Source organism: Heloderma suspectum, chromosome 3, assembly GCF_057233095.1.
Source record: "Heloderma suspectum isolate Gila_16-S chromosome 3, 16-S_ref, whole genome shotgun sequence".
NCBI lineage: Eukaryota > Metazoa > Chordata > Lepidosauria > Squamata > Helodermatidae > Heloderma > Heloderma suspectum.
Window position 1 is genome coordinate 51222945 of NC_139460.1, and position 1153433 is coordinate 52376377.

The window sequence follows — 1153433 nt, forward strand, 5'->3', positions numbered from 1 at the left end:
AGAAGCCCAGGTGAGAATTATGGCTGCAGTGTGAAGGAACGTGGGTTGTGTGACTGCACAGATTACCACTCAAAAGAAACATAGTTACAAGTAAGCAACCTGTTTTTCTTCTTCATGGTCTCTGTGACAGCAGGGCAGATTGAGATTTTCGCTTTGAGTTCCCCTAAATGTCCTCCACAGTCATGGGAATACTTCTATACTGCTTAATATAATAAACTCTCTAAGCAGTATACAAAAGTATTAATACTACAGCTCCAACTAGCCATAGGAGGCATGGAAGAGAGCTCTTCTCATGGTTTGCTAGAGACCTGTAGCACAGCAGGTAGCACAGTGATGGGTGCAGTAGTATCCAAGTGGAGCAGCTGGAACTCCAGGTCCTTAACAAATGACAGGCCCAGGGGCTGTTTGATTACTACAGAACAGTTGCTTGGAGTAAGCCCTGATTGTCCCCAATGGGGGAAAGAAGAGTCTGGTCCCTAACACTGATGATAGGTGAAGAGCTATAGGTGACATCCAAGAAGAAAGATTCCAAGTCCAATAGCTAATAATTGGCTAATGAAGGAGCAACATATATAGGGATGTACGAAAGTCACTTACCTTTTTGCAGCTTGGATTCACGGTGGCGGGGAGGCGCTCCGTCCCTCGCCCCGGAATCCTCTCTGGGCCAGCTCCGCTCCGCTGCGGCTCCGCAGAGCTGCTGGCCAGGGCCATCCACAGCCGGAGTTCTGGCCATGGACGGGCTGCTGTGGACGCAAATGGCGGCTGCCGTAGCAGCCGCCATTTGCATCCAGCAAAGCTGCCGTGATAGGCTACGTAAGTATTTACGTAGCCTATCACGGCAGGTCAAAAAAACCACAAAACAGCATACTCAAATGGTGGTGGCTACGGTGGCCGCCATTTGCATTCCCTATTTTTAGCCGTTTTAGCCTACGTAAATATTCCTTTTCCCCCCCGCCATAATAGCATACGTAAATATTTACATAGGCTAAAATGGCAGGAAAAAAAGGAACGCAAATGGCGCCCACTACGCTATTTGCATTACCCTTTTTTTTGCCGTAATAGCCTACGTAAATATTTACGTAGGCTAAAACAGGTAAAAATAGGGAACACAAATGGCGGCCGCCGTAGTCGCCACCATTTGCCTACGCTTTTTTTTTTTTTGGCTTGATGAAGAAGTGATGATGATGATGAAGATCTATGATGAAGAAGTGAATGGCGGCCGCAGGGCAGCCGCCATTCGCAAGTCAGCGTGGATGGCAGCAGGTAAGTGCTCCATTTCATGCGCCTTTTGTGGGTTGGGGGGGCAGGGGCTTCGTTCCGCCACGGATTTCGAGGGGCTGAATGTACTGGCATTTGGCCTCACCGAGATCCGTGGCAGAATTTTCTGACATCCCTAAACATATGTACTGGATGACTTAACCAAGACCAAAGAGGATACTGGCAATAAAGCAGGCTGAATAGGATGCCTCAGTACCAAGGATGCAGACTGTACCAACATCAGTACCAAGGTCAGTACACCAGGACAGAGGTCATAGAAGGCAGTGACAAAATGGCTGAAGTGCATGCAGCGAGTAATTATGAGATGGCAGAAGAAGGATGTGGAAAGGAGGTTGATTTAAGGCCGTAGCAATGAGGCTGTAACCATGATAGGAGCTGGTTTTCCAGACATGATAAATGGTATCAAGCAAGGGAATTGCAAGACTCTTGGTATCCAAGTAATGCTGCTGAGATGTTCTGTGGCCCAAAAAAGAACTAACTACTCCTGTGATGGCAGCAAGTGTACCTGTCCCCAACAGAAATGAGACCCTAAGGCCTTTGCATGTACCTCAGGGTATACCTACAGAAATCCCATGGGGATCTGCAGTCCCGATGGTATGACAGGGGCTGAGAGAACTGATATTGATGGGGTTCCCTGTGGATGGGGCCCCAGAGATACCCCAAGTCAGAGACATAGTCATATCTGTAATGGTAATGGTCCCTGGATAACCCAGACTCAAGAGAAGAATTCCTTTATCCCAGAGACATTTGAGCTAATCATGGTGAGCAACTAAGTATAAGAGTCAGAATGATGAGGCAAACGGTTACTCCATCTGGGAGAGGTGTCATCCCTAATCTCCCCTTTGGACATTGACCTTATTACCTGGATCTCACCTGAGTTCTTTAATGTCACCCATTAGAGACCAGGTGCTGAGCAAGGGAAGAGTGGGCTCAGTTCCTACAGGATCAGCTGGAGGGAAACAAAGCCTGAGCATTTGGCATTGGCTGGCCTGGAGGGGACTCAGTTGGAGGTTCTTTAGATGTAGGCTTATCCCTCCCACACCTTTTCTTCTTCTTTGACAGAAAAGGAAGACCACCTAGCCTTTGATTTCTGTGGCTAAAGGACCAGATCAAGACCCCTGCCTGATGTCAAGGGAACTGCCTGCATGGTGAGTTCCAAAGCTGATGTCGTTTTCAAAGCTATTGGTTTCCAAGGTAGTAGCAGCCATCTCAAGACCAGAGGATATCTCCTGCACACCAGTGATCCCACAGTCTGATGACATTCCCTGGTGTCAACAGTGACACAGATGGAACTGAGGAGGAGCAAAGTTTTGAAGATTGGGGAGTTTTGGAAACCTTGGGCTTGGCATCCACCACCAAGAGGGCCTGTTTCTATAGCATTGGTGATGGTCAAGTCAAGAGGTTTTGGCATATTTGCTTGATGTAACACTGGCAATAGGGACACATATTCAATGACCTGGTTCGCACAAACAACACACCATGGTGGGTTGTCATCCTTGTTTGTTTCACTGTGGCTTGTCAGGCTTGTCATGACGTCCAAACCCAGGGGGGTTTCCTCAGCATGGTTTGTTAGCCACACACAAGCCACCCTGAGAACCTATGGCTTGTTGTTGGGTTGTTCAGGGTGGGTTGTTTTCAGGGTGGCAGGCAGTGTGGGTTCTACATGGCCTATTTGAAAGGGCTACAGAGATGCCTCGCAAGAGTGGCAAAAGACCTGACCACTCCTCGCAGTGCCCTCCACCCCTCCTCCTCCAGCTGGGTGCTTCATTTGACAATGACCGTAACTTGATAACTCCAGAGGAACACTTCCGAAAAAGTGCCTTTGACAGCAACAAAGGCACCTTTTGATGAAGAATGGGCGTAAACAAACTACACAAAGAAGAACACTATAGAAACAGAAACAGAGATGAAAAAGTGAAGACAAAAGACCTGGCTCACACATTTTCAAGATCCACCCAAAGGCACTGCCTGGGTACTTGAATTTGGTCTTTCAAGAGTTGGCAGGCCTAATAACAACAAATAGTACACCAATGCCATCAAATGTACTACATTTTACTTAGTTTGCATGAAAAATGTAGCTTCAGTCTTCTGGATAGCACAGAGGTTTTCCTTGTCCAATTTATTTCCATTTGTCATGTTTGCCGACCATGATGTGCACCAGGTGGCTGCCACTGTTCCTCCAAAATGGACTTGACTGTATTTCCTGTTCTGTCTACATTACAAATCCCCTATGTTGGGGTCTTTGTGACTAAATAAACATTAAATAGTATGGGACCTCTATAGCATGTGACTTATTTATTGGACTTCTTATGTTTGCCATAAATCTGTCGCAGGATGTGTTGAAAAGTTTCAGGAATATATAGATGCCAAAGAGCATTGCCTCAGATCTGCTACCAAAAAAACCCTTAAAATGTTCACCATAGAATCCATACATTATTTTTTATCTCCTTATTCCAAGCAACTACATAGCTACATCTAGTACTTGTGGAAGTAGAATGATTGTAGAACTCATGGATTTAGGTCTCCCATATAATATGTGCACAGTTACTAGGGACTGTCCATTAAAAAGAAAGTAGATTCCTTCATAAAACCATTGTCTGGGATTATACAATGCAAATACATTATTCCTGAGCAAAGAAGAATAGCATCACACAGAATCAGTCTTGCCAGATGTGTCAGAATTCTTGTACATACACATTTTCCTCAACGTGGAAAATAGTAACTTAGGTGAGGAGAACAGTTTATTTTAATTTATTGATTTATTAATAATACTTATATACTGCTTAATATAATAACATCTTTAAGTGGTTTATGGAACAATATTAAAATGCACATTTAAAATACACTAATAAAAACAATGTCAACGGCAGTAAAAATAAATGCAATACAAGGAACACTAAGATAGAGCAGCAAATGATTAATTACAATTAATTAATTATAAGCCAGAGAAAGCCTGGGTGAACAAGTGTGTTTTCAGGAGGCATTTAAAATTTTCTGTCTCCCAAACTGCATGAAGGAGGGTTTTCTAGCAGGTGGGTGCCACCACTGAGAAGCCCGTCTTCGAGATATTTCATGGCGACATTCTGTTGGTCATGGAACAACCAGCAAGGCCTCCTCTGAAAATCTTAAAGGTTTGTTAGGTGTACATTAGGGAAGGAGGTCTGCAGGTATCCTGGTTCCAAGTTGTTTAGGGCTTTGTATGTCAACAACATTACCTTGAACCCGGCTTTGTAGCTAATAGGCAACCAGTTCAATTCTTTTGACACAGGTGTAATGTGAACATGGATGGCTGGGTGTCCCACAGAGCACCCTAGCTGCTGCATTCTGTACTAGCTGCAACTTCTGAACAGGCACAAGGGCATCCCCACATAGAATGCATTACACTAATCTAGTTGTGACGTGAGGTTACCAGTGCATGTACGACAGTTACTAGGTCCTCTCTATCCAGGAATGGGTGTGATTGTCATACCAACTAAAGTTGGTAATGTGCATTCCGAGCCACCTGGAGCTCTAATGAAAAAGATGGATCTAGGAGCACACCCAAACGATAGACCTGTTCCTTCTAGGGATGTACAGATCCCCTTACCTGGGGTCCGTGGGGGGGTCCACAGGCGGGAGGAGGTGATCTGGTCCTCCCCCCAGAATCCTCTCTGGTTGGCATCCAGCGTAGGGGACGCCATTTGCGTCCGTGCCGTTGGCCGTGATTGGCTACGTAAATATTTACATAGCCAATCATGGCCAATGGCAGGGACGCAAATGGCGTCCGCTACGCCATTTGCATCCTTGCTCTTTGCTGTGATTGGCTATGTAAATATTTATGTAGCCAATCACGGCCAACGGCACGGACGCAAATTGCGTCCCCTACACTGGATGCCATTTTGTTCTGCAGCCCAGCAATGGATGGCTGCGGAACGAAGACAGCAACCCGGACCAGCCACCGTCAGGAAGGTTCCATCCCAGGGGGGATTTCAGGGGGTGGCGAGGGGGCAGTCCGTTCTGCCACGGACTCCGGGGGGCCGGATTCCAAAGAATCCAGCCTCATTGGAGTACGTGGTGGATTTCTCCACCATCCCTAGTTCCTTCAGAAGGAGTGTAACCCATTCAGAACAGATAAACAGCCTAGTTTTCCAGGACCTGGGAACCACCCACCCATAGGGTCTCTGTCTTATCAATTTACAGCAAGAACACATGGCAGGGAAGCACATATCTCCCCTCTGCCCAGCACTATGTTTCCAATACAGCAAGGGTGCTCTGCCCACCCCCTGTGGCTGCTTTTAAAAGAGATGTAAAGCGGTGAGCCCCGTCATGGATCACTGCCTTGTTGTGGTGAAGGGGCTTGCATAACTCAGCGAAGCCATAAGCTATGCCGTGCAGGGCCACCCAAGATGGACAGGTCATGACAGAGAGTTCTGACAAAATGTGGTCCACTGGAGCAACCCACTCCAGTATTCTTGCCAAGAAAACCCCATGGAACGTATCCCAAGGGTAAAAGATATGACGCTGGAAGATGAGCCCCTCAGGTCGGAAGGTGTCCAATATACTACTGGGGAAGAGCAGAGGGAATTTCCATGTAGTGCCAGAAAGAGTGAAGTGGCTGGGCCAAAGCCAAAAGGACACTCAGCTGTGGATGTGTCTGGTGGTGAAAAGAAAGTCCGATGCTGTAAAGAACAATATTGTTTAGGAACCTGGAATGTAAGATCAATGAATCAAGGTAAGCTGGAGGTGGTCAAACATGAGATGGCAAGACTGAACATCGACATCTTGGGAATCAGCGAACTAAAATGGACAGGCGTGGGCGAATTTAATTCAGGTGACCATCATATCTACTACTGTGGGCAAGAATCCCTTAGAAGAAATGGAGTAGCACTCATAGTCAACAAAAGGGTGGAAAAAACAGTACTGGGTACAATCTCAAAAAGGACAGAATGATCTCAGTATGAATCCAAGGCAAACCATTCAACATCACAGTAATTCAAGTCTATGCCCCAACCACTAAGGCTGAAGAAGCTGAGGTTGATCGGTTCTATGAAGACCTACTACAACATCTTCTAGAACTAACACCAAAAAAATATGTCATCTTCATCATATGGGATTGGAATGCTAAAGTAGGAAGTCAAGAAATCACCGGGATAACAGGCAAGCATGGTCTTGGTGTACAAAATGAAGCAGGACAAAGGCTAATAGAATTTTGCCAAGAGAACACGCTGATCATAGCAAACGCTCTTTTCCAACAGCACAAGAGGCGACTCTACACATGGACATCACCAGATGGTTAATATCGAAATCAGATTGATTATGTCCTTTGCAGCCAAAGATGGAGAAGCTCCATACAGTCAGTCAAAACAAGACCTGGAGCTGACTGTGGCTCAAATCATGAGCTGCTTCTTGCAAAATTTCGGCTGAAATTGAAGAACGTAGGGAAAACCACTAAACCGTTCAGGTATGACCTAAATCATATCCCTGATGAATATACAGTGGAGGCGAGGAATAGATTTAAGGGATTAGACCTGATAGACAGAGTGCCTGAGGAACTATGGACGGAGGTCCGTAACATTGTTCAGGAGGCAGCAATGAAATCCATTCCAAAGAAAAAGAAATGCAAGAAAGCCAAGTGGCTGTCTGATGAGGGTTTACAAGTAGCTGAGGAAAGAAGGGAAGTGAAAAGCAAGGGAGAAAGGGGAAGATATATCCAACTGAATGCAGAGTTCCAGAGAATAGCAAGGAGAGACAAGAAGGCCTTCTTAAATGAACAATGCAAAGAAATCGAGGAAAACAATAGAATGGGGAAAAACTAGAGATCTTTTCAAGAAAATCGGAGATCTCAAGGGAACGTTTTGTGCAAACAAAGAAGGCAGGGACCTAACAGAAGCAGATGAGATTAAGAAGAGGTGGAAAGAATACACAGAAGAACTATACAGGAAATATCTGAATGTCCCTGGTAGCCATGATAGTGCAGTCACTGAACTTGAGCTGGATATCCTCGAGAGTGAAATCAAGTGGGCCTTAGGAAGCATTACTAACAACAAAGCCAGCGGAGATTACAGTATTCCAGCTGAGCTATTTAAAATCCTAAAAGATGATGCTGTTAAAGGGCTGCACTCAATATGCCAACAAATTTGGAACACTCAACAGTGGCCACAAGACTGGAAAATGTCAGTTTACATTCCAATTCCAAAGAAGAGTGTTCAAACTACCGCACAATTGCGCTCATTTCACATGCCAGCACAGTTATGCTCAAAATCCTACAAGCTAGGCTTCAGCAGTATGTGAACCGAGAACTACCGGAAGTACAAGCTGGGTTTCGAAGAGGCAGAGGAACTAGAGATCAAATCGCCAACATTTGCTGGATCATGGAGAAAGCAAGAGAATTCCAGAAAAATGTCTATTTCTGCTTCATTGACTACACTAAAGCCTTTGATTGTGTGGATCACAACAAACGGTGGCAAATTCTTAAAGAGATGGGAGTACCAGACCACCTCACCTGTCTCCTGAGAAACCTGTACGAGGGACAAGAAGCAACAGTAAGAACCGGACATGGAACAATCGATTGGTTCAAAATTGGGAAAGGAATACAACAAGGCTGCATATTGTCTTCCTGCTTATTTAACTTATATGCAGAGTACATCATGAGAAATGCCGGGTTGGATGAATCACAGGTCGGAATTAAGATTGCCAGGAGAATTATCAACAACCTCAGATACGCAGACGATACCACCCTAATGGCAGAAAGCAAAGAGGATCTAAAGAGCCTCTTGTTAAGGGTGAAAGTGGAGAGTGCAAAAGCTGGTTTGAAACTCAACATTAAAAAAACTTCGATCACGGCATCTGTCCCCATCACTTCCTGGCATATAGAAGGGGAAGAAATGGAAGCAGTGACAGATTTTATTTTCTTGGGCTCCAAGATCACCGCAGACGGTGACTGTAGCCATGAAATTAAAAGATGCCTGCTCCTTGGGAGGAAAGCTATGGCAAACCTAGACAGCATAGTAAGAAGCAGAGACATCACCTTGCTGACAAAGGTTCGTGTAATCAAAGCTATGGTTTTCCCAGTAGCAACATATGGCTGTGAGAGCTGGACTATAAGGAAGGCTGAGCACTGAAGAATTGATGCTTTCAAACTGTGGTGCTGGAGAAGACTCTTACGAGTCCCCTGGACTGCAAGAAGGTCCAATCAGTCAATCCTAAAGGAAATCAACCCAGACTGCTCATTGGAAGGACAGATACTGAAGCTGAAGCTCAAATATTTTGGCCACCTAATGCGAAGACAAAACTCTCTGGAAAAGACCCTGAAGCTGGGAAAGACTGAAGGCAAAAGGAGAAGGGGACGGCAGATGATGAGATGGCTAGATAGCATCACCGATGCAATGAATATGAATTTGAGCACACTCTGGGAGAGAGTGCAGGACAGGAAGGCCTGGCGTGCTGTGGTCCATGGGGTCACGAAGAGTCGGACATGACTGAACGACTGAACAACAACAACAAAGGGGTGGGAGATCTGATCACGAATCTCCAATGTCTCAACTAGTTTGTCCCCTCAGTTCAGCAATAATTTTGGTGCTAGCTATTTTGGGGAGAGCATTGCAACAGCAGTCCCTAGCACAGCTGGTGAGTTTCAGTCAACAGTGTGAGTTGGAGAGTGTGCTGGATGGCTGAAGATGGAGCAAACTATTTCTGTCCTAATGCTCATTGTCTCAAACAGAAATGGCTTGCTATGAAAAGAGTTCTGGCCACATGTCCGCTAACCCTGCAGCAGGAGCAAAAGGACCTATAGGAACTGCAGTGGAGTGTGGCCAGTGAGCCTCTCTTTTAGTTTGTCTGGTTGAATTTCAGGATGCAAAAGAGGAGTAAAGGGAACCCTGTACCCCTTTAAATGGGTCAGGTGTGTGTAGGAATGGAGGAATCTCTCTATTTTTCTCTCCATATCACTTTTGCTTATTTTTACCCATAATTGCATTCCATTTCTGCATTAATCTGAGTTATTAAAAAAGGTTCTGCTCAAAATTACATCTTTAAATATGTATGATAACATGTGTTGAAAGGTGTAGTTTTTCCCTCTCAGAATACACATTCAAATGTGTATTCTGATACATTTAAATTGCCAAGAACCATGTCGCAACATTCAAAGAAATGAGAAATGTGCTGGATAGCGAAGTTTTGATCCACACATTGGTCCAAGAGGTACAGATCAGGTCATTTAATAAAGGAATTAGAAAAGATCATATTTCTCAAGCATTCCTAGGTGTGCGACCACTGCTGATCAGGGCTGGCCTTACAATTAGGCAGTGAGGCCACTAACTCAGGCGTCCAGTGCTTGGTGGAAGCAGCAGCCACATTCCCTTGGCCTTTCCTCCTGAGCCCCTCCTCCAGACATTCACCTCTCTCGGAGAACAGAGGTGTGTGAACCATATGGCCTGGCCTGCCCCCCCAAACTAGCCTGCATGCTGCCCCCCTAAACTAGCCTGTGTGCTGGAGGATGCTCTCCCATTGCCAGTACTGAAGTGAGATTTAACAGCAATTACTGCTGGCTTCTGTGCTATCTTTCTTTTGCCTCCGGCAGCAAAATGTCTTGGGCATTTGCTTACCTGCTGATGAGGTAAGATTAGGAGGGGGAAATTCTTGAGGGATGTGGCAGCCATGATGCTTTTGTGAGATGAAGGTGCTTCTACTGCTGCTCTAAAAGAAAGATAACGGAATGCAGGAGAAGGTTAGGATTCTCCCTGCGTTCTCCTTTGTATGAGAGTTCTGGATTTGAAAAATCAAGAATTTTGCGGATTTGAGGCCAAGATTTCAAGTTGATAACATGGTAATACTGCTCAGCACAGTCTATTCTTTTCAGCTGCTCAGCGTATTCAGACTTCCCCAGGCTGTGAACTGGAATCATAACTACCACTTGTGGCCATGGGTTGTGGATATGTTTTGGAACACTGAAAGAGGCTGTAGCAGAGAGGAAAGTGCCTAGCATCTATTGCAGATTATGGCATGATCTAAAGATACAGGATGCCACAACCTTGCAGAAGATAAGCAGGGCTGGGCTGGGCAGTGCCTGGATACCCTACGTACACTGCCTTCAGGATAGAAATATAATAAATAATATGCTAAAGATGGTTTATTGCCATTTTCTTGGTAAGAATCCCATGCAAGTGCCACATACATGATAGATTAAAAGGAAATAAGTCCAGCAATGTAGAACAAGGAGACAATGACTGGAGATACTACATTCTTGTGTTCTTTTGAGGTAAAGTCAAGGCTTCTCTTCTGTAATCACCCTGCCTCATTCACACAATTTTACAGGGGGTCCTGATGTCATATTTTATTTGTGATTCTGCCATGTTTTCCCATTGCTTCTTCTGCCTTTTTTTACTTACCAGAATAAAATGGTTAAGGAGGAGAATATGGAAGAGAAGCACAACAGATTTTAATTGGAAGTGGTAGGAGCCCTCTCTCTGGAAGCACCCTAAAAGCCAGTCACGTTATGTCGAAGGTAGTGTGAAAGATGGGATTGTCAGATGTACTGTCAGTAAACTTGATACAGAGCTTTAAAGAAAGGCTGCAAATTTTATGATGAGCAATTTTACAGACCCTGAGTCTTGACTTGAATCCAGCTTTTTACACTACTTGAAGCTGTTTTGCATTGTGAACTTTTGTATGCCTTGTCATCAGATCCTGATATTTCATCACACACTTGGCTTGATGATCCTAATGGATTACCATCCCTCGCCTTTTGGCATCTTAATCTCTGCTAATGGCTTATTTATCTAGCATTATTCCCACTATATTCTCATGAGAAATTACCATTTTCTTTTTATGATGCTGTTTTTCACATTAATTTTTTTCCTCATTAGTCTTTAAATTTCAGAACGTAAGTAGGACTTTCCCTACTTTCCTCAAGAAGTCCATACAGACCTTTAAGTTATCACACAAGCTGTCTGTTTCTAACATCATAGAGTTCCAAAAACCTTAAGGTCTTCCAGTCCTATCTTCTGTACTGAAGCAGGGGATAGAGAACAGTAATTTTCTCCCTTTGAATACTTGCTCATCTAGTTCCTTCTCTGTGATGCTAATCTTTTCCTTGCCCTGCTTTCTGAAACGTACGCATCCTTCATGATTCTAAGCAGCCTGAAAAGTGGCTAAAGGCAATTATTGAGAGCATAAAATAGCCAGGAAAAATTTATGTTCGTTCTTTGTCTATGTGGCAATGTTCTTATGCTTCAAAACATGTTTGTTGAGACTTGGCACTGATATCACAATTAAAAGCATTCAGCCCCATCTAGGAGAGCATTCCACGACCTCCTGCTGTACTGAATTCCATTGGCTTATAAAGTACTGTGTAAAACATTTCCTTTAATTTATCCTAAATGAAATACGATCTTTGTTTCTGCAGGATGCTCATGTAATTCTTTGGCACCGCAGGATGACACTATATTGAAAAACCTCAGGTGTATGTTTGGAATTTTATTTCTGAGATTCTAAACTCTTTATTTTAGGCACGGGGCTTCAAGTCCGAATATTCTACAGCTGAACATAGCAAAATGCTTTCCAAATAATTATTGGGGTTGATTGTGATTAGATGTGATATGACCTTAATTTTGTATGGAACGAAATACTGAAAGAACAGAGCCTAGGATTGACTGGTATCCTTCCTTATACGAATAAATTAATGTACTTTATACATGGCCTTAATGTACTCATAACTGAATGTGCCTTCAACTGAAAAAACAAAGACTTTTTTTCTCCTCAAACAATAGTTGACATACAGCCCTAAAAACTTGCAGTGTGTATGCAGTTCAAAATGGTCAATCCTGTGGTACATCACACCAAATCCGGGGGAAGTATGTATACAGAGCTCCTGCAGAGCACATCACTGGCATCTCAACATGGCTTTCATCCACCACCTCCAAAAGTGAGAAATGCAGACATGATTAATGGCAGCATGCCATGAGCAGCCCTTTCTCCTAACTTCCTTGGTGTGAGTTCCCTGCTGGTGAGCAAACAGTGCCAGAACGATTGCCAAAGCAATCCCCACTGTGCAGAGCTGCCCACAGTACACATTTCCAAGAATGCTACTGTGCTGATCTACAAGAAGCAAACGTGGATGTCAGCAAACTTGCTAGACCCAATCTCCATTTCTCATTGGTTGCATCTGGAACAGAGATCAGACCACTTTTACTGGAGATCACATCATTTAGTTTCACAGGAATCTGCATGACCTTCCAATTTCCTCCACAGATACAGATACTAAATAGGAAGCATTGTTGAAGGTGGGGGCAGGAACCTTAGGATATAAAAGGAAGTAATAGTATTACTGCCTGCCTAGTTTTTAAACTGGTCTATACAGGTTTTTTTAGTATTTTTTTCTGGTTTTTGTCCCTCAGTTCACTCTTTATGTTCAAAATTTCATGTGTCACATTTCCTTAAGCAGTAGGAAGTTTCAGGGAACAGTTTTAAAGGATAAATTTCCTTGTAAGATGAAAGTGCCGGAGGAGACATGATGTTTCAATATGTTTATTTACTATATATAATATGTGAGCAAGGTGAGCAGGACCGAGTAAGTAGATAGCGGGACAGGTACTGCTTGTCTTAAAATCAGATTTAGTTTTTTCAAAAGCAACTGCATACCCCTGCAGTTCCCCAAGATCACTTCTTGCCAACCAGCTACAAAAATTTTGTCTGATTCTTGCTCAGATTCAGACTGCTTCTTTTTTTCCCTTTCCTGCAACACAAAACATGTGTGAACATGCAGAACACAGGGCACTGCTAAATTTATTTAAAGCGGGAGCAAGGGAGTCTTTAAAGTGCAGCATGGGCAAGTAGCTGGGAAAACCTGAACCCACTTCTGCCTTTACTCCCTCCCCCATTGCTTCATCCATGTTGTTCTTCTTCCCACAAAGCTTTGAGGCCAAAAGTAAATCCTACTGGGAAAAGAAATGGGTTGTATGGAGAAGCTTGAGCAGGGGAAGGTTCAGCTTCCCCATTCCCTTAGTGCAATATAAATCACCCAACCCCTGCATTATATAAATTTGCCTAACCCAACATGGGTATGACCTTACGTCTAGCTTGGTCTTCATTTCACCTGGCATTTTGCAAGTCGATTTGACCTGCATTCCTAGCACTAGTAATGTCAATTACCCATTAATTTCACATAACTTGCTATTAAGATATATTAAAGTCTAGAGCTGAATTTGGCAAACTGATGCCCTCCAGATGTGTTGGCCTTCAACTCCCATCAACCCCAGCAGACATGGTCAATAATCAGGAATGCTGGAAATTGTAGTCTTAAACATCTGGAAGGCACCAAGTTGGGGATAGCTGGACTAGAGATGGTAATCTCATTTTGCAAAACCGAAAACATTTGAGAATGGGGGGGAAATTACATGAAATACCATATGTAAATGAAATGGGCAGGATCTTCTCATAAGGAGAGATGGTACAGGTGCTTCATGGGCTTTGGAAAGGGGCTGGGTGAGTTGATTGTGCGATTTGCCATTTGGTGTTTTTTTTTTCATTGTGAGAGTTAATGTCCTTGGAAACATGCTGCTTTGGAAAAGGGATTTAAAAGAAAAATTAAGTGTCTCTAGAGATACACAATAAAATAATCAGTGTTGTGCCTCAGAGCAAGGCTGAAGGGAAGCCCTGCCCAGTGCTACAGCTGGAAAGTTGGGTGTGGCTCCCCCAACCATAGTGAGTCACTTTAGCACACTGTTCCCTCCCCATCATTACCATTGCCCCCTTTCCTGCTCTAGGAAGCAAGCAGTTAGAATGGCTTTCCTGAACAGAGATGAAGCAAATTACATAATCAAGACTTTATCGTATGTTGCATTCAGTGAGTTGCTTGTGCAATGTCTACTTAAGTACAGGCAAAGCTCTAAACTGGGTAAAAATCATGGCATCCACAACCAGACATCAGCTGCCAGGGAGAGCAATCTGAAGTGGGTGAATTTCCCCTCCTCCAAACCCAAAATGGTCTCCCAAATTTCACAACCTGCAAGTGGGATAGTAAAACGGGGCAAAGAGATATTGCCCAGACTTAAAGTTCAACAGACAGTGATCATCCCGCTAATAACTAATGAGTAAATTATGATTAGATGCCTGGCAGGCAAATTGTATGAAGCACTGGCAATATTTCTGTGAATGTCACCTATTGGAGGATTACATATATAGGAAGTCTTAAGCTCAATCAGCACACTGTGCCACTGCCTGTGCCTTGCCAACCCACAGCCATGACTGACAGACATTCATGGTGTTGGAGATAATTCAACAATTAATTCGACAATTAATTCAACCAAATCAAGGCATATGCAGAAAGGAATGTGCCAGCCAGCTAGACTGTGACAAAATTTCAGAGAATGTCTGTTATAACTGAATTATGCACTCACTTCTAAACACTGTTTTCCAGTACTTTGCCATTTCATGACCACAGCCCTGTTACTCGTTATGTGTATGCCAAATTCCCTTTGTAGCAATACCATCAATTATCATTAGATTATGTTATCATTACTTCCAACTTCCAATCACAACAACATAACATTTTCCGGTTCAAGGTCTAGAAAGAAGCAAGCTTTTCCAAACATTAGAGGGCAACATCAAAGTAATTTTAAGGCATTAGGAACAATTTTCTTAAAGAGAATCTTCCAAAATGTTGGTCATTGCATTTTAAATACTTTTCATAAACACGGCAAAATAAAGGAAAATATGAATATTACTGATTTTAGCTAAATTAAATGCTTTGCAGATGTAATGCTGAATGTTGCAACTCAGATAGAAAATCCAACAACGTAATGCAGAAGTCGCAAATTATACCGACTTTTTATGTTTCTAGTTTAGTATTCTTTCATAATGCACCTAGTACCTTCCTTCTATATCAAAGCAAATGACAGATGCTAAATTGTTATGGCTGTATCTTTTATTGGTTCAGTTGTTGTTGGCAGGAAACCATATATAGGCTTAAAATACCAGCATTCTGATCCTATGAATGAGTTTTGTGTATGGTACAGGGATGTATGAAAGTCACTTACCTTTAACGAAATTTGATTTGCGGTGGGGGGGAGGTGCTCCGTCCCTCCCCCCCGAAATTCTGTCCGGGGGGAGGCGCTCCGTCCCTCCACCCCCAAATTCTGGCCGGACGGGCCTGCAAATGGCGGCGGCTGTAGCCACCGCCGTTTGCGTCCCTGCAGTCAGCCGTGATAGGCTACGTAAATGTTTAGGTAGCCTATCACGGCTGAGTAAAAAGAAAAAAAAAAGCGTATGCAAATGGCGGTGCCCATGGGCGCCGCCATTTGCATTCCTTATTTTGGCACATCTTAGTCTATGTAAACATTTACGTAGACTACGGCGAAAATAAGGGGAACGCAAATAGCGTAGCGTCTACGCTATTTGCGTTCCCCTTATTTTCGCCGTAGTCTACGTAAATGTTTACATAGACTAAGACATGCCAAAATAAGGAACGCAAATGGCGGCGCCCATGGGTGCCGCCATTTGCATACGCACTTTTTTTTTTTTTACTCAGCCATGATAGGCTACGTAAACATTTACGTAGCCTATCACGGTGTTTTTTAAATTTTAGCCGTGATAGGCTATGTAAATCTTTACGTAGCCTATCACTTTTTTTTTTTTTTTAACTTGGAAATGGCAGCGGTGGCAGCCGGTCGGAAGACCGGCCGCCATTGCCGAACCACCGCCGAGCCGCCGCCGGAGCTGCCGCCGCCGCCACCGCCAGGAAGATTCACCGAAGGTAAGTCCCATCCTGGGGGGGGGGGGCAGACCATTTTGCCACTGATTTCGGGGGGCCGAATGCACTGGCATTCGGCCTCCCCGAGATTCGTGGCGAAATTCTCTGACATCCCTTTACACCCAGCTCTGCCTCACAATTTCCTTGTTAGCAGGAAAAAGGGAGACAGGTTGTGTCACTGTTCTCAGCTCTTAGACTGATAAATAGTTGATAGGAGGGGGTAGGGTGTGTCCTGTTTGCCTCCTCCTTGGCTTGCTTAGTCCTCCACTGCTGATGTATGATGACTCACAAGCAAGCTAATCCATATATTCCAACTGTTCCTATTTAACACAGACAGTCTCCAATTTTTACTATCTGCTCCTAGAAAAACACTGTTCCTATTTTGTCTTTTGGGAAGATGTTGGAAATGTCTTTTAAAAAAATTGCTAGTGTGCCCATGCATACACTAGAGCTCGTCCAGTTTCAGTTCCCTTTCCCAGATCTCTAGAAGGTAAATATGAAGTGCTCATTGGAAGGACAGATACTGAAGCTGAAGCTCCAATATTTTGGCCACCTAATGCGAAGAGAAAACTCCCTGGAAAAGACCCTGATGCTGGGAAAGACTGAAGGCAAAAGGAGAAGGGGATGGCAGAGGATGAGATGGCTAGATAGCATCACGGATGCAATGAATATGAACTTGAGCACACTCCGGGAGAGAGCGGAGGACAGGAAGGCCTGGCGTGTTATGGTCCATGGGGTCACGAAGAGTCAGACACGACTTAACGACTGAACAACAACAGGCTCTGTTCAGACCTTTGACTGAATGTGTGAAAGTTGAGAGTGGGGCCAGAGGGTGTGATCCCATTCCTTATATCCACCCATTCACTGAACGCAAATATGTCATGTGAATAGGGCTTATATGTATGTAAAACAAACGACACAAAATGCCAGTGCAGTGCTACCCTTCCTCCCACCTCCCACATAACTGCCGATCTATATAGTAAATGCTGCTGAACATGTTTGAGTTGCAGCTAGTCTGTATAAATATAACCAGTTCCATTGTGAAATTATAGATGTTCTCTTAAACATTCTGGCCAGTCCCTCTCCCTGGCATGAAAATGGCTTGCCCCACTGTGCAGGGAAAAGGACTGGCTATTCTTGGAGTGAGTCCCATCTCTACTCTGACATTGTACAGTATGGCTCATAGGATCAGGGCTATAACAATCTCAGAAAAAGTACTGCTCAAATGTGATATTCTTCAATGAGTTACACATAAATTATTCCATATGGAATATATCAACATCCCAGATGAAGGGATTGCAGAAGCTGAAGACAACAGGTAGAGGAAACAGAAGGGCACAATCTTATACATAGCTAGACAAAAAAAAAAAAAAGTCCTACAAGCCCTAGCATTCCCCAGCCAGCTATGCTGTCTGAAGAATGCTGGGAGTTGTAGGATTTTTTTTTCTGTCTAAGCATGCATAGAATTGCACCCCAAATAATAAAAATGCAACTTTGGTTAATGGCTATTGAGACAACTAAGCTCCCAATTGGAAAAGGAATAAGAAAAAAAACTCAGAGAGTTGGACAGGATGGGAGTGGGGTTTTCCATTCTATAAACGGCTCTTATTGTCTGTGATGATTTGACTGTTGGACCAAACTTCTTTCCACAGAGAAATTATTTCCTTGGCGATGCTATGTAGACATGATGGATGTGTACAGGGATAAGAGATAAATTATTTAAAAGTGCTTTCCTCCCCATTGTGACTTACATGGCTTAGGGAATGTCTTATGCAGGCATTTCAGCTTAAAGCACTTCATTGCAGTAGAACCAATATAAGATTTATATGGAGAGCACCCCCCCGCCCCCCCGCAATGTACATATATTTGCGCAAGGCCAACCATATGCAGATTTAAAAAAAATATATAAGCTACTTCTTTTCAAGCAGAAATTCTAGACTTTCATCCAAATGGGGAAAAGTTACTTTATCCCCCAAATATGCAGCAGATAGCATCAACATTTCTTTCGCAGTTATTCCTAACCATCTTTCAGTTTTCATTCCCATTCCTTTTTCTCAAGAGACTTCCACAAATGTTTTACACTGCACATGTTTAACAGTTCATGCATTATTTGCCTGAATCAAAAGAAAACAGATCATATAAAACAATACAAATCCAAAGGAATCTTGTATAGTAAAATATTTTCTACATCCATTTTAACTTTTAACATGTTAGCTAGAATTGTTATGTAGATATGTTTGAAAGGTGAATTACCACATCTCTGGAGATCGTGTTAAAATATTAACACAGTAAAATACTACTTATATACGTTGACATTTATATTATGGTCCTTTCCATCCAAGAATCACAATCCATTTGAAGATATTTTAAGGCTGATAGAGAGGCTGTTGACACAACACACTAACCCACACTCAGTGGTTGAGTGTGGGTTGTTTGTTGAAGCATGGGTTAGTGTGTTGTCTGAATAAGGCATGTTTTCCACAGGGTGGGTTATCGCATTGTCTGAACACATCAACGGTGGCTTGTTAACCATGCAGTGTGGCTTGTTAACCACCCTGAACAACCCAACAACAAACCATGGGTTCTCAAGGTGGCTTGTTCAAGAAAAATAAGCCACAATGCATGGTTAACAAGCCACCCTCGCTGCATTCAGACAACATGCTAACCCATGGTTCAACAAACAACCCACAGTTCAAAACAACCCACACTCAACCACTAAGTGTGGGCTAGTGTGTTGTGTGAACAGCCCTAGTACTTAAAGAATGATTCACCATCCATTTATGTTACTATTGGCCAAGGGTAGGCAACAAAGCCAACAAAGGAAAAGCAGGTATATCTACCTTGCCAAGGCTCTTCCCCCAGCCCATGCATACCTGGGTTGTGTCATGTCATGGTAGCACATGCGTGGTTTCCCAATGGTTCTGTGGAAATACACCACCTAAGATCCATAAAACAGTTTTTAAAATACAATACCCGATGATACAAATATATCCAAAAATTCAGCGAGATTCTCTGTTCTGAATGCCTTCCAAGCAAAATCTTCTGATCTTTACATCACCAAAGCCGGAATCCTAAACACACTTACAGGGAGTAAGCTGTACTGGATGCAGTGGAACTTAGTTCTAAGTTAAAATGCCTAGGATTGTGCTGTAAGGCTGAGATCCTATGCACACTTACCTGGGACTAAGCCCAACAGAAATCAGCGGGGCAAGCTTTTGAGCATACATACATGGGATTAGGCTGTCCAGCTACAACCTAAACACACAATGGGGCTTAATTTTGAGAAAACATGCTTAAAACTGCACTGCATGAAAAATAAAGGTTGGTAATAAATATATTGTTTGAGTCAAAAGATTTTTAAAACCCTTCTGAATAACTCCCTGATTTCTTAATTACTGATGTAAAAAATAAATGGGAAATGCCTTCACATCTCCTTCACCACAAAGTAGAAAGAAGCTTTGGAGCATCTCCCATCAAAACTACTGAGCAAAATTATTGAAACAGTAATTGTGTAAAAGCTCTGTGCCAAGCAGGTCGTGCTGGTCTTTCAAATATGATCTTTCACAGCTAGCAAGCAAGGAATTGATGATCCAATATCTCAGCTTCATTTTCAGTATGCCATCGCTATGAAATTCTTTAAACAAGCTAAAGTAACTACTTCAATAAATATGTATAAATATATTTATTGATAAATATTAAATAAATAAATAAAATTATAAATAAGTTATTTATAATTAACTTAAATTATCTAAATTAAAAATATTTGATAGCACAGAATTTATAGGCTGCCAGCACCTCCCAGCTATTCTATTTGTCTTTCTAAACAGTGATTGCAACACCTGAATCAGATGGGATGAAGCAAACAAAAAGGCAACAAGCTTTGATAGCAGCCTTCTTCGGGGGAAGAAAAAAGGAAAATAAATGCTTCAAAACCAAAAACAGTGATTGATACATAATACTTGGGTTGAATGATGGTGCCTTGCAGAAGTATTCACCCCCCTTTGACTTTTCCATGTTTTGTTGTGCTGCAACCTAGAATTAAAATGGATTTAATTTGGATTTCTTGTCACTGATCTACACAAAATAGCTCATAATGTCCAAGTGGGGAAAAATATACATATTTTACAAAATGATTTACAAATCTGTAAAAAACTGAAAAGTCTAGATTGCATAAGTATTATGCAAAGCACCCCCTTTGCTGTGACACCCCTAAATAAGCTCTGGTGCAACCAACTGCCTTCAGAAATCACATCATTAGTTGAATGGATTCCACCTGTGTGCAATGTAAGTGGCACATGACCTCAGATTAAATACACCTGTTGGAAGGCCCCAGAGTTTGTGGGAAAACATACAAACAGCATCATGAAGACTAAGGAGCTATCAAAACGAGTCCGGGATAAAGTCCTGGAGAAGCACCAATCAGGACTGAGTTATAAAAAAACTATCCCAAACTATAAACATCCCCCAGAGCACTGTTAAATCCATTATTACAAAATGGAAAGAATATGGCACAGCTGTGACTTTGTCTAGAGAAGGCCGTCTACCAAAACTCAGTGACTGGGTAAAGAGGACATTAGAGAAGCAACCAAGAGGCCAGTGGTAACTCTAAAGGAGCTGGAGAGATCCACAGCTGAGATGGGAGAAACCATCCATGGGACAATTATCACCTGTCCCGAACACACCACAAAGCTGGGCCTTATGGAAGAGTGGAGAGAAGAAATCCATTGCGGGGTGGGGGCGGATAAAATCAAATCCAGTTTGGATTTTGCCAAAAGGCATGTAGGAGACACAACAAACATGTGGAAAAAAAGTTGTCTGGTCTGATGAGACCAAAATTGAACTTTTTGGCTTTACTGCAAAACCCTATGTGTGGCACAAAGCCAACAGTGCTTATTGCCTGGAGCACATCATCCTCACGGTGAAGCATGGTGATGGCAGCATCATGTTGCAGATATGCTTTTCATCGGCAGGGACTGGGAAACTGGTCAGGATTGATGACAATATGGATGGAGGGCAATTCTAGAGGAAAGGAAACCCTGTTTCAGCCTGCAAGGGACCTGGAACTGGGACAGAGGTTCACCTTCAAGCAGGAGGATGACCCTAAACACACAGCCAAAGTTATACTGGAGCGATTTAAAAACAAGAACCTGAATGTCTTATAATAGCCCAGTCAAAGCCCAGACCTCAATCCGGTTGAGAATCTGTGGCAAGACTTGAAAATTGCTGTTCACCAACTGTTCCCATCCAACCTCACAGAGCTTGAGCAATATTGCCAAGAAGAATGGGCAAAAAATGCAAGATCCAGATGCGCAAAGCCAGTAGAGACTTACCCCCAAAGACACACAGCTGTAATTGCTGCCAAAGGTCCTTCTACCAAGTATTGACTGGGTGTGTGTGAATACTTATGCAAGCAACAAATGCCAGTTTTTTTTTGTTTAATTAACTTTTGTGCCACAATAAAAATATTTTCCACCTTCAAAGTGTTATGTTGTGTAGATCAAATAGTAAAAATGCCTATTAAATCCATTTTAATACCAGTTGTAACACAACAAAATGTGGAAAAGTCAAAGGGGGTGAATACTTATGCAAGGTACTGTATATCCATGATAGTCAGAAGACAGCTGACTGGCCCTACCTGCAGACTCCTAACCAAGCAGCAAGTGTCTAGGCCTTTAATAGCTGCTATTTAGATGCTGCCCTATGGCATCACCTTGGACAATAACCAAAGGAAGCAACCTCAGATCTTCAGGTTCCTTTTGGTAACCAAGGGAACCTGCATCTTACAACAGATGCTCTAGGAAAACAAACTCACAGACAGTTCTTAGCAAACACACCCACCTACTTATCCTTGTGAGCTGCTATATTGCATAGGCATCAAAACCATACAAAAGAAAATGTAAAGGGACAAAAACATTGTATGTATGTTCAGAATCTCAAGAAAGTTTGCCAGGTCATCCAGATAAAGTGAGGGACAGAATGGGGAGAGCATATGTCAATAATACTGATGGAGAGCCAAAACCAGAAATAAATACATATAGTATGGGCAAGAAGGGGGAAATGCTAGCTGCAGATGTTGTAGTACCAAAACTTGAAAAAGGAAATAACATTTCTAGTATTTTCTCCCAAAATGAGAATAGCAAGAGAAACTTCATCATAGAAAATTAAGATATACGGACAGTTTTCAGATATTAAGTTTTCGTCACGGATTGTAGCAGCTAGTGAAATAGAACTATTGTATTCAAAAGAAACTGAATGTACTTTCTGAAAATCATGTGAAGTGAAAGAAAAATTATACAAAGTACAGAGGGACTTTCCAAAGAGTCTGTAGTGGACGCATCCAAAAAATTGATGCAATCTTATATTTGATCCAAAGAAGTATTTAGTCTCTGAGTCAGAAAGAAAGAAAGAAAGAAAGAGAAAATGCTTTCTCTACATCTCAAAACAGCAGTGGAAACTGCCTATTCTTACACTATTTTCATAGTGATAGAAATGTATGCTTTGTCTGGGGTTAATTAGCAGCAAACAGTTAATATTTACAAACATAGTGTTCATCTGAAATTTCAAGGAAGAAGCAGAGAACTTGAGGTTACAATAATGATTGTTCCAGAGAATCTCTCTACAAATTCTTACTCCTACTTACTCTACCGCAGTCCATAGAGAAGGCCTGTGGACATCTTTCCAGCCCACCATTGAGACTCAGTGAACCAAATTTATCACCAGCACAGTATATTTATTTCTCCTGTCATGGGTGCAGATACTACATATGCTACAAACCCTTTGTGAATGCCCAAATAGATAACTGCTGCTTTCCGGAACTATGAGCCTTTCTGACTTGCCTCCTGCTGCTGCTGCTGGCCCAGACTACCTCTTCCACCAGTACCATTCTATGGAAGAGATGGGGATTCTTCTGCTTCCGGGTTGCACACAATCTCTATTACCATACTCCAGCAATTCTGTGAAAATACAGCTTGGTACTGTCCTGTCTGCATTTGATAGTGCAGACCAGCTTTCCCCAACCTGGTGTCCTCCAGATGTGTATGGGACTACAACTCCCATCATTCCCAACCAGATGACCAGTGCCCGTGCTGGCTGGGATGATAAGAGTCATAATCCCACACAGCAGTATGCAGAAGACTGGTGTAGACAGACTTGCTTCTGTGAGCATCGTTTTAATAATCTGGCTAGTTATGCATCCCTGTATCAGCAGCTAGGGATAGATGAATGCACTCCAGTCTGGTATCGGCAAGTGCCCGCTGAAGCACTGACACTGCTTGAGGGTCCCTGGACCCACGCTCAAGCCCCCATGAGCTCGACAAGCCACCTCACTCACCCTGGATCCCATCCACGAGCGCCTGCCATTTTGCCGAGCTTATTTTTATAGAAAAATGAGGTCATTAAAAATGTGCATATTTTAAAAAGCGCAAATTCGGGCTGGGAAAGCTTGATATACGCAATATTAGAGGCATAAATGGGCCATTTATGCCTCTAATATTACATATATCAAGCTTTCCCAGCCTGAATTTGCGCATATTTAAATACGTGCATTTTTAATGACCTTTTTCTGTAAAATAAGCTCCGCAAAATGGTGAGCACTCATGGATGGGTCTGGGTGAATGTGGGGAACGTCGGGAGGATGCAAGCAGGACCAAGCGAGGCCAGAGGCTCTGCAGGCACAGTCCAGGGGTGCAGGTGGGCAGGAGCCCAATGGACCTCCGTACCTGGCTGGGCGTCCACGCCCTATCAGCAACAGATGGTGAAAGAACATACAGCCTCTAAATATGTTTTTGAATAATTTAATCCTTGCCACTGTTAGCCACTTTTAAAACTATGTGGCCAAATGTGTGTTCTTATGCTAGTTTTAGAGCAAGGGACACAATCTCCATAGAATTGTTTTTAAAGCCAACAGTTCAGAAGGTTCACAAAACAGAAAGGGTACTGGATGAGGTGGGGTGGGGTGTGTGGAGATTGTCACTTACTGTATCACAAACGGTATTAAATAGTTGCCCATGATGATTACGCAGCTACGTTCCACACAGTGAACGCAACAGCAATTAATATACTACCCGAGGGAAGTACGGTATATCTCCAGGAACACTGCAATTTGAATGCTTGAAAAATAAAATATTGCTGCATCAAAAGCAGGCCTGGCACCAGCACCCGGCATGGTGGGTTGCCAACTTCCTTGTTTATTTCCAAACATTTTTCCCTTACTGTGGCAGCAGGGCTGGTGATGCTCAGACGGATTCTAGGGAAATTAAGATGGCTGGCAGGCAGCTGGAGCTTCCCTCTGTGCTATGCTTCTGAGTGCCGACAGCCCTGTCACCCCCTCAAGCCTGGAGCCAACCCTGATCAAAAGTGCAACATTGAGGAAATGAAAGACATGCAGTTTGTACGCTACAAATAGAAAGCAAATGTGTGTCTACTGTAAAAAAGGGATACTGCAGAATGACTGTATTTTCCTATTACTTCTTCTGGGGACACAATACAAATCTATGTGGGGCTGCTTGATTACCAAAGTGGATGTCCTGCTTAGGTTGGGAATACTGCAACCTTGTCTGCAAGTTACTGGAAGGGGGCAGTGTTGCAGTTACTTCATAGGACAGTTCCCTGGGACTGCAGACTCTGGCCTCATCCACTGGCTGGAGAACAAGGCCCACTGGGAGGCTGCACCTCCTGTCTCCCAGGAAGAACATCCCCTGTGGGTTGCCACATGGGTGAGAGCATCTCTCTGTTGGTCTGGGAGTAGGAAGGCTGCTAGGCTTCTGTGTGAGAGACAGGCCTGTGACCCTCACCTACGGTGACAGCCTGGGTGGGGAAGTTGGTGGTGTGTGGAGGCCGCCCCTGAGTGAAAGTCAGGGGTGGAGAAAGATAAGCTCCATCCAATTAGGTGTGGGACACAGCCACCTGTGTAGGTGTATTACTTGGGTGAACCACTCAGGGGAACCACAAGGGAGCAGAGGGCCTGGGTTGTAGCTTTTAAAAATTGTTGGTGGGTGGTGGGCTTATGGGGTTGTGTTTGTGATTTTAGGGATGGGGTGCCCACCTGATAGGCAGAAGCGAGGGAGGCATGTGTCCACCTGGTGGAGGAAGTAGAGGGAGTTCTGGGGGCCAGAACATACCAAGACTGGGCAGCAGATGCTGGCAGAGTGCTAGGGGCAGGCCATGCCAGGTAAGGGGAACAGGGGAGAGATGCGTAATATCTGTCCCCTGTTCCACGCCTGCCCAGAGCTAAAGGATGGCTGGGGGATGCGTGACTCCATCCTCTGGCCTTCATCTGCTGCTGTGTAATGCCAGGTCCATTGCCCATAAAACGTCTCTCATCCATGACATGATCCTGGATGAGGGTGCGGACCTGACATGTATTATGGAGACCTGGCTAGACGAGGCCGCTGCTCCCACTGTTGCAGCCATTTGCCCAGCTGGATTTTGTATGCGCAGCAGCTGAGGGCTGGGAGTTGGGGAGGGGGAGTGGCTGTTATCTACTGGGAGTCCTTGGTCCTCACCAGACTCCCTCTCCGGGAGACCAGGGTTGCTGATTGCATGCACTGGAGGTTGGGCCCGAAGGGCAGTCTGGGGATTCTGCTTATGTACCATCCACCCTGCTGCATGACAGACTCCCTGGCTGAGGTGCTCGAGGTGGCCTCTGATGTGCGTGTGCAGTCCCCTAACTTGTTGGTGTTGGGGGGCTTCAATGTACATTTGGAGGCCATCCTCGTGGGGGCGCCTCGGGACTTCATGGAGACCATGACTTCCTGGGAGTTGCACCCTATTCCAACTGGGCCCACCCATGTAGCTGGTCATGTGTTAGACCTTGCGTTTGTTCCTGGAGAGGTGGAGAGTGATCTGGAAATCAGGGGTATATCCACCACCCCCATGTCATGGTCAGATCACTACCTGGTGGGGTTGGACTTCTTGGTTCCACAACCCCTCTGCAGGGGTGGAGGACCCATTAAGATGGTATGCCCCAGGCGTCTTACGGATCCAAATAGATTCCTGACTGCATGTGGAGATTCTTTGGTGCACACAAACGGCTGATTGGTCGAGACCCTGGTGGATGGCTGGAGTGCTGCAATCACCAGGGCATTAGACCGGGTGGCTCCAAAACGCCCTCTCCCCCTGAACAGAGCTCAGACTGCACCATGGTTGCGAGTTCTGAAGCAGGAGGTGAGATGACAAAAATCTCACTCCGAAGATGATTGGACATGGGTTAGAGCTGTAGCTTCAGCCTACCACATGGTGATAAGAGCAGCAAAAAAGAATTCTTATGCTGCCTCTATCGCATCCACAGAGTGCTGTCCCAGGGGGCTGTTCCAAGCGGTCTGGAACCTGGTCAGTCCAGTTGTTCTGGAACCAATGGAACATTCTAAGACCTCCTGGGATGAGTTTGCAAAGCACTTTGCGGATAAAATCGACTGGAAAAGTGGTACTATTCCGTGCGCTGTGGATACAGTTAGTGAACGAGGGGCGGCCAGTGGCAGACCAGCTGTGTGAGATTGGCTCCAACTTCTTCTGATGAAGTGGACAAGGTGCTTTCATCTTTAAGGCTGACCATCTGCTTACTCGATCCTTGCCCATCTTGGATCATTATGAGCTGCAGGGAGAGACTTAGAGAGGGGATCAAGGCGGTGGTGAATGCCTCCCTCAAGGAGGGAGCGATGCCATCAGCCCTCAAGGAGGCAGTGATAAGACCACTGTTAAAGAAGCCCTCCTTGGATCCCCAAGACTTGAACAACTTTCGCCCAGTCTTGAATCTGCTGTTTGGGGGCAAGGTGATTGAGCGGATGGTGGCATTACAGTTACAGGCACACTTGGAAGAAGCTGATTATCTGGATCCATTTCAGTCGGGCTTCAGGCCTGGACATGGGACAAAAACAGCCTTGGTCTCCTTGCTGGATGATATGGGGAGGGCTCTGGATAGGGGCAAATGCTCCTTCCTTGTTCTCCTCGATCTCTCAGCAGCTTTTGATACTGTCAACCATGGTATCCTCCTGGACTGACTGGAGGGGTTGGGCATAGGGGACACTGTAGTACAGTGGTTCTGTTCCTTCCTCTCTGGCAAGTACCAGAGGGTAGCTCTGGGGGAAGAGACTTCAGACTCATAGCTGCTCACTTGCAGGGTGCCACGGGGTTCTATTCTCTCCCTGATGTTATTTAACATCTATGTGAAGCTGTTGGGGGCTATTATCAGGAGGTTTGGGGTGCAGTGTCACCAATATGCAGATCATACACAACTCTACCTCTCATTTAAATCCTCGCCAAGGTTGGCTGTAGAAACCCTGTTCTAGGGATGGGTGGATTACTTACCCTGTTCCGGGTGGGGGCGTCCACTGGGGGAGGGAGGTGATCCATCCCTCCCCTCGGAATCCTCCCTGGCCAGCTCCCCTCCGTGGCAAGTCCGTGGAGCCACTGGCTGGGCCCGCCCGCAGCTGGACTTCTGTCCACTGCCGGGCTGCGGCCGCAAATTTTGACCACAGGTAGCCCTAGGATCTCTAAAGCCTACAATGTGGTTTCCTGTGATTTCTTCCCTTTTGCTCCTCCCCTTCTCCCCCTGTACTCTCTCCCTCTCTCTCTGACCTCCTCCATTGTTGGGAGCACACCTGGGCTTTTTGCTCCTGCTGGTGTAATTAGGAATGCGTGGATTCACCTCCATCCGAGGCACGGGCCAGCTTGACAAGCCACCCCTGCTCGTGCAGCCCAGACCTGCTTGGTGAGCCTACTCCTAGCCCCGCCGCTGCATGCCGAGCTGCACGAACTGCCCCTCCTCTGTGCACCAAGGACTCCGGCAGTCAAGCCCTTGTGCGCACAGGGGCTTTAGGCACACAAAGGCTTGACTGCCAGAGTCCTCAGTGCTGCACGCGCCCCAAGCATCCTAACCATCTCCTCCTCACAAGGTGGTTGGGGCACTCGTGGTGCTGAGGCCCTGTCCTGTCCCTGCTAGCTGTTAAGGTCTTGCTTGACAGCTGGCAGGGGCAGGATGAGTCCTCGGTGCCACGCGATCCCCAAGCACTCTTGCCATCTCCTCCGTGCAAGGGGGAGATCGTGAGAGTGGTTTGGGCATGTGCAGCGGTGACAACTCTGTGCTGCTCCCGGCTGCTCGCCAAGTTCCAAGGCACCTGCCCGGTGACCAAGTCCGTCAGTGCCCCATGGCTCAGCAAGCAGGGTCTGGGAGGCCGGGCGCGAGGGAGTTTGCTGGCCTCCCGGACCAAGCCAGGCGCTCGCAACATCCCTGGGTGAAACTGGACACAAAATGGACTGAACAAACGTTTTGCAACTCTGCGCTGTTACCTGTATTATATATGCAAGAATTCTTGTGAGTAAAACTGTTTTTCTTCTTCGCTAAAGAGTGGTATGGTCTCCTTTTATTATTAAGACAGCCTGTGCACATGTGGGACCTGCAAACGCTCATTCTGTGTTGCCGTTTGTTTTTTCTCTGCTAATTGCCTTTCTAACAGGGGGCATCATTACTAAATAATCCCATCAGCTTAAGTGGACTTACTTCTGAGTGTATATGAACAGCCTCAGGCTGCATAATTCCCTTGGACTATAGAATCTTTATCCTGGAAAACAGCTCCAACCTAGCTAAAGGCAAGGTTGTTATATCCTGAGGAGAAGGCAAGAGAAGAGAACCCCTGGTCAGGGAACTCATCCTATCAATTCCTGAAAACACTACAAATGGCCTCAGACAATTCTAATGTTTTATTATTTGATTATTTTATCTTCTATATCTTTTATTTTTGGTTTAAGTATTTTAAACTGTAAACCACTGTATCACCTTAAGTGCAATGCAGAATGGAGTATATAAAATATAGCAAATCTATAACAATAAAAGAGGATGTGTGTCTGTTGGCCAGCACCATAGCTAAAGACAAGGAAACCTAGGTATCTAAAACTTGGCATGTATACTAAAAAGAGTGTGCACTTTGGGGTTATTTTGTTTTTAAAACATGTTAATGAATGTAATGAATTTTAATGCATCGGTGTACTTGACGCTTGCAGTACTATCTTCAGTCACCAGGTGGCAGACTTCTCTAACCAGCCCATTGCAGTTGGTTTGGAGTAAGGGGTGGTGGTGGAGTAGTCCAAGACAGGTGTGGGCAGAAAGTACATTGCCAGATGTTTTGGACTTCAACTCCCAGCATTCCTGAACACTGGCCATGTTTGCAGGGGCTTGTGGGAGTTGAAGTCCAAAATATCTAGAAATCTACCTTCACACCTGGTCAAAGGGACAGAATTATAGCAGCCTTCCCACTGCTGTGGGGCAGGGCCCTCTTCAGGGGAATGGAGTGGACAGGCCCGTCCCTCAGGGGGCTATAGGGATGCACCATGGCAAATGCCATGTGGTGCCAGCAGTCATGGGTTCAGTCAGATGGGTTGGGCATTTTCTTTATTCCATAAAATAATACTGTATTATATTTCATGCCATGTAGATGACTTAAGTCTATGAGCTTAAAAATACCCTCCCTCTTATTTAATAATTTATTGGTGGCATGCTTGCATTAGTAGTAGTAGTAGTAGTAGTAGTAGTAGTATTCCTATATTGCCCCATAGCCAAAGCTCTCTGGGCGGTTTACAAAAGTTAAACATTAAAATACAGTATACAAAGTTTAAACGCCATTTACATAAAAGCACACTGGCAATATACACAAACATATAACTAAAAACAACTTTGAACTAAAACAATTCTTTTAAAAATCCAACAGTAAAACAACACAGCTTAAAAGCAGTACGCAAGACTCAGCAAAGGAAGAAGAGACCTTCAACGAGGTCAGCAGGTCATTCCACACCTGAGGGTCAGCAAAGGAAAAGGCCCTCTTGTGTGTGGCTGGCTGCCAGTCTCACTTTAGGCAGCCTCAGAGGACCTTAGGTCTGGGACATAGGGGAGAAGGCGCTCCCTAAGGTACCTTGGACCTAGGCCATGTAAGGCTTTTAGCATTCTTATTTTTAGCATTCTAAAAGATTTTTCATCCTTGAAACTCTATCTATGCATGCTATGCTTGCAATTTGACTTGTACTACATTAGCTTCTATTAGACCGTACAAAGTAGAAATGAATTTTGCCCTCCCACAATTCAATCACTTTCACTAAATTGAAATGAATAAAACAAAAGAAAAATTTGGTGTGTGTGGGGGGGACACATGGCCTAGTGCATACGTGCAGAGAAATATTATCCCAATGGCGAACACTAACATGATTTTATTCGAAGAAATGCATATGGTGAAACAGCCATTAATAATAAAGAAAAGCAAGTGGGTGTACAAGAATATTAACCAAGAAATAAAAAAAATATGCCCACCATCACATTAGTCCGTATTAGTCAGGCAGACTTTCCAAGTTTTGAAACTATTTCAGTGGAATTTGTTTGCTTGATTTATTTTATCTTTTTCCACTGTTGCTCAATAAATATGGCTGCTACTTTATACCATGTTCTTTAACTCGGTTTACTTTATTTACGGTCAGAGGCTAACAGGAAAGGGGTCCCGCAGACCAGCATTCCTCCAGTATAAATCCCTTAGGGTGCAATCCTATGCCAGTTTAGACAGAAAAAAGTCCTACAACTCCCAGCATGCCCCATTAATAAATTTCAAGTTGCAATTCTGTCCAATTTAATTTTCTCTAACAAAACACCCATACAGTTAACATGACAGACCTAGCCTCGCCTGTCAATATAACATTTCATAGCAGTACTGATGATGAGCAGAGCTAAAAATGTGAAGGGGTTTAGTGATGGGTAACCAGCCTTTAAACTTATTTATGTCTTGCATGGCATACATACTCCTATGAGCAACGTTCACACTCAAGCCAGCAATGACCAAATGATTCAGAACAGAAGACCAATTTAAAAGACACTGTTTCTCTAACCCTGATACCATATTTTTCCAAGAATACCCAATACATCATTCCAGCTGAAAGCTAATGACTTGCAAGCATACCCACACATAGAAATTTAAAATAATTATTGAGAAGATAAATTTTCGCATTCCTGCTGCTTTCTTTCCTGATCTCTCCTTCCTCAGCGTATGACTTTGGAATGGTTGTACATCTAAATAAACAGAACTAATTTTCACTGAGGGTTTAAAATGTTCTATATAGACAGTCTAATACAGTAATATAAACATCTTCCTATAACTTCTAAGAATTTGGCTGACTGCCAAAAGTGAAAATCTTAAACTCAGGGAATATCAAATCTTATCTACATCTATGACATCAATTTTTTTTTGTTCTTTGCCAGTTAGTACAATATAGCACAACATTCATGACCCTGCTGTGACAAGATTACCCACTACACCAGATTATTATTATTTATTATAATTATTAAAAAATAATTATACGCAAACAAAATGGACCCAATCCCGAGATAGTCAAATGTAAATCCTGTTAGAATTCAAGAGGACTTGCATTAGTTGTGTTGTGACCACTTATCCCATTTATTTCAATGGAATTTAAGGCCAGGTATCTTTCTTTGGATTGGGGCCAGTGCAAGGCATTTTGTCAAGATAAACTCTGTCACCTTCTTTGATGTACTTCTTTTTTTTTAAACCCTAAGTTTAAAAACCTAAGCTCACTGAAGAGCATATGTTGATTATACAAATGAATCATTGTTTGTAACAGCCAAGATTTGCACATAACACTATTGAGGGTGGGGCGAGTTTAACTGAGTTTATTTCAGTTTTACAAACTCTTCTGGGAATATGTTTGCTCTGATTTAGCTGTTATTTTTCCTGGTAAATATTCAAAAGGAATAAAAAAGGGCTAGTGTCTTATTAGTTTTCCCTGAAATGTAATCTGTCTAACCATACTCACGTCCTTGCCTCCACCTACCTCAAAAGATCCTCAGGAAGCAAGGGCATGGGGGTTAATCCCTTATCCCTGTTCCTCTGCTGTATTACCTTTCATGGTGGGCAGGGGCAGTACTAGATACCTAAAAGATCCAGGACTCAGGCCAACAGGACAAAAAAAATATGCACCAATTTGCATATGCTAATTTACATATATGCATAATTTGAAATACTTACTATTATTTAAAATTTATAGAAGGCAAGCTAATTAACCTCTTGCTTGCTTTCAGAACAGAACTGTGCAATATCCCAAATCGTGCTTGCTTAAAACTTACCCTCCATGCACCCACACTTTTCCTTGGTCTTTCAGGCCCAAATCCACATGGGGAAGATGGAGTGCCTGGGACCAGCAAAGAGCTGTATGGCACTTTAAACGTTTTTCATGGACCAGCATGGCTATTTTTTTTTGGTTGTTGTTTTTTTAAATTACCAAAGTTATCAATCCCCTGACTTCTCTCTATATCCAGATATTGGAACTATCTTCAGGGTGGATAAGGCAGGTTGCAGCTCTGAGCACATTTACTAAGGAGTAAGACTCCAATCCTACATACATTTACCTGGGAGTAAAACCCCTTGAACTCAGTATGATTTACTTCTGAGTGTTTAGGATTTGATATAATCAAATTTGATGTAAATTTGATGTAATCCTGTGAAAATGTTTTCCCATCCACAGATCTCTCTTTACCCCCAGTTGTTTCCCTACCCCACATAATTTCCTGTACCATCCATCTCTGCTATCTTTTCCCATCCCGCAGATCTCTATAGCCATGTCCAGGGCTGGCCCCCAAGACATTTTGCTACCTGAGGCAGAGCAACAAATGGCACCTTCCCCCCATCTCTCACCCCAGTCAAGGTGTATAACAGTACTCAAAGCCGGTCAAGTTGTTTTGGCCCTGTAGCAGAAAATCCTACATGCACCTCTCCCATTCCCTGGTAGTGAAAATATAGTAATAATTAATAAATTAAATAATGAATAATTTGCTGCTTTTTCATGACATCCCACAGTAAATTTGTGAGTCTTTAAGGTGCCACAAGGCATTGTGGTTTTTGAACACCAAAAAGCAAGAAGCGTCTATCCTCCTCCAACATCTATTCATTTTTCTCTAGCCTAGTTCAAACTCCTGATGCCAAAGAGGACAACGCACCCACCAGAATGGATCATGCAAAAAGCCTCTGGCACTCCATTTGATATCTGAGCAGCCAATGTACCTGCTCTTCTTTTTGTCAGGGCCTCACTGCGTACAATGGACCAGGGCACAAGTGCAATTGCCCAGTAGTGATTGTTTGGGCAAGTCTCTGCAGAGTTGGGCACACTCCAAGAAAGCTGGGTGACAGTGGTGCTGTTAGGCAATTTTGGACTCTGGACTGAATTAAAATAATGAGCAGACAGTGGAAGGAAAGGTGGCAATCCCTTCTCTAGTTTAAAAGACTTCATGCCTTTTCAGGTGCCTTCATCCTACACTCCCTATTAGTCTGCTAAGGGAGTGAGTCCTAAGTTCTCCTAGTAACTGCAAGACTACTGAGATCAGAGGGAAGAAGCAGGCTTGTATTAAGGCAGAGGATGGCAATTAAAAAAGCACTAAAGATTCAGGGCACATCTCAGAAGGTCCAGGGCCCACAACCAGGTGGGGCCTCTCTAACACCACCCATGATGGTGTGGGAGGTGGAGGGGGGTTTTAAAGTTGTGTTTTTAATATTGTATTTTAAATGTGATTTTAATATTGCTATATGAACTGCTGAGGGATTTTGTTATATTTAGCGATATATAAATTTCACAAATAATAAATAAATAAATATTTTTAAAAAACATAGGAGACTTTGTATTCAGTGGACTGTCCACAGAAAATGAAGGTTTTTGAACCGATTTGTTTCAAAGTCCTCTCAGAACATGTTGGACTCCTGAGGTAATTAAGGGCGCAATCCTATGAAGATAGTTCAAGTTCGGAGGAGGCTATCCAATGCAGGGCAGGAGAAGCACAGAGAGGATTGTTCCCTCCGCACTTCTCCTGCTCTGCATTTTCAGCTAGACAGCTGATTGTGGCTGTCTAGCTGCGGGAGGACAGAGCGGGGCAGGAGGCTGCCTTATGACACACTGGATGTGTTGTACAGGCATTTCCGCCCTCCCTGCCCTGGAACGCCCCATTTTGGCCACTCCATACACTCCTCTTGTGAGCGTGGCACATGGGGCTTTTCCGGGCTGCCTGTAAGGCAGCGCGGAAGGGGGAGGGAGGTTCGTTCCCGGAAAACCAGATATCCTATGGCTGTCTAGCTGCTGACTAGCAGCCATAGGATTGCTCCCTAAGTCAGTTAACTGCCATTTGCCTCTGCATTCTGTCTGGTGAAGCTTTCTGGTATGCAGCCAAGATTTGGCTTTTTAGAAAAACTTTAATATGGATTGTGGACATTTTCAACTGTGGCCATTTTTTGTTTGTCTTATTTTACTTTGTTATCTACTTGTTATCTACTGATTGGTGTTTCACATTTTGGCACTGTAAAACCATTTTTCCATGGAAAAGCTGGTTTAAAATATTTTAATAAAGACACAAAATCAAACTGTTTATAAATTAGGGCTTTTTCTCATCCTATAGTCTGTATATTGCAATCATTTTGTTAAGATAAACACATGACAGGTTTTTCCACTGCAGCTTGACATTGTTAACTGAACTAGCAAATATTTAACCAGTTAAGATCTATGTATATGTCCGATTGGCAAATGATAATCAACACTGCAAATACAAAGGCTCAATGTTATTTAACTAGTATTTATATTGTACTAATATATACAATAAAAACATACATATCAATACATAGAATTTCAAATTATGATAGAATAGATGTAGAAGTTGATAGTATCTATTGCATTTTAAAATCCCCCCCTATTTGCATTCATGAAACATTGCAGAATAGCCCAGTGAACTTTACGCCTCAATGTGCAAGGGCTAAAAGTGTGTCCCCATGTGCGCAAACACCTCTTTGGAACTCGCTCCTGGAGTTCAGATCAGAGTGGCATTCTTCAATGAAAAGCAGAAATTTAAAGTTTCTAAATTCAGAATCTCAACATTTGTTCCAAAACTGATTGGAATGCACCTGGAAATTGCATGAACGCCCATGAGATGGGGATTGACAGTGTTTCCCTGGAGTCTGGACTGACTGACTGAAAAATGCTATGGCAGTTTTAGGAGAAATAGTTCCAAGAGCTGCATTCAGAGGTGGTTAGGGTTTGAAGGCTCTGATGTTGCTATGAGCCAGGTCTGATGCAAAACCTCTCTCCCTTCTCTTGTTGGCCATAAGCATGGTTGAGCAATACTTCTGGTCTGATGCTAACCATGGTTGAAGCCAGGTTCCCTCTTGATAAGGGTTTGCAAACCCACTTCAGACCCTAGTTGATATGGGAACCCTAGTCAGCATTAACCATGATTACAGTCACTCCAGATATTTCACTAAACCAAGGGAAAGGATATGCTAGGAGAGAATTTGTGCTAGGAGAGCAGAACAGTGTACATTCCTATCTTCCCATTTGCAAACCACGGTTTACAGGCCCTAACCACTGCATGTGCTTTTTTTGACCCACTTAATACCGACTTAATACCTACTCAGTCTGTACATCTAGAAATAAGTAGATTAGAGAGACACCCAAACTGCTACTCTTTCAGCCAAAGGAAAATGACTTTGCAAAGATTACTCTGAAACTCAATCTCACATCTTGAGAAAAGGTAAGCAAGGACTACTTAGCTATTTGTTTGACAGACATTTGTATTTGCAAGGACATAAAACCTCACAACACTGTTCACAGGTGAATGCTCAATAAAAGCCAATGAAAAGGGAGCAGAAGCACAGGCAAAAGAGGCAGAGGCATACTGTACTGTTTTTGTCAGGGCCAGACCAGGACAATGGCTGCTTGTACTTGGAACCAGACCAGTAGTGTCTTTTCTCCAATCCAGAATTACTGTAGTGACTTGCCAGAGCTGGCAAATTCAGTTGGATTCTGCAACATACTGTCCCTTTCAATTTTATCCTCATTTGTGGTTTCCTTCTCATTTGTTATTTAATTCTAAGTTCAATAAAGTAGCTTCACATGGCTTCCTGTTCGCTATGAGTTCCTCTGTCACTGTTTTCCCAGCTCATGAGCTACACACATTTGGCAATAAAGGTCCATTCACCCACAGCTGCTTGGAGTACATATCTCTAAATATACTCTAAGAGTTAAGGCAGGAGAGACTCAGAATAAATTACATGAAGGACAATTATCAAGCATCTACAACTGGAGGTGGTGTGGGATAGAATGACTGGAAACTAAGAACTGGGGTGGTTTCTAGCTGCAAAAGTGAAATAAATCCTGTGGGAAAATATTACCTACTTTGTCTTGTACAAATCTTGGACAACTGTCTGTACTTTCCAATAACCATTGTGGTTAGGTAAATTCCAGGGGGACAAATGAAAAATACACACAAAGAACCCTCCTCACAAACAATGGCTGCATCCAGATTTAGTCATGCTTAGAGCAGACTCATTGAAATCTATGGGACTCAAATTAGTCATAACTAAATTCAGTCCCATTGATTTCAGTGAGTCTTCTCCAAGTATGACTACATCTGGATCCAAGCCAGTAGCTGCAATTCTCCTGGGTGCTATAAGGGAATGTAATGACGATCATGAAACATGGACATTTATGCTTGAATATTTTGAGCAATGTAGAGCTTGCAGCTCCATTTCAGATGAATGACTCCCAACCTTGCTGATATGACGGTGCCTTAAGACATCTGTGGTGCTGCACAATTTACTTTTTCCAGCATTGTCTAGAACAGATTCAGACATCACAAGAGCCCTATTCAGGCGTTATAAAGCTTAGTAGGCTAAACAGCTGAGGAGAGGGAGTGCGCTAGCCCCATACCGTCTTCGTGTGTTCTGTCTATGAAGATACAGGAGGGCGATGTTCTGAAGAAGAAAGTCTCCTGTATCTGTGGAGCCTCTCCATGCTATCCAGAATGCTGGGAAATCATTGTTCTTAATTGCATGGAGAGCCTTCATAGATACAGGAAACCCTCCTCTTCAGAATGTTGCACTCCACAAGTAGGTGGTGACGGAAATGTGCAAGGAGGGGGTGAGGCTAGTGTGCTTCCCCTCTGCATGTGTTTAACCTACTCAGATTTATGATGCCTGAAGATGGCTAAGAACTCTATGAGATTTCACTCCAATCATTGTTGAAGAACAGTAGTCATTTAAATGTAATTAATTTATAATCTGTCACAGTAATTCAGAAGTTAAGATACACATTTTGAGTAGAGCTGAGATTGAACTACTCAGTGTTTTGCTAACATTTCTAGCACTGCAAAAGCAAAACAAAAACAAAAACCAACCCCCCAAAACTCAGCCTTCAGGATTTTTTTTTTTTACACTCCTTGTGGAATTGTTTATTTATGAATTTACACTGCACGCCCTTACTTTCATTTGCCCTCAAAGATGGCCTACCACTGAGCCAAATCTGACTGACTGTACAGCATTATGATGTCATCCTCTTCACTGTGTGATCCCTGATTTGGGGGGAATCACAGATTTGAATAGTCTAGGAAGGAGGAGGAAGAAACAAAAGGAACAAATTGTGCTTTTCCCCATTTAGCAGCTGCCAATACATCTCCAGAAAAGCTCACCTCACGCTCTGAGAATGTTTCCTCAAATATACTGTACAAAAAACAGTTCAATTATTCATATTTTACCTACCTACACCCCATTTTTACAGAAATATCCCCCATTTTAAACATAAAACATGGATTACCTACTATTGTCAAGATATTCAATATTTTCAAGACATTACAATACAAGGGGCAGTATCCCATTGTGCCCGTGTGCCAGTGGGACCAACCACTAATGCAACAGGGAGTTAGTGGTTCTAAAAGCAACATGAAATGAGCAGAAACACTTATTGTCCTGCTCTGGAAATGAGTGTTTCCACTTGTTTCTAAGGTTATTTTTAGAACCTGTTGTGCAAGTAGTCAGTCTCACTGACGTAACACAATTACATGCAGCAGCCCCATAGAATCATAGTGCAGCAGCCCCATAGAATCATAGAATAGTAGGGTTGGAAGGGGCCTACAAGGCCATCGAGTCCAACCCCCTGCTCAATGCAGGCATCCAAGTCAGAGCATCCCTGACAGATGGCTGTCCAGCCTCGTCTTGAATGCCTCCAGTGTGGGAGAGCCCACCGCCTCCCTAGGTCATTGGTTCCATTGTCGTACCGCTCTAACAGTCAGGAACTTTCTTCTGACGTTCAGCCGGAATCTAGCTTCCTGCTTCAGAAACATGGAAAGGGCATATGATCAAATACTTTTCACCAAGATTACGAAGAAAGAACCAAGTGCCCATCAAAATATTCTGTGTCATTGGGATACAACCAACAGCCTTAGCCTTTCTTTTCCTTGGAAAAACCAATCATCATAATTGCACTGACACAATAATTGCACTGCTGTACTACACTGCAGTGAAATAAGGGGAAATCTGGCAAAAACTGGGGGGGGGGGTCCAATGTGGAAGTTTCATTATGTGGTTTGGGGGGTTATTTTTACCCCTGGAATAAATTCTAAGCTGAATCATCCCATATGTTGTGCTTGGATGTATTCCCAGTGATTTGGTCACCAGGGACAAATGGGGGACAGTTCCAAGCTCACCCAGATCTAGTTTTGATACCATAGTGATAGTTTATTTTCTAAATAAAACAATGACATCTCCTTCTCCCCTTCAAGTTCTGTTTTATGTATAGTTATTCATATTCTAAATTCTTTCCCTCTCCTCATAATGTTTCTGTCTAGTCCTATAGAACTATAACTGTGGGGCACCACCCACACATAGACATACACTCACACAAGAATGGCTTCTGCTATGCGACTTCTGGATAGATAATAAGTTAACATCAGTATCATCAAGGTGAATTGTGCATCAGTGGCACCAAACAGATGACTAGGGAGAATAAAGAGCCTATGTTAGTAATGTGATACATTAGAAGCACAGCAAGGATAGTAATCAATACTCTTGGCAGCCTTATGAGTTATGGCATTGAACCTTCACTGGATAGAGATGAAGAAGGAGTCAGTTTCTTGGAAGAAGCAATGGCAGGGGTTGAGGCAGTTTAGTTCAGCAGCTATGCTGCACTATCTTGAATTCGATTTAACATCTGTGTTTCAGTTTCTCCAGTGCATAAAAACTCTCCAGCAGAGTTTTGTTTAATGGAGCATAGCTACACATTAAAAGGCAGAAGCAAAATATTACTGGGATCTATAATGACCTAAAGTACTTATTTATTTCAATTTGTTTGTTTTCCCTTAACATTTTGAACAGTTTAATGTTCCCATTCTGAAGCACATGGAAATATTTTATTGGGGAAAATGCTATGGTCTTGTCAGAAAATCTATATCCTTTAATTGTTAACTAACATTTTTCTTGAGTAGGAGATGGGCCTGGCAAATGCAAATTACTAGCAAAATGCACATTATTATAATGAGCAGGTTTTGTGCCCTTTATATCTTCAACACACAGAGGCACCCTGCTCTCCTTATACTATCTCTCAAAGAAGTTGGGGCCATCCAGTGTTAGGAGTCTCCCTGAGGGCAGCATGTGAATTTTCTCCATAGCAGCAAATGGTAACTGTTCACTCCTAAGTGAAAAAGGATAGGGGTGCATTCAGGGCAACACTTGGGTGGATGCTAAATCATGTCCTGTCCCCTTTAATCCTAACCATTAAGAACAAAGCCTGTTCTTATCTTCCCCTGATAGTGTTTCCTGGCCACCACAGGGTGTGGACAAGTGCTGGGAACTAGCATAGATAGACAGATAAACTATAGTATGACATTTCATGGAGGAGGGATCGAGTGAAGGAAGGGCTCCAGGCAATTGACTGACATTGTTTTTAGCTATTTAAATTCTTTTAAAAATTTTGTATATTTAACAATTTTAGACTATGTTTTATTATACTGTTGTAATGTTGTAGTTTGTATATTTTTTTCTGTGTGTGAATTGTTGTGAACCTTCCACAGAGCTTCAGCTATTGGGCGGGATGATGATGATGATGATGTCTCATCCATATTCACTCCAGCCTTCCCCTATCCCCAGGTGGGTGTTTTTCATCCCTATCATTTTCATCATTTTGAAAAAAAAAAAAAATTGAAAAAAAAAATTGAAAAAAAAAAATTTCATCCCTATCATTTTCATCATTTTCATCCCTATCATTTTCATCCCTGTTTTTCATCCCTATCCCCAGGTGGGTGTTTTTCATCCCTTGTATTGTCCTGGATCTTTCTTTTCTCTCCCCTGCCCCACTCTATGGGGTCTACATTCTTATACCATTCCATCTCTCTGGGTCTCCTCTCCTCTTTTCCTCCTACTAATTCCCTTGGTTTCTCTTTCTTTTCTCCACTTCTCCTTCATTCCCCATTGTCTAGCTCTAAATCCTGGCTGCTGGAGGCTCCCACATTCCTCCCTTTACTCCTCTGATCCCTCACGTCATCGTCACACTTGCTGAAGTTTCTGTCTGCCTTTCAAACAAGCTATAGCTTTCCCCCACCACCATAGTAGTCACTGCCACGTGCTCCCTCCATTGGGGCGGGTGTGGAATTGGAAATAGAGCTGTGTGATTTGAGCAGACACCTCAAAAGCACCCAGTCTAGTCAAACAGCCCCTTTTTTCATGGTTTCTTTTTCTGCAGAGAGATTGAAAGAGAGAAGATTAAATAACTGCTGTGACAGCAGCAGGGCAATCGGTGGTGCAGTGAGGCACCAGAGAAATGGAGGAGAAAAAAGGAGGCAGAAACTCTGGGGTATCCAGAGTTCATCCCTCCATGAATTTGTCTAATCATTTTAACATTGTTACACTGATGTTTTTCACTTGTTGATCTTCATCTGGAAAACATATTTAAAGAAGAATTCAGAGGCTTCACATTACACTTGGCTTGTGTTTAGAACTGGCCTGCCTCCAAATAGTCAAGAACTATATACATCTACAAATGCTCAGTGCAAATTCTAATGTTCTTCTCATTTGAGAAGTTAATCCCTGAAAGAAAGGAAAGAGCGCTCTGAATGACAAAACAACACATTCTGATCACATACGTTGATGTATGAACAATCCCAGGGGGTTCTGTTGTTCCAGTTCCAAAAAGGAATCTGAGAAGAGGAAAAACAGGGAAACAAACAAACAAAAATTCTGATCTCTTATTTACAATTAATTCCTCTTGCAGTTGTTTATTGTCAACTCTTGACAGCAAATAATAGCTAGTTTGGTTACTTCAGACAGTCATCACCCTCACATAGCAAATGAGAAACTAGGCCAGTGCCAGGCCCGTGTGACTGTTAGATTTCAAATTCTTTATAAAGAGTAGTATCCGTGAAAGGGGCAAGAACAGACAGGCATAGACTACCAGTACACCATGAAGTTCTGGAAAAGGATTCTGCCCACATTCCATCACTGAATTTAGCACTCCAGTGCAACACTATGGGAGTTCCTCCCTCCTCCTTTCTCCGCTCCAAACTATGTAATTGACTTTTAGCAATAATAAGCAGGTCTTTTTTTGGTTACTTAATTTCAGTACTGAGTAACAAAGAATAAACTTATGCTCTAAGACTAATATTCTCAATCTATTTTTGTATTGAGATGTCTAACCTGGAAATAAGACACACTACAGCCTTCTTGAGTGTATAGTTAAAATTAGTTACAGAGAAAGGATGGCTTAATGGTGGCTTAATGGTGTAAAGAAGCTTGTATGTTTTATTGGCAAAAGGGTCACCACTGCCACTATCTTCCTATCCCAATATTTTCCTGAATCCCTTCATATTTTCCCATTTCTTCAGTTTCCCCTGCTTTTCCCCAGCAGCCTTCTCCCCTTCATATGTAAAATTGTCCTCTTGAGTACAGAGACATGTTCCTTTCATTGTATTGCTTTTAACTATAAAATCATGGTTACTTTCACCACAAAATAGAATTAACAAGTTGAGGAGGACCTTAGAATGCCAAAATAAGAAAGTAAAAATAAGCTCAATAAAAAATAATCCCCCAAATCCACATAAATATCACATGGGATTGATTTGGGAGGTCATGTTTTACATGCCAACTCTAAAATAACTTTATTTGTTATTTCAATATATTTGCTACTGGCAATTGAATCAAACAACTGGGCAATTCGTCATGTCTTCCTGTGCTTTGTTGAGAGCTGCAGAGAAGATGGAAACTGGTGGCTTGCTTCTGGAGCTTGCAAACAGCCACAGAAGACGTTAAAATAAGTTTTGGGGGAGAGTTTCAGGGGGGCATACTCTCCTTATGTTCATATGCCCTCCATGAGGGAAAGTAGGGTCTACCTTCACAGCCCACAAAAAAGGGCTGATATTTTGGCTTAGCCCTAGTATTGATAGCCATTCACTATTCAGTACCTTTTTTTGGTATTTTTAAAATTTTGTACACTGCCTTGAGAGGGTTTTACCTTTAAAGGTGGCCCAAAAATTTTACATAAATAAATCACAATAGCATTCCAATGTTTTGCCTTCAGCAAGCACTCTCCACACTGATGTCTGCCAAGGAGTCTGCACAGAAGCCCTGTACACTGCAGAGAATTCTGGGGTGCAATGCTGGATCTCACCATTGTGAACCGAGTACGTCTACTAAAATATATGCAATGTTCCCCTTTGGTTGGAAATATTATAGAGGAAGTGGTGAGCAAGCTTCCTATCAGCTGTTCTTCTAATTAAGGAATTCCTGATAAGGTTCCATGGAACCCAGAGTTCTCCAGGAGTTTGAAAATAATGGGTATATCATATATTTATTTGTTAAATTTTTGCCAAATATTTGTCAAATATCTGCAAATATTTGGTTCCACTTGGATTTGAGCCTTACAGAAGATACATATGTGAGATACATTTCATGCTTAAGCTGAAAAGGGGCCAAGTCAAGAGGTCATCAGAGCATGATCCACCATAGAGTCATCTCGATACCAACTGCCCTGTGGAAAGGAAAGGAGAACAAGGAGGGCAAGTAAAGAAGTCACCAGAGTCTGAACCAGTTGGACTGCCTTCCCCCACATCTACCACAAGCTGCGCTGTGAGAAGGATCCCAGGACAGCAAGGGAAGCAGGTGAAAAAGATATCAGGCACTGGTTCCAATTACGCGGCCCACCTCCAGTTACACTGCCATCTACCCTCAAATGGCCTGTGGGAAAGAGTCCAGGAGAGTGAGGAAGGCAGGCAAGGAAGACTTCAGGAACTTCCTCCAGTTCCAGCTGGACTGTACGTTCACCCACACAGTGCCATCTGCCACCCACTGCCATGTGGGAATTGCTCTATGTTGATATTATTTATTGTGGGCTTTTTTGAAATGTACTCTGCTGTTACTCATAAGCCATAAGAACGTAAGAAGAGCCACGCTGGATCAGAGAAAGGGACCATCTTGTTCAGTATTCTGCTCACGCAGTGGCCAACCAGCTGCCTGTGGGAAACCCACAAGTAGGAAATGAGTGCAACAGCACCCTCCCACCCATGTTCCCCAGCAACTAATGTACATAGGCATTCTGCCTCTGATACTGGAGGTAGCATATGGCCATCAGTAGACTTCTCCTCCAAGAATTTGTCTAATCCCCTTTTAAAGCCATCCAAGTTGGTGGCCATCACTACATCTTGGGGTAGCAAATTCCATCATTTAATTATGGGCTGTGTGAAGAAATGTTTTCTTTTACCCATCCTGAATCTCCCACCAATCAGCTTCATGAGATGACCCCGGGTTCTAGCATTATATGAGAGAGAGAGAGAGAGACAGAGACAGAGAGAGAGAGGGAGGGAGAAATTTCTTCTTATCCATTTTATCCACACGATGTATAATTTTGCATAAAGCCACTTTGGAAGGATTGTATCCTGGAGGCAGGATATTAATAACAGTAGTAGTAGTAGTAGTAGTAGTAATAATAATTTGATGTTTATGCCTTACAGATTCAACCACCCTAGCCCATAATATATGTTCTTACCCAGAAAAGCTGTTGCCAAATTCCATCAAATTCATTTTAAGTGTACTCTATACTTCTCATTGTAGACAGCCAAACCATGTTAGTGCAAAAAGTATCTGAAATAAAAAGGTCCTATTACAATCTTCTGCTTTGGCAGAATTCATATGGCAGAATTCCTATTCTGCCCAATTAAATGTGAAATTGACAGCCTGATCCAAGGCCATCCTATGTACTAATAGTGAACTGTCTACTCTCTGAGTATGGATCCTTATGTAGCCAAATAGCACCAACCATACAAGAGAGAAGTATCAGCAGAATTGAAGAAACCCCAAGGTTTGCAGATGTCTGAAACCTTCATACGGGGGGGGGGGGGTGGCCCAATGAGGATTGAGCATGGAATGCTGACTGTTGGGGAAGTAATGGAAGAGAGTACCCTGGAGGAGGACTTGGATAACTGGCTAGCTGGAAGAACCTGGCAATCTACGCTCCAACATTATTTTGTCAGTTCCATGCTTCTCTTCAAATAGCCACGGAAATATACACATGTCATTACCATGATAATTCTAATCTAACTCAGAGGAACGCATACAGAAGATGTCAGAACAATCTGAAGATGATATTATACGAGTCTAGAACTAATTCACACTCTAGGTTCTTCTAGATTCTAGAGTGGGTGGAGTGATTGGAACTTGAATCACAATTTTCGTGATCAGTTCTCATTACAGTGATGAAGGGCACAATTCTATCAGAATGCCTGTCAGCCTCTGAACTTGGAGGCTGATAGGCATCCTATGCAGAACAGGAGGAGCGTGGAGGCGATATTCACCTCTGCACTCCTCCCACTCTGCATTTTTGCAAGACAGGCGTTGTTGCCCGTCTAGCTGGGGCTCTGTGGAGTGGAAGGGAAGGAAGCTGGGCAGACTGGAGACTTCTTCATAATCCAGCCTCCCCAGTCCCCTCCCTGTTCCCAGAATCACCCCCTTTTCCCTCCTCTCTGAGGTAGTTTTTGTAACCTCAGAAAGGCAGCTGGCACAGTTCTCTCTGCACCAGCTGCGAGGGGGAGGGGAATGGGGTGGGGAGCACAGACTCCTGGGTCTGAGGTTGGAGCGCTGTCTTCGACCTCAAATCCAGGAATCTGAACTATCCTATGGACACCCCCCCCCCCAGATGCTATCTTGGGGTTATCGGATTGCTGTCCCCATTACTGAACAAATTAGACAAGCTTAGCCTGTCCCCAGAAACATTCTTAGAAAATAAAGGTAGTGGGTGGATGCAGTCCAGACCTTTGTTTTGAAGCATGTCCAGCTGCCTAGAAAAAAGTACTGGGAGGTGGTAGGGAGACTCCCAGGACAGGGGAGGAGCGAGGGGGGAAGGGTTTTGCCTGAGTGCTCTCTCTGTGTGTGTTTTGCCTGTTTTGTTGTTGTTGTTGTGGTGGTGGTGGTGTGTGTGTGTGTGTGTTACTTGGTTTTGTTTATTTATTTTGGTGTGTGTGAACTGGGAGAGAAGTCTTGGAATCAAATGAGCTTTTTCTAATGTGCACTGAAAAAGCTCATAATTGCTGAACCAGTTCCAAATCAAGCTGAGGAAAGTTTGCCATCACTAAGTTAGATTGCAAAACTGTTCTCCATTTCTGAAAAACGTACTTAAGTTTTACCTTTTCCTTTATGTACCGAAAGTGCATGATGACATTTTAATAACAGTTTCAATATAAGCAGTTAATTCTTTAGTTAAAGTTAAAAGTGCATGCAAGGATAAACAAATGTTTCAACTTCTTAAATGTTTATACTCCTTGAAATGTAGCGTTTCTAAATATAAACCTTGTACTGTTACATTCCGTTCAACATTCTGTACAGCAAGTTCTACTTTTACAACACATGCATAGCAATTAACACCAGGAACTGCATATACAGGTTACTCCGTAAAGAAGAAGCATTAATAATTTATATGAACAATACAAACCTTAACCTGTTTTGCTTTAGCCATCATTAAATATATCTCCTAGCACCTTTGTGTAACCTCCTTTAGTGCTGCTTGTTACTCTAGTAGAATGTTAGTACAGTGATTATTTCTAACAAGCTTGATGGAAGAATTCTTAATGACTGGGTTTGCACAACACTCTAATCCACACTCAGTGGTTGAGTGTGGGTTGTTGTTGAACCATGGGTTGTTTGTTGAACTGTGGGGTTAGTGTGTTGACTGAACCCAGGACATTTTCCGCAGGGTGGCTTGTTAAGCATGCAAGTATGGCATATTTTCCTTGAACAAGCCACCTTGGGAGTGACTCCATGACAACAGAAGGAGAAGCCAACGGTGACTTCCCCAGATTTTTCAAGGAGCAGGGCTCCACGAACAAGTGCACCGCAACATTCCAAGTTCCTTCGCAGGAACATAGTTCTGGGTGGGGTGAGGGGATTGGAGTGAATGTCATCAGACTGGCAGGGGTTGATCAACCAATGTGAGAGGCTTTCCCCATCCTTCCTTACAGCTGACAAAGCTACGAACGATCGAAGCTTCAAAGCTTCGCATTAATTACTGCTTACAGCTTAGAAAGCAGCTTCCACATAGGACTTCACAGTCTTGAGGAGAGTTAACCCTCTGAATATTTGAAGCACTGTGGCTCCAACCAGCCCCCCTACTAATCCCCTTTCTCCTTTCTGCTGATACTCCTGAAAGTCCTGATGCTGCAAAGGATCAAAGCTGTGAATCAATTACTTCCAAATAGGAATGGGCAGAATGCTTACCTGCTGTTCTGGGGGGGGGTTCCGCAGGGGGGGAGGTGATCCATTCCTCCCCCCCGGAATCCTCTTCGGCCGGCTCTGCTCTGCGGCAATTCTGCGGAGCTGCCAGCCAGCTCCGAAGTGCCAGCAATACGGCTGCCATGCTGTATTGCTGGCTGAAGGGGACTACTGCCTGAGGATGGATGCCATTTGCAGCTGTAAAGGCCTTAAAAAAGGTAAAAAGGTAAAGGTGTCCCCAACCAGTCGTGTCCGACTCTAGGGTGCGGTGCTCATCCCCGTTTCTAAGCCGAAGAGCCAGCGCTGTCCGAAGATGCTTCCGTGGTCATGTGGCCGGCATGACTGAACACCGAGGTGCACGGAACGCTGTTACCTTTCCCGCCGAGGCGGTACCTGTTTATCTACTTGCAATTTCTTGCTTTCGAACTGCTAGGTTGGCAGAAGCTGGGACTGAAGACGGGAGCTCACTCCGTCACGCAGCACTCGGGTCTCGAACTGCTGACCTGCCAACCTTCCAGTCTGCAGTTCAGCGTCTTAACCACTAAGCCACCGCGGCCCCTGTAAAGGCCTTAGTTTAAGGTAAATGCAGCCGTAAATGGCTGCATTTACCTTAAACTAAGGCCTTTACGGCCACAAATGGCATCCTGGATGCCATGTGTGTCCTCAGTCAATCCATCAGCCAGCAATACAGCAATGGTGGCTGTATCGCTGGCGCTCCGGAGCCAGCTGGCAGGGAGAATCCAGCCGGCGAGGATTCCTCCTGGAGGTGCAGGTAGCAGATCCGATCCTCCACGGACTTCAGGGGGCCAGATTCAATAGAATCCGGCCTCATAGGGGTCCGTGGAGGATTTCTCCAACATCCCTACTTCCAAAAAGCAAGGAAGCAAACATCAGAGACACGCAGCTTCGACATTAAGGACCCTAAATGTGTTATTTCGATGCATGGGAATCTCGGTAACTCCTGAAGTGCACATTTTGGAAACATGCATCATTGGCCACAGTGGGAGTTACTTCTGAGTAGACACACGTATGTTTGTGCTGGGAAAGTCAGGGATGGGAAAGACAGGGATGCGAAACCAGCCCTCTTTCTAACCTGATGCAGCGCAGGGTTGAAGGTGCAAATTAGTTATTTCCAAACAGCAATAAACCAAACAATGGAGAATCACAGCTCTGAGATAGTGCTTTACAGCCTTTAGGGAATTAGTGTTTTTAAATGTGCTATTTCGATTGAGGGGGATCTCTGTAAATTCTGAAGTGCGCATTCAGGGGACAAGCCCCATTGACCACAATGGGAGTTACTTATGAGTAGATGTTAATTGGTTTGTGCTGGAAAACACAGGACGGGAAACACAGGGGCAAGAAACACCCCTTGACTGGGGTTGAGGTGAAAGGCACACCCCTGGGCAGGGCTAGCATACCCGAGGTAAATATGGGGGTTGGGGCACATAACAACTATACTGCAGGAACTCCACCTTAAGGAAAAGAATTGGACTTAAAGTAGTCTCAGGAAATCTGTTTTTTCTGTGAAAAGCTCCAGGGTGGCTGCAGGTTGGCCATGACATCATGTGCCCCGAACAACCTCGAAACGGAGCCAGCTCACAGCAAATCGACCATGGAGACACCCCCTTGAGAATCCATGGTTTGTTGTTGGGTTGTTCAGGGTGGTTAACAAGCCACACTGCATGGTTAACAAGCATGCAGTGGGGGGAGTTCCGGTTGGAACCAATGTCACTCTGGCAGCTTCCCACGGGCTCTCCGTGGGAGCTTTCTCAAACAGCTTTTTAAAAGGTTGAAAAACCTTTTCATCTCCCCCCTTGAATTAAAAGGGGGGGGGCAAGGCAGCATTCTGAATAACATTTTGGAGAAAAGTACCCCCCATGAGATAGTGGGGGGGGGGGCTGGATTCCAGGATTATCTCCCCAGAGCTTTACCAACGCAAAAAGATGTTCTGGAACCCCTATTTCATAGGAGAAAACAGGGCTGACATGTTCCATAATTATATATGCTTTAAGAAATATCAACAACTCCTGAGGGATGATTTATGAAATATTAACAATATTTGAGAACATCTGAGGACCTGCAAGATCTGTTTGAGAGAAACATGACTACACCAAGGAGAAGAAAGGGCCTGGCATCACCGCCAGCTCCCCCCGTACCTAGGGATGTTGGAGAAATCCACCACGGACTCCAGTGAGGCCGGATTCTTTGGAATCTGGCCCCCCGGAGTCCGTGGTAGAATGGCCTCCCCCCCCCCCGAAATCCCACCCCAGATGGACCTACCTGGCAGCGGATGTGGCGGCGGCTCTGACTCGTCTTCCAGCTGCTGCTGGGCTGCTGCGGTCACAAATGGTGGCCATCATAGTGGCCGCCATTTGCGTGCCTGCATTAGGCCATGATAAGCTACGTAAGTATTTACATAGCCTATCACGGCAAAAGGCAGGGACACAAATAGCGTAGCAGCCGCTATTTGCGTCCCTGCCTTTTGCCGTGATAGGCTACGTAAATACTTACGTAGCTTATCACGGCCTAATGTAAGGACGCAAATGGTGGCCACTACGATGGCTGCCATTTGCAGCCACAGCAGGCTGGCAGTGGCTGGAAGTCCAGCTGCGGCCGGCCCCAGCCGGCGGCTCTGCAGCCTTGCTGTGGAGCGGAGCCAGCTGGGGAGGTTTCCAGGGGGAGGGACAGATTGCCTCCCCCCACACCGCAGATCCCCAGAATGGAACAAGGTAAGGGATTCGTACATCCCTACCCGTACCTCCTGTGTCAAAAGTTTCGAAAACCGAAGATATAGGGGAATTATTTACTCCGATAAAGACTTTATCTTTGCACTTTACAGAGCAAGCCAAAAGGTTCGATTTAATCCAAAATTCCATCACCATCTTGCAAGGAGCTGGGGATCTAATTAATGCGTCATGGCAAAAAATGGAGACGAAAATTAACGAGCTAGAAGACCGAGTGGCAGGGAATGAAACTACGACACAAATTTGTTTTAAAAATACCTCTGACAGAATTTCTCAACTGGAGGCCTTCACAAGAAGATCCAATGTACGTATTATTGGGATTAAAAATCTGTCTAATGATGTAAAATTGCCTATTTTTGTGGATAAACTTTTGCATGAGATACTCCGTATCCCATCTGATTATTTAATTGATATTGAGCATGCATTTCGTGTGCCAAATGCTAAAGGGACTGATTACATGATCATACACCAGTTTGCAAAAGTTTCCAGAAAGAATTATATCCTGTGTTTGGCAACAGAGGGTGGAAGCCTTTCCTGGAAACAAGATAAAGTTATGTTATTTCCAGACTACATCAAAGAGGTGGCGAATAAAAGAAGGCAATTTACTAAAGCGAAAAATATGGCAAAACAAATGAACTTACAATATTACTTAAAATATCCTGCTACATTGTGCATTGTGTCTGAAGGTCACATGAAGACGTTTCTAAATCATGAAATGGTGGAGGCATGGCTGAACGTAAAAATGCGTGAGATTTCTGTTACAACCCCATGAACTGGAATCTTTAAACAACCTTTGTTAACTGTTTGTGTTTAGTCTACATGATCCAGGTTAGGTCAGAAGATAAATGATTATACATATATTTGTTTATTCTTTTTCATTTTTCTTCTTTTCCTGCTTTTCTTTTTGTTCTTGCTTTTCTTTTCATTTTTATTTCAAAATAGATATGATATGCTGTATTTAAATGTATTGCTTGAGGGTGTATTGTGCATATGTACTTATATATCTAGTATAAAATATAGTACTGATTGTTGAAGGTTTATTTTAAGTTTTATTATTATATAACACTATATTTCATTATTATTATTATTATTATTAATATAGGCTACTGGGAATGAACTGTAAACCTGTTTCTTTGATAGAAGATTGATGATATGATATTGAAATGTAAGCTTGTTTATTGATTGTTAAGGTTATATAGTTTTTAAAATAGAATGGCATCGAAGGCCGGGGGGTATTGGAGTTTAAACTTAATCCTTTAAAAGGGAGGGAGAGGGGTAGAGAAGGGGAAAGAATTTTCTTTTCTTTTTCTCTACTTCCTTTCCTCCTTTCTTTTCCTTTTTCCCCCCCTGTTCCTTTTCTTTTTGTTATTGTGGTGTCTTCATTAGAATATTGTATTGCTGGGAAATTGTAGTATTGATCAGGTTGTTGGTATTTTTAGTATTGTTTATTTAATTTATAAAGATAAAATAAATAAAAATATATTAAAAACAACAACAAGCATGCAGTGGGAAATTGTCCTGGGTTCAGACAACACGCTAACCCACAGTTCAACAAACAACCCATGGTTCAACAACAACCCACACTCAACTACTGAGTATGGGTTAGCGTGTTGTGTGAACAGGGCCACTGACTACTCGTGATCGACTGGTGGATGGGCTAGGCAACAAGTTTAAATAAAATGACCTTACTTGAGCTCTAGTGAAGTGGAACCAGTCATACACAGCAAACGGTGTCTCTCTTTGAGGATATGTTAATATGTATTGTGTGTGTTTTTGGTAACTTGTATTTCATCTGTCAAAATAAAATGTTCTAAACTCAAATAGCAATCTTTCTACTGTTAACCACCAAGTTGAAGAGAGAAATTCAGGTAATTTTTGTTGTAATTTTGCAGACATTTAAATGTCATACTGACGCAAAATGTAAATTCAAGTTTAGTTAAAATGGGTAAATTATATGGATATCTCTGCCTTCTGCCTCAGCATAATTATGAATGTATTATGCCAATGCTTTGATATCTGTACTGGCTTCCAATTCATTTCTGGCCCAAATTCAAAGTGCTGGAATTAATCTTGAAAAGTGGCATGAGGCCAGCTTTCCCGAAGGGTAAGTTACTGCTCCTGTATATAACTATACAGACCCTAAGGTTGTCTTCTGAGGTCTGCCTCCAGGTGCCCCCACCAAATGAGGTGAGGCAGCTGGCTATGAAAGAGAGGGCCTTTTCAGTGATGCTGCCCCTGTTGGGGAATGCCCTCTCCAGAGAGGCTCACCTACATTTCAGCAACAGGTGAACACAGTTATATTCTTCCAGCATTTTTAGCGTTTAAGAGATTGGAGCCCTCTGTCTATCCTATGCCCTGCTAGCAAGAACTGGGAAGGGCAAGAGGAACAACAAAAGTGATTTTGCCTCCTGTTCCTCCTATAAGAAAAGCAACAAATTCAGCTAGATAGGTCTCTGAGCCCATCTAGCTGATTCTCCAGCAGTGGATGGGGGCAGTGACAGAGAGGCTGTAGTATTGTGTGGATACCTCTTCCCTCCCACCATCCTGCCCCCTCTTTGACATCTCTGAGGTGTTCTGAGGTTGTTGTAGTGACCTTGGATGCGCAGCTACTGTGCTGCTTTCTGCAGCGACTGCAAGGGGGCGGGGGAAGGAATATGGCCCATGATGGATTTTCCCTCCCAAGGTTGTAGGAGTGTCCCCTCCCTGGAACCCTAGGATTGCTCCATACATTTTAAAAATGTGTTAGTGCTTTTTAGGTCCTTGCACTAGTGTTGTCCTCTGTTGCTGGTTTTATTATGTGGCTGTTTATTTTACTTTTATTTATTAGTACATTTATATCCCACCTTTTTCCTCCTGCAAGGAACGCAAGGCAGATTACATGGTCCTCCTCCTCTCCATTTTATCCTCACAACAACCCTGTGAGGTAGGTTAGGCTGAGAGTCAGTGACTGGCCCAAAGTCACATAGTGAGCTTCATGGCTGACTGGGGACTAGAACCCAGATCTCCCAAGTTCCAGTCCAGCACTCTAGCCACTACACCACACTGGCTCTGTATTAATCTGTATTCGATCTTTTATTCTTTATTTTTGTATTTCAAACCTTTGTTTTGTAAACCACCCTGAGAACTTTGGTTATTGGGGGTTATAGAAGCGAAATAAATAATTTTTTTGGCAAGTACCATGTTCAGGTTAAGTACTGTAGCTTTTTTGGCCACAATTCAGAGAGCTGTTTTAGGTATGCCCAACAACCTATTTATGCACCCGGTTCTTTTGAAAATTTGTAATCAGTTTTCAGCATCATACAGACGATTGACTGCTCTTTGAAAACAACAGTCAGAAATCCCTGTAGGCAGCCAGGCATGAAGTTCTCGGCTATGGTCAATATATTTTGGGTGTCTAGATCTTTCCACCCCTCTACACCAAGTCACCAACAGCTGTTAGTATGGATTGCACATGAAAGAATATTTAGCTAGTGTTGAAAGATTTAAGTCTTAGTTTTGTTTTCACAGCCGGAGCAGCAAAACCTCTTCAAGGAAGGCCAACTTCTTAGCACCTTTCTTACTGAAAGAATTCTCAAAGATAAGCCAAACTTTATTATGAATATTGTAAGAAATACTGTTTTGTTTTTTGGTTGATATTTGCTCATGTTTGTCTCTTTTTGGCTGTTCATTTTCCTTGTCAGTGCACTGGATACTACATAAACAATAGATACTTTCAAGTTTAGTATCAGTAGAAAAAGCACCTTTCCATATGGCAATAATTACTTACGTTGGTTCTCACTGGCCAAATCTTTATCTCTGGTAACTTGCCTAAGCCCATTTTGTCAAATACAACTAATCCCATCAAGAAAGTTTTGATAAATTACTACAAAAGCTAGTCAGGCACCATTTTACTCTCCCTTTCATCCAAATTCTCCCTCTATCATCAAAGAAACAGACTAAATGTTTTGGATGGGACAGTGCTGGTTAGTGTGTAAAGTAATATCCAGGCAGTTCCCACAGATCCTTTTTTATTTGTATGTGATTTTTGGTTCACCTAATAGATTCATAACAATGTGGCAGGTGGGGAGATTTTTTTTACTTCTCTCATAGTTACATTGCACCACAATAGGTCTGAAGGTAGCATCCAATATGTAATTTAGAAATGTGTGAAGATCTTGGAAATCACCATTTTAAATGTTTCAAAAACCTGAATAGGTAGTGCCAGTTTTTGCTAAAGACATAGAAGGCAGAGAAAATCTTTGGTGGGTTTTTCAGTGGTCAAAGGCATGGGCCCCCCTTACTTAGCAAAACAGTTGGCCATATTCCATGGCTCTTCTTCCATGGTACTTCATACTTTCCACAGTGAGTCAAAATCCTTTATAAACTCAAAATTCCAGATTATTTGTTTATAAAATCTATATCCTCCTTTTCTGTTTGAAATAAATATCTAATTAAAAAGGCATATAAAAATATGCACACACAAAAAACCAACAACCCCCAAACAATGCAAGCAATAATAAAATAATAACTAAAGCAGCAGAGAAGAATAAAAACAAAAACAGCAAACAAAATAGGGGCATAGCAGCCAAACGAACCCTCTATCTTATCTCAAAAGCCCTTTGAAATAAAATCATTTTACACATCAGAAGGCCAGGAGAAAAGGGCCCAGGTGAACATCCGAGGGGGAAGAATTCCAAAGTCTGGTTGCAATAGCTGAAAAGGCCCTATCCCGCATACCCACCCACCTAACATCTTAAGGCAATGGGAAGTAGAGCAGGGAATCAGCTGAAGACCTAACAGCATGGGAAAGTTTGTATGGGAGGAGAAGATATTCTGGTCCCAGGCCATTTAGGGCTGGAAAAGATTGATACCAGCACTTTGAATTCAACACAGAAACAAGTAAGAGAGCCAATTACATTGGTACAGCAATGGTGTTATACAGTGATGTAGTGGTAAATTTTTAAGTGCCGGCGCTCATCATGACAGTCTCCATAGCCACATGTCCAAAGAGAGGCCAAAAATTCAGGCAGCTGTGCTGATCCATTCCAATAAACCAATTTTAGCAGTTTCCATCTCCCCCAAGAGCAGCTCTTTTGTAAAGCAATTAATTGCACATTCAAGATCAAGCCACCCCCAAATGCTTTGCATTACAACAGGGAACAATATATTGTTGCTGGGATCATTCATTCCCCCCTCCCCCACTGTGAGGATTGCAGCTAAGTTCAGAGGGAACAGGGAATTCTGGGGGTGGGGATGGCAGATGACATCAGCATCTCTGCTAATCAAAAAGTGCTAGTGCTGCATCACCGTGAGCCCCGCCTCCACTACACCACTTGTGTCATATGCCCTCTGTGGCACGTTCTAATTAGAACACCCATCACTGCATGACCATTTGACATTCCAAAAGCTTTTCAGAGGCAGCCCTACATAGACAGCATAAGCTAAAATGGAGAATCAAAAAGGGACACAAATAGCGCCCGCTACGCTACTTGCGTTCCCCTTTATTTTCGCCGTCATAGTCTACGTAAATATTTACGTAGATTAAGAGGGCAAAAATAAGGAACACAAATGGCGGCAGCCATAGCCGCTGCCATTTGTGTACGCAGTTTTTGTTTTTTGTTTTACCCAGAGCCCTCCGCGGCTGGAAATCCGGCTGCGGACGGCTCTGGCCTGGCTGGGCCTGGCCGACTGCTCCGTGGAGCTCCCACGGAGCACAGCCGGCCACGGAGGATTCCGGGGGGGGAGGAATGGAGCGCCTCCCCCCGTCCAGGATTCCGGGGGGAGGGACGGAATGCCTCCCCCCCACCATCAACATAATCCGCGAAAGGTAAGTGACTTTCGTACATCCCTGTCTACAACTGTGGCCAGGTTAGGTCTCACCAGGTCAGGTACGGCTAGAGCATCAGCCTAACCTGGTTAAATGCACTCTTGGCCAGAACTGGAACCAAGTGCCTCACCAAGCTGTGTACCTGTTTCTTTAGGAAGAATGCAACCCCTCCAGGACAGATTGAAACATAAAGCTGGATTAGCATGATCACCAGTGAATAGTATTTCCATCCTGTCTGAATTACATTTCAGTTTGTTAGCCCATGTCCAGGCCTTCATTGATCTCAGACACCAATTCAGGACTTTTACTGCTTCCCCAAGGTCTTAAAGAAATGAGAGAACAAGTGTTCCCAAGTACCATCCCAGCCAGGCTTCAGAGGATATCATGGTTGCTGGTCTCTAGGGATGTTGGAGAATTCCGCCACGGACTCCAGTGAGGCCGGATTCTTTAGAATCTGGCCCCCCGGAGTCCGTGGCGGAATGGCCTCCCCCCCCTGGAATCCCCCCCATCACGGCTTAACGCAAGGACACAAATGGCGGCCGCTACAACGGCTTCCATTTGCGGCCGCAACAAGCCGGCAGAGGCCGGAAGTCCGGCTGCAGCTGGCCCTGGCCGGCAGCTCTGCGGCCTTGCTGTGGAGCGGAGCCAGCTGGGGAGGATTCTGGAGGGAGGGACGGATTGCCTCCCCCCCACCGCAGTTGCCCTGGACCGGAACAAGGTAAGGGATTTGTACATCCCTACTGGTAGACACCAGGTGGTCTAAGGCATCCAACAGTGACACACTCCTCCTGTCTGTTGCCTGATATAGGTCATCATCCATGGCAACTAAGGCAGTTTCTCTACTAAAACTAGCCTGGGAACAGTTTATTGCAAAATGTGGAAATAGTGTGATATTTTTATATTTTGGTATATCCTTTACATCCTTTAGCATATAGTATTGTCAGAAGGTTGGGGGGTTCAACTAATTGAACTCCTGGGGTCCCTTCCAATTTGGTGGGTCTTGATTATAAGGTAGAGGGTTAATGAGCCTGAAACCTGCCATGCAGGTTTGGCCTAAGCACATCCTTTGGTAAATCAGAGGATATAGGCTGCCATAGGAACTAAATATTAGGCTCCTGGCTCTTAATACTCAGCAAATATCTCAATGGGATGGCTCTTGCACCTCCTGCTAAGGAATGTTGTAATCCAAGTGCCTGTGTGAAAAAGGGGAGCTTGTAGTTTTTGAAGATGGGGTCCAACTGAGACAGAATGAGAAGAGAGTCAGAGAGAAAAGGGGCAGAGATGGAACTAGGCTTGTCTACTGCAGTGTTAAGCTATACCCCCCACATATGCTCAACCTGTATATTTGTGAATAAATGAAAATATTACAAAATGGCATAAGCCACCTCTGACCTCATTCCAAAGGAGACCAAACCCAGAAAAGTATCACTGCTTAGAGAATTGGGGTGCATGTAACAATATAGTCATTGTTTGCAATATTGTATTGGTTTAAGTACCCTCTATCCAAGCATTCGTTCTTCTGAAATATCAAGTCTATGGGCTAAACATTTTAAAAACTTACAGTACCTGGAATCAGGGGCGTCGCTACGTTCTTAAAAGATCTGGGGCACAGGCTCATAACACAAATTTGCAAGTGCGTATATATCTATATATATCTCCGAATCTAAGCAGACCCCGTGTGTGTGTGTGTGTGTGTGGTGTGCATGTAGTGTGCTTATGTGTGCATAGATTACATACATACATACATACATACATACGAAGTGTGCACTGACCCCCCACCATCACCGCCCCACTTCAACTCAGACCCCAGTTCAGCATTTTGAAAAACATCCCACTTCTGCTCGGGCCAAATTGTAGTCAGTCCACTTCAGCTCAGCACCAAACCTGAGTCAAGGTTTAGAAAAATGAGTCTTTATGCTTCCTGTTGACTACCATGGGAAATTAGAAAAAAACTGTAACTTTTTTCTCTTTGTCAGAACTGGATAGTAATTTCAGGCATAGTAGTCCCCTAGAAGGGGATTACACCTGCTCACTGTCAGAAAAATAGGTGCAGGGTTTGTATTTTTATTTTCTTTTAAAGGGAACTGCCAATAACATTTTTATTCCTTAGAAGAATTGGATATTTTTTTTAGGATTCATTGCCCCATCAGAGGAGATGATTCCTGCCAAATTTCAGAATGATGGCCCCAAGGGCTTTTGTGCAAGGGTGGCCTTGACATTTTGAGGTCTCCAAAAGAGGACATACTTTGCTATGTTCCTTGTGGACCATTGTGCTGAAAATTACAGATAGCCTAGAGGTGTCCTTAAGTAAGAAATCAGCAAAGTTTCAGAAGGATAGGTGGAGCACTTCATGTGGAAGGGGAGTTTTCCAATTTGGGGGAGGGCGTGATTTGCTTTCCCTTCCCTTCACGCCCTCCCCAATAGTTTTTGGATAGATTGGTATGAAAATGCACAGGTGTCCTCCAGGCAAGAAAACTACAGAGTTTCTGAAGGATATACATGCATGCAAATTTAGAATTACTAGATTTTTTTTACATTTCACCAATGTTAGCAGCAAGGGAACATGGGTGGGAAGGTGCTATTGCACCCATGTCCTGCTTGTGGGTTTCCCGTGGGCATCTGGTTGGCCACTGTGTGAACAGAATGCTGGACTAGATGGACCTTGGTGTGATGCAGCACGGATCTTCTTATGTTGTTAAATACAGAGTGCCTCTGAGCATATGCAGAATGCTTTTCTTTCATTCTTCCCATACCAATTCTATTCCCCTCCATGCAACCATCCCACCTCATCCTACCATCCTCCAGCAACTCTTCATAAAAACAGATGTCTTGTTTTGTGCAACTCTCCTTTACCTCCTCCTTGTTATGCACAAGCTCTTATTGCATCTTCTTCCCTGTAACTTCATTTGTGCCGAGACTTCACCATGATTCAGCCAATGAGTCTGCTTTCAAAACTAGGGCTAAGTTATGAAGAAACTCTGAACATGTACTAAGTGCCTTTCCCTCACCACTGAAGCTAGAGTTCATGCAACCCCCCCCCCCCCAATGACAAAACATGCAGAGGACTGAGATGAAAGGATAGTCAATTCATTAGCTGGAATTGCATAGGCACTATATTAAGCCTGCAGCAGTACCATGCTCACAAGTCAGGGCTTATTTCTGAGTAAACATGCAGAACATCAAGGTGCAAACCTCCCTGCAAAAGTAACTTTTGCTGGAATCCTATACATACTTTCCTGAGGGTAAGCCTCATTGAACATAATGGGGTTTCTCTGAGTAGGCATAAATAGGATTGTATAAATGAGCAGTATTTATCTCCCCTCCACTTAAAAAACAAACCAAAAACTCCTATTTTTATTAAAGCATTCTGTTCATAGGAAAATAGGAAGCTGCCTTATACTGAGTCAGCTCTGAGTGGAATAAAGAAGAGAAAGAAAGAACAGAATAGCGTAGGGAAGAAGAAAAGAAGAATGGTGATTGGAAATGTGGGGGTGGGGGGTGGAGAGAATTCCTTAAGCCAAGTGGCTCCTTTCAGAGAGGTAGTACTTCAGAGGAATTTAGGAGGCTGTGGAGGGTTTATAAGGATTGCAGTACTTAAATTAACTTTATGAGGTGAGGTGGCTGAAGGCTTATTCTAGCTTTTTTTTTTTAACCCTCTACAACCTATTTTAAAGCCTCAGCAATTCCTCGATCATGATGCCACATAGTCCTAACCTTCCTTTTGGAATAATTCAAGTCCTACAGCTATTTAGGAGAAATTAAACTGGAGGGGGAAAAAGAAGTTTGTGGAGGCTGACTGGATCCTTTGCTGTACTGAAGCTACTAAACTTCTGCAGAAGCCAAAGGTTCCAGTTAGGGATGTCAGAGAATCCCGCCATGGATCTCAGTGAGGCCGAATGCCAGTGCATTCAGCCCCCTGAAATCCATGGCAGAACGAAGCCCCCCCACCCCCCTGCCCCCTGAAAGGTGCATGAAACAGGACACCTACCTGCTGCCGTTTGCGCTGCTTTGCGAATGGTAGCCGCAGCCGCGGCCACCATCTGCTTCTTCACTATAGCCATGATAGGCTAAGTAAATACTTACGTAGCCTATCACGGCTAACACAGGGACGCCATTTGTGTCTTGGTTTGATCTTGGTTTTTAGAAAGGTGAGACACTTTGGGAACCCAAACAATGGGGTGAGAAGCAAGATATAATAATAATGCTCAAGCAGCTGCATTCAGTATTTAAATCAAAATTTTAAGCTTAAATGAATCTAGTACACAAAATTCCCTAGTACTACTATGCATGTTGAAAGGATACCTATATAAAACTGTTTGATTTCCCTTTCCATGGCTAATTTATACAGTGTTGCCTTCTATTCAATTATGATCTCAGCTACAAGCACTAAAACACAATTTATAAGGTTGTTCCCATTAGATTTCTAATTTGGCCAGAACTGCAAACACTGGAAATCTCACAATATGTCCTGTTCTTCTGATAATACTGATTATGTAGGCAAATAAAGTTCTGGAAGACTCTCCAATTTTTTGAATTGTTCAGACCAAACCTCTGAGCCAATAATGGCTCTGAACCCTCTAACATAGAAAGGCTATTATTTCCATTCATAAACTGCTGAGCTATTACCAGTAGTTAGCAAAGATGATATCTGAGCAAAAAAGTATGAAATGAAATATCCTCTTTCCCAATTTCCCTGTTGTGGAACATCCAACAAGATGTTTGCAACATCCATGACCATACACAGTTTTCAAGTTTGTTTTACAAACCACTTTGCTGTTTTTTATACTCTAGAAGAGGGTTGGGAAAACACGAATGCAGTGTTATGCTACTTATGTGTCTGATACACATGGTACTGTTTCTGTGCCTCAGCTGAAAAAGGACACAGACGTTCTTCAAGACAAATATTTATATCATGCAAAGTTGTTTTGTGCAAATAAAAACTCACATTGCTTTCATTAATCATAGTGGAATTGAAATCCTCAGTTTTACTGTTTGCTTGTGGAAAGCAAACAGTTAAAAAAAAAAGGAATTATATTTACATGTGAGGGTCAATTAAAAGGGCATACCTGGTATTAAAATTGTTTTAATTACAGTTGCTACAATATCCTCTATAAATGGATGGTTTGGGATAGCTGAAATTGATACGTTCATTGATTGTAGCCCTATTCAGGCATTAGCCTGAAACACATAAAATCTATGAATGGGTTCGCATGTCAAAATTAGTTATGGCGGTTCATTTTTCTGAGTAAGCCATAGTGGTTTATCATGTTGTCTGCATGTGTGTGTGTGTGGGGGGGGGGAGATGCAGGTATGCATGCAAGCCCCACTCCCAATGTCCCTGCATGCACGGTTTCTCTTAGAGATCTGCCTGCATTTTGTACCAATGGGTTTGTAAGAATGTTTGGCTGAATACACTTACAACTCTGTGTTCGGGAATGCAGACTTATCAGGCAGGCCTGCTGTGAAATGGCGCCAACTCCTCTGAGGGTTATTCCAGGCCCCTCCATGAATGTTCAACTTTAATTTAAAAAGTTAAGGCTGCAGTCCTATTTGGGATGGGGAGAAACTCGCTCTGTTTGCATTTTAATGCAAATTTACCTAATTTCACACCTTTGAGCCAATATGTGAACCAAAACTCAGTTGTCCTTTGAAATCCAGACCTCCAAATTTAGCAGTGGAGTTCTTCAATCAAAAATACGTACAAAAATGCATATATTAGGGGGGAAGTGCACACAAAAATGCATATATTGGTGAAAATAACATTAAAATATGTCAAATAATGAAAATTGCTTGCAAAAATGTGTATATAAGGCAAAATGCATATAAAATGCATGTATTTGGAGAAATGAGAACAAAAATATGTATAAATTTTCATGCCAACTTTTTAAAAAGTCTCAGATTTTGGGAAAAACGAAATTAAGACTAGAAAAATTATCAAATTTTGAAACAAATAGAACTTAAGAGTGGAAAAGTGAGAAATGGAGAACAACCAACATTGACAGATTCATCCATCCCTAAATCCTATATCCAGTTTCCTGGGAGTAAACACCATTTTACACAGTGGGATTTACTAATTATGGTGTTACTCTCTCTAGCCTTTTTTACGTGTGGAGATAAGAAGGGAATGCAGCTATGCAAGCTGTATTCTCCTCAGCTGCACACTAAGAAGTAAAGTTGCTCCTGTCTTCCAGTATTTCTGACCAATGACTGCAACTGACTTAGGATAACTGACAAGCATTAGGCCCTTATTGTTAACTGTTATAGAAGTTCATTTTGTTAAATATTTAATACAGTTAAATTACTTTAGACATATTAGGCTACCTACAGTGATGCCCTACCCCACCCCACCCCACCCTCTTTTAGGCACTTTCACAACATTTCTGGATCAGCCTGTAGTAGCAAGATTCTCTAGACATAAACCATCCACAATACATGCTCATTTAGTCCCCTCTTAAAATCCTCCAGCAAGGGAAAGAGCATGATTTTTCATGAACTAGTTCTGTCATCTTCCTGTTTCTACAGTTATGAAATGTTTCTTGCCAACCTTCCTAAATCAGTGTCCTGCATTTTTTTCTTCCCCTCAGTGCTTCTGGTAAGTGGCTGTTCTCCCTCCTGTTTATAACAGTCTTTCCAGTATGTGTTTTCATTTCCAAGGCTTAATCTCCTTTCATACAAAATAGTGGGATGAGTAGACATTACTAGTGCTTATCCTGGTCTCTGGCAGGTTGCAATACTGATCAGGACAAGAGGTGACAGCACATCCCCATAGAATGGCAGATCTAATTGTGGGAGAGGCCCCACCCAACCCAGTGACAACAAATAAACCTCAAGAAGTTTGCTCACCAGTAATCATTCATTTCTTCAGGAGTCTATACCTTTGCTAGCTCTCTGCCACTCAATGGCAACATAATGTGCCAGTTCACATGATCGAAACAACCCACAGTGGCTTAAACAAGCTGTGTCATGTGCCAGCGCAATTTGCATAATCACCGCCCACCTGAGGCTTATTGTGTTGTCCAGACCTGGGCAGCATGGCTTGTTGGAGGGTTAAACAACCCTCAAATAACCCTATAAGAGCCCATGGGTTATTTGACAATCTTCCAGGAAACCATTCTGCTCCAGTTTGGATGACACAACAAGCTGCGGCTGGATTGCAAATTGCAATCCAAATTGCAAAATGCAAATTGGGCCCAGCACGCATCACGGCTCACAACAAGCCCTGGTGATTTGTTTTGATCATGAGAACCAGGCCAATGAGAGATGGCTGTATGAGGATGCTCTAACTCTCTTATTTTGGTCTAAAAATATGCTCAGTTCTTAAAGGACATGATGGTCAATTCACACAACCATTGTGCTCAGATGACTAGACCATAATGGTTTCCAATCCAAATGGTTTCATATGAACACATAAAGCTGTGTTATACTGAGTCAGACTGTTGGTCTACCTAGCCCAGTACTGTTTCCTTGGCAGCAGCTCTCCAAGGTCAGATGCAGAGGGTATTTTCAAGCCATGCTACTTGACATCTTAAACTGGAGATACCGGGGATTGAACCTGGGCCCTTCTGTGTGCAAAACAGGTTTGCGACCATTGAGCTATGGTCCTCCTACTAAAATGTACTCGTGGAGATCTCTAGTCTTTCCCATTCTGTTGTTTTCCTCCATTTCTTTGCATTGTTCATTTAAGAAGGCCTTCTTGTCTCTCCTTGCTATTCTCTGGAACTCTGCATTCAGTTGGATATATCTTCCCCTTTCTCCCTTGCTTTTCGCTTCCCTTCTTTCCTCAGCTACTTGTAAAGCCTCATCAGACAGCCACTTGGCTTTCTTGCATTTCTTTTTCTTTGGGATGGATTTCGTTGCTGCCTCCTGAACAATGTTACGGACCTCCGTCCATAGTTCCTCAGGCACTCTGTCTATCAGGTCTAATCCCTTAAAACTATTCATCACCTCCACTGTATATTCATAAGGGATATGATTTAGGTCATACCTGAATGGTTTAGTGGTTCTCCCTACGTTCTTCAATTTCAGCCGAAATTTTGCAAGAAGCAGCTCATGATCTGAGCCACAGTCAGCTCGAGGTCTTGTTTTTACTGACTGTATAGAGCTTCTCCATCTTTGGCTGCAAAGGACATAATCAATCTGATTTTGATATTGACCATCTGGTGATGTCCATGTGTAGAGTCTCCTCTTGTGCTGTTGGAAAAGTGTGTTTGCTATGATCAGCGTGTTCTCTTGGTAAAACTCTATTAGGGAAACCACCCCCAAGGTGTAAATGGCCCCATCCTTGCCAAGGGATGGATGGCCCCAGCAAAACACCCTCACCTTGACCCTGAAAGGCTGCTGCAGAAGAATCTGGAATCCGAACCAGGGCAGGTACCACTGGGCCAGCAGATGTGGAGGCTGACTCACTGGGGACCGGAACAGCAGCTGGAAAAGTTGCCTGCTCTTGGACAGGATCCCTGGACAGCGAAACATCTGTTGGCACCAATGCCTGCACTGCAGCAGAACTAGGAGACGCCTGAAGGGCATCTAGCCCCGCTGCAATGGAAGGCAAGAGATTCTTCTGAGCCTGCTTCCTAGTCAATGTTGACCCTGAATTCTGAACACCTTCTTGAATAGGAATGACTGGTGCAGCAATCCCCCTATCCTTTTCAACTTCCTCTAGCCTAGACAGAATCAAAGCCATGTTGGGGCTATCATCCTCAGACGAGGATGAATCAGCCCTGTGAAAATGCCACTTAGCAGGAGGGCGAGGGGCTTTCCCCTTACCTTTCTTCCCCCCAATCCCCTTCTTAGGTGCCATCCTTGCTGAGAAAGAATCAGAACCAACAAGCCCCCCCTCAGATTGTACACTATGAAAGGAGATCCAAACCTGCCACCCACCCACCTGGCACCCTAAGACCAGGCACGGGAATGCTGATACACCCAGCGGCAGCCCCAAGAATGTCCCACAGGAGGCCCAGAAAATTCCCGCCCAAGAGATGATCCAACCCTCCAGCTGCTGTCCCTAAAGCTAGGCTCTCCTCCCCACTGTGCTAAACAGGCTGGGAGGGGAGGCCCTGCCTATCAGCAGCAAAGCTGAAAGACAAACAAAATTGGAGGTGGGGGTGGCCCTAGTGGCTCACTGGACAAAACTCAGGCCTACAGGCCCAGTAGAAGCGGGAAAGCCACCCGCTCCGTGCCGATACAGGCTGTGTATGTGCGCAAGAAAGGCCATGCCATCTGGCAAGCGGGAAACACCGCCGCTAAACACGCCCACCAAAACCACTGCTTGTGTTGGGCTCCACACAGCCTCAGAAGTTGTGACGATGCCCTCAGAAGCCACGAGGAGGGAGCCATCCGACTCCCAAGAAGGCAGGGGGAGGGGGGGCAAAGCCGTCCAGCTCATGTCCAAATGGCCTCCTCTTTGCTGGCTGCAGGAGTGCGTGTTCCCCGCTCTGCAGCCACGCTTCAAACAGGCAGAACGGCTGGTAAGCCCCTCCCCTCCCTGGTGGTGCCACTAGAGATTCCAGAATGTCAGAGAGGAATGGAATAGGAGTCAGAATGCTCTATACAGCCCAATCAATGGAAAGTTGCCTTAGCTGCCATATATACCATTTCTTTTTATTTAAAATTGAGACCAATTCAACAAAAATTGCTTATCTGTCTATATTAGACAATACAGAGCCATGTTAAGAAGAAGCTGGCAATGTGGACAATGCTTCATTAAGTCATGTGAGTGGGCATGTCCTGTAGTGGCTTCTTTTTGGTTTGAAGTCATTGCTTGTATAAATTTTGTTCTTGAAAAATCTGTGATAATTGTGCATGTTCATGTGCTTTTAAATTATATTCTTGTGCAAAAGTGGACACTGAGAGCCTTTACAGTTGCAAAGAGACTTATACTTCAAGCTTGGAAGGATAAACACCCACCACATATCATTCAGTGTCTGAAGATCTTTCTGCTCTTACTACATTTGAACATATCTTCTACTGCCATCAATTTTGTGTGGATGCTTATTTAGATATATGGACTACTTATATTAATGTATATATTTGAAATAGAAGTGTCAAATCCTTTTTTCTCCTTTATTTCTTTCTCTCTTTTTTTGGTTATTGTTATATTTGCAACAACAAAAAGCAGTACCATACAAAGCCAAAATGTGCTTATGATGTGCACAGATTGATCCACACGATCAGCTTATCAAGTTCATTTTAAGCACAGACTGAAAATAAGCAGCATAAGTGGGCTTCTTGTGAGCATAAGTGCCATGATCTGAGCCACAGTCAGCTCCAGGTCTTGTTTTTACTGACTGTATAGAGCTTCTCCATCTTTGGCTGCAAAGGACATAATCAATCTGATTTCGATATTGACCATCTGGTGATGTCCATGTGTAGAGTCGCCTCTTGTGCTGTTGGAAAAGAGGGTTTGCTATGATCAGCATGTTCTCTTGGCAAAACTCTATTCGCTTTTGTCCTGCTTCATTTTGTACACCAAGGCCATGCCTGCCTGTTATCCTGGTGATTTCTTGACTTCCTACTTTAGCATTCCAATCCCATATGATGAAAAGGACAACTTTTTTTGGTGTTAGTTCTAGAAGGTGTTGTAGGTCTTCATAGAACTGATCAACCTCAGCTTCTTCGGCATCAGTGGTTGGGACATAGACTTGAATTACTGTGACGTTGAATGGTTTGCCTTGGATTCATACTGAGATCATTCTATCATTTTTGAGATTGTACCCCAGTACTGCTTTTCCCACCCTTTTGTTGACTATGAGTGCTACTCCATTTCTTCTAAGGGATTCTTGCCCACAGTAGTTGATATGATGGTCACCTGAATTAAATTCGCCCATGCTTGTCCATTTTAGTTCGCTGATTCCCAAGATGCCGATGTTCAATCTTGCCATCTCAGGTTTGACCACCTCCAGCTTACCTTGATTCATTGACCTTACATTCCAGGTTCCTAAACAATATTGTTCTTTACAGCATTGGATTTTCTTTTCACCACCAGACACATCCACAGTTGAGTGTCCTTTCGGCTTTGGCCCAGCCGCTTCACTCTTTCTGGCGCTACTTGGAAATACCCTCTGCTCTTCCCCAATAGTATATTGGACACCTTCCGACCTGAGGGGCTCGTCTTCTGGCGTCATATCTTTTAGCCTTTTGATATGTTCCATGGGGTTTTCTTGGCAAGAATACTGGAGTGGGTTGCCATTTCCTTCTCCGGTGGACCACATTTTGTCAGAACTCTCTGTCATGACCTGTCCGTCTTGGGTGGCCCTGCACGGCATAGCTTATGGCTTCACTGAGTTACGCAAGCCCCTTCGCCACAACAAGGCAGTGATCCATGAAGGGGCATCTAGTGCTAGTTGGCAGTATATTCAGCTACATTTGTTGGAGTTTATATATGGGCCATCAACGATGAGTGCTTCACCACTTCCTACACTGTTGCAGGAATTCATTGGTTCTTTACACAAAGCTAAGCTTACAATAGCTGTTTATAAATGTATTTTGGAATGTAGTGGATGTCCAGAATGGCATAAGTGTCATATGACTTGACCTGAGTGAGCTAGTAGTGGTCTTCACACGGGGTGTGTGTGTGTTGGTGTGTGACTCTTTTTCACTTAAGCCACTACAGAAAGTCAGAAGGTCCATGTTTCAATCCCTTTGTATGTCAGCCAAGTGAGCAGCTGCCATACAAATTCTTACTCAAATTAGCTTGCATGGTTGGCCTTTAACATTACCTCTTCATTCTGCAAAGCTGTATTCTAAATGTTTGCTCTCAGTGGCAGTTCGGGAAAATATTACTTCAAAGTCACGGGGAAAAGTTTTAAGTAGCAGGTGAGGCAAAAATGTGCCATTATCCATTAATGCTACAGCTTTTCATACCCACTGCTGATGATAAACATCAACAGAGACAGGCGCCAATAATTTAAACTACTAACCAACAAATGCATATTGCACTGCCAGTTTTTCAGACTCCAGAGAGCTTCCAAAAGATTGTGCCAACAGACTAGTTTACGCATACAGTCAAGACAGACGCTAACCAGATCCAGTGTGGATTGATGTTGATGATAGATGATTTACACCCTCCTGTTTAAAATCATACCCAACAAGGTATCCATTTATAACTTGCTTGGGTCACTGATGTTCTTATTATATTAAGAGTGAAAGTAGAGAGTCAAGCCAAGTTTGAAGAGCATTCCTGTTACTAGCAATAGAAGACCCAAATGCAATACAAGTACCTTCCCCCCACGTCCAGCTTTGCTGGGGGGGGGGGGAGGCAGAGATGAGCAGAACGCCATTGGCATTCTCTAGTGGGTCCTCTGGGTGTTACTATGCATTCCGCGCAAGTTCCCATATGAGTTAATCCCCCTTCTACCTTTGTAAATTCCCCTTCATGGATCACTGCCTTGTTGTGGCGAAGGGGCTTGCGTAACTCAGTGAAGCCATAAGCTATGCCGTGCAGGGCCACCCAAGACGGACAGGTCATGGCAGAGAGTTCTGACAAAATGTGGTCCACCGGAGAAGGAAATGGCAACCCACTCCAGTATTCTTGCCAAGAAAACCCCATGGAACGTATCACAAGGCTAAAAGATATGACGCCGGAAGATGAGCCCCTCAGGTCGGAAGGTGTCCAATATGCTACTGGGGAAGAGCAGAGGGTATTTCCAAGTAGCGCCAGAAAGAGTGAAGCGGCTGGGCCAAAGTCGAAAGGACACTCAGCTGTGGATGTGTCTGGTGGTGAAAAGAAAATCCAATGCTGTAAAGAACAATATTGTTTAGGAACCTGGAATGTCAGATCAATGAATCAAGGTAAGCTGGAGGTGGTCAAACATGAGATGGCAAGATTGAACATCGACATCTTGGGAATCAGCGAACTAAAATGGACAGGCATGGGCGAATTTAATTCAGGTGACCATCATATCTACTATTGTGGGCAAGAATCCCTGAGAAGAAATGGAGTAGCACTCATAGTCAACAAAAGGGTGGGAAAAGCAGTACTGGGGTACAATCTTAAAAATGATAGAATGATCTCAGTACGAATCCAAGGCAAACCATTCAACATCACAGTAATTCAAGTCTATGCCCCAACCACTGAGGCCAAAGAAGCTGAGGTTGATCGGTTCTATGAAGACCTACAACACCTTCTAGAACGAACACCAAAAAAAGATGTCCTCTTCATCATAGGGGATTGGAATGCTAAAGTAGGAAGTCAAGAAATCACCGGGATAACAGGCAGGCATGGCCTTGGTGTACAAAATGAAGCAGGACAAAAGCTAATAGAGTTTTGCCAAGAGAACATGCTGATCATAGCAAACACTCTTTTCCAACAGCACAAGAGGCGACTCTACATATGGACGTCACCAGATGGTCAATATCGAAATCAGATTGATTATGTCCTTTGCAGCCAAAGATGGAGAAGCTCCATACAGTCAGTCAAAACAAGACCTGGAGCTGACTGTGGCTCAGATCATGAGCTGCTTCTTGCAAAATTTCGGCTTAAATTGAAGAACGTCGGGAAAACCACTAAACCGTTCAGGTATGACCTAAATCATATCCCTGATGAATATACAGTGGAGGTGAGGAATAGATTTCAGGGATTAGACCTGATAGACAGAGTGCCTGAGGAACTATGGACGGAGGTCCGTAACATTGTTCAGGAGGCAGCAACGAAATCCATCCCAAAGAAAAAGAAATGCAAGAAAGCCAAGTGGCTGTCTGATGAGGCTTTACAAGTAGCTCACGAAAGAAGGGAAGCGAAAAGCAAGGGAGAAAGGGGAAGATATACCCAACTGAATGCAGAGTTCCAGAGAATAGCAAGGAGAGACAAGAAGGCCTTCTTAAATGAACAATGCAAAGAAATCGAGGAAAACAACAGAATGGGAAAGACTAGAGATCTCTTCAAGAAAATTGGAGATCTCAAGGGAACGTTTTGTGCAAAGACGGGCATGATAAAGGACAAAGAAGGCAGGGACCTAACAGAAGCAGATGAGATTCAGAAGAGGTGGAAAGAATACACAGAAGAACTATACAGGAAAGATCTGAATGTCCCTGATAGCCATGATAGTGCGGTCACTGAACTTGAGCCGGACATCCTCGAGAGTGAAGTCAAGTGGGCCTTAGGAAGCATTAGTAACAACAAAGCTAGCGGAGATGACAGTATTCCAGCCGAGCTATTTAAAATCCTAAAAGATGATGCTGTTAAAGTGCTGCATTCAATATGCCAACAAATCTGGAACACTCAACAGTGGCCACAAGACTGGAAAAGGTCAGTTTACATTCCAATTCCAAAGAAGGGCAACGCCAAAGAGTGTTCAAACTACCGCACAATTGCGCTCATTTGACATGCCAGCAAGGTGATGCTCAAAATCCTACAAGCTAGGCTTCAGCAGTATGCGAACCGAGAACTACCAGAAGTACAAGCTGGGTTTCGAAGAGGCCGAGGAACTAGAGATCAAATCGCCAACATTCGCTGCATCATGGAGAAAGCAAGAGAATTCCAGAAAAATGTCTATTTCTGCTTCATTGACTACGCTAAAGCCTTTGATTGTGTGGATCACAACAAACTGTGGCAAATTCTTAAAGTGATGGGAGTACCAGACCACCTTACCTGTCTCCTGAGAAACCTGTACGAGGGTCAAGAAGCAACAGTAAGAACCAGACATGGAACAACCGATTGGTTCAAAATTGGGAAAGGAGTACGACAAGGCTGCATATTGTCACCCTGCTTATTTAACTTATATGCAGAGTACATCATGAGAAATGCCGGGTTGGATGAATCAGAGGTCGGAATTAAGATTGCTGGGAGAATTATCAACAACCTCCGATATGCAGACGATACCACCCTAATGGCAGAAAGCGAAGAGGATCTCAAGAGCCTCTTGTTGAGGGTGAAAGAGGAGAGTGCAAAAGCTGGTTTGAAACTCAACATTAAAAAAACTAAGATCATGGCATCTGGCCCCATCACTTCCTGGCATATAGAAGGGGAAGAAATGGAAGCGGTGACAGATTTTACTTTCTTGGGCTCCAAGATCACCGCAGACGGTGACTGTAGCCATGAAATTAAAAGACGCTTGCTCCTTGGGAGGAAAGCTATGGCCAACCTAGACAGCATAGTAAGAAGCAGAGACATCACCTTGCCGACAAAGGTCCGTCTAATCAAAGCTATGGTTTTCCCAGTAGTAATGTATGGCTGTGAGAGCTGGACTATAAGGAAGGCTGAGCGCCGAAGAATTGATGCTTTCGAACTGTGGTGCTGGAGAAGACTCTTACGAGTCCCCTGGACTGCAAGGAGGTCAAATCAGTCCATCCTAAAGGAAATCAACCCTGAGTGCTCATTGGAAGGACAGATACTGAAGCTGAAGCTGAAATATTTTGGCCACCTAATGCGAAGAGAAAACTCTCTGGAAAAGACCCTGATGCTGGGAAAGACTGAAGGCAAAAGGAGAAGGGGACGGCAGAGGATGAGATGGCTAGATAGCATCACGGATGCAATGAATATGAACTTGAGCACGCTCCGGGAGAGAGCGCAGGACAGGAAGGCCTGGCGTACTATGGTCCATGGGGTCACGAAGAGTCGGACACGACTGAACGACTGAACAACAACACCTTTGTAAATTAGAGATGTATGGACTGTGTAAAATCCGCTCCGTCTGTGCTTTGCGGATTGTTAGGTGCCTTTTGTTCCATCATCTGCCCACAGACAGATGCGAATATTTTTTTCCATCATGCGGAAAAATACGGAAATAATTACGTAAATATTTACATAAGTATTTACATAATTTACCCCAGTATGTAACATTTAGTGTATTGTCCCCTATTCCATTCTACATTTCATAAGCAGAAACGTACATATTTTTCTATGGATTTATATGCGCAAATTTCAGGAAAGTAAAAAAATCATCTGAAAGTCCACGGACGCTGCAGGGCCTGAGGGGGTCACTCCACAGCAGATTCTGCAGGTCGGATTCTTAGAAATCTGAGCTCTTTTTAATCCGTCTCAAATTTCTCCAGCATCCCTACTGTTACTAGGGAGCCTGATACCACACCTGGGGGTGGGGCCATTCAATTCCTGCCACTCTCTGTGGTTTCTTCTCCCTCCAGAGCTGTTTCTGAGCCTGCTTCGCATCCGCAGCAGTAGTTTGCACTGCTGTTTGGCGTAGTCCTGTAGGGGGCGACTTTGTGGCTCTGGTGGAGTCAGCCATGGCTGATAATGATCCTTATACCAAGGCTAGTAAAGATGCAATTCCAACCAGGAATCTACCCCACTTGGGTATCACCCCCATTGGGTATTACTTACCCCCCTTGGGTATCACTTATTACCTGCAACCAGGGAAAGCATATTGAAAGGGGAATTTGTGGATGTATTCTCCTTGTTATCCCAGGAATTGGAATCAAAAGAGAAAGAGAAGTCTAGTGATAAGGACCAAGAGAGAGTTAGGCATAAGGTCTCTCGCACCTGGGCTAATGGGTTGCCCAGTTTTCTTATCTTTATGGGTGTTATACAGCAAAAATACCCAGGGAGGGGATGGGTTCTGACTAAATATTTCAATATCATCTACAGGGCCTATACAGAATATGTGGGCAGGGCTTGGCTGGCCTACAATGAATTATTTTGTATGCGGGCAGCCTTGGGTCCCGCCTTGCATTGGGATACCAAGGATCATGAGCTGTGGCTCCAGTTTATGACCCCACCTAGGCCGGGGTTTGGGACAGGTCAGATAGTGGCCACATAATATCTAAACAGCAGCCCACTTCAGTCCTCAAGGCTGGTGCAGAGCAAGTGGTTCAACACTGCTTGCTCTGTTGGAAATTTAGTACCCGGGGTGCCTGTTCTAAATTCCCTTGCAAATTCCACCACGATAATTCCATTTGTAGGGGACAACACAGTTGTATTAGTTTCTCCAAGACTAGAGGTTGGTAGAGTGCTAATCGGGAGGGCCAGGGTAACAGGAAACCTGGCGGGGGGCAGTGGCCCCCTCCAAAAGTGTCCCAGCCCAGTTAGACTGGAGCCTCTTAGGCACCTTATGAGGCAGTACCTGTTGCGGAAGGATGCCTTTTATTTAGAGAAGGAGTGTTCTGAGGGATTCTGGAACCCTTTTCAGGGCCAGCATCATGCTCAGTTTTCCCAGAACCAGAAATCTATTGTGTATTTGGAACACTTAGTCAGGGGAAAAAGTGGATAAAGAGGTGGCTGCTGGCAGGGTCATTGGTCCATTTTCTGCCCCTCATATTCCCAATCTGAGAGTGTCTCCCTTGGGTATGGTACCTAAAAAAGCACCTGGAGAATACAGGTTGATTCACAACCTGTCTTTTCCAAAGGGGGGATCAGTGAATGATGCCATCCCAGAACACCTTTGCTCAGTACATTACGCATCTTTTGATTCTGCGGTTTCAATGGTGAGGGCTTCTGGTCATGGGGTTCTCATGGGCAAATGTGCGTTTCGCCTCTTACCTATCTGTCCCAATGATTTTGATCTCTTAGGGTTTTGCTTTCAGGGCCAATTTTATGTGGACAGAGCTCTCCCTGTGGGGTTCTCTATTTCCTGTGCCATGTGTGAGAAGTTCAGCTCTTTTCTGGAGTGGGCTCTGAGAGACAGGTCAGGGTTGCAGAGTACTGTGCATCATCTTGATTATTTTTTATTCACTGGTCCTGAAGACAGAAGGCCCTTTATCAGTTATTATGTTTCTTGGAACTGAGTTGGACTCTGTCACTCTATCTTGCAGGCTCCCTAGCGAAAGCTTTTGGCCTTGGGGGAACAAACCTCAGGTGCACTGAGATCTAAAAAAGTAACATTTCACACCCTACAGGAAGTGGTTGGGCATCTTAATTTCACTAGCAGGGCGACAGCGCCTGGCAGGGCATTCCTTAGGCATCTGTGTGATGCTATGCAGGACTTGCGTCTCCCACACCATCATGTCAGAGCGTCTTCTTCCGCTATGAAGGACTTGCAGGTTTGGCTGCATTTTCTTGATGAGTTTAATGGCATTTCCTTCTGGAGACGGAAGCTGTTATTGGAAGCTGAGCTGCAGATACACTCTGATACATCTGGGGCTTTTGGTTTCAGAGTCATTTTCTGGGATTGTTGGTGCTCTGGGCAGTGGCCTGAGGATTGGTTAGCAGCAGGTGTTGGTAGGGATCTCACTTTTTTTGCCATTTTTCCCATATACATGGCAGCACATCTGTGGGCCGAACAGTTGTTCAACTCTGTAGTGCACTTCTGGTGCGACAATCAGGCCACAGTCCAGGTCATCAATTCCCTGTCATCCCGCAGCCATAGCGTAATGGTTTTAGTTAGGGCATTCACTTTGCACTGCCTCTGATTAATGTTTTGTTCTGGGCACGGCATATCCTTGGCTTGGACAACATCATTGCAGATTCTTTGTTGTGTAACCTGGTACAGAGGATTCACAACCTTGCTCCCTGGGCTCATGAACCACCAGAGTCCATGCCAGTCAAGCTTTGGGAGAATGGCGGGATGAGGCTGAGTGGGCCATGTTGCAGTCCATAGCACCTAGCACAAGGGCTTCTTACTTCAAGACAGGTAGGGAGTTCTTTGTTTTCAGAGCTTCCTTGCAGCTGCAACAGATATGGCCCATTGTGGTAGAACACCTATTGCAATTCCGTGCTCATGCTCGGAAGAGAGGCCTTTTGGCTCAGACCATTGGAGGTAAGCTCTCGGCACTTCCATTCTGGTCTAAACTGAAGGGCGTGACTGACAATACTGCTGACTTTAGGGTTCAGCGAGCTCTTCAGGGTTGGGCAAGGGTGTCTCCAGCAATACCTGACTCTAGGCATCCTCTGATGCCAGACATATTGGTGGGGTTGAGGGACCAGTGGCCCTCTTTGTGTAACTCTCAGTAAGAGGCTGCCCTTTTCCATGTCGCTGCCTTGATGGCATTTTTTGGAGCATTCAGGATCTCTGTGTTGGTTGTGGTGGCCAAGGGCGATCAGTTGGGGCAAGCATTACAGTTGAGGGATATTCAATTCTTGGACTTGGTTATCCACATCTGACTGTGGAGGTCCAAGACTGATCAATGTGGTAGAGGGGAGCTGGTGTCTCTTTTCCCTAACCTGGTGGAGGAGTTGTGCCCAGGAAAGGCTTTGGGGGCATTTCTCAATAATGGAGGGGATTTGCCTGGCCCTTTATTCTGTCACAGTGATTCTTTCCCCCTGACCAAATATCAATTCTGGACTGTCACGAAGCTGGCCTTGAAGGGCCTCGGTGTAGGTGCATTCCGTTTTTGTTCACGTTCATTTCACATCAGGGCTGCTTCTACTGCTGCACCTATTGGTTTCCCAGTGGATAAGGTGCAGACAGTCAGTAGGTGGCACTCCAAGGCATATAGGGCCCATGTGAGTCTGTTACAGGGCACTAGCTTCTTGTTCTGTGTTGTTTTCTCAAATGTTGGTTTTTGTTTAGATCACTAGACTGGCCAGGAGCCAGTGTGTGTGCTTATTTGTGGGCACAGTATGTCGTCTGGGCTGGATGGAGGGCTTACAGGTCAAACTGTGGATCCCAGCTCAGGCTCAGCCAGTATGCCAACACTCAGTGGTTGGGCAGTCGTGGCATGCGCTGGAAATGCCTCCTGCCCACATTATTCAAGCAAGATTTGGTTATGGTTCCCCTGCAGTTTGTGGTGTTATACCTGGGGCAGCAGGGGGGGATTATTTGGTTTTGTTAAAGGGCAAGGCCCTTATTATGCAGTCCCTGGCTGACATTCAAGCTATCTAGCATTGTTGGCTGGGAAGTGCCATAGTCTGGTCTTGTTCATTGCCTTGGTTGGTCTGGAGGGATGGGATCGATCCACGGGCCCCTCACAGGGCCCACAAGAAGGTGAATAGGGACACAGGCAATCCCTCATCCAGACAGGGTGATGGGATTATAAGACATTTCCCATGCATGGAGGGAGCTATATAGGCAGGATGGGGTCCATCTATTTGACATGGGCAATGATTTGTTTTTGGCCGATCTGCGAAGGGGTGTGCTGGAATTAATTCAGTGCAGGTTGGGGGAGAATGATTAATCAGAGATTTGTTGTCCTCCTGTGGTGGTTATGTGCAGCAGGCCCCTTTGGTTGGCTATAGGTTGGAAAGCATTTGGAGGCAACATTTCTGGTGGCTGGTGAGGCCTGAGGCTTCCAGCTCAGGCTTTTGTGGTCCCAGTTGGAAGATAGGATTTAGCTTTGAAGCTAACTCTCCTCACCCACTTGGAGTTTTGCGGCCTGGAGGGGTGTGTGTGACAGGGGAAGGCCTTCTGTCCCCAAATTGGGCAGTCCTGAGGGGTGGCGATCAAAGATGCCACTCTATGGGCATCGAATGTCTTGCTCGATACAATGCCAGGCCACTCTGGCTCAAAGAAGTTGCCCGCTTACGTTGCCCGCTTAGGTTGCCTTTCGCAGATCTGGTCAATTTCAATAAATACGGCCCCACATTTTTACCAACTACTTGTGTCTCATCTCTTTATTTCCCCCCCTCCTTTCACCCCAAGGATCTGCCCAACCTGAACATTCATGAAATGCCAAATATATACATTCTCATGCACTTCCAAAGCTATGGGGCATGGCACACATTTTGAAAGAAGGAGGGGAGGATGGGGACGTGAATAGCACCAAGCACCAAGAAGAATGTGAATAGCAATAAGGTATATAATCGAGCCCCATTCTCATTTTCTTATTGAATACTAGGCTACTATACCAAATGAATTGTCTAATGTATCCTTTTACACAACAGGAAAAATGATGTCACTCTACACTTCTAGAACTTGCTCATGTCATTTCAGTTACAGCTATTAAATAAAATTAAATCATGCCTCTCTCAAATTTTCTACATTTCCAACTTAGAACTCTGAAATCTTCTTGGCAGACACTGAAACAAGCACTATGCTCGCATAATATGGTTTTCCTGGAACTTTCCTCCCAGTTTGAAAATCTCTCTTAAGCTTACATGTTAAATGCTATATAATGGGTATATTTCGCAACAATAATCTTGCCAAACCGATCTAGGTATTCAGACCAAACACTTCTACCCACAATGTATGATTTCTGATTTCCACCTCATTCCCACCTCAAAATAACTTCTGAGAGTTACTGTGGAAGGAAATACTAAGCTGGCCTTTAACGAGGCAAACAATTACAATTTTTTGACAATTTCCCCTGTATCAAGAAATATCACTCCACATTTGCTTCTAGCAGCCCAAGCCTATGCATGTTTACTTAGAAGTAGCTCCTACTAGATTCAGTGGGACTTACTCTTAATTAAGTGGGCATATGATTGCAGCCTAAAATAATTTGTATCACCGGCAACCAATTTACTATTTCCTTTACTTGATTTATTTCATTTGTTTTCAGCAACTGTGAAGCAATTTTAAAATGCTATAGAAATTATTATCAGCCTCAGCCATGGGCTCTTGTCATTTCACCATCCTCTTTGGGTGCAGGTACTATTCCTTGTCAGCGAAGTGATAATTCATAACATCTTATAATAAAGTCTGATAATAGGCAGTTTGGACTGAAGAGGATGTAAGTTCCTGACTTACCAAAGTCCAACAAAATAGTACAATACTTTTAACCTTGGAATGTAGGTGAATATACCTACAGCTTGAAAAATAGCGATTTGGAGATGTCTGAGATCATTTCAGATGATTGCGTCAATATGAGTTTTGTGGGTAATGCCATGGCAAGGTGAAGCAATGTAATTATTGGGAGTACAAGAAGAAAGGAATATAAAGTAGATAAAATATCCTCATGGAGGATATGGCTATCAATAGCTATTAGTCCTGATGGCTATATGCTACATCCAGTATCAGAGGTGGAATGCTTGTGTTCACCAGTTGCTGGGGAACACGTATTGTACTCATGTCCTACTTGTGGGTTTCCTACAGGCATCTGGTTGGCCACTGTGTGAACAGAATGCTGGACTAGATGGACCCTGGTCTAATCCAGCATGGCTCTTCTTATGTTCTTAAAGTAGAAGTCAGGAAATGGATTGATCTTTTTATATAGCATCAGTAAAGCTGCTGTTTGAACACTGCTCAGTTCTAGTATCCAAACCGGGTTTTTTTGTTTCGAAATTAAGGAAAATGTGTAGAGTAAATGAAGTTTTAATAAGTGATCCACAGTGAAATCCCAGCATGTTTTTTGGGAAATAGGTCCCATTGAGTTCATTGGAATGTACCCCCAAGTCGGAGTGCATAAAACTGCAGCCTTAAAGTTTAGAAACAAGTCTCCCGATGACAGCCCTAAATAATTCAATCTACTGAATTTATCAAAAATGAGGCTGAAAGGGAACTTGGCCCATTATGGATAGATTTTAACATAGATTAATTATATGATAGCAACAGCTCCTTCACTTTTGCAGACACAAGCATAACAGAGTTCAGCAGCTGGAAGTTAATCTGGGACTAATTCAGCCTCAAAATAAAACATTAACTTGTAGCAGTAATGGTAATTAAAGATGGGTATTAGTCTCAGGGGACTGGGTAGATTCACTGTAACTTAAGAGATTTTAAAACAAGATTCTGGCCTGAAGCACAGATAGTGCAGGAACCTTCTGTGTGTGAGGATTCCCACCTGTTGGGTTGAGGGGGAAGGGCCTTTCTGGAATCTTTCACACCCCTACCTCCAAACAGCTGGTTGATGCTCTCAGAGGTAACAACACTATATGTTGAACTGGAGCAATGCATGTGCACCTCGGATGCTGTGTGCGTATGTCACATTTACAGCATTTCGTATTGTTGACATGATCTGCACCAGCCTTCCCCAACCTGGTGTACTCCAGATGTTTTGGAGTATAACTCCCAGCATTCCTGATCATTAGCCATGCTGGCTAGGGCTGATGGGAGTTGAAGTCCAAAGCATCTGGAGGGCTCCGGGCTGCGGAAGACTCATCTACACTGATAATGGCCATATAGAGCCCTGATTTTTTACAACCCCTCCTCTTTAATTGTAATTAACGGCAGTGTCCAAAATATGAGGTCTAATTATGACAGACCAAGAAGCCTCAAAACACTGGAATAGTGAGATAGCAGAAAGTGGGGGTGAAAGGAAAGGAAATAAATGGGAAGGAGATTAATGGATCCAGATCTAAATGTTCTAGAAAGACCTGCTGTGCTAGTTATTCCTTTTCAGGCAGAATGACAACATCTTTAGTGTTGAAACCCATCAGACGTCAGTCGTGAGACAGAAGGGCACAGCTAATGCACATTTCTTGTTTTATGTGTAGCAACTGGACTAGATTTAAGCTGTCTTCACATGAAAATATTATCAATAAATGTATGAAGGGGGGGGGAGCAGGGTCATTGCAGTAGGTTCTAGCCCCAATCTCCATTTATTTATTACATTTTTATACAGCCCAATAGCCGAAGCTCTCTGGGTGGTTCACAACAATTAAAACCATAAATAGAAGACAATAAAATACAAACAATAAAATACAGTATAGAAGTTTACAAGTTCAAAACTACAATATAAATATAAAAATAATAACCAAGCAGAAGTTAGCAGCAGTGCAAAAATTGTAAATACAATACCAGATATAAAACAAACTAAAAAACTAAAATGCTTGGGAAAATAAAAAAGTATTAACCTGGGGCCAAAACGGGCACAATGTAGGTGTCAGACAAACCGCTTGAGGAAGCTCATTCCACAGCTGGAGTGCCACAGCAGAAAAGGCCCTCTTCTTAGTAGCTAGTTACACTCCTCAGTTCCTTTGGTGGGGGCTCCCAAAGACGGTCCGCTGAGGCTGATCTTAGTATCTGGGCAGGTGTATATTGGAGGAGATGATCCTTTACCTGAAGACGTGAAGAGATCAATATGTGCCTGCAACTGTACATGCACTAGGCTGTACGCACACCTTCAGATGAAGATGTGGAGGTCAGGGGCAAGGACAGCAAGCACAGCAAGGACTTGACTCCCCCATCCAATGAATGTGTCAAGAGCCCTTTGGAATGGAAAAATAAGAGCCTTATAGCAAGGACAGACTTCCTTCAGCGTAGATCTCAATATAGTGACTTACAAAAACTTGAAATGATTGGTTATATATAACAAGCAGATGAAAGTCTCCTTGAAACTCAGCAAAAACGAACACATACATTTTCTGTACCTGCAAGTCTCCGATAACTTTGACTTTCCATAGTTCAAACTCGTTCTACAGATTTTGCCCTTGAATTTCCTGATGGCATTAAATCAGAGCCTGCACAAGTTATATTGCAGTCTGAACAAAATTAATTCTGCTGCTCTCACCCTCCATTTTCTTTTTGTTTGTTTGTTTTCAGGGGGTTGTGTTTTCCTCACATTAGATTTCCTGTTACGTCTCTTTTCCTTTGCTCCATAAATGAATGGAAATTGGGAGGAGACTGCAGTTGGGAAAATCAGGAAGGGTGAGATATAACAACTCCTTGCCCCAAATCCCACTGTTCCAAGACCAGAGCACAGGGTCCAGAAACAAGAGAGCTGCATACCCAATCCACAGATAACATAAACAGAAAATATGTATAGGTGAGACAGAAAGTGAGGTGAAAAGTCCTGATCTCTCTGGAAAGAGTTGCAAAAGGAACATATCCTTTAAAAAGAGCTGCTGAGTTAAAACAAATCAAAAGCAGGCTTTTACAGCACTTCTGGAGGTTTTCCTATTATTTTAGCCAGGTTGTTGTTCAGTCGTTCAGTCGTGTCCGACTCTTCGTGACCCCATGGACCATAGCACACCAGGCCTTCCTGTCCTGCGCTCTGTCCCGGAGTGTGCTCAAGTCCATATTCATTGCATCGGTGATGCTATCTAGCCAACTCATCCTCTGCCGTCCCCTTCTCCTTTTGCCTTCAGTCTTTCCCAGCATCAGGGTCTTTTCCAGGGAGTTTTCTCTTCGCATTGGTGGCCAAAATATTTGAGCTTCAGCTTCAGTATCTGTCCTTCCAATGAGCAGTCAGGGTTGATTTCCTTTAGGATGGACTGATTTGACCTCCTTGCAGTCCAGGGGACTCGTAAGAGTCTTCTCTAGAACCACAGTTCGAAAGCATCAATTCTTCGGTGCTCAGCCTTCCTTATAGGCCAGCTCTCACAGCCATACATTACTACTGGGAAAACCATAGCTTTGATGATACAAACTTTTGTCTTTAGCCAGGTTAGGGAGTAACTATGATCCATGCCTGAGAGTTTTCCAGAGTAGCCTGTCACTTCTTGGATTCCGAGTCCCCAGGGCAGCTGTCTGTCTACTCCGCCTGGTGGGTTAGGCTAGTCCTGCATTGGAGGAACACAGTAACCTCTGGATCCACTTTGAATTACAGTAAGTTATACTCTATCACACAATTAAAACATGCAACAAGATGAAACACAAAATACCACAAGAGAAAAATTCATGACTAGAACAGTTGCATCACATGGGGAGATAGCATGTTTGACTGCCCCCCTCTATAAAACAATTTCTCTGCACATGCAAATATGTTGGGGGAAAGTGTTCTAGCCTCACTTCACGTTCTATTTAGCACAACCTGGGCTGTACCAAAGTAGAGCTGACCATGCCAAACATGCATGTTCTATCTCTGATACTGGGTATAGCTGGGTATAGCTAAAACAGGGACAGGACGTGTGTCAGCACACATGCCCTACCCGCAAACATCCCCACGCCCCCGGCTATGTCCAAGATCTTTGCATGTTGAACACAAACATCTGAATAGACGCTCATGACTGTGTTCAGCTGAACGTGCTTACGGAACGTCCTCGATCAGGAACAGGGTTTTCAATCGAGGCAGAGTTCCAAATCACGGCAGCTCTGTAAGCACGTTCAGGCAAACGCACTTACAAGCTTTACATTCATGCTCAATGCACGAAGATCTTTGATGCAGCCAGAGGTGTTTGAGGGTGGGGCATGTGTACTTGCACACATCCCTCCCCCACTTTAGTTTTACCTGAGTTGCAGGCAAACACCTACATAGGGTTACTGTTCCAGTCAAATGTAAAAAATGCAAATCAGTCCTTAAAATCTTGGTAGATGGTTTGTAGAAATCAAGGGTGCTGAATACAAGGCAGTGGCTCTTTGTATTAGCTTCATTGTTTCTGGCCCATGGTATTTATTAGCCATCTCGATCGCGGCAAACATATTGTGAGCCCATCCATAAAATATGTCATGAATCAAGAGGGTTAGGGGTTACCACAGTTCTGACAAAGGAGGGGATTAGTTGTACTGGTTAAACTGTGGCAAGGTTTGAAATTGATGGTGGGGAGGAAAAAGGACTTTAAAACCGTGACATGCTTTGTGGATGGTCCATCTTTAGAACAAATGTGCGCTGAAATTCTCAGGATTCTAATGAATCACATGCTGAAGTACCTTGGGAACTGCATGCGGCCTCTATGTCTCCCCCATAAGTCCTACTAATGTCGGAGTTAGCCTAAGGGATATTAATGGCCCCCTTGCCTGTAAATAATAGGCCTGACCTACAAACAGAGCTACATAGCTGGCCCCATTCCTGAACAAATGAAATGCAAATAACTTAAAAATAGAATTTAGGAAAATGCTAAAACATGGAAAGATAATTGAGGAAGCTGGAAGACAGACATCTGCCTCCTCACACTACCTAAGCTGCACAGTATTTGTAAACTACCAATGGGAATGTTTCAGAGGTTTTCTATAATGCTAAAGAGGCAACTGCTGGCTGTCTTGCGGTACTATATCATTAGACCCAGAAGGGCTGGGCGCAGTAATGGTGCCACGTTATGAAATGGCACAATTCCACTGGGAAGCAAAGCAGAAGCCATACAGCTAATGCAGGAGCAGCTGTTCAAGTAAAGCCATGCAGATCAACCAGCTGCCTACTGTCTGTCAGTTAGGATCAGCTTGCGGGACAGTGTACAGATTCTTCTATAGAAGCAAAATCAAGGTAGTTTCTCAAGATACTCAGCTTGTATAATAGTATATAATGGGTTGATACAAAGCTGCCATATGTCTACAGTGCTCTCTCATCTACAAAGGAACATGAACAAAGCATTTGTGTTAATTTTTGCAAATGTATGCATGTTTTGTATGTATTTTTTTGTGAACTGCATTGCAAATGTCAAAAATGTATGGATTTCAGCACCAAAATGTGTTCTGGTTCATGTAGGTTCAGTAATGCGAATCTGGTAAGTTCTCACTGAAATGTGAACTGAACAACATTCTCACCCATCCCTACTTAGTGCAGGCTTGGGGAACCTGTGGCCCTCCAGATGTTGTTGGACTCCAACCCCCATTTGCCCCAGCCAGCATGGCCAATGGATGGTTAGGGGTGATGGGAGTTGAAGACCAACAATATCTGGAGACCCACAGGTTGTTCACCGCATCTTATAGTAAACAAAGCAAGGCCTAGCATGGTAAACAGATGACATACCTAGGCTGCTCTAGGCATTGCCTCATCTGTTCTGAGCCTTCTAGTGTGCTGAGACTTTACTGCCTGCCAGTGTGCCCAAGGCCTCATAGTAGATAAGGTGAGAGATCACCTCATCTATGATGAGATCCACTATAACTGAAACAGGTAACTTCTTCCCGCTCCATCCAACTAGCTTGTTTCCCAAACTGAATGGGTATATATGAGATTCACCTGATCAAGAGAGAATACAACAGCTTTGTGAACAGACAGAACCCACTCAGCAACAGATGTACGAATCCCAGCTGAGTGTTTTGGGCATCAAAAATTGATTTATATGGGTTGTGGTCCTGAAACTTCTCTCAAGCCAAGTAACACAAAGTGTTACCACAAAATGTATATTTATTGCTCAAACAGTCTTAGAGAATAACAAATCTTTGAAATGATGAAACAAGCAAAACACATTACTACATACTATGCAATTAAGAAGATTAGATGCATAATAGAAATCATGGCTACCATATTTCTTGGTAAAATTAAGTTCTATTCCTCTCAACCAACAAAACAGTCATCATGCTTGGTATGCTTCTCGTTCTCCCAGGATCTCAGCAATCAGATCAAACCTTTGCTTTTATAATCCCCATGATGTTGATGACCTCATCTTTGGATCTAGTCATGCCACTATTTCTATTTCTCTCAATGTAGCCTGGTTTGCCATTGACACTATTAACACCTAGATGAAGGTATCTCTGCTAAGCTAAGCAGCTTTCTGGTTCCAGTACTTAACTAACGCACTTGTGGCAACCTTGCTCCATTTCCAGGAATGTTTTACCTTATTTCCAAGAATACAATCTATTACTCACAGTTATCTCACAACACACAGAGAGAACTAATCACATCTATTACTAACCACTTACAGTTAGCATACACAGATAATTTGGAACAGCACTTCTATGAAATACAGTGAATTCTTATCAGTACACATTACAGTCGGACTCTGTGACATAACAAGAAAGCAGCACTGAAGTCTCTCTGCACATGTTTGGAATGCATTGTGGAATCTATTCCAGATGCTGCAATCTTCTCGGCAGTTTTGGTGGAGCATTTCTAGAGCAGGGCTCAAGACTTGGATTCACTCCCTGCTTTTCACAATACAGTAAAAGCAAATAAGTTGATTCCTATTCACACATGCATTTCTTGATCACTTGAAGGAGCACATTAGGGAATGATCTAACGGGAGAAACAAAGGTGCACAAATTCTTGTGTGAATCAGTCCTTGGAGATCCATACAAGAGAATGTGATTTGAATTCAAAGGCTGGATACCTCTGCAAGGCAGAAAGCATGTTTTTAAAATGTAATTGTGAAGCATACAATATTAAAATCAATTCAATTTTATTTTCTTCAGAAGGGTATGGAGGCCCGGCATTTTACTCAGAATTCTTTGTATCATCTCAAAAATGTGCTTTAAGGGATGCATGTTTTCTTGGATGTTTCACTATATTCAATGGACTTGAAACGGGTAAGTTTGCATAGGACCTAATAGTGGAAATGGCTACAGTGCATAGGAAAATAGGACACTGCCTTGTACTGAATTAGACCACTGGTGCATCTAGTTCAGTATGGTCTATGCTGACTGGCAGCAGCTCTCCAGGCTTTCAGACAAGACTCTTTACCAGCTCTAACTGGAAATGCTAGGGACTGAACCTGGGACCTTTTGCATGCAAAGCATGCCCTCTACCACTGAGCTATGGCCCAAGTTTCTCAAAGGGCCTCTTCCAGATTACATTTCCTGGTGTGAATTCTGAAGAAATGTCAGGAAAGGAAATGTCATGAGAACATAAGAACATATGAAGATCCATGCTGGATCTGACCAAGGGTCCATCTAGTCCAGCATTCTGTTCACACAGTGGCTAACCAGCTGTCGACCAGGAACGCACAAGCAGGGCATGAATGCAACAGCACCCTCCCACCCATGTTCCCCAGCAACTGGTATACATAGGCTCAATGCCACTGGTACTGGAGGTAGCACATAGCCATCAAGACTAGTAGCCATTGATAGCCTTTTCCTCCAGGAATTTGTCTAACCCCTTTTTAAAGCCATCCAAACTGGTGGACATCACTACTTTTTGTGGAAGTGAATTCCATAGTTTAACTATGCGCTGTGTGAAGAAGTCCTTCCCTTTATCTGTCCTGAATCTACCACCAATCAACTTCATAGGATGATCCTGGGTTCTAGTATTTTGAGAGAGGGGGAAAAATGTCTCCCTATCCACATTCTCCACAATTTTGTACATCTCTACCATGTTTCCCCTTACCCTCCTTTTTTCCAAGCTAAACAATCCTAGCTGTTGTAACCTTCTCTCATAGGGGAGATGCTCCAGCCCCTTGATCATTTTAGTTGCCCTTTTCTGTACCTTTTCCAGCTCTACAATATCTTTTTTTAGGTGTGGTAACCAGAACTGTACACAGTATTCCAAATGTGGTCACATCATAGGTTTGAATAGGGGCAGTATGATGTGGCAGTTTTATTCTCAATCTCTTTTCTAATTATGCTTAACACAGAGTTTGCCTTTTTTACAGCGGCTGCACACTGGGTTGACAACTTCATTGAGCTGTCCACTACAACCCCAAGATCTCTTTCCTCAGATCCCATCAGGCTATACTTGAAGTTGGGATTTTTTGTCCCAACGTGCATCACTTTGCACTTGCTTACATTGAACTGCATCTGCCATTTAGATGCCCATTCTCCTAGTTTGGAGTGATCCTTTTGGAGCTCTTCACAATCCCTTTTTGTTTTAACCACCCTAAATAATTTGGTGTCATCCACAAAGTTGGCCACTTCATTGCTCACTCCTAATTCCAGATCAATTATGAACAGGTTGGAAAGCATTGGTCCTAATACAGATCCCTGTGGGACCCCACTATTTACTTTCCTCCATTGGGAAAATTTACTATTTATTCCTACTCTCTGCTTTCTGTTCTTTAACCAGTTACTGATCCATAAGAGGGCCTGTCCTCTTATTTCATGACTGCTACATTTGCTCAGGAGTCTTTGGTGAGGGACTTTGTCAAAAGCTTTTTGGAAGTCCAAGTAAACAATGTCTACTGGATCACCCCTGTCTACATGTTTACTGACACTCTCAAAGAACTCTAAAAGGTTAGTGAGACAGGACTTACCTTTGCGGAAGCTGTGTTGATTCTTTTTCAGCAGGGCTTTTTGTCTTGAAGAAGATGCATGCTACAGTCATACAGCTATCCACTGCACTCTTCAAAATACACTGAGTACAAACTACTAGGAAGTTCTCTTGCATAAGTGCAATTGAAATAAAAGGAAAGTGCACAGGAGCCCAATACTATCTGAAGTCTTGGCTATGAATTAAACAAACTTATTAGGAGAGCCCTACTTCCCCTAGCAGTGAGATTCCATGGGTAGTGCTACAAGGTTTAGTTTCCTTTGTATGTGAGACAGCACTGCAGATGTATGGTACCTTTGTATTATTATATTATACACAATTATACAAACAGAGCACCTTGAGAGAAAAGGTCCTAAAATTAGGAAGAACAACCATGCGTCCTCTATTACAGCATAAACCTATACATGTTTTGTACAGCACTTTGAGGACAAAATCATTCACATTCGCCTTCATGCCAGTTTTTAAATGACTAAGAAGTGTCCACTGTACCATCTAGTAGTCTGATTTTGTGGGATGAGTTTCAATTCTTGTGATCCAAGGATATGGAGAAGGTACTTGGATGGGTCCGGCCTATGACTTGTGAGGTCAACCACTACCTTCATGGCCTGTTACGTCTATCAGGAAGGGACTTGATCAGCAGGGTCTGGGAAGTTAGAAATGCCTCTTGGGCAGAGGGGATGGTCCCAGCCACTTTGAAGGAAGTGGTTGTAAGACCAATCCGGAAGAACGCCTCCTTGGACCCTGAGGATTATAATCTCTACTGGCTTGTTGCAAAATACGCTTTCTTGGGCAAGATGTTGGAGTGAGTGGTTGCTAACCAACTCCAAGCACTATTGGATGAAAATGATTATCATATCCATCTGGATCCATTTCAGTCTAGATTCCAGCTGGGATCTGGATCTGAAAACTGCCATAATGGACCAGAAGAGAGAGGTATACTGGGAGACACACAGAGGGAATACAATGCCAGTTGATTCTACTGGTGCTTTCAGCAGCTTCTGGATAGCTTAAGGGCTGGAAGCGCCATTTTGGCGGTATTTTGCTCCTACCTGGAGGACCAATTCTGGAAGATGATACTGGGGGATCTTACTTTAGTCCCATGACATTCTGGGTCCCACAGGGATCCATTCTGTCTCCCATGTTATTCAACATTTACATGAAGTGACTGAGTGATGTCAGAGGATATGGAGTTGGGTATAATCAATATGGTGATGACACCCAGCTTTATCTGTCTTTTCCAGCTGAGTCAGCTAAGGCAGAGGAAGTGCTGATTCAGTGTTTGAGGAGAAGAAGTGGACTGGATGTCAAACTGAATCCTGAATCCTGACAGGATGGAGGTGCTGTTGGTGGGCAGTTCATTTGCCCAGGGAAGTGGTGTTCAATAAATTCTGGAGGAGACTGCACTCTCCCTAAAGAATCACATGTACTGTCTGGAGTGTCAGTAGATTCATCTTTATCACCTGAGGCTGAAGTAGCCTCAGTGACACAAAATACCTTCTTATCATTTGAGGATGATATGCTGACTGTGACATATAGTATGGTCACTTATCCATAACCTGGTAAATTCTAGGTTGGATTACTGCAGTGTGCTTTACATGGGGCTGCCATAGTTCAGAAACTAGTTAGTCCAGAACACTGTGGCTAGGCTGTTGACAAGATATTGAAATACGTTCACTAGCTCCCAGTAGGTTTCTAAGCTCAGTTCAAAGTGCTGGGCTTAACTATAAAGCCCTACATGGCTTAGGACTGAAATACCTTGTGGACCATCTTCTCCCGTATCAATCTGCCCATCCACTGAGATTGTCATCTGAAGCCTTTCTCATGGTATTCCTGCTATCTGAAGCGCGGTGGGTGGCAACCGGAGAGAGAGCACTTTCAGTGGCACTTCCTCACCTTTGGAATACCTTCCCTAAGGAGGCTAGCCTGGTGTTCTCCTTACTATCATTTAGGTACCAATTTAGATTTCCTAGGCTTTTAACAACTGCCAATCTTAACATTTCAAACTTAGAGCAGTTTTGATCTTACTATCTATTTGAATGTATTGTTGGTGTTTTAGGGGGGGTTGCATCAGTCTGTATGGTTTATTTTATGGTTTACTTTATTTTTCCTCTTCCTTACTACTTTGTTAGCTACCCTAGGAACATAAATTTATGTCGAATGTGTAGGATACAAATTATGCGCACAAAAGAACTGGGTTCAAAAAACAAGAATTTTTGCCAGTTCAGCAGGAGGCCTCCACGCCTTCAGCAATCTGTGTTAGGTCTTCTTTTTCTAGAGCGTTCCCCACACAGTCAGTTTGCATAGCAGCAATCCCAGAGCTACCTTTGTTTCTAGACTGCTAACAAGGATCTTCTATTCCACTTCTCAATAGTCCCCACTGGCGCTTCACCAGCCCTCACTGACCTCCTCCTAGGCTGTAATCCTTTCTCAGTCTCTGTCTCTCTTTCCAGCCTCTCTCCCCTCCTCCCTCTCTCTCTCTCTCTCTCTCTCTCTCTCAAGGGCAACTCTCCTTTCCAGGTGAGAGACATTGGACACAGCAGGGGAAATGTAGTCCCTCGACTCTGCAATCCTACTGAAATACTAATCGCATTTAGAAATGTGTAACACCAGCCCTCTCCCCAAAGAAGACATTTTTACCAAAGTATAGTTAGGGTATGTCTCATTGTTCTAAGGAAGAAAAATTGACAAGTTAACCAAAATTGAGAACATGCATGAATAGGAATGTATATATACTGGCAAAGGATTTTGCCTTTTCCCAGAAAGGGCAGTCAGCATTCTTGTCACCAATAAATGCTTTTCTTCAGACAAAACAATCCCCTTTCAGACTAATCTTGTTCAGCCTATTACAGACAATATTCACCACTAACTAAACAAAAATAGTTTCCAGTGTTTACCCTTTACACAATGCCATTGTCCCAGTTTTGGGTACATGCTGGTTGTTCGATGACAAGGTTTCTCTTCAAGCATCACAGTATTCCTTCTTGCAGTCTTGCTGCTTTCAAACGTAAGTTAAAATGTCCTTCTCCTGGACAGCCCATAATCCCAATACTTAGTCAATTTTCTAAAATGAATGGAACGTGGGTAGGACAAGGACAAAGAGAAATCCACTTGTGCTAGAAAACTACGCTGCAGAAAGAAAAACTCGAGGCATTCACCAAGATATTATTGATTTAAAATATTTTTATCATGACTTTTCACTAAAAAGTGCTCAAAGTGGCTTGCAAGATTTGGGGGGAGGGGACCCACAGATTGAAACATTAATAAACTATGAGAATACAAATCAATCACAGCTAAAGAAAAGAGAGACTACAAACAGGGAGGTTAAAATTAGCAATTTGGCAAGCCAACAGCTTGCAAAGGGCAGGGGGGGCCTTGCACAGCAGTGGAAGACCATCAGAAAGGGGGCATGCATGCCTGGCCTCTCTTGGCAGAGCTGCAGAGTCTAGGCACGGCTACAGACATCTTCATTAACATCTGCATTCTGTAACATTTGCATTCCTTTCCCCCCCTCTTCCACCATTAAATTATTGTCAATTGTCTATAAATTGTCTAGCCTCTATAAACTGGTACTTTCTGCCACAGCCTCAAGAACATAAAAAACATAGCAACTTAGAGAGCAATCCTATGGTCCCTGGGAGAGCATCCCAGGGACCATAGGATTGCTTGTAAAATCCTTCCAAGGGTGGAGACAGCGCTTCGATCTCGGAAGGGGGAGTCGGAGATCCAATCCCCTCCCCTGCCCCCTTGCAGCTGATATGGAGAGAACCGTGCTGACTGCCTCTCTGAGGTCAAAAACCTGACCTCAATGACGGGAAGAAGGGGGCGTTCTGGTGGGTGGGGAGGAGACTGGAGAGGTCAGGATATGGGTTATCCTGAGCCTCTTCCAGCCTTGACTTCCTCTATGAAGCACCCTTGCAAGATGGGCTAAAATGGCTGTCTAGCAAAATCTGCAGGACAGGAGGACAGGGAGGTGAAGTTGCCTCCACCGCTTCTCCCACCCTGCATTAGATGATTGGACACCTCTGAGTTCGGGACCTTCCAATCACTGAGGGCACAATCAATATGACTGTGTCCTTAAATGTCTACAGTATTTATTCTTGAACACCCCAAATAACCCTCAATTCTCCACTGCAGTGAACTTATCAAAACACTCCTGCCTTCCCTTGCAGGTATCTCAGTACACCAGGCCCATAAACTTCCCTCTTTCTTTCTTTTACTGCCTTGAACTAGTTCCCGGCCAATGCCAAGTTTCCAAAATTAAGATTGTGAGGTATTTGCACTAAGTTGTGTTCAGACTGTACACTTTCCCCTTAAGCACAACCCAGCAAACTCCTTCCCCTTCCTCTAGGAAAACCTCTGTGCAGGCCCTGGTTAAAAAACCTTCCCAAAGAACTGCATTGGACCCTGCTAATAAATCAGTTATATAATATTAGCAACACCTGTGTGGAGCGGAGCCTGAATCCAGCAGTTAAGGTTCCACAGACAATGCAGCCAAGTCTTGATAACGTTGCCTTAGTTTTGCAGGAGGATCATCTGGACTTTGCCACTCAGTCTGCCTGCCAGTTCTGAAAAGTGTCCCTCATGAACTTGTTCCTGGCCCTCTCTAACTCAGGCCCTGGCCCAAATTGTACATCCAAGGGCCTGACAAGTCTTTATCTGGAGGTATATCCTGCTGGACTAGCACAGCTGATTCATGCTGCTGCCAGGAATTCTCCATTCTTTACGTCATCCCAATAATTTATTATCTCAAACTAAGGCGGATAGAGTGCTCAGTCTGTTTTCGCTCCCTAACTTGGGGGCTTTGGATCACTGTCATTATCAGGGCCACTCAGAGAAATCTGGGGGCCCGGGACAATGGAATTTCTGGGAGGGGGGGGGCTGTCACACACACAAAAATTACCATCATTTTTGTTATATAAGTAGAGGGAATGACTGGAAGAATCACCAGGCCTCAAACACAACTGTCCTTTTATTTATCACACACAGAAGTGAAAAACTCAGCAGAAGCTCCACCCATTGTTGCTACTCCCAACTCTACAGGAGCTGCCAAAGTTCAAAACAATAACTAAGCCACAGTACACCCCCACCTCCAAATGCATACCTTTCCTCCCCGCTTAGCTCTCATAGTCTTCCAACCGACGAGGAGGTAACTTTTCACCGCACAGTCTCTGCACTCGACTAGTAGGTGTAGATTGCTCAGATGACCTTCCTTCAGTAACTGCCATAGGTAAGGAAGGAGTATTGCTCCCATCACTTAGTGGCTCTGGTGCTTCAACTGGCAGTGAGAGAATCACATCAGATTCAGATACATCTTCAGCAGCTACCTCTGCTGATGACAACCCACTCTGGCCAGAACGCCTTCTCAGCTGGTCAACATGGCGATGCTACACTGACCCATCTGCACACTGGACCTTGTATGACACAGGTCCAGTGACCTCCATCATAGAGGAAGGAACCCATCTCGGTCCAGCACCATAGTTCCTAGCAAACACCTGATCTTGTTGGGAAAATGAACAGAGATCTGAGAAGGCGGCATCCAGAGCATGCTCCTGTTTGCTTTGTAAGTCTTCAGCTAAATCTGGGTGGAGATGGTCAAGTAGGGGTGTACGAAACCCCGCTTACATGGCTCCGCCAGGTTCCGCTGGAGGGGGGGAGGCGCTCCGTACCTCCCCCCATATTCTTCGCCGGGGGGGAGGCGCTCCAGTCCTCCCCCCCGGAATCCTCGAAAGCCGGCTGTGCTCCGCGGCGGCTCCACAGAGCAGCCGGCCAGGCCAGGCCAGGGCCGTCTGCAGCCGGATTTCCGGCCGCGGAGGGCTCTGGGTAAGGAAAAAAAAGGTATGCAAATGGCGGCGGCTACGGCTGCTGCCATTTGCGTTCCTTATTTTTCCTCGTCTTAGTCTACGTAAATATTTACGTAGACTAAGACGAAGAAAAATAAGGAACGCAAATTCCTTTTTTTTTTTACCCAGACGTAAAAAACAACAACAACAAAAAACCCAGATGTAAAAAAAAACACCCGCGTACGCAAATGGCGGTGGCTACGGCCACCGCCATTTGCATGCCCTTTTTTTTTTTTTTTACAGAGATGTGATAGGCTACGTAAAAACTTACGTAGCCTATCACGTCTCTGTAAAAAAAGAAAAGAAAAAAAAGACAAGACTGCAAATGGTGGCGGCGGCAGCCAGTCGGAAGACCAGCTGCCACAGCCGCCGCTGAAGCCACCGCCGCCCAGAACATCTGCCCCAGGTAAGTCTCGTCCCGGGAGGGATCTGAGGGGGGGGGCGGGGTGGTGGCAGGCCGTTCCGCCACGGAGTTCGGGGGGCCGAATGCACAGGCATTCGGCCTCACCAAGATCCGTGGCGGAATTCTCTGACATCCCTACAGTGAAGGCTAGTTTTTAGATGCTGCCCCATAAGTAACTCTGTAGGACTGACTTCTGTTGTTGCACAAGGAACAACATTTTGAGCAATGAGAAACCTGACAAGGCATGTCGGCCAGTCTTCTCCTGCAATGTGCTTCAGGGCATATTTTGTTGCCTGGAGCATCCATTCAGCTTGGCTGTTTTCTCTGGGATGATGAGGTGCAATGGTGACAGACTGAATACGATTCTTGTCTGCAAATGATTTAAATTCATCAGATGTAAAAGCAGTCCCATTTTCTGAGACTATCGTATGCATTGGTTGCAAATAAGTGGCACAATGCGGTGATTGTTGCAGGGGCTGTTTGTGATGGTACTAAGACTACTTCAAGCCACTTCAAGTAAGAATCTACCACAACCAAGAAGTTTTTTTGAAATGGTCTTGCAAAATCAATATGGATTCTTGATCAAGGCTTCTTGGTCACTTCCCTTGGAAAGATAGGTGCCCTTGGTGGATTGTGCCTAGTGGCCTGACAAGTTCTGCACTCATTTACAGTTTTTTGAATATCTGAGTCAATATTGGGCCACCAGACATAGCTCCTGGCCAATGCTTTCATGCAAACAATCCCTGGATGAGCAGCATGCAGTGTGGTCAAGATGGTTTGATGACCCTTATCTGGAATTACAACACGGTTTCCCCATAACAGACATCACTTATGGGCAGACATCTCATGCTGACAGCATTTTAATGGCTTAAATTCCTCTGGAAGTTCTTCATCTGGCCATCCCCTCCATACCCAGTTTAAAACATGAGCCAGTACAGGATCTCAAGCAGTCAGCCTATTGATCAGCCTGAAGAGGTGGGTCTGGAAGGGCTTCTAGCATCAATACTTCTAGTGGAGGAAGTACAACAAAATCTGAAATTTGAAGTGGTACCCGACTCAATCCATCAGCATTAGCTATTGCCTTTCCTGGTTTGTAGACAAGTGTAGAATCATAAGCATTGAGCAGAATGCTCCAACCCTGCATGCAGCATGATAGTATGCAGGGAGTAGGCTTACCAGGAGAAAAGATTCCTAGAAGAGGCTTGTGGTCCGTGCATATTTCAAAAGTATGGCCACAGAGATAGTTGTGGAACTTTTTGACTGCTGCAATAACAGCCAAGGTTTCTCTGCCAATTTGTGCAAAGTTCCTTTCAGTGGATGACATAGTCCTTGAATAATAAGCAGTAGGTGCCTTTGTACCACCTGGAAATGTGTGGCTTAGCACACCACCAACCCTGTAAGATGAAGCAACAGTAGTAAGGATTTGGGGGCGGGGGGTGTCCATCATAATGTACAAGCACAGAATTTGAACTTAACAAGTGTTTGACATTCTGGAAAGCATTCTCATGCTGGCTGGTCCATTTCCATGGAACTCCTTTTCCTAGCAAGCAATGCAGTGGCTCAGCAATGGTAGCCTTTTGTGGAAGAAACACATGGTAGAAATTGAGAAGTCCCAAGAAGGCTTGAAGTTCCTGCTTTGTTCTTGGAGCAGGTGCATCATGAATTGCACGTATCTTTTTGTCAGTGGGGTGAATGCCAGAAGCGTCAATACAATAGCCCAAAAATGTTACACTGGAGGTTCCAATTTCACAATTCTCTTTTTTTACATGGATGCTGGATGTGTCAAAATGATGCAGGGCTTCTTGAAGTTGTTCAGCAAGTCCTTCCTCTGTTGATCCCATGAGCAGGACATCATCAAAATATAGTACAACACCTGGAATTTCAGAAAGTAGGGTTTCCATGAATTGCTGGAACAGTACAGAGGCCACAGAAATTCCAAATTGCAGATGCTTTACTCGGAATGCCCATCAATGAGTGATAATTGTTTGGGCATCTGCTGTAAAATCATCAACAGCCAACTGTTGTTATGCTTGGGCCAGATCAAGTTTGACAAAGACCTTCCCTCCACCAAGAACAGTGAGGAGTTCATTGACAGCAGGCACTGGGATACGGATGCTGCTTAAGTGCACTTGTAATCCCCACACAGTCTCACCTTCCCCTAAGGCTTTAATACTGGCACAATGGGCATAGCCTACTGTGTCTGTGTAACTGGTTCTAGCACACCTTGCTTGATGAGATGCTCAAGCTCTTCTTCAATTTTTCCCCTGCAATGCAAAAGGCACATTCTTGGCTTTCATGAAAACTGGGCAATAGATCAGTCCAGATGGAGTGACACCAGCTTCCCTTTGTATACTTCCAATTCTTCAGAAAATACCCTTGGAAATTTATTAACAATTGCTGTAAGTCGACCTGTAGTAAGGCCATTAATTCCTTGAATGCTAATCCTTATGGAGGGTACATTTCTTGTGTTCTGTTGACCTTACTGCCTAGAATTCTCCACTTACTTGCCCCGGATGGCATTTACATCATCTGCATCTCTCTTGAATTCTGTGACATATACTGATGCAGTATCATTGGCTAGTGCCTTTTCTCGAGCCACTGCAAATGTCAAGTTTGGCTCAGACAGGAGGCATCATTGTAGTGCTTCATCATAAACCCCACAGATGAGGCAGTCCCTCAACATATCCTCTAGAAAATCCCCAGAGTTGCAGTGTTGAGAAAGATGACGCAGTTCTGCAATATAAGTGGCAATGCCCTCTCCAGGTTGCTGCATTCGTTTGTGAAATTTAAATCCCTGAACAATAACTGAAGGATTTGGTGAGAAATGTATCTTCAATAATCTTAAAGATTCATCAAATGTCTTAGTTTGGGGTGAGGCAGGAGCAGTAAGGGATCTTATGGCAAATGTCTGTGGCCCACAAACAGTTAAGAGCACAGCTTGCTTTTGTTCAGCATTAGCTATCTTATTTGCTTCAAGACAGAATGAAATCCGTTCTGCATAAGAATCCCAGGAAGCTGGTTGAGTCACTTCAAACTCTTGGATATGTCCAAAAACAGCCATTTTGATTGTCATTCTCTTTTAAAAACAAACAAACACAGGAGTTGCTCAAGTTCTTAAGTGGGTCTAGCTGACTGCTTACCAGTCAGCTATGTAAATGGGTTCATAGTCCTTGCTGCTGGTATAGCTCTCAGTACCCCATCCTCGTCGCCACAAAATGTTGTATAGGTAGAGGGAATGACTGTAAGAATCAGCAGGCCTCAAACGCAACTGTTCTTTATTCAGCACACACAGTGAAGGAATTAGCAGAAGCTCCACCCACTGTTGCTACTCCCAAGTCTACAGAAGCTGCCAAGCTTCAAAACAATAACTAAGCCACAGTATGCCCCCCCAATACATAACAATTTTGAAAATAGATATATAAATGAACAACCATAAATCCAATAAAATATGTAGAAGAAACTAACTTGCTCAGTCATCTGGTGAGGAAAACTAAAACCAAACCCCAAAAGTCTCACCTTCTCGAACAACTATACTATACATATAAATACCTACATAATTAAAAAGTAAATATCAAAATATTTTACCCAATAACTAATTATTATTATGTTTAATAACTAATTATTATTACTTTCTTCAATAGGTAATTCAAAATATTTCAGACCTAATGTTAAAGTGGGGTTGGACAGCAGCGTCCCCTCCATTATTGGGCCAAGTATTTTCATGTTTAAAGATAAGTTGTATATCTTTTACTGTCAGGAATGAATCTGAGTGTGTGGAGATAGTTAGCAGCTCAGACTCAGAATGGGAACAGCCAGGACCGGGGGAGGCTCCCTCCCTAGTGAGCTCAGATATGGCAAGGCCTTCTTCTCAAGACCTTGGCACAAAGATGGCTCGACCTGAAGGGGGGCTCCTCTCCTCCTCCATGAGAAACCAGGTCTCGGGAGAGAAGGAGAGAGAGAGGGGCATGACTTGAGGGATGCTAGGGTCCACTGCAGAGCGAAGCAGGAAAAGTTAGAGGCGGAGCTCAGACGCCCCTCCAGGTTGGCTATGCATGATAGCCTACATAGGAGGAAGCAACTGGACGGGAGGGGCATCCCCCCTAAGCTAGTCTGGCCAGGAAGTTCTTGTTCAAACTGCCAACAACTTCTCTAACTTCCACTTTGGCTCCTCTATTGGTATTCATAATTGTGTGGAGTACTTGTTTTCTTTGTAGCCTGAGAGTTTCCTAGAATTTGCATTTGTAAGGAATCTGGTCATTAACTAACAGACTAGTGAACATGAAGCCTGGTATCTTGGAGTGTGTTGATTGTGAAAGGAGAGGACAAAGGAACGTGACACAAATCGACAATTTTTTAAAAGAAATTTTGGTGAAAATAATTGTTAAAAATTTCATATTTTTCATTTGGTAAAATTTAAAATGCTTGAGTCACTTGGTGACAGAGTTTTAGGAAGTACTCTGACCCTACTTTAGAATGCTGTGTCATTACAGGAGCAAACCAGCACAACATCGGCATGTCAGGGAGCTGGGCTGAGATCACTGCCCAGGTGATCATAATAAACCAGGTTTTTGTATCCCTTGATGTCTTTTTTTTACTTTAACATTTTATTCTTTAAAGTTAAAAAGCAGAAATAAAAGGTGGGGCCCTTAAGTACTGGGTTAAATAAAAATTATTTTAAAAATTGCTGGGAATGGCCAATGCATCTCAAGGTAAAGAAGAGGCCCCTACTGGTCTGGAGCTGGTCCCAAGAGTCTCAGTCTCCCCAAGATATTTTTTTTCAGAATCAGTACTTGATCAGATTCAGACACGCTGGTAACATTAAAAATGAAAAGAAATGACATTAAATAAGGCCTTTTAAATAATATTTTATGCCTTTTAAATAATATTTAACGTCAAAATGTCCTAAAATAAAATCATAGGATATTCCCCCCATACTACTATACTAATCCGCCACTAATAATGAGTAGGTAAACGGAAATTTTCTTTATGTTTTTATTTTTTTTATTGGTACAACATGGTACTTGTTTATTGTTTTATCCTCAATAGGCTCAATCCACAAACACTTTTTAAAAACAGATTAATATTAACTGAAACTGAACACGCAACAGATTGCTGTATACTGTGAAAATTAAAGCCTGAAATGTATACATAGATGGGTGGAATTAGGGGGATTTTAGGAAAAAATAAAAACCCAGACTTCTTTGAGTTCTAGGAAAATCAGTGAAATAGTAGTTGCAGAGTGTCTGTCTTCAAGGAACATAGTCACACACTAAAGCAGAAATTCTTTTTTAAAAAATTATTTATTTATTTATTAATTAATTACAATCTTCAGATTTTTTGAAATTTTTTAAAAATGCTGTCCTTGCCTCGGCTCATGTGAATGGCTGGCATTTTATTTTATTTTATTTTATTTAAAGCTTGTTGCCCGCCCCTCCCAGTGCGCTGGGACCCAGGGCAAACTGCCCCATCCCCCACCCCACTGGGCAGGCCTGCCCATTATAGGTCCTCCTGTGGATAAAGTCAGTTGTAGGGCCTGGTCCCATCAGACAAGGCCTTTATAGTGTTCATGCGGGGTAAAAATTATCTATAAAAAGTTTCTCCTCACCTGTGGTTCTGTCCAGAAGCTCATCCCCCTCCAAACCACTTGCTTCAAGTGTGGGCTGGCATATTCACATTTCCTCCTGCACTTTTCTTCTGTGGGTGCATTTGGAATTAAAACATCTATAATGAGATTTTCTTCACCCATATTTTTACAATTCTTGTTTTTCCACTTCCCGGGACTTTTCCTCCACCTTCTCATTTTCATCGCTGCTGTCAGACTCCAGCACAGACAAACCTGACTCCAACACAGCCTTCCTACTGAGAGGCACAGAGGCTGCTGTGTGCCGACTGGACTTGTTAACTCGTAAAGTCTATTGTCTTCCTGGTATGTGAATCCAGAATGTGATAGACAGGTTGCCAAGACTGATCAAGCCTACTGAGCATTATGCCTTCTTGCGCATCCATGAGGGAACGATTGACCCTACCAGGGACAAATTACAGGGAGGAAAGTGAAAGACCTTGGGGCTTGGGTGGTGGTCTCATCAGTGCTTCCTGAAAAAGGTAGAAGAGTACAAAGAGAGAGAAGAATAATTCAGGTGAATGACTAGCTACTCAGATGGGGTTGATGAGATGGGTTTGGCTTCTGGGATCACAGTCTAAGCTTCCGTAATGAAGAACTAGGCAGGAGATGGATTGCAAACAAAGGACTGGGGGAAACATATTTGTCAGAAACATGGCAAAGCTGATCAAGAAGGCTTTAACCTAAATCCTGTGGGGGAATGGAAACAAAAAGTACAAAGGTAAGCACTAAAGATAGGGACTTGGGTGAAGTGCTGGCCCTAACATTAGGCAAAGTGAGGCAGTTGCCTCAGGCAGCAAATACTGGGAGGCAACAGCAAGGTGTTGGAGGAGAGAGCAGTGCGCCATGCGGCCTGCACACCACCTCCTAAGTCAGCCTGCTACCTTCAGGCATTTCTATATCAGCCTAAAATCCTGCATTTAAAATGGGGCTTTCTGCTTCTGTTTGAAATGCAGGATCACAACTGACTCCCTTTACACGTGTTTCCTTTTTTCCTTCCCCTTCCCCCTGTATCTGAATCTTCTATTATCTTTCGTTGATCTTGCTCCTCTTCTTGCCGCTTCTACTGTTTTCATGGAGGAAAATTAATCCACAAATAATTCCAATGAGAAAGAAAAACAGGCAATGTCTAAAAAAGTACTAATGTAGATGCCCCAAAAGCCTAGCAACAAGCTGGGGAAGGTGGGAGGACATGCATAAGAAAGGGAAGGAAAGTCATTGAGAATGAGTACAGATGAGAAGCTCAGACTTGTAGGAACAGGAAACCTAAAGCTGAGAATGAGCTGCACTTGGCAAAGTATACTAAGCGCAGCAAAAGGGGCTTTCCCAGGTATATTGAATAAAAGAGGAAGGAACCGGTAGGCCTGCTGCTCAGTAAAGATGATGAAATGTTAACGGGTGACAAAGAGAAAGTGGAACTGCTCAACTCCTATTTTGCCTATTTCTTGCATCAAGTGGGGGTTTGGATTAAAAGGCCTACAAGACCCCTTCCAACTCTATGATTCTAGGCTCAGATCCTGTTGATTCTCAGCTCCTGAGTGCAATACCCATAATCCACGACAATCAACTGCCCATCTACCACATGGGCTTTTTTCTGTCTAAACATGCATAGGATTGCACCCATAGTCCTGGTTCGGACAACTAGCGGGGGAAACAACGCAGTATGGGTTGTTTCTCCCATCCCCAGGCGTGTCACTCGCATGACCGGCATTTGCCTAATTACTCTATTTGTCCATGTAGCCTAGTATATTCTACTTTAACCTGCAGCAGCTCTCCTGGTTCTAAGGTGGAGACAGTTTTAGGTGACTACCAGGAAGTGAACCTGGGACCTTCTACACGCAACACACTTGCTCAACTTACTGAGCTTCAGGTCTGCACCCTAGCATTGCATTACACCCATTTACTATCCTACCAGAGGCTTACAGTTTTAGTCACCATATTGAGTTGAAGAAATAGCATGCTACAAACAGCAGATGATTAACATTTAAGTCTGGCATGCCTTTGTCAAGAGTTGAAACAGCCTGGCAAAACCGTTGTTTGTAAGCAATGGAATATTTTAAGAAGAGCCATTTTTTAAATTGTGGAGCAGGTTTCTTCATGTCCTCCCACACACTTCAAATGTATTGTTGATTGTTCCATGCTTGGATAGGAAAGTGCTGTATATGGCAAAAACGCAACTATGTAAAAAGCAGGATGCACAAAATGAAGGAGAGATTTATTTCATGTTCATAAATCCAGACGTTTATATGATGCCTTTATTGAAGCACACAACACAATGTAATCCTAAAAGCCTTGAGTTCTATATGCTTGAAATCAGCAGGGCTCCACAAATTTTGGCTGGTTGGCCTTGGTAGCCAGCCATTGTTTGTGGTCACTACAGATTTCTCCCCTCCTCTGAGTCCTCTGCTATATGGAAAAGGGACTGGGTTAGGCTTTGGAAAAGGGACTGGGTTAGGCTTTGGAAAAGGGACTGGGTTAGGCTTTCACTTTCCACAAGCCTTTGGGGATGCTCAGGAGCAGCTAGAGAGATTCTTGCTGTGTGTGAGGGCCAGATGTGGGATATCTGTGATTGGTTATCCCAGAGTTTTCCCCCCTCATAAAACCAGCAGCAGGAGCCCCTGATCTGGATCGGAGCCTCAGTTCAAGGTGGAAGGGAAAACATATGAGCACTCATATATAGGGATGTCAGATAAATCCATATATAGGGGGTGGAGGTTGACAAGTTTTCCTAGGCTCAGCCTCCTGGACTTCATTTCGGTTGTAGAGGTTGACATGTTTTCCTAGGCTTGGCCCCTGGCCTGGACTTCATTTTGGTTGTGGAGGTTGATGAGTTTTCCTAGGCTTGGTGTTAGGATTGATTCTGAGCACAAGGCGATAGCAGCTCAGATTCAAAAGAGGAACAGCTAGAATCAGGGGATGCATTTTCCCAAGCCAGTTCAGACATGGGTAGGCATGCTTCTCAGGTTACTAACTCCCAGATGGCCGGGCCTGAAGCCGCCCCCTTGCCCCCCTCTGTGAGAAGCCGGGAGGAGAACAAGGAGGAGGAGGAGAGTGGGGGTTGTGACCTAACTGATGCTAGACTGTGGGTGCAGAGCTAAGAGGGAAACGTCAGGGGCGCAGCTCAGATGGTCGACTCGGTTAGCGATGTGTGACAGGCAACATAGGGAAGCATCACTGGAAGGGCGGGATCAGCAAACCTCACTTGAAACTGCAGGCAACTTCGGTGTTCCCATTTGAATCCCCTGGAGGCATTCCTTTGTAGCCTGAGAGTCTACAAAGATTTGCAACTGTAATGAACCTGTTGATAATGAATTAAAGCCGTGAGACTGAAGCCTCTCTATTTGTGTGTGTGAGTGCATAAGAAAGGGGGGGCAAGGGAAATGTGACACTCGGCCCCCTGGACTTCGTTTCAGTTGCCACTACGGCACCCAACTCAATCTGCAGCAAGAGGACCAGTTCACAGATCTTTCAGGAATGTTGTGCATTTTTAAGGTTCTGCAATTTGCACAAATTTTGGAGCAATTTGCACAAATTACAGCTGAATTTGCGTGATTTGCACAAATTCAGCTGTACTTTGTGCAAATTCAGCCATAATTTGCTCAAATTGCTCAGAAATTTGTGCAAATTGCAGAACTTTCAAATAATGTGCAAAAAAATTCCCAGAGTTCCAGGAACAGCCTGCAGCATGGCTCACAGATGCAAAATGAGTCGTACACGCTGCACAACTCCATCAAGCCAAAAAAGTATTGAATTTCCCAGCAACAGACATCCCTACTCATATACAGTAAAAAAGAACAGTGCTGTTTTTAAAAAGGAACAGAAAAACAATAACACAAGGAAACCAGTAATTAAACCCTCACTTCATAGAGGAACTGATACTGACATTGGGGCAGTTAAGGGAACCTATTTAAGAATCAATTAATAGGCTATTCATCACTAATCCCCTCAGTACTTGTGGTTTTACCCTGGTTCTTGGACCAGTGAACTATATTAGTATGAAGGGCAGTATACAAATACTTTAAAATAAAATTGCTTGGACCTAGACTCCCTTAGGGTTTGAGAACACTTAGCGATGCACTTGGAGACACACGCAGGAGTGCACAGCAGAATTCTCCCTCCACCTTGGAAGATGCAGGTGCAACAGTAAAAATGGCAGCAGGAACATCTACTCCTGAGGGGAGGTAATACCACCTAACCTCCCCCATTGTGTCAATCTGTAATACGGGAGAGTGCCATCAGTTAACCATAACTGGGAATGTGGTTTTGGTGGGCCTGAAATGTGTTTACCAGTGGAGGACTTTGGGGCCACTATAGATGTAGTGCTGGGCAGAGGGTGTTATGGTGGTGGGAGGCGATGACGTTGGAAGAGGGGAAGGTGATTGAAACACCTGCGTGCTCTATGCCCTTCCAGTCCACCTTCCAACTTCAGTGATTCTGGTGTCTTGCCTACAGTCCCCTCTAGCCTAGAGGTGCTGCTGCTGAATGCCAGGTCAGCTACTCAAAAAGGTAACATCATTTCTGAGCTTATAGCTGAAGAACATGGCGACCTGGTTTGTGTTACCAAAACCTGGTTGGATGAACAGGGAGGAGTCAGTCTCTCCCAAATGTGTCCTCCAGGATTTCTTGTGCAGCACCAAGCTCGACTAGAGGGGCGGGGAGGGGGGGTAGCCTTGGTCTATAGGGATTCTACCGCCTTGGTCAGATGCCCTATCCAACAGTCAGCTAGTTTTGAGCATCTGTCCCTGGTGGTGGGTACCCGAGACAGGAGAGGGATTCTGTTGGTATACCGCCCACCCTGCTGCCCAACAGTCTCCCTGCCTGAGCTGACTGAGGTGGTCTCAAGAGTGATGTTGAGGACCCCAAAGCTTATGGTCTTGGGGGACTTTAATATTCATGCTGAGGCTACTTTGTGAGGAGCGGCTCAGGATTTCATGGCCGCCATGTCAACCATAGGCCTGTCTCAAATAACAGCTTGCCCAACACATGTGGCAGGACACACTTTGGACCTGGTTTTCTGTGCTGGATTGGGAGAAAATGACCTGCATGTGGGGGAGCCAGTGGTGACTCCTTTGGCATGGACAGATCATTATCTGATCAGTTTTGACCTTCAGGCCACCTGTAACCTCCGCAGGGGTGGGGGCCCAATTTGATGGTCTGCCCCCGAGATGAATCCGGATGGATTTTTGAGGTCTCTTGGGGATTTTCCTGCAGTCACTGCTTGGAATGAGGAGATGACTCAGGCTATTGATATGATCGTTTCCAAATGTCCTTGACCTAGTTATAGAACTGTGTCAGATCCTTAGTATTCTGAGGAGCTGAGGGTGATGAAATGATGGTGTCGACGATTAGAGTGCAAATGGCAGAAGATTCAGAATGAATATGATTGAACACAGGTAAGAATCCATTTGTGATCTTATTCTGTGGCGGTGGTGGCTGCGAAGAAATCCTACTTCTCCGCCACCATTGCATCTGCTCAGTGTCGTCCAGCGGAGCTCTTTCATGTGTTTAAAGGCCTCTTGGGTGTAGGCCTTGGAACACAAGAACTCGAATCCTCAAAGGCCCGCTGTGAACAATTTGCCAGACACTTTGCTGATAAAATTGCTCATATTCGTGCTGACTTGGATGACATTGTTTTGACAGAGTCTGATATGGATGGGACTGGTGCACCATCTAGTCATGTTATGGATACCTTTTGGCTTATGCAACCTGAGGATTTGGACAAACTGCTTGGAGGACTGAGGCCTACTACTTGCCCTTTAGATCCTTGCCCATCCTGGCTTGTGAAATCTGCCAGAGCTGGGCTGGATATCTGGACCTCAGAGGGACAGCAAGGTCCCCACAGCTTTGAAAGAAGCTGTGGTGAGCCCCTTGCTGAAGAAACCAAATGTAGATCCCATGGTTCCAGATAATTACCACGCAGGAGAGTGTGGTGGCCTCACAAGTCCAAGCAGTTTTGGATGAAACTGACTATTTAGATCCATTCCAGTCAGGTTTCAGGCCTGGTTATGGGATGGAAACAGCCTTGGTCCCCTTGGTTGATGTCTTACGCTGGGGAATGGATGGGGAGAGTACTATCCTGTTGGTTCTTCTGGACCTGTCAGTGGCTTTCGAAACCATTGACCATGGTGGCCTTCTGGATCAATTATCTGGATTGAGCTTGGGAGGCAGTTTTAAAATGGTTCCAGTCCTTTCTGGAGGAGCAGTCTCAGAAGGTCGTGCTGGGGGAACATGGCCATTAGCCTGTGGGGTGCCACAAGGTTCTATCTTGTCCCCCATGCTTTTTAACATCTACATGAAACCGCTGGGGGAAGTCGTCAGGAGATTTGGGCTGAAATGTCATCAGTATGCGGATGATACTCAGCTCTACCTCTCGTTTCTATCTGCACATCCCAGGGAGGCTGTGGAACTCTTGAACCAGTGTCTGGAGGCTGTTTTGGGATGGATGAGGGTGAACAAGCTGAAACTTAATCCAGACAAGATGGAGGTACTGTGGGTTGGGAAACCAACTACTTCGGATGGAGGTTTACAACTGGCCTTAGATGGGGTTGCACTCCCCCTGAAAGACCAAGTGCGCAGTCTGGGAGTCCTCCTGGACTCTGAGCTAACTGGGGAAGCTCAGGTGGCTGCGGTGTCCAGGAATGCTTTTTACCAGCTTGGGCTGGTATGCCAACTGCGCCCCTTCTGGAGAGGACAGGCCTTGCCTCAGTTATCCGCGCACTAGTCACGTCCAGGCTGGACTACTGCAATGCACTATACATGGGGCTGCCTTTGAAGACAGTTCAGAAACTCCAGCTTGTGCAGAATGCGGCTGCCAGAGTATTGGTGGGGGCGAGGTGATTCGATCATATAACGCCTATACTGTGCCAGCTGCACTGGTTACCGCTGCGTTTCCAAGCCCAATTAAAAGTGCTGGTTCTGACCTTTAAAGCCTTAAACGGTTTGGGACCAAGTGACTTGAAGGACCGCCTACACCCATATCAGCCTGCCTGCACTTTAAGATCAGAGAGAGAGGCCCTTCTCATTTGCCCACCGGTGAGAGCAGTCAGGTGGGTGAACACACGTTAGAGGGCCTTCTCTGCAGTGGCCCCACACCTTTGGAACAAGCTGCCATTGGAGGTCCACCATGCCCTATCATTGCAGACTTTTAAGAAGGCCTTGAAAACATATTATTTTACCTTGGCCTTTTATTTATATGAGCTACTGTTGCTGCTGTTAACATCATTGTTAGTTTCATTGTTAGTTTCATTGTTGGTTTTAATTGTTTTTATTGTTGGCTTTTATTGTTTTTATGTTTTTAACATTTTTAATATTTTAACTTTTTATGTATTTTATTGTTGTAAGCCACCTTGGGAGGGCTTCTGCCCTGAAAGGTGGCCAAGAAATATTTTAAATAAATAAATAAACAAACAAACAGCCAGTGGATGAAGTCCCTCTCTCCTCCGTAGAATTTTTAAAGTAAACTTTTAAGATTATCATGATTGGTATGATACCAGAGTTCATTTAGAGTTGCTAATTCTTATTCTCACCTCAAACATCTCCTAGATTTAACCCTACTTGAAACGTCAGTGAACTGAATCCTCCTGGGCTCCCGTCTCTTTCTCTTTAAAGCAGGGGTGCAGAACCAAAATTCTAACATCATTTGCTCTGTAGCCGAAGTGCCAGGTGGATCTTCCACCACCAGGCACTTCAGCCAGGGACCAGGCTTCTCTGCACACAGGTTTTCCCAGTAGGGAAGCCCCACATGCAGCAAAGCTGAGGTGGCTTAGTGCTGGCTTCACCTGGTCCACCTCCTTACCCATTAGGGGAAAGAGGCAAAGTGGGCAAAGCAGAGTCTGAGCTTGACTGGCTCAGCCTCAGTCCTGCCAAGTGTCCTGCTCTAGACTTGACGGAGCGCCTCTCCTGACACGAACCTACCCGTATACTACGCTCAACATCTAAGGCCCTCCTCCGGCTATCTACACCAAGGGAAGCTTGGAAAATGGCAACAAGGGAGAGGGCCTTTTAGGTGGTGGCCCCCAAATTATGGAATGATCTCCCCAATGAGGCCCGCCTGGCACTAACATTGTTATCTTTTTGGCACCAAGTTAAGACCTTTCTCTTCTCCCAGGCATTCAACAGTATATGGTAAGTGTTTAATCGATTCTGAAATGTCTTATAGTTATGGTTGTTTGTTTTTGAGATTGTTTGTTTGAAGTTGTTTTAGATATGTTTCTTTTGTGTATATTGTCTGTTCATGTGTTTTTTATGTAAATGGATTTTAATCTCTGTATATTGTATTTTTAATGTTTTTAATCTTTGTAAACCGCCCAGAGAGCTCTGGCTATTGGGCAGTATAGAAATGTAAATAATAATAATAATAATAATAATAATAGAAATAATAGACTGAGGCCTAGCTCTTTGCAAAGCAAATACAGAGAGGTATACAATAGAATCATAGAATCATAGAATAGTAGGATTGGAAGGGGCCTACAAGGCCATCGAGTCCAACCCCCTGCTCAATGCAGGAATCCAAGTCAGAGCATCCCTGACAGATGGCTGTCCAGCCTCGTCTTGAACGCCTCCAGTGTGGGAGAGCCCACCACCTCCCTAGGTGATTGGTTCCATTGTCGTATTGCTCTAACAGTCAGGACGTTTCTCCTCATGTTCAGCCGGAATCTGGCTTCCTGTAACTTGAGCCCATTATTCCGTGTCCTGCAATCTGGGATGATCAAGAAGAGATCCTGGCCTTCTTCTCTGTGACAACCTTTCAAGTACTTGAAGACTGCTATCATATCTCCCCTCAGTCTTCTCTTCTCAAGGCTAAACATGCCCAGTTCTTTCAGTCTCTCTTCATAGGGCTTTGTTTCCAGTCCTCTGATCATCTTTGTTTCCCTCATCTGAACCCTCTCCAGTTTGTCTGCATCCTTCTTAAAGTGTGGTGCCCAGAACTGGACACAGTACTCCAGATGAGGCCTAACCAGTGCTGAGTAGAGGGGAACTAGTACTTCCCTGGATTTTGAAGCTATGCTTCTATTAATGTAGCCCAAAAGAGCATTTGCCTTTTTTGCAGCCACATCACATTGTTGGCTCATACAATGAACAGTCAATTTAGCAAGCAAATGATCAAGCACACAGGTTTCAGTCCAATGGGCATCAGGCTAAGGCAGGAGTAGTCAAGACATCAGGCAGAGATCAAATCACAGGCAGTCAGATATATTACACAGTCCAGAAGCAGGGTCAAAATACAGTCCATAGGTCAGTAGCATGGAGCATTAATTACAGGGCAAGGTAACAGACACCAAAACTGGCAGAGGCATTTTTTCCAATGGCTTTCAAGTTACCAGTGAGAACTGATACAGCTAGAGCCCCACCCAGTGCTCAGCTGCATGATGTTAGAGGCTTGTCAGATGAGCCCAGCTCATGAGCAGTCCTCTTTAGTAAGCGAGCACTCCCTCTCCTGGCCACCATCCTATCATGGACCTTAGAACACCAACGTTCTTGGGGACTAGGTGGTGGCCCAGCGTCTTCCTCTGCCTCAGAAGCTGAGCTCTCTGCCTCTCTAGGAGGCAGATTCAAAGGCATCACTCAAAGGCAGATTCAAAGGCATTCAGAGGTAGTACAAGCCTCCATGGGCCGGACTGGGTCACATGCCAATGGTTCCGCACCTCTGTTTTCAAGGGACAGAGAGGTTCCAGTTCTCCTGCTGTTTCTTTTTGTCCTGTCAGACAGGAGCGCACATAATGGAAGCACACCCCAGAGCACCATATTCTGCATTCTTGCTGAGCATTATCGTCTCTTGCAGAGTACATAATATGGTAAATAATATTGTCCATCTGTCTTTGGGTCAAGGCAGATAGAAGTTCAGCCCCCTCAAAATCTGCTTTGCAGGAGGGGAATAGTGTGTGACAGTTTTGCAAATCTGGTATTAAAGCAACCACAATTGGAGAGAATAATGCAAGTAAAATTATGTTAATGCTGTTGCATAATGATTTGCATAAAAGACTATGTGGAAGTACTGGGAGACTTGTGGCTTATGTATTTTGGAGCAAGTATTAAAAACCTAGTATTTAAAAAAACCTGATAAACTAATCAAAGTAAAATTATACTAATGATGTTGCATAAGCAGCAGTGTTAGGGAACTGAGAGACTTGTGGCTTACTGAGTTTTAGAGCAACTTTAAACACCATTTTAATGTCCTGTATTGAAACATTTAACCATTTTCAAATCATGTGGAAGAATTGTCTTTACTGTTTTTTTGTTCTATGCCAGTAGATGTGCTCTGCTTGAATCAGTCTGTAGCTGCAATAAATTCAGATTAGGAACCCTACTATATGTATATGTATATGTATATACACACACACACACACACACACACTATATATATATATATATATATATATACACACACACACACACACACACACTATATATATATATACACACACTAAATATATACTATACTATACTATACTATACTATACTGCATGTTTTAAGGAGCAATCCTATGTCCTCTAGACAGCATCTAGGGGACATAGGATTTTTTGGTTTCCTGGCTTCAAGCACAAAGACAGAACTCTGAGCTCAGAGCCAAGAAATCCGCCTCCCTCCCCTTCCCCCTTGTAGCTGGCATGGAGAGAACTGCCCCAGCTGCCTCTCCATGCTCGGTAAACAGAGTGCAGAGATGGGGGAAAGGGGTAGGGATGTACGAATCCCTTACCTGGCTCCGCAGTGGGGGATCTGCGGTGGGGGGGAGGCGCTCCGTCCCTCCCCCCGGAATCCCCCCTGGCCGGCTCTGCTCCGCGGTGGCCGCAGCCGGAGTTCCAGCTGCGGCCGGGCTGCTGCGGCTGCAAATGGCGGCCGTCGTAGCGGTCGCCATTTGTGTCCTGCCAGGCTGCCGTGATAGGCTACGTAAGTATTTACATAGCCTATCGTGGCAAAGAGCAGCGGCGCAAACGGCGGCCACTACGCCATTTCCGACACTGCTCTTTCCGTGATAGGCTACGTAAGTATTTACGTAGCCTATCACGGTAAAGGCAGCCACACAAATGGCGTAGTGGCCGCCATTTGCGTGGCTGCCTTTACTGTGATAGGCTACGTAAATACTTATGTAGCCTATCATGGCAGCCTGGCAGAATGCAAATGGCGGCCGCTATGACGGCTGCCATTTGCAGCCGCAGCAGCCAGCTGAGAGACCAGCCGCCGCCAGAGCCGCTGCTGGAGCCGCCAGCGGAGCATCCGCCCCAGGTAAGCTTCGTCCCAGGGGGATTCCACGGGGTGGCGAGGGGTGGGAGGCCGTTCCGCCACGGGTTTCGGGGGGCCGAATGCCAGTGCATTCGGCCTCACTGAAATCCATGGCGGAATTTTCCACCATCCCTAGAAAGGGGGCATTCTTGGGGGTGGGGAGGGGAGGAGGATGGGGCGACTGCCTTACACCTTTTCCTGTCACCGCCCCAGCCTCCTTCCCTCTCTGAAGCCTCTGCTAGGTGGGTGAAATCAAATGCAAAGCGAGCAGGGGGAGCAAGGCGCCTTTCTCTCCGCATAGGATACTCGTAAGCCTCCGAGTCTGTGCCCCTGACTAATTATCACTAACTTGGAGAAAAAGACGAGATTATTGAATTAGTTACTGTTACACTTTTCTTCAGGGTCTCTAAAGGACTCACAGCAAAGGCCTTGTACAGAGACAATTAACATATATAATTTTAATTTCTTAATTAAAGCAATAATAATGCACATGTAATAATTTTGCATGCATAACCATACAATTATCACCAAAAACAATAAAACAGAGCACGGCCCTCCCAAAGTTCTCTGTTTGAGCTTGAGTCTACAGCAAAAATATATAAATAAAACTTCTCTCTGAAGCTTAATTTTTCTGCTGGCCGAAGAAGGAAAATAGTCTCTACTCAGTTCACTCCAGCTCTGCAGCAATCTTTTCAGTACCAGAACTGGAGCTTGCACACACATCCTTTCACACACAAATTTACTATTTTCCCCCCAAGCGTTCTTGATTTCAGCTGCCTAATTTAGGAGGGAGGAAAAGGCTTTTTGTTGAACTATTGGGAGTCAGAAACCTTGGGTGATCTACTGCAAATCACCTGAAGATCTACTAGCAGATCCCAGCCTGCCTTCTGTCCACCTCTGCTCCACAGCAAAGTGTGGCAGGCTCCATCACTATTAATTTTTCATCTATAGGTGAAAAACTAACTCTTTCAGAAAGCCTTCCTCCAGACAGACTTTGCCCTGTTTTAAATTGCTGCATTAACTACAGGGTTGGGGGGGGGGGGGTTGCTGTTATTGTAAGGTGATCAAGCTGCCTCTAGGGAACTTCTGCTTTGCATGATCTAGTTTGTCCCATCTGGTTTCCTGTAGAGGCCAACTGGTTCAGTCTAGAACATGGCAGTTAAGCTTGTTGGGGCTGTGCTGAATAAATATTATTAGAACACTTGCAGTATACTTTAATCACAGCTGCTCGTTTTATGTAGAGTTATGATTTTGTTTTCTGTGTTTCTTCTCCTGTTGTATGCTTCTTCCGGAGTATCTTTTAAAATAAGTAACATTTCAATAAGTAAAAGGCTGGTGAGGTTCTTGTTTGCCTCTTGTTCCCCGTCGCTGGATAATTTAAAGGATGGCTACTTCATGACCTTCAGCTGGGTGTACAAACAAATCTTAACTTTATGATTCATCTACGCATCAAGTTGTTCGTTTCAAGAACAACGGAGATTCTTACAAGACATTTAGCCCCAGTGATCCAAATCTCATTGAAAACAGCACATTTTCTCTGTTGACAAAGTAATGTAAAGGTCTCTGATCTGTTTGTTCCCTGCATAAAGGACATTCAGTGTTGCAGTAACAAGGACACAGATGAGAGAAGTTTTGAAAATGCCCTGGCTTTTGTGACAAACCTATTACTCTTAATAAAAACACTGGTGTTTTCTTCTTCCACAAAGGAGTGAACATGAAAGCTACCATATTGAAGAGATTAACATTGCAAGGAGGAAAACAATAGAATTCTTCTAATCCTCTATTTCTGAAAATTAACATAAAAAGTGCTGACAGACGTCTCATTAAATTACCATGGTTAAAGTTTTTAAAAATTGTAATTTTCTCTATTAGATGAATTTTGTCCAGCATCCATGTACATTTTTATGCACCTCTCATCTCCTTATGCAGATGCCAGTTTCTGTAACGCTAGAGCTTGTGTTTAAATGCTATTCCCATGGCAGTGTTGTGTCCCTACGGACTTTATTTTCTAGTAAAGTGAATATGCTAATGGCTGGCATGAAAAAAGAGTGAAACAAGCCAGGATCTGAAATGCATGCGCATGCCAACGTATAAACAAGCAGATGAACTATCTCACTCTTCCTCACATCACCTCTCTCTGACGGGAAAAGTTTGGCATAATAATGTTGGGAAAGCATAAGCAGGGTTGAGCCATAAATGCCACAGAAAAGTTTATTTCTCTTCTGGATATTGGAATAATTAGTGTTTATTTGCCTTCATGTATACCCAAACCACCAAGCATTTTTTGTAATGCCTTAGGAAGGATTTGTGACTTTCATGCTGCTTTAAACTGTCCTTGTCTAATCCAAGTTGATCTTGGAATGAAAGATGGGAAGAGAGCAACAAAAACATCTACAGCAAATATCTACATTTGATTTATATTCTTTTGGGTTCTTTCCTGTAATGTAATAGGTGGTTCAAGCATGAAACAAGCAAAGATGGGAATGCTTTGCATATTGCATTCGAAAGACCCCAAAAGATGAGAGGCAGGAGTTCCCATGAACAGGGCTTGAAGGCAATTCAGTGGGCAACAGAACAAACCTTCACATACACAAGAGTCAGGTCTAACAGGCACATTCAATGACAGCCGATTGTTGCCCAGGCAAAGGCCAAACACGCTTACTTCTACCAAGTCAGGGGAAATCCTGAGTTGCCTGGGAGGGTGGATTTGCTCTACAGCAGCCTTCCCCAAGCTGGTAGCCTCTAGATGTTTTGTACTACAAATTCCAGCATTCCTGACCATTGGCATTGCTAGCTGGAACTGATGGGAGTTGAAGTCCAAACATCTGGAGGGCACCAGCTTGGAGAAGGCTGCTCTAGTGTCGCTGGGAGAAGCCCATATGACAGGGAACCTTCAAGCTGCAGCTCTTTGTGTAGGGGTGGCCCTCCAGATGTTTTGGCTTACAATTGCCATCATCCCTTACCATTGTCTATGCTGGATAGGGCTGATGAGAGTTTTAGGCCAACAAATTGCCCATCCCTGCCTTAGCAGATCACTACAAGAGGCATGGGGCTGCCTCACAGTTCAGTATACTTTGAGTAAATATGAAGCAACATGGAAAAATTCTTTATTATTTTTTATTTGTAATATTTATATACCACTAAATATAATAAAATCCCTAAGCGGGTCACATATAAATATTAAAATCACATTTAAAATACAATATTAAAAGCAATATTAAAACCAATTCCAATTTCAATAAAACCAACAGAAGGAGCAGTTAAATGGGGCAGTTTTCAGAAGGCGTTTCAAAGATGCCACATTTTTTGCCTACCGAACTGCAAGAGAGAGGGTTTTCCAAAGGGTGGGTGCTGCTACTGAGAAGGCCTGCCACTGGAGTATTGCATGGCAACATTCTGTTAGTTTCAGAATGACCAGCAAGGCCTCCTGTGATGATCTTAAAGGTCACCTGGGTATGCATAAGGGAAGGTGGTCCACTAGGTATCCTGGTCCCAAGTTGTTTAAGGCTTTGTATGACAATAACATAACCTTATACGTGGCTCAGTAGCTAATATGGCAGCCAGTGCTGTTCTGTATTTATTTTAACATAAAAATAAATGTTCAGCGGTTAAAAGAGTTGCGAAAGGATGGAGGGAGTAAAGGGGCGTCACAGAGCAACACAAGCACTATGCACGCCTACAACATGCCCACTGCAAAATGCAAAGTCGGTTTGGGGAAGGGACAGGGAAACCCGCAGCAAACAAAAAACATCACAGCAAAATGCCTCCTTGGAAATCCGGATTTTCCAGGAGAAAACCACAGATGGCTGTGAAGTGGCAACTATGTCGTCTGTCCTGAGGGACCTCAGCTCACAGCTGCCCCAGAGTAAAAGGCTCATGTAGATGGGGCTAGGGATGGGGGAGAATTCCGCCATGGACTCCAATGAGGCCGGATTCTAAAGAATCTGACCCCCTGGAGTCCGTGGTGGAACGGAAGACTTACCCCTGCCTCCATGCGGAATCCTCTTCGGACGGATCCTCTGGCTCCGGATGGCCAGTGATACGGCCGCCATGCCATATTGCTGGCTGAAGGGGACTGACTGCAGACGCAAATGGCGTCCGGGACGCCATTTGCGTCTACAGTCACTTCCCTCCCTTCAACCAGTGATACGGCATGGCAGCCGTATCACTGGTGCTTCAGAGCCGGCCGGTGGCTCCATGGAATCGTCGTGGAGTGGAGCCGGCCGAAGAGGATTCGGGGGGGGGAACAGATCGCCTCCCCCCCTGCGCTCCCCCCCCCCTGTGGAACGACAGGTGAGCATTCCGCCCATCCCTAGATGGGGCCCCAGTCCTAATTACCACATTTTGAGAACTCTTATCAATTTCTCCCACTGGTCCAGAGAAGCAAGGAGTCTAAAGTCTTCCCAAAGCCCAGCACTAGACTCAAATGAGGTTCTGCTTTCTGAATGCTGCTCCAGCAGGTGCTCATTGACTTCACCTATGTTAGGCTACATTCCATCAGAGGACTAATATTTGGGAAGGGGAAAGGGCATGGAACATCAGAGCACGGCTTCCAGTGGGCGGCCCCATTGCAGCCCTCATGTAGCCTTCCCTGAACAGATTGATTCCAGTCTTCAGTTGGACAAGACTAGTGGAATGTTGTAAATACATTCACATTCCTGCTGAATATGTTTTGGAAGTTATGTCTCTTCCTACAGAGATTCTAATGCTTTCAGTAAAAGCATACTACACTTACACACATTCAGCAAAGAACTCCGCCACTTTTAGGCTTTCAAAATAAAGATCACAAGATTACATATCAGTCCATTAATGATTCCCTACAAGAACCCAACCAGTCTCTTTTTAAAGGTTTAAACCATTCTCAAGGGATGGAGTTCCGGTCCGGAGAGTGTAAGCTTCCAGACACTTCTTCAAGCTTCTTATCAACATTCTACACAGAAATTGGTTGAAATCAATTGCAGCAAGGGCTTGCACAGGACAACTCTGTCTTAAATTCTGTCCCAAGTACAACACTGAAGTCAGCCTAAATTGAATCATTTTACCCACAAGGTGTCTCACTAATTTGTCACATAGATGGTTCTCCTTCCAGGAGCACAGCAGAAAAAGGGGAAAAACTAATTTATCATTCAGAAGAACTCTGAATAACACTGAGCAGTTTTGGTAATGACAGAGAAAGGGATCATTTGCTGCCATAGTATATTATATATGTGGTTGGTGCCAGATATCAGTCACCTGCATTCTAGTTGACTTCCCTCCCATTTCAGAGATTTCATCTATCCTGTATACTCAAGGTTGGAACCAGTGGAGGTTGGTGTTTCTGATGTCATTGGGGCAGTGAATCCACCCCAGGTTTCAGTCAGAACCAGTCAGAACTCGGTTCCCCTTATGACCTGGACCCCCTGAGCAACTCCTTAAGGATCTCTTAACTCCTTAAGAGTCCCAGCTTCTTTCTTTTACCTTCCCCTTTCCAGTAACATGGGGTTTAGGCTGTAGGTGTGGCCTGAAGAGGGAGCAGGATGAAGCAGCCTGGAAAAGTCTAAGTACAGCTAGGGTAAAGGAACTTGTGTTTTGCAACTTCCTTCACACTGTAGACACAAGGTTTAACCACAACAGTTTACTGGTAAATTAAAGCAAGCAAATCACAACTAAAGGTATCTATACAATAGAGCTGAGTGCAAAAGGCATTAAAAGAAAATAAAAGTTGCAAAACGCAAGTTTCTTTACCCTAGCTGTACTTAGACTTTTCCAGGCTGCTTCTTCCTGCTCCCTCTTCAGGCTGTGGTCACCCCGACTCTGATCTTACTGCTTTAGTCTTGCTGACTCTCTCTTTTTATACCCTCCTCCCTCAAAACTGAAAGTACTGTTTCAAAGAAAGTTTGAAGAAATGAAACTTAACTGGGGAAATGAAACTGAGATTTAACTGGGGAAGTGAAACTCCTCCTTCTCTACCTCTCCCAACAAAAAAACCCCATGCCTCTAAGCCTGAACTTTTTCCCTTTGCCACTGTAGGCCCCAAACCTTCACAGCTTCTTTAGAGTTCTGACCAGTTCTGGCTGAAATCCACACCTGGAGAATGTGTTTACTTTTAGTGTATAGGATTGATCCAGAGTTGTCAAGGGCCCTCTTAAAGTGAATTGTTTACTTCTTTCCCATTGGTACAAGGAAATACTTGGAAATTCCTTTTTTCCAATCATTAGAAAGAGCAAACCAGCCCTTGTACCACCTCATAGGACAGCGGTCTTAAAAAAAAAAAAAAAATAGTAAGCAAAGCAAATAGATTCTGGAATAGCTTGCTGGAATTATGGTGGTTAGAGAAACTTATTTTGGCAACAGATATTTTTTAGGGTCATCTCATAGGTAAACCATTTATAACAGTGCTGTCTTTCAAACCTTTCCCAGTCAATGTTGTTTCAGCTGCTTCATTTGGACTCTCTGTTCTCCCTCCGTACCTTTAATAATTATTGCTCATTACATGCAAGATCATTTTTTCCTGTCAAGCTAAACCAAATGGATTTTTTTTCAATTGCAAGATGTCTTACTTCAGAGCCTAAATAACCCCAAATGTAGGACATATATTTATATTATATACCAGTATTTTTTTATTTTCTCCATTTAATGTTTAGGATTTTTGAAAGAGGGTTCTTCAGTCATCATCATCGTCATCTATCTCCCTGTGACATCTGAATCAGGAGAAGCTGTGCAAGTCCTGAATCAGTGCCTAGACTCAGTAATGGGCTGGATGAGGGTCAATAAACTGAAACTGAATCCTGTCAAGATGGAAGCCCTGCGGGTTCCCAACTCCAGGAGATAGGCTCATTGCCTGTTCTGGATGGGGTTGCACGCCCTCTGAAAGATCAGGTTCATAGTCTAGATCCATCACTATCGCTGGAGGCCCAAGTGGCCGCAGCAGCTTGGAATGCCTTTTACCAGCTGGTTCACCAGCTATGGCCTCTCCTGGACAGGGATAGCTTTGTCATGGTGGTACAGGCGTTAGTAACCTCAAGACTGGATTACTGCAATGAGCTCTATGTGGGGCTGCCCTTAAGGCTGCTCCGGAAGCTGGAGCTAGTGCAGAACGCAGCAGCTTGGCTGTTGTTGGGAGCTTCCTATTTCCAGCATGTAACTCCTTTGCTGAGGGAACTGCACTGGCTGCCTATTTGCTCCAGGCCAGGTTTAAGGTTCTAGTACTAGCGTACAAAGCCGTGAACAACTTGGGACCAGAATAATTGAGAGAGAGCCTTCTCCCTTACCAACCTGCCCAGTCACTGAGGTAATCAGAGGGCATGTTCCTAGTGGTTCCACATAGACTCATGACCTGACTGGAGTCCACCAGGAAAAGTGCCTTCAATGTGGTTGCCCCCTTCTGATGGAATTCTCTGCCTTTGAAGGTCAGACAGGTGCTTTTAATATTGTGTTGCTTCTAGGGCCTCCTGAAGTCATTGTTATTTCGGGAGGCCTTCCTTGAGTGACCAGCCACAGTTTATCAAACTCAGTTTGTCAGAGCTCTGTTTCATTTAAAGAATATTATTTTGGCATGGTGTTTTTATTCTTTTATCATGCCTGCTGTTCACTGCTTCGAGGTCTTTGGATGTGGAGTGGTATACAAATATTGTAAGTAAGTAAGTAAATAATTCCAACACGTTCTTAAAGATTACTATATAATATTGAACACACACACACCAATTTAAATTTTGGGTTTAAATAGATTTAAATGTATCAGTTTTCCAGATTAGGTTGTGGAGATAGAGCTTACATTTTTGGAAAATCCACAATTTCTCATTCTTTGCTTTGAGAATGTTTCCCCCCCAAAGTTGAAATTTCCATGGTGAAAATGCCGCCAAATTTTGGAGAGAGGTAAGTTATATACCAGCGAAGGCCCTGCTCAGGGTCCACTTCATAAATTACAGGAAAACAAACACCTGTAATCTTGCATATATGGGTGATTCATGACCTCATCTTGCATAAACTCAAATGTGCACATTTTTTTTTTTTTTTTTTAAATGGCAAAGGCAGAGCTCGACGAGGCCACCTGGGTGAGTGTGAGCAGCTTGGCAAGCAACGGGGAACTTGAGTGTGGGTCTGGGTGTGCATGAGCAGGGGCAGGGGCTGGGTGGGTGCCCGGAGAACCCAGACAGGGGGGTGCCCACCCATCTGTATTTCAAAATGACACCACTTTTAATGATCAGATCATTACTTTCTGACTTGTACAGTGAAGTAGGATAAAACATGTGAGTGTGGGAGAAGAGGAGGACCTTCTCAGTGGTAGCTTAACTTTTGTGCTCAGCTGGAGATTAAATTTACTAGTTTTCAGAACATGCCTAGATTTTCTTTATTTAGAAATGTATACTCTGCTTTTCTATTGATACAAATGCTCAAAGGGGAAAAAGTTGTAAGCAGCTCTGTTCCAAACCTTGAGCATCTCTGTGAAGTTTTCATATGTTATATACTTGGTTGCACCTTACTTTCATTTTTCGCCTTTGTTTTCTGCAAGTTGAATCTCATTTATCTTGTGTACTAGTTGCAAACTCATTGAGTGCTGCTGATCCTTATATAGCCAGGATGGCACCATCCACACAAAGGAGGAAGATATCAGCATGCTTGGGAGAATCCCAAAGTTTGCAGAAGTAACAAAAAAAAGGGGGGGGGAGAAATGCCTAAGAGTGACCCCCAAAAAGCCCAATAAGCATTCACAGTGGGCACAGAATGCTGAGTATCGGTTGGGTGGTGGAAGCAGATAATCTGGGGGGATGGAATGAAATATCTTGGAAGAGGGCATGGCTAGCTGGAACCCTAAGCAGGAGCACTCAATACTGCAGGATTTTGTTGCCTGTCCTACTTGTGATTTATATATATCAAAATCATCTTCAACAGTGATGATGATGAAAACAACAAAAAAACACTGTTTAGGAGAACGCTGATCCTGAAAAAAAAATCCTGAAAAAATCCCACCAACTGAAGATGTGTCTAGTGTTAACTTTTCAGCTTCTGAATTCACATTAGACTCCAATGCATACTTTTTAAAAGAGTAAAATGGTAGCATATGGAGAAAAGTAAAGACTGAAATATCATTTCCAAACCTCAAATTTTACACAATGCTGGCATTCTTTTGGCTCCACCTGTTTTGGGAAGTATTAAAATGACTGTCCCTAGATGTCTTGATTAGAAATTCAGTAACAGTTAAATGGTTTGGTGAATTTATAATGGAAAGTATAGTGAACCAAATCCTGCTGTCCCCCTGGCTGTACTTACTTTAATTCTAGAAGTATGGTTCAGATTTGACCAAGGCTGGCTGAATCCAAATCTGAACCCTTCCGACACTTCGTTAGCGATTCGAAGGGACCCAGAGACCCAGGCAGTGTCTGCTCCTCAAGCTTTCCATATAGGGAATATGCCAGGCTGAGGAGATGGAGAAAGGAGAGGAGGGGGTGTAATTTTGTGGGTGACAGCTCTAGCTTCTGATCACAGTGGATGGTTTTTATCAGGGCTCTCCAGTCCCACTGCTTTTGCACAGGGATGTTGATGTAATATATCACAATGTTCAATGCTCTTTGCAAGTTCTTTCACCCAGGAGCAGGAATATTAAAAGAGTTTTTGTGGAGTCTGTGGGATCTGGAAGGGTGTAGCACTGGGTGCTTACTTGATAAAATGCTGGGAGTCTAAATTCTTCTGCTATTTTCTGTACCACATCCATCACCCACCTCTGTGCTATTGCACTTTCTATGACCTTGATGCCAACTTAGCAGTAAATAAAAAAACCTTAAACTGTTTTTCATTCCTCATAACGCTCTACCTCCTGCACCTATCCTTTTGAAATTTTGCAGATTTCTTGCCTACAGACACCTTTATGATGTTTGACATTGCCATACAAATTGCCAAAAAATGGGGGAGAGGGAAACAAATCACCCCCCCTTCAACTGAAGATTTCCCTTCCAGAAAAAGTGCTGCCCTCCAGAAAAAAAAAATTGGAAATTGTGCAGGTTTCTTAGCTAGGACCACCTCTATTCTGTATGTCATTTTCATATCACTTGCCACAAAGAAAGGGGGATAAGTGCATTCTTTTTATGGAGACCCCCAAACTATAAAGGTTGCTCTGCTCTTGCACAAATGCCCCTGAACCTATTTATCTGAACTTGGCAGGCTTGATCCCTTCATAAGAATTGACTATTCCTGCAGTTTCCATCCAATTCTGCCAAGCAATAAAAATGATGTTGGCAATTCAATTTTTTAAACAAAAGGAGCATTTAAAAGGTATCTAACACACAACCCCCTCCACCTATTTGTCTGAAATCTGCCAGGTTTCATCTCCTCACAAGGGGCTGCTGTGCCTCTGAATGCCGTCCAATTCTGTAGAACAGAAAAAAAGTTATAGTTGTTCATTGATTTCAAGTAATAGTCATTGGGAAGCATGAAGCTTTGAATTTCCAAACTGAGATTCAAATTTGCCCCCAAGTCAAATTGAGTGGCTTCTGAATCAGTGTGAGGAAAATCGGGCTATTTTCTGAATCACTAAATTGGGTTCCGAATTGAACCTTGCGGCCAGTGTACACCCCTATTTGATTCCTACAGCCATGAGCTTAGCTGGCCATGCACATACTGAATTTAACACAGATAGGATTTTGGCATCTGAATGCAACTGCAACTTTTCAAGCCACTGTACTTGAAATCTGGGGCCCCATCTACACAAGCCTTTTACTCTAGGGTGGCTGCGAGTTGAGGTCCCTCGGGACACATGACACAGTCACCACTTCACAGCCATCTGTGGTTTTCTCCTGGAAAATTTGGATTTCCAAGGAGGCATTTTGCTGCGATGTTTTTGGTTTTCTGCGGGTTTCCCAGCGGTTGAGAGCCGTCTGTCCCTTCTCCGAACCGACTTCGCATTTTGCGGTGGGCATGCTGTAGGCATGCGTAGTGCTTGTTTACTCCCCCCATCCCTTCGCAGCTCCACAGTTACAGAGGCACAGAGAGGTGTTTTCATTTATTTAATTGCACTTTCACACATTTTTGCAGCATCCTATCTTCACAACAGTTGCTTTTGGACTCATTGCCCAAGTGCCGGGGGGCGGGGGAGACTTGAGGGAGGACCACCTTCACTCTGGCCACCATTTCGGAGTGATGGGTAGGCATGTACCGCTCGCGCTTGTGAGTGCGAACTATCACGAGAGTCTCAGGCTGTGGAACTGACAAACAGATGGTGTGGAAATGAAGGAGCACAGAACACCCACTTTTTACTTAACGAGGGACGAACAGACACAACAGAACCCATTAAATACAAAACACGCACTTCAGTGTCTCACCCCCATGCTCACGGGACTGCATAGATGCGCATTAAAGTATAATGGCAAAAAAAGGGCATGGCGGAGTCTGTTAGGGAAGTGCACAGTAAATTGCGAGTATATCGCAGCAGAAGCTAATTCAAAGCTGAAATGCTATGCAGTTGGAATGGGATGGGGGGTGAAAGTGGTGCCATGTTGATGGGGCCTAGGTGTAAGCTGGATATAAGAGTAAGACCGTGAAGCAGTGTAACTACTTGACAGTCCGTCACTGTTATTCTTTTTGCTTGGTTCTCCTGTAAAATTCCCTCACATTTCAATAGATTGTGACTATTCTCTTACCACATAGATAAGAGGAGAGTTGCCATTTTCCCAGTTTGGGAAAATGTTAAACACAGCTACTCTATCCCTCAGAATTGCACCAAGAGCCAGGCAAACTTACTAGATGCCCAAACATCAGATAACTGGGAAACCCCTTTGGTCCCTGATACAACTGGCTTTTTTTCATTATACTTAAGTTTTAAGACAAAGAAAAATATTAAAACTTAATAAGTTGGATATGTTATATTACACTGTATGAGAAACCAAATCATTTGTATATGGTTTCATGGCAATATTTGAGAAGGAGTTCACTTATTCCTCTTATTAAACAAACTGTTTTTCTCTTTCATATAGGTGTCATCTCTTCTTTAGCCAGAGTTCTCTGACAACACAAAGCTACTTTTGTATCATGAAAGGGAATCAGAATCACAACAGAATTTTTAGCTCATCCTCACAGGAGTCACTGAGTTATCACAACGCCATAAATATTCTGAGACGTTCCCCTCCCAACACTGTGGCTTGCTTAAATTTTTGAAATCCATTCATAGAGTCCATTTCTCCATACTTCATTTTGCAAATTAGTAGAGGTGGTTGTCAGGCAACCATTACAAAAGGGCTATTGGATGTCACTTGACTAAATCCCTGAACTTATTTTGAGAAGCGACTAGCACACATCTCATAGTATTCTTTTACAGCTAATGTCAGCTAAACCCAAGTTAGAAAGACTCTGCAAATAGATCTCATAAACATCTGCCATAATAAGGGTCTGCAAAGAATGAAAACATCTCTTTGACAAATACTTTTAGGCTGCATTCCTGCACATACTCACTTGGAAATATTGAGCTGAAGGGAATGGAGTTCTTTGTGTATGTACTGGATTGCAACTGGGATGGTTGAGCGCCCACAGCAAGTGTGATGAACTGTGCAGTGCATTGCATTTAAAAGTTCCCTATGCCAGGCCAGAGAGGGGTGTGTGTGTATGTATGTGTATGTGTGTGTGTGTGTGTGTATATATATATATATATATATATATATATATATATACGTTCATTTAATTACATTGCATTTTGAGCTGACATCTAACATACCAATATTGAGAAGATGGTTTAACGATCATCTGCATATATAAAAGCTGGGTCATAAAGGACTGAGCTGGTTGCAAAAGTAAGAGGGAAAAGTTGGCTATTCACAGTGGTATTTGGAAAGCTGTCTTACAGTAAATGTCACCAGCTATCAGCCAAGTCTATAAATGAGCATCACAGCTGGGATGGTATTACAGAAAGGCAGCACACTTTGTCTTTTTCTACTTACTTGTACTTCTTATGGTGCTTAATGTTGGACAGTGTCATTGCAAAACGTTACAGTATTGGCAATACTGGTGAGAAAGGGCAAGAGGAGATTTACTGAATCGTCCCATTACTTTATAAATTCTTTTATGTGTTCAGTCATGATGCTTTCTCCCTACCCATTCTCCTCTATCATTATGTCTACTGAGATTCTACTGAAATTAGTGGGAATTACTTCCAGGTAAACATGCTTATAATTGGGCTGTAAGTATTCTAGGGTTTCAACATTTGAAAAACTTTCAATAGAAACTCATTGCTTCCTTATACCCCCTATTTTCAACTTTATATTAAAATTCCAGATAAATAGTACATATACAGGTCAAAAAGTACAACATTTACTTTTGTAGAGGCCTACAATGATCAAAACCTCCCAGGACAGATACCAAAACTCTTAAAAAATTGGGAAGAATACCATACACATTCCTTACAAGAAAGAATGGGTGAATCTGTCTAATTCTGCTCTGTGTCATTTCACATTTTTCACATGTTTTTACCCATAATTCCATTCCATTCCCTCATTAATCTGTGAATGTTTGAAATTCCTCAAAAAATATGCATATATATATATATATATATCTCGAGAGAGAGAGTATATTAATGTGTATTTTGATACATTTGTACCAAGAATTACAAGGAAGTGTAAAATCTGGGAGTTGGTTGTCATGGAAGGCATAGAGGGCACACCAGTAAGAACTTTAGTGCCTCTTTTAAACAAGAAAACAGCAATAGGAAACTCGCTCCGTCCCTCCCCTCCGAATCCTGGCCAGCCGGCTCTGCTCTGCAGGGATTCTGCGGAGCCGCTGGCCGGCTCCACCAGCGGCCGGACCTCCGGCCACTGCCTAGCAGGGACGCAAATGGCGGTGGCCATAGCCGCCACTGTTTGCGTCCCTGCAGTCAGCCGTGATAGGCTACGTAAATGTTTATGTAGCCTATCATGGCTGATTTAAAAGGAAAAAAAAAAGCGTATGCAAATGGCGGCGCCCATGGGCGCCGCCATTTGCATTCCTTATTTTGGCACGTCTTAGTCTACGTAAACATTTACGTAGACTAAGACGGCAAAAATAAGGGGAACACAAATAGTGTAGCATCTACGCTATTTGAGTTCCCCTTATTTTCGCCGTCTTAGTCTACATAAATGTTTACGTAGACTAAGACGTGCCAAAATAAGGAATGCAAATGGCGGCGCCCGTGGGCGCCGCCATTTGCGTATGAGCGTTGTTGTTTTTTTCTTTTAAATCAGCCGTGATAGGCTACGTAAACATTTATGTAGCCTATCACGGTGTTTTTTAAAAATCTAGCCGTAATAGGCTACGTAAATCTTTACGTAGCCTATCACGTTTTTTTGTTTTTTTAACTGGAAATGGCGGCGGCGGCAGCCAGTCGGAAGACCAGCCGCCGCAGCCGCCGCTGCCAAACCGCTGCCGAACAGCCGGAGCCGCCGCCGCCGCCAGGAAGATCCGCCCAAGGTAAGTCCCGTCCCGGGGGGGGGCGGGGGGGCAGACCATCCCACCACCGATTTCAGGGGGCCCCAAGATTCGTGGCGGAATTCTCTGACATCCCTATATGCAGTAGCTGCCTCGAATTGGAACCGGAATTTCCCACTTCCATGCTCCCGCTTTCAATACCCTAATATCCCGGTATTTCCCCTTAACGTGCTCTGATTTTCCGCCTTCGCTGCCATATCCAGTTGTAGTCTTGTCCCCCGCCTGGCCATATGCGGCGGTGTTTGTATTTCCCTCCTGTCCAATCACAGCTCTCGATGGCCCCATGTCTTCTTCTGGCTACCCATCGCATAGCTTCCTCAGCAGCCCCCGTTTCCTCAGCAACAAGCAAAAGGCTGGATGTGCGTGCGCTTGTCTGATCTTGGAAGCTAAGCGGGGTCAGTCCTGGTAAGTGCTTGGATGGGAGACCACCTGGGAATCAGGCTTCCTGAACTGAGCAGGGGGTTGTTGTATCCCTTCAAATGAGATTAAGTTTTACCCCCTCCTATCCCCTGCTCTGGATGTTTGTTTTTTTAAATTAAGGCGTTATCCTCGCAGAATCAGGGCTTCTCCGCAATGTTTTTTTTTCTAATTGAGGCATGATCTTCAAAGCTTCGAAGTTGTGAAGCTTCACAACTTCAAAGCTTCAAAGATCATGCTTCAATTTGGAAAAAAAAACATCGCGGAGAAGCCCCGATTCTGTGAGGATCCACTCTCCCGTCTAAGATTATACAACCTTGTAAGATATACAGCCTTCAGCTGGGATCCAAAAACAGTGCAGCTGAGAGTAAGGCAGTGGTAGGGATGTCAGAGAATTCCGCCACGGATTCCAGTGAGGCTGGATTCTAAAGAACGTAAATATTTACGTAGCCTATCACAGCAAAGAGCAGGGACGCAAATGGCATGAGCTTCCAAGTCCAGGCAGTGCATCTTCCATAGGTAGCATTGTCACCTCTAGTCCCTCTGAATTGTTTATGAAACTGAGTCATTGCCTGGTTGTTCAAGCTTATATTCAATGGTACTCAAGCCATGCATGCTCTGGCACTCTGGCTCTCTGCACCTCTCTGTTTCATGAAACATCTAGGGGCTTCTCTACATTATGGAAAAATCCTGGAGCCTTGCCGGGCTTTCTGCTTTAGTTTCCATGATGTAATTAGGATGGGCTCCTTTAGACAATGAACACATGACATGGAATTGAAAATGCCATTTCTTGGCAGCCTTACCAGGGGCCAGGGGGCTAGGGGTGGACGAAAGTCCCTTACCTGTCGTCGAAGGACGTTCGTGGGGGGGGGAGGCGCTTCGCTGGTCCCCCCACGAAGTTCAGGCCGGGGGGGAGGCTTCCCGCCTCACCCCGGCCAAAATTCAGGCCGGGGAGGAGGCTTCCCGCCTCGCCCAGCCGCAAACGCGAAAGTTTAAAAAAAAAAAAACAGGCCCCCTGATAGGCTACGTGACGATTCACGTAGCCTATCACGGCTAGATCTGCAAAGTCAGCCGTGATAGGCTATGTCAATCGTCACGTAGCCTATCACGGGTGACTTAAAAAAAAAAAAGTGTGTACGCTAATGGCGGCCCCCATAGGGAGCCGCCATTCGCGTTCCTTTTTTAGTCGCTGTAGTCTACGTAAATGTTTACGTAGACTACGGCGAAAATAAGGGCAACGCAAATAGCAAGGTGGCCAATTTTACGTAGCCTATCATGGCAAGGGTGGCCAATTTGGTGCCCTCCAGGTGTTTTGGACTACAACTCCCATAAGCCTCAGCCAGCATGGGTAATGATCAATTATTCTGGGAGTTATAGTACAAAACATCTGGAGGACACAAGGTTGCTTACCCCTGTCATAAGGTAATGTCAGCATGAGGATATGTCTGTCTAGTGCAATACTAATAATTAGTGATGCTGCTGCACAATTTCATAATTAGTTGGCTCGTTGGTTGAAACTCATAGGTTCCGAATACTCACCTTTGTGGTGAGCTTGCTTTAGGAATGAGTTATTTATTTTGGAACAGACTGTGAGATTCGGAGCCTGAGCAATCATCTAAACTGTAGCATTTCTGCACATGTGTTGAATTGGTTGGTTTAACACTTTTCTTTCAGAGGAAACGTGATGATGTCACTTTAACCCTTTAGGGCAAGGTTGACATTTGAACTGTTTCCACAAACCAGTCATGCTTGAAAAAATGGTTGTGTATACCTCCATATACCGATCCATCATTCTCTCCCCCATGTACCAATCAGTGATGGCAAGTAAACATTACGTAGAAAGGCAACGTGGAAACAACCAACAGGAAGCGGTACATAAGGTGGTGACGCATGACGTTATGACACATTATGTGATTCCAGACTACAGTTCCCATTATGCAATTTGATAAAGCACATGCACAAAAACTCATATCCTCAGAATGAGATCTTGAATTAAAGGGGAACTCGTGTCCGAGATGAATTCATATCAACCCACCACTGCTCATAATCAGCGTGTGAGTCAATAGTTCTACATCATGAGCAAATAGCTCATATGACAAAAACATAATGTTGCCAATATAACCAATATTTTAGCACCCCTGCCCTGACTGTTAGTTGGTAACACAGAGAAAAATGGCAAAGTTTTGGCAAGGTGGACCACCAAGTAAAGTGCCTTACTGCAGACACAGTCCAGGACTTCCCAAAAAACAAGAACAATTTTCTTATCTTTGGCATTGTAAATTTCAGGTTTCAGTTTCACTCTAGCTAGAAAGAACAGGTACATATGCAACATGTTCTCTAGAAGATTGCCAGAAGTGGGATCTTGGCCAAAGCATTGTCCTCTCCAGTGAAGTGCTGTTTCTCACAAACCTAGCAACTGATTTTATAACTATACATGTTCCTAATATGGTGAAACATTGAAATTACGCAGTTCCAACTGTTTGGTTTAAAGGCACTCTAGATCCTGGAACCAAGGACTAATTGCTTGTACCTGTTCTTGACCATTTTGCTTTGCTCACTGAGAGAACAGAAACCAGATCCTGTGCTCCCAGGCATAGTCCTGTTGCAGCTGCCAGTTTGTTCAAGCTCTGGTCTCACTATTGTTGTCAGTCTGGGAGGGAAAAAAGGGAATTTCCCCAGGAAGGGATAGCTTCCTTTGGAGAAGTTTTGCAAGCATGCCTTTGGTTGCATGGTAACCTCAACCTGCTTAACACCATCTGTTGTCTTAGAGGTGATAATGGCAGGGCTGAAACCGAGATAATATCTGCTCTAGAAGCTGTTAGCTGAAACAGGGTGCCATACTCCTCTGTTTGCTTCCCCAGCACAATAATTTAGTACATTGCTATTTGGAGAGCAATCTTATGCGTGTTTGGACAGAAAAAAGTCCTACTAGCTTGGGAATGCTGGGAGTTCGTCTGCGTAAGTGTACGAATAGATATAGCCCCCCCCCCCATTTTCTGTTGACTCTGCCTTTTTTCACATACTTACCACGGGATTTAATTGTGGCTTGCTCTATTCTGCCATCCTCGTTTTCTCTACTTTCAGTGCCTCTTCACTTCTCTTTGTTCTCATGTTGCAGAACCCAGAGTCAGAGAGACCACGGAGTGAAGGAAAAAGAGATTCTTTATTTAACGCGCGGGCTTAAGGCTGGAATCGTTTCCAAAGAGCCAGAAGCCCTGATTTACATTAGCACATTGGTTTTATAGACATTGTGACACATATGAAATGGCTCCTCCTCTCCCTCCCGCATGGGGTTGCAATCCTCAACATTTTTTCTCTTAGCACTATTGTTTATAATACAAGAACTGGGTTATAGGGTAGCCATGATAAGGAGAGAACAGAAGAGAACAGCAGAGAACAAGATATACAATTGTATGACCTTTGACAAGATAAGGAATTCCTGTGTCTCGTCAGCTTACAACAATATATTCAAGGGAGAAAGAGCTCAGCAAGAACATGAAGCATGAGACTGCATGAGGCTACTTAGTCTGACCCCTGATATGGCTGCTACATTCCCCCCTTAAATGCATAATTTCATTACAATTATAGCATTTCTGATAACTATACAAAGCTTTTTGTGACATACATATTACTTAGCCTCTTGTTGGGCTATTAGAGCATAGAGGGCAGCAGTTTTACTAGCTGAGACATAAAACAGATTGGTTAAACAGCGCATAAGACAAGGAACGCAGAGACATAACAGAACTTTTATGAACAATACTGGTAGAATTAGGATGAACAATGCTTTTAAGCCAGCTAAGATCTGGAAGCCAAGGGGTTAACTAATTGAGCTAATTGTTTTGTCTTATTGTTTCGTTAGCTACTATATTGTGCAGCTTGTTGATCTGTTCATCTACAGCATTGCCATTATCAGTTAAGTTAAAACAACAGAGCTTTTGGTGTGTCTCACAACTTAAATGATGAAGAAGGAAGAGGTAATCTATACCAGCTCTATTTTCTAGAACTGCACCTCTTAGATCACGCAACTCTTTATTTAACAATGACAATGCTTGTGAGGTGGCATTTATGCTTTTGGCTAAGCTGCAAGCTAACCAGTTGTTCTTTAGACCATTAGCCAAGGCTAAACCTGGAACCTTAACCAGTGACATTGCTAAGGCCAATTTTTCTGAGTCAGAATATAACTGCACATGACTATTACAATTTTTAGTTAGTTGGAGTGCTCGAGGCTGCCGTTGACGGATTTTTTCAGGCTACAGGGGAAGAATTGGCACCAGTTCAATTGGCGGCTGAGGCAACATGGGTGGTTATCAGACAAGTTGGCAGGAATCAATGACCAAGTGCGGGAATTACATGTCTAAAACCATCCATGAGGCAAAAGTATGTGGGCATCATTAAAAGATATGTTTTGAATTTTATTTCAGTGGAAGGGGGCCAGGGATAGCTTTATATTTTCTGGAAAATTTTTGACAATTAAGCATTCGTGCACACGTAGCATTTGTTTCAGCAATGATGGGGGTGCGTAGAGTGAACTCTGTAGGGGGTAGGATCTTTGCAACCACGCCCCAATTAGCATTTTGGGAATAAGTTAAACTTACACCATAAACTCTTAACATGGTATCTTTTTGAATTTTCCCAGGATGTCTACAGACAGTTATTAGGCAAGAGCTAATAAGCCTGTTTGCAGGTATACCTCTTGGCAAACAAAAATGTTTTATTTTTATGATGTTAGCCAGGTGAAGCCAGTAATTATCAGCAAATCACTGGGACAAACTTCTTTTTCTAGGGGCAGACCCCCCTTTTTGCACCTTATTAAGGAAACACAATGCAACACTACTAACACTACAACACGCATGTTTGATCTTCTTTGGGATCTGACCGTACGCTGGGCAGCTATTCACCTGGCAAGCTGCAGTAGGGTCTAGTCCCCTTCTTTAATTCTCCAGTTGCAGGTCTGACCGTACGCAGGGGGACAGTTTCCTGGTGTGTCCACAGTAAGGTCTAGCCTGAGTCTTCTTACTGCTTTTTCAGAATGATTTTTAAAGGATTTTCAGGATTTCTGTTTACAGTCTACTCTCCCCCTCTCGCTCTCTTGACTCGTGTCCAATGTATCCAGGGTTTAACTCTAGCTGCTTTCATAGCTGCGGGGGTGGAAAGTATGACAGTTCTGAGTTCTTTCCATCTGGGAGTCAAAGGGTTATTTTTTCCTCTTTAACTCATACTTTAACTCTTGGTTGGAAAGGATGAGCTTCTGTGATGGGAATGGCTTATTTTTTTAAGACAAAGCGGCGCTGGGCTTGAAGAACTTTGCTCAGTGTTTGGACTTCTTGTTTAAGGCTAACGTTTGCTTGCTTTTGATGCTGCTCCAGTGTCAATTATGAAGTCAATGTCACGGCCCCTCACAGTCAATGTCACGGCCCTTCTCAAGCTGTCTCCCTCTTCGCCCATTCTGGCCTCTTTGGTTTTTTTTCCTTTGTGTATTTGATTTATTTTATTTGGGCATTCATGCCACTAATGTCCATCTTGTCCACACTGGGCACACTGGTTCTTTTTTTAAGAATCTTCTGCCTCTGCCGGGTCTTCTTCTTTTTTTTTTTTTCGTTTACGTCTTCTTGGGCCTCTGGGTCAAGGGGGGTGTACTGGCGATAGGCATTTGAAAGACGCTCCAAGTACGCTCTGGGGCCTTGGTGGCACCTTGCAGCACTTTAGACACTTTGGTCATATTAACTGACTTCTTCATACCTGCTTTCATGGCTTTTAACAGCAGGGTTTGATACTGGGTGAGGCACTCTAGCCCCACTTGTGTTTTGGGATTCCAGCAGGGGGGGGTTACTTACAAGGAGACTTTATTGGGTAACTTACAGCACACAGGCGTACTTAATTTTTGGATCAGACAGCTTCTCTGAACCACGAGCTATTGCACTAAATGGGTTTTTATACTATACATGTTACCCATAACACTAGCAAGCATTTTCAGCATAGGCTAGAAGTGTTTGGTTCTCAGGCACAGCTTCCTGTAAACAACTTCGCTTCCCAAAGTGCTTGATAACACTTTTTATTTATTAGTATGGGAAGACAAATTTTTTCTCTTTTTTTTTGCTTTCTTTTTCTTTGCTGATCTGCCTGTATTGCAGATCATGTTTCAAACTTTTTATATAAAACTTTCTGCTCCATGCACCAGCCTTGTCTCTTTATTTGTCTTTTTCAAGTTAAACTTACTTAAACTTTTCTGCCTTACACTAGTCCCACTGACACACATTTGGGATAGGCTCTTCTTCTCCTTCTAGTTAGATTTTCTTTATCTTAAAGAACTATTACATTATTGTGGCTACTTTACCCCAGGTAATAAGCTCCAGGCACAATCAGCTGCTTTTAATTTATCCTGGGGGCAACTATGGCCACGCTTCTTTTTTTACAAATGTTTTTTCTTTGCCTTTTGCCTTTTCTTTTTCTCTCTTCTCTATCTGTCTTCTACTTTCTCTATTCTTTCTTTTCTACTTGCTTTTGTCTTTTCTCTTCGTTATCCATTGGGAACCACACTTAGTATCATTTGGAGTTGCAACTAACACTAATCTGCAAATATCACATATATTTTATGATATTTAAGAAATCATAAAATATACACAACAAACTTTTTCTGCAATTTAACACAATGAATGGAAAACACTTCTTTCATGGTAAGGCATGATGGAGCAGATCCAGCAATCATACTGGTCTTCTGGCTGAAAGCTCAGGGCTCATTAAAATCAAGGGACGGGCATACCCACACACGCAGAGTTCTAGGTCACCATTTTTGCATCGGCAACTCTATGCTGCATGAGTTCTGGCAGAAGGAAATCTAAAAGTCACAGATCAAACTCAGCCTGCTGTACACTGAGCTGACTACAAACATAGACACACGGTCCACAGCGATGAGAGTTCAAGTTTATCAAAAGCTTCATAGCACTGTCCATGGCAAGTTTGTGACAATTTAAAATTTTAGTTCATGTGCAGAGTGTCTCTAAAAAGCCTAGATGATGATGGAGGCAAACAGTGAAGGCTCTGGGCAATGAAGATGCGATGTTTCCAGCAAAGGCTCTCTACTTTTGCATGAGTTTAAAAAGGGAAAGTGTGGCCCTACACCCCTTCTGACAGACAAGGGCCTTTAACTTTTTAGCAAGGCCTCTGTCTAAACAGAGCGGCACAGCTCAGCTCTCTAGCCATGATGCTTTAACTTGGGCAACTCCTCTGTAAATTTTATTTTACTTCTGTCAGGTTCTCACAGACATTTTAAAAACTTACTCTTTTTTTTTCTCTTCTAACCTGGTACACGAAAGCACTGAAACACTGAGTGCCGAAACTCAGGACGCTGGGGGGTGATGGGCATCGCTTTATACTTGCATTTTTCAGGCAGCCATTAATCTTCGGGGAGACGGTGGGGTGATTTGCAGGACTTCAAAGGCAAGCTTCTCAGTTTGTTTGTATTTGTAAATCCCAAGCTCAAAACAGGACACGATGAGGTACAGGGCCACCAAATTCTTGCTTTGGCACGGGCAACAAATAACTCGGGTTAGCTTTCTTCGCTGGGGTCTCAAACAGGAAAACAGTCTTAATTTAAAGTTGTAACATCACTGACAGCGTCAGCCAGCCAGCTACACAGATCTCATTGTTTTTTAAGACAGTTGCTCCAATATCTTCTTTTCTTCTCAATCAGGTTGGGTCTCCCAGCTTACACAGTTTATTGCAGCTTCCAGGAGCATGGCAGTAGCGTGATTTTGGCTTGGCCAGGAACATGCTGTCTGGTTTATCGGTCTCTTTAGCACACACACTTAGGCAGTGTAACACTGGACACTCAAATCAGTGAGATTTCTTCATTGCAGGGAATCCCACGGCAAAAGCTTAATGGTTACGCTCTTCAGAAATCATATAGCTGATGGTCAGTAGCTACAGGCTCTATGCAATTTTAACACAGTTCAAAGCTAAACACGGTTACCTTGACAGAGATCTTCAACATGGTCTTTCTGCTTCATTCTGCTTTGGGACAGTCTTATGGCACACTTTTCATTCGAAGAGGGGTCTAGCCTGTGCTCTGGGGGCTGATTCTTCACCTTTATTTTCTATTTTGCCTTCATCTTCTGGGTCTTCATTTTGTTTCCATTTCTTAGGGATTTCATCTCAATTAGGCGAGGTGATGATGTTGCACAACTCAGAACGTTGTGGGCAATTTTCCTGCCCCCCCTCTCTCGGCGCGCTAGGCTAACAGCTACGTCTTCGGCCTTACACTCTCACGCTCCCACGCTTTGTTAAAAGCCAGACTGTCCTGCAACATTTTTTTAATTAACAGCCTCAGATCTTGTTTTTTTTCCTCTCAGCTCGACCTTGAGCTTTTTGCTGTTTTCTCTTTCTATTCTGAATCTTTTTTAAAAAAACCTTTTTCCTTCTTTGTTTGACATACATCTCAAGGGGGTGCAAGGTTTGCTTCCCCCACCACCCATAGCCTCCCTCCTAAATTGAAGACAGACACAATTAGGGAATGGGAATTGGTCAGTGAGTAAGGGGTCTCACTGGCCGACACAAGAGGATTTTTCACATCACGCACTTTGCTACTGGCCTGGGCACCCGGACGGTCAACGGTATGCGTCAGAAACCGCAGTAGCCACTCACACAATCATCAATCTCTCCACTACATCCATATGTCCCTGCCACCCACTTTTCCCACTTTTTATTAGAGCGGAAAACGGCTTCCCCAGCTTCCTCAGCTTCCTACTGAGTACTGGCGTGCTAGGTACTGGCGCCCACTCGGGGGTGTGATCAGGCCCCCCTTCTACCCGCAAGGAGTAGGTTCTTTTGTATACGTATACCACCAACACTGACCTTCTTCATAAGGCGGGGCCCTCTTTTTTTCTGCCCAGTGGCCTTTCTCCCTAAAGGCGGGGCCCTCTTTTTCCCATATACTTGCCTTTCTCCTGAAGGCTTCCAATGTGGGTTTCAACTCAATTGCAGCTGCGATACAGGCAGGGCTCAAGTTCCTTCCTCCGCTTCCCAAGGTTCTCTTGCTGCTCGCTGCCGTTTGGGCGATCCCGGTGCAGGCTTTCTCCCATTCACTCGACAAAAAGGTCGGTGGCGCCAAGAAAGGGAGGCATGCACCGAGCTCGTCCTCCTGGTGCGGCGATCAAGAGCAGGCAACTGCCACCTGTCTGGCTCAGAGCCTGCCACATCCGAGTCACGGCACCATTTATGTTGCAGAACCCAGAGTCAGAGAGACCACGGAGTGAAGGAAAAAGAGATTCTTTATTTAACGCGCGGGCTTAAGGCTGGAATCGTTTCCAAAGAGCCAGAAGCCCTGATTTACATTAGCACATTGGTTTTATAGACATTGTGACACATATGAAATGGCTCCTCCTCTCCCTCCCGCATGGGGTTGCAATCCTCAACATTTTTTCTCTTAGCACTATTGTTTATAATACAAGAACTGGGTTATAGGGTAGCCATGATAAGGAGAGAACAGAAGAGAACAGCAGAGAACAAGATATACAATTGTATGACCTTTGACAAGATAAGGAATTCCTGTGTCTCGTCAGCTTACAACAATATATTCAAGGGAGAAAGAGCTCAGCAAGAACATGAAGCATGAGACTGCATGAGGCTACTTAGTCTGACCCCTGATATGGCTGCTACACTCAAGCATTCCCCACCCACTTTCCCCACCACTCTTCACCATTCATATATAACAGGAATGAGGGACTCTAATCCAGATTGGGACCCTAATAGGGAAGGGGGGCTTTAACCCTTTGTTCCTGCAGCAGTTCTGACCCAGATCAAGGCCCTCTGCTCCTGCTATTTGCATTGGATGGAAAGCTACATTGGCACCATTTCTTAAATAATATCAGGATCTCCAATCTCTACCCCTGTGCAGATGACGATCAAAAGTTAATCACCCTGTGGAGGGAAGAGAAGGATCATGGCAGCAGACCCCATGCCCTGATCTCCATGGGATAATGGACTTTTCCGCACAGAGTCTATGCAGGTACAATACAACCTCTGCACAGGGATGGAGTCAGCAATCCTGCATCCACCTTCATGAATTAATTCCTCCATGCTTTGATTGTCAGCTGCCCAGGGCTGCACACACTCATCCATGGAATGCTGCATGCTACTATGTACTATGGCTTGTGGTTTTCTATTCTCTAGATGCAAGCAGGAAGAACAGATTTGAGGGAGGAGACATAATGGGAGAAAGGGAAGAGTGGGAAGTTATGAACAGTGTTTCAAGGGGGCATGCAGAATAAAGTTTTGCGCAGAGAGATGCCCTCTATTCAAAGCATCCCTTACTTACAGCTATTAGTTAAGTACAAAACAAATTAATCTGTAGATACAACTATTTCCAGCGTATGGCAAGTGGGAGTTTGGAGGAAGCACCCCTCCCCTTTTGAATGGATGAGTAATATCTTGCATCTGAAGCTTGATGAGACTGTTAATACGGTAAGTAACTAGATAATTTTAAATGGTTGAATTATTTCTACCATGCAGGATGTTGCCCCTTTTATTCAATCTGGAGCTCATCAATATGGTTTCAATAAAATGTTTTCCAGTAATCAAGCTTACAGCCATTTTAAGAAAAAAGCAAATTCTTTTGTAATTTCCTTTAAGGCAGTATCTTACTCACAAAGAAGATAATCATGAGATTAATTCAAGTCAGATTTTTCTGTGAAGAGAATTTGGTGAACATTAAACTATTTATGAATACGAAATACTGAACAAGAATGTAATGTGAGGGTCATCTGAAACCTACCAAAGAAAACTGAAATGTTTTCATCACTTCCTATGACTGTGTAAACTAGAATTCAATACTACAGATAAATAGGATAGTTTTTTCATGCTAGAAAGGTTTTCCCGAGAACATCCACATAAGCAACTTGTTAACCTTATTACAGAGCCACAAAGTCTGTTCACAATATTCACTTCATGCCTCGGACATAACAATCTATCATCTCGGGCTGAATCTGCACATAGCAGTTTTACTGCTATCGTACTGCAATGATAACTATTGGTACACATGGCACCAATGATAACCCATAGTTATCACTGCAGTATGGTAATGGTAAAACTGTTACATGTAGATTCAGCCCAGGCAAGCTCTATGATACAAACATTAGGAACGATGAAACCCATCTTGTGATTACCTATAGATCCATGTTAAAATCCCTCTCACACAGGGGTGTAGAACTGCAGGCCCAGGGTCCAAAGCTGCCCTGCCTGTGGTCCCAGTCCAGCCCTCTGGGGTTGCCCGGATGACCTCATCCCTTTCCCCTCATCCACCAGACAGTTGGTGGTGTCCTGGCTTTTGTACAGTTTTTTCTCCATTTTAAAAGATTGAAATGCTTCTCCTAAGGATTTGTTGCTAGTAGGAGGAGCTTTAAGCTACAATTAGGGATGTACGAAAGTCACTTACCTGTTCGCAGATTATGTTGATGGGGGGGGCGTTCTGTCCCTCCCCCCGGAATCCTCGCTGGGGGGGGAGGCGCTCCATTCCTCCCCCCCGGAATTCTCCGAGGCCAGCTGTGCTCCGCGGCAGCTCCGCGGAGCAGCCGGCCAGGCCCGGCCAGGTCAGAGCCGTCCGCAGCTGGATTTCCAGCTGCGGAGGGCTCTGGGTAAAAAAAAAAAACCATGTACGCAAATGGCGGCGGCTATGGCCGCCGCCATTTGCGTTCCTTATTTTTGCCCTTGTAATCTACGTAAATATTTACGTAGACTATGATGGCGAAAATCAAGGGGAACGCAAATAGCGTAGTGGGCTATTTGCCGCCATTTGCCGCCATTTGCCGTAGCCGCCGCCATTTGCATACGCGGTGTGTGTTTTTTTTAACCCAGCCAGCCATGATAGGCTACGTAAAGATTTACATAGCCTATCAGGACGTGTTTTTTTTAAAAAAACCTAGTCATGATAGTCTACGTAAATCTTTACGTAGCCTATCACGTCTTTCTTTTTCTTTTTCTTTTTTTTTACCAGAGTGGAAATGGCAGCGGCGGTGGCCGGTCAGAAGACCAGCCGCCGCTGAAGCCGCCGCCAGAGCCGCCGCCGCCCGGACGATCCGCCCTAGGTGAGTCTCGTCCCGGGGGGGATCCGCGCGAAGGCGGGGGGGTGGCAGACCATTCTGCCACGGAGTTCGGGGGGCCGAATGCACTGGCATTCGGCCTCACTGTGATCCGTGGTGGAATTCTCTGCCATCCCTAGCTACAATATGCTGATATTTTGGCCCTTGGCTCTTTTGCCTTCACCCCGCCCATCACTTGAATGTGGTCCCTAAGGGCTCCTCTGTTCTAACACAAATTACCTCCATCCGGTCCATTGACCATCATCTCCATCTGTTGCAGCAGCAGATGATGATACCTGTTGTTTATGAAACCTCATGCCACAGTAAACCAGGTAGTCTCTAAGGTGCTGCAGCACTTTGATTTTGTGGGGAAATATGTGTCTCTAAGGGCAACAAACTGATAAAAGCTTTAATGAAACTTCTCCATGTGTCATTCCTGCTGGTCCACATGTATTGTTTTCTCCTGACTGGATACAACTATCGGAAAGAGGGCCATAGCACAGTACATCTATGGAGCAATATGTAAATAACACCTGCTGTAGTTTGTTTAAGGTGGTGGAAAGCACCCTTAAATGTTTTCATTGATGGTCATATTTGAACATTGACCAAACAGGATGATACATGTAGGTATAAAACACCTGACGTGTATTTGACACAGTGTGTAGCTTAGCGCAGAGTCAGTCTTCTGTTTAACAGCTGGCTCATCTAAGAATGGAAGAAGAGTCATGCTGAATCAGACCAGAGGTGTATGTACTCCAACATCCTGTTCCCACAGTGGCCAATCAGATGCCTACGGGAAGCCCACAAGCAAGACAGGTGTGTAATAGCACCTTGCTGCTCATGCTCCCTAGCAACTGATATACAGAGCCATGCTGCCTCTGATTCTAGAGGTAGTAGATAGCCATTGTTACCAGTTGCTATTGATAGTCTTCTCCACAAACTTCTCTAGAACCCTTTTAAAGAAGACAGGCCGCTCAACAAGATCAGCCTCAGATGGCCTTCGCTCTGTTCCACCAGCCAGGACAGCTAGGCTGGTGATGACTGGGGAGAGGGCCTTCTCTGTGGTGGCCCCCACTCTGTGGAACTCCCTCCCTAGGGAACTCCGCCAAGCCCCCTTTTTAATGAGCTTCCACCACACATTAAAAATGTGGTTGTTCAGGCAGGCTTTTGGGGTGGATTAGGGATTTTTAGAAATATGATGTTTTAATGTAAGATTTTATTGTTTTAAAACTGTTTGTATTGATGTACATCGCCCAGAGTGTCCGGGTGACTGGCCAGATGGGCGATTAAGAAATTAAATAAATAAATAAATAAATCTGTCCTGAAAACATAACTAGGCTGGAGACAGATGACAGGTGTTATTTGTTTGTTTGTTTTTAATGATAGTCATGCCAACTTTAACATTTTGGGGAACCCCCCCCCCAGATCATCTGTCTCCAGCCCTAAGGATTTTCTGACAGGATTCAGTGCAATGTGGATTCCAGGTTGGGGGGGCGGGTGAGTGTGCTCAGGCATGATGCCTTCAGAATAGCCCCAACTCTACATCACTTTTGTTCATGCTCATTCACAAGCCCTGTTCCTCTGGGCTGCAGTTTGCACCACTACCCAGAGGGAAAGGGCAAGGCAAGTGGAGTCCCCTCTTTTCTCAGCTCCAGTCAGTCCTCATTTGCTTGGAGGGTGCAGGTGAGCAGGCAGCAACAGCAAGGAGAAGGAGGAGTAGGTCAGGAGACGCTGGTGTTTAGCAGTGGGCTTCTGGCTGGGGCAAATGCACAACAATGCCAACCCCTCAGGCCAGCCCTGATGCGGTGCAACTCAGAATTCCTCTGTTTGACCTGGGTGAATGAAATAAAACTTCTTGCTTCCGGTGGGCGTTTGGCTTGCTTCTGGATATAGTCCATTCCCTCTACCCAAGCATGGCTAGCTTGTGACTCAGAGGAATCAGCGGGTGAAGACAACAAAGGTTGCCCTTTGTTATGGTCCCTACCCTAACACATTTGCTATTAAAACAGAAATGGAAAATATTATGCTCATTATTAGAATGCGAGATGAAAAATGCAAAATAATGGCTTATCCAAAGCCAGGAGTGGTCTGCATCAGAACGGTGAGTTCTTGACTGGACCAAAATGCAATTTTTTAAACATCTAACTAGTGCTATCTGCAATTGTCTAACTGATGCCACCTTTTCTAAGTACAAACAGCAACAAACCCCTCACATTAGTAATCTTAACTTTCATAATAAAAATAGATGCTAATGGCCTTTCATACGAGGGTCTTTACTTTTATGCATCTTGACAGGATTGGACTCATCTCTTCTTGGAACAGCCATCCTGGCAGATGTTTTCCCTTGTGCACTATCCGCACCACAATCAGAATGGCAGCTTTTGTCAAGTAATTGAAAAGGCAAGTGTGCGAAACCTTTAGCCAAGTGACAAAAGTCTTAAACTTTGGATGGTCTGTTGGAAATAAGTACTGAATGGTATTTGTCAGTGATGGAAGATATAACTTTTAACTACATTGAGGATCTTAAGGCAAATGATCTAGGCGTGCAAGCAGACATGTCCTCCAGTCAGTAGTTTCTGCTTTGTTTTCTCAGAAAACATCCAGTAATGTTTGGCTTTTTACAACGTTCCTAGCAGCTGCTTTATATATAAACAGTTATGGACCAGGCTGGAGTTTAGCTTCAGGCTGCTAGTTTTCAAAATGTGTTGCCAGTATGTACGAAAGTCACTTACCTTTTCGCAGGGGTGATTTGCGGTGGGGGGAGGCACTTCGCTTCTCCCCCCGAAATTCAGGCCGGGGGGGGGAGGCGCCCCGCCTCGCCCGGCCAAAATTCAGGCCGGGGAGAAGTGCCCCATCTCCCCGGCCGCGAAAGAAAAAGTAAAAAAAACAAAAACAAAAAAAACCCCGTGATAGGCTACGTAACGATTAACGTAGCCTATCACGGCTAGATTTCCAAAGTCAGCCATGATAGGCTATGTTAATCGTCACGTAGCCTATCACGGGTGACTTTGGGGGGAAAAAAAAGTGTACGCAAATGGCGGCGGCCCATGGGCGTCACCATTTGCGTTCCTTATTTTGGCACGTCTAGTCTACGTAAAGATTTACGTAGACTACGGCGAAAATAAGGGCAACGCAAATAGCGTGCCCTTATTTTTGCTGTAGTCTACGTAAATCTTTACGTAGACTAGACGTGCCAAAATAAGGAACGCAAATGGCGGCGCCCATGGGCCACCGCCATTTGCGTACGCACTTTTTTTTTCCCCCAAAGTCACCCGTGATAGGCTACGTGACGATTAACGTAGCCTATCATGGCTGACTTTGGAAATCTAGCCGTGATAGGCTACGTTAATCGTTACGTAGCCTATCACGGGGTTTTTTTTGTTTTGTTTTACTTTTTCTTTCGCAGCCTGCCCTTATTTTCGCTGTAGTCTACGTAAATCTTTACGTAGACTAGACGTGCCAAAATAAGGAACGCAAATGGCGGCGCCCATGGGCCGCCGCCATTTGCGTATGCACTTTTTTTTCCCCCCCAAAGTCAGCCGTGATAGGCTACGTGACGATTTACATAGCCCATCACGGCTGACTTTGGAAATCTAGCCGTGATAGGCTACGTAAATCGTCACGTAGCCTATCACGGGTTTTTTTTTTTTTTACTTACTTACTTTTTTATTTTGTAATGGTGGCGGCGGCAGCCAGTCAGGAGACCGGCCGCCGCCCCCACCCCCCACGAAACGCCGCCGAAACGCCGCCAGGACCTGCCGCCAAGAGGGACATTCGCTGAAGGTAAGTCCCATCCCGGGGGGGGGGGCGGGGGGCCGGCGGAGAATTTCACCAACACTTTCGGGGGGCCGAATGCCTCGGCGCTCGGCCTCCTGAAGATTCGGGGAGAAATTCTCCGCCATCCCTAGTTGCCACAAAAGGCAAAGGACCCTCTATTACCTTTTCTCATGCATGTCTTTACTGGACCAAGATGAAATACGTTTTCCCCCACTGTAAGTGAAATAGGGACTGTGTTTGCTTCTCAGACAGTGCAATCCTATGCACGTTTAGACAGAAAAAAGTCTTACAACAGCCCTGAGTTGTACAACGTTTTTCTAGGGCTGTGCACAGACACACACACACACACACCCAATCCCAATTCAGAGGCCGATTCAGGGCTTCATATTAGGCCATGATGTGCCTTGGACTGATTCAGACCCATCCGACCCGATTCAGAAATCCGTGTTATTCAGATTTTTCATTTTCCCATTGACTGGCTTTGGAAAACAGAAATGGCCATTTAGTTATTATGATAAATACATGAAATTTGGAGACCTGGCAGGCCCTATGGGGGAGAGTGAACCATGTTTCAGACAGATAGGTCCAGTAGTTTTTGTGGGAGCCACAGGTAGAATTTGCTTTTTTCAAGAAAAGCTGTCAAACCAAAGAGCTATAATTTTTTTGTGCTTCTACGTAAGTATGTGGGATTTGGGGACATGACAGCCCCTATGGAAGTGACTGAACCAGCCAAATTTCAGACAGTTGGGTCCAGTGGCTTTTGTGTTAGCCATGCATAGTTTTTCCTTTTCTGAAAAATGAAAACAGAAGGTTAAAAAAAAACACCTGTCAAGCCACACAGGGGATTAGAGATCCCAATCAGAAGGTGTTTAAGGTGACAATTAGGAGGTTACGATCCATAATCTCTGGTGTAGGGTTTTTTGAAGTGCAAAATAACCTCTCTCCCCTAGTACTTTCCTTTTGCCTATCCTGAATCTGCCACTATTCAGCTTCTCTTCTCATTAAGGGAAGAAAAAAAGTTAATACTCTCTTTTGCTGCAACACACATTACTTGGGAGTAAGTCACACTGAACTCAGGGGAGCTTATTTATTGCACTGCTCCACTTTCTCTACTCCATATAATTTTATACCCCCATTTGCCTTTTTTCTAAATTAAATAGCCCAAACATCCAAACATTGAAGCTTTTCCTTATAGAGGAGTTGTTTCAGCCCCCTGATCAATTTGGCAGCCCTTTTCCTTATTTGTAATAGGAAGGGTAAGATGAAGCAAACATTTTTTTAAAAAATACATATAGCCTAGCCTGATCATATTCTTCTTATGGTAATTTGATGTACACAAGGGAAAACAAGTGGCAGGCAAAGTGTCTTGGAAAATCAGCAAGAGTGAGTAGGTCTTTGTTTGTTTTTTTAATATAAGGACATGAACTTTGGTGACATGGTGGTAGCCCCTTCGGAGGGAGTTGACGACCCTGCAAAGTTTCACAGGTAGGTCCAGTGGCTTTTGCCACAGGTAAAAGTTTCCCAGTGTTTCTTAAAAAAAAAAAAAAAGACCATCTTACAGGGAGCTAAGTCATAGCCACCAGCAGTACCAGCCAGCCACTACTCAGTGGGGCATGTTCAAGGCAGGCAGTGGGCGAACCATGCAGCACAGCATGGCGGCAGAAGCTGGTGGAGGAGGAGGAGAGCAGCAACAGCACAATGCTGCTTTGTCGCTTCTGTGGAGACTGAGACTGCCTGCCTTCAGCTTTGGAGGTCATCACAGAAGGAAGAGGGGGAGCAATGGAGGAGATGTCAGGTGGTGGAGAGTGAGCCTCTGCCTGCTGCTCTCACACACTCCTGTGACGATCGCCTCCTCCTGGCCCTCCGCCATACTGGGGACATCTGGCACCTCTGACATGATGTCCATCAGAAGGCTCCCCTCTCCCACTACAGGAGGAGGAGGAGATGCTCCTCCTGCCGGGTGACTGCTGCTGCTGCTGCCAGGACCTGCCTCCTCCAACAGTGACCTCCAGGCACTGCTCTGACTGGGCTCCAGCTGCTGCTGCCCCTGCCCAAAAACAGGACGCACTACCTGGACTGGGGATGAGCCAGCCTGGCTACTCGTGCTGCTGGTCTCGCCAGCACCTTGCCCATGCCCACAGATGGTGATGTCCCTAAGATGCCTCATAGTATGTACTGTGTAGTGCTTTGCCCCACCGTATATATTGGACTGTGTATTAGTGTACAGCTTTGGACACACACTTTGCTTGTGCACAGTAATGTGCATGCTGCACTCACCCAGCACGTGCGTGCACACACACACACACACACACAGGACCAAAAGAAAAGCGGATATAGAAAGAAAGAACTACCTACACAAGCTAAGGGCGGGGGGGGGGGTAGGGGAGTAACACTAACACTACCTATCTTAAGCCTAACAGAAAAGGGCTTTTTTGTATTTTGTTTGTTTGTTTCTTATAAGAATATAGATGAAGGGTTGAAAAACAGAAGGTGAAGGATTAGTAACTGAGAAGGGGAAGAGCCAAAGAACAAGCAGTAGTAAGCAAAGCAAGGAAACAAACTGAAGCCTAACAACAAGGAGAGAAAGCAGAGAGCTTCAGCTATTGGGCGGTATAGAAATGGAATAAATAAATAAAGTTTTTAAATCTTTTTTAAAAGAATCTAGAAGAAAGACTTAAGGGAAAGGGAAGACTAAGAAATGAAGGGCTGGGTACTGAGAAGAACAAATATAAGTAAAGCTGCACTAGCACAATCCAACGAACACTCAGCAATAAAGAACTCTCCTCCTACACGTCTACCAACTCTCTCACACATACTGGAAAACGAAAGCAGAATCTCCTGTTAAGACAACCCCTCCTCCACCACTGTGATTGGAGACCACTGGGTTAAAAGTTCAGCCCTATTGGCAGCTAGAGATGTCACCTGTCAAGGCTCAGTTCCCCCCTCCCAACTCCTTCCCCTCCCTAATCTTAAACAAATAGTTACATTTCCCAGACAGGCTGTCTGGGCTTCAGAATCAGTCCGGATCAGTCCAATTCAGATCCATCTGACCAGATCCAGACCAATTTGGTCCAAATCACCCCGCTTCGGTTCGAAAGTTGAAGCGGTGCACAACCCTATTTTTTCTGTCTAAACATGCATAGGGTTGCACCCTTCTTGAAGGACCTTAAATTAAGCTCTAGATCTCCATTCATCAAACTGCCCTCCTCTTGCCCACCACATCTTCCCTTCCTCCTGCCTTTCCATTGGTATTCTCTCTATATCTTTCACTACTGCTCCCAGTGGCTACTGGTACTCCAATCTCAGCCCCCGCCCCCCATGTTTCCTTCCATAGCACATGCACATGATCTAAGATAATTTAGAAAATGCAGGCTGTTTGAGGAATGTGCATTCTCTATGTGTTCTCCACTAATATTTAGCAAATTGAAACATTCCATACTGCCTTCTTATGAGCTTGAGAATGGCAAAGCATGAAATCATACACTTCCTTGCCGGATTATGTTGGAACAGCCAGAGGATTTGCCATGATCAAAGTATGTGTGATTCTTTTCATTCACCAGCCATATCTGCATGGAAGCCTGGAAAGAACCATTACATAAGAGTAAGGAATTCAGAGCAGTTTCTCTCCTTATTTGTTTTTTGCGCCTGACAACTTAACTTTGTTAACATTACAATAATAGCTTGAGTCAAAGAAAAACTGAACCCTTATATAGCACAAGTTGAGACCAAGTAGAAAATGTCCCGATATGCCCTTTGTTAATATGTACATGTTACTACATTGCGCAAAAATAAAACGAGCCTTAATTAAAGGGGTTTGACAACACAAGACCCTTTCATCCTTCTCATTCCCCCAAGTTGCCCACATTCGAGCATTATATTCTGACAGGTTCCTTGTGGTGAGCTTGTGTTGTCTGTTGAAAGCCAACTATGGAATACTAACTCCACAAAGAGATTAGTAACTTAACAGGTCCCTGGCAAGGCTCTTTATTCAGACGTGCAACATGATTTCTCCTTGGCCAAAGGAAGAGAGGAATGGGGGAGTCTTAAGCTAGCTTGTACTTAGGGGGACAGTGCGTAGTTTATTCACTGTGCTTGAGTAAAATACAGAAAAGGGGCTGTGTGTTGCTGGTGATGTCTCTGTTCACACTTGCATCAAGATCTCTAATTGTCCTTCCATTTAGGGGGGTTGTGGAGCTTGAAACATCTCCATATCTGGTGCATACCGTGCTCCTATTTCCATACGTACCTGTGTTGCCTACTGGAAGTATTAGCTTGTGGTGGTTGAGTATGTCTTCGTTCCTCACTTAGTTTAGCTAGGGGTTCAGAGCCAGGAGGGATTCTAGGGGACTATGCTCACCATTGGCTGATTCTAGATCACCAGTGTCCATTCTGACCCATGGTAGGGATGGACCCCCATGTACAGGACCTGCATGCACAATTTGCGATTGCTTCTGAACCTATTGTGAATGTCTCTGATTGATCTGGGCTTATGAGCATTCATATCTGGTGTATGTATGTACGCATATATATTTATTTATTTCATTTCTATATCACCCAATAGCCAAGGCTCTCTGGGTGGTTCACAAAAAATGCAAACTACAACATTATAAAACCATTACATAATACAACATTATAATAAAACACAATCTAAAAAAATGAAACATACCAAACTTAAAACAATTTAAATAGCTAAAAACATAGCTATATAAATGAAGAGCTATGGCAGGGAAGTTCTAAGGCTGCAATCCTAGGCACAATTACCTGGGAGTAAACCCCACTGAGAACAATAGTACTTACTTTTGAGTAGACATGTGTAGGATTGGACTATTAGTCTCATCTCCTCTTAGCCACTGAGATTTATGGAATAAATTCTGAAGTATTGCACTTGAGAAGAAGTGGCTCTTTAATTATTTTTCTAATCTTTTTTATAAACAACCAAGTACTCTTCTCATAGTTATCATATGCAACAGTTCTTATCACTACAAATACAGTTGCTGAGGGAGAATGTTCTCTTTAATATTTATTTATCATAGGATCATAGTGTTGGAAGGGACCTTGGAGGTCACCTCGTCCAACCCCCTGCTCAATGCAGGATCTGCAATGCAGGATGCAACTGCAGCATCCATGACAGATGGCTGACCATCTGCCCAGCAAAGGAGAAGCCATCACCTCCTGAGACAGTCTGTTCCACTGTTGAATAGCTCTTAACATTAGGAAGTTTTTCCTAATGTTTTGCTGAAATCTGCTTCCCTGCCATTTCCACTCATTGATTCTGTTCTGCCCTCTGGAGCAACAGAGAAGAAGTCTGCTCCCTGTTCTGCATGAGAGACTTTCAGATGTTTAAAGCCCAATCTTATACATGTTCAGGCACAGGCAGAAAAAAGTCCGACAACTCCTGGCATTCACCAGCCAGGACTTTTTCTGTCTAAAGATGCATTAGGAATGCACCCTTAATGATAGCTTTCATGTCTCCCCTTAATCCTCTGTTCTCCAGGCTAAACCTACACAGCTCTTTGAACTGTTCTTCGTAGGATTTACTTTCCAGTTCCCTCATGATCCTGGTTGCATTTCTATGGATGCTCTCCAGTTTGTCACTGTCTTTCTTAAAATGTGATGCCCAGAACTGGACACAGTACTCCAAATACAGCCTGATCAATGCAGAATAGAGCACACAACTATTAGCTCCCATGATGACGCTATGCTTATCTTAATGCAGCCTAAGATCACAGTCTTCTGTGACTTTAGCTGTCCCTCTCAGCTTTGTGTCATCTGCAAATCTGATAAACATCCCCTCTTCCAACTCATATATAAAAATGTTGAACAGCACACAGGGCCTAGGACAGAGCCCTGTGGCACACCACTCAAGACCTTCCTCCAGGTTGACTGAGAGCCATTAATGAGCACTCACTGAATATGGTTGGTCAACCAACTGTAGAGCCACCCATCAGTAGAATCGTTCAACCTGTATCTTACCATCTTGTCAACAAGAATATCATGAAAAACCTTGTAAAATGTTTTGCTGAAATCAAGATATACTATGTCTGTGGTGTACCTATGATCTACCAGACTAGTAACAGTATCAGAGGGGGAGAGAGAGAGAGAGAGAGAGAAGGTTGATTTGGCAAGACTTATTCTTAATAAACCCATGTGACTCCTAGTAATTAAAGCCTTATTCGCTAAATGCTTACTAGCGAATAATGCTTGATAATCTGTTTTAGAATGTTGTCCAGTATCAACATCAGATTGACTGGACTGCAGTTTCCCAAATCTGCCTTTTTCCCCTTTTCCCATCTCCAGTCTTTCAACACTTCACTCGTTCTCCAAGAATTTTTAAGAATTACAACCAAAGGCTTTGAATAATTTCCACAAATTCTGACTCATTTAAAGTAGCTAGGTAGTTAAACTAGTTATCCAAGGCAGTGTCACTCCTTATACCATTTCTTCTACTTGTTCCAGATTGAATACAATTCCCCTTGTGGGAGAAGACTGAGGCGAAATAGGGTTTGAGTAGATTTGCCTTCTCTCTGTAACCTGTTAACACTTCATCATCTTCCCTAAGCAGCAGATCTACCCCTATTTAATTGGGTTTCAAAGTGGAATATATTTAATAATAATTTTAGCAGATCTCTTAATTTGAGTGTTACTTAATATAATATTGTGAACTTCTTCTGCCCCCTAGTGAGAGACTGTTATATTTCATAAAAGAAAGGATGAAGAGAGCAAAATTTTAAATGTTATTATTGTGTTGAAATAATTCAAACACCACCACCCCACCCCTGATTTTCAGATAGGTTTTCATTTTACATAGACATTTAACATGTGAACATTACAAAATTTCATCTCTCTGAATATTTCTAAAGCCACAGAAGAAACAGCATTCAAAAATATACTTAGCAGCCACAAACACATTGGGTTGGATCCAGACTAAGTTAGTTGCATTTAGTTCCCATTGAAATCAATGGAACTTAAGTTATGACTAATTTGTCCAATGGCTTTCAATGGGTTTTAAGATTAACTTCATTTGGATCCAACTGAATGTGTTTGTGGCCACTAAGTATAGTTTTGAATGCTTTTACTTCTGTGGCTGGATCCAACCCAGAATTAGGTGTGCTTAGCCTATTACATCAATGAGTGTAAGCATACCTAACTCTGTGTTAGATTGGTAGTTACAGCTACTAACAATCCTAATATGATTTTCCACTAGCAATTAAAGAAAGCACAAACAATATCACAGAAGACAATTGCAGAGTAATACTAATCCACTTATAGCCTAAAAACTTGTGAATCATTGCATCAGCATCAAATATTTAGGATTGGCTCCCAGTGTCCCAATGTAGAGTTTCTCTACATGAGGCTATTAATCAGCTGTTAATCCGCTATATCTACTTTCAGTTTCATCACAGAACTGAGATCCGAACATTACACACAGTGTTTCCTTTCCTGCTTTTCTGCAACTTAACCTCTAGGTGGCACTGTGGTATAATGGAATAGTGCAAATACACAAGAGAAAAAGTTGTTTCTTTCACTTTCACAATTAAATGCCACATTTTCCCTGCTCAAAAAAAACCTCGCTGAAAGTGCTCATTAGACACAGAAATGAAATTGGAGGATCATGATGTTACCTAAAGAACCTATAAACAACCATGAGTAGGGAATGATGAGTGCACAAAAATGCTTTGTGTAGAAAAGCCCATAGTGTGTCACCTTTTGGATGCATTTTTGCAATTATTCACAACTTACTATATTCCTCCTTCACAACAGCTAGTTCCATCAAAGATACTGGGTTGGATCCAGACTGTTACTTGCACATTAGTACCATTGAAACTCATGGGTCCAGATAATCATGACTTAACTACCATTGATTTCAATGGGAACAGAGTGCAACTAACTTAGTCTGGATCCAACCAACTGAGTTTGAGGTTGAACAAGAAGCAAATTCTATCTACTCCTTGGCTGTTCTACTCCTTGGTTCTTATTTCTACCTATGTTAAAATATACCGGGGCATAGGAAAATAAGTCAGCTCCTTCTCCTTTTTGGGCAACATATAATATAAAGTCTTAATTTCTTTCTCAGATTTCAGATTAATATAAAGAGTACCAAGGCTGCAGTTGAGAAGGGTTAGTGGGAGAAGAAGGTGGAGATTTACTGGTCCATACTGAATACCAAGCATGCAGCTCTTTCTTGGCCCTGATGTATCAGCTAAAGTTTTCTGGGTACTTTCTCACAACAGAAAGAGAGTTGATAAGACATCACAGGTTCTAGGCAAACTGAATCAGAAGCAAATGTTTGCTGCCTGTGGTGGAAGGCTCTCACATGACATCATAGCCATCAGCCACACTATCAGAGCCTCTCAGGATATCTGTGTAGTAACCAGTTTAAGCCCCTTCATGGATCACTGCCTTGTTGTGGCGAAGAGGCTTGCATAACTCAGTGAAGCCATAAGCTATGCCGTGCAGTGCCATCCAAGACAGACAGGTCATGGTGGAGAGTTCTGACAAAATGTGGTCCACTGGAGAAGGAAATGGCAACCCATTCCAATATTCTTGCCAAGAAAACCCCATGGAACGTATCACAAGGCTAAAAGATATGATGCCAGAAGATGAGCCCCTCAGGTCGGAAGGTGTCCAATATACTACTCAGGAAGAGCAGAGGGAATTTCCAAGTAGCCAGAAAGAGTGAAGCAGCTGGGCCAAAGCCTAAAGGACACTCAGCTGTGGATGTGTCTGGTGGTGAAAAGAAAATCTGATGCTGTAAAGAACAATATTGTTTAGGAACCTGGAATGTCAGATCAGTGAATCAAGGTAAGCTGGAGGTGGTCAAACATGAGATGGCAAGATTGAACATCGACATCTTGGGAATCAGCGAACTAAAATGGACAGGCATGGGCGAATTTAATTCAGGTGACCATCATATCTACTACTGTGGGCAAGAATCCCTTAGAAGAAATGGAGTAGCACTCATAGTCAACAAAAGGGTGGGAAAAGCAGTACTGGGGTACAATCTCAAAAATGATAGAATGATTTCAGTACGAATACAAGGCAAACCATTCAACATCACAGTAATTCAAGTCTTTGCCCCAACCACTGATGCCGAAGAACCTGAGGGTGATCGGTTCTATGAAGACCTACAACACCTTCTAGAACTAACACCAAAAAAAATGTCATCTTCGTCATAGGGGATTGGAATGCTAAAGTAGGAAGTCAAGAAATCACCGGGATAACAGGCAAGCATGGCCTTGGTGTACAAAATGAAGCAGGACAAAGGCTAATAGAGTTTTGCCAAGAGAACACGCTGATCATAGCAAACGCTCTTTTCCAACAGCACAAGAGGCAACTCTACACATGGACATCACCAGATGGTCAAAATCAAAATCAGATTGATTATGTCCTTTGCAGCCAAAGATGGAGAAGCTCTATACAGTCAGTAAAAACAAGACCTGGAGCTGACTGTGGCTCAGATCAAGAGCTGCTTCTTGCAAAATTTCGGCTTAAATTGAAGAACGTAGGGAAAACCAGTAAACCATTCAGGTATGACTTAAATCATATCCCTAATGAATATACAGTGGAGGTGAGGAATAGATTTCAGGGATTAGACCTGATAGAGTGCCTGAGGAACTATGGACGGAGATCCGTAACATTGTTCAGGAGGCGGCAACTCAATCCATCCCAAAGAAAAAGAAATGCAAGAAAGCCAAGTGGCTGTCTGATGAGGCTTTACAAGTAGCTCACGAAAGAAGGGAAGCGAAAAGCAAGGGAGAAAGGGGAAGATATATCCAACTGAATGCAGATTTCCAGAGAATAGCAAGTAGAGACAAGAAGGCCTTCTTAAATGAACAATGCAAAGAAATCGAGCAAAACAACAGAATGGGAAAGACTAGAGATCTTTTCAAGAAAATCGGAGATCTCAAGGGAATGTTCTGTGCAAAGACGGGCATGATAAAGGACAAAGAAGGCAGGGACCTAACAGAAGCAGATGAGATTAAGAAGAGGTGGAAAGAATACACAGAAGAACTATACAGGAAAGATCTTCATGTCCCTGATAGCCATGATAGCGTGGTCACTGAACTTGAGCCGGACATCCTCAAAAGTGAAGTCAAGTGGGCCTTAGGAAGCATTACTAACAACAAAGCTAGCAGAGATGACAGTCTTCCAGCTGAGCTATTTAAAATCCTAAAAGATGATGCTGTTAAAGTGCTGCGCTCAATATGCCAACACATTTGGAACACTCAACAGTGGCCACAAGACTGGAAAAGGTCAGTTTACATTCCAATTCCAAAGAAGGGCAATGCCAAAGAGTGTTCAAACTACCGTACAATTGCGCTCATTTCACATGCCAGCAAGGTGATGCTCAAAATCCTACAAGCTAGGCTTCAGTGAACCGAGAACTACCGGAAGTACAAGCTGGGTTTCGAAGAGGCAGAGGAACTAGAGATCAAATCGCCAACATTCGCTGCATCATGGAGAAAGCAAGAGAATTCCAGAAAAATGTCTATTTCTGCTTCATTGACTATGCTAAAGCCTTTGATTGTGTGGATCATAACAAACTGTGGCAAATTCTTAAAGAGATGGGAGTACCAGACCACCTTACCTGTCTCCTGAGAAACCTGTACGAGGGCCAAGAAGCAACAGTAAGAACCGGACATGGAACAACCGACTGGTTCAAAACTGGGAAAGGAGTATGACAAGGCTGTATATTGTCACCCTGCTTATTTAATTTATATGCAGAGTACACCATGAGAAACGCCGGGTTGGATGAATTACAGGTCGGAATTAAGATTGCCGGGAGAATTATCAACAACCTCCAATATGCAGACGATACCACCCTAATGGCAGAAAGCGAAGAGGATCTCAAGAGCCTCTTGTTGAGGGTGAAAGTGGAGAGTGCAAAAACTGGTTTGAAACTCAGCATTAAAAAAACGAAGATCATGGCATCTGGCCCCATCACTTCCTGGCATATAGAAGGGGAAGAAATGGAAGCAGTGACAGATTTTATTTTCTTGGGCTCCAAGATCACCACAGACGGTGACTGTAGCCATGAAATTAAAAGACGCTTGCTGCTTGGGAGGAAAGCAAACCTAGACAGCATAGTAAGAAGCAGAGACATCACCTTGCCCACAAAGATTCATATAATCAAAGCTATGGTTTTCCCAGTAGCAACGTATGGCTGTGAGAGCTGGACTATAAGGAAGGCTGAGCATCGAAGAATTGATGCCTTCGAACTGTGGTGCTGAAGAAGACTCTCATGAGTCCCCTGGACTGCAAGGAGGTCAAATCAGTCAATCCTAAAGGAAATCAACCCTGAGTGCTCATTGGAAGGACAGATACTGAAGCTGAAGCTCAAATATTTTGGCCACCTAATGCGAAGACAAAACTCACTGGAAAAGACCCTGATGCTGGGAAAGATTGAAGGAAGGAAAAAGGTTGAAGGAAAAAGGAGAAGGGGACAGCAGAGGATGAGATGGCTAGATAGCATCACCAGTGCAATGAATATGAACTTGAGCACGCTCCGTGAGAGAGTGGAGGACAGGAAGGCCTGGCATGCTATGGTCCACGGGGTCACGAAGAGTTGGACACGACTTAATGACTGAACAACAACAACAACAACAAACCAGTTTAAGGCGCATGTTTAGACAGAAGAAGTCTGACAACTGGCTGGGGCATTCTGGGAGTTTTTCTTTCTAAACATGCATAGGATTGCACCCTTAATTTTCCTTTTCATGAATAGCTCTCAGTTTTGTACAACTGTCTTAACTAAGACTAGGCAATACAATTCTTTTAGTCCCATCAACATGCAAGTTGTAATCTAGTTTAATTGCAAAAGCTCTGTAAATAGGATCATTGGACCTTTGCTGACTTCCAAGCAGAAGCAGCATATGGAAAAGCAGCAGGTTTTTAGTTAGCAGAAGGCATATGCCCAAGGTACTGTAAATGACTAATAACAACAGACTAGGAAATTCAGTATGCTTACTGCACACCATTTCCTTCCATCGCTTGTTTCATCTTCTTAATTTTATGGATGGATTTGTTAGTCAACAACATAAGGAATTAACAGTCTATATGTTTGCTGCAGCAAGAATATTGTATGCAAAAAAGTGGAGAGGACAAATAACACCTTCTAGGGATGAGTGGTTGGAGAAAATGTGGAACTTTGCTATGATGGCAAAAGTAACATATTATATTAGAATTGCTGAAAAAATACAAAGATGGGATACATTTATTTTAAAAAATTGATATGCTTTATTAATTTCTGTAGACAGAAAGCAATATATCCAAATATTCAATTCTGTTTTTCAATAACTTGATTTAGGGAGCAATCCTATGGCCGCTGGTCAGCAGCTAGATGGCCATAGGATATCTGGTTTTCCAGGAACCGACCTCGGAGCCCGCACACCGAGGTCAGTTCCTGGAGAACTGACCTTCCCCCTCGCAGGCAGCACAGAACAGCCCCATTCTCTGCGCTTGTGAGAGGAGCACGGAACGGCCAAAATGGGGCATTCCTGGGGGGCATTCCAGGGCGGGGAGGGCGGAAATGCCTGTACGACACATCCAATGTGCCGTACAGCAGCCTCCTCCCTTGCTCTGCCCACCCGCAGCTAGACAGCCGCAATCGGCTGTCTAGCCAAAAATGCAGGGCAGGAGAAGCTCAGAGGGAACGATGCCGTCCATGCTTCTCCTGCCCTTCATTGGATAGGTGGTTGCCTCCGAGTTCGGAGGCAGTCACCTATCTGCATAGGATTGTGCCCTGTATTATTTATAAAATGTATAGATATATAAAAAAGAGAAAATTGTTTATTGGAAAATTTGGATTTTGCATAAGAAACATATAATGTATATATAAGTGAGTGGTGTATGTGTCTTATTTAAGTGATTCAGAAAAGGAAAATTGAGTGTTGTATATAATATGTATTGTATTACTCTTATTGTATGGTAGAAAAAAAGTTTTAGGAATATTGTACTAGCAAAACAACAACTTAATAAAAAAAAGAAAAATAAATAAATAAAAGTATGCTTAAAGAATAACATGGAAGGAAATATATGACAATATTTTAAGAGGTTATTATAGATCACAAATATTAATCAGTGTGATCTGTGTGTGGGGGGGTGTGTGTGCGTGCGTGCGCGTGCGTGTGAACTATACAGTGGGTTGGATCCAGATTTATACTGGATCAACTGTGCTGATGGAACTGGAATTCCCTGCCTCCTCATTCTCATGGCAGCCCCTCCAGCCCCCTGAAAATGCTACGCAGAGAATCAGGAGACCCTGCTGAATAGGGTAAGCTGTGGTGTGTGGGGAAGGGGAATCCCTGGGTGACTTCAGCTTCCATGCTGAGGCTGTCTCCGGAGTTCCAGCTCAGGACTTCATGGCCTCTGTGACAACCATGGGGCTGTCTCAGTATGTCATCGGCCCAACACATGAAGCAGGGCACACCCTTGATTTGATTTTTGCTCCAACTTGTGAGATGGATAGTCTGAGGATTGGGGGGCTCCAAGTAACCCCATTGTCATGGTCCGACCATTTCCTGGTGAGATTTGAACTGAAGGCATTACTCTCCTCCCGCGGGGGTGGGTGACCTATTCGGATGGTCCGCCCCAGGAGACTGATGGAATCCAATGGATTTCTGAATGCTCTTGGGGATTTTCTAGTGGAGAGAGCTGGTGATCCAGCCAAGGCCCTAGCCTCACTGTGGAACAGTGAGATGCAGAGGGCCATCGACTTGATCGCACCAGAGTGCCCTCTCTGGCACTGTGGAGCCCATTCTGCTCCCTGGTATACTGGGGAGCTGCGGTCAATGAAACAGGCTGGATGTCAGCTAGAGCGCAAATGGCACAAGACTCGAAGTGAAGACAACCGAGCATGCTCCGGAGTGCATAATCATGCCTGCTGCATGGCAGTGCAGGCAGCAAAGAAGGTTTATTTTGCTGCCTCCATTGCATTTTCAAGTAGCCGTCTAGCAGAGCTCTTCCAGGTGGTCCGGCGGTTGTTAACATCTTCCCCTGTAAATGGCCCTGTTGAGGACCCGCTATGACCTTTTTGCATCGCGCTTTGAGGACAAAATTGCTTGTCTCCGCAGTGAACTTGATGCTGATGTTAGTGCAGTACCAGTCAACGTTTCTGATACCACCATCTGCCTGATTTTGTGGGATCAGTTCCAGTTGTTACGGCCTGATGATGTGGACAAGATGCTTGCAATAATGCGACCGACCACGTGCCCTCTTGATCCCTGTCCCTCCTGGCTAATAAAAGCTAGCCAAGGGGGTATGACTGGGTGGGTCCAGGGAGTGATAATGCTTCCCTGCGGGAAGGGGTGGTCCCTGCTGTCCTTAAGGAGGCAGTAGTGCAGCCACTCCTGAAGAAGCCCACTCTGGACCCAATGGTATTAGACAACTACTGCCCAGTCGCAAATACCCCTTTTCTAGGGAAGGTACTTGAGCGGGTCATGGAGGATATTGATTATCTAGATGCATTTCAATCTGGGTTTCATCCTGGTTATGGGGCTGAATCAGCCTTGGTTGCCCTGATGGATGACCTTTATCAAGAGAGGGACAGGGGGAGTGCAACCCTGTTAATTCTGCTCGATCTCTCATTGGCTTTTGATACCATCGACCATGGTATCCTCCTGGGTCGACTCTGTGGGATGGGTATTGGAGGCACTGTGTTATAGTGGTTCCGGTCCTACCTATGGGGCTGATTTCAGAGAGTAACATTGGGTGACTATTCGTTGGCCCCTTGGCAATTGAGCTATGGGGTGCCGCAGGGTACCATCTTGTCCCCAATGTTGTTTAACATCTATATGAAGCCACTAGGAGTGGTCATTAGGGGATTTGGAGCTAGATGCCATCAGTATGCTGATGACACACAGCTCTATCTCCCTGTGACATCTGAGTCAGGACTCAGGAGAGGCTGTGCAAGTACTGAATCAGTGCCTAGACTCAGTAATGGGCTGGATGAGGGCCAATAAACTGAAGCTGAATCCTGGCAAGACAGAAGCCCTGTGGGTGAGTGGTTCCTGGGTCCGAGAGATAAGGCTCATTGCCTGTTCTGGATGGGGTTGCACTCCCTCTGAAAGATCAGGTCCGTAGTCTGGGGGTACTCCTAGATCCATCATTGTCGCTGGAGGCCCAAGTGGCTGCTGCGGCCCGGAGTGCCTTTTACCAGCTGTGTTCCTTTAAAAAAAGAGGGGGGAATTGTCCCTTGATACTACAAATATCTGCCATTGTTTGTCCTGACATTCCCCTTCCAATCTGCAAAATCATCTTGGATACTGAAGAATGTGGTTTATGGCAAACTACAGCCAAACAGAAGTGTCCCATATCTTAAAAAACAAAAACAAAACCTAGTGTAAAGAAAATAATTCACACCTTTTGGTAAAAAAGTGGAATGCTTGGATATTAGTAAAAGTAGGATGAGAAATTCAGGGTTTAAACATATTTGTTGTTGAGGATGATGCATATTCCTGTTAGTACGGCTGTGAAGGCACCATCCAATTAATGTTCAGATCAATCAATTTCTGGCGAATGCTTATTGAGTCTCATGCTTGATTAGTCAGATAGGTGCTGGCATTGTAGCAGACAATATATAACCCAGCGTTGGCAATCAAATGGGAAAGAAGATCTCATCTGACTGATAGGGAACCTTGAAATATACTTTTTCCCAGCCTCAGGGCAGGAGAGGAGGAGGGCAGAGAAAATGCTGTCAGATTAATAGATACATTTGATTTATTCCAAGGCTACTATGGCAACTTGGTACCTTTTCTTAATATCATCCTATGGAACTTTAAATTCCTTTAAACTAAAGGGAGTAGTGTCCCTTCCCCCTTTATTCTATTTTGCACACTCTTTTATGGCACTGATTAATATGTGGTGGGTCAGTTTTAAGTCAAAGATTGTTCATGACCTCACTGTCCAGGACACCTGGCTTTGACATCACTCTTAAGCAGGTATAGTTGAGGTAAAATGCCTAGGAGGAAAGGTGAACAGCGAAGGTGAAAAGCAAGTGTTCTGCTGTGGCTGAGGAAATAGCGCTGCAGGTGGATGACTTTAAACTGAAAGGCCTTTTGTGTGTATGTGAACACTTTCTAAGCCCTAGGATTGATCGTTATTTATGTGCATTTTTATGACACTTGCAGAAGTATATAAGACGATTATGCTGTCCCACAATATGCAAAAGGTAAAATATTAATGGAGCAAAATGAAGTTATTGTGTTGTTTTCAGATCTCTCCCTTCCACACACACAATAGTTTTTACTTCGTTCATGTGCAAATGGTGGTCTTTTGGACCAGGAAACTTGCAGTGGTGGCCAGAAGCACTGAAGCTACTGCCACATAAAACAGGTCCTAATCTTAACATGGTGGCCTGGTTCGCACAATCACCATGGCTTCAATGCTGCCTCTGGTTCACATAATCACCTCGGCGCCATGGCTCATTGGAGGGAGAAACAACCCTCAAATAACCCATGGAAGAGAGGGAGGAAGTAGGTTTCACTGCAGCCTCCTTGCATGCTTGTGTGTGTGTGTGTGGGGGGCTTTTATTGTATATTACATTTTGGGGGTTTTCATGCCAGGGCAGTCAAGACAGTAGCTACAAATAAATGCCAGGCAAATCTAATGACCATGGTTTTGCACCACTTGCTAGGAGTACAACCACAATATGACAGCCAGAGTGGTGAAATGATTGGACTAGGATGGGGGAGATGGGGGTTGGTCCCCACATGGCCATGAAGCTCACTGGGTGACTTTGGGCCAGTCACTGACTCTCAGCCTAACCTACCTCACAGGGCTGATGTGAGGATAAAATGAAGAGGAGGAGGGTCATGTTGGGCTCGTTGGCAGAAAAGGCAGGATATACACATAACAAATAAAATAAATACAGATGCAGGAGGATAAGCCTTTTTTGTTGTCCTGTACCATCTAAAGCTGATCAGTCAGAGTAGGCTGCCCAGCAGCAGTATACTTAACCATTCTGGGATATTTCTAATTGACATGAATTGGCTTAACAGTTAAGATCATCAGGTGTTCTGGATGGTGCTTTCTCAGCTGTGCTAAGTAATAACAGGAGTGTGGAAACCTCAGCTATTAGTAAAAGTGGGATGAGAGATTTGGGGCTTTAACATCTTTGTTGCTGTGGATTATGAAGTATATTTCCATTATCAAACCTCATTCTCAAGAAAAGAGTTTAAACAAATTCTGGGGGCTACACTGCACAGTGGTTATACTAACTGAGAAAACAATGATTCAACAGTGAAACACTCTAGAATTTTGCAGGTGACAAAAACAGAGCACTATATCTTCTGTTACTTCAGATTGTTTTTACAGGAAACATCTCATTATCTCAATTCCTATTATCCAAATGTCTTAACTATGGCTACACCAAATGTTTGCCCTCAAAAATTTGGGTAACAAAACAGAAAGTTTTCAGAGAAGGGTGCTTTATGAATGTCCCCTTACCTGTTCCAGACACTCTTCACAGGCTGTTTACAGCTGCTACTAACTTTGATCTGCAGCTCTCATGCCATTTTTTTAAAAAAACACACACGATGTCCTCCTGAGGTGATCCCAGCCAATCAGGGAGCATGTACGCAACATGATCATAGAATCATAGAATAGTAGGGCTGGAAGGGGCCTACAAGGCCATCGAGTCCAACCCCCTGCTCAGTGCAGGAATCCAAGTCAGGGCATCCCTGACAAAAGGCTGTCTAGCCTCGTCTTGAATGCCTCCAGTGTGGGAGAGCCCACCACCTCCCTAGGTAATTGCTTCCATTGTCATATTGCTCTAACAGTCAGGAAGTTTTTCCTGATGTTCAGCCAGAATCTGGCTTCCTGTAACTTGAGCCCGTTATTTCATGTCCTGCACTCTGGCATGATCGAGAAGAGATCCTGGCCTTCCTCTCTGCGACAACCTTTCAAGTACTTGAAGTGCGCTATCATATCTCCCCTCAGTCTTCTCTTCTCAAGGCTAAACATGCCCAGTTCTTTCAGTTTCTCTTCATAGGGCTTTGTTTCCAGTCCCCTGATCATCTTTGTTGCCCTCCTCTGAACCCTCTCCAGTTTGTCTGCATCCTTCTTCAAGTGTGGTGCCCAGAACTGGACACAGGACTCCAGATGAGGCCTAACCGGTGCTGAGTAGAGGGGTACTAGTACTTCCTGGAATTTGGAAGCTATGCTTCTATTAATGCAGCCCCAAAAACGCGCGTACGCAAATGGCGGCCATGATAGGCTACGGCCGCCGCCATTTGCATTCCTTATTTTGACCTGTCTTAGTCTACGTAAATATTTATGTAGACTAAGACAGCGAAAATAAGGGGAACGCAAATAGCGTAGCGGACACTATTTGCGTTCCCCTTATTTTCGCCGTCTTAGTCTACGTAAATCTTGACGTAGACTAAGACGTGCCAAAATAAGGAACGCAAATGGCGGCGGCCGTGGCTGCCGCCATTTGCGTACGCGCATTGTTTGTTTGTTTGTTTTTAAGTCAACCGTGATAAGCTACGTAAAGATTTACGTAGCCTATCACGGTTTTTTAAAAAAACTTCGCCGTAATAGGCTACGTAAATCTTTATGTAGCCTATCACGTTGTTGTTGTTGTTTTTTAATTGGAAATGGCAGCGGCAGCAGCCGGTCAGAAGACCGGCTGCCGCCGCACCGCCGCCAGAGCCGCCACCGGAGCTGCCGCCGCCAGGAAGATCCGCCCCAGGTAAGTCTCGTCCCGGGGGGGGCGGGGGGCAGACCGTTCCACCACCGATTTTGGGGGGCCCAATGCGCTGGCATTTGGCCTCCCCGAGATCCATGGCAGAATTCTCTGACATCCCTACTGGTCTGTAGTTCCCAGGTTCCTCCTTTTTACCCTTTTTGAAGATAGGGACAACATTAGCCCTCCTCCAGTCATCTGGCCCTTCCCCCGTCCTCCATGATTTCTCAAAGAGAATAGACAGCGGTTCTGAGAGTTCTTCTGCCAGTTCCTTTATTACTCTAGGGTGCAGTTCATCTGGCCCTGGAGATTTGAACTCATTCAAAGTAATTAGGTGTTCCTTGACCATATGCCTATCGATCTCAAGCTGCAATCCTGCCCCTTCAGCCTGTACTTCGCCTTTGCCAGGGGGGTCATAGACCCTCTTTTGGGAGAAGACTGAGCCAAAGTAAGAATTGAGCACCTCTGACTTTTCTTTGTCATCTGTTATCATTTTGCCATCCTTATTTAATAGCTGAACAACCATTTCTTTCCTCTGCCTTTACTACGCACGTAGCTGAAGAAAGCCTTTTTGTTGTTTTTAGCATCCCTCGCTAATCTCAGCTTGTTCTCAGCTTTAGCCTTCCTGACGCCATCCCTGCAATTCTGTGCTATCTGCCTGTACTCTTCCTTTGTTGCTTGGCCTTCTTTCCACTTCCTATGTGTGTCCTTTTTTGTCTTCAGGTCATCTCTAAGCTTTTTGTGAAGCCACATTGGCTTCTTCTGTTGTCTTCCACCTTTTCTTCTTGTTGGAATTGTTTGTGATTGTGCCTTGAGAATTTCCTTTTTTAAATGCTCCCACCCATCTTGGACTCCTTTTCTTATTAGAGTCGCTTGCCATGGGACCTTACTGATCATTGTTCTGAGTTTATTAAAATCAGATTTCCTAAAATCCAGGGTATGCGTTTGACTACACTTGGCTTTTGCTTCCCTTAGAACCAAGAACTCAAGTGCAACATGGTTGCTTTCCCCCAGGGTTCCTGTAACTGCTACTTTATCCACTAAGTCATCTCTATTGGTTAGGATCAAGTCAAGGATAGCCGATCCTCTAGTTCCTTCCTCTACTTTCTGTAGGAGGAAGTTATCCGCCACACAAGTCAGGAATTTCCTGGAGGGGCCATGTTTTGCAGAATTTGTCTCCCAACAAATATCGGGAAATTGAAGTCCCCCATTACTACTACATCACGCTTTCTTAAAACATTGGCTATTTGCTTTTCAACAGTTTCATCCTCATCTTCTCCTTGATTGGGTGGCCGGTAGTAGACTCCGACCACCAGGTTCCTTTTATTCTTTGCTCCATTTATTTTGATCCAGGTGCTCTCAATGGGGCCACCAAGCTCCTCCTCCTGTATTTCTGTGAAGAGATAAGTATTTTTCACATACAGTGCAACCCCACCTCCCTTTCTGTTCCTCCTGTTCTTTTTGAACAAGTTATAGCCTTCAATTGCTGTATTCCAGTCCTGAGAGTCATCCCACCAAGTCTCAGTTATACCTACCAAGTCATAATTTCCCTCTTGTATTAAGAGTTCAAGTTTGTTCTGTTTGTTTCCCATACTCTGGGCATTAGTATATAGACATCAAAGACCATGTGCTTCATAGTCTGGCTTTCTTCCTACATGTGACTGAAGACTATTATTGGGTGCTATTAGAGCTGTTCTCTCCATTGCGGTGCATGAGCCTTTGTCCATTGTTACCCCCAACTTTACATCTCCCTTCCCCGTAGGATTCACTTTAAAGCCCTCCTGATAAAGTTCTTCATGCTGTGGCCAAACACATTCTTCCCATTCTTTGTGAGGTGCAACCCATCCCTTGCCAACAGCCCAACTTCCAGGAAGTATAGCCCGTGGTCCCAGAATCCAAATCTCTCACGCTGGCACCACCTTCGTAGCCAGTCATTCACCCGGAGTATTTTTCGTTCCCTTTCTATCCCTCTTCTAACTACTGGAAGGATGGATGAGAAAACTATCTGGGCCCCAAAGTTCTTGAGTTTCCTTCCCAAAGCTTCAAAGTCTGACGTGATTTCTTCGTAGCTCCGCTTGGCAGTATCATTTGTTCCCACATGGATGAGAAGAAAGGAATACCTGTCAGTGGGCTTTATGAGTGCAGGCAACCTTTCAGTCACGTTTCTAATCCGTCCTCCCAGGAGACAACATACCTGGTGAGTCCACGGGTCTTCACGACATACTTGGGTCTCGATCCCACGCAGCAAGGAGTCTCCCACTACTGCCACTCTTCTCTTCTTGTTGTTGTAGGCCTGGGTTTCATCACCTCTGCTTGACTGACCTTCAGCCTCTTGCTCACTCTCATGCAGGTTCCCCTGTGATTCTTCCTCTGCAGGCTGTCCTCCAGTCTCATCCTCAAGTACCTGGAATTGGTTCCACAGCTCCACTGCTTCCACTGGTGCAGAGTGGCATCTAGTTCTTCTTCTCCTAACTGTCACCCTTTTCGAAGGAGTATCCTCTACTCCATTTTTCCTCACCTTAGCATTTCCCACTTCTGCCTCAGCTTGCTGTTTCTCTTCAAGCTTCTAGTCTTCACTTTGCTGCTGTAGTTCCCCCATTCTGTCCAAGAACTCTTCGTGTTCTCTTATTCCCCAGAGGGTCGACAGTCGCCTCTCCAGTCCACTTACTTTTTCTTCCAGCAGTGTGATCAACTTGCACTTGTTGCAGGTGTAGGCCATGTTGTTCTCAGGCAAGAAAACAAACATTGCACACACCTTGCAGGTCACCACCACTGGAGAGTCTTGTCCTTTCATAGCCTCTTTTCCCTTTTTGTGTCTAGCTTTGTGATTGTTCTAGGCTAGCCTGTGCCTGCTCCTCTACTCAGTAGAGGTTAAAAGCAGAGTCCCACTGGTGTGGAAGTGTGTGTTAACAAGACAAATAAATGGGGGAAAAAAAGTTTGTTAAAAAAGAAAAAAAATGTTAGGGGCTTCCCCCTTGACCTCCCCTGCCAAACTCCCCTGGCCAACTCCTGTTTGCTCCCCCTGTTCACTCGCTCTGGTCGCTCGCTCTCTGGGAGCTTGCTTGCTTCTGTAGTCCCTGGACCAGCTGGAGCAGCTTGCTCTGCTCTGCTCAGCTGGAAGGCAGGAAACAGACTGTCCAGCATTCTGTTCACACAGTGGCCAACCAGCTGTCGACCAGGAACGCACAAGCAGGGCATGAACACAACAGCACCCTCCCACCCATGTTCCCCAGCAACTGGTGTACATAGGCTCATTGCCACTGGTACTGGACATAGCACATAGCCATTAAGACTAGTAGCCACTGATAGCCTTTTCCTCCAGGAATTTGTCTAACCCCTTTTTAAAGCCATCCAAACTGGTGGACATCACTACTTTTTGTGGAAGCGAATTCCATAGTTTAACTATGCGCTGTGTGAAGAAGTCCTTCCCTTTATCTGTCCTGAATCTACCACCAATCAACTTCATAGGATGATCCTGGGTTCTAGTATTTTGAGAGAGGGTGAAAAATGTCTCCCTATCCACATTCTCCACACCATGCATAATTTTGTACATCTCTACCATGTTTGGAGCTACCATGTTTGGAGCTGGCAGCTTGCTTGCTTCTGTAGTCCCTGGACCAGCTGGAGCAGCTTGCTCTGCTCTGCTCTGCTCAGCTGGGAGGCGGGAAACAGACTGAAGCTTCCCGCCCACTCAGCTGCTGGGAGTACTCAGGCCACACACCCCCAATTCAGTTGGAGCTCTCAGAAGCACCTGGTGAGCTCACAGCCACTCAGAAGGATAAAGGGCAGCCCCCTGGGCTTCCTGCAGCCCACTTACCTCTTAGGGTAATGTGATGACATTACATTATCACACAGCCAGTCAAATTTGGGTACACTATAACATCACACAGTCAGATGGTGTGAGGGCAGGAAGCATCATGATGATATTATAATTACAAAGCCAAATCAGAGTGAATAATGCTTTCTACCCTCCTCCTGAATGCAGCCACTTCACAAGCCACCTTTAACAATTGCTGAAAGGCAATTTTCACAAAATGATCCCCCCCCCCGCTTTCAAATCAATCTGAGTCTTAAATAACTGGATTTACTGCATGCTTCTCATACAGAGCCACATCAATGTAACCTTCTATGTTTAGTATTCTTCTTTTTACAAACTTCTGATAATCCGAGCGTTTTGATCATTCTCCAAACCATTTTGAAAAAAAGAAAGAAAAAGATCACTAAGGAAGCCCAAGTACTAAATTCAGAGATGATGAACAGAGCTCTATAGGTCTGTGAGGCAATATTTTCCTTTAATGGAAAATGTCTATTTAGCTGAAAAAAACATTTTGGAAAATTCTTCCCAGGACAAAGAAAAAGGTGATTAATGGGAAGTATGCCTGGCTGAGGTGGTCAGCTTTGGCTGCCCAAAAAAGTTGAGTCAGTTCTTCACTTTCGTGATTGCAGAGCTAAGCTGTCATTATGACCACCTGTCCATTCTAAACTGGATTGAGGACCCCCCTCCCCCTTATTTAACGTCTCTGGAATAATAAATTAACAGATGGGTAAATGCTGATCTAGCTGCATTTGAGCCAGTAATTGGGAGGAGAAAGGTACCATATGCTGATGTTAATCAGCAAAAGCATCAGGACCCTTAGCACACCTAATTTTCATCATGAGTTCATCCTTCTTCTATCATCTCTCACCAGCATATCTGCCTATGGGCTTTGCCACTTGACTTCAGTTCAGGAATTTAAAAGGTCAGTCTTACAGGTAATTTGTTAAAACTAGCTGAAATTACATGCATACATACCAAAAAAGTACCCCTAACAGCTTGCTACCCATTCATAATTTTTAATGGACTGTTCATGTTTTGGGGATTCTGTCTATAATAAGCAGAATGGTCTTTGTATTTTTTGTGATGGAAGCAGAATTGTGAGTGAACAAACCTCAGTCAGTCCTACATTCATTTCAAAAGTGTACATATAAGAAAGAAATGGTGGGTGGGTGGGGAATAAAATGGGCTCTTCCGGGCAGAAAAGAGCAACAACAAGTCTTCTTTAAAATAATTTTAAAGAGTTGTTTTGTGGAAATATAACACGTATTATTATTATTATTGTTATTGTTATTGTTGTTATTATTATTATTATTATTATTATTGTCATAGTCTGAAAAATGAAATTACTAAGTCAGATAATAAGGGGCCATAATGACCATTAGCGATTAATCACTCCCCCTAACCATTTCTATATTTAATAAATAAAACTGCATTACTCAGTAGCCATTATTATAAAGGTCCCGATAAGGATCTTGATTTTCTACTAGTTTTGCCTCACTGATATGATTGGCTGCATTTCCCACAGTTTGCCAAGTTAAAGGCAGTATTCTACCTAGTACTCAATAGGTGATGTTACAAAGACTATCAGTATAATGTGCACTATGCTTTGGAGCAAATGATATGGTCTTAAAGAATGACAGCATGCAAGTTCTTCCTGAACATAGCAAAAGCAGATTTGGGAATTGGCAAGAAGAAAATATTACAACGGAGCTGTTTGTGTGTATATCATTCTGAGGCTCAGAGGGTGGCAACGAGACGGCTCTTTGGTGGTAGACCTGCCGCTCTGGAACGCTCTCCCAAAGAAAGCTTGCCTTGTGGCCACACTGCTATCTTTCTGGTGCCAGGCTAAAACTCTCCTGTACTCCCAGGCTTTAAACAAAATTCAGTCTTTTAGGGAGCAGTCCTATGGCCACTAGTCAGCAGCTAGACAGCCATAGGATATGTGGGTTTCTGGGAACGAACCTCGGATCCCATGCTCTGAGGTCAGTTCCTGGAGAACCAACCTTCCCCCCTTCCACGCTGCCTTGGAGGCAGCACAGAATGGCCTCACACTCCACTCTTGGAAGAGGAGCGCAGAGCAGCCGAAACAGGGCGTTCCAGGTTTTCCGGGGCGGGGAAGGCAGAAATGCTGGTATGACACATCCTGTGTCGTCCGGCAGCCTTCTCCCCTGCTCCGCCTTCCGGCAGCTAGACAGCCGCAATCGGCTGTCTAGCCACAAATGCAGGGCAGGAGAAGTGCAGAGGGAATGATCCCCTCCGTGCGTCTCCTGTCCTGCATTGGATAGGCAGTCACCTCCAAGTTCGGAGGCGGCCACCTATCCCCATAGGATTGCACCCTTACACTCTTTTAAACTCTTTTAGCATTTTTGTGTTTTATTATCTTAGTCCCTGCAGTGTTGTTTTTTATCCTAGTTTTTATCCTAGTCCCTGCAGTGTGATATTGTATGTTATGCTGTGTTGGCACATCTATTAGTTCTATGTTATGGTGATTTTATTTGCATTTTTATCATTATTGTAAAACACCTAGAGAAATCTATCATATGAGGTGTTTAATACAATGAATGAATGAATGAATGAATGCGGAATTAAAATGGAAGCTGACATTAGATTCACATGCCTTTATTTGCTGTATTCTATGCTATAGAAACATACTTTGTCATACGCTGACTACATCAACCTTGAAAATCTGTATTTTTGCTAATAGTGTGGCAGCATTTTAAAATTAAATAAGCACCTTAAATGTTCCAAGCAACCAGTCAACAGAAGAATTCAAGTAATAAGAAGAAAAATTTGAGCTATGGAAAAATATTTTCAAGCCTGCTGAGCTGAACAGGAGGCACAGTGAATTAATAAGCATATGGTTTAGAGCTTAACATTATGAAGAAAAGATCCTTACCATCTGTTCATGTACTATAATGTGCTCAGCAACCAAAACCTTTCTGGCAAAAATAATAATAATAATCCAACCACTCCAAAACAAATAATAAATGCTGCAGACTTCTATAATGAGAAAGATATTTACTAGGGCATTCATTACTTTGTATCATTGAGCTTGTATTTATAGTCCTGTCAACATTGTGGCTAATTCCTACAATTTTAACTGTTCAGATTAGAGGAGGAACTGAACACCATTGATCATGTCCAACTCCCTCCCTCCCTCTCTACCCCGAACTATTCCTCTAACTCCAATCTTGCATTGCCAGCTGGCTCTCTGATGTCTCTGCTTGGATCCTTTGTTGCCTTTTCGAACTCAGTATTTTATTTATTTATTTATTTATTACATTTCTATACCCCCCAATAGCCAAAGCTCGAATATATGGCCAAGACACAGCTTCTTATCAGGCATCTTAGCCTTTCAGAATGTGCTCTCAGAATGTGCTTTCAGAATGGGGGAAAAAACTGCACAAAAGCTGGGAAACTGCCAAACAATTGATGGTGAGGGGAAAGGGGCTGCGGGCATTTGAGGAATCTCGAATGACCACATTGGGACTGCATGATAGCCAGATCTGGCCCCAGGCTGAGGTTCTACAGCCCTGCTTTACAACATTGTAAAAGTACAGCCCTTCCACTCTTTCCTCTCAAAAAAAAAAATTCTGGTCCACTTAGGGAGCAATCCTATGGCCGCTAGTTAGCAGCTACATGGCCATAGGATACGGCGGCTTCTGGGAACTGACGTCGGAGCCCACACACTGAGGTCGGTTCTCGGAGAACCGACCTCCCCCCCCCCCCGCACTGCCTCATATGCAGCTCGGAATGGCCCCATGCACCACACTTGGAAGAGGAGTGCGGAGCGGCAAAAATGGGCATTTGGGGGGGGGGCGGAAATGCCAATAAGACACATCCTATGTGTCGTCCAGCAGCCGCTAGACAGACATTGGCTGTCTGGCCGCTAATGCAGGGCGGCTGAAGCACGGAGGGAACGATCCCCTCTGTGCTTCTCCTGCCCTGCATTGGCAAGGCAGCCGCCTCCGAGTTCAGAGGCAGCCGCCTATCCCCATAGGATCACGCCCTTAATTTATTTTTTATCTGTGCAGTAAATCTGTAACCAACAAAGAGGCTTGTGGCACTTTAAAGACTAATAACTTTATTATGGCCTAAAGTTTCATAGACTGCAGTCTACTTCATCAGCTGCATGACAAATATTAAAACAGATGTGCAAATATTTCTGTCAGTACTTAGACATGAATTATTACATAACTTAAATCAATTTTATAAGAATTAATGTTACAAGTTAAACAAATGTTACAATGCATACAGATTTACTGCATGGTAAAAGAAAAAAAAGGACTTGAAAGGGAGAAGTAGTAATATTTGTGGCACATGTATTTTTCTCTGTTAACTCTGTGTAAAATACATATCCTTTTCATCACAAATCATTTTACATAATACAGTATGCTTCCATGAGTTGTATAAGCAGTTGCAAAAATGTTAAGGTTGGCAGGTAAATTATTCATTTTCTAACATTTGTTTATGTTCAACAAGTTGGTTATAAAGTGCACATGGCAAGAATACTGACCAATTTACAGATCACTGGAAAAGCAATTAACTCATTTTGCTAGTGGCCTCAAACCACAAAATGATGCAGAACTAATTTTTCTAGGCAGCACCATTGCAGTGAATCAGGATCATATAACTGCTTCTTAGAAACATAGTTTTGTTGATGAGTCAGAAGCAAATTGTCAGAAATGTCTCTCATTCACATAGGGTGCACACTGACAAAACAGACAGCACAATCTACTGGGAAATTTCCTGCAGAAGTCCCACTAAAATGAATGGGAGCTGTGTCACTACAGTGTTCTGGCCCAGATCCCTTGGCCACAGAATGAGGCTTCTGTGGAAGAACGTCCAGTCTATTGTGTCCAGAGTTAGCTATACTAAATAGCAGTGGGAGAGGTGCATGTCATTTGATAGCCTGCATATTTCTGTTTTCCTCTCTTACAAGTAAAAAGCTTGAAGCTTGCTAATTCCACATTTTATCTTGGGCTGTGTACATCTAAAATTTGAGAAGTAGAATATAGTGCTGGTGGAAGTAAGTATGCTACTGGTCAGGGTATAGCCCCATTTATTTGTTTGTTTGTTTGTTTGATTGATTTTTACCCAGCTCTTCAGCTGAAAAGTATCCCAGAGCAGCTTACAAAAATTGATAATAAGACAGTGACTTGATTTGCCCAACACGATAGCCCACCATGGCTTAATTTACTCACTAAGTTGTTATGTTGTGCCATGTGCCCGCAGGTGCCATTTTTGCATGGTGCCCACAGGTTCCTGGCTTACTGTGGCTTGTCATGCCGTACCAACCCAGGTGGTAGAGGTTGTTTGAGGGCTAGACAACCATCAAATAACCCTAAAACAAACCATGGGTTAACCCCGACACTCAGGCTTACAGTGGCCTGGTTCAGCATAGCTTGGGAAACAACCCTCAAATAATCCATGGTCTGTTTTGAGGGTTGCCTCCCCCTTTGCTGCCCTGGTTTGGACAACGCAGCAAAGCATGGCACCTCCTCCCCTCCGCCATGGATTGAATATTCAAAATGGCCGATGGCATACACTGCAAGCCACAGTGGGCTGCGGTGATCATGTGAATTGAGTCAAAAGACACAACCAAAAGTAACTGAGGAAAAAAGCAAACGCAGGCACTAGTTATTAATTACAAAGTTCTTAGAAGTGTTCTTTCCGACAGGGAAGGGCAAAACAAGCTCCCTGCAGCTGCTCCATTTCTGGCCAGTGTATGGGGCCAAGCTGGTCTCCTCCTTTCCACAGTGTTCTTCCTAGGAGCAGGCGGGAGCAGCCTCCCAGTGGCTCTTGGTCCTCTGCTACTGGGGGAGCCCAGAATGTGCTGCTCCTCAGCTCTGCAACCCCAGGGCAATCTTTGCTGCACTCTATTTTTCCAGCTTATAAAACCCCGTGGAATATTTTTAAACCCAGGTGTAATAAGGTCGATGTCTTGACTTTGAAGTTATATATAAACACTCCTGTTTAGTCATATAAACCCATTAGCTTTATCTCTCTTTCTGGAAGGAATAGCATGGAACAGTGGAGGTGCTCACTTCCTCAACAAATGATTATAGATGCATGCGATGTGTCCCGGAAAACCACTGTCCGCAGGTCAAACAAGGAAACAATTTCCTTTAGTTCTCTGCAATGCGTGATCTGCCTCAGTAAATGCTTTGTGGTGCCCTCCTTCTCGGAAAGAGGCAACTAATCTTTTACAATATTCTTTGGTCTAATCCTCTTTCATCAAAGCTGAGAGAGTTCTTTTGTAACTGCTTCTGCAAGACAGTTCAGGAGTCTTTAACATGAACTGAGCTTTCATCATTGCTTAGCACGCTCTGCTATCCCCACAATTTTACGTTCACTAGAGCTAGCTGCTGCCGCTATGAACTGTAGAGCTGATTTACAACAGTCCTCTTTCAAACTATACATCACGCTACACACATCTTTGAATCCCAAGCTGGGATTCTTCTTCATGTTTTAACTGCAGCCACAGGGGAAGGGATTCACAGTGGTGCAGCTAGGTAATTTTAGCCCCTGGACTTAGGGCTTCTCTACATGAGCGATTTATTGCATGCTAACGATTGGCCACTCACAGGAGTTTGCAGATCTTTTACTCGATGTTGTCAACCTCCGGGACATGTCCTGGGCTTTCCCCCAGTTATCCTGCTTTCAAAGAGATCAGAGATAAGCTATAATTAACCTTAATCGCGCCATATCGGAAGTGTGAAATGCCACTAGATGGCGCTGTTTCATTGAACATATAGAGCGTTGAGAGAAAGGAAGTTTTCAATTTCGCATCACATGCTCGCTGTCTAAACCTGCAAAGAAAATGGAAGCAGAAAGCCCTGGTAAAATTGTGGGATTTTAGCCTGGTGTAGAAATGCTCTTAATTGTCTCATGCGGGGGGGGAGGGGGGATGAGATACATACAATTAATATTTCTCTTCTCCACCCCCGCCACTCCCTATTTTACAAACTGTTTCTACATTCCTGATTTGTTAGAGCAAAAGCCAGCATTTGCCAGCCCTGGTTTTTAAAAAGGAAATACTCTGAGCATGTGAAGTTTTACATTTTAAACTCATTTAAACCATAGCACTATTATGACTACAGGAATAACATAGGGTTTGGTGGTGCTGCCACATTTACATGAAAATAAGCATCATTTGATCCCTGCACTGAGCAGGGGGTTGGACTTGATGGCCTTGTAGGCCCCTTCCAACCGTACTATTCTATGATTTGGTTGTAACCAAGTCTATGCCCAGCTGGCTACCCCCTGCCTATAAAACATACTTAAAAAATAAGAAGAAAGGATGCTTCAACTAGCAGCATCAGTCTCAGTGCGACTTGCCACATCCATGCTGGCATAGGTGTTGACATCGGGCCTGTTTGCTGCTGCCCCATCACCTGCTGCTCTCTGGGAGGGTTGTGGGGCTCTGGACTTCGGCCTCAAGTTCCAGCCCTAGCTGCATCATCAGGGATCGAGTAAGATAACAGGGAGCTGGATAACACTTTCTTCCTGCACTGATTTCCTACTGAAAATTTCTTCCTGCCCCCAGTTAGCAAATAGCAGCTTCAGAAGCAATTCTCAGGGGTAAAATACCACAGGGAAAGGGCTAGCTCCCTGTTCCCACCACACTTTGGTCCCAGTACAGACTGTGCCCCTGCTCTACTCTTGCTACCCCGCACAGAATCATGCTAGAAAGGAAGGGCACTGGAAAAGACCCTTTTCCACCCTTTATTTTTATTTATTTTATTTATTAAATTTATTAATTGCACATCTGGCTGGTCACCCAGCCACTCTGGGCGATGTACAACAAAACAGTTAAAACAATAAAATTCTACATTAAAAACATCATAAAAAATACCCTAACCCACCCCAAATGCCTGCCTGAACAACCACATTTTTAATGCGCGGCGGAAGCTCATTAAAGAGGGGGCATGGCGGAGCTCCCTAGGGAGGGAGTTCCACAGAGTGGGGGCCACCACAGAGAAGGCCCTCTCCCTCGTCCTCACCAGCCTAGCTGTCCTGGCTGATGGGGCAGAGAGAAGGCCATCCAAGGCTGATCTTGTTAAGCGGCCTGTCTGGTGTTGCTGGAGGCGCTTCTTAAGATAGGCTGGGCAGGAACCATATAGGGTTTTAAAGGTCAAAACCAACACTTTGAATTTGGCCCGGAAAACAACTGGTAACTAGTGCAACTCCTTCAGCACTGGAGTGATGTGATCTCACCGGCGGCTGCCTGTAATCAGGTGAGCCGCCGCGTTCTGTACCAGCTGCAGCTTCCGAACCGTCTTCAAGGGTAACCCCACGTAGAGCGCATTACAGTAGTCTAGACGAGAGGAGACCAGGGCATGTACTACCGATGGGAGCAGATGGTCAGGAAGGTAGGGGTGCAGCCGCCATATCAGATGGAGTTGGTACAGTGCTGTCCAGCTCACAGCTGACACCTGAGCCTCCATGGCTAAAATGACCCCCAGGCTGTGGATCTGGTCTTTCAAGGGTAGCCGTACTCCATTCAACACCAGGTCAACATCCCCCAGCCTCCTCTTGTCTCCCACCAAAAGTACCTTGGTCTTGTCAGGGTTCAGCTTCAGCGTATTCCTCCCCATCCAGCCACTCACCATCTCCAGACATTTGGACAGGGATTCTATGGCCAACTTTGGTGAAGATTTGAATGAGAGGTAGAGCTGTGTGTCATCTGCATATTGATGACACCGCACCCCAAACCTCCTGATGATAGCTCCCAGTGGCTTCACATAGATGTTAAATAGCGTCGGGGAGAGGATGGAACCTTGTGGCACCCCACAAGTGAGTGGCCACGGGTCCAAAACCTCCTCTCCCAGTGCTACCCTCTGGTACCTGTCGGAGAGGAAGGACTGGAACCACCACAATACGTGTCTCAAATGCCCAACCCCTCCAGGCGGTCCAGGAGGATACTGTGGTCAATGGTATCAAAAGCTGCTGAGAGGTCGAGGAGAACAAGGAAGGAGCATTCGCCCCTATCCAGAGCCCTCCTCATATCATCCACCAAGGCGACCAAGGCCATTTCTGTCCCATGTCCAGGCCTGAAGCCCGACTGAAATGGATCTAGATAATCGGCTTCTTCCAAGTGTGCTCTCAACTGCATCGCCACCACCCACTCAATCATCTTGCCCCAAAATGGCAGATTCGAGACTGGGCAAAAGTTGTTTAGAACTTGGGGATCCAAGGAGGGCTTCTTTAAGAATGGTCTTATCACTGCCTCCTTGAGGGTTGATGGCATCACTCCCTCCTCAAGGGAGGCGTTCACCACCGTCCTGATCCCCTCACCCAATCTCTCTCTGCAGCCCATAATGAGCCAAGATGGGCAAGGATCAAGTAAGCAGGTGGTTGGCCTTATAGATGAAAGCACCTTGTCCACTTCATCAGAAGGAAGAAGCTGGAACCGATCCCACAAAACCGGTTTGCCACAGACCGCCTCTTGTTCACTAACTGTATCCACAGCGCATGGAATAACACTCCTAATCCAATCAATTTTATCCGCAAAGTGCCTTGCCAAGTCCTCACAGGAGGCCTTAGAATGCTCCAGCGGTTCCAGAGCCACTGGACCGACCAGGCTCCGGACCACTTGGAACAGCCTCCTGGGACAGCACTCTGTGGACACAATAGAGGCAGCATAATATTCCTTTTTTGCCGCCTTCACCACCACGTGATAGGCTGAAGATACAGCTCTAGCCCATGTCTGATTGCCTTTGGAGAGAGACTTCCACCACCGGCGCTCTAGCCGTTTCACCTCCTGTTTCAGAGCTCGTAACTGCGGATTGAACCATGGTGCAGTCCGAGCCCTGTTCAGAGGGAGAGGGTGTTTCAGGGCCACCCAATCTAATGCCCCAGTGATTGCGGCATTCCACCCACCCACCAGGGTCTTGACCGAGTGGCCGTTGGCGTGCACCAGAGAATCCCCAAGCGCATTCAGGAATCCATTCGGATCCATAAGACGCCTGGCGCGGACTATTTTAATGGGTCCTCCACCCTTGTGGAGGGGTTGTGGAACCAAGAAGTCCAACGTCACCTGATAGTGATCTCACCATGACAAGGGGGTGGCTTGAAGCTGCAACCTTGCATTCCTAAATGCTCTTGTGTAAAGAATGAGAATTCGAGCATTTCTACATGAGGCTTTTATTGCATGTTCGTGATTGGTCACTCACAGAAGTTTGCAGGTCCTTTACATGACACCGTCAACCTCCAGGGCATCTGCTGTGCTTTCTGACCTTTAGCCAGCTTTTTAAAAGGTTGGAGATAACCTGATAAGGAATGTCAATTTGATATATTGGCTGTGTCTAATTGCACAGTTCTGCTATAACCACAGCACCATCTAGTGGCTCTAAAATGAAACATAGAACTTGCCGAGAAAGGAATTCCCCAATTCAAAGCATGTGTCTACCCGTGTAAAGGAGCCAATCTTAATCCTGCAAAGAATCTGGAAGCAGAAGCCCCAGTAGGGATGTGGAATTTTTAGCCTTGTGTGGTGAAGCTTGTAAGAAACATGGATATAAGACAATTGTAGGAAATTGTAGCTGCTAGAGCTTGGACCGCACAGACTGCACTTTCACCATTGCCATTCCCTCCATTGGGATTAATCCAGAAGGGTTGTAGGTAGTTTTCCTCTGCAAAGTCTGATCCATATCATGCAAGCTGCAGCAGTTGTAGAGATCCAGACTGTTCTCACACGTGAATGCTGCATCCATGCTCCTTACAGGAGCAGTAAGCAATTCCAGTCTGTGCCATCAGGGCCCTATGATGCAGCAAAGTGAAGCAGGCTGCTTCAGGCAGCAGAATGTAGGAGGACAGATGAAGGCAGGAATTGATGTCCAAATGGTACAGCCCTTGCATAGAGGTAGGCACATTTTGGTGCTCTGCTTCTGGCAGCAAATTGTCTTGGTCCAGCCCTGTGTGCATTGAAGCTTCTAGGCCTTGCTGCATATTGATAACACCAATGCTTTCTAATACACAAATGCCTCTAAACCAAGGATGGGCAAAAAGTAGGTCTCCAGATGTCTTTAATTACAATTCTCAGCATTCTTTACCATTGCCCATGCTGGCATGGGCTTCTGGGAGTTGGTCCAAAATATTTGTAGATCTACCTTCTGCCCGCCCCTTCTCTAGACAGGCCCTAGCAACCCTGAGGGCTTCTGAAACCTGGCAGGACTCTAGTGTACCTCACTAACTCACCCTCTGACCCAGAATTCCATTGCAAGTTATACCTGGTTAGAATAGCAAAATCTGTCCAAATTAGATGGAAGCCACAAGCAACCCAACCTGCCGATAGAGCTTTTCAACAATTATAATGTTTATGGGCATCATTGCTATATAAATGATGAATAACAATCTCATGGATTCTTGAAACAAAAAACATTTTATTGCAGTGAAAAATAAACAGATATGGTATATACAATAAGAAAAATGTTTCCTGTATACACAATGAAATATTCATTTTACAATATGACCAGAACCTCTTCAAGCCTAGCATTCAGGACATCAGAAACTACTGCTGAACTGATAGGTCACAAAACACAGATTTGGCCTACTCTGTAGAGAATTGTCTCCCAGACTATTTAATACATTAATTTCAATCAAAGTCTGCAACCAGATTTTAAGTCTTCTATCAAAGGTCAACACTTACCAATCTCTACTTATAACTAAGACTTTATTTGTATAACTGAAGCTGTATCTGCACTGCAAATTATCTTAGTGTACATATTATGCAGTATTAGTCTGCATTCTTTACACACATTTTTCTTAGCATGTTATATTTTCCTGTGCACCCATGAATGATAATTTTATTTGCCCCTCTGCCTTCATTAATTAGATTAGGCTGGGGTAACTGAGCTGTGCTCAGTTACCCCAGATATGTGAGGTATGAGGGCTAGAATGCTTGTGTGTCACAGCTTGATATATTAAAAAGCAACAAAAATCAATCCTTGTGTGTCACAGCTTCATATACTAAAAAGCAACAAAAATCAATCAATCAATCACAAGAATTGTGCTAAAACACACTCCTACCGTATAGGAATAACATGACTGCATAATGGACAAGCAATTTGAAAAGCTCTAATTATACAAAAGTATGCACTCAGCTCAACCCATCTATGACAACCTTTATGGCAATGTTTTGTTGAGCGATATATTGAAGTGATATAATCTGGGTCCTCTTGAAACTGGGATGATTTGTAGGTAAGATTATTCAGTGCCTAAATTCCAGCTGTGCTTCTTGCAGATGCCACAGGGAAAAGGCACTTTAAATTCACCCCAACTGAAGATTCATGTGCAGCAAAGCTGCAGTGCAGACAAGCCCTAAATAGCAAATTATTGATAGAATATTAAGGCAGACAAGAAGGGTGAAGAGCTAAGTAGTTATTCCTCAAGCACCATTTTACACAGTAATTCATTTCAGAGCCAGATCCCAGGTTTCCCCTCCAGATGTAATACAACTCCCACCATCCCCAGCTAGTATGGCCACAGGTCATGATGGATGGGGATGATCTGGGTTGTAGTCCAGCACATTGAGAAGGCGTCAGGTTGGGGAACACTACTCTAGTATATATCTCCGGCTGAAGGAAATGTATGCTAGAGAATTCATCTTTCCCCTTTTTGAGCCTCTCCTGCTCAACTGGATTGCAATGGGTTTGGGAAACCCAAAGTTGCAAATAGCATTGAGGAATTTTAAGGCTGTGGGATGGTATTGTACATGTAGAGATGCTGATCATAGTTAAAACAGAAGCTATTGGGGTGGGGGAACCACCCACATTGGTTTGCATAATAGCTTTGAATGTGCCTTGATTCTCTACAAGGAATATGACTATTAGAAAACCAAGTACAATTAAAAACAGGAGAATAACTAGATGTGCTAGATTTGGACCAGAATTATTTTTAGCATAATCCCTCCACTCAGGGTCATCACCCACTTCCAGGCCAAATGGTGTCATATTGTGGTACCAGCTACTTTACATAAGTATCAATGATTAAGGAAACTAAAAGCCTGAGAGCCAAGTCAACCATGCATGTTAATTCACAGGATAAATATTTATCACCTACTGGTATCTGCTGAGTTCTCAATTGGAGGTACATAATAGAGTTCTGCAGTTCTCTGATGGAAGTACATAATAAAAGTTTTGCAATACTTGCTATCCAGAAATATTAATATTTGCATTGTAGGGACCAGTCATAAATTATTCTGTTCTGTTCAGAATAACCTCAACCAAAATGAGGCAAATACACCCAAGAAGGACGGGTGGAGGTGGGGTTGGGGAGAATCACCATAGCAATTCCAAAGAATTAAAAACTTCAGTAACATCTGTTTAGTCTAGTGGGTGAATAAGTTGGAATATTGGAACCCCTGTCCTATCCTTGATTATGGCGTATACAAAATCATTATGAAAAAGACTGTTAATGAGAAAAAAAGCAAGATATGCAATAAATACACTAACTTAATACTTAATTGTTTTTTTAATCTCCATATTTTAATAAAACTTCTGACACAGTGAAACTCTTGTTAGTAAAAGAAAAAAGGTTTTTTAAATAACGGTAGGATAATATGTCCTTCTTGCCTCCAGTCACCCATCTCATTGATATATGTACAAAACTAGTACGCAGTCACTCTCATATTTCTTTTGGAGAGGGATAACTTCCTAGATGGATGGTCCAACTACTCAAGGTTATATATAGGATGAATGCCAATAGCAGAAGCAACTAAAAGGTGAAATGGCAATAAGAAATTCCTAATTTACACTGCAGTCCTATGCATATGCACTCAGTTGTAATTTATTCAATAGGGCTTAGTCCCAGATAAATGGGTATAGGGCAGCAACCTCAGTATGTTCTTAGTAATAGCTTTTTCTTATAAGTTTATGTTGGGCAAGAAAAGCTACATCTGCCTTTTATGCAAAACATCTAGATAACTAACTACTATTTAAACTTTTATTAACTTTTATTAATAGACCAAATATTTTCTTTGTTAAAATTGCTTGTGCAGAAACAGTAACACATCTATAAACTTGCCACATGCAACCCAGCATTTACCTCCCTACTAACACTTTTTAAACCGCAAAATGTAGTCCCTCCAAAGCAGGGAACACCAGATACAGTTGTTATTATACACACACACACACACACACACACACACCAAAAATAAAGGGGAAAACATTCACAAGACAAGAAAAAAAAAAAGTTACAGAGCAGTCAATGTTGCATTTTACTAAAATCAGCTCCTTGTTACAAGTGAGTGAAAGTGACTTTCATAATCTTTGCAGCTCCTGGTCATCCTCCATGATGTTTGGATGCATTCTGAAAACCCAATGAAAAACAGCCTTCCCTACATTTATCCATTCATTTAGAGGATAAGGGAATCCATGCAAGAGCAGTTAAGAAGATCCATCCACTTCACTGAGACCTCACAGCCACATCAGTGTGTCAGACCTGTAACACCACCATCCATCTTAATCTCCCGTGATCTTTCTACTGGATCCAGTTTTTAAAGCAAGTTCCTGAAAGGAAATAAAGACAACAGTGATTATTTAAGTTTGTCAAAGGCTGCATACAATGACACAAAGACCAGGAATGCAGATTGTAGAGCTGTTGTTACCTATTTGAAACCCAAATGTGAAACCCAAATTCATGTTTTCTGCCTGTGACACTTGCCATGGTCATTAGTCAAACTGACTTTGCAGGTTTTTATAGCACTTCCAGAAGTATCCTGGAATAGTTGGAACAAGCCTCCAAAAGTAACAGCATCATTGCTCCAATAGTCATGCGAACATTTTGATGTGACTGGTTTTTGAGTCCCTATTGGATAGTGAGTGTCTCTGCCAAGTAGCCCATTCCACCCCCACATGTGCCTGGATAAATTCTGGAATTGTTTTAAAACATTGTTTTATTTTTAGCATGTAAAAAGATGGGTATGTATTCATATATCCACTCATGTAAGCTCATAAAAAGTTTTTTTTTAAGTGCAGGTTCCCTTAGGAGTGAAAGTGACTAGTCCAAAAGCTGAGCTAGCCTTTCCCATAATTTCCTATGAATTAAATGAAACCATGGAGAATGGCTACAATGAGAAATCGGGAATACAAAGAAACCTCATAACTTCATCAGAGAGACTCTCCCCTTTTCCATTACATTCACATCAACTTATGAATGGTGGTTTAGGGCTAGCACCGTGGTAGACATAATGGGAGTGCAGCTCCTGCAGCTGCAAAGAAATAATTATCTTTGCGCAACCTACATTCCCTTCAAAAGGTATAGAAATAACTCATTTTATTTCCCACAACTGGAAAATATAATTTAATTTTTAAAGATATATCAGTCACAGTTTCTAAGAAAACACTGGTGCTCTGGTTATTGGGTAATTTAGAAATGAAATATGTAAATAAATTGTGCCTTAGCCTGCTTGGAAGCTACACCTTCTGACCTGGAAGGTCTTCTGTCTAATTATCTAACACATCAGCACTAGGCATAGTTATTCAGCTGTTGAAGAATGGGCACTCTGCACATGCTCAGGAGCAATCTCATATTTAGCATTATTTCTAGTGTTACAAAAACAAACAAGGAGTGTAACAATTTATCACAGCATAATCTTTCATGGACTAGCTTCACCATATGCATGCAATATTATAGCTTAGTCTTTAAAGTGCTAGCTGTTTTTGCTCAAAAGAGATTGGCTACTCCTCTGGAAGTCAGTCTAATGCTATGTACCCCTGGCCTTAAAAACAAGTTCTGGGACAAATCATTAGTACAAAGGAAGCTCTGTGAACCACTGCAGAGGAAGTTTGGAAATACATCCATCCATTCCAAATTAAGGACATAAATGGTTGAAAACTGAAGTTTTTAAATAACAAAATGTTGCTTGTGTATATGACGTTCATGTCTTAGCCTTTACTCAAAGAAATTTGTATAAGTGAAGCTGTGTGAGTTTTACACAGTGATGTATTTAAAATGAAGCAATCACTATGAACTTCATGTAACTGGCTTTTGCTAAAGATTAGCGCAGCAAATATTATAATTACATACATAGATATCATGAAGATTTCCCATATGCTCATTTTTATATCTCCTCATTTTGGTTTCTACTGGATGACAACAACAACAGGCAATTACTAATATTTTTGAAGTACATCGCGTTTTAACATCCTTACTAAAATATGAGAACTAGTTTTGAGCGACCCAGAAAATAGACTGGAGCTTGCAGACAAATTTTATAGACTAATATAATAGAATCATCAGGAAGCTGTTCTAGTGAATTTCCAGCAAAGACGCCAAATAGTTGGCTTTCAGGCACCTGGCTCAAACTTACACTGAGACTGCAACACTTTAATATGACAAGTTTCCAACCTTCTAGCACCCATAAGAGCAAACATAACGTGTTACTAATGACTACAGGTTCTTTGTTCATTATCGTGTTGATTTTCTAGAATTCAAGAAGGACTAACTTGTAGGATTTGTGATTCTGCCAGCTTTCAAACTCCTGTTTTAAAGGAAAAACTCCTGAATATTAGCTAGTCTTAAACAAAGAAGCTGAGAAGTCTCAACATTTTTCTGAGATCCATTTGATTCCGCTTATTTATTTTTATAATTTATTTATTTATATCCCATCTTTTGGCCAAAACGGCTTGGCTATGAGCTTCCTAGACCTTTTAGGACTCACTTCTGCTACCTCATGAGCATTTAACTGCCTTCTTAATATGTTAAGATAAATTAAGAATAGTTTGAACTTGTAACTGCACTAAAATTCCAGTCCATAATCAATTGCAATAGCCTCTCTCTAAGCATGCGTAGAAAAGTACTGGCGCCATGGGCTTCTAACAAATTGCTGAATTTGCAGGACGTTTTATATTCACATCAAATTATTAATGATATTGGAGGGGCCATAGCTCAGTAGCAGTGCACCTGCTTTGTATGCAGAAGGTCCCAGATTCAATCTCCGGCATCTCCAGGTAGGGCTAGGAAGAAATCTTAGCTGAAACCCTGGACAGCCACTGCCAGTCAATGCTGACAATATTGAGCTAGATGGATCAATGGGTCTGACTCAGTACAAGGCAGCTACCTATGTTCCTAATACAAGTTTTCACATGTTACTCAGTATTTGCTTTGTATGCAGAAGGTCTTAGCTTCAGTTCCTAGCATCTCCAGGTAGGGCTGGGAAAGATCCCCGTCTGAAACCCTATAGACCGGCAGCCAATCAGTGTAGACAATACTGGGCTAAAGGGGCCAATTGGCTGACTCAATATAAGACAACTTCCTGTGTTCTATGATGTTCACACATTCTCTATAGGTGGTGTGCAGTCAGAAGTGTAAGTTATTCTTCTTGATACAAAATGACTTGGTGCTGTAATTTATTGGGTAGCATAAAATCTTACTGTTTTTGATTAACTTCACTTAGAAATCATGTTAATATACAGTTTGTAATGCAGTTTGGTCAGAAGAAATAGAGGAAGCTGCTGAATAGCAGGTCAGATGATTTATCCATCAATTCCAGTATTTACTGTGACTGGCAGTGGGTCTCTAGGATCTCAGGCAGGCATCTTTCCTGTCACTTGTTGCCTGATCCTTTCCTGTCACTTGTTGCCTGATAAAAATATAATAAATAAAATAATTTGTATTCGTTTTATTTAACTCAGTTTTTGTCTGTCCTTTTCTAAGAACTCAGGGCAAGTTACAATTTGCCCCGCTGATTCCCTTCTACAAGGAGTGAATCCCGCCAACTGCAATGTGCTTGTGGGACCCACCACTTATGCAAGGGAGATTTAGCACTTCCTAGAGGAAGCCCCAAAATGAGTGAAAATGCTCATTTCTGGAAGGAGGCAGGTCGGCAGAGCTCCCTTATGCAAGCTCTGCCAACCTGCCTCCTTCCAGAAACGAACGTTTCCGCTTGTTTTGGGTTGCCATGGAATTACTAAATCATCATTGTGCAAGTGGTTGGGGCGTTGCGCAAATCAGCAGGGGCATAAGTGCCCCGTTGGATTCTGCCCAAGAGTTTATTTATTTGTTTGTTTATTAGTTGCCTATCTACCTAGTCCTCTAGTCAATGCATAAGTTAAGACAAACAAAAACTAAAAACATAACACAAACATCATAAAATACCATAATGAAATACAACACCAGCACAGAAAATCAAAACACATATGGAGAGCTACAGCAATCCCATGGGGTCAAATATAAAATAATCAAAGAGTTTAATATAGTAATACAATGAAAGCAAAATACCCAATTCAAAACCTATATTATATAGAAATCAAAATTGTGCCATGTTGAATGCCATCCCAAAACATGATTTTCCAAAGGTATTCAGGTTGGTTATAATTATTTTTAAACAAAATACTATTGCAAAAGAGCTGGGCAACATGTACGTCTGGTCTTCTGGGGGAGGGGCAGAAGCCGACAGCAACTGCTAGAGTAGTAGAGGCCAAATTGATGTAGTTCAGTAGGAGGTAATATTGATGTGTTACTTTCAGTTGTGGTAGGTAAAGCATGTAGTAAATACAATTCTCTTTATGTATTTCCTACATGCTTTACCTACCACAACTGAAAGTAATACATCAATATTACCTCCTACTGAACTACGTCAATTTAGCCTCTACTACTCTAGCAGTTGCTGTCGGCTTCCACCCCTCCCCCAGAAGACCAGATGTACATGTTGCATGTAGTAAATACATTTCTCTTTATAGGGGACGCGGTGGCGCAGCAGCTTAATGACAGTGGAGTTTGCCAGCCAGAAATGGTCGATACTCCAACAGTTCGAGCCCAGCTCTGCGTGACGGAAGTGAGCTCCCATCATTTCATCCCTAGCTCCTGCCCACCTAGCAGTTCGAAAGCATACCATCTGCGAGTAGATAAATAGGTACCCCCATTTCGGTGGAGGGAAACGCTGGCACCACTCTATGTGGGGAGCAGGAACTGGTGCTGGATCTGCCCGGACACGATCAGCGGAGGAGGGGTGGAGAAAAAGCCCAGATGAGCCAACTTCCCTAAGAACGCTGCTGGCCAGCTGATGCAAAGCTAGCTCGCCCTCTTCTGGTGCATCGGTGCAACAAAGACTAGCAATTACTGGCGCCAGAACATCTACTGTGTAAAAACATTGTAGACTCCCTGGCAATAAGTGCCATATGCTAAATAAATAAATAAATAAATAAATTCTCTTTATTAATTGTAATCTCTCTCTCTCTCTCTCTCTCCCCCCCATTATTATCAAATCACAGCGTGGTATACAAAATTAATTATAACAATAATTAAAATAAAATACAAAAAGAACAAACAAAAAACCCTACTAAGCTAGGTATTAAAAACCACTATGAAATAAAAATAACTGTGTAATATTAAAGGAATTCCATTTTAATAATTAGGGAAATCAATTATGTGGATGCTAATAATTACCAGCTTTGTACAGTGTATATTTCCAATGTGCTATAGAACCATGAAGGTCTTGTATTTACTCTCTTCTTTACACTCTGTAACATAGTAATTCAGCTGATCATTGGGGATCCACACAAAAGTCAATAGAGTGTTATTCAATCCACTGTTTAAAGAAATAAATAATCCCCTGATACACTATTTTCTTTTGAATAAATCACCATTGCGTGGAACACAATGAATAGATTCAAATGAGGAAAATTTACGGTAGCATTTAAGAAAACATCTAACTCACATTTGATGCTGCCTTACAAACTCGGCAAACTGCCGATCTTTGGCATAAAGTTCTATAATCCGTATTCTGTCTTGAATCTCCTACAACACAGGGAAAAACACAATAGTTACACAATAATCCTAAATAAAATACATCAGTTCAAACTAAAGATGTTCTGTATTTATTACAACATGGAACAGCACATTGTATAACATATTTTCTGCACTATCAACTATGCTTTTATCAAAATTATATTCCACATTTAGCACTGAAATTCTGTACTGAAGTACTTTTATTTAGGGAGGTTCCAGACAAGGTTTTTATTGTACAATCTCCCTGCCACATTCATGCAATTTTTCAGGGGGTCCAGACAACTATGTGTTCCATTTGTAATCATCTTGTGTTTTTGTACTTGTTCTTCTGTCTCTTTTCTTGCCACAGAAAATCCAACAAGGAGGGAAAGATGGAACAGCTGTACAATACCTTTTGACTGGTAGTGCCAGAAGCTGTCTGTCTGGAAGCACTGAAATCCTTGGAATAGGACAAAGTGAAGACCATATTAAATAAAGTTACTCACCTCTTTAGTTAGCTCACTTTGTTCATAAATGTGCCTGATCTCTTCACTGCTGTACTCAGTGGATGTCTCATTGCTTGTTGAGCTGTATGAAGTCAGCTGTGGATATCTCCGACAGTAGTGGCTGTGTCCAGTAGCATCACTCTCATACATTGGGTTGTATTTCACTGCATTTTCAATGGATGAAAGGCTGTCTCCTTGCCTGTAAAGACATTAAAATGAAAGATGTCAAACACTGTATTCCTCACTTTGAAGGTGAATGGACAATATTACCTGACATTTCAGGCCATAGCTGGGAAATAACCAATGCTCCATGCTGCCAAGGGCTCCATTTTGGATTCTATATCGGTAAGACAAACCTTACAAACTAGGACTCCATGATAAATCATAGAGAGTGCTGCAAAATGGAGCAGTAGGCAAGCTCATTAAATGCTGGAACCTACACAGGCTCTTCCAATAATTGTAGAGGGGATATCCTACTGTGAATCCATAAAGCTGCCCAACACAGATAGGGCCTCTCCTCCATCTCTGAGGCATTGGGTTGGATTTTGACTTTGGCTAGCAAGTCCCACCAGTCACGTGATGCGTGTGCCCATTTTTTCTCAGGCTGTTATGCTTCTTTCTCCCAGTAAGGTTGATATTGCCCTCTTCTACTTCCAGTTCCCACTTATCATCCCACTTGTTACCCTCAGGCTTTCCTTATCATTTAGCCTTAGCTAGAAGCAAGCTGAGAGGCAGTTCAAAAAAGCCATTTTGGCCTAGCGAAAAGCCACTTCAGTTTAGTGAGTGTATGTAAAATATGGTTGTGCTCCACTCACAAGGCGCCCCTGCAGTCCTGTGCACTTACTTGCCTATCCCCTGGCTCCTTTCATTACCCATCAAGCACATAAGATTAAATGACCTCCTACTGATACTTACCCAAAGGAGTCCTCAATTTCACTCTTAGTGTACTGATCTCGAAGGGTCTTGGCTAGGAAGAAAATCACGGCGGATGCTACGAGAAGGAAGCCAGCTACTGAAGCAATTGCGATACCCACAACAAGCGGCTCTGACACATACTCTTCACAGTGCTCTCCTCTGTACCACCAGTTCTCTCCTACACGGCATCTGTCATTCATCCATGCCAACAGAGAAGTGATAAGACAAGACAAAGAAAAGTTATTCTACTGTCAACCTGAAATGAGAGCTCACATTAAATGCTAATCTTCACCAGTGCAGAACAGCAACTGAGCAAAGTGCTAAGGTATTCTGCAAATGGCTATAACTGACTTATTTGAGGAATGAAAGTTGCTACCAGACAGTTTTAAGGCACAATAAGCTTTTCTACATGAGGCATTTATTGTGCACTCATCATTCCCTACTCATGCTTGTTTACAGGTTCTTTAGATGACATTCTTATCCTCCAGTTTCGCTTCTGTTTTTAAACAGCAGTTTTGGCAAGCTTTTTTAGAGCAGGGAAATGTGGTATTAAAGAAAGTGAAAAATGCTATTTCCACTTGTGCATTTGCACTATTCTGCTATATTGCAGTGCCACCTAGAGGTTATGTCATGGAAAAGCAGGAAAGGAAAAGCTCTTTGTATAGAAAAGCTCAGTGTGTGAATGGCTTTCTGAATCTAGGGAGAAAACCTGTATGGCTGCACAACTCCTTATAGTTGGAATCACACTTCAGGGATTTATCGTTGTTGTTGTTTTTAATTTTGCTTCACTTTAAACAAGGATAAATATTAAAACTGGGGCATAGCACAGATAGACCAATGCCTATAATTTTCCGCATTTAAAAGCCAGTTGGACAAATTTTCACTAACCTACATATTGCCCCTTGCCCCAGGATTATGTCACATTTGCCATCATTTTGACAAAAGTCAGGCTGCAGATCACAAATGCTATTACAAGGCAATCCTTCAATGCTTAGATAACCGGGATAACAAACACACTCAGCTTCTCCACTCCACTGGTTCACCAGGCATTCAGAGAACTCATTGCATGCCTGGAACTTGCAAGGATCAGCTTGATCTCCTGGGAACACCGACAAAAAGAGAATGCAAACTGAGTAGTGCCTTGTGCAGCTTAACTCTATATTAGATGCTGAAAATATTTTTTTATTTATAAAGATTTTTTAAATTAACATAAAAGTAAAAATAGATGTTAAGAAAAATAAAATATTATTTTTAATATTTATATTAGAACCGATACATAAGGAGCTTTTCTACACAAGGCATTTATTGTGCACTCATCATTCCTTACTCACAGTTGTTTACTGGTTCTTTAGATGATGTTGTGACCCTCCAGTTTCACTTCTGTTTTTTTAAGAGCACTGTCCAGGGTTTTTTTAGAGCAGGGAAAATGGAGTATTATTTGTGAAAGTGAAAGAAAACATATTTTTCTACTTCTGCAATTGTGGTATTCCACTACAGCACAGTGCCACCTAGAGGTTATGAAGCAGAAAAGCAGGAAAAGATAAGCTCTTTGTGTAAAGCTCAGATCTCAATTCTGCAACAAAACCAAAAGTAGATACAACAGATTAACAGCCATGTGTAGAAAAGCTCAAGGTTTGTTTCTTATTGTAAAATTAACTAAAACGGTTCATGCCATGTGCTAGTCAGGACAATGCATACTAACTCTGAGTTGTGCTGAATTAGAGCTTTCTATCAAGCCTTCGTTTTTATAAGCAGACCTGTTTAAAATTATGAAAACGCTACCAATTTACCACGATGTTGTTCCTATCTAAGAGGCTGTGAAATCTGAGAGATGGTGGACTGTTGTTTTTGCAAGTGTGAACTGTGAATCAGGAAACCCACAGTCCAAATCTCACCTCATCCATGAATTCACTAAAGCAGCTTTCCCCAGCCTGATGTCCTCCAGACATGTTGGCTTGCAACTCCCTCATTTCCAGCCAGCATGGCCATTTGCTGCACTAAAGAGTTGTTGTGTAAGGACTACCAAGATTAAATAACTGTGGCACTTTGAACATCCAAGAAGCACTATATAAATGGTGATATCATCATCACCATCATAGATACTACCTGAACTTAATTCTCACTGAGGTAGCAAAGGCTATGTCACGTCAGGCTGCAGATGGGGCCTTACAGCATTTAATGCCTCCCCCCGTACAAAAAGGGTGCCTGTGCATAGAAAACTAGCATGTCAGGAGAAGGCTAAACTAGAAGCCATCTCCCTAATATCTAGTTTTCTATACAGGGGGAATGTTTGGTTTGGAAGAGCATTCAATAAACTGAACACCCATTTGCAGTCTGAAATGGTACAGCACAGGCAAGGGGTTATTGCTGCTGTGAGAAAGGCCTGAGTCTTTCTGCTCATTGACCCAGCAACAATACACTTTCTTTGTAATACCTGATTCCACGTCAAGGGAGTACTTGTCGATAGCCAGGTTCATGGTCTGGTACGCCGTGTTGCAAAAGTCTTCCAGAATCATATAAATAGAGTTAGTGACATTGCGAGGCACAGATCTTGCAAACTTCATTCGGCTATTCACCACAATACTACCATTTCTGAAGTTCAGAATTTCCAGATTCTGAAAGCCTGTTAGATTGGACTGTAGATAAGGAACCAGCTAAAATAGAGGAAAAAATAATATAAAAATGCAGTGATTAGGCTTTTTTTCTTGTCTAAGGCTGTGATCCTGTGCACATTTACCTGGAAGTAAGCTTGATTTAATATGGAAGGGCTTACTTCTGAATAAACATGCATAGGATTACACTGCATATCTGTTTTGCTCCTTTAAACATAAAGGCTAAATTCAGCTGCCCAATTTTCCTATGTATGCATTAGCTTTTATAATTACCATGCAAAGTCAATCAATCATAAACTACTTCTACTTGCTTGGCAATACATGTTGACTGCAAACATCACTGCACATTCAGTGAGAACCCCCATCAATCTGAATCCATACAAAAAATGGATATTATCTGTCCAGTTTCCCCAGTGTATCATTAAGGACAGCAGTATGTGTTCATAACAATTCCATTTAATGTTTTGTTTTGTTGCACACGTGTAGTGCAAAAACAGAGTACTTCATCTGGTTATAAAAAGTCTGCATTCCACTATTGCTTGAAATGTTTCCTTTTCCTTGATAAATAACTGAATCAAGATATCTGAATGTGAACAATCATAGCAGATGTAGGTACAAATTAGCCACTGCAGAATGCAAACCTCAAGTGTCACAGACTTATCATCTGTCCTACAAATCAAGATCCTTTTATGTTTAGAATCATACTGAACTTCTGTGTTGCTTGCTCCCAGATCAAAAGTATTCTTGCTTATAATAGCAGTGGGAAAAATCTGGATTATAAAATATGTCTTACCAGTTCTAAGAATCGCTGTTCCAGGGCTTTATATTCAGGGGAATTTTTATTAAACAAGTCCTCTGAAAACATCATGTTAGTAACTCGAAGGCTAAAGAACACCACTAAAGCCCGTGCAGAGACAGTAACATTACTGAGATTTTCATGAGTAGCCCCAGCTACACTGGCCATCTCTGTAGAATGGGCATTTGTAGACAGCTTCATATGACTCTCAGTCATACTTCTTCCATCCTGGTTCATTTCAGGGGGATAATATGTTGTGCCTGCATGGTCCTGTTCTGTAACTTCCAGTTCTTTTGGAATCAAATCTTCCTCCAATTCAGCAGAGATAACCGTAGATTGAAATACTGTTGGCTGTGTGATAGGCATGTCAGCAGGGATGGGGATAGAGTACTCTGTAATAGTTACCATTGCAGGAGAGCTTACTGCACTGTCAAAGCTACTAGGAAGTGTATTAGTGATGTGGGTTGTACTGAACTCTCCAATGAAGTCATTGGAAGAAGTTGTCACTTCTATTAAATAAGGAACTCTGGTCAAAACTTCAAAACTAGTTGATGCTGCTGAGCTTGTGACTTCATCTGCAGGTCGATGGGTGGCACTTTCAGCAGGAGGAGTAGCAACAGGTTTCAGAGCAATTGATCCAGAGGCCTCTTGAGCTGTTGAATCAGGGATCTGCTGGTCCACCATAAAAATATCAGTCACTGGCCTTTCCACAGAAGGATTTGTTGTTAAAAATATTCCTGGTTTCTCTAGTCCAGTTGTTGGAGAACTATCTGGTTGTCTTATTGTAATGGTGATACTTGGATAGTTTGTGGGTGACTGCTCTGTTATTATTTGGTCTTCTATTTCAGTTATTTTGGGAATGATTTGATAATCCCCACTGGAATCCTCCAATTCTATTATGTAGTGAGATGTACTATACATCTCAGTAGATGCAGCAAGAATACTTTCTGTTATAGGTTCTTCTATTCCGACAGGTGACTGGGAGATGACTTCATCTAGTAGCTCCTTAGATGTATAGTCCTTTGATGAAGCCAATATGAAATTTGTTTCTTTATAGTCAAAGATACCCGATCCCTCTATCTCTGATGTAGGTCTATACCAAGGCCATATATTTGTTTGTGGCTCCTGTCCTGAACCAGAACTAGAGTCATCTATATTGTCTTCTTCTGTATATATATAAGGTTGCAGAGTTTCCTCTTCTACAAAACCTGTAGATAACACTTCCTTCGTATTAGGCTGTATGGCTGATACAGAGACCATTGGTGGTATAAGAGAGAGAGGAACCACAGAATTACTTGTAGGTGGGATGTATTTTGGCACAATGTGAAAAGGAGGACTTGAAGGCAAAAGCAAACCTTCTGACTCCTTAGAATCCTCAATCACTAAAAATAAACAAACACGAAGTTAAGTAGTTCTTAGTATAGCATGTTGGATTTTATTTCCTCAACCTTGCCTTCTGCCCCACCAGGATAATTATTATATGCTTTCTCCAGTAAATACCCTAAGCTCTTTAGGGCACATACACAACTACAATCACAGGGAGTGGTCCCTAGAAAGGCAGGTAATGCCTCCTTCCATGAACCAATGCCAAAAACAGGAACTCAGCAGTGCAAAAAGCTCTGTCAATGCAAGAGCATCCTGAGAGAAAAGACTCCTCCATACTTCCAGTTACATGCAACAGCATTATTCAGAAATCCCTTTAATTCCCTGATTTTATCTATAGTTTTAACCCTAATTTATACCCTGCTCTTTCTTCATCACCACAAAGCAGCAAAAAAACCCCAACAACCTGACAATAAAAGCAAGATTAAAATGCAACACAATAAATAATAACTATTTATTGTATTGCATTTTGATTTCATTGTCCTTTTTTTTTGCTGCTTTGTGCTGATGAAGAAAGAGCAGGGCATAAATTATGGTTAAAATCACAGGTTATTATTATTACTGTATTGCATTATTATTTATAGCTTGTATCCCACCTTTAAAAAATAAATTCAAAGTGGCTTATAAAATAATACTTCACACAGTATATAAAAACATATATAGCAATTCCTAAAACAACAGTCATAATAAAGAGATGTTAACATAACAGGCCAAGAGGAGCAGTACAAAAACAATTCCTAAAAGCAGTAGTCATAAAGGGATTAGCATTCACAATATAAACCAAGCGAACACTCAACCAAGAGCCTTTTAAAATAGTCATATTTTAAGCAACCTCCTTAAACAATAAAGTGTTGGTATCTGACGACTCTCATTTGGTAGGGCATTCCAAAATGTGGGTGCCACTTCAGAAAAAGTTCTTCTCCTAGTTGCTGTCCACCATGCTTCGTAGGATCGAGGGATCTGGTGTAACACCTCAAATGTTGAACAAAGCATGCTAGGAGAAACACATCGAAGAAGGTGTTCCTTTAGGTACCCTGGTCCCAAGCTGTTTAAGGCTTTAAAATTTAAAACCAGCACCTTGAACTTAGCCTAGAAACATACTGGCAACTAGCGAAGGTCAAACAAAATAGGCATAGTATGTTCTGAACACCTGACTCTGGTCATCACCCTGGCCACAGCATTCTGCTTCAGCTGCAGTTCCCAACTGTTTTTCAAGGGCAGCTCCAAATACATTGCATTACAATAGGCCAGTCTAGAGGTAATTAGTAGGGCTGTGCACTGCTTCAGTCTGAAGCCTGAATAACGAGTCGAAGCGGGCTGTTTTGGAGATGCCTCCATGTGGTACGAGGTGGAGCAGAATAGCAATGAAGCACCCTGGAGCGAAGCAGCTTGTATACGAAGCACCTTGTCCGACTCGGTGATTCGTTCTGAGCAACCCAGACAGCCTGGTGCCAAAAGTGTCAACTTCAGAAAGTTCAGCAAAGGGTTGAGGAGGAGGAGGAGGAGCAGCAGCAGCAGCAGCAGCAGCAGGGAGGGAGGGAGCTTTGGTGAATGGAAACTCTAGTTGTTCAAATCAGGGTTGAACATAACCCAGCAATCTCCAATTAGAGACAGTGGTGGAGGAGGGGGGGGAAGATTGAATAACTGGAGGAAAATGACTGCATTTCAGAGACAATGATCATTCTGGTGGTGTTACTTAGGGATATGAGAAGTGAGAAAGCCCCCGCCCCCAGCCCCTGCTCTGCTCACTGGTTCCTCTGTCTCTGCCGCGATCGCCATGTTCTTATGGCGATTGGGAGTTTATGTGCACATCGACTTATTTGCAAAAAGTGCTGTGAATCACCCAGGCAGGAGGAGGAGGAGGTGAGGTGCACATCCACGCCGCTTCCTAGCTGTCTCCTCCTCATGTCTCCTCCTTTCCACCAGTAATTTACCCCCTCAATTGACAAGGCACAGCACCCCTTCATTATAGAGATCCTGAAGGTTAAAATGGGGGCTGGTTTCTATCTTTGTGTTGGAAGAAAGTAAAACAAGGATCCATGAAATCAAAAACAGATCCTCATGATTTCATATGGCTTTTAAAGGGGAGACTCCCCAAACCACCATCCAATCACAGAACACATCTGCCTCCATGGACTGAAGCAGAAAAATTATGGAATTGCCACTCATGGGCTCAGCCATGGTACAATTGCAAAAACAGGGATCCGAGGCAGGGATCCTCTTGATTTCATACGATTTTTGACACCATTTGAGGTAAAGCAGAAGTTCTAGGATCTGCTGGGAAGCAGCAGATCTGGGATTTTTAGTGTGCATACTTGGATAAAGATGAGTTCTGTGCTTTGATTGCGGGGGTTCAGCAGGGGGGACCCAATGTAAAAATTCAGAGGATCCATATTGAATTGAGTGTCTTATCCATGGCTTTATAGCATGATCTGTGGGCATAGATGTGCTCAGTGACATGATGGTGTTTGGGGGTACCTTTCTTGTAAAAATCATGAGGATCCCTAAGAATCCCTGCCTCGAATCCAACTTTTTCCATTGTGGCTGCACCCATGAGTGGCGGATTTTTTTCATGATTTTTCTGCTTCAATCCATGGAAGCAGATGTGCTTTGTGATTGGGTGGTGGTTTTGTGGGTCTCCTCTTTAAAAATCACATGGAATCAGGAGGATCTCTTTTTTATTTTTAGGATCCTCATTTTACCTAGTCCCCTTTGTATTTACTGCTCTCTTTCCCAGCAGAAGCATATGTCTGTCTACTCAGAAGTAACTCCCATTGTGGTCAATGAGGCTTGCTCCTGAAATGCAGGTGCATCTGGACTTTCAGGGGAAAGGAAAAGGGGGGGAAGCCTCTCTTACTGGGTGAGCAGCCCCTGCCAGTCAGATGATGTTCACTCCAACCTCCACCCCCACCAGGAAGTATGTTCTGTGAAGCGATTTTTACTGGTGCGGAGAACCTGCTCGTGGAGCCCTGCATGGACCACACTGCAGCAGAGCTGATTCCTTTTAAATTAAAATCCAGTACTCCTCCATTAGCTTTTCGTTCCATTGTTATGGAAACATGGCCATAGACAGCTGAGCAGGCAGGGGTGGCGGCGGTGTTGCACTAAGAAGTATAGCTTTTTCCGTTGAGAGTTTTTGTGGAAAAATTCAAAGTTCAGCTGCACCTAGCACAAAGAGTACCGGGCCAAATTGCCTTTATCATGAAAACTGAAAAAGTTATGGGCATTTGTGTTTTCCCATGCAAGCCAATGGGAAAATGCCCAAAGCATGTGGTCTGGATATCCGAATCTCACTTCGGATATGGAACCAGGTTGAAGCGAAGGGGATCTGAATCAGTCCGAGTTGAAGCGGGGCTGATTAGGAAGGTCCAAAACGGCATCTGAAGCGGATCGGGTGGTCTGTGCACAGCCTTAGTAATTAGGGCATGAATGCTCACGGCAAGTTCTGACTTCATCAGGAACATTCATAGTTGGCGAAACAGCCAAGGCTGGAAAAAGATGCTCCTCACCACAGATGCCACCTGTGCATCTAACAGGAGTGCTGCATCAAGGAGCACCCACAAGCTAAAGACCCAATAATGGGGGGGGGAGTGCAACCCCATCTAGGCTGCACGCTCAAACCCAAGTAAGATGCTCCATCCACCAACAGTAATTCCATTTTGTCTGGATTGAATTTCAGCTTGTTCTCTGTCCCACCCATTCCTTCACAGCTGACAAACAGTGATTCAGGATTTCTACTGTCTGCCTATTATCGGATGTGAATGAGTTGGGTATCATCTGCATCTTGATGACACTGCAACCCAAATCTCTGGATGACTTCAGCCAGTGGTTTCACGTAGATGTGAAACAGCGTGGAAGATCAGATGGAACCCTGTGGACCTCATGGGGGGAAACAGCCAAGGGGAAAACCAGTAGAATCTCAGCACTACCTTCTTGGTCTGATCTCCCAGGAATTAACAGATCCAACACAACACAGTGCCCCCAATCCCTATTCTCCTGAGGCAACCCAGAAGGATACCATGGTATCGAATGCCATTAAGAAGTCCCCAAGAATCAACAGAGTCACAGTCCCTGTTTGATCAAAGGGCAATCAAAGCAGTTTTGTCCCAAAAAGCAATATAAAAAACCCGATTTCCATTATAAAATATCTCTAGTATCAGCACTTGTTGCAACATCACGATCAAGAACACTAAGAACCTTAAGCCACTTTTAAAATGTAACTTCATACACTGTCGCTAAAACATCAGTTACCTTGGGTGTAGTCAGATAGTACTCGGTGGGGGACTCCTCAATGTTTGGACCACTACTCAAAAAAAGCCCTGCTACATGATATGCCTTCCAAGCAATGTAACATTTTTTTATCCACTCTAGAAGCATGCCTAGAAAAATCTTTCTCAGAGACATAACTTGGCTGTTCAGAAGCAAGACAAAATAACTTACCATCTTCTAATGAAAAATTAAAACTGCTTTCCAAGTCCACAGGAGAGTCAGTCTCTAATGCTGATGGTGTGACAAAGTGCAACTTCTGTTTTTCATCCACGAAAAGCAGATCATCTGGGGGAATGGTGATACCAGTTTTTGAATGGAAAGTGGCTTCTGGTGTTGAACTGAAGTTGCTTTCAGGGTTCAGAAAACCATCTGGTCTTAACCAGATTTCATTGCCATTGTATTGCTCCATATCAAAGATGAAACCTGGACTGGTGAAATCAAGTGGCATGATGTTGCTTACGGTTGATTCATCTGCCGAGGGCCATTCAGATACCACAACACGATCCTAAAATACAGGTCCATAATGGTTACAAGCCATGATTATGACATTGCCCGCTATTATTTTAGAAATCATGGCATTCAAGGCTCACTCCCATATCCCACCACTTGTACAGTCTAAGGGTAGCTTCCAATGTTAGTCCTACATACAGTAGAATTACTAAAATGAATAAAATTAAGTTAGCCATGACTAAATTAAGACCCATTCATTTCAATGGGTCTACTCTATGAAGGACTAACATTGTAGGATGTAGTGAGGGCCACCAATTTGGATGGCTTTAAAAGGAGGTTAGACAAATTCCTGGAGGAAAAGGCTATCAATGGTTACTAGTCCAGATGGCTATGTGCTACCTCCAGTACCAGAGGTGGTGAGCCTATGTACATAAGTTGCTGGGGAACATGTCCTGCTTGTGGGTTCTTGGTCGACAGCTGGTTGGCCACTGTGTGAATGGAATGCTGGACTAGATGGACCCTTGGTCTGATCCAGCATGGCTCTTCTTCTTGGATACTACCCTAAGTATCCAAAGAAACAGATGGGGAAGTGAGTGCTCATCTCACCACTGACATGGCTACTGAAGTCTCCACTTTGCTCCAATTTCTAAATTGCTGATGAGAACTGAGGCAGAAGGCTTGCCTGCCAATGTTCTGATAAGGGCAGTGAGTTCCCATAGGGTAGTGGATCAAGACATTTGGGTGGAAGAAAGGGGTAGCTTGCTCTGTCCCTCCATAGCTTCCCCACAGGCTACATTGCCAGCTCTACCTGTCTTCTGCTTCCCTTCTCCATTTCCTGATTGCACAGTCTTATTCTTTTTGTCTTATTCTTTTTGTGAAGGAATATGAGGAGGCAACATTATGGATGGTTCCAGAGGGAGGGCTCCTAGCGCTACCAATCAGAAGGCATTGTGCAGTAATTCCGTCCTTTTTCCTTTAACAGATTAAGGATGGAAGAAGTAGTGGGGAAATACAGGAGGATTATGAGTGGAAGACTATGACATCTGGAAACCACCACCCCAATAAAATCCCATGAATGAGGCAGGGTGATGGTGCATCCTATGAATAAAGCATCCTATGAATAAAGAAGCAGCGAGAAGTTGCTTAACCAATGCTTCTCCAGTTCAAGTCATCCCTCAAAGAGTTTTTTCCCCTGTGTACAGCAAACACACATAGATGCATGTTTACCCTCGCCATCATACATCTGGAAGCCCGCAGGAAGGAAAAACAGTAGATGGGAAATTTAGAGAGGGAAATGGTGAGTGAGAAAAGGTTAGGCACATGCCCCCCCCTTCTATACTTAAACGTCTCCCTCCCATACCTGCTTTTCATTTAACACATTTGTGTGTAACATACTTCGGCTCTTACTATCATGCCTTAATGCCTTATTTTCACCCTTCTCCCATCTTCACTGGCAGTAACATCAATAATTAACATTTAAAGGAATCTCAAAAATGTGAGAAAAACTACAAAAATATAATACTGTGCAACACAGAGAAAATGTGCAGAATTAAGTATAAACACAAAGACTTGGAACAATTAATTTTCCAAATGCTCCATGCTTGGAGCATTTATATATGGCTGCCAAGAATTACACTTCATCATTTATTTAAATGCATAGACATGCTCCTGGGGCTCTAATATTATTCAAAGATTCTCAAAATGGGACAGTACATTAAGAAATGCAATATTACTTTGGCAATTTTTACTTTTTTGCACATGCCATTTGAAAAAAAAACACACGTAACCTATTAATAGGACTAAGATCATTCTGCAAAAACAAAATATTTTCCACAACCTTCTTCCAGCAAGACGGCATATTTAATAATTTAATATTGACTCTTGTCTCACAGAAATATACAAACTATTTAATATAAAAGCTACCATAGGTGACTAAGACCTGTATCAAGTACTTATTGTTAAACAAGGATCTGAGAACATTCTGATTTTTTAAAAGAGCATTTCAAAGATCTTTGAATTTTATCTTATTATATTTCAACAATTTAGGTAATTTGATAAGTGAACTTACATCATCAGTAGGTTTAGCAGTAATTCGAGGCAGGTCTTCAGTTACAGAAGAGACTACTTTCTTTACTGTGACAGCAAGTAATAAGTAAGACAGTCATGAAGTTTATATAGAGTTTTAAATTGTTGTTATCCCAAATGGATTAATTTCATTTCTTAGCTCATTAAATTACAATAATGCCAGTAAGAATTTGGAGAGTGGCAGATCTAGAGCAAGGGTACACAACTCAAATTTCTCCACAAGGACCATGAGGGGTTCACTATGTACACTTTATGCTTCCTATATCAGGGATGGGGAACCTATCGCCGGTGCAGGCCCCCTCCTCCAAGCCCTGCCCCCTAGAGGCTAATGGGAAGAAGAATCTGCGCTGTTATCTCCGATCACCGATCAGAAATAACAACAGGGAATCCTCTCCCCACTAGCCTCCAGGGAGCAGAGATTGGGATGATAAACAGCAGGCGAACTGACTCAGTCGCTCTTCCAGCCACTGGCTGAGTCACTGGTTTTGTGCACTGCTATCTCCAGTCACTGATCAGAGATAACAGCAAGGATTTGGCTTCATGCATCACTTGTCATCTGAACTGAGACGGTGAAGGGTATGCGAAGCCAGGGACTCAGCTGGTGCTTGGACATGGGCCAAACCACGGGTTTGGTGTGATCATGGGCCCTATATCCATGATCACACCAAACAGCCACAGAATTTCGTTGCCCAATTTTATTTTTTGTATAAAATCTGGGCTCTGCTGACACAGAATTTACCAGACAAAGGCTGTGAATACTCTGTAGGACATGTATGCATAATACCTTCTCCATAGGGCATATTAAATTACATTACACACACACACACATATACACGCACACTCTCCCACCCAATCACCTGCTCAATCCCAAGAAGACAATCCCAAGATGACAAGACAAGGATCTTGTCCTGAACAAACAAAATAGGTGCATCCACCTATTTTGTAGGTGGTATGGAAGCAGTATGGAAGCAGCTGCAGTATGCAACTGGTTTGTTTCCTAGAATCTTCTGTGATATTTCAAAGGATGCTAGAATATATTAGCTCATTCAGAGCTTATGTTAGTAAGTGGTGCCCAAGGCCAAATAAGACATAAAGTTACATGCGTCTTTGCATTTAACATGCAGGTTCTTTTTCAATGTATATAATATCAACCGGGAGGGCTGATAGTTATGGGGATATTTACTTTAAAAACACACACACACCTGTATGTTAATGGAAAAACACATTTATCATCATGTGTAGTTTGGCCCTAAGGGAAGTGGCTACAGAGCAGATGCTAAGCAGGGCACCCCAGGTCCTCTGTGCTGTTGTAAAAGATTCTTGGATCAACCTCTTTGGTTGCATCCTGCATCCATTTTCTCTGGTCACTTTGTACTGGAGGTTGGAAGGCCATTTCCAGGGACCCTTATAATTCATGGACTGCATATAATGGGGCTGAGGCCAAAGGCGATTTGGACATAAATTCAAAAACATGAGGCTTTTAGAGGTCTGATCTAAAAAGACAAAATGGGGCTTTTGACTTATGACAGCCTTTCCCAACCTGGTGCCCTCCAGTTGTTTTGGACTACAATCCCCAACATTTCTGACCATTGGCCATGCTGACTGGAGCTGATGGGATTTGAAGTCCAAAACATCTGGAGGGTACCAGGTTTGGGAAACCTGACTTAAGACATCTGTAATACATCACAATCTATTAAATTCCTGAGGATAGGAGCTAGTCTCATAGCACATTATTAGAGTGAATACTAGTTAACTTGAAATGAAATAGGATTTCTTATTTAATACACACCATTAATGAGCTGGAGAGAGTCAGGATCCAGGTTCAATGACACATTCTGAAGTAAAGTGTTCTTATGAAGGATTTCAGCAATATAGTGTCTAAAGTCACTGAACGTGTAAACAACAGTTGGGTTATCTTCAGTCTCTAGAAGGGCATTTTCCACTTTGTTGGACTGAAGGTTAATCAGGTCCCAAGTAGCATTGCTGATGGCTTCCCCATCAAAGACAACAGTGTACAGAACCTCCACACCACTAAACAATTAAGAAAGGAGCAATTAGAGAGAAGCATGTATGGTACAACTGCTGTTCTTTTGAAGACTCCATTCCCAGTCACAGGCCATTTTTACCAGTCATATTTCTTTAGGATACTTCTCTCTACTTTTGATAATGGCTAAATTCTTGGGAACTAAATTTTCAGTTTGAGGATCAATGTAGATGTTACTCTTATTGTGTAGTTAGCAACTTCATCAGGGAAGTTAAAAACAAACACAAAAACTGGACTGCAGCATATGGAAAGGGAAGCTTTGACCCTCCCCACAGCTGTGTTACCAGTGAAAATCACCCCTTCCTGCGCTGCAGTTAGCCTTAAGAAAAAAGCTCCCATTGGTGCCAATAACTATCAATCAGCTATTTCAGTTCACTGCAAAAGGCTTTCTAACGTCATAGTGGGATGTCACAGCCTGTGATGTCAAAGAATGCTTTGAAAGCCCTTGGCCACACAGCTGGTGCTTTGGAGCACTAGGAAAATATCTGAGCCTACCTTCCAAGGTCTATGCGTAACTTTTGACTAAACTAAAGAATAATGGAGAGCATTTATGCCAGCAGCTTTCAAACAATACCATGTTGGTGCAAGTTGGCTCCCTGGTCTTGGAGCCTTTCACTGCAAAGAGATACAACTGCTTACAAGGCAGCACATTAATTATCAGTAGGACAAAAATAAGTATTCCTTTACCTGTCATTCTGAGGAGACCTAAACATTGGAATGGGGAGAATGAGAATGAGAAAAGGTGTTTGCCATATAAGCATTACAACTTAGCCCCCCCACTCACCCAAAGCAGCAAGAAGACAAATCAAGGTATTTGTAAACAATTGTTCAAATTATTATTATTCTACCTCTATACTGAACCAAACTTGAATTTTCATACAATTCAGTGCAGTTTTTTAAAGTCAACATCTAAGAAGCCACAATGATGACCTTACTGGTGAGAGACCTGGCTTCAAATCCCAGTTCAGCCATGAAGCTTCATGGTGTGAGCTTGGGCTAACAAGGTCGTTGTGAGGGAAATCCTAGTTTAGACACCCTGAGCTCCTTCAAGAAATAGCAGGATACGAATGTGATAAATAATAATTAGTGGTGAGAATGAGTCATCCTGCTGTAGATAAATTATGTTGTCCACTAAGATTAATGTAGTGCAAAAAGGGGAAGGGAGAAATAAAGCAATGCGTTCATATGATTTCTACGAAAGCACTATTTTGAGACATGGGTTTAAGTCACCTATGTTTTATAATATGACCACAATACAATTATTTCAGTGGGCTTAAGCACATTTAACTCTGTGCTTAATTGTTTGTGGCCTATGTAATTATCTGAAAGTATGGGTTATAAACCAGTTACTGTACTGAAAATTATACCAGTCTGAAAAAAGGCAAAATCCTCCTCATCCCAAAATGTTGTGTTTTGAAATACTGTGAACCACTTTTCAGTGTTGGAAAACATATTATGTGAAGTGGCCTTCAGAACAATGAAGGAAACCAACCCAAAACATGCCCAGGCGTCGTTAAGGCAGCTTTTTCAGACCATTTTCTAGTAATTATTAATAACATCTTCATAAGATCTATGTAGGCAGAGGTCACTTTCCATCAAATACAAGAGACAGATATGAAAAATACTTCATTTTGTGGGATGTTGCAGCTTTATAACATCTGTAACAAACTGTGTGGTCCTCAAAACATTTCTTCAAACCAGATTGGTGAGTCTTGGTTCAGCGGGGTGGTGTTTGTACCAGCAATTAACAATATTAATACAAGAGAAGATCTAGTTTCATATGCTTATAAAACTTCATACCTGAATTCAGTTACATGGATATTCTGGTATCCAGGCAATCCTTCATATGAATTTTGAATCTATGTGAAAGACAGAGACAAAGATGATAGACCTTTTCCATTTCGAGATGCTTCTTTTTTGTTTCATCTAATAAATATTCAGTTGTTACTCATCTGTTGTGCAGGTTCTGGATTCATTCCCTCTAGGTCAGGGATGGGGAACTTCTTTCAGCCCAAGGGCCAAATTCCATTTTGAAGATGCTCTTATGGGCTGCATCCCTCAATCAAACTGCCAGGGAAATAGGATTTGTCTACCCTGTAGCGCAGCCTCCCTGAATTTGGTACCCTCCATACAACCCCCATCATCCCCAGCCAGCATAGGCAGTGGCCAGAATAGCTGGGGATGATGGAAGTTGTAGTCCAACCCATCTGAAGGGCGCCTGCTTGGGGAAAGCACCTCTAGTGCATCTATTCATATTACAAGTGCGATATGAAGCGTGGTTATGCAAACAGCACAAGAGACCGATTTGACAGTGTGATACAGTGGGTAGAGCATTGGGTTCAGAACAGGAAAACTGAGGTTAAAAGTCCTTGTTCAGCCTTGAAATTCTCTGTGTCGCCAAGCCTCTATCACTCAGCCTAATCTATTTTACAGGGTTATTGTGAAGCTAAAGTGAACTCCTTAAAGGAAGAGCAAGATATAACTATAATAATAAAAAATAGAGGCAGTGACATCATTAATTATTAGCAACACAACACTTTCCCCATATAAACACTATTTTGTGAGCTTAAAAAAAAAAATTAACCAGTTTGGAGGTTGAGCCATCCCTACCTATCCAATACCCCAGCACAGGGATTCTTCATTTTCAAAAGTGACAAATAACACCAGCAAGGCTAACTTTTCCACCTACTGCAATGCCCCATCTTTCATTAACCTTTTGCAATCTTTTCCTCATTGGGGCTAGAGCACACATCTGTCCCATTTCTTTCTTTCTTTTAAAGCTGCCAGTAGCTATAACCTCTGCAACAATGCTCTCCCTTTATCCATTACATGGCCTAGAGTGCCATTTTCTTGGTGGAAAGGCAGGGTATAAATCAATCAATCAATCAGTCAATCAATCAATCAGTCAATCAAATAAATAAATAAGTGTGTGTGTGTGTGTGTGTGTGAGGGAGGGAGGGAGGGAGGGAGGGAGGGAGGGAGGGAGGGAGTGAGTGAGTGAGTGAGTGAGTGAGTATAAAGGGATATCAGGTTACTAGTGTTTGGTTAGGCCTACTGTGGGTCTAGCACAAAGGATAAAAAGCTTGTTTTATAGTGTGCAAAGACCTTAAATATGTTAAAAGTACTGTGATTTTAACATATTAGACAGCTTCAGCTATTGGGTGGTGTAGAATGCAATGAAATAAATAAATAAATATTTTTTAAATCTACAAATAATATTGCTTAGAAAGGAGGGAAAATTTATTTTCATTACACTTTAAAATGGAATAGGAGTCATTTACAATGCAAGTTAAGCAAGTTCATGAATTCTATAAGCAAACTTGCCTAGGTGGCATTATAGTTACTAAATATTTATAGTAACTAAACATGAAGGAATTGTAGGAATGTATCCCACATCTCAGGATAAGTCTGTTTCATATGCAGGAAAGCAATTTGACTCTTCACCTCCATATTCATTCCTTCTCAGTAAAAAATCTCTGCCCAGAATCAAAACTATCCAAATGCTGCTAAGTAGGAAGGGTGTATTTGTCCAAGCACAGAGAGAACTAGGCACAGGATGAAAGGATCATCTGGATGCCAAGTGGCCTTTGTCCGATCAGACATTTATTTCATTTATGGTATGGCACTGTTACTTGGCCGCATATCTAGGAAAACTAAGACGTCTGGCCTAATTTGGCCATGTATAACAGTCGCAGTGGTTCTCTTTGTCTGTATGATAGGAGAGGGTATCTATTCCCCAGATGAGACACTGTCAGAAGACTAGACCAGTATACTAAATTCAACAGGACTTGCCAAGGCAAGATCCAGGTGAGCTGGAAAAAAATATTTTAACCCTTATTTCATAGACCTCACAACAGCAGCTGTCCTATAAGTTGAGCAAGGCTGGCTAGAGAGCACCCTTAGGCCATGGTGGCTAGAAAGCACATATTTTCATTGCCAAGTTGCTGGCCAAAGCTAATGCTGCATTTGTAATGCGGCAATGTATGTGATACTGAGCACATTACAACTGATTTTATTACCCAGGCCCAGGCTGGTCCATACTAAAGCAGCTTATAATATAAACAGATGTAAGGTTATGAGAAAAGGCAAAAATTGTGAGGAGATGAGGAAGGTGTATAGTTACAGCAATAATATGAGGTCAGTATGAACACACTTGCATCTGTGAGCTTATATCCTGTGAGACGGCAAGGGAAGCTAGGAAGATTTCCAGACCCCAGAAGGCTGATTTTCTTTCAGTACCATCCTCTCTCAACAAGGATGCCAGATGAAGAGAGAAATAAAGGCCTCAGCTCACATAACATCCTTCACAGGAAAGCTGTGAGAAGGGATAAAAGAAGTGTGTGTGTGTGTGTGTGTGTGTGTGTGTGTGTGTGTGTGAAGGGGTAAGGTGGGCTCTTTCAGTAATAGGGCATAGAACTGGTGTATAGATGTGTGACCACTATCACCTCAAGCCTAAAACATGTTTAAAAAAATATGGGTAAACCATGCAGATACTGTTTTACTTTTTAATTCTAAAACAGCAATAAGATTGTAGATGTGCTTTTGTTATCCTGCATTTCTCTGCTGGTGTTTGGCAAAATAGCATACTCTTCTTGGAATTTTGATTAGAGTGAATTGCCTTCAGACATGTCGAGATGGCAGTTTCTCCTATCATCAAAATTCATATGCTGCATTAACTAATGAAAAAATTAACACCACCTCTGTGTTTGTATCACCAACAGTCCCAGGCGATTAACATTTGCTGACAGACTGCATAACTGAATTTGTGTTGCAGCAATACACCAACAATAGCGGGGAAAGGTACTACAGTAACAAAGAGGAACCAATGGAGGCTGGACTTTTGCAGAACACTCAATTTTTGGAATGTGCCAATTTTGCTTGTTGTTGTTGTTACATTTCTATACTCCCCCACAGCCAAAGCTCTCTGGGCAGTTTACAAAAGTTAAAACATAAAAACACAATATACAAAGTTTAAAAACCATTTACATAAAAGCATACGGACAATATATACAAACAACATATAACTAAAAACAATTTTGAACTAAAAACAATTTTTTAAAAATCCAACAATAAAACAACACAGCTTAAACCAGCACAGCTTATAAACAGTACACAAAAGTCAGCAAAAGGAAAAAGAGTTCTAAAAAGGGAAGGCCTGCAGGAATAATAGTCTTTAATGACCTTCAAAGACCTTCAAAGGTCTTAAAGACCTTCAAAGAGGTCAGCAGGTGCATTTTAGCTGGCAGGTCATTCCACACCTGAGGGGTGGCAAAGGAAAAGGTCCCCTTGTGTGTGGCTGCCAGTCTCACATTACGCAGCCTCAGCAGATAGCCCTCAGAGGACCTTAGGTGGCAGACTGGGATGCAGGGGAGAAGGCGCTCCCTAAGGTACCTTGGACCTAGACCATGTAAAGCTGTAAAGGTAAGAACCAGCACGTTATATTTTGCTCAGAAACAAATTGGCAGCCAGTGTAAAGATTTTAAAACCGGTGCAATATGGTCTCCACGGGATGTCCCAGAGGCCAACCTGGCTGCCATATTCTGTACCTGATGAAGTTTCCAAACTAAATATACAGGCAGCCCCAAGTACAGAGCATTAAAGAAATCAAGCCTAGAGGTTACCAGCATGTGCACCACCATTACCAGGTCCACATGTTCCAGGAATGGGCACAGCTGGCATATCAGCTGAAGTTGATAACAGGCACTTCTCACTGTTGCCTCCACCTGGGGTGCCAGGAGCAAGGTTGGGTCAAGAAGCACCCCCAAGCTACGAACTTGCTCCTTCAGGGAGAGTGCAACCCCATCCAGAACTGATTGACATACCTCAATACCTGAATTAGGACCTTTCACAATGAGCACCTCTATCTTATCTGGATTCAATTTCAGCTTGTTCTCCCTCATCCAGCCCATTATTGACTTCAGGCAATAATTCAGAGGAGTCATACCTTCCTTGGATACAGATGTAGATTTGGGTGTCACCAGCATACTGATAACACTCAGTCTCAAATCTCCTGATGATCTCTCCCAGTGGTTTCATGTAGATATTGAACAGCATCGGGGATAGAATGGAGCCCTGAGGGACTCCACATAATAGTTCCTTTTTTGAGAAACAACTATCCCTGAGCAACACCATCTGGAGCTGTCCTGAGAGAAAGGAGCAGAACCACTGCAGAGCAGTGCCCCCAACCCCCAACTCCCTCAGGTGATCCAGAAGGATACGATGGTTGATTGGCTCCAAAAGAATCAACAGGGATGCACTCTCCCTATCGATTCCCAGGCGAAGATCATCCACCAAGGCGACCATGGCAGTCTCAACTCTGTATCCCACTCTGAAGCCAGTTTGAAATGGGTCCAGGTAATCAGTTTCATCCAAGACTGCTTGGAGTTGAATGGACACTGCCTTCTTGGTTACCTTGCCCCAAATGGTAAATTACTTACTGGCATATAATCATTGAAGTCTAGGGGGCCAAGGGAAGACTTCTTCAGAAGCAGTTCTTCTTCAGAATTGCTTTACCATCTCTCCTCCCTGTACTACAAGCCAGGATGGGCAGGGAAGGGATCGAGAGGGCAAGTTGTCTTTTTCACCAAACCAAGCTGCTTGTCCATATCATCAGGAGTCACAAGCTGAAAATGATCCAGTTAAATTGTGCAAGCAGAGTTGATGGACACCCCACTGCTGATTTCTGTCCCCATGACAGTGTCCAAGTTGGCTTGTATCCAAGAAATTTTATCCACAAAGAACTCATTAAAGGCATCACAGCAAGCTACCGAAGTTTATAAGATTGGATTCAGTTGCGGGGGGGGGGGGCTGACTCAGCTCCCTAACCACCCTGAACACCTCAGCTGGGTGCAAGTTTGCAGGCGCAATACGTGTAGAGTAGAAAGCTCTCTTTACTGCACATATCACCACCTCATAGTTCTTCAAATGATCCCTATGATGTGTCTTGTTGGATTCAAGTTGAGTTTTCCACCATCGGTGCTCTAGTCATCGTCCTTGCCGCTTCAGCTCCCTCAGTTATACTGTAAACCATGGAGCTTGTTAGGAAACAGGTGATGTCGGGGGTGTTTCTGAGCACAGGGAGTGGGATAGCCATTCAGATTCAGAAGGAGAACCATCAGACATGGGGGAGGTGTTTTCCCAGGCTAGTCCAGATATGAGTAGGCCTGCTTCTCAGGTTACAAACACACAGATGGCTGAGCCTGAAAATACCTCCTCACCCCCCGCCCCCCGTGAGAGGCAGCAAACAGGAGGTTGACCTAATAGATGCCAGGTGCAGGTGCAGAGCAAAGAGAGAGAAGGCAGGGGTGGAACTTAGATGGTCTACCCAATTGGCCTTGCATGAAAAGCTGCACTTAGAGACTTCACGACAAGAGAAGGACCTCCCTCCCTTAAGTTAGGCTAGTGAGATCACCTCTGTCTTGAAACGGCGGGCAACTCTCATAAATTCCATTTGGATCCCCTGAAGTCATTCCTTTTGTAGACAGAGAGTTCTCTGAGAATTTGCGTCTGTATGACCCTGTGAAGTAATGGATTAAAAGCTGTAGACTGAAGCCTCTCATCTGTGTATGTTTGCGCATTGAAGTGAAGTGGGGGCTAAGGGGAATCCTGACCAGTAGGAGAGGATGTCTAGGAGCAACCGTGTCAATAACCCTGGTCAGATATTCGTTCCACATGGAGACCAGGGACTTGACAGGGTTGGTGGTGGCACCAGCCAGGAAACCTCCCAAGGCATTTTGGAATCGCACAGGATCGATCAGCCTTCAGGGGCAGACCATTGTAATTGGTCCTCCACCCCTGCAGAGGTGGGTAGTAGCTGTGATACCAGCCCTGACCAGACAGTGATCCATCCATGACAGTGTGGAGACAGATAAAACCTCCACCCACGGATCATTCTCCTGATTGGAACAAAAGATCAAATCGAACATGTGTTGGCCCTTTGACCACCTGGGACAAACCCATGGTTGTCATGGGTTGCCATGAACTCCTGAGCTGCACCTGGCAAGCTGTACCTGAAGGGGATGTTGAAGTCGCCCAGGAAAAAAAGCCTCAGCGACTCCACGATCAGCTCCAAGACCAGCTCTGTGAGCTCAGTTAGGGACTCTGTTAAGAGCAGAGTGGCCAGTACACTAACAGAATCCCCACTATCCCTAGTCCTGAGGCTGAAGTATACACACTCGATGTGAGCCAGTTCCGTCACAGTGAGTCTGGTCAGGGGGATGTTATCTTTGTGGACCAATGCTATGCCACCTCTCCGTCTGCTTCTCCTTACCTGCTCTACCAGAGTATCCAACTGGGAGAAGCTGCACCCATACAGGCCTGCTTATTTCCCCCAGCCAAGTCTCTGTAATGCATAGCAGGTCAGCCTTTTCATCCAAGATTAAATCATGGATGGTTGCAATCTTATTCCGGACTGACCTGGCATTGCAAAGGAGCAGGCAAAGATTTCGCAGGTGGCTTGGCCCACTCCCCAAGGTACTGGGGCTGACAGGGCAACCAGAAGGCTGGATAAGAACATAAGAAGAGCCATGCTGGATCAGAGCAAGGGTCCATCTAGTCCAGCATTCCATTCACACAGTGGCCAACCAGCTGTCGACCAAGAACCCACAAGCAGGGCATGAGTGCAACAGCACCCTCCCACCCATGTTCCCCAGCAACTGGTGTACATAGGCTCACTGCCTCTGGTACTGGAGGTAGCACATAACCATCAAGACTAGTAGCCATTGATAGCCTTTTCCTCCAGGAATTTGTCTAACCCCCTTTTAAAGCCATCCAAACTGGTGGACATCACTACTTCCGGTGGTAGTGAATGCGCTGTGTGAAGAAGTCCTTCCCTTTATCTGTCCTGAATCTACCACCAATCAGCTTCATGGGATGACCCTGGGTTCTAGTATTTTGAGAGAGGGAGTAAAATGTCTCCCTGTCCACATTCTCCACACCATGCATAATTTTGTAGACCTCTATCATGTCTCCTTTTACCCTCCTTATTTCCAAGCTAAACAATCCCAGCTGTTGTAACCTTCTCTCATAGAGGAGATGCTCCAGCCCCTTGCTCATTTTCTGCACCTTTTCCAGCTCTACAATATCTTTTTTTAGGTATGGTGACCAGAACTGTACACAGTATCCCAAGTGTGGTCGCACCATAGATTTGTATAGGAGCACTATGATGTTGGCAGTTTTATTCTCAACCCCTTTTCTAATTATGCCTAACATGGAGTTTGCCTTTTTTACAGCGGCTGCACACTGGGTTGACATCTTCATTGAGCTGACCACCACAACCCCAAGATCTCTTCCTAGGTCTGTCACCTCTAGCTCAGATCCCGTCAGGCTATACTTGAAGTTGGGATTTTTTCCCCCAACATGCATCACTTTACGCTTGCTTACATTGAACTGCTTTTGCCATTTAGATGCCCATTCTCCCAGTTTGGAGAGATCCTTTTGGAGTTCTTCACAATCCCTTTTTGTTTTAACCACCCTAAATAATTTGGTGTCATCCGCAGAGTTGGCCACTTCACTGCTCACTCCTAATTCCAGATCATTTTTGAATAGGTAGAAAAGCATTGGTCCTAATACAGATCCCTGTGGGACCCCACTATTTACTTCCCTCCATTGGGAGGGAAGAATGTGGGAGAATTTACCATTTATTCCCACTCTCTGCTTTCTGTTCTTTAACCAGTTACTGATCCGTAAGAGGGCCTGTCCTCTTATTCCATGACTGCTACGTTTGCTCAGGAGTCTTTGGTGAGGAACTTTGTCAAAAGCCTTTTGGAAGTCCAAGTAAATAATGTCTACCTGATCACCTCTGTCTAAATGTTTATTGACACTCTCAAAGAACTCTAAAAGGTTATTATACTTTGCGGAAGCTGCATTGATTCTTTTTCAGTACGGCCTGTCCTTCTATATGCTTACTAATTTTATCCTTAATAATACCTTCAACCAATTTACCCGGAACAGACGTTACGCTAACCGGCCTATAATTTCCCAGATCCCCCCTGGATCCCTTTCTGAAAATTGGTGTTACATTGGCCATCTTCCAGTCCTCTGGTATAGAGGCCAATCTTAGGGACATGTTACATACTTTGGTTAGAAGATCAGTGTCAGGGTGGAAACTGAGCCGATAGAACCCCAGAGGAGTTCTGATTCTGAGGAGGATCAGCAATCCGTGGGAGAGGAGTCAGCTCATCCCTCACAGGCACAGCAGCTGGCAGAGATTCCTCCTGCTGGCATTCCTGAGATAGACAGTGATCCTAGCAGTGAGAAAGTGTGGGAGAGGGGCTTGCTAGACGCTCGACGCAGACGCAGGGAGCGACGAGCGATGAAGGGCGCGGAAAGGAGGCGTAGCGCCCGTTTGGCGTGCAAGCAACGGCCGCCTCCCGTGGACCCAAGGGAAAGAGGGAGGATCTCTCCCTAGCCCATAAGTTCAGGGTCTTCAAGTGATTCTCCTTCAAACAGGGATCAACTGCCTACTCGGAGCATAGGCTACTCTGCTCTTCATTGCTTAGTCGCTGGTGATTAGCATCTAAAAGAGTCATTAAGTTGTAAAAAGATTAAAGCCTTGAAAAGAATCCTTTCATCTGTGTCTTGAGTTGGCTATTGGAGTGTACTGAAAGAGGCCGCTAGGGCGCTCCTGATAATCAGCAATTTCATATTTGAGTTCTTTAAGAACTCTAGGATGGATACCATCTGGGCCCGGTGATAAGCTTTCAATTTATCAATAAGGTAGAGAACTTCTTTTGTCACCACTATTTGCGTTAGTTCCTCAGACTCCCTTCCTGAAGCATCAGTTCAGGCACAGGTATCTGTCCTATATCTTCTGCAGTGAAGATGGATGAAAAGAATTTATTCAGCTTCTCTGCAGTCTCCTTGTCCTCCTTCAGTACTCCTTTAACTCCATTGTCATCCAGTGGTCCAACTGCCTCCCTAGCTGGTTTTCTGCTTCTGATGTATTTAAAGAATTCTTTATTGTTGGCATTGAAGTTGTTAGCAATATGCTCTTCAAAATGCTTTTTTGCATCTCTTATTGTCTGCTTGCATTGTCTTGGATAGGTGTAAGATACCTGCCCTCCCTTCTCCTATGGGTTTTTGCTCTGCCAACACCATATCTCCCCATGCCCCCCACCACTATTATTGCCTCACCTATACACATAATGCTGACTTTGTCTCAGAAAAGACATCAAACTCAGCAGCATTCAGCAGAATAAAACACAGTCAAGCACAACATCCCATCTCTCACCTGGAATGCACACCTAACGCTCCACTCTGATCTCTCACCTGGGGGGGGGCACAATTCAATACCAGCAGGCTCTCACCCTGGGGTATAAAATCACTTCTCTCTCACCTTCAATACTTAACCTATAAAAATAATAAAGAGCCTAACTGGAAAGACAAACAAAACACATCCAAAGGCCACACACCCCCAACCTCCAGACAACCCCCCCAAATCCCCTCGTCACTCCCCACAAGGGGAAGAGAAAGAAGGGAAAAAAGAGAAGAGAGAAAAACCGAGGGATATGGTCCTCGCCCTCGCTGCACCCTGAAGTGGCTCCCCCAAAGGGGGAGCATCGTATTGGCCACGTCACCAAGGGCACCACCACCCACATTGGCTTCCCTTAAATCCAGGCCTCCTGGAGAGAAAGCCAATGGCTGGATGTCAAACAATCCCCAGGGAACTGGGTCCTCAACTGTTTCAGGGAGCCAGAAATGATGAGCCCTTCCCAAGACCAGATAGGCTGCTGTAGCAGTGGTGAAGGAGCAGGAAGTTGATGCTGGCCAGAAGAAATGACTCACACCTGCTCCTCAGATGATTCCCCTGCTGCCACAGTTCTTGCGCTGCTGGGATGTTGCTGATTACTAGTTGATAGACTGACATTTACACAAGCAGACAACAGCATGGGGATCAACACAGTGCCTTTTCTGGATCATAGGAATCAGGTATACTAAATAGATGCTCCTGACACTTGAAAACTCCATCTGGAAGCACTCTTAGGCACAAACTACAATTGATGAGGAAAATGTAGCTGCCACCAAACCACATCTTCTCCCTGTATCTTCCAAGGAGACATGTGATGTGATGTCATCATGCTTAGAGTTTTTCCACGTCATTGGTTGCTGCTTGTGCGTTGGAATTCTGAACCTGATGATGCCATATCATCTGTTTTCATTATGTAAATGTTCCCAAGGAAACATAAAGGGGCTGGTCTCAGTGGGAGCCATATATTCCTCTCCCTGTATAGGACAGAAGCTGAAACATTTGAAGAATCTAGCTATTTGCCCCATAAACATTGCCTAAAAACACCCACACTCTTTCATCAACACTGAAGAGACAACAAAAATGAACAGGTAAGGTGATTACTTCAGAAACAAACTGTAGAGAAAGTTGCTGGTACTCTTCTGTAAAGGGGTCACTCAGCTTGTTGGTGTAATTCTCCTCTGGAAGAAGAATGCTGAACTCAACCATCTGTTCATGAGCTGGTTTTACCAGTTTCTCGTCGTCTCTCTTTATCTCATTGTTGGTCTGAGGAAAAAGAAACAATTTTATTTAGTGAATTGAGGTCAGACTCTTTTGCCTCACAGGTAGTTTCTGCAGCAGATTAATTAGAATGAATACCCTGTCCCCTTCATGCATTATATACATGAAAGGGTCCTCACACAATTATCGGACATTGGTTCTGCACTGCTGGCCTCTCCCCCAGGTTGCTCAGTTTTTCTCATCCCCAACCCCAACATCTGCGCATTAGGTGTGAATGTCTGCTGTGGGAAAGCCTATGTGTGTAGATCTGTATGCATGTAGGCCTCCCCAGGAGTTCAAACTCTGCATGGTCAGGGTTCCATTTCTCAGTGGAGACTATATGTGTAAACTTTCCTCCTGCAGATATCCATGCCTAATTTGTAGATTTTGGGGGCAGAGGAAGCCATGTGACCTCAGGGGTGGGGCTGATGGTGTGGTACTCATGTTAGGACTGCTTCATGCATTCACTGTAACTAACATCTAACTTATTTCTGATGTAAGTTGCTTTCCAAATGTATATCCCTCAGGTATTGGAATATGGTTGGAGATCAGACCTTAGTTCCATTGATCCATGTTCCATTGCTAGAAGCAAACAATATATATTTATTAAGGGGTACTTCCAGATGGTGAGCTCCTAGCACTTGCAAGGAGAAGCCATTGTGCAGCAATTCCATCTTTTTTTTTACCTTAACAGATTTTCTGCAGTAAGGCAAAAGACATAAGAAGTGGTGGGAAAATACGGGAGGATTAAAAGCAGAAATCGTTGGTGTCTGGACCCCCTTGAAACTTCTGTAGAAGAGGCAGGGCAACGGCATCATAAAAGCCTAATTTGGAAGCAGCCAAAGACTTGAAGAAGGCATGGAAGAGGCATTGTTTTGCCCCACCATTATCTGTGGTCATACAGTTTTTGCACGTTTGCGAAAAAATACAAACGCCTGCAAAACCTGTTTACTAGAAGTAGAAGTGGGGTGAGGAAGATATTGGGGAACGGTGATGCTGAAGGTATGGAGGGACTTATTGGGAAGTAGGAGTGCTGAGTGGCTGAAGAGAGAGGAGCTGAATCAAGGGGAAGTGGGTGTGGGTTAGGGGAAGAAAAGGACCACATTTTCCTTTCTTTCATACTGTTGTGGTCATATTGTATTACGACTCTTTGATAAGGAATGTGCCAGGGTAGAGGGCTGGATTGGATCACTTTCATCTCCCTTCCAGACTTTTCAAATCTATGAAATACTGCTGAACCACAAATGAAAATAGATCCTTCTAAAGAAAGAACAGGATTTTCGTGAGTGCCAGTCCTGAAGAGCTTGTTACACATACTTCAGGGTCTTCACTTTTGTCAGTGGTTCTGTTTGAAGGACTCTCAATTGAAACCACATCAGGAGGTAGAACATTGGCAGCTGCATCTAAGGAGGAAAACAAGTGTCACCATACTTTAGCTAATTAAATACTTGCTAGATTGTAGGATATTGTTATCTCCTCTCTTTCACAGCACCTAATAAATAGTGCGGGAGGGGGGGGACCTGAATATAATGGCCTGAAAGAGATATCAAGTCAAACCCAAATGGTTTGGAAATATCCATAATTTTTTAAATAGTGGCCATTGCAATTCAGTGAAACTACATCAGGCATTTTGCCTTACTTCTATTATTTGCTTTCTGGCAATGTGTCAGGAACACCAATGATTCAAACTGTAATCCAGTGGACATATGTAAGCTGCAGAAACACAAATATGGACTTACCCCACTGCAAAGCCCTCTGCACAGAAAAAATCACCCTTATTTTTGATATGGCTAGAGCTCCTTTGTACCAACTTCCATGAACAATGTACCCCCCCACCAAAGCCCAGAGGATGCCATGCAAAGGGGTAGACAGGAACTGGGCAATCCCATGAATCATCCAGCTCATTGTTAATTGAAAACATCAGTCTTCCCATCAATTTACTAAGAAGTAAACATATGAAGTAGAACAAACCTCTCAATGTGGTAGCATCACTAGCTGGAGAAAATGTTGGCATCCCAAAACTGAAAACCAAAGGCAACAAAAAAAGATTTGTAAAAATGGGATTAAAGTTTTTCTTTTCAGAATAATCTTGCCCTTATGCAATGTAAGCCCTGGGGACCTTTTAGCAAACTGAAAAGAATAGCTGAATAAAGTTGTCATCATCATAATAGCCCTAATTTACCATCATTGGCCATTATCCTGGCCATCTTGCTGAAGCAACCCTACTTGTGTTATAGCTCCACAAAGCTATAGCTCCACACTTGTACCTGCTGGTTAGTGTTTGTGTGTCAGGATGTGTCTGGGTGGGAACAAAATGGAAATAGAGGAAGGTGCCATCCCTATAATGGTGATCATGCATAGCAGATGGTCCACTGTGATGGGGAGAGGATCTTTCCTGGAGGAGAAGGCTATCAATGGCTACTAGTCCTGATGGCTATGTGCTACTTCCAGTACCAGAGGCAGTGAGCCTATGTACATCAGTTGCTGGGGAACATGGGTGGGAAGATGCTGTTGCGCTCATGTCCTGCTTGTGGGTTCCTGGTCGGCAGCGGGTTGGCTGCTGTGTGAACGGAATGCTGGTCTACGTTGACCCTTGGTCTGATCCAGCATGGCCCTTCTTATGTTCTTATCAGAGTGATGGAAGAGCTAGATGGCTACATGCCATCCCCCTCATAGATCCCTCCCCAACTCTCGAGTTCCTGGTGGCCTGGCTGTTGGTAAACACCAGGTTGGTAGAGGATAAGACCTCAGTCATCCGTGATTTGATCATGGATGAGGGAGCTGACCTGGCATGCATTACTGAAACTTGGGCAGATGAGCTGGGTAGTATAGAGCTGACCTAGCTTTGTCCACCTGGATACCCAGCGCAGCACCAGGCCAGGCTGGAGGGCAGGGCGCAGTTGCCTTCCTCTTGTATGGCATTTAGGGTGAGTGTATAGGAGGTAGTGGCTCCTCCACCTCACTACTGCTGTATTGCACCTATCACTCTCCCATGGTGAGGCAGTGGGCAGGAGAGCAACTGGTGGGGATTTAGCCCACAGGGAGAGGGACAGTGAATGAATAAGTGGTGTTGGTGAAAAGGACACAGAGCAGTAATAGACTCAGTTTAGCAGTGGGCCTCTTGTTGGGGCATGAGCCATAGCAAGTACTGATCCATGCAGAATGCTGGTGCTGGACTTGCTTTGATGACACTTTCATATTAAAGATTTTTCAGCACTGTTTTTGTAAGCAGAAATTTAATGAAACAAATAGAAAACCACTGGAAAACAGCGAGGGCATGTGTATGTTTGTGTGGGAATATATGAGAGACCTCAATCTCTTTTAGGAGATTTTGTTAACTTAATTTGGTAAGGATATTTCACAGCCCCAAAGATGCGGGATAGGCAATATAGAATTTGACCACACACACTTAGCAAACAGTGTTTAGACGTATGTCTCATTGTTATCAGTGGAAACTGATGCCAAATATTTTTTCAGTGCAATATACGGTTTTATATCTACAGGATAGCTTTTAGAATGCATCCTCTGGGCTCATATATATACAAAATCGTTTGTTGGATTATAGTATCCATGGAAGTTGCCCAATGATCGTTCACATTATTGTTTTTGAAACATTTTAAGGGAAGATTTCCATATACACAAAATCACTGTAGTCATTCCAAAAACCACCATGTAGAATCCACAGTATAGATTTGAAACATTATTCAAAACAGACCCTAAGCATTATTAAGGATCACAGCCTCAGATGATGTCAGCCATTAAGATAGAAGAGGGAGTCCATGAGCACAATGAGATAGTACCAATATAGCTACTGTTCAATTATATAATGTGTAATTCTAAGTTTTGTGGTATTTGTTGTGAGTATATAACTGGAGCAAAATGGGATTCTTCAAGGCCAGATAGAACATTCTTGTGAGTACGATATAATGTTATGATGTCAACAAGCACTGCATTTCTGAGGATGGACCTAATGGAGATAGTATGTGGGGGAAAGTATCAGTTCTGTTTTTCAAAAAATGCAATTTAAATTTATTAATTTTCCATTTCTTGACAAATAGAACTGCAATTGCATGATGTGTGATATGATGAAGACGTGGATACCACTATCACAGTTCTGAGAGTGGACCTTGAAGCAAAAAAGTGAATATAACATTAACTAGTGATGCTTAACATTTTGGGAGGCCAGTGGGAAACGTCAGAAAATTCTGCCATTACTGACAAAGCTCAAAAAATACCATGTATGTACATTTTATGTACAGTTTAATATTTTACAAATATACAATATATATAAAATTATAGTTCCTGGCATTGCTCCTGAGAGAGAATTTACTAGAAATAGGAATGCAATTAAGATCTTCATGTCAAGGAGCTGGTTCACAACTAGGAATTTGTGAATCCACGAATTGTCCATGCAAGGTGGGGTGCAGGCCAACATCATCACCGCATATAACCTGGTACATTCTGTCATGATATTGTGATATAGACAATTCCCACAATCTTTCTATCATGTTTCTGAAGTGGGAGAGTAACCGGAACTGACTTATGCCCCCGCTGATTCTTTTCCACCCCACCAATTACCTTCCGCAAGCCGTGGATCTGTCTGCTTCTGTTGTGCAAGTGGGACCCACCACTTACACAAGGGAGATTTAGCGCTTCCTAGGAGAAGCCCCCAAACAAGCAAAAACACTTGTTTCTGGAAGGAGGCAAGCCACCGGAGCTCCCTTATGCGAGCTCTGTCAACCTGCCTCCTTGCAGAAACAAGTGTTTCTGCTTGTTTTGGATTGCCCCAGAACCACTAAACTGCAGTTACTCAAGGGGTGGGGGCCACTTGCACAACAGAATTGGTCCCATTAGATTCTGCCCATTATTTTTTAATGACGTATGCCTACTGTTACTTCATATACATGGTTGTGGGCATATGCACAGGTCCACATCCCACCAAGCATAAGGGATTGTTCGATTTAACAGCATGTGAACCAACTCAAGGGAAGAGATTTCTATGTATTTTACCATTCCTTCACATATAGTCTGGATGGAACTTTGGACTTGAAAGGGCTGTCTGCATTAGGAATCCAACGCAGCATCTTCTTACAGCAAAGAGGTTTCACAGCTCTGGGATCATAGGAAACTGCCTTATACCAGGTCAGATTATTTGTGCATCCAAACCCAGTATTGTCTGTTCTGACTGGCAGCAGCACTTCAAGGTCTTAGTCAGAGGACTTTCCCATTTCTTGCTACCTCATACCCCTTTAACTGGAAATATCAAGAATTGAACATGGGACCGTGTACATGCCAAAAACAGGCTCTATCACTGAGTTATAGTACCTCCCTCTCTAGGCATCATTTCTGTTTTTCAGTTGCTAATACAAAAAGGACACGTTTTTATATTATCTAAATCTAAGAAGCCATAATCTAAGCCCATTTACTCCATGTGTTTCTTATGGTACAAGGAAAAAATAATCCTTGAGTGCCATTTTTCTTGGTAGAAAGGTGGGGTACTGTGACATTACACGTGTATATATTATGAACCTGTGATTATATATGTGTATTAATGTTATAACTCTATGTGTTTATTGTGAGTATACCTATGGTGAGAGTGAGATGAGTGACAGAAGGTATGGTGTATTTCATATATGAGATAATTGGCTGAGTGAGTGAGGGGGGTGGCAGGGGTGAATATAAGAAGGTAGCTGTACTTGTGTAGAACAGATAGGGGTTTGATCAGATATGGATTAGATGAGATAGGATTTGGATAGGGTATGTGAAGAGATTGATTGTGAAGAGATAAATTGTGAGGAGAGCGTGAAGAGAAAGAAAGAGTGTCTAGGATTTGTATGTATGGGTGGATATACATACATAGAAGCTTCAAAAGTTACTTAGGGCAGGATCCTGTTGGGATAGTCAGCCACCTCTGCACTCAGAGGCAGCCAACTATCCAATGCAGGGTGGGTGGAGCATGGAGGTGATCCTCTCCTCTGCGCTCCAGCTGCCCTGCATTTGCAGCTAGAAAGCCAATTTTGGCTGGCTAGCTGGGGATGTTGGAGTGGGGGGTGGGGGGAGGCTGAACAGCACTAGGAAGCATCATAATGATGCTTCTACGGTCCCCTTCCCACCCCCGGGAACGCCTCATTTTGCCCGCTCTGTGCTGTGTTTATGAGCGTGGAGACGGGGAAGAACCGGGCTGCCTACAGTGGCAGCTGAAGGGGTGGGGAGTATGGTTTCTGGGAACCAAGCTCGGAGCCCTGGCTCCAAGCTCAGTTCCCAGAAACTGAAAAATCCTATGGCCATCTAGACACTGCCTAACAGCCATAGAATTGTTCTCTTATTTACTGTTTACCATCTTAATGCTGTAAATAATAATCATTTCTTTGTTTTATTAGATCCTATGCCTTCTGCTCTTGGCTATAAAAGGGTAAAGTAATAAAGGGAATAATACAGGTTAGAATAAAGCCAGTGTGACTTCACACCTTACAAAGTAAAAAAGGATTGGACCTGAGCCTAAAGGTCCTGGTGGCAATGTTACTGTGTGTGGGGAAGGTGCTGTCTCCTGTGGGAAAGAAAGGCCTTACTGAAGAGGTATTCTCAATGGTAGTAGGCAGGAACGCTACAGGCACAAATCAAATCAAATAAATAAACAATTTCCTAATGGCAGCCCCTTAATGTTTTTTCTTTGTCTACTCAAAACTCAGTGAATATTCTACCAATGCCATAGGAGAAGAATTTTTATAATAAAAAATGAAACCAGTCATAATAAATTCTTAATAATAATAATTTTATTATAATAATTTTATAATAATTTTTATAATAAAAAATGAAACCAGTTGATGGCTTTGTAGGCCCCTTCCAACTCTACTATTCTATGATATGCATACTTAATCCATCATGAACTCTGAAGAACAGCTTTGTGGTGAGATTCACAAATTTAGGATATGTTGGAATGGGAGACTGTGGGAACACGGTTAGAGAAGGACACATAATGTGCGTGCGTGCTCCTTATAAGCCCTATATGGATGTTCAGACTACACATATGAGGGCTAAATGGCGGCGGGGGAAGCACACATGAAAGCCTCACCCTCAATGTCCCAGGGTGTACAGGTGCTTCTAAAGAGCTTTGTGTGTGTGCTTTAGTGCTAAGGTCTGCAGGGTGGGGGTGGGGTTGTAACCATATTTGGCTGAACACCCTTAAGTCTCCCTGCGATCAGGAACCCTGTGTGAGGAGCTGGACATGTGGAGATGTTGGGATGGTTTGCACAATCAAATAATTTTAAGACACGGTGGGTTGCAGTGCGTGCAGGCAACCATTTTGAATATTCAAGCCACGGCCACAGCTTGTCGTGTCATCCGAACCTGCGGACCATGGGTTATGTGAGGATTAAACAACCCTGACATAATCTTAAAACAGGCCATGGGCTCTGCAAGGGTTGTTTAACCCTTGCATAACCCACAGTCCCCGGGTTCAGATGGTATAACAAGCCGTGGCTTGAATATCCAGGATGGTGCCCATGGGTGGCTGAAATAAGCCATGATGAGCCGTGACAATCAGGTGAACCTTGTCGTTATAGGCTGGGCTTGTGTGCATGCCCTCACACATCATATTTTCAACCCTTACATGTGCTGGCTAAACACCTGTCTAGGCCTATGTAGGGACCCCTTTCACATTTTACTGTGGAGGGAAATGAGTGAGTTCCACTTCAGACATTACAAAGGAATGTCAGATGCAGGAAATGAAGGCTTTAGGGTTTTAAACATTCAGACAAAAACACAACCAGACATGTTTAAAAACTTTTAGTATTAAGCAATGTAATGTTATATTTGAAGTCAACATCCTGAAAACAAATCACACAGGAAGCGACAAGACCAAATTTATCCCTAAATATAGTCAATGATGTAACCTCAGGACAAAATATGGGCTATTTATGCTGTAATCCTATACTCATTTACCATTGAACTCAGTGGGACTTACTCCTGAGTAGACATGTATAGGATTGCACTGTTAATAGCCGTAGTTTATCCCTTGAGAGTTCAAATATATCACATAAATGCCTCATTGGTTCTTAGGGGACATAACAGGCCACAAACACTTGACTCTCTTGCAAAATGGGGATTCCCGTGAAATCCCAAACCATAACATAGAGACCTCCAGACATTTTTGATTATGATATTCAAAATGAAATTACTACCCTTTAAATTAAAATACTGACAAGCACAAGCTTCTTTTTTATGTCACTTAACCCTTGGTTCAGAAAGCATTTATCTACGATAGAGCACAAAGCAGGGGAATGGAGAAAGATTTTATCCTCAGTCACACCTGTGCAACCCAATGACCTCAGTGAGAAATATTTGGTCCAGGAGATCCCTGTTGTAACTTGTAGATAAAAGGATATATAACAATACTATAATATCTATTGCCTACCTGCATAAATGAAGCTCTGGACCAGCATGGCTGGGTATTAAGCAGAATATTAATATATGCATGTATCTGTATATAAGCAGATTTTTTTAATGGAGAACAAGCAATAGAGAACTAAATAACAGTAAAAACAGAGGACTTTGGTCACCTAGGCCTATGTAACAGTTAAGTTTTGGGGCTCTGACAGCCACGGTAATGGACAAAATCCAAGACTGCAGGCTTAGTTCAATAGAGAAGCCACACTTATACTGAAAACCTGAGGTGAATTTGCATATAAATTTTTACAGAGATTTCCAGTCTATAAGGTAAAAAAAAAAAAAATCACTTAATTCCTTCTGTGGTTCGTGTTTGTAAAAATGTTTCGGATATGGTGGAAGAGAGGTATAATCAGAGGTATTACCATCGCTCTATTCAGTTTGCTTTGCTGTGTCAATCTTTCTGTAAGTGCTATTTTCCACATTCTTATCAACAATCTATGGTGTATTCTGTTTTATTGATATTAGTTGCCTTGAGCACTAAAGCTGCCTTTGGTAGAAAGGAGAGATACAAATATAACAACAACAAAATTAAATAATTATTAAAAGGTGAGAAAACACTCTGAATCTGCCATATTAGGTGTATTGAAGACCATGGCAGTCCCATCCAGAGGTTATCAAGTAGTCATTATCTACTCTCTTCAAAAGATTGGAGTGCCAATAAAGAGAGTCAGACTAAACTGTGTTTTTGTTTGGGCTGGCTAAACTAAACAAGCTCTGAAAATGCAAACACTGTTTGCTGATGCAGGTGGAGAAAAGCAACCCTAGCTTCTACCTGTAGTGCAGTGAGTGGCTCAGAATGGGTGGCCAATCAGCAATGCCAGTTGGTTCCCAGGGGCAGGGCCTCTGCAGGTGAACCTGGGAGATAGATTTCCCTCCCTGGTCTGACTCTGGAGTATATAAGGAGGTCCCTCACTAGGCTTTGCCGTCACTGACTTCCTCTCGAATCACTACGGTACTATAGATATAGGCTGGCTGCTCATTGATGGGGCCAGGAAGAAATTTTACTGACTACCACCACTGGGTTTGGGCCTTTTTTACAGTGTCATGCTTGAGAGTAATTTCATTGGGCCCCAAAATATATGTTGCAACATAATGCAACCTATATGCATTACATATACACGTATATCAAAAAGAGTGGACTGAAATCCCTGGTATGCCAAGATTATTGAGAAAATAAATTAAAAAAAAAAGGTAAAGGTGTCCCCAACCAGTCGTGTCCGACTCTAGGGTGTGGTGCTCATCCCCGTTTCTAAGCCGAAGAGCCAGCGCTGTCCGAAGACACTTCCGTGGTCATGTGGCCGGCATGACTGAACACCGAGGTGCACGGAACGCTGTTACCTTTCCCGCCGAGGCGGTACCTATTTATCTACTTGCAATTTCTTGCTTTCAAACTGCTAGGTTGGCAGAAGCTGGGACTGAAGAATTGAGAAAACAGGAGTCTACAAAAAGTAAGCCAATTAAATATTCATCATTTGCGATTTAGCAAATAGTACAGTAAGAACCAGATATGGAACAACCGATTGGTTCAAAATTGGGAAAGGAGTACGACAAGGCTGCATATTGTCTTCCTGCTTATTTAACTTATATGCAGAGTACATCATGAGAAACGCCAGGTTGGATGAATCACAGGTCAGAATTAAGATTGCTGGGAGAATTATCAACAACCTCAGATACGCAGATGATACCACCCTAATGGCAGAAAGCGAAGAGGATCTAAAGAGCCTCTTGTTGAGGGTGAAAGAGGAGAGTGCAAAAGCTGGTTTGAAACTCAACATTAAAAAAACTAAGTTCATGGCATCTGTCCCCATCACTTCCTGGCATATAGAAGGGGAAGAAATGGAAGCAGTGACAGATTTTATTTTCTTGGGCTCCAAGATCACCGCAGATGGTGACTGTAGCCATGAAATTAAAAGACACTTGCTCCTTGGGATGAAAGCTATGGCAAACCTAGACAGCATAGTAAGAAGCAGAGACATCACCTTGCCAACAAAGGTCCGTCTAATCAAAGCTATGGTTTTCCTAGTAGTAATGTATGGCTGTGAGAGCTGGACTATAAGGAAGGCTGAATGCTGAAGAATTGATGCTTTCGAACTGTGGTGCTGGAGAAGACTCTTACGAGTCCCATGGACTGCAAGGAGGTCAAATCAGTCAATCCTAAAGGAAATCAACCCTGACTGCTCATTGGAAGGACAGATACTGAAACTGAAGCTGAAATATTTTGGCCACCTAATGCGAAGAGAAAACTCCCTGGAAAAGACCCTGATGCTGGGAAAAATTGAAGGCAAAAGGAGAAGGGGACGGCAAAGGATGAGATGGCTAGATAGCATCACCGATGCAATGAATATGACCTTGAGCACACTCCGGGAGAGAGCAGAGGACAGGAAGGCCTGGCGTGCTATGGTCCATGGGGTCACGAAGAGTCGGACACGACTCAACGACTGAACAACAACAACAACTCTCGGGTAATTCAAAATTTATGTGATCATCTTGTGGTTTTGCCCTATAAAACTGGCCACCTTACAAGCAATGAATAGCGATACTCTGCATCCAACACTATGGATGTAGTTTTCTTCTCTTCCAACTTGGCAAATTAGGAAAGAATTAGTGTTAGCTAGACATAATCTATTATTATAGCACAATTCTATGCATATTCACTCAGAAGCAAGTCTCACTGAGTTCAATAGGGTTTACTCACAAGTAACTGTGTGTAGGATTGCAGAAGTCTTTATTATAATTTCATAATTATAAAAATTTATAATTGTAATGTTATGGCTGCAATCCTAAACACACTTACTAGGCTTTCCCCCCCACAACACACTTACTAGGTGTCAGGAATTAATCTTGAGCATATGGAGATAGCTAGCAGCTCAGATTCAGAATGGGAACAGCCAGAACCGGGGGAGGCTCCCTCCCTAGTGAGCTCAGATATGGCAAGGCCTTCTTCCCAAGACCTTGGCACACAGATGGCTCAACCTGAAGGGGGGCTCCTCTCCTCCTCCATGAGAAACCAGGTCTCGGGAGAGAAGGAGAGTGAAGGGCATAACTTTAGGGATGCTAGGGTCCATTGCAGAGCGAAGCAGGAAAAGTTAGAGGCGGAGCTCAGACGCTCCTCCAGGTTGGCTATGCGTGATAGCCTATGTAGGAGGGAGCAACTGTAAGGGAGGGGCTTCCCCCTAAGCTAGTCTGGCTGGGAAGTTCTTGTTCAAACTGCTGGCAACTTCTCTAACTTCCACTTCGGCTCCTCTATTGGTATTTGTAATTGTGTGGACAGTGGAGTAGCTGTTTCCTTTGTAGCCTGAGAGTTTCCTAGAATTTGCATTTCTAAAGAACCTGATTGTTAACTAATAAAGTAGCGAGCCTGAAGCCTGGTATCTTGGAGCATGTTGATTGCGAAGGGGGAGGACGAAGGAATGTGACAGTTAGGGATGTACGAAAGTCACTTACCTTTTCGCGGATTCTGTTCATGGGGGGGAGGAGGCGCTCCGTCCCTCCCCCTGGAATCCTCGACGGGGGGGGGAGGCGATCCGGTCCTCCCCCCCGGAATCCTCAATGGCCGGATCTGCTCCACGGTGGCTCCAAGGAGCAGCCGGCCAGGGCCGTCCGCAGCTGGATTTCCGGCTGCGGACTGGCTGGTGCAGATGCAAAAGGCGGCCGCCATAGTGGCCGCCATAGCGGCTGCCATTTGCGTCCAGCCAGGCAGCCGTGATAGGCTATGTAAGTCTTTAAGTAGCCTATCACGGCTGGGCAAAAAAACAAAAACAAAAACCCAGCGTACGCAAATGGCGGCGGCTACAGAGGCCAGCATTTGCATTCCCTATTTTTCGCCAATTTATCTTACGTAAATATTTACGTAAGATAAAACGGCGAAAAAAAGGTGAATGCAAATAGCGTAGTGGGCGCTATTTGCGTTCCTTTATTTTTCGCCATTCTAGCCTATGTAAATATTTATGTAGGCTAAAACGGTGAAAAATAAAGGAACGCAAATAGCATCCACTATGCTATTTGCGTTCCCCTTTTTTTCGCCGTTTTATCTTACATAAATATTTACGTAAGATAAATCGGCGAAAAATAGGGAACACAAATGGCAGGCGCTGTAGCCGCCGCCATTTGTGTACGCCGTTTTTGTTTTTTCTCCTTGGCTTGCCGTGATAGGCTACGTAAAGACTTACGTAGCCTATCACGGCAAAGGCCAGAATGCAAATGGCGGCTGTGGCAGTCGGTCGAAAGACCAGCCGCTGCTGCTGCCGCCAAAGCCACCGCTGGAGTCGCCGCCATCCAGAACATCTGCCCCAGGTAAGTCTTGTCCCGGGGGGATCTGCGGGGGGGGGGCAGGCCGTTCCGCCACGGATTTTGGGGGGCCGAATGCCAGTGCATTCGGCTTCACTGAAATCCGTGGCGGAATTCTCTGCCATCCCTAGTGACAGTAAGTGTTAAGTTTCATTGAACACAGCGGGACTTACTTCTGAGTAAACATGCATAAAATTGCATGATAAATCATTGAAAAATGAGTGGACATGGTACAGAAAAGCACCTTATAAATATTTAAATAAGAAAATGGAATAAGGTATTAAAGTCTAATAGTTCTTTCTGTATTTTTACTTCAATTTTGAAAAAAAAACTTTAGGGCCTGATCCACACAGTTTTTAGAACTTCAGCATCTTTATTTTTATTGTATTATTTGCATTATATTCCCTAATAAAATTATATAGTAGAAATGGTTGTTCCTGGAGTATCTCTTTATTTAAAAAATAAATGAGTCTCTCTGAACCAGCTCAGGGAAGCTGTACAGTTTTTCCATGGGGAAGAATTCCCTACTTCATGATCAAACATATACTATGGGGAAATTTTGAATAACTAAAATGGACGGTACTATGTTAAAAACTTTGGCAGGGCAGGAGAAGGCTATTGTCAGGTTGAGATTTGCACCGCCACCAAGGCACCATCTGATGGTGGTGTTTACTCTCCATGCCCCAAACTGAAACTACAAGTCCTGAAGTTTCTGGGAGGAACAGTTCTTCAAGAATGATGTTTTGGAGCAGGGCAATTTCGGGCAATATGGGGATATTTTAAAAAATATTTAAGACATTAATGCCAATCTGGCTGCCCATCAACTGAGCAGGCCTTCTCTCTCTCTCTTCCTTCTGAGGACTCTCCAGGTAACAGGGAGGAAAGCTACAAGGAGACAATGGGTGAGGGGTATGGGAACAAGTGGGGAAAGAAAATGGGGGTGAAGGGTCTGTGGGGAAGGTGTACAGAAATACTAATATTATTGCTTGCTTCACGAGTAGGCTCTAGTAGTGGCTGCAATTAAAATATAAAATACAATACAGTATCATAAAATCTTAAAGCATACAAGCATTAAAACAACAAGCAAAGACTACCAGAGAAAAATGCACCTGCAGACACCTAGTGTGCAAACACATTCTAGAATGAAGACATCTTGATCAGTGCCCAGAAGGTCTCCAATAAGTTGGCCGAATTATAATAAGTGTGCATGGCCCTTTACATATAACAAGAGGACAGATCCCTGCCCTGAGGAGCTTACTATAGAAAATCAGTACTGGGGAAACAACAGAGGAAGGGGAGGGAAGAGGAGGCTGGACCTTCCTAGGTAGGGAATTCCATATGGAGTGTGAAAGCCCTACAGAGAAATCCCTGCTCCTCATCACAGACTTTAGCACAGCTCCTCTGAAAACCTTAAATCAAAAGGGTGATGGTAAATATAAGTTGCTTCTTCCAGTATCCTAAGTCCAGACCTTTATGGCAGCCGTGTGCCCTACTTTACTGAGGACAGTTCTCTTTTTGAAGGCATCCTGTATTCAAAGGGCAGTCCAATACCAGTCCAGTTTAAACAGAAGCAAACATAAGAAAGGAGTTGCCTATCAACAGTTATCACTTGGACAGCAGACTGAGCAGGCACACAAGTCACCTGTTCAGTCTAAACCACTGTAGTGAAGTGTATTATATTTCTATTTAAATGATAGGGCTTATTTTTTAAATTGCATATATACATGTCAGTTAGCATATGCAGATTTTGTGCAAATCTCTGTCCTCTTTTTTGGTGATGCACAAGAGGTCTCCCTAGGTCCATTTAGAGGCAAGACACCAGTTTATGAAGGTCAACACTCTTGGAGCTTCTCTACACGAGCAATTTATTGCACACTGATGATTGGTCACTCATGGAAATTTAATGGGTCCTTTGCACGATGTCGTCAACCTCCAGAATGTCTCCTGCACTTTTCCCATTTATTCCACTTTCAAAAAGATCAGTGATAATGCAAAAAGGGACATTATTCCTATCTCTTGGCTGTGTGAAATGCTAGTGTAGCGCTATAATGACAGCACCATTTAGTGGCTGTAAATTGAAACACACGGAAACGTATAGAACTTGCCAAGCTAGGGCTTTCCTCGATTCAAACCACAGGTCGGACCTGTAAAGTAGCCCATTGTAATCCCACAAAGAGGTCAACACTCTTGGAGCTTCTCTACATGAGCGATTTATTGCACACTGATGATTGTTCACTCATGGAAATTAGTGGGTCCTTTGCATGATGCTGTCAACCTCCAGAATGTCTCCCGCACTTTTCCCATTTATTCCGCTTTCAAAAAGATCAGAGATAACGCAAAAAGGGACATTATTCCGATCTCTTGGCTGTGCGAAATGCCAGCGTAGTGCTATAATGACAACACCATTTAGTGGCTGTAAATCAAAACACACAGAAACGTATAGAACTTGTCGAGCAAGGACTTTCCTCGATTCAAACCACGGGTCAGGCCTGTAAAGTAGCCCATTGTAATCCCGCAAAGAAACTGAAAGCAGAAAGCCCCAGTAAGGATGCGGGTTATTTGCTTAATGTAGAGAAGCTCTTGATCTCTTAATTAAAAGGAAACTTCAAATCAAGATTAGATAATCTGTGCTTCCCATTCCCCACAAGAGTTTATAGGGGCTTATTTGAATCCCAGGTTGTTATTTTTACAGGTACATTTCTAGTTTTCATTGTAGCAGAAATTATATTTCAATGCATGAGAGCAAAGTTTATGATGTGGTATGCCATACTGAATATATTACAAATTCCTCCTTTAAGTTTTGTTTTAATATATAATAGCCCTGGGCACCATTTTATATTTGAATTTTACATGCTGAGACACAGCAGGATAAATGCCTAACAATAAAATTAATATTTTTAAAGCCTTAATTTCATACAGCTCCTTAATAGCCAAGTCTCTCTATATTAATGATATAGGAATTGTACTGCAACAAACTTTCTTCCTTGTATTATATAACTGTCAGTAAAACCCACGGAGCTATTCCTGGAAGTAAGTTATGCAATAAGAACAAAACACCTGCTTTTGCTGCCTGCTCTGAAACAATCCAGTACATAATAATTAGCTGAAATCTCCTATGCACACACTGTTTTCTTGAGTCTAGGTGAGATTATATGAGGTGTGGGGGAGATTTAGTCACAGCTCAATTTTACAACATTGTGTCACACTTTAACTTGTTTTAATGCTCGGAAAAACAAGGGCTGTCAACAAAGTGTTTTTTCCATTGATTAAGCAAATTAATTTACATGCCCTTCAGGAATGAACCCCTCCCCTTGAGCTCTAGAAGTTACATCTCTGAATGGTAAGTGAATACATTTTGACTCTCATGCACATGCATGAAAATTAAGACTCTAAAATCCCCCTCCCAAATTCACCACCCTGTTTTGCGGGTAGCAATGTTGGGAAGATCATTTGGTGGTGAAAGGTGGGCAAAACCTCGTGGAAATGCTCCTTCTGATGGACACTCAAAAGTCCCCTTGACATGACATGACATTATTATGTAGCATTGTGGCAAGGGAACCTATGGACTTAAAAATGGTGGCCACCAACAGAACCATCATGAAAACAAGCAGCAGCAAAACAACAGCAGCAGTGAGCCAGGAGGAGATGCAATTTAGGGGATTTTTAACCTCCAAATTTTAACCAAAAGTTATCACTGGAGAACTTTTAGCCCAGTTCTAAATGAATGCACATGGATACAAAATGCTAGTCAACCATTTCTTTTCCATTCTGTTGCCTCCCACATTACCTGTACAGATAGTTAATTCTTACAGAATGTGTTCAGTTTGCATCTATTCTATTACAAGTGCATCTTCTGTGAGACTACATGTACTTAAGATTTTTTTTTTAAAGGAAACTGTTATGGTCTGTTTATTAACACACCCTGCTTCAGAAGTTACTGCTAGACAGGATACTACAGGGTAAATTCATACAGCAGAGTAAAAGAATGCATGCAATGATGCTTGGTGGGAGAACAGAGGTGTTACAAGTACACACGCATGTCCAAATTTTTTCAGTGAAATGTTGGGACAGTATGGTAGTCATCCACTGGTGTTAAATGTGAAAGTGTGCATGTGCAAACACTTGTGGCTGCTGCATATTTGGAGAGGTATGTCTCTGTGACAAAATCACAATGCTTGCCATGTGGATTCCATATTAGTGTTTATATGTGTTGGCTGTGTTAAATAGAACCCAGGTAAGTTAGGGTTAATTGTTTGGTAGTGAGTGAGTGAAAGGTGGGAGGGGTGTGTGTGTGTGTGTGTGTGCTGAGATTATAAAAGGCAGGAGCAGACAGTTGGTTAGACAGGGGTTGGAGATAGGGGAGACAGGGCCTTAGGGTTTGATGAAGCTACATCTAGATAGTGGGGTTGCGGGAATTGGAGTTAGAAGGGGCACAGCAGGCAGGGTTAGACTGAGCATTGAGTGACTAATTATAAAATATAACATATCTTGTATTAAATAAACTTTAATTTATTTGTTTTTAAATTATAAAATCCCACATCTAGTTCATCATTCTATGCTACCAATAGTGTTCATATTTCCTGGGCACTTCTCCTGGTTGGATAAAGGGAACCAATTAGACAGACTGGATGTCTCTTTGACCTGGTGAATTTAGGGGCTGAAGCTTGTGGGACAGTGAGGACAACTGTCACAAAGTGGCAGAAGGTGGACCTGAGGGAGGGTTACATTACATCACAGTCTCCTTTTCACACGGTGTGCATGTCGGTGGCACAACATAACTGCCAGGCAGTGTAAATGAGCTGCAGTCCCAGGTTAATTGAATGGGAAGACAGCAGTGGAAGTGGGAATAAGCAGCTACATTAAAGATGAGTCTACTTTAGACATATTTTTATTATTCTCTAGCTGCTCTTTGAAAAAGAACAGCTTTTCCTGTCATGTTTAATAAAAAGCAGCATAGTTTCTTGATATCTAAATACAGTCCCAACTCCACAGTTACAGTGCCAGTTCACTGCTCCTTGGAATGTCTGGGCTTGGAAAGAACTCCTGGCCTTCTTCTCATTCTCTGACAATAAACACATATTGAAACTGCAGCCTTACAAACAGAGTCCAGGCTCTCTGTGCTTGGGCTCACATGTTCCAGTGCTTCAGAAAGTACTACACTATAGAAACACTTTTTAAAAATACTTAAAATTGTGGCACATGAAAAGTTATCAGTTTTAAACAAGTAATTGTATGAGTTGCTGTTGCTTTTAGTCAGCTCTTTGAGGTCAAGACTTAAAAACACACTAAGAAAAATTGTCAGGTTATGTAATACAATGCAGAGCTGAAACAAATGTTGTGGAAATTTATACTGAAAACGATAAATGCCAAACTGGTGTGATTTTGCAAAAATCTAAAATAAACTGATGTCGAATTTTGCATCTCAAAATGTGGGCTTTGTCAATATATTCAAAACTTCAATTTGAATACAGATGTTACATGCAACTGTAGTTGCATCTAGTTTGGCCATAAGGGTATTTCTTCACTAGCACAAATCTGTGAGCTGTCTGTACATCAGGTGGCTGTGGATCTGGAACGCAGAAAGGATTGCTCTATGAATCAGTGTCAGTACATACTGTGTAGCAGGAGTTATTTGGACACTGCACTGACACATCCTGAACACGTACAATCTGCAAGAGGACGGGTCATTCTGCAACAGTGCAGACGCATCTTATTTATTTAACCTAAATTCCTACCTTGCACCTTCCCAAGGGTGTGTGGTGGGCAACAACTGTTAAAAACAAAACAAACATTCACAGTGTTTGTGCATACACAATGTTTGTAATACCCAATTCAATTAAAGTTAGCCCACACCTGCTGAATCTTGGCCACTGAATGACATCCCAGAGAGGTACCTTTTACAGGTCTTCCAGAAAAAAGAACATTTGCAGATTTTGATGGACTTCTAGGGGAAAGGTGTACCATAGTTGTGGGGCAGCCACTGAGAATACCTATCTACATGGCCCTTTTATATGAACTTTGCACACAGATGGTATATTCAAGAAGATGACCTAAGCTGAACTCAACAGTTGGGATGGTTTGAAAAACATAAAATGCTTTCTGCAGTATTTAAAGATCAAACTATTAAGGGCTTCATAGGTGAAAAACTACAGCCTGATTTGGGCCCAGAAGACAAGAGGGAGCCAATGCATGTGCTAGAGCATTGGTGTGACACACCATTTTGAATATGCAACCCTCACTTGGGAGTTGTCATGTTGTGTGAACTTGGCAAGCGTGAGTTATGCAAGAGTTAAATCCATGGTCTGTTTTAGGTTTATGCGAGGGTTATTTAAGCCTCGCATAACCCATGCTTGCTGGGTTTGCAGAACATGATAACCCCTGTGCGGGGTTGCACATTCAACCTGGCACCCATGGTTGTCATGACTTGTTGTGGGTTAAATAACCCATGACGAACTGTGGCATGTCATCCAGGTCCGAGCCTGGTCTCTCTGTCCCATGCCCCAGCTAGGAGGTGGGCCAATGCATTCTGGACAAACAAGATTCCAGACAGGCATCATGTGATGCCCATTGTAGAGCACATCCACCATAAGACAAAAATGGATCCAACTCTTTCAGACATAGTAAATAGCCATTGTCTTGCCACTCTCAGTCATTTCTACCCCCAGAGTTTGGAAAAGCTGTTAGTAAGACTGTGGGTGTCTGGCACTGTGGCACAACTTTGTTTTGACTAAGGGTTAGAAAAACATCTATCTATGATACTGAGGCTAGGAAAGCTAAACGAATGTTTATGGCCACACATTGCAGCTTTATGCGGTGTTTCTCCTGGGTTCAAAAAGATGGAAAAATATAGGAGTTATGGAGGGAGGTAAAACAAGCCAAACGTATAACTAGGAATGACCAGTCAGTCAAACTCTACTTCAGGCTTTTTTCCAGGCTCAAGGAAAAACAAAAGGAACAAAGCTAATGGAAGCTCATACTGTTCATGGATAGGGTTTTACTTCTGGTTCTTCCTAGTCTCTGAAGAAGCGCAACTTACTTATGCTGCAGTTTTTTCTCTACTACTACAGCACCATTTATAAAGTGGTGAGTTGTATAGGGGAAGTGAATATGGGGCCACAGGAGGTGACCAGGGACAGAACAGGAGAGGCCAAGGGATCAGAATGCTTATCGTCATGTGGCCCAAGGTAGGATTAAAAAAAAAGGGGGGGGGGAAGCATGGAAGTCCAAAAGAACAGAGATAATAGAGAGAACTGTGTGTGTATGTGTGTATAGAGTGAGGCCACCATATTACTGGAGTATAAAAGAGATAGCTACAGTGTATTTTGAAAGAGGAAAAAGTAAGGGAATTTCAAGGCAGAAAGGACTGGAATGATGCAGAAGGATGAAAACTTGTGAAAACAATATTGGTTGCATACAGTCAGAATGCTAAAACAGGATCCAGGGGAATATTGGCTTACCGTGAATGAGCTGTGTGCTGGTGCACGTAGGCTGTTCACTCCACTTGGCTCCTCCCATTAGTGTGAGCTGCTCAACAAACCAAAAAGGGTTTGTTGAGCATGTCACCTGAATCTGGGATCCTGTTTTGTTTCATCCCTCCAGAAGCCAGGATTGTAAATCAGCCTGATTCTTCATTTACAAATCCTGGCTTGTTTGGGAGTAGAAAGCCAGTATCTTGGGTTTGGAAGACATGCTAAAGAAACCAATCCACCTGCAGCACACGTCTTATTCACAGTAAGCCAGGATTCCCCAGAAACCTGGATTACCATCCTGTACATTCTGTATTCCTCAATATGGGGAGTATGGGAGAAAGAAATGTCACCATCTTAGGGGACAGCTACAGAAGTGGATCACTGCCTTGTTGTGGCGAAGGGGCTTGCGTAACTCAGTGAAGCCATAAGCTATGCCGTGCAGGGCCACCCAAGACAGACAGGTCATGGCAGAGTTCTGACAAAATGTGGTCCACTGGAGAAGGAAATGGCAACCCACTCCAGTATTCTTGCCAAGAAAACCCCATGGAACGTATCACAAGGCTAAAAGATATGACACCGGAAGATGAGCCCCTCAGGTCGGAAGGTGTCCAATATGCTACTGGGGAAGAGCAGAGGGTATTTCCAAGTAGCGCCAGAAAGAGTGAAGCGGCTGGGCCAAACCCGAAAGGACACTCAGCTGTGGATGTGTCTGGTGGTGAAAAGAGAATCTGATGCTGTAAAGAACAATATTGTTTAGGAACCTGGAATGTCAGATCAATGAATCAAGGTAAGCTGGAGGTGGTCAAACATGAGATGGCAAGATTGAACATCGACATCTTGGGAATCAGCGAACTAAAATGGACAAGCATGGGTGAATTTAATTCAGGTGACCATCATATCTACTATTGTGGGCAAGAATCCCTTAGAAGAAATGGAGTAGCACTCATAGTCAACAAAAGGGTGGGAAAAGCAGTACTGGGGTACAATCTTAAAAAGGATAGAATGATCTCAGTACGAATCCAAGGCAAACCATTCAACATCACAGTAATTCAAGTCTTTGCCCCAACCACTGATGCCGAAGAAGCTGAGGTTGATCGGTTCTATGAAGACCTACAACACCTTCTAGAACTAACACCAAAAAAAAGATGTCCTCTTCATCATAGGGGATTGGAATGCTAAAGTAGGAAGTCAAGAAATCACCGGGATAACAGGCAAGCATGGCCTTGGTGTACAAAATGAAGCAGGACAAAAGCTAATAGAGTTTTGCCAAGAGAACATGCTGATCATAGCAAACACTCTTTTCCAACAGCACAAGAGGCGACTCTACACATGGACGTCACCAGATGGTCAATATCGAAATCAGATTGATTATGTCCTTTGCAGCCAAAGATGGAGAAGCTCCATACAGTCAGTAAAAACAAGACCTGGAGCTGACTGTGGCTCAGATCATGAGCTGCTTCTTGCAAAATTTCGGCTTAAATTGAAGAACGTCGGGAAAACCACTAAACCGTTCAGGTATGACCTAAATCATATCCCTGATGAATATACAGTGGAGGTGAGGAATAGATTTCAGGGATTAGACCTGATAGACAGAGTGCCTGAGGAACTATGGACGAAGGTCCGTAACATTGTTCAGGAGGCAGCAACGAAATCCATCCCAAAGAAAAAGAAATGCAAGAAAGCAAAGTGGCTGTCTGATGAGGCTTTACAAGTAGCTCACGAAAGAAGGGAAGCGAAAAGCAAGGGAGAAAGGGGAAGATATACCCAACTGAATGCAGAGTTCCAGAGAATAGCAAGGAGAGACAAGAAGGCCTTCTTAAATGAACAATGCAAAGAAATCGAGGAAAACAACAGAATGGGAAAGACTAGAGATCTCTTCAAGAAAATCGGAGATCTCAAGGGAACGTTTTGTGCAAAGACGGGCATGATAAAGGACAAAGAAGGCAGGGACCTAACAGAAGCAGATGAGATTAAGAAGAGGTGGAAAGAATACACAGAAGAACTATACAGGAAAGATCTGAATGTCCCTGATAGCCATGATAGTGCGGTCACTGAACTTGAGCCGGACATCCTAGAGAGTGAAGTCAAGTGGGCCTTAGGAAGCATTAGTAACAACAAAGCTAGCGGAGATGACAGTATTCCAGCTGAGCTATTTAAAATCCTAAAGGATGATGCTGTTAAAGTGCTGCATTCAATATGCCAACAAATCTGGAACACTCAACTGTGGCCACAAGACTGGAAAAGGTCAGTTTACATTCCAATTCCAAAGAAGGGCAACGCCAAAGTGTGTTCAAACTACCGCACAATTGCGCTCATTTCACATGCCAGCAAGGTGATGCTCAAAATCCTACAAGCTAGGCTTCAGCAGTATGCGAACCGAGAACTACCAGAAGTACAAGCTGGGTTTAGAAGAGGCAGAGGAACTAGACATCAAATCGCCAACATTCGCTGCATCATGGAGAAAGCAAGAGAATTCCAGAAAAACGTCTATTTCTGCTTCATTGACTATGCTAAAGCCTTTGATTGTGTGGATCACAACAAACTGTGGCAAATTCTTAAAGTGATGGGAGTACCAGACCACCTTACCTGTCTCCTGAGAAACCTGTACGAGGGTCAAGAAGCAACAGTAAGAACCAGACATGGAACAACCGATTGGTTCAAAATTGGGAAAGGAGTACGACAAGGCTGCATATTGTCACCCTGCTTATTTAACTTATATGCAGAGTACATCATGAGAAAAGCCGAGTTGGATGAATCAGAGGTCGGAATTAAGATTGCTGGGAGAATTATCAACAACCTCCGATATGCAGACGATACCACCCTAATGGCAGAAAGCGAAGAGGATCTCAAGAGCCTCTTGTTGAAGGTGAAAGAGGAGAGTGCAAAAGCTGGTTTGAAACTCAACATTAAAAGAACTAAGATCATGGCATCTGGCCCTATCACTTCCTGGCATATAGAAGGGGAAGAAATGGAAGCAGTGACAGATTTTACTTTCTTGGGCTCCAAGATCACCGCAGACAGTGACTGTAGCCATGAAATTAAAAGACGCTTGCTCCTTGGGAGGAAAGCTATGGCAAACCTAGACAGCATAGTAAGAAGCAGAGACATCACCTTGCCGACAAAGGTCCGTCTAATCAAAGCTATGGTTTTCCCAGTAGTAATGTATGGCTGTGAGAGCTGGACTATAAGGAAGGCTGAGCGCTGAAGAATTGATGCTTTCGAACTGTGGTGCTGGAGAAGACTCTTACGAGTCCCCTGGACTGCAAGGAGGTCAAATCAGTCCATCCTAAAGGAAATCAACCCTGACTGCTCACTGGAAGGACAGATACTGAAGCTGAAGCTGAAATATTTTGGCCACCTAATGCGAAGAGAAAACTCCCTGGAAAAGACCCTGATGCTGGGAAAGACTGAAGGCAAAAGGAGAAGGGGACGGCAGAGGATGAGATGGCTAGATAGCATCACTGATGCAATGAATATGAACTTGAGCATGCTCCGGGAGAGAGCGCAGGACAGGAAGGCCTGGCGTGCTATGGTCCATGGGGTCACGAAGAGTAGGACACGACTGAACGACTGAACAACAACAACAGAAGCAGTAATAGAAGGACTGAACTGGGTTTCAGGCAGTGCAAAAAGATGCACTGGGCAGAAGAGAAGGGTCATGTACCAATTGGCATTCTAGAGACAACAGAAGGGGGAGAACAGGGGAAGGATTCAGTAAGAAGGATGAAGAGAATGGAGTTTGAGGGTGGTGGGGTCTGGGAATATGGACAGGGCCAAAGTAAACACGTACATTGCTGGAAGTCACCCAGATGGAGATCAGTGCAGTAAAGAAGAATGAGAAATGGTGGGGAGCGCAGAAGAGTATAATTATTAAGGAAAGCAGGTAAGCACTATTGCAGTAGTCACCACTGAACAAAAACCTGAGATAGAGCAGGTACTCATCTCCCTGATGCTGTGCTACAAGAGACAGAGAGAAAAATGTTCGTGTATGTCTTGTCTTACTCTGAATCAAAGTGAAACAGTTGCTTCCGACAACAGATTATAGAGGGCAACATAATTTTCCTGGTTCCAGTCTTTATCTGCATCATTTAAAAGGGGTAGGGGTGGGGGGACAAAAGAAAAGAACTCCAGTCCAGAGGAAAAATGCAGACACTATTTTGATTTTTTGCTTTAAGTGTGAAAATACGTAATGGCAGCACTCTGCTTTAGCTCTCACTGTCGGTGAGCACTGAATCATATCCAGTTTGAAATATCATTAGTACCCTCTGTCAAAACATAATACAACCAAGGAAGCAGTCATTACAAGACAGAAAAAGACACAGATACAGTGCACAGGGATTTCAAAGTCCCATGCTCTTTTAAACTCTGGTGCAGCCCAGTCCGATGAAATTAAGATTGCCTAAGCACTGCACTTACATGCACCTAACTCAGCATAGGACGCATGCAGCCTTATCATTACACATGATGTGTTACCTGAATGTCTAAGACGGAGAGCTGGCCACAAACTAATGGCAAACATGACCCACGCTGCCACAGAGGAGGAGTTCTATCAAAATATAGAGAAAAGAATATACACAGTGGGGTGGGGGAGTTAAGGAATCAGGGGTGGGGGATTCTCCTTCTCTGACCACATGAGATTATTCCTCCAAAGCACTTATATCTCTGGTGATGTATGATGTATAACACAGTAATTAGCACAAATGTTCTTAAAATGCACTACAATTGTGTGATTTAGGGCACAATCCTGGGTGGGCTGGGAATGCTGGGAGTTGCAGGACTTTTTTCTCTCTCTGAACATGCACAGGATTATTCCCTTAATCTTGAACAGAAAGCCTTTCAACCTTGCTGCAAATCTTGCTCCCGCCCTATTGAAATCTCATTGCCCCTCCCCAATTAAATTTGAAATAGCGTTCCAGACATCCTCACATACCTTTTCAAACAGCAATAATTTACTCCCACATTTACTTTAGCTGTAGGCCACCACACATGTAATGTTTCCACTGCCACTGGAGTGGGGTTATGCGACTTATTTTCTCCTATGCTTTACCATCAGGAAGAAAGAGGAGTGGCCATCCCACATTACAATGCATTGTGATTAAGGTGTGCTGCCTCCAGTATTTCTGCCCATTAGTAGTTATGCTTCACAAACTATCTTCTGTTTTGAAAGAGCAGTAAACTATAGCTGGATCTTCTTGTAGCAGCAATTTAACAATTTAACATTCAACTACAGACAGTCAAAGGCAAAGGGTCATGTTCAGCCATAAAGCAGCAGTAATCTGACATGGCAAACACATTCTGATTTTTTTTGAAATTGTTATGAAATTAGGTTTTTCCACTGATGGAACTGCTTCCATAAGTGGAACTGGGAGGGGGGCAATTACCCACCCCCTTCAACCCTCTGTGCGCTTTCAAAATCTGCTCCAGAGTGTTGGGGGTATAGGGGGGAGGACAAAAGGAGAAAGTCCCATTGTGCGAGTTGACTTCTGCTCACATAGCACTGGATTCCAACCTGATTCTGCAATCCCATGTGGATTCACTTGGGGAAAATCTCCTTGAAAGGCTTTCTTCTGAGAAACATGCTTAAGTTTGCACTGCAAGGCATATTAGCACAATAGATGCTGTAGATGCTGATAATCAGTTCAGTTCTCATTTTATTTCTCTATAACTTAACAGAAAGTTGGCCAAGCAGATTTCACCAAGATACATTTAATTTAAATTATGGATGCTTCGAAATGAGGCTTTTATTGTGAAATTGCCCTGCCTCAAAAATAGAATTTTACAGGAGATCCAGACAGTGTCATGTTCCATTTGTAACTCTCCGATGTTTTCCCACTACTTCTGATTTTTTTTCTTACCAGAAAAAGCCTCTTAAGGAGGAAAAGATGGAATTGGTGGACACAGTATTTTGACTGTTAGTGCTAGGAGCCCTCTGTCTGGAACCACTTTGACTTTTATCTTGTGGGATGCATTTTTTGTTATCCTTCAAATTATCCTTCAAAGTCACATTACTGAGTCTGAAACTGCTTATGCTCACATGCAAATGGCACACCCGCTGTCAAATATTAGTGTTATATCATTAAGAATGTATGATAGGAAAGAGAATCAAGACCAATAATATAGGAAGATGCCTAAAATGAACCCAGTGCCCTGCCCGGTGACCACAACATTTTGCTTTACAAATAACTTCTTTAGTGTTATATGGGAAGAAGTGTGTGGGAGGGGAAACTTGAGTAGACGTACTTTCCTTTCTCTGAAACCAGAAAATTTGTAAAGAAGAGAGGGGGCAAAACATTTCATCCAAGTGTGGAAAAGAATGAGTCCTTTTGTTTTGGAACATTGCTTTTAGTTTAACTTCATGTTTTTAACTGCTATTGTGGTTATGCAATCATTTTATAAGATCAGTTGTATTTTGTTTTTAAAGACTTATCTTTCCAGTGAATCCATTACTTACATATACATACCCTAACCTACTGGCAGAATTTATTTGTAGTGATGACCAATGGCAGCCATGCAGCTGGATCCCTTATACCAATGGTGGGCAACACATGGCTCTCCAGATGTTTGACTGTTAACTCCCATTAACCCTAGCCAGCATAGCCAATAGTGGGGAATGATGGGAGTTGCAGTCCAACAGCATTTGGAGGGCCACAAGTTGCCCACCCCTGCCTTATACACAATAGATAGGCAGGGATCCAAAGAGTTACATTAGGCCAGTCCATGGACTTGCCCTGGCTCAGTAAGATTTTTATATGTTTTTCTTTGAATAGTAGACCTCCATGCCATATCACAAAATCCCCTCAGTTTTGAAAGTCATTTGACATGTGGGAAGGGTGGGTGCTATTCAAGAAGCACTTTGCCAAAACTCCCTTGAGTGCACAGAACGAGTTGCACAGTTCTTTGATTGCAACATCAAAGGGTTCCTTGTCATAGCTTCTGGAACACTGCTTATCAGAATAACGCTTTAGGGTTCTAATTTCTTAAGAAATGATTAGGCTATGAGCCAAAGGCCTAAACAAACAAGCCTCTTTCCATCCACACTGTATATACTCCATAACATGTTTCTTTCTTGCTATTCTAATTAACACACATATTTTCATGTGGAAACATACTACATTCAAGAAGGCAAAAATACATTGAGCATACAATGTCACTTTTTGATTTTTATGAAACATATTCTTAAGATGCTTACATTATACTGAACACCGGCTATAGGTGGAAAGGGAATGGGCTGTGAAGCTTAAAAAGAAAAATGACTTACCCACAGAACGAATCGCTGCAGGAACTGACAAGAAATCAGAATAAAAGAAGAGATGATTGAAACACCGCTTCCTACCTCTTAAAATGTATTGTAAAATATAGAGCAATGTAGATACTCACCCGCCCACTGCTTCTTTAGCATAGGACAGTTTCTAGAAAGATAGAAAACCAAATTCTAGGTAAGGACCTGCATTTCATAAATTTAAAAGTTATATTTTTGCACCCCTGATTATACCAGTCCCATTATTTTCTAGTGCAGGAGAGCCTACAGAAAGAAAGTCTGTTGCACAGATATACATCCATATTTTGTTCAGGGTAACAGGAAAACATCAGTCAATATAATATCAATATTACAAAAATTACATGGCCACATTTCTGGGGACTATTATTTGGATTTGATATTAAATGGTGGTTTACCACATTACCTGCTGGTTAGAGACAGATTTGTGTTCTTTAGATCACTTGTGAAAGTACATGTGGCCTAATTAATGACATCAATCTCTGTCCAAGCTTTTCAAAAATCACCAGCAAAACTCTTAAAGAATCTGGCTTGTTGACTACAGAACACCTCAAGCACCAGACTGGGGATTCTTAAACTAAATAGCAGAATTGGTCATCAACATTTGAAACGCTGGCCTGTATCATCTTTTGCAGGTTAAAATAAATTTGATACGGAGTCTAAAAAAGAAACATTTGGTTCATTCATAATATGAATATCTTGATTATCTTTTCTTTACACATTGAGGAAGTTAAATAATTTATTCGGCAATGGAGGATGAATTCTACAATCTGTTTGTTTCCTTAAAACCATTGAAATAAACTTAATCTCTTGCTACAATTCCCCTTTTTCAAACAGTTCTAAGGAAAGGGCTTCACCATTATGTAACATCTAGGACAGTCTTCTGTGGAAGAATTAATATGTTTCGAGTGCAGGATATGGAATGTGAAATATGCCTAGAATAAGAAAATATCTGATTTTGGAAAACAGGCATTTTCTAAACGGCGACTTTAAAAATGGCAATACCTACTTGTAATAATTGGCAAGCATTTAAAAACAATTATTGGATCTAATTATTACATTACGAATGCAAAACGATTAAAACTTTTCTGTAAACAAAATAATTAAATTATTTAAACAAGCTTTCCCTGACTAGCCACCCACAGTTTTAATGGTACAATCTGATTTTAAAGGTTTTGATCCTATATTATCATTAGTAGCCTTTTATTGTTCACTGCTTGTTTTATTGATGCAGAGCAGTATATAAACTGTGTATGCATAAATAAATACAAAAATAAAATTTAATGCCTTTTACCTATAAGGCGGGCAACTGTGGGAGGTCTGAGGGCCATTTCTGACTCCCCCTGCTCTGACAGCATACATGGGCCACATCTCCTCTGTGGGGCACAAATTATTTTCTGTAAATGGTATCCGTAGCAGTTGTGGAATACCCAAAGGGTCAAGGTTAGCTTGTGTCCAAGCTAAATTTAACACTTTGGGTGTTCTGCAGTAGCTACAGAGTGCTGAAAGGATCAAATTTAGATTGGAAACAAGCTAATTTTGTCCCTTTGGATGCTCTGTAGCCACTATGGACGTCTTTTGTCAAAACTCCCCCAATTTGGGGGGCCAGCAGAGGGTGGCAGGGGGTAGCAGTGGGAGGGGGGGGTACATGTGGCCCATGGTGGAGACAGGCAGCAACAACAGTGGTTGGACAGCAAGCAGTGCTGGATAATGGGTACACTTATGCACCACCATCCAAAGCTGAACTTCCCTGTGGAACAACCATAGTTTACATTCACAACTCAGATAAACATCATTTGTGCCATAAATTAGAGAATTTTAGAGAAATGTTCAGATTCCAAATCTGGAGGGCACATCTAGGTAACTATTTTTTACTGAGTTTAATGTTTCTTCACAAATGCATTAGTATATAATCCTGAGCGTTTAAAAGATGTTTTTCTATTTCATGTTAATTTTTATGTTTGACTAGAAGGAAATTCTAGACAATTCTATTGAAATGAATAGGATTTTAGATTCAGGTGCCAGGCAGTCGATTCTGCTCTGTTTTTTAAAGGTAATAACTCCACTTTTAAGAAAATGGACACCAGCTATTTGAGAGTATCAGGGCAGCCATCACAGGTGCTGTATCTTCTGACATATGTATCATTATATACTCCGGGGCTCAGGCTTAAGTGAGCAAAGGGTGGAGCAATCTAACATTTTAATTTAATGACATTTTAATCCATTTTGCTGGGTGAGGGTTCTTTTTTGTTTGTTTTCATTACCTGCCCCAAGTGTTCAGAAGGGAGCAGGCAAGCAATCTAAATTAAAATATACACATTGCCAATAAGAAACCAAACAGCAATGACATCAGTGACCATGTTCCAGTGAATTTTGATGACACAGCAGACACACAGCCAGTTTAATAGGAATACTAGTCAACATGTGCATATAGGCATGGTTCATTGGATCCAAGCCATTTATTTATAACATGGGAGAAATAATAAAGGATGTCACTAATGCTGCAACATTTAAGGAGAAGAGATGCAGCGTTTTTTGCCAAATAAAAGGTGGGCTCCACTCCAATAAAAATACCTTAATCCTGTGCTAAGTAATAGGAAGGAAACTAGCAATAATATTTTGTAGGTGTCCGCTTTTTATTTAAGAAGGCAGTTTTATCAGTTCATATTCAGTTTGTATTCAATGCTACCTTAAGGAGCCTGTGACTGACCGATGCCAGCTAACAGATGAGTCCATGAGACTCAGATAAGTGCCGACACTGCCAGTTTATACAGTCTCCAGCAGTCTGTAAAAATGTTGCTTGACTATAAAATGGAATTTTGAAATTTTTGACAGTGGAGGAGCAGAGATGGTAGTTAATATCAGAGAATCATGACAGATGACAGAGGGCGTGCATTATCCAGCTACAACAACAGAAGGGTGAAGCAAATGAAGGAATACCAGATTTTTCATGGAATTGGCATGGCTCTGCACAAGCCTCCACGAAGGACTGCACTGCACCATTATCAGATGCTGACAGAAACATACTTCCAGGTGGGATGGGAGGATTGGAAGTGAATGTCATCAGACTGGCAGGGGCTGCTTAACCAATAAGAGAGGCTCTACTCCCCTTTCTCCTGCCCCCCTGGTTAGGTGATGATGCAAAGGATTGAAGCTGGCATGTCCTGAAAAGCCTTGAACCAAACAGGAGAGACCCGCAGCTTTGGAAGTAGCGCTTCACAGCCATTAGGGGAGTTACTATGCCTTTCACCAGATGAATACATGATGTAACCTGGGTGTACTTAGTGTTTTTGGCTTAATGGCAATCTCAGTAAATTCAGGAACAAGTCTCATTGGCCACAATGGGCGTTTCTTCTGAACAGACTTCCCGGACCTATGCCCAATTCTGCCCTTTTTTCCCCTTTTCCTCTAAATACTGGGCTTCCGCATTAGCAGGCACCCCTGAATAAATGTGCTATCATGCGATAATGAAAACGCATGATAGTGCACTTTCGGGAATAAGACTCATTGACTACAACAGGAGTTACCAGGACTAATCCGCTATCGCACGATAGCACAAATGAATGTTAGTGCTATTTTGCAATTGAGTGATAGTGAGACACTGACATAGGGGTATGCGTATTGATGGAAGAAATAAGTAACAGTGTTATAATGAGATAGCGAGAGTGTCAGGATTCCATTTGCCCCCACTGAACTACAAACGCCGAATCAAACACGGGCAAGAGGCTTCAATTGACAGCTTTTAATCCATTACTTCAAAGGGTCATACAGATGCAAATTCTCAGTGACTCTCAGTCTGCAAGGAAATGCCTTCACGGGTTCAAAAGATAGCTACGAAAGTTGCCCACCATTTGAAAGAAAGGCAGTCTCACTAGCCTAACTTAAGGGGTGGGGGGGGGAGGTCTCTGTCTCTCTTGTGAGGCTTCTAAGCACAGCTGTTCACGCAGGGCCAATCGGGTAGACCGTCTAAGTTCCGCCCCGGCCTTCTCTCTCTTGGCTCTGCGCCTGGCGTCTATTAATTCAGACTCCCCAAACCCCACCTCTCCCTGTTCGCTCTCTCTCATGGGGGGGTGGGGGTGAAGAGGGACCCTCCTCCTCCAGCTGGACCTTTGAAACCTGAGCAGCCTGCCTAGCCATGTCTGGACTAGCCTGGGAAAATACTTCCCCCATGTCTGGCAGTTCTTCTTCAGAATCTGAACTACTATCCCACTCCCTGCACTCAGAAACACTCCTGACATTAGGGGGGTTAGAGGTGCTGCTAGAGAACTGGGGCTTTTTTCACTGTCGAGTAGGGATGTCAGAGAATTCCGCCACGGATCTCGGTGAGGCTGAATGCCAGTGCATTCAGGCCCCCGAAATCCATGGTGGAACGAAGCCCCCCCCCGCCCCCTCACCCTGCGAAATCGGCCCAGAACGGAGCACCTACCTGCTGCCGTCCGCTCTGACTTGCGAATGGCGGCCGCGTCTGCAGCTGCCATTCGCTTCTTCCATATAGCCGTGATAGGCTACATAAATACTTACGTAGCCTATCACGGCTAACACAGGGACGCCATTTGCGTCCCTGAGGAAGCCATGATAGGCTACGTAAGTATTTACGTAGCCTATCATGGCTTAACTAAGGAAACGCAAATGACGGCGGCTATGGCGGCCGCCATTTGCGTTCCTTTTTTTTTTGCCGTAATAGCCTACATAAATATTTATGTAGGCTAAAATGGCAAAAAAAAAAAAAAAGGAACGCAAATGGCGGCCGCCGTCATTTGCGTTCGCTGTTGTGTGTTTTTTTGCCGTGATAGGCTATGGAAATATTTACGTAGCCTATCATGGCAAAATACAGGGACACAAATGGCGGCTATGGCAGCTGCCATTTGCATCCCTGCAGGCTGCCCAGTGGCTGGATGTCCGGCTGCAGGTGGCCCCCGTCGGCGGCTCCGCACAATCTCCGCAGAGCAGAGTCGGCCAGAGAGAATGTCAGGGGGAGGGATGGAGCGCCTTCCCCCCACTGCGAATGTCACCCTTCGAAAAGGTAAGTGACTTTCGTACATCCCTACTGTCGAGTGACAGTGATGCCTCCTAAATGCACAGCTGAGGATTCTGCAGTAACTACCTCTAGAACTGCAATCTGGCCGGGAACTTGACCCTACAGCTCTTTTAGTAGTGTAAGCCTAGCCCCTGATAGAGTAATTGCTTTAAATGTCCAACATTGATACAGTTGGTGGCTGGTGAATGGGAAGTGCTTACTTCTGGTTCACGACATAGTGCTAAAGTGCTGTTTTGGTTTAATCCTTTACTTTAAAAAAAAAAGAACTCTGGTGGCCAGCGGGGAAATGGCAGAAACATTAGGGAAAGGCAGGTGGGGAAAACACTGGGGAAACACCCCTTGACTGGGGTCACAGTGAAAGGCACAACTCTAGGCAGGGCTAACACACCGGAGTAAATGCAGCAGGTTGGTGTACACCACAACAGAAGTGCACACAAGCCGAATTAAGGAAAAGAATTGGACTATAAGCAGTCTCAGGAAATCTGATTTTTCCACGATAAGCTCCAGGGTGGCTGCTGGATGGCCACAACATCATGTATCCCTCATGAGCTCCACACACAGCCAGTTCAGAGTAAATCACTCGTGGAAACAGGCCCCAGGTGTCATGTGTTTAAGGCTTGAAAAATGCAGTTTCCCTTCAATTGAAATGTTACCTTGCTGACAGATATCCCATGGAACAATTGAGTACTAAACAAAAATCAACCAGAAAGGATCTGGATGGAGAAAAATAGTGTTGCAAAAAGCTATCCACTATTAGTTTAGCATTCACCAGGGCCCCATCTACATGGCACCGCTTTGACCCCCCACCCCGTCGCAATTGTGCAGCAATGCGTGTTCAAATCAGCATGCCCTGTGATACACTCGCGATGTGCTGTGCACTTCCCTAATAGACTCGCTGTGCCCCCTTTTTTTTTTGCCATTATACTGAAATGTGCAGCTGTGCAGTCCCATGAGTGTGGGGGTGTGACACTTCATTGGCTGTTTTATATTTGAGGGGCTCTGCTGTGTCTTTCCAACTCTTTTAAGGTAAAAATTGGTGTTTTGTGTTCCTTCATTTCCGCACCATCAGTCTGTCAGTTCCCCAGCCTGAGACTCTCACAATGGTTCACACTCACAAGCATGAGTGCTATCTACCTAGCCATCACTCCGAAATGGTGGCTGGAGTGATGTTGTTCCTCCCCAAGGCCCCCCTCCCCAGCCCTTGGGTACTGAATCCAAAAGCAATAGTTGCAAAGATATGTAGCTGCAAATATGTGCGGAAGTGTGATTAAATATGAAAACGCCCCTCCATGCCTCTGTAACTGCGCAGCTGCAGAGGGATGGGGGCAGTAAAGGGGTGTCACAGAGTGACGCAGGCTCACCTACAACACTCGCACTGCAAAATGCGAAGTCAGTTTGGGGCAGGGACAGATGGCTCACAAGCACAGGGAAACCCGTAGCAAATAAAAAACACTGCAACAAAACGATTCCTTGGAACTCTGCATTTTCCTGGCAAAAACCATGGATGGCTGCAAAGTTGTGACTGCGTCATCTATTATGAGAGACCTCGACTTGCGTCTGCCGCGGAATTAAAGCCGGGTGTAGATGGGCCCCAGTTCTTTAACAGCCATAGATAGCATTGCATTACAGGAGTTTCAGAAGAATAGGAATTACAGGTGTCTGATCTATGATTGCACCTTTAGTTTAAATAAACTGCTAATAAAAAGGGTAAAAATCAGAAATACCCTTGAACATGAGAGGCATTTGGGAAGTGCATATCTGACTTTACAACATCTTATTCCTACAGTAAGTTTGGATGGCCAGACAATATGAAAAATACTGTAATGAATGTATGTGTTTCATATAATTTTCTGAAGTGAAGACCGAATCCACTTTGATAAAATATCAGAGTACCAGTATTTCATACACTCTTTGAATGAGTACTTTGTAGCAGCCTATTAATTATCCATTTACCTACCCTATAGCCTTACAATTCCTCAGAACTGGATGGATATAGCAAACCCAAATAGTGAAACAACTATTTCCCCGAAACACTTTTCTTTCTAAATTGCTTAGGCAGCTGACCCGGTCAAGACCAGCAGGCTTAAAATAACACTTACCAGAAGTGTTTGGGCTTGACGGCCGATGTAAGTGTGCTGCCACCTGGATATTGTAGGATTAGGCACTCACTCCTGCTGTCTGGGCTTAGGACTCTGAGCAGGTGGCTTTCAGAAACATCCTGTGTAGAGTCAGAAATACTGATACTCCTCCCTGGGTTTGCTTTATGAACAAATACATTAGCAAATTTCATGGCACAAGATGCCTTGAATCAGGAGAAGATGGGTGAATCCTATTATCTCTGTCTTTCAAGGTTTTTTCTGCAAGTAGAACAGTTTTCATATGTTGCCGACACAGACTGAATGCCATGAACATGTGTTATAGTACCTTTCCTCCCTTTAAAACTGGTGGTTGAATCAAACCCATTTTTAAAAACTAGACACATGTTTAGTGAATGTCTTGTGATGTTAATGTCTAGTTCATGTCTTAAGTGGCCAAACAAAATTTTGTTCAGACACTAATATTCAAGGGAGGCATCTCAAATAAATGGAAAACACTGAACAGGTGACTTAAACTGGGGCCTTCTTTGCTTGGCTAAAATTTACAGTAGCAATGTGAGATTCACAAGAAGCCTTGCCTTGGTATCGGTACTTCGTACTTTCTGCTGACACACCTGCCTCATCCAGCCTCTCCCTTTTGAAATCACCTTTTGTAGTCCACATGGTGAAATAATAAGCGACTCTTCTCTGTGAAGCAACAAAATTATTTTGACTCATTCCTAGCAGAGTCAATTGCTTTCAGCAGTTTGACAGGTTTCAGGCCAAAATTGACACCAGAGTTTAATATCCAAGGGCATTTTCCCAGGGTATTAACATAGCCTAGGCATTCCCTCCCTTACACCAACATGTGCACAGAGCTTCCTTCCCTGCAACAGATTCCCCTATTCTCTTCAATGGCCACATGCACAGGAGTGTGTGGGGGGGGGGGCTGCCCACTCCACTGAAAGGATCTGTATGTATACTTCACAGCAGCTCTGATTTGGGAACAGGAATATAGTCTTGATGTTCCCTTTATTTATTTATTTACAATATTTATATGCCACTCCATATGTAGAACAGATTTTGAAGCAGTGCACACAAAAAACAAAACAATAAAAGAATAAAAGGATTAAAACACCACATTAAAATTATACTTGTTCTTAAAAACTCACAATGCCAATAAAAACCTTAACTGGCCAATTAACGAATGCCTCCTGGAACAGTGGTGTTTTCAGGAGGTGCCGAAAACAATGCAGCATTGGTGTCTGCCTGACCTCCAGGGGCAGGGAATTCCAAAGAAAGGGGGCCACCACATTGAAGGCTATTTTCCTGGTGTACTCCAATTGGGCCATAGGTCCATGTGGAACCACCAGGAGCAAGCCCTCCAACAGCCTCAGTGACTGGGCAGGTTGGTAAGGGAGAAAGTGCTGTCTCAGATATCCTGGTCCCAAGTTGTTTAGGGCTTTGTACACAAGTACTAAAACCTTAAACCTGGCCCGGGAGTGAATAGGTACCCAGTGCAGTTCCCTCAGTAAAGGAGTTACATGCTGGTGTCAGGGTTGTATCTGAGCCCATAGAGTAGGCTGACCATATTTCCATGAGACAAAAATGGGATATGGGGAGGACAAAAACAGGACGGATCAAACTGAATGTAGGGCAGAAAGAATCTAGATGGGCAGAATGATGGTAGACATAACAGTAAGACTCACTCTCCTGGCTCCCACATGCTGAATGGGGCTTAGTGACCGCCTCTCAAATTCCCCGCCACTGCAGACAAGCAAGGGGGCGGCATCTGATGGTCGCTAGCTCAAGAAGCCTGGCCCTGACTGGATAACGTAAATGGAACTTCCTCTTTCGTCACACTAGTAGTTTTACTGCACGCATTGATTAGCATAGAGCCTTATGAGAAACGCATTCAGTTTTTTACAAAAAATTAAAAATGGGACAAAATTGACATTTATATTAAAACAACAGGACGGTCGGGAAATATGAAAAGAAACGGTCCTGTCCCGTTTAAAACGTTACGTATGGTCAGCCTACCATAGAGTCCCAAAGCAGCTCTGATTCTGAGGAAGAGAGGCAACTTGTGGGGGAGGAACTTCCTCAGGCTTCACAGGCACAGCTGGAGGGGGAGCCCCCCCTTTTCACATTCCTGGGAGTGAGAGCGAACAAGGTGCAGAAAGGGAAGGACGACCTGAACTTTTAGACATGAGGCACAGGCACAAGCGAGAGATCGCAGGGGCCGAGTTTTGGCGCTCAGCCCGATTGGCTCGACATAAACATCTGCGCCCAGAAGCATCGCAGGAGAGGGGGAGATCTTCCCCTCCCACCCCTTTAAGTTCAGAGAGTTGTCGCCCTTTTCCCAAATGGAGCTCAACTGATGTACTTTCCCTTTGAACCCTAGATGGCTGTTCCTTTGTAGTTCTTTGAGTCTCTAGCAATTACCATCTGTATGCCTCATTAGGGTAAATGGAATTAAAGCCTTGGAAAGCAGCCCTTTTGTCTGAGTGTTGATTTGGCTATTGGAGTATTCAGTAGGCAACAGGAGAACCTTGACAGCTGGAAAGGGGAAGCTCCCGACAACAGCCGAGCTGCTGTGTTGTGCACTAGCTCCAGCTTCCAGAGTAGCCTTAAGGGCAGCCCCACAGAGAGCGCATCGCAGTAATCCAGACTTGAGGTTACTACTACCTGTACCACTGTGGCCAAACTATCCCTGTCCAGGAGAGGCCATAGTTGGCGAACCAGCCAAAGCTGGTAAAAGGTGCTCTGAGCTGCCACGGCCACTTGGGCTTCTGGCGACAATGGTGGATCTAGGAGTACCCCCAATCTACGGACCTGACCTTTCAGAGGGAGTGCAACCCCATCCAGAACATGCAGAGAGCCCATCTCCCAGACTCAGGAGTCACTCACACAGAGGGCTTCTGTATTGCCAGGATTCAGTTTCCATTTATTGGCCCTCATCCAGCCCATTACTGAGTTCAGGCACTGGTCCAGGACTTGCACAGCCTCTCCTGATTCAGATGTCACAGGGAGATAGAGCTGTGTGTCATCAGCATGCTGATGGCACTTCGCTCCAAATCCCCTAATGACCACTCCCAGCAGCTTCATATAGATGTTAAGTAACACTGGGGACAAGATGGTCCCTGCGGAACCCCATAGCTCAACTGCGAAGGGGCTGAGGAATGGTCACTAAGTGTTACTCTCTGAAATCGGCCCCACAGGTAGGACCAGAAACACTGTAGCACAATGCCTCCAATACCCATCCCACGGAGTTGATCCAGGAGGATACCATGGTCAATGGTATCAAAAGCCCATGAGAGATCAAGCAGAATTAACAGGGTTGCACTCCCCTTGTCCCTCTCTGGATAAAGATCATCCATAAGGGTGATCAAGGCTGATTAAGTCCCATAATCAGGATGAAACTCAGATTGAAATGGTCTAGATAATCAGTATCCTCCAAGAGTACTTGCAATTGTTCTGCCACTACCCTCTCCAGAACCTTTCATAAAAAGGGGGTATTTGCAAGTGGGCGGTAGTTGTCTTATACCATTGGGTCTAGAGTGGGCTTCTTCAGGAGAGGTCACACTACTCCCTCCTTATAAATGTCAAGCCCCTAAAATTAAAGGTATATAGCAAAGTCTTCCTGTCCTTTTTAAAGTTAAAAATCAAGTAACATTATGTGCTTGTAGTAAACAAGTTGTGTGTAATACTATACAGTTATTATGTGTGCAGTAAGAACAAACGTTTATATGTTTAGACTGCAGGTTGTAACAGGATTTACTAGTAAAACATAAAGACATTTCATCTCAACAAATTATGTATGTGTAATAGTAAATGACTTTCTTAAAACTGGAAATGCAGGTTGAGTTAGATTAATTCACCATATGTGATGTGTCCCAAGACAATATAGCTATGAACACCAAGCTGTGAACAAACTGTGAACAAACTTGAAAGCAATTTAGCCTGCTATGAATGCCACCATGAGTGCCATTTTCTTGACAGAAAGGTGGGTCGAAATCAAATAAATAAACACCATCACACGGCAAAAGATCTGCATATGTTGTTAATTATAATAAGGGGAAACTGGTAAAGTGATGCTTGTTCATATCTGACTCTTGGTATATACCCTTCTGTCCTACATTCTTTACAAAGGTCTTCCAAAGGAATCCACTTGCCACTCTAATGTAAAAATGCTAACCTGCAAGTTATAGGGAAACATCTGGAATGTTTGAGGGCTTTGCTCTACGTTTATCCAATTTGTTTGTGCAGTGGCGTTTTTTTTTCTTTTTTAAAAGCACACTCAGTTTTTAAAGAGCTTTAAGACTATTCCGAGGGTGGGGGAAGATGGAATTGTGACATCATAAGCCATCAGCCAATAGGCACAATGCAGAGCCAGCTTCTGTCCCAAACACACACAATTTTCCTGAGCTTATTCCTGGGGAGATTCCGAGTATGAATAAATGTGGGGAGTGTGATTCACTGAGATACCTGAATGAAAGAAGACAAGTCATAGAACCAAAGTTCTAGGAATGAACGTTCTCAAAGGAGGCACATTGAAGCTTAAGAGACCACATGGCCAGATGGAATGGAGAAGGGAGCCATTAATGATAATTCCCAGTTCGCATGTAACAGGAAGCTATGGTTAACTGTGGTTTCCTGCTTGTTTTGCTGCTTGTACAAAGAGAGGAGCAAAGTGGCGATGAAGGGACTGCATGTGGGTGCACAGAGCTCATGCATTTCCTGGCTTATTAAGCCAGGATTTGATTGTCTGAACATGGCTAATGTGTTATTTCACCCTACTACATTTATCTAAACAGCAACAGTTATGACAATAATAATCTATTAAATTCAAGACACTAAATGGGTTATATTCATTGGAGATGAGCCTTACTACAGTGCCACACAAAAGGAGAAGGCAGAAAGGGAAATATGTTCCTTGACAATAAATCCTCTAAGGATTAGGAAATCCCATTTCTGATACTGTATTAGTTTAATCCTTTGCATATCAGTGTTAGCTTGTATCAGAAGACACCTGATATAATATTTCTAGGTGTTACAAATATAAAAGGAAATATGATATATACCAGTCACATCATTAAAATATTAAAGGTGCAATCCAGCCATGCCCCAGGAGTTATAGGCCATTTTTCTGTCTAAACATGCATAGGATTGCACCCTAAGCTTTTAAAAAATGTAAAAATGACTGCAGCAGGTATAGCAGTGCATTATTATAATCATAGATATTTCTATCTAATTCATTGCCCCTGTGCTCATACGTTACTTTGCTAATGAGATATTTCATTATGTAGCTCTTCATTCCATCCCTTCCAAGTTTCATTCCTGTGTTCTGTGCTAGCACAAATAACATTGTAATCTCACCAAAATGCTCTGATTAAAAAAACACCAGTCTCTCCTGCCCTTCTCATCCCTTTTTATACTTAGGCTTATGCATGCCGCATTCCACATTCATGCTATGCAAACTAAGCCAGTGGTCAGGTGCATAACCGCAGCTTTGTGCTTGCTGAAGATAATGCAGCCAGGAGAAGAACAGCTTTGGACAGACCTTTCGGAGAATTTCATAACGTTGCCTAATATTACTGTTTCCCTGAATAGGCTTTTAGACACATGCAGAATCTGGTAAACTGCCCGCCTCCCCATGCACACACTTCACCCTATCACTTAACAAATCTGTGTTTTGAGACTAGACAATAGACTAGATGTCATAAGAGTATTTTCCTGAGCAGACTAGCTAACGGTCAAAGCAGACATTATTTTAAAATTGTGTCTAGCAGTGACGCCTTTTCTCCATTTTACTCTAGAGTTCAGGATCCTATCACTCTAGGATCAGGAACCTAATGTGGGGTAGTAGGGAGGCTTTTAAGATCTGGATTACCCCCCCTGCACCTACTCTAGAGTAAAAAGAGAAAGATGTAGCTACTAGACACAGATTTGAAGTAATGTCTGTTTTGGCCCTTATTTGCTGACTGGGAGGCTAGTTCTACTTTCTCTCTGCTTCCTTGCCACACAAGGCACTTAGAAAAATATTGCATTTTAGCATTAATGTAGAATGGAGAAAAACTCAAGGGAAATAACAAAAGCATGGAATCTGATTTGGAAGTGACCAAACAGACCATTAAATCCAATCCTCTGTCCAAATGCCAGAACCAACAATCTCCAAATCAATTTGTCTGTTCCTCGTAGCTTACTCCAAGCATATTGTGCCAGAATCCAAGAGCAGGTTTACTGTCTAAAGGTTTGGTATTTGTCAGGAAAATTAGCTCCAGATGATTCAAAGAAGCTTGAATTATTTATTTACCACCACCTTCTCAACATTCATGAATTGCATTCTTGTGACCAGAGCAGAATCGTATTTACAATCAATGTACACTCTTCATTTACTGTTACTTTTATATCACATTTTAGCTGACACCCACAAGGGGCGTACAACAACAATTTTAATCACATGAAATGAACATCACAAACAACAAAATCAAAATTAAGATGAAAACATTTCTAACCCATCAGAACAGCAAAAATATCAGACAAGTAACAATAATTCCCCAAAGCCAAACAATACAGGAGTGACTTTAATCATTTTTGCAACAAAAGAACAGAGGGTGCCAAACAAATGGCTCATTAAACTAAAGAAGGAAAGAGAAAAGTTAGAGGGAAAGAACAGAATCATGGAATCAGCTTTGGAAGTGACCAAAAAGCCATAAAGTTAAATCCTATGTGTTTGGATTGATCTCTGAGGCATACAAACAGAACAATTTGGGGATTCTTGATTTGAGCATTTATGAGGCAATATGCTGAAAACATATCCCCATAACACCTCAGAAAAGTAAGGAAGTGTCATTGGAAATTAAGGCTGTAATCCTATACCCATCTGAGTTCCACTAAATTCAATGTGATTTACTTCTGCATAGTCATGTATAGGATTGCACTGCATGTATGTGTTCTGTATCCTTTCAAGGCATAAAAATCCCAGTGCCCAGCATGCAAAACAAGGTTCTTATCTTTGTTACCATTCAAACAGTTAACGTTGAGAGATTTTTAAATCCTGTTTGCCTTACCTTCATTATGAGATTTTGGTGCTCCTCAGACTGACTGAAGTTAGCGCCCATCTCAAATATACTCATAGTTCCTTCTTCACATAGATTTAGCCAGTTTTGGTATTCTTCATGTCCTGGAAGCCTATCCCAGAAAGTTTTGAAGACTTCCCATACTGCCTCCTGGCACACTTAAAAAGAAGATAGATGAGGAGGAGGAGGATGAATAATCTTACTTACTACTATAACTATCACCACTACCATCACTTCAACAACATAAGAGCAAACCAATCATCCTCCTTGTGCCCTCCAGATGTTTTGGACTACAACTCACATATTGTCTGACCTTTGGCCATGCTGGCTGGGCTTAGTCTACCATTTGTTTTCAACGGGGCTAGAAAAAGCCTAGGTCTGGAGAGTCACAGAAGGAGATCATGAAGGTAACAGCCCTACTCTGTTGTTTGACTCCAGCATCTGATATTACACCATGTTGTTGTTGTTGTTGTTGTCATTATGAGGATGATGTAGCTGTAGTATACTGCCTCTGAACATGGAGATTATGGTTTGGATCCAGTGATGGTATTGCATGAGTGGGAGGCATTTCCACTTGGGCAAGAGTGAGTCCCCAGTTTTTGGTGATTTCTCCAGATTTTGGTGATTATGTTGGTGAGGGGTGGGGAACAACAGAGGGCTGCTCAACCCTCAGGAGCAGACTTTTGGGCTGCAGCGGGAAGGGGGAGACAAGAAAGGCCAGTTTTGTTCAAGGAATGTGTATTGGATTTGGTTTCAGAAGAATGGTGAGGAGTCGGGTATGAACTTACACAGAGTCATATGCAGAGTCCAATAGCATATGTATACTTATTTGCTAGAGCAGTGGGCAATGATTATGAAGTTAGAGTTGATTCGCATAGCTGTACAGTGAAGGTCAGCACTTTTTGTTACTAACAAAGGTTAGATAATGCACACTAGCTGTCTTGCACAGTTAGTACCTTACTTCTGATAAGAATGTTCCTTTCTTTGCTGTGAGAAACTTTCTTTCATGCCAAGAAATTAAGGCCCTCCTTTTATCCTCCTTTGTGAAGGGATGGAGGTGTCTCTGTGTTGTGACAGTCTTTAACTCAGTGAGACAAGTTCTATAAAATTCTGGGCAGAGTGGCCTGATACCAGTTCTCACCTGAAAGGTGAAAGGCATGCCACCTGTTCAGGAAAACAGCCTTGGGGGCAACACCTGTTGCTTCAAGGGAACCAGACCAACTCCACCTATGAGCTGAGGGGCACGTGTAAGCTTTTCTTTGTTTTTATTATCTGCATCCATTTTCCATCAATAAACTATATAACTCTTTCACACAAGTGGACATGAGTTGAATCTGTTTAGCGTGGCTGGATTAGGCCCCAGGTTTAACACAAAATAGAAGTTACTATCCAAGCCAAGCCAAGCCTATACCCAGTGTGTGGGACTTGGATCAAGGAGACTTAAGCTCACCCCCTGCCTTATTCAGATATGTTGTTGTTGTTCAGTCGTTCAGTCGTGTCCGACTCTTCGTGACCCCATGGACCATAGCACGCCAGGCCTTCCTGTCCTCTGCTCTATCCTGGAGTGTGCTCAAGTTCATGCAGATCACTTAACGACCTCTTGGATCAGTCACTGCATTTCTGCTTAACTTACATTATAGGGTTGCTGTGAGGATCAAATGGGGCAGAACCATGCATACTGCCCTACGTTCTTTGGAGGAAGGATAGGATAAAAAAAAAATATGCTACAGTAGGCTTTCCTAACCTGGTGCCCTCCAGATGTATTGGACTACAATTCCCACAATCCTCAGCCAGCATGGTGATTGGCTGTGCTGGCTAAGGATTGTAGGAATTGTAGTCTAACACATCTAGAGGGCACCAGGTTGGTAAAGGCTGTGGTGGAGATCCTCTAGGCACAGCCTTTGAAAACATTCCTCTTGCACTTCCCAAATGGATAGAGAATTGTACAAAGGATGAACAGATACTCTGCAGAAGTGTAAATGAGAAGGGACTAAAACTCCTCCACTTTTCACTGAAAAGCTCTTACTTTCAGCAGGAGTCAAGCCTCCTTTCTTAGCTCTCTGCAGTTTGCTACCGCAAAGTGTCTCTTTTGGTCTCTGTCGCCAATCAGAGCATTCAGTCCCATCATGTTCATACAGGAACCCCTCTGTGACCCAGGAGAAATAAAGGAAGAGGATTTTTTTCCCCCTCATTGCTTTGCAAAAAGGGGAGAATCGGGGCAAAGGGGCAGGGATAAAGTGGCCTTAACTCAGCCTGCACAAATCAAGTACCAACATCCAAGCATGCTGGTCACAATCATATTCTGAGGTTACATGCAGAAGGGATGAAAGAGGGGCATGGTTTCCTTCAGTGAAAGTCTAAAATACAGAGGCAGCTCCTGGAAAGGACTGACCTTGAACTAGTCATAAGGAAATTATTTTCTTCCATCAGCTTAGAAGGAGTGGGGACGGGGACAACTCTTCATTGCCTTTAGTTGGATGCTCTCTGTGCTTACTTTCAAAGATAGCCCAAGCCTTTGTGATAATCAACTTCACAAAAGCAACTCTGAAAAAAATAATACCGCCTATAATTTTCTGTCCAGTTGCACAAATTGTGGGATTTTCCTCCCCCCTTTTTCCTAAAGGTAATAAGCATTTAAAATTAACTTATACAATTATGTTTAAAACATAGAACACTATATTATACCTTACAGTCTGCTCCAAGTCAGTCTTGTCTTTTTTTTGTTTCTGTTTTTTATGGATTGCTTCATCATGTGCCAAATGCAGCTAAAAGCCATGCTTTTCTTTTTAAACCCCACTAACCTGTTATAAAATGTAACTTCCATTTATACTGGCTATCAGATGGATGACTTCGGCCTAATGTAGGTTTGACAGTTTTAAGATGGGACAGATTTCTAGGGTTCTCCCAAGATATTTTCTTGGGAAAATACCCACCTCACGCCCCTGAAGTCAAGGTGCATAATACTCAAGGGTGATCAAGCTATTTTGGCAACTGAGGAAAAAAAAATCCCACAAGCACTTCTCCCTCTCCTTGGCAGTAATAATACAACAATAACAAATTTATAGGATCTAACACATTGTTGCCCTTTTATGACACCCACAATTAGCCACCAGAGGCAGCCACCTCTGCATAATGGTAGGGCTGCCCTTATACTTCTAACAGAAGTAAGAATACATGAACATAAGAAGAACCCTGCTGGATCAGACCAAGGGTCCATCTAGTCCAGCAGTCTGATCACACAGTGGCCAACCAGCTGTTGTGGGAGACCCAAAAGGAACACATAAGTGCAACAGCACTCTTCCAAGCATAGAAATACAGCACTTGAAATGGGTGTAGCAGTGGTGTGTCTGCCTTCTTATAATGATGTTTGAATAGGTTCTGTGGATTTGACAGCTGTGTCTTTGTCAAAAGGTAGAGATTCCAACAAACAGGTGAGGTAGTGAAACTACCAGGAGTGCGACATCACAAACAAACATGAGGTGCGCCTTGCATTTCAAAAGAATTACAGAAGCTGATGAGTAGATCTGAAACATTTCATGCAACTTAGCAAATTTCAAAATTTGACTGTGTTAATTTTAATCATTTTTAAAACTTGCTTTTCAAATATAAGCTTGTGGGATACTTTTCAAAAATAACTCTTGTGGATGAATTTCATGGCAACATCAAATCTCAGCTTCCAGACTTCAATCCTTTTACAATTCCAGCTTCCAAACTTACAGTGCTTTCTTTCTAGTATCCCTAAATCCAACAGCATCCATAAATAGGAGTAAATGAGGAGAGTGAAAATTCAAATGTTTGCAGGCAAATGTCAATGAGGAGAGGACTATTGGATTGAAACCTTTTCTCTAAATTTGTTTCAGGTCTATTGGTGAATAGTGGCGCCATTTGGGCCAGACTTTGGGATGGAAGTCCGGGGGCCCTGCTCTCAGCAAAGAGAGCAGCATGATGAGGTCCCCTGTCTTGGCCCTGCCTCCCAGCTTTCCTATGGCAACGTACAAACCTCACCACACACACAGTTATGTTGCCACTGAGCTGGTGAGGTGGCAGAGGCAGCTGAGCAACAAATTTAGCATCCCCTTCTCCCACCTCATGGCCTGGCCTTATTTTTAAATCAAACCGGTTGTACCAAATAAATAACCACCCCATGGAGGCTTCATTATTTTGGCCACCACCTCAGCTTGTCACCTGAATCCACCCATCTTGTATTACTAGTATGCTGGTGGGTAGACTAGAGTCCCTATTGGTACTGTGATGAGCTGCTCCTGCCACTACTTTCAGTTGTCAGTTTGGGAGGACAGTAGCACCCACAGCGCTCCTGTGGGAGCTATTGCAACCTACACTTGCCTTTATGAAGAGCAACACCTTTGATTAAGCAGGAGGAAGCTGTTGCCTTCCCCGAGGGTTTGTTCTGAAAGTGGAGACAGAGCCCCCAGAACTCTCTTGGCTGTTACCAAGCTTGTGCCAAAACAGAGGAGGAGCCAAGCCAACCCTGCACGAAGTAGTCAGAAGCTTGGCCTTTTCTCACCCTTGCAATGTTAGTGACTGACTAGAGGGCTGTGAGGAAAAAGAATAGCCGCCAAGATCACCAGATGCACAGGGGAACAAGCAGGGCTGCCCCAGTCATGCAGTAGGGTGAAGCAACCTGCTTCAGGCAGTGCCATGAGAGGGGACAGACGAAGGCAGGAATTGGTGTCTGAATGGTGCAGCAAGACTTTTTAAAGCGCTTTGTCCTAGCAGTACGGTGGCAGGGCTCCACTTCAGGGAGCAAAATGTCTTGAGGCGGGCACTGGGAATAAGACTTTTGTGTATAGTGAGGGCTCTAGTTTTTTGAGGGTCTTTGGGCAAAACACCCTCAATGGGCTCTCTCCCTCAGTGCGTCTACTGTCTCACCATCATTGTCACCAGCTGCTATCACTCCTTATCCTCTTTCTCATCACTTGCTTGCTTGACAGGCAGAGAGCAGTGAGCAAGTAGGCAGTGGCATGTACTGCTCCTCCTCCTCACCAACACTATTGTCTGGGCCAGAGCGAGAGGCAGGTGAACAGCAGGTTGCAGTAGTGAAGAGCAAGAGCAAGTCAATGGACACCTGCTGGGATGTGGGGCCTTGGCAGGTGCCCAACCATGCTTACCCTTGATGCCAGCCCTGCTGCTGTACTTTAATAGGTGGAGAAATGGAGGGGATTTTGGCAAGTATAGCTTGTCAGATCATAATGCTGTGGTGGTGGGGAAGGAGAAATGCTGCACCTCCAAAGATACCCTCTTTTGGACAGCTCTTAAAAGCACAGGACCTACTTTGAATCTGGTCACCTTATTTATTTATTACATTTATTAATCGCCCATCTGACTGGTCACCCAGCCACTCTGGGCGATGTACAACCCACCATAAACAATTTAAAACAATAAAATTTTACCATAAAATTTTTTTTAAAAAAATACCCTAACCCACCCCAAATGCCTGCCTGAACAACCACGTTTTTAATGCACGACGGAAGCTCATTAAAGAGGGGGCATGACGGAGTTCCCTAGGGAGGGAGTTCCACAGAGTGGGGGCCACCACAGAGAAGGCCCTCTCCCTCGTCCCCACCAGTCTAGCTGTCCTGGCTGATGGGACAGAGAGAAGGCCATCCGAGGCTGATCTTGTTAAGCGGCCTGTCTGGTGTTGCTGGAGGCGCTCCTTAAGATAGCAGCTGAAGTAGTGCCATCTTCAAGTAATACTGTCCACACACACCCCCGAACTGTAGTGACTCATTGTTTTAGATGTTATATCCGTCTTTATATATAATATTTATTTCTCTGCTGTTTGTTGTTTTGTTTTGTATTTAATGTGTGTGTGTGTATATATAATTTCATAAAGATACTAATTAATGTGAACTTAATTTGTTTCGGATGATCCTAGGGGATGCTTCAGTACATCTCCTGTGTGGCAATATGTACACTCAAGGCAATGAGTGCAAGAGGAGGGGAATGATATGGAAAGTAGTCGTAAATCATTCCCTTATTTTGTAATCTTGTAAATCTATTAAAGACTTAACCTGTTACTTTGAACTCTACAAAAGCACCATGAACGCTGAATACTACAAGTACATTAGTAAGTGTTGCCCTGCTGCTGGATACAAGAAACTTCACGGAAATGACTTCTCTGTTGTCATAGGAAAGACTGGATTCCCTTCAGTAGTACACTGTTTATGTTGCTCTAATTCTAAACACATGGATTGCATTTGGAGACAGGGAGATGCAAACAGATACAACTGTACAGCAGCGTCTAGTTGTAATACACTTCTGCAGAAGTGGTGTCTGATGAAGAGTTCTGGGGAACTCGAAACCTGGCACAATTTTGTGGAATTTTGGTTGGTACTAAGAAAGGTATTGCTCAACTGTGGATTTTGGAATTATTTTTTTTTACTTCTACCAAAGAAGAAGTAATAGACAAATGCAAAACACAAATGCAAAATACAAAAACAGACAATGGCTTGGAGAACTTTGGAGTAATTGAAAATGTTAATTAAAGGCAATTTTCTTTAATACAAAGCAATTTTCTTGCAAAGGACCCATATTGTTTCTGTAATGGCTTCAGGTTCCTAGTCCTCTTGATTATGACACCTCTCTGCTCATCTTCTTTTCATGAATGTTTTATTTTTTTTAATGAATTAGACAAGGCTATTGTATCTGAATGCAAGCTGTTCCTTCTTCTGCCTCAATCAGCTCCTGCTAGCTTAAGGATTTAGTATCTGTCCTTCCAGTTAGTGTGACAGCCACCCCACCGATTCCAGTCTCAAAAGCACAGAACCATCTGTAAGTTCTTAGAGCATTAACCAAACATGTACTTAGAAAGGTAAGGCCTGTCTTGCGGACATAACAGATAAAGCTTTGGGAAGTCAGTGTACTTTCTGCTATGTCAGGCAAATCCACTGAAACTAAGGGTACATTTTTCAGCACATGGAAATAGTGCCGGGTGCAGTTTTTTGAGGGCCTTTGGACAAGAACCCCTCAATGGGCTCCCTCCCTCAGTGAGCCTACCTTCTCGCCACCATTGTCACCTATTGCTGCTCATCTCCTTTCTCATCTTTGCTACCACCTGCTTGCTAGACAGGTAAAGAGAGCCAGTGAGCGAGGAGACAGGGGCATCTACTGCTCTACTGCTCTTCCTTCTCACCACCACGGTTGTCTGGGCCAGCGTGAGGGGCAGATGAACATGCAAGTTGCAATGGTGAAGAGGAGGAGCAACTCCAGGGGGCTCTTGTCAGTGGGCCCCTGCTGGGGTGAGGGCTTTTGGCAGGTGACCAATCATGCCTATCCTTGATGCCATCCCTGCATGGAAAAATGAAATATGTTATCAATGGAAATGCTTATTGTGCATTCTTGGTAATATTAGTATGATGAAAAAAGAAAGAGATCCTTCTTTATCTCACAATGTGGAAAAACTGGCTCAGTCCTGGGCCCAGTGCTCTTCAACATTTTTATTAATGACTTGAAGGAGGAGGTGCAGGGAATGCTGAACAAATTTGCAGATGACACCAAATTGGGCAGGATAGCTAATACTTTGGAAGACAGAAACAAAATTCAAAGTGATCTGGATAGACTGGAGCACTGGGCAGGAAACAACAGAATGACATTTAATAGGGATAAATGCCAAGTTCTGCACCTAGGAAAAAGAAACCAAATGCACAGTTACAAGATGGGGGATACGTGGCTCAACATCACTACAAGCGAGAAAGATCTTGGAATTGTTGTCGATCACAAGCTGAATATGAGCCAACAGTGTGATGTGGCTGCAAAAAAGGCAAATGCTATTTTGGGCTGCATTAATAGAAGCATAGTTTCCAAATCCTGGGAAGTACTAGTTCCCCTCTACTCAGCACTGGTTAGGCCTCATCTGGAGTACTGTGTCCAGTTCTGGGCACCACACTTTAAGAAGGATGCAGATAAGCTGGAGAGGGTTCAGAGGAGGGCAACGAAGACGATCAGGGGACTGGAAACAAAGCCCTATGAAGAGAGACTGAAAGAACTGGGCATGTTAGCCTTGAGAAGAGAAGACTGAGGGGAGATATGATAGCGCTCTTCAAGTACTTGAAAGGTTGTCACAGAGAAGAAGGCCAGGATCTCTTCTTGATCATCCCAGAGTGCAGGACACAGAATAATGGGCTCAAGTTAGAGGAAGCCAGATTCCGGCTGAACATGAGGAGAAACTTCCTGACTGTTAGAGCAATACGACAATGGAACCAATTACCTAGGGAGGTGGTGGGCTCTCCCACACTGGAGGCATTCAAGATGAGGCTGGACAGCCATCTGTCAGGGATGCTCTGACTTGGATTCCTGCATTGAGTAGGGGGTTGGACTCGATGGCCTTGTAGGCCCCTTCCAGCCCTACTATTCTATGATTCTATGACTGCAGCATTTGGTTGAAAGAGGGCATCTTATAAATCAGAAGTGCAATTAGTCACCTGCCTGCTCATTTGCAGCTCACTCACAGCAGTCTTATACTTGTATATACTTATATATTTCTTGGCAGAAAGCCTCACTGATTTCAATGGGACTTCTGACTAGATACATATAAGATTACACAGTCTATGAATTTGCATGCCACTGAATCCCAACCTAAAGAGGGTTGTATTGTACAATGAAAAGCAGGCCTTCTCTGTGATGGCACCTACCTTATGGAATGCCCTTGATATTTGGGAGGCACCAACTCTGGCATGCTTTAGGTACCAATTAAAGTCCCATCTCTTTACTGAGGACCTCTGTGATTGATTGTGCTGCCCGGTTTGTTTGTTAACTATGGTCTTGTACTTAGTTTTAAAGTTTTTATAAATTTTTTATTTGGATGTATTTCAACTATTTTCATGTGTTTTCTTTGTTAATCACTTAGAAATATGTTTGTAAATATAGTAAGTGGTCTATAAATCTATTAAACAAACAAATAAACTAAAACATACCAGTTCAGCAACAGGCACATGTTGAGCCTAGACTTGAAGGCACTGTAGACTGTGGACACTGAGGTAGATTCAAACAGAACAGGTTTTCCTTAAATTATATTAATTTTTGAAGTCAGCAAGTGATAGGAATACAATAGCATGGGCAACTCTTGAAAGAAAGCATTCTTGTGCCTGGGCAGGGCCTCTGGGCCAGAGGGTGGAATCCACTGCATTTGGGTTGATCTCTGGATGGAATATAGTGGATTTTATTTTAGTGAGTCCAGGGGTGGAGTCTAGCTAGCACACACTCTTCTACTCAGCTGAACTGTTATGAAGCTGTCTGGTTATTAAGATCTGCAGGAGGGGCCCTTTTGAAGACACTCTTGCTTGCAGAGGCCCGCTTTTCGGGCATGCAAGGAAGGGCTTTCTCCTGTGTTGTTCCCAAACTGTGCAATGCATCCCCTCAAGAATTATACTTGGCCTTGGCTTCCTGGCTTTCAGAAACGATTTGAAGTCACATCTCTTTAATTTAGCCTTTTGAAATATGTAATTGTTTTTATGTTTTTAATGGCTTTGTGTTTTATGGTTTTAAATTGTTCTGCACTACCTTAATGGCTTTTTTGCCCCCCGCCCTGCAGTATACATAAATGTTAATAATTGGGTGGGGGGTTTGCATCCTGCTGGTTTTGCATCCTGTAAGTGGACCCAAAGCACCACCTCCTCAACAAAACATAATACCCTAGGGTGGCCATGTGCCCTACTTTACAGATGATAGTCCTCTATTTGAAGGTCCGTCAAGCAGACAGTCTTCTGTTTAAAAGCATCCTCCATTGAAGGGCTGCCCAGTCCAAATCCAGTTTAAACATAAATAACTATAAAAGGGGAGAGCAGCAGGGGCCTGGAAGTTGCCCATCAACAGACAGTGTCTGGACAAGAGATAGCACCTGGACACTGAGCAGCCACACAGGTCACCTGGTCATGGTGACATGTATTATGTTTCTATTTTAATTATACTAATAATGTCTAAAGTTTCATATATGCACATAAATTAATCCATGCAGATTTTATGAAAATCACTGTCCTCTTTTTTCCTCTTCATTTTGGCAATGCATAAGTGGCCACACTACAATACTTGAGCTAGGCCATTTTTTTCTTCCCTAGTCAGTTAATAATCCTAAAGTTATCTAATGTTAATAAACCGAAATATATTTTGTAGCCACCATTTGTTGGGAAACTTACACCTACACATTGGTCTAATAACCAATGACTGCAGAGTCTACTGCAGTTGGACCACAACATGCTGGGGAAAGTTACCTAAAACAAAGTGAACTTGCTGCAAGCCAAGTGAGTGTAAATTGGCTCTGTTGAGCAGCAGTAAAAAGCCTAAATTCTACTGGGCATCCACTGCTGCAAGCACACTGTGTTCCCTAAGGAACTTTTCATACAATCAGTTTATTGAACAATAAATACACAGTTGTTGCACATTTGTACTGTAGGATCAACGAGCTTCTGTTTCAGGCATTGCATCTTCCCAATACTCACAATATCTTGCCGCTAGGAAAATGTGACTCTTTCCTCAGAGTGAGGCATTTACATCTTGGAATACTAAATTTGGAGTACTATTTGGGATGTGATTCTGCAAGTGTCACAAGCATCTTTCACAGAGGTGGGCAACTGCAGGAGGTGAAGAGGCCATTTTTGCTCCCCAGACACCTACCCCTGTGGGTTGCACTCCTTCCGGAGGCGGCCGGGAAGGTGGTTTGTACAAAGGCGCCTGGAGCACTACAAGCTAAATTTGCAAGCTAACTTCGATCATTTTAGGGCTCCGGAGCACTGCAACCAAGCAAATTTGACCAGCGTAACTCTCGATAGTGCTATGGATGCCATTTTTTTCAGCAACACAGCAGGGGGTGGCATGTTGCCCACCCCCAATCTATTGCATAGTGCCATGACAAGCACTGGTAATGAATAATATGGCTCCCTCTCTATGCCTGCACCATTTTGTGACCTATCCCTTTAAGCTTCACGTCTATGGAGACATGGTGGGAGAACAGAGTTTTCTAACAGAAATGCAATTTCTATTTAATGTTTTTATTACACTCTGTGTAAAATTATCTGATTGAAACTCTCATAAGATTGTATGCGTATTGGTGCTCCTTACAAGAGGCATTATTCTTTTCAGGAAGTGGCCATTTAGCATGAATTTTATTGCTCAAGAGCTATTTATCTTTCCAAACAGTAAGCGTGATTTAGCCTGTTACATCTCATTCTATAGAAAGGGATTTGCTAGGCTCACTGGAGGGACAGCACATGACAAGTGCTGGGTGCTTGCTAGGGGGTGGGTTAGCTTGCTTGGTCATTTGTGTAAATGAGCAGTACTCAGATTTAATCCAGGTGTAATCCTATTTGCACTTCTTAAGGGGTGAACCATGTATAGCAGCTAGTAGTATATTGACTCAGGCAAACTATCCTCTTTTAAAACTCCACAGCCAAATGGGCAATAGTTGGTGACACAAGATAGCATTGAGAAAATTAATGAAGGATGCCTGTCTCACAAAGATTTTATAGCTCTTGCTCTACAGTTGCCAATGTAAAGGGATTACACTTAAAGGAGCATTTTTAAATAAATAAAATTGAGTGTCCTAGCAATACTTATTTCCTTATGCATCTTTCTGCTCCTGACTGGTAGGCGGAATGTTACATCAAGATTAGCATTGTGGAGTTCTAGCAGTATATTTGAATCCTACAGGTCTCCTGCAGGTTGACAGTGGAACCAGTTCCCCATGTGTGTTTGATTACAGGGCAGTACCTTGCTAGAGGTCTTCACAGGCTGGACAGCCAGCTGTTGTGGATGCTGTAGCTCTGGATTTCCTGCATCAAGCAGGAAGTTGGACCAGAATGGTCTACAGGACCCCCTCCAATTATTTTATGAATGTTACACCAAGATGTTTTTTGTATGCTTCAATCTTCATGTCCAAACTGAGGGTAGGGCCTAACATTTTGACTGTTTCACATATTATGCTTTTTATTTGTATATGTAAAATGTCTTTTAAGTGAATATAAAAATGTCACGCAGTTGTATACGGTAGGGAGACAGACTTTATTCTTAATCTTTTATACAGCACCATCCTTGCATATAGAGCAAAATGTACAGGTTCTTTTACATCAGAAAAAAGTCAGTTCTTTGCCCCAAGGAGGTTATAATCTAAATTCTGGTACTAGGGAAGACTAACAGAAGGAAGAGATAGGATGGTGGTGGAGGAATTGTTTTGGCTACAGCTGTTCGCCACATATTTGCCACCTCATAATATGTTAAGCGGCCTGTTGCATAGCTCTGTAATATCCAATTCTATGAGAAACAGTATTCTGCCTTTTGCAAGTACTCTACTTTAAAATACCTCCCATCTCTACATTATTCAGTTATTTCTCAACACAGTCAATAGTTCCCTCCTGATGACATCAAGCATGAACAGCGAGAGTCCATAGAAAGGTGTGAATTGGTGTCTTCCTCCATCTTGGAACTTGCTTCCTCTGAGGATTTGTCAAGGCAAATAAAAATAAACCCAGCCTAACTATCTTCTAGAAGCATTTTTAAAGACATCTTTGACTTCAGAAAGTGGCCAGTACCCCCAGATAAGACCTCTACATCAGGGGTAGGCAGAAGGTAGATCTCCAGATGTTTGGGACTTCAATTCCCAGAAACCCTTGCCAGCATGGCCAATGCTTAGTAATGCTGGGAATTGATGTCCAAAACATCTGGAGACCTACTTTCTGCCCACCACTGCTCTATATTCTGGGGGAGTGTGGGAGGACACAATGGTGGGGAAGCAGCTGAATGACTGGGGAAATGGACAAAATTTCTGGAGAAAGGGGTAGGGGAAAGCACGCAAAGTAAGAGTGATGGGGGAAGAGGCATTAATGGGAAAGCTACATGATCTCTGGAAAGAGATTTTCAGGAAGAGGAAATGATGAGAAGAAAACCCTCTACTTCCTCTCCATTCTGAGGCCAACTGAGTGAAAGGAGAACAAATTAGTCGCCTTCCAGCCCTCCCCACCCATATTGATGCATCCCACTACACAACAAAAGCCGTGTCAACATCCTTAGGCTTAGATAATACCAGTGATAGGGAAAGAGAAGTTATAGTAGCTGAAAGGTGCATACTGCTGATGCTGCAGAGTACAATTCTCATTCTATAAAAACAAATGTTGAGTGGGGAACATTGTTCAACACACTTTCCTAGAGTAATACATTCCCCCATCTGATTCTGTTTATTTTACCATTATAAATAAGAATTTAGTAACATGTAGCTAAGACTGTGATTTCAGGTTTCAGGAAGGGGAAGGCAAAAGACAAATAGATCCCTATGGGGGAGGACAAGATAATAATAACCCTCCACATAGTATGCTCCCCTCAATAAGGTCTCCTGAAGAATTATTGCATATGATCTGAAGTTCAAAGGGAAATAGACTGCTCCTTCCTGTCCACCCTAAACAATAACCTGGTGTGTGCTATCCAGTCCTTTGCTTCTGTGGGGAGACTGACAGGAGATCTGCCAATTGGTGCCAGTTATAAGAATATCAGGGAAGAGAGTGATTGATTGATTGATTGATTGATTGATTGCAGGGGAACGTACAAGAATTTCATTTCTGTCCACAAATCCTGCAAACATGTCCTATTTCCAATACCAAATGTGAATGCAGGCAAAAGCACTTTAAAAAAGAGAAATTTTGCAAATCCCCAAATTTGTGATTGCATTATATGATTTTTTGAAATGCACGCTTTAAAATCCACATTAAAAAAAAACAAAACACGAATTTTCACACTTTAGTTAATGGGAGAAAAGTGTGCACTTTTGAAAATATGCATAGAAATATGCACTTTTCCTGTTCAAAATGTGCACTTTTCTCTTTCAAATGAGCTGAAAAGCAGCTTGAAAACTAAAACAAAAAAGGGAATGAGCCAAAACAAGCTTCAAATTGATTTTTAGGGAATTTAGGCAAGCTCAAAAGTCTCCCATCCCTAATTTAAAGCATTTAAAGGCTCTGACAGTGGCTCACAGATTCATAAAAACAATAGTCTCTACCCTCACGCTTACAATCTAACAATACATGATGGAGAAGGGGAAAGGGGATGGGGAAGAAAACAAGAAAACTCAGGCACCAGTTCTTAATGTTATACAGTTATTATAATGATCAGTTGTGATGGAAACAGGCTGCTCATAGTTCAAAAACAGGCTTTGGTGGGCCTCCAAGGAACAACCTAGTGACCTGACCTTCCTTGAAATGGCCGTAACCTAGCCAGAAGTTGTTGGCCTAACGGGTGGGGCCTTGGCCTTCTGGGGCCTAGCTGGAAACTGCTGGGTTCTTGTCACTCCTGTCACTGCAAGTAAGGCTCAGGGGGCCCAGATGATATGATTAACCTCAGAGCAGATGGGGAGTAATGCCAGACTGCTCTTCCTTCACAGGGCAGTTGGTTCTGATGGCCTCTAGGGCGGGGTGGGGGGAACAGAGGGGCTGTGTAAAAGCAGTGGTGAGTGGATCTTCAGTGGGCTGGGGGTGATTTTAGGAAGTGATGCCTTGGCAGCCCTCCTGCATGTGTGAAGCAAATCACGTAACTGTTGGAACTGCAGCCACTGATCACTTATTCTTGCAAAAGCCTATGGATCCTGCCTGATCCACTTGAGCACGAATATGATCACAAACCACTACCAAACCGGTTAAATCTTTAGCAGTAGCAAAGGTGTTGATTTTAAACCTCTACCCACATGCTCATATAGGCTCTGTCCCTACCCTGAGCATTCCGAATGCTCTTACATTTTATGCCTGTATCTGTGATCTTGCTATCTTCTTGCCCTCTCACTTCAACACGTATCATCTCAGAGCCTGCAGGTTCAGCTGAACTTATTTTTCCTGACATTTTAAGACACCCACTGGTGTTTCATAACTAAAACATTTATGGACCTCTTTTATTAAGCTCACAAATCTATGAGATAACAAGCCCAGCACATCTATCTAATAGAGCAGAAGTCTCAAGAAGGTGACAGCAAGGCATGAAAATCTAACAAGACAACTACTGTTGTGAAGAACATTTTATGAGGAAGGGACGGGGAGGGACTCCCACATAAATCCTGCAATTTAGATAATCTGTTGGAAGCTGAGAGTGGAAGGAGACCATTCCTTTAGTAAAGTTTGATAAGACATAGTACATAACAGAGATGAACAAATACTGAGGAAGGAAAATGTGGCATTTCCCCCTTTTATTCCTAGGAACACAGTCATATCTTAAAAGGGTAAGGCCTAAGGTCTAGATATCAGTAGAACGTAGGTCTACTGCACCCTCAGCTCCCTTCATAAAGTCCACTTGGTCAAATAAGTTATGAGGCTATCTCTTCTTTGGCTGAGCTGTCATATTTCCCCAGGCCTCACATTCCTTAGAGGCCTGTCTGTGCTGTTAGGCCACACTCATCCTCCCATGTCCAGAGGTTTCACCTCCCTCTGAAATTACCCACACAGTTGCTGCCTCACTTTTAAGTGAGAGACAGACACGCTGCCTCACTTTTAAGTGAGAGACAGACACCCTTATCCCACTTCTAATGATCTAGGAGAAGACCTTGTCATGTTGATTTTTGGTCGGGGAGATTAATTTTTCCTCACTTGGTCTGTCAGCTATAATCATAGCTGCCACCTGTGCAGCTGCTTAGAGGAGCTGCCATTTTCTCTGTCCAGACTGCATCCCTCATTACGACCCTTAGGAATGCCCAGGGCTATATCGTAGAAAACATCTTCAGACAAAGAAATGGCAATGCAACTAAATGTGAGTCAAACAGGTTCTTTTTAAGGAAGGTTTCAGTTATTCACCAGACATCTAGTGTTTGCATTGCTGCAGTGCACTGCTTTTCAAGAATGTTAGTCTTGTAAATGCTCACTTACCTCTGAGTTTGAAGTATTTCAGATGGTTGGTGATAACCTGTTTAGTAGATTCGTCTGGACATATTTTAACTCCAGTAGGAAAGAAAACTGATCTCTTCCTTCGAAACAAGATGCGCCTGCTGAATTTCTCTGATTCCCTGAAATCAAGAAGGTGCTTAGAATCCAGAAATTGGGGGAGGTTTCTAGTTGATTGCCAGCCATCGTGTAGTATAGCTGGTGTAGCATCCTTTGCTTCTGCATCCTCTGCAGGTAAATAGGGTTCTTCTGCAAAATTATATCACAAAGATTTCTCTCAATAGCTGCTCATACAGTGCCACAATACCACTGAGTTTCACTAAAGAATACAGTCTTTATTCCAAACTAAAATTATTTTGCTTATTTCTTTATACATTTAAATATCATAGATGCCAATAAAGAAGGTTCTGGCTTCTGCACTTCATTTTTGCTGGTACACCCTAGTTATTATCATTCCTCATCCACTATGCACCATGATTTTGTTGTTCTTACCATACCACCATACTCTTACTGCCAATAAAAAATAAATCTTCAGTGTAAGCAAAGTTAAATAAATCGAACTGGTTCATGATTGTTTTCTCTTAACATCTGTCCACACTAGAGAATAATCAACATTTCAATGGAAACTAGAACGTTTGCTTAGTAAATTCCCCCCCCCCCCCTAAGTCTGAATGTTAAAATGGCTGAACTGACCGAATGCCAAGGAAAACAAAGATCTCGGCCTCCACACAGGCCAAGAAAACACAAATGCAACCTTTTACCTTGTTGTTTAGGTGATATGATTGCTGCCTCTCTGTTCTGCCCAATGCTTTCTCACACAGGGGCATGAGCTAATGTCACATGTCACATTTCCTGAGACACTACAGGTATTGCAAAATATTCCCACCATGTTACAGTACCTGCAGTAGCTTACTTTATCTTAAATATTTTCAGTCTGTTTGGAACACCTTGACGAAAAGCACAAACACTCAAAATCTGCCATGGATTTCATAAAAGAACACATCAGTTAGCTGGACAGCTGATGTGTTTATGGGCCACTTCTTGTGTTATATTTTGAACTTTGGAACTAAATAGGTTTACTCCAATTTGTTTTTCATTCATATCACACACTTCAAATTACTTGTTTCTATGACGGCAGGAGTAATGGTTTTAACTCAGAAAATTAGATAGGGGAAAAACAGCAAAACAGTTGAACAGGGAGTAAGGGAATGATAGCAAATATAGGCAATATGTAGTATCAGATAAAAATGTTCTTTCAAATGTTAACTGAAGAGCTGCAGCCACTTCAGTGTAAAAATCTGTAGCCAGATCTAAGAGAGGAGAAAACATTGTAATTAGAGCCCCATTCTAACAAAAGCTGCTACTGTGTGTTTAAAACAAATGCAGAACAGACAGATCCTGTCTTTATGACCTCAGGTACATAAATGTAAATGAAAACAATCCTTCTATGATAGTTTATTCCTCTGCTAGAGATGGACACATAATGGCCCATTACTAATTTCTCCTGGCAACTACAAGTATGGGGCGTCTTGCTGAATTCCAGTACACAGAGAGCCAGTGTAGTGTTGTAGTTAGTGTGTTGGATTAGGACTGAGGAGACCCGGGTTCTAGACCCCACTCTGCCATGAAGCTCACTGGATGACTTTGGGCCAGTCACTGACTCTCAGTCTAACCTACCTCACAAGATTGTTGTGAGGACTCTTGGAGGAAAGGCAGGGTATAAATGAAACAAACAAACAAACAAACAAACAATACAGAAGCAGAATCTGACTCTGTATACCTGTAAGCATATTTCCTATCAATGTAATTACATCAATTTTCGTTGAACATAATGGGTTGGGGTCCAGACTTAGTCCTTACTTAGAACAGACCCACTGAAATGAATGGGACTAGAGTTGGTCTACTCACTGGAAAAGACCCTTATGCTGGGAAAGATTGAAGGCAAAAGGAGAAGGGGACGGCGGAGGATGAGATGGCTAGATAGCATCACCAATGCAATGAATATGAACCTGAGCACACTTCGGGAGAGAGCGCAGGACAGGAGGGCCTGGCGTGCTGTGGTCCATGAGGTCACGAAGAGTCGGACATGACTTAACGACTGAACAACAAAGAGTTGGTCTAATTTAACTCCCATTGATTTCAGTATTATTATGACTGAATCCAATCCAATATTCAAAAGAACTGCAAAAAAATAAAGAAGCACATTCTTACCTGCAAATGCTTGAAAATCTCCTTCAATCAACACAAATATCCAGATTCCTAAATAGATTTTCCAGGAAAAGTCACACATATTTCTTCCGGTTTTTGTTTTTTTTTAAGGCAAAACGAAAATAATCAAGTCCCTTTTTAGCAGTGTCAGCTGCCCGGAACGTGTTAAACATCCAATAAGGTTCCCTTTTTGGAGAAGCTTTGGTGTCATACGTAATTGCCTTTGATAAAAAGGATTAGTATAACTTCTGCAACAAAAGCCAGCCAAAATGTTGCTAGATTATTTTCTGTTAAAATAAATTATTCCATTCTAATTTTGGAAATCGTAAGAGGTACTGGGGAAGTGGCTCCTTGATGTTAGCCAATGGACCGCGGAGGCAATTTTGTAGTTTTAATCTGGTGAGCTAAGCCAGCTTTACTGGAGCTTCTCATGTTGTTAATTGGCAGTCCACACAAGGACAGTACCTTTCACACTTAATTAAGCACAATTTTCATTGACTTCCTTAAAAAAAAAAAAAGAAGCTTGCTGTCAAAGCAATACTTTCTTTTAGCATCATGGTCATCACTAGGAGATCCCCTTCCCAGAGTGCTCTTGTTATTGCCACATGAAATAGTAAAAGAACACTCTTGATTTGATTCAGCATTATGACTATCTCAGGTATGCTGAAGCAGGAGGATCCCATTTACTGCTGTGCTGCATCAGGTTGTAGAAACAGTGATGTTCATCCTTTGCGTTTTGTATAATGGCACTGACAGCTCCCTTTCCAACTCCCCCCCCCCCGCTTTTATACATTCACAATAAACATTATGTGCATACTGGAAATGAGAAAAAATGAGTAAATACATGAACAGTTGATTGGCTTACTTATGTATTTTTAAAATGTATAAATCGCGCCTTCATGCAAAAGATGATTTCATGTTTTCATACACAAAAACCTGATATTTTCACTACAATGGAAGCGGTATAAAAAAAACCCTAATCATAGATATGGTAACATTGAGGGGCATGAAGACTATTTCAACCAGCTAAAAAAATACAAATGTAAAATGCCTGGTCCAATAAAAGGGTTTTAACTTGGCACTGAAAAGGGTACAATGTGGGCATCAGGCATACATCCCATGGGAGAATATTCCAAAGTCTAGGCACCACCACAGAGAAGGTCTTGTCTTTTGTAGATGATATACTTCCCTTATAGATGGCACAAGGAGAAGAGCCTCCTCTGATGATCTTAATGCACGGGCAGGTTGATATGGGAGGAGGCCCTCCTTCAGGTATGTGAACTATAATAATGAATACAGAGCATAGCAAACTACACTGTGCCAGAGTTAGATAGTGAGCTGGTTTGCATGACACGGCTTGGTCAGCATGGGTTATTTAACCCATGATGAGCTGTGGTGTGTGCCTAGTGTATGCGGCCACCATTGTGATTGTGCACTCCCCGATTGGGGGTTGTGCTGTGTCATCCAAACTTGATCACTGTGGGTTACTTGAGGGTTAAAAATCCTCTCTTAATTCCTACGGCAAATCATGGATGTTGTCTGGGTTTGGACAACACAGCGCAACCCACAACTGGCCTGATCAAAGATTGTGCCCGGCACACACCACAGCTCATCCTGGGTTACCCACGATGAGCTGTCTGTGTTGTGCAAACCAGGTCATTGTGATGCTTGTGGGCCTTATCGAGTCCCGCTCGAATTTTCAATCAGAAAACTTCCCCCCTCCCTCACAAACATTGCTGCACAGGTGAGATATAACACAAGTTGGAGAAAAAGCTCAGAGTATTAGTGGGCCAGCTATCCGCTGTGGTCTTGCTTATACTGCTTGTACCCTGCATGATGTTATGAGAAAAGTATTGGCGTAACTTTCTAGCATGGTTTAGCCATGAAGACAGAGGCTGCAGTTTGTTATCATGAAACCAACATCACTGCATAACTGAGTAGCAAAGAACAGGCTATATCCTACTCAGAATACACCCATTTCATGTACTGTCCACAAGGGCTCTTAAGCCAGAGGCTGTGCACTAATCATCTGCTCACAACCTTTAGAAAGCTGGGTAATTGGGGGAAGGGCCATAGTTCAGTAATACACCACGTGTTTTGCATGCAGAAGGGCCCAGATTCAGTACAATCCCCTAGGCTCTCCAGGCATGACTGAGAAAGGCTCCCACCTGGAGCTCCGAAGAGCCACTGCCTGTCAGTGTAGACTAGGGGTAGGCACTGTGGTGCTTATGGACAGTAATGTACCCCTGGACACCTTAACTGACACTCATGAAGACACCCTACTCCTCCTAATTTGTATTTTAAAAGCATCCTTATATTTTCTTACTGGCAGCTGGGGTTGCTTCAAAGCAAAGTGGGAGCCTCCACCTGCTGCCATCTTAATTTCTCATGAATGCCTTTGGCCAGGTTACTTTTCCTTTGTGACTAGTCATGCGCATCCATGGCAGCCATTTTATGGCTATGCCCAGGACAGTCTCTCAGATTTCCAAATGTGCCCATGGGCTGAAAAGATTGCCTACTCCTGGTGTAGTCAATACTGAGCTACCTAGAGGTATGGTCTGAATCTGAATAGGTATAAGGCAGTTTCCTATGAATGCATAATGCTAGTTCGGTGCTTTCATATATTGCTTTTTCACTTAAGTAAATTTGAGTTGTGAAGTCACAGAATTATCTTCATTCTATTCATGTCCCAGAGCACAAGTACCTTATGCAGAGTTTCGGTAGAGGGCCTGAAACCCCTCCCATACCTGCTAACAGCCCTTAGTGCTGTCAGGGGGTGGGTGAGTGGAGGAATATGGAGCTCTTTTGAGTCTATGGGAATCCTCCATGCACACACAATACCCACAATGGATATTGCCCAGGCTATTTTGATATTAAATACATTGCATCTACAACCCACATTTTCATTGGGCTGGATCCAAATAAACGTGTGTGCAACTGGGCTGGTGGTGTTTGACTTTTCTGTGTCCCTCCTAGACAGACTCCCATAGAGGCTCCTCCAAGGGTTGGAAGACCCTGCTGAATATTGTGGGCTGTGGCCTGGGGGACTGAGGGGAAGGGGAGGGTAGCTCAGTGGTAGAGAACATGGTTTGTATGCAGAAAGCCCCTGGTTCAATCCCAGGCATCTTCAGGTAGGGCTAGGAAAGAATCCTGCCTGAAACCCTGGAGGGCCACTGCCAGTCACTGTCTATAGTACTGGGCTAGATGGATAAATGGTCTGACTTGATATAAGGCCACTTATGTTCCTCTGCCTAATTTCAGGGATTCTCCTCTTCCCCCTCAGAGGGGGCGGGCCTGTGGGAGGGAGGAGGGGGCAGGGAAGTCAGCTTGTTACATGCACGTTTATCTGGATTCCACCCATTGTTACTGCACAGGGAAAAATCACTTACATGTCATCATATAAAACATATGGCAAGAGCCAGTGTGGTACAGTTTCTACAGTGTTGGAAAGACTGGGGAGATTCAGGTTCAAGAACCTGCTCTGTTATGTGACATTGGCCAAATCGCTACTTTGTGTTGTTGTTGTCGTGAGGATAAAAAGGAGAGGGGGAACCATATATACCACCCTGAGCTGCTTGTAACAGTGGCTGGGAGGGATAAAATTGCAACAAACAAACAAAGAATTATGATCCTGACGAAGTTGCTGCTTCTTTTACTTCAAAAAAAAAAATTCAACAGCAAAAACAGGTTGGTGAGTGTTACTAAATAAAAATTAGTAACTAATTACTAATTACTTAATTAGTAACACCATAATTTATAACAATTTAGAAATCAATCTCTCCCGTGGCCCCCCCCCCCGCAAATATGCCATTGAAAATAAATGATGTGACCATACTTCATTATTTTCTATAATAAATATGAATGTGTTTCTAATCGAGATGCTGTATGCTTAAGATCTCCATGCAGGGAGTTGGCCACCATGTTCATCACCTCATACTTGATACTAGGGCTGTTGTGGTTCTCCGCCTCCTTTCCTCTAGCACTGACATTGCTGTGAGGTGAGACAATAAGTAAGAGGGATAAACCCGCTAAGCAATTCTATGCTACACATGGGGTTCTTAAAAGACAGAGCGTGCATCTGGGAGAATACCAAGCACACATAGTTTGAGAGGTAACACATAAGCTCCTTGAAGGTTACCCTTATACTCTTTCATATATTAATGACAAAGGAGGTGGAGTATTTTAAACAGAAATGTGAATAGGAAATTTAAGGAAAACAGCCACAGGTCAATAATTGTATATTAAGTGCCCCTGCTAGGCACCACTGGCTGCAGCTTGTAGTGGAAGTATTTAGCAAACTAAGTTCTAAACGTTTTCTTCTTCCTCCTGTGACACTTGCACACTTTCTGTTTTGGATTAGTGCCACTTCAGACAGGCCATTTGTACACAGAGATAATTTACATGTAGAGGGAAAATGTATATTTGAGAACATCAAATGTCTATTTTGCAGTGATGACAATTGTTTTGAAACTGCAGAGTCCAAATACGTGTATTCAGAGCAAGATACATACTCTTATCATGTTCAAAACTGGCAGCGTGAACATAGTTGTTTTCCCCCCTACGTAGTTATTTTTTCATGTAAGAAAAAGGTCGTGCAAATTGAGCCTTCACAATCATTTGTGCTTGACAGTAGTTAAGATTTCAACAGGAAATTTTCTGCTGTGTACCGAGGAAACATCACTGATCTATTGTAACTAATAAATTGGCTGCAGAAACCAATGGAAGAAATAAGTGTTTCTGTGCTTAAATAAATGTTCACCTTGTTTCCTTGGCTTTTGTTTTCTGAGTCATTAATGTTGTATTATTTTATAATATATGAATTTTGATATTTTAAAGAGAAAAAACCCTTTTTGAACACAGTAATGAAATAATAATTTACCTACTGGGTACTAAACAAAATGAAAATTCCTTCTCCAACAGCTCCCTTATCCCTTCTGTTAGCAATCACAATAGAAACATGCACATGAACGTAGTCAAATCTTTCTGAAAAAATATCTGTATTTTTCAGTCAGTGCTTCTAGCTTATCAAATACAGGATCAATCCACATTTAAATATGTGACTAATACTTCACACCACAGAGATTTACCTCGGTTGAACCTCTTCCATGAATAGTTTTAGCCACAAGTATAAATACTTGGGAGAATTACAAGTATTCAGCATTTCAATGCACATTATGTCTGAACATGTTAAGTCTTGAGTAAAGTAGTCGTTCGTTTTAAAATGACCATTTTTCTTTCCATAAAATTTGGTTACTTATTAACTGCAATGGGACTTCAATGTGTTCAATGGGGCTTACCCCCAGGTTGAGCATAGAATTGCAGTCAAAGTGCCTAATAATCACATTTCTCCCCCTCCCCAAAATAAATACCATGATTAAAACAATCAAGCAGTTCTCACCAGGGTGATACCTTACCAGATGTAAGCTACAACAGTATCCCGTACAGTAAAGACCATCTGGCCTTATATCAATATATATTAAAATACATAGTATTCATACCATAAACAAGTGCTGCACAGCAGAAAGAGATTAGGGCCCTGAATCTGGAATATGTGATCCAATTAGACATGGAAAAAATGACACCCTCACCCCCACTTACATTTCTAAATTTCAGGCAAGGTTCGACATACTGTTCTTGAATTTTAGAAATATGCATAAAAATGTTTTATGTTACATTAAATTCTGAGAAAGACCAATATATGCCAAGAATCCAGCAGCAGATCAGTAGCATTTGTGTCTTATCCAAAAGTAGCTAGAATTATACATCTTTTTCACAATATGGGAATGGTATCTGCAGAAGCATTCAGTTTAACTTTGAAACATCACATAGGAAGCATCCCTAAGAGGGCACCTTAGGGCACAATCCTATGCATGTTTAGACAGAAAAAAAGTCCTACAACTTCCAGCATGCCCCAGCCAGCCATGCTGGTTGGGGCATGCTGGGAGTTGTAGGAATTTTTTCTGTCTAAACATGCATAGGATTGTACCCTTAATGTCTCCCTCTCACGCAGGATCAGCTCCCCCATTTCCAGGCATGCTCGGAAAGATGGGAATGAATCCCTTCAAGTTGAAATATTTTCCCATCTTTGCAGCACATTCCTGTTATGATGCTTCTGTTTTCTGAAATAAAAATCAAATTAGACAATATCACAAATATTTACTTTAAATTACAAAGTTGAAATTTATATACTTCCATTTTCCCACAATGTCCTGCAATACAAATCAAATATAAAATCCTAGGATAAACATAAAAACACAACATTAAATTGAGCTTTTCCCTCTTTGCAAGACTGAAACGACAAACGCTGCTGATCGGATTTCCAATACTTCTGGACAAAAGTCTTCTTTTGGAAGATCAGAAGAAAAGTCTGGCTAGCTTTCGCTGCCACTCTGCTGCTGCAAGTGGAGTTGCAAGATCAAGTCTCTAATTTCTTCTCTCTTGCTTCTCACCACTTGGCGAGGGAACCACCGCTCCAAGTGCATTGGAAGTTCAAAGTTAACAATAGGATTCTGATGATTAAAAAAAAGGATGCTGTTACATTAATTAAAAAAGAAGACAAATATTGCTCTCTTGGCAGTAATCCCACTTTTACTAACATTAAACAAATAATAACTAAAAGAAATATATACTACCAATGAGTTGGATCTGAGAATGCGTGAGTGGAATGAGTTCATGCATTAGTGCTATTTTCTAAGAACTGTTGGTCAATGATGGATAGAACAGCATTTGCTGTAGCCACCTGGATCAGCAAGTGGTGACTCAAGTGATAGATTGTGGGGTAGAACAGGCTCACCCCACCCACCCAACTACCCTATTAATTACAGATGTTTCCATGTTCAAAGCTTTTCCAAAGAATTATGGAACTGCAGGCCTGAAAGGGGATTCAAAATAACCTAGATGAGTCCCCTGCACACAGACAAGAAATCAAAGCCCTAAACATATATTGTTTGCAAATCTAATCAAGTATTAAATTTGCCTGCAAGCACCACAATGGCTCTGGACTGCAAGGAGGTCAGATCAGTCAATCCTAAAGGAAATCAACCCTGAGTGCTCATTGGAAGGACAAATACTGAAGCTGAAGCTCAAATATTTTGGCCACCTAATGCGAAGAGAAAACTCCCTGGAAAAGACCCTGATGCTGGGAAAGATTGAAGGCAAAAGGAGAAGGGGACGGCAGAGGATGAGATGGCTAGATAGCATCACCGATGCAATGAATATGAACTTGAGCACGCTCCGGGAGAGAGCGGAGGACAGGAAGGCCTGGCGTGCTATGGTCCATGGGGTCACGAAGAGTCGGACACGACTTAACGACTGAACAACAACAACAACAACCATAATGGCTACCACTGAGTAGGTCATCCTACATCATTTACTGAACACAAAATAAAGCAAGAGACAGAAATAAAAATCAAATGCCTAATAAAAGCTCTCATCTCTACTTCTTAATCAGCAGTCAATGGAACCTATCAAATCTGGCCTTTCCAGTCATTAAGTTGCCTATGGTAGGTAGAATGTTTTCTTCAGAAAACTGTACAAATAACTTAAAAGAGCATTGAAATCCTTTGCACCTGGAAGAAAGTTTCCACATATTGCAGTAAATACACTCCACAATCACTATTGTTATCCTGTTTGGGGACTCTTGGGCAGAAATCCACCATTGTTGATTTGCTGAACTCACGACATGTTTTACGTTTTGCTTCCCATTCTGCTTCTAGATATCTGAAATTAAAACAGAAAAAGATACTGAGGTGGATCCAGACTAAGTTAGTTACATGTATGTCCCATTGAAATCAACATGACAAGTTATTCATGGCTTACTTAAGTCCCACTGATTTTAATGGAACCTACGCACAAGTAACTCAGAATGAATCCAACCTACTCTCTGTGGATATTTGAAAAATAATCACCTTTAAGCAATATCCACACTTGGTTAATAATACAGTATTGTATGATATTTAAAGCATTTACATATCACCCTTCATGCTGTCAGGATTTCAGTGTGGTATACCATTTATTTTAGCACAAAACAAGAAAACAGCAGATAAAATCATTAACAATTAAGAACACAACAAATTAAAAAGTCTGGCTGAAGAAGAACATTTTGCCCAGCACTGGAAAGCTTGCAATGTCGGCACCTGGCAAGCCTCTTTAGGGAGGGCACTTCATAGCTGAGGTACCGCTGCTGACAAACCCACTTCCTTTGTTGTTACATAAGGTACTTCTGATAAAGGACGTACCTGGAGAAAGGCCTTGGCAGATGATCTTACAGATTTACTGGTCAACTTTATTCATTGTCATCCAGATACACAGTATAAATTAGTCCTTTTGTCTTCTACTATAAACTGTTCCTTTTGTATTCTACAAGACATGTTCTTCCATAAGGCAGAAGGCAAAAAGATATGAAGAGCCATTCTGGATCTAGCCAAGGGCAGTACCCAATGATAGTCCTACATATACTAGGCCCATTCACTTCAGTGGGTCTGCTTTGTGTAGGAGTACCATTGGATACTGCCCCAAGGGCCCATCTTGTCCAGCATTCTGTTCACACAGCCTGTGGGAAGCCTACAAGTAGGACATGAGTGCAATAGCACCCTCCCTTGTGATCTCCAGTAAGTGGTATACAGAGGCATACTGCCTCCAGTACTGGACCTTCTGTGGCCAGGATCCAAGTTGCTGCTTAAGCACGAGAACATAATCGTGTGTGTGCTGCTGCGCTTCTCTCCTTTTCTCCCCAACAACAGGTCCTTATGCTGCCTTAAGTCTTGGGTGGTACAGGAGAACTATCGAAAGCAGGGACTTTGCAGGCCCTTCTACATGAGTGAAAACTCCCCACACGTCCTTTCGTATTCAGACTTAAACTGATGGCTTCCAAGTAGCTCATCTTCCTGCTAGAAGATTAGGGAGTATTACAACCCTCTGCCAGGATCTATTGCCTCTCTCTTCAGCAATTAGTTTTTAAAGAGGGATCATATTTTGACTTGAGAAAAGGCAGAAGGCTGAACAATGTTGGCTTTGTTCACTAACTTGCTACAACGTGAAGGTAGACATAGGCAAATTACGATTAATGTTTTCCTCTCAAGTGCTTCACCTATTCACTGCCATTTGCTTCTGAGTTGATGTGCACATGGGAGACATCAGTGGAGGTGCATACAGGAAGACCTCTGTCAGAGAAAACCAGACTTCATAAAGGAGGAGCGAATGTTCTGGGCCCAATGGGATGTCGGGCTTACACAGCAAAAATGTGTATCAAATGGTTCACTAACAACCAAGATTATGGCATGATGACGTCCAGTACATTTTATTTTAATTTTAACTTGGATAAATATACTGTGTGCTCATTTCTGTTTCTCATAGCCTTATTTCACAGGTGTGTACAACAAAACTGAAATAAGTTTACATTAACATTTACATTTAAAGTTTACATTTAAATTTGAACATTTAAGTTGTACATGTTGATGCATGGAGCATCCTTTGAATCTATTAAAATAAAGAATCAAATGAAATGCAGTGTTACTTACTCTCTCAAGACCTGAACTGTATTCTGTACAGAACTTGCCTTCAGGGAATCTAAGATGAGGATACATGGCCTATGTAAGAAGAAAAAAAAATTTTCATTTTCCATTACTCAGAAAATCAATGTTCGTTTTACATGTTTCAGGGGAAAAAATAAAACAGTTACATGTGACTAGGGAAACAAGCTTATAGCTATTTGTTGTATGTGTAGAAATACAGTATATGGCATTGCTGTTAAAAAGTAAATATAGCCAAATACTGCAGTGTTATTACAAATACAAATGCCTACCTTTTACAAACTCTCTTGATTTTAGAAGTGCTTGAGCAGGTCTGAAAAACATATTCACGAAAAGTGAAACAAAAAGATAAGCAAGTCCCCTCATAATACAATACTTGCATAATATTATTAGCAGTTAAATAAATCCAAGCATTTCCTGGTAAGTTTAATTTACCTCCTGCCTCTACAAAGCTCAATGAACCTCATAACATCACATAAGAGAGCTTTGGCTATTGGGCGGTATAGAAATGAAATGAATGAATGAATAAATATAATGATTCAACAGCTAAAGTAGTTCTCTAACTAAAACATATTTAAAATACAAATGATCATCCCAAGAAACAGAATAGCATCGTTACACCAGAAATAAAAATAGCAGCAGCTAATACTTGATGGTTGTTACAGAATTCTATTCCATCTTAGATGGTGCAAATGTGGTGAAGGACATCAGAGACCTGCTTAACACTTGTTGTATGCTCTTTTGTTGAAGGCTATACAGTTTAAACACTTAAAAATCCTGTGGCATGGAAAGCACTATTGGTCCAAGCAATTAAAACTGATTTCTATTAGCCAACAGTGGCAGTAATATTGTTGAAAAGCCTATCTCTCTCTCCTTCTTGGCAGCTGTGTACATTGTCAATTCTAAGTGTTTTACCTTTCCATTTGTCCACTGTTATACATTAGGACACAAAGGCCTATTTCAGATGTTCATATATCTGCTTAATTAGCTGGGTTATGAATGAGCATATTGCCTCCCTTTTCAGAGGGAGTGAACAAACCAGGAATTTTTCCAGTTTCAGCCAAATTGGGAAACTATGGTTACCACTTCGGAACAAGCTAAGATAGCTTGAAGTTGGTTTGAAGTTGGTTTAATATTCTGGCTCCTTCTGAAGCTGCTAACCATAGTATCCAGGTTTGGACAAAACAGAGAACTGTGATTAATTAGAATTTTTTTGGTTTCATTGCTTGTGCTGAGAAGGGAGGGGTGAACAGGCTGTGTGTGCAGGCGAAAGTCTAGTTCATATCCCGGCTTATTAAGCTGAGGTATAATAGGCCAAAGGCACTTACTTTATAAGTTTTAGAATCCAATCCTGGAGATAGAGTTGCTGGCTGAACATTATCTAACATGACAAAGAAGACAGAATATCGTTAAAGAAAACAACTATACTTTGGGGTGAAGGGATTATAAAAATGTTTGGCAAGAATGTGAGTTATATGCAGTGTGAGTTTGAATCATGGAATCTCTTTCTCTTTTACCTCTGGTGTGACTGATGCCCACCAGCCATGCAAAAGGTGAGTGGGGCTATATTCCTCCCATGCTCCATGATGGTGCTTGAACTCACTTCTCCAAAGGCCCAACTTTGAGCCCAGTCTGGTGAGCCAACAGACACGCTACTGTAAATTGTGGCTTCTTTTGTTCTCTATACAGATCCTTCCCTGTCCCTGCTTGGCAAAAGACTCTGTTCCTCCCTTGAGGAGGGCTGCATGTCATCTCAACTGGCCATCTGCCAAGGGAGCTATTTGGGTGCTATATATGTGGCCTCTCCTTCCCTCCCTTTGTGTGTTGCAATCAAAAATGGTACTTGTGAGCAGTGGTATAAGAGGAATTGAACTGCCGCCTGCAGGGATGTCTGGAAACATGCAGCCTGTGCCACAACAACTCAGTCTTCACACATAGTATGTGTATGGTTTGCTTATTAAGTTGGATTCAATTCTGTTTAAAAGACTTCTAACAAAGTACGTCATCTGAAGAGGTCCAATGAGTGATGGGTTCTACTGGCAGCTTTAGAAATTGGTGTGTTTTCTTTTTGAGAAGCAGTACCCAGGGGGCTGAGCTGCTGACTGCTTAGCCCCAAGACTGACACTATAACCAACCAAAGGAAGAAAGCGATTCAGGTGCTTTATTCCCCTCCTTTAGCTGCACATAAAATGGCTTAGTGGGGCTCTGTCAGCTCTTGGGCATAATGTGACTGGGTTACTTCCATCACGGATCCTGGGCATGAGCTCAGCCAGCTGCCTTGGCTCATGTGGTGCCATGAGCTGGAGGATGTAGAGGAATGTTGACGCAGGAGATGGAACCAACGCAGTGGCAGAATAAGCTGTGATCCCTCACCGCCACCTCCTTTCATCGTCACCCCTTAGTGGTGTTGGCATGTTCCCAATGCCAACACCACTAACATTTCCACCAGCAGTGGATGTGGGCAGCTCTATTCAACAGGTGCTGCCGTTGGTTGCAGCTCATCTGGAGCACAAAGCTGCGGTAGTGCCGAGTCGTATAGGAGCAGTGGCTCAATGGCAGTGGCTGAGGGCGATGGTGAAGAGGGCGATGAACAGGAGGTGGTGAAGGAGGGAAAGACTGGAAAAAACCTTGGAAAAATTTGGAAAAAAATAGTTTCCCCCAGGTTGCCCCTCCCCCCAGGACCCCCCCCTCCGAAATATGCAATGATTTTGTATTATGAAATACTTTCCTTTACAATAAAATGTGTAAGACAAGGTGTTCGTATATTGCTACTACCTGGCCTTTAATCCCCCAATGACATAATAGGAAGACTTTGTAGGACTAGAGATGTAAAATTTCTGGAAATTTTGAAGCCATGGGGATTTTTTTTAAATCCTCTCTGGAAGATACATTATTCAGTGTATGCTCTTAAATCATTACCTTTGGACTGTAGCGTGCTATTTATATCTAGCTCCTCTTTATCACTCCAGGTATCATTAAAGACCAAAACAGTTTCTGTTGTAGCAGTCTCACTTTTAATTTCTGGCTGATGTGGATATTGCTGGAAACATGACTGCGCAGAATACTGATCCCGGCCATCCTCATATACAACTTCTTCTAGCCAGGGGAAGCAGATGACTGCAATGTACCAATGAGACCTGGCAAGGCAAGGAAGAGAAAGTCAGTATCTGCTAGCTACTCTAAGGCTGCTGGCCTATTTTCACTGATCTCTAAGTAAGTCTATTGAACTCAATGGGGCTTACTTCTGAGTAGGCATGTATAAGATTGTACAGTAAGAGGAGTAAAAAAAAGTTTTGATTATGAATGCCTTTCTGCACTGTGATTTCCATTAAGATATGATAATAAAGATGCCCATTTAAAAGAGAAAATCATGGGGCCATTTCCCTGTTAACTTCTGCCTCTTCGACATGATATTTAAATTACAAGTAGCTTATAAAAGACATATACAGGTATCTAATTTTATTCCCTGAGTTTAGACGTTTTCCAGTTTTATGTCCATTTTTACAAACACCCAAGCTCTAGGTGTCAAGTGCAAAGGCAACAAACATGAGATAAAATTTCTGAGATAGAAATTACAGGGCAGGAAAAGCTTTAAGTGCCAATTAATGCAGCAAACTTACTCTTCATTCACAGGCACAAAGATATAGTCTTTACTAAAAATGTTTATATGTCGAGTCCACCTTTTTACTCTTCTGTGTCTTCTTTGTGCTATTCTGTGTGAATACAAAAGAATGATTAAGAAACTAGTCAGAAACGTTCTACAAACCCAGCAAAAGGGGTGCTTCATACCATTCCTTACTTGGCAAGATAGACAAATCTACCTCTAAGGATTAGCTGGTTTACCCCAGGTGGTCACTGCCTGGGACAGCAGTGCCCACCATTGGGATCACTCAAGCTCCTGTCTCCATAAGGGTGTAACTGCGAGGCAGATGAGAAAGGAGGCAGCAACACAGAATGGCCAGCTGCAGCCACAGTCCCTTTATCCATTCTGTTGCCAAGGAAGCCTGGCCTGAGATGGTGATAGGAGAAACTGTCACCTGCAAGCCCCCATTAGGTGCATGGAGAGGTTCTGCTTGTTCAAATGGCTGTAAAAATTGGAAACCACTGAATGTAACCTGCCCACCTGTAAGAAACTATCTCTTCACCAACCTGTTGCCCTCCAGATGTTTTAGCCTACTCCTCACATCATCTCTGACCACAGGCCATGCTGGCTGAGGCTGATATGTATTGTAGCCCAAAACATCTTGAGGGCACATAGTTGGGGAAAAGAAATAGCAAGCAAATAAACAAAAATCATTGACATGCAAGGAATGTAAGGCTTTTATTATAAATGTGAGCGGCTTTGCACAGGGATATATTTAAAAATATTTTCTGTTCAAAACACACCCAAGATTTGTTTGAATTAACTACAGCTGTAATCCTATGCATCTTTATCTAGGCATTAACACAGTGTAACTTACAACTGAGTATATAGGACTGCACTGTAAAATACTTTTCCAGGTCCTACTCATGATGCACACAACTAGCTGTAGCTTCAGGTGAATGCCACAGAACTGAAGTGGGAGCTTGGCCTAGTTTTTGCTGAGGAAGGGTGACACTGTTTTCCTTCATTCTTTCAATCATAGTCCAGAGCATCAGATCAGGAATAATTATCTTGTGGTGGTTTCACCTTTCAATCACTTTAAATATATAATAATAGTAACGAATTTAAATACAGCTTACGAAAGGTTTGGATTTTCTTCAGAGTTCTTCTCTGTCCTGGTCAGGCACTTATAGAAGAAACTGCTAAATATGTGCGACTGGTCAGCAAGGTCTTTGGGGGCTTTTTCCAATAACAGATACCTACCAAAGAGGGAAAGGATGAGCAAATGTTTTATTTCTTATATGGAATTTTCTTTTTTACTTTTATTTTCCTCCTTTCATCACAGAAGTAGTGATAACAGGGGCTTCTGTTCTTTGAACTGAGCTGCCGCGCAGTATTTTGTGTGGGGGAACGGGCCAAATGCTGTTTCCCATTTTTCCTTGTGAAGAGAGAAGACAGTCCCCCAGAGCTTTGGCTATTGGGCGGTATAGAAATGAAATGAATAATGTTAAGACTGTATTCAGCCACAGCCTATATTGTCCTCTCATTCAGTGCAAGAGACTGCCTTGACTTGAGATGGGTCCACCAAGGAGGAAAAGAAATGAGCCCTACTGGTTCGGACAGGCAGTTAGTGACAGCCACTACATCCACCACAACAGCCCTTTACAGTGTAAACCTAAGAATTCTTATTTGAAAATAAATCCTACTAAATTCAATAGGATTTACCCCCCAACAGTAACTTTAAGATTGCAGCCTTAGTTCTATGCAGGAAACCACCTATATGTGTGGGAAGGTTTCTGCCACTTCGCTGAAACTGCAAGAAATCTCTAGCTAAAAAACCGAACAGGCTACTCTCATCTCCTCATCATGAAAGGAGACATTTTACCAAGGGAAAGTAATTTTGCAGAAGACTTGATTTTGCAATTGTTTTGCTACTTCTATCCTTGGTTACAAATCCTAGCTAATAGCAAATCCAGTTAGTGTTAACCATGGGTAAGGTCAAGGTTAAATCCAGGAGGGCAAGGGCAGCAGAATTCACGTTGGGGAGGGGAAGGATTGGTGGGAAGGAGCTTTCCCTTAACTATTCATGGGGAACCTTAACTATCCAGGGGGAATGGAGCACACAATGGTGAGGCCCATTACAGTTGTGGAGGTAACACCGGAAATAAGTGAGTTGCTATAAAACAATTAGTAACCCGAGGAGCTAATTTGGGTTAAATGTCCTCTCTGAGCAGAGGTCCTCTCCTTGTTTCTATGAGAGTTACAATATCTAAAAGCCATATAAATCTTCTCTGTACAGGTCCTTTGAAATATGACTTTTCATAACTGAACAATTGAAATATAAAATGAATAATTATAAAAAATTTCATAAGTAGCCTGTCCTTGCAAATAAATCCCCAAACCTATTAGACAAAATAAAATAAAAGAGCCTACTTTAATAAAGCTTGACTTTCTGGTTGTCTGGAAGCAATTCTTTCTTGCTAGAGGCAATCAGGTCACTGGCTATTTCCAGGCCTCTAATCGGATGTCTTTAACAACACTGAATAGTTGAAAAGCAATGTCATAAATGTCTTTCACATTTTATTCTGCCTGGCTTGTTGATATCAAACAATTACAAACGGAAGAAAAATTATTGTTCACACTTTCTTTCAGGCATTCCAAATTAGTCTCCTTACAGACAATTGGCTGTGATCAACCACAGTGGAACTTATCATATATTTCACTTACTTAAGGTAAAAGTCAATGATCACATCATTGAGGAATTCTCCATACTCTAAACATTCCAAATCTTCTCTTGTGACGCCTAGTCCCCCTTTGGCAGGTGGTGGAGGATAAACAATCAAGCTAAAAAGCAAAATATTATAAATTGCATTTATGGTACTATAACTGCATTTCTCATTTCCCCATGAGAATGTCACTCAGTGAGTCTTCATACTTAGGAATGCTGCACTGCTGCTTGCAGAGTCCCTGTCTGGAATCTCTGCTTGTCTCTGTAAATTTATTTCCTGAACCCTAAGAGGTTTGGGCTGGAAGCTTCTAACCCTAGACCTGGGATGGGCAACTTGTGGCCCTCTAGATGTTTTGGTTTACACCTTCCATAAGCTCTCACCATTGGCTATGCTAGTTAGGGCTAATGGGAGTTGTAGGTCAAAACATCAGGAAGGCCATAAGTTGCCCATCCCTGCTCTAGACAAAGGCTGGCCAGCCACCAACACACCAATCGATTCTGGCACCCTGCAGGAGACTGTGGCAGTCTCTAGGCACAGAACTCTGTTGCTGAAGCTGATGGTACAAATAACCTATTACTAAGAATCCGCTATAAGGAAAAGGGGCTCAGTTTTTTGTTCGTCAGTACCATCACTTCAGAAAAACCCTCCCTTTGCCATACTTAGCATTCTTTCCATCTTCCTATCATGCACTGCTAATTTCAACCACTCTTCCATTCCTGACCACTCTGGCAATGTTCATCAAATATAAACTGTAAAGTCCCAGGGTCTGTATATCACTAACTAGGCTTCAATCCAAAAAGCCCCTTGCCCAAGTGGAAGGCATTTCCATTCATGTAAGGCAGAAGGGGTGTCTCAGATTACCATTCATGCCACAGCCCAATGCCATGTTGCACAAGATTCTGGACTGTCACCTATCCTCAGGGGCAGCTTTTGGGGGATGCAAGGAGCTGCAGTGGAAAGGTGGAGTAGGTAGTGCGAGCAGCGCTCTGCTCATGGTTCTTTGGATCCAATGTTCTGCCTAGTACAGTGTTCAGAATAAAAAATTAAATAGAAGTAGTCAAAGAAGAAGGTGTTGTATCCAATAGTGCCATTCTGCTAATGTAAAGCATCTATTGCTTGCAAAAACACCATTTTTATCCTTGCCCAAGAGCCAAATTCAGTACTTTGATTCTGCTTGCGCAAGGTATTGCACAACTCATTACAACTTCAGACTTGGTCAGGGTGGGCATCTTTAGGAGGTCCGGGGTCCATTTTTACTCCATGGACCCCCCGTTCTGTGGGCCACATGGCACTGGGGAAAGGAAGGTATCTGGAGTGGCCATGGAGCACCAAAAGGGATAAAATTAGCTTGTTTACATAGGGACAAAAGGGGGTTCAAATGGACACTCTGGACGCCATTTAAACAAAATTAAGCAGAACAATGCCAACACTAATTTTTCCACTACCGTAATGTTGGATATAACCCACGGTCTAAACTACTGTGCATGTGGACATAGTAATCAAAGGTATAAGTAGCATACAAAAGCAAGTATCTTTGGCAGGGAAGCAAAACTTAAGCCATTTTTATGGACCAACATTTGCTAGACCTAACAATGAAGTAACATTTTCATCAGCAACTTTGTATTTATGTATAATTCTTCATTCAAGGGTATCAAGATAATTTACAGCAAGTAATTAAGCTAGTAGGTGTCTTCCTGTATAATTTGTTTCTGGACATTTCAAGATCACATAAACTACTAAACTTACTTCCGAATAGATCTTCTGGTTTCTCTTAACTCTTTCCATTCCTTCTTTTGTGTTGATGATATAGAAAAGGAGTATCGACCACTATTTTGTCTCTGCAGTAAAGTATAACTGGGCTTGGTGAGGTGTGATTTTGATTCCTGTCAGAAAGAAAGATAAGTTCATCTTTCCAATTCTGTCTTAAAGGCACCATTAAGTGAATGGAAGAAAGACGCAAGTAGGCTGCAAGAAATAACATCTGACTATTCTTCAGAGGTTCTTGTCCCTCACTAAATCTATCTTCTGGACTGCAAGGTATATGACAGAATCAGCTCTGCCAATCGCCTGCCTTTAGTCCAGAGGCAACTTGTAGCCTTCCAAATGTTTTAGCCTATATATCCCATCACCATTGGCTATGCTGACTAGGGTTGATGGAAGTTGTAGTCCAAAACATCTGGAGGGGCACAAGTTGGCCATCCCTACTTTCAACCATGGACAGATCATTTAAGTTTTCCTGTACCAATTTTCCTCCCAATTTCACTGTCTGCTAGCCTTGTCAATTCAGAACATAAAGCTCCATAGGACGACTGCTTCTTACTGTATACCTGGACAGTTTCTAAAAGGACATTCCCATTTGGCATCTCCGTTTTCCTACACTTATTAGAGTATTTTCCACAAAGAATAATTACAACAGCATGAATTTGTTGGATATAGTTTTAGAAACATTAGACAGAATCTGTTCAGTTAAATACATGTTCATGGGAAAGGTTTAAAACGAATGGCTGCTTTATAAATGACTATTTGTTATATAAGAACTTATTCAGTCAAACAAAATTATTACATAAACAACCATAAGGATATACTTTCTTGACTTTGCATGGCACTTCCTCTTGAAATGTTATATAAAATGTTGATGCCTTGACCAGCCATACAATGTAGATGGGTTATCAACACCAATTTTACAGAAATTTGAAGAGGTGAACAGGGTTGAATTGCCAGCAGTGTTTGAAGTTTGGGCCCCAAACAACTTGTATTCATTCATTCCATTTCTATACCATCTAATAGCCAGAGTTCTCTGGGCTGTTTACAAAGAACAGAACCTTAAAAATACAATACAGTAGGATAATATAAAAACCATTTGCGCACACATATACACACACAATTTTAACAGTCAACAAGACATCCCAGGACCCATTAAAAACCCTTTCATATGCTGTCAAATGCCTGGGAGTAGAGGAAAGTGTTAACTTAGTGTCAACAACGTTGGTGCCAGGTTGACCTTACTGGGGAGAGCATTCCATAAGTGAGGGACCACCACTGAGAAGGCCCTCTCCCTTGTTGCCATCCTCCGAACCTGCCTCAGAGGAGGCACTTGGAGAAGGGGCTCAGATGATGATCGTAGTGTATGGGTGGGTATATTCAAAGCAGGAGAGGCACTCCATCAGGTAGTGTGGTTCTGAGACATGTAAGGCTTTCTAGGTCAAAACTATCACTTTGAATTGGGCTTGGAACAGGGAGCCAAGTGCAGGAGGGCCAGAACTGGTGTTATATGCTCAGGCCTTCTGGTCCCTGCTAGCAATCTGGCTGCTACACTTTGCACAAGCTGCAGCTTCTGAACCATCTTCAAAGGCAGCCTCACTAAGGGTACTTGGTACTGCCAAGGTTACTTGGTACTGCTGAAAACCTGGCCTTTAGAGACATGCCTGGGGACAAAGAGTCCATGTTAGAGGTGAAAGCATGATTGGGTGCTCCTAGTACCAAGTATCACATTCAAACTGAAACAGTGTCTGGATATCTAATTGACTGGAATACATCATTAAGGGAGCAATCCTATGGCCCCCTAGACAGAGTCTGGGGAGCCATAGGATATTTCAGATTCCTGGATCCAAGGTTGGTGACCGCAACCCCTGTGACTCTGGACCCAAGAATCCCAACTTCCCACCCCTCCCCCTTGCAGCTGGCACAGAGAACCACACCGGCTGCCTCTCTGAGCTCGCAAAAGTGACCTTAGAGAGGAGGCAAAGGTGGCATGCTTGTGGGAGGAGAAGGGACTGGAGAAGCCAGATTGCCTCTGCTGCTCCTCTCATTCTGCATTGGATGGCTGTAAGCCTCCAAGTTTGGAGGCTTATGGCCATCCTGATAGGATTGCACCCTAAAGAACTAAACACATTCCATAACTGTAAAAATATTTTTATCACCATATGCTCTCTCAGTAATATCTTTTGAGTCCCTTCATAAAATACCTGAGGAAGATCAGAACTGCTCGCAACACACCTCCTGCTTTTCTTTGGCTTCGTTGCTCTAACATGGGTCACTATTTGAGTGAATGTTCTAAGTGTGAATGTAAGGTATTATCGTGACCTTATATTGCCCAGCCAAAAAAAAGGATTAAAGCACACAGAGACACACTCTCTCTTCAAATCACCTCCAGACCCACAAAGTAGCCCTATAATACCCCAAGGCCAGTGAAAACTCACATCATGGGCAACATGCTAGTCGATGTTAAAAACAACAGAGGAAAGTGTATGTTATGTCATAATAAGCTTGTTAGTCTTCAAGCTTTCCTAAGAATCTGTTGTTTTTGTTGCAACAGGCTAACATTCTGGAAATTGTTACAATTGACATTAAAGATTCTGAGCTACAAATGCAGATACTTTTCCCTCTGGGGAACTGCTGTTGTCCTTCCAAACACAGGTAAGTGTTCTTACTCTATATGATTTTTACCTGGGGTGGTGGCTCAGTCAGAACTGATGCACTGTCCTTCTGTAACTGCTGCTGAAATGACTCATAGCAATTGTCCATGAAGGCGCTTTCTTCACATGAGATTTCTTTAATGGCTTGCTCCCAAGGTAAGGAGTCAGTGAGGTCTGGAGAGGTATTCTTCTTGCTCACTTCCAGAATTATCTTGTTCAGCATGTTCTGCTCCCCTTCTGTGAGTGGCTGACACAGCTTAATAAAAATGAATGTAATACTCTTAGCTGTAGAAAGAACAAAAAGCAATGTAAGAAGTAAAAAACAAAGTATTAGCAGAGATTTTCGGGAAGTAGTATATAACTGCAATTACTCTATCTGTTAATCCACCCCTTTAAGGCCCAAGAAACTACTGAATACAGTGAACACCAGAGCAGCCCCATGGTGCACTAAAATGGATGACAGCAATGGAGAAGCCCAGCTCTGTGCAAGCTGCTTGTAACTTGTAACAGACAAGCTGATTGCTGGTGTGAGACCTTGGCACTCAGAAGGATGAGGCAAACGTTGTGTGTGATAAGAGGCCTAGAAGAACATTGCCAGGTGGCAGAGTAGCTGGAGAAGCCACAACATACTTGGTTTTGTTTTGAGAAACGTGCTGATAGGAAACAGGAATCTCAATGTGAGCACCACAAGATTCTCCCTGGGAGTGTGTTCCACAAATGGGGCACTATTATTTATTAGTAATATTTATATACCACCTTATCTGCTAAAAAGCCATCAAGGCAATGTACAAAAATAAACACTAAAGCTGCAAAGATGCTCTCAGTGGTTGCCACCTGCCTATCTTCAGAGGGCACATGGAAAAGGGTCTCCAATCATGACTTCAGGACATGGGCAGGTTCATGTGCGAAAAGTGGCACTTTTGAAATCTAGCCAGTAGTTCTCAATCCAGTTAGGATAACTGTGTAACACATATGAAGTTTGGTTTTGTGACTCTTCTATACCTTCTTGAAATTCTGGTTCACAGTTCCTTTAGCAATAGGATTAGTTTGTTTATGTCTCCCACACTGGCTTAAAAGTCAGCCACAATTTCAAGACTGAGTACTTCCAGACAGACAGCTCCTAACATTACCAATCAAAAGACACTATCCATCTATTCCATCTTTTCCTCTTTAACAAATTTTTTTGTGGAAAGAAAAAAAGACAGAAGCAATGGTGAGAAAACATGGGAAGATGACAAGTGAAAGACAACTTGTACAAACGCCATAAAATTCTGTGAATGAGGCAGGGCAATTGCATAACAAAAGCCTTGCCTAGAAGCATCCTAAATATCTAAGAAGGTATTTATTTGATTTATATTTTATTGTTCCCAAACTAAAATCTAAAGTTGGTCATATTCGAAGTAGGTAATAAATCTAACACAAGCAACATATTTATTGTAATTATGCAATTCTTAGCATGCCTAAATAAGTTCCAGTTAACTACAAAAACACATACCTTGCTTATTTAATATAGGTGGTCCTATTTGATTTTCAATTTGTTCCGCATAATCTGATGACAGCCAAAGAAAAACGATACCGTAACTCCCCAAAGTTGAGGAGTCATTTGTCCACAGTCCATACCTTCTTAAGTGCATGGAATCCACTGATAGTTCCATTTTCTTATTAAGAGCCACTGGAGGGAACAAAATTGTAAATACATGGATGACATGCAAGATTGAATTGATCCTGCAATCACTTCATATTAATACTTTTCAATGAAATAATCACTAAGTGTGCAAGCTCTGCCAGTGGGGGACAATGTCCACTCCAGCGGCTTCTGGTATGACTGTGGAAAGGTCTGTGGCTGTAGATCCACTGCAGACAGAGCCCCAAAATAGGATGTTCCAGGGGCAGGTCAGAGGAAGCCTTACCTCTGCAAGATCCATTCCACTGAGAGGCCTGAGGCTTGGGCCCATTACCTACATCAGTCTGAAGCTGGCATAAGAAAGCCTGCCGCCCACCACTGAAACCAATGGAGGGGAACTTTTAAAAAATAAAGAACTGCCAGTGAAATCACCAGGGGGAAACTGCTCCTATCACTTGGCCAGTGTGAGCCAGCAGGACTTTGGAAATGGCAGATCATTTGCCACTTTACTCCCCCTACCCTACTTAGGACTGCTCTGTAAGTAAATTTCAAAAACACATGAAACCACTTCTGAAGATTGTAAATGGCCATTTATTCAAAACTGTAATACTTATAATCACATAATTTCAAGTATTCAACACTTCTTTCAAAACCAATTAACCTATGATGCAAAATTGAAGTGAGCCTGCAACCACTACTTTATAAAGCAATCTGTCTTATCAGGTCATACTACTTGTCCATTTAGCATTAGCAGTTGCTTGTCAGCGTCTTAGACAGAGGCCTTTTACTCACTTACTCCCTGATCCTTTTTAAACTGTAGATAACAGGGACTTCATCTGGGATTTTCTGCATTAAAGGCATTTTGCACTACCACTCTCTTTGCAATAATAGTATTCAGAATTGTTTCTCCCCACCCATCCATAAATATAAGTACTACAGACATTTCTGGACATGTTATGCAGTATTAGGATTTACAGCCACCATTACCTTCTCATAGCACTTCTTCATTTTATATAAATAGCTTACAGAAAAACAAAAAAGGGAAAGAGCAGATATGAATTTTGCTGCAAAAATGCATTTGCAAGAACCTTTTGTACGGGTCTGCCAAAAACCTTGCTCAGGAAATATGATGAAGCAACATGGTATCTTACCTTCAAATGGGATCTTAATGTCTCTGGTTGTAAACTTAAAATAAAAAAGGAGAAACAGAAAATTAGTCTTTCTAACAGAACTGCTTAGAAATATATTCCATTAATATATCAGAAACTGAACTGCCAGAAAATAAATAGCAGTATTTTGAGAAAACATTTAAAACTTGATGTTCCAAGTTTAGAACCCCAAATTCATATTTGACTGGCAATCATAAGCACACCCACTTCAAAATCTATCTATCTATCTATCTATCTATCTATCTATCTATCTATCTATCTATCTATCTATCTATCTAATCTATACCACTCCATATCTAGAACAGATTTCAGAGCAGTGAACATAAGGAATAAAACAGTTAAAGAATAAAAAGATCAAAATACCACATTAAAATTATACTTGTTTAAAAAACACAATGCCAATAAAATCCTTAACTGGTCAATTAACGAATGCCTCCTGGAACAGTGGTGTTTTCAGGTGCCGGAAACAATGCAGTGTTGGTGCCTGCCTGACCTCCAGGGACAGGGAATTCCAAAGAAAGGGGGCTGCCATGCTGAAGGCTATTCTCCTGGTCCACTCCAATCGGGCCACATGTCCATGTGGAACCACCAGGAGCAAGCCCTCTGATGACCTCAGTGACCGGGCAGGCTGGTAAGAAAGAAGGCGCTCCCTCAGGTATCCTGGTCAAGTTGTTTAGGGCTTTGTACACTAGAACTAATATAGTAAACCTGGCCCGGTAGCAGATAGGCAGTCACTGCAGTTCCCTCAGCAAAGGAGTTACATGCTGGGAAGGGGCAGCTCCCGACAACAGCCGAGTTGCTGCATTCTGCACTACCTCCAGCTTCCGGAGCAGCCTTAGGGGCAGCCCCACATAGAGCGCATTGCAGCAATCCAGTCTTGAGGTTACTAGCACCTGTACCTCTGTGGCCAAGCTATCCCTGTCCAGGAGAGGCAATAGTTTGCGAACCAGCCAAATCTGGTAAAAGGTGCTCTGAGCCACCATGGCCACTTGGGCTTCTGGTGACAATGGTGGATCTAGGAGTACCCCCAAACTATGGACCTGATCTTTCAGAAGGAGTGCAACCCCATCCAGAACAGGCAAAGAGCCTATCCTCCAGACTCGGGAGCCACTCACACAGAGGGCTTCCGTCTTGCCAAGATTCAGTTTCAGTTTACTGGCTCTCATCCAGCCCATTGATTCAGATGTCACATGGAGATAGATGGCACATTGCTCCAAATCCCCTAATGACCGCTCTCAGTGGCTTCATGTAGATGTTAAAGAACATTGGGGACAAGATGGTAATCTTCAAAATATGTTTGACTCGAACTGTGAATATCCAATAAACTTAACTGCAAGTAAAAGTCTGGGATCCAGCAGTAACAGACCCCACCCCACATGGCACAACCCCTTTTGAAACTGAAGGAACTTTCAAAATAAGATTGTATAACATACAACGAAGCAAGTTTTATATAATCCTAGGCAACCATCTTGCACCTATTATGCTGCCTACGTCTCAGGAATTTCAGCAGGACATATGTATGAGCAATTGTGGACAAGATCCTAGCCCTAGAAACAAAGGCCAGGATCCAAAGAGCTGCTTAGGCTCACATAAGAGGCTTCAACTGCCAGCCCAGTGGAATCTTTGACTTTTCTTATTTGAACAGACCCAGAATGCCCTGTTCACAGACTTCTTTTGAACACCCCCCTTCCCCCTCACTTTAAAAGACAGTTTCCCATGTAGAATGAGGGGAGGCTGCTATTCAACAGAGACAAGTTCAATACTCCCTTTGGGAACACATTTTAGTTTCTTGGATCTTGGTCTCAATCAGTAACAATAAACTTACTCTGACACAACCTGTTGCTGTTCCTTTATATTTCCCAATATATAACATTTCAGATTTTATATCCAAGGCAAGATCCATCTGTTCACTGAAGGTACTACAGTCTGCAGAGGAATGAATTGTAAGCGATTCAGCTGAAAGCTATGGGGAAAAAACACAAGGGTTAACACTGCCCAAATACAAGGGTTAACTCCACCAAATTCAAGCAGCTCTGAGGATAATTTTTATAGTTCTATACACAGGTTTTCCATATTCCAAGTTTATATGCATTATGATAATCAGAGCTTTTACAAGTATCTGCAAGCGAATCAATAGATAATGTACCATACTGAGGCACTGAATACATGGTGGTGCCATTTGTATAATCACTAACCAAGGAAGCATTGCATATGTTTCTAAGTGTGTTGTTAGAAAGGTGTTTTTTAAAAAAAAAAAAAATCCATACAAATTCACTGTAAGGCTGTAATTCTTTCTAAGCAGAGCTTTTGGAAATAGGTTTCACTGAAAATATGATTAGAACTGGTGTGTCTATACTACCAATATGTCAGAGGAATACACTGATCAGAGGAATACACTATAGTGATGTACAGCTTCTAGCAATAAATATATTGAGTCATCAATCCTGCGTGGTACAGAGAGGGGTAAGCTCTTACAGATAGCGTACAGAGCAAAGATTCATTACTTGTTCTGTTTTGCTTTCAGTTACACCATGCAATAGCTCTTTTGATAAAGGTAGCGCAGATTCTTGTTCTCTTTCTTTCTTCTTAGGTTTGTGGCCTTTCCCAGTCTGGAAATATCTCTCTGGATCTTCTGTTTCAGTACTTCCTTCTTCTTCATCACTAGAAAGGACAACTGAAGCAAGTAAAAGTAAAGTGAAATGATGTAAAGCTTGAGCTCTATAATCTAGCTGGTAAAAATGAACTTTTATAAGGTATTTATGTAAATTTTTAAAACAAGGGAGTTACAATTACGTACTTGGCTCAGTTGGATCAGCTGTCTCTTTATTCCTTTCAGATCTATTCAATGGTTCTTTCAGGTGCAGAATTATATGCATTTTCTGCTTCCTAGCGGAGCTGACTAGTGGTGAAATCTGCTCGGCCTTATTGGTGATAGAATGCTGCTTTCTCTTGGGAGAAGAATTTGAGCAGTTTTCATCTGAACAGCTTACAGCAGTGTCCTGATTAGTGGTCACAAATGCTTCGCTACAATCTGATTCCAAAGGTTGGTGAATATTTTCCTGCTGAGGGTTGTGCAGATGACTCTGGTGATTCTCATTTGAGCCTTTCCAGCCAGGTGACTGAATTGGTTCTGTCCTCTGTTCTTTCTACAGAAACATAAAATGAAACCTTGTTTCTAAGAATCATGCTGACTCTGTTGTCCAGTTAGTTTCCTCACACACTGAGAGCAGTCTCCAACAGTGTCATTCTGCAAACTCAAAACGCCGTCAAATCTTTCAGTTGCGCAAGTGCTTGCGCACTGTACTAGCAGGACGTGCGCTAGTGGAGCACCTGACCTACGCTCCTGAAAGGGGTTGCACATGCATTTACACAAGCGGAACTTCGTTGGATTCTCCCCTTACGCTTAGTTCAGAACCTAGTTTCCATTAGCGCAACTTCATTTGTGATAGCAGCATGACACTCTTGGGTACTGCCCTGATAATAACTAATTACTAAATGAGACCCACTTCCTCCAGCAAGACACATGAACTAGAAGTGATAGTGCAAAGGACCCAATCAATGTGGAGGGAAACAAGATACATGGAGGCTTCTGAGCCCTGGTATACCTCCAAATGGGACACTGAGGCACATCAGTGCCTAGAGGCCTGCAAGATTGCTGTGACCCTCATGATATAAATCAGTGTCTCCTCCCTACTACCCCTGCCATTCCTGTGGAGTTAAGCTTCTGGTGGGACTATGAGAGGAACCCAAGCTACACCAGATCTGATAGGCTTAGAGGCCTAAAAACCTAAGAACATTATAAGAGTCGTCTTGTATCAGACAAAAGGCCCATCGAGTCCCACTTTTGCAGAGGAGAATGAGCAAAAGAAAGTGGAGGCAGGCAAGCCATCAGTCAAAAATGGGAACTCAGAAGTCTGACCATGACACATGGCAGCTGGAGCATCATCAGGTGAGGGTTTGGCCTGGGGAGATGCTGGGGGTCTAGGGCAGGGGTGGACAGAAGGTAAATCTCCAGATTTTTTGGACTTCAACTCCCCTACCAGCATGGCAGCATGGTCAGGAATGCTGGGACTTGAAGTCCAATACATCTGAAGTTTTCCTTCTTCCCACCCGTGGCCTAGGAAGACCTCTGCAGTCCAGATTCTGAAGAAGCCTGCATCCCTCCTCGGTCTCTCTTGGGATAACAAGAGCGAAAGAGATACTAATCAGGAGACAAGCATGTGCATGTGCAACGAAAGGGCCGAACTTCCAATCAGACAGGGTAAAACCCTGGCCTCAGGCGGTAGAGTGGTGAATTGTGCCACTCTCTCCACCCCTCCCTCCAGTGGGTGCTCCAGAAAGCCCCGCCAACCACTTTCCCATCATGGCATTTGCTGCAGAGGGAGAACGGAGCTGGTGGGCTCTCTGGAGCAGCCACCCACTCAGGAATGCTAGCTCTGGAGAGCCCCACCAGTCCCACTCTCCCGCTCTGGAAAATGGGAAAATGTGGCCAGTGAGATTCTCTGGGGCAGCTACCCGCCCTCTGCTTTGCTCTGAGGGGATTGTCAGAGTGAAACAGAGGACAGGCAGCTTCTCTCAACCATCTGCCTTATGGCTTGCGCACAGAACTGTCTCAGTAAGAGCCAGATAGCAGGCAGGTAAGTTGACTCTCCAGAGAGCTGATGCGGCAATGGTAAAGGAAAGGGGTGTGTGAAAAGGGGGTGCACAATGAGGGAAGGGGGCGTGGGAGTGTGTGAAGAGGGAAAGCACACTACACAATAAAGGGAAGAGGGCATAAAGCAGGGAAGAAGGGGTGCGATGCAGTGGTGGCACATGTCTTTCCTGCCTCAGGCGGCAAGAGAGCTTGTGCTGGGGCTGTACAACAACAAACATTAGACTAGCCCGTGTCCAGTCTTTTTCTCCCTTTTTCTCCTCTGACTTCCAGGGGGCAGGCAGATTCACCCAGGCCGGCAGGCTGATGTATGTGTATGGATAAGTGTGTGTGCGCGTGCGCGCAGCTCTTGTCACTTCGATTGGCCCTGTCCTGTCCACATTTGACTCTGAAATGCAGACCCTGACAAGTTCTGACCAAGGTAAATGTGGGTCTCAATAGGAAAAAGATTCCCTGACCTGTCTTAGTCGATACTGATGTACGTATGCATTATATCTAACTGCTACCCAGACATGCAAAAATTACATACACTTGCCAGTGGTGATTTTTGTGGAGAATACGCATTCAACTGATTTGGAAAAACATCCCTCCTTCTTTTTCTGCTCTCGCTGTTTTGAAAGCTTGTTTCCCTCAAACCAGGAGAGGTATTCTTGGAATCTTTTCTTTCTTTCTCTGGCCGATGTCCTTCTTTATTATTTATGCTGCAGTCTTTATTTAAAATAAAGAAATTAATATTGTAATAGGTAAGTATAGGCATACTTTTATTCAAGCATACTTGCTTTACTGCTTTAGATGCAGGACCTCAGCATAAAAATCTACATTTAAAAAGGAGTGAAATCTATGTATGTTACTCAGACATAAGTCCTACTGTGTTCAATTATGCTTATTACCAGGTGAGCAGGCATAAGATTGCAGCCTAAAACTAATATCGTCATTCATTCCAAGTTGAATTCTGACTCTGGAAACTATCACTATACCTCCCTCTCTATCCAGATGTTCTATCTTCTTCTTAATCATGGCATCTTAAGAAATATTTAAAACCAACCTAGTTCTACTAAGGCTTTAAAGGATGTAAAAGATGCAACTTTTCTACCTTATTAGATAATCTGAATCAGTATCTTCAGTTCTGTACTCATAGTCATGACAACCGATTATAATTACCACTCCAAAGATAAACATATATTAAAAGAGTTGTGGGAAAATAATGATCCTGTTTCACTCTATGACCTGGTTTGCATGTAACGACAACCCAGAGTATGGGTTGAGTATGGGTTATTGTTGAATTGTGTGTTATTTTTTAATTGTGTTCTCACTACGTGAGAACCCTTTGCTATGGTTTAATTATGGATTGTTAACCATGAACAACCCAGAGTTCACAACCCAACAACAAACCATGGGTTCTCTTCCTGGGTTGTTCATGGTTAACAACCCATAGTTAAACCATGGTGCAGGCTTCGCACATAAAAATAACCCCACGATTCAATGACAACTCATACTGAACCTGTACTTTGGGTTGTCGTTACTTGCTACTCAGGTCTCTAACTGGATTTATAACATGGCAGTTAACTGTGCTAAGGATTAGGGAGATCTTGAGTTTCTGATACTTGTTACACGTTAATAAGCTCTACTGAGTTTAATGGATTTAACTTTCAAGTAAGCATGCTTAAGAAACTTGCATTAGGACTGAACATACACTACATGTCCTGTAATCTGAGGTACTGACTTCAAAGATTAAATGATTAATGAGAAGAGCTTGGATTTTGATTTTGTGGGAATAAAAGAATTTGCATAAACTGTATTGTAATGCTACTGAGATGAAAGACTGTATCTAAGTTTCGACAAAGGAGAGCCCTATCTCAGCCAATTCAGTTAGTTCAAATGTTATTCAAATATTAAAATGCATTCAATTTCTTAAATGCAAACCTTCTAGCACCACGTCACATCTTCTTAGAGCCAGCAACGCATTATTACTTTCTGCATGTCTAGATGGTTTCTGGTCATTTGGCCTTCTTTGATATATTTGATACCTGGAAAAAACATAGCAAATCATTAATCTCCCCTATATTTCTGTCAAATAGATTGACAATCTATTTCTTGTCAATACTCTAAACTTTTGTCAAGTAGGACTTATGACAACAATTTGGATCATACGGTTACCATTTAGATTCTCTCCCTCTCTCTCTCTGCTCCTCTGTTCTAAAAGGGAGGGAGGGAGGAAAGAGAAGTTTGGGGAAAGGATACGTTTTCTATTTTCCCTTAAAGATAATTACAAAGTATTTTCACATACACAGGCTGAAATCCTAAACACACTTACTAGGAGGTAATCCCCACTGGCCACAATGGAACTTACTTTTGAATAAACATGCATAGGACTGTGCTGCAATTAAGCCAAGTAACTCATGTAAATATTTAAAAAATCAAAGACCTCAAATATATTAAATTCCTATTAGTTTAGCACATTTGTCAGAAATTAAAAAGGCAGATATTCTCATTTACACAGTATGGTCTTTTCACTGCTGTAGCAATTTAGAAGAACTCAAAACTGGATGTAAAATATATTTTTGCACCCTTTATTTTTTATTATATTTCCACTGATATTAAGGCCTAGTTTCCATTGAGATGGTAGACCTGTGTCTGGGTTGTATCTCTTCAGACCTAGAGGGCTCACATGATTGAATGCTACTCCATTAAAAAAAATATTCTCTCTAAAGAAAACTAGGTATCAGGTGAAGGATTATAGCCTATATTTCTTCCTGGTTTGCCATGTGCAGGGAAGATTTTGTTGTGAATGGATGAGCATTCTATCCTATATATGAATCTGCAGTCTGAAGTGGTACAGGCCAGACACAGGTTTATTAATTCAGTGATACGCAGACCTAAGAATTAGGGCCAAAGTAGACGCGACGACAAATGTGCCTTTGCATTTAATGTGCAATTTTTAAACATGAAAATAGCATCTACAGTGTGTGTGCTGATCATTATCATGATCACAGGAGGCAGGGAGGGGAAATTTAACCCCTTCCTCCCCTGCTGCGGTCCTGAGGAAAACTCCTCCTATGAAGCTGCTATTTTCATTGGGAGGAAATCCCCCATTGACATCACATGATAACACTGCAGGAGAACTAGCAGGTTGGCAAGCAATGTGAAGAGGTATCAATTATATGGACCAGCACTTTCAACTGGGCCTGTACATGTTGCTGGCACAATGTGCTTTTGTGGCCCTTTTTTGAGGTGTCAAAGCTGTGCAAATTATGGTGCCATATGTACACCACCCCCGCCGCCCCAGAAGTGCTGGTTCATGCTGTCACTCACTGCATCCAAGCAATCCCTACCTGATTGCAGTTTGACAGGTGATACGGAGACCACTGAGAATCAGAATCACAGTCATAGCTATGAATTAGCTAAGCTTCAGTAACATGTCCAAAGCCATATTTTTATGAAAGCATTTTACTCAGAATGACCTGTCAATATTCTCATCAACAACAGTGCAACTAAATTTAACTTCTGTAAACTACTTTTTACATAAATATGAATTACAATTCAGCTCTGACGTGTAGATACACAGGTACTGAAGGAGGAAGTAAAGGCAGGTGCTCTGTTCCAGCAGCTTTTTATTTTTATTTATTTATTTTATTTTAAATATTTCTTGGCCGCCTTTCAGGGCAAAAGCCCTCCCAAGGCGGCTTACAGCAATTTACACATGCAGGAGGTCACATGCAATAGGTCTGTGCAATTTTCAGTGTCTTCATTGCTTTAAAAATTGAAGCAAAAGATGATACTCCATGCGTGCTTCTGAGCTCTGGTGGAGCTTTGTTCTGGATCTCAAGTAGAGATGTGAAGGCCTGGGAAAAAATAGGAAAAATTCAGGGAAAAAACAGGGTCCCCCCCCCCCATTTTTTCCAAGGGTCGATTTTGTTTTTGTTTTGAAAAAGTTGGAAAAATTGAACAGCTTTGGATTATGAAATATTTTCTTTTAAAATTGAAGACAAGCTGTTTGTATACTGTTATCAAGCCTTTACTCCTGCTCCCAAATGATTTCTAAAAACTATGGAATTATAAAGATTTTTATAGAAAGACCAGATGTAAAATGTCTGGAAATAATGAAGCCATGGAGAAAAATGTTTTTTAAACCTCTCTGTAAGATCCTCAGCATAGTTATTTCTTCCATTTCTTATTAAAATTATTGATCCAATGTATCTTTTACTGGTAAACGTTTTGGGATGCTCCAAGCCATGATCAGTTTCCTAACATGTGAAAAGAGTCACCATATCATAATATGGAAGGAAATGTACATTCTTGACAGTTTGGATTTAGTTCTACAGAGTCCTGTGTTTCTGGACTTCCTCTGCCTCCAGTTCTTCCTGCTTCTTCTGGCTTCTAGGCTGATTCAGATGTTTCCCTCTGGTTAGATATAAACTAGAAACCTAAAATGTATAACTTGGTTTGCTCTTAAAATTAATTGTGTTTGGTACATTAAATTTTTAAAGTTTAGTTTATTCAGACAATAATTACAAATTTACTAACTGAGTTCACTTTTTAAAGTTTTCAAATATAACAATAATTTTATGAGCAAACCAAGTTATACATAATATAAGTTTAGGAACATAAAGGCTGCTTTACATTCCTAAAGCCACCTTCCTCAACCTGATGCCCTACAGATGTTTTGGACAACAATACCCAGCATTCCTCACTAGTGGCTATCCTCCCTGAGGCTGATATGTGCTGAAGTCCAAAATATCTGGAGAACACCAGGTTGGGAAAGGCAGTCCTAAAGCAACAATATGACTGTAAAGAGTGCAAAAAAAAAAGATATTGTTTATTTTTCCATTTCCCCCCAAATTTCCATTATTTTCAGGGAGCGGGGGAGCCAAGAAAAAAAACATTTTTTTTCCATGGCTTCAAAATTTCCAGAAATTTTACATCTCTAGTCTGAAGAAATGAATTTATTGAGAAACACTGATACTTTGAAATAAAGAGTAAAAATTCATTTCTTGGGGGTGATTTGCTTGTTTCTTTTATTCCATTGAAAAGATCCAACAAAGATATGAAAAACTATGTTGATACAGCTCAAGCAACAAGCTTGTGAAACGCAAGTTTGTTACTAATTTTAAAACATCATTGAATTTTTTCCCTCTTTCCTTATTTCTTTTTCTTCCTCTTCTGTCCTGCTTAACTCATTTTGCAAGCATGTTAAACAGATATTTCTAAAATAATTACAAAATTAAAATTAGAAGTTTCTCATACATACTCTCTATAAATCTTAGTCTGTGAAAAGTGTTGGCTTTCAATACTCCAGATGGTTGATTTATTTAACTTTAAATATTAATGAAAGAATATAGGTGCCTCATTTCTAGGAATTATTAACTGAAAAATTCATTCCAAACTATTATCAATCCTGAATATGCATTTTCAAAAATATATATGACCACAGCTTCTTAAATCAGAATGGGGATCAATGGCTTATCCAACTGCAGTGATATCAATGTTATGTCATAGCACTGGCAACACTGTTGGCAGGCACTCAGGCACAGCTGTTTAAGTCTTAGAGTAATGTTTAAGAATTTCATTACTGAACTTTCCTTCTTCCCTCATGGTTTCCTTTTTTTTTTGTTGTCTATTATTGTTCTCGACCCCAGAAAACCTGTCATGCCAGCAAATGCTATTGGCACTGCATTAGGGGTTAGCTTATATTAGTGCAATGTAATTTACATTAGTGCTACTGCCGAGCGGGATACTGCCTATAGACTCCTTTCTCCATTTTTAATTAACAACTGGCCCTAACTGATTTTTGCATAGGACAGGCTGGACAAAGATAATATTAAAAGAACTTAGGGCACAATCCTATCAAGACAGGTGGCCACCTCCGAACGTGGAGGTCACCACCTATCCAAAGCAAGTCAGGACAGGCACGGGGGTGATTGTTCGCACCTCTCCTGCCTTGCTATTTTTCACTAGAAAAAATAGTTTTCGGCTGTCTAGTGGCAGGGGGGCTGAGCAGGAGAGGAAGCTGCCGTATGACACATTGGATGTGCCGTATGTGCAGCTCCACTCTCCCCACCCTGGAACGCCCCCTGGAACACCCCTTTTCAGTCGCTCCGCGCTCCTCTTCTGAGCGCGGAGGATAGGACTTCTCCGGGGAAGTTCAGTTTTCTGGGAACCGACCTCAGAGCACAGGCTCCGAGGTTGGTTCCCAGAAATGAGCATATCTTATGGCCCTCTAGACAGTGTCTAGTGGCCATAGAATTGCTCCCTTATTCTATCTGGTAATTATTCCCCGCCTTTCTATAATCAAGACAGCTTACAAAAATCAATGCTCAATAATATAACAGATAAATCTGCACTAAAATAATCAAAACAAGCCAGAATCAGAAGCAGTAGCATACAAATTAATTTAAGACCAATGCCTAACAAGCCCCTGCTGAAATAAGAGAGTCTTTACTACCAGCCCAAAGGAAAGCAGTGACAAAGCCAGGTGAACCTTCCTAGAAAGGCTGTTCTAAATTCGAAGTGCCATGACTAAGAAGACTATCTGTTCTGCCTACCTGCTTTACAACTGACAATGGGAAGATTTGGAGAAGGCATCCAAAGTGAACCAGAGTGCTCAGACAGGATTGTATTTGGGGGTCAGGCAAAAGAGAATTCTTAAGATACTCTGATCCCAGACTGTTTACTGCTTTAAAGAACAAAATCAGCATCTTGAATTGAGCCTGGAAACAAATAGGTAACCAGTCTAGATAGAAGAAGATTTCAGTAATCTGCTCCAACCTACCAGGGCCAGATAGCACCTTGGCAGTTGCAAATTGTACCCACTGAACTGTCTTCAAAAGGTCCAACTTAAACTGCATTACAATAACCAACCTGGAAGTGGTGAATAAAGCTGCAATCCTATGCATGAATGACTGAAGCCAGGTCTGGAATCTCCAGAAAAAAGCAAAACTGGTGCTCAAGCCTAAGTTGACAAAAGGTGCTTATTCTGAAATAAAAGGTGCTTATTCTGAAAGGTCAGGTGGTGGTGGTAAGAACAGATGTGGATCCAGGAGGACACCCAAGCTACAAACCTCCTGCTTCAGGGGAAATAATGTATGACTTCTATTGGGTGTAAGACCTATAAACAAGTCCTTCCAACATCACTTCCTCATGGAACACACTTGTGGATGAATTCCTTTGAATGAAAATAATTTAATATTGAACCTGATCCAATGTGCCCTTCTGAAATGATGGTGTATCTTGTTACTAATACATTTTAATTAAATTGTTAGCTCACCTTTCCCTGAAGGTCTAGGCCAAGGGTGGGTTGAAAATAGATCTCCAGATATTTTGGAGTTTGGCCCTGCTGAGTTGAAGTCCAGAACATCTGGAGATCTATCTTCTGCCCACCCCTGGTCTATGCTAGTTTACAAATGTACAAAACACTCAAAATTACACAGGACTAAGGCTATAAACCAATTACAGAATTTTATTTTATTAACTATCTAAAATAAATAAATTACATTTATGTAAGTAGTTTGCTTATCACCAATGCCCCAATATAGATGGTTTTTAAGATACTGAGAGAAAGTATGATGGCTATAACCATGTAATGAACAAGAGCTACCTCTAATTGTTATAAGTAAAGATCACCTTTAACAGGGAATTAAAAAGACAGGAATTAAAAAAGGGAATGAAAAACTACAATAACTCACCAGGAAAAAAAATCAGAAAATAAAGTGCCCTTAAATCCCCTAATTAAAATTGACTCCTACTGATTAACCAACTGAACTTTAGTTGGTTAATCTACCAGTTAAATTTTGCCAGCCCTTTTTAGGACATCAGAATAGCATTAAAATATCCCATAAAGACACTGTAAAATAAGTATGGACCCTTCCCATTTTCCATTTAAATTAAGCCATGTTTATATAATATATAATATTATATATTATAATATTCAGGCAGGCATTTGGGGTGGGTTAGGGTATTTTAGAAAATGTTTTTATTGTAGAATTTTATTGTTTTAAACTATTTTATTGTATGTTGTACATCGCCCAGAGTGGCTGGGTGACCAGCCAGATGGGCGATTAATAAATTTAATAATAAAAATAAATAAATATAGGCTGTCTTTTAAGGCATAGTCCTTCTAAGGCTGCTTACATAATCATAAAATATAAAATATATTAAAAACAAGAAAAATCCAGACATTATAAGATTGCAATGTAAGTTCCAATAAATAAATACTACTATTGAAACAAAGCTCAGTCATTTTAAACCAGTGGCATTAGGAGACCTCACTGAAGGTTTACAAGATGAAGGGTGAGTCACCTCTTGCCATAAGCTACCACCGAAGTTACGCAGCCCGAAGTGACAACTGGAATTCTAGGTTTTTAGGAGTAACTGCCCTATCATACAACTACTTATTTATATTAAACATGTGATTTGAGTAGCTGAATTCCTAATACACTACAGCTGTTATTCATACTTTAAATAGAATCTTTAAGCTTCAGGCTCTATATTTCAACTTATGTGTAGGGATATTATGAAGGCTTACAATTTAATGTTAGTATGTACCTCTGTTTTAGGAAAATTCTTACAAAATGTTTTTCTACATGGAACTCCTTTCGGAGAAATACAGGTAGAAGACATTATGTTGAAACCTTCAAATCTAAGTGGATTCTCAGGGCTAAATCCAATGTTACCCAAGAAGAAGTCTACTCACACAACAGTTTTCCTTCCCCTTCTCCCCGCTGTTCTGCCCCACAAATCTGTTCCAGAAGGTTCCCAACCCTTCAAAGCAGATTTTGGGGGCACAGGGGCATGGCAAATTTGGTCTGTTAATACTGAAATTTGAATTGCCACATGGTGGAATGACACGGTTGGATCTTAACTTCCTCAAAACATTCTCTATGTGTATTTCTCCATAGCACTCATACCAATGCATGGCTATGAATGAAAACAATATGCTGAAAAAGTTGCTAACAGAGTATGCATACATGCTCATAATCACACATAAACAAAGCCAAAGTTACCTTAAATGCACCCAAAGTTACTTTAAATTCCACTGATTTCAATTAGTGAGTTAAGCATGTGTTCATCTCTCTCCAGTTGAAATCACTGGGACCTAACAGTGCTTAACTTTGGTTGGATTGCCTTATTATTACTTCACATGTAAATTTCTTTATATATTGGTTCCAACCAGATCATAGTTTTAGTGATAAATTAAGGACCATAAATCATCAAAACACTGTGTTGAATGACATACCTTTTAGATAAAATACGGCATTGTTGAGAGTTTATTTTTTGACATGATTCTAGGCTGGCAATAGATGAGGAGGGCTGTTCATCTGATTGCAACTTGTTAGCATCAGATAGATTAGCATCAGTTAAAAGATGTCTTTGCATGTATTTTCTTCCTGTTTTCGTCCTCAGAACATTCGTCAAGGTAACTTTGGGTTGCCTGCCATACATATAATAATTAATATTCTGAAACCCATCAAAGGAATGCTTGGTTGAATTACTGTATTGTAACCATTTCAGTAATCTTGAATTTTATTAAATGTAACTATCAAGAAGATTACAATAATGAATGAAAATAGATGGTGGCAAATAAGTGAAGTGTTCCAAAGGAGAGATTCAGGTTAAGATCAAGTAGAAGTGATACTGATGGTCTTATTTTGCCTTTGGAATCTTTGTTGTTGACTTTTAAATTAATTAAATGTCATGCAAAATTGCAGCGTGCATAAAAATTGTAGTAAACTAAGAAAATGCACTTTGAATAGAGGAAAAAGTGTTCAACAAAAGCCGATCTCAATATTTAAGTATCTATCAGCTGGCCGACTGTGTAATCAAAAATAAGTAACAAAAGCCTTCGTAACGGTAGTCTTTTGCCACCCCTTTAAGAAGTCACTCGTTGGTATTTCTGGATGTGCAAATCATATCTACTGGAGAAAAGACGCTGCAAACATACCCCTACACCAAGATGCTTGGTTATCTGTTCAAAAGTACAAGACTGTCACAAAACCTTTTCTCATCCAACTTTGTAAGTATGACTAAACTATGAAAACTATGTAAACTATGAAGGTGCTGAGTGAATATGTCAGCCACTGCCTTGATACAGTGATCTTTTAGACTAGTTATACTTAAACTTTGTTGTATCATAGTTCATGGTTTACAACTGGTCTTTTCTTTCAGGGCTGTGCATTCCAATGCAGCTGCAGTGGGCAGGGTAAAGGGAAAACGGAAGCTTTGCCAATTATTGGGTAGGCACTACTAGTTTTATTATTTAAAATATTTTTATCACACCAGGTTTCTACATGCTCCATTGTCACTGAGACAAATGTCAATAATGAAACTGTTATTCAGGGATGAATGCTTTTTCATTAACTTCACTGGTAGGTTCAGTATAGGAGCACTGGATGAAGTAGAGTTCTAATCATTATTCCTTCTGGAAAAGCCTCTTAACTAAAATAATTGTGGAAATGTTATGATCTCATTCACTTTCACACAGAACTGCCTTACAGGCGCCTGGTGGTACATGGCACACAGTTTAAATATCACTGTTTCAGATAATGATCTATGTTCACCATCTTCTGTGATCTGAGTTTTCCAGCTATTCTCTGCATGTTTTGGGGAACCCTTGGGTGAGATACCCTCAGAGGCCTCCCTCCCTGATTAGCCTCCCTCTTCTTCACTGCTGTTGCTCCCAGCCATTTGCTTGTCCTGATCCCCTGGGTCCAAGCTGCTGGTTCCTCTTCTTGTTCCTGTCACTGCTCACTCACTTGGAGAGGTAGGGTGAACACGCAGCGGTAAGGAGGCGGCGCAGCAGGGTCAGGAGGCTTTGGTGGTAGGCATGGAACATAGGCTCAAGTAGACGCCCAACAATGTCAGCCTGCTGACCGCCCTGCTCTGCATTCTTCTCCTTATGTCTCATCTGTCAATTATTTTTTATGCTCCACTGTAGGTTTGAGATATCAAAGGATATTTTCAATGCAAAACAGTGTTCTGTTGAGATGCATACAGAATGTCCTACGTGAAAGCCAAGGCTTTCACAAAGGAACAGGCAAGTTGCTATTGGTAACATAATTATGTCTTCTCCAGAAAGAGGAGAAAAGAGGAAGATTCAAGGGCTGCGGGTGCGGGGGGGGGGGGAGAAATTAAGAGGAAAAACTGTAACTGGGAAGAAGAGGGAAGACTGGAAATCGATTTCTCTTGCAGATGTTAATACATGCTTTTGTTTAATATAATTATGAGAAGAACTCAGTATGTAAGAATCCAAATAGCTTAACTAGAATTAGTCCTACAGTTAGAAAACAATTAATCTTAAGTCTCACAAGAGATGTGAGAGGAGAAATTCCTTCCCAAACGAAACAATCCAAAATGGAAGTTACAAGGATGCCTCATAATGTTATACTGAAAGTGAAAATGGCTAATGACAACAGTGTAACATGAAATACTTACTCATGGAAAACTATCACATGCAGTGACTTTTAACAATAATCTAGGCAAAGTTGTATTATGTCTGAGACAGTCAGACTTAACAGAACATACCTTTTAGATATAAAAAGGCTTTGGTGAAGAGGACTTAATATTTGCCATATCTCTACAGTGTCACTAGACGATGAGGTTTGTTGATCTGACTGCAACTTGACACCATGAGATAAATTAGCATCAGTTATAAGCTGTGTCTTTATGTACTTTCTTCCTATTTCCGTCTTCAGGACATTCGTCAAGATAACTTTGGGTTGCCTGCCATACATATAATAATAACGATGATAAATAATGATGTCTAAATAAGATACATGAATTCAATGAAGTTTCCTGTAATAATTCCAATATTTTCATTTTAGATGACCTCAGCCAAGAACATGTACTGTACCTTAGTGTACAGATGGAAGTTCAGGTTCTTTCTATACCTAATATTTCTACATATTCTTGCTTGAAACAGCTTTTTTTTTTACTATATACACTGAGAGCTTGGCCACTTCAGTCCATAATGGTGCTAGTGAATCATGCCTGAAAAGTTTACCAAGGCTTGCTTTAGAGATGCCTGCAGCATGGTATGTAACCATTGTGTTACAGTCTTCACAACTGACCAAAGTCCATTGGATGTCTTCACTGAAAGATTATGAATAGCAATGTAGGAACGTGCAAGAGCTGATACAGAAAGTCGTAGAATGATCCTGAGGAAGCCAGAGAAATCAGGACTTAGACCTAGAAGGGAACTAGCTTTTCTCAAATGGAACCAGCAAATCCAAAATCTTAGCCAGAAGTGCCTCTATAACCACAGCCATAGTTTCTTCTTCTAGGTTCAGCTCAGCCCATTCTGGGATGCCAAAAGACTGTGGCAGTCTTACTTTCAGGTCCTTTCTGAGACCCTCAAATAGTCAGTGGGAGTCTACAGCAATGTTGAACTGGTGTTTCTTTAGCAACTTTAAAGCAGTAACTCAGAGATAATCATCCTAGCCAGCTACAAGCCTTCAAACCCATGAAGAGATATGAAGACTACATAGAAACACAATGAGGTTTTCCTAGTGGTAATCATGCCTTTATCACAATCACATTATCTAAACAAAGTCCCAGAAAATTTAGATATAAGAGATGGCTCCACCAGCTTCAAATCTGCAGACAGAACACTGTCACAGGCTACACGTGATAAAACTAGGTGTCTATTTAGATAGGCTTCCTATCTAAATAGGAATGCAAAGCAAGCATACAAAGTAAGCTTTGCGTCCTAGAAATTCACTTGCTTCTCAAGATTTTTTAAAATCAGTGCTACACACATGAAAACCCCCCAGTTCCGTCTCTTACAGAATGTCACTGTTGTCATTCTCATCTTCTAAAAATTACTTCACAAAGAAAGTGAATTTAAATGGATACAGTGAAGCAGATACAGGTTCACTTCACTGATGTGTTTCTCTACAACTGTTGGCAACAGAAGCAAACTGGAATGATGTAATTAGGTTATACTGCTTTAAACCTAACATGAAAGTAAAATGAAAATAATGCAAATAGGACAGATAGAACCTAATGAAATTCCTATACTTATAAAGACACATTTGTTGGTGCATATAGTTATACCTATAATCTACATAAAGAATTACCAGTTCCAAACATCCTCTCTCTTTTATCATACCCATTGAAGTCTAAGATTCCATCACACTAGCTTTAACCAAGAAACAAAATCCAAGGAGACACACAACACATCCCCATGGGTGCCTGTTAAATACACTTCCTCTTTCTATCATCACTTGTCTGTTTTCATGATGGCATTTCACTAGCCAGTTCTAATCTTTTATATATCAACCTAAAGAAATTATTTAAGTAAGAATAGCATTAATGCTAATCTTCTCTGCCCTGTAGAGTTGCTGCATGGATAAAATAAACAAATATATTGGCTGCACTCACATGCAATGCTGAACCACAATTTAAGCACTACCTGCATGAGCTAGAATTTACTGCTGTAAGCCGCCTTGGGAGGGTTTCTGCCCTGAAAGGCGCTCAAGAAATATTTTAAGTAAATAAGTAGAATGAGTGAGACTTCAGGTCATGCACTCTCCCCCTCACCTCTCCTCCCATGTTTAGTTTCCATTTCTCCTCAACTCAGTTTATCATTGTGCATGAAGCAGAGTGTGTGGTTTATTAAAAAATCTGGTGAGTTTCTAAACCAGCCAACTTCCATGGAGGATAAGGCTATCAATGGCTACTGGTCCTGATGGCTATATGCTACCTCCAGTATCAGAGGCAGTATGCCTTTGTACACCAGTTGCTGGGGAACATGGGCAGGAGGATGGTGTTACACCCATATCCTGCTTGTGGGTTTCCCTTAGGCAGCTGGCTCACCACTGTGTGAAAGAATGCTAGACTAGCTGGACCCTTGGTCTGATCCAGCATAGCTCTTAGGTTTTTCATAGGTTCTGAAGCTCGCTTGTTATAATAGAGCTTGTTATAAACTGCAATCTCTGGTTTATATGCAGTGATTAACCAAGTTTAGGGGAAACCGAAACTAAATGTTGCCAAAATCTTTTTCGTCCATGCAGGAGGAGAGTGAACAAGCCTGAATCTTGCTTGGGCTCATTCCAGTTTGTGCATATAGTGCTAAACCATGTTTATCATGTTGTGCAAACTGAGCCATACCATAATGTACACCAAATCCCCAAGATATACCAAGAACAAAATCTAAATGAACCACAACTGATCATAAGGCCCATGGTACCATCCCATAAATGCATAACGTGGGGCATACCATTGCTAGACCAGTGCAACACCACAGAATATGGTGTTATGCTGGCATTACACTTGAAGTGAACCACCCCAGCTGTCTCTTTTTAGAGTGCAATCCTATGCATGTTTGGATAGAAAAATGTCCTACAACTCCCAGCATTCTCCAGCCAGCCATGTCTAAACATGCATAAGATTCCATCATTAGAGAGTTAACGTGAATGTTAAGAACATAAGAAGAGCCATGCTGGGTCAGACCAAGGGTCCATCTAGTCCAGCATTCTGTTCACACATGGGAAACCCACAAGCAGGACATGAGTACGACAACACCCTCCCACCTGTGTTCCCCAGCAACTGGTGTACACAGGATTTTAGGATATTCCACAGGGAGGGAGAGGGAGGGAGACAGACAGATGGACAACAGAGGCATTATGGTCCACCAAAGAAATAGCTTCCAGTAACACAGTAGTGACATGTGGGCGGTGCGCTTGGTAAAAGTGCCAGCAGCCACTGTGTAGTGATAGATGGGGGAGGGGAAGTCCCACCCTTACCTTTTGGAGCCAGGAGGCAGTGGTGGAGATAGGGGTGCTGCAGCCAGCACAGTACAAGTGCAGAGTTGCTGAGTGGATAGTTGCCCCTCTGGATGTCAACAGATTGCACCTATGCTGGCACGACTATCTAACTCAATAACCACATACTTGCATGGCGCTGACTGTAGCACTCCCTACCTCTGCTGCTATACAGCACTGAAATATAAGAGCATAATTCCCCTCCTCCTTCTATTGCTATGCATTCGCCAGTGGTAGTTTCCCCTAGCAAACTGCCTCACCACCCAGCACTACAAACTAACTAGAACCGATGGAATGCAAGGAGGTTACCTAGAATTAACTAACAACAATTGTTCCTCTGAGGTGGACTAACACCAAACTGATTTTACAGCACAGAAAATAAATATTTTCATAACAATACATTGCTAATAAGGAAAACATCAGGAATAAATCTTCACCATATGACAGGATCAGCCATCTGCTTCTACCCAATATAGTTTACTGTCAAGTATCAAACTCTGCTTGGGTTGTATAATGAATAAGCGTTTTACTGACATATGAATGATTAAGGGCCTGTTTAATCAATACCAAACAACCTGGCATTATGTATATGTGGAAGCTCACCTGTAAATATGCTTAAGATGGAGGTTTTGAATGTGCAATGAGTATTTCAAAATTTGTAACATACAAAACTGCATGAATTATTAGAAACACAATGGTAGAAGTCATTTGACTATGAATTTATAGCAACATTAGATTACTATAGTACAGTTCAACAGTATCCCATGAGGCTAATCTAAAGTACATACATTATGTTAGAGATCATCTCTTGCCTCAAGAGCAAACAGAGGAGCATTCTCAGTGGATTATTCAATGACCCACCATTGTGGAACTCTCTTCTTGTGGAGGTACATCAAAGTCTGACCCAATAATTTTCTAGAAGCATTGCAAGACTTACTTCTTTGGACTGACATCCAAGTCCAAACGGGCTAGGAGATTAAACTCTTATAGACAAAATTTAATTTTAATACACTGTATTGTATTTGGCTGGTTTTGTTGCTTGTTTTTAATATTGTTGTAACCTACCATGGGATTGGTAAGGTCAGAAATCTAAAAACTCTAAAAATTGGTCTTTGCATAACACCGTGGCTTCATAGGGGGCAGTCACTTGATTAATAATATGAATTTTAGGCTCCACTCTTATACAGACTTACCAGCAAGTAAGTCCTTTTGAACTCAGTGGGGCTTACTACTAAGTAGACATGTACAGGATTGCACTGCACGTTGATTAATTGATTCAGGCTGCACTCCTACATACACTTACCTGGCAGTAAGTCCCATCGAACTCCCAATGGAAATACAGGATTGCACAGTAAATGTACATAAACTGCATATGAGTAAAAGCAATTAATTCTGAGGAAAAATGCATACTTTCTTTTCAGATGATGCACACATGTCACAGCAGGCACCTTAGAAAGGACATTCTCTCCTGTGTAAGAGAAAACGGGAATCCATCTAAGATGGCATTTGCCATCTGCAGAAGTTATTAGAACTTGTAATAAAAATACAAGTTTATAGTTGTTTTTATTGTTTTATTGTTATTGTAAGCAGCCCAGAGAACTTTGTTATTGCAGCGAATATAAACAGCGAATGAATGAATGAATATTTAAGTTACAATCTACTGCCTAATTAATGATGAGCACCTTTCTGAACAATACTGGCCTGCGAGCTCATATTACGCCAGTACTTTTCCAGCTGCACTGGCTGCCAGTCCATTTCCGGGCCCGATTCAAAGTGCTGGTGTTAACATTCAAAGCCCTTAACGGCTTGGGGCCAGGTTACCTGAAGGATCGCCTCCTCCCATATGTGCCTGCCCGGACCTTAAGGTCATCATCAGAGGCCCTTCTCCGTGAGCCCCTGCCAAAGGAAGTGAGGCGGGTGGCTACTAGGAGGAGGGCTTTTTCTGTTGTGGCACCCCGGCTCTGGAATGAGCTCCCTAGTGAGGTTCGCCTGGCGCCTACATTGTACTCCTTTCGGCGCCAGGTGAAGACCTTTTTATTTTCCCAGGCATTTTAGCTTTCTAAATTTTTATCTTTGCTGTTTTAAATCTGTATTTTAAACTCCTGTACTGCTGCTAGGTTTTATTGTGGTTGTATTGTTATATTGTGGTTTTAATGTTCTATATATTTTAAATTGTTTTATTGTGTGTTGTTTGGTTTTAGTTTTTGTGAACCGCCCAGAGAGCTTCGGCTATTGGGCGGTATAGAAATGAAATAAATAAAATAAAATAAATAAAATACAAAAGTGTTTTGATTGATTAATAGGCCTGCAGTTCCTAAAATACATTTAAAATCCTAAGCAGCTTGGGACCTCGATATTTGAGGGAGCGCCTCTCCCTATATATGCCTGCCTGAGAACTGAGATCTGTTGGAGGGGCCTTCCTCTGCATCCCACCAGTACGAGACATACATTATGGTGGGATGTGGGAGAGGGCCTTCTCTGCTGTGGCACCCCGGTTGTGGAATGCCCTCTCCTTGGAGGCCAGATTGGTGCAGACACTGATCGGCACCAAGTAAAAATATGGCTTTTTACCAAAGTCTTTGAGGGCTAAATGCATTCCCTAGCACATTGTTTTAACTGTTTTATTGTTTTAGATTTTAACTGGTATTAGCTTATTTAATTGTTTAATATGTTTTTAGGTGTTTAAATTATTTATTGTTTTATACGGTTTAAATTGATTTTTTCTGTACACCGCCCTGAGATCTTAATGATATAGGGCAGGATAGAAATGTTTTAAATAAAATAAACAATAAATAAATAAATAAAATATTGCATTATAGCCTTGATTTCTGAAGCATCCTCCGCTTACCCAAATTCTGACCCTTCATCATCGATGCAACATTTCTCCAAGCGTCTTTTTCTCTTCCAATTTTGGTAAAACGTTTTATTTCTTGGTACTGACGTCCACTGAAATGGGTGGGTGGGAAGTTTGAATAAAAAAAATTAACAATACAAAATGCAAAAGTGAAGAATGCATTCCTCAAAATTGTAAAAAAAGGGCAAGCTATATACAGACAGAAGAAAAAACCCCATATCATTTAGTTTACTGAAATGATAACACATTCCAGTATAACCAAATATAATCCCCCACCTCATGATGAAAGAAAATGTTTCTTTCTTAACTGAAGAATAGCGATGGACAAATCTGTAAGTTTCTCTGTCCCTCACTTTCTCAGTCTTAAGTTTGGCTCTTCCTGTTTCTGCATCAGTTTGCAAATTAGTTTTTTTTAAAGTCCACACAAAAAGTTGTACGCATTTTCATGCGCATTTATCCTAATAGAGGGGTCTTTCTATGAGATTTGGCCTAATAGATGCATTCTTTGCAAGCTATTTTCCGTAGTATGAATTTTTGTTGGTTATTTTCAGTAATACACATTTTTGTGTGCATTTCCTCCTTATATGCATTTTTGTACACATATGTTGATTGAAGAACTGCTTTACAAAATTTGAAAAAGTGCAAATATCAAATGTGAACCAAACAAATTCCTCTGCCATCTCTACTAAAGAAAAAGCAAATTTTCTTGTTTCTGCAGTACAAATGGACTTGGAACTTTTTGCTTAAGAACATTAATGACGTACATATGTTCAGTTTCTTAGGAGGTTGCTGCTACCTATCTTATCCCCCTCTGATATCAAGTAATTCAGTCTGATCCAACTGTATCTACTAAAACTCCATTTAAGGAAATGGAAAGTTATATATAAAAATATAAAGCTGGCAGATTGCTGGACGATACTGTGCTGATGCGATGGGGGCAGGAAGATTTATTTGCTGCCCTCACTTCCATGGAGTAGGCTCCCAAATGGCCTCTGACCTGTGTTTAGTTGAATTTGGCTCGTGCTTTTCTCCACCACTGGTCTTATCATCAGCCAAGACACTCTGTTGCTCTGAGCTCCTTGGAAAACCAAGGAGTCCATGCTCTGGGTCCCAGCAGAAGCAACGACGTCAACTGCACGGATCATCTCCCCATTCCACAGATCAACCAGGGTTTCGACAGGATTGCCGGCTCTAGTGCCTGGGAGCATTCATGAATCTTTCATGATCCATCAGTCTTGAAGGGTAGACCAATTTAATCGGTCCCTCACCCCTGCAGAGGCTACGTGTCCCAGCAAGTCTAAACCCTATTAGGTAGCAATCTGTCCACCAATTGAATTCTTTTGAGTCCCTCTACCCAAAGATCACTTTCATTCTGATTAGCAAACATCCAGTCAAGTTCCAAACTCAGTTTCACTTCCACAGGGAACTGCAACCAAAATGAACAGATGAAAACTGCAGATTAAGTGCTCAGTTTCTTCCTTCTTCATCTTTTTAAAGTGTCCTGAATTACTTGCATTCATAAAGCTGAATAACTGTACCTTTTAAACAACTATAGAATATTTACTTTTCAAAATTTGAATACCCAAACATAGTTCTTCGCAAATGTCAAGAAGAAATAGCTTCTATTTACCCCTTGGAATGGACGTTCCCACTGGTGGGCATCTGCAAGTCTTGACAATGGGGACTGAACATGGACATCTTCTGACTGTGTGTTTGATACCTTCTTTGGTATTCGATACTGAAACAAGACATCAAATTCACATGTGTTTCACAAAAGAAAAAGGGAAACAATACTTAATTCCAAACATTAAAGTATAAAAGGAGAAAAAGTTAGGGTGTAGAACCTATGAAAATTATGACATTTACATTTAAAGACTTTAAATAATACCAGTACAACAATTATAAATCAAATCAATCTTCATTAGATATAAAATTTTAATCTGCCAAACATGTCAAACATAATGGCCTTCCTCATACTATAATTCAGTCTTTGCAATTAGTCATACATTTGTTTCTAAAACTGTTGTGTAATTTATATTTACATGTGTATGTTGTTCCATCCAAAGTGACTATGTTTTAGGAGAGCTGCAGAATATTATGAGCCAAATTGCCAAAATAATGGATGTAGATTAAGGACAAACTTACATTCAGTTGACCTGAAGGTATTTTTTCCCCACATCCTTCCATGTTTGCTGCTGTATAAGACAGATAGAAAATAACAGTATTTTGCATCATGCTATAAGCATTTCCAAAAGTAGCTAATTAGGGTTCACAGTACTGATAGGAGACAGTTCATATTTCCCAGATGTTAAAGGTACACACACCCCTTGTGAATAAAAAGGCTTCTCTGATGATTGCTTTCCCCCCAAACTGGTATATACTTCCAAGGTAACTGCTGATAATAAGGTTGCCAAAGCACAAGGAAGAGACACTTACTAGGTCCCTCTGCTACTGTAAGGAGATTAACTGATCAGAAGCAGTTATTCTGTTGTTTGGCAAGATGCTGTTTGACATCTGTTTAACATCTACAGATGCTGTTTAACATCTATAAATAGGAGCTGGGAGAGATCACCCAGAGATTGAGACTTGGGTGTCATCAATATGCTAATGATATACAGCTTTAACCAAGCATCCAGGACCAATCATCACTACGGCGGATAAAAATCAAGATTAACAACAACAACAATAATAATAATGCATATTTTAAATAGAACAAAAAAAAGATGACATGCTTGACAAAAGGGAAAGTTTCTGGATCTATAGACTAAGAAGCCCCAATGGCCTTAATCTGGAGGATAATTCATAAGCATTACACCAATCATTCCTCTGTTTTTTTCCTAAGGAACTTTCATCTCCAGGCATTCCAAACTGCCACTCCTGATATCCATTTAACAGCACAGCTACTGATGAGGGCAGAAGCCAAAACGTTTAGCTTAAATATATTTTGAATACTCTGTTGTTAGGCTTCCTAGCTTTCTTATATATTTAACATTAAGACTGACTATATCCACAGTGGATCCAGAGCCTCCTTGTTTTGCTGTTGTGCGGCTTTACACCAACCTCTCTCATTCTCTCCCTATTAAAATCATCAGTAACATTCTACATTTCTCTCATTTAAAAAAAAAATAGTTACAATTACATCTAATCACAACCCTACACCAAGGTCTGCGCCAGTTGGATTCCCCCCAAACCCCAAAGGGCTAACTGACATCAACTGCCATGTAGGAAAGAAGGAGCAAGGAAGGCAGGAGCAGGCAGAGGAACTATCAGGGCCAGGCCAAGCATGGGCAGGCAGCCTCCAAGGGCCCAGAGGCTCAAAAGGGCCCAGGCCTGACCCTGTACCGCAGCAGCACCTGCTGCAGTGGTGGTGGCTCCTCTTCCTTGTCTTTCTCCTCCTCCTAGCCCTGACTGCCCTGCTGGCAAAAGAAAGTGCCCCAGCCGCCAGGTAGACAAGCCTGCAGGGCCTTCCCCCCACCAGAGATGAGAGGGGAAGCATGGCCATTCTACCAGTCTTGCTGACAGTTTACTCATCATCATTTATTTATTAGGCAACCAAGTACAGATTATAGCCAAAGAGGCCAACAACAGACAGCTATCAATACAATACAGGGTATTAACAATAAAAATTATATCACCACATTAAAATTCAATACTCAGTGCCTTACAAGAATGTGATTGCAGAGGCCACTTTTCTTAAGAAAAATGTTTATCCTTTTGGGCTATTCTAAGTTGGGCTGCTTTTACCGCAAATCTAGCTGTGTTAAGCATGACAAACATGGATGTATTTGACAAAAAATATTTAGTTTTATCCATATCATTAAGGTTAGCTACAGGTGCTGAACATCTCATTAAATATTTATCTCTTGGAATTTTATATAACTTGCAATGTAGACCGTAGTGTACTGTATCCTCAACCACATGACTACCACAAATACAGAAACATTGTTCCCTGGGGATGTTCTTGTATCTTCCTTCCCTAAAATTAGTTTTCATTGTCTGGAAGCGCAAGGCTACAAAGGTCTTGTGAAGAAAGGGAAACGTGATCTCAGACAGGTATTCCTCTTCCCCATGGTAAGTTTTTAGGGAGGGGTAACAAGTGGAAAATCTGGATACCCTAATTACTTCAACATCCAACCTAATATGCCTGCATCTGTTTTTTAATAGATTCGCAGCTGTTCTGTATATCACTAGGTGCTACCACTTTAGAGTCCAGCCCAAATTTCTTCAGACTTGCTTCACATCTTATTAACCAATTATTTTTAAGAGTGGAGCTTCTCTGCTCTGCTACGCAATGAGTTATTAGTTCGCTAGCTGTGCATTCCATTTTGAGGAAGTAGAAGTACACAGTACCTCAAATTGAGTATATCATTGGCATTACTCCGACTTCTGCCCGTATATAACTAACTGGCAGGTGTGCCTGGTGGGAGACTTAGCAATGCTCTTAAGAATTCATTCTGTAAAGACTCTAATGAACATCTCTCAGAGAACCCCATATCTTAGCCCCATATATAATCTGCTGACAGTCTACTTAATATTTTCCTCTTCCATCTCAATCACCTTTTCCTTGTGTGTCATGTCTTTTTAGTTTGTAAGCCTGTGGACAGCGGCTATCTTTTTTTAATGATTGATTGTAAGATGCTCTTGGATACTTTTTTTTGCTGAGAACCATGATAAACTACTTTAAATAAATAATACACTTGTAAACATGCTAAACCTACACTTACAGTCTCATAAAGATAAAGTTACTTACCAATCAGGCATGAGCATTCCTTTTTAGTTTTTCATCTCATGAAAATGGCTCTGTCTAGCCTAAATATCAGCTTGAACATTCTGGGCTTTCAGTTTCTCTTTCTTTAACTAAAGTCACATGAGAGAGAAGATAGGGAAGGAGTATTCCACCAGCCCTGCGGAAGATCACCTTCACAAAGGCTTCTCCTCCCTCAACTGTCACTGCCAGTAGACATTCCGGCAGGCTGTATTGTGGGAGATGAAAGGAGGGAAAGCAAAGCCATTCCACCAGACTTAATTTTCCCCCTCTTCCCTCCCTATTCCTTTTTCCTTGTGTGTCAAGTCTTTTTAGATTGTAAGCCTGCAGGCAGTAATTGTCTTCTTTTACAGATTATTTGTAAACTGCTCTGGGACCAAAATTCCACAAAATTGTGTCAAGTTCTCTAGAACAAAAAGCAGGATGAAGAGTTCTGGAGAACTTGAAAGCTTGCACAATTCTGTGGAATTGGATTAGTCCTAATAGAAGTACTGCAAACTGTGAATTTGGGATTTTTCCCCTTATGGATCAACACAGCTGCCTTTGGGATTTTTTATGTGCTTAAGAAATAAGGAATTACAAGAGCCTGAGACTGGTCACTGTGATGATCTTGTATGCACTTGAACTTTGCAGAGAAACATCGAGGCTGTGCTACTTGCATTTCATGGTCCTTGGGCCATTTCTCTGCCCTCATGTTAATGTACAAACTGGGAATAACACATGCATCTACTGAAATGGGTCCTTGCCCACAAAAGCTGATGGCATAATAAAAATTAGTTTTTAAGGTGCCAAAAGCCTTTTTTGTCATCTTTGCTGCAACATGGGCTCCCTTCGTTTGGAAGATACGAATGCCAGTCAGTGAGATTATTTAACCCCAATTAAAAGAACAAAACCATTGAGTGAGTAAGATTTTGAGTCAGAGGCATCAAGGCATTCATGGGGCCATATAAATCAAACGAAGCCGGGAATGTCTTCTTCCAGCTACAGCCCTGTTGCCTCCCTATTTATTGGAAGCAAGCCCCTCTATAACGCTGCAGGATTTCCTTCAGAGTAAAACATGTAGCAGCTTGAATCCAAAGCAGGTTAAGTAAAGAGAGTAAGCCCCATTGGACAAAATGTGATTTACTACTGAGGATCTGGACCCAGTGGAGGCTGGTGGCTACGGTTTCGGTGGGGCTGTGGATCCATTCTAGCTTTCAGTCAGAGCCAGCCAGAACTCTAAGGGAGCTACCCAAGGTGCTGAATCCTATCCCCAAACTAGGTTCAGGACCCTTTAAAGTTCTGGCTGCTTCTGACTGAAACCCAGAAAGGATATCTAGCCCCACCGAAATCGGAGCCACCAGCCTCCACTGACTGGATCCCACTGTCAATCTCCCTCGTCGCTACCTGACAAACGACGGCACAAATTAGCCCACCAATCGTATCCAGTCGCCACTTAAGGGGGCAAGCACCGTAGTTGCGTTTAAACCCCCGCAGCCTCATAACACTCCCAGCCCCAGCCAGGAACACCATCCCTCCGAGAAGGGAGCGGCTCCGCGGGAAAGAGAAAACAAGGCGCCAAGGCAGGTCTGACTGCGACCGGGCCCCCTTCCCGCGACACCTCCCTTTCCCCTCTCACCTGGCCAGAGAAGGCCACGGCACTCCTCCGGCTGCGCTGCGCCCGCCTTTGTTTATCCGGAGCGGAGCCGGTAGCTCGTCGCCCTGCGCGGCAGCGCTCCGCGGCTTCCGGCGTAGGCGCCGCCCCTCGCCTCGTCTTATCTCCGAGGGAAACCGGTCGCGAGGCGTCGGGCGCTGTTGCGTTGCTTCTCCGGGCCTGGCAAAGCAGCGCCGTTGGAGGCCCCAGGAGGCCCCCTCGCGGGCCCAGACTTCCGTTTCCATAGCAGCGACACGGGCCTCTTGGGTGTCCCTCCCCTCGCCGGTCCTTAAGAGCCCTCCGCACGCCCCCTCCTTTCTGGGGCATACCAGTAGGCCTTAAGAGTTGCCCCGGCCTGTCTTGAAGGCTAACGGGCAAGAACTTAACATTGCAGGTAGTTAGCTGCGTTCGTCCACGAAAGAGAGAAATGCCAAGCCAACTAAAAAAGGCACAGAATGCTGGGCGAGGTTTCGGGTTCAGCGGAACGGCTTCTTCAAGCTGGATATTCAGCAAGAAAAAAGAAAGAAAAAACCCGTGGAGAATGAGACAGAAAGATGTTACTGGGTGTGGCAGTGTGCCGTTTGTAAAATAGGGTAGATGAGATGCTTGGTAGGCATATAATATAATCTTATGCATGTTGACTTGGAAATAGATCCCGTCTTTCTTTCTTTCTTTCTTTCTTTCTTTCTTTCTTTCTTTATTATTGCATTTATATCCTGCCTTTTTTCCTCTTGCAAGGCACCCAAGGCAGCTTACATGATCCTCCTCCTCTCCATTTTAGCCTCACAACAACAACCCTGTGAGGTAGGTTGGGCTGAGAGTGTGTGACTGGCCCAAAGTCACCCAGTGAGCTTCCATGGCTGAGTGGGGACTAGAACCCGGATCTCCCAGCTCCCAGTCCAACACTCTTGCCACTACACCACACTGGCTCTTCAGTAACTCCCAAGTGAGTGAGTACAGGGCTGCAACCTTAAAGGGCCCTCCTAGGTTGAGAAAGGTGTAAAGGCTAGAGGAGCAAAGAAAATGGTTGCTCGCCCTTGTTATGGCTTCCCACTTATCTAGCAGTAAGTAGTTCTAGAGAGGTTGTGTCTTACCCTGGTTTGGTTTCCTTTGGAAGCACACAGCACTGGAGACGTACTGCGTTTTTGTAATATTGGGGCTTATTTAGAAATAGATAAGTACAGCATAGTTGGGGGCAATTGGCATAACACTCCAACGAAGAGCAAATCAAGTGCCCCGCATCATTTCCTCAGAGAGGAACCCCAGCACTCCTAGATGCCTACAGTGCCCAGCTCATTCTGTCTCACTGGATGTTTTCAGGCTCCTAGCTTACCAGCAAAATCATGCAGCTATTTCAGCTTTTCCTCTTAACAGACTTTTTTGTGGAAAGAATAATTACAGAAGTAGGAAAACACAGGAGGGTTACAAGAGGAAGACACAGTCTGCTCACTCCTCCTCCTTCCCAGTAAAATTCTGTGAATGACACAGGGTAATTGCATGATAAAAGTCTTGTCTGGAAACACCAACTATCTCCTGGCTTTGTTTTTTTGAGTCGCACATCTCAAGTCCCATTCCTTGCTGTGGGAGGGGGGTGGGAGAGAAGGAATGAATTGGCTCCAAATTGGTTCTCAAATTCTAGACATTCTCTGCCCATCAACTCTTAGTTCCTATTGGGGGTGGGGAGAGTCTTCAGCCCTGAGTACCTACACTGCCTCCCCCTACCACCACATATATCTGGGATTGGGTGGTGAGGACTTCCAGATTATACAAATTCCAGACTTGAAATTAAGACCTACTGCTCCCCTCCACAAGAACTTAAATTTTACATGCACTTACTGCAGTAGAACTTACTTCCAACTAACAGCTTGATCCTATAAATGTTTATTAAATCCATAGGCTCGCTTTTCAGTTGATGTGGTAAGAAGACAGGCTAAGGTAGTTATCCTTAAATCTAGACACTTTTTCCGGCAGTGATTCTGCTACCCTTGCAAGTCCTTTGTGACATGCCACTAGCTTTTGCTTCACTGCCTCTGTTCACCCTCCTATGTTTTGTTTTTTATTCAATTTATATCCTGCCTATATACAAATACTCTAATTAATGTATAACTTTAACAAATATAAATAAGGTGCATTCTTAGCCAGTGTGGTGTAGTGGCTAGAGTACTGGACTGGGAGTCGGGAGATCCGGGTTCTAGTCCCCACTCAGCCATGGAAGCCCATTGGGTGACTTTGGGCCAGTCACAGACTCTCAGCCCAACCTACCTCACAGGGTTATTGTTGTGAGGATAAAATGGAAGGAGGAGGAGGATTATGTATGCTGCCTTGAGTTCCTTGGAGGAAAAAAGGCAGGATATAAATGAAATAAATAAATAAAAATAAATAAATAATTCTTACACATGCCTTCTTGAAAGTAACTTCTGTTGAAAATAGAAATTGCTTCTAGGTGTGTTTAGATGCACATAGTGGGTATATAGCACCTATCAAGGGTTGTTTGATACATCATGTTCTTAAGGAGTATCCATAAAATGTGCTACATTCGTAACACATTAAAAACATATATGAATAGGAGCACATGCTTCCAGCTGTGTAGATTATAAAGGTGCATTTGTATATGTGTTTCAGCCAGGTAGGACAAATACATCAGTTAACTTGGGAGTTATTTAAGAGTTTTCCAGTATGGTGGTTATAGGGTTAAAAAAAATGTCATGAAATGCAAAGCCTTACTATAACAACATACTAAAGTGGTCCTCAAATTTTATCTATCTCCCCCCTACCCACCCCCTCGCTATGAACATGTAGTAAAGATCTGAATATTTGTAGCTAGGAGTCTTGGGGTGGTTCCATGTGGATGGCTCTTAGCACTATCAGTCAAAAGACACTGTGCAGCCTTTCCATTTTTCTCCTTTTCAGATTTTCTATGGGAAGAAAAAAAAAGTGGTGGGAGAACATGGGAGGGTTACTAATGAAATATAATAAATGCTGACTGGACTCCTGTAAAATTCCATGAGTAAGGCAGGGTGATTGCATGATAAAAGCCTTGTCTGTAAGCACTCTTAGATTATAGGCTATGTGTAAATGGCTTCTGATCTTTAGAGTTGGCACCATATATATACCTTTATTAGGAAAGGATAGAGATGTTGATCTACAAGTCACCATAATGGTTCAATCTGTTCAGACAGATTTCCAAAGCAGAATATACTGAAATATCTAAGAAGCCATTACTCTCAAGCAACATGAATGTAAGTATGTTCTGCATTAAAGCTTATGCTAATTACACTCTCCTTTCTTGGAGTAGGATGACACTTCTCAGGTTAAGAGAGCAATCCTGTGGCCCCTAGACAGCATCTGGGGGGCTATAGGATAGTTGGGATTTCTGGATCTGAGAAATCAGAGTCAGTGCTCCAATCTTATACCGAGGAATCTGAGCTCCCCTCCCGCACACACCCAGTGCAGCGAGAACCTCGTCAGTGACCTCAGAAGAAGGTAAAGAGGGTATTCCCATGGGCAGAGATGGGACTGGGGAGGCTGGCTTACAAGGAATCCTCCAGCCTCCTTCCCTCCCCTGCCCTGACTCCTCAGCTAGATGGGCCAAAAAGCCTGTCTAGCTGAAATGTAGTCCAGCAGGAGCGCGGAAGTGAAGACTGCCTTTGCCACACCTCCTGGTCTGCATTGCATGGCCATAAGCTTCCAAGTTCAGAGGCTCACGACCATCCCCATAGGACTGCACCCTAAATAGCAATGGCTTTTTTGTGGGTTATAAAGTAATTATAAGTATATTATGAAGAAATCATTCCAATTACCCGTCCCCTTTCCTGCAATCCGTATCACTTTATTTGGCCAACTCAGAGGTCAGAAAATACTGTGCAAGCATCAATTTCTCCAAAACTCTTCATCAGGCAAGATGATAAACAAAGCAAAAAAAAAAAGAAAAGAAGGGATGGTGGTGGGGGAAAGCAGCTAATGTTCAGGCCCTGGAGTCTGCATTTGGTTACAGTCTTACGATGGACAGTGGGAGGAGGCTGCAGACATTCAAAGGCTCTAGTAGGTACAGAGATGGTTTCAGGTTGCACCTGGGACCCTCCCAAAGGTTGCTGGGAAGAAGAAACAAATGAAACAATGGTTGATCCCCTGTTTTGGGAAATAACCCAGCTGTTACTCAAAAATTGTTTTCATCCTTAAGCAAACATATGTTCCTTAGGTGGAAAAATAAGTAGGGAGAAACTCGACAACTTATATTTTATCTACACTAGTTCTCCACGGTGTGTTGGTGTTAAATTTAGCATGTTTCAGGCCTGTGTTACCTGAACTAAAATATCCAGGAATGTATGTAGATGGGTTAAATGCACTGAAAATGTTAATAAAGTGATGCATATGAACAGAAATCCTACAACTGGGACAATGACGTTGCTGCCTGTAGACAGTTCATTGTTACCTTCCTGGCCTGCTCCTTCTGATGAACGCATTGATATAAAAAAGGGGAGAGAGGCTTATGTGGATGACACCAAATAAACTACAGCAAGCATCCTGAGAAAGAGCAACAATCTGCTGTCTCACTACAGGAGATAACAACAAACAACTGGATACAGTTTATTGATGAGCAATGCAAATTATCATGGCACCAGTCAGGTATATTCAGACATGGCCTTATTTTTAGTCATGCCAGTAACTATCCTATTATAGCACCTAGCCTTTATTTCACACTGACCAAACTAACATAACTTCCTGTGGTCATCTTGTGTACAAGAATACAAACTGTATCTCTACTGCTAAGACATAACTGCTAAAAAAATTGTCTTAACATATCTTTTGCTGGATACATAGTCAAGCACAGCTACCCTACAGATATAACCCCTATTTAACTGATCTAATTGTTCTGCTTACTACTACTAAGGAACACTGGTGGCTATAATTACACAATCCAGGGAATAGTCTGAAAGTGTCTGGTGTAGTGTAGTATCTGAAGCTTAGTAGGTTTGAGCCTGGCCATTTGAAAAGCACCTATAATCTACATGCCACTATGAGCTACTTTGAGGAAGCGTGGGGCAGAAATGTAACAAATATAGGACATGAGCCAGGAAAGCTAGGCACTTTTAAGTAGGATTGATTTCAATGGAAGAGTTAAGTGCTTGCTTAATTCCTTCCCATTGAAATCAATGGGAAATAAATCACTAACTTTGGTTGGACCATGCCTACGCTTCTCAGGGCGGGACGTAGAAGAAATAGTGTTGTAATAAGAACTCAAATATATGCTTAAGAAGATTTGACATGATCTGCCTATCTATTGTATTTTCAGTGGTTACGAATGAATGAAGATCTGAGCTTCAGAAAACTAATAAATGGTTCAGAGTGTCCAGAAAAACTCAAATATGACTTTAACAAAAATGGTGAGCTTAGGCACATAGATACCAATGAACCTTTTACTTTTAATTACCAAAAGTCATATGATGGTAATCACAAACGTTATGAAGTTCTTGGACACTTAATTACTCGGTATGTTTATGAGCTCCTGGAAAAGGCTTGCAAACTGGAAAAGATTTACATCCCAGCAGGTGCTCCAGACAATGAACTTCATAGTTTCTTTTTCATGAGCGAGAATGCATTAACAAATTGCTCAACTATAGTTGTCCTTCTTCAAGACCAGGGGACCTTTCGTGCAGGTCAGTGGGGGCAGAAGACCATAATTCATGAAGGCCTCCAACATGGATCTCAAGTACCATTCATTATAATGGCTCTGCAGTACTCTTGGGGGGTGATTGTTTTAAATCCAAATGACAATTCCATTGATCTGAAGCTAGAACCAGAATATTTAAGCATATCTGAGAAAGAAGACTCCAATTGTCCTCTACCCTGGGCAGTCCCAAAGGAAAATAGCAGTAGTCCTGAAGAGCATACAACCTATGTTTGGGACCACTTCATTTCAAAGACCATAGCTAGAAATGTGGCTTTCATTGCCCATGGCCATGGAGGATTGGTTTTTGTCAACTTGCTCATGCAGAGAACTTTGGAAGTGATGAATAAAGTGTATGCTGTTGCACTTATTGACTCCACACACCACACAATGCACCAGACACAAGGCAATTCACAGGTGCAGGCATGGATATGGAAGCACTGCCGAGAGTGGGTATCAAATCGTAAACCTTTAGATAAGTCAATAGGCTGTCTTGTGAAAGTTGATTGCCCTACTGTCTCTACAGGAACAGAAAAATACAGCCTGGCCCCTTCCTCTAGTCTACAATCCGTTTTCAGGTATCTTAAGAATGCACTGAAAACTGGTATGAAAGAATGTTTCATTCGTTCACCTATTGTGACAAGGAGCAAAAAAATGAAAAGTTAAAAGTATATGTGTAATTGATATCTCTCTTCTATCAGTAAAAGTTGTATACTGCTTTAGATGCCTACGCTCACCCTTGAGACATATTTTATCCAGATATGGAGCATTTATTTTTACTTTTGATGTTTTGAAAAGTAGTTTTGAATTACAACTGTTTATGTCTTATTTCAATTTCTGAAAACAAACTTTGGGCGAATGTTGAAATTTAGAAACTCTATTCCTTACAATGTTTTACAAAAATAAAATTTTTTGTTTATGGCAATATCCTTTTCTTTGAAAAAAATGTTAAATCTGAACCATCAGTAAAAAAACAATCTTGAATATGTAAATGAATTATGAATGGCCAGCTTGGTATATAGCAAAAATAGGTTAAAATGTGGTTTGAAATGCATTCAGTATCCTCATTCCAGCATTGTAGTTTGACCCAATACAGTTGAATTTGACACCAAGTATCAAACAATTCTCAAACTATTTTTGTGGTCAATCTATTAAAAAGAGTTCTGTAGCATAAATAATAAGTTGCTACTGCTATCATTGAGAAGACAACTTCCCAATTTAACTTGTAAAACCAAGAATGTCTTGTATTCCTGAAGATTAGTGTTCAAAATTGTGTTCATTTAGCTGCTGGGAAGTAATGCCAGATATGAACGTCATAGTTTTGTTTTTATGAGTGAGAATGCATTAAGAAATTGCTCAACAATAGTTGTCCTTTTTCAAGACCAGGGGAACTTTTGTGCAAGTCAGTGGGGGCAGAAGACCATAATTCATGAAGGCCTCCATGGATCTCAGGTATCATTCATTATAATGGCTTTGCAGTGCTCTTGGGGGGATGATTGGGATTTAAAACAATGACAATTCCATTGATCTGAAGATAGAACCAGTTTAATTTTAGCTTTTCTAAAGATATAATAATGTGACCTCTTCCTCAGATTGCTTCAATAGGATATGATTTCTATAGCTGTATTGATATACAGCCCAAAGGCATTTATTTAGAACCAGGGCTTGCTCACTCTACAGCAGTTTCCTTGACTAACAACTTGGGTGTAAATAAGCTGTAACCTAAGCAAGTAAGAAAAATGACTCACCAACTTTTTTATGTACATAGCTTGATTTAAAGAAGGAAATAATGAAAGAATGTCTGTCTCTTCTGACGGCGACCGATATGATCCTGAGGATGAAGTCAAACTCAATTTCTTCTAGTTTTAAATGTGATAAACATTTGGAAAAAAGAGTTGGAATAAATCAGTCTTGGGATGTTCACATTCCAGTTTTTACTCTACTCCAGATAAGGCATTTAAATGTCTTGGTAGAGAAGGTCATACTTGGGAATATTTTGGGGGTCAATTGGACTACGTACAATGAGTTTTCCACGCATTGCTCCACGATAAATCACTTCAATCAAATCTATAAAGTCTTGCTTTGTTTTGAAACTTCCCACAAACTTGGTATGATCTGGAGATCTAATTAGGAAAGAAAAATGGTACAAAGTAAACAAAAGTTGGAATAAAAATGTAGACATTAAAATTTTGAAATAGTGATAATTCAAAGTCTGAACCCTAAAAAAACTGATATCACAAATCTGTTAGCCTTTTAAAGTGCCAGAACACACACAACCTTGTTGGATCAAGTCAAGGGTCTATTTAATCCAGCATTCTGTTTCCCAGACTGATGCTTCCAGGATGCCCACAAGCAAGACAATGAAGCCAATAGCTTCAACACCATACTGCCTCTGAACTTGGAGGGTCTATTTAGCTATCATGGCCAGTAGCCATGTTGATAGACTTATTCTCCAAGAATTTGGTCTAATCCCCCTTTGAAGTCATCTAAGCCAGTGGCCATCATTGCAGCTTGTGGCAGAGAGTTCCATAATTATGTGTAGTGTGAAGTTCTTTCTTTGGCCTGTCCTGAATCTACTGCCAATCACTTTCATTGAGTGCCCCCAAATTCTAGCGTTATGAGAGGGAGAAGACTGTTTCTTCATTTACTTTCTCCACACCATGCATAATTGTATAAGGGAGTAATCCTATGGCTGCTGGTCAGCGGCTAGGTGACCATAGGATATGTGGGTTTCTGGGAACCGACCTTGGAGCCCGCGCTCCGAGGTTGGTTCCTGGAGAACCGACCTTCCCCTTCCGTGCTGCCTTGCAGGCAGCACGGAACAGCCCCATGCTCCGCTCTTGGAAGAAGAGTGCAGAGCGGCCAAAACAGGGTGTTCCGGGGTGGGGAAGGCAGAAGTGCTGGTATGACACACCCTACTCTGCCTTCCCTCAGCTAGACAGCCAAAATCAGCTGTCTAACCGCAAATGCAGGGCAGGAGAAGTACAGAGGGAACAATCTCCTCTGTGCTTCTCCTGCCCTGCATTGGATAGGCAGCCACCTCTGAGTTTGGAGGCGGCCGCCTATCTCCATAGGATTGCAACCTATGTCTCTATCATGTCCTCCCTGAGTCATTTTTCTAAATGAAAAGACCTCAGACACATATCTCATTATACTAAAATTTTCCAATCATGCCAACTTCTAGAATGATCATCTATCTATATACTCGATGACACTATCATTTTTGTGGGAACAGACTAATATTGCTGTTCTTCTGAAATTCTTTTTATTCAGTCAGTTTAGAGCTTGAATTATTTCTGGAATGACGGTGATATTGATATTCTAGTATGAAGAAAAGTGATATTAGTATTATTTTAATCATGCCTCTAGAGTAAAGAAATACTGTTGCATGGCCAAGGTAAGTTTCACAAGTGTGAAGTAAACTGCAACACTTGCTACATATTTGAAGTATTTTAATGGTAAACCAAGACCATCTTAAGAACAGCTAATGCACTACTCCCAAACCTATTTGGCAATAAGTTCCATGGTTTGCAACGGGACTTATTCTGAGAGAGCATTCTTAGGACTGTAAGCTTAGTTTCTTTGCATTCCGAGATCTGAAGAAATCTTACATGAATTATGTATACTATTGAATTCTGTAACTATGTCACTCCCATGCTGAAAATCATGATGATGGAGTGATTTATGCTTAAGTCAGAGCATGGTACAAATCCTTCCTACTGTAATGCTTTGCAAATGCAGAGGGATGGGAAAACTCAGTATATACATGCACTTGAACATATTTCTTTGACTTGCTGTGCAGTGAGGCAACTTGTCAGCATCATAAATATAAGACAGCACCACAGATTAACAAAGCTCCTGCCAAGCAGGGTAACCCATACATGGGTTATGTGCAAACTGACTTACCCATAATCCACTTTCATGTGCTGACCATTGAAAAAGAAGACTGTTGACGGAATATAACTGATGTCAAAATACCGGGTGTACACTGGCACCTTGTTTACATCCACCAAGTAAACTGCAGCCATTTTACTTAAATCATGAGATGTTTTCGCAAGCTGTGGAGAAGCAGAGGTTGTTAGGTGGTATCTGATGTAAGAGGGTGAGAAACACATTGTTGAACAATTGGGGCAAGTTAAAATACTGTTGAGAATAGGGTAATAACTGAAGCCACTATTCATTCAATGTTTGGGGGGTGGGGATGACATGAAGGAATGGTTAATCCCTTTGTTGTTGTTCAGTCGTTCAGTCGTGTCCGACTCTTCGTGACCCCATGGACCATAGTACGCCAGGCCTTCCTGTCCTGCGCTCTCTCCCGGAGCGTGCTCAAGTTCATATTCATTGCATCCGTGATGCTATCTAGCCATCTCATCCTCTGCCGTCCCCTTCTCCTTTTGCCTTCAGTCTTTCCCAGCATCAGGGTCTTTTCCAGGGAGTTTTCTCTTCGCATTAGGTGGCCAAAATATTGGAGCTTCAGCTTCATTATCTGTCCTTCCAATGAGCACTCAGGGTTGATTTCCTTTAGGATGGACTGATTTGACCTCCTTGCAGTCCAGGGGACTCGTAAGAGTCTTCTCCAGCACCACAGTTCGAAAGCATCAATTCTTCGGCGCTCAGCCTTCCTTATAGTCCAGCTGTCACAGCCATACATTACTACTGGGAAAACCATAGCTTTGATTAGACGGACCTTTGTCGGCAAGGTGATGTCTCCGCTAGTTACTATGCTGTCTAGGTTGGCCATAGCTTTCCTCCCAAGGAGCAAGCGTCTTTTAATTTCATGGCTACAGTCACTGTCTGCGGTGATCTTGGAGCCCAAGAAAGTAAAATCTGTCACTGCTTCCATTTCTTCCCCTTCTATATGCCAGGAAGTGATGGGGCCAGATGCCATGATCTTAAGTTTTTTTAATGTTGAGTTTCAAACCAGCTTTTGCACTCTCCTCTTTCACCCTCAACAAGAGGCTCTTTAGATCCTCTTCGCTTTCTGCCATTAGGGTGGTATCGTCTGCATATCGGAGGTTGTTGATAATTCTCCCAGCAATCTTAATTCCGACCTCTGATTCATCCAACCCGGCATTTCTCATGATGTACTCTGCATATAAGTTAAATAAGCAGGGTGACAATATGCAGCCTTGTCGTACTCCTTTCCCAATTTTGAACCAATCGGTTGTTCCATGTCTGGTTCTTACTGTTGCTTCTTGACCCTCGTACAGGTTTCTCAGGAGACAGGTAAGGTGGTCTGGTACTCCCATCACTTTAAGAATTTGCCACAGTTTGTTGTGATCCACACAATCAAAGGCTTTAGCGTAGTCAATGAAGCAGAAATAGACGTTTTTCTGGAATTCTCTTGCTTTCTCCATGATGCAGCGAATGTTGGCGATTTGATCTCTAGTTCCTCTGCCTCTTCTAAACCCAGCTTGTACTTCCGGTAGTTCTCGGTTCGCATACTGCTGAAGCCTAGCTTGTAGGATTTTGAGCATCACCTTGCTGGCATGTGAAATGAGCGCAATTGTGCGGTAGTTTGAACGCTGTTTGGCGTTGCCCTTCTTTGGAATTGGAATGTAAACTGACCTTTTCCAGTCTTGTGGCCACTGTTGAGTGTTCCAGATTTGTTGGCATATTGAATGCAGCACTTTAACAGCATCATCTTTTAGGATTTTAAATAGCTCGGCTGGAATACTGTCATCTCCGCTAGCTTTGTTGTTACTAATGCTTCCTAAGGCCCACTTGACTTCACTCTCGAGGATGTCCGGCTCAAGTTCAGTGACCGCACTATCATGGCTATCAGGGACATTCAGATCTTTCCTGTATAGTTCTTCTGTGTATTCTTGCCACCTCTTCTTAATCTCATCTGCTTCTGTTAGGTCCCTGCCTTCTTTGTCCTTTATCATGCCCGTCTTTGCACAAAACGTTCCCTTGAGATCTCCAATTTTCTTGAAGAGATCTCTAGTCTTTCCCATTCTGTTGTTTTCCTCAATTTCTTTGCATTGTTCATTTAAGAAGGCCTTCTTGTCTCTCCTTGCTATTCTCTGGAACTCTGCATTCAGTTGGGTATATCTTCCCCTTTCTCCCTTGCTTTTCGCTTCCCTTCTTTCGTGAGCTACTTGTAAAGCCTCATCAGACAGCCACTTTGCTTTCTTGCATTTCTTTTTCTTTGGGATGGATTTCGTTGCTGCCTCCTGAACAATGTTACGGACCTCCGTCCATAGTTCTTCAGGCACTCTGTCTATCAGGTCTAATCCCTGAAATCTATTCCTCACCTCCACTGTATATTCATCAGGGATATGATTTAGGTCATACCTGAACTGTTTAGTGGTTTTCCCGACGTTCTTCAATTTAAGCCGAAATTTTGCAAGAAGCAGCTCATGATCTGAGCCACAGTCAGCTCCAGGTCTTGTTTTTACTGACTGTATGGAGCTTCTCCATCTTTGACTGCAAAGGACATAATCAATCTGATTTCGATATTGACCATCTGGTGATGTCCATGTGTAGAGTCACCTCTTGTGCTGTTGGAAAAGAGTGTTTCCTATGATCAGCATGTTCTCTTGGCAAAACTCTATTAGCTTTTGTCCTGCTTCATTTTGTACACCAAGGCCATGCCTGCCTGTTATCCCGGTGATTTCTTGACTTCCTACTTTAGCATTCCAATCCCCTATGATGAAGAGGACATCTTTTTTTGGTGTTAGTTCTAGAAGGTGTTGTAGGTCTTCATAGAACCGATCAACCTCAGCTTCTTCGGCCTCAGTGGTTGGGGCATAGACTTGAATTACTGTGATGTTGAATGGTTTGCCTTGGTTTCGTACTGAGATCATTCTATCATTTTTAAGATTGTACCCCAGTACTGCTTTTCCCACCCTTTTGTTGACTATGAGTGCTACTCCATTTCTTCTAAGGGATTCTTGCTCACAATAGTAGATATGATGGTCACCTGAATTAAATTCGCCCATGCCTGTCCATTTTAGTTCGCTGATTCCCAAGATGTCGATGTTCAATCTTGTCATCTCATGTTTGACCACCTCCATCTTACCTTGATTCATTGATCTGACATTCCAGGTTCCTAAACAATATTGTTCTTTACAGCATCGGATTTTCTTTTCACCACCAGACACATCCACAGCTGAGTGTCCTTTCGGCTTTGGCCCAGCCGCTTCACTCTTTCTGGCGCTACTTGGAAATACCCTCTGCTCTTCCCCAGTAGCATATTGGACACCTTCCGACCTGAGGGGCTCATCTTCCGGCGTCATATCTTTTAGCCTTGTGATACGTTCCATGGGGTTTTCTTGGCAAGAATACTGGAGTGGGTTGCCATTTCCTTCTCCAGTGGACCACATTTTGTCAGAACTCTCTGCCATGACCTGTCCGTCTTGGGTGGCCCTGCACGGCATAGCTTATGGCTTCACAGGTTAATCCCTACAGGGGGCTAATGCCAGCACAACTTTGTGTTGCCAAAAACAGTTGCAAGGTTGGGAGTGATTGTGGCCTTGGTTAGGACCAAGATAACTAAAGGACCACCTCCTACCATACAATCGGGTCATCAGGGCAGGCTGCACATGCCATAACCTGCTACCATCAGATGCATGGCTGATGGGAATGTGGGGGACAGCCTTATCCACTGTAGCACTATGGAATTCCTTGCCCTGGGAGATCCATCTGTTCCCCTCTCTTTAATGAGAGAGCTTTCTAATGCCAAGTGAAAACCTTCCTGTTTCAGCCTTCTGTCTAGCTGGCCTATGAGTTTTTATCCTCCAGGGTGGGGGCGGGGTGTAGGTTATCTGTTGCTTTTGTTAATACTTTAATGTTTGTATTACATTTTAAAAATTGTACTGCTATCTGCCTTGAGTGTTTCTGAGACAGAAAGGCAGGATAGAAATGTTTCAAATAAATACAAAATATTAAAGACATATGCAACACTTTTATGTGGCCCAACCTGACTTGCGTCTCCTAGGATGCTATTTTGATGTAGTGGCATGTGCCTTTTTCGCCCCCACACAGCATACTTCTATCCCAAGCTTATGCATGTTTATTTAGAAATTATTCCCATTTATTTTAACTGACTTGCAGCATAATCCTGTGCATTATACTTGGGAATAAGTCCTGCTGAGTTAAGTGGGATTTACTCCTAAATAAGCGTGTACAGGTGTGTAGCCTTCTGACCGACACTGCTCCTCTTCTGGAATTCAAGATTAACAATGCTAATGCATTTAAGCCATTACTTTCTGTTTAGGCACATACACTAATATATCAGAAGTAAGCCCCATTGAGTTCAATGAGACAACCCCCAGGTAAGGACACATAGGAGCCTTAATTATGGAGTAGGGCTATTTCTTTAAGAGAGGCATAAGCATGCATATTATGTGTGGCCTAGGATCTTCTGAGACAAAGAATTTTTCATTTCCTTGTTTTACTTTTTAAAAAATATTTCCAAGAACTGTCTCAATAGCTATTCCACCTGGCCATGAAATGTTATTTAACTATGAAGATTTAGTGCCATAATTTGCTTGGTTTGTGCTTTTTCCTTTTGTATCACATCTATTAAATGTAAAAGTGTGGACGGAGACTAAAGTATGTAACCGAAGTAATTGCATATTTCCCCGTTCCACTTACCCATCCCTCCCTCTGTTATTTCCCTAATACTGAAGCTGAAGTTCAAATATTTTGGCCACCTAAGGCGAAGAGAAAACTCCCTGGAAAAGACCCTGATGCTGGGAAAGATTGAAGGCAAAAGAAGGGGAGGGCAGAGGATGAGATGGCTAGACAGCATCACCGATGCAATGAATATGGACTTGAGCATGCTCCAGGAGAGAGCGCAGGACAGGAAGGCCTGGCGTGCTATGGTCCATGGGGTCACGAAGAGTCGGACACGACTGAACAACAAATGTTTAGGTTGTAAGTCTCTTGGGTTAGGCACCTATCAAACCTGTACTTCGTGAAGCACCACGTACATAGATAACGTTTTATAAACATACTTTTTCTTTGAGCTAAGGCAGCTGTTGTGATAGAATAGCGGGTAAGTGCCCAATCTTGTTGGCACCGGTAACCAAATCCTAATAAAGTGAAAAGATGCGATTGCAAGAATCAAAACCTTTGCTCACAATATCATCCAGCTGCATGCAGACAAGATCCTCATCTCTGCCAAAGCAAAGGACCAGGACTTTCTCTGCCACGCTCTTGATCGCCTCATCCACCTCCTTTTTGCTGGACAGTTTGGGCAGCAGGAAGCTCATCGCGACTGACAACAAAGACAGCGGCCGTTCTCCCTCCTGGAGCCCCCGCGAGCTCACGGCAGAACGCATGCGCGCGCACTACTTTCGCGAGACGAATCTGTCGGCTAGCTTCGTTGGGCCGTAGCGCTTCGTGATTGGCTAGCGACTTCGCCAATCAGTGGCAACTATCGCTAAGCTCGTTCCACTCATTTACGGTTTGTTGTAAAACTGCCACAGGTCGCGGAACCAATGAGCAGAGTCGTATCTGTGAGAGAGAGTTTACCCATTTCCGGCGGAAAGAGGATTAGGGACGGACCGGGCAAGTGTGGAGGCCGAGGAGCGCGCGGAACGAGAGCAATTGTAAGAAGGGGATTCGTGTTTTTAAAAGTTAAATTACGAACCTAGGTCTCCCGGAAAGGGGTTATCTGTTTTATGAGGCAGCAAAATTCTTCACTAAAAAGCGCAATGAGTTTTGTGGCATCCTCAAGAATAACAAATGTATTATGGTGTAAGCTTTTTTAGAACTACCAGTTGTATTGTTGTAAGTTAGGGGGTTAGTCTGAATTATCTGCTAAGGATCCCCCCCAATCCTGTGAGTCTGTGGTTGTGAAAAGACACTACGAGAAAAGGTCAAACTGGTTGGTCAAACTGTCATCTCTAGACCAGTGAACGGAAGGTGTCTTATCACCCCCATCCCACATACACACTAAGGCAGCCATCCCCAACCTGATGGCCTCCAAGTGTGGTAGACTACATTACCCCAGCTGGTATAGCAATTGGTCTTGCTGGCTGGAGGTGATAGGAGTTGTAGTCCAACTCACCTGGAAGGCATCAGGTTGGGGAAGGCTGCACTAACGAAAGTGCTAAATGAGTCTGGGATGAGAACAAGGGAAGTAAGCTAAGTCTGTAGTTTGGTCAAACTGTGCTGGAACTGGAGATGACAGGAGGCAAAGAATTGACTTTGCTCTGTGCAGGAAATGCTGTGGCACTAAGGGTTCTGCTAGACATCTGATGGGGAACAGGAATCTGTTGGACTGCTAATTCTGTGAGCCCCTATTGGCCCATCTAGCTTAGTATTGTGTATACTGACTGGTAGCAGCTGTCCATGGTTTCAGACAGAGGTTTTCCCAACCCTGTCTGGAGATGCTGAAGATTGAACCTGGGACCCTCTGTTTGCAAAATATGTTCTGTACCACTGAGCTGTGGCCCTTCCTCTTCCCCAATAGAGTGGATGAGAAAAGGAAAGCATCCTCATAAAGGAAAATATTGGCAGGGTGTGTGTGTGAGAAGGCTGACCTGAAAGCTTTTCCTTAAAAGAATTAACTTAAGCCTCCCATTCTTTGTAAGAGTTAAATATGATGGGCACTTTCTGCATATCGCTAACAATATCAAACCCAACAATAAAGAATTCTTTAAATATATCAGAAGCAGGAAACCAACTAGCAGTTGGCAGTTGGACCATTGGATGACAGTGGAACAAAAGGAGGTCAAGAAGATTGCAGAGAAGCTGAGTGAATTCTTCTCATCGGTTTTCACTGCAGAAGATATAAGACAGATCCTGATTTTTTCAGGAAGAGAGTCTGAGGAACTGAGGCAAATAGTGGTGACAAAAGAATAATTTCTTAACCTTATTGATGAATACAGACAAAACACTGGGCCCATGTGGTATCCATTCTAGAGTTCTGAAAGAACTCAAATATGAAAATGCTGATCTTCAACCAAAATATGCAACATGTCCCTAAGATCAGGGTCTGTACCAGAGGACTGGAAGATGGCCAATATAACACCAATTTTTAAACATGTATCCAGGATGGATCCAGGAAATTATAGGGTGGTTAGCTTAATGTCTATTCTGGATAAATTGGTTGAAAGCATTATTAAAGATAAAATTAGTAAGCATATAGAAGAAGCCCTGCTGAAAAAGAATCAGCACGGCTTTCACAAAGGTAAGTCCTGTCTCAGTAACCTTTTGGAGTTCTTTGAGAGTGTCAATAGACATGTTGACAGGAGTGATCCAGTAGACATTGTCTACTTGGACTACCAAAAGGCTTTTCACAAAGTCCCTCACCAAAGACTCCTAAGCAAACTTAGCAGTCATGGAATAAGAGGACAGGTCCTCTTATGGATCAGTAACTGGTTAAAGAACAGAAAGCAGAGAGTGGGAATAAATGGTAAATTCTCCCAGTGGAGGGAAGTAAATAGTGGGGTCCCACAGGGATCTGTATTGGGACCAAAGTTTTCAACTTGTTCATAAATGATCTGGAATTAAGAATGAGTAGTAAAGTGTCCAAGTTTGCTGATGTCACCAAATTATTTAAAACAAAAAGGGGTTGTGAAGAGCTCCAAAAGGATCTTTCCAAGCTGGGAGAATGGGCATCCAAATGGCAAATGTAATTCAGTGTAAGCAAGTGTGAAATGATGCACATTGGGGTAAAAAATCCCAACTTCAAGTGTAACCTGATGTGATCTGAGCTAGCGGCGACCAACCAAGAAAGAGATCTTGGGGTTGTGTTGGACAGCTTGATGGAAATGACAGCTCAGTGTGTGGCAGCTGTAAAAAAAAAAAAAAAAAAAAAGAGTGGAGGAAGGCAAATTCCATGTTAGGCATAACTTGAAAAGGAATTGGGAATAAAACTGGCAGTATCACACTGCACTTTTACAAATCTATGGTGTGACCACACTTAGAATACTGTGTACAGTTCTGGTAACCACACCTAAAAAAAGATGTTGTACAGCTGGAAAGAGTGCAGAAAAGGGCAACTAAAATGATCAAGGGGCTGGAGCATCTCCCCTATGAGGGAAGGTTACAACAGCTGTTTAGACTGAAAGAAAGGAGGGTAAGGGGAGAAACTGTAGAGATGTACAAAATTATTCATGGTGGGGAGAATGTGGATAGGGAGACATTTTTCTCCCTCTCACAATACTAGAACCTGGGATCGTCCCATGAAGCTGATTGGTAGAAGATTCAGAACAGATCAAAGGAAGTATTTCTTTACACAGCGCATAATTAAACTATGGAATTTGGCACCATAGGATGTAGAGATGACCACCAATTTGGATGGCTTTAAAACGGGGTTAGACACATTCCTGGAGAAAAAGGCTATCAGTGGCTACGAGTCTTGATGGTTATGTGCTACCTCCAGTACCAGAGGCAGCGAGCCTATGTACACCAGTTGCTGGGGAACATGGGTGGGAAGGTGCTGTTGCACTCATGCCCTGCTTATGGTTTCCAGGTCAACAGCTGGTTGGCCACTGTGTGAACAGAATGCTGGACTAGATGGACCCTTGTTCTGATCCAGCAAGGTTCTTCTTATGTTCTTATGCACAGTTTAGAATAGGGGTGCAGAACCTCAAGCCTGAGGGCCAAATCTGGCTCATCTGGGGTGCCAGGCTGGCCTCTGGTGTTCCCCAGACGGCCATACACCCATTCCCTTGACTGGCAATCATTTGGTGGTTTCCCAGCTTGTGCATGTTTTCACCCATTCTAAAAGTTTGAAATGCCTCTCCTAAGGCTTAGTTACTGGCAGTAAGAGCTTTAAGCTAAAATATGCTGGCATTTTGGCCTTGACCCCAGCCCCACTACCACTGGAATGTGGCCCCCGGAAGCTTCTCTGAAATCAAATTTGGCCTTTAGACTGAAATAGGCTCACCAGTCCTGGTTTAGAGACCATCTCTTGTAAATATCCTTAGGTTGGGCAAAATCACCAAACTTTATGTTTCTAAGAGCACTTTAACTGAAACTACATAGAAACAATTTTTCTAGAAATGTCTGGTGTTTTCTCCCCCCAGAACCTGTGATCTTCAAATGGTTGTAATTATACCCAAATGTTAGCAAGTGAAGGAATACTTAATCAAAAAAGGTAATAATTCTATACAATGTATACATATTTCATAGACATTTCTGATTTGGGGGCTGATTGATCTTACTTATTCTTACATTATTTAAAATACAAAACCTGTCTTCCCCAGTTAGCTTCACATTTGCACATTGCTTTGGAATTGGACAATGACTCAGTTGCAAATGTAAGCTAAGGGGCCTAGGATAGAGAGTGGAGGAGGGACTCCTAATAGGTCCCTCCTATTATTGATATTACATTGGTTCCTCTGTGTTAAAATATCAACAGAAGGAGCTAAGGGGTGCTGAGCTAAGGCACTCTTATGCTTCTTCCTTACAGTGGACTTCCCATTATCTTCTGCATCTTCCACATACTCAGCCTTCTCTTTAAAGCATCTCTCAGCTTTACCCCACCCAAACTTTTTTTCTGTTACTTTCAGCCTTTATTTCTTGATGTATCACTGCCTATGACATTCAATTCTCCAACTCTAAGATATCTTTAATACTGTGTAATACTATCCTCAATATTAACCTTTGTAAGCCACTCTGGGAGCCTTTTGGGGGTGAAGAATGGGGTAAAAATGTCTAAATAAATAAATCCTGAGCGACTGAAGGTCTCGTTCTGTCTTAGACAGTTTCTCCCATTCTACCTTTCTATATTACAAGGTTATAGCTTAAGCAGTATACACGCTTGTTTTTGTTTGTGTGGTGTAGTGGCAAGAGTGTTGGACTAGGAGCTGGGAGATCCGGGTTCTAGTCCCCACTCAGCCATGGAAGCTCACTGGGTGACTTTGGGCCAGTCACAGACTCTCAGCCCAACCCACCTCACAGGGTTGTTGTTGTGAGGATAAAATGGAGAGGAGGAGGATAATGTCAGCCGCCTTGGGTTCCTTGCAAGAGGAAAAAAGGTAGGGTATAAATGCAATAAATAAATAAATAAATTTTATTCCTGGCCTTTATGGTAGTTAAGATTAGGAGCAGTTTCTGTTTTGGTTATATTTGCTAATACTGAATTATCTTTTGTTTTGTTTTTTGTTTTGTTTTGATTGCAGATAACTGTTGGACACCATATTTCCAAATATGAACATTTTTAATATGCGCCTACTGAATGTTATCAGACGATCTGTCTTCCAATTAGCTGCGCAAGTTGGGACAAAAAGGGACTTATTTTTAACAATGTCCAGCAAGGCCATTACTTGTAGGACATTGTTTTTGTCTACTTGGTGGAATAAAAATACCTCGCCAAATGCCACTGAAAAACTAGATTTGGATGGTTGGAAGCAAGTCATGCGATCTGCATTGCAAGAAGAAAGAACATTGGAGAGTGAAGAAGTCAGTGAAAGAACACTGGAAAATGCAGAAGACCCTCATGTAGCAGCTACTAGGGAACTTGTTGAGATGTGGAGGCTTTCAGGTAAAACCGTTCCAGAAAATATTAGTGAAGAAGAGTTAAAGATCTTGATGGAATATCCCACTAAGACTTCTAAAAGGAAGTACTTAAAATTCTTGGCTATAAAAGAAGCTATGAAGAAAGCTAAGAAAGAAAAGCAGGAAAAACAAAAAGAAGCAAAGAAAGAACAGAGGCAAAAAGCTATGGACAATTATGATGGTGAGCTAAAAAATACATTTCTCATGAAGTTTTGGTCCAGGTCAGAGGATGCTGTGCACAACTGGAGAGCTGCTCAGTCTATGATCTTTGGTCAGCCTCTGGTCTTTGACATGGACTATGAAAATTATATGTCAGGTAGAGAAATAAAGAATGCAGTGAAACAGCTCATGGAATCTGAAGGGGCCAATCGTAGAGCTATAGACCCATTTCACTTGCATTATTGTAATTTCAAAGCAGATGGCCCATATCACAAAGAATTAATCAAATGTTATGGAGACGCATGGGACAAGTTGTTTGTGACAGTGACAGGAAATAGTCATGCTGAAATCTTTCCAAGAAATCAGCTTGTCTACTTAACTGCTGATTCTCCCAATGTGATGAAAGCATTTGAGCATGATAAAATCTATATTATTGGATCGTTAGTTGATAAGTCTATACAGACAGGACTCTCCCTTGCTCATGCAAAACGGCTTAACTTGGTAACAGCACGACTTCCTTTGGATTCATACTTGCAGTGGGAGGAAGGTGCCAAAAACCTGACTCTGAATCAAATGATGCATATCTTATTAACTCTGAAAGATACTGGGAACTGGAAGGAAGCCCTTCAATTTGTTCCACAAAGGAAACATGCAGGCTTTGTGGAAACCACAAAGCATCAGATTGACACATGGAAGAAAACAAAGAAGTATGAGAGAACAGTTAGCCAAGAAAAGTCATGCAAGCCATTTGTAGGGAATGCCTCCCGGTTGAAAATGCAGAAAAAATGGTGGGAAGATGCATCTTAATAGCATCTTAGTCACCCAGTTATGACTGATGCAAATTTTCATATACATCAAAATTTAGCTTTAACAAGTTTTTCATTGCTTAAGCATTCCCTAGGTCTCTAAAGTCACACTGATAAGTAATTTAAACACATGCCTAACTTTCCTACGGAAATAAGTGGGACAAATTCAGCTGGATTGGGCCTGGTGTCTATGTTTAGTGATGGAAGAACATCTAGGCATTGAAGAACCCAATGATATCAAAATGTGACAGTCCAAGTTGTGACTTGTGCTAATGCAGCACCCTATTTCTAGTAAGGGATTCAAAGCTTTCTGGCTTTGGCTGCCAAATAAATACACTTTCCCCATGATACTATAAGATAAGGCCAGAAAGAGTTGGAGCTCTTAGGCTTGAAAAGAATAGATTTTAATGCCCCAACCCAGCAATATAAAATGTAGTTTTCTACAGCCTCCATTGTACTGGCTTATAGGTGGGAAGCATCTGATAGTTCAGCAGCATGCTGATGCTGCAGTGCTAGGGCCATTTTCCCAGTGCTACACAAGAAATGGTGGTTGCTTTAAACATTTGTCAGACAACATGGACCCCAAACTTTTGCTAACTTGCACATATGTCAGTTTTATTCAGGAATTACATAAATATTATGGGAGGTATTATGAAAAATAAATTCTGATTTGTTTGACTGCAGCTGTGTTGCCTTTTTCTTTACAATGAAAAAGCTGAATGATATAATTGTATGAATTTTGAGTCATTATTTAGAACTTTGTATTTATAGGGCCATTTACCAAGGGGTAACATAGAATCCAAAGAGTCGGACACGACTGAACGATTGAACAACAAACATAGAATGGTGTGCCTGTAACCACCTGGTGATTTTGTTGCCTGAACTTCTTTTAGTCCAAAGATTTATAGCCTACCTATCAAATGATCTCCAAGGAGGTTTACAACAGACATAAATAGTTCAAATACAAGCAAGCAACAAATAACTCCACTCTCAAAATGACACGTCCAAAGGGACAGGTTCCTTTAATATTGCTGTGCTGGCAGGGACCTCAGACAAAATCAACCCCCTCCCCCTTTTAGGAAGTGTGCTGCTTGGCATCACACTGTTGTCTCTTAGGGGGTGGAGCTTTTGATGCAGAGATGAGACTGAAAGATGTGGGGTGGTGATGTTAAAGCTTCTCTAGCTCTGGTATTTTTTCTCCTGTCCTTGCATGGTCTGCCAGACATGGGGTGCAAGTGTGTGATAAAATAGTTATCTCAGCAGGCTGTATGTATTGCTTTTCCAATTTAAAAAAAATCATGACAATGGCAAGAACATAAGAGCCATGCTGGATCAGACCAAAGACTCCAGCATTCTGTTTGCACAGTGGCTAACCAGATGCCCATGGGAAGCTGAGAGCAGTACGTGGATGTAACCACCTCCTTCCAGCTCATGTTCCCCATCAACTGGTATTGAACGGCATACAACTTCTGATATTGGAGGTAATACATAGCTATAATACTAGTAGCCATTGATAGCCTTATTTCCTACCTACTTGCCAGGTGATTGGATGGATACTTACCATGTTAAATAGTCATCTGTATTCACCCTCACTAGAGTCTTAGAAAGTGGGAGGTAGAGAATGACCACGTTGGTTTTTCTGAAGGGAAATTCCCAGTTTTAAACACCCCTACTTGTCCAGAATGAGATCCATAAAATTATTTTATTAAGGCGCAGCCCTATGGCCACTAGACGACAACGATACACCCATAGGATTGTTTGGTTTCTGTGAACCGCCTCCCTGCCCCTCCACCGCTGCCTCGTAGGTGGTGCAGATTGTACCTGAGCTCCGCACTCGGAAGAGAAGTGGAGCAGGGCAAAAGGGAGCGTTCCCATGGGCGGGGAGTGCAGAAGTGCTGGTACAGCACTTCCTATGCGTCGTCCGGCCTACCTCTCTGTCCCCGCTCCAAAGTCCTGGGGCTAGGCACCTGAAATCTGTTGTCTAGCTGCCAATGCAGGGCAACCCGAGCACAGAGGAGTAGATCCTCTCTGCACTCCGCTTGCCCTGCATTGGATAGGCAGTTGCCTCCGAGTTTGGAGGCAGCCATCTATCCTGATAGGATTGCTCCCTTATAGTGACTTTTTAAGTAGGTCGGGGTGTGTGATAGCAGCAAAATCTCTCGGGATTTTGCTGCTTTAAATTAACGTAGGAAGAGCCGTGCTTGATTAGACTCAAGGTCTACATATTCCAGCATCCTGCTTACCAAACCCAGATACCATCAGAAAGTCAAGCAGAAGAAACTCTACAGCCCTCTACAGAAAGTGGTATTCCTCCGAATATGATATTAGTCAAATCCACCTTTAAAATCATTTCTAAACTGGCAGCTATTAGTGGGTTGAGGGCTGCTGATTTTGACGTCATGTCTACTCAGTGGATAGTCGCGCAAAACAGACGTCTCCGCCCACCGTTGTAAAGACTCAGCGGAAGCGTCTTCCAAACCGGAAGTAGCCCGAGAAGCGAAACGCCTCGAGGCCCGCAAAGCGTCGCGTGCACTTCTGAGAGGAGCCTCTCTAGCCGCTCCTCTCCCGGACGGAGTTAGGGTGGGAGGACTTAAGCGGCGCCACGGCGCATACTCGGGATACAGTAGCGGGGAGGAGGAGGAGGGGCAAAATGGCGGACGGCAAAGCAGGCGATGTGAAACTGAAGCGACCGCGTCTTGACGGAGGTAAACACGCTGCGCCGTTATGCCCCCCCCCGACCCCCTTTTCTTGCATACGAGGTTCCGGTTGGGAATGTGGGGCCGGTTTGGCTCGGAAGGGTCAGGGTTGGGGGGATGTCGGAGGCGGGCAGGACTTCGAAGGCTTCAGGCATCCTTTTCCACTCTCAAGAGCCCTTTGGACGGCTGGCTCCTTTCTCAGCTTGTTCATGTGCCTCTAGCTGGCTGGGCGCTCTCTCACAAACGAACCCGCGGCCTGGCCGCCCGGACGGGTTCTGACGGTTCGGTCCGTGGGCGGAAGACCCGCGGCTTTCTGCAGGCTCGTCACAGCCCTTTGGTTAGCTGGCTGATGCTGTCTTTCCAGAATGCATCTTGCGGGGGCGTCGTCGTAGTGCATTTCTCCCGCCCTCTCTCTAACATGGTACGGTTGCAGACAGCGCTCAACCTTTCTCCCTCTCCTGATGGGACGAAAGGTTCTAAAGTTATCCTGCCTAAGGCCGCAACAAGGCCTAAGGCCCTATACCTACACACTTACCTGGGAGTAAGTCTCATTGAATTCAGTGGGGCATACTTCTGAGTAAGCATAGATAGGATTGCACACTAAACACGTTGACCTGTACTAGTGTGATGTAATAGTGGCTTTCTTTTTTCGGGAGCATCAATTTGGCCCAGCGTTAGTACAGTTTCATTTCCAACGATGTTAATCTCAATTAATTTAATATTAGTCTTGAATTACTGTAGAAGCTCTGGAGAAGTACAGAGGTGGACAAGCTCATTAGGTTTGTGCTTTTTAAAGAAGAATGCGACTGGCTCAAATTCTTGATGTGTTTTGTTAGTTAATAGAAATATATTTAAAAGATGGGCAATATTAGGGTGGGGGGACCAGCACAGAACTTGTAATACTATGGTGAGAACTACTTTTTGACTTTGTAGTGAGACTTTACTTCTCTGTGCAATATAGTATTGTATATTTCAACTTGTTTTAGTAGATGGTCGCTCTGGCTTACCCAGGGCACGCATCTGTAGGAATTTTAGTATTGTTTAAAGTCAAATCCTGATGTATTTATTTCAGGATGCATAGCTGCACACTGTAGCATAAACTTTTATGCACTTTAGAACTGTGCGGTTTGAAAGGACCCAGATGATTCCAGGTTTCCTAAAGGAGATGAGCTTGGCCCCCTATAAAGGAAGGGGAAAGAAAAAGGCTGAAAAAGTTCAGTTGCATGGCTTCTATACAGTGTCGCGTATCTGTTTTAAAGTGTAATCGATGAGGGAGGCAACTGCTTTGTCACCACAACAAAGATGGACACTGATAACTCAGACCTTAGAAAACACGTGTCTGTGTGTGTGTGTGTGTGTGTGTGTGTGTGTTTTAAAAACAGCTGTTCAGGGATTACAGGAAAAAACAAAAGGAAAAAAATTAGGGGATTTGAATAATTTGTATCTCGATATAACTTCAAAGGAACTTAATTGTCACACTAGCAGAGGAGCCTTTCCTTACTGGTTTCCCTTCACGTGTTGTTACTGAGCAAAGGTAAAATAAAAGTTCTGATTTGGATCCAGATTTAGTGATACCTGCTGAACTCATTGAAATCAGTGGAATTTAAGATTTTAAAGTCAGTGGGTCTACTTTGAGTATGACTAAATCAGGATCCAATCCTCTATTTGCCAAACGAACACCTTTTCGCAGCAAAACTCTGGTGTTGCAAGTAAACAATAACAGTCTTCTCTCTTCCTTCTACATCCTTTACTTTGAGCCAGGATTTGCTAGAAATTTGGTCAGAATTTATTTTTATTGCTCAGGCTCAGCATAAGAGGACATGATAGTCTCTGAGCAGTAGCAAAGTCATAGAATCACAGAATAGTAGGCTTGGAAGGGGCGTACAAGGCCATCGAGTCCAACGTCCTGCTTAATGCAGGAATCCAAGCCAGAGCATCCTTGACAGATGGCTGTCCAGCCTCATCTTGAATGCCTCCAGTGTGGGAGAGCCCACTACCTCCCTAGGGAATTGGTTCCATTGTCGTATTGCTCTAACAGTCAGGAAGTTTCTCCTCATGTTCAGCCGGAATCTGGCTTCCTGTAACTTGAGCCCATTATCCCATGTCCTGCATTCTGGGATGATCAAGAAAAGATCCTGGCCTTCCTCTCTGTGACAACCTTTCAAGTACTTGAAGAGCGCTATCATATCTCCCCTCAGTCTTCTCTTCTCAAGGCTAAACATGCCTAGTTCTTTCAGTCTCTCCTCATAGGGCTTTGTTTCCAGTCCCCTGATCATCTTTGTTGCCCTCCTCTGGACCCTCTCCAGCTTGTCTGCATCCTTCTTAAAGTGTGGTGCCCAGAACTGGACACAGTGCTCCAGATGAGGCCTAACCAGTGCTGAGTAGAGGGGAACTAGTACTTCCCTGGATTTGGAAGCTATGCTTCTATTACTGCAGCCCAAAAGAGCATTTGCCTTTTTTGCAGCCACATCACAATGTTGGCTCATATTCAGCTTGTGATCGACAACAATTCCAAGATCCTTCTTGCTTGTAGTGTGGTTGAGCCACATATCACCCATCTTGTAACTGTGCATTTGGTTTCTTTTTCCTAGGTGCAGAACTTGGCATTTATCCCTATTAAACCTCATTCTGTTGTTTTCTGCCCAGCACTCCAGTCTATCAAGATCACTTTGAATGTTGTTTCTGTCTTCCAAGGTATTAGCTATCCCATCCAATTTTGTGTCATCTGCAGATTTGATCAGTATTCTCTGCACCTCCTCCTCCAAGTCATTAATAAAAATGTTGAAGAGCACTGGGCCCAGGACTGAGCCCTGTGGTACCCCGCTCATTACCTCTCCCCAGTTTGAGAAGATCCCATTGATAAGCACTCTTTGAGTCCGATTCTGTAGCCAACTGTGGATCCACCGGATTGTTGTTTCATCTAGCCCACTTTGAGCTAGTTTGGTCATCAGGATATCATGGGGCACTTGGTTGAAAGCTTTGCTGAAGTAGAGATATATTATGTCCACAGCATTCCCACAGTCTACAAAGGCGGCTGGCTACCTGATCAAAAAATGAGACCAGATTTGTCTGGCAGGATTTGTTCTTGACAAATCCATGTTGGCTTCATAGAATCATAGAATCATAGAATAGTAGGGTTGGAAGGGGCCTACAAGGCCATCGAGTCCAACCCCCTGCTCAATGCAGGAATCCAAGTCAGAGCATCCCTGACAAATGGCTGTCCAGCCTCGTCTTGAAGGCCTCCAGTGTGGGAGAGCCCACCACCTCCCCAGGTAATTGGTTCCATTGCCGTATTGCTCTGACACTCAGGAAGTTTTTCCTGATGTTCAGTCGGAATCTGGCTTCCTGTAACTTGAGCCCATTATTCCGTGTCCTGCACTCTGGGATGATCAAGAAGAGATCCTGGCCTTCTTCTCTGTGACAACCCTTCAAGTACTTGAAGAGCGCTATCATATCTCCCCTCAGTCTTCTCTTCTCAAGGCTAAACATGCCCAGTTCTTTCAGTCTCTCTTCATAGGGCTTTGTTTCCAGTCCCCTGATCATCTTTGTTGCCCTCCTTTGAACCCTCTCCAGCTTGTCTGCATCCTTCTTAAAGTGTGGTGCCCAGAACTGGACACAGTACTCCAGATGAGGCCTAACCAGTGCTGAGTAGAGGGGAACTAGTACTTCCCGGGATTTGGAAGCGATGCTTCTATGAATGCAGCCCAAAATAGCATTTGCCTTTTTTGCAGCCACATCACATTGTTGGCTCATATTCAGCTTGTGATCGACGACAATTCCAAGATCCTTCTCGCTCGTAGTGTGGTTGAGCCACGTATCCCCCATCTTGTAACTGTGCATTTGGTTTCTTTTTCCTAGGTGCAGAACTTGGCATTTGTCCCTATTAAATGCCATTCTGTTGTTTTCTGCCCAGCACTCCAGTCTATCCAGATCACTTTGAATTTTGTTTCTGTCTTCCAAAGTATTAGCTATCCCTCCCAATTTTGTGTCATCTGCAAATTTGATCAGCATTCCCTGCACCTCCTCCTCCAAGTCATTAATAAAAATATTGAAGAGCACTGGGCCCAGGACTGAGCCCTGCGGTACCCCACTCGTTACCTCTCCCCAGCTTGAGAAGGTCCCATTGATAAGCACTCTTTGAGTCCGATTCTGTAGCCAACTGTGGATCCACTGGATCGTTGTTTCATCTAGCCCACTTCGAGCTAGTTTGCTCATCAGGATATCATGGGGCACTTTGTCGAAAGCTTTGCTGAAGTCGAGGTATATGATGTCTACAGCATTCCCACGGTCTACAAGGGAGGTGACTTGATCAAAAAATGAGATCAGATTTGTCTGGCAGGACTTGTTTTTGACAAATCCATGTTGGCTTCGAGTAATCACTGCATTGTTGTCAAGGTGCTTCCAGATGGATTGCTTTATGATCTGCTCCAGAATTTTCCCAGGGATTGATGTCAGACTGACTGGTCTGTAGTTCCCAGGTTCCTCCTTTTTACCCTTTTTGAAGATAGGGACAACGTTAGCCCTCCTCCAGTCATCTGGCACTTCCCCGGTCCTCCATGATTTCTCAAAGAGAATAGACAGCGGTTCTGAGAGCTCTTCTGCCAGTTCCTTTATGACTCTAGGATGCAGTTCATCTGGCCCTGGAGATTTGAACTCATTCAAAGTAATGAGGTGTTCCTTGACCATATGCCTGTCGATCTCAAGCTGCAATCCTGCCCCTTCAGCCTGTACTTCGCCTTTGCCAGGGGGGTCATAGACCCTCTTTTGGGAGAAGACTGAGCCAAAGTAGGAATTGAGCACCTCTGCCTTTTCTTTGTCCTCTGTTATCATTTTGCCATCCTTATTTAATAGCTGAACAACCATTTCTTTCCTCTGCCTTTTACTATGCACGTAGCTGAAGAAAGCCTTTTTGTTGTTTTTAGCATCCCTCGCTAACCTCACCTCGTTCTCCGCTTTAGCCTTCCTGACGCCATCCCTGCAATTCTGTGCTACCTGCCTGTACTCTTCCTTTGTTACTTGGCCTTCTTTCCACTTCCTATATGTGTCCTTTTTTGTTTTCAGGTCATCCCTAAGCTTTTTGTGAAGCCACATTGGCTTCTTCTGTTGTCTTCCACCTTTTCTTCTTGTTGGAATTGTTTGTGATTGTGCCTTGAGAATTTCCTTTTTTAAAAGTTCCCACCCATCTTGGACTCCTTTTCTCGCTAGCATTGCTTGCCATGGGACCTTACTGATCATTGTTCTGAGTTTATTAAAATCAGCTTTCCTAAAATCCAGGGTACGCGTTTGAGTACACTCGGCTTTTGCTTCCCTTAGAACCAAGAACTCAAGTACAACATGGTCGCTTTCCCCCAGAGTTCCTGTAACTGCTACTTTATCCACTAAGTCATCTCTGTTGGTTAGGATCAAGTCAAGGATAGCCGATCCTCTAGTTCCTTCCTCTACTTTCTGTAGGAGGAAGTTATCCGCCACACAAGTCAGGAATTTCCTGGAGGGGCTTCAAGTAATCACTGCATTGTTTTCAAGGTGCTTACAGATGGATTGCTTTATAATCTATAATAATAAAAAGCGCCTTTTTAACTTGCCCAGTAACTATAAGCAATGCTGCATAATCTTCAAATGCCACACAAAAGTCATTTCCAGGCTAGCTTGTCCTAAAGCTGCTGCAGGTATTGTCACAAATGCAAATGACTAATCAGAGTTCACATTACACCTTTCTCTGTAGCTTAACCACAAAGCAAGGGAAAAAGAAAACTGAAAGATAAGAACTCCTTCCAAAGATAGTACTACTCTCCCAGAGCACAGACAATCTGCTGACTCTTGAGTTATCTTTTATTTCCTGGGTCTTGGTTCTTGCAGAACAAAGCAGGAGGCTTCTGGAAAGAGAGGGCTGGCTTGACAATTAGGGAAAGTTCAATTAGTACTGAACTAAGCATGTCAATGGATTTTTGTTTCTAAAGGGCCAGATGTGTGCTTGGGAATATGCTGCAAGTCAGACCCCATGTGGTCTCCTGAGAGCAAGACCCTAAATGGCTTAGGGCCAACATAATTAGAGACCATCTCTTTCCTTATATCCTGTTACAATCTGATATCCACTGCTTGTGCTCTCTTACTGTGCATTAGGTTCAGTCACAACACATAAAGAGATGCATTCCCCCCCCCTCCATTTTGAAATTCCCATTGGCCATGAGTTTGGCAAGTTACAAGTAACCTTCTGGAGGTGTTAGGTCTACCTGTTTAGGCTATTCTTTGGAATGTAGGGCTAAATCAGGAAGAATATTGCAATTCTTAACTGCCTTGAGGTTTCCTTTTTCTGGGTGGAACAGTGTATCCTGAAAATAAAAACATTATTACAATGTGTGGTGCTGAGTTTTCATCCATTGATGCAGACAATGTTTTAAGAAAGCATCATTAAGTGTGAACTTCTGTATGAAATTCAGATTTCAAGCTTTTCTTAAAAGGTTGATTATTAAGGCTTTCCAATAAATTGAATTATTTTCTTGAAAGAGGTTAACTGCTGTCCATTTCAGGTACTCTGACAGTGCAATCCTATGCAAGTCTAATCAGAAGTAATTGAATTCAGTGGAACTTACTCCCGGATAAGTGAGTATAGGATTACAGCATTAAATCCAAATTGTGATCCCAGCCATTTTTACTCAAAAGTAAATCCTACTGAATTCAATGGGACTTGCTGGTACGTGTGCTTAATGTAACCTTGAGTGAAGAATGTGTGGTTTCTAAAGAAAGGCCCTTGTGGACAGGTAGTTAGGCAAGTATTATGATTCAGCAACAATGGCAAACACTTATCCAGAGGATTGCTAGTGAGAGTGCAGTGCATGAGTGTATTGGGCAAGTATGAGGTTGGTAAAGTACCTTAAATAGTTGGAGAGACAGACAAATAAATTAAAGTCAGCTTTGTTGTTCAGTTGTTAAGTCGTGTCTGACTCTTTGTGACCACATGGACCATAGCACGCCAGGCCTTCCTGTCCTCCGCTCTCCCGGAGTGTGCTCAGGTTCATATTCATTGCATCGGTGATGCTATCTAGCCATAAAAGTCAGCTTACTAACTAAATAAAATGAATGAGCTTTTTAAGTCATAGGTGTTTGAGAAGCTTCTTTTCCTGCTGGTTGAGACTTAATAACCATTAATTCAGTTCTTTACAAATTTAATTTATGGCCTGAGACCTTAATGAATACCTTAATTTTTCTCAAGTGATTTCTTGAAGTGGCTGATAGAGAAAGAACTCTTGCCATAAACACACATTATGACTTCACTTTTGCTTGCACTAATTCTCTTTATTCTAAACAGTTCTCTACTGATGGCTCAGTATTCAGTTCCACAATGATTACGAAACTGTCAAGGACCATGATGTTTTTCCATTCCCTACCCCACCCCCACATCAAACCTAAACCATGTATTGTTATTTCTTTTGTAATGGTGGCCAGATATTTAATCCATGTTCCCATCTCTGAACGCATGAAAAGTGCTATATAAATGCAAGTACTATATCTTTGAAAGGTCAAGCTGTTTTTAAGCTGAACGTCTTAAATAACCATTCCAGAAGTCACACACAAAGCAAAGTGTGTTGTTCAAAAGCAAAACTTCTAAAGAAAATTTCAAAAACCCATAACACCGTAATACCTTTATTAGGCAAACTGTAAGGTCACAAAATACCATGCCAGGTTTCGAGTTCTCAAAAACTCTTTAATCAGACAAAGATGGTAAATAAAGCCACAAAAAAGCCTGAGGAGGGGAAAATGGCTGATGTCCAAGCCATGGAATCTGCAGTTGGTTACAGTCTTAATATGGAAAGTGGATGGAGACTGCAGACATTCAAATTCATCCCTAGCAGTTACAGAGATGGTTTTAGGTTGTATTTACAACCAAGAAACAAACACAATGGTTGACCCTGCCCCCTGCACCCCAGTTTAGAAATCTAAAATCCAGCTGTTACTCAGTCTCTATCCTTAGGTGTAACACATAAATAGAGAGAAACTAGACTATGTTTATATTAACAACCTGGAGATAATTTTAGATGGTTTCTGGATTTAAAAAAGTCAGTGGAAGACAAATTAGGTAGCTTTATCTGTAGCTATTTGCTTTTTGTTGAAACAGACCAAGGGTTCTGTGACACATTAAATGAAGAACTTTATAGTGGCATAAACATTTGTGGTTTAGAAAACAATGTTAAAATTAACAGTTTAAGGGTGCAATCCTATCAAGATAGGCGGCCGCCTCTGAACTCGGAGGTGCCCGCCTATCCAAAGCAGAGCAGGAGAAGCACGGAGGGGATCGTTTCTTCCACAATCCACCTGCCCTGCATTTTTGGCTAGACAGCCCACTGCAGCTATGTAGCCGCAGAAGCACGGAGCGGGGAAGGAGGCTGCTGTTACAACACATAGGATGTGTCATACCAGCATTTTCGCCCTCCCCGCCCTGGGATGCCCCCAGCCATGCCCCTTTTTGGCTGCTCTGCACTCCTCTTGCAAGTGTGGAGGATGGGGGTGGGAGGTCGGTTCCCGGAAAACAACATATCCTATGGCCGTGTAGCGGCCATAGGATTGCTCCCTAAGCTGCTGGTCTTTAAGTGTCAGAGGAATCTATAGTTTAAGATAAGGCACAGTGATGAATGTAGATGGGAACTGTTTAAAACTGTACCTTTAAATTATTCCAAAAGAGCATGTGTATAAAATATGTACTCTCTTTTGATCTGAACAGCCCTTGCAGTTGCTATAATGGTGTCATGCACCTCCAAGACTTTCATTTCAATATTTTTGTGTTTAACTGAAGATTTTGTCTGCATTAGTCAAATGATTGGAGCTCCCTTTACTATATGTCTATGTCCTTACAGTGTACTCTGTATAAACAGTTGTGGAGGCGCTGACACTGTAAGTGCAAAAGTCTCCTCTGCATAACAGTGCTTTATGAGGTTGCTGCTCCCATCAGTCCACTCAGTAAAAATAGCTCATCTTGGTAAGTTGTTTCGACTTCACCAGGACCTGAAGAAGAGGCAGAAAAACCTGTGAAAACTAAGACTGTTTCTTCCAGTAATGGAGGGGAAAGCTCGAGTCTCAGCATGGAGAAGCAGGCAGCTGATGAAGAAGCTGAAGACTTCTCAACAAAGCCTGCTCCTGCCAAAATGTCCAAGTTTGGGTTTGGCATTGGCACACAGATTTCAAAGAAACCACCTACAATATCCATCAAACTTGGAGCAAATGTAAGCTGTTGGAAAGTTTTATTGTAAATTATAAAATTGTAGTGTTCGCATCTTATTTTAAAAGGGGGGATGCTAGTTAATATAAATAAAACTTAAAAATCCTTTCAAATTAATTAGTCCATAAATATTTGGAATAATTTACTATCACAAAGTTCTGATAATTGCTGGAAGATATTTGTGGATATGGTATTTGCTTGGAACACTGATAAATTGATGACTTCTATTCTGACAAGTATTATGGAAGTGTGATAGGTACTGAATAGCCAACATGTAGCAAAATAATACCATAGTTCCATGTTATGATGGTAACAGATGCATACAGTAACAATTACTGTATTCTTAATACTTGTGCCTTGATTAAAGGTACAGGAATTCATAGTTTGGGATCCAAAGAACAGCTTAGTCTTAAGGGGCTTAAGTAATAAAAATAATAATTATAAAGTGTATATTTCACCTTTTAATAGCCAATCATCTTTCCCAGAGAGGCTTGAAAAACAATACCCCCCATTAAAAAACCCGTAACATTTTAGAGTTCTTTGTGAACTCTAAACATGGGTAGGGGTGATCTGGTAAACATTGTTTACTTGGACTTCCAAAAGGTTTTTGACAAAGTCTCTCACGAAAGTCTCCTAAGCAAACTTAGTACTGTTAAGAATTGGTAACTGGTTAAACAAAGAAAGCAAAGTGTAGGAAGAACTGATCAGGTATTGCAATGGAGGGATGTAAACAGTGGGGTCCCCCAAGGATCTGTATTGGAACCGGTGCTTCTTAATTGGTTCATAAATAATCTGGATGTGAGTGAGTAGTAAGGTGGCCAAGTTTGCTGGTAGCACCAGATTATTTACGGTGGTTTAAACAAAAAGGGACAGCGAAGAGCTCCAAAAGGATATCTTCAAACTGGGAGAATGGGCATTAAAATGGCACATGGAGTTCAGTGTAAGCAAATATAAAGTGATGCACTTTGGGGTAAAAAAATCCTAACTTCACATATATGCTGTTGGGATTTAACCTGGTGGTGGTGGTGGCTGACTAAAAAAGAGATCTTGGGGTTGTGCTAGATAGCTCAGTGAAAATGTTGACCCAGTGTATGGCTGCTGTGAAAAAGGCAAATTCCATGTTGGGCACAATTAGAAAATGAATTGAAAATAAAACTGCCAGTATTATAATACTCTTATACAAATCTGTGGTGCAACCACACTTGGAATACTATGTACAGTTCTGGTCAAAAAAAGGATGTTATAGATTTGGAAAAAGTGCAGAAAGGGGCAACTAAAATGACCAGGGGACTGGAGCAAACTCTGTGAGGAAAGGTTATAATGCATAGGGCAGTTTTAACTTAGAAAATAGGCAAGTAAGGGGAGACATGATAGAGGTGTATAACATTATGCATGGTGTGGAGGAAATAGAGGTTTTTCTCTCTCATAATCCCAGAACCTGGGATCATCCCATGAAGCTGTTTCCGGAGAGATTCAGTATAGATAAAAGGAAGTATTTCTTCACACAGTGCATAGTTAAACTATGGAATTCACTACCACAAGATGTAGTAAAAGGGGGATTAAACAAATTCATGAAGGTTAAGGCTATTAATGGCAGCTGGTCATGATGGCTATACGTTATTTCCAGTAATCAAAGGCAGTATGCCTTTGTGGGCCAGTCGCTGGGGCACACTAGCAGAAGAGTGCTGTTGCACTTGTCCTGCTTGTGGGCTTCCCATAGGCATCTGGTTATGAACTGGTGTGAAATGCTGGATTAGATAAGTCCCTGGGCAGATTGAGCATGGCTCTTTTTCTATTCTTAAAATAATAATCACACACACACACACACACGCACACACTATAATACAGGAAAAAGCTCCAGTCAATAAAAACTCACAGCAGTTTAAAATAATTAAAATCTTCCAGGCTCCCAGTTCTTAAAAGCCTGGTATTTGCCAGGCACCAAAATGATAGCAAAGTTGGCACAGCGCAGGCCTTGCTGAGGAGGACATTCTAGAGGAGATGCATTACCACTGAAAAGGCTGTCTTCCTAGTTGCCGCTTGCCTGCCTTGGTGGCGGGAGAAAAGCCTGACGTGTAGATCTTAGTACTCAGGCAGCTTGTTCCAGGGGATGTTCCAGCAGTTATCTGGTTCCTAAGCTGTGTGGGGCTAGTCCAGCTGTATTATCTGATGTCTTTTTTTTTTTTCCAATGGGTGGCCTTTGGACCATATTGAACCCCCCTGTTTCAAAAGCAGTTTCCATGCAGCCAAAGTAGATATGTGGAGACTATATTGTTCAAGAATGTCTAAAGCCACTCTAGGCTCATGGAGCTAGCTTTAAGGTTCTTTGATATTTGGCCTTTAATTACAGAGGCAGTATTGTAAGGCTTCTAAGGTAAATTCTGTCATATGGGAGCAATGTACTTTAAATCACAACCTTGCATTTAAATTCCTTCCCTCAATAAAATGCAGTCTCTGTTCTATTTCAGAAACCTAAAGAGCCTGCTCCAACCCTAGCTCCAAAAACGCTTTCTGTAGCCGCAATCTTCAACGAAGATGAAGATGTAAGTAATATCTCATAGAACGGAGAAGTATTGTGTTCTTTGGCTTAACTAGGTACAGGAAAGAGGGAGTTTTAAATGTGCTGCTAGTACGCCACAGCCAAACTGGCGTAGGATTTTCCTAAAGTACAAAACGTGTAAATGCCCTTTTCAGGGCTCTAAGCATTTGGTTGTCCATCTGTCTTAAGAAATTTGGCATTTACCCTATAATGTGCATGGGGCTGGCACATTGTAGGAATTTCAAGTATCTTTCTAACCTCATTGATAGGGATGTATGAATCCCCTACCTGCCAATCCTGGGGGGGTCCGCGAGAGAGGGGAGGCGATCTGTTCCTCTCCCTGGAATCCTCGCCGGCCGGCTCGGTGGTGATTCCACGGAGCCACCAGCCGGCTCCAAAGCTCCAGCCATACGGCCGCCATGCCGTATCGCTGGCTGAAGGGGACTTGACTGACTGCGGATGCAAATGCTGTCCAGGACGCCATTTGTGGCCGTAAAGGCCTTAGTTTACAGTAAATGCAGCCATTTGCGTTCGCAGTCAGTCCCCTTCAGCCAGCAATACGGCATGGTGGCCGTATCGCTGGCAGTCTGGAGCCGAAGGATCAGGCAGCTTGAAGAGGGTTCCGTGCGGAGGCGGAGGTAAGTCTTCTGTTCCGCCACGGACTCTTGGGGGGGGGGGTGGATTCTTTAGAATCCGGCCTCAGTGGAGTCCGTGGCGGAATTTTCCGCCATCCCTACTCATTGATCTTTTTCAAACTTTCTAATGGAGATTGTTTTTTCAATCTTCTACTGAAAACTGATCATCCCTGCCTCCCTTTGTGTGTGAAGCAGTACCCATCTGTTCTGAATATCTGAGCCTGAATATCTGCATCTAAATAGGATTGTGGGGATGGAAGAAATGTAAAGCCTAGGTGTGTTTGGGGTGTGTATGGGGGGACTGGTTCTGTTTAGGGTTTTTTTTAATGAGGGAGACTGTGATACTGGCAATAACATTGACAGAGCTTTGTGTTCAAGGAGCCTGAGAATAAAAAAGGCATGTGGGGCAGGGGAATGTCAGGAAAAACTACCCATACACACATCACATCTCCCCCCCCCCCCAGTAACTGATGCCTCTAGCTATAGAGCTGAATTTGCCTGCTTCCTTCAAAATGCAAGTATGAAGATTTACTTGTGAACTTTAGTTTGAATAAGGCTTGTAATATATTACATTCTTGAGGCATCATGCTTCGATTTCATAGGCCATTGACAGTTTGACTATAACAGATTAGAATTTGTGACTATTTTCTTGACTTCTTTTTTTAAATAGAGTGAACCTGAAGAGATGCCTCCAGAAGCTAAAATGCGCATGAAGAACATTGGAAGGTAGAGTAGCTCATCATGTAAAAAAGAAAAATGAAGGTGGCAGAAAATGTTCAACATGGTGGTAGTTTGGAAGTATATGGAAAGTAGAAAACATAATAGCTTTTGTAGTTTTGCTTTCTACAACAATGAGAAAAATAGTTGCAGAAAGTTTTCTTAGCTACAGCCAAAGAGTTAAATCCAATGTTAGAGTAGGCCTGTTGAAATGAATGGGTTGTAAGTGAGTCATGACTAACTTAAGTCCCATTCACTTCAAGGGGTCTACACTAGGTAGGACTAACATTGGATTTAACCCAAATCTTTTCTCTCCTCCCTTCCCCCCGTGTCGTTCTCATCTCATATCGACTTCACTGTTGTTTTTTAGTAACTGATGTGATTCCGCTGGTTCATAATGATCCAGTACCTGAGGCTTTTTGAAACCTCGTCTAGAAAAAGAGTTTAGCATGCTGAATAGTCTGTTACCAATTTATCATAGGGAGCTGCCTTCTTTTGAGTCACATCATCGGTCCATCTAGCTCAGTATTGTCTTGTCTACACCAGTGTTCCCTGATTTGGTGCCCTCCAGATGTGTAGGACTACAGCTCCCATCATCCCTAGCCAGCATACCCACTGGTCATATAGAGGGCACCAGTTTGGGGAAGGCTGGTCTTCACCGATTGGCAGCGGTCTCCCAAGGTTTCTAACAGAAGCCTTTTCCCTTCAACAGTATGATAAATACAGCGAGATTCTTAATATTCCTTTCTTTCCTGATGCATTTTTTTAGTGAGACCCTTAACTGTTTTCTATATGCCCTATCACCACATAGTATTCAATTTCAATGTTTTATTACGTTAGAATAATTAAGGCCACAGTCCTGTCTGGATAGTTGCCAAGCTCCTAAATCAGAGGCTACTGACCATCCTGTGCAGGACAGTTGGAGCACAGAGGGGATCCTCTCTGCCATGCTCCGACTGTCCTGCATTTTTGCCTAGACGGGCAATTTTGCCATCCAGGCGTGGCTGAAGGGTGGGGTGGGGTGGGGAGCTGGAGCTGGATACCTGCTAGGAAGCTGCGTAAAGCAGCTTCTGCAGTCTTGTCCCCTCCCCACCCCCAGGACCGCCCACTTTACCCCCTCTCCTCTCATGGAGAGAGCCGTGGCTACTGGCTACAGCGGGGAGGGAGAGGGCAGCATGGTTTCTGTGAAACGAGACTGGAGCCTTGGCTCCTACCTCGGTTCCGAGAAACCAAACAATCCTATGGCCCTCTAGACAGTGTCTAATGGCCATAGTATTGCTCCATAACTTAATGAATTTTGCCACCAATTGCTGCTTTGTAGTATCATAGGAGACCTACTTTAATACATGTTTCCCATTATGAGAGTAATTCTAGAGAGGCATATTTGAATCTGTCTGGTAACATTGGCCGTGACCAATGTGGTGGTGTGTTTTTGTTTTTCTATACTACTGAAGATACCTGATGTTATAGACTGTATGTTGTGTGTGTTAAAGACTCTAAACTTGAATATGAAACTGGCAAAGTTAACCATTTGCTTTTGTTCATTTATCACAGGGATACTCCAACTTCAGCAGGACCAAATTCTTTCAACAAAGGAAAGCATGGGTTTTCTGACAACCAGAAGCTGTGGGAACGGAACATAAAATCTCACCTTGGAAATGTCCGTGAACAAGAAGACTAGTTGTGTATTGAGATCTGGGAGCTGGGAAATGGAAGGGTATGATATTAAAGGAACGGTTTCTCTTTTAAAGAGTGGTATAAGGCTATTTTGGGTGCCACTTTTAAACATTTCTAGTGGTGCACAAAAATGAGTTTAAAAGTAGAGGTAATTTATGTTTTGTATACAGATTTCAAAGCATTTGCTAATTTTGTAGCTTCGTGCAATTAATTTCACAAGGTTATGGAAAATAAAGACATTGGAAGTGGTACCTTTTTAAAGAATTTTCTTTTTACAACTATTCTTATATGAAGACAGAGAAAAGGTTACTGTCTCTTTAATCGGCTTAAGTTAAATGCTACTGCACTCAAACTTCCAGCTCCTCCTCTGTAATAAGTGAATTGCTTGTCTCCTTAAGGCTACTTTTATAGAAACCGAACAGTGCTATACATAAAGTCTTGCTAGACTATTTGGCGTTCTAGTCAGCAGAAAACCTGTAAATGAGACTAATGCAAAAGTCATTTAGTATGTTTAAACCTTCACAAACTAGGCTTCTGGCTGTGGTAGCTTAGCTCTATAATCCTGTTTTCAAACTTTGTGTAATCTCTGTTAGAAATGAGTCTTGCGTGTGTATAAATATTAGAAAAAGTCTAACAAAGATTCATAACAAAGGTAAATTCGTATTTTTGGCGTTTTTGTAATCATGAGTCCTGACCAGTGCTTGTTAATGGATCTTTGTCAACTTGATTCATGCAGTTACTATCAACACAAAAAGGCATTACCAAAAGGATGACCATACTTTTATCATGTTTTAGTTGGGTTTCAATATTTTCCATAATCCCTTAAGAGGAATAGAAGCCACACACAAATAAACTAGTAGATGCTTACTGAGGTGCAGAAATTAGAAACGTGCTTCCATATTTTGATGGCTTAACACTTTACTTTATATGCTAGAAGAGCTTTCTCCTAATTTTTAATTAAGGGACACTATCAGATTTAAACTTAACTATTTAACCCACATTAATACAGCTATTAAATAGTGATTGGTAGAATGTACACATAACTTTTCACTTTTATCTCTGGATGTTTTACACTTCCTATTGCTGGAACAATGTTGATAGATAATTTCTTCTTTTAGTAGTAGTGTTTTATAGCAGAAGCAGAATTCTGTTAGCCCTAATGTACCTAGAAGCGTATAAACACACTTGAGGTCTTTTCAGCAGGATTTATGCAATTTGGGTACTTTGGGGATTAGGTAGTATCAGCAGCCACTACTGACAGGTCTAGTGGAAACAGATAAACACTTCTGAAACTGTCTGTGGGTCTAAATTAGCTGATAGTGTCTGGTAAAACTGCAGCTTTCAGCTGCATGGTAGAGTTGAGTTGCAAATCATGAACATATTCCAGATTAGAGCTTTGACCATGTAGACTTTTGTGTTTAAGTTCCAAACATATTTGTATTTTGGTATCTGTATGTGAATTTTTTGTCTGCAGTTAAAAACCTGTAACTTATATTTTCTTTAAAGGCTCTGTTATAAACATAAGAAATGTAAAAGTTATTTCTTTCTCTAAAGCTGCAGTTGAGCTACTTGTGAAAGTTCAAGACTTTAAAAAACTGTTGACTCACCTTGTTGGCTCCTTATCATTGAAGCCAATGGCACAAAACTCTTAACTGACCTTTATGTAAACAAAAGTATGTCACAGGGAACCATTTACAGGCTTAAAAACAAACCCCCTTCAACCTATTAGCTAGTGCCTTCTTAGATGATCTGGATAATTAGTTGCCTGGGATTTTTCAACTCTGGGTGCTTATTGTCTTACACATGTGTTTGTTTTCAATATCCTTATTCTCAAAACCATGAAAAGGTACATGCATCCTGTGACTCAGGCCTAAAACTGCTAGTCTTTTGAAGTTTCACAGTTGTATTCGTAAGAATTTTTCAAAGGAGAAAGGAAGAGTCTTGAGTGTTTTCAAGGATTCATTTTAAGCTGGAGATGCACACATGGGAAGGAAAAAGTGTAACTTTTTATTGAGCTTTGCCTGTGCTGATGTATAATCTTTAGATACAGACTCTAGTTGCTGAGGCTATTGTTTAAGGATAAAAACTTGTCAAGTGAAACTAGATTCCATGTGAAGTTCACGTATTGTAAGCAAAGGAAGTTGTTTGTATACTTGTTTATCAAGTCAACTATGAGAACACAAACTGTTTTTAAAAAAAGTTTTGCCTATGCCAGTGTTTCCTTGTGCACACAAACATCTCGTTTTCCCTGTAAGGCTAAAGCTTATCAGTTAAAATTATCAAGGAAGTCAATAATGGGTTGTATGCAGACATAGTCATACTTTGGGTAGACCTGCTGAAATCAGTGGGACCCATGTTAATCATGACTAACTTAACTGCCATTGATTTTGAAGAGTCTGCTCTAAGTAAGTCTGGATCCAACCCATAGTCTTACTATTTGGTGATGAAAGCAGGATAGGAGTTTCTTAATGTTGCTGTGGATTACTGCAAGGTTTGCATAGTATGAACTCTGCATTCAGTTGTGTCTTGAAAATATTTTGAGGTAGATAAGATATAAGAAGCGCTCTAAGAACTTGCCTTGATTACAGAAAGCATCAGTGACAACATATGTTTCGCTTAAGCCTGCTTGTTCTTTCAGTACACTGGGAAACTCATCACCATATAATGACAGTATTACTTCTACAAAGGCAGAAATTACCATCACTGTCTGGGTCCTTGCTATCAGAACTTCCTCTTAGTGTAGAACTGTTTTTTAAATAAGAGTTCTGGAGAGCCCTAGGTTTCCTAAACGAAATTAGTAGTGACAGAAAACAATCTTGAACATTTGCTTGTCTTCCATTACTGATCCTGCCTCTGCTGCGTGCAGCCACTGGAAAGCTTTGGATGCATTTCAACTAGCAATTCCATTTCTGGTGGTGAGACCCAACAGGTCTGCCACTGTCCTCCATGAACTGATCTTTAGAAGCTCCTCAGTATGTAGGAGTCCATAATGAGTCTGTGGATAGGGCTTCCCAAAAACCAGGAATGGGGAATGTGTGGCCCTCCAGATGTTGTTGGATTGCAACTCCCATGATCTCTCACAATTGTCTATGCTGCCTAGAGCTAATGGGAATTACAGTCCAGCAACATCTGGAGGCCCACACATTCATCACCACCACTACTGCTGAAAATGATCTGAAAGTCACTGCTGTAAGAGGAATTGATCTGCTTGGAGGAGAGCTGTTACTACGTAAGTCAAAAATATTTTCAGTGTTACTCTATCCAGTACAGCTAAGGTATGGATGGGAGTTGCAGTCTAGCACATCCGGAAGGCACCAGGTTGGGTTAAAGCTGTTCTAAGAGAGAACCCTGCCTTTCAATATGAAAATTGTTTTCTATATATAACTTGTCAACAGTTAAACAAACCATTGAAATTAGCAAAGTAGCAAAAACAGCTGAGGGCTGGTAAGTATTATTCCATGTAATCAAATAGCACAAGGATAGGCTCTCAACCATCCTCTTTCAGGAATCTTATGGTGTGAGCCCACTTATTCCTGTTCCGTTGTGCCTGGTTGTTTTGTCTCCAAATCTAAAATGGGGTTCATGCTGCCAGTTCAGCAACCTTGGCTTTGATTTGTTACACATAGGCAGGTTGAAGCAGAGCTTGCTTTGGCAAAATTAGAAGTTTCAGTAATCAAGCTGCATTACTGTTTTCTGCATCTGTCTTAATACTGAAATGCCATCTTGTTTCTAGAAAGTGTACTTGGGAGGGGAAATGTGAGAAATAATGTAATACTGGTAAAATATTTGAAAAAGGCAGCTGCTGTAGAAAGTTGTTTTGAACTTGCTGTACAATTCCAGAAGTTGGCACTGACACTGCAACTTCAGTATTGCCAAAAAGTTCAGCTCTGGCTGTTGAGTACATATGTGAACTACAACTATCTTTAACATGTTTATATAGAAGTATAGCTGTAGAAGTTAGATATAAACAGAGCCTGGAAATTGATGTGAATATATAAAGTTCTTCCTCTGTATACAACATGAATTTCACAGTAAGCATATTGCTGGGCTATCTATAAATCTTAACATGATTATACTATAGTCAGTATGCCCTCAAAGTGCAAACACCCTAGTGAGATGTCAAGGTTTGAGGCACAAGTGCAAATGTGACTAGCCTGTTTCCCTGAGCTATTAAATAGTAAAAACAAAAACACTCACTGCTTATGATGACCGCTATTTAAATAGTTGGTTTTTTGCCATGTTTACAGGAATATTAACATTTTATTTTCCAATGGGCAACAAAAGACTTGCGCCTCACAGAGAGTTGTGGACTTCATTAACAGGGCTCCTGTATTTCTAAGAATTGTGCTGAAAAGACCTCACATAAACCTAGCACTCCATATGTGTACTGTAGTAGTGACTAGAAATGCTGTACATACAGAAAGTTTGACTTGTGTAAATGCCCATAAAGAGCTGGACATAGCTCCCCTACTTAAAAAAAGCAGGTGCCCTGTTTCCTACCACCACCACCCCATTTCATAAGGAGATCCATTACAGTATCATAATTTAAGTTTACTTTGATTAAAATTGAAGTACAAAGCACACTTCTCCCAGTCATTATTACTTGCACATGAGAAAACCAAATACATTCTGCAGGCTTCCATCTCCCACTCCAATATTTAAAATTCAGAAGCGCCAGTATCTGTTTTTTATCTATGTCAGTAGTGATTTGATGCAGCTTTCAGAATTCAAACATGCTGATTTTCAGTTAAGCCAGAATTTAATGTAGTTGTCTTGGAGCAACTTGCTAGATCTTAGCAATGTGTTTATTACAATAATGGCAGCTATTTAATCAAAATAGGGAGCAAGTTTGAGTTTCCTAGAATGCTTCTTCAGACTCTATAGTTAGCAAAATACAATGCTGGAGTGGGGGTGGAATGATGAACTACCTTACAAACCAATATCTCCCCCCACCCTTTTTCCCCCCTGGCTGGATGTTAATAAAAATTAAGTTCTGGGGAACACAGAAGCTTGCTCACTACTTTGTGACATTGCAGTTTCTCCTAATAAAAGGTTTAAATAAAATAAATCAAAGGGCTGAAATCCAAATCAATTGCACAAATATAACAGGCTCTGAACTAGTAAGACATATCAAGGCATTTTTACAGTTATGAAATTCCTTCCCCAGGAGATCTAACAGACCCACATTATTGCAATCTGGAAGATTAAAAATGCATTTGGGAATCTGTTAATGTTTTGCCTTCGATTATTTGTATTTTTTTGCTAATGTAAACTGGCTTGAGGGCCTCTTAGAAGGGAATAAACATTTTAATTACCAAAACAAGATTAAAAACACACAGCCATAAGCCATTTTGAAAAGATGATCCAAAGCAAGCAAGAGGAAGTTGGGGGAGGGAAGTTAGCTATAGCTATTCTTAGTTAGAGCGAATGTTTTGTAGTTACATATTACAGAGTAAGGAGTTGTGCCAACAGGATGGATATCTAGGTATTGTGATTTTTTCCAGAGATGCTAAACCTGTGACTAAAGCCCTTGTTTTCTCTATTATTGGCAACGTGTCTGGCTTGGAGTGAGGTTTTTACCTCCAGGAAGAATGATTGGAATATAATAGCTCTACTAGAAGCTCCCTCCTCACCTTACTCCAGCAACTGGCAGAGGTCCACAAAGCAGCTGGATTTGCCCCTGGGGGAGGACTGTTTTGAGGCATGATATCCCCCATCCTGTCTCTCCTAATCTTATCACCATCTATCACCTCCCCTTTGGTTCCCTTACCAATCTGCTTCCATTATCACTCTACATTCTTCCCCACATTCTTGGCAGACAACACACGCCCTCTTTTTCTTTCTGTATACCAGTTGCTGGAGAACATGAATGAGAGGGTGCTATTGCACTCATGTCCTACTTGTGGGCCTCTCACAGGCAGCTTATTGGGGAAAAATACTGTGTGAAAAGAATGCTAGATTCTTTGGACCATTGTTCTGATTCAGCATGGCTATTTCTCTCTTGCTCTAGGCAGCTGATGTACCCTACATGCATACATACATGCACACAGATGTGACCCCCTTCTCACTGCAAGCACACAAAAGCCACGCTTGCTTTCTGTCATCTCTGGATCTACCTCTTACACACACATGCCCCACATCCATTTGGATATACAAATACAGAATCCTCCCTAGGTTGCTTCCAGCTGGCTACCCAGGACCTCTGCTAATTTCCTGACCATCCTGCTGGCTCATTGCTGCCTTTCCTAGACCCCCCCCCCAGCTTACCAGACAGTAATGACATTTTTTTATCTCTCCCCCCCTCCCCGCTTGGTGGCTGGCTGTGCTGCAAGGGAAAGTGTCAGCCTTCAGCCACCCACTAGCTTCATTTCCCAATTATGTCTTCGAGCCCCACACATGGCCCAGTGGCATTCATGAGAAATGAAGATAGCAGCAGTGGGAGGCTCTAACTTTTCTTTGAAGCCATCCCAGCTGCTGCTAATAAAATGTACTTTCTACTGACAACACACCTTGGGTTTTTTCAGCTGTCCCCACTCCATTATTCAGTCTGTTACCAAATCATGTCACTTCCTTTACAATACAAAAATCTATCAGTTTGGCAAAAACGCCAGATGTCTTTGTAACAGTCTGTGTCCGTTATCTCTCACCTTAATTTCTGCCATCTTTATAGTCTTACATTGTTTCACCTTGGTCTCATCTTGATCTAGCATTCTGCTGCCACAGTTATTCATTTCTTGTCCTTGGGACCACTAACACCCCTTCTTAAATCCCTACACTAGATTCCTGTCCACTCCTGGATACTGTGTAAGCTTCTCATACTTTGCACCATCCTTGTTCTCTGTTCTTACATCCCAGCACACGCATGTCCTTTCTTTGCTCCTCCACCCTGAAGACCCCATGTTCTCCTGAAACTGCCCTTTCTCCCTTGCTGCCCCTTATGTCTGGAACTGCCTTACAAAACCTCAGTGAGGCCACCTTCCTTGAAGCCTTTGGCGCAACCTCCAAGTCTTCAACAGCTGACTTGTAACTAAACCTAAATATATGCTACTGCAATAATGGCATATTTTGCTCCTTTTACCCTTTCCTTCATTTCCTTGCCTTCCTGTGCATTGCATCCAATTGTAATCACTTTGTGATTGGAAGGACTCCTGTGAGCACAGCTGTCTTGCTGTGAACAGAAGCTCATTCTGTTCAGAGAGCAATTATATTGAATGCAAGCCTGTCTGTTGCCCTTATGTCTATTTCTACATTGTAGACCACATAGGATAAAGGCTTTTCTAAAGCATCGTCTACACGGATAGTCCTATAACAAACACATTTTCGAGTTTTACATTAAACAAGGGTTCCTTTCACCTGTTGCTTGGATGAAGGAGGCTTTACATGAGTAACGTGGACCAGGGATGTCAGCGTCCTGACATGCAGAAGCCTAGATGTGAGCACCTGCTTGCTCATAGGCTTTTCTGTTGCACATGATTATGCTAATATGTGGCCATTATAGGAGGGGCCAGGCAGCATGACCAATGCCAACAGCACATTACCTTTCCCATTACTTGCATTATGCTCCTTTATGGTCTTTGTTTGTAACATATATACATCCAGAGCTTAAAGCGCCATTACAAAAGGGATTTGTTCCTTCAACAGAGAAAGCAATGTTTCAAAAAGAAAACACCAAAGATTATTTTACTAGAACATGTTTGAACAGTAGACAAATTACACATTTCTGCTCACCATAAATAGCAATATGACAACAGTGTTTAGCTGGTTATCCTTTGTTTAATAAAAACAAAGTCAAGTGAGACAGAAAAGTTTGCACCCATGAAAGTTAACACCTGTTGCCAAGTATCAGTATTTCAACTGGAATTTCATTACTCATCATAAAGGTGAAAGCATAAACTCGGTACAGCAAATATTCTAAAATATTTAGAAGCAACCATTTTAATTGTTTAGAGTAAAATGCACCATCTCCTGGTCTTAAGTACCATCCCTTCAGCCACTTGAGATGCTCAGATATTGCCACCTTCACAGCCTTTGGGTATGTCAGATCCACATGGTTATACTTGGACCAACTCCCTGGGCTACTGCACATTTTCCAATGCTCAGCATTAGGTGCTGAGGAGCTTACACCAGTAGGACAGACCAAAAGTCTGGAACAAATCACAGTAGCTAAGTCACTGGTTCCACTACATCCACTCACACAATGGGATTTTCTCCCCCTCCTCTCCCCGCTACTGCCCCCTTTGAAAATCTGCATCACAGGATCCCTCCGGGCATGCAGGCAGAGCAGATTTTGAGCCGGGGAGGGGGAATTGCCCCCTCCTGGTTCTACTGACAGAAGCAATTCTGTCAGCAGAAAAACTGCACTGGATTTCACCCAATATAATACGGAGTTCTATGACAGATTTAGTTTTTTTGAATGTTCTGTGACTTAAGGTATTATACAAAGGTTACAGACACTACGCAATTGTACGTTATCTGTTTTGACAAACTCTACCATGTGGCTTGGCAATGAACATACCACCTACCCACGATTTACAGAAAATAATCAGTTTCCCAATTAGGGTTTCAAAGCATTGGTTCTGTCAGGCTGTTTCACAGACTCTGAAGTAATACAGAATTTGGTCTTTTAAAAGAAAAATTTAACAGAAGCTTAACATGACTAAAATACACAGGACTAGAGCTTTATGGGGAATGTTTCAATGTATGACACTATATCCATAAATAATTTTCTAGTGGCTGAAAACTAATGTTGCATGAGTGGACTCCCACTGGCATTGCAGGACTTTCTCTTCCTCTCCCTTCCAGCCCCCCAAACCTCCAAAGGGTCCCCTATTACTCCAGAACACTTCAGTGGTGCATGGGAGCTACACTGGGAGGGGCAGCTGCCCCTGCCGCCCCATTCTGCTGATAGAAGTTGTTTCATTGGCAGGATGGGCTCCTTAGATGCAACTTAACAAACAAGCCAATTAGAATACTAGAGTGCACTTGTGTATTTTACTCTAATGGGCCAGATTGATATTTCTCTCAGATATGAACCTTAGTTAAAAAACAAACACCTAGGGTTTATTTCATTAAATCTCAAGACAGCATATTTTACAAAAAAATAGGACACTAAAACCATATGGAAGCCAAAACCTTATAAGTTTCAAAAATAACTACTCTTTGTTTTCCTATATACAACACTTATGTCTTGCTTCATTCTTGGTTTATAGTTTTCTTAAATAAAACATAGTTTCACCAGTTTATAAAGTATACAAATATGTTTACTAGTCTCAAGACATGCAGACTGGAAGTATTAAAGGTTATGCAAAATTTACGTAAGGCAGGAATTTACACTCAATATGAACCAGTTTATCTGCAAGACTGCCTATAACTTAATGCAGTTTGAACTACCAAAGAATTGTACTTGATTACAATGTAAATATTATGGAAATAGTTCTTATGGAAGCCTTAATACACGAGAAAATTGTAGCTCTACACATCTACTTTTAAAGTTGTGCAGAGATTAACGTGTCAGAGCCTGACCACCTTACAGTAATTCCCATGAACACAATATTCGTCATGATAACAATATTCACCTGTATCAATAACAGGTTCATAGTTTTAACTTACAGATCACACCTTTTATCCTGCTTTGCTATAAACTTCAAAAATATAAATGAATTTTACAATGACTGACACAACTCTTTGGTATACCAAACTACCCTATAGAAGAAAATGACTTTATAAAAGTAAACAGTTGGAAAAGGAAAACAAAAACTACATCATACCTACCTACTATCACACAAATGACTTTATTTTTAGATTTTATTTTTTTTACTAGGTGATTACAACTGATGCAGTAGTCTTAGTACAAGTCCATGGCTTATCCTGTGGGTCTCTTCAACATTACTTTTTAATTACAGAAGTTGGTATTACACGTTCAAGAAACTCAGAACAGGGTGCTGGAATTACTGTTTTACTGTAAAAGTCTAGTGAGTTAGTACTTTGATAGTTGCATTCTGCTTTACCCAAGGCATAATCTTGTGAATTAATAAACATTTGTATTCAGTCCTGATCAGAAACATGCTCTACCTCTACTTCTACAGTCTGAATAGCTTCTGTGACCTCAGCTATTTTCTGTCCCTGTTGTTGTGCCAATACATAATTGACAACCTGCATGATACTTTGGTCAGAAAGCGTGGAAACAGTTGTACACTCTTCAGTAGCTGCAACAGCTTCAAGTGTTTCTTCAGTCACTACTACTGTTTCAATCTCTTCACTACAAACCTCTGTTTCTTGTTCTGGCACATCAGACGTTAAAATACTGATGGCATGTTCGACTTGTGTCCCCTGATTATGAAACTGAAGTGTGTCTTTTTCCAGCATAATTTTACAAGGTACATAATCCCGGTGGAACTTCGTCATATGCTTCCTTAAGGTACGGGCATCTATGTAAGCTTCATTGCATACCGGACAAACATAAGGCCGCTCTCCAGTATGTGACCTCACATGGCGCTTTAGAGAACGTGCATCAGCCCAGGCCACTCCACAAGTCAGACACTCAAAGGGCTTAACACCTATTTAATAAAATACCAAGAAAGAAGTTACCAGACTTGGAAATGGTGAGCAAAATCATCATTAAAGAAAGCATAACTAGGCAGCATTCCCACACTGATAAGTTCAGACCTTCAGATTACAATGTAGGACTTTTCAAAGGTCCTTATTTTGCTGATTCACATTTTGATGTATCGCTGTGAAGAACTGTGAGTTTTTTTGGATTTGGTATTTTGACACAACATGTATTAACGACATAATATTAGCATCACGATACATATAAAAACACACCTTCTGTAAAGATTTGCAGATATAAATTATACTTGAAAGACACTGCTGCCCAATACAAAGATGCAACACATCTGTACATCGATAAGACAGTAAATCATGGGTGTATAGATTCTGTACGATAATCTCATCTGTCCAATTTTAATTCTTTGGTTGTTGGTGTTTGTACAGATGTACAATCTATATCTAACTCATTTTTGCTGCACGGTAAAGTAGCGCTGACTGGAATGATTTTCCCATCAAATTTAATCTCTTGTAATTTCTATACTAAATCTTTGTTTTTGCTCACTTCTTTAAACATAGCGCTATTTTTAAAATCAAACTTGTTACATTTACCCTCGTGGTTGTTCATGTGTCTTCTGTACTCCCGAAGCTGAGTGAATTTTCTCCCACAGTGTTTACAAATACGTTCCAAATTTTGCTTTGCTCTCCCTTTCTTCCCATGAGTGGCTTTTTTGACATGCCTTCTGTACAAAGCCTTCTCATAGAATTCTTTGCCACATACATTGCACCTAAAAAAGTGAAAAAAACTGAGCTGTACAGAAAAGATCTAACTATGTTTAACTCTTATGAGTAGCTTTCACAGTTCAAGTCTTAATCTGGTATTTTAATAGCCTACAGCAGCCTTCTCCAACATGGCGCCCCCCAGGTGTGTAGGCTGCAACTTCCCATAATTACTGGCTAGCATGGCCAATGGGCATGGAGGGCACCAGGTTGGAGAAGGCTGGCCTACAGTGATAAAAAAGTAAGGTTGTCACCATCTTTGAAAATGAAGACAAGTGAGGCTGGGGTGATCTGGTGCTAAAGATCTAACAACGGTTTCAGGAAGGCTCATAGGTATTTTGTTTTCATATTTGAGAGATGAAGCGCTTCATATATTTGGGCTGGGAAATAGTTTTCATCCAGTTCAGATTACCTGGTGAGTGCAAAATCCCCCTGTGGCATAACTTCCAAGTATGCTATACTAACCTTATTCCTCATCCTACTCACATAATGCATCTTTTGCTTGATCCCTGAAGGCGATCACCCTGTAAACTGGATAATCACAGGCTGTATTCTTCTATTATATGGACTAATTTGTTGGAGAAGTTTGGATCTAAAAAGAATCATGTCTTTGTGAAGAGAGTTGTTGGACTAGCTCCAGGGCACTACAAATATAGGAAGGTGTCTTTTAAAGTATTAAAAGATAAATTTTAAATAGCTGTTGGAACCAAGTGGATAAGCAGAGTAGTTCTAGTTCCATGTTCAAATTTTACCTTAACCACCAATTCCCTAGGTGGCCTTCTGCAAGCCACTATTTTCTCAGCCTCATTCTCCCATCTGTAATATGAGAATAAAATAATACAAGTCTACCTTACGGGGATGTTGTATGGATTGCTAAGACTGTATGTGAAGACTCTGAACACCAGAAATGTAATCGATAAATGCCAAGTATCATGATTATTAGGTTATAAAGGATGGGAAGTTTATAGCTAATAAATATTTTAGGTGATTCCAAAGTGTCCATTTCTGATGAACACAGGGCTAAGTTCGCAAATAAGTTTGTCTTGCTCTTGTTTTTTCAAATGCCCATATATAAAAGCATTATCAGTACTTTACATCAGGGGTCCCCAGGTCACGGACCGGTACCAGTCCGTGGCCTGTTATGAACCGGGCCATAGGGGTGTGTGAAACCCCCTTACCTTGGGTCCATGGGGGTCTGCGGGGGGGGGGGGAGGCGATCCGTGTCCCCCCCACCCGGAATCCTCGCTGGCCCTGGCCGGCTCCGGCCGCTGGGACACAAGTAATAGGCTACGTAAATCTTACTCATTTGCATCCCAGCGGCTGGAAGTCCGCCAGCAAAACCATCCCCCCCACCCCCCAGTCCATGGAAAAACTGTCTTCCACGAAACTGGTCCCTGGTGCCAAAAAGGTTGGGGACCGCTGCTTTACATGGTGAGAAGCATTTGAAAGTCATATTACCATAATACAATGTAAAAATGTAAGAGCCCTGCTGGATCAGCTGAAGAGTGTGCAGTTCAGTATCCTGCTTCCAATTGTGACCAAACAGTCGCTGAAGCTCACAGCAGGACAGGGCATGAAGGCAAACCCACCCTCACCACTGGCAACTGGTACTCAGAAGAATGCAGCCTCTGAATCTGGTGGTTCCATTTAGCCATCATGGCCAATACCCACTGATAAACAATTTAACGAATTTGTCCAATCCCGTTTTCAAGCCATCATAGCCCATAGCCATCACCACATCTAGTAGCAGCAAATTTTGCATTTATGAAGTGGTTTTTGTCTATCCTGAATTTAACTGCCAATCAGTTTCACTGGATTAGCCTGAGTTCTAGTACTGTAAGAGAGAAAACAGTTATCTCCCCCAACTCTGTATAATTTTATAAACCTTTCATATTTTTTCTAAGCTAAAAAGCACCCAAACCCTTAGCCTTTCCTCATAAGATGCTCCTTAATCATTTTGGTTATCCCTTTCTGCACCTTTTCCAGTTCTACAATATCATTTTTAGACAGGGTACCCTATGTATCACTCAGTATTCTAGATGCAGCCACACCATAGATCTTTATAAAAGCATTATAGCACCTGTTCCATTTTCAACCTTGCAGGAGTGGATTTTTTCTTCTCCGCTGCTATGGCACACCGAATTGACATTTTCATTGAGCTACCCACCATGTTCCCAAGATCTCTTTCTTGGTTAGTTACTGTCCCTGCCAATCCCATCAGTGTATATGTAAAATGAGGATATTTTGTGCCCCAACATGCATCACTTCAAGCTTACTTTCACTGAATCTAGTATGCCATTTTGTATCCCATTCACTGAGTTTGAAGAGGTCCTTTTGGAGCTCTTCAAATTCACTCGGGTTTTCACCACTCTGAATAATATGATGGCATCTGCAACTTGGCCCACCTCACTACTTGCTCCAACTTCTGATCATTTACGAATAAATTAAACAGCACTGGATCCTTTGTGGACCACAGTACTTACTTCCCTCCGTTCTGAGAAATATCTATTTATTTCTACCCTCTGCTTCCTGGTTCTCTTACTGTTTTCTCCTGGTCTTCACTGTGGCTGTGTAATTTTGGTCCTTTATTTGATGTTTAACACCGCGTTTTATGGTCACAATACATTTTAAGATATAAGCTGCTTTGGAAAGTTAGTTTGAAAATTGGGGTATTAATAAAATACCAAGTGCTTTGGCTATTAGGCGGTATAGAAATGTAATAAATAAATAAAAAAATTAACCAGTTACTGACCCATAGGAGGACTTGTCCTTGTATTCCATGGCTGCCAAGAGTACTAAAGAGCTTTTGTCAGAAACGTTTTGGAAGTCCAAGTAATATAGGGCAGTATCCAGCAGTGTCATTCTTCTAGCACAAGTGACATTGCACTAGTGAAAACTAGGTTCCGACCTATGTGCAAAAGGACTATCCAACAAAAGTTACATTTGTGCAACCAGCTGTGCAACATACTTGCACAAAAGTAATAGACAACCACTTGCACAACTGAAAGATTTGGTGGAGCTCCGCTAGTGCTAGTTGACTTTGCAGAATGACACCACTGGATACTGCCCATAATGTCTACTTGAATTAAGTATTCAGCTAAGGCAAAGGTGGGGAACCTGTGGCCCTCCAGATGTTGTTGGCAGTTCAACCCCCATCAACTCCATTCAGCATGGCCAATGGCCAGGGATGATGGGAGTTGTTACTCATTCCCGAGCTAAGGAAAGTTGAGCTGGCTCAAAGTAGAGCCCTTTAAGTTGCTATCAAAGGTTAAATACCAAGACTGAAAAAGTCTTGTGATGACGTTATGAAAACACAAAGCTGTCAACCATCAGGATGGTTACTGTGACTATAAGACAAACTGAACAAATCTGAACACAAAAGAAAGGTTGTTGAATTCTAAAGAGTTTTGCTCCTCCCATTCATGCAGAGGAATTGAGAATGAAGGCATTGCTTAAACACAGGACCAGCTGATTATACGCAATCACTTTTACATAATGAAGTTGAGGCAACAATCGGAATAATTTTTTTAAAAAAATAAGTCACTCCCCTTGGCTGTGACTCAGCAGACCATTTTAGCATACACCCAAAAGGTATCCTGTTATGCATGAGCAGAATTACCAAAAACACAGACTTGGTTACAGGCTTTTATCATCTGAGTATTCGCAGCTTAGACTAGTTAACTTTATTTACCTGTAAGGATCAGTAACAGAATGGGACTTCACATGAGAATACCAATCTTTCTTCCAACTGTAGCACTTCCCACAAAATTGGCACTGGAATGGTTTCACACCAAGATGCTTGTTCATATGCTGCCGGAGATCCCGAGGTTCATAGAAACTTTTCTCACATCTGAAATGAAATGGCATGTGATTATACAGTGTGTTGTATATACATTTGTGAAAGTAACCTACTGTGGAAATGTATTAAGGTGTAACCATACGTCTACATGCACGATGAGTGTTTCATGTCTGAAAAATAATCTCTGTTGAATCGATTAGATTACTATTTCACAATAATATGACACAACTTGATATTCTACAAAAGTTTGGTGTCTGGATAATCCTCTACCCTGACAGACCATGAGAGGAAAGAGGCTGATCTTAAAGCGTAAATCTTTCTATTGGATAACTCAGAACTGTTCCCATGCCTCTTACAGGCAATAATTCAACTGTTTTCCTCACTCATACAAACAGCCATTCACCACCCTAATATAAACTGCTATGCTATTGCAAGTTCCATTCTACAAGTGATAAGAAATGTGATGACACTCATCCTCTTCCTGTATGAGCCTGCCCGCCCACTTGGGTCATCAGGAGTGGGTCTTTTCAGTGTCAGAGGTTGATAGGCTTTCTCCCACAACAACAGACCAGTAAAGACTGTGCAGGCTCAGTAGCCAGAGAATGCAGAGTGTCAGTTGGGAAAGAAAAATGGGAAATGGGGGTGAGTGGTGGTAGAATGTTCTACTTGAGCTCCTTACAGCTTATAGTATCCTGGAGGGCACAGCTGGCTAGCACCCTGAACAGAAGCACTCTTGCTAGGAGGCAAGAATAGACGGCAACATTTTGCTACGTGTCCCACTTGTAAATCATTCCCTCTACTAGCAAACTCTGCTAGTGAGTGCTAACAGGATTGTAGCCAAAACTGAGCCACTGAGAAACAAGAGGAGTTACCAGCCAGCATACTTCCTGAAATATGCGGAGGTACAACAAAAATCTTCAGAAAAAAACTTAAGGGGCAAAACAAACAAACCCCTACCTCAAAGAAACCAGGGAAGACTGAACATGCTCAGTGGCCAAAGACAGGGCTGGCTCTTCTGAAGCAGAGTTAAGCCTCTGCTCAGATGGCAGGCTGGGAAGAGCACTGGATTAGGCCAGGGCCTCCAATCCGCCACCCTCCTATTGGGCCGCCACCTTTCCTTCTACTACAGCAGCAATGTGGGTTTTTCAGGCTTGCACTGCAGCCTAGTCTGGTCTGGCCACTGCTGTTCCTCTTTGCAGCTGCGCTGCTATGTGTGTGTATGCTTCCTGGCCTGCTTCTCTGTCCTGTATACCCCCATACCTGGCCCCAGGACCCACCAAGCCACCTCCTGCAAAAGCTGCTACATGGGTGCCTTGCCACTCAGGTTGCCTTTGTTTTTCTGTGCAAACTCCAGCGTGCTGCCAGAGAAGAGAGAGAGAGACTAAACTAAACTTCAGTCTCTCCTCTCTCTTGCAGAGCACTGGAGTCAAGATGAGGAAGAAGGGAAAGGAAGAAAAACAGCTCAATGTAGGCACAGATGATCCCAGCAAGAAAGACAGGACAGAGCCGGCCCCCTCTTCAACACGAGGCCTGCTGGCCAAACGGAGTACAATGTTCTGAGGCTCTACACAGTACACAAGCAGGCAAAACAAGTCTCCTGGCAAGCAAGGAGAAGGGAAGGTGCAGCATAAACTTGCGTAGAGGCTTGGGCAGCAGCGCCATGAGGACTAACATGCCTTGGGTTGGGTACGGACTAGCAGCACCATGAGGGAAGAGGCAAAAGAGTTACTGCACTACACAGGCCCTGAGGTATATACATTCTTAATTACATACATACATATATAAACAACCTTATCAAATGAATGCCAAAATTACATGGGTGTTTAAGATTTAATCTTAAAATATAAACTCTAGCGTACCTCACTTTAAATATGTGTTTTTAAAGAAAAGTGTTAAGATGCATACACATTTTTAAAATATTACTGATATCAATGGTATGCATATTTGAAAAGTTACCTAGCTGTTTGAATGTATAAATTTCTGCAGCACTTCATATTCTGTGTAGTCTGTCTCCATTCCTGTTGGAGTTTTCCCATGATTATTTCCCCCACGCCACTTTCATTGTATGCATCTGATCCACAAAATGACCCAGTTTATATGATCAAACAAGCCACCGTGGCTTAAATAAATGTGACTGTGAACAGGATGCTTCAATAATCCATGGTGGCTTGTTTTAATCCCCAGCGTGTGCCAGTGCGTGCCAAGCACCATTTCCCTAATTACCCACCTGGGCATGGCTTGTCATGTTGTCCGAACCTAGGTGGCATGGCTTGTTTGTGGGGGAAACAACCCTCAAATAACCCTATGTGTGAAGTGGCTGAACAGGATGCATAAACATTAACCGTGCAATCCTATGCATGTCTACTTAGAAATAAGCCCTAAAGGTAAATGGGTATAGGACTGCAGTCTAAAAGAAATAAAGTATTATCTCCATCAAATGGCCTGCATGTTAAAAAGTTACATAGCCATTTGAAATGTAGAAAATATAAACTGCTTCACTTCATAATCTGTATAGTCTGTACCCGTTTCAGCTGGGGGCGTTTCTGATTCTCTCCCCACACACACACAGAATCATAGAATAGTAGGGTTGGAAGGGGCCTACAAGGCCATCGAGTCCAACCCCCTGCTCAATGCAGGAATCCAAGTCAGAGCACACACCCCTTTCCAATGTTTATTTCCAATATTTAATCAAAGAAGCATTACTAACAGGAATCAAAGGAAGCCTAGTAATGGTGAGGAGCTAAAACCTGTATGGAGGAAGGGTAGAAAGAAAATTGCAAAAGTTAACTCAAGTGATGGTAGCAAAAAACTGCTGTGTTTAGGGTTCTTTTATATCTTGTTGATATTGGAACTGTAAGCAATACTCAATGCCTAGATCACTGCCTAAGTATATCCAGAGTGTGCATTTTTTATGCACTCCTTTTTCTTCACCCCTTTTGATGTGCCTTTAGGAAGTGAGGGTGTGGAAATGGTCAGCCCCTTGTCCTCCTTCTGGAAATATCCCACCCACCCACGCCATTGCTTTGAAAAATTCATAAAAACTTGTTAAGTTTTTAATACTCTTAACTGAAGTTTGCAGCTCCCTCTGTCATTACAGAATCACCTTTAAAACCTCTGGTGTTTAAACTTGTTCTTGGCAGTACTCCAGACTATACTCCAGTAGCCAAAGCCAGCTAGGACACTATCCCACCACTGGACAGGAGATACTGCAATACACCAGCTCCCTCAGGAAGCATGTTTAGGGTTGTTGCTTTTTTGTCCCTTACAGCAGCCTGAATGAAGGGGGATTTAATAGCGATGTTTCTTTCACTTCTTGATCATCATGCAAAATATGGAGGGAAATGAAGAGCAAAACAATGTCTTGCTCAAATATGGAATTGTTAGTATCCATTGTAAGAGTTGGTTTGTGTTGGTTGTTAGGATATGCAACACAATCTTAGGCATGTTTACTAAGCAGTCAGTCCAATTATGTTCAATTGGGCTTACCTAGAAGATAAGTGTGCATAGGATTGCAGCCTTAGGGTGCAATCCTTCGCATGTTTAGACAGGAAAAAGTCCCATAACTCCCAGCTGGCTGGGGAATGCTGGGAGTTGTAGGACCTTTTTCTGTCTAAACATGCATAGGATTGCACTCTTAGGTGCCTTCCCAGGGTCAGATTACATGGGGAGGGCACTGTTTTGTGGTTCGCCTCAGGCAGCGAAATGTCTTGGGCTGGCCCTGGCCAAAGAATAACAAGTGCCTGTTTGAGGGGTACGGGAACTGAGGAGGAGGGGAATGGAATGAAGCACCCTCGAAGGGAGCATGACTGGCTGGAAACCCTGAACAGGAGCACTCCACATTGTATTATTTTGTTGCAGGTTCCACTTGTAACAATGCTAAATAAAAATTAGGCACTAAGTAACAAATATGAAGAGTGCTGTTCACTGCTTTCCTTAGAGCTATTGGAAAGTTTGCACTCTTTCAACAACAGAACCAGCTTCCATAAAAGTTATTTCCTTATCCACTTTGGGCCTTCTTCACTGAAAATAACATGGGAATTCATTTTGATACATGACGAGATTAGCAAAAACATCTTTAACACTTCTAAAGCCATAAAATACTTACTGGGTACATTGATAGCCACGAATTTCAGGTTTTGGTTGGTGTTTCTTTATGTGCTTACTAAGTCCTGAAGCTCTATGGAAAGACTTTCCACAGTGTGAACAAAAGTATTTTGATTCTCCTGATAAGGAAAGAGTGGCAATGTCTTCAATAAACATTACTTCTTAAGCCATAGGAATAATTACATTCAACATCATGCTAGAGTAAAGTTACTCATACATAAAACAATAAAACAATGGATTTTATATGCTCCGGAAAGTGGAACCTATAATGGGTGATCAATACTGAACATCTGAAAAAACACAGAGGGATCAGAGGCAGGGAGATAGCTGAGAAATATGGGGCGGACAGAGCTAATGGGCTGAAGGAGAGATCAGAGGAAGATAGCTATATTGAAGCATATGGCACAGCGGCAGCTAGGTCATATTGTGACTCTAGTCTCATTACAAATAAAGGAGAATTATTTTGTCATTGATCTGTTCCCAAAAATTTAAAGTTTTAAAAAGAGGACAGCTAGAGCAGAGGAAAAACAATAACTGAACAGGCCAAGGGGGATTAAGAGGAATGGAGACATAAGAAGAAATGGGTCTGTGGGGATAGGAGGGAGAAGACACGAGATGAGGAATTACTGAGCAGCGGATTCAGAAAGGATAATCTGAAAAAAAAATGGAGGAGATGGCTGGGTGGAATCTGAGTAGAGAACTGAGAGAGAAAAAATGGCAGAGGGAAGTTAAACAGCATTGCAGTGAGCCTATAAAAAGGCACATTGAAGCTCTAGGTTTTCACTCAGTGCTAGGTGTATGTGATATTTTTATATAAGTGTGAAGCACCTGAATTTACAAACCAATTACAATAGAACTTAGACCTTTTACCTCCACCATAGAAAATATGTGCAGCTTCTGCCCAACTATAAATCAATCAATCAATCAATCTCTCTCTCTCACGCACGCACACACACACCCCTTCATTCAAGACACTGAGTAAGCTGCTGTAACGTCAGATAACATTTCTAAACATTCTCACTGCTGTGATCAGCGGAGCCAGGGAGTGTCAAAGATCAGTGAAGTCATATGGAAAACAAGAAATGACCTTGGCAGAAGAAGGTCTCTTATCAAAAAATACTAGAAACAGAAGAGACTGTGGGAACAGGGATTAGAAAGGAGATGAAGAAAAGCCTCATGCCTGTCCTAAGGGCACATGGGTGATGAGTGCTGTTGGTGGAAATAGATTAAGAGGAAATAATTTATTATTTCTATCCTGCTCTTCTGCTGATTCAGAACTGCTAGCAGCATAGTTCTGAAACAATAATCATATGTAGTACCAAAAAGCAGTAAATATGAAACAGATACTACTGAATTTCATATGCTGGCCAGAGTAGCCAGCCAAATACTTGCCACAGGACAGCACTAGTTGCCAAGGTCCTTGCCCAAAGGTAGGTGGAGTGCTGAATTTCAAATACTGATTTGAAATTGCTAGCCAAATATTTGGCTGCAGTTTATAGTTTAGTATACTCACTTTATACATTCCTGAAAACTGACTGTATAATTCTTGCATTAAATTAAATTAAAATTGGTCTCTTTCATTTACCTGTGTGAATGCTTACATGCTCCTGAAGGCTTCTTTTGGTGACAAAGGACTTATCACACAATTCACATTTAAACTGCTTCTGTGCCTCATGGAGTGCAAGATGCATCTTTAAACCATGTTTGTAGGTAAATGACTTTCCACAAATCTATATAAGACAAAATGGTCAGAGAATGTCAGTGTCCTTCCAAACAGACAGCATCATACTAGGACAAAGGAAAGTTTGCTGAATATACCTGCATTGCATGGTCAGGAAGGACATAACATTTTCTTTTTCTGATACTAGTAGTTTTATAGCAAGCAAATTAGATTGTTTTGAAAGGGGCAAGCTTTGTACCAGCAGAGCTACTTTAACATTCCAATGAAGAAAAAAAACTTATCTCAGTAAGAGAACACAAGCTCAAAAGCATTTGAGAGGTCTTTAGGTGAGTGCAAACAATGGTTAAGCATAGTGTGAACTGAGATCAAACTGATAATGATCAACTCTTAGGAAACCTCCTATAACTGCCAATTCTAATTTCAAATCTGAAATTGCAAAATGGCAAAAACACAGCATATGTCAGTCAACTAAACTCCAACCCCTTTGTTATACCTACAAACGTAATGAGAAATGTTTATAATGTGTATAGAAGCCAGCAAAATCCAAACTCATTTATGTGCTGAATACATTACCCACTTTATGTACTGAAAGAACAGTTTAGTTATCATTGGAGCCAATGCTAGAAATCCCAAAGGTCCTGGATTTCAATTTAAGTCAGTGAAAAAAGGTGGCCACCAATATGAATAGCATCCATCTTTTTAAAGTAATGCGGAGCACAGATTCTAGCTACAATATGGGTTCCATAGTTTAATGTTAAAGCTTTTCAAGGTCTGGGCTACATTAAAAATATTTCCATCCATTTCCCCCCCTTTACTTTAGGAGCTGATGGGCTAAATCCAACCTAAGTTCACTCACGTGATGGGAGTTCCCATTTCCCTCCTCCCCCTACAGGTTCCTACGTATCCCCAAATCTGTTCCCGAGGTTCCCCCAACCCCTCAAAGGAGGGGCTATAGGTGGAAGGGGAAATTCGCTCTACAAGCACTGTCCATTCCACTGGCAGAAGGAGACCATTGGATACAATCCAATATATGAATTGTTAAAATTTCTATTACTTTCAGATAGTAATTTTTCTAGTATTGATTTAGGCTAAGCTTTAATCTACATGGCTTAAATATTGCAAGAGTTACATTAAAAAGGTGAGGACATCAAGTTTTACTCTTTTTTACCTTACATGCATGTGGCTTTACACCTGTATGTTTCAACATATGGATTCTCAGAGAATAGAGTTTAGGTAAACTTCTTCCACATATATCACAGATAAACTCCCGTTTAGTTCTGCCCTTCACAGTTGCACCACTTTCTTCTATACTAGCAGTTGCAACAGTTACTTCATTTTTTCGGGTATGACGAACAAGGTGAGCTCTCAGCGAGGCACCGTACTGGAACTCTTTTTTGCAAAGCTAAGGAAACAAAAATGTGTTTTGATTTCTCATAGATAATCTGTTACAATCTTAGTACAAAGAATTAGAGGCCAGCATTTGTTACAATTTTGTAGATGCAGTTATTTCCATGTCTGCGTATCTTCCATGTACATGTAATGTATGAATACCAATGTGTAGGTCTGGCTTTCAGAGATATCTGTGAAATCTGGAATTCTAAAAGACTGTCCTAATTCAGGCATATTTACAGTTCACACACCTGAATGGCTACCGCATTTGTTATGCAATTATCCAAGATCTGGGGACTATGAATCTATAAGGTTATCTGACTGAAGGATTGAAACATATGGAAGAGTAGATTAAGTTGGCACTGTTACCTTCTTTTAGAAACCACTCTGGGAAATGATCAAAACATTAGATACCAATTGCAGCACTGAAAGTAGAAGAATCAAAAGGAAGGCAATGCACCTATCCAGATAATGCTTCATGGCTGGACTAACGCAACTAGATAAACCCAAGTTTTAAAGAATAAATGCATAGAGTAGCAGTATTACAGAAGTGCCTGCTCAGAGTACATTTTAAGAGTAGCTTACTGGGCATTTATAATTTTTCATCCTTTCATGCTTCAGTGTGTGCATTATAAGAGCATAACGTCTCTGAAAAATCATTCCACATTCATTGCATTTGTGCTGAGCTTCTGTCTCACTGTGTTCTGTAGTCTCTCTCTTGGGCTGCTTCATCTTCTTGCCTCTTTGCACCAGCTTCATGGCAACCTAATAAGAACACTGTTAATTAAAATTAACTTTACGTAGGAAAAAAACAGTAAAATCAATTACTTGAGGAGAAACACAAAGAAGGTGCATTATACACAACCAAATTATTTTTAAAACCTATCTCAGAAGTTCGATTCAAGGGAAATGCAGTAGATATATTTGATCTTTCTCAAAAAACCCACCTACTCAAATTAATACAGACATAATTTAATACAACATTTGACACGAGCACAAATGTATAGTTATGCATTAATATTCACCTAAAAGTGAAGCTGCCATTAATGTTTTCTGCTCACCCAGTACATGCTACTACACCATTCCACAAGTGATTTTATATATTGGCTGTGCTTATTCTAATGTGTATTTTACACTTTCATTCATAGGTTGTCAAACGTTGTTGCAATAAGCCTCCTCAACCGAAGAAACAAATGAGTTAAGCTTCAAATGTAGCTAAGACAAAACAAATATAAGCTTGTTCTTGTCTCAGGTATTGTGTAAGCTGTACAGATCAACTGAAAAGGGGAGGATGGTGGTCCCAAAGGCTCATGGCATACAGTCAACATTGTTACTGTATCTGGATGAAAGAATCAGGTCCATATCCTGCCATATAAATGTCAGGCCATATTCACAGTAGGAAGAGAAAGCGGAGTGCTTGCACCTTCCTGAGGAACTGTTTTAAGCCCTGTAGGAAGGTCTGCTCTCCTACACATCCAATTTTGATAAATGCTTACAACTACAAGACTTTTTAAGCTGTTCTGTGAACACGAATCAATTTTATTTTAACCTTTGGACTAAGATTTTGAGCAGACTTTTCATACCTGCTGGATAGCTGATTTGGGAGCTGGCTTTCTATTCTGTAGTTTCTTCTCAATACCCTTGTGCAATCGGATATAGCCACCCTCACTAACAGAACGCTGGCGAAGCTTGCTTTTATAAGTGTCATCTTGACTGGAAACACTGGTATCCAATTGTGACTGAGGTATGCTCTGTGCTTTACATGGCCTGCCACGTTTTCGTTTAAGTCCTTCCTGGGAGTCTTCAGCAGCAGCATCTGCATTTGCTTCACTGCTCATATTTTGTTCACCGCTTACATTTTCATCTACATCACTTTCTGCCTGAGTGCTGGTAACGACTTGCTCCGCTGCTGGAGGCTCAGTCTGCACCTCAGATATAGTCTGATTTGTTGTACATTCCACCGTTTGAGCTTTTTCTTCATTTTCAGTGGTTTCAACACTAGTAGAATGCACTGGTGGCTCTGGAGGATTGTCCACAAGAGGCTCTGAAGCAGTCTGCAAAGCAGCCTCTGATGTAGTCATCTCTTCTACTTCAGTGCTTGTTCCATTCACAGTTGCTACTGTATCTTCTGTAGGTAAAGTCCTGTTCACAGGGTTTACTTCATTTTCATTCTGCTCTAGAAGATTCTGAGCTACCTCTACTACCTGAACATCTCCTTTCTGGTAGACAGTGATTTGTTTATCTTCCATTTGTTTGTGCACATTTTCACAGATTTCCAGGACTTCTGTCATGAGGAGATGTTGAGCCAATTCAGCAACAGCTGCCATGTTACAGAAATCAAAAGTTAACTCTGAGGTATAGGCAAATTCCAGCAAAGGGAGGAAACTGGCCTTGCGAAACCCTGCATCAAATAAGGAGGAAGATTTTAAGAGATGACCCACAATTTATTTAAAGGCAAATGACTAACAAAAAAGGTTATCAGCTAACTGTAACAGTAGCTTCAAACTATATGCACAAGTCCTCGGGGAGGGGTGTGTGTGGATTCTAAGAACATACTTTCAGAGCTTTCAAGAAAAAATACTGCCAGAATTAAGCATTTTGGGTAGAGGAGAGAAGGGTGTAGAGGTGCAGCTAAAGCATTCTAACAATCAGACACTGTGTGGCAGAAATGGGAAACTGAATGGTAAGAGAGCACTAGAAGCCCTTACAAGTAGAATTTGCCTGCTTTGGTCTCTAGTGGAAAGGAAACGCCCTCTCCTCTTTTCTGGAGAGCTTATACTAGTAGAGAGTGGCTCCATGTGCCACGGATGAAGGGTCTATGGTTTGTTTACCTGATCCTACTGGTAGGAGGAGCTAAGCAGGAGCAACTGGGCAGTGTGCATCAGCACGCTACTTGATCCTGATAAGCCAGAGTTCTCCAGAACCCTGAGTTATCAGGACATCGAAATGGGCTTGGGGTGTTATTGATCTGTCATATGTGTGGTTTGCTGCTGCAATTTTTATCTGGTTATTTTGATTGATTTTAACTGTATGTAAAGTACTATTTTTAAATTGTTGTAAGCTGCCTTGGGAAGGATTCTTGCTCTGGAAGGTGGGATATAAATATATTAAAATAAAACAAAGCAAACCAGTTAGAGAAAACTAAATTAGCTGCCTGTCAATACATGCAGGCTGCACAACAAATAATGAAACCAAGCACCCAGTCCTCTCAAATTGTTTTTTTTTTTTTTTTTTGGGGGGGGGGAGGGGGGGTAAACCATTTTATAGGCTTTCAAAAAGACAGCAGTAAATTGTCTTATCTTTTATCTTGGATAGTCTACAAGTTTAATAAATATATATTATTTATACATATTTATGGTTTGGGTACCTGAAAGATCTACTACAGCTTCATGACTGGAAACAGCTCCCTTTTCGATAAAGAGTTCTCTAAAGTAGTCACTGTTGGCCGCCAAAACAGATTTGTGTGCTTTGTACACTTCTCCTTCAATAAGCAAAGTAACGTCACAAAATTGATTGGAAAGCCGCTGCTGATTCAGTTGGTTCAAAACTGATTGACAATGCTTTGGGGAAGACTGTTTCACAAGGCCTTTACTATCAACCTGGAATAAAAAAGCAACAAGCAGAGTGCTACAACTAATAAGGACTGAAGTCCGACTTTCATTCTCTCATTTATAGCAACAGGTAATAAAAATGTAAAACAAACCTTCAGTGCCAGATTATATGAAAAGTTACTTACAAATACAAGCTCGTGTTTGGCTATTGGCTTCTTTTTCACAGGTTTTGGTGAAGTTGCCGGGAGTGATGCTGAGTTACTTATTTCATCATCTGTTTCATTACTATCTTCATGAGATATTGTGTCTAATCCTAGTTCTTCCAGCATTTCAGAAGGATCTGACAATGATCTGGAACGATCTAATTTTTCCTGGCATTTACTACATTCTTTAATATAATCTTTAACTTGCTTTAGAATACCTAAAGACAAAAAAAACAAAACACATTGAGCATGTTGTTTTATTAAAGAAGGATGACTTTGCCTTTACTCTTTCAGGTACTTTACTCTTTCAGGTACTATTCCGCAGTTATTCAGGAAATTGACAGAATTCGTCTTTTGTATAAATAATAATAGCTGCTTTCCACTGGAATTGTATGGAAACAGAATAAACCAACACAGCAAACACCCCTGCCCGCTCCCAGACCTTGCGTTGTGCTTTGTGCACGTCTGGGCTCCATGTGTTGATTCAAGACATCTAATCCCACAAACTAAATAGTCCACGTGCCAAATCATGGCAGTAACACACTTTGTTATTGGCTCATATAGGAAAATGCTACACAACCCCCTCCCATTTTTTAAAAAAAATGCTGCTTCCCAATCTCACACTTTTAGCTTACTACTGAACCCAACAGCACAGGGAGTTCCCAAGAAGACATATATTTGTTTAGACCCATTTCCAAGTCTCACTCCATGCCGCCTCTGAGAAATGCTCCTGGTTGGCAAGCAAGCCTTGTCTATGACACCGCTACAGCTTTTCTGTCCCACGTCCTAAAATCATGCAAACCATGGCCTGATCCTTTGTATTTGATGTTTGTGTATAGAATCCCTAACAAATAATCAGCTGGCCACAGCAGTGAGTTGCACCATGTAGAAGAAGAGAGGTCTCCAGGATTTATTAATGCTGTATTCAATTCATTGGCTTGAAGTTGTTTTTTTTCTCTCTCTCCCCCACCCCAATTATAGACTTTTAAACACAAGCTCAAAAAAAGATACTATGCTGGATATAAAGAAACATTTTACATTTTTTGTGTTACAATAATATTCTTGTGCACAATCCTATGCATGTTTAGACAGAAAAAAAAGTCCTACAACTCCCAACATTCTCCAGCCAGCCATGGGGAATGCTGGGAGTTGTAGGACCTTTTTCTGTCTAACCATGCATAGGACTGCACCCTTAGTGACTTTTTTGCAAATCACTGTTGGGAGTCTGGAAGCTCTCCAAAATTCTCCTCTCCTTGTCAATTGTTATATAATCAAATCCAGACTGCATGCTCCTGTATCTGTTTTCAAGAGACAGATTCAGCGGAACTACTTCGCATATTATCATCTATTTTTATTTGGTTTGAATAGTTATGCCAAAGAAGAATTTTTAAAAGCACTTAACTGACAAAACTTCTGTTTACTCAGAAATAAGTGTTGATTTGAATGGAATTTCCAAATAATTAGGATCACCTCCCTCATCTGGAAACAGTAACTTACTTAGAGATCTATTGAAATCAACAGAACCTCTGAATACGCACAGCTAGGACTGGTCTAGGAATAATATTGACCTACCTAGCTTACACTGGCAGGAAGTCCCTTGAATACCACAAATGCCATATATAATACTAAATATTATATTTAAAAGCATGATTCTCTCTTCAGCTACAATCCTATACACCAACCTTTTGTGGCCAGTGGGCACACTGGGAATTTCGAGAGAGTGCTGTGGGTGCTCTCACAAAATGACTGCCATGAGGGGCTTGCCCATTCACAAAATGACTACCATGGTAGTCATAGCCAGTCACAAAACACGCATTTCCCAAAGGAAAACTGTTGACGCTAAAAGAAAAGTAACATAGCTTATAACCTAAGTACAAAGCAGAGGTGTGGTCTGAGCTCCAAAACACAAAATCACTCTTCTGAATCCAGTTTTCTGCTCCAACAACCATTTCATAGAAGGCAAACTGGTGACACTCAGAAACAAGTAAATTGGCCAAGAAATTGAGCACAAGGGAGAGACGGGAGATTGAGCCCCAAATGCATGATCGCTTATTTGCCCTCACAAAGAGACCACAAACAAAACACCCCCTCACTCCCTGCCATGCCCCCCCCCCAATTCTGACACACACATAGTCCTCCAGGAGGCTCCCCATCAACCTTCTGCCTACCTTTCCCTTTTTTCTGGGCAGCTGGCCGCACTTCAAAACAAAGTACTAGGCCCCAGTCACCCATCGTTTTTATTTTTTCAAGAATGCCTCTTGGGCCTAGAAATAAAGATGTCACACGAGACCCAGTTGCTTTGCAGCATGCCAGCCCCCTGGTTTGTTTGTTTTTTTATGAAAAAACACCTTAAAAGATAAAAAAAAAAACCCCAACAATCACAAGGAGCAGGGTGCCTGGAAGGTGTCATGGGAGGCCTCCACAGCCACAATGTTGGGGGACCTCAGCTATGCATACTTACTTGAAAGAAAGCCCCAATAAACTCCATGAGGCTTCCTTCCAGTATATATGCTCAGTAGTTATATTTTAAATTATTCTAGAGTTCTAAGCTGTTCCCAAAGCCAGCTGAAAACATAGGAAATGATTTTTTTTTTTTTTAAATTAGAAGGTATGGCAGCTTAGCCTAGACACAATACCCCTCCTGTTCAGAGTTTGGGGCACGCTTAGGAGTACCATTTAGTCTGGGCTCCTGCGCAAGAGTTACGCAGACATAATACCCACTGATTTCGAGGGCACGGCCAACTGTGCACGCGGGCGAGCTAGCCTGGCTTCGACCCCATGTATGCCGCTAAGGAGCGAGTCCCACTGCATTCGGTGGGATTCGGGGAGCTGGAAAGGAGCTCTTTTTCGCGGCAGTGCATCTCAGACCGCAGGCAACGCCCACGCCTCCCGAGGGCTGCCAGGAGCCCCGAGGCTAGCGCCGTCCGCCTCGACCAGGGGCGGCGCTCCTCAAAGGCCGGAGCCGGCGGGGGTGTGGCGGGCGAGTCGCGTGTCACTGCGCCGCTGCGAGGCACCTTCGCCCTCGGACGGAGGGAGGGGGGACGCTCGCCCGCCTGCCACGGCCGAGCCCGGTCATGCCGCCTTCCCGACCCGGCCGCACGCACGCGCCACGCTCTCCCTCTTCTCCTCACCTCGCCACCAGTAGCGCCTGGAGAGGCGTTGCCATGTCTGCAGGCGGGTCCGGTGGGAGCCGTCGGGCTCCAGGTGGGCGGCCCGAATGAGGCGGGCGCGGCGCTCGGCCTGCAGCACCACCTCGAGCTCGGCGAAACGCTGCTGGTCCCGCTGCCGGCGCTGGTAGTAGAGGGTGCCGCCGCGCACCACGTAGCAGGCGGCCGCCTTGCGGATCTTGCGCTTGGCGTTGCCTTCGGTGCCCGGCGCGTAGGGCTCGCGCTCGTTGGTCAGGTAGCGCAGGATGGCCAAGTAGCTCTCCTCGCTCGACATGGCCGGGCGGAGGCAGGAGGGCCGGGCGGCCGAGGGACCCCCTCCCGTTCTTCTCCCCCCGCTCCCTCAGCGGAGGAGGGGAAAGGGGGCAGCTCAGCCGTTGGGGGGGGGGGCGAGCGCGCGTCCTGCGAGGGTCGGAGGGGGGTGCGCCCTTGGGCACCCTCGGGGGCGAAGGAGGCGCGTGAGAGCGCTCTTAAGGAGAAGGGGGGCTGGGGAGGAAGGCGTCGCGGGGCGGGCGGTCTCCTGTCACAGGTGTCAGGAAGAAGACGAACCTGAGCGAGGGAATGGGAAGAGCAAAGGGGGACCGAAAGGGGCTGGGGAAGGTCAAGCAGAAAAGAAAACCCAAGTGGTCGGGTCTAGAAGGAGCCGGGCCCCAGGGGGTGGAACTGGAGTTTCGCAGTCCGCGGCGACGGGTGGGAGGAAGAAGCTCGGGCAGCAGTTTCAACGGAAAGACAAAATGGCTGCTGCACAAGCGGAAGTGAGGTCTGGGAAGATGTAGCCTAGCCCTCAGCGCAGATGAGAGGGGAAGTGGTTTTGGAGAGCGCTGCCATGTTGCAATCGGGCAAGGGCTGCGGGGTTGAGCTCCTTTTAGTGGGCGGGTTTTCGTAGGCAATGAGAGCGCCGGGGGTTATCGCCACCATCTTTGATCAGGGCAAAAGATCCCATTCTTATGCTGGCTTAAAAAAAGTTTCCCAAAATAAATACAATTAATGTAAAGCAGCCTTCTTGAAATATGAGTATCTACCTAGCCAGTTTTTAGATTGCAGTGTCTAGGGGTTTTTTTAGGTTACACGCTGAGACAATCCTGAGGTCACTTAAGGCCAGGGTAGTATATGGAAAGTTAGATCAACTTTATTCAGTCTGGCATCGTAGCCTAATCCAGGAGTTCCCTTCTCAGATTAATCTACAAGATGAAGAATACTATTAAAGTTGTACTCCTATGCAGTTAAAATATACCTATGGTGCAATCCTAACAGTTTTTACCAAAGACTATAATTTCAATGGGACTTGGTTCAAATGACCAGCTGAAATAGAAGTACTACGCAACTTGGCATCTTTCCCTCTTCCCTCCTTATCCTTGTTTCTTTGTGTCATGTCTTTTATGCTGTAAACCTGCACACAAGAACTGTCTTGTTTTATCAATACTATATAAGACACTCTGGGAACCTGATTAGCTGAAGGACAGAGCAGAATTTTTTAAATACATGTATAGGATTGAGTTTTTAATTCAATTCATCATGGGATCAGGCTACATGGAAAATGTGTATACCATCTTTTATCAAAATAGATTCCAGGAAGGTTTACAGCAATTAACATCTCCACCAGAGTGGCAGATAACCACTGCATGGGTAAATAAAAACTTGCCTGGTATCTGAAGGATAGAACTGTTGGCACCAGGCAGGCATCTCTGGGGAGCATTCCATAAATGGGGCACCACAGATGAAAATGCCATCTCCCTTATTTTAGTCCTATTAACCTGCTTGGAGGTTCCTTTAAATTCAGTAGAACATCTCAGTGAATACACAGAAGATCCAGTTGTTAAAAAAGTGTGGCAACTACAGATTAAAAAACCCTGGTCAATCTTCCTTAAAGCCATCCAGTGAATTTATAGCTTGGCTGAGGTTTGAACACCTTAATATTGAAGCAGGCAATTTGCTTCATTTTATAGTCTACAAGTCAGCTGTAGCAGTATAAATCTACCAATATCTAGTATGCAGACTTCCACAGGAGCTGAAGGCTTGTAAGAAGCAGTTAAGGCATGTATGAAGGAATGTGTTTTAGAAATTGTGAAACATTTCTTTTAAAATAATGCTAAAATATCCAACACAAGTACAATAAAGTTACATACTTGAACTTTTGGACTGCATATCCAACCTCTGTTCCATAATAATTTTTATAACTTTCAAATATATTTCAGGTTTGTATAATTAGTTGCTGGGTTGACACTAAAGAATAACAAAGAATAACTAAAGAACATCCAATAAGTTCTCAACTATCATATCTCTGGTCATAAAAGGACTCAAGACATCATAAAATCCATTTGATGTATTGAAGTTTTATCAATATAAGTGGTGAAGGTTCAGAAGTCCACTTCTGAATTCATCAAGAGCATATTTAGAGTGGCAGCAGTGTATTGTAAGGTGTTTTTATCCACAACTGAGTATAGGAAGAGCCTTAAAAGTGAGTCTACACCTAGGGATGTACAGAAATTCCGCCACAGATCTCGGGGAGGCCGAATGCCAGCGCATTCGGCCCCCCGAAATCGGTGGCGGAACGGCCTGCCGCCACCCCCACCCCCCACCACGAGACTTACCTTGGGCAGATCTTCCTGGCTGCAGCGGCCGGTCTTCCAACTGGCTGTCACTGCTGCCATTTCCAGTTAAAAAAAAAAAAATGATAGGCTACATAAAGATTTATGTAGCCTATCATGGCTAGGTTTTTTAAAAAAACTGTGATAGGCTAAAGATTTACATAGCCTATCACGACTGACTTAAAAAAAAACCAGGCATGTACGCAAATGGCAGCGGCCATAGCCGCCGCCATTTGCGTTCCTTATTTTGGGACGTCTTAGTCTACGTAAACATTTACATAGACTAAGAGGGCGAAAATAAGGGGAACGCAAATAGCGTAATGTCTACGCTATTTGCGTTCCCCTTATTTTCACTGTCTTAGTAAATGTTTATGTAGACTAAGACGTGCCAAAATAAGGAACACAAATAGTGGCAGCTGTGGCCACCGCCATTTGCGTACACACGTGGTTTTTTTTTTTTAAGTCAGCCGTGATAGGCTACAGAAACATTTACATAGCCTATCACGGCTGACTGCAGGGACGCAAACGGCGGTGGCTACAGCCGCCGCCATTTGCGTCCCTGCTAGCCAGCAGCCGGATGTCCAGCTGCTGGCAGAGCCAGCCTGCGGCTCTGCAGAATCCCTGCGGAGCACAGCCAGCCGGCCAGAATTCCGGGGGGGGGGGGGGGGAGGAACGGAGCGCCTCCTCCCCCCCGCAAGGATTCTGGGGGGAGGGACGGAACACCTCCCCCCTCAACCATAAACATAATCCGTGAAAGATAAGTGCCTTTCCTACATCCCTATCTACACCCACCCTGTAAACAAATGCTTATTTTAGATAATATTTTCTATCTAGTTACAGGGCTTGAGGGAAAGCTTCAGGATCACATGCACTGCCCTGTGGAAAAATATCTCGTACAATACAGTGTTGATCTTTACTGGATTTGCCCAGAACCTGCTATCTCCACCCAGGAAGAAGGGGGGGAATGTGTGATCCCAAGTCCTATAAACAGAGAAGATACCATCTGAACCACTCCAAAACATTTCATTTGAAACAGGGTAATAGCTGTGGTTGGTTGACAGCAAAAGTAGCAGGAGTACTGATACAACTTCCATCTTTTTTTCAGGTCTCACCAATTTCATAAGTGGATGTTTGGTCTTCAGTGTAATAAACGAGACAGTAGCCTAGTAGACTGGATTCAGATGAAGCATTCAAGCAGGTTAGACAGATACGGTGGATTAAAATTGATTTAGTTTCAGGATGAATCCATTAAAATACATCATCCTTACCATCTTTTTGCAGCTTCATAATGGAGTTAACAACTGAATTTTTTAAGGGTCTTGCAACAAAACTTGTGCGGAACGTTTTGCCAAAGCTGCTTTGCAAAAGCCGTTTTTAGTTATAAAAATTATATCATTCTAGGCACCGCTTAACTGTAAATTCCTTTGAATCTTTCGAGTAAGAAAACATCACTAAATCTCTAGAGGGAGACATTAAGGAATAGACAAGTTTTAAACTAAATGTTTATTTGATGTAATCAAAACACCACAAGTTAGCGTTTCCCACCAACACGAGGAGCAGAAACTTTCACAGGCTTCACAATTTTTTGCTTTGGTGCAGCCTTTGTAGGTGCCTGTAAATAGAAAACAAGATACCAATGAAAATATGCTACTTATTATCAAGCTGTCATTGTAAACTTGGATAATGGTTCTGAAAGCATGAGATGAACTTCCCTAGGGAGAATATAAAGTTGAATGGGAAAAGGCAAGCTCCTTCCTGCTTTCTCAGTGTCTCAACAGGGCTATGAGGAAGAGCACCCCACACTTTCATCTCCTTCCCAGCCACTTGAGCACACAGAAGAATGTTTGCTACACCCCTTGAACTCGCAAGCCTTTGAGAATAAAGTAAAGTTCTTTCACTTTAACAACTTTTGCACTTGTCTTGGTGTGTCTAACATATTTGAAGTGCCAAATTAAGGAAGTCACATATAGCCTACTCCTATCAATGTTTACTTAGAACAGAGTCCCACTGAGTGCAATGAAAACCAGCATGTAATGGCTAGAATTCTGGGCTTAGAATCCCTATTCCTGTCATGAAGCTCTGTGGATGACCTTGGGCCAGTCACTCTTGAAGCCTAACATACCTTGCACAATTGGCCAAAGAATAAAGTTTGATAGCCCCTGGGGAAAGGGTGGGATACAAAATAATAATAAATATGTGAGACTGTGCATGCGATTTTCCAAGCTAATCTGAATGGGTATTTATGCAGGGGACTATTACAAAGCATACAGAAAATGCTGAATGTAAGGGCTACAACTGATTAAAAAAAATATGGGAAAAATAAAAAGCACACCCAATTTCTCATATTTTAGTCAATTTTTGGTGGACATTACCTTTGTTGTTGAGGGTACAGTTTTCTTAGTTGCCTGCTTAGCCTTCTTTGCTTCCTTGGCAGCCCTGTAAGTGACAAGAATGGATCTATGTTTCTTCCTTTAACATTCCAGAATGGATGAAAAACTAGGCTTATTCTACACTTAGAGAAGAACTAGGTGTAGAATGGACTGGACTATTTCAGACTGAAGGTAGGTAATCACATTTTGAATGTTCCCCTGCAAATGGAAAACACACGGCTGGCAAAGTGCTGGGATAGGAACTCTGTCTCAGTTGTGCTTAGTTATCTCTTTACAGGGAGGTGGTTGTTGCTTTTTTAAATGTGGAGGAGCATTGAAATCTGGAACTCTTTATCTAGCACTCTGAAGATGTGCAGTCCATTCTATACGTGTTCTCTTGCATGTGAAGACCAGGTCAAAGTTAGCAGTTGGCATTTATTTGTAGCTTTTTATCCAAGCCACAATTAAGAATTAAAATAAGCATTACAATATCATATTACTGTTACATTTGACACCTTGTGTGTGGTTTTGAAGCACAATTTTTCAGTTACAAATGTATTTTTTAACAAGAAGTTCACAAATGTGCTTGCCATGGTGAACATCATGACTCCCAGTCAATTCTCCTGATCATGGGCCTAGAGACCATCCCGCAGTGATGTTGAACTTTTGCAGCTGTGCTTCAAGTATTTCAGTACACATTATCTCCAACTCTTTGGGCTAGTTTGTATGGCAAATGTACATTGGAAGCACTCCCAGGCTTCTTGAAACTAGTGTGATATGGATGAGCTCTGGCCCTCTCTCTTGAACTTGGGGGAGGGAATCAGGATAATTCAGGGTGAAACTGGAGAGAAGACACCACAGTTGGGGGATGGGCAGGATCCTGGCTATCACAAGTTTTACCAAGGCCAGCCAAAATCTGTAGATCTCATATTAAACTCAGTATTAAAAATGTACACTCAGTCAACTGTCCCTTGTTTACATTCAGCCAATGATCACAATACGACTAGGAAATCATGCAATTCCTGTAAAGACAAAACAAAAAAAAGGAAAATGCGGTAATTACTCACCTAATGGCCTGTTCCCTTTGGGCCTTACGCACTTCAGGCTTCTGATTTCTTTTGGCCATTATTTCAGCCAAAGAGGCACCTGTGATCGCCCTATGGCCCTTTACAGCACGGCGCGTACGTTTCTTTTGCACTTCTTCCTGAATGAAAAAAAGAATGCTGAAAAAATGTATCCACATTGCAGCAACAGGAAATGATGTGTTGAGTGGATCTTTGTCTTAAACTTCTGAAGTCCATACACTACTCTTTCGTGTAATTACTGATTAAGAATTCTTTCCATTATTTCGCTGACATCTTCTCTTTGACCTATTGAAAAAAGGCTAACCTATGTGGAACACTCATCTGTTTCCTATCCCTATTAAGCCTATTTTGAAAGCCATCTCTAAAACTTTATTTTTAAAGTTGCTAATATATTATTTCTGATCACTTTAGGTTGAACTAGATCAATTACCTATCTTAAATCTCCACTATTTCAGAGTTCACTGTGAAACTTGCACAAACACCATCCTCACCTCCTATATCTATCGCCCACATTATGTGTATGAGAAATGAATCTCATATGAATAAATATACGCCATCTCAAAAGCCATTTTCTAGATTTAGAGCTTTCTCTGCCAGAGTTAAATAGCCACTGCTGTATCATCTGAATATTACTTCATACAAAATAAGGAGTTTGTCAAAGGCTGGCGATGCATGTGCTGATCCCAGTTGTAAATCGGGTGAATGCATAAAAGACCACAAGTAACAAGGTCAACTTAATTTTAGATGTTGAAGATTCTTTTTCTCCAGCTTTTAGGTTACAATCCTATATCCACTCACCACTCAGTGGGACTTGCTTCTGTGTAGACAAGTATGGAATTGTGCTGTAAAGCACTTTTTCCATTGCCTTTTCCTTTAGCTAACCACAAACAATTGGCTACATGTGGTAAATTGTGTTTCTTAAAGAACTCTCTACTGCGGACACAAACTATGCTCTTTCCCAACCTGGTGTTCTCCAAATGTGTTGGACTGCAACTCCCATCATTCCTAGCCAGAATTGAATTGGCCATGCCAGCTAGAAATGATTGAAGTTTCAATCCAACACATTTAGCAGGTAGCAGGAGCCACTTCAATCACTATGCCAGCCTCATTCTCTCACTTTTTAAAAGAGTGCAGTGAACACCCTTAATGCCTTCCTATTTCCATTAAAGTCAATGCTGAAACAATAATTGCATCAATACTCACGGAACAGCTTTTTAAAAAAAAACTAAGAAAGGGATTGTGAAAGGCCAGGGACACAGCCACAAACACTGTAGCCTGGCTTAACAGATCATGCTACTTCAAACTACCACACTCAGAACACTGATTCTCTAGAGCACAGGAAAAATTTAAGCAGTAAACCAAAACAGTAAGTTTTCACCTAATTCTTGCATGATCATATGTAGCAGTATAATCTTAAGTGTGTTTTCGCAGAAGCACATCCTACTCAGTTCAATGGCACTTCCTTCTTGGTAAATTTGTTTAGGATTGCAGCACAAGTATATATCAGTAGTGCACAGCCCATGGGCCTCATGCAGCCCTCAGCTACTCCCTCTATGCCCCACCCACTTTCCATCACAACCCAGCAGCTCAGCCAGCAGCTGGGAGACCAGGCAACAGATTGTTTCCCTGCTGTTATTTGCAAACCTGATGAGAACCGGGGGGGGGGGGGGGGGGAATAGATTTCACATCACCCCTCCCATGATCCTCATCACTATTGTGGTTTCCCAGCTGCTTGAGGGCCCAATGATCTTGAGCAGGATTGCTGTGGGGAGGTTAAAGCTTCTTCACCTCCCTCCCTAGTGGTCATCAAGATCGCTGTTTCCTCGCTGGTATTATTAATATTGTTGAGCATTGCTGAGGGAGGGGCAAGGTTAAAGCACCTCTCTGTGCTGCACCAGCCAGAGTGTGTGTACTTGCTGCCCACTGCCATATGCAGCCCTTGGGAGCGAAAAAGTTGCCCAGGCCTGGTATATATGATCACTTTTCAATTTCAGAAACTCAACACACAAGCTGAAATGCACTTACCGACTGTCCTTTCTTGTGCTTCCGCCTGTATAGAACAGTCCAGTTGATTTGACGGGGGTTTCTCTTGGAGAGGAATGCAGACTCACATTTTGCATTCAAAAACTGAAAAACCTGGAACATTAAACCCATTTAAAAAGTATTTAATTTACAACCCACACAATACTATTTACCTATGGCTTCATGACAAACAAGGTTTATCAAAGCCTTCTAGAGACCTGAAGATAAGGGCCATACTGGATTAGACCAGGAGTCCATCTAGTCCAGCATTCTCTTCAACCAGCTGCCCACAGAAAACCCACAAGCAGGACTTGAATGAAACTGCACCCTCCCACTAAAGTTCCCCAGCAACTAGCGTACATAGGCATACTGCCTCTGATACTGGAGGTAGTATGTAGCCATCAGGACTAGTAGCCATCGATACCCTTATCCTCCAGGAATTTGTCCAATCCCCTTTTAAAGCCATCCAAAGTGATGTCCATCACTACATCTCATGGAAGTGTTCCTCCTTTTATGTCCTGAATCTCCCACTAATCAGCTTAATGGGATGACCCCAGGTTCCAGTAACATAGTGAGATAGCTGTTAATGGGGCAGTCTGTAGGTCAAATTTCATTTTAGCAATGACTTAACTAAATAAGTTTTATGAGAAGCTATTGTCTCAGCCCTGCTGAGAAATAAACAAATGCAGTATATGATGCCACTATATATTATTTCTGCTATTCAAGTGTTTCCTCCTAAACCTATTGCTTAAGACACTCCCTCATCAACACTTCAACTATACAAATAATACCATATGCAGTAGTAAAGTCACACCTTTATCTGGACTAGTGGCCCCAACAGAATCATAGAATCAAAAGGTCTTCTAGTCCAACCTCCTGCAGATTCAGGAAATCTGCTGCTACAGCGTCCCACATAGATGGCCATCCAATCTCTACTTAAAATCCCCTCAAGAAAGATACCATCTTCTGAGACCATCTGTTTCACTGTTAAACAGCTCATACCATCAGTAAATTCTTTCTAGCGTTTAGGAGAAATGCAGTTTCTTGCAATTCGAACTCACTGGTTTGGGTAATAATCCTAGCACTCTGCCGTTCCCAGATAGTCCACACAACAGAATGAAAAGGAGCATTTCAGTTGAATCCGATTTCACTCTATACGTAAAGTTACCAGACCCACGCCTTTAAAACCCATCCACTGCCGTCTTCCCGTACGAGCTTGTCAGTTAAACAAGTTTTCGGGTCAACGCGAAACAGTCATAAGACGCAAGGCACTATAAAGAACTCGGGGCGCCGGTGACTCGCTAAGCCCAGCTCTATTCTCCACATTTGTGCCTCGGCCCGCCCTTCGTTGCGCTTTACCTTGCCGTCTGTACGCGCATAGCGCCGTCCGTGGCCCGGGTAGATCTTGTACCCGCTGAAGCTGCACAACTCGACCCTGCATTGCGAGAAAGGGAGCGCGGGAAACAAGAAAGGTTTAGCCAGACGAGGACAGCCCAGCCCAGCCCAGCAACCCGGAGGATGGCATCGGATTAGAGCCCGACCCCGGTTCTTACTTCATAATGGCGGCCGCAGGAGCTCCCACACAGGCAACTCCAGCGGCGAAAAGAAAGAGAGGTTCATGGGAAACCGGATTCTATACGCGCGCGGGGCACGATGGGAACACCCGCTGTGCCGATGCATGATGGGAAGCGCCGCTTTTCCTCGGGCACCTCGTTTGTTCCTAAAATGCGTAAAAATCACTGCTCGTGACGCCAGGGCGCCCTAACATCCTCGGGCTTTCATGTACAATCTCTCTAAAACGTTTTTTTCTTCAAGTGGCACCGACCATCCAATCAGCGTTCAGCGCCCGCACCGTTGCCTAGCGTTGCGAGCAAGCGGGAAGTATGGCGGCCACCGCAGCGGCGGCTTCGGGGGCGTCCGCGAGGAAGACTGAGACGGCCAAGCCACCCATGGGCGGTACGGAAGACCCGGGGAGGGGGTCTCAGTAGGTGTCGTCCCACGAAGGGATGGCGGGGAGTTGTAGACAAATTGGGGTGGTTGGATAACGGATATTAGGATATTTATCTTTGACTGTTATGGGGGTGCCGCGCGGGGTTTTATGGGCGTTGTAGTCTGTATTGCAATGCATCCGGCTGATGTCCTCAATTAATGTCAGGGTTGGACTATAAATCCCAGAGGGCCCTGCGGATGCCCCTTTCCTTTCCTTTCCTTTCCTTTCCTTTCCTTTCGGGGAGTGGGCATAATGCATTTCAACTGTCCTGGGCAGTTTGGAAAGGAGCCGAAGGTTCTGTTGTCCTTTCAGTGGTGCTAACATCTAGTGAAAAGAAAGCGAGTCCACTTTGTCTCCAAACCTTTCTTCCTCTGCGACCTCCCTCTATACATGCACATAAAATGGATGTCTAATGGCAGGTGCCGTCGGCCATTTAAGTACATACGACCGTGGTTTGGGGGCACTGCTATCATTCGTTCCAAGTGTCGAGCTAGTATTTTGAAATGATTTCTCGTACTAGTTATCAATGTTTGGTTAAGAGTGGGAGAGAGGTTCTGTGGCAAGGACTTTGCTAACCCTCAGAATCTTGAATTACATTGTTGTTCAGTCGTGTCCGACTCTTCGTGACCCCATGGACCATAGCACGCCAGGCCTTCCTGTCCTCCGCTCTCTCCTGGAGCGTACTCAAGTTCATATTCATTGCATCGGTGATGCTATCTAGCCATCTCATCCTCTGCCATCCCCTTCTCCTTTTGCCTTCAGTCTTTCCCAGCATCAGGGTCTTTTCCAGGGAGTTTTTTCTTCACATTAGGTGGCCAAAATATTTGAGCTTCAGTTTCAGTATATCTGTCCTTCCGATGAGCAGTCAGGGTTGATTTCCTTTAGATTTGACCTCCTTGCAGTCCAGGGGACTCGTAAGAGTCTTCTCCAGCACCACAGTTCGAAAGCATCGATTCTTTGGCGCTCAGCCTTCCTTATAGTCCAGCTGTCACAGCCATACATTACTACTGGGAAAACCATAGCTTTGATTAGACGGACCTTTGTCGGCAAGGTGATGTCTCTGCTTCTTACGATGCTGACTAGGTTTGCCATAGCTTTCCTCCCAAGGAGCAAGCGTCTTTTAATTTCATGGCTACAGTCACCGTCTGCGGTGATCTTGGAGCCCAAGAAAGTAAAATCTGTCACTGCTTCCATTTTTCCCCTTCTATATGCCAGGAAGTGATAGGGCCAGATGCCATGATCTTAGTTTTTTTAATGTTGAGTTTCAAACCAGCTTTTGCTCTCTCCACTTTCACCCTCAACAAGAGGCTCTTTAGATCCTCTTCGCTTTCTGCCATTAGGGTAGTATCACCTGCGTATCTGAGGTTGTTGATAATTCTCCCGGCAATCTTAATTCCGACCTATGATTCATCCAACCCGGCATTTCTCATGATGTACTCTGCATATAAGTTAAATAAGCAGGGCGACAATATGCAGCCTTGTCGTACTCCTTTCCCAATTTTGAAGCAATCAGTTGTTCCATGTCCGGTTCTTACTGTTGCTTCTTTACCCTCGTACAGGTTTCTCAGGAGACAGGTAAAGTGGTCCGGTACTCCCATCTCTTTAAGAATTTGCCACAGTTAGGTCCCTGCCTTGTTTGTCCTTTATCATGCCCATCTTTGCACAAAACATTCCCTTGAGATCTCCGATATTCTTGAAAAGATCTCTAGTCTTTCCCATTTTATTGTTTTCCTCCATTTCTTTTCATTGTTCATTGATGAAGGCCTTCTTGTCTCTCCTTGCTATTCTCTGGAACTCTGCATTCAGTTGGATATATCTTCCCCTTTCTCCCTTGCTTTTCGCTTCCCTTCTTTCGTGAGCTACTTGTAAAGCCTCATCAGACAGCCACTTTGCTTTCTTGCATTTCTTTTTCTTTGGGATGGATTGAGTTGCTGCCTCCTGAACAATGTTACGGACTTCTGTCCATAGTTCCTCAGCCACTCTGTCTATCAGGTCTAATCCCTTAAATCTATTCATCACCTCCACTGTATATTCATAAGAGATATGATTTAGGTCATGCCTGAATGGTTTAGTGGTTTTCCCTACGCGATTTTAACTCCAGCCCTGGATTCATCAAGCCCAGGACGTCGCATGGTGTGTTCTGCATACAGGTTCAATAGGTAGGGTGAGAGTATACAACCCTGCCATACTCCTTTCCCAATCTTAAACCAGTCCGTTGTTCAGTGGTCTGTTCTTACTGTTGCTACTTGGTCGTTATACAGATTCTTCAGGAAGCAGACAAGATGACTTGGTATCCCCATACCAACAAGAACTTGCCACAGTTTGTTACGATCCACACAGTCAAAGGCTTTAGAGTAGTCAATAAAACAGAAATAGATGTTTTTCTGAAACTCCCTGGCTTTCTCCATGATCCAGCAGATATTGGCAATTTGGTCTCTAGTTCCTCTGCCTTTTCTAAACCCAGCTTGTACATCTGGCAATTCTTGTTCCATGAATTGCTGGAGTCTACCTTGCAAGATCTTGAGCATTACCTTACTGGCATGTGACATAAGTGCCACTGTTCGATAGTTTGAACATTCTTTAGTGTTTCCCTTTTTTGGTATGGGGATATAAGTTGATTTTTTCCAATCTGGTGGCCATTCTTGTGTTTTCCAAATTTGCTGGCATATGGCATGCATCACCTTGACAGCATCATCTTGCAAGGTTTTAAATATTTCAGCTGGGATACCGTCGTCTCCTGCTGCCTTGTTATTAGCAATGCTTCTTAAGGCCCATTCAACCTCACTCTTCAGGATGTCTGGCTCTAACTCACTGACCACACCGTCAAATCTATCCCCGATATTATTATCCTTCCTATACAGATATTCCATATATTCATGCCACCTATTCTTGATCTCTTCTGCTTCTGTTAGGTCCTTGCCTTCTTTGTTGTTGATCATACCTATTTTTGCCTGGAATTTACCTCCAATGTTTCTAATTTTCTGGAAAAGGTCTCTTGTCCTTCATGTTCTATTATGTTCTTCTGCTTCCGTGCATTGCTTGTTTAAAAATAATTCCTTATCTCTTCTGACTAACCTCTGGAATTTTGCATTTAATTGGGCATATCTCCCCCTATCACTGTTGCCTTTTGTTTTCCTTCTTTCTTGGGCTGCTTCCAGTGTCTCAGCAGACAGCCATCTTGCCTTCTTGATTTTCTTTTTGTTTGGGACGTTTTTTGTTGCCGCCTCCTGAACAATGTTGCGAACTTCTGTCCATAGTTCTTCCAGGACCCTATCTACTAAATCTAGTCCCTTAAATCTATTCTTCACCTCCACTGCATATTCATTAGGAATATTAGTGATATCTATTAGTGATAGCTCATATCTAACTGATCTGTGGGTCTTCTTCCCTATTTTCTCTTTAGTCTGATTCTAAATTGTGCAATAAGAAGTTCGTGATCTGAACTGCAGTCAGCTCTAGGTCTTGTTTTTACCAACTGCATAGATGTCCACCACCTTTGGCTACAAAGGATGTAGTCAATCTGATTTCGGTGTTGACCATCTGGTGAAGTCCATGTACAAAGTCATCTCTTAGGTTGTTGAAAGGGAGTGTTTGTTATGCACAGTGAGTTGTCTTGGCAAAATTCTATCAGCCTATGCCCCGCTTCTCCCAGACCATGCTTGCCTGTAATTCCAGGTGTCATTTGACTACCCACCTTAGCATTCCAGTGTCCTGTAATGAAAATAACATCTTTTTTTGGCGTACTATCCAGTAGGTGCTGCAGATCCTCATAGAACTGATCTATTTCTGCTTTTTCAGCATCTGTGGTTGGGGCGTACATTTGGATCACTGTGCTGTTAAATGGCTTACCCTGAATTTGAATTGAGATCATTCTATCATTTTTTGGATTGTATCCAAGCACTGCTTTAGCCACTTTATTATTAATTATGAAGGCTACTCCATTTCTAGGGCTGCATTGTACAACAAAAAGATACCAACAGCAGAAACTATAATAGTTATAGGATCTATTTTATTATCATGCGGATTCCTGATGGATATTGAACATGTCACTCCTCTTCCGGGGCGGGGAGTTAGAAGCAAAGTGAAACAATTTAAAGCAAACCTTTAGTTTGATTTATCCCCTTCCAGATTCTGCCAAAGCAGATGTACCTTTCAGAAAAGCAGCCAGATGAATATGAAGCAGGTCATCCGCAACCAAACCCTTTAAGGGCGCAATCCTATGCATGTTTAGACAGGAAAAATGTCCTACAACTCCCAGTATTCCCCAGCCAGCCATGCTAGCTGGAGAATGCTGGGAGTTGTAGGACTTTTTCTGTCTAAACATGCATAGGATTGCACCCCAAGTGGTGGAGTTTGGGAGAGAGTATGTGGCTGCAGGGAGGGGAGAGATGTTTATTGGTTCTGTTTTTCAGTGGCTAGTGTGAGAACACTTATTGTAGCAGTTTTCTTTAGCTTTAATCTTAGCCTTTTGGATAATCAGATAATGGAAAAAAAATTATCTTCATCAAACTTTCCTTTAAACACAAAGGAATAAATTGGGTGGGAATTCACAACAACTTTCTAGACTGGAATATTTTGACATTAGTGCTAAATATGCTGTTTGTTATGGATGTTCACTTAAATCTTATCCCAAACACAAAGTATTTAAATTTACCAAGTCTGTGCAACTTTCCTCCTGAATTTGGTATGTTTATTCCTTTTTAATTTTTGTTCTCATAGGTTCTTTAATTAATTGGTCAGGCCAGGGTTTACAAAAATTGGGGCCAACACTATCCTGTGATGCTGATACACATACTTTGATTTTGGATAAAAACCAATTAATTAAATTGGAACACCTGGAGACCTGCAAGAACCTGATGCAGGTTAGTTGAATATGTCTATGATTCAAACATGCTATGCTTATTAGATTATCCTTGTTTTACAGTTGCAGGAAAAGATATTATTATTATTATTAATATTATTATTAATGTATTATATTTCTATACCACCTCATAGCCGAAGCTGTCTGGGCAGTTTACAGAAGTTAAAACATTAAATGCAATATAAAAAGTTTAAAAGCCATTTACATAAAATCACACAGACATTATATACAAACAACTTATAACTAAAAACAACTTTGTGCAGTCAGTCATAACTAAAGACACATCCAGGACCAATTAAAACTCACCATGTGCTGCTAAGTGCCTGGAAAAAAGATAGGTCTTAACCTGGTGCTGAAAAGATAACAATGTTGGCACCAGGTGGACCTCATCTGGAGCTCGTTCTTGAAAAACATTAATTCTGTCTACATGCTTTCTCCGTTGATCAAAGGGAGTTGCTCCCTGTAACTACGGCAGCATGAAAATGCATGCCTGGTTGCCATGTTACCTCCCATCTGATGATCCCACAAGGGTACCTTTGAATTGACCAATCCAGAACCTCAGCAGTAAATTTGGTCCAATCCTCAAGCATTCCCACCTCCTAGACAAGTCAACAAGTTCCGATACTATGTGGATGATCTTAACAATATATTTTATTTTGAATACTAGTAGCTAATTATCTTCTTACTGCTATGGCCCTGTATAGCCAGCTAGATGTCAATCAGTCAAGGGGCAAGGAACCTTCCTGAGCTTTCTTTTCATTACCCAGAGTCAAACTATTGTTCTCTTTGTTTTGACCAATCCTGGGTCCAGCCTCTGACCCATCAAGTCCTTTGTACCCTTTTTTAAAAACCTTATAACTGCCCTTGAGTTCAGGCAGCAATTTCTCATTCTTTTGCTTGGGCATCCCCTGTGCTGGTGGGTCTCAGAGCTAAAAATAACTTGGGGTCCATTTGGCTTCTACTATTGTTCCTCATGAGTCTTTCCTAGCATGATTCTCTGCTCCACTCTGTCCACAGGGCCAGTGTTCCCTGCTTTCCTACTGAACTACCATGTTGCCATATTTGCCTAAAAATATCCATTTGCCTTTTGTAACAGAGAGAAAGCTTTACCCTTTGGTAATGCACCCATTGAGTCTAGAGCCAGGTTCCTGCACCTTGTGTTTGAATCACTGTCCTTAATTGTGTCCTGAGTTTCTGGAAAATATAGAAACAGCCTTCATTTGACTGTCAAGTGAAATCAAGACCTTATGTAATCATTGCTGGGTTGTGCGCTGTTGATAAATAAGGCCATTTGTTATTGTTTTGTTACATTGTAGTTGTCGGTAGCCAACAATCGGTTGGTGCGGATGATGGGTGTAGCAAAGCTGACTCAGCTTCGAGTATTAAACTTGCCTCACAACAGTATTGGTTATGTAGAGGGATTGAAGGATCTGGTGCACTTGGAATGGCTGAACCTGGCAGCAAATAACTTAAAGGTAAACTTTCCTAACAATTTGTTTATCCTAGAATGTGATAGTAACAAGGTAATTAGTAAATTCTTGTGCTAGATCTAACCTGCTCCTACTTAAGATAATGAATAGGGTTCATGCAATTTAGGAAGCTCCCTTATGGCCCCTAAACTGAGTCTGGAGGGCCATAGGATAGTTTGGGTTCCTGGATCCAAGGTCGGAGACAGTGCAGAGTAGGAATACCATGGAGGCAAGATTGCCTCCACCACTCTTCCTGCTCTGTATTGGATGGTCGTAAGCCCCATAGGATTGCGTTCTTAATGTCTAGGGAATAGAAGTAAATGTTTGGAAATGCAGTGTTGGATGAATAGTTATAGAATTTCTAGTCTCAAGTAGTGGTAAAAATTGTGAACTATTTATAGTTCTTTGTACAATTTATGATTGGAGAATTAGTAATGTGTATAGCCCTGCCTACATCATGCTTCACAGAATCCGTTTTTGTAGTGCAGTGTACAGTCACTCTTCTGAATCTCTGCTTTAACAATTGTTATCTATAGAATAATTCCTGAAAATTATTTTAAATAATAATTATTTAAAATTATTACCCCAGGTGCATACTTTATGAAAACGTTATACCAGAATGGGTTGTCTATGCAATTTGTGAATTGAATCTGTGTAGGACTTCAATCTTGGGACTGTGCATCATCTGTAAGCAAGTTTTTACTCCTGCAGATGAATTGTATTCAAGTATATACCACAGCAAAAATACCTACAGGCATCATTCTATAATTCTGAACTGATCTATGGAGTCAGTAATAGGTTGGATGAGGACTAATAAATTGAAGCTTAATCCAGACAAGAGAGAAGACAGATTTTGGCTATGGTGACACATGCCTTGCTTAGATCACAACTGGCTTACTGCAATACACTATAAGTGGGGCTGCCCTTGAAAAGCATCCAGAAACTTCAGCTTGTTCAAAATGTGGCACTAGAATGCTGACTGGAGCCAAGAATCAGGAGTATGTTACTCCACTGCTGAAACAATTGCATTGGCTCTCTGTTTGTTTCAGGCCCAATATGAAATGTTGTTTTTGACCTTTAAAGCACTATGCAGTTCAGGACCAGAATATCTGGATGATTGCTTCCGCCCTTGTAAGTCTGCCCACACATCCTCTCAGTTCTGTACTCACACTGAATGGGAATCAGGGGAAGGGCCTCTTCTGTTGCCATGCCTAGATTCTAAAACTCCCTTCCCATGGAGATCCCCTTCACTCCCTCTTTGTTGGTCTTCTGCTGTAGCATGGAACCCTTGAAAGGCCTGACTTTATCGCCTGGTCTGTGGTGTGCTTACAATATTTTATCACTACTGTCTTAACTGTTTTTAATCTCTTGGTCTGCTGTTCTGTTTATTGTGGTTTTTAATTTTATTGTATTGTATTTTTTTGTTAAGTCACCTTGATGTTTTATAATGAAAAGTAAGGTTTAAATATTTTAAATACAGATGTTGATACCAAATGTTAGGCTTGAATTAGCCCATAATTTTTTCTCCAACTAGACAAAAGTCTCAGTCTTTATTGTTGCAAATGGAAATCCTATCAATTGTTTCAAAATGAGAGGTTGTCTTGATTTCTGGAGGTACTCTATAACATTCTGATACTATCTATGTATCGCTTTTTGTTTCCTTCCCTATATATCTGGTGACTCCATATTTGTCCCATTTCTTCTTCCATCTCTATTACACTATTCCTGCTTTAAAAATTCTACATTATTTAAGGACACAATCCTATGTAGGTTTAGACAGAAAAAAGCCCTACAACTTCCAGGATTCCCCAGCCAGCTGTGCTGGGGATGGCTGGGGAATGCTGGGAGTTGTAGGACTTTTTTCTGTCTAAACCTACATAGGATTGCATCCTACCTCAAAGAAGAGGTGGGCAGAATTCGGCTTCCAGGATCTATTTTTGTTTTTTATTAGAACCTCAAGGCCCACCAGTTGGAGTCAGCTGCAAAGTAGTGGCTCAGGGGAAACATACAGTAGAATTAAGGAACAGGTTGCCGTTGAGCACATGGCTCAGACTAAAAATTTATTTCCAGTATCAGAACTGAGCTTGCAGTCCTTCCACACAAAAAACCACTCCTTGTTTCTCCCCACCACCTTCTTGATTTTGGCAGCCTAATTTAGAAAGGAGAGATTCTTTGTTGCTGCTTTTAAACAGCTGGGAATCAGAAAAATTTGTGCATCTACTGCAGAACACCCAAAGATCTTCTAGTAGATCCGATCTACCTTCTGTCCATCCCCTGTCTTAAAGTAACACAACCAGAATAAAGTCTACAGTCTATCATATAATTTGTTCCAGTAACTAAATTCCATTTTTCGGGTGGCAGATTTTTGTTTTGCAGTGTGGAATTTATACCATCTAGTGGGTTATCTTATGCTAGCAGAAAAATTACAAGACTTGACATTGTTCTGTTTGTGGTCGCCAAGCTGCTAGAAGAACAAGCGGCACAAGCAAGGCCTAGCCTAATGAAGTTGGAATGCCTTGCACAAGAAGGATCAAGGGTAGTCGATTTGACACTTGCGCAAGGATGAAAATGGGGTTTTCACTAGCGGTAGAAACGTGATACTTGTGGAATGCCATGATTGGATACAACCCATTACTGTACTTCTGTGCTAGTTTAAGATGGTGTTAAATTTGGCAAGCAAGATATATAGGTGATACAATCTTGCTCTATAGATGGTTCCTTCCGAAACGCACACATAATACTTGCATTAAGTTTCGTACTGAAAAATGTCTTCTCTTCCTGTAGACTATAGACCAGATCAATGGCTGTACATCTCTTCAACATCTTGATTTGTCAGACAACAATATATCCCAAATAGGAGATATTGCCAAGCTTTTATCTCTAAAGGTGAATGTTTGATTGTTGTGGATTGGATTATTTTCTTTGATGAGATAGCTATTCTTCATTAAAACTACAATCCTATACACATTTACCTTGGAGTAAGTCCAATTGAACTCAGTGGGACTTTCTTCTGAGGAGACATTACTATGATTGTACTCTTAAGGGAGCAATTCTATGGCTGCTAGAGAGTGGCTGGACGGCCATAGGATATGTTGTTTCCCAAGAACCGACCTCCCCACACTTCTGCGCTGCCTCAGAGGCAGTGCGGAACAGCCCCATCCTCCGTGCTCACAAGAGGAGCATGGAGTGGCCAAAAAGGGGCGTGGCTGGGGGCATTCCGGGGTGGGGAGGGCGGAACTGCCTGTGCGATACATCCTATGTGTCGTACAGCAGCCACCTTCCCCGTTCCGTGCTCCTGCGGCTAGACAACCGCAATTGGCTGTCTAGCCAAAAATGCAGGGCAGGAGGAGCACGGAGGGAATGATCCCCTCCATGCTTCTCTTGCCCTGCTTTGGATAGGCGGGTTGCCTCCAAGTTCGGAGATGGCTGCCTATCTCGATAGGATTGCACCCTTAAGCTCTTTCAGTTGTAATGCTGGATTTCCTAGCTACGAATACTTTTGAAACATTAGTTGGATCATAAGTATATAAGAAGAGCTGGATCGGACCAAGTGTCCATCTGGTCCAACATTCTGTTTGCGCAGTGACAAACCAGCTGCCTATGGAAACCCAAAAGTAGAGCATGAATGCAATAGCACCATCCCACTCGTGTTCCCCAGCAACTGCTATATATAGGCGTACTGCCTCTGATATTGGAGGTTGCATAGAGCCGTCATGACAAGTAGCCATTGATAATAATGCATAATAACGATAGAATAGGATTTGTTAATCATGAAGTCAACTTGGCTCATTGACTTCAATGGCGCTAAAGTGTGACAGAAATCCTTTCGATCTAACCCATTGCATTTCACTTAAAACATATAGAAATGTTTCAGTGTAGGAAGTATCAATGTCAGACATTTTACATTTTCTGTGTTCTATAGCTGTTATTTTTTAAAGGCTTATTTAATGTTTAATGATTATGATAATTATATTTTCAATTTTTCAAAGCAATTAGCTTATTTCATTAAAATAAGTGTCTACATATTGCATTTCCCCCCCCCTTCTGCTGTCCCTCAAGACTCTGTTGCTGCATGGAAACATCATAACTTCATTGCGTACAACACCTGCTTGTTTACCTCAAGGTCTGGCCATTCTTTCATTGGCTGAAAATGAAATCAGAGACTTGAATGAGGTAAGAATAACGTTTCTCAACAAAATTGAATAATTCTTTAATAATGCAGTTCTGTGCGCATCTACTGGGAGGTAGGTCCCATGGAGTTCAATGGGACTTGTTCCTAAGTAAGTGTGTATAGGATTGCAACCTAAGTTGGACCTCCTAAGAGGCTCTCCTGATGGTGTCACATACTTTGAAGGTCTGCTCCACAGTCGTTTGGAACAGGGCGTTTCCTGTAGTGGCTCCCACTGTATGGAATAAACTTCCCCTTGAGAGTAGACGTGCTCCAACAATTTTTATTTTTAGGTAGGTGTTGAAGACACATCTGCTTATGCAAGCCTTCCCTGTGTAGTGTAGCCTACCATCTTACGTAGAGTGATATATGCTATGTATTGGTCTTTATTTTCAGTATTTTATTTGTGTATACCACTTTAAACTCTTTAGGTTTAAGTGGTTTATAATTACTTGCAAATAAATACCTTTTTGAGAAAGGTGACACTTGCTTTACTTGCAATTCTATTTTATCTTCAGCTAAAATTCATTCATTGCATTTTTATTCATTGTATTCATTCATTCAGCTAAAATTCATTCATTGTATTCATTGGATACTTATATCCATAAACAATATGGATAAATATACAAAGTAGCTGGTGGCCCAGAGCAGATGTATGTCCTAAAATTATCATCATCATCTATTAAACAGTTACTCCAGAAGGGCAAAGGGCAGTCTGTGGGGCAGATTATTGTAGTAATGTTCCTTTGTGGTACAGTTTTATCACCTGAATCTCTATTATTAATTATTATCATTTGTAAAGCATCTAAAATTTACTACTTGCTGTACAAAAATTAAAAAAAAAACAGGACAGTCCCTGTTCAAAGGCTTGCAATCTAATAGATACCACTTGAACAGAAGAAGGGATAGAGAGGGGAAAAAATATGCCAACTCAGGCACCAGTTCCTAAAGTTACATTATTGTTATAATGACCAGCTTGAATGGAAACAATTCAGGTAGGAGTGGAGCCAAATGGTAGCTGTCTCTCAACTGAACTGACAGAAAGAGCTTCGCTGCTCCATCTCTCCCTCTGCAGGGCCAGGTGGAAAGGCAACCAAGAGATCATAGGTGAGGGAATAGAAGAGCAGCTGGTCTCTTGGCCGAGTTAATGGAGTGGGCTGTGCTGTCTCACCTTTCCCTCCACCAAATGGCAGTTGATCTCTACTAGCCAAGCTAGTGTAATAGGCCAGGCGTTCTCCTCTTTTCCTCTGCAGGAGCTAAGTGGAATGTTAAATATCTGAATCTCCTTATTATTTCAATCCAATGGATGTTCTTATGAAACTGTATTTAAAGAACACTCCCTTTTAGATCCTCTAACTATCCAAATATTTGAATGCCCTTCACCCATGACAAATGATGCTGTCAGTTTGAACTGTAAATCAGGGTTGCTAGTGTGTCACACTGGTATTCTAAACTCTTTGAAATGTTGGGTTCGTCTTGTGGGTCAGATATGGCTATGAGATTCTTGTGAATATTTTTGATTAAGAACTGTTTGCAATCATTTATGCTTTGTAGCATCAAGATGATTATGACCATGCATAGTTCCAATTCTATAGATTAAAAAGCCTTGATAGGCATCTGTCAATAATATTTTAGGTACATACTATTCTTTGGATAGCAAATCGGACTAGATCAGGGATGTAGGTCCCACAACTACCACCAGAAGGGCTTCCGAGGAACAATGTTACTCTGAGGGGATGGGAGAAGAAGCAGATTAGGTTTGAACTCATGAACAGAAAGCAAAGGTTGAGGAAAAACAGAAGAGAAGGAAGAAAAGGGGGACAGGACAGTAAAGAACTGGCCAGCACAGAAACAGAATAATTACAGTGTAAACAGAGTGCAATCAGATCCAGAATAGGTATATTCCTATCCATCTTGGCAACTGAATCAACTACCACCATCACACCCTTTTCCTTCTCCCTCACAATCCCTTTCTTGTGGGGAGGGCAGGAACGGTCTAATTAATGTTTTTTGTACTTTGCTTGGGATCCTCTTTTGGCTGACGAATGGGATAAAAATGGTTTAAATAAATAAATGATGGTGAATAGAAGTAGCACTTGCTCTGAACAGCTGAGATATAACTTACAACCCTAGAGGACACAGAGCAGCTGCTTGTGGTTCTCTTTCTCCGGTCTTTAAAGAGTTAAAGACCAGGAAAATGAGAGCCATCAGTGTAAGTACTGTAGGAATTACCCATCTCACCTCTGGCCCAGGTAGAATAATAGTAACCAATACAAATAGTAGGAATTTATTTTCTGTTATGGTGAAGCTAATATCTCCCTTATATGTCTGGTAAGTTTTGAGATGCAGATATAATTTTAAAAGGTGGCCTGTGAATGGAAAAAGAAGTCAAAACGATTCTTTTTTCTTTCCCCCATCAACTTACTGTGTATAAATAAAATGGGACTTCAGTGTGTCATGCTGTTGTTCAGCCCACAAAATTAAATTGCTGAATGTTGAAACATTCTAGTTGATCAAAAAGGCTATTGTTTGTTTTTCAGATTTCTTTCTTGGCTTCCCTTTCTGAGCTGGAGCAGTTGTCAATTATGAACAATCCCTGTGTGATGGCCACACCTTCCATCCCAGGGTTTGATTATCGGCCATATATTGTCAGTTGGTGTCTAAGTCTTAAAGTCCTTGATGGCTATGTGATTTCTCAGAAAGAGAGGTAAAAAAATTAATAACATGGTTAATGAATTTGGCTAAACTGACATAGCATGCTATTTTGCCTGTTCATATTTTTGTTAAAATTAATCAGTTCCTTTTGCTTTGCTGCTGTGATGACGATGATGATTACTAGTACTACTGTGGCAGATCAAGCAAGTCATCCACATTTGCATGATCTTACCCCTGTTACTCGATTAGGAAATTCTATAATTAAATGCCTCCAAGAGAATTCTGGGATTAGAAATGGAATCCCAATGCCTAATATCACCCAGCATGGGTTTCTGATCCAAGAGTAATACAAATGTCTTAGCTCTGAGGATTGCCAGATGTACCAGGCAATTCGACATAGATCCTTTTATGGCTTAGAAAGGAATCCAGAAAAGGAGGTGTCAATGTTAGATTTAGGTTTACGACTTTCAATTAGTAGAGTCTTGTAAAGTCATTAAGTCAGATGGCCCACCAGATAAGTGACTGAGAAGCCTCACTGGAAACAGTAAATATGTAAGGAAAACAAGCCCACAAGACAGGATGATATCAAGTGAATGAAATCGTGTCAAAAAACATACCTGTAGCATGTCAGGGAAAGTTAAGATGTTTAGATAAGTATGTTGGTATGCACATTAATCTAGATAAGAAACTTCAAAATTCGACACTCTTATTTAGACATATGAAGATTTAGAGTAGAAAGGTTATCTTTGGAATTCTTGGATAGGAAACATAAGCCGTAGTAAAAAATAGTTTAGACATATTTTATAGCATCCAAAAGGTATGTAAAGGAGACTCAGAACACGCAACAGTGGAAGCGATCCTTTAGGATCAGCTTTCCCCAACGTGTTGCCCATAGAATCAATCTAGCAAGCATGATATTGATTATTGTTGAGAATTCGCAAATGTACTTGACTCTGCTTAGAAGCCTTGTTTAAGAATGATATCAGATGTTTTCATGTGTTTGAATTTATGCATGCATAAGCTCTTGTATTTAGTACTGTTACGCTAATATTTTAGAGTAAAAGACAAAATCTTGTCTGAGAGAGTGTTCTTAAGAACTAGAATGCTGTATTACCTATATCTGAGTGAAGTACTGAACTGGCTCTAGATGGTATCTGGTTGTAAGATGAATCTGATTGTATAAACAGTAGACAGCTGATCAATGTTCACGATGTACTGACAATACAATTTGAGAGAGCCTCTGAACCAGGACATATGCCACACTACTGCAACAGCAATATGTCTTTCGCAAATAACAGCTGTCAAACTGTAGCAGCCATATCGGGGGTCAGACTAAGTAGCCTCATGCAGTCTCATGCTTCATGTTCTTGCTGAGCTCTTTCTCCCTTGAATATATTGTTGTAAGCTGACGAGACACAGGAATTCCTTATCTTGTCAAAGGTCATACAATTGTATATCTTGTTCTCTGCTGTTCTCTTCTGTTCTCTCCTTATCATGGCTACCCTATAACCCAGTTCTTGTATTATAAACAATAGTGCTAAGAGAAGAAATGTTGAGGATTGCAACCCCATGCGGGAGGGAGAGGAGGAGCCATTTCATATATGTCACAATGTCTATAAAACCAATGTGCTAATGTAAATCGGGGCTTCTGGCTCTTTGGAAACGATTCCAGCCTTAAGCCCGCGCGTTAAATAAAGAATCTCTTTTTCCTTCACTCCGTGGTCTCTCTGACTCTGGGTTCTGCAACATAAATGGTGCCGTGACTCGGATGTGGCAGGCTCTGAGCCAGACAGGTGGCAGTTGCCTGCTCTTGATCGCCGCACCGGGAAGACGAGCTCGGCGCATGCCTCCCTTTCTTGGCGCCACCGACCTTTTTGTCGAGTGAATGGGAGAAAGCCTGCACCGGGATCGCCCAAACGGCAGCGAGCAGCAAGAGAACCTTGGGAAGCGGAGGAAGGAACTTGAGCCCTGCCTATATCGCAGCTGCAATTGAGTTAAAACCCACATTGGAAGCCTTCAGGAGAAAGGCAAGTATATGGGAAAAAGAGGGCCCCGCCTTTAGGGAGAAAGGCCACTGGGCAGAAAAAAAGAGGGCCCCGCCTTATGAAAAAGGTCAGTGTTGGTGGTATACGTATACAAAAGAACCTACTCCTTGCGGGTAGAAGGGGGGCCTGATCACACCCCCGAGTGGGCGCCAGTACCTAGCACGCCAGTACTCAGTAGGAAGCTGAGGAAGCTGGGGAAGCCGTTTTCCGCTCTGGTAAAAAGTGGGAAAAGTGGGTGGCAGGGACATATGGATGTAGTGGAGAGATTGATGATTGTGTGAGTGGCTACTGCGGTTTCTGACGCATACCGTTGACCGTCCGGGTGCCCAGGCCAGTAGCAAAGTGCGTGGTGTGAAAAATCCTCTTGTGTCGGCCAGCGAGACCCCTTACTCACTGACCAATTCCCATTCCCTAATTGTGTCTGTCTTCAATTTAAGAGGGAGGCTATGGGTGGTGGGGGAAGCAAACCTTGCACCCCCTTGAGATGTATGTCAAACAAAGAAGGAAAAAGGTTTTTTTTTAAAAAAGATTCAGAATAGAGAGAGAAAACAGCAAAAAGCTCAAGGTCGAGCTGAGAGGAAAAAAAACAAGATCTGAGGCTGTTTGTTAAAAAAATGTTGCAGGACAGTCTGGCTTTTAACAAAGCGTGGGAGCGTGAGAGTGTAAGGCCGAAGACGTAGCTGTTAGCCTAGCGCGCCGAGAGAGGGGGGGCAGGAAAATTGCCCACAACGTTCTGAGTTGTGCAACATCATCACCTCGCCTAATTGAGATGAAATCCCTAAGAAATAGAAACTGAAAATGAAGACCCAGAAGATGAAGGCAAAATAGAAAATAAAGGTGAAGAATCAGCCCCCAGAGCACAGGCTAGACCCCTCTTCGAGTGAAAAGTGTGCCATAAGACTGTCCCAAAGCAGAATGAAGCGGAAAGACCACGTTGAAGATCTCTGTCAAGGTAACCGTGTTTAGCTTTAAACTGTGTTAAAATTGCATAGAGCCTGTAGCTACTGACCATCAGCTATATGATTTCTGAAGAGCGTAACCATTAAGCTTTTGCCGTGGGATTCCCTGCAATGAAGAAATCTCACTGATTTGAGTGTCCAGTGTTACACTGCCTAAGTGTGTGTGCTAAAGAGACCGAGAAACCAGACAGCATGTTCCTGGCCAAGCCAAAATCACGCTACTGCCATGCTCCTGAAAGCTGCAATAAACTGTGTAAGCTGGGAGACCCAACCTGATTGAGAAGAAAAGAAGATATTGGAGCAACTGTCTTAAAAAACAATGAGATCTGTGTAGCTGGCTGGCTGACGCTGTCAGTGATGTTACAACTTTAAATTAAGACTGTTTTCCTATTTGAGACCCCAGCGAAGAAAGCTAACCCGAGTTATTTGTTGCCCGTGCCAAAGCAAGAATTTGGTGGCCCTGTACCTCATCGTGTCCTGTTTTGAGCTTGGGATTTACAAATACAAACAAACTGAGAAGCTTGCCTTTGAAGTCCTGCAAATCACCCCACCGCCTCCCCGAAGATTAATGGCTGCCTGAAAAATGCAAGTATAAGGCGATGCCCATCACCCCCCAGCGTCCTGAGTTTCGGCACTCAGTGTTTCAGTGCTTTCGTGTACCAGGTTAGAAAAGAAAAAAAAAAAAGAGTAAGTTTTTAAAATGTCTGTGAGAGAACCTGACAGAAGTAAAATAAAATTTACAGAGGAGTTGCCCAAGTTAAAGCATCATGGCTAGAGAGCTGAGCTGTGCTGCTCTGTTTAGACAGAGGCCTTGCTAAAAAGTTAAAGGCCCTTGTCTGTCAGAAGGGGTGTAGGGCCACACTTTCCCTTTTTAAACTGATGCAAAAGTAGAGAGCCTTTGCTGGAAACATCGCATCTTCATTGCCCAGAGCCGTCTCTGTTTGCTTCCATCAATGTCTGGGCTTTTTAGAGACGCTCTGCACATGAACTAAAATTTTAAATTGTCAAAGACTTGCCATAGACAGTGCTATGAAGCTTTTAATAAACTTGAACTCTCATCGCTGTGGACCGTGTGTCTGTGTTTGTAGTCAGCTCAGTGTACAGCAGGCTAAGTTTGATCTGTGACTTTTAGATTTCCTTCTGCCAAAACTCATGCAGCATAGAGTTGCCGATGCAAAAATGGTGACCTAGAACTCTGCGTGTGTGGGTATGCCCGTCCCTTGATTTTGATGAGCCCTGAGCTTTCAGCCAGAAGACCAGTATAATTGCTGGATCTGCTCCATCATGCCTTACCATGCAAGAAGTGTTTTCCATTCATTGTGTTAAATTGCAGAAAAAGTTTGTTGTGTATATTTTATGATTTCTTAAATATCATAAAGTATATGTGATATTTGCAGATTAGTGTTAGTTGCAACTCCAAATGATACTAAGTGTGGTTCCCAATAGATGACGAAGAGAAAAGACAAAAGCAAGTAGAAAAAAAAGAATAGAGAAAGTAGAAGACAGATAGAAAAAAGAAGAAAGAAAAGGCAAAAGGCAAAGAAAAAACATTTGTAAAAAAGAAGCGTGGCCATAGTTGCCCCCAGGGTAAATTAAAAGCAGCTGATTGTGCCTGGAGCTTATTACCTGGGGTAAAGTAGCCACAATAATGTAATAGTTCTTTAAGATAAAGAAAATCTAACTAGAAAGAGAAGAAGAGCCTATCCCAAATGTGTGTCAGTGGGACTAGTGTAAGGCAGAAAAGTTTAAGTAAGTGAGTTTAACTTGAAAAAGACAAATAAAGAAACAAGGCTGGTGCATAGATCAGAAAGTTTTATATAAAAAGTTTGAAACATGATCTGCAATACAGGCAGATCAGCAAAAAAAAAAGAAAGCAAAAGAAAGAGAAAAAATTTGTCTTCCCATACTAATAAATAAAAAGTGTTATCAAGCACTTTGGGAAGCGAAGTTGTTTACAGGAAGCTGTGCCTGAGAACCAAACACTTCTAGCCTATGCTGAAAATGCTTGCTAGTCTTATGGGTAACATGTATGGTATAAAACCCATTTAGCGCAATAGCTCGTGGTTCAGAGAAGCTGTCTGATCCAACCATTAAGTACGCCTGTGTGCTGTAAGTTACCCAATAAAGTCTCCTTGTAAGTAACCCCCCCCTGCTGGAATCCCAAAACACAAGTTGGGCTAGAGCGCCTCACCCAGTATCAAACCCTGCTGTTAAAAGCCATGAAAGGCAGGTATAAAGAAGTCAATTAATATGACCAAAGTGTCTAAAGTGCTGCAAGGTGCCACCGAGGCCCCAGAGCGTACTTGGAGCATCTTTCAAATGCCTATCGCCAGTACACCCCCCTTGACCCAGAGGCCCAAGAAGACGTAAACGAAAAAAAAAAAAGAAGAAGACCCGGCAGAGGCAGAAGATTCTTAAAAAAAGAACCAGTGTGCCCAGTGTGGACAAGATGGACATTAGTGGCATGAATGCCCAAATAAAATAAATCAAATACACAAAGGAAAAAAACCAAAGAGGCCAGAATGGGCGAAGAGGGAGACAGCTTGAGAAGGGCCGTGACATTGACTGTGAGGGGCCGTGACATTGACTTCATAATTGACACTGGAGCAGCATCAAAAGCAATCAAACGTTAGCCTTAAACAAGAAGTTCAAACACTGAGCAAAGTTCTTCAAGCCCAGCGTTGCTTTGTCTTAGAAAATAAGCCATTCCCATCACAGAAGTTCATCCTTTCCAACCAAGAGTTAAAGTATGAGTTAAAGAGAGAAAAATAACCCTTTGACTCCCAGATAGAGAAGACTGAAAACTGTCATACTTTCCACCCCCACAGCTATGAAAGTAGCTGGAGTTAAACCCTAGATACACTGGACACGAGTCAAGAGAGCGAGAGGGGGAGAGTAGACTATAAACAGAAATCCTGAAAATCCTTTAAAAATCATTCTGAAAAAGCAGTAAGAAGACTCAGGCTAGACCTTACTGTGGACACACCGGGAAACTGTCCCCCTGCGTACGGTCAGACCTGCAACTGAAGAATTGAAGAAGGGGACTAGACCCTACTGCAGCTTGCCAGGTGAATAGCTGCCCAGCGTACGGTCAGATCCCAAAGAAGATCAAACATGCGTGTTGTAGTGTTAGTAGTGTTGCATTGTGTCTCCTTAATAAGGTGCAAAAAGGGGGGTCTGCCCCTGGAAGGAAAAGTTTGTCCCAGTGATTTGCTGATAATTACTGGCTTCACCTGGCTAACATCATGAAAATAAAACATTTTTGTTTGCCAAAAGGTATACCTGCAAACAGGCTTATTAGCTCTTGCCTAATACCTGTCTGTAAACATCCTGGGAACATTCAAAAAGATACCATGTTAAAAGTTTATAGTGTAAGTTTAACTTATTCCCAAAATGCTAATTGGGGCGTGGTTGCAAAGATCCTACCCCCTACAGAGTTCACTCTACGCACCCCCATCATTGCTGAAACAAATGCTACGTGTGCACAAATGCTTAATTGTCAAAAATTTTTCCAGAAAATACAAAGCTATCCCTGGCCCCCTTCCACTGTAATAAAATTCAAAACATATCTTTTAATGATGCCCACATACTTTTGCCTCATGGATGGTTTTAGACATGTAGTTCCCGCACTTGGTCATTCATTCCTGCCAACTTGTCTGATAACCACCCATGTTGCCTCAGCCGCCAATTAAACTGGTGCCAATTCTTCCCCTGTAGCCTGAAAAAATCCGTCAATGGCAGCCTCGAGCACTCCAACTAACTAAAAATTGTAATAGTCATGTGCAGTTATATTCTGACTCAGAAAAATTGGCCTTAGCAATGTCACTAGTTGGGGTTCCAAGTTTAGCCGTGGCTGATGGTCTGGAAATCAACCGGTTAGCTTGCAGCTTAGCCAAATGCATAAATGCCACCTCATGAGCATTGTCATTGTTAAATAAAAAGCTGCGTGATCTAAAAAGTGCAGTTCTAGAAAACAGAGCTGGTATAAATTACCTCTTCCTTCTTCATCATTTAAGTTGTGAGACACACCAAAAGCTCTGTTGTTTTAACTTAACTGATAATGGCAATGCTGTAGATGAACAGATCAACAAGCTGCACAATATAGTAGCTAACAAAACAATAAGACAAAACAATTAGCTAAATTAGTTAACCCCTTGGCTTCCAGATCTTAGCTGGCTTGAAAGCATTGTTCATCCTAATTCTACCAGTGTTGTTCATAGAGATACTGTTATGTCTCTGCGTTCCTTGTCTTATGCGCTGTTTAACCAATCTGTTTTATGTCTCAGCTAATAAAACTGCTGCCCTCTACGCTCTAATAGCCCAACAAGAGGCTAAGTAATATGTATGTCACAAAAAGCTTTGTATAGTTATCAGTAATGCTATAATTGTAATGAAATTATGCATTTAAGGGGGGAATGTAGCAGCCATATCGGGGGTCAGACTAAGTAGCCTCATGCAGTCTCATGCTTCATGTTCTTGCTGAGCTCTTTCTCCCTTGAATATATTGTTGTAAGCTGACGAGACACAGGAATTCCTTATCTTGTCAAAGGTCATACAATTGTATATCTTGTTCTCTGCTGTTCTCTTCTGTTCTCTCCTTATCATGGCTACCCTATAACCCAGTTCTTGTATTATAAACAATAGTGCTAAGAGAAGAAATGTTGAGGATTGCAACCCCATGCGGGAGGGAGAGGAGGAGCCATTTCATATATGTCACAATGTCTATAAAACCAATGTGCTAATGTAAATCGGGGCTTCTGGCTCTTTGGAAACGATTCCAGCCTTAAGCCCGCGCGTTAAATAAAGAATCTCTTTTTCCTTCACTCCGTGGTCTCTCTGACTCTGGGTTCTGCAACAAAACATTCATGGGAACTGTCAAGATATGCGAAGGAGGTGGGTTAGTGATGCAGGGGATGGTTAGCAATTCCAGCGATTGGGAATGGGAGGTACTGTGTGGGTTTGGATCATCTTGTCTGTAGAGATAGAGGCATAGACAGTTGAGTAAGAATATAAGAAGAGCCATGCTGGATCAGACCAAGATTCCATCTGGTCCAGTACTATACCTCTGTCTGCTCTCGCCCTCCATCAGTGGCCAAGATGATGACTTCTTACTTCTTCCCTGTAGCTTGAAAGCAGAATGGCTTTACAGTCAAGGAAAGGGGAGATCATTTCGACCAGGCCAGCACATTCAGTTAGTACAGTATCTGGCCAGTGTTTGCCCTCTTACTACTATGCTTGGCCTCCAAACGGCAGAGGATGCCAAACTGGAAAAAATACTACACAAACAAAGGTGAGAACATGATCTGTTGCCACCAGTAATTTTAATAAAAGAGGGAATGGTTTTCTGTGGTAAAAGCTGTGAAAGAATAATCTGTTTAATTTTGGCAGCTTCAGGTGCCACCAACCCTAATTGCTTTGAATTGCCTTTTTCTGTTCAAGGAAGCTGGCTTGTATAAAGTCTCTTCTGTACACTTGCTGATTTTGCAACTACTAAAAAATCTCATGGTTCTTAGAGCCATCTTGCTCCAGTGTTTTATGTAAACAAAACAAAACTAGGCTGTAATTTTTGTCTTTAGGTTGCATCAGAGGCAACTGATGTACCAAAGCCAAGCTGATGAACAGCCTGTATCCTCAACTCTGCATAAAGGGCTGCCTGCTGCTAGTGAGCCAAACAGCCCTGTCCATGGGCCACAAATAATGACTGGAAGTGGTAAGAGTCATGCCTACCATGCTTTCATATTGGTCCTGGCAATGGGACCCATTGTTCACTAAAATGGTAGTCAGTATTTCCATTGACTTCGGGTCAAAATGAGAAAGAACAGGAGTTCAGGGGGGAGAGATAGGCTGTGGTTGTACATTGTGGTGAGGTAGAAAGAAACTAGCAAAGGGAAAGAGGGAGTCGAAACTGTGGGTTATGAAGACTGGAACTCTGGGCTACTGGTAATCAGTCTGGTTTCAGGCCAGGGTATGGCACTGAAACGGCCTTGGTTGCTCGGACTGACGACCTACTCTGGGTGAAAGACAGTGGGAGTGCTACCCTGTTGATCTTCCTGGATCTCTCAGCTGCTTTTGATACCATTGATCACGGTATCTTACTGGATTGGCTCTGCAGGATGGGAGTTGGGAGCACTGTGTTACAGTGGTTCTGCTCCTACCTGTGGGGCCGATTCCAGAGAGTGGTATTGGGGGATTCCTGTTCTACCCCATGGCTGTTAAGCTGTGGGGTGCCACAGAGTTCTGTTCTATCCCCCATGCTATTCAACATCTATATGAAGCTGTTGGGTGAGGTCATTAGGAGTTTGGGGGTGGGGGCGTCACCAGTATGCTGATGATACTCAGCTATTTCTCCTTCTCGTTGGAGTCAGCTGAGGTGGTGTAGCTGCTGGATCAGTGCCTGGAGGCTATAATGGGCCAATAAACTGAAGCAAAATCCTTACAAGACGGAAGCTCTGTAGATTGGTGGTTCTGAGTCCAGGAATTGGGTAAGCAACCTGTCCTGAATGGGGCTGCACTCCCCCTGAAGAAGCAGGTGCTTAGCTTGGGAATACTTCTAGATCCATTCCTGTCACTGGAGCCCCAGGTGGACTCTGTGGCTCAGAGGACTTGGGGCCAGCTTTGGCTGATCCGGCAGCTATGGCCTTTCCTGGACAGGGGTAACCTAGCCACAGTAGTACATGCGCTGGTTCCCGATTAGACTACTGCAGTGCACTTTACGTGGGGCTGCCCTTGAAGATGATTCGGAAGTTGCAGCTAGTGCAAAATGCAGCAGCTAGACTGCTGACAGGAACACCTCATAAAGATCATGTAACACCAGTTTTAAAGGAATTGCACTGGCTGCCAATATGCTTCCAGTCAGAATTCAAGGTTCTGGTGATGACATTTAAAGCCCTAAGCAGCTTGGAACCTCAATATTTGAGGGAGTGCCTCTTCCTATATATACATTCCCTAAAGTAGCACAACATTTTAACAGTTCTATTGTTTTAGATTTTAATTGGTATTAGCTTGTTTAATGGTTTAATTTTTTTTAGCTGTTTAAATAATTTATTGTTTTACACTGTTTAAATTGATTTTATCTGTACGCTGCCCTGAGTTCCTGATGATATGGGGTGGAATACAGATGTTTTAAATAATATAATGTGAAATAGGAAAACATGACTAGGCTCTCACTATACCATAGGCAAACACTGTTTCATTTGGGAAAGTGGAACAGTTGTAGGCCTTCTCCTTTAGGGAATCACAGCATTTCCCTAGGGATGGATTTCTCTTCTCTTCTTCCCAACCTGTGCAGAAACTGCAAAATGTATTGAGCAGCTGTGCTGCTCCCTGGTTTGCTTGAATTGCCTTTTTATAGTTCTGGTATCTTGTGTTGGGTAATCACTGGTTTGCACTGTGAATGGAGGACCGGCATTTGATTTCTCGCTGTTTCATTGTGATTCTTCTCACAATTAGATCTATTGAAAATGATGTGCAAGAACTTTAGGTTCTATTACTTGTTTACTACTGTTAAATACAGTTGTTTGGTTCCAAGATGCCCATGGCAGGTGCTCTTTTGGTAGTATTTCTTGGTACAGAACTTTTAATTGCTCTAGCTGTGTGATTGTTATACTAGAGCTGGTATAGCATCGAGGCGGAGAGTGTGAGCTGGAAGTCTATGGTTTAAATCTCAGTTCAACCATGAGCACACTAGGCCACAAGCCACTATCTTTTATTTTCAGCTCCCAGCTATAATGTGAGATAACAACACTGTCCTTTCTTCTAGGGTTCTTATGTGGATTACTGAGATAGTTAATATACATGAAGTACTTTGCGTGTTAATGATAGCCCTATCAGTGAGGGCCAGACCAGCTAGTTTTGATTGTGGAGGAGACCCACATCATAATTGTAGGGGTTTACTTTTCTCTGCAAGCGTGTATGGCTGCTGTTCATTTATATGGGGTAAAGTATAAAGGGGAGCACTTGAAGATACTACTGAGGTGGTGGCTAAATCTAGATCCATTTCAATCGGGCTTCAGGCCTGGGCATGGGACAGAAACGGCCTTGGCCGCCTTGGTAGATGATATGAGGAGGGCTTTGGATAGGGGTGAATGCTCCTTCCTTGTTCTCCTTGACCTCTCAGCAGCTTTTGATACCGTTGACCACGGTATCCTGGACCACCTGGAGAGGTTGGGCATTGGAGACATCGTCTTATGGTGGTTCCGGTCCTTCCTCTCTGGCAGAGGGTAGCACTGGGAGAGGAGGTTTCGGACCCGTGGCCGCTCACTTGTGGGGTGCCACAGGGTTCCATCCTCTCCCCAATGCTATTTAACAGCTATGTGAAGCCACTGGGGGCTATCATCAGGAGGTTTGGAGTGTGGTGTCATCAATATGCAGATGACACGCAGCTCTACCTCTCATTTAAATGCTCACCAGGGTTGGCCATAGAATCCCTGTCCAAATGTCTGGATATGGTGAGTGGCTGGATGGGGAGGAATAAGCTGAAGCTGAACCCTGACAAGACCGAGGTACTTTCGGTGGGAGACAAGAGGAGGTTGGGGGATGTTGACCTGGTGTTGAATGTGGTATGGCTACCCTTGAAAGACCAAGTCTGCAGCCTGAGGGTCATTTTAGAGTCCCAGCTGTCCATGGAGGCTCAGGTGTCAGCTGTGGGCCGGACAGCGCTGTACCAACTCCATCTGATACGGCGGCTGCGCCCCTTCCTTCCCGACCATCTGCTCCCATCGGTAGTACATGCCCTGATATCCTCTCGTGTAGACTACTGTAATGCGCTCTATGTGGGGTCACCCTTGAAGATGGTTCGGAAGCTGCAGCTGGTGCAGAACGCGGCAGCTCGCCTGATTAAAGGCAGCCGCCGGCATGCTCACATCACTCCAGTGCTGAAGGAGTTGCGCTAGCTACCAGTTGTTTTCCAGGCCAAATTCAAGGTGTTGGTTTTGACTTTTAAAACCCTATACGGTTCTGGCCCAGCCTATCTCAAGGAGCGCCTCCAGCAACTTCAGACAGGCTGCTCAACAAGATAAGCCTTGGATGGCCTTCTCTCTGTCCCATCAGCCAGGACAGCTAGGCTGGTGAGGACAAGGGAGAGGGCCTTCTCTGTGGTGGCCCCCACTCTGTGGAACTCCCTCCTAGGGAACTCCGCCATGCCCCCTCTTTAATGAGCTTCCACCACACATTGAAAACTTGGTTGTTCAGGCAGGCATTTGGGGTGGGTTAGGGTATTTTCAATGTTTTTGATGTTTCAATGTGTAATTTTACTGTTGTAAATTGTACTGTTGTACATCGCCCAGAGTGGCCAGGTGACCAGCCAGATGGGAGATTAAGAAATTTAATAAATAAATAAACAAACCTATTCCCTGGTGACCCCAGCCATTTCATAGAATTATAGAATAGTAGGGTTGGAAGGGGCCTACAAGACCATCGAGCCCAACCCCCTGCTCAATACAGGAATCCAAGTCAGAGCATCCCTGACGGATGGCTGTCCAGCCTCATCTTGAATGCCTCCAGTGTGGGAGAGCCCACCACCTCCCTACGTAATTGCTTCCATTGTCGTATTGCTCTAACAGGACATTTCTCCTCATGTTCAGCTGGAATCTAGCTTCCTGTAACTTGAGCCCATTGTTCCGTGTCCTGCATTCTGGGATGATGAAGAAGAGATCCTGGCCTTCCTCTCTGTGACAACCTTTAAAGTACTTGAGGAGCGCTATCATATCTCCTCTCAGTCTTCTCTTGTCAAGGCTAAACATGCCCAGTTCTTTCAGTCTCTCTTCATAGGGCTTTGTTTCTAGTCCCCTGATCATCTTTGTTGCCCTCCTCTGAACCCTCTCCATCTTGTCTGCATCCTTCTTAAAATGTGGTGCCCAGAACAGGACACAGTACTCAAGATGAGGCCTAACCAGTACTGAGTAGAGGGGAACTAGTACTTCCTGGTATTTGGAAGCTATGCTTCTATTAATGCAGCCCAAAATAGCATTTGCCTTTTTTGCAACCACATGACATTGTTGGCTCATATTCAGAAACCAAATGCACAGTTACAAGATGGGGGATATGTGGCTCAACAACACTACAAGCAAGAAGGATCTTGGAATTGTTGTACCTCACAAGCTGAATATAAGTTAGGCCTCATCTGAAGTACTGTGTCCAGTTCTGGGCACACTTTAAGAAGGATGCAGACAAGCTGGAGAGGGTTCAGAGGAGGGCAACAAAGATGATCAGGGGACTGGAAGCAAAGCCCTATGAAGAGAGACTGAAAGAACTGGGCATGTTTAGCCTTGACAAGAGAAGACTGAGGGGAGATACGATAAGTCACTAGGGAGGGAATTCCACAAAGTGGGGACCACCACAGAAAACATCCTCACCAGCCTAGCTATCTTGGCTGATGGGACAGACAGAAGGCCTTCCGAGGCCGATCTCGTTGAGCAGTATCCCTGGTGTTGCTCAAACATCCCTGTTGTTTGATTTATCTGTCTATAATTCAGTACTTTGGGAGCATTTAACTGCCTGTTTACCACCTATAGTAGATTAAATACTTCTAAACAAAGTGTACACCTAGGATTATTTCATAGGTTACAATATCTAACAAAAATTAGTACAATAAATTTTTTTGATCCATTTATCATTTTTGTTAGAAATATGCTTATAACATCACATTAGAATATAACTTGTATATACTGACATAAAACATTTATGTTATTAAAAAGAGCTTTGCTAAAGATCCTTATATCTTAATAGCTTAAAAAGAAATAGAACTTCTTAACTATTTCTTGTTCTTAGACTTGTAGTCTTAATACTTTAAAAAGGAGAGCTCTCATTCTAAGTACCAAGTTCCCTATTCAGTACTGAATAGGCTATTCAGCTGACCAGGTACACAGGCTTGGTGAGCTTCTAAGAAGAAGTTCTTGCATTCTAAAATGAGCACATATTTATACCTTTTTTGTGTAGAAATTACCTCATAACTAATATTATCTACTGTCCCATAAATTAGGGCTCACAGACTTAATAATCTCATTGTTATTAAACATTACTAAAAATTTTGAACATACATAAAAGGCTTACATGTACACCTTTCAGGCTAGATAAGATCAATTTTGAATTACACCTTTGAGAAAATAACTGCTTACTCAAAATTTGTCAATTAAACAAGTCTATACATTTTTCTAGACAGCTGTATATCAAGTTGTTTATGTATATATCTTACACAATATTTTTTGCTCATTGATTGATAATGTTTTTGCTTGAGTACACTTTTGACCTGGAATAATACAATCTCACACCTATTCATTACTCAAATAAACTTTTTGGACCAAGTGATAGGGCTTTAAATCAGCATTTTCTCTTTGGATACCATCCAGGTAATCTTGACCATTATTTTTATGCCAGTTACCCCCAATTCATTATGGACATGCTTGTAAACCTGTATCTTCCTTTTAATACAAGTTAATACAATACTTCATACTTACTTAGATTTTCAAATTCTTAATTATTCATTAATATTTAACATTTGCATTTCATAATAAGACATCTTATATTGTTTTAAAAGAGGCGAGTTAGTATTTTTTCAATAGTCTTCCCAGCAAGTCCAATTAAGCAAGATCAGCTATTTCCTCAAATCCAGCACCCATATGCAGAGGATGCCTCTCCCCTAATTAGGTGGTATTGAGCCCTTTCCCCTCTTCCATGTCTCTGCCAGCCTTCAGCCCGATGCACGTGATACTAGCTGTACTACAATTCATCCAATCAGTGGACTGGCCATCACTGATGGTAATGGCTAGGCACTTTGGCGTGTATTAAGCTGATGGTTCACAGGAAAGGGGAAGCTCAATAATGCTCTATGGGGTCCCTCATATGTACATGGGAGGTACATGTATCATGTTGGTTCTTACCACTTAGTAAGTGTTCAGCACAATGCAAATAACCTAAAGAAGGGGTGGGCAATACATGTGGCCTCCCAACTTTTAGTGTGGTCCCTGCTGCCCGCTGCTGTCGCCCTGCCACCAAATTTCAGTGGCGCAACACAACAGATGATGAAAACAGTCAAATTTAGCTTAAGAGCAAGCTACGTTTGGCCCTTTTCAGCTTCAGCCATGCTGCTGCACTGCCGAATTTCAGTGATGCAGCGGCAGGGATGCAGCCTCCAGGCATGTCCGAGGGGTGGAAATTGGCCCTTCAACCTGCCAAAGTTGCCCACCCCAACATAAAGTATTAATTGTCTAGTTGTATCTCATTCTCCTTTTCCAGAACCTGTTATCAAGAAGAATACCTGGGTTATGACAAAACCCAATGATGACCATTCCTATGCAGTTAGAAATGTTTGTCCAGCCTCAGTGCAAGCTGAAATAAGTATTTCTAAGGATCTTTATCTGGATGACATACAAACTGATGAAGACAAGTTGAACAGTAGTCTTCTATCCTCAGAGTCTACTTTTATGCCTGTTGCTTCGGGGCTCTCTCCAGTGTCTCCTACTGCTGCAGAACTGCGGCATCATGGAATTTGTATTAATTTAGAAGACATGGAAGGTGCTGATCTTGAGGTTAATGAGCAAGATGAAGAAATGCAGTTAAACACATCTATGGTTCTTGGAGGGTATACCATCAAATCAGCAGAGGGTGTAGAAACTCAAAAAGAAAATCAAGAGGAAGGAATATTGTCCACTTCTAGTTTATCAGGACCCACTGTCACTCAATCTGCTGGCATTAGCAATTGTCAGACATCCTCTGAAGACCTCAAGCAACCACAAACACCTGAAGAGAAATTAATCAGAACAGTTTCCCACGTCAAATCTCTAGAAGAACTGTCTACTGATGTAACTGTTACTTCAGTCCAAAAGGAAGATGTGCTTGAAGAAACAAACAGAGCAGCCACCAAGCTTCAAGCCTGTTGGAGAGGTTTTTACACAAGGAACTACCATCCCAGAGCAAAGGAAGTACGCTATGAAATTCGACTCAGCAGAATGCAGAATCATATTATGCATTTAACTGAAGAAGTAACAAAGTAAGTTGGCAGCCATTTTCAAGGTGAACATAATGCCATAGAAATGACATTGCTACAGTTTGTGGTTCGATATAAACCCTAGCTTATCTAACAGCTAACAGTGGGTTGGATCCAGATTTAGGGGGTGTAACTGCACTAGCAGAAACAGACATACCATCCCCTCCTCCCCACAGCAGCCCCTCCAGCCACCTGAAAATGCTACACAGAGGGTCTGGGGACCCTGCTGAATGGGATGAGCTGTGGTACAGGGAGAGTGGGATCGGGTGAAGCTGAGCCCTTCCAAACTGAGCCCTTCCAAGCTGAGCCCTGAATCCATTCAGATCCTGAATCCAACTCAGTGTTGCTAAGACAATGGCAGAATATAGCTGTTGCATCCTCGTCCGTTGATACAGATTTATCTCTTCCTGTTTTCTCTCTAATTCTGTGTTTGAAGTAAGGTGGAAGAAAACTGGAAAAGCAAAACAGCTTCAGGAGTTGTCAGAAAACAGAAAATATAATTATTCTTCAGAGTAAATTACTTTGCTGTTTAATGTACAAAACAAAAAGCCCTCATTTTCACTTTCTCTAGAAACAATATGGGTTTTGCTTATTATTATTATTATTAGAAAAATTGGTATAAACATTGATAAATTTCATTAATTCCTGGTGAAAGTGATATAATTTCAAGGATAATATTCACTTTAATCCACTCTTGCAAATCCAGGGCAGAGTCCATCAATTGCGGCCGAAATAAATCGAAGTATTGCGGCAAGTATGTTTTGGTGGATGGATCTGAACAGTTTTAAAGCTTACTTGTATATGGTTACCATTTGTAGATTACGAAAGGAAAAAGATGAAGAGAAGCTTCAAAGACTTGTACAAGAGGAGGCTGTGAAATTCCTTTGGGACCAGGTAAAAACCTTATCCTCAAATCATTTTCTGACTTTGTATCAATAAGTCAAGACACACTGTGGAATATGGAGTTACATGTGCTGTGTTGTATAGTAGGCCTGATCAAGGGGCACTTCACAACAGCAAACATTTCCCATACGGATACTGATCTCATGTATGAAACTGCATGTTTGACAATATGTTATGTCTTTTTCAGTGAAATTATAACATTTCCATTTTGTGGTCTCTACAGGTTAGAGCTATCCAGGACTGGCAGCTTTCAGTAAACCCACCTCTAACTACTATCTGTCAACATGTAATTCCTACATCAAGTGTTTTGGGTCCCACCAACTTACATATGGAGTCATCTGGACCAAATCAAATACATTCTCCTGTTGATAGTTCAACCTGGTTAATTTCAGCTGCTGAGGCTTGTCATCGGAAATATTTACCAGAATTTCCTGACTCGGGCTTCCATTCCTGTGTGACTGATCAAAATTGCCTTAATGAATCACAAGGCTCTGAAGGAAATTTGGCAGAAGCAAATGAGAGCTCTCTAGAAAATTCTTTGGAAACGGTCAGACAATGTGAAGAGTCTCCTTCAGGGTGCCCCTTAGAAGCTGAGGAGGTCCAACTGGACCATGAGGAATATAGTAAAGAAAGCTTCAACAGTGATCAGGACGGTAGTCTTCTCCAGCAGTATTTAAAATCAGTTGAGCAGCTAGATAAGGCTGATGACAAGACAAATTGCAACAGGGACACAGAAAGTAGTAGGCCCCATATGGCTGTATCATCAGAAGACCAGGATATCTTATGCAGTGCCGTGTCAAGCTCTCAAGTGGTGCTTCCATCAGCACAAGATGAAATTGGAGAAATGTGCAATTTGAATGGAGAAACAGCAGAAGGAAAACAGACAGACTGTGATTCTTCATTCCAGACACTTCCTGTTAGTGTGCCTGTGTAGCAGGCACACACTTGTTGAAAAAGTTAGAAAAGCCACATTTACACTTTTTGTTATTTACACATGTTTTCTATACATTTTTGGAGGCTTGTGCTCTTTTGCTGTTAGAACAGATTAGGTTGTAAACAGTTTTGATAATCTGCTAATCTTCTAACCTTTGACTGACACTGTGTTAAACGGTAACAAGTAAGGTTCACTATGATGAACATGATGCACTTAATTTTTATGTGATTTGAACAGTAACAGGTTTCTATAAAATATCGTTTTGAAGATTCTAACTACTTTTCCTATTACCTTAGTTGAATAAAGCAGTTCTTTTTCCTGAGAAGACAAAGCATACATTCTTACTGTAATCCTCATTTTAATAAACTATAGGGAGACATTAAAATAGTCAATAATATTTGTAATTTGAGGGATATAGGCAGCGAGGACATACACAGAACAATATTGGTTTATATCCAGATTTAGGTACGTGCAACTGGGCTTGTGGAAGTGCATTTCCTTGTCCGCTCCGCCCCATGGTGGCATTTGAACATGCTGCACAGAGGACCAGGCTACCGTGCCAAATGGGGTGGGCTGTGACAAACTTCCACCAGCCCAGTTGCACATGCCTAAATCTGGATCTAGCCCAATGTGTTTTGACCAATAGTTCAAAAATGTATGCTTAAACTCAGGTACTAAGCCATAGCTTGGATATTTTATTTGCCAGTCTTGCTAGATGTTCAAATCACCTTGTTTTAAGAAAAGACAAAACAGTCCGCTTACCAATACACACAACATGTTTTTACAAACATGGCTGCTGAGTTCCATACAGCCCAGTCCTTTCTCATAAAGGACTGTCGTTGTGATGCAGTTTTGACTATTATCTCGATTTTCCAGAAGTAAACGAAAGCTTCTACAAACATAATGCAGTAGAACCTGCTAAGAGAATTCAAGGGCTAGGAAGTAGTTGTTGTCAGCCTCTAGCACTGTATTCCAAGGGCCACAAAACAAACTTATTCCCCTTTCACAAGTACAAGTTTGCTCTGGCAAATTCCTTAAATAACGGTCGGTGAGATTTCTTCTAAAGCCAAGTGACTGAGAGTTATATTGCCATTAATTTTGCATAGGATGCTACTCCAGCTATTCTGGCACCAGCCTATTGCGGTGCTGTAACAGCTGAAGTTTAAGACAGATGGGCTTGAATATACAGCAAGAAATTGTCTTAGCTGCTGTCATTGTGTGCTCAGACTGTCTCCTCTGAAAGAGCAGGGACATAAGAAAGGCCAGCGTTTGCATTTGCTCACTGCTAAAGGGGAATTGGCCTCTAGACAAATAACCTGGCTACATTACAGTGAGTCGTGAGTTCCTTGCAATCATGGAGGGTTGTAGGTCCTCCTGCTTCCAGTTGTCAAGAGACTAACCACCATGTTCCTCTCACACAGCCTACTGGTTTTCACATATGTTTTCAATATTAATTATGTGTAGTTGCTGTCACTAATAAATGTGTATTTTATATTCATAAAGTTCTGGAACATTTAGATGTGATAATTGGTGACGACTTGATTTTTAAGTATAAAATCAAAGTTATAGACTGTAGATCAATGAGTCAGTTGTAGAAATTGCCATGGAGAAATTATTTTGCTATATATATCTGTATATAGGCATTTTGCAAAAAGGCTTATCACTTGAATCCCAACCTTTGGGTTTACCACTCTTGTATTTTGGGATGCAAGAGTTTATGCTGTGATCTTACATTATGAAAAACAAACATGAATAAAAGTGGGTTTAATTGAGGATTTGCTTAAGGGGTCTTGAATACTTATCTCAGCTGCGTTTCTCCAAAATTACCTACTACATTTTAATATTTCAGCAAATACTTATTCACCTTTCTTCTCCCATTTTAAAATGTCTTGGAATTATTAGTATTGCTTTCTTGGTATGTCTTCATTATAGTCCATTTTCAGTCCCAAATATGAAATTCAGCCCTGTACAGAAAAGACACACAAGAACAATGCATTATTTCAGTTTGTTATGCAGGGCTTTAATTGGTTAAATGCCTACTCTGTGTTGGAGAGAGAGACCTAAAATATTAGGTAAAATTCAGACAAAGTTATGTATTTTAGGTGCCACTAATTTGAATGGGAGAGTTAAAGTATGTGCTTAAACTTTGAAATCAGTGGAACTTAAGCTTAATGTTGATTGTTTGTGGAACTCTGTACAACTGTCTTTGTACAGGATAATATATGTATATGTTGATGATGAACAAGGGCTCATCTGCCTTTTAGGGCATAATCCTATGCATGTTTAGTTAGAAAATAGGCCTTTTTTCTATCTAAACTTGCATAGGATTGCACTTTAAGTGGACTTGATAATACCTGTCTTCCATCCCACACAAATCAGTAGGATTTGAAAGATTTAGCCTTTTGGAGACTTGGGGAGTTGTAGGGAGCTATTTTAGGGCCATGCAGTATAAACACTCATAGAGTATTAAAATAAATACAGTATGATAAAAAAAAAACCTCTTTGCTGTGTCTACAAAATTGTTAAGCTAAAAGGAATAATGAGTTTGAGATGGTATGGGAATTACTGTTTCTCTGCTTTGATGTAGCATGGATGAATGATTGGCTAGATTTGGCTGCAACATACTGTTTGAATGCATCCTCAGGAAGACAACATGTCTTATAAGTGCTATAAGAGAGTTGATTCCACAGGAAAACCACATTTTCAGAAAAACTTCAGAATTATCATAGTGTTTATTTATTCCAGAGGTGGGCAACTGAAATTGGGTGCGGGGGATGGATGACACCCCACCCAGCCTTCCGCAGGCTGGATGATCTAAAAGGGGTGGGGCCATGCCATTGGGGAGAGGACGTGGGGCAGGCGAAGCTGCTGAGCTGGGCTGCCTGGCTTCACTTGTCCTTCACTTTCTCTACTCGGGGGAGACGAAGGACGAGTGAAGGAGCTCCTTCAAGTGCCGGGTGAGTGAGGAACTGCTGCTCTCCCAGTCTTGAACAGAGATACCAAGGGGATTCTTTTCCCTGTCTCCTCCTAAAGCCCCCCCCCCACAGCCCCCCCCCCACTGGCTTGGGGAGGGGAGGGGAGGGGAGTGGGCAGAGCCCACAGAGGGAGTCCAAGCCTCTGCAGGCCAAATGGGTAGCCTCTGCGGACTGGAGGTTGCCTACCCATGATCTATGGCAGTGGAGCTTGATCATCATATGCACAAAGGATCTTCTGGTTGAATCCATGTTTTTAATACAAGGTTTTGTTTTGCTTGTGTGCTATGTCTGCATGTAACAACTAAAATGTGACTATGTGCAAATATATACCAGTGTGTAATTTTTCTCAACTTTGTCATACTCAGCAGTATTCTGTTTGATATACTTCATGTGAATATAACATAATAGCTAGGTATGAGGCTTTGGTTAGCTTCTGCAAAGTTATATGTAATTTGTTTGTATATGCGCAGAAAAGTTGTGGCATTATATAGACTAAACCAGAAAGAAAAATATTACTGCTTTTGCCGCGAGGAAGGAAGAGTAAACTGTTAGAATGTTCAAATTAACAAAACAAAGCAATTGTTAATTGGTTCCTTTTGAGCTGTCACTGGACTCTTAAAGCATGGTGTTATAGGAGTGCATGCGCACGTGTGTGTGTGAGAAAAAGAGAGTGATGTGTTCGATGCATATATGACCTTTCCAGTTTTTCAAAGCCTACATTAAACCGATAAAGGAATAGTAAGGTGGAAAGAGTATATTTTTCCCAGCTCTGCACTTGCTGCTGTTTAGCTGCCACCTATGTGTCCAAAGGCCCCAACCCAGAGTAAATTTGGAAAACAGCATTGTGATATACTGCTGGCTTTCTTCCTGCCTCCATGCAACTGGCAAAGGGACCAATGACCCCCATGACAGTGGTGCAACTCATGGTAGTGTGCTGATGCAGGTGGTTTTCCCCCCAAACATCCCCCCACACACACACACACTCTTTTCATCATGAAGGCACCGGCCCCACTCTTCAAAACATTGGTTTCTATTTTAATACTGCATTAAAAAATGTGATTCTGTGGTTTTCATTGTCCTGCAAGCAGCCTTATAACTATGTGTATGTTCCAATGTTCTAATCAGGAGTTTTCCTGGCATTTGCTTCTTGCCATAATAAATGTGTGAGTCTGTAAAGTGCCACAAGAGTTTTGTTATATTTAGGACAGTACATTTGGTGTATCTTCATGTTTGCCCTTAACTTCAGAAAATCTGAAAGTGAGAATATGGTATATTGGTAATGATAGATCAGTCAGTATTGATAAATGGAGTGAGTCCTGTGTATGACCTTCAGAGCCATGTGGTCTAATGCTGCTCTTACTGTAATAAATAATAAAACAACTGTGTCTTCAAAAAAAAAAAAAAAGGACTGAGGGAAAGTGCTCTTAAGAGGAATTTGATTTTTTAAATACATTTCTGTCTATGAAATGCTGTCAACATAATACACAAAGGCAATAAGCTGGATAATTATAATTTGCTCAATCAGGAGAAAATGAAAATGTCATTTGCAGTAGACTTAATCTAAGTGTAATATAACTTTTATAATGTTGCGTTTTTAAAAAAGAAAATGAAAAAAATACCCTGCATGCTACAATTTTTGAAAATTTGCAGTTGGGAATAACTTGTCTTGATGTAACTGAATAAAGATTTTTTTTAATTATGTGAGATGCTTGTCAGTTTGCAGAATATTCCTGATTTGTTTTTTAGATAAACAGCATGTTTACATTTTCTATAACTGCCTGAGGTTTCTGTAGCCCATTCAAGAACTAAAAAGGCTCATGTGAGTGTCTTAGGGATGGATGGAGTGATTGTGGAATCCCTGTGTTTCATCTTTCACACCCATCCAAAGCACACAAAGGGGGCACAGGACTAGCTTTTCCTGTCTTAAGATGCCCTGTCTCTCCTCCCTGCCTGCCCCTGGACACATGGTACACTGAGCTGCACTTTATGAAACCTTAAGTGTTATTGCTGACAAACTATTCTGTCTTCCTTGAGGGATTTCCACCTGGCTGATTTTCACTGCCTGGCCATCTTGCTAAGACAGCCAATGAGAAATCTGGGGGAAATGTGTTGGTCCAGACACCACCTCTTACCTCTCCCTGACTGCTCAGAATTTAGAGAGCAATAGCAGCTCTCATTAAGTAATGATGAACAAGAGAGTGACCAGGTGCTCCCTCCTTAAAGAACACTGGTGTGATTGAGTTGATGCTAAGGCCTCTATCATAGCATGTATTTGTTGTGGGGAGGGATCCAGTATGAGGTATTGGTTAGCATGTTGAACTTTGACCGAGGACAGCCAGATTTACAACCCTGCTTGTTGACCTTGGGCCAGTCCCTTACTGTAACATAATTCATAGGGGTGTGACATTAAAAGGGTGTGTAGGCGGTGGGGAGAAATCATGCATGCCACCCTGAGCTTCTTGGAGGAAAGGTAGGATAAAAATAAGAGCTGCTGCTGCTTTTTTTAAGGAAAAAGCAGGAGCCCTCATTTAACTTTTTTGTTCAGGTATACTATAGATAGTGTCCCACGTCCAAATTCATACACATTTGTGATAACTGACTTTTGCAAATCAGATGCTTTGTATGATTAATGAATGTGCACAATCCTTCTCCCACCACCACAGAATTCTGAGACTTCCTATATTAAAAGAACTCGCTATTGTGGCACTGGCTGATGGGGAAAAACTTTCTGCTATACTTTCAGGGACGGTTTTTTGCAGGGAGGGGGAAGACTTTAAACTCCCAGCTTTGTTCCTTGGTGACTTGTGTCTGAAGAAGGTGATAATGAATTTGTGTTATTCCAGAACCCATGCCTTCCAAAGTGGAAGCTTTCTCTTTAGTACCTAATGTTGAAAGAAATGAAATTTGCACATGTTCAGATCTTCTTTTACTTCATACCTTCTGGGTGTGTACCTTGCTTGTCATGCTTTCTCAGATTTTTATGATGCCCATTTTGAAGAAAGACAAAGGAATATTTTGGTGGGTCTTAGTATAACAGGAGTTTTCTTAAATAAGCCCTCCTCACATACATACACATAACTTATTTTGTTTTGTTTTTTTATCTGACTGGAAAATACTGGTTTTAGTTTTAATGTGCAAAATCAACAGTCAGGCAATACCTTTATTAGAACCAACCAAAGGTGCACAAAATTGTGAGCAAGCTTTGAGATCAATCCATCAGATGTTACACAAAGCATGGGTTAGTGGTGGTGCTGAAGCTCTTAATGTGCACCGATAGTTATCACTGCAGTATGATAATGGTAAAGCTGCTATGTGTAGATTCAGCCTGATGTTGAAGTCATGAAGTCTATGGTCAGCCTTAAGAGGAAGTGACAGAAGAGGCATGGCCTTAAATGGGTTAGCTCTAGTGGAGGCTGGTGGCTCTGATTTTGGTGGGGGTGTGAATACACCCTGGCTTTTGGCCAGAACCAGCCAGAAGCCTAAAGGAGCTATCCAAGGTACTGAACCTATTTGGGTGATAGGGCTCAGCACCTTGGATAGCTGCTTTAGAGTTCTGGCTGGTTCTGACTAAAAGCCAGGGTGTATTCACAGCCCCACCCAAATCGGAGCCACCAACCTCCACTGGTTGGCTCTACTACGTGCTAAGCATCTTTCAGGCTACATTTAGGGACAAAGAAATGTGCCCTGACCGTGAATTTTGGTCTAATAAGAAAAACAAGGTACTTTTTTGTAATGAACCAACACCACTTACTTTGTATTAGTGCATTTTTAAAACAAACCAGGCGATGGTTTCTCGTTTCCTAAAGAGCCCAATAGCTGCCGCATGGTTATAAGCAGGAGCGTTTTCTGTCATTTCCTTTGCTTCCTCGCAGACCATCGGGACAGACGAACTAACTAGGCTCCTCGGACTCGATGGTCTCGTAGGCCCCTTCCAACCCTGCTATTCTATGATACTTCCCAGATTCCCCCACAGATCAAACGAGGAACGCAGGACTGGCACAAGAACCACCACAAAGGAAGAACACAGGGCATAGCGAGGCCAGGCCAAACTGCGGCGCAAACTACGGCAAGGCGTGTACGCGCCACCACAAGCGTGGGCGGAGTGCAGCAGAGCTAGAGGCAGCAGCGACCATCAGATGCAAATCTATGCACACGCCATGCCGAGGGACCGATAAGCTGCAGGCAGATGTTACATAGGCAGCCACTGGCATTAGCAATCGGGGGTGGGCTGATGAGTGTGCCGGGGGGGGGGCGCGCCTTGCAATCTGCGCCTAGGCGACGGGGGAGAGATGCGAGCGGCACAGCCGCACCTGCAGCGAAGTTCCCTTTCTCAGGGCGGTCTCGTCCTCCGAGCCCCTCAAACCCGCCTCCAAGCCGAAGGCAGCCAATGATTATCGGCAAGGAAAGAGCAAGAGCAGGTGGGCGACGCGAGCGTGTGCAGTCCGCCTGGGTCGGAGGAGGAGGCGCCGCCGCCGCCGCCCCTGGCAGCTGCGAGGGGCCTGGTGAGTGCGAGAGGGGGGTTCTGCTGGGCGGAGGCGACTTTCCCTGTTTTCCCATCTTGGGACTCAGCCGATAAAAGGAGACGTGGCCGGTCTGCGGTCGTGCCCTGCTCTGACCTAAAAGCGTCCGGACAGAATATTCGGGACGGGGATGCTTCAGTCGCAAAGGGAAGGACTGAGTCGTCCTCTTGGTCTGTAGGGCTGTAATGCTGTTCATCGAAATTGCGCTTGCTTATCATGTCAGCTTTGCTTCTATTGTTTATCCTGCTCTTCTTTTTTCTTCTTTTATACCGCGCTTCATCCTTGCAAAATAGTGTCCCCCCTCCCGCACTCTCCGTCTTACTGAAATATTCAAATTCCTGTAAAATGTTAGGCACTCGGAGGGAGGGGGGGCGGCGGGACCGATGCAGTGACGTCTCCAAGATAGTCCAGTGGGTTTCATGCTGAGCTGGGATTGAACCAATACCCAAGGCAGAGGGTTAAGATGTATCTTTTGGTATAATGCTAGGGCTGTGTAGGTTGTCTGTTGTGGATCCTCCTGACACGCAAGGCATGTTTTGTACAACTGCTGAAATTTTATCTCTTCCTTTACGTATCCCCAAATGGTTTATGGACAAACTACACTTCCTGTGAGTAATCTGTTATTCGATCTGCTCACACATTTGTTTTTACTTTAATTTAGCCCTGGAGGGCTCTGAATTTGACTGGGGTAGTGGTTTAAACCACTCCTGCAGAGAGAAAAATACAGATGGGATGTAGATTCTGGGTGCAGGCCATGCTTTTCAAATGTCCCCCAGGAGAATACAAATGGATGCTAATAGAAGATTTTGAAGGGGTGGGAACAGTTTGTTGTTGTTGTTTATTCGGTCAGTCGCTTCCGACTCTTCGTGACTTCATGGACCAGCCCACGCCAGAGCTTTCTGTCAGCCGCCGCCACCCCCAGCTCCCCCAAGGTCGAGTCCGTCACCTCCAGAATATCATCCATCCATCTTGCCCTTGGCCGGCCTCTCTTCCTTTTGCCTTCCACTTTCCCTAGCATCAGCATCTTCTCCAGGGTATCCTGTCTTCTCATTATATGGTCAAAGTATTTCAGTTTTTGCTGCAGCTAATCCCTGTTTGAGGAAGACCCAAAGTCATAAGACCGTAAGATGTGGTCTGCTGGATCAGATCAAAGCCCTGTCTAATGCACCATCTTGTTTCTCCCAGTGGCCAATCAGATGCCGATGGGAAGCCCACAAGCAGGACATGAGGGCAATAACCTCTCCCACTGAATACTCAGCTGGTATTCAGGGGCATACTGCCTCTGATCCAAGAGCAAGTATATAGTCATTATGACTAGTATCCATTAATAGTCATTGTTCATGAACTGGTCTAATCCCGCTTTAAAGCCAGCTGCGTTGGTGGCCATCACTACACCATTCTGGTAGCAAATTCCATAGTTTAACTATGCAGCGTGGAAAGTACTTCCTTTTGTCTGCCCTGAATCTTCCACCATTCAGCTTCATTGCATGACCCCCAGGTTCTAGTATTATGAGAGACAGAGAGAGAGAAAAACTTACCTTTCTTGACAACATGCATAATTCGCTAAACCTCTATCATGTCCTCACTTATTCACATTTTTCTAACCTAAAAAGTCCCAAACATTGTGACCTTTCCTTGTTGGGGACTTGCCCCAGCACCACTGATCATTTTGTTGCTTTTTTCTGCACCGTTTCTATCTTTTTTGAGATGCAACAACCAGAACTGTACACAATATTGCAAGTGTAGTCGCACCATAGATAAAGACATTACAATATTGGCATTCTTATTTTCTATCCCTTTCCTAATGATCCCTATCTTCAAATTCACCTGTTTCGCAGTTGCCACACACTGGATCAGCATTTCATTGGCAACCCGAAGATGCCTTTCCTGGTCAGTCTCTCACTGCCAGATCAGACCCATCAGTGTATATGTAAAGTTTGGCTTTTTGCCCCAATGTGCAACACTGTATGCTTACTGACATACTAGAGACATATTCGTATCCACCTGACCAAAATGGTCAGGGTGATGTTGAGCTAGAAAATGAAATCACGGAGACATCCAAAGGAGAAAGTGTAGTAATGGGTGATTTCAGTTAGCCTCACATAGATTGGGTAAAAGTGTGTTCTCATCATGACAAAGAGGTAAAATTTTTGCATATCCTAAATGGCTGTGCCCTAGAACAGTTGCCTCAGAGAGGAGGTGTCCCTCAACTTAATCCTAAGTGGAACCCAGGATGTGGTTCAAGATGTAGGTTTTGTTGAACTGATCAGAAACAGTGACCACAGTGTGATCAAATTCAACATATATGTAAGTAGGCAATTGCCAAGAAAGTCCAATACAGCCACATTTGACTCTCCCTTTCAATTGCCTTTTTACCAGTTCTCTCATTTTTGAGAAGTTTACTCTCTTGATATTAGGAGGGTAAAATCTCTCATCTCTCCAGAAAGTTTAGGAGGTATTCAAAATCACAGTAGTGGAAGCTCCACTATAAGGTATGCTACAGATCAGGAAAGGTACCACCAAGTCCAAGAGTATGCCAGCATGGTTAACAAGCAGAGTCAAGAAAGCTATTAGAGGCAGGAAGGCTTTTTCTTCAGTACAACCTTTAGATTTGACACAGGAATTAACAGCTCTTGATTAATATTTAATAATATGCAACCTTAAATACAAGTTTAGAGGTCTTGGAAATTACTCTTCTTTTCTTTGCAGATAAGCAAATTTATTAAAAGCCTGCTTCAGGAAAGCTGCATTATACTTTTGTGTTAGTCAGAGAGGCACTATATCTTAGCTTTAAATTGTTGTCTAATACTGTATTGGTAGTGTCAGAATCCTATCTTATGAGCAACAAATGTCTGATGGGCCTGGCTCCAGGCTATAACACTTCTTAAGTGTGCTACCTCTATAAGGTATAACTTGAAAAGTGGTGCCGTGTATTGCCATACAAGGAAAAATGCAACAAACCACATTTAAAACTCTAATTTAGACAAAGCTAAAAGGGGGGAAATGAGAAGAGAGGGAACAAAACATACCATTAGAAGACAACTTTTAAGTTAGTGGTAGGCAACCATTTTGGGCCTGTGAGTACATCTGGCAATCTGATTAAATGTCCTGGAAAAGGAAAGGTTCCTCCTGTGCAAGCACTGGGTCATTACTGACCCCTAGAGGGACGCCTGCTTACACTGGCATTTTCATGGCAGACTATAGCAGGGTGATTTGCCATTGCCTTCCCCAGTCATGACTACCTTTTCCCCAGCAAGCTGGGTACTCATTTTACTGACCTCGGAAGGATGGAGGGCTGAGTCGACCTGAGCTGGCTACCGGAGACCTGGCTTCCTCTGGGATTGAACTCAGGTCATGGGGAGAGTTTCGGTGGCAATACTGCCGCCTACCACTCTGCACCACACGAGGCTCTACAAAATGGCTGCCATGGGAGGCATGGCTAGTCGCAAAGGATAGATAACCTGTCAGAATGACTGAATACAAGACAGAAGAGGGGTATGAACAACACACTAGATAGCTCCTTTGAAGCCACAGTTTTCAGCATCAACAGAAACCTATTTCACAGAAGGTAAACTCCTTTTCTCTCTCAGTCTGGATCACCACTCATGTGTGAGGGCTCTCTGTCTCTGTCTCTGTCTCTCTCTCTCACACACACACACACACACACACACACCCCACTCTCCAGCCATCATTCTCCAGCCATTCATATATAATACACATGCATATGCAAGCATCTCTTTTATCTTATCATACATGCATGCTGTCTCTGTCTCTCCCTCTCTCCCTCCCTCTCTCTCTCTCTCTCTCTCTCTCTCTCACACACACACACACACACCCCACTCTCCAGCCATCATTCTCCAGCCATTCATATATAATACACATGCATATGCAAGCATCTCTTTTATCTTATCATACATGCATGCACACGCATCCTTCCCTTCTCCTCACTGCAAGCACAGAAAAACCACACCCACTCTTTTTCAGGATCCCTCCAAAATCCTCTCTAAGCTCTTTCTCTCCTCTTCTCTCTTACGCACATTCCGCCCCCATTCATTCAGATATACAAGCACACAACCTTCACCAACCCTTCCGGTTGCTCCACCAGCCACCATTGGCTTCCTGCTGCTCTCTGTCCCCTGACTTGCTGGCTTCCCTGACACCCTCTCCCATCTGGCCCTTCCTAACCCCACCCACCATTCTGTTTACCTCCCCCCCCCCACAGACACACTTACCAGAAAAAAAGGAGTTGATTTTTGTTTTTTTCCTGGGGGTGGGGCATTGGTGGCTGTGCCTCTGCAGAGGAAAGCACTGGACTGCAGCTGCTCACCGTCTTCATTTCCTAAGAATGTCTGAACCCCACTTGTAGCCCAGGGGATTAATGGGAAATAAAGATGGCTGTGGCTGGATGCCAGCTTCACTTGGAAGAGATCTGTGCTGCCAGTAAGAACATGTGTTAATTTTTTTTGACAAGTGGGAGGGATAGGGTGCCAAGGAAGGTGTCTGAGGGAACACTGGTGCCCATGGGCAATACATTGCCCCCCACCCGCACTAGGTCATCAGTGGCCACCCTATAGTATAAGAGCTTTTCTACATGTGGCTGTTAATCCACTGTATCTAGTTTTGGTTTTCTCATAGAATTGAGAGCCAAGCTCTATGCAAAGAGTTTTTCCTTTTCTGGTTTTCCATTACATAACGTTTAGGTGGCACTGTGCTATAGTGGAATAACACAATTACACAAGTAGGAAAATACATTTTGTTTTGCTTTCAGAAAGAACACTCCATTTTCCCTACTCTTAAATAAACCAGGAACGTGCTCTTCAAAAACAGAAGCGAAACTGGAGGGTCACAGCATTGTCTGAAGAACCTGTAAATAACTGTAAGGAATGATGAGCATACAATAAATGTTTCATGTAGAAAAGCTCCAAGTGCTACAAGTGAGACAAACTTTGGTAGGTTTTTCCATACCTGGGTAGGAACACTAAAGCATGTGGGCCTGGCTATGACATAGAGTCAGATCTTAATTTCTGCTTGCTTTCACAAACCTGTTCACCTGAGGTGGTTTTATGACCCCTTTTTACATGGGGTCTTGCAAGTCCTGACCAGAATCTGTGGCTCTGGGAGTTTTCTTGCTGCTACCAGGACCTGCTACCAGGTCCTAATGAATTATCTTTACTTCAAAGTAGGTATCCCCTTTAGAGAGAGTGCTTAGGATAGGATATGTTCTAAGTGCAGGTTTGTGACCCCCCCTTTTTTTCCCTGTGGGATCTTTCTAACCTCAGCCTCTTTCTTTGAATCAGTAATATAACTTGGGTTTCAAGTATGTGGGGTTATTTTTTGAGCATGCAGAACTATCCCAGTTTAGAGCATTAAACAAACAGAAATAAAGGCATCCTAAAGTGTAGTTCATTTAGGGAAAAAACCAACAGAAACAATTATTTTTCTCTTTTCTAGCTCTGCATTGAAGGTAGTTTGGCTTTGGACAGTTACTAGGCTAGTAACTGTATATGAATCTCAGTATTCATATACAACTGGATCAGAACCATGATGTACAGCATTTTCTCTGGATGGAAGGTTTCTGAATCCCCCCCATTTATTTATTTATTTATTTATTTATTTATTTATTTAAAATGCTTTTTGGCCACCTTTCAGGGCAGAAGCCCTCCCAGTGCGACTTACAGAATAAAATACATAAAAACAGTTAACATATTAAAAGCATAGAAACATAAACACAATGAAATAACAGTAAAAACAACAATAAAACCAGCAACAATAGCAATAGCAGCAACAACAGCAATCATATCAAGAGAAGGCCAAGATAAAACAATATGTTTTCAAGGCTTTGTTAAAAGCCTACAGTGACGGAGCATGGCAGACCTCTGATAGCAACTTGTTCCAAAGGTGTGGGGCAACTGTAGAGAAGCCCTCTCACATGTGGTCACCAACCTGATTGCGTCATAAGTGGGCAAATGAGAAGGGCCTAACCGTTTAAGGCTTTAAAGGTAAAAACCAATACTTTAAATCAGGCTCGGAAACACACCGGTAACCAGTGCAGCTGGTGCAGTATAAGCATTATATGGAGGGGTCTGCTACAGCGAAAACCCGATCAGCCTTATGTTGATGGGTCCTCAGAAAATAGGTCATGGCATTTGAGTGCAGAGAGCCACCAGGGTGAGATTCCAGTAACTAGGCTTGAATTGGGTCTTGACATAAATCTTAAGCAGGGTACTGTATGTTTTGAAGGAGAGAGGAGGATAAAAGCCAGGCCCAGTTGAAACAAAGCAACCATGGTAATGAGTTTGTTTTGGACGCTGTTGTTTTCTTTCCCACAAAGCAATTTGTATACATCTTTGTAACAGAGAGTCTGGAATATCGCCCCATCCCCTGGGTCTCTGCTCCATGTTTATTCACCCTAATAAAGACATAGAATGTTATATGTCAAGATGTGTTTTCCCTTTTTAATCTACTTTCTTGTATGTGTTTCCATAATATGGAATCATTTTTCAGAACGTTATACAATCTCTTTAATCCTTTTATATAATCTGTATAATAATTCACAGGCAGTGTTTTTGCACTGCAAGATATTGCCTTGATTTAAGAGGACTGCCATTCAGGCTGTGTGCAGAATCAGTAAAACCATGAGGTAAAGGTTTTTATAGTGAGTTAGTAAATACAAGTGTTTTCTGTGAGATAAGGTCATGCAGAACACAAATAGTTAAGGTTCTGAGATAAAGAAGTTGACATGTTGTTTCTAGCCCATGTTAAAGGATACATTTGTATATGTGGTCTAGATGGCAGTCTGTCAAGGAACTGCAGAGGTGGGAACTTTCTGTATAGAGAAGAAAGTACCTCTGGCCTTAGGAGGTTTACAGTTATGTCATTTTTGACTGTTGAAGTCCACTGATTTTATACTGGACAGGGGAATCAAAAAGGGGCAAAGGTCAAGCATTGATAGATCCAGGAGGGAATAGTCTGTCTCCACTCATTGGCTCCTACATATAGGCCAGTTTGCCAGAGGATGGCAGCAAGCAATGATTGTTCAGAGGAAGAAGAGCTAAACAGCTGAAACCATAGAAGACAGAAACTGAGAGGGTCTGGAAACAAAGAGTTAAAATATATATCTGCTAGCTGCAGTTGAGCTCAGGAAAATTAATCTTCAGGAAGCAGCAACTGAAAGACCTCTTGGCTGTATCTCTAAACTGGGAGTCTCTGATCAGAAGGAAGACTTGGCAAAGACCTCTGAAATGAACTGTGAATGCTAACTGGAGAGGAGTTAGGATAAGGGCAATTGGATAGTGAACTAGTTCAGAGAGAGAGAGAGAGAGAGAGACTCTGACTTCCTTAAAGATACAGTAATATTTTTAAGCAAGCACTAAAAACACCTAATTTTAATATCTAACCTACTAAGTAATGTATTTTATGTTGTAAATAAAATAAATATTATTACATTTGATTCAACTTTAATCTCCCAGTTTGTCTGTCTCATGCCTATGGCCTAACCCAGCTACTGACCTGATTTGCACATAATGCTAGGAAAAGGAAAGGTTCCTCCTGTGCAAGCACTGGGTCATCACTGACCCCTAGAGGGACGCTGCTTACGCTGGCGTTTTCATGGCAGACTATAGCGGGGTGGTTTGCCATTGCCTTCCCCAGTTGTGACTACCTTTCCCCCAGCAAGCTGGGTACTCATTTTACCGACCTCGGAAGGATGGAAGGCTGAGTCGACCTAAGCCGGCTACCCGAGACCTGGCTTCCGCTGGGATCGAACTCAGGTCGTGGGAGAGTTTTGGTTGCACCTACCACTCTGTGCCAAACGAGGCTCTACATAATGCTAACCCATGGTTTATTTAAGTCATGGTTTGTTGCCCTGTTCAGGGTTTGTTTGGCACACAATCAAACAAACCAAGTTTTCTCAGTCCAGTCCCTCCCTGTAACCCAAATGTCTTTGCAGCACTGTAGTACTGGCATGTAGAGCGGGTAGGAGTTTGTTTGTTTTTATCACTCTTGCCTGCCATCTCTGTAGCCTGGCAGAGGAACCCATGAACAATCCACAGTTCTGGGTTCACACATAATGACAACCCATGGTTTAAACAACCCAGAGTTCATAATACAACAGCAAACCAGTGCTTCTTTTTCTGGGTTGTTTGTGGTTAATGAACTGTGGTTTGTTAGCATGGCTCTGTTTACATGTCATGACAAGCTAGAATCCAATAAGACATTTGTATTAATTAAACCATGAGTTAGCCTTATGTGTGAACCAGTACTTACTGTAATATTAGAAGTTTACAAGCCAGTGAGAATCATTTTCTGGTATAGCGATATTATGTGAATAAAATTTTCCAGTAAAGACATGTTCCTTTTAATAAAATACAGCTTGTTTCCTAATGTTTTCTTTGTCACATCTCAAGTTTTGCTGGAATAAATTATTGGAAAATAAACAGGAATGAGGGTTGTGAAATTCTGTTTTCCATTGAGCTGATTCTATGAAAAACTATGCACTGCTGACCCTAGTGTTCAGAAAAAAGGGGAAGAGGAAAAGGAGAATCTATTGTAGCTTTAGAAGTTTCCTAAGGTTGCAGTCCCATAGGGATAGTCGGCCACCTCCGAACTCGGAGGTGGCCAACTATCCAATGCAGGGCAAGCACAGCACGGAGGAGATTCTCTCCTCCATGCTCCAGCTGCCCTACATTTGCAGGTAGACAGCTGGTTTTGGCTATCTGGCTGGGGACCTCGGAATGGGGGCACTTCCGTGGTCTCCTCCCCACCCCTCAGAATGCCCCCTTTTTACCCTCTCCTCACTGCGCTTAGAAGCACAGAGACAGGGACAAACTGCGCTGCCTATGAGGCAGTGTGTGAAGGGGCAGGGAGTGAGGTTTCTGAGAACCAAGCTTGGAGCCCTGGCTGAGCTCGGTTCCCAGAAATCGAAAAATCCTATGGCCGTCTAGACGCTGTCTAGCAGCCATAGGATTGCTCCCTAAACTGAACATAGGACATTGTGAGTTTGAATCACTAATTTCTCTTAAGGCAAGAAAGTGTTTTAACAGAAATGTCCACCTGGTACCTACGTCGTACTCTTTCCAGTGCCAGCAAAAGACCTTTTTATTTTCCCAGGAATTTTAGCATTCTAGTCTTTTAGGTCTGCTGTTTTAAATTTGTTACTGTATTTTAAATCTCTGCATTGCTGCTAGGTTTTATGCTGGTTGCACTTTTATACTGTAGTTTTAAGGCTTTTATATTTTATATTGTTTTTATGATGTATTTGTGGTTTTAATTTTTGTGAACTGCTTCTGCTATTGGGAGGTATAGAAATGTAATAAATGAACAAACAAACTGCAAGAAGCTGTTAAAATAGGCTAAGAGTTGCTCATGTCTGCAAGCCCTGCCATTCATTAGCAAAGTTACCATGATGTTATAGAATGCTCACAAACATTCTATCTGCTCTGGAAAAACTGTCAGCAGTTAGAATATTGACAAACAGTTCATCTTCTGAAAGGAAGTAAAAGGCCTGTCTGGGTGATAACATATCTTCACACAGGGCCTAAGAACAAGAGAAGATGTTGGCAGGAAGAGGGAAGCAGAGACAGGTATGCTGGGCAGTTGGAGAGTGCAGGGAAAAAAGATGAAAAGGATGCTTAGAGCAGTGAAGTCATAGGGAACTCTGTTTGAAAAAAGGGAACAGAATAGGCAATGGCCTGATAATAGGAACATGAGAAGGTAGAAGAGGTGAACACCCATTTTTCTTTCTTCCTTGCAATTCTGTCCATGTACTGGAAACCACTGTCAGAAAGACCTGCTTCCTAGAGAAGAAATAATCTTTTATATCATGGACAAAGGCACTATATAGTGGGATGGGAAGGGCCCTGATCTGGTAGTGTTTTCATGAACACTTTTCTCTTGACAAATTCCACTCAGGTCAGTAAATGTATTTCACTTAGAATTGGATCCAGATAACAATCACCATTGTAAGGCTTATTATCAGATTACTTTAGCTAAGCCAGTTGTAAAATAAAATTGCAAGGTTGTCTGCATTACATGTCAAAAAGCAATTCTATCACAGCTGAGAAATAATGTTTGTCATTTTATAATCTGTTTTTCTTCTCAGCTCCATTTTTGGTGGTACGTGCTTCTAACATTCCTCAATCTCAAATGCTAAAGCCATTTTTATTTTTACCTATATTTTAAGATCTAATCAGAAGTGTAAAAAAATGTATTCACAGGAAAAGGCAATGCAGCAGAAGCCTCCTGATGAGATTACTTGTGTGATACTGAGTAACAATGACATCGGTGCCTGTGGAATATGGGCAACGTGGCAGCATCTTACATGGGTGAGAAAGAGATGAAAGGATCATGTGGCCCAATTTCTCCAAAATACATATTTTGTGCTTGGTTCTGGCAGTGCTGGCTATTCTGGCCTTAGTTCACAATTTCTATCAATTAGAGGTGAGTCATTCAACTTCCCCAAGGACAGGGCAATCAGGTTGAACATCATCCTTTCTATTCACCAGTGTTTTTCCATGTTAGATTTTTTTAAGTGGTTTGGGGTGACTATGCATGCATTGTTCTGTGCTTCTTATATATGTCATGAAAATGCATGCCAATAAAATAACATGTCTTGGGAAAATATTCAGAATATTTAAGTGGAACTTAAAACTGTTTTTCGTTTGTCACAAATTATATACATATATATGTACACACATACACATATAAGCCTGTAGGATCTTTGTATGTTATGATTAATTTCTCATGCTTATCTTATAATGCAAGCCATTTTGATTTTCCATGTGGCTGTCCAATGGAAAGCTGTTCCTATATCTTGCATGATCGCAGAGTGGTTAATAAGCCACAATGGCATGTTAACCACCCTGTACGTGCCAGTTGCATGCTGACCAAATTTTCATAATTACCCTCATTGGCACAGCTTGTTGTGATGTCCAAACTCAGCAAGGATGGGTGTTTGGGGTGGTTAACAAAGCACCAGAACGCATGGCCTGAATAATAAATAATACCCTTCCAACTATATATATTGCTGCATGGATTGGGGCTATTACGTCATGAGTTTCTCTGCCACTGCAGTTAATACCATTTGATGTGGATCACAGATGGGGAATCTCATGACTTGATGGACCCTACTTGTGTGGGAACCTTGCCATAGGGAAGCCAAGTGCAACATCTAAACTGACACTAATTCCAGATGTGCAAGGACAGCTGTGGCTACCTGGTGGTTAGCCAATGCACCCTTCCTAGGCTTGCAAGTTCTCTTTATTCCATGTTCTAGAGTGGAGTTTTGGCATTAAAAATCAGGGGTGAGGCTCTGACAAGACTAGGTTGAAATTAATCTCTGCCATGGTTTCTAGCGCAGAGAGCCACAGAGCACATCTGGAATTCCATGTCCTGCCAGCATTTGCTTCAGTCTGAATGTCAACCAATCCCATTTACTTGAGATCAGCTGTATTATAGTCCACTGCATTTTTCTAGAGAGGTGGATTACTTACTTCATTATAAGTTTATATATGGCTTCTTTTTGTCCCCTTTCCACATGCAAACATTGGCATTATATAGAGACATTCCTTACATTGTGAACCTCTTGCTAATTGTTCTGTTTTTACATAAATGCCAATGCACACATTCTTGTCTTTCATATAAAATATTTGCTAGGAATCCTTAATGGCCCAACTACATTCATAAGTATATACATCTTGCCCACTAATTAGACTTTCTGATACAATGTGATAAACATATGTATTAATAAGGAAAATAATCATTTAAAAGTTAGTAGTTATTATATACTCTGTGTGCGTGTGTGTGTGCGCGCGCATTTATGTGTACACACACACACACACACTTACTCCTAGCTTTTGCAGTTTTATGGGGACTCTCACATTTATTGATGTGTAATCTAATGGTGAAATTTCATCTTGCAATCTGTATATATCAGCAGTCCCCAATCTTTTTGGTGCCAGGGACTGGTCTAATTTTTCCATGGAAAAAATTCCATGGGAAAAGTATGTGTTTTCCACTGGCGGACTTTCGGCCCCTGGGACACACATGGCGGCTGGAGCTGGCCAGCAGCTCCGTGGACTCACCACGGAGCGGAGCCGGCCAGGGCTGGTGAGGATTCCGGGGAGGGGGAGGGATGGATTGCCTCCCTGCCCCCGTGGACCCCCGCGGACCCCAGGTGAGGGGGTTTCGCACACCCCTGCAGCCCGGTTGCTGACAGGCCACAGACCGGTACCAGTCCACGGCCCGGGGGTTGGGGACCCCTGGTATATATGATTCTACTATTTTTGTTTTTAGGGTATTTTTTTTTAAATATATATTTTATTGGTGGTAAACCACCTTGGGAACTCCTTGTGCAGCCAGAAATTGATATACACATTTGTTAGATATAAAACACTGCTAACATATATATGGTTCTACCGTTAATAGGCATGTTTCAAAGAGCTTCCTTCTTTTGTAGAACCTGAATGCCACAGGTTTGAAGTGGTTGATAGAAGATGATGACCAGCAGCCTTCATCACAGGTGACTAAAATACCCAGAAAGCTGTACTGTGGTTATGAGCACCAAGTTTTGTCCAAGAGGGAACAAGAGGAAGAAGTGTCCTTATTTGCTGCTACACAGTGGCCTAAACCCCCTGAGGACAAAATACCATTTGTGAAGAGCACAGACCCTTCCCATAGCAACTTTGTGATACTGAATACTCACACACATTTCAAGGTTGGTGATCAGCTGGAGGTGCTGGTCCACATGAAGGATTATGAAGGGAAACCAAAACAGTATGGTGGAGACTACCTTCAAACAAGAATCCACTCTGCTCATCTGAAAGCTGGAGCCACTGGAAGAGTTGTGGATTACCAGAATGGATCTTACAGAGTTTTTTTCACTTTACTCTGGCCAGGGGAGGTCATGGTATCTGTGTCTTTGGTCCACCCTAGCGAAGGGATCCAAGTCCTTCAACGTTTGCAGGAAGAAAGACCAGACAGGGCTTACTTTAAAAGCCTATTCAAATCAGGGAGGATTTCAGAAACCACTGTGTGCAATGTGTGTTTGCCTGGAGACATGCCAGTCTGTAACTTTACAGATCTCTACACTGGCGAGCCATGGTTTTGCTACAAACCAAGAAAACTCTCCTGTGCCACCAGAATCAGCCATTACAAAGGAGGATATCAAAAGGGGCTTTTGAGCTCGGAGGAGAGTCGCCTTTTCCAAAGGTACATGTTCTCTTATGTGGTGCGTTTACTGTTTCTTCTGTTTTAGTCTGTTTATTTTCATATTGTTTCATTCCCTGTAAGTCGCTTGTACTGGCAAAAGGTACTGCATGAATGTTTTTTTGTGGGCTGAAATTGACCATGGAAACAGGTACAAAGCAACCCCCAAAAGTGAATGTATTCATATGTACAGCTCTGTTATGATGGTTCTAATTTGCCTGAAACGTCTAAGAGAGGGCAGTTAAGTGCCAAACTCTGGTTCACATTTTTCAGGGACCCTTTACCTTGTGGCTTCTGTGGTAGTTATTACAGGAGGCACACCACCAGTAATAAGTACATTTAGCAGAGAAGAAATAACTTTATGTGCTCAACCTGTTCTGGATGGAGTTGCACTCCCGCTGAAGGAGCAGGTTCGTAGCTTGGGGGTTCTCCTTGAGCCATCTTTGTGTCAGGTTTCCTGATCCCCCCAGTGCACACGCTCAGACACTGGACACCCAGATTTCTTTATTGCAGGGAATCCCATGGCAAAAGCTTAATGGTTACACTCTTCAGAAATCATATAGCTGATGGCCAGTAGCTATAGGCTCTATGTAATTGCAGAACAGTCCAAAGCTAAACACTACTACCGTGACCAAGATCTTCAACGTGGTTTCTCCGTTGCTGTCTCCATGGTTCTGAACACAAGGGAAGGGACTCTGGATTCCTGAGTACCTAACCCAGACAATCCTTTTACGGGGTTCCAACCCCGGACATGGAAAGGGAATGATTCCTGGAATGGCAATCGGAATAACTTCTTGAAAGGCCACACCCATAGAGAGTCCAACTTTGAATCTTTTGTTGATAACTCTAAGCTACATGGCCAAGGCCCATCAAGATCAAGGGAAGAGCTTACCTACACACGCAAGGATTTCCAGGCCACCACTTTCGCATTGGCAACTCCACACTGCATGAGTTCTGGCAGAGGGAAGTCCAAACGTTGTAGATCAAACCCAGCCTGACGTACACTGAGCTGACTACAAACACAGACACACAATCCACAGCAACGAGAGTTCAAGTCTATGAAAAGCCTCACAGTACTTTTCATGGCAAGTCCTTAACAATCCAGAGTTCCAGTCCATGTGCAGAGTGCCTCCAAAAGCCCAGACGATGACGGATCCAAACAGAGTAGGCTTCGGGCAATGAAGACGAGATGTTCCTAGCAAAGGCTCTTCGCCTTTGCATCAGCTTAAAAGGGAAGGTGTGACTGTAGGACACCCCCTCCAGGTCCCTTGACAGACAAGGGCCTTCAGCCTTTCAACAAGGCCCCTGTCTAAACAGGGTGGCACTGCTCAGCCCTCCAGCAGTGACACTTCAACCTGGGCGACCCCTCTGCAAACCTCACCCCACCTCTGCCAGGTTCTCACAGACAGCTTCCAGCCTCCCTGCCTGCCAAGGCCAGACCAGCAGGTGGACAGGGAGTTGGGTGACTCCCCCTGGTTCTGCTCCAAGAACACTGACAGAGATAAGCTCACACAGACTCTGACATTCCAGAAACTGAATAGGCCTAAGCCTTTCTAGGCTACTTCTAATAAAATCTTGGGTATAACCTACAAGGACCACTGCAGTACTGAAGCTGGGCCCTGACACTTTGTCACTTGAGGATCAGGTAGCCTCACTGGCACAGAGTGCCCTCTACCAACTTCAGTTGGTGGCCCAGCTACTCCCCTATCTGGACAGGGATTACCTGGCTTTAGTTGTCTGTGCTTTGGTAATCTCCGAGTTAGATTACTGCAATGCACTCTATGTGGGGCTGCCTTTGAAGACGGTTCAGAAGCTGCAGCTTGTGCAAAATGTGGCGGCCAGATTGATAACAGGGACAAGAAGGTCCAAACGTATAAGACAGACTCTGGCCCACTTGCACTGACAGCCTGTATGTTTCCGAGCCCAATTCCAGGTGCTGGTTTTAACCTATAAAATCTTACACAGCTTGGAACCACGATACCTGACAGAGCGCCTGTCCTGACACAAACCTACCCATACACTGCGCTCAACATCTAAGGCCCTCCTCTAGCTACCTACTCAGAGGGATGATCACCCCGACGAGGCCCGCCTGGCACTAACATTGTTATCTTTTTGGCACCAGGTTAAGACCTTTCTCTTCTCCCAGGCATTTGGGAGATGCCAAATGCCAGGCATTTGGCAGCATAGGATATGTTTAAATTGATCCTGGAATGGCTTATGGATATGGTTGTCTGCTTTGAGATTGCTTATTTGAAGTTGTTTTAGATATATGTTCTTGTGTATATTGCCTGTTTGTGTTTTTTTTTTATGGAATTGGCTTTAAAATCTGTATATTGTATTTTTAAATGTTTTCAATCTTTGTAAACCACCCAGAGAGCTTTGGCTATTGGGCGGTATAGAAATGTCATACATACATACATACATACATAAATGTAAACCTATGTAGTGTAGCCCTCTGGGGGAATGCCAGCATCTCAGCCCCTTTTTTTCACCCTGATGAGCCACTGTAGGGATATTCTGAGGAGATGGGGAGGAGAGAGAAGGAGCCAGAGATTTAAAGGAAACTGGGGAGAGGCAGAGACAGAAAAGAGAGGTCCTGAGGAGACTGAGGAAAGACCAGGAAAGAGAAAGCAGCAGCATTCTGCCTTTCAGCCAGGTCAGAAAGCAGCCCCAGTACCAACTACCAGTAACTGAGGCCTAGTACAGCTACCTTGGAGTCCTGGACTACACAGCTTGAGACAGGTTTTAAGACATCACCTACCTTTGTGGACTGCATAACCATTGGACTCCCTACCGTCCATTTTATTGTCTTAGGGGCTTACTTTAAATTATTTATTCATTTGAATATTTGTTTTGCTTCCTCTTCCCCACCCCTTCCCCTTTCTTGTTACATAAATGATAGTCCTTGTTTTATAAGTTGCTCACTGGTCCCCCCCCCCTTTGCAGGGAAGAGGGGTCTGGCGAGCTGGAGGAACCACAAGTTAGTTTGGGGTCGGCATTTTTCTCCCTCACCCATCCCAGTACTGTGTGAACCTAGGCCCCGTGGTTTCCACCGCCCCACAGGGTTGCTGGTAGGACAAGTGGGGTTACATATTCAATTGGAATATCATTCACCCAGTTTGGGCTCTTTGGGCTCTAAGTTTGCATTTCAACGTGAATCAGAGTACGAGCATTCTACAGTTATGTTTAGCGCAGGCATTTAACATGGCTGTTTTTTGTTTGTTTGCAAATCTGATCACAACCACAGCAGGCAAGAAGGGGGAGTTTAACCCTTTCCACCTCTTGCTTCAATCTAGATGAAAATCACTCTCCCTTCCCACACATCCTGGGGGCTCCCTTTTGCATCAGGAGGGAAGCTCCCCGGGAACCAATCAGTTTCCTTTCCAATGCAAATAGCAGTGAGCTGGGTGGGCAGGCAATTCTTGTTGGGATCACAGCATGGAGAAGGGTTAAAGTCCCCCTCCCTGCCTGCCATGGGCCTGATGACTCCGCATAGTTTTGTTTTTAAAAATAGTTAAATTCAATAGTGCAGTTAACATAACATGTCGTTTGGCCCTCCAGTATTCTCCAAAGCTTCATGATCAGAAATGTGAAAAATACATATTGGGAGGGGGAGGCTGGAAAGCCGGAAGCATATTTTCACTCTTCTTTGCAATCTACACCCCTACTTGGAAGTGGGAGATATCCTGGAAGACCAGGGACGCTGCATGGCAAAGCTAACCATAGTTAGAGAATCTCTATTCCGATTCATGTTGAGATACATGCCTACAATCAAAAGAGGATTTAACTATGTCAACAATATACCAATGGTATAGCTAATGTATAGTTTGGCCCTGGGTATTTCACCTTAGATAGATGTGACTTTTTCATAACATTTTGTTTTAATTTTGATTTGTTTTTTAATTTAGTGATGTGAATATTAAAGTGCCAATATCCTCCAGTGGCCCTGATACTGTGATCGTAAGGCCCTTCGGGCATGCAGGTAAAGTAAATGCTTGGAAGACTTGTCACTAACCACTATGGCCTTGTTCACATGTTACATTTTGACTGTGAAAATGGCGAATTCACATGATGAGTGCACCCATCAAGGAACAGCTTGATTAGTGTGATGGGGTATTGCTGATCAGCTGTAAGGATGGAGTTTTATTACTTAATAATAATTAATAATAACTTATTCATTTAAAGCATAACTTGGCAGTTATATAGCACTTCAGGATGAAAAGTGCTTCATGTTTCCTATCTCAGTCATCCTTTGAACATCCCTGTATTATAGGTCAGTATTATGATCTTCATGTTGCAGATGAGGGACTGAGGAGTTTGCTGCGGTGCAATGTGAATTAAGGACATCCAAGAGTGCATTCTCAGCAACTATGTTATACCAGTTCTCAATGTTTGTCAGAAGCAATATGATCAAATTAGATTACATTAGATAAATAACAACACAGCTGATCATATGAATTGGCTTGTAGATCATGGGCCTTGTGTTGTAACTCAAAGGCACATTCATTAGCTTTTGTCTCTCATAATTTGCAAACTTAGCTCCCAGATTTTAGGGATGTACAGACTGTGTAAAATCCGCTCTGTCTGTGTTTCGCGGATTGTCAGGCACCTTTCGTTCTGTCATCTGCCCACAGACGGATTCGAATATTTTTTTTGTCATCATGTGGAAAAATGGGGAACTAATTACGTAAATATTTACGTAACTATTTACATAAGTATTTACATAATTTATCTCAGTATGTAACATTTAGTATATCGTCCCTAGGGATGTTAGAGAAATCCGCCGTGGATTCAAATGAGGCCAGATTCTCTGGAATCCCCAGCGGATCAGCCCCACTTACCTCCGCTCCAGGAGGATTCCACACAGAATGGCACTCGGCTGCTTGCTGAACCGGAGCCGTTCCCCTCCACACCGATCGCCTTAAAAAAAAAAAAAAAAAGGCAATCTGCAGGATGTGCCCATAGACTTATGCGCAAAATAGAGTCGTGAATCTTGCATATAAGTCTATGGACACATAGACTTATAAGCAAGATTCACGGCTCCGTTTTGCATCTAAGTCTATGGGCACATCCTGCCGATCACCATTTAAAAAAAAAGGCGATCAGCGCAGAGGCTAACGGGACGGGTCCAGGAGGTAAGCAGCCCTCAAGCCGGGTGGCTCTGCAAAATCCTTGCGGAGTGGAACCGCTGCAGAGGATTCTGAGGGGGGGAGGAACAGATTGCCTCCCCCCCGCTGGGCAGATTCCCCACCGGAACGGATGGTGGGGAATCTGTACACCCCTAATCGTCCCCCATTCCATTCAACGTTTTCTCAGCAGAAATTTACGTATTTTTCTACAGTTTTATATGCATAAATTTCAGGGAAGTAAAAAAAAATCCAAAAGTCCACGGACTCTGCATGGCCTGAGGGGCTCGCTCCACAGTGGATTCCGCAGGTCGGATTCTTAGAAATCTGAGCTCATTTAATCCATCTCGAATTTCTCCAGCATCCCTACCAGATTTAAGAAGCCAATTAATTGACACCTGGCACTGTTGCCTTGAAAGGTTTAATGAGTTTCCCATGCACGTTAAAACTTTGTAAAGGTCACAAAATGGCATTTCCATTGGGCAGGAGAAGCTATGTTGCTCATCACCAGTGATCTCAATGGTACTTGCCGTGACACTCTCACAACCATGATTGCTGTAGGCATGCAAAGGGAGAGGGATATCAGATTATCCTAGCAACCAGACACTGATTGCAATTCAACTGTGTATGCGTAAGTCTCTGTCAGATTGTGGCCATTGTGTATTGAGAGCTGGGAAAATGTGATTAATTTTTAAATTAAATGTGATTAATTTTTAAATTTTATTTATTGTATTTTTAATCTGCAGAGTAACCAATGTACTCTGGGCAGATTAACCCACAGGAGAAATGCTTCCTTGGCTAAAGATGTCTAGGATCTCTGTGATATTGCACATTTATCACTCACACACACAGAAAATGTCATCTGAAAAAACTTTTGGTTTCTAAAATTTTGTTGGATGATTCATCTGCAGTTTTTTCCTACACATTTAAGGAGACTTCATTAATTGCTTTCCAAAACATGGAACTGGACTACAGTATGCTCATTACATCTAAATTTGTAAATGTTATATTACAGTTGGGTTTGGGGAGGGTTAATGTTATATGCACTTATTTAATTTATTTATCTATGATTTATTTATTTACTTACTTATCTACTCCCAGGCATTTCATGGCAGGTGATGGGGCTTCTTAAATTGACTTGTTCTGTTGAGTCTTGGCACTTTAGCTATTTTAAATTGTTTAAAAAAATTATATGTGTTAATCTGTTGTTAGATAACTTGAGTCATTTTGGGAAAGGCATCGAATAATTTTAATTATTATTATTATTATTAATAATAATAATATAGGTTTACTGCTATAATTGTAATACATAGCTTTTCATTTCTAATGGATAAGTGAAATTGCTTCTTTCAGAGATGGACAATATGGAAAGATCTCAGAGCCCTGATGTATTTCCTTCTGGTTACTATTATCAAGATGAATGGCAACCAAGAACACAGTGGATTCGGCATTTTAACAAGTCATCAGATATTACTGAATGTTTACAGGGGAAACTTATCCACTTGTTTGGAGATTCTACCATCAGGCAGTGGTTTGAATATCTGACAGCATTTGTTCCAGGTTACTATTTTGCTTTCCCTTTGGTTTTTGGTTTTTTTTAATGCAAGTACATATCTCTGGATATAGAGGTTGTGTGGGTTTGGTCATCACTTTGTAACTGATGTTCTTTTGGTTGATGTCCCTGTTTCTGGAATTTGGTAGAGCTAGAGAAATTGGTAAAATTGATATGCATTTCCTTCCAATTCTGTTTCACCATAAGGGTTGTGGGGGGAGCATTCCTATGGCCCCTAGATAGCATCTGGGGGGCCATGGGATATTTTGGATTCCCAGATCTGAAGTCAGAGACAGCACTTCGACCTCAGGCCTGGCAATCCAAGTCCCCCTCCCCATCACAGCCAGTGTGGTGAGAACCATGCAGACTGCCTCTCTGAGGTCACAAAAGCAACCTCGGAGAGGGGTAAATAGGGCATTTCTGTGGGCAGGGAGGGGAGAGGCTGACTTACGCAGTATCCCCAGGACTCTCCAGCCTCCCTTCCTCCCCTCTGCAGCACCCCAGCTAGACGAGCGAGAAAGCCTGTCTAGCTAAAATGCAAAGTGGTAGGTGGGGTGGAGGCGACGATTGTCTCTGCTGCACCTCCCACTCTGCACTGGATGCTCGTAAGCCTCCAAGTTCGGAGGCTTATGAATATCAAGGGCGAATCTCATAGGATTGCACCCTTAAGAAGTGCTTTTTCATGTGCTCCAGGATTACTATTTCAACCCTTTCTCCCGATAAATTGTTATTTCCAGCAAATACACTGCCATTACTTCTCACACTATAAATTTTGATAGTGGTGTGGCATATATTACAGAAGGAGGAAAGCAGGAGAAGCAATGATAATAGAATGAATGTGAGCACACACTTAGGCTTTGTTGGAGGTGAGGGCTAAAGGACTGAACCAAAGGCTTTATGGAAGAGGTGGGTTTTTGAGGAGGGATTTGAAAGAATAAAGCACTGTAATCCTGTCTGGTGTGCTAGGGGCCAATCTACAGGAGCAATTTAGTGCAGAGGGACAGCAGATTGAGGTCTTTTGCAACACATAACGTCGTCACCAATGCATAGCCAACCAGCAGCTTCCCTCTTGAAAAGCTGCATTTTCAGAAAGTCCTTTCCCCAGATTAATTTTTTCTGAGGGTGCCAGGTTGGGGATTGAATTTGCCAAAACAGTGCCTGCAGGCACCACCTTGGGGAAGTAACTGGTTGTGTCCTCTTGAATATCGCTGAGCACGGAAAGGGGGCTTTGGAGGGAAGCAAGCCTGTTGTTCTCAGTGGGCCTACATTTCTCATTCATAAAAGCACTACAGCACTGTATTGGAGTTTCAGAATTGCTTTTTTGTTTTCACCCATCGGAGTATCTAGCCTTTATCTCCCATTTATAAAAGTGTGGACAGGAGGAGGAGGCTAGTATTTCTGGCTGAAGAAGGTTAACGTACTCTGTCAAAGGGGCAAAACACCACGGGTGTGAATGAAGGAACCAGGTGCTAGTTTTTCTGAATGAAGGTTAATGCGGTCTGTTAAAGGGGCAAAATGCTGCCATTGCGGGTTCGTGAATGAAGGAACCAGGGATATGATTGTGAATAACTTAATCAGAGGCTAGTATTTATGAATAGAAAAGACCATCTAATGTGGTCTGGTGAAGGGGAGAAAAAAGTGGGAAAGGAAGCCTGTGTCCAAAAGTGCCCTGGGCATGCTTACTCCCCCCTCAGTAAGAAGTAAATCTCCAAGAGTCTCTGTGAAGCCAACCCCTTTTCTGTGCGTGTTTGCTCAGAAATAAGTTTTTGCTCCCCAGTAAGAAGTAAATCTAGCTCCCCTGCAGTCTCAAGCAGGGGATTTATAAAGTTTGGCTGGATCCTGTCTTTCCCAGTGGAAGTTTATCTGGAAATAAATGTCACAGGAGGCAGTAGGACTTACTCCTGGGTAACTATTATGGTTAGGAGTGGGACTGGGAAGGATGAACTGAGGTTTGCTTTTTCTCAAGGATACAGGATGGGGACTCACTGCAATGCTGGAGATGAGAGGAGAGAACTGTGGGGTAAACTAGGGGGACTTGATTCAGCGCTTCCAGTAAACTTCCCTGAGTAGGGGTATGTTGACAGGGGCAGGAAACAACTCTCATTTGCTGAGTGGCACCTATGGGGTTGGTAACGTTTTTCATGATGAAATTGGCTTTGGCCCTGAGCAATACACAAAGCAAGAAAAGCCGGGTTTTGGGTAGCTCCTACTCAGCTTTTCTTGCTTCATATGCCACTGCCGGACCAAAGCCAATTTCAGGAAGAAGCGGAGAAAAGCTGAAAGTGCTTCTCTATGCGTTTCTGTGAAGTCTGGCTCTTCTATGTTTGGAAAGAATTCCCGACATAAAAGGAATTCATTGGAGAAGGTGATACGGGGTTTGCAAGGCCAGGGACTGCTTTAAAGGTAAAAACAAGGAGCTTGTTCAGGATATGGGAAGACATGGAAAGCCAGTGTTGTTTTTTGAAGAAGGGGAGTTAGGTGCTCTAAGCAGCAAGAGAGGTACATTGTCTTGGCTACAGAGTTCTGGACAGAGGTGAGAGGACTCAGCTGTGGCAGATGAAAGGCAGGGAGAAGAGGGTTGTAGTAGTGATGTGAGATGGCCAGTATATGAATCAGAGCTTTAGCCAAGGGAATTGAGAGCAACACTTGACACTTCTGCCACACTGTGTAGCAAGAAAATGTCATGGTTTGGGGGTAGATTAAATATGAGGAGCAAAAGAGAGGGACCAATCCAAGTAAAGCCAAGACTTAATACTGCTCACCAAGGTGAACAATTTTAATGGGAGATAATCTGTTCATAAGAACATAAGAAGAGCCCTGCTAGATCAGACCAAGGATCCATCTAGTGCAGCATTCTGTTCACACAGTGGCCAACCAGCTGTTGACCAGGAACCCACAAGCAGGACATGAGTGCAACAGTATCCTCCTGCCCATGTTCCCCAGCAGCAGCGGTATGGTTCTATTAGCACAGACTATCTTCCCTTCTGCAAATAAGGTTCTTCTAGTTGGGTTGTATGTCTCAGACATGATTTTTTGAGTGTGTTACAAATGGTTCAAGTTGATGCACAAGTCAGAGGATTTAATACAAAGGATATGGGCGTGTGTTTTTGCTTTTGTTTTACTGACAGTTACAGATGGTGACAGATTCCAGCCAGTGACACAGTAATTCTTTTCTTTTTCAGATCTTGTGGAATTAAATCTTGGCAGTCTTAAAAAGGTTGGTCCCCTCATGGCTGTGGACCCGAAACATAACATCCTACTAAAATTCCGCTGTCATGGGCCCCCCATTCGCTTTTTCACCGTGTTTAGCAGTGAGCTACACTACATTGCCAATGAACTGAATCGCATTGTTGGTGGGCGGAACACTGTGATAGCCATAACTATCTGGTCTCACTTTAGTACTTTCCCTGTAGAAGTGTACATCAGGAGACTGAGGAACATTCGCAGGTCAGTTGTTCAGCTGTTGGATCGGAGCCCCAAAACTCGGATCGTCATCAAAACTGCCAACGTTCAGGAGCTTGGGCCAGAGGTTAGCCTTTTCAACAGTGACTGGTATTCCTATCAGCTTGACACAATCATGAGGAAGATGTTCTCAGGAATTGGGGTGTACTTTGTGGATGCTTGGGAGATGTCACTGGCACACCATTTGCCACACAAATTACACCCGGAAGATGTCATTGTCAAAAATCAGTTAGATGCTTTCTTGTCTTTTGTGTGTCCACTGGAAACGCGCTATAGCTTCTTAAGAGGGATACATAATCAAATGTGGTCTCTGTTTCTGTAATTCAGTGTCGCTCATGTTCTGCACTAGTTGTTTACCATGGGTTATGGCTGATTTGAGGTGACCGTAACCTGCATCTAATCTGTGCAGCCTGCACTATAATATGCTTATTCATATTTAAGGTGTTTGGGGACTTATAAACACACACACCTCTTCGTGGAGTGTGCAGGTGTCCAAGATTCCAGTTGCTACGGTGAGTGTTCCATCACTGCCTAGTGAGGGTCATGAGAAGAGATACAGCCTTTCTCCTCAGCTTGCAGTTTGGCTTGCCTTTGTAGTGCACTGAGCTTCACTACAGATGTGACTCGGATAGATGTGACTTGGAGAACGTGAACTATTTGCTTCCGTGTAGCCCAACTTCCAGTTCCAGCAGGTCTTGCACACATGTTCTCTTGGATAGATTGTGCCCCCCTCTGCTAGGCAAGACTATGCTAATTAGGCTTTTGAGTGGCCTCCCATGAGGAGGAGCAGTCTACTTCCGGTTTCCTTCCTGCCTAGCTCTGGGATAGGACGTTGGTGGTGTTCTGTCGATCTTTCTCAGTCTTTTCCTCCACAGCTTACCTACTTTCCTTACTTTTCCTTTCTCCTTTTCTAAAGGGATTTAGAACTTTACACGAGGCATTTATTGTGTGCTTGTCATCTGCCAGGTCTAAGGAAGCAGAGGGTTCAGTCTCTCCTCTCCCCTCAGATAGAGAAGAGGGTGAGCTGACTGAAGAGGAGGCATCAGAGTGCATGCTCCACAATAATTTTTCACACAGTGGATTTCCTGGTTCTTTATATAAGGCTTTAGTCTTTGGCCCACAGCAAGAAGTTGATAAGGAGTGAAACCAGCTCCAATCACAGAGTATCAGGATATTCCTTGGTTCAGGTTGGCTGCTGCATTAGTCCTTTTTCCAGAAGATTTTATGGATGTAATTCAGAAGGAATGGTCCAGGCCTGGCACATCTAGGCTAATTAGTTCCTTTACCAAAATCCTACAACTTGCCCAACAACATGATGACTAAATTGACATTTTTCTGAGGAGAAGCAGGATATCCTTATGTGGGGATTGCGCCTCCCACTTACTCTAATAGGCAGGACTGTTCAAATTAAGCTATGGTGCCCCCTGTAGTGGGAGAGTTTGTCAGTTTCATTCCTGCTTACCTCTGAGCAGAACATAGGGAATGATTCTAGGAGCAGCATCCAGTTTAATAAATATAATACAAAATAAAATACAATAAAATATCAAAGAATAACCTTTCGAGAGCTGCCAGAGTGGGAAAGGACTTGCTGGTTTTAATGGATTTCTAATAATTCAGTTTAGAGTTCATGTTAGGTAAGACTTTCAGTCACCTTAAATTCTTTTAAGTTGACTTTGAGGATCTTTTTGGAGTGTCTCAGGTGCTTATGCAACTGACAATGGGAGGTTGCTTTCCCACTAGAGGGGGCATTCTAGCTTAATTTGAATAGACCTGCCTATAGGGATGTACAAAAGTCACTTACCTTTTCGCAGCTTGGCTTCGCGGTGGGGGGGAGGCGCTTCGCTTTCCCCCCCAAAGTTCAGGCGAAGGGGGGGAAGCTTCCCGCATCGCCCGGCCGAAATTCAGGCCGGGGGGAGGCTTCCCGCCTCGCCCGGCCGAAATTCAAGCCGGGGAGAAGCGCCCCGTCTCCCCAGCCGCGAAACAAAAAGTAAAAAAAAAAGAAGACCCCGTGATAGGCTACGTGACGATTTACGTAGCCTATCACGGCTGACTTTGGAAATCTAGCCGTGATAGGCTACGTAAATCATTACGTAGCCTATGCACGGGTGTGTGTGTTTTTTTTTTACTTTAGTTTTTTTTTTTTGCAATGGCGGCGGCGGCAGCCGGTCAGGAGACCGGCCGCCATCCCCGCCCGCAACAAACCGCCACCGGGACCCGCCGCCGGGAGGGACATTCGCCAACGGTAAGTCCCGTCCTGGGGGGGGGGGCGAGGGGGCGGAGAATTTCACTGCCGATTTCGGGGGGCCGAATGCGTTGGCGCTTGGCCCCCCGAAGATTCGGGGAGAAATTCTCCGCCATCCCTACCTGCCTATCAGAGCAAGTGGGAAGAATAACCCACATGTATCCTCCATCCACATTAGAAAATGAACGCATTGTGGTAAGTATCCAATGTTCCTATTCCCTGGGGGAGATTTTAGGGGCTGTCATCCAAAGGATGGCAATGACACCCTAAAAATCCTGATGTCAGGAAGAGTGAACTCAGGAAGTCACAGAAGGGAGTGCTGTGTCGATAAGGGCCATCTCCATAGATTTCATCTTTATCAGAGCTTCAGGACCTTGTGCCAAGGACATTGCTATGGAAGTGCCACAGGTTAACACTCACCTTTGGCATGCCCTCAGTAAGGCGTTAAAAGCTATGGCTTTTATGGCTGACGCAAATTTAGATACACTGAAATTTTGTGCCAGGACTGAAGCAGCCGCGGTCTCTGCGAAACATCGTATGTAGCTTAAAAGCTGGAATATAGCTGCCAAATTGAAATCTAAATGTGCCATGATTCCCTTCTAGAGAGAGAGAGGTGTTTGGGTATACCCTGGACAAGATCTTGGTAGAGACAAAGAAGAAGGCTCTTCTGCCTGGAAGGAAGAGAGGAAAAGAAAGGCTGCAAATAGTCCAGCCAGTCCTTTCAGTCCTTCAGAACCACCTTTAGAGTCAGGGACGATAGGGAGGGCACTAAAAAGCCTAATTAGCATAGTCTGTCTGTCAGAGCAAGTGGTAGGAGAGCAACCCATCCGAAGATACCCATCCACTGTTGAAAAGGGACATACCACAGTAAGTCCTAATGTTCTGCTCCCTGCTGCCAGCAGAAGGCAATGCACATGCACAGTCCTTGGTCCTCACCATTTGGAGGCTATGAGTCCTCCCCTCCCCTCCCCTCCCCAGGGCTTTCCTTCAGGATTCCTCCTATTTCCAGGGATCCTCTCCAGGCCTGCTCCTTCCCCGGTTTTGGTGTCCAATGTGTTTGCATGCAGGATATTGCGTTTACTAATACTGGGAATATTTTTTTTACGTACACACTTTTAAATTGCCTTATAGGCTACCTTCTCAATTACTTGATACTTTCCTAGGGAGAAATATACTGTCACTAATACTGGTATATCATTATTTAAGATTAATTAAGTTTCTCTCTCTACTGCATGAACACAGACACTGTTTTCAAGGCAGTTCTCAGTAACTAATATCTGAATGATGGGATGGATCACTTGAGAGCTTTTATTTCGTTATTTGAAGCATTTTTACCCTACTCTTTAGCCAAAAAGGTTCCCGGATCAGTTGTAAGATGATCCCTGCCCTCAGGTTTAACATCTAAAAAGCATGACACACAAGGACAAAAGGGAAGGAAGAAGGAGAAAAGCAAGTTCAGGTACCAGTTCTTAAAGTTCCAGTTCTTAGCGTGACTACTGGTGATTGAAACAGTTCTGGTAGCCAAATAGAATAGCTGCCACTAGGTGACGGTTGAGAGAGGGTCAAAGGCAGCTGATTTCTTGGCAGTGGTGATGGTATATGCTTTTCTTCCTCTGCTCTGCAGCTTAATGTGTCTTTTGTTCTAAAGCTGCAGGTAGCTGAAAAAGGAATCCTTAGATCACATCAAATAATTAAAGAAGCAGAGTGACATGTCTTTTTATCTCTGGCTTAAAAAAAAAGATCCTGTAAGACAATTTTGAGGACAGTAAGACAATGAGGAAGTTGCTGCTTTTAACCTATTTAACATTTCAGTCAGCTTCAGTAATGTACCTCATAGTGGTACAGAATGGCAAGGTCCTTGTCTAAAGGGCTTACAATCTGCAATCAGTGGAGAAGACATGGATGTAGCAGTAGTGGCAATAGGCCAAGGGAAATCTGGATGGCAGAAGTGAAGTAGACTAGAGTAAGGAATTGGATGGTTCAGAGTAGCCTGCTAAAGAAGTGTTTCTTGGAGAAGGAGAGAAAGGTGGTCTGATTGGGAGATGGGACTGTTTCAAGCATAACAACAGATACAGAGTATGCTGAAAGACTCTCAGTACAGGAGTACGTGTATTGATAGTCTAAGCGCCACTTACAAAGTCCACTGAGTGTGCACAGAATGGACTCTAACCCATTGAGCTATCCAGTACTTAATGTTTTTAAAGTTTGCTGTATATAAATTAGGCTCAGACCACCTTATTCCTGATCCATAAAGGAAGTGAATTTTGGGTTTTATTTACTGCTGAACTTGTTATTGTTTCCATTGATTTAAATAAGTTTGCAGCAACACCTGTGATTAAACTATTTCTCGATCCACAATCTTTTCTCACGTGTGTATGTTTGGTGGCATTACTGTAGGACAAATTCTTAAAATCACCAAATCCTCTGCCACTTCTTTCTTTGGAAGGAGGTGAGCTTAGGGTCAGCGTTTGATAACGTTGGATAAAGTAATGGGGGGGGGGGAATTAGCTGTATTGGGTTTAGTCACTGTTGGTGTTTCTGCTATTCTCAGAAAATTCACTATCATATCTGCATTTCTAATACTTGCAATTGGCATCAATTGTCCAACACTGAATCTTCACATTGTGGCTATCAGTCACAATATGTATATGCATTATATATGCATTCCTGTAGGTTTTGAGGTTGGAATTTGGACCAAGACATTACTTCTACCTGCAAAGCATCATTTTATGGTCAGGCATCTAGGAATTTCCTAAGACATTATCAGTGGATTACAATGACATCTTAAAGGATTTTATAGATGCAAGAAATTATTGGCTGCTGGCAAATGTATTTTGGACTGAAATGCCAGTTTTGGTTCTTGCCTATTGGTAAAACCAAGAAACTCCATGCTTAATGTAGGTAGGCTGCATAAAAGACTGAGAGACACTCTACCCCAGTATTGTGGGTGACATGGTGCTGTTACTTTAAAAAGTTAAGCCTGGCACCCTGTACAGAGACAAGCCTGTGGAGTGTGTATCTCTAATCTGGAATGGGTGAAGAGGCCCAAGCAAGCAACCATGCCATGAGGTCAGGAATTTCTGGTCATATGCCCAAGATAAGATTTAGCAATATGACTTAATCAACCACAATAAGATTGAAGGCTTCACAATTAGATTAGGCACAGTAATCAGGAGGTAGGCATGAATATGCCCCAGGCAAAGAGTCACCTACCCCCTCAATGTTGCATAATTAGTGATAACTGTGGTTGGGCAGAAGTTCCCCACACTTAAGTACAACAGTCTGGAAGAAGGCATGATTTGATTAGATTTGGTTGTGGTGATACTGTGATTTTGATTAGATGAGACAAAGGTTCTGTGAAGTGTCAAAAGTAATATTCTTTCAGCATTCATTTCACCAAGGGACATGTTTTCTTTTGTTAATACACTATAAGAACTATGGACTTCAAGTCTTCAGTGTTCCAGTGATCACTACTGGTCCCATTGGCTCTCAGATCTTCACATCTTTGCTGAAATCAGGTTCCTGGCCCTCCCAGGGTCATGGCACCGTACACTCTTGGTTCATGGCAAGCTCAGCTGGTTCCTGGCCTCCCAGAGATTCAGTACCATATGTTTCTGGTGCATGACAAGCCCAGTGTCTGGCTTCATCCACTGGCTCTCACTTCCTTTGCTGAAATCACCTTAAAGTGTTCTGCCACAGAAACTCATCAATTTGCCAGCTACAATATGGATGTAAAGGAACTACCTGTAATGCACCCTTCAAGTTCACCTTATCATAAATATGCAGTGTTGTTGGTAGCCAGTGTTGCTAGCTCCTCAGTATTTGTAAGGAACGCATCTTCTTGTAAACATCACGTGTCCGTTGATCACCAGGATATGGAACACCACAGCCTCAAGCAATTAATGTATTTTGAAACTTTGCTCAGTTGCTGAAAGTGTTTCCAGTAACACTTTCAGAAAAGGTGTGTGACAAACACATTGCAAAGAGCATAGCAATCAAATCATGGCTCTCCCATTTTGTAAACAAGGGATTGGCTCTGCAACTTTGTGAACACTCTAATCTGATCGAATGTAATACACAAGCACTTGAACAATCACAATTTTTTAAAGTGGTGCTTGCCCTAGAATTTGCCATTTTATGTTTTGTTTGCCTATGCCTTATTGTACCAAGATTTTGTAATCTTGGTACAAAAGATTATGTTGCTGTGAAGGGCATTACTACATGAGGCTTTTATCCCACACCTTTACCGAGGCTTCTGCTTCCAGATTCTTTGTGGGAATAAGCTCAGCTCCATTACATGTGCTTTCTGCTGAGGGGCTTCTTTCTCTGGCATTCTGTATGTTTCATTATACAGCCACTAGATGGCACTGTGGTATAATGGAATTGTGCAATTTACAGGAGACTTTCATTCTGCCATTTCTAAATAATACCAGACTTTACTTGTTAGGGAAAAAAACTGTGATAATGGTTGCAAAGTACGGGAGAGGCCCTGGAGGATGACAATGTCGTGTAAAAGACTCGCTAACTATCATGAGTGAGCAATCACGAGTGCACAATGAAAGGCTCCCAGATATGCCCCTCTTCTACCTAGTTTGTGATATTATTATTTACTCTTTCTGTTGTTGTAGCTCTAAGCACCATGCAGACTGAGACATAACAATGGGCTTAGAGTGCAAAAGAAAATGTACATGAAAGCAAAAATATATTGAAAGTTTATGGTAGGAAAGGCTTTCAGAAAATTTGATAGTACAGACATACTCTACACTGGGGTCTCCATAGTGGTGCCTGTGTGCCCACAGGCACCTTTCTTGGAGCTCACATGGCTCCCTGCCCCTCCTGTCTTTTTATTTTAACCGGCAGACTGGCATGCCTCAAAGTGAGGTGCTACCTTCCAAAGAGATCTTTCTTCAGATTCAAAAGAGTGGTATTTTAAAAATAAATAAAGTGAGAGACCAGCATGCTGTAAAGTTCAGAAGAGTGGTTTGTGTTTTGGAGCTCAAACCCCCACCTCTGCCTGTACTTAGGTTGAACATGTTACTTTTCTTTCAGTCTCACTAGTTCGCGTTCTGGGAAATGAGTGTTTTATGACCAGCTATGCTCACCATAACAGCCATTTTATAAATGGATAATCCCCCCCCCCCCCGAACTATTTTGTGAAAGCACTCACAACATTCTCTCAAAATTTCAATGACCCACAAAGGTTGGGGACCCTGTTTGACTCGCTGTCCACCCCTAGGCTCTGCTGTCTGGGTAACACACTTCAGAACCAGGAATTCTCACAACAGCAGTCTTTATTATTGCATATGTGAGAGAAGACCAACTTCTGAAGAGCCACGCACCAGATTGCCTCACCTCTAAGGCCTGCACTAAGAGGAAAAAGAGAGGCGCTGCCCATACCTCCAGAAAAGAAACAAAAACTGCAGCTTTCTTAAAAATATATACTCTGGTCCAAAACAGACATTACTTTACATGTGTGTCTAGCACCTATGCCACTCCTCCCCTCATTTTACTCTAGAGTAGGCGCATGCACACATACACACCAATCTTGATCTTAAAAGCCCCCTTATTCACCACACTAGAATCCTGATCTAGATTGGGGCCCTGTGCCTACTCTAGAATAAAAATGGGGGTGGAGGGAAGACATAGCTGGTAAATACACGTTTAAAGTAATGTATGTTTTGATCCACAAAATATGGGTGATTACTTGTAGTGTCTTACATTAGCCACTAGATGGTATAAACGTTTTCTACAATAGTCTTTCATCTTCCTTGATAATGTTTTCTTTCTGTGATTTGACACCATGTTTTGTAATACTAAAAAAACCCGCTGAGGTGACGTAATCTGTATTAATTTAACAGCCAGCAAATTGTGGGTTGGTGATGAAAGCAACCACCCAAGGTCTGAAACATACAATGGATTTTTGCTGCTATTGTCAATTCAAAATAAATTTTGCTCCTGGAGTTCAGATTTACAACCTCCTTTCATCCACCTCTCTCTCTCTCTCTCTCTCTCTCTCTTTCTCTCTCTCTCTCACACACACACACACACACTCATACACCTTCCAACTGAATTTAACATTGCCAACTGAGAATAACATATTTCATGAAGTGGACTCTAGTCTAGGAAAGCTTATCCCACAATGCATATGCTAGTCTTTAAGGTGCTACAAGACTCTTGGATGCTTTTTCTGCCAAAGACTAACATTACTACCCCTGTGGAAGTAGATTATATGAGAATTCTTCCAGGAGGGCCTATACATTGGGTTGGATCCAGTGCAACGTATGGACAGCCTTACTGTGGACGCAATAAGTCCCATTTCTACACAGAAGTCAGCCCCACTGAATTCAATGGGATGTACTTGCAGGCAAGTGTGTATAGGATTGCAGCCTTAATTAGATGAACTTAGTTCCCTCTGAAGTCATGATTATATCTTCCCTTGAATTTTTCAGTGTGACCTAAGTTCAACCAACTTACACCAAGATTCAACCCATTATGTGTAGCTCTGTGATACTTTTTACAGACAAATTTTATTTTACAAAATGAAGCTACTGAGGTGGAAATTTTATATGCTGCTTTGAGCATGTCCTTTTTGAGGAGTCATAAAGAGGAATATACATTTCTTAAATAATACATTTGAAGGGAGGTGTGTGTGTGTGTTTGTTGTGGGGTGGGTAGGACATGCTTCTTAACCCTTTCCCCCATGCCAATTTCCTGCAGACCCCCTCTACAGCTGTTTTTACCCAAACAAAGAAAAATGTATGGGCACCTGTAATTTTAGCCTTTCTAGGTATAGAGGAGAATCTGAAATTAAAGTATTATATTCTCAGTATCTATATTTATGTTGCTGTATCACCTTTTCATGATAGGCAGAAGTTCAGCAACTGAATTTTTTCCCATCCATACTGGATGCCTTCGCACAACAACACACACAGCTATGGTTTCCAGGTTGCCACCGAGAGGTTTCCTGTTCTTTTTAATCTGCTGTTAACCTCTCCTGCCTGTTTCTTTCCTGGTTCTTTTAGCTGCCACTGTCCCACCTCCTGGCTCCCTCCAGATGTGCTGGACTACAACTCCCAGTGGTTCCCAGCCATGTTGTAATCTAACACATCTGGAAGGCACCGTTGGGGATGATTGCAGTGCAACAGCTCATTCCAACAAATGAGAGGGAACAGATTAAAAGGAGGGGAATAGGCCAGAAAAACTGTCACATCTCCTAATTCATCAGCGGATTTAAAGGAAAAGAGGACTCTCCATGTTGCAAGTTGGCAACCTTAACTGGAAACATGAATGCCAAAAAAAGGGAGGTAACAGATGAGGGAAGTGTTTGAAGCAGCTGCCCACTCAACCTAGCCTTATAAATCTGAATGGTGAGTTACTGGCTTTGTCTATTGATCAAAAACTATATGAGCTATACTGAATCTGATAGGGAAGATAAAGATCTAACTCACTCCATTAATCTAGCATCTGAATTAGCATCTTTTTAGTGAGAAAACAGGATCTGAACTAGATGTGATATAGAAATATTTATAAATAAATAAAGCCCTTATGTCACAACCCCAGGCTCCTTCACAGCAATCGGATAGTAATCCTATAAAACTTTTACTGCCATTAGCATGGAGCCACTATCACACCTTTATATCTCCTTAATATGCAATAATGGGTCCAAAATCATGTCCTCAAAAAAATGAAGACGGATATTGGCTTCAATTTATCACCTTCTAACAGGCCAATGTGAATTGGGTCAGAGCAGTTATGCCAAAGAGAAAGTTTTGCATGTCTGAACTAGGCAGAACTTCTCCTGCTCACCCACTCATCCACTCCCATCTATCTCCATTTTAACTTTCTTCATCTGCATGAATCATCCTTTCCTTTCTCTCATATCCTTTCTTTCTGCCAGAATTGGCTTTAGCCAAACAAGCTTGCCACTAATTTTCTTTTTCCCAAATTCTGCAACCTTTTCCTGGCGGCCATTTTCTACACCTACAACCATGTGCTATTTTCATTATGTTTCTTTTGGCATCAGAAGACTACAAGGAGTCAAATGCTAGATGTTTTGAAGCAACACTGGACAGATACGGAGTATGAAGTTTCTTACAAGCATCAGGAGGCAAAACTTGGTAATGCTTTAAAATACACACAGAGAGAGAAAGAGAGGAGGGAGGCGGGGAAGAAAGAAGGGAGATTAGCTTTGCTCCCACAATTCTTGCCAAGTTTTGTAGCTGTATATAAAGATGCTTTTGTCCTATGGATTATAGGCTCTGTCCTATTTAACTTTCTCTTCCCCACTTGAGAATCTGAAGATTGTTGTACTGCTGTAAGTACTCAGGTGATGATATCCTAAGCTGGATGCTGGACATATGGTATTAATTCCTAACTTTGCCACTGTTCTCCTTTTATGATCTTGGGTGCTTCCAGATGAGGCTTTTAGTATGCTATTGCCCAGCCTCATTCATGGAATTTTACAGGGGGTCTAGACAATGTAGCCTTCCACTTATAACCTCTTGTGTTCCCCCACCATTTCCTCTGTCTTTCTTTTTTTTTACTGCAGAAAATTTGTCGAGGAGAAAAGAACAGAATGGCTGCACAATGTCCCTCCACCTAGAAGTGTGTTCTTGAGTATGTTCTTTTCATATGTGTTCTTTCTCAGTCATTCCAAGATCTTGCCTTGAGGTTTGGGGGTGTCTTTTAGAAGCATTGTTCCAAGCTCACCCTTACTATCTTGTGCTGTATGTTTATCCTACGCTTAACACAGCGCAGTAGTAACTTTTTAAAAGGCTGCAGTCCTGTGTACATTGCCTCGAGGAGAAGTTGCATTGGAATTTGTGAACCTTACCGCTGAGTAAACATAACACATGAAGCTTTGATCTACTGAGGGCACAATCCTATGCACGTTTAGACGGAGAAAAGGCCTACAACTCCCAGCATTCCCCAGCCAGACTTGCCTTTTCTCTGTCTAAACATGCATAGGATTGCACCCTCAGTCACATCATTAGTCCATTTATCCCAAATAAATTAGTCCATTTATCCCATATTAGTCCATTTATCCCAGTTGGTGGTAGCTCTTCAAGGTTTCAGACAGAGGACTTCTTCACACTGAGTTTTTATCCTGCAATTGAGATTGCTCCTTCATGGAAGTTTGGAGGCTCTTTACATGACGCTGTGATCATTCAAGGCACTAAATGCCCTTTGTTCCGTTTTTAAATAGATTGCAGATAATGAGCGATCAAATTACCCCGTTGTGTTCTGCTTCAGTTCCCTCTGTGAAATGAGTAACAGCAGCAAGAAGAGGAGCAAAATTGATGAAAGATAATGGAAAACTCATATAGGGGCAGGAGGGGGAAGGGGGTGGGGGAGAAAGAAGTGGGTGAAAAAGGGAGTCATTGTGATCCTGCATTTAAAATGGAAGCAGAAAGCCCCATTTTAAATGCAGGATTTTAGGCTGGTGTAGAGATGCCCAAAGGATTTCCCTAGTCTGGCTATTTGTGATCCTTTGAACTGGAAGTCTGAACCTGGGACCTTTTGTATATTAAGCATGTGTTCCAGCATTAAGCTATGGCCCTCTCCCTAACATTTTAACTGCACAGAACAGGAGGCAGGGAGTTGAACCTGAAGACCAACAGCTACAATGCAAACAAGAGTCCCTAGCCTAAACTATAGAACACATGTCCAGAGCCATGTAAAAACTTGCCATCATTAGACATTCTGGATCATTGTGTCCCCAGTACAAATACCCGGTAGAGAGAACCAAGTTGGACGGTGTAAGCCAAATGGTCACCGCTCCCACGGTTATCTTTTCTAATGAATGTATGAACTCTCCCTAACATGATTGGAGGAGACAAAGAGAAAATGCATCTCAACTTTCTTGTGTTCACTTTTGAAATCCGATGCATTGAAAATGTAGCAGTGGTAGGTATCAAGTGATAACCAGGTTTTGCTCTCACTCCCCACTCCCCCCATTTCTAGTTCTGTTAGTACAATCATCCTGAACTTTTTTCCCTCCATACACTTGGATCCTTATTTGGGAAGTATACTCTGGGAGGGACTTACAGTCTGATCTTATGCAGATTTCCTTGGATGTAAGTCCTGCTGCATTTGAAGCTTACTCCCAAGGAAGTGAGCACAGAATTGTAGCCAAGATCTCCCCCAACCCCTTCATCAGCACCAAACACTTCAATTGTATGCAGACTAAGCACCCCTAAGCCCACTGATTTCAGTGCACATAGGCATGCTCAACCCTGCAGAGGATCTGGCTGTAAAATAATGCAATTTTTCTGCTTGGAACAAGCAGCTTAAAGCAATTAAGGCCAATCGTGTTCTGCTCATCAAGGTGATATAATTATATAACATCTCTTGAGAGAACAGGAAGGCTTCACCCACTCAGCATTTCCTGGCTTCAGGGAACGTTTCGAAATGAGAATCTTTGAGAAGGGGTAGCAATCTTGTGCATCTTTCCACTTACTCAGACAAGAGAGGGCAGAGGTTCACACACATTTGCTTCATGCCTGCAGTATCTGCTGTAGGTGGCACTGAGGCACGAGGTGGAGGGAAGTCCCCGGGAAGAGGTTCCACAATGAATTCATGCACCTGCCTCTAGCAGATTGTGTTGACACTCATTCCGCAAAAGCAGGCTCAGAAGAGGTGTGTGAGGCTGTAAATGTGAGTGGGCTTTAATACCTTGTCTGCTTTTTTCAAGTTGGTATGGTAAGTCCCAATGTATGCATCTGTGGATGCAGATGTGCACAGATGCCATGGATATTGTCTGCTTTTAAAATGATGTTGTTGGAAATCTTCATGCCTTGACTCCAGCAGGGCTACTTCAATGTAAATTGGTTGCAGAAATCAGTCACTGCCCTTGATTTAGTGATGCTGAGATGCCAGGCTTTTCCCATCCTTCACCACCACTTAAGCCCATCTTGAAGTAATGTATGGATAGGGCAAGTCATAAATATAATTAATAGCATTTATTTCTTCAACTGCCTAGGAAGCTTATCAGACCTTTATATTTAGTCAAATCTACCAGCCCAGATCCTGCACTCATGAATATTTCTGCACCTACCAGAGGCACAAAGCTGCTGGTGGAAATGTAGACAGACAGGGCCACCCTGGAGCACACCATCCTGCTTGGCAACTGCTTTGGAATCTGGCAAATTAAGTGTGAGATGAATCTGAGATATCACTTACTCAAAATGAGTCAGATCCCCAAAGCCATGCAGGTGTCTTAAAAAGGTGAACCTTTTAAGAAAGGGCTCGTGTTCTTGCTTTTTATCTTTTACTGGTGCCATGCATGCCTTTACAATAGCCTGGATGCAACTACTGAGTACAGCAGCATGGAGTTAGGGATGTCTATCACCCCTCCACCCAAACACACACATCTCAAGCAATGGAGAAGGGCTGCACCTCGGTCTTGTGGTTCAAAACCTGGGCCCATCCATACTTGTCCGTCCTCCTGCAGTGACAGCAATGTGATGATATGCCGGCCTTTCCCATTCATCATCTCTCAGGAAACTATTGGGAGGAGAGGCAGTATCAAATCCTCCTCCACCACCAGTACCAAACCACAAGCTCTGTAGGCTTCTTGGTAAGCTTGCCAGTGTTATCTGTCCCAAAAGGAGAGAGCCTGGTGGGACCAAGGGATGAATTGTATACATGTGACCAAGAAAATGGCCATCATTGTAAAGGTGTGGATGGGGACAGAGAGGTGACCCATATTGCAGGAATTCTTCATATCTGCACAGTCACACCCCACAGAACTGGCCTCTCTCTCTCTCTCTCTTTTTGTCTCTGTGTGTGATATTTATATACACCACTCTTGCTGGTTTTTGTTTTTATTTTGATGCTGTTTTTAATTTTATGTCCATTCTACATTAAAGAAAACATTTGTGGTTTTAATTTTTTTCGGGATGATAATTTGGTAATAATGGGCAGAATAAAAATGGTGTCAATAATTTTTAAAAATCTAGATAAAATGCAAAGCAATTTCCCTGGATAAAATTATCCCAACTCTATTTTGTGTTGGGCTGAGGGTGCAATCCTATGTATGCTTAGACAGAAAAAAAAAAGTCTCAACTCTCACCATGCTGACTGGGGTCTGCTGGGAGTTGCAGGACTTCTTTTCTGACTAAACATGCATAGGATTTCGACCTAAAGGTGGATTTTTCTCCTCCTGTCACTGCCAAGGATAGATTTTCATACTCCTTATTCTGCAGATATGTTCTTACCCTGAATGCCTGAAGGCAGGCACAGCCCGCTTGCTGTTCTAGCCATGAGCAGCCTAGTTACACTTTTGCAGGGTAGAATGCTGACAGACTCGCTTAGAGCCAAACGAGTGCAACCGCCCAACTTTTGCAAAGCTGACTCTGTGAACGAGACGACCCGCCCGATCCTGTTCACCCACACTTGTCCAGAATAGTTTAGCTTCCCAGGAAAGCAGTCGCATCCAAACATGGAAAGTGAACAGTTTTCGCTTTTCATAAAGAATGAGCTCCTTTAGGTAAAATCCAACGTGAGTCCTACTTAGAGCAGACCCACTGGAATGAATGGGATTTAAGTTAGTCATGACTAGCTGAAGTCCCATTCATTTCAGTGAGTCTGCTTTAAGTAGGACGTATGTTGGATTTTACCCTTTGCGCAGATCCCTTAGCAAAAACATTTTAGGAGCTTGTGATGAAAACGTCTATTGCAGCAGTGGAGGCTGGCGGCTCCGATTTCGGTGGGGCTGTAAATCCATTCTAGGTTTCAATCAGAACCAGCCAGAACGTTAAAGGAGCTATCCGAGGTGCTGAACCCTACCGCCGAAATGGGTTCAGCACCTTGGACAGCTCCTTAGGGTTCTGGATGGTTCTGGCTGAGCCAGAATGCATGCACAGCCCCACCGAAATCGGAGCCACCAGCCTTCACTGATTTGCAGCAAGAAGAAAGAAGAAGAAACGAGCGCTGAAGGCTAGATTAGGAGGCTCAGAATCCTCTCCGTCGGCGTGCGCCCAGTCCGGGTTTTCCAGCCGCTCGACGGGGTGGGGAACGCCCCGGCGAGAGGCTGACCCGGCACGGGAATTTCCACAGTGCCGAAAAAGTCCAAGTTGCAACTCTCGCCCCTCCGCCCCGACTTCCTCCCTCTCGCATGTCACAACATTCCCCCTCCACCCCTGCCGCTTTTAACCATTGCAAAACTGAAAGGACAGCTCACCTCTGAATCACTGCAACAACAACAACAACAACGTTAAAAAGCACCCCCGAAGACGTCGTAGAGCTGACGTGTGAAACTTTCGCTTTGGGCTAGAAGGGCAGTTGTGCCGGCTCTCGGGGGGGGGGGGTAAGGGGAAGATTTCCCGCCGCTTCGGCTTATATAATTTAAAACCTCGGAGGATTTTTTTTTTTTTTTTTTAAGTTTCGCTTTGTCATATATACGGACCCACATAGTTGCTGAGGACCATTAACCAGCTGAGGAAACTATTGGCTCATTTCCTCAAATCTAGCTTGAGCTTCACTCCCGAGATATGAAGGTATAGATATAGATATATATATTTCCCTTCTCATTCTTTTAGAGTACCTAACAGTGGCTGGGATTTATTCTTCATACACAATCCGTTAAAAAACAACAACATGGTTGCTGGGGCGCGGGGTGGTGGTGGTGCGTGCGGGCGTTTACAGGTGCACGACGGACAGAATTGTCTGTCTGACAGCTTTTCCTGCCAGGAGACAAGTTTCACCAGTTGAATTTCTGCTTGTTGTGCTGCACTAAAGACCCAGGTGTTTTGCCAATCCCCCAAAGCGGCAAACCCCATTTTAGTTTTGGAAATGGTTTCGTGTTGTAATAATTCTCCAGTTATTTGTGGTGTGGGAAATCTCAGCGGAGATTTATGAAAGGTTTATGAAAGGGCTGTTGCTCATCTGGTGATTTAAAAGCCAACTCTTATGGAAATGGCTGAGACCAAGTACATGTTCTGTGTGGCTGTGTGTACAGGTGCATATGCTGGCCCTGATACAACTGAAATTAGTTGTGCTTAACTCCCAGTGGAAACAATTAGACAAGTTAGTCACGGCTGACCAGCCTTATTGATCTGAAAAGAATTTAAGTCCGACAAAAAGAAATCGAATCGAGGCTGCTAAGTAGTAATGGGGGAAAGAATAAGGGATGGCTGGAAGAAAGAAGTATATCGTGTACAAAGCAAGGGATTAAATTCTGGTTATTGCTGAACTATTCTGGTTTAGAGCAAAAAGAAGAAAGAAAGAGTACAGTGGCATCTTAAAGACTGTCAAATTTATTATGGCACAAGCTTTCATGGACTTTATCAGATACAATAAAGTGTTATTTTAAATTGGCAGCTTCACATGGTTGGTGTGGTGTGGTGGAGGAAATGTAAGCAATGAGGTTAAGAGGGAAATGAAATGCAAAAAATACAGGCTAAGGTGATTACATTAAAGTTTAAATGTATGTAAAATAGCTACAGTGACCATTTTGAAAAGCATTGTCAATGATACACAAACATCCATATAGTAGCTTACAAGCTTTCTATATTTGTTGTTGTTGTTGTTGTTCAGTTGTTCAGTCATGTCCGACTCTTCGTGACCCCATGGACCATAGCACGCCAGGCCTTCCTGTCCTGCGCTCTCTCCCGGAGCGTGCTCAAGTTCATATTCATTGCATCCGTGATGCTATCTAGCCATCTCACCCTCTGCCGTCCCCTTCTCCTTTTGCCTTCAGTCTTGCCCAGCATCAGGGTCTTTTCCAGGGAGTTTTCTCTTCGCATTAGGTGGCCAAAATATTTGAGCTTCAGCTTCAGTATCTGTCCTTCCAATGAGCACTCAGGGTTGATTTCCTTTAGGATGGACTGATTTGACCTCCTTGCAGTCCAGGGGACTCGTAAGAGTCTTCTCCAGCACCACAGTTCGAAAGCATCAATTCTTCGCCGCTCAGCCTTCCTTATAGTCCAGCTCTCACAGCCATACATTACTACTGGGAAAACCATAGCTTTGATTAGATGGACCTTTGTTGGCAAGGTGATGTCTCTGCTTCTTACTATGCTGTCTAGGTTTGCCATAGCTTTCCTATTTCTATATTTAGGGGATCCTTTCTGTATGAACTTGTCTGCCATCATGGAATGCCTGTCTGTTGCAAAGAATTCTAGGGGTTCTGTTCCGCTGAAACTGGTTACACCATCACTCCGCATGCACCTCAGAATGGGGTATGGGGTTGGGTCATCACTCCCTACTGTGCAGGCTCAGGTCCACAGTGCTGGTAGAGTTGCTGAATGGAGTGGCTGGCAAATTTGCCCATTTCCACCTCTATTGAGTAGGTTGCTTGAGGTCATGGGAGTAATCTGTATTTTTCTCCTGGGTTCCAGGGAGGCAACATCAGAATACCCTGGTGGTGCTTTACCTCTGCGCCACCTCCGTCATCAACCTCACTGCCTTCTCGAAAAGGCAAGATGTGGAGCTCAAGATTTTGTTTTGTCTCCCTATAGGTGGAATCAGCATGATGCTCTTGGTGGCAATGGCAAAAGTGGGGTTCTCCATTTCAGTGCAGCTGCTGCAACACGGCACGCTTAGGCCTCAGCACCCTAGGACTGGGTTGTGGGGTGGGCAGAAATTTGGCAGTAGTGAGTGGCAGGTGGGGTGGCCAGGTGTCCTACTTTACAGAGGGCAGTATTCTATTTTGGAAGGCTGACAGAGGACAGTCCTCTATTTGAAAGTGCCCTCTATTTGATGGGCTGTCCAGTCCAAGTCTAGTTTAAAGATAAAGAACTATAAGGAGAGAGAGCAGGATCCCATCAACACTTACCAAACAAAGCAGGCACACAGGTCACCTGGTCAGTCTTCTCCACTATGGTGAGATGCCTTGTATTTCTATTTAAATTATAGTTATTATTTCTAAATGTGTACCTATACATATACATTTGTATATGCAAATGTTATGCGAATTGATCTCTTTCATACTCTTTTTTGGTGGTGCAATTCCTTTTGTGTGTGTGTGTGTGGAGGCTAATTCGTAAGTGGACATCCTACTGGCAGGTCTCAGCTGCCACCAGTGTATTATGTTCTCACGCCATTCTCTCTGTCTTTTGAGACTATGTTCTGCATTTAGTTTTTTTTTTCTATATCTGTATCTTATGCACATGAGTAAGAGGATGGTCCTGTTCCTTTATTAGCACTGTAAAATCCCCATCCCTCACTTAGTACTTTTTACCAATCCAGCTATACTCAGAATGTGAAAAATCCTTTCTTCTCTATGAAAGAGAGAGATCCCCCTACAATAAAATCTACATGAAGTTTGAGAACTATTAACAGGTGTTCAGGTTTTCCAGTTTAGGCAGTTGTTTTGTGCTTGACTGTAGTTATCCAGAAGAAAATAATTAACTGGGCTTTTTTTATTTCACTGACATTTATTTCACTTTAGCAGAAAGTACCTGAGCCACTGTTGTATTTCCTATTGAGCTTAGTATCATTAATCTGATCCTAAAATGTAAACGGAACATTCTCATTAGATTTGGGGGAGTTAAAAACAAACAAACAAGTTAACCGCAGCGTAACAGTATTCTGTATACCACATTTTCTGAAACTGGTGCCCTCTAGATATTTTGAACACAACTCCCAAGATTCCTGATCTTTGGCCGGGTTGGCTGTGGATGATGAGAGCTGAAGTCTACTTTCATCATCCTCAGCATACTTTCAGGTTGGGGAAAGCTGATTATATGTGCATGTTTAGACAGAAAAAAGTCCTACAATTCCCAGCATGCCCAAGCCAGCAATGCATAGGATTGCACCCTTGAGTTATTTTCTGTTGGATGATGCTAAGAGTTCAGTTTTAAGAAATTAATTCCCTATAACTCATGCATCTTTGGCACATGTTTTAGAGTCAACAAGTTAAATTGGAAAAATACTGAAGAAAGGTAGCATAATGCCCCCCCCCCCGCACAAAACGTCTTCTCAAATGCATTCTCTGCCTTGTACTCCTGATTTCTCTGAATCCCTGCCTTGTACTATGATTATGACAAATCACTTTTCTCCATTTGGTCAGCACTCTGTTTGTAATAGTGGCCAGCTAAATGCCCTGGAAAGCTAAGAAGCTCAGCATGAGAAAACAGTGTTCCTCTGTAATATCACCCGGTCATCTAGTTATTCAGAGGGGGGAGGTGTTATCTGTGGTTGTATGAGACAGAGAGAAAAGGGTGTGTGAGAGTTATGTGTGGTTGTATGAGCCTCTGAGTGTATTATGTCTACCATGACCCCTTGAAAACTGAGTTATCTGCTCTACATGTAGGTTATACTTCCTGCTTTCTGATTGTGTCAGAGTTTGTACTCTGTATTGTATTGTGATATGTGGGAGTAGGGGTGGCAGAGGGAGGCTGAAGAGCATAGGATGCTGGGCACAGAGGACATCTGCGATGGATTATCCACTCAGCAGGTGAAACAAATACTGGGTTGTATCCAGTGTTAGTCCTACATACAGTAGACCCATTGAAATGGATGGGACTTAAGTTAGACTTACTGGATACAACTCAATACAAACAGTTCATCTTCACTTGGAAATCTGATGACACTGACATGCGTGGCCAGCATGTGAAGATTTACAACATCATTACCTGTTCAGCAAATGGCATGCATGTGAGTGACTTGTGATCAGACCTTTGCCTGAAATGTATTGTCTTACATGAAAGCAATAAAGCATGTGCACAGATGGTGCATCAGAGTTATGAACTGGGTTACAAATGAAGTAAAAAAAAGGTTGAATAAAGACAGGAGGCTTCTGAAAATGTCCCTATTCTGGGGTGCCATTTTGTGTAGAGCCAGTCCTGTCTGTGGATGGGATTGCTTGGTGGCAGCAGAATTGTAAAAACATAAATAAGACTATGCCATCGGTGTGTACAGTCAGCTTTTGCACTTTATAAGAGTTAGCAGAATGAGGTGGTAGCATTCACTAGGCCTGCCTCATCAGTGCCTGAGCTGACTTGGCAATCCTAGGGCAGGGTTGAGAAACTTGTATCCCTCCAGATGTTGCTGGGCCACAACTCTAATTAGTCCTAGCCAGCATAGGTAAGGGAGGGTGATGATGGGGAGTTGTAGTCCAGCAACATCTGGAGGGACACATTCCCATCCCTGCCTTATGGCATACATGTCTTTCAGAGGAGCTTGTTCTCCAGTGCTAATATTCGCATCCAAGGAGCCCCAGAGTCTGAAAGCCACTGGTTTAAACTTTAAAGTGAGCTCTGCATGAGCTAATATTCTTACACACTCCCAATTCTTCCAGATAATTTCCAGAGTTGCAGCAGCTACCCCATGTTTGATTTCCCTTGTAATGAGGTTACCAGAGGCTTCTTGGTGGTTTGTAATACCAGTGGAGGGGGAACAGCATTGTAGAGGGGAGAGAAAGAGAGAGGAAAGGGACGGGGGGGGGGGAATAGTGAGGCTAGAGGCTGGGAGTGGGGCTGGATGAGAGAGAGAGCAAAAGGGAAAGGTGTGTGGGGGTGAGAGAAGATTGGGCAGGGCCAAGAAGCAACTCTTTCCTTCTCTTCCTGCTGATCAGTGGCAGGTTCAGGAACAGGAAGGAGAACCTGGTGCCCTAATGTTTTTCAAGTTTTTAAAAATTAAAAATAATTTTTTTAAGGGGCAGGGAATGGAGAGCTGTGTGTGTGCCTTTGGAGGTCCCCGTGGGCGCCGCATTAGGGAGTCCTGTTATAGACCATACTACACCAGTCCTACTCAGTTGCACTGGCTTCCAGTTTGTTTCTGGAGCCAATTTGAGATGCTGGTTTTTAACTATAAAGCCTTAAAATGGCTTGGGGCCAGGATATCTGAAAGACTACCTCCTCCCATATGAACCTCCCCATAGCTTACGATCTTCATCTGATGCCTACTTACATGTCTCACTACTGAAAGAGGTGAGGTTTGTGAGGACATCGGACAGGTCCTTTTCTGTAGCAGCATCCTGATTATGGAACTCCCTACCTAGGGAAGTTAGTTTATCCCCGTCGTTGTTTAGCTTCTGGCAGGCATAAGGACATTCCTGTTCCTCTCAGTGTTTCTTGTTTTTTAAAGGTTGGCAGCTGTTTTATTCTTCTGGAAGTTACTAGTCCTCTGTTTTTAATCTTTATTGTGTTCTAAGTTATTGTAATATCTATGCTGTACACTGCTTTGATGACCATGTGGTTGAAAGGTGGTCTATTCATATTTTGATTAAAAAAAGACCCCACCCAATCCCATAACATTATCCCACTTTCTGAATAGTCTGCCCACAGACCACCTGAAAGAAAGAGAGAGAACAAAATAACGCCTTCTCCTGTAACACAGAAATGAACAGGAAAATCAAGACATGAGTCCCTTCACTCATACAATTTTAAAAACTTTCTTTTCCCTGTTCTTTTCCTAAGACAAAGTCCAATTTTTAAACAAACTCAGACATTAGTTTTTGGGGCATTCTCCTGTTCCTTTGAGGTTTCTTGTATCATTGCATAGCAAAGCCAGGGTGCTTCCAGAAGAGGCTTATGGTGCCATCACCCCGAGCCTTTCTACATGAGGCTTTTATTGGGTGCTCATGACCTTTACACAATGTCTTCATCCTCTCCTGTGCTTTGCAACTATTACCACTGGTTTTTTTTAGAATGAGGAAAGTGGTTATCCTGAATGGCGCTATGAAACTCTCTGTGTATTTGCACAATTCCACTATACCACAGCACCATCTATTGGCTGTATAATGAAACATATAGAACAGCAGAGAAAGACACTCCCCACCCCCACCCCCAGAAAAAAGTACGTGTAAAGGAGCCGATCTTAATCGTGCAAAGAATCCAGAAGCAGAAGCCCTGGTAAAGGTGTGAGATAAAAGCCTCATGTAGAAATGCCCCCTGCCCCAGTCACAGAATTTTATGAGGAGTCCAGATGTCATCACCTTCCATCCTTAAACCTCCTGTGTTTTCCCACCACTTCTTCCATGTTTTATTTTACCACAGAAAAAAGACTGAATTGCTGCACAATGCCTTCTGATTGATAGTGCTATGAGCACTCCATCTGGAAGCACGTTCCACTGTCATCTACTCCAGATGTATTGCCTTTGGTTTCAGTGGTTGCAGTTGTGGAGCCAACTTACTAAGTGGCTTTGAGCTTTTCTACATGAGGCTGTTAATCCTCTGTACCTGCTTTCAGTTTCATCACAGAACTGAGATTCAAAGGCTACATGAGGAGCATTTCTTTTCCTGCTTTTCTGCTACTTAACCTCTACGTGGCACTGTGGTATAGTGGAATAGCGTAAACACACAAGTGAAAAAGATGGGGTTGTTGTTGTTGTTTTGCTTTAACAGTTAAATACTGCACTTCCCCTGCTCAAAACAAACAAACAACCCCTCACCAAAAGTGCTCTTTGGACACTGAATCAGACCTGGAGGGTCATGTTGTCATGTAAAGAAGCCATGAGTAGGGAATGAGGAGTGCACAATAAATGCCTTGTGATGAAAATCTCTTTGTTTCCAGTCTTCCAGAATCAAGCTTCAGAGCTTGCTCCATTAGAGATCATCTAGATCAACCCCAAACCCATAACAGTATTACTCATCAGGAGGAAAAGTGAAAGTGAGAAGAGTTTTTTTTTTGCCACAGAGAGAAGATTCCTTGCAATTTTATCACTGAATGTAAAAGCCAGATTTCACTTTAATTGCAGGAGTGGTATGAATAGTGTTGTAAATATGTCACAGTGTATGGTACAGAGTAAAAAAAATCCCTGACAATCTTAAAGGAAAACCTGGCATGGATTCTGAGGAGAGTTTGCTGTTTGCCAGGGCATGTTTTTGTAATCTGTTCTATCAGGGTGAGACATTAAAAATCAAAGTCTTCTCTTGGGTCTAGTGAATATGTGTCAGTTTATCTACCAACCTTGCAAACTGCCATTGTTGATTTGGGGATTCAGAGTTTGCCAAGCAACAAAGAAAGGGAAAAGGCACTAGGTGTTCCACCAGAAATTGGCTGGTAGTCTGGTGGGTGAGTGCTGTTTATTTTATTACTGTTTTTATGGACGTGTTTTTTAAAATTTCATTTGCTTTTATTTCATTATAATTTTGTATTTTATTGTTAGCTACATTGAGAACTAGCTGTAGTGCAAAGGTGGGATAAAATTTTTATAAATAAATAAAACAGTACATTAAGATCTAGACCTTATATAGAATATGACCCAGAATCCTTTGCAACACACTGGGGTTCTGCGGCGGACAACTTGATGTGGCAAGTGTTATGGGAAGGCAGGAAGTTAAAAAACCACTGTGGGTAGAAGAACATGTGTCTTTTTAACCTAAACCCCATAAAGTAACATTGAGATACTAGGTCAAAGTTGGTGAACCTTTTCTTGGTCTGCATCAGACCATGCATATTATGGTTGCTACCTTTCCCCCCTGTCCTTGCTCCTGTGCATTTAACAGTAGCCTTACACGTAGAAATTGAACGAGTGAAGCTTTTTCTGGCATGGAGATAAGAGGTGAGAGAAGCCTTGCCACTTAAATGAGTCTGTTCGCATGTCATGGCAGTTAATCACTGTATCGTTTAGCCCCTAAACATGCCATTGGTCCAGGTTTGCATGCCATGCTCACAACCTCCAATTAGGTCCATCAGAGGTTGTTTACAGAAACCGAAAGAGGCTCGCAGGCAGCGTGTGTCCCTGCGAATCATGGGTTAAACAACACATGATTTGCAGCCATGATATGAGAACCATGTCAATGTTTTACAATGCAGTCCTAAGCCTGTTTACGGAGCAATAAATCCCACTGAGTTCAATGGGACATGAACCTTAGTATGTATTGTTATGCTCACCCCATTTATCTGAGTGGTGAGAGGTTCCAGGGTTTCCTTTGGAGGAGGTCGTTGTTGTTCAGTCGTTCATTCATGTCCGACTCTTCGTGACCCCATGAACCATAACACGCCAGGCCTTCCTGTCCTGTGCTCTCTCCCGGAGCATGCTCAAGTTCATATTCATTGCATTGGTGATGCTATCTAGCCATCACATCCTCTGCCGTCCCCTTCTCCTTTTGCCTTCAGTCTTTCCCAGCATCAGGGTCTTTTCCAGAGAGTTTTCTCTTCGCATTAGGTGGCCAAAATATTTGAGCTTCAGCTTCAGTATCTGTCCTTCCAATGAGCACTCGGGGTTGATTTCCTTTAGGATTGACTGATTTGACCTCCTTGCAGTCCAGGGGACTCGTAAGAGTCTTCTCCAGCACCACAGTTTGAAAGCATCAATTCTTCGGCGCTCAGCCTTCCTTATAGTCCAGCTCTCACAGCCATACATTACTACTGGGAAAACCATAGCTTTGATTAGACGGACCTTTGTCGGCAAGGTGATGTCTCTGCTTCTTACTATGCTGTCTAGGTTTGCCATAGCCTTCCTCCCAAGGAGCAAGAGTATTTTAATTTCATGGCTACAGTCACCGTCTGCGATGATCTTGGAGCCCAAGAAAGCAAAATCTGTCACTGCTAGGGATGGGGGAGAATTTCTCCCCGAAACTTCGGGGGGCCGAGTGCCAACGTATTCGGCCCCCCGAAGTAGTTTCGGGGAAAAATTCTCCGCCCCCCGCAGCCCCCCGGGATGGGACTTACCTTTCCCGAATGTCCCTCCCAGCGGCGGGTCCCGGCGGCGGTTCGGCAGGTCTTCGACAGGGGCAGAGGCGGCAGCTGGTCTTTCGACCGGCTGCCGCCGCTGCCATTCCAATAAAAGTAAAAAAAACCAAAAACGCCCCCGTGATAGGCTACGTGACGATTAACGTAGCCTATCACGGCTAGATTTGCAAAGTCAGCCGTGATAGGCTACGTTAATCGTCACGTAGCCTATCACGGGTGACTTTAAAAAAAAAAAAAAAGCGCATACGGCTAATGGCGGCCCCCATAGGGAGCCGCCATTCGCGTTCCTTATTTGGTCGCTGTAGTCTACGTAAAGATTACATAGACTACGGCGAAAATAAGGGCAATGCTATTTGCGTTGCCCTTATTTTCGCCATAGTCTACGTAAACATTTACATAGACTACAGCGACCAAATAAGGAACGCGAATGGCGGCTCCCTATGGGGGCCGCCATTTTCGTATGCGCTTTTTTTTTTTCCAAAGTCACCCGTGATAGGCTACGTGATGATTAACGTAGCCTATTACAGCTGACTTTGCAGATCTAGCCGTGATAGGCTACGTTAATCGTCACGTAGCCTATCACGGGGGTGTTTTTGTTTTTAACGTTTTATTTCACGGCCGGGCGAGGCGAGGCGCCTCCTCCCCAGCCTGAATTTCAGCCGGGCGAGGCGGGAAGCCTCCCCCCCCGGCCTGAACTTCGGGGAGAGCAGCGAAGCGCCTCCCCCCCACCGCGAAGCAACCTGCGAGACCAGGTAAGTGGCTTTCGTGCACCCCTAGTCACTGCTTCCATTTCTTCCCCTTCTATATGCCAGGAAGTGATGGGGCCAGATTAGGGATGTACGAAAGTCACTTACCTTTTTGCAGCTTGGCTTCACGGTGGGGGGGAGGTGCTTCACTTTTCCCCCCGAAGTTCAGGCGAAGGGGGGGAGGCTTCCCGCCTCACCCGGCCGAAATTCAGGCCGGGGAGAAGCGCCCCGTCTCCCCGGCCGCGAAACAAAAAGTAAAAAAAAAAAAAGACCCCGTGATAGGCTACGTGACGATTTACGTAGCCTATCACGGCTAGATTTCCAAAGTCAGCTGTGATAGGCTACGAAAATTGTCACGTAGCCTATCACGGGTGACTTTGAAAAAAAAAAAAAAGCGCGTACGCAAATGGCGGCGGCCCATGGGCGCCACAATTTACGTTCCTCATTTTGGCACATCTAGTCTACGTAAAGATTTACGTAAACTACGGCGAAAATAAGGGCAACGCAAATAGCCCCCATCTCTTTCAGAATTTGCCACAGTTTGTTGTGATCCACGCAATCAAAGGCTTTAGTGTAGTCAATGAAGCAGAAATAGACGTTTTTCTGGAATTCTCTTGCTTTCTCCATGATGCAGCGAATGTTGGCGATTTGATCTCTAGTTCCTCTGCCTCTTCGAAACCCAGCTTGTACTTCCGGTAGTTCTCAGTTCACATACTGCTGAAGCCTAGCTTGTAGGATTTTGAGCATCACCTTGCTGGCATGTGAAATGAGCGCAATTGTGCGGTAGTTTGAACACTCTTTGGTGTTGCCCTTCTTTGGAATTGGAATGTAAACTGACCTTTTCCAGTCTTGCGGCCACTGTTGAGTGTTCCAAATTTGTTGGCATATTGAGTGCAGCACTTTAACAGCATCATCTTTTAGGATTTTAAATAGCTCAGCTGGAATACTGTCATCACTGCTAGCTTTGTTGTTACTAATGCTTCCTAAGGCCCACTTGACTTCACTCTCGAGGATGTCCGGCTCAACTTCAGTGACCGCACTATCATGGCTATCAGGGACATTCAGATCTTTCCTGTATAGTTCTTCTGTGTAATCTTTCCACCTCTTCTTAATCTCATCTGCTCCTGTTAGGTCCCTGCCTTCTTTGTCCTTTATCATGCCCGTCTTTGCACAAAACGTTCCCTTGAGATCTCCAATTTTCTTGAAGAGATCTCTAGTCTTTCCCATTCTGTTGTTTTCCTCGATTTCTTTGCATTGTTCATTTAAGAAGGCCTTCTTGTCTCTCCTTGCTATTCTCTGGAACTCTGCATTCAGTTGGATATATCTTCCCCTTTCTCCCTTGCTTTGCGCTTCCCTTCTTTCGTGAGCTACTTCTAAAGCCTCATCAGACAGCCACTTGGCTTTCTTGCATTTCTTTTTCTTTGGGATGGATTTTGTTGCTGCCTCCTGAACAATGTTACGGACCTCCGTCCATAGTTCCTCAGGCACTCTATCAGGTCTAATCCCTGAAATCTATTCCTCACCTCCACTGTATATTCATAAGGGATATGATTGAGGTCATACCTGAATGGTTTAGTGGTTTTCCCGACGTTCTTCAATTTCAGCCGAAATTTTGCAACAAGCAGCTCATGATCTGAGCCACAGTCAGCTCCAGGTCTTGTTTTTACTGACTGTATAGAGCTTCTCCATCTTTGGCTGCAAAGGACGTAATCAATCTGATTTTGATATTGACCATCTGGTGATGTCCATGTGTAGAGTCGCCTCTTGTGCTGTTGGAAAAGAGTGTTTGCTATGATCAGTGTGTTCTCTTGGCAAAAGTCTATTAGCCTTTGTCCTGCTTCATTTTGTACACCAAGGCCATCTTTGCTTGTTATCCCGGTGATTTCTTGACTTCCTACTTTAGCATTCCAATCCCCTATGATGAAGAAGACATCTTTTTTTGGTGTTAGTTCTAGAAGGTGTTGTAGGTCTTCATAGAACCGATCAACCTCAGCTTCTTCGGCCTCAGTGGTTGGGGCATAGACTTGAATTACTGTGATGTTGAATGGTTTGCCTTGGATTCGTACTGAGATCATTCTATCGTTTTTAAGATTGTACCCCAGTACTGCTTTTCCCACCCTTTTGTTGACTATGAGTGCATAATCCCATTTCTTCTAAGGGATTCTTGCCCACAGTAGTAGATATGATGGTCACCTGAATTAAATTCGCCCATGCCTGTCCATCTTAGTTCGCTGATTCCCAAGATGGCAATGTTCAGTCTTGCCATCTCATGTTTGACCACCTCCAGCTTACCTTGATTCATTGATCTGACATTCCAGGTTCCTAAACAATATTGTTCTTTACAGCATCGGATTTTCTTTTCACCACCAGACACATCCACAGCTGAGTGTCCTTTCGGCTTTGGCCCAGCCGCTTCACTCTTTCTGGCACTACTTGGAAATACCCTCTGCTCTTCCCCAGTAGTATATTGGACACCTTCCGGCCTGAGGGGCTCATCTTCCAGCGTCATATCTTTTAGCCTTGTGATACGTTCTATGGGGTTTTCTTGGCAAGGATACTGGAGTGGGTTGCCATTTCCTTCTCCAGTGGACCACATTTTGTCAGAACTCTCTGCCATGACCTGTCCGTCTTGGGTGGCCCTGCACAGCATAGCTTATGGCTTCACTGAGTTACGCAAGCCCCTTCGCCACAACAAGGCAGTGATCCATGAAGGGGTGGAGGAGGTCACTGGATGCTTAATGACAGTTTGTAATATTTGCATTTGTGTGTGTATACCTGCACGCGCGCGCACGCGCACACACCCACCTGTATGTAGAGGCTGGTGTAAAGTGGCACAACAGCAAAATAACAAGGAGGCTCTGGATCTACTGTGGATACACTCAGTCTTAATGTAAAATATATTAAAAAGATAGAAAGACTAGCAACAGAGTATTCAAAAAATATATTTAAGCTAAATGTTTCGGCTTCTGCTCTCATCAGTAGCTGTGCTGTTTTAGCTTAAATATATGTTCTGAGTACTCTATTGTTAGTCTTTCTGTCTTTCTTATATATATATGTATGTATGTACACACACGTGCACACACATGTTTACACACACACACAGGTTGAGCATGCCTGACAATTTTGCCAGGATGGTTCAGGGAGTCTCCAGCAGTACTTCTGGCTTCATTAATTCTCTCCTGTATGAACTCCAAGTCTTACAACACAATGACCTGGTTTGCACACAGTGGCAACCCATTGGTTTAAAAACTGATGGGTTGTTGTGCATGAATGGGGGAGTGTCCTTGCATTCCTGACAACCCATTGGTTTAAAAACTGCTGGGTTGTCAGGAACATGCAGACACACTACCTGTAGCATACCTGCCTCCTCAGCTCTTTTGTAGGTTGTGTAGTATGACATGAGAACCTGTACCACTGGGTTGTTTAGGGGCTATACAACCCAGTGGTTAACCCAACAACAAACCACAGGTTAACTGCTGGACTGTTTAGCCCCTAAACAACCCAGCAGTTCAGGTGCGCACATCACACTGCACATCCCATGAAAGAACCAATTGCAGGTTGTGGTGTTAAGTGGAAGAGGTGGGTGCACCATATTCAGCCTCGATTTTTTAATCAGTGGGTTATTATGTGTGAACTAGCTGTGCTGCTATTAAAGGCATAGGAACAGAACATAGGAACAGTAAAAACGGTGGCAACTCCAATGCTCCCTTACATATTTTTCCTCATACACACATGGTACCTCATTATTTATGTATTAATTACATTTCTACATTACCCCATGGCCAAAGCTCTCTGAGAGGTTCACAAAATCAAGCTTAAAACCACACAATATAAAACAGTAAAACATCATGTAAAAGCTTGAGTATGCAATTCTATCGATTGCGCTGTCAGTGACTGGAAGCCCCTGAGGTCAGAGGCTTTTGATTATCCAATGCAGGGTGGGAGGAGCAGCATATTTGCCTCCCCATCCTCCCACCCTGTAGATTTTGCTAGATGGGCTTTTTAGCTTGTTTAGCGATGGCGCTTTGGGGGGGGGAGGGAAGGAGGCTAGAAGAAGCTCAGGATAACTCGTATCCTGGCCTCTCTAGTCTCCTCCTCTTCCTCCCCACTGGAATGCCCCCTTTCCCCCCTCTCTGAGGTTGCTTTTCTGAACTCAGAAGCAGCTGGCGCAGCTCTTTTTGCACTAGCTGTGAGGGGGCGGATCTCCAACTCCCCTTGCTGAGGTTGGAACACTGCCTCCGACCTTGGAGGGGGGAATACCCAGTATCTTATGTCCCCTCAGCCCATGTTGAGGGACCATAGGATGGCACCCTTAAAACGTTTAAAATGACAAAATAATAAAATGAAGTAAAAACTAAAAACTAACAGCATTCCAAATTCTAAAAAAGCACTAACACATTTTTAAAGAACTATCACATCCATATGGCCTTTTTTGGACCTGTTCTATCAGTACTATAACATGAGGGCATACTCCTTTTCTCCCATGATGTAAAGAAATGAAAAAGAGGCTTCTCTCCTGTTGCACATCGGCTCCCTTCACACCTGATTGTATCAGTTCTTTCGGGGATTTACACTGGCCCTGTATACAGGCATCTCTCATAGCACATCCCTCTGCTCTGTACCTTTTCATGGCTGGGCAGAGCTGCACAGAACAATCAGGACAGAAGGGGGATGCTGGCTCCATGCCCCCTCCCCTCCCCTGATCATTGGTTCCTGTAACATGATTGATGGCTCCGCCCATCCCTCTACACCTCCACAGCAGGAGGGAAGTCGGAAGTCCTTCTAGTGACCTGGATATTGGGCTATGGGAGCTCGTCCCCTCCTTTATCCGACTTTGTGGTGAGAGGGAGAGAGTCTTCTCGGTGGCTTACCCCAAAGTTGCTGGTGCTGCTAGTCCTTCTCTGCTAAATATGTCAGTGTGTGATGGAATTAAATGCAGTATATTGCTTGCACCACTGAGTTTGAAGGGTATACCAATTTCTGTGTTCCCAACTACAGAAGTAAGAAATCCACAAATTGACTTGTATACAGTCAATGCACCAAGCCATCCATGGCACCCCCTCCTCCCAGGTGACCACTTCACGGGGGACACCTTCATTAGACCTGGCTTGCTTCCCCCCCTGCTGCTGTTCTACTTCCACCTTATTCTGGCTTCCCAACAACCCTGCAAGATGGGCTAGGAGAAGAGATCGTGGCTGGCTAGGTGAGAGCGAGTACTATGGAAAACCACCTCAGCATTACTGCCTTATCTAAAACAATTCCACACCCAAAAAAGAAACCATTAAAAAAGACAATTCCAAGCTCTGCATGATGAATTTATTCAGGGGAGGAAAAAAGGCACTTTTAGTACCCATTGAAATCCTAACTGTCAAGCCTTTCTTCTGTGTGGCTGAGAAGGGAGACTCCCTTATCCACCCTGGGAGAAAAAAAAGCCTACCAATCTGGTGAGCAAAAGGGAGAAGAAGCAGTCAATGAAGTCAATGGGAGGGGGAGGTTCAAAGTAAATGCACTGAAGGGAATGGGAGACCTTAAGACTGCTACGCTAAGTAGGCTTACAATGCACTCCTATGCATGCCTACTCAGAAGCAAGCCACACAGATTTCAATGGCACTTACTCCCTGGAAAGGAAAGCCTTACAGCCAATGGGTTTATTCAGAAACAAGCATTAGCTGTGTTCAGGGGGATCTTGGAGAAGCATTTGGGATGGTTAACCACTTTACAGTTCAAGCTCCTGTAGTGGAATGGGAGAGAGGCAGAAATGGTCACTGGAAGCCTGGTCAGTGACCTGCCCCCCGCCGATTTGTTGTTATGACAATGTTATTCAACACTGCCCAGCAACATTCCCTAGCACACACCCACGCAAAGCAGGACAAAGTGCTAAAGGGGAAATACATAGGGCGAAATAGTGATTTCAATCGCAAGCACAGAAAATGCCAGGTTTTCCCCATTCTCAGATAACACAGGAAGAGGGAGGGGAAGTTGTGAGAGAGCAGCAGGAGAACAGCGGCATAATTTAAAGCTCCTGCGAAAACCAGTGATTAAAGAACAAGCCTGCTAAAAACCCAAGGTGTGAGGAGAGCCATAGTCACTGCTCTTATCTCTTGAGGTCAGAAGGTTTTTCTTGGCAGGAATCCTGTGCCTTTAATAGTTACATGGCAGATAGAAATTCCATACCTAAAGTTTTCACAGCATGCTGATGCAGTGATGTTGGACAGCTGTTAACAACACAGTAACAATGTAAAGCAGAACTGTACTTGTGGTTGACTGAGAAAGGGTGTAGATGACAGATAATCCATCTAGAACCACACAATGGGGCAGTACTTTGCCCACTTTGAACAGTCTCTTGATGCTCCAGGGATGTCCTCTTCCATGCAGTGTAGATGCTGAGGGGCAAACTTGATCCTATGTCCTCAGGCCTAGACATGAAGAGGCTCTTTGTGGTTACATAATGGTTAGGACAATGCATCGTGAATGTACCCAGAGGCCTTCTCATTTGGTAATACTTCACATCTTCCAGCTCAGAAGCTGGCATTGAAAAAGTCCCAACACCAAGCCATGGTTCAAATTAAGCACTACTTCCATATGCAAACAGCCCCTTACATGTTCATTAGGCCCTTTATGACTCCTTGCAAAATTACAGCCAGCTTTATGGTGGCATGGTGTTTATTCATGGAATGAGATCACAAAGCTGAAAGCCTTTCCATTCGCTTCCCAGGCATGATAAGAATCACGTGGATGCTGATTGGGTTACTTATCAGTCGCCGATTTGATTCTGCCAATTTCCTCCTTTTCACAAAGAAACCTGATCTTGGCATGAATCTGTTTGGATTGTTACAAGAGTTTTGGGTGCCTGGACAGGTGCACTGAGGAAGACATAGGTCTGCACATGTGTTATGTGGTTTGTTGGGCCAACCGGTGGCTTCTGTCAAACTAGATTTACTTGTTTTAAAAGTTGATGTACGTTTCCCCCCACAATTAGTACACAGAGAAGTAGATTTGGGTTAGGCCTCATCAGTTACTGGATCCTATGGTGGAGGCTGCTTGAAGGAGATGTTCTGAGGGGCCTCTAGAGCACCTTGACTGCACCTGTTACTATGTCCTTTCCCTGGAGATCATCCTTAAGCCAGAGCGTGCATTGTCCCTTAGAAATGTCACCCACACAGTTGCAGTGTGATGTATCATGCCTTGAAAAATCAAGGCAAACAGAAAAGGAACCTCCATTTACACCATCGTATTTTGAGATTCCATAGAGGTAGCATAGCAGTGTTAGTTTGTTACACCAAAAAACAAAGACACATTGGGACACCTTAAAGACTAACAGATGTATGTGGCATAAGGTTTCGTTGCTCAAGTCCACGAAAGCTTGTGACACAACAAAAGTTAGTCTTTTAAAGGCACAATAAGGATGCCACCAGACTGTTCTTGAAAACAAGAGAGAAATGAAATCTCCCAAGGTGCCAGGTTTTATTTTCGGTGATTTAATTCCTTGTTTTTGTGTTACATACAGTGCCTTCCCTTTGATTCACTCTAACTGACCCTTTTGGCATTTGGTACTGGCAGTCTTACTGTCCAATGGATGCTGACTAATTCCTAGAAAGAAAATAATAGCTGTCCCCTTTAACAGCCAAATGTTGTTGTCTTTAAAAGAAACAACCTTCCCGGACCCCAAATCTATCAATGTCACCTTTATTATGATTCCGCATTGAGGCCATTCTCCAGTGTTAAGGGTATGACAGCTGCTTTTGTGTAAATTAATCTGGACTTGAGAGTGTTATACTAGCTTGAAAAAAAGAACACTGACATCAATGGTAAATTGCTTTGGTACAGCAAATATTTGTTTAGATAATGCAATGTTTGCAAATTGTAAAGTGTCTACTTTGAGAATGTTCTTGTGACCCACTTCCTGTATAGTGTCAATAAAAGATGCATATCAGGTAATTTATTTAGCTCATATTCTGTTCGTTCATTATAGTCTGTGCTGAGGAGAGGAAAAGTAGTACATGCTGTTCAAAGGAGCAGGCTGAGCAAAGTTCTTCTTTTTTTGGTGCCTCTTTGAAACTAAGGGCGCAATCCTATGCATGTTTAGACAGAGAAAAGGCTTACAACTCCCAGCATTCCCTAGCCAACCATCCTATGCACAGTTACTTGTAAAGTTAGGGCCAATGTGGATATGATGTTTGTTATATGAGTTCCTTTCCTCCTCCAAGCACTGGTTCAGGAGTTCTACAGCCTTCTGTAGGCTGTATACTTGCAAATGGGAGTTTCCTTTGACATGGAAATAGTAACTTCCCAGACAGGATTTTTCTTGGGATCCTGCCTGAGAAGAAGAGTTGAACTCTTTTTCAAGTTCAACTCTTCTTTTTTCTTTTTAGCTTTCATACGAATTTAAAGCAAAACTTTCTGAAAACACATTGCAGTGAACTTGGCAGGCATAGTTGGAACTATATTCATTTGAGTTTCACTTTTTTGTGTATCTCTTTCTTTACCATTTTTGAGATATTGTATCCAGTGGTGGCTTTGTGATAGTGGAAAGCACTTCCATTTGCGCAAGGCTGGGCACCGGGTTGTCACCAATCCCCCACTATCCATTGCAGTTCCTAAGGTTGGGAAAACCCTCTGGAACAGTATGGGATATTGCACAGAGAGCTGCAGTAGGTAGAAGTATTAGTGGAAATTGGATGGCCCATCTTACACAAACATAAACACTATCCTCTTGTGCAAAGCCATGATTAGATAAAACCATTAGACCCAAATTACATGTTATGCTAATCATGTAGCATATAGCTGAAGGTTAGCTTTTTCTTTATTGTAGAGTAAGCGTACGAGCCCTGATTTGGATTGGGACTACTGCACACAGAGAAGGGAGGATTAAACGTCCCCCAACAGTGTTTTTCCTTGAAATCCCCTACCTCCAGCCCCATGTGAGTGGAAGCTAAAAAAATAAAGCTTCCATTGATGGCAATAGAGACTTTTTCCTTTTTTTAACCCTCTTGCCCCACTGGGGGGATTTAAGGAAAAAAGGTGGTGGGGATTTAATCCTCCCTCCTAGTGCACAGTGGTCCTAATGTGAATTGGGCCCATGCATGCTTACATGAAAGTAAAGAAAAACCTAATTCCCTCAGCTACACCACCTAACGTATGTAGTTTGTCTTAGACCATCACTTGATACAAATGCTTTTTACTCCTGGCATGGAACCGCATAGCTACTATACTTTCATGAGACTTTCATGCACATAACTGTGCAACATGACAGCCCTTGTTTGTTAGGTCTGATGTGGTCATATTTATTACATTTTGAGTTAAAAGTAGGTCTTACAAACAAGATTGATCAGAAGCTTTTATACGTTTTTAGGCTCCTTCACACTGAGCTTTTATCCTGTGATTGAGATTGCTCCTTCACATAAGTTTGCGGGCTCTTTACATGATACTGTGATCATTCAAGGCATCTCCTGCACTAAGAAGAAGGAGCTGGGAGTTGTAAGATCAAAGAAGTCCTACAACTAAAGTTTAGGACTTTTTTCTGTCTAAACATGGATAGGATTGCGCCCTAAATGCCCTTTTTTCCATTTTTAAATAGATTGCAGATAATGAGCTATCAAATCACCCTGCCGTGTTCCAGTTCAGTTTTCTCTGTGAAAAGAGTAAAAGCAGCAAGAAGAGGAGTGAGATCAATGGAAGTTATGGAAGACTCAGATATGGGGAGAAGGAGGGGGAATGGGGTGGGAAAAAAGGAAGCTGGTGAAAAAGGGAGTCATTGTGATCCTGCATTTAAAATGGAAGCAGAAAGCCCTGTTTTAAATGCAGGATTTTAGGCTGGTGTCGAGATGCCCTCAGTCAGCCACAGTTAATATGTGGTCCTGTGTGCTAAAATCTGCATACGGCTATGTGATTTAAAAATTGTTTATTTAGTTATTAATGTCATGTTCTGTCCTTCAAGAAGTTCAGTCTGACATAATCATGTCCCCTTTGTCCTCACAACAATGCTTCTAGGTAGGTTGGGCTGTGAGATAATGACTTGCCCATGGTCATCAAGGGAACTTCATAGCTGAGCAGGGATTTGAGCCCAGGTATCTCTGATTAAAGCCTTATTACTCTATCTGCTACACCACATTGGCTCAATGTGTGGTTTTAATGAATTCCTCTTTGGAAAAGTAGTGCATAGAGCCGGTCCAATGATAACCTAATCAAAAACCCTGATCAAAGAGACTTCCACCCCACAAGCAACCCATGCAATAGTATTCAGATAATTGCAGGGCACCCTATGCAGGGATTTTGTGCAGTCCCTTGAAGTAATACTATCTAATATTTATATAGCACTTTTGTTAGATTGTTCCAAGTATTTCATATACATTATCTCAGTAATCTTTACAACAACCCTGCAACACTGTCCAGTATCATTATCTCATAGTACAGATGGGGGGAAGGAAATGAAGTATTGAGGCAGAGAAACTAAGCCTTGCCTAAAGGCCAGTGAATGAGTACATGGTGAGATTTAATTGGGGACTTCCAGCTCATGCTCATAAGCACTACGTTCCCATTCCTCTGCATGACTCAGCAGGCCTATCTACAAGCTATAGTACAAATGGGAAAATCACACCAAGCAGCAATATCCTAGTGGTGTTGGAGACAAGCAGCGGCTTCCAGGACAATACCCTATTACTGTATGCACAAGCTGGCTCCAGGAATTTCCAAACGAAATCCCTCTTTGAGCTGATATCTAAAAGGAGACATAAGTAATAAAACACACACATGTACACTTAACACCAAAGTAACTATAATTAAATAAAACCACTATATAAAAATCCAATGTATAACCAACTGGTTTGGTGCTAGTTGTGGCATTTTGGGAAAGACACAAAAATTCTGAAGATTTTTTGAAAATTAGATGGTAGTTGGGTTCTCTGTATCTTATCAGAGATCTAGGGCTTCATCACATGGAGCTTTTATCCTGTGATTGAGATTGCTCCTTCATGGAAGTTTGCGGGCTCTTTACATGACGCCATGACCTTCCTGCACTAAATGCCCTTTGTTCCATTTTTAAATAGATCCGCAGATAATGAGCTAACACCTTACCCCATTGTGTTCCACTCCAGTTTCCTCTGTGAAAAGACTTAAAGACTTAAAGCGGCAAGAAGAGGAGTGAGATCAGTGAAAGATAATGGAAGACTCAGATATGGGGAGAAGGGGGGGAGGAGGAAGCACATGTAAAGGGTGTCAGTGATGATCCTGCATTTAAAACGGAAGCAGAAATCCCCATTTTAAATGCAGGATTTTATGTTGGTGTAGATACTCCTTGGCCATTATTTTTATAAGATCACTCGAAATCACTTGGAGATGTGCCTCCACTTTTCAATCTAGGGTTGAGTCAGCTACTCTGAATTGCCCAGTTCTGTAATCCCTCCCACTCATCTCAGATGTTAAGAACCTGAATAGAAAGGTAAAACAGATTTGAAAGCTTTGATAATGACAAGGACCAATGACTGAAGAGGATGTTTTATCCATAGAGGGGGAAATATAACATAGTTTCTTATCTCTTTCAGCTGGAAACAGAGATTTTGTTCAGCCACTCTCAAAGTATCTTAGGGTTAAAATTTCGAAAGAGAGGACACTGGTAGTCATACACATGAACAAAAGTGTAACATGGGAGTTATAATACTGGTAGAGTCACTGGCTTGTGTCCACAGCTATGCGCGTTGGTTGTTTATCTCTGGCCTCCAGTTGTTCCGATCTGCACTTCTTCTGTTGTGATTCTATTTCTAAGCTCAAGTACACCAACAGTAATAAATATATCAGGCTCTAAGTTAAAAACTTTTAAATCCTCTTAACTCTCCCATGGAAATCAGTGAAGTTAAAAGTGCCTGCCTATGGCTCGATTATTCCCTGTATGTTTGCATGACCAAATCATCAATGTTATTCAATTAAGATGGTGTTCTTTGCCAAGGGACCACTGTGGTGATTCCTTCTGCAAAGCTGTCATTTCAAAATTTGAAATAAATTCCATGGATATCCATAGATTTGGAATAACACTGTGCACTAAAAGCCCTGTTTAATCCTGTCATATTGTCAATCTCAAGGTCTTTGAAAGTAGTGCTCCAAATGAAAGATTTTAGTTTAGGGTGTAACTATTTACAGTTTTTGCACACTTAAAACCCCTTTAAAAATGAAGTTTACAGTCCCATGGGATTAATAAAAGGTGGCTTAGGAGCCGAGGTGGCTTAGTGGTTAAGACGCTGAACTGCAGACCGGAAGGTCGGCAGGACAGCAGTTCGAGACCCGAGTGCTGCGTGACGGAGTGAGCTCCCGTCTTCAGTCCCAGCTTCTGCCAACCTAGCAGTTCGAAAGCAAGAAATTGCAAGTAGATAAATAGGTACCGCTTCAGCGGGAAAGATAACAGCGTTCCGTGCACCTCGGTGTTCAGTCATGCCGGCCACATGACCATGAAAGCGTCTTCAGACAGCACTGGCTCTTCGGCTTAGAAATGGAGATGAGCACCACACCCTAGAGTCGGACACAACTGGTTGGGGACACCTTTACCTTTTTTAACAGGGAAAATATTTATTTTATATATTATACTATGTGAACAGATACTATGGGTTGTATCCACTGTTGGTCTAACTTAAGTCCCATTCCTTTTGATAGGTCTACTCTAAATAGGACTAACACTGGATATAGCTCTGTGTGTAATTCTTACTGCTACTACTGTCTGCTCAGAGCAGCCCCTATTACAAAAATGTGTATACTTGTACTTTAGGGGAGTTGGTCTCTTAATTGCTGGAGTGTCTGTTGTTGTTGCTGTTGTTCAGTCGTTGTGTCCGACTCTTCGTGACCCCATGGACCATAGCGCGCCAGGCCTTCCTGTTGAAAGCTTTGTATCCCCCCATCGCCCGCTCAATAAAAGGCTGTCAGCTAGGATGGGTTTTGACTGTGGAGAATATTAACAAAAGGAACAATTTTGGTTCAGTGCCCTTGAATTGTAAAGATGAGATTGAGCAACCTATTGGTCTTTAGCAGAGAACATTCAGGACTGCAGGGTGAAGGAGCACACTTCTAATCTTTGTAATCTTCTAATCTTTAGTGGCTTTTGAGAGTACTACTTCTGTTTTGTACTCTGGCCCCAAATGTCCAAACCACACAAAATTACTGTGGATACTCATAGCAACACTAGGCCAAGGTATTTTCCCCAACAGTTCAGGCTTCATATTGACACCTGATATTAGCTGTGCAGATCTTTTCTGTCCACATGAACAGCTGTAAATTTCAGATGGTTATTAAATGTGACTGTGGGATATTTAATTAAGTGATCATCTTGTGCCTTACTGGACAAGGGACCATCTTTACCTCAGAGGTGGGGAACCTCAAGCCAAATTTGCCCCTCCTGGGGTCCCAATTCATCTGTCCAGCATCACCCAGATGTTCATGCCCACTTCCCTTCCCCCACAACCACTGATCATTTGGTTGCTTCTTGGCTTTCGTGCAGTTTTTTCCCCATTCTAAAAGGCTGAAATGCCTCTCCTAAGTTACTGGCAGCAAGAGCTTTAAGCTAAAATTTGTTGTTCAGTCGTTCAGTCATGTCCGACTCTTCGTGACCCCATGGACCATAGCACGCCAGGCCTTCCTGTCCTGCGCTCTCTCCCGGAGTGTGCTCAAGTTCATATTCATTGCATCGGTGATGCTATCTAGCCATCTCATCCTCTGCCGTCCCCTTCTCCTTTTGCCTTCAATCTTTCCCAGCATCAGGGTCTTTTCCAGGGAGTTTTCTCTTCGCATTAGGTGGCCAAAATATTTCAGCTTCAGCTTCAGTATCTGTCCTTCCAATGAGCACTCAGGGTTGATTTCCTTTAGGCTGGACTGATTTGACCTCCTTGCAGTCCAGGGGACTCGTAAGAGTCTTCTCCAGCACCACAGTTCAAAAGCATCAATTCTTCGGCGCTCAGCCTTCCTTATAGTCCAGCTCTCACAGCCATACATTACTACTGGGAAAACCATAGCTTTGATTATAGCGCAATTGTGTGGTAGTTTGAACACTCTTTGGCATTGCCCTTCTTTGGAATTGGAATGTAAACTGACCTTTTCCAGTCTTGTGGCCACTGTTGAGTGTTCCAAATTTGTTGGCATATTGAGTGCAGCACTTTAGTAGCATCATCTTTTAGGTTTTTAAATAGCTCAACTGGAATACTGTCATCTCCGCTAGCTTTGTTGTTAGTAATGCTTCCTAAGGCCCACTTGACTTCACTCTCTAGCATGTCCAGCTCAAGTTCAGTGACCGCACTATCATGGCTATCAGGGACATTCAGATCTTTCCTGTATAGTTCTTCTGTGTATTCTTTCCACCTCTTCTTAATCTCATCTGCTCCTGTTAGCTCCCTGCCTTCTTTGTCCTTTATCATGCCCATCTTTCCACAAAACATTCCCTTGAGATCTCCGATTTTCTTGAAGAGATCTCTAGTCTTTCCCATTCTGTTGTTTTCTTCGATTTCTTTGCATTGTTCATTTAAAAAGGCCTTCTTGTCTCTCCTTGCTATTCTCTGGAACTCTGCATTCAGTTGGAAATATCTTCCCCTTTCTCCCTTGCTTTTCGCTTCCCTTCTTTTCTCAGCTACTTGTAAAACCTCATCAGACAGCCACTTGGCTTTCTTGCATTTCTTTTTCTTTGGGATGGATTTAGTTGCTGCCTCCTGAACAATGTTACGGACCTCCATCCATAGTTCCTCAGGCACTCTGTCTATCAGGTCTATAAGCTAAAATAGGCCGGTATTATTGTATTTTTACAACCACCCTGGTTTGCTTTTGTCCTGCCCCTTTGCCTTTGTCCCCACCCACCACTGGATTGTGGCTCCTGAGAGTCTCCAAAATGGAACTTGCCCCTCAGGCTGAAAGAGGTTCCCCACACCTGCTTTTACCCTCTTTGAATCACTTCTTGGTTGGAGGAGACTATGATAGAGGGGTACACAAGTAGTTATCTTTCTTGGATGCTTCTCTGACCAAGTTAAAATTGCTAGTACAGGCCTCTCCATGTCTGTAATACATCAGAATGTACACAAGGGAATTGCTTCTTGGAAAATGCTCCCTGTGTAAAAAAATTCAAATAGTCCCTGCGGTGGGAAAGGAATTATGTCAGGAGAAAGGATTCTAGTCTTGCTGTTTCCGATTTCCAGAGTGGTAGCTATGTTAGTCTGTTGCAGCAAAAACAGCAAAGAGTGTTTTGGCATCTTGAGAACTAACACATTTATTATGGAATAACAGACTTTTTTTTTTTAGTTTTTAAGGTGTCACAAGACTTTTTATTGTCTTCCCCTGATGTTAATTTAGATGTTCACATCCAGAGGGATTTTTTTTTTAAGTGAGGGCTTTTTTCTAACAAGTAATACCCAGTGTGCATTCTGATGTGGATTGGTGACTTGGAGGACCATGGCACATATCTTTCCTGGAAGATTGAATCAGTTCTCAGACTCTTCATCCTAAGCAGTTTTAAAAAACCCGGAGTGTAGAAAAAGGAAGAGAAATTTTGCAACTGGCAGGCATCCAGTTGGACTGCCACTTACCAATACAATTCTTACCACCACCACATAGGCCCTGTGTCTTTTCACAGCTCCTTGACTGAAAATCAGTAAAGAGATGCTGCTTTCTCCATCACTACACATGCAAGTTTCACCTGTTGACATTGCTTAATTTCTAAAATGAGAGAAGTTAGGGTTCAAGGCTTCTTGTATATCATACCATATGACCTGGAAATCCTTCCTTCTAGTCACTCACATGAGTGTAGATGGCATATCTCTTCTCTGGAAATACTACTTGAATGTAACTTTATGCTGCGTACTCTGAACATGTGCTCTTAAAAATAAATTGCAAATTCTTTGGTTGAGCCCTTGCGCTGAAAACAGGAGCCTAGGCCGGGCTGTTTTGTTATGTAGCTTTTAAAAACACAGTCCCTGAGGCCCACAGAGACAGCCAAAGAACCCTGAAGCCACTTCACCAGAGAGGGGTGGTGGTGTAGGCATTTGAGCTCATTGTAGCGACCATTTTATTATCCCTCTCCAGAGCCAGCTCTACCATTGGGCAGAGTGAGGCAGCCACCTCAGGCAGCTGGTTTGGGGTGTCATGAAAGGGCAGCAAATTGTTCGTTAGGGTGCAATCCTATGCCTGTTTAGACAGGAAAAGGCCTACAATTCCCAGCATTCCCCAGCCAGTATTGTTGTAGTAGTAGTATTTTTATTAACAGGGAGAGGTGCTTATGGGGTTTTCTGCCTCAGGTGCCAGAATGATTTGGCCAGCCTTGTATTCTATACATCTTGAGGGCAGCGGGGTGGGCAGGTGCCACTTGCTGTTCAGGCAAAAAGTGTCTTGGGCCACCCATGCCCCTCTGTTACGTGGTAAAGTCATGGCAATCAAGCTACCGTAGGACTGAGAGGAAAAGCTCCAGTGGAATTTCATTGCCTGTATAAATGTAATAAATGTAATTGATTCATATAGACAACAACGTGAGGACGGGGGGGGGGGCGTGTGCGTGCTCCGCGCTGTAGACAAGTGGGAGGGATTATGCCTCTATGCAGAAGGTGCCAGACCCAACCTCCGCTTCCGAAGTTCTGGCGGTGGAGCCCCTGAGGAGCTGCTGCCAGTCAGAGCAGTAGAAGCAATACTGGGTTAGATGGATAAACAGTCTAGTCCAAGTTTCCAATTCTTATTACATTCTTATTGCTTTTTAAAAAGTGGCAACGCTAGCTACCGGTACCCTGTGTCATTTTTTCGGCTATTGGGCAGTATAGAAATGTAATACATAAAATTTCTTCTCCTTCACAAGCGAGGGCGACACAGGAAGCGCGGCGCAAAGCTCTTTTAGGCTTTCTTCGCACTGTGATTGAGATTGCTCCTTCACAGAAGTGGAAGTTTGCTGTCTCTTTACATGACTCTGTGACCCTGCAGGGCATTTCCTGCACTAAATGCCCTTTGTTCCCTTTTTAACTAGATGGCAGATAATGAGCCATTTATTTATTACATTATGGTCCACTTCAGTTTCCTCCAGAAAAGGCGGCAAGAAAAGGCGCGAGATCAATGGAAGATTCAGATAAGGGGGGGGGAAGGGGGAAAAGGGAGTCGTTGTGATCCTGTATTAAAACGGAAGCAGAAAGCCCCGTTTTAAATGCAGGATTTTAGGCTGGGGTAGAGATGCCCTTAGTGGCGCTGTTGCTACCGCCGCCAGACACCCGGAGGCTGCTCGGTCGCCTGCGGACGCCACGGAGAGGGCGGTTTCCTTGAGCGGCCGCTTCTCCCTGCGCCCGGACACGAGAGGGCTGTCGACAAACCTCTCGCGACGCATTTACTGGAAGCGCCGCTTGCGGACGCGCCGCGCCGCGCCCCGCCTCTCGTCCCGCTGGCGGTCAAGGCTCTGCCCTGCCTTCCTCCTCCTCCACCCGCGTTGGCAAGGCGTGGATTGCCAAGGCGCTATAATAGCCGCGGTGCGCGCCTCCGCCCCCAGCCCCTTCCGTTCCCGTCTGCTGAGCTGAAGCTGCTCGCTTGGCTCAGCCGCCGCCGCCGCCCTTCCTGCGCCTCGCAGCCCCTGCGCGACTCCAGCCATGATTGTGGACAGTAGCCGAGACGCGCAGCTGGATAGCGACTGCGGCTCCATGAGCAGCCCGTTTAACTTGGCTTTTTTCTATGGAGCGTCCCCCCACTCCAGCGAGGGGAGCTGCTCGCCCACAAACTCCGCTCCGGGATCCCCGGGATCCGATTCGGAGCCCTCGAGCAACGGCAGGGGCAACAGCAGCAGCGGCGACGACTTCACCAAGAGGCGCTGTTCCCGGGGCAGCGCGCGCTCAGCCGGGGAAGGTACGCAGCCCTAATCGCGCGGCCAATTCGGCGCAGCCCCAGAACAAGCCTTGGGCGGAGGGATTTTTCTGGTGGTCCAAGATGCAGTTGCTACTGCTGCTTTTCCAGGAGAGCCGGGGTGGGGGTGGGGGTCTAGAGGATGAACCGCAGACCATTTGGTCTGACGCTCCGGCGCCACTTTTTAGCTCCTGTGCGTGTATATATGTATGCCTGCGTGCTTGTATGTGTCTGTCTCTCTCTTCGTTAACAAATATAGCCCCCTTTACCATTTTGGCAAGGGGCGATACAAGAGAAGTAAGTCACTGCTGGCGCACTCCTGGATAGTTTTGATCGCCCGGATGGGCTCCAAGAAAGCAGAGAAATTAGGGTTTATCGCTAAACCTCCCTGGGCTGTCACAGCGCAGCCTTCCTCTCCGCCTTGTTGACAAGGGTAGCTTTGAATAGGCACTTAATAACGAACCAGAAGCGCACACTTTGCGTGGCGCAGCCTGCCAGGGTCAGCCCGAGACATTTTGCTGCCTGAGGCAAAGGGCGAAATGGTGTCTCCCTTCCCGTCAAGTCTCGCAAGAAGCCGACCCGACTCTGGACTCTGTTGGCTCTTCAACAGAGGTGGCGGGGCAGCAGCATCCATCGCACCTGAGACCAGCAGGGCACGCTGAGCATGGCGCATGCAGCTCTGTCCCCCAGCACCAACATCCCCCCCCCAGTACCTGCTGCCTGAGATTGCTGCCCCTGTCTGCCTTAGGATAGGGCTGGTCCTGCTGCCAGGTATGCAGTCCCAAAGTGCTTGTTCCGGGTTGCCATGTTCGTATAGGGCTGTTTTTCGGTGCTGTGAGAGGGCCACTTTGTTGGATGCTTTGCCTACATAGAAAGTGCTTTGGTGTCTGAAAAAGACAGTGAAGCCTGTATATACGCTGCCGTATGTGACGCGCTTGCACATGTATTTCGGTGTGTCTAAACATGCGGGGAAACTGATGGAATAACATGAGAAAGGGCCATTACTGGAAATGTGTCTAGCCAAAAATTACTTTGAAAGCATACTTGGCTGCATGGTGCAGAGCACTATGCATAATAAACACTGTGGACTTTCTGTGTGATAGATGCAATTCCAAAGGTGTCTTGAGTGTCCGATCTCAAGTTGCAACGCATATTTCCTCTGTGTTATCTGTGAAAGGATTTTGAATATCGTGGAAGTGAGTGTGTTTCCTTCTCCAGGTGCACAGCAGGGAAACTGAAAAATTGCAATTATGGCAGTTAAATAAGTTAATTTAAAATTCAAATATACTTGAGCATTAGCTGGAGTTTGACAGCATATGAGCAGAAAGATACCACAGCAGGAACAATTAATATAAGTCTAAGGTAACTTCAGGGACACCCCAACCATCCCCTGCATGGAATTAGTCTTGTGTAAATTATATTGATTTGTGCATTTACAGGAAGTGGAACTTGCACGATTCTTGTTTGCTCTGGCATTTGTATGTTTGTGTGGTGGAAATATCTGAAGATTAAATTTCCTGTTTAAGGAGAACGGTGCAAGCAAATAATGTCCTATGCAAATCAATTTGAAAAATAATACTGCCCTTTTAATATGGAAAGATGAACTATAAATTGTTAGTACAACTGGAAAAGAACAATCAGTGGGATACCTTTTATGTAATGAGTCATTTGAATGTTATCTCTTTTGTAATTAGCATGTTGATGCAATTTTCACATTTAAGTCTGTAGCAACATTTCTCTTTAACTGCTCCATGCCTCTTCTTCTTCTTCAGTTGAGAAAGCTCAGTTGCTTTTAGAAAGTTCATGGATGTTTTGTACTGAGGAGAATGAAATAAGTTTCTACAATGCTTTCATGCTGAGTTTTCTTCCATATGTTTTTACTAGCCAGAATGTTGTTTGGATTTGAAGAAAGGGAGATATTTGTTGATTCCACTGAGTCATGATTTTGTGTTTCAATCAGAAATTATATTAAAAGGTAGCATAACAATATCTGTAGTGTATCTTCATGAGATTAAGCATGTGTGTTAATTTTATTTCCCTGCCCAATTGGGTATATAATCCTAAACCAGCTGTTATTGTCCTATATTTTTGATTTCTCATTGGCTTGTATTTTCTATAAAACATTTGCCTGTAATATTGATTTAGGTTGGGTTGGGTTTTTTTTTTTTGGTTTAATCACTTACCTACATTTTTTTAAGGAAGATCTTTAAAAAATGTGTCTCTTTGCAGCAGTATTTGCTATCTTAAATAGTATCCTTCAAGACCATTTAATTCAAGACAATGGTTTCTTTAAGTAGGCATTGTTTTTGGGATCCCACTAAAACCTGTAAAGAGGAAATCATTCACCTAAAACTGGGGGGAAAAAATTAGGCAGAAATTCCAACTTCAAGGGAACTGGTGTGTGTGTGTGTGTGTGTGTGTGTGTGTGTTTGTGTGTGTATGTGTGTGTGTGTTTGAACTGCAGTGATTCTCTGTATACAACTTGAGGGTTTTTGTACTTTTTAAAATGAAGTCACTTCTCTGTTGGACTGTCATGAATTGTTTCCTCTTTTCACTTCTGGTTTTTAACCTTCAAAATGGGTTGTGTTTAAACAGATGATGACATAATTGAATAAATGTAATTTTTGTAGTTCATCATTTTGGTTGAACATTTTCTGATTTTGGACAAGCAGTTCCATTATGGAAGTGACAGGCACAAGTAATTCTGAAAATCCATTCACATGAAGACATGTTAATGCTAATATTTCTTATATAGGATTGGCATTTCCCTATTCATCTTACTGGAAAATGAGAGAGAGAGGTGGATGGAGGTTTGTGAGAGTGAGGTTGATAAATATATTTGTTCTTCTGGAATACTTGGTAGTGAGGTTTTATGTAATTAGTTTATCAGCCAAATAATTACCTATAGCTCATTAGCTATTTATGAATTTTAATGTTCTAATTATAACTTTATTATTTTATCTTTATTATATTGTTAGTCACACTGAGTGCTATTTTTAGTGGAAGGCAGTATATGAATTTAATAAATAAGCTCTTAGCTAAAATAATTGTCTTTCTTCAGAACTTAATCTCCTGTTTAATGGATTGTGTCAATATTTGATTTTGTTTTTTGCTTGTCTCAACAGTTGAGCAACATATGGGGGGAGGAAAGCAACAAAGAGGACCTTTCCAAGGTGTTCGTGTGAAAAATTCTGTGAAAGAACTGTTGCTGCACCTTAGAAACAGCAAACAGATGTCCTCAGATCATAGTGCAGATGAATTAAAGGTGCAGGTGATTAATTGTTTTTTCTTTAAACATGTTTTATTCTGATTTAAAAATGGCTGAATGTCTCTTCTTTGGAAATACCAGTCGCATGCAACTTTATACAGTGCGTAGTTAATGTACAGAATTCATTATAGCAAGATTTGGCAATGGCAACTAGCTTGCATGGCTTTGAAAAATGGAATAGACAAGTTTGTTGACTCCAGATTTGTCAGTGGATATGAGTTGTGAGTGATAGCTAAAAATGGAATGGGATATAACACCAACAAGCCCTGCATTTGATCTGTGTAGTTAGTGTTGGTGGCTGAATGTTCTACTAGATAGAGCTTTAGTCTGATCTAAAACTTATGTTTGAAAATATCATCCATTCTGTATTTTACCAAAAAGTGAAGGGACAATGTCTCTTTACAGTTTTATAAAACTTGTTCAGAGTTCTGGACAAACAGCCATGCTCTTTTTCAGGATTCTCCATTTCACTCCCCCCACTCCTCAGTTTTCCATCCCCCTGCCAACAGACATGCAGTGTTCTGTTGCCACTTAGCATGCTCAGTCCTCACTGGACTTATTTGGGGTACTCTGACCTTAGGGTTCTTCCTTTGCAAGACTTGGGGTTCACCCACAAGCCACCTGATATATCCCTCTTGTGTGTGTATGGTGCTGTTTTGCTACATATGTATTGTCACTTAGAACAAGTGCACGATCTTATAATTCAAAGTTGGGAGTTAGTTGGTCATCCCTTTTGACTGCCTTCCCATTGACCAATTCTCATGAAACACATTTCATTGGAAAACTGTTGACACACAGATTCCATGAATAACAATGGTTTTCACTATAATTCAGAGTTGGGAGTTTATTTGTGTCCATAAACCTTTTTTTTTTTTTAAAAGAATGAGGCTATCTTCTATAACAATGTACTATAAAGTTTTATTTTTAATATAAAAATGCCAAGTATGATTAAAAACATAATTAATTGCAAAATGGAGCAAAATGAAATATGAAGACAAAATAGTTTCTAAAATAAATGCAGGTGCAGGCCAAAGTACAATGATATACCAGTAAACTCCAGCCTGTAAACAAATCATGAAGGAATTAGAAACATCTACACTTTGAATGTTTCAATAAACACAGTTAATTAAGTTAAACTTTTGGTAGATTTTATTTTTCTCTGTGAACTGTGTTCATGGGGAACCAACTGATTCGTATATAAGATAATGCTTGGGAGAAAGTAGCAGTGTTTTCCTAAACATAGGGTGCTCCGCTGTCACTCCAATTCTGTGTACTGTCTTAAGCATGTACCTGGTGGTGCTGTAGTTTTTAGAATTAGCGGGTTTTACGAGCATCTTTATTTCATTCCTATAATTCCCTTCTATTTATTGGCGAATAAGTAGTTGCATGAATAAGATGTAAAGGCAATTCTGCTGAAAGAGGTAGAGTAGTGAAAAATGACAGGATGGAAATCCCAGTAAGTTTGCTTGGTTTTGTTTGGATGAAGCAGAATAAATGTGTTCAAAAAGCTGTAATGAAGTTGAATTGATTAGTTTCTCTAGAAAAGTTTCTAAAAGCTTGTAGAATGTACTAAGTTTTCTTTATATTTCTATTTAGTTCTAAAACACTATGCTTAATTTACATTAACATTAGAAAAAGTGACTGGTTCCTCTGTCCTCAACATTGATTTAAGGAATAGAGATAGTTCTTTCACTCTATTATAAATAACTTCAACTTTTTTATTTTAACAGGCACAGGGAGGATTACTGAATTATGACCCATACACAGGTACAGCTTTAATTCCCCACCCCTCCGAAGTACTCTATGTTTGTATTTAGAATTCATGAAAACTACTGTGCTGTGGAAATTTAGCATTTTCTTTTTCTTTCAGTAGAGTTGAAGAACATATTAACTCATAGTCGGAAAAGAAAATCTCATGAATCTCTTTCTGATGGGCCCTATTACAAAAGAACAGCTACTTTCCAACCTCACCTCTTGGTAGATATTTTAATAGTATTTTTATATTCATTGCGCACAATGAAATATATTTTCTCACCTGCCTGACAGGATGTGATCAGTTCAGTTTCAAAATGTGCATATTCTCTCTTGCAGACACCTCCTCAGACACCAACGTCAATGGATAACATGGAAGATGCCCATATGAATGAGCCCAAACAAGATGGCAGTTGTGATATGCTGCAGAATATTATCAATATTAAGAATGAATCAAGTCCAGTTTCTCTGAACACAGTGCAAGTTAGCTGGCTTCACACCGTGGCTAATTCTAACTCTCCAAGGGAACAATATCAAGAGATTGCTGGTGCACAGGCTTTCTCACCTCCTCAAAAGTACCAAGCATTTCATGGGAGCAGCCCCTCACAAATGCTGGAATTGCGTCAGAATTACCAGTTTTCTCCCACACAAACCCAAGATTTGTCACAGCATTATAGTCAGAATTCACTTGTGGAATACAGGCCACACTCTGCAAGCAGCCAGTCCTCTGACTATCAACAGAATGTTTTTGAAAGCCAAGATCTGCAGTATCAAAGCTTTGCTTCTCTCTTAAGTGATTCAGAAAGGGCAGACAACATCTCAGCTCCCCTCGCTCAGCCACTGCCGGGTGGTCATCAGCAAACTGATGTCAGTAGCCACCCGCAGAATTTAAGCCAGCTACCTAATAATATGGGCAGTAGCCTTGAGGAGCATGGCTTACCGCAGGCTACTTCAAATATCTCTGTGCGACATCAGGGTATTGCTGCAAATACATCACAGCTGGGCAAATCGTTTTTCCAGTGGCAAGTGGAGCAGGAGGAAAACAAACTGGCCAACATCTCTCAAGATCAAATCCTTGCCAAAGACTCTGATGGTGACACGTGAGTATTATCCACATGTTAATTGCTGCTAGAATGCAGATGATGTATCAGCAATTAAAATCCTTTCTCATTAGTAGTGTGTGCATCTTGAGAATGTCATTCATTTTGTTGAATGAAGAACACACTAGTGCATTAAAAGTCTATGTCATGCAGACTTCTGTGACTGCACATGTAAATATGATAAAATAGAAGAGTGCATTGGATGATGTAACTACATATGGTAGCCCTTGTAGTCTGCATGTTCCCCAGGTTGGTTTTGGGTTGGTGTTTTTTCAGCATTTTCACACTGCCTTAAATGTGTGTGCTTTTTGAATATTAAAGAGAAAAACAAACGTTGTTTATTCCCCAAAGGTTTCTCCACATTGCAGTTGCCCAGGGACGACGGGCAGTTTCCTATGTGTTGGCAAGAAAGATGGCAGCTCTGCACATGCTGGATATTAAAGAACACAATGGCCAGGTGATGCTCTCAGCATAAGAATCTCCCTCTGTATGCCCTTGAATACTGCACATTTCCAGGACTTACACAAAGCGTCCTGGAATGCCTGTTAATATTAACTTTGAAAGTTAGCATGCAGGCTAATATGTAACTGTGAGCTACTGCAGAAGTCTAAGGCTAAGGTGAAGCCCTTAAAGAGATGAACTCTGAAACGGTTGTACCCGATTGGAAATCCTTAGTATAGTTAGATAGCTTTTTATTGTTATTTCCTCGTAAGAGTTAGATAACCAATACATCTGCTTTTCATTATTACAGAGCGCCCTGCAGGTGGCTGTGGCTGCAAATCAGCATCTTATTGTACAGGACCTGGTTAGCCTTGGGGCACAAGTAAATACTACAGATTGCTGGGGTAGGACGCCATTGCACGTGTGCGCTGAAAAAGGCCATGCGCAGGTCCTCCAGGTGGGTTCTGGGCAAATTCCTAAGCCATTTCTTCTACCTTTCTCCTGACACACGGACATGTAGTGGTGTATGCTGAAACTGGTTCTTGTAAATTAAAGATTCCAAATATTATACTTCGCTGTAATGTTTCCCAAAGTACTTGAGACTGTAGTACTAATAGTAATGTAGCAGCCTGCTCAGTGCTAAGTGCTCAGGGGCTAGTAGCCCATTACGTGTTAGGAGCTGTAGCCCCTGTCTGTCTGTCTGTCTCTCCCTCTCTCTCACACACACACACACCCCCCATGTGAAAACACAGGACAGCCAATTCCTCCTCATCCCGCCCCCTGCAGGAGGGGTGTATCTGGATACCTAAAGGTTATTACTTACCATAAGTAACGGGGTGAGTGATAATGCAATGTGTATCCTCCTGTAGCACAGTTTTATCCCCAACCCAAAGGTAGGGAAATTGAGCAAGTAAGAGCAATAGGGCAGTTTAACTGGAGGTAAGTGTTTCTGTGGAATGCTAAGAAAGACTTGGGTCTTGCTAAAGAAAATTGCTCTCTTTCAAAACATTATTAAAAAGTCAGGATCCCCCCCCCCCCCCCCGTGAATCTTAGTTCTAATACACTACAGGGCTATGAACCACAAGCAGATGTTTTGAAGGCACTGGCATGATTTTAACATAGAAGTGGTATTACTGAGTGAATAATCTTGGGTCTTGATACTGTGGATTTTTCAAAAACAACAAAATGGCTTTTGTGGCACCTTAAAGAGTAACAACTTTATAATGGCATAACCCTTCATGGAGAAGAGTTCATTTGATTAGAAGCATTCAGGTTTCATTTACTGTTGTGTAGAGTTGGATGGCATTAATGTTTTCTCATTTCTCTTCTGCAGGCAATCCAGAAAGGAGTCATTATAAGCAATCAATATGTAGATTTGGAGGCAACTAATTATGATGGTGAGCAACCAGTAGCCCTTAACCCTGTGTTAGGCCAGGCAAAAAAGCCTAATTAAAACATGCTAGTTCTTAGACTTTTGCATTTGACATGCTGTTTAACAAAAATGTTGTACTATTGTTAATGACATCCACTTTTAAACAGAAAAAATGTAGCTACATTTGAAACAGGGCAAGGTGACAAGGACTTTTTCCTAAATCCATTGAGATTGTAAAATACTGGTTCACGTTATATCCTATACTAGATGCCCTGTAGTTCACGAATATATAAATCAGGACTTGGTCTACTGCACTGGAAATCCAAGGCAGCTGAACATGGTACTTGCAGAATTACTGTCCTATGTAATTTAGGTCATAAAAACTGGTGTGCCACAGTCAAGAGAGCAAATAGCAAAAAGAGAAATCATAATAAACAACTATTAAGACTACTGAGAACTTTACTCTTCTCTCCCTTTGTAGTAGCTGTATCTGGATATTGACTGGGACTATATTCTTGTTAGTGATTCTATACATTGAAAGGCTTATCAAAAAATACAAGCTTAGGTGGTGAACATGACATATGTTTAATTTTACATCACTGAATTGCCAAGCAACTTAAAAAATAGTTCTTTCTTTACTGTACACGTAGAGAACAGAAGAACAGGTTAAAACACCTTTAAGGGTTTGGATTGCAAACAAAAAGCAGCTGAAATCTAGATATTGGTATCGAGATGACTAATGTTTCCGAGTCAGTTGCTGGAGAAGACGGGCAACCAAAACAGGTTTTGTTTTGCTCACGGGTGTGTTTCATTTTAGGTTTGACAGCATTGCACTGTGCAGTAGTGGTCCATAATGCTGTGGTACATGACCTACAGAGCCAGCACTCACCTCACACTCCTGAGGTCCAGGAACTAAGGTTGAAAAGCAAGAGATTGGCAGACACAATCAAATTTCTTATCCAGATGGGGGCCTCTGTTGAAGCCAGAGTAAGTAACACAAGGATTTACATTGTACTGTTTTGCAACTATTTGTAAATGTATGAATTACTTGCACATCTACAGACCTGGAGATGTAAACATAATATGTGAAATGGTAACATACTCATCTCCTCGATAGAGATGGCTGTTTTCTAAGTTCCAGCATACATGGATCTGTCTGCAAATGATATCTGTGTTCCACTTTGTACATTTTAATGGTTCCTGGGTATGTAGATGTTCAAGAAATCTTTATATGTAAATACATGTATTAGAAAATATTGACTTGAGCTAAATATCTGGGGTTGGATCCAGGATCTACTTACTGCAAGAGAAAGATCTCCAATTTTGGAAGGTCCCTCCACCCACCCCCTTACCCCCACAAAACAGCTCACTCCATTCAGCAGTGTCTCCTGACACTTTGTACCATTTTCATGGGGCTGGAGGGGCTGCTGTGGGAAGGAGTGAGCAGGGAAGTCCACTTCTGTCAGGACAGTTGATCCTGTGTAAATCCGAATCCAACCCCTGAAATAGCTGCAGAGGAAGCTTACGTTTCCTAAGATACAGTTGCAGATTCTTTTAATTTCCTGGTAATGTCCATTTTGTTTTGTTTTTTTACTAAAGCACACTAACTCCTATGAGGACTGTCTCATTGGCTTTGGAATAGTCTTCAAGGTAGCAGTAATATCTTTGTATGTCAGGATAGTCTCACTGAAGACAATATGCATAATCTAGACTAAGTATGTTGAGGCACAACAGATTTTTTCTTGCTCCTGAATCTTCAGCATGTATCTTTTCAACTCGGTTACATCTTGGGCTAACAACTACTGCAACGTTGTTATCAAGTGAACAGACTCATTTGCCTCAACTTAAGGAGTATATTACATCTTTTAAAAGTATTTTAAATCTTTTTTTCTGATGTGGCCTTCTTAGATTTCAGTGTGTTTGGGCCCAATCTAGCAGAAGTTAGTTAAGACTAAATCCCAATGAAATCAATAGAACTAAAGTGCAATTGAGGTGGCAATTCTAAGCATTTCAATTGTGCTGTGTCCTACTGTTTCACTGAGACATAGTCATGGATGACTCTTGCTGGATTGTGCAAATATTAATAAATGCAGGAGTAGGCTGACTGTGTGGTTTTCTTGAGAGTCATAGCTTGAATTCCTTTTGCTTTAATTATTTCAGAGCCATTCTGTCCAAACAGATAACACTGTTTGACTTGGATAGGAGGAGATCTAGGTTGAACCCTTCAAATCCCACCCCAGCCTTGAATTATTGAGTAGCCCTAGAAGTTGCTATCTCTCAGACTCCTCATGCCTGTAAAATGAAAACAATTGCACTTACTAGTTGTGTGCATAAATAAAATAAATTATGTAGAGCATTTAGTGTTTTCATGTAAAATTACTGAGTTTGTGTATTCTTGCACTGTGCAGTGCTTAAATGTTCAGTGTGCAAAATTAACTGGCCTTTTTTGTGTGTGGACAGGATCGTAAAAGTGGCCGTTCAGCCCTTCACTTAGCAGCTGAAGAAGCAAATGTGGAACTCCTTCGTCTGTTTTTAGAATTGCCAACTTGCCTTTCTTTTATCAATGCCAAGGTATGTGAACGTTAAGCCAAGAGGCAGTAGCATGAAATACTCTGTCTAGCTCAGGGTGCGCCTGCTTCCAGGAAGAAATCACCCTGTCCCCTTTCTGAAAATAATCATAATGGTGTTTCTGTCTTGCCTTGACCAGGCTTACAATGGCAATACAGCACTTCATGTAGCTGCCAGCTTACAACATCGGGTGACTCAGCTGGACGCAGTGCGCTTGCTGATGCGAAAAGGAGCTGATCCAAGTGTCAGGAACTTGGAAAATGAGCAGCCAGTTCACCTGGTTCCTGATGGCCCTGTAGGAGTTGAGGTAAGAGACCTAAAAGACTCAAGATCTTGTTTTTGAAGTGGAGCAGGAAGCAATTTCATCTCCGCCCCTTTGTCCTTCTTTCTCTAGAGAGAATACAATCAGGCTTCCATTTCTTATATTATTAGGAAAGTGAGAAATAGATCTATTAATAACCTTTATGGAAAACCAACTAGCAATTCTAATATTGTTGGCTATTTTCTTCTTTCTTCTTGGACTACAGTTAATGAAACTACAATACAGCAGGGAAATGTTCAGTTCAGATACCTTTTTGTAGAAGAGTAGGTTTCATTATCTGTAAATCGATATTAGTTTGAAATCTGGGCCCTTTTATAAAGGGACACTTGCTTTAGGGGTATCAATTGTGGTCCTCTCTAATGTGGTTCTATTGGTTAGATTGAATTAAGTCCCACTGATTTCAGTGGGATTTAGGTCTTAGTAGTTGTACTTAGAAATTGCAGTGTATTTTTATAATGTCAGAATGACTGGGCATTGATACCTTGCTGCTTCGCTTTTGTTTTTCAGATAAGACGGATCTTGAAAGGGAAGACAGTTCCGCAGAGATCATCAGTCTATTAAGCTCCATGAGTACCAATGACCTACACTCGCTGTCAGTTAGGCAGCCTGAACGTAACTGTAAATAGACCATTTGTCCAGTGGAGGCAAATGCTAGTTGTTTCTATGAAACAAAAATATTTTGTTCACTATTATATAGTGGGTTAATGACAATTCTTCTGAACAGATGGGCATGTTTCATACCCAGGTATTCTGCATCAGTCTGAGCTGCTCAATTCAGCAGTTAAAACAAAAGAGCTGACTTAGACTTCAGTACTGTACAAACCTACCTGGGGGTAAGCCCCATTCAAATCTATAGGATTGCACTGCTACTGACTTAAAACAGTAGCATAACAACAAGCATGAACAATTGTAAGAGAAAACTTAAAACACTTTAGAGCTGTTTATGATATGAAACATAAGCTTTTAAAGAATGCTAACATTTTACTAGTAAACGTTTATATCATAGTTTTTTAAAATTTTGTTTTATATAGTTCTATTGGTTACTTTGTAATTTTTGAATTGAATTTGTTGATTTGTTGAAGCTTGATAAAGGACCTAGTAATTTTAAACTTTTAAATTTGTGAATTCTGTGTAGAATTCAATTAAGTTTTTACAAGTATTTAATGGTGTTTAGATGTTCGTGTTGAAGGGGCTGATTTTTGTGAGGCACACTTAGCAAACTAGTTTAGGAAGGGAACATTTTCCATCTGCAGTTTTCATAAGCCACAGTGCCATTTCATAAAACCATATAAAAATAATTTTGAACTTGTGTTTATTCCTTTTAAAGTAACTCAAATTATTGCTTTTATATTTTTTTTGGAATAGCATTGGAGGTTTACACCATAAGATAGAGTTTCCAGCTAGTTTAATAATCTCCCTTCACATGTTTCCAAGTTCCTAGTTTAGCAGACAGATGTAAAGATAGGGGGGCAGTGCAGTCTCAACCCCAGATTGCACTTCTTGCTGGATTAGGTGGCAGTTGGAGCATCCACCCTGTGCTAAAGCAGCCTTAGTGTAGTTACCTACAACTCCCAGCATTCCTGTCCATTGCCCATGCTGCCTGGGGTGATGAGAGTCTTAAGAGTCCAGTGGTGCAGAAATGTAATGAATAACTAAAATATAAATAAATAAAATCTGGAGGGCACCTGGTTGGGGAAGCCTCCACTAACGCATTTGGGGCTTTGTAGTTGAGGGGAAAAAGATGACTATGGGGTGGGGGGGAAATGATAAGAGATTTATAAAATTATGTTTGGTGTGGAGAAAGTGGATAGAGAAATGTTCTCCTTCTCCCAAAATAGATTTGGGGGTGGGGGTGAAATCAGCTGGTAGTACATTCAGAAATGTCTTCATACAATGCATAATAAACTTAAGAAATTCAGTGCCACAGTATGTGCTGATGACTACTGGCTTAGATGGCTTTAAAGGGGTATTAGAGGAATTAATGGAGGACTGGTTTGTCAGTGGCTATTAGTCATGAGTAACGTATGGAGTGTCCAATTCCAGAAGCAATATGCCTTTGAATGCTGGGGCTGGGGGGAGACTTGCAGGTTTCATAATGGCATCTGGCTGATGGCAGGATGTGGAACTATATGGACCCTTAGTCTGATCCAGCAGGGTCTCTGTTCTTATATTCTTCTGAATTGATTCTCTATTCTTGAATCAAAACAAGTACATCTCAGGGCTTTGTAAAATTTAGTTCTATTGTATTGTTTTACCTTATAGGTATAGTAGGGAGACAAATATTAATATTTTAAGAATGGTAGTAATTATTTTTGTGTGTGCCAAATTTTTAGTTGTACTTCAAAGATTGTAAATAAAATATATTAAATAATTTTATGTAGTAATCGTTTTCAGAATTACACAGCTTGTTTTTAGGTTTAGTCCACTGCACATTTACTTTTTTCTGAACGACTATCCTGCATCACATATTATTTTTCATAATTCCATCTGATCATATTGTTTGACCAAGTATGTCTTGTAGACAAGTAACTGGAGAAACTGTAGCTGCAAATATTAAAGCAGTGCTTATTCTTGAAATTTCAAATGCAATATTTGGAATAAAGTTATTTTAATCAATAACATTGGTGTATAATTGACTAATTGCTGTTTTGATGTCCTTCTGTAAGGGTTCACACCTAAGGTTCTAGACTTTATGACATAATAACTGTCTTCTCTTACTCCGTTTAATAACACAGTTTGTCTTATTCTGTGAACACATAGTTTGGAATTGGTACAGAGCTTCACATCCTGAGAATCATGGCTTTCTTTTTTTCATTTCCCCTTTAAAAGCCACATTTCTTGTCCTCGAGCATTGAAAATATATAGATGGTGCTTTGCAAAACCTTAGAGTCACAGGTTACTAAGCATGATATCCAATAGCCAGAGGGCAGAGTTCCAGTACATACGTACATTTTTGCCACTTCCAATAATTAGCAGGGCAAGTTATGCAAAATTAGTAAATATATGCAAATTTGTTCAATTTGCATGATTCAAACCATGTTTCTGTTTGTACAGAATTCATGATTATCTTAACATGGTTTTTTTACTTTTGGACTGCCAAGCGTTGACTATCTTGAGGGTAAGTTGGTATATCCAAAAATGTTTTATGGACAAAAGATTTTGATAGCTTCTTGATGAACAGCCTACTTGAGCCACCTGTCCTAGCATTGCCATATGGGAGTCCAGATGATAGTCCAGATGACTGGACAGACAAACATATATTTGCTTTATCACTTGAGAAATGCCTAGTTCCCTTGTCTCTTTGGACTGAAAGATGAAAATCAGTGTCTAGAATCAACATTCAGGTCTCCTGCCCCCTAAGAGTTTCAGATGTGAAATATTTAAGATGGTCTCTGCCTTGCTATACTTTTTTTGGGATCATTAGGCCCATTTAGAATTTTGAGTGTTGTGGGTGCTCTCACAAAATGGCTGCCATGATGGGGAGGGCTTGCCCATTCATTAAATGGCTGCCATGGTGGGCATGGCTGGTCATGAAACACTTATCTCCTAGAAGGCAAACTGGTGAGACTAAAATAAAAGTAACTTGTCTAAGAACCTAAGTACAAGGCAGTGGTGGGGACGGGGCTGAGCTCCAAAACACTCTTTTGAACCCAAATAAAGATGGTGCTGGGGAACAGCACTTTGCTTTGCAACTTGCCAGTTTCCCAGTTAAAAAAAAAAGTTTTAAAGAAAAAAGATTTTAACTTGACTCCCAAGTTAAGAAATGTTTTTAATTAGGGGAAAGGCATTTTGGCAGATGTATTCCTAAGGAAAAGGTTTCATGTCCCCAAAAGCAATCTGATCTTTCCCTCCATCTCAGCTTTCTGATGGTACCTCTCCTCCTATCCATGCATTTGAAGTTGTGCAGGAAGAGAAGGAAGACATACAAATATGATAAATGCAAAACATTAGAGACAGATCTTTCTATGAGTTTATTATAATAGTAGCTTTGTGAGCAATAGATTAGACTGAAAGAGCAGGGTATACCTTGAATTCAGATGGAAACCTGAGTCCAGTTTTAATATGTGGGCAGGACTGGCAGTAAATACTATTCTCAAAAGTACAGTGAAGGTAACCCAATGAAACCTGTCGCCAAGGGTATGAAGGCAAAATTTTAATCCCAAACTCTGTGTGGGTGTGTGTGCGCGCGCGTCTGCGTATTTATTTATTTAAAAATATTTCTTGGCTGCCGTTCAGGGCAGAAGCCTTCCCAAGGCGGCTTACAACAATAAAATACATAAAAATAGTTAAAATATTATGTGTTAAAAACATAAAAACAATAAAAGCCAGCAATTAAAACAACAATTAAAACCAACAATAAAACCAACAACGATGTGCAGGAAGCAGCAACAGTAGCAGTCATATCAATAGAAGGCCAAGGTAAAATAATATGTTTTCAAAGCCTTCTTAAAAGTCTTCAATGATGGAGCATGGTGGACCTCTGATGGCAGCTTGTTCCAAAGGTGTGGGGCCACTGCAGAGAAGGCCCTCTAACGCGTGTTCACCCACCTGACTGCTCTCGGGTGGGCAAATGAGAAGGGCCTCTCTTTCTGAACTTAAAGTGCAGGCAGGCTGATATGGATGTAGGCGGTCCTACAAGTAACTTGGTCCCAAACCGTTTAAGGCTTTAAAGGCCAGAACCAGCACTTTGAATTGGGCTCGGAAACGCAGTGGTAACCAGTGCAGCTGGCGCAGTATAGGCGTTATATGATCGAATCACCTCGCCCCCACCAATACTCAGGCGGCCGCATTCTGCACAAGCTGAAGTTTCTGAACTGTCTTCAAAGGCAGCCCCATGTATAGTGCATTGCAGTAGTCCAGCCTGGACGTGACTAGTGCGCGGATAACTGAGGCAAGGCCTGTCCTCTCCAGAAGGGGCGCAGTTGGCATACCAGCCCAAGCTGGTAAAAAGCATTCCTGGACACCGCGGCCACCTGAGCTTCCCCAGTTAGCTCAGAGTCCAGGAGGACTCCCAGACTGCGCACTTGGTCTTTCAGGGGGAGTGCAACCCCATCTAAGGCCAGTTGTAAACCTCCATCCGAAGTAGTTGGTTTCCCAACCCACAGTACCTCCATCTTGTCTGGATTAAGTTTCAGCTTGTTCACCCTCATCCATCCCAAAACAGCCTCCAGACACTGGTTCAAGAGTTCCACAGCCTCCCTGGGATGTGCAGATGGAAACGAGAGGTAGAGCTGAGTATCATCCGCATACTGATGGTATTCAGCCCAAACCTCCTGATGACTTCCCCCAGCGGTTTCATGTAGATGTTAAAAAGCATGGGGGACAAGATAGAACCTTGTGGCACCCCACAGGCTAATGGCCATGGGGTGGAACAGAAATCCCCCAGCACCACCTTCTGAGACCGCTCCTCTGGAAAGGACTGGAACCACTTTAAAACTGTGCCTCTCAAGATAAATGATGCAGAAGGATACCATGGTCGATGGTATTGAAAGCCACTGACAGGTCCAGAAGAACCAACAGGGTAGCACTCCCCTCATCCATTCCCCGGCAAAAGTCATCAACCAGGGTGACCAAGGCTGTTTCCACCCCAGAACCAGGCCTGAAACCTGATTGGAATGGATCTAAATAATCAGTTTCATCCAAAACTGCTTGGAGTTGTGAGGCCACCACACACTCCAGCACCTTGCCCCAAAATGGCAAATTTGACACAGGGCGGTAATTATCTGGGACGATGGGATCTAAATTTGTTTTCTTCAGCAAGGGTCTCACCACAGCTTCTTTCAAAGCGGTGGGGACCTTGCTGTCCCTCTGAGGTCCAGATATCCAGCCCACCTCCGGCAGATTTCACAAGCCAGGATGGGCAAGGATCTAAAGCGCAAGTAGTAGGCCTCAGTCCTCCAAGCAATTTGTCCACATTCTCAGGTTGCACAAGCCAAAAGGTATCCATAACATGACTAGATGGTGCACCAGTCCCATCCATATCAGACTCTGTCAAAACAATGTCATCCAAGTCAGCACGAATACGAGTGATTTTATCTGCAAAGTGTCTGGTAAATTGTTCACAGCAGTCCTTTGAGGGTTCAAGTTCTCGTGTTCCAAGGCCTACGCCCAAGAGGCCTTTAAACACATGAAAGAGCTCCACTGGATGACACCGAGCAGATGCAATGGTGGTGGAGAAGTATGATTTCTTCACCGCCATCAGAATAAGATTGCAAATGGATTCTTACCTGTGTTCGATCATATTTGTTCCAGGTCTTCTGCCATTTGCGCTCTAATTGTCAACACAGTCGTTTCATCACCCTCAGCTCCTCAGAATTAGTGATGTACGAAACACCTACCTGGTTCCGCGCTGGGGCATCCACAGTGGGGGGGAGGCGCTCCGTCCCTCCCCCTGAAATCCTCCCCAGCCAGCTCCGCTCTGCGGCAGGTCTGCAGAACCGCCAGCCGGGGCCAGCCGCAGCTGGAGTTCCGGCCGCGGCTGGGCTGCTGTGGCTGCAAATGGTGGCTGTCGTAGCAGCCGCCATTTGCCTCCTTCCAGGCTGCCGTGATAGGCTACATAAGTATTTATGTAGCCTATCACGGTAAAGGCAGCTACGCAAATGGCGGCCACTACGCCATTTGCGTGGCTACTTTTACTGTGATAGGCTACGTAAATACTTACGTAGTCTATCACAGCAAAGAGCAGGGGCGCAAACGGCATAGCGGCTGCTGTTTGCACCCCTGCTCTTTGCCATGATAGGCTACGTAAATACTTACATAGCCTATCACGGCAGCATGGAAGGACGCAAATGGCAGCCTCTATGATGGCTGCCATTTGCGGCCGCAGCAGCTGGCTAAGAGACCAGCTGCCACTGCCGGAGCCACTGCCGCATCCGCTGCCGCCGCAGCCACCACTGGAGCTGCTGCCGCATCCGCCCCAGGTAAGCTTCATCCCGGGGGGATTCTGCGGGGTGGCGGGGGGTGGGAGGCCATTCAGCCATGGGTTTCAGGGGGCCAAATGCCAGTGCATTCGGCCTCATTGTGATCCATGGCGCAATTCTCCGCCATCCCTACTCAGAATACTAAGGAGCTGACACAGTTCTATGACTAGGTCGAGGACGTTTGGGAGCGATGATATCAATAGCCCGGGTCATCTCATTCCAAGCAGTGACCAGGACCTTGGCAGGACCGCCGCCTAAGCCTGCAGGAAAATCCCCAAGAGACCTCAAAACTTCATCTGGATTCATCAGTCTCCAGGGGCGGACCATCAAAATTGGTCCCCCACCCCTGTGGAGGTTACAGGTGGCCTGAAGGTCAAAACTGATCAGATAATGATCTGTCCATGCCAAAGGAGTCACCACTGGCTCCCGCACCTGCAGATCATTTTCTCCCAATCTAGCACAGAAAACCAGGTCCAAAGTGTGTCCTGCCACATGTGTTGGGCACGCTGTTATTTGAGACAGGCCCATGGTTGACATGGCGGCCATGAAATCCTGAGCCGCTCCTGACAAAGTAGCCTCAGCATGAATATTAAAGTCCCCCAAGACCATAAGCTTTCAGGTCCTCAACATCACGCTCGAGATCACCTCAGTCAGCTCAGGCAGGGAGACTGTTGGGCATAGGGATGGCGGAGAATTTCTCCCCGAAACTTTGGGGGACCGAGCGCCAACGTGTTCGACCCCCCAACAAGTTTCAGGGAGAAATTCTCCACACCCCCCCGGGACGGGACTTACCTTTGGCGAATGTCCCTCCCGGTGGCAGGTCCGGCCGGCGGTTCGTCAGGTCTTCGTCCGGGGCGGGAGTGGCAGCCGGTCTTTCGACCGGCTGCCGCCGCCGCCATTCCAATAAAAGAAAAAAAAAAAACGCCCCCGTGATAGGCTACGTGACGATTAACGTAGCCTATCACGGCTAGATTTGCAAAGTCAGCCGTGATAGGCTACGTTAATCGTCACGTAGCCTATCACGGGGGCGTTTTTTAAAAAAAACTTTTAATTTCGCGGCTGGGCGAGGCGAGGCGCCTCCTCCCCGGCCTGAATTTCAGCCGGGCGAGGCGGGAAGCCCCCCCCCCCCCCCGGCCTGAACTTCGCGGAGGGAGCAGTGAAGCGCCTCCCCCCCACCGCGAAAAGCTGCGAGACCAGGTAAGTGACTTTCGTGTACCCCTAGTTGGGCAGCAGGGTGGGCGGTACACCAACAGAATCCCTATCCTGTCTCAGGTGCCCAACATCAGGGACAGACACTCAAAACCAGCTGACTGTTGGATAGGGCAACTGACCAAGGGGATAGAATCCCTATAGACCGAGGCTACCCCCCCTCCCCACCCCTCTAGTCGAGCTTTGTGCTGCACAAGAAAGCTTGGCGGACACATTTGGGAGAGACTGACTCCTCCCTGTTCATCCAACCAGGTTTCAGTAACACAAGCCAGGTTGGCATGTTCTTCAGCTATAAACTCAGAAATGATGTTACCTTTCTGAGTAGCCGACCTGGCATTCAGCAGCAGTGCCTTCAGGCTAGAGGGGACTGCAGGCAAGTAGGGGTGTACGAAACCCCCTTACCTGGAGTCTGCTGGGGGGTCTATGGGGGGGGAGGCAATCCGGTCCTCCCCCCCCAGAATCCTCCCCGGCCAGCTCCGCTCCACGGCAAGTCCGCAGACCTGCCCACTGGGGCCGGCCGCAGCCAGACCTCCGGCCGTGGCCAGTCTTCGGGCGCAAATGGTGACCGGCCTAGCGGACGCCATTTGTGTCCCTTCCCCTTACCGTGATAGGCTATGTAAATCTTACATAGCCTATCACGGTAAGGGAAAGGGACGCAAATGGCGTAGCGCACACCATTTGAGTCCCTGGTCTTTACCGTGATAGGCTACGTAAAGATTTACGTAGCCTATCACGGTATGGGGAAGGGACGCAAATGGCATCTGCTAGGCAGGATAGCATTTGCATCCGAAGACCGGCTGCGGATGGACCTGGCCGGACCTGGCGGTGCCAGGTAGGAGCCGGCCAGGTTGGACTTCACAGGGTGGCGGGGTGGGGTGGTCCGTGCTGCCACCTAAGAATCCAGCCCCTCCGGAGTCCGTGGCAGAATTCTCCGCCATCCCTACAGGCAAGACACCAAAATCACTGAGGATGGAAGGCGAACTGGAAGGGGAGAGAGCACACAGGTGTATGGGGACGATGAGTGGAGGTCTGGGGCTACACAGAAAACTCTGACAGCTCAACTCAGCATCCGTGTCTGACATTTTTAATGGACTGGATATGGATGAATACATCGAACAGACAAAACTGAAGTGCCTGCTGACTCAGCCGTAGGGGTTCAGCCTGTCCTGAACAGAACCGCACTCCCGCTGAAGGAGCAGGGCCACAGTTTTCTACCAGATCAGATCCTCAGGTGGCAACAGTGGCCAATTATCCTTTCATCCAGCTTCGGTTAGTGTGTGTTTGCATCCATTTTGCAGGGAGTCAGACTTGGCCATGTACTCCTCTGCCTTCCTTACATGGAGATTGGATTTTGTCTGCCATTTAAATTTTATTGAATTTTGTGTGTGTGGATTGTATACATAAACAAACAATCCCTATTTCCCCTCTCCCTCTGGGTACAGGTGGTAGCTATTACCCAGTGGTGGCTGTATCTAGATCCCCACTGATATATTTTTAAAAAAATTTAAAGTGTATATACAAAAATAGAATTAAATAATTAAACAAATAATAAAGAAAATGTATATGTATTGAAAACATACATCCTACAAAACACTCCCGAGTTATAGCTAAAATTCACACAATTGACATTTCCCTCTGGCGTGGTCCAAGTGGCTTCAAGTCTGTGTACAGCACCAAGAATCTACCATGAACACTGTCACCTTTTCCAAAATTGCCTCGCCTCATATATGCCAACCACTCTGAAGCTGCTTGTGTTAGCATTTATTTGACCTGCCTCTCATGGCTTGCTGTGGGTGTAGACTTCCAGTGCCTGAGGACCACACCTTTGGCAACTAAAAATCTCATTAGCCATGTCTGCTGGCTATGACCGCAGTTCCCGTCAGCTGGAGCTGAAACCAAATATGCCGCGGATCCCCTGACATTTAAGAGGTGTTGAGTATCATGTTAATTTTAGTACAAACTATAGCCCAAAAGGGGGCCACCATTGGGAGTAGGGATGTTAGAGCATTCCGCCATGGACTCCAGCCCCCGGAGTCCGTGGCCAAACGGAGCAATCCCCTCCACCACCTCGTGAAATTGTCCTGGGACGGACCCTACCTGGTGTCGGCCATCCAGTCAGTCTGCTGCCCCTGGTCTGCGTCTGCGAATGGCTGCCCTGGTCTGTGGCCACCATTTGCATCCCTGCGTAGCCTAACACAGCAAAGAGCAGGGACGCAAATGGTGGCCACTACACCATTTGCGTCCCTGCCTTTTACCAAGATAGGCTACGTAAATATATACGTAGCCTATCATGGCTAATGCAGGGACACAAATGGCGGCTGCTATGCCATTTGCATCCCTGCATTAGCCGTGATAGGCTACGTATATATTTATGTAGCCTATCACGAAAAGAGCCGCCATTTGCGTCCCTGCTCTTTGCCGTGATAGGCTATGTAAATATATACGTAGCCTATCATGGCTAATGCAGGGACGCAAATGGCAGCCACAGCCCGGCAGTGAACGGAAGTCCGGCTGTGGGCAGGTCCAGCCGGCAGCTCCGCGGACTTGCGGCGGAGCGGAGCTGGTCGGGGAGGATTCCGGGGGGAGGGACGGATTGCCTCCCCCCCTCCGTGGATGCCCCAGACCGGAATGGGGTAAGTAATTCATACACCCCTAAGGGTGAGTTAGATGTGCTCAGGTGAGTTAGATGTGGTCCTAAGGATCCACACCTCCACCAATTATCGGTGGTGGCTACACCCAGGAAATGAGCAGGGGTCCAATACACCTTAAGTAACCCTTTCTCTTTTTTTTTTTTGGCTGTATGAGGTACACCCTAACCCTCAATCCCACTGCCAGCATCTTTAATGTGGCTAGCACTGAATGTGGGTCCGCCTCTGAAAACTGTCCAGAAACTGCGGCTAGTGCTGAATGCTGCAGCTAGACTGCTTACTGGGGCTAGAGCTCTTTGGAGTGTGTGATGGTGCAACCCCTCTGTTGTGTTCACTGCCCATTTGTTTTCTGATGCAATTCAGAGTGCTGAGCATTACTTTGAATGCCCTAAGGCTGGAATACTATACCTCCTTACCTGGGAGGAAGCCCACTGAATTCAACAGGACTTATTTCAGAGTAGACATGAATAGGATTGCACTGTAAATATCTTATGACCAAGAAACCTACAGGACTGTCTCCACCCATGCAATGCTGCCCGAATTTTAGGTCCTTTTACATGTCCCAGATTAGGCTTTTGTAAAATCCATTCTATGTGTTTCATGGATTGTCAGATGCCTTTCGTTCTGGCGTCTGCTCATTGATGGAATCAGGATTTCCCCTGCAAATTCCTGCATTTGCGCAAGTTCACACTCGCACAACGTCACACTTGCATAAATGTGCAAATTTCCCTAAAATGTGCAAATTTCCCTCAAAATGTGCAAATCTCCTCAAAATGCACATCTTCATTCTTTACCCTATGGGGGAAATGCACTTTCTTGGCCATTGTTTTTGTAATTTTACATATTTTTCTATGACTAAATTTGCATAAAATTCCAGAAGGTAAAAAAAACCAGTCCCCACGTCTGCATAATCCATGCAACTCGGGAAAAGCCAGTCCGCTGCAGAATCCATGGGTTGGATTCACAGGAAGCTGAACTCATTTGATTCCATTGTGGATTTCTCTGACATCCCTATCCCACCGCCATCTGAGGTGCAGCTGCTGGAGACACGTGACAGGGCTTTCTTGGTTGTGGCACTTATTCTGTGGAACTTCCCCACCCCTGAAAATCCACTCGACTTCCTCTTTGATGATATATTGCTACTTGCTGAATATTTTTTTGTTTAGACAGGATTTTGGCCTGTAGGCTGGATTTGTTTTGATCTCCACTCTTGTTCCATTCTTGTCATTTGTTTGTTTTTCATAATTTTATCTGTTTGCTTTTGTTGTTCATAGTTTCTTGTTGGTTGTAAACTGTCCTGATTCAGGTTTTGATTTAGAAAGGTGAGATATGCACATTTTAAATAAAGAATAGAATAAGTTAACAAACTTTTCCACAGCACAGTTTGGCTATGCTAAAGCCCTGCAGACAACATTTTGGCTGATAATATAAGACCATAAGAAGAACTCTGTTGGATCAGGCAAATGAACCATCCAATCCAGCATCCTGTTTCCCAGAGAAGCCAACCAAATACCTCTTGGAACCCAAGAAGCAGAATATGAAGGCAGTAGGGCAACACACATAACCCCTCCCCTACCTAGCCCAATGAGTAGACAGTGGTAGAAAGTCTATCTCTCTGTTTTCTGTCCCTTTCCTCTCTCCCATTCTCCCCTGATAATGCTCTTGAGGGGATTCATCCATTATCTCACCTTCTCTCTTGTGTCTCTCTTGTGTGCCACCCATCTCACTGTCTCTCTCATTGCCTTTCTCTCTGGCTATCTGTTTCTCACCAGCCTACTCTGCCTCTCTGGCCATCGCTCTCTCTCTCTCTCTCTCTCTCTCTCTCTCTCATGCCACCCCCTCCTGTCTCTCAACCTGTCTGTGGTTCTCTCCTCCCCATCCTTTTCTCAGGCTGTACCAGCTCAATCACTAGAATGTTATCTAGAAAATGTTGGTAAGGGAGACCAGTGAAGGAACTAGAATCCCCCCAATATCTTTTTATCAGCCCCACCTCTTTATGTTACAGACTACTGCCTACCAGGAAGTGGTTGTGATCTCTCTCTGCCCCACCTCCAGTTAAACACAGAGGCTTCACCTGATGCTTCAGACAAGGCAAAGGTTTCTGCCATGGCCGGAAGGGCAGGTATGACCCCAAAGTGCCTCCTCCTATACCACCATGCACTATGGCACTCCTTTGGTCCTTTTTCTCTTGCGGAGTGAGCCAGAAACACCACACATGCCTTGTGACAGCCCCATTCAGCTGTGCATTTCAGGATCTTCAGAAAACTCTGGTCATTTCTGGCATCCATCAAAAATGCGGGAAAATCTTATTTCAGTACTGCTGACATAATTAAAAAATAAAGAGGTAGTGGTGGGGAATGTCTGTGCCTTCTTGTGCATGAAATCACCCCACTTTTACTTAATAAAAGGGGAAACCACCACAGGCTGTAAATAAACATTTGCTTTGTACTTACTCACCAAATACAGAAGCTGGTTTAGTTCCTTTCTTGGGGGGGTGAGGGTGGGGTCACTTAATTGACAATAGGACTACAGGTCCAAATACCAACGTATTTTGTATTCACACTGGTGTGTGAGTCCAATACCAAATATTTTAGACCCCAAATGGGAGAATCTTTTGTCCCTGCTTCTCAGGGTCAGCTCTTGTTAGTTCTTGGATGGGAGACCGCCTGGGAATCAGGCTTCCTGAATTGAGCAGGGGGTTGGACTCGATAGTCTTGTAGGCCCCTTCCAACCCTATGATTCTATGATTTCTATGATTTCCTAAGGGGCACTCAGAGCCACCCTTACCATGAATCATAAACTAGAAGTTGTCTTAAGCATCATCTGATCCAATCCCTTGCCCTGAATCAAGATTCACTATACCCAAACTATAATGGGTTGCATCCAATATTAGTCTCATTTAAGACACACTCATTTCAATGGGTTTACTTTAAGTAGGGCCATCCAATGTATATAAAATTTCTTCTGGAAACCTTCCCATGAAGGAGATTCTACAACTTCCCTGGGCTATTTATTCCATTGTCCAACTGCCTTAGGATTAAAAAGTTTCCCTAATGTCTAACATAAATCTACTTTCCTATCATAAAAAAAAATGGTCTCTTACCCTATTGTTTGTGGCAACAAAGCACAAGACTGTTCATATTCTTTAAAGAAACAATTTAAATATTTACACTGCTATCAATGGCTCCATTTAATCTTTATTTCTGTGGATGGACTCCAGCTCTGATCCTAGTTAAGCAAAAATACTTGGAATGAAGGCGATTAAATCCCATTAAACTTTAACACTGGACGTACTCCAGCAAATGAACATCCCCAACCCACAATCCTTTTTCACCACTTTCCTTTTAATTTTTATTCAGCCCACTGTATTCTCCTGTCACCCTAGTTTTTCTGACTTAAAAGAGCATACAAGAAAACAAGGTGACGTTTCCTTTTGCAGTGGGGGTTGGACTCGATGGCCTTGTAGGCCCCTTTCAACCCTACTATTCTATGAGTGTGATATTGGACATTTATTTAATGTATTTCTTAGCCACCTTTCAAGACTGCAGTCTTCCCAAGCAGGCTTTCAATATAAGACATACAATTCTATATCAATATAAAAAGTTCATAAAACCATAAATTAATTTTAAAGCCAATTTAAAAGGCACCAGCAACAAAAGCAGCCTAGATAATAAAAACCTTTCAATTAGAAGCAAAGGAAAACAAATACGTTTTTAAAGCCTCTCAAAAACAGTGATAGATGAAACCACCCATATGTCTCTCGGGAGGAGTTCCATAGAGTTTTTATAATATGCTTGAAAAGCAAGTGGTCTGCCATGACATAACAATTTCTGCAGCTAATCCCAGCCCCATTACACTTCTCTTTCTGGCGTTGATGCCAAACCCGCCTCATTTCAGTCTAACCTGTCATCCTCTTTGTCAATCAAGTTTGCAGAATGTGAGCAACCCACCAGATTCTAGCTAATCATCTCCTACCAATGGGGAGCAAAGGCTAACCCAGTTCACAAGTTGGCACTCACCACCGACTCAGCAATCTTTTACAAATGCCTTCCTTCTGACCCTGCAAGAACCAGGTCTTGAGACAGATTGTTTGTAAGAGCCAGGTGTTGTCTTACACTGTGAGCAATCCACAGCACATGCTTCTCCCACCCCAACCCAGGGGCATTTGGATGCCACGGCCCGAGGCCACTCAGCACACATCTGGGAACAGGCTATGCTTCCCCCCAGCCTTTCTCTTGGACACAAGACCTTGATGAAATTAAACCATTGGCTAGATCCAGCCCATCAGCTGTAAGTTCCCCACCCTAGTATAAATATTCAGGCAGATAAAGCTGAAAGTGATAGGGGAAAGGAATCATTGGATGGTCAATGGCTGCCTCTTTTCCTCCTCGTTTATCTTTCTTCTTAGTGGTTAATTTCCCCAGCTCCGACCCCTCCCTACTGCTAGGGAAAATTAGCCACTGAGAAGGAAGATAAGAATATATGGGGGAAATTAGCAGCTCCTCCTTCACCGTGTGTCAAATTTCTATCCCCTCTGCTCTGATGGTTCTGCAGTGGTGATGGGGAAGCTTTCAGAAATTTTCCACAAGCAAAACTCTGACACGGTGGAGCTGCTCTCGTAAGATGAGTGGACCATGTAACTGAGAGACTCATACTGTGCATACTGAAGCAAAACCACCATCAACTGCCCAAGCATGATACAGGTATAAACACATTTGACATAAAACCCTAACATATCTATGAACTACCACAAATCAAGGATTAATCAGGGCCAGCCAATGTTATTAAATGAGGGACATGTTTAATTGTTAGGATTTTTTAAAAAAACATTAACAAGTTCTAGTTCTTGGCTAGAGCCAGGAGGCAGGTCAGAACCAAGGTCAAATCATGACTGTAGTTGGACTCCAGGAGGAGCAGACCTAATGGCTTTCTGTGTGTTCCTGCAGCTGGGTGCTGGCAGCCCTGGTGGGCTGAGCCAATGCTTGTGTTCTTCTAGCACTCCCTTCCCCAACCTGGTCCCATTGGCCATGCTAGCTGAGAATGCTGGGCACTGTAGTCCAACACTTTTGGGGGGCACCAGGTTGGGGAAGGCTGTTGTAGTAGAAGTAGAGCAGGGATGAGGAATTTCTCTCAGTCTGAGGGCTGAATTGAATTTTGGAGAAGTTCTCGGGGGCTGCATTCCAGTGGTGGGTGGGGCTGCAGGCAAAGGTGTTGGGCCAAAGGCAGCTGAGGTCAAAACACACACACACAATGCCAGCATGTTGTAGCTTGAAGTTCTTCCTGCCAGTAACTAAGACCTAGGAGAGGCATTTCAACAGTTTAGAATGGGGGGAAAACTGCACAAAAGCCAGGAAACCACCATATGATTGGCGGTTGCGGGAAAGGAGGTGGGCTCAGGGGCATGAGGCATGGCCATCAACTTGGAGGGATCCCAGTCCCTACAGCTCCTGCCACTGCTGCCAAATTTCCACATTGCTCTGCCACTATCCACCTTGCTCAACAGAGCCTATGTGGGACAATGATCAAGGAAGCGCACACACGCACACTGTGATCTCTTATGCAGCAGCGTATGAAATGATGCACTGAGCTCGATAAGTTGATATTTTTGTATCTTGGTACCTTTGAGCGTGTGTAAGCATGCGTGTTGAGCAAAAAGCATAATGCTGACATCAACTCAAGGAATTTTGGCTTTACTTGAAAAAGCCTGACAACCAGCCCCATGTTCTAGCTCTTACTCAAAACATTCAGGGTACTGAGCCAGAGACAAAATAACATTGACTGGACAGGGTTTTTTTTTGGGGGGGGGTTGTTCCTTTGGCATCTTTAGTGAAACTGGATGTTGTTAGCACAACTGTTTATTATTTTCAACTATTTCAGTTCTGGTGTGATACTGTAATAGGAAGTTTAAAAGAAAGTATTAAGGATGCCCTTTCCTTCTAGCAATGAGTAGTTACTTTTGTTGAGTAAATTGTAGGTTATTTTATAAGACCTTCAATATCTTAAATAGGAACCTTTATTGGGCATTTTAATGTACAAATTGTTATATGCAACTAATCGATTCATTATTAGTTTAATTGGTTAAAAGGGAAATGGTTAATCAAAATCCTTTAAAAAAGATTGATCACTCTAATACATTCATGTTATTATTCCTGTGGTTTGAAATCAGCAATCCACATTTGTGGTATATTTTTACAACAGAGGAACAGTCCTTCAAGTAATTTCCAAATCTTAAACATCACATGGAAAGGATTCATGTTAGGACTGCAAGCTTTAATTGGTTTAACTGGTAGATTAATCAATTAAAGCTTAAACTAAAAGTTTTGACCAATTTTAATTTGTGACAGCCAAATTATTTGATAAGGTTAAGAGTTGAAGGAACCTGTATTTTTCAAGGCTACTTTATTTGTGGTATATTACTCTAATATGGAAATAAAGTAATTCCCAGGTCTAAAGAATCACATGAAAATAATTAATGAATATCACTGTCAGTATGCAAAGAATCCAGGATCCTGGTTGATGTGCAGTACAATCTTATGCATGTCTACTCTGAAGTCCTATTAATTTCAGTGGGCCTTACTTCCAGGTAAGTGTGCATAGAATTGCACTTAAATGTGCTTGTTGATGTCACATTTCTTTTTTGCCCCCAAACTCTTTGCACGTTACTGCCTTCTTCACTACCTACAAATTATGTCTCCTCTTCTAGTAATCCTTAATTACAGCCTCTTACAGCTCTTCAATTAACTGGTAGTTTCACTAGTATGTGCCACCCCACTTAGTTTCCCCCCCCCCCACTCCCTCTTTAGATTTCTCTGTTGGCATCTTCATCTCTGTGATCTGCTTGCATGTTCATTCAGGGAATTATAGTGGTGGAAATCAATTTCACTCAAGGCTTTGCAAAAAAGCTCTACCATGAGCAACAAATGTACAGCTTAGTCCTAAATATGCCTACTCCGAAGTCACACTGATTTCCCGCTGTACGGGACTTTCACTCAAATACTGAAATATTTCAAATTATATTTCAAAATGTGAACTTTCAAATACCCAGGTATGCTAAGGACTGCAGCTTTAACAGACTAATATAGGCCATGACCTCTACTCAGAACAACTGATTGCTTGAGTCAAGCTAAGCACAAGAGGAAGCAAGACCGGCTGATGCCTGCCAGTGCTTCATCGGTACCTATAAGATAAATCTTAAATGCAATAAGATTTACTCAGATGATTTTAGCATGCAAATGATACCATATTCTGCAAATAAAAAGAATGAGAAAGAAACAGCATTGATGGTTCATCTGGGAAGATGTGTTCAAAGTTCATCCTTAGCCATTTTTGTCTCATCTGGCTTGGGAGCAAATTCCTCCCTGATGCCCTGTGGTAAGTCTGCACACAGAGGCATGACACTGCTTATTCAGCATGTTAATACTAAATGAGAGGTTTATGAGAGGCTGTGTATGATGAAGTGAGGGGAGACCCTTGCATAGACATTTCACCCACTGAGACTTCACTGCTTTCTGTCATACAGATAGGGTGGGACTGGTATGGCTCAATTCAGAACTCTTGTGAATAATGTGGCTTGTAGCCAGGGGCCCTGCCATTATGCCCCATTAGTCTTCAGTCTCTTGATACTTAGGAGAAATTATCTCTTCAACAGCTCTGCATGTTCTGTTTTTATATCTTTCCTTGCTCCTGCTCTTGCAGAACCTCCCTTCGGTTTGATCCTCCTCTCTTCCACTCTCTGTTTCACATCTTATTTAAATGCTTGTTCACCTGCCTAGAAACAGTCTTTATGATTGGGACTGCCCATTGTTGTTTGTTGTATACATTATAAGCTTCCTCAGAATAGCACTTTTCTATCTTTTCCATAAAGTCTGCTATCTGAAGAAAGTGGTTTCCATTTGATAGGATGGCCCCTTTGATGAAGACCTTTTTCTATACAAATACAAGAAACACAGTCAGTATAACTTAAAATCCACCTTCCTGGATCTCTCTGATGTTGACAAGGTTGAGAGACTTGGAATGAATTATGCCCTTACATGTATAACTTGTTTTCCCTTCGTGTAACTACCATCCAAGCCTATTGACTTTTACAATCTCTTCAAGGCCTTGCTATCTTAATAAGCCTTCTCTGAAGACCGTTTGGAGACTTTGTTTGCCAAGAAGATACAGTAATAGCACTCATGTTATTGGTTTATTCAGTATGTTGTTTAAAAAGCACCCACTGTAAATGTCCTTTTAAATGGACAAAAGAAAACAGATGACTTCTGACATCACTGGGGAAACGTATTTATTTGAAGGAGTAGATAACAGCTACAAATGTTGCCCTGACTGACAAATGTCAGACAATCTGCTTGAGTTTAAGCGGTGGCCTCATTTCAGTTTTTTAAATAGATAGACTGATGCTTAACTGAAATCATCTTTGGCTAAGAGCTCAAAGACTTAACTGTGTTCAAAACAATTTCCTCTTAAAATGTTTTCTCAAGGCCAGGCAATGATTTGAACTCTGCTAGGCTTATTCTCTGAGTAAATACAAGTTAATTCCCTAGAGCAGTTTGCGTTCCTCCAAAATACATTTGACTTATATGCCTGAGCCTCCAGCTGCAATATGGGGAGATTAATAATAATTTTTAGGCTGGTGTAGGTACTGAGATAATGGCGCATGGGAAGTGCCTTGAGTACTCTAATCCACTATAGCGATGATGATTTAGTGCTATAGTGAACAGAAGACTAGTCCTTAACCAAAAGTCCCTGGAGCACTTTGTTCCACCAAGTGTCCCTTAATATGTACTGCAGAAATGTCTGATAGAAGTTATCAGTGGTGTAGTGGTGTTGGGTTGTGCCGGGACTTTGCTCCGGCACTGTTTTTGAAGCCAGCCCCCAGCCGGGACACAGACTGCTAGGGAAGGAGGAGGGAGCAGAGGGAGTGCAGGTGGCTGCCTCTTGGCTGCCTTTTGTCTACTTGCAAAGCCAGCCAGACAAAGGAAGCGGATGAGAGAGGGAGCCTGAGGGAACTCTGCAGCCTCCTCTCACCCCCCCTTCTCCTCCTCAACTCTTGGCTTTTCTGCCCGTCCCCGCTCCATGCCTGCGCGCCTGGAGCTGCCTTCGTCTCCTGCAAAACCAGCCACCTGTTCAGGGCTGCTGCTGCTGCTGGCCACGGCAGCAGAAGGGTGGGGGTGCTGCCACCATTATTTACTTATGGAACAGGGCAGGTGGCTGGTTTGTGCGAGTTTTTAGGATTTATCACACAATCCTATACATGTTTACTCAGAAGTCAGTCCCATTATGTTCAGTGGCCAATTGGGCTTTCTCCCAGGTAAGGGTGCATAGGACTGCAGCCTTAGCTGCCTTCCCAAGATCTCTGTAAATTTAATTCGAAATAAACACCCATTGGATTGCGCTGTTAATTCTTGAACATTACTTTATACAGTAAGCAGAATTGCCCAATGCAACCTGCTCATTCGGCTACACTTTTTGGTACAAGGTTGGCATGTACCTGGGCAAACAAACACTGTTGGAGGGAAGGGAAACAGAAAAACATCAGTTGGGGGGAGAGGAAAAAGAAGGTGTGTGTGTGTTTCAATCCAGCTGGGTGTGTGGACGTTTCTGTTGTGGGATGGGAGAGATATAATGAAGGAGCTCAGGAAAGGCTAACAGGTAATGTTGGGGCGCTAAGGGAGTGTGCAAAGGGGCTGTTTAAATGAGATGGGATCTGTCCATGAGGGCTGAGTGGAGAGGGTGAAGCTTCCATGGAGTATCATATTTTGAAAACCTAAAATGTTTGTGTGTGAGTAAAAAGATTAACACCCCTGCATTTTTTCTCAGACGTCCAATTGAAATACCCCTGCCTTACTCTCAACTGCACTGTTTTGGATCCCAGTTGAAGGCTGTATAGTTTGCAAGGTTGTACAATCTTAGAAGGCTGTGAGGGGGCGTGGCTGTGACTGTCACGAAGGGATCCTGAACTTCTGAATTTGCCACTACTGGAAGTTATATTTCTATCACGTTTGCTGGCCCATCAGATCAAAACCCAGAGGCTCTTCATGTATGCCAGGACTCCTATGAATCACCAATTACTCTTGTATAGCATGCGGAGGTGGGAAAAAACAGGTTGTGAAGCAGCAGAGACTGGCAAAATTAGTCACTAAGGTGGAGTGCTGGCCAGAGAACAGAGAAGGGTGAACCATGTAAATAACTTGAGTTTGGATTCAGCCCAGTGCCTTTCTCTGCCTTGGCATGCTGTGCGTGCGAGTAGCAAATGGCTGTGGGATGGGAAGAGAGGGAAAGGAAGTCTGTCTCTGCTTTGGATCTATTTCCCCACAGCTGTGGGTTGGTTTTGGGGTGGAGCGTGCTGTGCCAGCAGTGCCATGTGGAAAGCAATCTAATCACTCCGCAGCAAGGCTTGGCTTGTTTTCCCCTCCAAGGTATGATTTGTGCATTCCTATAATTTGGCTGTCCCTCACACAAGGTTATTATTACAAATAATTAAAGCAACAGTTTTAATACCCAATGCGTGTTACGATGCTTATGTCACTCATACTTCCAACATCTCTATAAGGGCAGTCCTTAGTATTCTCATTTCATATAGAAAGAACTGAAGCCGAAAGATACTTGCGGAGTTCAGAATTAGCTGAAATGGATTTGACACTATGACTCCCTACTTGTAGTCATTGACTGCCAGACTGCCCTGATTCTCAGCCAGATCTTGACCCAGTTTGCATGATCGCAGGGTGGTTAATAAGCCCTGGTGTCTTGTTAACCACCCTGTGCATTCTGGTTGTGTGCCGGCCAGATTTACATACCCTTGCCAGCATGATTTGTTGTGACATCTGAACCCAGCGAGGGTGGGTGGATAACAAACCACTCAGAACCCATGGCCTGTGTCTACATGTAAGTATGTTATACTTTTCCGCTGAGGCCCTGCTCTAGGTGTCTCCACCACTGAAAGTGATGTAGATGGTACTAGGATTAGTACTGCTCTGTGACGGCACCCAGTCTGTGGAATTCTCTTCCCTGTTGTTTGGCAGGCTTCTGTTTTATTACATTAAGGTCCCTGTTGAGGAGCCCCGGTTTTTGCCAGTTTCCAAAGGATTGTCTTTGTGAAATGTTTGTTTATTGCCTGACTGCAATTTTACGAAATCTAGACTTACATTTTCCCAAGGGCTGAGTCTGGCGAGATTGTTTGCCAGCCAGCAACAAATAAACATGTTTGCCCATGTTAAGAAGAAATCGTTTGTTTTTTCTGACGCCATTATGATAGTGAGTGGAACAGGCTTGGGTGCTTAACAGGGTGTAATAAAGAAATAACTTAAAGTGATCTGGAAAAAATATCTACCCTAATTTACCCATTACTCTTTTAAAGCAGGGGAGGGCAATAGGTATCCAGGTGTTTGGGATTTCAGCTCCCAGAAGCCCTGACAGCATGGCCAATAGAGAGGAATGCTGGGAGCTGACATCCAAAACATCTGGGGATCTACTTTATGCCCACCCCTGTTTTAAAGCACTCACTATTGTCACAATCATAGTGGCTAAAATATTTTTTCCTTGGAGTACTTAATGATGGCAAAGGATGAAAACAGATCTTTAGAGTTATAGAAACACTGCTGTGCACACTAGTTAGCTGGTTGGCCACCTAGGCTGTACTCAGGCTGTTTTTCTCCTGAATGTGTACATAGCAGCATGAAGCTTTGCAGGGTTTCTGGCAGCAGAATCTACCCAGCAACCACAGTTAGCTTTCAGTTGCTGAGCTAGTCTTTTACATAGCAGCTAATAATAAAAAAATCCTGCATTGTCTGAGGGGAAGTAAAATCTAAAGAGAAGCCGGGAACAAGATTAGAAGGAGAGAACCTGAAGAAAGAGTTAAGAAATATCCTAAGGCCCAACCTTTTGAGGCCACCAGCACATTTGGCCATTTGTGTCCCGGGCACTACCACAAAATGGCTGCCAAAGTTGGTGTGGCAAAGGACACGTAACCTGCCCGAAAGACTGAGTCCAAGGCAGAGGTGGGTCTGGGTCCCAACACACTAAACAACTCCTTTGAACCCACAGTTTTCAGCACCAATAGAAATCTATTTTACAGCAATCCTAGCTGCTGGTACCGCTTCATGGATCACTGCCTTGTTGTGGCGAAGGGGCTTGCGTAACTCAGTGAAGCCATAAGCTATGCCGTGCAGGGCCACCCAAGACGGACAGGTCATGGCAGAGAGTTCTGACAAAATGTGGTCCACTGGAGAAGGAAATGGCAACCCACTCCAGTATCCTTGCCAAGAAAACCCCATAGAACGTATCACAAGGCTAAAAGATATGACGCTGGAAGATGAGCCCCTCAGGCCGGAAGGTGTCCAATATACTACTGGGGAAGAGCAGAGGGTATTTCCAAGTAGCGCCAGAAAGAGTGAAGCGGCTGGGCCAAAGCCGAAAGGACACTCAGCTGTGGATGTGTCTGGTGGTGAAAAGAAAATCCGATGCTGTCAAGAACAATATTGTTTAGGAACCTGGAATGTAAGATTAATGAATCAAGGTAAGCTAGAGGTGGTCAAACATGAGATGGCAAGATTGAACATCGACATCTTGGGAATCAGCAAACTAAAATGGACAGGCATGGGCGAATTTAATTCAGGTGACCATCATATCTACTACTGTGGGCAAGAATCCCTTAGAAGAAATGGAGAAGCACTCATAGTCAACAAAAGGGTGGGAAAAGCAGTACTGGGGTACAATCTTAAAAACGATAGAATGATCTCAGTACGAATCCAAGGCAAACCATTCAACATCACAGTAATTCAAGTCTTTGCCCCAACCACTGATGCCTAAGAAGCTGAGGTTGATCGGTTCTATGAAGACCTACAACACCTTCTAGAACTAACATCAAAAATGTCCTCTTCATCATAGGGGATTGGAATTTGGAATGCTAACGTAGGAAGTCAAGAAATCACCGGGATAACAGGCAGGCACGGCCTTGGTGCACAAAATGAAGCAGGGCAAAAGCTAATAGAGTTTTGCCAGGAGAACACGCTGATCATAGCAAACACTCTTTTCCAACAGCACAAGAGGCGACTCTACACATGGACATCACCAGATGGGCAATATCGAAATCAGATTGACTATGTCCTTTGCAGTCAAAGATGGAGAAGCTCTATACAGTCAGTAAAAACAAGACCTGGAGCTGACTGTGGCTCAGATCATGAGCTGCTTGTTGCAAAATTTCAGCTTAAATTGAAGAACATACGGAAAACCACTAAACCATTCAGGTATGACCTAAATCATATCCCTGATGAATATACAGTGGAGGTGAGGAATAGATTTCAGGGATTAGACCTGATAGACAGAGTGCCTGAGGAACTATGGACGGAGGTCCGTAACATTGTTCAGGAGGCAGCAACAAAATCCATCCCAAAGAAAAAGAAATGCAAGAAAGCCAAGCGGCTGTCTGATGAGGCTTTACAAGTAGCTGAAGAAAGAAGGGAAGCGAAAAGCAAGGGAGAAAGGGGAAGATATACCCAACTGAATGCAGAGTTCCAGAGAATAGCAAGGAGAGACAAGAAGGCCTTCTTAAATGAACAATGCAAAGAAATCAAGGAAAACAACAGAATGGGAAAGACTAGAGATCTCTTCAAGAAAACTGGAGATCTCAAGGGAACGTTTTGTGCATAGATGGGCATGATAAAGGAGAAAGAAGGCAGGGACCTAACAGAAGCAGATGAGATTAAGAAGAGGTGGAAAGAATACACAGAAGAACTATACAGGAAAGATCTGAATGTCCCTGATAGCCATGATAGTGCGGCCACTGAACTTGAGCCGGACATCCTCGAGAGTGAAGTCAAGTGGGCCTTAGGAAGCATTAGTAACAACAAAGCTAGCGGAGATGACAGTATTCCAGCTGAGCTATTTAAAATCCTAAAAGATGATGCTGTTAAAGTGCTGCATTCAATATGCCAACAAATTTGGAAGACTCAACAATGGCCGCAAGACTGGAAAAGGTCAGTTTACATTCCAATTCCAAAGAAGGGCAACGCCAAAGAGTGTTCAAACTACCGCACAATTGCGCTCATTTCACATGCCAGCAAGGTGATGCTCAAAATCCTACAAGCTAGGCTTCAGCAGTATGCGAACCGAGAACTACCGGAAGTACAAGCTGGGTTTCAAAGAGGCAGAGAAACTAGAGATCAAATCGCCAACGTTCGCTGGATCATGGAGAAAGCAAGAGAATTCCAGAAAAAGTCTGTTTCTGCTTCATTGACTACGCTAAAGTCTTTGATGGTGTGGATCACAACAAACTGTGGCAAATTCTTAAAGAGATGGGAGTACCAGACCACCTTACCTGTCTCCTGTGAAACCTGTACGAGGGTCAAGAAGCAACAGTAAGAACCAGACATGGAACAACCGAGTGGTTCAAAATTGGGAAAGGAGTACGACAAGGCTGCATATTGTCACCCTGCTTATTTAACTTATATGCAGAGTACATCATGAGAAATGCCGGGTTGGATGAATCACAGGTCGGAATTAAGATTGCCGGGAGAATTATCAACAACCTCAGATACGCAGACAATACCACCCTAATGGCAGAAAGTGAAGAGGATCTAAAGAGCCTCTTGTTGAGGGTGAAAGAGGAGAGTGCAAAAGCTGGGTTGAAACTCAACATTAAAAAAACGAAGATCATGGCATCTGGCCCCATCACTTCCTGGCATATAGAAGGGGAAGAAATGGAAGCAGTGACAGATTTTACTTTCTTGGGCTCCAAGATCACCACAGACGGTGACTGTAGCCATGAAATTAAAAGACGCTTGCTCCTTGGGAGGAAAGCTATGGCAAACCTAGACAGCATAGTAAGAAGCAGAGACATCACCTTGCCGACAAAGATCCGTCTAATCAAAGCTATGGTTTTCCCAGTAGTAATGTATGGTTGTGAGAGCTGGACTATAAGGAAGGCTGAGCGCCGAAGAATTGATGCTTTCGAACTGTGGTGCTGGAGAAGACTCTTACGAGTTCCTTGGACTGCAAGGAGGTTAAATCAGTCTATCCTAAAGGAAATCAACCCTGAGTGCTCATTGGAAGGACAGATACTGAAGCTGAAGCTCAAATATTTTGGCCACCTAATGCGAAGAGATAACTCCCTGGAAAAGACCCTGATGCTGGGAAAGACTGAAGGCAAAAGGAAAAGGGGACGGCAGAGGATGAGATGGCTAGATAGCATCACGGATGCAATGAATATGAACTTGAGCACACTCCGGGAGAGAGCGCAGGACAGGAAGGCCTGGCGTGCTATGGTCCAGGGGGTCACGAAGAGTCGGACACAACTGAACGACTGAACAACAACAACAAGCTGCTGGTAAGAAAATGTGTTAAATTAAAAAATAAGTGGGAAAGGTATGGCACCTTGGTGGACACCAAGAAAGGTGTCGGGGGGCATATTGGCACCCATGGGCACCATATTATCTACCCCTGCCCTTAGAACTTTATTTCCTCTCTGTTCTTCCATGAGCATTTAGAGCTGTAGTATGGATAGGTTAGTTATTTGGGTGGAATTTGGAACTGAGATACCGGGACCAGCATCAAAGCCAAGCCCAAGAGCTCAGCGTCAAAATCTTTGGATGTGGAGCAGTATACAAATATTGTAAATAAATAAGTAAATAAATAAATGCTCTTGAGTTTGGTATTCCTGGGGATCTCTCTCTCTCAGTGTATCTCTCGCTCCCTCTCAAAAAAGAAAGAAAAAAAAAAGGCTGAGATAATTCCATAGGTTAAGGGCACAATCTTATGCATGAGAAAAAGATGGGAAAAAGTTCTTCAACTCCCCACTCTGGCTGGGGAATGCTGGGAGTTGTAGGACTTATTTCTGTCTAAACATGAATTGGATTGCACCCTAAACTTCTCTCATTCTTGAAGAACAGTGAGGGCTGTATTTTCTGGCAAGAATGGGCCCACAAATATGAATCGTCAGTATACTCTCCATCAGCCGATGTAGCCATCTATGCTTGTTGACATTTCCAACCATATAGAACAAAACAAGATTCCTTTAAGTTTTCAAGGACTGGAAGAAAGCATTTGATAAATCAAGAGGGTTTCACAAACATGCTACATCTGAGGTCTGTAGCTCAGCAATGTCTATATGGCAGAAGAAAGAAAGGTGACTTTCCCTGCTGTGTCTACTTTAGTGGATACTACCGTTCTTGAAGGCAACAGATTTTATTTAAAATCCATTGTTGATGTTATTCAATTCTTAGTCTTCAGTTATCTAGTTATGCAGGAAATATATTACACTGAAGAAAAAGGAAATCACAGCTTATTTAGAAATGAATTTGAATACAGTCAGAAAAGATTTAAATGGCAGAAATTAGTAAGCACATTCCAGAAAATGCAAGTTAGCAATCTCCAGAAATGCAGGGTGTTTCCAGAAGAAGTTTTTATCATGCCATCGCTCTGCTTCATTCACAGAATTTTATGGAAGGGTCAGACAATGTTGTCTTCCACTCATAACTGTCCCATGTTTTCCCACTGTTTCTTTCCCCCTTTTCCTTACCAGAAAAAAGCCCCTTAAGGAGGAAAAGATGGAACAGCTGCACCGTCTGACTGGTAGTGCTAGGAGCCCTCCATCTGGAAGCACAGACTCCTAAAAGATTGTACTAGAGACAAAACCAATTGTGAACATGTTGCATTAGGGATTTGATATATGAAAAATGGAAAGGTTTATGAATTGTTGTGTAACCACCACCACCACCACTTTTAATGTTGCATCCTTTAAAGAGCTGACATTGAAAGAGTTTGAAGAAAACAATCTGGATCCATCCAAGTTGTTAAGCCAATGCTATGAGAGGCAGAAAGGAGGACTGCAAGACCCAATTCAACAGAAGTTTCAGAGAAAAACCCCTTATGTCCCTTGCAGTCATCTCTCTCTCCATCTAGTTATTGTAAAGACTGTGGACAATATAAAAATGGTCAAGCAATATTTTTCACCAATGTGCTACACTTTCATGTATTTTTAAAGCATGGAAGCATAAAGGTCAAAGTCTGTCTCACCTTTTGGAACATGGTTGGTCAGGTCATTTGAAAGTTGTCAGAATTGTTTGTGCTAATTACAAAAGTGTCACTGATGTTTTTAAAAAGGTGAAAACTGGAAACTTTAATGGAGATGGTATTGCCCAAAATGAAGTGCTATTTGCTGTCATGAAAACACTTTAATTCTATTGTTTTTTAGTGTTCATGAGGAAAGTTCCTGAGATTCTAAAACCTGTAGATAAAGTCCTGCAAGCCTGATACAGGCCTGGAGGAATCCCTAGCCATTATCAATTTAGTTTTGCAAGCAATCCAACAACTTCAGAACAATCATACTTTCCATAAAGTTCAAGAAGCTTAAAAATTTCAGGAGCTCAACAATGAAGAAAAACTTGACCCAAGAGACTTAAGAAGAAAAGTGTAACTATTAAAGGTTATGTTTTAACTGAAAACATAGGGGAAAAGTAAGACCCAAAGTGAACAAGTGGAAAAAAACATATTTTGAAGTCACTGATATTGTACTTTTTAAAAGGAACAGGAAACTTTCTGCAAATAATGAAATAATCACTGCAGGGGAATCTGCAACCTGTACGCAGAACACATCATGCGACGTGCCGGGCTTGATGAATCCAAGGCTGGAGTTAAAATCACTGAAAGAAACATTAACAATCTCAGATATGCAGATGATACCACTTTGATGGCTGAAAGTGAGGAAGAGCTGAGGAACCTCATGACCAAGTTGAAAGAAGAAAGTGCAAAAGTTGGGTTGCAGTTAAACCTCAAAAAACCCAAGATTATGGTAATCAGCTTGACTGATAACTGGCAAATAGAGGGAGAAAACGTGGAGGCAGTGACAGACTTTGTATTACTAGGTGCAAAGATTACTACAGACTCTGACTGCAGCCAGCAAATCAGAAGACGTTTACTTCTTGGGAGGAGAGCAATGACAAATCTTGATAAAATAGTTAAGAGCAGAGACATCACACTGACAACAAAAGTCTGCATAGTTAAAGCAATGGTATTCCCTGTAGTAACCTATGGCTGCGAGAGCTGGAAAATAAGGAAGGCTGAGCAAAGGAAGATAGATGCTTTTGAACTGTGGTGCTGGAGGAAAATTCTGAGAGTGCCTTGGACTGCAAGAAGATCAAACCAGTCCATACTCCAGGAAATAAAGCCAGACTGGTCACTTGAGGGTATGATATTAAAGGCAAAACTGAAGTACTTTGGCCACATCATGAGAAGACAGGATAACCTGGAGAAGATGCTGATGCTAGGGAAAGTGGGAGGCAAAAGGAAGAGGGGCCAGCCAAGGGCAAGATGGATGGATGATATTCTGGAGGTGACGGACTCGACCTTGGGGGAGCTGGGGGTGGCGACAGCTGACAGGAAGCTCTGGCATGGGCTGGTCCATGAAGTCACGAACAGTCGGAAGCGACTGAACGAATAAACAAACAAACAAAAAAAGGGGCATTATTATTATTATTATTATTATTATTATTTATATCCTGCCTTTTTCCCAATACTGGGACTCAAGGAGGCCTTGAGTCTACACAGTCCTGTAGACGGCCGCTTCCGACCTCCCTTGAAGTTGGAGGTAACCACCTATTCAACGCAGGGAGGAAGCAGGAGGAGAGGATTCCCTCCATGCTGCAGGCACACTGCACTTTTCCTTAGACATACGTTTTTGCGGAGGGGGCAGGAAGGGGGCTGGAGACCTCATGGGAAAACAGCTTCCATGGTCTCCTCCCATCCCCGCCCTAGGAATGCCCCGCTTTCACCCCTCTGTGCTATGAGCACGGAGGCGGTGGCGGTGAGGTTCTCTCCACCCTGCCTGGGCGGGGGGGGGGGGAGAGCACAGTTTCCCAGCTACGAGCTTGTAGTGCTGTCTATGAGCTCAGAGGTGGAAAACTGAAAAATCCTATCTCCACCAGATGCTAGGGGACATAGGATTGCTGTCTTAATCCACTTAGTTCCCTAGGAATCCCAGGCCTGACAAAAGAAGGTTTTTCTGTGGCAATATTTCATAGAAAACAGAGCTACCCAAATGTGTTTCAAGAAATTTATCAGCAAACCTCTGGCTGCTGCAAAGATTTTTGCCTGCTACACAGCTATCAATGAGTCAACATTTTCTAGTCTAACTTGGATTAATCAGCCACAGACACTTTCGGTGACTCAGAAGCATTTAGCAAATTGAGTTTTTCTTGCGTGTGTGAAAAAGAAAGGGCAGCTAACCTTAATTTTGATGGACTTTTACATTAATTTAAAAATTGAAAGCAGCAACTGCGCTGAAGTATGATTGTTAGTTTCTATGCATTTTTTTCTTTCTGAAACCCCTCCCCCCACATCCAGAAAACTTTCTTGCATGTTTCTCAAGCATTTGATACACTTTACAGTACAATGCTATGCATGTCTCCCAGGTTAAGTATGTATAGGATTGCAGCCTCAGAAAGGAAGCTATTATACAGTAAATATTTTATTTATTCATTATTTATTCATTACATTTATACCCCACCTTTCTTCCATTGTGGAACTCAAGGTGGCTACATGTGATTCCCAGGTGGTCTCCCCTCCAAGCACTGACCCTCACCAGACCCAGACTTGGGGCATCTCTACAGCAGCCTAAAATCCTGCATTTAAAATGGGGCTTTCTGCTTCCGTTTTAAATGCAGGATCACGACGACTCCCTTTTTCACATGCTTCCTTTCCCCCCTCCCCTTCCCTAGCTCCTCCCAGTATCTGAGTCCTCTATTATCTTTCATTGATCTTGCTCCTTTTCTTGCCACTTTTACTCTTTTCACGGAGGAAACTGAACCGAATCCAATGGGGTAATTTGATAGGTCATTATCTGCAATCTATTTAAAAACAGAACAAAGGGCATTTAGTACAGGAGATGCCCTGGGGGGTCATGGCGTCATGTAAAGAGCCTGCAAACTTCCGTGAAGGAGCAATCTCAATCACAGGATAAAAGCTCCATGTGAAGAAAGCCTTGCTTAGCTTCAGCAAGGTGGTTGTCTCATGTGCCTTCAGACTGTGACCTGGGACCAGGACTTTTAGGGCGCAATCCTAACTAGATAGGCGGCCGCCTCCGACCTCGGAGGCAACTGCCTATTCAAAGCAAGGCAGGAGAGGCACGGGGGGATCATTCCCTCCATGCCTCTCCTGCCTTGCTATTTTTCACTAGACAGCCGTTTTTGGCTGTCTAGCGGTGGCAGGGGGAGGTGACCAGGAGAGGAAGCTCCACATATGACACATAGGATGTGTTGGAGAGGAAACTCCATGTATGATACATAGGATGTGTTGTACGCACAGCTCCGCTCTCCCCACCCCGGATCGCCCCCCAGCCCCACCCCTTTTGTCGCTCTGTGCTCCTCTTACGAGCATGGAGGACAGGTCGTCTCCACGCTACCTCCAAGGCAGCGCGGACAAGGGGGGCAGTCAGTTTTCTGGGAACCAACCTCAGAGAGCAGGCTCCGAGGTAGGTTCCTGGAAATGAGCATATCCTATGGCCCGCTAGACAGTGTCTAGCAGCCATAGGATTGCTCCCTTACAAAGTTAACAATGTTAGTCTCATTGACTTCAACAAGAAAGTTATGCATATTATTCTCAGCATCACTCTTACTAAATGCTTCCTTTGTTTGCAATGGAATGTGCTCTTATTGTTTCCTGACCTCTTTTTTTTTGTATTGGTTTTGTGTTGTGATACAAGAGTTAAGACAAGAGTGCAATCCTGTCTACTTAGCAGGATGTCCGGGTGAATTCAATGGGACTTACTCCCTGGTAAGCGGGTATAGGATTGCAGCCTAAAACTGAATTTTTGAGCAAACAAGCACTACCATTTTTTCATTCCCTAGTCACAGCATAAACGCTTGTGTTTGTTTTACACCTTTTGGTATCCCCGAGTTCATTGTATCCGTAACATCTTTATATTTTACAAAACAAAAATATGCCAGTCATTTATTTTATAATGAATTAATGATGTTCATAATAAACTTTCTCTTAATGTGACTTTTATAGAGCCCACTGTGTTCTGTAATGCTCTCTCTGCATGGAGGAGGAGGTCATTGCCTTTCCCTTCCCCCAGTCCTCACATCCTCTTCCACCAGTGAGAGGGAGAAAGAAAATCAGCCATCACTACGCTTCAGGAAAAAACGGAAAAAAAAGAGGACGCCCCACCTAGAAATGTGGCTGCTCCACCTAACAGAGGAGACTGGCTACAGCAGGGCACACCTACTCCTATGAACTGCTGCACTGAGGCAGTCATGCAGTGAACTGAATGCACCAGGCTTCCATAGTTGGTGCACAGGACAATATCCAGCTCTATGGTTTTCCCCACAAGGCAATTAACAGTTTGGGAGAGGTGATTCAGTTCAGGAAAACTGCATGGGGAGAAAGGGTTAATCCACCCCCCCCTTCCCGCTGCCTGCTGTCCCTGTTGCTGTGGTACTAATCCAAGTCTGAGGCAACAGTGGCTGTGTTTAACTTTTAAAAACATCAACAAGAACTGTTTTTATATTTTTCTGGTCAGCCTTTCTGACACCCTTTTTTAGTTGAACTTTGTACATCAGTTACAGGAATTATTTTTCACAAGTCATAAAATGTTATGGACTGTAGTTTGGACAACACAGATTTGAGTTAGGAATAATTTTAACCAGTTTAAGGCTTCAGCGTGAAGTAATCTGATACACCAATAATTATGGCCTAGGAAATGACTTTACGGAATGCAGGCCGGACTATACATTTTTGATCAGTAACATTTTCTGCTTCTTTTAGTAGGCCTAGGACGAAGCTAGATGTGTGGGGCAACCTCATGTATGTTAAACATGTGTTTGCCCCATTCCCATATAAATTGAGGGTGATCTACTCTACACAAAATGGAGTGCTCAAGACAGCCTCTTCCCCACTTTGAGCATCTCTACACCACCCTAAAATCCTGCATTTAAAACAGGGCTTTCTGCTTCCGTTTTAAATGCAGGATCACAACAACTCCCTTTTTCACCTGCTTCCTTTCCCCCCACCCCTTTCTCCCCTCCTTCTCCCCATATCTGAGTCTTCCATTATCGTTCATTGATCATACTCCTCTTCTTACGCTTTTCCTCTTTTCACAGAGGGAGCTCAAGAGGAACACAGCGGGATAATTTGATAGCTCATTATCTGCGATCTATTTAAAAACGCAGGCCCCACCTCTGAACTCCTCCACATGGTGATCTGGCTCTTCTGCATAGAGCCTACAAGCATACAAGTTGTATGTGCAGATGAACCAGATCAACATGTTGAGGTTGGTAGATCCCTGCACCCAACTGATCATGCAGGGTGGGACTATAGCTTTGTGGCAGAGCATAAGCTATGCATGCAAAAAGTCCAAGTTTGATCCCTGGGATCTCTAGTGTTTGTTTTTTTTAAAGAGATCAAATAGCAAGTGATGGGAAAGACCTTTGCCTGAGAGCCAGGAGAGTCTGAATAGACAATACTGGGCTAGATGGACAAATAGTGTGATCTGGTATAATGCAGCTTCCTATGCTCCCTTGACCCCTTCTCTACACATTCACTATTCCTTGTTTTGGTTGACTAGCAAACTGGACTAATAGCTGCAGCTTCAGTGGAGTTTGGCCTCAGTGTTGGTAGTAGCATTTTTCATTACTACAGTGAAGCAAAGAGTTAGAGTGAGAAACAAGATTGAAAAACAGTATTATTTCATATAAATGTTTAATCCTTTCCAACATACATAGTGTTTTACAATATGTAGGCAAGATTGTGAGACAGTGGTTTACCTAGGGCTATGCAAGTTTAATACCGAAACAGGAATTCAAGAGGAATCTAATTTTCCCACATGTTCAACAGCATTGGATCTGGCTGATCTGGAAATAATGCAGGATGGTCGGAGTCTGTTCAAATGAGTGGTGGCAATGAGTAGAGAACACTTAGGGTTGGATCTGGGATGTGCCTTCCATGGGCAAAAGGGCCCTACTCATGGAAGGTGCCTCCCTCCAGTCATTCAGTAGGGTCCTCTGATCCTCTGAGTAGCATCAAGGGGCTGGAGGGACTGCCGTGGGAAGAAGGGGTGGGAAAGTCCACTTCTGCCAGGTCAGTCGAGTTGTATGTGCCTAAATCTGGACCCAACTCTAAGTTTGTTTGGGCCTGCCAGGAATCCATGAATTGTATTGTGATCCATGCCATAATGGGTGCTTGTGTAATTATTTTTATTTAGGGGGCTTTTACATTACGTTTGAAAAAGCGACCTTCCAAAAATGCATGAAGTTATTGTACAGTGTAATCCTATGCATGTTTACTCAGAAGTAAGTCCCGTTATATCCAGTTGGACTCATTCCCAGGCAAGTGTGTTTTGGATTACAACCTCACTTTTTTTAGTTTTCTTTTCTGCCCAGTAAATTCAACATTTTACATAATCAAAGTACTCAAGTTCAGTGGTTACAGAGTCACATTTTCTATGAAATAAATACAAGAAGTCCTTTAGTTTTAAAATTCCAGAGAAGCTTACATGAAATTGGTTTTCAGGATTTATGTAGGCTTTATAATCTCCAAGTGGAGTATAGCATATCATTGAACTGCTTTATTTATTTATTTATTTATTTAGTGCTATGAACAGGGGTTAGATTAGATGACTTCAAGGTCCCTTTCAGTTCAATGATTCTGTGATTGTAAGACTTGGGTCTGGTGAGAGGAAGTCTGCTAAAGCTGTCAAACTGGTTGGCCAGGTCCGTCCAGCTTGGCACCTTCCTTGGTTAGGTAAATAGCATGGTCATATGTTGCCATGGGAACTACTTGTTAGACTGTCTTCCTGAATTAGTAGGAAGTTGTCAGAGACTGTTCTGGAAGGTGGCTTGTCTTTCCCATCCCATGGCCAAGGATTATGTCAAGAAATGGATAAAAAGTACAGGCTGCAATTTGAGGCAGCCTGAGGGCTCTTGCAGATGGTGCTTTTAATGTACTATTGGCTTGCTTTGCTTGTGGGATTTTTTGGGCTGTCTTCACAATGCCACCAGTGTCCTGTAGTCATCCCATGTCTGTGTTTCCCCTGCAGTTGTCATGTATTTTTGCGCTCCAGGGAAAATCTATTAATTTTTTTCTGGCATACCATGATCTGCAAAAAATCAGTGGTGGGGCTGCCTGATTTCAGGAGCTTGTGGTGTTATGTGGGTGACTGTAATGGGATGTTGCTGGGGGCAACAGTGCTTCAAACTGGTCAAACAGCTGTGTTTCTCCCTCACCCAGGAAGTACCTTCTCTGCTGCTGCTGCTTCTGCAGTGAAGAGTTCCTTGCTTTATCCCTCTCCGCCAACACACATACATACACTGGGCTCCTGTTTCAAAATAAACAAACAAAGGGGGTGCATGAGGCAACCATTAGTGCAGAGAAGTAATATTTGTGCAGAGGTGTCTTTTTGTTTGTTTCTTACCCAGAAGTGTACAATTCTGGAATTTCAAAGGTTCACTGCTGCACTTGTCATGTGTAATCACATGGCCCTGATTCAGATCAGGTCCATGGTGTTCCAGGAGGGGAGGGTTAAACTTTTCCCCTCATCCCCTTTCCCCTCTAAAATTCCACCTGCCCAGGGGGCAGGGGGAAGCCCCCATTGAGGATTTTTTTTCTTTTTCTATCCCACCCCCCTCACGAGGGGTGTGTGGAACTGCAAGGGAAAAACATGTGGGGGAAAGAATTTAACCCTCCCTTCCTAGAATGCCATAGTTCTAGAATCGGGGCCACATGCTCACACAGGAGTAAAAGTGCAGCTGTGGACCTTTGAACTTCCAGAACTGCACACTTCTGGGGAAGAAACAACAATAAAAACAGTCCTCACAAAGAATATGGCAGGAGGGAACAGCGAAAGGAGGGGAGAGCTTTGGCTACATCCTGTCATTCACCGTCCACTGGTGTGGACAGGAGGTAGTGGCAATTTCCCCTGACAGTGTGGCCAGTCCGTGGCAATTCTGCTTGCAGTTTACAGCAAAAGAGTGATGACTGGTGGTTCTATCAGCCCTCCATCTGCAAGAGCCCTCGGATACAATGAAAGAGCTGCTTTTTAGGCTATGAGGCATTTTGGGAGATTGGCTGTCTCCATGGAGTTCAGATGTGAGAGTAGTGGATTTTGGTTATTTGTCATGTGGTGCAGAGTGGTAGGCAGCAGTACTGCAACCAAAACTCTCCCCACGACCCGAGTTCGATCCCAGCGGAAGCTGGTTACCAGGTCAGGTCGACTCAGCCCTCCATCCTTCCGAGGTCAGTAAAATGAGTACCCAGCTTGCTGGGGGGAAAGGTAGTCACGACTGGGGAAGGCAATGGCAAACCACCCTGCTATAGTCTGCCACGTAAACGCCAGTGCAAGTGGCGTCCCTCTAGGGGTCAGTAATGACCCGGTGCTTGCACAGGAGGAACCTTTCCTTAGAGTGTTTAAGCGATGCCTCCACCTATGCTCAACCTGCATCTTTGTAAATCAACCAAATATTACAAAATGCCAATAAGTTTTCTAAATGATACAAAACCTGGGTAAGTGCTACTTCCCTGGAACTTTTCATGACTCTGAGAATTGGAGTGTGCATATGATATTTTACCCTGCTTTTCTCTCTCACTATGACTTTTATCTACCTGCTTTGGCATAAATGAACTCTGTAACCCAACCATCATGTAATTTGCATGAACAATTTGCCTTGCCTAGATTTTCTGCATCGATCACTTCAGATGACTCACATGAAAATTATATGTACTGCAAACCCAACCTCTCAGTTTATCAAGGCCTTGAGGTATTTTCACTTGTTGCTCTCTTAAAGGAAATGCAATGGAGAACAGAAGCAAAAGATGTATTATTAACTCTTGTGGCCTCATAACATGTTGCTATACAGGTGAATCAGAAAATAAGTTTGTGAGTGCTCATTGGAAGGACAGATACTGAAGCTGAAGCTCCAATATTTTGGCCACCTAATGCGAAGAGAAAACTCCCTGGAAAAGACCCTGATGCTGGGAAAGACTGAAGGCAAAAGGAGAAGGGGACGGCAGAGGATGAGATGGCTAGATAGCATCACGGATGCAATGAATATGAACTTGAGCACACTCCGGGAGAGAGCGCAGGACAGGAAGGCCTGGCGTGCTATGGTCCATGGGGTCACGAAGAGTCGGACACGACTGAACGACTGAACAACAACAACAACAATTGCTTGCCTTAAAAAAACAAAATTAAGGGAACCATGGACAGTTTGTAAAGGGCTCAATCCGATGCATGTTTAGACATGTGATGCTGGGAGTTGTAGGATTCTTTTTGTCTAAACGTGCATAGGATTGCACCCTAAAAATTCCTTCTTGTGTCTTTATTCCCTCTTGTGAAGGAGAATCACAGAAAGGATTGGGTATGAAGGCATTGCACTTGTGCAACACTGTAAGTAGAGATGTACGAAACACCTACCTGGCTCCGCGCAGGGCAATCCACAGTGGGGGACAGGCGCTCTGCCCCTCCCCCCAGAATCCTGCCCGGCCGGCTCCACTCTGCGGCCAAGCTGTGGAGCTGCCGGCCAGCTCCGGCTGCCAGCAGCCAGACATCTGGCCGCTGGGCAGCCCTGCAGGGACGCAAATGGCGGCTGTCATAGCCGCTGCCATTTGCGTCCCTGTATTGAGCCGTGATAGGCTACGTAAGTATTTACGTAGCCTATCAGGGCAGGGGGAAAAACCCCAGCGTACGCAAATGGTGGTAGCCGCCGCCATTTGCGTACGCTGGGTCCCCCCCCCGCTATGATAGGCAATGTAAATACTTACGTAGCCTATCACGGCCTCACAGGGACACAAATGGCGTCCCTGCATTAGCCGTGATAGGCTACGTAAGTATTTACGTAGCCTATCATGGCTATGAAGAGGAGGAAGCGAATGGCAGCTGCAGGACGGCCGCCATTCGCAAAGAAGCGCAGACGGGAGCAGGTAAGTGCTCCATTTCGCGTGCCTTTCGTGGGGTGGGGGCGGTGGGGACTTCATCCCGCGTGCCTTTCGTGGGTTAGGGGGGCGGGGGCTTCGTTCCGCGATGGATTTCGGGGGGCCGAATGCACTGGCATTCGACCTCACCGAGATCCATCGTGGAATTCTCTGACATCCCTAACTGTAAGTCATGCTATTGCGAATACTCTATAAGGAAGTTCAAAACCTCAGGACAGAGCAAAGGTAGAGCTTCACCTGCATTGGTCAATGTGTTTCATGAGTCAGATAAGGAAAGTGGTCACAGTGAGACTCGAAGGTCTCTGTTCTGTTACCTCCTCCCATGTGCCAAGGTATAAAACTTCCATCACCACTTGGAATAGTTCTGCTGGATGACACTGAGCAGATGTGATGGTGGTGGAGAACTAGTTTTTGTTGTTGCCATCACCACCATTGAGTAGACCCTAAATAGGCTTTAGCGGATGAATCTTATATTAATAAGACAACCCTAAAAGTAGGGTTTTCAACTCTGTAGAAAAACTCAACAGTGATGTCTTGGAGTTGTTTGAACATATCTCCTTGTGTTTTAACCACAAGTTTTCCTGATTCATTGAAGCTTAATAAGTTAAAGTAGGTTCTTTCCAGTTCATGAGTCATAGCAAATTAGGGAAAGTAAATATTGCCCTCAGTGACACCTGTGAAACCTTAGTGTTTCCCCTGGATTCTCATAGATGTGAGTGAGTGTAAGCAGTTCTATTTAAGTCAATGAGATAGGGTGTGTGTTTCCACACTATCGCCTTCCCTTCTTTTCCAACTTTGTTGTGCTGTTTCTCCAAGTGCATTTTCTCTCTCGCATGTTTCCATGTCCCGAAAGGACCTGGTCTAGCATTGTTGTACCCTGACGGGCTGCACTGTTTCCACGGAGCCCTAGTTGCGTTATTCTCTTGATGGCTGCGTGGAGCCTTTTTGGAGTGGGTTGGATCTGCTTACCTGGTCTGTTTTCCCTCCTCCTCCTCCTCTTTCCGATTCCCCCCTCCCTCGCCCCCTCTGAAGTTTCCTGCTCTGGCCAGTCTCCTCCTTGCCTTCCCAGCCCTTTTGTTTTGCTTTAGAGAAGGAGTGAAAAATCAAAGCACTGTGTCTGGAGCAGCATCCCCCCCTTTAAACCTTCCTTGTTGCCCCTGAAACAGGGATTTAAAGCACAATTGTGCATTAATGAAATGGAGAAAAATCAAAGCGCCATATCTGGAGCATCCCACACCCCTTTAAACGTTCTTTCTTGCCCCTAAAATGGGTGCTTATGTGTGCATCTTTTCATCTCTGCCTGACTGTTCTGTCCAGGATCATCTCTCCCTCTCCTTCACACAACTTCAGTGTTCCTGCCTCTTTGGCCATGTTTCCAGGACAACAGAAGGAGAAGCTAATGGAGGAGTATGGGATTTTTAAAAAGGCTTTCCCCTTCTCCCTACCTTTTTCCTTTCCCCTGAAAGTTCAGGTGCACCTGCATTTCAGGAGGAAGCCTCATTAAGCACAATGGGAGTTACTTCTGCGTAGACACACATATGCTTGTGCTGGGAAAGGGTGGGGAGAGAGTACAAAGAGGGAAACTAGCTCCCATTTTAACCCAGAGGACCTCATTGAACATAATGGGAGTTACTTCTGACAAGACAGTAATGGGTTTGTTGTGGGAAAGAGAGCAAAACCACCACCCCCATTTTAATGTACAGGATCTCTATTTGGAAGCTGTGAAGGAGTTACATCCTAAGGCAATGGACTGAAGCCTTGAGATCTTGCTTAAATGCATTGAAGGAATTGGGCTTAAAAGTGTGCCATTTCAATTGAGAGGGAATCTCTGTAAGTTCTGATGTAGGCATTCAAAGGCAAGCCTCATTCAGCACAATGGGAGTTACTTCTGAGGAAACACTAATGGGTTTGTTGTGGGAAAGAGAGTAGTAAAGACAAAGACAGAATCCAGCCCCCATTGTAACCTGCAGGATAGTTATAATGAAGCCAATTCATTAGAGCCTTGGTCACTTAAACACATTTAAGCAATTGGGCTTTAACCTGTGCCATTTCAATTGAGGGGAAATCTCAGCCTCATCCACAGCAATGGGAGTTACTTCTGAGGAGACACTAATGGGTTAGTTGTGGGAAAGAGAGCGAAACCAGCCCCCATTTTAATGCACAGGATCTCTATTTGGAAGCTGTGAAGGACGTCCTAAGGCAATGGACCGAAGCCTCGAGATCGCACTTAAACGCATTTCAAGAACTGCGGGCTTTGATATGAGCCATGCCACTTGAGGGGCTTCTCTGTCATTTCTGTGGTCATTGAGAGGGCAAGCCCCATTCAGCACAATGGGAGAAAACACCCCTTGACTGGGGTCATGGGCTGTGTTCTAGTGCTTATTTTCAATGAAGTTTTAAAAGTTGCTCCTGTCAAGGGCTCCTTGGAGGGCTCTCTCAGTCTAATCCAGTAGCTAAGTCCAGACACAGACAAAGGGATTCCTTTCAAAGCTTTATTCTTCTTTTACAACTTAACAACTATACCGTTTGCAACTAGATCTGAGCAGCACAGTACCTATGCCCTAAGTTGGAACAGTTGGTCCCCGTTTGAAAGGGAATTACTGGCAGACTCCTGAACTTAAGGACTAGGGAGAGTCCCTCCCCTTTTCCCTTGGAGCCTCTGGGCGCAGCCGTTGTTTGCGCGCCAACCTGGCACTTCGCCTCCTTTCCGCGCCCTCCATCTGGCGCCGCTCTCTGCGTCTGCATCGCGCATCCACCAAGTCTGCTATCTGTGCTTGGTCACTCCCTGGACTGCTAACTAAACTAGGAATGCTGGTGGGAGGAATCTCCGTCAGCTGTTGGTCCTGGGAAAGAGGAGCGCGCTCCTCTCCCAGGAGCGACTGCTCTTCCTCAGAATCAGAACTACTCTGGGATTCTATGAGCTCAGTGTCCACCCTGACATCTCCCTTGGCATCCTGCTCCAAAACAGCAATGAAACTTCTGGAAAACAGGGAGGGAAAAGGTTGAGTCACTGAGGTCAGAGCGACACACCCACAAAGGCCTGGCTACACACCCCAAGGGCAGGGCTAAGACAGCGAACCCAGTGCAATTATGGAAGCAGGTCAGTAATAGAGCTGCCATAACTGGGAAAAGTTGGACTATAAGCAGTCTCAGAAGAAGCGGTTTTTCAGTGATACAATGCGACACTGGAGCTGAATGGCCACGACGTCATGGAACCACAGAGACCCCATGGCGCAGGCAGGTTGAGTAAATCACTGGTGGAAACACAGCCATGGACTTAACATTTCCTTTTTTATGTAATTGCATTGCTGGCATTTGTAGCACGAAAAAAAGAAATAGATTCTTTTAAAGGGAAGGAGCCTTGAAAAAGAAGAGCAGAATTATATCAGTTATACACATTTATATCTCATCCTCTCTCAAGAGTAGGTAACAGAAAATGGTACCTTAAAAGAGATTGATCCCCTGTCCAGATTCGCAGTCTGGACGAAAAAAAGAAAACAGATGCTATCCCCACTGGCAGGAACTGGCAGGGCTCAAACTGAGAACCTTAGCATCTGTGTGCAGCTGCTCTATGTGGTAAGCCAATGAACTTACTGTTCATTGTGTGCTGTAGCATCTGCCTAGGCAGCTTAGTATCCTTAGACCTTGGACTGACCCCCCCACCTGACCCCATCTAGGCTGGCATTGGATCCTACTGGACACGAAGGCTATATTGTGGGCTTTTTCAAAAAAAAATATGGGCTTTTTGTCCCAGTTAACCCTTGCTTGAGCAAGGTCTCCCTGAGCTCAGATATGTTTGGTTGCTGTTATGTCCTGACTTCTGGCTTGCTCCTCAAGCATGACTTCTGGTTTGTCTTCTGCCTTGCTTCTTGATCCTGCCCTTGGTTGTTGCACACTTGCTAATTTGTGAACACTGAATAGCACCAATCCTAAGAGAGAGCCTTTGAGGACCCCGTGGTTTACTTCTCACCACTGTAAATGTGGCATTTTTCCATGTCATTTTCTTTCAGATATTTTTTAACCAGACACTGGTCTAAAGTGTCTCCTGCAAGAAGGAGTGATAATCACACATGATTATCTAGACCCATTTCAGTCGGGCTTCAGGCCTGGGCATGGGACAGAAACAGCCTTGGTCGCCTTGGCAGATGATATGAGGAAGGCTCTGGATAGGGGTGAATGCTCCTTCCTTGTTCTCCTCGACCTCTCAGCGGCTTTCGATACCGTTGACCACGGTATCCTCCTGGACCGCCTGGAGGGGTTGGGCATTGGGGACACCATATTGCGGTGGTTCTGGTCCTTCCTCTCCGGCAGGTACCAGAGGGTAGCACTGGGAGAGGAGGTTTCGGACCTGTGGCCACTTACTTTTGGGGTGCCACAGGGTTCCATCCTCTCCCCGATGCTATTTAACATCTATGTGAAGCCGCTGGGGGCTATCATCAGGAGGTTTGGGGTGCAGTGTCATCAATATGCGGATGACACACAGCTCTACCTCTCGTTTAAATCTTCACCAAGGTTGGCCGTAGAATCCCTGTCCAAATGTCTGGAGACGGTGAGTGGCTGGATGGGGAGGAATAGGCTGAAGCTGAACCCTGACAAGACCGAGGTACTTTTGGTGGGAGACAAGAGGAGGCTGGGGGATGTTGACCTGGTGTTGAATGGGGTATGGCTACCCTTGAAAGACCAGGTCTGCAGCCTGGGGGTCATTTTGGACTCCCAGCTGTCCATGGAGGCTCAGGTGTCGGCTGTGAGCCGGACAGCGCTGTATCAACTCCATCTGATACGGCGGCTGCGCCCCTTCCTTCCCGACCATCTGCTCCCATCCGTAGTACATGCCCTGGTCTCCTCTCGTTTAGACTACTGTAATGCGCTCTAGGTGGGGTTACCCTTGAAGACGGTTCGGAAACTGCAGCTGGTACAGAACGCGGCAGCTCACCTGATTAAAGGCAGCCACTGGCGAGATCACATCACTCCAGTGCTGAAGGAGTCGCACTGGTTACCAGTTGTTTTCCGGGCCAAATTCAAGGTGTTGGTTTTGACCTTTAAAACCCTATATGGTTCCGGCCCAGCCTATCTTAAGGAGCACCTCCAGCAGCACCAGACAGGCCGCTTAACAAGATCAGCCTCGGATGGCCTTCTCTCTGTCCCATCAGCTAGGACAGCTAGACTGGTGGGGACGAGGGAGAGGGCCTTTTCTGTGGTGGCCCCCACTCTGTGGAACTCCCTCCCTAGGGAACTCCGCCATGCCCCCTCTTTAATGAGCTTCAGTCATGCATTAAAAATGTTGTTGTTCAGGCAGGTATTTGGGGTGGGTTAGGGTATTTTAGAAAATGTTTTTATTGTAGAATTTTATTGTTTTAAACTGTTTTTATTGTATGTTGTACATCGCCCAGAGTGGCTGGGTGACCAGCCAGATGGGCGATTAATAGTGGGCACCACAGGTTTGCGGGATCTGCTTTTCTTTTTTTGTTACTAGAACCCAGAGGTCTACTAATGATCACCACAGGTTTGTGGGATCTACTTTTCCTTCTTTTGTTACTAGAACCCAGATGTCTACTAATGAGGGACAAATGCAAATTAGTGGCTGAGGGGAGAGGAGCCAGATGCAAAATAGTGACTCGGGTGGAGTCAATTAAGTACTGTGTGCATGCGCGTATGCTCACACCTACGCCTGCACACATGAGCCTGAACAGACAAGTACAAATCAACATCTAGTTGCTACAGACCAGGGATTCTAAAACCAAACTCTAAAACTGGACAGCAGAGCTGCTCAAAAGGCTGATCAAAGGCAAATAACTGATTTTACAAGCAAAGAACACTGAGGCTGAGGAGAAGTGATTACTACAAGCTTCAAACATGGCAGAGATTTTTTGTGTTTTAATTTGCACTTTTACTTGCAGTTTTTTTTAACTGTTGCGCAATCTACTGCAAATTGCTCAGAGATCAACCAGTAGATCAACATCTACTCTTCCAACTAGTTAGGTGGTTAATTAAAAAGATGTAATGTCCTGCCTTTCTGTTTAAAATGAAACTTCTAGATTGGCTTCCAATATATAACAGCTTGACAAATGTAAAGAATGGCAGGGTAAAAAGAACAGCAGCGTTACACAGATCTAAAACAGATTAAAAGGCATGAGCAAACCCCCAAAAGTCTTTATAAAAGACAAAGGATTTGGTGCAAGGCAGATGTGTAGTGGCACATTTTGAAATGTAGGTGCTCAATCTCCATAGCCTCCCCCCCCCGCCTCCCAAGGAGTGTCCCAAAAATGCAGGCAGGGATGTTAATCCATATCAACCAACTAGTTCTGTCACTTTTCATCTCCAGCGGGAGAAGATCTTCCATAAAGCTAATGGATCTTAACTGCCGATTCAAGACTAGGTCACCCCCCAAATACTTTGAATTACGACAAGGATAGCTGGTAACAGTATATTTTGCTGGGAAAATCCATTCCCCCCCAGCTACTGTGAGGCTTGCATCTAAGCTCAGAGGGAACAGGAAAGTCTGAGGGGAGTGGCAGATGCCTCCTAATCAAAAGCAAGCTGCAAGCTCCGACACCACTACCCCACTGATGCCACGTGAGCCTCTCTAGGGAGAGGGTTCCACAGATAAAAGGTCACCACCAGAAGGCCCTACTCCTGTGTCACCTCCAAATGTGGGGGGACCTAGAGAAGGACCTCCAAAAATGGCATCTACATTCAGGCAGATTCCTTTGGGAGTATGAGGCCCTTTACATATCTAAGTCAATGTAATACACCCAGAACATGCTTGTTTAGCAAGGCCTTTTTTGAGCCCTCCTTCCTGGGTCATGGTAGCCTACACAGCAATCTGACTTTCTTCTACCCAAACCACACTTCTCACGCATCAGTCCCTGACCTCTTTCTCACCCCTATTTTGCCCATGTGTTGTAGACTGGAAGCTGTCTGAGTAGGGAACACATCACTTTTGTGCTGTCTGAAGCACCAGGACTAGTTGCGCGTTTTTGTGGGTCCTCAGGCATTGGGTGTCTGTGGGCCCACTGCATAATAGCTCCCTCCCACTCTCCTTTCCCCATCAGGGCTCTGGTGGAGGGACTGGAGCACCACCAGAGAGTTGTTCTGCAGCATTCAGGTGACCCTTTCATCAGGAGATGGGAGCTTACCCCAGAGCCCCTGCAATAATTTCTTGGAGGGGAGCTCCCATTGTCCGATGGAAGAGTCACACGCTGCTGCATTCTGTTCCTTTTGGTGCCAACAGGCATTTCTTTCACTGGAAAATGGGACTTCAGTCCAGCATCTTGGGTCAGCCGGAGGCCCTCTGCTAGGCCCTGGGCCTTGGCATGCGCTGACTATGCCGACCTTTGACACCCAGCAATGTGCAGCACCTTTAGTTTTAAATAAATATTCAGTAGTACATCATGTCTCTTGGTGTGTCATCATAGTTCCTTTCTACATTTGAGCCAGTGGATTTGCTTTGTGTAAGCTGAATTTGAAATATTGATTTGAGCCAGTGGATTCCTCATTTGTGTAGGTGGGGATGTCCCTGCCAGAACCCCTAATATTTCCCTCCTCCCACACACATACATTTGGGCCAAATTTCTCACTTGAAAGTTTCACTTCCATAAGTATTTACTATATCAACAGCCTTGAGGCATTATACAAGGGTTTCTTATACACCTCTAGGGCACCACATTGAGGCTTCTTTGAAATGCTTCATATGGCTGCTCTCTCAACACATTAAGCTTTTCATGTGTGGTGGCTCACCATGTGGACAGGCTGATTTTTCCCCATGCCACTTCAGTTGTTTTTCTTGCTATTTAAGGCCATGTAGAGAAATTAGCTGAGTCCATGTAACGAACTGCTGCATAGCTTGCTGTATGGAGAGAGCTGTTACATGGAACAATTTAAAGCAGTCTTCATGGGGTTGCCAGAATGTGTGTACCAGCCATACAGTCAACCATAGCCCCCCTCATGTGTGGTTAAAGGGGATGGTGCCACACCACTGGCTCCACCTCTGACAATGCACCTCTCCTCCTGGCTCCGCTCGTTCCAGTCTCCACATGTTGAGTGAAGGTCTGAAGGGAGAGCTGGCTGTATTCATGGTCATGGAGGATCCTTGCACGCGATAGAGAGCCCCATGCTGTAGATAGAGAGCCCTGCGCAGTGGGGACTCCTGATTGCATGGGGGAGACTCCACAAGTTCAGACCTTTGCTCAAAATGCAGAGGTCAAGGGCCAAAGCCAGAAAGATGGATGTGGCAAATGGAGGGTGCACTCCAATCTAGAACAGATGGAAAGGCATTTCCTTTTTTTAATAATCAGCAGTTGCCAGCACCACCACCGTGTTATTTATTCTAAATCCAGACATGTGGAATCTAGTCCTGCAGTATTCTTGAAGGGAAGAAGGACAACTTTCTAGCTTCCTCTCAGTAACCGGCAAGGGGGGGGGATCTCCATGACCCTGGAAGAAGAAGTGAATGGAGGATTACCTGGATATTTTTTAGGAATCAGCTTTGGTCCCCACAGGGCTCCACGAACCAGTGCACCGTACCAGTATAAGTCACTTCACAGAACATACTTCCGGGTGGGGGGATTGGAGTGATCATCATCAGAACTGGCAGGGGCTGCTCAAACAATGAGAGGCTCCCTCCACCCCGTCCAGGCTCTAACCCCTTTCTCCTTCCCCTGAAGCTCCCATTATGCAAAGGATTGAAGCTTTCCATTGAACTTAGTAGGACTTACTTCCGAATGAAAATGCAGGCTGTAAAACTTTTAAAATGATGTTATATTAAAATGCATTTTTGCACGTTAAGATCCTGGTGCTTAACCATGTTTGCTCAGAAGTAAGCCCCTTAGCTTTCAATGGGACTTGCTTCGAGGTAAGTGTGCTGAGGGTAGTTAGCAACATCTGGATAGTGAAAGCAAGAGGAGGGACTTGAAAGACCTCTGGAATTTTGAGAGTAACAAAGAGGCAGCTTAAGTATAAATCAGCACAAACATTTGGAGTTTCTGACTGTAGCCGTGATGCTAGAGACATCGACAGTTGCCCCAGTTGGGCTGGGAGAAACTAAGGCTGGCATCTCTTAAAGGCTTTTTGATCCTGAAGCGAAAGTAGGGATGAATGCTTCATTCACACCGAGGGGGAAAAAGGAAAGGAAAGGTTCCTCCTGTGCAAGCACCGAGTCATTGCTGACTCCTAGAGGGACGCCACTTTCGCTGGCGTTTTCATGGCAGACTATAGCGGGGTGGTTTGCCATTGCCTTCCCCAGTTGTGACTACCTTTCCCTCAGAAAGCTGGGTACTCATTTTACCAACCTCGGAAGGATGGAGGGCTGAGTCGACCCGAGCCGGCTACCTGGGACCCAGCTTCCGCTGGGATTGAACTCAGGTTGTGAGGAGAGTTTTGCAATACTGCCGCCTACCACTCTGCCAGGGGGAACCCGTGCCTAAAAAAAGCAAAACTGCCTCACCCAGGTACGGGCAGTGCAGGTGAGGAGGAGGAGGATGTAGAGCTCCCCATCCTGCCCCTGCACTGACCTCAGCCAGGGAGCAGAGATGTAACTCTCTGAGCTAGACCAGACTTGGCTCCTTGAAAGCCCCCGGAGTTGGAAGGAGGCTATCCCTCCTAAAAGGCAGCAGAGAGAGAGAGAAACACGTGTGCGTGTGTGTGACCTTTTGGAGCAGGCAAATTCCACCCTGAAAACCAGAGAGAATGAAAAGGCAGAGACCGTCATGCTCAGAGGGCAGGTGTGCCTTCAGAGGCAGTCTGAGGAAGGGACGGGCAGAGATGGAGTCCCACTGCAGAAGCAGCTTCTGCTCAACCATTCTTGAAAGGGCACCTCTTCTAAGTACACCAACCAGGCAAATCCTCACTACAGATTCACCGTGTACTATGGGAGGTCTTTGTAAGTGTGTTTGCAGGTCATCACCAAAACACCTTCTCTGGAAGTAGCTCAAGTGCTGTCTTTCTACAGGGACAGGTGCCAGGCTCCAGGATCTCCAAAGTAACCTGCCCTGCCCTGCCCTGCCCTGCCCTGCCCTGCCCTGCAAGCCCCTTTTTCTAAGTCTAGAAGTGTGGGAAATGTACTCTGCTCATCCTTAGAGGGGCTCTCTCTGTTTCTCTGTCTCTCTCTGTCTCTCTCTCTCAAGCTAACATTGCACATACCCCAGAGATGCCTTGGCTTTCGAGCAGGCGTGAGGGAGCCATTGCTTTGGAGGCTGAGTCCTGGTGAATGCATTTATTACTTCCTTACTGAAACAAAGCAAACATTAATGAAACACAGCATCATTATAGCACTTCCTGGAGAAGCAAAGGCAGCCTTCTCCTTCCCCTGACGCTCCCATTATGCGAAGATCGAAGCCTCGCATTTATTGCTTCCTTACAACAACAAAGCAAACAGTAAAGAAACGCAGCTGCACATCCTTTGTTAATTGATAAAATCCAGGGAGGTTTCGTCCTGTGCTATGGTCTCGGCAAAAATCATCCCCCCCACATTAATTACTTCCTTTCAGCAACAAAGCAAACATCAAAGAAATTCAGCATTGCTGTAGCGTTTCCCAAGAAAAGACAGCCTTTTCCTTCCCCTGACGCTCCCATTATGCGAAAAATTGACACCTCACCTTAATTACTTCCTTACAGCAACAAAGCCAACAGTAAAGAAATGCAGCATCGATACTTAGGGAACAAGCCTCATTGACCACAATGGGAGTTACTTCTGAGTAGATGCACTTAGGTTTGTACTGGGAAACACAGGGATGGAGAACACCCCTTGACCGGGATCACAGTGAAAGGCACACCCTTGGGCAGGGCTAGCATACCCAATGTAAATGCGGAGGTTGGGGCGCACAACAACAGAAGCATGGAGAACCTGACTTAAGGAAAAGAACTGGACTTAAAGTAGTCTCAGGAAATCTGGTTTTTCTGTGAAAAGCTCCAGGGTGGCTGCGGGATGGCCATGACGTCATGTGCCCTGAATGACCTTGAAATGGAGCCAGCTTGCAGAAAATTGACCATGGAGACACCTCCCAGATAGCTCTAGGCACAAAAACTCATGGGTAAGAGCAAAACTCCTTACTCCACTCCAGCCTATTAAAGGTTTCCATTTAAAGGGGTAAGAACATTAAAAGAGAAAATCTATACAAAATCACATATTTTAGGGGGGGGGGATAGATTAGCTTTAAATGCAAATTTCCCCCCATCCCCCAAAATTCAGAGATTGATGCAGAAGCAGAATGGAATGGACTTTTGAATAAACATATAGAAAACTGACACAGAATGGAAATAGACTGAGCTGTCCATGCCTGTCTCAAAATCTCCTCAGAAGGGACTATAGCAGTGTTCCTCATCCAGTTGCTTTTCAAATATGTTAGACTACAACTCCCATCTTCTCCGGCCAGTGTGGTCTGCATGGGGGTCCACTGTTGTCTGAGCACTCTGCTCTGGGCATTTTTATTTTCCTGAAATGCAATTTGGTTCTGGTGAGTGGGTTTTGCTTGCAAGCAAGCAAACGAAAGGCTGTGTCGACACACAGCATATTGCATTTCAGGAAAATAAAGATGAGGCCCACCCACCCATATGCCCACATAGGAGGGGCTCCCAGGACAGCATCCTAAGGAGGGACCCCAAACCCTGGAACCATCCCTGCTCCTGTTGTCAACAAGGGAAATGTGGTTAATTTTCTTGTGCAGGGAATTGCATCAGCAGTATGTTTTTCACCCAAATGTCAACATCTTTTTCATACTCTCCTAATCTCTAAGCAGCTCCACTGTTTACTTTATCAGCTGTTATTTCTTCATCAGTTGCACTATTGGTATCTTGCAAACTGTTTCAGAATTTTTTCAAAAGCCTGAGTTCTGACATCTGATATACGACAGATCCTCTCACTTGACGTATATTTTTAGCCCTATCAGACAAACTATATGAGACAGTTAATTATTGTTAAATGATGGCACAAATATTTGAGTGCAGTTTCTTACTTGTTCTTTTGCAGGGAGTAATTCCAGTTCCTTAATAATTTTATGATGTCATTGAGGGAAGATAACACATTGAGATAATTTATATATCTCAATGGCACACTGTAGATGGAGGTTTTCTAGAATGAGTGTGTGTGTGTGTGTGTGTGTGTGTATGTATATATACACACACACACACACACCCCCCACCATACTGTGGGTCATTTATCTGTGCAAAAAGAGACAATTTTTGGACTCAGGCCTAGTGAGAATTCATTCACTAAAATTTAAATGTATATAAACATTCCTTTACCAAGTATATGTTTTTTCCACTTAGATTTGTAATCTCTTAATTCTTTATTAACATTTTACTATGTTCCCTGGTTTTCTTGATTTGTTTGTTTTGATGTGGAAAACTGTAAAGCCAACATCTATGTACTTGCAGTGGTATCTTGCTGGTTGGGGGTTACATATATTTCCTCCTGCTGCTAATATGTAACATTGATAGAGGCATCCTATGACCTTTTTCTCAAAGGAAGTGTTATTTTACTTTGAGTGGGACTATAGCTGAGTGGGTGGGACCATGCTGTCCACACAGAAACTCCCAGAGTTAATCTCTGGCATCTCTAGGTAAAAGGACCACATAGGAGTTGATATGAAAGACCTGCTGCCAGAGTAGACAATACTGGGCTAGATGGACAAACAGTCTGACCTCCTATAAGGCAGCTTTTAGGAACCTTATACTGAGTCAGATCATTGGCCCATCTAACTCAGTGACCCAATTCACATGTAAAGGTGGCAATCGTGGGTTAATTCAGATGCATTTTCATGCACACCTCTGCTAATGTACATATTTTTGTGTGCACATTTTCCAAATGTATACATTTTTGTTTGCACTTTTAGCTAATGTACACCTTTTGCAATGTGTTTTACCTATCATAATATGATTCTGTGCATTATTTTCACCATTGTGCACATGTTTGTGCACACTTTTCCCTGATGTGCATATTTTTTTGGAGTGGAAAACTGTAGTGCTAAATTCAAGAAAGTGGAAATTTCAGTGAGCGGCTGTGTTCCAGTTCACTCATTGGTTTGGTAAGTGTGAATTTGGTAAATTGGCATAAAAATTCAGACAAAACAAATTTTTCTCATCCACCCCTAGTTACGAGTATAAAAGTGTGTCCTAATTTCATTCAGTGACATAATAGTGAGTATGTATCAGTTCTATTGAAAACATTTCAGTTTAGATACAGATTCTAGCTAGATTTGGACTGTAATATTAAGTCAACAAAAATATATTGGAAAAGAGGGTATAAATCTTTTGGATCTGGGCTGGCTCACTCATGCTGTGGAAAGAAAATGTCATGTACATTGTTGAAAAATGTCACTTTGCTAAACAGTATGACTACCAGATGAAATGAAAATGCAAGCTCTGGTGTTGAGCCCATAAAACAGACAGCACAAAATGACAAAGATTGAAATTTGAGATATACAAACATGTGTGATTGGGATAGGGTGGAATGAACATACCTTTGAATGTCAGAAAACGCTTATCTTGCACACACATCAGCTATCCCATGGGAACCTATGCAATCAAGTATTTGTCCACGGGGCTAGCAAAATAAGTGGCATAGCGTGTTATCACAAAAAGTTACAGTTGTGAGACAATGCTGTTTAGGCACGCCTAGAGCACACGCTAACCTTTGCGTGCAGCAAGCTGCTCTCGACATTGAGAGCCAAGGTGACTCCAGCCAACTTGCGAAAAGAACTCTCTGCCATTGCTAACTAAACAAGACCAAACATGATCCAGAATCTGGCATTTGTGCTGGCAGTACACAATGGATAGAACTTAACCCCTGAAAAAGACAACGCTATAGAGATTTCAATTAATCTGGGCAAGTTGCCCTATCTATGTATTGACAGAACTTGCACTTTGCTTTTCTTTGCGACTGGAAGCTCAAAGCAGCTAACAAATTTAAAAATAAACACATGGCACTAAACAACAAAAACAACAACACAATAAAATCTAGCAACTCCCTCCCCCACTCCCCAAAGGCAGTATTAACAGAAACAGTATGAGGAGATGAAATTATACATACCTTCTTGAATAAAACTGTTTTTAACCATATCCCATTATGCGATATATGGTTGGGCTCTCATAGGCCTCTCCAGCAAGGTTTTAAAACAGCAATAAAAACATTTATAACATTAGAACATTTAACAGTGCAATCTAATGCAAGTCTACTAAAAAATAAGTCCCACTGAGTTCAGTTTTTCTTACTGCAAGACAAGTATGTATAGGATTGCAGCTTAAAGCAGGATGTGGACAGTATCCTTGGAGAAGTGAGACCTAGCATGTGTGTGCTGGACCCTTGCCCTTCCTGGCTTATAAAAGCAGCTGCAGGGAGTACAGGCAGAGTTGGCTTTTTACAATATGGTATGATTCCATCTAAAAGAGGATTCCAACTAAAAGAGGCAGTAGTGAGACCTTTGTTTAAAAAACTCTCTATGAACCCCACCATATTGGATAATTTCCAGCTAGTCTCCAATACTGCATTCTTAGGTAACTTGCTGAATTGTGTAGTATTACCTCAGCTTCATTGGTTTCTGGATGAGATGGGTTATCTAGATCCATTTGAGTCTGGCTTCAGACCTTGTTAAAGGAGACAGACTGCCTTGGTTGCCTCACTCCGGGCACTGGACAGGGGGAGTATGTCCCTCTTGGTGGCTTTTGATACCATCAACCATGGTATCTTTCTGAGGGACCATTCTGGGATGAGACTTGGATGCACTATTCTATGGTGGCTCCAGTTCTTCTTGGAGGGGCAATTTCAGAAGGTGATGCTGTTCAACTCCTGTTCAATGCCCTGGCCGTTGGCCTATGGTGTCCCTCAGGGTTCCTTCTCATCCTCCATGCTATTTAACATATACATGAAACTGCTTGAAGAGGTTTTCTGGAGCATTGGGGTTTGGTGTCACCATGCAGATAACATCCAACTCTACCTATCCTTTCCATTTAAATCCAAAGAAGCTGTTCTAGTTCATGATCCAGAGGGTGCTCACAATTGGCAGGATGCTATGGTACTCATATCCTACTTGTGGGTTTCCCACAGGCAGCTGGTTGGCCACTGTGTGAACAGAATGCTGGACTAGATGTGCCCTTGGTCTGATCCAGCATGGCTCTTCTTATGTTCTAAATCATGAACGGATTCTGATGTCAGTAATGGAATAGATGAGGGAAAACAAATTGATGCTTAATCCAAACCAGAGATGCTCCTGGTTAGTTGAAAGGCAGATCAGGATGGGGTTACAATCCCCTTGAAGACTCAGGTTTGAAGACTCCTGGACTCAGTCCTGAACCTGGATGCCCAGGTTTTGGTGGTGGCCAGGAATGCTTTTGCACAGCTGAGACTAGTGTGCCAATTCTGCCTGTTCCTGGAGATGTCTGATCCAGCCACAGTGACTTATACTTTTGTTACATCTCATTTGGACTACTGTAATGCTGCAGCCAAACTGTTGACTAGGGCCAGTTACAAGGAGGCAGAGTCAATGTGCTTCTATCAGTTGCTAGGGTACACAAGCAGGATGGTGCTATTGGTTTTCCCACAGGCAGCTGGTTGGCTAGCATATGAACAAATGTTGGTCTGATACAGCTTGGCTCTTATGGAATGTGTGACTCCACTGTTACAACAATGGCACTGGCTACTGGTCTGTTTTGGGGCACAATTCAAAGTGCTGGTTACGGCCTATAAAGCTGCATACAGCTTGGGACCAGACAGCCTGAAATACTGCCCTCTCCCATACAAGCCTGCCCTGGTTTTAAGACCTTCAGGGGAGGCCCTTCTCTTAGTACCACTGCCACCAGAGGTATGTTTGGTGAGGACATGAGAGAGCGCCTTCTTGGTGGCCGCTTCTAGGCTGCGGAACTCCCTGCTGAGGGAAGCTAGGTTGGTCCCCTCTCTGTTGTATCTGCCAGCTGTCAAAGATGATTTCATTCAGGCAGGCCTCTCGCATGTAAACTGGTCTGCTGCAGGAGGGTTGTTTTTTTTAAAACCTGTTTTTTATTATTATTATTATTATTATTATTATTATTATTTTATTTTATTTTATTTATTACATTTCTATATCCCCACTAGCCGAAGCTCTCTGGATGCTGTTTATTTCTTTTACTGTTGTGTTTTTAGATGTGTTTTTAATTGATTTGCTGTTATATTTTAATTAAGTTCTTGTTTTAATCTCGATTTTGTTGTTGTTAAGTTGCCTTAAGTGCCATTTTTGGTGGAAAGGAGGGGTATAAATGTAATAAATAAATAAATAAATAAAATAAATAAAGCATTTAAAGCTATAGTTAACATGTTTTTTATGATGTTGTTTTATGACGCTGTTTCACAGCTAACATGTTTTCATGTTAGGTTTGTTTTTATTTTTCTTTTGATTTATATTTTTATTGTAAGCTAGCTTGAAAGTGTGCTCTCCCAGCCATGCACAGGGGAGTGATTGGGACTGTATCATCCAGTCTGTCCCTTAAAGGTCCAAACCACAGCACCAGACTATGATTGTACCAGTGTCAGAACATGACCCGGTTGCTTACCAGTACTCCAAACCCTTTGTCTAAGGGCCAACTACATGTTACAAAGGAGGTTTGTCATTGATCTTCTGATGTTTAAGAACTGAAATGTGGCCAAAAGGGGATGCCAATTTGTGCCTGAATGGTAGAGTTGTGGGTGGGGTATGGAAACATAGGTGCTGTTGTTTGCTCCATGCAAGAAAAGTAGAGATACTTATTTTTTAGCCCATTCTCCTCTGCTGTTTTCCCTGGTCAAAATCAGCCCCCAAACTATGCCAAGCCACTGCATGTGCGTGCACGTGCGTCATATGTTTGTAATGCAGGTACCTGGTTTTTTTTCCCCTTTTCTTTTGCTAATCAAGGAAGTTGTTTCCTCTTTACTTTGAAATTCCTTGGAAGCAATTAGTGTTATTTATAGCTTCCAAGACATGCTTCAATTGCAGAGAATGACGCTGCAAGTTCTTGGTGGATTGTTTACTTACAGCTGATTTGAGACGTCTTAAACATATGTCAGATAACATTAATGGCCTGATGTGACAACTTTGATAGTGTCTGTTTTGTTAACAATATATGAACATAAGAAACGCCTTGCTGAATCAAACCAAAGTTCCATCTAATCCAAACCAAAGGTCCATCTAGTTCAGTTCCAATATAACAAGCCAGGCACACCATGGAAGCAAGGGCAAGATGGAGGTCACTCACAGATAGGATGTTCACTTAACACATCACCAAAATGGAGGAAATGAATTACTCCAAAAGAGGCCAAAACAGGAAACAAATTTGCACAAATTTTGCATATGCTAATACATACATTCCATTGTATTTCTATTTAAATTATAGAAATAATTTAAAGCTATAATTTAAATAGAAATACAACACACTTATTTATTTATTTATTTATTTATTTTCTTAATCGACCATCTGGCCCATCACCCGGCCACTCTGGGCGATGTACAACGGTACAATTTAAAACAGTAAAATTATACATTAAAACATTATTTAAAAATACCCTAACCTACCCCAAATGCCTGCCTGAATAACCAAGTTTTCAGTGTATGGCGGAAGCTCATTAAAGAGGGGGCATGGCAGAGTTACCTAAGGAGGGAGTTCCACAGAGTGGGGGCCACCACAGAGAAGGTGTGGCCGTAGCTGCTAAGACTGACCAGGTGACCTGTGTACTTGCTCCTTCTGCTGTCCAGGTGCAAACTGTTGATGGGCAACTTCAAGGCCCCTAGTGCTCTCCCTCCTTATGATTCTTTATCTTTAAAGCAGCCTTGGACTGGACTGGCTTTCAAATACAGAGAAAGAGGACTGTCCTCTGTTAAGTAGGACATATGGCTGCCTTAGTCACTGTTGTTTCCCCCTAACAACTGGTAATCAAGAGTAGATTATCTCTGAATACAGAGATTCTGAATATGACTAATAGCTATTAGCAGAGCTGTCCTCCATAAACTTGATTAATAATTTAAAAACCACATGTTTTTGCATTTGATTTCTAAGTTGTTTGTCATTCCTGTAGCCAAACCCACAGAGCAGTGTAATCTTTTAAGCACCAAAGGGGCTTGTGTGGCAATTGCATGATGCAATTCTTGGGTGTTAAATAGCAGTCAAGGATCCAGCGGGAGAGAGCCTGTGCACTTACTGGCCATCCCTGCTGGGTAGTGGCCGAGGAATCTAGTGGGTGAGTAGGCCTGATTTGGATTTGCATGGACACAGCATGTTATTTATTTATTTTTACCTAGCTTTTCTATCCCCCAAATGGCACTAAATGCAGCTTATAGAACCAGTTAAAATTGATTAAAACAATACATTAAAATGCAATAAAAACACAACAGTTAGAGAACAAATATTAAAAACAGCACCCAACCCACCAGACCCACTTACAGGCCCAAGGCCTTCTTGAAGTAAGCAGCCTTTGTCTGCTGTCAGAAGGACAACAGAGACAGTGCGAACCAGGCCTCCTTTCAGAGGGAGTTCCACAGCATGGAAGTGTCGGTTGAAAATTATCCGTATTCCTGGATCACAAAGAACCCCTTATTGTCATTACGTGGGACTCTACTGACTGGGGAAGGTGAGCAGCCAGTGAGCAGGAACTGTCTGAGCTGCTGCTGTGAGGACTGGGTCGTGAAGGCACCAGTTCTAATCAAAGGGAAGGGGGCGTGGTTTCAGAAAGGGGGCATTCCCACGAGAAACAGCCTTGTGGGCTGGGTTGGAGAGCTTTACAGGCCGGACTAAGCTAATGGATTGAAGATTCCCCATGACCGACATACCCATGATGGACAAACACAGGTAACAGAGCACTAATGCTATTCTTCTGAAGGAAACCTCCCACCCCCAGCTTTGACAGGAGGTAGTTTTGAGCAGAGCAGCAGTGAGGTGCTTAACACACAAGCATGGCCACTGATGAAAAAAGAGGAAATGCATCACTAAAAAAGAGAAACAAAAGAGAACACTGAAGTTGTCCATAACAGTTAGCACCTGGACAGCAACCTAAGCAGGCACACAGGTCATCCGGCCTGTCTTCTCGCCTACAATGAGGTGTCTTGTATTTCTATTTAAATTATAGTCATTTCTAAATTTGTGCCTATACATATAAATTTGCATATGCAAATGTTATGCAAAATTGCTGTTCTTTTTGTCCTCTTCTTTTGGTGATACCATTCCTCTTTTTTTGGAATGCATAAATGGCAACCCTAATAAACTCACAATTACACACATTAGTTTTTTTTTTTTTTAATGTTTGGTTATATGCTATTTTACATGGCCCAATTTGTATGGTTTCATTTGTACCAATCACTCTGGAAGAACAAATAAAATATGTTGGATCTAATGTAGATGCAATATGCAGTAAAACAAAGTGAGAGCTTCAAGCAGAGAAAGAAATCGGCCATTTCCCTATTTTGTTCCTGTGAGAGGTGGCTTTATTCCATCTCTGAAGACAATAAAGAGACTGATAATTTGGGGGTACTGTACAATGTTGGTGGTTGAACTAGGTCAACCTTTACATTTCCTTGAGAAGAACGTAACATTGACATTACACATAAAGATATGTCAAAATATTGACTCTAGAGTTGGCTATGACTCTAACAAAGTTATGTTGAAAACACAGCAGACAGAAGGACATTCTGCAGTGCTTGATCAAGAGATAAAGAGAGCACACTGAGATATGGTGGTTTGCCCTTTACAAAAGCAAGTAGTGGGAACCTTTCACCTTAAAAGCATCAATATAAGATCAACTTCTGTCAGCTTTTTCCTCCCTTCTCAGTTATGTTGCAATAGCCAAGCCAGTTATTTTCTCCAGGGCTAATCCAGGATTAGGAGAATAGTCTAATGACCAATTTGTATTTTCATTTTGATTCATTTTGAAAATTTGTTGTTCTACCACTGTAACTCTAGAACTGAGCCAGCATATTAGAAAAATGATTCCCTTTTCCTGTGTATTGCTTACAATACACAGGCCTTGCTTGATCTGAAAGATTTGGCAGGGAGATAAATGTAGGTGGTGGGCTTCTATGTAGGCATGGGATGGTGTGGCCTTGTTCATGATGAAATAAATGTAATCTGTATATATACACTATGTTCTCCCATATTTCCAAGATGTAAGTAGGGACAGTTGTATACTTATAACTAGTGATGAACAAACTTACCCCGAGTGAATTCTTTATTTACTCCGAAAGTAACAAATTTGTCCATGTGAGCCCAGATCCTTTAATACAGAATCTTGTTTCATATATTTGAGTTTTTGAGCATGTACAATATCCAGTCACGTCTTGGGAGGTATAGTTTGGAATGTCATGCATTCCCCCCACCCATTTGTCCCCTGAACCCCCACCCCCACCTCAGGGGTTTTAAAACAAGAAAAAAAAAAAACCCTCCATTGACTCCAAATGAGATTTTTTTTCTTTTTTCTTTCCCCTTGCTGTGGGATGGAGGGGGCAGGCAGTGGAATTTTAGGGAAAAATGGGGTGGGAAGGTGTAACTCCCCTCCTGAAGCACTACCAATCTGAATTGGGGCTGCATGTGCTTAAACAAAGAGCCAGGGCCTGCAGGAGAAGCCACCACCACCACTGGGGAAGAGGTGTGCCTGCTGCTGCTGCACCTGCCGCCATCACCAACACCAGTCCTCGTCCTCCCTGTGGACTTCTGCATGGTGGACTGCCAGTCCCTGCAGGCCCAGGCCCTCAGGTACTGAGCCAGCTGTGCTGACAGTTCCACCTGCCCCTTCCTGGAGGGGCTACATAAGCTGGCTGGCTGAGGTGGCCTGGGAGAGCCAGGGCCTGCAGGAGAAGCCACCACCATCACCACCGGGGAAGAGGAGTGCCTGCTGCTGCTGTGCCTGCTGCCGCCGCGGCCACCACCACCATCACCACTGTGGACTCCTGCCTGGCAGTATTTTTAAAGAGGATTTTAAATTGTTTTTAAATTTTGGGGGGTGTCTGTTGTGTTTTTAGGGGTGGGTAGCCTGCCTGATAGGCAGAAGCAAAGCGGCATGTGTCCACCTGATGGAGGCAGTGGGGGGAGTGTTGGGGGCCAGAACATACTGAGGCTGGGTGGCAGGTGCTGGCGGAGCGCTAGGGGCAGGCCATGCCACGTAAGGGGAACCAGGGAGAGATGTTTAGTATCTGTCCCCAGCTCCGGGCCTAGCCAGAGGATGGCTGGGGAAGGCATGACTCCATCTTCTGGCCTTCGTTTGATGCTCTGCAATGCCAGGTCTGTTACCCAGAAAACCTCCTTCATCCATGACATGATCTTGGATGAGGGTGCAGACCTGGCATGTATTACGGAGACCTGGCTGGCTGAGGCTGCTGTTCCAACTCTTACGACCATGTGTCCAGCTGGATTTTCATATGCACAGCAGCCGAGGGCTGGGGATTGGGGAGGGGGAGTGGCTGTTATCTACCGAGAGTCCTTGGTCTTCACCAGACCCCCTCTCCGGGAGACCAAGGTTGCTGAGTAGGGATGTACGAAAGTCACTTACCTTTTCGCGGAATCTTTCACAGCGGGGGGGGGGAGGCGCTCCGTCCCTCTCACCGGAATCCTCGATGTGGGGGGGGGGGAGGCGATCTGGTCTTCCCCCCTGGAATCCTCGACGGCCGGCTCCGGGCTGTCCGCAGCTGGATTTCCAGCCGCGGATGGGTTGCTGCGGACTCAAATGGCGGCCGCTGTAGCGGCTGCCATTTGTGCACAGCCAGGCAGCCATGATAGGCTACATAAGACTTTACATAGCCTATCACGGCTAACCCTCCCCCGAAACTGAGCGTACGCAAATGGCGGCGGCTATGGCAGACGCCATTTGCGTTCCCTATTTTTCACCGATTTATCTTATGTAAATATTTACGTAAGATAAATCGGCGAAAAATAGGGAACGCAAATGGTGGCCACTGTAGCCGCCGCCATTTGCGTACGCTCGGTTTTTTTGGGGGGAGGGGTTAGCCATGATAGTCTACGTAAATTCTTATGTAGCCTATCATGGCTACAAGGACGGCAGTGGTGGTGGCAGCAGCCTGGCCGCGGCCAGCCAGGAGACCACCCGCTGCCGCCGCCCCCGCTGCTGCCGCCCCCTCACCCGCTGCCCCCGCCGCACCTGCCGCCGCACCCCCTGCCGCCACACCCCCCGCCGCTGCCGCACCCGCCGCTGAATCCTCCACCGCCGCCACCACCGCTGAATCCACCGCATCCGCCCCAGGTAAGTGCCGTCCCGGGGGATTCCGCAGGGGAGGGCGAGGGGGCAGGAGGCCATTCCGCCATGGATTCCGGGGGGCTGGATCCTACAGAATCCGGCCTTGCTGGAATCTGTGGTGGAATTCTCCGCCATCCCTATTGCTGAGTGCATGTACTGGAGTTTGGGAGGGAGGGATGGGGCGCCTCCCCCCCAGCCAGAATTTCGGGGGGGAGGGATGGGGCGCCTCCCCCCAGCCAGAATTTCGGGGGGAGGGACGGGGCACCTCCCCCCCACCGCGAATCAGCTTTCGGGAACAGGTAAGTGACTTTCGTACATCCCTAATTCTAACTGGGCCCACCCATGTAGCCGGTCATGCACTAGATCTTGTGTTTGTTTCTGGAGAAGCAGGGATTGATCTGGAAGTTGGGGGTATATCCCCCCGCCCTTGTCATGGTCAGATCACTATCTGGTGATGTTGGATTTCTCGGTTCCACAACCCCTCCGCAGGGGTGGAGGACCCATTATGGATCTGAATGGATTCCTGAATGCGCTTGGAGATTCTCTGGAGCATGCCAACAGCCACTCGGTCGAGACCCTGGTGGGTGGCTGGAATGCCACAATCACTGGGGCATTAGATCAGGTGGCTCTGAAACGCCCTCTCCCTCTGAACAGGGCTCGGACTGCTCCATGGTTCAATCCGCAGTTACGAGCTCTGAAACAGGAGGTGAGACGGCTAGAGCGCCAGTGGCAGAAGTCTCGCTCCAAAGGCGATCAGACACGGGCTAGAGCTGTATCTTCAGCCTGTCACGTGGCAGTGAAGGCAGCAAAAAAGGAATATTATGCTGCCTCTATCGCGTCTGCAGAGTGCTGTCCCAGGAGGCTGTTCCAAGTGGTCTGGAGCCTGGTCGGTCCAGTGCCTCCGGAACCGCTGGAGCATTCTAAGGCCTCCTGTGGGGCCTTGGCAAGGCACTTTGCAGATAAAATTTATTGGATTAGAAGTGTTATTCTGTGCACTGTGGATACAGTTAGTGAGCAGGAGGCGGTCTGTGGCACACCGGTTTTGTGGGATCGGTTCCAGCTTCTTCCTTCTGATGAAGTGGACAAGGTGCTTTCATCTGTAAGGCCGACCACTTGCTTACTTGATCCTTGCCCATCTTGGCTCATTATGAGCTGCAGAGAGAGGCTGGGTGAGGGGATCAAGGCGGTGGTGAACGCCTCCCTTGAGGAGGGAGTGATACCATCAGCCCTCAATGAGGCAGTGATAAGACCGCTTTTAAAAAAGCCCTCCTTGGATCCCCAAGTTCTGAACAACTTTCGTCCAGTCTCGAATCTGCCTTTTTTAGGCAAGGTGATTGAGCGGGTGGTGGCGATGCAGTTGAAGGCACACTTGGAAGAAGCTGATTATCTAGATCCATTTCAGTCGGGCTTCAGGCTTTGTGGGATCGGTTCCAGCTTCTTCCTTCTGATGAAGTGGACAAGGTGCTTTCATCTGTAAGGCCGACCACTTGCTTACTTGATCCTTGCCCATCTTGGCTCATTATGAGCTGCAGAGAGAGGCTGGGTGAGGGGATCAAGGCGGTGGTGAAAGGACAGGCACATTACTGTTCACCACTGCTTTGAACCTCAGAGCAGATGTGTTGTGGTAGTGAGTGAGGGAAAGGACGTACAACCTTCAGTGAACCAATGACATAAATTAAAAATAAAAGCAAAAAGTTGGGAAAGGTAGATGCTCGCTTTTTTTAAGGGTGAGAGGAATGCTTCTGCACTGGAGTGGTGGAACAGGGGAACGCTCTACCTCTAAGGTTGTTCAATATAAAAACAGCTCACACCTCAGCAGGGGGAAGGAATTCTGTTGCTTATCTTTAGGCACCATGACACTTGCATCTTAACCACATTCCACACAACACCAATGGCTGTATGTGCTGGAGGAAAAGAAGTATTCCCCCCCCACCAATTGGAAAATATTGTGGTTTGAATGCTAGGAAAATGCAGCATCTCCACAGAAGCCCTACCTGGAGAAAGTATGCCTAGATTTTGTACAACAAATGAGTCATCATACATTTATTGTAAGGGGGAAAATAGCTGTGTGGAAAACTCCCCCCCACCCCGAACAGCACTAGAGAAAGATGAAAATTACTTCAGAGAAGTTTAGATCAGATGTTCACCTGCTTATGTGATTGGGGAAAGAGCAACCAGATTTGTAAAAATATCTGAGATCATCTTAAAATGAGTCTTGGCCATAGAAAGGTTTCTTGTGTACGGAACAAACAAACAAAAAGAGACCTTAGCACAAGAGTTTGTAGAGTATTTCCTCTTTTGGTAATGTTTTTGATTTGTTTTAGAATGGGTGGAAGTGTGGAGTTCTGCATGGCTGATGAATATGCTTCTCTCAAACACTTGTGCTAGTGTAAGTGTGATATTATTAGACATGGGGAAGACCATTGGTTTCATCCTAGTTAGGATAGTGTAGTTGGTGGGTGCTGGAAGTTCCTGGTCTTTCAGTAGTGGCTGATGTGGGGAGGAATCTTTTGAAGCTTGGTCTGAGTCATTACACAAATTTGCCTACATAGATGTGGCAGAGAGAATCATTTGGGGGGATCCAGTAATAGCTGTCTGTTCTATTAACAGCATGGGTTATGAGCTGAAAGGAAACAATGGGCAGTATCTGATGCGGCCGCTCCACTTACACCACTGATGTAGTGCTGGCATAAGCCACCCCCACTGCAAAGTCAATAGCGTATGTTGATGTGATGGGTTCCCCTGGAAAAGCTGTCATGCCAGCATGAGCTATTGGTGTTCCTCTGGAAAGATCACTTACGCTAGAGCTATGTCAATGGCATAAACAGAATGGTAGTGTTGGAGTCTGCCCAAGATATTTTCTGGGTCTCAGGTACGGTACAACCACATTTACAAAAGCCTGCGGAGTATAGATTCATTGTAATTCTGGATATGTCCAGATTTTAGCTATTACCACTGGAATTGCCTGGACCACTTATGGTACTCCATTACACATGGAGTAATATGTACTGCATGTGTAATGTGTACTCCCTCTACACACTAAAAAGCCTGTGCATATGGCAAGCTATCATTATTTTATTTATTTGGTACAGTGGTAGGCAACCTAGTGCCCTCCAGGTCTTTTGGACTACAGGTTCCATAAGTCCCAGCCAGGGATTCTGGGAGCTATAGTCCAAAATATCTGGATGGCACCAGGTTACTTACATCTGTACATTTATATCCCACCTTTTTTTCTTCATGGAATTCAACGCAGCGTACATGGGGTTCCCAAATGGTCTCCCATGCAGGCATTGACCTGTCATGTCAATAAATCCCTTCCCTCTATGTACGCTAGTCACATGCTGGGAGGTTTTATGGAGGAATCCACAAGTGGGCCCCCAACCTGCATTCTGAAGTGATACAGTTGCACAAGAACCATGCAGTATATTTTTTTCTGAACATTTGCATTAGCCGTGATCAGTGCTTCTCATTTTCATGGATGGTAACAGGAGTTGGTAAGTTTGGGCACTTTCTGAGGTTGAGAGGGGTCCAACAAGTTGAGAGCATCAGCATTCTTATCTTGTGCAGGTTGCCTGATTAGGTTGGATGAATTTCTGTCATCTTTCCTGAGTGCACAGTGAGTCTACACCATTTCCCAACTGCCAATATCTATGCCATGCATAGAACAGGCTTTCCCAACCTGGTGCCCTCCAGATGTGTCATGTTTTCTGGGGATGATGGGAGTTGTAGTTGAATATTTCTGGAGAGCACTAGGTTGGAGAAGGTTGGCATAGAGGACTTTGAGGACATTGGCCTAGTTGTGTACTGAATAAAGTGGACATTTGGTCATGTGTGATGTGAGAATGTTGGTTGGGAATGGTTTTCCGAATTGAAGACACCACTTCTCTCACCTAAATATATAGAAACAACATTCAGAAAGGGAATAGGTCCCAGCCCGTTTCTTTGCACTTTTCCAAGAAAAGTGTTAGTTTAAAACAATGTGCATGCACAGTTCATAACTTACACATGTATGTGGGTTGTGGGTGGGGAACAGAGGAACTTAACCTAGACCTGGAGGTCTGGGAGGAGGCACCCTGGGCTGCAAGCCCATTACCATGAGGAAAAAGACTGAGGTTAAATTGTAGATCATGGCTGAGGCTGTTTTTAGACGTGCTTTTATGGATTGTAATACATTATAATGAAATGTCACCTTTTAATATATTGTAAACCACCTTGGGAAGGTTAACTCTGAAATGTGGCAATGAAATACGGAAATAAATACATACATACATACATACTTTTTGAAACTATGTGGAGTTATTTCCATGTATCTATATATGGGGTACCTAGATCTGGTAAAATCTTACAAAATTTGCTGGAGTTACTTAAAAGCAGTGTTAGAACAGAACAAGCAACATTCTGAATAGTGAGCTACTGACTCAGGCCCTCCTCCAGGAGAGAGAGATTGAGAGGGAGGGAGGGAGGGAGAGAGAGTATAAGAAACTCTAGTACTTGAGTTTGAGAGATAGAAGGGGGTCCACGTGTTGAATGAATTTGTACCCAAGTACAAAATAAATGTCAAATGGGAAGCCATTCTCATATTAACAAAGAATGATGGAACCTCCATTAACTGGTTGGGATCCAGACTTAAGTCTTGCTTGAAATCAATGGGATTTCACTTAAGACATGACTAATTTAAGTCCCATTCATTTTAATAGGTCTACTCTAAGTATGACCAAGTCTGGATCCAACCCAGGATTAATTACATTAAGGGCGCAATCTTATGGGAATAGTCAGCCACCTCCGAACCCAGAGGCGACTGACTATCTGATGCAGGGTGGGTGCAGCGTGGAGGGGATCTTGTTCTCTGTGCTCCGCCCTGCCCTGCAGGGTGCCTTTAAGCAGGGTGGGAGACCAGACGGCAGATAGGAAGCATTGTAATGGTGCTTCCATCGTCCCCTCCCCTCCCCTCCCCTCCCCCAGGAATTCCCCCTTTCCCCCTGCTCTGCGCTGCTCTTCCAACGGTGGAGCTGGGGACGAATTGTGTTGCCTTTGAGGTGGCAGGGGGCAGGGTGGGGAGGCGGTGTTCTGGGAACTGAGCTTGGAGCATGGGTTCCAAGCTTGGTTCCCCCAAACCAAAAAATCCTATAGCCATCTAGCTGCTGTCTAGTGGCCATAGCATTGCACCCTAAGGGTGACTGCCTCCCCCAGGGGTTCTTTTGTGCTCTCTTTTTCTGGTAAATTTCTGCTTGATAGTTATGTTTTGGTAGAGATGTAAAATTTCTGGAAATTTTGAAGCCATGGAAAAAATCTGTTTCCCCCATATTTTTTTCTGGAAAAAATGGAAATTTGGGGAAAAGTTGAAAAATTAGCAATTCCTTTTTTTAGTGCTCTTTACAGATCTAAAGTCATTTTGTTGTTTTAGGACAGCCTTTCCCAACCTGGTGCCCTGCAGATATTTTGGCCTTCATTTCCCATCAACCTCAGGCAGAATGGCCAATGGCCAGGAATGCTGAGCACTGTAGTCCAAAACATCTGGAGGGCACCAGGTTGCAAAGGTCTGCTTTAGGAACATAAAACAGCCTTTATGTACCTAAAATTGTATTATGTATAACTTGGTTTGCTCATACAATTTAAAAAGTAAACTCAGTAAATGTGTGATGATTGCCTGAAGAAACTATACTTTTAAATTTAATATACCAAACATGATAATTATATGAGCAAACCAAGATATACATAACATATTTTAGGTTCCTATTTAATGTCTAACTAGAGGGACCATCAACAGGTCATCCCTGAAACATCTGAATCATCCTAGAAGCTAGAAGAAGCTGGAAGAAATGGAGGCAGAGGAAGCCTTGTGTGCAGCATTTGTTCCTATTTGTAAGATAATTTAGGGAAATTCCTAAACCTGTTCCTGTTTGTGGGGTGAAGCTTAGGGAAATCTGATCTGAATGAAAAGCTATCAAGATTTTATTTAGCGGGGAAAGTCTCATTTTAGGATTGGTAAGCAACTATATTTAATTTAAGAACCTTTAAGCAATCTCAACGTATTATTTGAAGAATGACGTAGTTTTTGTTCATTTTGAAAGGTAGTGGTAGTGTCAATCACATGCCTACACCAGGAATCAGCCTAACTTTCTTTTAGGTTGTTGTTCAGTCGTTCAGTCGTGTCCGACTCTTCGTGACCCCATGGACCACAGCACACCAGGCCCCCCTGTCCTCCGCTCTCTCCCGGAGTGTGCTCAGGTTCATATTCATTGCATCGGTGATGCTATCTAGCCATCTCATCCTCTGCCGTCCCCTTCTCCTTTTGCCTTCAATCTTTCCCAGCATCAGGGTCTTTTCCAGAGAGTTTTCTCTTCTCATTAAGTGGCCAAAATATTTGAGCTTCAGCTTCAGTATCTGTCCTTCCAATGAGCACTCAGGGTTGATTTTCTTTAGGATGGACTGATTTGACCTCCTTGCAGTCCAGGGGATTCGTAACAGTCTTCTTCAGCAGAGAGGGTTTATTCTCATGGCAGCAGTTAAAAGGTTTTATAGCTGAGGCAGCATTTTGTAGTGGTGAGGTCTAATTGAGAATGTTATTAAAAACTGGCAGTGAGTTCTATAGACCCAAGCCTCAAAGTTAATTTTTTTTAAAAAAAGAACCATAGGTGTGATAACCCACATGCTGTTCTGTTGCATCTGGTGACACTGGAGGGATAACCTACAGCGTGGTTTTTTTCCCCATGTGTGGCTTTTCCATTAGAACTACATTAACTGACTGCTACAGCATCTAACCAGAACAAACCCAGAAACACAGGACTCTATAGAACAAAACCCAAACTGTCAAGAATGCACATTTTCTTCCATATTATGATATGGTGACTCTATTCACATGTTGGAAAACTGAGCATGACTCGGAGAATCCCAGATTGTCTATCAGTAAAAGATAGATTTGATCAATAATTTTAATAAGGACTGGAAGAAATAACTATGCTGAGAACCTTACAGAGAGGATTAAAAAAACCATTTTCCCCATGGTTTTATTATTTCCAGACATTTTACGTCTCTAGTCTTTCTATACAAGTGTTCTTATTACTTAGTTTTTAGAAATATTTTTTTTTTGGTGGGGAAGTAAAGGCAGGGCAACAATATATAAACACCCTGTCTTAGGGCACAATCCTATGGGGATAGGCAGCCGCCTCAGAACTTGGAGGTGACTGCCTATCCAATGCAGGGCAGGAGAAGTGCAGAGGGAATTATCTCCTCTGCGCTTCAGCCGCCCTGCATTTGTGACTAGACAGCCAATTTCAGCTGTCTAGCTGCGGGGAGGCGGAACGGAGGAAGCGGCTGCCGGACGACACATAGGATGTGTCGTATTGGCATTTCTGCCTTCCCTGCCCCGGAGCGCCCCCCAGAATGCCCTGTTTTTGCTGCTCTGCACTCCTCTTCCAAGCGCAGGGCACGGGGCCATTCTGAGCTGCCTGCGAGGATGGGGGGAAAGTTGGTTCTCTGGGAACTGACCTCAGAGTGCAGGCTCTGATGTTGGTTCCTGGAAACCAACATATCCCACGGCCGTCTAGCTGCTGACTAGCAGCCATAGGATTGCTCCCTTAAATTCTTAAAGAAAAAAAATATTTCACAATCATAGAATAGTATAGTAGGGTTGGAAGGGGCCTACAAGGCCATCGAGTCCAACCAATCGAAAGCTATTCAGTTTTTTCAGTTTTCTGGGGAAAAAATGGTCCTTGGGGAAAAAGTGGGAACAAACTTTTCCCCCTGAATTTTTCAGTTTTTCCCCCCCAGGCCTTCACATTTCTGTCTTGCATGCTAAGAAGCCATGCTAAAAGTCCCAGACTGATGAAAATGGGGATCCGAGGGTACATCTCAGAAAAACAGTGGGTTTGCTCAGCCTTCCTAGAAAGGGTTAGGCAGGCCCTGGAGCAATTTGCAGAAGGTGTTTGTAGAGCCCGTGTCACTGGCTGTTTTAAATAATGGGAATATAAGATTATGCTGCGGCATATTTAGGTATGATAATGCCACATTAGGGATGGAAGAATCAACAATATTCAAGAATGCTGGGATTTTCCAAATCTCACTTCGAAGCTCAGATCTCCTCACTCTCATTTGACCTGTTCTTCTTTTCATTCGCACAGGAAAGGTTTGCCTTTTGGTATGCATTTTTTGAAAGTGCACATGCAAATGTGTACTCCCCCCATAGACTAAAGCGTGAAAATGTGTTTTTCTTTTTAAAAAATCTGCATTTTTAAAAAGGCACATTTTAAAAAGTGCACATTTTTCAAAAACGAATGCAAGTTCGGGAACATGTGAGCTTTTCCTGAAAAAATATTATTGAGTTCGTGTTTGCATTTGGGGGTGTGAATGGGGCAAACTCGAGTCAAAATGAAATTCTCGCACATCTCTATTCCACGTTGGTATAGGATGGGGATCTTGATAAGATCATATCCATGGATCTGAATGCATGGGGAGGGAGAAGTAGACTCATACCTATTGTCCCCGTCCTCAAACCTCCATTCATGCATCACCATACCTGGTATGAACGTTTCTCCTGGTATGTACTTTGTTCACAGCTTCAGATGAACATGTGGAGGCTGGGGACAGGGCCTTCCCGGCACAATTCTGTTCCCTTCTCCATCTATTCATATCCATGCTTAAAACAGGACTATAGTGTCTTCTATTACCTTCATCATAACATTCTATGGAGTTTTTATGGACTTGAGGATTTTTAAGGAGTCTGTGAGTCATGGAGTAAATGCCAGAGGCTTGCATAAGCATGTCTTACTTTAACACCAACTTTCTTCTACTGATATTTTTTTGCTTGTACGTTATGTCTTGCATGCTAAGACATCCTGTGGCAGAACCTTTGCTTTCTGCTAAGAAATCCCTTTGGTTTCTGCTGGAAGCCACTTTCTGTTTGTAGGTGGGTGGCTTCTTCTTTTTTAAAGTTGGCAATTTCTAAAAAAAATACAAAGGCTGTAGAAGAATATCTACAAATAAGGAAGTGAAAGGAGGCAAGAGGAAGCTTGTAAAGAACAGAATAAATAGGTCAGCACTTTTGTGCATCACTTATGTCTAACGTTACTGCCCAAACTGCTGACAACTTTTAGAGTTATATTAGACAAGGGACACGTTCTACCATGCTGGAGATAACCTCATCATATGAAACAGAGAGGCATGTTCAAATGTGGCTATTTTACTGTAAACTATCAACAGAGGAATTTCATAGGAGAAGTTGTAACTGAAAAATAGAGGAACATTCAATCTGTCTCCTATGGCTAAATACCTCAGCAGAATTTCAGAAATATGTTATTGTATATTGAAGGTTTATCCCATATAAATAAATGGCACATTAATTGATTTGGACTGCATTCCATTTATTGTGGATACAATAGCCCTGTTCAAACACACAGCGACCTCACCATCCCATAAGCTGCCTCTCTGTTGAGTGGGAAAGTCTGAAGGGGTCTTCAATGTGCATTCACTTGAACATGAGTAGACACCCCCCCCGCGGAAATCACGAGGGGCCACAATCCTCCCCACCACTACAGAAATTGCTGTTCCTTGGAGGTGGTGGTGGCAAAAGCAATTTTCTGTCAAGTGAGGAGGATTCTGGGAATGCAATTGTGCTTTCCGAGAAGGTGCATACCTTGTTTTAAAGGAAAACTGTGGCTCTTTTTGCTGCTGTGGTAGCAAATTTGGTGCCAGTGGTGGTGGTGGAGGGGCAGGGGATGCAAAAATGGCCAGGGACCCCCACATATGGCCTGTAGCCTGTGTCTTGTCCACCCCTGCTCTACACTATCAGGAACTCTACTGATAAAGCAGAGGCTTCAATGCAGGGATGTTGGGAATGGAGTGGGTATGGATGGGGATGTTGGGGAAGGAACAGCATGTATGGCTTCATGTGCCACACACACTTCAGTTGCTTGAGCAGGGATAATATGTTTTTCTTGTGTTAACCATGGAGTAGATGTCATATTTCTTCTCCTTAAGCTTGAAGTAATCTGCACTTATTTCTATTGGGTTCCTGCTTAAGAAGATAAAAGCATATGAATTGCTTTGCTGGATCAGAAGATTGAAGTCCGTCTTTTCCAGCATTCCATCCCAATAGTGGCCAGCAAGATGCCTCCAGAAAGCTCACATGATGGTGACATTTATTCTCAGCATTGGGTAAATGTAGGTGCTGCTTCTGAAAAGCAGAAGTTCTATTGAACTATCATTCCCTCTATTTCTGAAATTCAGGGGTGAGTAGGGATCCTTATGTAGCCAAAATGGCACCAATCACATACAAGAGAGAGGCATTAGCAGGCTTGGGGGAACCCCAGGGCTTGCAGAAGTACAAAAAAATCTTTAGAAAAAAACCCTAAGTCATGGGGTAGCCCCTCAAAACAGCTCTATCGGGACTGAGCATGCTCACTGGCCACAAAATGCTGACTCACAGCTGGGGAAAAAACAGAAAACTAGGTGGGAGGGGAAATGGAATGGAATATTCTGGAGGATGATATGGCTGGCTGATTGGAATACTGAACAGGAGCACTTCACACTGTAATATTTTGTTGCAGATCCCACTTGTCATACCTAACGTTCATTGGTTATGCTTACCTCCACTGAATTATTTCTAGCTGCTCCCTAGAGTTAGGCTTGCCACTGTCAAGAGCTAAATGCAGCTATAACTTACTTCTTTGTACAGATAGCAAAGGATAAAATGTAATTAATACACACACACACACACACACACACACACGGATATGGCTACAGCTGAATATTATGGATTACAGAGGTTTGCACACACACAGTATTCTTTAGCATTGCAAGTGTTAATTATTTAATTGTTCTAATAAATCAAAGCTTCAGTTGCAGATTTTAGCAACCAGCCAGTTGTGAGAGCAGAATGGTTAATTTCTGTGTCACCAATTAAACTCATCTATTTAAGTGACGCTACATAACTTTAATATAATTAAAATGTATTTTAATGAAAGACACTTAAAATGGGTAAGTCATTTTTTAGTTTTGTTTTAATTTGAACATGCTACCTTCATTAGGGATCCACAAAGGAGTCCCAACACTGTGGTTGTGCAACAGGCAAATAGAATACTCAGGCAGTTAGGGTGCAATCCTATGCATGTTTAGATAGAAAAAAGTCCTACAGTTCACAGCATTCCCCAGCCAGCCCTGCTGGCTAGGGAATGATGGGAGTTGTAGGACTTTTTTTTCCTGTCTAAACGTGCATAGGATTGTACGTTAAATTGCTAAAGCAACTTGGCTCCATTGGCAGCTCTTTGAATCCGCTTAAATTTCATGCTACATAAAGTTTCTATAAAAGCAGCTGGGTGAAAGGTGGGATGATTTGGTGGAAAGGAGAAGTTAAATAGCTAGTCATGATCATAGCCCCTGAAAAGCTGTTGCTCACTAAAAAAGAAAAAAAACCTTCTTGGGAGACCATTCATGTGTGTCTCCTGCCTATGTATATTCACAGAAAGCCTAATACATTGCCATCAGAGTACTAATAACCTAATTAAACCAAAGAACATGGAATTTGGCAAATGTACTCCAATTGACCTGAATGTGTCTGAAATGGTGAAAGAGCCATATGTTGCCTTTGTCTAGCCCCCTAGCATGTGGCCTCTTCATCGAATTTCCCCCCAACTTTTGGTTGCCATCTTGCCTACCATTATCCCTTCTCTCCACCTCATCATCAAGTTATCCATCTCTACCAGTTCATTCCCCATCACCTTTAAACATACCACCATTTTCACACTATATATAAAACCTCCTTTCTAGACCCATCCCAATCTGCCATCTGCCTTCTGTTCTTCACTTACAGCCTCCTGGACCCTACTGTTTAGAGAGCTTTGGCTATTGGGGGGCATAGAAATAAATAAATAAATAAATAAATACTGTTTACTCTCACTCTCCTCACCTTCTCTCTTTCAAGTCTTCTCCTGACCCACACAAATTCTTTTATGCCCTCTGAACTCCTTTAGAACTGCCCTCACCAAGGGCACAATCCTATGCATGTTTAGAACGAAAAAGTCTTATAATTCCCAGCATGCCCCAGCTGGGAATTGTAGGATCTTTTTCTGACTAAACATTCATAGGATTATGCCCTAAAGTTGCTATCCTATGCATTGAACTTAGTGGAACTTACTTCTGAGTAAATACACATAGCATTTTGCTGCAAAACTAACAACAATCTCCTGATTGCCATATCTGAAAGGTCTCTATTGCATTCTAGTTAGGGATGCTGGAGAAATTCGAGACTGACTAAAATGAGCTTGGATTTCTAAGAATCTGACCTGCTGAATCCACTGTGGAGTGACTCCCTCAGGCCGTGCGGAGTCCGTGGATTTTCAGATGTCTTTTTTACTTTCTTGAAATTTACACATATTTATTTTAGGAAAATACGCAAGTTTCTGCTGAGGAAAAGTTGACTGGAATGGGGGACAATATGCTAAATGTTACGTACCAAGGTAAATTATGTACATTGTTATGAAACCTCTTACATAATTATTCATGTATTTTTCCTCATGACAAAAAAATAATCTGTGAATGGATGATGGAACTAAAAGCTCTGGACAATCCGCAAAACACAGAGTGGATTTTACACAGTCTGTAGATCCCTAATCCTAATCCTTCTTGATTTCTCTGTTTGGTTGACTATTCTTCCCTCACTCCAGTCATTAGTACGAGAGATCTGTCCAAGTCAACCCTAAGCAATGTGGTTTTCGGGTTTTAAATGACAATCTAGTCATTGTCAGTTGTCCTGGATGATGATGGGAAGATGGGGAAGACATGTTGAAGGAAACGCCCTTCCCTGTCATAGCATTTGAAACAAAAGCAGGCTGTATCACCCAGTGTTGAAACAGGAACCAAGAAGAAAGCTCTGAGCTTAAGTGAAAACTGTACAGAAAATACCTGGAGTCTACCTTTCACTCTAGATGTCAAAACTGCTCAGGGCATTTTTATGTTTTGAATGATAAATTGATAAATCATGAGGCACAAAATTGAAACCAGGCATCAAATATGAATAGACAGAAGAGAAAAATAAACAAATATAACTAATGGTGGTATTACTAGGCATGATATGCCAGACATATGTATCAGAGGTGCCATTTTGTGTGTGTGTGTGCGTGCTCAACAAGCTGTTACTAGATATGCTCTATCTTCAATTGCAAAAAATCAGTATTGTTAAGAGCAATGGGTCTGATCCAGACTAAGTTACTTGAATGTAGGTCCCACTGAAATCAGTGGGGGAAGTTAGTCATGACTTAAGTCCCATTGATTTAAGTGGGACTTCACCTAATTTATCCTGGATCCAAACCATTGTTGTTTCTATGTTGTGTATCTCATGATACCTATGGCAATACAAAACAGGCCCCGCCTTCACTTTTTAAGCAAATGAAAATGCCATGGTCATACATGTATATGACATAGGCATATTTAATTAGTTACAACAATAGTCACTTAGGGAGTAATACTATGGGTAAAGAGGCCAAACAACAGACTGTTCCAATCTCAGAGGCTCCATTCTGTCCAAAGCCCTGCCAGGCTCTTGTGGGCAGGGCAAAAGGAACAGTAGAGACATTTTTTTGGCCTCTTTTTCCCCCCAAAAGGGAAATTCAGGTTTTCTTCACATGGAGCTTTTATCCTGCAATTGAGATTGCTCCTTCACAGAAATTTGCAGGCTCTTTACATGATGCCGTGAACCTCCAGGGTGTCTCCTGCACTAAATACCCTTTGTTCCAGTTTTAAATAAATCGCAGATAATGAGCTATCAAATGACCCCATTGTGTTCCACTTCAGTTTCCTCTGTGAAATGAGTAAAAGCAGCAAGAAGAGGAGCGAGATCAATGAAAGATAATGGACAACTCAGATATGGGGAGAAGGAGGGGGAAGGGGGTGGAGAAGGAAGCGGGTGAAAAAGGGAGTCATTGTGATCCTGCATTTAAAACGGAAGCAGAAAGCCCCATTTTAAATGCAGGATTTTAGGCTGGTGTAGAGATGCCCAGAGGATTTCCCCAGTCTGGCTATTTGAGATCCTTTGAACTGGAGGTCTGAACCTGGGACCTTTTGTATATTAAGCATGAGCTCTAGCATTAAGCTATGGCCCTCTCCCTAACATTTTAACTGCACAGAACAGGAGGCAGGGACTTGAACCTGAAGACCAACAGCTACAATGCAAACAAGGAAGCAGGTGAAAAGGGGAGTTGTGATCCTGCATTTAAAACGGAAGCAGAAAGCTCCGTTTTAAATGCGGAATTTTAGGCTGGTGTAGAGATGCCCTCAGTTAGATCCCTCTTTCAGCTGGTCCTACTTCCCGTCTGTGCTGAGGGCATGAGAAAACTGGATCCTTTGGATCCATGGCCACTCCCTCTCCACCCACAGCCAAACCCCCAACATGACCTCCCCTTTGAAATAAGAGTTCCGGATTTGGGGGTGTAAGTGGGGTTGGAGTTCTAACCTTGGGTGTAAGTGGGGTTGGAGGGAGCCACTGTGGAAGCCTCAACCAGAATGGGGACTTTGAAGTTGGGGGGAAGGCATCCAAGGTTGGAGGTCTAAGACTTTGGAGAGGTTTTCCTGAACAAGCCTAAATCCTCTGGAGCGCTCTGTAGGGACTATAGGATTGCTCACTTGGTGTGCAGAATCACACCATGTAGAACCACAGTGTGATATCTAGAGTTGTAAGTGCTCCTGTGAACAGTCATATATGGTTTGAAATGATGAAAGACATGGAGTGAACTCTTCCATACTCTATAATGCACCCTATCCTTGCTACACATTTTAAAGTCCCACTATTTTTTAATGTAAGGAAATTAAGTGCATGTGTAGCTCTCCCTCATTAAATAAAAATGAGCTGGAACCTTATGATGAAGGTGAAAGAAAGTGCAAAAGCTGGGTTGCAGTTAAACCTAAAAAAAACCAAGATTATGGCAACGAGCTTGATTGAGAACTGGCAAATAGAGGGAGAAAACGTGGAGGTAGTGACAGACTTTGTCTTTCTAGGCACAAAGATTACTTCAGACACTGACTGCTGCCAGGAAATCAGAAGACATTTACTTCTTGGGAGGAGAGCAATGACAAATCTTGATAAAATAGTTAAGAACAGAGACATCACACTGACAACAAAGGTCCACATAGTTAAAGCAATGGTATTCTGTGTAGTAACCTGTGGCTGTGAGAGCTGGACCATAGGGAAGGCTGAGCGAAGGAAGATAGATGCTGTTGAACTGCGGTGTTGGAGGAAAATTCTGAGAGTGCCTTGGACTGCAAGAAGATCAAACCAGTCCATATTCCAGGAAATAAAGCCAGACTACTCACTTGAGGGAATGATATTAAAGGCTAAACTGAAGTACTTTGGCCACATCATGAGAAGACAGGATACCCTGGAGAAGATGCTGATGCTAGGGAAAGTGGGAGGCAAAAGGAAGAGGGGCCGACCAAGGGCAAGATGGATGGATGATATTCTGGAGGTGACGGACTCGACCTTGGGGGAGCTGGGGGTGGCGACAGCTGACAGGAAGCTCTGGCGTGGGCTGGTCCATGAAGTCACGAACAGTCGGAAGTGACTGACTGAATAAACAACAAAATGTTTATTTTAGTTCAATATACTTCAAGTAAAAAATTAGCACCTTTAGGTGAGTGGGTGTTGCCTCGGAAACAGCAGTTTTGGGGAAATGCTCCATGCACACAATTGGACTGAATGCGTGGAGAGTTTCTAAACATTGAAGCTCATTGTGTAGCCTTGGCTCATCTAACACTCTTGTGCATCAGAGACTTGTAGAACTTTATACTGGGACCTTATAGTATAATATCTAAGAGAAAGTCTCAAAAATCATTTATTAAAGCCCAGTGCATTCTGAGTTGAATTATGATATGGGCTAAGGTAAAAGTTACTTTTTCAGGTATAAAAGCATGCTAAAGTCACATTTACTCTAGCACAGCAGTGGCTCCCTGGATGTTGTTGCACTCCACCCCCCTAACCCTGAGCATTAGCCATGCTGGGTGGGGCTGATGGGCATTGAAGTCCAACATCTGGAGATAAACAGGTTCTTCATCCCATCCCTGCTAGAAGACAGCATACGAAATTACTTTTGATGAAACTGCTTCAGGAGAGTGTAGTGGGACCCACCAGAAGACCCTTGTGTGGTGAGGAGGTTAGGATTTGATGCATACGATAAGCCTTCTCTATGCCTAAGTGTTTGCTGTACCTGGGAGGTGCTTTGAACTAGAAACAATGAGCTACTTAGTGTCAGGTGTGTGTTACTAGTAAGGCCAAAACACTGGTGTGATGAATAAGCAATTTATATTGCAGTCAATGATGGAAGGAATATAAACTCAAAGGATTTCCTCTACCATAAACCCCTCTGTGGGTTGGGATTGTGATGTCTGTCATGGCCTGCTGGCTTAGGAGCTACATCTGTGTTGATTCTGGGGTTCCTCAGCAACAGAATGGATATGAGTTTGTGTATGTTTTCTTTCCTATTATGTTGCCTACATCAGAACTTACAGAGATCCCCCTCAATTGAATTGGCACAGTTTAAAGCCCAATTCCCTAAGTGCGATAAAGCAAGCTGTGAATCTCCTTTGTTTAGTTTAGCAGAGATCCTGTGGGTTCAAATGGGGGCTGGATTCTGTCTTTGTGTTTAATTTACTGTTCTCTTTCCCACAACAAACCCATTAGTGTCTCTTCAGAAGTAGCTCCCCTTGTGCTGAATGAGACTTGCCCTCTGAATGCCCACATCAGAGTTTACAGAGATTCCCCTCAATTGACATGGCACAGTTTAAAGCCCAATTCCCTAAATGCAAGGCTCTGATTCTCCTTTGTTTGTTTTATTGCCTTCGGAAGTAACTACTTTGACCCTTCATTATAGAGATCCTGTGGGTTAAAATGGGGGCTAGTTTCCCATCTTTGTGTTCTCCCTGCCCCCCTTTCCCAGCACAAGCATATGAGTTACTTAGAATAACTCCCATTGTGCTCAGTGAGGCTTGCTCCTGAAATGCAGGTGCATCTGGACTTTCAGGGGAAAGGTGAAAGGGTAGGGTGGGTGGGAAGCCTCTCTATTGGTTGAGCAGCCCCAGCCAGTCAGATGATGGGGTCAGCAGCCCCCACCAGGAAATATGTTCTGTGAAGCAATTTTTACTGGTGTGGAGAACCTGCTCATGGAGCCCTGCATGGACCAAAGTGCAGCAAAGCTGATTCGTTAAAAAAAATCCGGTACTCCTCTATTTGCTTCTCCTTCCATTGTCGTGGAAACATGGCCCAAGTTAACAGGGGAACTTTCCAGTGTGTGTTGGTTGCCTGGTCTGAATCCTTACGAACCTCTGCCTCCCTAGCAGAACAGAGTCATTTGAGTTAATGTGTCTTGGGCTCCAGTAAATTGTTTTGTGTGTGCCTCTTGTGGCTTATTCTTCTCTTCATTCCTGTGCTGGTGCCTTCCCCTTTTTCTGGTGAGGTAGTGCAGTGGGTAAGAAGGGGTATGGAAGAGGCTGCTACTGTGGAGAGACTTCCCGACATTCCAAGCCAGTCAGCAGCATGCACCCAGCTCCCTCCAGATACCTCCTTCCTCTACCATTAAGATAACCATGTGGGGGGCTGCCTTCTGCCTCACTCAACAACGGTGGCCTCTTCCTACTCCTTTTTACCCATCTCGCTACCTGCCATTGGACACCCCTTTCATTTTCATAAAATACTGGAGTTGTGTTAATATAAGATGAATAAAAGAGCTGACTCTCACACCACAGTGATGTATCGAGAATAAACATTGCATCAATGAGAGGAAAAAAACCTTCCTTGCGCTTCCCCATCACTCCCAATTCTTTCGGTAATTTCACCACACTCAACATTGCATAAGGAGGCAGTAATTTCTTAACATCCGGCACTGAAAAAAAAACCCAAACCGCATAATTGTTGTTCTAATATGAATGAAATATAAATCTTTCATCCTTAATGAACAAATTTCTAGAGGTCTTTTCAGATGGCAAATGTAGAGGGACTGAATACTGGTAAGCCAAGGAGGGGGGTGCGATTGGACTAGCAAGTCCAGCCACCACCCTATATATGTTTAATTGGTCATGTGAACAGACTCTAATCACATACAATAGCCTTCCCCAGCCTTCCAGATGTCTGGCTGGTCCAGCACATCTTGAAGGCACCAGGTTGGGGAAGGCTGATAGACAACTACTTATGTAGGCTTGACTACCTGCTTTTTGAAGGATCCCAATCATGCATACAGAACCGACATGTGTACACCTTTAATGAGCCTAGGGCCTGTTCATGTGGCTGATCAATGGAAATAATAAAAGGCAAGGTGGGACTTGCTGCTATAGATGTGATCACAGAGATCATGGTGCTGATTGATCCAGGTGCTTCCTGATTCTGGTGTTAACAGAACAGTTTGAGAAGTTTGAATTCAAAGAGATAGATAAGCATGCTTTAGGGAGCTTAGGGAGTTTGCCTGCTCACTCAGTGAACTGGGAAATCTCTATTCATGGGTGGGGTCACATGCAGAAGAGATGGTGCTTCTGGGTATTTAAATTCAGCTAGGGAAGATTCTGCAGCCTTTATGACATTGGTACTGAACCATTGGTACTGGTACAGCATGAGGGCCCAGTTCAGTTTCAGAGAAATTCTTGGGGGCTGCATTGCATTGGTCAATGAGGTTGAAGGCAAAAGGGTGGTGCCAAAATCCCCGCATATTTTAGGTTAAATCTCTTGTTGCCAGTAACTAAGCTTTAGGAGAGACATTTCAACCTTTTAGAATTGGGGAAAACATGCAAAAGCCGGGAAACCACTGAAAAATTGGTAGTTGGAGAAAAAGGGGTGGGGCCAGGGGAAGGCAGCAGGGTCATCTGGGGAATACTGGAAGGCTGGATTTGAACCCCAGGTGGGCTGGAGTTGGTTAATGGGCCTGAGGTTCAACACCCCTGCTTTAAGAGTTACCTCCTTATGCACTCCAAGATGTAGTCTGGGGTTCAAAATGGAACCTGAGAGACTTGGGCCAAGGTGCCTAATAAACCATGGACTAGCAGGTTCCCTATACAGGCCAGCAACAGATGAATAAGTTGTGGCCTGTCACATAAGAAACACTGATTTACCGTCAGTGGACAGAATTGTTTGCTTATGCCACTCATTTGCAAGAATCTGGTGGTTTTCAGTGTTCTGCATTGCTGACGTGCAGGAATTCCATAGCAGACGTCACAGTGGCAAAGGTTCCCTGAAGGTGGAACATATGAAAAACAATGGAATAGTATATGAACTCATCAGACAATGGATTTATATTCTATGTCTGTTAGTAAACATTTCCATCTTCTTTTGTCAGGAAGACTCAAAGGAGGGCTCCTAATGCTACCAATCAAAAGACATTGTGAATGTATTCTATTTTTTCCTCCTTAATGGATTTTTGTGAAAAGAAATATGGAAGTAGCAGTGGAAAAATACAGGAGAATTACAAGTGGAGGATGTCATTGCCTGGACCCTCCATAAAATTCAGTGTATGAGGCAGGACGATTACACCACAAAAGACTCATCTGGAATCATCCAAAGCTACACATAGTCAAATAATTAAACATCACAGTTTATGGAGGGGTAGCTGAGTAAGTCTTGTTGATTTCTGATGAAAAACAACAGAGTCCTCTGTTGTGACACCATTAAAGACTAACATATTGTGGCATAAGCTTTCATGGGCGAAGTTCAGATGCAGCTGATGAAATTAGTTCCCAGAGTGGTGCAGTTAGATAATTTTAGGACTTAATGGGTTGGCGCTAATGGTGTCATTCCACCAGCAGATGGGAAATCACTGGTGAAATGGATTTCCCCTCCCCCCTGCAGCCCCCTGTGCACCCCAAATCTGCTCCAGAGAGTTGGGGGATCCTTTGGAGGAGATTTGTAGTCATATGAAGGGCTGAAGGGGAGAGGAGAAGATGGGGAAGTCCTGTTGAATGAGTGGAAGTCCCATTGCATGAACAGACATCTGCTCATGTGACATTGGATCCAGCGCAATGGTTTTACTATTATTATATCACTTATGCCAGAATGTGGTGAACTAGTCCTGCTGCATTTGCTTCAAAGTCCTGCCTAGAGGTAGCCCATGAAAACGTATTCCATAATAAATCTGTTTGTCTTTACGCCATAGGACTCTTCATTGTACTTTTTACATGGCATTCCTTTTAATAGCAGATATCCTGCAGTATCCCACTATGTCATTCCATTAGCGCAAATGATGTTGCACCAATGGAAACTAGGTTCTGAACTATGCACAAGAGAAGAATCCAACTGAAGTTGGATTATGTTTGTGCAACCTGTTGTGCATTCAGCTTGGGTTATGCAACTGCTTCCACCCGTTATGCAATGCATCGTGCAACCTGTTATGTGACTGGTTGTGCAGCGCTTTGTGCAAGAGTAATGGGCAACCACTTGCACAACAGAAAGATTCAGCAGAGCTCCACTACTGCTATTTGAGTTTGGGGAATGTCACCATTGGATACCCTTAGGCATAGGTAGATATAGGTATAGCTATAGATGCCTCCCCTTCTTGCTGAGTCTTTGAAAGATTCAAGGTAGATTCCATCATTCACCATACACTCCAAACAGCAAATTGCACTTATTACTTGAATTCAGTGCTCTACTTGTGCTAATGGTTCTCACCATTATAACTATTCTTGATGACAATCTCTAGAGATGGGGGGGGGGGGTTAGCTGTGTCCATTCCAGCAAAAACCCAGCAAATAGTATTGTGGCACCTTAAGGACTATAAGCTTTACTGTGGCAGAAACCACAATACATTTGTAAGTTTTGAAGGTGCCACAAGACTCTTTGCTGGGTTTTATCGGGAATGAGTGTGGCTGTCATTAACAAGGTCACACCGGAAGTGTGGCAGAGAGTTCTGTGGCGCCTGTTCATTTACCCTGACCACAAGTTCCTTGTCCCTCCTTTCCCTCAGATTGATCTCATTTCCTGTTGTATGGTCTCATTTCCTGACATGTGTCGAAAAGTTGTGAATGAGGGCTGCAAGACAAACATTGTGTTCTATCGCGGCTTTTAAAAAATGATCTATGAACTGTGACCTGGGGGTATGATGCTGGGAAAGCCTCTTTTATCACAATGTTGAATGGCCAGAAAGAGAGCCAGACTTTTTTTTTTACACATCCGTGCAGAAAATCCTGGGGAGACAATAATGTCATTACAGAATTGCTTAAAGAATTTCAGAAATCTCACAGTAGTTTAACTTGTCATTCCTTGACCTCGCTAGGAGTTATTAGTACAAACTGGGATGAGTTGAGAATGCTTGCGGAACTTTTATTTTATTTGTTTATTTGTCTATTTCAACATTTAAATGCTGCTTTTCCATAGAGCTTGAAACTGCACTGAAAGCAAGTAATGGTAGTACTGTTGTGGAAATCTGGAAATACCATATTCTTGCCATTCAGATAGACTGTGGCTGCTGTTTTAAAGTGCATCAGTTCTGAATCTGCTGTGCTAAATCAGTGAGCCCAATCAGAGTCAAATTACTTTGTTTTTCTCCTTTCTGGCAGCAACATTCAATTCAATGGCCAGTGGAATGGACACCAATGGCGGAACAGATTCCCCTTCCCTCTGCATCCCCCAAATCTGCTCTGAAGGGTTGGACAGAACAGATTTGGGGGACGTGTGGAGGGGGCAAGGGGGAGGAGAGGAAGGGGAAGTGTCCCATCCTGACAGCAGAAGTCCGCACAGGCGGTGTTGGATGTAGCTCAGTGGCAGAAAGTGCTTTACAGCAGGCACGGAGCCAATCAGAACCTGCCCTCTTTTCGGCCTACTGCCTTGGCTCAGCCTTTGAGCAAGATGATTCCTGGCTTTTCATGTACCACCTTGAAAACATGTCTAAGTACAGCTAACAGAAAAGAGAACATTACATCATTTAATTATATTTTATTATGCTGATATATTGCACAACATTTTCTCTTTTGAATCCCTGTCCAGGTTGCTCCTAAGGCAGGTGCCAGTACTGCCCACTCTAGTTACAGTTATAGTTTCACGCTCCTATTATCCTAATCTTAACCATCCAGTCAGGGTGGCCAGGTGTCCTACTTTACAAAGGACAGTCCTCTATTTTGGAGAGCTGGCAAAGGCCAGTCCTCTGTTTGAAGGTGTCCTCTATTTGATGGGCTGCTCCATCCAAGGAGGGAGGTCAGTGGCCTTAGCACCTGGATGGCAGACTGAGCAGCAGTGTCAGCTCCAGCTTTTTGAGGGCTCTTGGGCAAGAACCCTTCCATGGGCCCTCTTTCTCAGTGAGTCTACCTTCTCATCACTGTTGTCATCGGCTGCCATTGCTCCTCCTCATCCTCTTTCTCATCCTTGCTACCATTTGTTTTCTTGACAGTCAGAGAGCCAGTGAGCAAGTAGGCAGTGCGATTTGCCACTCCTCCTTCTCACCACCAGCACTGTCTGGGCCAAAGCAAGAGGCAGATGACCAAGCAGGTTGCAATGGTGAAGAGGAGGAGCAACTCCAGGGTAGGGATGTACGAAAATCACTTACCTTTCGGGGATTATGCTAATGGTTGGGGGGGAAGTGTTCCATCCCTCCCCCCGGAATCCTTGCTGGGGGGGGAGGCACTCCGTTCCTCCCCCCCTGGAAACCTGGCCGGCCGGCTCTGCTCCGCAGGGATTCTGCGGAGCTGCTGGCCGGCTCCGTTTGCGTCCCTGCAGTCAGCCGTGATAGGCTACGTAAATGTTTACGTAGCCTATCATGGATGATTTAAAAAACAAACAAACGCGCGTACGCAAATGGCGGCACCCATGGGCGCCGCCATTTGCGTTCCTTATTTTGGCATGTCTTAGTCTACGTAAACATTTGCGTAGACTAAGACGGCGAAAATAAGGGGAACGCAAAAAGCGTAGCGTCTACACTATTTGCGTTCCCCTTATTTTCGCTGTCTTAGTCTACGTAAATGTTTACTAAGACATGCCAAAATAAGGAACACAAATGACGGCGCCCATGGGCGCCGCCATTTGCGTACGTGCGTTGTTTTTTTTAAAAAAATCAGCCATGATAGGCTACGTAAACGTTTACGTAGCCTATCACGGTGTTTTTTAAAAATCTAGCCATGATAGGCTATGTAAATCTTTATGTAGCCTATCACTTTTTTTGTTTTTTGTTTTTTTACCTGGAAATGGCGGCGGCGGCGGCCGATCGGAATACCGGTTGCCGCAGCCGCTGCTGCCGCACTGCTGCTGCCGCCGACAGGGAGATCCGCCCAAGGTAAGTCCCCTCCCGGGGGGGCGGGGGGGCAGACTGTTCCGCCACCGATTGCGCTGGCATTCGGCCTCCCCAAGATCCGTGGCGGAATTCTCTGACATCCCTACTCCAGGGGGTTCTTGTCAGTGAGCCTCTTCTGCATGTGGGCTCTCAGGAAGTGCCCAACCATGCCTACCTTTCACACCGGTCCTGCTGAGAAGGCAGTCAGGTCAGTCTTCTCAAGTATGGTAAAATGTATTGTATTTCTATTGAAATTATAGTTATTATTTCTAAATTTGCACCTATAGATATTTCTTTGCACCCGCAAATATTCTACTAATATGCTGTTATTTGTCTTTGGGGTGTGTGTGTGTGGATTTTGGATTTGTCCTCTTTTTTTGGCTCTGAAGGACTGGCTATCCCCAGATCAGATTTTGGGGGCATGTGCAGAGGTGTGTGTGCGTGTGCGGGGGGGGGGGGGTCATGGAAGTGGAAGCCCCATGATGTGAGCAGAAGTCTGCTCAGGTGGTATTAGATTTAGCCCAGTGGCAGAAAGTGCAAATAGGATGCAATTCCTATTTTTTGGCAATGTGTAAGTGGCCACTCTATTGCACAAATGTAGAGCCATACCAAATGTAGACCCACAGCAATGCAACCCAATGGAAATAACATTCTTGTTTGTTTGTATTTTGAACATTTTTGGAGGACTCTAAAACATTACAATACAGTCTTATTTGAACAATACAGAATATAATCTTTCATGTCTTTGGTAAAGTCATGACTGTTTTTACATTTCAGTGAATTAAAATAAGGACGGCTAGCTGTTAGGGTCTTATGCCCAATTCACAGGATTGTTCGCACCATCCCACCACACCTACAGCATAATGTGTGATACAACCATGTGCACAATCCCCTGGGATGATTTGCACAATCCTTCCCCTTTAATTAACAGCAGGAGCAACAATGGCAACAAAAGGAAAGGGGAGATTGCCCACAGTTGCATCCCAAGTAGTAGAGCATTCATTCCCGACCCCACCCCCACTCCATGGAGAGGTCTTACATAAGAACATAAGAAGAGCCATGCTGGATCAGACCAAGGGTCCATCTAGTCCAGCGCTAGGGATGTACGAAAGTCACTTACCTTTCTGCGGATTATGTTGATGGTGGTGGGGGGAGGCGTTCCGTCCCTCCCCCCGGAATCCTCGATGGGGGGGGAGGTGATCCGTTCCTCCCCCCCGGAATCCTCCACGGCCGGCTGTGCTCTGAGGCAGCTCCGCGGAACAGTCGGCCAGGCCCAGGCCAGAGCCGTCCGCAACTGGATTTCCGGCCGCGGAGGGCTCTGGGTAAAAAAACACACACAAACAAACCCGAAACCACCGCCGCTGCCGCCTGGAACATCCACCCCAGGTTAGTCTCGTCCCAGGGGGATCTGCGGGGGGGCGGGGGGGCAGGCTGTTCCATCATGGAGTTCGGGGGGCCGAATGCACTGGCATTCAGCCTCACCGAGATCCATGGCGGAATTCTCTGACATCCCTACTCCCCTTACCCTCCCTTTTTCCAAGCTAAACAATCCCAGCTGTTGTAACCTTCTCTCATAGGGGAGATGCTCCAGCCCCTTGATCACTTTAGTTGCCCTTTTCTGCACTTTTTCCAGCTGTACAGTATCTTTTTTTAGGTGCGGTGACCAGTATTCCAAGTGTGGCCGCACCATAGATTTGTATAAAGGCCGTATGATATTGCCCCTTCATGGATCACTGCCTTGTTGTGGCAAAGGGGCTTGCGTAACTCAGTGAAGCCATAAGCTATGCTGTGCAGGGCCACCCAAGATGGACAGGTCATGGTGGAGAGTTCTGACAAAATGTGGTCCACTGGAGAAGGAAATGGCAACCCACTCCAGTATTCTTGCCAAGAAAACCCCATGGAATGTATCACAAGGCTAAAAGAGATGATGCTGGAAGATGAGCCCCTCAGGTCGGAAGGTGTCCAATATACTACTGGGGAAGAGCAGATGGTATTTCGAAGTAGCGCCAGAAAGAGTGAAGTGGCTGGGCCAAAGCCGAAAGGACACTCAGCTGTGGATGTGTCTGGTGGTGAAAAGAAAATCCGATGCTGTAAAGAACAATATTGTTTAGGAACCTGGAATGTCAGATCAATGAATCAAGGTAAGCTGGAGGTGGTCAAACATGAGATGGCAAGATTGAACATCGACATCTTGGGAAATAGCGAACTAAAATGGACAAGCATGGGCGAATTTAATTCAGGTGACCATCATATCTACTACTGTGTGGGCAAGAATCCCTTAGAAGAAATGGAGTCGCACTCATAGTCAACAAAAGGGTGGGAAAAGCAGTACTGGGGTACAATCTTAAAAACGATAGAATGATCTCAGTACGAATCCAAGGCAAACCATTCAACATCACAGTAATTCAAGTCTATGCCCCAACCACTGAGGCTGAAGAAGCTGAGGTTGATTGGTTCTATGAAGACCTACAACACCTTCTAGAACTAACACCAAAAAAAGATGTCCTCTTCATCACAGGGGATTGGAATGCTAAAGTAGGAAGTCGAGAAATCACCGGGATAACAGGCAAGCATGGCCTTGGTGTACAAAATGAAGCAGGACAAAAGCTAATAGAGTTTTGCCAAGAGAACACGCTGTTCATAGCACTCTTTTCCAACAGCACAAGAGGCGACTCTACACACGGACATCACCAGATGGTCAATATCGAAATCAGATTGATTATGTCCTTTGCAGCCAAAGATGGAGAAGCTCTATACAGTCAGTAAAAACAAGACCTGGAGCTGACTGTGGCTCAGATCATGAGCTGCTTCTTGCAAAATTTCGGCTTAAATTGAAGAATGTAGGGAGAACCACTAAACCATTCAGGTATGACCTAAATCATATCCCTGATGAATATACAGTGGAGGTGAGGAATACTTTTAAGGGATTAGACCTGATAGACAGAGTGCCTGAGGAACTATGGACAGAGGTCCGTAACATTGTTCAGGAGGCAGCAACGAAATCCGTCCCAAAGAAAAAGAAATGCAAGAAAGCCAAGTGGCTGTCTGATGAGGCTTTACAAGTAGCTCACGAAAGAAGGGAAGCGAAAAGCAAGGGGGAAAGGGGAAGATATATCCAACTGAATGCAGAGTTCCAGAGAATAGCAAGGAGAGACAAGAAGGCCTTCTTAAATGAGCAATGCAAAGAAATCAAGGAAAACAACAGAATGGGAAAGACTACAGATCTCTTCAAGAAAATGGGAGATCTCAAGGGAACGTTTTGTGCAAAGACGGGCATGATTTGCACAAAATCAAAGGCCTCCCACACTGGAGGCCTTTAAGACGAGGCTGGACAGCCATTTGTCAGGGATGCTCTGACTTGGATTCCTGCATTGAGCAGGGGGTTGGACTCGATGGCCTTGTAGGCCCCTTCCAACCCTACTATACTATTCTATGATTCTATGATAAAGGAGAAAGAAGGCAGGGACCTAACAGAAGCAGATGAGATTAAGAAGAGGTGGAAAGAATACACAGAAGAACTATACAGGAAAGATCTGAATGTCCCTGATAGCCATGATAGTGCGCTCACTGAACTTGAGCCGGGCATCCTAAAAAGTGAAGTCAAGTGGGCCTTAGGAAGCATTACTAACAACAAAGCTAGCAGAGATGACAGTATTCCAGCTGAGCTATTTAAAATCCTAAAAGATGATGCTGTTAAAGTGCTGCACTCAATATGCTAACAAATTTGGAACACTCAACAGTGGCCACAAGACTGGAAAAGGTCTGGAATTACATTCCAATTCCAAAGAAGGGCAATGCCAAAGTGTGTTCAAACTACCGTACAGTTGCGCTTATTTCACATGCCAGCAAGGTGATGCTCAAAATCCTACAAGCTAGGCTTCAGCAGTATGTGAACCGAGAACTACCGGAAGTACAAGCTGGGTTTCGAAGAGGCAGAGGAACCAGAGATCAAATCGCTAACTTTCGCTGGACCATGGAGAAAGCAAGAGAATTCCAGAAAAATGTCTACTTCTGCTTCATTGACTAAGCTAAAGCCTTTAATTGTGTGGATCACAACAAACTGTGGCAAATTCTGAAAGAGATGGGGGTACCAGACCACCTTACCTGTCTCCTGAGAAACCTGTACAAGGGTCAAGAAGCAAAAGTAAGAACCAGACATGGAACAACTGATTGGTTCAAAATTGGGAAAGGAGTACGACAAGGCTGCATATTGTCGCCCTGCTTATTTAACTTATATGCAGAGTACATCATGAGAAACGCCGGGTTGGATGAATCACAAGTCGGAATTAAGATTGCTGGGGGAATTATCAACAACCTCAGATACGCAGATGATACCACCCTAATGGCAGAAAGCGAAGAGGATCTAAAGAGTCTCTTGTTGAGGGTGAAAGAGGAGAGTGCAAAAGCTGGTTTGAAACTCAACATTAAAAAAACAAAGATCATGGCATCTGGCCCCATCACTTCCTGGCATATGGAAGGGGAAGAAATGGAAGCAGTGACAGATTTTATTTTCTTGGGCTCCAAAATCACCGCAGACGGTGACTGTAGCCATGAAATTAAAAGACGCTTGCTCCTTGGAAGGAAAGCTATGGCAAACCTAGACAGCATAGTAAGAAGCAGAGACATCACCTTGCCAACAAAAGTCCGTCTAATCAAAGCTATGGTTTTCCCAGTAGCAACGTATGGCTGTGAGAGCTGGACTATAAGGAAGGGTGAGCGCCGAAGAATTGATGCTTTCGAACTGTGGTGCTGGAGAAGACTCTTACGAGTCCCCTGGACTGCAAGGAGGTCAAACCAGTCCATCCTAAAGGAAATCAACCCTGAGTGCTCATTGGAAGGACAGATACTGAAGCTGAAGCTCCAATATTTTGGCCACCTAATGTGAAGAGAAAACTCCCTGGAAAAGATCCTGATGCTGGGAAAGATTGAAGGCAAAAGGAGAAGGGGACGGCAGAGGATGAGATGGCTAGATAGCATCACTGATGCAATGAATATGGACTTGAGCACACTCCGGGAGAGAGTGCAGGACAGGAAGGCCTGGCGTGCTATGGTCCATGGGGTCACGAAGAGTCGGACACGACTGAACGACTGAATAATAACAACAAGAAGTATGATATTGGCAGTTTTATTCTCAATTCTTTTTCTAATTATGCCCAACATAGAGTTTGCCTTTTTTTCTTTCTGTTTTTTTTTTTTTACAGCTGCCACACACTGGGTTGACATCTTCATTGAGCTGTCCACCATAACCCCAAGATCTCTTTCCTGGTTGGACAGTACTAGCTCAGATCCCATCAGGCTATACTTGAAGCTGGGATTTTTTGCCCCACGTGCATCACTTTACACTTGCTTACATTGAACTGCATTTGCCATTTAGATGCCCATTCTCCCAGTTTGGAGAGATCTCATTAGAGCTCTTCACAATCCCTTTTTGTTTTAACCACCCTAAATAATTTGGTGTCATCCACAAACTTGGCCACTTCACTGCTCATTCCTGATTCCAGATCATTTATGAATAGGCTGAAAAGCATTGGTCCTAATACAGAACTCAGTGGGACCCCACTATTTACGTCCCTCCATTGGTAGAATTTACCATTTATCCCTACTCTCTGTTTTCTGTTCTTGAACTAGTTACCGATCCATAAAAGGACCTGTCCTCTTATTCCATGACTCTAAGTTTGCTCAGGAGTGTGGGGGACTTTGTCAAAAGGCTTTTGGAAGTCCAAGTAAACAATGTCGACTGAATCACCCCTGTCTACATGTTTACTGACACTCTCAAAGAACTCTAAAAGTTTAGTGAGACAGGACTTACCTTTGCAGAAGCTCCTTTTCCGGCAGGGCTTGTCCTTTTATATGCTTACTAATTTTATCTTTAATAACACCTTCAACCAATTTATCTGGAACAGATGTTAAGCTAACTGGCCTGTAATTTCCCAGAACCTCCCTGGATCCCTTTTTGAAAATTGATGTTACATTAGCCATCTTCCACTCCTCCGGTATAGAGGCTGATCTTAGGGACATGTTGCATATTTTGGTTAGAAGATCAGCAACTTCATACTTGAGTTATTTTAGACCTCTAGGATGGATACCATCTGGGCCCATGATTTATTTGCTTTCAATTTATCAATACGGTTGAGAACTCCATCTTTTGTTGCCACTGTTTGCCTCAGTTCCTCAGACTCCCTTCCTAAAAACATCAGTTCAGGCACAGGTATCAGTCCTATATCTTCTGCAGTGAAGACAGATGAAAAGAATTAATTCAGCTTCTCTGCAATCTTGTTGTCCTCCTTCAGTAGTCCTTTAACTCCATTGTCATCCAATGGTCCAACTGCCTCCCTAGACAGTTTTTTGCTCATGATATATTTAAAGAATTCTTTATTGTTGGCCTCGATGTTCTAAGTGATATGCTCTTCAAAATGCTTTTTTGCATCTCTTATTGTCTTCTTGCATTGCCTTTGTGCAAGCTTGTGCTCCCTTTTGTTTTCCTCACCTGGGCAAGACTTCCATTTTCTGAAGGAAGGTCTCTTTTCTCTAATAGCTCCCTTGACACTTCTAGTTAACATGCCAGCGACCTCTTGGACTTGGTGCTACCTTTCCTAACCTGTGGTATACATTTTAGCTGAGCTTCTATGATGATGATGATGGTTTTGAGTAATGTCCAAACATTCTGAAGGGATTTAATCCTCTTGACTCCCTCTTTTAATTTCCTTTTCACCTGTTCCCTCATTTTAGAGAAGTTTCCTCTTTTGAAGTCAAATGTGACTGTGTTGGACTTCCTGGGCAATTTTCCATTTAAATGTATATTAAATCTGATAGCACTATGATAACTGTTTCCAAGTGGTTCAACAACATTTACATCTCATACTAGGTCCTGGGTGATACCACTTTAGGATTAAATCCAAGGTTGCCTCACCTCTACTTGGTCCCATGACCAACTGTTCTAGGGCACAATCATTTAGGGGATCGAGAAATTTAACCTCTTTGTCATGGCTGGAACATGCATTTATCCAATCAATGTAGGGATAATTGAAGTGGCCCATTATTACAACACTTCCTTGTTTGGAGGCCTCTGTGATTTCATTTTCCATCTCAAGATCACTCTGAGCATTCTGGACTGGGGGATGATAGCATGTTCCTAGCACTAAATTAGTTTTGGAGCTTGGTTTGTCACCCTCACTGCTTCTGTGGAAGAGCCTACCCCTTTTAGGTGTTCTAGTCCACTCAACACTATGCCTTCTTTGATGTACAGGGCAACACGTCACCCGGTAGGCCCTTCCCTGTCCTTCCTATAGAGTTTATATCCAGAGATGACCATATCCCACTGGTTCTCTCTGCTCCACTGGGTTTCTGTAATGCCCACTATATCCAGATTTTCCTTTAAAATCAAGCACTCCAATTCTCCCATTTTGGCTCAGAATCTTCTAGCATTTGCATAAAAACACCTGTACATAGTATCCCTCCCCAGATGTCTCTGGCGTGTGCATCTTTTGCTATGGGATGTTGGCCCCTTTGGCTTTTATGTTCTGCCATGTACACCTGGCCTATTTCCTCCCCGTCTACACTTAGGCAATCAAAAACATTTTCATCTTCATCCCTTTGGGATGATTTAACCTGAACTGGATGCTTCCCAGCTCCTGTTGGCTTTCCCTCAGGGTTTAGTTTAAAAGCTGCTCTGCCACCCTTTTTATGCTTAGCGCTAGCAGTCTGGTTCCATTTTGGTTCAAGTGGAGCCCGTCCCTCTTGTACAGGCCCAGCATGTCCCAAAACATTCCCCGGTGCCTAACAAATCTGAAACCCTCCTCCCTGCACCACCATCTCATCCATGCATTGAGACTCCTCAGGTTCAGCTGTCTAGCTGGCCCTGTGAGTGGAACAGATAGCATTTCAGAGAAAGCCACCTTGGTGGCCCTGGATTTCAGCAACCTAAATCTGGCTTCCAGGACCTCACGACTACATTTCCCCACATCATTGGTACCAACATGGTCCACGACCACTGACTCCACTCCAGCACTATCTACAAGGCTATCTAGATGGCGTGTGATATCCGCAACCTTCGCAACAGGCAGGCACTTCACCGTCTACATGCCCATCACAAACCCAGCTGTCTATGTGTCTAATAATCGAATCTCCCACTACCACAATCCCCCCTCCCCCTGGAGCCGCATCCTCAGCGCGAGAGGATATTCATTCACCTTCCGAGGAATGGGTCCTTTCTAAAGGATTGTTTCCCTTTTCCTCAGAATGACACCCTCCTTGCCCGAGACCCGCATACTTCATGACAGCAGAGATGTTGTCACCCTGGGAGTGGGACACAGCTAATAGGACCTGGAAAGTCTCATCCACCAACATCTCTGCCTCTCTTAGCTTCTCCAGGTCAGCAACCTTGGCCTCAAGGGAACGCACTTGTTCCCTGAGAGCCAGGAGCTCATTACACTGAGCACACACCCACAACTTCCGTTCAGCATGTAGATAGTTGTACATGTGGCACTCATTGCAGTACACAGGATAGCCCCCACCCCCCATGCTGGCTTTCTACCTTCGTAACTTTTTTTTTATTTGGGTGTGTTTTCCCTTGAAAGCTTAGTTGTTTACTATGAGAAGTTGGGGGAATTATTTGCAGTTACTTACCGTGAGTATGGAGTAGGGAGGGAAGAGTTCCCTGCCCTGGCTTCCTCGCCCTGGCCCTGATCTTATTGCGTTGATGGGAATGGAAAAGGAAAGGAAAGGTTCCTCCTGTGCAAGCACTGGGTCATTACTGACTCCTAGAGGAATGCAGCTTTCACTGGCGTTTTCACGGCAGACTATAGCGGGGTGGTTTGCCATTGCCTTCCCCAGTCTTGACTACCTTTCCCCCAGCAAGCTGGGTACTCATTTTACCGACCTCGGAAGGATGGAGGGCTGAGTCGACCTGAGCTGGCTACCTGGGACCCAGCTTCTGCTGGGATCGAACTCAGGTCGTGGGGAGAGCTTCAGTTGCAATACTGCCGCCTACCACTCTGCGCCATGGAACTGGAAGGAAATTGCAATGTGCTCCATGCTATTTATTTGTCAACTAAACCACAACCATTGAATCTGACTCTAAAGATCAGCTTCTCTTCTGTTGGTATGCACTGGCTTCATTTTAAAGTAAGCCAAGAAATGCTTAATGGAGGTCTTGAGATGGACTCTGGATTTGAGTTATTTGGGTTTAACAGTGGAGAACCAATGCTTGAATTTTCAGTAAACTCTTTCCCTCCCCCACCTCTTTTCGTCATTATATCATACAAGTAGATAATACTGGTATTTGAATTTCCTCAAGATCAACGTAAGTTGATAGGTAATTTAGAACTGAGATGCAGCTAGGAAGTGCAAACCTTTATCAGCACAATCCTGATGAAGTTAAAACACCCACTGTAATGATGTGTTTGACCAGAATATGAGAAATGGAACAGTTACCAATTGCATGAAACCTTATCTCCATAAAGGGAAGATTTGAAAAGTCTGAGACAAATGTTGTTAAGGGCCTGGTAATTTCCACTGAACTAGCACTGCCAAGTTTAAGTTCCTTTAATTTAGACTGAACTTTACTGCCAACATTTTCATTAACAGTGTTAGCTAATGCTGCCACAGCCAAATCCTACTGACATTTTGCTTTCCCTTGATGGTCTTAACATAAAGGCAAGTCCCCTCTGCCCCATAAGTATGGATGCCAGAGAGAAGTACTAAATAACCCCTGCTTTCTCACCTCAATTCCCAAAACACAGTACAGACACATATTGTATCAATCCTGCTGTTTCTAATGAAATTATTTTGCAATGTTTTGTCAGTGGCGTCTGTGTGGGAGCTTCTTTTGCACTCTCCATTACTATGCAACAGCATAAACAAATTTGGTCTATTGTATTTTGAATTGTTTAATTGTATCTAAGAAATTAATGTGCACAGTTAAAAAAAAATGAAATGGCTTTTGGAGGGCCAGAATTGGGATAATGAAAACCTAGCAGCAATGCAGAGATTTAAAATACAGAAACAGATTTCAAACAACAGAAACTGAAAGACAAAAATGCCTGGGAAAAATAAAAAGGTCTTTACCTGGTGCTGGAAAGAGCACAATGGGTTTCCAAAACTGGGGTGCCACCGCAGAAAAAGCCCTCTTCTTGGTAGCAACCTGCCTCACTTCCTTTGGCAGGGGTTCCTGGAGATGAACTGCTGAAGCTGATATTAGGGTCCAGGTAGGTATGGAGATGCTCCTTCAGGTAACCTAGCCCCAAGCCGTTTAAGGCTTTGAATGTTAAAGAATTGTTTGTCCTGTCAGATGATGTGAGGTTACTATGGAAGTTGTCAATGTGATGTTCTATGATGGCTGTTTTACGTGCACATACCATCAGTTGATGTGTGATGAACATGCATATATGCAATGGTGCGGTCAGCTTATTTTAGCCCCTGGACTTATGGTCTTATGCCCTCTCTTTAAGATGCCACTGTATTATATTTCACTAACTTCCGAATGTTGGTTAGCCAACCCTGCTGCATTTGGGCCCCCGCTGTTCATTCTGTTAAATGAGGCCCTGAGTTTCTGCCCTAATTTCCTGCCCTGGCAGCGTCACTGCATATTTGAATGATGAGTGTTTGAGCATTTGCTCAGCAGCCTTGGGCACTGAAGCCCACATTTCGAAATCAAACTTTCTATCTTGTCTGTCTGTCTATCTATCTATCTATCTATCTATCTATCTATCTATCATTTGACTGTATATCTCGCATGAGCCAATATGCTTCAAAGAACAGTCACTTCTTTATAACAAAGAAATCTATATCCCCTTAAATGGCATTGATACTAAGGAAAAGCATAGCAGTGGAACTGTGTGATGAGGCAAAACCCCAGTTACGCAATAATGCTGCGTGTCTTTGGACTGCGCTTCTCGTTTTACAAGAAATATAAGCTCTTGATTGATTTTCATTTCCTTTGTTTTTCACTTTTCAGTGGAATGTGGGAACACAGAGAAGATTTATTCATTTACGGTATTATCCTGCTTTTCAGACAATTATTGTCTCCCAAAGCAGCACATCAATAAAAGAGAGAGAGAGAAGCCCTGTCATTAAGCTTTCAAACTAAAAAGACAAGACACACAATGGAAGGGAAGTGGAGGGGAAAAGGAAGAGGTGGGAGCTAAGTTGTTCAAGGTGGTGAGCATTTAAATGACCTTTGGGCCAGGCTGAGCTCAGCTCACCTTGATGCTGTTCTTGCGTGAATAGCAACTGGTGGCTATTTGGTGGATGGGCAGAGCCACAGAATTCCTTCTCTTTACCTCTGCAGTCCCAGGGCAACTGTCAGTTGGAGCTGAGTGTTCTTTCTGGCAGGGAAGAGGAAACAATCTCCTTCTTAAGGGTTAAGCTACTGTCACAGAGGGCATTAGATGGTTCCATAACCTCCTTAAGGCCAGCATATAATAAGTGTCAGACAACCCTGAAAAGCTCCACTGGATATTTATTTATTTATTACATTTCTATCCCATCTTTCTCCCATCATGCAACTCAAGGTGGCTACATGTGGTTCCCAGGTAGTCTCCCCTCCAAGCACTGATCAGACCCAAACCTGCTTAGCTTCAGCAAGGTGGCTGCCTCATGTGCCTTCAGACTATGCCCTGGATGACACACAGAGGTTACAATGGAGGTAGAGATTTAATGTTTCTTCACCACCTTCACTGCCCCTGAATAAGCTTGAACACTGGCACACACCCATGTTCAATTGCATCTGTTGGGAGACTCTCAGCACTGGTGTATATCACTGAGCCACATGAGCTTTACTAATCAGGAGAAGGCACTCAGGAGTAATCATGTCACCTGCTCAGGTCACTTATGCAATCCTCAGATCAACCAGGACTTCAACAGGAGAGCTAGCTATATCTGCTGGAAATCCCCCAGAGCCCTCTGAAAACCATCTGGATCCATTAGCCTCCAGGGGTGGACCATCTTAATAGGTCCCCTACACTTGCAGAGGGGAAAAGCTGCCATAAGTCTAAACCTCAACAGGAGGTGATCTGGCATGCAGACTGATTTAAAATCTCTCACCTTCAGATCACCATCTACATGGCTGGGTGAAAAGCCTAAAGTATGCCTTATTACATGTGTTGGGCCAATGATAATGGACAGACCCATACACTACAATCAACACACACACACACACACACACACAGTATCAGGAGGCTGCATGACCTGGAGAATGTGTGTGTCGGTATATATGCTTAACAGTGTATTGCTGCTAGCCGCTTAAAGCACTATTTTTTGGTGGAAAGGTGAGGTACAAATGAAATAAATAATAAATAAATAGCCCTGGCTGTTTTTCTGCTCAAACTTAGCCCTCACCAGATACTTTTTCCCTTATAGATGTGCATCGGATAAAGCCTGAGCAGAACTGGGCACTTTCAGACTGTTTCTGGTGCTTCCTGAGGCAAAACAGGCTTCCCTCCAAAGCCACCAGAATTGAAGCCAGGCCAGAATGAGGCTTTGTTATGGATTCATGCTCAGAGATGCAGATGTTCTGGGCTTCTTCACATGGAGCTTTTATCTTGCTATTGAGATTGGTTACTAATGGAAGTTTGCGGGTCCTTTATATGAAGTTGTTAACCTCCAGGGCATCTCCCGCAATAAATGAGCTTTATTCCATTGTTGAAAAGGTCAGAGACAATGAGCTATCAAATTACAGCATTTGAGTTCCACTTGAGTTCCCTTGTGAAGAAGGAGAACCTGCAATAAGAGGAGCTAGACCACAACGCCAGCTAGTGGCTGTATAATGAAACATATGGAAGACCCAGATAAGGGGGAAAAGGAGGGGGGAAAGCTGGAGAGAAAGAAAGCATGCGTAAAGGAAGTCCATTGTGATCCTGCATTTAAAATGGAAGCAGAAAGTCCCCTTTTAAATTTGGGATTTTAGGCTGGGGTAGAGATGTTCTCTGTCTCCTTTCCAAATAGGATGTTTTGGTTTCATTTCTCTAAAATGCTGATGAGCAGGGGAAGTGGGCAGGGAGAATGACTGACAGGTCACCTTCTAATCCTAGGGCATGTTTTACCATTGGTTCCAATCACCGTGCTTTCGAGGTGGACAATGATGGGACCATGAATTTTTTCCACCACTATTAGGCCTCACTGTGATAAATGTCTTCAACTGGTTTTCAATAATCATAACTCCCTACCTCCTGCACCTATCCTTATGAAAGATTGCAAAGTTCTTGCCTGGGGACACTTCTATTATATGCGCCATTTTCATTCAAGTTACCCAAACAAACTGGGGGGAGGGAGGAAATACTCCCCCTTCAGTTTGAGGACTCACCTTCCACATGAACAGCTGTATCTATACATCTGAAACACTACAGGTTTCCTTCTTAGGAACACCTCTAAGCTGTCTGTAATTTTCAGAACAATGGTCCACAAGGAACATAGGGGGATAGTTTGGAATACCCTCAAAATATAAAGCCTGCTCTTACATGAAATCTCCTGTGCCTATTCATCTGGAACTTGGCAGACTGGAAGGAACAACTATCCCTGCAAATTTCGTTCTGTTCTGTCAATATATAACCAAGATACTTGGGTTCTATTCTCTTTTAAATTTATGGTTTTATATTATATTTTACTATGTTATTGTTTTTTATGGTTTTAAGCTTTGTCTTATAAACTACCCAGAGAGCTTCAGCTAATGGATGGTATAGAAATGAAATGAATGAATGAATGAATGAATAAGATAATAAAAAGCTACCAGCAGTTTTTTCTCTCTCTTTAAATAAAGAAATAAATATGAGGACATGTAGCGCAAAACCCTGCAACTATTTTTCTGATTTTGGGCAGGTGTTATCCCCGCTTAAGGGACTACTATGCCTGCAAATATCACCCACTTCTAACAAATAGAAAAAAAGTTATAGCCATTTTTTAAATTTCCCATGATAGTCAATAGGAGGCATTAAGTCTCATATTTCCAAATCTCAACTCAGGTTCCTTACCCAAGTTGAAGGGGATGGCCCTCAGATTGGTAGGAGCAGAACTGGACCATTTCAATAAGCACTGAATCGGAGGTCCAAGTCAAATCTGGAAGCTGATGCACATCTCTAGATAAAAGATATAGGCACCCAGGGCTGCTTTTCATTATTAAAAAACATGATGGGGAAATGTTACATGTATCTGAGTTTGGCCCTAAGACTCTCTTCTCAAATGGAGGGCTAAGGACCATGTACACATTGCATCTTTAAGCACACATCTAACATTTTGAAGTGCACACACACAATGTAAAGTGTGACTGTGAAAATGAGCATCATATAGATACATTAATCAGAGATCTAGAACTAGCTGCTTAGTGTACACTCAGTGGCAAACCAGGGTTAGGTGGTATAAAATGGCCTTTTCTTACTTTCAACATAAAACACTTTTAAAGACCCATTTCTTCAGCTTCATGCAAAAAAAAAAATAGCCCCTATCTTAGCGGAAAGATGCATGTTTGACAAAGCCCAGCATGTGGGCTTGCTATGAAACAAACCTATGTGCAACTCTTCTTAAGAGATATGTAGATGCAGATTTAGATGTGGTTGAAAAAGCATGGGGGATTATGGTCCCTTTAAACCTGTTTCCTTGTGTTGATGTATGACATTTGTGATAATGACTGCTGACTGAGTGACTTTTCAGTAGCTGTGGTGATTAATGTGGCTTGAAACCACTAACTGAAGAATTGATGTAGCGCAACATCAGGAAGCTGCAGAGAGATTGTTGGATCTGATGGTTTCTAAAAGGTAATAGCACTCAGCAGCCAAGCCAGAGTTTCCATGAGATCAGTACGTTGTGCCCTAAATCTTGTTCAGTTGTTAGACCAGAAGTAGCCAGAGTTTCAGTACTTTTGGAAATGAGATCTTTTTTCAGGTCCTTGTACTGCAAGGCATGAAGTCCTGACATGGGCAGCTGCCATGCAGTTAGAGATGTATGAGGCATTCATTTCAGCTTCTTTTTCATGAGGATTTACACAGTTCACACCTTCTAGGCTGAACATGGACTCAGACATGAACTGCAGTGAAAGTCCCTACATTTTTGAGCTTGCAATGTGATTCACGGACATCCCAAAATGTGTTCGACGTTAGGCGTATAATTGAAAAATGTACACACAAATATCCCCTTCATGGATCACTGCCTTGTTGTGGCGAAGGGGCTTGCGTAACTCAGTGAAGCCATAAGCTATGCCGTGCAGGGCCACCCAAGATGGACAGGTCATGGTGGAGAGTTCTGACAAAATGTGGTCCACTGGAGAAGGAAATGGCAACCCACTCCAGTATTCTTGCCAAGAAAACCCCATGGAACGTATCACAAGGCTAAAAGATATGACGCCGGAAGATGAGCCCCTCAGGTCAGAAGGTGTCCAATATGCTACTGGGGAAGAGCAGAGGGTATTTCCAAGTAGCGCCAGAAAGAGTGAAGCGGCTGGGCCAAAGCCGAAAGGACACTCAGCTGTGGATGTGTCTGGTGGTGAAAAGAAAATCCGATGCTGTAAAGAACAATATTGTTTAGGAACCTGGAATGTCAGATCAATGAATCAAGGTAAGTTGGAGGTGGTCAAACATGAGATGGCAAGATTGAACATCGACATCTTGGGAATCAGCGAACTAAAATGGACAGGCGTGGGCGAATTTAATTCAGGTGACCATCATATCTACTATTGTGGGCAAGAATCCCTTAGAAGAAATGGAGTAGCACTCATAGTCAACAAAAGGGTGGGAAAAGCCGTACTGGGGTACAATCTTAAAAACGATAGAATGATCTCAGTACGAATCCAAGGCAAACCATTCAACATCACAGTAATTCAAGTCTATGCCCCAACCACTGAGGCCGAAGAAGCTGAGGTTGATCGGTTCTATGAAGACCTACAACACCTTCTAGAACTAACACCAAAAAAAGATGTCCTCTTCATCATAGGGGATTGGAATGCTAAAGTAGGAAGTCGAGAAATCACCGGGATAACAGGCAGGCATGGCCTTGGTGTACAAAATGAAGCAGGACAAAAGCTAATAGAGTTTTGCCAAGAGAACATGCTGATCATAGCAAACACTCTTTTCCAACAGCACAAGAGGCGACTCTACACATGGACGTCACCAGATGGTCAATATCGAAATCAGATTGATTATCTCCTTTGCAGCCAAAGATGGAGAAGCTCCATACAGTCAGTAAAAACAAGACCTGGAGCTGACTGTGGCTCAGATCATGAGCTGCTTCTTGCAAAATTTCGGCTTAAATTGAAGAACGTCGGGAAAACCACTAAACCGTTCAGGTATGACCTAAATCATATCCCTGATGAATATACAGTGGAGGTGAGGAATAGATTTCAGGGATTAGACCTGATAGACAGAGTGCCTGAGGAACTATGGACGGAGGTCCGTAACATTGTTCAGGAGGCAGCAACGAAATCCATCCCAAAGAAAAAGAAATGCAAGAAAGCCAAGTGGCTGTCTGATGAGGCTTTACAAGTAGCTGAGGAAAGAAGGGAAGCGAAAAGCAAGGGAGAAAGGGGAAGATATAGCCAACTGAATGAAGAGTTCCAGAGAATAGCAAGGAGAGACAAGAAGGCCTTCTTAAATGAACAATGCAGAGAAATCGAGGAAAACAACAGAATGGGAAAGACTAGAGATCTCTTCAAGAAAATCGGAGATATCAAAGGAACGTTTTGTGCAAAGACGGGCATGATAAAGGACAAAGAAGGCAGGGACCTAACAGAAGCAGATGAGATTAAGAAGAGGTGGCAAGAATACACAGAAGAACTATACAGGAAAGATCTGAATGTCCCTGATAGCCATGATAGTGCGGTCACTGAACTTGAGCCGGACATCCTCGAGAGTGAAGTCAAGTGGGCCTTAGGAAGCATTAGTAACAACAAAGCTAGCGGAGATGACAGTATTCCAGCCGAGCTATTTAAAATCCTAAAAGATGATGCTGTTAAAGTGCTGCATTCAATATGCCAACAAATCTGGAACACTCAACAGTGGCTGCAAGACTGGAAAAGGTCAGTTTACATTCCAATTCCAAAGAAGGGCAATGCCAAAGAGTGTTCAAACTACCGCACAATTGCGCTCATTTCACATGCCAGCAAGGTGATGCTCAAAATCCTACAAGCTAGGCTTCTGCAGTATGTGAACCGAGAACTACCGGAAGTACAAGCTGGGTTTCGAAGAGGCAGAGGAACTAGAGATCAAATCGCCAACATTCGCTGCATCATGGAGAAAGCAAGAGAATTCCAGAAAAAGTCTGTTTCTGCTTCATTGACTACGCTAAAGCCTTTGATTGTGTGGATCACAACAAACTGTGGCAAATTCTTAAAGTGATGGGAGTACCAGACCACCTTACCTGTCTCCTGAGAAACCTGTACGAGGGTCAAGAAGCAACAGTAAGAACCAGACATGGAACAACCGATTGGTTCAAAATTGGGAAAGGAGTACGACAAGGCTGCATATTGTCACCCTGCTTATTTAACTTATATGCAGAGTACATCATGAGAAATGCCGGGTTGGATGAATCAGAGGTCGGAATTAAGATTGCTGGGAGAATTATCAACAACCTCCGATATGCAGACGATACCACCCTAATGGCAGAAAGCGAAGAGGATCTCAAGAGCCTCTTGTTGAGGGTGAAAGAGGAGAGTGCAAAAGCTGGGTTGAAACTCAACATTAAAAAAACTAAGATCATGGCATCTGGCCCCATCACTTCCCTGCATATAGAAGGGGAAGAAATGGAAGCAGTGACAGATTTTACTTTCTTGGGCTCCAAGATCACCGCAGACGGTGACTGTAGCCATGAAATTAAAAGACGCTTGCTCCTTGGGAGGAAAGCTATGGCCAACCTAGACAGCATAGTAAGAAGCAGAGTCATCACCTTGCCGACAAAGGTCCATCTAATCAAAGCTATGGTTTTCCCAGTAGTAATGTATGGCTGTGAGAGCTGGACTATAAGGAAGGCTGAGCGCCGAAGAATTGATGCTTTCGAACTGTGGTGCTGGAGAAGACTCTTACGAGTCCCCTGGACTGCAAGGAGGTCCAATCAGTCCATCCTAAAGGAAATCAACCCTGAGTGCTCATTGGAAGGACAGATACTGAAGCTGAAGCTCCAATATTTTGGCCACCTAATGCGAAGAGAAAACTCCCTGGAAAAGACCCTGATGCTGGGAAAGACTGAAGGCAAAAGGAGAAGGGGACGGCAGAGGATGAGATGGCTAGATAGCATCACGGATGCAATGAATATGAACATGAGCACGCTCCGGGAGAGAGCGCAGGACAGGAAGGCCTGGCGTGCTATGGTCCATGGGGTCACGAAGAGTCGGACACGACTGAACGACTGAACAACAACAACAACAACAACAACACAAATATGCTTTAATCAACAGGAAAAGAATTCATACATTTCAAAGATATTCACAATGCATTTGGAAAAATATGTACAAAAATACACATGGATTTTCATGTGAAAAGAAAAAATAATGCTTGCAATCTGATGTGGACATGAGTCAGAATGAGCTTCAGGATGGAATTCGGAGAACTTCGGCGAGCTCAAGTTTTGCTGATTCGCACATCCCTACATGCAGTGTCTGCACTCTGGCTTTCACCCATTCCTACTCATCTCACAAAGATTCCTGATTACTCTGAATAGATGCATATTTGGGCTGAATGGAGAAGATGTATAAATATGCTGGTTCAAAGAAATGCCTGGCAGTTACCTAATTGTGTCAATATAATGCAGTAATCCTCACCGTTTTCAGATCAGGGACCCCTTTAACTCCAATCAGCAATAATGGGACCCAATTTTAAACAACTATCTTGGAATATTCAAAAAATAATAATATGCTTGATTTTGCGAAAGAAACCCAAGGAAAAACACCGAAAGGACCCTTGCAACTTTTATTCTGTGAATGCAGAGAAAGCTTTTGATTTAATTGAATCAACATTCACGATAGAAGCTTTGAAAAAAACTTGGACTTCGTTCCCACTTTTGTAATTGGTAGGGAGCCCTTATAATGCCCCTACAGCCAAAATATTAATAAATGGATGCCCATCTTCTGCAGTTAATATGCAGGGAGGTGTGAGATAAGGACACCCCCTTTCACCATTTCTTTTTGATTTATGCATAAAGACTATGGCACAATGGATCAGGTCTGATGGAGACATTCAAGGTATTAAAGCAAGTTAATATGACATTAAAATTATATTATATGCCGATGACATTGCAATTCTGTTACAAGATCCAAAGCAATCAGTTATTAAATTACTGGGTAAGATAAATACATTCAGGCAGGCTATAAAATTAATTTAGGAATTTTGGATTTATTACCTATTAACATGAATTATTATTTTTTTAAAAATCTGTAGAAACTTTGTCAGGTTCCAAATGTAAGGAAACAGGAATACAGTATTCAGGTATAGTATTACTGAATGATCCTATGAGCCTTGTAAAGGACCTCAAATCTCCAGGGCCAGATGAACTGCACCCTAGAGTAATAAAAGAACTGGCAGAAGAACTCTCAGAGCCACTGTCTATTATCTTTGAGAAATCATGGAGGATGGGTGAAGTGCCAGATGACTGGAGGAGGGCTAATGTTGTCCCTATCTTCAAAAAGGGTAAAAAGGAGGAACCTGGGGACTACAGACCAGTCAGTCTGACATCAATCCCTGTGAAAATTCTGGAGCAGATTATAAAGCAATCCATCTGTATGCACCTTGAAAACAATCCAGTGATTACTCAAAGCCAGCATGGGTTTGTCAAGAACAAATCCTGCCAGACGAATCTGATCTCATTTTTTGATCAGGTAACCTCCTTTGTGGACTGTGGGAATGCTGTGGACATAATATACCTCGACTTCAGCAAAGCTTTCGACAAAGTGCCCCATGATATCCTGATGAGCAAACTAGCTTAAAGTGGGCTAGAGGAAACAATGATCAGGTGGATCCACAGTTGGCTACAGAATCAGACTCAAAGAGTGCTTCTCAATGGGATCTTCTCAAACTGGGGAGAGGTAATGAGTGGGGTACTGCAGGGCTCAGTCCTGGGCCCAGCGCTCTTCAACATTTTTATGAATGACTTGGAGGTAGGGGTGGACGAAACTCACTTGCCTGCCCTTGAAGTTTTTCGCGGTGGGGGGGAGGCGCTTCGCTGCTCCCCCCGCGAAGTTCAAGCCGGGGGGGGGAGGCTTCCCACCTCGCCCGGCCGAAATTCAGGCCGGGGGGGAGGCTTCCCGCCTCGCCCGGCCGAAATTCAGGCCGGGGAGGAGGCGCCTCGCCCGGCCGCGAACTCAAAAGTTTTTTTTTAAAAAAATAAACGCCCCCGTGATAGGCTACGTGACGATTAACGTAGCCTATCACGGCTAGATCTGCAAAGTCAGTCGTGATAGGCTACGTTAATCGTCACGTAGCCTATCACGGGTGACTTAAAAAAAAAAAAAGCGCGTACGCAAATGGCGGCCCCCATAGGGAGCCGCCATTCGCGTTCCTTATTTGGTCGCTGTAGTCTACGTAAAGATTTACGTAGACTACGGCGAAAATAAGGGCAACGCAAATAGCGTTGCCCCATTTTAACTCAGAGGACCTCATTGACCACAATGGGAGTTACTTCTGATGAGACAGTAATGGGTTTGTTGTGGGAAAGAGAGCAGTAAACACAAAGACAGAAACCAGCCCCCATTGTAACCTGCGGGATATCTATAATGAAGCTGTGAAGTACTTTCTTCCTAAGGCAATTATTTGGAGCCTTGAGATCCTGCTTATTCACTTAATCGCACTTAAAGAATTGGGCTTTAAAGTATGCCATTTCAATTGAAGGGGAATCCCTATAAGTTCTGATGTGGGCATTCAAAGGCAAGCCTCATCTACCACAATCGGAGTTACTTCTGAGGAGACACTAATAGGTTTGTTGTGGGAAAGGGACTGAAACCAGCCCCCATTTTAACACACAGGATCTCTATATAGAAGCTGTGAAGAAGTCGCATCCTAAGGCAATGAACCAGAGCCTCGAGATTGTGCTTAATTGCATTTAAGGAATTGGGCTTTGATATGTGCCATGTCAACTGAGGGGCTTCTCTGTTACTTCTGTGGTCATTGAGAGGGCAAGCCTCATTCAGTACAATGGGAAAAACTACCCCTTGACTGGGGTTATGGGCTGTGTTTTAGTGCTTATTTTCAGTGATGATTTAAAAGTTGGTCCCTCGGCATCCTGCTCCAAAATGGCAACAAAACTTCCAGAAAACAGAGAGGGAAAGGGTTGGGTCACTGAGGTCAGAGCAACACACCCACAAAGGCTGAGTTACATGCCTCATGGGCTATGATACCGAACCCAGTGTGGTTGTGGAAACAGGTCAGTAATGGAGCCAAAGTAAGCTGGAAAAGTCGGACTATAACGAGACTCAGAAGAAGCAGTTTTTCCATGTTAAAATGAGGGACTGGTGCTGAATGGCCATGATGTCAGGGAAACACAGAGACCTCACTGCGTAGCCAGGTTGGAGTAAATCACTGGTGGAAACACAGCTCAGGCCAAAATGCATAGCATCAGGTTACAAAAGACTTAACCTTGGCTGAATCGAGCCCTTATAATCTCCCCACACTGTTTTTCCACTCTGTTTTTCATACACACACCCACGTTGTTGTTCAAGGTAATGGAAATAAATATTGGTTGAAAATACTATATACAACAAAGTTTTGATGTATATCTTAATTTATTTTAAGCAGGGACTTTTTTTAGAGCCTTTTAGAAATGCTGTCTCAACAAGAAAAGAAGCAGATAAGCAACATTTTAAAACAACTGGAGGGCCAGCCACCACCCATTCCTTCACTGAATGCACAGAGTGGCACCATAACACATGAAAAGGCTTTGGGTGAGAAATCTGGGGAACAGAGGGAAAGGGTGAAAGATGGCCAATGAAAGAGGTGGAAGAAACAGTAGGATGGGGATATGGGGCATATAGTTGGCTGGAGACTAAGGATAAGTAGGAATGTATATGATGATGACAATAGCATATATCATTTGCCCCATGCCGTAGAGCCTTTGCCAGAAAAATGGCGGAACCCTGACATATAAAATTATTTTGTTTTTTATTTTTATTTTGTACTGTAGTTTTAGACTTTTACATTGTATTTTATCATGTTGTACTTTAAGGTTGTGAACTGACCAGAGAGCTTCAGCTATTGGGCAGTATAGAAATGTAACAACCAAACAAAAATATATATATTAATGGAACATTTTGGCACAAATAGCATCACAGCATGGTCCAGCAATAGTCCTTGGATCCATTCTAGTTTAATTAATTAATTAATTAAATATATATATTTGCCTTTCTGCCAAGAAGCTCAAATTTAACTTCACAACAACCCCGTGAGGTAAGTTAGGCTGAGAGATAGTGACTGGCCTGAGGTCACCTAATGAGCTGCATAGAATTTGAACCTGGGTCTCTCCAGTGCTTGCTGTCATACAATTATAATGAACTGTTACATGACCCCCCCTGCTCTTTTCTCCTCTCTCCCACTCCTAAGGTCCAATCTCCATGTTCCTTGCCTAGCACTTTAGCCATTTGTGTCAACAGTCCTTGGTTCATCTGTAGCCCCATGACTATGTCAGCCACTGCTATTTCCTTGCTTTCCATTCATAAGCTGGGCAATCTTCAAGCACACAGTATAGCTAAGATAGGCAGTCCCCCCACCCACTCTTGTGTTTCAGACCACATGAGCATATTCTTCAGAAGCACTTGTATTTGTGTTATTATGTGGTATAAAAAGTGACTACAACGAATGCTCTTAAAAAACACTGGTCCCATCCCCCCTGATTTCCCCCCATTTTGAATAAGTCAAAAAACAGGCCTTTGAATCTTGCAGCTGCTGAAACTTAATTCTGTATTTTAATTCTGTATTTTGATTCTTTTTTCTTTCTTTTATTGTCCACCACCTAGGAATCCTATTACATATATAGCAGTATATAAATCTTGTGAATAAATTAAAAAACATGCACACCATATCCCTGCTTATTTCCCCTGTCCCTACACCTCAGTCTCTGTGTTACTTGCCTTTATTTGTTTGGCATGAGGGCACGCTCCCCCACCTGCCCCATGTCTGCTCACATGCATATTTGAGCTCAGCATTTATCTGCAAAGTCATGGGGAGAATAGATAAGGCTCACCAAATACCTGAGTGATTGAGCAGAACCAGATAACTGTAGATGGTCTTTCTTGTTCCACAGGCATTTTAACGTATTTGTTTAGGAAGGCACATTCCTTCCTGCACTGACAGAGCAGTCCTTTGTATAACAGAAGCACTCTGGCTCCTTCTCTAAAACAAATGCAAACTATTCTTTTAGAGCTTGATTATGAAATGGACATTGAACCAAATGTAGGGCCGATCTACTTTGCGCCCGCCATTGCAATGAATTCAGTGTCCTGTAGGGTTAAGCGTTCTCACATTAAAAAGTGATTGTTCACACTCACCCATTTTCCCTGTTGCAGTGCTTCATCGAATGTGCAAGCTCGGTTCACTCTCGAGCGCTGTGCTGTTTTCCGGCTGTTTTCCTGCGCACGCTTGTCTGATCTTGGATGCTAAGCGGGGTCGGCCCCGGTCAGGAGTTGGATGGGCGACCGCCTGGGAATCAGACTTCCTGCATTGAGCAGGGGGTTGTTGTATCCCCTCAAATGAAACTAAGTTTTACCCCCTCCTATCCCCCGCTCCAGATGTTTTTTTAAAAAATTCAGGTGTTATCCTCGCAGAATTGGGGCTTCTCTGCAATGTTTTTTTTTCTAATTGAGGCATGATCTTTGAAGCTTCGAAGTTGTGAAGCATGCCTTCTTGTCTTCTTCCGGCTACCAATCGCATAGCTTCCTCAGCAGCCCCCGTTTCCTCAGCAGCAAGCAAAGGGCTGGATGTGCACGCACTTGTCTGATCTCGGATGCTAAGCGGGGTCGGCCCCGGTCAGGAGTTGGATGGGCGACCGCCTGGGAATCAGGCTTCCTGCACTGAGCAGAGGGTTGTTGTATCCCTTCAAATGAAATTAAGTTTTACGCCCTCCTATCCCCCACTCTGGATTTTTTTTTGTAAATGCAGGTGTTATCCTCGCAGAATCGGGGCTTCTCTGCGATGTTTTTTTTCCTAATTGAGGCATGATCTTCGAAGCTTCGAAGTTGTGAAGCTGGGATCAGCCATTTGAGTATTTGAAGAAAATGATGCCATCATAAGATAAAATAGTGCTGAAGTAGCCACCAAAGGGGAAACAAACAAGACCAAAAAAGGTGAAGATTTTCACGGTTAAGGGAGCTATCTGGAAATATTTCTCCTCACCCCCGTGAAAACACTAATCCCATTCCAGTAGATAGCATGGAAACCCTGGTAGGGCTGTAGGGATCCCTGCGGATATACACACACCAATGGGTTCCACCCATCATCTCAATAGTCATGCTCCAATGTGTTCACATGCAAGTGATCTGATCACTTGCATCCTGCACACCCCAGCTGGGTAAGGCCTCCAGGGGGATGCCGAAGGTCTTTCATTGCTGCACCATCAGGAGCAGCACTGTGCTTGGATGAAATGTGAGAGATTTTGCATTTAAGTAGGAGACTCCAAAGAAGTAGTTGTATTGGAAGCTTGCAGTGGGTTAACATCATCCCTTCAGAGACATTAGAAAACTAAGGGTGCAATGCTATGCATGTTTAAACAGAAAAAAGTCCTACAACTCACAGCATTCCCCAGCCAGCCATACTGGCTGGCGAATGCTGGGAGTTGCAGGACTTTTTTCTGTCTAAATGGGCAGCGGATTGCACCCTTAACCAGCAAAAGAGTATGTAGATTTTCTCTGGGACTTCCATAAGAAAAGAACATTTTGTGGAAGATTATGTATTGAATTTTGATTTTTTGTTAAAGAATGATCTTATTTTGAGATTCTCATTCTCTGTGAGCAAGTAACTCTCTGTGCCAATTGATTTAACACAAGAATTCATGCATATGTCTCATTTATGAAGGTTGATGTGCAAGATTGATCCTTTAGGGCATATTTTCTCACAAACATTATGCTTGGCTAACCAGCCATTATGCAAAGTTACACTTCACAAAGGCCATATAGAAGGATTGCAAGTTCATATTGCCTTCCCTGCTGCCACTGCAATAAAGTGTTTCAGAAATACTTTGTACTTAATACTTTTTATTTCAGAAATATAACTACATAAATATTCAGAACTTTATATTTACCTTTCTCTGATGTTTATGTGAACCTTCTGACTAGGGATGAACAAATCTGTCAGTTTCAGGTTCTCTCAGTTTCTTATTTTTCCAGTCTTAAGTTTAGTACATTCTAAACATTGAGAATGTTTTTAAAAGTGTTCATGAACATTTTTGTGCACATTTCTCTTAGGGATGTTGTGGGAGTCTGAGGGGGTTGGAGTCCAGTGGACTTTCCACCCGCTCGGCCTCCCAGACACCAGTCTGTGGACTGCCGTGCTTGCCTGACTCAGCCCATGCTGAACTGGGAAAGTGTGGCGCTCCCCACTGGTCTGCCAAGCCACCACTGGCAGCTCGTTCTTTTACATAAAGGGTATTTTACAGAAATGGCTGCTGTAAAGGAGTCATTTACGCAAGATTACAGGCTTAAATATTAAAAAACTAAGATCATGGCATCTGGCCCCATCACTTCCTGGCATATAGAAGGGGAAGAAATGGAAGCAGTGACAGATTTTATTTTCTTGGGCTCCAAGATCACCGCAGACAGTGACTGTAGCCATGAAATTAAAAGACGCTTGCTCCTTGGGAGGAAAGCTATGGCAAACCTAGACAGCATAGTAAGAAGCAGAGACATCACCTTGCCGACAAAGATTCGTATAATCAAAGCTATGGTTTTCCCAGTAGCAATGTATGGCTGTGAGAGCTGGACTATAAGGAATGCTGAGTGCCGAAGAATTGATGCTTTCGAACTGTGGTGCTGGAGAAGACTCTTACGAGTCCCCTGGACTGCAAGGAGGTCCAATCAGTCCATCCTAAAGGAAATCAACCCTGAGTGCTCATTGGAAGGACAGATACTGAAGCTGAAGCTCAAATATTTTGGCCACGTAATGTGAAGAGAAAACTCCCTGGAAAAGACCCTGACACTGGGAAAGATTGAAGGCAAAAGGAGAAGGGGACGACAGAGGATGAGATGGCTAGATAGCATCACCGATGCAATGAATATGAACTTGAGCACACTCCGGGAGAGAGTGGAGGACAGGAAGACCTGGCGTGCTATGGTCCATGGGGTCATGAAGAGTTGGACACGACTTAACAACTGAACAACAACAACAGGCTTAAATGGACCATTTATGCCTGTAATGTTGAGTAAATAGCCACTTAATGGCTGCCATTTCCATGAAAGGCCTTTTACATAAAAGAATGAGCAGCCATTTTTACACAAAATGGCAGCTCGCTGAGAGATCAGGCAGCCATGCGCTGCTTGCTGCATGTCTATGGACCACCCAGCTGTGTGTGGTGAGCAGGGGCAGGTGACCAGCAGGGGTCTGGCGAGCAATGCCGGAGGCAGTGCATGGGTGAGTCCGTCCATCCCTAATTTCTCTTAATACATGCATTTTTGTATGCACTGTTGCCTAATATGCACAGCTTTGCAAGCAATTTTCATAATATAATGCAGGGGTCTCCAATGTGGTATCCAAAGGTGCCCACAATGCTCTCTACTCCCTGTCCCTTTTGAAAAAGACTTCTTAAAATAAAAACCTTTGAAAATGATAGGGCAGCCTTCTTTCTCTCCCTTTCTGGCCTTGCTATTTCTATCCCTTCCACCTCTTTAGATCACTGTTTTTCTCCCACTTAGCCTCAAGCCTTGCTCTTTCTTTACCCCTTTGTCTTCCTGTTTGCCCCTCTGTCCCAGTCTGTAGCCTCAATATTTCTCTCCTCACCTCTTTGCCTTGCTATTTCTCTCCTTTCCCAGCCTCTAGACTGGCTCTTTCTCTCCTCTCTACCACTTTGCCTTGCTATTTCCCTCTCCCTCTCTAGCCTCACTATTCTCCCCAACATCTCTTTAGCTCACTTTTGACAAGCCAGGCCTGTACAGCAGCCATTATGTGACTAGCAACATCCTCTGTGTGAACCATTGGGTGGTGCCCGCATCAGTTTCTCAAATTCCCAAATATGCCCACAGGTCTAAAAAGGTTGGGGACCCCAGATATAATGCATAATGAACATTATTTTCACTAATATACACATTTTTGTGTGCACATGTCCTTAATATACCCAGTTTTGTAAGAATATTTTGACAGGAAAACTCCATCGCAAAACTTGGGAGAAATGTCAATTTCGAAAGATAGCTGAGTTTTGGTCCATGCATTGGTTTGAAATGCGAAATTCAGTAAGTTCACATTAATTTTGGGGAACTGCCCAAACAGCTTCAGCTGTTGGGTGGTTTAGAAATGAAATAAATAAAAATGTGAACTGAACAAATTTTCCCCCCACCCCTACTTCTGCCAGCCAAACCAATTTGCATGTAAATGGTCTGTCAGTTAATCCCCAGTTAATTGGAGGGTTCATGAACACCCCTTGGACTATATCCATGATGCAATAATTCATTCTCTCTCTCTCTCTCTCTCTCTCTCTCTCTTTTTCTCTCTCTGTCAAACAAGACATATTACCAGAGAGATTGTTGAAGGAGGTCAAGATTAATTAAGCTGGAAATAACTTTATCACTCAACCAAGGCCATGGGTGCCACTTTCATAAAATTTTACATGTATGTGTCCAGATGATGTTGTCTTCAACTCGATACACTCCTCTGTTTTGCCACCACTTCCACGTCTGTCTTTTTTCATTCCACCCCCCCCATAAAGGAGAAATAGACAGAATTACTGCACAATGTGTTTTGACTGGCACTAGCTATCTGTCTGGAAACATCCTGTCTATCGTTTTTAAAATAAATAATTTTATTGACAGATTTGTCTCACAACAGGTGCCAAGAAAGGGATGGAATACTGTCTCCCCCCCCCCCCCGGCCAAATTCATGTAACCCTTCTAGACTAGTATGATCAGCGGCGGCCGGTGGCTCCTATTTCATTGGGGTAGTGAATCTGCTCTGGATTTCAGTCAGAACTCTAAAGGAGCTATCTAGAGTGCTGAACCCTAGCGCTAAAATGAGTTCAGCACCTTGGATAGCTCCTTCAGAATTCTGACTGGTTCTGACTGAAACCCAAAGCAGAGTGACTGCCCCACTGAAATAGCAGCCACCAGCCTCCACTGACTATGATTGCAGTGTCTATAATTCCATAGAAACCTGGTGTAAGAGGGTGCTTTTGCCACTTCAGCAGTGGCCTGTGTGACATTGCAATTCCCAGTGCTGTCATCAGGCAGAAGCCAGTTCAGCTTTCATGAGTGGTATATGAGATGGGGAAGGTCTTGGCTTGTATCTATTTCTTTCTTTTATTTATTAATACCTTTATATCACATCTTTTTTTCCTCTTGTAAGGAACCCAGGGTGGTTTACATAGTTCTCCTCTCCGTTTTATCCTCACCAGAACCCTGTGAGGTAGGTTAGGCTGAGAGTCAGTGAGCTTGATGGCTGAGTGCAGACTAGAAGCTGGATCTGCCAAGGCCCAGTCTGAAACTCTAACCACTACGTACACTGTACATGGTAGGTTCAGCCATGATGGACCTGCTTAGAGGCCTATAGGAGCCTATGATGACACTAAGCAATGATTATTAATTATATTTATATCCCACCTTTCCTTAAAGAGCTAAGGGCAGCACTTATGGTTCTTTTAGCCATTTTATTCTCACAACAACCCTCACAGCAATGGTGACAGGACAGCATCTCTGGTGCGTGTGAGGGCATCAGGCTAGCTTAGTGTCAGGGTTGGATCTGAGCCCATAGAGTCCCAAAGCAGCTCTGAGGAGGAGATACAATCCATGGGAGAGGAACTCTCTCAGGCTTCAGAGGCGCAGTTGGAGGGGGAGGCCCTCCTGCTCACATTCCTGGGAGCAACAGTGTCCCTGGCATGGAAAGGGAGGGACAACTTGAGATTTTAGACACGAGGCGCAGGCGCAGGCACAAGCGAGAGGTTGCGGGAGCCGAGCTGAGGTGCTCAGCTTGATTGGCTCGACATCAACAGCTGAGCCCCGAGGCCCCACGGGAAAGGGGGAGAATTTCCCCTCCTACTCCTTAAGTTCAGAGAGTTGCTACGCTTTTCTCCAAACGGAGACCAACTGATGTCCTAACTCTTAGCTGTTCCTTTGTATTTCCTCTGAGTCTCAGGCAATTAGCATCTGTAAGCCTCATTAGGTTGAATGGAAATAAAGCCTTCGAAAGTAGCCCTTTTGTCTGACTATTGATTCTGCCTATTGGAGGGTTCAGAAGACAACAGGGGCAGTCCTGACATTTAGAGAGTACAGGCCAGGCTACATGGCACACACAGCTCTGTCCTCCAACACCTTTCTGTCTTTTCCTGCCTACCCCCTGACTTTGCCTTATGGAAGGGCTGGTCCTGGTGGCTGCTGTTTATCCTCACGAGCCTGTAAGGTAGACAACTATTGTTATACCCTTTTTATAGTTAGGGTTTGATAGATAATTGCTAGTGTAAGGTCACCCACTGAGCACACAGTTGAGATGAGATTGAAACTGGAGACTTCCTGGCTTAGAGCTAAGTTTCTTAATCACTACACGACACTGTTATCTCAAAAGGCTATTTCTGCATGGTTTTGATCCAGGACCTTTTCCATGTGAGGTAAATGTGATAATTGCTACCCTATAGAAATAGATGAATGGGTTAGTCATTTCTATTCTGTTTTAGGCAAGCATGAGGTCAAACCATGTGTAGATATTAGAATATGATGACCTTTCCCTGTTATAATGAAAGACATTTGTGGTCACACAGTCATTTGCAAGTGGTATGTTGTCAACACAGACCAGTTTTAGAGATAGCATCAATGGCCTCTGATGCATGGCCAAAGGCTGTCACTATTAGTATTATAGGAATACCATCGCTAGCATGCTTTGTTTGTTGGCCATGTATCTACTTGCTGAATAGTTATTTTCTGTTTTCATAGACAGTTATCAGTAATCTTCAGTTGCAGAAGGTAATATTCTTATTGGTGTGTGGTATTTATCATGGTGATATGTAAGCACCATTGCTTACGAAAGCACCACATCATGCCACAGCCACGGATTACCTCCTTCATGCTCACGGACTTCTGTTTTTCCAGGCTGTTTGTAAAGGCTGACCTGGAGTTCTTTTGGAAAATTAGGAACAGCACAGTCTTTGGCAAGTAGTTTTACTGAAGCACTTTTGTATTTTTGAAGCTCTGGGGTTGGCTGCCACCTACAACTGATAAAGAAAATGAGAGAATGAGTCTGTCATTTGGAAGAGTGGGAATTAAATTACATTCCAGAGTTTTTGTCATATTTCGTACAGTTTGTGTCATACCATGTTCAGTATTGTTAAATACATGATGTACAGTTTGTGAGAACCTATTAGTGGTCAGTATTATCAAATAGAGACACATTTTGTATAGTTTGTAAAAACACCCCATTGTTAGCATTGCCAAGTAGATATTCTGTGTCCTTCAAAGCATTGTTGTGCATATCACATATTATGCATGTGCTTGAGTATATGGTGGTGTGTACGCTATATACTTATTTGAAGTCAAGGTCTTCATAATTTGATTATTGCCTAGTGATTATAATTCTATGCACCTTTTGTTTCTGCATAATATAATTGTTCTTATGGTCCATTGATTTGTTCTGTTTGTACTGCAACTCCCACCATCCCCAGCCAGCATGGGAAGTTGTAGTCCAAGATGTCTGGAGAGCACCAGGTTGCTACAAACTAATAGCAAACTCATTCTCTGAGTGTGGATCCGCATGTAGCCAAACTGAAACTGGCACTACCCATACATTTTTAATCATTTTTCATTGTAACTTTCAACAAAAACAAACAGAAACCAAACCAAACCAAACAACTGGAAATACATCGACATGCTCTAAAGTCCTCAGTTTCAAATATTACAACATTCTAGAAAAAAAGGGAAAAAGAATAGATTACACATAAACTTCAGTAAAAGCAGACTGAGTATCCAAATATAAGTCCATTCGCAAGTGATGCCTATATATCGCTCCTTCAAATGTTGTTAGTGTTATTAGGTCCATTGCATTATAGGTGGTGAGCTTTTATCCTTCCAGTGTTGTAGTATCAGTCTTGTAGGAACCCGGAAAGTGTACAATCCATTTACACTGATGGTGTGCTGTATTCCAAGAAGCAGGTAAATAGTTTAAAAGAACATGTACATCAGTAAATACTAAAGAGCTTTCGAACACAAAGTTTATCCATATGATAACTTCCTCCCACACAGAAGAAGGAGCTATCAGGCAGGTTCAGTGGAACCCCAATATTTGCAGATATATAAATATTTTTAGGGAAAAAATTAAGGAGAGACACCCCCCTGCCCCAAACAGCTCAATGAGGACTGCGTATGCTCAGTGGTCATGATATGCTGGCTGACAGATGACAGGAAAGAATGGAAACCCAGGGGGCAGGGGAGGGAAGAGGAATGGAATGGAATATCCCCTATCTTAATAAAACATTGACTCCTTCACAGCCCATCTATTCTAAACAGAATGTTGGCTTCTTAGGGAATATTTTGAAAAAGGAAGGGAGGTATATGCCTCAAATAATCAGTACAATAATTTCACCACATAGGACACTATTATTAAGATCCATGTATCTACCCAACTAGCCAGATATGCATAGTTCTGGTCAATTTCAGATGTAATTCTAAGCTATGGTTTGTACCAGGAGTGCACAACCTATGGGCCACAGGCAGCCCCCAAGCCCTGCTGTGCAGCCCTCCAAACCCTCAGCCACCGCAAAAACCATCACCACGAAGGTTGCCACTGAGATCTCTGCTGCAGCGTTGAATATTCGGCCAAACAATCCCTGCTAGTTCCTGCGTGCGTGTGTGTGTGTGCGCGCGCGCGCACACACACACACACACACACACAGTTTGCCACCAGCAGTCTGCAGCTCACCTCCCACTCACTCCATTGTGAAGCATCTTCTTGCTTCCGGGAAACTTTATGCAAATGAGCCTTGGCTCAGGAGCTCTCCCTCCCTTTTCTGGCTCAGCTGCAAGGAAGAGATTGGAAGCGTCTGCTTCCATTTTTAATCATCTGTGGTTACTCGTTATGTTTGAACAAACTGTGGTGAACCTTAACTATGGTTTGGGACAGGGGTACACAGCTTGTGGTCCTCCAGATGGTTTGGCCAGATAACAATGGGAGCTTCCTCTCCCAGTGTTAGAGAAAGGCTGCATTTCACTATCACTGAGAGGGACTGCCCTTTTCTCTGTGCAGAGATCACTCCATGCCTCTTTCTACTCTACCCTACAAGGAGTTTCTCCATGCAGAATGAAGCACAGAGCGACCACTACTGCTGCTGTGGCATGAAGAAAAGGAGTTGAAGGCAGTTTCTCCATGCAGAAAGAGACATGGGGGCTGGATGATGTGAGGGTCAGACCCTCCCTCTTGAAGCCCTTTCTCTCCCTCCTGAAGCTTATGTCATAGAGGAGTTTCTCTGTCGCTGAGAGGGACTGCCCTTTTCTTTGTGCAGAGAAGGGTGCAGAGCGATAACTGTATGCCCTTCTCTGCATGGAAAAAAGGAGTTTCTCCATGTAGAGAAAGGCAGGAGTGTTTGCGCCATGACTTTCTCTGCATGGAGAAACTCCCCTATGACATAAGGGGTTAGGGGCTTTGAGAGAGAGGGGAGGAGTTTCTGGAGGGAGGGTTTACCCCCTGGCATCATCTGGCCCCTGAGTGTGAGCTGGAGCGAAATCTGCCACCCAGCAGATTGTGGTTCTCCGCCCCTACATTAGACTATTGGGACCAAGTTACTTGAAGGACCGCCTACACCCATATCAGCCTGCCCACACTTTAAGATCAGAAAGAGAGGCCCTTCTCATTTGCCCACCCGTGAGAGCAGTCAGGTAGGTGAACACACGTGAGAGGGCCTTCTCTGCAGTGGCCCCACACCTTTGGAACAAGCTGCCATCGGAGGTCCTTCATACTCCATCATTGCAGACTTTTAAGAAGGCTTTGAAAACATATTATTTTACCTTGGCCTTCTATTGATATGACTGCTACTGTTGCTGCTGTTAACATCATTGTTGGTTTTATTGTTGGTTTTAATTGTTGTTCTTATTGTTGTATTTTATTGTTTTTATGTTTTTAGCATTTTTAATATTTTAACTGCTTTTATGTATTTTATTGTTGTAAGCCACCTTGGGAGGGCTTCTGCCCTGAAAGGTGGCCAAGAAATATTATAAATAAATAAATAAATAAATAAATAAATGACTATAACATAAGTTGTAAAATCAGAGGGAAAAACCAGGTTTCCATAGAAGCAAAACCTTGTGAGTCATCTTTCTAAGATGACAATAACAAGAAAACAGGTTGTTTTTGACACAGAGCCAGCCAACAATGAGTCTCTTTTTGTGCCATGTGAGGCACTCTGTAATAGTTACTCCTATAATGCCAACAGGATTTGCTTTCCTTTTAACCCAGTTACATGCCGCCTCAAGGCAAGGGCTTGTAGTGTTGAGTGAAAATGGCCATTGGCCTCTCAAAATTATCCATCCTATTTGTGAGTAGTGAAATGGGGGGGGGGGTTATCCCTGAATATTCTCCCATGGTTGAGGAGGCAGAATTCTCCAACAGTTTGAAGGGCAGAAAAAGAAAATGGTCAACAAAAGTTCTCAGACAATACATTTCTGGGAGACTTCAGCTCCGTTACTACTTAATGAAACTATATTGTTAGTTCATTGTGGGGGGAGGAAGGAAGGAATGGGGTAAGAGAAGAGGACTGGAAGAAGCAAAGGCCAAACTTATTGCTTCCTTCAACATTATTAAAATATATTGGGTTGGATTTGCAGTTTCACCCCCAATTCCCCACTCTGTCATGGGTGGAGAAGATGGGAGGGGGGCAGGGGTGTAGTGATGGCAGGTCACACCAGGGCGTCACTCCTGCACTTTTATTGAAGCCAGCCCTGAGTCGGGTTGCAGTCTGCTAGGGGAGGAGGAGGGAGCAGAGGAAGGGATTGCAGGCGGCTGGCAGCTGCCTCTCATCTACCACGCAGAGCTGGCCAGACAGAGGCGGGGAGAGAGGGAGCCTGAGGGAGCTCTGCAGCCTCCCCTTGGCATCCCCTATTCTCTTCCTCAGCTCTCAACTTCTCTGCCCGTCTCCACTCCGTGCCAGCACTGCCCTCATCATCCTGCAGCACTGGCCACCCATTCAGGGCTGCTGCTGCTGGCCATGGCAGCAGCAGGAGCGCGCGGGGGGGGGGGCACTGCAGCCATTGTTTACTTGTGGTGCAGGGCAGGTAGCTGGAAGAGCACTAGGCATGGGGCAGAAAGACCCTCCCCTGTCCAGAGAGCCCGCCTGGGCAAGGCAGCCTCACCTGGCAAGGGTTAATTTACCCTCTCTTGCAGCCCACCTTCTCTCACTCTGAAATGGAGAAGCTGTCCGCCATGCCTGCTTCTGAGACTGCGCCATTGCCATCCAGTTTCGGGGAAGGATGGAAGCACATGGGCCAGGCTAAGTTGCTTGCTGGAGATGCTGATCCTGACCATCAATCCTGTGCTCCCAGCAAGCCCAGCCAGGTGTAGAGCCACGACAACCCAGCAGCCCCCCTTGCACCCTAGAACATGCTGGCCAACATCAGACTCAGATAGGCTAGCTCAGTCTGTCTGTTGGGTGGTGGCGGCGGTGGTGACAGCCAAAAAAGGCCGCGGGTTGTGGGGTGTGGTGAGGAGGGCAGAGAGAAGAAAGAGGAAGTCTATCTGAGTGAAAAATAAATGAAAATAATTTTTTTGAAATTAAATGAAAAGGATAAGAAATACCTGGGAATAAGCCCTATTGAAATCTATATCTTTACTTCTGAGAAGACATCTATGTGGATATTGGGAGCTCCGAAGGCAGTGACGGCTTCGCCTGCCTCTGCACAGCTCTGGGAAGGGGCTGCAGAACTTCTCCATCGCATGTCTCACCCGACCTTGTGCCCTCCAGATGTGTTGGACAGCAAATCCTATCATCCCCCCCACCTCCCAGCCAGCATAGCCAATATGCTGCTTGAAGCTGATGAGAGTTGTCGTCCAGCAAATCTGGAGGTCGCCAGGTTGGGGAAGGCAGCAGCCTGCTGCGCTTCTTCTTGCCTGTTCCTGCTGAGGATGAGGGCCTAAAGTGCACATTCAAAGCAACCCTGATGGTATTTAAACACATTTGTTAAACAAAGCAGCTTTTCTCTTGTTCTCCCTACACACACACACACACACACACACACATGCACTTCCTCCATATATTTGCTTGGCGCACACTTGAGAGTAAGTTCCCATACTTGAGAGTAAGCCCCATGGCCATGAGGCTTTATTCTATCCATATGTTAGGGTTACTATTTTATCTGACGTAGAAAAAAAATCCATAATCATTGTTGTCCATATCTGATGTATTATTTATTTAAGGGCACAATCCTATTCAGATAGGCAGCCGCATATCCAATGCAGGGCAAGAGAAGCATGGAGGGGTTCGTTCCCTCTGCGCTCCTCCTGCCCTGCATTTTTGGCTAGACAGCTGATTGTGGCTGTCTAGCTGCAGGAGGGCAGAGCGGCGGCGGCGGCTGCTATACAACATTGGATGTGTCGTACAGACATTTCCACCCTCCCTGCCCTGGAACGCCCCCAGACACACCCCTTTTCAGCCGATCCGCACTCCTCTTGCGAGCACGGAGCATGAGACTCTTCTGCGCTGCCTCTGAGGTAGTGTAGAAGTGGGGGGAGGGTGGTTCCCAGAAAACCAGATATCCTATGGCTGTCTAGCCGCTGTCTAGCGGCCATAGGATTGCTCCCTCCTTAATTGATTGGATGCATAGTCTACTTCATCCCAAAGGCTCAGGGTTGGTAACAATATGCTAATCAATCTACTTCATCTTCCCTGTTGCTGGTCACCACAGGACAGCTTGAATAAAACATGTCTTCAGCTGCTTCTGGAAGATGCACAGACTTTGGTGTCTACAGTATATGTGGTACTTTACAGAGAATCATAAGCAAAAAAGTCTGATCTCTACCCCTAGAAGCTAAATCTAAATCTAATTTGCAATCTAACATTACATAGCTATTTGAAACTTAATTTTTGATTATACAAGCTATAATCATCATCATCACCACCACCATTATTATGTTCTCCTTTTTCTTCACACCATTTAGATATAATGTGTCTTTAGGAAATAAGGGTGTGGAGATGTGAATGGCCTAGACCCTTGTCCTCCTCTTGAAAATATGCTCCCATTGTTTTGTACCTTTTATTTAAAAACACACATAAAGCTGATTTACATACCTGGAGGGAGCAATCCTGTGGCTGCTAGTCAGCGGCTTGACAGCCATGGGATATCTGGTTTTCTGGGAACCGACCTTGGAGCCCACGCTCCGAGGTTGGTTCCCAGAGAACTGACCTTCCCCCACTTCTGCGCTGTCTGCCCCATGTTCCATGCTAGCAAGAGGAGAGCAGAGTGGCTAGAGGGGGTATTCTGGGGGGTATTCCGGGGTGGGGAGGGCGGAAATGCCTGTATGACACATCCAATGTGTAGTATGGCATCTTCCTCCCCCTCTCAGCCCTCCCACGGCTAGACAGCCAATTGCAGTTGTCTAGCCAAAAATGCAGGGCAGGAGAAGCGTGGACGGAACAATCCCCTCCGTGCTTCTCCTGCCCTGCATTGGATAGGCGGTCGCTTCTGCATTTGGAGGCGGCCGCCTATCTGAATAGGATTGCCCCCTTAACTGAGGCTTGTTTATGGTGGTGGTGGTGGGAGGCTCATTACTGCATCACCCTTCAAGCTCCTGATGCTTAAACTTATTCTTGGCAGTTCTCCAAACTACCCCAGTACCAGCAGCCAGAGCCAGCTAGAGAATTGGGCTTTCTCCCAGGTAAGTGTGCATAGGACTGCAGCCTTAGCTGCCTTCCCAAGATCTCTGTAAACTTAATTTGAAATAAACACACATTGGATTTGCACTGTTAATTCTTGAATGTTAATTTCTACAGTAAGCGGAATTGCCAAATGCAACCTGCTCGGTCAGCTACAATTTTTGGTACAAGGTTGGTACAAGGTTGGCATGTACCTGGGCAAACAGACCCTGGTGGAGGGAAGGGGAACAGAAAAAAAAATCAGTTGGGGGGAGAGGAGAAAGAAGGTGTGTGTGTGTGTGTGTGTGTGTGTTTCAATTCAGCTGGATGTGTGGACGTTTCTGTTGGAGGATGGGAGAGATATAATGAAGGAGCTTAGGGAAGGCTAATGGGTAACGTTGGGGTGCTAAGGGAGTGTGCAAGGGGGCTGTTTAAATGAGAAGGGATCTGTCCATGAGGGCTGAGTGGACAGGGTGAAGCTTCCATATAGAATCATATTTTGAAAACCCCAAATGTTTGTCTTTGAGTGAGTGAGTGAGTGAAAAAGATTTTAACACCCCTGCATTTTTTCTCAGACATCCAGTTGAACTACCACTGCCTTACTCTCAGATGCACTGTTTTTGGATCCCAGTTGAAGTCTGTATATCTTACAAGGTTGTACAATCTTAGAAGGGGGCGTGGCTGTGAGGGAGTGTGGCTGTGACTGTCACGAAAGGACTCTGCATTTGAATTTGCCACCACACTACTGAGGGGGGCATATTTCACTGAATATTCTCCAGCCTCTCTCTCCCCCCCCCCGATATTCTCCAGCAGTTTTGGGGAGCCTGAAAAAGAAAATTCTGAATCAAATTTCTCAGAAAATACTTTTCTTACAGTTCTTAGCTATAATGCAGTGTTCTTGCCAGGAAGTAAGTGTTGCTGAACTGACTGGTGGTTCTACGCTTTCTCCATGCCTCCCACATTTTTTTGGAATGATATTATGTCTGATGATCACTATTAAGTAGAGAAATGCCTCAACCAAATAATGATGAGATGCAAGGTATTTTCCTACAGGAAACATGCAGCCTGATCCTATGCAGGTTTACACAGAAGTAAGTGCCACTGAGCTCAGTGAGGAAATCCCAAGTAAATGTACAAAGGATTGTAGTTCTACAGTGCAATCTTATGCATGTTTATTTGTGCAGTGTTCAGTGGAGCTTACTGTGTAGGGATGTGGTCTTAGATACATCACATTAAAGGTCTAGATGCCTTGTAGGTACTGGAGAAAACTTTTATAGGCAAGCTGGACAAGATGTTCGGCATTTTAAAGACACAATACCATGGCCTGAATTCCAAGAGGGGAGTCCAGAGCAGATTAACAGAGCAATCCTAACCTATATGCTGTTGCTGCTGTTTTTGTTGTTGGTTTTTATTGCTGTTTTTATTGCGTTCTTACTGTTTGTGCTTTTTATCATTTTTTATATTGCATCGGTTTTATTTTATTGTTGTATGCTGCTTGGGAGGGCTTCTGCCCTGGAAGGTGGCCAAGAAATATTTTAAATAAATAAATATATCATGGAGAGATCCAGCACTGGACTCTCTGAGATATCCATAGCCGAGCAGGACAGAAGTGCAATTTCCACTCTCCTTTTTCTCCTTTGGGTCTGTTTTAAAACATACCCCCAAATTAACCAATTCCCTCCCATTAAAATCAATGGGAGGGAATTAATCTATGCCAGGGGTTGTATAGGTTACTGGCTAGTCAGGAGAGCTGTGGACATTTGGATACACAGTCTCTCCCAGACCTCCCCCCGACACATCTCCAGCATGCCTCCTTTCCTACCCTCTCATACATTAGAGTTCTGACACTGGACAGGTAAGGGCTAGAGAAGTTTCCCCAAGGGCTGGTAGGGTGGATCCAAGGTTGGGTCTCCCCTTGGAAGGGTGGACCCCTCTTTTGCCTTGGAGGAGGATATCCAATCTATCCTGGGGTAGATCTCTGGGGTGCTCTCTGGGATGCCCTTCCAGGGGACCATAGAATTTCCACTTAAAAAATGACTTATTATAGTGAATATCTGAAATTTGGTGACTCGATATCCACAGGTGAGAGTTGACAATCCCTGAAAATAGTGTGAATGCCACAGAACTCAGAGATACTGTACCAAATGCTGGAATTTACCTAAATGTGATGGTCAACATTCACCTGTGTGTGTCCGTATTATATGTCTATGTTTGAGCATTCACAAAATTCATCTGGGATTATCAGCATTCAATATGAATGTTGATGCTTACCAAATTTTGGACATTTACTGTACATGAAGAATTCATAGATTCATTATACACCATCTTATCCTAGATTTGTTACTCTAGAATTAGCTCTTACTCCCAGTACTGAATCACACACAGAGATTAGAATTCACATTGCACATATAAACATGCATGTAAAAGGGAGGGAGGAGTTAGCACATCTCCTTTTTGTAATCCACTCCAGTTCAGTTAAAATGTACAAAGGGACAATTGTAGTTGCAAGAATCCTGCATTTAGAAGGGTGGGGGGTTGAGTAGATCAGGGTGTCAAACCTCTTTCAGCCTGAGGGCAGAATTCCATTTCAGAGAAGCTCTTGGGGGGCCACATTCCAGTGGGGCCAAAGACAAATGGGGTGGGGCCCAAAAACAAAAATACCAGCATACTTTTAGTTCTTACAGTAAGCAACTCAACCTTTGGAGAGGCATTTCAGCCTTTTAGAATGGGGGAAAAAAACTGCTCAAAAACCAGGAAACCACCAAACAATTGGTAGTTGGGGGAAAGGGGGTGTGGCCATTTGGGCAATCCGAGAAAGCCAGACTGAGACCCCAGGTGGGCCAGATTTGTTCTTTGGGCTGGAGGTTCTGCACCTTAAAACTGCCAAGATCATACTGCCCCTATACAAATCTATGGTGCGGCCACATTTGGAATACTGTGTACAGTTCTGGCCACCGCACCTAAAAAAAGATATTGTAGAGCTGGAAAAAAGTGCAGGAAAGGGCAACAAAAATGATCAATGGACTGGAGCATCTCCCCTATGAGAGAAGGTTACAACAGCTGGGATTGTTAGCTTGGAAAAGAGGAGGGTAAGGGGAGACATGATAGAGGTGTACAAAATTATGCATGGTGTGGAGAATGTGGATAGGGAGACATTTTTCTCCCTCCTTAAAATACTGGAACCCGAAGTCACCCTACGAAGCTGATTGGTGGGAGATTCAGGACAGATAAAAGAGAGCTTTGGCTATTGGACGGTATACAAATGAAAAAAATAATAAAAAAATAAAAGGAAGTCCTTCTTCACACAGCACACAGTTAAAACTATGGAATTCACTACCACAGGATGTACTGACAGCTACCAATCTGGATGACTTTAAAAGGGGGTTGGACAAATTCCTGGAGGAAAAGGCTATCAATGGCTACTGGTCCTGATGGCTATGTGCTACCTCCAGTACCAGAGGCAGTGAGCCTATGTACACCAGTTGCTGGGGAACATGGGTGGGAGGGTGCTGTTGTGCTCATGCCCTGCTTATGGTTTCCTGGTCAACAGCTGGTTGGCCACTGTGTGAACAGAATGCTGGACTAGATAGACCCTTTGTCTGATCCAGCATGGCTTTTCTTATGTTCTTATGTTCTTAGATGTCCTCCAAGGCACCTTCCAAATCTACAGTTCTGATCCATGTTAAGTAATCTTGGATTTGCACGCATAGGTTCAATTCATAAAGGGTAATATGATATCTGGATCCTAGTGTAATTCAAAAATATGCTCAGAAATTCCAAAGGTAAAAGAGCAATGTCGGCCATTGCTGCTATTCAGGAATCCAAATACACTTTTACTTTTAGTATAAATGAATTAAACTGATCTCTTTGATACAGGTGAAGACAGCTGAGTCACTGATGGTGTAATAACGTGGGTGTATGAGAACTGGTTCTCCTTTGGGCCCTTGAGGCAGGGAAGCGAGAACATTTTGACTTCATCAATGCATTTTTGATACTGTAACTACATGTTACAAACAATGAACTATAAACCGAGCCCTCTGTGACTCTTTTTATTAATGTGCTCCTTATAAAAACAATAAATGCTCATAAACTATCCAGGTGTTCTCAAGTCTGACATTAAATTTAATAGCTAATATTGCTCCTGTAGTTTCATATGTCAGTTCTGGACTGATGAAACCTGCCAACTTATTTATCTGAGAGGCTGAAGTTACTGACCCAATGGATGACTGCAGGTTCTTGGTTATGGACAAACAGCCCCCTACATGTCTTAGTTCTGACAGTTAGGGAGCAATCCTATGGCTGCTAGTCAGCGGCTAGACGACCATAGGATATGTCGGTTTCTGGGAACCGACCTCGGAGCCCACGCTCTGAAGTCAGTTCCCAGAGAACTGATCTTCCCCCCCTCCTGTGCTGCCTCACAGGCAGTTTGGAACAGCCCTGCGCTCCGTGCTCGGAAGAGGATCATGGAGCGGCAAAAATGGGGCATTCTGGAGGGCGCTCTGGGGTGGGGAAGGTGGAAATGCCGGTACGACACATCCTATGTGTCGTCTGGCAGCCTCTTCCCCTGCTTTGCCTTCCCATGGCGAGGCAGCCGAAATTGACTGTCTAGTTGCAAATGCAGGGTGGCTGAAGCGCGGAGGGGATGTTACCCTCCGTGCTTCTCCTGCCCTGCATTGGATAGGCAGTCACCTCCGAGTTTGGAGGTGGCTGCCTATTCCCATAGGATTGAGCCCTAAATGGAGGAAAGCTGGTCTGTTGAGGTCAGACCCAGACCCATGGGACTACTTTCCCCCTGTGGATTAAGGGAGAATCAGACTGAGGACTGGCCCAGTTACCACTTACATGTCATGTGGGGAATGGATGCACAGAGTCAGCAGTATATGTGAACCCCAGCCAAAACCCTGGGCATCCAGACAGGCCCAAAGCCTCTCTGCTGAGGTTGCCAAGAGGAGCACTAGTTCATGAACACTTGGACTGCTTTTCTGTGATTGTTTTTGATATGGCTAGTAGGAAGCAGATTAAAGCCAACAGTTCACTTTGCCTACTTGGTAGAAGTGTAATCAGATTTGCCTGGGTTTCACTGAAAAAGGCTAAGGCCTTCAAGGAGAGACAAGGACTGTTTCCAAAACTCATGATCAACTAGTGGGAGTGGTACATCACTGGAATACCATGGGATGATTCATTTATTTGTGGCTGCTCTTCAGACTCCTTTTTTTGTTTTTAGGATTTTCCATTGTATATGGATTTCTGGATGTCATTCTATCTTAGGTCCTATGAACATAACCAAATAGTGCTGATAGGACATTGGTAGTATGTTCTATGGTTGTGTAAATCCACTGACTACCACTGAGGTACTATTGGGGTACATAAACTCCCCATGGTTATGGTGATGCAGGAATGATCCACGCTTTGCCTTTCTAGGTTTCAGAACTCAGATCTGCTCAACAGTCAGGGTAGAGACATGCTGTCTCCATTTCTGCAGCCCTACAACATCCCTGATGTTTCCTTCTTTTGTAAGTGGGAAACACTGGAGAAGAGAGACGTAGAGAAGACCTGAAAAATCTTTTTTTAATGGGAGTGATGGAAGAGACCTTTCTAGTGAATAGAAAAACAAACAAACCATCCAGGCGGCCAGGTGGCAGAGAAGATTCTAGCAGTATTTGGATATTGCACAGAAGGGAGAGCCCTTAAGGTTTAAAGTTTAAGCTATGTCCACAGGTGTCACCTTTCCTCCTAGCAGTGAGACAACCTTTATAGCTGAATCACCACTATGTTCCTTGAAAATGGCAAGAGATCTTCATATAATGAAGTTAGAACTTTAAAATCACAATTTAACCACAAGCTGACTCCATCAATGCATTGTCTCACCACTGCACCATTATCCTAGTTGGCTATTCTGTAAACTCAGAAAAGGAGGGCTGGACCAAGACATTTTCCTGCTTGAGGCAGAACAGAAAATGCCCCCCGCCCCTGCTCCTGCAAGTCAAGGTGCATCATACCCAAGGCCAATCAAGTGATTTTGGCACCTGATGCAGAAAATCCGTAGGGAGGGATTTGTGCAACCGCACCCTTGAGGTAAAAACATAATTATAATACATTACATCACTAAGTATTTGCTGCCTTTTTATGTCACCCAAAATCAGCTGCCTGAGGTGACCACCTCACTCTGTTTAATAAGAGGGCTGACCCTGTTTGATAGCATGAACTATCTAATCAGCTGGTGTGCACACACAGCCACCATGACCGAAGTACATAAAATTATGCTTGGTCCGGAGAGAATAGATAGGGAGAATTTTTCTCCCTGTCTCATAATTGTAGAACCCGGCATCATCACATGAAGCTGTTTTCTGGGAGATTCAGGACAGATAAAATGAAGCACTTCCTCACACAGTGCGTAGTTAAACGATGGAATTCACTACCACAAGATGTAGTGATGACCACAACTTTGATACCTTTAAAAGAAGATTAGACAAATTCATGAAGGATAAGGCTAAAATGGCTACTAGTAATGGTGGCTATATATGATCTCCATCATCAGAGGCAGTATGCCTCGTAATATTTGTTGGTAGGGAAAATGAGAAGGTGGGTGCTAGTGCATTTATATCCTGCTATGGGCTTCTCATAGGCATCTGGTGGGCCACTGTGGGAATGGAATGCTGGACTAGATACACCTTTGGTATGATCTAGCATGGCTATTCGTATGTTCTTACTGCCCATAAATATCTATATAGGTCAGGGGTCATATATTGTTTTTCCTCCATTGGCTTACTCCTCATTGAGCTGTTTTGGGGTCTCCCCTTTATATTAGGGGTTTTCCCCCCCTAAAGATTTGTTTAATACCTCTGTACCCCTTGGAGTTCCCCCAAGCCTCTTGTGTATGGTGCCATTTTGGCTACAGAAGCAACGGCATACACAGCCTAAACACCGGAAACAGAGGGAATGATGTACATTGCAGAATTTGCAAAGCAGAAAGCATTTAAGGAATTGAAATGCAAGGGTATGACCAACAGCCACAAAAATCCCCCAATTGCACAATGCATAGCATTTTTCATTGCGTCAGTCTTTACTTCAGACAGAAGAATCTTTATCCATTGCTTCTTGTTAGGATTCACTTGGTTCCAAGGTTTACCACTGTTTACTGACTTAAGTTGGCAGGAATGCCTTCAGGATAAAATATACGGTTTCTTTTTCCAGTAGTGAATAAACTAAGAATCTGGGAAAACACCATGCCAGGGTAGCAGCAACACAACTTGCTAATGACTGTTCTCTCCATTTGGTCATCAAGCATGGAAATTAAGGTGATATAGTCAAAATGAAGCAAACTACATATTTCAGTTGCCATCTGTAGGCAGCCTGAAAGGGTAGCAGGCCTCATTACATGGACTGCTGCTACTGCTTGGGTGTCCACAGCTCTATCAGGCACTGCCAGGAATGACTGGTAGCCTTTCCATGTGATGTGATATGATGGGTGTGTGTGTGTGTTTGTGTAGGCAAACGTCGTGGGCTGTGGGCACATCTGACAATTTGGGAAACTGTCCTGGGCACCACCACAAAATGGCTATCATGAGAAGCATGGCAAAAATGATTGAGTACAAGGCAGAGGTGGGGTCTGAGCCTCAACACACTAAACAGCTCCTTTGAACCCACAGTGTTCAGCACCAATAGAAATCTATTTCACAACAATCCCAGCTGCTGGTAAAAAATGTTCACTTTAAAAGGGAGTGGAAAGGGCAAGACACCTTGGCAGGTGCCAATAAAGGTATCCAGGGGTGCATTGGTGTTGATGGACACCACATTGCCTACTCATACAAACCATGTCCTGAACATTAGTGTTGCCACATGAAGTATTCATCACATGTTTAAGGCAACCTCACTGGGATGATAGTTAATGGGCATACTGGTCCTTAACAGAGATAGGACCAGTATGCCCTAAAGTGTGAGGACTGGCCCCAGTTCTACTTTGACATGCTTACTTTAATACTATAGCAACCACATTAAGGGCGAAATCCTATGCAGATAAGTGGCTGCACCGAGCTCGGAGGCGACTGCCTATTCAATGCAGGGCAGGAGAAGCACGGATGGGATCATTCCCTCTGCGCTCCTCTTGCCCTGCATTTTCTGCTAGACAGCCAATTGCAGCTGTCTAGCTGTGGGAGGGCCAAGCAGGACAGGAGGCTGCTGTATGACATATTGGATGTGTCGTACAGGCATTTCCGCCTTCCCTGCCCCAGAACGCCCCCTGGCATGTCCCATTTGGCCGCTCCGCACTCCTCTTGTGAGCGTGGAGCACAGGGCTTTTCCACACTGCCTGCGAGGCAGCGTGGAAGTGGAAGGAGGTTGGTTCTCTGGGAACTGATCTCCGAGTGCGGTTTCCAAGGTCAGTTCCTGGAAAACCAGATATCCTATGGCCATCTAGCCACTGACTAGCGGCCATAGGATTGCTCCCTCATTTATTTATTTATTTATTTTGGATGTATACTCTGCTTTTCCAGCAAAATCAACCAGAGCAGCAAAAAATGTAAGAAACCCAGCCAACATAAATCAGATCAAACTGAATTAAGAGACCTGATAAAATTAAAAAATATATCTGTCTGGTGTTAAAATGACATTGAAATAGTTGCTAGGTGAGCCTCCCCGGAGGAGAGTTCCACAAACAGGGTGCTACTACTGAGAAGGCCCTTTACCAGTAACCACTCACCATGCCTTGTATGGCCTTTGATGAGTCCAACACATCGCAAGGGCACCAGGTTGGGGAAAGCTGGTTTAACCCATCCTGCCAGTTACTGATGTAAGCAACAAACAGGCATGGGCAAACTCACTTCTCCTTTTTGTTTTACTGTGGAAAATCAGTTAAGAAGAAGAAGAGACAGAATAGGTACAGAATAGGTACACAACGCCTTCTAGTTTTTAGCGCTAGGACTCCTCTGTCTGGAAGCTCCCTCTAGTAAATCAGAGGGATTTACATGAGCGGGCTAAAAGAAAGAGATTAAGGGTGCAATCCTATGCATGTTTAGACAGAAAAAACTCCTTCAATTCCCAGCATTCCCCAGCCTAGCTGGCTGGGGAATGTTGAGAGTTGTAGGACTTCTTTTCTGTCTAGACATGCATAGGATTGCACCCTAAATGAAACTGTTTAAAAATGATAATCTGGATGTTGGTTGCTCAAGCAGTTACCTCATCATCTCCAATATTCCATTTTTAGGGAAAGTTATTGGATGTTTATATTCAAACAACCAAGGCCCAAAGGGTGATATCTGAAAAACCTTATAGGGATGGCCTTCTCTCATTCAATATTTCATGCTGATTTTATCAGCAGCGAATGCTGGAGTGGGAACTAGATTGACCAAATAATGTTTTCACCTGGGACTTTTAGTTATTAGCACAGCTTCAGTTCTTACCACTTAATAGTAGCAAGTGATGGGAGACTTTCCTTGTTACATTCCGGCTGAACAAACAAATCAACTGCAGTCGTCCTAGAGGTAAAAAATGTTTCTATAAAACAAATATTTGGTCACTGGGAAATACAGCCAGATTTCTTCTACCCAACATTCTCTTTGCAGTGGTAGGAAGTAGAAATAGAATTAAAAGAAAACAGAATGATATTTTAAAAATTAAAAGAAAACAGAATGATACAATGTCTGGGAAAATTAACATGGGTACTCATGGCCGAAGCAGAACATAGTCGGGCCCAGGGAAGTTGGTCTTAGGTTTCAGATTTTGGGATACTATTCAATAGTAGGAAATTGTCACTTATTTAGTTTAGCACTGTATCTTTACCAGTAGTGTAGTGGCAAATTCAGAAGTGCAGGGTCCCTTCGTGACAGTCACAGCCATGCCCCCTCACAGCCACACCCTCTTCTAAGATTGTACAACTTGTAAGATATACAGCCTTCAACTGGGATCCAAAAACAGTGCAGCTGAGAGTAAGGCAGTGGCATTTCAATTGGACATCTGAGAAAAAATGCAGGGGTGTTAAAATTTTTTTCACTCATTCACACACAAACATTTTAGGTTTTCAAAATATGATACTCTATGGAAGCTTCACCCTTACTCGGCAGCAGGGAAGGGGAGGAGATGGCTGGAGAAGCCTGGCCCACAGTGATAGGCTGGGAGTGGGAGGGACCTGGCTGAGACCTGGCTTTTAAAAAAGTCCCAGGTCTTCATCCCTGTGAGACCCCCCACCACTACACCCCTGATCTTTACCACTAAACATATGTGAACACAAGAAAAGCCCTGTTGGATGAGACCAGGGGCTTCACCACACCAGGCTTTTTGTCTTGCAATTTCTGTTTCTGGATTCTTTGTGGGACAGATTGGCTCCTTTTCACGGGTGGACATGTGCTTTGAATCAAAGACTTCTTCTCTCAGTAATTCTACATGTCATTATACAGCCACTAGATACCACTGACAATATATCATATTAACATCCCTTATCACTTTATAGGGAAGGTGTGGGCACCCGATTCCATCTGGGATTCCGGCAGAACCCCCCTCTGCCTGCACCCCTGAGGCCTGCTTGCCAATCCCCTGCCCCCGCTTGCTCCCTGCCCATGCTTGGCAAGTGGCCCGCACTCACCCCAGCAGCCTTGTCAAGCTCCATGGTCACCCTTAAAAAATAAAATAAAACGGTGATTGCAAAAATGCATATATTTGTGTATGCACAAAAATGTGCATTTTTGTAAATGTGCATATACGCAGTGAATGCAGGCTGCTTGCCTAGTGCGGGAGGGTCTCAAGTGCAGTTTGGGGATTGGCGAGTGGGGGCAGGGGCTGGGCGGGCACCCAGGAGAACCTGGACAGGGGTGGGTTCGCACATCCCTATCTCTTTATCTCGGATCCTGGAGGTTGACAACATCATGTAAAGGACCCACAAACTTCCATGAGTGGCCAATCATGAGCATGCAATAAATCACTGGTGTAGAAGTGCTCCAAAAGTCTATCCAGTATTTTGATTCCCAGCACAGAGGGTGGGGGCACCATTGGGATTCTTTGTCTCAGACACCAACATATCTTGGGACATCTCTGATCTGGCCAAACCAGATGCTCCATTTATTAGCAAATAAATTATTTGGATTCCTTGCATTTCTCTAGCTTGCTGTAAGGTAGCCCTTTAAAATTAAAACTGAACTAAATATGGGCCAAACTAGAGATGATGTTAAATGCAGCTTAAAAAAGAGCCTATAGCCTCATTAGGGTGTATGTATGATAGCTATGAGGATTGCAGCTGGTATGGAGGAGGAATTTAGCCCTTTCTTTCCCCTGTTATAGTTCTGAGGAAAATCCTTCCTCTAAAGCTAATATTGTTCTTTGGGGGGAAATCACCAATTGGCAGGGGAGGAAAGGGTTATATTTCCCCTTCCAAACCTGCTGTGATCCTTATCATTATCAGGCCCTCTCCCAGCTGGTGCTCTATGCATCTTTTACAAAACCTACATGTTAAATGCAAAGATGTATTTAACGTCAGGTCTAGTCTGGCCTTCACACAGCCTTGGGAATATGTAAGTAAGCGTGGTTGTTGGGGCCGGTTTGAAACATCTCAACATATATTAGCTTAGCATATGGCTATTTGCCCAGTCAAGTTTGTAGCTTGAAGGAAATAGCTGTAGCTAAATAAAGGAGAAATGTGGGCAGGTTCTCAAATAATCTCACACAAACTATTGCTGTTATATGTCATTGCAAATCATAATGTTGGTCTAGTATTTTGGGGGTCTTCTTCATCCATTTCATAGCTCAACAGTGTTTATTTCATCCTAAGGAAAAGCCTGCCTGTCTACTCTGAATGGGGAAGCCAGTGTCATGGACACTAGCGAGAGTAAAAATTTTAATCTGTGATTTTTTTCCCCCCTTATAGTATCTTAGGGACATTTCTAAATGTCCTTCCACATCCCAGCAGAAATGGTAGCACTGAAGGAAGAAGCACAACAGGAAGGATGTACTTCCTATTTTGGGAATTCAGAGATAATGATGCTGTTTTGGCATGACGGTATCTTACTACTGCCCATTTTGCTAGTCTTTCCAGACTGGTATTAACTGGCATGGGAATTAATACCTTGAATCTGTTGATGTGTCAGGTGACCAGTGCTCTGGTGCCACAAGGCTTGCAGGGAACTGCCTTCAGTACTTTTTGTTCTTAGTTTCTGTACTCATGAGCCTCTTCTAAAACACATATTTATTCACACAGGGTCTTTGAGGTATTCAAAGCACGTATTTACAGGGTGGGTAGATTAGGCTTGAAGGACAGGTTGAACTGGTGCCATGGCACTACCATGAGCTTCCTGCTTACTCTGGTTTCTTGCTTACAGCCCAGCTGGATTTGCTCAGCTGTAGTTCAGTACTGTTCAGCTGCAGCTTGTTTGAAGTGTTGCAACCCACTGCTATAAATAACGCATATGGAATTCCTGTCAGAATGCCGCGACAGAAGATTCTGAAGTTTCAAAATATTCATCATGCAAGTCTGTCTGGATGTAGTTGGATACTTTTCTTGCCACCTTAGGAAGAACATTGGAACAATCTAACAAAAAGCAGGACAAAACATTTGTAAGCAAAAGTCAAATCTGTCTAGCCTATTGCAATTTACAATTTTCTGATTCAGTTTCCATTCTCTCTGCAATGCAGTTCTAAAGAGCCACAGAAATCTACTTGTGATGAGGGTCATTTATTTTTTATTTTTTTAAAGAAAGAGTATGGATTTTTAGGCCTGGCACATTCCAGAATATATCAAAACAAAGAAATAAACATAGTGTGTTTAGGATTTGGGATAAGAGCAAAGTTCAGACATTTTGTAACCTGCCTTAAAGCAGAGTTATTAATTAACTACAGGGAGCAGAGCTCTGTCTGATTTATACTATAGTACACACACATATATTATCCTTACTATTTCCAAACATGTCAACTGGAAATTTGTTGGAACGTGCTTAGCCCAAACGAAATGTTAACTTTAGTTAATCACGCACAACCCAGAATCAGACAGACACCAAAACAGAGATAGGTTTATTCCCTGCAGTATTCCTAATATGACACGTACAGAATCTACTGTGGTGCTGGCCATATGTTGTCTTCCAATGTTTGCTTTCTTCTGTAATCCCACTAATTGGACCTATGGTTCCATAATATGACTTGGATCCAGGATCTGCCTTCTGTGAGAGGATGGGACCTTCTGTGAGAGGAAGGGCTCCACTTATGGAAGGTCCCTCTGCCCAATCTTGGGGGGATCCCCCACCCCCACACTACAGCTTACCCCATTCATCAGGGTCTCCTGACTCTCTGTGTAGCATTTTCAGGAAGCTGGAGGGGCTGACATGGGAAGGAGGTGGCAGGTAAACCCACTTACATGAGTGCAGTTGATCCAGAAAAAACCTGGACCCAACCCCATATCTATAAAAGTCAGTTCCTCAGTTCTGCCATGCTGCTGTTGTCACACTGTGTTATCATAACCCAGGGATTCCAGGTGGGCAATGGACATGAAAGAGTCCGGCCTATGCAGCTAAGAGCTGTCTTATTCTCAGTGGTTCCCATTAAGTACTATGGGACAAATACATTGTCAAGGCTGTTTGGGGAAGAGCACAGCTGCTCCTTGCTCACATCAAAAGAAACTGGTTTAGGAGAAGCATGTTTAGTCATTAGCTCAATGATGTCTCTGAATGCATCTCTTAACCACTACATAAGTGGAAGGCAGGAAAACCTCACAGATTTAATCTCTGGCATCATCAGTTATGGGTGGGAAAGACTAGGGTCTGAAACCTTGGAGAGCCCTGCTATTCAGTGTAGATCAGGGTTCCTCAACCTTTTTGGGTCGGTGGGCACATTTGGAATTTTGAGAGTGTTGTGGGTGCTCTCACAAAATGGCTGCTGTGGCCCATTCATAAAATGGCTGCCATGGTGGGAATGGCTAGTCACAAAACAGTCATTTCCCAGAAGGCAAACTGGTGAGACTAAAGGAAAAGTAACCTGCCCAAGAACCTAAGTACAACGTGGGGTCTGGAATGCAGAAACGTTATTTTGAACCCGAATAAAGCTGTAGCTGGAGGAAGCATGCCAGCCTTTCAGTCACAATTTTTTTTAAAAAAATTAAAACATCTTAAGAAATAAAATAAAAATCAGGAGGGGCAGGGAATCTGGTGGTGCCAAAGGAGATGTCCACGGGCACCATGTTGGAGACCCAGGTGTGAACAATACTGAGCTAGATGGACCAATGGTCTGGCTTAATATAAAGCAGCTTCCTATGTCCCTAATTACTATTTATATTGCAAAGTGGTCCCTATGTCTCGAGACATCCAGAGGCAGCCTTGACGGATTTTGCTTCCTTTGGAAAGAGCCCTGAGACTTCAGCAGTCTTTGTAATAGTTGTTTTATTTATAACTACAGGAAGCTGCCTTATACCAACTCAGACCATTGGTCTATCTTGCTTAATATTGTCACTCTACTCTGACTAGTAGTGGCTGTCCAAGGTTTCAGATAGGAGTCTTTCCAAGCCCTCCCTGGAGATGCTGAGGACTGAACCCTGGATTGTTTACATGCAAAATACATGTTCTACCACTGAGCTAAGACACTTCCCTCTACAAGCAGAGCTTGCTAGAAACAAGCACATGCCTTAAAACAGTTAGCAAAACCTCTGATGTTGCATCGGATTTTCAGAAAGACATTCAACTTTTTCAGGTCTTCGTTGCAGAGGGTCTTACTGTAACCATGGAGGGAGCTGGGGATATGCGCTCTGCCCCACCTCTCCGCTCCCGACCTCCCTGTGTAGATGGGGAAAGTCTGCAAGGGCAGTGTAAGCGAGTTCGGCTGAAAGCACTGACATTGCTCCATGCAACCGAGAACCCTGCCTTAACAGGGTTCCTCATTGCGTGGGGCTCTGTAACTGGGAATGCAGTTACACTTCTCTTTACAGACCTTCCCTGTCAACACATGAACCTACCCATGCACCATGTTCAGCATCTAAGGCCCTCCTCCAAGGGAGGCTTAGAAGGTGGCAACAAGGGCCTTCTCAGTGGTGGCCCCACAATTATGTAATGATCTCCCCAATGAGGCCTGCCTGGCACCAACATTCTTATCTTTTCGGCACCAGGTTAAGACCTTCTCTTTACTCTGGCATTTGGAAGGATACGATGAATTTTTAATCAGGTCCTGGATTAGTCTTATGGTTGTTTAAAATTGTTTTTAGGTCTCTTTTGTCCCTCTGTGCTGTCTGTTTATCTGTTTGTATGTAAATGTTTTTACACTTTGTATAATGCTTTTTAATGGCTTTTTAATCTTTGTAAACCAGACAGAGAGCTTCGGCTATGGGGCAGTACAGAAATGTAATAAATGATGATGACAGCAACAACAACAACAGCACTGGGAGGTCAGAAATGGAAGGGGCAGGGCCAAAGCACATGTTCCAAGTTCCCTTCATGGTTATAGTAAAGCCCTCTTTGGCAAACACCTGGAAAGGGCTACTGTTTACACCCCCCGAGGGCTATGCCTGTTTTTGCTAACTCCAGCCAATTCTCTGCTTGCCCCTCTTGTGATTTAAACCATAACAGTATTTCTTCATGCCTCCCTGTAGCTGGAAGGTGACACCTGAGATGGGAAAACAGGTCATCAGGAGAACAGACATGAAGTAACATACATTTTCTTTTGTTAACTGTCTCTGGCTGTACAACAACAACAACAACCCATTCACAGTGATGAACCATAATCGAGAGGAACAAGCGATATAGCACTTGCTCTAATAACTCAAAGACCTTCACAAAAATGTTTTCAGTCTTCTCAGAACAAGGCTGGGCTGTATTATTATTGCCTGTTTCAGATGGTGAGTGTGTGTTGAAGCTGAGAGATTTGCAAGAGAAATACAGGTTCCGTTCAATCATTTCGTGTGGGTGAGATGGTATGTATGACTGGATGTTCCCAGAAGGACTCTGTGTCCACACAAATTGATTCACTCACCTTTTCTCAGTCATAAAAAGTATTTCTCTCTCCGGCATGGTGTCCTGGGTTATGGCCACATAGTATCTGCATTTGAGATATTTCAGCGGAATGCCCTTCAAACAAGCAGCACAGGCTGCTTGGATTGCACAAGTAGTGTGTTTTTTTATTTATTTTAATTGTAAAATTTCAACAAAAGAAAAGAAACAAAGAAACAAATATGGCTACATAGGTAGGGATGTACGAAAGTCACTTACCTTTTACGAAAGTTGATTTGCAGTGGGGGGGAGGCGCTCCGTCCCTCCCACCGAAATTCTGGCCGGGGGGGGAGGCGCCCCGTCCCTCCCCCCCCAAATTCTGGCCAGGGGGGAGGCGCCCCATCCCTCCTGCCGCGAATCTTGTCCTGCCAGGACTGCAAATGGCGGCAGCCGTAGCCGCCGCCGTTGGTGTCCCTGCAGTCAGCCCTGATAGGCTATGTAAATGTTTACGCAGCCTATCATGGCTGAGTTAAAAAAACAAACAAACCGTGTGTACGCAAATGGCGGCACCCATGGGCGCCACCATTTGCGTTCCTTAGTTTGGCACATCTAGTCTACGTAAACATTTACGTAGACTACGGCGAAAATAAGGGGAACGCAAATAGTATAGCGTCTACGTAGATGTGCCAAAATAAGGAATGCAAATGGCGGTGCCCATGGGCTCCGCCATTTGCGTATGCGCGGTTTTTTGTTTTTTGTTTTAACTCAGCCGTGATAGGCTACGTAAACATTTACGTAGCCTATCACGGTATTTTTAAAAAATCTACCCATGATAGGCTATGTAAATGTTTACGTAGCCTATCAATTTTTTTTTTTAAACTTGGAAATGGCGGCGGCGGTGGCCGGTCGGAAGACCGTCCGCCGCCACTGCACCGCCGCCGGAGCCACCGCCGCCAGGGAGATTCGCCCAAGGTAAGTCCCGTCCCGGGGGGGGTGGGGGGTGGCAGACCGTTTCACCACCGATTTCGGGGGGCCGAATGCGCTGGCATTTGGCCTCCCTGAGATTCGTGGTGAAATTTTCTGACATCCCTATAGACTGGATCTACACTTACCACCTTTTTTCGATTCCAATGAGGTTTCACCACCTGCCTTTCACACTACGTAGTACCCCCCTCAAATTGGATCTGGAATTTCCCACCTCCGTGCTCCCACTTTCAATACCCTAATATCCTGGTATTTCCCCTTAACGTGCTCTGATTTTCCACCTTTGCTACTGTATCCGGTCGTAGTCCCCTCCCCTGCCTGTCATATATGGCAGTGTTTGTATTTCCTTCCTGTCCAATCACAGCTCTCGATGGCCCCATGTCTTCTTCTGGCTACTGATCACATAGCTTCCTCAGCAGCCCCCGTTTCCTCAGCAACAAGCAAAGGGCTGGATGTGTGTGCACTTGTCTGATCTCGGAAGCTAAGCGGAGTCGGCCCCGGTTAGTAGTTGGATGGGCAACCACCTGGGAAACAGGCTTCCTGCACTGAGCAGGGGGTTATTCTATCTCTTCAAATGAGATTAAGTTTTACCCCCTCCTATCCCCCACTCTGGATGTTTTTGTTTTAAAATTAAGGCATTATCCTCGCAGAATCGGGGCTTCTCCGCAATGTTTTTTTTTCTAATTCAGGCATGATCTTCGAAGATTCGAAATTGTGAAGCTGCGAAGATCTGTGTGAATCTTCGCATGATCTGCAAAGATTCAAAGGGGGTCCACGGGGGGGGAAGCGATCCGTCCCTCCCCCCCCGGAATCCTCGTCGGCCCCGGCCGGCTCCACCCGCTGGCGGACTTACTGCTGCTGGGATGCAAATGGCGTCCGTGTAGCGGACGCCATTTGTGTCCCTGTTCTTCAAGTAATAGGCTACATAAATCTTTACGTAGCCGATTACTGCAAAGGATAGGGATGCAAATGGTGTCCCAGTGGCCGGAAGTCCGCAAGCAGAACCCCCCCACCCCCGATCTGTGGAAAAATTGTCTTCCATGAGACTGGTCCCTGGCGCCAAAAAGGTTGGGGACCGCTGTTATACAGCATACAATACATTTTTAACAGTTGTAACTGTGGGAGGAACCCTATCCATTCTAGTATGCTTAGAACCTAATACCATCCATTTAGAGAGAGGGTGCAGACAAGAAGATGACAAAACTGACAAAGGTGGAAATCTTGATCTAAACAGAAAAGATCAAAATTTAGTACAAATCAACAAATAAGTCCAATGATATAAACCAAGATCCAGAAAAACAAACTCACCTTCTTTAATTGAAAGTTGCATCCTTTTCAAAGATAATTTTTGCAGAGAGGAAGCCCCCCGACCCCAAAATTTATAAAACAAGCATTAATGTTTTGAAATTATTTGCCAGGTATAGATAGAGGTATCCCGTGTATAACATAAAAATCCAAGGTATAGTATTCATCTTGAGCGTATTTACCTTGCTCCACAAACTCATCTTTAAAGATGTGAGATATCTCATTAATCAGTTTATTCAGATTAAACTTGATATGTCTCTGGGAATAAGTATTCCCAAATAGGTAACAACATCTAGGCACCATCAACATTGCCAATCAGCTAATACACTATGAGATACAGTATCTCCAATAAGCATCTGTTCAGCAGTAGTAACAAGTATGTGCTGTGTAAAGTACACACAGTCCCTCTGCTTCTCACGTATGCATTGATCACCCTGGTAGTGTGCTGGTGTTCTAGTATTCACTATACAGAAAACACTTGTGCTAGAGTGCAGGAATAACCACATGAATTAGGTAAGGATAATTAAATTTAATGCTTGAATAGAATATCACCGGGCTGGACATGGATATAATGATCACTTTATGGCTTGTTTTTTCCCTGCACAGTATTTCTTAATTTATAGAGCTGCATTTTTAGCATTTTCCAGGGTACAGCTGTAGGGTCCTGAGGCCTTTTCCCCCCTCTTTTACTACTGCACAATCCCGCTTCTAGTCACCACTTGTGGGGTTCACTTTACCTGAGGGGGGGTCTCTCTCCCTCTCTTCTTCTAACTAGTACCTATGCTCCTGCAATGGCGAGGTTCTCCCCCAAATCCTTCTTTTCCACACACCCCTGGATGACTACAGAACTCCTTGCCATTGAGACTGCCTTTCCTAGTCACTAGGTCAGGTGCTTTGGTCAGTGTCTCCCCTCACACTGCCACCTTTATGCTCTCTTGGTGTATTGTGATGCTTCACCACTCTCTCAATTGCTGCCACCAATAACCCTTTTTGAGCTGCTTTCTTTCTTTTTGGTAGCACAGACCAAGCAGCCAGCATTGGGGGGGTGGGGTGTTATTCTACGAAATCTTTCCGAAGAACTAAAAAAGAAACGGCCTTTTAAAACTGAAAGCAAAGGTTTAGTTGGTTTCAATCATTCCAGATGTATACCACAACAGGATTGGAAATAGGAACTGGGTTGGGATGAAGAAAGGATATCAGGAATGATGATTAAAATAAGGCAGCACTATAAATGGCACAATATAACTCTTGCTTTTAGTTCTATGTTCAAAGCCCTTCACAGCCCCTCTCACAGTGCTAAATTCTGTGTTACCATTCTGTTACGACTGACATGGTTAATGCTACAAGTAGAGGTGTAAAATCTGCAGAAATTTTGTTCCATTGACACACTCTCTCTAACCCACAGACTATCTCACTAGATGCTCTCACTGTCATCTCTCAGTCTAATCCCAGACTTATCTAGCTGTTCTCAATCTATCTCACTCTCAGACTTATCTTTCTCACAGAAGCAATCACCCCACTTCTTTCTGCACAAGCTCTCATCCAATCACATGGCATTCCATTCTCACTCAGCCACCCCCCCTTTCTTCCACTTGCCAAACTGTCATTCTTGCCCACACCCTGCCAAACCCCCGCCTCACACTCACCTGTCAGTCAATCCAGATATATACCAGCCACCATACATATATACAAACCTTTACTATTTACATATTGTACATGTGGAATAGGGGCCACAGTGGCTTAGTGGTTAAGACACTGAATTGCAGACCGGAAGGTCGGCAGGACAGCAGTTTGAGACCCGGGTGCTGCGTGACGGAGTGAGCTCCCGTCTTCAGTCCCAGCTCCTGCCAACCTAGCAGTTCGAAAGCAAGAAATTGCAAGTAGATAAATAGGTACCGCTTCGGCAGGAAAGGTAACAGCGTTCCGTGCACCTCGGTGTTCAGTCATGCCGGCCACATGACCACGGAAGCGTCTCCGGACAGCGCTGGCTCTTCGGCTTAGAAATGGAGATGAACACCACACCCTAGAGTCGGACACGACTGGTTGGGGACACCTTTACCTTTTTTATATGTGGAATTGCCACAACAATGAACATAGATTGAGGGCACCAGCACTGCAGCAACAGCCTCCATGTACATTAATTTAATCCTAAATAAATGCCTGAAGAGTGCTGTTATCTTCTTGCTTTGTATAAGAAGCTAGATACAAGGAGAGACAGAGATGACTCATGGTGACAAAGGAGACTGGGTTTGATTGAAACCAAGTCAGGCACAGTTAGTTCCCACTGAAATCCATGGGATTTCATTTAGGTCATGACTAACTTGTCCCATAGAGTTCAATGAGTCCTAAGTGCAACCAGCTTTGTCCGTATCTCAACCTCCAGACTGTTTCTCCTCCTGTACTGCTTATCCTCTGACTTGACAGGTTTCATTAGTAACCTTGTTGTTTAATTTCCTGGAGACTCAATAGATTAGAAATCGATAATGTGAAAAGGGAAATTGATGTGCACAGAGCCTCTCAGAGGGTTTATGGGGCCTGGGTCAGATGTGATGCTGGGGGCTCTGCAAGGATGCATGCATGTGGGGGCTCTGGTGAGCAATGTGGCAGGTCAGGGGCCAATGGTAGGTACAGGAGCTGAGGGAGGAGACCCCTTGTTTTTCCCTCCCCCCTCTCTAGGCAGCTAGAGGCACAGAAAATAGGAATGCATGAAAAAGATTGAAGAAGGAGTATGGAAGCACTGACTGAAGCATGTTAAGTAATAACCAAGGCCTTGGTGAATGAAGAAGAATGGAAAGAAAAAGATGCAGAGGGCATATCTACATCCAACACCCATTTCCTCATTCTAACTTCATAGGAAACTATAGTTCTTCTATACTGGGACTAAGGGATTCTTCACATGGAGCTTTTATCCTGCTATTGAGATTGGTTACTCATGGAAGTTTGTGGGTCCTTTAGATGACATCATCAACCTCCAGGGCATCTCCTGCACTAAATGACCTTTATTCCATTTGTAAAAAGATCAGAGATAATGAGCTATCAAATTACAGTGTTTGAGTTCTGCTTGGGTTCCCTCATGAAGAAAGAAAAGCTGCAATAAGCGCCATCTAGAGGCTGTATAATGAAACATATGGAAGACTCAGATAAGGGGGGAAAGGACGGGCAAAGGTAGGGCAAAGGAAGGAGGTGTAAAGGGAGTCCGTCATGATCTGCATTTAAAACGGAAGCAGAAAGCCCCGTTTTAAATGCACGATTTTAGGCTGGTGTAGGATACCTGATTGAGGGGGAAACAAGTGTTTGGGGCTAAATTAACTGAATGGGATCAATTGGGGGGAATTTGGGTAGGATTTGAAGGTTTGGAGGATAAATTGAAGGGTAATTGATTTTGGGGGGGTCCAAGTGGGGAATTTATTTGAAGGTAAATTAATTGAAGGGAATTGATTTGGGGGGTTTGGGGTTCAGACCTCAACCCTGTCATGTACTTTGTGGTCCTGGGAAACTCACTTGTCTCCATCTAGTCCAGCATTTTGTTCCTAACAGTGCCTTTTCTGTAGTGAGGGCCTTTTCTGTAGTGGCCCCCACTCTGTGGAACTCCCTCCCTAGGGAACTCCGTCATGCCCCCTCTTTAATGAGCTTCTGTCGTGCATTAAAAACGTGGCTGTTCAGGCAGGCATTTGGGGTGGGTTAGGGTATTTTAGAAAATGTTTTTATTGTAGAATTTTATTGTTTTATTGTATGTTGTACATCGCCCAGAGTGGCTGGGTGACCAGCCAGATGGGTGATTAATAAATTAAATAATAAATAATAAAAATAAACAGTGGCCAGCCATATGCCTCTGGGAAGCTTACAATCAGGACATTAGCATTCTCTTGCTGCATGCCCCCAGAATCTGCTGTTTAGAAGCACACTGCCTCTGAACATGGCTATGTGGGTGTGGCTCTCATGGCTAATACAACGACCATTCAGAGGCAGAGCTTTAGCTGATTAGGTAGAGGAGTGTTGTGTGGGTGGAGCCAAGGGGAAATATAGTAGAAGTGGCTTAACAAGGAGCAGGAGGAGACATGTAGCACCCTCCCTTTTTAAAGGCACCCACCACTACTGCTTTTACCAAGTTAAGTCTATGCTCCATATGCACTGCACTGTTCACACTGATGATATACAAGCTCATTTTTTAGTGGAGTCAGTCACATGAAAAACAGCTGAGGAAAGGAGTGAAATGAATGCTACCAGCCTCAGGCCCTTGTGACACCACCTTGCCAAAACAAAATTAAATTCAAATATTCCCCTCTTGCAATAGGAAACCTATTGAGGGTAGTTTGCGGGATGACTCAGTCAAGGTGAACAGAACAGGCTATTTAGTTGAATCATAGAATCGGAGAATCTATCTAGCCCAATCCCCTGTCCATAAGGGGACTCACACTGAAGTCCATCCACCCAGTCTAGACCTCAGCATCCTGCAACCACAGAGCAGGTACATCAGGATAATAGGCATGCACAACAATGTGTCTAGATGACCATCAGCTGGTAGGTGTACTGAATGTTATGCTAAATCTAATTCCACAGATGATTTTTGATCTAGTAACCATTATCCATTAGTGGTATGATGAACTCAGCCCTCTTTTCCATCGATGCCTTCTCTCTCTGTACATATTGAATGTCAATCCCAGAGACAGCCAACACACACGGAAGTATCAGACAAACAAGCTTTCCTATAATAACTCAAACCAACAAATGAAAACACGATTTTGTGAAACCATCTGGAACGATTGTTCTGTATGCCTGATTTGCTAATGACAGCATTATTACGGTTTGCTGATGATACTTGGTACTGTTTATGCCTTTTCATACTCCACATGAATAGAGATCCATAATTAAAATGAAGCCAAAGAGTCTCCTTCATCATACCTTGCTTTTAAAGCTTAGCTAGAGACAGAGCAAATCACACAGCAAGTCCAACAAGTGCAACAAGTGGCAGGAATTTTATAATTGCTTTGGAGGCTGGTATTCCGGTAAGAGCTACCCATGATTGCTGCCAGCATATTTACAGTAAGAACTAATCAGATCACATGCTCTGAATGCCAAGATATGTGTACTGAGAAGCAGCTACTGGCCTAACCCATGTTAAACCCATGAAAGTGCTTCACTGCATGTGATTTACCAATTCAAAGTAATAATACTTGGAAGGTATGAGAATCTAACTGAACGTACTAAAGACTAACTGGCATATTGGGAAACATCAGAAACAAAATCTTGCTGTAGAAGCAGGAAACAGGAAAGTGTCACATATTTTTGTAGAGAAGGGCTCCAAATAGTCAGTGTCATGGTAAGTGACTCTGTCTGTAGTGAGGAAAGTGGAAAAGCCAAAACCACAAGGAGCCATACTGAGCTACTTTGATTTGGAAGTGGCAATGGGCGATAGACAAAAATTTGCTGGCATGGTTAGGTGTCAGCATCAGAGCACTGAAGGACCAGATCTGAAAATCAAGCTTTATTGCATGGTATAAGCATTCACTTTAAAAAATTTGCTGGCATGGTTAGGTGTCAGCATCAGAGCACTGAAGGACCAGATCTGAAAATCAAGCTTTATTGCGTGGTATAAGCATTCACCCCCTTCATGGATCAATGCCTTGTTGTGGCGAAGGGGCTTGCGTAACTCAGTGAAGCCATAAGCTATGCCGTGCAGGGCCACCCAAGACGGACAGGTCATGGCAGAGAGTTCTGACAAAATGTGGTCCACTGGAGAAGGAAATGGCAACCCACTCCAGTATTCTTGCCAAGAAAACCCCACGGAACGTATCACAAGGCTAAAAGATATGACACCGGAAGATGAGCCCCTCAGGTCGGAAGGTATCCAATATACTACTGGGGAAGAGCAGAGGGTATTTCCAAGTAGCGCCAGAAAGAGTGAAGCGGCTGGGCCAAAGCCGAAAGGACACTCAGCTGTGGATGTGTCTGGTGGTGAAAAGAAAATCCGATGTTGTAAAGAACAATATTGTTTAGGAACCTGGAATGTCAGATCAATGAATCAAGGTAAGCTGGAGGTGGTCAAACATGAGATGGCAAGATTGAACATCGACATCTTGGGAATCAGTGAACTAAAATGGACAGGCATGGGCGAATTTAATTCAGGTGACCATCATATCTACTATTGTGGGCAAGAATCCCTTAGAATAAATGGAGTAGCACTCATAGTCAACAAAAGGGTGGGAAAAGCCGTACTGGGGTACAATCTTAAAAATGATAGAATGATCTCAGTACGAATCCAAGGCAAACCATTCAACATCACAGTAATTCAAGTCTATGTCCCAACCACTGATGCCGAAGAAGCTGAGGTTGATCGGTTCTATGAAGACCTACAACACCTTCTAGAACTAACACCCAAAAAAGATGTCCTCTTCATCATAGGGGATTGGAATGCTAAAGTAGGAAGTTAAGAAATCACCGGGATAACAGGCGGGCATGGCCTTGGTGTACAAAATGAAGCAGGACAAAAGCTAATAGAGTTTTGCCAAGAGAACACGCTGATCATAGCAAACACTCTTTTCCAACAGCACAAGAGGTGACTCTACACATGGACATCACCAGATGGTCAATATCGAAATCAGATTGATTATGTCCTTTGCAGCCAAAGATGGAGAAGCTCCATACATTCAGTAAAAACAAGACCTGGAGCTGACTGTGGCTCAGATCATGAGCTTCTTGTTGCAAAATTTCAGCCTAAATTGAAGAACGTAGGGAAAGCCACTAAACCATTCAGGTATGACCTCAATCATATCCCTTATGAATATACAGTGGAGGTGAGGAATAGATTTCAGGGATTAGACCTGATAGACAGAGTGCCTGAGGACTATGGACGGAGGTCCATAACATTGTTCAGGAGGCAGCAACGAAATCCATCCCAAAGAAAAAGAAATGCAAGAAAGCCAAGTGGCTGTCTGATGAGGCTTTACAAGTAGCTGAGGAAAGAAGGGAAGCGAAAAGCAAGGGAGAAAGGGGAAGATATATCCAACTGAATGCAGAGTTCCAGGGAATAGCAAGGAGAGACAAGAAGGCCTTCTTAAATGAACAATGCAAAGAAATCGAGGAAAACAACAGAATGGGAAAGACTAGAGATCTCTTCAAGAAAATTGGAGATCTCAAGGGAACGTTTTGTGCAAAGATGGGCATGATAAAGGACAAAGAAGGCAGGGACCTAACAGAAGCAGATGAGATTCAGAAGAGGTGGCAAGAATACACAGAAGAACGACACAGGAAAGATCTGAATGTCCCTGATAGCCATGATAGTGCGGTCACTGAACTTGAGCCGAACATCCTCGAGAGTGAAGTCAAGTGGACCTTAGGAAGCATTAGTAACAACAAAGCTAGCAGAGATGACAGTATTCCAGCTGAGCTATTTAAAATCCTAAAAGATGATGCTGTTAAAGTGCTGCATTCAATATGCCAACAAATCTGGAACACTCAACAGTGGCTGCAAGACTGGAAAAGCTCAGTTTACATTCCAATTCCAAAGAAGGGCAACGCCAAAGAGTGTTCAAACTACCGCACAATTGCGCTCATTTCACATGCCAGCAAGGTGATGCTCAAAATCCTACAAGCTAGGCTTCAGCAGTATGCGAACCGAGAACTACCGGAAGTACAAGCTGGGTTTCGAGGAGGCAGAGGAACTAGAGATCAAATCGCCAACATTCGCTGCATCATGGAGAAAGCAAGAGAATTCCAGAAAAACGTCTATTTCTGCTTCATTGACTACGCTAAAGCCTTTGATTGTGTGGATCACAACAAACTGTGGCAAATTCTTAAAGTGATGGGAGTACCAGACCACCTTACCTGTCTCCTGAGAAACCTGTACGAGGGTCAAGAAGCAACAGTCAGAACCAGACATGGAGCAACCGAGTGGTTCAAAATTGGGAAAGGAGTACGACAAGGCTGCATATTGTCACCCTGATTATTTAACTTATATGCAGAGTACATCATGAGAAATGCCGGGTTGGATGAATCAGAGGTCGGAATTAAGATTGCTGGGAGAATTATCAACAACCTCCGATATGCAGACGATACCACCCTAATGGCAGAAAGCGAAGAGGATCTCAAGAGCCTCTTGTTGAGGGTGAAAGAGGAGAGTGCAAAAGCTGGTTTGAAACTCAACATTAAAAAAACGAAGATCATGGCATCTGGCCCTATCACTTCCTGGCATATAGAAGGGGAAGAAATGGAAGCAGTGACAGATTTTACTTTCTTGGGCTCCAAGATCACCGCAGACGGTGACTGTAGCCATGAAATTAAAAGACGCTTGCTCCTTGGGAGGAAAGCTATGGCCAACCTAGACAGCATAGTAAGAAGCAGAGACATCACCTTGCCGACAAAGGTCCGTCTAATCAAAGCTATGGTTTTCCCAGTAGTAATGTATGGCTGTGAGAGCTGGACTATAAGGAAGGCTGAGCGCTGAAGAATTGATGCTTTCGAACTGTGGTGCTGGAGAAGACTCTTACGAGTCCCTTGGATTGCAAGGAGGTCAAATCAGTCCATCCTAAAGGAAATCAACCCTGAGTGCTCATTGGAAGGACAGATACTGAAGCTGAAGCTCCAATATTTTGGCCACCTAATGCGAAGAGAAAACTCTCTGGAAAAGACCCTGATGCTGGGAAAGACTGAAGGCAAAAGGAGAAGGGGATGGCAGAGGATGAGATGGCTGGATAGCATCACCAATGCAATGAATATGAACTTGAGCACACTCCGGGAGAGAGCGCAGGACAGGAAGGCCTGGCGTGCTATGGTCCATGGGGTCACGAAGAGTCGGACACGACTAAACGACTGAACAACAACAACAATAAGCATTCACAGTGCTAAATTCTGTGTCACCATTCTGTTACAACTGACATGGTTAATGCTAGAAGTAGAGATGTAAAATCTGCAGAAATTTTGTAACCGTTGAGAGAAAAAAATCTTTGGACTCTCTGGTCAATGTTCACAATACTGGGAAAGACTGATCCTTGCTTGTAATCTGCTCAATGACATCTATGTGAGCAGAGCATAAATATTTTCATTACTGGAAAAGGAACATTCCTTTTCACATAGTTCAACTTATCTTAAGGTTCAGATATTGATAGCCATATATTTTCATACCTATTTTTCAGGATCCTTTTTTTTTAAAAAAGGAGTTCAATGGAACTCAGGGAGGGACCTTAGGTCAGTGGTAGAGCACTTGCTTTGTATAGAGAAGGCCCCAGGTGCAGACCCTAACTTCCCCAGCTAAGAGGACCAGACAGCAGGTGATGTGAAATCCCCTGGAGATCCTTTGCAGCTTCAGTTAGCCTGGAAGACTCCCGTGTGAAGCCCTAGGGAGCTGTTGCCAGGTAGTGTAGACTGTGGCTGGGGATGCACATTCCTGCATTGCAATTGATATAGAAAGGAAACACACACTTTTGTCCACATCTTGTGCAATGTGGGTTGGATTGGATCATTTGCATTAAACTGTGTGTTGCATCAGCATTCAGACTGAGTCTGAATATGTAGTTCCTGATCTAGGAAGTGATCTCACTTTCCATCATAAAGCAGATTCAGTAACTAAACAGTTCCACAGCCAGCAGAACTTAAATGCAGTTGCTATTCTTTCACTCCTCACTCCCCACCCCATCATCTTTCAGTCTAATACTTCCATTTTGATGAGGAAACAGTCAATGACATCCAGATATTGCATGTGACATCTAGGCTCAAGCATTTTTTAAGAGTTTCTTTTTCTCCTCTCTGCAATAAAGCCTCTTACCTTCTCAAGGGGCTGGAACAATTAATTTATTAGTCACATTTTTATCCCACCCTTCCCACAATGAGCTCAGTGTGTATGTTGTCAGGGTTCCCCTTAGGATTTGGACCCCCCTGCACAACTCCTTAAGGATCTCTTGCCCCCTTAAGAGTCCCACCTTCTTTTTTTCACCTTCCCCTTTCCAATAACATAGTACTTAGGCTGTAGACATGGGGTGATTGTCACTCTAGACACAGGGTTTACTGGTAATTTAAAGCAAGCAAACAGTTTACTGGTAATTTAAAGCAAGCAAACAGTTTACTGGTAATTTAAAGCAAGCAAATCACAACTAAAGGTATTTACACAATAGAGCTGAGTGATACAAAAGGTATTATGAGACAATAAAAGTTGCAAAATGCAAGTTCCTTTACTTAGATTTCTCCAGGCTGCTTCTTCCTTCTCCCTCTTCAGGTTCTGCTCTTCCTGTCTCTGCTCATACTGCTCTGATCTTTCTGACTCTCTGTTTTTATATCCTTCTCCCTCAAAACTGAAAGTACTGTTTCAGAAACTTAACTGGGGAAATGAAACTGAAACTTAACCAGAGAAATGAAATTACTCCTCTCAGTGATACCCCTCCCAACAAAAAGGCTCCAAGCCTCTAGGCCTGACTTTTTTCTTTTCCTTGCCTTTGTAGGCCTCAAACCTTCACAATAGTTCTGCTTCCCCATCCCATTTCATCCTCACAACTATCTTGTGAGGTAGGTTAATGTCAGAAACAGTATGACTGATTTAAGAATCCAGACATGTACTGCATAACACAGTAATATAGCCTTCTTAGTACCTTTTGAATCAAAATAAGAAAATGTATTTTTCTCTGGGTATTTCCACATCATGCATTACTGTAGCTTTTCCCAATCTGGTGCCCTCTAGATGTTTTAGACTACAACTCACAGATTTCCTGACCATTGGCCATGCTAGCTGGGTCTGATGGGAGCTGGAGTTGATTTAAAAGGTACTAAGATAAACCACAACTGTATTAGATGAATCTCTATCTCCAAATGAATAATGACTATTTATGCATATGTACAATTACACATAGTGCAAACAGCGAAGACAAAATACATTCCCATGTTCACTTTTGATGCAGTAAAGTCATGAAAACATTTTACCCCCACCACATGGCAATTTTTTCTTATAGCTGAATCCCACACGATGACTTCTAGTGTTTATTATATTAGGGAGTTCATTCATGCTCAAGCTTTCCCCACAGGCAGCAGAGAAATGTGTGGGAGAATATTCATAAGAAATGTTTTCCCCATGTGAAGTGGATGGGAATAAAATTATCTGTTGTACCCCAGTCTTGGGACACTTGACAGAATGGCTCTAGAGTGGAAGGGAGGGGTGGAATTTGTACAGCTGAGAGCAGGTACAGCTGGGTGACTCTATATCAGGGACTCTGATCTTCTTTGGGCTCTCTGATCTTCTTGGAGGCTGGGGAATGCAGTCTATTGCCCACCGAGAAGAAGAGAGCTTTTGACTTCCTGAAGCTAGGGCCTGGGACTCTTCAAGTAAAGAACAGAATTTACATCATTGCCACCTCACCTGTCACCCAGGACTCCTCCTTCTCTTGTAAGCTCCAGGCTAAGAAGATAGATGGCACACTCGAAGGCCACCCAGAATTAGTAGGGCCAAGGCTCTGCCTCTTTAAATTCTTGCTAGGTTTTGATCAAAGAGTGGGGCTTAAACACTTAGCAGGTCAGCTTCCCTGTTAGAAGGTAAATAGGATTCTGGCCATTGTTGTAAATGCAGTGTCTCCCTTTTGCGGGGGCTCTCCCAGATCCTGTGGAACCCAACCTACAACTGGTTGCCCATTGCTAGACAACTCCTGCTCCAGGTTAGCCCAATCCAAGCTTTGCTCAGCTCTGTGTGGGTCTTCAATCCACCCAGAAGAGGATAATTAATTACTGTGATTTAATAGACATACAAAACAATACACCCCACCACAGTGGGAAAGATTGTGACCATGTAACCTGTGCTGATGGGCAACTTCAAGGCCCCTGCTTCCCCTTTTTGTGGTACTGCCAAGGTTCCCCTTACAACCTGGACCCCCTGAGCAACCCCTTAAGGATCTCTTGCCTCCTTAAGAGTCTTTCCCCTTCCCTAGTAACTGGGGTTTAGGCTGTAGACCTGGAGTGACTGACACTCTAGACATAGGGTTTAACCACAAAAGTTTACTAGCAGATTTAAAACAAACAAATTACAAGTAAAGGTAAAGATCAACAGTGTTCTGCTCTCATCTACGTGTTACCTAGGGCTGGGTATACCTGGGCTGTACGTTGAATCTCTCATAAATATAAAATGCAGTTTAGCTAGATAACATTTTCTTGTTTTGCTGGTGTTTCAAAAAATTAACACCAAACAACAACATTTTCAGATTTAAAGCATTTTCTCAATCAAGACTAGAGCCGAACAGTCATATTCTTACTAGAAGTAACGTTTGCAAGAGCCTTAGGAAATAGTCTCGTGGGGGCTTTTGTGTTTCCCTCCACCTAAGGAGGCAAGGTGGAGCATGCGTGCCCCCTGGTGGCTGGCTGAGAGAAAGGAAGCCAGAGTAGTGCTTATTATTACTTGTTAATATGCATTATTTAGCATAACCCTGCTAGTTGGCAGTCAAGATGCTTGACAAATGATAAAATAGTGTTGCCCTTTCAAAAACAATGAAAAAAATCAAAATATTAAAATACATGTTCAAAAGGAAAGATGGAATGCCAGGCATTAGAAGCATGAAAGGGAAACCAACAGTAGATCCTGAAAATACCTCGAAAACAAACAAAAAAAAGCTTTTGTAGGTGCCTTTTATAAATAAGGAGAGAGGCACAAAGTTTAATATATGGACTGAGTTCTCCTCTTTGGGATGATTGCCTGCCAGCGTCAGGTGTGATGTCAAGATCTGCAGTCAGGAGTCTGGGTACAGATAAGTACAAACGTAAGGCGGTCAAAGTGCCAATCCACAGTTCTTGTTCTGACCAAGCAACAAAGATATACCTGACCCCAGGCAGAACTCAGACTCTGAAACAACCATTCAACAAAGAGACCAAGGAAATATGTGTCTTGTCATCACTGTCAAACCTGTTGTGAAATAGAATGGGTTAGATGATCATAACTCTGTGGCTGAGGGAAAAAAAAAAAGGGTCTGGTTAAAAAGAACACTTCATGTGAAAAACAGAAATATCTGTAGCGAAATACGAATCTGCTAACAGCCTGAAGACAAAATGGCACCAGTTCTTATCTGAACAGATTTATGCGTTGTAGTTGCAACTCCTTTTAAGAGAGGTATGGCAATTTCTGAAGGTTCTGACAGTGCAGATTTGTTAAATCAGCCTAGGGATGGGTAAGACATTTATTTCAGTCAATGTTTTGACCAGAATTTATCCAGTTTGCTAATCTTGGAACTGAATGTGGACTTGAAGGCAATCTGTAGTCTGAACTCCATACATTTCTGAATTTACAGTGTGATTAATGCACCAAACGTGCATTTGATAAATGTGCACATTTGAAAAGTGTGCATGAAAAAATGCATACCTTTGAAAAATACACACAAGCATGCTTTAGTCAATGGGAGAAAAAAATGTACACTTCAAAAATATGCACAACCAATGCATACATCTGGAAAAAATGTGTACAAAAATACAAACAACTATTTTTTGTGAAAAACCCACAACATTCGCAATTCAGTATGGACATGTCAGAATGCGCTTCAAGGTAGAAATTGGAGAACCTCAATAAGTTCAAAATTTGCTGAATCGCCCATCCCTAACTTGGCCTGTGCTGACTGGTCCAGTAATAGTCCATTAATGGTCAAATGCTTTCTTACTTTCTTGGAGAGACAAGATCTGGCACCTCTTAATGTCTTCTGTAGAAGGTTTCCCACTTTGTTAAAATCACAGTGAGTAGCAAATGCCAGAAGCTATAACAAGTGCTCTGTATCAACTGTGTGTATTGTTGGTGGTTACAGATGCTATTTGTGGAATTTACACTTGGCAATCTTGCTGAGTCAGGAGTTGTAGAGGACAAGAAGTGGTGAGTCTTTAACTACCATGATTCTATCAGCATGGTATTGGTGGGCTAGTAGGTTTGACTTGGTTCAGCATGACATGGATCTGGGGTAGGGAGGTACGGAGTTTGTTAAATCCATCCCGTATGTCTTTCACAGATTGTTACGCATCTTTCATTCCGTCATCTGCTCCTTGACATAATTGGATTTTTCCTACTTTGGTAATTTGCACAAGTGCTAATGCGGACTCATGCAAATGCACTAATCCACATTAGTGCTGCACCACTGCTTTTCTTCTGGTGGAACTCACCGGAACCGAGTTCCGGCACTCTAGATATAATTTTAGCCAAAGCTCTCTGGGTGGTTTACAAAAGTTAAAACATTAAAATCCAATATACAAAGTTTAAAAACCATTTACATAAAAACATGTGGACAATATATACAAACAACATATAGCTAAAAGCAACTTTGAACTAAAAACCATTTTTTTAAAAAAATCCAACAATAAAGCACAGTTTAAAACAACACTGCTTAAAACAGTATACACAAGTCAGCAAAAGGAAAAAGAGTTCTAAAAAGGGAAGGCCTGCCGGAATAATAGAGTCTTTAATGCCTGCTTAAAAACCTTCAACGAGGTCAGCAGGTGCATTTCAACTGCCAGGTCATTCCACAACTGAGGGGCGGCAAAGGAAAAGGTTGTCTTGCGCGTGGCTGCCAATCTCACATTAGGTCCCTCAGAGGACCTTAGGTGGAGGACTGGGATGTAGGGGAGAAGGTGCTCCCTGAGATACCTTGGACCTAGACCATGTAAGGCTTTAATGGTAAGAATCAGCACTTTATATTTTGCTCAGAAACAAATTGGAAGCCAGTGTAAAGATTTTAAAACCTATGTAATATGGTCTCCACAGGATGTCCCAGACACCAACCTGGCTGCCATATTTTGTATCAGTTGAAGTTTCTGAACTAAATATAAAGGCAGCCCCAAGTACAGCGCATCACAGAAATCAAGCCTACAGGTTACCAGTGTGTGCACCACCATTACCAGGTCCACATGTTCCAGGATTGGGCGTAGCTCGCGTATCACCTGAAATTGATGACAGGCACTTCTCACCGTTGCTTTCACCTGGGGTGCCAGGCATAGGGTTGGGTCAGGATACACCCCCAAGCTACAAACTTGCTCCTTCAGGGGGAGTGCAACCCCATCCAGAACCAGTTGACATACCTCAATACCTGAATTAAGACTTTTCATGATGAGCACCTCTGTCTTGCCTGGATTCAACTTCAGCTTGTTCTCCCTCATCCAGCCCATTACCGACTTCAGGCAGTCATTCAGAGGAGCCATACCTTCCTTGGAAAGATGTTAAGGAGAAATAGATTTGGGTGTCATCAGCATACTGATAACACTCGGCCCCAAACCTCCTGATGATCTCTCCCAGCGGTTTCATGTAGATATTGAACAGCATCGGGGATAGAATGGAGCCCTGAGGGACTCCACATAATAGTTCCTTTTTTGAGGATCAACTATCCCCAAGTGACAACATCTGTAGCTGTCCTGAGAGAAAGGAGCAGAACCACTGCAGAGCAGTGCCCCCAACCCCCAACTCCCTCAGGTGATCCAGAAGGATACCATGGTCGATGGTATTGAATGCCGCATGAGAGATCCAAATGAATCAAAAGGGATGCACTCCCCCTATCGATTCCCAGGTGAAGATCATCCACCAAGGTGACCATGGCAGTCTCAACTCTGTATCCTGCTATGAAGCTGGTTTGAAATGGGTCCAGATAATCAGTTTCATCCAAGACTGCTTGGAGTTGAATGGACACTGCCTTCTCGATTACCTTGTCCCCAAATGGTAAATTACTTACAGGCCTATAATTATTGAAGTCTAGAGGGTCAAGGGAAGGCTTCTTCAGAAGCAGTCTAAGAATTGTTTCTTTGTAAGGGAAATTACTTTCCCTTAGGGAGGCATTAATAATATTCAGCAAAAATGGCTTTACCATCTCCCCACCCTGGACTATAAGCCAGGATGGCCAGGGATCAAGAGGGCAAGTTGTCTTTTTGACCAAATGAAGCAGCTTGTCCACATCATCAGGAGTCACAAGCTGAAAATGATCCAATTTAATAATGAAAGCAGAGTTGCTGGACATCCTACTGTTGATTTCTGTCTCCACGATGGTGTCCAAGTTGGCTCATATCTGGGAAATTTTATCCAAAAAAACTCATTAAAGGTGTCACAGTGAGCTACAGAAGGCCCTAAGATCAGATTCAGTGGAGGGGAGGCCTGACTCAGCTCCCTAACCCTGCTGAACAGCTCAGCGATACATGCAGAGTAGAAAGCTGTCTTCGCCACACGTACCGCCACCTCATAGGTCTTCAGATGATCCCTACGATGTGTCTTGTCGGTTTCAAGTTGAGTTTTCCACCATGGGCACTCTACTCGCTGTCCTTGCCTCTTCAGCTCCCTCATTTCTTCTGTAAACCATGTGGCTTGTACAGCGTGTGTGAAGCCACTATTTTAATGTTCTTCATTACAATTTAATTGCCATCTACTCCTAAAGAAGTATGGTCCAACAGTTCCGGTACTTTTTTCTCAAGAAAAAAAGCACTGGTTAGCTCATATCCCCCCACCCCACCTGTTAAGAACCGGTCCACAAGTAGGGGTGTATGGATTCCCCACCGTCTGTTCCGGTGGGGAATCCATGGGGGGGGAGGCAATCCGTTCCTCCCCCACAGAATCCTCCAGAGCGGCTCCGCTCGGATTCTGGGGTGGGCGAACTGGCTTGGGGGCCACTTACCTTCCCTCCTGCCAGCCAGAGCCGTTCGCCTCCTCCCTGTCCCTGCCGATTGCCATGTCTTAAAAAAAAAACAAAAACAAAAAGGTGATCGGGAGGATGTGCCCATAGACTTAGACACAAATAGAGTCATGAATCTTGCATATAAGCCTATGGACACATAGACTTATATGCAAGATTCACGGCTCTATTTTGCATCTAAGTCTATGGGCACATCCTCCCGATTGCCTTTTTTTTTTTTTAAAGAAAAGACATGGCAATCGGCAGGGACAGGGAGGAGGCGAACGGCTCCGGCTGGCAAGAAGCAGCCGAGTGCCGTTCCGCCTCCAGTCCTCCTGGAGAGGAGGTAAGTGGTCCCGATCCACTGCGGATTCCTGAGGCTGGATTCCAAAGAATCCAAAGAATCCAGCCTCATTTGAATCTGCAGCGGATTTCTCTGACATCCCTATCCACAAGTCTGCGGAATCTTCATAAGTTAGAAAAAGCCAGCCTGATGCAGAAACTGCAGGTCAGATTGATTGGAATGAAAACTTGTTTGAATCCGTTGTGGATTTCTCCAACATCCCTTATCTGGGGCATGTGGGAAGTGCTGCAGCTGCGAATGATATAATTTGAAAGTGGCAGGGCTTCTTTATGGTTGAGTAATTCCCTCGTAATCTAGTAAATTTCCTCTTAGTTGGCTATATTTATTTATTTATTTATTAAATTTATTAATCGCCCATCTGGCTGGTCACCCAGCCACTCTGGGCGATGTACAACGTATAATAAAACAGTTTAAAACAATAAAATTCTACAATAAAAACATTTTCTAAAATACCCTAACCCACCCCAAATGCCTGCCTGAACAACCACGTTTTTAATGCACGGTAGAAACTCATTAAAGAGGGGGCATGATGGAGTTCCTTAGGGAGGGAGTTCCACAGAGTGGGGGCCACCACAGAAAAGGCCCTCTCCCTCATCCCCACCAGTCTAGCTGTCCTGGCTGATGGGACAGAGAGAAGGCCATCCGGTAACCGGTGCAACTCCTTCAGCACTGGAGTGATGTGATCTTGCTGGTGGCTGCCTTTAATCAGGTGAGCTGCCGCGTTCTATACCAGCTGCAGCTTCCGAATCGTCTTCAAGGGTAACCCCACGTAGATCGCATTACAGTAGTCTAAACGAGAGGAGACCAGGGCATGTACTACCGATGGGAGCAGATGGTCGGGAAGGAAGGGGCGCAGCCGCCGTATCAGATGGAGTTGATACAGTGCTGTCCAGCTCACAGCTGACACCTGAGCCTCCATGGACAGCTGGGAGTCTAAGATGACCCCCAAGCTGCAGACCTGGTCTTTCAAGGGTAGCCGTACCCCCATTCAACACCATAGGTTTCCCAATTGCTATAGATTTCCCATTTGCTACTATAGATCTAGTTAATCACTCACCATTCTAGAATGACTGTACATCCAATACTAGATAGTTAAGGCTTTCTTTGCTGATGAAAACTAATAATAAGAAAAAGAGATGTTTGGTCCTATGAAAATATCATGGCAAAATATCAAGACAAAAGCCAACTGGACTGGCAGTTGAATCTTTCTTTAGCATTGGCAATGGGGCTGTATCCTCCTCCATTCCTGAAGGTAGCAGGTTAGCTTAGGGGGCCCCACAACTCTCTCCTCCAATACCTCAGTGCTGCCTCACAGCATCTGCAACCTGAGGTAACTGCTTCACTCTGCCTAATGGTAGGGCCGGTACTGTTTTCAGTGGCTTACTTCTCATCTAGCATTAGACAAACTAATGGAGGAGTCGGCAAATTCACTAAAAGGGCAGAAGACAAATTAATGGAGGATATGGCTATAAATGGCTACTAGTCACAATGGCTATATAGCTGCAGTCAGAAGCAACCTGCCTCTGAATACAAGTTCCTGGGGAACAACAGCAGGAGAAGGCTATTGCCCTCATGTCCTGCTTGCAGGCTTCCCATGGCATCTGGTTGGCCAATGTAGGAAACAGTATTTTATTTATTTATTTATTTATTTCATTTCATTTCTATACCGCCCAATAGCCAAAGCTTTCTGGGCGGTTCACAAAAATTAAATTATCAAAAAAAAAAAAAAATAAATTATCTAGTATGCTGGACTAGATAGGCCCATGGAACTCCCTGCCTCTGGAAGTCAGGCAGGCACCAAAACTGGGTTTTTTTGGCACCTCCTGGAAACAGCTCTTTTCCAGGAAGCCTTCTTTGGTTAACCGGCTTCGGTTTTATTGGCATTCTGTTCTTTTAAAAGAATAATCTTAATATCATGTTTCAGTCTTCTTATTTTATGTTCATTTTATCTCTTGTTCACTGCTCTGGAATCTGTTGAGATGTGGAGTGGTATACAAATTTATAACGAACGAACGAACGAACGAACGAATGCTGGGCTGTTCTTCAATTCTTTTGCTCTAGCACACAGCAGACTTGAACTTTTTATGGAAGTAGCCTGTGAATAAAAAATGTTCTGAAGAATAGTGTGTTCTTTGGCTTGGATCCTAAGATACGTTCAGGAAGTTCATGAAAGGGACATCCCTTCCTGCCTCCTGCAGTCACCTGCAACCCTTGAAAAGCCTCTCTGGAGGGCTGAGGGCCCTCCTGAACAATAGGATGCGAGGGGCTGCTGGGGCAGGGAAGAGGGGACAGAATTTGCTCCTTCTGTGGACTCCCTCAAGTTAACATCTTACAATCCAAGCCTTTGCTTTTAGATTATGTATGCATGGCAGGCAACATCTTAGTGTCAAACAGTGTGCATACACAGTGTGCATGTGGTGGGACAACCCTTCAGGAGAGGAGCTCACTGCTAATACCTGCTAAATGTAGAAGAACCACCCTTCACTAGCATATCACACTGTTTCTACTACCTATGGGGAAGAACCGCTCCCACATCCCACTTTTCTTCTCATAAAGAAACCAAACAAAAATGGGTTTAGAGTTTTTATTTTAAAGAAATGTTTATATTTCGAGTCCCAAGGAACTCCCTGCCAAGATTACTCAGAATTCCACAAATTTACACTTTTCTGTTGCCACCATTTCTCTTGGAATACTTCCTAGTAGACCTCCTAGTAACTTGGTGTAAGAGGCTTAGGCGTGAGATGGGCACCAACACTAGAGACAGTATGAACTATTCAACAGGCTGCTTATTAAAGGAATATTTTGTACATAAGGGAATACTGATATTCAGGCATCAGCCATCCACCTTCTCTTCAGCATTGTCCTGGTACTCCTCTCACACCACCCATATCAACTGACTCCTCCAAATTCCAACGGTCAGCTCCCTAATTGACTTCTCCCTGAACTTTAAAAAAATATCCTGGCCAATTATGTTCCTTATGAAACTTCTAACTGCCAATCACTTTGTTGACCCACCTGACCAATAGAAACAAAGGTAACTCTTCCCTCTGGATGTTTTTAAATAGCCCAAAGCCTTCCTTCATAAGCCACTGTAAGAAAGCAAACACAACTGTTTCAGGCTCCATACATGGTACTCTGTTACACTGTAGCCTCACAGAGGTGACACGAAGCATTTAAACATCAAAAAACATAAATAAGCAGTTGTATAGATATTATTTATCCACAGTGAATCTGTCTTTCTGTTTTCCTTTGACTCAAATAGAAGTGCAGGGGGCCTGATCCAGGTTGGAACCAGAACGCACGGGGAGGGGAACTTTAATCCTGTCCACCCCCCCCATCACTCCCCCATGCAGCAGTGACCAATAGTTTAAATATTCCATTGGCACCAATTAAGGTAAAAGAACAAGCAAACTGTCAGGAACTATCGCACAAGGGGGCGTCATGGCTGGTGAGGTAAGGATTAAATCTCTCCTTCCCACACAGGCTGTGGTCCCAACCACAATCGGACCCTGGTGTTGGACCCCCCTCCTTTGTGTGAGAGCACTGGAGGGATGCCCCTACGATTATTTCTGCTCATGCCTTCTTTCAATTTAGTTTCACAATTCACTCTTTGCTCGCCACTACTGACATTTAGTTAGAGCCAGCAGAATGCCAGGCATCGATGGAGGCAGGAGTGACATACTCTTAAGAGACGCTGCAATCTTCATTATTATACCACTGACTGAGATAAAAAGGAAACTTGAGGGGCAGCTGTTTCAGACATGGCTAGTGCCAAAAATCCTAACATATCATGCTGCAGCAGTCTAAGCCGGCTACTCTACTAGAACACATGGCTAATTCTCCTTGGCAGACCCACTGTTATCCTAACAGTTGCATGAATGCAGTGTTTATGACTATATCATAAAGTGATAAGGAAGTTTTACCTCTTGAACTTCTAAGACCAGGGGTCATGCCAGCAAAAAGGGCGGGAGTCCTGAATTTTGCAGCAATGGGGTATGATTGTAGTATGAATGCTTTAATATACCAACAGCTCTTCCTATTAGCTTTAAGAATTTTCATTTTACAAAGGCTTGGAGTAGGCTCTACCTCTATCAAAGTATAACAGCAAAAACAGGTATTTTATTAGAGATATCATTTACTATTGAGGTCATCTACTACCCTCAATGTTTGCAACTGGTGCAATTGGGACATTGCCCACTAGATGGCAGCAGAACAACGTTAAACAATGCTTGAATGTTGAACCTAGGGATGAATTTCGTTTCAGTTTGCAAATCATCCAAACTTGCCCCGTTTGCAACCCCAAACACAAAGGGGAGCATATTTTTTTGAAAAATGTTTGCACATTACTGAACTTGCAGTCATGTTGAAAAATGTGCACTTTGAAATATGCAGGTTTTTTTTTTTTTAAATAAATACTAATTTTCATGCTTTAGTCAATTGGGGAAAAGTGTGAACTTTAAAAAAATTCGCACAGCAGTGCATACTTTTTTGTTTGAACAAATAGAAAAATAGATCACAAACGAAAATGGGAACAAGCCAAACCAAGCTTCAAAGTGAAATTAGGAGAATTTTGATGAGCTCAAATATCCCTGGTTTGCTCATCTCTCGTTGAACGAGGCTGAAAAACAGAGGATTGCAAATTATAAGTTTCTAATATTCTGTACTTAACATCTCTCCCAAACAGCAGCATTTGTAATTACATTAGTTGAATAATAATGGGTTTAATCATTTCACATTGTACAGAAAGTATCCTACAGTGATGCTTTCTGTTTGTTATACATTTATTTATAATTATTTTATTTACAAAATTTATAAACCACTCTACATCTAAAAAAGATTCCTGAGTGGAGAACAGTAAAGAAAAAAAAATCAAAATGCAAAAGAATAAAAATATTTAAAATCGAGTTATACCAACAGAACCATGGCTGGTCATTCAGGAAAAGCTTGCTTAAATAAAAATGTCTTTAGCAGACCTGAAAACATTGATGCCTGCCTAACGTCAACTGGTAGGGAATCCCACAAAGAGGGAGCCAGTACACTAAAAGTTCTACTTTGAGTGGACTGTAAATGGACCTCAAGTCTACGAGGAACCACTAGGAGCCCTCATCCGATGACCTAGTGTTTGGGCAGGCTGTTGAAGGAGAAGGAACTCTCTCAAATATCCTGGTCTCAAGTTGTTTAGGGCTTTATACACCAATAACAAAATCTTCAACCTGGTCCAGTAGCAAATGGGCAGCCTGTGCAGTTCCCTCCGTGTTATGTGCTGAAAATGCCCTCACCCCGGCGCCAGCTTGTCTGGCTGAAAGGGGGGGGCCATTGCGGGCGGGTGGGGTGACAAGACGTAGGGGCTCTGATTGGTGCACCCCAGTGGCACCACCATGCAAGGAGGGGCAGGCTGAGCTGCCTTAAAACTCAGCTCCCCCTCCCAATCTCAGCTCTCTGGCTCTAGCTCTCTGGAGCTAGAGAGAGTTACAGCTCCGCCTGAAAACTAATGAAGGACACCTGCCTGCTGGAGATCGGCTTCGTCGTCATTGGACTCCGTGTGCAATCGGTGCGCCTAAACCGCTCCAAGTCGATGCTTGCCTCAACTCCAGTGTTGCTGGTGGTCGCGGCGGGGCGCTCGCGCTCTGGCGCAGTTGCCTCGGGCCCGCCGCCTGCCCTGTTGGCGGGAAGTGCTGGCATTGGTGGCGGTGGGCGCTGGGGTGCACCACCTGTCACCGCAGGCAGTTGCAGTCCCCGCGGGCCCCTGCGCTTTGGTGGTGGCCCGCCCCCCTTCTTCCCGCCTTTGGCTCGGCGTGCCTACCCGGCCCTGGGTTTGCTGGCGCGCGTGGCTGGGGCGCTCGTGCCCGGGCGCCGCCCCCTCCTTGGCCTGCTCTTACGGGGTCGGTGGGTTGCCCGGCAGCTGTGCCTGTGGCATGCACCCGAAAGCGACACCCATTGTCCTTCTCCCATATGGGGGGCGCTGGGTCTTGCGGCTGTGGCTATGGCGCGCCCTCCCTCCCTCGTCTCTCCTCTTCAGGCTGTGCCCCCGGGGTTGTTGTCGCTCCCGGGTGCGGCGCCTGTGTCCCGCTCCCCTGCGGGGGCATTGGCATCAATGGCGGTGGCATGCCTGCCTCCTCCCCGGGGTCGCGGCGTGCGAATTCTGCCGTGCCCCTGGGGCGACACCGCTCGAGGCGGGGCGCGCGGGCTTGGGTGCCGCTCCCTCCCGCATGTCTTGCCTCGCCGGCGGTTGCACCTCTGTCGGCGCCGGCGGCAGGCATCAGGGGGCGGCGCCTGTGTCTTCTCCCCTGTGTGGGGGGTGCTGGTGATGTCATCGTCGGTGCACCCCCTCCTCCGTTGCACCTCCGGCGGTCGCGGCGTGCCCGCACTGCCGTGGGCCCCAAAAGTGACTCACTCAGGGCGAGCGTGCCACTACGTGGCCCCCCCCGGGCCGTGGATTGCTGCGCCGCTGGGAGCGCCGACCTTTCTAGTGGCGGCACGCATGCAGGTGTGGTGCTGGTGGCTGCCGGCGTTTACCTACACACGGGACTGCCGGCGCTTGCATCTGGAGAGCCTGCCCGCCCCCCCCGATTGCCGGCTCTTGTGCCGCCCGGGGAGTGCAGAGCGCTCACGGTAGCGACGCGTTCACCCCCCCCCAAGACAAGCAAACACACACACACACACACACACACCATACAAAGCAAAACCAAATAATAATAATAATAACAGTAATAATAATAATAATAACAACAACAACAACAAATTAAAACAATGGGGGAAGACGAGGGGGGGAAAAAGAAAGGGGGAAAAAAAAGACAGAAAGACAGCAATACAGAAAGAAAGAGAAAGAAAGGGGAGCAGGGCAGTGCCCGTGTTCAGGCCCGGCTCCCGTGGCCATGGGCCCTTCCCACGCCTTATGGGCACCAGTTTTTTGCAATGGATGACAATCGCCCCCTCTCTCTGCGCCACTCACATCTTTAGTCTTTATCGGCCGCGGAGTATGGCCCTCATATCTAGAGGCGCTCCCCACTTACATCCCAGGACTCTCTGCCTTAGGTTGATCTCGGGTCTGCAGTTCTCGAAGCCTGTGGGGTGTTGTCTGTTGCCCTCGAAGCCCAGTGTGTAGCCTCCTGCTGCATTTACTTCTAAGGGTGCTGGGTGGAGTGTTGGACTTGGTCTGGCATCCGGGCCATTGCTTCTTTCTGCCAACCAGCAGAGGGCTAGAGGTGCCTGCCATTGTCTGATCTGGGAAGTTAAGTGGGGTCAGCCTTGGTCAGAATTTTCCAACATCGTGCCAAGCTTAACCCACCTTATACATTTGCCCCCCCCCAAGAAAGGCCAAAGTAGAAAGAAAGGGTAGGGTAGGGCCCCTGCCTCCCCTCCCCAAGAAACCACTGCCAAGGCCCGATTATGAGGCTAATGAGGAGGCAGACCCGGTACTGGCATCAACTCTTGCTCGTTTAGAAACCGATGAGAGTTCCTCGAGGATCTCTCCCCCTCCCCTGGTCAGGCCATAGAAGCCCTCGGCTGTCCAGCCCAAGCGAACACGACAGCAGACCCAACGCTTGCTACAATTTTTTTTCTTTCAGCTCGTCCGGATGCTCTGGAAGTCTCCACTTCTTCTTCAGTAGCTCTTCTGGATGGCTCACCGCCCATGGTTGAGCTCCTTCCTTCTGCAGCCTCCTTTCTCCCGAGTGCCCAAGCATCAACATCTAAGTTTCCAGTCAAGGATCAGAGCACGGTCACAATGGGTGCAGCTCATCTGGATGCTGTTGAAGCCTCCATCTCCTTCCTTGTGGTTTCGCCCAGGCGACACACCACAGTTGGGGCGGTCTGCCCTCCTGGGGCATCTCCATCAGGAGCACTGCAGGCGGTATCTTCTTCCTTGCTCCCAGGGACCCGGATGCGGCTGCCTTGGATATGGGTGAGATGACTGCACCTTGCCCCACTTGTCCAGATGGGTGACCTGCAAGGCCGTGGGGTTGCCGCCTTAGCTTACCTCCCTGGAGCAGCTGGCCCTCCCAATGTCACCGGCAACTCCGTCAGCCACACCCCACGGTACCCCAGCTGCTCAGCTCAGCATATTACAGGGTTCTGCTGGATTAATTTACGATCCCTTGCCCTGCCCCTGCCCGCTTGGGCATCCACGTAGGTGGCATATCAGATCCCTATGCTAACCTGGCAAGTTGGGATGTCACCAGGGCTACTCCTCCTCCTAATGGCTTTCACCTGAGAAGGTGTGTGCCTGGCTTACATTGTGGCCTTTCACAGGAGGGCCGCCATTGACCCTTCTCTACGCAAGAACCTGTTGGACCAGGACCTTTCGCGCCTCTTTTGACTCCTTCCCGGCCTGTTCTGCGGCAGATCTGGCAATAGCCACATTCACCAGGCTATCTCCCGCAATGGCCTTTCGCCTATGGCGGATCCGCTGCTTCAGCACCGCTGTTTGTGCTGGGAATACAGCCCCAAAGGTGCATACTCCCAGAACCCGTGCCTTTTCCATCATGAGTGCTCCCAAGTAGCAGTCAGTACTTGTCCTCCCCTTGTCCAATGCCTGGGGCTGGTAGGCCCCCCCCCCCTTGGAAAGGCCGAGGCAGTAGGAAGCTCTCATGGGCCCATGCCCGGTTAGGTTGGTGCCGCTACTCTGACTTTAAGTCGCTACCCCAATGGGGGGAACACGTTTTAACTTGGAACACGGTTTTAGGCTAGGTTCTAGGACCTCACCCCCTTTTCTAGGTCAACACACGCCTTCCTTACCTCATAAGCAACATTGCTCCTCGCCAAGGCGTCGATAGGTTCCTGACAGGTTAACAAGGCAGTACTGGCAGAGGGATTATAGCCCCCCCTTTTTTCCACACCCCGTTATCTACTCTACGGATCTCCCTTCTGGAAATGGTGCCCAGGAAATCATCTAGGGAGTTTATCCTGATTCGTAACCTCTCCTCCCTGTGGGCCAGCCTGTTAATCAAAAGATTCCTGTTCATCTGTGTTCAGTGCGACACACCTAGTCGACGGGGCAGTTGTCTTGGTTTGGGATCCCGTCCACGGGTCCCTGGTGGGCATATTCTACATGGAGTCCGAAGACAGTGGTCAATGTTCTGACCTAACGCGAGCATTGCTTCCCTTTCCTGTTACCTCGGTGTCCCTTAGCTCACAAAGGCTCAGGGCCAGTTGCCCACATCAACATTCAGTAAAGACAATCTGATACCCTTAGGCGTTATACTAGCCTCCCTCAGGACAACTTTCCGGTCCTTTGAGCACAGCTTCAAGCAGTTATACATCTTTCTAGGGTTTTTTCCTTGCGGGGGGGGCATGCGAGATACTGTAGGGCATCTTCTTTTCACAGTTAGGGTAGCTGCCCCTGACAGTGCCTTCCTGCGCCGGCCCAGTCTGGGCAATGTAGGGTCTGCGGCTTCCGCACCATCGAACCAGGGTTATTTCTGCTGCGCGCAAGTATCCATAGGCATACATCTGGCTTCTACTTGGTAGGGCTTTAATGGCACCTCCTTGCGGAGGCGTGAGCCGCTCCTCAAGCCTGTCTGTGGATGCACTTGGTTCTGCCGCCGCCCAAGGTAGTTTCGGGCTCTTAGGGCAGGTCCGATCGTGCTGAGGGTAGTGGCCTGTAAAATGGTGGCCGCAGTCTCCGAGCACATCTTCAATGACCTTATAGGCAAGTCAGTAACTCCCCCCCCTTCGGTATGTCAGCATGACCACGTGATTCATCCTTCGTCCTCCTGAAATCGGAGGGTCATGTCATGTGTCAATGTGCCCGCACTCCAGTGTCAGTGTTACAACATTTGGTTCTGGGTCTACCATGTGCCGGGTTAGACAAACACAATGGTTGACGCTTTGTCATGAAATTAAGTAAGGGACTTCCGGGCTTTAGCCCCGCAGCTGCTCCATTCCCAGATCACATCCTTGCAGAGGCTGGGAGACTGAAGCCAGGCATGCCATCCTACATTCCAGGGCTCTCCGTACAGGAGCCACCTGCGACAGAGCAGGTAGGGTGTGCCGCGCATTAGGCAAAGCTTCAGTGCTAGGATTCATGACCTTACCTATGGATCATCGGCTGCAATTTTGCGCCTCCTTAGGAACAACAGACTATATGGGACTATAAGTCGCATGCTGGCCACTTAGCCTTCCGGCCCACAATGGTGGGATTCTCTGACTTCAAGTCAGATTTTGGGTTCGTCAGGCAATATAGGATTGGGCATAGATGTTGCCTGCTTTTAGTAAATTTAGTCACCCTCTCTCCCCAGATACCCCTTTTGGGTTCCGGGGATAATGGCACTCCATTTGTGCTTTCCAGGAAAACATTTCCCTGTCCACGCAGCAGCCTTAATCAACCCCCCCCATTAGGAATTCAGGGTGGGTCTGGGCTCCCAAGTACGACTTGTCCTGGAGGGCCTTGATACAGTTCAAGGTGCATGTCTGGCCCAATGTAACCCACTTATGCATTTGGTGATCAAAATTGATCGGTATGGCAAGGGCACGGCAGTGGCCCATGGCCAAACGCAAATCAAGGGGTAGTGTCCCGTCGGGACCTTAGGGTTCTATGGAATGTCGTGGGTCTGAGGAAGGGCCTCCGTTGTATCAATCCAATGGCTTACTGTTGACATAAGGGCAATTTGCGCAGTTTCTACATTAGCTCTACCCCGCTAGGCCTAGGTAATTCTGCAGTTTAGAACCCACAGTCGCTACATTGAAGCAGTCTCCATGATAGTTGCTGGAGGTTTCTCTCTCAGGCACATTATGGCAATTTCAAAAGGGGCTTCACAGCGCTCCGGCCTGTGTTAGTGAGTCGTCTGCTTCTTCCTTTCACAACTCTCGCTTTGCTTGTCCCAATGTGTTTATGCCCTAGACCAGCAGACTTGTCGTACGCTGGAGCAGGAGCCCTTACATGGGCATGTTATGACGTCTGGAGCTTCACGAAGGGCTTGTACATTGATTTCAGACTTCAGCTTCTGTCACACTGTCACATTAAGATCCAGTGGCTTCCCAGACGAGGCATGCGGTGGGAGTCCCCTCCTCACTCTGTTCCACCAAAGTTCGTCAGTCTTCCTCCGCAGGTCCAGGTGCTGCACATTGAGAGGAAGGACTTCGGCTGTAAGCCAGGTGAGGACCTGATCGAACAGGCCTTGGTTGAGATGCAGGTGGTCTGGCATACCTGGCCGGAAGTAGCCTATTGCAGCCCTCACTGCTCCCATGGATCAATGGGAAGGAATGGAATGACGTTGCCAGTGGCAGGGCACATCCGAAAGTGCACAGAGAAATGGCTTATGGCCTATGCGAATGAGGTGATGGATGCACCACCCGCCAGGGAATTCTGTGGACATGGAGGGAGCGTTGCAGGATGGACAATGTCCGCCTGTCTCATGTAGTATATAACATATTTCTGTCTGATCTGCAAAGGGGCCTGTGGGAAGTTCTTCTGCGCAGGTGGGGGGAGTTTCACAAGCTCTAGGCTTGTGACTCCTGTGGCGGCTAGGACGGGCAAAAACAGGAAAGTAGGGATGGTGTGCATGCAGAGGCACCTTATGGTGACAGGTGACGCCTGAGGCCCCCCGAACGGGTTGTGCGGCTCGGCGGGGGGATAAGGGTTGCCTGGGAGACCAACCCTACTCACTCACCCAGGTGTTGTGCAGCACCGGGTTGGGGGTGACACCGGAAGGTCTACCTGCCCCAGAAGGGGCAATCCCGAGGGATGGCGAGATCACCGCCACCCCTCAGGCTGAGTGTGTTTTCGCCCAAGAAGTGCCAGCTAGCCGCTGACACAGTTAGATGCCCGTCCTAGTTACCCCTTTGCAGCTATTTCAATAAATGTGGCCCAATTTTCAACCCAAGCTTGTTGTGTGCGTCTTCTTTAACCCATCTCCGCTCGCAAAGGGCCAGCTCCCAACAGCAGCCAAGCTGCTACATTCTGCATTAGCTGCAGCTTTTAGAACAACCTTAAGGGTAGCCCCATGCGGAGTGTGTTGCAGTAATCTAGTTTTGAGGTTACTAATGTCAGTACCACTGTGGCCAAGATATCCCAAGGAGAAGCCATAGTTGGCATACCAGCTGAAGCATGTAGAAGGCACTCTGAGCAGCTGTGGCCTCTTGGGCCTCCAGCGACAGAGATGGATCCAGGAGTAGGGGTGTCAGAGAATTTCTCGCCGAAACTTCGGGGGGCCGAGTGCCAACGTATTCGGCCCCCCAAAGTAGTTTCGGGGAGAAATTCTCCCCCCCCCGGGATGGGACTTACCTTTCCCGAATGTCGCTCCCAGTGGCGGGTCGCAGCGGTGGTTCAGCAGGGCTTCGACAGGGGCGGGGGTGGCAGCCGGTCTTTCGACCGGCTGCCGCCGCCGCCGCCATTCCAAGAAAAGTAAAAAAAAAAAAAAACGCCCCCGTGATAGGCTACGTGACGATTAACGTAGCCTATCACGGCTAGATTTGCAAAGTCAGCCGTGATAGGCTACGTAAATCGTCACGTAGCCTATCACGGGTGACTTAAAAAAAAAAAAGCGTGTACGGCTAATGGCGGCCCCCATAGGGAGCCGCCATTCGCATTCCTTATTTGGTCGCTGTAGTCTACGTAAAGATTATGTAGATTACGGCGAAAATAAGGGCAACGCTATTTGCGTTGCCCTTATTTTCGCCGTAGTCTACGTAAATCTTTACGTAGACTACAGCGACCAAATAAGGAACGTGCATGGTGGCTCCCTATGGGGGCCGCCATTTGCGTACGTGCTTAAAAAAAATTTTTTTTTAAAGAAAGTCACCCGTGATAGGCTACGTGACGATTAACGTAGCCTGTCACAGCTGACTTTGCAGATCTAGCCGTGATAGGCTACGTAAATCGTTACGTAGCCTATCACGGGGCATTTTTTTTTTACTTTTCTGTTGAAGTTCGCGGCCGGGGAGACGGGGCGCTTCTCCCTGGCCTGAATTTCGGCCGGGGACGAGGCGGGAAGCTTCCCCCCCGGCCTGAATTTCAGCTGGGCGAGGCGGGAAGACACCCCCCGCTTGCATGAACTTCGGGGGGAGAAGCGAAGCGCCTCCCCCCCACCGCGAAAAAAGCTGCGGGACAAGGTAAGTCCCTTTCATACATCCCTATCCAGGAGTACCCCTGGACTACAGATCTGTTCTTTCAAAGGGAGGGCAACCCCATCTGGAACAGGTAATAAGCCTAACTCCCAGATTCAGGAACCACTCACCCACCGGGCCTCTGTCTTGCCAGGATTCAGCTTCAGTTTATTGGCCGTCATCTAGCCCAACACTGAGTCCAGATAATCCCAATACTTATTTAAGCCTGGATTCATGAATCTCTTTTGATTTAAGATGTGATTTTTTTCCCCAATACTTCACTGTCATTTAGTATTTCTAGCATGCTTAAAATTTATATATTTTCAGCCATTTTGTGTTGAATTTGCAAATGGAACCAATCAAAGTTAAACACCATTCAGTCCCTTCAATTTCAATGGGAAATATTTAATTTTATATTAATAGTAGCGAACTGTGCTGCGCTTTGGCTGGACCATACTCCTTTAACTCATTCACTGTGTTTCTTCCAAACATAGGTGACCCCATGATTTAGTTCAATTTGACTGGTGGAGAATGAGAAGAAATTAAACTGGTCTCTGTGGTGGGCTCAAAATCTATCGTAAAGGAATGTCAAGAAATGGAGAGGAAATAAGCTAGTCACCTAGCCCTGCATTTTCTGTAAAACCCCATAAGGCAACAAGCTTCCACACATCACATTTTTCTCTCTACAGGTAGTCTCTGCTGAAACAACCTCTCTTCCTTTTACACCAGTGGAGGCATGATCCAGCCAAAGTTAAGCAAGCTTGAATCTTATTATTTCTGAAGGGAGAATTAAGAGAACTCCTAGCTCTTTCCCAAAGGGAACCGAGGGTGTAATCTTAAATAACGATACCCAGCCCACAGACAACGTACATCACATTGCCACAGCATACTCCACTGTATGGTGGCACAGACAGTAATGATTCAACCATGGCAGCCCTCTTCAAGTGTTCTCTTCTGAACGTGTAGAGGGGCTTCGAGAATGCGGAATGCTGCTATTCTGTGCACCACGACCACCAGTTCTCCTGAGCTAATGAGCTTGAGTCTGAAGGGGACTCCCTTCTTTGCATGTAGGGTTTCCAACAGGGGGATAGGAACCTGGGCCAATCAGTATTCCCACCCCCGTGCTGGAAACCCTACAGGTGATGAAGGTAGCCCTTGAGCCAATCTTGCATTGGCTCAGGAATGTTGCCATTGTGCTGGGCATCATAAAGGGGGACAGAGTTAGCATATTCCTGCAGTCCCTTTATGCATTCTGAAGTGGATGCCTTGGAAGAGGGCTTGGGAGTCCCTAGCAGGGGTTCGAATCCCGCCTCCCCCCACACTAATAAGAAGTCCTTTGACTGCATGTTTACTCCAAATCCTGTACTCTGTTTTGGTGACATAGGCAGGGAAGGAGGAGGGTGTTGGGAAGTACGTTTTTTTTAGTGGTTCCCTCCCCTCTCCGTTGGTTTCCGTGGGTAATGTTTTACTTAATGACTGCTCTGTGATTGGCAGAAAGTTGTGCTGTTCTCATGGGCAAGAATGGGGTGTGAAAGGGTACATGATGTGCTGTAAGTCTACTCCTCCCCTGTCCCGTCCATATCCCACCACATCTCAGCTTCACTTGGCACCAGTGGAGTTGTAATTCCAAAATATAGTGTTTACAACTCTCAGAAATAATCCATCCAAAACAAAGGCCCAATATATACACACGATACGTTTACTATCTCCATTGAATATATAGAATCATATGTCAATAGAAAAGTGAAATTACACATGCAAATACACAACAGAAACTCCAATAACAATACTGTTTTGACTATACTAAGTCTTTATCAAGTCACTGTATGAAGACGTTCAAAGTTCTTGGGGGGAAAAAAGCTTTTGTTCTTTTTATTTGACTTGGTAACTTCAATCAAAGTCAAATTAAAAGAACAAAAAGTCCCCCTCTCCCGACTTTGAACTTCTTCATACAGTGACCTGATAAAGACTTGGCACAGTCGAAATAGAATTGTTACTGGAGCCTGAGACATGAGTTCTTATTGTATGTTTTCACCTATCAATTGATGTATAGTGTTACAGTGTTTGCATGTGTAATTCACTTTTATATTGACGTATGTTTCTATATATTCAGTGGAGACAGTAAATGTATTGTGTATGTATACTGGGGCTTTGCTTTGGTTGGATTGTACCAGTGGAGCTGTGCCAGAGTTCTGCCATGGGTGCACAATTGGTGCTGATATATATGTCAGGGTACTGTTATCAAGTTGCTCAGCCTTGCTGCCATTTTGAGTATGCCCCTGAACACTTATTCTCTGTGAAGGAACACAGTTATTCTCCATTTCTATATTCAGTTTAGCTTTTGGATATTATGTGGTTAAACCTAGTGTGTATATGTGTGTGTGTGCTGACCAGTTTCAGCCAAAAGATTAATAGTTTAGAGGTCAAAAGTTTAGTTAGATTATAAGAGTAAGAAGGTTTGCTCAGGAAGCCAAAGGTTTGCAGGAGGTTCAGAAAAAGGGAAAAAAGAGTTTGCACGAGATTCAACAGAAGTTCAAAGGAAGGAAAGAGAAATTTAGTTTGCAGAAGTGAACTCCTGATTTGCTTAGTGTGAAAGCAAGACCAAAGACTCCTTAGCAAACTTAGCAGTCATGGAATAAGAAGTGATGTCTTCTTATGGATCAGTAACTGGTTAAAGAACAGAAACAGAGAATAGAAATAAATAGTAAATTCTGCCAATGGAGGGATGTAAACAGTGGGGTCCCATAGAGATCTGTTTTGGGATAAATGCTTTCAACTTGTTCAGAAACTATCTGGAATTAGGAGTGAGTAGTGAAGTGGCTAAGTTTGACAATACCAAATTATTTAGGGTGGTTAAAACAAAAAGGGATTGTGAGGAGCTCCAAAAAGATCTCCCCAACTGGGAGAATGGGCATCAAAATGGCAAATGCAGTTCAATGTGAGCAAGTATAAAGTGATGCACATAGGGACAAAAAAATCCCAACTTCACATATATGCTGATGGGATCCGAGCTAGTGGTGACTAAGAAAGAGATCTTGTGGTTGTGGTGGACAGCTCAATGAAAATGTTGACCCCGTGTGTGGTTGCTGTGAAAAAGTCAAATTTATGTTATGCCTGATTAGGAAAGGAATGGAAAACAAAACTGTCAATATCATACTGACCTTATACAAATCTATGGTGTCAACCACACTTGAAATACTGTGTCACGTTCTGAACACTGCACCTAAAAAAAAGATATTGTAGGATTGGAAAAAGGCAGAAAAGAGCAACTGAAATGATCAAGGGGCTGGAGCAACTACCATATGAGGATAGGTTACAACAGCTGGGACTGTTTAGCTTAGAGAAAAGCAGGGGAGACATGATAGAGGTATACAGGTTTATGCACTGTGTGGAGAAAGTGGATTGTTGTTGTTGTTCAGTCGTTCAGTCGTGTCCGACTCTTCGTGACCCCATGGACCATAGCACGCCAGGCCTTCCTGTCCTGCGCTCTCTCCCGGAGCGTGCTCAAGTTCATATTCATTGCATCCGTGATGCTATCTAGCCATCTCATCCTCTGCCATCCCCTTCTCCTTTTGCCTTCAGTCTTTCCCAGCATCAGGGTCTTTTCCAGGGAGTTTTCTCTTCGCATTAGGTGGCCAAAATATTGGAGCTTCAGCTTCAGTATCTGTCCTTCCAATGAGCACTCAGGGTTGATTTCCTTTAGGATGGACTGATTTGACCTCCTTGCAGTCCAGGGGACTCGTAAGAGTCTTCTCCAGCACCACAGTTCGAAAGCATCAATTCTTCGGCGCTCAGCCTTCCTTATAGTCCAGCTCTCACAGCCATACATTACTACTGGGAAAACCATAGCTTTGATTAGACGGACCTTTGTCAGCAAGGTGATGTCTCTGCTTCTTACTATGCTGTCTAGGTTGGCCATAGCTTTCCTCCCAAGGAGCAAGCGTCTTTTAATTTCATGGCTACAGTCACCGTCTGTGGTGATCTTGGAGCCCAAGAAAGTAAAATCTGTCACTGCTTCCATTTCTTCCCCTTCTATATGCCAGGAAGTGATAGGGCCAGATGCCATGATCTTCGTTTTTTTAATGTTGAGTTTCAAACCAGCTTTTGCACTCTCCTCTTTCACCCTCAACAAGAGGCTCTTGAGATCCTCTTTGCTTTCTGCCATTAGGGTGGTATCGTCTGCATATCGGAGGTTGTTGATAATTCTCCCAGCAATCTTAATTCCGACCTCTGATTCATCCAACCCGGCATTTCTCATGATGTACTCTGCATATAAGTTAAATAAGCAGGGTGACAATATGCAGCCTTGTCGTACTCCTTTCCCAATTTTGAACCAATCGGTTGTTCCATGTCTGGTTCTGACTGTTGCTTCTTGACCCTCGTACAGGTTTCTCAGGAGACAGGTAAGGTGGTCTGGTACTCCCATCACTTTAAGAATTTGCCACAGTTTGTTGTGATCCACACAATCAAAGGCTTTAGCGTAGTCAATGAAGCAGAAATAGACGTTTTTCTGGAATTCTCTTGCTTTCTCCATGATGCAGCGAATGTTGGCGATTTGATCTCTAGTTCCTCTGCCTCTTCGAAACCCAGCTTGTACTTCCGGTAGTTCTCGGTTCGCATACTGCTGAAGCCTAGCTTGTAGGATTTTGAGCATCACCTTGCTGGCATGTGAAATGAGCGCAATTGTGCGGTAGTTTGAACACTCTTTGGCGTTGCCCTTCTTTGGAATTGGAATGTAAACTGACCTTTTCCAGTCTTGTGGCCACTGTTGAGTGTTCCAGATTTGTTGGCATATTGAATGCAGCACTTTAACAGCATCATCTTTTAGGATTTTAAATAGCTCGGCTGGAATACTGTCATCTCCGCTAGCTTTGTTGTTACTAATGCTTCCTACGGCCCACTTGACTTCACTCTCTAGGATGTCCGGCTCAAGTTCAGTGACCACACTATCATGGCTATCAGGGACATTCAGATCTTTCCTGTATAGTTCTTCTGTGTATTCTTTCCACCTCTTCTTAATCTCATCTGCTTCTGTTAGGTCCCTGCCTTCTTTGTCATTTATCATGCCCGTCTTTGCACAAAACGTTCCCTTGAGATCTCCAATTTTCTTGAAGAGATCTCTAGTCTTTCCCATTCTGTTGTTTTCCTCGATTTCTTTGCATTGTTCATTTAAGAAGGCCTTCTTGTCTCTCCTTGCTATTCTCTGGAACTCTGCATTCAGTTGGGTATATCTTCCCCTTTCTCCCTTGCTTTTCGCTTCCCTTCTTTCGTGAGCTACTTGTAAAGCCTCATCAGACAGCCACTTGGCTTTCTTGCATTTCTTTTTCTTTGGGATGGATTTCATTGCTGCCTCCTGAACAATGTTACGGACCTCCGTCCATAGTTCCTCAGGCACTCTGTCTATCAGGTCTAATCCCTGAAATCTAGGGGAGAAAGTGGATAGGGAGACATTATTCTTCTTGTCTCATAATATTAGAACCTGGGGTCATCCCATGAAGGTGATTGGTGAGCAATTCAGGATAGATAAAAGGAAGTACTTATTCACACAGCACATAGTGAAATGATGGAATTTGCTACCACAAGATATTGTGATGGCCACCAATTTGGATGGCTTTAAAAGGGGATTAGACAGAGTTATGGAAGATAATGCTATCAATGGTGATTAGTCTTGATGGCTCTATGCTACCTCCAGTATCAGAGTCAGTATGGCTATGTACACCAGTTTGTGGGGAGCATGGGAGGGAGGGTGCTATTGCACTCATGTCCTACTTGTGGGTTTCCCATAGGCAGCTGGTTGGCCACTGTGTAAACAGAATGCTGGACTAGATGACCTTTGCTCTGGTCTGGCATGACTGTTCTTATGTTCTTAAAAGGAAAAAGGGGCAGAGAAACAGAGAGAAGAAGAGAGAGAGAAGGGAAGAATCTTAGTGCCTCAGAGGAAAGTGAGTCAGAGCTGTTGGAACTGGTCGAAAGAGTGCTGGACCTATGAATAGAACATATTGCTTAGATAAGGGACCTGGATAAAATAGGGACTCAGTCTAGTTAGGTTATCTGGATGCATTTATTGCTGGCTGTTTTATTACCCTATTACTTATATGGTTTTTGGTGTGTGTGTGTGTGTGTGTGTGTGTGTGTGTATCCATTTAGTTTTTAAAACCTTTTCCTATTAACATTTTTTCTTCAGTAAAATTTCAAACTTTGTTGTTTGAAACATTGTGGTCCCTTTTCTTTTTGGGTTACCCACCCCACATCAATCCCCACACAACACCTAAAGTAGATCGTTGAGACCCAGAGAGTTTTACGGCTGGTTCGGTGGAGGCTGCCCAAGTGGGGAAAAATACTTCCATCTGCTGGCAGCAGAAAAGGCTATAAGAAGGGAATGGCAAAAAAAGGGGGGGCATACTATTTTTCCTGTTCTCTCTCCCATTCACGTGACAGGATATTCATCTGAAATGAACATGGAGACACTCTGAAATCTCCATTTTGCTTGGGAAGTGGCATACTAAGCAGAGGCTTGGAAAACCAGGACAAGAATGTCCAGCACATAGTTGCTGCCCTCTCTTGGAGTGAAACTCAGTCATTATGCTAAAAGTGTGAAACCTCTGGAAAATGCAGCTATGCAGATGCCTTCCTCCTGCCCAATCCCTAACCTAATCCAGCCATCCAAGGCACACAGATTGGCCATCCTAGGGCCAAGGCACAGCTAGGCACCACTAAACACATTAACACTCATCAGCACCTGTTAAGGTTAGAGACATACACCCAGAATCTGCCTGCAGATCTCTGTCTTGCACTCTGCACTTTTTGCACTCAGCACTCATGGCTCTACCAGTACCCTAACTACCCTTCATCCTTCTTTAGGCCCTGGCGAAAACCTTCCCCCTGAACTGAGGTTTTAAACAGGAATTCTTCCCAGTAAACGTTGTGTTTGTGCTACCCCTCCAGAGAGTTAATCTCGCATAGTCGGTTTTCTCCGACCATCCTCCCTTCTGTCTCTCATAATCTTCCTTTCCCCCATCCAGCTCCATTTTTATTATTTTGAACTCAGAAAGTCAAGGCCTAAGGAGAACTAACAAAGCGCCACCAGCCTTTGGGCCCCCATCATTCAACAGAGTGTATGAGGGCTAGGATAATTCATGATCCATAATTCATAAAGACAAATGCCCACAGCCCTGGTGTTCCAATCCAAAATAATTAATTTCTGCATCCCTCAAACAAAAAGTCCCTTTCTACTCTTTTTGCCTTGGAGTAGGTAATGTTTCTATTTCAACCCCTTTTCTCTTCTTTTCCCCCAATAATTTTCCTGTCCTTTCCCCCATTAATGCTAAAAAGGTTTACTTATGTCTCTGTGGGTCAAGTCATTTGCATTAGGTCCCTTTTGCCATTTCAACTAGACCCCCACAGGTCTGTCTAACTCCTTGTGCTCTCCTGTCCTCATATTAGGAAGCAACCTCTTCTCCACGCTTCTAAAAGACTTGCATGCTACTCCATCTATCTCAGTTATCACTCTCTTCGTCTCCCCCATTGAATTAACCCCATAACTGCCAGCCCCATCTGAATGTTGCTCATGTACACATTTCTCTTACTAAGTAGTTTAGGGTGCAATCCGATGCATGTTTAGACTGAAAAATGTTCTACAACTCCAGGCATGTCCCAGCCAACCCTTACTTGATTATTCTGATTTCTGGCTCTGAACAGAAGAACACAAGAAGAGCCCGGCTAGAGCAGACCATGGGTCCAGCTAGTCCAGCATTCTGTTCACACAGTGGCCAACCAGCTGTCAACCAGGAACCCCAAGCAGGACATGAGTGCAACGGCACCCTCCTGTCCATGTTCCCCAGCAACTGGTGTACATAGGCTCACTGCCTCTTGGTACTGGAGGTAGCACATAGCTATCAAGACTAGTAGCCATTGATAGCCTTTTCCTCCAGGAATTTGTCTAGCCCCCTTTTAAAGCCATCCAAGTTGGTGGCCATCACTACATCCTGTGGTAGCGAATTCCATAGTTTATGCACTGTGTGAAGAAGTACTTCCTTTTCTGTGTCCTGAATCTCTGGTCTCATTACTAATCCCCCATCTTAGAGAACCCAGTTTCAGGTCTATTTCTTGTCACCCAGATGGCTGTCCTGGTCCCTGCTGCTGCGCACTGCGGGCTAAAGACCCATGATGGCTCAGGCAGTACATGTGTGCACAGATAACTGAGTACACACAGTAACAGTAGTGTTGTGGCAGTATATCTGCTTGGCTGGTTGGAGGGATATTGGGCGGTGCAGGACTTTTTCTGTCAAAACATGCATAGGATTGCACCCTAATACCGTTTTCCAAGTACTGCTTTTCTAAGAGGCCTCAGCAAAAGTTAAGCTGTAGTTTACATAAGACAGTTTTTGCATATAACACCCACACCGCTTTGGGGTTCATGGTCACAATTGTATTCTCTCTGTAATCATTACAGATTTCACATCTTGCTTCTTCACATAATGTTTGTTTGGATTTACTTATTTCTGTAAGGGCACACTCCTATGGCTGCTAACAGTGGCTAGATGGCCACAGGATGGATTGGTTTCCAGAGAACCACCTCAGCACCCCCTCCCCCACTGCCTCGTAGGCAGCGTGGATTGTCCCCATGCTCTGGGCCCGGAAAGGGGAAAAGGGGCATTCCTGGGGGCGGGGTGGGGAGTTTGGAAGTGCTGGTACGACACTTCCCATGTGTCGTCTGGCCTCCCCACCCTGCGCTCTGACTTCCCACAGCTAGACAGCTGAAATTGGCCATCTAGCCGTGAATGCAGGGTGGCTGCAGTGTGGGGGAGACGATCCCCTCCATGCTTCTCCTGCCCTGCATTGGATAGGCAGTCACCTCTGAGTTTGGAGGCGGCCGCCTACCCCCATAGTATCGTTCCCTAAATCATTCATATCTTAATACTTCCAGTGTAACTTGTTTTCATTTGTTTAACAAGTTGAAGGGCATTCACTGTTTTCCTGCTAAAGTTTTAAAAATATATTTTCAAATACATTAAACTTTTAAGGGCACAATCCTATGCATGTTTAGACAGAAAAATGTCCTATTACCCACAGCATGCCCCAACCAGAATGGAAACTGCAGGACTTTTTTCTGCCTAAACATGCACAGGATTGTGCTCTAAATAGCCTTAAGTAGCACTGGGGCAAATTCAGAACCTCGTTTTCAGTGGTAGAAGTGTAACTCCAGCTTTGCCAATCTAACAGCTATTCCCTCATATCCTATAGCTGTCCCACCCCAGCTCCTGTAATTTGAATGTAGGACTTGCACTCTTAATTAACGAGTGATTTTTTAGGCCTGTTGTTTTTGCTTTACTTGAGTAACACATTATTGCACTCCTGGGAGCGTTTCTCCCATGTATTCAAATATAGCAAGCAAATGTAAGTATCCTAAGAAGCTGTAGAGAGAGATGTATAATTGTACATAACAGTGACTACAGTATTTGCTGCATATGAACTGCTTTTTTGCAAATATATTCACAGTAATAGATGGTAAATCAAAATAAATCTACTGTGCAAAAGAGAAATCGCCTTCAGCAGGATTTTAAAAAAATCTTCATGATACACATGCAGGTGGTAGTCCATAACCTCTTGAGTATGGGCAATTGAACACAATAAGCTGGCAGGATATTTAGAAGAGGTTCCAGCTCAATCTCTCTCTCTCTCTCTCTCTTTTGGAAAACCAATGATTCTGCTTGCTTCTTCAGCAATTGCCATAAGAATTAAGTAGGACGGCAGCCTACTGCTTTATTAGGCACACTGAACAATAAAACAGACCAGGACATCTCTGTGCAGTAAGCCATTCCTCTAAACTGGGGTTCTAATTGTTTGCCAGTAAATTCCATCTAGGCATTTGGGCTCCCTTTCATGTAATTAAGCTGTGTAATATAAAACTAAATTGTTACCAGTTAGTATTTTTGCTCTGCATGAGGCACTGTTTTATTACTGGGGCTTACTTTCCGATTCTTGGTGCTAATTAAAATCTCTTACAATGCAGTCTTGTGCATGTCTACTCAGACGTAAGTCCCTTTGAAGGGCCAGGGAAGGGCGTATAACATTGCATCCTTAATCAAGGACATAGCTATGGACATCCTGTCAATATACTTGATATCGTGCTCAATTCACATTCTGACTCTTGAGACTCCAAATTTAATTATGCAATAAAGATCTCATCTTTTGGTGGCATATGTACTTTTGTTTTGTTTTGTTAAGCAACTGGCAATTCCATTTCACTCACCTTGAGCATCTCTACATCAGCCTGAAATCCCACATTTAAAGTGGGGCTTTCTGCTTCTGTTTTAAATGCAGGATGATGACGGACTCCCTTTACATGTGCTTATCCCCTTTCCCCCCTTATCGGAGTCTTCCATAGGTTTCATTGGTCTGGGTCCTCTTATTGCGGCTTTTCCTTTTTCACAGAGGGAACTAAAGAAGAACTCAAGCGTGGTAATTTGATAGCTCATTATCTCTGATCTTTTAAAAAACGGAATAAAGGTCATTTAGTGCAGGAGATGCCCTGGGGGTTGATGATGTTATCTAAAGGACCTGCAAAGTTCCGTGAGTAACCAATCTCAATAGTAGGGTAAAAGCTCCATGTGAAGAAGCCCCTTGAGTCTAAATACATCTACAACAAACAGAAAAGTGGCATTTAAGAAAAGTCACGCATTTTAGGATTGCTGCTGGAAGTACTGGGGTTACATCAATGTCCAGCAGACAAGTAACATTTTAACCCTCTTCCTGTGTTCCTCATGCCTGTAAGCTCTACACATGAGGAGGGGTAATGGGGACAAGCATGCTGGCTATCCCCTTCTCCATGGCCATTTTTGTCACCCTCTACCCATGGAGGTGTGCAGGGGAGAATGTTCTCTATCTGCGGAGGTTCTCCCTGTGATTTAGAACCCTGATTTTCCAGGGCTGAACCTCCACTGATAGCATCCAAGGGTCTCAAGGAAGCAAGGCTGGTTCTCCTTCCACCCATTTTATCCTCACAACAATCCTGTGAGGTAGACTAGGCTGAGAGATGTGACTGGCCCAAGGTTACCTGGTGACCTTTATGGCTTAGTTGGAACTTGAACTTGGTCTCACCAGTCTGAATCTGACACTCTAACACACCCTTCCCCAACCTGGAACACTCCAGATGTTTTGCAGTGCAGCTGCCAGTATTCTTGACCATTGGCCATTCTGGTTGGGAATGTTGGGGGGTTGTGGCTCTGTGACAAAGCACCTGCTTTGCATGCAGAATTTCCCAGGTTCGCTCCCCGGCATTGCTGGAAAAACCCCTTCCTGAAACCCTGGAGAGCTGCTGCCAGTCAGTGTTGACAATACTAGGCTAGATAGACCCATGGTCTGACTCAGTCAGTATAAGACATCTTCCTAGGTTCCTGTGTTCCTGTGATGGGGGTTGAAGCCCAGAGTAGCTCATTGCCACATTACACTGGATACAGAATTGACCTATAGCAGGGATGGGGAATATGTGGTCCTCCAGGTGATGTTGGACAGCAAGCCCCAGAATCCATCACCAATGCCTATGCTAACTAGGGCATTGCTGTGTAGCTATGTTGGCTACACAACTTAGTACTTGGTCCATCTGTGGCCACAGTCTAGGACAGCAGCTGCACCTTTTCTGACAACTGTACCATGAAAGTGTCTTTGTGTTGTTCTGGTAGGGGTAGGGGCAGGACCTCTTTCCACTTTCTTGCATCCTATGGGTATGGCTGGAACTGACACATCACAGTTCTGTGTAGTGCTTGGTACACTGTGTGTTATGCACATGTCAAGCAGAGTAGTATGGAATATGTATATCTTTATTATAGATTTCTTCCCGTCCTCTCCCAGTTGGAACAAACGTCATGATCCAGCCAAGGCTAAGTGCATTTGAGTCTCATTCCAAGGAAAACATAAGCACATACTTAACTATCTCCCATTGAAGTCAGTGGTAGCTGAACGGGCTTTATTTGGCTGCATTGTACCCAAAGAAATTATGCACATTCATATTTTGATCCTATGCATAATTTTTACCAACCAAAACCTTGTAAGCGGTTCAGTAGGAAAAGTGGAAATTTACTGTGATGCTTGTTGGCACCTGCAGATGAGCTGTCCTGTATTTTGTGTTCATTTCCACTAGGCGGCACTGCCTCCACACAGATGCAGGTACGCAGGCAGGCAGGCAGGCTAGCCTTGCAACTTTTATTTGCAAATGCTGTCAAAACTCATTTGTGTGGCTCATTTAAAGAATTGGCAAATGTTTCTAGAGGTGTTCAGGAGATAAATAATGCCCCCACCCCATTTGAAAGGAAATTGGTGCCAAGCAACTATGTTTCCATACATGATTTTATAGATCACATAGGAACTGTGAAAATGGTTTTAAAAGGGAAAAGATTTTTAAAGTACATGGCATCTAGGATTTTGAATTCTGTAGCAGCGTATGTGATCTTTCCATTTTGTAGGGAATTTGGAAATGCCGTGGCCCATTCTGTAAGTAGTTATGGAACATGGTTTATTAGCAATGTCTGAATCTATCATTTTTCCTCTTCCTTCCTCCTCACTTCCTCCTCCTCCTCCACTTCTTCTTCCTCCCCTTCCCCCCTCCTCCCCTTCTACCTCTTCCCTCCCCCTCCTCCATTTCTTCCTCCTCCGCCTCCCTCCTCTTCCTCCTCCTCTACTTCTCTCCCTTCCCCCTCCCCTCCCCCACGTCTTCCCTCTCCCTCCTCTTCCTCTTCTTCTATCTCCTCCTCCTCCTCCTCCGTCCCAGCAAGGGACAAGATTCTAGCATACTCAATGTGCTTCAGATACATTCTCAGTAATTCTTGCAACAAGTCTGTAAGGCACATTGGCATTGTTACTCCCATGTTACAGGGTGGAGCTGAAGCTGAGAAATGGTGGCTTGCTTAAGGCTACATACTGAGTTTATAGCTAGTGGTATTACTACCAGTGTGACCGTCAACTAAGTCTTACAGTGTCTACTCCCGCCTAACAAAAGTGCCTTCTCCTCAGGGCGCCATCCAGTCATTCCCTCCAAGCAGGGCACCCCCCTCCCCTCCCCCTTTAACACACCAATACCTCCCTGCTGCTTCTCAATGGCCCTGTTTTGGCTCCGTCTCTGTTGGCTATTAGCAGGAGTGATAAGACTTCTAACATGCAAAATATTTTACAGTCTTTGTGCTGGTCATCATGATCACAACAACCCTATGACATGGGTCAATGTTATTCCCATTTTACAAATTAGGTTCTGGGGCTATGTGCTACCAATGGAGTGTATGTCAGTGGAGGTTTGAATCCAGCTCTTCATCAAATAATCTGTCCATTAGTCCACTCAGATGGGCTCACTGTTACTATATAGGATTTCTGATAAACAGTTATTAAATATTTAATGATATAAGGCTGTAATGATCTCAATTCACATTCCACATGAAAATTGTTTTTTTTTAAGAGGCACAGCTGAACAATGATTCATTGGCAGGTGACCAGAGCAGTCGATAGCGGTGTGTGTGTGGGGTGTATATTTACTGTATATGGGGGACATGATCTAGTGAACAAAATTCTTGCATTTATGATACAAGCCTAAGGATGGATTCTTCAAGTGAAGATTCTTTAAATACAAGTCAGATGTCGGAAGCCTAAAATTGGCTTTATACTAAAGTGCAATATATATATATTTTTAAAGAGACTTTAAAAATAATTAGCTGAAATGCATATACTAAGGGACAAATAGTATAGGGGAACTCGATGGCCTTGCAGACCCCTTCCAACCCTACTATTCTATTCTATGAAATATAGATTTTATTACAGGGTAAATATTTACAATAGCATATTAAAAACATTTGAATAATAAGTCAAAAACAGGTTTTATATGAAAATGCCAGTGCTTGTCATTAAATTCAAATTATTGTAAGACGGTAAACTCCTCCCTTAATTCTCAGTCATCCATTAGACATTTCAAGCAAATCTAAGAAGGAATAAATATCAAGATACATTTAACCAACAAACACAAAAAGAAAGAAAAAATAAACATAAGAACCAGTATAATACTGTGGCCTTGGCTGATTTTTGGAGGGACCTCTGTGCAACGGGAAAGGGTTAAACCTCTTCTCCCCACATGCCACAGTCCTGCTGCCCTATGTCTGCTATTTAAGGAAGTAAAATAGTGCACGATAAATGCGTACATACATTTAGCATCCCACGTAGTTTGGCCCCAAGGTGAAAGGGTTTTTATAATTAGTGACTTGTTCTAGCGCGTCTGGATTCTCTCCCGCCACCTCTATTGCAGATTGTGGGGAGTTTTTTGTTTGGATGACAAAACCAGACATAAATGACAAAGCTATTACCCACAGTCAGATTTTTTTTTCACCTCTGTCCCCTGGCATTCTGAAAACGGAGAGAAAATGTGGTGCTATTAATGCATTTCCAACTACGTTTAGCATGAATAATAATGATCTCATTAAGGTTTGACAAATCTGTTTTTTACATGGGGTGCCTTGAATTTCCATAGATAAATTGAATGTTAGCCTTTGAGTAAGTACAAATTTGTAGATAATTAAAATCATGATTAGCCAAAAAGGTGGTGAGAAATTAGGGTCACAAGCAAACCATTTGGAGTCACACACCTTTGCCCTTGTGCAAAATATAGTTCTAGCTAGTTTAGCATGTTGGTCTGACAGTTTGAGAGGCAGGCAGGGGTGGCGGTATCCTTCTTCTCATGAGAGAACTTCTCTGCAGAAGTGGGGGAAGGCTCTGATGAGGGAAAGGTAATCAAACAACTTCCCACCTGCATCTCAAACTGTAAGATGGGTATAGCCTCCTGCCAATGCTACCCACTCCACATCTGACAGACTCAGATGCAGGACATAGGATGTTGCTGTTATTGTTTCATTTCATTTCTTATATTTCTATACCGCCCCACAGCCAAAGCTCTCTGTGCAGTTCACAAAAACTAAAACCATTAAAAAACATATAAGGTATAAAACCATTCATGTGATGACATAGAACAAATAGCACACACAACACAACATACACACACACACAAAATTTAAAACAATCAGCCAGAGACAATCAAAGAGACTCCTTATATGCTGCCAAATGCCTGAAAGAAGAAGGCAGTTCACCTGGCGCCTAAAAGATGACAATGTTGGCACCAGGCGGGACTCATCAGGGAGATTATTCCATAAATGGGGAGCCACCACCAAAAAGGCTCTTTTCCTTGTTGCCACCCTCTGAGCCTCCCTCGGGGGAGGCTCCTGGAGGAGGGCCTTAGATGCAGAGTATGGCATATGGTTGTTGTTATTATTATTATACACATGCTAAAAAAAAGGGCACTTCATTTCAAACAACTCAGTTTGCTTATACTTCTTTACATATTTCCAGTTTAGAAAAGGTGAGAAGTTACAAAATAATGCAATTCACTTCATTGTCATAAATCAAGGAACACACAAGTTAACACGAATCCACACAAGATAGTACCTTTCAAAAGATCCTTAATTGCACCTAATGCTACATATAATTGTGCACTTTTAAGTTCCAGTACGTTCTAAGTGTACTCCACCGTATGCCCTGCTTACATAATTTTGTCCACATTCCTACGTTTAGAGAAAAGTTACCCAGAGAGGGCTTCAGCAGCCTTTTTAAATTTAATTTCTCTCTCAAAAAAAAACCAAACAAAACCAAAACAGCTTAGCCTTAATTACACAAAAAAAGCTTTTCTTAAATCAGATAAGCGTATAAATAAAAGTGACAAAAAGGGGAAGTATTACAGGGGTAAATTATTACAGTACATCAATATTGAACAGGAATTCTGCATTTACTTTGGCAAATAGAGTAGAGGAAGGGGAAAGGGATTTACATTCCATTTGGATATTAGGTTTGAATTACAGGTCTCAGAGCATTAGACAAAATATTTTTGAATGTGGGTTGGAACATACTGCTTTTAGGGTACAATCCTATGCAAGTTTAGAAAGAAAAAAGTCATACAATTCCCAGAATGCTGGGAGTTGTAGGACTTTTTTTCTGTCTAAACATGCATAGGATTGCAGCCTAGAAACTTAGATACTCATCTAAGGCTTTTAAGACAAAGAATGCAATCCTGAGTCATTCAAATCAATGGGCACTTATATAGGATATGGATTCTACCTAAAAATTCCCCACTCCTTGTCCTTGTCCTCCTCCTCCGGAAAAAGCCCCACCCCTCCACACTCAGTCCTGTAGCATACATTTGAGAATGCTGGAAGTGCCCCCTTGCTTTTTCCTCCAAGACAACCCCATAGTAAATGGGACTATGTGGACTTCACAACCTGCAGTGGCCCCATCCTAGCTCCTGTCATGTGTATGGACTGGCAGAGACAAGAATGGCTGGACTTCAAGAACCAGGAGCTCCAAGGCAGACTACTCATGCTCAAGGCATGAACTGTGAAAACACCAGTGGCCTGTGTGCATGACCCTGGAAAGGAGTAAGATGCTTGAGTCTTTCTGTGAACTGCCCAGAGAGCTTCAGCTATGGGATGGTATGGAAATATAATACATGAAATTAAATGGGTTGGTCTACAGGAGGCATGCACAGGCCATTGATTTTGCATCACATCTACCTGTGTGAGGGTCAGTGTGGGAGGGAGAGTTAAAGGGTTCCACTGAGTGCAATGGGGATCCTCTCTCAGACCACGAGTCATCTATTTATACTAGTGCTTTGCTGAATCCTGCCCTCTGTTTTGGGGAACTTTTTCACACCCTACAAAAGAGCCTTTTTTCTGCCTCTTTTGCAGGGAGAGGGAGAATTTCAGGATTTTTTTTCCTTGGGGAGGGGGACAGGATTTCCACATACCTTTTTAAGTGTAGGCGATTCTTGAGGAGTCTTCTATTTTTATTTTTTTTAAACACATCCTGTATTTGCAGGACTGTTCTCCAGCCTGGCAGTTCTTTCTGAACTCTCAGGAGACTGTGTGACCTCACCTGTTCCAGTAGGGATTCCGGAAGAACTTTCAGCTGGAGAAGAGTGCTGGGCTCCTGCAAATGCAGGGGGTGTTTTTTTTTTTTTTAAAGGAATAGAAGGAACACCCCTCAACAAGTGTCTGCAATTAAAAAGGTATGTAGAAACCCTGTCCCCTCCCCAAGGAGAAAATTCTCCAAAATTCTCACCTCTCCCAGCATCTTTCACCAGAGTTTCTGTCCCCCCCCAATGCCAAAAATGGAAGAATCAATTTTTTTGGCACAGCACTAATTTAAACTACTTCACATAGGTTTTTCCAAAAATTGCTCAGGATCAGTAGCACTGTCTGTAAAAATTGGTAGTTTTACAGAGGAGTGTCAGATGCACTGGCTCCGGCACAAGTATTCTGTATTTAACTTAGCATATACCTTGGCTCAAGAATCAGTTTTGGTTCTGGAAGCAGCAGCATAGAAAGCTACCAGGAACATTGCTAAGGCTGTGGATAATCACAAAGGCACATGAGCTAAAGCATGTACATGTTTCCTCCATGGATTAAATGAAAGGGAGTTGCTCCCAGCAACTATGGAAACTTGCCATCATCCAACTAATAAACCCATGAGGGTACTTTTGAACTGACCAATCCAGAGCTTTGGTGGGAAATCTGGCCCAATCCTGAAGTGTTCCCACCTTCCTACACAGGTTCAGATTAGGGAGGGGGCAGGGGGAATCCATTCAGTTTTAATGTGAATGTACCTAATTTCACACTTTCAAATTACTGTGTGGACTGGAACTCAGTTATCCTTTGAAATTTGCAGTTTTCCGAATTTTCCAATAAAAACACACATACAAAAATGCATATATTGGAGCAAATAATGGTCCTACTTTATAGTAGGAAAAATGCTTGCAAAAATGTGTATATTAGGCAAAAGTGCATGTATTAGAAGAAATGTGCACATAAAAGCTTATGAATTTTCATGCAAACTTTAAAAAATGCTCAGAGTTTGGGACAAATTGAATTTAAGACTGGAGGAATTCTCAGAGTCTGAGATGAACTAAAGACCGGAAAAATGAGAAAAAGAAAGAAACCAAAACTGACAGATTCGTTGACCCCTAGATACCCCCTGGATGACCTTAATGATACATACTGTTTTGAATATTGGTAGCAGATTATCTTCTATTGCACTGCTATAGCCTTGGATAGCCAGCCAGAGGTCAATCATTCAAGGAGCAAGGAAGCTTGCTGATCTTTCTTTTCATTCCCCAGGGCCAAATTATTGTTCTCAGTAGGTCTGTTCAGGTGTTCTGACCCTGAATCAACCCAAGGTGTGAGGAGAGGGTGTGCTCCAGCCCTTTCCCTCTCTATCATTGCATTTGTTGCTTTCTACTTGTGGAGGGCGGCAGTCTGAAGATGTGAACCTCCTGTATCTGTGGAGGCTGTCCACGCAAGCCAGAGGAAGGGTGTCATGTAATGTAATTCTCCCCCACCCCAAACATGACAACTAGAAAATTGCCTTCTTACAAAATAAAGCTAATTCTAAGAAGTTAGGTTTTGGGGTGGGAGTGGACTCTGTATGGAAAAGCCAGATTCCATGACTCGTGACTAAGTCACAGCCAAATTTCTCCACAGTATCATAGAGTTGGAGGGGTCCTTGAAGGCCATCTGGTCCAACCTACTGGTCTGTCAGGAAATCCAGAGCTAGAGCACTCCCAATGGATGGCTGACCAGCCTCTGCTCAAAGACCTCCAGTGTGTGTGGGGTGGTGGAAGCCCACCCCCTGTGGGTAATTGGTTCCATTTTTCGAATGGCTCTTATCATCAATAAGTTCACTCTGTATTAGCTGCAGCATAACTAAGCAGAGTGAGTTGATCTATGTGATTTGCTAGATGCACTCTGTAGTTATCAGCAGTTTAGGTGTAGATGGAATTATGCCTTGACATAAAAACAGTAAGGCGAGACACTTACTTTTCATGGCTTGTCTGGAGTTCTTAAACATTGTAGTGTTTATGACAACGTATGTTTTGAGTTATGAGGAGATGATAGCTAGAAACTAAAGACATTTCCTGGAGGTGATAAGAGTTTGCAATAATTCTACCACAGTCAAAGTTCCCTTCAAATAAAGTTCAGTCCTATGAATTTACTTTTTTATTATTTGAAAATTGCTGGTGCAATTGATATAAATGCTTTAGGAGCAAGAGGCGAATGTTATTAGAAACTTGTCCCTTGAGGCATATCTTATAATACGGTGGCAGCAGCAGCAGCAGAAAAGGGAGGGGCTGTGGGTGGAAAGATGGAAGGAAGCACTAGGATAAAAACAACATGGGGCTGAAAAGAGATTTTTCTGAATAACATACTCTGGAAATGCAAATCTAGTACATGTTTAATGCTATAGCATACAATGAAAAATAATGGTGAATTTCTTCTGATGTCCCATGATAACTACTTCTGAAATTCTTGGACCATCAGAATCCAGTTGCAAATTTTGGTTGCAATCTGAGATACAGGTAGGGTAGAATTACACATTACCATAATGGTATATTACATGCATATTACCCATTAATATGCCACATTGTATATTACACATTATATAATGTGTAATATACACATTACACATGTGGCATATTACACACGTGGTATATTGCACTTACACATGTTGCATATTACACATTAATATGCCATATTAATATGCCACATTATGGTAATTGTATATTACACACATATTACACATTAATATGCCATATTAATATGCCACATTATGGTAATTGTATATTACACACATATTACACATTATGGTAATTGTCAGTACCTAAACCTGCATTTGCTGAGATAACTTGAGTGTGGGGCCAAAGGGGGCATCAGCGGGTGGGAAGGTTTACCCTTCCCTTGCTCACTGATTTTCTGCTACAAATGCCCCCCAAGTATTTTTCTCCCAACCAACTTACAATGTTGGAACCCAGCTGGAGAAAATGCGCTAAAATGTCCTACAGAACATTTGTAGGGTAGAATCGGTCAATAGGGAAGCATTAAACAACTGTCAGTGCAATCTTATGCATGTTTACTCAGAGGTATGTCTCCTTGTTTTCAATGGAGCTTACTCCCAAGTAAGTGTGTATAGGGTTGCAGCCTGATTCTTGCCTGCAAATGCTGCTCCACGCCTCCATTTGTGTTATGAGACAAATGGAGGATTGAGAATAACTGTATTTGCTTTTTAATATGTAGTTCTGCTTCTGCTCTAACTCATGGGCCCTGTTTCCACGACTGCAGAAGGAGAAGAAAAGAGTGGCTCACTTGCATTTTTCTAGGAGCTGCTTTTGGTCTGGGCAGGGCTCCATGGGGGTGTGCATTGCCCCATTTTAAGTCGCTTCTCCTAACATATTTCGGGGTGGGGTGGGGGTTGGAGTGAACATCATCTGAGTGGTAGGGGCTGCTCAACCAATAAGACAGGCTTCCCCCTCTCCAGGCTCTTCCCCCTTTCTCCCTAATGAAGGTGCAGATTAGAAGTAATTACTTCCGATGCATGCAAGAGAAGCCTCCTAATGAGCCCCAAACTTTCTAAACCATTGCTGCACTGGATTGCTGTAATGGGGGAAGGATTAATTACTTTGGATGTGTGCAACTGAGAGAGATGCCGCCTAACGAGCCCCAATCTGTCTATCCTCTTGCTGTGGCATTTGGGAGAGAAGCCTCATTGAGCACAATGTTACTGCTGAGTAGACACTAATTGGTTTGTGCTGGGAATCACAGGGACAGGAGATAGGAAACACCCCTTGACTGGGGTCATGGTGAAAGGCACACCCCTGGGCAGGGCTAGCATACCCGACGTCAATGTGGGGGTTGGGGCACACAGCAACTATACCGGGGAAAACCCGACTTGAGGAAAAGAATTGGACTTTAAGCAGTCTCAGGAAATCCGGTTTTTCCCTGATAAGCTCAGGGGTGGCTGCTGGATGGCCACAGAGTCATGTATCCCTAATGACCTCAACACGCAGCCGGCTCGGAGTAAATTGCTGGTGGAAACACAGCCAAATAAATTCCACTGAAGTCAGGTTTATTTAAGCAGCCGTGTGTGTGCACAGGGCTGCTCCTTTTTTAATATATAAAATATGGCTAGAACACTTTTGGTCTTTATTGTAAATGTTGATTCACCCACAAGAAAGTATAGCTTTCAACTAATTACATAATTTTATAGATTAATAATCATCTGACCATTAACCAATAAATTAATTGATTAAGGGCGCAATCCTATGGGGATAGGTGGCTGCCTCCAAACTCAGGGGCAACCACCTATCCAATACAGGGCAGGAGAAGCATGGAAGGGATTGTTCCCTCTGCGCTTCAGCCGCCCTGCATTTGTGGTTAGACAGCCGATTTCGGCTGTCTAGCCATGGGAAGGCGGAGCAGGGGAGTAGGCTGCCGGATGACACATAGGATGTGTTGTACCGGCATTTCCATCTTCCCTGCTCTGGAATGCCCTGTTTTGCCTGTTCCACGCTCCTCTTCTGAGCATGGAGCTCCAGGCTGTTCCGCGCTGCCTGTGAGGCAGTGCAGAAGGGGGGGGAAGGTTGTTTCCTGGAAAACCACATATCCTATGGCTGTCTAGCCAATGACTAGCGGCCATAGGATTGCTCCCTAAGGCTGCAATGCCCTGCCCAGTTTCCTGGGAGTAAGCCCCATTTAAATCAATGGTACTTACTTTTGAATAGACATGTATAGGATTGCACTGCAAGGATTGCAGTTTCTCCCACACTTATCTGGGAGAAAATCTTCTGAGCAGACATGTATAGGATTGCATTATAAATATAATTAAAATAAATGTGCATATCCCTAAATCACTCAGGTCACTTTCTGAGATACTGAATGAAGCATGACGTATTGTAACTTACAATTAAACAAACAAAAGCAACCTCTCATAATTAGAAGGAAAGACAATCTTTAATATTTCTCCATTCCCTATTATAATAACACACCAAGACTAAAATCATCTAAACAAATAAAAAGGTGTGACCTTCATTTGCAGTTCAGCTAATTAATTGCTGTCACTAATTGACCAAAGCTTATGAGAGGCTGTTAAAACCACCCTGCCGTTTTTGCAAGTCACCTCAGATCAGCCAGTTTACATCAGTCACTTGACAGGAATTCTTGAACAAAGTGAAGTTTCTTCTTCATATAAGGAAGAAATTGCTCCAAACCTAAGCAATATATTACTTGCTATGCATTTGCAACAGACCAAAAGTAATTCTTGTTCACAGTTCCTGGACATGACTATGGCTTTGTAGACATGTGGTGCCCAATGCAGGGCCTAGTTCTAAGCTTCATTACACTATTCACATTTATTTATTTATTTATTTATTTATTTATTTATTTATTTATTTATTTATTTATAACTTTTGTATCCCACCCTATATCATTAAGGTCTCAGGGCGGTAAATATAGTAATATAGAAATGTATTTACTGTGTTTATACAGTCTGTCCAATCACATATGCTCTCTGGGCAGCTCGCAAGAAATAAAAGAAGATACAATATTAAAATACTAGAACAAAACAAATAAATTTTGTTTTAATGTTTGAACATTAAAAACTGGTTATTCCACAGATAGAGAAAACCAGCTTGGAAACACAATACATTATACATAAAATGTCAAGAGTCCAGACTTGAAAATCACAAATTACTGGGTGAATAAAAAGGTTTCCACCTGTCACCAAAATGACCTCAAACAAAGTGTCAGGCGAGCCTCTACCGCGGTGTGTATGTGTGTGCTATTCCACAGAATGGGTGCCCCTATGGAGAATGCCCCCTAACTGTTAGCTACTCACCTCACTTCACTTGGCGAGGGCATTCAGAGCCCAGCCTCTGAAGAGGATCTTAAGGGTTGGGTAAGTATGTACAGGAGAAAGCCAATTTTCAGGTAATCTGGTGTCAAGCCATTTCAAACTATAAAGGTTAAGACCAACACTTTGAAATAGGCCTAGAAACAGATGGAGCCAGTACAGTTGGAATAATATGATTGAAACTCCCAGTCAGTTCCACTTATAATACATTACAATAGTCCAAAATGGAAGATTATCAGAGCATGGGTATCTCTGGCCAACATGTCCTCATTCAGGAATGGTCACAGCTGGTGTATCAGCTAAAGCTGAGAAAAGGTGCTTTGATTCAGAGTCCACCTGACACTTTAATGACAATGCTGCAACAATAAGCAGCCCAGAGAGTGGATCTGATCCTTTAGGGGGAGTGTAACCCCTTCCAGAATGTATTGAAAACAACTCATCTGGGAGTCCACCAAAAGTACCTCCATGTTGTCTGGACTCTGGACTGAGGCTCAGTTTATTAACCCCCATCGAGTCCATTACTGCACCCAGGCACTGATTCAGCATATTCAGAGCTTCATCTGCAGCTGATCAAAAAGAGAGAGACATCCGGGTGTCATTTGCATACTGGTGACATCTCAGACCAAACTTATGGATGATTTGTCTCAGCAATTTCAAGTAGATGTTAAAGAGCAGAAGGGGGAAAGAAAACCCACCTGTGGACCCCAAAGCATAATGGCCATGACTAAATTATGACCCATTGATTTTAATGAGTCTACTCTAAGTATGACTAAATCTAGATCCAACCTATATCTATCTCCATATCCATCTATAGTATTTTTATTAGCTGCCTTGAACTTTTTGAAATGGTAGGATACAAATGGTTTAAATACATACATACATACATACATACAAATCCCCTTTTAGACTCATGACCATCACCAGAGCTTGTGGCTGTGAATCCCATAAATTAAATATTCAGTGTGTGTGAGGAATGTTCCTCACTCACTGTTTTTGCCAAGATTTTCTGAAGGCATAATTTACTTATGCATTTAAATATAATTATTTCCCATTTCTTCAGGCTCATTCAAATTATTGCACACATATGGCTGGATCCCGATGTAGACCTAATGAAATCTATGGAATTGAAATTAGTCGTGGCTAACTTAAGTTCCGTTGATTTCAGTGGGTCTACTTTAAATGTGATTCAGTCTGGATCCAACCCATTGACCCTGATGATGGCCAACATAATAAGGCTGCAATCTTGTGCGAGAAAGCTCCATTGAATTTAGTGGGACTTACTGCCAAATGCATATTATTCAATGGCTCCAATGCATTCTTAGGCATCTTACCTGGCAGGAAGTAAGACCTATTCAACTAACTAGGATTTACTTCCAAGTAAACATATTTAGGATTGGGCTGTAAATTAAATTTGGATTAATGAGAGTCAAGTAATGTGTCAACGGATTCACACACTTGCTGTAAAGTGCATGTTTATAAATATTTCAGCATTCGTATTTCTTGCTTGGCTCAGATCTATAAATTCTACCTGAGCACAGCTGGATTATGAAATGGGTGTTTGAAACTTGCTGATATTCTTAGTAGCAGAGTGTTTCCAGTCTTCTCACCCTTTACACATTTTTCGATGGATAGCTTTGCAAAAGCAGCAGCTGTGCCATCTGCCACCAATATTATTTTGGTTCTCTCTATTTTGGGGATAAATTTCATAAAGTGTATTGCTTATACACACACTTAATTGAACAAATGTGAAACCTCTCCAGTAAAAAAAAAAAGCTTTCCAAGTGACAAGCAGCGTCCAATTTCCATTCAAATGGTTACTTCGGGGCTTTAAAATATGTGTGAATTCATCAGACACAGGCAGATACTACATCTGAAGCAGATGGTGTATTTTTGCAAAGGGGGAAAAAAAATAAGTGTCTGCTACTATCAATCTTATTTTTCTTTTTTTGGCAAAGAGCTGACATAATAAAGATGTGTGCATTACTGACATGCTCTTTAATAATTCTCCTGCCTTATGTTTTCCCTCAAGAATATGGTTAACTGAGTAGGAAAATCTATTCAGTTTTTTATGTTTAACCATAACAAGCCGTTCAGAAAATCTGTGACAATCTGCTGCAAAGCTACCCTCACTTTATTGGGAAAGTACTTTTGAATTCTGTTCGTTAGAATCTAGTATGCTGCGTGTCCAGCTCTTTCTTGTCCCTGGATGAAACCCTGGAAAGGCAGTGCTCATGGTCATGTGGAGAGGTGTCTACACCAGGGCCAGCCCAAGGCATTTACTGCCTGAGGTAAAGGTCAAGATGGCATCCCCCAATTCCATGCACAGAAGCTGACTGGACTGGCAGTTGAATCTTACTCCAGCATTAGCAATAGGACACCATACACAACTGCACCTTAGAGGGTATAATGCTGGCCACATGACAGACACATATTATTATGTATTGGTGGCACACACCAATATTATTTAGTTACGTATGTATCACACACACACACACACACACACATAACATCACTTCCCATTTGAATAAATCCCAAAGCGGTTTGCAGAATGAATACAAAAATACACAATGGTATCATATTAGAGTTTGGTTCAAAGATAGCTCATGGGCAAAGTAAATGGATAAGTTTTCAACAAATGCCTAAAACATACCATCATTGAGGCCTGATATACCTCAGAGGGTGGATCATGTCACTGGGCAGGTACCACCACAGAGAAGGCTTGTTTCCATAGCACTATCAGATGAAAAAACATAGGCCACAGCACGGGCAACAAAGACTCCCCTGAAGTAGTGGCCTGGGAGTTTGGTAGAGGGGGAGACATTTCTTGAGGTCCTGAGTTGTATAGGGCTCTGTATACCTATGCAACACTTTAAACCTAGCTTGGCAGCAGACTGGCACCCAGTGTAGATCCTTTAGCACAGCCATACTACGTGTACCCCAGTCAGTAACCTACTCACTGCATTCTGTACTAGCTGCACCTTCCAACTCAAAGGGCAGCCCCACACAGAGCACATTACAGTAATCCAATACTGAAGTTCGGATTACCAATATCTCACTGTTGCTTCTTGCCATCCTGCATCTGCTGCCTGAGCAGCTGCCTTGCTCTGCCTAATGATAGGGCCGGCCCTACTTGCATGCATATACAAATGTACACCTGTGGGCTCATTTCAGACAATGATTAGGTTCGGGGGTAGAGCCTGCCATTGTGATGCCAGCCTCTCTACCTAAATGCATTCATTTCTCTACCTTATAACATCTGACAAAAAGCAATTGTTTGGGGGTTGCTTCCACACTAGCCCATTTGTCTGGAATTGCCATCATGTTTTCACTCACTTTTTTATGGAGATGTTGTCATTACCAAACTGCAGTGTCTTCTATGTTGTCCTCCCATTTTATTATTAGTACCCTAATAAGCTAAATGGAAGACCTCGTTTTGCTCAGCCAATTAATTCAGGCTTTATAAATTGTTTAGCATATTGGATGGACCTTTAAAAAACAAACAAGCCTTTATTCCTGGATCCTGGTCCAACAGAGAACTAAAAAATCCCAAATTCACATATGGGGAACAGAGGTATTTGCCCAACGTTTTGGCTATAACCCATTGTCACTGTGCAATTTCCACATACATTCCCACCATCTGCTGGGCACCTTGCAGGTTTTTAAAATACTACCTGAATAGTAGAATCAGTAAAGTGGCATGGATTTTCTTCTGCATACCTTAATTTTTGAACACAACGTAATCATACCCATCCCTGAGTCAATGCTTCATTGAAGATTTGGAAAAATACGTTAGAAGCCACCCTCCTTGTAATGATAATACTGACAGATCTGTAACTATAGCAGAATCAGGAGGCTTATTTCTGTAATTCACATTCTTGCCCAGTAATTCTTATTCTAAAAGTAATAAGCATATATCGACTGCCGTTGAACTCAGCATCATGCTTCATTGACTGGAGAGGTAAATATTGGCTAAATCAAAGCCACGGTCAGCAAGTTCCTCCAAGATACTTTAAATCTAATACAGAATGAAAAAGAGGTCAATATTACTACATACATATTGTTTTCAGAGATTTTATATTACATGCATGCATTGGCGATGAGGCACCGTTTGCTTTAAACCTGTGGAACATCAGCCTGCAAGCAGTGGTGCCGTCTGGGTGAATCTATTGCCTGAATATGAATCTATTGTTCATATTGCCTGAGTGTTTGTGACCCTATTTGTAACTCACCAAGTTGTAGATCATTTATGGGAACAGAGGAAGATCAATTTGATATTGGTTCCCCAATCAATTGACATGATATCTGCACAAGATATGCTACCTCTAGGTTCAGAGGCAGTATGCCCATGTACACCAATTGCAGGGGAACATGGGCAGGATGGTGCTGTTGCATTCACATCCTGCTTGTGGGTTTCCTGTGGGCATCTGGTTGGCTGCTGTATGAACAGAGTGCTGGACTAAATGGACCCTTTGTCTGATCCAGCATGGCTTTTCTTATGTTCTTAAGATGTAAAGGACTAGCTGAGAGTGAAACAATGGATTCTCTATAGAAGTCATAGAACTCATTCTCTCACTCACACATTCATCATTTGATGACACAGCACTCGATGGCTCTCAAGTAAATGAGAACGGTCTCCACAGAAAAGAGTTACATTTGAATTTACGTTGGATGATGTCATACTTGTAACTGTTGAAATTAGTTTGTGCACTGCTTCAATCTGAAGCCTGAATAATGAGTGGAAACGGGCTGCTTCGGAGGGGCCTCCATGTGATATGAGGCAGAGCAGAATAGCAATGAGGCATCCTGAAGCGAAGCAGCTTGTATACGAAGCGCCTTGTCCAATTGGTGATTCGCTCTGAGAAACCCAGAAAGCCTGGCGCCAAAAGTATCAACTTGTGAAAATTCAGCAAGGAGTTGAGGAGGAGAGAGGGGGGAAGGGAGGAGGAGGAGGAGGAGGAAGAGGGAGGGAGGGAGCGAGCTTTGGTGAATGGAAATGCTAGTTGCCAAATCAGGGCTGAATATAATCCAGCAATCTCCAATTAGAGACAGTGGTGGAAGAGGGGGAAAGATTGAATAACTAGAGAAAAATGGCTGTGTTTCAGAGACAGAGATCTTTCTGGTGGTGTTACTTAAGGATGTGAGAACCCACCCCCATCCAGGTTCTCTGGACACCTCCCCCAGTCACTGCTCCACTCGCCAGTCCCTCTGCGTCCGCCACAATTGCCATATTTTTTAAAAACATGGCGATTGGAAGTCTATGTGCACATAGCCTTATATGCAAAAAGCACCATGAAACTTGAGTATATGGGTGACTCACAGCACTTCCTGGGTATAAGTGCTGTGAATCACCCAGGCAGGAGGAGGTGCAGTGCATGACCCTGCCACTAGCTAGCTCTCTCCTCCTCCCGAGCAGGAGACGGCTTGCAGTGGGGGGCGTGCACCGCACCTCCCCTCCTCCTCGTCCCTGGTCAGCTGTCGAGGACAGCTGACCAGCAGTGTGATGCACACCCCCACAGCTCCCTAGCTGTCTCCTCCTCATGAGCAGGAGATGGCTAGCAGTCCTTGCAGGTGTTTCCACCAGTGATTTACCCCCTCAATTGACAAGGCACAGCATGATCTCGAGGTTCCGATTCTCCTTTTTTTTGGTTTATTGCCTTAGGAAGAACCTTTGACCCTTTGTTATAGGGATCCTGAGGGTTAAAATGGGGGCTGGTTTCCATCTTTGTGTTTATTGCTATCTTTTCCAGCATGAGCATAATGTGTCTACTCAGAAGTAACTCCCATTGTGCTCAATGAGGCTTACTCCTGAAATGCAGGTACATCTGGACTTTCAGGGGAAAGGAAAAAGGGAGGCAGGGAACCTCTCTTATTGGTTGAGCAGCCCTGCCAGTCAGATGACGTTGACTCCAACCCCCACCCCCACCAGGAAGCATGTTCTGTGAAGCAATTTGTACTGCTCCAGAGAACCTGCTCGTGGAAGCCTGCATGGACCACATCGCAGCAAACCTGATTCCTTTCAAAAAATCTGGTACTCCTTCATTAGCTTCTCTTTCCATTGTTGTGGAAACACGGCCATAGACAGCTGAGTAGGCAGGAGGTGGCAGCGGTGCAGGGCTGAGAGGTAGAGCTCTTTGCTTTGAGAGTTTTTGTGGGAAAAAAAAATCAAATTTCAGCTGCACCTAGTACAAAAAGTACCAGGCCAAAGTGTCTGAAATTTGGCAGGTGGGATCCCCTCTATGTCCACAGCAAGGTCCCCAATATTCACGTATTTATCATGAAAACTGAAAACATTATGGCCATTTGTGTTTTCCCATGCAAGTCAATGGGAAAATGCCCAAACCGATATCCAAATCTCATTTTGAATCCAGAACTGAGTCGAAACGGAGGGGTTCTGAATTGGTCTCAGTCAAAGTGGGGCTGATCTGCCACATCCAAAGCAGCATCTGAAGTGAAGCAGGGGTCCATGCACAGCCCTAGTTTATAATGGCCGTAATTATAATATGAATCCTCACTTGGTCTTACAAAACATTCGTGTGAGCTAGTCCATAGAGTCCAAAAGCAATAGCCTCTTCCCACATGGCAGAACCACCAGAAGCTCCTACTGATCAACTAATCCAGTCATAAGAACACAAGAAGAGCCCTTCTGGATCAGACCAAAGGCTTATCTAGCTCAGCATCCTGTTTCCCACAGTAGCCAAGCAGATGCCTGTGGGAGGACCGCAAGCAGGACATGAGGGCAATAGCTTTCTCCTGCTGTTAGGGATGGACAAAAGTCCCTTACCTGATCCCGCAGCTTGCTTCGCAGTGGGGGGGAGGCACTCTGTCCCTCCCCTCAAAATTCTGGGCAGGGTGGGAGGCGCCCCATCCCTCCCCACCGAAATTCTGGCCAGGGGGGGAGGCGCCCTGTCCCTCTGGCTGAAATTCTGGCTGGGGGGGAGGCACCCCATCCCTCCAGCTGCGAATCTCATCTCCTGCTGGGATGCAAATGGTGGCGGCTGTAGCCGCCGCTGTTTGCGTCCCTCCAGTCAGCCGTGGTAGGCTACGTAAATGTCTACATAGTAGGGATGGTGGAGAATTTCTCCCCGAAACTTCGGGGGGCCGAGCGCCAACGTGCTCGGCCCCCCGAACAAGTTTCGGGGAGAAATCCTCTGCACCCGCCCGCCCCCCGCACCCCCCCGGGACGGGACTTACCTTCCCTGAATGTCCCTCCCGGCGGCGGGTCTGGCTGGCGTTTCGTCCAGTGTTCGAGTGGGGCGGGAGCGGCAGCCGGTCTTTCGACCGGCTGCCGCCCCCGCCATTGCAATGAAAGGAAAAAAAAAAAAAAGTCCCCTGATAGGCTACGTGACGATTCACGTAGCCTATCACGGCTAGATTTGCAAAGTCAGCCGTGATAGGCTACGTGAATCGTCACGTAGCCTATCACGGGTGACTTAAAAAAAAAAAAAAAAAGTGTGTACGGATAATGGCGGCCCCCATAGGGAGCCGCCATTCCCGTTCCTTATTTGGTCGCTGTAGTCTACGTAAATGTTTACGTAGACTACAGCGACCAAATAAGGAACGGGAATGGCGGCTCCCTATGGGGGCCGCCATTCGCGTACGCGCTTTTTTTTTTTAAAGTCACCCGTGATAGGCTACGTGACGATTCACGTAGCCTATCACGGCTGACTTTCCAGATCTAGCCATGATAGGCTACGTGAATCATCACGTAGCCTATCAGGGGATGTTTTTTTGTTTTTTTTTTAAACTTTCGTGTTCGCGGCCGGGCGAGGCGGGAAGCCTCCTCCCCGGCCTGAATTTCGGCCGGGCGAGGCGGGAAGCCTCCCCCCCGGCCTGAATTTCGGCCGGGCGAGGCGGGAAGCCTCCCCTCCCGGCCTGAACTTCGCAGGGGGAGCAGCGAAGTGCTCCCCCCCACCGCGAACAAGCTGCGAGAAAAGGTAAGTGACTTTCATCCACCCCTACTACATAGCCTATCATGGCTGACTTTGGGGGGAAAAAAGCGCGTATGCAAATGGCGGCGCCCATGGGTGCTGCCATTTGCGTTCCTTATTTGGGCACGTGTAGTCTACGTAAACATTTACGTAGACTACGGCGAAAATAAGGGCAACGCTATTTGCGTTTTTTTTTTTTTTTTAAAGACATGGCAATCGGCAGGGACAGGGAGGAGGCAAATGGCTCTGACTGGCAGGAGGGAAGGTAAGCACCCCCCAAGCCAGTCCCCCCCCCCGAATCTGAGTGGAGCAGAACCGCTCTGGAGGATTCCGGGGGGAAGAACGGATCATCTCCCCCCACGGATTCCCCACCGGAACAGACGGTGGGGAATCTGTACACCCCTGTACATAGGTATCCTGACTAGTGGCCACTGATAACCTTATCCTCCATGAATTTGTCTAATCTCCATGTAAAGACATCTAAATTGGTGTCCATCACTACCACAACTTGTAGAAGTGAATTTCATAGGTTAAGTATGCACTGTTTGAAGAAGTACCTCTTGTTGTCTGACACTGAACCTCCCACCATTCAGGGTAATTGGATAACCCCAGACTGTATTTCTGAGACCACAGTGTGTCGTAAACAAAGTGATGATGCACTCAGAAAGCTTCCTGCATCACCAAATGGGATTGAGGTAAGTGAGTTGAGCCACAAGGGGCTTTTTTCAATTAGGCATTTATTGTGCGTTCATCCTTTCCTACTCACAGTTGTTTACGGTTTTTTTAGATGATGTTGTGGCCCTCCAGTTTTGTTTCTGTGTCTAATGAGCAACTTTCAGCAATTTTTTTAAAGCAGAGACAATGCAGCATTTAATTGTGAAAGTGAAAGAAACCGCTTTTTTCACTTGTGTATTTGTGCTATTCCGCTATACTATAGTATTACCTAGAGGTTATGTAGCAGAAAAGTAGGAAAGGAAATGCTCTTCATGTAATGCTCAGATCTCAGTTTTGCTACAAAACCGAATGTAGATACAGTGGATTAGCAGCCTCATGTAGAAAAGCTCATGTTACAGGACAAGGCTACAAAGACTCTTGCTAAGGGGTGGGGAACCTTGTCTAAGGGGGTGGTGAACAGAATAACCCTGTGTTTTCTGCTCTGAGATTTAGTCCATATTTTGAAAATGAATCTCTTATGTTGTCATGAAAATTCATATTTTTATCAAATTCAGCAGCATCCAATACACTCATATACACTTACCTCTCTCTGTCAAAGCATTATTGCAATGTTTATGATTCTTTTCCTTTTAGAACATAATGATAGCAGAATGTATGTCGTCCACTGAAAGCTAGCCAAAGTGTTTCTAAGAGGTCAATATTTCAGTGTAAAGTGTCCATTTATCATTGGGAGTTCCTTGCTAGAAATTTGTTTTTTGCTCTTAGCACTAAATGAATGTTCAGTTTCCAGGCTTATAGCAATGGAGCTAAAAACATTAGAACCAAGATGGCTGTAAATCATAATGCAATGTAGTAGACTAACTAATCTACATAATCCTCCACAAAAATTGGCTTCTAGTGTATGCGATTTCACTGGGGTTACTGAAAACGAGAACAAGGAAGTGGGGATAGATATGAAGCTGCAATTCTATACCCATTTATCTGGGAGTACATCCTATTAAGCCCAATGGGACTTAATGTCTGAATAGACATGTGTAGAATTGCCTGGAAATGCCACAGAGAGGGGGGATGCATAGGAAAGAGAAAATAGCATCTGGGTGTAGGATGACCTTGTCAGACCAGGAAGAAATAGCACAGGGGACGTATATTCTGGGTATATATGTTCTAGGCCATGGAGAGTGCAGAGGAGTTGGCACGTTTGGATACGGGAGGGTGAATTTCATAAAGGTATAAACTTTATGGCGACTAAATTCTGGTGTATGTATATCAGGCTAGCACAACTTGTGACCACCAAGCTGAACACAGCCCATCTACCATGTTAGGCAGCCCACCAAGGGCTTGGGAATTTTTGCTGCCAACTGAGGACTGCAAAAACAGTGAATTGTCGAAATTCTGTCAGGCCACAAAACATGGCTGATCATTTGCATTCAGCTTGGTTGGTTACAGTTTGAGCCTGATGTATACCCTGTATTTTGTAGACAAATGGAAGCACCAAGAAAATCATGTTTTCATACACATGGAAATAACTTGATTGCTAGGCACATGACTGGATACGTAGTGTTGTATACATTACAACTTCCTATGGAACAGGCCAATTATAAGCTGAGCTTGACAATCCTAGTAGAAGTTCTGCCATCTTGTTCTGGCCACTGAAGAGGGAGTTTTAATAAGCAGCATTGTCTACAGCTTGAATAAAAGACCTAGATTCTATAAGAGACTCAAACAATTTCTGATTCAGGCACAAAAAGATATTGAGCAACACATGACAGAAGACATCAAAGAAATATAGATGGAAGGCAAAAGTTCAATTGTGGACTCCATCCATAAATAAAAAATAGTTTCATGACACAAGGTACGCTTGATATTCCATTTTCACAAAAGCAGAAGTCTGCCTTTCATTTTCATTTCGGAATTTCTTTATTATTGTAGCTTTCACATTGACACTAGTTTTGTTCTTTTTGCCTTATTTTATCTTTCGCTCGATTGAACAAAGTACTGTACCTTATGTTTCAGTGACTGGGAGTGGGATGATATAAAACTCCAGTAAGACAGTCTGATCCATAAATAAAACTGACACACGTCAAAATACCAAGTTGCATATTCTTTCAGGGACAATAATTGACACGACTAAGCAGTCTGTGACTGCATTTGCTGGCTATGATTTTTTGACAGAGGAGGCCTTGTTTGTGTAAATCCGTTGAATACAGATGGGAGTGTGATTACAGTGCTTACAAAAGGACAGGTTGAATACAAATTTGGGAGGGACAGAAAGTGTTTAATATCTTTTTATTGTTTTCATCAGAATTCCAAATCTCATTCAGGGAGATGGCTCTGATCTTTATATCCATGTTCAAAAGGAGCAGAAGAATGATGCAAAAAGAACTCTTTGACTGAAGAACTGATTTTGTTATCATGTTACAAGTGAAGGTCCATTTGGAATCCTATTCAGTCATAAAGATCAGTATTGGGTTTTTGTTAGATACCTTACATGATTATAATAGATTTGCTCTTGGTGTGTGTGTGTGAGAGAGACAGCGAGAATGAAAACTTAATCCAATGGAGAAAACAATATGTGAAAATCAGATAAGAAGATAAGGCAAAGTGGGAACTGGCCAGAATAACCCTGCTTTGGGATTAAGGCTAGCTTGATATTTTTGTAAGCTTCCATACTTAATAGCTGGTTTTGAATGTAATGTCAGATTTTGTCTATTAGCTACCAGCTGAGTGAACAAAAGGGTGTTTATTTGCAGTAAAACCACTCACCACAATGGGTCTTCATATTGATTTTCTTATTGGGATCAAGGATAAATTGAATGTACCATTTATTAACTAAGGGCGCAATCCTATGGCTGCTAGACAGTGGCTAGACAGACATAGGGTTGGTCGGTTTCCGGAAACTGATCTTGGAGCCTGTGCTCCAAGGTCAGTTCCTGGAAAACCCCTCCCCACCCCCTCCCCTACTACCTTGTAGGCAGTGTGGATCGGCCCCCTGCTCGTAAGAGCAGTGCGGAGCAGGGCAAGAGGGGGCATTCCCGGGCGCAGGGCAGGACAGGGAGTGCCGATACGACACTTCCTATATGTTGTCTGGCCTCCTCACCCTGCACTCCAATGTCCCATGCCTAGACAGCCAAAACTGGCCATCTAGCCACAAATGCAGGGTGGCTGAACGCGGAGGGGATCATCTCCTCCGTGCTCTTCCCACCATGCATTGGATAGGCAGTCACCTCTGAGTTCGGAGGTGGCCGCCAATCCCTATTGGATTGTTCCCTAAAAGTACGTATTCAGTTGCATGAGCCATACTGTACTGGGAATGCTACTCCAGCATATGCAATTGATTCTTAGTGCAAATAGTCAACTAGATCTAGCTTAGCTCTAAATCTGTGTGTGAAAATACCCAGTATCAGGGAACTCCTTATGGACATGTCCTTTGTGCTGTATCCCTAGTGAATGGCTGTTCAGGATGATTTATGTTAATCATTGCGTCAATGAAAGGCTGTAGCTCAGTGGTCAAGCATCTGCCTTGCATACAGAGGTCCCATGTTCAATCCCTGCCATCTCGACGGAGGACTGAAAGATCTCCTTCCTGAGACTCTGTATAGCCTCTCCACTAGGGATGTTGGAGAAATCCGCCATGGACTCCAGTGAGGCCGGATTCTTTGGAATCTGGCCCCCTGAAGTCCGTGGCAGAACGGCCTCCCCCCTGCCACCCCCCGAAATCCCCCCTGGGATGGACCTACCTGGCGGCGGATGCAGATGCGGTGGCGGCTGCGGTGGTGAATGTGGCGCATGTGGTGGCAAATGCGGTGGCGGCAGCGGCTCCGGCTTGTCTTCTGGCTGTTGCCGGGCTCCTGCGGCCGCAAATGGCGGCAGTTGTGGCGGCCGCCATTTGTGTGACTGCATTAAGCCATGATAGGCTACGTAAATACTTACGTAGCCTATCATGGCAAAGAGCAGGGGCGCAAATGGCGGCCGCTACACCATTTGCATCCCTGTTCTTTGCTGTAATAGGCTATGTAAATCTTAGCCTATCATGGCAAAGAACAGGGATGCAAATGGCGGCTGCTACGTGGACGCCATTTGCATCCCAGCAGCCGGAGCCAGCCGGCACCTCTGTGGACTCACCGTGGAGCAGAGCCGGCTGGGGCCAGCGAGGATTCTGGGGGGAGGAATGGATAGCCTCTCCCCCCGCGGACTTCCGTGGACCAAACGTAAGGGGGTTTCGTACACCCCTACTCTCCACCCAGCATCAACAATACTGGGCTACGTGGACCTGTTGTCTGAGTCAATATAAGGCAGCTTCCTATGTTCCCAAATATCATGAAATATGGCATTACATTGGAATTTCAGTGAGATATAACCTAATGTATCCTGAACTGTATGTATCCTGAATTCCCAGAACAGTGTCACAGTTTGATGAGGCCTCATCAATGCAAGTGGTTTGAGATCTGCTGCCTAATTATAAATCTCTTCCCAGGGATTCCCTTTGTAAATCTCTTCCTAGGGCCAGCTGTGCAAACTTACATCTTATAGCTCTGAATATTTTCACTTGTTTGGCTCATATAATGGAGCTTTATGCACACACGCACACACATCTGTCTATCTGTCTGTCTATCTGTCTATCTATGCACAATGTTGGCAGAGGTCTTCCCCAAGCAATTTTGGCCCTGTTAAAAAAAGAGAAATTTCTCATGGTCCTGCTTGGGCAGGATTTGTTTGATGGAATACAGACAGGAAGTCTCAGGATGTTGCAAAAATATGTAGTTCTGTTCTGAGCAGTAGCGGCCCTGACCAGTATATATAGGCCTTCTTCAGGTGCTAGATTAAAGAACGAATTCAACTTGGAGAACTCTTTTTCAGAGATCCCTGCAGGTGCTTTTAGAAATACAGAGTAAGTAATCACCGGCATTACTGCAATGTGCTGATCATTGTTAATTCTAGGGTTTTAAAATCAATGTTTATTCTAAAATGTATATTTCTGCGTTGTCCTTTTCTTCCGTCTTTAATCTAGGCCCCAAATAAGGCCCATATATATTAGTCACAGTTGAAACATGTAGGGCCACTCCTCGGAATAGAATGATGTATTTTTTTCAACATCCTGACAGGTCATCTCTTTATTCCACTGGGCATGTTGGATGTTCTCCAATTTGCTCCAGGATTTATTTGAAGAAGGGTGAGAAATCAAGTTCCAGAGGTAGTGCTGACCTAGCTTAAGTATTTCTTTCTCTGTCATTGGTTACACATGCAAGAAGGTGGGAATATGCCTATGTCACAGACAGGCAGCACCCTGTTCCATGAGCGGAAGGGAAAACAGATGAAAGAGTATGCTTACACGCCTTGTTACTCTTCTCTTTTAGTGGCATTTTCTGCTGCCACCAGGTGGAATTCTTTATTTTTCTGGTTCCCTCCACTTTCAAACTGTCTGGGTCTTAGGTATCTATTTTAAGTTGTGTGTGGGGTGCCTATTAGACATGGGGTGGGTAACCTCTCCAAATCCACAAAGTTTTTATTTATTTATTTGATATATCCCCCACTTTCTCACCAGATTTTTGCCCTGCCTTTCTAACAGTACTAAAACCAAGATTAAAATAAACTTAGTTAAAACAATGATAAAAACAAATAGATTAAAAAAGAATTAAATTTCAAGTTTCAAATAACAGTTTAAAATTTTACTGAAGAAAATGTTAGTAGGAAAACATTTAAAATCTAAATGGATACACATACACACAGACCACAAAAAGCTATATGAGCAATAGGGTAATAACTTAACTGTGTACCTATTTTATCCAGCAGTGTGTTTCCACACTATTGCCTTCACTTCTTTTCCAACTTTGTTGCGCTGTATCCCAAAGTGCATTTTCTCTCTCATGTGTTTCCATGTCCCCAAAGGACCTGGTCTATCATCGTTGTACCCTGGCGGGCTGTGCTGTTTCCACAGAGCCCTAATAGCATTATTATCTTGATGGCTGGGTGGAGCCTTTTTGGAGTGGGTTGGGTCTGCTTACCCTGTCTGTTTTCCCATCTCCTCTTCTTTCCGATTCCCCCCTCTCTTGCCCCCTCTGCTCTGCTGAAGTTTCCCACTCTGGCCAGTCTCCTCCTTGCCTTTCCAGCCCTTTTGTTTTGCTTTAGAGAAGGAGCAAAAAATCAAAGCTCTGTGTCTGGAGCTTCCCCCCCTTTAAATCTTCCTTGTTGCCCCTGAAACGGGGATTTAAAGTGCAATTGTGCATTAATGAAGTGGCAAACAATCAAAGCGCTGTGTCTGGAGCATCCCACACCCCTTTAAACTTTCTTTCTTGTCCCTAAACCGGGTGCTTATGTGTGCATCTTTTCATCTCTGCCTGACTGCTCCCTCCAGGATAATCTCCCTCTCTCCTTCACACAACTTCAGTGTTCCTGCCTCTTTGGCCATGTTTCCAGGACAACAGAAGGAGAAGCTAATGGAGGAGTATGGGATTTTTAAAAAGGCTTTCCCCTTCTCCCCCGCTTTCTCCTTTCCTCTGAAAGTCCAGGTGCACCTGCATTTCAGGAGCAAGCCTCAATGAGCACAATGGGAGTTACTTCTGAGTAGACACACAAATGCTTGTGCTGGGAAGGGCGGGGGAGAACACAAAGAGGGAAACTAGTTCCCATTTTAACCAGTGGACCTCATTGACCACAAGGGGAGTCACTTCTGACAAGACAGGGTTTATTGTGGGAAAGAGAGTGAAACCAGCCCCCATTTTAATGCACAGGATCTCTATTTGGAAGCTGTGAAGGAGTTAAGTCCTAAAGCAATGGACCAAGAAGCCTTGAGATTGCACTTAATTGCATTGAAGGAATTGGGCTTACAAGTGTGCCATTTCAATTGAGGGGGAATCTCTGTAAGTTCTGATGTAGGCATTCAAAGGCAAGCCTCGTTCAGCACAATGGGAGTTACTTTTGAGGAAACAATAATGGGTTTGTTGTGGGAAAGAGAGTAGTAAAGACAAAGACAGAATCCAGCCCCCATTGTAACCCACAGGATAGCTATAATGAAGCTGCTAAATACTTTCATCCTAAGGCAATTCATTGGAGCCTCGCTAGGTTGCTTAAACGCATTTAAGCAATTGGGCTTTAATGTGTGCCATTTCAATTGAGGGGGAATCTCAGCCTCATCCACAGCAATGAGAGTTACTTCTGAAGAGACACTAATGGGTTAGTTGTGGGAAAGCCAGTGAAACTAGCCCCCATTTTAACGCACAGGATCTCTATTTGGTAGCTGTGAAGGAGTTACATTCTAAGGCAATGGACCGAAGCCTCAAGATGGCGCTTAATTGCATTTAAGGAATTGAGGGCTTTGATATGTGCCATGTCAATTGAGGGGCTTCTCTGACATTTCTGTGGTCATTGAGAGGGCAAGCCTTATTCAGCACAGTGGGAGAAAAAAACCCTGAGTGGGGTCATGGGCTGTGTTCTAGTGCTTATTTTTAATGATGTTTTAAAAGTTGGTCCCTTGGCGTCCTGCTCTAAAATGGCAATGAAACTTCTGGAAAACAGGGAGGAAAAGGGTTGGGTCACTGAGGTCAGAGCGACACACCCACAAAGGTTGGGCTACACACCACATGGGCAGGACTATGATACCGGACCCAGTGCGATTGTGGAAACAGGTCAGTAATGGAGCCACCATAACTGGGAAAAGTCGGACTATAAGCAGTCTCAGAAGAAGTGGTTTTTCAGCAATAAAATGTGGTGCTGGTGCTGAATGGCCACGATGTCATGGAACTGCAGAGACCCCACGACATGGGCAGGTTGAGGAAATCGCTGGTGGAAACACAGTCCAGGTCTGTTCCAAGCCATATTTTACTGTCATTTGTCCAGCTCTCTCAAACAGTTCTCCAGGACTAGCAGCTCTGACTCTTTCCTCTAGGACTCTGGGCATCTGTCTGTCTGTCTGTCCGTCCGTCCGTCCGTCCTTCCTTCCTCCCTTCCCTCCCTCCCTCCCTCCCTCCCTCTCTCCCTCCCTCCCGCTCTCCCCATCTTCTTTCTGTTTCTCTGCCCCTCTGCCTTTTTACCTTAGGCTTTTATTTTCTAAAATCATTATTATTCTCTCTCTCTCTCTCCAATTCCAGCCAATCAGGAGAGGAGTTTCTTGTTAATTTCTGCAAACCAACTTCCTGTTTCCTGAGTTAAAACTTTTTTCTCTTCCTCTGATCTTCTGCTGAACTTCATAATCACCTGTTTCCTGAGAAAAACTTCTTGACTTGTATATTCTAATTTTTTTACCTCTAAACTATTAACTTTTTGGCTGAAACTGACTAGCACACCCATATGCACATCGACATATGAAGATTTAACTTCACAATTTCCTTAATACAAATGAAATACACAAATGAAGGACAGTTATGTTCTTTCACAGCTTGCATTAAGAAAATAAGCATTGGGGTACAGTACACTCTGAATACCCTCAGGTATACTGACTTTGTTCATGGAATATCCTTCATTATCTTTCCCAAGACTCAAATACTCATCTGTCTTAATTCTAGTATATCAAGTTGAATGATCAGTAAACAGCACTGTAAAGAAAATACACTCTAAACAGTATTGTTAGTTTATGTTTCTATCAATACCTAATGCATCTAAGTGCGAGCTTTAGTTTAGGTCATCAGTTTTAATAGTTTGAAGGAAATTATTGTAAGCCTGATTTTCTCATCAATAATATAGAGCTTGCAGGAAAGCCTCTTACTGTCATAGAAAGAAAGGGTTTTCTGTGCTGAAAGCAGGCAGAGTGTACTGGCCAGGTTCACACAATTGTGGGGGTAAAAGAAGCCATTGTGGCTTCTCCCCCTGCCCCTGTGTGTGCTGTGGGTGTGCTGGTTATTTACATAATTACCCAGGCTGTAGTGTGGGTTGGCATGTCATCGGAACCGGGTGCACAGCGGGGTGGCTTCGTACCCACCCAACAACCCAGGATAGCTGCAGTAGGGGTTGTAGGGTGGGTACGAGGCCACCCCTGCATGACATGCCAAACCACACTGCAGCATGGGTAATTATGTAAACAACTGGCATGTGCGCTGCACATGCGGGGGTGGGGGGAGAAGTCATTATGGTTTCTTTTACCCCTGCAACGTGCGAACTCAGACACTATCTTAGGCAGGTGTCACAGCAAATAATATACTATAGCACCCTCCAAACTGGATCCTTCTGTTGCTCTCAGTAAACATATATAGAATAGCTGACCCCTTTTCTTGAAGGAGGTTGAAAGCATAATTAAAGATAAAATTAGTAAGCATATAGAAGGACAAGCCCTGCTGAAAAAGAATTAACACAGCTTCTGCAAAGGTAAGTCATGTCTCACAAACCTTTTAGAGTTCTTTAAAAGAGTCAATAAACAGGTAGACAGGAGTGATCCAATAGACTTTGTTTATTTGGACTTCCAAAAGGCTTTTGATAAAGTCCCACACCGAAGACTCCTGAGCAAATTTAGCAGTCATGGAATAAGAGGACAGGTCATCTTATGAAACAGTAACTGGTTAAAGAATAGAAAGCAGAGAGAAGGAATAAACGGTAAATTCTCCTAATGGAGGGAAGTAAATAGTGGGGTTCCACAGGGATCTGTATTAGGACTAGGGATGGCAGAGAATTTCTCCACGAATCTTCGGGAGGCTGAGCGCCGAGGCATTCGGCCCCCCGAAAGTGTTGGGGAAATTCTCTGCCGGCCCCCCGCCCCCCCCGGGATGGGACTTACCATGGTTGAATGTCCCTCTCAGCGGTGGATCCCAGTGGTGGTTCGGCGGCGTTTCGTCGGGGGCAGCGGCCGGTCTCCCGACCGGCTGCTGCAGCCGCCATTACAAAATAAAAAAGTAAAAACAAACAAACAAACACACACCTGTGATAGGCTATGTGACGATTTACGTAGCCTATCACGGCTAGATTTCCAAAGTCAGCCGTGATAGGCTATGTAAATCGTCACGTAGCCTATCACGGGTGACTTTGGAAAAAAAAAAGCGCGCACGCAAATGGCGGCGGCCCATGGGCGCCGCCATTTGCGTTCCTTATTTTGGCACGTCTAGTCTTCGTAAAGATTTACGTAGACTACGGTGAAAATAAGGGCAACGCAAATAGCGTTCCCTTATTTTCGCCATAGTGTACGTAAATCTTTACGTAGACTACAGGGACCAAATAAGGAATGCAAATGGCGGCGCCCCATGGGCGCCGCCATTTGCGTACGTGCTTTTTTTTTCTTTTCCAAAGTCACCCGTGATAGGCTACGTGACGCTTAACGTAGCCTATCACGGCTGACTTTGGAAATCTAGCCGTGATAGGCTACGTTAATCGTTACGTAGCCTATCATGGTTTTTTTTCCCCCTCACTTTTTCTTTCGCGGCTGGGGAGACGGGGCGCTTCTCCCCGGCCTGAATTTCAGCCGGGCGAGGCGGGGCGCCTCCCCCCCTCGCCTGAACTTTGGGGGGAGAAGCGAAGCGCCTCCCCCCCACCACGAAGCAAGCTGCGGGACAAAGTAAGTCCCTTTCGTACATCCCTAATTAGGACCAATGCTTTCCAGCCTGTTCATAAATTATCTGGAATTAGGAGTGAGCAGTGAAGTGGCCAAGTTTGTGGATGACACCAAATTATTTAGGGTGGTTAAAACGAAAAGGGATTGTGAGGAGCTCCAAAAGGATCTCTCCAAACTGGGAGAATGGGCATCCAAATTGCAAATGTGATTGAGTGTAAGCAAGTATAAAGTGATGCACGTTGGGGCAAAAAATCCCAACTTCAAGTATAACCTGATGGGATCTGAGTTAGTGGTGACTGACCAAGAAAGAGATCTTGGGGTTGTGATGGAACCAAATATATCGGGGATAGATTTGATGGTGTGGTCAGTGAGCTAGAGCCAGACATCCTGAAGAGTGAGGGCCTTAAGAAGCATTGCTAATAACAAGACAGCAGGAGATGACGGTATCCCAGCTGAACTGTTTAAAATTTTGCAAGATGATGCTGTCAAGGTGATGCATGCCATATGCCAGCAAATTTGGAAAACACAAGAATGGCCAACAGATTGGAAAAAATCAACTTGTATCCCCATACCAAAAAAGGGAAGCACCAAAGATTGTTCAAACTATCGAACAGTGGCACTTATTTCACATGCCAGTAAGGTAATGCTCAAGATCTTGCAAGGTAGACTCCAGCAATTCATAGAATGAGAATTGTCAGATGTACAAGCTGGGTTTAGAAAAGGCAGAGGAACTAGAGACCAAATGGCCAATATCCTCTGGATAATGGAGAAAGCCAAGGAGTTTCAGAAAAACATCTATTTCTGTTTTATTGACTACTCTAAAGCCTTTGACTGTGTGGATCATAACAAATTGTGGCAAGTTTTTGGTGGTATGGGGATACCAAGTCATCTTGTCTGCCTCCTGAGGAATCTGTATAATGACCAAGTAGCAACGGTAAGAACAGACCACGGAACAATGGACTGGTTTAAGATTGGAAAGGAGTATGACAGGGTTGTATACTGTCACCCTACCTATTCAACCTGTACGCAGAACATATCATGCGACGTGCTGGGCTTGATGAAGCCAAGGCTGGTGTTAAAATCACTGGAAGAAACATTAACAATCTCCGATATGCAGATGATACCACTTTGATGGCTGAAAGCGAGGAGGAGCTGAGGAACCTTATGATGAAGGTGAAAGAAGAAAGTGCAAAAGCTGGGTTGCAGTTAAACCTCAAAAAAACCCCAAGATTATGGCAACCAGCTTGATTGAGAACTGGCAAATAGAGGGAGAAAACATGGAGGCAGTGACAGACTTTGTCTTTCTAGGCGCAAAGATTACTGCAGATGCTGACTGCAGCCAGGAAATCAGAAGATGTTTACTTCTTGGGAGGACAGCAATGACAAATCTTGATAAAACAGAGAACAGCAGAGACATCACACTGACAACAAAGGTCCGCATAGTTAAAGCAATGGTATTCCCCATAGTAACCTATGGCTGTGAGAGCTGGACCATAAGGAAGGCTAAGTGAAGGAAGATAGATGCTTTTGAACTGTGGTGCTGGAGGAAAATTCTGAGAGTGCCTTGGACTGCAAGAAGATCAAAGTAGGGATGGCGGAGAATTTCTCCCCGAAACTTCGGGGGGCCGAGCGCCAACGTGTTCGGCCCCCCGAACAAGTTTCGGGGAGAAATCCTCTGCACCCCCCCGCCCCCCCGGGACGGGACTTACCTTCGCCGAATGTCCCTCCTGGCGGCGGGTCCGGCCGGCGGTTCGGCAGCTGTTCGTGTGGGGCGGGAGCGGCAGCCGGCTTTTGACCAGCTGCCGCCGCCGCCATTCCAACAACAAAAAAAAACGCCCCTGTGATAGGCTACGTGATGATTAATGTAGCCTATCACGGCTAGATTTGCAAAGTCAGCCGTGATAGGCTATGTCAATCGTCACGTAGCCTATCACGGGTGACTTAAAAAAAAAAAAAAAAGCGCGTACGGATAATGGCGGCCCCCATAGGGAGCTGCCATTCGCGTTCCTTATTTGGTCGCCGTAGTCTACGTAAATCTTTACGTAGACTACGGCGACCAAATAAGGAACGCGATTGGCGGCTCCCTATAGGGGCCGCCATTAGCATACGCTTTTTTTTTTTTAAAAAAAGTCACCAGTGATAGGCTACGTGACGATTAACATAGCCTATCACGGCTGACTTTGCAGATCTAACCGTGATAGGCTACGTTAATCGTCACGTAGCCTATCACGGGGGCGTTTTTTTTTTTTTTTTAACTTTCGAGTTCGCGGCTGGGCAAGGCGGGAAGCCTCCTCCCTGGCCTGAATTTCGGCCGGGGCGAGGCGGGAAGCCTCCCCCCCGGCCTGAATTTCAGCCGGGGCGAGGCGGGAAGCCTCCCCCCTCGGCCTGAACTTTGCGGGGGGAGCAGCCAAGTGCCTCCTCCCCACCGCGAACAAGCTTCGGCGAAAGGTAAGGGACTTTCGTCCACCCCTACAAACCAGTCCATACTCCAGGAAATAAAGCCAGACTGCTCACTTGAGGGAATGATCTTAAAGGCAAAACTGAAGTACTTTGGCCACATAATGAGAAGACAGGATACCCTGGAGGAGATGCTGATGCTAGGGAAAGTGGAAGGCAAAAGGAAGAGGGGCCGACCAAGGGCAAGGTGGATGGAAGATATTCTGGAGGTGACGGACTCGACCTTGGGGGAACTGGGGGTGGCGACGGCCGATAGGAAGCTCTGGCGTGGGCTGGTCCATGAAGTCACAAAGAGTCAGAAGCGACTGACCGAATAAACAGCAGCAATCAAACAGGTAGCGACAATTGGATCAGTCACAATTTTGCTGACCATCTTTGGCATGGCAGTTGCTACACAAGGTGAATTTTAGCCACCAGTGCCATAACAGTGGTGATATTTTTGTCAGCCACCCAGAGAGCTTTGGCTATTGGGCAGTATAGAAATGAAATGATTGAATGAATGAATCATAGAATCATAAGGTTGGTAGGGGCCTACAAGACCATTGAGTCCAACCCCCTGCTCAATGCAGGAAGCCTGATTCCCAGGTGGTCTCCCATCCAAGTACTAACCAGGGCTGGCCCTGCTTAGCTTCCGAGATCAGACAAGAACAGATGCATTAAATGGTGGCTTTGCCTTGGTGGAAAGTGCTTCTTCTCATGGAAGTTAGGATACCTGACTTTTGCTGATCTCTCCCCCCTCCACCTACTGCAGCTCTCCATGCTATATCCCATTTTTCCTCCAGAGGGACCCCCAACCCTCAGCAACAGCTTTTCAGAGGAGACGGGGGTCTCAACTGGAAGGGGAGATCAGCAAAAATTGGATAGTCTGACTAGTGTGAGAGGAACCCATAGGCTGTTAGCTGGCTGTTATGAAAGGTGCACTTTGAGAGATTGTACAAGAATGCTTAAATTCAATGGGCACAAGTTCTGCATATGGTTTTTGCATGTTCATCTATGGGCATGGCAAACAGTATGGTTAGACTAGGATGAGCAGCTGGACTTCAGGGCATACTGTGCAGGTAGGGACAGCTGAAACTGTCAGTTTCACTGTCTCCACATTTAATTAATTAATTAATTTCTATACTGCCCAATCGCTGAAGCTCTCTGGGTGGTTCACAAAAATTAAAGCCACAAAGCGCAGCATAGAACAATATAAAATCTGAAAGCTTAAACCACAATATAACAGTACAACCAGAATAAAACCTAGTAGCAATGCAGAGATTTAAAACACAGATTTAAAACACTGAAGCTAAAAGACTAGGAAGCTAAAATGCTAAAATACTGGGAGAATAAAAAGGTCTTCACCTGGCACCAGAAGGAGTGCAACATAGGTGCCAGGTGAACCTCTCTAGGGAGTTCATTCCACAGCTGGGGTGCTGCAGCAGAAAAGGCCCTCCTCCAGGTAGCCACCCACCTCACTTCCTTTGGCAGGGGCTCACAGAGAAGGACAGCTGAGGATGATCTTAGGGTCTGGGCAGGCACATATAGGAGGAGGCAACCCTTCAGATAACCTGGCCCCAAGCCATTAAGGGCTTTGAATGTTAATACCAGTGCTTTGAATCGGGCCCGGAAATGGACTGGCAGCCAGTGCACCTGGAAAAGTACTGGCGTAATGTAATCTCATTGGCCAGTCCTTGTTAACAATCTAACAATCTAAAATCTCAAGTTTTAAACCTCAAGTTTTTCTCTCCTAAATATGTAGGGGGGCTTTGTGAATTTGTGAGCCTCGTGTGGCGCAGAGTGGTAGGTGGCAGTATTGCAACCGAAACTCTCCCCACGACCTGAGTTCGATCCCAGCGGAAGCTGGGTCCCAGGTAGCCGGCTCGGGTCGATTCAGCCTTCCATCCTTCCGAGGTCAGTAAACAGTACCCAGCTTGCTGGGGGAAAGGTAGTCACGACTGGGGAAGGCAATGGCAAACCACCCCGCTATAGTCTGCCATGAAAACGCCAGCGAAAGCGGCGTCCCTCTAGGAGTCAGCAATGACTCGGTGCTTGCATAGGAGGAACCTTTCCTTTGTGAATTTTGGTAAACCCTTATCAAAAAAGAACTGAAACAAAATTCTCACACATCTGCACCAGCCAAATTCAGTAGGTATGTGGAGAGGACCATCTTGTACCTGTCTGCCATAGAGCTGTTAAAGATGAAGATCCTGTCAGAAAAAAGAGAAGGCAGCCCCAATGGAACACTAACATGGTTGAATACACAGGGATTCAAACCCAGACATTTAAAATAACAAAGCGCTCAAAGCCCTGGAACTGAATAGATGAATCTGTCAGTTTTGTTTTCTCCCAGATTCATTTTTTAAAAAAATCTCAGGTTATTTTTGTCCTGAATATGGGGATCTTTGGGAATTTTGACAAATTCTTATAAACCCAAACTAAAACGAAACCTTCATCTGTTCCTATCTGCAGGTAATACTAAGATTTTGCCTATAGACCATTTGCTTTATATAACACATATCTGAATGTATAAAGATTGCTGGGCTTTTGCATTGCTTTGTCAGTATTGTTTAAGAAACATATTGCATATAGCATCAAGGAAAAGCTCTAAAAAGCATTAAGCTGTTTTATGTTTGTTATGGCTGGGAGGAAGGAGAGAGAGAAGGGTCATTTGTTGCTTGGTGTATTGTATTATGGTAGAATTTATCTTGCCAGTCGTAACCTGCAAAGATTCCCAGTGGCAGAGTGAGTTGTTTTTCTACCTCAGCACTTTTTATTGCTTAAATTGCTGGTTTTGTTACCTAAGGAAGCAGGGGAAGATGGGGGAAAAAACCCTCTATTATATTACCAACATAGCTCATTTGTATAGTTATGCATCCCAGATTTTAAGATCCTAGAAAAAGCTGTGTCATTGCTGGTTGGCTGCCAGACTTGCAACAAAACTGTCATTTCTCTGTTTGAGAGTCTAAGCAATCTCATTTATCTCAGTAGTGGTGCCTTCTGTGTCCTGACTAGAGGAAAGGTGCCATAATAATAACAATAAAAATGTGTGTTAGAGGAGGTTGGTGGAACCTCCCACTGTGAATGCATTGCAAGCACATTGAGTGGTTGAAAGGTAGTTCAGCCCATTTTGGGCTTTTGTTTCCTTGCATGCATTTTGGATGACAATTTAGAAACATAATTTTTCTTGTGGTATGGGCAATTGTTTCTTGTCTCATTTATAGCTATAGCTGTAATTACTAAATAAGAGTGGAACGTAAAATGCGGCTCATGTGGAATATGCATATCCTTACTCCATATATTGCTCCATATATTGTTTAAAATACATTATGTTAAAATACATTATGTTAAAAGACTATGGGTCTTTCCAGACAGAAGACTCCTAGCACTACTAATCTGACGGTATGGTGGAGCTAGTCTGTCTTTTTCTCCTTAATGGATTTTGTGCCTTAAGAGAAAAGATAGAAGAAGTGGTGGGAAAACATGGGGCGGGGGGGTCCCAGTGGAGGGCGACGTCATCTTGAACCCAAGGTAAAAATGAGGCAGGGTGATGGTGTGATAAAAGTCTCATCTGGAAGCACCCATACGAAAACAGCAATGAGAAGTATCTACAGAGCCTTTGAGATGCTAAAGGAGGTTGTGAGGCCTCTGGTTGCTGCCATTCTTTCCAGGTTCCTCAGTAGGCATACTCCATTTGCCTGAAGGATTCCCCTTTCTTGCTGAGCAGATCTGGACGTAAGGGGACTGGGGAAGCATTGTAGCAACTGCTGATTGGGTGAAATCCTGGGGACTTGTAAACTTTCAGGCAGAAAGTTCTTCCCAGCAGCATTTTGTTGTTGTTGTTCAGTTGTTAAGTCGTGTCTGACTCTTTGTGACCCCATGGACCATAGCACGCCAGGCCTTCCTGTCCTCCGCTCTCTACCGGAGTGTGCAGCATTACATTGCACTAAATACAATGGAAGGGAAGATTTTAGCTTTACTTGCTGCCCTTTAATGGGAAAGACCAAACTCTGATCTCATACAGCCATCCTCAAGCATCCACACAGGCAATGACTTTTTTTTTTTTTAAGTGAAATGTGCAAGTTAATATAATCCCACATTCCCTACCAGCACCCCCATGTTGTGAAAAGAACGATGGGGCCTGGGTTCAAATTATAGCAGGATGGATAAGGGGGGAAAAGCCAGGGTCCCAAAACAATGTGTGGAGTTTCCAGCTCAGCAGCTTACATTTCCTGAAAAGAGGTAGGAAAAACAACCAATTGGCAACTTAATAATGTGTGTGTGTGTGTGTGAGAGAGAGAGAGAGAGAAAGAGAGAGAGAGAGAGAGAGAGAGAAAGAGAAGTAAGATGTATTTAACAAGGAGGGGGAAAGTACAGAGGAAACAAGAGGAACAATTCAGGTAGGTTTACAATTTAATGTAAGGGCTTTTCTACATGAAGCTTTTAACCCACACCTTTACCTAGGCTTCTGATTCCAGATTCTTTGTGGGATTAAGCTTGTCTCCTTTACATGTCCCCCCACCCGTTTGTTTGGTTTTTTTGTTCTCTGCCTTTCTATATGTTCCATTATGCAACCATTAGATGGCACTGTGTTATAGCGGATTTCTGTGGCGTTATAGAGGCCATTCAGAAAAAATACCACACTTTACTCATTAGGAAAAAAACCTGTGATAATGGTCACAAAGCATGGGAGATGCCCTGGAAGGTGACGATGTCATGTAAAGGACCATGAACTACCGTGAGTGAGCAATCATGAGCTCACAATAAAAGCCTTGTGTAGAAAGGCTCCAAGTGTCTGGATAACAGAATAGGAGTGGACGGAGTCCATTACGGAATTCAATACTAGGGTAGCCAAAAAAAGATATGCACTGTCATGCCCTACCTAGTGGAGGATTCATCTGAGGAAGAAGAGGAGGGGGAGATCCTGCACAATGGGTCCCAGCCAGAGCTCAGCAAGGAACAGGAGGCCTTGGCTGACAGTCCTCCTCTGGAAACATTACAGGAGCAACCGGGCCCCTCTCGAGCAGTTGCTGAACGTTCCCAAATACTGGAAGCAGACCCTGCAGAGATCCATCCCTCTGAACGGCATAGAATCAGACGTGAGCAGCAAAAGAACAAAAGGAAGTCATGGTGTGGGGCCTCTCTTAAAAGCAACAAGCTGACTTAATTAGCCAGCTGTGCTGATTAATGACCAGTTATAAATTCAGCCTTGCCGACGCCAGATTTTTGGTGCAAACAACAGCACCTTAACCTTGGCTTTGCTTTGAAGATACCCAATCTGATAGGCTCCTAGACTTCAGCTACCCATCTGGATAACACTTTTGGACACCCCCCTGACTGGCCTTGACACTTGCTAAAACAGACGCTGGTGAACTGACCTCTGGACTGCCTTGACCTCATCTCTACCTGTGCCTGCAAACCCTCCTCGGAACTTCTGTGTATGACTTTGGACTGAACTAGTTGCTCTCTCACTGCTGCTCCTAGGACTATCTGCCCCTTGCCTGCATTGAAGCAGGACATGCACCACTAAAAAGCAGAACAAAACACAAAGCTAATTTGAACGGAATCGCTAATGCATATTTGTGTATGAAAATTAGAAATAATTACCAGAATTTAAATTTCACATAAGAAATCCAAGTAATTCCTCATCCAAATCACTGCAAATAAATTATTCATTTAATTTGTACCCCATCCAGACCACCTAAATTGGTTCTTCATCTAATTTATCCATTACCCAAATCAATTTCCCACCCAAATCATCCAGGTCCTTTTCCAAAACCATTCGTCTTCAATTAATTACCCCCATTAATCAATAACCAAATCTACCGAGAGTCCTTGGTCTTCACCAGACCCCCTCTCCGGGAGACCAAGGTTGTTGAGTGCATGTACTGGAGGTTGGGCCCGAAGGGCAGTCTGGGGATTCTGCTCGTGTACCGTCCACCCCGCTGCACGACTGACTCCCTGGCCGAGGTGCTTGAGGTGGTCTCTGATGTGCGTGTACAGTCCCCTAACTTACTGGTGTTGGGGGACTTCAACGTACATTCGGAGGCCATCCTCACAGGAGCACCTCGGGACTTCATGGAGACCATGGCCTCCTGGGAGCTGCACCATATTCTAACTGGGCCCACCCATGTAGCCGGTCATGCACTAGACCTTGTGTTTGTTTCTGGAGAAGCGGGGAGTGATCTGGAAGTCGGGGGTATATCCACCACCCCCTTGTCATGGTCAGATCACTATCTGGTGATGTTGGACTTCTCGGTTCCACAACCCCTCCGCAGGGGTGGAGGACCCATTAAAATGGTCCGCCCCAGGCGTCTTATGGATCCAAATGGATTCCTGAACGCGCTTGGGGATTCTCTGGGGCATGCCAACGGCCACTCGGTCGAGACCCTGGTGGGTGGCTGGAATGCCGCAATCACTGGGGCATTAGATCGGGTGGCTCCGAAACGCCCTCTCCCCCTGAACAGGGCTCAGACTGCACCATGGTTCAATCCGCGGTTACGAGCTCTGAAACAGGAGGTGAGACGGCTAGAGCGCCGGTGGCGGAAGTCTCGCTCCAAAGACGATCAGACACGGGCTAGAGCTATATCTTCAGCCTATCACGTGGCGGTGAAGGCAGCAAAAAAGGAATATTATGCTGCCTCCATCGCGTCTGCAGAGTGCTGCCCCAGGAGGCTGTTCCAAGTGGTCCGGAGCCTGGTCGGTCCTGTGGCTCCGGAACCACTGGAGCATTCTAAGGCCTCCTGTGAGGCTTTGGCAAGGCACTTTGCAGATAAAATTGATCAGATTAGGTGTGTTACTCTGCACACTGTGGATACAGTTAGTGAGCAAGAGGTGGCCTGTGGCAAACCGGTTTTGTGGGATCGGTTCCAGCTTCTTCCTCCTGATGAAGTGGACAAGGTGCTTTCATCTGTAAGGCCAACCACCTGCTTACTTGATCCTTGCCCATCTTGGCTCATTATGAGCTGCAGAGAGAGACTGGGTGAGGGGATCAAGGCGGTGGTGAACGCCTCCCTTGAGGAGGGAGTGATGCCATCAGCCCTCAAGGAGGCAGTGATAAGACCGCTCTTAAAGAAGCCCTCCTTGGATCCTCAAGTTCTGAACAACTTTCGCCCAGTCTCAAATCTGCCATTTTTGGGCAAGGTGATTGAGCGGGTGGTGGCGGTGCAGTTGAAGGCACACTTGGAAGAAACTGATTATCTAGACCCATTTCAGTCGGGCTTCAGGCCTGGGCATGGGACAGAAACGGCCTTGGTCGCCTTGGTGGATGATATGAGGAGGGCTCTGGATAGGGGTGAATGCTCCTTCCTTGTTCTCCTCGACCTCTCAGCAGCTTTTGATACCGTTGACCACGGTATCCTCCTGGACCGCCTGGAGGGGTTGGGCATTGGAAACACTGTATTGCGGTGGTTCCAGTCCTTCCTCTCTGGCAGGTACCAGAGGGTAGCACTGGGAGAGGAGGTTTCGGACCCGTGGCCACTTACTTGTGGGGTGCCACAGGGTTCCATCCTCTCCCCGATGCTATTTAACATCTATGTGAAGCCACTGGGGGCTATCATCAGGAGGTTTGGGGTGCAGTGTCATCAATATGCGGATGACACTCAGCTCTACCTCTCATTCAAATCTTCACCAAGGTTGGCCGTAGAATCCCTGTCCAAATGTCTGGAGACGGTGAGTGGCTGGATGGGGAGGAATAAGCTGAAGCTCAACCCTGACAAGACCGAGGTACTTTTGGTGGGAGACAAGAGGAGGCTGGGGGATGTTGACCTGGTGTTGAATGGGGTACAGCTACCCTTGAAAGACCAGGTCCGCAGCCTGGGGGTCATTTTGGACTCCCAGCTGTCCATGGAGGCTCAGGTGTCAGCTGTGAGCCAGACAGCGCTGTATCAACTCCATCTGATACGGCGGCTGCGCCCCTACCTTCCTGACCATCTGCTCCCATCGGTAGTACATGCCCTGGTCTCCTCTCGTTTAGACTACTGTAATGCGCTCTACGTGGGGTTACCCTTGAAGACGGTTCGGAAACTGCAGCTGGTACAGAACGCGGCGGCTCGCCTGATTAAAGGCAGCCGCCGGCGAGATCACATCACTCCAGTGCTGAAGGAGTTGCACTGGTTACCAAAACCAGTTGTTTTCCGGGCCAAATTCAAGGTGTTGGTTTTGACCTTTAAAACCCTATATGGTTCCGGCCCAGCCTATCTTAAGGAGCGCCTCCAACAATACCAGACAGGCCGCTTAACAAGATCAGCCTCGGATGGCCTTCTCTCTGTCCCATCAGCCAGGACAGCTAGACTGGTGGGGACGAGGGAGAGGGCCTTCTCTGTGGTGGCCCCCACTCTGTGGAACTCCCTCCCTAGGGAACTCCGTCATGCCCCCTCTTTAATGAGCTTCCGTCGTGCATTAAAAACATGGTTGTTCAGGCAGGCATTTGGGGTGGGTTAGGGTATTTTTTTAAAAAAATTTTTATGGTAAAATTTTATTGTTTTAAATTGTTTATGGTGGGTTGTACATCGCCCAGAGTGGCTGGGTGACCAGTCAGATGGGCGATTAATAAATGTAATAAATAAAATAATAAATAAAATAAATCATTGCCATCCCTAAATTCAAATTAAACTGGGAGCAGGAGTTCCAGTATGCACAATTTGCTTCTGGTGGGTGGGGATTCTTATTGTGGTAGGAGGTGGGTGGCAGTGCTTTGTCTTTCTTTCTGTTCAATTTCACTTCTCTGAGCTGCTTCTTTCCACCCCAGCCTGCCCGCCCACCCACTTAGCAGAGTTGCTGTGTCGCAGCTACATAGCATGAGATAATTTAAACATCAAAGTACCTGTCAGGGGTGTTTCTGAGTGGAGGGAGTGGGATAGCAGTTCAGATTCTGAAGGAGAAGCATCAGACATGGGGTAGGTGTTTTCCCAGGCTAGTCCAGGTATGAGTAGACCTGCTTCTCAGGTTACAAATGTACAAATGGCTGAGCTTGAGGCTCTCTCCTCACCCTGTGAGGTGCCTCCTGTGAGAGGCAGTGAACAGGAGGTTGACCTAATAAGATGCCAGGTGCAGGCACAGAGCAAAGAGAGAGAAGGCAGGGATGGAACTTAGATGGTCTATCCGATTGGCCTTGTGTGGGAAGCTGCACTTAGAGGCCTCACAAGAAGAGAGAGACCTCCTCCCCCCCCTTAAGTTAGGCTAACGAGACCGCCTCTCTCTTCAAGTGGCGGACAACTCCTGTAAATTCCATTGGGATCCCATGAAGGCATTCCTTGTAGATGGAGAGTTTCTCTGAGAATTTGCATCTGTATGACCCTGAAGTAATGGATTAAAAGCTGTAGACTGAAGCCTCTCGTCTGTGTACGTTTGGGCATTGAAGTGGAGTGGGGGCTAAGGGAATTGTGACAGCTTGCCTGCTGTCCTCTTTTTTCCCCTCTCCTCTCTTCATTGGTCTCTTTCGTTGACCACACTCTTGGGCAGCGCTATGGAACAGGCTTTGAACACATTGACGCAGGAAAACCAGGCTCTTCGCGATCAGGTTAATCACTTGACAGGTGCTGTTCAAGCTTGGCAGGCGGCTGCTCAACCTGCTATGTCCACTCCACCCCCGCTCCCTCCCCATTGGAAATGCCCAGTAGCACTGCTGGATAAATTTGCTGGAGAGAAAGGACTGTTTCAAATTTTCCATGCCCAATCAGAACTGTATTATAGGGATGTATGAAAATCACTTACCTGTTCGCGGATTATGCTGATGGTGTGGGGGGGGGAGGTGTTCTGTCCCTCCCCCCGGAATCTTGGATGGGGGGAGGCGCTCCGTTCTCCCCCGCTGGAATCCTCCTTGGCTGGCTGTGCTCCACGGCAGCTCTGCGGAGCAGCCAGCCAGGCCCAGCCAGGCCAGAGCCGTCTGCAGCCGGATTTCCGGCCGTGGAGGGCTCTGGGAAAAAACAAAACAAAACCACATACACAAATGGCAGCAGCTATGGCTGCCGCCATTTGCATTCCTTATGTTTGACATCTTAATCTACGTAAATATTTATGTAGACTAAGATGGCGAAAATAAGAGGAACGCAAATAGCGTAGTGGACGCTATTTGCGTTCCCTTTATTTTCGCCGTCTTAGTCTACATAATTATTTACGTAGACTAAGATGGCCCAAAATAAGGAATGCAAATGGCGGCGGCCATAGCCGCCGCCATTTATGTACGCCTTTTTTTTTTTTTACCCAGACGTTTTAGGTTACGTAAAAACTTATGTAGCCTATCACATTGGTGTAAAAAAAACACAAAAACCTGCAAATGGCAGCGGCGGCGGCAGCTGGTTGGAAGACCAGCCGCCACCGCTGCCGCCCAGAAGATCCACCCCAGATAAGTCTTGTCCCGGGGGGATCTGCGAGGGTGCGGGGGGGGGGATGGCAGGCCATTCCACCACAGATTTCGGGGGGCTGAATGCACTGGCATTCGGCCTCCCCAAGATCCGTGGCGGAATTCTCTGCCATCCCTAACTATATATGCGCCTCCAGCCAGAGGATTTCCAGACAGACCAGATTTGTGTGGGGTTTATCATTAACCTGCTTTCAGGCATGGCGGCTAAATGGGCTTCAGTGCTTCTCCTTGCTAATGACCCACTGCTGGCAGACTACCAGGGTTTCATGAATGCGATGGGTTTTTTTTTGGTGATCACCTTCATGTGGAGACGGCAACCTGGGATATTCACCACCTCAAGCAAGGCAAGGACTCTGTTTCAGGTTATGAGACCAGTTTTTGCTTGCTGATGCAGGATTTCCAGTGGAATGATGCAGCTCTGGTGACCCAAGTTTTGCATGGCTTGAATGACGAGATCTTAGATGAGCTGGAGTGGGTGCCTTGCCCACTGATGCTGGCTGAACTCATCCAGTCATGCCTGCAGATCGACAGTTGGCTGGAAGGGTGCTGGCAATCCAAGAAGAGCTCTGCTAGCGGGGATTTCCCTCCTCTCATTCCCCCGTGGCTGCTGCCTCCCCCCCCACACAGCCCTGCTGCAGGGGCAGAGGAGACCCCTATGCAACTAGGAACAACCCGATCCATGCTATCGCTGGAAGATCTGCAACGGTGGTGTGCTGAACGTCGGTGCTTCCAGTGTGGAAAGAAAGGTCACTTTGCCAGATTCTGTTTGTCCCGACTGCCAGCCCCATCTCCCTCACCACCTCCTGCCCCCCAAGCCTGACTAGGCCACACCCCAAGTCTGTTGGGGGTCTCCAGTGAGGAGGGACCATCTGCAACCGGGGTATGCCTCCCACACATCTCTCCCCAGTCCCATCTGCTGCTCCCTGTGCACCTCCATTCTTCCGGGGGTCGGTGGGGAGACATATCATAGTGCTGGTGGACTCTGGGGCTACTACCAGCTTTATGGATGAAATGTTTGCTCAGCAACACAACGTTTCTGCTCTGCTCCTGCCTGCCCCATTGAAAGTAGAGACTATCGACAGGAGTCCTCTCTCTTTTGGAGCGGTTACTTGGATTACAAATCCAGCCACCCTACATTCCCAGGGGCACATCGAGCAAATTCAATTTCACCTGGCCAAGGTGCCCCCTATGCTGGGCATATCCTGGCTCTCTAAACACAATCCTCAGATTTCTTGGCAGCTTCGTCAAGTGCACTTTTCCTCCCCCTGCTGTCAACAGCATTGTTTCCTGGGAGCTAGCTTGGCTCCAGCTCAGGCTTTAACCCTTTCCCCTCCCTCCTCATCTTCCCCAAGCAGCTTTTCTGCTCCGGTGCACCTACCAGAAAAATATGCGGCTTTCTGGGATGTTTTTGTCAAGAAGGAAGGTGACCAACTGCCCCCATCACTGTCCCTATGATTGCGCCATTGACCTGATCCCAGGATCTACCATCCCGGCTGGGCGACTGTACTCTATGTCAGAGCCAGAACTCTGAGCTCTGCAGGAGTTTTTGGACACTACCTTGCAGTGTGGTTTTATTTGCCCCTCCACTTCCCCTGACAGTGCTCCAACTATGTTCATGAAGCAGAAATCGGGGGAGCTCCATCCCGTCCGTGACTACAGGAACCTCAATGCCATTACTATCCCTGACAAATACTCCCTCCCCCTAATCCCTGAGATGCTGGAGCTCTTGGGGCAAGCCAAGATTTTCACTAAATTGGACCTGCATGGTGCCTATAATCTGATTCGCATCTGGGAGGGGGATAAGTGGAAGACCAGTTTCTCGTGCTGTTACGGATCGTATGAATACTTAGTCATGCCATTCAACCTGGCATTAGCTCCCTCTACATTTTTGTGTTATGGATAGAGCTCCTTCGCATCGAACAGGCTCAGGATCCCTTTGTGTGCAATAAGGTGGTGGAATTGGGACAAGCAGCTGGCACCCCCAAGTCTACCCCCTTCTCATTGCAAGGTGGGCTGCTTTACTACTTGTGCAGGGTCTATGTGCCTTCCAAACGCCTCTGAGAAAAAGTCCTCCATCAGTGCCACGACTCCTCCACTGCTGGGCATTTTGGCTTCTCTAAGACCTTATATGGAGTTACATGGGACTTTTGGTGGCCCTGAGTGTGTCGGGATGTCAAAACATATGTCGCCTCCTGTGAAACATATCAACAAGCGAAGGACCCCATGGGCAAACCCACTGGCTTACTCCATCCCCTGCCTATACCCTCTGGCCCCTGGAAGCTGCTCTCCCTCAATTCTTCACCGACTTGCCCCGTTCACAAAGTAAGTCCACCATTCTGGTGGTGGTGGACTTCTTTTTCGAAAATGGCCCATTTTATCCCATGCTCAGGGCTGCCCACGGACAGGGACATGGCAGAACTCTTTTTGACGCATGTTTTCCAGCTCCTTGGCTGGCCTGAGGGGCTTGTTTCAGATCAGGGCCCCCAATTCATTTCTGGCAGGAGTTGCTTGCTCTGCTCAACATGAAACTCAGGCTTTCCTCCGTTCACCACCCCCAGACAGATGGGCAGACCGAATGCACCAATGCCATGCTGGAGCAATACTTATGCTGCTATGTAAACTACCAACAAGACAACTGGGTTTCCCTGCTGCCTCTGGGAGAATTTGCTTATAACAATGCGTGCCATGCCTCCACACACCAAGCTCCTTTCTTTGCCAGTTTTGGGTACCATCCCAAGGCCTTTCCCTCCTCAGTGCCTGCTGCCCATGAATTTTTAGAAGAATTGCACTCTGTGCATCACATCTTATGGGACAACATTGAGCAAGCGAAAGGAGCGTATAAAGAAACTGAGGACCGATGTCACCAGCCCGCCCTGCCCCTGCAGGTTGGGGACTGGGTGTGGTTGTCCACCTGATACCTCCCCTCCCACCCACCCCCACTAAGAAGCTTGCAGCCTGTCGCATGGGCCCTTTCCAGATTATGGCCCAGATTAACCCTGTTGCTTTTTGACTGGCTCTTTCCCCCTCCATGAAGATGCATCCTGTTTTTCATTGCTCCTTGCTTTCCCCACTGGTCTCTGGCGACCCCCATCGCTCTGACTTATGTAGACTAAGACGGCGAAAATAAGGGGAATGCAAATAGCATAGCATCTACGCTATTTGCGTTCCCCTTATTTTCTCCGTCTTAGTCTACGTAAATGTTTACGTAGACTAAGACATGCCAAAATAAGGAACGCAAATGGTGGCGCCCATGGGCGCCGCCATTTGTGTATGCGCGTTTTTTTTCTTTTAAATCAGCCGTGATAGGCTACATAAACATTTACGTAGCCTATCACGGTGTTGTTTTAAAAATCTAGCCGTGATAGGCTATGTAAATCTTTACGTAGCCTATCATGTTTTTTTTTTTTAACTGGAAATGGCGGCGGTGGCAGCCACCGCTGTTGCACCGCCGGAGCCGCCGCCGCTGCCGCCGCCGCCACCACCACCACCACCACCAGGAAGATCCGCCCAAGGTAAGTCCCATCACAGCAGGCTATGTACTACACAGGGTTACATCAGTATTGAAATGAAATTGTATTGTTGACCAGCATAAGTTAATAAGGCTCTGTCTGTTCCTTAGGTCACCATTTCTATGCCATTACACCTGGAAGCCACTTTAAATCATAAAGAAGGTTTTATCTAGGTTGGGTGAGTTTGTGGGCTCCCACAAAGATACAGGGAAGGCACACCAGGGAAGGCACATTCAAGTAGGGAAACTGTGATCTAATCTCTGATTACAAGCTAGAATCAAATGATGGCTTGATATCGTAGTTTGCATTCAGGGACTGAATCACAGTTTCCTAGTTAAGATGTAACAGGACACTGTGGTTAAATAAACTGCAGAGGTTTCACATTATGGCTTCAAGATGACAGAAGAGGGAAGAGGAGGAAGAAGTATGTGGGCACAACACACATTTTCAGTCTTTTGTCTGAACCTGGTCAGCGAAGCAATACTATGACTGCTTCAATACATACTCAGACATTACTCACCTTTTCTCATTCCACATTTTCTTCGCATTTAGATAGTGTGAATTGGCCTTATTATTTACTTAATTGCTCCACAGCTTCTTAACTGTCTCCCTCCTCTGTGTATCTTTTTCCTAACTAATATATCTGTATTGCTTTCTACTAGGAAAGTGACATCTCTTTCGATGTACCTTATTAGTCCTCATTTTCTCCTGAAATCTCTCCAGTGAGTTTTCATAAAGCAGAGTGTGTGTGCACTCTCACTGTCCATGCATAGAATAAATATTGATGTATTTCATTAATCTCTTGATTTTTTGTTTGTTTGACTGTGCTGCATTTACATAATTTACATAATTATTTTAATTGCATTGTTTGTGTGCGTACATTTAATCACATATTTACAGCTATTTTCTAATTATAAGCCATTAAGAAAAACAGAAAATCGTTATCAGATACAATCACTGATAATTAAATAGAGGGGAAATAAGTAGCTTTATATTGCAGCATCTCTGTCATATGAAAATCCAAGTGAATTAGTAAAAGTACAGAGCTTTCTGAACTTGCAACAGCTTTTCATATTTGCATCCTCTTATCTCTCCAAATGGTCAAAAGTTCCAGTAAGTTTACAGAGCAAGGCAGTTGCCAGTAAGTTTACAGAGCAAGGGAGGGGACAGGAGGTTCAGCTACAGGTCAGAAGCCTTGCTCAGCTCTTTGGTACTGAAAAGTCTGCTCTGAAGAAAAAACGGTTTCAGTTCTGCAAGAAGTCTCATGTGTGCAAAGACAGAGAGGAGTTTAGGGCAAAAGTGAGCTGTCCTGAAGGAGTTTGTTTTAGAAGAAGGAAGGATTAGACAGAGGAAGGTTGAGGGTCTGAAAGACGAGAAGGAAAAAGACCAAGGGCCAATCTTCATGGCTGATTTAATGTGGTGGTAGAATGCATTGGGGTTGTTTGTGACAGATGATGCAGTCACCAATCTGCTGGCATCCTTCATTTGTTCCAAAAATGTGCATTTTCAGAAAGTCCTTTTATTCCGTTGTTTTTCTTAAGTGTGTCTCCAGAGTGGTTCCACAGCAGTGTGCTCTGTCCCCCCACAATAAATCCTGGGCGTACCTCTGTGACCTGGCTATGACCTACAAGTGATGTGGTCAAGGAGTGGGGCTGCCCTTCCCACCCATTCCCTCTTTTTCCCCCATTTGCAGTAGGACTGCTTTCACAATAAGTAGCCTCCTTTTCCCATTCATAATAGCAGTAGCTATTACGAATGGGAGTAGCACTGTTTCATTCACAATAGCTGAGTAGCCCATTTTTATGTAGTGCACAATAAAGAATACATAGAGCTGAAGGAGAAAGTGCAGTTCCCCTTGTAAGTTTCATTTCTTCAGATTCGAAGCAGTACTTCTGGGTTTTGGGTGGAGGGTATAAAAAGAGAGAGTCAGGCCACCTTCACACATTGGTTTCTTTTTAGGAGGCTCATTCTTCTTTAATCACTTGTTTTCGCAGAAGCTTTAAATGATGCCGCTACACTGCTGCTGCTATCTCACAACTTCCCCTCCCTCTTCCTGTGTTAGCTGAGAATTAGGGTTGGCGGAGAATTTCTCCCCGAAACTTCGGGGGGCCGAGCGCCAATGTATTCGGCCCCCTGAAAAAGTTTCGGGGAGAAATTCTCCGCACGGCCCCCGCACCCCCCCGGGATGGGACTTACCTTTCCTGAATGTCCCTCCCGGCGGTGGGTCCCGGCGGCGGTTCGTCGGGTCTTCGTCAGGGGCGGGGGCGGCAGCCGATCTTTCGACCGGCTGCCGCCGCTGCCATTCCAATAAAAGTAAATAATTAAAAAAACGCCCCCGTGATAGGCTACGTGACGATTAACGTAGCCTATCATGGCTAGATTTGCAAAGTCAGCCATGACAGGCTACGTAAATCGTCCCGTAGCCTATCACGGGTGACTTAAAAAAAAAAAGCGCGTACGGCTAATGGCAGCCCCCATAGGGAGCCGCCATTCACGTTCCTTATTTGGTCGCTGTAGTCTACGTAAAGATTACGTAGACTACGGCGAAAATAAGGGCAACGCTATTTGCGTTGCCCTTATTTTCGCCGTAGTCTACGTAAAGATTTACGTAGACTACAGCGACCAAATAAGGAACGTGAATGGCGGCTCCCTATGGGGGCTGCCATTAGCCGTACGCGCTTTTTTTTTTTAAAGTCACCCGTGATAGGCTACGTGACGATTTACGTAGCCTGTCATGGCTGACTTTGCAAATCTAGCCGTGATAGGCTACGTTAATCGTCACGTAGCCTATCACAGGGGCGTTTTTTTTTTTAACTTTTAATTTCGTGGCCGGGCGAGGCGAGGCGCCTCCTCCCCGGCCTGAATTTCGGTTCAGTAATTTGGTTCTGACACTATCGATTTGGGGGTGGAGTAGAACTGGAGTTAAAGCCCCATGTAGATGGGGCCCCAGTCTCCCTTCCACATGTGGATCAGGGCATAGCTGGTCCCATGACTACTACTATCTATTTTATGGCATCCTTGGATGCAGTTCACCCTATGGTGCTCCTGCCCACCTCACTGAAATGAACAGAAAATATGTGGAAATAGCATCTAATGAACATGGGATGATTTATTAGCACCAGGAACACATACTAATGCAGAATTATAGAATGCTCTTTTGACATTAACATGGAAAATAAATTACTATTAAAACTTACTAACCAGATTAATGACACTGCTAGAATTAAAGTTCAACTTTAAAATAATGACAAATGAATATATGTCTGAATAGTAAGCTATCCATTTTTTTGAAATCAAAACCCTGCTGTAATTAATTATTTCATAATTTGTTTTTTAATAATTGGAGAAATAAAACATTAATTGCCATCTAACAATAATCTGTTTTACATATATGTCTGCTGAGAGGAGAAAGCAATTTACTTTTTGGGAGTCTGCCAGATTCTGCTTTATTCTCAATATTCTCCAGCAGGGAGTTTTGCTCATAAATCTTTCATGCAATAGTAACAGATTATGTACTACAGGGCTATGTGGAGAACTCCCTTGAATCCTTGTGATAATTGCATTGGTCTTAATGAGTCAGGATGGACTCTTGGTATGAATGATAGGTGAGAAACAGCCGTTCATGTACTTTCGATAGGGAATGGGTTTGCATATTCCTTTCGGGTTGATGTCCCCTCCAAATTGTACATGCTTCTCCCACTGTGTGCATGAGTCTTCATGTAGCCTTCTTTTGGCTCTTCCTTTCTTCCCCTAGGTTTGTGTGTGCCCTGTTTATCTTCTCTCCAGGGATAATGTGAATCTCACCCTATTTGAATTCTACTATGTTTCATTTTCACAGTGCCACATTTTAATAGGGATGCTGACAAATAAGGAAGTGCTATGAAGATTATTAGATTAACAAAATGTTTAGAACAGGGGTAGGCAACCTTTTTGGGCCCATGGGCACATTTGACAATTTGAAAAATGATGGGCACCACCTCAAAGTGGCTGCCATGAGAGGGGTAGCTAGTCCCATGGGAACCATAGCTTCCCCCCTCCTCTGCCAGTCAACTCATTACCTCATCTATTTTTCTATCTTACTCCTGATAAGCACCCATAGATGAGCTCTCCCTACACACACACACACACACACACACACACACACTTTTTTCCTCTGTCTCTCCCTCATCTTCCTTTCCTAAGATGTCTATGAGCCCTGTATCATTTAGGTCTCATTTAGCCCTGAGGCTTTCACTGGAAATGAAGATGGCTGCACGTGGAGGCTGCCACTTTGTATTGAAGTGATCCCAGCTGCTGATAAGAACATAGGTTAATAACAATAATAATTTAAAAAAGTGGGAGAGGTAGGGCATCTTTGTGGGCAGCAAGGCAGATTGGTGCCAGGGCACATTGGTGCCTACAGACACCACATTGCCTACCCCTGGTCTAAAAGACAAGCCATATGGTAGTCTTAAGGGACTGGATTTAAATCAAAGGGTCAAAGGTTATGGGAATCTCTGTCGACAGTTTAATTAAACTGAGTTAAATGTATAGTTTGGTCCATGCTGAATATTCAGGGCACATAACCATAGATTAAAAAGATATAAAATCAATATAATTAAAATACTATAATTCTTGGCATTTGCTACTCTGTAAAGTATCATGGACACTGATAAATTATAATTTATTCATAAAGAAATGTGTGCCCCCTCCACAGAACCAAAGTCTGCTTGGATTCTCACTGTTGAAGAAGATCAAGGAAGGGGTAGGTCAGTTGCTTGAGGAAGAAGGTAAAGTATTATCAGGAGAAAGGAAGTCCTACTTTGTCTCAGTCTTTTCCTGTAAGGGAAACTGTGTTCAACCTGGGAATTGCAGTACAAATGATATAAGGAGGGACTTGCAGCTCAGGGTAGGAAAGGAAACGGTTAGAGAACACTGAGCTCTTTTAAATGAGTTCGAGTCTCCAGCACCAGATGAATTACACCCCAACATCCTGAAGGAGCTTGCAGATGTTATTTCAGAACTGCCGACAGTAATTTCTGAGACTTCTTGGAGAATGGGGGAGGTGCCAGACATGGGCAAATGGCCCTATATTCAAAATGGGGGAAAAGGAGCATCTGAGGAACTACCGACAATTCAGCCTAACATCCATACTGGGCAAAAATCTTGAAGAGATTATTTAGTGGTCAGTCCTTGAGCAGCTAGAAAAGAATGCATCAATAGCTAGGAGCCAGCTTGGGTTTATTAAGAATAAGACATATTCCTTCCTTATCTCCAACCTTATCTCCTTTTTTTTGATAGAGTTACTAGTCTGGTAGATCATGAGACTGCTGTGGATATCGTATATCTTGATTTCAGAAAAGCATTTGACAGTAACACACAAGTATATGTTGGAGGAGGCCTGGTTTGATGGCTGGACATGTGAAAAAGATTTAGGGGTCTTGGAGGATTATAAGCTGAACATGAGCTAGTAGTGTGATGCAGCTGCTAAGACAGCTAATGCAAAAAGGCTTTAAAAATCTCATCCACTCTATTCTGTGCTTGTCAGACTGCATCTGCAGTGCTATGTCCAATTCTGGATGCCAAGGACATTGACAAACTGGAGTGTGTCCAGAGGAGGATGACCAGGATGGTGAGAAGTCTGTAAACAAGTCCTAGGAGGGATGGTTGAAACAACTGGGTAGGTTTAGCCTGGAGAAGAGAAGATTAAGGGGTGACATAATAGTGGTCTTCAAATATCTGAAGGACTGTCATGCAGAAGATGGCTTTTTTCTGTTGCTCCATGGGGCTGTAGAAAACCGACAGGTGGAAATTGCAGAGAAGTAGATCTAGGCTATACATTAGGAGAAACTTCCTAATGGTAAGAGGTGTTTGACAGTGGAACAGAGTGGTGGGCTCTCCATCACTGGAGATATTTAAGCAGAGGCTGGATAACCATCTGTTAGAGATGCTGCTGTTGCATCCTGCACTGCAGATCCTGCATTGAGCAGGGGGTTGTGCTAGATGATCTCCAAGATCCCTTCCAATTGTATGATTCTACACCCCCAGTCCTCTATCCTCAAATATGTGTGAAGACTGAGAGGGAGAGTTAAACCAGAAGGAGGCATGAAGGCAGTGGAGGCTGGTGGCTCTGATGTAAGTGGAGTGGTGAATCTGCTCTGGCTTTCAGTCAGAACCTTGGATAGGTCCTTTAGAGTTCTTATTGGTTCTGACTAAACTCAGAGCAGATTCACCACCCCATTGACATTGGAGCCACCAGCCTCCACTGCATGAAGGCAGTAGGATCTGTCAGTTGTGTAAGGCTGTGGGCAATAAGATAATCCTGTGGGGTGAGGGAAGAGTTGAGCCAACTGCAAATCCAAACACTGAAGACCTGCGTCTCTGTCCTTGAATTTGAGTGGGCATCAATGTGGTCTACTAATCAGAATGTTATGTTAAAATGCTATGATTATAGTCACCAGATTTTAGGAAATGAGAAAACATGTTGCTTCTTCCCCTTGCTACTTCTGCCAGTGGAAGGGTACATTTTGCACCGCGGCTTTCATTCCTCTGCCAACACAACTGTAACAACAATGATTAAATATAATCATTTGCTTCTCCCAAAATAGTTGTTTATTCTAAACCTACTGCTTGTAAAGGGGAATATCTCTTTTTATTCCCTTCATCCCGCTCAGCTTTACAATTTACATTGTGGTCTCCTTTCCAAATCTGAGCGTAATTGTATAGAAATGTTGCATTGCTGAGGAGGGTTTCCAAGAGCTGATTTCTTTTACCTGATAAAATCAAACCATCTCAGGGTGATGCTAAATCAGCTATGCCAGAAATTACTTTATCTCATGGCTCATGACGATTCCCTTCGGCAATGCAATTTTTATTTGACTTCAGTGGAGATTAGATTGCAGCAGACAGCTCAGTGGGGGTCAAAGAATTTGCCAAGGCTGGAAGACTATGGGACACATTTGCAGAGGTTTCAACTTTTCACCCACACCCCCCTTCCAGTGGCATATGCTGAGCAATGGGCAAGGCCATATACCATTGCGTCTTCAACCCAAGGAATCTGGATTCTGAATGAACCAGAGGCATAATTTATAGCAGCTTGGGGGACAGAGCTATTCACAAGCAGTCCTCAGCTGCAAACCTGCTCTTCATACTACCAAGAACTGCACTGCTGTAAAGCAAAGGGCCCATGTATAATCTGCTGAAACGTTTCCTTATTACCAAAGCCCATTATATTCTGCTGTTTTCAGCAGATAAGAATGCCTCCTGCTGAGATTTGCTGCAGCAGGTCTGTGTGAAGGAAAAAAAAAAGGTTGTTATTGTAATTATTGATCATTTACACGAATTACATAGCATTAAAAAAAAACCTTCTGCCAGAACAGTGTGCCAAACATTAGACTGGGCTCCTGCTGAGTGAGGAGGAATATGTGGAGTCGCAACGGCTGCAGCAGGACTGGATGAGGTAATCGTTGGCAGGGAGCAGCACAGAGCTGAGCCCCTTCGTTGTTCAGACCAGAGAACCAAGCCTGACCTGGAAGTTCTGACAAAGGGCAGGGAGGTTCATGTGATGTGCTCCTGTATATCTAGTGTTAGGATGGCAGGTCTGGCTTGTGTCCCCTTCATCTGGCCCCATCCCTTTTCCCCAACCACCAATCATTTGGTCATTTAGCATTTTTTTTGTGCTGGTTTTGTTTAACCCATTTTAAAAGGTTGAAATGCCTCTCTTAAGGCTTACTTACTGGCAGTAAGAGTGTTAAGCTATAATATGCTGTATTTTGGGGCCCCACTCCTAGGGATGCTGGGGAAATTCAAGACGGATTAAAATGAGCTTGGATTTCTAAGAATCTGACCTGTGGAATCTACTGTGGAGCGTCCCCCTCAGGCCGTGCAGAGTCTGTGGACTTTCGGATTTGTTTTTTACTTTCCTGAAATTTATGCATATAAATCCGTAGAAAAATATGTAAGTTTCTTCTTACATAAGAAGAAACATTGAATGGAATGGGGGACAATACACTAAATGTTACGTACTGAGGTAAATTATGTAAATTCTTACATAAATACTTACATAGATATTTATGTAAATATTTATGTATTTTTCTGCATGATGAAAAAAAATTCACATCCGTTTGTGGGCGGATGATGGAACGAAAGGCGCCAGACAATCCGTGAAACACAGATGGAGCGGATTTTACACAGTCCGTACATCCCTACCCACCCCTTTTGACTTTGGCTACACCCCTTTTGACTTTGGCCACACCCATCTGTTTTTGGCCTCATCCACCGAGAACTTCTATGAAATGGAACTTGACCCTCAGGTTGAAAGAGGTTCTGCACCCCTGACTTAAAGGCTCTTATCCCATGCACTTGCCCATATAGGTGCAGCACATAAATGCTCACTATAAATGGCCCAGCTACAAATGCTGGGTGGTTGAAAAACTCAGCATGGGACTGCCAATAGCAATGGTAATGTGAATACATGCTCTAATTAAAGACCTGTTGAGATGACAATTGCGCATAGACTCTGTGTGTGTGTGTGTGCGTGTGTGTGTGTCCATGCATGTATGAAGCAGAATCATGCCTTCTGTCACTGCCTCCAACCTCCACACATTCATCCAAAGGTTTGAACAATGTCTCCTTATATTAGGGATGGCGGAGAATTTCTCCCTGAATCTTTGGGAGGCCGAGCGCCGATGCATTCGGCCCCCCGAAGTTGGTTGGGAAATTCTCCGCCGGCCCCCCGCCCCCCCCGGGACGGGACTTACCTTCAGCGAATGTCCCTCTGGGCAGCGGGTCCCGGCGGCGGTTCGGCGGCGGTTCGGCGGTGTTTTGTCATGGGCGGGGGCAGCGGCCAGTCTCCCGACCGGCTGTCGCCGCCGCCATTGCAAAAAAAAAAAGTAAAAAAAACCCACACCCGTGACAACGCTATTTGCGTTGCCCTTATTTTCGCTGTAGTCTACGTAAATCTTTACATAGACTAGACGTGCCAAAATAAGGAACGCAAATGGCGGCACCCATGGGCCGCCGCCATTTGCGTACGCGCTTTTATTTTTTTTTTTTCAAAGTCACCCGTGATAGGCTACGTGACGATTTACGTAGCCTATCACGGCTGACTTTGGAAATCTAGCCGTGATAGGCTACGTAAATCATCACGTAGCCTATCACGGGGTCTTTTTTTAAAAAACTTTTTGTTTCGCAGCCGGGGAGACAGGGTGCTTCTCCCCGGCCTGAATTTCGGCCGGGCGAGGCGGGAAGCCTCCCCCCCGGCCTGAATTTCGGCCAAGCGAGGCGGGAAGCCTCCCCCCCTTCGCCTGAACTTCGGGGGGAAAAGCGAAGTGCCTCCCCCCCACCGCGAAGCCAAGCTGCGAAAAGGTATGTGACTTTCGTACATCCCTACCTTATATACAACTATATGTGCAGCTAGGGATGGGCAAATCAGTCTATTTCCAGACCATGTTAGTTTTTCAGTCATATCCATTCCAAATCACTCTGTGATCTAAAACACATGCACACACATGCAAATCTGCATTTATTTTCATATGCAATTTTGTATTTCCCCCCTAATATACACATTTTTGTATGTCATTTCTGAGCCAAGAATTGCACTGCAAAATTCGGAGAAGTGTGCAGACCAAAGGATGACTGTGTTCTGAACCACATGTTTGTCTTGGAAGTATGAATTAAGTTGGCTCACTTAACAATTCTTCCCAATTCCTATGTGTGATCCTGTTCAGATATTATCTGAATAAGGGTAGGAGGGGTGGGGTGAGGATAACACTGCATATGACCATTGTCCATCATAATGTCCGGAAGAGTCCCTACACATCCAACTGTAGGCAGAGGCCTCTCTTTACACAATTGGATATGTTCAGAATGTGTAGAGGGCAGGGATGATGTACATGTCAGCAGCAGGGAACAGGGCGGCCCCATGACCCCCCTTGAACATTGTTTCAAAGACAAAGAGAGACATACGAACCTCCCAGCCAGGAGGAGCAGGGATAGCAGGCACAATCCAGCTCCCTACCTGCATTCAGTGGATGTGTGAAAAAGGCTTTATTTATTTATTGTAGCAAATATTGTATTTGAAGAACTGCTACTGGAACACTATATATAATGTGGGAACACAATACACAACGTAGAGGCTGTACAGTAGTGCTATGGGGATCACTGAAGAATGAAGCGAGATGCAGGGATGTATAGGAAGGCAGCATGGGAACACACAAGCAGGGATCAAACCTCCAGATATGGATGTATGAACCTCCCACTAGGGATGTACGAACCCCCCACTGTCTGGTCTGGGGGTGTGGGGTGTGAAGGGGCAATTCAGGCTGCTCAGGGCCCTGTGGAATCCTCCAGAGCTCAGCCACATCCACTGGAGTTGGCGGAGTGTCTCTCTGGCTCCCTATAAGATGTGAGATACACTAACAGTGGCTGACTCTGGATTCTTTGGAAACCGGCCTCATTTGAGTCTGTGGCAGAATTCTCCAGCTTCCCTACCTCCAGATAGTGCTCTTGTTACTCCCTTGAGCACCAGTATTTTCAAACTCTTATATTTGGCCAAAACTACAGTGCTGATAGAATTGCATTATCAATTCTTGTTTCCCAGCTTCTGGCATCATTTTTTCAGTTGTTATTATTTTTATAGTGTTATTTTCACTGTTGTGGGTAGATAACAGTATAGCTATTTCTGCTGTTGGGCCCCAAATGCTACATACTTCTAAATCAAATGTTCTGTTCTGAAATGCTATGTCATATTTTTAACTCCCTGAAAATATTATCTGGTGCGGTTATCACTCTTTTAGATGATAAAGGACTCCGGTAGCATGAATAGTTTATGTAACTTATCACTTTACGATATTCATACCTGAACGTAAAGTACAGAGCAGTGATGGCAAGATCTTGCTGAATTATGAATTGTGTCTGTTTTTATTGGTCATGGACCATTGATCTTACTGTATTCCTAAGGCTGGGACACAGACATGGAAGATCAAATTTATAACAAGGGAGAAAGCTATGTTTGGCTAGATCTACCCTAGTCCTTTTAGGGATGGTGCGAGAGTCTGAGGAGGGGGTGGAATCCAGCAAACTGCCCCCCACCTGTCCACCTGGACCCCGCTCGCCAGACTGTGGAGGACTCACTTGCCTGCTCGGCGACTGGCGGGAAGAGCTGCGAGGCCATCTGTCACCTTATTGAGCTGCCATTGTGCTCAGAAGTCGCAGCTTGGTTACTTCTGCATATCTAATGTTGTGTGCATCTACGTCTGCCTTAAAGGGGCAATGAGTCAACATTACAGGGGCAAGGGCCCTTTACACCTGTTATGTTGAGCCCTCTTCCCTTTAAGGGGAGATGCAACAGTAGATATGCAGAAGTAACCGAGCCACGATTTCTGCTCACAATTGCAGCTCGGTAATGTGATGGATGGCTTCACAGTGCTTCTTGGGTGGTCACTGAGCCATCCTGTAGCTAGGGATGTATGAATCCCTTACCTGGCTCTGTGCCAGGCAATCCACGGTGGGGGGAGGCGCTCTGTCCCTCCCCCCGGAATCGTCCCTGGCCAGCTCTGCTCTGCAGTGACTCCGCGGAGCCACTGGCCGAGGCCGCCCACTGCCGGACATCCGGCCGCTGGGCTGCACAGGGACGCAAATGGCGGCTGCCGTAGCCGCCACCATTTGCGTCCGTGTCTTTAGCTGTGATAGGCTATGTAAATATATACGTAGCCTATCACGGCTAAAGACACGGACGCAAATGGCAGCGGCTACGGCGGCCGCCATTTGCATTCCTTCCTATTGCTATATATTTATATATATATATATTTCTAGTATATCTTCTTATATATTTATGTAGCCTATCGCGGCAAAAGACAGGGGCGCAAATGGCGGCCGCTATGCCATTTGCACCCCTGTCTTTTGCCGTGATAGGCTATGTAAATATATACGTAGCCTATCACGGCTAAAGACATGGATGCAAATGGCGGCGGCTATGCCATTTGCGTCCCTGCCCTGAGCCGTGATAGGCTACGTAGATACTTACGTAGCCTATCATGGCTTGCCAGGGACACAAATGGCGGCTGCCATAGCTGCTGCCATTTGTGGCCGCAGCCCGGCAGTGGCTGAAGCCGCTGGAGCTGCCGCCGTCGCTGGAGCCACTGCTGCCGCCGCTGCCACCACCGCTGGAGCTGCCGGAGCCGCAGCCAGGTAGGCTCCGTTTCGCGGGGCTTTCGTGGGGTAGTGGGGTGGGTTGCTCCATTCCGCCACGGATTCCGGGGGAGGGGCAAATTCACTGGAATTCAGCCTCCCTGGGATCCATTGTGGAATTCTCTAACATCCCTACCTGTAGCTCCCGCAGTGCGGGTGGGCAGTGACAGCGGCTTGTTGATCACCAGGGTGGACCGTACAGAGGTAGATCCGTCCATCCCTAAGTGCTTTTTATTGGTATTGAAGTGCACTTATAAGCGTTTGGGCACACTACACATTCTGTATACCACTTTTCTAGTGTTATTTCCTGTTTCTTATTCTGTATTATCCAAAATACTGCAACAGATGTCATTGTGTGCACTACGAGGTATAAATGCGCAAGAGGGATATAGTGTCATCACGATGAGATTGTATTGATATGATGCGAGATATAGATCTGGCCTAAGTCTTCAGAAATTAATGAATTGTGTTTAAAATTTTCATCTCTAATTTACCCAGGCCCCTGTGAATGAGCAGCTTCCTTCTTCATGTCTGCTGCTCAGAGATAGAAGCCTGGTGAATACTGACAGCACTATGGATGGAGAGGGGCTCTCCACAGGTGCCAGTAGCAGATATTGAAATCCTTGTTCACAGGGTCCTGTGTGAATAGAGTTCAATCAGAAGCCTTTTATAGGTCCATAAGAAGAATATGGATCACTGCCTTGTTGTGGCGAAGAGACTTGCGTAACTCAGTGAAGCCATGAGCTATGCTGTGCAGGGCCACCAAGACGGACAGGTCATGGCAGAGAGTTCTGACAAAATGTGGTCCACTGGAGAAGGAAATGGCAACCCACTCCAGTATTCTTGCCAAGAAAACCCCATGGAACGTATCACAAGGCTAAACGAGATGATGCTGGAAGATGAGCCCCTCAGGACGGAAGGTGTCCAATATGCTACTGGGGAAGAGCAGAGGGTATTTCCAAGTAGCGCCAGAAAGAGTGAAGCGGCTGGGCCAAAGCCGAAAGGACACTCAGCTGTGGATGTGTCTGGTGGTGAAAAGAAAATCCGATGCTGTCAAGAACAATATTGTTTAGGAACCTGGAATGTCAGATCAATGAATCAAGGTAAGCTGGAGGTGGTCAAACATGAGATGGCAAGATTGAACATCGACATCTTGGGAATCAGCGAACTAAAATGGACAAGCATGGGCGAATTTAATTCAGGTGACCATCATATCTACTACTGTGGGCAAGGATCCCTTAGAAGAAATGGAGTAGCACTCATAGTCAACAAAAGGGTGGGAAAAGCAGTACTGGGGTATAATCTCAAAAATGATAGAATGATCTCAGTACGAATCCAAGGCAAGCCATTCAACATCACAGTAATTCAAGTCTGTGCCCCAACCACTGAGGCCAAAGAAGCTGAGGTTGATCGGTTCTATGAAGACCAACAACACCTTCTAGAACTAACACCAAAAAAAGATGTCCTTTTCATCATAGGGGATTGGAATGCTAAAGTAGGAAGTCAAGAAATCACTGGGATAACAAGCAAGCATGGCCTTGGTGTACAAAATGAAGCAGGACAAAGGCTAATAGAGTTTTGCCAAGAGAACACGCTGATCATAGCAAACACTCTTTTTCAACAGCACAAGAGGCGACTCTACACATGGACATCACCAGATGATCAATATCGAAATCAGATTGATTATGTTCTTTGCAGCCAAAGATGGAGAAGCTCTATACAGTCAGTAAAAACAAGACCTGGAGCTGACTGTGGTTCAGATCATGAGCTTCTTGTTGCAAATTTTTGGCTTAAATTGAAGAACATAGGGAAAACCACTAAACCATTCAGGTATGATCTAAATCATATCCCTTATGAATATACAGTGGAGGTGAGGAATAGATTTAAGAGATTAGACCTGATAGACAGAGTGCCTGAGGAACTATGGACGGAGGTCCGTAACATTGTTCAGGAGGCAGCAACGAAATCCATCCCAAAGAAAAAGAAATGCAAGAAAGCCAAGTGGCTGTCTGATGAGGCTTTACAAGGAGCTGAGGAAAGAAGGGAAGCGAAAAGCAAGGGAGAAAGGGGAAGATATATCCAACTGAATGCAGAGTTCCAGAGAATAGCAAGGAGAGACAAGAAGGCCTTCTTAAATGAACAATGCAAAGAAATTGAGGAAAACAACAGAATGGGAAAGACTAGAGATCTTTTCAAGAAAATCGGAGATATCAAGGGAACGTTTTGTGCAAAGACGGGCATGGTAAAGGACCAAGAAGGCAGGGACCTAACAGAAGCAGAGGAGATTAAGAAGAGGTGGAAAGAATACACAGAAGAACTATACAGGAAAGATTGTAATGTCCCTGATAGCCATGGTGTGGCGGTCACTGAACTTGAGCCGGACATCCTCGAGAGTGAAGTCAAGTGGGCCTTAGGAAGCATTACTAACAACAAAGCTAGCGGAGATGACAGTATTCCAGTGGAGCTATTTAAAATCCTAAAAGATGATGCTGTTAAAGTGCTGTACTCAATATGCCAACAAATTTGGAACACTCAACAGTGGCCACAAGACTGGAAAAGGTCAGTTTACATTCCAGTTCCAAAGAAGGGCAATGCCAAAGAGTGTTCAAACTACCGTACAATTGTGCTCATTTCACATGCCAGCAAGGTTATGCTCAAAATCTTACAAGCTAGGCTTCAGCAGTATGTGAACTGAGAACTACCAGAAGTACAAGCTGGGTTTCGAAGAGGCAGAGGAACTAGAGATCAAATCGCCAACATTTGCTGGATCATGGAGAAAGCAAGAGAATTCCAGAAAAACGTCTATTTCTGCTTCATTGACTACGCTAAAGCCTTTGATTGTGTGGATCACAACGAACTGTGGCACATTCTTAAAGAGATGGGAGTACCAGACCACCTTACCTGTCTCCTGAAAAACCTGTACGAGGGTCAAGAAGCAACAGTCAGAACCAGACATGGAACAACCGATTGGTTCAAAATTGGGAAAGGAGTATGACAAGGCTGCATATCGTCGCCCTGCTTATTTAACTTATATGCAGAGTACATCATGAGAAACGCTGGGTTGGATGAATCACAGGTCAGAATTAAGATTGCTGGGAGAATTATCAACAACCTCAGATATGCAGATGATGCCACCCTAATGGCAGAAAGCGAAGAGGATCTAAAAAGCCTCTTGTTGAGGGTGAAAGAGGAGAGTGCAAAAGCTGGTTTGAAACTCAACATTAAAAAAACGAAGATCATGGCATCTGGCCCCATCACTTCCTGGCATATAGAAGGGGAAGAAATGGAAGCAGTGACAGATTTTATTTTCTTGGGCTCCAAGATCACCGCAGACGGTGACTGTAGCCATGAAATTAAAAGACGCTTGCTCCTTGGGAGGAAAGCTATGGCACACCTAGACAGCATAGTAAGAAGCAGAGACATCACCTTGACGACAAAGGTCTGTATAATCAAAGCTATGGTTTTCTCAGTAGTAATGTATGGCTGTGAGAGCTGGACTATAAGGAAGGCTGAGCGCTGAAGAATGGATGCTTTCGAACTGTGGTGCTGAAGAAGACTCTTACGAGTCCCCTGGACTGCAAGGAGGTCAAATCAGTCCATCCTAAAGGAAATCAACTCTGAGTGCTCATTGGAAGGACAGATACTACTGAAGCTGAAGCTCAAATATTTTGGTCACCTAATGTGAAGAGAAAACTCTCTGGAAAAGACCCTGATGCTGGGAAAGACTGAAGGCAAAAGGAGAAGGGGACGGCAGAGGATGAGATGGCTAGATAGTATCACTGATGCAATGAATATGGACTTGAGCATGCTCCGGGAGAAAGCGTAGGACAGGAAGGCCTGGCGTGCTATGGTCCATGGGGTCACGAAGAGTCAGACACGACTGAATGACTGAACAACAACAACAAAGAAGAATATCTGTCTATTCAAAAACACAAAGTCTCAAGACTGTAAAATATGAAATAAACAAACTTACGTAAGAGTGCGTGTGCAAAACGGTTGTTATTCATTGACTGCAGGTTCTCAACATCTTGTCTTGAAACACTTTTGTTCCATTTTATGCACCCAAACTGCATTTTCCCCCACTGGCAATTGGAAAATGTGATTCCCCCTCCCCCCGCCAGTGCAGTCTATTGCTGTTGCCATTGCCATTTGCAGTGTTCAAAGTGCCAAAGCTTTATCATCAACCTCTTTAATTTGATGTGTTCCACTTTATTGAAGATATGGTTTTCCAGTCCTCAGAATCTCTGAGATGACTCTTACAGTCCTCACTCCTTTTTAGTTCAGTCAGTTATTCTATGTGCTTGTGACTCTTTTCCAAAGGCTGGTTATCTGGCCCATTGAAGATACATGCTTCTGTATTGGTAACGTCTATGCTCTGGCTGTACCAGTGCTCTTCTGTAGAATTTTACCATTGCATCATGCTACATATTTGGAAATCATTTCACGTTACCTGCTATGTTTTTAACTGAAACATCTGACAACTGAAATCCTCTAGTTTGTTCAGCGGTCCTTCCAAATTAATCTTGGATATTAAGGCTTTTCTCCATTGTTGCTAAGATGCATTTGAAAATGATGCTTTTTAAAGCGTGAAAACATCTCAGTTCTTTACTTCCTAGCTACATCATTCAGTCCCTGTGTGAAATAATTGCCTTTCTGAATTCTATCAGAATTATGTTTTTAAATCTGTCCTTCCCTTTGGGACAAAATGAGCATTGACTTTTTGCACTGGGTTATAATTTTCTTTTGGGGGGGTATAATTTAGTAGTTTGCTATCATACATGTGCTATAATATCTACCCATATAGAATTGGGTCACCTTTGCTTTACTTATTTTAATATTTCACTGGACAAATTTTTATTACAGCTGATTGCCCAAGAAGGAAGTACTGGCTTCTATCCAATGGTGTAATACTGCTAGCACAAATGATGTCGCACTAGTGGAAATAAAGTTCTGAACTATGTGCAAGGGGAGAATCTGCTACAGCAACTTCTGCTTCCACAACCAGTTGCAGATCTAAGGCTTACAAAATGTCCCGCTAGTGCTTGCACAACCGCTTGTGCAAAGGGAAAAGGCACTGGAGTCCTACTAACAGAGCCGTTTATTTTGCTAAAGGTATAGTGGATTTAGGCCCATATTTCTCATTCTTTCAGATACTTATTTAGAAAAGCAATTAAAGTATAAGGCTGAAATCGACTCTAAGCAAATAGCAAACTCTGAAAAGTTAACTATGTTAACACACTTAACTATGTGACCTCACCTATAGGATTAAGCATTACCTTCACTTCTCACTATACTGCATTTGTTGAAGAAACACACATGGATCCTTAGGGTTAAACTAGATGTTGTACTCAGACACGCTTAATATTACCTCAGAAGCAGCATCAGGTGTGTCTGTGTCTGTGTAGCGTGTTAGGAGAAGAAATGAGAAGAGGTCTTTAACCCTTTCCTTGCCAGGTATTTTTCTGTTCTACACTGGGTCTCTTGCACTGCTTTTTCTGTGATGGCAGTCCAAATGTATATTTGCAATAGGAAAATAAAAACATGTTAGGTACTCTGCATGGGAAAAGCAGCTGGGAGGGCTTGTTTGGATTAGAAAAATGTATTTGTTTATTATTTATTTATTTAAAACATTTCTCTCCTGCCCTATATCATTAAGATCTCAGGGCAGCATACAGATAAAATCAATGTAAACAGTATAAAACAATAAATAATTCAAACGCCTAAAAACATATTAAACTATTAAACAAGCTAAAACCAGTTAAAATCTAAAACAATAATGGCCGGTAGAGAAATGTTTTGGCATCCCTCCACCTCCCTCACGCTGTTGCTCTGTTCCCAATTGCCTCTCCCCAAAGCTGGTTTTGGTGTTGTAGTTTTAAAAAGGCCTTTGGAGTAATAATTACTTAGTAATGATAATCACTTCTGTATCTAATTTCTTGTTTGGCCCTCACTATTCTAGGTCAGTGTTCTCCAAACATTTCTGATCGCATACCCCTTACAGTAAAACATTTTTGAGCATGCACCCCCAATATCTGTATATTTATTTATTTATAAATTATATACAAGTACTACTGTACTAATATATTATGTAAATTATAAAACATACACAAAAATTAACCCACTGAAACTCTTCATTTGGAAGATTTTTAAACAGGTTAGAAAATTCCATTTCCAAGTTTTTTAAGTGTGCAGATATGAGAGTTTTTATAGGTGACACACTTACATTGTTTTTAGCAACAAAATCACATACTGATGGAAACTTTTCCAAACATCCGTTTTGAAAATGCTCTCTCCATAGCAAGAGTTTCTTTTGACAAGCAGTTACTTTCTCACTCATTGTTAAAACATCACCTTTACCTTGAAGGGACAGATTAAGTGTGTTATTTTTTTTTCCAAAAATAACTGCTAGGTAGCATACTACTGACACTTGTCATCACAGAAAAGGTCAGCAAATTTGGAACACTTGTATTTTTGTAAAAGAAAAATGCGTGACTCATCTTTTAAGTTCAACAACTCTTTTAAGCACTTTGCCACAAGATACCCAGCAAACATCTGTGTGCAGTGCTACTAAAGATTTTCATGGTCACTCTCCATCTCATTACAAAGTATTGTAAAGATTCTACTATTTATAGGTCTTGCTTTTATCAACTTAATCACACTGATGACATCCTGTAGCACTTTGTGCACTCCTGGCTCCAACGTCTTTGCTGCAATAGCTTGCCTATGAATGATGCAGTGGATTTCACATGTGGTGCTATCTCTGAAAACTTACCCCAGAATCCTATTTTTATTCCAGTCAAAGCAGCCACTCCAACAGTGGTTACACTTACACAGTTTTTTGAAAAAACATTGTTTTTATTAAAAAAGTCATTACTGTTAAGAATATATCTTCTCCAGTACATCTTTCCTCTAGGGGGCAATCCTTTGCAGATAGGTGGCCGCCTCAGAACTTGGAGGCGACTGACTATCCAATGCAGGGCAGGAGAAGCACAGAGGGGGTCATTCCTTCCACACTTCTCCTGCCATGCATTTGCGGCTAGGCAGCTGATTTCGGCTGTCTATCCTCAAGGAGGGTGGAGTGGGGGAGGAGGCTGCCAGACAACACATGTTGTCTGTGTTGTCTGGTACAACATTGTTGTACCAGTGTTGTACCAGCATTTCCGCCCTTCCCGCTCTGGAACACACCCTGGAAAGCCCGGTTTTAGCCACTCTGCACTCCTCTTGCGAGTGTGGAGCACGGGGCTGTTCCACGCTGCCTGCGAGGCAGCGCAGAAGGCGGGGGGAGGTTTGTTGTTGTTTATTCATTCAGTCGCTTCCGATTCTTCGTGACTTCATGGACCAGCCCATGCCAGAGCTTCCTATCGGCCGTCGCCACCCCCAGCTCCCCCAAGGTCGAGTCACCTCCAGAATATCATCCATCCATCTTGCCCTTGGTCGGCCCCTCTTCCTTTTGCCTCCCACTTTCCCTAGCATCAGCATCTTCTCCAGGGTATCCTGTCTTCTCATTATGTGGCCAAAGTACTTCAGTTTTGCCTTTAATATCATTCCCTCAAGTGAGCAGTCTGGCTTTATTTCTTGGAGTATGGACTGGTTTGATCTTCTTGTAGTCCAAGGCACTCTCAGACTTTTCCTCCAGCACCACAGTTCAAAAGCATCTATATGCCTTCGCTCAGCCTTCCTTATGGTCCAGCTCTCACAGCCATAGGTTACTATGGGGAATACCATTGCTTTAACTATGCGGACCTTTGTTGTCAGTGTGATGTCTCTGCTCTTCACTATTTTATCAAGATTTGTCATTGCTCTCTTCCCAAGAAGTAAACGTCTTCTGATTTCCTGGCTGCAGTCAGTGTCTGCAGTAATCTTTGCGCCAGGGGGAGGTTGGTTCCCTGGAAAACCAGATATCGTATGGCTGTCTAGCCACTGACTAGCAACCATAGGATTGCTCCCTCCATGGTTCACAGAAAAGTAGTTCTTTATGTATTTCATTATTGAAACAATCTACCAAACACCATAAGCTGAGACATGTTAGAAACATCTGCACTTTCATCCAACTGTATAGCAAACCTCCCACACTGAGTAATTTGTTCTAATACTTATTTCTTCAAATGTTCATCAATGTTTTCTGTGTGTCTTCCAACAGTATTTGCTGACAAAGGAATGCATTTTAGTTTGTTGCCATATTGTTTTCCGTGTATTATTTCAGCCATTTTTACCATGGCAGGAAGAACAAGTGTTTCCCCAATGGTATGTGGCCTTTTGTCTTTCGCTATTAAGTAAGAAACCTCAAAAGAGGCTTCTAAACATTTATCATTAAGTTTAGTGATATTCTGAAAAGTACTAGATTGATTATAGCATGACTTTAAACATCACTGAAAGAATTCTAGATGTTTGTCTTCATGTTCTGGATGCTTAGTTTTTAAATGCCTTGCTAATCATGATGGCTTCATACGATCATTAGCTAATTATATCAGGGCACAATATATACTCAGGGTGAGGTTCATTGTTCATGACAGTGGATGTAAATCCATATTTCAAATAGTCTTCTTGATAATTTCATTTTTTGGGGCCGATTTCTTGTCAGATCTGATTAGATTGTCATTGTTTTTACCTTATAATGTGGCTGACAAAGAGCTCGTACTAGGAGTAGGAGAAGTGTCAGCTCTGCCATTTTCTTGTTGCTTGCTTGTGCTCACATTTTGCTCACATATATTAGTATTATATTCAATCCGTGGTTTCTTTGCAGGAATCTTTTTTAGTTAAAACGAGATAATATAATCCATAAATCCACTTAACTGGGCACACGTTGTTGCAATACGGTGAAAACAAACAATTAAGTGAGGGTGCCACTGCCAACTTGCAAAGAGGGGAAAGGTTGCCTTGCAAGGAGGGGAAAGGTGCACTTGGCCAGGCTTCTGCCTGTGCCAGGAGTCCCGGTTGCTGACTGCGTGGCCTGCAGAGTCTGACAAATACGATGGCCCCTGCTCCTTGGCTGACTGGTGGCTTCCCGCTCTCCTTCTGCAGGGTGGAAGCTGAGAGGAAAGTGCCTGCCTCCTTCTCGGCTTCATTCTGCCAAAGGAGAGTGGGGAGGGTTAAACTCCTTCCCATTCTCCTTTGGCAGGATGGCAGCTGCTCTGGTGCCATGGCTGAGCAAGCAACTGTGCCTTCCTCTGCCATGCCTGGCAGATATTGGCGCAGTTGCTTATGGTGTCCATGGCAGAGGCAGGATAGAACTGGAACTGAGAGAGAAATGCCATGGAGCTTCTCTCTCAGCTCCCGTCCCATCCTGCTGCCTCTGCCGTCATTGCACACAATGGCAGCTCGTTGGGGCAGTGAGAGGATGCTCAATTATCAGGTGGCTCACGCACCCCAATGGATCATCTCACTTCGGAGACCACTGGTCTAGGTGGCAGACTGGGCAACATCAAGGAAAAGGAAAAGACAGGGAGGGTGGCAGACTGTAAACAGCAGAATGCTTCAAAACCCCGATGTAACATGGTGTCTTTTGGGGATGAGGTTGAGGGGAACTGCTTCCTTAATTGCCCTGCACTCAGACTTGTTGGGAATGGGATTCAAGGTGATAAGTGGTGAATTCCTGCAGTGGGACTGCAAGGCAGTTTTAGACTCTGGCCGTAACGTTCTTACAGCCCGCCACCCTGCCACCCCCCCGGGGGGGGGGCAGGTGTATTACTTTAGTTGGGAAGCATACAAACAACATCACTCTTCTCCCTGGCCCACACCATTCCATGCTTTACCACTACTTCAACATTCCTGATACGTTAGAGCAAACAGATTGACCAAATAGAAACTGTTTGCCAACCCTGATAAAAAAGAAATACTCTGAGCATGTGCAGTTTCACATTTTAAACTCACTTAAATCATAGCATCATTGTGACTCCAGGAATAAAATAAGTTTGCTTCTGCTGCCCTAATGCTAAACATATTTACCTGGGAATAAACACCATTTTGTTATGGATAAGGATTTGTTGTTATTGTTCAGTCGTTCAGTTGTGTCCGACTCTTCGTGACCCCATGGACCATAGCACGCCAGGACTTCCTGTCCTGCGCTCTCTCCCAGAGCGTGCTCAAGTCCATATTCATTGCATCAGTGATCCTATCTAGCTATCTCATCCCTATATTTTAAAAGTAAAAGTTATAAAATGAGCATCTGTAACTATGGGCATGCCTGGCCAACTACTAATTGACTATAAAGTATTTTTAAAGGAGAAGGAAAGCATGTTGTGGCAAGTGATGTCAGCCTATTGGGTCCCCGCCTGCCGATGCTGGTCCAGATCCTGCTGCTGGGCCTGTTTGCCATTGACCCCATCACCTGCTGCTGTCTTAAATGTGGGGCCTGAGACTTGAGCCCTGAGATCCAGCCTTAGCTGCACCACTGGTTTCATATGGTGCTTCTGTCCCAGCTAGGCTACTGGCCTCTCAGACAATTCAACGTGAGAGCCCTTTTTGCATTCAGGCTTTTATTTCCATAGACCAGTTTACACAGATACCCATTCCAAAGACTTGTGAAATAGCCTGCAGCACCTAAACTCCCGAACAAAAACAATTGGCTTCTTCACAGCAGGGGACCCTCAACTTGACTCAGAAAGGCAATCTTAAGCTAAAATCCTTTCAGCCTCGTACTTCCCAGCAAAAGATTGTCATACATAAATTCGATACCAAATTATCATAAACAAGAGTTCATAGAGTAACCAAGAGAATTCAGACCTGGTAGATATCTAAGCATTAAAGACATTGATCTCTGTGAGGTCTCATCAGCTCCAGCCTACTTTAAATACTGGGGTAGGCCTAGTTAATGCTCCTCTTCTGACCACTGTTCCCGACCTGAATTTTTAGGCCATATACGCAGAGAATGCTGCAGGATGTTGCTGCTCCTCCCTCTTGATTTGTCGTCACCCTAGGTGACATACCAGATCCCCCCTTCAGATCCTCAGAATCTTCTCATTCTCTGGTTCCCACTGTCTTGGTCATTAGGGGTGTGACATGAGCCAGATCTGAAGTTACACTTCCCATTGTCATGTACTCAGTTGCAGAGTCAGGCTACACCATGTTCCCAGGCCTTGAGGCTTCCACTACAATACTGGAGTCTAAACCATCCTTCTATGATTTGGAATCAGACCCAGACTCCTCAGAGTTAAGGCCCACTGTGAAGCCTGGACCAGTCCTGACATTTGCTGTGCTTATGTCTCACATGGACTTGTCAACTCTGCGTTAAATACACTTTTACATATACTTGAAACTAACTGAAGCCAAGAATATTTGCTGTCCCATCTGTCTCCTCTGCCCCCATGGCATGGCCTGTTGCAGAAGCAGGGTTAGTCTAGACTAAGCATGGTAGGCAAGGCCTGGGTAGCTCAGCTTAGGTGGGAAGAAATGGTTCTCCATCCTCCACGTGCAGCTCAGCTAAATTGCCAGTGCTTCAGTCTCTGCGGAACACCAAGCGTCTAGATGGTGCACATACATAGGAAGGTCAGTGTCATCTTCCAACTGTTTACAGTTTCACCAAACTCGTATCAACAGCAGTGGGAATAAATCTAGCCCAGGGTGCTTAAGAATTGCAGTCTAAGTAATTACAAGACCATGGATCACTTTGGTATGGAAATTGCTGTGACTTGCTTCTGCAGCATCAGGCCCCCTAGCCTGTCTCAAATGAAATGTGACTTTTAAGGAGCTTTCTTGATTAAAGTTGTTGAAGAAATAAATAATATAGTAAGCTTAAGAGCTGGGGGGGGGGAGGTTGAGGAGAGAGAATTCCATACTCAAATGGATTCCCAAAGAATGTTTTTCTGAACATTTGATTGTAAGGATGTTCAAATGAAGATACTCTAATCATGCTGGCTTATAATGCGTTCATTTTGCATAATAGCATTTTGCTTTTATCATTCCCTTAGCAAGCTGCTATTATCTCTCTCCATAATCTTCATTACATAAAACAATAAGAGTAGGAGGCACTTTTCTCTATCCTGCTCTCATGCACTTCATTCATAATCCATGATATTAATATTTAAGACTTAATTGTACTATTGTTTCCCTCTGATCTGTGGAGTTTTACATATTGACCTGCATTGGAGCTGTAATCCTTTCCCTTGAGGCAGTAATTCTAGTAATGTCAAGGTCATAACCAAGATCTGTCATCAACCAAATCGTTATTGTTGCATCTCAAGCTTTCTTGACTGATGTAAAATATGGGGAGATTTAAGAATATGTATGTAAAATGATAATTAAATGGCTCCCCCCAAAAGTTCTAAAGAAAGGCTAGTTTGTATTGTATGGGATTTCTGTTGTCCAGTGAAGGAGCAACTTCCCATAAAGACCGAAAAAGGGCAACTCCCAGAGAGGGGATTTTTAATCAATGACCTGAGAGGACCTGATCATGCACGTATCGGATGATTCTTTCATGTACCTATATAAAATAAGGCCGAGCCATGTGGCGAAGGTGCGAAGGTGAGGAGTCACCTTGGAGTGTAGTAATGCAGATTTTGCAGCCTATCAGAGGTGGCTCATGCCCACTGGGGCTAGTAAGGAAGAGGGCTGGGTCATCATAGGTGGATAGTACCACAGAAAACAATGCCTTGAACCCAGCAGCAAACCATGGTACATTAAAGTTAACATTATGCATGGATGAAGTGGTTGGCAGGGAGCAAATCTGCACAGCATCACAAAAAGTAACCTTTTTAACCCACAGCAGCCAGCAACCCATACCACAGAAGGGGAAAACTGAGCTTCTAAGAGCATCCAAAATCCATCCATGTCCATGGAGCATTCACCAAACCATCCTTTTGCATGTCTACTCAGAGGTAACAGTGAAGAGCAACACAGTAAAAATAATAATAATCCAATTTAGACATATCTTCTCAGAGGTAAAGAGGAACTGATTACTCAGTAGTAAGCATGGGCAGCAAGAGAATCCAAAGTCCAACCCTTTGCACGTTACCTCTTTGCTTGTTCACAAAATTCATCCCCCAAAACCATCCCTAAAAAATAGCAAGGGGATCCTGCCCTCTACCCATGCCAAATTAACAGCAATGCCTCCCTCTCCAACATACTTGCTGTTAATTGCAGCTTCCCTCCAGTCTCTCTGGATTTGAGGCATAAAGTCAAGCTCCCCCCCCCCACATTTTTCTCTCTCAACAGTGTGAACGTTTAAATAATAAGTAAATAAAGAAGCAGCTGCTGACCTAGGCTCAGTACTGGCCACCACACCACACCACATTCAGATAAAAGAACAACAGCAATGTTTTCAGTTAATCCATGCATTGTCAAAAATAATTTTAAGGAAACATTGAGAGAGAGTGAGAGAGAGAGGGAGAGGGAGAGAGAGAAAGGGAGAGAGAGAACTGATTGGTACTGCTCAGCCTTCCCCAACCTGGTATCCTCCAGATGTTTTGGACTACAGCCCCCAGCATTCCTGACCACTGGCCATTCTGGCTGAGGCTGATGGGAGTTGAAGTCTAAAACATCTGGAGGGCACCAGGTTGGGGAAGGCTGTTACATGTTCAGAGACATTTCTAGAATGTGGGCGGGGGGAGGTTTGGTTTCACAAAGTGCAAATACGAATTCAAGGTATTAATCTGTAATAGAAGTTTCTTGATCATCTATACAAGGCTTAGAGCAGCTTTGGATGTTAATGGTAGGGATGTATGAAACTCTTACCTGGCTCCATGCTGGGCAATCTGCGGTGGGGGGGAGGCGCTCCTTCCCTCCCCCCGGAATCCTCCCCAGCCGGCTCCGCTCCGTGGCAACTCCGTGGAGCTGCCGGCTGGGGCTGCCCGCTGCCGGACATCTGGCTGCTGGGCTGCATAGGGAAGCAAATGGCGGATGATGTAGCCACCGCCATTTGCGTCCGTGTCTTTATCCGTGATAGACTACGTAAATATATACGTAGCCTATCACGGCTAAAGACACGGACGCAAATGGCGGCGGCTACATCAGCTGCCATTTGCTTCCCTGTGCGGCCTCTTCGTGACTTCATGGACCAGCCCACGCCAGAGCTTCCTGTCAGCCGTCGCCACCCCCAGCTCCCCCAAGGTCGAGTCCGTCACCTCCAGAATATCATCCATCCATCTTGCCCTTGGTCAGCCCCTCTTCCTTTTGCCTTCCACTTTCCCTAGCATCAGCATCTTCTCCAGGGTATCCTGTCTTCTCATTATGTGGCCAAAGGTCTGTTCTTACCATTGCTACTTGGTCGTTATACAGATTCCTCAGGAGGCAGACAAGATGACTTGGTATCCCCATACCACCAAAAACTTGCCACAATTTGTTATGATCCACACAGTCAAAGGCTTTAGAATAGTCAATAAAACAGAAATAGATGTTTTTCTGAAACTCCCTGGCTTTCTCCATTATCCAGAGGATATTGGCCATTTGGTCTCTAGTTCCTCTGCCTGTTCTAAACCCAGCTTGTACATGTGGCAGTTCTCGTTCCATGAATTGCTGGAGTCTACCTTGCAAGATCTTGAGCATTACTTTACTGGCATGTGATAAGTGCCACTGTTCGATAGTTTGAACATTCTTTAGTGTTTCCCTTTTTGGGTATAGGGATATAAGTTGATTTTTTCCAATCTGTTGGCCATTCTTGTGTTTTCCAAATTTGCTGGCATATGGCATGCATCACCTTGACAGCATCATCTTGCTAGATTTTAAACAGTTCAGCTGGGATACCGTCGTCTCCTGCTGTCTTGTTATTAGCAATGCTTCTTAAAGCCCATTCAACCTCACTCTTCAGGATGTCTGGCTCTAACTCACTGACCACACCATCAAATCTATCCCCGATATTATTATCCTTCCTATACAGATCTTCCATATATTCTTGCCACCTTTTCTTGCTCTCTTCTGCTTCTGTTAGGTCCTTGCCATCTTTGTTTTTGATCATACCCATTTTTGCCTGGAATTTACCTTCGATGTTCCTAATTTTCTGGAAGAGGTCTCTTGTTTTTCCTATTCTATTATCTTCTTCCACTTCTGCGCATTGCTTATTTAAAAATAATTCCTTATCTCTTCTGGTTAACTCCTGGACTTTTGCATTTAATTGGGCATATCTCCCCCTATCACTGTTGCCTTTTGCTTTCCTTCTTTCTTGGACTACTTCCAGTGTCTTAGCAGATAGCCATCTTGCTTTCTTGGTTTTCTTTTTGTTTGGGACATTTTTTGTTGCCGCCTCCTGAACAATGTTGCGAACTTCTGTCCATAGTTCTTCTGGGACCCTATCTACTAAATCTAGTCCCTTAAATCTATTCTTAACCTCTCCACTACTTAGTATTAGGAATATTAGTGAGCTCGTATCTAACTAATCTGTGGGTCTTCCCTATTCTCTTTAGTCTGATTCTAATTCGTGCAATAAGAAGTTCGTGATCTGAACTACAGTCAGCTCCAGGTCTTGTTTTCACTGACTGTATAGATGTCCTCCACCTTTGTCTACAAAGGATGTAGTCAATCTGATTTCGGTGTCGACCATCTGGTGAAGTCCATGTATAAAGTCGTCTTTTAGGTTGTTGGAAGAGAGTGTTTGTTATGCACAGTGAGTTGTCTTGGTAAAATTCTATCAGCCTATGTCCCGCTTCATTTTATTCTCCCAGACCATGCTTGTCTGTAATTCCAGGTGTCGTTTGACTACCTACCTTAGCATTCCAGTCTCCTGTAATGAAAATAACATCTCTTTTTGGCGTATTATCCAGTAGGTGCTGCAGATCCTCATAGAACGGATCTACTTCTGCTTCTTCAGCATCTGTGGTTGGGGCGTATATTTGGATCACTGTGATGTTAAATGGATTACCCTGAATTCGAATTGAGATCATTCTATCATTTTTTGGATTGTATCCAAGTACTGCTTTAGCCACTTTATTATTAATTATGAAGGCTACTCCATTTCTTCTGTGGTCCTCTTGTCCACAGTAGTAGATCTGGTGGTTGTCTGATGGTGAAGTGGCCCATTCCAGTCCATTTCAGTTCATTGACACCCAAAATGTCTATATTTAATCTTGACATCTCCCCAGTAACCACATCCAATTTGCCCTGGCTCACAGATCTTACATTCCAGGTTCCTATGGTGTGTTGATCTTTAGAACATCAGATTCGTCATTCACCACCAGCACCGTTGGCCACTAGCCGTCCTTTCAGCTTTGAGCTAGCTGCGTCATCACATCTGGGGCTAGTTGAACTTATCCTCTGTTCCTCCCCAGTAGCATTTTGACCATCTTCCAACCCGGGAGTCCCATCTCCCAATGGTATACCAACATATCTCTGATTTTACTGATCCATTTAGTTTTCATGGCAAGAATACTGGGGTGGGTTGCCATTACCTTCCCCAGGGATCGTATTTAGTCTGACCTCTCTGCCATGACCTTCCCGTCTTGGGTGTCCCTTCATGGTTTAGCTCATGGCATCATTGAGGTGCTCAAGCTCCAGCACCACGACAAGGTAACAATCTTCTTTGCTGGAGAGAAGGGAATTACACCTGCCCAATGTCAGAAAAATAGCTGCAGAGTTTATATTTTGATTTTCTTTTAAAGGGAATTGCCAATAAAATTTTTATTACTTGGAAGAATTGGATACACATTTCAGGATTCATTGCCCCATCAGAGGAGATCATGTCTCCAAATTTCAGAATGATAGCCACAAGGATTTTTGTGCAAGGGTGGCCTTGACATTTTGAGGTCTCCAAAAGAGGACATACTAATCTCCTTATTTTCCTTGTGGACCATTGTCCTGAAAATTACAGACAGCCTAGAGTTGTCCCTAAGTAAGAAACCAGTAAAGTTTCAGAAGGATAAGTGCAGCAGTTCATGTGGAAGGGGAGTTTTCCAGTTTCGGGGAGGGAGTGATTTGCTTTCCCTTCACCCCTTCCCCAGTGGTTTTTTGGGTAAATTTGTATGAAGATGCATAGGTCATTAGAGGTGTTTCCCAGGTAAGAAACCTGTAAAGTTTCTGAAGGATATACATTCATACAAATTTAGAATTACTAAAATTTATTTACATTTCACCAATGTTAGTAGCAGGGGAATATGAGTGGGAAGGTGCTATTGCACTCATGTCCTGCTTGTGGGTTTCCCATGGGCATCTGATTGGCCACTGTGTGAACAGAATGCTGGACTAGATGGACCTTGGTCTGATGCAGCATGGCTCTTCTTATGTTCTTAAATAGAGAGTGCTTCTGAGCATATGCTGAATGCTTTTCTTTCACCACTAAGCACTTACATTCTTCCCCTACCAATTCTATTCCCCTCCATGCAACCATCCCTCCTCATCCTACCATCCTCCAGCAACTCTTCATAAAAACAGATATCTTGTTTTGTGCCAATCCTCTCTACCTCCTCCTTGTTATGCACAAGCTCTCATTGTATCTTCCTCCCCATAACTTCATTCGTGCCAAGACTTCACCAGGATTCAGCCAATGAATCTGTTTTCAAAACTAGGGCTAAGTTATGGAGAAACTCTGAACACGTACTAAGTGCCTTTCCCTCACCACTGAAGCTAGAGTTCATGCAAAAAACAAAACAAAACACAACCAAACCCACAAATGACAAAACATGCATAGGACTGAGCTGAAAGGGTAGTCAATTCATTAGATGGAATTGGGTAGGCACTGTGTTAAGCCTGCAGTACCATGCTCACAACTCAGGACTTATTTCTGAGTAAACAAACATCCAGAACATCAAAGTGCAAACGTCCCTGCAAAAGTAACTCGTGCTGGAATCCTGTGAACACTTCCCTGAGGGTAAGCCTCATTAAACTTAATGGGGCTTCTGAGTAGGCATAAATAGGATTGTATAAATGAGCCTTGTGATACGTTCCATGGGGTTTTCTTGGCAAGAATACTGGAGTGGGTTGCCATTTCCTTCTCCAGTGGACCACATTTTGTCAGAACTCTCTGCCATGACCTGTCCGTCTTGGGTGGCCCTGCACGGCATAGCTTATGGCTTCACTGAGTTACGCAAGCCCCTTCGCCACAACAAGGCAGTGATCCATGAAGGGGTTCATATATGAATATGAACCTGAGCACACTCCGGGAGAGAGCGCAGGACAGGAAGGCCTGGCGTGCTATGGTCCATGGGGTCACGAAGAGTCGGACACGACTGAACGACTGAACAACAACAACAACAATAAATGAGCAGTATTTATCTCTCCTCCACTTAAAAAACAAACCAAAAACTCCTATTTTTATTAAAGCTTTCTGTTCAGAGGAACATAGGAAGCTGCCTTATACTGAGTCAGACCCATCTAGTGCAGTATTGTTGACACTGACTGGCAGCAGCGGCTCTCCAGGGTTTCAGGCAGGATTCTTTCCTAGCCCTACCTGGAGATGCTGGCGATGGAACCCGGGACCTTTTGCATGCTAAGCATGTGCTCTGCCACTGAGCTAGAGCCCTTCCTATTGCTGGATAATGGCAACTGACAAACAAAACAGCCCCAGATTTCTTTGTCTGCAACCATGTGAACCCACTTTTCTCAAAGACTTTAGTGAGAAGGAGAAAAACCAACCCTCTTGTCTGGTTGTATAAAGTCAAATACGGTTCAGAACTTCTCTTGTCCACTGAAGAGAATTCTCTTTAAGAATTCCCAAGATATGCTCTGGGTGGAATAAAGAAGAGAAAGAAAGAAAGAAAGAACAGGATAGGGGAGGGAAGAAGAAGAAGAATGGTGATTGGAAATGCAGGGTGGGGGTGGAGGTAGAGAGAATTCCCAAGAGGCTCCTTTCAGAGAGGTAGTACTTCAGAGGAATTTAGGAGGCTGTGGAGGGGTTGTAAGGATTGCACGTACTTAAATGAACTTTATAAGGTGAGGTGGCTGAGGGCTTTTTTTAAACTGTAGAACCTGTTTAAAAGCCTTAGCAGTTCCTCGATCATGATGCCACATAGTCCTATTATTTATTATTTATTTTATTTATTGCATTTTTTCCCTCGCAAGGAACCCAAGGCGGCTTACATTATCCTCCTCCTCTCCATTTTATCCTCACAACAACAACCCTGTGAGGTGGGTTGGGCTGAGAGTCTGTGACTGGCCCAAAGTCACCCAGTGAGCTTCCATGGCCAAGTGGGGACTAGAACCCAGATCTCCCAGCTCCTAGTCCTAACCCTCCTTTTGAAATAATTTGAGTCCTACAGCTATTTAGGAGAAATTAAAGTGGAGGGGGAGAAAGACGTTTGTGGAGGCTGATTAGATCCTTTGCTGTACTGAAGATACTAAACTTCTGTAGAATCCAAAGTTTCCACTTTGGGGCAGTAAAATCAGGTGTTGTGTGAAATACCAGTATTTCACATGAAGCTCTTACTTCTCCCTCTTCAAAATTTCATTGCAAGCAAGCTCCCAACAGTGGGCATGTAAGAGCAGAAAAGTAGGGGGAGAGAGGTTTTAGCACCTCAAAAAAACCTACACCAGAGATTAGGGATAGTGACCTCCTAATAGTCACCTTAAATACCTTCTGATTAGGATTTCTAATCTCCTGTGTAGCTTGGCAGTTTTTACTTTTTTTTTTAGTCTTTGAGAAAAGAAAAATTTACGCATGGCTAGCACAAAAGCCACTGGACCTAACTGTCTGAAATTTGGCAGGCTCAGTCAGCTCCATAAGGGCTGACAGGTCCCCAAATTCCATGCATGTATGTGGAAGCACAAAAAAAATATAGCTCTTTGCTTTGACAGATTTTCTTGAAAATAGCAAATTTTACCTGTGACTAGCATAAAAGCCACTGCACCCAACTGCATGAAAATGGGCAGGTTCAATCAGCTCCATGGGGGCTGCCAGATCCCCAGATTCCATGCACTTATGTGGAAGAACAAAAAAAGTATAGCTCTTTGCTTTGACACATTTTCTTGAAAAAATCAAATTTTACCTGTGGCTAGAACAAAAGCCACCAGGCCTAACTGTCTGAAATTTGGCAGATTCAGTCATCTATACAGGGGCTGCCAGCTCCCCAAACTCTATGCACTTATGTGAAAGCACACAAAAAATATAGCTCTTTGCTTTGACAGATTTTCTTGAAAATATGAAATTTTACCTGTGACTAGCACAAAAGCCACTGGATCTAACTGCCTAAAAATGGGCAGATTCAATCAGCTCCATGGGGGCTACTGGGTCTCCAAATGTCATGTATTTATCTTATAAAAGAAAAAAGTTATGGCCGTTTCTGTTTTCAAATGCAATTCAATGGGAAAATGTAACAAAATGGCAATTAGGATAGCTTAAAAGATCCGGGACCCGTGCCCAGGTAAGCCCTTGTCTAACGACACCCTTGGTTTTCCCCCTGAGATATCACCCTGCTTTTAAAAACTGCTTATTTGGAGCCATTTGGTGAGTTTCCATTCTAATTGTAGTGCAATCTTTTCAGGTGCAAACGGATGAAATTTCAGATATTTGCTTGCTGCCTGACCCTCAGCCATTATTACCTGTTCTACAAAGAATAATTTAAAATAAGTTACATATCCATGCCCCAGTCAGGGTTGATTTGATTTAAATCAAATTGATCTGAAGGACTCAATTTTAATTATCGAAATCACAATTTATATTACTAGTGAGGAAGATTCTATTTAATCATCATTTTTAGTAGAAATACATTGTTGTATAATATAATTTTAGTGCACAGTGGAGGATACACACAGCAGAAGTTTCCTCGGGAGTCAGGGCTGCATGAATATGTTCTGTACACTTTTGGTTTCACTCTCTATTCCCGTCCCCTATCCCTTGCATTTATATCCAGACTCCTCCTCCTTGGACAGATCTACTCCATCTCCCCAAATTCTCTATTCATTGACCTTCTCTATCTTTGCACTTAGAGAGAGGCAAGGGTGACAGAGAGAGAGAAGACTAAGAGAGAGAAGACTGAGAGAAAGAGAGCGAGAGAGTGAGTGAGCAAGCATGCACTTCTGTACATCACCTGCAGTGCGGAATAGGACTGATCAGGTTATCTCCAATCTCCATAAGCTGCTGTTAACATATTCCTAGGTAGAATTACAAGTTTTACAATGAGTGTTCATGATGATATCTTTGACTTAGGCTTTTTTTTTTTTACTAATTGTTTTAAGAACTTTTCAAAATCCAATTTAAATTTTTAAAAGATTTTTTTAAAAACCATTGATTTTTATCAACCCTGACCCCTGTCCCCTAAAGCTGTCCAAACTGGTAATATTCTTAATTTCCTTTAAAAATGAAATAAAACAAAATATGTGCCAAAACCTGCCTTGCTCCCATGTTGGTGATCACAGAACGTGGCTGGGGAAAAGAAGCATGTGCCTTCTTCCGTGCCTCAGCAGCAGTAATGTCAAAGGTAGCTTTCATGCAGGTGAAGTGATGGATGGATGAGCAACAACTGTAGTTTTTATTATGGTAAACGGGGTGACGATTCCTTAGAAACTGCAGCTGGAAGAGCTCTAGTGAAGCAAATAAGGCCCTTCCATTTTTTTTAAAGAACCGTGACATGGAAATATGTGGTGTGTTCACCAACACTAGTGTACACACCTATCTACAATTTCTGAAAGAAAAGAAAAGAAAATGAAAACTTCTCCTGAGACCACCAGCAGCAGTAGCCGTAACATGAATCATTTCTGGGAAATGGAGGAAGCAGCTGAATTTCCCTGAGCAGGGCAAGAAGGCAGTTCTTCATGTGGGAAAAGTGCATAATGAGCACTGAATTGGTCTAGAGCTAGTCAAGGGCTAGCGAAAAATATCACACTGTGTTAGTGTTTGGAAGAACCTATAGATTCTGAAGCATCTATTAATTCTATTAGCTCTGTTCCTTAAACAGAATTAATTAATTAATTAATTTCAGAAGCGATTGCAAATAAGTTGGGTCCCAGGCAGTTGTGCCACTAGTGGTCCTTAGCCATCAAATCCTGTTTAAGGCTGGGAATGGAAGCACTCTGTTAGTACTCTGTGGTGTTTGAAAGTTGCCCACATTTCTGTTTGAGCTCAGAAATCCTGTTAGAGACTTGATGCTGGGCTGGGTGATTTGATTCTTGACTCACTTGGGATGCCTTTATATTTTAAATAATTTCAGGAACTAAGAACTGGAATGCACAAAGAGGCTGATCACCCAAACAATGACTTACATCTGATGAAGAATAGCTTGTTGTTTGATGGCACTCTTGCAGTATATGTTACGCCATAGCATGGGCCACTCTTTGAATGAATGGTAGGACACAGCCAAGGCTCTAGCGCCCTCTTCCCTTCCCTTCTTCCAAATTGTTAATGCCTTGGTGTGTGTGTGTGTGTGTGTGTGTGTGTGTGATAGAATTTGCAGTTGACATATTAGGATTAGAGATGGCTTCTTTTCAAAGAGATGACTGAATCATGTAACCTGTCATGTTGGGGATGTTTGAAAGAATTGATATGCGTTTGGAAAAATCATGATTTGTGAACTCATTATGTCTTTGGAGAACTTGCTTTGCAGCCTACTAATTAAGTTTATGATGATAAGACAGAGCAGAAGGCAAATTAAAACTCCTTTCCAATTTTCAGTTTGATGGTAAATGAAATGTCTGACTTTCAGGACAATTGATATTATTCCTTTATCTTGATGACATATTGATCCAGATCCTTATGCCTTCTTGCAAAATAATGAGATGATGTCAAATACATGCCTTACAAAAGAAAATAAAGCTCATAGAGTATTCCTTTCAGCTCTCCTTCCATCCCCCAACAATAGTTTCTGGTGCTTAATATCATCAAGCAAGAAGATGACAAGATAAGAATGGACTCTGAATATATTGCTTTACACTTGATTAGACTCCACTGCAAGCTTGCACAACTTGTGACCTCACAAACTGAAACCATTCCATCAACCATGTCTGGTGGCCTGCCATTTTTTCTAATAGTCTGAGACTGCAAAAACAGTGGGTTGTCTAGCACCAGTTGCAGGCCGCAACTCCCACTGGTCACATTCACTTGTTTTGGGAACAAATTGTGTAGCACTATACTCACTGTATAGTTAGGCATTTGCTTTTCTCCCTGGGGAAAGTAACAATTCTTCTGAGCAAGTAGTTCCCTGGCACAGCACTCTCAACATAAGGGGCTACAATTAATAATGTTTAATTTTTTAAAATTTAATCTGGGGCCATTTCACATACTGCTTGGCCACCTCTGCCAACACTCTTGGGAGCAGTACCAACAATAGCTTAGGGTGCAATCCTATCCAGATAGACGGCCACCTCTGAAATCAGAGGTAACCACCTATCCAAAGCAGGACAGGAGAAGCATGGAGGGGATTGTTTCCTCCGCACCCCTCCTGCCCTGCATTTTTGGCTAGACAGCTGATTGCAGCTGTCTAGCCACAGGAGGGCTGAGTGGGGCAGGAGGCTGTTGTACAACATGTTGGATGTGTTGTACAGGCATTTCCATCCTCCCCACCCCGGATTGCCCCCACCTACGCCCCCTTTTGCCTGCTCCACGCTCCTCTTGTGAGTGTGGAGGATGGGGCTGTTATGCGCTGCCTCGGAGGCAGAGTGGCAGTGGGGGGAGGTCGGGCCCCGAGGGCAGTTCCCGGAAAACAGGATATCCTTTGGCCATCTAGCGGCTGTCTAGCAGCCATAGGATTGCGCCCTTAGATTTCTTTCCGAGTGTTCTTCATTGCTTAGGCAAAAGACCCTGCTCTTTTAAATGTATTTTTTATTAGGGCAGCGATGTATGTTTGATAGAGTAATTGGTAAGATTAATTTAAAATTGCATTGATCAGTCAGGAAACTTTTATTTAAAATAAAAGTCCTTATAAAAACTGCAGGTGTCAAGCACCATCTTAAAAGAGGCATTCTCCCTTCTCTTCTGAACAGGAAGAATGCAGTTTCTAAGACAGTTCCAGCTGCAACACCCATATGCACCATTAAAAATAAAATAAAATAAAGTACATCCTTTCCTTGGAGTGATAATTTGATTTCTACCTATATGCAAATAATGCAATTTTCAATTAACAGATTATTCAGCTTATTGTTATTTGTTAGCTGTCCTGTGAATAGAAATACCGAAGGGCAGTAAATATTCAGATACAGTCCTCCCCTTCTTAATATATAGTTATAATACTGCAGTCTAAGAGAAAATTCCCAGAAGAGCTATGCATAAGGTTGCAATTCTATGCATACTTGCTTGACAGTAAGCCTCATGGAACTCAGTGGGACTTAATTCTTAATAAACATGCATAGGATTGCACTGCATGTATTTGAGACTAGAGTTTCCATCATGTGGTTGATGAAGAAGCTTTCTTTGGATCAGAGATGTGTCATGTTTCATCTAGGGAAGGGTGGGAATTTTGTTTCAGTTCAGTATTGATAAGAATTTACCAAAGTTATCCATATTAAGGCCAAAAAGAACTTGGGATTAGGGATGTCAGAGAATTCCACCATGGATCTCAGTGAGGCCGAATACCAGTGCATTCGGCCCCCCCGAACTCCGTGGCGGAACGGCCTGCCCCCTGCCCCCCCGCGGATCCCCCCGGGACAAGACTTACCTGGGGCGGATGTTCTGGGTGGCGGCGGCTCTGGTGGCGGCTTTGGCAGCGGCGGCTGCGGCGGCTGGTCTTCCGACTGGCTGCCGCCGCCGCCATTTGCAGTCTTGTCTTTTTTTTTTTTTTTACAAGACATGATAGGCTACATAAAGATTTACATAGCCTATCATGGCTGGGTAAAACAAACAAACAAACAAACAAACAAACCGCATACGCAAATGGCGGCGGCTATGGCCGTCGCCATTTGCGTTCCTTATTTTTGGCCGTCTTAGTCTACGTTAAGTATTTATGTAGACTATGACGGCGAAAATAAAGGGGAACGCAAATAGTGTAGCAGGCGCTATTTGCGTCCCTTTTTGATTCACCATTTTAGCCTACGTAAATATTTACGTAGGCTAAAAAAGCGAATCAAAAAGGGACGCAAATAGCGCCCGCTACGCTATTTGCGTTCCCCTTTATTTTCGCCGTCATAGACTACGTAAATATTTACGTAGACTAAGACAGCCAAAAATAAGGAATGTAAATGGCGGCGGCCGTAGCCACCGCTATTTGTGTACGCGTTTTTTTTTTCACCCAGAGCCCTCCGTGGCTGGAAATCCGGCTGCGGACGGCTCTGGCCTGGGCCTGGCTGGCTGCTCTGCGGAGCTGCCGTGGAGCACAGCCGGCCGTGGAGGATTCCGGGGGGGAGGAACGGATCGCCTCCCCCCCGTCGAGGATTCCGGGGGGAGGGACGGAATGCCTCCCCCCCATCAACATAATCCGCGGAAAGGTAAGTGACTTTCGTACATCCCTACTTGGGATTAAAATTGTTGAATGTGGGACAAACTGAAATGGACACATGTCCATCCAGGCACAAGGCTTTGAGTGCCGAGCTCTTAAAAACCTGAATCCCTGAATCCCATGTTAGTGCTTAATGAGGATTGTCATGTCTTTTTTTCTGTCAGGCTCCTCATCTTTAACAGCTACATGGCAGGCAGGTACATCATGGTCTTCCCCATGTTGGGAATAGCTGTACCTGTGGAGTTTGGCTGATGCAGGTGAGTGAGAATTTTGTTTCAGTTCATTGTAATAAGAATTTACCAAAAATTACAAAGTATTTATTACGGAGAGAAATAACTTAAAATTTAAAAATGTGATGTGGGAGAAGCCGAAACTGCTAGATTTACCTATCCCTAGTTTTGTCTGAATTCTTTTGGGAAAGATCTGTCCCCCACTCTCAAAGCCACATGATCAGACAATGGCGAATTCTCTCTTCAAACCAATCTACAATATCTATGTATGCAGATGCCTGGGCTGCTAAATTTGCTATACTTATCCAGAAGGCTGGATTACCATGAAATTGGAATCAAGGACATTATCTTCATAACAACAAAACAAGCAAAAACACTCTATTTGGAGGTCATTCAAGCTTAGTTTTCCCTTGACTTCCGGTTGGAACCGATGTCGCTCTGGCAGCTTCCCACGTTCTCCCGTGGGAGCTTTCTCAAACAGCTTTTAAAAAGGTTGAAAAACCTTTTCATCTCCCCCATGGAATTAAAGGGGGGGGGCAAGGCGGCATCTGGACACCATCTTGGAGAAAAGTACCCCCCTCAAGATGGGGGGGGGGGCTGGATTCCAAGATTATCTCCCCAGAACTTTACCAACGCAAAAAGCTGTGATGAGACTCCTATTTCATAGGACAAAACAGGGCTGTTGTGTTCCATAGTAATATATGCTTCAAGAAATATCAACAAGTCCTGTGGGATGATTTAAGAAATATTAACAACATCTGAGAACATCTGAGGACCTGTAAGATCTGTTTGAGAGAAACATGAATGCACTGAGGAGAAGAAAGGGGATGGCTTCACCGCCAACTCCTCCCGTACCTCTGGTGTCAAAAGTTTTGAAAACAGAAGTTATAGGGGAATTAGTTACTCTGATAAAGACTTCATCTTTGCAATTTACGGAGCAAGCCAAAAGGTTGGATTTAATCCAAAATTCCATCACCGCCTTGCAAGGAGCCGTCGATTTAATTAATGCGTCATGGCAAAAAATGGAGATGAGAATTAATGAGCTAGAAGACCAAGTAGTAGGGAATGAAACTTCGTCACACATTTGTTTTAAAAATACCTCTGACAGAATTTCTCAACTGGAGGCCTTCATGAGCAGATCCAATGTATGTATTATTGGGATTAAAAAATTGGCCAATGATGTAAAATTGCCTATTTTTGTGGATAAACTTTTGCATGAGATACTCCCTATCCCATCTGATTATTTACTTGATATTGAGCAGGCATTTCGTGTGCCAAATGCGAAAGGGACTGACTATACCATCATAGTTCAATTTGCAAAAGTCTCCACAAATAATTATATCCTGCGTTTGGCAAGAGAGGGTGGAAGTAGGGACGTACAAAAGACACTTACCTTTTTGTGGATTGTGTTCTCAGTGGGGGGGGGAGGCGCTCCTTCCCTCCCCTGGAATCCTTGACAGGGGGGGAGACGATCTGGTCCTCCTCCCCAGAATTCTGCCTGGCCGGCTCTGCTCTGCAGCTGGCCAGGCCCGTCCACAGCCGGAGTTCCGGCCGCAGACGGATTGCTGCGGACGCAAATGGCGTGATAGGCTATTTACGTAGCCTATCACAGCTGGGCAAAAACAACAACAACAAAAAACAGCGTACGCAAATGGCGGTGGCTACGGCAGCCGCCATTTGCATTCCCTATTTTTCGCCATTCTAGCCTACGTAACTATTTACGTAGGCTATTACGGCAAAAAAAAAGGGGAACGCAAATAGCATAGTGGGTGCTATTTGCGTTCCTTTTCTCTCTCTCGCTGTAATAGCCTTCGTAAATATTTACGTAGGCTAGAATGGTGAAAAATAGGGAACACAAATGGCGGCTGCCGTAGCCGCCGCCATTTGCGTACGCTGTTTTTTTTTTTTTTTTGCCCAGCCGTGATAGGGTACGTAAATACTTATGTAGCCTATCACAGCTGCAAGGAGGACACCAATGGTGGCTGCAGCAGCCCAGCCGTTGCTGGCCAGGAGACCAGCTGCCAGAGCCGGTGCCGCCGCCGGTGGGACTGCCGCCGCCGCATCCGCCGCATCCGCCCCAGGTAAGTGCCATCCTGGGGGATTCCGCGGGGGGGCGGGGGGCAGGAGGCCATTCCGCCATGGACTGGAATCCGTGGAGGAATTCTCTGCCATCCCTAGGTGGAAGCCTTTCCTGGAAACAAGATAAAGTTATGTTATTTCTGGATTACATCGAAGAGGTGGCGAATAAAAGAAGGCAATTTATCAAAGCAAAAAATATGGCAAAACAAATGAACTTACAATGTTACTTAAAATATCCTGCTACACTTTGTATCATGTCTGAAGGTCAGATGAAGAAGTTTATAAATCATGAAATGGTGGAGGCATGGCTGAACGTAAAAATGCGTGAGATTCCTGTTACAACCCCATGAACTGGAATCTTTAAACAAGCTTTGTTAACTGTTTGTGTTTAGTCTACATGATCCAGGCTAGGTCAGAAGATAAATGATATATATATTCGTTTATTCTCTTTCACCTTTTGTTTTTTCTTGCTTTTCTTTATATTTTTTATTTCAAAATAGATATGGTACACTATATTTAAATTAATTGTTTGAGGGTACAATATGTACTTATATATCTAGTATAAAATATAAAATATATTACTGACTGTTGAAGGTTTATTTTAAGTGTTATTATTATATAACACGATATTCCTTTAAAATTATTATTATTAATATTAATAATCTAGGCTATTGGGAATGAACTGTAGAGCTGTTTCTTGGATATAAGATTGATGATATGATATAGAAATGTAAGGTTGTTTATTAAACTAAGGTTGTTAAGGTTATAGATATAGTTTGTAAAATAGAATGGCATTGGAGGCTCGGGGGTATTGGAGTTTAAATTTAATTCTTTAAGGGGGAGGGAGGGGGGAAGGGGAAAGAATCTTCTTCCTTTTTCTTCACCTCCTTTCCTCCTCCCTTTGCCTTCTCTCTCTCTCTCTCTCTCTCTCTCTCTCTCTCTCTCTCTCTCTCTCTCTCTTTTTCCTTCCCTTTTTGTTATTACTGTGTCCTCATCAGAATATTGTATTGTTGGGAAATTCTAGTATTGATCAGGTTGTTGGTATGTTTGGTATTGTATATTTCATTTATAAAGATAAAATAAATAAACATATATTCAAAAAAAGAAGAAACCTAGTATTCCCTCCATGTTTACTCAGATGATGATGATGATGATATTATTATTATTATTATTATTATTATTATTATTATTATTAACATTTCTATACCTCCAAGTAGCTACAATTCTCTGGGCACTTTACAGAAGATTAAAACCTTAAAATACAATGTAGAACATATTATAAAAACTATTTATATGCAAAACAATTTGAAACACTCAACAATAAGCATCCTGGGACCGGTTAAGAACCTTATCATACAGTATGTTGTCAAATGCCTGAAAGGAGAAGAAAGACTTAATCTGGCACCAAAAGGATGACACTGCACCAGGCAGACCTCAGTGGGGAGAACCTTCCCCAACTGCGGGGCAATCACCGATAAAGCCCTTTACCTGGTTGCCACCTTCCAAACCTCTGTCAGAGAAGGCACATGGAGGAGGGCTTCAGACGATGATTGTAGTGCATGGGTAGGTTCATACTTACTGAAGCTGAAGCTCAAATATTTTTGGCCACCTAATGTAAAGAGAAAACTCACTGGAAAAGACCCTGATGCTGGGAAAGACTGAAGGCAAAAGGAGAAGGGGACGGCAGAGGATGAGATGGCTAGATAGCATCACCAATGCAATGAATATGAACTTGAGCACACTCCGGGAGAGAGCAGAGGACAGGAGGGCCTGGCATGCTGTGGTCCATGGGGTCACGAAGAGTCGGACACGACTCAACGACTGAACAACAACAAAAAGGTTCATACTGGGAAATTTCAATTTGGAACTGCTTGAGTTGGTGGTTAAGTAAAGGGTGGAAGGCTAATTTGAGGAGCACTCATTAGCAGCAATGAAAACTGAACTGTAAAGTTCCATTTGCTGCAGTTCTGCCTCATTCAGGCACTTTTACTGGTGCCCTTGGCAGTAGCTTCTGGAGTCATTCATGTGTGTAACTGTTCAGGGATGAGAGTAAAGCTTATAATAAAAGCCCCAGCTTTTTGGCCCCAATATAATAGAAAAATGTATGCATCCTTCTTTGAGATATAATCTAAACTGCTCATAATTTTCAGTCCAATAATTGTTGCTTCACTCACCCTACATTCTAACACTGAACAGGTTCCAAATCATGTGAATGCAGTAGTCTTTCAGCAACTTAACACTATACCTCAGAAAATATGAAACCAGGAAACCACTTAGAGAATAATAACCTCTCTGTGTTGGCTTTTTCTCAGAAATACAAGAGAAGCTGTTCATCACCTGCAAGTGTGTTGGGAATGATCTGAATGGGAGAATCTTTCCACTCCTCTAAGTTTTTAATGGGCTGCTTGTTTCCCCTGGCCAAAAGAAGGGGCAATGATGTTTGAGTTTAACTGAAAGGGGATGAAGGGCAAAGCTGTTAGACAACAGAGATTAGTTCAGTGTGACTTTTCAGCAAAATGCTCTCTTTATCCCAATGCCTGAAAAAACCATCAGGTCTCACAAGAGGATAAAAGTATGCAGCTTTTAAGAGTGTTTGAAACATTTAGACACACAGCCGTGCAAACAAGCAAAAAGATTCCTCAATGCTAGCACCATTTTTTAAAAAAGAATTTGGAGGATCAGGCGTCTGGGATTTAGCCAACCCTGCTTACTGATTTCTGCTCAGATCACAAATCAGAGCAATGGAAGAGTTGTTAAAGGATCTTTTTCTCCTTATTTTTAAGTCTTTGGGATGGAGGAGTTGGGAATCCATAGTATGTTATTGAATATGAATAAAATACTAATCTTAAGTGATGTAGGGCATCTCTACACCAGCCTAAAATCCTGCATTTAAAACAGAGCTTTCTGCTTCCGTTTTAAATGCAGGGTCATGATGACTCCCTTTTTCATATACTTCCTTTCCCCTACCCCCTTCCCCTTCCCCCTCCCCCTTCTCCCCTTATCTGAGTCTTCCATTATCTTTCATCGATCTCGCTCCTCTTTTTGCTGCTTTAACTCTTTTCACAGAGGAAACTGAAGCAGAACACAACGGGGTAATTTTATAGTGCAGGAGATGCCCTGGAGGGTAATGGCAGGGTCACGGCATTATGTAAAGATCCCGGAAACCTCCGTGAAGGAGCAATTTCAATCGCAGGATAAAAGCTCCGTGTGAAGGAGCCTGTAGTGTACATAAGAAGAGCCAGGCTGGATCAGACCAAAGACTTATTTAGTCCAGCATTCTGTTCCCACAGTGGCCAACCACATGTCCATGGGACGCCCGCAACCAGGACACGAGTGCAACGGCAGCATCCCACTCCTGTTCACCAGCACCTGGCATACAGAGGCATACTGCCCCTGATACTGGAGGTCAGCAGTGGGACCTCAGCATAGAGCTGTTGATGGGCCCCCTGCTTGCATGCCCCAACTGCTGCCCCCGCTTGCTCTACCATTTCTCCCCCTCCTTATTTATTTATTTATTTATTTATGGCGGTGACAGCAGTGCCTTCCCTTTCCTCCTTATCCACCTCCTCCTCGCCTGCTTGGCTGGCCCCACTACCAAAACGAAGGGTGTGGCTGCCAGCTGGCCAAGCCTGCAGGCCCTGTGGCATACCATTTTAAAATAAATCTTTTTTTTTTTTTTAAGATTTATGTTTTGAGTTGCAGTGACTTGAACCAATCAGATACTGCCTTTGGGGGAGACATGGCCAGTGAAGACACAGGAGTGGTATAAAGGGGATAGAATAATAGCAACAGTCTATGACCGACCGTCCATTTGGACCATCCACCCCAATCTATGACCATCCATTTCAACATCTAAAATGAGCCTATTGTATGTACATAGAGTCCTTTCAGGCTCTGAAATCTGGAGGCAGAGCTTGCTGCCATGAGCCTGTCACCCACACGTATAGTCGTTATTTCTACATGCGATGCATATCTGAGATTTAGGGCTCAGTCCTATGTATGTTTAGACAGAGAAAAGTCCCACAACTCCCAGCATTCCCCAGCATGCATAGGATTGTGCCCTAAGTCATTCTTAGATTCTTCTTCAGAAATATGTTTCCATTTCCCCCCCCCCTGTTATATGGTTTCTATTTCTGCTGAGAATGTCAAGAACTCTGTCAAGTCAGAGAGTCTCCTCACCGTCTGTAACAAAATTTGGAACACAAAAACCACCACAAAAGTTCAAAGGTTTCAGTACTGTACATTTTTATAAGAATAAAACTGATCACCTGTGTTTTGACAGTTGTAGAATTTTGTTTTTCTTGGGAGTGAATAAAAAGTGAATCAGGCTTCCCTTAATAAATGAGAAACCATCAGGGGAGGGGGGAAAATCCAACCAGATATAAGATTTGCACTGACTGAAAAGTATAAGTTATCCTTTCTCAGTCCACTAAACCCATATAAAATATAACAAAGAATGTGCTAGCCTATTTGACAAGGACATTTGTTTCTCTGAAATGTGGGAGACTCATAACATTTGAATTTGCTGGCAAAAATACAGGCATTCACCTCGGTTCACAGTGCTGTATGCATTCTGATATGCACATGGAACTCATAGGAAGGTATATAACCAGTGTCTGGAGTGACAGCTATCTGTCAGGGATGTGGATATGCATCCTGTATTATAGATCCTGCACTAATGACTTGCAGTGTCCACCCACTCATTGTAGTCCAGCCCTCTGGAGAAACAGGGACCAAAATGGTTCCATCTTCTTCATGACAGCCCTTCAGATATTTGAAGATCATTTTAATGTCACCCCTTAATATGCTGTTCTCCAGGCTAAACCTATCTTTCAGCTCTTCCTCGCAGGACTTGGCTTCCAGAGCCCTGGCCATCCTGGTTTCTCTCTTCTGGGTGCATTCATATACATCTGGGCTTCCCCATTCATTTCAGTGGATGGTCCTAGTCTGTATACTCATTCCTCTGTGATTTTGGATTTAGTCCCTTCTTATGTTTCTTATCCACAAGGAAACTCCATGGACACATTGAAGCCCCCACAAGAAATGGTTACATTGGGCTGATTATAACTACAAAAATGTCTCTGCGAGACATTCTTTTTTTTTTCTGAGAAAGAAAGTGCAGACGGAAGGTATCCTTATTTATTTTTATTTATTTAAAATATTTCTTGGCCGCCTTTTAGGGCAGAAGCCCTCCCAAGGCAATTTACAGCTATAAAATACATAAAAACAGTTAAAATATTAAAAGTGATAAAATCATAAAAACAACAATAAAAGGTAACTATTGGGAAATACATTTATGCTACTGTTCTCTGTTTGTGGCATACTCTTGTAGATGAATTTGTTTATTTATATTGGGCAGCATCCAGCTACGTCATTCCACTAACACAAATGATGTTGCACTAGTATAAGGGACCTCGAGCACAATGCCAACAGCATTGGCGTGTGTAACAGGATTCACCAGAGAATCCCACCATGCAAACTAACTCTATTGGCATTGAGCTAGAGGTCCCTTACAATAGTGCAACATAATTTACATTAGCAGAATGACATTGCTGGACATGGCCATTGATTGATTGATTGATTTATAGACTGCCCTTCATCTTTGCAAATGCCAGGATGGTGTACAAAAAGCATGACAAAAACTATTCACAGAATAGCATACAATAAAACAATGAAACAATAAATACATGGTTAAAAGTAATTGTATATCTGCTTTTGCTTTAGAGAGTAGAGAGTGAGATGATTTGTCAGGGCATTTTCAGCCTTATGAATCTATAATTCACTGGTTCCATTATATTTGTGAGACCCATTGCTTACACAATGGGGCTTTGGCATGTCTAAAAATAACAGCAGAAATGAATGAGAAAGCTCATTTCTGGATCAGGACAGATTCCAGAAATGAACATTTTAGCTCATTTCAGGTTATTTTTTAGAAGTGCCAGAGCCCTGTTTCATGAGTGGTGGGTTCTGTGAGCACACAGGCCCAATATGATACTACCCAGTGTTTTAAAAAGTTAATGTTCTTGTTTCACAATAACTGTTGTCTAATTTGTTTTAGGTAATTAGCAGAAATATCACACTGTTAATTATTATCTTCATTATTCTGATAACATAAATTCTTTAGAAATACTTGACCATTTTTTTGGACAATATTTGGACTGTCAAATGCTCAATCCTACTCTGACTTCATTACCAGATCACCATCAATGCCTCGACATCCCAACTGGAGACTGTTACAAGGTCTTCCTAAACAAAAGTACCTAGAAAGGTGGAGAAGGCTGTGTTCATGAACACAGACAACTTTGGGCTTTTCTACATGAGGCTTTATCCCTCACCTTTACCAAGGCTTCTGCTTGCAGGGTTAAAATCAACTCCTTTATTTATATCTACTTTTTTCTGAGGTTTTTCTTTCTCTACCTTTCTGTATGTTTCATTATACAACCACTACATGGCACTGTGGTATAGCAGAATTATGCAATTACATGGGGCTTTATAACATGTTTTCTAAATAATAGCAGACTTTCCTCATTAGGAAACAAATAAACAAACTGTGATATTGGTTGCAAAGAGTAGGAGAGGCCCTGGAGGATATGATGTCATATAAAGGATCCACGAACTACTGTGAGTGAGGAATCATGAGCATACAACAAAAGCTTCATGTAGAAAGGCTCTTTAAGTTCCATTAATTCTAATGGAAGAGGACTGAGCATATTTTAACTCTTCCACTGAAGCCAATACGACTTTAAAAAGTATTTTAATTTGGCCAGGCTCATGCATGCCCTATGTTCTAGGATCAGGCTGTTATTTACTGAAGTGTGTTGGGACTACAGCACTTTTGGATAGTGGTGCCTGTGCTCTAGCTTATCAAACCAGCTCTTTCTTGTGTTTTTTTTAAGCAACATGGCAAAGCTATATTTTCAGAGATGGCTTTTATCAACACATCACATTTTTGGTTTTCTGAAGTCTTCCATCAGTTAAAATGGTAGTGGCTCTTTAGCATCAGTAAACAGTTGAGTGAAGTTTTTCTTTTAGACAGATTAGTAATATTGCTTTACTTTATTTTCTGTCTACCTGAGCAATGTGTTCTGAATATGAAAAACATAAAGATATTTTTACTGATGGTCTGCTTTGAAAAAAGTCCAGGCATTTTATTCCAGATGACGTGGTGAATACCAATAAATGGTATTCCAAATTGTCAAGGGAAAAGACTGAAATAAGATTTTGTTTTTTTAAAAAACTGATAATGTATAAAGTTTTTTGGAAAGTCACTTTCAGGTATCAGAATTTCTGATATCAAATGAAGTGCAGTAATAAGCATTCAAAGAGCAGGCAGGGTGTGTGAACTGAAGGAAAAATGTGTGCCTGTAAGGAGTAAATCAACTTGTAATGAGGCATCTTTGAGAAACTTGTCAAGTCTGTGTCTTTTGCTTCCTATTTTTGTGATACATGACATCTTGTACACTTCAATCTGTTCTGCCTAGGACAACTTGTTTGCAATTGTCCTAAAAAGACCTACCCCCACCTCCTCACATCCCTGCCGAATATTTTACACAGCTAAGTCCTTCCTCTACAAATAAAGACCACAGAGGAAGAATGGAAAGGCAAGCAGCTAACAAGCTTACACTGTTTGGGGACAAAAGAGTTGAGATTGTTTCACAAGAATTTTAGTGAGCAAAGGGACTTGGGACTCTTTCCGCTGCTTTGAAAACCTAATCCCTCTGACTATGCTCATGAATAAAGATAATTCTGTTTTAAAAAATATACATCTCACAAGCTCCAAGCAATGCAACAGATTGACCATTACGCATTCCCAAGCTGAATTTGGGTATTCATGTGTTTCGGGAAAAGACACAAATTCAAATTTGTGACCTTTGAAAATTTGTTTCCTTTTGCATCTAGTTCTCTCTCTCTCTCTCTCTCTCCCTCCCCCCCCCCCATTTCAGTACTTAACCATGGTGATTTTCATGTTCCACCTTTGCATTACATCCTTATTTGGTACTTTGTGTGAAGTGTGTGTGTGTGTGTTGATTATCTGTTCATTTTGTCTAAAAGGATTAGTCACCAATGGAGATATCAGGCCAACTGTACATGGAGAATAATGATTTCAATTTCCCTGGTAGTGACAGAGAAAGTCATGAGCAATGCCTGGTTTTGTGGGTTGGTAGTTTTAGCATTCTTTTCAGCTCTGAGCCCTTGTGATGGTGCTAGCTAAAGCCTAATGTACTAACTAGCTGGTTAGCTCCATAAAAATAAACTAAAATAATTAAAAACAGTAATTATTTCCCCATTAAAAGAACCAAAAGATGAGCCTTGTTTAGAAAAATTTAAAATTGAAGACAAATAAAAGATTTGGTTTGGCCCTCTCTCATTATAGGCACTACATGCAGACAGATAGAAAATAGATGTACTGGACCACAGTTGCCCCAGTTTTTCATTGAGTTGCCCCAAAGAAACAACCCCTCCACCTCAACAGGAAAAGGAAGCATGTTGGTAGGGATGTCAGAGAATTCCGCCACGGATCTTGGATCCCCCTGAAATCTGTGGCGGAACGGGCTGACCCTGGCCCCCCCGGGATGAGACTTACCTGGGGCGGATGTTCTGGGCGGCAGCGGCTCTGGTGGTGGCTTCGGCGGCGGCGGCTGCGGCAGCTGCGGCGGCTGGTCTTCCGACTGGCTGCCGCCGCCATTTGCAGTCTTGTCTTTTTTTTTTTTTTTTACAGAGACATGATAGGCTACATAAAGACTTACGTAGCCTATCATGTCTGGGTAAAAAAACAAAACAAAGCACGTAAACGCAAATGGCGGCTGCTATGGCCACCCCCATTTGCATTCCTTATTTTTCACCGTCTTAGTCTACATAAATATTTACATAGACTATTATGGTGAAAATAAAGGGGAACGCAAATAGCGTAGTGGGTGCTATTTGCGTCCCTTTTTGATTCGCCGTTTTAGCCTACGTAAATATTTACCTAAGCTAAAACGGCGAATCAAAAAGGGACGCAAATAGTGCCCACTACGCTATTTGCGTTCCCCCCCTTTATTTTCTCCATTATAGTCTACGTAAATATTTATGTAGACTAAGACGGTGAAAAATAAGGAATGCAAATGGCGGCAGCCATAGCCGCCGCCATTTGCGTACGAATTTTTTTTTTTTTTTACCCAGAGCCCTCTGCGGCCGGAAATCCGGCTGCAGATGGCCCTGGCCTGGGCCTGGCCAGCTGCTCTGCGGAGCCGCCACGGAGCACAGCCGGCCAGGCAGGATTCCGGGGGGGAGGACCGGATCACCTCCCCCCCTGTTGAGGATTCCGGGGGGAGGGACGGAATGTGTCCCCCCCACCATGAACATTATCTGCGGAAAGGTAAGTGACTTTCGTACATCCCTACATGTTGGCAGGTACAATACTGCTTTACTCAGGTTGGACAAAAATTGAGATGGAGGGAAGGTTCAAGAAGGATAGGAACTTCGGAAGCTGCCTTATATCGAGTCAGACCCTTGGTCCATCTATCCCACTATTGCCAACACTGACTGTCTGTGGCTGTCCACGCTTTCAGGCAGGAGACTTTCCCAGCCCTACCTGGACATGTTAGGTATTGACTCTGTGATGTTCTGCATACAAGACATGTATGTATGTATGTATGTATGTATGTATGTAAAACATTTGTATCCTGCTCTATATCATTAAGATCTCAGGGCGGCATACAGATAAAATAAATTTAAACAGTATAAAACAATAAATAATTTAAACAGCTAAAACCATATTTAAATCCTTGAACAAGCTACTACCAATTAAACAAAATCTAAAACAGTAAAACAGTTAAAACAGTATGCAGCTTTAGGGAATTCCATTAGCCCGCAAAGGCTTTGGTGAAAAGCCATGTTTTAACTTGGAGCCAAAATGAAACCAACATCTGCACCAATTGGGCCTCCAAGGGGAGGGCATTCCACAACTGGGCTGCCACAGCAGAGAAGGCTGTCTCTCACATCCCACCATAGTGTATGTCTCACACTGGTGGGACACAGAGGAGGGCCCCTCCAACAGATCTCAGTCCTTGTGCAGGCATGTGCTCTGTCACACTGAGCTACAGCCCCTAGATCAGAGGTGCAGAACTGTTTATTAGTGGTAGGCCAGGTTGCGTCCCACCAGGCCCACCACAGGCCCGATGACATCAGGAGGCACCAATGCTCCCCCATCCCTGTTGCTATCTCTGATATCAGATCGGAGATAGGAGTGAGGTTGTGGGGCATTGAGACTTGTCCACGCATGGGGAAGAGCGACCACTCTCCCTTGTGGAGGCAAGTCCCAGTACCCATACTGCTCTGCATCTCTGCTGCTATCAGTGCACCAGCAAGTACGATATAGATGCATATCTCATGTATTTTGTGCTGGTGGTTTTATAGAAGACTGAAATAATATTGGATGGGTTATGCTGCGCTCCTGCCAGAGAGGAAAGCTCTCCAAATGTCATTGGAGATCTCCATGAGGCGGCACATTTCACATCAGTGTTAATGGAGAGAGACAGCAAGTAGTGTTGTAAAATGATTTTATGTTTTTAATAACCTCCACTAAAGACCAAAAGGCAAGGATTTTTTTGAGTACTAATGACATCATAAAATCAGAAGATTCACATATTGTAAATCTACTCAAGGGTAAAAGGTGCCCAAACTACACTTGTTTATGATGCTTAAGCAAAATTCTATTGCTGATTCCTTTCATGCAGAGAGTGATCTTGGCCCAACTGATCTTAAAAATGAGAATAATTCTTCTGCATTCTGGTTTCTTCCACTTTATATTACTAGGCAATATCTCTGCTCAGTGAAATCAGTGTAATTACTGATCGCATGAGATAGTAGTTAGGTTTTACTTAGTCTTTTACTCATATAAGCCTCTCCAGAAGTTAATGGGGATTTTATAAGGTAAATTCAGTTCATTATTGTTCACCGTAATTTACCATATTATGGTGCTCTTACTGTGTCAAAGTGATCCAGTGAATGAAAGACATGAAAATGTTTGGATTTTCCCCCTGATTTCAATGGTTTTTTAAATTGTCCTGTTTTCTCTCTTTTGAATCTGTGGGCAGATTCATTCCAGCAAGTAAGAGTTGCTGCACCAGCACATAAACATGTGGGGTGGTGCATACACCAGCACAACCTAACGAAACATGGTTTTGTGCTAGCACTGCAAGGATGTTTTGCTGCTATCATAGAATCATAGAATCATAGAATAGTAGGGTTGGAAGGGGCCTACAAGGCCATCGAGTCCAACCCCCTGCTCAGTGCAGGAATCCATGTCAGAGCATCCCTGACAGATGGCTGTCCAGCCTCGTCTTGAATGCCTCCAGCATGGGAGAGCCTGCCACCTCCCTAGGGAATTGGTTCCATTGTCGTATTGCTCTAACAGTCAGGATGTTTCTCCTGATGTTCAGCCGGAATCTGGCTTCCTGTCACTTGAGCCCATGATTCCGTGTCCTGCACTCTATCATTTTCCTTTTCAGAAGCTGCATCCACTGAACCCCAAAACTTTTCTCAACCCCACATTTAAAGAGTGGTTTGGGGATTGGACACTGGAGCTGTTGGAAAGGAAGTAGCCACTAGTGGGTCCATGCTGTTTTTCTTTGGGGTTCACATGGATATGTTCTGATTCCGTATCTTGTTATTCAGAAGTTTGGAGAGTGGCTTGCGGGTGGCTGTGGGGACAAATTCTCAAGAAAACTATGCACAGGAAATACACACATGTGCCTTGTTAGACTGCATCTGAAGACTGCAAACATGCACACACTTAAAGGTGCAGTCCTTTGGCCCTGGGAGGGTGTCTCAGGCACCATACGGTATTGCAGATCTCAAGCTCCATGGGTGGAGATGGAGTCTGCAAACAGAGAAGGGAGTCTGCCCACAGAGGACTCTTCATTGCAGTGGTGGAAATCTCCTGCGCTGTCAGTTCTGATGGGGCTGGGGGTGATGCCAAGGTGGACCAAGAGAGGCTTTGGATCTACAGAGGTGGTTCCTACACCACAAATTCTCCCCCCCCAGCCCCACAGGATGGCTGAGTTAGCTGCTTATTTCCCATTGACTTCAGTGAAGGTGGAAAACTTTCTGAGTGCAAACAAAATAACTGGAAATGCCTAAACAAGGAGATTCTATAATCACCACTTTTGTTCCATTAGTTAAGAAGTTATGTTTGACCTTAACCCCAAATTTATGACACAGTTGTGTGGCTTCCCCCCGACAGATAAGTGGTATTTTGCTTGCCATCCTCTCAGATTTTTTTCTTTGCACCTGTCTCCCCCTATCCATGGCCTAGTCTAAAATCAAAATGGAGAGAATAAGTCAGTACAGAGACTTTAAAAAGGGATGAGAGTGTAAAGGTGCAGCAGTAGAAATTCCAAATTAAGGTTCAGTTTCTAGCTGCTTGCTCTTTTCCATTGTTCTCAGCTGGCTTTGTATGTATAGAGATACCTCATTGGTGAATATCATTTTGATGACAACTGCATTCAGGATGACATCCCATATCACATTTTATCTCAATATCAAATGTTTTTCTTGCTCTCTGTTTTTGAGTGTGGTCACAACTGAGAAAGGGTTAGCAATTTCTCACAAAGCACAAGAGGACACTGATAACCTTGCAGGCGAGCGACTGATGCGATCTCCATACTTGTCTTTTTCCTCTTTTTTTCAGCAGACAAGATTTTCCCTCAATGAGCTGATGACAGAATAATATCTTCAGATTGATTGCTCACCCCACACGGACCTCTTGAAATATTTCTACCCTGGAAAGCTGGAGATCAAAAGCACACACCATTTTTTTTTAAAAAAAGGGGACACCAAACTGAAAAAAAGCAGTCATAAAGAACCTACTCAGATTTCAGTCTGGTGATGAACAGGCTTGTTAAGTATTTTGAGACCTGGCAGAATTTCCCATCTAAAATCCAGGCATACTTAAAAAAAAAAAAAAAATCCATAATGCATGTCTCTTTCCCCATTTGAGGAATTGGAGTATTTTCTGAAAAAGTTCTGCTAGGTGGTGATGTAAAACACTTGATTACATCCAGCAGTACCGGATACATGGAGTACAGCTGACTCAACAGGTACAGTGGATTTGGGTAAGTGCCCTTCATGGAAGCCAGTTAAAATGTTCCAGGATATTTTTGGTAAATACCAAAGAATGTGCACATATTCCAAAGTTTCCTTTATATCCTTTGTCAGGAAAAGTGGGTTCATGGGTAACTCTAGTAGAGCTGTTGGGAGTTGATTATGGACAAGGTGAAATAAACTTCTGTCAAAGTTCCAGGGTGAGAGAAAGAATTAATTTTTCATCCTGGATTATAGCTGTTGATCTCGCTGTGCATTGAAGGGCATTAGGACAAGAATCATCTTGGGATGGTGATGCAGATCTAATACAACACTTTGCAAATGGTTCCATCAAGGCGAACTGACAATCTAATATGGCTTATGATGTCAGTATAACAAGTTCCCACAATCAATGCACTGAGAGAGTCAAATGAGGAACTTTTGATGACTGAGATTTCTTATCAGGATTCCATTGCAACTGGAGGACATTAGTTGATGAATTGGAAAAATAGTCTCAAATTATATAAGTGACTGGACATAGTTGTATTTATTATGTTACTTTCAGAATGACTCTGCCTTCTTTAGTGAGAAATGAGTTTGAAATTAAATCCCTTTGTTCCACTGATGTAGTTCAGGATGGCATAGGAACTTTAGTGGTTAAATATATTCCAAGAAGATTTTCATCCTGTCTGAGGATAACTAAAGTGGACATAGAGGCCTTACCTTATTTTTGCTCTTGATAAAATAATATATTATGTGAACGACACATTTTCCCCTTTTTCTTCTGGGCTAGACAAGGCATATTTCAAAAACTGCTTCCAGTAAGGCTTCAAAGTCCAACATGATTCTTGAGGGAGATTCAAAATAAATGAATTCCATAAAGGAATCATTTTTCTATTTCACCATAAAATTTGGCTTCCCCTGCCATCTTTTCAATAAAAACCTGGGAACACAGTGAATTTAAAGGCTTAGGCAACTAATGACATTTTGTATGCTTACTTAATGAAATATCAGAAGCCTTCTTCACCGAAAGGTGCAGATAACTTTTGGGGATTAGATTAGGCTGTATTATACTGCAACCAAATTGTATATTCCTTTCAGGTAATTTCTTTTTTCTGAAGAAAAGAGATCAGGACTGGGTCTGAAGCAATAAAGTGATGCCGCCTTTATGTTCAAGCTAAAAGTGGAAGTCTGCAGTATGATCTAATTGCTACTATCTTCAGCCATTTATGAAGGATTTGTATTTATTCTTTTGTTCACTTCAAAAGCATATATGGAATAATTAAAAGAAAATGATATTTACTGTTATCTATATCAACCCAAGTGACTGGAGAGTGGTAATATTACATAATATGAAGCTGTCTTCTATTGACTGCTCTGGGAGAAAGACAGTATCTCTCCCACTACTGGGGGAGAGACTATTCACAACTTTGCTCTGGGACCTTCTGTAGGCTGTTGACCATGAGCTATTTGCTTGCTTTAATTTACAAATCACACAAAATCCTGTGACCACTTTTTTGTGGACCACTGAGACCACTCTTCAATGAGCTTCCGCCACGCATTAAAAACGTGGTTGTTCAGGCAGTCATTTGGGGTGGGTTAGGGTATTTTAGAAAAAGTTTTTATTGTAGAATTTTATTGTTTTAAACTGTTTTGTTGTATGCTGTGCATCACCCAGAGTGGCTGGGTGACCAGCCAGATGGGCGATTAATGAATTTAATTATATATATATATATATATATATATATGAGCTAATAGAGGTAGAATAGCAGTGATACAGCCCTATTCTTTTCCCTAATTTACAATGCATTCCTACACATGCCCACTCAGAAGGAAGTTCAATTGAGTTCACAGGGGCTTACTTCCAGGTAAGGATGTATAGGATTGCAGCCTTGCTAAGTTTCCTGTAGAATCCTTAAATGCGGTAAATGTAATAATTATTAATCAGTTAATAATGCTTCTAAAAATGTTTCAAAGGAAAAAATGCTGCCGACTGCTCATAATGTTTCTGGTTGTCTTATGTGTATTTTGTAATTGTTAATACTTGAAAGAGTCTAATGAAGTTTAATTGTGGTTAATGGAATTTGTAGCGTGGCTGTCTCTTCCCAAGAACAGTTGAGGAAATTAGCATTTTCCAGTAAGAAAGGATTTATATTCCCCACCTGAAATATTAGAAAAATATCGATTTGTACCTCTCACTTTTGACATTGAGAACATGAACTGTACTAAAACTTAAAAGTATCTTCATACAAGCTACAGCAGAAATGTCATAAGAATAGTTTAAGTGACCTCTCTCTCTCTCTCTCTCTCTCTCTGTCTGTCTCTCTGTCTCTGTCTCTCTCTCTCTCTAGATAGATAGATAGATAGATAGATAGAAAGATAGATAGATAGATAGATTTGGCCATTAAAGCTACCTCACCACATATTTCTTCCAATATTATTTGATAACTAAACACACAAGCAACACATAATTGTAGAGCAAGCAACACATAATTGAAGAGCTTGCTGACTTGCTGATTAGGAACATGACAATTGCGACAGTTTCCAATGCGACAGTTTATCTATTTATACAGCAGATCTCTCTCTCTCTCTCTCTCTCTTTATATATAACCATCTGATGACACCTGAAGAAGAGCACACATTAAAACAAAACAAATACATCTTTAAAAAGGATGGGGAGGGAGGGTTAAATGTAGCAGCCATTAAAAAAACCCATCTCAACATACCCTGAGTAACTTTCAGATCACTGAAGAAGATACTGGACTATGGGACTTTGATTAGCCTTAGGACTGGCAACTCTATATGTTTATGCTTGCAGAATGCAAACTGAGTTTATCAGTATACTAGACAGAATTATTAACAATACTAATTTCTATTAACATATTACAAGTTCTTTAAAATTTATATTGTATCAGTAATGTAATCATTCTGGGTTAGATCCAAGCTTAGAAATGCTTAGAATAGACTCACTAAAATCAATGGGAGAAGTTAATCATGATTAACTTAAGTCTCATTTATTTCAGTGGATCTGCTCTAAGCATGATTAAGTATGGATCCAACCCATTATATTTAAAAATAGAAATACATGTCAAATACCAAATACCACATTGGTATTTCTGACTGGGTTGTTTGGATATGATATGTTTTCAAAAGCAGGATAGATAGCTAGTTGCACAATTGAGCTAGTTGCACAACTTTATTGTCACATTCTAATATATTTTCGACACTATTGAAGAAACTGGAGGTTCTTCAGTGAAGAAAGAACAACACGTGCTGGTACAAATTTTGTCATCCAAAATGTAGTGCTTGTTGTTTGATTAGTGGTTCAGCACCTCTGATCAGATTGCAAAAAGTTGTATGAAAGATTATTTTGACCATTAAAGCTACCTCAACACATAGTTCTTACAATATTATTTGATAACTGAATACACAAACATAACATAATTGAAGAGCAAGCAACACATAATTGAAGAGCTTGGTGACTTGCTGACATGACAATTTATCCAATGTGACAGTTTATCCATTTATATACAGCAGACAGAAATATATAGAAAGAAGGATGATAGTTTGCAGCTAGAGAATCCTGACATTTTAGTGTGCTACCTCAAAAGAAATAGACTGAACAAAAGCACGATCGTCCCTAAATCAGATCAACTTTAATGTGGACAAAACTATATTAACTATAGAATATTAATCGTTGTCATAATAGTCAAATACTGGGAAGCCCTGTTCCTTATAATGTACTATTAGAACATGTCATTAAAGGCAATAATGCATTATTCCTTTTGTATGGCACAGGGTAGAAGGCTGTCTGAATTTTGGGCCCACAGTCCAACATGGAATTAAGCCGTGGGAAAGCAATATGGACATCCGTGACATGTAGGTTGAGCATAAGAATCCAGTAGGGAATCTGGAAAGTTTAAAGCAGTACCAGAGTACAAAGCACAGCATGAAGCTAACTGGGTTTTGGGCCAGTCATTGACTCTCATCCTCACAGGGTTGTTGGGAGGGTAAAATGGAGAGGAAGATGACGGTGTAAGCTGCCTTGGGTTCCTTGCAAGAGGAAAAAAAAGTCAGGTTTAACATTAATAATCAATAAATAATAACATTATTTTACTTATAGACTGCTTTAAAATCAAGCCATGATTACTAGCCTTGCTGTGGATTCTTGTATTTTACATCTGATCTGACCACAAAACAGTTGCAGTGACCATGTCACATGCGGTGAAGAGGGACACGGAATAACTGCCTAATGTTTTACTAGGTTTTGCGATGGAGCAAGTATGGTTGCTGCTCCTGCTGACTATAAAGTTGCTGTCAGCGACTGCACAATTCAATGGATACAACTGTGATGCCAACCTACACAGTAGGTTTCCTGGTAAGTGCTAATTGCAACATATTAATTATAAGCCCTTTGTTATCTTGTTTTCAAAGGATGCTCATTTGGAAAGACTTCAAAGCTTTAAAGTAAAATGAATCATTGGGAGAGAACTCCTCATTAACTGACTAATGGTGAGAGAACTTCCTCTGAAGTAGCACAAGACTACCAGCCCTGCTAGACGCAGGTGCAGCTCCAATGAATAACAGCAGAGTTTCACTTTCTCATGTTAAAGGTGAATTGAGTGCATTGTTTCATTATTTGTAGAAAGTTTGCTCAGATTTTTTACTTTGTAAAAATGGACACGATTATTGCTGGTGATATTTTCAAATGATTTTTTCTTTCTTTCTAGTGGTCTAGGAAGATCTTTCCTTAGGGCTAAAGTACACACACGATTACCAAATGCATGAAAGGGATTTTTTTTTAGTCAATGGCAGGCACCCCCCACCCCGCACTATGGATTGGGACTGCAGCAAGTCAAAAAGCCGCCCCTACCTCTCACCAGGGTTCCAATATGGGTCAGACCACTCATGCCTGCTTATTTATTCTTTATGAAACCATTAATGCAATTGCTAATTGCATAAATGTTGTCATTTCTACTTTGGCCTTTAGCAGCTCTGTAACAAATTTGTGAAAGTTAAGGCCATCAATGGCTATTACTTAAGATGTCGTATTGATGCCCGTCAAAATATTATAAAGCTAGGAGTGATTGACAGAGCCACGAGCATGGTATTTGATCCCTATATGCTTCCTCTCTAAAGGCAGCCTTTACAATTTGTGAGCCACCAAGCCAACCGTTCAAAACTCCTCAGCCAGCCTGGGATTGCAAAAACAAAGAATGGTAGTATGATACATGGCTGGTGGGCTGCATTCTGCTTGATTGCCCACAAGTTTATTTATTTATTACATTTCTACCACCCCAAAGCAGAAGCTCTCTGGGCTGTTCACAACAATTTAAACAATAAAATACAACATGATACAATATAAAAGTTCAAAACTACAGTATACAAGGAAAGAAAAACAAAAACAACATAAAACCTAGTAGCAATGCAAAGACTGAAAATACAGATTTAAAACAACAGAAACTGAAAGACTAAAATGGCTGGGAAAATCAGAAGGTCTTCACCTGGTGCCAGAAAGAGTACAACGTAGGCACCAGGAGAGCTTAATTTCATAAAGAGATTAATTTCATAGAGAGCCAGCGTAGTGTAGTGGCTAGAGTGTTGGACTGAGAGCTGGGAGATCCGGGTTCTAGTCCCCACTCGGCCATGGAAGCTCACTGGGTGACTTTGGGCCAGCCACAGACTCTCAGCCCAACCCACCTCACAGGGTTGTTGTTGTGAGGATAAAATGGAGAGGAGGAGGATAATGTAAGCCACCTTGGGTTCCTTGCAAGAGGAAAAAAGGCTGGGTACAAATGCAATAAATAAATAAAAAAAATAAAGGGTGGGATATGTGAGAGAAGTTCTCAGTTTGGCTGCCTTGTGGGATACATTTTGTTTTGGCCAAAGAACTTGACATTAAATGATATTGTTCCTTCTAGTCTATTTTGCTGATTTGGACTATGGTGAAATGATGGTGAAGTGAAACCAACTTTCATTTCTTGACTGAATATAGAGAATAGCATTGCAGTAGAATGTAGTGCTATGTGGAATTGCTTCCTGAAGAATATTTCCTGTACTTCCTGGTAGTGTGGGCAGACTGGGGATGAGCATGCTAGCTCCACCCCCTCAATTACCCGTCTCATTATCCTCCTTGTTACCCAACACACATGCCATGGGAAGCCTTTCTCCAAGGAGGCTCTCTGAGCAGTTTAGAACCCTGGGAAATCTGGATTCTAAATTGTGCATAGAATTTCCATGGTTAGAGATGCTGCAGACAGCCATCCTCAACACGTGGACAGTGATAAGCATGGGGACAGAGGAGGCAGTGTTATCATGCTCAACCCCGCTCTTGTTCCTTGCGTGTAGAGTCTACCCACATTAAGAACACCTGAGCAGGGCTTTTATCAAGCAAGAAATATAAACTGGTGACAGATTATATATGCGGTGGGGTGGATCTCTGTAGAGAGGAGCATGTTTGATCATCGGTGGCTCCCACTGAGCTCTATGAGTAAAAGTAAATGGCCTGCAGTTGGCAGCTGTGGTTGCTGCACCAGTTGCATCCTTGCCTGGATGAGGCTGATCTTGCCATGTGTTCCTGTATCAACACTATTGTGATGCATTGCACATGAGGCTGCCTTTAAAAAGTGTACAGAAACTTCAGCTGGTCCAATATACAGCAGTGAGGTTGTTACCATACTTGATGTATATTAAAAAAAAATCTGTACTGATTCCCAACATGTTTCTCTAAGCACAATTCAAAGTGCTGGGTTATCTTTAAATGGCTTGGAAATAGGGTATTTGAAGTATCATATTCTCCCAGAAGAACCTGTCTAGTCATTCAGGCCATCATAAGAACATAAAAAGAGCCCTGCTGGATCAGACCAAGGTCCATCTAGTCCAGCATTCTGTTCACACAGTGGCCAACCAGCTGCCCAGGGAAACCCGCAAGCAGGACATGAGTGCAACAGCACCCTCCTGCCCATGTTCCCCAGCAAATGGTGTACATAGGCATACTGTTCTGATACTGGAGGCCGCATGAAGCCATAGGACTAGTAGCCATTGGTAGCCTTTTCCTCCTGGAATTTGTCCATTTTCCTTTTAAAGCTATCAAAATTGATGGCCATCACTACATCTTGTGGTAATAAATTCCATAGTTTAACTATGTGCGGTGAGAAGAAGGATTTCCTTTCATCATTGGTGGCCCTGTTCTGGGGACCCTGTGTTTGGCCCAAGAAAATGTTCTGCCTGAGGCGAAGGAAAGATGGCACTCTGTCCCCTCCCCCCTTCTACATACAAAAGCCAACCAGATTTTCAATTGAATCTTACTTCAACACTTTAAACCTGAGGATGGTTGGCTAGCTTTGGGGGGTCAGGGTAGACCACTTTCCTGCCCCCAGGAGGAAGTGCTGCATAAGTGATTGCCTCACTTTGTCCAGTAGTAGGGCTGCCCTGCTCCCACCCACCTTCAGAGATTTAGGTGAGTGGCAACTGGCGATAGGGCTTTTTCTTTTCAGTGGTGGTGCTCCATCTTTTGAATGCCCTCTCCTGAGAGTTCTTATTGACATTGTCACTTTTGTCCTTTTGCAGCCAAGCAAAGCCTATTCTGTTCTCCCTAGCCTTTTCCTGAATGCTGCAGATTTCATTAATTTTTCTGCTGCTAGTTTCCCTGATGCTATTGAGAATATGTTTTATTGGATTTTATTGGAGTTTGTTTATTTGGTATGTTGCCTTGAACAATTATGTAGAATGGAGGGATAGGAAAGTTTTCAATAAAATAAGAGAACTCCTTTGGTTGAGGAGAAAAATGTGCTTCCTTCCAAGAAACTGGAAGGGACAAAGGTCCCAATTGGGACTTCACTCCCATTTACATCATTTGAGTCCATCCCTCTGATTTAAGGTAATGATAGGATTCACTCCTATGATACTGGATGCCAAGCCCCCTCCACTGACAGGAACTCTGCTGGGGATTGCAGTATTTATTTGTACTCTGCACACACACACATGCCTTTGAAGTACAGGGAGGGCCCTGCTGGATCTCACCAAAGGACTCTCTAGTCCAGTGTTTTGTTTCTCCCAGTGGCCAACCAGATGCTTTGGGAAGCCCACCAGCAGAATGTGAGGGTAACAAACCCCCAGCAATTGGTAGTCATTCTATCTCTGATCCTGGAGGTACTATATAGCCATCATGATGTAGTAGCCATCAATAGCCTGATGCACAATGAACTTGTCTAATCCCCTTTATACCAGCCCTGTTTGACCCATCATAATGACAGGCATTACTTGTTACTAATATATTAAAGATAGTGAGTGTATTTACAGTGTTGGAAAAGAATATGTATACTTGATCCACATTAAATAAAGGGCAGTATCCAATCAGACACTAGTGCTGATATAAATTACATTGTGTGGGCACAAGGGACCTCTAGAGCAATGCCAGTAGCATAATTTGGCATAATGGGATTCTCTAGAAAACATTTCATGGTAGCTAATGCTATTGGTGTTGTGCTAGAGGTCCCTTATGCTAGCGCAACATAATTTATGTACTGCTAGTGTCCAATTGGATACTATCCACAAGTATTTGAAATTATGGACACTATCTAGTCAGAGTAAAACACCTGTAAGTTCCATTGCTTGTCTTGCTTAATTAAATCAATGGGACTTAAATGTGCTTAATTTTGGCTGTATCCTTACCTATATATAATATCTATTGACTCTTATAGAGTGACAGATGTTTTCTCTTTCTTTTCTTCTGCCTTTACACCCACCCACCCAGTAAATTCACAGGTACGGTACATTCCTAGCTGCCCCTGGAAACATGTGCAACTTTTCTCACATTTATGGCTTGCACCTCAGAAGTTAACATTTAATCCCCTAACCATGTAGAACCTTATTTTCTTTTGTAATAAATATTACTCATTTGCTATTTCTAGAAGTGGTAGCAGAAAGAGAGAGGGTATGTCTGTGAATCAGTTATAAAGCACAATTAGAAATACAACATTTTCACATGCTTTTTAAGATGTTTATTGAGAATGTTCCCCTCTGTTGAGATTGTTCCCCTCTACTCAGCACTGGTTAGGCCTCATCTGGAGTACTGTGTCCAGTTCTGGGCACCACACTTTAAGAAGGATGCAGACAAACTGGAGAGGGTTCAGAGGAGGGCAACAAAGATGATCAGGGGACTGGAAACAAAGCCCTATGAAGAGAGACTGAAAGAACTGGGCATGTTTAGCCTTGAGAAGAGAAGACTGAGGGGAGATCTGATAGCACTCTTCAAGTACTTGAAAGGTTGTCACAGAGAAGAAGGCCAGGATCTCTTCTTGATCATCCCAGAGTGCAGGACACGGAATAATGGGCTCAAGTTACAGGAAGCCAGATTCCGGCTGAACATCAGGAAAAACTTCCTGACTGTAAGAGCAATACAACAATGGAACCAATTACCTGGGGAGGTGGTGGGCTCTCCCACACTGGAGGCCTTCAAGACGAGGCTGGACAGCCATTTGTCAGGGATGCTCTGACTTGGATTCCTGCATTGAGCAGGGGGTTGGACTCGATGGCCTTGTAGGCCCCTTCCAACCCTACTATTCTACTATTCTATGATTCTATGTTGCGTGTGCATGCTAGAAGTTAAAGATTTTGCTGAGTGTATAAAAAGGATCTCCATGGAGAAGTAGGCTATGTCAGGTGAAAGCTTTTTTCCCCATGCCATATATGTGCATGCTCTAGTCAGAGCTACTTACATTTACTTCAATAAATAAAATGTGAATATTTGTGAAGGTTACACACAATTTTGCATTGTGTATATAATTACATCCACTAATAGTAGCAGTTTTGGTTCTGGCATTGATTTATGACTGTTTTGTTTTAAACATATACCACAGATATTAGATACCCTGACACCAGCTCTGTGATTAAATATAGAACTGGTCACTGGACATTATTGTTGTGATAATTTTAAGGGCACATTATCCACTTAAAAATTCAACACAGTGGGTAATTTCCAACGGGGCGCAAAAGCCAATGTAATTACATTGTGCTAGTGTAAACTACTTGAGCACAATGCCAATAGTGTTATCTGGCATGCTGATTTCCCAGGGAGATCGGCACACCAGTTAACACTATTGGGATTGTGCTAGAATAGTTTATGCTAGTGCAGCATAATTTACATTGGATACCACTGCCTGAGTGCCTGGAGATATACTTTTTTTGGTGCACTTTTTTCATGCTTATTTTTATTGGCCTTCAAGGTTGCTTCTGTTCTGAAACCGTCTTCCAAAAATAGCATTTATTACCTAGGGGTAATTCCACATCTTTATTTTGGAGGGAATTGGTGGTTATGCTAATTGTCAACCCCAGCAACTTGTTTGCCACCATGGGTTACATTCTGGATTATGCACCCAAGACGGTAAAAAGAATGCTGATTCTAGACTTCACTTAACATTTCTGCTGGTGATTTAATGAATCACAAAAATATAGCTCAAACGTGCTCCTGCAACTTTATTGATTCAATAAAAAGGGATAATAATACTGGTGATTAAATTTTTATCATCAAATTAGCAATAGTGGCACTCAGTGTGCTTGGGGATTTCCAAACACTTATGGACTATCCCTTCCATATGGCTGTAACCTTTGAATTATGAAGATCAGAGAAGAGGAAAACGGCATTAGGCAACCTCTGGGTTATTTATGTACACAACTGTAGAGCAGGAGTTGAAGTTTCGGTTGGCTACTTTGATTGAATCTGTGAAATTCAGCCTTCACCTCTCTGCAACCCTTCCCACAGGATGTATCCCATCCTGTGACTGCAGTACTATGGGCCTGTGAGGCGGGTCCTCCCATCAGCTTTTTGTCCCTCAACAATCTGTCTTCCAAGCTTCCAGTCTCTTGAACCATATTCCCTCAACTGGGATTCATCTTGATATTCTCCCAGCCTAAATAGTTCTTCCCCTTATATCAGCCTTTCAACAAGCTGAAGCCCTCCAGCTGTGTTGGACTACAATTCCCAGTATCCCCAGCCAGGAGTTGGAGTCCACTACATTTGGAAACATTCCCTCTTTTCCCCAACCTCCCCTGGTGCAGATTGAGGAAAGCTGCCTTAGATCATAATATTCCAGGAGATGCTTTTCCAAGCCTTCTTCCATGCTGGCTAGGGAAGCTGGGAGTTGAAGTTCAGCACCTCTGGAGGGCACCAGGTTGGGAAGGCTGCCTTTTTGTGGTAAAAATCACTATGAAATATTCCACTTAATATTCATGTGATAAATAAAATGGTCTCGAGAAAGATTTCTCACAAAGTAGGATGGCAACCCACCATATCTTGCAAAAAATATTTTCTGTTTTTTAGCCATACAAGATTATTTTCTTCATGTAAGGTTGTTTGAAACCCACCTTGTTAAAAAAAAAGATTTTCAAGGTGTCTTACAAATTGAAATCAACTGCTTTAAAACAGCTAATAAAACAAATAAGCAAAAGTAACAACAAATAAAATGACAACAAAATGTTAAAACTCAGAGCAAACATTTAACCAGCTGCTGGGGAACAGGAGTGGGGGGTGCTATATGTCCTGCTTAGGGGTTTCCCATAGCCATCTGGGTGGCTGCTGTGGGAACAGGTTGCTGGACTAGATAGGTCTCTGGTCCACCATAGCTCTTATGTTATTATGACACTCATGCTACGTATCTTGTGAAAATTATAACTTAAACTGAATAGCCCTGTGCTCATCATCAAACTGTATAGAGAATGTATGTGTAGAGGGGGGATTGGGATTGGGCCTGCTGGTCCTGCCCCTGACTCCCATGCATTTGAGATCCTGTCTGCAGGATACAGATCATACACTCCAGTGTGATATGATACTAGTAATGTAATTAGTGCTCTGCAAAAATGAAGAATACACATTATGTATACAGGACCTATGCACTTTGAGATGCGGACACATGGGCTTCTGGCCCGATGGCACCCTGAATGCATGGACGTTGGGGGCAGGGCAAATGGGCACAATCCTGATCCTCATCACCATGTGTACATAGATCAAATGTGTTTACAGAGCTAATATTGCAATTCATTGTACTGGGACATGTGTGCTTGCAATTAAATACAGTGATTACATAAGAACACTGGAAGCTGCCTAGGCTGTATTAGACCATTTGCCAGTTTAGCTAGAAGTGTCTACTCTCTGACCGGCAGTGGCTCTCCAGGTCCTCTTTCCCAGTCCTATTGCTACCTTACCCTTTGAACTGGAGGTGCCACAGAATGTGCCTAGGAGCTTCTGCATGAAAATACGTATGTGCTGTGCCTCTGAGTTGTTGTTCCTGTTCTTATCCTATTGTAAGAATGGATTCTTGGACTGATATAGTATCCCCTCCCTAAAAACCATCATTAAGCTGATGTAGAGACAATTGCCATTCCTTGTAACATGTAGAAATAGTAGTACATTTGCATTAGACATTCTAGTTACCTCATGTTGTCGAAAATATAGCATAACAATTCATCCTGGCAGTCTTAGTGGCAATAACTAACACTTTTCCAGCACTTTAAGAGCACTAAATCATTAAGAAGATATAATAAATTCTCCATTATTTAAATTAATGATCCATGCAGTGGAGCACAAAGAATAATTACGAAGTGTGAAGAATTAACGAAAGCTCCACTATGTTCAACAATATTTACCCCATCTTACAGGGGCTGAAAGTTGCTATGGCTTGCACTTGATTATGATGCATTCTGTTTATGACTGGAGCCATAAATATCTCCAAGTTTTCTATACAACATCTTTCCATCCACTGTTTCCTTCACTGCCGCCGCCTCCTCCTCCTCCTCCTCGGTGTGTGTGGTGTTATGTTATACTTTATTTCTATGCCGCCTTTCAGCCAAAAGGCCCCCAAAGCGGCTCACAAAAATATACAAATACAATATTCAAACAATACACTAAATACAAGTTTAAAGCAGAAATATCACAACAGCTGTTTAAAACAGCTAAAAACCCTGCAGCCCGAACACACCTCCTACATATCCAAAAGCAAAAACCCATCAGCAGAAATGCCAGAGTAGAGCTGGAGTAATCCAGGCCTCTTTATAAGGTTTCCCAGGCAGGGGGATGGGCAGTGCAGATGAGGAAAAAAACGCCTTGGGTGGAACAGTGCCTTCCCTGGAAGCAGTTCTCTCAAGCTGCAGCTCCAGCCTTGCTTTTAAAGTCTTGGGGGAGGGGGGGGGGGGAGGAAAGCCCGTGAAACTTCTTTTTTTATCATACTGTAGTGAAAATACATATTTGAAAAACATTGGTTCAAACCCTTGTTATTCATTAATTGTACACCTGTGAACAATGGTGGTATCACAGAGAACTGTCAAGATAACTCTGCATGCTTGATAGGGCATTAATGTTTTATCTTCTTACTGGAAGCCATCTGTACCACATGACAAATTGCTTGGAAACTCTAAGGTTACCAAAGCAACCTGCAATTCAGTGTTATCTCACCTGTTAAATGGGTCAAAGTCAAGAGACTTGGTCCGCATGTGAAGCAAAATCTATATGAGAAATGGCTGAACGCTGAATGTTGTGCCCAATCAATAGAATATCTGGAACTCTTGGTGCCAGTATGGGCATAACCCTTTGCCCCAACGAAAGTGGAAATACAAACAGAGTGCCTCCCCTGTGTGAGCCCCCTTGATTTGTGTCCATATCTGGAATAAGCGGTAAGACACACATACCTGGATTGAACTCGGGCCACAACGTTGTTAACTTTTACAAAGGAGACGTTCCATGAAACTGAACTAGAGAATGGGCAAATCATTGAGTGGACTGGACAAAGGAGCTACCCAGCAGTCCTCTCCTCAGCTATGGGTGAAGCTGGCCCCGGCTGAGAGTCTGAGAAGCAGCACCATGTTCTTAGGCCTGTTTTTAGAAGGGAACCATCATTGGTCTCCATGTTGTATTATTGAGATATGTAATTATATACATGAAGTGGTGCCATGCTTTAAAGTTTTTAAGTATTCAGTCTCTCCATAACACTAATGGGTGGGATCCAACTGTTGACACAGCAGGAGCGCTCATGGCGCTGTGCTAGTGTAAACCAATGCTTGCGCAATGTAACTGGCCCTTGCCAGGGCAATTGTCAGGGTTGGATCGGAGCCCAGAGAACCCCAAAGCAGTTCTGATTCTGAGGAAAAGATAGAAACCACGGGAGAGGAACTCGTGCGCTGTTCAGAGGCGCAGCCAGGGGGAGAGCCCCTCCCGGTACACATTCCTGAGAGTGATAGTGACCCTGGCAGGGAGAGGGAGGTGCAACAGCAGTTTCTGGTCACTAGGCGCTGGTGCAGCATCAAGCAGGAGATAGCAGGCGCTGAGAGGAGGCGCAACAGTGGCGCCCCGATGCTCCACGGGAAAGGGGTGGACTCCCTCCTCCTAGCCCATAAGTTCAGAGGTTTCCCGCCTTCCCCTCCAAATGGAGATCAACTGATTCCTAAGGCTAGAACCCCTGAGTAGGCAGCTCTCTTAAGTCTCACTCATAGGATCAAGCAATTAGCATCTGTAAGCGTCATTAGGTTGAATGGAAATAAAGCCTTGGAAAAGAGCCCTATTGTCTGCGTGTTGATTCTGGCTACCTGAGGATCTCAGAAAGCAGCAGGGGCGACCTCCTGACAGCAATGGGGGAAAATGGCATTTTGCCGTTGCCCTAGCAAATGCTAGATATGTCATGGAGGAATTGGTTTACACTAGCCCAACAGCAGTGCTGGTGCTGGGGCACAGTTGGATCCTACCCGATGATTTTAGAAATGTCATATCCTCCCAGGCGCATCTTCTTCCTAAATTAAGGAACCCTGAGTATCCTCCTGATACTTTCAGTTGTATTTTCCTGCAGCAGCTAAGTGCACTTTGTAGAAGTAAATTCAGGTATAATCACTGGGATGTACTCCCAAGTAAATATGGTCACAATGAAGGTATGAATATGGGGGTACCATGGATACCACGGTTTTATGGCATTTGCTGATTTGTTTTTTTATTACGTTCTTCAGTAAAAGTCCCTGATACTGTGCTTACCATTGTTGTTGTTCCTCCAAGGTGATGTTACCAGAGAGCTTTCCATCGCCTTTAGCCTATTTGATCATGCTGACTGAAACTTTAAATTCCTATTAGTAGCTGCTATGTAGTATGCACACTTTCAGAACCAAATGGATTAGGTGCTCTGAATGCTTATTCATCTAAATTGTGCATTATATGCTGAGCAAAATGTGGTCCACCATCAAATATTGTTTTTAAAGGCAGATTTTTGTGTAAAAACTGCATTATGATCTCTTGCAACATTGTCTCAGTTTATATCCTGCATCATTTGAGGTTGTTTGAAACCTTTAAATGCACAATTTAGTGAAGTCAGGTATTTTATTACAGTTCTATAACCTTTATTCATATAATGCTGCCTTAAATGCATGGATCTTTAGAATGGGGCATGAGTCGGAAAGTATGTGTGTTCTTGCCCACCAACTGAAGGGTGTACGAAACTGGTAAAGCATGGACAAAGCCACAAGGCAGGTTGGGTAAGGTGTATCATTTTTATCTCATTGCTATTGTAACATCTATGAAGGGACATATTCTCCACATGGTGCTCCTCAGTTAAGGTTTACTCTGCTTTAGGTTCTTTCCCTTAAAATGGTGAGGTCATTTAGGGTGCAGAGCACAGCCTTTTCAGTTGTGGCCCCAACTTATGAAACTCTGTCAAAGGAGATCCATTTGTTTAAGTGTGAACTATTGTCATTCTTAATTTGGTTTCTATGTGGTATTGTATTGATTTGTTTGTGTTTGTAAATTGTTTTTGTATTAAGTTTATTCTTGCAGTTCAAACATAAACAAACAAATAACTGCAATCTTTTCAATCTGTTCTCCCTCTTTGTGTTGCAGCAGAAAGAGATATCAGTGTCTACTGTGGAGTACAGGCAATTACTATGAAGATTAATTTTTGCACTGTCCTTTTTTCTGGTTATTCTGAAACTGATTTGGCATTAAATGGGAAACACGGGGACTCCCACTGCAGAGGATTTATAAACAACAACACATTTCCTGCAGTGGTCATATTCATCATCAATCTCAGCACTTTGGAAACCTGTGGAAACTCTTTGATGGTAAGATAAAATTCTTTCGAGGCTTCACATAGCTGTAAAACAACTGATATTGTGTGAAATGCCACATACTGCACAATGGAGGTGTATGATTTAAAAATATGAATGCTTTTAGTTTAAGAAAGAACGTCATTTTGAATGTTGATAAATTACTGCAATGCTAAGCATACTTGCTAGGAACGTAAGTTCCTGAGCCAATGAGAGTTACTTCTGAGTAAACATGTTTAGGATCAGGTTGTAAATATGCCAGTATGTTTACTATAACTGCTACAAGTTTTGTGCTAGGAACTCTGCCTGTCCCACAGAGAGAGAGAGAGAGAGGCCTGTTCATGTGTAATGCTAAGCTATGATGGTTGGGCTTTTTTGGGTTAATTTCGATGGCTTAGCATGTCATGGGGGGGGGGGAGAAAATGTTCTCTGTGGGTAGTAAGCCACCCCTGCTAATCACCCCACCGCAAAAGGGTTAAGGGCCCCAGGCTGGCTTACCGTGTCATCTGGCAGACTCTTTGGTGGTTAAAACGGGCTCCAGAGAACTTCCAGGCTGCAACCATAGTCTGCCATCTAGACCATCTGCCATTGTGGGCGATGCTCTGGCTGGTGCAGACTTTTCTATAGTTGTGTGGCCATTTTGGATGCTGAAGCAGCCGGCAGGTGCCCATTCGCACTGTAGACGACGACAGAATGCTCCGTAACCACACTGGAAAGATGGCCAGGTAACTATGGGGTGTGTGTGTGTGTAGCAGAACCATGCAGCACCACATGGTTCCTGGTCTTGTGATGGGCGCACATGTCGTGGCTATGCTAACATCTCCTCCATAGTTACCCTAACCACCCTCTCCCTCTGCTTGTGTGAATAGGCCCAGAGAGAGAGAGAGAGAGAGAGAGAATGAACATAGCAAAGTACTTTGCTTTCAGTGTATTTATAAGTAAGTGATAAGACACTTTAACAGCACTGAGGCATATTGTTGTTGTTCAGTCGTTAAGTTGTGTCCAACTCTTCGTGACCCCATGGACCATAGCACACCAGGCCTTCCTGTCCCCCGCTCTCTCCTGGAGTGTGCTCAAGTTCATATTCATTGCATTGGTGATGCTGTCTAGTAGCCATCTCATCCTCTGCCGTCCCCTTCTCCTTTTGCCTTCAATCTTTCCCAGCATCAGGGTCTTTCCCAGAGAGTTTTCTCTTTGTGTTAGGTGGCCAAAATATTTGAGCTTCAGCTTCAGTATCTGTCCTTCCAATGAGCACTCAGGGTTGATTTCCTTTAGGCTGGACTGATTTGACCTCCTTGCAGTCCAGGGGACTCGTAAGAGTCTTCTCCAGCACCACAGTTCGAAAGCATCAATTCTTTGGCGCTCAGCCTTCCTTATAGTCCAGCTCTCAAAGCCATACGTTGCTACTGGGAAAACCATAGCTTTGATTATAAGGACCTTTGTCGGCAAGGTGATGTCTCTGCTTCTTACTATGCTGTCTAGGTTTGCCATAGCTTTCCTCCCAAGGAGCAAGCATCTTTTAATTTCATGGCTACAGTCACCATCTGCGGTGATCTTGGAGCCCAAGAAAATAAAATCTGTCACTGCTTCCATTTCTTCCCCTTCTATATGCCAGGAAGTGATGGGGCCAGATGCCATGATCTTCGTTTTTTTAATGTTGAGTTTCAGACCAGCTTTTGCACTCTCCACTAGGCATGGCGGAGAATTCTGCCATGGATCTCGGTGAGGCCAAATGCCAGCACATTCGGCCCTCAAAATCCGTGGCAGAATGGATCCCCCACCCCTCCACCTCAAGAAAGCCTCGCGAAATGGAGCCTACCTGGCTGTGGCTCCAGCTGCAGCTTTGGCTCCAGAGGCGGCTCCGGCTGCTGCTGGGCTGCTGCGGCCGCAAATGGTGGCAATCGTAGTGGCCGCCATTTGCGTCCCTATGCCGGCCCCATGATAGGCTACGTATATATTTACGTAGCCTATCACGGCTAAAGCAGGGATACAAATGGCGTCCCCTACGCCATTTGCATTCCCGTTTTAGCTGTGATAGGCTATGTAAATATTTACGTAGCCTATCACAGGACGCCATTTGCGTCCGCATCAGCCTGGCAGTGGCTGGAGGCCCCGCTGCGGGTTGGCCTGGCCGGTGGTTCCATGGCCTGGCCATGGAGTGGAGCTGGCCAGGCAGGATTCCGGGGGGGGAGGAACAGATTGCCTCCCCCCACCTGCGGAACTCGGCAGAGCCAGGTAAGCGGGGTTTCGTACACCCTTACTCTCCACTTTCACTCTCAACAAAAGGCTCTTTAGATCCTCTTCACTTTCTGCCATTAGTGTGGTATTGTCTGCATATCTGAGGTTGTTGCTAATTCTCCTGGCAATCTTAATTCTGACCTGTGATTCATCCAACCTGGCGTTTCTCATGATGTACTCTGCATATAAGTTAAATAAGCAGGACGACAATATACACGTTTCTCAGGAGACAGGTAAGGTGGTCTGGTACTCCCATCTCTTTCAGAATTTGCTACAGTTTGTTGTGATCTACACAATCAAAGGCTTTAGCGTAGTCAATGAAGAAGAAATCGATGTTTTTCTGGAATTCTCTCGTTTTCTCCATGATGCAGCGAATGTTGGCGATTTGATCTCTAGTTCCTCTACCTCTTCAAAACCCAGCTTGTACTTCCAGTAGTACTCAGTTCACATATTGCTGAAGCCTAGCTTGTAGGATTTTGAGCATAACTTTGCTGGCATGTGAAATGAGTGCAATTGTACGGTAGTTTGAACACTCTTTGGCATTGCCCTTCTTTGGAATTGGAATGTAAACTGACCTTTTCCAGTCTTGTGGCCACTGCTGAGTGTTCCAAATTTGTTGGCATATTGAGTGCAGCACTTTAACAGCATCATCTTTTAGGATTTTAAATGGCTCAGCTGGAATACTGTCATTTATTTATTTATTTATTTCCTGCCTTTTTTCCTCATTTAAGGAGCCCAAGGCGGCGTACATAATCTTCCTCCTCTCCATTTTGTCCTCACAACAACAACCCTGTGAGGTAGGTTGGGCTGAGAGTCTGTGATTGACCCAAAGTCACCCAGTGAGCTTCCATGGCTGAGTAGTGACTAGAACCCAGGTCTCCTGACTCCCAGTCCACACTTTAGCAAGCTGGAATATTGTCATCTCCGCTAGCTTTGTTGTTAGTAATGCTTCCTAAGGCCCACTTGACATTAGGGATGTACGAAAGTCACTTACCTTTTCGCAGATTCTGTTCATGGTGTGTGGGGGAGGTGTTCCATCCCTCCCCCCGGAATCCTCGATGGGGGGGAGGCGATCTGGTCCTCCCCCCCAGAATCCTTGATGGCCGGCTGTGCTCCATGGTGGCTCTGCGGAGCAGCCGGCCAGGCCCAGCCAGGCCAGAGCCATCTGCAGCCGGATTTCCGGCCGCAGTGGGCTCTGGGTAAAAAAAAACAAAAACAAAACGTGTACGCAAATGGTCGTAGGCCGCCGCCATTTGCGTACGCGCTTTTTTTTTTTTAACCAGGATGTGATAGACTATGTAAGTCTTTACGTAGCCTATGACGTCTCTGTAAAAAAACCAAAAAAACAAAATGACAAGACTGCAAATGGTGGCGGCGGCAGCCGGTTGGAAGGCCAGCTGCCGCCGCCGCTGCTGGAGCCACCGTCGCCCGGAACATCCGCCCTAGGTAAGTCTTGTCCCAGGGGGGAGCCGCAGGGGGGTGGGGGGGTGGCAGGCTGTTCCGCGACAGTTTTCGGGGGGGGTGTGAATGCACTGGCATTTGGCCTCACCGAGTTCCGTGGCGGAATACTCTGACATCCCTGCTTGACTTCACTCTCTAGGATGTTCGGCTCAAGTTCAGTGACCATACTATCATGGCTATCAGGATAGGGTTGGCGGAGAATTTCTCCCCGAAACTTCGAGGGGCCGAGCGCCAACGTGTTCGGCCCCCCGAAGAAGTTTCGGGGAGAAATTCTCTGCACTCCCCACCCCCCGCACCCCCCCCGGGACGGGACTTACCTTTCCCGAATGTCCTTCCCGGCGGCGGGTCCCGGTGGCGGTTCGTCGGGTCTTCGTCAGGGGCGGGGCGGCAGCCGATCTTTCGACCGGCTGCCGCTGCCATTCCAATAAAAGTAAAAAACGACAACAACACCCCCGTGATAGGCTACGTGACGATTAACGTAGCCTATCACAGCTAGATTTGCAAAGTCAGCCGTGATAGGCTACGTAAATCGTCACGTAGCCTATCACGGGTGACTTAAAAAAAAAAAAAAAGCGCGTACAGCTAATGGCGGCCCCCATAGGGAGCCGCCATTCGCGTTCCTTATTTGGTCACTGTAGTCTACGTAAAGATTACGTAGACTACGGCGAAAATAAGGGCAACGCTATTGCGTGAAATAGCCCCCACCGCGAAAAGCTGCGAGACCAGGTAAGTGGCTTTCGTGCACTCCTATATCAGGGACATTAAGATCTTTCCTGTATAGTTCTTCTGTGTATTCTTTCCACCTCTTCTTAATCTCCTCTGCTTCTGTTAGGTCCCTGCCTTCTTTGTCCTTTATCATGCCCGTCTTTTTACAAAACGTTCCCTTGAGATCTCCGATTTTCTTGAAAAGATCTCTAGTCTTTCCCATTCTTTTCCTCGATTTCTTTGCATTGTTCATTTAAGAAGGCCTTCTTGTCTCTCCTTGCTGTTCTCTGAAAATCTGCATTCAGTTGGATATATCTTCCCCTTTCTCCCTTGCTTTTTGCTTCCCTTCTTTCCTCACCTACTTGTAAAGCCTCATCAGACAGCCACTTTGCTTTCTTGCATTTCTTTTTCTTTGGGATGGATTGAGTTGCTGCCTCCTGAACAATGATATGGATCTCCGTCCATCGTTCCTCAGGCACTCTGTCTATCAGGTCTAATCCCTGAAATCTATTCCTCACCTCCACTGTATATTCATAAGGGATATGATTTAGGTCATACCTGAATGTTTTAGTGGTTTTCCCTATGTTCTTCAATTTCAGCCGAAATTTTGCAAGAAGCAGCTCATGATCTGAGCCACAGTCAGCTCCAGGTCTTGTTTTTACTAACTGTATAGAGCTTCTCCATCTTTGGCTGCAAAGGACATAATCAATCTGATTTCGATATTGACCATCTGGTGATGTCCATGTGTAGAGTCACCTCTTGTGCTGTTGGAAAAGCGTGTTTGCTATGATCAGCGTGTTCTCTTGGCAAAACTCTATTAGCCTTTGTCCTGCTTCATTTTGTACACCAAGGCCATGCTTGCCTGTTATCCCGGTGATTTCTTGACTTCCTACTTTAGCATTCCAATCCCCTATGATGAAAAGGACATCTTTTTTTGGTGTTAGTTCTAGAAGGTGTTGTAGGTCTTCATAGAACCAATCAACCTCAGCTTCTTCAGCCTCAGTGGTTGGGGCGTAGACTTGAATTACTGTGATGTTGAATGGTTTGCCTTGGATTCGTACTGAGATCATTCTATCGTTTTTGAGATTGTACCCCAGTACTGCTTTTCCCACGCTTTTGTTGACTATAAGTGCTACTCCATTTCTTCTAAGGGATTCTTGCCCACAGTAGTAGATATGATGGTCACCTGAATTAAATTTGCCCATGCTTGTCCATTTTAGTTCGCTGATTCCCAAGATGTCGATGTTCAATCTTGCCATCTCATGTTTGACCACCTCCAGTTTATCTTGATTCATTGATCTTACATTCCAGCCAGGTTCCTAAACAATATTGTTCTTTACAGAATCAGATTTTCTTTTCACCACCAGACACATCCACAGCTGAGTGTCCTTTCGGCTTTGGCCCAGCCGCTTCACTCTTTCTGGTGCTACTTGGAAATTCCCACTGAGGCATATGCTACCCCCTTAAAGGAAAGAAAAAAGAAACAGTAACACACAAAAGAAGACATGCTTTCTTCACCATCTTTCCAAATAGGCTAGACTGAAATCCCCCACTCTCTCTGTCTGTAATCGGGACTTGAAGGAGGTGTTCAGGATAGTGGTGCAGCTAGAGAATTCTAGACCCTGGACTTAATGGTCTTATCCCCCCTGTTTTAGACAGCCATGTGTATTACAACAGTTGTGAAGCACATGTTTAACATTTCCTCTCCCCTGCTCCCCACTTGCCATTCCATGCTTTGTAACTGCTTCTATGTTAGAGGCAAGAAAACAAAACCATTTGCCAACCCTGATTAAAAATACTCTGAGCATGTGCAGTTTCACATTTTAAACTCACTTAAATCACAGCACCATCATGTCTACAGAAATAAAATTGAGTTTGCCAGCCCAGATGCTGTCCTCCTTGCCACTGCCCTCATTACTTGCTGCTCTCTGGGTGGTCATTTGGGAGTAGGGATGTGTGAACCCACCCCAGCCCAGGTTCTCCAGGTGGCTGCTGAAGCGTCGCCCCCGCTCGCCCTGACGCTCAAGCCCTCATGAGCCCCATGAGTCGCCCGCATTCACCCTGGGCCCATCCAGCGAGCGCCCACCGTTTCCCCCCTTTTTTATGAGAAAAAGGGAGCTTAAAAATGAGCGTATTTAAATATGTGCAGTTTGGGGATGGGAAAGCCTAATGTGAACAATATTAGAGGCATAATGAATCTAATATTGTACATATTAAGCTTTCCCAGCTCCAAACTGCACATATTTAAGTATGCAGATTTTTTAAAGTTCCCTTTTTTTGTAAAAAAAAAAAAAGGGAGCAAAATGGCTGGCACTTGCCGGATGGGTTGGGGTGAGTCTCGGAGAATGTGAGCGGGGGCAAACGAGGGCAGGCACACTCCGGGGTGTGTGTGTGTGATGGAATCCTGGACCCAGTCAGGCATCCTCAACATCCCTTTTTGGAACCCCCAGGGTTGCAGGGCCCTGGACTTCAGCCCTGAGGTCCAGCCCTACCTGGACCTCGAGAGGGAATGGACTACACCAGGGAGGAATCCCTGAACAGGCAACTCTGCTTCATTGTTCTGCCTTCATTGCTCCTTCAGCTCTGCATATGGGTTGCTGCTGCTTCTCTTGGTAGTGCCCTCTGTAGTTTCATTCCTTCTCCCACCTACTATCCTCCTGGCAAAGGGCCCATTTGGCCATTTATCGAGCTGGAAGCAACACTCCTCTACCCCACCTCTTTGCCTTCTCCTGCTGCTCACAGCTGCAGATGTTTTTCATCTAAGCCAGTTGTGAAGAGTCTGACTTTTGCAGGGCTGAATGCAGTTTGACTCAACTCAGAAGCCTGCAGTTCTAAAGGTAAAAGAAAGAGGCAGCAGGAAAAGGCAGGCTTGCTTTTTCATACTACACTAACCTTTTGTAATAATGAGGCGCTCGTCATCATTTCTAAAGGAGGAAGAAGACTTTATGTGAGACGAATGGCTGCTGTTGAAAAAGCAGCCCCATGTCTCTTCTCTCTCTCTCTCTCTCTCTCTCTCTCTCTCTCTCAATATTGTGTATCACCCAGCATATCATTGTGCTCTGAGTTTCCTTTCCCCCCACAATTGGCATCCACTGAAATGGAGCATGGTGAGGGATACTTGGAATATGATGGTATCACATCATGCATTTGGTTTAGTACATGTTACCATGGGAAGAGGAGAAAGAAGAAGTAGTGTGGGACTTTTTGGTGGCTGTCACATGTCTCTAGCAACACCTAGTTGCACCCTGTGATATGTACAACTATGGGTGCCAGTAGCTTATCCTTTTCTAAAGTCAGCTTCTTGGCATTAAAAAAAAATGACACCAACTACTGCAGCAGACAACTAGATTATATGCTGTATTCTGTACTTGTTGCCTTGAAGATTTCCAAGCTTACAGCGTTCCCTTTTCCAATGCTGGATGTAGCGCAGCAATGAATTGGGCACCGTGAATATATGAAATTCCTTTTTGGTATCCACCTGAAATACTGAGACTCTGGAATTTTGGGTGTCGATTGAGTAGCAACTTTATTAATTATCTACAGATCTTCAGTGGTTAAAACCTAATGTAACCAGAACTCTCTCCCTCTAGTGTAAGTATTCTATTGGATTGAGGTAGAGGAAATTTTGTGCAATTTCTCCAGCCTTTTTGGACAAGCTCTCCTGGCTCAGGGCCTATGGATAGTCTTTCTCCTACCCGTGTACCCTAATGGCCCTCACACTAATGTGCTGAGGAAGGACTGCCTACCTCAACCTCCCCCCTCCCCCCGGGCCTTGCAGTTTTGTATGGGTGAGCATGCAGGCCTCAATTGGAGGTCCTGTCCCTATTTCTTCTAGCCTTGTGGCCTTGATAGAGCAGTCTGAGGAAGCCACCCTAAGGTGGCTAGGTGTCCTATTTTACAGAGAAAAGTCTTCTAGCTTGAGGATCTGGCTGAGGACAGTCCTCTATTTGAAGGTGTCCTCTGTTTGGTGGGCTGTCCAGTGCAAGTGTGGTTTAAAGTCAAAGAACCATAAAGAGAAAGAGTAGCAGGGGTCTTCAAGTTGCTTAACTGGTCCTGTGCCTTTTCAGAATATCTACCAATTAGGCAAGGGTGGGGGATGTCAAATGGGGCCAGAGACCATATCCTTCCTTATCTCTTTGGCCAGTTTTAACAGACTATGTCCTGAAGATCCTCAACTGATTTTAAAATGCCTGAGATCTTATGCTTTCTTGGACTTTCAAATTGTACCCTAAATCCCTCAACAACATCCTTTTTTGAAATATATTGTGGCATCTCTTTTGGGATAATCCATCAATATTTTCCCCAGAATTTCTATTATAACTGGGCTATTTGATTTTTCCAGCCATAAGGCAAACACCCCGTCTCTAATTTTTGTGTGTGTGCTAATTCCTTGATCTTTCCGGGCACCTTTGTGGAATCTCCCCCTGGAGCATGCTGTGAAAAGACCGCCCCCCTCCTCTAAAGTATTTGTGCCTAAATTGACAGGACCATTGGGAACACTGGTTCAGAGATTTAAAACCCAGAGTAGGTGGAGTTGAATTACCCCCCCACAACCTTCAGGAGGGCCAGAGGCTAAACCTGCAGGGGAGTGTAATAACATGTGTCCACTCTCTCAAGCATCACCAGCCATCTTGTGTGCTGGTGTCATACACAGCAAACATGATTCCTGCTGAGTGGTGCCCCATAACAATGCTGGATTAAGGGATACCGTCATTCTGAATATCTCGTCGTGTCTGAGTCACGTTGACACCATATATCCTGTGAATGCCTTGTGAATGATAGAAAGGTATTAAGCATTGCTGTCCCCTGCCATGCATGTAGCTGAAGAATCACCCCCATATACATTGTACAGCCTGACAGCCAGTTTTCCCAATTGTCCCCTTATCTTATCTTTTCATGTTCCCTAACTCCTATTATCTTTATTTTTGGACTCATGATGGAACAGAAGGGTGAAAACAATGTATTCTTGCCCTATTTTCTATTTTGTGGTTGGGATAAGGTAATCACCCAGTGGCAAAGACCTTTCCCCATATGGGAAGTCTCCCATTTTTATGTGCTTGGAAATGTGTGTATGCTGTGGGGCCAGCTGGTCCTCCTTTTGTACCCAATGTTGACCAACTATATGTGAGCCCTGGGTTTAACAGAGAGAGAGAGAGAGAGAGAGAGAGAGAGAGAGAGCCTTAGCACATATTGGACCTATACCCCGAGCCCCCATTCCCCAGGAACTATTGATTAGAGAATGTTGAATCAGCTGGATCTCAGGGTCCCTAGTGGTGCCATAGAACCCCCAAGCTGTTGCTAATATGAGAACCTGAGCCTCATTGGACCCCAGTCCAGCAGTTCATTCACCCTCACATGTGGACACTCCAAGAATGGTTTCTGTGCCAGGGTTCCTTGGAGGTTGGCTGGATTTGGACATCCCAGGGACAACCCCATCTTCCTGTTCCTTGAGTGCCTTGATCTAAAGTGTAAGATCAATCAAAGTTCTAACATTTTTAACTCCATTATCCAATGTGATCCCTTTTCTTCTACTCCAGCCTTTTCTTGGAGCTGCCATTTTCTCAGCTTTCCGTTGTTCCAAGGCTTTAATTTTGATTAACAGCTCACCCAGTTCTTGATCATTACTCTCTGTAGAGGATTGTGGCCACTCTGGGGTCATATGTTTCTTGTGGCCACTCTGGGGTCATATGTTTCTTATGCCACACTTCTTCTGAGATGCTGTGTTAGGGACCACTCTTTTGTATGTATAAATATATGAATACATCCCACCCTCCCCATCATTGCCAATAAGAAAGGGGGTTCTGGGCAATGCCCACTCTCCTAAGTCACTTAGGCAATACCTCTTCCCCTCCCCTTTTTTGTGGGTGTGTTTTGCTTCTCAGTATTGGCTTTACACTTGTGGTAAATTCACACATATGGGTTTAGGCAGGAAATAATAACTAAAGCTAGGTCTGCTTTGCTTTCTCTAGTTAGAGCTGCAGCTGAAATACCTTCTCTGCAGTGGCACCACACCTTTGGAACAAGCTTCTATCGGAGGTCTGCCATTCTCTGTCATTGCAGACTTTTAAGAAGGCCTTGAAAAGATATTATTTTACCTTGGCCTTCTCTTGATATGTCTGCTATTGTTGCTGTTACTGCTGTTAACATTGTTGCTCGTTTTATTACTGGCTTTTATTGTTGTTTTTATTGTTTTTATGTTTTTATCACTTCTAATATTTTAACTGTTTTTATATAATTTATTGCTGTAAGCCACCTTGGGAGGGCTTCTGCCCTGAAGGGCAGCACATAAATATTTAAAATAAATACAATAAATAAAACTGAAGTTGGTAAGGCATTCATGGCTACTCCTGCCACCTATGTTTCCACTGTCAGCAACAAATCCAGAATACAACTGAAGGGTAGGGATGTCAAAGAAATCCACAACAGAATCAAATGGATTTGAATTTCTATGAATCCAACCCATGGATTCCACAGTGGACCAGCTTTTCCTGAGTTGCGTGGATTCTGCAGACTTGCAGACCAGGTTTTTTTTACACATTTTTGCAAGTGCAAATTTGCACAAATGCGAATTTGCACAAATTCAGGAAATTGGGAAGAATCTGATTCCATCAATGAATGGATGATGAAATGAAAAGCACCCAACAATCCATGAAATGCAGATGGAACGTATTTCACAAAGTCTGTACATCCCTACTAAAGGGTGACATAAAAATTCTTAAGCAAACAAATGCTTATTCTTGATATATTAATCAAACTGTTAATGTTAATGTTCTTGGATTATTTACTGTTGTGTGCAGTTCAATGCAACAACCTCTGTTGTTTGAAAATGGGGTGCCTTGATTTCCATGAGCAGAAGCACTCTCCTGTAAGGCAAAGCCACCATTGGATACAACCCTGTTATTTCAAAGGAAACAGCTATCAAAATTTACATTCATTGTTTATTTGCTTTAAAATTCCATAAAGACAGTTACACGTTGCAATTTCAGACTCTGAAATTAAACTCTGAATTTCCCCAGGTAAACTTTCCTGTGCCAGTAATTCTTCTGTTTACATATGATAATGGGGTCTATAAAATCCCAACGTTAGTCATTCATTTCAACATATGGTTTCCAGGGCTTTGGGTGTGTGCTAGAAACTTTCCCAACAATTTTAATTAAGGAGGTGCATACAGTTCACGGTCTCTGAAAGGCAAACGATGCAACAAAGCTCCTTACTCCAAGATGGTGGTATTCCTCCCCTGCCCTATTTCCCTCTGCCAGTTCCCAATGGTCTTGTAGTTCACCCCACTGTGAGTGCATGTAGACATCTCTGTCTCTTACCTAGTTTCCCCTAATCCTGGCAAGACCTAGATGTCTGAACTCTTTGTCTGATGTTCTTACTCTTCATGAAGTTAACTGTTTTGGAGGCAAATACAGTTTGAGAAGGACTTTGAGTGGGAAAACACTGGAGGGAAAAAGGGTTAAGCCCCCTCCTCTGTTCTAAGCTCCCAATCTGAATTAGCTTTCCACAGCTGCTTCTTGTTAAGAAAGAGGCATGCCTAGTCCTAAGCATTGTATTTAAGGATATGGCTAACATGAAACATAGTGTGGCCATCAAACAGGAGAATGATAATCATTCATCCTCTCCCCAATGCAAACTCCAGATTAACCCAAAATACACAGAGCCCATCTTCTTTCAGTTATAGGAGGACATGTGCCTGCCTGGTGGATAGTGCCTGTTAAAATGGGAGGGGGTGAGTGAAAGTTGATAGTACAGGCTAATAGATGAAGCTTCCCTCTCTTCCATGCTTGTTATCAATTGCAGTGCTGCTCATGAAGACATCTTACAGGGAAGGGAGGGCATTTGGTTTAATATAGTGCTGTGCTGAAGTATTCAGTCCAGTGATTTTGTAAGGTTTTTTTTTTTTTTTTTTTTTTTTGCGGGGGGGGGGAATGTCCTATGAAAATTGGATTGATCATTGGGGAAGGGCAAATTCTGCAAATCTTCAGATGGTGATGGTCTTTAAATTTAGGTGACCAGGGATCTTTGTTCCTTTCTTCCTTCCTTTAAAAAAAAAAGTCTTGCCACTTCTTTAAGTGGTGGCTTGGATGCTCTCTAAGCAGCCCTACCACATTTCTGGGACATAGTTTCCCTGGGAACAATATTGTGTCATGATGTAGTGTTGTTCCCAAGGGCGTTCTTGGGGCAAGGGAATGGTTTCCCTCATTATGGTAATGGAAGGATGGACAGACAGAAGGAAGGAAGGAAGAACCCTCAGCTACCTTGTAGTTAAAGGTAACACCACAACCCCAGAACATTCTTAGAATTCATGTTTTCCCCCAAAGTCACCATATATCCCCCCTGCAACTTTTGAAAAGTGTGTTGGGGATATTCAGCTCAGCTTTAGGCTGAGCAGTTGATTGATTAGACCAGGATTATGCAATGAGGAATAGAATGTGATGCCTTTGCCCGAAACTGTAGGTATCTATTGCTTCCATTTGTATCCCTCATGGTTGCAAAGAAAAGCTTCAACACATGGAGGCAGCAGGGAAATGGTGTGGAATTGCTGGGAAAATTAGAGTCCTGATGGCTATGTGCTACCTCCAGTACCAGAGACAGTGAGCCTATGTACACCAGTTGCTGGGGAACATGGGTGGGAGGGTGCTGTCATGCTCATGCCCTGCTTGTGGGTTCCTGGTTGACACAGCTGGTTGGGCACTGTGTGAACAGAATGCTGGACTAGATGGACCCTTGGTCTCATCCAGCATGGCTCTTCATATGTTGGAGTCTGTGGTGCAGCGTAGAATTTATCTCTGGATACAAGGATGGCTTTGAAACTTTAATATCCCTATCTACATTAATTTAAAGATTATCTTTCATTATAGGCTTTGCCTGTCTGTAATTTCTGTTTTCTTACTTTATCCAAATAGGTTACGTCCGTTCCAGGAATCAATGCATATGGCAATATATCTACAGTCCAGATAGGTAATGTTTCAGGATATATAGACACTCCAGATCCACCAACGATCATCAGCTATTTACCAGGACTTCTGTATAAATTTAGTTGTAGCTATCCTTTGGAATACCTAGTCAACAATACACAACTTGCTTCGTAAGTATGAGTATCACATTTATGTTTAAAGAAATTATTGTTGCTTGATGCATGAAAAGGTCCTTGTGTTTTATTTATTCTTTATGATTATTTATTCTTATGATGAAGCTGCTCTGGGATTTGGAGGAAAGGGGATTGGATGTGCTGTGTGGACACTTTAGATTCCCACGTAAACCAAATGCATGTATGCTTGCTGTTTCCTCCTCTGTACATAAAAGCGACATCAAATCTGAGATGGATGAAAGTGAGGATGACAAAGGAAAGGGTATTGACATGGAGAATAATGCAAAGCAAAGGTAGACAGACAGACAGACAGACAGACAGACAGAAAGAAAGAAGAGAGAATGAGGCAAAGTGATTCCAAGGATTTGGTGTTTGCTTTTATGATGAAACTTGCTTCCAAAATTCCTGTTAATGGCAGAGTAAGAGTTGCATATAGACATATTTTACTTTAAATGGAATTATTTTTGCATAACAATGTATTAGGATATGTTGCACAAGCAAATATTATTTCTACAAACAGCTACTGTTCACCATGGAAAGTTAGTCTTTCTTTTTGTTGTTCTCAGTTTTCTTCTTTGCTAATTATTTGCCTGATCCATTGTTTTAGCAATGGCCATTTCTTCAAGGCTTTGTCAGAGCTTCTACTATAAATTTCTGTTTATAGCAGTTTTTAACCAAAAGAAAGAAAAAAAAGACTTTTTTATTGTGAGGCTCAAAAACTGATTTAACAACAAACAGCAGTGAAATATGAAATTGTAAGAACAACAGAAATGATCCCATCAATAATTTTTGCTTTCTAAATCTATTTTAGGTCATCAGCCGCTATATCTGTAAGAGAGAACAATGGCACATTTATTAGCACTTTGAACTTGCTCCTTTACAATGTAAGTACAAAGCAGTAGAAGTTTCTCAAATACAGCAACATTTTCTTTGCCAAAGGACCCACTGTCACTGCCTTTAGAATGCTACAAATGGGAGCTGCAACAACATGGTGCAGTGTGAAATGCTCCTTGTTTAGAATTGCAGCCATCCCATTTCCCCTCCCCTCTCATCCCCCAAAGTCAGTCAGCATTCCACGCCCAATGAGCATACTTAGTTCTGTTTAGGGCTGTTTTGCGGATTCCCCGTCAGGGATTTTTTTCTAAATATATATTTTTTGTATTCTGTATTTCTGCAGAATGTGGGATCCCTACAAGCCCGCTGACCTGTCACCTCCCTCTTGTGTGTGGGTGGTGCCATTTTGGCTACATAAGCAACAGCACTCATGCCTGCCTATTGAAAGCAGAGGGAATGATGATTCAGATACAGACTATAAGTTACTTGGCCGTCCCAATTTCAATGGGGATTAAGTTCAGCTAAGGCTGCATTTCTCCACACATCTACCTGGGAATAAGGTGCATTGATCTGAATAGAAATTACTTCTGAGTAGACATGCACAGGATTGTGCTGTTCATCTGGATTCAGCTATATGGCTGTCTTCACCCTAATATTTTATTTAAAAGAACAATGTACAGGAGTGACTTTCAAGAGCACATGGAAGGGGGGTGTGTGTGTCTATGCACGCGTGCACACATACACCACACCATGCTACACTATCAGTGTTCATGGTGCCTTATATTGCAATCCTATGCATGTTATTCAGAAGTTCCATTGTATTCAGTGGGGCTTGCTCCCAGGAAAGTGTCCATAGGATTGCAGCCTTAGAGATTTACACAGCGATATATACAAGTCTTTGCTCTAAAGAAGCTTGCAGTCTAAGACAGCAGGGAAACAAGAAGAGGAGAGAGAATATTTTATTGGGCAATTGCCACTAAGGAGTACTCACATGAGCTCTAACAAAGGCTATTTCATCACCAGGGGTTAAATATGGAATCACCATGCTTCATTCACTTTTTATGATGCGTCCACAAGACATCAAAATCCAATCATTATCCTCCTGTATTTTTCCTGTGTTTCTTCCATCTTTTCTTAGACTGCAGAAAATTTGACTTTTTTCATAAAAATGGAAGAGGAGCACAATTTCCATCGGTGTAGATGTCTTTAGTATTATTCTTCCATCATTTTAATTGGCAGGGTTTTGATGTGGGCAGTGATGTATTGGAAAAGCGAACACATCACAAATGGGCGTGTATTCATAATAATCTTTGTGGTGGGTTCCATTATATAACCTCAGCTTTGCCCCAATCAATATTTTAATTATCATTAAAATGTTTTCCAGTAAGAAAACAAAACATTTTATTTTTTAAATAAAAGAGTATAGTGCTATAACATCATAATGTTTTAATATAAATATTCAATAAATAAATTTTAATTTTTTTTAAATAATCTTTCTGGTCACTGCCAAAATGTTGGTGACCAGAAAGGTGTTTAAATTCATTTTCATATTAGCATCATTGTGTTATCATGTTATACCACTATAACACAATAATATAAAATTAACATTAAGATTAATATCACATTTTGCTGTTTTAGTGCTGTATCTCTTTTTCATTTTAAAAATGGGAGGTAAAATGTTATACCATAATGCTATAATATTAACTTTAGCATATGATAAAGCTAACACAATAATGCTAACTAAAATAAAATAAAATAAACCTTTCCACCTGCATTTTGGTGATGACCAGAAAAGCGTGCTGGTCTTTTAAAAAATTAACCTTACAGCATTATAGCCAAACTTGTATTTTATTAAAAAAACCTAGTTTGGAAATTGTTACAGCAATAAATGAAATATACACTGAAAAATTAAAAATGGGGGTGACACAATGGTACTCATTACAAAGGTTATAATGAATGTGTGCTGAGCTTCAATCGCCCTATACACAGAAATTATGTCACGCCCATTGGTGCAGTCAGAACATAGTGGGATATACACAAAGATAAAACACAATACTCATGATAAGTGTGGAAAGTCATTGCAAATCTGGTTGTAATTTACAAGAGAAGAGCAATGATTGGGCAGCACTAGAAAGCCACCTCTCTAGAAGCAGCCAAAAATAGTTCAAATTATGCCATTGATTACTGTGCTTTATATTATGAGTGAAACCAAGCCAGTCCAAACATTTCTATTGGTATTTCCCATCCCATGAGGAGCGACTTATTCCATCACCTTGACCATTTCATGGTGTCAATATAACTGGAAACTATTGATGTAGAAAATATAAGCAATTTCTGTAGACTAATAATTTCTTTGTCATTACTTTGACATTGCAAGGACTAATATTTTGAACATCTCCTTGTGTCAGCTCATATTTTCTTCTTATTGGCATGATAATCAGATTTGAATATAGGTAATTGCGTAAGCTTCTATTGTGTAAACAGGAATATTAGAAAGGAGATATAAAAGACTTTTACTGACTTTTATTTATAACAGCAGCACTAATCTTCCAAATGTTCTTTTTGTGTTGATTAAAATTTTTATTAATCCATTCAAATGCCTGATTTAAAAATCAGCTTTCCATCTCTCAAGAACCATTTTAGTAAATTACAAGTCCCTTTTTTGGATTATTATTCATGTCCTGGACCCGAATTATAATACATGCAGTTGATTTAAAAGTCAGTGCTTTAGATTTCGAGTGTAATAATGAGAGAGGAATAAATATCATAGCAGAATATTTCCAATCACATTTAAACAAATTTCCTGTTTGTAAGTTTTGCTATCTGACAGCACAGAGTTCTGCAGAACACATTAAAATATGTTAGATAGAATATTATATTACTTCCACTCTTTAAAAACTAAATACTTTTATGTAACCATGGAGAGAAAGTGGGAAGTTCCTTAAAACTTTAGGAAAAATAAATCTTTTATATTTAGTGTAGGGCATTTAGCTCTAGAAACTCAAACTAATCTTGTTAGAACTCATGAGAATATGCTCTACGGGGCAAGACCAAAATATTGTGCTGCCTAAGGCAAAGCAGTAAATAGCTTGCAACCTCCCCTCCCTCCCAAATCAAGGTGCATAGTACCCAAGGCCAGCCAATTATTTGGCACCTGAGACAGAAAATCCCCTCCCCTCACCTCCCCTTCCCTGGCAGTAAAAATATAACAATCATACATTAAATAAGTAACAATTTGCTGATGCCTTTTCCATGATACCTAAAATTATCTGCCTGTGGTGGCTGCCTCATTCTGCCTAATGGTAGCGCTGGCCCTGATGCCCTATGAGGCCAATAAACATTCCAGTTTTGCCCAATCCACATTCTGTTCTACAGTTTTCACACTTGGGATGCCTCTGCAAGTGATTCCTATACACTGATCTTGTAAAGAAAATCTTAGGATGAAGACAGCTATAGCATTCTTAGGACAACAGCCATAGCAAGCTCTTCATCCATTCTATGATGCCAGCTTGCAGCTTGTGCTACAGAAATACATTCCATCAAGCTGAATGCTGGACTGGGGATTTTCTTCCCATGCCAATGAGGTGTATCAGCCTTCAGTCTTGCTCTTTCCCCACCTCTTGTGCATTACGTGGTCTGTCACCTTTCGAAGTAGTACATATGTATTTATTGTTCTATACATTCATCCTCCACTGCTCCAAATAAAATGACATGCCTTTTTAATGTAAAATTGCTCCAGAGAATATGTATGATTGTTGGTGATGTCATGTGAGCACTAACCAGTAGGTGACCAGCACATCCACCTTCAGTTCAAATTGAGCCACACTGAAAATCTGCAGAATCATTTCCTCCCCAGACCACGCCAAGAACACTAAACATGTGCATTTATTAGGAGGGCAGTGAGAGCACTCACTGTTAAACAACAACCAACACTCTTAAAATATTATGTCTGTCTTCACCCTGAGTGTTGGAAGCATTTAGGCGTGGATCTTTTCGCACTTTAGGCATGGGAATCCCAAGAATCCGGTCACAGCTTGGCATGCTTGTTCAGACAGGATGAGTCAATTCATATCATTCTGAATTTCTTTCACTTCATTTGGAAACTCTATCTGTCTATCTATCTATCTATCTATCTATCTATCTATCTATCTATCTATCTATCTATCTAATCACCTGAATATTGCCCAAACTTTATATATAAAATGTGTGCATCCAAAGTTCATTATGGGCTACTTCCAATTTGATAGTTCTTAATCTTGTGATTACAGTCTTAATTACTGCAACATGAAGCATGATGGACCAAAATTAATTTTGTAGATGCATTAAAATTAGTTCTTATTTCAAACATAAATATTTGATATTAAACTGATGGATTATATTTGCAAAGTAGGATCCCTATTCTGCTCAAGCAGAAGGTTATGGCATTGGATGAATTGTTCTTCCTGAATTCATACATACGTATAAATCTGCCATTGGCTTTATTGGGAATACTTGGTGAACAAGAGATGCTTATGAGTAAGGGTTTTGTTAGGGTCAAGACCTTGCTCTCTGACTGAAGCTGTTAATCAAGCATGAATATGAAACATATTCATTTCCATACATTTAAAATTTAATATACTCTAGTCAAACTCTGCTGTATTTGAATAATGAATTGAGGTATAATTTTTCACCATTGCCAGTGTGATTAAATACCTCTAGAGAAGGGCACAGTCTGGAAAAAACACAACGGTTGCAATCCTATGGCTGCTAGACAGTGGCTAGATGGCCATAGGATTGGTCAGTTTCTGGGAACCGACCTTGGAGCCTGTGCTCCAAGTTTGGTTCCTGGAGAACCCCCTCCCAATCCCCTCCCCCGCTGCCTCATAGGCGGCACAGCTTGTCCCCGTGATTTGTGCTTGTAAGAGCAGTGTGGAGCAGGAGGAAAGGGGGTGTTCCTGGAGGTGGGGCAGGGAGTTTGGAAGTGCTGATATGACACTTCCTATGTGTCGTCTGGTCTCCGCACCTCATGCTCCGACATCCCGCGGCTAGACAGCCAAAATCGCCCATCTAGCCGCAAATGCAGGGTGGCTGGAGCACGAGGAGATGATCCCCTTCACACTTGTCCCACTGTGTATTGGATAGGTGTTTGCATCCGGGTTCGGAGGCGGCCACCTATCTGCATAGGGTTGCTCCCATAATCTATTGTTTAACTCACTTCATTATTCATAACTTTCTGCTAACAAATAATTAATGTTCTAAATTAATAATGCAAATGTAATTATTATATATGCACTTTTATTAACATTTGGAAACCTTTATATGCTGGAATTTGATCAGCATTTGAACCAGGCACACAGGAAATAAGACAGAGGTAGAAAAACCTACTACGAAGAGAAAATAATAGGATAACATTATGACCCTGGAGGCAGGCAGTGCAACTAGAGAAACTGCAGGCATTGCAACTAGGGTTCATATCATCGATTAGAAGAAAGAGATATGTATTGGGTCTCATTATGAGATTAATATAGGTCAGGCTCATTATGAGGTTATGTCAGTTACATCAGTTATGTCTAATTTAAGTCCTACTGATTTCAATTGGCCTACTCTCCATATGACTAAATCTAGATTTAACCCTTTGTCCCTAGGAAAAGCCAATCCGCTTTCCTTTCCTGACATTTGTGCCAATGGGAGCTTTCCTCCTATTACAGTAGCAGACATGGAGGCTGCAGTTCTGACTGGGATCATGGCAGGGGCAAAGTGTTACAGCCCCACTTCTTCCATGACCTGGTCCTGATCTGACTTCTCCTGTCCTGATTGTCAAATATAATGCTCATCTCTAGCATCCAATAAATATGTGCTTCAATGAGGACACAGTCCTGTGCATGTTTAGACAGAAAAAGATCCTACAACTCCCAACAGTCGCCTTGCTGGGGAATGCTGGGAATTGTAGGACTTTTTTCCATCTAAACATGCATAGGATTGTGCCCTGAAGCACCTAACAATTAAAGCTCTGAAGTGCAGCTATGCCATATTCATCAATATGGATCATTAAACACAGGGCTTGATTACTTTAAGACATAAAGTTGGTTGTCAAACAAACCCAATAGCTGATTACTCCAATGGATCTACCAGCCTGATCCTATGCATGTTGTTTACTTGGGAGTATGTCCCATTGAATTCAGTGGGACTTACTCATATGTAAGTGTGCCAAGGATTGAAACCTAAGTGTAATACATGTACCTAATTCCATTAGAGATCCTTTTGAATCCCAATTAGTTTCAATGGCAGTGGGTTCTATGGAAATTATTTTGGATTTCATAGAAACATAGAATAGTAGGGTTGGAAGGGGCCTATAAGACCATTGAGTCCAACCCTCAGATCTTGTGATATCTGCAAAAAGGTGGGATAATAGAATTAAAGCTACTACTATGATCTGAAAAATTGTAAGGAACATCTTTGTGATATAAAGCAGTCCTCTTTGGCAGATTAAAATATTGAATTCTGAGATTATTTTAATGTTAATGTATTCCACAGCTTGGTTTATAGATTCTATATGACATGTTTAATGATTTTGTTTTTCTATACACATATCATGGTTAGTATTTGATTTTATTCCTTTGTAAATTGTCTGGCACTGCTTGCAGTTGCCACATATCTTTCCACTATATATGATCTCGATATATACTGACATCTTCCCCCCCCCTGTAATCTACAGCATTATTAAACACAGTTCACTGTAAGTGCATTTGGTCAGGTTGAATTATGTCAGAGTGCTGATCCAGGTTTATGTGGTTCCCAATACATAATGTGAATTAGTGAAAGGCAAAGCCATTCTTGTGCACAAATCCCACTCATTTTTTAAATGAGCCCAGCAAGTGAGAAATTCCTGGTGGTTGTGCCCAGCATCAGGGCCAAACTAAGCATTCATTGGGAAACATGGATCTGGAAATCTGGATTACCATTTCTCTGCTGCTAGGGAATTCGTATGGGAAATGTAGAGGGCCAGGCTACTTCCCCGGCTACCTTTTTTCCCCAGTACCCCTTTCTCAGCACTTTTGTTCCCAGATGTGTGTTTGCCTTGTCAAGTGTGTGTGTGTGTGTGTGTGGGGGAGTGCTGGAAAGAGTTTGGGGGAGCACTGAAGGGCAAAATCAGTGCAGAGTAATAATGGGTTAAGCACTTTCCACCACTCTCTTACCACTTTGTAGGCCAGAAATCATGACCTGGTCAGGATTTGCTACTGACATTCAGCAATGCAACAGGAATTCAAACTATCTGCCTTGAAGCAAAGCTTTTCAAGAGGATTGGAAACTACCTTGTTTATTACCTTTCTATGCCTTAATTTAAATTAGGGATGTTCTACTCCTCATAGAACAGGGGTGGGAACTTGTGGCCCTCAAGATGCTTTGACCTACTACTCCCATCAACCCCCACTATTGGCTATTCAGGCTAGGGCTGGTGGGAGTTGTAGGCCAAAACATCTGGAGGGCTACAAGTCGCCCACCACTTGAATTTGGCAGCTTCACCAACTGATTGCAAGTGCTTGACTATTACATGGGAACATATTGCCAGTGTATTATAAGATTTTTTTTTTTTTTTTTAGGACTCTACGTACAGCCAGCAGCTGATTATCCCTAGCACAGGTTTACCTTTGAAAACAAAAGTTTTTGCAGGTGTGAGAGCAACAAACCTTGATGGAAGGTACTGTAAATGATATGATTCATTTTGCTTAATGTATATGTGGTGCTAGGCACACTTCTATACAAGCTCTTTGCAGTATAATGAGGTATGAACAGATGCCCGGGATTGAACATGGGACCTTTTGCATGCAAATACTTCTGTGCAACTGTATGAAGAATTGGGGGGCAAAAACACCATTGTCCTTCTTAGATTCAAGTGTTAGGTCTTGACCTGAAGAAAGACCTGCATTCAAGTCCTAGTTGTTTGAGTGGTCTTGGACAAGTTTTCTTTTTTCAGGGAAGGGATGGACAAATCTTTTTATTTCACTTCCTATAATATTTGCATTTTTTCAAGCACAACTTTGGTCCATCTGGTTTCCTCATTACCTTGTGATTTTTTTTAAGAGTCTGCATGAAAATTCATACATATTTTTGTAAGCAATATGTTCTGTAATATAGATACTTTTTGCAAGCAGTTTTCTCTTATATATGCCTTTTCGTACACAATTTCCCCTAATGTACACATTTCTGCTCACATTTTTTTGACCAAAGAACTGCATTGCAAAATTAGGAGAAGTGTGAAAACTGGTTCGTGTATTGGATTGGAAAGGGCGAATTAGGTCAGTTTGTATTAACATGTGAACCAAATTAATTTCTCCCCCATTCCTTTCTAAGGGCACTTTCACACATAATTTACAGATGTGGATTCTGAGTATGTTATATTGTAGCTCATCCAGAATTGGCTAAACCTAGACTGGCTGGAGCTATAGGGAATAATAATGAATATTTTGTAGGCATCTGTATGTATACTAATGTCAGATGGCAGCCTGGGTAAGCTTGATGGGGTATTCGTGAAATGGGAATTCTAGTGACATACTGTAAGGATTTTTGTGCAATAAGGAAATAGTGTTGTTGAGCCTTAGAGTCAGAACATGGCATACATCTAAATCATTGAGAGTATCTAGAGTAGTATAAAATCTCTACTGAGTTGTGCTTGTTGTGGTGAAACTTCACTAAAACAGTCCATGGGTGAAGGAATCTAATATTTTCTCTCTCAGTGAATCAGAATTCCTTCCCCATAGCAGCAAGGCTAGGAATGGCAAGCAGAGCAGCATTGCTTGACAATTTTCATTTCCAGAACTAGGATTCTTGAGGTGCAGGTAGGCAGGGATGGCACTTGTTCAGGAACCAGCAGAACTCAGCCAGGTGCTTCTATGGCTGTGAAAGACATGCCAGTGGGTTGCAACTGTCCTGTCTACCTTCCTTTCAGATGAGGTCATGAGAGTTGCCGTTGCGGGAGAAGAAAACAGAAAGGTTAATTTGTATTTATGCAGTATCTGCTATCTTCTTTCTACTCTGCCAGGAAGAGCAGTCACCATGTTCTCAGCGCCCATGTTCACCAACTAAGCAGTTGCTCAGAGGCTGTGGAGGAGAGCTCAACAATTTCTGCCACTACCTTATTTCAGGAAGTCTTTCTCTCACCACAAGATGTGATAGTGGTACTTCAAGGCACCACCACTTCCCCACCCCATGCAACACAACAGGCTCCTCTGCTTTCTGAGAAACATAAGCCTAAGAGAAGATATGTAGGGAAGAGGGTGTGAGAGAAAATAATGTAGGCCATGAGTTGGTGACCAGTGGAAAGGTAGAACTGAAGGAAATTAGCTCAACTGAACAGGAGAGAGAAGGATCACACCCTAGTTTGGGTCATTATCAGAACATTGTAGCCTTGACCACTCAGACAGTGATATTCAAATAATGGATTTGGACTTGCCTGTGATTCATCATACCATCCAACACTGGATATTGTGGAAGAAGCAGTTTATAAAATAATAGGTAAGGTAACTGCTAGGCCAGTGTGCATAACTTACTGATGGCTTTCATTGAATAGCACAATCCCAGTGGTAGGTACTCTCAGTAAAACAAGTTTGGGGGTACTCCCCTTGGTTTTATATTGCTATTCAGTGAGCACAAGATATAGAGACCTCAATTTATAAAAGAAGGAAATGTGAATTCTGGTTGAATGAACTCTCATGAAGTCTGAAATAGCCAATGAAATGATGATAGTAAATCAGTGACAAATATTGCACTTGGTTATAACTTCGGTGCACTTCAGTGGCTATAACATCCATACCATTTACTGGATGAGACTATAGGTCTACATTAGTTATATTGTGCCTGTTGTTTAGTAGTATCAATAATACAGAAAAGAAAAAAACTGAATTGTTTCAGTGAAAGAACAGGGATTTTGCTCATTTATTGAATCCGAAGATAACAGTACATATTAAAGTTATCAGCTGGCACTTTCAGTGCATAACCTAAATATAATGTAATTTCAAGTAATGTTTTAACATCTCATTATCTTTCATTGCACAGATGGAATGTTTTGATGGACTACTGCTATACTACTCCATCTGGAAATCCAAATGACGATCTGCGATATGATCTTTTTTTTAGGTAGACAATGTCTAAATATAGTATTTTGTCTGTCATACTGTTGTTATGGAATTGACAAAATACATGGATTGCTCACAAAATGAGCTCAAAATTTCTGATTGTTTAAATAAAGAATGGGTTACATGTAATCATTCTTTACAGTCGTAAAAATACTTACTGGCTTGAGTTATAAGTATCCCTTACAGAAGTTTTGAGTCCTCGTGTATCAGTGCAGAAATATGCATGTAAATAATGGCTTTCATTAGCAACTATCAGCTAATCCTGTTCTTCATGGGTTTATCCTATTCTGCATGCCCCTTTCAAACAAATGTATGCTAAGGAAATAGACCTAAGTGATGGCAGTCAAAGGGGATTAGATAAATTCATGGATGAAAGGGCTATCAATGGCTGCTAGTCATGATGTCTGCATATTATCTCTACTATTGGAGGAAGTATGCCTCTCAATACCATTTCCTGGGGAACGTGAGAGAGAAGAGAATGCATTCATGTCTTGCTTGTGGGCAACTGCTTGGCCACTGTGAGAACAGAATGCTGGACTAGCCTTTGCTTTGATCCAGCATGGCTCTTCTTACATTCTTATGAACTGAGAGCCCACATAGATGCTCAAACTACTCCAGGGGAACTCTCTCAACCTAGGGTATCTTGGTCATCACTGCCAAGTGATAGATTAATGTATCTATCAGGTCCAAGTGTGCTATGAACTGGTAATCTGTAATCATCCTGAATTACGTTGTCATCACTGGGACTATATCCCAAGAAATGTGTTTATGATGCGATGGTTTCAAAACGCTCTTCACCATGCCAGTGATTCATGGTATGAAATATATGGTGGTGTGAAAATACTACACATGGTTGGGCTGACAGATATGCTAAAGGTGATTACTTCACAACATATGGATCACCAGCATACAGAAGAACTTTCAGTGGAAACCACAGATATTAAATAACAACTAAGTTGACCCTGAAACTTGTTTTTACTGGAAAGTGTTCTCTTGATAGGTTATTATTCTTGGAATTTTTGAAAGCTTTAATTCTTGCAAAAGCCTATAATAAAAATGAATAGACTGCAATGCTAGACATATTCATCAGGAAATAAGTCTCATTGAGTTTATTGGAATATACTTCTGAGTAAATATATTTAGCATAATGAAACTTATAAAAATGCTTCTTTAGTCTCAACGTGGATTTATGGTCTCAAGAAAATGGTGATTGGCATGGCCAGCCCTAGACCACATAGCATCCTATACGACAAGCATCTTTGGCACCCCGCTCCATTTGTTTAATTTTGAATACCTGATTCTTTATTGCATCTATCCTCCCATTGCACAACATTGATGTACAATTTGCACGCATGATTTATCTCTGTTATCTAAGACAGTACATTTGCATGCATGGATCTGATCGCAAACATTCAAAATTACTCTCACACACTGTTTGTTGAATGGATGCTGATGTTGTATGTTTCCCCATAAATTAAACACATGCACACACAAAAATATTAACACGCTGGCCATGCAGATGAGTGGTGCAAGCTCAACAAATGAAGATAAACTCTTTATGCTAGTTTTGTTTCAGGTGTTGAGTGGATAGTTGAATAGATAGCCCATAACAGGCAACCGCCACAAGCCCACTGTCCCAGGTAGTGACCCGCCTGCTTGCCCTTAAATCTAGTCCTGGTGCTTGGCATCAACTACTATATCTGAAACAAGGCAGCTGCACTAATTTATGACAGAAACAAGAGGACTTAATCCAAAAGTACTGGAGTAGACCTGTGTGGCAGGAAAATAAGGTAACGGGAGGAATAAGCAACAGGAGCAAGATTCAAGAGCTATGACTGAAGTATTAACCTGTTGCTCAAGCAAGATCTAGACAGTGACAGGGAAGTATTTATAGATAACCAAGGTTAGCAAGAACAAATGAATGAATGAATATGGAGTATGAGTATGATCCCCCATTTGAGCTAAGGTGAATCATGTGTGCAAACTGTACATCAAAATGGTAAAATGGCTACAAATGCAATAAAACAGGGTATTCAAAAGCTGGACAATTTATAGTTGGTTATTTATAGTTATATTTTTTCTTTCATCATTGAACTCAAGGTGATATACATGGGGTTCTTAAGTGGTCTCCCATCCAGGCACTGACCAGACTCAGACCTGTTTAGCTTCAGCCAGGTGGCTGTATCATGTGCCCTCAGACCATGCCATGGAGAGCAGTCCCAAAGTTTTCTGATAGTGTTTCTGCATTTAATAGTGTTTATGACTGATGCCGTACTATTTTTCTTTGAGGCTCTGTTGTCCTGGAACCAGAAAAGGTGACACTTGTTTCAATATTTTCCCTTCAGCTGTGACAAGGACCCTCAGACAACTATAATTGAAAATGGTAGGAGCCAGATGGGCCGGTTTTCTTTTGAGGTGTTCCGCTTCGTGAAGCACAAGAACCAGAAAACGTCCACGGTTTTTCTTCATTGTGTGACAAAGCTGTGCAGAGCTGATGACTGCCCCTTTCTTGCTCCTGTAGGTTTTGGAGTGTTTTGGTAATGTTGTAATCGGAGCTAAACCCGGAGGGTTTTGCCCATTAGGTATACTGTTTACAGACAAGATATTTTTTTTTTTTTAAATGAGCTGTCATCACTGTCATCGCTAAGACATAATGTAATTCATGCCACCTCTGATGATCAGCTCAAGTTGTAGTGAGCCTTTGAGAAACGTTCTGTGCCCTGGTGATTCTCCCATTACCAATGTACTTCACTTATCTGACAAGAAGGGTAGGTGCCTTCTAGACTATCATTTTTCCATAAGCCCTGTTCAGACATTTGCCAGAAAGTGTGAGGGCTAAACCTGTGTAGGGGGAGCAGGGCCATGTATGCTTCCCTTGCCCATAATATCCCCTCATGTGTCAGTTCCTGATCCTAAGTCCCCAACCTTCCCACACTGACAGACAAGGTCTGAAAGAGTGTTCTACTCACATTTTCTTGAATTTGATTGGGGACCTTGATAAAGCAGACTCCCCGACTGCATGGAGAGCCCTACTTCGATTGAAATGAATGTGAGTAGAATGCCCCTGCAGACCTTGCCACTCAATACGCAAGGTTGGGGACTGGAGGAGGGGGCTAGCATGTGCAGGGATGTTGTGGGTGGGGGCAGCATGCTGTCAGGGTTGGATCTGACCCCATAGAGTCCCAAAGCAGCTCTGATTCTGAGGAAGAGATATAACCTGTGGGAGAGGAACCCGCTTATTTTTCAGAGGCGCAGCTGGAGGGAGAGCCCCCCCCACTCACATTCCTGGGAGTGACAGTGACCCTGGTATGGAGAGGGAGGGACAACCTGAGCTTCTAGATGCGAGGCACAGGTGCAGAGACAAGCTAGAGGTGGCGGGTGCCAAGAGGAGGTACCCAGCCTGATCGGCGTGATGACAACAGCTGTGCCCCAAGGGAAAGGGGGAGAAGCTCCCCTCCTACTCCTTAAGTTCAGAGACTTGCCATGCTTTTCTCCAAATGGAGACCAACTGCCATCCTAGGTCTTAGTATCCCCTGGTAGGCTGCTCCTTTGTATTTCCACTTAGTCTCAGGCAATTAGCATCTGTAAGCTTCATTAGGTTGAATGGAAATAAAGCCTTGGTAAGGAGCCCTTTTGTCTGCGTTTGAATTCTGGCTTCTTGAGGATTTCAGAAGGTAGCAGGGGCATTCCTGACACATGCACAGCTCCTCCCCCTACAGAGTTTTACCCCTCACACATTCAGCCCTCATGCCTGAACAAGGGTATAATCACCCAATTATGTGATAATTGCAGTTATAAAGCTGGAAATATGTAGAGAAACCATGGAGTTTACCTTCCCACCAAGCTTATGATGAGCAAAGCTGTATCTAGAACAAAGTCTATGGATGAATCAAATTCTTCAGAGTCAATATAATGGGGTCTATTCAGCGATCAGTGAGCAGCATCCCACTCACAGAACCAAGAATACTTGGGTCCTGCAACAGGAGGGTAGGGGGAGCTGATTTCCATCAATTCTTCCTTCCTCCCTGCATCCTCCTGTACCACCCCTAAAAATCTGCTCCAGAGCTGGGGAACCCTCCAGAACAGCATGGGAGGTGGCATGGGGGTTTCAGAGGGAAGGGGGAATTGGCAAAAATACTCCCGAATACTTCGGTTCAGGGAAACCTCTGCTGGTTCATAGCTCCTCCCTTTGTGGAAGGGCTCTCATGGGTTCAGATTAATATATTCTGGCCATTATGGGTAGCATCCAATCCAACGCCACACTACCACTAATGGCAATGACATTGTGCTAGCATAAACTATCTGTAGCACAATGCCAATAGCACTTGCTGGTGCTATGAGTTTTCCAGGGAAACAAACACTACCGGCAGTGTGCTAGAGATAGTTTACGCTAGTGCAACATCATTGACATTACTGGTAGTTCAGCATTGGATACTGACCATATTTTAAATGCAATCAATTCTGAATTTGAAAGGAAACAAACAGGCATGAAGAACATTGCACTTAGTATTTCAGCAGTTTTAATGAAAGAGAAATGGATGTATACAAGAATCACAGTCAATAAATCCTCCAAAGAACTTGTATTAAAATGCAATACAGAAGGGAAATATATTCTGTTCACTCTGAAATCATTATTATTTTGATTGACCCTCCAGATCTGCAGTTACAGAAAAAGAAGAGATGTGGCAAAGAGAACCACTGGGAGCCCTCAGAGCACTTCTGGAAGTGCTGTAATCACTGCTGGACCCATCATTACTAGGACTGGTAGGAATGATTGTACGACTGCATGATTTACAAAACACAATGAAACATTTCCCTGTTTTAGGGATAGTTTCCAATGGCTCTAGACCAGTATTCGGGCATTCAGCCATACATTATTACCATTGCTTGAGGAGGAGAACGGGAGCACACTTGTTAGCCCTGCACTGTCCTTCCATTCCCCACAGACCCAATCCTTCAACTCTCTGTGTTAAAAGGCGAGTTTCTGAAGTGGGGAGCCTTATGTGTACATGCAGAATCCTTTCCAGAAGGATCTAGAGACCTTAGAAGGAGCTGTGATTTAGAATCCTGATTGTGCAGCATTCAGAATTGCATAGGGAGCCTACATGCACAAGTGTGCAGAAGATTGCAGACTTAGGTCTTCTTCTGTTATTCTAATTAGCGGCTAGATGGCCATAGGATAGGTCAGTTCCCAGGAACCGACCTCAGAGCCTGCACTCCAAGGTCAGTTCCTGGAGAACCAACCCCTACCCCCTCCTGCACCACCTCGTAGCCAGCATGGATTGGCCCTGCACTCCCGCTCGTTAAAGCAGTGCGGAGCGGAGAAAACAGGGCATTCCCAGGGCAGGCTGGGGCAGGGAGGTAGGAAATGCTGGTACGACACATCCAATGTGTTTTCCAGCTACCACTTCTTGCTCTCCGAGGTTCTAGACAGCCGAAATCAAGTGTCTAGCCGCAAAAGCAGGGTGGGGGGAGTGAGGAGGAGATCCGCTCCTCACCGCTCCTCCTGCCTTGCACTGGATAGGCAGTTGCCGCCAGGGTCAGAAGCGACCGTCGATCCAACTAAGATTGCTCCCTTAATTAATTAATATTTGTACCCTGTCTTTCTACCAAAAGTAGCACTCAGGGCAGCTTACAAGCACAACTGGTTTATGCCACACATCTTAAACTTGAGTCTCTCTGCAGGTAGAGACAAAGTAGTCAAACAGTCATCCTAGATTTTGTATGAGCAGAAAGAGGCTGCGGGAAATACTACCTTCAAATTACAATGTATCTACTTATATATTTTATACAGATGAGACCCCAACCAACAATTCACAGCTTGGTAAGTTGTACCAATAACTGCAAAACACTCTTTTTTTTCCTTTTTAAAATCTGAATTTTAGTCTAATCTCTAATGACTAGTGGAACGCCTTGGATTTAGTCTGATATATTGCAGTTTTTTCTGGTAAATATTGAACATCCAATTAAATGCTTATGGTCAGCTTTTAAAAGCTTAGCAGATTCCACCCTTCAAAATGGATCTGACATTTAAAAAGCCCGTTACAGTCCTGTTTATACTACTGTAACCCAACATAGGTTAAGTTCATATGTACTGCTGCCTGCCTTCCATAGGAGATTGTGAGACAAAGAGTAAGGTGGGAGTGTGACTCTGCTGTACTATTAAGTGCAAAGACATTTAGAAATTAATTGGGGGCAAAAGCTAGCTGGAGTTATGCATTCTAAGTCCCACTAATTATATTTGTGAAGGGAAATAAAGCATATAATTATCTCTAACATTGGTATCCGTGGGATGGACAGAGAAATCCTAGGTACTGGTGGGAGAGGGGAGATGTGCCACAGAGTCGTGACCACCTCCAGAGCCCTGCTGGCTCACAGTGGGTTGGATGGGAGATGGGGAGGCATTTTTTTGTGGCTTTCTTTGCCTTTTTTAAACTTTTCCCTCCCATTAAAACCAATTGGAGGGAATGAACTGTGCAAGCTCATGGAGTGGTGTCTCAGGAATGTGAGGGTTTGTTATTATTTATTTACATCAGGTTTACCTTGAAAAGGCTCCCAGAGCAGCTTAGAAAGATTAATATTAGCCAGTTCCCTACCCTCAGGCTTACAATCTAAAAGACATGATACAAAAGGGAAAAGGACTGGGAGGGAGAAGGGGAAAAAAGCAAATACATCTCTGGCCAATGTATTGGGCCAGGTTGGTCACAACCCTTGCCACAATGTCTTTTCTAGGAGGGAGGGAGCGCCATTTCCAAGTGGCCCTTGGTTCTCTGGCTGATGGATGAGGCCAGAGACTGCAGTCCCAGGGAACTGTCAGTTAGAGCTGAGTTTAGAATTCTGCAGGTTCATGGCCTCACCCCAAACTTCCCTGATACATCCCGTTCCGGCCCCCGCTACTTGCAGAACATCTTCGCTGTGTGTCTCAGTGATGGAGCTTTCCACCAACACACTGGAAGGGCCTCTACCCATGGACCTCCCTCTCTGCCCATGGACCTGCCTCCTCCATTTGCAGAGAGGGAGGTCCAAAGTATCCCATGGCTCCTCAGCCACCCTCTCAGGGTACACAGAGTTGCTCCCTTAAGTGTGAATAATTGGAACCTTAAATATCTTCGGTTGGATTGTTACCAGGGCTTGTAAAGCAATGTTGTAACACCTTCCTCTACATTTCTTTCTTTTGTAGGTAATCCAAATGGATCCACTTTTCAACTGAATTCAGTCACCAGTGCATTGATTTCAGGAATAGTAATTCTAGGAATTATGAGCATCATTTTTTTCATTTCCTCCCTCCTCCTCCTCCAGAAAAAATGGCCCAGCAGTAGTCCAGTTTTGAGCGGTGTACGAAACCCAGTTTTCAACTAGAAGGAACAAATGATATGGACTTTCTCTGTGGGATTGCCATGAAATGTGTTGCCTTTACGTGTCACCGAGGCAGCATTCTGCCACGTTCACATTCCAGCTATTCATACCTGTAGCCTTATAAATGCTATTGTATAGATGATACTAAGCAGTAAAGATAACGTTTGTTCTTTTTCAATTATGAATGTTTGTACATGAATGATCAAGCAATTTGACATTTTGCCAGTGGGATTACTGACAACTGAAATGGTTTCAAAGTAGTGAAGTAAAAAAAAAAGTGCTTAAAGCAAAAATTTCTTCCAAATATTGTCCAAACCTAAGTGCTATAAAACATTTATAGCACCCTTTTAAAAAGGACAACCTTTATGTGTATTTCAATTTTTTACAACATTGTACGTTTTATGCCTAACCTTTCTGCACAAAATGTGGCACTTGTAGTACATAGTTTTCATTTCCTATTGGGCTACACAGTTTAAAATAATAATAAGCGGTTAGGATTTTAATTACCTTGGAAATGAGACCAAATGCTGCAGTGTGGAGATTCATGCTCTGTTTTAGGGTGGTTTCCCATTGTACAAAGAAAGGGCAACAATAGACACATGAGTGACTTGTGCTTAATCATATTTTCCCTAAGCCAAAACGTTTTATATTGCAATTTAGGGCTGAACTGAAAGTATTCACTGTTTTGGGAAATATTCTTGGCAGTGTTGAAGAGCACACACTCTTTTGTTATCCCCCCCCCTTTTTTTTTTTTTGCAATTGCTTTGGAAGTATTCACCTATTCATTTACATTGCCCTCTAATGCTCTCTCTTTGAATTGAGTTTATTTACCCTTAATTATTCCATCTCATAGCCAGATCCTGTTGGCTATATATGTTTGGATCCAGATAGACACCTACAGAAGGGGGCAGATGGAAGCTGAGTTGGTCTTTTCCTTCCTCTCCTCTCCCAAATTCTCTTTGGGGGATCCCGCTAAATGAAATGTGATGTGGTGCAGGGGGATGATGGGGAAGACCATAGACAATTGGGTAGAGGCATCTTCTGCTCCACTCACAGAAAATGCCTGAGGCCCTCTACCCAATTTTCTGTGTTCTCCCTTTTCCTGTTTAGCACCCACGCCACAGCCTTCTCTGCTCACCAGGGTCCTCGGACTCCCAAGGAAATATTTTTGGAAAGCTCTGGGGATGGGGTGGGGGGAGGATCAGGTAGGAAAATAAGTTTATGCCCTCCACCTTCTGCAGATGGTTATCTGGATCCAACCAATCATGTTGTGGTTTCATGTTCTTTACATGATCTCTGATTGGCTGGGATCCCCCATGTGATTAATTTGGGAAGCATTGCCCTCACTCTGAACTGACTTTGTTTGCACTGAGTGACACCAGCAACTAGCCAAATCTGATTGGTTACATAGCATCGTGTGGACTGGTTTTTTACTTGGGAGAATCTGTGCAAATGCAGATTTGCACAAGTGTGCATTAGTGCTAATGTGAACTTGCGCTAATGCATATTAGTGCTAATATACATGTGCACATTTGTAAACAGGAACAAAATTGTCATACATCCCTACCCCCCCCCCCAAAAAAAAACCCCAGACTCTGTCAATGAGTGGATAATGGAATGAAAGACATCTGACAATCCACAAAACAGATAGGACGGATTTGACAAAATCTGTACGTCCCTAATTGTGCCTCATGTCTACCATTGAAAATAATCCTTTCTGTTTCCACTTCTAGTCAGCAACTTTGTCCCTTAACACTGTAAGCTAACCACTGGTTTGGGAAAGATGCCAATTTGAGAAGAACAGGCTGAGCATCTTATCAGCATGCATTGCCTGACATGTCTTTAGCTCATCTGATACGCTTCAGATAAATGAAACTTCATTCAAGTGACTTTGTTTCTATAGGTATTAGGGATGGCAGTTTAGAGATATCTCATAAAGATATGTAAGGGTGTACTGTACTCACAATAAACAAGGCTGCATAATGCAGAACTTATAGTGGGATATAGTTTGGATGCTAATTCTATCTGCCAGATGTTAGCATTTTGTACCTATGTCCAGCATTACATTGAACAAATTGAGTTGCTTCAAGTTGTACATACTGCTCCAAACAGATATCTTTTGGGCATTGTTGAGTTTCCTGTGTTAATTTTGTCTGTATTTTGTGTGTGTGTGTGTGTGTGTGTGTGTATACTTACACAAATGGTTAATTATCAGGGTTATTTGAATATCATGACTAAATACACATTAAAAACAAACAATCCTGTCATATCACATCACTCTGGTCCTACAAGTGGTCTGTAAAGGCCTGGTCATCATATATCCAGCCTGCTGTAGCATTGGATCTTTCACAGGAACATTGTGCATGGTTTTCTCCATTCTTAATACCTCAGAAACATATTTTTGTACTTCAGGGTTTAGGTCTGATGACATGTAAAACATGATTGCTTAATAAAATAATTTTAATATGTATATATTTATCTCAGAGAAATGCTTGTGTGAGTCCTTTGTTGAACAGCCATAGATAGATTTTGTTACAGCTCTTGTTTCATCAGCAGATCTTCATGTGCTTTTACAGGACATAGGCTGCTCTGAGGCAAGGGGTGAACACCTATACGGTCTTCACCAGTGGGAAAAATAAACACAAATTACAGCCCACATAATCACCAATTACAACTCATATCTCAGAATTGCAGAGATTCTACATAAAGCCCGTAAAACAAAAATAAACAAGTTTAAATATATCTAAAGTATTACCACTAACTCAGGATGCAATCTTATGCAGATAGGCGGTCGCCTCCGAACTCGGAGATGACAGCCTATCCAATACAGGGCAGGAGAAGGGATCGTTCCCTCCGCTCTTCTTCTGCCCTGCATTAGCAGCTAGACAGCCGATTGCAGCTGTCTAGCCGCAAGAGGGCGGAGCAGGGGAGGAGGCTGCCGGACGACACATAGGATGTGTCGTACTGGCATTTCTGCCTTCCCCACCCTGAAATGCCCCCCGGAACACCCCGTTTTAGCTGCTCCACACTCCTCTTGTGAGCACGGAGGACAGGGCTTTTCCAAACTGCCTGTGAAGAAGGTCGATTCTCCAGGAATCAACCTCGCAGCACGGGCTCTGAGATTGGTTCCTGGAAAACCAGATATCCTATGGCCGTCTAGCCACTGACTCATGGCCATAGGATTGCTCCCTCCATTAGAAAAATAGCTCAAAAATAATAAAAGTTATATTTACCAACACTTTTTAAACTAGTAGGATTGTTGGCTTCTCACCAAGCAGTATGTATGTATATCTGCTGAATAAGGGAGTATAAACATTTCCTCCCATACCTAAAACATAACAAGGCAAAACACCTGATAAAAATTCCCAGGTTATCACACCACAACTATAAAAAAAAATCCCTTATTTATTATTTTATTTTTATTTATTTTATTTATTTCATTTCTATACCACCCAATAGCCGAAGCTCTCTGGGCGGTTCACAAAAATTAAATCCAAGCAACACACAATAAAACAATTTAAAATATACAGAACATTAAAACCACAATATAACAATACAACCACAATAAAACCTAGCAGCAGTGCAGGAGTTTAAAATACAGATTTAAAACAGCAAAAATAAAAATTTAGAAAGCTAAAATGCTAAAATGCCTGGGAAAATAAAAAGGTCTTCACCTGGCGCTGAAAGGAATACAATGTAGGCGCCAGGCGAACCTCACTAGGGAGCTCATTCCAGAGCTGGGGTGCCACAGCAGAAAAAGCCCTCCTCCTAGTAGCCACCCGCCTCACTTCCTTTGGCAGGGGCTCATGGAGAAGGGCCGCTGATGATGATCTTAAGGTCCGGGCAGGCACATATGGGAGGAGGCGATCCTTCAGGTAACCTGGCCCCAAGCCGTTAAGGGCTTTGAATGTTAACACCAGCACTTTGAATCGGGCCCGGAAATGGACTGGCAGCCAGTGCAGCTGGAAAAGTACTGGCGTAATATGAGCTCGCAGGCCAGTCCCTGTTAACAATCTTGCTGCCCTATTTTGGACCAGCTGAAGTTTCCGGACCGTTTTCAAAGGCAGCCCCACGTATAACGCATTGCAGTAATCCAGATGAGAAGTTATCAGAGCATGGATAACTGTAGCAAGGCTATATCTGTCCAGATAAGGGCGTAGTTGGTATACCAGCCTAAGCTGATAAAAAGTGCTCCGTGCCACTGAGTTCACCTGTGCCTCAAGTGACAGTTCTGGATCCAAGAGCACCCCCAAACTACGAACCTGATCCTTTAGTGGGAGTGCAACCCCCTCCAGAACAGGTTGAATATCACCTAGCCGGGCAGACGAACCACCCACTAACAGTACCTCCGTCTTGTCTGGATTGAGTTTCAGTTTATTAGCCCTCATCCAGTCCATTACCGTGCCCAGGCATTGATTCAGAACAGTCACTGCCTCACCTGGTTTTGATGTAAAAGAGAGGTAGAGCTGGGTGTCATCTGCATATTGATGGCACCTCAGCCCACACCTCCGGATAACCTCCCCCAGCGGTTTCATGTAGATGTTAAACAGCATGGGGGATAAAGCCCTGTGGAACCCCATGGCACAATTGCCATGGCACAGAGCAATAATCCCCCAGCACCACCTTCTGGAATCGGCCATCCAAGTAGGAGCGGAACCACTGTAGTGCAGTGCCTCCAACTCCCAACCCAGACAACCTATCCAGAAGGATACCATGGTCGATGGTATCGAAAGCCGCTGAAAGGTCCAGGAGAATCAACAGGGTCGCACTCCCCCTGTCCCTCTCCCGGCAGAGGTCATCCCACAGGGCGACCAAGGCAGTTTCCGTTCCAAAACCAGGCCTGAAGCCCGATTGAAATGGATCTAGATAATCCGTTTCATTCAAGAGTGCCTGGAGCTGTCCTACAACCACCCGCTCAAGCACCTTGCCCAGGAAGGGGATGTTAGCCACTGGCCTATAATTGTTAACATCCTCTGGGTCCAGGTTAGGCTTTTTCAGGAGTGGTCTAATTACTGCCTCTTTTAAAGCAGCAGGCACCACTCCCTCTCTCAAGGAGGAATTTACAACCTCCTGGACCCAGCCGGACAACCCCTCCTTGTTTGATTTAATAAGCCATGAAGGGCAAGGGTCAAGCACACAAGTGGTCGATCGGACTTGGCCAAGCACCTTGTCCGCATCCTCAGGCCTCAGTAACTGAAACTCATCCAATAAAACTGGACCAGACGGTGCTCTGAACGCCTCTACCAATGGAACTGCATTAATGGTGGTGTCCAATTCATGACGAATCTGAGCGACTTTATCCTCAAAGTGCTGTGCAAATCCGTCACAGCGTGCTACCGAGGGTTCCACTGTCTCTCTCCCTGGCCCAGAATGTAACAGGCCACGAACCACTCGGAAAAGCTCCGCTGGACGACACTGAGAAGATGCAATGCTGGTGGAAAAGAACTGTCTCTTTGCCACCCTCACTGCCACAGAGTAGGCTCGATAGTGGGCTCTTACCTGTGTTCGGTCAGACTCAGCACGAGTTTTCCTCCACCTGCGTTCTAGCCATCTCCCCTCTTGCTTCATTGCCCTCAGCTCAGGTGTATACCAAGGAGCTGGCCGGGCTCTGCTCAGAGGGAGAGGGCGCTTGGGCGCGATCGTGTCAACCACCCGAGTCATCTCTGCATTCCACAGAGCGACCTGGGCTTCGACAGGAGCACCAGCCATACCAGCAGGAAAATCCCCCAGATCCCTCTGGAATCCATCGGAATCCATTAATCTCCAGGGGTGGGCCATTTTAATAGGTCCCCCACCCTTGCAGAGGGGAAAGGCCGCCAGGAGTCTAAACCTCAGCAGGAAGTGATCTGTCCATGACAAAGGGACAGATGTTAATTCCTCCATTTTCAGATCACCATCTTCCTGCCCAGTCGAGAAAACCAGATCAAGCGTGTGTCCTTTTGTATGCGTTGGGCCGATGATATGTTGGGACAGCCCCATGGTTGTCATGGCGGCCATGAAGTCCCGAGCCGCCCCAGATACAGTGGCCTCGGCATGGAAGTTGAGATCCCCCAGGACCATCATCCTAGGGGTCCTCAACACCAAGTCCGAGACCACCTCCGTCAGCTCAGGCAGGGAGTCTGATGGGAAGCAGGGTGGGCAGTACACCAACAGAATCCCCAATCTGTCCCGGGTACCCAACACAAGGTACAAACACTCAAGATCTGCGCTCGAATGAGCAGGAAGCCTGGAGAGGGAGATTGAATTCCTATAGACCACGGCAACCCCCCCTCCCCAACCCTCAAGTCGGTGTTGGTGCTGCACCGAGTACCCAGGAAGGCACAGCTGGGAGAGAGTGACCCCTCCCAGTTCCCCCACCCAGGTCTCAGTAATACATGCCAGGTCAGCCCCCTCATCCACAATCAAATCATGGATGAGGGAGATTTTATTTTGGGCCGACCTGGCATTCAGCAGCAGCACCACCAGACCCGAGGGCAGACTGGTAAGGCTGCCAGGAACCGTCAGGTTGGGGGAAGAACCAGAAGAGGGGACAGCTGTAAGGTGTCTAGCCCCTCTTCTCCTCATCTGGCCTGTTAATCCCCCAGCGCCATACCTCCCCCTGCCCGTGACCACAGTTATGGTGGCACCTCCCCCACCCCCTGAGTTGCACAATAGTCCTCCCAGGCACATATTAAAATGTTAGGATATAAAATGCACAACAGTTTAAAAAATATAAAAGATAAAAGAGATAAAATAGAACAGCAGCTAAGAAGGAGCAGATAGAGTCCACGTTTGCCCCTTTCCCCTTGTCTTTAAAGCTGCTGCCCTCTGCTGCCGCTATTTGCTGCTGGTATTGTGGCTGCTGGTGTCTCTGGAGAAGCAGGTGGGTAGGTCTTCAGGTCCTACGTGACTCCAAGTGTGACGCTAAGTGCGCACTTAGCGTTGACTTGGCGCGACGCCGAGGCGCTGCCTCTGGCAGCCCCGCCTTAAGTACCTGTGGGTGGGGGCAGAAGCAGGCTCAGGCTCAGGATCACCTGGTGCAGCTGCTGGCTGGTCCTCCTTTCCCAGGCTCCTTCCCGAGCAGCCTCTGGCAGCCCCGCCTTAAGTACCTGTGGGCGGGGGCAGAAGCAGGCTCAGGCTCAGGCTCAGGATCACCCGGTGCAGCTGCTGGCTGGTCCTTCTTTCCCAGGCTCCTTATAACATCCTTGCACATGCCAGCTCCCTCCTGCAGTCCCGAACCTTGCGTGTCGAGTGGCAAGATCTGCAGGGACATTCTACTCACATTCAGTTCAAGTGAGGACTCTCCATGCAGTCGGGGAGTCTGCTTTATCAGGGTCCCCAATCACATTCAAGAAAATGTGAGTAGAATACTCCTTCAGACCTTGTTGCCAGTCAGTGTGGGAAGCTGGGGACTTAGGAGCAGGAGCTGACAATCGTGCAGATATTAGGGGCAGCATGCATGGCCTTTTTCCCCTACACAGGTTTAACCCTTACATGTTCTGGCAAATGCTTGAAGAGGGCTTATGTAAAAACAATAGTCTAGAAGGCACCTACCCTTCTTGTCAGATAAGTGAAGTACATTGGTAATGGGAGAATCACCAGGGCATGAAAGGTTTCTCAAAGGCTCACTACAACTTGAGCTGATCATCAGAGATGGCATGAATTACATTATGTCTTACTGATGACAGTCAGTGGCTCATTTTTTAAAAAAATCTCTTGTCTTTACACAGTTTACCTAATGGGCAAAACCCTCTGGGTTTAGCTCCAATTTGTATAGCCCGGTAGAGATACCAATGATCATAATATGTATGTAGGGAATACTTGAGAACTGTTTATAGATCTCTTTAACCTTGTTTGCAATATTTTATTAAAACCTTGTTTTTAATTGTATATAAGAATCGTTTGTATATTTAATAGGGCTGTGCACCGCTTTGGCCAAAGGCCCGAACCCCGAGTCGAAGCGGGCTACTTCGGGCCACTTTGTGCCCCCCTGAGGTGAAGCAGAGGGGGCCTGGAGCAGCCCGGAGTGGATTGGGGGCTTGGTGCACTTCGGCCCCTGGCCCAGCCCCCCCCCCCCAGAGCCTCCAGGTCCTTACCCGAGCCTCCTTCTCCTTGCCGCTGCCACCCGCTGCCGCCTGCTGCCATCTCCTGAGGCCTGGACACGTGGCGACTCTTCTTGCAGGGAGTTGCCATTTTAAAAATGGTGACTCCCTGGAAGAAGAGTCACCGCGTGTCCAGGCCTCAGGGGGTGGCGGTGGTGGTGAAGACAGCAGCAGTTGGCAGCTGCAAAGGCGGCACAAAGGAGAAGGCGGTGCAACGGAGAAGGCGGTGGTAGAGGAGGCAGTGGCCCAGGTAAGGAGCTGGGGGGTGGCAATGGGGCATAGGGGGGAACCCAGTTCAGGGCTGAGGCAGGGCGGGGGGCTCCCCGAATCTGCCTGAGCCAGATCGGGCCCGCCTCGGAAGCCGCTTTGTGGCTTCAGAGTCAGATCGGGGGGGGGGGTCCCTGCACAGCCCTAATATTTAACACACCTGTAAATATGGTTTCCTATAACCTATACAGTTTGGTACAAAACAACAGTACAAAACAACCTATACAGTACAAAGCAACAAACAGCACAGGAATCAATAAAACAGACATAAAAATCTAGAACTAGGTCTCTAAAATGCCTCTCCTAAGCTTTAGTTACTGACTGCAAAAGCTTTAAGCTAAAATATGCTGGCATTTTTGGTATTTTGCCCCACCCTTTTGCCTTTGGCCACTGGAATGAACCCCCCAAGAGCTTCTCCAAAATGGAATTTGGCCCTCAGTCTGCAAGATTTTCTAGGCCCTCTGAACTGAGCCACAGATGAAATTCTGGTCTATAGTTTATAAAATAACCACAGTAATCTAGACAAACCTTTGGGCTGTTCAGATATTCCACCCCATGCACAGAACCAATATGTGCAGAAGGGGAAGCAACATGGGAACATGCCCACTGGCCCGATCACTGATGTAGATGCATCTACCCTGTGACCTCCACAGGTTCAGTAAAAGATCAGATATGCACTCAGCTGTACATGCATGGGCTCTCCAGGACAGCTCCCGCCTTCGTGATACAGCTGTATCGATGTAGGCCACCCGTTCTGGTGCTTTGCTGAATGCATGGAGGCTGGGGGCAGGGCTGTGTGTGTGCTGACAAGAGTGGCAGGGCCAGTAGGCATGGTCCCGTTGCACCCTTCACATGTTAGGTACACGCATGGGGAGCGAGCAATTAAAACGCCCCATAGTTTATCAATATTCCTAAATAATTGTATTGATGTTTTAAATAAATGCCAAGTACTGCAAGGGGCTTTTAAATGAAATTAACGTTGCTCATGTAAGATGCATGTAGTCCCCCCCCTTGCCATTTCTCTAACATTTCTAACAAAGCTAGAGATGTAGCTTTGAGGTGAGTAACATTTTAAGGCCAATGTTGGGGTGTTCTGTTTTTCTTGTAGTTTCTGTTTCCCCCTTTAAGTTGCCGATTTTGACTAATGAGGCACGCGGCTTGAGGAAGTGCTCAACCACCACTCTGAGTAGCACCTTATGGGAAGGGGCCACCACATCTCTGTACTCTAGGAGATTTCAAGGAGGCTACTGAGGCAAGGGTGTGGCACTGTGCAGGGGTGTGGCTACTGAATGGCTACTGTGTGAACAGACTAGATGGACCCTTGGTCTGATGCAGCATGGCTCTTCTTCTGTTCTTACCTGCAACCGGCATTGGGTGCTGTGTCAGTGGTGATGGAGAGCACAGCTGTCCAACCAGGATCTTGGTGATGACAGAGCTACCTCCTGCCTCAGCTGCCACCACACTCCTTCCTGAGAAGGTGCACCCTCCCCTTGAGCTGCCAGTTAGTCAGGTACTGCCTCTGGCTAGGGATGTCATAGGAATCCATTTGGGTGGGTGGAGCCTGGTGAGTTTTCGCCACCTTGGCCCCCCAGACTCCATCTTGATCATCTGTGAGTTGGCCCAACTTGGTGCATGATGAGTGGGGAAAATTCATGGATTTTTCATGGATTTTTTTGCACAAATCACAATTTGTGCAAAACTGCAGCTGTAAGTGGTCTATTTTGCACAAATTGCACAAATCAGCCCACAATTTTGTTCAGCCCCCCCCGAGCAAAGTTCCCAGGTTTTGAGAACTATTGCGCCGCTCATCTCACAAATGCAAGCCAAGCCAGGTCCATTGCAGGGATCTGTGGGGCCCCCAAAGGGCCAGATTTCCCTGCAATGGACGATTCCACCTCTGGCCTCACACCTCAGCAGCCATGCTGGAAGTTTTAATCCAATGGTAGGCAATGTGGTTCCTGTGGGCACCAATGTGCCCCTGGACACCTTTATTGGCACCCATCAAGGTGCCCTACCTCTCCCTCTTAAAACAAAACAAAACGTATTTTCTTACTGGCAGCTGAGATTTCTGTGAAATAGGTTTCTGTTGGTGCTGAAAAATCAGTAGGTTCAAAGGAGTTGTTTAGTATGCTCAGGCTCAGACCCCACCTCTGCCTCATACTCAGTCTTTTGGACAGGTTACTTACGTGTCCTTTCACCATGCCTCCCTTGGCAGGCACTTTGTGGTGGTGCCCAGGACAATTTCTCAAATTGCCAAATGTGTCCATGGCCCCAAATTGTTGCCTACTCCTGCTTTAAGCCATCAACAGTGCAATCCTATATATGTCTACACAGAAGTAAGAGCCACTGAATTCAATGGAGCTTTCTCCAAGGTAAGTGGGTATAGGATTGCAGCCTACATGGCTGCACTTAGAACATACAGAACATTCTCCTGTGCAAACCCTTTATTAAAGTTTCCTACTTTTGTTCCTGGTTTTAATTGTCCTGATTTGTTGAAACAGGAGGAATCCCTCCTATTCCAAATGCTGTATGCGAGCATTCCTCAGCAAGGACTCAGTCAGTACACAGTAGCGGGATGCATGCTTCACACCAAGCTTGTTGTTCTCCTTGCTTTGATTGACTTCATTAATTCTGCTTACAGGTGTATCCCAGGCAGCTAATAATCACTCTTTAGGCTGGTATGTAAATTGCACGCTTTTTACTGCCTTCCACTCAGAAAACAACTGTGCCGCATTCTTCACATTGCTGTTTGCATTAGAGGCCCTCTGTGTCTCTCCCCATGAGAAAAAAAAAATGCCTGCAACAGTTTCACGATGGCATATGTGCAATCAAATTAAACATCTCCACATTTGTTGATCTGATGTGGTGGAAATGACCATGTGGTGTAAAGTGGCTCATAAATGTGAGAACTGCAAAATGTCTGAGTGGGAGCTAGAATACCACAGTGTGTTTATCTTGAGGTTTTATAAAAGTTGAATTCATCCTTATGATGTGTATGTTATAGCCCAGGGCTCCAGCTACACTGGAGAGCTGCACTGGATATGATGAAGGGCACCTCTCTTCTGCTCCCTGCTCTATTCTTCCATTAAATGAAATGGAAATAATGAGCATATTCTCTGCACCAGACACACTTCTGGATTGCACCGAAAATTAGTTTGTATTCCCAGTGGCATTGCCAGGATTAAGGGGGTCTTGGGAAAGATGCCCTCAACCCCCCCACCATCCTGTGTGCTCTGCCACCCTGCTTTCTCCTCCTGGCCACCCTGATTTTCTTTTACCACTGTCCTGGTCACTCATTCTTTCCCCTCAGCCCTTACCATGCCACAGGAAGGGAACAAATGGGTTTGATCCTTTCCCTAGTTTAAAACAAATGCTTTTTACAGTGGTTGCCTGGCATGCTGGGCAGCCTGGTGGCTTCTGTACAATGTTTTTGAAAAAGAAGAAAAGGGGACTGGCCTGTTCCTTTCCTGCCACCTGGTTGCTACCCCTCCCTACTCATTCCCTCTGCTTGCTCTCTCCACCCTGTTTACTGGATGGTGACAGTGACTCTTTCCTTGAAAAAAACCTTGTTACAGAAGAGGTCTGGCAGTTGTGGAGCAAAGCTCAGTCAACTTCCTCCCCTCCCTCCGGCTGCATGAACAGAGCTTTGTTCTACAGTGCACTTCTGTAAAACATTTTTAACAAGTTAGTAAGATGTTGCTATTGCTGCTGCTGGATTGGAGCTTTACTCCACAGTGCACCTGGCCTCTTATGTAAAAACTTTTCAAAACCCACTTTATTTATTTCTTTATTTTATTTGTACTCTGCCTTTCTACCAAAAAAATGGCACTCAAGGTGGCTTACAAAACCAATAACAATTGATTAAAACAATACATTAAAATGGAAAAAAATATAACAATTACAGAAAAAATATTATTAAAAACAGCACTCAACCCACCAGACAAACATACAGCTTAAAGGCCTTCTTAAATAAAGCGGTCTTTGCCTGCCGGCAGAAGGATATCAAAGAGGGAACAAACCTAGCCTCCCTTGGGAAGGAGTTGCACAGCCTAGGAGCGACCACTGAAAAGGCCATCACTTGGGTAATGAGGTATGGCTGTTGGCTGCACTGTCATTTGGGGCCCCTCGGGGAACTAACCTGTGCCCCTTAGTTCAGCCCTAGTGGCACTACTGCCTGTGCCCCTCTGTGTTCGGGCAGGGGGGATAGGTTTCAGCATAGAGGCCTGTGGGTCTGGCAATGGGGACACACACGGGGTGGCAGGCTGTCCCCTCACATGATTGTAATTGCGTGTTGGTGGAGAATGACTACAGTGGGCTCACATCAGTTCAGAGTGAAACCACACATTCTGCTGAGCATCCATTTAAAAAAAAGCATTCTGAGCCCTGGCCACTTCCTCTTTTTTTGACAAAAGAAGCCAAGTAGGGTTTTTTTGACAAAAGAAGCCAGAACCAAGTCAGGACCATGGCGCACAGGGACAATTTTTAAAAATTCTATCCTTCCTGCGATTCTCCCTGAAAATGCTGTTTACTGAAAATAGCACTGTTAGGGGCAAATAGCAGCCAGGCAAGAGATTTGGGGTGAGAAAACAGTACGGGAGGAAAGGGTTAATCCCCTCCCTGCAGGGCATGGTCGTGATTCAGAGCTGGGCCCCTCGCAGCTTCTTTTTCCTTAGCTTCTGATTTCAAGAACTTTGCCCTGATTATGCACCTCAGATACCCGTTCCAAGAGGTTCAGGTCACACAAGGACTTTGAGGGTAGAAGAATCCTGAAGTGGTAACATTGAAGGTACCATTTGAGACTGAAGGTTAATGGTCACAAATCTGAAAGTGCCTCTGCATCAAAACCCAGCAAAATAGCCAAAGAGCTAGGAAATAACATTTTCTCATATATTGTGCTACTTAATAAAAAAAATTGCTCAGAAGTTAAAAACACACACACATGAAAGAGTATTCAGAACTAGAGATGTGAAGTCTTGGGAAAGGGGGCAGGGGAACAGTCTTCATCTGATTACGCCCTCTCTTTAACCAATATGGTACACCAGGCGATGAATGAATGTGTTTAAATACAGTTATGGAAGAAGATGGCGTTTTACCTAATACTTTAAAATGGGCCAAGCTTTCTGTTTTATGTCTCAAGCACACACTTCAGGCAGTGAAGTTGATTATATCTGTCTCCTGGCTGTTATATTCTGGATACATGATCTTGATAGATTAGGCCCAGCGATAACAAGACTCCTGCATTTTATTTGGCAGCAGAGAACGAAATACAACATCTTAAATTAGCAAAACTTTCTGATGGATGCAAAGCCACAATCGGTTTATTAACAGTAGTGCTATTTTGTTCCTGAACCAGCAAGTTTTCAAATCAATATAAGGCTGCACGAGGGAATGCTTTGTTGCCACTATTGTAAGTTTAACGCTAGCAAATTTACTGAGGCATCATATAACTGGAGTCATTAAGGTTCGCATACATAATGTCACGGTGTTAGCAGTGCGGATGTATGCTCACAAGCTGTTCCAAATTAGCATTGCTTATAGTGTTGTTTATGGCAGGCTGTGGCTCATATTCGTGGTGTTTTAAAAAAATACTTCTTTGGCAGTTGTCACACTTCACATCCAGCTGTCAGGAAAAGATATATAATGGCATTAAAGATCAGCATTAAAAATACAAGGAAGTGTCAGGCACTTATGTACCTATAGTTAAGCCTGAACATTCCTGCATTTATTCGGTTAGTTGTTCAAAGGCAGGAGCTTAGGCGCTTGACATTTTGAAAGAGTATTCCAGCTAGGGATGTCGGAAAATTCCTCCACGAATCTCTGGGAGGCCGAATGCCAACGCATTCGCCCCCCCAAAATTGGTGGAGAAACGGTCCGCCCCCCTGCCCCCCCGGAATGGGACTTACCTTTGTCGAATGTCCCTGGCGCTGGCGGCTCCCGGCGGTGGTTTGGCGGCTGTTAGGCGGCGGTGGCCGGTCTTCCGACCGGCTGCCACTGCCGCCATTTCCAAGGTGAAAAAAACAACAACAACAAACGTGATAGGCTACGTAAAGATTTACGTAGCCTATCACGGCTAGATTTTCAAAAAACACTGTGATAGGCTACATAAATCCTTACGTAGCCTATCACGGCTGACTTTGGAAAAAGCAAAGCAAAGCGCATACGCAAATGGCGGCGCCCATGGGCTCCGCCATTTGCGTTCCTTATTTAGGCACGTGTAGTCTACGTAAACATTTATGTAGACTATGGCGAAAATAAGGGCAACGCTATTTGCGTTCCCCTTATTTCCGCCGTAGTCTACGAAAATGTTTATGTAGACTACACGTGCCCAAATAAGGAACGCAAATGGCAGCGCCCATGGGCGCCGCCATTTGAGTACGCGCTTCCCCCCCCCCAAAGTCAGCCGTGATAGGCTACGTAAGGATTTACGTAGCCTATCACGGCTGACTGCAGGGACGCAAATGGCGGCGGCGGCTACGGCCGCCACCATTTGCGTCCTGGCAGGAGACGAGATTCGCAGCCGGAGGGACGGGGCGCCTCCCCCCCGGCCAGAATTTTGGCCGCAGGGATGGGGTGCCTCCCCCCCACCAAGAATTTCGGGGGGAGGAACGGAGTGCCTCCCCCCCACTGTGAAGCAAGCTGCGGGATAAGGTAAGGGACTTTTGTCCATCCCTAATTCCAGCTGCATTCTTTTGGGAGGGAATCATTGCGACTTCTTGATTCTAAAACCTGTTGTTTACCTTGGTTATTTCCCTATGCTATACACTCCAGCACTTGACAGAGGAAAACAATGAGTACTCCCTGATGTTCATTCTCCTTGGATTTGCGTGAACAGCCAGGCATGGATCAATTCACAGCATGCTGCCCATTTTGTGTGGACATCTCCCGTCATGATCTAGTCTGTACTCTCCTCTCCAGTGCCTAATTCCTCAAGTTATTCCTGCATGGAATGGAGCTACCTGGAGAACTGCAGTCCTGCAGAGAGCCGGATCATTATGGGGTATGTGCTTACACTGGCTTCCCCCCACATAATGCCTGGAATACTGCACAGCATGCACACAAGGAGAAGAAAGCCCTATGGTGCTCATTGTGTCCCATGGTGAGCTCCTCTGCAGGCATAGCAGTGCCTCCAGAAGATTGGATCATGCCAGTTAGTTTATTCATTTAAAATTCCTAGTCCATTAAAAATGAAATAAATCAGTGGCTTACTGCTAGGAACAAAATATATGCTGAACCATGGGGGGGGGGGGATAAATGCCATCAAGCAATAGCAGCAAATATTAATTAAACCAAACATGTACAAGCTAGTTTCAATGTGTGTGCCTTATCTCTTTTAAAAACATGTAATAATGGGCTAAGGCAGGTGGCTCAGAGTTCTGTAACAAGGTAGCACTGCTACAGTATTGTAAGTTCCATTTCCCAAATAAGGTGTGCAGTACTGTACCAACCAAAGAGAAGTCTATTTTCCCAGTCATCTCCACTGTTAGGCAAAATAATAACATGAATGCAAGACTGATGCTACCATTTTTAAACAGACATAGTTGGAAGATACATTATCCCTCTATTTATCTTCCTTTCCCAGCCATTTTCTATTTTGTACACGTATCATTCATTCTCTGTTTCAAATACCTTGAACCTCAAAAAAACTTTATTGCTCTGTGAGGTCAGCAAAATGCTTGACAGCAAATTGTATTAGAATTATGGGATAGCTCTGACCCTTTAGGCTGAGATTTTTGTGAATGAAACAACAGTGAGTTAAACCCCACGCAAAGCCATCTATATCTCTGTAGTATATCATAAAAGCAAATATTGCTGTAAGGAGGAACCCCCCCCCCCCAACCACATAAGGAGTTTCTCAGCTGTGAAATTGAGTTACAGGAGGCTTTTGCTCTTGGCCACAGTGGCAATCATTTTCCTAGACTATTCCTTGTATTATGGGTGTTTACTATCCATACCAGTGTGGTGTAGTGGTTAGAGTGTTGGACTGGAACTCAGGAGATCCGGGTTCTAGTCCCCACTTAACCATGAAGCTCACTGGGTGATTTTGGGCCAGACACTGATTCCCAACCTAACCTACCTCACAGGGTTGTTGTGAGGATAAAAAGGAGAGGAGGAGGATCATGTACGCCACCTGGGACTCCTTAGAGGAAATGTGGGATGCAAATGTAATAAAAAAATAAATACCAGAGGCTAGCCACACAATCATAAGCCACTGTTAGTGAATCCACAGAACTAGCTCATAGAATTCCTAAGCAGCCCTTAGATGTAAGCAAGAGCATCACATACAGATCATGCTTCGCACGTCTGGCACAATGAATGCATTTTCATGCCAAGGACAGGGAGTTTATAAGCAAATGGTTCATAACGTACTGCCAACCTAGGACATTCCAAGGTGGTGGTGAAACCTCTCTGTTGGCATCATCCATTGCACCTGAAGGCGGCAGGCTAAAGGCCAAAGTAAACATTCCTCTGATCACACATAGCTGAGCTATGTGCAATTGTCTCCTCAACTCTCCTGCTAGTGCACATGGCCCTGATTCAGATCCAATGGAGATGTTTTTTTTCTTTTTTTAACACTCCCCCCCCCCCATCTCGAGGCATGGTGATGGAATTTTGGAATCGAAATGGGAGTGGGAGAGATTAAATCCTCCTCTTCTAAAATGCCACAGTCCTGATCCAAAGCAGAGCTGCATGCTTTTGCAGAAGAGTAAGGGAGACAATCACACATAGCATGATTAAAGGCACCTTGAGTTTGGCCCTAACTTAGGGGAAACAGAACAGGCTGTATGGCACACATCTCCCCGCCCAACGCCTTGCTGCCACCTCCCAGCATCCACCTGAGATGACTGTTTCACACTGCCTAATGATAGAGCCAGCCCTGCAAAGGCTTCTACTTGCATTTAAGGGAATTAACAGCAAGGCTGGGAATATGGAGGGCAGGGCCAGTGTGCACAGGGATGTCGGGCACAAGAAATGCATGCACTCCCTTGATCCTTTTAGCCCTCATGTATGCAGGTTGAAGGCTTGCATAAGGCCAAGCTGAACTGTGTTTATGAGCTTACTGGCAATAGAGATGGTGGAGAATTTGCAATGGATTCAAATGAGTTTGGATTTCTATGAATCTGACCCATGGATTCCGCAGTAGACCGGCCTTTTCCTAATCGTGTGGATTCCATAGACTCGTGGATTTTTTAAAAAACTTTTCTGGAATTGTATGCAAATTTAGTTGTACATAAGTTACTGGAAACTTTGCTAATGCATACACTTTTACCCCCCCCCCCCATGTTTTATGCATCTCTGATCTCTCTTCAGCCTGTGTAGCAAGCTTTTTGTGTGTGTGGTCTGCTCATTGACTGTATGCTGAGCTAACAAAAATATGCAAAACATTACATGCCGGCAAAAGTTCTGTAAATTGCAGCGGGCTTTTTGTGTACTTTTCTACAAGGGAAAAAAAAATCTGAATCCATCAATGAGTGGGTAATGGAGCAAAAGATGCCAGACCATCTGTAAAACACAGACAGAATGTACTTAACAAAAACCATACATCCCTAACTGGCATCCATACAAAATCCATACATCCTTGTTGTTCAGTCGTTCAGTCATGTCCAACTCTTCGTGACCCCATGGACCATAGCATGCCAGGCCTTCCTATCCCGCGCTCTCTCCCGGAGGGTGCTCAAGACCATATTCATTACATCAGTGATGCTATGTAGCCATCTCATCCTCTGCCATCCCCTTCTCCTTTGCCTTTAGTCTTTCCCAGCATCAGGGTCTTTTCCAGAGTTTTCTCTTCGCATTAGGTGGCCAAAATATTTGAGCTTCAGCTTCAGTATCTGTCCTTCCAATGAGCACTCAGGGTTGATTTCCTTTAGGATTGATTGATTTGACCTCCTTGCAGTCCAGGGAACTTGTAAGAGTCTTCTCCAGCACCACAGTTTGAAAGCATCAATTCTTCGGCGCTCAGCCTTCCTTATAGTCCAGCTCTCACAGCCATATGTTACTACTGGGAAAACCATAGCTTTGATTAGACGGACCTTTGTTGGCAAGGTGATGTCTCTGCTTCTTACTATGCTGTTTGCCATAGCTTTCCTCCCAAGGAGCAAGCGTCTTTTAATTTCATGGCTACAGTCACTGTCTGCGGTGATCTTGGAGCCCAAGAAAGTAAAATCTGTCACTGCTTCCATTTCTTCCCCTTCCATATGCCAGGAAGTGATGGGGCCAGATGCCATGATCTTCGTTTTTTTAATGTTGAGTTTCAAACCAGCTTTTGCACTCTCCTCTTTCACCCTCAACAAGAGGCTCTTTAGATCCTCTTCGCTTTCTGCCATTAGGGTGGTATCATCTGCGTATCTGAGGTTGTTGACAATTCTCCCGCCAATCTTAATTCCAACCTGGAATTCATCCAACCCGGCGTTTCTCATGATGTACTCTGCATATAAGTTAAATAAGCAGGGCGACAATATGCAGCCTTGTCGTACTCCTTTCCCAGTTTTGAATCAGTCGGTTGTTCCATGTCCAGTTCTTACTGTTGCTTCTTGACCCTCATACAGGTTTCTCAGGGGACAGGTAAGGTGGTCTGGTACTCCCATCTCTTTCAGAATTTTCCACAGTTTGTTGTGATCCACACAATTAAAGGCTTTAGCGTAGTCAATGAAGCAGAAATAGACATTTTTCTGGAATTCTCTTGCTTTCTCCATGATCCAGCGAAAGTTGGCGATTTGATCTCTAGTTCCTCTGCCTCTTCGAAACCCAGCTTGTACTTCCCCATACATCCTTCCTTCACCCTAAATCAAGCTAATATCCCCCCTCCCACTTTTCATAAAAAAGAAGAAGCAGAGAAGCTTTACTTTCACTCTCTGTGATGAATTATGAAGCTCCTGGTTGACTTTAGTGGGAAGTGCTCCCAGGGTTGTTTAGGATATCAGGGACGGATTTCACCTGAGAGCAATTCAGGGCTGGCAACAAAGGCCAGGTGCAAAAGGCTAGAGCTGGACTGGTGGAATGGAGCAGCAGAATCACACAGTACTGTTGATGCCTTTTCTTTTGAGGGCAAGTCCTGCAGTCATAAGCATATTGGACTCAGGGGAAATAGAGTTTTCAGGCACGGGACAGGGTGGAGAAGAAACCCAGGGAGTAAAACAAGCAAGCCCATGGTGAAGGGAAACAGCAACAGGCTGACCCTACCATTATGTGGGCTCATGTGCCTGCATTGGGCTGGGGAGCTGGAGGGACAGCAAATTGCTCCACTCCCTGCCTGCCCCAGAGAGGAAGACCCGCCACCGCTGCTGTCACCACTGCCGCCTCCACCAGTAGGTGCCCCAGAGAGCCCCACCAGCTGCTTTTCCAGCATTTACTGCAGTAAATTTTTTTCCAGCATTTACTGCAGTAAAAAAGCAGGCCAGTGGGGCTGTCCAGAACAGCTGCTGTCTGTCTGTTGCTCTCAGTGAGAGCCGCATAGTTGGAAGAAGTGGCTGTGCAGCTCCCACGAGAGCTCAGCTGCATCTTGCAAGATCCTGTGGGAGCCAGGCTGGGTCTTGTGAGAGCGGGGAGGCTGTTTCTTCTGGCCACACAGCACAGCAGCAAAGGTAAGGGGTTGGGGAATGGGGGCATGTGGCAGTGAGGCAGTGAGGTGGAGGGGCAGTGGCGCAAGCTGTCTCTTGATTCAGGCAGCAAGAGCGCTTGTGCCAGCCCTGCACCAGTTTCTCCTCACACAGATGGGATTAAAGAAGGGAAACTAATGTAAATCCCTCCATAAAGGCGATGTGCCCAGGAAGATAGCAATAAAACATTTGCTGCAAAAACTTTATAAACTGATGCTACAAGAGACTAAAGTGTGGAATCAATACATTTTTATTTGCTGTGGTGCAACTCATAAGGTAAGGTAAAGGTGTCCCCAGCCAGTCATGTCTGACTCTGGAGGGTGGTGCTCATCTCTATTTCTAAGCCGAAGAGAGCCAGTGCTGTCCGAAGATGCTTCCGTGGTCATGTGGTCGGCATGACTGAACACCGAGGTGCGTGGAACGCTGTTACCTTTCCCGCCGAAGCAGTACCTATTTATTTACTTGCAATTTCTTGCTTTCGAACTGCTAGGTTGGCAGGAGCTGGGACTGAAGACAGGGGCTCACTCTGTCACGCAGCACTTGGGTCTCAAACTGCTCTCCTGCCGACCTTCCGGTCTGCAGTTCAGCGTCTTAACCACTAAGCCACCACAGCCGGTGCAACTCATACTACAACTTAACTCAAGAAGTTACTGTTCCTCTAGTTTTCATTTTTCTGCTTATGTTCCCCAAAACTGCTCCTCTCTGTGCCCTGATTCATAGAGCATTTCTACACTCATAACAGGCTAGGATTTTCTGTGCTGTTGTACATAGCCCCAGGGATATAGCTTGGCCAGTCCTGATGATGATCTTTTGATTAAAAGTCAATAGGGAACCTTCACAACAAGGGGATTCAAGCCTGGATAGATGCTTTTGTTTTGTCCTCTTTGCTGCCAGCCAGCAAACATGGAATTGCATTTTTGTCACCATATTTATTTGTTAAAATATTTCTAATATTGATTGTGGGATGCAATTAAGAAAAACAATTTAACATACAGTCATAAAACCACAGCAAATCCCCACCATCCCACATAATGCGAGCAACAGAAAGTCAAACAAGCTACGATTATGGAGTCCCAAAGCTTGGGTGAAGAGCCAGGTCTGGAGTTGGCACTGAAATGAAGCCAGAGTCAGTGCCATACAGGTGTCCGAGGCGGAGGCACTCCAAAGCCAGGGTGCCACAGCCAAGAACGCCCTCGCTTGAGGCTCCACATAATGTACTGCACCCAGTGGGGGAAAGCAGAAGAGACCCCGCCTCCCCTGGACAGATATATACGGGGAGAGGCGCACTACGAACACAGTGGCTCCAAGTCATTTAGGGTTTTAAATGTCTTCATTAACACCTTGGACTCAGACCAGAAGCATATTGGCAGCTGAAGCTGTTCCTTTTAAAAACAATGTTGTTCATGTGATGATGTTGGGAACATATGATGTTCCCAACATTAATCTAGCCACTGCATAGGTGTTTCTATGGAAAGAACTGTAAAATGCTTTGTAGCACAAATATTTCTTCCTAACGTTATTGCCAATTATTTAAAAAGTGTCTGCGTGCATTTTGATATTTAGGTTAAGTCAACTGTCCAAGTGATAATATCAGGTAGCATGTAGGTAAATCAAAAGTGCTATTTGGAGAAAGATATCTTCTAGGTGACAGTCCCGTTGTTCTTTATAACAATAAACTATCACCAGATAATTGAGAGTCAATACTGCTTTCATGAAAAGCTATTGATGTTTTCTGGAAATAGCTCCTCTTCATCTCCCCCACCCCCTAGTCTGGAGAGTTTCCTTTTATTTTCTGAGCTCCACTGGTGATTGATTCTTGGAACTCGAGAGTGACATTTGAATAGTCTCCGCTTCTCTGACCTATTTCCCATAATTGCCTGATAAGGTATACCACAATGGTTTCTGCTTCAGAACAGCTCAGCTATATCTGAAAAAGGGTGGGTTCTTTTTTTTCCTCCCCACTCTTTTTTTGACAAGAGGACTTTAATCTTTCTCTCCCTGTTGGCAGCTGTGTTTTACTTAAATGTGCAAAGGAAAAAGTTGCTTAGTTACAACAACCCGATCAGAACAACACTTACTCAGGAGTAAGTCCAACTGATTTAAATAGGACTTGCTTCCAAATAAATTTCTTTGGATTATAGCCTTCAGTATTTGAAATATACAGGAACTGAAATGGTAGCTTTTCTTTGGCTAGACGTTATTAATATTAATAAGCTAATCTTCATACAATGGGTGAAAGGCCCATGCCTTGTGGAATTCCGCTCATGCAATATAACTTTTTCTTCCTCTCCTCCCCCTGCAGCCCACCCAAATTTGCTCTGCGAAATCTCCCATCCATCCAGAGCAGATTATGGGGGGGGGGGTGGAGGGGGGAGGAGAAATCACCCCTCCCCATTTCACTGACAGAAGTCATTCCATCCATGAGAGGGTCTAAAATGGATATAACGCAGTATCATCACTCATTTATTTAAAGCATAAGCCAAAAGCCCCAGTGCAGCAAGGCACATAAAATAGTAGCTAAAGGCCTGTCAAGTTTGATTGGCAGTATAGGAAGAAGGTTGGCCTTTTTCTCCACAAACCTGGAGCTGCTTTCAGAAGGCATAGCATCCCTATCCTCTCACCATCTTTTTGGATGGGGAGGAATAAGCTGAAGCTGAACTCTGACAAAACTGAGGTACTTTTGGTGGGAGAGAAGAGGAGATTGGGGGATGTTGACCTGGTGTTGAATGGGGTACAGTTACCCTTGAAAGACCTGGTCCTCAGCCTGGGGGTCATTTTAGACTGCCAGCTGTCCATGGAGGCTCAGGTGTCAGTTGTGAGCTGGACAGCGCTGTACCAACTCCATCTGATACGGCGGCTGTGCCCCTACCTTCCCGACCATCTGCTCCCATTGGTAGTACATGCCCTGGTCTCCTCTCATCTAGACTACTGTCATGCACCCTACGTGGGGTTATCCTTGAAGACAGTTCGGAAGCTGCAGCTGGTGCAGAATGCAGCGGCTCGCCTGATTAAAGGCAGCTGCTGGCATGATCACATCACTCCAGTGCTGAAGGAGTTGTGCTGGCTATCAGTTGTTTTCCGGGCCAAATACAAGGTGTTGTTTTTGATCTTTAAAGCCCTATATATTTATGGCCCAGCCATCTCAAGGAGTGCCTCCAGCAATACCAGACAGGCCACTCAACAAGATCAGCCTTGGATGGCCTTCTCTCTGTCCCATCAGCCAGGACAGCTAGGCTGGTGAGGACGAGGGAGAGGGCCTTCTCTGTGGTGGCCCCCACTCTGTGGAACTCCCTCCCTAGGGAGCTCTGCCATGCCCCCTCTTTAAGGAGCTTCTGCCACATATTGAAAATGTGGTTGTTCAGGCAGGCATTTGGGGTGGGTTAGGGAAATTTTAGAAAATGATGTTTTAATGTGAAATTTTATTGTTTTTAAACTTTTTGTATTATTGTACATCGCCCAGAGTGGCCGGATGATCAGCCAGATGGGTGATTAAGAAATTTAATAAAATAAATAAATAATTTTGAATAGTGACAGTCTTTAAATTAAACTGGTTTTATTCCAAGTACAAATTAACCAGTCTAAGGGTTACAATCCTTTGAATGTTTAGACAGAAAAAAGTCCTACAACATCCAGCATTCCCCAGCAAGGGGACTGTTGGGAGTTGTAGGATCTTTTTCTGTCTAAACATGCATAGGATTGTGCTGCAAGCCTCTCATTTGCTGGCTAGGACTGGCTGGAGGCTGTTTCAGTATGGTGACAGGACAGTTTCCCTTCTCTACATATCTCCTTTCAAATAGATGATTTACAACTATTTCATGTAATTAAGAAAAATACCACTCAATTGTAACATGAAGCATACAGCTACATACACAAATTAACACTGTCCAATTAGGCTGCAGTCTTAAACACATTTACATGGGAGTAAATTGCATTGAACTCAATGGGGTGACTTCTGACTAAACCCATATAAGAGTGCACCTTTAAGATTTCTGTGTGGAGCTCTTTGCAGGCTGTTTCACCCATGTGCTTTCAGTCTCTGCATTGGCTGATTTTTTGTTGTTTACTGCTGGAAGATTTATAGCATAATCAATATTTCTCTCTTGACACCTTCCTAGTCATTCATTCTTGAACCTACATTTACCCGTTTTCCTCTTTTCAGGAACATTCTGGAATCTGTCTCCTATTGCATCTAAATATATAGCCCTCAGGCATTATCACTTCATATGAACATCGATCAGCTTCTCTCTATCTACTTGTACTGTCACCAGCATACATTGACATGTTATGAACAGATTTTAATTTAAAGGTGTGTCACAAAATCTCTCCCCCAATTTCAGGGGGCCATTCACCCCCCACGAAAATGGTAGTGGGAGTTTTGGCTGTTTTTTGGGGGGGGGGATTGCTGAGGAATTTGGAGGAGAGGGTTGGCTTGGCCCACGTTACATTTATAAATAAGGTGTGGCCAAGGTGTTTTTTTTTTTTTTTACACACACACACACACACACACACACACGGCATTGTGTCTGCTCCGAACATCCACAAGGTTCTTCAGCAGCCTCCTGGCTGTGTTTCTGAGTCCAGAATGCCCATGACCAGAACATTGCATAATGTTCTTCTCATGGGCATTCTAGACCTCACAGTTTTTCAGAGCAACCATTGGTGCGTGTGAGTGTCTCTCTCTGTGTGAAAAAAGAACAAAATTAAGCATCTTTGCCATCTCATCTATAAAACTAAGGTAAGCCAAGCCACCACCATCTGCATTTCACAAACATTTCTCCTGCTCCCTACCTTTGAGAGTACTTTGTCCCCATCCCATGAATTGCCAAGAAAAGCTGGATGCCAATCTGTGCGCCCACCGTAGTACCAAACAGTTGACACCTGCTTGGCATCAGTTTGAAGGGGCCTATGTGAGTACAGATTTCTTTCTTTCTTTCTTTCTTTCTTTCTTTCTTTCTTTCATATCCCACCTTTCTTTCAAAATATGGTGCTCAAGGCAGCTAACATTAAAATCCAGTTTAAAAATGAAATCTTAATTAAAACATAACATAAAAATAAATAGATTAAAAACACAATTAATAATACAATAAATCAATAGTACCAGCCAATTAAAACCTTTCAGCAACAGGCCAGCTTATATACCAAAGGCCTGCCAGAATAAAAAAAAATCTTAGCCCTGCTGGTAGTAGAAGGACAACAAAGAGGGAGCCAACTGAGCTTCCCTCAGCAGGGAGTTTCAGAGCCTGGGAGCAGCCACTGAGAAGGCCCTCTCTCACATCCCCACCAAATGGTCCTCTAATGGTGGCAGTACCTGGAGATGTATACCCAGAGGGTTCCTTCCAAATATATATCTATACAGCAATGGAGGCTGGTGGCGCTGATGTCAGTGGGTGGTGAATCCGCTCTGGGTTTCAGTCAGAACTCTAAAGGAGCTCTCCGAGGTGCTTTGCACCTTGGATAGCTTCTTTAGAACATAAGAATAGCCATGCTGGATCAGACCAAGGGTCCATCTAGTCCAGCATTCTGTTCACTCAGTGGCCAATCAGCTGTCAACCAGGAACCCACAAGCAGGGCATGAGCACAACAGCACCCTCCTGCCCATATTCCCCAGCAACTTGTGCACACAGACTCACTGCCTCTGGTACTGGAGGTAGCACATAGCCATCAGGATTAGTAGCCATTGATAGCCTTTTCCTCCAGGAATTTGTCCAACCCCCTTTTAAAGCCATCCAAATTGGTGGCCATCACTTACATCTTGTGGTAGTCAATTCCATAGTTTAACTGTGTGCTGTGTGAAGAAGAATTTCCTTTTATCGCTCCTGAATCTCCCACTAATCAGCTTCATGGGATGACGACCCCATTGGGTTCTAGTATTATGAGAGAGGGAGAAACATGTTTCCCTATCCACATTCTCCACACAATGCATAATTTTGTAGACCTCTATCATGTCTCCCCTTATCCTCTTTTTTTCCATGCTAAACAATAGCAGCTGTTGTAACCTTCTCTCATAGGGGAGATGCTCCAGTCCCTTGATCATTTTAGTTGCCCCTTTCTGCCTTTTTCCAGCTCTACAATATCTTTTTTTAGGTGTGGTGACCAGAACTGGACACAGTATTCCAAGTGTGGCCACAGCATAGATTTGTATAGGGGCATAATGACATTGGCAGTTTTATTCTCAATTCCTTTTCTAATTATGCCTAACATAGGGTTTGCCTTCTTTTACAGTGGCCACACACTGGGTTGACATCTTCATTGAGCTGTCCACCACAACCCCAAGATCTCTTTCCTGGTCGGTCACCACTAGGGATGTATGAAAGTCACTTACCCGGTCTGGCAGCTTTTTTCGTGGTGGGGGGGAGGCGCTTCGCTTCTCCCCCCGAAGTTCAGGCGAAGGGGGGGAGGCTTCCCGCCTCACCCGGCCGAATTCGCCCGGCCGAAATTCAGGCTGGGGGGGAGGCTTCCCGCCTCGCCGGGCCGCGAACTACGAAGGGGGGGGGGAAGACCATGTGGCCGTGATAGGCTACGTAAATTACGTTACGTACGTAGCCTATCATGGGTGACTTTGGGAAAAAAAAAGCGTGTACGCAAATGGCGGCGCCCATGGGGCGCCGCCATTTGCGTTCCTTATTTGACCCCTGTAGTCTCCGTAAATCTTTACATAGACCACGGTGAAAATAAGGACAACTTTATTTGCGTTGCCCTTATTTGACCCCCGTAGTCTCCGTAAATCTTTACGTAGACCACGGCGAAAATAAGGACAACTTTATTGGCGTTGCCCTTATTTGACCCCCGTAGTCTCCGTAAATCTTTACGTAGACCATGGCGAAAATAAGGACAACGCTATTTGCGTTGCCCTTATTTGACCCCCGTAGTCTCCGTAAATCTTTACGTAAACCACAGCGAAAATTAGGACAACTTATTGTAAAATATTGTAATTGTAAATATTACGTTGTGATTTCCTCCGTAGGGGGGAATCCCCCCATTGCTTCCGCTGTACTTTCAGAAGGTGGATTGCCTTGGCCAGAACTTTTCCACTATTCTCGTAATTATTTACGTATTTTTCGTTGCTGCCCGAAATATGTTTCCCACTTTCCCACCTTCTGTGCGCTCCCCCGCTGTCTTCTTTTCTCGGACAGGGACAGGGACAGGGATTTTATTAATTTCTGTGTATTTGTGCTTAATGATCCTCACGTTTACTGGTCTTGTTGTTAACCTAACCGCCTCACACAGTCACAATAAAAAAAAAACTCTGCAGCTCTGCAAAGCTGCAGCTCTGCTTCCGCAAAATCTGTCGTCAACTTCCTGATAACTTCCTGAATGTCGTCTGCATTTGCGCTTGCGTCTGCGTGGGGATTTGTGGGTGGAGTTCTGTCGTGGTAGTGGTGGTGTGTTAGTGGTGGTGCTTGCTTATTATTGGATTTCCTCTATTGTTTGTTCATTGTTGTGGTTTTGTCTGGTCTGTGTGTGTGTGTGTAGTTGTGCATTGTGGTGTTTTTGTATGGTTTGGTCTGTGTGTGTGTAGTTAAGTGGTGGTTGTGCACGTGGCTGTCTTGGTGTGTGTGTTTGTTTGTGTGCAAATTGAAAAATGGCTGCACCAGTGCGTGGCAGGAGGTGGGACCACGAGGAGACCAAGGCCCTCCTCAGCAACATTAAGCGCAATGAGGCGGTGGCAGTGCTGTTTGGCAGCTCCTCCTGCCGCAATGAACTTTATTGGGCCCAGATAAAGAGGAGGATGGAGCGAGCAGGCCACTATCGCACAGTTGGACAATTGAGGTCCAAATGGAAGGCGCTCAAGCAGTCCTTCGTCAGAGAGGGGATTGCTGCTGCCGAGCGGAGGGCACCGCTGTCCAACCCCCCCGCCTACTACTGGCGCATCCGCAGAGTGTGGGTCCAAGCAGGCCAGCCCCCATTTTTGCAGAGGTATATGCCTGGTAAGTTATAGTTATCCCATCATCAAGCTCAACTAAATATGAAGACAAGGATGTGTACCGAAAATGAAGCTATCTCTTTGTGGTCTCTCTCATGGAGAAACAAACAAATCCTGACATTTTTAGCCTGCAATCCTATGCTTGCTGAACTTGGACAGAAAAAGGTCCCATCATCTTCCAGCCACTTTGGCTGGTTGAAGAAGGGATGCTGGGAACTGCGTTGTTTTTCCCTGTACAACCACATGCATAGGATTATGCGGGCCTGGCTACTACAACTCATATTACACACTGACACACTGTCCATTTCCAGGGAAATGCTGCTGCTGCCGGTCTCTGCAGTGCACACAGGGGGACTGGCACCAGCCCAGCAGTAACAGGGCCAGCCTCTTGGTGTCGTCTTCCTTCTTCATGTAGTGATTGCTGAATTTTTGCACCCCACCCACCCCACTTTCTACCAAGACATTGGCACTCCAGTCAACTCATGAGCAAGTGTTCATCTGAGACCTTGGAGATCTGGGTATAGTCCACTCAGCCATGGAAGCTCGCTGGGTGACTTTGGCCCAGTCAGAAAGCCCCAGCCTACCTCAGTGTTGTTGTTGTGAGCATTAAATGGAGAGGAAGAGACTAATGTGAGCCGCCTTGGGTTCCTTGCGCTAGGAAAAAAGGTGGCATTTATGCAATGCATCACTAGAATGAACAGATACCATGGCATTGCAAATGTAGAAGTGGGGTGACTAGAAGTGCAATCCTGTGCATGTTTACAGAAGTCCAACAGTCCCCATCACACCAAAACTGTCAGTACTGTATAATCTGCCTCCCTAATTATCCCCTCATCATTAGACCTTGTGGTGGGAGGACAGAATCAGTGGTCCTTATGGTAGTGGGGATGGTGACAGACAGATCAGTGACTGTGGTTTTGTTCACTCACCACATATATAAAGGCATTCATTCTGTTACTGTGACATCCCACAGCTGCGCATCGTGCCTTGCTGGTGGAGGAGGCACTGAGGGCCATGGAGAGGGAGAGGACAGAGGAGGAGGAGGAGGAGGAAGAGGAGGAGGAGGAGGAAGAGGAAGAGCCAGCAGCAAGAGGAGCAGCATCTGTGGAGGAAGGCCACCCTTCTTCCACAGATGAAGCCCCTCCTCTTGTGATCCTGACGCGTCTGATAAGAGACGTCCGGATGCTCAGGAGGACCTGTAAGTAGTACTACAGAATGGCACCTGACCTGAGCTAACAACTCTGCCTGCAAGATGCATATTACCATTGTGCTTTATTCTTCTCTTTCTTTCTACACACAGGTGACGACCTTCGAAGGAGGGTGGAGGCCCTGGAGCGGGAAAGCCATCCTCTTCCTACGAGCTGAGGCCTGCAGCCACAGCCAGCCAGCCCAACATTGTTTTTGAATTGTTGAATTGTTTCTGTGTTTTGTCTTGATCTGTTCTGTTTGTATATAAAGTTCTTTCTAAAAAATAGGTTACAATACCTTGGTTCAAGTCCACAGATATAATTTCTTAAATCTAGATCATTGTACACAATGATCTCTGTGTTTGCTTACTGTTAACCGCAACAAGAATGGCTCCCCAGAATCCCAGCCAAACAAGAACAGCTTCCCTCATAGGGAGATGGACAGTCCGCATCCCTGATGTTATGAATGAGTGCATTCAAGACGAAGCTGGACAGCCATCTGCCAGGGATGCTCTGACTTGGACACCTGCATTGAGCAGGGGGTTGGACTCGATGGCTTTGTAGGCCCCTTCCAACCCCATGATTCTGTGGCTGTACGATTCTATGAAGTATGCTTTGTTTTACGTGTAGGTGCATATCACATACATGTAAACTGGACGCATACCAGAGGGATCTTTTCACATAGAGCTCTCGGTCCTTAGGAAAACCCAAAAGCTGAGGGAGTCCAGGGAGAGACCACAACAAGGTCTTTGAAAGCAATTCCGTGATTTATGAAAGAATTTTAAATGAATTAAAAGCATACATCAACATCAAGAGAAATAGAACTATACATACATTTGGGGAATCAGAATCAAACTAACATTCAGAGGGGTAAAGATACACATATACAGTCGATAGCGGAGTACATCCGCATAGAGAACTCTGTGTGTGTGTGTGTGTGTAGTAGGGATGTACGCTGTTGCATAGTCCGCCACACACAGTCGGGTAGCGCAACTGGATTCTGCATGTGAGGTATTATTAAGCTCCGCCACATATCGCCAGTGCTTTGGGCTCTGCCCAGGCCAGACAGGGACTGCAGGTTTGGACAAAGTTCTGAGGGACACCTCAGTGTGACCACTCACAAGTTGTATCATTCTGCCTCATTGTCCCTCAGAACTCTGGCTCACATTAGCAGCAGTGTCATCATCCCAGGGTTCCTCCTTGTCACTCGATGACTGCTCTACTCTGCTGCTGACAGCTGGGGGGAGGTGCTCCTTGGGAATCCATCCCCTGTTGGAGCGTGTGAAGGCGAGGGTGGAGACATGTTGTGGCGTGAGTCTGCTTCGGTGGGCGGTGACAATGTTGCCTGTGGTGGAGAAAAGCCTTTCAGAGGCCACACTCGAGGGAGGGCAAGATAGATGCCAAATGGCGACTTTGGTCAGATGTGGCCAAATGCCACGTTTTGTATCCCAGTATAGGAGAGGATCACTCTCTGGGCTGATCTGTGTTCCCGAGAAACTCTCTCTTGAATAACCTTCAAGTTCCCAGACAGCCACATCATAGGCTGATGCTTTCCTGGCTGCTTTGGCACATTCCCCCCGCCTGCGCCCACTTACACCAAGCTCCACTGCCATTGAGGAGTAAAAGCTGAACTTGAGACAAGATGCCCCTGTGTCTGACTCTGTTGGTGGTGCAGCTGCTGTGGCGTCATCATTGCCCCTCCTGCTGGTGATGGTGCTACTGCTGCAGATATTGTCTTCAGGGGAGGTAGCAGTCCTACTAGCCTCACCCAGCTCCTTCTCATCCAGCACATCTCTCTGGAAGCACTCCATGACTTCCTCAGTCAAATTTTTTTTTAAACTTTGGAAGTCAGGGTTGTCGTTTGGAGGCTCCGCACTTGTTGAGCTATCCCTGAACCGTGGTTCAAGGAACGCAGCAGCAACGTATTTCATGTCCCCCCTGATTGAAGTTATGTGTTTGTTGGTGCCCAGCTCCTGAAGAAGGAATTCTGCAAGCCTAACTACAGGATTGGGGAATAATTCCCTGCCTCCAGCACTGGTGCGCTCACAAATCTCAGAATGGCGTTTTCTCAGCACCCCCTCTATGATCCTTAGCACAGGTAGCACTTGGCCCAGTGTGGCATAGTCTGCACTCAGTACCGCTGTGCATTCATCGAAAATTTTTAAAATGTCCTCCAGGTCTTGCATCCAGAGCCACTGATGTGGTGTGACAAAAAATTTGGAGTGGTGTTGCTTCTCAGTGATGTAGTCATTTATAGCTGGTCTCTGCTCACAGAGTCTCTGAAGCATATGCAATGTGCTGTTCCAGCGTGTGGACACATCCAAAATGAATTTGTGTTCTGGAAGGCCACGGCTACGTTGGATGGCGCCGATTGCCTCCATTGCTGAGCAGGACTGCCGGAAGTGGGTGCAAATGGATCGGGCCACCTTAAGTAGCTTGCCAATTTTGGGGGAGGCGTTGCTCAATCCAGAACGCACCACAAGGTTCAAGCAGTGTGCAACGCACGGAACGTGGTTTAGCCATGCAATGCAGGCTGCTTTTAGGTAGTTTGAGGCATTGTCTGTTGCTACACAGCCCACTGTAAGATTTAAGGGGGCCAACCAGGACTGAACAACACCACTGATGCTGCTGCTGACGTTTTCCGCTGTGTGTGTCCCAGAGAGCATTGTGAGGTACAATGTCGCTGTTCTACGACTCAGTCGGCTGCTCGCACTGATGGATACCCAGTGCGCGGTGACACACAGATAAGACTTTGTTTGGTTACTTGTCCATGTGTCACTCGTTAAATGTACACTTCCTCCAACTGCACATTTCAAATCCTGTTGGAGCACCCATCTGATTGCAGAAGCCAGGGCTGGAATGGCTACGCCACTAATGTAGTGACGAGAGGGGACATCCCACCGAGGGCAGATGCTCTTAAGTAAGGTCAAAAAGTCTTCATCTTCCACCAGGGAGAAGGGAAGCACATGTGCTGCAATGGCCACTGTCAGGAGGTGATTCCACAGTCGTGCCTGGGCGCTGTCAGAGGGTAATTTCTGTGTCAGCGCAAGGCATTTCTCCAGTGAGACCTGCCTCTTAGCAAAGCTGCCTTCTGTGCCCTTCCCACCCAGACCACTTTGCGTGAGGTCTTTGGAAGATGAGGCAAAGGTGGTACTGTTCTTTTTGGATGGTTGTGGCTTCCCGTCGCTATCTTTGGGCACAAGAAGCGGATGATGCACCTCCATGTGTTGCCTCATGGCAGACGTGCCCACTCGTGGACAGCCCCCTTCTTTTCCTAGCTGCACACGGCTTCGACAAATATTGCACATCATGACATAGCGGTCGTTCTCTGCATATTTGAAGAAGCGCCACACATAGGAGCTCACCCTGCCACCACCATTTCTTCTTTGGGGAAGGGGGCCTTCGGTTCCAGATGAGGTGGCATCTGGAGCTGCATGTTTCCACTCATCTGTGGATGGTGTTGTTGATGGTGTTGTTGATGGTGCTGACCAGTGCTTGGCAGGGGACGTTTGTTCCTGAGGTTTGGGATTGGTCCCGCAGAACGCAGAAGGGTGGAAGTGGAGAACAGAGTCAGACCCAGTCTCAGCAGGGACATCATTGATATAGAAGAGCTCCTCATCATCTTCGCTGTCCGGAGCACTGATGACGCTAAGTCCTCTGGCATTTTTTTTCAAAATCACCTGAGCCGCCGCCCACAAGGTGATCATCAGCAGGCAGCTGTGGACCTGGTTCACCTGTCCCACTTCCGCTGTCGGATGCAGGGAGGACGGTTGTGGGCGTCTCTGTAAAGATTCAAAATACATAGAAGCAGAGTTTCATGAGAAATGCGACTTTTACACATGAGTAATAGCCAAGCAAATAAAACTGTGTTGTTGTAGCAATCTATGAAACATAGCTTGGAGGACTCGCAATCAATCCACATGACACAAGGTGCAGTTGTAAGCTACCCCTGCACTACCGAGCACTGAGAAAACACATTAGGTGCAAAAAAAAGGTACTGTACAGACTGGGAAACTCAACAAGAGTTATCTAAACGTGTCCTCACTGGTGAAAACATGAAAAGCATGGGGGAGGAGATATCTGCCTACCTTGCAAGGTCCACTCCTTTCATCAGCTCTATTATACCATTGTGTGGGACTCATCCCCCACAGGGCTGGCCCAACGCGTTTTGCTTCCTGAGGCAAAGGGTAAAATGGCACCCCTCCATCCTACATAGGGTGATAGCTGAATCTTACTTGAACAGTGACAATGGGAAAGCCTCTTCCACCACACCAGAGGACAACAAGCTGGCTGAGGAGCTGCAAGGCTCCCTAACGATAGGGCTGGTCCTGACCTGAGCACATACTTGGCGAATCCCACTGCCTTTTTCAAGGGTGCATTTGTGGTCCCCCAGGAGCAGTGACTGATTAGTCAGGCCCTCTTTTTGTAGTAGCCATATCGGGGGTCAGACTAAAGGGACTAAATAAGTCTCTGACTCAGATTTCTGCAACATTTTAAAAACCATCCTCGGAAATGTAATTGCTTAATCAATTCACATTGCAGCTCCAGTTAAAAGAGATCAAGCCCAAACAAGACAGCAAACTATGATGAATGGCTTTGGAAACAAGCGAGCACAAAACACTGAAGTGTTTTCCCACCGAAAAGGTGTATCGTTTGAGAAAGTATTGCAGTTCTTTTAAAGACTTGGGGTTTTCTTTCGTACTGGAGCACCATGTAACATTTAAATAATATGAAATATGTTCACAGCAATGAATATGAATGAATGTAAAACAGTCGTGTATGTTTTGTTGTGTTGAAGAAGAAGATCCCTTCCCCAAATGCTCCCCTCCAAAGGTTTTGGACTTCAACTCCCATCAGGCCAAGCCGGCATGACCAATGGTCAATAATGCTGGGAGTTGTAGCCCAAAACATCTGGAAGGCTGCAGGTTGCAGAAGGCTAATGTAGGGACTATTCAAATATTCAAAGACATTTGTTTGTATCCAGATATTCACAAGCACCTGTGGTGACAGAGTCTTACCAGATTCATCCTTTGGAATGAGGTAGATATCTTGACTTTCATCCCGCCGCTGCAGAGTCTCCTTGGGAACATTTTCGTCCACTTTGGGTTTGGAGACACTGCCCTTCCGCTCACCATCCAAGAACTTTCTTCCTCTTCCTCTGGAGTTGTGGCCGGTTGTGCCTGTGTCACTTTCTGTAGCGGAAATTGGTGGTGTGCGCTGCTTACGGGTGTGGGGTGGGCTGGGGCTGGGGCCGCTGTCGCTGCTGGTCACACCTTGGGCTTCCTCCACTTCCATCTCATTATTAAAATACCGCTGAAATGCAACCTCAGCGGTGTACGTTCTTGCCGGGCGTCCACGCCTCTTTTGAGTGCCGGATTGACCACGGGTTCCTCTTTTCTCCATGTTCATGTCTCTGGGCAGAAGGAGACATAAATGCATGTGGCAAAGCTGAAATCATGTGAACAGCCTAATCGCAGATATAGTACAGTGTAGAAGTAGTTACCCTCCAATCCAGCCATTCAGTGCTAACTAAACAGGGGCATATTGTACAGCAGACTAGGCTGAAAAGCCCAGGATGGAGGATGTGGCCCATCCATGCCCAGGAGGATGGGGGATGGATGGAGGCCTTCCAGCTCCCCCCTCCCCCCGCTCCAGAAAGAAATACATAGGCAGGCAGGCACATGGGTGAATCCTTGAAAGCCCAGGAGGATGGGGGATGGAATCCTTCCAGCTCCCCCCTCCCCAGAAAGAAATACATAGGCAGGCAGGCACATGGGTGAATCCTGGGAAGCCCAGGAGGATGGGAGATGGATGGAGGCCTTCCAGTTCCCCCCTCCCCCCGCCCCAGAAAGAAATACATAGGCAGGCAGGCACATGGGTGAATCCTGGGAAGCCCAGGAGGATGGGGGATGGAGTCCTTGCAGGATGCCTTCCCCCCCAGTTCCCCCTGCTCCTCCATCTAACCCCAAAATCACTAAGCGTAAGGGCACATTCAGGTAAAGCAAACATACCTTCACTGTAATAAAGAAAAAAGAAAAAAGGTTGGACTGCAGTGCCGTAGAACGCGGGGATGCAGAGAAAGAAAGTTGCAGCAGCTGGGACAGAGCAGCAGCGGCGCCTGTTCTAGTCTGTCTCTGGACTCTGGAGTCTAGCTTGGAGCAAGTGAGGCTGCTGCATGAACGCCGTCCTATGTGAACTAAAGGCGGGAATCCAGGGGATAAATGGTCGATGAGTTCCCTCCCCTCAATTATCTTCCTGGTGGGGTGGGGGGGGTGGCCTGGAGGGATCTCGCTCAGGTGACCTCACCTGACCTGAACCTGACCTCACACATACAATAAAAGTAGAAAACAAAAGATGAGGCTATGCAGCTCAGCCTCAGGGCAGGCAGGCTACGTGCACTTCGTGACCCCGTCCCTCCCAGCAAAAGAAAGCCGCGTCGTAGCAGGAAAGGAAACTGCATGTTTATTAAATAGTTTCGTGAAATCCCTTTCGCCATCTTTCGTCCTAATTTGCGAAGTTGCCTTCGTAAATACCTTCGTAAAACTTTCGGCAGATTAAAAAAAAAAAAGTGTTGCGTGAGCTCACGTTCGGGTAGACCTGGGCGCCTCGTCTCGGGAAAGGGTTCGGCGAACCGAAAGTGACTGTTTTCGAGCCCACTTCACTTTCGAGAGAATTTCTCTGACATCCCTCACCACTAGCTCAGATCCCATCAGGCTAGCTATACTTGAAGTTGGGATTTTTTTGCCCTAATATGCATCACTTTACATTTGTTTACGCTGAACTGCATTTGCCATTTAGATGCCCTTTCTCCCAGTTTCGAGAGATCCTTTTGGAGCTCTTCACAATCCCTTTTTGTTTTAACCACCCTAAATAATTTGGTGTCATCCACAAACTTGGCCACTTCACTGCTCACTCCTAATTCCAGATGATTTATGGACAGGTTGGAAAGCATTCGTCTATTAATACAGATCCTTGTGGGACGGGACCCCACTATATACTTCCCTCCATTGGGAGAATTTACCATTTATTCCTACTCTCTGCTTTCTGTTCTTTAACCAGTTACTGATCCATAAGAGGACCTGTCCTCTTACTCCATGACTGCTGAGTTTGCTCAGGAGTCTTTGGTGAGGGACTTTGTCAAAAGCCTTTTGGAAGTCCAAGTAAACAATGTCTACTGGATCACCCCTGTCTACATGCTCACTGACACTCTCAAAGAACTCTAAAATGTAAGTGAGACAGGACTTACCTTTGCTGAAGCTGTGTTGATTCTTTTTCATCAGGGCTTGTCCTTCTATGTGCTTACTAAATTTATCTTTAATTATGCTTCAACCCAGAACAGACATTAAGCTAACTGGCCTGTAATTTCCTCGATCCCCCCTGGGTCCCTTTTTTGAAATTGTTGTTACATTGGCCATCTTCCAGTCCTCTTGTACAGAGGCTGATCTTAGGAACATGTTGCATATTTTGGTTAGAAGATCAGCATTTTCATATTTGAGTTCTTTGAGAACTCTAAGATGGATACCATCTGGGCCCTGTGATTTATTTGCTTTCAATTTATCAATAAGGGTTGAGAACTTCTTCTTTTGTCTCCACTATTTGCTTCAGTTTCTCAGACTCCCTGAAAACATCAAAGGCACAGGTATCTGTCCTATATCTTCTGCACCGTGAAAACAGATGAAAAGAATTCATTCAGCTTTTCTGCAATCTCCTTGTCCTCCTTCACTACTCCTTTACCTCCATTGTCATCCAGTGGTCCAACTGCCTCCCTAGCTGGTTTTGGGCTTATGATATATTTAAAGAATTTTTTATTGTTGGCCTTGTTGTTGTTAGCGATATGATCTTCAAAATGCTTTTTTGCATCTCTTATTGTCTGCTTTCATCGCCTTTGTGCAAGCCTGTACTCCCTTTTGTTTTCCTCACTTGGGCAAGACTTCCATTTTCTGAAGAAAGCTCTCTTTTCTCTAATAGCTCCCTCAACACTGCTTGTTAACCATGTCGGTGACTTCTTGGACTTGGTGCTACCTTTCCTAACTTGTGGTATACATTTTAGCTGGGCTTCTATTATTGTGGTTTTGAGTAATCTCCAAGCATTCTGAAGGGATTTAATCCTCTTGACTCCCCCTTTTAACTTCCTTTTCACCGGTTCCCTTATTTTAGAGAAGTTTCCTCTTTTGAAGTCAAATGTGACTGTGTTGGACTTCCTGGGCAATTTTCCACTTTAAATATATATTAAATATGTGATCACTGTTTCCAAGTGGTCCAGCAACATTTATATCTCATACTAGGTCCTGGGCGACACCATTTAAGATTAAATCTAAGGTTGTTTCCCCTCTGGTTGGTTCTGACTGAAACCTCGAGTGGATTCACTGCCCCACTGACATTGGAGCCACCAGCCTCCACTGCTATATAGATAAAACACAAAAGCCGGTCAGGTGTTTGGTACCCATAGACAATCAGAATTTCCTTCCTTATGGACTCCACTTGGGGGACAGGAACTGTAACTGACCAAGGTTATCAAATTCCTTTCTTTATTGCATTTATACACCGCCTTTTTTCCCTCTTGCAAGGAACCCAAGGCAGCTTACATTATCCTCCTCCTCTCCATGTTATCCTCACAACAACATCCCTGTGAGGTAGGTTGGGCTGAGAGTCTGTGACTGGCCCAAAGTCACCCAGTGAGCTTCCATGGCCGAGTGGGGCCTAGAACCCGGATCTCCCAGCTCCCAGTCCAACACTCTCACCACTACCCCACACGGGCTCTGAATTTGAGTAGGGGTATACGAAACCCCACTTACCTGGCTCCGCTGGGATCCACAAGTGGGAGGAGGTGATCCATTCCTCCCCCTGGAATCCTTGACGGGGGGGGAGGCGATCTGTTCCTCCCCCCCAGAATCCTGCCTGGCCGGCTCTGCTCCATGGCCAGTCCATGGAGCTGCCGGCCGGGCCGATCCACAGCAGAGCCTCCACCCACTGCCGGGCTGCTGCGGATGCAAATGGCGTCCTGCATAGGGGACGCCATTTGCATCCCTACGCTAGCCTGTGATAGGCTATGTAAATATTTACGTAGCCTATCACGGCTACAGCAGGGACACAAATGGAGTCCCCTACACCATTTGCGTCCCTGCTTTAGCCGTGATAGGCTATGTTTACGAAACTTTTATCAGAGCTGCTTAGCATGACTTGGCTTAAAAGGACAATTACAAGTGTGGTGATGGGGAAACCCCAAAGGGAGTTAAGCCTGTAAATGTTGCCTATAAGTAAGATTTATATAAAAAGGGCTATTTGTTTGCTATGAAATCAATTCAGAAAATTTAAAGTAGAAGCATTTTTCTATTGAGACAATGCTGCTTTATAGTTGTTCAGTTCATGTTCTCATGAAGGATAAGAAGAGCAGACTGAAAAGAAAGAGAAAGGATGACAGCAACAAAGAAAACAAAAAGGGAATATAGTTGGTAGTCAGAATTTATGGGTCAGGTCAACAGAGTGAATAACCAGGTAAAGTAGAATGACTGGGTGGTACTTCATGTTGTCCCCAAAGGCAGGAGAATATATGTATATTGATTCATTTGAAGGGTGACACCTATCTGTAACTGCTGCAGGTGTGTGGATGCAATTGATATGCACAACAGCTGTCCAGTCCACATGCATGTGACAGAAAAAATGCTAACACTGCAAAAAAAATGCTCAGACTGCCCTTCATACTATACAGTACCATACAATACACACACAATAAAGCACTAAACATGGAAAATATATCTCTATATATCTCTGTGCCTCAAATTTAGGGATGTCAGAGAATTCCACCATGGACTCCAGTGAGGCCGGATTCTTTAGAATCCCCCCCCCGGAGTCCGTGGCGGAACGGCCTCCCCCCTGCCACCCAGCGGAATCCCTCCGGGACAGACCTACCTGGTGGTGGCGGCGGTGGCGGCGGTTTTGTAAACTGCTTTCATAGCAAACAAATAGCCCTTTTTATATAATTCTTATTTATAGGCAACATTTACAGGTTTAACTCCCTTTGGGGTTTCCCCATCACCACACTTGTAATTGTCCTCTTAAGCCAAATCATGCTAAGCAGCTCTGATAAAAGTTTTGTTAGATTTAATGCCAAGGCTATTTTCCTGAGTTATTTACTGCTGTGTAACTGAAAAACTACCAAATGTGCCTTTGCCTGTTATCCAAATGGGAAGGAATAAATGAGGCATTTCAACAGTATTTTTTTTATTGAATTAAAGACTGATCTCATTAAGAAAAGATTCCATAGAAATAAGTCAAGCATTAGCAATGATTTATTTTATCCTCAAAATAAAATAAAACTGCCTTCTTAAAAAGCACCTTCTCATTTGTGCTCAACTATTTAAAGAAAGCAAAAATCAATTTAGTCCTAAAGCTTTTACAAATGAAATCCCTCCAGAATCAGGTTAATTGTTTTTTTTAATTCACTAAGAGGCTGCATAAATTAAACCAGAAAAGTGATCAAAGATAACCAAATGCATTTACCACATCTCATTTTTACTGAGTCCTCCATTAAAACAAAATAAGGTGCTTTTGCCCCCAAAGTGACTCTGTCCTAGAACAACATGTGTGTGCCCAAAACAAGTAACATGACTGAGTTCATTAAAGACTTAGTATATCTACATTTGATCTTTTAGTCTCCTGCTGTTTTGCTAGGTTGAATTCAGTGCCATATGCACTGCCACTTTCATTGCTATTGAACAATAAACAATAGGTTGACCAAATTGGGAAAATCTATGCATTATGTATAGTGCTTTGTGTTAGGAACTAAGATGACCAGGAAATAAATTATGTCTGCAGCCATCTTGTCTGGCTTCAGTTCCAGTTTATTAACCCATATCCAGTTCATAATAGTGTCTGGAAACTGACTCAAGGATTCCACCACTTAGGCATCTGTGTTGGTGTGCTTTTTAGCTGTACCATTTCAGTCCATGGGTTTTGTCAGTACTCTGTGCTGTAGCCTAGGTTGCAGGGTTCTGCAATGGGTCAGATCTTTAGCAGGGGTCAGGTCAGGTTTTACACTGAAGCATGATAGGAAGAGATCAGCACTACAGAAAGGTTCAAGTAGGGATGTAAGAACTCACCCTAGCTTGGTTTCTCCCGGCACTTGCCGAAGCAGTGCCCCTGCTTGCACCCCCCTGGACCTGTGCTTGGGCCACCCACAAGCTCGGCGAGTTCCCCGGGCTCACCGCAACCCCGTTCAGTGAGCACCCATCATTTTTGCGCCTTTGATTTCTACGTAAAACAGGAAGTTAGAAAAATGCACATATTTAAATATGTGCAGTTTGGAGCTGGGAAAGCTAAATATTAAACACAATATTAGAGGTATAATCCCTCACCGAATGGGATTGTGATGAGTCCTAGAGAGCACAAGCAGGCACGAGCAGGGGGCGAACAAGTGCAGTCTGGGGGTCACAAGCAGGGGGAGCCTGACGAATTCCTGGACCCAGTCAGGTGCCCACGACAGCCCTAGGTTCAAGTGAGGCCGAAGGCCAGATAGAGTTGCCTGTATGTTGCGCCAACAAGAGGCTCCTAAGGTTGTTAAAATAGTCCAGCCCCCTTTAAGAGACAAAGCCTCAGTCAGTGCATTTAGGCTGGATGGCTCCACCTCTGCACTGACTGAGGCTTTGTCTCTTAAAGGGGGCTGGACTATTTTAACAACCTTAGGTTACAATGATGTGGGAATAGCTGTGGCATATGAATGTCCCCATAGCCTGAGTCCACTGGACACAGGGGAGCCCACTCCTGGGATCTTTCTGGAGAATAAGGTCCTAGGGAGATGGAGGCCTTGTGATACCTTTCTGTGACTGAATCCTCTAACTGAACTGTTAACTCTGGAGCCTCCTCTGAGGACAAAGGTCCAGGGTTCTGGTCCATGACAAGAACACTGCAATGTATGCACTGCACAAATTGCCTCCCCCCCCAAGTCATGCTCAATGGTTCAGAAGCACAACATGGACTTCCTAACAGGCGCTCTAGCAGGTAGAAAGTGAAACACTCCCCCTCTCCTGCATGGGTTACAATTGTTGAAAGAAAGTTCCACCACATTTCAATAGGACTCCTGTGGAAGTCCCATCCACTTCAATAAAGGTGTCCCAGGAGGTATTTCAGGTGGATTGTGTCAGTTTTTATCAAGATTCAGTAGGGCTGATATTTACCCTAAGGAGAAAATACGAGCCTTTTGCTCACCTGGATGTTGCATTTCAGTGAACTATATATGCTAGAAGGAATGATGGCCCAGTTTGGAATAGTGATGCAAAGCTTAACATGGTTTCTACTGCCCAGAGGCACAGCAGCATTTTTGGAATAGGGGACATGATGGTAATTGGGGGGGGGGGGCAGACAACACTTTGGAAGTAGGCATTGGTTACAATATGGTCACTGAAATGAATTGAGTGTCAAAGATGCCAGGAATAAGATTATTAAATTTATATCCTGGAATATAGCAGGCTGGTTTAATAAACTCGTTGATAATAGTTTTGTAGATTATATCAAACCATTCCATATAATTTCCCTTCAAGAAACATGGACCAAAGAAAACTCCTTACAGGGGTTTGCTTCCTATTCTCAACCTGCTATTAGAGATAAAAATAAAGGCAGGAGTAAGGGAGGATTGGCATTATGTGTTTCAACCAGCTTAAATGTGGTAGTAGAAGAACTTACAACAGTTTCTCCTTATTTTCAAGTAGTTTACCTATGTAGCCCTGGGATCTTCAGTTTAGTATATGTTAATGTTTACATTCCACCCGCAAGTTGTAGGAACTCTGGGAGTAAAATCTGGGTACTGTTAGATACACAGTTTGGGAAAATTATGGAAGAATACCCACAGATACCTCTCATTGTGGTGGGTGATTTTAATGCCAGATTAGGAAGTAGCAACACAGCCATGACAGATAGAATTGGTTTATTGAATGAGGACCTGGAGGATGTAGTTTCCAGACAATCTAAAGATAAGATGATTTGTGAATCAGGTATTAGTTTGTTTAACATTATTTATAAATACCATCTAACCATTTGTAATGGGTCAAGGCTAGGTGATCCTGAGGGCTAGTTTACATTTTCTTCTTGTAGAGGTGGAAGTGTAATTGACTATATTCTGTTATCGCCCACATCTAGGGATGTATGAAACAGCCTTACCTTCAGTCCACTGGGGGTCCGCGGGCGGGTGGGAGGTGATCCGTCCCTCCCCCCTGGAATCCTCGCTGGCAAGCTCTGCTCTGCGGTGAGTTCATGGAGCTGCTGGCCAGCTCCAGCCACTGGCGGACTTCTGGCTGCTGGGACACAAATGGCGTCCAGTGTAGCATCCAGTGTAGTGGACGCCATTTGCGTCCCTGCCTTTGGCCATGATAGGCTACATAAAGATTTACATAGCCTATCATGGCAAAGAGCAGGGACGCAAATGGCATCTGCTATGCCATTTGCGTCCCTGTTCTTTGCAGTAATAGTTTACGTAGCCTATCACGGCCTAAGTATAAATCTTTACATAGCCTATCACGGCCAAAGGCAGGGACACAAATGGCATAGCGGATGCTATTCATGTCCCTGGTCTTTGCCATGATACGCTACGTAAAGATTTACGTAGTCTATCATGGCCAAAGGCAGGGACACAAATGGCATCTGCTATGCTGGACGCCATTTGCGTCCTGTCCGCAGATAGGCAGACAGGTGGCAGCGGACAGGGTGGATGGGATGGACAGCAGTGGATGGATGGCACCAGGTAGGGTCTGTCCTGACTGGGGTTCATGTGGTGGTTGTGGGGGCAGTCCGTTCCGCCACGGACTCCGGGGGGCCAGATACTAAGAATCCGGCCTCACTGGAGTTGTTGGCGGAATTCTCCGCCATCCCTACCCACAGCAATCCCTTTTTGCAGGAACTTCTATGTGGGCAGAAAACCAGAAAGTGACCATCAACCCTTATTGATAGAAATGGATAATCTTAGCACTTCAGTTATTTTAGAAGAAAACCAAACTCCAGCTTATGTTCAATGTGGCCAGCGCTAGCTTAAATGGGACTCGAATCTTCAAAGTAAGGTCCAGAATGTGCTATTTAGCTCTGATATGATAATTTGGAGGAAAGAGTTTTTGAAGGAAGAGGCTGATGTGTGGGATACTTACAATTATCTTAGCCAAAAGTTAAAACCTTTACTAAGTAAATCATGTGGTACTGAGAGCAAATCTAAGTCTGTTGCAGAATGATTTGATGTAGAGTGTAGAAAAAGGAAGCAAGAAAATAAAACAGAATGATAGTAGTTTTACACTGTCTGAATTGGTACATCACCGAAGAAGGTGCAAGCAACTCCTAAAGAAGAAAAAAATGCTTCGCTGCAGACATCTTTGGCAGGCATTAGAGCTAGGGATGGACAAAAGTCCCTTACCTGATCCCGAAGCTTGCTTCGCGATGGGGGGGAGGCGCCCCGTCCCTCCCCGCCGAAATTCTGGCCGGGGGGGAGGTGCCCCGTCCCTCCGGACGCGAAACCTCGTCTCCTGCCAGGATGCAAATGGCAGCGGCCATAGCCGCCGCTGTTTGCGTCCCTGCAGTCAGCCGTGATAGGCTACATAAATGTTTACGTAGCCTATCACGGCTGACTTAAAAAAAAAACAAACACGTATGCAAATGGCGGAGCCCATGGGTGCTGCCATTTGCGTTCCTTATTTTGGCACGTGTAGTCTACGTAAACATTTACGTAGACTACGGCGAAAATAAGGGCAACGCTATTTGCGTTGCCCTTATTTTCGCTGTAGTCTACATAAATGTTTACATAGACTACACGTGCCAAAATAAGGAATGCAAATGGCGGCACCCATGGGCGCCGCCATTTGCGTACGAGCTTTTTTTTTCCCCCCAAAGTCAGCCGTGATAGGCTACGTAAACTTTTACATAGCCTATCACGGTGTTTTTTAAAAATCTAGCCATGATAGGCTACGTAAATCTTTACGTAGCCTATCACGTTTGTTTGTTGGTTTGTTTTATTTGGAAATGGTGGTGGCAGCAGCTGGTCAGAAGACCGGCTGCCACCGCCGAACCGCTGCCGGAGCCGCCGCCGCCAGGGACATTCAAGCAAGGTAAGTCCCTTCCCGGGGGGGGGGGTAGGGGGGCAGACCGTTTCTCCACCAATTTCGGGGGGCCAAATGCGCTGGCATTCAGCCTCCCCGAGATTCGTGGAGAAATTATCTGACATCCCTAGTAGAGCAGGCTGCAGTTGGGAATGACTCTGCAAAATTCTGGTCATTGGTGTCTCAAAAATCTAAGCAATTGAGAGTTGGAGTTGATGATCATATTCGGGCTGAAAAATGGGAAGATTTTTTTACACAAGTTTTTAATTTAAAGTTTCCTAATGCAGAAGTAAGTTTATGTGTTAAATTCCCTGAACTGAATGAAATGGATCGGTGGCCACCAGTAACACCATCAGAGATTAAAACATTGATTAAAGCATTGAAATGCAATAAAGCCCCTGGTGAAGATATCCTACCTTCAGAATTATTTCTTGATAATCTTAGGGATGGGGGAGAATTTCTCCCCGAAACTTCGGGGGGCCGAGTGCCAACATATTCGGCCCCCTGAAGTAGTTTCAGGGAGAAATTCTCCGCCCCCCCGCCTCCTGCCCCCCCCGGGATGGGACTTATCTTTCCTGAATGTCGCTCCTGGTGGCGGGTCGCAGCGGCGGTTTGGCAGGGCTTCAACAGGGGCAGGGGCGGCAGCTGGTCTTTCGACTGGCTGCCGCCGCCGCCATTCCAAGAAAAGTAAAAAAACCCCCGCCCCCGTGATAGACTACGTGACGATTAACGTAGCCTATCACGGCTAGATTTGCAAAGTCAGCCGTGATAGGCTACGTAAATTGTCACGTAGCCTATCACGGGTGACTTAAAAAAAAAAAAAGCACGTACGGCTAATGGCGGCCCCCATAGGGAGCCGCCATTTGCGTTCCTTATTGGTTGCTGTAGTCTACGTAAAGATTACGTAGACTACGGCGAAAATAAGGGCAACGCTATTTGCGTTGCCCTTATTTTCGCTGTAGTCTCCGTAAAGAACGTTCCGTGGTGGAACGAAGCCCCCCGGCCCCCCCCGTGAAATGGTCCTGGAACGGAGCACCTACCTGCTGCTGTCCATGCTGCATTGTGAATGGCGGCCGCGTCTGCGGCCGCCATTTGCTTCTTCCATATAGCCATGACAAGCTACGTAAATATTTACGTAACCTATCACGGCTAATGCAGGGACGTGATAGACTATATAAGTATTTATTTAGCCTATCACTGCAAAACTAAGGGAATGCAAATGGCAGTGGCTACGGCGGCCGCCATTTGCGTTCCTTTAGTTTTGCCGTGATAGGCAACGTAAATACTTATGTAGCCTATCACGTCCCAGCATTAGCCGTGATAGGCAACGTAAATATTTATGTAGTCTATTGCGACAAAAGGGAGGGGTGCAAATGACGTAGTGGCCACCATTTGCATTCCTTTTTTTTTTTTTGCCATAATAGGCTACGTAAATATTTACGTAGCCTATCATGGCAAAAAACAACAACAAAAAACGGAACGCAAATGGTGGCCACAGTAGCCACCACCATTTGCGTTCGCTGTGTGTGTTTGTTTTTTTTTGCCGTGATAGGTGATGTAAATATTTATGTAGCCTATCACGGCAAAATACAGGGACGCAAATGGTGGCTATGGCAGCTGCCATTTGTGTCCCTGTGCAGGCTGCCCAGTGGCCGGATGTCCGGCTGTGGGTGGCCCCGGCCAGTGGCTCTGCGGAATCTCGGTGGAGCAGAGCCGCTGGAGAGAATTTCGGGGGGAGGGACGGAGCGCTTCCCCCCCCGCCGCAAATGTCACCCTTCGAAAAGGTAAGTGACTTTCGTACATCCCTAATTAGAACCAAAGGCGGTAATATGATCACTCCTGCCTTAAGAGTATGCTCCCACAAATGACTTATGGGGCTGCAATTTGGGGTTTGGAAAAAATAAATCAGTTGGAAATAGGGATGTACGAAAATCACTTACCTTTCGTGGATTATCCTGATGGTGGGGGGGTGTTGCAGAACCCAGAGTCAGAGAGACCACGGAGTGAAGGAAAAAGAGATTCTTTATTTAACGCGCGGGCTTAAGGCTGGAATCGTTTCCAAAGAGCCAGAAGCCCCGATTTACATTAGTACATTGGTTTTATAGACTTTGTGACACATATGAAACGGCTCCTCCTCCCCCTCCCGCATGGGGTTGCAATCCTCAACATTTTTCCTCCTAGCACCATTGTTTATAATACAAGAACTGGGTTATAGGGTAGCCATGATAAGGAGAGAACAGAAGAGAACAGCAGAGAACAAGATATACAATTGTATGACCTTTGACAAGATAAGGAATTCCTGTGTCTCGTCAGCTTACAACAATATATTCAAGGGAGAAAGAGCTCAGCAAGAACATGAAGCATGAGACTGCATGAGGCTACTTAGTCTGACCCCGATATGGCTGCTACATTCCCCCCTTAAATGCATAATTTCATTACAATTATAGCATTTCTGATAACTATACAAAGCTTTTTGTGACATACATATTACTTAGCCTCTTGTTGGGCTATTAGAGCATAGAGGGCAGCAGTTTTACTAGCTGAGACATAAAACAGATTGGTTAAACAGCTCATAAGACAAGGAACGCAGAGACATAACAGAACTTTTATGAACAATACTGGTAGAATTAGGATGAACAATGCTTTTAAGCTAGCTAAGATCTGGAAGCCAAGGGGTTAACTAATTGAGCTAATTGTTTTGTCTTATTGTTTTGTTAGCTACTATATTGTGCAGCTTGTTGATCTGTTCATCTACAGCATTGCCATTATCAGTTAAGTTAAAACAACAGAGCTTTTGGTGTGTCTCACAACTTAAATGATGAAGAAGGAAGAGGTAATCTATACCAGCTCTATTTTCTAGAACTGCACCTCTTAGATCACGCAACTCTTTATTTAACAATGACAATGCTCGTGAGGTGGCATTTATGCTTTTGGCTAAGCTGCAAGCTAACCGGTTGATTTCCAGACCATCAGCCAAGGCTAAACCTGGAACCTTAACCAGTGACATTGCTAAGGCCAATTTTTCTGAGTCAGAATATAACTGCACATGACTATTACAATTTTTAGTTAGTTGGAGTGCTCGAGGCTGCCGTTGACGGATTTTTTCAGGCTACAGGGGAAGAATTGGCACCAGTTCAATTGGCGGCTGAGGCAACATGGGTGGTTATCAGACAAGTTGGCAGGAATGAATGACCAAGTGCGGGAATTACATGTCTAAAACCATCCATGAGGCAAAAGTATGTGGGCATCATTAAAAGATATGTTTTGAATTTTATTACAGTGGAAGGGGGCCAGGGATAGCTTTGTATTTTCTGGAAAAATTTTTGACAATTAAGCATTCGTGCACACGTAGCATTTGTTTCAGCAATGATGGGGGTGCGTAGAGTGAACTCTGTAGGGGGTAGGATCTTTGCAACTACGCCCCAATTAGCATTTTGGGAATAAGTTAAACTTACACCATAAACTCTTAACATGGTATCTTTTTGAATGTTCCCAGGATGTCTACAGACAGGTATTAGGCAAGAGCTAATAAGCCTGTTTGCAGGTATACCTCTTGGCAAACAAAAATGTTTTACTCTCGTGATGTTAGCCAGGTGAAGCCAGTAATTATCAGCAAATCCCTGGGACAAACTTTCTCTTTCAGGGGCTGGCCCCCCTTTTTGCACCTTATTAAGGAGACACAATGCAACACTACTAACACTACAACACGCATGTTTGATCTTCTTTGGGATCTGACCGTACGCTGGGCAGCTATTCACCTGGCAAGCTGCAGTAGGGTCTAGTCCCCTTCTTCAATTCTCCAGTTGCAGGTCTGACCGTACGCAGGGGGACAGTTTCCCGGTGTGTCCACAGTAAGGTCTAGCCTGAGTCTTCTTACTGCTTTTTCAGAATGATTTTTAAAGGATTTTCAGGATTTCTGTTTACAGTCTACTCTCCCCCTCTCGCTCTCTTGACTCGTGTCCAATGTATCTAGGGTTTAACTCTAGCTGCTTTCATAGCTGCGGGGGTGGAAAGTATGACAGTTCTGAGTTCTTTCCATCTGGGAGTCAAAGGGTTATTTTTCCCTCTTTAACTCATACTTTAACTCTTGGTTGGAAAGGATGAACTTCTGTGATGGGAATGGCTTATTTTTTTAAGACAAAGCGGCGCTGGGCTTGAAGAACTTTGCTCAGTGTTTGGACTTCTTGTTTAAGGCTAACGTTTGCTTGCTTTTGATGCTGCTCCAGTGTCAATTATGAAGTCAATGTCACGGCCCCTCACAGTCAATGTCACGGCCCTTCTCAAGCTGTCTCCCTCTTTGCCCATTCTGGCCCCTTTGGTTTTCTCCTTTGTGTATTTGATTTATTTTATTTGGGCATTCATGCCACTAATGTCCATCTTGTCCACACTGGGCACACTGGTTCTTTTTTTTAAGAATCTTCTGCCTCTGCCGGGTCTTCTTCTTTTCTTTTTTCGTTTACGTCTTCTTGGGCCTCTGGGTCGAGGGGGGTGTACTGGCGATAGGCATTTGAAAGATGCTCCAAGTACGCTCTGGGGCCTCGGTGGCACCTTGCAGCACTTTAGACACTTTGGTCATATTAACTGACTTCTTCATACCTGCTTTCATGGCTTCTAACAGCAGGGTTTGATACTGGGTGAGGCGCTCTAGCCCCACTTGTGTTTTGGGATTCCAGCGGGGGGGGGGGTACTTACAAGGAGGCTTTATTGGGTAACTTACAGCACACAGGCGTACTTAATGGTTGGATCAGACAGCTTCTCTGAACCACGAGCTATTGGGCTAAATGGGTTTTATACCATACATGTTACCCATGAGGCAGCACAACACTAGCAAGCATTTTCAGCATAGGCTAGAAGTGTTTGGTTCTCAGGCACAGCTTCCTGTAAACAACTTCGCTTCCCAAAGTGCTTGATAACACTTTTTATTTATTAGTATGGGAAGACAAATTTTTTCTCTTTCTTTTGCTTTCTTTTTCTTTGCTGATCTGCCTGTATTGCAGATCATGTTTCAAACTTTTTATATAAAACTTTCTGCTCCATGCACCAGCCTTGTCTCTTTATTTGTCTTTTTCAAGTTAAACTTACTTAAACTTTTCTGCCTTACACTAGTCCCACTGACACACATTTGGGATAGGCTCTTCTTCTCCTTCTAGTTACATTTTCTTCATTTTAAAGAACTATTACATTATTGTGGCTACTTTACCCCAGGTAATAAGCTCCAGGCACAATCAGCTGCTTTTAATTTACCCTGGGGGCAACTATGGCCACGCTTCTTTTTTACAAATGTTTTTTCTTTGCCTTTTGCCTTTTCTTTTTCTCTCTTCTCTATCTGTCTTCTACTTTCTCTATTCCTTCTTTTCTACTTGCTTTTGTCTTTTCTCCTCGTCATCCATTGGGAACCACACTTAGTATCATTTGGAGTTGCAACTAACACTAATCTGCAAATATCACATATATTTTATGATATTTAAGAAATCATAAAATATACACAACAAACTTTTTCTGCAATTTAACACAATGAATGGAAAACACTTCTTGCATGGTAAGGCATGATGGAGCAGATCCAGCAATCATACTGGTCTTCTGGCTGAAAGCTCAGGGCTCATTAAAATCAAGGGACGGGCATACCCACACACGCAGAGTTCTAGGTCACCATTTTTGCATCGGCAACTCTATGCTGCATGAGTTCTGGCAGAAGGAAATCTAAAAGTTATAGATCAAACTCAGCCTGCTGTACACTGAGCTGACTACAAACACAGACACACGGTCCACAGCGATGAGAGTTCAAGTTTATCAAAAGCTTCATAGCACTGTTCATGGCAAGTCTTTGACAATTTAAAATTTTAGTTCATGTGCAGAGTGTCTCTAAAAAGCCCAGATGATGATGGAGGCAAACAGAGAAGGCTCTGGGCAATGAAGATGCGATGTTTCCAGCAAAGGCTCTCTACTTTTGCATGAGTTTAAAAAGGGAAAGTGTGGCCCTACACCCCTTCTGACAGACAAGGGCCTTTAACTTTTTAGCAAGGCTTCTGTTTAAACAGAGCGGCACAGCTCAGCTCTCTAGCCATGATGCTTTAACTTGGGCAACTCCTCTGTAAATTTTATTTTACTTCTGTCAGGTTCTCTCACAGACATTTTAAAAACTTACTCTTTTTTTTTTTCTTTTCTAACCTGGTACACGAAAGCACTGAAACACTGAGTGCCGAAACTCAGGACGCTGGGGGGTGATGGGCATCGCTTTATACTTGCATTTTTCAGGCAGCCATTAATCTTCGGGAAGGCGGTGGGGTGATTTGCAGGACTTCAAAGGCAAGCTTCTCAGTATGTTTGTATTTGTAAATCCCAAGCTCAAAACAGGACACGATGAGGTACAGGGCCACCAAATTCTTGCTTTGGCACGGGCAACAAATAACTCGGGTTAGCTTTCTTCGCTGGGGTCTCAAACAGGAAAACAGTCTTAATTTAAAGTTGTAACATCACTGACAGCGTCAGCCAGCCAGCTACACAGATCTCATTGTTTTTTAAGACAGTTGCTCCAATATCCTCTTTTCTTCTCAATCAGGTTGGGTCTTTCAGCTTACACAGTTTATTGCAGCTTTCAGGAGCATGGCAGTAGCGTGATTTTGGCTTGGCCAGGAACATGCTGTCTGGTTTCTCGGTCTCTTTAGCACACACACTTAGGCAGTGTAACACTGGACACTCGAATCAGTGAGATTTCTTCATTGCAGGGAATCCCACGGCAAAAGCTTAATGGTTACGCTCTTCAGAAATCATATAGCTGATGGTCAGTAGCTACAGGCTCTATGCAATTTTAACACAGTTCAAAGCTAAACACGGTTACCTTGACAGAGATCTTCAACATGGTCTCTCCGCTTCATTCTGCTTTGGGACAGTCTTATGGCACACTTTTCACTCGAAGAGGGGTCTAGCCTGTGCTCTGGGGGCTGATTCTTCACCTTTATTTTCTATTTTGCCTTCATCTTCTGAGTCTTCATTTTCAGTTTCCATTTCTTAGGGATTTTATCTCAATTAGGCGAGGTGATGATGTTGCACAACTCAGAACGTTGTGGGCAATTTTCCTGCCCCCCCTCTCTCGGCGCGCTAGGCTAACAGCTACTTCTTTGGCCTTACACTCTCACGCTCCCACGCTTTGTTAAAAGCCAGACTGTCCTGCAACATTTTTCTAATTAACAGCCTCAGATCTTGTTTTTTTTCCTCTCAGCTCGACCTTGAGCTTTTTGCTGTTTTCTCTCTTTATTCTGAATCTTTTTAAAAAAACCTTTTTCCTTCTTTGTTTGACATACATCTCAAGGGGGTGCAAGGTTTGCTTCCCCCACCACCCATAGCCTCCCTCCTAAATTGAAGACAGACACAATTAGGGAATGGGAATTGGTCAGTGAGTAAGGGGTCTCACTGGCCGACACAAGAGGATTTTTCACACCACGCACTTTGCTACTGGCCTGGGCACCCGGACGGTCAACGGTATGCTTCAGAAACCGCAGTAGCCACTCACACAATCATCAATCTCTCCACTACATCCATATGTCCCTGCCACCCACTTTTCCCACTTTTTACCAGAGCGGAAAACGGCTTCCCCAGCTTCCTCAGCTTCCTACTGAGTACTGGCGTGCTAGGTACTGGCGCCCACTCGGGGGTGTGATCAGGCCCCCCTTCTACCCGCAAGGAGTAGGTTCTTTTGTATACGTATACCACCAACACTGACCTTCTTCATAAGGCGGGGCCCTCTTTTTTTCTGCCCAGTGGCCTTTCTCCCTAAAGGCGGGGCCCTCTTTTTCCCATATACTTGCCTTTCTCCTGAAGGCTTCCAATGTGGGTTTCAACTCAATTGCAGCTGCGATATAGGCAGGGCTCAAGTTCCTTCCTCCGCTTCCCAAGGTTCTCTTGCTGCTCACTACCGTTTGGGCGATCCCGGTGCAGGCTTTCTCCCATTCACTCGACAAAAAAGGTCGGTGGCGCCAAGAAAGGGAGGCATGCGCCGAGCTCGTCTTCCCGGTGCGGCGATCAAGAGCAGGCAACTGCCACCTGTCTGGCTCACAGCCTGCCACATCCGAGTCACGGCACCATTTATGTTGCAGAACCCAGAGTCAGAGAGACCACGGAGTGAAGGAAAAAGAGATTCTTTATTTAACGCGCGGGCTTAAGGCTGGAATCGTTTCCAAAGAGCCAGAAGCCCCGATTTACATTAGTACATTGGTTTTATAGACTTTGTGACACATATGAAACGGCTCCTCCTCCCCCTCCCGCATGGGGTTGCAATCCTCAACATTTTTCCTCCTAGCACCATTGTTTATAATACAAGAACTGGGTTATAGGGTAGCCATGATAAGGAGAGAACAGAAGAGAACAGCAGAGAACAAGATATACAATTGTATGACCTTTGACAAGATAAGGAATTCCTGTGTCTCGTCAGCTTACAACAATATATTCAAGGGAGAAAGAGCTCAGCAAGAACATGAAGCATGAGACTGCATGAGGCTACTTAGTCTGACCCCGATATGGCTGCTACAGGGGGAGGTGCTCCGTCCCTCCCCCCGGAATCCTGGATGGGGGGGAGGTGCTCTGTTCCTCCCCCCCCCGGAATCCTGGCCGGCCGGCTGTGCTCCGCAGCGATTCTGCGGAGCCGCTGGCTGGCACCGGCAGCAGCCGGACATCCGGCCGCTGGCTAGCAGGGATGCAAATGGCGGCGGCCGTAGCCACCGCCGTTTGTGTCCCTGCAGTCAGCCGTGATGGGCTACGTAAATGTTTACGTAGCCTATCACGGCTGACTTTAAAAAACAAACAAACGCGTGTACGCAAAGGGCGGCGGCCATGGCCACCGCCATTTGCGTTCTTTATTTTGGCACGTCTTAGTCTACGTAAACATTTATGTAGACTAAGACAGTGAAAATAAGGGGAACGCAAATAGCATAGCGTCTACGCTATTTGCGTCCCCCTTATTTTCGCCGTCTTAGTCTACGTAAATGTTTACGTAGACTAAGACGTGCCAAAATAAGGAATGCAAATGGCGGTGGCCATGGCCGCCGCCATTTGCATACGTGCATTTTTTTTAAAAGTCAGCCGTGATAGGCTACATAAACATTTACGTAGCCTATCACGTTTTTTTTTTTTAAACCTAGCCGTGATAGGCTACGTAAATCTTACGTAGCCTATCACTTTTTTTTTAACTGGAAATGGCGGCTGCGGCAGCCGGTCAGAAGACTGGCTGCCGCTGCAGCCACAACGCTGCCAGAGCCGCCACCGGAGCTGCTGCCACCAGGAAGATCCTCCCAAGGTAAGTCTCGTCCCGGGGTGGTGGGTGGGGTGGCAGGCCATTCCGCCACCGATTTTCGGTGCCCGAGATCCGTGGCAAAACTTTCGTACATCCCTAGTTGGAAACTGTTCAAAATAATTTTTTTAAAGCACTATTTGGCTTCCATCTGCCATGCCAGCATTTAGCATCAGGGTAGAAACTGGAGTAATGCTGGTACAATTTTATGGGTTTTTTTTAGCTATGTTTATGTATTATTTTAAATTATATAAAATAAAGGGTTCTAGGATTTCAAAGAAATGTTTTTTAGAATTAGCATTTTAGAATTTAGCATTCTGATGGGCAAAATTGTTGGGTATCTAACTGTGAAGAGCAAATGTTAGCACTTGATACCTCAGATTCTGAAGACTAGGGCTTTAGATCAGATTCAAGGATCTATAAAAAATGTTGAAGGATTTAGAGGCAATCCAGAAATCAAGGTTTTCTCCACAATTGTGTTTTTTAAAATTCTCTCACTGTTTTGAAAATTATCTCCATGAATTGTCTGTTAGTTCATTTAGAAAGGCATTCCTGGCATTGCGATTCCAGACAATGCCCTCTCAATGCCCTCTAGAGAGACACTATCATAACATACCAATAGAGCAGCGTCTTTGTATATGTGGTGCTCAGGTAGTAGAAGACCTTAATCATTATGTATTATATTGTTCTGTTTATTCTGAACAAAGGAAAATTTTCATTTTGAATTTGGTGAAGGATATGTCTGGTGATAATCAAGTTAAGGTTGTATATTTGTTGTCTGATTCTGATACGTTTGTGACAGATGGAGTCGCAAGGTTTGCAGTGGCTTCCCAAAAACTGAGGAGGAGTTTTGCTGAATCTAATCTAATGAATTGTAAAGATGTTGTTTAATTTTTATTAATGATTACTTATTGTATTATTGATCGTATTTTTAAGGTACACTGAATTAATTTATGTTTTAAAAATTGTATGTATATATATAAAAAATGTATTTTATATGTCAAGTTGTTTTGACCATAATGGTTAAATAAATTATTTACACAACTATATATGCATCTGGAATTGTTCATCCTTGTACTTTCTACAAAGTAATATAAAGATGACATTTAACACCACAGAGAATGCAAGGACAGGTACAGGTATATGCTGGAAGGGTTGTAGAAATAAAGAAACCTATTTACATATGTGGTGGGGTTGTCCCATTTTGAGATAATACTGGTAAGATATTATATCTGACTTATTTATTTATTATAAGCAATATTTATTTCTTAAATACAACAAGCACTATAATAGGATATTCACTACTAGGTGCACCTCCTATGGTATTGCTTTTGGGATGTATACCCAAAATGTGTGTCATGAACATCATAATTTGATCCAACTTATGTAGGTTGTAGTTAAGATCTGTCAAGCTAAAATTTGGAAAGATGTACATATATTCCCCCCTTCATGGATCACTGCCTTGTTGTGGCAAAGGGGCTTGCGTAACTCAGTGAAGCCATAAGCTATGCCGTGCAAGGCCACCCAGGACAGACAGGTCATGGCAGAGAGTTCTGACAAAATGTGGTCCACTGGAGAAGGAAATGGCAACCCACTCCAGTATTCTTGCCAAGAAAACCCCATGGAACGTATCACAAGGCTAAAAGATATGACGCCAGAAGATGAGCAACTCAGGTCGGAAGGTGTCCAATATACTACTGGGGAAGAGCAGAGCGAATTTCCAAGTAGCACCAGAAAGAGTGAAGCGGCTGGGTCAAAGCCGAAAGGACACTCAGCTGTGGATGTGTCTGGTGGTGAAAAGAAAATCCGACGCTGTAAAGAACAATATTGTTTAAGAACCTGGAATGCAAGATCAATGAATCAAGGTAAGCTGGAGGTGGTCAAACATGAGATGGCAAGATTGAACATCGACATCTTGGGAATCAGCGAACTAAAATGGACAAGCATGGGCGAATTTAATTCAGGTGACCATCATATCTACTATTGTGGGCAAGAATCCCTTAGAAGAAATGGAGTCACACTCATAGTCAACAAAAGGGTGGGAAAAGCAGTACTGGGGTACAATCTTAAAAATGATAGAATGATTTCAGTACGAATCCAAGGCAAACCATTCAACATCACAGTAATTCAAGTCTATGCCCTGAGGCCGAAGAAGCTGAGGTTGATCAGTTCTATGAAGACCTACAACACCTTCTAGAACTAACACCAAAAAAAGCTGCCCTCTTCATCATAGGGGATTGGAATGCTAAAGTAGGAAGTCAAGAAATCACCAGAATAACAGGCAAGCATGGCCTTGGTGTACAAAATGAAGCAGGACGAATGCTAATAGAGTTTTGCCAAGAGAACACGCTGATCATAGCAAACACTCTTTTCCAACAGCACAAGAGGCGACTCTACACATGGACGTCACCAGATGGTCAATATCGAAATCAGATTGATTATGTACTTTGCAGCCAAAGATGGAGAAGCTCTATACAGTCAGTAAAAACAAGACCTGGAGCTGACTGTGGCTCAGATCATGAGCTGCTTCTTGCAAAATTTTGGCTGAAATTGAAGAACGTAGGGAAAACCACTAAACCATTCAGGTATGACCTAAATCATATCCCTTATGAATATATAGTGGAGGTGAGGAATAGATTTAAGGGATTAGACATGATAGACAGAATGCCTGAGGAACTATGGATGGAGGTCTGTAACATTGTTCTGGAGACAGCAACTCAATCCATCCCAAAGAAAAAGAAATGCAAGAAAGCCAAGTGGCTGTCTGATGAGGCTTTACAAGTAGCTGAGGAAAGAAGGGAAGCGAAAAGCAAGGGAGAAAGGGGAAGATATATCCAACTGAATGCAGAGTTCCAGAGAATAGCAAGGAGAGACAAGAAGGCCTTCTTAAATGAACAATGCAAAGAAATTGAGGAAAACAACAGAATGGGAAAGACTAGAGATCTCTTCAAGAAAATCGGAGATCTCAAGGGAATGTTTTGTGCAAAGACGGGCATGATAAAGGACAAAGAAGGCAGGGACCTAACAGAAGCAGATGAGATTAAGAAGAGGTGGCAAGAATACACAGAAGAACTATACAGGAAAGATCTGAATGTCCCTGATAGCCATGATAGTGCGGTCACTGAACTTGAAACGGACATCCTCGAGAGTGAAGTCAAGTGGGCCTTAGGAAGCATTACTAACAACCAAGCTAGTGGAGATGACAGTATTCCAGCTGAGCTATTTAAAGTCCTAAAGGATGATGCTGTTAAAGTGCTGCACTCAATATGCCAACAAATTTGGAACACTCAACAGTGGCCACAAGACTGGAAAAGGTCAGTTTACATTCCAATTCCAAAGAAGGGCAACGCCAAAGAGTGTTCAAACTACTGTACAATCATGCTCATTTCACATGCCAGCAAGGTTATGCTCAAAATCCTACAAGCTAGGCTTCAGCAGTATGCGAACTACTGGAAGTACAAGCTGGGTTCTGAAGAGGCAGAGGAACTAGAGATCAAATCGCCAACATTCGCTGGATCATGGAGAAAGCAAGAGAATTCCAGAAAAAGTCTGTTTCTGCTTCATTGACTACACTAAAGCCTTTGATTGTGTGGATCACAACAAACTGTGGCAAATTCTTAAAGAGATGGGAGTACCAGACCACCTTACCTGTCTCCTGAGAAACCTGTATGAGGGTCAAGAAGCAACAGTAAGAACCAGACATGGAACAACCCATTGGTTCAAAATTGGGAAAGGAGTACGACAAGGCTTCATATTGTCGTCCTGCTTATTTAACTTATATGCAGAGTACATCATAAGAAACGCCGGGTTGGATGAATCACAGGTCGGGATTAAGATTGCTGGGAGAATTATCAACAACCTCAGATACGCAGATGATACCACCCTAATGGCAGAAAGCGAAGAGGATCTCAAGAGCCTCTTGTTGAGGGTGAAAGAGGAGAGTGCAAAAGCTGGTTTGAAACTCAACATTAAAAAAACAAAGATCATGGCATCTGTCCCCATCACTTCCTGGCATATAGAAGGGGAAGAAATGGAAGCAGTGACAGATTTTATTTTCTTGGGCTCCAAGATCACCGCAGACGGTGACTGTAGCCATGAAATTAAAATATGCTTGCTCCTTGGGAAGAAAGCTATGGCAAACCCAGACAGCAAAGTAAGAAGCAGAGACATCACCTTGACGACAAAGGTCCATCTAATCAAAGCTATGGTTTTCCCAGTAGTAATGTATGGCTGTGAGAGCTGGATTACAAGGAAGGCTGAGTGCTGAAGAATCGATGCTTTTGAACTGCGGTGCTGGAGATGACTCTTACGAGTTCCCTGGACTGCAAGGAGGTCATATCAGTCCATCCTAAAGGAAATCAACCCTGAGTGCTCATTGGAAGGACAGATACTGAAGCTGAAGCTCCAATATTTTGGCCACCTAATGTGAAGAGAAAACTCTCTGGAAAAGACCCTGATGCTGGGAAAGACTGAAAGCAACAGGAGAAGGGGGCAGCAGAGGATGAGATGGCTAGATAGCATCACGGATGCAATGAATATGGACTTGAGCACGCTCCAGGAGAGCACACAGGACAGGAAGGCCTGGCATGCTATGGTCCATGGGGTCATGAAGAGTCGGACACGACTGAACGACTGAACAACAAGAACAACATATATTCCCAACAATTAAAATTAGTTATGTAAGCTGTAGGACATTGCAGTTATGGAGGTCACAGCCTATACTAAATCTAGAACTGAGAGTATAGATGTCCAGATTAATGTTGTGCTTTCAGTCAGAGACGATGGACAGACTGCTGGATCAGGCCAATGGTCCATCTAGTCCAGTATTCTGTTCAGACAGTGGCCAACAAGCTGCCCACGGGATACCCACAAGCAGAATATGAGTGGAGCAGCAACCTCCTGCCCATGTTCCCCAGCAACTGGTGCACATAGGCATACTGCCTGTAATACTGGAGGTAGTATAGCCATCAGGACCAGTAGCCATTGATAGCCTTAGCCTCCTCAAATCTTCCTTTAAAGCCAAACTTGTGCCCATTGCTACATCTTGTGGTAGTGAATTCCATGGTTCAACTATGCGTTGTGTGAAGAAGTACTTCCTTTTATCTGTCCTGCATCTCCCACCAATCAGTTTCATGGGATGACCCCGGGTTCTAGTATTATGAGAGAGGGAGAAAAATGTCTCCCTATCGAATTTCTCTGCAACATGCATAATTTTGTACACCTCTAACATGTCCCCCCTCAGTTGCTTTTTTCTAAGCTAAGCTAAGCTAAACTAAGCTAAGCTAAGCCTCTTGTATAAGTGGAAAAATATTTTTGTAATGCTGTAATATGATGCTATTTTATCATCAACTAAAATATTTATAAAAGTTAATATAGAAGCTGAATTTCTTTCAGATAAAGAAATAAACCACTGGCTAGCTATCTTGACATTTGAGATGGATGCAGTGCAATCCTATGCATGTCTATTATAAAGTAAGACCCACTGAGTTCAATTGGCCTTAACCTCTAGTAAGTGTGTATAGGATTGTAGCCTTAAACTTGCTATTTTTTATAGGTACTATCAAGGTTTCCCCTATGACCTGGCCCCACTGAACAACTCATTAAGGATCTCTTGCCTCCTTAAGAGTCCCACCTTCCTTCTTTAACCTTCCTTTTTTCCAGTAACATGGGGTTTAGGCTGTAGACGTGGGTGATTGACACTCTAGACACAAAGTTTAACCACAACAGTTTACTGGTAAATAAAGCAAGCAAATTACAAGTAAAGGTATTTACACAAGAGAGCTGAGTGATACAAAAGACCTTAAGAGAAAAGAAAAGTTGAGAAATGAAAGCTCCTTTATCCTACTTAAGCCTCCTCTAGGCTGCTTCTTCCTGCTCTGTCTTCATGCCCTGGTCTCTCTGACACTGCTCTTACTGGCTCTCTTACTATCTTTATATATCCTCCTCCCTCAAAACCAAAACTACTGTTTCAAACCTGAAGAAATGAAACTTAACTGGGGAAATGAAACTAATCCTTTCAGGGATACCCCCTCCCAACAGAAAACTCCAGGCCTCTAGGCCTGACCTTTATACCTTCAGAGTATGCCTCAAACCTTTATGCCTCAAACCTTCAGAGACACATTTTCCGCAACAACTTTTTGCTGTGATCCATGTAGAGTCTGTATGCTGGGGAACACCAGAGATTGCCTAATTTCAGAGACTGTCTTGATGACCTCAGTGGCCCCTTCTAACTATATGATTTCAAGGCATTTTTCATGATTGATGCTAAAATACATCTTCTTCTGGAATGCACTCCTTCTAAATGTTGCTCTTTATATGTTAATGCAGCCCTGTGGGGGTCCTTTTTCCATGGGTTCGTTCCATGCCAGTTTTGGTGACCTCCACATGCATAGGGCCAATTTGTGTGGGCCCTCATCCCTATGCAATTGTTAACCAGCCAGTATTTGGGGTGACTGTCAGGAGGGAACAATGTTTGCCCTGCAAATTTGCCCACCTACATACCTCACCTACAATGTGCACAATTTGGCTCGCCTACATGCTGGTGAGCATTTAAGCATTACAGTAGTTCTTTCACCATGGGATGAACCTAGAAAAAGCATCTCCTGTGCCACTTCTCTAATGTCTAACAGGCATCTTCTGCAGAATAGGAAGTGGCCAGGAGCCAGCTTGAAACCAAATATATGTCCTTTTCAATGTAGCTTTACATTTAATTTACAAGTGCAGGAAATGCAGGTACTTAATTTGTTGGCTCTGGTTGTTATGATGGCTATGAGGATAAATAGTTTTCCAAAAGGATTTCATCAATCAGTGGAATGTGAGGAGCTAGCCAACAATGAGGAGTGTAGCTTCCAACTTTAAAAATAGTTTACTGCTGAATACAAGATCCTTTGTCCTGCTTGGGACAAAGCACTGGGGTTTGATATAATGATCCTGCCCTGCTTCTGAGCTCCCCAGAGACATCTGCTTGTCCCCAAGAATGCTGAGCTAGACCCAACTATTGGTCTGACAGAGACTGCAGTTTCCATCATTTTACAGGCTTCCCCACTTTGAATTCAGAATTGTGTTTCTTTTTGTACTTTACAGGAATCTGGTGGCAAATGTTTACACAAATATAAAATGTGTTCTTATCCAGTAGCTTAGTGTTTATTAATTATCCCCATTAAAATAATCAGTTGTGAAAGGTTAGGCAATAAACATAATACCCCTGCTTTTCAACTATTCATCCATTGTTTATTCATGGTTTTAAACGTGTCTACAATGCTGCAATATTGAATAAGGGAATGAGAAATTGTCAATTAACAAAGGATAACAAGCTTTTAAAATATTTTTTCTTGGAATTTTTTAAAATTTTTTTTAAGACAGCTATTGATGCATATAGAACCAAATGTAGGCTGAGATGATGCAACAATGTAAATGTATATAAATCTAAAAGATCAATCTTTCTTCAATCTTTTCCTCCCCTTCTCTTTCAGGACTATAACCAACAGCAGGTTCTGGCTCTGGGATGCCAGCCAGGATGTCAGCCTGTATATCATCACTTGTTACAAAAATGCCAGACAGATCTGCAAGAGCCACCTGGATGCCCAGTGGGCTATATGGGCACTGACGATTCTAAGAAGTTAATGGTCAGGGCTGCCCTTTTGGTCTGCCGTGTTCATTGTTGGTTTGTTTTAGTGTGTTGTACTTTTAACTTTATTCATGTTCTTTTTTATTGTCACAAAATGCCCTGGGGATCAACTGTGATGAAAAGTGATATAAATGTTACTACTAAAACAGACAAAGAATGGGACATAGAGTGCTCCTCTGTGCCATAGTTCTGCTTGGGCCACTGGTAGGCAACATCTCACCTTCAGGTGATTCCCACCCCCCACCCCTGTGCAGTCACTGCTGCCCATGCGACTTGTTTTGAAGATACATTTTACCCATATAACACTCTGTAGCCTCCATGGAAGGCCAGGATCTCTTCTCAATCATCTCAGAGTGCAGGACATGGAATAATGGGCTCAAGTTACAGGAAGCCCAATTCCAGCTGAACATCAGGAAAAACTTCCTGACTGTTAGAGCAATACAACAATGGAACTTATGACCTAGGGAGGTGGTGGGCTCTCCCACACTGGAGGCATTCAAGATGAGGCTGGACAGCCATCTGTCGGGGATGCTCTGATTTGGATTCCTGCATTGAGCAGGGGGTTGGACTCGATGGCCTTGTAGGCCCCTTCCAACCCTACTATTCTATGATACTATGATTCTATATGGGTCAAATGTAGTTGCAAAAGAAGCTAAATGTTACCTGCTTTGTGCTTTGTAGTGCTAACTTGGGCATTTTTTGAGTTAAGAAAAAATATATTGGACACCCTGTGGCACCCTGCAGAGTGCAGCCCACAGGGAGGGACAAAAATAGCCCCAGGCCCCTCCCTCCCAACGTTGCTCACCCCTGGCTTAAGTCTTCATCTTGTTTCTTGGGACATACATAACCCTTGCTTACCTGGGAAATGTTGGATCTGACTGTATGCCAGTATCCACTCTCTCTTTAAACCTACATTCAAGTATTGGAGGAGGAAAAATACACCACCTGTCACACCTTGGCATCTCTTACTTGCCTCTGACTCCATTTGTGCCACATAAAAAACAAACAAACCAGATCATAACTTTCTCTAGTAAGCATGGTATTGGGCTTATTGCAACTGGCACTAACAGTGCTTATAGATTTTCCTTGAAAAGGTTGGCTTCTGGAGTAGACTTCAGGTTACTAGGATCAACTTTGAGCTAGAACTGAGTAAATAAGGTAGAACTATGTGCACACTGAAATGGATCTGATTGATTGATGAGACCTGAGAAAGTGGGGTGCCTCTTTCCTCCTTCCTCACCTGCTTGGAAACCAGGGCTAGCCCATGAGATTTTGCTGTCTGAGGCAAAGGACAACATGGCACCCCTTAGTCCCTGTTCATAAGCTGACAAGTAGGGATGGACGGGCACCACCCCGTCTGGGCTCTCCAGGTGCCCGCCCAGCCCCTGCCCCCACTCATGCACCCCCAGACCCATGCTTGACCCTCCTGTGCTTGCCAAGCCACCCGCACTCACCAGAGACAGGTGGTCGAGTACCAGAATTTTGCAAAATGGGCCATTCACACCTGTAATCTTGTATATATGAGCTATTCACAGTGCCATTTGCGTACATCTAGATATGCACATATCATGACGGCCATTTGTTTTGCAAAATAGCGACTGTGGCACTCAACAACGTGTCTCTGGTGAGTACGGGTGGTTTGGTGAGTGTGGAGAGGGGTCAAGCAGAGGCAGGAGCTAGGCAGGCATGGCTTGGGGGGCACGGGTGGTCCGCTGGACTCTTGGACTGAAATGGACCCTACTGACAAGATTTGCACTTGAAACTTACTTCAGCAATGGAGACACGACAGCATCCACCACCATAACTGAGGGCAGAAGGCTAGCTCAGGAGGTCTCTCCTCTGCGTATGCCACCTGAGGAAGCACTCTGCCCAATGGTAGGGCTGGCTGGCCCAGTTAGAAACCGTGTGTTCTATGAACTGCTCAAGAAAGACAAAAAAACCTAACTTGAAGTGATAAAAGGGGTAAACAACAAGTTAGGTGACTGTTTGGTAGAACAATTAATGCCTAGTATGAAATGGCAATGAGAAAGTAAGAGCCAATTCCCTGAATATTCAAGTCCACGTGCTTATTACAGTATTTTTCCACTATAATTTATTCTGACATCATTACATAAGTAAGAGTAACAGAGCAAAAGCTATAGACTGCAATGCACTCTACGTGGGGTTGCCCTTGAAGATGGTTCAGAAGCTGCAGCTAGTGCAAAATGCAGCGGCCAGATTGATAACGGGTACCAGAAGGTCCAGACATATAAATCTGATTCTGGCCTGCCTGCACTGGCTGCCTGTGTGTTTCTGAGCCCAATTCAAGGTGCTGGTTTTAACCTATAAAGCCTTACACCGCGGCTTGGGACCACAATACCTGATGGAGCGCCTCTCCCTACATTAACCTACCCATACACTATGCTCAACATCTAAGGCCCTCCTCCGCCTGCCTACTCTGAGAGAAACTTGGAAGAAGGAGAGGGCCTTCTCGGTGGTGGACCCCAAATTATGGAATGATCTCCCTGACGAGGCCCGCCTGGCACCAACATTGTTATCTTTTCGGCGTCAGATTAAGACCTTTCTCTTCTCCCAGGCATTTGGCAGCATATGATAAGTTTTAATTGAACCTGGAATGGCGTATGGTTATGGTTGTCTGCTTTGAGATTGCTTGTTGAAGTTGTTATAGATATATATTGTTCTGTTTGTGTGTTTTTTATGGAATTGGCTTTTAAAATCTGTATATTGTATTTTAAAATGTTTTAATCTTTGTAAACCACCCAGAGAGCTTTGGCTACTGGGCGGTATAGAAATGTAATAAATAAATAAATAAATAAATAAATAAATAAATAAGTTCCAAGTACACTTGTAAGTGCACTTGCATGAACATTCAAAATCAATGTTACTTCCAAGCACATGTGTTTAGAATGGCTGGGGAATAATTGTATCAGGGTGAGGTGTTGTTTGATTTTCACAAGTGTCTTTGCATAGAGTATACGTCCCCAGGGGAAAGACACTGGCATATCTACAAGTGTTCAGCAATCCAGTGATACTCCTGTAATGTTACTGTAACTCCATCTGGGCCCGAGTTACCGATGTGGTGCTACAGACCATGATATTGCACTGGTAAAAAATTAGCATCCATTCATATAGTGTGTATGCATGTGCATGTGTGTGTGTGAGCTGGGGACAGCAGGTTGCTGGATCAGGACTTTAAATAACCAAGGGAGCACCACGAATCCACAACAAAGATATTTGAGTATCTAATAGTGCCTAGAAAAACATTCACTTTTGTTCACACAAATAATAATACCAATGTCTGAATGATAATCAAGTACTAAAATGCGATGGTTAAAATCAGTTCTAGGATATAGACTATTACATTTTAGCATGCACAAGGAAATAAACAATAGGAGTGATGCAAAGTGAAATAAATGAATACAGAAACATAAAGAAATGTTCATTTTTAAGGATATACTGCCACCTTGCAACTTTTATATTAAGTACAGCAAATCAAGATCATTTTTTGTCTTGATCTTTTAAGTTGCTTATTTATGTATGAAATGTTGCCAGTGTCCTGTTTCAGGTGGGCCCGAGGCAGGGGAGAAAGCCACCAGCAAAGGTTAGGTTTCAAGGCAAGGTCAGAAGGCAGTCTAGGCCTGAGCAGGAAGGATCCAAGCACAGAGCAAGGTAGCCAGGCAAAGTCTAAAGATGGTCCATGCACAGGAGAGTTCAGTGAAGAGAGCTAGGCAGTCAGGGAATACAAAACAACAAGGACTGGAAGACAAACATTGTTCCAGCAACTATTTGCCTGAGGCTCAGGCTTTTAAGCCTGAGTTACCTGACTCCAGGGCTCAGTTGCAGATCATCAGAGGTACTTTGGAAGAGATGCTACTCATGAGGAGCAGTAGTAGTAATGTGGGACTTGTAGTAGTAATGGGGGACTTCAATTTCCCTGATATTTGTTGGGACGCAAATTTTGCAAAACATGGCCCCTCCAAGAAATTCCTGACTTGTGTTGGGGATAACTTCCTCCTACAGAAAGTAGAGGAAGGAACTAGAGGATCAGCTGTCCTTGACTTGATCCTAACCAACAGAGATGACTTAGTGGATAAAGTAGGAACTCTGCGGGAAAGAGACTATGTTATACTTGAGTTCTTGGTTCTAAAAGAAGCAAATGCTGAGTGTAGCCAAACGCATATCCTGGATTTTAGGAAAGCCGATTTTAATAAACTCAGAGCAATGATAAGTAAGGTCCCATGGCAAGCGACTCTGATGAGAAAAGGAGTCCAAGATGGGTGGAAGTTTTTAAAAAATGAAATTTTCAAGGCACAATTACAAACAATTCCAACAGGAAGAAAAGGTGGAAGACAACAAAAGAAGCCAATGTGGCTTCACAAAAAGCTTAGAAATGACCTGAAAACAACCGCCCCACACACATATAGCAAGTGGAAGGAAGGCCAAACAACAAAGGAAGAGTATGGGCAGGTAGCACAGAATTTCAGGGATGGTGTCAGGAAGGCTGAAGCTGAGAACGAGCTGAGGTTAGCAAGGGATGCTAAAAGCAACAAAATGGCTTTCTTCAGATACATGCATAGTAAAAGACAGAGGAAAGAAATGGCAGTTCCATTATAAAATAAGGATGGCAAAATGATACCAGATGACAAAGAAAAGGCAGAAGTCCTCAGTTCCTACTTTGGCTCAGTCTTCTCCCAAAAGAGGGTATATGAGCCCCCTGGCAAAGGTGAAGTACAGGCTGAAGGGGCAGGATTGCAGCTTGAGATCGATAGGCATATGGTCAAGGAAGAACACCTAATTACTTTGAATGGGTTCAGATCTCCAGGGCCAGATGAACTGCACCCTAGAGTAATAAAGGAACAGGCAGAAGAGCTATCAGAACCGCTGTCTATTATCTTTGAGAAAACGTGGTGGGCAGGTGAAATGCCGGATGACTGGAGGAGGGCTAATGTTGTCCCTATCGTCAAAATGGGTAAAAAGGAGGAACCTGGGAACTACAGACCAGTCAGTCTGACATCAATCCCTGGGAAAATTCTGGAGCAGATGATAAAGCCATCCATCTGTAAGCACCTTGAAAACAATGCAGTGATTACTCAAAGCCAACATGGATTTGTCAAGAACAAATCCTGCCAGGTGAATCTGATCTCATTTTTTTGATCAAGTAACCTCCCTTGTGGACCGTGGGAATGCTGTGGACACAATACACCTTGACTTCAGCAAAGCTTTCAACAAAGTGCCACATGACATCCTGATGAGCAAACGAGCTCCAAGTGGGCTAGATGAAACAACGATCAGGTGGATCCACAGTTGGCTACAGAATCGGACTCAAAGAGTGTTTACCAATAGGATCTTCTCAAACTGGGGAGAGGTACTGAGCAGGGTACCGCAGGGCTCAGTCCTGGGCCCAGTGGTCTTCAACATTTTTATTAATGACTTGGAGGAGGAGGTGCAGGGAATGCCTATCAAATTTGCAGATGACACAAAATTGGGCGGGATAGCTAATACCTTGGAAGACAGAAACAAATCAAAGTGATCTTGATAGACTGGAGCACTGGGCAGAAAAGAACAGAATGAAATTCAATAGGGATGTCAGAGAATTCCACCCGGATTTTAAACGGGCTCGAATTCTGACAAATCTGGTTCATGGAATCCTCCTCGGAACAGGGTGGCCAGGTCGATCCAGACCGGAGCTCATGGGGACCCAATTTTTTTTCTCTGCCAAAGGGCAGATTTTTCTAAAATAATTACGGAAATAAAAATGTAAATCAGAAGTGGAGGAAGAAAGACTGCAAGCGGCTTTACCCTTTTTATGAGGCATTTTCTGGAGGCTTTCTTTTGCTGGGGCTCAGTTGTCCACGGAAATCCTCCATCTTTTCTGTTTGTTGTCTGTGGAGGTCAGGTGAGGTCAGGTGAGGTCAGGTCTGGTGAGGTCAGGTGAGGTCAGGTGACCGGAAGTTACGCAGCGAATCCCCGCGAAGGGCTTTACTCTTACGGAGACCGAGGGCGCGTGGAAAGGATTTTTCAGCAGGAATTACAAAGGTATTTATGTAATTTCCGGAGCTGAAAAAAAGGGGGGGAATCTGGGGAAGGCGGAACCACTCCGTGTGGATTCCGGGGGAGAGGAAAGGATCGCCTCCCGCCCCCCGCAGATTCCCCACCGGAATGGACAGTGGGGAATCCGTACACCCCTAAAATTTAATAGGGTTGTACGAAAGCCTTACCTGGCTCCATGCCGGGCAATCCACGGTGTGGGGGAGGCCACAGCCGGAGTTCCGGCCACAGCCGGGCTGCAGCAGCCGCAAATGGTGGCCATCGTAGTGGCCGCCATTTGTGTCCTTGCAGTAAGCCATGATAGGCTACATAAATATTTATATAGCTTATCACAGCAAAAGGCAGGGACGCAAATGGCGGCCTCTATGCCATTTGCGTGGCTGCCTTTTGCCATGATAGGCTACGTAAATACTTACATACTCTATTACGGCAAAGAGCAGGGGCACAAATGGCGTAGCGGCTATCACAAACAAAGCCAGCCATGCAAATGGCGGCCGTCGTAGTGGCCGGGAGACCAGCTGCAGCCGCTGCATCTGTCGCCGCCAGAGCCACCAGAGCTGCCGGAGCTGCTGCATCTGCTGCCAGGTAAGCTCTGTCCCGGGGGGATTCTGCAGGGTTGTGGTGGTGGGGAGACCGTTCTGCCACGGATTCCGGGGGGCTGGATTCTAAAGAATCCAGCCTCACTGGAGTCCATGGCGGAATTCTCTGACATCCCTAAAATTTAATAAGGATAAATGCCAAGTTCTGCTGCACCTAGGAAAAAGAAACCAAATGCACAGTTACATGGGGGATACTTGGCTCAACAACACTACAAGTGAGAAGGATCTTGGAATTGTTGTAGATCACAAGCTGAATATTAGCCAACAATGTGATGTGGCTGCAAAAAAGGCAAATGCTATTTTGGGCTGCATTAATAGAAGCATAGCTTCCAAATCCTGGGAAGTACTAGTTCCCCTCTACTCAGCACTGGTTAGGCCTCATCTGGAGAACTGTGTCCAGTGCTGGGCACCACACTTTAAGAAGGATGCAGACAAGTTGGAGAGGGTTCAGAGGAGGGCAATGAAGATGATCAGGGGACTAGAAACAAAGCCCTGTGAAGAGAGACTGAAAGAACTGGGCATGTTTAGCCTTGAGAAGAGAAGGCTGAGGGGAGAACTGATAGCGCTCTTCAAGTACTTGAAAGGTTGTCACAGAGAAGAAGGCCAGGATCTCTTCTCGATCATCCCAGAGTGCAGGACACGAAATAATGGGCTCAAGTTACAGGAAGCCAGATTCCAGCTGAACATCAGGAAAAACTTCCTGACTGTTAGAGCAATATGACAATGGGACCAATTACCTAGGAAGGTAGTGGGCTCTCCCACCCTGGCGGCATTCAAGACAAGGCTGGACAGCCATCTATCAGGGATGCTCTGATTTGGATTCCTGCACTGAGCAGGGGGTTGGACTCGATGGTCTTATTGGCCCCTTCCAACCCTACTATTCTATGATTCTAGGAGAGTCTTGCTGATATCTTGCCCTTTGCTCATGAGGAAAGTTGGCACTTCTTTGCCTGACCACCATCTTTTGCCTGTATCTTTAAATGCTGGTGTTCCTGGGGACTAGGTGATAGCTTGACATCTACCTCTGAATCAGGAGCAGAGGCCTGTAACTCTTGTGGGGGCAGACCCAACGCCACCTCCCCCAAGGGCCCAGGATCTTCTTGGTCAGATCTGAGGTCCCCTGAAATGGCCTGTTTTCCAGGGAAAACTGGCTCAGGGGGCTCTAGAAGATTCCTCCAGGAGCCCATAACAGCCAGTTAAACATCAAAGAAAAACTGGAAGGCAACAAGAACAATTTTGCATGAATAAGTTTTATTCAGTCTAGGTTCACTGGGTAACCAGCTTTTTCTTTTATAATGAACTCAGCTGCAGATCATCAGAGGTACTTTGGAAGAGGTCCTGTCAATATTTTCCACAAGAAAATAGTATACTGAAGTCAGTGGATCCAAGACTCTGGGAAATGCAAGCCGAGCCAGTGGTTCAGGGAAATCCAGTAAGCCCCCAAAGGGCTGCATTTCCCCATGATCACCTTCCTTAAGGGCATGCAGCCTGAATTTACAGGCATATTATGCACTTATTATTATATGTTTGAGAAATCATGGATGAAAGTTTATGCAAGACTTTTACCATATCTTCTTTCTCCCTGCCACTATAGCCATTGTCAGCTTAAGTTATTTTATTGCTCTTTCCATGAAATGTAAGTACAATCTTAGACTTAAAGGTGCAATTGCATGTATTTCAAGGCATGCAGATCAGTGGTAGAGCACATGATTTGCATGCCAATGTCCCAGGTGCAGCCTCTTGCATCTCCAGGTAGAGCTAGGGATGTAGGAATCAACAAAACTTGAGCATGTTGAGGTTCTCTAAGTTCCACCTTGAGGCTTGGTCAGATTTACATTTGGATCAAATTGTGAGCTTTTTTTTCCTTGTGAAAAGCACAAAGTGCTTGGGTGAGTAACTGGGTACCTACCTGGGTGCAGATCCCAAAGTATACAATCTTCTCCCATTGATTAAAGCATGCCCATGAGCACTTTTAAAAAGTATATATTTTTCCAATGTGCACATTGGTTGAACACATCTTTCCCCACCATGAATGGCATTGCCAGAAAGCTTCGGCTATTGGGTGGTATATAAATAAATAAATAAATGCCAGCTCAGGGATCTATGAACGTTGACTGCAGATTGTGCTTGAGTTCACGTCCTGGTTTGAGAAGTGCAAATGTAAATTCTGGTCATAAATTAATTGAAACAAAGTTTGCCTAGGTAGAACTATAAAAGTCTCTTCCCTGAAGCCCTCAAGAGCATCTGGCAGTCAGTGCAAACTATACTGAGTAGGATGGATCAGTGGTACAGGGCATATTGCTGTGCTTCTACCTATCTGAACTAGGGATGTATGGATTCTGTAAAATCCATTCCATTTGCATATTGTGGATTGTCAGGCACCTTTTGTTCTGTCATCCGCTTATTGTCAGAAACAGATTTTTCAAGGTCTCCGCATTTGTGCAAATTCTCATTTGTGAAAATTTGCACTTGTGAAAATGTGCAAATCCCCTCAAAATGTGCAAATCCCCCGCCCAAATGTGCATTTTCACAATTTAGCCTATGAGGGAAATGTGCAGTTTCAGCTGTTTTTTTTTTTTAAATCTGCATATTTTTCGATTACTAAATTTGTGCAAAATTCTAGGAAGTCAGGAAAATGGTCCATATCTATGGAATCTGCCCGACTGGGGAAAAACTGGTCCACTGCAGAATCTATGTGCTGGATTCATAAAAATCTGAACTCATTTGATTACATTGTGGATTTCTGTGACATCCCTAATCTGAACTGATGCTAGCTAGCATGGAGGGATGGAGTTCGCTATAGTGGATTTATGATGTGTACTCTGTCCAATAGAATGGTACATGCCACTCCTCCAACACAGATAATCTATTACATACCTTACACATTTTGATATCCATCATGTATAATTTTGAGGTTGGCCTTTTGGAAAGGATGAGTTGACGCCTTGAAATGAGCTCCTGTGCTTAGTTGACAATAGAGCCCTGTATTAAGAAGTTGACAATAGAGCCCTGTATTAAGTCCATGAAGTTGAGCTTCAGAAAGCATGCTCTCCATTCTGGGGAGATGAGACCTTTTCAAAACATCTGTCTCAGAAATCCTGTTTTGTCATTTGATTTGATATTACAAAGAGATCTTAGGCAACAATGGCTATCCCCACAACGCGTAAGGGAAAATAAAAGTATGACTTTTTTCTACCATCCTTTTCAATCCCTTTCAGAAGTTAAAAAGATTAAAGGTTTTAATTCCTTGCAAAGGTTAGGTAAACATGTACAATCTTATTTCCTTCTAAGTCAGAGAAGTGGTTATGAACAGTTTATGAGCTTTATGTTGGATAATAACCCTCATTGTTTTGCTCTAAACTGCATGCCACGTAAACTGAATTAAACTGATTGAACTTCCATGTGAGCCCTTCGTAGCAATGTTTTCGTTTGGAATTCTCCCACCAGCTTCATAGAGGTTTTTAAATTACAAAAGTCTCAAAATGATCATCCAGTGCCATTCCTGTTTGCCTAAACATAAAGATGAAACAGAAACCTTGTTCTCCTCATATAAATCCCCTCTGGGACTAATTACACTGATTTCACTTGACTAGCACTTAGATCTGAATTATAGTCATGAATAAGTTAGAACTTAATTAAAGCCATGTATGGGGTGCAAAAGGCAATGTTATACATACAAAGAAGCTGCTTTGTAATAAGTAGAAATTAGTATTAATAATATTTTGTATATGAGATTTGGTTTCCAATTTGTCTTGTGTATTGTATTACCAATTCACTCATCTCTCTCCTCTGGTGCCTGGAGGTTCTGTGCACCATATCAAGTCACTGCCACTAGTGGATGCCAGATAAAATATTGAAAGGAAAAACAAAACAAGATGATTGAAATGAAGAACAAAACAAAAATCTAATTCTGGAACATTAGGGTTTAAAATAATTCTTCAAGTATTCCTGGTTTTCAAGCTTTCTGAGAATCTCTCTTCTTTTGGTACTGTCAGAAGAGCACATTCTTATGGTCTAGGGAGGGTTCGGACTTCTTATGGTCTAAGGAGGGTTCGAACTTCTTATGGTATAGGGAGGGTTCGGACTTCTTATGGTCTAGGAAGGGTTCGGACTTCTTACAGTCTAGGAAGGGTTCGGGCTCCTTACGGTATAGGGAGGGTTTGGACCTCTTATGGTATAGGGAGGGTTCGGACTTCTTAGATTCTAGGAAGGGTTCGGACTTCTTACAGTCTAGGAAGGGTTCGGACTTCTTATTGTATAGGGAGGGTTCGGACTTCTTATGGTCTAGGAAGGGTTCGGACTTCTTACAGTCTAGGAAGGGTTCGGACTTCTTACGGTATAGGGAGGGTTTGGACTTCTTATGGTATAGGGAGGGTTCTGACTTCTTATGGTCTAGGGAGGGTTCTCAGACTGCCTGACTCATTGCTGCCCCTTTTTAGGAAAGAACACAAGTATACAGAGAAAACACCCTGTTGAAGTTACAGGCTCAGTTTGCATAAGAGTTTTTCCTTATTGTAAATAATTTCCTATTTCTTTGTTGTAACCATTCTTTGCATTTTTCATAGTTTTTTAAAACAAAATATAAAGAAATGAAGAGAAAGAGAGAGAGAGGGAGAGAGAGAGAGAGACTCCGTAACGCTCGGTTAGTTTCAATCAAAATGATTTATTGCAGACAATAATTTTCCATAGTTTTTCATCAGTTTATATACTGCTTTGGAGTATACTAGAAAGCTTTTGGGAATATTAAAATTACATACATGAGCTCACAGGAAACCACCAGTCAACTCAAAGAACAAGGATAAGCAGCTCAAAGAATAATGATAATATTCTTAGGATGCAATCCTATGGCTGTTGGTCAGAGGCTAGACGGCCATAAGATAGGTTGGTTCCCAGGAACTGACCTCGGAGGCCACGCTCCAAGGTCGGTTCCCTGAGAACCGACCTCCACTCCCTCCTGCACTGCCTTGTAGGCAGCATGGAATGGCCCCATGCTCCGTGCTCGGAAGAGGAGCACGGAGCAGTGAAAATGGGGCATTCCTGGGGGTGGGCCAGGGCAGGGAGGACCCTGGCCCAGAACAGCATCAGTAGTGCTGTTCTGTTGCTTCTTATGCATCGTCTGGCATCCACCCACCCCTGCTCTGACTTCCTGCAGCTAGACAGCCAAAATTGGTTGTCTAGCTGCAAATGCAGGGTGGCTGAAGTGTGGAGGGGACTGCACTGCTCCTGCGCTGCATGGGATAGGTGGTTGCCTCCGAGTTTGGAGGTGGCCACCTATCCCAGTAGGATTGCACCCTAAATAGATTAACATGTTCTTTGGTGAAAAATATACATCATCTTCAAATTACATCAGGATTCAAACATGAGAAGTATCTTTCCAAAGTGTTCTGACTGACATGATAGCAGGACCCTCTAGGTTCAGTGGTTTTCTAGAAAATATCCTAGTTTCTCAATCAGTAATTTCTCCAATTAGTAGATAGGATACTACCTTTTGCAAGCCAGCTGGAAAAATCTTTCTTCAGAAAGCTTTGAACTAATAGACAATAAGATCTGGCCTACTTGATGGAACCTCCAACATCTAGCATCCCATAAGCCTTTCTGAAAAGCTTGTGCTAGCTTTTAGGTAAGGATGCATGAGAAATTTGTTTCAACCTGTTTTTGATCAGGATTTACCCCATTCGCACCTTGTGGACTAAATATGGTCCCAAATGCAATCTGTGATGTACATTTCCAAGCTTGCAATGTGATTTGTGGGCCCCCAAAATGCATTTGACAGCATGAGTGCATTTGAAAAATGTGCATGAAAACATCTGTAGTTTTAAAAAATGTGCACAAATGCACATTAATCAATGGGAGAATGGGATTTAGTGGGACAGTTTTTAAGGACAGCCCAACCAATCTTAAAGACATCCTTAGAATACTGCAACCGCACAAAGAATAGTGGGCACAGTTCTGGTCACCACACCTAAAAAACGATATTGTAGAGCTGGAAAAAGAGCAGAAAAGGGGAACTAAAATGATCAAAGGGCTGGAGCAACTCCCCTATGAGGGAAGGTTACAAGTACAACAGCTGGGATTGTTTAGCTTGGAAAAAAGGCGAGTAAGGGGAGACATGATAGAGATGTACAAAATAATGCATGGTGTGGAGAATATGGATAGGGAGACATTTTTCTCTCTCTCTCATAATACTAGAACCCAGCAGGGTCATCCCATGAAGATGATTGGTGGGAGATTCAGGACAGATAAAAAGAAGTACTTCTTCACACAGCACATCGTTAAACTATGGAATTTGTTACCACAAGATGTAATGATGGCCACCAATTTGGATGGCTTTAAAAGGGGGTTAGAAAAATTCCCGGAGGAGAAACCTATCAATGGCTCTATGCTACCTCCAGTGTCAGAGGCAGTATGCCTCTGTACACCAGTTCCTTGGGAACATGGGAACAATGAGCTTCCACCATGCATTAAAAACATGGTTGTTCAGGCAGGCATTTTGGGTGGGTTAGGGTATTTTTAGAAATATGATGTTTTTAATGTAGTATTTTATTATTTTAAATAGTTCTTTTGTTGTATATCACCCAGAGTGGCTGGGTGATGAGCCAGATGGGTGATTAATACATGTAATAATAAATACATTTAATAATAAATAAATAAAAATAAACATTAAAATGTACAAAACATTACTGTACCATATTGATAAAATAGGGTAGTAGCAGAGTCCTCTTGGGTCAGGTAAAGCCTGTGTGAACAAGTGTGTTTTTCAGAGGTGTTTAAAACTAGCCACCATTTCTGCCTCTCAAACTTTACATTGGACAGTAACCCAAAGAGTGGGTGTCACCACTGAGAAGGTCTGCTTATGTGCCATGACCTGGCAACATTCCATGGGCTGTGGAACAACAAATAAGGCCTGCTCAGAAGATCTCTGGGGTCGACTGGGTATACAGAGGGAAGACAGTCACCTAGGTCATAGAATCATAGAATAGTAGGGTTAGAAGGGGCCTACAAGGCCATTGAGTCCAACCCCCTGCTCAATGCAGGAATCCAAGTCAGAGCATCCCTGACAGATGGCTGTCCAGCCTCGTCTTGAATGCCTCCAGTGTGGGGGAGCCCACTAATCCTGGTACCCTGGTCTTGAGTTGTTTAAGGCTTTGTATGTCAATGACAAAACCCTGAACATGGCTCACTAGATAATAGGCAGTTCTTATAGCACAGGTGTAATATATATATGTCTATGTGTTCTACTGAGCATCCTAGCTGCATCTTGTACTAGCTGCAGTTTCTGAACCAGGCTCAAGGGCAGCCCCACATAGAGTGCATTATAGTAGTCTAATAATGAGGTTATCAGTGTGTGTCTCACAGTGGCTAGACTATCTCTACCCAGGAATAGGCATAGTTGGTGCACCAGCTGAAGCTGGGAATAGGTGCTCTTAGCCATTGAGATCAACTGAGTTGATCACTGAGATCACTAACTTCAACTTGACAAAGACGGATCTAGGAGCATTATCAAACTATGGACCTGTTCCTTCAAAGGGAGAGTAATACCATCCAGAGCAGGTAAACAACCCAATTCCCAGTCCTGGAAACTACCTACCATAGGGTCTCTGTCTTGTCAGGATTAATCTTCAGTTTATTAGCCCACATCTAGCCCATAACTGTATCCAGGCATCAGTTCAGAATGTGAATGGCCTTTCCCGAGTCATGTGCTACAGGGAAACAGAGCCTTGCCCCAAATCTCCTAATGAGTGACTGCTCCCAATGGCTTCAGATATTACAGCTGAAGGAAGGGAAATGGAATCCAGATTCACCCGTCACTTCCCCCTGCACCTGCACCTCTATAATATATGAAGTTGTCCACAGGCTGCATTTCTTCCAGTTGTTACGTGCACTTTAATCCCACTGATTTCAGTAGGATGTAAGTATGCTTAAATGTGTGTAGGCCTGATATTATTATTACCTCTTTAGTTTAGAAGATATTCTTACTTCACAGCAGGAAGCATCCACCTGAATGGGATGGGGTGTGGGCCATCATAGTGCCGTATAAAAGGTAATATTTCCTGAACCTGCAAAGTGTTAGATAAGGTGCTTTCAGGCATAATGGCAGCAGGAATTCCATAAATGACTGCCTGTCACATTGATGGATAGACTATGAGAGATGGTGCTCAGTCAATCCCAGGATTCATGCATTGTCGTTCACAATTAATTATTGTTCATAAATCCAGAGTGATTTGAAGTGTTAGGGATATTATACACAGAAAACAGGAGGTGTGTGTTTAAGGAAACAATGTACTAGATTTCATATTTATTAGGAGGGAGAATATATTTAATCAGAGATGTTAAATACGTTGAGTAGTTCTTAGCATATAGTGGAAATGGAGCCAAACAACACATATGTCTTCCTTTAGAATAGGTAAGGAGTAGAGAACTTTTTTTTCTGTTGAGGTCCACTTTCTTTTGGGGTAACAGGCTGGGGGAATGCAGTGGATGGAGTCAGAGGCAGAGGTGGGCAGAACCACCTCTTTTCTCTTCCTCTCTCTACCTTCTCTCTTTCTCCCTCTCTCTCCCACCTCCTTTCTCTCTCTTTTTTTCTGACATGCCCCCCTCTCTCTTTGCCACCTTCTTTTCTCTTTCTTTCTTTCTGACATGCTTTCTCCCTCTCCCCCTCTCATTCTCTCTCTCTCTGCCACCCTCTTTTCTCTCTCTTTCTTGCTGCCCCCCTCTCCCTCTTCTTCCTTGCCCAGCAGGCTGCCAAGGAAGGAGAAGATCAGTCTTGCCAGAGCTGAACTAGCGATGTACAGATTTTGTTAAATCTGTTCCATTTGTGTTTTGCCGATTATTAGGCACCTTTCGTCGTGTTGTCTGCTCATTGATGGAATCAGATTTTTTTCACAGCTAAGAATTTCATTCCACTTGCACAAGTGTGCATTAGCAGAATCCACATGAGTGAAGAAAGCAGCTCCACTGTAGAATCTCCAGTTCAGATTCATTAGGGATGTTGGAGAATTCTGCTGTGGACTCAAAAAATCTGGTCTCCGGAATCCGCAGCGGAATGGATTACCTCCGCTCCAGGAGGATTGCAGGCGGAACGGCACACCGGCTCTGGAGCTCTGGCGCTATGGTAATGGCAGTTGCCATTACTATATTTCTGGGAGACACACAGCTGCAAATGGTGTAGTGGACGCCACTTGCGGCTGTAAACAGCTGCAATTAGGTTAAACTAAGGGCTTTACGTCTGCAAGTGGCATCCACTATGCCATTTGTGGCTGTGTGTCTCCCAGGGATACAGTAATGGCAGCCGTCATTACCATATTGCTCCGCAGAATCCACCCAGAGTGGAGCTGCTCTGGAGGATTCTGAGGGGGTGAAGGAACGGATTGCCTTCTCCCCCAGGTGGATTCCCCACTGGATTAGAAGGTGGGGAATCCGTACTTCCCTAAGATTCATAGAAATCTAAACTCATTTGAATCCATTCGAGACTTCTCCAATAACCCTAGTCTGAACTTATTGTTTTCAGGGGATGTTTGAAATTAGGCCAAGGGCTGCAGGCCCCCCACCCCTGTTTTAGAGAGTAGTACTCCCAATAAAACCTGAAACATGGGAGGTATCCTAAAGATCTGAGGTTAATTAAGTATGCTAAGCATGTGACAGAGCAGGGCTCCAAACCCATTGATGTCCTTGATGTAGTGGATTTAATTCTGTGAGGGGAAGCATAAAAATAATGCATGTTTGTTTGAAGTCTGGGATTTTGGTAACAATGAATAGCACATGGGAGGCATGAAAATGCTTATGCTGCCCTCTGTGGAAAGCTGTTTTAAAATTCCCTGCAGCTGAGAATGTGGAGACACTTTATTTATCACATGACCAAGAGACAGTGGCTTCCATGTATGGGAAATTTAAAACATTGGTTGTGTTCACACATCATGCTAAGCAATGGTTTATGTTAGCCATGGTTTATTGCTGTAGCCACAAACTGAGAAACAAGCAAACAAACCACAGATTGTTTTCCCCTATTTCTGGCTTATTTTTCTCCTGCCCATTTTGCCAGCCTTCAGAGTGGTTTAGTTTTCAGGTTGCTCTTGCTGGCATCTCTGTTTCAGTAAACAAGCCAAATAAACCATAATTCTGGGTACAGGCATCACAACAAGCTGTGTTTAAACAAGCCAGACTTTATAAACCAACAACAAACCATGGGTTCTATTTGTAGACCTGGTTTGCACATAACTTCAACAACCCAGATTGTTGTTATGTGTGAACCCTGCACTATGGTTTAACTCTGGGTGATTAATCACAAACAACCCAGAGTTCACAACCCAACAACAAACCATGGTTCTCTTCCCGGGTTATTTGTGGTTAACAGCCCATAGTTAAACTACAGGGCAGGGTTCACACATAACAGCGACCCATGTTTCAACAACAACCCATACTCAACCTATACTCAGCCCATACTCTGGGTTGTTGTTATGTGCAAACCAGTTGTTAGTTATAGCTAGTTAACAAACCAAGGTTTGGATACAATGGCAAGCCAGATTTCAACAAACCATGCCATAGCTTAGCATTATGTGCGGACCAGAGCATTGTTAGCTCTCCAAGTGGGCAGCACAAAGGTTAATGCTCTCTGGACAGCATTATGAATTAACATTTCCTCCTGCCTGCTGATAATTTCTCCCTTTCTTTCCAAATACCCCCGCCACCTTCAACATAAGGTACGCTACATGAAAGGAGATAATCTACCTGTTAAAAATCAAAGAGATGGGAACTGATATGAGATCAAGGCAGTGATGAGTCAAAATCTGTGAAATTCATTATCAGTTCAGCTATTGAAGAGGAAAAAAAATAGCACTGAAGTGCTCCGAATATTTTTTTAGCAGATATGAGAGCAGCAAGACAAAAAAGAAAAAAAATGCTCTGCACATTTAGAAGTTTAACTGATTTAGGGCTGGATAAATCAGCCCATTTCTAATTTGTGTCAATTTCATTTAATCATTAGTCCTTTCTTGCCAGCTTCTGCATCAATCTACAATGTGAAAAAAGCATGAAAATTCTCATATATTTTCATAATTTCTCATAATTTCCCCCAACATATGCATTTTGTAGGCAACTTTCCACCGAATACACATTTTTATGCCATTTTTGAGCTGAGAACTGCATCACAAAATTTGGAGAAATGCTCTGTCCAAAGGATAACTCTGTTCTAATCTGCCTATTAGTATAGGATGCGTACATTAGGTCAGTTCACTTAAAATACAGACCAAATGTAATTCTCTCCCATCCCTAACTTGATTAGGCTTACAGGAAGCAAAAGTAGCCATATTGGCCATAGGAGAGAGAAAAATCCAAAATCCACATTAGTGTAATACCTGGGTTGGAGGTGGATGGGAATATGGGAGCAAGCCCCTCCTCACAGTTTTTTCCCTCCCCCATCTCTCTCCTTTCCTGCTTTTTTTTTTTTTTTTGGAGATCTTGAAAGCTTGCACGTGTTTTTGATCTTTGGTTGGCCTAATAAAGGTATCAAACTAATATGGATTTCGTTTAGGCTTGTGAAGTATGAGGGGGAAACTGCCCCTCCCCAGCTTTATCTAGACATTAACTGGGTTCGCACAACACGCTAATCCATGCTCAGTGGTTGAGTGTAGGTTGTTTGTTGAACCATGGGTCAGAGTGTTGTCTGAAGTCCCAGGACATTTTCTACAGGGTGGCTTGATAACCTTGCAGTGTGGCTTATTTTTCTTAAACAAGCCATCTTGAGAACCCATAGTTTGTTGTTGGGTGGTTAACAAGCCACACTGCATAATTATCAAGCCACCCTGCAAAAAGTGTTCTGGGTTCAGACAACACTCTAATCCATGGTTCAACAACAACCCTCACTCAACCATGGAGTGTGGGTTAGCATGTTGTATGAACAGCCCTATTGAAGCCAATATTGCTAACTTGTAAAAAGTTCATCAGACTCTTTGTGAGATTCATCGTCAACACTTATGGGAGATGCAAGGAAAAGCTAGACTGAAGTTTTCACATAATGACTAGGCTGGAACAAAATCAGACTGAGATTTGCAAGCTGCTTTCAGACCCACAGAGCCTGCCCAAGCCGAGGTCCAAAGCAAGCTGTGCTAGGGAGCCATTCATACAGGCTTTTCCCTATGCCAATCCACTCACATGGTTCACCTAGTTCCATTTTGCATCCGACAAGCATGACATGGCCTTCGTTTTATGCCACACTGTGACTCACTCAGCTAAGACACCGGTTTCTGTTGCCACTGGGATCAGCAAGCTCTCTTGCTGGAAGGGACTGTGTTAATTCAAGCTGGACAGCTGTGAGCACACATGAAAAGTCAGAGAGACACAATTTATCTTATAGCTAAAGGGGCATTTCAGACATTACAGAAAGGCAAAACTAGCCATCATGTGTACACTAAACAGGGAACTGCGCCTATCATGGCTTCCTATAGGATGCAAATGTTGCCTGCATTGATACTTTATGTGTTCAGATATATGCTTAAAACACATTATGGGAGTATACCAAAAGTGTGAGAAGTGGCTGAAGCTGAGAGAGATGAACCAAACTTGTCAGCCGCTCAGCCTCTGCAATATATAGCATAGGACACTCCATAGCATGGCATTTAAACAAATGGATCACTTTTGGGCAGTGGTGTAGCGGAACCAGGGCTCACAGGGTTGTAGCACCAGCATGTTTTGATTAGCAGGCAATATGCCATCCCCTCAGAATTCTCTGCTTCCTCTGAGCTTACCTGCAACTGAAGATGGCTTACCTTACCTGCAATCTTCACAGTAGCTGGTGGAGGAGAGAGAGATATTTTCTCAGCAGCAATATATAGTTGAGAGACATTCTGGTTGCAATGCTGGGAAAGACTGAAGGCAAAAGGAGAAGGGGACGGCAGAGGATGAGATGGCTAGATAGCATCACCGATGCAATGAATATGAACTTGAGCACGCTCCGGGAGAGAGCGCAGGACAGGAAGGCCTGGCGTGCTATGGTCCATGGGGTCACGAAGAGTCGGACACGACTGAATGACTGAACAACAGTAGTAAGGATCGGCAAACTCACTTCATCCTGCCTCATGTGCTGCTCACCGGACCCCCACCGGCTGTCTGGCCCTGCTCGCCATCTGCAGTGAGCTGCCGGGCAGTCCACAGGTGCCCAGCTATAGTGGTGTGTGGCCTCCTGCTCCCTCTCTGAGCTGCCATTTTGTGTAATAATGGTGGCTTGGCCTTTTACAGAAAGGCTGGTTTTGCAGAAATGGCAGCTGTAAAGAGGCCCATTTACACAAAATTACAGGTGTAAATGGTGTGCGCTGAGTCAGGCAAGCATGGGGACCAACAGACTGGTGTCTGGGGGGCTGAGCCAGCAAGAAATTGCCAAGCTTTGAGCCTCAACTGGATGCCTGCAACATCTCTATCTGGTGATGAATGGGAAATGAAGACCCAATAGCTTTTTAGAAGACCTGCTCCCGATAGAGATGAAAATTGCTAGAAGTGGTTTGTTAATATGGATCAACACAGCTGGCTGTATTTTTGACTTCTCCTTGGGGACTGTCATGATGAGTGCTTGCAGGCCAAATTTACCAGTACTGTGTGCCCCCTAATCTGGATTGGGAACACAGGGGGGTGAGAGATTGAAGTTCTCTAACCCCATGCTAGGAACCTGATCCAGCCTGTGTCCTTTGCACTTCATTTAGAGCAGAGGAAGGCAATTTGATGCCCTCCAAATATTTTGTGAGGACCCATCAGAATTTTGATAAAGTCTGTGAAATTTCCAGTAGAGTTGGGGAGGTTTTGCAAGGCCCTATTATCAGGGGTACACAACACTGACTCTTGGCCATGCTGGCTGGGGCTTATGGGAATTGTAGTCTAAAACATCTGGAGGGCACCAGGTTGCCTACCCCTGCTTTAGTGTAAGACAGAAAGAAAGTAACATGTAGCTTGGCCCTAAGTGTGTATGCAAATGCAGGCAAGCTTAGTGTTTTTGAATTCTAATATTTATTTATTTAAAATATTTTTTATGCTACTCAGCCCCGAAAAAGGCTCCTGGAGTGGCCAACAGTTGATCAGTAAAATAAGACACTCCCTGCCTGCAGGCTTACAATCTAAACAGACAAAGCACATAAGGAAAAGTGGATGGGGAGGGAAAAGGAAAAAGTTACATTTTCAGCAGGGCTTGTGGAATGGTCTTGCTTCACCTCTTATCTCCTGGCAGGGGCAGTCCAACTGGAGCAGGCCCTGATGTTCCCTTGGCCTGCTCCTATCTCCCTCACTCATTCTTCTTCCTCACATGGCAGTTGATGTCATTCGGCCCTGTGGTGGGAAGGGGGAGCCCAATGGAGGAATGCCCTGATGTTCCCCTGGCAAGCTGTCATTTCAATCCCCTTACCTCCTATCTCAAAAAACGTCCATCCCATCCATGCCAGAAAACAATCAAAGCAAAGAAAAATGATTAGAATCAGATATAGCTGTAAAAACGTAAGACACAAACTCCATCAGTCCTATGAATGTGAAAAGAGACACTGCAATTTGATAAGAGGAAACCTGCTGTTTTACGACAAGACAAAATAATCCAAATAAACGCAAATAGCGTTGCCCTGATTTTCGCCGTAGTCTACGTAAATCTTTACGTAGACTACAGGGACCAAATAAGGAACGCGAATGGCGGCTCCCTATGGGGGCCGCCATTAGCTGTACGCGCTTTTTTTTTTTTTTCAAAGTCACCCATGATAGGCTATGTGACGATTAACATAGCCTATCACGGCTGACTTTGCAAATCTAGCCATGATAGGCTACGTTAATCGTTACGTAGCCTATCACAGGGGCGTTTTTTTTTTTTTACTTTTCTTGTAATGGCGGCGGCGGCAGCCGGTTGGAAGACCGGCTGCCGCCCCCGCCCCTGACGAAGACCTGCCGAACCGCCGCCGGGACCCGCCGCTGGGAGGGACATTCGTGAAAGGTAAGTCCCATCCCGGAGGGGCGGCGGGGGGCGGGGGGGCGTGGAGAATTTCTCCCCGAACAACCTTCGGAGGACCGAATGCGTTGGCACTCGGCCCCCCGAAGTTTCGGAGAGAAATTCTCCCCCTTCCCTACTCCTGGCCGGCCGCGGCCGGGCTGCTGTGGCCGCCATTTGCGGCCTTGCAGCCGTGATAGGCTACGTAAGTATTTACGTAGCCTATCATGGTAAAGGCAGCCACGCAAATGGTGGCCACTATGCAATTTGCGTGGCTGCCTTTACCGTGATAGGCTACATAAATACTTATGTAGCCTATCATGGCAAAGAGCAGGGGATCAAATGGCGTAGTGGCCACCATTTGCGTCCCTGCTCTTTGCCGTGATAGGCTATGTAAATACTTACGTAGCCTATCATGGCTGCTTGCAAGGACGCAAATGGCGGCTGCTACGATGGCTGCCATTTGCGGCCTCAGTAGCCTGGCTGCGGCTGGAACTCCGGCTGTGGATGGCCCTAGCCAGCGGCTCCGTGGAGCCGCCATGGAGTGGAGCCAGCCAGGGAGGATTCCGGGGGGAGGGACAGAGCACCTCCCTCCCACCACGGATGCCCCTGTGCAGAGCCAGGTAAGGGATTCATACATCCCAGATGTGCTCTCATTCGTCTTGTTCGTGATTCCTTGTTCGATTTGCACAAATTTCCTAATGTGCACATATTTCCTTAGTAGACTAAATCGGCACCACTCTAGTCTGTGGAGGAAATCAGTGCAAATTTCAGAAGATTTGCACAAATCTCCCATTTGACTGTGCTCGATTTGCTCAAATTGCCCATTTGCGCAAAGTGAGCAGCAAATGCAAACACAAATGGGAATTGGGCACGAGACAAGTGGCAAGACAATGTTCAGGGAATCCTTGCATTTTCTAACATCGCTTGCTTGTCCATCCCTGCATATCAATGTGGAGGTTGTGGGTGGGACCAGCAGACATGATCCCAATCCCCCCTCAATGCATGCATATCTCCTCACTTTGATCTTTGGAGCACAGCTTGGTTTTGGCCCTCATTGGGGATTTTCCACAGATCTGAATCGCAGTGGGAGCCATCATATTCTATTAAACAAGCTTCTGTTCAGTACACAAATTTTACAAGTCAATAGCGGGCTTGAGTACAATACATCCTCCAGTTCTATAGCTTCAAATTTCCTGCTACATTACATATGCCAGTAATTCCTTAGAAAACTCATGTTATCATAAAGTTATATAGGTTTCACATTTCCTGCTATATTGCACACAGCCTATCTTATATATCAGCCCAGTATGTGAAGTAATGATATCCATCTGCATTTTCTAGTATATTAGTTATGTGAGTAATTCCTGCCAAAAAGCATCATAAATTCATTGTGCAACATATATTAAATATGGTAATCACATCCTGTGCCATACACTCAGTAAAGTTCATTGCTGTGCACTTCATTGAGCATAGCTGGTCTGCTAGAAATTCGTCAACTGGATGGGAAAGGGGTTCATCAAATAACCCCATATCCAGCGATGCTGTTAGGGCAGAACTTGGGGGCAGAAATCTAGGGTTCCATTCAGCAGAACAGCATGCCACCCCCCTCCCTCAAATGTAGCAGGACTGGTTTACTATATTTTGAAGTAAGTGAGGTAATACACATTACCATCTTCCTGGAAGATGGGCTGTTGGCTAGGGATGGGTTGCACCTCACAAAGGCTGGGAAGAATGTGTTTGGCCACAGCATGAAGAACTTCATCAGGAGGGCTTTAAACTGAATCCTACGGGGAAGGGAGATGTAATGTTGGGGGTAACAATGGACGTAGGCGCATGCACTGCAATGGAGAGAACAGCGCTGATAGCGCCCAATAATAGTCTTCAGACACATGTAGGAAGAAAGCCAGACTATGAAGCACATGGTCTTCGATGTCTATATACTAATGCCCAGAGTATGGGAAACAAACAGAACGAACTTGAACTCTTAATACAGGAGGGAAATTATGACTTGATAGGTATAACTGAGACTTGGTGGGATGACTCTCATGACTGGAATACAGCAGTTGAAGGATATAACTTGTTCAAAAAGAACAGGAGGAACAGAAAGGGAGGCGGGGTTGCACTGTATGTGAAAAATACATATCTCTGCACAGAAATACAGGAGGAGGAGCTTGGTAGCCCCATCGAGAGCATCTGGGTTGAAATAAATGGAGCAAAGAATAAAAGGAACCTGGTGGTCGGAGTCTACTACCGGCCACCCAATCAAGGAGAAGCCAAGGATGAAACTTTTGAAAAGCAAATAGCCAATGTTTTAAGGAAGCATGATGTAGTAGTAATGGGGGACTTCAATTTCCCCGATATTTGTTGGGAGACAAATTCTGCAAAACATGGCCCCTCCAGGAAATTCCTGACTTGTGTGGCGGATAACTTCCTCCTACAGAAAGTAGAGGAAGGAACTAGAGGATCGGCTATCCTTGACTTGATCCTAACCAACAGAGATGACTTAGTGGATAAAGTAGCAGTTACAGGAACTCTGGGGGAAAGCGACCATGTTGTACTTGAGTTCTTGGTTCTAAGGGAAGCAAAAGCCGAGTGTACTCAAACGCGTACCCTGGATTTTAGGAAAGCTGATTTTAATAAACTCAGAACAATGATCAGTAAGGTCCCATGGCAAGCAATGCTAGCGAGAAAAGGAGTCCAAGATGGGTGGGAACTTTTAAAAAAGGAAATTCTCAAGGCACAATCACAAACAATTCCAACAAGAAGAAAAGGTGGAAGACAACAGAAGAAGCCAATGTGGCTTCACAAAAAGCTTAGGGATGACCTGAAAACAAAAAAGGACACATATAGGAAGTGGAAAGAAGGCCAAGTAACAAAGGAAGAGTACAGGCAGGTAGCACAGAATTGCAGGGATGGCGTCAGGAAGGCTAAAGCGGAGAACGAGGTGAGGTTAGCGAGGGATGCTAAAAACAACAAAAAGGCTTTCTTCAGCTACGTGCATAGTAAAAGGCAGAGGAAAGAAATGGTTGTTCAGCTATTAAATAAGGATGGCAAAATGATAACAGATGACAAAGAAAAGGCAGAGGTGCTCAATTCCTACTTTGGCTCAGTCTTCTCCCAAAAGAGGGTCTATGACCCCCCTGGCAAAGGCGAAGTACAGGCTGAAGGGGCAGGATTGCAGCTTGAGATCGACAGGCATATGGTCAAGGAACACCTCATTACTTTGAATGAGTTCAAATCTCCAGGGCCAGATGAACTGCATCCTAGAGTCATAAAGGAACTGGCAGAAGAGCTCTCAGAACCGCTGTCTATTCTCTTTGAGAAATCATGGAGGACCGGGGAAGTGCCAGATGACTGGAGGAGGGCTAACGTTGTCCCTATCTTCAAAAAGGGTAAAAAGGAGGAACCTGGGAACTACAGACCAGTCAGTCTGACATCAATCCCTGGGAAAATTCTGGAGCAGATCATAAAGCAATCCATCTGGAAGCACCTTGACAACAATGCAGTGATTACTCGAAGCCAACATGGATTTGTCAAAAACAAGTCCTGCCAGACAAATCTGATCTCATTTTTTGATCAAGTCACCTCCCTTGTAGACCGTGGGAATGCTGTAGACATCATATACCTCGACTTCAGCAAAGCTTTCGACAAAGTGCCCCATGATATCCTGATGAGCAAACTAGCTCGAAGTGGGCTAGATGAAACAACGATCATGTGGATCCACAGTTGGCTACAGAATCGGACTCAAAGAGTGCTTATCAATGGGACCTTCTCAAGCTGGGGAGAGGTAACGAGTGGGGTACCGCAGGGCTCAGTCCTGGGCCCAGTGCTCTTCAATATTTTTATTAATGACTTGGAGGAGGAGGTGCAGGGAATGCTGATCAAGTTTGCAGATGACACAAAATTGGGAGGGATAGCTAATACTTTGGAAGACAGAAACAAAATTCAAAGTGATCTGGATAGACTGGAGTGCTGGGCAGAAAACAACAGAATGGCATTTAATAGGGACAAATGCCAAGTTCTGCACCTAGGAAAAAGAAACCAAATGCACAGTTACAAGATGGGGGATACGTGGCTCAACCACACTACGAGCGAGAAGGATCTTGGAATTGTCGTCGATCACAAGCTGAATATGAGCCAACAATGTGATGTGGCTGCAAAAAAGGCAAATGCTATTTTGGGCTGCATTCATAGAAGCATCGCTTCCAAATCCCGGGAAGTACTAGTTCCCCTCTACTCAGCACTGGTTAGGCCTCATCTGGAGTACTGTGTCCAGTTCTGGGCACCACACTTTAAGAAGGATGCAGACAAGCTGGAGAGGGTTCAAAGGAGGGCAACAAAGATGATCAGGGGACTGGAAACAAAGCCCTATGAAGAGAGACTGAAAGAACTGGGCATGTTTAGCCTTGAGAAGAGAAGACTGAGGGGAGATATGATAGCGCTCTTCAAGTACTTGAAAGGTTGTCACAGAGAAGAAGGCCAGGATCTCTTCTTGATTATCCCAGAGTGCAGGACACGGAATAATGGGCTCAAGTTACAGGAAGCCAGATTCCGACTGAACATCAGGAAAAACTTCCTGAGTGTCAGAGCAATACGGCAATGGAACCAATTACCTGGGGAGGTGGTGGGCTCTCCCACACTGGAGGCCTTCAAGACGAGGCTGGACAGCCATTTGTCAGGGATGCTCTGACTTGGATTCCTGCATTGAGCAGGGGGTTGGACTCGATGGCCTTGTAGGCCCCTTCCAACCCTACTATTCTATGATTCTATGATTCTATGATCTAAAGGGGTCCCCCACCATCCAATAAGACCATTAAATCCAGAGTCTAAAATTACCTAATTGTACTACTGGACATATCAGAGGCCATCCTAATTCAGCTATCAGTTGTATTTAGTAATACCCATGGGGAGTGTGTATATCTGACATCCAGTGAGCTCATGACAGTTGGAGACATTTTCTTTTTCTTTGCTCCCCATTTAATAGAAAAACACCAATAGGAGGAAAAAGCTAGGCAAATGTTGGTAGCTGTTATCACATAGAGATCCATTCATAATGAATGAATGTTGCTCGCTCCCTCTTGCATTACATGTAAAAGGTCCCTAGATATTCCACGCTTGGTATCATTTAATCTTACATGTTTTTCTCTTGTAGTAAACAAGGAGTGTGATGTTTTGTTTTGTTTTAAGGTTGCTGGATTTCCCCCTAAAATGTCTTCTGGGATATGGGATAAAACGGTGATTCACTCTTGATATAGGACACTGTATTAGTCTCATGTGGGAAGCAAATAGTACACTTCATAACATGAGGGATGCCTAGTAGACCAGCGTCCTGTTTGGTCTATATTCTTCTGCTGTGTGGAGCATTTGAATGGGAAGGTCAAAAACTGTTTTTGACATGAATTGTGTCTTCAACTTGTGGGTTTTTTAAAACGCGAATTGCCTCAGCAATGCATGTGTGTCCCTGATAATTAATGGGATCAGAATAGATGTGGATGGGGAATTTAACCCTTTCCTTTCTGTTGTATTACTTGCGGGGGGGGGGGATCCCTCCTCTGACAGTACTATTTGCATTGGGGAGAAACCTCCCATTGGCACCAATGGGGGATTTCCTCCCAATGCAAATAGTAGCTCCAGAGGAGGAAATTTCCTCAGGACCACAGCTGGGAGGAAAGAATTAAATACCCCCTCCACACTTGCTTTGATCCAAGTAATGATCAACCCCCTCTGCTGCTGCAATTTGCATTTATCACCTACACATGTGATGCAAGGATGCTTTTAATGTCACACATACTTTGGTCCATAGAAGAGCAATGAGCTATCATAATTTCCACCAGGCTGAGCAGCACAGGATCAGGAAACAGCATGGAGCTTCTTCTGAAGAACACTTGCACCTCCAGCATCAGACAGTGACCAGCCATATTAATTGGTTTTATTTAAACTACTTGCGTACTGCTTGATATCCTAAGGTCACAGGAAAGTTTACTTCACAACAGCTATTAGATTGGCCTCCCTGCCCATGGGCTTTGTCAAATTTACTGCTCTGTCCTCTCCACTCTGAGTTGTTTTCATGGTAAAGTAATAGCCATAGAAATCTGAAACCTGTCTTTGAGAGAGGGCCGTGACAAAGTTAGGGTTTCTGCCAATCCTGCTAACTCAGACTGAAAACCTACCATCTGTCTTCCGCTCTAAAGAATGTGGTATCAGGGAGGTTACCTTTTAGTGATCACAACTGTCAGTGGCATTCCCTTGCAGAAACTGTCTTTTGGCTCTGGCAGCTACATGTTTTAAACTGTAGGAAAAACCCACTACCTACAAAACAGGTTACAAATGGTAGGATTTTAGGAGCAGCAATTGGCTTGGTGGAGTCTGTAGATACTGGAAAACTGAAGAAGGTGCAGAAAAGGGCAACCAAAATGGTCAGGGGGCAGGAGCAACTTGCTGATGAAGAAAGCTTATCACATTGGGAGCTAATTAGTTTAGGAAAAAATGAGTCAGGGAAGACATGATAGAGGTTTATAAAAAACTTTGCATAGTATGAAGAAGGGGATAGGGTCATCCTCACCTCTTTCATAACACTAGAACCTGGGTTTATCCTATGAAGCTATAATTGGCAGGAGATACAAGAGAGATCAAAGGAAGTACTTCTTCACGCTGTTCTGAAGCTTCCGTGTGCTTCCTCTCAAAGGAAGATGCTTCCTCTGAAAGGAAGAAGTACTTCCTCTTCAAAGGAAGTACCTCTTCACACTGCTATGAAACTTCACACTGCTTCATAGTTTAACATAGTTAAGCTATGGTATTCACTACCACAAGATGTAGTGATGGCTACCAGCTTCAAAGGAGGAATGGAAAAATTAGAGGATAAGGCTTTCAATGGCTACTAGTCACAGTGGCTATATATTACCTCAAGGATCAGAGGCAGTATACCGCTGAATACCAGTTGATGGGGAACAACACAGAAAAAGACTATTGCCCTCCTGCTTGTAGGCTTCTCAAGAGGCAACTGGTCAGTCACTATTGACTCATTAAGGGAAACAGAATGTTGGACCACACAGGTCTTTGCGCCGATCCAGCAAGGCTCTTCTTATGGTGGGTCACACATTGTTCAGGCCTATTAGTACTGGAATTCAGTGCTGGGCAACACAGTTGAAGAAGGATCTTGTTGAGATTATTCAGAGCTACCACAATAATAAAGCATCTCAAAAACGCAACTGAAGAGAGGCTAAAGAAGCAGGGTCTGTTTAGAAAGATTAAGGAGGGGAATGTTGACATTTTTACATACTTAAGAAGGTTGCTGACAGAAGAGGGGGAATTAATGTATGTAGGGCAAGATGGTTTATGATGCTTTAGGGCAAAATCCTGTGCATATTTAGACAGAAAAAAAAGTTGTTCAACTCCCAGTATTCCAGACCCAGACATGCTGGCTGGGGAATGCTTGGAGTTGTAGGACTTTTTTCTGTGTAAACATGCTTAGGATTGCACCCTTATTTGGTGAGTGAAGTAAGGCATTTATTTCAACTCAGAAAGTTTTGCGTTTATTTCCCTTGAACACTGAGATACCAGAATTAAATTTGGTATGCATGTTCAGGACAGTATTCTATGTTTTGATTCTAATTAAAGGTTGATCCTCACACCCACTTACAAAATGGGAGTAAAATGCAAAATACAATACATCATAATGCAGCTAGACATATCCTGGTGGTAAGCTGCTTTGAATATTTATGAGAAAGGTGGGTATAAATGTTGAAAACAAACACGTGATATATCATATAGCAGAATGTCAGCTGGAGAGCATGTTCAGGACACCATTCAGTGTTTCACGATAGCTGAAGTTCTACACTTGTTTCCAAGAAGTCCAGGAAAGATGCAAAACACACTGTCATGCGATATCATCCTTGAGGATTGAGAGATCACTAAGAAATCTGAGCATGCTCCGGGAGAGAGCGCAGGACAGGAAGGCCTGGCGTGCTATGGTCCATGGGGTCATGAAGAGTCGGACATGACTGAACGACTGAACAACAAAAAAGAAATTTGGTATGAACATTTACACCATAATTCTCTGCTTGAACAACTTCCGCCACCCATTTTCAATGAGAGGAAGATACAAAATATATTGGAATGAGGTATCTGAAGACTGAGATATCAGAATGATCATTAGTGTCAGTGTTAAGGGCACCATCTACTAGGGGTTGGATCCAGATTTATGCTGGATCACCTGCACTGACAGAAGCTTCCTTCCCCGCCCCCTCCTTCTCATAGTAGCTTCTCCAGCCTCCTGGAAATGCTACCCAGAGAGTCAGGAGATCCTAGAGAATGGTGTGTGTGTGGGGGGGAACCCCCCAAAATGGGGCAGAGGGACCTTCTGTGAGCACAGTTCTTCTTCTGGTGGAACATCCCTTCCTCTCATGGAAGGCAGATCCTGGGTCCACCTCTAGTTCTTTGAACTCACATGATGGAATCTCAGGGAAACTGTGTGGCATCTTTATTCTAGACTATGAAACTCATGATACAGTATGACTGTCAGTGAAACACAAGCAAGCGATAACAGTTTAGGTCAACTGTAACACTACAAAGCTTGTGTTGGAATGTGACTATTAGTAAAATATGCACCTGTGGCAACATCTGCAACTGAAGCAAAGAAGAGACATTATTGCAAATATGGCTAGTTAGGATTTTTGAGGATTTTGTTTGGTCTGCATTTCAAAGCAAATCAACATGACAAGTCAAAGCAAACCAACAAGTTTTGCAATCCAGATCTTGGCTAAAAAAAAAATGTACCAAATCTTCCAGAAGGCATATAAAATGTGTATTTTAGGATAACATGCATATAGGCATGTATACTTTGAGAGAAATTTAACATTTAAGTCACAACCATGGCTGGCTGAGAAATGCTGGGAGTTGTAGGATTTTTTTTCTCCTAAACATGCATAGGATTGTGTCCATAGAAATACATATTTTGTGAGAAAATACATTCAAAAATACATATTTAAATATGAATTTTCATGCAGATTTATTTATTTTTAATGTGAAAATGGGATAGAATGGATTTATGAATGAACATATTTGAAAGTGACATGGACTGGGAGTAGAATGATCCATTCATCCCCAATGGCAGCACAAACAGAACTAGACAAAATCTGGAAATGGAATTCCTTATGTAGGGTTCATACATCCTTGTCCTGTTTCAGGATGCATTTTGTATCGGATATTTTCTAAGACTCTTCCAACCATTGGTTGCTATAAGGACACAGGGCTAGTTTACACATCCAGTTTCTCCTTTACACAGCTGCCATAGACCCTTTAGAGCTGTGCACATGGCCATGACTAAGCTTTGCATGGATACAGCCATACAGATTCCTATGATTATGGTTTGTTAGAATAAGTGCTGCCATGAATATGGAAACTGTTGTCAGCTGTACATCCTGTTTCACACTTTCCACACAAAATAGTGGGTGCTCCTTGATGAAATGACCCTTAGAGCTTTTCTACATGAGGCATTTATTGTGTGCTCATCATTTCCTACTCACAGTTGTTTACGGGTTCTTCAGACAAGGTCATGACCCTCCAGTTTTGTTTCTGTGTCTAAAGAGCACTTTTGGTGAGTTTTTTTTTTAAGAGCACGGAAAATGCGGTATTATTTATGAAAGGGAAAGAAAATGCTTTTTTTTACTTGTGTATTTGTGTTATTCTGCTATACCGCAGTGCCACCTAGAGGATATGTAGCAGAAAAGCAGGAAAGGACACACTTTTCGTGTAGTGCTCGGATCTCAATTTCATATATTCAAAAGTATATACAGCTCATTAACAGCCTCATGTAGAATAGCCCTTGGACGCATTGAATATTTGTAATATCCTCATTTTTGCCTAGATAGGCAAATTAGCATGATGCAGCTAATCACAAATGTGCATGATATTTTAACGTTTATGCTATCCCTTGGCAGCCTTTATGAAAATGGTATGACAAAATCAATATGCCTTCATGAAGATTCATGATTAATTGCTTTGTTTTTGCTGTAAACAGTGTTTTGTCCCATTTTGGCAAAACTGAAATCATAGTTTTATTGTAAAGATAGTTTCTTTTACCATTATTTTCCATTAAGGGAATGGTTGTAATGGAGAATGCATGCTTTCATTCGTGCAATGGAGGTAATTCATACTGTGAAACAATTTACTTGTCTGAAGCATCAAGCTAAGAGTAGAAGCATCTGCCATAGACTGAATGTTTGCACTGATGTCCATGTTATTAAAGAGCTACTGGTATAATTATGTTAAATCAGGTACAACCAGGGCATAGGTTATTTATTTTTAGAGCTTGTGAGCTACTAATTAAAAACTGGTTGTGTCAATAAGTCAGTATGAGCAGTATCATTTTAAGAATTTGGTTCCCAAAGATTCTGTTTTGAGTCTTCTATTAAACTTGAATTATGCAGGGTGGCTACTCTATACTGGCAATTAGCATGTTCTTGAGCATTCCATGACATCACACCAGTTTAGCCAATAATTGAGGTAAGATAGTGAGAGCTATTTAGCAGTGTATCATGTGTAAGAAACCTGCACTCATTCTATGGCACTGCTATAGCTTTTTCTTTCATGAATCACCTCTATGCATATGTCAGAATTGAAAAGCAACTCATCCGGGGACTGCTCTTGGAAAAATCTGTTTTTTTAAAAAAAACTTAATGTTATTAGTTTCATTTCCTGTGGAGATTAGTGCCAGCAAAAGGCCTATTAATAAATAAGCTGTCTATTAATGTTGGATTATCTCTGGCTTTTGGCTTGTAATAATTAACTGAGCTCAATCCTGCTAAATTGCCTGACTTTCATAGGAGTAACACATGTACTGAGATTGCAGGCTGAGGCTTACATTAACTCTGTTTCATCGGAAAGAAGATTCCAATTTGCAATGGACTCCTTGAAAACAATGCCAGAGGAAATGAAACTCTTATCTGAGTTCATTGGGGGATGGGCTTAGTTGCAGGAGTCTAATTAGGATGGTTATCTCTTAGTAAACAAAGACAGCAGCCTTCTGCACGGAAGGTTAGGGGATTTACAGCAGGGCTTGCTGTCACTTAAGAGCTACTCAGTGATTCCAGATATGCAGACACAAGCATGCACTGCCACCAACTAGAGTTGGGAATACTTAGTTTTACATAGATACTCCTGGAGATATTTCAGACAAATATAGATAACAATGACAATACAGTAGTCCATCCATAGCTAGAGCGGACTTGGCGTTGACGATGCACTCTGGGATGGAGCCATATGTTGCCGCTTATTCCTCATTTTAGGCTGCAAACTTCCTGGTGTCTGCCTGCAAGCAATCCAGACTTCCTGGCCATGATATGACAGTGCGCACTTCCCACAACAAGTCATAATTTTGAGTCCCTCAAGACTTTTCAATGTTCCACCTGCTTCAGTCCTTGCATAAGGGCATGGTATTGGCCCGGAAAAGCAATGGGTATACTCTCAGTTGTCTGGATCAACTGGACTGCTCTAATCTTGTGCAGCACAATCTTCTACATGATTACTCATATGTAAACCCTATTGTGTTTGTGATGAAATAGTATTTTGTTTTGTTGTTTAATTGTGTATTTTAATGTTAATGTGCTTGATTGATGTATTCTAAAGTATCCTTTCTCCTTAAGGCTATGGTAAGTAGCGGGGAGCTGGGAGTTACAATGCTCAGGTTTAAATAGTGTCTCCTGATTGGCTGTTGCTTTTTCAGTTGGGAGAGAGTGTGAATAAGGGGCATTTGGGTTTTCTTTAGAGGTAGATATAGGGATTGGCTTTCTGAGGGGTAGGATTAGGGCACTGGGCTCTAGCTTTGCAGGTGGTTAGATTCCTCTAGGAAGTGGAGGGGGTATATTTATTGTTTTGATACCTTATTATTAGAAAGGGTAGAGTAAGTAAAGAATGAATAAAAACTTGAAACAAGCATTTTACCCCAAAGATCTCAAACTGTATTGAAACATCTTATACCATGTAAATAAAGCTTTATTTTTAATTTGTTCTTTCAAACCACACCATTCTCAGCTTCATTTGTTACCAGTAAAAGGGTTAGATGAATCTAGGAAAGAAGTACGCTACGGTCTATGAATCTACACCCACACACATACACAGAAATTGAAGGTTCTCCTCATGAGAAGGGTGGTGGCTGCATCCCAATAAAGGTTGCTTAAGTTACAGTTGATGTATTCCTTCCACACACACTCGCTCTAAGGTATTACGTCAAAGAAGAGGTTGACAGAATATAGAGGTACTGAAATTCTGGAACTAGAATCAGTACTTGATGTTGTCAAACTTGGTGCTGTCATTCATGAACAGTAGTGATGTTATAATAATCACAGGTGGGTGAAGGGTGATACGTCACAGGCATAGAATAATAGAATAGTAGGGTTGGAAGGGGCCTACAAGGCCATCGAGTTCAACCCCCAATGGCTTGCAGGAAAGTGTGTATAGGATTGCAGCCTAAGAAAGACAACCTATGGTCCTTAGGCAGTATCCTTGGGGCCATAGGATTGTTCAGAAAAACCCATCCCAGGCTGTAGACAGAGTTATGACCTCAGAGAGTTCTTTTTTAAAATGTTGGAGCCCTATTACCACCATCGTGGAAGTTCCTGCAGTGGCTTCTTCTAAAAGGAATTCTAGAGGGGGCAATCTGGATGTTCTGGGGCTGTGCCAATGAGTAGGGATGGAGTGGCCATGGATTCAAGGGATTCTAAGCTTGACCACACCCCCAGCCACACCCCTGGCCCAGAAAAAACATTTAGACATGCTCTTGAGCACATATTGTAGTTCTCCCATCAATGTATTTCTCCCATTGATGGCAATGGAGAGACTCATTTTTCTTCTGTCAATAGATACATTAAGCCCTACCTGCTTCCTGACTTTCTCCCTGCCAGCAAGAGCTGACAGAGCATAGGAAGAAGCAGAGCTCTCTTACACTGCAATCCTAGGCATACTTACCTGGGAGTAAGTCCCATTGAACTTAATAGGACTAAATTCTGTGTAGACCAACGTAGCATTGCTTTGTTGGTCTCTTTTCCTGCTTTGTCCAGCTATCCTTACCTTCTTCTTCAGCAGAGTGCCCTGCGTGCCTTAGTATGAATGTTTAACAACCACCATCACCCATCAGCTCCCATCAGTAGCAAAAGCAACCTTGGTTTTTCCTTCCTTCCTTCCTTCCTTCCTTCCTTCCTTCCTTCCTTCCTTCCTTCCTTCCTTTGGTGAATTACTGAAGCTTGCTCCCTGCTGGACTCAGCTAATGGATGAGTTCACCCAGTGTGTTCAGTGTTTGCTAGCAACTCAGTAAACTAATCCAGTCTTTCCCAGAAAAGTAATTTAAAGCTGGCTCAAAAGCAGAGAAAGAAGAATGGCGATCTTCTCATTCTTCTTTCTCCACTTCTGTTGTAATGTGCAAAATGGGAAATATGCATCTCACCAATACTATGATCAATGAAGTCAGTTTATCTCTGGATGAGATATGCAAGTTCGAAACCATGGATTTCTGAAGCCAAGGGTTGAGAGAGTCCTGCTGACAGGGATGTAAGGAAATACGGAGAAGCCCTTTAATTTAAGCTTTTAACAGACTATTCACAACATTGTGTGTCAAGATTTTCAAGTGGCTTCTTTCCCCTGAGGTTGAATCATGACTTTCCTCACTGGAAAGATCACACTCTACACTTGATTGATTGAGCATCACATTAAATGTCTCAAAGGTTACCCTTGGATTACAGAGGATGTGTTTTAAAAATCGAACGTTGCTCTGCTCAGTTCCAGCACTTATTAGACATCAAGGACATAAGGAGTTGAAACTATGATTGAATATTTGTTGTTGTTGTTCAGTCATTCAGTCGTGTCCGACTCTTCGTGACCTCATGGACCATAGCACGCCAGGCCTTCCTGTCCTGCGCTCTCTCCCGGAGCGTGCTCAAGTTCATATTCATTGCACCCGTGATGCTATCTAGCCATCTCATCCTCTGCCGTCCCCTTCTCCTTTTGCCTTCAGTCTTTCCCAGCATCAGGGTCTTTTCCAGTGAGTTTTCTCTTCGCATTAGGTGGCCAAAATATTGGAGCTTCAGCTTCATTATCTGTCCTTCCAATGAGCAGTCAGGGTTGATTTCCTTTAGGATGGACTGATTTGACCTCCTTCCAGTACAGGGGACTCGTAAGAGTCTTCTCCAGCACCACAGTTTGAAAGCATCGATTCTTCGGCGCTCAGCCTTTCTTATAGTCCAGCTCTCACAGCCATACATTACTACTGGGAAAACCATAGCTTTGATTAGACGGACCTTTGTCAGCAAGGTGATGTCTCTGCTTCTTACTATGCTGTCTGTTGGCCATAGCTTTCCTCCCAAGGAGCAAGCGTCTTTTAATTTCATGGCTACAGTCACCATCTGCGGTGATCTTGGAGCCCAAGAAAGTAAAATCTGTCACTGCTTCCATTTCTTCCCCTTCTATATGCCAGGAAGAGATGGGGCCAGATGCCATGATCTTAGTTTTTTTAATGTTGAGTTTCAAACCAGCTTTTGCACTCTCCTCTTTCACCCTCAACAAGAGGCTCTTGAGATCCTCTTCGCTTTCTGCCATTAGGGTGGTATCGTCTGCATATCGGAGGTTGTTGATAATTCTCCCAGCAATCTTAATTCCGACCTCTGATTCATCCAACCCGGCATTTCTCATGATGTACTCTGCATATAAGTTAAATAAGCAGGGTGACAATATGCAGCCTTGTCGTACTCCTTTCCCAATTTTGAACCAATTGGTTGTTCCATGTCTGGTTCTTACTGTTGCTTCTTGACCCTCGTACAGGTTTCTCAGGAGACAGGTAAGGTGGTCTGGTACTCCCATCACTTTCAGAATTTGCCACAGTTTGTTGTGATCCACACAATCAAAGGCTTTAGCGTAGTCAATGAAGCAGAAATAGACGTTTTTCTGGAATTCTCTTGCTTTCTCCATGATGCAGCGAATGTTGGCGATTTGATCTCTAGTTCCTCTGCCTCTTCAGAACCCAGCTTGTACTTCCGGTAGTTCTCGGTTCGCATACTGCTGAAGCCTATCTTGTAGGATTTTGAGCATCACCTTGCTGGCATGTGAAATGAGCACAATTGTGCGGTAGTTTGAACACTCTTTGGCATTGCCCTTCTTTGGAATTGGAATGTAAACTGACCTTTTCCAGTCTTGTGGCCACTGTTGAGTGTTCCAAATTTGTTGACATATTGAATGCAGCACTTTAACAGCATCATCTTTTAGGATTTTAAATAGCTCGGCTGGAATACTGTCATCTCCGCTAGCTTTGTTGTTACTAATGCTTCCTAAGGCCCACTTGACTTCACTCTCGAGGATGTCCGGTTCAAGTTCAGTGAGCGCACTATCATGGCTATCAGGGACATTCAGATCTTTCCTGTATAGTTCTTCTGTGTATTCTTGCCACCTCTTCTTAATCTCATCTGCTTCTGTTAGGTCCCTGCCTTCTTTGTCCTTTATCATGCCCGTCTTTGCACAAAACGTTCCCTTGAGATCTCCAATTTTCTTGAAGAAATCTCTAGTCTTTCCCATTCTGTTGTTTTCCTTGATTTCTTTGCATTGTTCATTTAAGAAGGCCTTCTTGTCTCTCCTTGCTATTCTCTGGAACTCTGCATTCAGTTGGGTATATCTTCCCCTTTCTCCCTTGCTTTTCGCTTCCCTTCTTTCGTGAGCTACTTGTAAAGCCTCATCAGACAGCCACTTTGCTTTCTTGCATTTCTTTTTCTTTGGGATGGATTTCGTTGCTGCCTCCTGAACAATGTTACGGACCTCCGTCCATAGTTCCTCAGGCACTCCGTCTATCAGGTCTAATCCCTTAAATCTATTCCTCACCTCCACTGTATATTCATCAGGGATATGATTTAGGTCATACCTGAACGGTTTAGTGGTTTTCCCGACGTTCTTCAATTTAAGCCGAAATTTTGCAAGAAGCAGCTCATGATCTGAGCCACAGTCAGCTCCAGGTCTTGTTTTTACTGACTGTATAGAGCTTCTCCATCTTTGGCTGCAAAGGACATAATCAATCTGATTTCGATATTGACCATCTGGTGACGTCCATGTGTAGAGTCGCCTCTTGTGCTGTTGGAAAAGAGTGTTTGCTATGATCAGCATGTTCTCTTGGCAAAACTCTATTAGCTTTTGTCCTGCTTCATTTTGTACACCTAGGCCATGCCTGCCTGTTATCCCGGTGATTTCTTGACTTCCTACTTTAGCATTCCAATCCCCTATGATGAAGAGGACATCTTTTTTTGGTGTTAGTTCTAGAAGGTGTTGTTGGTCTTCATAGAACCGATCAACCTCAGCTTCTTCGGCCTCAGTGGTTGGGGCATAGACTTGAATTACTGTGATGTTGAATGGTTTGCCTTGGATTCGTACTGAGATCATTCTATCATTTTTAAGATTGTACCCCAGTACTGCTTTTCCCACCCTTTTGTTGACTATGAGTGCTACTCCATTTCTTCTAAGGGATTCTTGCCCACAATAGTAGATATGATGGTCACCTGAATTAAATTCGCCCATGCCTGTCCATTTGAGTTCACTGATTCCCAAGATGTCAATGTTCAATCTTGCCATCTCATGTTTGACCACCTCCAGCTTACCTTGATTCATTGATCTTGCATTCCAGGTTCCTAAACAATATTGTTCTTGACAGCATCGGATTTTCTTTTCACCACCAGACACATCCACAGCTGAGTGTCCTTTCGGCTTTGGCCCAGCCGCTTGACTCTTTCTGGCGCTACTTGGAAATACCCTCTGCTCTTCCCCAGTAGCATATTGGACACCTTCCGACCTGAGGGGCTCATCTTCCGGCGTCATATCTTTTAGCCTTGTGATACGTTCCATGGGGTTTTCTTGGCAAGAATACTGGAGTGGGTTGCCATTTCCTTCTCCAGTGGACCACATTTTGTCAGAACTCTCTGCCATGACCTGTCCGTCTTGGGTGGCCCTGCACAGCATAGCTTATGGCTTCACTGAGTTACGCAAGCCCCTTCGCCACAACAAGGCAGTGATCCATGAAGGGGTATGATTGAATATATATTTGTATAAATAGCTGGGGTAGAAATTCTGAAAATAAATAAAGTACAAAATAAATATTATGGTCAGTGCAAACAGAGCTGAGTGAAAATGCCCCCCCTCCCACACTTTACTGTCCCATCTGTAGGTGGTGAATTGGAGGGAGGGATTTCAGTAATTTTTTTGGGAAAAGTAAAATTATTTGCTATTTATTTCTTTATTTAATTTCTATACCACCCAACAGCTGAAGCTCTTTGGATGGTTCACAAATATTAAAACCACAAAGTACAACATAAAACAATATTGTTTTCCTTCTGAGTGGCTGTGAGCTCACCAGGTGCTCCTGAGAGCCCCAAATGAATTGAGGGGGTATAGCCTGAGTACTCCTAGCAGCTGTGTGGGCAGGAAGTTTCATTCTGTTTCCTGCCTCCCAGCAGAGCAGAGCAGAGCAGAGGAAGTTGCTCCAGCTGGTCTAGGGACTATAGAAGCAAGCAAGCTCCCAGAGAGCGAACGATCAGAGCGCGCGAACAGGGAGAGCAAACAGGAGTTAGCCAGAGGAGTTCGGCAGGGGAGGTCAAGGCCTAACATTTAAAAACCAAAAAAACAAAGGTTTTTTTTTTACTTTATTTTTCCTGTAACACACACTTCCATACCAGTGGGACTCTGTTTTTAACCTCCAGTGAGTAGAGGACCAGGCACAGGCTACTCTAGAACAATCAGAAAGCTAGACACAAAAAGGGAAAAGAGGCTATGGAAGGACAAGACTCTCTAGTGGTGGTGACCTGCAAGGTATGTACAATTTGTTTTCTTGCCTGAGAACAACGTGGCCTACATGTGCAACAAGTGAAAGTTGATAACATTGCTGGAAGAAAAAGTAAGAGGACTGGAGCAGTGACTGTCGACCCTCCAGGGAATAAGAGAACACGAAGAGTTCTTGGACAGAACGGTGGAACTACAGCAGCAAAGCAGCAAGACCACAAGCTTGAACAGCAACAGCAAGCTGAGGCAGAAGAGAGAAATGCTGAGGTGAGGAAAAATGCAGTAGAGGATACTCCTTGGAAAAGTGTGACAGTTAGGAGCAGAAGAACTAGAAGCCATTCTACATCAGGGGAAGCATTGGAACTATGGAACTGTTTTCAGGTAAATGAGGATGAGACTGGAGGACAGTCTGCAGAGGAAGAATTACAGGGGAATCTGCATGAGAGCAAGCAAGAGGCTGAAGGTCAGTCAAGCAGAGGCAATGAAATCAAGGCCTACAAGAACAAGAAGAGAAGAGTAGTAGTAGTGGGAGACTCCTTGCTGCGTGAGATCGAAACCCAAGTATGTCGCAAAGACCCATGGACTCACCAGGTATGCTGTCTCCTGGGAGGACAGATTAGAGACATGACTGAAGTGTTGCCTTGCCTGCACTCATAAAGCTCACTGACATGTATCCCTTTCTTCTCATCCATGTGGGAAGAAATGATACTACCAAGCAGAGCTACGAAGAAATCACTTTGAAGCTTCGGGAAGTATGAACATTGGTATGTTCATACTTCCCAAACTTTGAAGTATTCCCAAACTTTGAAGGACTTTGAAGCTTTGGGAAGGAAACTCAAGAACTTTGGCACCCAGACAGTTTTCTCATCATCCTTCCAGTAGTTAGAAGAGTAATAGAAAGGGAAAGAAAAATACTCTGGGTGAATGACTGGCTATGAAGGTGGTGCCGATGAGAGAGATTTGGGTTCTGGGACCACGGGCTATTCTTCCTGGAAGATGGACTGTTGGCAAGGGACGGGTTGTACCTCACAAATGCTGGGAAGAATGTGTTTGGCCACAGCATGAAGAACTTTAAGAGGAAGGCTGTAAACTGAATCCTACAGGGAAGGGAGATGTAAAGTTGGGGGTGACAATGGATGAAGGCTCATGCACTGCAATGAAGAGAACAGCTCTAATAGTGCCCAATAATTCACAACATGTAGGAAGAAAGCCAGACTATGAAGCACATGGTCTTCGATGTCTATATGCTAATGCCCGGAGGATGGGAAACAAACAGAACGAACTTGAACCCTTAATACAGGAGGGAAATTATGACTTGATAGGTGTAACTGAAGCTTGGTGGGATGACTCTCATGACTGGAATGCAGCAATTGAACGATATAACTTGTTCAAAAAGAACAGGAGGAACAGAAAGGGATGTGGGGTTGCACTATATGTTAAAAATACATATTTCTGCACAGAAATACAGGAGGATGAGCTTGGTAACCACATCAAGAGCATCTGGGTTAAAATAAATGGAGCAAAGAATAAAAGGAACATCATGGTCGGAGTCTACCACCGACCACCCAATCAAGGAGAAGATGATGATAAAACTTTTGAAAAGTTTTCAAAATAGCCAATGTTTCAAGGAAGCATGATGTAGTAGTAATGGGGGACTTCAATTTCCATGACATTTGTTGGGAGACAAATTCTGCAAAACATGGCCCCTCCAGGAAATTCCTGACTTGTGTGGTGGAAAACTTCCTCCTACAGAAAATAGAGGAAGAAACTAGAGGATCGGCTCTCCTTGACTTGATCCTAACCAACAGAGATGACTTAGTGGATAAAGTAGCAGTTACAGGAACTCTGGGGGAAAGAGACCATGTTATACTTGAGTTCTTGGTTCTAAAACAGGCAAAAGTCGAGTGTAGCCAAACGCATACCCTGGATTTTAGGAAAGCTGATTTTAAAAAATTCAGAACAATGATAAGTCAGGTCCCATGAAGTGACACTAATGAGAAAAGGAGTCTAAGTTGGGTGGGAGTTTTTAAAAAAGGAAATTCTCAAGGCACAATCACTAGGGGTGTCAGAGAATTTCTCGCCGAAACTTCGGGGGGCCGAGTGCCAACATATTCGGCCCCCCGAAGTAGTTTCGGGGAGAAATTCTCCGCCCCCCCGCCCCCCGCCCCCCCCGGGATGGGACTTACCTTTCCCGAATGTCGCTCCCGGTGGTGGGTCGCAGCGGCGGTTCGGCAGGGCTTCGACAGGGGCAGGGGCGGCAGCTGGTCTTTCGACCGGCTGCCGCCGCCGCCATTACAAGAAAAGTAAAAAAAAACAACGCCCCCATGATAGGCTACGTGACGATTAACGTAGTCTATCACGGCTAGATTTGCAAAGTCAGCCGTGATAGGCTACGTAAATCGTCACATAGCCTATCACGGGTGACTTTATAAACAACAAAAAAGCGCGTATGGCTAATGGCGGCCCCGATAGGGAGCCGCCATTCGCGTTCCTTATTTGGTTGCTGTAGTCTACGTAAAGATTACGTAGATTACGGCGAAAATAAGGGCAACGCTATTTGCGTTGCCCTTATTTTCACCGTAGTCTATGGAAAGATTTACGTAGACTACAGCGACCAAATAAGGAACGCGAATGGCGGCTCCCTATGGGGGCCGCCATTTGCGTATGCGCTTTTTTTTTTTTAAGTCACCCGTGATAGGCTACGTGACGATTAACGTAGCCTATCACGGCTGACTTTGCAGATCTAGCCGTGATAGGCTACGTAAATCGTCATGTAGCCTATCACGGGGGCTTTTTTTTTTACTTTTTATTTCGCGGCCGGGCGAGGTGAGGTGCCTCCTCCTCGGCCTGAATTTCGGCCGGGCGAGGTGAGGCGCCTCCCTCCCCGGCCTGAATTTCGGGGGGGGAGCGAAGCGCCTCCCCCCCATCGCGAAGCAAGCTGCGAGACGAGGTAAGTGACTTTGGAGCACTCCTAACAATCACAAACAATTCCAACAAGAAGAAAAGGTGGAAGTCAAGGAGAAGAAGCCAATGTGGCTTCACAAAAAGCTTAGAGATGACCTGAAAACAAAAAAAGCACACATATAGGAAGTAGAAGGAAGGCCAAGCAACAAAGGAAGAGGACGGGCAGGTAGCACAGAATTGCAGGCATGGCGTCAGGAAGGCTAAAGCCGAGAACGAGCTGAGGTTAGTGGGGGATGCTAAAAGCAACCAAACAACTTCCTTCAGATACGTGCATAATAAAAGACAGAGGAAAGAAATGGTGATTCAACAATTAAATAAGGATGGCAAAATGATAATAGACGACAAAGAAAAGGCAGAAGCACTCAATTCCTACTTTGGCTCAGTCTTCTCCCAAAAGAGGGTCTATAACCCCCCTGGCAAAGGTGAAGTACAGGTTGAAGGGCAGGATTGCAGCTTGAGATCGATAGGCATATGGTCAAGGAACACCTAATTACTTTGAATGAGTTGAAATCTCCAGGGTCAGATGAACTGCACCCTAGAGTAATAAAGGAACAGGCAGAAGAGCTCTCAGAACCACTGTCTATTCTCTTTGAGAAATCATGGAGGACGGGTGAAATGCCAGATGACTGGAGGAGGGCTAATGCTGTCCCTATCTTCAAAAAGGGTAAAAAGGAGGAACCTGGGAACTACAGACCAGTCAGTCTGACATCAATCCCTGGGAAAATTCTGGCGCAGATGATAAAGCCATCCATCTGTAAGCACCTTGAAAACAATGCAGTGATTACTCAAACCCAACATGGATTTGTCAAGAACAAAACCTGCCAGATGAATCTCATCTCATGTTTTGATCAGGTAACTTCCCTTGTGGACTGTGGGAATGCTGTGGACATAATATACCTCGACTTCAGCAAAGCTTTCGACAAAGTGCTCCATGATATCCTGATGAGCAAATGAGCCCAAAGTGGGCTAGATGAATCAACGATCAGGTGGATCCACAGTTGGCTACAGAACTGGACTCAAAAAGTCCTTATTAATGGGATCTTCTCAAACTGGGGAGAGGTAACGAGTGGGTTACCACAGGGCTCAGTCCTGGGCCCAGGGGTCTTCAACATTTTTATGAATGACTTGGAGGAGGAGGTGCAGGGAATGCTGATCAAATCTGCAGATGACACAAAATTGGGCGGGATAGCTAATACTTTGGAAGACAGAAACAAAATTCAAAGTGATCTTGATAGATTGGAGCGCTGGGCAGAAAACAACAGAATGACATTTAATAGGGATAAATGCCAAGTTCTGCACCTCGGGAAAAGAAACCAAATGCACAGTTACAAGATGGGGGATACTTCGCTCAACAACACTACAAGTGAGAAGGATCTTGGAATTGTTGTTGATCACAAGCTGAATATGAGCCAAAAGGCAAATGCTCTTTTGGGCTGCATTAATAGAAGCATAGCTTCCAAATCCTGGGAAGCACTAGTTCCCCTCTACTCAGCACTGGTTAGGCCTCATCTGGAGTACTGTGTCCTTTAAGAAGGATGCAGACAAGCTGGTGAGGGTTCAGAGGAGGACACGAAAAATGATCAGGGGATTAGAAACAAAGCCCTATGAGGAGAGACTGAAATAACAGGGCATGTTTGCTTTGGGAAGAGAAGACTGAGGGCAGATGTGATAGCGCTCTTCAAGTACTTGAAAGGTTGTCACAGAGAGGAAGGCCAGGATCTCTTCTCAATCACCCCAGAATGCAGGGCACGGAATAATGGGCTCAAATGACAGGAAGCCAGCTGAAAATCAGGATAAACTTCCTGACTGTTAGAGCAATATGACAATGGAACCAATTACCTTGGGAGGTAGTGGGCTCTCCCACACTGGAGTCATTCAAGATGAGGCTGGACAGCCATCTGTCAGGTATACTCTGACTTGGATTCGTGCATTGAGCAGGGGGTTGGACTTGATGGTCTTATAGGCCCCTTCCAACCCTACTATTCTATGATTCTATGAAATATCAAAGCTTAAAACTACAATATAGAAGTACAGCCAGAACCTAGCAGCAATGCAGAGATTTAAAAGCCAGGGCCTGCAGGAGAAGCCACCACCACCACCACTGGGGAAGAGGCGTGCTTGCTGCTGCTGGGCCTGCTGCTGCCGCCGCTGGGCCTGCTGCTGCCGCCGCTGCCACCACCACCACCACCAGGCCTTCCCTGTGAACTTCTGTCTGGCGGACCGCTAGTCCCTGCAGGACCAGGTCCCCAGGTACCGAGCCAGCTGTGCTGCTCCACCTGCCCCTCCCTGGAGAGGCTACATAAGCTGGCTGGCTGAGGTGGCCTGGGAGAGCCAGGGCCTGCAGGAGAAGCCGCCACCACCACCACCACCGGGGAAGAGGCGCGCTTGTTGCTGCCGGGCCTGCTGCTGCTGCTGCCGCCGCCGCCGCCGCCATGAGGCCTTCCCTGTGGACTCCTGCCTGGCATTTTTAAGGGGGTTTTAATTATTTTGTTTGTTTGTTTTATTTTGTTGGGGGGGATTTTGTTGTGTTTTTAGGGGTGGGTAGCCTGCCTGATAGGCGGGAGCGAGGGTGCATGTGTCCACCTGATGGAGGCAGTGGGGGGAGTGTTGGGGGCCAGAACATATGGAGGCTGGGTGGCAGACGCTGGTGGAGCGCTAGGGGCAGGCCATGCCAGGTAAGGAGAACAAGGGAGAGATGTGTAGTATCTGTCCCCTGCTCCGGGCCTGTCCAGAGCCAAAGGATGGCTGGGGGAGGCGTGACCCCATCTTCTGGCCTTTGTTTGCTGCTCTGCAATGCCAGGTCTGTTACTCAGAAAACCTCCCTCATCCATGACATGATCCTGGATGAGGTTGCAGACCTGGCATGTATTATGGAGACCTGGCTGGCCGAGGCTGCTGCTCCAACCCTTGCAGCCATGTGTCCAGCTGGATTTTCGTATGCACAGCAGCCGAGGGCTGGGGATCGGGGAGGGGGAGTGGCTGTTATCTACCGAGAGTCCTTGGTCTTCACCAGACCCCCTCTCCAGGAGACCAAGGTTGCTGAGTGCATGTGCTGGAGGTTGGGCCCGAAGGGCAGTCTGGGGATTCTGCTCGTGTACCGTCCACCCCGCTGCACGACTGACTCCCTGGCTGAGGTGCTTGAGGTGGTCTCTGATGTGCGTGTACAGTCCCCTAACTTACTGGTGTTGGGGGACTTCAATGTACATTCGGAGGCCATCCTCACAGGAGCACCTTGGGACTTCATGGAGACCATGGCCTCCTGGGAGCTGCACCATATTCTAACTGGGCCCACCCATGTAGCCGGTCATGCACTAGACCTTGTGTTTGTTTCTGGAGAAGCGGGGAGTGATCTGGAAGTCGGGGGTATATCCACCACCCCCTTGTCATGGTCAGATCACTATCTGGTGACGTTGGACTTCTCGGTTCCACAACCCCTCCGCAGGGGTGGAGGACCCATTAAAATGGTCCGCCCCAGGCGTCTTATGGATCCAAATGGATTCCTGAATGTGCTTGGGAATTCTCTGGGGCATGCCAACGGCCACTCGGTCGAGACCCTGGTGGGTGGCTGGAATGCCGCAAGCACTGGGGCATTAGATCAGGTGGCTCCGAAACTCCCTCTCCCCCTGAACAGGGCTCAGACTGCACCATGGTTCAATCCGCGGTTACGAGCTCTGAAACAGGAGGTGAGACGGCTAGAGTACCGGTGGCGGAAGTCTCGCTCCAAAGACGATCAGACACGGGCTAGAGCTGTATCTTCAGCCTATCACGTGGCGGTGAAGGCAGCAAAAAAGGAATATTATGCTGCCTCCATCGCGTCTGCAGAGTGCTGCCCCAGGAGGCTGTTCCAAGTGGTCCGGAGCCTGGTCGGTCCTGTGGCTCCGGAACCACTGGAGCATTCTAAGGCCTCCTGTGAGGCTTTGGCAAGGCACTTTGCAGATAAAATTGATCAGATTAGGTGTGTTACTCTGCACACTGTGGATACAGTTAGTGAGCAAGAGGCGGCCTGTGGCAAACCGGTTTTGTGGGATCGGTTCCAGCTTCCTCCTCCTGATGAAGTGGACAAGGTGCTTTCATCTGTAAGGCCAACCACCTGCTTACTTGATCCTTGCCCATCTTGGCTCATTATGAGCTGCAGAGAGAGACTGGGTGAGGGGATCAGGGCTGTGGTGAAAACCTCCCTTGAGGAGGGAGTGATGCCATCAGCCCTCAAGGAGGCAGTGATAAGACCGCTCTTAAAGAAGCCCTCCTTGGATCCTGAAGTTCTGAACAACTTTCGCCCAGTCTCAAATCTGCCATTTTTGGGCAAGGTGATTGAGCGGGTGGTGGTGGTGCAGTTGAAGGCACACTTGGAAGAAACTGATTATCTAGATCCATTTCAGTCGGGCTTCAGGCCTGGGCATGGGACAGAAACGGCCTTGGTCGCCTTGGTGGATGATATGAGGAGGGCTCTGGATAGGGGTGAATGCTCCTTCCTTGTTCTCCTCGACCTCTCAGCAGCTTTTGATACCGTTGACCACGGTATCCTCCTGGACCGCCTGGAGGGGTTGGGCATTGGAGACACTGTATTGCGGTGGTTCCGGTCCTTCCTCTCCGGCAGGTACCAGAGGGTAGCACTGGGAGAGGAGGTTTCGGACCCGTGGCCACTTACTTGTGGGGTGCCACAGGGTTCCATCCTCTCCCCGATGCTATTTAACATCTATGTGAAGCTATCATCTTCACATGATACTGGGGGCTATCATCAGGAGGTTTGGGGTGCAGTGTCATCAATATGCGGATGACACGCAGCTCTACCTCTCATTCAAATCTTCACCAAGGTTGGCCGTAGAATCCCTGTCCAAATGTCTGGAGATGGTGAGTGGCTGGATGGGGAGGAATAAGCTGAAGCTGAACCCTGACAAGACCGAGGTACTTTTGGTGGGAAACAAGAGGAGGCTGGGGGATCTTGAACTGGTGTTGAATGGGGTACGGCTACCCTTGAAAGACCAGGTCCGCAGCCTGGAGGTCATTTTGGACTCCCAGCTGTCCATGGAGGCTCAGGTGTCAGCTGTGAGCCGGACAGCGCTGTATCAACTCCATCTGATACGGCGGCTGCGCCCCTTCCTTCCCGACCATCTTCTCCCATCCGTAGTACATGCCCTGGTCTCCTCTCGTTTAGACTACTGTAATGCGCTCTACGTGGGGTTACCTTTGAAGACGGTTCGGAAGCTGCAGCTGGTACAGAACGCGGCAGCTCGCCTGATTAAAGGCAGCCGCCGGCAAGATCACATCACTCCAGTGCTGAAGGAGTTGCACTGGTTACCAGTTGTTTTCCGGGCCAAATTCAAGGTGTTGGTTTTGACCTTTAAAACCCTATATGGTTCTGGCCCAGCCTATCTTAAGGAGCGCCTCCAGCAACACCAGACAGGGCGCTTAACAAGATCAGCCTCGGATGGCCTTCTCTCTGTCCCATCAGCCAGGACGGCTAGACTGGTGGGGACGAGGGAGAGGGCCTTTTCTGTGGTGGCCCCCACTCTGTGGAATTCCCTCCCTAGGGAACTCCGTCATGCCCCCTCTTTAATGAGCTTCCGTCGTGCATTAAAAACGTGGTTGTTCAGGTAGGCATTTGGGGTGGGTTAGGGTATTTTAAAAAAAATGTTTATGGTAAAATTTTATTGTTTTAAATTGTTTTATGGTGGGTTGTACATCGCCCAGAGTGGCTGGGTGACCATTCAGATGGGCGATTAATAAATTTAATAAATAAATAAATAAATAAATTAAAATACAGCTTTAAAACAGCAAGGCTAAAAGACTCTGGGAAAATAAAAAGGTCTTCACTTGGTGCCGAAAAGAGTACAATGTAGGTTCTAGATGAACCTCTCTAGGGAGTTCATTCCACAGCCGAGGTGCCACAGCAGAAAAGGCCTTCTTCCTGGTAGGCACCAGTCTCACTCCCTTTGGCAAGGGGTTCCCAGAGAAGGACCCCTGAAGATGATCTTAGGGTCTGGGCAGGTAAATATGGAAGGAGACCATCCTTCAGGTAACTTGGCCCCGAGACGTTTAGGGCTCTGAATGTTAATACCAGCATGTTGAATCCAGCCTGGATATGGACTTGCAGCCAGTGCAGATGGAGAAGTACTGGCCTAATATGATCATGTTGGCCAGTCCCTGTTAACAATCTCGCTGCCCTGTTTTGGACCAGCTGAACTTTCCGGACCATTTTCAAAGGCAGCCCCATGTATAATGCATTGCGGTAATCCAGACGAGAGGTTATCAGAGCATGGATAACTGTAGCTATGCTATTTCTGTCCAGATAAGGGCATAGCTGGTATATCAGCCTGAGGTGCAGCGGGTTTACTGGGTAGCAATAGCAATATTTATTTCTTTAACTATTTTTGATGGTGTTGTTCATGATGTCGCATTATTCTATGGGGACATCATGGGGGGGATAATGGTGGTTGCTGGTGGGCCATTACTGGCCCCACTGCCAATAATTCGGCCTGAAACCTTCAAATACTTTCACACACACATACCAAATTGCTCCCAGTTTCTCCCTCCCCCTGAATTTCCCTACCATACCATTTTGAACTGAAAGCTCTCAGTTTAGCATTTTTCGCTCACCCCTAGTGAAAATTCTACCATTAGGGATGTGTGAATCTCTTAATCCTTTCCACATTCACATTTGTGAATTCTCAAAATTCCACCCTTTTCTCTTACATCACTGACTCACAAATTGCTTTCTTTTTAAAATCATCTCAGAGTATGTATTGTTATGGGCTTCCTGTCAGATGCTTTTGAGTAGGGCTATCAGTGTGGGTTGCCTCTGGGGCAATACCTGGCCAGCATGTTAGATGTGGCAAAACAGTGTTGACAGACCTTAATGTTCCAGGGATAGATCTCCATGGGAGCCAAGGATGCTAGATGATGGTCAGAAGAGATGACTCATCTGGATTCCAACCCGCATAGCCAGGGGGAGAGGGCAAGGCCTCTGTGTATGGAAATAAAAATAGAATGCAGTTTATTTTAGGGATGTCAGAGAATTTCGCCATGAATCTCGGGGAGGCCGAATGCCAGTGCATTCAGCCTCCTGAAATTGGTGGCGAAACAGTCTGCCCCCCGCCCCCCCCAGGACGGGTCTTACCTTGGGCGAATCCTCCTGGCGGCGGCGGCTCCGGCGGCGGTTCAGTGGTAGTTCAGCGGCGGTTCGGGAGTGGTTCGGTGGTGGTGGCTGTGGCGGCCGGTCTTCCGACCGGCTGCCACTGCCACCATTTCCAGTAAAAAAAAACCCCCAAAACAAAAAAAGTGATAGGCTACGTAAAGATTAACGTAGCCTATCATGGCTAGATTTTAAAAAAATACCAATGTAGGCTACGTAAATGTTTACGTAGCCTATCACGGCTGAGTAAAAAAATCAAAAACAAACCCGTGCGTATGCAAATGGTGGTTCCCATGGGCGCCGCCGTTTGCGTTACTCATTTTGGCACGTGTAGTCTACGTAAACATTTATGTAGACTACAGCGAAAATAAGGGGAACGCAAATAGCGCAGCGTCTACGCTATTTGCGTTCCCCTTATTTTCGCCGTAGACTACGTAAATGTTTACGTAGACTAGACGTCCCAAAATAAGGAATGCAAATGGCGGCGCCCATGGGCACCGCCATTCGTGTATGCGTGATTTTTTTTTTCTCAGCCATGATAGGCTACGTAAAGATTTATGTAGCCTATCACGGCTGACTTCAGGGACGCAAACGGCGGCGGCTACGGCCGCCGCCATTTGCGGCCCGGCCGGCCAGGATTCGGGGGTGGAGGGATGGAGCACCTCCCCTCTGGCCAGAATTTTTTTGGGGGGAGGGACGGAGCGCCTCCCCTCCACTGCGAATCAAATTTCGTTCAAGGTAAGTGACTTTCGTACATCCCTATTAAAATTGAAGCATTTTTTAGCTACTCATAGCAACATAAAACAAGATCACAGTCAGATACAAGACACAACCACCACAGCAGCAAGCATGCAGAATACTTTGCGAAGCTTATTACACAAGCTTATTACAAATTCACTTGAAGGCAGTTTTGAATAGAAAGGTCTTTATTATTTGCTGAAATGTCTGCACAGAAGGGACTAGGTGCATGTCAATAGAAAAGGAGTTCCATAACATTGGGGCCTTTTTAGAAAGGGCCCTATTTCTTGTGCACACCAACCTAACAACGGATCTTGATTGTGGGCACTGGAGAAGGACCTCTGACATAGAGTTTATTGTATGGACAAGATTATACAGGTGAAGACAGCCCTTCAGATAGCCAGGTCCCAAGATTTTTACAGCTTTAAAGGTTAAGACCAGCTCTTTGAATTGAGTCCAGAAGCTTATTGGCAGCCTGTGAGGTTGGCAAAATCAAATGCACTGCAAATTGGTCACAGCAGGTCTCCAAGGGTTCTACCATCTGATCCACTGGGTTTATGTGGAGCAGAACTTTCATCACCTGAACCAACTTGGCTTGCTGGCATTGCATAGATGCAATGGCAGCAGAGACATAAGATTTATTTGCCACCATCAACACCACAGAGTAAACTCTTACCCATTTTCAATTGTGTTCACAGCTATTTTTCTATCATCTGGCTGTATATTTACTCACAACAGCTCTTTTTGCTGTCAGCTTTATGCTCGTGGTAGAGGTGGGATGCCAAGCAGAAGAATATAATCTGATCTAAGATATAAGGCCACTCTCCCAATCCACACTATGTCCCCGAAATCACCCATTCCCTTTCCCTTATGCCATTTTTAGCTATGATGGTATAGACTTCCACTGACTTAAAGTTATGCCATTGTAACAGTGTTATAACTTCCATATACTTCTGTAATGTGGGAGTTACGTTGGTGCATGGTATTTAGGAGTAATACTATGCTCATCCAGCCAGTGTAAGTTGATGATAAGCTTGTGTTGTGAAGCTAGTAGCTTAATGAACATTTGGACAATTGCCAGATGATGATTGAACAATTGCCAGTTATTATCTGGCATTACAACAACTAATCTGTATTGGAAATGATTTAAAATAGCTTGGAACTATAAATCCATATAATATAGCATACATGTTCAATTGGTGAACCTGATATTAATGAAGAAAAAGAATAACTCTGTACCACATGTACATTAAAAAGAGCAGCATCTCTCCAAGAAAAGCATGGTGATTTTAATACAATATTGGATTACAACACGAGGATGCCTGCCTTGAGCGATTGTCCTTCTGACTTAAATATACATGAGGAGGCCTATTGCTCAATGGTAGCATGCATGCATACACAAGGTCTCAAAGTCAGTCACTGGCATGTCCAACTGAAAGCATGACAGAATGGCTGGGACAGCCATTGCCTAAGAGCACAGTCAACACTATGTTGCAAGGGCCAATTGTCTGACAGCATAAAGCAGCTTTCAATGTTCACATATATGCATTCAGATATATAGTTGGGGAACTGCATACATGAATGCTCTTCCTCTTCCCCCCTGCCTTCTGCTTCACAAATAAAAGCAGGATGTCAGGAGAAAACCTTTGGTAGGACAAACTGAAACCTTCTCTTTGAATCACCAAATTTGGGTCAAAGATCTTCTGCAAGGTCAGTGGCATTTGGATTTTACAGTGTACAACAGTTCTGGCTTTTATGAATCCATACATGTACATAGGAAAGCTGCATTTGCTCTTGAAATCTGGCAATCTAACCTATACTTCACATTGCCCTGATTTATACTCTAACTAGTTTAGCTCAAAATGAAGTGACAAACTGACATATGGTATATTTTTGTTATTTCTTTTCTTTTCTGATGCAATGCAGCTTTCCATTTCATCTTCAATTTGTTCTTCTCCATCCACTTATTTTAACATCTGACCAAAACAATTTTGTATGCTCCTGCTCAAAAATCCCTTCATTTCAAATAAAACACCAAACCCCTCTATAAAATCAATATATATCAGTTGTGGATAAAGGTGTGTTTTGCAATACTTTCACTGCAAAGTCAACATTTCCAAAAGTTACAGTGGCTTCAGAAGTTCATTAACAATGAGTTACTTCTAAACTTGCAAAGGCTCATTAAGTGAAAAGCACAAATAAAATGATGAATTAACAAGCCTAGATTATTATTTTTTTAATAGTAGCTTGAAGGCTATTTTAAAACATTAGAACATAAATATATAAGAAGAGCCTTGCTAGAGCATATCACAGTTCAGTATCCTGTTTGCTACAGTAGCCAACCAGATGCCTTCAGGAAGCCCACACGTACGGTATGAATACAATGGACCCCTCTGTCTGTTGCTTCCCAGCAAATGCTATTGATTGGCATACTGCCTTGGAACATAGAGGTTCTATATGGCCCAGAGGGCGTAATCCTATCGGGATAGATGGCCGCCTCTGAACTTGGAGGTGACCATCTATCCAATGCAGGACAGGAGAAGCATGGAGGGGATCATCCCCTTCACACTTCAGCCACACTGCATTTGCAGCTAGGCAGCCGATTTCAGCTGTCTAGCTGCAGGAAGGCATAGTGGAAGAAGCGGCTGCCACACAACACACAGGATGTGTTGTACCGGCATTTCCACCTAGGGATGTCAGAGAATTCCGCCACGGATCTCGGGGAGGCCGAATGCCAGCGCATTCGCCCCCCCGAAATAGGTGGCGGAACGGTCTGCCCCCCCGCCCCCCCTGGGACGAGACTTACCTGGGGCGGATCTTCCTGGCGGCGGCGGCTCCGGAGGTGGCTCCGGCAGCGGTTCGGCGGCGGCAGCTGTGGCGGCCGGTCTTCTGTAAAGATTTACATAGCCTATCACGGCTAGATTTTAAAAAAAGCAGCGGCTGTGGCGGCCGGTCTTCTGTAAAGATTTACATAGCCTTTCACGGCTAGATTTTAAAAAAACACCGTGATAGGCTACATAAATCTTTACGTAGCCTATCACGATTCACGGCTGACTTTAAAAAAAAACAAAAACAAACGCACGTACGCAAATGGCGGCGCCCATGGGCACCGCCATTTGCATACGCATGTTTTTTTTTTAATCAGCCGTGATAGGCTACGTAAACATTTATGTGGCCTATCACAGCTGACTGCAGGGACGCAAACGGCGGCGGCTACGGCCACTGCCATTTGCATCCCTGCTAGCCAGCGGCCGGCCGGCGGCTCCGCAGAATTGCTGCGGAGCACAGCTGGCCGGCCAGGATTCCGGGGGGGGGAGGAACGGAGCGCCTTCCCCCTGCGAGGATTCTGGGGGGAGGGACGGAACACCTCCCCCCGCACCATCAGCATAATCCCCGAAAGGTAAGTGATTTTTGTACATCGTGATTTTCGGCTGTAGGATTGCCCCCTAATAGAAGGACTACAGTGACTATTTAAGGCATTCTGATTTGTCATTTCTTCATCCTAATAATAAATTTTGTACTGGTAAAAAACAACAACTCCTCTCCCCCTTGATCCCACATATAAAATGTTATACATATCAGGTATGTCAGGTGTAGGAAACCTGTTGCCTTCCAGAAGTTTTGGACTGCAATACCCATCAGCTCAGCCAGCATGGCCAATGGTCAGGGGTTATGGGATTTGTGATCCAAGCCACCTGGAGTCCTCCAGTTGCCTATTCCTGAGGTATGTGTTATAGCTAAATAACTTGTCAGTGCATATACTTTATCCTATTTTGAGAGGGTTTAAAAAATAAATTGCTGATGAATGTGGAAACATAACAGAATGATGGGTAATACATGCAAATGTGACACGGACTGTAAATAGGCAGATTTACCCACTATTTCCTTCTCTGTACAGGTGAATGCAAATGGTGAGAAACCAATACAAATACTATCATGTGATGAAAAGAAAAAGGAACTAGCCTGCCACTCTTTTTTGCCATGGCATTCCCTTCATAAATGAGTGCTCTAAGCCTCCGGGCTCTTCTTTTCTCCTGCTGCTCTTTCTGGCAGTGCTGGCCACACTCCGTGAAGTGTCAGGAGCTGTTACTAATCAGCTCAAAGCTCTGGCAGCTGCACTTTCTTCCAGAGGGCTGGAGACAATCAGCCTGACACCAAGACATGGCTGGCACTTCTATACCTTCACAAGGTCACATAAGAGCAGCTTAGACACAATTGGCAAATGGCTTCCAGCTCCTGATGAAGGACCAGTGAATTCTTATAAGGATGGTGGCTTTCCACCTCTTTCCAGTAATGGAGGAAATAGGAAGACCATGTGAGAAGGATGGATGCAGTGGTTACTTGCCACACTAAGACCATTAGCCTGATGCTGCTCTGGTGAGCAAAGTAACGGAAGTCCTCCCCCTGGATGGTCTCTCCATTTTCTTTGCTACCAAACTTGTGTGGGCATCAGTCACCTGCCGATGCCACCACACATCTAAGGTAACATAAGAAGCAGTGCTCAGAGTAGCTCTGAATGTCCAGTCCAGTCCTGCACAGTGAACAGGAATCATGGGTTAACTGCAAATAATACCCCCTCCCCTGAAATTATTTTAAAATAATTAATAACAGCTTTACAGAATAAGGGGACCATGCTAACAACATAAAGAAAATGACATGAAATTCCATGCTTTTTAAAGTAGTCTTTCTTGGCTCACAGGGACAGAAAACAAGCCTGGAACACAGACCTCTGATAAGAAAAGCTATCAAAAACTAAGGATGTTTTTGTGCAACAACCACCCCCATATTCCCCTGAAACTGAAATAAGCAAACAGCTGCTACTGATAGAAGTGCAATGATAACAGTTTTTCATCTCCTCAACTGTTAAGGAAAACACACCTGTGTTCTCAGTACACTTATTAGTAAAGGCCAAAAATAATAAAAATATAGGCGACAATGATTTCTCTTCTGTTTCAAAGTAATAGAACTCCAGACTATCTAAAAACATGCTGAATGTAAAGGTATATATCTTTTCTGTGTTGGGTTTGCCTAAATTCCTCATCATAGGACAGGATGACAGAGACATAGATTCAGTGACTTAGCTTTAATCAAAGGCAGGCCAGGTGACACAGATCACACTTCAGAAGTCATGGCACTTAATCTTAGAGGTTATTAATCAGTTAACTTGAGAACTAATAGCCCATGGCTTAGGTTAAGAAACAGTCCAGAAGCAGGTACACAATCATAGTCAGAGACCTAACTTTTAGAACACAGGGGTTCAAAGGACTTAGAATTCCAGGTTCATGATACAAGGTTCAATAACTGGCTATGGTTCACAGTTCAAAAGGTATAATGGCTAGAGCGCCAGGCAAACATGGAAACATTCCCAAAAGCAGGATCTCCATGATCAGGAGCCCCAAACTGACTGGAGGTGGTGGTGTTCAAGAATAATTATAGCCAGGCAGAGTCCCTGTTCTTGGAGTAGATCCTTTGACAGGATTGCTACATGGTAGGGGCCCAAGTCAAATTAAGTGCAGGCTTTCAAGAATTAACTAGGTCAAAGAGCCCTTGGTGACAGAAACAGTCCCAAATGCAGGATTTCCATGAACAGAAGCTCCAAGCTGACTTGGGTTCAAGGATACAAGGATATGTCACAACAGGGCAGAATCCCAGGTAATTGGAGATGTTCCATATTTCAGGATCTCATATTGATTGCTTGGGGTCCAAGTCTAACTGAGTGCAGGAATTCAGGAATTAACTAGACAAGAGGAGTCCTGAGCAGTAGATAAGTTTTATCCTCAGAGATTATACTGAAAAAGGGCTCCTGGCAGATCTTGGTTCAGGAGACAGGCCTAGAATCAGACAAGGCTAGAAATACATGTGCACTGGCAGAGATCAGGTCCAACAAGAGAGTCTGTGCTGGAAAGTTCTAATGCATGGGTATCAAGGCAAAACAAGAGTCTTAAAAATCACTATTAGTCCAGACCAGAGAGGTTTCTGGGTAGTCAAATGCAAAGTTACTTAGTTCATGGCAACACTAATCATGGTCTATAAGAAGACCAACTTTATATTCCACGGCGTGTTTTAACAATACAAGGTTCAACAGACAAAGGTCCAGAGTGGATGACAAGTCCAGGGAAGAGAGCGTTTTGTTAGTCCAATTGATGGAAAGTCCAGGCAGTAATTTAACAAAACTGATTGTTCCTTGGCAGGGCTCCAGACCAAGTCCCAGAGTCCTTGTGTAGCCTTAGTAGCCAATTTGGAGTTTTCTGGTTAGCAGATTCTCTGGAAGCATGAACAGACCAGGCCAAAAGTGTTCAGCAAAGAAGATCATTGAAAGAGTTCTAGGAAATAAAAGATGTTGGCACCCACAAAAGCTTTTCCACTGGTGTATCAGCTTAGGGGAGTGGTTACTAAGCCCATTATTAATTACTTAGTTCAGACAAATGAATCTGACTCATAAGCAATCAACATATCAAACCAGGGCATTTCGATTCTGCCCTCTTGGGGACGTGTTGAGAGCTGAAATATCCCCTTAAACATTCCTCCTCCCCTTTAGCTTGGTTCTCATGGAAAATTTCTCAGAAATCAGCTCAAGGCTGAAATGCAGCTGTCTGATAAGGCACACTCACTCTTTCAGATTGTATTCTTTCTTTCACCTGTAATTAGCTGAGAAGTTGAACAGTGATGCACTCTCGTGTCAGCCACTTTCCCATGGCTGCATTTAACTCTACATTATGCTTATTAAAAACTGAATTAGACTTTGGTTCAGCGGCGGCAAGGCCCAGTGTGCCAGGGCAAAATCCCTACAGTGGGAGTATCTAGAAACATACTGATTGTAAAAGCATGCATCCTTTCTGGATACTGGAGTATCTAAAACTGTGCTGTGTATAAAGGTGTGTATCTTTTCTGGATGTGGGAGTATCTAAAAGCATACTGAATGTAAAGGCATGCACCCTTTCTGGATGTGGGCGTTCTGGAGATTATGGCACCCTGACTTTCCTTCAAGGCTGTGTCTTATTTTATTCTGCACTAGTGACTTCAGCTTTACGTGGGTTGGATTAGTTCTCAGTTTGATACAGCAAAGCCTTCCAGCAAAGCTATGCAGCTATACACCTTGTGCCTGCCTCATCTGTGTGCAGCCATGTCATGGTGCATCCCTACAGACCCCCGATGGAGGGATCCATCCACTCCATTTCCAGGAGAGTGGGCTGCTCCACCGCAGTGGGGAGGGGGTGATTGTATAATGCTATCCCTCAGACTACTCCCCCTTGGCTTCAAACTGTATTGGCTACAAAGGTATGCATTAGTTAGGGTTCCTAGTGACTGAAGATTGTACTGTTGACTTCAAACACATGGACACATTTAAATTAATTAAAATGAACTAATGTACTTTAGAAAGGAAATAAGCCTGAGGTAAACACCCCCCAGGGACTGCTTAGTATGCACACCAAATGTCAGGTGTCTATGTAGTAAAAATGTAACCTAAAAGCCATTGTATGTGCCTTAAGCACCACGTAGCATTGTAAGAGCTGCGCATGCCTGGAATGAGCAGACAGTAACCCTAAGATAAGGTTGCTAAGCAAACCTCTGGCAACCAATCAAAAGTAACACGCTGGCTGAGGAATGCAAGCTAAGTGATAAAACTGCAGCGCGGGGGTTGCCGGGGGTCGACTCTGCTTTTGAGCGTGAGCTCCTTTGTCGAACTGTTTGCAAACAATAAAATCGAGTTGGACCCAGCCTGAAGTTGACTCTCCTCTTTGGGGCAAATTGGACTAGCCTCCAGGGGGCGAAACTAGCATTTTGTGCAACAAACTGGCGAGCCAGTCAGGAGTCCCTTGGACCACCCTAGGGTCAAACGACAGAACCGGCAAAGGTGCCTGTGGGGCGCGCCGGACCGCCTTTGAGGTCTGCCACGGCACCAGAGAACGGGGGTCGGGACACCCAGGAGGTTAAAGGCGTGGACTCCATTGATTGAGTCAACCAGGCTGAACGGGTCTGAAGAGGCGGCACTAGGGTGTTGGGCAGAGTAAGTACTTGATTTCCCTTCTGTCTTTCTGTTTGAGTTGCCTTCGGAGCGTCTGAGGTTTGTCAGACTTTGTGTAAACGTCTGAGGTTTGTTAGACTCCGTGTAAGTGTCGGAGGTTTGTCAGGCTCCGTGTATGGTTTCAAACAGAGGTAGGCATAATGGGGGCGGGTAGCTCCCATTTAGAAAGCTCTGCCACTCCCTTGGGATGCATGCTAAAGAACTTTAGCAAAGTCAAAGAAAATTATGGCACTAAGATGTCAAAAGGCAAGCTGATTACACTCTGTCAATTGGAGTGGCCGTCATTTGGAGTCAACTGGCCAGATATCGGCTCCTTTAATGAGGCCACAATTAGAAAAGTGCATGTTATTGTTGTAAATGATGGGCACTGGGATCAGTATCCCTATATAGACTCATGGTTGAGTTGCGCTTTGAGCAACCCTTCCTGGGTGAAACAATGTAAAGGAGAGATGTGCAAACAAATGCTGGCTGCAGACCCTCAGAGAATGAAGGGAGGGAAGGGAAAGCCAATCTTAGAGGGAGAAGACGAGATAGACTTGGCGCAAGGTTTGAGGGGGCAGGATCGTGATCATGCAATTTCACCTCAACCTCCAGTAGAAAGTACCCTAACGGTGGCCACAGCCTCTCAACCCCGGCCAGCCGGGTCCACATCGCAAAGTCTCTCTCAACCACCACCCTATGATGGAGAGTATAACGTGACTCCCTCGTGCCCTGCCGACTCCTCTTCTGACCAAGTCCCAAGACAAGTGGCCCAACCCAGCTCACCAAGACCCCTGCGGGACCCATCCCAGTTAGCAATACATTTTTCTCCTCTGGCTGAGCCTAGGGCTACCCGAAACCCGCACCCTAAATACCAGTGCCCGATGTGAGAGGTAATGACAGGGGAGGGGCAGACTGCATTTGTATATGTGCCCTTCAGCACCGCTGATCTGTTCAATTAGAAAAATCAGAATCCTTCCTTTAGAGAAGACCCTGATAAGATGCAAAGTTTATTTCGATCTGTGGGGCAGACGCATCGTCCCACATGGGCAGATGTGCAGATGATGTTGCAAACCCTACTAACATCCGAGGAAAGGCGCCTAGTGCAAGGCACCGCTAATAGGATTGCTGAGGAGCGAGTAGCAGGAACTACTAGGGACCCCCATGAATTATGCCCCCAAGTAGACCCTGAGTGGCGTCCCAACGACCCCAGGGACTGAGAGCGGAGTCAGGACTATTTGAGAATAATAGCGGAGGCACTGGGGAGAGCTGTGCCACGTGTGACTAACTTTTCAAAGTTGTATGAAGTCCGCCAAGAGAAGGATGAAAATCCCTCTGTGTTCCTAGGACGGTTGTTTGATGCATTTAGGAAGTTTAGTGACCTAGATCCTGAAGCCTCAAAAAACCAGCGCATGGTAAATACAATGTTCATAGGGCAAGCAGCACCAGATATAAGAAAGAAGCTGCAGAAAGCCGAAGGAGCCGTGGGCAAGCCACTCTCCGAGTTGGTAGAGATTGCATATAAAGTGTATGGCAACCGAGAGCAAGTAACAGAAAGAAGGGAGACAAAACGCGGCGAAAAGCAACTGGCGATGCTAGCAGCCGCCTTGAGTGGCAGCTCAGGACACATAGAACCTCAGCAGAGGCAAGAGGGGGGGCAGAAGAAGGGAAAGGGCCGCCCGAGGTTTGATGAATGTGCATATTGCCAAGAGAAGGGACACTAGAAGAAGGACTGCCCGCTGAGAAGGCAGAGAGAGAAGAGCCAGGGGGAGGGGCGCCAATTGAGAGCAGACTCCTCTGAGGAATGTAGCTGAAGGAGACCGGGATCTAAAGCCACCACCCTACGAGTAAGTACTCGGGAAGATCCCATGGTAAAGATAAGGGTTGGTGGCAGAGACTATGAGGCTCTGGTAGATACTGGAGCCACCTTTTCCATGATCCCTGCAAAACCCCCCCTCGCCAAAGAAAGCGGACGACACGTGACAATAGAAGGAATTGAAGGAAGAAAGGCTAGATTGCCTGTATGTGAGCCCCTCCTCACAAAGATCGGAGACAATAGACTAGAACATGCCTTTGTGGTCTCGCCCACATGTCCGGTTGCCCTTCTGGGGCGGGACTTGCTGACGAAGCTGCAAGCTGAGATCTTCTTTCGTGGGGATCAGATTGTAGTACAGCTACCAGTGAAGCAGAGCTCAAATTACCAGATGGCCCTCCAGGCAACTGAAACTGTGTCAAAGGCCAAGAGGATTGAGCTCTTAGAAAATGTTGACCCGTGTGTATGGGCAGATGGAACCCCAGCTCGGGCAAAGTATGTAACACCAATCAAAATTCCCCTAAAGGAGGGAGAGCTGCCTGTGTGTGTGAAACAGTATCCTTTGAAGAGAGCTACTCGTGCAGGCTTAAAACCGCTTATTGAAAAGTTTAAGAAGTATGGCTGGCTAGTAGAGGGCTCATCCCCCTTTAACACCCCAATATTGGGGTTGCTCAAACCAAACAGCGCCTCCTAAAGGGTGGTGCAAGACCTGAGAGCCATAAACAAAAAAGTTTTAGTGGATCATCCCCTGGTTCCGAACCCCCACACCATTTTGACCCAAGTTCCAGCAAATGCAAGGGTGTTTTCCGTCCTAGATTTAAAAGATGCTTTCTTCTCTATCCCACTGCACAAAGACAGCCAGAAAATATTTGCATTCGAATGGGAAGACCCAGATACTTATCATAAAACTCAATTGTTATGGATTGTGTTGCCCCAAGGGCTCGTTTCAGCCCCCCACATTTTTGGATTAGCATTGCAGAAGGATTTGGAGCAGTGGAGAGACAAGCACCAGGAGGTGGCGCTGTTGTAATATGTTGATGACCTGTTGATAGCGAGCCCTAGCATGCAAATGGGGAAGAGAGCAACAGAGTCTTTGCTGAACACCTTGGGAGAAAAGGGGTACAAAGTATCACGAGAGAAGGCTCAAATATGCCAACCAAAGGTCACTTTCTTAGGTTATGAAATTGAAATGGGAACAAGAGCCCTGAGCAAAGATCGAATTCAAGCTATACAAAATATGCCTGCTCCTAAAAACCCAAAGGAGTTACGAGCCTTTCTAGGTCTGACAGGGTTTTGCAGAATGTGGATTCCTGATTATGGGGGAAAGGCTAGGCCCCTGTATGAGTCTCTTACCAAAGAGGGCCTCGCAAGTTGGAAATGGACTAAGGAAAATCAGCATGCATTTGAACTATTGAAGACTGCCCTCTCACAACCTCCAGCACTCATGATTCCAAATGGGCGCAAGCCCTATAGATTGTACGTGCATGAGAACAAGGGAGTTGCCTCGGGAGTCTTGACTCAACCAGTGGGCCCGACGTAGAGGCCTGTGGGCTATTACTCCAAGGTCCTGGACCCTGTAGCAAAAGGGTGGCCAGCATGTCTGAGAGCCGTTGCGGCCACTGCTACCCTTGTAGAGGAGGCACAAAAGATTGTCATGGGAGCTAACATGGAGATACACACCCCACATGGTGTGCCCCAAATCCTTGGAGCAGAGGGAGAAAAGTTCTTAAACCCTTCCAGACAATCTAGATATGAGATCTTTTTGTTATCTAATCCAGGCCTCACCTATAAGCATACCACGGCCCTGAATCCAGCCACCCTTCTGCCAGAACCAGGACCCCCATGTCATGATTGTCTGGAAGTGTTAACTCAAACAGTATTGATTCGATCTGACTTGACAGATGACCCGCTTGAAAATCTAGAAGAAGAGTTCTTTGTAGATGGCTCAAGCAATGTAATCGATGGCACACGACATACAGGATGCGCCGTGGTAACGCTGACTGAAACTATGTGGAAAGAGAAACTCCCCGCAAGTTAGTCAGCGCAAGCAGCAGAATTCACTGCCTTGACACGTGCACTAGAATTGGGGAAGGATAAAAGAGTGAACATATTTACAGACTCACGCTATGCCTTTGCCACCGTACATGCCCATGGACTACTGTGGAAAGAACGTGGGTTCATCACAGCCTCTGGACAGAAGATTGCAAATGGACCACAGATTGTGACACTACTGGAGGCTCTCCAACTGCCAAAGGAGGTAGCTGTGGTGCATATAAAAGCGCATGGCAGAGCCACAGATGAGCACCAGAGAAGGGGAAATGCGAAGGCCGACATGGCAGCCAAAGAAGCAGCGCAGATGGGAGGAGAAGTAGTGTTTCAAGGCTTAGCCCATGAGATACCCCTCCGCTTGGAAGATTATAAAGCAAAATACACCCAGGCTGATGACAAAGCTGCCGAGGAAAACAAGGCCACAAAAAATCCCCAAGGGCGGTGGATAGTCCCAGGAGGAAAAGTCTTGCTACCCCGATGGCTGGCAGAAGAAGTGGTAAAACAACTTCATGCGAAGACCCACATGGGAGGCACCGCAATGGGAGACTTACTTGTTCGACAGGTTGTGGCACCGGGATTGTATGTAGAAGCCCAACGAGTCGCAGCAAGATGCCCCACCTGCCAGAAGGTAAATCCAAAAGGGGCCCGAGCGCCGCCGCCAATGGGAGGACGACAGTGGGTGCACTACCCTGGACAGGCCTGGCAGATTGACTTCGCAGAGCTTCCAAGGTCAGGCCGACACCAATATTTATTAGTACTGGTGGACCAGCTAACAGGATGGGTAGAGGCCTACCCTACAAGGACAGCTACAGCATCAACAGTGGCACGCTTCCTGCTCCAGGAGCTGATACCTCAGTTCCTGTTGCCTGAGTCTATTGAGTCGGATCAAGGGAGCCACTTTGTAGGAAAGATAGTGCAAAAAGTGTCTAAAGCTTTAGGCATTAAATGGAGACTCCATACCCCATGGAGGCCTCAGAGTTCAGGTCAGGTGGAGCGCATGAGTAGGACATTAAAGACAATGATAACAAAAATTTGCATAGAGACCCACTTAAAGTGGCCCCAGGCGCTCCCACTGGCTTTAACTCGCATTCGTAGCACTCCACGTAGAGGGATAAAATTGTCACCTTTTAAATTAATGTTTGGAATGCCTCCTAGGGTTCTGCCAGCAGGGTGGAGGGAGCAAGTCACTGTCGATTTGGGAAAAACTGAAATTGGAGAACATGTTATTACCTTGCAGTCTGTTTTGTCATCCCTTCACAGGTTTGCTGCACCATTCCAGAGCCTACCGCTGGATGTTCCAATCCACAACTTCCAGCCGGGGGACCAGGTGCTGCTCCAAAAGTGGAAAAAGGGCCCCCTAACTGAGAGGTGGGAGGGACCATACCAGGTGTTGTTGGTAACCCATACAGCTGTCAAGCTCAGCGGAAATGACAGGTGGACTCACTGTTCCAAAATAAAAAGGTATAACCAAGGTGAGGACACCAGCTCCCAGGGCGTGGTCACTCCGGAAGCTGACCTCCTCTCGGAAGAAGAAGCCTGCAAGCAGCGGGATAAAGACAACTGGCATAGTTATCCTATTTCAGAACTGAAATTAAGATTATGTAAAACAAGGACCAAAGATTAAGTATGCAGCAGCTGTGTCTGTTAGTAATAATCCTAAGGCTAAATCTAGCTGTAGGAGAAAACAGCATGCTGTTTCTAGCTGAAGCTGTAGCCAGATACTTGAACCTCTCGAACTGCTGGGTCTGCATACAGGCCGATAATGAGGGAAAGGTAAGCACATAGATCCCTCATCCTCTGAACCTGACTGAATTAGTACATACCGATTATAGAATACATAAACAAACAAATGTTACTTAGGAAGATGATTTTATCTTAAGTCAAACTCCATCATGGGAAGTACGGCCTCAGTTAGGAGAATGGTGCTTCATGCAAAACAGGTCTGACACACATACACACTTTGTAGGAAATAGCAGCTGCAAGAATTATATAGTAAAGGGAGGTGCATGGCATAACAACCACACCTCAAAGAGAACTTTTTGTGCAGGATATGCAGATTACATCACCCTTCGGCCCGAGGTTTCAAGGGTGATAGGTGGCCACAAGTGTGTGTTGTGGTCAATCCCTCATAGTAGCTCACAATCCTTGTTCTATTGCATTCGAAACCAGACAAAAGATCAAAATGCTAGAGCATGCTATATGAATGGAACTCTCAGCCCACGTGGAGATTCAACCCTATATTTGGGATTTTACAATCAGTATTTGGATCCCCAAAAATATGGCCTAGCAGACAAGTCTTGGCCTGCTTTAACTGGCCATTATTGGATCTGTGAGACTCACGCATACACCCAGTTGCCCGCCAACTGGACTGGCGTGTGTTATCCTGGGATATTAAGACCCCCATTCACGCTGTTGCCTCAAAGGGCCTCAGTACTGCACCGACTATATGGAATAGATAAAAGATCCCTAAGCATGGAAGACTTGTCTGCTACACAAAGATGGGGAAATGATGAGTGGCCGGCAGAAAGGATAATAAGGTATTATGGGCCTGCCACTTGGGAACCCAACGTGGTGGGAAGAGAACCCACGTACCTTACTAACCGCATAATCTGGCTTCAGGCAATAGTGAAAATCTTTGCAAACGAGACTGCAAAGGCCATAGATTTAGCAGCCACACAGCTAACCCAACTCCGCAATGCTGTCACCCAAAATCGGATGGGACTTGATTACGTGTTAGCAGCAGAGGGGGGCCTTTGTCAGAAGTTTAATTGAACAGACTGCTGCTTGCAGATTGATGACAATGGCGATATCCTTAGGGATATTGCAACCAAAATTAGAAAAATAACTCACGTCCCAGTACAAACCTGGAACGGGTAGAGTACTGACTGGCTGACTTCATGGTTGCCGAACTTTCGCTGGTTAAAGACTGGATTTATGATATTCTGCTTAGTTATGCTAATTTTGTGCTTATTACCCTGCATACTTCCCTGCATTATAGCCCTAGTCAAACGTACAGTAGAATCTGTAGTCAGCAGGGAAATGTTTGTACATTACCAGAGATTAGCAATGGCTGAAGTAGACTAAGTGTTATAAGAAGAAAGCATCTTGAGGGGGGAATTGTAGTAAAAATGTAACCTAAAAGCCATTGTATGTGCCTTAAGCACCACGTAGCATTGTAAGAGCTGCGCATGCCTGGAATGAGCAGACAGTAACCCTAAGATAAGGTTGCTAAGCAAACCTCTGGCAACCAATCAAAAGTAACACGCTGGCTGAGGAATGCAAGCTAAGTGATAAAACTGCAGCGCGGGGGTTGCCGGGGGTCGACTCTGCTTTTGAGCGTGAGCTCCTTTGTCGAACTGTTTGCAAACAATAAAATCGAGTTGGACCCAGCCTGAAGTTGACTCTCCTCTTTGGGGCAAATTGGACTAGCCTCCAGGGGGCGAAACTAGCATTTTGTGCAACAAACTGGCGAGTCAGTCAGGAGTCCCTTGGACCACCCTAGGGTCAAACGACAGAACCGGCAAAGGTGCCTGTGGGGCGCGCCGGACCGCCTTTGAGGTCTGCCATGGCACCAGAGAACGGGGGTCGGGACACCCAGGAGGTTAAAGGCGTGGACTCCATTGATTGAGTCAACCAGGCTGAACGGGTCTGAAGAGGCGGCACTAGGGTGTTGGGCAGAGTAAGTACTTGATTTCCCTTCTGTCTTTCTGTTTGAGTTGCCTTCGGAGCGTCTGAGGTTTGTCAGACTTTGTGTAAACGTCTGAGGTTTGTTAGACTCCGTGTAAGTGTCGGAGGTTTGTCAGGCTCCGTGTATGGTTTCAAACAGAGGTAGGCATAATGGGGGCGGGTAGCTCCCATTTAGAAAGCTCTGCCACTCCCTTGGGATGCATGCTAAAGAACTTTAGCAAAGTCAAAGAAAATTATGGCACTAAGATGTCAAAAGGCAAGCTGATTACACTCTGTCAATTGGAGTGGCCGTCATTTGGAGTCAACTGGCCAGATATCGGCTCCTTTAATGAGGCCACAATTAGAAAAGTGCATGTTATTGTTGTAAATGATGGGCACTGGGATCAGTATCCCTATATAGACTCATGGTTGAGTTGCGCTTTGAGCAACCCTTCCTGGGTGAAACAATGTAAAGGAGAGATGTGCAAACAAATGCTGGCTGCAGACCCTCAGAGAATGAAGGGAGGGAAGGGAAAGCCAATCTTAGAGGGAGAAGACGAGATAGACTTGGCGCAAGGTTTGAGGGGGCAGGATCGTGATCATGCAATTTCACCTCAACCTCCAGTAGAAAGTACCCTAACGGTGGCCACAGCCTCTCAACCCCGGCCAGCCGGGTCCACATCGCAAAGTCTCTCTCAACCACCACCCTATGATGGAGAGTATAACGTGACTCCCTCGTGCCCTGCCGACTCCTCTTCTGACCAAGTCCCAAGACAAGTGGCCCAACCCAGCTCACCAAGACCCCTGCGGGACCCATCCCAGTTAGCAATACATTTTTCTCCTCTGGCTGAGCCTAGGGCTACCCGAAACCCGCACCCTAAATACCAGTGCCCGATGTGAGAGGTAATGACAGGGGAGGGGCAGACTGCATTTGTATATGTGCCCTTCAGCACCGCTGATCTGTTCAATTAGAAAAATCAGAATCCTTCCTTTAGAGAAGACCCTGATAAGATGCAAAGTTTATTTCGATCTGTGGGGCAGACGCATCGTCCCACATGGGCAGATGTGCAGATGATGTTGCAAACCCTACTAACATCCGAGGAAAGGCGCCTAGTGCAAGGCACCGCTAATAGGATTGCTGAGGAGCGAGTAGCAGGAACTACTAGGGACCCCCATGAATTATGCCCCCAAGTAGACCCTGAGTGGCGTCCCAACGACCCCAGGGACTGAGAGCGGAGTCAGGACTATTTGAGAATAATAGCGGAGGCACTGGGGAGAGCTGTGCCACGTGTGACTAACTTTTCAAAGTTGTATGAAGTCCGCCAAGAGAAGGATGAAAATCCCTCTGTGTTCCTAGGACGGTTGTTTGATGCATTTAGGAAGTTTAGTGACCTAGATCCTGAAGCCTCAAAAAACCAGCGCATGGTAAATACAATGTTCATAGGGCAAGCAGCACCAGATATAAGAAAGAAGCTGCAGAAAGCCGAAGGAGCCGTGGGCAAGCCACTCTCCGAGTTGGTAGAGATTGCATATAAAGTGTATGGCAACCGAGAGCAAGTAACAGAAAGAAGGGAGACAAAACGTGGCGAAAAGCAACTGGCGATGCTAGCAGCCGCCTTGAGTGGCAGCTCAGGACACATAGAACCTCAGCAGAGGCAAGAGGGGGGGCAGAAGAAGGGAAAGGGCCGCCCGAGGTTTGATGAATGTGCATATTGCCAAGAGAAGGGACACTAGAAGAAGGACTGCCCGCTGAGAAGGCAGAGAGAGAAGAGCCAGGGGGAGGGGCGCCAATTGAGAGCAGACTCCTCTGAGGAATGTAGCTGAAGGAGACCGGGATCTAAAGCCACCACCCTACGAGTAAGTACTCGGGAAGATCCCATGGTAAAGATAAGGGTTGGTGGCAGAGACTATGAGGCTCTGGTAGATACTGGAGCCACCTTTTCCATGATCCCTGCAAAACCCCCCCTCGCCAAAGAAAGCGGACGACACGTGACAATAGAAGGAATTGAAGGAAGAAAGGCTAGATTGCCTGTATGTGAGCCCCTCCTCACAAAGATCGGAGACAATAGACTAGAACATGCCTTTGTGGTCTCGCCCACATGTCCGGTTGCCCTTCTGGGGCGGGACTTGCTGACGAAGCTGCAAGCTGAGATCTTCTTTCGTGGGGATCAGATTGTAGTACAGCTACCAGTGAAGCAGAGCTCAAATTACCAGATGGCCCTCCAGGCAACTGAAACTGTGTCAAAGGCCAAGAGGATTGAGCTCTTAGAAAATGTTGACCCGTGTGTATGGGCAGATGGAACCCCAGCTCGGGCAAAGTATGTAACACCAATCAAAATTCCCCTAAAGGAGGGAGAGCTGCCTGTGTGTGTGAAACAGTATCCTTTGAAGAGAGCTACTCGTGCAGGCTTAAAACCGCTTATTGAAAAGTTTAAGAAGTATGGCTGGCTAGTAGAGGGCTCATCCCCCTTTAACACCCCAATATTGGGGTTGCTCAAACCAAACAGCGCCTCCTAAAGGGTGGTGCAAGACCTGAGAGCCATAAACAAAAAAGTTTTAGTGGATCATCCCCTGGTTCCGAACCCCCACACCATTTTGACCCAAGTTCCAGCAAATGCAAGGGTGTTTTCCGTCCTAGATTTAAAAGATGCTTTCTTCTCTATCCCACTGCACAAAGACAGCCAGAAAATATTTGCATTCGAATGGGAAGACCCAGATACTTATCATAAAACTCAATTGTTATGGATTGTGTTGCCCCAAGGGCTCGTTTCAGCCCCCCACATTTTTGGATTAGCATTGCAGAAGGATTTGGAGCAGTGGAGAGACAAGCACCAGGAGGTGGCGCTGTTGTAATATGTTGATGACCTGTTGATAGCGAGCCCTAGCATGCAAATGGGGAAGAGAGCAACAGAGTCTTTGCTGAACACCTTGGGAGAAAAGGGGTACAAAGTATCACGAGAGAAGGCTCAAATATGCCAACCAAAGGTCACTTTCTTAGGTTATGAAATTGAAATGGGAACAAGAGCCCTGAGCAAAGATCGAATTCAAGCTATACAAAATATGCCTGCTCCTAAAAACCCAAAGGAGTTACGAGCCTTTCTAGGTCTGACAGGGTTTTGCAGAATGTGGATTCCTGATTATGGGGGAAAGGCTAGGCCCCTGTATGAGTCTCTTACCAAAGAGGGCCTCGCAAGTTGGAAATGGACTAAGGAAAATCAGCATGCATTTGAACTATTGAAGACTGCCCTCTCACAACCTCCAGCACTCATGATTCCAAATGGGCGCAAGCCCTATAGATTGTACGTGCATGAGAACAAGGGAGTTGCCTCGGGAGTCTTGACTCAACCAGTGGGCCCGACGTAGAGGCCTGTGGGCTATTACTCCAAGGTCCTGGACCCTGTAGCAAAAGGGTGGCCAGCATGTCTGAGAGCCGTTGCGGCCACTGCTACCCTTGTAGAGGAGGCACAAAAGATTGTCATGGGAGCTAACATGGAGATACACACCCCACATGGTGTGCCCCAAATCCTTGGAGCAGAGGGAGAAAAGTTCTTAAACCCTTCCAGACAATCTAGATATGAGATCTTTTTGTTATCTAATCCAGGCCTCACCTATAAGCATACCACGGCCCTGAATCCAGCCACCCTTCTGCCAGAACCAGGACCCCCATGTCATGATTGTCTGGAAGTGTTAACTCAAACAGTATTGATTCGATCTGACTTGACAGATGACCCGCTTGAAAATCTAGAAGAAGAGTTCTTTGTAGATGGCTCAAGCAATGTAATCGATGGCACACGACATACAGGATGCGCCGTGGTAACGCTGACTGAAACTATGTGGAAAGAGAAACTCCCCGCAAGTTAGTCAGCGCAAGCAGCAGAATTCACTGCCTTGACACGTGCACTAGAATTGGGGAAGGATAAAAGAGTGAACATATTTACAGACTCACGCTATGCCTTTGCCACCGTACATGCCCATGGACTACTGTGGAAAGAACGTGGGTTCATCACAGCCTCTGGACAGAAGATTGCAAATGGACCACAGATTGTGACACTACTGGAGGCTCTCCAACTGCCAAAGGAGGTAGCTGTGGTGCATATAAAAGCGCATGGCAGAGCCACAGATGAGCACCAGAGAAGGGGAAATGCGAAGGCCGACATGGCAGCCAAAGAAGCAGCGCAGATGGGAGGAGAAGTAGTGTTTCAAGGCTTAGCCCATGAGATACCCCTCCGCTTGGAAGATTATAAAGCAAAATACACCCAGGCTGATGACAAAGCTGCCGAGGAAAACAAGGCCACAAAAAATCCCCAAGGGCGGTGGATAGTCCCAGGAGGAAAAGTCTTGCTACCCCGATGGCTGGCAGAAGAAGTGGTAAAACAACTTCATGCGAAGACCCACATGGGAGGCACCGCAATGGGAGACTTACTTGTTCGACAGGTTGTGGCACCGGGATTGTATGTAGAAGCCCAACGAGTCGCAGCAAGATGCCCCACCTGCCAGAAGGTAAATCCAAAAGGGGCCCGAGCGCCGCCGCCAATGGGAGGACGACAGTGGGTGCACTACCCTGGACAGGCCTGGCAGATTGACTTCGCAGAGCTTCCAAGGTCAGGCCGACACCAATATTTATTAGTACTGGTGGACCAGCTAACAGGATGGGTAGAGGCCTACCCTACAAGGACAGCTACAGCATCAACAGTGGCACGCTTCCTGCTCCAGGAGCTGATACCTCAGTTCCTGTTGCCTGAGTCTATTGAGTCGGATCAAGGGAGCCACTTTGTAGGAAAGATAGTGCAAAAAGTGTCTAAAGCTTTAGGCATTAAATGGAGACTCCATACCCCATGGAGGCCTCAGAGTTCAGGTCAGGTGGAGCGCATGAGTAGGACATTAAAGACAATGATAACAAAAATTTGCATAGAGACCCACTTAAAGTGGCCCCAGGCGCTCCCACTGGCTTTAACTCGCATTCGTAGCACTCCACGTAGAGGGATAAAATTGTCACCTTTTAAATTAATGTTTGGAATGCCTCCTAGGGTTCTGCCAGCAGGGTGGAGGGAGCAAGTCACTGTCGATTTGGGAAAAACTGAAATTGGAGAACATGTTATTACCTTGCAGTCTGTTTTGTCATCCCTTCACAGGTTTGCTGCACCATTCCAGAGCCTACCGCTGGATGTTCCAATCCACAACTTCCAGCCGGGGGACCAGGTGCTGCTCCAAAAGTGGAAAAAGGGCCCCCTAACTGAGAGGTGGGAGGGACCATACCAGGTGTTGTTGGTAACCCATACAGCTGTCAAGCTCAGCGGAAATGACAGGTGGACTCACTGTTCCAAAATAAAAAGGTATAACCAAGGTGAGGACACCAGCTCCCAGGGCGTGGTCACTCCGGAAGCTGACCTCCTCTCGGAAGAAGAAGCCTGCAAGCAGCGGGATAAAGACAACTGGCATAGTTATCCTATTTCAGAACTGAAATTAAGATTATGTAAAACAAGGACCAAAGATTAAGTATGCAGCAGCTGTGTCTGTTAGTAATAATCCTAAGGCTAAATCTAGCTGTAGGAGAAAACAGCATGCTGTTTCTAGCTGAAGCTGTAGCCAGATACTTGAACCTCTCGAACTGCTGGGTCTGCATACAGGCCGATAATGAGGGAAAGGTAAGCACATAGATCCCTCATCCTCTGAACCTGACTGAATTAGTACATACCGATTATAGAATACATAAACAAACAAATGTTACTTAGGAAGATGATTTTATCTTAAGTCAAACTCCATCATGGGAAGTACGGCCTCAGTTAGGAGAATGGTGCTTCATGCAAAACAGGTCTGACACACATACACACTTTGTAGGAAATAGCAGCTGCAAGAATTATATAGTAAAGGGAGGTGCATGGCATAACAACCACACCTCAAAGAGAACTTTTTGTGCAGGATATGCAGATTACATCACCCTTCGGCCCGAGGTTTCAAGGGTGATAGGTGGCCACAAGTGTGTGTTGTGGTCAATCCCTCATAGTAGCTCACAATCCTTGTTCTATTGCATTCGAAACCAGACAAAAGATCAAAATGCTAGAGCATGCTATATGAATGGAACTCTCAGCCCACGTGGAGATTCAACCCTATATTTGGGATTTTACAATCAGTATTTGGATCCCCAAAAATATGGCCTAGCAGACAAGTCTTGGCCTGCTTTAACTGGCCATTATTGGATCTGTGAGACTCACGCATACACCCAGTTGCCCGCCAACTGGACTGGCGTGTGTTATCCTGGGATATTAAGACCCCCATTCACGCTGTTGCCTCAAAGGGCCTCAGTACTGCACCGACTATATGGAATAGATAAAAGATCCCTAAGCATGGAAGACTTGTCTGCTACACAAAGATGGGGAAATGATGAGTGGCCGGCAGAAAGGATAATAAGGTATTATGGGCCTGCCACTTGGGAACCCAACGTGGTGGGAAGAGAACCCACGTACCTTACTAACCGCATAATCTGGCTTCAGGCAATAGTGAAAATCTTTGCAAACGAGACTGCAAAGGACATAGATTTAGCAGCCACACAGCTAACCCAACTCCGCAATGCTGTCACCCAAAATCGGATGGGACTTGATTACGTGTTAGCAGCAGAGGGGGGCCTTTGTCAGAAGTTTAATTGAACAGACTGCTGCTTGCAGATTGATGACAATGGCGATATCCTTAGGGATATTGCAACCAAAATTAGAAAAATAACTCACGTCCCAGTACAAACCTGGAACGGGTAGAGTACTGACTGGCTGACTTCATGGTTGCCGAACTTTCGCTGGTTAAAGACTGGATTTATGATATTCTGCTTAGTTATGCTAATTTTGTGCTTATTACCCTGCATACTTCCCTGCATTATAGCCCTAGTCAAACGTACAGTAGAATCTGTAGTCAGCAGGGAAATGTTTGTACATTACCAGAGATTAGCAATGGCTGAAGTAGACTAAGTGTTATAAGAAGAAAGCATCTTGAGGGGGGAATTGTAGTAAAAATGTAACCTAAAAGCCATTGTATGTGCCTTAAGCACCACGTAGCATTGTAAGAGCTGCGCATGCCTGGAATGAGCAGACAGTAACCCTAAGATAAGGTTGCTAAGCAAACCTCTGGCAACCAATCAAAAGTAACACGCTGGCTGAGGAATGCAAGCTAAGTGATAAAACTGCAGCGCGGGGGTTGCCGGGGGTCGACTCTGCTTTTGAGCGTGAGCTCCTTTGTCGAACTGTTTGCAAACAATAAAATCGAGTTGGACCCAGCCTGAAGTTGACTCTCCTCTTTGGGGCAAATTGGACTAGCCTCCAGGGGGCGAAACTAGCATTTTGTGCAACAAACTGGCGAGTCAGTCAGGAGTCCCTTGGACCACCCTAGGGTCAAACGACAGAACCGGCAAAGGTGCCTGTGGGGCGCGCCGGACCGCCTTTGAGGTCTGCCATGGCACCAGAGAACGGGGGTCGGGACACCCAGGAGGTTAAAGGCGTGGACTCCATTGATTGAGTCAACCAGGCTGAACGGGTCTGAAGAGGCGGCACTAGGGTGTTGGGCAGAGTAAGTACTTGATTTCCCTTCTGTCTTTCTGTTTGAGTTGCCTTCGGAGCGTCTGAGGTTTGTCAGACTTTGTGTAAACGTCTGAGGTTTGTTAGACTCCGTGTAAGTGTCGGAGGTTTGTCAGGCTCCGTGTATGGTTTCAAACAGAGGTAGGCATAATGGGGGCGGGTAGCTCCCATTTAGAAAGCTCTGCCACTCCCTTGGGATGCATGCTAAAGAACTTTAGCAAAGTCAAAGAAAATTATGGCACTAAGATGTCAAAAGGCAAGCTGATTACACTCTGTCAATTGGAGTGGCCGTCATTTGGAGTCAACTGGCCAGATATCGGCTCCTTTAATGAGGCCACAATTAGAAAAGTGCATGTTATTGTTGTAAATGATGGGCACTGGGATCAGTATCCCTATATAGACTCATGGTTGAGTTGCGCTTTGAGCAACCCTTCCTGGGTGAAACAATGTAAAGGAGAGATGTGCAAACAAATGCTGGCTGCAGACCCTCAGAGAATGAAGGGAGGGAAGGGAAAGCCAATCTTAGAGGGAGAAGACGAGATAGACTTGGCGCAAGGTTTGAGGGGGCAGGATCGTGATCATGCAATTTCACCTCAACCTCCAGTAGAAAGTACCCTAACGGTGGCCACAGCCTCTCAACCCCGGCCAGCCGGGTCCACATCGCAAAGTCTCTCTCAACCACCACCCTATGATGGAGAGTATAACGTGACTCCCTCGTGCCCTGCCGACTCCTCTTCTGACCAAGTCCCAAGACAAGTGGCCCAACCCAGCTCACCAAGACCCCTGCGGGACCCATCCCAGTTAGCAATACATTTTTCTCCTCTGGCTGAGCCTAGGGCTACCCGAAACCCGCACCCTAAATACCAGTGCCCGATGTGAGAGGTAATGACAGGGGAGGGGCAGACTGCATTTGTATATGTGCCCTTCAGCACCGCTGATCTGTTCAATTAGAAAAATCAGAATCCTTCCTTTAGAGAAGACCCTGATAAGATGCAAAGTTTATTTCGATCTGTGGGGCAGACGCATCGTCCCACATGGGCAGATGTGCAGATGATGTTGCAAACCCTACTAACATCCGAGGAAAGGCGCCTAGTGCAAGGCACCGCTAATAGGATTGCTGAGGAGCGAGTAGCAGGAACTACTAGGGACCCCCATGAATTATGCCCCCAAGTAGACCCTGAGTGGCGTCCCAACGACCCCAGGGACTGAGAGCGGAGTCAGGACTATTTGAGAATAATAGCGGAGGCACTGGGGAGAGCTGTGCCACGTGTGACTAACTTTTCAAAGTTGTATGAAGTCCGCCAAGAGAAGGATGAAAATCCCTCTGTGTTCCTAGGACGGTTGTTTGATGCATTTAGGAAGTTTAGTGACCTAGATCCTGAAGCCTCAAAAAACCAGCGCATGGTAAATACAATGTTCATAGGGCAAGCAGCACCAGATATAAGAAAGAAGCTGCAGAAAGCCGAAGGAGCCGTGGGCAAGCCACTCTCCGAGTTGGTAGAGATTGCATATAAAGTGTATGGCAACCGAGAGCAAGTAACAGAAAGAAGGGAGACAAAACGCGGCGAAAAGCAACTGGCGATGCTAGCAGCCGCCTTGAGTGGCAGCTCAGGACACATAGAACCTCAACAGAGGCAAGAGGGGGGGCAGAAGAAGGGAAAGGGCCGCCCGAGGTTTGATGAATGTGCATATTGCCAAGAGAAGGGACACTAGAAGAAGGACTGCCCGCTGAGAAGGCAGAGAGAGAAGAGCCAGGGGGAGGGGCGCCAATTGAGAGCAGACTCCTCTGAGGAATGTAGCTGAAGGAGACCGGGATCTAAAGCCACCACCCTACGAGTAAGTACTCGGGAAGATCCCATGGTAAAGATAAGGGTTGGTGGCAGAGACTATGAGGCTCTGGTAGATACTGGAGCCACCTTTTCCATGATCCCTGCAAAACCCCCCCTCGCCAAAGAAAGCGGACGACACGTGACAATAGAAGGAATTGAAGGAAGAAAGGCTAGATTGCCTGTATGTGAGCCCCTCCTCACAAAGATCGGAGACAATAGACTAGAACATGCCTTTGTGGTCTCGCCCACATGTCCGGTTGCCCTTCTGGGGCGGGACTTGCTGACGAAGCTGCAAGCTGAGATCTTCTTTCGTGGGGATCAGATTGTAGTACAGCTACCAGTGAAGCAGAGCTCAAATTACCAGATGGCCCTCCAGGCAACTGAAACTGTGTCAAAGGCCAAGAGGATTGAGCTCTTAGAAAATGTTGACCCGTGTGTATGGGCAGATGGAACCCCAGCTCGGGCAAAGTATGTAACACCAATCAAAATTCCCCTAAAGGAGGGAGAGCTGCCTGTGTGTGTGAAACAGTATCCTTTGAAGAGAGCTACTCGTGCAGGCTTAAAACCGCTTATTGAAAAGTTTAAGAAGTATGGCTGGCTAGTAGAGGGCTCATCCCCCTTTAACACCCCAATATTGGGGTTGCTCAAACCAAACAGCGCCTCCTAAAGGGTGGTGCAAGACCTGAGAGCCATAAACAAAAAAGTTTTAGTGGATCATCCCCTGGTTCCGAACCCCCACACCATTTTGACCCAAGTTCCAGCAAATGCAAGGGTGTTTTCCGTCCTAGATTTAAAAGATGCTTTCTTCTCTATCCCACTGCACAAAGACAGCCAGAAAATATTTGCATTCGAATGGGAAGACCCAGATACTTATCATAAAACTCAATTGTTATGGATTGTGTTGCCCCAAGGGCTCGTTTCAGCCCCCCACATTTTTGGATTAGCATTGCAGAAGGATTTGGAGCAGTGGAGAGACAAGCACCAGGAGGTGGCGCTGTTGTAATATGTTGATGACCTGTTGATAGCGAGCCCTAGCATGCAAATGGGGAAGAGAGCAACAGAGTCTTTGCTGAACACCTTGGGAGAAAAGGGGTACAAAGTATCACGAGAGAAGGCTCAAATATGCCAACCAAAGGTCACTTTCTTAGGTTATGAAATTGAAATGGGAACAAGAGCCCTGAGCAAAGATCGAATTCAAGCTATACAAAATATGCCTGCTCCTAAAAACCCAAAGGAGTTACGAGCCTTTCTAGGTCTGACAGGGTTTTGCAGAATGTGGATTCCTGATTATGGGGGAAAGGCTAGGCCCCTGTATGAGTCTCTTACCAAAGAGGGCCTCGCAAGTTGGAAATGGACTAAGGAAAATCAGCATGCATTTGAACTATTGAAGACTGCCCTCTCACAACCTCCAGCACTCATGATTCCAAATGGGCGCAAGCCCTATAGATTGTACGTGCATGAGAACAAGGGAGTTGCCTCGGGAGTCTTGACTCAACCAGTGGGCCCGACGTAGAGGCCTGTGGGCTATTACTCCAAGGTCCTGGACCCTGTAGCAAAAGGGTGGCCAGCATGTCTGAGAGCCGTTGCGGCCACTGCTACCCTTGTAGAGGAGGCACAAAAGATTGTCATGGGAGCTAACATGGAGATACACACCCCACATGGTGTGCCCCAAATCCTTGGAGCAGAGGGAGAAAAGTTCTTAAACCCTTCCAGACAATCTAGATATGAGATCTTTTTGTTATCTAATCCAGGCCTCACCTATAAGCATACCACGGCCCTGAATCCAGCCACCCTTCTGCCAGAACCAGGACCCCCATGTCATGATTGTCTGGAAGTGTTAACTCAAACAGTATTGATTCGATCTGACTTGACAGATGACCCGCTTGAAAATCTAGAAGAAGAGTTCTTTGTAGATGGCTCAAGCAATGTAATCGATGGCACACGACATACAGGATGCGCCGTGGTAACGCTGACTGAAACTATGTGGAAAGAGAAACTCCCCGCAAGTTAGTCAGCGCAAGCAGCAGAATTCACTGCCTTGACACGTGCACTAGAATTGGGGAAGGATAAAAGAGTGAACATATTTACAGACTCACGCTATGCCTTTGCCACCGTACATGCCCATGGACTACTGTGGAAAGAACGTGGGTTCATCACAGCCTCTGGACAGAAGATTGCAAATGGACCACAGATTGTGACACTACTGGAGGCTCTCCAACTGCCAAAGGAGGTAGCTGTGGTGCATATAAAAGCGCATGGCAGAGCCACAGATGAGCACCAGAGAAGGGGAAATGCGAAGGCCGACATGGCAGCCAAAGAAGCAGCGCAGATGGGAGGAGAAGTAGTGTTTCAAGGCTTAGCCCATGAGATACCCCTCCGCTTGGAAGATTATAAAGCAAAATACACCCAGGCTGATGACAAAGCTGCCGAGGAAAACAAGGCCACAAAAAATCCCCAAGGGCGGTGGATAGTCCCAGGAGGAAAAGTCTTGCTACCCCGATGGCTGGCAGAAGAAGTGGTAAAACAACTTCATGCGAAGACCCACATGGGAGGCACCGCAATGGGAGACTTACTTGTTCGACAGGTTGTGGCACCGGGATTGTATGTAGAAGCCCAACGAGTCGCAGCAAGATGCCCCACCTGCCAGAAGGTAAATCCAAAAGGGGCCCGAGCGCCGCCGCCAATGGGAGGACGACAGTGGGTGCACTACCCTGGACAGGCCTGGCAGATTGACTTCGCAGAGCTTCCAAGGTCAGGCCGACACCAATATTTATTAGTACTGGTGGACCAGCTAACAGGATGGGTAGAGGCCTACCCCACAAGGACAGCTACAGCATCAACAGTGGCACGCTTCCTGCTCCAGGAGCTGATACCTCAGTTCCTGTTGCCTGAGTCTATTGAGTCGGATCAAGGGAGCCACTTTGTAGGAAAGATAGTGCAAAAAGTGTCTAAAGCTTTAGGCATTAAATGGAGACTCCATACCCCATGGAGGCCTCAGAGTTCAGGTCAGGTGGAGCGCATGAGTAGGACATTAAAGACAATGATAACAAAAATTTGCATAGAGACCCACTTAAAGTGGCCCCAGGCGCTCCCACTGGCTTTAACTCGCATTCGTAGCACTCCACGTAGAGGGATAAAATTGTCACCTTTTAAATTAATGTTTGGAATGCCTCCTAGGGTTCTGCCAGCAGGGTGGAGGGAGCAAGTCACTGTCGATTTGGGAAAAACTGAAATTGGAGAACATGTTATTACCTTGCAGTCTGTTTTGTCATCCCTTCACAGGTTTGCTGCACCATTCCAGAGCCTACCGCTGGATGTTCCAATCCACAACTTCCAGCCGGGGGACCAGGTGCTGCTCCAAAAGTGGAAAAAGGGCCCCCTAACTGAGAGGTGGGAGGGACCATACCAGGTGTTGTTGGTAACCCATACAGCTGTCAAGCTCAGCGGAAATGACAGGTGGACTCACTGTTCCAAAATAAAAAGGTATAACCAAGGTGAGGACACCAGCTCCCAGGGCGTGGTCACTCCGGAAGCTGACCTCCTCTCGGAAGAAGAAGCCTGCAAGCAGCGGGATAAAGACAACTGGCATAGTTATCCTATTTCAGAACTGAAATTAAGATTATGTAAAACAAGGACCAAAGATTAAGTATGCAGCAGCTGTGTCTGTTAGTAATAATCCTAAGGCTAAATCTAGCTGTAGGAGAAAACAGCATGCTGTTTCTAGCTGAAGCTGTAGCCAGATACTTGAACCTCTCGAACTGCTGGGTCTGCATACAGGCCGATAATGAGGGAAAGGTAAGCACATAGATCCCTCATCCTCTGAACCTGACTGAATTAGTACATACCGATTATAGAATACATAAACAAACAAATGTTACTTAGGAAGATGATTTTATCTTAAGTCAAACTCCATCATGGGAAGTACGGCCTCAGTTAGGAGAATGGTGCTTCATGCAAAACAGGTCTGACACACATACACACTTTGTAGGAAATAGCAGCTGCAAGAATTATATAGTAAAGGGAGGTGCATGGCATAACAACCACACCTCAAAGAGAACTTTTTGTGCAGGATATGCAGATTACATCACCCTTCGGCCCGAGGTTTCAAGGGTGATAGGTGGCCACAAGTGTGTGTTGTGGTCAATCCCTCATAGTAGCTCACAATCCTTGTTCTATTGCATTCGAAACCAGACAAAAGATCAAAATGCTAGAGCATGCTATATGAATGGAACTCTCAGCCCACGTGGAGATTCAACCCTATATTTGGGATTTTACAATCAGTATTTGGATCCCCAAAAATATGGCCTAGCAGACAAGTCTTGGCCTGCTTTAACTGGCCATTATTGGATCTGTGAGACTCACGCATACACCCAGTTGCCCGCCAACTGGACTGGCGTGTGTTATCCTGGGATATTAAGACCCCCATTCACGCTGTTGCCTCAAAGGGCCTCAGTACTGCACCGACTATATGGAATAGATAAAAGATCCCTAAGCATGGAAGACTTGTCTGCTACACAAAGATGGGGAAATGATGAGTGGCCGGCAGAAAGGATAATAAGGTATTATGGGCCTGCCACTTGGGAACCCAACGTGGTGGGAAGAGAACCCACGTACCTTACTAACCGCATAATCTGGCTTCAGGCAATAGTGAAAATCTTTGCAAACGAGACTGCAAAGGCCATAGATTTAGCAGCCACACAGCTAACCCAACTCCGCAATGCTGTCACCCAAAATCGGATGGGACTTGATTACGTGTTAGCAGCAGAGGGGGGCCTTTGTCAGAAGTTTAATTGAACAGACTGCTGCTTGCAGATTGATGACAATGGCGATATCCTTAGGGATATTGCAACCAAAATTAGAAAAATAACTCACGTCCCAGTACAAACCTGGAACGGGTAGAGTACTGACTGGCTGACTTCATGGTTGCCGAACTTTCGCTGGTTAAAGACTGGATTTATGATATTCTGCTTAGTTATGCTAATTTTGTGCTTATTACCCTGCATACTTCCCTGCATTATAGCCCTAGTCAAACGTACAGTAGAATCTGTAGTCAGCAGGGAAATGTTTGTACATTACCAGAGATTAGCAATGGCTGAAGTAGACTAAGTGTTATAAGAAGAAAGCATCTTGAGGGGGGAATTGTAGTAAAAATGTAACCTAAAAGCCATTGTATGTGCCTTAAGCACCACGTAGCATTGTAAGAGCTGCGCATGCCTGGAATGAGCAGACAGTAACCCTAAGATAAGGTTGCTAAGCAAACCTCTGGCAACCAATCAAAAGTAACACGCTGGCTGAGGAATGCAAGCTAAGTGATAAAACTGCAGCGCGGGGGTTGCCGGGGGTCGACTCTGCTTTTGAGCGTGAGCTCCTTTGTCGAACTGTTTGCAAACAATAAAATCGAGTTGGACCCAGCCTGAAGTTGACTCTCCTCTTTGGGGCAAATTGGACTAGCCTCCAGGGGGCGAAACTAGCATTTTGTGCAACATCTAGGTTCCATTGTCTTGGACTATGGCACTGACAGACAGATGTACATCCTCTTTTATTATTATAGATTGCTAATGCCCCACAGTCCTGATACCTAGCTGAATGTTTGGGGTACACATTGTTACCAGTGACTTACTATGGTGTATCTCTTTAGCAAATGAGGCCTTTCTTGGCCCTAAGCCCTCACATGGACTTACGAGCCAATGAAGGTACACCGAGTCACAACATTGGTCCATCTAGTTCAGTACTTATTCTGTCTGCAGCAGCTCTCCAAGTTCTTAAGTCCCAGATCTTTCCCAGCCATATCGCATGTGATCTTTTAGCTGGAGAGTCCAGGATTGAACTGGGGACCATCTACATGCAAAGCATATGTTTTATCAGTGAGTTATGGCCCTTTTCCTCTTGGAACTGTCTGAGTGCAGGGAACTCTGACAGTCCTGCCGCTTCCAGTGTCATTTGTGATCCCTTCCCTAGGCCTTGTCCTTGGCACTGTTGGGCTAGATCCAGCCAATTTGGGGTTTGATGTCCAAGCCATCCTTCCTTTAAAGTGGAGTGAGTAAGGCTGTGATCCTATACAGACTTACTTGGCAGTAATTCCTACCAAGTACAGTGGGACATAGTTGAAGTGACATGTATGTGATTGATTTTGCTTCTATTGTGGGTGGTGGAGAAAGCTTTTGAGATGCTAGCAGTAAGTGAGAGCACCACCCCTTTGAGAGAGAGAGAGAGAGAGAGAGGGAGAGAGAGAGGCTTTTATGGAAGAAAAGAGAATGATTTCATTAATCATCAAAGACTAAAATATGCACAAAGACTAGGATACTAGAATGGAGATGAAAAGACAAAAGCAGCTGATGTGACATCATCTGATGGACTATAACTTTGCTATGTGGTTAACATCAGTGTGGAATTCACTGTGTTATCGGAGACTTTATCTTAGATCTGGGTTTGCAATCTAGGATTAGGCAGCTGCCAATACGCACTTGTATCTACTGCTAGCAGCTTGATTTCTTCCTTCTGTTTGCTCTAGTTTCAGCTCCTTGTCTCATTGGGCTGGGCTCCCTGGTTTGTCCCTCTTCTTTTATCTCTTGTTATGCTCTGTACTTATTTCTCCTAACTAATGACAATAAGTAATTATCCATCCACCCAGGATTTCTTCTCCAAACAATCAGGTATCAGCTCTCTTTGTTTTATCCAGACAAGAAATGAAAATATGGGGTCAGTTAGCCAGCCATTGGAAAACAATATCAATATCAAGTAACGAGACAGAGAACATTTGTACATTTGATAGTTGTTGCAAAGAAGGACCATTTTTCAAATACAAAGGTTTTTTTCACCTAACCACCACAACAAGAAAATCTGCCCCTGTTCTTCTGTCCAACAATTACCAACACAAGAGTGTTTTTTTCACCTGGTAATGACACAATATCCATTGGACTGAAAGACGATTGGTCAAGCTGCAGCAGTGGTGGTGGGGGATAGATCTGTGTAGGATCACAATAGTATCCCTGTGTCTCATGAGGATGAGGTGACCATACATTTTCTTACTCCTCTACAGTTATGTATAATAACAAAGTTAACATTGTGTGATACTGTTAACTTTTATTGTTTTGATTGTTTAAACACACATGCACACAATTCTGTTCCATTAATGTAAATAATTGTCATAAGTGTCATTCAGACTTTGTAACCATGATCACCCAAGCCCCTCCCTCCCTCCCTCCCTCCCTCCTTCCTTCCTTCCTTCCTTTCTTTCTATAATCTCTTATTTGGCTGCATAGCTTTTGATTAATAAAGCATAACTTTTCAAGAGTTCTCATCTGTAGTTTAGCTCAGCAACCTTGGCATTTCACAATTTCATCAGAATGAGTATGGCTAATTGGTTAATTAAAATTGCTTAATCAACTTCCTAGCTAAAGGGACACTGGATGCACTCAATCACACTGTGTCAGATTGGAGAGAGCAATTATCACCAGAATTTGGTCCCTGGCAGTGACCCATTTTATAAATAGCTTGTTGTTCATTTCGAGTTCACAGGCAAACACCCTTAGAGAGTGCACATGCCAATATCTATCCCATTATATGCTGGTAGCTACAGTAGTGATGGGTTTCACACCTCAAACCCAGAGGGAAATATATGCCACTCCAATTTTTGAGATAGAAATTCTTGGCATCTTGCTATAACCTGTCATCATTTGCAATGTAGTTGATCAAGCTGGGAAGTGAGGTGTTTTCTACTGGTGTCACTAAAAATCCAGGCCATGTTGGACCATTTTGCAGAGATGCCCCAGAGCTAGGGATGGGTGAATCTGTCAGTTTCACTTAGGGATGGACAGCTTCACCTCCAGCTGTCCCAGTCAGGTGCTTGCCCCTGCTCATGCGGGGTGTGGACTGCTGCACAGCCCAGCAAGCACCTGACAAGTGCCCAGTGGCCACCTGTCCCCTCACCGAGCTGCCATTTTGTGAATAAAAGGGTGGCTCGGGGTTTTCCATAAAAGTAATGTTGCATAAATGGCATCTGTAAAGGGGAAATTTATGCAACATTACAGGGGTAAATGGACCATGTATGCTTGTAATGTTGCGTAAATAGCCCCTTTACGGCTACCGTTTGCAGACTGTGGCTGTGGACTGTGTGGGGCTCAGTGAATGGCCAGGTAAGTGTGTGGCAGCTTGGTGAACAGAGTCCAGGAGGCCGAGTGCGTTTGGGGGTCCGCTGGACTCTCCCCCACTCTTGCTTCTGTGACATCCCTAGTTTAACTTTCTCTGCATTTGAATTGTTAAGACTTCAAGTTATTTCTCTCCCAAATATGAAGGAATTTAGTAAATCCGTATAAAAACTGAACTGAACTGAAATACCCATCCCTATGCCTAGCTACATCCTCTCCATCTGAATGTCAACCCTTCATGTTTAGAGTTGCCACCAAAATGAGATGGGGAGATGATTCTTCTCAGTATCTGACTAATTTTGAAGGAATTAGTGATGCCACCAAATTTTGCAATTAGTCAGCTTGCTGGTTGTAATGCTGACCTTTTTAATGAGCTTGGACCAGCATTTCACAAATTTGCTATTAAGTCTGGAATTGATTGTGAGCTTTCGAGTATGGGCAGTCTGTATCTAAACAATGCTATTTCCATGCATGCACTGAATTGGTTGGATTAACCCTTTTCTTGCTTATGGTAAACTGTGATATCACTGTACCCTGCAACCAATCACATTCAAAGAAACAGCCAGGTAGGAGTATAGAAACCCCTTTCCTCCATTTCATTCTAACACATGGCTTAGGTAGTCAGATTCAGCACACATCTTTCTCTTACTCTCACTGGATTGGATTTGGGTTGTTGTTCTTGTTGACCATATACAGTACTTTCTTTTATATTGTTGGGTAAGTAAATGTGTACTCCACGCTGGTAGGTGGAGTATTTTTCTGAGAGGCAATGTGAAAACAACCAGTCAAGAAGTTGTGCTGCATGATATCATGATGCACTAGTGTTTCTAAACTACAGCTCCCAGGATGCACTTTGATACTGCACATGCGCAAAAACTCATTTGCGTGGAATGAGAGTTCATTTTAAGGGACTATTCTTATCCAAGGTTATATGGGTGAACTCATTATTATCTGAGGAAATAACGAATTCACCCTGGGTAAGTTCACCCATCACTAGAGGGAACCCACACAATTTGATAAAAACTGTGAAATTACCAGTAGAGGTGGGGCGAAGGTTTTGCAAGGCCCTATAACAGGGTTAAGAAACCTGGTGCCCTTCAGATACTTCGGACTTCAACTCTCAAAATCCACAACCATTAGCCATGTTGGCTGAGGCTGATGGAAATTGTAGTCCAAAACATCTGGAGAGAACTGGATTGTTTACGCCTGCCCTATATCATGTGTAAAAGGAGAGACAAGGCTACTCATGTCTAGCAGAGTACAGATGGCTGAATCTGAGCATTTGAATGGTTTATATTCAGACCAGAGTAAAATAGCTGATCTACTAGCTGTCTAGGTTATGCATATCAGGATGAAGGAAGTCAGGTATAGGAATAAATTCATATCCATTTGACTCACCCAATGTAGTCATAAGCATTTGGATCCTTAAAGAGTTATTCTGACCTATAAACATAAACACCTCTGGAATCTCTCCTTAGATTTTAAAAATATTTTGCCTTGCTGTGATCAATTCAGCATTCCCCCATAGTGGGGCTTGAGAGCCAGCACAGATATTACTTTAAACTGGGATATAGCAGCTACATTTTTTTTCACTTTTATTCTAGAGTAAGTGCCGGGCCCTTGATCCAGATCTTAAATGTTATTTTCTCCCAACACTCAATCCAGATCAGGCCGGCCCCCTGCACATACTATAGAGTAAAAAAAAAAAAAGGAGAGAAGACATATCTGCTAGGTATCAATGCAATGTCTTTTCTCGTCCTGAGCTGCCATCTCATGTTCCCCAGTGCAGCACTCTTCACTTCTGAGCTACCTAGCAGCTCCTGTCCTACGTACTGTAAACTCTATACTGTGGTTCCTCCTTTTCTCTCGCTAAAATCTTGTTTCACTGACATGGGCAGCAATACCACAGTGCTTTTGTGTGGGAGCGTTGTTTCCAAGGCAAGTCTTCAACTCTTCTCATGGGAAGCCCATGAGATGGGAGCTTCATGCAGTACTTTCCCCTCTTTGCTATAGAGATGAATGTGATTGGTGGTTGGAATGTAGGGATGGACGGATTCCTTACCATTCTGTGGTGGTGTCCGTTGGGGGGTGAGGCGATCTGTTCGTCCCCCCCTGGAATCCTCTGGAGCGGCTCTGCATCTGGAAGATTTTGTGGAGCCGCACTCCGGCTCCGTAGCGCAGGCGATACAGTAATGGCGGCAGCGGCTGCCATTACCATATTGCTTGGAGAAATACAGCTGCAAATGGCATAGTGGACGCCACTTGCGGCTGTAAAGCACTGTTTTTTTTTTTTTACCTAAATAGAGCTGTAAATGGCTGCAATTGGGTTAAACTCAGGGCTTTACCACCTATACCAGGCGGCGATACAGTAATGGCGGCTGCCATTACCCTATTGCTGGCTGTCATCGTCCCTTCCCTCTTCCATGTGCCAGCTGTCAAAGGCTAGTGCGGGGAAGAGGGGCCTCGGCGCAGCCACCCCACGGTGCTCTCGCCCTGTCTTTCTCAGGGCGAGAGTGCTGGGGTGCCTGTCGCCATCCCTCTTCCACACACCAGCTGTCAAAGGCCAGCGAGGGGAAGAGGGGCCTTGGCACAGCAAAGGGGCCTTGGCGCAGTCCCCCCCCGCAGCAGCGCTCTTGCCCTGTCCTTCTCCATCCCTATTGGAATGTCAATCTTTCCTTCTAGGTGTGGCCCACAAGTCAGGTGTGTCTTGCCTGACAGAAACTAAAAAAAGAAGTGGCTGGTAGCAGGCACTGGCCCTGTTCATGGGGGAAAGGTGGTTAGGGTAACTACAGAGGTTTTTTTGTTAGCAAAACCATGACACATGTGCCTGTCACAAGACTGGGAACCATGTGGTGCCACATGGTTCCGATACCCCCCTCCCCATAGTTACCACAACCATCCTCTTGCCACCACCACCGATTATCCCAGTGGCCCTTGTGCCGCCCTCTCCATCCTTCTCTATGCGACCATGACCATAGAGAAAGCCTGAGCCAGAAGTAGGAGATGCTCTAGGCCACCAGCCCTATGGTCGTGGCCTAGAAACCACCTGGAGCTTGTTCTAACCACTGAAGAGCCCACCACATGTAACGGTAAGCCACCCTTAACTGTACTACAGGGGGGTGGTTACCCAGGGTGGTTCTGGAACTGCGGTTAGCAGTTTTTTCTCTCCACACATGCCATGCTAAGCTACCATGGTTAGCAGAAATTCCCTAACCATCATGGCCTCACACAACATATGAACAGGGCTGCTCTGGGTTTGTGCTGCTAGAGGAACTGAACTGTTTGTGGGGAGCTATGATGTGGCTATGGGTGTCAGTTGTGAGCTCCCTGCTTGCTTTGCCATGGTAGCCTGCACTGACATGGCTACGCCCAGTTGCATTTTGCATGTGTCTGAGTTAGGGTGATGTCATGGGCTCATTCAGCCAGCACCTTGTATTGATTGGTTCATCCATGTATCGGTAATGTGGGGGCATGTCCGGTGAGCACTGTTATGATTGGTGGGTGGTGGCAAAGTGGCCAGAATGCATTTCTTGGTGTTGCTATGCTATCTCTTGTTTCTACTAGGATTGCCATTTCTACTTTGCTGCTGAGAATGCATAGTATTTAAATTACATTATGCTGCTACACCAGCATTAGTGTCTACTGGTGTAGCTGGACCAAAAGGCTGCTTTGCTCATTGTTCCATTCTAACTGGATAAAGCCCATACAAGGTCGTTGTTGATTAGATTTATTGGTTTTTTCAGCTTTCCTTTTTCTATCACTTGTGTCCTTTCTTTTATGAAAATGGTTAAAAAAAACCCACATTGTCTGTTATACATTGTACATTACCAATACTTTCTTTCACATTATATGATTCACTGAAATGTGTCAAATTTTGATCTCACCAGGCATTTAATTGGGTTTAAAACAATAATAGAGATGCTAAGCTTATCTACTGATTTACTGCATGGCTGCCTTGGTGCTAAGTTTAGTTCTTGGAAGTCAGGCATATTTAATGACTGTTTCAATTCTCTCCCCCCTCCCCATTTAAAGTGTATCAATATACAATTTTGCACATACTGCATTTCTCAGATTATTTGGTAAATGAAATCTATCACTAAGCTTTCCAGAAAGGTGAAGGCCCATTGCTGTTCTGCCTCTTGAGAGGGTTTGGGAAGCCCTTTGTTTCCTCAGTCCCCGCAGAATTGATGACATTATACCATCCCAGTGTGTATTCACCATATCTGTGAAACTCTTACTTCTGAAGAGGAAGGAGGAGAAATTTCGAATCTAATTGCTAATTATCTAATTTCACACATTCAAACCAATCCAACCCCAAACTCAGTTATCCTTTGAAATTCACACTTTTCTGCAATTTTGCAGTAGAGTTCTCCAATAACAACTGGATTCAAAAATGTGTACTTTAGGGGAATGTGTACATCGAAATGGATATATTTATGAAAATAACATTAAAATGCAGTAGATTAGTAAAACTGCTTGCAAAACGTCTATATATTATCTACAATTCGTACAAAAATTCACATATTAAGAGAAATGTGCACAAAAATGCATATGCATTTTCATGCAATTTCTCCCCCACCTCAAAATTCAGGATGATCTGAATGTAAGATTGGATTTTTTTTCGAAGTCCAGGACAAACCAAGTTTAAGACTGAAAAAATGAGAACCTGAGAGAAACAAAACTAACCTATTCATCGATCCCTATGTGTGGGTGGCACCAACTTTACTGTAGAATTTAAATGCCACTGTGCAGCAAAATATTTTTCTTCTGGCCATCAAACAAGTGGCTGGAGAATACAGGAGTTGGCCATCCATGTCTGATATGGCCATGTAGCAACTAATCCAAAGCTCTAACAAGGAAGGATATCTGACTGGTCACAAATTCAATTCTGAAATTTATTCACAGATGATACGGGATAGAGTGAAATTGGCTTTTGAGCCTGGGAGTATTCTGTAATTGATAGGTATGTATAGCACTGTATGAGTACTTCATAATTTTGCCTTCAGTGAGTAGTTCAGTGAATTAGATAAATCACACTGAAGGGTTCAGAAAGTCACTTTGGTAATACTTCTAACTGTGGCATGATAATAGCATCTGGAAGCCAGTTTGCAGTACTACTGACTACGATCACAAGTGTCAAAGTTCTGTGCCTTTAGTATACTGACAATCACTTCCCTTGAAAACATTTAAGAGTTTGAAAAACAGTTGGTGCTAAATGTAATTTTTCTCCATGGCCAAACCTCTATCACTGGTGCGAGACAGCAGCTTTTGAGCCTTATGGTAATTGGGATAACAAATTCTCACAACAGCTGTTGCACTTCAAAACAACTGGTTTGTTGCACTGCAAACTCTGGAGATGCTCCCCATTCTCTTTTCTCAACTTCTTTTTAACATACTTCTCCACCTGATGAATTTGCGTGTGCCTGCGTGAATGTATTTCCCATTAGATTGACTTTATGGAAGAATGAGTTATGTATCAAAGGCCATGTGTGCAGCAAAAGACTGTTAGCTGAGAGTGTGCAGGTCAGTTCCTTGGTACTTTGTAATAAACTGCCATCAGGGCTGGCATAAAGGATCAGCATCATCGGGCAGCTGCTAAGGGCCTTGTACTTCAGCAGGGTCCACCATAAACTCCTGAAGAGGAGAAGGAACCATCACTGCCTGCCTCTTTCCATGCCCTGTCTGGGAGGAGTGGGCTCTAGGGAGCATTGGGTCTCTACTATTGGAGCATGCGCTCATGTGCGCACACTTGCACTTTCTCACTCACACACACACACACCTTGATGTTATACTGCAGCATATGGTGGCAACAATATCTGTTTCTCCTGTTCCTTCTCCAACAGGTGGATGGGCAAGTGAGTGACTGGCAGCAAAGAGGAGCAGGAGATACTTATCCTCTAGGGTGCCCGCTTATGAATCACCCCCAAAGAGGAAATGTATCAACAAAAAAGAGGACAAAACAGGGCACAAATTTGCATAAAATTTGCATGTCCTCATTTATATGTATAGATGCAAATTTCAAAATAATTATAATAATTTAGGGTGCAATCCTATGCAGTTTTAGACAGGAAAACCTACAACTCCCAGCATTGCCCAGCCAGCTGTTCTCTCTAAATCTGCATAGAATTGCACCCTTATAATAAACAGAAATACAATACAACTCACTGCAGTGTGAAAGGCTGTGACCAGGCGACCTGTGTGTCTGCCTGTTCAGTCTGTTGTCCAGGGGTTAACTAGTGATAGGCCACAGTTGTTATGTTTATTTAACTTTAAGCCGTAATTGGACAGGACAGCCCTTCAGATAGAAGACACTTCTGAACAGAAAATAGTCTTCTGGCAGCCCTTCAAACACAGCAGTGTCCTCTATAAAACAGGACATACAATATGGCCACCCTATACCATTCTTCCTTCCCAGGCTGGCAATGGTGGCTTTTTCCACTGCTACTGATTATGCATCTGCCCACCACAATAAGAACACGAAAAGCCCGGGCATCTGGAAGCACCTCCGGCCCCACCCAGGCAAGGAGGAGCAAGCTGCTGCTGCTGCTGCTGCAGATCACTTGCTTGCCTGTTGCGAGTGGTGGAGCAAAGCAGCAAAGGGAGGGACTGGCTGTTCCTGCTCTTGATCATTTGCCTGCCAGCTGCAGCAGTGAGAACAGCCAGGGGCAGCTGCTAACCAGGGGTGGGAGAGTTAACTGATCATGTGCCTTTTGCGTCTGTATGGTGGATGTGGGGAGGGAAGAAAGAGATGCTGCAGGGCTGCCCCAAGACATTTTGTTGCCTGAGGCCAAGGACAAAATGATGCCCCTTCCCCCAACTGGACTGGGAGTTGAATCTGACTTTAATTCTGGCAATGAGATTGCATCCTTCACCACACCTGAATAAAGACAGATAGCTTAGGGACCCAGGGCAGGCTGTGTAACACACAGAACTCCATCTGCTCCCTGTCCCTCAGCATGGGCTGCCTGAGGCACCTGCCTCACTCTGCCTAATGACAGGGATGGCCTTGAACTGTTCCTTGTGAAAACAGTGACAATTAGGAGAGGATCTACTGGAGTCTGGAGCACAATTTGCTAAGGGACCTCCTAAAGCTGGAGCCAACCCTGACTATCATCATGGTTATAGGAATAGTATACTCTTTAAGACTTAACACAGAATCTCTTTGCAGACTTCGGTGTACTGGCAGCATTCTAGCGTTAGAAGGAAACTGAGCATGCATTGTATAACTTTGTCTGCAGTTGCTGCCATTGGCTTTAACAGGACAGGACAACCTTAGTAAGTTTTGAACAGCTGCTCAGAACTTCATCAAAGCAATGAAGGATTTCCTTCCTCAACAAACTTGAATAAAGTACACTGGTAGTTTTTACCAAAATCTGAAAGAAATATACGATACACCTATTTAAAAATTGGAATAAAAAGGGTACATGTATCAGTTTTTGACATTTTTTAAGTTGAGTACCTGTGACCATCTTCATCAGAAAAAACTGAATTTTGGCATACTCATAGATCTCATCAACCGAGAGTTCACCAGACCCCCTCTCTGGGAGACCAAGGTTGTTGAGTGCATGTACTGGAGGTTGGGCCCGAAGGGCAGTCTGGGGATTCTGCTCGTGTACCGTCCACCCCGCTGCACGACTGACTCCCTGGCCGAGGTGCTTGAGGTGGTCTCTGATGTGCGTGTACAGTCCCCTAACTTACTGGTGTTGGGGGACTTCAACGTACATTCGGAGGCCATCCTCACAGGAGCACCTCGGGACTTCATGGAGACCATGGCCTCCTGGGAGCTGCACCATATTCTAACTGGGCCCACCCATGTAGCCGGTCATGCACTAGACCTTGTGTTTGTTTCTGGAGAAGCGGGGAGTGATCTGGAAGTCGGGGGTATATCCACCACCCCCTTGTCATGGTCAGATCACTATCTGGTGATGTTGGACTTCTCGGTTCCACAACCCCTCCGCAGGGGTGGAGGACCCATTAAAATGGTCCGCCCCAGGCGTCTTATGGATCCAAATGGATTCCTGAACGCGCTTGGGGATTCTCTGGGGCATGCCAACGGCCACTCGGTCGAGACCCTGGTGGGTGGCTGGAATGCCGCAAGCACTGGGGCATTAGATCGGGTGGCTCCGAAACGCCCTCTCCCCCTGAACAGGGCTCGGACTGCACCATGGTTCAATCTGCGGTTACGAGCTCTGAAACAGGAGGTGAGACGGCTAGAGCGCCGGTGGCGGAAGTCTCGCTCCAAAGACGATCAGACACGGGCTAGAGCTGTATCTTCAGCCTATCACGTGGCGGTGAAGGCAGCAAAAAAGGAATATTATGCTGCCTCCATCGCGTCTGCAGAGTGCTGCCCCAGGAGGCTGTTCCAAGTGGTCCGGAGCCTGGTCGGTCCTGTGGCTCCGGAACCACTGGAGCATTCTAAGGCCTCCTGTGAGGCTTTGGCAAGGCACTTTGCAGATAAAATTGATCAGATTAGGTGTGTTACTCTGCACACTGTGGATACAGTTAGTGAGCAAGAGGCGGCCTGTGGCAAACCGGTTTTGTGGGATCGGTTCCAGCTTCTTCCTCCTGATGAAGTGGACAAGGTGCTTTCATCTGTAAGGCCAACCACCTGCTTACTTGATCCTTGCCCATCTTGGCTCATTATGAGCTGCAGAGAGAGACTGGGTGAGGGGATCAAGGCGGTGGTGAACGCCTCCCTTGAGGAGGGAGTGATGCCATCAGCCCTCAAGGAGGCAGTGATAAGACCGCTCTTAAAGAAGCCCTCCTTGGATCCTCAAGTTCTGAACAACTTTCGCCCAGTCTCAAATCTGCCATTTTTGGGCAAGGTGATTGAGCGGGTGGTGGCGATGCAGTTGAAGGCACACTTGGAAGAAACTGATTATCTAGACCCATTTCAGTCGGGCTTCAAGCCTGGGCATGGGACAGAAACGGCCTTGGTCGCCTTGGTGGATGATATGAGGAGGGCTCTGGATAGGGGTGAATGCTCCTTCCTTGTTCTCCTCGACCTCTCAGCAGCTTTTGATACCATTGACCACGGTATCCTCCTGGACCGCCTGGAGGGGTTGGGCATTGGAAACACTGTATTGCGGTGGTTCCGGTCCTTCCTCTCCGGCAGGTACCAGAGGGTAGCACTGGGAGAGGAGGTTTCGGACCTGTGGCCACTTACTTGTGGGGTGCCACAGGGTTCCATCCTCTCCCCGATGCTATTTAACATCTATGTGAAGCCACTGGGGGCTATCATCAGGAGGTTTGGGGTGCAGTGTCATCAATATGCGGATGACATGCAGCTCTACCTCTCATTCAAATCTTCACCAAGGTTGGCCGTAGAATTCCTGTCCAAATGTCTGGAGACAGTGAGTGGCTGGATGGGGAGGAATAAGCTGAAGCTCAACCCTGACAAGACCGAGGTACTTTTGGTGGGAAACAAGAGGAGGCTGGGGGATGTTGACCTGGTGTTGAATGGGGTACAGCTACCCTTGAAAGACCAGGTCCGCAGCCTGGGGGTCATTTTGGACTCCCAGCTGTCCATGGAGGCTCAGGTGTCAGCTGTGAGCCGGACAGTGCTGTATCAACTCCATCTGATACGGCGGCTGCGCCCCTTCCTTCCCGACCATCTGCTCCCATCAGTAGTACATGCCCTGGTCTCCTCTCGTTTAGACTACTGTAATGCGCTCTACGTGGGGTTACCCTTGAAGATGGTTCGGAAACTGCAGCTGGTACAGAACGCGGCGGCTCGCCTGATTAAAGGCAGCCGCCAGCGAGATCACATCACTCCAGTGCTGAAGGAGTTGCACTGGTTACCAGTTGTTTTCCGGGCCAAATTCAAGGTGTTGGTTTTGACCTTTAAAACCCTATATGGTTCCGGCCCAGCCTATCTTAAGGAGCTCCTCCAGCAACACCAGACAGGCCGCTTAACAAGATCAGCCTCGGATGGCCTTCTCTCTGTCCCATCAACCAGGACAGCTAGACTGGTGGGGACGAGGGAGAGGGCCTTCTCTGTGGTGGCCCCCACTCTGTGGAACTCCCTCCCTAGGGAACTCCATCATGCCCCCTCTTTAATGAGCTTCCGTCGTGCATTAAAAACGTGGTTGTTCAGGCAGGCATTTGGGGTGGGTTAGAGTATTTAAAAAAAAAAAATTATGGTAAAATTTTATTGTTTTAAATTGTTTTATGGTGGGTTGTACATCGCCCAGAGTGGCTGGGTGACCAGTCAGATGGGCGATTAATAAATTTAATAAATAAATAAATAAATAAATAAAACATGGAAGTCAAATTCCATATTAGCTCAATAGGTGTTATTTGCATAAGCAATAGAATTTTGAGGTTTATAATGGCAGAACCGTTTTTTTCCCATAATTTACCTTAACAAAAGGGGCATTCCTGTGTGCCTTTAGTACCCCAGAAATTCTTCATGTCCACATGCCTCTTGAAATCAATTCGATATGTTTAACCATGGACTGAAAATACATTGATTTCAATGGGACTGAAGTCATCCTGATATTCTCTGGATTGCTGCCCGTTTCAAAATCCAGTTCCTTCAGGTCATGCCTTATGGACATACTAGCTGCCTAAATTCAGTTTCCTGTATTTAACAGGGATATAGAGTGATTAACACCGCAGGATTGAGTGGGAATGAATATTTATGGTGATAAAGCACCTTGCATGCTAAAATGCTATATTATAACCCTGATAAGAACAACACAAAGCAATCCATTTATATATATTAGGTAAAAATGAACTGAAAAACAAAGCCACAAATGCATGCGAGAACATCTGAGAGACAATAATGGTAAGGACATATTTGCCTAACCTAATCTAGCAAAGAGCAGACTAATATGAAAGCATAAAGCGCTACTCATTGTATTTGATTGATTTAGTGATTGCACAATCATTTCTTCTACAGCACCAGAGCCGATGCTATTATTACATTGCTATGTATGCCACATCTACAATAATGCTATCGCAATGTTTCATAAAATGTGTAATGTGACTGGCTTTAATTCATGACAATTATTGTCTGATGAGCTCTTTTGTTCAACAGGGCAAAGAGCAAAGTTGTAATAATGGATTAAACAGGGGAAATATGCAAGAATTTCTCCGCCTACCCTTTTAAAAAGTGCTGCCTGAAAAGCTAGAGTTTAATTTTGGGGCATGAATTGTATGGTAGTAGATATGCTTTCATTTGCATTGGTTGATGTCAGCTCTTTCCAATTTGTGTAAGAATTCTTTGTTAACTCCTCTAATAGCTCTCAGAAAAGGAAATGACCCCTCCCCCATACAGACCATATAGACTAAGTACATATAAAAGGCCCTGATGGAATAAAGTAGTTTCATTGTCAGAAATGTGTTCAGTAGTCCTAGCTATATGCTTCACCAGGAAAAATAGGTTTTGAACTTCAGTGCCTATCTGGAGTTTTGGCTGTACACATGAGCTCACCTGATCCTCACAGTCACAGGTGATATCAAGTCCTTTAGTGGTCTCCCCCATAGCAGGGAAACATTGGAGGCTGTGCAGTCTAAACTGTTGCTTAGGGGGAGGACAGAATCACCTTTTGAGGGGAGAAAGGATCCCCTTTACTCTGCATACTCCCCAAGGCTCAATTTTGATTCAGACTGGAACTTGCAAGTGAAGGAGGGAGGAGACGTAGCTCAGAGGTAGAGCCCCTGCTTTGCATGCAGAAGGCCCCAGGTTCGATTCCTGGCATCTCCACATAGGGCTGGAAAAATTCATGCCTGAAATGCCAGAGACCCACTGCCAGTCAGTGTCGACAGTACTGGGCTAGATGGACCAATGGTCTGAATCAGTATAAGGCAGCTGCCTGTGTTCCTATGAAAGCAGAGAATCTCAGGAATGTTCCTTCCCCCATCCAAGGATTTGAAATTAATTCCTAATTGCCAAATCCCATTCACTCCCAAGCTCCTTCCCCCTCAGCCCCCAACCCCCCTTACCTAAAAGGGTAGTGCTGCACAGTGGCATGACTAATGCTTGAACCCTAACTCTTGCACCATCCCTTGTCCTCCTTGTCTCTGGTGGCTGCTATGACTGGCATGGAGAGGTAGGTTGTGTCCTCTCACCATGCTCACCTTCCTATTGAAGGCATGAGTTACTAAGGTTCATATTATGAGCTGAGGAATTAGAAACTCTGTTGACGTCAGTCAGTGTTTCTGACTGCACGACAATGTGCCAAATCAAGATGTGGATTGTCACCTCTCGAGATGCACAGCACACTAAGTGTCCTTCTCCAATCACTCCATCTATGGCATAGGCAGCATAGAGGCCATGCGACATAACCAATCCAGCCAGTGTAACCTCACACTATTACTATGCACACTGGTGCTATATGTCACAGAGAGGAAGGCCAGGATCTCTTCTCGATCATCCAGAGTGCAGGACACAGAATAATGGGCTCAAGTTACAGGAAGACAGATTCCGGCTGAACATCGGGAAAAACATCCCTACTGTTAGAGCAATGGAACCAATTACCTAGGGAGGTAGTGGGCTTTCCCATGCTGGAGGCATTCAAGATGAAGCAGGACAGCCATATGTCAGGGATGCTTCGACTTAGATTCCTGCATTGAGCAGGGAGTTGGACTCGATGGTCTTATGGGCCCCTTCCAACCCTACTCTTCTATGATTCTGTGGTGACTCATCTCCAGGCTAGTTGTTCTGGGAAGAAATGGGTGAGCTGAAAGCTTTTCTCAAAGAAAGGCATCTTGGTCTGGATATCGTCCATGGCTTTACATTGCCCATTAGGACAAGGCACTTCCGCAAGCTATGGATGCCACAATGCTACATTAGTAGTGCGCTGAGTATGCACATATTCATTAATGACTTATAACTATGAGTCTCCTTCACAGTGCCTCATAACATTTTCTAAATGTGAGTGGCCTCTATTGGATAGTTCTCTCCCCCAACCCTGCTCTGATAAAGCCCACCATGTGGAGAGTACATGCAGCTGCTCCCTGCCCACCCAATATGCTGTCCAGAACTTTGCCATTCCTGCCTGTAGATATGGGGATAGACTGTATGAATGCCATCTATGCCTGTACAATTCAATGTGCACAGGTAAAAATCAGTAGAGGCTGGTGGCTCCAATTTGGGTGGGGCTATAGATCCATTCTGGGTATTAGTCAGAGCCAGCCAGAACACTAACGGAGCTATCCAAGGTGATGAACCTATTTTGGGGATAGGGTTCAACATCTTGGAGAGCTCCTTTAGAGTACTGGCTGGTTCTGACTAAAACCCAGAATGGATGCAGAGCCCCACCAAAATTGGAGACATCAGGCTCCACTGATAACAAACGTGTGGCTGATTTCCTGATTTAGTTATGGAATCAATGATATTATTTTTGCCCATGTCGTTTGCATTGTGTGCTTTTTTTAGGTGGCATTCAGATGATCTTTTCCTGAGTATACAGGCAGGGATGGCAAAGGAAAGGATGACGTGTTGGGTGGGCAGGGAGGAGGTGTTTGCATTCACTCTTCTCCATGGCTTGGACCAGATCAAGGTAGAAGTATCGTCTGATTGGCCCAGTACAATGGTCTGATCAGGAATTTTGTGCTGGAAATGGTAGCCACTGGACACAATTTGCTGAGTTCACCACTGGACGTTCACCTTTTATTTCAGTGTGGCTTGTGCTGGGGAAGAACATGATGGAATTGCACTCTCAGTTTACACAGCTTTGCAAAAACTATCATGAAGATTTTTTTTTGCAAAGGGTTCAGTCATACATAATGTTTTTAAAAGCATCTACAAAATCTGAAAATGATAGGCAAGTCCTCAGCTTTGATAGACATTTTAATACTCTAACAATAAGATCAGTCATGCCATCAGATTTCTTTGATGCTCTAAATACAATCCAAGACTGAATAAAGGCAAATGATCAATTAAAAATCATCCCACACATGGAGAATATTTCATTTTCTTACTCTTGTGGTAAATACCATCAGGAAGGAGAATGAAAAAATGAATTTTCTCTACATGTGTGATAGCACTCTGTGACAGAACCTTTTAATCTTTTCCTTTATGTAGTCAGTTTTGTTTGATGTTTGCACAGGTATTTCCACAAAGCTGGGAAGATTAAGTTAAAAATAATATAAACTTGAAAAGTAAATGTGGTTTTAAAACCACAAATATTATCAGTGAGACTCAGAGATTTGTATTTTGTGGTACAACAGTTTTTACTCATGCTTCAATACTGGTTACATTTCAAGTCAATGATCTTTCAGTCAGAAAGGATAAGTATGTGATGGTTTAGTTTTAAAAATAATGTTCTTCCTTGAAAAATCATCTGTTTGTTCACAACAAAACAGAGAAGCCTATAGTTTCCTCGTTGATATTGCTAGGTACACTGAGAGCCTATATTGAAATTATAATTTATTTGTTGCATTTATATCCTACTTTTTTCCTCTTGCAAGGAATCCAAGGCGGCTTACATTATCCTCCTCCTCTCCATTTTATCCCCACAACAACAACCCTGTGAGGTAGGTTGGGCTGAGAGTCTGTGACTGGCCCAAAGTCACCCAGTGAGTTTCCATGGTCGAGTGGGGACTAGACCGGATCTCCTGGCCGGCTCCCAGTCCAACACTCTCACCACTACACCACACTTGCTCTCATGTTAACAGTAGAGCTGTATGCGAATGGCCCCTTGAAATTCTCCACCCTATTTATGGGCAGAGAAATTGGAGGGGGGGGCAATTTCACTGAATTTCTTTGGGGGAGGGAGAATTGTCAGCAATTTCTCACAGCTAGGGCTCACCATTTGCAGGAGTTGTAGCACAGCTTATTTTCTTTCTTTCTTTCTTTCTTTCTTTCTTTCTTTCTTTCTTTCTTTCTTTCTTTCTTTCTTTCTGGTAAGCATTTTTGTTTTTGTGTGGTGCCAATGAAACCCTGAGAATCTTCTTCCCCTATGAAAGGGGATTCCATTGTTCTGCCTCATTCTCAGGGTATTTTATAATATGCTGTGACGTTTTGAGCTTACCTAATCACTGTGAGGTGGCTGAGGGTGCTGTGTGTGTGTGTGTGTTTGTCCATTGCTCTGCAGCCTCCCAGGCTGCCTGTGCTTCCTGATCTGAAAAAGCCCTATGAGAGGAATTATCTCATGAAGTCTTCCCCTGGGTGGAAGCTGCAGGGGTGGAGAGATAGAGGCTGCCAGAGATATGATTTTACAATGAAAAACAGGACACTTGCACATACTCCAGGGTCACTTCTTAAGTAACCCAAAGAAGAAACCCAAACCAAAGCCATGAGAATTACTGGTCTGGTTACCAGTCTGTTTCCTGGCAGAATTCAAAGTGCTGGTTATGACCTATAAAGTCATCTACAGTTTAGGATCAAAGTACCTGAAAGATCACCTTCTGCCATATGAGCCTTCCCAGTTCTTAAGATTTTCTGGAGAGGCCCTTCTTTCAAGACTGCCACCTTCAGAGGCATGTTTGGCAGTGACCCTAGAGAGGGCCTTTTTGGTGGCTGCTCCCAGACTGTGGAATTCCATTTCAAGGGAGACTAATTTTGCTTCCTCTCTGCTATCCTTCTTCTGTGCTGTCCTCTACAGCAAGCAAAGATCACTTTCTTCAAGAAAGGCTTTGGCCTGTAAGCGGATCTGTTGGGTTGGATGCTGTTTTTAATTCTTTATTTTTTATTCCCCAGTTGTGATTGTTCATAGTTATGTTTTTATTGTACTTTAATGTATTATTTTAATACATTTTAACTATGTGAGCCTCCATGAGCATTGAGCAGGGGGTTGGACTTGATGGCCTTGTAGGCCCCTTCCAACCCTACTATTCTATGATTCTATGATTCTACGAGTGCCATGTTTTGGTAGAACACTGGGGTACAAATAAAATCAATAAATAATAATGAGAATTCCTCTGAAATTTTCTTCACCATTAAATATCTTTTCAAAAGCAATTTTGTTTCTACCAGATCAAATGTGAATGGTCAAAAAAATGTGGAAGAAATGTTCAGCACTAGCTAAAGGCCCCAGGTTCAATCCCCAGGCTGGGTTGCAGAAAGACCACCGTTGGAAACCCTAGAGAATTGGTGCCAATCAGGGCAGACCAGCCTTATCTAACCTGGTGCCTTCCAGTCCAGATTTGTTAGACTGCAGCTCCCATAATTTCCAGCCAGCAGTGTTATGCTGAGTGGGAATTATGGGAGGTACAGCTCGCCACATCTGGAGGGCACAAGGTTGGAGAATGCTGGTGTAGACAATACCACCTAGATGATCAATGGTTTGATTTGCTATATTCCTAAACGACCAGCAGATTTTCACCTGAATTAAGAACTACTACTGAACAACAACATGCTAATTATGTGAGTAGGGGTTCTAGTGTTATTAGGAACTGCCACATTTGTCATCTACACAGAGTTCTTTTAGTTACTTCTCGTATCTCAGAATATAATGGCTGTTCCCTCACCATATTTCACCATTTAAGAGAAATGGAAAATGCAATCCTCAACACACAGAGGCCAAACTGAGTTTACCAGTGTAAAGATCATACCTGCTGAAGCACCCAGAGGAATGCAAGTCATTTTCAAAATATGCTTGCCAAGAAGACGCCTGAAAAATATCAGTATTCTGAGGCAAAAAAGGGCTTCTGCTAGCATAACTGCCAAATTCTTATTTGGTAAAGTGGGACAGTATGTCTTCATTATTATCCTTTCCATCTGCAGCATGGAGAAATTACTTCAAAACAAGCCCACTTCAAGTTTCCCAATCTCTTCAGCAAGCTCTCCTCTTTGGAAGAATAGAGCCATTGTTATATGCCAACTTATTTTCCACGTTCTTCTTGTTTTTAAGCATCAGAATAACAGAAAACCCAACATGTAGGAGATTAAAATTCTGTCTCATTACAATTGTTTTCTTTTGTGATGGGGAAGTCACACCAATGGCATTTGAAGCAGAAGATGGTTTTACTTTTACAAAGATTCTTCAACAGTCCTCGCCTTTCACACTGTAGAGCCATAGGAAGAGATATCTTTTCAACATTTATTGGATCTGGCTTTGATATGTCAGGAGAATTGATTTTCTTTTTGTATAGTTTACTCCAGGCAATAAAGCCCCTCTGTCAGTGCTCATATGAAATACTAATTCAACTTGATTTTTTCCTTGGCTCATATGTTTTATGAGAAGAGATCTGACCTTTAGCTACTGTAATCACATTTGAGCCTCTGTAATTGGAACCAGCTCGTTCAAGTAATAGCATAGTTGGTGTCCCATCGCATGGATTGCCCCAGCACACAGGGCGGACAGGAGAAGGTGCTTCTGAACATGGCCTAGGACAGAGATGGGGAACATATGGCCCGTAGATGTTGGTGGACTGCAGCTCCCATAAACCCTAGCCAGCATAGCCAGTGTTGTGGGATAAAGCAAGTCTAACAACATCTGGAGGCCACACATCCCCCATCCCTAGGCAAATGAAAGACATAGAAAAGGGGCTTAGCAACACTCAGGGCCACCTCCTACCATGTTCTGTCTTTTCAGTCATTTAGAGTAGCCTTCCCCAAGCTGGTGCTCTCCAGATGTGCTAGATTACAATGACCATGCTGGCTGAGGATGATAGGACTTGTAGTTGAACACATCTGGAGGGCACTAGGTTGGGGAAGGCTGATTTAGAGAGTAGAATGACACTTTGAGCCTGGAGGAAATCTCTGAAATTCAGCCAACAGTTTCTTCAACAATTGTCTTCATATTTTCCTTCATATTTGTAGTCCCTAAACCCCTGGAAGATGCACTTTGTAACAAGATATAGAGGTGATTTGTTGCAAAAGCAGAATCCTACTGGCAGTATAAGTGCAACATGTCCAGTTTCAAGCTCATCAGAAGATGCTTCCAGTTTTACAAACTAAAAGGCCTTCATGAGGGACTAATTTAGCTCTCTAGCATTTAACAAGGAAGCTTTGATCTGGTCTCACATCCTGCTCTGAGAGCATATGGTAAAGCCACTTTGGTCTGGATCTGGTCAGTGCCTGACTGAGAGACTCCCCGTATATGCAACTTTGAGTTCCATCGTAGAAGGAAGGTAGGATATAAATATATTAAATAAATAAAAAAGCACTTTGCTGTTTGAGCATTCAATATAAAATAAAATGCCACAGTGTATGATTGTTGATTAGTGGTGGGCAAGCTTTGTTCTGTCAAGTGCCGCATTCCCTTGTGGGCAATCTGTTAGGGGCTGCATGCTTGCAAAGCAAAAGGTGGGTGGGGCAACCTTTTCTCTCTATTCCTGCCCCTTCCTTCCTTCCTTCCTTCCTTCCTTCCTTCCTTCCTTTCCCTCCTCTCTGAGTTGGCTGCTGGGGAAGGGACAGATCACGCTTGCCAAAAGTCTGAACTGATCGCTTGCAGAGGGCTTTTGAATTAGGCAAAGAGGCACCTGGATATTAGGGCGTGGCAGGCCACAGGTTACTCACCCTGTTCTAGTTCTAGATGGATCATTGGAAGAAATCACAGTTCTTGCTTTTATTTAATTACTCAGAAAATAAAACTTGTTTAAAATGGCAAGCAACCTAAACAGGGAGATGGCTGTCTGTCCCTATTTCTGCTCTGTGGGATGACAAACTTAAGCACTCCCCAAACTGAATGTTGTCACCTTCAATATTTTATTTTATTCACTGAAGGTGAGATACATCATACAGTTACAAACTGAGGAAAGTAACCATCATCTCATATAAAATGGGGAGGAGGAGGTCTTTGTAAGCAGCCTTAGATTCTTCACGAGAGGAAAAATGGAGGGATATAAATGTAATCTATAAATAAATTAATAATAAATAAATATGTCACCATGGGAAAAAAGCAAGCCAAAAAATGCTTCACGCTTGCCATATAATCCTTAATATACTCACTAACTGCTATACCTGCCTTCCCCAAAGTGGTGTCTTCCAGATGTTTTGGACCAGAACTCCCAGTATTCCTCACAATTTGCCGGGCTGGCAGGGCTGGTGGGAGTTGAGGTCCAAAACATCTGAAGGGCACCAGGTTAGAGAAGGTTGTTCTACACAAAGAAAGCTAAGGAGGCTAGTAACACTCTTCTTCAGATATTCTTTCCCCCTGGATGGACTGTGATTGGGAAGTATTTCTTAACAAATGTAAGCACAACCCCACATTTCTGGGATGAGTCCCAGGGCATCTTATGCACACAATGCCACAACTTTGCTGAAGCTAAGCATGCCTGGGTCTGATCCAGGGACACCAGAAAGGGGGAGGGAGTCCCCCTAAAATTGGCTGGGGGGCTGAGTGTCCTCAGAAATAATCAGGCAAAATGACTGCTCTTGTAGCCAAAGCTAATTGTTAAAGGAGAAGAAGAGGTACAACCTAGTTTGATCTCTGGCTGCAAATGACAGCTAGCTTTGCACAGCTTAAGAGCGGCAAGCGTTATGAATACAGTTAATGTATATTTGAACATTATTTTCCCCAATATACACATTTTTGTGTGCACTTGTCCCTAGCATATACATTTTGTGCACCTCTTTTTATTAGAAAACTCCATTGCAGCATTCATAGAAGTGAGTATTTCAAAAGATAACTGAGCTTAAGTGTGCATGTTGGTTTCAAAGTGCAAAATTAGGTAAGTACACATTAAAATGTGAATCAAACAATTTCCTCCTCCATTCCCTCAGGGTCTGTGCACACCTCAAAATGGGGCAGCTCCAATAATTCAAGCAGGGGTGCTCATATTTAATAGCCCCCTTCCCACTTGGAATGATTGCCCCATCTCGGGGCTTAAATGGAAATCCTTTGCTTTTCTAAACATCAGAGCTGCTTCTTCTTTCTGTGTTGCATGCATTGCATAAGAAATTGCCTGCCTTGGGCAAGTGAGCAGTGGAGGCTGGAGAGCAACTATATCTTTGATTCACTGGAGTGCCATAGCTGGGCTGTGGCCAGGTTCTTGTTCTGCGAAGCTGAGCTCAGATAACATAAAGAACTTCTCCCTTATGCCTAGAGGCAAAATAAGTACTTTTAGTTCACAACAGAATTCCAAACATTAAGGCTTAAAAGACTCTGACACCATGCTGGGCTCAAAGAGAATTAAAACTGTTTGTGGCAAGTATTCACGGCCAGGAAGCTTTATTTTGTCTTTGCCAATCAAATGGATTTTGCTGCACTGGGGGGAAATGAGCACAGATGCCAAAACATCTCTTTACTGGCCTCACCATGAAGCACAGCCCCTTGCTGTGTTGTCTCCTAGATGATGCCATCAACGTGGCTATGTTCATCCTCACACTCTTCCTTAATCAAGCAGCACATTCATCGGTTCCTCTCACATAATTACCTATAGCTTATATTGTTAGGATGAATTTGCACAAACATGTCTCAGATGTGATGATGATGATAGTATATTCGTCATGTGAAGATCACAGCATTTTCCTTGTATGATGATCACATCATGACAGCCTCAATTCTGATTGTTTGAAACTTCAACCACAGGTATGTATGGATGGATCAGTCTATTTCTGTTCTGTGTCACTTTTGCATATGTTCATTCTTAAGTGCATTCTGTTCTGATTCCATATCAATCTGCAATTTTTTTCAAAAAAAATCATATATTAACATTTAAATACCAATCTAATTGCAATTTTGAATGTCTTTTCTCTTAAAATATGCATTTATAAACATATTGTATCTCAAAGTATGCATTTTTAAAAGCATGTTGATACATTGCAAGAGAAGATGGGTCAAAGAAAAGAAGAGTCAAACAACAAGGCTTGGGTGGAAAATTGGGCCACATTTATTGAAAATATCTGCAAAGGGGAACCTAGGACAGGCAGCTGATTGTGCCAGCGACTAGCTGGCACTTCTTGGGTGAAAACACACCCAGCCTGAGGGGTGGTGTCGATCTTGCCACCCCTCTGGACTGCCCCTTCTGGGGGAGGTAGACCTTCCGGTGTCACCCCCAACCCAGTGCCACACAACACCTGGGTGAGTGAGTAGGGTTGGTCTCCCAGGCAACCCTTATTCCCCCGCCGAGCCGCACAACCTGTTCGGGGGGCCTCAGGCATCACCTGTCACCATAAGGTGCCTCTGCATGCACACCATCCCTAATCTCTTTCTGCTTTTGCCTGTCCTAGCCGCCAACTGAAACGTGACCTATGAGAGATTGGACCATATTCTCCTACCGGAAGCACCCTAGCCCCAATAACAGTGTGAAGTAGGCAAAAAGACACACAGTAAAAGGCCAATCGAACTGTGAGCCAAAAATTCCTACATGGCCCCCAAAAGGGCAACCGGTAAAAACCCACACTGCTTAAGAGAGAGTGGGAGGGAGCAGTGAGAGCAAGAGAGTTGGTTTGGGAGGGGGGGGCAGAGCTTAAGAGGGCTCTGCCGACCCCTCCCCTGCCTGGTGGTGCCATGGGGGGGCACTCATAGGCAGCAGCCACCTCTTCTCACCCCACCCGCCTGCAATAGCCCCCCCTTTTGCCAGATGAGCTGGCGCCGAGGTTAGGGCCTTTTTTGAGCCAAGAGCTCTGTCACAATATTCAGAAAAATGTGAGATCTGATGGATAGTGACATCCTGATCTGCACAATAGTCTGGGAGGTGCAGATCAGTTCAGTTCATGCAGGAATTTGCAAAGACTGAATTTTTCAGGCATCCCTAATCACAGGTTGGCTAGCAGCTATGAAGCCTTTTCATCACATGCACGTATGCAAAATCCATCACTGGACAAAATAGGTTCAGACTTGATAAGCTTGCCACATTGTTACGGGTATGTCGGTGTTCCAGGAAAGGGTGACGTTCCTCAAGGGACATATGAAAGTCACTTACCTTTTCGACGAGGCGATTCGCGGTGGGGGGGGAGGCAAAATCCTTCTCTGGCCGGCTCCGCTTCACAGAGATTCCGCAGCCGCCAGCCAGGGCCACCTGCAGCCGGAAATCCGGCCGCTGGGCAGCCTTCCTTCCAGAAGAAAAAAACAACAACCGTGTACGCAAATGGTGGCGGCTATGGTGGCCGACATTTGCGTTCCCTTTTTTTCGCTGTTTTAGCCTACGTAAATATTTACGTAAGCTATTACGGCGAATAAAAAAGGAACGCAAATAGTGCCCACTACGCTATTTGCGTTGTCCTTTTTTTCGCCGTAATAGCTTACATAAATATTTACATAGGCTACAACTGCAAAAAAAAAAAAAAAAGGGAACGCAAATAGCGGCCGCCGTAGCCGCCGCCATTTGCGTATGTGGGTTTTTTTTTTCTTGGCTTGCCATGATAGGCTACATAAATACTTACATAGCCTATCACGGCAAAGGGCAGATGGCAATGGCGGCCACGGCAGCAGGTCGAAAGACCAGCCGCTGCTGCTGGAGCTGCCGCCATCCGGAACATCTGCCCCAGGTAAGCCTCGTCCCAGGGGGAATCTGCGGGGGGGGAGAGCTGTTCCGCCATAGATTTTGGGGGGTGGAATTCCGTGGTGGAATTCTCTGCCATCCCTACGTTCCTCCCACAAAAAAAGAGAGGATGCTGACACCTTTTGTGGCATTTTTATCAGACTTAGGCTGCATGGGGTCCTACTTATGCTGGTGGAGAAACCACTACCACTCCAAGATCTGCAGAGCAATGTCTCTGCTGAAGTTTAATGGTAGGTATAATAGAAGAGAAGTAAAAGAAATTATTAGGGATGGCGGAGAATTCCACTATGGATTTCAGTTAGGCCAAATGCACTGGCATTTGGGCCCCCGAAACCTGTGGCGGAACGGCCTCCCACCCCCCACCCCCCCGCAGAATCCCCCCCGGGACAAAGCTTACCCGGGGCGGATGTTCTGGTGGCGGTGGCTCCGGTGGTGGCGGCGGCAGCGGCAGCTGGTCTCTCGGCCGGCTGCTGTGGACTCAAATGGCGGCCACCATGCCATTTGTGTAGCTGTCTTTGCCATGATAGGCTATGTAAATATCTACGTAGCCTATCACGGCAAGCAAAAAACCCAACAAACTGCAAAAGCAAATGGTGGCGGTTACGGTGGCCACCATTTGTGTTCCCTTTTTTTCGCTGTTTTAGCCTACGTAAATATTTACGTAAGCTATTATGGTGAAAAAAAGGGGAATGCAAATAGCGTAGTTGGCGCTATTTGCATTCCCTTTTTTTTTTTTTTGCCCTAATAGCTTACGTAAATATTTATGTAGGCTAAAATGGCAAAAAAAAAGGAATGCAAATGGCGCCCACTATGCTATTTGCATTCCCCTTTTTTTCGCCGTAATAGCTTATGTAAATATTTACGTAGGCTAAAACAGCAAAAAAAAGGGAATGGAAATGGCGGCCACTGTAGCCGCCGCCATTTGCGCACGTGTTTTTTTTTTTCTGGAAGGCTGCCCAGCGGCTGGATGTCCGGCTGCGGGCGGCCCTGGCTGGCAGCTCCGCGGAATCTCTGCGGAGTGAAGCTGGCCGGATTAGGATTTCGGGGGGAGGTGCGGAGCACCTCCCCCCCCCACGAATCACCCCATCGAAAAGGTAAGTGACTTTCGTACATCCCTAGAATTTATAAAAGAAATGCAGCTAGCACTTCCCTCATGGGTGCAGTGCAGGGGTAAACAGAATCCCAATCAGAAAACCTCAAACTCTTTCAAGCAGTGTTTGCAGTGATTCAGGCAGGGGTTGTTGGCCCTTCTGATGGGTGTTAGGAAGAGTGGCTGAGTTCAGTTACTAACACCCATGAAGGGAAGGCTCAGCCAAACAATCTTTAGTTGGCTGCAAAAGGCGGGCACACACCGACACAAGAATGGAATGTTTTTCTGTACAAAAAGGAAGCTCTAATTAAAGCAGCAAAAACGTATTTGGCTCTGCCTTGCTAGTGTTCTCTGTATCTCTCCAGGGTTATGGATTAGCTCTGCACCCTGGGTAACCTCTGTTATTACATCTCTAGCACTTTAGCCAGAAAAAAAGTCCTACAATTCCCCACATGCCCCAGCCAGCATGGCTAGCTAGAGGGAAGCTGGGAGTCATAGGACTTCTTTCTGTCTAAACATGCATAGGATTGCACCCCAAACACAGATTAGTGTTGTTTCACTGTACATTGGTGAAACAATTCTATTTGTGGGATCTCTTTGCCATTGCTGTTCCAATGGTGAGAAGCCTGGATGGAGCCTTGGAGGTGGTAAAGGGGACAACCATACATGTAGTAGGTTCTGGACAATAGGCTAGACTCAGTCTCTGTCCCAGCTAAGCCTTTAGGCTTGCGTCTCTCTGCTTTGAGTTTGTTACTCTTCCATCATCCACTGGCCTGCCCTGTAATGCCAGGGGCTTTGTAATGGGCTGCCTGGGAGGGCATGCCCTAAATACCCCAGCCCCTATTCTACTCCCAAGTTAATGCTGCTCTGGACTGAGGTTTTCATTCACTCAGCTGTGCAGTGTTGGACCAGGATTTCCATGCTCCATCAGACACTCTTTAATGGGGACAAGCCCCTTCTCCCTAATTCTCACAAGATGCCAGCTATGAGGTATCACTGGGTTGGTTGCTAACAGGATCTGCTTGACTTTCTCATAGTAACTGTGAATTGGTTAACTCAACATAAAATCCCACTGCGTGATCACATGAATGTTCTGCCTAGTGCACTTGATAAAGGGCTTTATTTATTCCTCCAACTGAAAAATCCCAACTTCATTATTTTGTCCAGATTTAACCAGGCAAATTCAGCTTGATTAACTGTTGTTTCCAATATGAGAGGCAGAGTAAAATACAAAACCCTTTATTTAACAGTATACGTAACAAGGGTAGCAGAACTAGCAGTGATGCCTAAAACTAAGCAGACTCTATGGCTACTTCCAGTTTCCTTGTATAGGCTGCCTTCCTTCAGCTGGGTATCCCAGCTCTCTTAATGGCACAATGCCAACAACATCACCACATGAACAGTCTGCCATTCAAGAGATTATTTCATTGATGGAATGCCTGAGTTAAAGTGAGCTACATTTCGGATGGGGGCAGCTGATGAGTGATCTCTTCGTCCCTCATGTTGTTGCCATTTCAAATCCCTGTTGGAGCTGTCTCTGCCTGAGGGGGAAGAGGGGCTGTATTTTAATTTGGAGAAGGACTGTAGCTCACTGGTAGAACACAGACTTTGCATTTAAGCATCATAGGTTCAATCCCTGGCATCTCCAGGTAGTGCTGGAAAAAACTGCTGTCTAAAACCCTGGAGACCTGTAGCCAGTCAGCGTAGGCAACCTTGAGATAGATGAATCCACTTTGTATAAACTCTTAACTTGGCTCCTTTGCTCCTATGTAGAAGCAGAACCATGTGGTCCGCCTCGAAAGAGAGTGGAAGAGGGCAAGGGTGAGGTTCACACTGTCTCCATTATGGGCACGAAACGACTAATACAAAGTCAGAGGTACACAAAAGTACTTGCAAATAAATCGGATAACAATTTCTGCTGCTGAGTCTGTAACAAAACTCCTCATTCCGTCTCTTTTGCCCTTCTTGTTGCAGTTGAAAGTCACTACTTATCATGTCATTGTAACTCACAGCCACTGCGGTGTAACGTGTTGACAGTTTCCATCTTAAAGATTAATAGGTAATTCCTTCAATAATATGCCTTAAATTCAAACAACAACCAGCCTTCAGACTCTTTGGTATAAACAATTCTTCCCTCCCCTTTTGTATACTGTTATAGCTTTTTGAACATGTCAGAGTATGCAGTTGAAATTTTAAGTTTATTACAGCTGACCTACATACAGTGTTGGTATTAATCTTATGACACACAATTGTCTCTCCTCAACAGAAAGGTAGGCCGTATCACTATTGATTTCTGACTTTGGCTGTTAATGATTTCAACAGCTGAATTATCAGCATTTTCAGTTTCATATAGAAAAGTATTGTCCAGCATATATTCAACCATTACATTAGCCATTAAACGTCAGTGCAGATGCTAAGTGAATCACCTTGTCATACACAAACTCCTCTGTATAATTTGACCTTCTTGAGCTAATCCTCTGTTGAATACTTGTACATCTATGCAGACATGCATTGCTAATTTGTTAAAGGAATATAATAGCTTAAATTATTTAACACCCCATTTTATAGCAATGAATCTACCATTTCTCTGCAAATAATGCCAGATTTGAATCTTCCTTTTTAATGTTTGGAGTTTTAATCACAAAAAGATCTTTTTCTATTTAGCCATCATCAAACTGTAATGGGTTGAAGCTTTAAAATACTTAATGGTAATGATAATAGTGGCTAGCACAGTCTATCTTCATCTGCATTTTTAATACTCAGAGGGTAGATTTCTTTGTGATAATAGAAATTATTGTAAAGTTGGCAGTACATTAATGTATTTTCTCTGTAGTATATGTTCTAATAGCCCCCTAAAATTAAACTGCTAGCCTTTCTAAAGTCCTCATAGCTTGAAATCCAGTTGATAGTGCTATATCAATTTGGCATTATAAAATGTTCAGAAATTCTCATTCACTTTTATTGCTCAATAGGCAAAATAATACTTGGTTCCTCCTGTGCAAACACCGAGTCATTGCTGACTCCTAGAGGGACGCCGCTTGTGCTGGCGTTTTCATGGCAGACTATAGCGGAGTGGTTTGCCATTGCCTTCCCCAGTCATGACTACCTTTCCCCCAGCAAGCTGGGTACTCATTTTACCGACCTCGGAAGGATGGAGGGCTGAGTTGACCTGAGCCAGTTACCTGGGACCCAGCTTCCACTGGGATCGAACTCAGGTCGTGGGGAGAGTTTCGGTTCCAATACTGCCGCCTACCACTCTGTGTCACACATACTTACCTTAGAATAAAAAGGGCTGTAGTTTTTAAGATAAAAGGAAAGCTACACTTCTTGTGGGTTTTCTTTAATTAGGTCATACATTGAATGTAGAGAACCATCTTGTTTACCCAAGTTGGAGATTAATCCTTTTTTGGAAAACCCATATTGTGTCCCCCCAGTACCATTATACCTGAAAATGTCACTGTTTCTGACACACCATAGGGTTTATTTATGTACTGTACTTTTAAGGTGTCCACTAAACAAACTTCTCTGGGTGGTGAACATATTAAAAATACATGTACAGACATTAAAACAAAAAATAAAAACAGCACAGAATAAAACCAAATCAAAACCACCAGCATAATAAAGTATTAAAAACACTAAAATAGTTCTTAAAATGCCTGGGAGAATAAAAAGTTATCTGGCACTGGAAAGACTTTAATGTAAGCACCAGGTCAGCCTCTCTGGGGAGAACATTCCACAAACATGGTGCCACCACTGAAAAGTCCCTGCTCTCTTGTAGCCATCTGCCTTGCCTCATTTAGCAGGGGCACCTGGAGGAGGGCCTCAGATGATGATCTTATAGTTGCCAGGTTAAATTTAAAAAATAAGAGACCCTTTGCAGCTGTGAGCCCAAAATATTTCAGCATGCTTAGCTTTTATGCTGGCTTCTGGTCACTGCATTCTACAGGAAACAAATGACCTGAAATAAAAGGTGCATTTTTTAAAACAAGTATCATTTCTTGAACTAATGAGAATGTGGTAGCTCTACCTCTTGCCATCATACCGCCAAGCATTCTAGTTGGCCCCATATTTCACACAAATTTTATGGCATCACTTCCTGGATGCTATTGATATGGCAGATCCTGAAGAACAGGTAAGAACTATGATCTCAAAAAATATAAGCACTTTTAAGTCCCCCTGATTTCACTGGAAAAGATTTAAGACCATGCTTTACTCTTCCATTGAAATCAGTGGGATTAAAAAAAAAAGGCATAGCATTGGCTGAGTATTGCTCTCTATGTCATCCTCTTGGATGGATTTAAAACCGTGACCATGGGGGCACTTTGCTTAAATGGAGTTCCTGCTTAATTCTGCTGAATGCAGACAACCATTTTGTGGAACATTCACCCAAACGTGCTCCTGAGCAGGGCTGATTTTTAGGGGAGGGATCTATGGGAGCTCATCTTGCTGGTGTGCTTGTGGTTCCAGGCAGCCATTTTCCTATGACAATGCCCCAGATGTTGAGTTGACTTCCAGGATAGTGTGTGTGTGTGTGTGTGTGTGCACATGGGCGGGGGGTGGAGGGAGAGTAATGACTACCACCACAACAAAATGGACGATGGGAGTCACCAGCTGTTTGTAAGGAGGTTCTTTTTTTTGTAAAGGGACCAGGACAGACATCCATGGTAGTTGCTATGAAAGTGTTGGGGCCCCAGCAGTTGCCCAAGGATGCTGAGTGTTGACCCCAGCCCTGTTCTTGGAGTCCATGGCATTACTATAAGCCCTTTGTATGGAACATAGCTTCTAAGCTGTCTTTGATGGAGAGAGCCAAATTAAATCCTGCAAAAGCAGCCTTATGTGGCATGTGCAATATGTTTCATATTGCTGTATGGCCAGCTTACAATGTGACTCTGTACTTTAAACACTCCTAGTATATAAAATGCTCTGCAGCAGCCTGACAGCTTCCATGCTAAAAAGAAGAAGCAGGTTTGCTAACAAATCGTGGGTTTGAAGCCATTTTACATGGTACTTTGTAATTTCCAGAGAGCTTAGAGTGATTTTGGGGCAGACCCCTTCTCCCCAATTGGCAGCTGAATCTAAAATCCCACAATGCCTTTGTGATAGTTAAGGTTTCTGTTTTTGTGTGCCATGAGAAGAATCAATATCCAATGCAACGGCAAGCAAGACTCTTTTAGGACTCAGTGTGTGTGCGGAATTGGTGCAAGGAGAAAGCTGACATCTGGCAGTAGTTTCCAGGGACCTGAAAATGATAGACTGAAATTAGTATGAAGGCTTTAACTATTTTCTCATTTCTTAAATTATAACAAATCTGCTACTCAGTCATTTCTTGCAGGAGCTGTAATTATACCAGTAAAGCAGATTTCACAAATTTGTTAACACCTTCACATCAGGACTTTCAACATCAGTAAAAATTATTTCCAACTTTTGTTCTCAAAATCAAAACATCTGACTGATTGCCAGCAAAAATGTGTGTGTTTGAACTTGCTGTCAACACAATTAGCAAATCTGTGTGAATCAGATCCTAGAAACGATCTGTTTCATCCCAGACTTAGCAAGTATTTTATCTGTGAAGAGAGGTATAGACTATAGTTGTTGTTGTTGTTGTTCAGTCGTTAAGTCGTGTCCGACTCTTCGTGACACCATGGACCATAGCACGCCAGGCCTTCCTGTCCTGCGCTCTCTCCCGGAGTGTGCTCAAGTCCATATTCATTGCATCAGTGATGCTATCTAGCCATCTCACCCTCTGCCATCCCCTGCTCCTTTTGCCTTCAATCTTTCCCAGCATCATCAGGGTCTTTTCCAGGAAGTTTTCTCTTCGCATTAGGTGGCCAAAATATTTGAGCTCCAGCTTCAGTATCTGCCCTTCCAATGAGCAGTCAGGGTTGATTTCCATTAGGATTGACTGATTTGACCTCTTTGCAGTCCAGGGGAGAGGACTGGAGAGGAGCCTTCTCCAGCACCACAGTTTGAAAGCATCAATTCTTCGGCGCTCAGCCTTCCTCATAGTCCAGCTCTCACAGCCATACATTACTACTGGGAAAACCATAGCTTTGATTAGACGGACCTTTGTCAGCAAGGTGATGTTTCTGCTTCTTACTATGCTGTCTAGGTTTGCCATAGCTTTCCTCCCAAGGAGCAAGCGTCTTTTAATTTCATGGCTACAGTCACCGTCTGCGGTGATCTTGGAGCCCAAGAAAATAAAATCTGTCACGGCTTCCATTTCTTCCCCTTCTATATGCCAGGAAGTGATAGGGCCAGATGCCATGATCTTCGTATTTTTTTTAGGGATGTATGAAACTCACTTACCTTTTCATGGAATCTTTTGCGGTGTGGGGGGGAGGCACTCTGTCCCTCCCCCCCAGAATCCTTGACGGCCGGATCTGGGCCGTCCACAGCCGGATTTCTGGCCGCGGACGGGCTGCTGCGGATGCAAATGGCAGCCTCCGTAGCCGCCGCCATTTGCGTCCAGCCAGGCAGCCATGATAGGCTACGTAAGAATTTACATAGCCTATCATGGCTAACCCTCCACCCCCCCCAAAAACCCAGCGTACGCAAATGGTGGCGGCTACGGCGGCCGCCATTTGCGTTCCCTGTTTTTCGCTGATTTATCTAGGGATGGCAGAGAATTCTGCCATGGATCATGGTGAGGCTGAATGCCAGTGCATTCAGCCCCCCGAACTCTGTGGCGGAACGGCCTGCCACCCCCCCCCGCGGATCCCCCCTGGGACGAGACTCACCTGGGGAGGATCTTCCAGGCGGCGGTGGGTGCGGCGGCGGGTGCGGTGGCCAGTCTTCTGACTGGCTGCTGCCGCCGCCATTTCCACTCTTGTAAAAAAAAAAAGAAAGAAAGAAAGAAAAAGAAAGAAAGATGTGACAGGCTATGTAAAGATTTACATAGCCTATCATGACTCGGTTTAAAAAAAAAACACGACTTGATAGGCTACGTAAATATGCAACAACCGCATATGCAAATGGCGGTGGCTACGGCCGCCGCCATTTGTGTTCCTTATTTTTGCCCTCTTAATCTAAGTAAATATTTACGTAGACTATGACGGCGAAAATCAAGGGGAACGCAAATAGCGTAGCGGGCTCTATTTGCGTCCCTTTTTGATTCCCCGTTTTAGCCTACGTAAATATTTACGTAAATCTACGTAGCCGCCATTTGCATATGCTGGTGTTTTTTTTTTTTGGGGGGGGGTTAGCCGTGATAGGCTATGTAAATTCTTACATAGCCTATCACGTCTGCAAGGATGGCAATGGTGGCGGCAGCAGCCCAGCTGCAGCCGGCCAGGAGACCAGCTGCCGCCGGAGCCACCGCCTCATCCTCCGCATCCGCCACATCCACCCCAGATAAGTGCCGTGCTGGGGGGTTCCGCGGTGGGGGGGAAGGGGGGCAGGAGTCTGTTCTGCCATGGATTCCGGGGAGCCAGATTCTAAAGATTCTAAAGAATCCGGCCTCACTGGAATCCGTAGCGGAATTCTCTGCCATCCCTAGTTTTTTCAATGTCGAGTTTCAAACCAGCTTTTGCACTCTCCTCTTTTACCCTCAACAAGAGGCTCTTTAGATCCTCTTCGCTTTCTGCCATTATGGTGGTATCCTCTGTGTAGCTGAAGTTGTTGATAATTCTCCCAGCAATCTTAATCCTGACCTGTGATTCATCCAACCCAGAGTTTCTCATGATGTACTCTGCATATAAGTTAAATAAGCAGGGCGACAATATGCAGCCTTGTCGTACTCCTTTCCCAATTTTGAACCAATCGGTTGTTCCATGTGTGGTTCTTACTGTTGCTTCTTGACCCTCATACAGGTTTCTCAGGAGACAGGTAAGGTGGTCTGGTACCCCCATCTCTTTCAGAATTTTCCACAGTTTGTTGTGATCCATACAATCAAAGGCTTTAGCATAGTCAATGAAGCAGAAATAGATGTTTTTCTGGAATTCTCTTGCTTTCTCCATGATCCAGCGAACGTTGGCGATTTGATCTCTAGTTCCTCTGCCTCTTCGAAACCCAGCTTGTACTTCCGGTAGTTCTCGGTTCACATACTGCTGAAGCCTAGCTTGTAGGATTTTGAGCATAACCTTGCTCAAAATATTGAGTGCAGCACTTTAACAGCATCATCTTTTAGGATTTTAAATAGCTCAGCTGTAATACTGTCATCTCCGCTAGCTTTGTTGTGAGTAATGCTTCCTAAGGCCCACTTGACTTCACTCTCGAGGATGTCCGGCTCAAGTTCCGTGACCGCACTATCATGGCTATCAGGGACATTCAGATCTTTCCTGTATAGTTCTTCTGTGTATTCTTTCCACCTCTTCTTAATCTCATCTGCTTCTGTTAGGTCCCTGCCTTCTTTGTCCTTTATCATGCCCGTCTTTGCACAAAACATTCCCTTGAGATCTCCGATTTTCTTGAAAAGATCTCTACTCTTTCCCATTCTATTGTTTTCCTTAGGGATGTACGAAACTCCCCTTACCTGGCTCCACCGGGTTCCGCTGGGGGGGGGGAGGCACTCCGTCCCTCCCCCCAGAATCCTGGCCAGCTGGCTCTGCTCCGTGGGGATTCCGCGGAGCCGTCAGCCGGCTCCGCCAGCAGCCGGACATCTGGCCACTGGCTAGCAGGGATGCAAATGGCGGCGGCCGTAGCCACCGTTGTTTGCGTCCCTCTGGTCAGCCGTGATAGGCTACATAAAGACTTATGTAGCCTATCATGTCTGGCTTAAAAAACAAACAAACGTGTATGAAAATGGCGGCGGCTATGGCCGCCACCATTTGTGTTCCTTATTTTTGGCCGTCTTAGTCTACATAAATATTTATGTAGACTAAGACAGCGAAAATAAGGGGGAACACAAATAGCGTCTGCTACGCTATTTGCGTTCCCCTTATTTTCGCCGTCTTAGTCTACGTAAATATTTATGTAGACTAAGATGGCCAAAAATAAGGAATGCAAATGGCGACGGCCGTAGCCGCCGCTATTTGCGTACGCTTTTTTTCTTTTTTTTTTAAAAGCCAGACGTGATAGGCTATGTAAGTCTTTATGTAGCCTTTCACAAATGGGGGAAAAAAAATAGACTGCAAATGGTGGTGGCGGCGGTGGCAGCAGCCGTTCGGAAGACCAGCCGCCGCCGCCTGCACCAAAGCCGCCGCTGGAGCCGCCACCATCCGGAAAATCTGCCCCAGGTAAGTCTCGTCCCAGGGGGGATCCACGGGGGGCGGGGGGGGTGGCAGGCCGTTCTGCCACGGAGTTTGGGGGGCCGAATGCACTGGCATTCGGCCTCACGAGATCCATGGCAAAATTCTCTGACATCCCTAGTTTTCCTCGATTTCTTTGCATTGTTCATTTAAGAAGGCCTTCTTGTCTCTCCTTGCTATTCTCTGGAACTCTGCATTCAGTTGGGTATCTCTTCCCCTTTCTCCCTTGCTTTTTGCTTCCCTTCTTTCCTCAGCTAATTGTAAAGCCTCATCAGACAGCCACTTTGCTTTCTTGCATTTCTTTTTCTTTGGGATGGATTTGGTTGCTGCCTCCTCAACAATGTTACGGACCTCTGTCCATAGTTCCTCAGGCACTCTGTCTATCAGGTCTAATCCCTTAAATCTATTAGTCACCTCCACTGTATATTCATAAGGGATATGATTTAGGTCATACCTGAATGGTTTAGTGGTTTTCCCTATGTTCTTCAATTTCAGCCGAAAATTTGCAAGAAGCAGCTCATGATCTGAGCCACAGTCAGCTCCAGGTCTTGTTTTGACTGACTGTATAGAGCTTCTCCATCTTTGGCTGCAAAGGACATAATCAATCTGATTTCGATATTGACCATCTGGTGATGTCCATGTGTAGAGTCGCCTCTTGTGCTGTTGGAAAAGAGTGTTTGCTATGATCAGCGTGTTCTCTTGGCAAAACTCTATTAGCTTTTGTCCTGCTTCATTTTGTACACCAAGACCATGCTTGCCTGTTATCCCAGTGATTTCTTGACTTCCTACTTTAGCATTCCAATCCCCTATGATGAAGAGGACATCTTTTTTTGGTGTTAGTTCTAGAAGGTGTTGTAGGTCTTCATAGAACCAATCAACCTCAGCTTGTTCAGCCTCAGTGGTTGGGGCATAGACTTGAATTACTGTGATGTTGAATGGTTTGCATTTGATTCGTACTGAGATCGTTCTGTCGTTTTTGAGATTGTACCCCAGTACTGCTTTTCCCACCCTTTTGTTGACTATGAGTGCTACTCCATTTCTTCTAAGGGATTCTTGCCCACAGTAGTAGATATAATGGTCACCTGAATTAAATCCGCCCATGCTTGTCCATTTTAGTTCGCTGATTCCCAAGATGTCGATGTTCAATTTTGCCATCTCATGTTTGACCACCTCCAGCTTACCTTGATTCATTGATCTGACATTCCAGGTTCCTAAACAATACTGTTCTTTACAGCATCGGACTTTCTTTTCACCACCAGACACATCCTTTCGGCTTTGGACCAGCCACTTCACTCTTTCTGGCACTACTTGGAAATTCCCTCTGCTCTTCCTCAGTAGCATATTGGACACCTTCCAACCTGAGGGGCTCATCTTCCGGCATCATATCTTTTAGCCTTGTGATACGTTCCATGGGGTTTTCTTGGCAAGCAAACTGGAGTGGGTTGCCATTTCCTTCTCCAGTGGACCACATTTTGTCAGAACTGTCCACCATGACCTGTCCGTCTTGGGTGGCCCTGCATGGCATACCTTATGGCTTCACTGAGTTATGCAAGCCCCTTTGCCACAACAAGGCAGTGATCCATGAAGGGGAGGAGGGGCTATGTCTCAACACAAATGTGTGTATATTCCTTGAATAAATTTGTGTGAATTAGCAGGGGCTTCCTATTCTCTTCTTAGCAGAGAAATTTCATAGGTCCATGCCCCCTCCCTTTGATGCCTGCTCGTTGGAGAGAACAGGGAAGCCCCTGCATGCATGGAGTTCTATGTCCATATCATAGCCTCCCAATGGCAACCAGTGGATTAAATGGAATTAAATAAAGAAAAATGTCATGCCAGTTGTGAAGACATTAGGAAATGATGGGTGATGACTGAAAATATGTGTGATCTTCACAGAAAATACTATGGGTCAGATCCAGCCCTAGTCATACTTAGAGTAGACCCATTGAAATAATGTGACTTAAGTCATTAATAACTAACTTAAATCCCATTAATTTCACTGGGTCTAATCTAAGCATGACTAAGTCTGGAAATAATCCTAGGTCCCTAATACTCAATCAGAAATTTCACCAGTTTACTTAAACACTGTGGGAAGAAATGCATTTCCTTATTTTTTTCCCCAATAGCTGTGCTACTGTTATTGAGGTGGCCTTTCATATAAAACAAATAGAATTCTTCTCCCTGCTGCTAGTCAAGGGCTCAGTCCTTTAGCTCATCCATGCAGCCCCAAAGCTATTCATTCACTGAGGCATCCGCATTAAAGGCATCTTGCCATGCTAAGTCTAATTTTTGCAAAGGGCAGCCCCAGGAACTGCAGTGACAGATGCAGTCCGTGGAACAGAGACATGGCAATGCTCCTCCTCCCTCCTTGACTTCCAAGAAGATAATGAAATTAACAAAGGCATTTATAATGGAATGAATCAAGACAATTAGTCAACATGTGACTACCCAAGACTAGGGGTGTACGGATTCCCCACCGTCTCTTCCGATGGGGAATCCGTGGGGGGAGAGGCAATCCTTTCCTCCACCTCAGAATCCTCCAGAGTGGCTCTGCTCCGCTTGGACTCCAGGGGGGGGGGTAACTGGCTTGGGGGCGCTTACCTTCCCTCCTGCCAGCCAGAGCTGCTCGCCTCCTTCCTGTCCCTGCCGATTGCCTTTAAAAAAAGTCTTTAAAAAAAAAAAGGCGATCGGGAGGATGTGCCTATAGACTTATATGCAAATCTTGTGTATAAGTCTATGTGTCCATAGGCTTATACACAAGATTCACAGCTCTATTTTGCGTATAAGTCTATGGGCACATCCTCCCGATTGCCCTTTTTTTAAAGACTTTTTAAAAAAGGCAATCGGCAGGGACAGGGAGGAGGTGAACGGCTCTGGCTGGAAGAAGCAGCTGAGTGCTGTTCCACCTCCAGTCCTCCTGGAGTGGAGGTAAGTGGTCCCGATCTGCTGCGGATTCCTGAGGCCAGATTCCAAAGAATCCAGCCTCATTTGAATCCACAGCGGATTTCTCTGACATCCCTACCCAAGACTGAACTGGGCTTAAAGAGATGATCTGTACAGGCTGTTTGTTTTGTTTGTTTGTTTGTTTTGTTTTAAGTCAAGAATACCCCCAAAATTTCTAACAGCAACTTGTAGCTGAGCTGTACTTGCAGAAGGCCCAATGGAAGCTGAGGCAATAGTCTCCACATTTCCATTGCTCTTGATATACTTGAATTAAGAATTCTCTGAAGAGCAGAACATTCTGGAGGCTGGGGACAAGTAACTGCTGAGTCTCTGCTAGGGTTTCCCACAGAACGTCAGTCACAAGAGAAGACTAATATATCTCCAAAGTATGCAGGACTGACCTTAGACCATAGGTGTTGAACCTCTTTCAGCCTACAGGCCGAACTGCATTTTGGAGAAGCTTCAGGGAGCACATTCCAATGGTAGGTGGTGTCGAAGGCAAAATGGAAGGGGTGGAGAGAAAATGAGTGAGGCCAAAATACCAGCATATTTTAGTTAAAAACTCCTACTGCCAGTAGCTGAGCCATAGGAGAGACATTTCAACCTTTTAGAACAGAGAAGGAGCTGCACAAAAGTAGGGAAACCACCAGATGACTGGTGGTTGGGGGGAAAGGGAGGGGGGCATGGCTGTCTGGGAAACCCCAAAGGGCTGGACTGAAACCCTAGGAGGGCCAGGTTTGGCCCCAAGCCTGAGGTTCCTCACCTCTGCCCTAGACCAAATGATGCCCCAGGAGAGGAGCATCTTTGGTGCTCCCACTCAATAAAGTATCCCAAAGTTGTTCTGCACACTTATTTTTCCTGCCTTCATAGCACATTTCACAATTTTGAGGCACAATTTGTCCATGATATAATACTTTGTAAATTTATACAAATTTTGGCAAATTAAAAACAACACAAACAAAAAGGTTGTCACAGAGAGGAAGGCCAGAATCTCTTCTTGATCATCCCGGAGTGCAGGACACAGAATAATGGGCTCAAGTTACAGGAAGCCAGATTCCAGCTGAACATCACGAAAAACCTCCTGACTGTTAGAGCAATACAACCATGGAACCAATTATTCAGGGAGGTGGTGGGCTCTACCACACTGGAGGCATTCAAGATGAGGCTGGACAGCCATCTGTCAGGGTTGCTTTGACTTGGATTCCTGCATTGAGAAGGGAGTTGGACTTGATGGTCGTATAGACCCCTTCCAATGCTAGAATTCTATGATTCTATTAACCCAATGCTGGCCACACCAGTCAATGTTGTCAACCGTACAAGTGGTTTTAACAGTAACTTGCAATACTTGACCAATAGCCCCCAACAGCTATTACTTTTAGATGTTGCTCTTAAGATTAGGTGTTGCTCTTAAGATTAGGTGTTGCTCTTAAGATTAGATGTTGCTCTTAAGATTGTTGTTGTTCAGTCGTTAAGTTGTTAAGTCGTGTCTGACTCTTCGTGATTCCATGGACCATAGCATGCACGCCAGGCCTTCCAGTCCTCCGCTCTCTCCCGGAGTGTGCTCAACTTCATATTCATTGCATCGGTGATGCTATCTAGCCATCTCATCCTCAGATGGACCCCTTCTCCTTTTGCCTTCGATCTTTCCCAGCATCAGGGTCTTTTCCAGTGAGTTTTCATCTTCGAGCTCTTAGATGTTGCTCTTAAGATTAAATGTTGCTCTTATTTCTCTTAAGAAGTTTTGTTTGTACTATTGGTTTTAGCGGTTGTGTGGATACTTGAACAATAGTCCCTAGGAGCTCCACCCTCACCCCGATGCACTCCTAGCCCAATGTTCCCCAAGCCTAGCATCATGGCCAGGGTCACCTGCTGGCTGCTGCTAAATCCAGCTCTGAAAGTATTGCCAAACAACAAAAGTTCTGGAAAACATCTGTCTAGCCCCCAGCACTAGAGGGACCCTTGGCAAATTATTTGTCATGACTTCCTCATTTCTAAACTATTTATGAAGGCTGTTTAAGCTGTTTTAGCACCAGCCATTGGTTACATTTAAGCAGGCTTGGTAATATGATGCAATTTCAGATGTTATTGCAAGATTTCCTTCTTCCCTATAGCTGAATCAGGAAACGGAAGTTTCTGTGGAGGGATTATCAGCAGGCAAAAAGAAATTTAACAATTCCAACAAAGTGGATAAGGAGGGGGGGGGGAGAAATTTGTTTGGTTCACATTTTTAATCCAAACTTATCTAATTTTACACTTTCTAACAAGAAGGCAAATTGAAACTCAGTTATATTTCAAAATTTGCAGTGGAGTTCTCCAATCAAAAGATGCATGCAAAAATGCATATGTAAGTGCATACAAACATGTGTATATTAGGGGAAGCACACACATATAAATATATTGCTAAAATTAATGTTCAAAATGCATTATATTAGAAAAATTGCTTGCAAAAATGTGTATATTAGGCAAAATTGCCTACGAACATGGATGTACTAGGAGAAATGCACCCAAACCCCCAAACAAGTGTTCGTTTTGGCATAGAGTTTTTCATATGATGGAGGAGGAGTGAGACAACAACACAGAAGGAGAGAAAACAAGAGAGGAAGAGTTTGTAGCCATCAAAACAAGAAGATTAAGTTCCTGGAAAGTGTTTCAACTGTACACAAAAGACTACAAGTTGGAATTGTTCAAGTGCAATCGGAAGGTTAAGAAAACTGTTTATATGTAGTAGGGATGGGTGAATCTGTCAATTTTGCTTTCTTTCAGTTTCTCAGTTTCTCCAGTCTTAAGCTTAATTGATCACAAACACTGGGGAAAAAACTTAAAATTTGCATGTACACATTCACGTGTATATTTCCCCCAATAAATGTATTCTTTGCAACTTTGCCTAACATAGCAATTGTCTTAATATATTGCATTTTAACATTATTTTTTATTAATATACACATTTTTGTGTGCACTGCCCCTAATATACATATTTTGCACACATTTTGAAATTGGGAAACTGCATTTCAAAACCTGAGGGAGTGAGAATTTCAAAGGATAACTGAGTTTTGGTTCATGTATTGTTTCAAAAGTGCAAAATTAGGTAAGTTGGCATAAAAATGCAGACCATTAATTTAACCTGAGCTAAAATGCACATCCCTCCAGAAAATTTTATGTGCTGACTTCTTGGTACAAAACAGATGACTGAGTGCTGCCTTTTTGTTTCATGAATGTAATCTGACAAACGCAATACTTTTTTTATTATGTACCTGTGATGAGAATGCCATTGTTTATGTTGCTGAAGGCCTTTACCAAACCATTTTTCACAATGTATAATCTTCCCCAGGATTGGTAGAATAAACTGAGGTCATAAAATGCAGGACAAAATATTTCATTTTCTGAAAATGGGAGCATTCAATTATTTTGGATGTGTTTTCAGCATGAAAGAATCCAAATATCACTGAGTAAAATATAAAAAAGGAACTATAGAAAAGTGACATAACGATACTCATTCATTATTCCAGAATGTCCCAAAGGTAGTTATCCAAAATCAGGTTGCGATCCATATAATTCTAAGAGATTGTCCCCTGCCCAAGCTGCCACCCATGCCCCATCCCACCCTGTTCAAGGGGCCCTCAACCCTCTGGAGAGGCTTAGGGAGATGCAAATGGCTGCAGGAGGGAGGAAGGGGGGTGGGAGAAACTTCCTCCTGTGAATTTTCCTAAGGGAACAAACCTATGCATGTTTGTTTAGGCAAAAAAAAAGTCCTACAACTCCCAGAGCTGTGGGACTTTCTTCTGCCTAAACATGCATAGGATTGTGCCCTAAATTAACTTACCTTAAGATCCAATGCAAATTACTTCCAGTAAATATGCTCAGGACTACAACCCTGTTTAACAGGGAAGGTTATACAACCAGAATGTTTTCTTCCTCAACATTATATCCAGCTAGGTTTGGGACAGGTTATACAGGCTTGAACATTTCTACATTTTTGTTAATTACCTCAGCAATAAAGGCCAGTAAGCCATCACTTTTCTAGCAATGAATTTAGGGTCACACAAAGCAATAAAATGTATAACAAGATTGACCAGAATGTCAAGGTGCTTTTTTAAAATAATAACAACAACAGTGCATTTATGTATGAATAAAACCCCTGTCCATAGTCTATCCCCTTCATGGATCACTGCCTTGTTGTGGAGAAGGGGCTTGCATAACTCAGTGAAGCCATAAGCTATGCCGTGCAGGTACACCCAAGACGGACAGGTCATGGCGGAGAGTTCTGACAAAATGTGGTCCACCGGAGAAGGAAATGGCAACCCACTCCAGTATTCTTGCCAAGAAAACCCCATGGAACTTATCACAAGGCTAAAAGATATGACGCCGGAAGATGAGCCCCTCAGGTCGAAAGGTGTCCAATATACTACTGGGGAAGGGCAGAGGGAATTTCCAAGTAGTGCCAGAAAGAGTGAAGCGGCTGGGCCAAAGCCGAAAGGACACTCAGCTGTGGATGTGTCTGGTGGTGAAAAGAAAATCCGATGCTGTAAAGAACAATATCGTTTAGGAACCTGGAATGTCAGATCAATGAATCAAGGTAAGCTGGAGGTGGTCAAACATGAGATGGCAAGATTGAACATCGACATCTTGGGAATCAGCAAACTAAAATGGACAGGCATGGGCGAATTTAATTCAGGTGACCATCATATCTACTACTGTGGGCAAGAATCCCTTAGAAGAAATGGAGTAGCACTCATAGTCAACAAAAGTATGGGAAAAGCAGTACTGGGGTACAATCTCAAAAACGACAGAATGATCTCAGTACGAATCCAAGGCAAACCATTCAACATCACAGTAATTCAAGTCTATGCCCCAACCACTGAGGCCGAAGAAGCTGAGGTTGATCTGGTCTATGAAGACCTAACACCTTCTAGAACTAGGGATGGCGGAGAATTTCTCCCCGAAACTTCGGGGGGCCGAGCGCCAACGTGTTCGGCCCCCCGAACAAGTTTCAGGGAGAAATTCTCCGCACCCCCTGCCCCCCGCACCCTCCCCGGGACGGGACTTACCTTTGCCGAATGTCCCTTCCGGAGGCGGGTCCGGCCAGCGGTTCGGTGGGTGTTCGTCCGGGGCGGGAGCGGCAGCCAGTCTTTCAACCGGCTGCCGCCCCCGCCATTCCAATAAAAGAAAAAAAAACGCCCCCGTGATAGGCTACGTGACAATTAACGTAGCCTATCACGGCTAGATCTGCAAAGTCAGCCGTGATAGGCTACGTAAATCATCATGTAGCCTATCACGGGTGACTTAAAAAAAAAAAAAAGCACGTATGGATAATGGCGGCCCCCATAGGGAGCCGCCATTCGCATTCCTTATTTGGTCGCTGTAGTCTACGTAAAGATTTACGTAGACTACGGCGAAAATAAGGGCAACGCTATTTGCGTTGCCCTTATTTTCACCGTAGTCTACATAAATCTTTACGTAGACTACAGTGACCAAATAAGGAACGCGAATGGCGGCTCCCTATGGGTGCCGCCATTTGCGTACGCACTTTTTTTTTAAAGTCACCCGTGATAGGCTACGTGATGATTAATGTAGCCTATCACGGCTGACTTTGCAGATCTAGCCGTGATAGGCTACGTTAATCGTCACGTAGCCTATCACGGGGGCGTTTTGTTTTTTTTTTAACTTTGGAGTTCGCAGCCAGGCGAGGCGAGGCGCCTCCTCCCCGGCCTGAATTTTGGCCGGGCGAGGTGGGAAGCCTCCCCCCCGGCCTGAACTTCGCGGGGGGAGCAGCGAAGCGCCTCCCCCCCACCGCGAACAAGCTTCGAGGACAGGTAAGTGACTTTCGTCCACCCCTATCTAGAACTAACACCAAAAAAAATGTCCTCTTCATCATAGGGGATTGGAATGCCAAAGCAGAAAGTCAAGAAATCACCGGAATAACAGGCAAGCATGGCCTTGGTATACAAAATGAAGCAGGACAAAGGCTAATAACACGCTGATCATAGCAAACACTCTTTCCCAACAGCACAAGAGTCGACTCTACACATGGACATCACCAGATGGTCAATATCGAAATCAGATTGGTTATGTCCTTTGCAGCCAAAGATGGAGAAGCTCTATACAGTCAGTAAAAACAAGCCCTGGAGCTGACTGTGGCTCAGATCATGAGCTGCTCCTTGCAAAATTTCAGGTAAAATTGAAGAACGTAGGGAAAACCACTAAACCATTCAGGTATGACCTAAATCATATCCCTTATGAATACACAGTGGAGGTGAGGAATAGATTTCAGGGATTAGACCTGATAGACAGAGTGCCTGAGGAACTATGGACGGAGGTCCATAACATTGTTCAGGGGGCAACAACGAAATCCATCCCAAAGAAAAAGAATTGCAAGAAAGCAAAGTGGCTGTCTGATGAGGAATGTCAGAGAATTCCGCGACGGATCTCGGTGAGGCCGAATGCCAGTGCATTCGGCCCCCCGAACTCTGTGGCGGAACGGCCTGCCACCCCCCGCCCCCTGCGGATCCCCCCCGGGATGAGATTTACCTGGGGCAGACGTTTCAGACGGTGGCGGCTCCAGCGGCGGCTTCGTCGGCGGCGGTGGCAGTGGCTGGTCTTCTGACTGGCTGCTGCTGCCTCCATTTGCAGTCTGTGTGTCCCCCCCCCCATAGACATGATAAGCTACGGAAAGACCTACGTAGCCTATCATGTCTGGGTAAAAAAAAACACACAAACATGTACGCAAATGGCGTTGGTTACGGCCGCCGCCATTTGCGTTCCTTATTTTTGGCCGTCTTAGTCTATGTAAATATTTACATAGACTAAGACGAAGACAAGAAAGGGGAACGCAAATAGCGCCCTGTACGCTATTTGCGTTCCCCTTTCTTTTCTTTGTCTTAGTCTATGTAAATATTTACATAGACTAAGACGGGAAAAAATAAGGAACATAAAGGGCGGAGTGTTTTTTTTTTTACCCAGAGCCCTCCATGGCCGGAAATCTGGCTGCGGACGGCCCTGGCCTGGGCCTGGCCTGCTGCTCCGCGGAGCCGCCATGGAGCACAGCCGGCCGTCGAGGATTCCGGGGTGGAGGACCGGATTGCCTCCCCCCTGTCGAGGATTCTGGGGGGATGGATGGAACGCCTCCCCCCCACAAAGAACAGAATCTGGGAAAAGGTAAGTGACTTTCGTACATCCCTACTGATGAGGCTTTACAAGTAGCTGAGGAAAGAAGGGAAGCGAAAAGCAAGGGAGAAAGGGGAAGATATATCCAACTGAATGCAGAGTTCCAGAGAATAGCAAGGAGAGACAAGAAGGCCTTCATCAATGAACAATGCAAAGAAATCGAGGAAAACAATAGAATGGGAAAGACTAAAGATCTTTTCAAGAAAATCGGAGATCTGAAGGGAACGTTTTGCGCAAAGACGGGCATGATAAAGGACAAAGAAGGCAGGGACCTCACAGAAGCAGATGAGATTCAGAAGAGGTGGAAAGAATACACAGAAGAACTATACAGGAAAGATCTTAATGTCTCTCATAGCCATGATAGTGCGGTTACGGAACTTGAGCCGGAGATCCTCGAGAGTGAAGTCAAGTGGGCCTTAGGAAGCATTACTAACAACAAAGCTAGCAGAGATGACAGTATTCCAGCTGAGCTATTTAAAATCCTAAAAGATGATGCTGTTAAAGTGCTGCACTCAATATGCCAACAAATTTGGAACACTCAACAGTGGCCACAAGCCTGGAAAAGGTCAGTTTACATTCCAGTTCCAAAGAAGGGCAATGCCAAAGAGTGTTCAAACTACTGTACAATTGTGCTCATTTCACATGCCAGCAAGGTGATGCTCAAAATCCTACAAGATAGGCTTCAGCAGTATGCGAACCGAGAACTACCAGAAGTACAAACTGGGTTTCGAAGAGGCAGAGGAACTAGAGATCAAATCACCAACATTTGCTGGATCATGGAGAAAGCAAGAGAATTCCAGAGAAACATCTATTTCTGCTTCATTGACTATGCTAAAGCCTTTGATTGTGAGGATCACAACAAACTGTGGCAAATTCTTAAAGAGTTGGGAGTACCAGACCACCTTACCTGTCTACTGGGAAACCTGTACAAGGGTCAAGAAGCAACAGTAAGAACCGGACATGGAACAACGGATTGGTTCAAAATTGGGAAAGGTATGACAAGGCTGTATATTGTCACCCTGCTTATTTAACTTATATGCAGAGTACATCATGAGAAAAGCCGGGTTGGATGAATCACAGGTCGGAATTAAGATTGCTGGGAGAATTATCAACAACCTCAGATACGCAGATGATACCACACTAATGGCAGAAAGTGAAGAGGATCTAAAGAGTCACTTGTTGAGGGTGAAAGAGGAGAGTGCAAAAGCTGGTTTAAAACTCAACATTAAAAAAAGGAAGATCATAGCATCTGGCCCCATCACTTCCTGGCATATGGAAGGGGAAGAAATGGAAGCCGTGACAGATTTTATTTTCTTGGGCTCCAAGATCACCGCAGATGGTGACTGTAGCCATGAAATTAAAAGACGCTTGCTCCTTGGGAGGAAAGCTATGGCAAACCTAGACAGCATAGTAAGAAGCAGAGACATCACTTTGCCGACAAAGGTTCATATAATCAAAGCTATGGTTTTCAACGTATTGAAAAAGTAGCAACGTATGGCTGTGAGAGCTGGACTATAAGGAAGGCTGAGTGCCGAAGAATCAATGCTTTCGAACTGTGGTGCTGGAGAAGGCTCTTACGAGTCCCCTGGACTGCAAGAAGGTCAAATCAGTCAATCCTAAAGGAAATCAACCCTGACTGCTCATCGGAAGGACAGATACTGAAGCTGAAGCTCAAATATTTTGTCCACCTAATGCGAAGAGAAAAGTCACTGGAAAAGACCTTGATGCTGGGAAAGATTGAAGGCAAAAGGAGAAGGGGATGGCAGAGGATGAGATGGCTAGATAGCATCACCAATGTAATGAATATGGACTTGAGCACCCTCCGGGAGTCAGCGGAAGACAGGAAGGCCTGGCGTGCTATGGTCCATGTGGTCATGAAGAGTCAGACACGACTGAACGACTGAACAACAACAACAACAATAACCCCTTCTGGAAAATATATGCAGGTAAAAGTTAAATGGAATGGGAGACAATACTGTACATGTTTCACACTAATGTAAATTACATACATTGCTGAGAACCCTCTTATGGAATTATTTGTGCATTTTTCCGCATAAAATAAAAATAAAAATTTGACTCCATCTTTGAACGGATGCTGGAACAAATGACACCCCGTAATCCATGAAACATGCGCAGGATGGATTTCACAAAATACGGGCATCCCTACCAATGACTGCATGATGCTGAGTGAGAAAAGAAATAACATCTCTTTAATACTCTTCAGGCAGCTAATCAGGCACACAAGTGCACAGTTTGGTCCAGTGGTGATCACTGTAGCCTGCATAAAGGTACACAGAATGATTGTTTTTTCCCTGTTTTTTTTCTTGATTAGCTTTTTTTCACACCAATAAACTTGAGTTACACATCCCAACAGGTCTGGAAGAAAACCAAAAGCTCCTTGCTTATTATTTGTTACACCTGGCTGTCCTCCAGGGTTCTGATTAATCCTGATGATTCAGAATCTTTGGCAACGCAGTGCCAAAACTGAGAGGAAAAGTAGAATAACATATTTTTAAAGCAAGTTGAAATATCAGGTAGGATATGTAGGAAATAATGTACCCCTCAGGAGAAATTAATTATATTTCTGCATGGCTATTAGTTTTCTTTAATAATAATAATAATAATAATAATAATAATCCTGAAACATCAGTTATTCATGATGAGCAAATAAGCAACCACAGGATTATTTAAGGCAGGTGCATAAGGAAGAATACTTTTCAAATCTTGCATGGTGATTCTCAACCTGGTACTCTTTCAAAATAGCGTTCCTCAGCAAGACATGGACTCTTTGAAGAGTAAGGCAAGCAGTCACTCCAAAAGCAGAATACAAGTGACCCCCTGCCTTCCTTTGTAATGAGCCTTCTCACTACCTAGCCCCACAATAGACTTGTTCCTTGTTCGTAACTGCTAAGAAAGGAGGCCAACAGCCAGGGACAAGGGGTTGGATTCAGACTTGGGGTTGGATCCAGATTTATGCTGGATCAACTGGACTGATGGAAGTGGACCTCCCTGCACCTTCTTCCCCATGACAACACCTCCAGCATCCTGAAAATGCTACACCAGGAATCAGGAGTCCCTGCTGAATGGGGTGAGCTGTGGACTGTGTGTGGCAGGAGAGGGATTCCGAAAAATTGGAGAGAAGGACTGTGAGAGGAGCCCTCACTCTTGTGGAGACAGGTTCGGGATGCAACTCTTAGTAATGCTTAAAGTAAACCATTGAAATCAATGTGACAGGTTAGTCATGATGAATGCAAGTCCCATTGATTTCAAAGGGTTCACTCTAAGCATGACTTAGCCTGGATCCAAGGCACTGAGCAGAGTCTCACATTACCAGAGTAGCAGGCTTGCCTCCTCCTTGTGGACAGATCGCATGTCATTCTGGTAGTCTGCATGTATACAGGGTCACAACATGGATCTGCCTGCCCTCTGAGGGCCAGGTTGACATTTTGCTTCCTCAGGTGGACAAGATACCACACCCCACAATTCCACCTCCAGAAGCCGACTGGACTGGCAGTTGAATCTTATGTCAATGCTTGTGACAGGATAGCATCCTTCACAGTATCTGAGGGGAGCAGGCTAGCTTTGGGGGCACTGGGCAGGCTGCAAACCACACACAGCTCTGTCCTCCAACACCTTACCACTGCTCCCTGCCCTCCAACATCTGCTGCCTAATGGTAGGGCTGGCCCTTCTGGCCCTCCTCAGGCTGGCCATTCACTGCAAGTGTGTAGCACATGACACCAACCCTCTCCTTGTGAGAGTAGTACCCTTCATGCTGGTTATGGAGAGAATATACAAGTGACAGGGCCAGTAACAAAAACTTCCCCCAGTCCCTAACAGGGGTTATCCTGCTCCAGACATCAGCCAGGCTGGAACAGAATTCCTGTAGTCTGTTTGTGACTTGCTATGGTGGTGGTGGCGTGGGAGGTTTCAGGAGGTGAGGTGAGGGGAGAAGACAGGAAAGCCTATTTCCAGACTTTCTCTGTGCTAAAAAGTGCTAGCACAAAACCTGAAAGCTTCATTTAGAGGGTAGGCAGTGAGAAGAGAGGCATCTGGAGAGTGGAAAGGATGTCTCCTGCCCCCAATACCTCCTCCTGTATATGTGGGAAGAGGGATTTTTGGACATCATGGTGTGCAACCCCCAACACCTCCAAATTACTGTGAAGTGTTAGGGGCTCAAGGAAGCCAAATTTATCCCTTTTCATTTTCCTTTTGTGTGTATGTGTGTTCCAAATAACACCTCTCAAAATTTTGCAGGGCCCGAAGGAACGTTGAGTACAAGTCTTTCTTATGCCTTTTTTGTCTGATAGTGTTCTTTTTTAAATACTCTTTTGATTTAATTTATAAAATAACACTGCCATTAGGGAAGAATGAACAAGCAATGTTTGAGCCAAGACTCTCCAAACATCAGCATCTTGCTCATGTCTCCTTGATTTGCACTCATGTTTGTGATAGATGTTTGTTTTGCACAAACAGGAAAATTGCACAAAATGGACAGTTATAGAATGTGAAACTTGCAGAAACAATTCCCAAATCTGCACAATTTCCAAAATTGTGCAAATGTTCCCCATAGACTAAAGCATGGTTGCTTCAGAATGTGCACATTTTGAGAAAGTTGTGCATTTTGAGAAAGTTGTGCACTTTTCAAGCCCACATTCTGCGAACGTGAAGGCGAGTCCGGCAATTTGTGAACATATTTGAAGAAAAAGAGCCCCTGTTTGCATTCACATTCAGGATTGTGAACAGGGCACTTCGGAGTGATTTGAGAACTGAAACTAAATTTTCAAATATCCCTAAGTGCAATCCTATGCATGTGCATTCAAAAATAAGTCCTATTAATTTAAATGAGCATACGATTTCAGCCTCATATACTGCTGTGTCTCTGAAATATATTCCTGCTGAAATCAGTACCTTATTTTTGGGTGGCCTTGTTTTGCTGTCAAACTCATAGGACCTAGAGTCAGGGTCCTAGACCAGGGGTGGGTACTGTGGGAGGTCTGAGGGCCATTTATGCCCCCCACCATTGAACCTCACTGGTGTACTTCCAAAGCATCTTCCATTTCCTGATTTAGCTATATGGAAAGAGGAGGTCTTATGATTATATCTGAAATGGTATCCTATTACCAAACCTGCCCAAATGTAACCAATGGCTGGTACTTAAACAGCTTGCTGTGAATGGGCAGGTATGTCATAGTGCTCCTGGCAGAGCAATGCTCTGCTCACCATGGGGCAGCATGGTAGAGGGAAGACAGGTTTTCATTAGGGACAGATTAGACCAGCCTTTCCCATCCTGGTGCCCTCCAGATGTTTTGGTCTCCAATTCCCATCAGCCTCAGCCTGCATGGCCAATGGGCAGGGATGGTGGGATGTATTGTCCAAAGCATCTGAAGGGGAAGGATAGATCCAACCATTTTGTGTCCATGTCAGTTCTCATATGTTCATTCATAAGTCAGTTCTGTCCTTTTCCCACATTGTTCTGTGGGATCTTAAAAAAACCTGAACAAAAATTCATACGCATTTTATCCTAAAATGCACATTGGTATATGCAGTTTATACAATTTTCTCAGAAAAATGCATTATGTATTACATAGTACTCCATTATATAATCCTCAAACATATATTCAAAAACATTATGTAGTATTTTTGGAAGTTTGTTTTGGGGAGGGCGGTTCTTCTCCCTCTTTTTCATTGAAGAAGATGCAGTTGTGAATGAAAGAGGGAGGATTTAATGTTCCAAATCTTAGTTTGTATCATAAAGCTTATTTGTTAATCCATATTGATGATCTGAAAACATCATTGTCCTTAATACTCCTCCATGTGTTGTTTTGGAGTCAGATTATTTGGTACCTTTTCTGGCTGAATGGCATTATGTTCTAGGTATATTAAGAAGAAAGGAATGGCTTCACCAACTATCTTAGCAGTGAGAGAGACTGGGAACACAATGGCTCACCAGCTGCAGTTTGATCCATATTCTCATGCTAAACTAACCTTATGGGAGAACCCAGTTTTGAAAACAGAGGGACAACCTTTTATGTGGAGAATGGGCTGACAATGGAATTTATACTTCAGATCAGCTAATAGGTTTGGACAATGAATCCGTACCATTTTCAGTATTGTGGATTAGATATAATTTCGTAAAGGAAATCAACCCTGACTGCTCACTGGAAGGACAGATACTGAAGTTGAAGCTCAAATATTTTGGCCACCTAATGCGAAGAGGAAAAGACCCTGATGCTGGGAAAGATTGAAGGCAAAAGGAGAAGGGGACGGCAGAAGATGAGATGGCTAGATAGCATCACCGATGCAATGAATATAAACTTGCGCACTCTGGGAGAGAGCGGAGGACAGGAAGGCCTGGCGTGCTATGGTCCATGGGGTCACGAAGAGTTGACATGACTTAATGACGGAACAACAACAACAACTAGTTGGCAGCATATTCAGCTTCAGCATTTGTTGGAGTCTATATACAGCCCTTCAGTGATGAGTGCTTCAACACCTCCTGCACTGTTGAAGGAATGAATTGGTTCCTTACAGAAAGCTAAGTCCACAATAGTTGTCTATAAAAGTCCTCTAGGATGTAGTAGAGTAGATGTTCAGAAGGTCAGAGATGAATGGAATAAGGAATTGGCATGCTCTATATGATTCAACCAATTGAAAATTGCCTTGGCTTCCATATGTACTATTTCTATAGATTTAAAATTGAGATTGATTCAACAAAAAATGATATTTTGTGTATATTGGACTCCATAGAAGCTTCCTAAGAAGAAGCTGGCTAGCTCTGCCAGATGCTGGTGAACTAATGACAATGCCTCATTGAGACATATAATGTGGGCATGTCCTGTAGTGGTTCCTTTTTGGTTGACTCATTGTATAAATTGTATACATTTTGTTCTTGAAAAGTCTGTGATATTAGAGGATGTATGAGCATTTTAAACTACATCCCTATGATGCTGGGATTAACAGATTGTCAGGAAAAGTGGATATTGAGAGCCTTTACAGTTGCAAAGAGATGGAGGAAGCAATCCTATGTTATCCAGACAGCATCTGGTGTGTGTGTGGAAGTATAGGATAGCTCAGTTTCCTTGGTCCAAGGTCAGAGATAGGGATCCCACTGGAGCCAGGAAACTGCACTCCCCACACCCTCTTCCTCGTAGGTGGCATAGACAGAACTGCACCAGCTACGTCCCTTCATTTGGAAAACCGAGTGCAGAGATGGGGAAAAGGGGGTGTTCCCAGAGGAGGGGAGGAGACTGAGGTGGCTGTGATACACCATTTCCCATGACCACCCTAGCCTCTTTCTCCCCCCCGAGGAACTGCTGCTAGATGGGCAAAATCACCCATCTAGCAGAAATGCAGGGTGGCTGGAGCACATAGACAAAGATCATCTCCACTGTCCTCCCACCCTGCATTGGATACTTGGTAGGGATGTCAGAGAATTTCTCCACGAATCTCGGGGATGATCCCCCCGAAATTGGTGGAGAAACGGTCTGCCCCCCCGCCCCCCCCGGGACGGGACTTACCTTGTGTGAATGTCCCTGGTGGCGGCGGCGGCTCTGGCGGCCATTCAGCGGCGGTTCGGCGGTGGCGGCTGTGGTGGCCGGTCTTCCGACCGGCTGCCACCACCGCCATTTCCAAGTAAAAAAACAAACACAAACGTGATAGGCTACGTAAAGATTTATGTAGCCTATCACGGCTAGATTTTTAAAAAACACTGTGATAGGCTACGTAAATGTTTACGTAGCCTATCACGGCTGAGTGGAAAAAAACAACAACAACCGCGCGTACGCAAATGGCTGTGCCCATGGGCGCCGCCATTTGCGTACACGCATTTCCCCCCCCACTCAGCCGTGATAGGCTACGTAAACATTTACGTAGCCTATCACGGCTGACTGCAGGGACGCAAACGGCAGTGGCTACGGCCGCCGCCATTTGTGTCCCGGCAGAACAGGAGGATTCGTGACTGGAGGGACGGGGCGCCTCCCCCCAAGCCAGAATTTTGCGGGGGAGGGACGGGGTGCCTCCCCCCCAGCCAGAATTTCAGGGGGAGGGACGAAGCGCCTCCCCCCCACCGCGAATCAAGCTTTGGGTTCAGGTAAGATAAGGGACTTTCGTACATCCCTAATACTTGGCAGTGTCTGAGTTCGGAAGCTGCTGGCAATCCACATAGGATTGCGCCCTTATACTCCAAGCTTGGAAGAAAAAACACCCACCCACCACATATCACTCAATGGACTGAAGATCTTTTTCCTCTTGCTACACTTGAGCTTATCTCCTACAACCATATGGATGCTTATTTAGATATATGGATTACATACATACATACATTTTGTTGTTGTTGTTTATTCTGTCAGTCGCTTCCGACTCTTCGTGACTTCATGGACCAGCCCACGCCAGAGTTTCCTGTCGGCTGTCGCCACCCCCAGCTCCCCCAAGGTCGAGTCCGTCACCTCCAGAATATCATCCATCCATCTTGACCTTGGTCGGCCCCTCTTCCTTTTGCCTTCCACTTTCCCTAGCATCAGCATCTTCTCCAGGGTATCCTGTCTTCTCATTATGTGGCCAAAGTACTTCAGTTTAGCCTTTAATATCATTCCCCCAAGTGAGCAGTCTGGCTTTATTTCCTGGAGTATGGACTGGATTGATCTTCTTGCAGTCCAAGGCACTCTCAGAATTTTCCTCCAGCACCACAGTTCAAAAGCATCTATTTGCCTTCGCTCAGCTTTCCTTATGGTCCAGCTCTCACAGCCACAGGTTACTATGGGGAATACCATTGCTTGAACTATGCGAACCTTTGTTGTCAGTGTGATGTCTCTGCTCTTCACTATTTTATCAAGATTTGTCATTGCTGTCCTCCCAAGAAGTAAACGTCTTCTGATTTCCTGGCTGCAGTCAGCATCTGCAGTAATCTTTGCGCCTAGAAAGACAAAGTCTGTCACTGCCTCCACATTTTCTCCCTCTATTTGCCAGTTATCAATCAAGCTGGTTGCCATAATCTTGGTTTTTTTGAGGTTTAACTGCAACCCGGCTTTTGCACTTTCTTCTTTCACCTTCATCATGAGGTTCCTCAGCTCCTCCTCGCTTTCAGCCAGCAAAGTGGTATCATCCGCTTATCTGAGATTGTTAACGTTTCTTCCAGCGATTTTAACTCCAGCCTTGGCTTCATCAAGCCCAGCACGTCGCATGATGTGTTCTGCATACAGGTTGAATAGGTAGGGTGAGAGTATACAACCCTGCCGTACTCCTTTCCCAATCTTAAACCACTCCGTTGTTCCGTGGTCTGTTCTTACCATTGCTACTTGGTCGTTATACAGATTCCTCAGGAGGCAGACAAGATGACTTGGTATCCCCATACCACCAAGAACTTGCCACAATTTGTGATGATCCACACAGTCAAAGGCTTTAGAATGGTCAATAAAACAGAAATAGATGTTTTTCTGAAACTCACTGGCTTTCTCCATTATCCAGCGGATATTGGCAATTTGGTCTCTAGTTCCTCTGCCTTTTCGAAACCCATCTTGTACATCTGGCAATTCTCATTCCATGAATTGCTGGAGTCTACCTTGCAAGATCTTGAGCATTACCTTACTGGCATGTGAAATAAGTGCCACCGTTTGATAGTTTGAACATTCTTTGGTGCTTCCCTTTTTTGGTATGGGGATATAAATTGATTTTTTCCAATCTGTTGGCCATTCTTGTGTTTTCCAAATTTGCTGGCATATGGCATGCATCACCTTGACAGCATCATCTTGCAAGATTTTAAACAGTTCAGTTGGGATACCGTCATCTCCTGCTGCCTTGTTATTAGCAATGCTTCTTAAGGCCCATTCAACCTCACTCTTCAGGATGTCTGGCTCTAGCTCACTAACCACACCATCAAATCTATCCCCGATATTATTATCCTTCCTATACAGATCTTCTGTATATTCTTGCCACCTTTTCTTGATCTCTTCTGCTTCTGTTAGGTCCTTGCCATCTTTGTTTTTGATCATACCCATTTTTGCCTGGAATTTACCTCCGATGTTTCTAATTTTCTGGAAGAGGTCTCTTGTCCTTCCTATTCTATTATCTTCTTCTGCTTCTGCACATTGCTTGTTTAAAAATAATTCCTGATCTCTTCTGGCTAACCTCTGGAATTTTGCATTTAATTGGGCATATCTCCCCCTATCACTGTTGCCTTTTGCTCTCCTTCTTTCTTGGGCTGCTTCCAGTGTCTCAGCAGACAGCAGTCTTGCCTTCTTGCTTTTCTTTTTCTTTGGGATGTTTTTTGTTGCCGCCTCCTGAACAATGTTGCAAACTTTTGTCCATAGTTCTTCCGGGACCCTATCTACTAAATCTAGTCCCTTAAATCTATTCTTCACCTCCACTGCATATTCATTAGGAATATCTGTGAGCTCATATCTAACTGATCTGTGGGTCTTCCCTATTCTCTTTAGTCTGATTCTAAATTGTGCAATAAGAAGTTCGTGATCTGAACTACAATCAGCTCCAGGTCTTGTTTTTACCAACTGCATAGATGTCCGCCACCTTTGGCTACAAAGGATGTAGTCAATCTGATTTCGTTGTCGACCGTCTGGTGAAGTCCATGTATAAAGTCATCTCTTAGGTTGTTGGAAGAAAGTGTTTGTTATGCACAGTGAGTTGTCTTGGCAAAATTCTATCAGCCTATGTCCTGCTTCATTTTGTTCTCCCAGACCATGCTTGCCTGTAATTCCAGGTGTCGTTTGGCTACCCACCTTAGCATTCCAGTCTCCTGTAATGAAAATAACATCTTTGTTTGGCGTACTATCCAGTAGGTGCTGCAGATCCTCATAGAACTGATCTACTTCTGCTTCTTCAGCATCTGTGGTTGGGGCATATATTTGGATCACTGTGATGTTAAATGGCTTACTCTGAATTCGAATTGAGATCATTCTGTCATTTTTGGATTGTATCCAAGCACTGCTTTAGCCACTTTATTATTAATTATGAAGGCTACTCCATTTCTTCTGTGGTCCTCTTGTCCACAGTAGTAGATCTGGTGGTCATTTGATGTGAAGTGGCCCATTCCAGTCCATTTCAGTTCACTGACACCCAAAATGTCTATATTTAATCTTGACATCTCCCCAATAACCACATCCAATTTGCCCTGGCTCATAGATCTTACATTCCAGGTTCCTATGGTGTGTTGATCTTTAGAACATCGGATTCGTCGTTCACCACCAGCACCATCGGCTGCTAGCCGTCCTTTCGGCTTTGAGCTAGCTGCGTCACCACATCTGGGGCTAGTTGAACTTATCCTCTGTTCCTCCCCAGTAGCATTTTGACCATCTTCCGACCTGGGTGTCCCATCTTCCGATGGTATACCGACATATCTCTGGTTGTACTGATCCATTTAGTTTTCATGGCAAGAATACTGGGGTGGGTTGCCGTTTCCTTCCCCAGGGATCGTATTTAGTCTGACCTCTCTGCCATGACCTTCCCGTCTTGGGTGTCCCTTCACGGTTTAGCTCATGACATCATTGAGGTGCTCAAGCTCCAGCACCATGACAAGGTAACGATCTCCACATACATACATACATACATACATACCTATTTGAGATGGAAATGTTAATCCTTCCCCCCTCCTTTTTTCTTTTTCTTCCTCCCCTCCACAGGTAATGATGACTTTATATTGATATGTTTCATGATAATGATTCCCCCCACCCCCCGGTATGGTTTGTTTGTTGTTGTTACCATTGCATTGCAAATAAAAAGTTTATTAACAGATTAAAAAATAAAAATAAAAATGCATTATTATATACATCTCAGTACATGGTTTAAAAAGCTGAAAACTGCATCATGACATTTGAAGAAGCACAGGATCGGGTGGATAACTACATTCCAAGCTGTACATGAATGCCGGCATTATGAATCAGGTCAGTTTGCATCCACATGTGGACCGAACAAAATCCTAGTTATAATGCAGTCCTATGAAGAGTCCCTTTGCAGTCTGCTCTCCACATATGCAGAGGAACCTGGATTACACCCAGCATTAAGTACTCATCTAACATTTTCCTCGGAGCTCAAGTTCTGATTTCTACCTAATTGCTTCTCCTGTTAAAATGGAGTTGTGTTGCACCTTTCTTGTTTTCTGTGCCTTTTTTTCCTTGAGATTCCACCTTTACCTTCCTTTCTTCATCTGGCATTATCTATATTCTCTGCATCTCTCTCTCTCTCTCTCTCTCATACGCGCACGCACACACACACACACTTTATGATCTGCCTCCCAGCACTGCTTTCTCAAATGTCCAGTGCAGGAATATCATGTAAGTTATAGTTTTCTTCAGTATTTTGTCTCTAGGAAATTCTTATGAGGCTTAAGCATTGTGAAATGTAGTGAATGTGAATAATAGATTTGTTTCAGAGATAATGCACCTAGATTGTATCTAGTTCAAATATAATTAATTCTTTATACCCTTTCTTAATCAGGCTAGACCTGTGACTGATATGTAAATGGTGGTGTGAGCTCTGAGGCACACGTTCAGATTCCCATTATTCTTTCCAAGGGCACAACCCTCCATAATTAGCTATGCCCCAATAAGCCCCATTGACCAGTGGGACACACTCCTTTGCCCCTTAAATACTTCTCTGGGTAACTGGTCTATGGGCAATGGGGTGTGAAAAGTAAGCCAGAAATCAATAACACCTTTCTGAATTCCCAGATGGGGGAAATTGAGCTGTCTTTTTGCCTTCCTCCTCCCTTCCATCGCACTTCTGTGCTGCTTGGCTTCCCTTTGTTCTCCAATGATGCAGCTGTCTTACGATTCATCACCAGTGTGTTCTCTTTGCTCAGTATGTAGTTTCTTCTAGCTCATCTGTCAAATGAAGCCAGAAGAATGAGAATCACACCAGGAAATCAATTCAGAATCTTGGGATTCCTACAAATTTGTTTACAGGTTGTTCCAGAAAAATGATGTAAGGAGGTAAGAGAGATCATTGTGAAGAGAGACAATCAACATTAAAGGTAGCCAAGGGAGAGAACAAGGACACTGTCTCTGGGTCTTAGATGGTGTGATGCACCCTTGGACTGTGACCCTATACACACCTACCTGGGAGTTCCATTGAACTCAATGAAGTTAACTTCTGAGTAGACAAGTATAGGAATGCTCTGTTAGTGGACACGTCAGCTCAGCTCATCATTGCTAGGTATGAAAGAGAATCTAGTTTGGTCTGTATTTTTAAAGTAATCCAGCCTAATTCATATTTCCCAGCTTACTATGCAGATTGGAACATAATTATCATTTGGATTGCGCACCTCCCTTAATTTTGCAATGCAGTTCTGATTGCCAAAACTGCATCCAAAAATGCATATTTTATGGAAAATTGCATACAGATATGCACATTTCAGGGGAAATTGCACATGAATGCAGAAACAGGATGATGGACTCATGACTGAACATGTGTAAAACTGACATGGATTGGATTCTTTGGTCCCTAAATTCATTACATATATTTGCTACACCTGCAGGCAGAAACCAACAGCCATTAAGCAAGAAAAAAATGTTCACATGTTGAAATTGGTATACTGAGAAAAAAATGTGAGATTGGAATGGCACGTTAGAAAGAAGGAAGTCACATTTCTAGATCTCCATGGCAAAATGAATGGTGACTTTTCAATTCAGTTGGCATAGGCCCTGAATACCTTCTCCTTCAATTCTGGAGACCATTAAGGGTGCAATTTATGCGTGTTTAGACAGGAAAAAGTCATTCAACTCCCAGAATTCCCTAGTCAATATGGCTGGCTGGGGAATTCTGGGAATTGTAGGACTCCCCCCCCCATCTAAACATGCATAGGATTGAGCCCTAATTTCATGTTTACTTCCAAATGAAGTATTGAACTCTAATATTTACAGTAGCCTTAAGCTTTATTTATGAATTTGTCCCTCACATGATTCCAGTCTGCCCCCTCTGTCCGCATCACCCTGCTGGAGAGGCGAATGGTTGTAGCAGGAAGCCTGTACTCATAAAGGTTCCCACTCCCATCCCAGTGGTTTAGAACCCTGCATGATCAGGGTTTTAAATAGTGCGGAGAGGCTACAAGAGCACAGCAGGCATGCTGCTGCAAGCAGTCTCCCCTCCAGTATGTGGAGGGTGATGTGGCCAGTGATGGGGATGCGATAGAGGGGGCATGGCCAGAAAGTGTGATCCCTCTCTTTCCCCTCACATGAATGGAACTGTGTGTGAGAAGAGAACACATTAATAGGGTTTTTTATTTATTTATCCAGGAGCTGAATGGTGCATCTAGTCCAGCATCCTTTCCCCACAGTGGCAAACCTGGTGCCTACGGAAAGCCCACAAGCTGGACATGAAAGCAATAGCTTTTCTGTAGCCACTGATAGATGTATCTGCCATGAATTTGTCTAATGTGAATCCCCTTTTAAAACCATCTAAGCTGATGGCCATCACCACAGCTAAGACTATTTAGGAGAATCTGACTTGGATCTATGCACATACAGCCCAACTCCTGGGTTGGAGTTTTTAACAGTGGAAAGTCTGATATTTACTCCCCTCCACACTGGAAGCAAGCTACAGCAGGAGGAATTGTACCTCTGGATGCTTGCTGATAACTCAGTCCCAAAGTCCTTTACTCACATTGCCTGCTGCTGTTATGATTAATCCGTACCGATTGAACAGTACCATACCCATCTGAAAGCCCACTGCCCCTGGTATTTCAGTATGGACTAGGAAAAAGAAACCCAGGCCACTTCGGGGAGGGATCCTATTTGACCCAGTGTAAATAACATCACCCATATTGCAACTACCCCAGGGTGAGAGGTGCCAATGAAATAGCAAGTGCAAAGGCTGAGAAGTGGGCCTCTGTGTATCCATCCATTCTGGCCTTGCGTGACTGCTTCATTTGGGGGCCAGCCACAAATGCAATTCCTCCTCCTGTGGCTTGCTCCCACTGGGGAGAGGAGTAAATATCACTGTTAAAAACTCCAGTCCAGGAACTGTGCATATAGTATATAGCTATATGTGTGCATATAGCCAGTTATCGGTGAGCACCCAGAGGTGCCTTAAGGTGAAAGAGGATTTCTGTGACTAGGGTCGTTGGACCCGGGGTAGGGAAAGGGACCCCTTTGAGGTCTGAATGGGTCACTGTATTGGCCCCAGGAGCGTAGCCAAATCATTTGAAGGGATGGCAGAGAATTCCGCCACGGATCTCGGTGAGGCCGAATGCCAGTGCATTCGGCCCCCTGAACTCCGTGGCAGAACGGCCTGCCCCCCGCCCCCCCGCAGATCCCCCCAAGGACGAGACACACCTGGGGCGGATCTTCCGGGCGGCAGCAGCTCCAGCGGCAGCTTCGGTGGCGGTGGCTGCGCTGGCTGGTCTTCCGACCGGCTGCTGCTGCCACCATTTCCACTCTTGTAAAAAAAAAGAAGAAAAAAAAAGATGTGATAGGCTACATAAAGATTTACGTAGCCTATCATGGCTAGGTTTTAAAAACACACACGACGTGATAGGCTACATAAATCTTTACATAGCCTATCATGGCTGGCTGGGTTAAAAAACAAACAAACACCGCGTACGCAATCGGCGGCGGCTACGGCCACCGCCATTTGCATTCCTTATTTTTGCCCGTCTTAGTCTATGTAAATATTTACGTAGACTATGACGGCAAAAATAAAGGGGAACGCAAATAGCATAGCGGGCGCTATTTGCGTCCCTTTTTGATTCCCCGTTTTAGCCTACGTAAATCTTTACGTAGGCTAAAATGGGAAATCATAAAGGGACGCAAATAGCGCCCGCTACGCTATTTGCATTCCCCTTTATTTTTGCTGTCATAGTCTACATAAATATTTACATAGATTAAGATGGCAAATCCGGCTGTGGACAGCTCTGGCCTGACTGGGCCTGGCCGGCTACTCCCCGGAGCTGCCGTGGAGCACAGCCGGCCGCGGAGGATTCCGGGGGAAGGAACGGAGCACCTCCCCCCTGGCGAGGATTCCAGGGGGAGGGATGGAACGCCTCCCCCCCACCATAAACATAATCCGCGAACAGGTAAGTGACTTTCGTACATCCCTAAATTTGTAGTGTTAGAGGGGCCTAGAGATCCATAATGCTTGCTGAAGTTCATTATTGGTGCAATTCCCTTGTTAGTAAGCCTCTGAGCATGTGCAGATGAGTCAAAAGGCCAATAACAGCTTTCTCAGCACATTCCTTACTAATGAGTAGAAAGCCTTATCAGGCTGTGCCTGAGAAGTGAATCTATGTATTTATGCTGAGCTGCAGGTGGCTATGCTGAGACCCAAGTACTGTTGTTAGTCTATGCTGGGAATGGATGCTACGGGGAGCTTGCTAGTGTTGTGCTGTCTTATTGCTAACATGTATTGTATGAAACCCATTGTATCCCATGGCTCTGGGTTCAGAGAATTTATTTATTTATTTATTGCATTTATACCCCACCTTTTTTCCTCTTGCAAGGAACCCAAGGTGGCTTACATTATCCCCCTCCTCTCCATTTTATCCTCACAACAACAACCCTGCGAGGTGGGTTGGGCTGAGAGTCTGTGACTGGCCCAAAGTCACCCAGTGAGCTTCCATGGCCGAGTGGGGACTAGAACCCAGATCTCCCAGCTCCTAGTCCAACACTCTTGCCACTACACCACACTGGCTCTCACGTCGTGTGTTTTTTTTTCAGAGAAGCTGTCTGATCGAACCATTGGGTACACCTGTGTGCTGTAAGTTACCCAGCAAAGCACTTCTTGTAAGTAAACCTTTGAGTCTGATTTATCACTATCTTGGCACCTCTAAATCAAGAGTTCGAAGCCTACAGCTGGGGCAACACAGTCACACACTTAGAGTTGTGGGACTTGAGGGGATGGGACTCAGGAGGGCACATCTCAACTTCTAAAGGTGTAACCTGAGGGTGGGGTCAGTCAAAGTGCTGCCCCTGATTTCATGCTGAGGTGGCATTCACCCCAACAGACAAGACAAACATGCGAGGTGCTATTTCCACTCCTGTAGATCTTCTCTCCATTCAATGAATAATGTTGCAGCTCTTGTTTAACCCACCACTTTATTTCTGGGTACAGCTGCAAACGCACATGTGATACCTTGCTTGCATGTGCGTTTCCTCCCATTAGAAGGCGAGGCCCTTTGGGGAGATGCGTCTGCTAGACAAGTCTTAGACTGTCCTTTCACATAAGCAAATGGGCATCCCAGGCCTACAGCAACCAATGGCCTGTTAGAAGGAACCACCCCAGTCTCGTAGCTTGTACTGCAGCAACATGAATGGCTCAGAGCTGCACCCAAACTCTCTGTTGAAACAGAACGTGGACTTCAAGAAGGGTGCCTTGGATGAGGCTGCTCCCATTTCACTTACGAGGACTCCTACTTATCCAAGGTCCATTAAATAGATTTCTCAGTCATGCATAAAAAGAGTGCAAAATAATGGGCAATAGATTATGTGAAGTTTTTATTACCCAAGAACACTTTTAAAAGCCACATCCGTTTCCATCATTCCAAAGGGAGAGTTATTACAAGTCATTTGGCAGGCAATAGCTGGCAATTAGATGTACAATTTCCACCCCAATCATAGAAAGATCCTGTAACTGTTGCATTGACGATAGAGTGAATTATGCCTCTGGCAGGCTTGTCAGTTGTAATGATTTTATGAATTTGTGGTTTCAGGGTTTTCTTAAAGACTAAAATGTCATGATACTCAACATTTAAACTATTTCTATCAAGCCTCTCCATCAGCTTGAGGTGGCAACCTAATTTTTTTTAAAAAAATCCATGGCGGAACGGAGCAACCCGCCCCACCACCCCGCAAAAGCCCCATGAAACAGAGCCTACCTGGCTGTGGCTCCGGCGGCAGCAGCAGCGGCTCCGGTGGCTCCGGCAGCAGCAGCAGTGGCTCCAGCCGCAGTGGCAGCTCCGCTATGCTGGCCGCCATTTGCATCCCTGGCAAACTGTGATAGGCTACGTAAGTATCTACATAGCCTATCACGGCTCAGGGCAGGGATGCAAATGGTGTAGCCACTGCCATTTGCGTCTGTGTCTTTAGCCATGATAGGCTACGTATATATTTATGAATATATATTCATAGGAAGCTCTGGCGTGGGCTGGTCCATGAAGTCACAAAGAGGCCACACAGGGAAGCAAATGGCAGCTGATGTAGCCGCCGCCATTTGCGTCCATGTCTTTAGCCGTGATAGGCTACGTAAATATATACGTAGCCTATCACGGCAATAGGAAGGAACGCAAATGGCAGCTGCCATAGCCGCCGCCATTTGCATCCGTGTCTTTAGCCGTGATAGGCTACGTATATATTTATGTAGCCTATCACGGCTAAAGACACGGACGCAAATGGCGGCAGCTACAGCGGCAGCCATTTGCATCCCTGTGTGGCCCAGCAGCCGGATGTCTGGCTGCGGGCGGCCCCAGGTGATGGCTCCGCAGAGTCGCTGCGGAGCGGAGCCGGCTGGGGAGGATTCTGAGGGGAGGGACGGAATGCCTCCCCCCCACCATGGATTGCCTGGTGCAGAGCCAGGTAAGAGTTTCGTACATCCCTAGTAAAGCAACTCAAAGTACAATACAAAAACACAAACAGCTTGACACATCATAAAAAAAAATGTTTGGCATCACAGGAATGCCATCCTCTTCCTAAAGCCTGCCCATTTTGCATTTTAAAACACTCAGTTGCTGGTTAAGGTACTGAAACTAGTACAAAAGATGAATATTTCTGTTTTTTCAGTATGTATATAAGGCAGAGAGAGAGAGAGAGAGAGAGAGAGAGAGAGAGAGAGAGATCTCGAGGATGAAACAATTATTTTAAATGCATAGCATCAAAAGGATTCTACAAAGCTTTTCACAAACTCTTCATACTTGGAGGAAAAAATACTGTCATTAAAGCTTAACTTAACTTACATGTAATGAAGGGAGTGCTGTATTCCCAGATATGTCTGTGATGGCTTGCTTCAACTACATTTAATCACACCCTTGGGTGGGTTATCTGTGATTCTTTTCTAAAGAGGAAAATGTTCCTGTCTCAAGGCAGATAAAGCCAGAAGTTCAAATAACCTCCAGTTCCACTTCACTTTTGGGTACCAAACCCTACAATGGATGAATCTGTCAGTTTCACTTTCTCCCACATTTGACTTTTTAAAAAATCTTAAATGCTTTCAGTCCTGTTTATGTTTATTAATTTTAGTAACTTTTTATCAAGAACCAAATGAATTCCCCCCCCCCCGTTTGTACTCGCCAAATTCAATAGGTACAACTCTTCCTAGCATGGAAAGAATTAGACTGTACCTGCATGCCATGTAGCTGTTAAAAATGAAGAGCTTGTCAGAAAAAAAGAGGTGGCAACTCAGGACCAAAACCATGGTTGAACGCACAGGGGGCCTGTTCAGATGTCATGCTAAGCCATAATGGTCAGGGAATTTGTGCAAACCATGATGGCTTAGTGTGTCATGTGGGGGAGAAAAACCTGCTGACTGCGATTCCGTAACCACCCCAGGTAATCACCCTCTGCAGCAGGGTTAAGGGGCCACAGGGTGGCTTACTGTTACGTTTGGTGGGCTCTTACGTTTGGTGGTTAGAATGGGTTGCTAATGGTTTCTAGGCCATGACCATAGAGACAGTGGACTAAAGCATCTGAACTTTTGGCGATGCGCTGGTACGGAGTTTCTCTATGCTCACTGTTGCATAGTACTGGATGAAGCAGCCAGCACATGCATTTTGCAGCGTGAGGGCTGGTGGGATTACCACGCAGCAGTGGCAGGAGGATGGTTACAGCAATGATGGAGGGGGGTGGTTACGGGAATCATGCAGTGCTGCGTGGTTCCCGGTTGAGTCCTTGTGGACTGTGGGAATGCTGTGAACATAATATACTTTGACTTCAGAAAAGCTTTTCAGCAAAGTGCCCCATGATATCCTGATGAGCAAATGAGCTCAAAGTGGGCTAGATGAAACAACGATCAGGTGGATCCACAGTTGGCTTCAGAATCGGACTCAAAGAGTGCTTCTCAATGGGATCTTCTCAAACTGGAGAGAGGTAATGAGCGGGGTACCGCAAGGCTCAGTCCTGGGTCCAGTGCTCTTCAACATTTTTAGTAATTACTTGGAGGAGGAGGTGCACGGAATGCTGATCAAATTTGCAGATGACACAAAATTGGTTGGGATAGCTGATACTTTGGAAGACAGAAACAAAATTCAAAGTGATCTTGACAGACTGGAGCGCTGGGCAGAAAACAACAGAATGACATTCAATAGGAATAAATGCCAAGTTCTGCAGCTAGGAAAAAGAAACCAAATGCACAGTTACAAGATGGGGGATACGTGGCTCAACAACAGTACAAGTGAGAAGGATCTTGGAATTGTTGTCGATCACAAGCTGAATATGAGCCAAAATGTGATACAGCTGCAAAAAAGGCAAATGTCTTTTGGGTTGCATTAATAGAAGCATAGCTTCCAGATCCCGGGAAGTACTAGTTCCCCTCTACTCAGCACTGGTTAGGCCTCATCTTGAGTACTGTGTCCAGTTCTGGGCACCACACTTTAAGAAGGATGCAGACAAGCTGGAGAGGGTTCAGAGGAGGGCAACAAAGATGATCAGGGGACTGGAAACAAAGCCCTATGAAGAGAGACTGAAAGATCTGGGCATATTTAGCCTTGAGAAGAGAAGACTGAGGGGAGATCTGATAGCACTCTTCAAGTTCTTGAAAGGTTGTCACAGAAAGGAAGGCCAGGATCTCTTCTTTATTATCCAAGAATGCAGGACACGGAATAATGGGCTCAAGTTACAGGAAGCCAGATTCCGGCTGAACATCAGGAAAAACTTCCTGACTGTTAGAGCAATACAACAATGGAACTCATGACCTAGGGAGGTGGTAGGCTCTCCCACACTGGAGGCATTCAAGATGAGGCTGGACAGCCATCTGTCGGGGATGCTCTGACTTGGATTCCTGCATTGAGCAGGGGGTTGGACTCAATGGTCTTATAGGCCTCTTCCAACCCTACTATTCTAAGATTCTATGAACGGGTTTGGCAGTCACCAGCAATTCTTATACATCAACGAAAAAATAGGACCTTCCAGAACAGGAGATACCAACATATCCACTCAAAAAATTCAACAATGCACACTAAAAACAAGATCTGCTGATAGTATAGATTGGGTGTGGTGTGATCTGTCTCCTCTCCACATGTGGAGAACAAGTTGCAACAGTTGAGCCTGGTGGCTCCTATGTCCGTGGGGTGGTGAATCCACTCCAGGTTTCAGTCAGAACTCTAACCTTGGCTAGCTCCTTTAGAGTTCTGACTGGCTCTGACCGAAATCTGGAGCAGATTCACTGCCTGACTGACATTGGAGCTACCACCAGCCTCCACTGAGTTGCAGAATTGCTCCCCAGAGGAAGCAGACAGAACCCTCCTGCCTCTCTCCCTGCCACCACTACAGCTGTGCCTCCACCCTCTCTGGCACTTCACCGCAAGCAAGGTCATTCTGTGATTTGCCTAAGATGGCCCAGAAGCCTGCTCATCCTTGGATTCCCACACGGACAGGCTGCTCTGAGCAGGAGCTGGAGCTTAGCTGTGCTTGGGCACCAAGGGGCCTGCAGGGACTTGCTAGATTGCCCTATGCAAAGTCTGGAAGGGATTCCAGAAAGGCAGGGTGGGAACGGTTCTGTTTGGCTTTCATTCTGCAACCTGCTCTTTACATCCCTGTGCATGTATTGAGTAGCATTACCCTCCTCGTCTTCTGCAGAAGAGCATTTCTGCCAGCAGTCCCATTTCGTTTCTGACATCTTGATGCTTGCCTTAAAAGATAACCTGAACCGCAGGCTTTAAAAGATATGCCTGGAATGAAAATTGATAACCTCATTGAGGCAATGTGCTGAATGTGGATTATGAGTTATGCCATCAATCCTTTTGCCGTAAATTCAGCTTGCAGCACTGCTCTCCGCTGCCCCCACCTTTCTAGTTCTGGTCGATGCATATTTGAGGTGTCAATTGTTTTGTGATCTTACAGAACTAAATATATGCATTAGAAAGTAACAGTTGCTGCATATATCAGTGAGAATTAGCTGATTTTTCCATGAGTTACAGGGACAGCCCAAGACACTTTGCTGCCTGAGGTGAAGGACAAGATGGTTCCCTTCCCAGACTGGCAGCTGCATGGACACTTGCATTGGGTCAGCATCTTCCACTGCACCTGAGGGCAGCAGGCTAGAACAGGGGATGCAGAGGAGGCCACATGGAACACCGTGCCACTGTTCCCTTCCTTCAAGCAAGTGCCATTTACAGCGGCTGCATGGCATTGCCTAGTAGAAGGCCAGCCCTGACTTGGTAAGGTGAACAGATGTACCTTGAAAGCTTGCATATTCGTTGCCCAAGAAGGGATGATCCAATTAAAGATGTCTCTTTGAGCCTTTTTAAACTAACTAACTAACTAACTAACTAACTAACTAGCTAACTAGCTAGCTAGCTAGCTAGCTAGCTAGATAGCTAGCTAAACTAACTAACTAACTAACTAACTAACTAACTAACTAACTAACTAAATCTCAAATTCTCCAAGGAACATGGCAATAGCTGCACATGTCAAATACATGAAGATTTGCTGATATGTTAGAATATACACTTCCTGTTTTTGTTTTTGTTTTAAACCCTGGGAAAAGCCTAGTTTTTCTTCAAGTACCTTCTATTTTCCACTGCTGGGCAGATTGGAGAAATGATGTCATACGAGTTGGGCAAGAAATGATGAGTACAAGAACTCAAACAAAACAAAAGTTCAGTTTATATTACGTCTGCATTGTCAGAACAACACAGTCCTTCTCTGCTTTCTTCCAAGTGTTTCAGTTGTACTGGTTTCTTTGCATTGTGATCCATAGATTTAGATTTTCTGTTGATGGACGCAGTGATGTTGCTACCTATGCAGAAGGAGATCTGTGCATAAAAGCAAAGCAATGGATGTAACACCAAAATGTATTTGAGATGTGCTCCCAAGTGTAGATCACCTGACTCCACTGTATATTAATTTCAATAGGATATATGTTTAGATGCACATTCAAATGTACTCCTGATTCCAAACACAAATGTGCTGACACTGACAGAAATGCAGTTCAAATAGACTACTCACCATTACGATGTGTATCTGAGTATGTGTCCAATTTAGTTTTATTATTTGCACCCATATCCCACCTTTCCTCCAATGAGTTCAAGATGGCATACATGGTTCTTCCCTCCATTTCATTCTCATGACAACTCAGAGAGGTACGTAAGGTCAAGAGGTAGGGACAGCAAGGTCACGTGGGGATTTGAACCTGCCAATCTCCAGTCTAAACACTAGGCTAACTATTATGCCCCATTGGCTTCCGTTGCCCATAGTTCCTGAATCAGAAGCTGATTTGAGCAAAGACATTTGCTTCTGTATGCAGATCATTCTGCATACAGATTGGGGCAATGCTGTCTTTGAAGCAGGTTGCAAAGGATTTTAACTTATCCATCAATTGATTGTACTGTCACTGGCATGCAAGATATTCAACATACAGCATTGATTGCTGGTGCCATTGTTGATACATTACCCATGCAGTTTCTCTCTTTTAAATTAAACTGTTTGCTCCTTACTTTTAAAAGACATAATTTTATTTTCAAACTTGGAGGGAGCAATCCTATCAGGATAGATGGCTGCCTCTGAACTCAGAGGTGACCGCCTATCCAATGCAGGGTGGGTGGAATGTGGAGGGGATCTTCTCCTTTGTATTCTGGCCACCCTACATTTGTCTAGCAGCTGCCTGTGCAGTGGCCATAGGACTGTGCCCTGAAATAAACAAAAAACCCCAACCCCCAAAACTCCAGGAAAGCAAAACTGAAAATATTTATGTGTAACTAGGGTCTAAGAAGCAAAACAGAATATATTTCTTAAGCTCTGATATATAAAAAGGAAAGAACCTGCAAGTTAATGGCAAGAGTACTATGACAGGGGACATGTCTCTTCCATTCTACCTGTACGTGATGACTACATTTCCTCCAGGTACATGGATGTTTGTTTAATTAACATCTGCTCATTGTGGCTGGTTTGATCTCCACTATGCATTTTATTGCCACGAGGTGGCAGTATAATATCAGGTATCTATCTGTATCTCTCTTCTGCTGCTTCACAGAGCTTTGCCTTGGTCCCTTTCTTCTTAATTTCTCCCCTTTCTTCCTTTACTTTTGTACTTTTCCCATTAGTTAAATGTCTGTAGGATTTCTTTTCTTTCCAGAGCTTTGGTGGAGGAGGGCATGAGAGCATGTTCTGTCGCTCCTCCTGTGACATGGGCTGCACACAGGGCATGTGGAGAGAGCAGCGTGCGCCTTGAAGGATGGCAGGGCTTAATGGTAAAGAGATGGAGCTCGACCCTCCTCCGCTAAATGTCACAGAGCGCTCAGCGGCTTGAATGGAGAATATAGGAGGGAAGGAAAAGGCAGAGGTGAAAGAGGGGAATCAGCGGGAAATTTACTTTGCCATGTTGTTTACCCCACTCGAAAATAATATAGGTGACAGAGTCAACGAGGCGAAAGATGCTGAGGATTCTGCACCCTTCCACTATGCCTTTACACAAGAAACTTCCAAGCCATTCAGGATGGTGTGGGCATCTCCTGCTGTTCTCCCCCAGTCTCTCCCTTTCAGCATGCATCAAGTCCACACAGGAACATATTACAAGAGCCACTAATTATTTCCAGTTGAGGACCCTCCACCTTTGAAAAGGCTATGATGTGCCATCACCATGCCACCAAAAGCGTATCTGTCTCATGATCTGATAGTTAGGAAGGGATGAATTTGTCAGTTTCACTTTTCTCCCACATTCATTCCCTAGACACTGAAATCTCAAGTTCTTTCTGTCCCATCTATCAAGAAATTTACAAAACTGGTAAATCCTGATCAAAAACGAAATGAAATTTTCAGCCATCTGCACCAACCAAATTCAACAGGTATACAGCTATTCCCAGCACAGAGAGGATCAGGTTATATCTGCCTGCTATATATATATATACATTACAGACGAGGCACCAGTCAGAAAAAAAGGGGTATTCAGCCCCATAACCATGACTGAATATGTAGGGATCCAAATCCAGAATGTTAAGGGCAAAGCCCACTCAAATGTGCATCTGCAGCCAAATACAGATGTGGATGCAGTGCATATACAAATGTACATCCTACTGAATGAAAGGTAGTGCAAATAGGGTACTCCCCATGTAGATGAGCAGCCAAGTAAGCATCCAATTTAGTACTATTATCTGTTTAGTACTATTTAGTACATATCCCACCTTTTCTCCAAGGGCCTCCTCCAATGAGTGCAAGGTGGCATACATTGTTGTTTTCTCCGCTTCATTCTCACAAGAGTCCAGTGACGTAGGTAAGGCCAAGAGATAGGGACTGGCCCAACGTCACCCAGTGAGCTTTATATTCTCCTGCATTTTTAAAAACTCAGTTTAGGAGGAATGCCTAAATTGCCCCACTTAGGAAGAAATGTATGAATTTTGGTAAATTCTTACCAAAACCTCAAACCCAGCAAAATTCTCACCCATCCGTATTGGTAGTATATTCTATAATATCATGGTCTATTGTGTCATCTATGAAGATGACCAAATCGGCAAATCCAGATCTAAATTCCCATAGTATCCTTTCCATATTGCTGAATGACAAGAACTGAGCTGGATACAAGGCTCTTACAAGACCCAATGAAGTCAAAGAGGATGAATTCAAATCTCAATTCCCACAGCATCCCTTCCACATTTATAGGTGATAAGAACTGAGCTGGACACAGGATCCTTGCAAGACCCAATGAAGTCCCAGGACTAGATTATGATACTTGAATGTGGGAGAATGGGGCTAAAATCCCAGCAATATGAAAAAAGGAGTGCTTGATCTCTATACATGCCAGTATCCTTAGAGAGGTGCTGGGCTTGGGGCATGTAAACACTGGATTCTTTTAAGTTTGGTGAGTTGGGGGGCACCTATATATTGGTCACTCTCCTCCTTGTGCTGAAATCCCAGCTCTACCCCATGTGTGTGTGAGTGTGTGTCTCCATGAGCGATTTACTGCAAGTTGGCTGTGTTTGGAGGTTGTTTGGGGCACATGGTGTCATGGCCATCTTGGAGCCATCCCAGAAATTTTCATGGAAAAAAACGGTTTTTCTGAGGCTACTTTTAGTCTGACCATTTTCCTTAATTTGGCTTGTCTGTGCTTCTGTTGAGGTGTGTACCAACCCTCTGCATTTACATCAGCATGATAGCCCGGCCCAGGGGTGTCTCTTTTACCTGGTCAAGGGGTGTTCCCCCAATGTTTCCCCTCCCTGTGTTTCCCTGATGTTTCCACCATTTTGCAGCTGGCCATTCAGGAGTTCTGAATTACTTCATGGTATTTACTTTGCCATGGCCACCACTAACCTCTGGTGGCCATCCCCCTGAAAGTATAGGTGTGCTCTGCTTGGCTGCCTGCACCTTTAAAAAAAATCCCCTTAAAAGTGCAACATTGAAATAGTGCATTGCTGCTCCATCGTGAACCCGAAGCAAGCACTTCAGTTTCACCAACAACAGCCTGTGGGGGCAGGGAGTGGAGCCTGGTTTCAACTGTTAACATTCCCTCCCCTTCTGTGCATGTTTACTCAGAAGTAAGAAATATATCTCACTCCCGCACAGTGAAAGGCTAACTGTCGTAATTCACCCTAAAGCACGCTTTAACTTTACCATTGCTCTCTTAAACCACAATTGCAAAGTTGTGCTTCTTTGATGTTCTGTAGTTTCTCTGTTGTGTAAAATCACTTCAAGCTTGATTGCTTGATTGCAGCAATGATCTTGCCTTCTCATTGCAGGGGGAAGGAGAAAGGGAGAAAGAGAGGGGGATGGAAGCAGTAGGCAAAAGTGCACACATGGGGAAAAATGGGGTGGGGAGCAGAAGATTGCTGGGATGCAGTGAAATAGGGGCGGGGTGGAGCTAGAAATGGGGAGCATTGCAATCCTTTGCAACTCTACTCAGAAGTAAGCCCCATTGGGTTTAATGGGGCTTCCTCCCCTGTAAGTGGGTTCAGAATTGCAGCCAACATCTCCCAAAGGAATTCTGAGAAACAAAAAGAAATGATGATGATGATGATAAGGAGAATCCCTTCCAAAAAGGTCAAGCTGAAATCTGAATTTGAAGAGTGAATTTGAAGCAGATTGCTGGGATGTGGTGAAATTGGGGTGGGGTGCATCTCTACTAAGGTTGTTAGAGAAATCCTCCACAGATTCAAATGAGGCTGGAATCCTCTCCTGGAGGATTCCACGTGGGACGGCATAGCTGCTTGTTTGCACCGGGAACCCTTCACCTCCACGCCGATCTCCATTTTAAAAAATGGCGATCGGCAGGATGTGCCCATAGACTTATATGCAAAATACAGCTATGAATCTTGCGTATAAGCCTATGGACACATAGACTTATACACAAGATTCACGGATCTATTTTGCATATATGTCTATGGGCACATCCTGCCGATCGCCATTTTGTCTTTTTAAATGGTGATCGGTGCAGAGGCAAAGGGCTCCAGTTGATTCAGGTAAGTGGCCCTCAGCTCTGTGGAATCCTTGCAGAGTGGGGCCACTCCGCGAGGATTCCGGGGGGGAGGAACAGATCGCCTCCCCCCCACGTATTCTCCACCAGAACAGATGGTGGGGAATCCGTACAACCCTAATCTCTACTCAGAAGTTCACAAAAAAGTCTTCAAATTCAGATTTCAGCTTGCCCATTTTGGAAGGGATTTTCCTTCTTCTCCTTCTTCTCATATTTTTTTTGTTTCCAAATTTGCAGAAATGCACACATGTGAAAATGTGCAAATTCCCCCAAATGTGCATTTTCGTGCTTTAGCCTGCGGAGGAAATGCACATTTTTGGCCGGGTTATTTATTTTGCAAATTTTTCTACCACAACCTTTGGGAAAGTTAGAAAAATGGCCTGCAAGTCTGTGGAATCCACCAGACAGGGGAAAAGCCAGTCTGCTGTGGAATCCACAAGTTGGATTTGTGAGAATCTGAACTTATTTGGTTCCGTTGTGGATTTGTCTGGCATCCCTAAACTCTATGAATCAAAAGACACTGTGCAGCTCCTGGGGTCCCAGTCAAGCCCTCTGGGATGGCCCAAATGGCTACACCCCTTCCCCTGGCTCCTCCCATTTCCCTTGACCACCAATCATTTGGTGGTTTCCCAGCTTTTGCTGTCCCCCCGCTTCTAAAAGGCTAAAATGCCTCTCTGAAGGCTTCATTGCTGGCAGTAGGAGCTTGAAGCTAAACTGTGCTGTTATTTTGGATATTTTGACCCCTCCCCTTTTGTCCTCAGCTCCACCCACCACTGGAACATTGCCCCCGAGAGCCTCTCCAAAACTGAATGCAGACCTTAGGCTAGAAGTGGTTCAGCCCTACTGAAGCGGTGCAGCTCTACTGAAATCCAGTGGTATAGTGGACCCAGGCCATGCAAGGATGCAGCATCATCACTGTTTGATTAGCTGGGATCTTCTGCCCCCTGCCCAACTCCCCCAGAATGACTTGTTCCTTCTGAACTTAGCTGCAAATCACCACACATGTGTGTGTGTGTGTGTGTGGTAATTTTCCCAGCAACAATATGTTGTTTCCTATTATAATGCAAAATATTTCAGAGTAGCTTGGTCTTGAGTTGAAAGGGCAATTAAGACCCATTGGCTTTACCAAAGACCTGCTCCTGGTGGTGACGAAAAGTGCTAGAACTGGTTTGTTGATCTGGATCAATGCAGCTGCCTGAATGCTTGGACTCTCCTCCAGGCCAAAGCCATGGAGACTGCCTTGATGAGTGCCTACACTTCCACTATACCACTGCTGAAAACTGCACTGACATCATTTTCACTATGCTCTGGATAAGGATGCCTGTTACTGGTCTACCTGGCAGCATGATCCTCGCATGGGCACCTGGCGCTTTGCTCCGACCTTCTCCCTTCTGAAAATTAGCAGAGCCATGCACCATTTTCCCTTTTCAAGGGTCTGTTTCCCGGCCTTGTAAAGAACAGCCCGTTATTTCTTACTGCAATAGGTTTATCTTGCTAAACCAGACCATTTGTCAACTGAAGCAATGCATAAGCCATAAATGTCTGAGCTTCTTTGCCAAGAGCTCTGCTCATGTTATCCCATCGTTTCCTAGGCTAGGCCATGAGTCATATGCGTTGCTAAGAAGGCCCTTGGTATATTGCAAAAGCTGCCCCCTGGCAATTGAAAACTGAGCAAAACTCAAAGGTCTTGAGATCTCCCACTGAGGAGCCTTATAAGAGTTGGGTGTCGATTCCCTTTAAAACATCTTTCCTTCAGGAGAACCAGCTGAATTCAGAGTTGGATCCCTTTGCTGTGCTCCCCTGAAATGTTCATGCTGTTGGCAATAAATCTAATGGGTTACAGGTGGGCATCGGAAAAAGATAGGAGGACCCCTTTAAAGGCATTGACAGTGCTATTGCTTAGTCCTTTGCCTTTGCAGTAACTGTCAGGCCCAATATTTCTTCTGAATTGTTCCAGTTCAAAGAGGTAAAAATCCCTGGTCATTATTTTTTACTTGTCTCACCAGTGATCTGATTTGATCTGCTGCAGCTTGCATTTTCTGGAATGTGCTTCAAAAGATGCGGTGACTGATTGATATATAGTTCAGTCAGTGCAGAGAAGGTTATAAAACAGCTTACATTAAATTAGAGGAAGGAAGGCCTGAGCAGCATTCTTCAAAATCAAGTTTACCCCCAACCCTCCTGAGTTGGACTTGAAAGGATGTTCAGACTTCATATTGTGTTGTATAACAAAACCTAGGGAAGTCAGATACACCTAGCAACATCCTGAATAATACTGAACTATCCTTGATGTTTTGGCAAAATGGTCTCACAAAACTCCAGAGATGCTTTATTCAAAAGCATACCAAGGTTTAAACCATGTCTCATGGTATTTGGTGGGGATGGATGGAATCAAGATTTACAGTGCAATTCTATGCATGTCTAATCAGAAGCAAGCCCCATTGAGACTGATACCGCACGCTTATATTGCCAGAGCTTTCTGAGCCTCACCCAGGGCTCAGCTGCAGTTTCTTACAGGCCTTGATCCCAAGGAGTCCCTTTCTTTTGGGCAGTCCTTCTTTGGATTAAAACGGTTCTTAAAGGAACCCTACTGGTCTGCCTCTTGAGGAGATGATGCCCTCTGGGGCTAGCTGGTCATCCAGTCTCCACCTGAGAGGCAGAACTGCCCTCCTCCAATGAGAATAGTACCATTTTCATCTCCCCTGAGGGCCCATGCTCCTCCAGGGCTCCTGGCATGGCTGGCTCCATGGTTTTGACCATCTCTGGGAACTCTAGCTCCTCCTCAGAAGAGGATTCCTCCATCAGGGGCATGATAGAGCCAGAATGAGAGGTAGTGAATGAGCAGATTGCAATGGTGAAGAGGAGGAGCAACTCCAGGGGGCTCTTGTCAGTGGGCCCCTGCAGGGGTGGGGCCATTGGTAGGTGCCCAACCATGCCTATCCTTGATGCCAGCCCCGGCTGGAAGCCTTTTAAATAACAATGTTCATGAACATGGAATATCCATGCTCTGTTTTGTTAGATCCCTTAAGCACGCCTTGGCCACTATAAAGACATTTCTGTGAAAAGAGCACCTCCCCTTTCTCTTGTCTTCACCAAATTGATTCTTTGTGTGATGCCACCATCTATAGTTTGTGACATCACAATTCATCATCAAATAAAGGATTACATATGTTTGTGAATGAGACAGCAGGTGCAGGCTGATAAGGAAAAAGAACGCTGTTTTAAGCATAAACAACTTGGTAATGGCTAAGCAGCAGCAATGGGAAGATAAATGAAGGAGTGCTTAAATGTCTTGGGGTGGATTGCAAAACCTTCAAGGCAAAAATGAGTGTAACTCATTTGTGAGCCAGAGAAGAAACACAAACTTGGGCATGATCCAGCCATAGTTATGCGATTTTGTATCTCACTGATTGCCATGGGACAGATTTAAGAATATGTTACAGTACAATCCTATGACTCATAAGTCCCACACACATTTATTTTGGAATAAGTCCCATTGAACTTGGGATATGAGAAATTTGCTCTGTTGATCTTTGGTTTTTAAATGGATTTACCTGGTTTGCATCTCCTGGACCCAAATATGGGCCTGATTTCAGTTTGATTGGAAATCTGCACATTTTTGAGGTTATAATGTGTCTCACCCCCAAAAATGTGTTCTCATTTGAAAAATGCATACAATTCCAAAACGTACACAGATATGCTTTTGTCAATTGGTGGATGCATAAAAAAATGTGTATGTTTAAAAATGCACAAAAATGTGTACATCAATGTGTACATTGTGAAAAATGTGTACACATTTCTGTGAGGATTTTTTTAAATTGTAAGCTCATGTGGAAAAGGGATGGAATTATCTTGGCCTACCCCCCCCCCAACAAATTCAGTGAGATCAAGATTGATAGATCTGTCCATTCCAGCATTGAGCTCCGTGGGGCTTACTTTGAGATAGTATGCAAAGGATCAGTCTATACAAGTGACTGGAGCCCTCCAACTTCTAAAATTCCAGCTGAACGTTGATCAGGTCATGGAAGCACCTATGAGACGGCCTTGGGGAACTTCGCAAGGGTAGCGTGGAGAAATTACAGAAGTGGGCATGTTTGCTAACGTGCATTTGAAACTCCGCTTTGCATTTCTCTGCTCTTGTGAGATAAAGTGTGGATGTTCTCAAGGCCACTTGTTTTCCTGAGAATCTTCGGCAAGTGTGCCCAAAGGATAACAAACAAAAGCAAAAAGACACACCTGGAAAAAACTGAATTTTGCCTTCATGTTTTAATCTTTCTCCTTCCTCCCTCTCACAGATAAAATAAAAACTGCAAATAGCAAAGTCAACCATCCAGTAATTTAAATGCTTTTTATTTGCTTAATTTGGAGCTGCAAATGCTGGAATATATTTCCAGCCACTTCTTGAAGTTGCATCTTTGCTCATCTTGTCTTTGCAAGCCCTTTGTCACAAAGGTGCCAGGGTAAAATGAAAGGTTTTAAGGAGAGATGAAGAACTAAGGAAGAAAGATATGCAAATCACTCATCAATCAGACGTGAAAGCCATCAGTTAAGGTACCCACCAAAAAAGTACCTCATTTAAAGGGGAAATGGGACTATGTATGAATGTTGTTGACATGCAGAGGGAGTGGCAAAAGCTGTGTCAATCCACAGCAAACTGAATTTTTTAGGAAATAAACATTTTAGGGATGTCAGAGAATTTCGCCACGGATCTCGAGGAGGCCGAATGCCAGCGCATTCAGCCCCCTGAAATCTGTGGCGGAACGGTCTGCCCCCCTGCCCCCCTGCAGATCCCCCCAGGATGAGACTTACCTGGGGTGGATCTTCCGGGTGGTGGCAGCTCCGGTGGCAGCTGTGGCGGCGGTTCGGTGGTGGTGGCTGCGGTGGCCGGTCTTCTGACCAGCTGCCGCTACCGCCATTTTCCATGTAAAAAAAAAAAAAATGTGATAGGCTACGTAAAGATTTACGTAGCCTATCATGGCTAGGTAAAAAACAAAACAAAACGTGATAGGCTACGTAAATCTTTACGTAGCCTATCACGTCTGACTTAAAAACAACAACAACACACGTGTACGCAAATGGCGGTGGCTATGGCCGCCGCCATTTGCGTTCTTTCTTTTGGCCCGTCTTAGTCTATGTAAATATTTACGTAGACTAAGATGACAAAAATAAGGGGAAGGCAAATAGCCGCTGGCTAGGGATTCTGCGGAGCCGCCGGCCAGCTCTGCCAGCAGCCAGACATCAGGCCGCTGGCTAGCAGGGACGCAAATGGCAGCAGCCGTAGCTGCCGCCGTTTGCGTCCCTGTAGTCAGCTGTGATAGTCTATGTAAATATTTACGTAGACTAAGACGGGCCAAAATAAGGAACGCAAATGGCGGTGGCCGTAGCCGCTGCCATTTGCGTACGCGCGTGTTTTTTTTTTTTTTCAGACGTGATAGGCTATGTAAAGATTTACATAGACTATCACGGCTGACTACAGGGATGCAAACGGCAGCAGCTACGGCTGCAGCCATTTGCGTCCCTGCTAGCGAGCGGCTGGATGTCTGGCTGCTGGTGGAGCTGGCTGGCGGCTCCGCAGAATCCCTGCGGAGCACAGCCGGCCAGCCAGGATTCTGGGGGGAGGGACGGAGCGCCTCCCCCCCCAGCGGAACCCGGCGGAGCCAGGTAAGGCCAATTTCGTACATCCCTAAAACATTTCCCAGGAAGAAGAACTCATTCTGGGGGAATAATAAAAGTTCTACAGTGTAACCCTATAAATGACTGCTCAGGAGTGAGCCCCCTTGAGTTCAAAGGGACTTATTTCCAGGTACGTATATAGAGCAGCCTTTCTCCAACTTGTGCCCTTGGGACACATTGAACTACAAATCCCATCATCCATAGCTTGTTCATAGAATCATAGAATCTTAGAATGGTAGGGTTGGAAGGGGCCTATAAGACCATTGAGTCCAACCCCCTGCTTAATGCAGGAATCCAAGTCAGAGCATCCCCGACAGGTGGCTGTCCAGCCTCACCTTGAATGCCTCCAGTGTGGGAGAGCCCACCACCTCCCTAGGTCATGGGTTCCATTGTCGTATTGCTCTAACAGTAGGGATGTTGGAGAATTCCGCCATGGACTCCAGTGAGGCTGGATTATTTAGAATTGGAATACGTGGAATCCTGGAATCCATGGAGGAATGGCCTCGCCCCCCTGCCCCTGGCAATCCCCCCCCCGGAATGGACCTACCTGGCAGCGGATGCGGCGATGGCTCTGGCGGCGGCTCTGTCGGCTGCTCCGGGTCATCTTCTGGGCTGCTGCGGCCATAAACGGTGGCCATCGTGGCAGCTGCCATTTGCGTCCCTGTCTTTTGCCGTGATAGGCTACGTAAGTATCTATGTAGCTTAACATGGGAAAAAACAGGGACACAAATGGCATAGCGGCCGCCATTTGCATTCCCGCTTTAGCTGTGATAAGCTACATAAATATCTACATAGCCTATCACGGCCTAGCATAGGGACGCAAATGGTGTCCCCTATGCAGGACGCCATTTGTGTCCACAGGAGCCAGGCTGCGGATGGGGGCCCTGCTGCAGATCGGCCTGGCTGGCGGCTCCATGGACTGGCTGTAGAGCGGAGCCGGCTGGGCAGGATTCCAGGGGGAGGACCAGATCGCCTTCCCGCCGCAGAACCCAGTGGAGCCAGGCAAGTGGGGTTCTGTACACCCCTATCTAACAGTCAGGAAGTTTTTCCTGATCTTCAGCCAGAATCTGGCTTCCTGTAACTTGAGCCCATTATTCTGTGTCCAGCATTCTGGGATGATGGAGAAGAGATCCTGGCCTTCCTCTCAGTGACAACCTTCCAAGTACTTGAAGAGTGCTATCATATCTCCCCTAGGGGTGTACAGAATAGTCACCCCGTTCTGGTCTGGGCATCCCTGGGGGGGGAGGTGATCCGTCTCTCCCCCTGGAATCCTGCTCGGAGGGCTCTGCTCCACAGTGAGTCTGCGGAGCCACCGGCCGGGCTTGCCCGCAGCCGGACTTCCATCCGCTGCCGGGCTGCGACCGCAAATGGCGTCCGGTGTAGGGGATGCCATTTGCATCCCTGCTCTTTGCTGTGATAGGCTACATAAATATTTACGTAGCCTATCACCGAAAACAGTAGAGATGCAAATGGCGTCCCCTACGCTGGACTAGGGATGTATGAAAGTCACTTAGCTTTTCATGGAATCTTTCATGGTGGGGGGGGAGGCGCTCTGTCCCTCCCCCCAGAATCCTCGACAGGGGGGGAGGCAATCTGGTCCTCCCCCCCTTGGAATCCTCGATGGCCAGCTCTGGGCCATCCACAGCCGGATTTCCAGCCACGGACAGGCTGCTGCGGATCCAAATGGTGGCTGCCATAGTGGCCGCCATTTGCGTCCAGCCAGGCAGCCGTGATAGGCTACGTAAGAATTTACGTAGCCTATCATGGCTAACCCCCCCGCAAAAACCAAGCATACGCAAATGGTGGCGGCTATGGCGGCCGCCATTTGTGTTCCCTATTTTTGGCCGATTTATCTTACATTTATCTTAAATCGGTGAAAAGTTTTTTTGGGGGGGGTTAGCCGTGATAGGCTACGTAAATTCTTATGTAGCCTATCATGGCTGCAAGGATGGCAATGGTGGCAGCAGCAGCCTGGCCGCGGCCGGCCAGGAGACCAGCTGCTGCCGCCGCCACTGCCGCCGCCAGAGCCACCGCCACTGCTGAATCCACCGCTGCATCTGCCGCATCTGGCCCAGGTAAGTGCTGTCCCGGGGGGATTCCATGGGGGGGCGGGGGGGTGTTCCGCCATGGATTTTGTGGGGCTGAATGAACTGGCATTTGGCCTCACTGAAATCCGTGGCAAAATTCTCCACCATCCCTACGTTGGACGCCCATTTGTGGCCTCAGTCCGAGTCAGTGGATGGACAGCAGCAGCAGAAGGACCCGGACCAGCCAGCAGCAGGTAGGGTCCGTCCCGGGGGGATTTCAAGGGGTGGCGGGGGGTAATCCCTTCTGCCACGGACTCCGGGGGGAGTGATATGCTACGTAAATACTCATTGGAGTCCATGGCGGATTTCTCCACCATCCCTAATCTCCCCTCAGTCTTTCCTTCTCAAGGCTAAACTGGATGCAGTACTCCAAATGAGGCCTAACCAGTGCTGAGTATAGGGGAACTAGTACTTCCCAGGATGTGGAAGCTATGCTTCTATTAATGTAGCCCAAAATAGCATTTGCCTTTTTTGCATCCACATCACACTGTTGGCTCATATTCAGCTTGTGATCAACAACAATTCCAAGGTCCTTCTAGCTTGTGGTGTTGTTGAGCCAAGTGTCCCCCATCTTGTAACTGTGCATTTGGTCTTTTTCCTAGGTGCAGAACTTGGCATTTATCCCTATTAAATGTTATTCTGTTGTTTTCGGCCCAGAACTCCACCCTATCAAGATCACTTTGAATTTTGTTTCTGTCCTCCAAGGTTATCCCGCCCAATTTTGTGTCCTCTGCAAATTTGATCAGCATTCCCTGCACCTCCTCCTCCAAGTCATTAATAAAAATGTTGAAGAGCACTGGGCCCAGGACTGAGCCCTGTGGTACCCTGCTCGTTACTAGGGATGTATGGATTCCCCACCTTCCAATCTGGTGGGGATTCCACCCAGGGGGATGTGATCCATTCCTCCCCCATGGAATCCTCCAGAGTGGCTCTGCTCCGGGAGGATTCTGCAGAACCTCACACTGGCTCCATATCGCTGGTGATACTTTAATGGCGGGTGCCATTACCATATTGCTGGGAGACACACAGCCCAAATGGCGTAGTGAATGCCACGTGCGGCTGTAAAGCGCTGAGTTTAACCTAAATGCAGCTGTAAATGGCTGCAATTAGGTTAAACTAAGGGTTTTATGGCTGCAAGTGGCATCCAATATGCCATTTTCGTCTGTGTTTTTTCTCCAGTACTCTGTAGCTGGTGTGCCATTCCACCTGTAGTCCTCCTGGAGGGGAGGCAAGTGATCCGTTCCACCACAGATTCTGCAGGCAGGATTCCAAAGAATCTGGCCTCATTTGAGTACATGGTGGAATTCTCCAACATACCTACTCATTACATCTCCCCAGTTTGAGGAGATCCCATTGATAAGGACTTTTTGAGTCCAATTCTGTAGCCAACTGTGGATCCACCTGAGAGTTGCTTCATCCAGCCCACTTTGAGCTAGTTTGCTCATCAGGATATCATGCGGCACTTTGTTGAAAACTTTGCTGAAGTCCAGGTATATTATGTCCACAGCATTCTCACACTCCATAAGAGAGGTTACCTGATCAAAACCTGAGATTAGATTAGTCTGCAGGTTTTGTTCTTGACAAATCCATGTTGTCTTTGAGTGATCACTGCATTGTTTTCAAGGTGCTTACAGATGGATTGCTTTATAACCTGCTCCAGAATTTTCCCAGGGATTGATATCAGACTGACTGGTCTGTAGTTCCCAAGTTCCTCCTTTTTACCCTTTTTGAAGGTAAGGACAACATTAGCCCTCCTCCAGTCATCTGGCACTTCATCCGTCCTCCATGATTTCTCAAAGAGAATAGACAGTGGTTCTGAGAGCTCTTCTGCCAGTTCCTTTATTACTCTAGAATGCAGTTCATCTGGCCCTGGAGATGTGAACTCATTCAAAGTAATGAGGTGTTCCTTGTCAATCTCAAGCTGGAATCCTGCCCCTTCAGCCTGTACTTCACCTTTGCTAGGGGGGGTAATAGATTCCCTTTTGGGAGAAGACTGAGCCAAAGTAGGAACTGAGCACTTCTGCCTTTTCTTTGTCATCTGTTATCATTTTGCCATCCTTATTTAATTGTTGAACCACACTTTCTTTCCTCTGTCTTTTACTATGCATGTATCTGAAGAAAGTCTTTTTGTTGTTTTTAGCATCAAAATTTAGCATTATGTGTGCTTTTTTGTTTTCAGATCCTCTCTAAGCTTTTTGTGAAGCCAAGCCACATTGGCTCCTTCCATTGTCTTCCACCTTTTTTTCTTGTTGGAATTGTTTGTAATTGTGCCTTGAGAATTTCCTTTAAAAAAAACTCCCACCCATCTTGGTTTCCTTTTCTCATTAGAGTTGCTTGCCATGGGGCCTTACTTATCATTGTTCTGAGTTTATTAAAATCAGCTTTCCTAAAATCCAGGGTACGCGTTTAGCTACACTCGGCTTTTGCTTCCTTTAGAACCAAGAACTCAAATATAACATGGTCGCTTCCCCCAGAGTTCCTGTAACAGCTACTTTATCCACTAAGTCATCTCTGTTGGTTCGGATCAAGTCAAGGATGATAGCTGATCCTCTAGTTGTTGATGATGAGTGATGCTGTAGTCCAACACATCTTGAGGGCACTAGACTGGGGAAGGCTCCTGTATAGGATTGTTGCCTTAGCAATGACTCTAAAGGTCCTCAGTTCAAATGATGTCTCTGCCATGAACACACCAGCTATATGTAAGCCACTATCCCTCAGCTTCAGCCCCTCACTCCACATCACAAGTAACATGGAGAGAACAGTACTGACCTACCTTACAGGGTTGTTGTAAAGATTACTGAGATAATGTATAAAAAGCATTTCAAACACTTGAAAATTCTATCTATCTAATAATAACTTGAAAGTAAGACATATCAAAAGGTATGTGTTGCTGATTTGCTAATCGGAGATTGATCAGAGCCAACTTTTGTTTCCATAAATTCTGGCATCTGAATCTTGGGGCTCCAAGTGTCTGGGAAAAAGCCCTTTTCCCACTAAATGGGATTGTTCTTTTCTTTTCTTTTCTTTTCTTTTGTTTTGCATTCATTCATTCATTCATTTATAATCAACCTAAGGGGAATATGCTTCTCTGATTATCTTTCTCCTCTGAGAATACACATTAGGGACACTTTGCTACATGCAGTTTAGTCATCTGTCCCTTAATGTGGACCTAGTCTGGTTATCTCTGAATAACAGAAACCTTCAAGTTGGCTGCATGTAGCTTAGAACTAGGGCTATGAAATTGTAAATAGCTGAAGCCAGTTATACCTCAATTTCTTTTATTTATCTCATTTCTATGCCACCCAATACCCAAAGCTCTCATAAAACATGACTTGTGAAACATTATGCTAATCCCAAGTTCAGTTCCTCAAGGGAGCAATCCTATGGCCACTAGTCAGCAGCTAGATGGCCATAGGATACGTCAGTTTCTGGGAACCAACCTTGGAGCCCACACATCAAGGTCAGTTCCCTGAGAACCAACCTTCCCCCCCTCCTGTGTTGCCTCGCAGGCAGCTCAGAATGGCCCCGAGCGCCGCACTCGGAAGAGAAGCAGGGAATGACGAAAACAGGGTGTTCTGAGGGGGCGTTCCAGGGCAGGGAAGGTGGAAATGCCAGTATGACATGTCCTATGTGTCGTACCGGCAGCTGCTTCCCCCGCTCTGCCTCCCCGCGGCAAGACAGCAGAAATCGGCTGTCTAGCCACAAATGCAGGGTGGCTGAAGTGCAGAGGGGATGATCACCTTCGCACTCCTCCTTTCCTGCATTGGATAGGCGGTTGCCTCCGAGTTTGGAGGCAGCCGCCTATCCCCATAGGATTGTGCCCTAAACCTCCTGCTTTTTCTCTTGAGATAAGGAAGGAGCACAGATGACAGACATTCTCTAACTGACAGGAACCAAGCAAGTGTTATGCAGTAAAGACACACAAATGTGCACCATAAATAAATCAGGAAATGAAAAGCTTAACTGGAGTTCTCTTCCTGGTTTGGCATCCTCTGATTTTGGCAACTGACCATGGGAATGGAATTTGGTCTCAGTTTGTAACATTGTGACTAGTTGGGAACCCTAAACACTCACACAGTGGTGAGGAAAGACTGAAGGAAATCTTGCTTGCCTCTTTTGCTATGTTACAAGGAGTTCAAATTGCATCTGCTTTGCATGACTCAGTGATGACTTGTACACAGCTCCACCCAAGCTACACCCTCAGCTCCCCACACTGACTCTGAGTGGGTGAATTAGTTATTAGTATCCAGAATTTCTCAGAAGAGTTAAGACTGGAAAGTTTAAAATGCCTTAAAGTGACAATTTCTAAACAAACCCTTGATCTCTTCAAAAGGTGGAAAACAGTATTGTTACAAAGTTTGGTGTTCTGCACACTTCTTGTTCTCCTGTGTAGTGTGTGGGAAGCAGTAGCATCATTACTTAAACTTGAGCAACATGTTGGGATGGGCTGGAGATAGGGATGTTGGAGAATTTCGCCACGAATCTCGGGGAGGCTGAATGCCAGCGCATTCGGCCCCCCGAAATCGGCAGCAAAACGGTCTGCCACTGCCCCCCCCCCGGGACTTATCTTGGGCGAATCTCCCTGGTGGCGGTGGCTCTGGCGGCGGTTCGGCGGTGGCAGCTGTGGCGGCCAGTCTTCCGACCGGCTGCCGCCGCCGTCATTTCCAAGTTTTGTTTTGTTTTTTAAATGTGATAGCCTACGTAAAGATTTACGTAGCCTATCACGGCTAGATTTTTTAAAAATACTGTGATAGGCTATGTAAATCTTTACGTAGCCTATCATGGCTGAGTTAAAAAAACACAAAAAACCACGCGTATGCAAATGGTGGCGCCCATGGGCGCTGCCATTTGCGTTCCTTATTTTGGCATGTCTAGTTTACATAAACATTTACGTAGACTACTGCGAAAATAAGGGGAACGCAAATAGTGTAGCGTCTACGCTATTTGCGTTCCCCTTATATTTGCTGTAGTCTACGTAAATGTTTACATAGACTAGATGTGCCAAAATAAGGAACACAAATGGCAGCGCCCATGGGCACGACCACTTGCGTATGCACGTGTTTTTTTTTTTAAACTCAGCCCTGATAGGCTACGTAAACATTTACGTAGCCTATCACGGCTGACTGCAGGGATGCAAACGGCGGCGGCTATGGCTGCCGCCATTTGCAGACCCGGCCAGCCAGGATTCGTGGCAGGAGGGACGGGGTGCCTCCACCCCGGCCAGAATTTCGGGGGGAGGGACGGAGCGCCTCCCCCCCCACCGCGAATCAAGTTTCGTAAAAGGTAAGTGTCTTTCGTACATCTCTAGCTGGAGAAGGGGTGCAGAGTACACAATCTCATACTGAACACAGGAAATCCCCCCCCACCCCCAAGAGAGATGTGACAGTATTTAATAGCATCTCTGGATATGAAACAACATTATCTACTAATGCCTCTTAAAGCCAGCCAATTTTATTTATATACTTTATGGGTTCGATTACTATTCCCTGGATTTATGGCAAACATTTGATCTAAAAGTAGTTGTACGCCTGACAACAGAAGTGATAAAGAAAGTGATAAAGAAGCAATGGAGGGAAATGAAAATTGATAGGGAGGGAGAGAAATGAGCAGAAAAAGAGTCATTAAAGTCAAGCCATGGTCTAGGAGGTGGGAAAGATGGAGATATGAGATGGTTGCAGCAATCTGGGCACCACTTGTTCAACGGGCTGTGAACACCTTCTTGCTTTATTGACTGCCACGTTTGTTGGAAATGTCACTGTTCAGTAAAGCATCCTGTGCTTCAGTCTTTTTATTAGGAAAGTTTGGTCTTCTCATAACATCCCCAGTGGAGAGGATGCTTTTGTTTAGTGCAAACAAGGTGAAATAACTGCCTGATTGATAATCTAAAATAAGTCAGATGCCAAGTTTTAATTGGAGGAACATCTGCTAATTTATGTTGAACAGAGAAAAGCTGCAACAGGGACCATGTTTATCTGAATAGGTTTGGGCTGAAAGCATAGTATTCATTTTAGATAAACAGGGCCAGAACTATTGAATGAAATCCAGGGGAGAAGTATTATTATCCAGTGTATGGATCCAAAGGAAATGAATAAGAGGGATTTGGGTAAGTGATGATCTATTGAGTTCCAGAATGTACAGTGTACAAAGTTAAAAGTTAGGGATTTCACTTAGTCCCACATATGAACATTTTAAATCTCAAGTTCTTTCTAATCTGAATATGAAGAATTTTGCAAATGTTCGCAAACTCAAATAAAAAAAACAAACTGAAATGAATGTCTCTCCCATCAGTAACAGCCAAATTCAACAGGTACAGCTATTCCCAGCATGGAGAGTACTATGCTGTACTTACCTGTCATATAGCTATTAAAGATGAGGAGCCTTCAGGAAAAGGAGGTGTCAGGCAACCCTAATTAAGCTTTAACATGGCTGAATGACAGGGATTCAAACTCAGTCTTTTAAGAGCTGAGCACTTAAAACCCTGGGCCTAGATAGATGAATCTGTCAGTTTTGGTTTCTCCCAGACTCATTTTTTTTAAAAAATCTCAAGTCCTTTTTGTCCCAAATATGAAACAGTTCACAAATTTTGGTAAATTCTTATGAAAACCGAAACGAACTTAAATTCTCAGGCATCCCTATTGCACACTCAACTGTTTGTATGTGTGTTTGTATCTAGGTTACAGTAGCTTCAGGGTTTTAAAAATTGCATTTCATCAGATTTTATTTGCTAAGATTGGAGTGATGGAAAAGAAGGAACAAAGAGTGTGAAAAACTGCCTCTTGAAGCAGGGATGGATCTGTCAAGTTCATTCTCTCTCAGTTTCTCATTTTTCCAATCTTAAATTCTGTTCATCCTAAACATGTTTGCATGGAAATTGGTATACATTTTTGTGTGCGTTTTTCCTAACACATGCATTTTTGTATATTTGCCTAATATTTACATTTCTTTGCAAGCAATTTTCCTAATACAATTCAAGTTTTCAATTTTATTTGCACTACTATAAACATTTTTGTGTGTACTGTCCCCTAATATATGCATTTTTCTATGTATGTTTTGGTGGGAGAAATCTGTTGCAAAATTCAGAGAAGTGCGGATTTCAAAAACTGAGTTTCAGTTTGTATATTGGTTTAAAAGTGTGAAATTAGATAAATTTGCATTAAATGCAAAACAAATTAATTTCTCTCTCACTGATTTCTTGAAGAACAATTAACCATGAATGGCCTCATTCTTCCAGTTGCTTCTATGAATCAGCTGTAGTTACACATTACAATAAACCATTGATAAAACACCATCTTGGATTGAACTAGAGAGAGGGTGATTGTTGTTGTTTATTCGTTCAGTCGCTTTTGACTCTTCGTGACTTTGTGGACCAGCCCACTCCAGAGCTTCCTGTCAAAGACAAAATAAAAGAAATGAGGGGAAAATAGAGAAAAAGCTGCTTGGGCACAATGCAGAGGTCCTTAAATATCATCCCCATGCTAGCTAGTTCTGAAAATATTTATGCTCCCATGAGATCTAGAAATCTGTTGCTAATTAATGTTGGGAGTTCAAAGATCCTGAATTTGCTACCATTTTCTACTCTAAACAGAGTCCTTTGCTCATGAATAATTTTGTGAAAGATAATAAGCCACAGGTGGAGCCGAGTAAGGAAAATCTGTTTCTTCAATATACATAAAAAAATAACCTGTCATCCTCAGAATTGATAGATGTGAATTCTGACAGTCTGCTGTCAGAAGATGTGAGAAGTTCCTATACTTATTGCAGCTGTGACACATTTGAATATTTCTGATCCATACATATTTTAGGTATTTTTAACCCATGTGAAATAACAATAGCAAAAATATTGATTGAGAGAGTGAACTAATTTGTAAGAATGTTACCCACCTCCAAGTAACAACAACTACTGTTGATGCTGACTTTGATTCCTCTGTGACAAAATATGAGGGGTCAGCTAGGCATGGACAAAAATGATGTGTACCATCCTGGTAGTGTTTTGTGAACATCCCTTCAGTGTCAATTAAAAACAAAAATGTTCAAATAAGAATTCCCACTTCCACAAGAGGTCACAGGGTTTTTAGGGCCAATGTTCTTGTGAAGAGAGACTACCAAATACAACTATAGACATTTTGCAAATTCTGTTTCTTTACAAATATTCAGGTTGGGCTGGTGGCAGGAAATGCTGGTCCTATTTAGAGAATGTCTAAATGTTTTCCTCTCATAGCTGGCAAAGGGAGTAAATGCTTTTTCTTCCATCCATGGATGGAAGGAAAATACTGTAAGCCCTGCCTATGTCTTCACCTCTGCCATGTTGGCAAGAGCCAACAGGGCATAGGAAGGAACAATATGCTCTGACCTTGGAGGGTTCCATTGAGAGCATAGGTTTGCCTTCTAATTACAATAGTTCAGAGGCTCTGAGCTCTAATGACTGATTGTGTAACCCTACTATGCATATCTACTCAGAAGTAAGTCTCATTTAGTTTGGGGACTTACTCCCAGGTGAGTGTGTTTAGGTTTGCAGCCTAAGACTTCTTTCTCTTTTTTCCCTGGTATAATTCAAACTTTCTGCATGGACATGGCACCCGAAGGCGTGATTGCACAGCACGAACATTCCATAGTGGTTCTTAGGGTGTGATATCTGAACAGAAGAGGCAGGAAGCAGCCATTCTACTGGAGTCATACCTGGCAACATCTGGACCATGTCTCCATGACAATGGAAGGAGAGCAAATGGAGAAGTATCAGATTTTTAGAAAAGGAATCAGCTTTGCATTGATTTGGTCCATGCAGGGCTCTAAGAGGGAGCTCTCTGCACCAGTGAAAATTGCTTCACAGAACATACTTCCTGGTGGGCTGAGGGTTGGAGTGAACGTCATCTAACTGGCAGGGGCTGCTCAACCAGTAAGAGAGGCTTGCCCCTCTACTGCCCTTTCTTCTTTCCCCTGAAGGTCCAGATACACCTACATTTCAGGACCAGCCGAGCCCTCATTAAACAAATGGGAATTACTTCCAAGTAGACACAAATATGCTTGTGCTGGGAAAGGCAGGGGGACACAGGAATGGAAAAACCAGCCCCCTTTCTAATTGATACTGCACAGGATCTCTATAATGAAGTAGTCACTTTATTTATTTATTTATATTTATTAATTAATTAAATTTATTAATTGCCCATCTGGCTGGTCACCCAGCCATTCTGGGCCATGTACAACAAGAACAATTTAAAACAATAAAATACTACATTAAACACATCACATTTCTAAAAGTACCCTAACCCACCCCAAATGCCTGCCTGGACAACCATGTTTTCAGTGCATGGCGGAAGCTTATTAAAGAGGGGGCATGGCAGAGTTCCCTAGGGAAGGAGTTCCACAGAGTGGGGGCCACCACAGAGAAGGCCCTCTCCCTTGTCCTCACCAGCTTAGCTGTCCTGGCTGATGGGACAGAGAGAAGGCCATCCGAGGCTGATCTTGTTGAGCGGCCTGTCTGGTGTTGCTGGAGGTGCTCCTTGAGGTAGGCTGGGCCAGAACCATATAGGGTTTTAAAGGTCCAAACCAACACCTTGAATTTGGCCTGGAAAACAACTGGTAACCAGTGAAACTCCTTCAGCACTGGAGTGATGTGATCTCACTGGTGGCTGCCTTTAATCAGGTGAGCCGCTGTGTTCTGTACCAGTTGCAGCTTCTGAACTGTCTTCAAGGGTAACCCCACATAGAGTGCATTACAGTAGTCTAGATGAGAGGAGACCAGAGCATGTACTACTGATGGAAGCAGATGGTCAGGAAGGTAGGGGCGCAGCCGCCGTATCAGATGGAGTTGATACAGCGCTGTCTGGCTCACAGCTGACACCTGAGCCTCCATGGACAGCTGGGAGTCTAAAATAGCCCCCAGGCTGCGGACCTGGTCTTTCAAGGGTAGCCATACCCTATTCAACACCAGGTCAACATCCCCCAACCTCCTCTTGTCTCCCACCAAAAATACCTCAATCTTGTCAGGTTTCAGCTTCAGCTTATTCCTCCCCATCCAGCCACTCACCATCTCCAGACATTTGGACAGGGATTCTACGGCCAACCTTGGTGAAGATTTAAATGAGAGGTAGAGCTGCGTGTCATCCTCATATTGATGACACCACACCCCAAACCTCCTGATGATAGCCCCCAGCGGCTTCACATAGATGTTAAACAGCATCAGGGAGAGGATGGAACCCTGTGGCACCCCACAAGTGAGCGGCCACAGGTCCGAAACCTCCTCTCCCAGTGCTACCCTCTGGTACCTGCCGGAGAGGAAGGACTGGAACCACTGGAGCAGTCCAGGAGACTGTGGTCAATGGTATCAAAAGCCGCTTAAGGTCGAGGAGAACAAGGAAGGAGCATTCGCCCCTATCCAGAGCCCTCCTCATATCATCCACCAAGGCGACCAAGGCCATTTCTGTCCCATGCCCAGGCCTGAAGCCTGGCTGAAATGGATCTAAATAGTCGGCTTCTTCCAAGTATGCCTTCAACTGCATCGCCACCACCCGCTCAATCACCTTGCCCCCAAATGGCAGATTCGAGACTGGGCGAAAGTTGTTCAGAACTTGGGGATCCAAGGAGGGCTTCTTTAAGAGTGGTCTTATCACTACCTCCTTGAGGGCTGATGGCATCACTCCCTCCTCAAGGGAGGTGTTCACCACAGCCCTGATCCCCTCACTCAATCTCTCTCTGCAGCTCATAGTGAGCCAAGATGGGCAAGGATCAAGTAAGCAGGTGGTCAGCCTTACAGATGAAAGCACCTTGTCCACTTCATCAGAATTAAGAAGCTGGAACTGATCCCACAAAAGTGGTTTGCCACAGACCGCCTCTTGCACACTAACTGTATCCACAGTGCACGGAATAACACTCCTAATCCAATCAATTTTATCTGCAAAGTGCCTTGCCAAGGCCGCACAGGAGGCCTTAGAATGCTCCAGCAGTTCCGGAGCAACTGGACTGACCAGGCTCCGGACCACTTGGAACATCCTCCTGGGACAGCACTCTGTGGACGCGATAGAAGCAGCATAATATTCCTTTTTTGCTGCCTTCACCGCCACGTGATAGGCTGAAGATATAGCTCTAGCCTGTGTCTGATCGTCTTTGGAGCGAGACTTCCGCCACCGGCGCTCTAGCCGTCTCACCTCCTGTTTCAGAGCTTGTAACTGCAAATTGAACCATGGTGCAGTCTGAGCCCTGTTCATGGGGAGATGGCAGTTTGGATCCACCCGATCTAATGCCCCAGTGATTGCGGCATTCCAGCCACCCACCAGGGTCTCAACTGAGTGGTCATTGGCCTGCTCCAGAGAATCCCCAAGCGTGTTCAGGAATCCATTTGGATCCATAAGATGCCTGGGGCGGACCATTTTAATGGGTCCTCCACCCCTGCGGAGGGGTTGTGGAACTGAGAAGTCCAACATCACCAGATAGTGATCTGACCATGATAAGGGGGTGGTGGATATACCCCTGACTTCCAGTTCACTCCCCACTTCTCCAGAAACAAACACAAGGTCTAGCTCATGACCGGCTACATGGGTGGGCCCAGTTAGAATAGGGTGCAGCTCCCAGGAAGCCATGGTCTCCATGAAGTCCTGAGGTGCCCCTGTGAGGATGGCCTCTGTATGTTCATTGAAGTCCCCCAGCACCAATAAGTTAGCGGACTGCACACGCACACCAGAGACCACCTCAAGCATCTCAGCCAGGGAGTCAGTCATGCAGCGTGGTGGGCAGTACACGAGCAGAATCCCCAGACTGCCCTTCAGGCCCAACCTCCAGTACATGCACTCAGCAACCTTGGTCTCCCGGAGAGGGGGTCTGGTGAAGACCAAGGACTCTTGGTAGATAACAGCTACTCCCCCTCCCCTATCCCCAGTCCTCAGCTGCTGTGCATACAAAAACCTGGCTGGGCACATGGCTGCCAGAGTTGGAGCAGTGGCCTCAGCAGGCTAGGTCTCCGTTAATACATGCCAGATGTGCACCCCCATCCCGGATCATGTCATGGATGAGGGATGTTTTCTGAGTAACAGACCTGGCATTGCAGAGCAGCAAACGAAGGCCAGAAGATGGAGTCACGCCTCCCCCAGCCATCGTTTGGCTCTGGACAGGCCTGGAACAGAGGACAGATATTACACATCTCTCCCTTGTTCCCCTTACCTGGGATGGCCTGCCCCTAGTGCTCCACCAGCACCTGCCATCCAGCCTCAGTGTGTTCTGGCCCCCAACATTCCCCCCATTGCCTCCATTAGGTGGACACATGCCCCCTCGCTTCTGCCTATCAGGCAGGCAACCCAACCCTTAAAAACACAAAAGTATCCCCCAAAAACTCACCCCCCACCAACAATTTTTAAAAAATCCCCTTTAAAAGTATTGCCAGGCAGGAGTCGATGGTGGTGGTGGTACAGAAGCAGCAGGTGCACCCTCTTCCCCGGGTGGTGGTGGTGGTGGTGCTTCCCCTGCAGATGCTGGCTCTCCCAGGCCACCTCAGCCAGCCATCTTATATAGCCCTTCCAGGAAGGGGCAGGTTGAACCAGTCAGCAAGCTGGCTCGGTACCTGGGGACCTGGTCCTTCAGGGACTGGTGGTCTGCCGGGCAGAAGTCCATGGGGAAAGACTGGTGATGGTGGTGGCAGCAGCCATTACAGGCACAGCAGCAGCAGGCACACCCTCTTAGGGGTGTACGAAACCCCACTTACCTGCGTCTGCCGGGGGGGGGAGGCGATCTGTTCCTCCTCCCAGAATCCTCGATGTGGGGGAGGTAGGGATGTCAGAGAATTTCTCCACGAATCATGGGGAGGCCGAATGCGCTGGCATTCGGCCTCCCCATGATTCGTGGAGAAATTCTGAAATTGGTGGAGAAACGGTCTGCCCCCCCGCCCCCCCGGGACGGGACTTACCTTGTTCGAAGGTCCCTGGCGGCGGCGGTTCGGCGGCGGTTCGGCGGCGGTTCGGCGGTGGTTCGGCGGTGGTTCGGCGGCAGTTCGGCGGCGGTTTGGCGGCGGCGGCTGCGGCGGCCAGTCTTCCGACCAGCTGCCGCCGCTGCCATTTCCAAGTAAAAAAAAAAAGTGATAGGCTACGTAAAGATTTACGTAGCCTATCACGGCTAGATTTAAAAAAAACACCGTGATAGGCTATGTAAATGTTTACATAGCCTATCACGGCTGAGTGAAAAAAAACCAAAAAACCGCACGTATGCAAATGGCGGCACCCATGGGCACCGCCATTTGCATTCCTTATTTTGGCATGTGTAGTCTACGTAAATATTTACATAGACTATGGCGAAAATAAGGGGAACGCAAATAGCGTTCCCCTTATTTTCGCTGTAGTCTACGTAAATGTTGATGTAGACTACATGTACCAAAATAAGGAATGCAAATGGCGGCGCCTATGGGCGCCGCCATTTGCGTACGCGCGTTTTTTTTTCTCACTCAGCCGTGATAGGCTACGTAAACATTTACGTAGCCTATCACGGCTTACTGCAGGGACGCGAACGGTGGTGGCTATGGCTGCCGCCATTTGCATCCTGGCAGCACAGGAATTGCGGCCGGAGGGACGGGGCGCCTCCCCCCCAGCCAGAATTTTGGAGCGCCTCCCCTCCACCGCGAATCAACTTCCAGGATCAGGTAAGTGACTTTCATACATCCCTAGGGGGAGGTGATCCATTCCTCCCCCCTGGAATCCTCCCTGGCTGGCTCTGCTCCACGGCCAGGGCTGCCAGCAGCTGGACTTCCATCTGCTCCCAGGCTGTGGCCGCAAATGGCATCCCGGGTAGGGGACACCATTTGCATAGGGATGTCAGAGAATTCCACCACGGATCTCGGTGAGGCCGAATGCCAGTGCATTCAGCCCCCCGAACTCCGTGGCGGAACAGCCTGCCTCCCGCTCCCCCCCGCGGATCACTCCCAGGATGAGACTTACCTGGGGCAGATGTTCCGGACGGCAGCGGCTCCAGTGGTGGCTTCGGTGGAGGCAGCGGCTGGTCTTCTGACCGGCTGCCACTGCCGCCGCCATTTGCACTCTGTTGTTGTTTCCCCCCCCCCATTCGTGATAGGCTATGTAAAGACTTATGTAGCCTATCACGTCTGGGTTAAAAACAAACAAACACGCGTACGCAAATGACGGTGGCTAGGGCCGCCGCCATTTGCATTCCTTATTTTTGGCCATCTTAGTCTACGTAAATATTTACGTAGACTAAGGCGGCGAAAATAAGGGGGAACGCAAATAGCTGGCCGGCCAGGATTCCGGGGGGAGGGACAGAGCGCCTCCCCCCCAGTGGAACCTGGCGGAGCCAGGTAAGCAGAGTTTTGTACACCCCTACATTTGCATCCCTGCTTTGCCATGATAGGCTAAGTAAATATTTAGGTAGCCTATCATGGCAAAGAGCAGGGACGCAAATGGCATAGCGGACAGCAGCAGCAGGCACAGCAGCAGGCACACCCTTTTCCCTGGGTGGTGGTGGCTTCCCCTGCAGACCCTGGGTCTCCTAAGGGAATAAACCTTCTGGTGTTTATTCCTAAGGGAATAAACCAAACAATGGAGAATTGGGGCTTTGAGATCATGCTTTAGAGCATTAAGGGAATGTGCTTTAAACTGTTCCATTTCAATTGAAGGGGATCTCTGTAAATTCTGATGTGGGCATTCAGGGGACAAGCCTCACTGAGCACAATGGGTGTTACTTCTGAGTAGACACTAATTGTTTTGTGCAGGATTGGGAAACACACAGGAAACACCCCTTGACAGGGTCACGGTGAAAGACATACCCCTGGGCAGGGCTAGCATACCAGAGGACAATACGGGGGTTGGGACACAGAGCAACTATACCAAGGAGAACTGAAGTTGAGGAAAATAATCGGATTTTAAGCAGTCTCAGGATATCCGGTTTTTCCCTGATAAGCTCTGGGGTGGCTGCTGGATGGCCACAGAGTCATGTATCCCTAATGACCTCAACACGCAGCCGGCTCGGAGTGAATCGTTGGTGGAGACCCCCCCCGGTATAATAAAAAAAGTGTGATAGCACTATGTGGGCACAAGCGAGGGTTAAAAATATGGTGGGGGTGAGGGCAGGCATGCAAGCTATGCCCCAAACAAGCAGGAGAGCGTGTTCTCCAAAAATGCTTGCAAATTCCCAAATTTGCATTTGTGCTTGAGAAAAATATATATTTTTACAATTTACTCTATGGGGGAAAAGTGTGCATTTTCTGAGAGCTTTTTTAAAAATGCATATCTTCCCTGTTTGAAATACACACTTTTCCCATTCAGCAAAAAAGAAAAAAGCATGCAAACGAACATGGGAAAGAAGGCGAGACAACCTTCAGATTGATATTTGGATGATCTGGGCAATTAAAAAAAAAATAGAGCTGTGCGCAAACGGCCTCTTGAAATTCTCCACCTTACTTGTGGGCAGAGAAATTTGGGAGACAATTTTACCCAATTGTAATTGTAAAATTGGGTAAAACGGGGAGGAGAAATTCCAACAGTTTCTCTCAGGTAGGGGGTTCCCCATTGGTGGGGCTTGTAGCACAGCTGCTTTCTCTTTGGTAAGAGTTATAGGAGTTTTGATGCTGCAGCAGCATCAACTGTCTTGGCAGGGTGGGCTGCAGTTTGCGTCCTCCACAATGCAGGTGGGGCAGTGTTGTGTCTAGCTCTGGGGATGGGGTGGAGTCAGTGCTCTGCCAAAATTTGTCCTCCAATTTCTTGAAAGTTTTCTCCCCCCATGAAAGAGGTTTTCCTTGTTCTGCCTCATTCAGGATGCTGTATAATGCATTTTTGTGGTGTTTTTCAGCGTAACTAATCACAGCTCGCCTCCCAGCCTGCCTGCATGTCCTCCTGAGCTGGAAAAGCCCCGTGGGAGGAATTACCTCATGGTGCCTTAAAATGGGCTTTAATTGAAGTGTAGGAAGCTGAGGAGGCTACAGGCTGCCAGAGAGATGATTGTACAATGCAAAACAGGACACTTGTGCTCCGTCCTTGGCCACGCCTAAGTAAGATAAGCCCAAGAAACCCAACCTCAACCCATGAGAATTTCTCCGAAATTTCTTCACCATTGAATTTCTTTTCGAAAGCCATTTCTCTTCTATCAAATTGAATGAGAATGGCTGGGAAAAAAATTTGGGAGAAATTTTTGGCACAGTACTAACTAACTAACTAACTAACTAACTAACTAACTAACTAACTACCTGAATGAATAAATCACTTTTTCACTTATTCCTAGGGGAACCCTGATATGGCAGGGATCCTGACTGCAGGGATACTTTTAGGTGCATTCAGTCAAATGCACTTACAACCCCCATGATGATCTTAGGGTAGGGATGTAAGAAACACCTACCTGGTTCTGCGCTGGGGCATCCGTGGTGGGGGGAGGCGCTCCGTCCCTCCCCCCAGAATCCTCCCTGGCCAGCTCCGCTCTGCGGCAGGACCGCGGAGCTGCCGGCCAGGGCCAGCCACACCCGGAGTTCTGGCTGCAGCTGGGCTGTTGCGGCTGCAAATGGTGGCAGTCGTAGCAGCCACCATTTGCATCCTTTCAGGCTGCCATGATAGGCTATGTAAGTATTTACGTAGCCTATCACGGCAAAGAGCAGGGGCGCAAACGGCGGCTGCTACGCCATTTGCGTGGCTACCTTTACCATGATAGGCTACGTAAATACTTACGTAGCCTATCACGGCAGCCTGGAAGGATGCAAATGGCGGCCACTATGACGGCCGCCATTTGCAGCCGCAGCAGCTGGCCGAGAGACCAGCCGCCGCCACATCCGCCACCGCCTCTGCTGCTGCCGCCCTCACCCCAGGTAAGCTTCATCCCGGGGGGATTCCGTGGGGTGGCGGGGGGTGGGAGGCCATTCCACCACGGGTTTCAGGGGACCGAATGCCAGAATGCATTCGGCCTCACTGAAATCCGTGGTGGAATTCTCCGCCATCCCTATCTTAGGGTGAAATTGGTCTTCAGAGGCATTCATGCACCCATAAACATTGTGGGGCAGTTCTTGCTTGTACAGCCTCATCATCCTTTTAGCCCTAGGGATGTTGGAGGTATCTATCCAGGGGGGAGAAGCTCACTGAGCTTTCATCAAGTCGGCCACTCGGACTTCAGCTCGCTTCACTGTGAGCTGGTTCAACTTGATCTGCATTGAGTCAGGCCAGCTCACAGAGTTTCTGTCCCCCACCCCCATAAATAGAAATTTGCACAAACTGCAGCTACAATTCGCATAAATTTCAGCCATGATATGCTCGATTTGCACAAATTGCAGCTGCAAATCGCACAAATTAAGGAAATTACAGCCAAAACCTGTGCAAATTATGCAAATTGCAGCTGTAATTTGTGCCAATTTTTATTTATGAAAAAAAAACCTTCAGAAAAGTTCCCAGAAGTTGGGAAAAGCCCGTGGCATGGCTCGCAAATGCAAATTGAGCCAGGTGGGCAGCAGGAATCCTCTGGGCCCCCAAATGGCTGAGTTTTTGAATGATGGGCATCCCTATTTAGCCCTCATGTGTGCAGATGAAACCCTGCATAGGGCTGATGTCATCACACTGTGCACCCCCCCTCCCCCATTGGTAGCTGGTAGAAGGGTAGGGAAGGTCACAGCCTGATGACATTTCATCATGCACTGAGCTATACTTGATATCATCAGAAAGAGAGGAAAAATAGAGGCAGCATGGTGGTAGCTACATGTTTACTGCAAATCTTCTTCCCCCTCAGGTAAAAACTAGCCTGTTCTGGAAAGAGAAGGTTGTTTCAGACAGTTGCCTATGATACACCGAGGCTTTAAAAGAATGAGCTGAAAACATTATCTGTGCCTTTTCAGCCCAGTATTTAAATAATTTCTTTAAGATTGCTTGGTATATTTATACACTAACAAAATGAGTTTCTAGCCTGCTGGTATGCTTCGAGTCATTTTGAAATCCATTTAAAACTGCATTAATATCTCCAATTACAGCCAGCTACAGTGCACTTGACCCAGCCTGTAAGTGCCACTCGGCTAAATTGATGGCATCGAAAACTTTTTGCAGCAGAGTCTCCTCTTATTATTAGAGAGTGAGCGCCAAAGACAAGCAGCAGCCACATGGGGGGACAAGTCACTTTTGGCCAGAAACTCATATTCTGAGCAGTTATCTTAATAGGTGGGAAGCTGTCACCCATTCGGGTCCACTTTATAAAATGCCTGTATGCCTGTTAAAACCATTAAGAGAAACAGAGCTCGCTAGGTGGGTTCCAGACATACAGCCCAATTAAGTGCAAAGTGGACTTAATTGTATTGTCTTCAGTGGGCCTGAGCATACTTACTATGGTGCTGGATTGTGACAACAGTATTTTGTGCAGAATCAGCAAACTGAGTCAGAGTATTGGTCACTCACAATCCATGCTGGGAAATGATGCTCCTTACTATGCATATGCACTTGCAGGAATTAAAAACAGCAACACAAAAACATATGATGAAAGAATCCTGCCTGAGATCCTGGGAAGCTGCTGCCAGTCAGTGTTGACAATACTGGGCTAGATGGACCAAGGGTCTAACTCAGTCTAAAGCAGCTTCCTATGTGCTGTGTAGGGATGTATGACAATTTCGTTTGTGTTTGCAAAACAGTCAAACCAGCCCCATTCGCAACCCCAAACATGGACACGAGCAGGAGAATGTATTCTCTGAAAATGTTAGAGAAATGCGCAACTTTTTATCAAACATGCAGTTTGCAATCATGCAATTTTAAAATTGTGCAATTTAACACTTAAGTCTATTGGGGGGAAGTTTCATGAATTTGGAAAATATGTAATTTTTGGTGCAACTGTCCTGTTTGATTACACTTGATTTGTGCAATTTCCCTATTTGTGCAAATCAGAGATGGCGAATGACCACAGTAAACGAGATGAGAAGAACATCAAGCTGATGTTTGGAGAATCTGGGCGAATGCAAACATTGCTTGTTCACCCATCCCAAGTCCTATGGGATACTACATGGCCCAGTGACTACATAGCTTCCACTGATAGTGCCTGCCACTGATCCAAGCAGTCATAAGAGCTGTCAGACATCACATGCCCAGAGCATCTCATTCATTTCTCCAGGTGCCAGGTGTTTTAGGCCTGCAGTGTTCGACTGGGAATTGATGTGATGGATCTGATCAGTTGTAGCAATCTTGGTGGAAGGTGCAAGGCCACCTGGGCTATGTGATGGCACCAACTCCACTGCCTGGCAACAGCGAGCCTGATTTGGGCCATGTTTGGATCATGCCCTAAAGACGCAATTAGCATGAAGTGTGCAAACATGGCTTAACCACACCCCTTGATGGGAAGCGAGGAGTGCTGTGCTATACATCTTGGTTTTGGAAGGTCACAAGGAGACACAGCTTGGCAATTAGTTTTTAAGAATCTGTTCTCAGAATTGTAATGAAATATTGAGAACTGATATAATTTGAGCAAATAATATCTCTGTGTCATAGATCCTTGTTCCTTGCAATTTATGTGCTTGGTGTTAACTGACAAAATGATTCGCATTAGCTGTGATTAAAAGTGAATGGCTTTATAGATTTTCACATGGTTTTTCCAGGGATTTGGTTTCTAAAAACAACAAAATGTCAAAGTGTGGCATTTAATATTTTGGGTCGGAGGTGACATTTGAGCACTTGGGAACATGTTTATGAACATCCAGCTCCTGGAACACTTAGTATAAATAGTTCTAATAGCTACATTAGTGTGTGTCAATTCCACTACCAGAAATACAGATTAATGGAAGCTGTTTAATGCTAAGTAGCAAGACTTGCATCCATAATGAAAATCCATAACTAAATCCTGACACTGGGTGACATGTGTACTAAATGGAGCATTGCATACTTTTTGTTTATAGTGGAGCTGTCATTCCACCCCCACCCCAAATTTTTAACGAAATCTTTGTATTGATAAATTATTGAGGCAGTGAGATTTTGGAATAAGAGCAGGAAGGCAGCTTAGAAATAATCCAATATTTATTTTTCTCCACTTTCCCTTTTTGTTTTGCAGCTGTTCCCTGAAGCAGTTGATCTAGCCACTCAAGGTTCAAATTTCTTTCTTATTGTCCTCTGACAAAATATGAAGAGAATCTCTCTCCCCCCCCCCGCCCCATAGGAAAAACAACTGTTCCTGTATCTGGGTCTGCCTTCTCATGTCTTGACATACTGAGGGGGAAATGTTGCACAGCTAGGTTAGGTAATGTAGCCCTAATGTAGAAGAGAGCTTTAATCAATATGAAAAGAAGACTCATCAAGGAATGGAAAAGGGTTAAACCCAAGTATATAGAGGAGAATGGAGCAGTAAAAAAATTAGCACCAGAAATTCATTCACATATTAACTGCACAGCATACAGCGCCCATCAGAGATGTTGTTTCTAATTCTCTGGATATGGCATGCTAATAAAGCTATTTTATCAAAATATTAATAAAAGGAGAGGAAGTCTACAAAATGTGGCAAGAAAATCCTTGCTGCATAAATAGGATTATGTGGCAAATGCAATACAGCAAGTAATTTAGTCTCTCCTCCCTTCAAACTCTTCCTTTTGGTCTTTAGGTTGCTATGGGAGTTAAATCAAGGTTGTAAACAGCTAAAGCAAATACTTGGAATAAGCTACTTTAGAGCACAATGACAATCAATTCTTTCAACAGAAACCACCTTGTCTATACAGACAACAAAGACCCAAGAATTGAGATTGTGACATCTGTCACATGGTAAATGGGCAAAATACTATCTTTTCTTCCTTCCTCCTGTCCTGTACGATGTGTGTGTGTGTGTGTGTGTGTGTGTGTGCGTGCGTAATCTTTTTTGTAATTCCAAGCATTTAACAATGTACCAATCCATTAAAAACATGGCAATAAATGACCAGACATTAATATTTAACTTAAAACCAGTGAGGAAACAACATTAATGATAGAATTAAAAAGCAGGGGCATCTCAGATGTTCCCCTAAAAATAAAAGTCTTCACAGGATGGATGAATCTCTGTGTTTCACTTTGTAATATTCATGCTGTTTTCCAATCATTAGTTCATTCTGTTCTGTGTTCACATCAATTTGTGATTTTTTTTGATGTCCTCAGGAAATTTGTATCAATCTCATGTGCATTTTTGCATGCATCAGAATTCATGTGCATTTTTGTTTGCAATGACACTAGGGATGAGAGCAAATGTCCTTTCAGTTCATTTTTAATAAGAAATTTATGGAAATTCACATTTTTAAAATATTTATGAGAGAAAGAACTCAAGATTTAACAGATTTGAATGCTGGAGCAAGTGAAACTGACAGATCCATCCATCCCTAGATTTTATTTTATTTTTCTATCTATCTATCTATCTATCTATCTATCTATCTATCTATCTATCTATCTACCTACCTACCTACTTACCTATTTCTATACCACCCAATAGCTGAATTTCTCTGGGCAGTTCACAGTTTTTTTAAAAAAGTATAATTTTGCCCATTATACTGTTTTTTGGGCAAGTAATTTCCCCTAACATATACATTTTTGTAAGTGATTTCCTGTTATATATGCATTTCCCCTAATGTATGCACTTTATTTTTAAATTGGAGAACTGCAATTTATTTTTAAATTGGAGAACACAAAATGCAAAGAAGTGCAAAAATTGCAGTTTGGATCATGTCTCACAGAATTGGGGTCATTCAGGAAAAAACCCTCTGCTTGGATATCAGTCTGAGGATGGAATCTGTCTAGACTTCAGAGCATAAGGATCTCCTTGTGAGGAAGTGCTCCATGCTGCATTGTCAAGCACCCTGGCAGTTCGGGACATTTGAGGGCTTTGTTCAGTCTGATTTGTAAGTAAACCAACCTGCACTTTTTGGACTAATATATGGATCAGAACGTAGCTGTCTTTTGGGTTCTGTACTTCCCCAGATTGAGCTATACAGTTCTCAGCAAATGAAATGCACTGAAACGTATACAAAAATGTGTACTTTAGGTCAGAATGCATACAAAATACATATTTTAGGATAAAATGCATAAGAATGTTATTCTGTAAAAGAAAAGTTAAAAACAATGTGAATTTTCATGCAATAAAAAATTACTCCCACACACAAAAAACTGATTTGGAAATGGGACGGGACGGAATTATGAAACACAGACTGAAAATAGACTAATCTGCCCACTCCTGCCAGCATTGCATCTGCTCATGCACAAATGTTCATGTCTTCTGCTTGACACAGCGGGCCAGGGCACTTGTTCTCAAATGCAGGGATGTCATGAGCATCTATGTAGGAGATGGAGTCCAGCAGACTCCTCCCCCCGCTCAACCCCCCGGACATGGCTTGCCGATCCCCCACCCCCACCTGCTGAACTGCATGAGCTGTTGGGACTTATTGGTCCCACCTGAAAGCACCCGCAGCCATCTGTCCTCTGTGCAAGTCACCATTATATGTAAAAACGGCGACTTGCTATTTTCCATAAATTAAATCTTGTGCACAATGGCTGGGACTTTAATTTACACAAAATTTAATTTACACAAAAAAGTGTAAATTTAATTTACACAAAAAAGTGAGTCAACATTTCTACGTATAACAACTACTTGTGCATGGCTGGAGTGTGTGATCCTTTCTCCTCCTCCCATCCCAGCTACTGTGAAGGCAGCTTGACAGGAGGACAAGGAGAGGGAAGCATCCCTCATCGTTCTCCTCCTGGCAAGGCACTGCCTTCGTAGTAGCTTGGGTGGGAGGAGGAGAAAGTATTGATCCTTTCTGACCACCATTGTGCGCAACACTAAACATATGAAAATATAGAGCTTCTTTTATTCAAGAGGCCTCTAATGTTGTGGAAATGGTCCTTTGGGGCCATCGTTGTGTTCAACAATAAATATACAAAAATATAGAGCCCCATCTTGAATAAAAGATAGCAGCTCACATGGAAGGGCTCACACAGCCTGGCTCACATGGGTGAGCAGCAGTGGCAGCTGCTTGAGCACCTGCCAAGCATGGATTCTGGTGAGTCCGCCCATCCCTACTCAAATGATTCCTCTGAGCTTTGCATCTATGGGCTGCAAATGTGGAAAGGGAAGCATCAGAACTGACTGAGAAGAAGGAAGAACCGGAGAAGAAATAAAGTGGGCTAGTATGGATATAGCCTTAGGGGCTAACTGGATGGCATGTGAAATGGCTAACCTTCCCCCAGCTTCTAATCTAATGAAAGCAACAGTGTATTACATATCAGTGGGCTATGGAGTGGCCTGAAATTCTGGGTGTGCTTTACAAAACACAGTCTAAACCCCATCTAAAGCCAAGATCCTCCTCCATTGTTAAGCAGGAAAAAAACATTGCCTTCCTTCTGTGCACTTGGACATGGCTATTCCAGGACCACCTTACCCTTCTGTGAGTCTTTGTCATCTGAATCTCTAACTGGCTGTGGATCCCTAAACTGAGTGAGTCTCTCCACCAAAGTGATGCCAAAGGCAGTCTCTCTGCCTGCCTAGCTCTTAGAACTCCTGACTGGGTGCTCATTCCTGCTTCTGAATCCCCAAACTCCAGAAAGGGGTCTTGCTGTGTTCACTGTAGCCTGTCTGACCATGGGCTCCCAGCTTTGACTCCCCACTTTCTGAATTCCCACTTCCAGTGACCTCTGCCTTGTAAAGTCTTGCCACAGCTGGGAAATGTCTCTTCTTCTTTGTACCTTTTTTTTCTGGGGGTGATTTGCCCCGATACTAAAGGTTATCATGCCCCTCCCTGTATTTCAGACCATAAGAAATGAAAAGTATAAATCTCTCTCCAGTCAGTTTCTCAGTTCTCTCTGCTGTCCTCCCACCTCCTTTCCAGCCAGAAACTCAAGCAATCCAGCATGCAGCCTTTTCAGCAGAATGACTTCTCATTCCTTCTGGTCATCCTCTCCTTTATCCTTCCTGTCAAGGCTGTCCTCAATTTTTTTTTTAATTTCCTTTCTCAATAACTGATCAAACCATGGGTCAATCTAGCTCAGTATTATCTACTGATTATTTATTTATTTGTTTGTTTGTTTATTTATTACATTTCTATACCACCCCATAGCCAAAGCTTTCTGGGCATTTTACAGAAGTTAAAACAAATATGACCAGAAGGTCCGAGCATATAAGACCAACTCTGGCCCACTTACACTGGCTGCCTGTATGCTTCTGAGCTCAATTCAAGGTGCTGGTTTTAACCTATAAATCCCTACACTGCTTGGGACTGCAATACCTGGGACCACCTTGGAACAACATGTAGTCACCTTGAGTTCCATAATAGAAGAAAGGTGGGATATAAATAAATAAATAAGTAAATACCTGATGGCACACCTCTCTTGAAATGAACCTACCTGTACACTACGTTCAGCATCTAAGGTCCTCCTCCAAGTGCCTCTTCAAAGGAAAGCTCAGAAGGCAGCAACAAAGGAGCGGGCCTTCTCAGTGGTGCCCCCCCATCTGTGGAATGAGCTCCCCAATGATGTCCGCCTGGCACAAACATTATTTTCATTGCCAGGTTAAGACCTATCTCTTTAGTTATGACATGCAGCTTCTGAACCATCTTCAAAGGCAGCCCCATGCAGAGCACATTGCAGTAATCTAACTTGGAGGTTACCAGAGCATAGCCAACTGAAGCTATGAACTGAAGGTTATCTCTGTCCTGATAGGGGCATAGCTGGGCCACCAACCAAAGTTGGTAGAAGGCACTCTATGCCACTGAAGCCACCTGAGCCTCAAGTGGCAAGGATAGTTCCAGGAGGACCCAAGCTACGGACCTGCTCCTCTGAGGTGAGTACAACCTTATCCAGAACAGGTTGAACATCCTCCATCCAATCAGCAGAACAACCCACCAACTGCATCTCAGTCTTGTCTGGACTGAGCTTCAGTTTATTAGCCCTGATCCAGTCCATTCTCTCAGTCAGGCACTGATACAGCACATCCACAACCTCAACTGAAGAAGATTAAAAGGAGAAATAGATAGGGATGGCGGAGAATTCTGCCACGGACTCCAGTGAGGCCGGATTCTAAAGAATCCGGCAACCCAGAGTCCGTGGCGGAATGGCCTCCCTCCCCCCACCACCCTGCGGAATCCCCCCAGGACGGACATACCTGGTGGTAGATTCGGCGGCGGCAGCGGGTCCGGCGGTGGCTCCGGCGGCGAATGAAGTGGGGGTATGGAGGTGGGGGGAGGCGGTCCATTCCATCCCCCAGAATCCTCAATGGAATCCTCCCCCCCAGAATCCTGCCTGGCTGGCTCGGCTCCGCGGCCAGTCCACAGAGCCGCCAGCCGGGACAACCCGCAGCGGGGCCTGCAGCTGCTGCCGGGCTGCTATGGATGCAAATGGTGGCCATCGCAGCGGCCGCCATTTGCGTCCCTAGGCTAGCCCATGATAGGCTAGGTATATATTTATGTAGCCTATCATGGCTAAAGTGGGAATGCAAATGGCGTAGGGGACGCCATTTGTGTCCCTGCTTTAGCCGTGATAGGCTACGTAAATATATACCTAGCCTATCACAGGCTAGCATAGGGACGCAAATGGCGGCCGCTGTGATGGCCGCCATTTGCAGTCGCAGCAGCCCAGCAGCGGCTGGAGCCACTGCTTCATCCGCCACTGGAGCTGCCGCCAGAGCTGCCGCCACATCTGCCACCAGGTAAGTCCGTCTTGGGGGGATTCTGCGGGGTGGAGGGGGGGGAGGCCATTCTGCCATGGACTCCAGGGGGCCAGATTCTTTAGAATCCAGCCTCACTGGAGTCCGTGGAAGAATTCTCTGCCATCCCTAGATCAAACACTGCTTTTGAGGCAGATGAGAGACATTTGGCACATCTATTTGTCACAGTTCCTTAAGTTTCACACTTACAAGTTTATCTCTTGCTCACAACATGAAGGGATGATGTGGAAAACTAACAGCACCAATCTAACACCCCAGACAGAGCTTTCATGTCACCTGTCATATCCCATATAGGGAGAATGAGTTAGGGATAGGGGTGGACGAAAGTCCCTTACCTGTCCTCGAAGGACGTTCGCGGTGGGGGGGAGGCACTTCGCTGGTCCCCCCACAAAGTTCCGGCCAGGGGGGAGGCTTCCCGCCTCACGCCAGCCAAAATTCAGGCCGGGGAGGAGGCTTCCTGCCTCACCCGGCCGCGAACGCGAAAGTTAAAAAAAAAACAAAACGCCCCCTGATAGGCTACGTGATGATTCACGTAGCCTATCACGGCTAGATCTGCAAAGTCAGCCGTGATAGGCTACGTCAATCGTCACGTAGCCTATCACGGGTGACTTAAAAAAAAAAAAAAAGCGCGTACGCTAATGGCGGCCCCCATAGGGAGCCGCCATTCATGTTCCTTATTTAGTCGCTGTAGTCTGTGTAAATGTTTACGTAGACTACGGCGAAAATAAGGGCAACGCAAATAGCATTGCCCTTATTTTTGCCGTAGTCTACATAAACATTTACGTAGACTACAGCGACCAAATAAGGAACGGGAATGGCGGCTCCCTATGGGGGCCACCATTATCCGTACACACTTTTTTTTTTTTTTTAAAGTCACCCGTGATAGGCTACATGACGATTGACGTAGCCTATCACGGCTGACTTTGCAAATCTAGCCGCGATAGGCTACGTGAATCGTCACGTAGCCTATCAGGGGGTGTTTTTTTTCTCTTTTATTGCAATGGCGGCAGCGGCAGCCGGTTGAAAGACCGGCTGCCGCTCCCACCCCGCTCGAACACCTGCCGAACCGCCGGCTGGACCCGCCGCCAGGAGGGACATTTGACGAAGGTAAGTCCCGTCCCGGGGGGGGTGTGGGGTGCGGGGGGGGGTTCGGAGGATTTCTCCCCGAAACTTGTTCGGGGGGCCGAACACGTTGGCGCTCGGCCCCCCGAAGTTTCGGGGAGAAATTCTCCGCCAACCCTAGTTAGGGATGGTGCAAGTGCCCAACTGGGTCCAGGAACTTGCCAAATCCCCTGCACCCCTGAACCCAGCTCAGTGATTCCCCCCCTGCCCCCCACCTCATGTCCGTGGCTGGGACTCGTTTGCAGCCACCCAGTGTCCATGCAAGTGTCCATTTTTGCACAAGATGGGGCTCTGTATATTCATTGTTCTACTATTTGCGCACTAGATCTACACAACAGTGGCTGGAAAGGTTCATTTCAGCCATAGAAATGACCCCTTACAGTCACTTTTGTGTAGAGCTACTGTGCAAACAGTAGATATACTAAATTCAGAGCCCCCTTTTGCGCAAAAAGGGTGACTTGTTGACAAACAGAGAGCTGCTGAGAACCTCCCCGGACAGACCAGCGGCTTGCCCCACGCTGCTCACTAGGTTGGGTAAGTAGCAGGGGTTCAGTGAGCAACATGTGGGGTGGGTAGGGGAGGTTTCATCCATCCCTAGAATCAGTACAGGCAGGAAGGCGAGATCACTATGACAGGTTCTGCCTTGGTTTATGCATGTTCATTTTAAGATGTGAAATGGTAATACGAATCTACACATAAAGGGATTTGTCTGTGTGATGAAAAACTCTGTAAAAGCAGGGTTTCCACTTGCATAGAGAAGTCCCAACACGCATACAGTTGTGCACATATGCCTCTGTGCATAGGATCTTTTCACACCTTAAAGTGAATGCATTTAGGTTTGGGCTGGAGCTCACCGCAGTCCTGCTTCCCCTGCATGTGTGTTCATTTTCCCCACATGGCATCTGAAAACTGTTACTAAGTGATGAGCAGTCTTGAGGCATACATGTATGTAGGGATGATGGAGACATTTGAGATTTCCAAGAATCCAATCTGCTGCTGAGAGACCCCCTCAGGCCACATGGAGTCTGAAGATTTTCAGTTTTTTTTTTAATTAATTGAAATGTATGCATATTTATTCAACGCACAAGTTTCTGCTGAGGAAAAGTTGAATGGAATGGGGGACAATACGCTAAATGTTATGTACTAAGGAAACTTATGTAAATTGTTACGAAACCTCTTATGTAATAATTGCATATTTTTCTGCATGACAAAAATTTTTTGCATCTGTCTGTGAGCAGATGACGGAACAAAAGGTGCCTGACAATCCACAAAACACAGATGGAGCAGATTTTAAACAGCCCCTACATGTATGTATAAATAAGCATTCAAAACTAAAGAGGTATTGTGGTAACTCTAATATGAAGCTGAACCTCTTAAAGCTGAATCATCAGAACGATGGAAACAAAGACTCGACATCAAATGTATTGCTGGCAAATGTTAACATACTGTCTTCCTTGCATCAGGTTAGTATGAACCCCATGTATATTTTCTGGTCCTTTCTGTCTTTATTAATCTATCTCTGGTCTACTTTGGATGTGCTTTTCTTCTAAGACTCATAGGTCTTGTTGGCAACACAACTAAAGCTTTGTAACTCATTAGAAGTGGTTATGCAGACACAGTAAAAGTGGCAGCAAATCTCTGCTTGCAGTATAACGTTGAAAAGAGTTATTTGACTTCACAGCTGCAATAAAGGGCTAAACTAGATGTGACAGCAGGAGATACATGTATTTAAACCTGGATCTGTCCCATTCATGTAGAAAGAAGGCAGGGATCTGAATTTAATAGCCAACGCTGGTGAGGAAAGCAGAACCCTCCCCCTACAGCCTACCTCCCCACAGCTATTCTCTGAGCCAAGCTTTTCTGCTAGCAAAGCACACTTTTGGCATCAGAGCAAGAAAAGTATCAAGGGAGAGGGGAGGTTATGGGAAGGTCATCTTCCCACAGGGTAGGGATTTTAACTCTTTGCAGGGAGAAGGTCCCGGGTTCAACACCTAGTATCTCTAGTTTAAAGAATCTCAGTTATGAGGGTGAGAGCACAATCCTATACATGTTTAGACAGAAAAAAAGCATAGCTAACTGGGGAATGCTGGGAGTTGTAGGACTTTTTTCTATCTAAACATGTATAGGATTGTGCCATATAGGAAAAACCCTCTTTGCCCAAGGCCCTGAAGAGCCAGTTACACTAGACAATACTGGATGGGCAAAATAGTCTGATGTGGTATAAAGCAACTTTCTGTGTTCCTAATCTGCTGGTGCAGGGGTTGTGGGTTCTGCACTTTTCACCCCATGCCTCTTCTGCAGTTAAGAAAAGCACACACCCCTGGCCTTTCTCACCGGATTGCAACAGATCCATATTTAAACACACAGGTCTGCCATCAGCATATACTATCTTGTCTGATTCTAATGCATATGAAGGATAGATGGAGATGAAGGAAGAAAGAGCAGAGGAAGGAGAACCTGGAGGGCAGGGGGACATTCAATGAAACAAAGCCAGTGCAACAAAACATCGCACCCTGGGGGAATTGGGGTGTTTTATTTTGCTTTCACAAACAATAGCACATTTTCCCTGCTCTAAAAAAAAAACTTGCAGGAAGTACTCCTTAAAAACAGAAGTGAAACTGAAACTGGTCATGATGTTGTCTAAGAACCCATAACCAACTGTGAGTAGGGAATGACAAGCACAAAATGCCTTGTGTAGAAAAGCTCTTAGTGGGAGAAATGATAACAGTGTGTGATCGTGATTTTTCTTTCATGTTTTGAGAGACACGTAAACTGTAATGTAGATTTATCTGCCTTGATTACAATAGAGCATCCTGTTATAACTATCAAAGTGGGTAAAGGACACTTAAACATACCATAAGATCTCTAGCGTTTCTCCTTGAAGATCACTGACACATCCATGTTGGATGGTCAGCTGGAGGCCTGTGGACTGGATCTGGCTTCTCAGTAATTTCCTCTAGCCACTGGCAATCCAACTGAGTTCTACAACTGAGTTTTAGTAAAAGTGTTTGCTGGTACTTTCACATGTAAGAATTCCCCACACCCCAAAGCAGAGAGAGAGGAGGGGGCATTGCACTAGGGATGCACAGGTCTTGTAAAATCTGTTCTGTCTGCATTTCCCAGATTGTCAGGTGCCTTTCATTTCATCATCCACTCATTGACAGAATTGGATTTTTTTCCCAGTTTCCCAAATTCGTGCAAATTTGCACTTGCACAAATTTGCACTTGCAAAAATGTGCAAATATACCCAAATGCAATCCCTCCACCCAAATGTGCATTTGCATGCTCTAGCCTATGTGTGTGTGTGTGTTTTAAATTTCATGTATTTTTCTACGATTAAATTTGCGTACAATTCTGAAAAACAACAACAACCCTGTTCCGCAAGTTCACAGACTCTGTGTGACTCAGGAAAAGCCAGTCTGCTACAGAATCCATGGTTCAGATTCACAGAAATCTGAACTGATTTGATTCCATTGTGGATTTCTCCGACATCCCTAGACTGTACACTTTAATATTACCTATCTCCTTGGATTTTGTATGTAATGTCCTTAGCCACTGTCTGGAGAACAAAGTGGTCCCTAAGAATTAGGGGATGAGCATTCCTGTTCTAAATCACATTTCTGGTGCAGCCAGGAAGTACCTAATGTATAAATGTCATGCATGGCATCTGTTGACACACAGATTTTCTTTCACTGTAGTTCTTGAGAGATCCATGTTTGGTTGATTTGCTTATTTGGGGGCTTGTTAAAATGCTATATTCAGTTCTTGAGGACAGAAGGCTTTATGCTGGTTTGTTGACACATTAAAAATCTTCATACCTACTTCATTATTTGAGAGAGAACAGGCTATATTGGCCATCTCAATCATGGTTGGCATGTTCACAGAAAACATATGCGCATTCCTTGACTTCTTTTCATTCCTGTACTTGGCTGACAGCTTCAAGCAAAACTAGAAGTTCAGTATTTATTTTGAGAATGGAAGAGGAAATGTAGTTCATCACAATGGTGTAGCTGGCTCTTCAAATTGATGTTCTTCTTAATAATTTTGCCTCTTCTAGAATTTTAGAACATTCATCCTTTCTTTGATTACGATGTTTCTCATGTATTCTGAAAGCAGAACTCTGCTCAGCCTTGCCAAACTGCATTTTTCAGTGACCAATTTGCAGACACATTAAATAAATAAATATCACTTTCCTCATGGACATATCTAGAAATGCCAAGCAGCCTGGAGCTGCATACATTGCCAAAACAATATTTCTGATTGCACTGGGGACTGAGATACTTAAAAAATGCATTTGTCTTTTGTTTCTGGTACTAAGTACCATTTGAGCTCATGCTCTCCAAAGTTGCTTATGTGGATACCTGAGCTGAGAGGCTGTCTTTTTTTGGAGATATTCCTGAAATTGGACTGGAGGGTGTTTACTACATTGGGGAACCACCTGTATTACAACTTACGATAATATAACTTACAGTTCTAAATGGATGGTGACTTTCAGCAGAATAAGTTATGCTGCCAAAGGCATGGTCCCCACTCACATCATTAACTGTGACATGAGAGGCAGGAAGGGACAGCATGTTGCTTGAGAGCCCACATTAACCAGATGTTTGAGGAAGAGATGGTATGGAGACAGAGATCAAATCCAGGCAGGAAGAACTCTTACTGTCCAGAGCCATCAGTTGACCAAGAGGTGCCCAATGCAGACTTGAGAACTATGGGCACAATTCAGTATAGACAGTGCACATAGGTTGCACATAGGTCCCACATTTACCTGGGCGTTGAACACAGTGGGATTTACTTGTGAGTAAGCATACATTGGATTGATTGAATTAGCATATTTATGTAGCTGCCCCCAAGCACAAGTTCCCTGGGAAGTTCACAAAATAAATACAACATTAAAATGCAATGTAAACCAATTAAAACTTAAATACAATTAAAACACAGATTTCAATGTGTGCGTGTGTAAGGTTGTCGCCTATGAAGCCAGATGCCTTGGCCTGCATGAAATACATGGAAAGCTATTCTGTTCAGTCCAGCTGGACACTGATGGGACATAGTAGAAGTTAAATCAGGGTCTTAGAACAAGCACACCTCTTTAAGACCAAAATGGCTGAGATCAAAGTGCATTCACAATTTCTCCCCTGGCCTATAGAAATAACAGCAAGCTAGCTCTAGCATAGTGTTCAGCAAGAGAAAGAAAAAGGCAACCTTTCTTTATAGGGTCTGATTAGCAGAATAATTGAGTGTGGTCTTTGGATGTGAGCAGAAGCAGGATGTGTGCAAAAGATGGAGCTATTGTTGCAGAAAGGCTTGTAAAACATGCAACAGGTATCAGCAGAACCTCCACTCTTTAGGCTTCTTTAATTTCCAGCCTCTCCGCTGCAACTGACATTAGCGCCAGCTCGGATGGTGGTTTTTGACAAGTGTGCTCACCAGAAAGTGGGCCAAATCAAGCGTCTCATTGCTCATACATTTTCTAAACAACCTGAGAGAAAATTGACTTTCCTGTACTGTGCTCCTTCCAGCCAGTTACCCAAGTGTAATAGAAGAGAAGCCTTCATACAGTATTCTGCAGTTTTCTAAAATCCATAAAGGCTTTATACCAAATATATTTTATAACATAATGCATCCACAGAGAGTAGGGATTATTTTCCCCACCCCCAAAATTGTATCCTGTGTTGCTCTCCCATCGGGTTCTCAAAGCAGCTACCAATGAATAAAACACAGCATTATAATCAACTCGTGTCAGATTATTTTGCCATTGGTTCCTCTTCTTAAATTTTACAACATATTCTCCTTTTGTAAAAATGTTGGCCTAGAATATTAATAGGACAGAGGCTTCAGAAGTGCTTAACATCCCCTCAGTCTTTAGTGGCAACATCATACTAGATTTCACTCAAGGCTGGTGTCTGAGGGAGCATCCTGAGGCAGCTGATGAGTCTCCCAGTGGGGGAGCCTTTCCAATAGAGATGTCACAAGTGCCTGATACCGGGGTGGAGTCTGATGGACTCCCCCGCCCCCTGCTTGGCTCCCCAAACTCCCATTTGTATACTGTGCAGCACTTACCAGACCCGTCCGCTGAGTGCTGCACGGTCCACGAATGGGCCGCCTGCTCCTTCCCTGAGCCAACATTGTTATGCAAAATGGCACCTTGGGTATTTCCTGAAAACTAATGTTGCATAGTTTGTGGCCATAAAGGGGTCATCTATGCAACGTTACAGGCATAAATGGCCATGCTGAATTAGACCACAGGGTTATCCCAGCATTCTGTTACCACTCTGGCTAACCAGCTGCCTTTGGGAAGCCCACAAGTAGGATATGAGTGCAATAGCACCCTTCTGCTTGTGTGTCCCTAGTAACTGGCATTCACAGGCATACTGCCTCCAGTATTGGATGTAATATACAGTATAACCATTATGACTAACAGCCATTGATAGCCTTGTCTCATTATTGTTTATTTATACCTCACACTTCAGCTGGAAAGGTTCCCAAAGTGACTTGCATATCAATAAAAACAAGATGGTCCCTGACCTCAGGCTTACAAATGAAGAAGTAATGGCATGAAAGGAAAAAGGGATGGGAAGGGACAAGGAAAACAAGGAAATTCAGACAGTAGTTCTTAATGTTATAAGGTTCTTATAATGACCAGATGCAATGCAGGTATCATGCCACAATGAAGCTGCATATTGTTGGTCATTGTACTGCAATCAGCTGGGATGGAAACAGCTCAAAAATTGCTAGTCTGCCAGCTGAGCTGAGGGAGTGGTCCTACTTTCTGTCTCTCCCTCTTCTATAGCCTGATGGGGAAGAGGCAAAGCCTTATGAAGATGGCTTCTCAGGAGGGCTGATGGTGACACCTGGCTCTCTTTGGTGGGCCTCAGAGTTCCAGTAAAAAAACCAAGTATTTCTTCATGTATTTATTTATTATAATTATTTATAGACTACATTTCAGCATAAAAGATAACTAGGCAATTTATAAAACAAAATCTATGCAAGAAAACCACAGTAAAACATAAATATCCAAAATTCAATAGGCCGATATAAAAAATCAGTGTCCAGGAATGCCTGCATGACTAGATACAACTTTACTAACTGGTGGAACACCTGCATGATAGGTGCCCAGCAGATCTCTAAGGGGAGGTCAACCCACAATATGGGGGCCACCACAGAGAAGGGTCTCCTTTGAGCAAGCATAAGATATATCTCCACTAAACACAGCATGACTAGGAGGCTCTCCACTGCAAACTTTGGAAAAGTGCGAATTCAGAAGGATAACTGAGTTTCATTTCACATAGTCATTTACAAGTGAAAAATTAGGTAAGTTTGCATTTAAAATGTGAACTGAATGAATTTTTATCCCATTCTTAACCACAAGTTGTACTAGAGACTTCATTTAGAATTATTGCAGTATGCAGGCAACCAAAGTCTACTTTTTCAATGCCTACCTCTTTGCATTTTTGTCTCTTTTGCACAGTAAGAAACTCTGCTGTCCGCCCCCCCCCCCCCGTGACTTTGTTGGGCTCACCTTTATTGACTGAGGATGATCATATTAGTCATACCTGTATATCAGCCTTTTGCAAATTTTACATTTCAAGCAGGCTTAATGAGGCAAGTAAAACACATCAATTGTGTTGCTGGGGAGGGAAGACCAGGATGCTGTCAGGAATGATTCTGAGCATGTGGAGATAGTTAGCAGCTCAGACTCAGAATGGGAACAGCCAGAACCGGGGGAAGCTCCCTCCCTAGTGAGCTCAGATATGGATACGCATTGTTCTCAGGACCTTGGCACACAGATGGCTCAACCTGAAGGCCCTTCCTTTCCTCCTCCATGAGAACTCAGGTCTCAGGGGAGGAAGAGAGTGTGGGGTGTGACTTGAAGGATGCTAGAATCTGGTGCAGAGCGAAGTGGGAAAAGTTAGAGGTGGAGCTCAGCTGTTCTACCCAGTTGGCTATGCGTGATAGCCTACATAGGAGGGCACAACTGTAAGGGAGTGGCATCTCCCCCCCCAAGATATTCTGGCTGGCAAGTTCTTGTTTCAAACTGCCAGCAGCGTCTCTAACTCCAACTTGGCTCCTCTATTGATATTCATAATTTTGTGGAGTTAGGCATGGCGGAGAATTCCGCCACAGATTTCAGTGGGGCCAAATGCACTGGCATTCGGCCCCCCGAAGCCCATGGTGGAATGACCTCCCACCCCCCGCCACCCCGCGGAATCCCCCCAGGACAAAGCTTACCTGGGGCAGATGTTCCGGTGGTGGTGGCTTCAGTGGTGGCCCCGGTGGCGGCAGCTGGTCTCTTGGCCGGCTGCTGCGGATGCAAATGGCAGCCACCATAGCGGCCGCCATTTGCATCCTGCCAGGCTGCTGTGATAGGCTACGTAAGTATTTACATAGCCTATCATGGCAAAGAGCAGGGGCGCAAATGGCATAGCAGCCACCGTTTGCGCCCCTGCTCTTTGCCATGATTTATGTAGCCTATCATGGCAGCCTGATATTATTTATGTAGCCTATCATGGCAAAGAGCAGGGGCGCAAATGGCGTAGCGGCCACCGTTTGTGCCCCTGCTCTTTGCCATGATTTACGTAGCCTATCATGGCAGCCTAAGTATTTACGTAGCCTATCATAGCAGCCTGGCAGGATGCAAATGGCGGCCGCTACAGCGGCCACCATTTGTGTCCGCAGCAGCCGGCCGTGGCCGGAACTCCAGCTGTGGATGGCCCTGGCTGGCGGCTCCGCGGAGCCACTGTGGAGCAGAGCTGGCCCAGGGAGGATTCCGGGGGGAGGGATAGAGCGCCTCCCCACCACTGCGAATTTACCTTTGTAGCCTGAGAGTCTCTGAGGATTTTCATTTATAAGGAACCTGGTCATTAACTACTAAAGTAGTGAGCCTATAGCCTGGTATCTTGGAGTGTGTGATTGCGAAGGGAGAGGACCAAGGGACCCGACAGATGCCATGAAGAACAACAGCATATTTTGGTCATTGTGCATAAAATTGCTATTTGTTCAGCTTATAAGCAAACATAGCCTCAATTTAATTTTAGAGTCTTCTCCATTTTGTGAAGAGACATGTCCACCAGGTGAATTAAAATAGCTGACTGGTACCCATACTGGATAGGTTAGCCAAATGCTGGGAGGTGAGCCTCCTCATAGCAAGACTTAAACCTACCCTCTGCATGAAGAGCAGCCTTTCCCAACCTGATGCCCTTGAGATGTGCCAGGCTACATTCCCCAGCATCCCCCAGCTAGCATAGGTGTTGGGTAACATGAGCAGGAGGGTGCTACTACAGTCACCCATGTGTGGTGTGTGGTGAATGGAAGAATTGCCACAAGTTAAATTTCAGAAGTATATCTCTATGGACACACAAGGAAACCACAAGCCCTTTGTTGCTGCAGCAATTAACAGACTTTCATTCAGCTCCTCTCTTTCTTGTTTGTGCACAGTGGTCCCTGTTTGAAGAAAGGAGGAAAAAAACTGTTTAAAAGCGTAGACAAGCCACTTCAACTGAGCCATGGACTGCTAAAAAAATATCTAAGCACCCCCACTTTCAAACTGCCCACAAAGTTGTAAGAATTCTGTAATAGCTAGGAAAGAGGAAATAAAAATGAATGCAGAGCAATCTCTTCAAAACCTGTCAGTCTATGTTTGGATCACAAGTAATTAAGCCACACTTCACCCTGAGGGTCAAAAACTACACATTAGGTTAAATTGTGTAGCATGTAGCTGAGGATTTATTTCTTTATTACTCTAGAGTAAGGGTGCATGGTCCTGATTTGGACTGTGACCACTGTATACTGGGAAGGGAAGATTAAGCTTTCCCACACACCATTTTCCTCATGAAATTTAAAAGAGAAAAGCTTCCACTGATGCCAGTGAAAAGGTCTCCCCCCCCCATTTTTTTATGCCCCACCCTGCAGGTGGGGTGGGGATTTCAGCAAAACACACACACACACACACACACATAGTGGAGGAGGTTTAATCTTCCATGATGGTCCAGATCTGAATTATGGCCATGTGCATTTACTATAAAGTAAAAAAAAATAAAAATTCTCAGTTACATCCTACACAATTAACGGAACATATCATTTGGCCCTGAGCAGAAGACAACTAGAAGTTTTGGCTAGCACTTCTTCCTTTTTTTACATTAACATGTATCTCTGGGTGCCTTTTATTTTGAGAAGGCAGCCATGTTTTCTCTTCACAGCGCACATGTACCAAAGTGCATTTTGAGAAAACAAAGATAGCGGCAACAAGCTTGGGGGAACTTTGAGATTTCTGGTAGATTTCTCAAACCTACATGTGAAATTCTCCACTGAACCTCAAAACTGAGAATGTGGATAAGAAAGTGAAAGGGGATTCTTTGCTTAGATCTAAAAAAAAAAAAAAAAAGCTTACTGTTTTAAGTTCCTGTGTTCTGGTCTAGGTGGATTCTAAGGTTAGAACAACTCATTATTCTTGCTGGCATTGAAGTGTACAGCCAGGTCTATAAAAGGGAGAGTCCTACGGCTCCCTGTAAATCAGTAGGTGGTGGCAGGAGGTTGTTGTACAGAGTATTAGGGGAATTCTGGACACAGTGGATGAGCTGAATCATTTATCCAGTGACCTCTAAGGGGCAGGTCCTTGTAGGGGACCCCTAGACCATCACAGACCTTTTCTATGGAAACAATGCTAAATCAAACTAACTGGCCTGTATTTTGTTTTATTAATATTTAGGCCATTCTGACTTTCACTTAGCATCCCACTCACTCCCCAAATTATTCCACGTGTTGTGACCTCTTTAGAGACAAGGGTCTTTTTGTATATGGAAAATATATTACCAAATTAGCTGGGCAGGCTGTGTAAATGAATTATTATTGCTCAATCCTACTCTTTTTATTGTTACCCACAGCACATATTGGCCCAAGTCTGGGACACCAGCTTTCTACCTGGTATACAACAGAGAGAACTAACACCAGTAGCTTGATACTGCCAAACTATTTTTTTATGACGGAGTGCTGCAAAACAGATATAAGAGGGAGTAGTTGTAAATGGCAAATTATATAATTCAGAAATTCCACCCAGAATTCTTAAATTTGTGCAGGAAATAAATGTTGCCTTTCTGCAAGGATTAACTCAATTCAAGGCTAATATGATGTTAGCCACATAATCTAATTCCAGTTCTGTTTGTTAGCAGAGACACATAGAGATGAATAATAGAATGCATATGAAGAATCTGTCTCTCGCTAGTCGCTACAGAAGATGGGCACAGTCAACCCTCACAACTGGGATTATCGGAAGATATTCCAAGACAAAGGCCATCCCTTGCAATCATGCTAGAACTTCAGCACTTCTAATTTTAGAAATTAACTACTGCAAAGTTTAGCTTTGGTCATTACAAGATGCACCCATCAGTGATACATGAGGGCCTGAAATGCAGCTTTTGGTCTCCCACTGTAATGTGGGTGGGGGGTGGACTCAAAGGGAGGAGAAATCCCCCTTCTGACATTACAATGGCACTGCAAATAGCAAAAGCTCAAGGCACTCATGTGCCATGGCCAATAAGCTTCTTCTACTATAGAATAGGATGCTCATCACTGTGCTATTAAGGGTATAAGAAGAGCCCTGCAGGATCAAACCAAAGTGGATCCAACTATCTAATCCAATATTCTGCTTCCCACAGAGGCCAAACAGATGCCTCAATGAGAAGCCCACAAACACGGCTTGAAGACAATAACCCCTCCCACTCTTGTACCCCACTAGCTGGTATTCATTGGCACATTGCCTCGGCACATGGAGGATCCATGCAGTGGCTGGGTTCGCACTTGGCATGTAACACTAAGCTATGGTTTATGTTAATCATAGCTGGTAGCTTTAGCTATGAATTAAAGCAACCAACTTGCAATAAACAAACAATGGCTTATTTTCCCTATTTCTGGTTTGTTTCTCTCCCACCCATTTTGCCAACCTTCAGAACAGTTTTGTTTTTAGACTGCTCTTGCTGGGTGGCACTGGACTGACAGCAGTGCAAACAAGCCAGGGATAAGCCACAGTTCTGGGTTCAGGCATCACAAGAAGCCATGGTTTAAGCAAGCCAGACTTGGTAAGCCAACAACAAACCATGACCTACATTTGTGGTTTGTAGCTGGTCAAAAAACAATTATTTGTTTGTGGGTTTGGGTTTGGACACAACAACAAGCCAGATTTCAAAAACTACACCATGGCTTAGGGGATTTCTACACCAGCCTAAAATCCTGCATTTAAAACAGAGCTTTCCGCTTCCATTTTAAATGCAGGATCAAAACTGATTCCCTTTACATGCGCTTCCTTCTCTGTAGATGGCCATTCCCATAGCATTATATTTCTGTGAAGAGGCATTACACATGCTCCAGGTTCAGCAATACTTGCTCCTGGGTTCCTGCCCCTTTCCCTTCCATTGCACATCACTGGTGGATGGGGACTAACACGCTGACACCCCCCACACCGATCTCCCCAGGCCCCACCTCCCTCTTCCATGCCTTTGACCAGTCTCTGCTGCTCTGTCACTCTGCTGCTCCTCTGCTCTGCCACCCTCTTTCGCTGGCACTCTGCCATTCTGCTGCTCTGCCGCTCTGTTTTGAACAGGCAAGCTGAAAATGGCAAGGAGCCAAAATGGCACAGGAGCGGGAAGCTGAACGCCCACCAGACCTTTGTCACCACCTTCGACATCATGACCACGCCCCCAACAACCACACTCAGCACTTCATTCACGCTAGGGGAGAAATACACAGGGAGGACATGGCTCTCCATTTGCGCCTATCTGGAAAAATGCCCCATTTTTTCCATTTGAGGAAAACACGGGATAGGTGGGAGGAAATAATGGAATAATGACTGGACAACAATGACGTCATGTAATGGACCCGCACAATTCAGTGAGTGAGCAACCATAAATGCAAAATAAACGTGAGGTGTAGAGATCCCCTTAGTGTTATGTGAACCAGGCCATAGTCATCATGATTAGTACTGCATCAGACAGATTATATCTTCTTGACTCCACTGTTCTAACTGTTACAGAGCCAGATGATTCATGGGCTATACTTCCAGCCCATGGATTTTTCTTCTGTTAATCCTGTGTCCACATGTGCGATGTACTGTCAGCTGGTATCACACAGACTAACTTTCACAGGGATACTTGTGCTGCCTTAGAGACCCGTTAATAACATGATTCTAAATAGTCTCTTTTTGGTATCAAACATCTGCCAGGCCCTTCCCAGACATTGTGTATAACGTACTCAAACTCTGCCAGTCAGTTTATTCCAGCACCCAACTTAAATTGACAAAGGACTCTAAAGGGACTTCTGTCCTCAGAGGAGCTGAAAAGTTTTCAACTCTTAAGTATTTGTGCTATTTATATATCTAGGACATTTGATCATGTTCTGTGGCTACATTTGCCATCTTCTCTAAAAGTGCTGCCATCCTTGACAATTCTGTAATTTGCATGGGCTGCGGATGTGGAATCTTACATTTATTTTTATTTAGTGACATTTATATACCACCTTTCCTCCAAGGAATACAAGCCAGCATACATGGTTATCTCCAGCCGTCCCACCTAATGTAATCTTGACAACTTTGTAAAGTAGGTTAGACTGGCCTTTCCCAACATGATGACCTCCAGATGTGTTGGAATGCAATTCATCAGCTCCAGCTGATGAATTCATTCCATCAGCTCCAGCCAGCATGGCCAACACATCAGTACACCAGATTGGAGAAGGCTGATGCAGCCTAGTTAACCAGGGTTGTTGTGTAGATAAAATGGTGGTGGACAGGGGAGAACCATGTATGATGCCTTCAATTCCTTTGGAGGAAAGGAATTCCTCCAAAGGCTGATTGTTTCACATCGTTCTAGATATGTGTTGTTGTTGTTGTTGTTGTTGTGTGTCTTATGTCATTATGTTAATGATTTTTATATTTTATTATATAATGTATTTTAGTGGTTTTTAATTTTTGTGAACTGCCCAGAGAGCTTCAGCTATGGGCCAGTATAGAAATATAATGAATGAATGAAATGAATGAAGGTGGTATATAAATGTCATAAAATAAAAATAAATGTAAGCAAGACTTCCTATTCACATGGCCAAAAGTCATGCTGGCAGGGAATGATGGGAGTTGGAGTGCAGAATATCTGGAGACCACCAGGCTTGGGAAGAGTGAGTTAGACTGAGAAATTGTAGTTGGCCCAAAATCGCTCAGTGAACGTCTTCCCCCAAAAGAAACAGTGTCTTCAGAGCTCCAGAGCAGCTGGGGGAAAATGTACTTTCCCAACAACAATATGTAGTTGTCAGCTATCCCTGTTGTAAGTCAAAGGATTTTGGTGTGGCTTGTTCTTGAATGAGCAATTAAAACCAATCAACTTTATGGAAGATCTCCTCCTCCAGGAGATGAAAACTGTCAGAACTAGTTTGTTGATATGGATCAACACAGATGAATGAATTTCTGGACTCTCCTGGGGGCATGGCTAAGGGGACAATCACAATGAGTGATGGCACTTCAAAATTTACCACTATGCCACAGATGCAGGCAAAGCAAATAGCACAACTTATTTACACCAATGTTACTGGCAATCTGATCCTAAATTCCTCTGCTTGAAAGCCAACCTCATTAACTTCAACAGGCTTTGAAATATATCAGCCAATACTGAAATCTAAGAAAACAAGGAGATTTTATACACACACACACACACACACACACCACTCTCTTTCAGAAAAGGCATTTAGCAGCTTCTAGCAAATAGAACTGCAAAGAAAGAAAATATGAACTACACAATTCTTCTATGAAAACTGGCCAGAATATTAACTACACTTAGAGTGCAATCCAGTGCAGGTTTAGACAGAAAAAAAGCATAGCTGGCTGGGGAATTCTGGGAGCTGTAGGACTTTTTTTTCTGCCTAAATGTCCATAGTCTTGCGCCCTTAACCTCTGAACTTCTCTTTAGCAGTGTGATCTCCAAACTGCTAACTCCAAACTCCATGGGCATTGCACTGAGGACCAAGCTTCTCTTCAGCCAAATTCTTTGTCTTCATAGTTTGGCAAAACTCAGGTAAATGTTTTTTTTTTTTTAAATGCTTTTAATTTTGAAACATTAAAAATACAAATAGCATATTAAAAGCAAAGACTGGGATTGCAAAACTGCATCAGCTCTACTCAGATTACGCAAGCGGGCAGGCTTCCTCTGGAGAGTTAAAACTGAGCATCAAAAATCCTAAAGGCTATATGAAATCAATTGTAGACACACAGAAAATTGACTTTTAATAGTATAAAAGCAGAAGTCCTATATCTACCTACCGAAGTCCCTCGACATGTCTTTGATGAATCCATCGGAGTAAAGAGCTGAAAATTGATTTCTAGAAGCATAATGTGCTTTTTTCATTCTTGCTCCAATAAATGCTACATTAGAAATATTTCCTTTGGGTTTTATAGTAAATTGACAAAGTAATGATTTTGCATTCTCTTGTAAAAACGTCCGGCTTATCTGCATCACATTAAATAAAAGCTTAGCGGGTTCAAGAAACAAAATGTGGAAAACACTAGCTGGCTCACAAGGAAGACCGTCTAGGCAGCATCAGTATTATGAAATCTGAAGGAAATAATTTCTTGCATGATGACAGGGTGAATGAGCTATCTTGAATGAATAAGCTCATGGCCCATTTCTAAAATTTGCCACTCTTGCAAATGAGATTACAGCTCACCATCTCCACAGTACAGACTCAGTCCTCGCCCATGAGCTCTTGCATTCAGAATCTCAATGGCAGTGCAGGCAGGTGAGCCACATCAATGGTCAACCATTTAGGGCAGGGGTGGGCAACACATGGCCCAGTGGCTGCATGTGGCCTCCACGGCCATGAGTGTGGCGCCTGCCACCCCTGCTGCAGCCCCTACACTGCTGATATTTGGCAGTGCTGCAGCAAAAACATTGCCCATTTGTCATGGAAATTCGGCAGCAAACCACTACAGAGACTCAGAAGTGCCAGATTGAGCTTGTTTTCAAGGTTAATGTGGGCCTTTTGAGGCTCTGCAGTGGTTTGTCACCAAATTTTGGTGACAAACCACCATTTTTTGCCACTGTGGGAGGTGCAGCAGCAGGAGTGCAGTGCCCAGGGGTGTCCAGGGGTTGGAAATTGGCCCCCAGATTGCCTGAAGTTGCCCAGACCTGATATAGGGAATCTATGTATACATACACACACACACTCATGCACACACATGTCAGCATTAGCTGTTTATGTCTGTCTGTCTGTCTAAACACACACAAACTCTCTCTCTCACACACACTTTGGGACAATTCAAAGTCAAAGGTGTTATGATATGTCTACACACATTCAGGTATTGGTAAACTCATTTAATCATTTGGAGTTCTAATTTGGCAAGACTGGTCTGAAGGGATCAAAGAAGTCCATGAAAAGACCAATTCAGATTTTTGAAGACTGAGGAATTATTACCAGCAACCCCTACAATATATTCATTTTGAGAAGGCACTAATTCCACCAAGCATTAATTTGGATCCAACTTTAAAGAATTAAAGCTAAATACTTAATTTGGCCTGAAATTCCATGATAAAATTGTGTCTCCACATCTGGTGCTAAGCTCAAACATCTGATCTTCTTCATTACCTGGAAAGTTAAACAGCAACTAATCTGAACTTAATTTCTCTAGTTCTGGGGTCTCCAATGCAGTGCCTGTGAGTGGCAATATGCTCACAGACACCTCTTTTGGCACCTGCCAGTCTCTCTGCACCTTTTGATTTTGATTTTTTTATTTTTTTCAAGATTTTTTAAAAAATGAATGGGGAAACTGCATATTGCTTCCAGTGCCATCTTTACTATCAAGAATGCCTCTGGGCTCCATGTGGCCCTAGAGGCATTTTTGAAGGAAAAAAGAAGTGTGTGGCTGCAATCCAGCAAGGGCAGCCACCCAGAAAAATAGGAAAGAGTAAGCTGTGGGCTGGTAGGGAGCATCTGGGGCATGCATGTTTGGTTTCTCTGAACATCATCAGTTTACCTTCTGTGAAATGTGTATGTTGTTGTGGTTTGTGAGGGCATTTGAGACACAGACCCTATTACTGTGTACAGTTCTGGTCACCACACCTAAAAAAAAGATACTATAGATCTGTAAAAAATGCAGGAAAGGGCAACTAAAATGATCAAGGGGCAGGAGCATCTCCTCTATGAGAGAAGGTTACAACAGTTGGGATTGTTTAGCTTGGGGAAAAAAAGAGGATAAGGGGAGACATGAAAGAGGTCTACAAAACTGTGCATGGTGTGGAGAACATGGATAGGGAGACATTTTTCTCCCTCTCTCAAAATACTAGAACCCGGGATCATCCTATGAAGCCGATTGATGGGGGATTCAGGACAGATAAAATGAAGTACTTCTTCATACAGCACATAGTTAAACTATGGAATTCGCTACCACGGGATGTAGTGATGGCCATCAATTTGGATGACTTTAAAAGGGGGTTGGACAAATTCCTGGAGGAAAAAGCTATCAATGGTTACTAGTCTTATTGACTATGTGCTACCTCCAGCATCAGAGGCAGTGAGCCTATGTACACCAGTTGCTGGGGAACATGGGTGGGAGGGTGTTGTTGTGCTCATACCCTGCTTGTGGGCTCTTGGTCGACAGCTGGTTGGCCACTGTGTGAACAGCATGTTGGACTAGATGGATCCTTGGACTGATCCAGATCGCTCTTCTTATGTTCTTATGTTCTCTGCAATGTACTTAGTTTCTTGGCCAAGTTATTTGTCTCTGTGCCTGATCTGAAAGCTTTCTATGAGCAATGGCTGGTGGAGCAGAAAACTACAGGTTCAAAAGAGTGGTTTTGTGTTTTCGAGTTCAGATTCCACCTCTGCTAGGGATGTATGAGAAATTCATTTCAGTTTGTTTTGGATCAGATTTACCCAGCTCAAACCTTCAGGACCCAACATAGACTGGGATGCAATCTGTGGCTGAAGTGTGTACATTTCCAAGGTTGCAATGTAATTCACAGACCCCCCTTCCCAATGTATTTGATAGTATGCATACATTTGAAAAATGCACACATATGTGCTTTAATCAATGGGAGAAGAATGCGTACATTTCAAAGATTTCCACAATTAATGTGTACGTTAGGGAAAATATGCATGAAAATACACATGGATTTTCAAGAGAAAAACACCCCCCCACACACCAGAACCAAAGCTCACAACCTGAGTCAAGGCTGACTGAGCTTCAGGATGGTATTTGGAGAACTTTGGCAAGCTCGAGTTTTGCTGATTCATACATCCCTAACCTCTGCCTTAAACGTAGATTCTGGGGAAGTTACTTTTTGTCTCCGTGCCTTCTGGGAAATAGGTATTTTGTGGCAGGCAACACCCACCATGGCAGCTGCTCTGTGAGTACACCCAGAACACTCCCTCAAAACTCCAAATGTGCCCACTGACCTAAAAAGGATGGGGAAACCTACTCTAGTTCAACACTTCATTTGTTCAGTCGTTCAGTCGTGTCCGACTTCGTGGCCCCATGGACCATAGCACGCCAGGCCTTCCTGTCCTGCGCTCTCTCCAGGAGCGTGCACAAGTTCATATTCATTGCATCGGTGATGCTATCTAGCCATCTCATCCTCTGCCATCCCCTTCTCCTTTTGCCTTCAGTCTTTCCCAGCATCAGGGTCTTTTCCAGAGAGTTTTCTCTTCACATTAGGTGGCCAAAATATTTGAGCTTCAGCTTCAGTATCTGTCCTTCCAATGAGCACTCAGGGTTGATTTCCTTTAGGACTGACTGATTTGACCTCCTTGCAGTCCAGGGGACTTGTAAGAGTCTTCTCCAGCACCACAGTTTGAAAGCATCAATTCTTCGGCGCTCAGCCTTCCTTATAGTCCAGCTCTCACAGCCATACATTACTACTGGGAAAACCATAGCTTTGATTAGACGGACCTTTGTCGGCAAAGTGATGTCTCTGCTTCTTACTATGCTGTCTAGGTGTGCTATAACTTTCCTCCCAAGGAGCAAGCGTCTTTTAATTTCATGGCTACAGTCACCGTCTGCGGTGATCTTGGAGCCCAAGAAAGTAAAATCTGTCACTGCTTCCATTTCTTCCCCTTCTATATGCCAGGAAGTGATAGGGCCAGATGCTATGATCTTAGTTTTTTTTAATGTTGAGTTTCAAACCAGCTTTTGTACTCTCCTCTTTCACCCTCAACAAGAGGCTCTTGAGATCCTCTTTGCTTTCTGCCATTAGGGTGGTATCGTCTGCATATCAGAGGTTGTTGATAATTCTCCCAGCAATCTTAATTCCGACCTCTGATTCATCCATCCCGGCATTTCTCATGATGTACTCTGCATATAAGTTAAATAAGCAGGGTGACAATATGCAGCCTTGTCGTACTCCTTTCCCAGTTTTGAACCACTCGGTTGTTCCATGTCTGGTTCTTACTGTTGCTTCTTGACCCTCGTACAGGTTTCTCAGGAGACAGGTAAGGTGGTCTGGTACTCCCACCTCTTTCAGAATTTGCCACAGTTTGTTGTGATCCACACAATCAAAGGCTTTAGCGTAGTCAATGAAGCAGAAATAGACGTTTTTCTGGAATTCTCTTGCTTTCTCCATGATCCAGCGAATGTTGGCGATTTGATCTAGAGATTTGAACTCTAGTTCCTCTGCCTCTTCGAAACCCAGCTTGTACTTCCGGTAGTTCTCGGTTCGCATACTGCTGAAGCCTAGCTTGTAGGATTTTAAGCATCACCTTGCTGGCATGTGAAATGAGCACAATTGTGTGGTAGTTTGAACACTCTTTGGCGTTGCCCTTCTTTGGAATTGGAATGTAAACTGACCTTTTCCAGTCTTGCGGCCATTGTTGAGTGTTCCAAATTTGTTGGCATATTGAATGCAGCACTTTAACAGCATCATCTTTTAGGATTTTAAATAGCTCAGCTGGAATACTGTCATCTCCGCTAGCTTTGTTGTTAGTAATGCTTCCTAAGGCCCACTTGACTTCACTCTCGAGGATGTCCGGCTCAAGTTCCGTGACCGCACTATCATGGCTATGAGGGACATTAAGATCTTTCCTGTATAGTTCTTCTGCGTATTCTTTCCACCTCTTCTTAATCTCATCTGCATCTGTTAGGTCCCTGCCTTCTTTGTCCTTTATCATGCCCGTCTTTGCACAAAACGTTCCCTTGAGATCTCCGATTTTCTTGAAGAGATCTCTAGTTTTTCCCATTCTGTTGTTTTCCTCGATTTCTTTGCATTGTTCATTTAAGAAGGCCTTCTTGTCTCTCCTTGCTATTCTCTGGTAGGGATGGCGGAGAATTTCTCCCCGAATCTTCGGGAGGCCGAATGCCAATTCATTCGGCCCCCCAAAACTGGTGGGGAAATTCTCCGCCGGCCCCCCGCCCCCCCCGGGATGGGACTTACCTCCTGCGAATGTCCCTCCCGGTGGCAGGTCCCGGCGGCGTTTCGGTGGCATTTCATCAGGGGCGGGGGCGGGGGCGGCGGCCAGTCTCCCGACCGGCTGCCGCCGCCACCATTACAAAAAAAAAAAGTAAAGTAAAAAACAACAACACACACCCGTGATAGGCTACGTAACGATTACGTAGCCTATCACGGCTAGATTTCCAAAGTCAGCCGTGATAGGCTACGTAAATCGTCACGTAGCCTATCATGGGTGACTCTGGGAAAAAAAAAAAAGCACGTACGCAAATGGTGGCAGCCCATGGGCGCCGCAATTTGCATTCCTTATTTTGGCATGTCTAGTCTACGTAAAGATTTACGTAGACTATGGCGAAAATAAGGGCAACACAAATAGCGTTCCCTTATTTTCGCCGTAGTCTATGTAAATCTTTACATAGACTAGACGTGCCAAAATAAGGAACGCAAATTGCAGCGCCCATGGGCCGCCGCCATTTGCGTACGCACTTTTTTTTTTTCAAAGTCACCCATGATAGGCTACGTGACGATTTACATAGCCTATCACGGCTGACTTTGGAAATCTAGCCGTGATAGGCTACGTAAATCGTTACGTAGCCTATCACGGGTGTGTGTGTGTGTGTGTGTGTGTGTCTTTTCTTTTTTTTTCTCGGCCGGGTAGACGGGGCACTTCTACCCAGCCTGAATTTCGCTGGTGAGGGATGGGGCGCCTCCCCCCCAGCCTGAATTTCAGCTGGGCAAGGTGGGGTGCCTCCACCCCCTCGCCTGAACTTCGGGGGGAGAACCGAAGCGCCTCCCCCCCACCGCAAAGCAAGTTTTGAGAACAGGTAAGGGACTTTCGTCCATCCCTATCTCTGGAACTCTGCATTCAGTTGGATATATCTTCCCCTTTCTCCCTTGCTTTTCGCTTCCCTTCTTTCCACAGCTACTTGTAAAGCCTCATCAGACAGCCCCTTGACTTTCTTGCATTTCTTTTTCTTTGGGATGGATTTCATTGCTGCCTCCTGAACAATGTTACGGACCTCCGTCCATAGTTCCTCAGGCACTCTGTCTATCAGGTCTAATCTCTTAAATCTATTCCTCACCTCCACTGTATATTCATAAGGGATATGATTTAGGTCATACCTGAATGGTTTAGTGGTTTTCCCTATGTTCTTCAATTTAAGCCGAAATTTTGCAAGAAGCAGCTCATGATCTGAGCCACAGTCAGCTCCAGGTCTTGTTTTGACTGACTGTATAGAGCTTCTCCATCTTTGGCTGCAAAGGACATAATCAATCTGATTTCGATATTGACCATCTGGTGATGTCCATGTGTAGAGTCGTCTCTTGTGATGTTGGAAAAGGGTGCTATGATCAGTGTGTTCTCTTGACAAAACTCTATCAGCTTTTGTCCGGCTTCATTTTGTACACCAAGGCCATGCCTGCCTGTTATCCCAGTGATTTCTTGACTTCCTCCTTTAGCATTCCAATCCCCTATGATGAAGAGGACATCTTTTTTTTGTGTTAGTTCTAGAAGGTGTTGTAGGTCTTCATAGAACCGATCAACCTCAGCTTCTTCGGCATCAGTAGTTGGGGCCTAGACTTGAATTACTGTGATGTTGAATGGTTTGCCTTGGATTCGTACTGAGATCATTCTATCATTTTTAAGATTGTACCCCAGTACTGCTTTTCCCACCCTTTTGTTGACTATGAGTGCTACTCCATTTCTTCTAAGGGATTCTTGCCCACAATAGTAGATATGATGGTCACCTGAATTAAATTCGCCCATGCCTTTCCATTTTAGTTCACTGATTCCCAAGATGTCGATGTTCAGTCTTGCCATCTCATGTTTGACCACCTCCAGCTTACCTTGATTCATTGATCTGACATTCCAGGTTCCTAAACAACATTGTTCTTTACAGCATCGGATTTTCTTTTCACCACCAGACACATCCACAGCTGAGTGTCCTTTCGGCTTTGGCCCAGCCGCTTCACTCTTCCTGGCGCTACTTGGAAATACCCTCTGCTCTTCCCCAGTAGTATATTGGACACCTTCCGACCTGAGGGGCTCATCTTCCGGCGCCATATCTTTTAGCCTTGTGATACGGTCCATGGGGTTTTCTTGGCAAGAATACTGGAGTGGGTTGGAGTGGTCCAGTGGACCACATTTTGTCAGAACTCTCCACCATGACCTGTCCGTCTTAGGTGGCCCTGCACGACATAGCTTATGGCTTCACTGAGTTACGCAAGCCCCTTCGCCACAACAAGGCAGTGATCCATGAAGTGGTCAACACTTCTTAGGCTTTTGATTTTAGAAACTGATTCAAAATCCATCTTTTCCAGCAATATTTCCAGGTTCGGGAAATGTTCTCTGCAGTGCAGCATGACTGAGGTTACTGAAGCTGCAAAAAAAGAAAAAAAAGAATAAAGGTTATTCTCTTTACATATGATAATTGACCATTCAAGTCTTTTGAGAGTCATCACACTTCAATTGGTTTATAGCAGAATCAAATTGTGTTGTTTTATGTACTGTTACGGATATAGATTCTGCTCATGTTTCAAACAACTCCTCTTACTGCATTTTTCCTCCTTTGAAAGATGTGATTTGTGAGCTAAAATTAGGCATATTCATCAATCACTATTTGATGGACAAAGCAAATTTATGGGCCTGGCATCTACAATACTTAAAACATACGGGAACTGTGTTTGCAATGTCTGGTGAAGTCTGAAATTGATGATTCTCGCATTATTGACAAAACTTTCTTTGATGCTACTTAGGACAAATGAACTGGATCTATTACATTCAGAAGCTAGGAGGACTTTGATAAATTACAGACTTTACACAAGAAACTAAATATAAAAGCAGCTGGGCATGAAACATATTGTATTTGCTCAACCGGGATGTGATCGCTTATTGGCCAACCAGTCTTCAGTTCAGAGTTGTTGTGTTGTAAGTGTACAGTGGATTTCTCTGCTGTCTATTTGTATATGTTTCTGTCCTCTGGCAACACTTCTTTTTACTACTTTTGGTTACAAATCATAATTCTATTGTGATCCAAACATTATAATTATATCTGAGTACATGACTGAATGACTGAACAACAACAACAACATGGTAGGCACAATTTTACTTTTCATGCCTAAGATTCTTTCATTTGTTTTCATTTGAATTTTCCCTTCAGTAGCTTGGTGCTGTTGTAGTTTCTCTTAGGCGTCTGTCAAACTCTGACATGATATATTGATTTTGGGAAAATTAGAATAAATCAATATTTAGATGTAATTAGGATGATGCCTTGTCTGGGTATTGTATACTTTTACACAGATCCTTAACTTAGGGTGCAGTCCTATGGGGATAGGGGGCCTCCTCCGAACTCAGAGGTGGCCGCCTATCCAATGCAGGGCAGGAGAAGCATGGAGGGGATTTTTCCCTCCACACTTCTCCTGCCCTGCATTTGCAGCTAGACAGCCATAGGAAGACAGTGTGGGGGAGTAGGCTACCGGATGACACACAAGATGTGTCGTACCAGCATTTCCATCTTCCCTGCCCTGGAATGCCCCCCCCCCCCGGAATGCTTTGTTTTGGCCGCTCTGCGCTCCTCTTCCAAGCACAGAGCATGGGGCCATTCTGAGCTGCCTGTGAGGCAGTGTGGAAGGGGGAGAAGGTCAGTTCTCCGGGAACTGACCTCAGAGTGTGGGCTTTGAGGTCAGTTCCCGGAAATCCACATATCCTATGGCTGTCTTGCCACTGACTAGCAGCCATAGGATTGCTCCCTTACATTATTTGCACGCACTTCTTCATCTCCAGTTGCGACTACTGAAAACAGTTTCTCCATTGCACATCAGTTCTGCATGTGGTCAACTATATGAGTTAGGTTGGTAGCCTTTTTTTATTTTACTATGCATCCTCCTCTACAGGTCTCTGATTGTTCTCATGTACCTGTGTGACAGGTGTCAAGGGTTTGGGGCCTAGACTTATGGTGCACTGCAGCATAGATTCGTGGGCAAATGCCTGGGTGGGGAAAATCAAGCACATTCCTTGAAATGAGGAATTAGCACTGAAAAAAGAGCCAAATATTAAAATAATCATACATATACTCATTTATTATAGAGACATAAGATAATTACGTTAACAACATTTGGATAGGACTGACAGCTAATTGGTTGTATGTAGAGGAGTCTGGAGATACAGAGATGGGCTGAAATACGTGGAATAGCATGTGAGTAATTTCAGATAGAAGAAGGAAGGGAGGTGGCTTCCTAATAAGAGAAGAGCGAAATAGACACATGCAATGTCTGATTGGACTTGAAGGGAGAAATGGAAGATGTAAATGCATGACCCGTGGAGACATAGGTATTCCCTCTGAAGTTAGGTGAGATGGGGAACTGAGAGAGCTCAGAGTCAAACTACATGTTATGTGAGTTGTGTAGAATGTAGCTGAGGATCATTTTTTACTCTGGACATACAGAGCCAGTTCAGCTTAGGACCACCACACATCAGGAGGGGAGTATTAAACTCCCCCACTGTTTTTACCCCAAATCTCCAACCTCAGGGGGTGTTAAAAAACAGATATCCACTGGCATCAATGGAGACTTTTTTCTTATTTTAACCCGTGTGTGTGTGTGTGTTGTGGGGGCGGGAATTGGGAGAAATAGGGGGAGCTTTAATCCTCCTCTCCTGGTGCATGGCGATCCTTACCTGAATCAGACCATGTGCACATACTCTAGAATAAAAAGAGAGATTATAACTCAGCAACATACTACACAATTAATGCAATATTAGTTTGACACTGAGAGGGAGAACAAAGGAGAATTAAGGAGGAGAGGAAGGGTGGATCACAGATGTTACCTCTTCTAATGTCAGAGGGGCAGAAAGGTTTCTCTTAGGGTTGTCGCGGGTGCCCGACTGGGTCCGGGAGGCTGGCGGACTCCCCTGCGCTTGACTTCCTGGACCCTGCTCACTGAGATGTGGGGTGCTGATGCACCTGGCTGCTGAGTGCCCCAGAGCTTGGCAGCGCCTGGGATCAGCTCACACCTTGCTGTGAGCTGCCAACCTCACTGCAAGCTGCTGCTTCCTTCTCCCCCTTCCAGCTTGGCTACCATGGTGGCAGCGGCACCAGTGGGGCAAGAGGACGATGAGAGGGGCTTCCCGCCAATGCCACCACAGTAGCCGGGATGGGGGAAGAGGGAAAGCAAGTGGTGCACCCTTCTCCTCCTCCTCCCCCCATCCTGGCTACTGTGGTGGCAGCAGCGCTGGCAGGCAGGAGGACTTACTGGGCCTATCCGCTCGCACGCGTCCTTCCTCACCCCTCCTCCTTCGTGGCTGCCATTTTAATGCAAGATGGGGGCCCTTGTTTTTTTTAAGTCTATTGTTGTGGAAATGTCCACTATTGGCAGAACAATAGACTTATGAAGAACAGGAGCCCCCATCTCACATTAAAATGGCAGCCGCAAAAGAGGACGGGCAGAGGAAAGTCATCCGAGCCAGGCCCGGACATGAACGGAAGGGTCGCCAAGCCCTCTGGGGGCTTGCATGGCCCCATTTGCCTGGGCGATCAGCAGTGGCAGTGGCTGGAGCACCCACCAAGCTTGGATGCAGGGGCGTCCATCCATCCCTAGTTTCAGTGGTTTGCTGTGATTCAGGTGTTCATCTATTACCCAGGACATTGGAGTCATGATTGTAGTTCTGCACAAATTATGGTATCCCAAGTATCCAAACTGTCAAAGTACACTCTGTTATGTGTACAGAGAGTTGTGTAGCATGACTGGGGGACTGAAGTATGGCGATGCCTTGTTAGGTTCCTTTTATAACAATATAAAAGAACTGCTGGATTTCACCTGGATGAGGTGTGCTTCCTGGGAGGATCCAGGAAATAGTTGAGGGCAACATCCATTGCTTCTGGCTTGTGCTACTGATGGTGCCTTATTTGTTTATGTATGTGTCTTTAAATTATTACGAACACGCTTGTTTTGATTTAATATATCTTAACTGTAGTTCTGTAAGGTTCCTTGCATCTTGTGTGTTTTTGTTGTATTCTAATTGGGGATCCTATCTTTTTTTTTTTTTAAGTTATTTCCTGCCATAGGGTGGGTATAGGGTTGTGCAACTGTGCAGAATTTAAAGGGGTAGTCCATGTGCAAGTTCTGGACATAGGTCCCAAACCTTAGTTGTCGCTAATGAGTATCATTGTGTTTACTGATGGTAGCAGTGTCTTGGCACTGAGCATTCCCTTGTTAGGGCCCTGGATGGCCAATTAGAGGTGTGCCTGGGATGACGTGACTGGGTTAGAAACTGGGCAGGAGAAAGGCCACTGCATATTCTGTTTTCTTGGTAGCAACTAAAAATGCAGTCCTCTTCATGTCTACTTAGAAGTAAGTCCCACATTCAATGGAGCATTTTACCTACCTAGGAGCAAGCCCCACTGACTGCAGTGAGACTTAGTGGCAAGCTTATAGGAATGCAGTGTTGGTAAATTAGGGTGCAATCCTATGCGGATGGCCACAGCCTTTCGCCTCTGCACTCTCCCTGCTCTGCATTTTAGCTAGATAGGTGTTTTCACCCATCTATCTGAGGTGTCAGGGAGGGGGAGGGAAGGAAGCTGGGAAGGGCTGGGGATAGCTCATATTCCTGCTTTCCCAGTCCCCTCCCCTCCCTCCCCGCTCTCAAGGACGCCCCTTACTGTCCTCTTTCAGGTTGCCTTTGAGACCTTGAAGAGGCAGCTGATGGAGTTTTCTCCACACTGGTTGTGAGGGGAGGGGGCAGGGAGCTCAGACACCTGGGTCTGAGTTCCAAGCGCTGTCTTCGACCTCGGATCCAGGAATCTGAAGTATTGTATGGGCCCCCAGACTCTGTCTAGGGGCCATAGGATTGCTCTCCCAGTGAAATAATATTTGGATGTATCTTTCTTTGGATGTATCTCATCGATATTGCTATAAATAAGGGTGGGGGGAAGAGACTGAAGACAACAAGGCTTTATTTAAGAAAGGATGAAATAATGTATTCGTTCTCCATTCATCTCAAATTACATGAATGTTGGTTGATTCACACCACCTCTGTATTTTAAAATGCAAAGCAATTTCCTGTAAAGTTTCTCTTTTTAAAACTGAATTGATAATGTAAGATGCATAACTGATGTTACATCAAAGTGCAAATGTTCCATCTTAGACTTCATTCTGACAATGGAAGTCAAAATTGTATCAAACTGTAGATAAAGGTGTACCAAATGTTATTGGCTAATGTCAAACAATGGCTCGAGCTGAGAGCATGTCCTTTAAAAGAGACACTGTAGTCCTGATCATATGTAAACAAGGATTGCTTTAAATGTCTCCAGGATATTGAGAAAACATTGTGTACTGCATATGGGGAGTAGTATGTATGAAATTATGCTAGCATGGGGTAAAACTGATAATCTGATGGGCGACTAGGATCTCAGTTTGAAATAATAAGGTCATAGTCATGGTCCTATGTTACAGGTGAGTCAGCTTTGCGGCATTCTGCCACTATAATCAGAAATATGGGGGGGGCAGTAGATTCTATGGCTTACATAACATTGAGAAAATGGCTCAACAGACTGATCTGGAACTTGGTAGTGAAGGAGAGAAGGGGTTGAGGATGGCTTGTGCTGATCTTGAAGTTAAAAGGGCAAGAAATGATTTATTTCTCAGAGTTTAAAATTTGATGAGAGCCCATCATAAGTTTGACAGCTATTGTCTGTTTTTTTCTCCCCCCCATAGACTTATTTAGGATTTCTCTGTTGGTATAGCATCTCCTAGAAAACAGCTTGTCATCTTAGATATGGGAGAAGGTGTAGTATGTGTTGCACCCTAGAAGAAGTATAAGGTATTTGTAGGTTTTGAAAAAAGTGCAAATTTTCACCCCATTTTAGCATATGGCAGTTCATAAATGTTTATTTGCAGCATGGAAGGCGGTCTAGAATGGAGCGGGAGTGTGGCCCTCTGGTGAATGGTAGCATCTCACCCCATTTTGACCCTGATGAGCCACTGAGGGGATTGTGAGGAGAAAGAAGGAGACAAAGATTGTAAGAGGTGGTTCTGCCCTTCCCCCATTTACCAGTCAGTAGATGCTTGACAACCTAGTGTCAGTAACTAAGGCCTACAATTACTTCCAAGTCCTGAACTGCCCAGCTAGAGGCAACTTTTATTTTAAGAAAGAACCTAACTTTAGGGAAGATGTCCCTCTTGAACTCCCTTCCCTCCATTTTATTTAATTGTTTAGAGACTTACTTATCTTCAGTTGCATGATAGCTTCAGTTGTATAGACTCCATGTGTCTATTCCAGCAAACAGACAAATCTGGGACTTTGGTCCACTCTGCCACTGACATCAGCTCCAAGGTAGTGGTGAAGCTGGAACTAACCACAACACAGGATAGCATGTCATATGCATATTGCTCAAATTATGTACCTGTGAAATGTGTGGCCCTTAACAGCTGTAATGTCCTGGCATTTTGGAGCTTGAGTGAACATGGAAAGCTCTTAACACAACATGTTAAACTGAAACATTTTTGGTTTATTGAATATGTGGTATAGCTGGTGCCATCAATATCTATATCTATATCTATATCTATATCTATATCTATATCTATATCTATATCTAACTTCTAGAGTTAATACTGTGGCATATAATGGTTAACTAGGGATACAGCTTTATTAAGTTTTAACAAAAGAGAATTGCAATGAATATTATGAACTGTGCAGGAATACTCTGACTAAGGTAGCAGCCATGTAATTTCGTTCAACTACCTAAGTGATTGTAAACCTGACCCTGTGTTGAATCAAAAGCAATGCATTGACTGCTTCTGCCCCCATCTAGCCATGCTTGTCCCAGTGCTGAGGGAGATCCTACTGAGTCATGACCCTCCTGAGACCCAAAACACTAGGTATGTAAGCCAGGCAAGTGCTAAAGGGGTTCCTTTTCCTGTTCCTAGGGTCCCAAAGATCTAGGGCAGGGGTGGAGAACCTCTAGCCTGCAGAACTAATTTGGCCTGCAGAGATGGCAGAAGCTTGGATATCCATGCTGGATTTTGGAGAACGTTGGACTTCACAGTTTGGATTTTGTTGTGATCATTTCATCAGCAATAACCATTGCCATAGATTTTCCTTTGCATTCCAAGTGGTATGAGCTGTTTGGAAATCGAACAGTCTGCCTCAGAATGTAGTGCACACTCCTTCATTTGAAATGTTTATGAAGTGGCTGCATGGCCACCCATTAGCAAAGCTGTAGTAGTAGGGATGTTGGAGGAATTTGGTTGTGGGGCTGAGCTTGAGGAGATTTCATCGGCTTGGCCCCCACAGACTCCATCCCGTCTTCTGCCACCTGTCCCACATCAGTGTGCAATGAGTTGGGCCAGCTGGTGGAATTTCTGTAAAGCTTTTTTTTTTTTTTTTTTTGGTGTAAAAAAAAACATTTGTGCAAATTTTGGTCACAACGTGTGCAAATTTAATTATTTGTGCAAATTTTGGCTGTGAATTGTGCAGATTTTCATAATTTGCCCAAATTGCAACCATGATATGCAAATCTATACAGTTTACAGTTGAACTTTGCACAAAGTAAGCAAATTATGACTGGAATTTCTGCAAGTGGCACCTGTGGGCACTACACTGGGGATCTTGGGGAAAGGGTGATTTTAGGGGAAAAAACCCCACCCTCAGTTAAGTTCCTGAATTTTTAAAAAAAGCATGGCTTGACTCGCAAATGCAAGCTGAGCCGGGCTCCGGGAAATCCTACAAGCCCCCAAAGGCTGGATTTCCCCACGATGGCCATTTCTATGTAGTAGTGGATTTCCTGCATGGGAAGGAAGTTGGACTAGGTGATCTCTGGGGTCACTTCCAACTCTATGATTCTATGGCAACTGCATATCCATGGTGAAGTTACCAAATCAGATGTCATGCCAACCATTTTGTCAAGAGACTGGTCAAGACATACCTGTGATCAGACTTGTTTGGACAAGTATCACTAGTGAAATCTTGTGTTCTTTGCCTGATCCTACTTTCACCTTTTGCAATAAAACACCGGACCCAGGAACTTCTCAAAAACAAGGTTGTAATATCTTGTCTCCATGGGCCTTAATTCAATTTGAGCCAGCATTAAATAGGACTTTGTTCCAGGATCCAATTTCATTTTTTTAATGTGACATAATAATGAAGAAGAAAGTGAGCTTGAATATGTGCGGAGTGTTGCACCATTGGCACTGAACGCACACAGTCAGCATTCTTGTGCAGAATTAAAGGCAAGGGATTCAAGGTGAAGAAAGTACACTTTGCAGGCAGTTGTAAGACTCAGACTTTTGACTTAAGAAATTCAGCACTGTCTTCCCCTTACTTACAATTTCCTCTGTATCTTCACTAATCTATTGTATTGAGAAGTGCTCAATACATATTGTACTACTGGTGTGTGATGATAAAACTAGGGAAGAATGAATCTTTCCAGTTCTGGCCTATCTCATGTTTGCATGTTTTTACCCACAATTTCTTTCTGTTCTGTTTGCACTTTGATCTGTGATTTTTTTTTTTTAAATGCTCAAAATAACAAAGAGTCTTGAGGCTCTTTAAAGATGAACAAATTTATTATGGCATAAGCTTTCGTGGACTGGAATCCATGAACTCCAGTCCATGAAAGCTTATGCCATCATATTTTTTGTTAGTCTTTAAGGTGTCACAAGAGTCTTTGTTGTTTGTACTGCACCAACAGACTAACACAGCTACCTTTCTGGAAATTTGGTCCAAAGAGTGAAATCTCTTACAGTGAAATCTCTTACACTGTAAGATTACAGTGAAATCTTATGCATGTCTACACAGAACTGAGTTTAATGGAACTGATTCCCAGATAAGTGTGTATAGGATTGCAACCTAAATGTGTATTTTTTCCTGAATACTATTTAAATGCATATTTTGATACATTTTTAAACTGCCAATAATAGGCACCACATCATTCAGAGAAGTGCAAAACCTGGTGGCTAGTTATGTTTTGATTTGAACATTAACCCAATGGGTCTGGATCAGGTAATTTCATATCAGAATGTGCAAAGATCTAAGCCCTGTTCAGGCATTCAGAAAGGTGTTAAAGTCAACAGACGAAGGGAAGGAGCATTCTAGCCACACCCCTGTCCTTCGTCATGTTTGTCATCCCCAACCTGCGGAGGGTGATAGTACAAAGAGGAGAGCCTCCTGGATCTGTGGAGGCTCTCCATGTGAGCCAGAGTACTGAAAAATCTGTGTTCTGGCTAGGGATGGGTGGATTCCCTACCTGCTAGTCTGTGGGGAATCTGCCCACAGGGGGAGGTGATCCATTCCTCCCCCCGGAATCCTCTGGAGCCAGCTCCTCTCCGCAGCGATTCCACGGAGCCGCATGCCAGCTCTGTGTTGCTGGTGATAGGGCCACTATTGCCATGCCATATCGATGAGGGATGAATAGTAGAGCTGCAAATGGCATAGTGGATGCCACTTGCAGCTGTAATGCCCTTAGTTCAACCTAAATGCAGCCATAAATGGCTGCAATTAAGTTAAAACTAAGGGCTTTACCACTGCAAGTGGCATCCACTATGCCATTTGCAGCTCTACTATTCATCCCTCAGCGATATGGCACGGCAATGGTGGCTGTATTGCCAGTGACATGGAGCTGGCGTGCAGCTCTGCGGAATAGCCACAGAGAGGAGCCGGCTCCGAAGGATTCTGGAGGGAGGCGGAGGTGAGTGGTGCTGTTCCGCTGCCGACTCCGGAGGCTGGATTCCTTTGAATCCGGCCTCATTGGGGTTCGTGGCGGATTTCTCTGCCATCCCCAGTTCTGGCTTGTGTGGAGTTGGAAAGCCTCCACAGATTCAGGAGGGTTTCCTCTTCAGACTGTCACCCTCCACAAGGTGAGGGTGACAAATGCAACAAGGGAGAGATGTGCGGCTGGAATACTCCTTCTCTTTACACACTGCTTTTAAGCTGTTTCTGAACACCTGAATAGGACTCTAGTTTCTCAAGCATCTGTATTTAACATATCTCATTTACTTGCAAGTCTGTGTTATTTTGCACTGCCATGCAGCAAACTCTGTGAGAATAGAGCTTTATTATGGTGAAATACGTTAAAAGTAGGGACGTATCAGAAAGTCATTTCAGTTAGATTTTGATCAGGATTTACCCAGTTTGTACCTCTCAGACTGGACACAGACTCAAACAAAATCTTCAATTAAAGGTTACCGAGCTTGCAATGTCATTTGCCAACTCCCCTCAAAATGTGTTTAACAGCACACATACATTTGAAATATGTACATGAAAAAGGGCATTTGAAAAATGTGTACACCAGCTAGGGGTGTACAAAACCCCACTTACCTGGCTCCGCCGGGTTCCTCTGGGGGGGGAAGCGCTCCGTCCCTCCCCCAGGAATCTTCGCCAGGGGGGAGGCACTCCACACCTCCCCCCGGAATCCTGGCTAGCTGGCTCCGCTCCGCGGCCAAGCTGTGGAGCTGCTGGCCAGCTCCGGCTGCCCACAGCTGGACATCCGGCTGCTGGGCAGCCCTGCAGGGAAACAAATGGTGGCTGTCGTAGCCGCTGTCATTTGCGTCCCTTTCTTTCGCCATGATAGGCTACGTAAAAATTTACGTAAAAATTTATGTAGCCTATCATGGCAGGGGGAAAACCCGAGTGTACGCAAATGGCGGTAGCCGCCGCCATTTGCGTACGCTCGAGTTCCCCCCCTGCCGTGATAGGCTACGTAAATACTTACATAGCCTATCATGGCTGAAGAGGAGCAAGCAAATGGCGGCTGTAGGACGGCTGCCATTCGCAAAGCAGCGCGGATGGGAGCAGGTAAGTGCTCCATTTTGCGTGTCTTTCGTGGGGCGGCGGAGCAGGGGCTTCATTCCGCAACGGGTTTCGGGGGGCCAAATGCACTGGCAATCGGCCTCATCGAGATCCGTCATGGAATTCTCTGACATCCCTAGTACCAGCACCTTTTAACCTATGGGAGAAGTTTCTGTGCATTTCAGAGATGCGCACAACTGATGCATACATTTGGGAAAGTGTGCATGAAAATACGCACAAATTTTCATGCAAAAAGAAAAAACAACAACCCAAAGATCGTAATCTGATACAGATACAAGTTGGAATGAGGTTCAAGATGGTATTTGGAGAACTTCAGTGAGCTCAAGTTTTACTTGAGTGTACATCCCTAGTTAAAAGACTTACAACACTTCCTAGGATAATTTTAGGGAACCTCCTGCCACTACCTCAAGATCTACTGTTTAGTTTTGGAAGCATTTTTGACAACAAGTGCTTCTCACCTAACTTCTGGTTCCCCTGGGCAGAATCCACAGCCCTAATTCCCTCACCTAAACACCCTCCTCAGCAATAGGCATTCAAGGATAAATCAAAAAGAACTAAAACACTCTTCAGTTCCCTGTGCTTTTTCCTTTGGGAATGGCATTCCTCTTAGCTGCCAACTCTGCTCTTATTTAATGTGAAATGCTCATAGAAATCATTAGAAATATGCTCAACACAAAATTTAAAGAAAACTAGGCAATTACTCAAGCACCATTAGAGACTCTCAGTCTTGATCACTCCATGTGGACAGGTAATAATTGAGGATAAGCAAGAAAAAGCAGAATATTTTTATACACCCTCTCTCCATAAATATATTCGTTCATGACAGTTATAAGGGAAAGTCTCCAATAGGTCCGACTGAGATTGCCTCTAAATCCAAAGATAACATTAACTCCTTTCACAGTTTCATCTCTGATGTGTCACCTTTGCAGAGGCTTATTTAGTTCATGGCATTGGCATTCAGCACTTGGAATGTATGATTTAACAAGAAGCAATTGATAAGAAGTGTGCTGTGTTTCTGCAGGACTGGCGTATATTCATAATCTTGCATTCTGCAGGGGAAAGTCCTGTAAATATCAGAATTATCAGCAGTTAGCTCTTTTCCCTACAAGTGATGATGTTGAAACACTCAGGTTAAGATAATTATTTATCTGTGATGTCCCATTACCTTGGGGTCTTTGTTTTACACAGTTGAAGAAAACAATAGAATGGGAAAGACTAGAGATCTCTTCAAGAAAATTGGAGATATCAAGGGAACGTTTTGTGCAAAGACGGGCATGATAAAGGACAAAGAAGGTAGGGACCTAACAGAAGCAGATGAAATTAAGAACAGGTGGCAAGAATACACAGAAGAACTATACAGGAAAGATCTGAATGTCCCTGATAGCCATGATAGTGCACTCACTGAACTTGAGCCGGACATCCTAGAGAGTGAAGTCAAGTGGGCCTTAGGAAGCATTACTAACAACAAAGCTAGCAGAGTTGACAGTCTTCCAGCTGAGCTATTTAAAATCCTAAAAGATGATGCTGTTAAAGTGCTGCACTCAATATGCCAAAAAATTTGTAACACTCAACAATGACCACAAGAATGGAAAAGGTCAGTTTACATTCCAATTCCAAAGAAGGGCAATGCCAAACAGTGTTCAAACTACTGTACAATTGCGCTCATTTCACATGCCAGCAAGGTTATGATCAAAATCATACAAGCTAGGCTTCAGCAGTATGTGAACCGAGAACTACCGGAAGTACAAGCTGGGTTTCGAAGAGGCAGAGCAACTAGAGATCAAATCGCCAGTATTCACTGGATCATGGAGAAAGCAAGAGAATTTCAGAAAAAGTCTATTTCTGCTTCATTGACTACGCTAAAGCCTTTGATTGTGTGGATCACAACAAACTGTGGCAAATTCTTAAAGAGTTGGGAGTACCAGACCACCTTATCTGTCTCCTGAGAAACCTGTATGAGGGTCAAGAAGCAACAGTAAGAACCGGACATGCAACAACTGATTGGTTCACAATTGGGAAAGGAGTACGACAAGGCTGTATATTGTCGCCCTGCTTATTTAATTTATATGCAGAGTACATCATGAGAAACATCGGGTTGGATGAATCTAGGGGTGTACAAAACCTCGCTTACCTGGCTCCTCTGGATTCCACTGGGGGGGGTGCTCCGTCCCTCCCCCCGGAATCCTGGCCGGCTGGCTCCGCTCCGCGGGAATTCTGCGGAGCCACCGGCCAGCTCCGTCAGCAACCGGGCATCCGGCCGCTGGCTAGCAGGGACGCAAATGGCAGCTGCCCTAGCCGCCGCCATTTGCATCCCTGTATTCAGCTGTGATAGGCTATGTAAAGACTTACGTAGCCAATCACATCTGGATGAAAAACAAACAAATGCGTACGCAAATGGTGGTGGCTACGGTCGCCGCCATTTGCGTTCCTTATTTTTGGCCATCTTAGTTAGTCGAAAATAAGGGGGAATGCAAATAGCATAGTGGACACTATTTGCGTTCCCCTTTATTTTCACCGTCTTAGTCTATGTAAATATTTACGTAGACTAAGACGGACAAAAATAAGGAATGTAAATGGCAGCGGCTGTAGCCGCCGCCATTTGCGTACGCGTTTTTTTTTAAAACCCAGATGTGATTGGCTACATAAGTCTTTACGTAGCCTATCATGAATGGTGGGGGGGAAAAAAAAACAGACTGCAAATGGCGGCGGCGGCGGCAGCCATTTGGAAGACCAGCCGCTGCTGCCGCCACTGCCGCCACTGGAGCCACCTCCATCCGGAACATCCGCCCCAGGTAAGTCTCGTCCTGGGGGGGATCCGTGGGTGGTGGGGGGGTGGCAGGCTGTTCTGCCATGGTGTTCAGGGGTCCGAATGCACTGGCATTCGGCCTCACCGAGATCCGTGGCGGAATTCTCTGACATCCCTAGATGAATCACAGGTCGGAATTAAGATTGCTGGGAGGATTATCAACAACCTCAGATACACAGACGATACCACCCTAATGGCAGAAAGTGAAGAGGATCTAAAGAGCCTCTTGTTGAGGGTGAAAGAGGTGTGTGCAAAAGCTGGTCTGAAACTCAACATTAAAAAAACTAAAATCATGGCATCTGGCCCCATCACTTCCTAGCATATAGAAGGGGAAGAAATGGAAGCAGTGACAGATTTTATTTTCTTGGGCTCCAAGATCACTGCAGACGGTGACTGTAGCCATGAAACCAAAGACGCTTGCTCCTTGGGAGGAAAGCTATGGCAAACCTAGACAGCATAGTAAGAAGCAGAGACATCTCCTGGCCGACAAAGGTTCGTATAGTCAAAGCTATGGTTTTCCCAGTAGCAATGTATGGCTGTGAGAGCTGGACTATAAGGAAGGATTGATGCTTTCAAACTATGGTGCTGGAGAAGACTCTTACGAGTCCCCTGGACTGCAAGGAGGTCAAATCAGTCCATCCTAAAGGAAATTAACCCTGAGTGCTCATTGGAAGGACAGATCCTGAAGCTGAAGCTCAAATATTTTGGCCACCTAATGCGAAGAGAAAACTCTCTGGAAAAGACCCTGATGCTGGGAAAGATTGAAGGCAAAAGGAGAAGGGGACGGCAGAGGATGAGATGGCTAGATAGCATCACCGATGCAATGAATATGGACTTGAACACACTCTGGGAGAGAGCACAGGACAGGAAGGCCTGGCGTGCTATGGTCCATGGGGTCACAAAGAGTTGGACATGACTGAACGACTGAACAACAACAACTAGCATGATGTCTCAAGAGCAATTTGTTCTTCTGGATTAGATGTGGGTTTCGTTACCCCAGTTTTACTATTGGGATTTAATTGTCTCTAAAACACTTGTTAGTCCATTAGTTCTGCCATTCACATATAACATTATTGAGCTGTAAGGTTCTTTTAAGGTTTGGTTTGTTGTACACAAATCACCTCTCAAAATTCTTCACCCTATTTATGGGCAGAAAATATATCTGCAAAGGGGTACCTAGGACGGGTAGCTGACTGTGCCAGTGACTAGCTGGCACTTCTTGGGCGAAAACACACCCAGCCTGAGGGGTGGTGTCGATCTCGCCACCCCTCTGGACTGCCCCTTCTGGGGGAGGTAGACCTTCCGGTGTCACCCCCAACCCAGTGCCGCACAACACCTGCGTGAGTGAGGAGGGTTGGTCTCCCAGGCAACCCTTATCCCCCCGCCGAGCCGCACAACCCGTTTGGGGGGCCTCAGGCGTCACCTGTCACCATAAGGTGCCTCTGCATGCACACCATCCCTAATCTCTTTCTGCTTTTGCCTGTCCTAGCCACCACAAGTGTCACAAGCCTATTACTTGTGAAACTCCCCCCACCTGCATAGAAGTACTTCCTGCAGGCCCTTTTGCAGATCAAACAGAAATACATTATACCCTACATTAGACAGGTAGACACTGTCCTGCCTGTAACACTCCCTCCTTGTCCACAGAATTTCCTGATGGGTGGTGAATACATCACCTCGTGCACATAGGCCAAGCCATTTCTCTGTCCACTTCCAATGTGCCCTGCCAACGGCAGCATCATTCCGAGCCTTCCAATTGATCCATGGGAGCAGTGAGGATCGCAATATGGTTACTTCCGGCCAGGTATGCCGGACCACCTGCACATTAACCAAGGCCTATTCGGTCAGGTCCTTGCCTGGCTTACAGCCCAAGTCATTCCCTCCAGCATGCAGCACCTGTACCTGTGGAGGAAGACTGACAAAAACCTTGATGAAACAGGGTGAACTCCCACTGCATACCCCATCCGCCAACCACTGTACTGTAACATGTCGGGGTAACTGAAGCTGAGAGCTGAAGGCCGACAGAGAAGCCCTTCATGCAGCAAAAACACCATACTGTGCCCACATAAGGGTACCTGTACCAGCGTATGTCGAATCCGACGGTCTGAGGAATAAGAACATTAGGGCAAGTGAAGGGAAAATGTATCAGGAGAAGCAGCCAAATCGTGAAGCAAGGCCGGGATACCCTGCAGCACAGTCTTCCCATCATCACAACGCGCCTGTGAAATAAACCTGAAGCGGCTGCCGTGGAGACCATTTCAATGCGAAAAGAGAGGATCCGAATCGAAATTACCTAGGCCTAGAATGCTGGGGCTAATGTGTTGAGTGCCCAGATTGAGATTTCGACAATGGTGACTGATGGAGTGATGAAACATGGGTCTCTCCCAGACTCACAGCATTCCAGTAAAAACTCGTGAGGACCCTGCCAGGGCATCGCCCATCGACTTGCACTTGGCTGTGGGGCCACTGCCGTGCCCTTGCCGCACCGATCAGTTATGGCCTATGGCTGCGTAGGTGGATTACACTGGGACAGACCTGTACATTGTAGTATCTCAAGGCTCTCCCACACAAGTCAGACTTGGGAGCCTGAAACAACCCTAAAATCCAAATGGACCCCAAAGAAGGCTGTTAAGGCTGGTGCATGAAACAGGGAAACGTCATACTGGGGGGGCCAATGGAGGGACATAACCTTGGAACCCAAGAAGGGTAGCTGGAGAGAGAGGGTGCCTAGAATCTGCTAGAGCAGGCGGCATCCGTGCTGGAACCCTACACTGCTCACCTGGCCCTGAAATCTGACTTGGAGTCAGTAACTCCCCTTGTTGTGGCCAAGAAGACCAAAAACAGCTAGCTAGCCACTTATGGCTCTGCCAGATATCCCCTTGTCTTTTAAAGAGATTCAAAATTACAGCAAGTGAATTATAGGTAAGGGCCATGAATCCTGTGACTGAAGTTCTCCCATAAGGTGCGGAACTCCCAACCTTCTCCGTCGTAGGCGGCTCCAGTCCTGGGAGCTATGGAATTCAGGATGGCAAGCCCGGCTTCAGAATGCCAGTCCCCCATAGTACTGCAAGGATGGGCTCAGGTAATGGACGTGCCACAGGGCTAAGGACCAGAGCCTGTGGATCTGATTCCATGACAGAGAAATCAGCAACTGAGTTTGCCAAACTGGCACATGGCAGGCCTGGAACCAGGTGTTATGATGCAGACACAGCAGCATGCACGCTCTGACCAATGACAGGACCCCCCGATTTCTGGAGGATAGGGCATAGAGATGTCAGAGAATTCCGCCACGGATCTCGGTGAGGCCGAATGCCAGTGTATTCAGCCCCCTGAACTCCGTGGCGGAACGGCCTGCCACCCCCCCGCGGATCCCCCCTGGGATGAGATTCACCTGAGGCGGATCTTCTGGGTGGTGGCGGCTGTGTCGGTGGTTTCGGCGGTGGCAGCAGCTGCGTCGGCGGCTTCAGCGTCGGCGGCTGTGTTGGCCGGTCTTCCGACTGGCTGCCGCCGCCGCCATTTCCACTCTTGTAAAAGAAAAAAAGAAAGAAAGAAAAAGAAAGACATGATAGGCTACGTAAAGATTTACGTAGCCTATCATGACTAGGTTTAAAAAAAAACAAACGACGTGATAGGCTACGTAAATCTTTACATACCCTATCATGGCTGGGTGGGTTAAAAAACAACAACACCCACGTACGCAAATGCCAGCGTCTACGGCTGCCGCCATTTGCGTTCCTTATTTTTGCCCTCTTAATCTACGTAAATATTTATGTAGACTATGACAGCGAAAATCAAGGGGAATGCAAATAGCATAGCGGGCGCTATTTGCGTCCCTTTTTGATTCCCCATTTTAGCCTACATAAATATTTAGGTAGGCTAAAACGGGGAATCAAAAAGGGATGCAAATCGCACCTGCTACGCTATTTGCGTTCCCCTTGATTTTCGCTGTCATAGTCTACGTAAATATGTACATAGATTAAGAGGGCAAAAATAAGGAACGCAAATGGTTTTTTGTTTTTGTTTTACCCAGAGCCCTTCATGGCCGGAAATCCAGCTGCGGACGGCTCTGGCCTGGCCGGGCCTGGCCAGCTGCTCCGCGGAGCTGCTGTGGAGCACAGCCAGCCTTGGAGTATTCCGGGGGGGGGGAGGAACGGAGCGCCTCCCTCCCCGGCAAGGATTCTGGGGGGGGGAAGGAACACCCCCCCCATCAACATAATCCACGAACAGGTAAGTGACTTTCGTACACCCCTAATAGGGCATTAATAATGTACCCATATTTTCATACCAAAAGAGGGCTACCGACTTGGTATGAGGTTGGCCCAAATGCGCATGGCTAGGTAAAGGAAAGAATGCCTGAAAGGTAAGGTCCAAACAAATACTGGCAGTGGCGCAACACTCGGGCCACTGCCCAGGGGACCGCTGAACCCGTCGAATGATCCGAAATCCAGGGTGCTGGCAGCACCTGCAGGTTGGCTTTGAGAAGCAGCTCACGCCTCCAGGAGATGCCATAAAAGTCCCAAAAATTGAATCCATACCCGCAGATCCATGCACACAGTAGATAGGAATGTACGAAAGTCACTTACCTGTTCGCAGATTATGCTGATGCTGGGGGGGAGGCATTCCGTCCCTCCCCCCCGGAATCCTGGCCAGCCGGCTCCACTCTGCAGGGATTCTGCGGAGCCTCCGGCCGGCTCCGCCAGCGGCCAGACATCCAGCCGCTGGCTAGCAGGGACGCAAATGGCGGCGGCCCTAGCCGCCGCCGTTTGTGTCTCTGCAGTCAGCCGTGGTAGGCTACATAAATGTTTATGTAGCCTATCACGGCTGATTTAAAACAAAAAACAAAAAACACGCGCGTACGCAAATGGACTAAGACAGCCATTTGCGTTCCTTATTTTGGCACGTCTTAGTCTATGTAAACATTTATGTAGACTAAGACGGCGAAAATAAGGGGAATGCAAATAGCGTAGCGTCTACGCTATTTGTTTTCCCCTTATTTTCACCGTCTTAGTCTACGTAAATGTTTACGTAGACTAAGACGTGCAAATATAAGGAACGCAAATGGTGGCGCCCATGGGCACCACCATTTGCATATGTGCATTTTTTTTTTTAATCTAGCCGTGATAGGCTACGTAAATCTTTACGTAGCCTATTACGTTTTTTTGGGTTTTTTTAACTGGAAATGGTGGCTGCGGCAGCCAGTTGGAAGACCGGCTGCCGCAGCCACCGCACTGCCACTGGAGCCGCCGCCGGAGCCGCCAGGAAGATCTGCCTAAGGTAAGTCCCATCCCAGGGGGGCGGGGGGCCATTCCGCCACTGATTTCAGGGGGGGTGAATGCGCTGGCATTCGGCCTCCCCGAGATCTGTGGCAGAACTTTCGTACATCCCTAACAGTAGAGGAGGCCCTGGTCCGACTGTGTGGCAGCTGCAGTCCCTGCAGTACCCAACAGAGCCAGTGCAGGAAGGCATGGCCAGGGGACACTACCCCGCATGGGAAATTAAAAAAAAAAAAAGCCCCGCAAAGTCTTGCAGGGCCCCCAAGGAAGAACTTAGGGAGATGCAAAAAACTGCCTGGAGCTGTGCCCGGAGGACCAGAAATTTGTCCTGGGGGAGGCGAGAACATTGCTTAAGGGCGTCTAATGAGATCCCCTGTGGTGTTAATGTCGTAAATGGGCCCTCTGTCATTTGTGAGGCAAAGGGACACCGAGGTCAAAAGGGGAGGGAAACAAGGCTTGCATTAAGTCAGAAATTTGACCCTGTCTTTGGACTCTATGTAGGACGTGCCCATAAGGGACCAGAGGCTGGGATCCCAGACCGTGACAACCATCTCATTGAAAGAGGTGTTTTGCACTGAGGGCAGACACCCAGGGTCTCAACATGAATGGACTTGCCTTTGGGGAAGAAAGGCTATGGGATAGCCTAAACTCCCCAAAGCTTTCACGGGCACTATCCTGAGAGGGGAAATCCTTAGATTAGGTGTCAGGGTGTGTAAGGGGGAGGGCTATAACCTGTCCTGCCAGTACGCCTTTGTAGATGTTTTCCCCGGAACCCGTCGATGTGTAGCAAGGATGGATTTTGATTGCAAGTTGAGTATGGTCTATGCTGACCCAGGAAAGGGGTCTTGAAACCTAACGTGAAGCTGTGTTCCAACAAGTAGATGCGTTTTCCCTGTTGGGGTAGCATAAAAGCCGGAGGGGCGGCACCATCCTAAGCAGGCTGGGGCCCGCATGGAGGGGGCTGTAGCCTGCCACCGGGCTTACTGCCTTGGCTTTCCCTAGGGGAACCCCGCCCACCCCGGGTCCTTGAACAAGAGGTGCCTGGGTAGTGTCTGCTACAAAGGGGGGAGCACTCATGACAGAAACGGTATGGGTGCCGGGAACATGCGCCCTTGGGGCTGTAATCCTGGCACAGCAAGCGGTGCAGAACCACTGCACCCGCAACAGGCCGGGGGCCACTGTCAGATCTGATGCCAGGACCTGGCTGAGAAGGATTGATAACTTGGACCCTCAGGTCCCAGCACACAGAAGGGTAATAGCGGCCCTTCCATGGAAAGCCTCGCCATGGGCCAGTCATGCTGCTCCCTAGGTGAAAGCCAACAGGAGAAGAAGGAGCCCCGATGGGTATTGCTCCTCTCCACTGATTCACATAAGGATCTAATATTGGCACCTATGAGGGCGACTGATCGGGTGGGAGCACGGGATCCTGAGCTAATCTGGCAGGACCCTGCCAGACTCTAGTGGAAGGGGAGTCAGGCGGCTCGGGCTACCGTGGAGATGTGACTGATGGAGCTGCTGGTGGCACGGGCGTCATATAGGGGGTGTGGTCATCCCACCCATATCAGGGGCAGCAACCTGGGTTCCTTGCAAGCAAGGGGGAAGACGTCGCTTGCGGTGCTGCCAACAAAGATGCCCCAGGAGGGTGGACAGCCTCTAGTGTGGTGTGCCACCAAGGTGAGCCCGCAAAGATGAGTTGGAGGCCGAAATGGCGTCCAGATACACTGCATCAGGGGCAGTGGCGCTTGAGTCCCATGCCATGAAGGCGGATGCTGTTGCTTGGTTCGCTGCTGCCAGAGGTGCCTCAGGGGGGTGGACCGCCTCCGGTGGCAGTGTGCCACTAAGGTGAGCCAGAGAGGATGAGGTGGAAGATGCAATGGCATCCAGGCGTGCTGCAATAGAAAGCAACAGAGAACTTTGGGTCTGCTGAAGCATTCACTTACGCTGGACTGCAGGGTTCTATTGAGCCTGGCTGGGGGGGGGGGGGTTGTGGAGCTCCCAGAGGTGCGTTCTGCCACTTCCAGCCATGAAAGGATTGAAGCCAGGACTGGGCCCGCATAATCCTCAGGCTCAGAGTCATGCCTATGTTGTGGCCTTTTGCAGGGTGCCGTGGGGATTACCCCTTCCCCTTACTGCCCCCCTGTCCTTTCTTTGGGGGCATGAAGGATGATGAAGACAGGAAGCTGCTTAGACCAAGTCAGACAATTGCTCTATGTATCACAGTATTGTTGACACTGGCAGCAGCAGCCCTCCAGGTTTTGAGGAGGAATTTTCCCAGCCCTACGTGGAATAAAGCCTGGGACCTCCCACATGCAAAGCAGGTGTCCCACCACATTGAGCCACGGCCCTTCCCTGATGGAAGGGATGGGGACCCCACAGAGGAGGAGGTGAAAGCCTAAGAGCCCTGCAGGCCTGGAAGGAGATAGGCAAAGGAGAGGCCCAAACCAGCCCATGCTGGAGGGTCTCTCTCAGCTGGCTATCAGACCAGCTGTACCTGGAGGGAGGGGGGCCTACCAGCAGTTGCCCTCCCCCCGGCAGTTGCCCTCACCTTCCCAACCTGAGAACCATAGGCCCAAAAGAGCTGGCCCAGAGGAGACCAGGTCATTGGGAGGGAGTCAAAAGGGCTCAAACCCAAAGCCTGCGGGGCCGGGCACGTGGTTCCTACGCCGCGGCAGCGTGCATGCCAGATTGCTGCCAGGTGAGCCCACTGTGGCCAGAGAGGAAACAGCAGCCACCAGGGAAGGCGTGGGGTGCACAGGCCATGCAGCACATCGCTTGCCGCAAGAAAGGCGCGGCAATAGTCGGCCACCACCACCAGGAACTGGCTGGAGCTGGCCGCCGCTGTGGAACGAGGTAGGGAAGGTGCGGCCACAGAGGAGGCATGGTGGGTGCTGGCCACCACCGCCAGGGACCAGCCGGAGCTGGTCACCGTTGAAGCCAGCCGCCCTCATGGGGGGGGGGAGGCACGGCCGCGTGAGGTGCAGCGAGTGCTGGCCACCGCCACCCGGGTCCAGCTGGAGCCAGCCGCTGCTGAAGCCGGCTGCCCTCTCAGGGAAGAGAAGCTGTAGGCGCAGAAAGCGCGGCGAGTGCCGGCCACTGCAGCCGCTGCTGCCAGGGACCTGCCAGCTGCCGATGGAGCGGGCTGCCGCTGGGGAGTAGAGAAGGCACGGCTGCTCGAACGGCGCAGAAAGCGCCATCCGCTGTCAGCAGGGACTGGCCAGGGCCAGCTGCCGCTACGGCTCGAGAAGGCGCGGCCGAATGAAAGGTGCAGAATGCGCCAGCTGCAACTGCCGCCGACAACAGGGACCAGCCAAAGCTGGTCGCTGCTGTAGCTGCGGCGCAAGGGAATGAGGCGCCACTGCAGGAGCGAGTGCAGGCTCCCCTGCGGTTTGTTTTGTGCTGGTGGCCAGGAGGATGGGCGAGCCGAAGCCGACCGCCATGTCCAATGAGGCCGGCAGTGGAGAGGATCCTCCTCGAGGAGAGAAGAAGTGGAGATCCGGTTGTCTCTTGCTCAGGACAGCTGCGCGTGAGAGAGAGTTGGATTGGGAGGGGTCATGGAGCTTAAGAGGGCTCTGCTGACCCCTCCCCTGCCTGGTGGTGCCATTGGGGGGCACCCAATAGGCAGCAGCCACCTCTTCTCTCCCCACCCACCCACAACGACCCCTCCTTTGCCAGACAAGCTGATGCTGGGGTCAGGGCATTTTCATTGAATTTCTCCAGGGGGAGGAAAAATTATCCAATAGTTTCTTGGCAGTGGGAGCTCAGCATCAGTGGAGGAAGCAGCACAGTTTCTTTCCTTTCTCCTAAGGAGTATTGTTGTTTCTGTTGTTGTTGCCGCCACTGCCGCCACTGCCAACATCAGCCTGGCCACCATTTTGCATCCTCCACAATGCATTTGCATGTCTGAATGTTAGCAAATTTATACAGGTCCATGTAGACGGACTCATTTTTGAACCAACAGGAAGGTAAGCGATATCATTCTTTGTGCATTCCTCAGCTACATTCATACAGGGATGTCCATTGCTGGGAAATCCAGTTCTTCTTTTACTCAGCGGAGTTCCACACAGCTTAGGGATGGCGGAGAATTTCTCCACGAATCTTCGGGAGGCCGAGTGCCGATGCATTCGGCCCCCCGAAAGTGTTGGGGAAATTCTCCGCTGGCCCCCCGCCTGCCCCAGGATGGGACTTACTGTGGCCGAATGTCCCTCTCGGCGGCGGGTCCCAGAGGGGTTTCGGCGGCGTTTCGGCAGGGGCAGCGGCCGGTCTCCCGACCGGCTGCCGCCGCTGCCATTACAAAATAAAAAAGTAAAAAAACAACAACACACACACACCCATGATAGGCTACGTGATGATTTACGTAGCCTATCATGGCTAGATTTCCAAAGTCAGCCATGATAGGCTACGTAAATCGTCACGTAGCCTATCACGGGGACTTTGGGGAAAAAAAAGCGTATACGCAAATGGCGGCAGCCCATGGGCGCCGCCATTTGCGTTCCTTATTTTGGCATGTCTAGTCTACGTAAAGATTTATGTAGACTACGGTGAAAATAAGGGGAACGCAAATAGCGTTCCCTTATTTTCACCGTAGTCTACGTAAATCTTTATGTAGACTAGATGTGCCAAAATAAGGAATGCAAATGGTGGTGCCCATGGGCCGCTGCCATTTGCGTATGCGCTTTTTTTTTTCCCCCCAAAGTCACCCGTGATAGGCTACATGACGATTAACGTAGCCTATCATGGCTGACTTTGTAAATCTAGCCGTGATAGGCTATGTTAATCGTTACGTAGCCCATCACTTTTTTTTTTCACTTTGCTTTCGCGGCCAGGGAGACGGGCCTGAATTTTGGCCGGGCGAGGCGGGGCACCTCCCCCCCCTTGCCTGAACTTCGGGGGGAGAAGCGAAGTGCCTCCCCCCCACCGCGAAGCAAGCTGCGGGACAAGGTAAGTCCCTTTCGTACATCCCTACACAGCATGTATGGCTTGATTAGCGTTTGCGAGCTGAGCTGTGGGCTCTTCCCCAAACTCCAGGAACTTTTCTGCACATTTTGTTTTGCAGGTTCCACACTTTGTGCAAATGTCTGAGCAATTCACACAAATGTCTGAGCAATTTGTGCAAATTGTGGAACTTGCAAAACAAAATGCACAAAATGCCTGACCTGGCCCAACTTGCTGCAGATTGAGTTGGGTGCTGCAGTGGGAGCTGAAATGAAGTCCAAGGTGCCGAACCTAGGAAAACTTGTTGAAGTCCACCCTCAGATGGATTTCTCTGACACCCCTATACATATAGCAAACACACAATAACATAGCAGTTGGGCTACTGAGTGGAGTTAACAACTGGTCTAGATTTTAGAAGAACTTCAGCTACAATCTGTCTAACATCAGTTTGCTAACTTGCCATTTTGAAGGAGATCGTTCCTGGCTAAATATTAGACAAAGACTCAAAGAAAAGTTTGGTAGTGAGACAAATTTGCTAGTGAAGTTGTGAAATCTTTTTCACTGGAGATTGTTAGGTAGTGGCTGAAGAAATATTTTGATTTCAAATTTTATTATTTATTTTATTTTATTTATTTCATTTCTATACCGCCCAATAGCTGAAGCTCTCTATACTGCCCAATACCCGAAGCCGAATGCAGATACTGCCAATGAAATGGAGCTAGGCATAGGGGAGAATTTCATTTTTTCCTTAGTTTTACGCAAACTGACCTAATTCACATTTCCCAGACTAATATGTGGGTTGGACACAGTTATCCTTCAAGCTGCACACTTCTCCAAATGCTGTGATGTAGTTCTTGGATCAAAAACTGTGTTAAAAAATTAGGGAAAGTTGTGTACAAAATACATGTGAATTTCTTCTTCCTTCTTCTGTTTTAATTCAAAGACTGATGCAGAAATAGGAAGGAAAGGACTCAGGATTGAATACATGTGAAACTGATACAGACTGGATATGGATTAATTCGTTCATCTACATATGAAGTTCAGGTGCTTTCTATTCTATGATATCTCTTGATTTCAACGTGATCAAAATAAAACAATAAACGTCCTTCAGGAAGCATTAACTGATGTTCTTTTGTAGACACATCACTGCTGCCATGATAGAGTCAGTTAGATTCATTGGATCTAGCTGCAAGGTATGCTTGTCATTTTGTCTTATGTAAGTGAGGTAGCAAAAGAGCTTGGGGACAGCAGTTGTCATATCAGTCAATGTCAGCTTGCAGTAATACTTTAATCCTGCATGGTCACTGTATATCTGAAATATCTAGGTTATAAGACAGCAGGTCAATGGATTTTTCCAATTTGCTGTTGTCTACGGTTAGAACCTCTCAATAGCTATTCTGAAAATAATGTCCTAATAGAATTTCCTTATATATCTAAATGACTATATTTATATCAATCTGTCTAGTTCACAGTATATACACACATTGGCTGCTATGTGGGCTGAAATCATTTAACCTACTGAGGTTGAATTACTTTGGAAAATATTTACCTGAAAAAAAAATATTTTCCAATTTAAAATAATACTAGAGGCCTGCAGCCAAAGATTTAGCTGATTGTTTCAAATAAACCTTTGACTCCACACCTTAGCAAGTACAGGATATATGCTGCTCTTCTCTGCCCATTCTCTCTCCCAGTTTCATTCTACTTTCCTTCCTCTTTCTTCTCTTCTTCCTCTCATTCTTCTAAACTGCTCCCCACATTCCCAATGTCCTATCCCTTTCCCTGCTTCTTTCCTAAGCCGTTCTGCCTTCCCTTGCTTCTATATCTGAGCAGCTCAGTCAATTGCATCTGGAGGTCATTGCAGAATGAAAGCTGAGAGAGAGTGACTTGCCTGAGCCCAACAAGTGCATTCATAGCTGTGGAGAGATTTGAACCAAGAATCTCCCAGTTAGAATACACTATGGCACCCCTCAAGGTTTGTTTAAATCTCAGCAGTCCCCAAAGTGTCCTGGATTGTTGGGTAACAATCTCAACATAGCTGGGATTATATGGAGAAGAGCTGCTATGATTCTGTGAGTCAATATGCTCATATATCCCCATGAAGGTTTATACAATGGGCTAGGGATGGGTGAGAATTTAGTTTGGTTCATTTTTTGATTAAAAATTTCCAAAATTTGCAGATGTCTCCATAAATCCAATGGAAAGAACTTGAGGTTTTTTAAAAATGTGAATGTGGCGAAAACAAAACAAAACTGATTCATCCATCATTACAATTGACACTTCCATGCACCAAACATTTAACCCAGTCTATAGTAAACTGTAGGTATTTTTCTCCTTGATAGACATCTATCCACTGTAATAATGTTTTGGTATATTATACATTAGTGAATGATACCATAAAGTCCCCAGAATCATAGGTATGGGAGGTAACAGACTGCCTTCAATGCAAAATCTTCCCCCAATCAGGCCTTCATCAAATAATTGCAAGGGAATTTTATTGGAATTCTTAAAGATATCAAACCCAATGTTTGGGTAGGAGATATGGCCCATGAAATTGTCAAGGCAAAAAACAACGACAACCCTTTAAAATGTTTGTTTTGTTTATTTCCTCAAAAGGAATGTCCAAAGGTATTTTGCATGAGGTCATCTCTTCTCAAATGCCTGATATCAAGTGCAGAGAATAAAAGATTGCACATGTATTTGCAGGATCCAAAACATGTTGCACACCACTTCTGTATATTTAGGCATTTTCCTCCCATGAAGTAATTGCTCAGAAGCATTTCAGTTTCCCAAACTTGCTGTAATGTGTACTTATCAAAAGGAAAGAGGTGTCTTGTTAATAATTACTGTCAGCCACAAACAGTGATGCAATCAGTTTGTACCTTTTAATGGCTTCTGGTATAATTTTAATCAAACTGTTTCAGCTGTAATGTTACGTTAACAATTGCTTTGAAATGCTTTAGAGAAAATAAATGTATCCCCCACCCATCCTCTCTTATCTTACACAGGAAAAGAGCATGCTTGATACTGGTTGAAGGACTTTGTTCCCTCTATTTCCGATGTATAGGCATGAGTGCCGTCATTTATATAGCCAAACTGGCAGAGCACAGGTGGTCTGCAGAGCCACCACCCCATTAATGCTTTGCTCTGAGGAAGGACCCCTCACAGCAAGGCTTTGAGGGGGACCCAGGCAGTGGCTGGGAGGGAGGATAGAGGAAGGGAAAGAGAGGAGGAGGAAGAGGAAGGAGGATGGCGGTGGCAGGGGGAGTAGAAGAGAGGAGGGTGAGGATGAGCAGTGGCAGCTGAGGAGAGGGAGAAAGAGGAGGATGGTGACAGTGACCTGAGTGGGGAGAGTAAGGGAGAGCATTAGTGCATCCTCCTGCCCCAGGCAGCAAGCCGTCTTGTGCCCATCCTGAATACGCATTTCTAATCTAAATGTTTTGCCTTAAAATACTCATTTCAAAATGAAAGCTGATGTGCTTTTTCCAGCCAAGAATTGCACCAGGATCAGAATATTGGAGATGAGTAAGTTCCAATCCATACATCAGCTTGGGAGGTGCAGATCAAGTTAATTCACATGCGAGTTCACAAAGACCAAATTTCTCAAGCATTCCTGATAGTGACAAAGCCTGAGGCACAGTTGTTGAAGTGATGTCGTAATATCATCATTGAATAAACAGAAGCAAATGTTTAGGGATAGACATGTCGCTCAATGTAGACCCCCCCCTCAAAATAATATCCTTTATTTATTGGCTACTAAATGTCAACTTTTGTTGAATAGTTATTTGCTAGCATCTGCACTGCAGACATATCATAATACCTAGGGCCAGTATTAATAATAATAATGGCATCCCGTGATCATGGCTATTAAAGCACATTGCTTTTCAAATGGGATTATAATTACTTCTGGGTGAAATGGGATACAAATTCACAGCTTTATACACTGCTAAGCTCTTTCAGTGGTTCAGCAAAATGTGTGCATGCCAGGAAGTAACATATAATCAGATAATTTGGATAATCTTCTGTCCAATTATTACAATTGCTGTCTCTCAACAATGGCAACATTTGCAGATGACCTGAGTTGACTTAGGTTTTTGGTGTGGAGGAGACCTGCGATGGGGTGTGTAGAGTGTGTGTTTAAAGTGGGGCTGTCTCTTTTTGCAAGTGTTGGACCAGTTTGACTTTTGGAGATAATATGGGAACATAATTATGCATGGAAACTCATCTGAAATTTGAGCAAAATGCTTCAGCAACTCCCCTCATATTGGCATTTTATGGAGACTGGTGGTAAGGAACTTTGAAATCTCTGTTAGGGGGAAAAAATCAGTCCCCCTTCCCCTGTGCCAGCCAGCTGTAAGGCAATGATACTGTCAACCCACCTTTATTTTAAAATTGTTGACATCTGTCAGGTAGCTTGGAGATACTCCCAAAGAAGCTTTGAAAAGGATGAGGGATATATAGCTGTTTAAAAATATAAATGGGTAAGAGGAAAATAATATTTGTCTTTTTAAACTGCTTCTTCAAAAACCTTGCCACCTGCTGCAGGAGGTCTGTGGTGTCAAATCTCATCCATCTCCCTGACCAGGTTTACAAGCCTGACTTTTTTTTTTAAAGCCACATTATTTTTAAAGGTGTCTCAAAAAGACTGAGGCAACAAGATGTTGTTATCTTTTTTTTTACTCTGTTGTTTTAAACCTGTTAATGTATTTTCAATCTCTGCATTGCTGCTAGGTTTTATTGTGGTTTGTACCTCTAGATTGTAGTTTTAACCTTTTACATTTTATATTGTATTTAAGATACCTTTTGTGGTTTTAATGGCTGTGAACGGCCTAGAGAGCTTCAGCGATTTGGTGGTACAGAAATGCAGTAATAAATAAATAAATAAATAAATAAATAAATATTATTGCTATTGTTATTGTTGTTGTTAATAACAACCATCTTATGTGTATTTACTACAGAGTAAGTCTCATTGACCTTAGTGGGACTAACCTCTGAGTAACCATGCTTAAGACTGCATAGTAAGTGTTCCGCCACTTTTTAAAAATCTGGTTTTGGAATTTATAGCTGCTTTTAGCTTATCCTTAATAAACATCCCTAGGTGATATTTGCTACATTTTAAAAAGATGGGTTTCTTTCAGGTAAACATGTAGATTGTTGGCATGTAAAATCATCCTTGTGCTGCCTCAATCAAGAAATGGAAGCAAGCTGTGTACAAGCAATGCCATTTGCCCTGAAAGGCAGACTTGCCATTGTGGTTGGCTGACAATCTGAATTAGGTGTCATGTCACCTATCAAATGGACCCCAAGTGGATTCCACTGCTGGAATCCCATACGTACAGAACATTACATTCAAGGTACTTTCTGTTTTGCATCTTATTTATTTCCTGGGGGGGGGGCTTGATGAAACCCACCCATCCACATGGAATAGCTCTGACAAAAAATGTATCTTGTAAATCTGTGATTACTGAATTGGTTAATGGCAGCAGTTCTAGTCATTTTAAATGGAATAAAGACCGGTTAATAAAACAGATCTGATGGCTTTTTTGGGAAGCAATACCATTTCAAAATGCCATATCACAAAATGGCTGTGGATACCAACCTTATGGAAAATGTTGATGCTTTCAGGTGACTGCAATTTTGTGCTTCTGTGTATGCAGAGGTTTATCTGCTGACATCAGCCACAAAAATAAGCCATCAGGCTTTTTATTTCTCTCACTTCTGCAGAGCCTACACATCTATCAGGATGTGAGTTAGAAGCAGCAGGACCCAATTCTTTCCACAGTTATTCCTGGGCAACCTTAGCATAGGTAATGGGATCATAGAGGTGTACAATAGCTGAGTGCAGCATTTAGTCTGCAGAATATTTATTAACACATAAACCCAGGTTCCATTTCAGAACAAGTGGGAGGGCTGAGACTTTGAGATATCACCTTTGGACATGTTAGAAAAAAACGCGCACACGCACACACATTAATATTTAAAGAAATATGATTTTGTCCATACAGATCGCTCCCTCGTTTTGAATGCTGGATGTGTTCTGCTGCAAGTGACTAAGGCTGTTTAGTTGATTTTAACCCTGGCTGAACCAAGACTGTTCTAATATGCAAAACATTTTTAAATGGATGTGACTTCCTCCCCTAAAATATATACAAGCTTATGTGTGTTTTTCTGCACACTGCAGTTAAATCACAGATTTAATTCATCCTGCTTTTGGCCGCCCATAAAGATGTTTCCACACTAATGCAGTGGTTTCTTGGGTACTGGAGCTCAACTGTGCATTTGGACTTCCTTCTTGAGAAAAGGCTTCTTTAATCTTTATTAATTTCAAAGATGGGGAGATCTATATGGTCATTGGATACAGTTGCCCCAGTGATGGGCAGCCAAATCCTCCCAGTTCAAGCTGGCATTGGGCCAGGCCAGCCTTCCCAAGCATAATGTTTTGTACTACAGCTCCCAAAATCCCTGACCATATTGCCTGAGGCTGATGGGAGTTGAAGTCCAAAACATCTGGAGGTCACCAGGTTCAGTAAGGCTGAGCTAGACAAACAAAATAGTAAAACAGTTCCTATTTTAATAGCTCCTAATTTTGAATCCTGTTGGACCCTTGATCACTGGGAGCATGATGGGTTTTTAATTGCTCCCCCTCTCTGAGCACCTGAAATCTCCTCCCTCAATGAGTCTGTAAATGGCCTGCTGCAAGCACCGACATTGACAGGAAGGGAAAAAGAGAGGTCTTTCCATCATCCCCCCCCCCACTGCTCCCCTGCCCCAACACTTTGTAATGCTGCCCCGGACACTTTCTTGGCTCAAGGGAAGGAGAAGAAGAAACAGAAAGACCTCTCTGCCTCCCTGCTGTCACCAATGTCATCGCTACCATGGCAGCTGCAGCCAAGTGTCATAATGAGGGGAAGTGAGGGTCAAACTACACATTCATTTAAAGATGTAGTCAGGAGCTATGTCTTAAAACATTTTTTTTATAAGCAAATAGACCAGTTTTTGGCAGTGTAAATTGCTGGTGCAGGGGGCCTGATCCAGACTGGCACAACAGTGGGAGCCAAAGGTTAAAGCCCCCCAATAGTCACATTAGCATCCCAATCTGTGTTAGGTCCTTTGTGCTTACTGTTAATAATAAAGAAGAAAAGATGTAGCTACTCACTACATCTTTAAAGCAATGTGTAGTTTGACCCTTATAGTCTCTGGCTTACAGTCTGAACCTACAGAAGAGCTAGTGCATTTTTATTTTTTTACTGGTGCACATTATGAGTGTGACAAATTCATATTCCAAGATAAGTAATTATGACATTTGGTGACAGGACTAAACGGTACCCTCTGTGAAGGGGATGGTTTGCTGCAGCACGTGTGGAGTGGGGGTTCTGCTTAATTACAGGGGGAGGGGGTTCTGTCTCAAAAAGAACTTCATAAAGAGTCCAGTGATGTGTTCCATCACCTGGCCATTTCAGGGGGAGTTTTTCTTCCCCTGAAATATTAAATATATTAAAATGTCATCACAGCAAGTTGGGTTCTGCCTACTCTTTAACTGTTGCAAGTTGTCTCTTGTGTCTCAAGGGATATTGAAGAAATCCTTTGAGGGGATGGAGTTCAATGAGTTTTCCTAGATTAGTCTTCCTGGACTTTGTTCTGGTTCCCACTGTGACATCCAACTTGAGTCGGGCCAGTTCACGGATTTTCTGGACATTCTGCGCATTCTTTTGTCCCACAGGTTCTGCAATTTGTGGATGTTTCTAAGCACTTTGCGGAAATAAACTTGTAGAAATTGCTCAGAATTTTGCAGAAATTACAGCTGAATTTACATACATTTCTGATTAATTTTGTGTAAATTTCAGAATCTGGAAAAAAATACACAAAAAAACTTCCTGGAGTTCGGGGCTCACAAACAAAAATTAAGTCATGCATGCTACAGAACTCCATGGAGCTGTGAAGCTTCACAACTTCGAAGCTTCGAAGATCATGCCTCAATTAGAAAAAAAAAAACATCGCGGAGAATCCCTGATTTTGCAAGGATAACGCCTGAATTTTTTTTAAAAAATCTGGTGCAGGGGATAGGAGGGGGTAAAACTTAGTCTCATTTGAAGGGATACAACAACCCCTTGGTCAGTGCAGGAAGCCTGATTCCCAGGCGGTCGCCCATCCAACTATTGACCGGGGCTGACCCAGCTTAGCATCCGACATCAGACAAGCACGCACAGGAAAACAGCACAGTGCTTGACTGTGAACCGAGCTTGTGCATTTGATGAAGTACTGCAACGGGGAAAATGGGTGAGTGTGAATAATCACATTTTAATGTGAGAGCGTTTAATCCAACGGGACACCAAATTCATTGTGATGGCATGGCAGGCGCAATGTAGATCGGCCCTCTCTCTCTCTCTCTCTCTCTCTCTCTCTCTCTGTGTGTGTGTAGGGTGTGTGTGTGTGTGTGTGTGTGTGTGTGTGTAGGTAGGGAGTTGCCTTCTGACCAGCCAACATTCTGGCAAAGCATGATGTTAAAAATGCTCAGAAATAGATCCCAGTTCTCATGACACTTTAAATCATAATATAATGGATGTATTTGATTAAAAATACATCTTCTTTTAGTTATTTCAATGCTTAGAAAAATAAAACTTGCAGTTTAGCAATTAAACTTACTGGGGAAGTATAATTCACTGGGAATAGATTTGTCTAAGCCCATGTAATTTGTTCCAAATTTGTCTATTGTCCAATGAAGCCAAAATATTGAGTCACATTCTTATTCACAATTTTCCAAAATGGACCATAAGACTATGCAAACAATAGTTCCTTTAATTTCACTGACGAAGTGCCACCACAGCTGGCATACAGAATCATAATATCTTCTGCTCTGTCAATAACCTTATTGAGGGGGATTATCAAAGTGTTATTTAAACACACGAGGAGGGGGAGCACATTAACCCCAACCCTTTGTTGTTGCTCTCATCACACTGTACATGTGGAGAGTGACTTCATGAAAAGGAGAACCTCCTCTATCCATGGGGCTCTCCACACGTTCCAGAACACTGATTATCCAGCATTCCAGAATGCATGGAGAGTCCCCCTGGACAGAGGAGGCTGTCCTCTTCACAAAGTTGCCCTCCATGTGTACAGTGTGATGAGATTGACAATGGAGGGGGTGGGGCTAGTGCACTCCCCCTCCTCGCTTGTTTAAACAACATGCTTTGATAACACCTGCATAGAGCTAATGTGGTGCCATTATCGTATTTAATTTAATTAGCATGGAAACTTTTATATAAATAATGCTTCCTACAGAGAAGTTGTAGATATTGGTTTGGGCTTCTAATAAATAACACAATAGGCTACTGCTTTATTTATTTATTTCATTTCTATACCACCCAATAGCTGAAGCTCTCTGGGTGATTCACAAAAATTAAAACTACAGAGTGCAGCATAAAAACAATATAAAATATAAAAGCTTAAGACCACAATATAGCAGTACACCCAGAATAAAACCTAGCATCAATGCAGGCATTTTAAATACAGATTTAAAACACCATAGCTAAAAGACTAAGAAGCTAAAATGCTAAAATACTGGGAGAATAAAAAGGTTTTGACCTGGCACTGGAAGGAGAACGGTGTAGGTGCCAGGCGAACCTAGATAGCTCATTCCACAGCCGGAGGGCCACAGCAGAAAAGGCCCTCTTCCTGGTAGCCACCTGCCTCACTTCTTTGGCAGGGGCTCCCAGAGAAGGACCCCTGAGGATGATCTTAGGGTCTGGGCAGGCACATATGGGAGCTTATGCAGTATCTGCTGGAGTAACAGACAGACTGGCGTTAGTGTGTACAGTACAGAAGGGGAATGGTAGATCAGAGAAAGACACAGCGGGGTTTTCACAGGGGGCATGTCCACTGCCAAAGACTTCTTGGGCTGAATTAGGACCAGTTTCCCCACCCTTGCTGTATACTCAGAACCAAGGTCTGGAGAGCAGCTCTGCAATCTCATAGTGTTGGTGCTGTGAATATATCAGAGGCACAGTAAAGTAATACAGCAACGGCGAGCCAGTAGTGCTACCTTCTCGACCTGGTGCCCTCCATATGTGTTGACTGGGAATGCTGAGAGTTGCAGTCCTACACATCTGAAGCATACCAGATTGGGGAAGTCTGGTGGTGTACTAGATACAATCTCAGCTTTAGATGGGGGAGACCTAGATTCTACCCCCCATTCTGTCATGAAGCTCAGTGGGTAGTGACCCTGGACTGGTCACTATCTCACAACCTAATTTACCTCAGAGAGCTAAATTAAGATGGGGGGTGGGTGGGGGAGAGGAATGCAAGCCACCCTCAGCTTTTTGGGTGAAAGAACAGAAAAATGTAATAAATATAAATAGAATTACAGAGTTGAAGAGGTGGCCCTGTAGGTCATCTTACCCAAACACCTGCTCAGCGCCATAAATCCCAAGATAGACCATCCACAAAAGACCATCCTCCACAGACTAGCCTCTGCTTGAAGACCTCACAACTGTGAAAACCTCCACCAGCAGTGGAGCAGCTGCTGTCACCACCCATGGAGCAGCAGCAACAGTCACCAATGAGGGAGCAGCAGCTGCCAGGTAAGATGTTTTGGGGACTCAGGGGCTGGCAATTATGAGCAAATTTAGAGTTCTCCAACATCACTCATAATTGCTGCTTCTAGTCTATATTGATCCCAGGGGAGTTTGCCCATAGCCTATATGTGTAGGCTGTCCCCATATGATCTATATGCTGTAACTTTGCAGAATACGGATCATGTATATAGAGCCTATACACACTTGTATGGAGATATACTCTGATAAGTCCTGCACAATGTATGGAAATGGGGGGAATGGGTCTGGAATGGAGCATTGATGATCCTCAACTTTTAGTTATCTACACAGGGCCAGGGGAAGATGATAATGCTGATCTCCGAAGTGTGAAAAGTGTCATCTTCATCTTCTACAAATCTTTGGCAGATCACACTGCTGTTAAAGGCACAAGAACAAGGAGGAAGACCAGGGTTTTTTCCTAGTCAGATCATGGCAACTCTGATTTCACATATTGAAAGCACTTCGTATATGTGATTTTGGAGCTTCTTCCACAGGATCTTAAAGGCAGGCTGGTTTTATTACTCTCAAAATTGCAGAGGACAAGGTGAACAAATAGAATCATAGAATAGTAGGGTTGGAAGGGGCCTACAAGGCCATCAAGTCCAACCCCAAGGTTGAACCAATAGAAGATTGAAGGTGAACCAATAGAAGGTTGCCTTATGTCAATTACTGGTTTAATGGTGGAGGTGGGATGTGCACTGGGGCCTCTCCAGATCACAGCTTTGACTCTTGGACACTGCTGTATACCAGCCCCTGTAAACTCTCATGTGAGTTCCACCTGCAGAATAGCTACAGAATGAAACTTCATGGTATAGACTATAGATCTGGGGAATGATAAAAGGAGTCTATTAGCTCAGAAGTATTAAAAGTTCTGATGGACTTGAGCTCAAAGGACAATTGATACTGGAAAGAAAGCAGTACAAAAAATGAATCTGGAGCAGATAAAGATTTCTTCCTTTAAGTTCTTTTATCCATCTTCCACCTGCTGGAAGACAGACCTGTCTGCTTTTAATTCAGCAGGTGGTGGAGAATTGATGGAATTTAACATGAAAACTATGAGAGAGAGAGAGAGAGAGAGAGAGAGAGAGAGAGAGTTCATAGTTTAACAGCTTTAAATGGACAATAAGCCAGAACAATTCTTTCTTTTTCTGCTATTGATAAAGAGCCAAAAGGAAAGGAGACAACATGGGAAAAAACTATTTCTAGACATAAGTGCTCACCTGGGTTTAAATATAATAGAAACTTCTGAGTGATAAAAAGAAGAATCGCTTATCACACAATTAAAATAAGGGCATATCTGCACAGGGAGTCTGCTGCACAGGGATTATTTTACATATGCGAGCCTCTTGCATTTTCTGAGGTTAGTCAAAAGCTACATAGCAGCAATGCAGTGTTCTACATGGCAGACTGGGGAAACTGGAGGGTTAATCTGGGTTGTTAAGGAAACACAACCAATTCTCTGATGTTGCAGATCTTCCTGGTAGAAACTGGTTGTTGCTAGTTTATGATTTTCCACTTCTGAACTGAATTGCTTAGTTGGCTCAGTTGCTATGATGTCATGGAATGTTTATAAACATTCTAACAAATTAGGGGGGAAGAGTTGTTCAAGAATGTTTGAAAAACATTACGGTTTCTAGGAGAGAAGTGAAAGCTGTCTCAGTTTGGTGAGGGAAACCTCATACAGTATTTTGTTCCTGTTGTCAATAATGCAAACATATCCTGTTTGCAACTCTAAATGCAAGGGAGCAGGAGTGCAATTCTTGAGAAATTTTAACAATTTCCTGAACTTGCCTTCACATTTGAAAGTACACAGTTGTGCAAATGCGCACTTCTGAAAATGCATACTTGTGCAATTGCACACCTCCACAAATGTGCATTTCCCTCCAAAATCCACATTTTCTTGCTTTAGCCTATGTGCTTTGTGTGTGTGTGTGTGTGTGTGTGTACACTTTGAAAAAGATGAATTTCTCCCAATCAAAAATGTGCATCATTCTTGATTGAAAAAAAAGAAAGAAAGAAAATATTTTCTAGGCAAACACTGCAAACGTTATGGCAACTGAATTCAGGAAGAAAAAGGACAGATTTCCTGGGTCTCAGCGAGCCAGTACAAAGGGAAAAGGCTGTGATAATAGGAGAGATAGAAAATGGGTAAGGGTAGGATTATAAAAAGGTAGACTCTGATCATGCTCTGAGTTTTGAGCCCTTTTTTTCCTCAAGTGGGCAAAAGAGGAGTTTAACAGTTTGTCCATTATTTTGAAAGACTAAAGACTTTGTATATACTTTCAGAGCATATCCTTGTGCTTAGGTCATAGGGATATGGCTCTAGTTATGTCACGGGGCAGATTGACACTGGTGGAATCAATCTCACCATGCTTGACCTCTGCTAGCCCATATGGCTAATAGGGACCACAGTGGCACAAGTGTAGGTTGCATAGTGTGCAGGAAGACAACCATTTTGTGAGCACTGGAATATCACAGAAAAGCACTTATTTATCATAAAAATTTATACTTTGCCCTCCAAAACACTTCATCCCAGGTAGGATGGTGAGGGCACCTGGATGAAGCTCAAAGCCCAGTGAGAAATCGCCGCCCCCACAAATGCCAGTCCATGGCCCACAGCGCCTGCCTGGCTCAGCACACACTGAGCTGGGCTAGTGCATGGGCATCCGCTCCCTCATTGAGCACTACTTGCCACTGCAATGGCTGCGCATTCTTTTCTGTAAGGATCCCATCTATGCAAATAGGGGCTTTAAAGGGGCAATGTCTGTAATCTTGAAGACATTGCCCTTTTAAGGCTTCATTTGCATACAGTCAGGGCCAGAAATATTGGAACAAGGATAACTGTTTTGCCAGTTGGCCTCTGTACACCACCACATTGAAGTTGGAAGGAAACACACACAGATGGGAGCACAGTCAGGACTTTCAGCTGTAATTCAAGGGGTTTGACAAAAGTGGGGCACAAACCATTCAGGAAGGACAGCCAGTGGCATACACACACCTCCATCGTTGGTGGCTCATAAGTAATGGAACAATGGCTGACAAGCTGAACATCAGGAAAAACTTCCTGACTTTTAGATCAATACGACAATGGAACCAATTACCTAGGGCAGTGGTGGGCTCTCCCACACTGGAGGAGTTCAAGACGAGGCTGGACAGCCATCTGTCAGGGATGCTCTGACTTGGATTCCTGCATTGAGCAGGGGGTTGGACTCGATGGCCTTGTAGGCCCCTTCTAACCCTACTATTCTATGATTCTATGATTCTAAGCAGCTGCATGGCCAGGTGTGGCCTGTTTCCTGGGTAGCCCATGACCAAGCCAGCAAATAAAAGGCCTGGAGGTGGTTCTGAGTGCTACATTTGCATTTAGTAGCTGTTCACTAGAACTCCCAACATGAGGTCCAAAGAGGTGTCCATGTGAGTGAAGGAGGCCATCATTAGGCTGAGGAAACAAAATAAACCCATCAGAGAGATAGCAAAAACAGTGGGAGTGGCCAATACAACAGTTTGGAACATCCTGAAAAAGAAGGAATTAATTGGCAAGCTCAGCAACAGCAAAAGGCCTGGAAGACCACGGAAGACAACTAAAGTGGATGACTGCAGAATGCTGCTCATGGTGAAGAGGAACCCTTTCACAACATCTAGCCAGGTCAAGAACGCTCTTGTGGAGGTAGGCATGCCATTGTCAACATCTACAGTCAAGAGTTGGCTTTATGAATGTAAATACAGAGGCTTCACAACAAGGTACAAACCACTGGTAATGCTCAAGAACAGACAGGCCAGATTAGCCTTTGCCAGCAAACACCCAAAAAAGCCTGCCCAGTTCTGGAATAAGATTCTTTGGACTGATGAAACCAAGATTAACTTGTACCAGAATGATGGGAAGAGAAAAGTATGGAGAAGGAAAGGAATAGCTCATGATCCAAAGCATACCACATCATCTGTCAAACATGGTGGAGGCAGTGTTATGGCATGGGCACGTATGGCTGCCAATGGAACCGGGTCACTGGTGCTTATTGATGACCTGACTGCTGATAAAAGCAGCAGGATGAATTCTGAAGTGTATAAGGCAATACTTTCTGCTCAGATTCAGCTGAATGCTACCAAACTGATAACGCTGCTTCATATTGCAAATGGATAATGACCCAAAACATATAGCAAAAGCTACCCAAGAGTTTCTCCAGGCAAAGAAGTGGGATGTTCTTCACTGGCCAAGTCAGTCACCTGATCTCAACCCAATAGAGCATGCTTCTCACTTACTGAAGACAAGACTGAAGGCAGAAAGACCCACAAACAAGCAGCAGCTGAAGGCAGCTGCAGTAAAGGCCTGGCAAAGCATCTTGAGGGAGGCAACTCAGCATTTGGTCATGTCCATGGGTTCCAGACTTCAGGCGGTCATTGACTGCAAAGGATTTTCATCCAGGTATTAAAGGTGATCCTTAAGTTTGAAATGATGTTGGTTTGTTCCATTACTTATGAGCCACCAACGATGCGGGTGTGTGTATGCCACTGGCTGTACTTTCTGAATGGTTAGTGCCCCACTTTTTGTCAAACCCCTTGAATTACAGCTGAAAGTCCTGACTTCACTCCCATCTGGGTGTGTTTCCTTTCAACTTTGATATGGTAGTGTACAGAGGCCAACTGCCAAAACAGGTATCCTTGTTTCAATATTTCTGGCCCTGACTGCAGATGGGATACTTATGGAAATGAACAAGCAGCTATCTCAATGGCAAATGGAGCCCGATGAGGAAGCGGACGCCTCTGCACTGCTGCCAAAGCACCACGGAACCTCCCAGCAGCTCTTCTACACTGCTCACCTGAATCAGGTAAGTACTGGGGGTTCGGCAAGCACTGCGCAGGGCAGGTGCAGGGTGATCTGCCCATCCCTACTCCCAGGGCAGCTTCAGTATAGAACTCCATAAAAACACAACCACATGAGAACTACATAACAAACAGAAGCAGCATATGGACTCAGCATTCAGCCCATTTCAGAGAGAGTAAAATTGCTGAAAGGCTTGGGGAAACCAAAGAAAATTTTCACCTGGTGCTGGGAAGATAACAAAGTAGGTGCCAGGTAAACCTTCCCAGGAAGAGCTTGCCATAGCTGGAAAGTTTGTTTGTTTGTTTGCTTGCTTGCTTGCTTCAGGGATGGTATATTTCTGATCCATGCCACTTTTGCATGTGTTCACCCATTAATCCATTTTGTCCCATTTCTGCATGTATATTTAAATATACATTTCTAAATGAATTCTGATATGTTTTTCAGCCAAGAATTGTGTCAGATCATTTGGGAAATGTGAAAGTCAGTGGATAACTAGAGTTCATGAATTAGTTCAGGACATGTGGATTGGGTCAGGTCATATTGGAATTCACAACAACCAAATTTCCAAGCCTCCCTAGTTTTTATGCAATAAAATATATTCTATTTAAAATATGAAGTATTTTACAGTGCAATGTTACATACATCTACTCAGAAGTAAGTCCCTTGAGTTCAGTGGGCTTCCTCCTAGGTAAGTGGTTATCGGATTGTAACCTTAGTAAATTTTAAAAAAGAAATACTTATTGTCCTGCCATTACTTTTGTCAAAGGGACAGAAATTAATGTTTTAAACCCACCATTGGGTTGCTAATAGAAATGTGAAATGAGGTAGTATTATAAGGTCATTTGAAATTGCCACTAGAGTAGTAAGTGGAGAAATGGAGATTTCCTTTCTTGCTGCACAATAGGGTAGCAACTGTGGGAATTAACAGGTGTTAAATTATTCACAGTAGGACCCACCATTTGTTTCCTGATTTCAAAGGAAACATGGTGAGAATTATTAAGGAAAGAAATAATTGTTAAAATTATTAGTAAGTTGGAAGCAAATCTTTTTTTCACCTTCCTATTGAGTTCTGTGTTTATACCCAGATCTCATCTATATGTTTAATTTTATTTTGATTTTTCTTCACTTTGTGTGATCATGAACTGTCCTTCAACTCATCCTTAAATCAACTCTCCAAACAATGGAGACATGTGATTTCAGTTTGATGCTTTTGCACAACTCATATTGGCCAGTAATGGGTGATATCAGAAAGATAAATGCTCTGGAGCATACAACCTGCCTGGGGCTTTATCACTCATGGTTGAAGTTGTTAAAATATGTGTGCAACAGACAGAAATCTGAAATCTGGTACACATATCCAGGATAGTGCA

At 43.9% G+C, this 1153433-nt stretch overlaps 13 protein-coding genes and 1 long non-coding RNA gene across 37 annotated transcripts; 8 read left to right on the forward strand and 6 right to left on the reverse strand.

The window, feature by feature from the left end:
- Nucleotides 1-178307: 178307 nt before the first annotated feature.
- On the reverse strand, nucleotides 178308-269015 carry IMPG2 (interphotoreceptor matrix proteoglycan 2). The gene is made up of 21 exons (XM_084843210.1): nucleotides 268883-269015; nucleotides 266657-266920; nucleotides 250806-250972; nucleotides 236721-236752; nucleotides 236602-236625; nucleotides 211111-211160; nucleotides 210457-210542; nucleotides 208984-209145; nucleotides 198435-198493; nucleotides 197322-197339; nucleotides 196380-196621; nucleotides 194574-194638; nucleotides 192227-192560; nucleotides 190305-190315; nucleotides 186401-187777; nucleotides 185430-185649; nucleotides 183884-184094; nucleotides 182996-183184; nucleotides 182081-182279; nucleotides 181525-181604; nucleotides 178308-178347 (listed from the first exon to the last, which is right to left on the reverse strand). The coding sequence occupies exons 1-21, from the start codon at nucleotides 268959-268961 to the stop codon at nucleotides 178308-178310; spliced, it is 3909 nt and encodes a 1302-aa protein (XP_084699336.1). The 5' UTR covers nucleotides 268962-269015.
- Nucleotides 269016-273740: 4725 nt separating this feature from the next.
- SENP7 (SUMO specific peptidase 7) lies at nucleotides 273741-320627 on the reverse strand. 6 transcript variants are annotated; one of them, XM_084843211.1, is made up of 24 exons: nucleotides 320574-320627; nucleotides 316336-316385; nucleotides 315821-315928; nucleotides 314185-314282; nucleotides 308098-308295; nucleotides 305813-306007; nucleotides 298504-298607; nucleotides 297110-297288; nucleotides 294727-295075; nucleotides 294434-294603; nucleotides 293755-293892; nucleotides 291912-291945; nucleotides 290632-290808; nucleotides 289168-289421; nucleotides 286468-286604; nucleotides 284720-284836; nucleotides 283132-283251; nucleotides 282030-282122; nucleotides 281329-281546; nucleotides 279738-279790; nucleotides 278682-278722; nucleotides 278398-278466; nucleotides 276448-276598; nucleotides 273741-275388 (listed from the first exon to the last, which is right to left on the reverse strand). In XM_084843211.1, the coding sequence occupies exons 2-24, from the start codon at nucleotides 316375-316377 to the stop codon at nucleotides 275251-275253; spliced, it is 3183 nt and encodes a 1060-aa protein (XP_084699337.1). In that variant the 5' UTR covers nucleotides 316378-316385; nucleotides 320574-320627; the 3' UTR covers nucleotides 273741-275250. The 6 variants fall into 6 exon arrangements, with proteins under 6 accessions (XP_084699337.1, XP_084699338.1, XP_084699340.1 ...); XM_084843212.1 differs by lacking the exon at nucleotides 320574-320627 and adding an exon at nucleotides 318941-319049; XM_084843214.1 differs by lacking the exon at nucleotides 308098-308295.
- Nucleotides 320453-327426, forward strand: LOC146349675 (putative protein ARB2BP). Of its 8 annotated transcripts, none has more exons than XM_084843262.1 (3): nucleotides 320453-320521; nucleotides 323764-323827; nucleotides 325882-327426. In XM_084843262.1, the coding sequence occupies exons 2-3, from the start codon at nucleotides 323822-323824 to the stop codon at nucleotides 326920-326922; spliced, it is 1047 nt and encodes a 348-aa protein (XP_084699388.1). In that variant the 5' UTR covers nucleotides 320453-320521; nucleotides 323764-323821; the 3' UTR covers nucleotides 326923-327426. The 8 variants fall into 8 exon arrangements, with proteins under 8 accessions (XP_084699388.1, XP_084699386.1, XP_084699389.1 ...); XM_084843260.1 differs by lacking the exon at nucleotides 320453-320521 and adding an exon at nucleotides 320674-320982; XM_084843259.1 differs by lacking the exon at nucleotides 320453-320521 and adding an exon at nucleotides 320707-321197.
- On the reverse strand, nucleotides 324387-335532 carry TXNL4B (thioredoxin like 4B). Of its 2 annotated transcripts, XR_014789053.1 has the most exons (4): nucleotides 335346-335532; nucleotides 330163-330314; nucleotides 328005-328379; nucleotides 324387-324679 (listed from the first exon to the last, which is right to left on the reverse strand). XR_014789053.1 is itself a non-coding variant. In XM_084843269.1 (3 exons), the coding sequence occupies exons 1-3, from the start codon at nucleotides 335475-335477 to the stop codon at nucleotides 328214-328216; spliced, it is 450 nt and encodes a 149-aa protein (XP_084699395.1). In that variant the 5' UTR covers nucleotides 335478-335532; the 3' UTR covers nucleotides 327010-328213. The 2 variants fall into 2 exon arrangements, 1 of the variants encoding a protein (XP_084699395.1); XM_084843269.1 differs by lacking the exon at nucleotides 324387-324679 and having other exon boundaries at nucleotides 327010-328379.
- Nucleotides 335533-335762: 230 nt separating this feature from the next.
- TRMT10C (tRNA methyltransferase 10C, mitochondrial RNase P subunit) lies at nucleotides 335763-342367 on the forward strand. Of its 2 annotated transcripts, XM_084843236.1 has the most exons (3): nucleotides 335763-335816; nucleotides 339246-339316; nucleotides 340344-342367. In XM_084843236.1, exon 3 carries the CDS (start codon nucleotides 340372-340374, stop codon nucleotides 341683-341685), a length of 1314 nt encoding a protein of 437 aa, XP_084699362.1. In that variant the 5' UTR covers nucleotides 335763-335816; nucleotides 339246-339316; nucleotides 340344-340371; the 3' UTR covers nucleotides 341686-342367. The 2 variants fall into 2 exon arrangements, with proteins under 2 accessions (XP_084699362.1, XP_084699363.1); XM_084843237.1 differs by lacking the exon at nucleotides 339246-339316.
- Nucleotides 342368-344312: 1945 nt separating this feature from the next.
- PCNP (PEST proteolytic signal containing nuclear protein) lies at nucleotides 344313-364500 on the forward strand. The gene is made up of 5 exons (XM_084843268.1): nucleotides 344313-344389; nucleotides 353375-353595; nucleotides 356060-356134; nucleotides 357436-357491; nucleotides 359037-364500. The coding sequence occupies exons 1-5, from the start codon at nucleotides 344335-344337 to the stop codon at nucleotides 359161-359163; spliced, it is 534 nt and encodes a 177-aa protein (XP_084699394.1). The 5' UTR covers nucleotides 344313-344334; the 3' UTR covers nucleotides 359164-364500.
- Nucleotides 364501-366814: 2314 nt separating this feature from the next.
- On the reverse strand, nucleotides 366815-390512 carry ZBTB11 (zinc finger and BTB domain containing 11). Of its 2 annotated transcripts, none has more exons than XM_084843219.1 (11): nucleotides 388343-390512; nucleotides 385194-385429; nucleotides 384825-385056; nucleotides 383041-383858; nucleotides 382043-382222; nucleotides 381237-381470; nucleotides 379973-380117; nucleotides 378389-378506; nucleotides 374176-374334; nucleotides 370317-370492; nucleotides 366815-369715 (listed from the first exon to the last, which is right to left on the reverse strand). In XM_084843219.1, the coding sequence occupies exons 1-11, from the start codon at nucleotides 388650-388652 to the stop codon at nucleotides 369204-369206; spliced, it is 3120 nt and encodes a 1039-aa protein (XP_084699345.1). In that variant the 5' UTR covers nucleotides 388653-390512; the 3' UTR covers nucleotides 366815-369203. The 2 variants fall into 2 exon arrangements, with proteins under 2 accessions (XP_084699345.1, XP_084699346.1); XM_084843220.1 differs by lacking the exon at nucleotides 388343-390512 and adding an exon at nucleotides 387933-388328.
- A 1939-nt stretch (nucleotides 390513-392451) lies between these two features.
- RPL24 (ribosomal protein L24) lies at nucleotides 392452-398045 on the reverse strand. The gene is made up of 6 exons (XM_084843270.1): nucleotides 397993-398045; nucleotides 397799-397874; nucleotides 396443-396553; nucleotides 394400-394536; nucleotides 393336-393399; nucleotides 392452-392575 (listed from the first exon to the last, which is right to left on the reverse strand). Exons 1-6 carry the CDS (start codon nucleotides 397995-397997, stop codon nucleotides 392495-392497), a joined length of 474 nt encoding a protein of 157 aa, XP_084699396.1. The 5' UTR covers nucleotides 397998-398045; the 3' UTR covers nucleotides 392452-392494.
- Nucleotides 398046-398074: 29 nt separating this feature from the next.
- On the forward strand, nucleotides 398075-431178 carry CEP97 (centrosomal protein 97). 3 transcript variants are annotated; one of them, XM_084843222.1, is made up of 11 exons: nucleotides 398075-398395; nucleotides 403149-403291; nucleotides 404607-404765; nucleotides 407544-407645; nucleotides 408819-408932; nucleotides 411468-411634; nucleotides 419712-419876; nucleotides 420163-420296; nucleotides 426818-427571; nucleotides 428387-428462; nucleotides 428695-431178. In XM_084843222.1, exons 1-11 carry the CDS (start codon nucleotides 398323-398325, stop codon nucleotides 429403-429405), a joined length of 2598 nt encoding a protein of 865 aa, XP_084699348.1. In that variant the 5' UTR covers nucleotides 398075-398322; the 3' UTR covers nucleotides 429406-431178. The 3 variants fall into 3 exon arrangements, with proteins under 3 accessions (XP_084699348.1, XP_084699350.1, XP_084699347.1); XM_084843221.1 differs by lacking the exon at nucleotides 398075-398395 and adding an exon at nucleotides 398527-398723; XM_084843224.1 differs by lacking the exon at nucleotides 419712-419876 and having other exon boundaries at nucleotides 398085-398395.
- LOC146349682 (uncharacterized) lies at nucleotides 415082-870655 on the forward strand. The gene is made up of 3 exons (XR_014789054.1): nucleotides 415082-415171; nucleotides 870215-870439; nucleotides 870542-870655. It is a non-coding gene; the product is annotated as an uncharacterized LOC146349682 (long non-coding RNA).
- On the forward strand, nucleotides 436490-462221 carry NXPE3 (neurexophilin and PC-esterase domain family member 3). Of its 4 annotated transcripts, XM_084843200.1 has the most exons (7): nucleotides 436665-436882; nucleotides 441669-441849; nucleotides 447115-447337; nucleotides 449355-450106; nucleotides 454012-454085; nucleotides 456583-456789; nucleotides 459964-461967. In XM_084843200.1, exons 3-7 carry the CDS (start codon nucleotides 447245-447247, stop codon nucleotides 460563-460565), a joined length of 1728 nt encoding a protein of 575 aa, XP_084699326.1. In that variant the 5' UTR covers nucleotides 436665-436882; nucleotides 441669-441849; nucleotides 447115-447244; the 3' UTR covers nucleotides 460566-461967. The 4 variants fall into 4 exon arrangements, with proteins under 4 accessions (XP_084699325.1, XP_084699326.1, XP_084699327.1 ...); XM_084843199.1 differs by lacking the exon at nucleotides 441669-441849 and having other exon boundaries at nucleotides 436490-436882; nucleotides 459964-462221; XM_084843201.1 differs by lacking the exon at nucleotides 441669-441849 and having other exon boundaries at nucleotides 436665-436798.
- Nucleotides 475678-517076, forward strand: NFKBIZ (NFKB inhibitor zeta). Of its 4 annotated transcripts, none has more exons than XM_084843208.1 (12): nucleotides 475678-475984; nucleotides 506761-506906; nucleotides 508634-508670; nucleotides 508777-508880; nucleotides 508995-509755; nucleotides 510107-510212; nucleotides 510507-510653; nucleotides 511530-511593; nucleotides 512386-512555; nucleotides 514029-514139; nucleotides 514276-514443; nucleotides 514966-517076. In XM_084843208.1, exons 2-12 carry the CDS (start codon nucleotides 506772-506774, stop codon nucleotides 515017-515019), a joined length of 1857 nt encoding a protein of 618 aa, XP_084699334.1. In that variant the 5' UTR covers nucleotides 475678-475984; nucleotides 506761-506771; the 3' UTR covers nucleotides 515020-517076. The 4 variants fall into 4 exon arrangements, with proteins under 4 accessions (XP_084699334.1, XP_084699331.1, XP_084699332.1 ...); XM_084843205.1 differs by lacking the exon at nucleotides 475678-475984 and adding an exon at nucleotides 503287-503638; XM_084843206.1 differs by lacking the exon at nucleotides 475678-475984 and adding an exon at nucleotides 503298-503638 and having other exon boundaries at nucleotides 506761-506900; nucleotides 508774-508880.
- ZPLD1 (zona pellucida like domain containing 1) lies at nucleotides 797772-843854 on the forward strand. The gene is made up of 10 exons (XM_084841686.1): nucleotides 797772-797879; nucleotides 809367-809587; nucleotides 822886-823067; nucleotides 823882-823954; nucleotides 831485-831582; nucleotides 833937-834017; nucleotides 836362-836533; nucleotides 838672-838780; nucleotides 839811-839840; nucleotides 841197-843854. Exons 1-10 carry the CDS (start codon nucleotides 797774-797776, stop codon nucleotides 841373-841375), a joined length of 1251 nt encoding a protein of 416 aa, XP_084697812.1. The 5' UTR covers nucleotides 797772-797773; the 3' UTR covers nucleotides 841376-843854.
- A 524-nt stretch (nucleotides 870656-871179) lies between the features above and the next one.
- On the reverse strand, nucleotides 871180-875841 carry LOC146349686 (zinc finger BED domain-containing protein 4-like). Its single transcript, XM_084843274.1, has 2 exons — nucleotides 875447-875841; nucleotides 871180-874210 (listed from the first exon to the last, which is right to left on the reverse strand). Exons 1-2 carry the CDS (start codon nucleotides 875561-875563, stop codon nucleotides 871568-871570), a joined length of 2760 nt encoding a protein of 919 aa, XP_084699400.1. The 5' UTR covers nucleotides 875564-875841; the 3' UTR covers nucleotides 871180-871567.
- Between the last annotated feature and the right edge of the window lie 277592 nt (nucleotides 875842-1153433).

Excerpts from the sequence above, each read along its gene's own strand:
- PCNP (XM_084843268.1), top strand. The coding sequence starts at position 344,335 with ATGGCGGACGGCAAAGCAGGCGATGTGAAACTGAAGCGACCGCGTCTT. Across the intron at positions 353,596-356,059 it reads CCATCAAACTTGGAGCAAAT|AAACCTAAAGAGCCTGCTCC; the intron begins GTAAGCTGTTGG and ends GTTCTATTTCAG. Across the intron at positions 356,135-357,435 it reads TCTTCAACGAAGATGAAGAT|AGTGAACCTGAAGAGATGCC; the intron begins GTAAGTAATATC and ends TTTTTTAAATAG.
- TRMT10C (XM_084843236.1), top strand. The coding sequence starts at position 340,372 with ATGAACATTTTTAATATGCGCCTACTGAATGTTATCAGACGATCTGTC.
- SENP7 (XM_084843211.1), bottom strand. The coding sequence starts at position 316,377 with ATGGAAGGATGTGGGGAAAAAATACCTTCAGGTCAACTGAAT. Across the intron at positions 297,289-298,503 it reads ATGTGACGTGGTGCTAGAAG|ACTGCAGCATAAATAATAAA; the intron begins GTTTGCATTTAA and ends TTTTAAATAAAG. Across the intron at positions 275,389-276,447 it reads ATGTGGAAACTTTCTTCCAG|AATCCTATTGTTAACTTTGA; the intron begins GTGCAAAGGATT and ends TTTAATCATCAG.
- RPL24 (XM_084843270.1), bottom strand. Across the intron at positions 396,554-397,798 it reads ATGCGCGTACAGACGGCAAG|GTTTTTCAGTTTTTGAATGC; the intron begins GTAAAGCGCAAC and ends TTAATGTTCCAG. Across the intron at positions 394,537-396,442 it reads AGCACAAGAAAGGACAGTCG|GAAGAAGTGCAAAAGAAACG; the intron begins GTAAGTGCATTT and ends TTTTTCATTCAG.
- ZBTB11 (XM_084843219.1), bottom strand. The coding sequence starts at position 388,652 with ATGTCGAGCGAGGAGAGCTACTTGGCCATCCTGCGCTACCTGACCAAC. Across the intron at positions 385,057-385,193 it reads CCAAACACGAGCTTGTATTT|GTTGATAGTAAAGGCCTTGT; the intron begins GTAAGTAACTTT and ends TTTTTATTCCAG. Across the intron at positions 374,335-378,388 it reads CGTGGCTATCAATGTACCCA|ATGTGAGAAAAGTTTCTATG; the intron begins GTAAGTATTTTA and ends ATTTCATTTCAG.
- CEP97 (XM_084843221.1), top strand. The coding sequence starts at position 398,588 with ATGTCAGGGTTGGACTATAAATCCCAGAGGGCCCTGCGGATGCCCCTT. Across the intron at positions 408,933-411,467 it reads AAATCAGAGACTTGAATGAG|ATTTCTTTCTTGGCTTCCCT; the intron begins GTAAGAATAACG and ends TTTGTTTTTCAG. Across the intron at positions 420,297-426,817 it reads ACAAATAATGACTGGAAGTG|AACCTGTTATCAAGAAGAAT; the intron begins GTAAGAGTCATG and ends CTCCTTTTCCAG.
- NXPE3 (XM_084843199.1), top strand. The coding sequence starts at position 447,245 with ATGTGGCCCAATTTCTCCAAAATACATATTTTGTGCTTGGTTCTGGCA. Across the intron at positions 447,338-449,354 it reads ACAATTTCTATCAATTAGAG|AACCTGAATGCCACAGGTTT; the intron begins GTGAGTCATTCA and ends CTTCTTTTGTAG. Across the intron at positions 456,790-459,963 it reads TCTGACAGCATTTGTTCCAG|ATCTTGTGGAATTAAATCTT; the intron begins GTTACTATTTTG and ends TTTCTTTTTCAG.
- IMPG2 (XM_084843210.1), bottom strand. The coding sequence starts at position 268,961 with ATGTGTGACTTTTCCTGGAAAATCTATTTAGGAATCTGGATATTTGTG. Across the intron at positions 266,921-268,882 it reads AGATTTTCAAGCATTTGCAG|AAGAACCCTATTTACCTGCA; the intron begins GTAAGAATGTGC and ends ATAATTTTGCAG. Across the intron at positions 250,973-266,656 it reads GAAATACTTCAAACTCAGAG|TGTGCCAGGAGGCAGTATGG; the intron begins GTAAGTGAGCAT and ends CTTCTTTTTAAG.
- TXNL4B (XM_084843269.1), bottom strand. The coding sequence starts at position 335,477 with ATGAGCTTCCTGCTGCCCAAACTGTCCAGCAAAAAGGAGGTGGATGAG. Across the intron at positions 330,315-335,345 it reads GCATGCAGCTGGATGATATT|CTTGCGAAAACATCTCATGA; the intron begins GTGAGCAAAGGT and ends GCTTCTCCACAG. Across the intron at positions 328,380-330,162 it reads CACATGAAAGTGGATTATGG|ATCTCCAGATCATACCAAGT; the intron begins GTAAGTCAGTTT and ends TTTCCTAATTAG.
- LOC146349686 (XM_084843274.1), bottom strand. The coding sequence starts at position 875,563 with ATGGTGAGCGGAAGGGCAGTGTCTCCAAACCCAAAGTGGACGAAAATG. Across the intron at positions 874,211-875,446 it reads CATTCCAAAGGATGAATCTG|AGACGCCCACAACCGTCCTC; the intron begins GTAAGACTCTGT and ends GAATCTTTACAG.
- NFKBIZ (XM_084843205.1), top strand. The coding sequence starts at position 503,386 with ATGATTGTGGACAGTAGCCGAGACGCGCAGCTGGATAGCGACTGCGGC. Across the intron at positions 508,881-508,994 it reads CTTTCCAACCTCACCTCTTG|ACACCTCCTCAGACACCAAC; the intron begins GTAGATATTTTA and ends TCTCTCTTGCAG. Across the intron at positions 514,444-514,965 it reads ATGGCCCTGTAGGAGTTGAG|ATAAGACGGATCTTGAAAGG; the intron begins GTAAGAGACCTA and ends TTTGTTTTTCAG.
- ZPLD1 (XM_084841686.1), top strand. The coding sequence starts at position 797,774 with ATGGAGCAAGTATGGTTGCTGCTCCTGCTGACTATAAAGTTGCTGTCA. Across the intron at positions 797,880-809,366 it reads CCTACACAGTAGGTTTCCTG|CAGAAAGAGATATCAGTGTC; the intron begins GTAAGTGCTAAT and ends TTTGTGTTGCAG. Across the intron at positions 831,583-833,936 it reads GCAACAAACCTTGATGGAAG|ATGGAATGTTTTGATGGACT; the intron begins GTACTGTAAATG and ends TTCATTGCACAG.
- LOC146349675 (XM_084843256.1), top strand. Across the intron at positions 323,828-325,881 it reads TACTCTCAAGCAACATGAAT|TGGTTACGAATGAATGAAGA; the intron begins GTAAGTATGTTC and ends TTGTATTTTCAG.